At 36.2% G+C, this 1,002,194-nt stretch overlaps 5 protein-coding genes and 1 non-coding gene across 18 annotated transcripts; 4 read left to right on the top strand and 2 right to left on the bottom strand.

The window, feature by feature from the left end:
• Positions 1-100,352: 100,352 nt before the first annotated feature.
• Positions 100,353-597,600, bottom strand: LOC150092840 (dynein axonemal intermediate chain 7-like). Of its 5 annotated transcripts, XM_090414468.1 has the most exons (19): positions 597,521-597,600; positions 564,534-564,615; positions 541,014-541,105; positions 515,792-515,896; positions 459,928-460,065; positions 422,827-422,901; positions 394,840-394,905; positions 394,408-394,741; positions 370,962-371,101; positions 332,312-332,390; positions 325,923-326,054; positions 307,798-307,960; positions 271,633-271,739; positions 258,797-258,879; positions 214,196-214,378; positions 185,032-185,103; positions 168,403-168,546; positions 113,251-113,352; positions 100,353-100,542 (listed from the first exon to the last, which is right to left on the bottom strand). In XM_090414468.1, exons 1-19 carry the CDS (start codon positions 597,524-597,526, stop codon positions 100,405-100,407), a joined length of 2,241 nt encoding a protein of 746 aa, XP_090270594.1. In that variant the 5' UTR covers positions 597,527-597,600; the 3' UTR covers positions 100,353-100,404. The 5 variants fall into 5 exon arrangements, with proteins under 5 accessions (XP_090270594.1, XP_090270596.1, XP_090270595.1 ...); XM_090414470.1 differs by lacking the exon at positions 214,196-214,378; XM_090414469.1 differs by lacking the exon at positions 459,928-460,065.
• Positions 597,601-628,924: 31,324 nt separating this feature from the next.
• On the top strand, positions 628,925-677,732 carry osi (electron transfer flavoprotein regulatory factor orsai). Of its 5 annotated transcripts, none has more exons than XM_090414474.1 (4): positions 628,925-629,139; positions 642,431-642,674; positions 656,800-656,920; positions 677,399-677,732. In XM_090414474.1, exons 3-4 carry the CDS (start codon positions 656,879-656,881, stop codon positions 677,606-677,608), a joined length of 252 nt encoding a protein of 83 aa, XP_090270600.1. In that variant the 5' UTR covers positions 628,925-629,139; positions 642,431-642,674; positions 656,800-656,878; the 3' UTR covers positions 677,609-677,732. The 5 variants fall into 5 exon arrangements, with proteins under 5 accessions (XP_090270600.1, XP_090270599.1, XP_090270601.1 ...); XM_090414475.1 differs by lacking the exon at positions 628,925-629,139 and adding an exon at positions 629,511-630,014; XM_090414473.1 differs by lacking the exon at positions 642,431-642,674.
• LOC150092839 (5S ribosomal RNA) lies at positions 645,405-645,523 on the top strand. The gene has a single exon (XR_016550554.1). It is a non-coding gene; the product is annotated as a 5S ribosomal RNA (ribosomal RNA).
• A 44,040-nt stretch (positions 677,733-721,772) lies between the features above and the next one.
• LOC150092836 (DNA damage-regulated autophagy modulator protein 2-like) lies at positions 721,773-873,719 on the bottom strand. Of its 5 annotated transcripts, none has more exons than XM_090414539.1 (10): positions 873,482-873,719; positions 860,910-861,028; positions 827,082-827,146; positions 826,709-826,781; positions 805,442-805,563; positions 778,295-778,449; positions 764,164-764,341; positions 760,554-760,627; positions 722,872-722,988; positions 721,773-722,766 (listed from the first exon to the last, which is right to left on the bottom strand). In XM_090414539.1, exons 4-10 carry the CDS (start codon positions 826,777-826,779, stop codon positions 722,605-722,607), a joined length of 879 nt encoding a protein of 292 aa, XP_090270665.1. In that variant the 5' UTR covers positions 826,780-826,781; positions 827,082-827,146; positions 860,910-861,028; positions 873,482-873,719; the 3' UTR covers positions 721,773-722,604. The 5 variants fall into 5 exon arrangements, with proteins under 5 accessions (XP_090270665.1, XP_090270666.1, XP_090270664.1 ...); XM_090414540.1 differs by lacking the exon at positions 873,482-873,719 and adding an exon at positions 873,177-873,305; XM_090414538.1 differs by lacking the exon at positions 860,910-861,028.
• Positions 859,288-859,791, top strand: LOC150092837 (protein ZBED8-like). The gene has a single exon (XM_090414295.1). The coding sequence runs from the start codon at positions 859,288-859,290 to the stop codon at positions 859,789-859,791; it is 504 nt and encodes a 167-aa protein (XP_090270421.1).
• A 36,561-nt stretch (positions 873,720-910,280) lies between the features above and the next one.
• On the top strand, positions 910,281-939,196 carry LOC150092835 (uncharacterized). The gene is made up of 7 exons (XM_090414432.1): positions 910,281-911,201; positions 916,418-917,198; positions 921,081-921,631; positions 924,885-925,020; positions 928,020-928,208; positions 934,319-934,448; positions 937,836-939,196. Exons 1-7 carry the CDS (start codon positions 910,497-910,499, stop codon positions 938,104-938,106), a joined length of 2,763 nt encoding a protein of 920 aa, XP_090270558.1. The 5' UTR covers positions 910,281-910,496; the 3' UTR covers positions 938,107-939,196.
• Positions 939,197-1,002,194: the final 62,998 nt, after the last annotated feature.

The raw sequence follows: 1,002,194 nt of genomic DNA, 5'->3' as shown, positions 1-1,002,194 counted from the left end.
ATTTCCTTTGCACCTACAAAGCGATCTGGACACAGCAACTGTTTTTTAAAACACAAATATTTAGACAATATTTTGTGAAGTAAAACTTAATTTATTCTACTTCTACTGAACCTGTGTAGCTCAGTAGAAGTGGCGTTTGCACTCTACAGTACTTGACCACACGAAGAAAGGATTTGGTGGTTCAAATCTAGTCGCTGACTAGAGGAAATTTTTCTGAGCCTTTTTTCGACTGGTTCCCGAGTTAGTCGATCTCTGGCACGGGCTAGTGGGTTTTTTCTCCCGGAAACTCGGGTTTTTCGTCCCATAAACTCAAGAAAACCGACCGTCGAACCCACACTATTTTCAGGCATTAAAAATATTGTGTTAGGGACCACGAGATAGCGGCACTAGCTTGCTGCCTTCTTCACTGCATACCGATGAATCAGTGATTGCCCTGGGCCAGCTATCTCTGATTGGCTACCAGTAGAGATTGAACTGCCCACTCAGTCTCCAGAAAGTTAGATAAGGTAAACGCCTCGCCTACTCCCTGTATAAGAACAACATATGTGTTAGCTGATTTTTTTTTAACATAATTTATTTATTTTTAATCCAATATCTATGCTGATTCAGTTATTAAAAATCATACAACAGTCAGTCCAGCTTAAGATGGCCATCCCATTAACACATTAACTAAATATGACTAAATATAAACAGCCTTCTAAGTAGGATCTTAGAAGGCTGTGTGTTACATATTACTTTTTTTTTCATTGAACATTTTTGAAATCGTGCTCTCTGTATGACCTTGCTTGGATACAATGGATACAAACTTGCTTTGTATCCATTGGCAGTTGTGTATTTAGGCATAGGTGCTGATTTATACTCATAATAAAATTTAATGGAATGAATTATGTCACAAAGAGAAATGATTAAACAGCAGATCTAATCATTCCGATATTTCATCTCTGTCACAGTGACATTTTCAGAATACAATATTAAAATTGTAATGACACACACACAAAACAATAAGTGAAAGAAATTAGACTATTTAAAGCCTAAAGTCCATATGAAGGTTGTCCTTTATGAGTGCTGTTGGTTAGTCTTATGAGAACAATTAAACCTGCTGTTTAATTATTTCTCTTTGTGCTATATTCATTCCATTAAATTTTATTATGAGAATATCTGGTTGTAGTCATGACTTCTGGTCTTTGAAAAATCATTAAAGCTGAACATTAGTGTTGTAATTTTAAAACAGTATCCTTAACCCTGTTGAACAAAAATGTTCTGAATTTTTAAGTAATGTAGCCATAGGATCTCTTAATAGTTCAAGTTTCTGCCGTTTGGTCTTATTCAGAATCTGACATGGTTTTTCTTGTAAACAATAATTTAAAACGAGGAAGAAAAAAAAAACTTCAGCTTGCTCTTGATGTCTTAAACCAACTTTCATTGGCAAATATTTACTGTCATATCCATTTCTTGATGCAACAGAATGAATATGCCCTCATCCAAGGATTCATTGACAATTACAGGCCTTCTTTCCATGCTATTTTCGCTTCAATTCCATGTAGTTTCGTCATTTACCAGATCAGAGACTCACATGTTAGAGATTTCATATCCTATTGGTTTTTGCTAACAACACACTTCATTCCTTCATTCGGATTTTTTTACTCCTTTGACAAACCATGTGCTGCACTAATATCAGTCTCATATCATATAATAAGAGCAAGACAACCACATCAGTTTTAGATGCAAGATAAATATAGTCCTATCTTGTTTTGTAAAAATAATACTTTCTTATCTCTAACTTACCTTTAGTGTAATATTCTATTTTTCATATCAGATTTGTTATTTTACAGCAATTATTTAATTTACTTTTGTTTAGATACTCTTAACACAACTTAGTTTTCTTACATTTCTCTCTTGTATTCTGCAAGGACACATATGAACTTATTTGCTTCAATTTTTTCTTTTCTAGTTATGCATCTTTAAACTTCCTGAACCTCCATGATGTTCCAATTTCTGTCTCCTTTGGGAGAGCTTTTTCTACATGCTCTCCTTACTGAATCTTCAAATTTTGCTACAGGTCTCTAACGGTGTGTTCTTCTGTTCAGACTCTTTGATACTCGATTTGATCAGTTCCTATTTCATATCTTTTGCATATTCATGCATCCTGAAAGCAGTGAAGATATCACTGTCATTAATAGCATAATCATTAAAATTTTTCTTGTCTTATCTGGTACTTCCAATGTGAATTTGTGCATATCTCTAGGTTAGAATATGGTATTAGTAATGACTCGTCTGTATCCTGAACAAAAATTCATCAGGTACTTACCATTATTTATTAACTTTACTCTTTTTTCTCTATGCATTTCAACATTTCTATATACAGTAAAACCCCTTTTTTACACTTTCCAGGGGACTGATGGAAAAAGGTGTAAATAGTAGGAAATCTAAAAAACATTAAAAAAAGGCTAAAAGATGACTTACTGCTATAATAAGTATGTGACTATACATATTAGATTACAAAATTTAATAACTGAAAATAAATGAATTTACAATTACTTACATTTATCTATTTAAAAAAAATCTTTAATTGTTGATTGTTTTTGCTTTTTCTGCACTCATGCACAATTGCCAGTGGAGGTAATTTTTCTGATCCATCAGCATTGACCATGAACAAAACAGTTACCCTCTGCTTTACTGAGTTTTCTACCATGACACTTCTCTCCTTTAAAACACAATGTTTTACTTGGCAGAATGTTATAAAAGAGCCCAGTTTCATCAACATTGAAAATATTTTTAGGTTCACAGTCCTGAATAACAATCTTTAGTTCATCTTTCCACTGGTTTACAGTTTCCCCCGCAACACTATTATACTTTCTCCACACACTTGATTATACACAATATTGTGACGAGTCTTGTAACGATCAATCCATCCATTTAATGCAATAAAACCATTAATTCCCAATCTCGCCACAAATTCAAGGGCTTTCACTCGGAGTATAGTACCATCGACTGTAATACCCAAATCTCTCGTAGAAACAAACTACTCCGCCACAAGTTTATCCAATTCATCGTATGTTGATGTCTGGATATATTTTCGTTTTTTTCCCATAGTGCCAGATTGCTTTGCATTGAATTCAATGCTTGACCTGTTTTTTTACTGTGTGTTCAAAGTGGATGCGGAGAGTCCAAGATCTTTTGCTAATTGCACACGTGTTCTGGCATGCCAATTTACACGTCACAGAATTGCCATCTCGTCTTTTTTCTCCATGTTACTAACGTGGATCATCCACCATCGCAACTTGAAAGCAAATATCACACGCTAAATTATGTAGCAGAAATTCTGCAATATACCACGTACTTCTGAATTACTGATATGAAACTTCAGTATCAATTCGTACTGTGATTGAAAAATCACAGTATCACTCATCACTGCTGCAAATGTGCAAGTCACTGTGTGATTGCAGTAGCTGAAAGCAATGTCATTTGGGAACAGAAATGCGCAGATTTCTGCAGAAATTGATTTGAATGAGAGGAAATGATTTGAAAATCAGTGTTGCCAAATGACCTGAGAAAAAACCTGCAAATCACGGGAAATAATATCCACATCAAGTTGTTAATGGTGGGAAAACAGTATATCATAAGAATAGGCCTTAAGACGGGGACCAACGGAAAATGATGTAAATGGCAGGAAAACATAAATTGTGGGAACGTAAAAACAGGGTTTTACTGTATCTAGAATTCCTTTCATGCTCTGCTGTTTAGGTCTCTAACAAGAACAGTCTTCCTTTTTTTTTCTCAGCTTCTCTCTCTCTCTCTAATAGCTCATTCCAACTACTACCCTTCTAACACCATTTTATCATAGACACAAATAAGACGACATACTTTTAAAATTTGCCCACATTAGTCTACTTGAAATTGCCTACCATTCAAAAAGTTCATTTATGTATTTAATATTGAACACTATAGCTACCCTTCCTTTCCATGATTGCTATTGTCTGAATATAACATCTCATAATATTTAAAAGTATGTCGTCTGTTTTTGTCTTTGTTTAGATAACACCAGTTAGATTGGCATAGTATTTCTGTATCTCTTCCACTTGCGCCACCTCTTTTCGATTGTTTTTAATAATGGGGGTGCCCATCTTCAACTTTGAGTTTGAGGTTGTTCCAGTAGCTGACGTTGTGTTGTCTGCTCTAGTTCCCTGGTGAAATGTCATGCAGGCTTGGGGTTGCATCATATTTCTTTTTATTTGATACATGGTAAACCTATATAGAATATGGGTTGGCCAATATGCCACCCAATCTTCATTCATTCATTATCTAAATTTATATTTAGTCATGAGGCACAACATGAGGGGAGGATAAGGCAGTGGATTGGATCAGAAGCTGTGATCTGTTCTCCACATTGTTCATAGGCTGTCTGGAAGGATTCTCTCAGTTATACCAAATATTTCATCTTTCCTTTTACCTGAATTGTTTCTTCTTTGGTATCAACCAATAGCAGTCTTATTTGAGATCAGTACATATTGAAACGGTTCCATTCTATCATCAGTCAGAAATTCAACTTTGTCTACTCATCATTGAGAAGGCATTTAATTTTTATGGGACCATTCAAGGAAGAGAGAGAAAGAGATTGAGAAAACCGATAATAAAGCAGCTACAAAATTTGTCAGAACAGCGGTTACATCACAAGCCTTCTCTTATATAGAACTGTAGAATACAGTATTACATGTGTGGGAAGCATTTTTCTAGCATGGAATTTCTAATTTCATGTAGTATTATAGTATTACATGAAAAACTTAAATCATTACAGTCTTCCTGTCAACAGTTTTCCTCCAAATCAGTCTATCTTACCTGTCAAGACTCCAACAATATCAGATCTTGTATTTCGGTCTTCTAAGGCAGTGCTTCCCAAACTTATAGATGTAAAGGCCCCCTCTGGAAAAATTAATATTTCAAGGCCCCCATCAAAAAAAAATTCGTAATACAGACATATATTATTATAATATTTATTGTATCTATATTTATATTCAATACAAAACATACACAGCAAATATTGCAAAAATCAAATCAAATATTACATTTTTAGTATCGTACATACACGTTTGCCATGGCACATTATCTTATATTTTTATATAGATAGATATATTGTTATTGTACATTTGCAGTACAAGCACATGAAACATAAAACAATTAGTAATAAACAAAGTTTATAAATTTTTAACGTAGAATAGATCAAATAATAGTGAATAAGGGAATCCCTGGCATTTATAGTTCTGATGCATGTGGTCTGTGCTATCAGCGCAGTTGCCCTGCACCCCAAGCTTATTTCTTTCCCATGCATTGCCCGCATCTGTGTACACAAGCAATGAAACATTCATTTAAAGCACGAAAAACTTGGCCGTTTTAAATGAACTTACAAAAGCAATATTTTGCTTTTGTAAACTTTATTGTGCTTCTTATCAACACCTTTGAAATGAAACTTATATGAAGAAGCATATATTTACTAATATTCATTAAGTGCTGAAATACGCAGGAACCAACACCAATGTGTGATTTTTTCCATTAAAATATAAAAAAATAACAAAAAAGAAATAATAAAAATTAAATATGTTTCCTTTAAGATAAAAAAAAATCTACTTAGTCTTAAAACATTTAAAAAAATTTTCATAATTTCATGGCCCCCAAGGGGGCTGCAGCCCAAAGTTTGGGAAGTGCTGTTCTAAGGCACTTTTTACTGTATCAATCCACCTATATCTTGACCTTCCTCTGCATCTTTTACCTGATAACTTGGCAGAGAACACTTGTTTTGCTAATCTTTCCTCTCCCATTTTGATTAAGTGACCATACCTCCTAAAAGTGGCAAGTCCTTTGCTAATATCCTCATTTTTAATATGATATTGCCATTGATGCCATCTGCTCATGCCCTTAATCTTTCTCAGGACTCATATTTCTGGTCTCTAGTCTTTGGTTAAGTGTTTTATTCATAACCCAGCTAATTTAGTGTTTTGATTAATTTATTTCTCATTCCACATAAATTTATTCAGTTGATTTCCTACCATACTGGCTTTGTTGATTCTGTTGTCTATTTCCATGTTTAATTTACTCTCTTCACTAAAAATTATACCTAAGTAGCTGAAATATTTTACTTGTTCTGTTCACAATGCAGTTGATGTTTTTAGTGTTTCCATTGTCTTTGTCTTGTTATTGCCGATTTTCATACCATATTTATCATCATCATCAAATTCCTGCCATGTACCCTCAAGGGGTGTACAGGATATGATAGTACTACATGAAAAAAATTACATCATTATTAATTTCCTATCTACAATTTTCCTCCAAATCAGTCTGTTACTTGTCAAGATTCCAACATTATCAGATCTTATATTTCTATCGTCTAAAGCATTTTGTACCGTATCAATTAACCTATATCTTGGTCTTCCTCTGGGTCGTTTTGCTGCCAACCTGGCAGAGAACACTTGTTTTGCTAATCTTTCCTCGCCCATTCTCTTTAAGTGACCTTACCACCTAAGATTAGCTCTGCTAACGCATTTCTGGATGCTGACAATGTCAAGTTCTTTCCTAATATCCTCGTTTTTAGTATGATATTGCCATTGATGCCATCTGTTCATGCCTATAATCTTTCTCAGGACTCTCATATCTGTGGTCTCTAGTCTTTGGTCAAGTGTTTTACTTCTGACCCAGCTCTCAGATCCATAAGTTAAAACTGGTTTGAACACTGTCTTGTACACAGCTAATTTAGTGTTCCGACTGATTTCTCTCTTATTCCATATGAATTTATTCAATTGACTTCCCACCATACCAGCTTTGATGATTCTGTTGTCTATTTCTGTATTTAATTTACCATCTTCAGTAAAAATCGTGCCTAAATAGCTGAAATGTTTTTCTTGTTCCACAGGTTCTCCATTCACAACACAGTTGACATTTTCAATGATTCTGCCTATTTTCATTGTCTTTGTCTTTTTATTGCTGACCTTCATACCATATCTATTACAACAGCTATTCAATTTAGTCAGAGAATCTTGCAGACTTGTAGCAGATTTATTTAGAAGTATAACATCATCCGCATAAAGCAAAGAGCTAACATTAACATCTCCAATTTTGATATCATGTTTAATACCACTTTCCTTCATAATGTGATCCATATAGATAATGAATAACAGAGGGGATAATGTACATCCTTGTCTCACACCAGATTTAACATTAAACCATCTTCCTGTACTTCCTTCAATTCTAACTGCTGACTTACAACTCAAATAAAGACTAAGTATTCCTTGATATAATGCCCCATTGACACCAATCTGAAGTGTATTGAATAGCTTCTCTCTTGGCACCTTGTCATATGCCTTTTCCAGATCGACAAAACTTAAATACAGATCTTTGTTATATTCCCATGCTTTCTCGACTGTTTGTCGTAAAGTGAAGATCTGATCCTGACAGCCTCTATTTGGCCTGAATCCAGCTTGTTCTTCACCAAGCTTTTCTTCCACAATTCTTCTCAACCGTTTCTCAAGTATACTTGCATAGATCTTGCCAGGAACACTCAGTAGGGAAATACCTCTGTAATTCTCACATGCAGTTTTATTTCCCTTTTTATATATGGGTACTATGAGAGCTCTACTCCAATCATCGGGAATTCGTCCCTCTGTCCAGGCTTTCTGAACTATGCAGTGCAGCCACTGTAAGACTCTTATACCACCATACTTCAGCATTTCTGGTCGAATATCATCTACTCCTGCTGCCTTTCCACATTTCAAGCCTTTGATGGCTTTTTCTACTTCTAGTATGGATATGTATTCCTGACTGCATGCCTGGTAAGTGTTTTTTACCACTGTGCTGTCATCACTGCTTGTTTCATTTAGCAGTTTTCCAAAGTAATTACTCCATACTTCAAGGATATCTTTTTCTCCCGTTTTCATGTCACCTTTATCATCTCTAATTCCTTTTACAGCACTCTTTCCTCCATTCTTATGCTTCTTCAACAACCTCCAGAATATTTTGCCACCTTCTTGATATTTATTTTCTATATTCTTGCCAAAGTCCTCCCATGACTTTTGTTTAGCTGTTTTACACAGTGTTTAGCATTCTTGCATTTGTCTCTATATTCTCTAAGAGCACAAGCTGACTTATTTGACAGTAACTTTTGGTATGCTTTCTTCTTTTCCTTCACTGCCTCTTTAACTTCCTGTGTCCACCAGGGAGTTCTGATTTTTTTATCCTTACAGATAACCTCACCACATGCCTCTCTGGCAGAATCAATCAATGTTTTCTTCAGAGTTTGCCACTGAATCTCCAAGGTTTGATTCCTGTTCTCAAACTCTTTCATTTTTTCTTCAATAATCTTTCTGTATATTAGTCTACAGTTCACATCTGAGAGCTGCTCAACTTTTATTCGCTTTAAAACTTTTTTACATGTTATTCTTTTCAATATGAAATTCAATTTTATCCTGCTCAAGACTAAATAGTGATCACTTCCAATTTCAAATCCTCTGTACACTCTGGTGTTCTGCACCAGGGAGAAAACATCACTATCAACAATAACATAGTCAATGAGACTTTTCTTATTCCTAGCCTCTTCTCTCCATATGAATTTGTGCACATTTTTATGTTGGAACAAGGTGTTAGTAATAACCAGTCCATGTCCTGAGCAGAAATCCAAAAGATATTTGCCATTATTATTAGCTTTGCTCTTTTCTCCAAATTTTCACAAAATATTTTTGTATGTCTAACAATCATTTCCTACTCTGCTATTTAGATCCCCAACAAGGACCAACTTTTCATTTTTCATTGTGTCAGTTGCTTTTTCTAAAGCCTCAAAAAATTCCTCCACTTCTACCTTAGTAGAACCTTCTGTGGGGGCCATAGGCACAAATAGGTCTCATTGTCCAGTTCCCCATTCTCATATTTGCCCACATTACTCTACTTGAAACTGACTGCCATTCAAGAAGATTAGCCTCGTATTTTGTGTTGAATACTATGGCTACTCCTTCTTTTCCTTGATTGTCATTGCCCGAATATAACATTTTGTATTTATTGCTCAGAAAGATCTCACCAGTTTTGGTCTTTTTTGTTTCAGTCACCCCTATTATGTCGATCTGGTACTTATCTAATTCCTCAGCTAGCTCCATTTCTTTATCATTCAGGCTTCTTATGTTGATAGTATCAATCTTTAACTCTGGTGATGTTGAGTTGGGGTGTTTTTTCAGATTTGTTTCAGTAGCTGACTTTTCGCTGTTCGCCCTGGTTCCCTGGCGAAAACAACGGGGGCCTTGTTTAACCGGGCGACGCCCCAGCCGGCATGAAATTTTGTCATGTTGTACCATCATTCTATATTTTGGTTTAACCAATAAGAATACAATTTGGTCGGCTAAATCCCAAATTGCCAGCCCATCCTCGTCCGTTCAGTATCCAAGTAGATCCCCAACAGGGTGCACCACGAGAAGGTGAGGATTGGACATTAGGTCAGAAGCCCTGGTCGGTTCTCCGCATTCCTTTAAAGACTATGTGGAGGTCTCCTCTCAGTTATACAGCTTTGACCCTTAAGCACCCCTACCAAATTTATTACAACAGTTATTCAATTTAGTCAGAATTGAATCTTACAAATTTGTACTGGATTTATTTAAAAGTATAACATCATCTGCATAAAGTAAAGAGCTGAGATTAACATCTCCAATTTTGATATCAGGTTTAATACTGCTTTCCTTCATAATGTGACCATGTAGATAATGAATAACAGAGGGGATAATATACATCCTTTTCTGACACCCGACTTAACATCAAACCATCTTTCTGTACCTCCTTCAATTCTAACTGCTGACATACAACTCAAATAAAGATAAAGTATTGCTTGATATAATGATTCATGGACACCATATAACTAGCGTCTTGAATAGCTTTTTTCTTGGCACCTTGTCATATGTGTTTTGCAGGTCTACAAAACTTAAATACAGATCTTTGTTATATTTCTCACGATTTGTCAACTATTTGTTATCAGTAAAAATCTGATCCTGACAGCATCTATTTGTTCTGAAATCAGCTTATTCTTCACCCATGCTCCCCTTCCACAATCCTTCTCAATGGTTTCTCAAGTATACTTGCATAAATCTTACCAGGAACACTTAGTAGGGAAATTCCTCTAATTCTTACATTCACTTTTAGTTCCCTTTATGTACATAGGTACTATGAGAGTTCTGCTCCAATCATCTGGAATTTGTCCTTCTGTCCAGGCATTCTGAAGTATGCAGTGCAGTCACTGCAAGACTTTTATACCTCCACACTTGAGCATTTCTGGTTCGAATATCATCTCCTTCCACTGCCTTTCCACATTTCAGGCTTTTTCTTCTGCAAGTATGGATATGCATTCCTGATTGCATACCTGTTGAGTGTTTTTTTACCACTGTGCTATCACTGCTTGTTTCATTTAGCAATTTTTTGAAGTAATTACTCCATATATCAAGGATAACTTTTTCTCCAGTTTTTATGTCACCTTTATCGTCTCTGATTCCTTTTACAGTATTTCCTCATTAGAAATCCTCTGTACAGTCTAGTCTTCTGCACCGGTGAGAAAATATCACTATCAACAATAACATAATTAATGAGACTTCTTAATCCTTGCCTCTTCTCTCCATGTGAATTTGTGCTCATTTTTGCGTTGGAACATTATGTTAGTAATAACCAGTCCGTGTCATGAGCAGAAATCCAACAGCTATTTGCCATTATTATTAGCTTAGCTCTATCCTCCAATTTTTCCCAAAATATTTCTGTATGTCTGACAATCATTTTCTACTCTTCTATTTAGATCTCCAACAAGGAACAATTTTCCCTTTTTCATTGTGTGAGTAGCTTTCTCTCAAGCCTCAAAAAAAATTCCTTATCTTCTACCTTAGTAGAACCTTTTGTGGGACCATAGGCACAAATAAGTTTCATTGTCCAGTTGCTGATTCTGATATTTTCCCACATCACTGCTTGATATTGCATGCCATTCAAGAAGATTAGCCTCATATTTAGTGCTTACTGATACCAATGAGACATGTAACCGTGCTTTTCTTATTAAGACAATAAGAAAATCAGATTGGGGTGCTTAGAGTCAAAGCTGTATATTCAACATAAAGCTTTTTTCTTTGTTGAATACTATAGCTACTTGTTTTATAAGTAGCTATAGTATTCAACACTAAGAGGCTAATCTTCTTGAATAGCAGGCAATAGCAAGCAAATAAAATAAGTTAGATAGAAAAGAAAAGAAATAGCACAGCTAGACAAGAATTATCATATAAGAAGACAATATTAGAAAAAATGAGAAAAGAACAACTGAGATGGTTCGGCCACGCATGGATGCAGACAGACATATTTATTAGGATGTTAAGACTACTTAACATCCTAATAAATACTTTTATAACCATAAAAAGAAGACCCGGAAGACCAAGAATCACCTGGCTGAAATCAGTCAAGAACATTTCAGGATGTAGAACTTATAATGAACTTTTTCAAAAAGCAAGGAATAGAGAAGACTGGAAGATCCTGCTCAATGGAAGACTCAACCTGCCTTAATCGGAAGAGAAGAGGAAGACTATAGCTATGCCTTTTCGCTGATTGTTATTGCCCTAATATAGCATTTTGTATTTATTGTTTAGAAAGATTTCACCAGTTTTTGTCTTTTTTGTTTCAGTCACTTCTATTATATAGTTTTCCAAGTAAAAAACCTAGTTCTAACACCCTTGCTAACCACACTCTTGCCCAGTTTCCATGGATGGCCCCTAGTCCTCCGACCACCAGTCCTGTTCTGAAAAATATCCTCTGAATTAATCTTATAGAAACCCTTCCTTCAGTAATTTGAATGTCTCAATCATATCACCCCTTTTCCTCCTATCAACCAATTTCTGCAACCCACAAATCTTCAACCTGTTCTCATAAGGTTCATTCCATAGACCTACTATCATCTTGGTCCACTCGTCTCTGGATCCTCTCCGTCTCCTCCCCATCAAGAAGAAACCCTGGCGCCCAGATCTGGGCACAATAGCCAAGATGGGGTCTTATCAAGGCTCGATACAAAGGAACAATATATTTCATTCAAACTTTGCCACAAATAATTCCGGGAAAAGAATAAGCATCAATAAGTGGTTCTAAGTTATAAGACCTGAATTCCTTTTTAACCATTTCTAAAAAAAAAAAAAAAAAAAAGGTTTAAACAGACCACTTTTTACCAGCCACTCATTATACTTGATGAAATCAGAAAATTAATGCATTAAAAAATCATCATGAATATGCCATCATCATAATTTTCTGATAAATTCCATCAAGGGACTGTTCAGGCTACTATGACAGCACTACATGAATAAGTTTACATTATTAATATTAATAATGTTCTTTCAACAATTTTCCTCCAAATTAGTTTATTACTTGTCAGCACTCTAGTACTGTTGTATCTAACATTTTGTTCTTCTAATGCACTTCTGAATCCACCTAAACCTTGGTCTTCTTTTGGGTCTTGTTCCAGCCATCTTGGCATCAACAACTTGTTTTGCTAACCTTTACTCTCCAATTCTGTTTAAGTGACTATATATCACCTTAGTTCTGCCATTGACATTTTGTTCATTCCCCTAATTTTTTTGCAGAACTCATATCTGTGGTCTCTAATCTGTGATGAAGTGCCTTATTTTTAACCCAACTATCAGATCTATAATTTAAAATTGGTTTCAGCACTTGTGTATTGCTAGGTTAGTGTTTTGGCTAATTTCTTTCTTATTCCATATAAATTTATTCGACTGGCTCCCCATCATACTAGCTTTGTTTATTCTGTTGTCTATTTCCAAATTTAATTTGTCATTTTCAGTAAAAATTGTGCCTAAATAGCTGAAACGTTTTACTTGTTCTATAGGTTCTCCATTCAGAATGCAGCTAAAGTTTTCTATGTTTCTGCCTATTTTCATAGTTTTGGTCTTTTTATTGTTGAATTTCATGCCAAATTTGTTGCAGCTGTTATTCAGAGAATCACATAGACTTGCACTGGATGTGTGTATATGAGTACATCACCATCTGCATAAAGCAATGAACTAAGTGTGACATTTCTAATTCTAATATCAAGCTTAATGCCACTTTTTTTCATAATGTGATCCATATAGATGATGAACAAGTGGAGACAATATGCATTACTTTCTCACACTTGATTTTACATCAAAACCGTCTTTCTGTATTTCTTATAATTCTAAGTACTGACTAAGTACAACTTAAATATAGACTATGTATTGCTCTGTATAATGCTCCGTTTACCTCATATAATTATAGTTTTGAAAAGCTTTTCTCTGGGCACCTTATCACATGTCTTTTCCAGATCTATAAAATTTAAGTACAGACCTTTGTAATTAAGTAAAAGGACTGTACTTAAGAATCTAGCTTGTTCTTTTCCAAGTTTCTCTTCTACTATGTTTTTTCCAGCCTCTTTTCAAGTATGCTTACATAAATTTTACCTGGAATACTAGTAGAGAAATACTTCTAATTCTCACATTCAGCTTTATTCCCTTTTTAAAAGATGGGAACTATGAGAGCTCTAGTCCAATCATTTGGAATTTGACCTTCTGACTAGGCTCTTTGAATTATGCAGTGTAGTAACTGCAAAACTTTTATACTCCATATTTAAGCATTTCTGGTTGAATATCATCTTCTCCAACTGCCTCTCCACATTTCTCAATTTTTTGATGGCTTTTTCTACTTCAGGTATTGATATGTACTTCTCTTTGAATTCCTCTTGAAATATTTTCTGCTACTGTTCTGTCAAATTTTCATTTAATAGTCTTTCAAAGTAATTTCTCCAGACATCTAGGATATCCTTATCTTCAGTTTTGATGTCACCATTTTCATCTTTGATTCCTTTTACAATACTCTTTTCTCCATTTCTGCCCCTTTTTCAATAGTTTTACAACACTTTGCTGCCTTCCTGAGATTTATTTTCCTATATTCTTACCAGTCTTCCCATGATTTTTGTTTGGCTACTCTCAAACATAGCTTAGCTCTCTTATATTTTTATCTGTATCCTTTGAAAACATCTGCCAACTTATTTACGTGGAACTTTTTCCAGGATTGCTTCTTTAACTTCTTGTGTCCACCATGGCATTCTTATTTTTGCAGAGAACTTTGCCATGTGCCTCCCTAGCTGAATCAATCAGTGTTTTTTTTTTTTTTCTTTTTTTTCAGAGTTTAGTTCTTGTTTTTGGACTCTTTAATGATTTAAAGACTTCTTTAATAATGTTTATATAGTTGAGTCTAGTCTACCTGTAAAGCTGCTTCACTTTAATTCTTTTTAAAACTTTTTTACATACTGTTCTTTTCAGTATTATGCACTAATCCCTCTATTAGTGCGTCTATATACATTAAAAAATAAATGTTACAGATTTTAAAAATTTTCTATCTACACATTTTTTATGGCTAACTATTTTAAAAAATCATTCACTAGGATGAAATAATTTAGTTACCGATTTAAAACATTTTACAAAGTTATTTTGAATGGCATACTACTCTACTTCCATGTACACTATGTTCCAAATTCTGACTGCCTAAATTTATGCCGTCTGCTATAGTACATCCACAGATTTGAGACCCTTCAACACTTTTGCGCATGTCACAAAAAGGAGAATCCATTCCAATAATAGGATACAATCATTCTTCTGGGATGAGTTGTTTATTATTACACGTCGGAAAATTAACTTCTCTTTTATGATCATTGTAGTTTTTAAAGTGGTGACTATTTTGCTTGTATAATAGTTGGGAAATTTTATCTATAAAGCATGTGATTTCGCATGTTGGTGACCAATTCGTACATCCTTCATTTTCTTTTTCCCCTTCATTGATAACATCCAAGAGTTAATTAAATCTCCTGAAGAATCGAGTGATTCCGACCTGCTAAATTTAGATGCACAGCTGGAAGATCCCGAAGAATATGAAGAAAATTTAAGCACTGATAGTCAGCCAAAAGAGATTTTACAGAAACAATTTGAAAATTTTTTTGTACAATTGAAGTTTTTAAGCAGCAATGCTTAGGACTGACCCTGATGAAGACAGAAGCAGTAAAATTTGCAGAAGAGTAGAAGAGGCAATAGGGCCATACCGTCAGTTGTATGAAAAAAAGAAACAAAATGCTCGCCAAACTACATTAGCATAATTCATTGTTAAGAAGTAGAATAATAAAATTTATATTCTGAAAATGTTTTATTGTCTTTCAGCTTCATGGTTTTCCTTTAACTAGGCCCTGAGACATACCTTAATTCTATTATAAAAAAATTAAGGTTCAAAAAAGAAATTTGAGGAACAAATTATACTTTTTCCCATAGGTTATTATATTTGATTAGTGCATTTTCGATTAATGCACCTGTTTTAAGGAATGCATTAGGCGCACTAATCGAGGGATTGCTGTACTAATTTTTATTCTACTTAAAACTAAGTCACTTCCTGTTTCAAATCCTCTGTATCTTATATCTTAAACCAGCATTAAGATATCACTATCAACAGTAACATAGGCAATGAGTCATTCTTAATTTTTCTGTCTTCTCTCCATGTGAACTTGTGCACATCTTTATGTTGGAACATGCATTAGTAATGACTAATCCATATCCTGAGCAGAAATCCAGTAGATACCTTTTTTATTAGCCTTGCCCCTTTCTCCAATTTTTCCCAGAACATTTCCCTGTGCCTGGTGTTATTTACTTCCTGCTCTGCTGTTTAGATCTCCAAGTACCACTTTTTCCATTTTCTTTATGAAAACAGCCTGCTCTAATAACTCAAAATTTCTCCACTTCTTCCTAAGGAGAACCTTCTCTGAGACCATAGCACAAATAAGTTTCATTGTCCATTTCCCCATTTTGAAGTTTGCCCTCATAACTCAATTTGAAATTGCCTTCCAATCAAGAAGTTTATCTTCATGTTTGGTATTGAATGCTATCTGTACTTCTTCCTTTTCTTGATCATTATTGTCTGAATATAAATGACGTCCTCTACTTATTATTTAGTAAGATCTTTTCTGTTTTTGTCTTCTTTATTTCAGTGATAGCAATTATATCTATATGGTTAATTTTTTCTTCAAGCTTGATTTCCTTTCTCTTAATACTCCTTGTATTGAGGATTGGTATCTTCAATTTTTCGGATGTTGAGTTTGTTCTTCTGAATGTTGAGCTCGAGTTTATTCTTCTTCTAGGTGAGCTTGAGTCTGTTTGAGGAGCTGACTTTTCTCCCCGTGGTTCCCTGATGAAAACAGTGGGGCATCTGCCGGTTAAAAACCTTGTTTAACCAGCAAATGCCACAGCTGGAATGAAATCTTATTATGCTGTACCGTTGTACATATTTCTGACTTAGGCTGATAGACAGTACAATTTGGTCAGCTAAGTTCAGAATTGCAAGCCCATCCTTGTTTGTTCAGTACCCAGCGGATACCTACTAACTGGATGTACCATGTGTAGGTGAAGATTTGACATTAGGTCAGAAGACAGTCGGTTCTCTGCATTCATTAAAGATGATGTGGAGGTTTCCTCCCAGTTATTTGGCTTTGATCCTTAAGCAATCCCACATTGGTATGTTCAAAAAAAAAAAAAAATGCATTTAACATTAGACATTAATTTTAGCACTGATAAATTTTATTGTATGCAATAAAAAAATGTTGTTATACCTTGCCAGTGGTTTTCTTATTTTAATGAAGATTATAGATTATCTGAAATGTTATGTATTAATGAATATTATCTTAAAAAATATCTAGTCTGTTACTATTAATATGTGCAAAAAAAGCCTCAACATTATTTGAAATATTGAATAATTTCTTAGGTATTGTTTAAATTTTAAATCTTAAAATTATTTGAAATGACTTTTGATTTACTATTTTATTTTGTGATTAAACCGATAGATACAAGTTTCACCATAGATATAAGTTAATAAAAAAAAAGATAAGTGATATGGATGCTGGTGATCCTCCTTTGGGAAAAATCAACCTAATTATTTTATTGTTTGAAGCTGTTTATGTCCTTGGTTCAAATTTAATAGCCTATCTAACCTATATTTTATATTTTTTTTAAAGCCATCTGGAGAAGCATTTTTGAGAATTTCCGAAACTGGAACTTGCAAGAGAAATTGAATAGAAGCTTTCTCATATACTGGTTGTTCCATTTCTAATATTTTTATTTTCTAATTTATAAAAATATATATGAAAGGAAATAAGAACTTCTGCATTTTATTTTAAATGAGATTTGAATTACATACATAGTATTTGAAGAGTTGAGCCATTATTCTGATCAGTAACTTGAATTTACAGACCATGTAGTCTACAGTTGTATTTCAAACTTCAAGTGATTGTATCAGTGCAATGCTAGTATTATTCATGTCTGGTTTGTGCAAAATTACATATTTTATTTGTCACATTTAAGTAGAGTTTTATGTTTACTGTTGACCATTAGCTAAAAACTTAAGAGCTGATAAGAAATTTGATACTTAGCTTTTAATAATTGAATACATAATTGAATTTAATTTGTTGCTTTAAGTGTTAACAATTTTCACTATGCATAATCAACATAATGATGATTAAAAAAAATTAAATTTTGGGACTGCATGCCTGGAAGCATAACAGTTGAGCATTTTAGTATTCATTCAGTCAGAAATAAACTGAAGCTGAACTTTGTAACACACACACACACACACTTTGTAATAAAATGTACATATATGAAAACTTTAGCATCTTAGAGCAACAAGTCATATTTGGAGAATTTGCACAAAATGGCAAAAAACAATAATCAGATTTTCAGTCCTTTCAGATTCTTGCATTCTGATAGCTAATTATCTGGTTCTGAAAAAGAGTTTATTTTGATTTATGGCCAAAGCAACTCAGGCTATGAGGTCAGTATTATCATGTCTGTTAATTGTGTGTTCTAATGCTGGTTTTGCCTACTTTGCATTATGAAAAATCTGAGTTTCGAGGTGGGGAAAACCCTACCAACTCCATATGAGACTGGCTAACTCACCTTCACTTGAAAAGCCATGATAAAGGTTTTTCCATCCTAGACAGGAATTGAACTCAGGTGTTTCCAACCAAAGGGTATTGTCAAAACCTTTGAAAATAGAGAACATTTCATTTTCTTTGTAAGTGCTAACTTCATTTCAGGCAAAATTTCAAGTGAGCTTTTTGATTAGGATTAGCTAAAAAATTAGTTTTGCAAGTTAAATTTTTATGCCCCATCATGTATGTATGTTTTTTGTTAAGCAAAGCATGTGTATTTTTAAAAGCAAGCTCTCTTTTAAAAGCAATAATAGTAATAAATAAAATAAAAGCAATAATAGTAATGTTATTGCTAATATAAACTGATGGCATCTCAGGCAATTTGGGTTTTTACTGTAAACATGTGAAAACAAAAATCGATTACAGATAATAAATTCAGTACATTTTAAATAAATGTTACACCACTAATAAATTCTTGTTGAAAAAGAAATTTTATTTTACAAAATGCATTAACTAAGTTGCTGCAAAAATTCACTTACTAGGTTGGGGTTAGAAATCACTGTCTCCATGTGTTCTTAATTAGATCATTGATCATCATATATATATAATAGAATGCTGAGTAAGTTATATTTTGATGTGACTTTCAAGGTCTCATATCTAGTGACACTGCACCGTGCCAATTGAGATTACCTCTGGGGAGGGGGGGGGGGGGTTGCCTCTTTTCCATGATCTGATTACTGTTTCCACCAACCCAAACACCTGCTCCACCTAAGCAACTGAAATAAAAGTAATGTGAGATAAAAATTCAGGATGCAATTTGATGGCCCATGTTAAAAAAAAAAAAAAAAAGCTACTTCTGATTAATGCTACATAAAAATCCATGATAACTATTAAAAAAAAGAAAAAGAAATCCAAAGCAGATTTTGTAAGAGCCAAATGGGGTGTGGGAGGGGGTGAATTGCTTGCTCAATGATTTCAGCCTTCTGGTCAATTTTAATGCTGTTGTTTGCAACATCTGTCCTTCTTTGACCAGAGAAGATATGTTGTGAGCAGCATACCTCCTCTGATCAAGCTGTCTTTGAAAAATACTCAATAACCTTGATATTATTAATAAGACTCCTTGTCAAGATGGTATCCCTTCATTTCAGCTAAAACTTATTCTCTAGAATTAACGTATCACATCAAGCTGTCCTACTTACCTAGAATCCACCAGTATGGAAATAAGCTTTTATCCAGAAAAAGGGTGATAAATGTCAGCCATTGTCCATTGTTCTCACTTCAGTACTCTCAAAAATAATGCTACAAGGCCATTAGCAACAAACAACTTCATTATCTTCAGATTGACCAGTTTATTAGTGCTATCCAATGTGGAGCCTGCCACTGTCATTCCCTACCCTTCCCCACCTTTGGACACCAGCCATTGAAGTTTCATGAAACTGAAGTAGTTTGCTCTTGATATTTCCAAGATAGTCCAGGTTATCGTATCACGGTCACTTCCTCCTGCCCTTTGTGATTGGATTGCCATCTTCCTCAACGTAATCATTGCATGTCAGGGCATATCCGACAGTCTCACTAACCTGAAATCCTATCCATAATTTTACTGATGACAGTATGCTCTGTTCTTCACTCATGAAACATTTAATAAATTTAGTTTAATCCTTTATCCAAGTGTAAACAAACAAACAAAGTTTGCACCTCAGTCCTGAAGATACTTCAGGACTGAGGCAACTCATGGTAAAGGTGGTATAGCTCTCATCATTTGTCTTAGCATCTCCCGTAATGCAAAGCACATCTCCTTGCAGACATGTATCATGCTATGCATTAAGGGAAGGGCCACTACCCTGACCGGTTTCGACCTTTATTGAGGTCTCGTCAGTGGGAGCCAGGCCCAGAAGTGGCGATACAAAGGTGAAGTAATGGAGAAATCATATTTACCTATACGAGTTGCTAAAAGGTGTCTCACCTTATTATTAAATTACTCTGGATTTAGAGAAAGATAGAAGTTTTTTCCACTTGGTTAGACTATAATGAATTTAGTTTAATCCTCTATCCAAGTAAGCAAACAATGTTTATGCCTGAAGTATCTTCAGGACAGGGAACTCGTGGTAAAGGTGGACTAAGCTCTCATCACTTGGTATCCATAATAGTTCCATAATGCAAAGCACATCTCCTTGCAGACATGTATAATGCTATGCATTAAGGGAAGGGTTAGTCCACCTTTACCATGAGTTGCCTCAGTCCTGAAGATACTTCAGGCACAAACTTTGTTTGCTTACACTTGGATAAAGGATTAAACTAAATTTATTATAGTCTAACCAAGTGTAAAAAAACTTTCAACACCTTTCTCTAAATCCAGAGTAATTTAATAATAAGTTGATACACCTTTTGACAACTCATATAGGTAAATATGACTTCTCCATTACTTCCACCTTAGTATCGCCACCTCTGGATCTGGCTCCCACTGATGAGACCTCAATAAAGGTCGAAACTGGTCTGGGTGACCCTTCCCTTAATGCATAGCATTATACTTGTCCACGAGTTGCCTCAGTCCTGAAGATACTTCAGGTGCAAACTTTGTTTTACTTGGATAAAGGATTAAACTAAATTTATTATAGTCTAACCAAGTGGGGGAAAAAACTTCCACCATGAAACCTTGCAATGTTCAAATGATTCAAGCTTCAAGATCTATAACCAATGCATTAATAATTGATCTTTTCAGCATTCTCAGTTTCAGTGCTGTTAAAACACAGTGCTGTCTTATTTCATGGAAGAAAGCATTTCATTCAAGATGAGGTTTATTTCTTGAATATGCTTTCATGGCACAAACACATCACATCCATATTCTCCCCAGCCTCTAAAAAGCTTGGTATACTTTTTCATTCAGAACACTACTTCTGTCCTGCACAACACCTAACCCAGTTTTAATCCCAAATCCACTTGACCTTGGAATATTGTTCTCATATTTGGGGTTATGCACCTAAAACTCTATTAGAATGTCCATTTGTAACCAAGAGACAACTGCTTGCTTAATAGATAATTCCTCTCTCATAGACCCCTTCCTCCAGTTATAGACACTTTGTTTCTGTTCATTTTATTGGTGCCGGCCCAACTAACTGTGTTACCATCATTCCTCTGTCTTCCTGTAATCACGAAAGAACGTGAGGAACCATTAGTCAACATCCGTGGCAGTTCAGCTGCAAACTTATCAAACCATCTTCCTCAGTGAATGTAACCTAATCCTTCAGAACACACATTAACAGATTTCTTCTTTCTCTCTAACTATTTGTCCACAACAGCACCATTGTTATGGGTTTTGTACCTTCTCATGTGTGGAATTAATATTAAAAAAACAATACAGATTTCTCTCTCTTTCTCAAACACATACAATTTTTATTATACATTAAATTTTCAAATTCTTTAATTTGATGAAAATGTATAGTAGAAGGAAATTGCAGATAACCATATTCTCCTGACATGCACACCTAGAGAAGATAGGTTGCAGAGATACTGTAGATGAGTGTCTTTGTAACATAACATTAAACTAATTTGATCCTTTTATTATCTTGAAGTTGTATTATTAATAGTTGAAAAGTGTTACCATAATTTTTCTGTAACACTATATAGTGTATAGGTGAAATACTGTCTTCTTACTGAAGTTCATGCTAAATTTCTGCACCATTCTTCCAAAATTTTTCACCATCAACAACGAGAATGGTGCATTGTGTCTTGAGAGATGACAGCAAAAAGAATGAAGAATTCATCTTTGTATGAAAATAATCATTCTCAGTGATTATTCTAAGAAAGTTAGAATAACTTTCTTAGAATAAGTTCTGAGAATAAATTTGAAACCTGCCATGCTGAAATACAAACATCAAAATATCTTTTTACTATACCTAGAAGTATCTATTTGCATTACTTAAAAGGTAAATTATTACCTTTTAAGTAATAAAAATTACTTAAAAGGTAAATTACTAATTCAAATATTAGGGTTGTTTACAAACCAGGCCAAAAATAAATATACATTCTCTGAGATCTCCTAAAAACAGCAGTCCATTCTGAAAATACCCAGGTGAATATTTTTCCTAAAGAAATGATGAATTTGGATGACTCTTGTATCAGTGCTTCTCAGAAAAGGTGAAAGAATTCAGATTTAACCGCCATGAGAAACATAGTTACTGTGCCATATTTGGAAGACAGTTTCTTAGCATATTGAAAGAATGAAGATATTTGCTCACACAGTGCCTTAATATGAATGAAAGATTGATTTTGCATGATATCCTGCAGTGATATAACACTTAAATACATTAAAAGATACTTTGGATCTCAAAAAAGTAAAACTGTATATATTGGAGACTTTGTATTGCAGGAGTTGGAGGAAGTGTGTAATCTTGGGATATTGGTGGATAAAGAATGGAAGTTCAAGGAACAGATTCATAAATGATAAAAACAGCACAAAGAAATTCCAGTATACTAAGAAGAACACTGATAAGTAGAGATAAGGATGCGGTCATTCCACTGTACAAGGCTTTGATTAGACTACATCTGGACCACTGCACATTGATTTGGTCACAGGTGTTCCTACGTGAAAAGCAAGCTTTGGAAAATGTTCATTGGTGAATGATAAAAGCAATATCAGGATCATGGAATACTGACAATGAAGACAGGTTGAGAGAATGTAAATTACAGATGCTAGTCAATAGGCAGAAAAGGGGGCGATTTTTAAGGGGTGCTTACCAAATAGATACTCAGGATATTTTTCAAGGGGAGGGAAGGGGATAGACAAGAGGTCATTCTTGGAAGTTGTATAAAGGTGTATGTAAGAGAGTGTGGCATGACTTTTTTGCATGGAGAGTGGTTAATGAGTGGAATTTATTACCAAATGAGATGGTGAAGTGCGCAAACATCGAACCAATTTAAGATGAGGTATGATGATTATCTCTTATTTGCATTTGTTATTTTTATACAATTTTCATAACCCTGATGCAGCTACCAAATATTTAGTAAGCAAAACTTATCCTTAGAATTTGATTTATTAAAAGTAATAAAATGTGGTCTGTGATCCAGTACTGGTCCTCAGAAAATAAAAATAAAAAATCAAATATTATATGCAAGGTGTCAAGAGAGAAAATAGTCCGTGTAGTTAGCCGAGTGGCTATGCACTTTGCAACCATATGCCTGGGAAAGGAGTGTCCTGGGTTTGATTTCTCGTCGCTGTCGTGAGGAGCTTAAGGATCTTTCTCAGACTTAGCCGGTCTTGTGCATGGACAGCAGGGTTTTTCTCCCCAGCTTAACTTTGGTTTTTCCTCACAAGCAGACAAATCAGTCCAGTGAACACACACAGATTACAGTCAGGAATGCTTAAGACCCAGCCATAGGCCTGATTCCTCAGCTATGCCGGTCCCGAGCCCAGATAAAATTTGGGGGCATTGAGATGATGCCATACTTCCCCGTAAAAGGGGCCTCACAGCCGTTATATCATCATCGTACAAATAAATAAATAGTGAAAATCAAGATATAAATGATAAATCAAATTGCAAAATGGTAATGTGCGGCAGTTGTTTATTCAAGTTTAATAACATACCTATACACATAGAAAATAACACACTTAGTCTGGGCCAGACTAAGTGTTGTTAACCGATAAGTAAAATATCATATATTTTTATTGGTATTGTAAATCTACTAATGTTTAAGCTAGCAACTATATACATATATTTATACACATATATGATGGACTGCAAAACATTATACAGAATAAAATGGGTATTGGCTATGTCACATTTGGGAAATGATGTGTTGAGAGAAGTGTTCCAACACACACGTAATTATTACAGGCATTAAGAAGGTTCAGAATTAAGTGTACCACTGAAAGTTTTCATCTACAGATTAAATTTGTCGATGTTAAAATCGTATTCGAAGCTTGAAAGAAAAAAATGTCTAAAATTTTCTTTTGCAGGACTTGGGGTCCGTTTCTGTTGCCACTACAACAACAGAAACGGTCCCAAGTCCTGCACTGCCCGCACTCACCTTTCTACAGCGGCGGTAAGGCACCGAGTATGGCCAGGGGAGCTAAGAATCTCGCAGATGAAAACAGGCTGCCTCTTAAATCTATGAAAATGGCAATCGGTACCCTCAATACTTGAACTTTGGCAAGAGCCTACAGAATAGATTTATTAATCAAAGAACTAACTAATATCAACTTGGATATCCTGATAGTGAATGAAATAAAAAGATTGAACGAACTGACAGCAAGATGGTACAGTGGCTCACAGATACTCCTCGGAGCATCCTCAAACAATGGCAAACAAGGCGGAGTGGGTTTCATTGTTAATCTAAGCTCCCCAAGTCGATCCTTTCTTGTAACATCATATCTGAAAGAATAGGTGTACTCGTAATTGGAATAGAGAACAATATAACAATAAAATTAATATCCTGCTATGCTCCAACATCTGTAGCTGATAATCAAGAAATGGAAAATTTTTACACGAATCTTGAACAGGCATTAAATTATAAGTCAACATACACATTCGTTGGTGGTGACTTTAATGCCAAAATAGGATGTGGAAAAGAAGATGAAAAGTTTATAGGACCACATGGCCTAGGAGAAAGAAATAGAAGAGGAGAGAGAGAGAGAGAGAGATTAGCTGAATTTGCTGCAGCTGAACAACTCTTTATCTTGAACACTTTTTTCAACAAACGCCTAGGAAGAAGATGGACTTGGCAATCACCGAATGGAGACACATAAAATGAAATTGACTACATTTTAACAGACTGTAAAAGACTGGTACAAAATGTTGGTACAATAGGCGAAACATACTTCAACATAGATGACCACAGACTCCTCAGAGCCATTATAAGAATAGACCACCAAAAAGAACAACATATCAGGGCAACATCAAACCATAAAAGACAACCCAAACAAATAGACTACCACAAGTTCAGGAAGTACATAGAAGAGACCGAATGGACTATTAAAAACTGTTACATAAACGTTGACTACATTGACTTTATTAATAAATTCAATGCAAGAAAAAATCAGAAATTCCTGTGAAACAAACAAAAAAAGAGAACGACTCTTACCTCAAATTCTAGAACTACTGAAAAAGAGAAAAGAACTGAAGAAAATTTTCTAGAATACAAAATTATCTGTAAATTACTAAGGAAAAGAATTCCAGAAGACTACAAAGCTTTCAGGATACAAAAATTAAGAGAAGCAGTGCAGGCAAAAACCAGCCTGAAAAAAATAGAGAAAGACTTAAATTTTAAACAGTCAATTCCATCTGCTTTACAGGATCAAAATGGAGAAAAACATACTAATAGAAAAAGGATAGAAGAAATTGTGCAGAATTTTTATAATGATCTCTATGCAACTAAGTGCCAAGTTTCAGAACATATCATTCCAAAACCAAGCAATATACCAGCTGTACTTCCAGAAGAAATAGAACATACCCTTAAGAAAATGAGTCAAGGAAAAGCCTCAGGACTTGATCATGTTAAGGCTGAAGAAATCCAACAAGGTGGATCAATTATTTTCAAAGCATTGGCTGCCAGATTCACGTGGTACTTCAAAGAAAGAAAGAAAGATAGGAATGGAAAACCTCAAAAACCATACTTCTATTCAAAAAAGGGAACAAGGAAGACATAAAAAACTATCGTCCAATCTGTCTACTCTCTCACATATAAGATCATGAACAGAGTAATACTGAACAGAATCCAAAACACTGTAGAAGACAACTTCAGTAGAGAGTAGGCAGAATTCAGAAGAGGCTTCTCCACAATAGATCATATCCAGGTCATTTCACAACTAACAGAAAAATGCAGAGAATACCGAATCCCTCTATGTTTCCTCTTTATTGATTTTAAAAAAGCATTTGATACCATAGAACACAATGCAGTCATCAGTGCCTTACTGGAAATAAATGTGGATCCTACTTATATCCACATGATAAAAGAAATTAACAAAAATCAGACCACACAAATAACCCTATTTGATCAACCTATAAATATAGATATAAAGAGAGGGCCTGCCAAGGCGATGTGATCTCCCCAAATCTATTTACCAGCACTTTAGAATACATTCTGAAAAAAATAGACCTAAACGGAGGAATAAGCATAGATGGTGAAAAGCTACAAATTCTTATGTTTGCTGATGATCTTGTACTGATATCGCACAACCCGAAAGACCTAGAAGAAATGGGTATACACAAACAGCAGTAAGATAGGCTTAGAAATGAATCTAGAAAAAAACAAAATGGATCAAAAACATCTACACAAGTGACAGTCACCTATGTATTGATAACATCCCTATAGAACAAGTTGACTCATACAAGTACTTAGGACAAACAATAAAAATGAATAACAATTTATCTGAAGAACTAGCAAAACGAAAGAAATCTGCATAGCTATCATTCAACAGACTAAAAGAAACACTTACTGATCCAAATCTTGACATCTCTCTGAAGGCAAAACTATTTAATAGTGATATTCTACCATCACTCACATATGGATCAGAAACATGGAACACGACAAGAAAAGAAGAAGAGACTCTCAGAATAACTCAGCGTGCAATAGAACGCAGGATTTGTAACATCAGCAGAATGGAACATATTAGAAACATGGAACTAAGAAAGAGATCAGGCATAAAAGATGTGGTAACTGCAGTATATGAAAGCAAGATGAGATGGCAGGTCATATAGCCAGACTCAGCGATAACAGATGGACATATAGAATACTCAACTGGCAACCAAGAATAAAGAGAAAACCAGGAAGACCACCTACAAGAGAGAGGATCAAGATCGTTGGAGGCATCTTTGTGACATGCACTCATGGAGAAATCCTGAGTGAAACACGGGTCCATCAAGGTAACAAAGTTTTCATCTACAGATTAAATTTGTTGATGTTAAAATCGTATTTGAAGCTTGAAAGAAAAAAAAATGTCTAAAATTTTCAGTTTCTTTATGGTATCATCATGAGGACAACATAAATTTGTCCTTGGACTGAAAACACCTGCTGCAGTTAAAGTTCAGTGCTGCATGTTGCAGAGAAACTTTATAAGTGTTTTTCAGTAAAATGCAAAGATTTTATGAGTGACAGTTTTCTTCTTAGGAAAATCTTGGCTAGAGAGCTTTGTGCAATTAACAGACAGTTATACTGGTTTTGTGGTGTCAGTTGCCTTAATCATAATTCAAACAAATATTTCACCTTTACATAAGTCTCAACACCATTGTCAGTTAACAGACAATATATTCACTTGGTATCTAGCCATAAAAAAAAAAGCATAACTTTTTTGTAAGTAAAAAGGAAATAGAAATAGTAGTTCAGAATGTCTCTCCAACTTGTCAGATCAATCTGTTACAGTTACAGCATTGTCTGTCATGAAAAATTTCACAGAACTCACAAAGTTGAGGCTCTCATTTAATTTGACAAAATGAGAAAGAAAATCAAGAGATTAAAATTCATACTAAGAAATTTTTTTTTATTAAAAAACAAAAACTTTTTTCTTCCTTCTTTAAGAAAAGATTGATAAACAAATTGCTTAGTTCCGATAAGGCATTTTTAAAATGGAATTCATGGATTTTTTTTTCCCTCACCGTCCCTAGCGAAATTCCAATAATTTACTGCATTTTGTGGTAAAGGAAGATGTATGAACATTTACGACGGTAGTCTGAAGTTCTCAACCTAACAATGAAAAAACAAATTTATAATTTCAAAATTATTTTCATTTTTCAACATAATCTCCCTTAAGACTATTACATTTATTCCAGCGATGCTCCATCACCATTATCCCTCCCTGTAGTGGTTCTCAGTAAGATCTGCAAAATACTCCTCTACAGCTGCAATCACCTCTTGATTTGAAGAAAAACACTGACTAGCAAGGAAGAGTTTTAGTTTTGGGAAGAGATAGAAGTCAGAGGGAGCGAAATGTGGGGAATAGGGTGGATGTTCCAACAATTTATAGTGCAGACCCCTTAATTTTCCCATTGCCAAAACAACACTTGTGGGCAGGTGCATTGTCCTGATGAAAGATGATCTTTTCTTCTTTAAACCGAATCTTTTCTCATGATTTTTTCGTCTAGTCTGGTTAAAAGATCGGTTATTGTTTTACCCTATTCAAGATAATTAATCAACAAAATGTCTTTAGCATCCCAAAACACCGATGCCACGACCTTTCCTGCTGATGGAACTGACATTGTCTTCTTTGGCAGTGAACAACTGGCTTCTGTCCACTGTTTTGACTGCTATTTGGATTCTAGTGTGTAATGGTGAAAGTCTCATCCATAGTAATAAGTCGACACACAAAATCAGTTTTATTCTGCTGTGAGCAGGCTCGTCACCCATCTTGCGAAAAGCTTTTTCATTTGCAATTCTTCATGCAAAATATATCCTACACATTCTTTTGAAATGCCTATAGTCTCAGCAGTTTCACACGCTTTGACTCAATCGGTCATCCAATACCATATTGTGCACTTGATCAATGATTTCTGGTGTTGTTACACTTACTTTTTGGAAATCCTTCACATGGATCATCTTCAAGGCTGATATAGCCATGTTCAAACTTGGCAGCCCATTTCTTAATTGTAAAAAATGACGAGGAAGAGTGCCCATAAACTTTATGAACTTCAAATGAATTTTATTTGGCTTTAAACCTTCTTTTACAAAGAATTTTATAACCGCACGATACTCAATTTTATCCATTTCAAGAGATACAAACTTTTGCTTCAGACAGCTGTATAAAAAAAAAACTACTTGATGGAATGACTTGCAATTTTACATGGATGTTTATGACAGATGTACCAACTTAGAAAAAAAAAAAATCTTGCTGATAGTGCCGCTAGTTGTGGTCCAGGCCGAGAACTTTTCAGACCAACCTTGTATTGTATACTTTGTTGCTGTTTTCTGTTGCCATAAATCTTCCTAAAGAAACCAGAAATGTGAAATGTTATTTACATGTTAACGTTATGCATAAATATTTTGGATGCTTCTTTATTCACAGGATAACACAATATCAATTTTTTGCTTTTCTGTTTATTCAGGATTTTTTTTAATCATATTTACAGTTTACATATTTAAAAAAAGTGATAAAAAAAAACTGATTAGAGATTAAATTAAAGTTTCCAAGAAATTATATTCTTGCTTAATCCTTACACTTTATCCAAGTGTAAGCTTACAAAGTTTATATAGGAAGATCTTCATAACTAGGCTACTTGTACATATAGGCTAATTGCTTTGCAATAATTTGCCTTAGTATCTCATAATGCAAAGCACACATTCTTTTGGGTTGGTATAATGCTATGCATTACGGGAAGGGTCACTACCCAGACCAGTTTCGCCCTTTGTATAAGTAACAGGTCATCTCCAAAAAAACTGGGCCATCCCTCTAACCTTAATGGTGACCCCGAAGGATCATTTTAACTAACTCTCAATCACTCAAAGATATTCAGTGGTAGTTCCACTCGGTGACAGGTAAATCTGTTAACAAGCTGAACCACTCATCTCCCAGTGAAAAGCTTCCATCAGTGGGCTCCAATCAAGGCCACATCAGTAAAAGCTATACCATAGGCAAACATTTAATAGAATGCAAGATACACAGCACTTCAGCAGTCCCACATCCATAGAAAACTACATCACTGGGAACCAGACCCAAAAGAAATATCAAGACTTTCAACTTTACTGACATAAGTGGTGAAGCAAAAGCTTTTCATATTCCCCGCTATCTTAAGAGAAACTGTGAGTGGAGAAAGTTTGAGCTAATTGCTTGCCCTGAGTGGGCATGGAGATTAGTCCTCAGTGTTGAAGTTTAGGATGGCTTTAGGTCTTTTATGTTTGAAATAATCCATTGCATCATAATCTGCAGCCAGTTGGATCAGTTTGTTAGGGTGCACAGATGCTTTTGAGAAGAATTTGATTGCTATAGTCTGCATGAAAGTGTAAATATAGGGGACATTTTTGTCCCGATGAAGTTGCACCATTCGTGCGAACCATGGGACATTCAAGATCATTCTGAGACATTTATTTTGCACACGTAACTTAGGAATATTAGTATTAGCGGTATGACTCCAGGCTGGTGAAGCGTAGATGAATATTGGACAAACCATCAGTTTATATATGAGTAGTTTGATTCTGGTGCTCAGCTTACTGTTTCTGTTAATTAGTGGATAGAGCTGGATTATGGTTTTTGATATGTTTGCACAGAGAGTCTGTATGGGAGCTGAAAGTCAGTTTTCTGTCTAATACTACTCCAAGATATTTGATCTCAGTTAGCCATGGGATTTTTGTGTTGAATAGGAGGATATCTTCTTTAGGAAGCAAAGATCTTCTAGAGAATAGGACTGCAACGCTTTTCTGGGGATTCACTTGGAGTCGCCATTTGCGAAGTATTGTTCAATTTATGATAGGTTTTCTTGCAGTTTCTTGATGGCTAAGTGTGGCTTTAAAGATCTGGCCAATATCGCTGTATCATCTGCGTATAGGACTTTAATTGAAGACAATGGGTTGTGCAGGATATCACACAAGTATAAGGAAAATAGAATTGGTGCTAGTAAGGATCCTTGTGAAACTCCAGCCAAGATGCGTTTTTGTTGCGAAACTACCCCACACATCCTGACTTGCATGCACCTATCATAGAGGTATGCCTTTATTAGATGAATGATTCCCATTGGTATACCAGATGATATCAGTTTGTATAGCAAACCATAATGCCAAACCTTGTCAAATGCACTGGCTATGCCCAGGAAAACAGCCCCAGTGCATTGACGCCAGTTAAAACCTGTGATGATATATTCCGCTAATCTGTGTATTTGTTGTGTGGTGCTATGAGACTGGCAGAAGCCAAACTGCTCCTCAGGCAGGATATTTAGTCGGCATACTGAATCTTGGAGTCTGGTAAGAATTACCTTGGCAATTTTGCCGAGATTTGAGATGAGGCTGATTGGTCTGTAACTTTGAGGCAGTCTAGGGTCTTTTCCAGGTTTATGGATTGGCATTATGTCTGTGTCAGTTTCCAGTAGGAAGGGAAATGTTTGTAGTGAAGGATGGAATTAATTATATTTGTCAGATGGACAATAGCTCTACATTGTAGAAGCTTTATCACCTTGTTAGAGATACCGTCAGGTCCAGGAGCCTTTTTGTTCTTAAACTTCTTAATAATATCATATATTTCAGCAGGTGAGGTGGGTGCAATTTGAGTGGAATATGTGACAGAAGATTTGAGTGAACATCTGATGTTACGGTGGATCTTGTATATATGGTTAAAATTGAGGTGATCGTATGCAGGTTAACATTGTTTTTCTAGATGATTTGCTATTGCTTCAGCTTTATCAGCATCAGTGTGGATGAGACCTGAATCTGTTTGGAGGGGGGAAAGATGTTTATTTCTGTTTTTAATCTTTTGGATGAGATTCCATATGGAGTGGTTATCAGGAGAGATGGAGGTCAATTTTTCTTCCCAGAGTTGACTTCTATGGGCTGAGAGGGCATCTCTCACTGCAGAGTTGAACCTGCTCAAGATCCATTTGTCTTGTGGTATCTTTTTCTTGCCTTGTTTTTTTTCTCTGATCAGATTCATAATATCTTCTGGCAAGTGGTTGGATTTGCGGGTAGTTGCGGGGGTAGTAACTGCTGCACAGGCTGCTTTAATCTGTTCTGTTAGATTTTTAACGGCTGTTTCAATTTCCTCTTTTGATTTTATGATGGGAACAGGACCAATATATTTCGGAAGTACCTTGGAAAGCCTTTCCCAAGGAATGAACGAGTGAGGGGGGGGATAATTTTTCAAGGTTTCCCAGTTTTAACCTTATTGGATTGTGATCTAATGATTGATCATTAATCGTCATTAAACTGTGTTGGAGTCTGATGTGCTGCAGTATGGCTATGTCCAAAACATCAGCCCGACCATAAGCGTTGTGATGGGTGGGGTCGGCAGGACCTATCACAAGCAGGTTGTTGAATCCAGCATAGTTTTGTAGTACGTGTCAATTTTTGTTGGTGGAATGGCTATTCCAGATTGAATGCTTGGCATTTAATTCACCTGCCACATTGATAGGCTCTCCACTGGAGGATTATATGCTGCGAAGATTTTTAATTTGCCAGCAGAACTTGTGAGAATCTCAATGCTGGTGACCTCAAGGTTGGTGGTAGGAGGGATGTTTATAGAGTGATGAGAGATGAAATTTTTAATGAAAATGGCCGTGCCTCCTCCTCTGTGGGATAGTCTATTGGTTCTGTACAATTGATATCCAGAAATTTTAGGGCTGTCTGAAGTTCTTAGGTGCATCTCATTTAGTAAAAGGACATCTAGCTGATGTCTTCAGGCGAAATCCTGAAGTTCTAAAATCTTACTCCTCAGGCCGTTCGCATTCCACGCGATGATCTCTAGAGAATCTGGTTGTAATTTGTTACTGTTCATTAGTGAGTGCTGAGATGATGATTTGTGTATCCTTTAGGAAGCTTTTGGTGGAAGAAAGTGAGGGTTTGATCTACTAAAGTCCAGCAGCATATTTGCTAGAGAGAGTGATGATAGCTGTCAAATTGGATAGTGGAGCTGGTTGAATCTTTTCCTGGGTTAACTTTTTTACACAAACTACGTCTGCACATGTCTTTGTCTGATTCTGTTGAATCTGGTGATCTTTAAGAGATATCTGGTTCAGAGGATGAGTTTCTGAGCATTTTTGGATGTCTGTGGGGGACTGTGGAGTTGTGGTCTCTGGGATAGGTCTGCTATGAGGAGAGGAGAGAGAGTGCCTGCTTCTGTCTGCTTGTTTTTCTGGTTTTGGATGCAACCTCTATAATTGGCAGTATGAGGGCCGCTGCAGTTGGCGCATTTTGCCGGAGTAGTTTTTGGTTTTGTACATGTATTGGTAGGGTGGCTTTTTGCACACTTCAAGCATTTGAACTCTGCCTTGCAAAGTCTCTGCACATGAATCTTTGGCATTGTCCAGTAGAAGCCGTCTTTCTCAAAGGCTCTGGGGTGATTCTAAGACTACATACTGATTTGAGGTCATAGATATTTTTGTAGACTTGATGTATCTCTATTAAAACTAGAGGCATGGGTGTTTTGTCTGCTCTAGTCATCCTGCTGACCTTGATAGGTGGTTGGTTCTGGAGGCGGAGGTCAGCCTCTATTTCGGCAGAGGTTATATCCTCTTAGAGACTCCTTAGAACCACCTTCAAATTTCGTTCCGAGCCAAGAGAGAATGTATGGTATTGGATATTGTTTGAATCCAGCTCTTTAGTTAGTTTTCTAAAGTCTAACACAGTAGTAGGCTGAATCCTAATGCCATCATCAGTATTTTTATCCGAGATATACTGTATCTGAAGGTTTGACATGATGGATCTCAGTTGTGTCCACTTCCTTTTATTCTGTAGGACAATTGGAGGTACCTTCTCTTTGGGGGAGGCAGTGTGATCAAGGCTGGGGATGTCCTCTTCCATACCTAAATCCATGAGAGGTTCAATGTCAGAGGTTTTACGTTTCTTATGAGCCTGAGTTCCATCGAGGTCTGTAGTAGGGGAAATCACCAAATTGAGTTTCTCCTCAGTCTGGGGGTTGTCTTTGCACTCATCAATTTCATTTGGCAAGGAGTAGAAATTAAGACTGCTGGGCCAATCATTTTCAGCTTTTTTCGGTATCTTTTTGAGTATGCTAATTAGAAGTCCTTTGGTGCTGAGTTAATATAAGCATCATCATCCTCTTCCTCACACATTGCGAGATATTAGAACAATAAGTCAGCAATGGCGGTTAGGCCTAGCGAATTGGCTTAATATAAATACAGATCACTTACCTGCGAGTGGTTAGTTCTAGTAACCACAGGCATTTCTTGAACACGTACACACTTGTCTAGAAATTCTTACGACTCTTATGATAAAAGCAGAATCCATTAACAAAAAAAACATTCTTCCCGAAATGTCAAGGCTAAAATAATGAAGTAATCATATATTTCCCATATACAAGTAGCGAAAAGGTGTAACATCTTATTAGAGAAATACTCTGGATTAAAGCAAGTCATTGAAAGATTTTTCACTTAATTGTAAATTAAATGAAAGATGCCAAAAAATTATATTCTTGTTTAATTCTTTAGCCAAGTGTAAGCAAACAAAGTTTGCATGCGAAGCATCTGTATGACTAGGTTACTTATATATTGAGGCTAATGACTTTACATCTATATACATGTAGCCTAGTTTGTAAAGATATCACATGCACAAACTTTGTTTACTTGCACTTGGATAAAGAATTGAACAAGAATATCTTTTGTTGAAGTTTTTTCACCTCCAAATGTACGCAAACAAAGTTTGTGCCTAAAGTATTTTCAGGACTGGGCAACTCGTATAAAGAAGCTAAGATTTCACATCATTTACCTTAGTATCCCATAATTGTTGGAAGTTTTTTTTTTGTATAGGATACTAAGGCAAGTGATGTGAAGTCTTAGCTTCTTTATATGAGTTGCCCATGCCTGAAAATACTTCAGGTGCAAACTTTGTTTGCTTACACTTGGATAAAGGATTAAGCCAAGTATATAATTTTTTGGTATCTTTAATTTAAGAATATATTTTCTTAGCAACTTTAATTTATAACCAAGTGAAAACATGTTCTACAACTTAGCTTTACTCTAGAGTAATTTTATAAAGTGCTACAACTTTTCACTAGTGTATGCAAATATATATGTATATATTATTCAGTTCTTTAAAATTCAGTAATTTTAAGTCATTAAAATTATTGAACATAATATATTATTTTTTATTTATTTTTTTATGTTGACCCATACATGAGAAGTTGGTTGATCAACCTATAGTACCATATATTGGTAGTAGGTTGGGATATGCCTTCTGCATTACTTCAACCTTAGTGTTTCTTCTGCGTCTGGTGCACAACTGATGACATTTTAATAATGTTCATCTTTGGGTCTGATTCTAGGGAGTATAATAAGTTCTGCTTGCTGGTAGGTTTTTGCCTACTGATTGGAGCCATTGATGAGATTCTTTTGGTTCGATCAGTGGATTTCAAGTGCTCTTGTAGATTCCTCAGAGTTTTTGGAGCGAGCCTCCCTCCACACCTTAACAGTACTTCAATGAAGGCAAACCTGTTAATGAAGGTCGTAACTTGTCTTGGTAGTGGCCTTTCCCATAATTCATAGCATTATACACACCCAAAGGGATGTGTGCTTTGCATTATGAGATACTAAGGCAAATAATGTGAAATCATTAGCCTCTATATACAAGTAACCTGGTCAGCAAGATGCTTCATACACAAACTTTGTTTGCTTAACGAGAATATGTCTTATGTTAACTTTAATTTATAACCTGGGGGGGGGGGGAACTTCCTATAATTAGAGATATTTAAGTTTTACTGTGTGTGTTTCAGGGCATATAATGTGAACTCGATCTACAACTTATTTGATGTTAGAAATCTTTTAAAAAACAAGCAAATGAAGTTTCCTAATCGTCATTACACGATTACAATTTGCTGGACTAATACAGAACACCAAAAGAATGACGGATAAATTAATTACAGTTTTAATAATTGAAATGGGCTTACTCTTCCCAACCATTAAGAAATTAAAGCCTTTGTAAACTTAATTTATTATAAGATCTGTAAAACAATTCTTGTTTCCCATCTCTTCATTTAAAAAATACCATCTTGAATGCAGGGATTTTCACTGGTGTGCAAGGCAGTTACAACCCTGCTTATTACAGACTTCAAATGGCTTGAAAAAGGCTCCAGAATATTTGGTTTCTAGAGCCACATTTCCAGATTATCTACTGTTTAGTCTACCTGCAGTATTCACTTGCTATAGTTGACCAATCTTTTGTAGATAGGAATGACATTTAAAATTTAAAAAAAAAGGGGCGGGGGACTTTATCAACACTTTGTGTTTATTTGCAATTGTTTATTTTGTCATAGTACAATTGTTTATTTTGTCTGTGATAGGATGTTCAACTTTATTACTCCAGAGAGTCCACTTCATCTTTATTTTGATTGGCAAAGACTTGAGCAACTGGTGTATAATAAGAGTTTGTCAATATTTCTTCCATATCTATCTACTTGAATGATTACTTCATAGATTTTATTATCACAAATTTTAAATGAGTTATTTGCCACTTTAAAAGAAATATTTCTGCATAATGTTTTCTTGTTTTCTCAATAGTGACAAGTAATTGTTTAACTACTTAAATTTGATAACAGTTATACAATACTTATATGTATTTTGATCTGACATCCATAGAAAACAGTTAATATTTTCACATTTAATAACACTTTACTGTTGGATAATAATGTTTTAAATCTTTGCATAATTAACCTTATGTATAAAATCATTTAAGCAGTTGAAATAACTGTTTTCTTTGCATTTAAGTTTTTAATCTTATGTGTGTGATTTATTTTTTTATTTCATCCACATAATGTTTACTGCTCAGAAAAACCTGCTGTTGTTGTGATTGCCAGCTTCTTTGCTTACTGAGTACTTTTTTTTTTTACCATGGTTTCATGAGCAGAAAGCAGGGAAACTAGACTGTAAAATTGAAAAATTAATTTCAGATATTTAGTTCTAAAATGAGTTTGTAAAGAAATCAGATAGGCTGACATTTCTGTTGTTTCCTGAACTTACAGTGCAGTAATGAAAAGTTTTTTTAAAAACACTTTAGAATGGTTAGGATATTGATATGTAAGGCATTAGTCATAGATCTTGGAGCTTTGAATCATCTGATTACTCCAAGTTTTTGTGACTGACAAAGAGATGTGGAGTGTATTTAGTTTATTAATAGACACGAATAACAATTTCATTGACCAATCTGGTGATAATGAATATTGTTTGGTTGCAGTTGTTTCCACAATAAAAGACCACATTCCTCTCTAAACATACAGAAACTGTCGGCCTTCAAAGTTCTGTAACAAGTTTGCCAGTCAGTATTACCTAAACCAGTAATTATTGAAGAGCAGTGATCTACAATACATTACTTGTTAGTGACAGTATGTATATTATCCTAGTAGCCATCGTTTATAAGTAAATGCAACAATTTGTATTATTTAAAAATAATCAAATTTAGGTACACTGGTAAGTTAGCTCATCTCAAAGATTTGTAATAATTGCTTGATCACTTTCTAAACTTTCGAAATTTCAGAAGCAAGTATTTTTTGCTTCCTTGGCTATAAAATATTAAAGGACATTTAAACTTTTCTGATCACTTTCTAAACTTTCGAAATTTCAGAAGCAAGTATTTTTTGCTTCCTTGGCTATAAAATATTAAAGGACATTTAAACTTTTCGTTTAATAATTAATTTGTTTTCCATTGATATATCCTATTTTCAGTTCTAATATTTTTTTTATGGCACATGTACTCCTAGGCTTTGAATGCATTATGTATGCTTAATAACACAAATGAAATGGGAAACAGTAACTTTTAATATTGTTATTATTAGAATTAGAAAACAATAACACAAATGAAATTAGAAATAATATCAGTCACAAGAAAGTAAAATGCATTTTGCTCACCTTTGCACATTACTTGTGGATTCTGACTAGTTAGATTTTATTGAAATTTGATAGTTGGAATCTTTTTTAAAAAAAAAAAAATGTTAAGCCATCTCAGTTTGTGTTTCAACAGGACATTTACAGATATAAGAGAGAGGGGAAAATGTGATATAATTACGTGTATAGCAGTGTCTGGAATTGAATAGAAATTTAATATATAGAATTTACATATCTAGAAGCCATTTGAAGTTTTGTAAACCTCATTGTAACTTTTGCATAAAACAAATTTATGTGCATATAGTACATATCCAGAAGCCACTCTAACTAAACTACATTGAAACTTTTGACACTGATAGGAATTTTACAAAAGTACTGTGATTTGTAATTTTCTTGAATACCACAGATTTGTTAGTGTACTGTTTATTTTATTTATTTATTCATATGGAGTTCCCCCGTCCCTATTGGGGCCAGTTGAGCCCCCTTATGGGAGGGTTAAGTATTTATGTCTGTAGATCCATGTGTGTTCACGGGGCCGGTTTGCCTACTTACGGGATGAAAAACCCTAGATAAACTGGCGAAAAAACCCTGCTGTCCATGCCCAAGACCGGCTAACTTGGCTATGACTGAGGAAGATCCTTAAGCTCCTCACGCCGGTGACAGGAATTGAACCTAGGACACTCCTTCCCCAGGCATATGGTTGCGAAGCACAAAGCCACTAGGCTAACCGTGCTGACAGTGTACTGTAAGATGGAGTTATTTTGCTCCACTTTTCTTACCTTTTTTTTTAGTAATTTGAAAAAAAAATTGTTTTCAGAGGTTTTTATTTTCTGAAATATATTTTTTTTAATGTACAGAGTATATTGAATGCCCTTTTGTAAAATTTCTGTGAAAACAGTTGTTTTATTCCTTCTTTTATTTTTTTCAAAAAGTTGGAGCAATGTTTACCCTAGGATTGGGATACTTTGCATTAACTAGTAAACACTACTACATTTAGATGGAATAATGGGAATGGAGCAAAGTAAGACTATTCACAAAATAAGAATACATAATCGTCATTTATTATAACATAAAATAGCATACAAAATTGTTGAAATTGCTTTTTTTTTTTTAAGACAAATCGGAAATGAAAATATAAAAAATTGAAAAATTTAGAATTCACATGTAAAAATTAATGCAAAATTAATATATAGCAAGTTCTAAAAATCAGATACATAAACTGTGACAAAAAAAAGAAAAAAAAAAATCATTGGAATTAAGAACTTTAGGATCAGGAATTCCAAATGTTTTCCAATTCTGGGACAGAAAACATGCTTCTACGATTTATCATTTTTGGGGGTTTAATAGGACAAATTATGTCCTCTAAAGGATAAAATATTTCATCTTTTGGTGTAAGCCATTTCCAGGACTTGATAGATTTCTGCATTGCACTTATTTTTGCTTCTTCCTTATTTATTTCTGAAATTTGTTCTGGAAAATATTCGCCTTCATACATGAATATAACATACTGCCCAACTGATGAAACAAAATTATTTTTTTCTACCTCTTTTAACTTTGTTGAAGAAGTTGCTATTTCCTCATCATAATCAGATATGGGAGCAAGCTGTTTTTCACAGTAATTTTCGAGGTTGTTTTCGGATGAGGCAGATTTAAGAGAAATATCAGAATTCTCATCTGAGCTATTTTCATCCTGATTTCTGTTCAAGACACTTTTTCCAGGAATTGAAAGAATTTTCTTTCTACCCCTTTTACTACTGGCACCAGATGTCCATTTAGATCTTGCATTTTGTAATGCTTCAACAAAAGAATCTTATATTGCAGCTGTGTTGCATCCTCTACCTGGGAGACAAGAGAGAAGCTCATGTACATTGACAGGATGAACTCCACATTTTTTAAAACCTGCTTTCAGATTATCTGCTGCATTTCCTGATATCACCTCAATCAGTCTCTTTAGTAGAAAGGGTAAGCTCTGTTTCAGGCAAGACAGTCTCGTTTCTTCCCTTATGACTTGCCTTCCATTTAGAAAGAATTGTTCTCCAAGCAGCTTTTAATGGACAAAAAAAACTAACATCTAATGGTTGGGTCAGATGTGTGCTATTTGGGGGCAAACATATCAAAGCTCTTTTGTTTTCTTGGCACAGTTGAATGATGTGTGGAGACAAGTGGGAACTTAGGTTGTTACATAAGACTATTTTTTCCCCCAATAGCTGTTTTAATGTTGGAATCAACATATTTTCAAACCAATCAGTGAAGGTTCCGATATCGAACCAACCACTTTGACTATTAGAATAGCGACAACCTTTAGGGCCATTTTGAGTCCATGTATCCTATAAATGAGCTGATCTGTACACTACATATGGTGGTAGCATCTCTCCAACAGCATTTCCAGCGAACATTAGAGAAACAGAACTTTTGGATGAATTGCAAATATTTTCCAGGTATTTTGACCCACTTTTAGTAAGAACTCTTTTTCTACCTGGATCATCTGTAAGATTACTTTCATCAAAATTCCACACGTGGGTAGCAGAAACATCTTTTAACTCATTAGTTAAGTTTTCAATATAATCTTGAATGATTTTTTCATCAACTTAATTCAGGATGTCTTTTAATAAAAGCTCTTACCCAATCATTTTCTGGACAGTTGTTTTTAAATCGCTTAACAGTACATCCTGTTCTGCTGAGATATGATTTTACAATAAATCGAAGTTCTAATGGAGTGACTGGAAAACCATATTCACTAAGCTGAATAACACATTTAACAAACTCAGCTTCCTCATCAGCTGTGAATATCTGTAGATAACCAGGTTTATATCTTAATTTATTTATGATAGTTCTTCTTGGTATGTTGTAGTATTCAGCTGCGACCCTTTGGGACATTTCCTTATTCTGAATTGTTGCCAAACATTCTTGGAATAATCAGCATATCAGTGACTTCCAACTTTTCATTTATATTCTCTAGGCATTTTGTTAACCTGAAAAAAACCATAGAATCGAATAAATCTAGCAAATTAATTAAATAAAATTAATTAATTAATTAATTAATGAAATGATAAATAAGAGCTTGAAATTAATCAAATGGTTAAAAATAATGTTGAATGGAGATATTTTGTTTCACTTGTAAACTCAAAAACAGGTGGAGCAAAGTATCCCCAGAAAATTAAAATTTGGATATGAAGTAAATAATGTTCTATAAAGTCAAGAAATGTTAATAAAATGAGAAAAAACTTAGATATTATAAAACTAGAGGAATTAAGGAAAAGAATTATTATTATTATTACATGACACCCCCAAGGAGTCCAAAGACTCATTGAGGGAGGGCACCTACTCTACAACTCTGTCTCCACCAGACCAGCTACAACGAACCAAAACTACACCAATGGCATCTGCCTCTCAGCGCCACCACTATTATTTTAACAGATGACTACAAACACCCATGCCCATGGTGAGATTCGAACCCGCAGCCTTTTGACTGGAGAGCGGATACGCTAACCACTTATATATGTCCCTTAAAAATATGGTAATAAATTGCTGAGGCAAGCAAATTTTTTTAGACACACTTTTGGACAATTGGAGCAAAGTTTGATCCTTAGGAGCAAAGTAATCCCATCTTACAGTATTCAGAAAATGGGTACAATTACAGACATTCGTAATTGTACCCATGAAATGGCATATCTCAAGGTTGTTTTTTGCTATAATTAAACCATTTTTTTTTATTTGCAGAGTAATGATAATAGTTCTCTTACTTGATAGAATTTAAATTTGTAACTTGATTTTAAACAATGAAATTTGGTATTTAGAATCTGTGTTAAAAATAAGTCATTTTATTCGGACCATTGTAATACAATTTGTGCAAAACAAAAACATATCTACTATACTTGCATTGATTATGAACTATATTATGATAATGAATGGTGTCACTATATAAGAATGCCATTATGTGAAATAATTATCTTTTTTTTATGTCTGTGATCATTTTCATTTCCTCTTTATATATATATATATATATATATATATTGTCATAATTATTATTTTCCTTTCTCCATGGAGTCACAAGGCTCATTATGTTATACATTTAAATTTTATACATTTTGTTCAGTATTATTCAGTCATGTTATCTTTGCTTAGTAGTAGTGACCACTTCACATTAATCTAAGTGCAGTTTATTTCTTGCTATAAAATATGATTTTCAACTCTTAGGTGTGTGTACACAGGGTGATCAAAATTAAACTGTCCCTGATTAAGGCCTTTGGATCCAGCGATCCAAACTGTGACACTTTGCAGGAATAATATATGTTGAGCATCATATGGAAGTGATATGAGGGAGGAAAAAAAGTAGTTCCAAAATTCACCACCAGGAGCATTGTGTGATGTACCGAATGTAGATGTACTAATTTTTCTGTGTGTGTGTAAGAAGGAAAAAAGTGACACAAGTGTAACACATTTTTATGCTTCCATTTTTTTTCACTTTTTATTTACTTTTTCTTTATTCACTTCCATTATGCCACAAACTGCATCCTCTGCAGAGGTGTTCAGTGGCTGGCCAAGCAGTTGTTGTGCAGCTGGCCAAGACTGATGTTGTGCACATGCTGTCTTTCAACACTGGCAAGTTATCAGGATGATCCCTATAAAACCTGTCTTTGAGAAAAATCCCTAGAGCCAGGGGGTCAGATTAGATCAGGTGAATTAAGTGACATGCAGTGGAAAACACATGGCTAATCACTCTAGCTTTCATGAAATGTTCTCAAAGAACCTCCTGTATGAATCGACCAATGTGTAGAAGGCCCTATCCTATATAAAAATGACTGAATCCATGTACATGTGCTGCTGTTGCTGTGGCACAACAAAATTGTTTATCATGTCACAATATCTCTCAGCAGTAACTGAGGTCACAGGATCCAAAAGGTGAAGTCCTCATGAAAAATGGTTCAATTCCAAACAAAGGTGTAAACCCATACCAGACAGTAACTTTGGGTGAATGCAAAGGAATTTGTTGGATTGCATATGGGATTTTGCGTAGCCCATACCTGACAGTTGTGGGTATTCACAGCTCCGTTCAGGTTCAAGTGAGCCTCATCTCTCCACAAAACCATCTACGGCCACGATGTCCAACTCCACTCAAGCAAGGAATGTTAAAGCGAGTACCAGTTGACTTTCAAAGTCCTGCAGGCTCAACTCCTGTGTCAGGCTTATCTTGAATGGGTTGAAATGCAGAATCTTTGATAGAATTTTCCAGTCAGTTGTGTAAGGCACATTCCCTTGTCTTGCCAGTGAATGTGCCTTTAATGAATGTAAGGCACATTCATTAAAAGTAATGAATGTGCCTTACAATCAAAAGTAATGAATGTAAGGCACATTCATTGGTTCCAGCACGTGCACTGCAGGAACCAATGCTGTTATTCATGGCCAGCTCCAAAACAGCAGTAGCAACTTCATTAACTTGTTATGAATGGATTGGTTTGTGACCTCTGCCAGGTCTGACTTCCAACGATCCTGTTTTTTCAAAACGACTAATCATTCATCACAGAGCACATGGAGATAGTGAACCTTGTCAACATTTGTTCAGGTGACAAAATTTGTGCAGCTCAGCAGCATTGTAATTGTTTTTAGGTAGTACAGCTTCAAGAGCAAAGCACATTGGGGCAAGGGTAGGGCCATCACTGTGGACGGTATTAACAATGACATCTTATTTGTATATCATGAATTTGGTGTTTATTCCTTGGTGGTGAATTTCAGAACTACCCCGTTCCCCCAGATACCACTTCTGCATGATGCACAGTGTATTCCTGCAAAGTTTCACAGCATTTGGATCACTGGATGGCACTCCATAAGGCCTTAAACAGTGATACTTTAATTTTGATCACTGTGTGTGTGTGTGTGTGTGTGTGTGTGTGTGAGAGAGAGAGAGAGGCTTCAAGTTGGCCATCTGTTCTAAATGGAGGAGTGCTGGAGTTTTGGGTGCTAGACTTGACCCTGTTTTTGTGGTGAAAGCGAAGCTATGCAAAGTACAGTAACTTCCTACTATATATAAATAGGAACATTCATGTACAGAAATTATGGAAGTTGTAAATTGTGGACAGCAGTGATATTTCTATAAAAGAATAAGATACAGTGTCAGCGTTAATTTTCACATCAAAAACGAAGTATGAATAGTAATGGCAGATTAATCACAATGATATTATCATTAGCTGCAAAGGATTTTCTTAATGAAAATAAATTACCTAGGCATTTTTGTTTTAGAACTCTTTAAATGCAAACACTATTTGCTAACAGTAATTGATCATCATCAGCCATTGTCAATCCACTGTTGGATGAAGGCCTTTCCAAGATTACTCCCAAACTGTCTCCCGGTGGCTTTCCTTTCCCATGTCACTATTGCAAATCTAATGAAATCATCAATCCATTGTATTTTTTACCTCTAGTGGAATCCAGTCCAATTCAGTACTTTTTGTCCGTTGACCAATGGGCTAAGCTCACTGTCTTCGAGCAGTGAGCTTAGCCCATTGCCACTTCAGATGTTTCATTCTTCCTATGATGTCAGAGACTTTGGTTTGATTTCATATCCACATGTTCCTTTTGTGATCCAGTCTTGTGATACCAAACATACTTCTTTCCATTCTAAATTGTGATTTGTTTTTAATTTTTGAATTTCCTTTGCATTTAGTGTCCATGTCTCATAGGCATATATCAATATAGGAAAAATACATTGGTTAAACTTTTTGCTTCAGACAAAATGGTTGTTGAATTTTGACTGTAATTTTCCAAATGCTTTCCATTCAAGCATCGTACATCTTTTAATTTCATCCATGTTTAAATTTATTTTTAGGCTGTTTTGCTAGAAATTTGGAATTCATGGATACGAGTCTGTAATTCATGTGCGGTTGAATTTGGAATTCACGGATACGAGTCTGTAATTCATGTGCGGTTGAAGTAGAGATAACTGTGTCATCTATAAAGTGCAAATGGCTTAAATATCTTCCATTTAGATTCAGATGTTTCCCTTTACAATCAAGAAGTTTGAATATTTCTAGGACTGCTGTGAATAATTTTGGCAATATTGTGTCACCCTGTCTTATACCTCTCTCTATTTCCACATTAGAGATGTTTCCATTGAAATGAATTGCTGCTGCGGCATTGGTGTATGCTGATTTGATGGTCCTCCCATATGTTTCCTCCACTTGTTGGTTTCATAATGCTTTAATTATTGCACAAGTTTTTATTGAATCAAAGGCTTTCTCATAATCAATAAAACCAATACATAATGGTAACTGATATTCATTACACTGTTCGATAATCTGTTGCACAACTTGAATATGGTCCATTGTACTAAAGCCATTGAAAGCCTGCCTGTTCTTTTGGTTGTGCTAGGTCTAGAGTCATGCAAAGCCTGTGAGCCAAGACTTTTGTAACCCACTGATAGTGGACTGATGGGTTGGTAGTTCATCAAGTCTTCTACTTCACCTTTTTTATGTATCAGAATTAGGGTAGCCTTCTTCCATGTTCTTGGTACATCATTTTTCTTCAGACATAAGGTAAATAGGTTTGCTAAGATTTTGTAGAAGTTCAACTATAACTCCACATCTTTACTTGCAGCTTTTCTATTTTGCAAGCTTAGGATGCTCCACATAATTTCTGGTAGAATCTGTAGCACTTCAGTTATTTTGTAGTTGTCTTCTTCATTTAATTCATCATCCTGATATAACACTAAGTAAAATTCTGCAATTCTTTTTGCTATTGCATATCTATCCCTAGTTATGGTCCCATCTTGAAGTTTGACTACAACCATCTGTTTATTGCGTTTTTTTTTTTTTTTTTTTTTTTTTTTCCAGTTGTATGAATTTACAGTTGAATTTTCTTCTTTCTTCTATGATACATTTTCTGATCGTTTTGCACAATACCATGTATTCAGTTTTATTCTGTAGATTATGTGCTTGTTTCATATCTCTTCATTTATTCATAAGCTGTTTTGTTGCTTCAGAAATTTTGTCTTGTTTCTGTTCTATGGTACTTGAAATAGTTGAGCATTATAAAAGGTTTTGGGTAATGATGTCATTACTTGCTGATGGGTCAGCATTGTCATCTACGATAAGATTTTTAAATCTGTTGTTTAGTTCATATTGGAATATATCTTTTTTTAATACTGAATTTGTGTACATCTGTTTTGCTTTGATCTTCGAAACATTTTCTTCTTTCTTTTTAGCAGTTTATTTGAATTTTACTGCATATCATATGATGGTCACTTCCAATGTTGAAGATGTTTATAACAGAACAGTCCTGAAAAATGATTTTCTTATTAAGATAAAGTCAATTTCACTAGTTTATCCACCTGGACTTTCCCATGTCCATTTCCTATGTGTTTTCTTGAAAAAACAATTCATGATGTACAGGTTTTCTTTTCTGCAAATTATGTTAGCCTTACTCCTCTATCATCTCTCATGGCATATCCAAAATTTCCCATTGAGCTTTCATCTGATTGTTGTATACCAATTCTAGCATTAAAGTCTCCCATTAGAATTCTGAAATTATGTATTACTTTATTGTAATGTTGGGATATATCATGATAGAAGTCTTCAATTTCTTTGTCAGTATGACTTATAATAAATTTAGTTTAATCCTTTATCCAAGTGTGAGTAAACAAAGTTTGCGCCTGAAAGTATCTTCAGGACTGGGGTAAGGTGGTACAACACCGGGCAACTCGTTGCAAAGGTGGAGGAAGCTAACATAACTCCTATCTTAGTATCTCCCATAATGCAAAACACATCTCCTTGCAGATATGTATAATGTTATGCATTAATGCCCTTCCTGTAATGCATAACATTATACATATCCACAAGGAGATGTGTTTTGCATTATGGAGTGATGTTAGCTTCCCCCACCTTTGCAACGAGTTTCCCGGTGTTGTACCACCTGACCCCAGTCCTGAAGATACTTTCAGGTGCAAACTTTGTTTGCTCACACTTGGATAAAGGATTAAACTAAATTTATTATAGTCTAACCAAGTGAAAAATAAACTTGGTTAATTTTTCACTTGGCCATACTTATGGAGCCATACGGAGACATACTTGGCCTCTGTAATACAGAGGCCAAGTATGTATACACGATGTATACATACTTGGCCATACAACTGAAGTATACATGATCTGGTTACTCGGGGATTCTTAGCACCTTCTGCCTCATGTTTAACTGCCTGCTGTTGTAGGTAGTAAGAATCTGGCCTCTGGAGAATGAGGGCCATTTTATTCCTGTTTGAACAGTAATTGATATTTAAATATTTATATTACAGTAAGTGACATCATATCCAGCTCCCTCAGCAACCACTGCATATTACACTCTCCTGATACGTTAATAGCCTATCATCAACTGACTGATCAACAGAGATGGATTTCAGTACATGCCGGTTATTATTGTGGTATAAATTAAATGATTGCAAGTATTTAGTTAGTGGACTTGTAACCAACTGACTTGCATCATATTCCAGTACAAGTATAGGCCAAGCATGTGGACAATGCAAGGTCTCAGTCCATCAAGAGAGATGATAAAATGAGTGGTGTGTGTGTGTGTGTGTGTGTGTGTGTGTGTGTGTGTTTTGGGGGGGGGGGGGAGGGCTGAGGATATGTGCTAATTTGATCAGTTTTTCTATCATGAAAATTATGGAAACAACTACTGTGTTAGAGTAAAACTTTAGTTTAATATAAACCAGATGATGGCCTTCACATTAAGGTCATCATCTGGAGTATACACATATATACAAAGAAACAAGCTGCACTACAATCTACATGGCATGCTAAAGTTACTGACTAACCGTTACAACTATTGGCCTGACCTCTGGTGTAAAAAAAAAAAAAAAAAAAAATCCTTACTACATCAAAGCTAGAGTTCTGTTGTTATTATTATTATCTATTAGATTACAAAGTTAAATTAAGCTGGAGAGCAACATGATGACAAAAAAGAAAAAAAAATTAATATATAAAATAAATCACATAAGTATACATATAAATTACAACAAACTGGTATGGATAATGGCCAATAAAAGCTGAAAAACTGCTTAGGTTCTAAAGTCAGGGTTTACTTGTAAACTAAGTTGGCTGAATGTGTGCCATCCAGCTTAATTTAATTTTGTAACCTAATAGATAATACTACCTCTGCTTTGCAGATGACATTGTCCTGATTGAAGAAGACACAGCAAGGCTGGAACAGACATTACAAACACTATACACAGAAGGAAAAAGATATGGACTAAATGTCAACTTTGAAAAAACTAAAACAATGATATTCGGACAACAGGAGTTACTGAACAGAGTTATGATAGACAGATTTCAACTGGAAAATGGGGAACACTTCACATATCTTGGATACCACATGACGCATGACTTGGACCCCAAAAAAGAGAGAAAAATTAGAATAGCCAGAGCAATAACTATTTTAAAAGCCATGGACAAAATATGGAAGAGCCGAGCTATAAAGATGCAAACTAAACTGCGCATTGTAGAAAGCTGTATCTTCAGCAGCATGCTCTATGGATATGAGGCCTGAGTACTCCTGAGAGAATCTGAAAGGAGGATATTGGCATTTGTGAGGAAGTGCTATAGAAAGATCTTGAGAATAAGCTGGATACAGAAAGTGAACAATGAGGAATTCTACAGATGAATACAACCAAAAGAAAACCTGATCCAGAAAATAATCAAAAGGAAACTACGTCTATTTGGCCATATATATAGAATGAATGATGAGAGAAAATCAAAAACGTTGCTGTTTGAAATGATTGAAGGAAAGAAAAGAGGAAGACCAAACAGAGAATGGGGCGATGACATCGTCAAATGGTGCGGAAACTCTATACACAAACTGAGTCATCTTGCACAAAATAGAATGCAATGGAAGAATCATATCAAGATGGCAGGTAGACACCTATGGGCACTGGACCCATGATTGTTGATGAATAGATAATAATAATAGCAACAGGACTCAGCTTTGATGTAACACCAGAGGTCAGGCCAATAGTTGTAATGGTTGGTCAGTAACTTTAGTATACCATGTAGATTGTAGTGCAGCTTGTTTCTTTGTGTATATATATATGTGTGTATACTCCAGATGATGACCTTAACGTGAAGGTCGAAACATCAAGTGTTTATTTTGGTTTATATTAAACTAAAGTTTTACTCTAACATGGTAGTTGTTTCCATAATTTTCATGATGTATTCTGATCACTATGTAAGCATGGAGTAAAGTTTTGTCAGTTTTGATTGGTCAGTTTTTGTTTTGCTGTTTGTCCAAATATACTTTTTTCTCTAGTTTGATGTTGCCAAAAGCAATCGGTACATAATGAATTGGAATGATTGTATGTCCATCCAGTCATTATAATGTCAATTAGAAAATCTGTCTATCTGCAGTATATGCTTTTTTGTGGTATTCTTTGAAAACAGCTTTCTCCTCCATTCTGGAGGAGAAAGCTGTTTTCAAAGAATTATTATCATTATCCAAGTGCTTATTATCTTTCCAAAATGCTTATTATCATTAGTTAATTGGATTTACACTTCTTGTTTTTGTGTTTCAATAATAATACTCTTGAAAATTGGAGTCTTTCACCTTTAGGCTGTTTTGCACATGACAACTTCAAATCATTTATAAAATGGCTTTGAAACCACTTATTTTTTATTGTAATTTCATTTCACTTCAACTAGTATTTACATCATGACAAAATTGTGATAATATTCTTAATACAACGTAACTGCTGCATTTAATTATGCAGCAGTTACGTTACAGGAAGTTTCTGGAAATTCATTTTTATTAGTATATGAAAATTAGTATTTAAGAACATTTACAAAATTGAAAAATCCTTTGAGAAGGAAAGTTCAGGATTGCATGGGCAACGTACTCAATCTTGAAAGAATTCAGACTAAAGTCAAATTTAGACATGAAGCAGTGTGGCTCTTTCTTTATTAATCAGACAAAAAGTGTTATTTAGCTGAGTTACATTGAATTCTAAATTCTTTATCTATGCAAGAATCTATATTCTCTTGCATATGACATGGTATGGATACATAATTATCCATACCATGTCACTGCCTGACACACTGTGTACAGTATTCGCTAATTTCTAAACATTGTAGGGTAGTATTCCCTTCCACCTTTCCATTCTATCTTAAGATTTTCCATTGTGTTCCTGTTAAATAATTTTCACAAGTAACTGCCATAATAAGTGATTTATTTAGCACTAAACTACTAATCTAATATGCATATTATCACAAAATTATAGCTATATTAAAATAAAAATTGAATTTTTTAAATTCTCACTTTATTATATCATAATTAACATTGATGTAATCAACAGTTTCAGTAATGTAATTAACAGTAGTGGAATTGTTTTTCACATTCTGTGCATATTTTTGCCCTGTTTTGGCCATACATGAATGCACTTGATGTAGTAGGTTATCATGTCTCTTTTGTGAAGGACATGATTTTTTTTTTCTTTTTTAGAGGATAAGTTCATGTTTAGAGATACATGTTAGTTTTGGTGATAGTTTTTTTTTTTTAATGTCTACGACAGAGCCCAACTTGAAATAATAAGTTGGTGTATGCAGAATTTTAGTGACACTTATCAAAATTATTATTGAAAACTTTTACATCATACCTTATTTTAGTATTTATTTATTATTTCCATTTCAGTATGATGCTTATGATAGCTATTTTTTAATAAACATTACAGGATCAGATCTACTGGAGATCTACATTACAAGATATGTTAGTTTTGGTGGTGGTTTAGAAAACCACCACCAAAACTAACATATATAAATCATTTTTTTAATTTTTATTATTATTGTTTTATTTTTATATTTACGTACTTTTATTTTTATTATTGTTTTATTTTTTTGACATATAGTTTGTTCTACATTCTGCTTAGGATGGTGACATTGCCATGCTTTTGAAATTTCTCAGCAAACTTATTGTTTTGGTAATAATAACAATAAGGCACTTTTATTATTTATAAGAATGCTATGAAAGGTATAACCTTGTTATGATAAGGTATTTACCAGGTTCCAATTATGCTTCAAGTCCTAGGGCTGATAGTCCGATATAGAAAGTACAAAGATACAGCTAGTATCTTTTTTTTATGTGCACTGATCGTGATGGTAATTGCAGATAAATTTAATGACCAAGATGTTTTTAACAAACATTTGCGAGGTGGTTTTTGCTCAATAACCAGATATCATTCGAAGATACTAGGAGTCTCAACTAACACTGAATGAGAGCATTGATTGGACATAATTTTTATTTCCATTCAATGCTCTTGGGATAAATTTAATAATTTAATGAATTTATTACTGATTTTATAAAGAAATACAAAACAAGACCAATACATAATAAATTAATACATCATATATTTCGAATAATATATTATAGGTAAGGTTAATCATATATAAATAATATATCATGTATAAGTAGAATGCAAAGAAGATTTGGAGGAACTTAAAAGTTAAAGAAGAAAGTGCCAAATATGGCCTTAAACTTAACTTCAAAAAGACAAAAGTTATGGCAACATGCGAACTTAATGATTATGAAGTAGATGGGGAGAAAATGGAAGCAGTTAACAATTTTGTGCTCCTAGGATCCCAAATTGATAAAGATGGGTATTGTACTGAAGAAGTTAGAAGAAGATTATTACTTGGAAAGAAAGCAATGACTAATTTAAGCAAGATCTTTATATATAAAGATATATTAGCCTCGCAACAAAAATCAGAATCGTGAAATCAGTGGTATTCCCTGTGGTACTGTATTGATGTGAAAGTTGGACCCTGAGAAAGAGTGAAAGAAGGAAAATAGATGTATTTAAATTATGGGTTTGGAGACACTTACTACGAATACCGTGGACTGCAAAGCAAACCAATAAATCAGTGATAGCCAGATTAAGCCAGATTACTCCCTCGAAGCTATGATCATCAATCAAAAATTGTCATACTTTGGACATATTATGCAAGCCAATGACAGACTGGAGAAGATGATGATGCTTGCTAAAGTTGATGGAAGCAGGAGAAAAAGAAGAACAAGAATTAGATGGGGTGGATGGAGTTAAAGAAGCAAATGGAATGCGCCTGGAAATTCTGAAAGATATGGCTAGGGACAGATCTGAATGGAGAACGTATGTTCATAGAATCACTGGGAGTCGAAAATGACTCAATGGAACATAACACACATAAATCATGTATAATTTATATAGTTTAAAATATTTAAATATTTTTAAATGATACACTTAAATATTTAATCAATAGACTTGTTTTTAAAGGCCTTGTTTCCCATATCATGTTTTTAATTTACAAATTTACATAATCATTGACATTATGCTTAGTTGCAGATGCATGATTTCAGTTCACATCCTCCTTGACACAATTAGGTCCTTTTACTTTTGAAAATCCCAGCTTTTTCTATGATTATGCAGGTTAGATTATTTTCTTTAGACATGAAAGAAAATGAATTTTAATTTATTTCCTGCACATGCAATTTGAAAGAAGAAAAAAAAAATTAAGGTATTTTGTTTTTAGTTTTAGTCTCTTATATAAACACCAGATTGTCATTTTTCAGTTGGTTCAGATTATCAACTTTGTTCTAGAGCAGTGGTTCCCAACCTTCTTCCACTTTTGTAACCCTTTTAAACCCATTTCTATAAATTGTACCCCTTGTTTTTAAAATAGCTGTTTTTAAATATTGACATTTATTGTTCCATAACTATCGTTTTTCATTTTGTTTACTTAATTTGTTTTTCCACCATTACTAATTATTTTTCGTGTACCCCTGAACAGCCCAGCACATACCCCCCTGTGGGTACGTGTACCACCAGTTGGGAACTGATGCCCTAGAGCAGTGTTTCCCAAACTGTGGTCTGTGGACCCCTGGGGGTCTGCAAGTAATTCGGAATAGTTTATTTTCATTAAACTTTATCTTATCATGTTGCTCACACCTGGTCTAATTGATATGTTCATATTCTTTCGAATTTCTCCATTTATAACAGTATTGCATTGTCATAAATGACACATTTAGTGTTGTAAAATTGTAATTTATTACTTCAACTTTATGATATGTAAAATATAAAAAATTTCCATTTTGGATTTTACGAGGGCTACGGTGAATTAAACATTCGCTACAGGGGGTCTGCGACATATTAACATTCGTTACAAGGGATCTGCGACATCAAAAAGATTGGGAAACACTGGTCTAGAGCATTATATTCTTGATGTAACTACTCATTTTATTATTATAATATTATTATTTGACACCTCCAGGGAGTCCAAAGACTCATCGAGGGAGTGTGACAACAGCATCGAACGATTAGTCTCCTTCCAACTACTAACCATGCTCAAACTTACTTAACTGAGCCATTAGTATCAGAGGCTCTACCAATCGACCAAACTACATAAGAATAAATTCGCATTTTCACTTGAGACAGACAGTTACATAATATTTCCAAGACAAAATAGGTTCTGTGTTCAGTAGTGATACACTTTTCTGCTTCAAGACGTATTGTATATGAATCTAACCTGCATAACAATTTTTTAATGGGGGGGGGTGATATTTCAGTGAAAGTACCAAGGCTAGTTTAAACAAAATGTGGGGGGAAGGAGGAGAGATTTGAACAAAAATGGTTACAAACATGCAGAAGATGCAAAATATTTTTCCCTGTAACCATAAGCAGTTATTTTATATTAATAAATGCATTCATATTTATTAATATATTCATTTATTAATATATTAATATTCATATATATTTAAATGAAATTGTTTTCATCATCAGAATAAAATATTGTACTATGTTTTCTGGTAAAAAAAAAAAAAAAATGAGAATTCAAGTCTTGAAGATAAACGGAATACTGTATTTTTATTATATTATTTGTGCAGTGTTTGTGAAACTTTTTTTAAAGTTGATAGCTTGTACTCTATTGACACAACATCGAATTTTCATTCATTGAGGGGAAAATGTTTTGCTAATGAGTACTTAAAAATGTTTGCCAACAGAGGATTTCTGTTATATAGAAGCACTGTAAGTTGAATTTTACCACGATAGAAGTTGGCCCCTTTTTTTTCCCCCTTAAATTTTAAGAGTTTAACTTCTCTCACATTCTTTGAAACATTTTTCACCTACATAGGTTATCTGAAATCAAGTGACCTATTTCTTTTGTTACTTACTGAGACCAGTCTGCCTGTTTTATAAGAGAAGAAATATAGGCTTCCTGGGGGGGAGAATGTTGCTACCTAATCCTTTCTGAAAAAATAAATTAATCTTGTGTGAAAAAAAAATTCTTCCATCACTGATGACAGGTTGAAAGGCAAGTGATGTATAGTAAAACCACAGAGATCTCCACTAATAAATCTTATGCATAACCTCCCATTGTCCAGCTGTCTGTCCGTCCATAGGTAACAATTTTTTTGGATCTACAATTAAATTTTTGGATATTATCAATATTTTGGCAGATTTTCACTTTTCTTAAGGGGAGCACCCCCACCCCACCCCACCCCCCATGTATATTGCTTTTATTTGGTGAGGTGACTGCAGATATATATATATATATATATATATATTTCCCTATCTGTGATTAGTTAAACAACCTAAAAATTAGGCTTTTAGCCATCTTTGGTATATTCAAGTCAGTTGGTGATAATTTTTAATTTTGGATGTAATGCTCCATATATATGGCTGCAGTTATTTTAATTTGGTATTATTTTTATCTTGCTTATTGAACTGCTTAAGAAAATTCCCTTGACTTGTAATTAGTTTCTCATTGGTGAAAATTAGTTGAGCCTCATATTGTTGCAAGAAGTAGTACTTATATTCTAAAAACCTCTGTGTTCTAGCTTTCATTTTGTAGTGAATGGGAGGAGAGAATTTTCAAGCATCTTATTTTCTAGCTCATGAAGGTTTTCAGATTTGCTTAGATTAAATGAAGTTTATAGTAATTATCATAAAATTATATGATTTTAAAATATCACTGATTATGTAAGTATTTTATAAGTATTCACTGAGACACTGAGATTTATTATTGGAATATATTTCAAAACAAAGTGTGGTTCATTTATTGAAGAATACTTTTTTTTTAACCTAAAAAAAAGATTAAAAAGTAAGGTTATTCTTATTATAAGAAGCATATGTTTAAATTTGTGGTATCTTCCAGTTGTTATTGCGATCATTACAAGCTCAAGAACTTTGTCTCCATCCATGCCTTGATGTTTTTCTTAAGTAATAATGTTCGATTTGTTGAACTAATAATATAGTACTGGAAATTAGTATAGTTAAGGATGCTGAAAGAGAAATAAATATTCTGATGCTATCAACTTGAGGAAGTAAATAAGGGAGAAACTATTCACTGCAGCCAAAACAGCAACATTATTAAATTATTGTAAAAATATATATATATATAAAAAATGTTTTGTTTTAATATTATAAATTGAAAATCTGGTATGAATAAGGGTATTTTTTTCTTTTTACTCCATCCTTAATAATTGAAATTATAGTTCATATATTAAATGGTTTCTGGCTATTCCAGATCAAAATTGATTTCAAACGTGAACAAAAAAATTAATTACATTTTTCAACTTTTGGGATTAATATAAAAGTTGGCGAGGATTTGCACATTAACCACATCAAATTACCCTTGCTAATCCAAAAATTTACTAGCATTTCAAGTTCATTAATATCACATACATGAATACTTCCAAACATGTTTTCTAAGTTTATAATGAAGCTCATTAAATATATCAGTGAATTAGGAAATTAGCAAATTAATGCATGCCTTTAGATAATGTAGAGAAAATATAGGAGTTTATGTGGTAAGATAACTAAGCAAAGTAATGAATCGATTATATTATGGATATATTTATTAAATGACAAAATATTTTTAAAAATCTTCATAAAGAAGGGAAAAAGTACCACAGAAGGAATCAAAAATGATGATGGTAAACAATTATAACGGTAAAAATGACAATGTTTAGTGATAGTAAACAATATTAAAGAGAAGCAATGGTAGAAAATATACAGAGAGATAGTCTAGTTTGGTACTGGTGGTTAAACCCATTAAAAATCTGAAATGCTTCAATGTGATATCCAGATGACTGCAGTAGAACTTTCCCATGCAGGATATATATAAGCATACTTTAGGAGAATTTAAAAAAAATCATTGAACATAGACAGAGTTATTAAAAAAAGATAGCTTCATGCCAAAAACTCTCAGGACCAGATTTGTATGTATTTTCACGCGAAAAGGTGTGATGTCATGAGATATGTAATAAGCTATCATGGAAAAATACTGAAATATGTAGAGAAAATTTATTATGTAGAACAATATATAGCTTATATCTAACTAGAAGTTCAACACTTAAAATAGAAGAGTATACATGAAGATAATTTCATTTTAAATTGCATCTAAGGAAGACTATCTCAGTCCTTACTTGCAATATATACAAATAGCATTATTATGAAAGCATGTGAAACGTATCAAAATATGGGATATTATGTGAAATTCTTTAGTCTGTGCACTTAAATAAATCTTCGGGGTGGTTTGCAGTGGACTTAGGAGAATTAACTGAATTAAATAACTGCTGCAATAACAAATTTGATATGAAATAATTGGAAAAATAGAAGTGAAAGAAGTAAAGGTGTGTGTATGTGTCCCAGCCATGAAACGTTATAAACCTTAATGCCACAGGGAAGCTAGCAGTTAAAAATACACTGGAGACCAAATATGGAACTCTTTCTTCAGACTGCTTACCTCTAGTAAGCAGTCTGAAGAAAGAGTTCCATGATGGTGATATCATATCAGGCAATGAAATTCCTCTCCCACTTAAATTCTCTGTCACTAACTTTTCTGAGATCATAAATTATAAAACCAAACACAAAATCTGCACTACAATGTACTTGGCTGTACAAAATAAACTATAAGTGTGATACTTCGCTGGAATACATGCATGTGGGTGTGTGTATATATATATATATATATATATATATATTCAGATTCATTTATGACAGCATCCTTAATAAGTTCGGTTATTCATGGGCTTCTTTATTGTTACAATATCTTGATCATTAAGCTGACCTATTGTCATCCTGAATATCAGATACTGCAGCAGGCAAAATGAGCTGTGTTGTGCAGTATATAGCAAGCATGTCAAGAGTCATACAGCATATGAGAGGACATCTGTCATAAATAAATTATTTCAAGCAAAAAAAAAAAAATCTTATTCCAGAGAAGTGAAAAATTATGCTCATAAATTTTAAACCTGACTGTTATATTGCAGTAGTAAGATTCTTTATGCTTGTTTGCATATTTTTTTGATGCTAAGTCTGGGTGTGTTACTGATTAAAGGAACTTTTGAGTGCCTTTGTAGTGAAGTTGCATGTGCCCTTTAGTTAAAAAAAAAGATGTAAGTTCGATTCTTATCATGACATTAAGAATCTTTGTATGGGTTTTTTCAACTAAAGGTGAGTCAGTGGGAATTTTTCCTCTCAAAAATTCTGGCTTTTCCTTTCTTAAAACAGGCAAACTGGCTAGAGAACATAAGTAGTTAACAAATACTGTGTAGAGTGTCCTTCCATTAAAAGACCTGGCACTACATGGAGGCAACATGTTATAATAATACCAAAGAATGTGCAAGCAGAGTTAGTTGAAGACAAAAGAATAGAAGAACAGCAAAAATGTCAAGAAAAGCCCAGATAGAAGGTGAAATATAAATATATTGATGCATTAACTTTTTTTAAAAGACAGAAAAGGAAATGCTGATCAAATTAGAAACCCACCAGTGGATTAGTTTGGAGGAAAATTGTTGGAAAATAGTTTTAAAATATGAATAGCTTTCTGTATTTAGATATCATCATCATCAAATTCCTGATATATACCCTCAAGGGGTGTACAGGATATGTGATAGTACTACATGAAAAATTTACATCATTACTAACTTCCTATCTACAATTTTCCTCCAAATCAGTCTGTTAAATGTTAAGACTCCAATATTATCAGGTCTTATATTTCTGTCTTCTAAGGCACTTTTTACTGTATCAGTGTACCTATATCTGGGTCTTTTTCCTGCCAACCTGGCAGAGAACACGTGTTTTGCTAATCTTTCCTCTCCCATTCTGCTTAAGTGATCATACCACCTGAGATTAGCTCTTAATGCATTCCTGGATGCTGACAATATCAAGTTCTTTCCTAATATCCTCGTTTTTAATATGATATTGCCATTGATGCCATCTGTTCATGTCCCTAATTTTTCTCAGGACTCTCATATCTGCAGTCTCTAGTCTTTGGTCAAGTGTTTTACTTCTAACCCAGTGCTCTCAGATCCATAAGTTAAAATTGGTTTAAACACTGTTTTATACACAGCCAATTTAGTGTTTTGGCTAATTTCTCTCTTTATTACTGAAATAAAAAGGCGTTAGCTGATTTTTCTATATATATATATATATATATAAGAATGTGCATTAAAGAGTTGCTAATTTAGATTTCTTCAATTTGTTCATTGTAGTAGTAAACAATATTTTACTATTGTAGTGTATGATGAAAACAAAATATAAATCATGTTTTGGAATTAGTAATTTTTTTCATGCTTGTGACTTTTCTTGATGTAATTTTTCTATGAAAAAGTATGAGTTATTATCAGTCTTCCATCAGCTAATAAAATGTGTGAAGTTGATTTTGTGTGTGTGTGTGTGTGGTGGGGGGCAGTATTTGGAAGTTCTTTCCAAATACTGTCCCTTCATACTTCATTGCTGGGGAAGAGAATCTCATTTAGCAGATGAGCATCTATTGATTGATCACCACATTTTTAATTAATGTGTGTTGTTCAGAAGTCATGAGACCATAATAATAACAATAATCCATGGTTATCTGGAAGGAATTCAGTCTGGGGTGCATTAATTCAGTGCCAGGAAGGATCACCAGATTCCTTTCTCCAGCAGTGAATAATCATCAGATTCTTAATTAATATAAATAGTTTGTTCAGACATTGTCTGATTTGGAATTAATGCTGAAGCAACTAAGGTCAGTTGTTAGGCAGAAATGTATTTTGTCTTTAAATTGTGTTTTGGTCAGTTTGCCTGTTTTGAGGCAAACCAACCTCGAAACAGGCTGATTTGATTCAAAAACCTGAGTTTCAGCAAAGGAAAGCCCTGTCATCCCATATGAGACTTGCTAACCAACCTTTAGATGAAAAGCACTGATGAAGGTTTTCTTCACAGCCTAGACAGGATTCGAACTCAGGTCTTTCAATTGAAAAGATACATTGATGCTGACTGAGCTACAGAAGCTCATTTATGTGTCAAATGAGACCATAATAATAATAGTAATAATCTGTTTTATTGACAAGTCCTTTAAGGTATGTGACCTGCCATGAAAGTGGGGGAACCCTGCCTTCTCTATATGAGACCAGGTAACTTACCTTCAGTTGAAAAATTCTAATAAAGGTTCTTCACATCCAGGAGACAATTCAAATCCAGATTTTTTTCAACCAATGGACATTGTCAAAACTTATTGAGCTATGGAGGCTGTTCAAATGAGACCAAAAGGTTAGTTAATTGCCTTCACTTAGTAATTCTTGTCAGTTAATATTACAGAAACAATCTGGACCTTATCTCATCCCCCACCTTCAGTAGATAACTGAAATCATATTACAAGGATATTTGATTATGTTAGATGATATAAAATTTATTCTTTAAAAGCATAATTAAATGTTTTTACACACATTTTTATAAATTTTATAAAATTGGTGATTATACTTGTTAAATGGCTTCAGTTTTCATATCCGGAATGGATATGAAACATTTCAAATCCATTGACCTAGTTGCTGAATAAACTGTTCTTATGAATGTTGCTATTACTTGTAATTTATGCCAGACAGATTCTGTTAATGTAGAAAGAACTTTATTGATAGGCCAAAACTGTTGACTTTTTTTTTTAACAAATGCTATGGACTTTCATTCTCTGGTCTGTTATAAATATTTCTTCAAAATTTCTGTTGAAGACATTCTAACCTCCAACAGATTGACTCAAAAAAAAATTAATTACGGAAATAAGTTATATTGCCTTTTTTTTCCCCTTTAAGATTTTTTTCATTTGAATAAATATTAATGAAATTCATTGATGGAGACTATTAGGGAAGAATTACCCTTAATCATGGTATTTTATTTGGTGATAAATATACTTTATCAGCTAATCCTTAATACTATTTGAAAAAAAGTTGCACATAAATTTCAAAATTTTCACCTTAAATTTGTATTTAATTAACTTTAAGGAGATCATTCTGTTGGCTGTTTTGGTTATTTATTCCTTTCTCTAAAATCTGTTTCTCCTAAATATAACCAAAGCATTCTATTGTTATTATGATGATAATGTTTTTTAGAAGCTTTAAAATGTAAAAAGTGTAATAAACGTATTTATATGTATTTATAATAAGTGGCATTTATCTCTTAACTGTTGTAAATTTGCTTATTTTAAATATTGAATTTATGTAAGTGCTTTGTTCAATATCAAGCAGTTCGTGGCTATTCCTATGAATTCTCTGTGAAGGAAATCTTGTAAAATCTACTTTGTATAATTGAGGTAGAATGTGTGCTCATCCAGATTGCCTTACTCAACATATCAAGTGATCCCATCATTTGATGGTTTCTAATTTTTTTCTACTTTTTTGCAATAAAATAATTCTTAATATGACTATGACTACTTCCAATTTATTTTTAAAACTGCAATGTTGTACTCAGAGTGATAAAAACATATTTCCAAGAAAGAAAGAAAAAAAAAAAAAAAATATATATATATATATATACACACTTTTTAATGTACATCTAGAGCAGGGATCTGCAACCTTTTTGAATTGAAGAGCCATTTTTAAAATTATATCTGTTAAAAAAAATTTAGGGAGCCACATGCAGTGATTAGTAACCAATGGTCCGTGGGTTGCATGCGGCCCTCTCAGGTTTTTTGTGCGGTCCACGGTGTTCATTTTGTATGGCAGAATTAGTATATTTTAATTAAAAATCTATTTTATGAATGTTGATTTTTACATGTGGATTTATTTGTGCAGGTTAAAAAATTAAAATATAGCTAAATAATGGAAAATAAATTAATACTTATCAAAGAAAAAGAAAATATTCTTTATGCGGATCGAACCGAGTATTTGATATACTATTTAATTGCTCATCACTGCTTTAAATTTAGAAACTACATTGAAAAATGAAAAATATTATCATTAAATTATTTATTCAGTTTTTTTACAGTAACACGTTATCATACTTGTAAAACATAGGGTGGCATGCTCACGAAATTATATGATATTTTTAAATATTAAATAATTAAACAAAGATTTGCTCCTCCTTACAAAAACGTGTATAAAATCCAATAACATACCTATTTAATTTTTTTTTTAAATTTAAAATATCTTTTTAGTGCGACTTTTGCTGTTGAACTTCTTGGGATAGTTTCTCAATATGCGGCGAATATGCCTCAATTTTCATTTTCAAACATGACGAAAGACTTGCGTTGTTTAGTAGGTTTCTCAACTTACTTTTAATAAAATTCATATTAGAAAATATTTGCTCACAGAAATATGTCGATCCAAAAATCGATAGAAGTCCAAATGCGTATGTTTGAAATCACCGAATGTAAGTGTCCGGTAAACGATTCCATGTGTCAAATACAATCTGATGTTGCTTTTTAAGATCTTCTATTTCAGACCATTTTCTTGTATTGCAAAGGTAGATTTTTGTCTTTTTTTATCTCAGCTTTAAGATTTCTAAATTTTGAATTCCACAAATCCTGGGTTTTCAGGTCCTCTAACTGAAATTGAAATGCAGCCTCATCAATTCCAGCCTAAGGTGAAAAATTTAATTCGGCAGGATTAATTTCAAGTGGTCACAATAAAAATGACATAGTTGCCTTGCTCTTTCTAAATTCCTCAAATCTCCCATTAAATGCAGATCGCATATTTACCACAATTTCTTTGAAAAAGGTTAAATTTATGGAATTATTACTCTAAGTCTGTCGCAAACAAATATAATTTTTGTTCAAACGAAACCGCTTCTTCTAAAAGCAAAACTGCTGTATTTCCCTTTCCCTGTAGTTTCTTATTTAGTGCGTTTAAATGGGAAGTCATATCCACTATAAAGTAGAATTTTTGTAAAATGTAAATAGAATTTAAAGAAGGATTATTGCATATGATTTCATAGAGTTCAAACATGAAAGTATTAAATTTTTCAGCATTGCATGTACTATTTTCAATTGTGAAATATCCTTGACTTAATGTAAAATGTCCTTAATTTATTGCAAATGCTAAATTTAGGGTTTTTAGTTTCTAATTTAATAAATAACATTAATTTTGCATTATTCAAAAATAGATTGTTTAATAATGAAAAGACTGCAATTATTCATTCAAAGAGCCGCAGGTTGCTGACCCCTGATCTAGAGCAAAACATGAGAGTTTGTTATGCTATTTCAAACCACTAATTGTTTCCTGAAATGTAATCTGATTTCTGTAATGATCTACAAAACTGCTACATTAAATTTCTAAACAGTTCTAAGCATATTATGAATGCATTTCAACATCCATATAAAGTTGTTTGAATGGGCTACCAAGTGTGGTGAATTGCAAAAAAAAAAAAAAGAGTTTATTATTATTTTTATTTATTTTTTATGGTGATCTCCATCATCAAAGGTTGTGCAGCCTAAAGTCCACTGTGAGGCTGAAAAGAAAGAAGAAAATCTGCTTTATGTTACATTTAGCTATTTTCTAAAACTAATGTTTTAGAAAATACATTAGTAGTGTGATTCTTCTAAAGGATAGCATTAGGAGAATTATGAAAAGAAATTTATTTTCGGTAAGTTAAACTGTATTGTAATGACTGTGACCATTTTCTGAATGAGTCTTAACAGACCTCTTGGAAAATAGGAAACTACAAATGCCAATTCTGATGAACAACCACCACCATAGAAACATTTCCAGAAAATAAATGCACCAATAAAAATAAAAGTAATGAATGCCTTTGCTTAAAAGGAGTGAATTAGTGAGAGATCATCTTCTGGTTGTTGCTCTATCTTATTTATGGAAATATCACCCATGAAAAGCTCTAAAAGTGTTGCAGTAGTATGCTGAGGAGACTGAAGGTTATATATGCTCGAGACAAAGCATACTTTTTTAAACCGCTTTTAACTTCTGGCATAGTGAAGGGCGGTGGCCTCACATCAGGCAGTGCTTTTTTTTTTTTCCATCAAGGGTATTCACATCATAATGAGATTTGAAGACTCCAAGCTGTGGGATGACAAACTAAGATGCTATCTACTTGGCTGAACAGGTTAGCTCTTAATTTAATTAAAGCTAGGCATCACCCCATGTGATTTGCTGGTTGGCTGAGTGGTTAATGTACTTGGTCTCCTACCAACAGTGTGTGTGTGGGTGCAAATCTTGCCATGGGCATGTGTGAAAAGTTCCATCCTTCGTCTCCAGAGTAATTGTTCATTTGTATAGCACGTGGTTGTCCAAATGAGAAAGAGGAGCATTTGTCATCACAAAACTGAATTAGGTTTTTAACCAAGGAAGCATGTCATTTAATTCACTGCCTGAATGGATTTGTGATTTTATTATTCAGAGTGAAAGCTATATCTGTAATATGCAAAAAAGGAAAACCTAATTTTAGAAAGTTTTTTTTTCTTGGTTAGCACGCAAAGTATCTTTACAACCAGGCTAGATGCATGTACAGGCTGTTGACTTGGTGTCAGTTGCCTTAGTATCCTATAATGCAAAGCACATTTCCTTTTGGACATGTATAATGTAAAGATTGCTTTGCAGTTGTTTGCTGATGATGCATCATCACCCAAATTGGTTTCAACCTTTATTGAGGTTTCATTGGGAGATAGAACAAAGAATTTTCTGAGGTTAAATCAATGCAGAAATCATATCAAGCATCGGATGTGAAGTTAACAGTCTCTCTCTCGCTCTCTCTCTATATATATATTATTGAAATTAGGATTTACTCGGGATGTATACATTTAGAAAATTAATTTAACTGACTAGAACCCGAGAAAGTATAACAAAAATCTTTAATAAATCACGACTAGTTTCATCGGTGCTCCGACTTCTTCAGGTGAGAAAGAAAAAACGTAAGACTTATAAAAATAACAAGGTAAAAAACATGGACTTTCCAGCTTAATAAAAAGAAGTAGAATAGTAACAGTCATATTTGAATAGGTGACCACGTGCTACCGTTGGCATGAGTTGAATGTGTGCGACAGCTAATTTTAGAACACCAGTACTGGATTACTGCGCTATTGGAATCAGGCAAATTGTAGCTTAGATTGTTGTTCAAGTGTTGAAGGGTCCAGAACTATTTCTTTTGATTCGATAATTCTTCTTTCAAATTCATCCTTGCATATATAAGACTTATTTTTATAAGTCTTATGTTTTTTCTTTCTCACCTGAAGAATTCGGAGCACCGATGAAACTAGTCGTGATTTATTAAAGGTTTTTGTTATACTTTCTTGGGTTCTAGTCAGTTAAATTAATTTTATAAATATATATATATATATATATATATATATCGGCCTAGTTGTGGAGATAATTACATGGAAACTTTTGCTTATGCTTGAGTATAAGATTAAAACAAGAATATAATTTATTGTCTGTTATAATTTACTTGATAATGATATAGTTCACGGTGTAAAAGGAGTTGCTGTTTGCTGATGATGCTAAATTAGGAAGAGCAATATCAGGAAGTTCTGATGTGTTTGTTGGTTTTGTTACAAGAGGAATAGTTTGGTGATTTGGGCTGAAGAATAGACTTGTCATTTTAGTGTTGTGAAGTGTCAAGTTATGCACTTTGACCAGAGAAGATGAAATACAGTTCACCATATTGGAGCAACTTTGTTTCAGAAAGTAGCAGAGGCAAGGGATCTTGATTGATGGGGAACTGAAGTTCAAGGAGAGCTTCACATTTATTGAAGCTGAAGTGGCTTGAAAAAGTAACATCTTTGGTTTCTGGAGCAATGTTTCTGGATTTAGTGAGATATAAATATACTCCAAAAATAAAATACACATCTTGGAAAGAAATCAATAAACCCATAGCGCCCACCTTAATAAGATGTAGGACCTTCTTTCACTGTGATGACTGCAGCAATCCTAATTTGGGTGTATTTTCCACAAGCATATGACCAATTAATGAGAATTTTGGACCATTCTTCCTGTCGGCATGTCATGAGGTTCTGGACTGCTGTGGGACAGACATTCCTTGACCTCATCTAATGCTACATCCCATAGATGTTCAATAGTACGAAGGACAACAAATCAGAATGGGATAGTTAGTATAAGGCATCAAAATAGGGATGGGACAAATGGGCTTCTGCAATTCATTTTTGTTTTGAACAGACAAGACGATGATTGAGTCTTTTAAAAAATGCAGCATAAGTAACGCAATGGATGGTACTGAAGATGACTTAGTTTTTGAAGAGATTGATAATGATAGTTCAGACAATAATACAAACAGTAAAGAGATGAGTGAAGACAAACTGAATGCTGCTGGTACAAGTTATGGTATAGTACGCCTACATATATGAGATCCTTCAACACTTCTGCACATGTCAAAAGAATGAGAATCCATTTCAATAATAGGGTAATCAGTCCGTATTGTAGGATGAGTGGTTATTATTATACGTCGGAAAATTAACTTCTCTTTTATGATCATTGTAGTTTTTGAAGTGGTAACTATTTTGCTTGTATAACAGTTGGAAAATTTTAAATATAAAGCATGTGATTTCGCGTGTTGGTGACCAATTCATACATCACCTTATTTCTTTCTCTCCTTCAACATGAATTCACTCTTTTTGGTAGTCTGCCAACGACAGCTCTCGCTTATGTGGTCGGACTATAATAATAAATGAAACTTAAGGTTTGGTTTGTGAATATTTTTATATAATATATTTTTTCTAAAAATTGTCTTATGAATTTGGGGTGTGTCTTACTGTCCGAAAAATACAGTATGCTATTAACAGACACAACTACACTTACCTCATAGCCCTTTCTTCTTTGGACCATTAAAGTAGAAATATTGCAGAATTATATAAATAGACGAGCTCTCATGTTTAAGACCTCATTTTCGACACTTCCACCTTGGTATTGTGGTATTGGTATTTAAACGAATGTTGCTGATGTTACTTGTTCACTTCTTGTTGCTTTAAATAAAATGAAGTGTTTCTTGAAGACGCCACTGAAGTGAGAATTAGAATTTCTTTTATCCAAAGGAATAATTCTGAATAGATAATGTTTATTTGTAAATGCCATCACTTATCAACTTCAGTTTTGACTTTTATTTATTATTATTATTTGGAAAACTCTGTGGAGTTTGCAAACCTATTGGGAGATGTCCTAAACATTATGCCGAGCACTGTGAGATATTCTCACTCAATATCTATCATACCTTGCTTTCAACCTGTTTACAGTGGCAGCCTATTCCACTCATTCACCACTCTCCAAACAAAAAATCTAGTCCTCACATCCTTGCTACTACACCCCTGGTCAGTTTCTAAGAACAACCCTAGTTCTTCCACCAGCAAACCTGTTCTGAAAACTTTCCTCTGTATTAATCCTGTAAAAACTTTTCAATATCATGTATGTCCCACTCACATCGTCCCCTTTTTTCTGCTATCAACCAATTTCTGTGACCCCTAAATCTTTAACCTAACCTCATAAGGTACATTCCATAGTACCTGACACTATCTTGACTGCTTGCCTCCGGATCTTCTCCACCTTCAGTTCATCCCATGTGACCGGATCTGTGCTCAGTAGCCAACAACTTTAGCCAACACTGCTTCTTAGGGTGTTCTTCAGTAGCCAGATAATCTAATGAGCTGTTTTAAATTTTGCATTATTATTACACAGGTATCTCCATGGAGTCAGACTCATCATAGGAGATCTGTTATTCACACCATACCTCTCTCCTTAAACTCATTCACTGATGAAGCACTCACAACCACCTCTGGCAACCCATTCCACACATTAACCCCCCCCCCCCCCCCAAAAAAAAAAAAATAGAGTTCTTGCCAACAACACTCTTATACAATTCCCACTGGTGACCCCTTCTCTCTCTTCTTGCTGTGTACTGAAAAAAGTCTTCAGTGTCAATCCCTGTAAAACACCTTTAATAACTTATATGCTTTTATCATATCTCCTCTTTTTCACCTGTCAGCCAGTTTTTCAAGTCCACAAACTGCCAATCTGTTCTCCTAGGGAGCATTTCAGAGAACCTGCCACAATCTTTGTCACTCACCTTTGGATCTTGACTACTGCACATGGATCTGGACACCTGGATGCCAATGGAATGAAGTAGCAGTAGAGAGGATCCAAAGGCGAGTGACAAAGATTGTGGCAGGTTCTCTGAATGAACTTTGATTTTGAAAAAGCATTTGATAAGGTTAAATGAAGCATTTTATTTAACATATTAAAAGAAAGACAAATATCAAATAATATCCTAAAAGCTATCATAAGTATATATGAAAATAATCAAATACAAATAAGATTAAATCATGATCTATCATATACGAGAGAGATAAACTAAGGAGCCCTACAGGGATGTCCCCTCTCATCAACTCTTTTTAATATTTACGTAAATGAAATAATAATAAAATGGAATAAAATTTTCCATCGAGGTATTAAACTTTATCCTACTGTGAACTTAAATACTTCTTTTTGCCGATGACCAAATAATTACAAATTCTGAAGGTAACTTACAGAAAGCTATTTTAAATCTAAATGAGATAGCCTAAGATTATGATATGATAATATCAACAGAAAAATCAAAAACTATGGCCTTTAAAGGACAAGATCCAGTAAGAACTAAAATAGTAATAGATAACAAGATTTTAGAACAGGTGAATTCATTTAACTACCTAGGTTGTATGATCACATATGAAAATGAAAAAGATATAAACCTAAAAATTGCAAAATGGTGTAATTAACGTTATATTTAAACCAAAGCTAGTTCAAAAACAAACCAAACTAAAAGTATACAATACATTAGCCCTACCAGTCCTAATGTATGAAAGTGAAATCTGGACAATAAAATACAAAGACAAAGATTAATACTGAAATGAAGTTTATGAGAAAAACTGCAAAAGTATATTCTATTTGCTCACAAAAGAAATGAAGAAATTATGAAAGAATTAAACCAGGAATCAGTAATAGAAAAAATTAAAAAATATAAAAATGGATGGAACATGTTCAAAGAATGAAAACAGAAAGATTACCAAAACAAGCCATTAGGAAAAAGAAAACCAGGATGTCCTCTTAAAAGATTCAACGATGACTTCTAAGGCTGGAACAGGCCACTCTAGGCCTAAATACTTGATAGGCGTCATGATGATGAAGCTATATGTCTGTTTTGTATTTCAAAAAAAAAAAAAAAAAAAAAAAAACCCTTTCCAGAACTCTTTTTAATTACTAACCAAGGTATATATAATAAAACATCCTTTGGATATTTCTATTCTTGTGTGTGTTTGTTGTTGTTTATTTATTTTCTTAATCTTCATTTTCTCTTCGGTCCTGCTTTTATGAGGGTGGGGGGGTCTGAAAAGTTCTGATAAACACCCAGGACAAAAATGATATCAAAGCAATTGATATAACACAAGAAAGAACATATCTTAAAATCCTTTAACCCCCATGTTTTATAAATTCTAATAATTTGTTCTTTTTCTTTTAGGATATATACGAAGACATGGTTCTACCTCAGTTCCTTCATGGTGATTATCACAACTTTTTAGCACACCCTCGTATTGCTTTATAATCAGGGTTTGACTAATTATGTAAAACTTTACTAGTCATGAAAAAAATGCCTTACCATTTTTTTTTAATAATATCTCCTATTAAGTCAATAAAGTTCCATTAATCATTAATCCAAAATGATTAATGGTGCTACATCTATGTTTTCTTTAAAAAGATTTCATGTAGAAAGTTAATTTCTTTTATTTAAAGAAATTAACTTTTTCAGTCTGAAAAAACTGTCTGAAAAAAAAGACTGAAAAAACAAATTTACTCTAAAAAGTACATTTGTTGAGCCTTGTTTATAGTTATGTCTTGCACATGTGCATAGGCCAAGACATTATGACCACCTACCTAGTAGCATTTCGGGTCTCCTTTGTCTGAAATAACTGCTTGCATCCATCTTGGTATTGACTCCAATAGACCACAGAAGGTATTTTGGACCAACTAGACAGAATAATGTACCAGAGGTCAGTGACTGAGTGAGGTGAGGCATTGACATCGACCAGTAGATGCTGCTTTCCACATGATCCCAGAAATGTTCAGTGGAATTCAGATCAGGAGAATTAGTCATGGAGCACACAAAATGCTTGAATATGCTCTTCAAACCATGCTTGCACAATGCAAGCCTTGTGTCCAGATCCATTGAGTCACATTGTCACCATGTATGACAATATATGGTCTGAAACAATCCTCAGGTAAGAATCAACAATTATTGTATGTTCATTGGGGATGAGAGAACCAAATAATATCCATTAAAACAATTCCCATACCAAAATACTTCCACCACTGGCCTGTTTCCAGCTTCATCCATTCATGGCAACAGGAGTGGTAATAATTTTGGATCACAAGTGTGTGTGTGTGTGTATATATGTTATAAATCAAACCAAAACATGAAAGGTTGCAAAACCTATAGCATATCGAACAAGTAGAAAGGCGTATGTGTTGCAGTATACGTTAGTTTATTTTTAACAGTATTAATTACAACACAATGATAAGAAAATAATTGTATTAACTTATTAGCTGATATTTTGCTAATAAGTTAATATAGTTAATTAATATAATAAGCTGATATTTGTATTATATCCAGCATCTTTGCTACAGTATATGAAACAACAATTTGGTATAATAATGGGGCTAATTTATTATTATCATCATCCAGACCTCCATGGAGTCAAAAGACTCGTCGTGGAAGGTCGTTTATAGGAAACAAAGTTTATCATACCACTCCTTGAGCCCATTGACTGTTCCTGCTCCAACCACCCTCCATGCAAAGAAACCACTCCTCACCTTCTTGCGCACATCCTCCTTTCATAACTTCCAGATGGCCCCTTGTCATTGCTCCTTCCTGCCATTCCACCAAGTGAAAGAACTCTCTCCAATGTCTACCCTGTAACTGCCTCTCAACAGTTTAAAGTCTTGATAATATTACCTCTCCTTCTATCCACCAAACTCTGCAGTCCACATTCCCTCAGTTAATCCTCATAACTCATATTGTACAGTCCTGAAACTATCTTTGTACCCTTTCCACAGTCAATTTATCCCCTTCAAATCCTGGGGACCAAATCTGAGAACAGTAGTCTAAGTGTGGTCTGATCAAGGTCTTATACAACGGAATGATAACCCTTTTATCTCTACAGGTCAATGTCCTTCTCATTATTGCAGCAATCTTCACGACCTTTGCAATATGTCCCCTAAATTTCGGGTTTCTATCAATCATCAAGCCCAGATCTCGTCTCCCCTACTTCCTCCAGTTTACCTCCTCCTATGGAGTATGCAGCATCCCATCGATGTGTCTCAAACCTCAAGACCTTACATTTTGCTTAATTAAACTGACACTCCCCTATTCATTTCCCATCTATTACTAATAATCCTTACAGCTTCACATCATCCGCAAACAACTGAACATCCCCTGCAATCCACTGACAATATCAATGATATAAAGGTTGAACAATACAGGTCCCAGTACTAAGCCCTGTGGAACCCCACTTGTAACCTTCTGCTTCCTTGATATTGCCCCACCATACACAACTCTGATACCTATCAGTCAGCCAGTCCTGAATCCATTTGACTAACCCCTTGACATTTAAACCCATGTGCTGCAACTTAAATATTAGCTTATCATGTGGCACCCTGTCAAATGCCTTTGCAAAATCCAAAAAAATGGCAGTATATGCCTTTCCCTCATCAACTGCTCTTGTCACTTTATTATAAAAGGCAATCATATTACTAAAGCAAGAGCACCCCTTAAATCCATGTTGATTCTCACAGATAACATTACCCTCATCTGCCCAATGCTGTATATGCCCCTCACTAATTTCTCCAAGACCTTAACGACTACCGATGACACACAAACAGGCCTATAATTAGACACTTCCAGTCTGCTAGCGCCCTTATGTTGCAGCACTATCTTGCCTTCCTTTCATTCCCTGGGTACCTTTCCTACAGCCAGGTCAATGGAGTTCTTTAGCACATTCTCTCAAAACCCGTGGTGAAATAGCATCCAGTCCAGCAGCTTTACTAACATCCAGAGTGCTCAGTATTTGGAACACACACTCCTCTTGCACCTCTAAACCCGCCCTATCCCTCAAGTATTAAAACCTCCTCCAGGATGAAATACTCCAATAAAGTGCTCATTGAACAACTCCACTATGTCCTCTGCATCAGTCACTCTATTCCCATTTTTATCCCGCAATTTCATTCTTCCACAATCGTTTCTCTGCCTACTGGCCACATAGTTAAAAAATTTCCTAGGATTTTCTTTGGATCTTAGTGCCAATCCCTTCTCATATTCCAGTTTTGCCTTCCTCACCATTCCGGTCACTCTCCTGGCCTGCATCTTATATTCTTCGTGTATCTGTCCTCCACCCTTCTCCTTATATCTCTTCCATAATCTCTTTCAACTGCAGTTCCTGTTTGATATCGTTTGTCATCCACTTTACATCAAATTGTGTCCGCTTCACCCGTGGAATACAGCTTACTATTGCTGCTAACAAATATTCTTTCACAATTTCTCAAGCATTAATGATATCCTGGCCTTCCAATTCCTCCCTCCACGAAACTTTCCCAAGTTGACGTCTAAGACTATTATAATCGCCTGCTTTATAATTCCACATACGTTCCCTTTTCTTTGATACACCTGCATGTCTGTTCATCTTCCAAGTCAAAACCACATGGTCACTCTCTCTCTCCAACTGGTGGGAGAGATGTCATTTCACTTATTATCAACTCTTCTGATGCTATGACCAAATCCAAAACTCTTGAACCTCTTGTTCCATCTATTACATGCTGCCGAAGACGTTTGTCCCTCAAGAATTCCAGAAATTCTATCCCCTTCTTACTACTTGCATTTTCCTCTTCCCAGCTTATACTGCTGTAGTTAGTTTAAAAAAAAAAAAATAGTAATGGACAGTGCAAGGAACTAAAGTCCTAATTGGCACCCACTAGTTGTTGAAAAAAGAAAGATAAGTTTTCACTAGATCTTAAAAAACTATTTCGCAGATTTTTGCTAAATTTATACAGCCATACTTGTTGAGGTTTGGAGTATGTTATAAACTGCTGTTGATGCCCAAAACAATCTCTTTCTCTGACTTACAATGACTTCCTGATGGTTCATTATCTTTTTTCTGTTTATAGATACCCACACATACAGGGATATATTTGCACAAACATCACACTATCATCCATCAGTGTGGTATCCTAACTCACAGAGCTAGAGCTGTCTGTTCCGTTAACAATGCTCTTACCACTGAACTCGCTTGCATCACACTTTCTTACCAATGGCTATAATCCCCATAGGATAGTTGAAATGCTAAATGCTCCCAGGAAATTCCCTCCATTGTCTATCAAACAAGACTACAGCAAAACTGTTACCATCCCATACATTCAGGGAAAATCTGAAAAAATATCTAGAGTGCTTAATAAATAATACCTATGCACCATATTTAAAGCATATGTCAAATTGGCAACTCTCATCATTCACTTAAGGACAAACCCCTCTTCTTTATCACATCCCATTCTTTATAACAGCCGGCGAAGGTTGGTCGATTGGTAGAGCCTCTGCTACTAATGGCTCAGTTAAGTATGTTTGAGCGCGGTTAATAGTTGGAAGGGGACCAATCGTTCGATGCTGTCGGCACACTCTCCCTCGATGAGTCTTTGGACTCCCTGGAGGTGTCAAAATAATAATAAAAATAATAATAATAATAATAATAATCCCAGAGTTATGAAGTGCCTTGTTCTTGTGATGTTGCTTACTATGGACATGCAAGAACTGTTGACATTTACATTCGGCACTATCATTATGGCAAATTGGGTCGAGCAGACCATGTCTTTGATACCCCTTTGCACAGGATCAAATGGGGGAAAAAAAAAAAAAAAACGAGTACTACACAGAAGTCAGAGAGATTGTTTTTGGAATCAGCAGCTTTAAAATATATTCCAAACCTCAACAAATATGGCTATATAAATTTACCAAAAGTCTGGGAGGAGACAGTCATTTTAAGATCTAATTAATACTCATTTTTCTCTCTTTTTCCAACAATAGATGACACCAATTGGGACTTTAGTTCCTTGTGTTGTCCGTTACAATTTTTTTTAAAACTAATCCCACTGTTATAGTAATTGTTCTTGTTTTGCGTACTCTAACAAACTGTTCTTGTGCTCTGAAGATGCTGGACATTATAATAGCTAATAAGTTAATAAATATGAATTATTTTCTTATTCTGTGCTGTAATCAATAAATTAACACTATATCATAATCAGTGCTGTATGTGTGTGTGTGAGCAAGAGATTAAGTTCAAATCTATTGATGAGTATCTTGAGAATTTAGAGGTTGTAGTCTCCGGGACTACAAAATAATAGAGATAGGTAGAATGAAAGAGGAGAAAGAGAAGTAAGCTTGGTAGGTCTGAAGCTGGACAGTAAACAGATGATGACTAGCAGCTGTTCAAATTCTTATAGTCCTAAAAGAAAGTGGAGGAATGATGGTGACGAGTTGGTCAGAACACTGTGAAAATATCCATGGAAGAGACAGGGTAGAACATTTATGAGTGAGTGCTCATCAATTAATTAGATTGCCTTCTTAGATAGCATCAAGCATTTCTTAGAGATATTCAACCTCTGCACTTGCATCAGTCCCTGTCACCTCTGTCATAACAATATCGTCACTTAAATGATATACCCTTGCAAAATGATCACTCAGTCACTCTTCAAATTATTTCCTGTATCATTTATGTACAAATTAAACAGCAGTGGTCCCAGCACAAACTTAAGAATGAACCATAACATACTGCATGACAATGGAACCATAACTCGTTTTCTGTGCATGTCAAGATCCTCCTTAACATTACTATAATCCATTGTAATGACTTTACAACTTGTATAATGTGACTTCTAAACTTCGGGTATCTTTTTTCACCCTCATACCGAAAACATTCATCATCTCTTCCTCTTTCACAATTTTCCTACTTTGCATCCATCCTTGACTATCAAATTTCAAAACCTTACACTCTGCAACACTAAACTGGTAATTCTGCTCACTTGCCCACTCACACAGTCTATTCAAATAATAAAATTAGTTTAATCCTTTATCCAAGTATGAGCAAACAAAGTTTGCGCCTGAAAGTATCTTCAGGACTGGGATAAGGTGGTACAACACCAGGGAAACTCATTGCAAAGGTGGAGCAAGCTACCAACACTCCTATCTCAGTATCTCCTATAATGCAAAACACATCTCCTTGTGGATATGTCTAATGTTATGCATTAAGGGAAGGGCCACTACCCAGACTAGTTTCGACCTTTATTGAGGTCTCTTCAGTGGGAGCCAGGCCCAAGTGGAGATACCAGGCAGAAGTTTTAGCAAGTCATCTCTACCTATAGGAGTTGCCAAATGGTGTGCCACCCTTTTTTAATAAATTACTCTAGATTTAGAGAAAGATGTTGAAAGTTTATTTTTCACTTGGTTAGAGTATAATAAAATTAGTTTAATCTTTTATCCAAGTGTGAACAAACAAAGTTTGCGCCTGAAAGTATCTTCAGGACTGGGGTAAGGTGGTACAACACCATAGGTAGAGATGACCTGCTAATGCTTCTGCCTGGTATCTCCACTTGGGCCTGGCTCCCACTGAAGAGACCTCAATAAAGGTCGAAACTAGTCTGGGTAGTGGCCCTTCCCTTAATGCATAACATTAGACATATCCGCAAGGAGATGTGTTTTGCATTATAGGAGATACTGAGATAGGAGTGTTGGTAGCTTGCTCCACCTTTGCAATGAGTTGCCCTGGTGTTGTACCACCTTACCCCAGTCCTGAAGATACTTTCAGGTGCAAACTTTGTTTGCTCACACTTGGATAAAGGATTAAACTAATTTTATTATACTCTAACCAAGTGAAAAATAAACTTTCAAAGTCTATTCAAATCTTCCTCTAACACGACAATATCTGCTTGACTCCTAATTGTTCTTCCCTGTTTTGCATCATCTGTAAACAGCTATATATCTCCAGTTAAATACATCCCGATATCATTAATATACAAGTTAAACAAGAAACGCCCCAAAACCTGTGGTGCACCACTAGTAGCTTTCCTTGATGCCATATCTTCCCATATATATAAATCTGACAGCCAATCATCTATCCAGCGTACTAATCTAGTATCTAATCTCACCTATACATGAGATTAGATTACATGATTCCCTTAATAAACACGTAGACTGTCACAGACAATATTGCTGTTAACAGTCCACTTCTGTATCTTTGCTCTCTCTCTAATCACCCTATTTGACACTGTAAAAAAACTCTACAAAGATTAGCTCATAATTTGTACCCTCAGCTTACCACCACCTATGTGAAGTGAAACAGTTTTACCTCCTTTCCACTCCTTTGGGACTTTGATGTCACAAGACCCATATTAAACAGATATGCCAAGGCCACCAGTAACATCTTGGAACATTTCCTTAAGGCACATGGTGATATGTTATTAAGGCCTATTGAGTTAGTAGCATCAAGGTTACTTAATTCCTCATATACCTCTTGCTCACTTACCTTAAGTCCATCCATTCCCTCTGCTCTTGAGCCCCTCATGATGTCACACTGATAAGGAGGAATTACCCTGATGAATTACTCATAGAATACCTTGACTATGCAGCAGTTATCAATCTACCATTTCCATCCATCAAGTTCACATTATAATAGTTTACTAATTTCTAATCATATTGCACTTTTATTGTCATTACCAGTTCAGGCATCCTTGCTCTTTGTACTCTTTATATAACTGATTATTATTATTCATGTTATTCTACCTCCATAATGCCCTCTTCTTTTTCCAGATTTCTTGCTTAATCATTGCACTTATCGACATGACACTTATCTTATGGCCTTTTAATCTTCGACACTTATCCTGGTCTTTTAATCTCTGGAATACATTCACACACCAATGCAGTTAAATAGTTATCAGTCAGTGTCCAAGAAACATTTATCTCCATTTCACTGAACTCTTCTTCATCCCATGTAATAGATCCAAGCTGTGTTCTATGCTTTTCATAATTTTCATAGTTTCACATATATCCTTTCCTTACAGAAGTCTTCATATGTCTGGCCACAATCCAGGAGATCACCTCATGACCAACTGAAGTAAAATGTTGCACCGCATTAACAATCCCATCCTATGATGATATAATCTAAAACTCTTGATACTAGTTTGCTCTCCATTATGTATTGCATAAGGCAGTTGTCCTACAAGAGCTCAAGACATTCATTTTCCTTAGTTCCCAGATGCTATTCTTTCATTCCAATTCTCAAGTCACCAATAATGATTACTCTTTTTTGTTTACTAACCCATGTTGTTTACACATTTCTTCATCACAATCCTCTACATTATTTGGCCTATCCAAGCAAGATCCAGTTAAATATCTCATCCTATCAATTTCCATTTTGCAGATATATATTTATTATTATTATGTGGTATCTCCATGGACTGTGGAGATTCATTGTAGGGAAGAGTTCTCAAGCCATTATACACAAATCCTATAGTACCTCTCCTTAAACTCATTCACTGTCAGGGCACTCACAACTAATTCTGGAAATCAATTCCACTCATTCATTACTCTCCATGCAAAAAGTCTGGTCCGCACATCACTGCTAACCACACTCTTCCATAGTTGGCCTCTAGTTCTCTATTTGTCATATATTGAAAAATTTTTATTGCAACAATTTTATAAATCCCCTTTAATATCTTAAAAGTTTCTATCATATCTCCTCTCTCTTCATTATCAAATAACTGAATATCCCCTCTTAAATCTTTCCCCATGTCATTGATATCAAATTAAATAGTGGCTCTAGTGCAGAATCCTCATGTACTCAACTGGTCACCCTCATTCTCCTAGATTCCACTCTGCAATATACTACTCTCTGGTGTCTGTCTGTCGGCCACCCCTCTCCCATCCATGCTATTAGCTTCATATCCATTCCCATTTGCTCCAACTTTTGTAATAGTTTTCCATGTGGTATTCTGTCAAATGCCTTAGCAAAGTCCAGCAATATCCTAGTATAGACATTTCTTTTATCTAATTCTGCTATCACTTTATAATAAAATATGAATAAATTACTAAGACTGGACTACCTTTTACAAAGCCATGCCACCCACTATAGAGTATTCCAACCTGATGTTGGATTTTACCTTTAACCAACTTTTCCCATATTTTAACAATCACTCCTGATATATTAATTGGTCTGTACTTTGCATCTGAAAGCAACCTTTATGCAATGGAACTATCTTTCCTCTTTCCAGTGGAACCTCCCTGCTAGAGCTGAAACTTAAATTGAACAAATTGCATATCCATGCAGTGGATGTACAAGTTGTTCAACCTCAGTTTTGATATGCATCTGTCACCTTAGCAACTGCAAAATCTCCACCTGAATTATACACCTTTGCAAAATGCTCACTCAGCAACTCAACTATTTCTTTTGTGTCTATCATCTCCCTACCATGAGAATTGTACAAAGTCATCCTACCATAGTAATTTTTCCTCTTACGTAGTTAATTTTCTCTCATAATCTGATTTGGCTTTTCATACCAAACCAGTCACCTTCTTACTTGGACTTTATATTCCTCATGAGCATTTTGATCACCATTTTCTTTATATTTCCTCCACAGTGTTTTCTTCTTTTTCAGCTCTTGCTTTATATCTCTACTCATCCCCTTAATTCCCACTTTTTCCTTCTGACCTTGAGTACGCAGTCTGATATGTCTTCTCTCAATCAGTCTCTGACCAATTCCCATGCACTACTGACTGACTTTCTTTCTTTCTTAGTATCTTCTCAAGTCATGGCACTGCTCCAAGATAACTGCTGTCTCTCATAATTCCCATAGTTCAACATAAACCCTTGGCAGAGAATTTCACATCTTGAGTTGAGCAGACGATTTGAGAATACACACTACGCATTGCATATGAGCTATGACTGAGCATCTACAGTGATCGCCAATACATGATACCCATGATCTCCTGTAGCTCGGTTTGAGCAAACGAAGTAGTGCCTGAGCACTACTTTGTTTGCCTTGCGTTCACAGCGGCCAGGATTCCTGAGTGCTATAGGGTATTCCCATCTTATGTGACTGCTAATTCATAAGTAGCATAGAATCTACTCATCCCCTTAATTCCCACTTTTTCCTTCTGACCTTGAGTATGCAGTCTGATATGTCTTCTCTCAATCAGTCTCTGACCAATTCCCATGCACTACTGACTGACTTTCTTTCTTTCTTTCTTAGTATCTTCTCAAGTCATGGCACTGCTCCAAGATAACTGCTGTCTCTCATAATTCCCATAGTTCAACATAAACCCTTGGCAGAGAATTTCACATCTTGAGTTGAGCAGACGATTTGAGAATACACACTACGCATTGCATATGAGCTATGACTGAGCATCTACAGTGATCGCCAATACATGATACCCATGATCTCCTGTAGCCCGGTTTGAGCAAACGAAGTAGTGCCTGAGCACTACTTTGTTTGCCTTGCGTTCACAGCGGCCAGGATTCCTGAGTGCTGTAGGGTATTCCCATCTTATGTGACTGCTAATTCATAAGTAGCATAGAAATAGAAGACACGACACAACATAAATTTAAAAAAAAAAAAGAATTTTAATTAGGAAAAGATTTTTGGAAATTTTTCTAGTGTTTTTTTCCTTTTTCTTTTTTTTTTTTGGGGGGGGGGCTTTGCCCCCTCCCTGGGTGTGCCAATGTCCCTCCCCCAGATTGGAGGCAGAGAGTCTGCCTTGGTTATGGATATATCTTCTGATGCTATTACCAGATCCAGCACTCTCAAACCCCTTGTCCCCCCAGCCTCAAATGAACCATCTTCCCCCAGACTTAAAATCCTCTTTAACTTCTAATTTTGTTGGTTGTATTCTTCAGCTATCATTACAATACTCCACCTCCTGTCCTATTCCCTCTATCCTCCCTTACAATACCCTTTACATTCTATTCCTGTAACTACCATTTTCTATCAACCAGGTCTCGCCGATGCCTACAATTTTTGGCAAGGTAGAATTGACCAATGCCAGTAACTCCTTTCTCTTATTCCTGATATTTCTTGCATTCGTGTACATGCATTAACATCTTCGTATATCCACAACTGTCCTTGTGTAATGTCGCTACCAACCTATTTGAATTGGAAACCTGTGAAATCTCATTCAGCATTGCATAATCATTTCTGTACACATGCTCATTTATCACACGGTCACTAGCCAAACACATGCTTGATTGCATCCTCCCTAATGTCACTCCTAATATTTCTAATTTCCCTGGTTTTACATTTCCAAACTCTCACTTTTGTACTAAATGCTTTCTCCAAGCATCTAAGTTCAGAACCATTTAAATGTGATCTGTCAGGCATATATAAGTCCTTTTTGTCCATCAAATTCACTCTATATATCAATAAACTCCACACTGTTCCTCCTGCACAGTCTTCTCATGAACTCATTAGCAATCAAGCCCCTTCTTCTCAACTCTGTCCTATCATACCGAGGCAGCACTCACAATTTTTACTTCCTTACTGTTAATTTTTGCTTGCAACAAACTCTTTCATATCTTCTCTCATTGCATATTTCTCCCCTTTCAAATCATAATAAATTTAGTTTAATCCTTTATCCAAGTGTGAGCAAACAAAGTTTGCGCATGAAAGTATCTTCAGGACTGGGGTAAGGTGGTACAACACCAGGCAACTCGTTGCAAAGGTGGAGCAAGCTAACATTACTCCTATCTCAGTATCTCCCATAATTCAAAACACATCTCCTTGCAGATATGTATAATGTTATGCATTAAGGGAAGGGCCACTACCCAGACTAGTTTCAACCTTTATCGAGGTCTCTTCAGTGGGAGCCAGTCCCAAGTGGAGATACCAAGCAGAAGCATTAGCAAGGTCATGTCTTACCTATAGGAGTTGCCAAACGGTGTGCCACCTTTTTATTAAATTACTCTGGATTTAGAGAAAGATGTTGAAAGTTTATTTTTCACTTGGTTAAACTATAATAAATTTAGTTTAATCCTTTATCCAAGTGTGAGCAAACAAAATTTGCACCTGAAAGTATCTTCAGGACTGGGGTAAGGTGGTACAACACCGGGCAACTGGTTGCAAAGGTGGAGCAAGCTAACAAGCTTACTCCTATCTCAGTATCTCCCATAATGCAAAGCACATCTCCTTGTGGATATGTATAATGTTATGCATTAAGGGAAGGCCCACTACCTAGACTAGTTTCGACCCTTATTGAGGTCTCTTCAGTGGGAGCCAGGCCCAAGTGGAGATACCAGGCAGAAGCATTAGCAAGGTCATTTCTACCTATAGGAGTTGTATAAAGGATGGGATAAAGGATTAAACTAAATTTATTATAGTCTAACCAAGTGAAAAATAAACTTTCAGCATCTTTCTCTAAATCCAGAGTAATTTAATAAAAAAGGTGGCACACCGTTTGGCAACTCCTATAGGTAGATTTGACCTTGCTAATGCTTCTGCCTGGTATCTCTACTTGGGCCTGGCTCTCACTGAAGAGACTTCAATAAAGGTCGAAACTAGTCTGGGTAGTGGTCCTTCCCTTAATGCATAACATTATACATATCCACAAGGAGATGTGTTTTGCATTATGGGAGATACTGAGACAGGAGTGATGTTAGCTTGCTCCACCTTTGCAACCAGTTGCCCGGTGTTGTACCACCTTACCCCAGTCCTGAAGATACTTTCAGGCGCAAACTTTGTTTGCTCACACTTGGATAAAGGATTAAACTAAATTTATTATAGTCTAACCATTATGGGAGATACTGAGACAGGATTGATGTTAGCTTGTGCCACCTTTGCAACGAGTTGCCCGGTGTTGTACCACCTTACCCCAGTCCTGAAGATGCTTTCAGGTGCAAACTTTGTTTGCTCACACTTGGATAAAGGATTAAATAAATTTATTATAGTCTAACCAAGTGAAAAATAAACTTTCAACTCCTTTCAAATCATTTGTTCCTGCCATAACAATCGTCTCTTTCACTTCTCCCTTCTGCAAACTAACGCTGTTAGTTTGCAGAAGGGAGAACATGCTATCTTCACTTGCTCATTAAGTCATATCTCCTATCATCGAATCTCCATACAATACTGTATCCTTATTTGTGGTCTCTCACACTTTCGTACTTTCCGAATTCACACACACACATATTTTTTTCATCCACCTGCTATATCACACGACAGTTGTTTCTCCAATCACTCTAGTTCTTGTTTTGTCCTGAGAAGGACGCAATGTAAACATACTCTTTCACTGCTTACCATCACTACATCAGCCACTTCTTTCATGCTTTCATCCTGAGCTGCATCATTCACAACTTCTGCATTCACCAGACCACTTTTGCTATCCTTCCTTACATCATTAACATTCAATTAACTTTCCCACTTTCTACATGACTTGCATTTCTTGCACTGGCACATGAAACATTTACTACAAATTCTCTCTCCATTCACACTTTTGTACCACAACCCATTCATTCATGGCAATGCATACATATAACATACATTGTACTAGATCCTTCATGCTAAACTTGGCTGCCATTTTCCTTTTACGCATCAGTGCCATGTGTTGAAATGCTTTCTAAAACAATATCCTGTATTAAATTTCACAAGCATACACACACATACTCAACTTTGCAGCCTAAAACAAACAAGATATAACTAAATGTAATTACTAAAATTATTAATATCTACTAAAATAAAAGACACATGCAACACATAGTTTTTGCCCTGTGCTACTTCTCAAATTCTCACTATATATGATTTTTATGTTGCTCCCACCCACAAAAGATTATTTGCAAACCTATAGTACATTTCTGCTATGGGTGGGCTAAGGATTTTTTTTTTTCTATTTTTAGCAATTTTATATATTTTTTGTATTTTAAATTTATTTTTTATGCAGTCTGGAAGCTGCTCTAGAGACCACACATGGAATTTTTTTCAAGCCACTTCAGGCTTCCAATAAGCATGGCAGTGGTGATGAAATTCATCTCCCACATAAAGACAATCACAAACATCCATCCCAAGAGCAGGAATTAGAACTTTCAGCTTGTTGGTTAGAGAATGGGTACACTAACTACTCGGCCAACCATGCCAGCATCCATTTCTGTTCCTGTCAGGATATGCTCATTCAGTCGTGTTTCTTATTTCAACAAATGAACTCAATTAGTAAAACAATTTTGTATCCTTTATTTCTGATACTCCTGGAATTTGTAAATAAAACATTTTTTTTTTTTTTTAGGTGTATAATCTGTTTTGCCTATATCACCTCTTAGCTTTGATTTCTCCATGCCTGCTCATTTTTAGTTATCTTTGTCACTACTTACCCATATTTTCTCAGATTTGATTTCTTACATCCATTCATATACTGTCTATCCCAATACATACATTTACTACTGCTTCCAACACCCTCACCTTATGCCATTCTCCCTGTCCACCCTTATTCTCTCCATCTCTTGTTTCCCTGTCTATCTTGCATTCTTGTTCTCTCACCCATTATTGCTCACACTTCTACTCTTTCCATTATAAGCACTTCAGTCTAACTTGGATACATACACATTAACAAACTGCAACTCCTTCTCACACAGTGCTGTCAGCATTCATGATTCTTAACATGCCATCTCAACTCATTGTCATGCTCAGCAGCACTAACAGCCTTTCCTACTATGCTGTTGTCTTTCACTCTCCTCAGTAACCTCCTGATATTCATCCTTACATTCTCTTCTGTTTAACCACGCTACTGGCCAAGATGTCTATAGACATCAAAGTTATCATGGATGCGAAGTGCATATTAAAATTGTAATACCATTGATATTACATTGAAATGTATGAGGATGCATATTTGATCCATAATGGCCAGTAAGGTGGTTAACCAAATTATATGTTCCCACAACAACCACTAACTATCATGCACATTATTTCTCATATCCAAATCATCCAGGAGGGAGGATAAATAGGGTGATCACCCTGTTTATCCTCCATTCCTAGGTAACAGACTTTGTGAACCCTCTCATTCACCATACGTTTAATAATGGAATCTCTATACATTGCCAATCTCAAGTCATCTGTCATTTTTCTCTAGTTTCTCTTATCCTGATTTTTCACACACTCATTCCCATCCAACAAACCTAATCTCACTGCACATATATCTCATCCCGTTTTTCATCCAGATCAATTATTCTTCAAACTTACATTTTGGCAGTTGTACTTTTCTCCCAAGGTCATGATTCCTTTTCTTTAGTCATTCTTACTCTCTCACATGCCTGCAATCATACTTACTTTAATTCATTCAGTCTCTTTCATAGTCACATTTTTGACACTAATTTTCTTACTCACTCTTCTGGTTAACACCACCAAAAATGTTACTCTCACTTCCTTCTGTCTTTAGCAAAACATTGTCTCCTTGTTCTCTACTCTCATTTACTGATAACTTGCAGTCCAACAAAATATTGCACTTCCTGCAGATCCATACCTTCCAGGGACGAATTCTCCATGCTTGCTGCACAAGCTCATTAATTGAGAAAGAAGTAATATTTATTTGTTAATAAATGCATGCATCTATGAGCATTCCATTTAGACTTTTATTTTTATAGACAGAATATGTTTTAAGCTTGCACTGCAATAATTGAGCTTTGCGTTGTGTATCGAAGGCCAATGCTTGCTTGTCTAGTCAAAGTTACCTTGGCTTGCTCAGTTGTCGGAGCTTCCTGGTCCTAGCTACAGCACTGTGATTTCATGCACGTGCATAGCCATTTCATGTAGTCTCACTCTGTTGCTTAAACACAGACCATACGCAGTCAACGTAGCTCTAGCCAGTGAGCTTCAGCCAGCCTTTACAAGTGTGTGTTGCTTGGGAAAATTAAGTTACAACCAACTTTTTATGACGATGTTTATTGACCAGTTCATAAAGAAGAACCATAGGGTAGAATTTGTATTCAAGTAGCTAAATTGAAAAAGATAGAATATCATTTGTAAAATAAATGTTGTATTTGTATGATTAAATGTACATACATTTCTAAATATATAGTTTTAAATGGTCAGTAATTCATTATTCTGCTAATCAGATTTCGATCACACCTATCGCTCCCTGAATGATAACAAGAGCAAGCATGAATTTCAAGACTAGCATTCGCTCCTGATACCTTCTCATATTTCTTGTTCTGTCTCTCCACAAACACATCCTTCGTATTCCTTCCCATTATGCATGGTTTTGTTTGCATTTTATGAAAATAAAATGCAAACTTCTGGATTACTGTACTCTTTTTTCCTAACCTATTACACAAAATAACACATCCTTTCCTGAGCTGTTGCAAACTGAGTGATCATTATGGAAGATTTTAACTATAATAGTATAAATTTTGCAGAGGAAACAGCATACATATAATAAGAGAATTGAATTTTTGTTATTCTTGAATGACAAAATTGACGTGGTGGTGAAGAGAAAAGGAAGAACAACAAGTGTTTTGGATTTGGCCTTAGTAGCAGAGGATCTGATAGTGACCAAGATATCATCCTTGTTCCCAGTTGATTAGAGTGGCCATGGGGCCTGAACTTGGAGGATGAATGAACATACTGAGGTAAAAAGGAGAAAGCAATTTATGTGAAATTAATTACAAGGCAGGTGATTATGAGTCTCAGAACCTGGTTTAAGATAATTCCTCGGATGAAAAATTTGAAGAGAGATCATCAGTGTGTGGGAAAATATTAAGAAATGCGGCATGGTGCAAAAAAAAAAAAAGAAACAGTACTGAACTTTGACACCCCCTGCAGTAGGGGAGAGGAGTTCTTCCCAGAGGATATAGATATTTACAAGGACAAAAAAAGAAAATCTTTTTCATGAACGGGGAACATAATCTAGCAAAATTGTGTGTCTTGGGGGTGGGGGAGAAGCAGTTTCTATTAGGGATAAGGCTGGAAACTGGCTTGATCAAAAAAAAGAGTACTGAATTTCGACACTTCCTTCAGTACGTGCACTATACTATTCGAGTGCATGCACATTAACAGAAGAGCACGTGTAGGGTCTTAGAACCTGGTTTAAGATAATGTCGATGGCACTGTAGCAATGGTGTTGATGTTGGAAGAAAAGATATTTATTGTTCAGCATTATTTTTGTTCATACGGAGTTGGTAGGGCAAATGGTCCAAGCCTACGACATGCTTGTGAGCAGTATGTTCATTGTTTCCGTAAGTGTGCCCCAAGCAATAGTGTCATATTACCTTAATCGAAAGGTTCTAATGTACCAAGAGTGTTCTGATGCAATGAAAAAAAAGGGCATTTGAGGAGATACAACTGTTAACACAAATGAGAATCATGGGGTAGGTGCTGGAGCAAGTGCTACAGTCTGTGAATCACAGTCAACACCAAACAGTGGTAAAACTTGCGATACTGAGGCAGTCACTACAGAGAATCCTTAAGGAGCTGAGTGCCTTTTCGTACATTATTCAGGTGGGTCAGTGTTTAACAGCAATGGATTACGCTGCACAATGGGAATATTGTGTACATGTACTGGCCAATGTTCTTTGAAAGTTCGTCCTTCCTCCATAATGTCTGATTCTTGGATGAAGCACATTTCCATCTAAGGAGTCACATAAACAGATGAACCCACAGGATTCTTGGTTTCTCGAGACCTGAATTTGTCCAAGAGAAACGTCTTCACAGCAAGAAGGTCACTGCATGGTGTGTGTGGTTTCTAGCTATGGCATAATCAGGCCCTACTTCATTGAAGAGGGTGGTGTAACCGTGACCTTGAATAGTGAATGCTACATGGAGAATGTGTTGGTTCCATTCACCCAGGATTTGCATAGGATGTGCTGTGCAAAAAAAAAAAAAAAAAAAAAAACATTCTGTTTCATGCACAGGTTTTCCAACAGGACAGAGCAACCTGTCATACATCATGTGGTTCTAGAGCTGATTTATCAGAACACTTCCCAGGAAGCTTATTTCGAGGTTCACAGAAGTCCCATACTGTTCACGTTCTCCTGATCTCATCACTTTGTGCCTTAGTTTGGGGTATGTTGAAAGAATTGATATTCCACCATGATCTGTATCCAAACCTTGATGAACTAAGGCACAAAGTTTTATTAAGAAAGAAATATATGTTTACACCTGATATTATTATTATTATTATTATTACGGGTATCTCCATGGAGTCAGTAGACTCATCGCGGGAGACCCAAACTAGCAAAACAATATCTGTCATATCTCTTCTTGAATTCATTTACAGACGAAGAGCTCACAACTAAGTCAGGCAATGAATTCCACTCATTCACCACCCTCCAGGCAAAAAACCTTGTTCTGACACCTTTGTTAACCACACTCTTCTTTAATTTCCAGAGATGACCTCTTGTTCTTCCATCACTATCACACAGCTGAAACATTTCCCCTGCATCAATCCTATAAAAACCTTTTAGTAATTTGAATGTTTCTATCATATCCCCTCTTCTTCGCCTATCAACCAATCTCTGCAATCCACAAGCTCTCAATCTATCAATGTAGGGAGTATTTTTTATATCACTCACCAACTTGGTCACTCTTCTCTGAACCCTCTCCACAGCCTCCTGATCTCCAAGGAATCCAGGTGACCAGACCTGAGCACAGTAATCCAAATGTGGAAGTATCAATGCTTTATAAAGGGGAATAATAACCTCTTTATCTCTAGATGTCAGTGTGTTCCTCAACAACCAAGTAATCCTATGTGCAATCTTGGACACCTTAGCAATGTGTCCTCTGAACTTCATCTCCCTATCTACCAATACCCCTAAGTCCCTAGCCTCATCAATCTCTTGGAGTACCTTTCCATCGATGTAGTACACAGCTGGTAATCTTTTAATCCCAAAATGCATGACTTTACACTTTTCCACATTGAACTGACATCCATTTTCTTTTGCCCATTTTACCAGCTTATTTAAATCCTCCTGCAAACTTTCAACATCAGCTTGATTTTTTATTGCACTACACAACTTTGCATCATCAGCAAACAACTGAATATCTCCCTTTAAGCCGTTTCCTATATCATTTATATACAAATTAAACAACATTGGCCCAAGCACAGAGCCCTGAGGTACACCACTGGTCACCTGCCTCATTCTGGACTCGGCTCCTCCATACACCACCTTATGGTATCTCTCCCTGAGCCATTCTCCTATCCATATCACCAATTTAATATCCATTCCCATCTGCTCCAATTTGCGTAACAGTGTTCTATGGGGTATCCTGTCAAAAGCCTTAGCAAAATCCAGAAGTACCACTGTGTAGCCAGTTCCTTTGTCCAACTCTGATGTTATTCTATTATGAATAGTTAATAGATTGCTAAGGCAAGATCTACCTTTAACAAAACCATGTTGGCCTCTATAGAGTATCATATCCTGATCCACCCATTCTTGAATTTTGTCTTTAACCAATTTTTCCAATACTTTTACCACTACTCCTGAGATGGTGATTGGTCTGTAATTCAATACCGCAGTTTTAGAGCCACCCTTATGCAAAGGAACCACTTTGCCTAACTTCCACTCCCTAGGGACCATACCAGAGTTCAAACTTAAATTAAATATCCAGGTAAGAGGGGTTGACAATTCATTTGCACATTCACGCAACACCCGAGCTGATATTCCATCTAAGCCTACCGCAGTGTTTGCATTTAAGTTTTGCAATATATTTAATACCTCTGATTCTTTAGCTTCAATTCTCACATTAGGTATTGCTATAGGTATAGAGATATCCTCACTTGGGTGATAGACTTTTGAGAAGTGATCACACAGTAACTCGACTATTACATCTGATTTTGTCACCTCAATACCATCAGCACCCACTAAGGTTATCCTTCCGAAGTCATTCTTCCTCTTACTTGCCACATAGCGGAAGAACTCTTTGGGATTACCCTTGATCTCTTTGGCTAAGGTCTTCTCATAATCTGATTTAGCTTTTCTTACTATGCTGGTAACCTTCCTAGCTTGAGCCTTGTACTGCTCATGGGTGTCCTGATCGCCCTTCTCCTTGTAAATTCTCCATAACATTTTCTTTTTTTGCAGTTCAAGCTTGATACTACTGCTCATCCATCTAATGCCTGTCTTGTTTGACCTCCTGACCATAGGGACACAATCTGATATTGCTTTCCTCAGATACCCGCTGATTTTATCCCAAGCACTGCTAACATCTTTCCCTTGCAATATGTTTTGCCATGGGATGGCTGCAAGCTCACTCCGAAGCTTGTTATAATTGCCTAACCTGTAGTTCCGTACATACCCCTTCTTAATAGAAAAATCCACAGATTTTGCAACCTCCCAAGTCAATACCACATGATCGCTTTCACCAACTGGAGGTAACGAGGACACCTTACTTATGCATATAACCTCTGAACCAATAACCAGGTCCAACACTCTCACACCACGTGTCCCTTCAGTTACGTGCTGTTTCAAGTAATTATCTCGTAGAAGATGTATGAACTCCATTTCCTTTTTGCTACGTGATATTTCCTCCTTCCAATTGATATCACCATAATTAAAATCCCCCATAATAATCACTAAGCCTTCACTCATTGCACTAAGTTGCTGATGCATGAATTCAATATCTTCCCCCGTACTCCCTGGCCTATAGCAGCATCCAACTGTATATTTGGTTGCGTTGGTCACTATTTCGCACCAGACTGCCTCAAATGAACTCTCATTCACATGTCTATCATCATGATATACTACTTTCTTTGGCTGCAACACATCAGCTATCATCAACAGTACTCCTCCTCCTGTTCTATCTTCTCTATCCTCCCTGAAAATACTGTACCCTTCACATTCAATTCCAGTGACCACATCTTCTGCTGACAGCCAAGTTTCACTAATGCCTACAACTTTTGGTGAGATTTCACTGACTAATGCCAAAAATTCTTCTCTCTTATTTCGAATGCTTCTAGCATTGGTATACAAAAATTGCAGATTCCCTCTAGATCTTGTACCGGCTTTAGAACTGATATATAAGTCACTAACTACCGTAGTCCTATGCCGATTTTTATCCCCTCTCTTCTGCAATTTATTCTGCCTATAAGGATCAATAAATACACAATCAGTGCTAAAGTTTCTCTCTCTTACACTCAACCTTTTCAATATTAGTTTCCCTGCCCAATAACTTCAACCTGTTCAGAAAACAATAACTCCTTCAATCGCTTATGTCCTTCCATGTTAAGATGCAGTCCATCTCTAGCATACAACTGCCTTTTTCCTTCAAACACACTCCAAACATCAACAAACTCCAGACCTCTTTTTCTGCACATTCTTGCAATCATATCATTCATTATCATTGCTCGTCTACTTAACTCATAATTGTCAAAACGAGGCAGCACGCACACTATTCTCCCATTGACACTTTTCCTCTTCACAATATCTAATAATGTTCTTAAATCTTTTCCTACCTGATTTATACTACCTCTCAGGTCATTCGTACCCACCATAACTATCATCTTGTCTGTTTCATGCCCTCTCTTTATCGCTAAAGCCACTCTTTCTATTGTCCCATCAGCCCAGCACTCCTCATGCATACCACTCTCCATACCCTTAATCATAGAATCACCATATATTTTACCACTCTTAACTTCATTCAAGTCCACACTCATGGACTCATTCTCTACACTATTCAGCATGACTCTCCCAGCTTCATTACTCAACTCTCTATTACTTACCCCCCCACTCTCACTACATCTCATTTCTTCTAGGCCACTTGTGGTTTTATTATGTTGACTCCCAATCACTCCCATACTATTTATTACTGAATCATTCAAAGACTCACCCATATGTAACCCTGTTCTAGTTACTTCAGCTAAAGTAATCTCTATAGTCCTAATTTCTCTGTTTAACACATTAAACTCAGCTTTAACTTCCAGAATCTCCTTACCGATCACTTCCACTTCCTCATGAAGAAGATGAAGGTCATTTTTCATTTTCATAAACTCCCGCCGAAGTTCTTCCGCTACGGTCCCGATGTCTGCTTCCATTCCTAAACGCTCCAGCCTATCCCGACACTTCTCACATACGTCGACATTTTCTTTCTTCTCATTTTGCCAGACCGACCACAGATCCTTCACATTTTTCGGTGCATACATGTAGCAGTTTCCGCAACGCATCCATTGCGAAAAATCTAACGCTGAGCCAGCCTTTCGTGTAGTAGTAGAAGTCCTGCACGCCGCTGACGTACGTTTCTTGTTGGACGCCATCTTTACACGTTGTTATAGTGAAACAAACGGCAGTGAAAACACAATATATACAACACAGTTCTAAACAATAATACCACTGAAGGACACTTGTTTCTAACCGATGCACAATTGCAGCATAATTTGTGACAAAAAGCCACACTATATTTAACTTTAAAAACACGTTTTCTAGACTAGCTAAACTCGACCGCCACATTTACCAAGGACACTAGCGCCACATATCAAAATTTTCTCTAGTCGCTGACTAGACTCGAAACCAAGTCTTCCTTCGTGCGGCCAAGCGCCGTGGTTGGCAAACGCCACATCCACTGAGCTACACAGGTTCTTAAGCTACACAGGTTATATGTACATCCACAACTACTAATGTCCATCAGATGTCCCAACCCTTGTTCTCCAAGATGACAGAGAACTTTTGCATCTGCTACGAAACCCGTCTTGAAAAACAAGGTGCCCATTTTGAGCACATAATCTAATACCATTGTTAATGCTTTATTCGACCAAGATTCCATCAATAGTTGTGGATGTACATATCAAGTGTAAACATATATTTCTTAATAAAACCTATTTGCTCCATAATATAATCACTATAGTTATTCAGTACTGTTTTTACATCATACTGTATTTGTTAGTGACAGTGATAGTGAAAAAGATATCTCCTGACCAGCAGAGATAATAGTAGAATAATATTATTGAAATGTTTGATCTTATTTTGATAGCTATTTTTTGGTTTCTGACAGTGTCTTTCATCTAGCTTCAAGATTTCCAGGCAGCCTTTTTATCTATTTATTTCTTTATTTATTTTGTCCATTGCCCATTTTGATGGCTTCTCCTAAATAAATGTCTCACTACTCTGTCTATGACTTTATTTTACAATTTGATTTGTTGGTCATGGCAGTATTCATCTTTCATTCACTTTGTCTTGTCAGGGTGGATTTGTAATCTATTCTGACAGGACCAAGTGAATGAGAGGATAAGACAAATTTAAGACATATCTATTTCAACATTATTTCTAGTTCAGATGGTTGATATCACAACTACATCATCAACAAACAGTATTTTAAAATTATCTACATCTATATATAAACCTCCATCCAGGTTTGTGTTTTTGAAAATTCCTAGAGTTGCTATAGAGAGATTAGGGAAGATCATATCTCCTTTACTTACTCTCCTCCCAAGAGGTATTTCAAGGAGTTTATTAACGTGATATGTGGTTGTTCAAGGCATTGAACATTTAGTGCCTGGAAAACTACATTATAGCAAACAAATTGAAAGATGATATTCTCTGCATTTTTCATTTAATTGGTTTATTGTACATACAGGGTAATCCAAATTCAAGTATTAATGTTTAAAGCCTTGTGGAGTGCTCCCCCAGTGACCAAATGCCACGAAACTTTGCAGGAATATATATTTTGCATCATGGGGAAGCGATATCTGAGGGAGTGGGGGAGGAATTAGTTCCAAAATTCACCATTAGGGACACTGCTGTTTGATGTACCAAATGTAGATAGATATAATTTTTCTCTGTATGTAAGAAGGAATAAAGTGACACAAGCATAAATAACATATTTTTATTCAAGGCTGTGCTGTTCAATGCTGCTTTTCCTGGTATGCCGCAAACTGTATCCTCAACAGAAGTATGTAGCTGGTCGGGACTGATGTTGAGCACGTGCTGCATTATGATCCTGATAAACCCTGTCTTTGAGAAATTCCCAGAGCCAGAAGTCACAGGGGATCAGATCAGATCAAGTAAACAAGGAGGCCATGCAATGGGAAACAGACTGATCACTCTGGCTTCCAAGAAATGTTCAAGAACCTCCTGTCAGATTGACCAAGGTAAACAATAAACAATTTTGTTGAATCCATGCACAGGCACTTCTGTAGTTGTGGCACAACAAAATTGTTTACATATCGTGATATTCTCTTGGCAGTAACTGAACAGGGCACAGAACCCAAATGGTAAATATCCTCAAAGAAGAATGGTTCAATGATAAATGAAGCTGTAAACCCACACCAGACAGTAACTTTAGGTAAATGCAAAGGAACTGGTTAGATTGCATAGCACATACCTGACAATTATTGGTATTCACAGCTCCATTCAGGTGAAAGCGAGCCTTTATCCCCACAAAGTCATCCATGGCTGTGCAATATCCAACTTCATTCGAACAGAGAATGTTAAAGCGAATGTCAATTGACTTTCAAAGTCCTGCATGGACAACTGTGTCAGGGTTATCTTGAATGGGTAGAAATGCAAAATCTTCCATAGAATTTTTCAGTCAGTTGTGTAAAGCACATCCACGTGTCTTGATAGAATGCACATGCACTGCAAGAATCTTGCACATGCACTGCAAGAATCCATGCTGTTGTTCGTGGCCTGCTCCACAAAGGCATAAGCAACTTCATTCACTTGTTGTGACCAAGTGATTTGTGACCTCTGCCAGGGCTGACTCCCAATGATTCCATTTCTTCAAAATGACTAATCATTAATCGCAAGGCACATGAAGATAGTTGGCTTTGTTGACATTTGTTCAAGGAACGAAATTCTTAGAGTGCAGCAATAGAATTACAATTGTTTAAGTAGTGTACAGCTTCACAAGCAAAGCACATTGGAGTAATGTTAGTGCCATCACTGTGGATGGTATAAACAACCAGAATGAAGGGGGAAATCCAGTGTCTATCTTTTTTAAACCCTCCTGGCACCTGCCAAGTTGTGCGATATGCAAATTCCATGCATTTTTTTGTTTACAATGCCCCAGTGATGAAATTTGGAACTTTTTTTTTCCCTCTCAGCTATCACTTCTGCATGAGGCACAATGTATTCCTACAAAAGTTTCACAGCATTTGTGCCATCCAGGGAACCTTAATTTCAATCACCCTGTATATAATCTTTTGGGCTGAATCCTTTATTAAATGCTGCTTAATCTTTGCTGGTATTTTCATTTTTTAAAATTTTTTTTATTCTGTTTAGTATAGTTTTTGTGAATATTTTATAGAGATGGAACAGGAGACATACTGGTCTGTATATGTCAATATTCTCTTTTTCTCTTTTTTTTTATGGATGAGAATGGTTTAGATAATTTTCATTCCTCAGGTATTCTGCTGCCTTTTGGGTACCAAGTTAACCTTATTGCTAGAGATTTATAAAGAATATTTCCTTCTGCCTTGATGTCTTCTATTCTTATTTCATCTGTCCCTGGTGTTCTATCTACCTTCATTTGAAGCATATTCTACCTCTTCTGGCAATATTTTTGGTGCTTCTTTATACTCAGTTTGGAGGGGCATTTTGTTTGGATGACTACTTTGTCTTGCCATAAATACTGTTACAACTCCTACATCCCCATGCACTGCCTACAGCATTGCTCAAGCCCGGTTCTGTTAGTGGGGCTGTGTGCATCCAATATTTGCATGTATATCAGTAGAGAGAGAGAGAGAGGTCTAGATGTATGAGTTAACATGTAGCTGTAATAGCACTTCAAATGGTTAGAATGCAGCCACCTGTTATTTTCAACATGAACAGTAGGATGTTTATGTATTGGACTATTAACCATTATAGTGATACAAAAGATGTATCTGATTGCCAAAGAACAGGTCGACGCAACAGCTTGTGAGGGCTGTGAAGGCACACTTCTGCCTTAATTCTGTGAGAATGCAGGTGATGTCACGAGAGGTGAATGTTTCACAGAGAATGATGCCACGTGCACTCACTGAGATCCTATTATCACTCTGCTGGATGCTTCCTAACACCACAACTTATGCAGCAGAGAGTGATAAAATCAAAGGGACTTCTCTGGCAGTACATAAACAGACACAGAAATATCCTCTTCACAGACGAGAAGGTTTTCATCATTGAAGAAAAGTTGTTTAACTGCCAAAATGATCAGGTATGTGCCCCGGATGGTTGTACTGCACATGCCATAGCACCCAAGATTCAGAGAGGTAATCACCCTGCATCAAGTGATGGTTTGGTGGCGAGTGATGTATCAAGTGATATCCAAGTTGCATTTCTGCGAGAAAGGTATCCTTGATACTGAAATGTATCAAGACCGTGCTGGAACCTGTTGTACGGTGTCTGAAGAACACCTTGTTTCATAGTAGCAACACGAGGTGAGGACTACACAACAGTGGTCAGAGGTGAATGTGCCCAACCCCATTTCGCCATCTGGAAGTCCCGATCTGAATCCATTGGACTTCAAATTGTGGTCGAGCTTGAGAGGTGTAGCCTGCAAGAAATGACAAGTTGACCTTCAGGCCAGCATCACCAGTATTAAGGTGGAATTGGAGCGAGCAGTGGCAGCATTTCTATTGGAAATGTGCTGCCATCGATATGTAGCCTCAGACTTCAGCCATGCAAGAAGGCAAAAAGGGGAACATTTCGAACATTGAGTAATGTGTGTGTATATGCATTTTATACATGGTGTTTTGTATGTGATTCAAAGCTGTAAATGATTTACTGATAGACTAAATCATTAATTAATTTAGAGTAAATTGGTTTATGCACTGTTCAAGTTGTAACAGTATTTATGGCTAAACTGTGTAAAGCTTACTGTAGTAATTCTGGACGATTTTTTCTGTTTCTTTAAGGCTCCTTTGTTTTTCTGCTACCTCTTGTAGTTTATTTATTCTGAATTTGGCGTAATCACCTATTTTTATTCTCAGTAACTTGCTAATCGTGATATATTCCATGAGTATGATCTGCATCTTTTAACTCTCTTCTTTTACATAGCAATTCAAGAGCTTCATGGATGAAACATTCCCTGTAATTCTTTTCTGCCAAATTGTGCTTGTTTTGCATTGCTTTATTTGTTGGTTGAATTTGCAAAGTCTTTTTCCAAGCTCTAATCGGTCTGTTTTACTAATATACTGAACTGTTCTCTGTCCATGCATTTTGGTTGTTAATTGTTTGACATTGTTCATATTTTTGCTTCCTGTGTTTTTGTCTGTATGAAAGAAGAATGGCTCTTAACCACCTTACCAGCCATTATGGATCAAATACGCATAATCATACCTCGTATCCATCATATATATTTCCAATGGCATTACAATTTTAATATGTACTTCGCATCCATGATAACCTTGACATCTATAGACATCTTGGCCGGTAGCATGGTTAATGGGCTGTGATCTGAGCGTATGTCACAGTATGTTTTTCCAATTGTTCCAACATTTTTTATGATTCTTTTGCAATTTGTCATATTGTATTCAGTTTCATTCCAAGTTACTCCATTTGGAGAGCTCCACCTTTGTTTGTCTTATAAGAGCTGTGCAGGACTGGGAGTCATTGCTTCTGAGGAATTACCATCTTTGTTTTGGTCAAATGCCCCACTTCTCCTGACCAGGTTGTGAAGTTTGGAGGACAGTAACCTTTCACGTACTGAAGCTGTAGATGAATGCCATCTAAAGGATAAAAAAAAAAAAAAAGTTCTTCTTTTCTTCCTTTAGATGCTGCTCTATCCTGATAGCTTCTAGTTGTTAGGGCTCTCTTCCAGTACCCTTATGTATGTATTCATCCAGCATTCATCTGTTCACTGACCCAACTTTCTGCTTGGATTTGACTCAATCTTCCATTAGGTTACTCGGCTTAACAGGATCCACCAGTCCACCTCTTGTTGGTAAGTCTGGAGTTGAGATGGAGAGAGTAAGAGGTTCAGCTTGTAAAAACTTTGTTGTGCTGTCACATCCTCATATGGATCTCTACTGTAATCTGGTCACTGAAATTTGAAGTGGATGAAAGTAACCTTCAAGTGGATACAAAGGAGAAAAATAAAAATATCAGGACTGTAGAACACAGATCAAGGGACTGTTTCTGAACATTGTGAAAGAAAGTAATGAGTAAGAGGATTAAGTGCTTTTTTTTGCATGGAGAGTAATTAGACCATGGAATGTACTGTCTGAGAAGGTGGCAAGTTTGCAGGAGCAGTATGATTGACTGTACCCCACAGAAGTCCTAAGTAATAATAATAATGAAAAAAAGGGTTTCTGCCATAACCTTAATAAAAGTGAGAAAATACACTCAGTGTTAATCAGCTGGTATGGTATATGGAAAACAGTTGAATTTTTTAAATTTATGAAAAATAAAATATTAAAAATTCCCTCTCTAAAGGTAGATAATTACATGTTTTACCTATCTTTTTTCAATATAGCAGGAATTGACAAATCATGTGTTGATTTTCAAATATCTTGTTTGTTCAACCTCCAAGCAGATAGCTATTTATTTCTCAGTTTAAAATTATAGGTGAGTCTTATCTCGCATTGTTTTCTATTCCTTCCAGGAAAATTTTCTTAGACAGCAGTGTTGCTGTCAGTACATATTGTTGATTTAGTAAGTTACTGTGCAATGCTCAGGATTTAGTAAAAGTCTGTGTTCAAAGTAATCCATGTCTTGTGCATGTGGAATCCATTTTCTTCAGATTATGTACCAGGATGTGCTTTATGAAGATAAAGCACATTAGAAATATCTTGTGACAGAACTTTAATGGATGATTTACTGCATTTAGTTATGATTGATTACAATTAATTAAATCACATGAATATAGTATTTTATACTTCATTTTGTATTGTACATATTTTAATACAGTGATACCAAATTTTTTCAATTTTGATTTTGGTGGTACAAGAGCACATTGAATTCACATTTAAATATCTAATGAAAATTGACAGATTCCTTCAGCTGATGCACCAGAAGCAGAAAGTACAGTTTCCCCCCCCCCACACACACACCCTTATTTTCTTTCATTCTAATATACTAATTATTGGAAAGGTGTAGCACAGTTTATTATCTTCATGTGAAGAGAAATAACATTAAAAAAAGGTTGAGAACCACTGCTCTGAATTTATTATTGTTATTTATGTTCACATGAAGATAATAAACTGTGCTACACCTTTCCAATAATTAGTATATTAGAATGAAAGAAAATAAGGGTGGGGAACTGTACTTTCTGCTTCAGGTGCATCAGCTGAAGGAATCTGTCAATTCACAGCACTTTGTTAACTAGTTTTTATTAAATGAAAACAGGTTTGGAAACAGACATTGTACTTATGTTGGGACTCTGGGAGGGTCTCATTTGTATAATCTGTGATATTGATCAACTCAAGTTTCTTATCTCTCTCTCTCTGAATGAATAAATTGGTGTTTTCTGTAAAGACACACATTCTTGCATTTTCTGCATTCTTTATGGAGGACAAACTTCATTTATGCAATTTTAATTTATGATATGTTTTCATCAAACAGATTTGTTGTATTAACTTAGAATTGCATCTTTTATCTCCAATTAAAAATACATAAATAAAATAGAATGTACAATAATCACATTCCTTGAATGAGTAGGAAAATAATTAAAGTTTTAATATTTCGTATATTCTAATCATAATCTCATTTATTTTCAACATTTCTTTGTTTCACCATAAATTTAATTTTCTATGTGGCATTTTCATTCTACATATTTCAGTGCTAAATATAGTTTTGCTTATCTCAGATTTGTTTAACCACAGACCACTTGCTTCTCAGACTTTTTTTTTTATATGTGGTTCCCATCCATGAAAGGTTATTAGTAAACCTATAGTATGTTTGTACCATGGGTGGACTAAGGATTTTTCCCCATTTTTAATGATTTTATACATTAGTTTTTATTCATTTTTACATAGCCCAGAAATGCTGCCTTAGAGACTAAACATGGAACTTTTTCAAGCTGCTTCAGGCCTCCAATAAGCCAGATGGTAGTTTCTTATTACACAATGAAATTAATCTCCCACCTATTGGTTGGAAAGTGGATATGTGCTAACCACTCATTCAATGAGGTCGGCAAAGACTATTCAACTTTTTATATCAGCTTATGTGTGAACTTGGATAGGATTAGTTTTTGGTTTTTTAAATATTCAATGAACAGAATGTTGCTTTGTAGTATGTCCAACATTTACTACACCAGTGGAAAATTTTTCTGCCTGGTTACAATGCGTGTTATACTTATCAAGATATAATTTCTTGTTTTAATCCTATACTCAAGCATAAGTTTAACTGTGAAGTAACTCATGACTAGTTGACTAGTATATAGAGGCAGTTGACTTCATAAACAATAAATTACACGATAATTGCAGTATTAACTTTAATGAAATAAAAGTACAGATTGCAGGCGTAGACTTCTGTGGCTAATTGATTCAAAAGATATATTTCGGTGATTACACCACATTTTTTATTATTCAGTTATACAAAATACTGAAATAATAGTTCCCGACAAGTTTCATAAATCGTAGGATTTACATCTTTAGGGGGTAAATAGTATAACTTAAAGTTTAAACAAGAGAATTAATAAATACAAATCATAACTATCTGGCTATTCATAAACTCAAATAACAGAATGCAGATATAAAACTTTATTGACGTTGAACAATACTGGACGATGTCACGTGTTCTCGTTCACACAGTTCGAGCTCAGATTGAGGTAGATTTTTTATTAGAGCTGACCACACTTGATGGAGAATTAAACCTTGATTTTTATTGCATTGGGTTGGGTTTTTTAGCATATTAGCATTTCTTTAAATTTTCTTATATAAGAAAATATAATATTTTTATAATATATAAGAAAATTTAAAGAAGCTGCTAATATGCTAAAAAACCCAACACCCAATGCAATAAAAATCAAGGTTTAATTCTCCATCAAGTGTGGTCAGCTTTAATAAAAAATCTACCTCAATCTGAGCTCGAACTGTGTGAACGAGAACACGTGACATCGTCCAGTATTGTTCAACGTCAATAACGTTTTATATCTGCATTCTGTTATTTGAGTTTATGAATAGCCAGATGGTTATGATTTGTATTTATTAATTCTCTTGTTTAAACTTTAAGTTATACTATTTACCCCCTGAAGATGTAAATCCTACGATTTATGAAACTTGTCGGGAACTATTATTTCAGTATTTTGTATAACTGAATAATAAAAAATGTGGTGTAATCACCGAAATATATCTTTTGAAAGTACAGATATTTCGTACTGAAAATAACAGTACGTCATCAGTGCATTAAAAACAAGCAAATCAAAGAAACGGGAATGCAGGGTATATACACAGAGCAGTCAGTGGTTTACCACTGACTGCTGTATGTACCTTGTATTCCAGAAAACAATGAGGTCTCATCAGTGAGAAGGTACCAGGATTAAATCAATACAAAAGTCACATATTATTCTTGTAAGTGGTAAGTTTATTTTCAAAATGAGGCCAAACAGCAAAGACATCATCAACATAACAAAACCAATGAGAGGGTTGGAGATGAATGGATGAGAACAAGGTATCTTCCAGATGGTTCAAAAAATGGTTTGTCAAAGGCAGAGAAAGAGGGCTACCCATAGTAGTGCCTTCAACTTGTCTATAAATCTTGTTTTTCCAGGTGAAATATCCTGGTTCTATAACAAATTCAAAAATCTGCAATACCAGGAAGGTAATCATGAACATGTAATCATGTCAGATAATGGAATGTTGGTAAAGGGGGAAACAATGTCAAAGCTGACTAACAAATCCGACTCTTGTATTTGAATATATTTGATTTTCTCAAGAAAATGTGTGGAATTCTTGATGAATGATCTGGATTGTCCAGTATGGGCAGTTAATAAATGTGACAGAAATTTAGCAACTCTGTAGGTAGGAGAGTCAATACAATTCACGATGGGTCTTACTGGATAACCTTCTTTATGAATTTTTTGGAGGCCATGTAAACGAGGAGTTCTTCCAAAACGAGTGTGCAACTTGTCTAACGTATTTTGATCCCAACTAACAACTTCATCAAGCAGCTTATTTAATTGTTTAATTTGTGTTTTTGGTAGGTCAAGGTATCCTGTAAAAGGCAGTCTATCTTCCTCTCATAGTCGGCCTTATCCATTACCACTACAGCTTTTCCTTTATCTGCTTTCAAAATAGATATATTCTATTTCGAAAGCAGATACAAACAAAACTATTAAATACAAGTAAAGCAAATCCAATGATTTGGAATAAGAACCATCCTAGAAATTATATTTTATGGAATTATAGGTTACGGCTTGTAGTGAGGAAGAGAGAGTTGGGAGTAGTGGTAATTTTGTATGGAGGGTAATAAGCTGAATGCATTGCTAGAGCACGTTGTGAGTACATTATCAAAAAATGAATTTAAAGGATTGTGATAAATATTGTAGAAGTGGAGTCTAAAACCTCCTACAACCAGTCAGGTGATTCAGTTTTCAATTGTAATAATAATTACAGAAAAAAAGGTAGAAGTCAGAAAATTAATGAAAGTATGTTTCTTGTCCCATTTCTTTATAGTGATATTGCACAGTAATGAAGACTATCTACTACCTATGTGGCAGATGATTATATAAAGTAAATAAACTACATTTAAGGCACACTGTTTAGTAAATCACTTTATTCAAGAATTATGTAATTTTAGTATAATTAATATACATAATTAACATGAACACCGTATAAAAAAAGCATAATGCATCTTCATGTTTCTTTTATACTATCACATTTTGAAGAGAAATTCAAGAGAAGCTAAGTGGCTTAAATAGAGAAAGAACCATGTAAACATTACTATAGAAGTAGGCACTATTCTCTTCTACCTTTTTTTGAGAGACATCAGATGCTGCTGTCATGAGAAGATGGTATATGTCTCCAAAAAACTAAAGAAAGAAATTATTACTTCAGGGGCAAGCTATATTAGTAGAACATTAAAAAAAAAGTACATTATATGTACAATAGTACATGAATCATACATACATATGAATATATTTGTACATAAATAGTACACTAGTACCTGATGTATTGCACTAATAAATATATTAGTAAATATATAGTACAATAGTGTGTGACATAATATTGTACCAATAAATAGACATATTGCAAAAATCAGCACTTTATATTTCTGGTTATTTCAAACTGCAGTGCAAATAACTTACCCTTGGGAAAGATCTTGGTTTAAATTACCATCTAGGATGTGAGAAATATTTACACAAGCTTTTCAACAAGGCAAGTTAGATGTAGAAAGTTTTAGCAACGGTTATTAAAGATATTATCAGATAATCCCAAAAGTAATGTAATTTTTTATACTTGTTCAAACGTGTCAGCTTGTCTAAACATGAATTTTTAAAGCTTTATAAGTATCGCTAAACTGAGGCAGCCTCATTCTAAGGAATTCCACTTTGCAAGAGCACCATACATAAATTATTGTTTAAATAACCCTTTATTACTATGTAGATCACTGAAGAGCACATCATTCTTTGATCTCAAAAAAGGCAACGATGCTGCTAACACTGTAAAAAAATGTGCAAGAAGTGTATGGCGATAATGTTTTGAATGTGCTAAATTGCCAGCGATGGTTCCAAAAATTTCGACCAGAGGACTTCAGCTTGAAAAACTCCCCTTGCTCTGACTGCCCTGGCTTTTTCGACAATGATATGCTGGAAGCCACTATTGCAAGAAATGCCAATTTGATTGTTGAAAAATTAGCAAAAGATCTTAATTCATAGTCTGCGACCATCCATCAACATTTGCAAGAACTTGGAATAGTGTCTAAACTCAGCAAGTTGGTTCTTCATGAAATGATGCACAACAATCGAAGAGAGAGAGTGTGTAAACATCCGCACTGTTCTTCATTCTGTTTTTGAGTCATAGTCACCGGTGATGAAAAGTGGATATTTTACAAGAATGTTAAGTGCTGAAGTGAGTGGGTTCATTTAGGGGAACAGGTTAAATCTCAGCCAAAACAAGATCTTCACCTTCAGAAGGTTTTGTTAAGCATTTGGTGGGATATGGCTGGTGTTATACACTTTTAACTCTTGCCACAAAACCAAACAATCGCAGCTGGAGTATACTGTGAACAACTTGACTGAATGAAAAAAAATGAAAGTGAAGAAGAAAAATGACAGTGAAGAAAAGAGGTTTCTCTGGTCAATCAAAAGGGTGTTGTTTTTTATCATGATAATGCACACCATCATAGTGAAAAAATTACCTGTACCAAGGTTGAGGAACTCGGCTCGGAAAAAAAAGCTTCCACATCCACCATATTCTCCTGATCTTGCACCTTCAGATTGTTACTTATTTTGAAGTTTGCAACATTTCATTAATGAAAAACAATACAATATATTAGAGGCACTAAAATTGAGCCTATGTGACTTCTTTTCCTCCAAATGTCCTGAATTCCATAGAAATGGCATTATGAAGAGCATTATTGATTCAGATGGAGAATATATATTTGATTAAATTAGCAAGTGATTTATCTTTTATATCCTTTCAAAACTTAATGCTAAAAATGACATTATTTTTGGGATGACTTGACAAGAAATTATATTTTTTGTTTCACCTTTACTCAAATGTAAGCAACAAAGTTTGCCCATGAAATATCTTTACGACTAGTCTACTTGTACACAGAGGCTGTTGACTTCACATCACTTGCCTTAGTATCTCATAATGCAAAAATATTATGGGAAGGGCCACTATCCCAGACCAGTTTCAACCTTCATTGAGGTATCATCTAGAGCAGTGCTTCCCAAACTTCTGGATGTCAGGGCCCCCTTTGCAAAAATTAAAATATTTCACACCCCCCCCCCTCGAAAAAAAATCGTAATAGAGATATATTATTATAATATTTATTGTATTTATATTCAATACAAAACATACACAGCGAATATTGCAAAAATCAAATGCATATATTGCATTTTTTGCCTCTTACCGTTTGGTTCTGAAGACGATGCGGGCTGTTCTGGTAATAAAATATGAAATACTGTCCTTTTTTTTTTTTTTTTTTTTTTTTTCGAGTCTGTTTCTGCTTCTTCTGATTGTTCGCGGGAATTTGTTTTTATTTTTTATCAGCCACTTATCCATCTCAAGGTTAAATTTTTTAACGTAGAATAGATCAAATAATATCACCACTTATCGATACTGGCACACCACAGACTGATAACATGAAATTAGTGAATATTACCTGATAAGGGAATCCCCAGACCAGGAAATTTTTCCCTTTTGTGACTTACCTCCCTTTAAAGTAATTAAGCCTAACGTGAAACAGACAGCAAAGGCAGGGTTATTAAAACGTGCATATGATTGGTGCGGTATTAACAAAAGATCGCGCAACCGAAAGATAAAAGCATAGCTGACAATTGAGTTGAAATGCTAACTCTCTTCAACCGAATTCCATATGTGAAACTGCCATAAAATTCATTATATATATATATATATATATATATATATATATATATATATATATATATATATTACTTAGTTTTAACACTGTTACGAATTTTAACACGTTCGGTTGAATTTTATTGCTGCCTTGGGAAATCGAACTCACACACATCTAATTAATAACAATAGTTTTTAGTTAGATAGTGTGTTTGCCCATGCAACATATGGTTTTGATTCAGTCTATATAGCATAGTTTCTGTATGAGGGGACATGTGATTCATTAATTAGTGTGTTTTTATCTCAGTTGTCTCTAATTGCACTATTTGTTGAGAAATATATTACACAAACTCCTCATACCTTATTCACTGGCATAATAAAAGTACTTGTTTTTATTGTCTCTGCAGTATAGTGGCTGTTAGGGAGGGGTGTTGTTTACCACTGCAAGAGAATTACTATCTCCCCCACATGAACTTTTTTAAGCTTTTTTTTCATGTGTGAAGTATATGCGAAACTTTTATTGGTAACAGAAAACTAGCTCGGATGACAGTGATAATATAAAACGAGTTTTGATATGTATATAAAGTAAATATCAACAGTCCCTGATTACGAACGTGTGATGAAAAGGACAGGAAGATTTGGAGCTTCCCTGGAGAGCATTTGAAGTAAATACAATTAACCACTGCTTTGAAATAAAACATATGAATAAGCAATATTTACTAATATTCATTAAGTGCCGAAATACGCAGGAAGCAAAGTTTGTGAACCAACACCAATGTGTGAATTTTTCCATTAAAATATAAAAAATAACAAAAAAGAAATAATAAATAATAAAAGTTAAATACATTTCTTTTAAAATAAAAAAATCTACTTAGTCTTAAAACATTTTAAATTTGTTTTCATATTTTTACGGCCCCCCTAAACAAAACCTACGGCCCCCAAGGGGGCCGCAGCCCACAGTTTGGGAAGCGCTGATCTAGAGGAGCCAGATCCAAGAAAACACCAAGGTTAAATCGGTGCAGAAGTCATATTTTCTATATACAACTAATAGAATGATGTATCACCATATTATTGAATAATCTAGATCAGAGATAGTTGTAGAAAGTTTTACCATGGGTTAAATGCTATTGAAGCAATGGATGGGAAGTCATTAACCTTTATATGCAAGTAGCCTAGTTAGAATGATATTTCACAAGCAAGCAAACTTTGTTTATGTTAGGTAAATGATGAAAACAAAGATATAATTATTTTCAAGTATACTTTGTAATCTAGCAATAAAACTTTCTACAAATCACTGATCTGGAGTATTTAATAATATGGTGAAACAGACTATTTTACTACTTGTATATAGCAAATATATAATTTCTGCATTGATTTAACCTTGATATGTTTTGCATAAATTTTGCACAAATCGAATAAGAATTCAGCAATAGGGACTGATGGAATATCAGCACGTGTGCTAAAAGAGTGTTCAACTGAACTGGCCATTCCTTTGACCAGGATGTTTAATATGACTCTCAGAACAGGGAAGATTCCACAGGAATGGAAGGAATGTATGGTAATTCCATTGTACAAGGATGGTGCAAAGACTGGTGTATCCAACTATCGACCAATTAGTATCTCAGGAGTGGTGGTGAAGTTTTGGGAAAAATTGGTTAGGGCCTAAATTCAGAAATGGGTTTACAGTAAATCTCTACCTTGCAATGAACAACATGGGTTTACTAAAGGAAGGCCATGTTTTACCAACTTGCTCACATTCTATAACAATGATACCATTGAACTAGACAAGGGGAATGGATACACCATGATACTTTTGGATTTTGCTAAGGCTTTTGACAGAATACAGCATGGAAGACTGTTGCATAAATTGGAGAAAATGGATTTGGGTTATACAATATTGGCATGGATAAGAGGATGGCTGACTGTCACATATCAAAAAGTGGTATACGGGGGAATCTGAGTCTGCAAGGTTTAAGGTAACAAGAGGTGTATCACAAGGATCGGCACTTGGTCCACTATTATTCAATTAATGATATTGGGAAGGATTTGACAAGCAACATACAGTTATTTACTGATGATGCAAAGATAGGTAGGGTAATCAGGAATGCTGTTGATAAGCAATCTCTGCAGAATGATTTGAATAGGCTGGAATTGTGGACATGGGAAAATGGGTGTCAGTTTAATGTCAGTAAATGTAAAATTATTCACTTCGGCATGATTAGACATCCAATTGTCATATTACATTGGTCGGATTAGGCTAGAAGAAACTAATGAGGCTAGGGATCTTGGAGATAGGATGTTATTATGGAGATGTTAATAGACAGGAAATTGAAGTTCAGGGACCATGTGGCAAAGATTGCAAATACAACTCAAAAGATAATTGCAATGCTGAAACGAATGTTCACATGTAAAGATAAGGATGTTATTTTGCCTCTTTACAAAGCCTTGATAAGACCTCACTTGGACTATTGTGCGCAGGTCTGGTTTCTGTTGTGATTCTGGAGAGAGTACAAAGGAGAGTGTTAAAAATGATATCAGGATTGTGGAGTACTGATTATGAAGACAGATTGAGAATTTGTAGACTGCAGACACTAGCAAACAGGAGAAAGGGGGGGGGGGTGATATGATTGAGACTTACAAACTTCTGAAAGGGTCATACAGGATTTCAACTGATGAAATTTTTCAGTTTATGGAGTGTGAGGAAAGGACATCCTTGGAAGCTGAGAATTAAGGGTGTGAGGGCTAGATTTTTCTCTCAGAGGGTGGTGTGTGGTTGGAATGGATTGCCTTTGTATGTTGCGAGTGCAAGCAGTGCGAATAAATTCAAGAAAGAGTATGGTAGCTGGTGTGTGTAGTATGTGGCCTCCCTCGATGAGTCTCTGACTCCCTGGAGGTATCTCTTAATAATAATAATAATATTCCTGAATCTGACTCCCAGTGATGCTGGATAATGGACCCACCCTTCCTATAATGTTTTTACATTATGTGATACTGAGGAAAATGATTTGAAGTCAACAGCCTCTATATACAAATAGACTAGTCGTAAAGATGCTTTGTTTTCACTTGGTTAAAGGATGTAAACAAGTATAACATATATGACAAGTTAGATCGGTTCTACAAGAAATGGGCTTTTTCTCTTTTTTTTGGCCAAAGAACAGATATAATATACTCACTTAATGGCCTTATCTGTTCTGGCTTTTTTGTATTGAACATGATTAATCATAGAAGTTGTACTTTGTATTTGTAGTTATATTTTTTCCTCTACCACCCAGAGATATTTGCTTATTTGCAAATTTTGAATCTTCACATAAGTTCCAAATATTACTTGTTTTATTATTTTAAGATTTCATAATATAAACTAAATTGACATGGAGAATGCTAAAATAATCACCTATAGCAAACAACAGGAGCTTTGTTTATACAGTCATGCAAGATAAGGGTAAGCTTTTTCCAGATTCGCTACATTTCTTATGACACACGATATGAATTTTTCTGCTTCAGTGGGTAGAATCTCTCTACTGATTTGAATGAAGCTAAATATTTGCAAAACACAATACTGAAGCAAACCCGAATGTTCGCCGCATATCTAATAAATATTTTTGACTTCTGAGGGGTAAAAACACACTCAAGGAACAAGCTGGGATCTAGTGCTGAAAGAAGTTTTCTGAGAAATTATACTGCAGAATAAATTTAGTCATTAGCTATGGAAACTTTTCTAGGTGAACTGTCACACAAGATAATAGGAGGCTTTTCCCAATTGGTTGTGTTTGTTATGATGCATTAACAGAAATTTTTCTGCTTTGACTGGCCAAAAATACTAAATCTATTGATTCAACAGTAAAAATAATAATGTCCAAAGAGGTATACCATAATTTTTATATATGAAACCAGTATGATTAGCATAAAATCTTGTATTTATTGCTGTGGTTATGTTGAACAAACTTGAACTACTAAAGATTAAACTGTGCTTATTATATACAGCTGTGAACTGTTTTTTTTTTTTTTTTTTTTTTGTTCTTTTGGGAATGCTCTTGATTATTATTATTTTAGTAAGAAGATAATGTTTTAGTTAAATCTTTTCATTTTAAGATGAAAAAAAGTTTATAAACATTTCAGAGGTGAAGGATATGGGATAACTTCCTCAGGCAAGTTATCTCAAAGTTTATCTGTTAAATTGTATGTTGCTCCTTGTCTGTATAAGTAATATATGATGTTAAACATGAACATTTTGACAACAAGATGAGTCCAAAATCAGTCATTTTTTTAAGTAAAAAAAATTCATTTCTTTTCTAATAATGGTTTTTGAACAGATGAATACAGTGCCAGTTCACCTGTTGGGAATAAGCCAAACTTTGTCTATGATGGACAAGGACCTCAAGTTTACACCCAGATCTCTTGTCTCCTCAACCTCCTTCAGTTTCCTTGCCAAGTGTATAATTGTTGCCTACCAAATTTCACAACCTGAAATTTGGTAGGCAATACTTAACTGATAGTTCCACTCACTTGCCCATTCATAACCTATTCAAGTTCTGTAAGGCACATATCATTCTTCTCTCTTCTCACTTTTGTATCACCTGGCAAACCATAACTAGTAACTTGCTGTTTTGAGATTCTCTCTCCCCAATGGCTGATGCCTATCTGTCAGCCAGTCACCTATTCAAGTTATTAATCTAGCAACCAATCCAGTTACTCAACTAACTTGTTGTGTGACAATCTGTCAAATGCCTTTGCAAGTTCTAAGTACAGAGCTGTATATGCATCTGCCTTGTTGGCCTCCTTTAACAAACCTATGCTGACAATCGCAGAGAATAGTGTTGTTATCAATCCACTTTTGGAATCTAGCCCTGTCCAACACCTTAATGACAACTCCTGGTGTTCAGTCTGGCCTATAATTTGTAGCCTTATCACTACATTTGTGAAGTGGAACATTCTTATCTTCTTTCATTCTGTTGGGACTTGGGCTGTTGCAAGACTAGGAAGGCTTAGGTGTTGGCAGTTCATGTTGCTGTTTGTGCACTAAAGATGCTAGATATAAAACCACTGAAATATCAGCAGATGACTAAATAAATATATTATTTATTTTCTTATTGTCTTAGTTTGTGAATTAAAACCATTATAAAGAAACTCAAAACTCTTGTTAAACAGGTAAGCCAAGGGTTGACACACACCCTGGAATATTCCTTTAAGATCCATGGTGTTATATCCAAGTCCTATTGCCTTATTGACATCAAGCTTACTTAACTCCTCATACTTCTCTCTCTCTCTCTTGCTTACCAGTAAGTCTTCTTTCATTTCCTCTACACTTGAGCTTCTCATGACTTCACATTGATGAGCATGAAATATCCTGATAAACTGCTCATGAACACTTGACTATATCATCTGCAGCAGTTACCAATGTACAATTTTCATCCATTAATATCGTCCTGTCATAAGCATTCTTCTTTCTACTTGTGACATATGGAAAAAATTCTCTAGAATTTTTCTTGGCCTGATTTGCTAATTTCTGCTCATACTGCACCTTTGCTATCCTTACCAACTGAGTCCTGGCATGCTTTTTATACTCATCATACAACTGATTATTACGATTATTCATTTTGTGCTGTCTAAACAGCGTTTTCTTCCATATTTCATCATTTCCATTTCTATTTAAGTTGTAAGTTAGAACTGAAGAAGGTACAGGGAGATGGTTTGAAGTAAAATCAGGCGTGTGACAAGGGTGCAATTATTTCCACTGTTATTCATAGTCTATATGGATCACATTATGAAGGAAAGTGGTACTAAATCTGATATCAAAATTGGTGATGTTAATCTTAGCTCTTTACTTTATGCAGATGATGTTATACTTCTGAATAAATCCAGTACAAGTTTGCAAGATTCCTTGACTAAATTGAATAACTGCTGTAATAAATTTAGTATGAAAATCAGCAATAGAAAGACAAAGACAATAAAAATAGGTAGAAGCACTGAAAACATCAACTGGTATCAACTGGTATAGAACAAGTAAAACGTTTTAGCTATTTAGGCACAATATTAGTGAAGATGGTAAATTAAATATGGAAATAGACTACAGAATTAGTAAAGCTGGTATTGTAGGAAATTAGCTGTATACAAGACAGTGTTCAAACCAATTTTAACTTAGTGGAGTGAACAGATGGCATCGAAGGCAGTATCACATCAAAGATGAGGATATTGGGAAAGAACTTGCTATTGTTAGCATTCAGGAATGTGTTAGTAAAGCTTATCCCAGGTGGTATGATCACTTAAACAAAATAGGACAGGAAAGATTTAGCTAAACAAGTGTTCTTTGCCAGTCTAGCAGGAAAAAGACCCAGAGGAAGACCAAGATGTGTAGATGGATTGATACAGTAAAAGCAAGTGCCTTAAAAGACAGAAATATAAGATCTGATCTGATAATATTGGAGTCTTGACAGATAACATTAATTTGGAGGAAAATTATTGATTGGAAGTTAGTAATAGTATAACTTTTCCATGTAGTACTATCATAATTATCCTGTACACTCCCTTAGGATGTGTATTAGGAATATGATGATGGTGGTGGTGTATAAATATGAATATTCAAAAAAATTGCTCAATCCCTACTTCATCACCCAAATCTTAATTCTAATGACTGCTTTACTATCACTAAATCATCAACTATATTAAATAGGTTGTATATAATTTTATTTTCAGTCTGAAAATGTTTTTATCCTAATGATGGGAATTGTATGTACAGAGGAATTCTAATGCAATATGCATTAGACTGTTTTTTGATGTTCAAATTCCTCACTGTTGTTCTTTACTTACATTGATGACATCTCATGATATGTAAGACAATATGTTTGTATAATACATAATTTTTACTGTGGCACACATGATTTTATAATAATTTACTCAGCTGTCATGAATGCTCTTTTATTATCTCCCTGTCACCAAAAATGAAAAAAATCTACACTATATGTCGAATTACTAACTTGCATGTTTCTATCAAATCTATTATTTGATTATTAAACTTGGAAGCCTACATTCTCTCTGTCTATCCTTGTATGCTGCATTTCAGTCTATCCTTGTATGTCACATGTTATCTTGGTTACCTGCATTTCAACTATTTCTCAATACTTAAATGATCTCTTTTCATCCCTTATAGGCATCATCATCAAATTCCTGCCATGTACCCTCAAGGGGGTGTACAGGATATGACAGTACTACATGAAAAATTTACACCATTACTAACTTCCTATCTACAATTTTCCTCCAAATCGGTCTGTTACTTGTCAAGACTCCAACATTATCAGATCTTATATTTCTATCGTCTAAGGCACTTTGTACCGTATCAATCCACCTATATCTTGGTCTTCCTCTGGGTCATTTTCCTGCCAAACTGGCAGAGAACACTTGTTTGGCTAATCTTTTCTCTCCCATTCTATTTAAGTGACCATACCACCTGAGATTAGCTCTGCTAACGCATTCCTGGATGCTGACAATGTCAAGTTCTTTCCTAATATCCTCATTTTTAATATGATATTGCCATTGATGCCATCTGTTCACAACTCTAATCTTTCTCAGGACCCTCATATCTGCGGTCTCTTGTCTTTGGTCAAGTGTTTTACTTCTGACCCAGCTCTCAGATCCATAAGTTAAAACTGGTTTGAACACTGTCTTGTATACAGCTAATTTAGTGTTCCGACTAATTTCTCATATTCCATATGAATTTTCATATTCATATTCCATATTCATATGGAATATTCATATTCCATATGAATTTATTCAATTGACTTCCCACCATACCAGCTTTGCTGATTCTGTTGTCTATTTCTATATTTAATTTACCATCTTCAGTAAAAATCGTGCCTAAGTAACTGAAATGTTTTACTTGTTCCACAGGTTCTCCATTCACAACACAGTTGACATTTTCATTGATTCTGCCTATTTTCATTGTCTTTGTCTTTTTATTGCTGACCTTCATACCATATCTATTACAACAGCTATTCAATTTAGTCAGAGAAACTTGCAGACTTGTAGCGGATTTATTTAGAAGTATATCCGCATAAAGCAAAGAGCTGACATTAACATCTCCAATTTTGATATCATGTTTAATACCACTTTCCTTCATAATGTGATCCATATAGATAATGAATAATAGAGGGGATAACGTACATCCTTGTCTCACACCAGATTTAACATTAAACCATCTTCCTGTACTTCAATTCTAACTGCTGACTTACAACTCAAATAAAGACTAAGTATTGCTTGATATAATGCCCCACTGACACCATATAACTGCAGCGTATTGAATAGCTTCTCTCTTGGCACCTTGTCATATGCCTTTTCCAAATCGACAAAACTTAAATACAGAGCTTTGTTATATTCCCATGCTTTCTCGACTATTTGTCGTAAAGTGAAGATCTGATCCTGACAGCCTCTATTTGGCCTGAATCCAGCTTGTTCTTCACCAAGCTTTTCTTCCACAATTCTTCTCAACCGTTTCTCAAGTATACTTGCATAGATCTTACCAGGAACACTCAGTAGGGATATACCTCTGTAATTCTCACATTCAGTTTTATTTCTCTTTTTTATATATGGGTACTATGAGAGCTCTACTCCAATCATCGGGAATTCGTCCCTCTTTCCAGGCTTTCTGAACTATGCAGTGCAGCCACTGTAAGACTTTTATACCACCATACTTCAGCATTTCTGGTCGAATATCATCTACTCTTGCTGCCTGTCCACATTTCAAGCCTTTGATGGCTTTTTCTACTTCAAGTATGGATATGTATTCCTGACTGCATGTCTGGTTAGTGTTTTTTATCACTGTGCTGTCATCACTGCTTGTTTCATTTAGCAGTTTTTCAAAGTAATTACTCCATACTTCAAGGATATCTTTTTCTCCTGTTTTCATGTCACCTTTGTCATCTCTAACTCCTTTTACAGCACTCTTTCCTCCATTTCTAAGCTTCTTCAACAACCTCCAGAATATTTTGCCACCTTCTCGATATTTATTTTCTATATTCTTGCCAAAATCCTCCCATGACTTTTGTTTAGCTAGTTTTACACTGTTTAGCTTTCTTACATTTGTCTCTGTATTCTGTAAAAGTAAAAGCTGACTTATTTGCCAGGAACTTTTGATATGCTTTCTTCTTTTCCTTCACTGCCTCTTTAACTTCCTGTGTCCACCAGGGAGTTCTGATTTTTTTATCCTTGCACACAACCTCACCACATGCCTCTCTGGCAGAATCAATCAATGTTTTCTTCAGAGTTTGCCACTGAATCTCCAAGGTTTGATTCCTGTTCTCAAACTCTTTCATTTTCTTTTCAATAATCTTTCTATATTTTAGTCTACAGTTCACATCTGAGAGCTGCTCAGCTTTTATTCGCTTTAAAACTTTCTTACATGTTATTCTTTTCAATATGAAATTCAATTTTATCCTGTTCAAGACTAAATAGTGATCGCTTCCAATTTCAAATCCTCTGTACACTCTGGTGTCCAGCACCAGGGAGAAAGCATCACTATCAACAATAACATAGTCAGTGAGACTTTTCTTATTCCTAGCCTCTTCTCTCCATGTGAATTTGTGCACATTTTTATGTTGGAACATGGTGTTAGTAATAACCAGTCCATGTCCTGAGCAGAAATCCAACAGATATTTGCCATTATTATTAGGCAACTCTATTTAATTATTTTAATAAACATGTCAATACTTTTACTTGACAAATGAACATATTTCAGTCCTAGCACCTATAAATTTAATTATTTGTTTATTATTAGTTATTGGCACTTTCATGGAGTCAGGCAACTCATTGTGGTAGACTGAACTAACCATCATTTACACAATACCTATCATAACTCTCTTTAAAATCATTCACTGTCAAAGAATGTAGCATGGCCGTAATAATTACTGTTAACATAATAATATACCAGTTTACTTTTAAATAAAGAAATATATTCATCGTTCTTAGTTGGGACCTTGTAACATATCTAACATTATTATATATATAATAATCTACCATTTATCTTACCACATCAGGAAGGCAATTTGCCTATCTGATAACTGAAGTGTTGGATAATTGAAGTGCTGTTGTTGTTTTGAAGGTCGGATAAACAGAGATTACTGTGTATATATATAAAACCTGTACCCTAGAATTCTAGACACAGACCAATAATATAAAACCATAACTCAAAGTTTAAATTACATTTGATATTATACTATGCAAACCTCCATTCCATCAGCTGCTTCATCACTAAATGACTGGCTAATTTCTGTGCATTTTAAATAGATTGCTCTTTCTGGAGTTATTAAGACAAGCACACCAGAGCCCTAATAAAGAACATTAAATGTTGAAAATATTTTAATTTTTGGTCTATAACTATGTGTTTTGAAATCAAATTTAAACTGTAATGAATTCAGACAGTATTATTATTATTTACTATTATGCTGGCCTGGTTTGCTGAGTCGTCGGCATATCCACTCCCCAGCCAATAGGTCATTCAGGTTTGAATCTTGCCATGAGTATGGATGTTTGTTATTGTCTTTAAGTGGGAGATGAATTTCATCACCTAGTGTGAAACCACTGCCCTACTTATTGAAAGCCTAAATTGGCTTGAAAAAGTTCCAGATTTGGTTTATGTAAAAAATAAAGAATACAAAAAAGAAATTATAAAAAAATCCATAGCACACTCATGGGACTAACGTTCTATAGGTTTAAAATCTTTTGTGAGTGGGATTCACATAATATATATATTGTATGTATGTATGTATGTATGTATATATATATCAGGAGCAAATATTCCGGGTGTGCAGTGCTCATCCACCGAATAGCAATATCACCGATATTATATTTTTGCATTTATTCCCATTAAAGACTCCCTTAATTGTTTCCAGGCTTTGCGTAATTCCTAAAATTAAGCACAACATGCTAATGTTTCATGAAGAGGACACTTTTTGACACGTAAACATTGGATCACATTCGCGTTAAGAGCCCATGTGTGCGTTAAAAATACTTTAAAAAGATGTACAGATGGCACAGCGAGTCAAATTCTTAGCATTCTAGTAGTTTTAAATGCTCAAAGGCGAGGCAGGGTGAGCTCTGAGACAATTGCACCTAGAGGCTGTGATTGGTTATTGTGTCAACCAATCCAATTGAACGTCATCATTTGCTCAAGGTATCGTTAAGATAAAAACTAATGGTTCTAAAGCAGAATTTTTTCTTCTGAGATACTGCCTCCCCATACACAACTTACTGATACAGATAGCTAATATGTTATTCTCACTCATCTATTATGCAATCCCATCTGTCCCTGTTGAAATACCAATTTGTGAAAGGCCTTTGCAAAAATCTAAATACACCATTGTATACATATTCTCGATGTCCAATACATCAGTTTACTTTTATAAGTAAACTATTAAAATATAAATCCATTCTTATGCTTGTTAAGAATTCTGCTCTTATCAGTCCAGTTCTATATCCTAGCCCTCATTAACCTCTGATATCTTAAATACTGCTACCCCAAATAAGTTCTTAATAGTATCAGAAACTATGATTAATGAATTTATCATAAATTCACTTTTGTGTATGCATTTATTTATTAATTTTTCAGAAACTCAATATAACACTCAATAGAGCCTCCTTTTTCTCAGAGACTCACTCTAATAAATGCTTTGTTTCTGCCCTATGCTTTCCATAGATATTTTCATGGGCACTGTTCTCCTTTCCTCTAAGTGTGTCAAAACAGCTACTCACTGATCTCCTCACACACACTTTAGCTTTGAAGCTACTAAACCAACTTTGTATCCTTCTTTATCATTTCATTTATCCCTATTCTTTGAAATAGCACTCTTTGCACTGCTTCATCCCTCCCCCCAAAAAAAAGATTACAACTGTTTATGAAGCATATCAACAAGTTTCTTATTTTTCTTCTTAATGCCCTGTGTACACATATGACAATGTGCTACAGGTTTTACAGCCAATTGTTGAGTTGCTATGCGATCCTATTCAAAACAGATTGTAAATCTATTGCACAAAGGAACCTTCTAGAGAACCAAACATAGAACTTATTCCATTACACTTCAGGCCTCCATTAAGCATGGCATTGGTCTTATACTGGATGATGAAATTCATCTCCAACCTAAAGATATTCACAAAGTGTATAGTAGACATGCTATACACTCAGCCAACAAGTCCAGCTAGATATGTGTGCGTATGTGTTGTTAGACCATAAGTTGTTGAGCTCAGTGAATAAAGCATATTCTGAGAATTTGAAAAGATGGGGGGGGGAATAGAATATTGTTAACAACAGTGGAGAAGAGATGATATATAGAAGTGGAGATATATGTATAATGATATTCTGAGAATATGAAAAGATGAGAATGGGGGAAGGGGATATTGTTAACAATAGTGGAGAAGAGAATGATAGTGACAGTAGCTTTGAAGCAATTTCGTCTGAAAGTGATGTCAGCAAAATAAGATTTATAAGGTAACCCAGTAGAAATATTCCACACTTCAAGATATGATTTGAGTGATTTTAGAGAAAAGAAACTTGATATCAACCTGGATCTTATTTGTACTTGGAGATATAAGTTAAACAAACAAACAAACTTGAATATCATGTTATTTATTTTAAAATTAGAAGTTACAAAATGTTTTACATGTCAACTTAGCACATCCTCTTAGGAAGGAAAATCAATTATTTAAAGAAGTAAACATCAATAAAGCTCTTATGACAGTTGCTTAAAAATCTGTCTTCTGCTCAGACACACATTTCTTCACATCATAATAATGTATTGTTCTCTCTCTATCATTCAAACATAATCTGCAATTCGGAATTGAATTATTCATTGTAATGCATTTCGATTGTTCTCCATTTGTGCATATACATTAACATTTTATCATTTCCTGTGACTCAAAATGAAGTGGCAGTTTAGATAATTACTATAAAAAAATGTAGCGCTTCATGCACAATCAAATCAATAGTCACATTTTCCAGTAGACCTGGCAGCTAATTTTGCAAAAAATTATGCTAAATTTATCCACCAGATGATCATTGCATATGCATGGTGTGATTAATTTGTTCCCAACATTTGTTCTGAATTAAGCTTTCACTAGAAACTGATGGTAGAAAGTAATTTCAGCATGAGGATTTTCACCAGCCTATAAATTTCTAATGTATGTTCACTCAGTCTTGGATGAATGTTGATTCATCATTGAATAAAGTGTGCTTGCACACATCAGGATTTGCATATACTCAAGAACAAAAAGTACTGTACTTCTTGTAAATGGTATGGTATGGATGTAAAGTTTTTACTAAACCCTTTAAGAAGTTTATAAGAACTCAAAACCATGCAGAGAGTACATATTCCAGGACTGCATTGTATTGCTCAAAACCATTAATTTGAACTTGGTGATTAATATAACTTTCAGATGACAGTCTTAAATAATGCACTTTCCCACAGATCTTGGTACACATGAATAAAACCTGTCAATTAGAAACAGTACAGTATTCCTAAATTAGGCTACTTTTTAGAAATATCAAAAAATTAGAACAGTGTACTATAGAGGAACTATCCTACCCAATTCGAATCACCAGACTTGCTGAAAGTGATTGTAGAGTCAACAAAGGATATGTAAAAAACATCATTTGTCAGCCGACATGTTGAATGCAAAGTTCCGGACATCGACTGGAACATGAATCTGCACAAAAACATTCAGAACTGAGGCTCACATGGGTTTCTATGGTAGGACCACAACATGCAAGCTCAGCATTACCCAAACTAATATAAAGCATGTACAGGTGGATGTGGAAGCTTGGAAAACTGTGTTATGGAGTAATGAATACCCTGAGCAGATGGACAGGTGTGGGTGTGACAGATGCCCAGTGAACATCTCTTACCAGAGTGCATAACACCTACCATGAAATTTGAAGGTGGCAGTATGATAGTGTGGTCCTGTTTTCTTGGTTTGGCCTCTGACCTCTCTTTGTGGTGGCACAAACACCGAAAGTTATCTGAACATTCTGTTGACTGCAATGATTCCTACTTTGTGGCATTTATACAGAACTTGCCACCATCTATTTCAGCAAGACAATGTACCTAGTCATAAGGCTGGTGATGCTGTAACTGCATGGTTTGTGGACATGAATGTCACCACACTTGACTGGCCTCCACAGAGCCCTGATCTCAACCCTACTGAACATCTGTGGGATGAACTGGAGCATCAAATGAGGTCAAGAGATGTCCACTCCACAACAGTCCAAGACCTCATTGCATGCCTATGGGAAGAATGGTCCAAAATTCCCATTGATTGCTATCATATGCTTGTGGAAAGTATGCCTGTAGGATTGCTGCAGTCATCAGCAAAAGGAGTTCATATATCTTATTAAGGTGGGTATCATGGCTGTTTGTTCCTTGCCCTATGGTGTCCATTTACTTTCCAAGCAGTGTATACATTTAAGCTCCTCTGTAGTGCAGTTGGAAAAGCAATGGGACAATGCTTCTGCTTATTGAAAAAGCGGAAGCATTGTCCCATTATCATCATTATTATAATTATTTGGGACTTCAATGGGGTCATTAGACTCATCATGCGAGGCCATCTTAAACAACACAAAGTCTATTATACCATTATACCATTCCTTAAATTTGTTTGTGCTCTCACTAGCCTATCAGGCAATGCATTCCAAGGTCCAACCCTTCCCCCATGCAAAAAATGCCTCTTACTCTTCCTTTCCATTTGTAACTTCCAGTGGCCCCTTGTCCTTTCTCTTTCCTTTTGAACTACCATATGAAAGAACTCCCCAGTTTTAATTCCATAACTACCTCAACGATTTAAAAGTCTCAATCATATCACCTCTCCTTCTATCAATCAAACTCTACAGTCCACATGTCCTTATAGCCTGTCATACAACATCAAATCTTTCACTACCTGCTTTACGCTACCTCTCAGATCATTTGTGCCCACCATCACAGTCATATCATCCACTCTTCCACCTCGTTTAACTGCCATAGTCACACTGTCATTCTTCCAGGCAAGTAGTCCTCTAGTATCTTGCGCTCCATAAATCATATCTCTCATTACTCCATTCATTTCTTGCTAAACTGCATCCCTCACTTTCTCTCTTTTTGCATTCCCGCTCCTGCCTTCTTGTCATCTCTCCATCTCTAGCTTCTGTATTATCTTGTCTTCCTCTCAATTCCCATCATCTGGTAATCATGCTCTTTCTCCTCCTATCATTTCCATAACCCTCTCTCACCCCCTCACCCCCATTCGTCTTACATCAGTCAGCCTTTCCAGTGCTGTAATATTCTCCTTCATGTTTCGGAATTCATTCTTCAAACGTTCCACTTCTTCTCTCAGTGTCTATCTCTCTTCAAGCTACTTCCCTTCCCTTAACATTTACCCAACCAATCATCATCCTCGAAATCTACTACATTTGTTTCCATGTGATGTTCCTCATCCTGGGGGGGGGTGGGGGGGGGGGGGGGTGGGGGGGGGGGGGGGTGGGGGGGGGGGGGGGTGGGGGGGGGGGGGGGTGGGGGGGGGGGGGGGTGGGGGGGGGGGGGGGTGGGGGGGGGGGGGGGTGGGGGGGGGGGGGGGTGGGGGGGGGGGGGGGTGGGGGGGGGGGGGGGTGGGGGGGGGGGGGGGTGGGGGGGGGGGGGGGTGGGGGGGGGGGGGGGTGGGGGGGGGGGGGGGTGGGGGGGGGGGGGGGTGGGGGGGGGGGGGGGTGGGGGGGGGGGGGGGTGGGGGGGGGGGGGGGTGGGGGGGGGGGGGGGTGGGGGGGGGGGGGGGTGGGGGGGGGGGGGGGTGGGGGGGGGGGGGGGTGGGGGGGGGGGGGGGTGGGGGGGGGGGGGGGTGGGGGGGGGGGGGGGTGGGGGGGGGGGGGGGTGGGGGGGGGGGGGGGTGGGGGGGGGGGGGGGTGGGGGGGGGGGGGGGTGGGGGGGGGGGGGGGTGGGGGGGGGATCAGCCTCTGCCCTAAGAAACTCTCCAAACCTCAACAAATTTGGTTGTATGCGACTGCCCCAAATTTGGGAGGCATACATCAGCAGACCTTCAGCCCAACGGCCAAGAACGCCTACTTAGCCCGCCAGAGGGCACCATCAGGACTTCTAGGAGAACGATAGCTTCAAATCTTCATTCTCAGTTACTGTATTGTTATTGCCTGTGTGCACCTGCCTTTTTGTAAGTTCCTTTAGAAAATGGCAATGTGACATTGCCGAAATATCGGAAATATCTATTAAAATATAATTTAATTTATATTCGGATCTACGTTGTTTCAATTCCCTAAGTTATTTAGAAACCCTGAGGTTGATGTGGCTGTAGATTCACCACTAGCTTTCACTGTTAAAATAGTCCTTGGTGAATGATCTGAATGGACTAGAAATGTAGGCAAGTGATACTGATTATCAATTTAATATTAGTAAGTGTAAAGTTATGCGCTTTGGTCTGATGAGATTTCCAATCGCATATACTACTAGGATTATGATGCTAGGGATTAGAGCTATATTGGATAAGTAAAGTTCAAAGGTCACATAGCTAATACTGAAATTAACAATGACATAAAAATAAGGGGGTCATTTTGCCTTTTGATTACACCTTGATATGACTACACTCAGACTACTATTAGCAGGTTTCTCTTCTAGGTTCCAAGGAGATAAAGAACTGTGGAAAATGTGCAAAGAGGAGTTACAAAGATAAATGTGGGCTGCACACACGAGTAAACAGGAAAAAGGATGGATGATATAAGAGCAGCTTATGACTTATGAAAGGTATTATAGGATACTGGTTGGTGGAAACTTTCATTATATTGAAGGAAGAGAGAGAGCACAAGAGAGCATCCATGGAAGGTTAAATTTGTGTGCAGTTAAGGAAGGGAAGGTGTGACAGCTGGTGTGCATCATGTATGGCCTCTCACCATGAGTCTTGACTTCCTGGAGGTCTCCAATAATGATGATGATGATAATATATGCTGGTGTCCAAAACCTAAGGATGAGCACTATTTCTGAAGATTGCAATCGCAAATTCAGACAAATCAGCTCGTAGCAATTTGTAGAACTGAAGATTTCAAGTAGAAAGTGGGTATACATTCAAATTTTCTAATCATGTTCAAAGAGGTCATGTGTAGCACTTAACAGGATAAAAGGCACAAGGTTGCATTAAGCAAATTGTGTTTGAAGGAAGCTTTTTTCATGAAGGAATAAAGTTGTAAACTTGGATGTCTTGTAATATTTCAAATACTTCATCTAGGTGATTTCATGTGGTGAAGAATTATTGGAAAGCTTGAAGAAGGCCACGGAATTACTGATATTTCCAGAGAGTTTTGAATCTCACACAGCGCTTTCAGGTTCTGGGCAGCATTTCAAACCAATGGAATGTGTTTTTCAGATGATTGCTAAAAGGTTTCCCTCACTCTACCAGACAGCATGAAGACAGATTTTTAGTTATAACACAGCAAAATGTAATTGATGCACCATGGCAGGTCAGCTTTCAAGTCAGTTCCATTCAAGCACAGGTACACAGCCAATGGGCTAATGTACTCTTTACAGATGAGAATCAGTTTAGTTTTTCCTCAGATTCTAGATGAGCCTTGATCTGGCACGAAAGTAGTACTGCTCACCATCATGGGAATGATCTTAAAAGGGATTTCAAGTAGAAATCCCTTTGAAGATATGGCAGTGCCTCCCCATATGACCTTTCAAGATATGGTCATGGTATGGGGAGGTTGATGCTTCATGGACATATTGAGCTACAAGTGCTTGAAAAGGGGACTATGACTGGTGAACGATATTGCAACAAAGTTTATCAACATCATATTCAATTGTTCCTTGGTGCTGTAGGCAAAGAATTCATTTTTATGGATGACAATGCCCACATCACACTGTGGAGATACTTCTGGAGACCAAAGATATTAATCAAATCAAGTGGCCAGCATGCTCCCCAGATTTCAACCCCATAGAGGTGTTGCTGCTCGAAATTCCCCTCCAGAAAATAAACAAGGCCTTATTCTTGCTGTGAAAAAGGAGTGGGTTAGTTTGCCTCAAGAACTCCTGAATCACTTGGTTCTAAGCATTGTATGACATTGTGAGAGCTACATCACAGTTTGGGAACATATTCCATACTGAAATATTTCTCTGCATAGTTTCCCATAAATACTGTACATTAATTCCTTAGTTAATTTGTAACTTTTGCCAGAAAACAAATTTCAATTTAATTTGTATGAAATTTCTGTGCAATATAATTTATCAGTATGCTGGCAATAAATTTATTTCCATATTTGGCTGTAGTTGTGAAAATTTTTTCATATACAGGTAAAAATATAGTTCATCCTTAGCTTTGGGAAACCAGAGTATTACTTAAACGAAAAAAAAATAAAAAATAAAAATTAGGTAAACAAGATTGTGTTTACAGTAGAATATATTATTATTATATATATATATTCAAAAATTCCACTTTTCTTCATCCTCTTCAGTTCAATAGCTCTCTTCATTTTTTTTTTCTTTCTTTCTACAAAAAAAAAGTATATTCCTATTATCTTCCTGATATATATTGCATTCCTTGCTCATATGTCTCTACTAATGCAGACAGTAGTCAGCTGTCAAATAAACAGCTGCTCAGAGATAATTACCTGAGGCAACATGTAATGGAGGGGACACGAGGTTCAAGAATGCTGGATCTGATCATTGCATTAGAGAACTTAACACTAACAAATCTAGCTATACTGCCACTATTTAGAGAAAGCGATCATGTAGTCTTGACTTGGAAGATTGCCAGACATGTAGAATTTTTTTATTATGAAGGGATATATATATATGGAAATATATATGGAATATAAAGCAGATGATTATAATAAGCTAAGGAGACAGCTTTCAGCAGAGCATTGCCATAAGAATTTGCAAGATTCAAGAAGGCCACAGAATTACTGTTTGAAGAAAGCATCTAAATGTAGTCAAAAGAAATCAAGTAGGAGTTAGATGGATGAAGAATTTTATTAAGTAGGAGTTGCACAGAAAGAAAAAAGGTGATGGGCATACACATGAGAAGTATAAGGCACAGGCTAGAAGGCCTTCCAGCCTGTGCCTTATACACCAAACCAGGCACAGGCCTTCTAGCCTGTGCCTGGTATGGTAAAGAAGGCCAAAGCTAATTATGAGAGAAAGCTAACTGATGAGACCAAAAGAAATCCTAATATTTCACTATATGGCAAGTAAAAGGAGGAATGACTATAGGGATGACTTGAAAAAGTACTGATGGTGAGGAGTAACAGAACCAAATTAAACAGTTGAATTACTGAGCGAACATTTTGCAAGAGTGTACCATCTAGGTGGTGATATTACAATTCCAGATGTGACATTGACTGATAGGAGAATAGAAGCCGAAGAAATGGAGGTGCTTATAATACTGCAGAACCTCAATATGAACACAGTCATAGGATTAGATGGCATATCAGTCCTTGTATTATGAGAATGTGCATGGGAATTATCAGCTCATCTGACCAAGCTGTTTAATTTAAGCCCACTGCATAAAGGAGGCTCCAAGACAGAAATCGGGCAGTCAGCATCTCAGGATTGGTGGTTAAGGTATTGGAGAAATTGGTGAAACGTAGAATTCAGGACTTGGTGGATAGGAATATGATATTCTGTAAAGGACAACATCATTTAGTGAAGGGTAGGTCTTGCCATAGTATGCTTACTTTTTATACTCAAGCGGCAATGGAGTTGGATAAGGGAAATGGCAGCTCAGAGATATTGCTAGACTTTGCAAAAGATTTTGACAAGATTCCAAATAGAACTCTATTGCAAATGGGGATGGATATAAATCTGGTGATTTGGATTAGAGGGTGGCTGATAGACATCAAAGACTGGTTTATGGTGGAGTTGAGTCCAGGAGAAGGCAAGTGACCAGTGGTGTACCACAGAACTCGGTACTTGGTCCTCAGTTGTTTATGTATATCAATGATATAGGAAATTTATTTATTCTTATGGCAAAAGGAATACAGAACAGCTACAGGTCAATGTCCAGTCTGGAAAGCCAACCCAAGGCCTCATCGTCACCTTGTGGATGTCCTTTAGGCCACCACTGTGAAATTAGCACCTTGGGCAGTCGTTCACAATATGAATAATCGTCTGAGCCACGGGAGAAAAATCACAATAAGGGTGGTCTAACAGCCCCCATTTATGTAGTAGGTAGCCACATCTGCTCTGGTTAGTTCTGATCCTGTTGATTGATGACCAAATCTTCCTAGGAAGAGCAAAACTAGGCTGCAGAGCACATGGATCTTCTACCAGGAAGCCGTTTGTTGGGAGACTGTTGGACCAGTATTCTCTCCACATGTCAGGTGTTGATGGCAGGGCAGCTGAAGAGAGTTCGTCCATGGACCAGAAAGGCTTTCTAGATTTTAGGCAAAGATTAGGTGGATTTATGAGTGTCTGGTGCAGGGGCAGGAGTGAGTTGCTCATTGCTTTATTAAATTCTTTAATTGAGGCGTGTCTTCTCCGTATGTTGGGTGGAGCAATGCCAGATAGGACAGGCAGGCAGGAGAGAGGAGTGCTTCTCACTCTCCCACTAATTGTGTGCATGGTAAAGTTTAGCTAGGTGTCTATAATGTTAGTGTGTGTGTGCACGCATTTCTTTCCCAGACAGGGGCACAATATTCTGCTGCAGAGAATGTGAGGGCTAGTGCAGACGACATTAGGACTTCTGCACCACAACCCCAGGTTGTTCCAGCAAGCCTTGAAATGATATTGTTTCTCATTTTAATTTTGTTGGACAAGTTGGTGATGTGCCTTTTATAGGTTAGGTTTCTGTCCAGGCTCGCTCCAAGGTATTTCGGATGAGGCTCATATTCTACCATTTTTCCACAGAAAGAAAGGTTGAGGTGTCGATTTGCTTCTGCATTGTTCAGGTGAAATACTGTGGACACAGTTTTTGTTGGATTTGGCTTCAAGTACCACTACTTGAAGAGTACTTCAAGCAGTGGTACTTAAAGCCAAGTCAATCAACCTTGAACACAGACCTGTTCAGGTCTGTGTTCAAGGTTGATTCCAGGTTGGCATAGTAAGTAGTAGGTTGATGTAGGATCGCTAGGTCATCAGCATACATATACTTGCTTGAGCTGGTATGTGGTAAGTCGTACACGTAGATGTTAAAAAGTAATTGGGATAACACAGAGCCCTGTGGGAGACCATTGTGAAGGAATATGGGCCTGCTCTTTTTTCCACCAATATGAACCCGGATCTTTCTGTTGGAGAGAATGGATTCAAAAAGATGGAAAGTTTTTTTCACCTTATAATATTTCCTTGCTTTAGGAGGAGGCCCCTGATCCATACTGTGTCATAAGCTGATGTTAGGGTCAATGAAAGTGGCTCCAGATTTAAGTTTCTTCTGGAAGCCTGCTTCAATCTGTGTTGTAGAGCCAGGACCTTGTCACAGCAACTTCTTCCCGGCCTGAAGCCAGCTTGTTCAATCGGGAGTGCTCTGTCGATGAGTGGTGAAATTCTTTTAAGGAGAATTCTTTCAAAGAGTTTAAGATGGCGCAAAGCAAGGAAATAGGTCGTAGATTTTTCACATCATTTGGATCTTTCCCTGATTTGGGCACGGCAATTATTTTGGCTTCCTTCCACAGATTTGGTAGTTTTCCAGTCATTATAATTTCTGAGAAAAGGGCAGCCAGCCATGTTTGACCTTGTTGACTGAGATGTTTTAGAAACTCAGGGAGGATACCATCCACTCCTGCAGCCTTGCCATTCTTGGTGAGTTTTAAGGCTACCTGTACCTCTTTCTGAGATACTGGGTGTACAAGTTCAGGAAGCTCAGGGCTGTCTTCAGGATTTGTCTGATGGAAGATTGCACAGTAATTTTCCTGATAGAGCTGGGACGTATCTTGGAGGTTTTCAATAAATGATTAGCCATTTGATCAGGAGTTATCTCTGTTGTTTTGTGTGTTGTTGGTTCTTCCCCATCTAATTTTCTTAGAAATGATCAGCTTTTCCAGCTAGATGTGATGAAATCGAGTTCCAGGATGGTTGAGATCCATTTTTCCTTTCTGTTTTTATCCAGCGTTGCTACGAGCTCCTTAGCAACAGTTGGGGCTTCAGTCTCTTCATATTTGGCTAAAAGTTCCTCCGTTTCTCTACTCCAGCATGGGATGTATTGTTTTCTGTAGCCTCTAGGAATAGAGGCTTTGGCTGCAGTTTTGATTAGTTTAACAAATCTTGGAGAGCAATTAGGGGTGTGTGGAACTGCTCTGATAGTTTGCTCAATTTGTTTCTGAAATGCATTCCAGTTGGACCTGCGAAGGTTCCATCTAGCGGTTGGTGTTCTGCTGATGATTGGAACTGATGTGCCTGTCTCTATTAGTGTAGGACAATGCTGACTATTAGGGAATCTGTTGAGGATGGTTCTGGTTGTTGGCAGAGGGTGGTCTTCAGAGACTATGCACAGATCTGGGGTGTATTTGTTCCATCTGGCTGAGTGGAGAGTGCCTTCCTGCTTGGCATCGTAAATCAAATACAGGTTATATGTATCCATCCAATTAACTAGATTATTACCGTCCTGGTTTTTAGAGGAATAGCCCCACATGGTGTGATGAGAGTTGATGTCACCAACATAGATAGCAGGGTGAGGTGGTGGCCGGTCCATCTGATCAGGCCAGGATTGCGATGGTGGTTTGTAGACACTGTAGACAAAAGAGGTTTAATACCTATGGAGTATTCTGCATCAGGTACATTGGGTTATGTCCTTGATGCCAGTCCTGATGTAGGTTGCCAGGCCATGCTTGGGATGGCAGTTATAAGACACGAGAATTAGGCCTGGGATCTTTAGTCTATTGAGGACTGTGTCAGGCACATGGGTTTCCTGGAGAGAGCCAAGACGTCAATTGCTTTGTCTTTGGCTATTTTGCCGATGACTTTGGCTTTGGATTTAGATATTCCTTCTATGTTTAGGGAACATATCTTGAGAGAGTGTTGTTTAGAGGACTGTAACTTATTTTTTGAAGCTTTCCCTCCACCCAAACAAGCAACGTGATCCTTGTTATTCCGGGCGATGATCAAGCCAGCATGGAGCTTTTTAAGTTTTGTATTGATGATGATGATGCTAAACTGAAAAGAGCAATAGTAAATGAAGATGATGCAGAGATCCTGCAGGAAGACTTAAACCTACTTGTAGTATGGGGAGAAGAGGTAAATGGCTATCAATTTAATGCGACGAAGTGTAAGGTGGGAAGAGATCAGAAAGATTTCAGTTCCATGAATATAGTACATAGTTAATACTATATTCATGGAACTGAACTGCAGGAAACTGATGAGCCCAGAGACTTGGGTGTGACTATACAATGCACAGGAAGTTGAAGTTTAGAGGGCATATTGTGAAGGTAACCGAACTATTGCTCTGCTAATTAGCACATCAGGTTACATGGTTAAAGAACACACTAACAAGCAGGAATGGAGAAGTTATTATTCTTCTATATAAGCCTCCAATAAGGCTAAATCTAGACTACTGCACATAGATCTGGACTTTAACTCGTGGATTCCATGGTGATGGAGTTGTGGAGAGGATCCAGAGGCAAGTGACAAAGATTGTGGCAGGTCTGAAATGCTCCCTATGAGAATAGATTGATGGTCTCTAGGCTTCAAAATTTAGCTGATATACAAAAAAGAGGAGATATAATAGAAGCATTTAATTTATTGAAGGGGGTTTTATAGGATTGACACTGAAGACTTTTTTTTTTTCAGTACATGACAAGACCAGAGAGAAAAAGGGGTCAACCGTGAAAGTTATATAAGAGTATGGTTAGCAAGGGTGTTAAGGACTAGGTTTTTCACTTGGAGGGTAGTGAATGGGTGGATTGGATTGTCAGAGGTAGTTGTCGGTACTTCATCAGTGAATGAGTTTAAGGAGAAGTAGGATAGGTATTGTGTAAATGATAGCTAGCATATGAATAAATGGATCTCCCATAATGAATCTTTTGATTCCCTGGAGATAACTGTATAATAATAATAAAATTCATTATTACGATAAAGAGCCAAGAGGCTATTTTTCCGGCAGTGTAAATTAAGTTAAGGGGATAATAAATCCCTTATTATTTTAAAGCCGGATATGAAACTCGAAGATCGAAATCTAAGCTTTTAATGCTGAAGAACTATCGGCGAGTCCAAACGTAAATCATCACTTGGGTAGTACAACACTATGGCAACTCGTGTCAAAGGTGGAGCAAGCTCCGTCACTATCCTTAATATTTTCTCATAATGTAAAACGCAGCTCCTAGGAGATGTATTACTGTTTTACATTATGAGGAGAGGTCACTACCCAGACTGGTTTCGACCTTTATTGAGGTCTCATCAGTGAGTAAGCAGACCTGGAATACCAAGGTTTAAGTGAAGTGAACTTACATATACCCCTACTAACGAATTGCCAGACCAGTGTACCCATATATTATTATTACTACGATAAAGAGCCAAGAGGCTATTTTTCCGGCGGCATAAATTAAGTTAAGGGGATAATAAATCCCTCATTATTTTAAAGCCGGATACGAAACTCTGAGATCGAAATCTAAGAGTTTATTGCTGAAGAACTATCGGCGAGTCCAAGCATAAGTCATCACTTGGGTAGTACAACACTATGATTTCTCTTAGATTTCGATCTCCAAGTTTCGTATCCGGCTTTAAAATAATGAGGGATTTATTATCCCCTTAACTTAATTTCCGCCACCGGAAAAATAGCCTCTTGGCTCTTTATCGTAGTAATAATAATATATGGGTACACTGGTCTGGCAATTCATTAGTAGGGGTATATGTAAGTTCAGTTCACTTAAACCTTGGTATTCCAGGTCTGCTTACTCACTGATGAGACCTCAATAAAGGTCGAAACCAGTCTGGGTAGTGACCTCTCCTCATAATGTAAAACAGTAATACATCTCCTAGGTGCTGCATTTAACATTATGAGAAAATATTAAGGATAGTGACGGAGCTTGCTCCCCCTTTGACACAAGTTGCCATAGTGTTGTACTGCCCAAGTGATGACTTATGCTTGGACTCGCCGATAGTTCTTCGGCGCTAAACTCTTACATTTCGATAGGTTTTGTATCCGGCTTTAAAATAATGAAGGATTTATTATCCCCTAAACTTAGAAATTCATTATTATTATGCTAATAATATTTCCATTTCATAACACCTTTCCCATTCTTAAAATGAATAAATATCATAGAATATTATGACAGTCATATAAGATTAGAAGTAATGATAATTATCAAATATTATTAATATAATAATGAAATCATTATGCAGTTATAAGAAATCATTACAGGAAGTTCAATCTCCATTACACAGTATACTGTCATACACCTGCTTTATGATTATGTATTATAATTATTATTATGGGCTACTCCATGGAATCCTTAGACTCATCAAAGGAGGCCCTGAACATCATGCCAAGCACTATCCAGCATTCAATCAGTAACTATCATACTTTACTTTGAACTTATTCACAGTCATGGCACCCATGACAGATGCTGGTGATCTATTTCACTCATTCACCACTGTCTAAGCAAAAAATCTAGTCCTTACATCCCTGCTAACTACACTTTTGCTCAGTTTCCAAGGATGGTCCCTAATTCTCCCACCACTAGACCGGATGTGAAAACTTTCCTCTGTATTAATCTTTTAGAAACCCTTCATTAATTATATCTGTAAATCACAAATCTTCTACTGGTCATTGTAAGGTTCATTACATAGACCTGCTTACTTACATAACAACCCCTTACTAACTTATAGGTCTCTATCATATCTCCCCTCTTCCTCCTATCTACTAGACCAGGGTTTTCCAAACTGTGTTCTGCGGAAGGTGAATAAGTGTTCCGTGAGAAGTTCTCCTGGAATTTGTCATTTTAGTTTTCTAAGCATTTTTCATGAATAAATATTTTATAGTGGAAATATTCTGAGGAAATAAACGTATTCGTGAATATGTCAAAAAGCTCAGACCCAGAACACCTAATAACATCTGTGTAGCAAATGTTAGTGACCGAGCCGTGTATTTTTAAACTTGGAAGTATTCATGAATTATCATTAGTTTTCACACATCGAAACCTTTCAACATTTGGGAAAGGGAATACCGCTTTTTATGACAGGTCATAAAAATTTCCTGCATGCGGATTATAACAATGGGTGGCGTATCCTTTGTTCTCAAAACTGAAGGAAATGACATCTGTGTAGCAAACGTCAGTGACCAAGTGGCATATTTTTAAACATTGAAATATTCATGAATTATCATTAATTTTCACACATCTAAATCTTTCAACAATTGGGAAAGAGAATACTGCTGTTTATGACTGATCATAAAAATAAAGGTGTTTGTGACACAACAAAGCGATCTCCAAGATGTGCAAAAGGAAGGGAAAATTACCAGCAGACAGGAGAAAAAGTCTGCATTCACTCGTAATTACTTATAATAATAATATAAATTTTTGGTGATCAGAATGGGATATGTCAATGAAAATCAGCACAAATTAATTTAATGATGTTTATGTTTAATTAATTAATAATTAATGATCAATTATTAATTAATAATAAAAAATTTAGCTAAATTACAATTATTAATTAATACATTACTAAATAACTAAGGTATTCCGTGAAAATTTCAGCATTTGTGAAGTGTTCTGTCGTCGGAAAAGTTTGGGAAACGCTGCACTAGACTGTAAATTGCATTTTCTCAACCTTCTCTCATATTCGACATTCCAGATATCAGAAACTACCTTAGTAAATCATCTCTGGCCCCTTTCCAACATCTCTTCATCCTTTTGAAAACCAGGTGACCAAATCTGGCCCAGAAGTGCATGTGTGGCCTCTTCAAAGCCTTATACAACAGAACAAATCTCCTTTCTTCTACAAGTCAATGTCCTCCACATCATTCCCAGAATTCTTTGTGTTGTCCTCACAAGTTTGGCAATGTGTCCCATAAATTTCAGATCCTTATCCACATCACCCCAAGATCTCTTATTTTCCACCTCCAACAATATATCCCCACCAAGCATAAATTCTACATCCCATCTTTGTTTCCCAAATTTTAAAACCTTACATTTTGCAATATTGAACTCTCATCCCCATTCACTCAATTTATTCAAGTCTTCTTGTAAGGCCGCAACATCTTCTCTACTCTTCCCTGGGTGGCACTTTTCACGTTAGTTTTGGTGTGTATTGAGAGGGGTGGCAAACTCAGGAACCGCCCTGGGCAGCAAAAGCTCTAGCTACGCCACTGACTCTTCATAGTTTGTCCCAACTTTGCATCATTTGCAAACAATTGAATATTCCCATCGAAATCTTCGCCAATATCATTAACGTGCAGGTTAAACAGCATTGGCCCTAAACAGACCCCTGAGGCACTTCACTAGTGACTTTCCTCTTCCTGGATATCGCTCCAGTAATTTTCTTAAAAAATACATTCATGAATAGTCAAGGGGCTTCCCATATCAGCCTTGTTTATTACATTATCTATTTTTGTATTTAATTTACCATGTTCACTAAAAATTGTAATAGCTGAAAAAAATTATAATAGCTTAAAAACAAGAATTGCATTGCAGACTCAATAAGTTAAAGAAGCAGTTCAGAAAAAGAAGAAATCATATTCAAGTATTTAGGCTTAAGTACTGGCTGAGGCTCATATTATGGTTTAATGAATGAAGGCACAAGAAATGAGTTACACAGAGGTTTACTATTTCAGTGTTTCATATCTGACACAGATACATTATTGGGTAGACAATATTATAATTCTAACACAAAAGCCACATAAAAAAAAAAAAAACTGGAAAATATTAGACTGAAAGCTTAAAGTTCCATAATTAGTTTCCCAACATCTTGAGAAGTATTGCACAAGTTTTTTTTTTTTTTTTTTTTTTTATGTTGACCCAACACATGAACGGTCACAAGACCTATAATTACTACAGTGCCATGTATGGCAAGTGATTAAGGAGAATACTCTGTTGTACTCAGTGAGAAAAACAATAGGGGGGGGGGGTAGTTGTTCCAAAAATATAGAGGCGGATGGAATGAAGGAAACTAATGAGAATTAGTTCAGTGTGTATGAATTTGGATAGTGTCTGGGTGTTTGGCCAGTGGCTGCTCTAGTTCTATGGTTAGAAGAAAGTGGAGGAATGGTAGAAGCCAATTCAGAGGAGCAATGCCCATGAAAGTATAGAAAAGGTACAGAGCACATATGATAAAGTAACTGAAGGGAGTCTGTTAGGGAAGGGTCATCTATTAAGCAGATTAGTGTTAGGGATTCAGAGGAAGAGAATAATGTTTAGAATAGAATAGAAAAGAAGAGCAAGCTTTTTAGAGGGGAAGGAGGTTATGTGAGTAATATGTTTGTGCGAGGATAAACTGGATGTGATAGTCAACCCAAGAAGAGAAAGCTGATCTCGAAAAGATACTGGAACATCAAAAATGTCAAGGGATGAGGTAGAATTTTTTTTTTTTTGCTGGTAATAAGGCAGGCTTGAGTTTTTTTGGCACTGAAATTTACTAAGTTGTCGTCACCCCATTTCAGAATGTTGAGGAAGTCAGTGTTCAAGTTATCGTTGTGGAAGATCTTGAGGCATCTAACATTAGGATATGAATGAAGGAAACTAATGAGAATTAGTTTCTTTCATGCAGGGTTTACTGAATAATGAAGAGGAATGAAGAGTACTATCATTGGTGAAGCTGTAAATAGGATTTGAAGTCAGAGAACAAAGGTCATTGATGCAAAGGAGGAAGAGCATGGGCAAGAGAGCACAGAACCCTGACACACTCCAGCATTGATGGGGAAATCTGATGAGAGGAAGTCATCCACCATGACACAATGAACGACCAATGAGGAAGCTGGCAATCCAATCACATAGTGTGGGGGAGGGGGGAGGCTACAAGATGGCAGTTTATTCAGGAGGCCTCAGTGTCAGACGCGATCAATGCCTTAGATATTTCGAGAGCGATAACATGAATTTCTCCAAATCTTTCCATGGCCTGAATCCAAAGGTAGGTGAGATTAGCTAGGAGGTTGGCTGTAGAACAAAGATAGTGGAATTCATATTGTGATCGCTAATTATGAGTCTCTGGGTAATGAAGAAGCTTGTTGTTGATAACTTTCTCCATCAATTTTGAAAGTACTGAGATGAGAGTAATTGGGACAATAGTTAGATGGCTGGCTTTTGTCATCCTTTTTTGGGTATAGGCTGGATGTAGGCTTGCATTCAGCTGCCTATTTCATATTCTACTGATGCCAGTAGAATATGAAAGTTTATAGAGACGATACAGGATGGGTCTTGAGCACAACCAGAGAAATACCATCTGGAAAAGGAGCCTTATTAGTATCAAGATTAATGAAGTTTGTTCTGATGTCCTTTTGCCAAAAGTTCAGAGGAGGCATGCAGTGGGCAGTTTGTGGAAGTACAGGAGGTGATTTGCATGCCAAGAGGTTCACCTTTTCCTTGCTGAGGTTACCATAGTGCCATCAGGATGCAAGAGAGAGGTGACAACATGGAAGGGCAGAATGCAAGGGACCAGAAGGCCTGACTACTAGTTGAGCAGGAGGCAAGTTTATTGCATTTCATTCTTACAAAGTCTGCTTTGGAATTATTATTATTATTACTCCATGGAGTCGGTAGCCTCATCGAGGGAGGCTCTAGACACCGTGTCAATAACTATCCAACATTTGTGCAGTATCTATCATACTTTGTTTGATGTGCTTTGAAATTATTCACGGTCATGATACACACAACAGACTCTGGCAACCAATTCCACTCATTCGCCACTCTCCAAGCAATAAATCTAGTTGTAACAACTTTGATGACTACACTCTTACTCAGTTTACAAGGATTGCCCCTAGTTATCCCACCACCAGACCTGTTCTGAAAAATTTCCTCTGAATTAATCTTGAAAAAAACCCTTAAGTAATTCGTATGTTTCAATTATATGACCCCCTTTTCCACCTGTCAACCAATTTCTGTAACCCACAAATCTTCAACCTGTTCTCATAAGGTTCATTCCATAGACCTACTACATCTTGGTCACTGCCTCTGGATCATCTCTGTCTCTTCTTCATCGCCAAGAAACCCTATTGCACAGTAGTCAAGACAGGGGGTCTTATCAAGGCTTGATAAAGAGGAATAATAAGCTGCTTGTCTCTGCTTATCAGCGTATTCTTCAGTAACCAAGTAATCTGATGAGCTGCTTTAGCCACTTTTTCTATATGCCCTCTAAACTTTAACTTCCTATCCATTAACACTCCCAAATCTCTGGCTTTGCCAATTTCTTGGAGTACAGTTCCATCAATGTGGTATAAAAAATAGTCAATATTTATTTTTTTTACGTTTCTAGCTGTTGTGTAAGCTGAATGAGTTTTAATTTAAGTTATTCAACATAAAAGCTGCATTTTTATCATGGATGCCAGAGGCACTTTTTTTTGAGATCCATGGCTTGGATACAGGTTATGGATTTGCAGTGGAGAACAGAATAAAAGCTCACATTCCAGTGAGGATTATTTTGGTTACTAGTTCAGTGCAGGTGTTTGGATCACAAGATTGAAAGCAGTAATCTGACAATGGAAAAGCAACATAAAAATTCTGGAGGTCATTCCAGTTGACACAATTATAGTTCCATAGGATGAGATTGGCTGGGTTGAGGACGAACCATAGAGAAGGAGACTTGAGTAAGATGGTGGTCAGAGTTACCAATGGTGGAAAGTTCTGATAAACACCTAGAACAAAAATGTTTTTCCAGAAAATAACTTTTCTTTCAGGATATATAAGAAGACGTAAAATTAATTAATTTTTGTTCTAGGTGTTTATCAGAACTATCCAGACCCCCCCCCCCCCCCCGTATTTGGAGGGAGAATTGGTTAAGAAAAGATCAAGAATGTTGGTAGATTGATGAGGATTGTCTAGTATTCAGGTTGGTCAATTGACTGTTTGGGTTAGATCTTGACATAAAAAAAACTACTACACTTCACTGCAGTAGATGCTGTCATGGAAGACTCTTTTTGAATAAGCATGAAATTTAAAAAAACTAACCAAACTTCAATATATATGGGTGGATAATGTGTGAAATTTCCCAAGATTTTGGAAACAGCAATTTTTAGAGCTCCTACCCAACAGCCAAAATTGCTTCCACCTACTCTTTTTCTGGTTTGTATGTGCTGTGACAGTTCTTATACTGTATCTCTGCATTCAACCTGTAATTGCATAATTCAATTCTTGCACTGTCATCATTCCATTAAAACATAATATGAGCCTCAATCAGCATGTAAGCCTAAATTCTGAAATATGATTTTTGGATTGCCTCTATAACCTTCATCCTGAGTCTACTTTTTTTTTTTTTTTTTTTTTTTAAATCCTTGGAATCTAACCTCATTATATGTCCCTCTTTCTTTGGATAAATCAATCAATATTTTCTTCAGAATTTGTTACATTCTCCAAGATTTGGTTTATGTTTTCAAGCTCTTTCATTTTTTCTTGAATAATATTTGCATATTTGAATCTAAGTTCACCTCAGAATGCTCTTTGACTGATTCATTTTAAAATCTTTGATATACACTATGTTGACAAAAGTATTTGGACATCTTATGTGCCATGCAAATTTTGGATCCTTGCCACATACAAATATTCAGGGAGTATCTATTTAAGTTTGGCAATAAAAGGTGGGATGTGCTGCATATTTTGCCCTGTGCATAATGTCAAGATGCCACGTTCAGCTGAACTCAGTCTTCCAATGTAGGATGATACTGACATTACTAACCAAATCAGTATACCAAAATCCACTGTTGCTTATGTCTTTCGTAAATGGTGCTACCAAAGCAGGAGAATGTCTGGGAGGCCACTGAAACTCAATAACTGAGAATGACAAGCTCTGTCTTGGAATGTTTGAGCATCCCACACTTCATCAGCAGTGGACCTTGCAGTCAACCTGGAAAATGCTGCAAAGACATTTGTCAGCACTAGAACTGTCTGCAGACAGTTGCTTATCTTAGGTTACCACAGCAAAGCTACTGCAAAAGATGCCATGCCTCACCTTCTCAATGCCAAACGACGTTTGGACTGGTGTCTTTTACACTGTTCCTGGCTTTCAGATGATTGGAAAAGGGTTCTGTGAAGTGACGAATCACAATTCCAAATGTTTCACTCTGATGAACCTGACAATCATGTTTGGATCTGGAGATTACCTGGGAAACAGTTCCAGCAGGACTGTATCATTCCAAATGTCAAGTTTGGTAATGGCATGAAGGTGTTTCAGTTGGAGGAGTCTTGATCCATTGGTGGACATGCCCAAAACCATGACATCTGATGGCTACTTGGACATCCTGGACAACTTCATGCTTCTGATGCTGTGGGAATACTTTGGCTGTGACCCTTGCTTGTTTCAGTATGACAATGACATATGCCAAACTGCACTGCATGTCCAAGAGTGGTTTCCACAAAACAACGGTGAGTTTTGTACTGACCGGCTCAGAGTCCAGATCTCAACCCCCGTCAAACATCTTTGGGATGAATTAGAACACCGAATTCACTCCAGACCACGGCAGCCATCATCAGCAATGGGGATAGCTTTGCATGAGGAATGGAAGAATATTCCTGTTGCAATATATCAGAAATTGGTTGAAAGCATACCTCAAAGGGTAGTTGCTGTCATTCAGGCCAAAGGTGGTCCCCACTCTGTACTAGAAATGTAATTCATTTTTTGACCACAACTAGGTGTCCAAATACTTTTGTCAACACAGTATATATCTTTCCTTTCAATATGATATTTGTTCTTATCTTGTTCAAAACTAATTCGTGATTACTTCTTATTTCACATTCCTTGTATATTGAGACAGTATGGAGATGTTAATATCAACAACAGCATAGCTAACAAGATTTTATTTCTTGTATGTTCTCTCTATGTGAATTTATGCACATCTTTATGGTTATGTTGGAACATGATATTCATAATGACTATCTCATGTCCTGAATCAAAATTTAGTAGGTGTTTGTCTTTATCATTAGCATTGCTCTTTTCTCCAGTTTTTTCCAAAACATTTCTATATGTCTGCAATTCATTTTCTACTCTGCTGTTTAGACCACCAACAAGAACCAGCATTGCCTTTTTATTTAGAGAGGGTGTATCCTCTCAAATGATTAAAAAATAAAACTCCTGTAATTCTTTCATAGTAGAAACCTTCCATTGCATCATAGGGCACAAATAAGTTTCATTGTTCGTTTTCCTATTTTGAATTTTCCTTCTCTACTCGAGATTGCTTGCTCTTCAAGGAGTTTATCCTCATGTTTAGTGTTATATACTGTAGTTATGCCTTCCTTTCCCTGAATACTGATGCTTCAATATAACATCCTATAATTAATATTTAGCAGTACCCTACCTGTTTGTCTTCTTTGTTTTGATAATACCAATTATGTCAACATGATACTTCTCCTGCTGATGGTACCTGTCTTAATTTCTGCTGAAGTTGAGTTTGTTCTTTAGATAACTTTTTACTGTTTGCTCTAGTTCCCTAATGAAAATAGTAAATGATCTGTTTAACCAGGTGATGATGTTGCAGCCAGCATGGCTTTTTGATGTGTAGTACCATTGTTTTTGTTTGTAGTTGAAGCCAATACAGAATACAATTTGGTTCGATAATAATTCACAAATTAAGAATATCTAATAAGTCACATCACATGAAAGTGAGGACTGGACATTGGTTCAAAAGCTTTGTTTTGTTAAAAAACGTTTAATTTCCTTGACCATAAAACTGGAATGACTTCTAATGGGACTATATTGATCAAGTACATATAATAAACAACTATGTTATACCAACCAAGGCTGTTGGCATCTTCAAGGTACATAACTGATGTAAGGCACTAAGAAGTAAAAAACTGTTACAAACTATAATCAACTGATTCCAATTATATTAAACAAAGAACAGAGTGCGTACAATACATGCATAGAGCGTGCATGATCTCACTTGTTATTTAAGAAGAACGTTCTATAGTTGGCACTGTAATTCAGTTCTGGTGAGTTAAGAGATCTAATAAGGGTCTTCCAGATCACAGGCAAGATTAGTCCTTGGTTCCTGTTGTTTTGTATACAGCAGGCAACTGCTGTCGCTTCTTTAAAAATTTGGGAGTGGAAGTCCTCCTCTATGTCCTACTCGTCCACAAGATACTTTTCTCTGATTCCCCACAAAGATGAGATGACATACGTTATATTTCTACCATCGTCATTCCATACTTAGGGACAGTTTCGAATAAGATTGCAAGACTCCTTAGACCACACAAAATAAGAGTGGCCTTTAAACCTACAGAAACGATTAGGCAATTCTTAAGATCTCCAAAAGATAGCCATCCTTTCTTCAAATATACTGGAGTTTACAACATACCCTGCTCGTGCGGCTTGAATTACATTGGCCAGACTTCAAGGAGCCTTGAAATTAGGCAAAAAGAACACATTGGTGATGTCAATAATAACAGAGAAAAAAAATCAGGGTTAGCTTTTCATTTCTCAAGAACAAACCATATCATAGAGTGGGATAAAAGCACAATTCCTTACATAGAGGAGGACTTCCGCTCCCGAATTTTTAAAGAAGTGACAGCAGTTGCCTGCTGTATACAAAACCTTAACAGGAACCAAGGACTAAATCTTGCCTGTGATCTGGAAGACCCTTATTAGATCTCTTAACTCACCAGAACTGAATTACAGTGCCAACTATAGAACGTTCCTAAATAACAACAAGTGAGATCATGCACGCTCTATGCATGAATTGTACGTGCTCTGTTCTTTGTTTAATATAATTGGAATCGGTTGATTATAGTTTGTAACAGTTTTTTACTTTTTAGTGCCTTACATCAGTTATGTACCCTGAAGATGCCAACAGCCTTAGTTGGTGAAACTAGCTGGTATAACATAGTTGTTTATTATATGTACTTGATCAATATAGTCCCATTAGAAGTCATTCTAGAGCTTTGTTTTGTATTTATTCCTTGTGAGCTATGTGGAAGTCTCCTTCCAGTTAACTTGCTTTGATTCTTAAGCAACTCCTTAAACCTTTCATTCAGATTAAATTTAACAAGACCATCTGTATTAGAGGAATGTGCAAAAAGAGATAGCTATATCTTGAACTTGGCTGTTTAATGAGAGTCATAAGGTAAGTTTGGGAAGATTCCTATAGACTGAAAAAGAAGAAAAATTGTGCCAAAATGGAACAACTGTAAAAAATTGGAAGCTGAATTTTACCCACCAATTACAGACTGGTATCCATTTTTCATTTTATAGGAAATGTTGATAACTGTAGGAAAAATGTAGGATAACTACAGTATGATAAGGGTTGAACTTGAGACAGATTTAAATTTAAAAGACTGAAAGCATACTGTTGTACATTTTGATGTGCTTATTTTTCATTTTTAAGAATTCTGAAATGCTAAAGAGTACAGAGTTCAGGGTTGAGAATCACTGAGAGGTCTGAGTATAATGAGCTAATGTCTGCATTGGTAGCAGTGAGGCTGGAATGCATAGCAGCAACCTGTGCCAGTAGCAGACAAAAATTGACAGGCTTGTAGATATGGAGGGTTGTTTTTTTTATTTAAACTTGATTTTTAATTTTACAAGCAGTTGGGTAATATTCCTGTATCCTGACAACTTTTAAGAAAGGCCTGCAATATAATTGTCTAGGTAAGCAAAGTTTCAACTTACCAAACTGTCTTGCCTTCAATGCTATATGTTCATCATGAATAATCACTATCCGTGTGTTAAGGTTTAAGTGCTAGGATGAAAGGAAGTGAAATAACACTTTTTCCAGTGCTCTTTCACTCCAATAAGTCTCCATCATGAGTTCCTCCCAGCATTAAGTTAAGACACAAATGCAGGATTTATTTGCTGCGAATTGTAGGATTTTTTGAGTTTATTGTTCTTGTCTTATAAATGGATCCCAGACAGATAGATGCAAGTATAGGCTATGATATATGTCTGGATTCTTCAAAAGCATATGATGAGTTACTGCTTGATAAGTTGGATTTTAGAATGGGGCAAATAGCAAGATGCTATCAAAAGGGAGTCTATGTGAATAAATGATGAAATGCACCTTTGAAGCAATTATACTTCTACAGAAAAATGAATTTATTCCACCCATTATCAAGTTAATAAATTATAATCTCACTCACCATACTGCCAGATGTCTCTGGATCTGATATATTATGATTTTTTTAATTTATTTTTCCAGTTCAACGGCATTTAGAGAGCCTCGATTCTTTCCTAAATTTACTCCATCATGAAAAGTAATGAATCAAATTTACCTTCAAAAAAGAGAGTAACACAAATTTCCTTTCCTAGGTGTTCTTATTTTACCAACAGTCTATCATTATGATAACCTTTTGGTAAACAATGAATTATGATATATTAAATTGTTTTGATATATTTACAAAGAATCCCACTATCATCATTCTTCTCAGAGACATAAAGATATACTACACTTTTTTCCCATTAATAGAAAATTTCAATGTACATTTCTGAGATACTGCCACAAGCTCCTTGAAATTTTTCAAATATAAATATTCATTTCAGTTATTCATAAATAAGGTGATAGTGGACAAAGACTTGCTAACTTATTAACTTTACCTTTCTAAAAGTCGCTGAACTATCACCTCCAGATCTTTGTCCACTTCCTGAAGGGTGGTTACACTAACTCTTAAGTCCAAACCAATACAGTGCAGTCAAATGTTGGCCAAAATGCAAAATCTTGCACTCATTAAAATGGTAACTTGATTCCTCTGTTCAGGGTCCTGTTCTGTCAGGTGTCTTCTCCCTCCAGGAGATTGACTACCATGGGTCTCCACCATGTCCTATTCTGCGCCTCTCTGCTGCATTCCTCATATGAGAGATAGGTCCAGTCTTCTATATTTTTCATCCACTCCAGTCTTTGTCTTCCTCTTTCCCTCAACAGTTCCTTCGAGAAGTGTCCTTTGTAGGCAGTTATGTCTCAGAATATGTCCAAAATATCTGACTTTTCTCTTTTAATTTCTTTCATCAGGCTCCTGTTGATGCCTGCCATCTCTAGTACCTCTTCATTTGTCTTTTTTTCTTTCCATGATATTCTCATAATTCTTCGCAGCATCCACATTTCAAAGGTCTCCAGTTTTTTCACACTCAGATTGGAGAGTGTCCATGTCTCTACTCCATATAATAATGTAGACCATATGCAGCATTTGGAGATTCTTAGTCTTGTTTTCAGATTTAATTCTCTAGATGTTAGTAGATTTTTCATACTATTGAAAGTTGACTTTGCGATTTCAAATTTTTTAAATTTTTTTTTTTTTTTTAAATTTCATTTTCTGTCCTGCCATTCTCTGTGATCAAGTGTCCGAAGTATATGTATTTTTGCACCTGTTCTAATTTATTTCCTTTTATATCGATGCATATTTTTGGTATTTTCTTTTCTCTTGAGAATATCATGATTTTTGTCTTTTTAAAGTTGAAACTGAGGCCATACTGTTTGCTATAATTGAAGGTTTCATCTATAAGATTTTTGAGGTCATATTTGTTTTCAGCTAGAAGAACCGTGTCATCTGCATATCTTAGGTTATTAATATTTCTACCCCCTACAGTGATTCCTTTGAGGTTACTAATTTTATTAAATATTTCTTCTGTGTATAGGTTAAAGAGAATCAAAGAAAAGATACAGCTTGTCTCACACCTTTCTGAACTGGGAATTCTTCTGAGGTTTCTGTATTTATTCTCAAAGATGCAGTCTGTTTCCAGTAAAGATTAGTTAATAGCTTAATGTCTCTTCCATCCATGCCTATTTTTGAAAGGATTTCAATTAATTGTTCATGTTGGACATTGTCGAATGCCTTTTTGTAATCTACGAAGCAGAGGTACACATCTTTTTGTTTTTCTAGATATCTTTCTATGATGGTTCTGACGTTGAACCTTCTCTTGTACCTAAATTTTCCTCGAAGCCACTTTGTGTATCATTTATTTCTGTGTTTATTTTTCTTTTATTTTTTTCAAGAATAACATATAGGAGGACTTTTGATGCTTGATTAATGAGGCTGATTGTCCTGAACTCTTCACATCTTGTAGCTTTTATTTTTTTGGGAATTGGAACGAAAATTGAGTGATTAATATCTTTGGGTAGAAATCCAGTCTCGTATATTTCATTGCATAATTTTGTTAGAAATTTCAGTCCTCCTTCATCAAGAGCCCTCAACCATTCTGCCAAGATGTTATCTATTCCTGCAGCTTTATGTGGTTTTAGTTTTCTGACGGCATTTTCAACTTCATAGAATAAAATGGATGGTCCTTCTAAATCAGTCTGTTCAGGAATATCATTTCTTTGTCATTCATATAATTTCCTTGTGTATTCAATCCATCTTTCCATGATTTCTTTTTTATCCATTAGGATATGGTCATTTAACCATTTGATAACATTCTGTTCTGGGTAATAGTCTGTTTAAATCTCCCTGAAGGGGTGGCAATGCTCCATATAACTCTCTCATCATTAGTAAACAATTTAATATCTAGAATTCAAATATTAAACTTAAGTACTGACTACAGCTCTTTTTTTTTTTTTAATGAAATGAAATTTAATTTAGGAACTAAATAAGTAATGCTTTCATGAATCCAATATTTCATTTCTAACAGAGATATCATTAGGAATGCAATATAAGCAGGGCCGTCGCCAGATTAGATCGCATCCTAAAGCAAACAATTAAATATCGCCCCTGGTGGATTATAAGACAAAAATATAAGAAAATCTACAATTGCTATTTTGTTTTTATTACAAGATAAACATTAATGCAAAACAATTACATAATAATGTCTTGTGAATGAGAGTAGAAGTATGAAAAATAAGATTAGGAGAATGGAAGAGATTAATGCAAGCCGAATCAGAGTGGGGGAGAGAGAGAAATTTGAGAGTGTTAGAAGAGGAGAGAAAGGAAACAGAAGAGAGGGAATAAGTGAGAGGTATGTGGGTACTAGAAGAGGGGAGAATGGAAACGGTAGGAGAGATGGAATGAGAGAGAGATATGGGAATGCTAGAAGACGAAAGAATGGAAACAGTAGGAGAGACGGAATGAGAGACAGATATGGAAGTGCTAGAAGTGGAGAAAATGGAAACAGTAGGAGAGAGGGAATGAGAGAGATGTACGTGAGTGCTAGAAGAGGGGATAATGGAAACAGTACGAGAGAGAGGTATGGGAATGCTAGAAGAGAGAATAGCAGTAGAAGAGAGGGAATGAGAGAGACCTATGGGAATGAAAGAAGAGGAGAGAGAGAATGGTAAGAGGTATAATGTATGGCGACTCAATGATCCGTGGTGTTCAAAATAGGATGCATGAGGAGTGTTTGCCAGGAGGAACAATAGAAAGGGTGGCTATGGCAATTAAGAGAGGTGAAAGGGTGGATGAGATGATTGTAATGGTAGTGGTAATGTAAGTCGCTGCCCGACTTACATTACCACTCAAATGATTTGAGTGGTAATGTAAGTCGTGCAGCGAGAAATATGAGATTTTTGCTTGAGGCTGTACGGAAGAAGACAGAGAGAGAAAACATAGTGTGCGTATTGCCTAGGTATGATAATGATGAACTGAGCAGAAGAGCGGTGATATTGAATGGCATAATAGCGAGAATGTGTGACAAGAGAGGACTGGTATATGTGGATGCTTGGAGTGCGTTTGAGGAAAGAGAGAAATTGTATGCGAGAGACCGCTTACATTTGAATGAGAAAGGACGTAGGCATCTGGAGAGATTGCTGTTCTGAACGAGTCAGTGTGTCCCAGGGAGGATGAAAGCAGGGGTGGCCTCTTGTGGGAATGGATACTTGGGAGAAGGGAGACGATGTCAGGTAGCACTGAGCCCAGTGGAGTCTAGAAGGGATAATGCTGGGTATAGAAACAATGTCATTTATATGTTTTATACTAATGCCAGGAGTATCCAGAATAAGGGAGAGGAATTGGTGGCGCAGATAGCATCAGCCTGGCCAAAAATTATTGGGATCACTGAGACGTGATTGACAGAAGGGGATATAATAACAGGAATAGAAGTCGCTGGATATAGCATTTTTTGTCAGGATAGGAGGGGAAAGCATGGTGGTGGGGTACTGCTTATGATAAGTGATGACCTATGTCCTCTAAGAGTGGAGGCTTTGGAAGGAAGTGAGAAAAATGATTTTGAGAGCATATGGTGTGAGGTAGAGGCAGGCAAGACAGGATATTTAGTGGGCTGTTGCTACAGACCCAGGAGCACAGAGGATGAGGACCAGGAGATGTTTAGACAGCTAAGTTTGGCAAGTGCAAGAAGAATGATTGTTATGGGGGATTTTAACCACAGTAGTATAAACTGGAGAGAGGAAGGTGCATGTAGCAATAGGGAGAATGGAATTTCTAGAATTCTTGAGGGACAAATGTCTTAGGCAACATGTAACAGAGGGAACAAGAGGTTCAAAAGTTTTGTATTTGGTTATAGCATCAGAAGAGTTGATAATAACTGAGATGACATCTCTCCCACCAGTTGGAGAGAGTGACCATATGGTTTTGACTTGGAAAATGAATTGACATGCAGGAGTATCAAAGAGACGGGAACTTAAGTGGAATTATAAAGCAGGTGATTATAATAGTCTTAGACGTCAACTTCGGGAAGTTTCATGGAGGGAGGAATTGGAAGGCTGGGATATCATTGGTGCGTGGGAAACTATGAAAGAATCTTTGTTAGCAGCAATGGTAAGTTGTATACCACGAGTGAAGAAGAGGGCACAATTTGGAGTAAAGTGGATGACAAACAATATTAAACAGGAATTGCATGCAAAAAAGAGGCTATGGAAGAGATATAAGGAGACAGGTGAAGAGAGGATGCATGAAGAATATAAGACACAGGCCAGAAGAGTGACTAGTGTGGTACGGAAAGCGAAACTGGAATATGAGAGGAGATTGGCCCTAAGATCCAAAGAAAATCCTAGGGAATTTTTTAGCTATGTGGCCAGTAGGAGGAGAAATGACTGTGGAAGAATGATATTGTGGGATAAAAATGGGAATAGAGTGACTGATGCAGAGGACATAGTGGAATTGCTCAATGAACACTTTATTATAGTATTTCATCCTAGAGGAGTCAGTTTTAATGCTAGAGGGATAGGGCTGGTTCGAGGTTTAGAGGTACAGAAGGAGAGTGTGTTTCAGATACTGAGTAGTCTGGATGTCAGTAAAGTTTGGGACTGGATGGTATTTCACCACGAGTTTTGAGGGAATGTGCCAGGGAACTAACAGTGCCTTTAACCTGGCTTTTCAATGAAAGTCTGGCTTCGGCAAAGGTGCCCAGGGAATGGAAGGAAGGTAAGATAGTGCCATTGCATAAGGGTGGTAACAGACTGGAAGTGTCTAATTATAACCCAGTCTGTGTGTCATCAGTAGTTGTTATGATCTTGGAAAAAGTAGTGAGGGCCTGTATACAACATTGGGCAGATGGTAATGTTCTCTGGGAGAGACATGGATTTGTGAAAGGACGCTCTTGTTTTAGCAATATGCTAGCCTTTTATAATAAAGTTACAACAACATTAGATGAGGGAAAGGCATATACTGCAATTTTCTTAGACTTAGCAAAGGCATTTGACAGGGTGCCACATGATAAGCCGATATTTAAGTTGCAGCACATGGGTCTAGATGTCAGATTGGTCAACTGGATTCAGGATTGGCTGTCTGATAGGTATCAGAGAGTTGTGTATGGTGGAGCAGTTTCAAGGAGGCAGAGGGTTACAAGTGGGGTCCCACAGGGCTCAGTACTAGGACCTATATTGTTTATCCTTTATATCAATGACATTGTCATTGGATTGCAAGGGGATATTCAGTTGTTTGCAGATGATGCGAAGCTAGGAAGGATTATTAGTAATAGTGCAGATGTGGTAGCCCTGCAAGAGGATTTGAATAAGCAAGATAGATGGGCAAATGAATGGGGGTTTCAGTTTAATGCAGCAAAATGTAATGTCTTGAGGTTGGAAAACGTCGATGGGATGCAGCAAACTCTATGGGAGGAGTTATGCTGGAGGAAGTAGAGGAGACAAGAGATCTGGGGTTGATGGTTGATAGAAACCTGAAGTTTAGGGAACATATTGCAAAGGTGGTGAAGGTAACAGAGAGGATTGCTGCAATTATGAGAAGGACACTGACCTGCAGAGATAAAAGGGTTATCATTCCGTTATATAAGTCTCTGATCCGACCGCACTTAGACTATTGTTCTCAGATTTGGTCCCCAGGATTTGATGGGGATAAATTTACTGTGGAAAAGGTACAAAAGCAGATAACAAAGATGGTTTTAGGACTGTACAAGGATAGTTACGAGGATCCGCTGAGGGAATGTGGACTGCAGAGTTTGGTGGATAGAAGAAGGAGAGGTGGTATGATTGAGACTTTTAAACTGTTGAGAGATGGTTACAGGGTTGACACTGGGGAGTTCTTTAGCTTGGTTGAACAGCAGGAAGGAGTGATGACAAGAGGCCATCCCTGGAAGTTATGAAAGGAAACTGTGAGCAAGAAGGTGAGGAGTGGTTTCTTTGCATGGAGGGTGGTTGAACCGTGGAATGCATTGCCTGATGGAGTGGTGAGAGCGAGAACGGTCAATGAGTTTAAGGAGTGGTATGATAGACTTTGTGTTTCTTAGGGGGGATCTCCCCTCGATGAGTCTTGACAGACTTTATGTTCTTAGGAAGGACCTCCCACGATGAGTCTTTCGACTCCATGGAGGCCTGAATAATAATAATAATAATAATAATAATAATAATATTAATTAAATGATTAATTGAAAGTTTGCTCTACTGGAATATCGCACAATAAAGTTGTTTTAAGCTCTTCTAAACTTAAATTATTAGCTATGTCTGTCTCTATCGATATAGTTGCTAGACCAGCCAACTTTCTTTCTTGGGTCATTACTGTTCGCAAATAATTTTTAATCAGTTTAAGCTTGGACAAACTTCTTTCTGCACTTGCTACACCGTTAACAGGAATTGTCAGCGTAGCAACGGCACCTACCGCAATATGGTTGAACGAGTGCCCTTATTAAACCGTGCCGTGAGGCAGGCTGCTGCTATGCTACACCCTGTCAATGGTATTGAATATAAGAATTGCAACATGCACACAAATAATGCAAAAGCAAGTGAAAGTGATTCCAATAAAAGTCTAAATCCTAGGAAGAATGCCCTCCATAGTTGCTGTAGCTTTGGTTGTTGGGCAGGAGATCTAAGAATTACAAACATTGCATTAGGGACAAACTGGAAGCTCTTCCAATGTCCATTTGCAAGAATATAAGAAATACATGATCAGTCAGTCAGGTCCAGTAGATGATACCATGGATATCTTGCACACATTAATGGGGGTGGGAAAAAAATAAACCTACTATGCTTCAATGGAATAAGAACGATGAGACTTTTACTTCGTTTTTTTTTTTTTTTTGAATGAGCAGCAGATTGTAAAAATCAACCTAACCTCAATGACTATGGCTGTGTGAGCCTCCTCAAAATATGGAAAACTGCAATTCTTCAACCTCCTGCCTAACTACCAAGGCTGCTTATCACTGCCATATAGGATACCCTCCTAGTAGAGGTATCCCTTGATTAACGCGAATCACTGCCATATAGGATACCCTCCTAGTAGAGGTATCCCTTGATTAACGCGAATAATTAATCCCTCAATGCTACCACATATATCCAAATCACGTTAATCAAATATAATAATCAATGGTAAAAAATTACAATTCGTCCATGATCGATTACTGTATTAATAATTCGTTTTATGTGGTACTCTTTTATGACAGATAAAAAAATGAATGCAAAGTAAATGTTTAATAAATGCTTGTACCTACATTAGTTTCTGCAATTTTTTATCAAAAAAAGTTATCAAGAGTAGTTTGAACAGTTTTAGTTTTTTTCTTCTCAGCATAAATTCTATGCAAAATGACTCTGTAGGCTTAGCAAACAAGCATTCTTCGATTAACATTTGGATCCATATCCATCACTTGCTGCTTAAGCGATTCTAAACTGTGAAATACGAGTAGTTTTTCGCAGTTTAGAATTCATCCAGTTCTTTGATTGTTATCTCCTTTGAAACCTCATTTTCACATTCCATTTGTTCGTTGTCTTCATATGCACGTTTTTTTTCAATTTCAAGAAGCGCTTTGTCACTGACATCTTTTGAATTTAAATCCAATAATTCTTTAACATCTTCTGCATCTTCACCAGGATTGTTCACAGGATTTTCAAAACCACCCAAGTCATTATCGCATTCAAGCCAAAAGTTTTTCCAAACAGCTCTCATGCAGCTAGAAGATGCTTGCTCCCATGAATCATGAATGTTTTCAATTGTGTGTTTAATGTTAAAATTTTTCCAAAATTCTTAGAGCATAATCACATTTTCTCCCGTTGTTGTTTCTACTGCCTTTGTGAATGACTTTTTTAAGAAAATAGGCTTTGAAAGTTGCAATGATGTCCATGTCCATGGGTTGTAGTGACGTATTTGATGGAAAAAACAAAACTTTCACATTCTCACACAGATCATTAAGAGAATTTGGATGACCAGGTGCATTATTATTATTATTATTATGAGCCCAATAGTTCATAACTTGAGAGGGCACTAGTGAGCTAAGTGCTGTGGACGTACCTAAAAATAGCTCCTGATTCAGATAAGTTATTCTAGGAATAATTAATTATATATGCATAATTGTTTGAGTTGTGCGCTACCGGTATTATTAGTGTGGGGGATTTTTCTTGCCTAAACTTAATTACGAAATCATTATTATTAGACCTAGTAACCTGAAGGGGAAAAAAAAAAAAAATGGTGGTGGCATTGACATTCTATGATTTTAATTTGGATTTCAGTCGTTTTGTTAAGTGTGAGGTCTGTTGTGTGTATTCCTTCGAATACATAAATGATTTGTGGATGTTTAGCGCGGATAGAGGAAGGGTGTGTGCGAAGTGTGACCTGAATGAGGAATTGATGGATATAAATATGAAATTGATGACAGAACGATTAGTAACGATTGTGTTGCGAGTGCACGTTTGAAAGAGAAGGATGGTGGGAGGGAGTGGCGAAAAAAACGTTAAAAAAACAGGAAAAAAGAAAAAGAGGGATTTGAAAACCGTAATGGATGTTAAAAGGGACGAAAATGAGGAGACAGTGCCGGAAAGAAACGAAATTGAGAGAACGAATGAAAGTAGAAATGGCGTGACACAGAAATCACAAGTGAAAAAAATCGAAAGAATAAATGATAGCGAAAAAAGAATGAATGATGGCGAAATTTGGACGCATGTTGGACTGAAAGTACTGAAACAAAGAAAGATGAATGAGAATAAAAGTGAGAAGAATGATAGCAAAAGTTGGATGCATGTTAGTCCGAAAGTATGGAAACCAAGAAAGATAAATGAGAGTGAAAGTGAGAAGAATGATAGTGAAAGTTGGACGTATGTTGGACCGAAAGTACGGAAACAAAGAAGGATGAATGAGAGGGAAAGTGAGAAGAGGGGGTCGAGAGTTAGAAAGTTAGAAAGATTTAATGATAGAGAGAATGTGTTGCGAGATTCGGAAAGTGAATTGGATTGGATGAGGCAAGAAATGAGATGGATGCGGAATGAAATTAAGAGAATTCAGGTCAAAACTATTAAAATAAATCATGATGACATGAAAGAGTTAACGAAAGATGACCGAGTGGCGTTGTATGGCGACTCCATTATTAAAGGTGTGCTAGAACAGCGCTTCCCAAACTGTGGGCCGTAGGTTTTGTTGAGGGGGGCCGTGAAATAATGAAAACAAATTTAAAATGTTTTAAAACTAAGTAAATTTTTATATTTTAAAAGAAACGTATTTAACTTTTATTATGTATTATTTCTTTTTTGCTCTTTTTTATATTTTAATGGAAAAATTCACACATTGGTGTTGGTTCACAAACTTTGCTTCCTGCGTATTTCGGCGCTTAATGAATATTAGTAAATATTGCTTATTCATATGTTTCATTTCAAAGCAGTGGTTAATTGAATTTACTTCGAATGCTCTCCAGGGAAGCTCCAAATCTTCCTGTCCCTTTCATGATGCCTTCGTAATCAGGGACTGTTGATATTGACTTTATATACATATCAAAACTCGTTTTATATTATCAGTGTCATCCAAGCTAGTTTTCTGTTACCAATAAAAGTTTCGCATATACTTCACACATGAAAAAAAGCTTAAACAAGTTCATGTGGGGAGATAGTAACTCACTTGCAGTGGTAAACAACATGCCCTCCCTAACAGCCATTATACTGCAGAGGCAATACAAACAGGTACTTTTATTATGCCAGTGAATAAGGTATGAGGAGTCTGTGTAATATATTTCTCAACAAATAGTGCAATTAGAGACAACTTGGATAAAAACACACTAATTAATGAATCACATGTCCCCTCATACAGAAACTATGCTGTATAGACTGAAACAAAACCATATGTTGCATGGGCAAACACAGTGTCTAACTAAAAACTATTGTTATTAATTAGATGTGTGTGTGTGTGAGTTCGATTTCCCAGGCAACAATAAAATTCAGCTGAACGTGTTAAAATTCGTAAAAGTGTTGAAACTAAGTAATATATATATATATATATATATATATATATATATATATATATATATATATATATATATATATATATATATATATATATAATGAATGTTATGGCAGTTTCACATATGGAATGCGGTTGAAGAGAGTTAGCATTTCAACTCAATTGTCAGCTATGCTTTTATCTTTCGGTTGCGCAATCTTTTGATAATACTGCACCAATCATATGCACGTTTTAATAACCTGCCTTTGCTGTCTGTTTCATATCAGGCTTAATTACTTTAAAGGGAGAAAAGTCACAAAAGAGAAAAATGTTCCTGGTCCGGGGATTCCCTTATTCAGGTAATCTTCACTAATTTCATGTTATCATTCTGTGGTGTGCCAGTATCGGTAAGTGGCGATATTATTTCATCTATTCTACGTTAAAAAATTTAACCCTGAGATGGAAGTGGCTGATAAAAAATAAAAAAAAATTTCCGCGAACAATCAGAAGCAGAAACAGACTCAAAAAAAAAAAAAAAAAAAAAAAAAAAAAAAAAAAAAAAAAGAGGACAGTATTTCATATTTTACCAGAACAGCCTGCATCGTCTTCAGAACCAAACGGTAAGAGGCAAAAAATATAATATTTGCATTTGATTTTTGCAATATTCGCTGTGTATATTTTGTATTGAATATAAATACAATAAATATTATAATAATATATCTCTCTATTACGATTTTTTTCGAGGGGGGGGGGCGTGAAATATTTTAATTTTTGCAAAGGGGGCCCTGACATCCAGAAGTTTGGGAAGCACTGTGCTAGAAGATAAAATGCACAAGGTATGTTTTCCAGGCGGTAAAATGAGTAGAGTGATTGAGGTATTGGATATGAGGTGGGAGCGAGCAAAAGAGTTAATTGTATTAATTGGTACAAATGATTTGAGAGAGAACAAAGAGCATGTCAGAATGAATGTCAGGAGGCTGCTTGGAAAGATAAAAGAGAATAGTGTGACAGGAAGGGTAGTCAGTGTGTTGCCTAGGTATGATTGTGGTGAAATGAGGTGGAGAGCAAGGGTTATGAATGATATTCTGGCTGAAATGTGTGAGGAGATGGGAGTACAGTTTGCTAATGTGTGGAATAAGTTTGAAGGACGAAGTGAGCTGTATAGGAGAGATAGACTGCATTTGAGTGGTTTTGGTGTGAGTCGCTCGGAGAGACTGCTGCTGGAAGGTAGAGAAGTGAATAGAGAGAATGAATCAGATCGAGAGGGGAGTGATGTGAAAGAGCAGGAGAGTAAGACAGGAGAGATTGAAGAAGTGGAAATGAATGGGGAAGTTAGTGGTATGAGTATAGAAAATGAGAGAATGGGTGTGCAAGAGGAGCGGGGAAACGGGGAGGCTCAGGGTGGACAGGGGTACACAGCGTGAGAAAGGTGGATGCTCCAAGAGGAGGTGAAAGCATGTGTAGGCAGAAAAGAGATGGGATGACCAGGGATCAAGAGGAAACAGATGAAATTGAAAAGGGTTCTAAAATGAAGAAGCAGAAAGGGAAATGGCCCCGGTCCAGCATGGAGAGATCACATCGAGTGAGTAGTATCAGTGGAACTAGCTGTAGATCCAGAAATGAGCTGTTGTGTTTGTATACCAATGCTAGAAGTATAAGAAACAAGGCGGATGAAATGGTTGCACTAATTGCGTCTGTTCACCCAGAGATTGTTGGAATAAGTGAGACATGGTTAGATGAGGACGACATCCTGACAGGAATAGAGATGGAAGGGTATGATATGTTTCGTGAGGATAGAAGGGGTAAAAAGGGAGGGGGGGAGTGCTATTGATGATAGAGAAAGAGTTATGTCCATACAAGGTAGAGATGCAAGAGGGAAACAGAGCCAGTGGTTTTGAGGCAGTATGGTGTGAGATAGAGGTGAATAGAATCAAATACTTAGTGGGATGTTGTTATAGACCTGGTAATGTGGATGGTGGTGATAGTGAAATGTATAGTCAAATAAGCCCAGCAAATAAGAAAATGGTGATCATTATGGGTGATTTTAATTATGGCAATATAGACTGGAATGAAGAGATAGCAACTGGAAGTAAAGAAAATGAGTTTCTTGAGTTTTTGAGGGATAACTACCTCAGAGAGTATGTAACAGAGGGCACACGAGGATTAAGGGTTTTGGATTTGGTCATCTCATCAGAGGATGTAATTATAAATGAGGTGTCAAATCATCCACCAATTGGTGAAAGTGACCATCAGGTTTTGCCTGGGTGGTTGCTAGCAGTGCAAGGACCCCTGTGAAAAAAGGGTATATGTGGAACTACAAGGGGGGGGGGTTAGCTGGAAAAGGAATGAGGAGTTAGCTGGAAAAGAGATCAATGCAGCTTGGGGGATTTTCAAAAACTATTTAGTAGATGCAATGTCTAAATGTAATGTATTCCAAGGGTGAGAAGGTTAAATAAGGTAGGTGTGAGATGGATGAATAAAGAGATTAAGCATGTGATACAGAAAAAAAGGGCATTGTGGAGGCAGCATAAGAGAAGTGGAAGTAACCAATTTCATGAGGTCTACAAAGACCAGGCAAGGAGGGTGACTTGGTTGGTGGGAGTAGCTAAAGAGAGGTATGAACAGCAGTTAGCTAATGAAGCAAAAAGAATCCTAGGGAGTTCTTTCAATATGTAGCCAGCAAAATTAAGAATGATTATGGAAGGATGACATTGATTGTCATCCTTCCATAATCATTCTTTGTGTGTGGTGGAGATACGTAACGAGTATTCATAAAGATCTTTCAATCTTGTGAATGTGACTTCATGGAGAGATTGAGAGCAGTTGATGATGGGGAGGAGAGACTGATTGTAAGTGAGAAAGAGGTGTTTAGGGAGCTGAGTAAACTAGATGTAAATAAGGTTGTGGGACTTGATAATATATCACCACGTATTCTGAAGGAATGTGCCAGAGAGTTGACCCCTGCCTTGACATATTTTTTTAATACGAGTCTTGCACTTGGTCAAGTTCCTAAACAGTGGAAGGAGGGCAAGATTGTGCCACTTCATAAAGGAGGTGATCGAACTCAAGCATCAAACTATAGGCCTATCTCTGTGTCAGGTGTTGTGATTAAGTTGTTGGAGAAGCTTGTGAGAACTAGGATCCAGAGTTGGGTTGACAACAATGGTATAATCTTTGATGGATAGCATGGATTTGCTAAAGGGAGGTCATGTTTTAGTAATCTACTTACTTATTACAATAAAGTGACTGCTTCCTTGGACAGAGGAGAAGGATACACAGTAATATACTTGGATTTTGCAAAGGCTTTTGATAAAGTACCTCATGATAAGTTGACAGTCAAACTAGAGCAGATGGGGTTGGATATTAGATTAGTGCATTGGATTGGAGACTGGCTATCTGATAGGTATCAACAAGTTGTGTATGGGGGTGAGATATCCAGGAAAAGGAAAGTCACTAGTGGAGTGCTTCAGGGGTCTGTTTTAGGGCCATTACTATTTAACTTGTATATTAATGATATTGGCAAAGATTTGGATGGAGATATTCAGTTGTTTGCAGATGATACAAAGTTGGGACGAACCATAAAGAGTAGTGAAGAAGTGGTCTTGCAAGAAGACTTGAATAAATTGAGTGATTGGGCAAACAAATGGGGATGTGAGTTCAATGTTGCAAAATGTAAGGTTTTAAAATTTGGAAAACAAAGATGGGATGCAGAATTTATGCTTGGTGAGAATATATTGTTGGAGGTAGAGGAAATAAGAGATCTGGGGGGTGACAGTGGATAAGGATCTAAAATTTAGGGGGCACATCGCCAAAATTGTGATGACAACACAAAGACTTCTGGCAATGATGTGGAGGACACTGACGTGTAGAAGTAGGGAAATTCTTGTTCCATTGTATAAGGCTTTGATTAGGCCACACATGGACTATTGTGCCCACATTTGGTCACCGGGTTTTCAGAAGGATGAAGAGATGTTGGAAAGGGTCCAAAGGCAACTGACTAAGGTAGTTTCTGACCTCTGGAATGTGGAGTATGAGGAAAGATTGAGAAGATGTAATTTGCAGAGTCTGATGGAGAGAAGGAAGAGGGGAGATATGATATAGACCTACAAGTTGGTAAGGGATTGTTATAAGATCAATGGTGGAGAAGTTCTACAGAGAATAGTGGGAGATCAGGGGAGAACCAGAGGTCATCCCTGGAAACTGTATAAAGAGGGTGTGAGTAGGGGAGTTAGAGGCAGGTTTTTTTTGTGCAGAGTTGTGAATGATTGGAATGCCTTGCCTGAGAGTGTGGTGTCTGCAAGGAGTTTGAGTGTGTTTAAGACACGGTATGATGAGATGTGTGTGTGATAAAAGGACCTCCCAAATGAGTCTTTGACTCCATGAGGTCTTGGGAAATAATAAAAAAAAAAAAATAATTATTTGACACCTCCAGGGAGTCCAAAGACTCATCGAGGGATAGTGTGCCAACAGCATCGAACGATGGTTCCCTTCCAACTACTAACTGCGCTCAAACTTACTTAACTGAGCCATTAGTAGCAGAGGCTCTACCAATCGACCAACATTTGCCGACTATTTATCTAAAAGCAAAAAGAGCTTTGAAAGCTAAGTTATTTCTCTTACAATAAGCTTCAACTGCCGGACAAAAATAAGACTTAAATCAATCTTCAAATAAGCTTTGGGTAACCCAAGCCTTCTGATTCGCCCACCAAATTACAGGTAAAGAGTGCTTGTTACATATTTTTAAAGCCCATGGGTACTGAATTCGATAGACAAGCAGCGGTTTCAATTTAAAATCTCCATTGGCATTTGCACCAAAATATAAAAGTTAAGTGATCTTTTGATACTTTATAGCTGGGCTGTACTGCTTCTTTTTTTGACATAAAAGTTCCAGATGGCACTTTTTTCAATAGATGCCAGTTTCATGTACATTGAAAATTTGGCAGTAATCTTAATAATTTTCTTCGATAATTTTCTGTAGCTCAGCAGGAAAAAACTAGGAAATCCAAGTGTAAGCAAACAAAGATTGCACATGAAGCAACTTCACAACTCGTATATAGAGACTAATGATTTCACATCGCTTGCATTAGTATTCCATAATGCATAGCACATTTCTTTACGGACATGCATAGTGCTGTGCATTATGGTAAGGATCACTGCCCAGACCATTTTCAACCTTTATTGAGGTCTGTTTAAGTGTGGGAATACCTTTTCAAAAACTAGTGTGATCTCTCAGATTACCCAACAATGAATGACCTGAAGGATCATTTAACTCAGCAGTAGTTCCACTCAGTGACAGGCTCACCTCGCTGTGTGCCTGTCACTGTCCTCTTGGTGGCAAGAAGAACCCACTGAGGTGCTCTGTCCAAGGTTGCAAAAGTTATATTTCCATATACGAATAGCCAAAAGGTGTAACACCTTATTACTAAAATACTCAGGATTAGAGATAGATGTTGAAAGTTTTTCCACTTGGTTATCCTATAAATTAAAGATGCGAAGAAATTATATTTTTGGTTTCATCCTTTATCCAAGTGTAAGCAAACAAAGCTTGCAAGTGAAGTTACTTCACACACAAACTTTGTTTGCTTACACTTGGATAAAGGATAAAACCAAGAATATAATTTCTTGGCATCTTTAATTTATTATTATATTATAACTAAATGGTATGCTGCTAGTTACCTTTCTTCACATCCAATATGCTAGTATTTTCAGACAACTAATCTCCTATTCATCCTTTTCTTTCAGAACTTCTTGTTGTGCAAACAGTCTACCAAATACCTGCTCTGCTTGTTAGTGCGTTCTTCAATCAGAGTAATCTTTATGCTAAAGAGTTAACCTTCTCAATATGACCCTGAACTTCAACTCTCTGTCCTCTACCACTCCAGAATCCTAAGACTCATCATCTCCTTGCAGTGCAGTCCCATCAGTGTAATACATGGCTTGTAATAGGTTGTGTGATGTGGAGTGCTTTTTTATAATGAGTTCTTGGACTCACTGTGGGAGGGCACTCCATAGAAGGGATTATTATTATTATTATTGTGACACCTCCATGGTGTCACAATAATATGAAATTCTCTCTCACTTTTATTTTTTTTAAAAAATTTTTAAGGCAACATCTAGCATACTGTAGAGATCAAATCAGTGTATAGATTTGGTTACTCTAGTTTCTTGGGGCTTTGGAAGTGTTGAGAGGATCCAAAGACAAGTCACCAAAATGGTGAATGAAAGTATGCTGGTTAGAGTTTAGAAGATAGGTGGAAAAGGGAGGATATAATAGAAACATAAATTTTTCACTATATAACAGGATAGGAGAGAACAACAGATCATGCCTGGAATTTATGAGACTGGTAACAAAAGCAAGAAGACTAGAATTTTTGACTGGAGAGTGGATGAGTTCAAGGATAATATTTAAGTATAAGGATAAAGTTTAAGTATAACAGGTACTGGTTGAATAAAGGTTAGTGTGGTCTTTATGCAGTGAGTCACTGGACTCCATGGAGGTGCCCATATAATACAATAATAATAACTGCAGTGTGGAAACAGACTCATCACTTTCACTCTCTTTCTTGCTTCTTCCAAATTCATATCGTGCAGCATACTCTTCAAGGAATTCATCCTTGTCAATAAAATAACCTCCTACTTTTGATTTATCTCCTTATCCACAGTCTCAGTTACATCATGAATCTTTGCAATTATCTACTTCCTTACACTTTTTTCATGCTTTTGCATCCCTTTCTCTCCTTTCATCTCTTCTCATATTCCACTCACTAATACATTCTCCATTCCCTCCAGTTCATGTTTTATATTAATATAAATATAATAATAATAATATTATTATTATTAGTAGTAGTAGTAGTAACTGCATACACAAAATTTTTGTTTTCAGAATTTCTAATTTATGGTCCATAATTTTTGAACATACTATAAAAATGAATTATATGATAAATCATACTTGTTGCTTATTTTATTTAGAATTTCTGCAATGTCTCCATTCTGATATTACTCATTACTCTAACCTATTCCATCTTAATACACTAATTAGGTACTTTTAGCCTGCACCATTGTGGACAAACTGAAGCAAGTTGCCTCTGCAACTTGCTAACATCACCTTGCTGTGCAGACAAGACAGTAACTTAAACTTGTCAAATGGTGATGTATTTTTGTAATTAAGTGGATTTAAGCAAATTAATTTAGTGCTCACAATTTTACAGGTTAGCTACACACACGCACGCACGCATTAATATGATAAATATTAAATTAGTGGTTTTAGCCTGTTAAACTCTCAAATGTCATTATCGAAATTAAAATAGAAAAGAACTTCAAATTTGTTTAAATTTGAGTGGTTGGACAAATCTGATACAATTTGTTTATAAACTGAATGTATATGCAGCATTTAAATAGGTAAAGAAGTAAGCATCTACATTGCTTTTCAAGAAATGTTTAGCATGCAACACAAAAGATCTTTTAACAAAGATATTGTCACTAATTTTAGGCATTTCCAAATTATAGTTTGTGACTTTCTTTTTTGTGAGCACACACACACATTGAGTCTTGAGACTAGAAACTTGTGCACAAAATGTTTTTCATGAACACATTGACTGGCAAAAATTAATGGGAATATTTCCTACAAGGTGTCCCAAGACTTATCATGAGAAGCCACTCCACATTACACTAATTCTAGCTTACAACAGTATTTTTTGTCTGTTAAATTCATATATTATCTTGCTAGTGTGCCTGTTTAGGGGAAGGAAAAACCCAAATTTTTGGTAAAAAAATCCCTGCTACCTCTATATAAGATCAGCTAATTCACCTTCAGTTGAAAAGTCTTCATAAAGATGCTCTGAATTCCAAACAGGATTTGAATTAGTTTTTCCAATCAAAGTACATTTTTGTAATTGACTGATCTATGGAGTAGTTCATCTTAGCAAATTCATCTCTTTTATAATTTCTTTCATATTAAATTTACATATTTTCATATTAAATTAACTAAGTGTTCCAAGAAGATTTTAATTATGATGCAAAGCAAGCCCCTTTCAGACGTGCATAATGCTATGTATTGTAGGAGGGTCACTATCCAGATGGTTTTAACCTTTATTCAGGTAGGTTAAAGTGCAGTTAAAGTCATTTAACAAAAGAATTCAAAAAATTTGCTTGAAAAAATAGATGGTGCCCGTCGCCCTATTGGTATTTTAGAACGTGCTCTAGGAAACAAAAGGTTGGGAACCCCTGGTCCAAATGATGGGAGTTTGCTTAGTAAGCCTTTATGCCAAACCCAGTCAAAGGCTTTAGAGATATCAAGTACAACTACTTGGGATTCGCTGAATTTCTCCATGGCATTTGTCCAGCAATGGGTGATGTATGAGAGTAGATCTCCTGTTGATTGGTTTCAACGGAATCCGTACTGGTGGTCACTTAATAGTTGGGTACCTTCGAGGTTGAGTAGGAGTTGAGAGTTTATGGTTTTCTCCATCACTTTAGATAGGACTGAAGTGAGTGAGATAGGGTGGTAGTTAGATGGTAGTGATTTATCACCCTTTTTAGGAATGTGGGTCAGTTTCCAGGCTTTGGGATATATACCAGTGTAGTAAGAGAGTGTGTGTATACAGACGGCATAGGATAGGAGTAGTCAGTTCTGTTGTGCAGACCTTCAGGACAATTGGAGGAATGCCATCAGGGCCAGGAGACTTTTTTGTGTCTAATTTAGACAACAGGTTTATGATATCTTTTTGGCAAAAGGATACAGGTGGCATTGCAGTTTGGGCAGTTGGAATGACTGGAGGGCATGTGCCATTGTCAGTTATGTGTGCATTGGAGGCAAAGTGCAAGGCCAGAAGGTTAGCTTTTACTGTGGGTGATGTTGCGATTGAGTCATCTGTGTATGATAGGGGTGGGAGTAGTGTAGGGCAAAAGTTGCGACCAATTGCCTTGGCAAGAGACCAAAAGGCATGGCTGCAAGCTACCTGCTTTTTGCCCGTTCAAGTTCTGTTTTAGCATTAATAATTTTCTTGCATCTGTTTCAGGCTTCAGTATAGGCGTTGAAGGAGGATGGGGTTCGTGATTTGAGCCAGTTATGGCATGCCTGATTTTTCATTTGTACCGCATTGGCACATCTTTTGGAGAACCAGGGTTTAGTTTGGGGACGGCAGTTCGGAGTAGTGCGGGGCATGTATGTTTTCATGCCAGTGGAGATTACTTTGGTGCATATGTTTGAACTGGAAGACCAGAAACAATAATCCAACCATGGGAATGAAGCATAGTAGTCTCGGAGGCTGTCCCATTTGGCACTGGTATAATGCCAAACTACTCTTGTGTGTGAGTGACTATGTAATCGCTGTTGCATGGGGGGAGGAGATGAGCACTAGGTTGTGGTCAGAATTACCCAGGGGACTCACTACATTCACTAACATTTGGAGTGGTCATTAGTAAGGAAGAGATCTAGATTATTTGGGGAGTGGTTCGGGTTATCTGGTATTCTAGTCGGCTTTTGAACAATTTGTGTAAGGTCATTAGTGATAACAAATGTTACAGCTCTGCTTGCAGAATATGTACATCTGAAAGAGGACAGCCAGTTGGTGTTACGGACATTAAAAATCACCCAATATATAGCGCTGCAGTATACTTATACCCTTTCATCTTCCAAGTCACTGTCCCCACATAAGGTCATCCTGCTACTTTTCATGTTGGTAATAATAGTTTTCTTGTCCTAGCTGTCTTTCCACATTCAAATGAAATCCAGCTCTAAAATACAACTCCTTCTGTCATCAAATGCACTTCAAGCATTCAAGTATTCTAGATCTTTTTCCTATACATTTTGGTAACATGTCATTCATTATCATTGCTTTTCTTCTTCTTCTTACCTCTGCATTAGTATACCTAAGTACACAATCACTGTCTTCTCTCACAAACACTTCTGCTGTACATCAAATCTCTTGCTATCTGTTTCACACTGCCTCTTGTGCTATTGCTACCAATTATCACTATCATACTATCCACATTTTCATCCTGCTTCAATGCTTGCCACACTCTCTATCATTCCTCCAGGCAAGCACTCCTCTAACATTCTACTCTGCATATCCCAAATTATTGAATCTCCATATGTCACAATTCTGACATATCCCTAACTCTCTCTCTTCCTCTCATATCTGTATCTCTTGCATCCTCCTCACATAATCAACCTAAATGCCATGCCTTTCACTCATACCTACTCTTGCTTTCCTTGCACCAGTTCAACTCTTCATATCCTCCACATCCTTCCTCAACATCTCTGTTTCTTTTTCCATACATTCTGTGTTCACCCGATATTCAATCACACTATCCAGGCCATCAGTCAAAACATCTCCCTTTGATACACTCTCTGAGGTCAAATCCATCAACACCTCTTTTCTGTTCTCCACATCCTCAACTCACTACTTGTATCGATAATATCAGCATTTGCCCATTTTCATCTCACTACTTATGCTGCTACTAAAGCCAGTAATCTCAAGACACCCAACACTTCCCACTGCCTGCATTTCATGCAAATATATACATTCCTGTTCCTTGGCTACCATATTTTTAATTTTCAGGACCTGTATATGTCATAAACAGAGTATGCTACAAATTCCTTCATTATGCCACATGATATAGTATGTAAAACGTAGTGGGCTGGTTGACCATGGTAGTGAACTGAGCTTTGGCTGCTGCCATAATGGAGAGAATGACTAAAGCTAATCACAAGACACAAAATAAGCAAAAAACCTCATCCAGTTCAAACACCACTGTAGCTGCATAAATCATACAAGTCATACACTCACTCACAACAACTTAAAATCTACATTTCATACAGATATACAAAAACATGCATTCTATATACTAAAAATATCTTTTAGGCGTTTTTTGCACCTTACATCCACAACCTGCTTCTAGCTTAGTCCTCACCAACTAGCCTCTCATTACTTTTTTATATTTTGATAAAAACTTTTCCATAACTGTTGTTTAACCACTCTTATGCATAACTTAACTTTCATACTCTTTTTTTCTGTCTATTCTCAGGATGCAAGTTTATTTACTTCCCATGAATATTACATACGATTTCTTTTCCAGGACTGCCTCCTTAACTTCTTGAGTTCTCTATGAAGTTCAGATTTTTCTATCTTTTCAGATAGAAAAATCATTCAATGTTTTTCTTCAGATTTTGCCATCGAGTTTCTAAGTTTTTCTTTTATCTCAATAATGTTTGTATAATTGAGTATACAGTTCTGAGCTACTCAACTTTGATTCTTTTTAAAGTTCAAAGTTCATAATTCTTCAGTGTGATGCTCATTTTAGTTCTGCTCAACACTTCCTATTTCAAACTATATGTTTACTTTTGTATCATGAATCTGCCTGAAGACACCTCTTAAAATCTATGTACCACACAGATATACAAAAACATGCACTCATTATACTAAAAATGTCTTTTAGTCAATTGTCTATTACCAATATCATAATCAACAACTTTTCTTATTTGTTGTGTGTTCAGGTGAATTTATGCACATTTTTATGTTTTAATATGACATTTGTAATGTAATTAGTTCACATTCTGAACAAAAATAAAGCAGTTACTTACTTGAATACACTTTATCATCTTCCGTGTCTGGAGAAACTTTTAAAAGACAAGGAAGATGAAAAAAAAAAGATATTCAATCAACGTCCACTGCTCCTACCTAATTTCCGAATGTTGGACAATCCAGAACTTACAAATTAAGCCACGTCTCCGGCCATTTAGCAACAACAAATGCCCTTATTTGGCAGATTCAACTTGCACTCTTGACATAGCTCTACACTCATTCCAAAAATGTTCCGATGATGGTCAGCCGACCAAAACAGTCCGCACTCTGTTAACGCTCTCCCCTGCCCCAGTTTCCCCATAAGCAAACCCTTCCCCTTCTCTCTCCCCCCCAAAAAAAGTGTACTTAAACACAATAATATATATATTATTAATACAAAACCCGGGTTTCCAAATTTATTTTTCCCCGAGTCAAAACACTCCCAACGCTCCCTTCATCCCCCCCCCCTCGCTATAAACAACCTTCAGCAGGATCATGAAATTGGAAGACATCCTAGTATTGAAACAAAGTATGTACAAAATTTTTCCACCTCTTTTATTCTGCTATAATTGCCTTCTATACTCACCCATAATGCCCTAAAATATATATATACCCTTTTTTGAGTAATAATAGCCAATGTATTTAAAATAAGGGATACTCCTAAACAAAAACAGGCTATAATAGCCGTAATTATAATAATAGTGTTTAAGAGGAGTAGCATGGGAATTTTCCCAGAAACTATACCTAAGATACTGCACAAAAGAATACTTATAATGGAATGGTTAGGAAAGGACCAATTAGTGTACCTAGTAATTTAAGAGCAACAATAAAGTGGGATTATCAACCAGATATATGTAAAAGATTTTAGAGAAACTGAATTTTGTAGTATAATAATGTAGTATAATAATGCGAAACTAATTTATTAGTGAGAGTGCTGATGTCGTGGTTCCTTCAGGATAAGCTGGATAGGTGGGCAAATGAAAGGAGCTATCAGTTTAATATAATAAAAAGTAGTCTTGACATTTTGGGTCCATTAATGGAAATTTGCATATGCTATTGGTGGAACTATACTAGAGGAAGTGGAGGAGGCAAGAGATCTTCACAAGTGTTTACTTATTTTTGTCTGCTTTATAATCTCCACAATTGCAATTATGTTGACATGGTATTAATGTAATTCTTCTAATAGCTACATCTCTTTTTCAATGCTCCTTATATTAACAGTGCCTATCATGAATTTGTGGTTGTTCCAGTAATGATTTTTCACTGTTCAGCTTGTTCAGCCGGTGGGCTTGCCAAACTGAGCAATGCCTCAGCCAGCATGACATTTGATCATAAAATACCATTATATGATCAAATCACATCTGTGTGTGATTTAAGCCAATACAAATTACAGTATAGATAGCTAAGTCCCAGACTGTTGGCACATTCTTATTCATGAGGATAAACTGGGAGCACCCACAATAAAGTGAGATTTGGACACTGGGTCAGAATCTCTAGTTATTTGCATTCCGTACAAATTATGTGGAGATCTCTTCATAGTTGTCTGGCTTTAATTAAAGTCATCTTTTCATTCTAATTCAATTTTGCAACCTTTCTTTCACACATCTCAGCCTAATTGGTAGGCTGATACGTGTGAAATAGTGAATGAAAGTGGATTGCGAAACCTTTCTTTCACACTGTTTCACAATCCACACATGACCTGTCACATTTCTTATAACAACAAATAATTTCTCATGAACCCCATAACACATACATTGAACCGTCTTACTATCCTTTGCTTCTTTTCATAAACAAAAGCTATTAATCTTAAATGGGAAAGTTGCCCAGGGAATGGAAGGAAGGTAAAATAGTGCCATTGCATAAGGGTGGGAACAGACTGGAAGTGTCTAATTATAGGCCAGTTTGTGTGTCATCAGTAGTTGTTAAGATCTTGGAGAAAGTAGTGAGGGACCGTATACAGCATTGGGAGGATGAGGGTAATGTTATCAGTGAGAGTCAACATGGATTTGTGAAAGGGCACTCTTGTTTTAACAATATGCTAGCCTTTTATAATAAAGTTACAAGAACATTAGATGAGGGAAAGGCATATACTGCAATTTTCTTAGACTTAGCAAAATCATTTGACAGGGTGCCACATGATAAGCCAATATTTAAGTTGCAGCACATGGGTCTAGATGTCAGATTGGTCAACTGGATTCAGGATTGGCTGTCTGATAGCTATCAAAGAGTTGTGTATGGTGGAACAGTTTAAGGAGGCAGAGGGTTACAAGTGTGGTCCCACAGGGCTCAGTACTAGGACCTATATTGTTTAACCTTTATATCAATGACATTGCCAGTGGATTGCAAGGGGATATTCAGTTGTTTGCGGATGATGCGAAGCTGGGAAAGATTATTAGTAATAGTGCAGATGTGGTAGCCCTGCAAGAGGATTTGAATAAGCTAGATAGATGGGCAAATGAATGGGGGTTTCAGTTTAATGCAGCAAAATGTAAGGTCTTGAGGTTTGGGAAACATCGATGGGATGCTGTATACTCTATGGGAGGAGTAATACTGGAGGAAGTAGGGGAGACAAGAGATATCTGGGATTGATGATTGATAGTAACCTGAAATTTAGGGGACATATTGCAAAGGTGGTGAAGGTAACAGAGAGGATTGCTGCAATTATGAGAAGGACACTGACCTGCAGAGATAAAAGGATTATCATTCCGCTTATATAGCGTAATGTGTGGTCTGATCAGAGACCACACTTAGACTATTGTTCTCAGATTTGGTCCCCAGGATTTGATGGGGATAAATTTACTGTGGAAAAGGTACAAAAGCAGATAACAAAGATGGTTTTAAGACTGTACCATGTTAGTTATGAGGATCGGCTGAGGGAATGTGGACTGCAGAGTTTGGTGGATAGAAGAAGGAGAGGTGATATGATTGAGACTTTTAAACTGTTGAGAGGTGGTTACAGGGTTGACACTGGGGAGTTCTTTCACTTGGTTGAACAGTGGGAAGGAGTGATGACAAGAGGCCATCCCTGGAAGTTACGAAAGGAAACTGTGAGCAAGAGGGTGAGGAGTGGTTTCTTTGCATGGAGGGTGGTTGAACCATGGAATGCATTGCCTGATGGAGTGGTGAGTGCGAGAATGGTCAATGAGTTTAAGGAGTGGTATGATAGACTTTGTGTTTCTTAGGAGGATCCCACCTCAATGAGTCCTGACAGACTTTATGTTCTTAGGAAGGACCTCTCATGATGAGTCTTTTGACTCAGGCCTAAATAATAATAATAATCTTAGTCAATGAGCATATCTTGTGAACTACATCTAACAGTATTATTGTATTAAATTCAAACAATGCATTTCTTGGATGGCAATGTAGACACAGACTACTATGCCAATGTGAATTCTATTCAATTCAATCAAAAGGATCAAAAATCAAATTCAATCAAAAGGAGTGCTATAAGAGGAGAGAATGGAAACAGTAGGAGAGAGGGAATGAGAGAGAGGTATGGGAATGCTAGAAGAGAGAATACGAGCAGTAGAGGAGAGAGGATGAGAGAGATGAATGGGAATGAAAGAAGAGGAGAGAATGGAAACAATAGGAGAGAGGGAATGGTAAGAGGTATAATGTATGGGGACTCAATGATCCGTGGTGTTCAAGATAGGATGCGTGAGGAGTGTTTGCCAGGAGGAATGATAGAAAGAGTGGCTATGGCATTTAAGAGAGGTGAAAGGGTGGATGAGATGATTGTGATGGTAGGAACAAATGACTTGAGTAGTAATGTAAGTCGGCAGCAAGAGATATGAGATTTTTGCTTGAGGCTGTATGGAAGAAGACAGAGAGAGGAAAGATAGTATGCGTGTTGCCTAGGTATGATAAGGACGAGCTGAGCAGAAGAGCGGTAATATTGAATAACATAATAGCTAGAATGTGTAACAAGAGAGGACTGGATGGAATATGTGGATGCTTGGAGTGCATTTGAGGACAGAGAGGAATTGTATGCGAGAGACCACTTACATTTGAATGAGGAAGGATGTAGGCATCTGGAGAGATTGCTGTTCTGAATGAGTTAATGTGTCCCAGGGAGAATGGTAGCAGGGATGGCCTCTTCTGGGAATGGGTACTTGGGAGAAGGGGGGGGCGACATTAGGTAACACTGAGCCCAGTGGAGTCTAGAGGGAATAATGCTGGTTATAGAAACAACGGCATTTATATGCTTTATACTAATGCCAGGAGTATACGGAATAAGGGAGAGGAATTGGTGGTGGTGGTGCAGATAGCATCAGCCTGGCCAAACATTATTGGGATCACTGAGACGTGATTGACAGAAGAGGATATAATAACAGGAATAGAAGTCGCTGGGTACGGCATTTTTCGGCAGGATAGGAAGGGAAAGCATTGTGGTGGAGTACTACTTAGGATAAGTGACGACCTATGTCCTCTAAGAGTGGAGGCTTTGGAAGGCAGTGACACTAATGATTTTGAAAGCATATGGTGTGAGGTAGAGGCGGGCAAGACAGGATATTTAGTGGGGTGTTGCTACAGACCCAGGAGCACAGAGGGTTGAGACCAGGAGATGTTTAGACAGTTGAGTTTGACAACTGCAAGAAGAATGATTGTTATGGGAGATTTTAACTACAGTAGTATACATTGGGGAGAGGAAGATGCATGTAGCAATAAGGGAATGGAATTTCTGGAATTCTTGAGGAACAAATGTCTTAGGCAACATGTAATAGAGGGAACAAGAGGTTCAAAAGATTTGGATTTGGTTATAGCATCAGAAGAGTTGATAATAACTGAGATGACATCTCTCTCACCAGTTGGAGAAGGTGAGCATATGGTTTTGACTTGGAAAATGAATAGACATGCAGGAGTATCAAAGGGATGGGAACGTTTGTTGAATTATAAGGCAGGTGATTATAATAGTCTAAGACGTCAACTTGGGGAAGTTTCATGGAGGGAGGAATTGGAAGGCTGGGATATCATTAGTGCGCGGGTAATCGTGAAAGAATATTTGTTAGCAGTAATGGTAAGCTGTATTCCACGAGTGAAGAAGAGGACACAATTTGGAGCAAAGTGGATGACAAACAATATTAAGCAGGAATTGCATGCGAAAAATAGGCAATGGAAGAGATATAAAGACAGGTGAAGAGAAGATGCATGAAGAATATAAGACAGAGGCCAGAAGAGTGACTAGTATGGTAAGGAAGGCGAAACTGGAATATGAGAGGAGATTGGCCCTAAGATCCAAAGAAAATCCTAGGGAATTTTTTAGCTATGTGACCAGTAGGAGGAAAAATGACTGTGGAAGAATGACATTGTGGGATAAAATGGGAATAGACTGACTGATGCAGAGGACATAGTGGAATTGTTCAATGAACACTTTATTGGAGTATTTCATCCTGGAGAAGTCAGTTTTAATACTAGAGAGATAGGGCAGGTTCGAGGTTTAGAGGTACAGGAGGAGAGTGTGTTTCAAATACTGAGTACTCTGGATGTCAGTAAAAATGTGGGACTGGATGGTATTTCACCACGAGTTTTGAGAGAATGTGCTAAGGAACTGACAGTGCCTTTAACCTGGCATTTCAATGAAAGTCTGGCTGCAGGAAAGGTGCCCATGGAATGGAAGGAAGGTAAGATAATACCGTTGCATAAGGGCAGTAGCATACTGGAAGTGTCTAATTACAGGCCAGTTTGCATGTCATCAGTAGTTGCTAAGATCTTGGAGAAAGTAGTGAAGGACCATATACAGCATTGGGCAGATGAGGGTGGTATTTTCCGTGAGAGTCATCATGGATTTGCGAAGGGGCACTCTTGTTTTAGCAATATGCTAGAATTTTATAATAAAGTTACAAGAGCATTAGATGAGGGAAGGGCATATACTGCCATTTTCTTAGTCTTAGCAAAATCATTTGACAGGGTGCCACATGATAAGCTGATATTTAAGTTGTAGCACATAGGTCTGGATGCCAGATTGGTCAACTGGATTCAGCATTGGCTGTCCAATAATAGGTATCAGAGAGTTGTGTATGGTGGGACAGTTTCAAGGAGGCAGAGGGTTACAAGTGGGGTCCCACAGGGCTCAGTACTAGGACCTATATTGTTTATCCTTTATATCAATGACACTTTCAGTGGATTGCAAGGGGATATTCAGTTGTTTGCAGATGATGTGAAGCTAGGAAGGATTATTACTAATAGTGCAGATGTGGTAGCCCTGCAAGATGATTTGAATAAGCTAGATAGATGGGCAAATGAATGGGGGTTTCAGTTTAATGCAGCAAAATGTAAGGTCTTGAGGTTTGGAAAACATCGATGGGATGCAGCATACTCTATGGGAGGAGGTATACTGGAAGAAGTAGGGGAGACAAGAGATCTGGGCTTGATGATTGATAATAACCTGAAATTTAGGGGACATATCGCAAAGGTAGTGAAGGTAACACAGAGGATTGCTGCAATAATGACAAGGACATTGACCTGTAGAGATAGAAGGGTTATCATTCCGTTGTATAAGTCTCTGATCAGACTACACTTAGACTATTGTTCTCAGATTTGGTCCCCAGGATTTGATGGGGATAAATTCACTGTGGAAAAGGTATAAAAGCAGATAACAAAGATGGTTTTAGGACTGTACCATGTTAGTTATGAGGATCGGCTGAGGGAATGTGTATTGCAGAGTTTGGTGGATAGAAGAAGGAGAGGTGATATGATTGAGACTTTTACACTGTTGAGAGGTGGTTACAGGGTTGACACTGGGGAGTTCTTTTGCTTGGTTGAACAGTGGGAAGGAGTGATGACAAGAGGTCATCCCTGGAAGTTACGAATGGAAACTGTGAGCAAGAGGGTGAGGAGTGGTTTCTTTGCATGGAGGGTGGTTGAACCATGGAATGCATTGCCTGATGGAGTGGTGAGAGCAAGAACAGTCAATGAGTTTAAGGAGTGATATGATAGACTTTATGTTTCTCAGGGGGGGACCTCCCCCTCTATGAGTCTTGATAGACTTTGTATTTCTTAGGAAGGACCTCCCACGATGAGTCTTTTGACTCCATGGAGGCCTGAATAATAATAATAATAATAAAAAGATATCTTAAAACTTCACTTAAAGCTGGATCTGTTGAACACAAAAACTAAACTACTAAAAAAGTTTAAATTATGTACATATCCATTTTTTCTCAGCACTCATTAGTCACATTTACTAAAATTAATTCATTCTTCAAGTACATCCATTAATATATTATATTTTTTTAAGTGTATTTATAGTATTTATAGTATTTATAATATTAAAAATAACTTACTGGAATATGATCAGCTTTCATTTCACAACATTTCATTACTAACTGCTCCGTATTAGCCATTGTGTTAAATCTACTCCAAGAGAATAAAAAGGCAGGTGATAATAATGCCATACACTGATATACCCAATCTTCAGTCTCAGCATGCTGAAAATAATGTAGAATGCAAAACTAGAAATGCTGTATATCCAATGATAACAATTTTCACTTCTATAATCTGATGACAAATTTATCAAGAGTTAGCATATTTTCATTCATACTGTTAAATTGCCATGTATAAATAGATGTTTTTTCTTTATTCTTAACCTTTTTTAAATCATAATTGTTGTTTTTTTTTATTTATGTTTTATTCCTGCTATTTTTATATTCTTGTATTTTATATATATATATACATATATATATATGTGTGTATGTGTGTGTGTGTGTGAGAGAGAGGTTCAACACCAAACTCATTCTTCAGTGAGTTTGGTGTTGACCATTCAGAAGGGCTATTGTTTTCTGAGAAGGCACAGAGTCAAGAAGTTGTGCTATCCTGCTTCACAAATAGATTTGTGAAGCAGGATAGCACAACTAAATGGATTGTACGATGGATTGTAGGAAGATGGATATGAGGTTGAAGATGTGGTTGTAGCATCACAAGATGATGGAATGCATAAAGGTGAAGATGAGATATATAGGAATGGAAATCAAAGTCAGGATCAGGGAAAAGTTAGTGGTCAGACCAAAGAGGGAAGTGTGGTATGGCAGCTAGAATAGAGAATGTTTAAAGTATGTTTAGAGAATGAATAGAGTATGGCCTCAAAACAGGAACTGTTATGTTTATACAAGATGTAAGGAGTATTCGAAACAAGAGAACTGATTTTGTTGCGTTGATTGAGACAATATGCCCAAAGATAATTGGAATGCGTAAAACTTGGTTGTCTGAGGAAGATGTGATGTCAAGAATAGAAATAGAAAGATATACAATTTTCTGGAAGGATAAAAATGTGAAAAGAGGAGGGAGAGTGCTGTTAATGATTACAGATGAATTGTCTCCGCAAAGTGTGGAAGCTGATAGTGCAGGCACAGATTTTGAATCTGTGTGGTGGAAGATGAAATGAATAAGTTGGTATATCTGATAGGATGCTGTTGTTCGCCAGGAATGCCATTGTAAAATGTTTAGGCAAATTAGTAGGACATGTAAAAAGCAGATGTTGCTGATGGGAGATTTTAATTACAGGAATATAGAATGGAAGGAGGAGAGAGTGTAGTATGGGAACAAGGAGAGTGAGTTTGTGGAATTTCTGAGAGATAAGTATCTTACACAGAATGTGACTGAAGCAACTAGAGACTTTAACGTTTTGGATTTGGTGATAACTTCACAAGGTATAGTTGTTAATGTGGTGTTGACACTGCCACCAGTTGATGAGAGTGATCATGAGGTGCTTGTTTGAGAAGTGATAAAACAAGACAAAGTTACTGCCAAAAATGGATACATGTGGAAGTATAAAGCAGGTGATTATAGGAAGCTCTCTAGTCAGTTAGCATCAGTACATTGGGTAGATGAACTGGGTTGAAAAGATGTTGACAATGCATGGAAACTCACAATGCAGTATCTGATATATATATATATATATATAATGTATAACTGTAATGAGATATATATAGAATATGTATAACTGAATACTAAGGGTTAAGTGAGTAAATAGAATAGGAGTGAAATGGATGGATAGTGAAATCAAGCAAGCTGTGCTGGAAAAGAAAATGCTATGGAAGAGGTACAAGACAGTTTGTGATGATCAGGTCCATGAAGAGTATACAATGCAGGCTGGAAAAGTGAAGAGCATGGTAAAGAAAAGGAAGGTGCATTATGAGAAGAAATTGTCTGGTCAGGCCAACGTTAACTCAAGGGAATTTTTCCACTATATGGCAAGCAAGAGAAAGAATAATTATGGCAGATTGACACTGGCGGATAGTCATGGCAGAAGAATAACAGCTGCAAAGGATATAGTGGAATTACTGAATGAGTATGTATATCATAATGTTGAAAATGATGCCGTGAAGTATATAAAAGGGAGGCAGGTATTAGGAGAATTGGAAGTGAAAGAATCAGAGGTGTATCAGGTGTTAGTTGGGTTAGATGTTAATAAGGCTGTGGGAAAGGATGACATGTCACCACATATTCTTAAGGAATGTGCATCACAGTTGGCTATGCCCTTGCCTTGATTATTTAATGACAGTCTTGCAGTGGGTAGGGTTCCTAAGGAGTGGGAAGAAGGCAAAATATTATCACTCCACAAGCATGGTTCTAGCAGTAGTTGTGGTCAAGGTGCTGGAGAGATTGGTTACGAATAGAATACCGGACTGGGATGATGGATATAGCATTCTTTATGATAGTTACCATAGATATGTAAAGGGTAGGTCCTGTTTTAGCAATTTATTTGCATTTCATGATAAGGTTACAAGTATGTTAGATAAGGGAGAATCATCCATAGTGATATTCTTAGACTCTGCAGCTGCAAACAATGGAATAGATGTTATATTGATTAAATGGTTGGAGACCCGCTCTCTGAACAATACCAGCAAGTCGTGTATGATGAAGCAGCATCTTAAAAAAAAAAAAAGAAGGTAATCAGTAGCATGTTCAAAGTTCTGTTTTTGGGCCTGTGCTGTTTAATTTGTTTGTGAACGATATATCGTGTGGAATGACTGAGGATCTTCAGTTATTTGCTGATGATGCAAAGTTAGGAAGAATTATAAGTAGCACTGCTGATGTTAATTCCATTCACAAAGAGTTCAATAGACGTTTTACTTGGACAGAGAAGTGGGGATTATAGTTTTAATATCAACAAGTACAAGGTGTTGCATTTTGGAGTAGAAATATAAGGCTGTGTACTAAGGCTGTGCAGGAAGTGGATGAGATTAGAGATTTGGGAGTGATGGTTGACAGTAGACTAAAGTTTAGAGGGCATATTGCTAGTGCTACAAAGACTGCACATCGTAGTGCTGCTACGAGAATAAGTACTCTAACATGTAGGGATAAGCAAGTTGCTGTGCCACTTTATAAAGCACTGGTTAGACCACACTTAGACTGTTGTTCTCAAATCTGGTGACCTGGTTTTCAGTGTGATGTGGAGACAGTGAAGAGAGAGTCAAGATGCAAGTGACTAAGACAATATCAAGACTTTGAACTGCTGGCTATGGAGAGAGGATGAAAAAAGGTGGATTGCAGAAATTGGTGAATAGGAGGAAAAGAGGTGATATAATAGAGACATTTCAGTTAGTGAGAGGATTTTATCAGATTAATCCAGATGAGATTATAAAAAGAGTAGAAGGCGAGAGGGGAAAAACCAGAGGTCATCCCTAGAAGTTATGTAAGAGTGTGATGAAGAGGTGTGTAAGGAGTCGATGTCTTACATGGATAAGAGTCAGTGAATGGAACGCATTACCAGAATGTATTGTTAATGCAAGGAGTGTTAAGGATTTTAAGATTCGATATGATAAATATGTTGCCAGTTGAATGAACCTCCCACGATGAGTCTGCCAACTCCATGGAAGGTGTAATAATAATTATTATTAGTAGCAATAATATTTTTGGTTTACAGATCAAGGGTTGATCAATTTTATTAACATAACCAACTAGTTTCGCCAAACTTAACTGTTGGCATCTTCAGGGCACTTATATATAGGCTGAAACAATCTCACAATCATATGTAACTATAAAACTGACAAGAATAACTGTAAAAAACTGACTAGAATAATTACAAATAAAATAGTATCGAATGTGCGTGAAACACGTATCGTGTGTACAAAATTAGCTAGCTGTTGCTAAGGAACTTTCTGTAGTTTGCATTAAAGTTCATTTCTTTTGTTTTTAAAGATTTGATTAGGGTTTTCCATATCTCTGGGAGTATTAGGCCTTGATTTCTGTTAAGGTTGACAATAAAACGGGCGACTGTGGCTGCTTCTTTGAAAATTCTTGAATGGTAATCTTCCTCTAAGTAAGGGGAACAACTTTTGTCCCACTCGATGACATGGTTAGTTGTGGAGAAATGAGATGATAGGCCAGAAATGTCCTGTCTGTTGTTTTTTGACATAGCCAATGTGCTCTTTTTGCCTGATTTCAAGGCTTCTCGAAGTCTGTCCGATGTAACTAGAGCCACACAAGCATGGAATATTATAAACTCCAGCATATTTATAGAAAGGGTGGTTGTCTTTTGGAGAGCTTAGTAATTTACGAATAGATTCTATCAGTTTAAATGTTACTCTTATTTTGTGTTGTTTAAGGAGGCTGGCGAGCTTGTAGGAGATGCCACTTACAAACGGAATTGCAATAGTTTTTATATATTGAATATCTTCTTGTTCTTTTTGTGGTGGTTCAGAGAAAAGGACTTTATTGACTAGTCTCCTTGGATAGCTGTTAAAGTACAGATTGTTGGAAATTAATGTTAACTCATCTTGAAGGGTCTCGTCTGTTGTGATGCGAATCGCTCTCTTCTTTAACATGTGTACAATGCTGAGTTTATGTGAGATGTGGTGAGAGGAGTTGAAATGTAGGTAGCGACCTGTATTGGTTGCTACCTACATTTCAACCTACATTTCAGGTAGGTAGCGACCTGTTTTTTGATTAAGATGTCTAAAAATGGTAGTTGTTTTTCTCTTTCCAGTTCCAGAGTAAATTTAACAGAATGATGGAAGGAGTTGATCTTTTTGAGAAAATCATATAGGTCATCTTTGTTGTTGTTCCACACGATGAAGATATCGTCCACATATCTGAACCAAATTTCAGGTTTGGGAATAATTTGGGATAGGATTTTATTTTCTAAGTCTTCCATAAAGAGGTCAGCACATGAAGGTGAGAGTGGGCTTCCCATCGCCAAGCCTGTTATTTCTTGATTAATTTCTTGAGTTTTTGAGAAACAACTACCTCAGACAGTATGTAACAGATGGCACATGAGAATCAAGAGTCTTGGATTTGATCACCAGAGAATGTAATTATAAATGAGGTGTCAAATCACCTTCCAGTGATTTGACACCTCATTTGTGACCATGAAGTGATTACCTGGGTGGTTTCCACCAGTGTGAGAACCTCACACTGTGAGAAAGGGGTATATGTGGAATTACAAGGCTGGTGATTATGAGGAGCTAATGAGACAGCTTGCAGGTGTACTATGAAATGAGGAGTCAACTGGAAAGGATATCAGTAAATATCTTCTACTAGACAGATATTAAAGAACTATCTAGTAGAAGCAATGTCTAAACATATTCCAAGGGTGAGAAGGTTAAATAAGGTAGGTGTGAAATGGATGAATGAAGAGATTAAGCATGTGATACAGAGGAAAAAGGCATTATATGGAGACAGATTAAGAGAAGTGGTAATAATCAATTCTATGAGGAATTATCTAAAAAAAACCTTGAGAGTTGTTTAGATATGTGGTAAATACAAAGGAGAGTGACTTGGTTGGTAAGGGTAGTAAAGTGAAGTATGAGCAGCAGTTAGCTAATGAAGCCAAAAATAAACCTAGGGAGTTCTTTTGATATGTAGCCAGCAAAAAAAAAAAAAAGATTATGGAAGGATGACATTGACTGGAGAAAATGCTATAACTGCTGCAGAAGATTTAGTGGAGATACTTAATGAGCAGTTCAGAAAGGTCTTTCAATCTTGTGAATGTGACATCATGGAGAGTTTGAGAGCAGGTGATGATGATAAGGAGGAGAGACTAACTGTAACTAAGCAACAGGTATATGGGGAATTGAGCAAACTTGATGTCAAAAATGTTGTGGCACTTGATAATATATCGCCACGTATTATGAAGGAATGTACCAGGGAGCTGGCATCTGCCTTGACATATTTGAATAATATGAGTCTTGCACTGGGTCAAGTTCCAAAGGAATGGAAGGAGGGCAAAATTGTGCCACTTCATAAGGTAGATGATAGAACTCAAGCATCAAATTACAGGCTATCTATGTGTCAGATGTTGTGGTTAAGGTGTTGGAGAAGCTGGTGAGAACTAGGATCCAGAATTGGGTAGACAACAATGGTATTATCTTTGATGGACATCATGGATTTGCTTAAGGGAATGTCATGTTTTAGTAATCTACTTACTTATTACAATAAGGTGACGGCTTCATTGGACAGAGGAGAGGGATACACAGTAGTATACTTAGATTTTGCAAAGGCTTTTGATAGAGTACTGCATGATAAGTTGATAGTCAAACTAGAGCAGATGGAGTTGTATATTACATTAATGCATTACATCGGAGACTGGCTGTCTATTAGGTGTCAGCGGGTTGTGTACATAGGAGCAATATCCTAGAAGAGGAAGGTCACTAGTGGTGTGCCTCAGGGATCTGTATTAGGGCCATTAGTGTTTAATCTGTATGTTAATGATATTGGCTAAGATTTGGATAGGAATATTGAGTTCTTTGCAGATGATGCAAAGTTGGGATGAACTATTTCTGTGCCCATTCACTCCTATCCAAGCCTTCTTACAAGAAGACCTGGATAGGAGTAAATGGGCACAGAAATGGGGATGACAGTTCAATGTTGCAAAATGTAAGGTTTTAAAATTTGGGAAACAAAGGTGGGATGTAGAATTTATGCTTGGTGGGGATATATTGTTAGAGATGGAGAAAATAAGAGATCTTGCGATGACAGTGGATAAGGAGCTGAAATTTAGGGGACACACTGCCAAAATTGTGAGGACAACACAAAAAATTCTGAGAATGATGCAAAGGACACTGACTTGTAGAAATAAGGAAATTCTTGTTCCATTGTATTAGGCCCTGATTAGGCCACACATGAACAACTGTGCTCAGATTTGGTCACCTGGTTTTCAAGAGGATGAAGTGATGTTGGAAAGGGTCCAGAGACGACTGACTAAGGTAGTTTCTAATCTCTGGAATGTTGTAGTAAGGGATTGTTATAGGATTAATGTTGACGAGGTTTTTCATAAAATTTTGGGAGATCAGGGGAAAACAAGAGGTCATCCCTGGAAGCTGTATGAGGGTGTGAGCAAGGGATTGAGAAGCAGGGATTTTTGCATGCAGAGTTGTGGACAATTGGAATGCCCACAGAGAATTTGAGTGTGTTTAAGGCATGGTATGATGAGCTGTGTGTGTATGACAAAAGGACCTCCTAGATGAGTCTTTGACTCCATGGGGTCTTAGGATAATAATAGTAATAATAATAATGTATTTCTTTGCCAGATCCCAAGCAGCACTTATTTCTTTTCCGCTCTGCTCCTCATTCCATGCTATAGTTCCAAGCTGTCTCCTAAGCCTGTCATGTGTAAAATGAAAATAGAAAGTTTGTATTTCATGAAATAAAATCTTTTCCAATCAGTGTAGTAATTTTTATTTTAATATAAACAAAATTACAGTTACAAAATGAAAAATAATTATTTTTAATGCTGCCATTTTAAATGCGCCACCCCAACGTGTGCTTGTTGCTTTGCTGGTGCCTATAATTGGCCCTGATGAAATTAGATGTCAGAAATCCAGATATTGAATAAATGTAATTTTCTTTACCATGCAAACCATCTAAATGATGTGCCTAACTATCAACCTATCAGTATTTTGAAGTAAAAAAATACAAGTCATTAAAGTGGGGGACAAGAGCTTGGAACATGTAACCTGTATAAAATCTCTAAGAGTATAAATTAACTCTTTATATACTGATTAAAGTTATATCTTATTATTGAAAATGCTGACAAGAAAACAGAAATACTTGAAAAACAGTGAAAGGCTACTAAAAAAAAAAAATTCTTAAATTTGGTGCCCTTACTTCCTAACCACCCCATTACAGTTTTGTAAAAACTTAATATCCAATCTATAGAACTTGTAATATCCAAGAAAAAAATAATAATATTTTGAGAAATAAGCAGGGGGTTATGGAAATCACCAATCAGTAAAATACAAAATATTAATTTACTTTAAATAGAATAAAAATATAAAAAAAGCGAAATAAAATCAAATTAAATAATTAATACAGAAATAACTATATTTTCTAAAATATTTCTAAATTTGAATATGCTTTTAATTTAATATATGTGTGTATCATTACAATATTATATCTGTTTTCACATCAAGAATTTTGCTCTCAATACATTTTCCCAAGATGAATTGTGTGGACACATATGGATGATATGTGGCCGCCAGTGATTAGCCCTGACTCCCTGGAGGTCTCCGATAATAATAACAATAAAACATAACTTCATAATTATATGATAGAACCATCTGTAATCATTATTTAATGCTGTTTGATTACTAACTTATTATTATTATGTGAACCTCCAAGGAGTCCAAAAACTCATTGAGGGAGGACACCTACTCTACACCTCTCCGTCTCCACCACTTAATCGACTAACTACCATTACCTTCATCATCAGCTACACCAACACCATCTGCTGCTGATCGCTAATATTTTTTTGTCTGTAAATTGTGTGTGTTCTCAAAGAACATTTGTCGATATTACTCATTAAAAAAAGTTCACTTCTTTAATCTCCTTCCCTTTTTTGTTTACCCAAGAATATAGAAAACTGCATTAATAAACTTACTTAAATATAATAAAGAGCCAATAGGCTTCATTTCGGCAATGTAACATTATTTAAATTAAGGGGATATTAAATCCCTCATTGTTTCAAAACCAAATAAGAAACTCAAAGATTGGAATCAAAGAGTTTCATGCTGAATATAGTATAGTAAACTATAAAAGTATCGGCGACTACTAGCGTAAGCTAAAGCACATAGCAAACTAGGGCAACTCATAGCAAAGGTGGGTAAAGTTCTGATCACTATTCTTAGTATTTCCCATAATGTAAAACACATCTCCTAGCATATGTATGATGTAATACATTATGGTGGGAGGTCACTATCCAGACTGGTTTCAAGCTTTATTGAGGTCTCATCAGTGAGTAGGCACACCAAATTAATACTAAGGGTATAGCGAAAAGAACTTATATACTTTACTATAAGAGTTGCCCTAGTTTGTACTACGTACTTTGTACTACATGCTTTAGCTTATGCTAGTAGTCGCCGATACTTTTATAGTTTACTATATTATATTCGGCATGAAACTCTTTGATTCCGATCTTTGAGTTTCTTATTCGGTTTTGAAACAATGAGGGATTTAATATCCCTTTAATTTAAATAATGTTACATCGCCGAAATGAATCCTATTGGCTCATTATATTTAAGTAATTTAATGGGTGCACCTTTTTGACAACTCGTATAGCAAAGTATATAAGTTCTTTTCACTATACCCTCAGTATTAATTTGATCAGCCTACTCACTGATGAGACCTCAATAAAGCTCGAAACCTGTCTGAGTAGTGACCTCCCACCATAATTTTTAACATCATACATCTCCCAGGAGATGTGTTTTACGTTATGGGAAATACTAAGAATAGCGATCAGAGCTTTGCCCATCTTTGCTACGAGTTGCCCTAGTTTGTACTACATGTTTGAGCTTATGCTACTAGTTGCCGATACTTTTATAGTTTACCATACTATATTCGGCATGAAACTCTTTGATTCCGATCTTTGAGTTTCTTATTCAGTTTTGAAATAATGAGGGATTTAATATCCATTTAATTTAAATAACTGCATTAATAAATTTGATAAAAGTCCTGTTAAAGAGCTTGGGGTATTTTTAAGAGCATTCAGCTTATTATCATCATCAGAGGATCGTCTCTTTATTATTATTATTATTAATTAATTTATTATTATTATTTATTTATTATTTAATTATTTATTATTATCATTATTAAGAGAGACCTCTAGGGAGTCAGAGACTCATCGAGGGAGGCCACATAGTACAAGCACCAGCTATAATACTTATTCCTGAATTCATTCACACTGCCTGCACTCGCCACAACCAATGCAAACCATTCCAATCATGCAACACCGTCTGAGAGAAAAATCTAGCCCTCACCCATTCTTAGTGGCATTCATTCTCAGCTTCCAAAGATGCCCTCTTGTCCTTTCTCTACCCTTCATAAAATGAAAAATTCCATCAACTGAAATCCTGTATGACCCTTTCAGAAGTTTGTAAGTCTCAATCATATCACCCCTCTTTCTCCTGTTTGCTAGTGTCTGCAGTCTACAAATTCTCAATCTGTCTTCATAATCAGTATTCCATAATCCTGATATCATTTTAAAACTCTCTTTTGCACTCTCTGCACTGTATCAGAATCACAATGGAAAACTTATCAAGGCCTTGTCAAGAGGCAAAATGACATCCTTATCTTTACACATGAAAGTTTGTTTCAGCATTGCAACTATTTTTTGAGTTGTATTTGCAATCTTTGCTACATGGCCCCTGAACTTCAACTTTAAATCCACTAACACTTCAAGATCCCTAACCTCATCAATTTCTTCTAGCATAATCTCACCAATATAATATAATGTTCAATATCTAGTCACACCAAAGTGCATGACTTTACATTTACTGACAATGAACTGACATCCATTTTCCCATGCCTACAATTCCAGCCTATTCAAATCATTCTGCTAGTACTGCATATCAGCAGCATTCCTGATTACCCTACCTATCTTTGCATCATCAGAAAATAGCTGCATGTTGATTTTCAAATCCTTCTCAATATCATTAATGTACAGATTGAATAACAGTGGACCAAGTACTGATCCTTGTGTTATACCGCTTGTTACCTTAAATCTTGCAGACTCGCATGCTTCCCCCGTATACTACTTTTTGATATCTGTCAGTCAGCCATCCTTTTATCCATGCTAATATTCTATAATCCAAACCCATATTCTCCAATTTATGCAACAGTCTAGCATGCTGTATTCTGTCAAAAGCCTTAGCAAAATCCAAAAGTATCATGGTGTATCCATTCCTCTTGTCTAGTTCAATGGTAACATTGTTATAGAATATGAGTAAGTTGCTAAAACATGAGCTTCACTTAGTAAACCCATGTTTGCTCATTGCAAAGTAGAGATTCACTGCCAACCTATTTCTGAATGAGAGCCCTAACCAATTTTTCAAAATCTTCACCACCACTCCTGAGATACTAATGTCGATAGTTAGATACATCGGTTTTTGCACCACCTTTGTGCAATGGGATTACCATACGTTCTTTCCATTCCTGTGGAATCTTCCCTGTTCTAAGACTCAAATTATATAGTCTGGTCAAAGGAATAGCCAGTTCAGCTGAACACCATTTTAGCACATGTGCTGATATCCCATCATTCCCTATTGCTGAATTCTTATTCAGTTTGTGCAACAGCTCTAATACCTCGCCCTCATACATCTGAGTTTCTTCATCCAGTGAAGAAGTAGCAGTGAGTTCAATGGTACATACACCAAGTTGATAGCTTTTAACAAAATGGGTACTCATTAGTTGGACAACCTCTTCTGCATCTGTTACCCTTCACGCCATCTGCATTTACAAGAGTTATTCTTTCATATTCATTATTTTGTTTACTTGCAGCATACTGACAGAATTCTTGTGGGTTGTCTTTAGCACACAGAGCCGTTTCTTTTCATACTCAGACTTTGTTTTCTGTACAACAGTTGTGACTATTCTAGCCTGCTTCTTATAATTTTCACAACAGACATTATCCTTATGCACACAGTATTCCTTCCACATCAATCTTTTCTTAAGAATCTCTTGCTTAATAAGATTACAGATCCATTTGACTCCTACCCTATTTATTCTTCAAACTCTTGGGACACATTCTGATGCATCATTTAAGTATTGTTTAAATGCTTTCCATGCAGTGTCAATATTCTTCTCCCATCCAGCAACTGATCCCATTCCACTGAACTCAGTATACTCCTAAGTTGCTCATAATTGCTTGCTTTGTAGTTCAGCATGTAACCTTTTCTGAATGGAACATTCATAAACTTAGTCACTTCTCAAGTGAGTACCACATGATCACTGTCACCAACCGGTGGCAGAATAGTTAAGTCTTTAACTGAAATGCCCTATGACACTATAATCAAATCTAACACTCTTTGACCGCGAGTTCCTTCTGTCACATGCTTGCTGCTTGAGAAAGTTGTCTCACAACTGCTCAATAAATTAATTTTCATTCTTCTCATGAGATTCTACTGCTACCCAATCAATATTTGGATAATTAAAGTCTCCCATTATGATTACTCTTTTCGCACTCTCGTCTTTTCTATTTGGTGATGCTTTTCTTCATCACTAGCCACTGATCCACCAGGTCTGTAACAACACCCCACTATGTAATTGATCTTGTTAGATTCCACCTCACACCAGATGGCTTAAAATTCACTGCCACATGAAATATCGTTAGTAGTAGTACTACAATCATAGGTCTCAACTCTAACTGGATTCAAGTCATCCGATATCATTAGCAGCATGCCCCCTCCTCTCCTATCCTCCCTAAAAATACTGTACCCTTTACACTCGATACTAGTTAGTTAGTATATCCGATTCTAATAGTCAGGTTTCACTAATGCCTACAATCTGAAGTCCCAACATATTGACTAAGGCAATAAACTCTACCCCTTTGTTTCTGATACTCCTAGCATTTGTGTACAGACATATTAAGCTACTTGCATGTTCTTTTGTATACACTTATCTGCAGTCCGCATGGCACAGTTGGACAACTTGCAGATCTCTATTCTTCTCTAGTACCTTATACATGTAGACATCTTTGCACATGTTTGCTGGGTCCGAACCAGGCGAACACAAAGTCAAAATCATTCTCTTTTCATCAAATAAAGCCCATTCCCATCATTAACACAGTTATAAAACATCGTCACTCTTACACTCACATACTCACCATTCCTCCCTTTATAATTTAGTTTCCTTGACTCTCTGTGTTAGGTTTCATATCAATTATTTCATATCAACTCCACACATCCATTCTTTCTACACAGCTTACACATCGAATTGTTTGCCATCATAGCCCTTCTTCTTAATTCATTTTTATCATATTAAGGTAATATACTGATGATTTTCACTTTCTCACTCTTGACTTTCCTCTCTTCCAACAACCTTTTCATGTTCTCTCTTATACTGAACTTATCGCTAGTTAAGTCGTTAGTACCTAATACAATTATGATGCCATTTACTTGTCTTTTCTGTTTTCGAATTGCTTCCTTTATATTCTTAACTTTCACTCCATGAAAATTTGAAGTTATAACTCGCTCATCAATAGCATGTTTTATTATAGAGTCTACCAAATAACATCCTTTCTTTTTACAAACTATGTCACTTACCTTATTTCCATTACTTACTGACTTACCTGTTTCCGTGCTGTGTTCTTTCTTATTTTGTTGCTTAATTTCCTTTTCCTCTGCATGATAAATTTAGTTTAATCTTTTATCCCAGTGAGGGCAAACAAAGTTTGCGCCTGAAAATATCTTCAGGACTGAATATAGTGTTGTACTATCTTACCTGGGTAAGTAGTGCAACTCGTGGCAAAGGTGGAGCAAGCTACCAATACTCCTATCCCAGTATCTCCCATAATGCAAAACACATCTCCTTGTGGATATGTATACTGTTATGCATTAAGGGATTGGCCACTGGCCAACAAGGAGATGTGTTTTGCATTATGGGAGATACTGGGATAGGAGTGTTGGTAGCTTGCTCCACCTTTGCTACGAGTTGCCTGGTGTTGTACTACTTACCCAGGTAAGATAGTACAACACTATATTCAGTCCTGAAGATATTTTCAGGTGCAAACTTTGTTTGCTCTCACTGGGATAAAGGATTAAACTAAATTTATCATAGTCTAACCTAGTGAAAAATAAACTTTCCTCCGTATGTTCATTTTAACTCCTCTCGACTTTTTGTAACTCCCGCGTCGTCTCTTTTAGGTCCTGTAAAGTCAATCATAGCGCATCTTAAAATCCTATACTTTCTGAACACTCCTCATCACTCTCCAGCAATGTATTTCATGCATCTAACATTCAATATGAAAACAAAAACACTTATTCTCACTTCTCACTTCCACAGATGACCACGTCTTCTGATTCCTTTGAAAAATTTTCCCAGTGTTTATTTTGTAAGCACCTCTCAATAATTTATTGACTCATTTACAGTCTCAGGTAATAGGGTCACTGGATAAAGGTAGTGGAAGAATGGGATATCAAACTATAGGTTTGTTTGTATTTCTTCTGTAATTGTTAAGATTTGGAAAATTTGGTAAGAACTTGTATACAGAACTGGACAGATGAGGGAAATATTATTTATGCAGGCTAGTATGGATTTGTTAAGGGGCATTCTTATTTTAGTAATCTGGTTACATTTTATAGCAGAGTAACAAGAGCAGTGGGAAAGGCATGTATTGTCATTTTTTTGGGATTTTGCAAAGACTTTTGACAGAGTTATGCAAGACAAGTTGGTTTTTAAGTTGTGACATATGGGTTTGGATATCAGGTTAGTGGATTGGATTGGTAACTGGCTTTCTGATAGATAACAGAGTTGTATATGGGGAAGCAGTATCAGGGAGTAGGGAAGTTACAAGTGGGGATCCACAGGGTTTCAGTACCGGGACAATGTAAAAAAGACCATTCCTGTTCAGTTTTTGTCAACGATACTTCCCTGGATTACAGGGAGATATTCAGCTGTTTGTGATGATGTGATGTGATGCTTGGGAGGGTTATTAGTAATATTGTAGATGTTCTGGTTATTCAAAAGGAAAAAGTGGTTACTGTTGTTCTGGTATGACTAGGGCTCAACAAATACACTTGCCAACTCGCCATGGTGAGTTGATTTTGCTAGCTTGTGAGTAGTTGCAGACAGATGACAAAATACAATATTTTATTTAATAAAAAATAATTTTCTAAACAAAATCTTTTAAAGAAAAGCCAGATACAACATCACTAATCATGTTATAGAATTCCAATTGACTTTTTTTTGGAAATATTGAAAAATGGGAAGAGAGGGGAAGCAAGTAAATGTTTTGTGTGGCAAGTAGGCTGGATGGCAGTATACAGGATTGACCTTGACAGTTAGACATTTTGTAGGCTTCCTGATCAGCTTGGTTCATAATCTCGCTGTCATCTGTGCTGCAGATAATATCTAGAAGGAAACTGTGTAATGGGATGTGAGGAACACTGTCAAGGCTATATTATGGCATAGAGACAGGATGCTCTGTTTTTCAGATTTTCCAATTAAATGAATCTGTTCCTCAGAGCTCTGTTATTTCACCCACTTTTTTCCTTATATATATATATATATATATAAACATACTTCTCTCACTAACTTCAAATTTCATACAAAATGCTGTTGATAATAGCACCACTCATTCTACTTTACAACAAACCTTCGAATGATTTGAACAAACCTCTCAAGTTTCAAGATCATCTGCAATAAGCGGTAAACTCCGATTGCTACTATCCTTCAATGGGATTATAACAATTTATTCACCTTCTGCTTTCTTGCAAAAAAAAACAACCTTAGCTCTTTTTCTCTTACCTTTGATAATGATGGACTTAGTATTCAAAACCAAATCTCTTCTTGAACTGATGGGGAGGAGGTGGAAAGGATCCAGAGGCGAGTGACCAAGATGATAGCAGGTCTATGGAATGAACCTTATGAGAACACGTTGAAGATTTGTGGGTTGCAAAAATTGGTTGATAGGCAGAAAAGGGGTGATATGATTGAGACATTTGAATTACTGAAGGGTTTCTATAAAATTATCCAGAGAATATTTTTCAGAACAGGACTGGTAGTGGGAGGACTAGAGGCCATCCATGGAAACTGGGCAAGAGTGTGGTTAGCAAGGGTGTTAGAACTAGGTTTTTTACTTGGAGAGTCATGAATGAGTGGAATAAGCTGCCAGAGTGTGTTGTGGGTGCTATGATTGTGAATGAGTTCAAGGCAAAGTATGATAGATGCTGTGTGGATGTTAATAGTTGTTCTTGACATGTGTTTAGGGTCTCCCTCGATGAGTCTGAGGACTCCTTGGAGTTGCTCGTAATAATAATAATAATAATAATTAACTGACTCTAACTCCTAGCCTTTCCTGACATAATCACATTATGTCTATAGCATACTTAGCTTCCAAAAAATACTTTGCATCCTTTTTGTTTAAAGTGCTACTATTCATCTGTCTTGCTACTTACTCTACAAATCCCAAACCTACCCAACCTCAGAATACTATTCTCATCTGATATTTAGTGTGGTGCACCTAAAACTTCTCTAAAAATTCATGATGCTCTTCAGAACAGGCCAGATTGGTTGACAGATGACATTCTCTTGCAGACTATTTTCAGCCACTCTCTCAGAGATGGCTAATTTCCACCTGGCTGCTGTTAAGCAAAACTGGCATCCATCATGTCCTCTGCCCAACATCATTTTTATGGTTGAAATACTGACTGATTAAACCTGGTACTTCCATTCATCTTTCATTCCATCAACCTCAGTTCTGTGAAACAGCCTTTTTCAAAAACTATTCCCTAAGGATTATAACCTCCATCTCTTAAAAAAAAAATATCAACAGAATATTTTTCTCTTGACCCAGCCGACACAACTTTTATCTACTATAGATCTTGTAGCCTTTCTTGTGTGGAAGTGATATGAAAAAATAAATAGTAAAACAATAAATAAAAAAAATACACCTGAAATTCAACAAATGCATTGGGTATATTATTTTCTATTCCCCTTTGAAGTTACTAAAGAACAATATAGTAAATTTTGGATATACTCACTTTTGGAGGAAGTCCAACATGTTCAGAAGCTCCGGTTTCAGGTGATATGTTTATTCCATATGCAGCTAATTTCTGTAAGTCAATAATCTCTTATAGGACAAAATTAAGTACAAAGCAACTAATCAGATTTCTATCTGAGAAGTTATAATTCTGGTTATGAAGAAGGCAAAGATATTATTATTATTATTATTACTCAAGACCCCATGGAGTCAAAGACTCATCTTGGAGGTCTTTTTATCATACACAAAGCTCATCATACTGTGCTTTAAACACACTCAAATTCTCTGCAAACACCACACATTCCAATCATTCACAACTCTGCATGAAAAAAAAAAACTGCTTCTCACTCCCCTACTCACACCCTCTTTATACAGTTTCCAGGGATGAACTCTGGTTTTCCCCCTGATCTCCCGCTATTTTCTGTAGAACCTCTCCAGAATTGATCCTATAACAACCCCTTACTAACTTGTAGGTCTCTATCATATCTCCCCTCTTCCACCTGTCCACCAGACTCTGCAAGTTGCATCTTCTCAATCTTTCCTCATACTCAACATTACAGAGATTAGAAACTACCTTAGTTAGTCACCTCTCGACCCTTTCCAACATCTCTTCATCCTTCTGAAAACCAGGTGACCAAATCTGGGCACAGATTTGGTCACCTGATTTTCAGAAGGATGCAATGGAACAAGAATCTCCCTATTTCTACAAGTCAGTGTCCTCAGCATCATTCCCAGAAGCCTTTGTGCTGTCTTCACAATTTTAGCTATGTGTCCCCTAAATTTGAGATCCTTATCCACTATCACCCCCAGATTGCTTATTTCCTCCACCTCTGACAATATATCCTCACCAAGCATAAAATATGCATCCCATTTTTGTTTTCCAAATTTTAAAAGCTTACGTTTTGCAACATTGAACTCAAATCGCCATTCCCATGCCCAATCACTCAATTTATTCAAGTCTTCTTGTAAGGCCACAACATCTTCTCTACTATACATATAATAGCATCATACATCTCTGCAAGGAAATGTGCTTTGCATTAGGGGAAAATTCTAAGGAAAGTGATTGGTTCTTACTCCACCTTTACAACAAGTTGCCTAGTGTTGCACTATGTGCAGCTGCAAATTTGACTTACTTGTCTGTTTGCTTATTTGGGAAAAAGGATTAAAAAACCTAGCTTATAATATTGCTTGGTATCTTTAACATCTTCTCTACTCTTCATAGTTCATCCCAACTTTGAATCATCTGCAAATAATTGAATATCTCCATCCAAATCTTCACCAATATCATTAATATACAAGTTAAACAGCAATGGCCCTAAAACAGACCTCTGAAGCACACCACTAGGAACTTTCCTTTTCCTGGATATCGCTTCCCCATACACAACTTGTTGATACCTATCAGATAGCGAGTCTCCAATCGAATGCACCAATCTAATAACCAAACCCATCCACTCTTGTTTGACTATCAACTTATCATGCGGTAATCTATCAAAAGCCTTTGCGAAATATAAGTATATTACCGTGTATCATTTTCTTGTGTCCATGGAAGCAGTCACCTTATTGTAAGTAGATTACTAAAACATGACCTCCCTTTAGCAAATCTGTGCTGTGCATCAAAGATAATACCATTGTTGTGAACCCAATTCTGGATCCTAGTTCTCACAAGCTTCTCCAACAACTTAACTACAACACCTGACACACACAGATAGGCCTATAGTTTGATGCTTGAGTTCTATCACCTCCTTTATGAAGTGGCACAATCTTGCCCTCCTTCCACTCCTTAGAAACTTGACCCAGTGCAAGACTCATATTAAAAAAAAAATATGTCAAGGCCGGCATCAACTCCCTGGCACATTCCTTCAGAATACGTGGTGATATATTATTAAGTCCCACAGCCTTATTAACATCTAGTTTGCTCAACTCCCCATAAACCTCTTGCTCACTTACAGTCAGTTTCTCTTCCCCATCATCAACTGCTCTCAATCTCTCCATGAAGTCACATTCACAAGATTGAAAGATCTTTATGAACTGCTCATTAAGTATCTCCACCATACCTTCTGCAACAGCTATCTTTATACCATTTTCTCCAATCAATGTCATCCTTCCATAATCATTCTTTCTATTGCTGGCTACATATCGAAAGCACTCCATAGGATTATTTTTGGCTTCATTAGCTAGCTGCTATTCATACCTCTCTTTAGCTACCCTTACCAACAAAGTTTCTCCAAGTAGGTTTTTTACTTGGAGAGTGGCGAATGAGCTGCCAGAGTCTGTCGTGGGTGCCATGACTGTAAATGAGTTGAAGGTGAAGTATGATAGATACTGTGTGAATGTTGAATAGTTGTCCTTGACACAATGTTAGGGCCTCCCTCGATGAGTCTAAGGACTCCTTGGAGTTGCCTGTTATAATAATAATATGCAGACATGTACAACATATTTTTATATTTCTAATCCTTTTGTCATATAATTATAGTTTGTTATAATTATAGTTATAATTATAACTATAATTATAATTAATGTTAAATATCATATAATTATAGTCTGCCTTGCCTGATCTTTGTGGTCTTCATGGAATTGGTTATTTCCACTTCTCTTATGCTGCCTCCATAATGTCCTTTTTCTCTGTATCGCATGCTTAATCTCTTCATTCATCCATTTCACACATACCTTATTTAACCTTCTCATCCTTGAAATACATTTAGATATTGCATCTACTAAATAGTTTTTGAAAATCCCCCAAGCTGCATTGATCTCTTTTCCAGCTAACTCCTCATTCAATGCTACACCTGCAAGCTGTATCCTGAGCTCTTCATAATCACCCCCTTGTAGTTCCACATATACCCTTTTCTTACAGAGATCTTCACACAGCTGGCAACCACCCAGGTAATCACCTCATGGTCACCCTCACCAACTGGTGGGTGATTTGACACTTCATTTATAATTACACCCTCTGATGAGATGACCAAATCAAGACACCCTCAATCCTTGTGTGCCCTCTGTTACATACTGTCTGAGGTAGTTATCACTCAAAAACTCATTTTCTTTGCTTCCAGTTGCTATCTCCTCATTCCAGTCTATATTGCCATAATTAAAATCGCCCATAATGATCACCCTTTTCTTATTTGCTTGGCTAATTTGATTATACATTTCATTATCACCACCATCCACATTACCTGGTCTATAACAACATCCAACCAAGTATTTCCATTCACCTCTATCTCACACCATACTGCCTCAAAACCATTGGCACTATTTCCCTCTTGCATCTCTACTTTCTATGGACATAACTCTTTTTCTGTCATCAATAGCACTCCCCCACCCTTTTTACCCCTTCTATCCTCACAAAACACATTATACCCTTACATCTCTATTCCTGTCAGAATCATCCTTATCTAACCATGTCTTACTTATTCCAACAATTTTTGAGTGATCAGACTCAATTAGTGCAACCATTTCATCTGCCTCGTTTCTTACACTTCTAGCATTTGTATACAAACAGAACAGCTCATTCCTGCATCCACAGCTAGTTCCACTGATACCACTCATTCCATGTGATCTCTCCATTCTCAACTGTGGCCATTTCCCTTTCTGCTTATTCATTTTAGAACCCTCTTCAATTCCAATTGTTTCCTCTTGATCCCAGGTCATCCCATTCCTTTCCTGTCTACACAATCTCTCACATCCTCTTGGAGCATCCACCTTTCTCACGCTGGTACCCCTGTCCACTCTGAGCCTCCCTGTTTCCCTGTTCATCTTGCACACCCTTTCTCTTATTTTCCATACTCATGCCACTCACTTCCTCATTCATAACCACCTCTTCAATCTCCCCTGTCGTACTCTCCTGCTCTTCCATATCACTTCCCACTTGATCTGATTCATTCTCTCTCACTCTACTCACTTCTCTACTTTCCAGCAGCAGTCTCTCCAAGCGACTCACACCATAACCACTCAAATGCAGTCCATCGCTCCCATACAGTTCACTTCGTCCTTCAAACTCATTCCACACATTAACAATATTCTGAATAAAAATATATATCTGTTTCTGATCTTATATAAATACCATTGAGAACAGTGCACATACTTTTATCAATTTATTTCTTCCTGGATTTAAGAATATGTCAAATTATCTATTTAAATAACTTATCTAAACAGTAGTTTATTTGAGAAACTCCATAAAGTTTCATGATTCACCATGGGCAGCAGTCCACTCTACTCTATAAAATTCATACCTTACTTTTTCTTAAATTCATTCACAGTTGATGCCCTTACCACTCTCTCCCTAGCAATGAATTCCACTTACTAACTCACTTGCCACCTCCACAAGAACAATTTATTCTTCCACACTTGATAATCAAGTGAAGAAGAGTAAATTCAAAAGCTGATCGATTATTCTTTCTTCTTATTCAACTATGTGTTGAAAAAAAAATTCTGTATATTATTCTTACTGTTTCTGAGAGAAGCAATAAGAGTATAAAAGCAATAATAAATATAAGTACACTACCTGTAGAATGTAGACTGAAACTGTAGACTAAAATACACAAACCTTGTTCACAAAAAAATGAAAGAATTCGATAATAGGAACAAAACCTGGAAGAGTCAGTGGCAAATCCTGAAGAAAACATTGATTGATTCAACCAGAGAGTCATGTGGTAAGGTTGTCTGCAAGGATAGAAAAATAAGAACCCCATGAACTTAAAGAACTTAAAGTTCTTTAAGTTCATGGGGTTCATTTAAGAACATACAGGAACTTAAAGATGTAGTGAAGAAAAAGAAGAAAGCATATCAAAAGTTCCTGGCAAATAAGTCAGCTAGTGTTCTTAGAGAATACAGAGACAAATGTAAGAAAGCTAACTACTGTGTAAAACTAGTTCATGGGGTTCATTTAAGAACATACAGGAACTTAAAGATGTAGTGAAGAAAAAGAAGAAAGCATATCAAAAGTTCCTGGCAAATAAGTCAGCTAGTGTTCTTAGAGAATACAGAGACAAATGTAAGAAAGCTAACTACTGTGTAAAACTAGTTAAACAAAAGTCATTGTAAGATTTTGGTAAGAACAAAGAAAATAATATCAGGAAGGTTGCGAAATATCCTGAAGGCTTTTTGAAAAAGCTCAGAAATGGAGGAAAGAGTGCTGCAAAAGGAATTAGAGATTATTATTATTATTATTATTATTATCCAGGCCTTCATGGAGTCAAAAGATTTATCGTGGGAGGTCCCTCCTAGGAAACACAAAGTCTATCATACCACTCCTTAAACTCACTGGCCGTTCTCCCTCTCACCACTCTATCAGATGCATTCCATGGTTCAACCGCCATCCATGCAAAGAATCCACTCCTCACCCTCTTTCTCACAGTTTCCTTTCGTAACTTCCAGGGATGGCCCCATGTCATCACTCCTTCTTGCTGTTCAACCAAGCGAAAGAACTCCCCAGTGTCAATCCTGTAACCACCTCTCAACAGTTTAAAAGTCTCAATCATATCATCTATCTTTCTTCTATCCACCAAACTCTGCAGTCCACACTCCCTCAGCTGATCCTCATAACTACCAGTGTACAGTCCTGACACCATCTTTGTTATCCGCCTTTGTACCCTTTCCAAAATTAATTTATCCCCTTCAAATTCTGGGAACCAGATCTGAGAACAATAGTCTAAGTGTGGTTGGATCAGAGTCTTATACAACAGAATGATAACTATTTTATCTCTGCAGGTCAGTGTCCTTCTCATTATTGCAGCAATCCTCGGTGTTACCTTTACAATATATCCCCTAAATTTCAGGTTTCTATCAATCATCAACCCCACATCTCTTGTCTCCCCTACTTCCTCCAGTTTAACTCCTCCCATAGAGTACGCAGCGTCCTATCGATGTGTTCCAAACCTCAAGACCTTACATTTTGCTGCATTAAACTGAAAATCCCATTCATTTGCCCATCTATCTAGCTTATTCAAATTCTCTTGCAGGGCTACCATATCTGCACCATTCCTAATAACCCTTCCCAGCTTTGCATCATCTGCAAACAACTGAATATCCCCTTGCAATCCACAGACAATGTCATTGATATAAAGGTTACACAATATAGGTCCCAGTACTGAGCCCTGTGGAACCCCACTTGTAACCTTCTGCCTCTTTGATATTGCTCCACCATACACAACTCTCTGATACCTATCAGACAGCCAATCCTGAATCCATTTGACCAATCTGACATCCAGACCCGTGTGCTGAAACTTGAATATCAGCTTATCATGTAGCATCCTGTCAAATGCATTTGCTAAGTCTAGGAAAATGGCAGTACAATGGTGCCTTGGTTAATGACGGTAATCTGTTCCAGGATTACTGTTGTTATCCAAGGTGCGATTCCCCATAAGATTTAATTGAAAATCGATTAATTTGTTCTGGCTCCTTCCTACAACCATAGTACATATTAAAAATGCAGATAAAACTCATTTAAAATGTCATAAAATATGGTAAATATAATTTATTTATTATACAGTATATGTATTTGCTACAAAAAAATGTCACAGTAATAAAATGAATTGTTCAGGAAAACAGTTTTTAATTATCAATCTTCACCAGAAGGACAATTGGGCTCACTTCGGAGTTTTTTGACAAATGGACCTGTAAAAAACATGTCTAGGGTTGTTTGTTTCTGCCTCTTTTTTAAAATGTTTCTGAAAAAATGCATGGAGTTTTCATTAAATAGATCTGCAGTTTTGATAACCTCAGATTTGTTTCGATTCCATTTCATAGCAACATTTTGAACTTCTTCCCGCTTTGCCAAAACATTTTTGATTTCAGCAGTCGTAATTTGTTCTTTCTTTCCATCCTCATCTTCAGATGAAATTTCCATTTCCTTTTCTTCACAATGCTGCTTGAAAAGTTCTTTCGGCTCGTCAGTAGTAGTCAGTTCTCGGTCACGAATCTCCAATAATTCTTCAACATCTTCTTCCTCTACTTCCAAGTTAAGATCATGAGCAGTTGCCACAATATCCTTTACCAATTTGTGTCCTTCATCTGAAGTTTCTTCATTACCAAAGGAAGGATACAGTTTCCTCCAATGCTGCTTTGAAACATTTCATTGTTACTTCTTGCCAAGCCTTTACAATTAGCCTAATTGCTATGACATGTTGAATTCTTCCTTCCAAAATTTTCTTAAGGTTATGTTGGTAGCCTCACACATTTCAAAGCTCCTGATAAAAAGTGCCCTTGTGTAAAGTTTTTTAAAATTTGCAATTATCAGCTGATCCATAGGTTGAATCAGAGATGTACTCTTGGGAGGAAGAAAAATCACCTTGATAAAATCTAATTTGTCTGGTAGCTCTTCTTTTATGCTCGTTGGATGGCCAGGTGTGTTATCCAAGGTTAAAATGGCTTTTAGAGGCAGATTGTTTTGCTCAAGAGAGGCTTTGACAGTTGGTCCAAACACTTCGCGAATCCAGTCTCTAAATTCTATTCTTGTGACCCAGGCTTTGCTGTTAGACTTCCACAAAACACCGAGATTGGATTTAGAGACATTGAACTTTTTGAATGCTCGGGGATTCTCTGAGTGGTAGATTAACATTGGTTTTGCCTTGCAGTCTCCACTTGCATTTGCTGCTAAAAGCAATGTTAACCTATCATTCATTGGTTTATGCCCAGGAAGTGTTTTTTCTTCTTTTGTGATAAATGTCCTGTTGGGCATTTGCTTCCAAAATAACCTAATCTCATCACAATTGACGACTTGATGAGATAGGTATTCTCCTTCTTCTATAATTCTTGTAAAGCTATTGACAAATTTATCTGCTGCTGCTGTGCCAGCACTAGCTGCTTCTCCGTGTCTGACCACACCATGAATTCCTGTTCTTTTTTTAAAGTTGCCAAAACAACCTCTGCTACCTTTGAAATCATCATCATCATCATCTACCTCAGAACTTGATCCTGAAGTCTTCTTTTTCAAATCTTGATAAATCTGTTTAGCTTTCTGACAGATTGCATTTTGAGATGTAGTATCGGCAGCCATTTCTCTTTTTTTGATTAAAATTAGTAACAGATTTTCCATTTGCTCAAAAAGAAGCTCTCTGACATTCAACCTCGAAGTTCCCTTAGCTACCATAAGTTCTTCTTTCTTAGCCAAAATGGTTAATATTGTAGAATGACTGGTTTCATATATTCGAGCTAGCTGCATAACTTTCACACCTTCATGATGTTTTGCTATTATTTCTTTCATCTGTTCAATAGAGAATATTTTTCTGTTTTTTTTTTTTTCCCTCACTAGCTTTTTTTTTGGGACCCATTTTGTCACACCGTAAAAAAATAATTCACTCTATAAAAAAAAAAGATACGCAAAATACGGTATTATTATTACAAATTGTACAACACTAAAACAAGGGATACAAAGAACATATCATCATCTGAAAATAAAAGTAAAAGTTCGAAAAAAAAACTTTTAGAAATAAAAGTTAACAGTTAAATTCGAAACCTGCAATTTTTAACTTAGTGCATTTTGCTTTTAAGGTGACGATATTAGATACAGCAATTACCGTAACATAGCAGCTTATAGATACAATTATTATTATACAGATGAGATTTGATTTTGCCTTTTGATGGCAAACAAACAGTGACACGCACCTGCCAATTTATTGTCTACATGAACCAACACATAAAAAATAAATGCTTAAATACTCATTTTCATCATAAAACGCATTTATAACTACAAATTTTAAAATAAAGCACAGTACACTACCAGAAAAGAAACAATAAACGGAAAACGTAAACAGCTGGCTATGATGGCTCAAACATATCTGAGCTTCACAGCTATGCCACGTGGCTGTTCCTTATTCGACAATGTCTTCCCGCACGTGGCTGAGTGCGATCGGAAAATTCCGGTTTTTTAGATCGAATAGAGGTTCACATAATCGAGAGTTGTTAACCAAAGCCTGTGTCATTAACCAAGAGATTTTTTTCTTACAGCCACTCGTCGTTAACCAAGGCACCACTGTATATCCCTTTTACTCATCTAATGCTCTTGTAACTTTATCATAAAAGGCTAGCATATTACTAAAACAAGAGCATCCCTTCACAAATCCATGTTGACTCTCACAGATAACATTACCCTCATCTGCCCAATGCTGCATACGGTCTCTCACTAATTTTTCCAAGATCTTAACAACTACTGATGACACACAAACTGGCCTATAATTAGACACTTCCAGTTTGCTACCGCCCTTATGCAATGGCACTATCTTACCTTCCTTCCATTCCATGGACATCTTTCCCACAGCGAGACTTTCATTGAAAAGCCAGGTCAAAGGCACTGTCAGTTCCTTAGCACATTCTCTCAAAACACATGGTGAAATACCATCCAGTTCCACAGCTTTACTGACATCCAGAGTACTCAGTATGTGGAACACACTATCCTCCTGCACCTCTAATTCTCGAAACTGCCCTATACCTCTAGTATTCAAATCGACTCCTCCATGATGAAATACTCCAATAAAGTGTTCATTGAACAATTCCACTATGTCCTCTGCATCAGTCACCCTATTCCCATTTTTATCCCACAATCTCATTCTTCCACAGTCATTTCTCCTCCTACTGGCCACATAGCTAAAAATTTCTCTACGATTTTCCTTGGATCTAAGGGCCAATCTTTTCTCATATTCCAGTTTCGCCTTCCTTACTATTCTAGTCATTCTCCTGGCCTGTGTCTTATATTCTTCATGCATCTTCTCTTCACCTGTCTCCTTATATCTCTTTCATAGCCTCTTTTTCGTATGAAGTTCCTGTTTAATATTGTTTGCATTCCACTTTACTCCAAATTGTGTCCTCTTCTTCACTCGTGGAATACAGCTTACCATTGCTGCTAACAAATATTCCTTCACAATTTCTCAGCACTAATGATATCCCGGCCTTCCAATTCCTCCCCACATGAAACTTTCCCAAGTTGACGTCTAAGACTATTATAATCACCTGCGTTATAATTCCACATACGTTCCCATCTCTTTGATACTCCTGCATGTCTGTTCATTTTCCAAGTCAAAACCATATGGTCACTCTATCCAACTGGTGGGAGAGATGCCATCTCAGTTATTATCAACTCTTCTGATGCTATAACCAAATCCAAAACTCTTGAACCTCTTGTTCCCTCTGTTACATGTTGCCTAAGACATTTGTCCCTCAAGAATTGTAGAAATTCCATTCCCTTATTGCTACATGCATCTTCCTCTCCCCAATGTATACTACTGTAGTTAAAATCTCCCATAACAATCATTCTTCTTGCACTTGCCACGCTCAACTGTCTAGACATCTCCTGGTCCCCACCCTCTGTGCTCCTTGGTCTGTAGCAACACCCCACTAAATATCCTGTCTTGCCTACCTCTACCTCACACTATACGCTTTCAAAATCATTAGTGTCACTTCCTTCCAAAGCCTCCACTCTTAGAGGACATAGGTCATCACTTATCATAAGCAGTACCCCACCACCACGCTTTCCCCTCCTATCCTGATGGAGGTATGAAAGTTTTACAGTGACTGCACTGCATAGTTTAGAACGCTTGCACAGAGGGGCAAATTCCAGATGATTGGAGTAGAACACTCATAGTACCCATATATAAAAAGGGAAATAAAACAATGTAATTCTCACATTGTTTTATTTCCCTTGATGGCTCATAACACCACTTTTGTTTGGTGTAATACCATATTATCTGTATTCTATGAAAAGTTATAGCCAAATAACCAGAAAAAAGAAGCCCAAGTCGCTTAGGTTGATTTGAAGTAGCTTTCCTTCATTTGAATGTAGCCAATGAGCATGAGTGTTTAGAGAGCCAATCAGGTGTCATCTTATTTTGGCAATGAGCCAAAGTGAACCTAGCAGCACTCTTAGATACTAACTTTAAAGGTGTTTATGCGTAGAGCTTGCAAACAACTTTCTCACACATAACTGTAAACAACTTTCTTGTGTTCTTACACATAGCTATATACAAAATTCCGATGGCAAAGCATTGCCTTTTTTTTTTATGTTAAAACAGTAAATACAGTCACTTCCCATAGGGTTAACTATATTAATATTTAGCAAAATATACATAGAAATAAACAAGGTTATTTACAATTCTCATGAGACTTGACCTATGTAAAAATCGATGTAAAGTTCTTTTTTTGTTATTTTTAAGCTACATCGAATTTTACAACTATTCTTCTTTTAATCAAGATTTTCATCTTCACATTTACTATCATTTCTGATTCTGATCCCCAGTAAATTATAACTTTCAACAATTCCTATTTTATCTCCCTCTATTATAAATTCATTTAAATTACCAGAAGCCATCACTTTTGTTTTGCTAATGTTTAAATTAAGCCCAGAATAATTGCTTAGTTAATTTTGTTGCGTTGTCACTTTTCACTAATGTCCCAGTCGGTGGCGAATTTAGGCACAGGTGAAGGAGGCAGCCGCTGCTGGCCCCGCAAGGCTAGGGGACCTGGCCCGCACTATATTTTTTTTTAGTAAAAATTTGAAAAACTAATATTCCATTTTGTTTCAATTTTGTCTTAATTCTTGGAACTACTGTCTGTACTGTTGTTTAATTGTAACTATATAATAAAATAAATTCTATTTTCATTTTTGTTTTCCAAATTGACCGCTTCGAATAAAGGCGGTATAAATGGTTAAGGAACCAATGAAATTCTTGTAACCTTCAGTATCCTTTATCCTTTGTTGTGGTTCGGTTGTTGTTATTCTAATTATAAAATAATTGTTTTGAATATATATGCATATTTAATATTTTAGGCATGAAATGAACGTACTTGTACGGGGCAGAAAAAAGAAAACGACAAAAGGAAAAATAAAAATTATCGCTCTCTCAAAAAAACTCCTTGGAGGTTTTTTAGACTTCATCTTCATTTAAATTTCAGAGCAACGAAGATCGTCAACCAACACGTGATGAACGAGACAAAAAGAAGAAGAAGATAGTCTAAAAAATGCTAACATAATAGAAAACGCTGAACAAAATGAAGAAAATTCTGTGAAGGAAGAAGAAGGTGCCAAACATGACGAAACAACCGACAATGCTGAACATTTGAACAAGATGTGCAAGACACAGAGGAAAATGCCGTAGAAGAAAAAGAACGAGGTGATGATGCAGATCAACATAAACAACCAGACTCCGATAATTTTCCAAAAGATATCGCTTTATGGCAGTGCAAAATATCGGAGAAAATGGTAAATTACTTTGTAAATAATAAACTGTGCAATATCGGAGACATAACATCTTTAAAAGTTGAATATAATGACAGAAATCAGACTTACTACAGAAATATTTCAAGTGTTCATTTTTACTGTGAAAAAGCAAATGGCACAAAAGAATATCGAGAATGGCTTATTTTTTCAGAAAGTAGCAAAATGATTTACTGCTATGTTTGCAAACTGTTGAAAATTTATTTATCACTAGGTTAGACTATAATAGATTTAGTTTAATCCTTTATCCCAGTGAGAGCAAACAAAGTTTGCGCCTGAAAATATCTTCAGGACTGAATATAGTGTTGTACTATCTTATCCAGTAAGTAGTGCAACACCAAGGCAACTCGTGGCAAAGGTGGAGCAAGCTACCAGGCACTACTGCACTACTTACTGGATAAGATAGTACAACACTATATTTAGTCCTGAAGATATTTTCAGGCGCAAACTTTGTTTGCTCTCACTGGGATAAAGGATTAAACTAAATCTATTATAGTCTAACCTAGTGATAAATAAATTTTCAACATCTTTCTCTAAATCCAGAGTAATTTTTAAAAAAGGTGATAAACCTTTTGGCAACTCCCATAGGCACAGATGACTTGCTACTGCTTCTGCCTGGTATCTCCAGCTCTGGGCCTGGCTCCCACTGAAGAGACCTCAATAAAGGTCGAAACTAGTCTGGGTAGATGGCCAATCCCTTTAATGCATAACAGTATACATATCCACATAGGAAATGTGTTTTGCATTATGGGAGATACTGGGTTAGAAGTGCCTGGTAGCTTGCTCCACCTTTGCCACGAGTTGCCTTGGTGTTGCACTACTTACTGGATAAGATAGTACAACACTATATTTAGTCCTGAAGATATTTTCAGGCGCAAACTTTGTTTGCTCTCACTGGGATAAAGGATTAAACTAAATCTATTAATGTTTGCAAACTTTTTACACGTTCTATTACTAAATTTAGTACAGGATACAATGATTGGAAAAAATCTTAAACGCACATTGAAAGAACATGAATGCTCTAAAGAACATATTTCCTCAATGTTAATTTAAAAAAAAAGATTGTCGATAGCTGGACGTATTGATTCTCATTTGATTAATCAGATTGAACAAAAATATTGGTGAGATGTTTTAAAAAGAATTGTAGCCACAGTAAAGTTGTTAGCAAGTTTGGGTTTAGGATTTCGGGGGCACAGAGAAGATGAAAGTGTTGGTGGTGTTAACAAAAGAGGAAATTTTATAACTTGTATGGAATATTTATCACAGTTTGATGAGTTTATTAAAAATCATTTAACAAGGTATGATAATATCAGAAGTGGGAAGGTTAATTACTTATCTCATAAGATATGTGATGAATTTATTGCTTTAATGGGGACTGAAATAAAGGAGAAATTAATTTTGGAAGTTAGAGAAGCTGTGTATTATTCGTTGATCGTGATTCCACACCCGATGTGAGCCATATAGACCAGTTAACTTTTATATTGAGATATGTAAATAGTAAAGGAGATGTGCTGGAACAGTTTTTTTGGTTTTCTGCAATTAAATAACCATTATGCAAAAAATTTAGAGGAACTCGTTTTTTTACAATTTAAATGCTCTATCTTTAGATATAAAAAATTGCGTGGCCAAACATACGACAATGTGGCAAATATGGCTAGCAAATATAATGGTCTATAAGCAAGAATTAAGATGTTGAATGAATCGGCAATTTTCATTCCATATTCCACTCACACACTTAACATTATTGGAAACTCTGTTGCAGAAGCTTGTTCAAAGGCTGTTTATAATTTCGATTTCGTACAGAACGTATATAATTTTTTTTCTAAATCTACGCAACGATGGAATTTACTTACAGATAGTTTTGCCGATACAAATTCCAAACATATTAAAAGAATCAGTGACACAAGATGGTCATCATGAACTGATGCCATATCTGCTTTGCAATTAAATTATAAACATATTAAAACTATTTCTTTTAAGGTTACACAGTCCCTAAATTCATAAATATGAATGCTGATCAGAATAAAAATGATGGTCTAACCATTCCAAGAATGTGGAGGACCCATCTGCAACCTTCAAAGCAACCACAAAGAAAAATCTCAATACAAGAAGACTTGGTGAAGTGTTTTTTTTTTTTCCCTGAACATTCAAATGTACTGTATAAATGTAGTACTGTACAAATGTACTGTATAAATGTAGTACTGTACAAATGTACTGTACAAATCCAGAAGATAATCGTATTATAACAACAATATAAACTGTATAATTCCAGAAGAATCCTAGTATATGTGGACTTTAGCAGAGTTTATTGTGGTTTTTATTGGTAATTTTTTTTTTTTTAAATCACTAGAGGGCAGGCTAAGAAAAAAGATTAACAACGTAGATGTAATTTACCTGTATAGAGTGCAACAGCATGTAGCTTGGTTCTTATACACATGTATCCTTCTGATGATGACTTCAATACAGGGGTCGAAACGTCAAGTTATTATTTTATTATTAATCAGTAAAATAATCTTTTCAACACGTGTGTTTTATGTCCCTAAATTCATAAATATGAATATTAAAGCTGTTCTTATTAAAATGAGCGAAATGAACTTGAAAAACCAGATAATAGATTGCAAGCCAAAACATTGTCAAAATATTTCGATAAATACGAAATTGCAGTGTTAACAATATTATGGAATAGATTATTGCAAAGAATAAATAACACGTCTTTCGCTTCAAGAAGTTCAAACACATTTGTTGCAATGTGTAAAACTTTTAAAATCTTTGCATAATTTTATAATGGTGTACGAAATTATTTTGAAACCACAGAACGACAAGCAAATCTATTAACTGATGAAACAAATTATGAAATAAACCGGATAAAGAAACAAAAAAGACATTTTGATGAATTAAATACAGCATCAAATAACACGAACAAGACAATTCTAACAGCTCTCAAATTGTTTATCGTAGAAACTCATAATATGATTTGCGATAGATTGAGTACCGAAATTTCCACCAAAATTAATATGTATTCTAATGTGTTAAGTCATTTTCAATTATTTTTTGATCACAATATGAGTAAAGATGACATAAATGATTGCATTTCTAAATTGGGAAATATATATAAGAATGATACTGAAATTAGCTATTTCAATGACAAAGTACATCATTTCTTAAAATACATAAAAGAAGAAAAAATCACATGTCCATTTCAAATGTACAAAAAAATTATTATCAGATTGCAATCAACTGTAGAAATAATACTAAAAAATTTTTTAACAATTTTTGTTAAATTTGTAATATTTGTAATGCTTATTTACATATTTGTAATGCTTTGTAATGCTTATTTGTAATGCTTCTGCAGAAAGCTCTTTTTCCGTCCTTAAGCGTGTCAAGAATTATTTAAGAAATTCATTGGGGCAAGATTGACTATCAAATTTGTCACTGTTTATTGAAAATTCTGTATTACAAGAATTAGAATTTGATTTATTAATTGACAAATTTGCTGCTGCAAAAAGTAGAAAAGTGCCAGTATAATTTCATAAAATACTTATGTACAAATGTACTAAATACTTATGTAATATTTTAATAAGAACAGCTTTAATACAGACTGTACCTGAATGTGATTATAATATTATCGAATTGTTCCAATAATATGTAATATACAATTAAAGTTGCCTACCTATTTTCATATTTATATGTATGCAAAACATTTTATAATTTTTGTTGTGAAGTAATTATTGTTATGTATGTATGTGTATGCATTGTGCAATTATACATAAAATATTAAAAAAAAAATTAAAATGAATTGTTTGTAGCTTAATAATTTCAAGGGCCCTGAAAATCGCAAATGCCTCGGGCCCCTTAATGCCTAAATCCACCACTGGTCCCAGTAGATAATACAAGTTCCTTTCCAAAATATTTCCACTTAATATTTGCAAACCTTTTAAGCACTGCCTTAAATTGTGGTATTTTTATCTGCAATGACCAGCTCTTAAAACAAATTGAAGGAGTAGCAATGGGCTCCTCACTTTTACTACAACTGCTATCTCAGACATGGATTCTTTTTAAATTTTGCCACTTAATTCGGCTCTCCCACAAGCCCAAAGTATGACTAAAGTACATAGACTATCTTTGCTATTTAGCCACATAGTCCAGAGGCTCTTTCTAACTTTTTTTACCATTCCTCAACATTATCCAACCCCAAGTTACTTTTACTGTTGAAGAGAAAAAAAGGGTGCTCTGGCCTTCTTGGATACTATGGGTGGGTTTCTCATGTATTCTGTTTATTTGTAAGTTCACATACAAACAGTCAGATACCTACATGTTATATCAGACATCCTCCCCAAAAATTTGGAGTTTTCAAAACTTTAGCCTCCAGCAAATTTCATCGTCAGGACCTCCACCACATCTGGAACAACAGGGTCTACTTATATCATTTGAATAAAATGGTTAGGAAACCCTCACTAATTACTCAAAAAACACCCCCCCCCCCTCTAATTAAACTACACATGCATCATATCCCTACCCTACATTAAAGTTATAACAGATAAACTGGGCTCACTCCTAAAACAACATAAAATTAGAACAGTCTACAACAAACCTCTGGACAGTCTCCATCTTCCCAAGACAAATCAAGGATCAACCAGATTTTTTCTCTCTGCTTCCCAGGTGTTTACAGTATTCCTTGTCACTGTGGAATTCAGTATTTTGGACAGACAGGATAGACTATGATATTAAGAAAAAAAGAACATAAGAAGTATATTTGGTATGGTCAACCTAAAAGTGGACTAGTACAATATATCTTGGATGAAAACCATTTCATCATATGGAAAAAAGCCCGGCTACTACACAGATCCTGTTTCAAATTGCAGAGACTGTTCCTGAAAGTGGCAAGTGTTCTACAGAACCCAGTGAGCTGCAATAGGATTGATGGTGTAATTCTATATAAATTATGGCACACTGCCCCATCCTGTCGTCAGTAGTAATCACATAATATCACTCCAGAGAACACTACTTGTCTTCCATACATGTGATTGTCCTTGTTCTCAAGGTCATTTTATTCTTTGCTAAGTGTGTCTTTGAAGTACCTTAGATAATGCTATCTTGAGCTGGTAAAATGTCCAACTGTGCAAATAATTAATTAATTATTATTATTATTACAGGTATCTCCATGGAGTCAGTAGACTCATCGTGGGAGACCCAAACTATCAAAACAATACTATCATATCTCTTCTTGAATTCATTTACAGATGAAGAACTCACAACTGAGTCAGGCAATGCATTCCACTCATTCACCACCCTCCAGGCGAAAAACCTCGTTCTCACACCCTTGTTAACCACACATTTCCTTAATTTCCAGGGATGACCTCTTGTTCTTCCATCACTATCACACAGCTGAAACATTTCCCCTGAATCAATCTTATAAAAACCTTTTAGTAATTTAAATGTTTCTATCATATCCTCTCTTCTCTGCTTATCAACCAACCTTTGCAATCCACAGGCTCTCAATCTATCAATGTAGGGAGCATTTTTTACATCACTCACCAACTTAGTTTTACTTAGTAAATTGTTTATTTTCATTCCAGCTTTACATATTTTTTGTTTCAGAAACTTCAGCATGAATCATTTGTATATTTATGCCCACAAAGGAATCTTGAACAAGGTAATTTTTTTGTTTCCATCTTTTATTATTATTATTTCATCATCAAACCATGTCTTAAACTCATTCAATGATTTTATACTCACCATACTTTCAAACGCATTCCACTCGCACAGCTTTCCTTAAAGATCTTTTTTAGATTATTATTATTATTTGACACCTCCAAGGAATCCAAAGACTCATTTAGGGAGGGCACTTACTCCACAACTCTTGTCTCCACCATTCAAGCCACCAACTACAACGAACCGCAACTACTTTCATCATCCACACCAATGCCATCTACCGCTGATTACCACCACTAGATTTGCCATCTACCACTTTTCACAGACAATCACAAACATCCATGCCCACGGCAGGACTCGAACCTGCAGCCTTTTGGCTGGATACGCTAACCACTCGGCCAGCCAGGCCGGCTTAATCTGGTAAACTTCCTCACTAAATTATATCTCAATGATAAATGTTCCTCTTCCCCCTATCTATAAGATTCTACAAAATTTCTTCAGTCTGAGTCCTGTCCTATGTCACCCATATATATATATATATATATATATATATACTGTCTTACTCCACTGGTATCTATCCCACAGTCTGGAAATTGGCCTATATTCAACCCATTCCCAAGAAGGGTGACCAGTGACCCTTTCAATTACACAGTGAATGTAGAGGACCCTCCTAAGCAATTCTGACCATAATCTAGTGCTCATTTCCTCCCCCATGCAACAATGCTTACACAGCCACTCCCATACAAGAGTAGTTTGGCATTATAACAGTATCAAGTGGGACAGCCTCTGCAACTTTTATGCTACGTTTCCCATGGTTGGACTATTGCTTCCAATCTTCCAATCGAAACATATGCACTGAACTTAATCCTCAAATTATAACCAAAATAATCCTCATTGGCATGGAAATGTACATTCCCCACAGTACTCTGTCTGACCTGCCATTCCCTAACTAAACCCTGGCTTTCCAAAAGATGTATCAAAGCTGTATAAATGAAAAACCAAACATACCATTACTGACTCAAATCAAGAACTCCATCCTCCTTTAGAGCTTATACCCAAGCCCGAAATAAATGCAAAAAAAAAAAACAATCACTGCCCCCAAAAAAGAGTTCAAAAGAGCAAAAAGCAAGAAATTAGCAGCCTGTCCAAACAGCATCTGAGCCTTTTGGTCTATTGCCAAAGCAATTGGTCATAACTTCTGCCCAACACTATTCCCACCTCTATCATACCCAGATGGCACCACTGCAACAACATCAGCTACAGAAAAGGCCAATCTCCTGGCCTCACACTTTGCTTCCAATGCACACACAATCGGCAATGGCAAATGTACTCCAACCATTCCAGATGCAATGCCCACTATATCCTTTTGCCAGAAAGAGATAAGTAAAATACTGCCCAAATTAGAGCAAGAAAGTCTCCTGGCCCAGATGGCATTCCTCCAATTGTCCTGAAGGTTTGTGCACCAAAACTGACTCCTGTCCTTCTTGGAAATGAGTTATATTCAACTCATTTCCAAGAAGGGTGACAAATCATTGCCATCCAACTACCGTCCCATCTCGCTTACCTCACTCATATCAAAAATAATGGAAAAAATCATCAATTCCTAACTCCTATACTACCTTGAAGCTACCTGTCTAATAAACGACCACCAGTATGGATTCCGTTGCTGCCAATCAACAGGAAATCTGCTCACATATGTCATGGAGAGGTTTGGTGAATCTCAAGCATTTGCACTTGATATCTCCAAGGTGTTCGACCGGCCCTGGCACAAGGGCTTACTAAGTAAGCTACCATCGTTTGGTCTATCTCAAGACCTCTGTAGTTGGATTGCCAGCTTTCTATCTGGAAGCACACTATGCATGTCAGTGGATGGTTCCTTCTCCCCCAAGTCCTGCTATGCTGCCTCACCGTGGCGGGGGGTGGCCCTGGGCAGGAGGGGCGAAGCATATTGGGAGTATCATTACTCCTGGTAGGGCCTACCAAGGCATGAAGGCCATCCCACTATGCCCAGCTAAATGCTAGCAGGCGAAGACAGAAGAGGAGATTGGCACCATCTGTCTTAATTTACTGCCCATTAGACATTCATGGTGAAGGATTTAACACAGCACACCATGCCGGCTCGGACGTCTCCCGGTTCAACAAGGTCCATTTGCCATTTGGTAGCAGCTCCAGGGGTGGCAATGCGAAGTTAGCGACTGGCGCTACCACTATCACTGACAAAAATAATGGAAAAACTGGATCCAGATTCAAACTCTGCAACCATTTAATGACCAGAACCTGGAATATCAGGACTCTACTACAATCAGATCAACTCAAATTGCTACAACATGAACTAAAAAAGATATAAATGGACTGTTATGGGACTTTGTGAAATTCAATGGCCCAAAACAGGAGAGCTAACAACAGATGAAGGACATTTGCTTTTTTACTCTGGATGTGACTGCAGCAGAAAGGAAGGTGTTGGATTTTTGATACACAAATCATCACGAAATTCTGTCATGGAATTCAACCCTATCAATAGCAGAATTGCTCTGGTCCGTCTGAGAGGAAAACCACTCAATATCACTATCATACAGGTCTATGCCCCAACCACAGATCACGAGGACTCCGAAGTAGAGGAGTTTTATGGTCAACTTAATTCAGCAATCACCAGAGTGAATAGAAAAGACCTTTTGATTGTACAGGGTGATTGGAATGCCAAAATTGGAACAGACATCGGCAAGGATTATCTCCCATTTGTCGGACCATATGGCTATGGGGAGACAAACGAAAGAGGTTTTGAATTGATCAATTTTGCCTCACAAAATGAACTTACCATTACTAACACTCTATTTCCCCATAAACCTTTCAGAAGATGGACATGGACTTCCCCTGATGGAAAAACACACAACCAAATTGACTTTATCCTTGTAAGCACAAGATTTAAAAACTCCATCAACCTCACAAGAACCAGATCATTTCCTGGAGCCGACATTGGCAGTGACCACAATATGGTTATCGCAACCGTGAATATGAAAATGAGGGAAAGATTACCTACAAAATCAACTCGTAAAAGATAATATAGAAAAATTAAAAGATCCCCAAATAAATACACTATATAAATACAAATTAAAACAAATTTTTGACACAAGCTTCAAGAAACATAATAGTATCGAATCTAAAACCAAATACTTCTCACAAAAGATAACTAAGACAGCTGAAAATCCTTGGATACAAAAGGAAAATAAATAAACCATGGATAACCAACAATATTTTGGACCTATGCGACGAAAGAAGATATTTGAAATCCCATATTAATAGTGGTGATAATAGAGAACAGTATAAAAATACTAATAAGATTATTAAAAAAGAAATCAAACATGCTAGAAACTTATGGATATTGGATGAATGCAAAAATATAGAAGAGGACTTAAATAAAAATAATTCTAAAAGTGCTTTTCAAATTATCAATAAGCTAACCAAGCCTTTTACCGCAATTAATCGGAGCATAGAAGATGAAGATGGAACTCCTATCACGGATAACCAGAAAATAATTGATAGATGGAAATGTTACGCAACCAAACTTTTTCAAAAGGACCCTCAACTGACCGATGATATTTTGGATGAAATTTTGCCAGGAGGTTCGGAGGAAGGAGATTACCCGATATTAAAAGAAGAAGTTATTGCAGCAGTTAGCTCCTCAAAAATTGGAAAATCACCAGGAAGTGATGGTGTCACAGTGGAACTGATACGCGAAGGAGGTGACATCATCATAGACACCTTGCTAAATTTATTCCAGGATGTATGGAACACAGAGACTTGGTCTTCTGATTGGTGGACTTCTGTCCTTGTGCCTATCCCTAAAAAGGGAAACAGCAATAAATGTAGCAACTATAGAACAATAAGCCTTATTAGTCATCCAAGCAAAATCCTGTTAAAAATACTATTTCAAGAATCGAAAAGAAAATAGAAAGCAGACTATCAGATGAACAAGCAGGTTTCTGGAAGTCCAGAAGTACAATCGACCATATTTTTACAATACACATACTAGGTGAAAAATACATAGAACATAACAAAATAATCTGTCACAACTTATTAGGCCTTCAAAAAGCTTTTGACTCAATATGGCACGAGGCATTATGGAAAATTTTAGAACATTATGGTACTGACAACAAAATCATTAGGATTATTAAATCTCTTTATTCCTCATCTGATATGAGAATTGAAATTAAAAATTACAGCAGTGAACCGTTCCGGGCAGAATGGGGGATAAGACAGGGATGCATCTTGTCCCCTCTTCTTTTTAATTGTTTTCTGAAATATGTCATAGATGAAGCTCTTTATGAATATGACACTGGAATAGTAGTTGGCGGACTAAGAATAAATAACTTACGTTTCGCTGACGATATCGATCTTCTGGCAGAAAGTGAAGAAGAATTACAATAGATAACCAGCCATGTTTTCGGAACATTAAAAAAATATGGATTATACATAAACCTACAAAAACAAAAACAATGATAACCTCAAAATCAGACATTGAATTCTTAAAGATACAAATTGGCAATAAGCAAATTGAGAATGTAAAGAATTTCCCTTATCTAGGAAGCACGTTGAGTCAAGATGGTCGTTCAAAAACTGACATTAAATACCAAATTGCTAAGGCAACCGTGGCCCTACAGAAGTTAAAACCATTGTGGGGAGATAACAGAATAGCAATCACAACCAGACTAAGACTGACACCTTGGTGAATTCTGTCCTTTTGTATGGTTGTGAGGCCTGGACTTTATTGAAGGAAGATGAGAGGAGACTCCTGTATTTCGAAATGAAAACTTACAGAAGACTTTCGAGAATTCCCTATACTGCTCACGAAACCAATGAAAATGTCCGAAAACTGATTGGCTCAATAGATGGGAGAAAAAGGGAAAATATTCTGACAGTCATCAGAAGAAGACAGATGAAATGGTTCGGACACGTGGAGAGGGCTAATGGCATTCCAAAAGCAAACCCTAGAAAGAATCGTTCCGGGATCAAGGGTTAGGAGCTGACCTTGATTAAAATGGACTGATAACATCAAAAAATGAACAAATTCCTCCCTTTCTCAACTGACATCAAGAACAAGAACCCGAGACAACTGGAGGAGGCTAGCAAAGAGTATCACCTACCAGCCATGAATGACCCAACAGTTCATTTAGGACTATGGGAGAAGAAGAAGAAGAAGGATGGTTCCTTATCCTCTCACCATTCAACTAATGCTGAGGTTCGACAAGGTTCTGTCCTCTCACCAACCCTCTTCCTACTATATATCAGTGATCAACTTCAGCTTACCTCCAACCCAATATACAGTTTTACAGACAACAGCACATTGCACTCCCTTTCTTTTGGTAAACCTTACTCCACACAACTCACCTCAACCTACAGAACAGCAACCACCACTGTCCTCAATTCAGACCTCCAAGCCATCCTCCAATGGAGTACAGACAGGGCTGGTTTTAGACTGTTAGACGCCTGCGTGCAAGAGATAATTAGCCGCCCTGGAGGGTAAGGCTACACTAGTGTTTTTTTTCGAACATTTTCAGCAGTGAATAGAACATCTGTTAATTTGTTTTTCTTTAAAGAAAACAGCTTACAACAAAAGCAAAATACACTATTGGATTTTTCAGAATAGATTAACCAAGTTCTTTGAACTTTTTCATCATTAGATAAGAGTCTTACAAACTGTGACGTGGAAAATGATCTTCCATTGTTATCTTTAATAAAGTTTATATTTTAAGGTGTTACAGGTCCCTTATGAATTATGAGTTCTAATAACCGATTATTAACAAGATGGCCAGGTACAAGGATCCCCTAAATCACATTCTGTTGTGAATTCAGCACAATTACCAGAAGGACTACTTTGTAAATTATCCCCACAACTTGATTTCGGCATTGACTCTTCTTCCTGGCACAGTTCTGAATGAAATTCAAACTTTTCATTTGATTTTACACATTCCACTTTGATTTCGTCCTTACTATCTGGAAAAGGTTCTGAAGTGATTGATGTTGTTGAGTTATCTTCGTCTAACTTTATATATTTCAGTATGGATCCTCGTAATTTTTCCTTTTCCTTATCACTTTCATTCTTTCCTTTGCGATAAAAAGCAGCAGACAGACGTTTAGTTTTCCTATCCGACATATCTAAACATATAATAAAAAACATTAATAATAATGGTAATAATAATAATAATAAGCACAAATTATTTTTTCTCTTTTTGAATGAATAAATAAATGTTGTAATGACCCAAACTGATTTAAGCCTTTCTGTACAGATTCTGAAAAAACTCTGATCTGTCTGTCAGGTCTATCTGAAAGATGGTGGTATATTTTATAACAGGCACTAGAAAAAAAACAAAAAATTGTAATTCCATTTTTTTCCCAATTATGTATTTTTAGCAGCAAAAAACTAGGCCAAAACTATGCTTCGCTTGAATGAACATTCCTTGTTGAGTGAGGTTTTTAAAGAGATAGAGAATGAAACCCAAAGAAGATATTTCAAAGTTAGCACCGCTATAAGTTTTAACAAAGTTATGTTCCTATTTCATCACCGATATTTTAATAACTATAGGCTATATCGAATTTATTCCTTTGGCCGCCATAGAGATTTGGCCACCTGTATGTACGCACGCCCTGCACACCTATTGGAACTGGCCCCTGGTACAGATAACCTAGTCAATTTCAATGCAAATAAAACCCAGTACTGTCTCATTGCTCATAAAAAAAGAACCATTTTCTCCCAGTATTATTTTTGACAACATTCAAATTTCCAGACAATCTGAGATTTCTCTTCTTGGAATTACACTGACATCAAGCCTCTCCTGGCATAAACACATAACAACCATTGCATCCTCAGCTTCTAAAAAACTAGGATTTCTCTTTAGCTCAAGACATTACTACACCCTCGAACAGCTGTTAACCTTATACAAATCACAAATCCGCCCAACCATCGAATACTGCTCCCACATATGGGGAAGGGCCCCAAAAGCTCCCTCAAAATGTTCAATTCAATACAGAGGAGAGCAATCAGACTTATTAATGACCCATCTCTTACAAACTCCATGCCACTTTCACACAGACGATCGATCTCCACACTGTGTATTCTACAAATATTTCCAAGGAAAATGTTCATCTACAATAGCAACACATGCAGCTGCTGCTCAACATTCCTTCACAGTGCACCTTGAAACCCATAGAATAAGTTTCTTCTCCTCCTCCTTCATCCCTGCAACTGCTGTACTATGGAACAGTCTTCCCCTTGCTGTGTTCCTCGAGAATATAATATACAGTCATTCAAATCTAATGTGAAAAAGTACCTTCTTTCCCAACCCACAGGGGATTGGGCTGCGAAAGAAAATCAACTAACCAACCTCTCGTGTATGGGCTTAACATAATAAAAAAAAATCTTTCTTCATACCTAGGATTCCAGTGAATGGAAACCACCTTAGTTGTCTCTGGACCTTTATAGTATATTCTAATTCCCTTGAAAAACTAGGGGACCAAATCTGCATGCAATACACACACACACACACACACAGTAATCCATTTTCAACTAATCCAGGGATCCAGAAAGCAACACTGCACAGGCGAGAAGTTTTCAGAGATATGTGGCGAGTGAATTTGCAGCCTCGTTCTGAATGCCAAAATATTATTATTATTATTATTATTATGTGCCACCTCTAGGGAGTCCAAAGACTCATCGAGGGAGAGTGTGCCAACAGCATAGAATGATTATCCCCTTCCAACTACTAACCATGCTTAACTTTTTGCGAGCCATTAGTAGCAGAGGCTCTACCAATTGACCAACCTTTGCTGGCAATATTGTTCCATTTTCTTCACATAATTTACACATTTCTTATTTCATTTTAAAATATCATCTCATTTACTATCAAGTTATTTGATCACAGCAGTCTCTAGTGAATTTAATAAAGAAGTTTTATTTTCAACCAGGAGATAGTATCTTACGTAATTAATAATTTATTATAATTAATTTATATAATTAATTATTATAATTATATAACAATAATTATAATAATAAAAATATATAATTATAATTATATAATTAATATAATTAATTAAGTTAGTAATGGCGTAAGTTTTTCGTGTAGTACTATCATATCCTGTACACCCCCTAGAGGGTACATGTCAGGAATTTGATAATGATGATGGTATAAACAACACCAAGAGAGAGAGAAAAAAAAAGCTTTTATTGAACTTACTAATATTTCACTGGTTTTACACATAGCAACAGAGAAAAGCAAACAGCACTGAACTAAATAATCATGGAAAAGATTTTAAATTGTAACTGAAAAAGATACATTGTGCCCTCTATGAGCCAGATAACTGTAAAGTTAATTTGGAGAAGTCACACTCTCTGGTCTCAAAATAACTGTCTCCCAGATCTTCAGCAAATTAATGCAACCATACTTGTTAAGATTAGAAGAGGACTTCATAGCTGATACTGATTATAAAAACAGTCTCTCAGACCTATAATAACTTCTCTGTAACATCAATGTCTTTTTTCATCTAATCTTGTGCGAAGAAGTATCCAGAGTGTGGTCTGCATCCCGACTTGTCATATAGATATGCTCATGTATGTAATTGTTATATTCTTCAAGGTAGATGTTAACTGATCAATGAGTCTATCCAAAGTAGGCTAAATTGCGGTTTCAAGGAACTATGCTCTCAAGTCTATTGAAGAGAATGAATTGTTCTTTAGGAGAATGGATGAATGTAGCTATCTGAATGAGAGGTTTGAAAATGGCATGGAAACCATTGAGTGGGAAGAGTTTATTGTGATCCTGCATGTTGATTGTAGGAAAGATGGGGTGCATCCAGTATTTTATAGGAGTTGCAGCCATTCACTATAAAGGAGTTGCAAAGGTATCTGAGTTCAGTTTCAATCAGCTGAGTCATTTGAGCAAATGGCCTTGGCTCAGTGAGTCAGTATTTTGAGTGCCTTACTGTTGAGAAGGGTGGTTGTGTGATTACTTATGTAAATACCTTTCTCAATGAGTGGGTTTTCTGTAAATGGAAAAGGATAATGTGACATGTCATGCATATCTATGAAAGGGGAGATAATTGTTACTATATATTTCTATGGTGAAGTTTATTATTATTATTATTATTCAGGTCTCCATGGAGTCAAAAGACTCATTGCAGGAGGTCCCTCCTAGGAAACACAAAGTCTCTCATACCACTCCTTAATCTCATTGGCCATTCTCCCTCTCACCACTCTATCAGGCAATGCATTCCATGGTTCAACCGCCATCCATGCAAAGAATCCTCTCCTCACCCTCTTTCTCACAGTTTCCTTTCGTAACTTCCAGGGATGACCCCTTGTCATCACTCCTTCCTGCTGTTCAACCAAACAAAAGAACTCCCCAGTGTCAATCCTGTAACCACCTCTCAACAGTTAAAAAGTCTCAATCATATCAGATCTCCTTCTATCCACCAAACTCTGCAGTACACATTCCCTCAGCCATTCCTCTTAATTAAATTGTACAGTCCTGAAACCATCTTTGTCATCTGATTCTGTACCCTATCCACAGTTAATTTATCCTCTTCAAAACATGGGGACCAAATTTGAGAACAATAGTGTAAGTGTGGTCTGATCAGGGTCTTATACAATGGAATGATAACTCTTCTATCTCTGTAGGTCAACGTCCTTTTGGTATTGCAGCAATCCTCTGTGTTACCTTCACCACCTTTGCAATATGTCCCATAAATTTCAGGTTTCTATCAATCATCAACCCCAGATATCTTGTATCCCCTACTTCGTTCAGTATAGCTCCTCCAATAGAGTATGCAGCATCCCGTCGATGTGTCATAAACCTCAAGACCTTACATTTTGCTGCATTGAACCAATATCCCCATTCATTTTCCCATCTGTCTAGCTTATTCAAATCCTCTTGCAGGGCTACCACATCTGCACTATTACTAATAACCTTTCCCAGCTTCGTATCATCTGCAAACAACTGAAATTATTTTAGGATGTTGGATGTTAAGATGCACAGCTTAACATTTTAAATGTATCCAATGTCTGGACCATGAGGCCAAATATCAAACATTTCATTAATACAGCACAGCCAAACTATTGGTTTAAGCATAGCTGTGTTGAGTGTTACAGAAGTTAGCTGGGAGGTAAGGATGGGGAGAATAACACATTGCAGTCCCATTCAGCTATTTATAATTTTTTTCTTTCCCTAAGAAATAACCTGAATATATGGTGAATCTGAATTATTCAATTATGTCAAGGGAGGGGTGGGGAAAATGTCCCTTGAAGTCAAGGATCCTTCCATGTCAAAGGTGCATTTATGAATAATGAATACCACTGGAACCATCACACAGGATAGCAGCATAACTATTCCAATCCTGTATATTAAGGGTATAATAAATAGCCAAAATAGCCAAAGTTTTATGCAAATATGATCAGCATGCCACTTTCAAACCTCTCGTTCAGATAGTTACCTTCATCCATTCCCCTAAAGAACAATTCATTCTCTTGAATATACTAGAGTGCATAAAGTTCCTTGCAACTGCAGTTTAACCTACTTTGGAGACAGACTGGTAGATCAGTTAATGTCCACATTGAGGAACATAAAAATTACATATGTGAGCATCTGTATGGCAAGTCAGGATTGGCAGACCATGTGACATTTTGTGTAACACCAATGTTACACAAAAGTTGTTCTAGGTCTGAGAGACTTTTTAGAATCAGCATCAGCTATGAAGCACTCTTCCAATCTCAACAGGTATGGTTGCATTAATTTGCCAGAGATCTGGGAGACAGTTATTTTGAGACCTGATAGCCTGACTTCTCCAAATTAACTTTATGGTTATCAACTCTGTTATGACATTAGTTCTGTTTCAGTTACACTTTGAAATGTTTTCAACAATTATTTAGTTAAGTGCTATGTGGTTGTCACAGTTTTAATTTGTGCTCTGAAGATGGTGGGTAGAAAACCAGTGAAATATTATTAAGGTCAATAAATATATTTTTCCATCTCTTGGTGTTGCTGTGAAGCACTATTATGAATGAATCAAATAAAATTTATTAATTTAGAAAACTTCTATATCAGAGATTTCTCTGTAATAACAGGACATGGAGAAATTATTGTTAATAAGGATACAGAGCTAAGAAACTTATGTTTAGAAAGTTATGTTTTGTGAGTTACGTAGAATGTTACAGATGTGACTGGAATAAAAGAAAAGAACTGAAATATGAATTATCTACAGGACATTACATAGGCTTTTGGAAAACACACACAAATTAAAAAGGAAAAACATACATTCCACTTACTCTGAAAAGAAGCTCTGGTTGCATCCATTGTTTGTATAAATGAGTAAGACAAGGTTTATCTGCATACTGAACTGCCAGAAGTCTACTACCTTCTTCTCCAATTTCCATTTCTACTACAACTAAAGATCCCGAAATTGAGAGTTTGGCAATTCTGGGTGATGAACTGGGCTTCAGTTCCCATGCCTGCATTTTATTATTATTATTATTATTATTATTAGTGGACTTAAATAAAGTAAATAGAGTCACTACTAAAGGTCCTACTTAACTACTACTAACATATGAACATATGTAATTTTCTATCTTAAATCCATTAAATTAAACTAATTTACTCATTAAAATCATTAGGAGTACAAAGGAAAAGGTAAGGAGGGTGACTCAGTTGGTTAAGAGAACAAAAAGTGTAGTATGAACAGCAATTAGCTAATGAAGCCAAAAAAATAAAAAATCCTAGGGTGTTCTTTTGATATGTAGCAAGCAAAAAAAAAAAAAAAAAAAAATTATGGTAAGATAACATTGACTGCAGAAAATGGTATAAGGACAACTGCTGCAGAAGATATAGTTGAGATATTGCAAAAGTGACATCATGGAGAGTTTGAGAGCAGTGGATGAGGAGAAGAGACTGAATGTGAGTGAACAAGAGGTATATAGGGAATTGAGCAAACTTGACATTAATAAGGCTGCGGAATTTGACAAGATATCACCACATATTTTGAAGGAATATGCCAGGGAGGTGACATCTGCCTTGACATATTTGTTTCATGAGTCTTAGATTGGATCAAGTTCCAAAGGAGTGGAAAGAAGGCAAGATTGCACTGCTTCATAAGGGAGGGGACAGAACTCAAGCATCAAATTATAAGCTAATCTGTGTGTCAGATGTTTTGGTTAAAGTGTTTGAAAGGCTGGTGAGAATCAGGATCCTGAATTGGGTTGAAAATAATGGTATTATCTTTGATGGATAGCACAGGTTTGCTAAAGGGAGGTTATGTTTTAGTAATCTACTTATTTATTACAATAAGGTTAAAGCAGCAATAAATGTGGGAGATGGCTAAACAGTAGTATACATAGACTTTGCAAAGGCTTTTGATAGATTATCACATAATAAGTTGATGGTCAAACTAGAGCAGATGGGGTTGGATATTATGGTAGTGCATGGGATTGGAGATTGGATATCTGATAGATATCAGCAAGTTGTGTATGAGGGAGCAATATCCCAGAAGAGGAAAGTCGCTAGTGGTGTGCTTTAGGGGCCACTGCTGTTTAACCTGTATGTTAATGATAATGGGGCATATTTTAATGGGGAAATCGAGTTGTTGAAAGCTTTTTCACTTGTTTATATTACATATTAAAGATGCCATTATATTCTTGGTTTCGTTCTTTATCCAAGCATAAGCATTACAAAGTTTGCATATGAAGTAACTTCACAACTGGGCTACTTGGATATAGGGGCTAATGACTTCACATCAATTCCTTAGTATCCCATAATGCAAGATACAAATCCTTACATGCTATGAATTATGGGAAGGGCCATTACCCAGACCGGTTTCAACCTTTATTGAGGTCTCATTAGTGGGAACCAGACCTAGACGAGATACGAAGGTCGAAGTAATGCATAAGTCATATATTTCCCACATACAAGTAGTCAAAATATGTAACACCTTATTACTAAAATACTCTTGGTTAGAGATAGATGTTGAAAGTTTTTTCACTTGGTTATACTATAAATTAAAGATACTGAGAAATTATATTCTTGGTTTCATTCCTTATCCAGATGCAAGTAAACAAAGTTTGAGCACGAAGTAACTTCACGACTGAGCTAATTGTATACAGAGGCTAACGAATTCACATCAATTTCCTTGGTATCCCATAATGCAAGGCATATATCCTTTCAGACTAATATAATGCTGGTATCTCTTTTAGGTCTGGCTGCATAAAGGTCGAAACAAGTATGGGTAGTGGCCCTTCCCATAATGCATAGTATTATACATATATAATATAATATATATGTACATTATACAGACACGCATATGCATAGTATTATACACGTCTGTAAGTATATGTGCCTTGCATTATGGGATACTAAGGCAATTCATGTGAAGTCATTAGCCTCTATAAACAAGTAGCCCAGTCATGAAGTTACTTCATGCGCAATATTTGTGTGTTTATGCTTGGATAAAGAATGAAACCAACATCTTGAATTGTTTGCAGATGATGGAAAGTTGGGACAAACAACGAGTAGTAGAGCAGATTTTGGGCTTTACAAGAAGACTTGAATAAACTGAGTGAATGGGCACTGGAGTGGAAATACCAGTTCAATATTCCAAAATGGAAGGTTTTAAAATTTGGAAAACAAAGATGGGATGTAGAATTTACTCTTGGTGGGGATATATTATTGGAGATGGAGGAAATAAGAGATCTTGGTGTTATGCTGGATAAGGATCTAAAATTTAAAGGACACATCATCAAAATTGTGAGGAAAACACAACAAATTTGGGCAATGATGCAGAGGACACTGACTTATAGAAGTAAGAAGATTCTAGTTCCACTGCATGAGGTTCTGATAATGCAACATATGGACTACTGTGCACAGATTTGGTCACTTGGTTTTCAAAAGGATGAAGAGATGTTGGAGAGGGTCCAGACCATTGACCAAAATAGTTTCTGATGCAAGGGAGTGATTGCCTGAGAGGGTGGTGTCAGCAGAGAATTTGAATGTATTTACGTCATGGCATGATGAACTATGTGTATGACAAAGGGACCTCCTAGATGAGTCTTTGACACCATAGTCTTAGGATAGTAATAATAATAAAATATTTTGTAAGTTTCAAGAATGGTCTCGCATTCTTTCTTCTCCTCCGCCCCCCCCCCCCCTTCACTCTCAACTCTATGAATAATGCTTTCTGTATTAATTTGGTCATCTTACCAAACACTATCTATATGAGATAAAGTTTTCATGGACTTGGCATTTTTGACCATCATATTCTTTGTATAAATAAACCTTTTCTCAATGACCTCAAATCCTATACACTAAAGGAAAAACTCATCAAGTTCAATGCTGCAAGAACAACTCCCATCTTGTTACTTGTAAGAATGTTCTCTCTTTATCTTCCATTACCTTTGGTAATGTCCAAATCTCCAAACAAGATCAGATTTTTTTGTCTGGAATAATTTCATTTAACTACCATTTTCTGGTAGAAACATGTCACTCTACAGTTGAATTATGGTATCCCCATTTTCTGAGTTGTGTTTGGAAAAAACAATGTTTCAGTTTTTTTTGTTGTTGTTGTTGGAAAGATGGTAGTCAGACTGTATTGAAATATTTTGAGTTTGGATCTTTTCTTAACGTTTATTGTTAGGGGTGAAATGCTTGAAAATGGCATTCACATTAGTGTAAGTTGGCTGCATGAAAACTTTCAGCATGAAGATAAAGTTTCAACTTAGTCATTTCCGTATCCCACTGAATACTGCAATAGTATGTTTGTTACAGAAGAAAAAAAAATTGTTATAGACATAACAAGGCACCAAACCAAGCAGTTTTTGTCAATTAAACTGTAATTGAAAAAAAAAAGAAGCTAAAGCCTTATCAAGGCACCCTGTAAGACCAGCCATTCTAGTTACATTCCATATTATTTTATTTTTTGAGCATACTTCACACATGCTGATTGCTTGAACCTATACAGATCATCCCAGTTATGTGGCCTTTCTAGTAGTTGATAATACCAACTTACTAAATAACTTAAGGAATTCACAACGTACAATAGAATATAAATTAAATTAAACTTTAATAAATATTTCCAATATTTCGGCAACGTCACATTGCCATCTTCACAGGAACTTAAAATGAAGACACGTACACGCAGGCACTACACACAGTAAATGAGGAAGAAGTGAGGATGCTATTGTTTCTCCTAAAAGTCCTGATGGTGCCCTCTAGCGGGCTGTGTAGGTATTCTTGGCCGTTGGGCTGAAGGTCTTTTGATGTATGTCTCCCAAATTTGTTGAGGTTTGGCATGTTTCTTAGGGCTGAGGTTGATTCCATGAAAAGTCTTTCAAATTTGAATTTGCTACGGTGTATTACTGTAGCTTTCTTCCACCGTATTCTGTGGCATGTATCCAGAGTATGGTCTGCAAGACCAGAGTGGCTGTACTGATGAAAACGGATGTAGTCCTCGTGTTCTGAAATTCTGATATTCGCTGTCTTGCCTGTTTGGCCAAAGTAGGACAGCTTACAGCCGCAAGGGACCTGGTATACACCAGATAGGTCTAGAGGAAGTGGTTGGTCTTTAGTGGAGCAGATAAGGGAAGCCAATTTTCTATATGATCTGTAACAAGAGGTCAAGTCATGTTTTTTTAAGATTTTGGTAATTTTTTCTGAGGTGCCTCAGATGTAGGGAATGGTGATGGATTTGGAGTAATCCTTGTTGTGAAGGGGGGGGGGATTGTGGTTTATTGGTTTCAATATTTTTGGATTTTTTTGGGGGGGGGGGGTAGCCATTGGAAAGTGTGCTAAGAAGGGGTAGCCATTGGCTGAGAAAGTGTTGAGGATGTGGTTTAGTTCAGTGGCTTGGGCATTGTCATTTGAACAGATTAGTTTAGCCCTGTTGTATAGTGTCTTAATAACTCCATATTGTTGTGAGGGGGGGGGGGGTTGTTGGTGGATGTATTTGCCTGTATGGGTGGGTTTTCTATAAACTGAGAAAACCAAGGTTCCATCAGGTTGGCAGGTGACTAGTGTGTCTAGGAAAGGGAGGCTATTGTTTTCCTCTTTTTCCAGGGTGAATTTGATTCTGGGATGTTGATTGTTTAAGTGTGCTAAGAAGGGGAGGAGTGTGTCCATGTGGCCAAATAGTGAACACATCATCAATATAGCAAAGCCATATGGTTGGTTTTTTGTGGGGTGGAGTTTAAGGCTTTCTCTTCAAAAGTCTCCATAAAGAAGTTGGCCAAGGGAGGAGAGAGTAGTGAACCCAAATGGCTGTCCCCTCTATTTGTTTGTAGAATTTTCCTTGCCAAACGAAATAGCCTGAGTCCATTGTGAACTGAAATAGGGCTCAGATATCAGGAGGAAATTTAGCTTGGATTAACTCTAAGGTTTCCTTGAGTGGGACATTTGTGAATAAGGAAGAGACGTCAAAACTGACCATTATGTCAGTATGTTGGAGTGTAAGGTTTTCTATGCTGGCTTTGAAGTGGGCTGAATTTTTTTATGTGTGATGGTGTGTTGCCAGTATTGTGTGTTAGTGCTTTCGCCAAATGTTTAGCTAATTTGTATGTGGGGGAATCAATGCCATCCACTATGGGACATACTGGCACATTTTCTTTATGTATTTTTGGGAGTCCATACATACGGGGGGGGGGGTATGGAGTTGAACGGTTTTGAACTTAATACATTCCAGGATGTGTTAAGTAGATGAAGCTTGTATAATATATAAACTTAAAAAACTGAATAAAGGCCAGAGAGCTTATGGGAATACAATCATGATAGCAGAGTTGCCTCAGCTTGCAGTACTTAAAAAAACTTTCCATGTTTATATATATATATATATATATATATATATATATATATATATATATATATATATATATATATATATATATATATATATATATATTCACCTGTGTTCACGTGACATTGCTGAAATATTGGAAATATTTATTAAAGTGTTTAATTTAATTTATATTCTATTGTACGCTGTGAATTCCTTAAGTTATTTAGTAAGCATGCATAACCAACGTATAAGCCTTCCTACGAGAAGATACTACCAACATATATTGTCTATTTATACATACATATTCACAAGAGTATAGTAATTTTATTACTGCAGATATTCAACAAGAAATTAGCTGGTCATCCTCATCATCAGCATATCACAGGATGAAGCTACAACAAAGAATGTTAATCCTATTTACATAGCTCAGCTCTGTAATGTAGTAATATGTACTAGATAAATGACACAGAGCACCCAACAGGTTGCTGCAAAAAAAATTCAAGGTGTAACTAAAAAAAACAACTAATGGTCTGTCAAGCTGTACCCTCTAGGATTGGATAAAAGAATGTTAGATGAGATGTGGACTTTTTAAGATTGTCCTTGGTAAATTATCTTTGATAAATTAATGCAGTTATACTTATTTAGGTTAGAGAAATGAGTGCATGTCTGATGCTGATTCTAAAAAATAGTCTCTCAGATTTGTATGATGCACACTATTCTTCTTTCAGTTAATTCTGTGCATAGGATATTCAGAGTATGCTGGTACAGATTTGTTGTTGTAGAACTTAATACATTCCAGGATGTGTTAAGTACATGAAGCTTGTATAATATAAAAACTTAAAAAACTTTGAATAAAGACCAGAGAGCTTATGAGAATACAATCCTGGTAGCAGAGTAGCTTCAGCTTGCAGTACTTAAAAAAAATTTCCATGTTTCTCTCTCTCTCTCTCTTTCTCTCTCTCTATATATATATATATATTCACATGTGAAATATTGACTGACCTATTTATTTGACAATGTCGAAATGACTTTCCGGCTGTTCTTTGATAATTACTCTTGTGCACCCGATCATGGTTCACTTATGGAAAAATACAACTTTCCAACATAAATTGTTTCATATTGAATATGAGTTTTTAATCTCAAGGTTTCTGTTTGATCTCTGATGAAAACCAAATAGTTTAAAACAGCTGTCGGGGAAACTTTAACCAAATGAATCCTCAATAAAAGGTGAATATACGAGTGCCTAGGCAGTGCTCGGGTCTTTCAATAGTGCAAACTAATGCAATTTCGATGCCACAGGTTGTATTCTCATAAGCTCTCTCGTCCTTTTTTGAAACTTGATAAGTTTCTATATATATATATATATATATATTTTATTTTATTTTTTTTTTTTTGGCCGAAGTATGCTGAATTAAAATTTAAACATACTGAATTAAATTTTATAAACAAATTTTTTCTAATAATAATAATTTATTTTATTATTAATCAGTGAAATAATCTTTTCAACACGTGTGTTTTGTGTTCCTAATTTCATAAATATGAATTTATAAACAAATGTTTCGAACAAAAAATACATACTCGTTAAAACTTTTTATTATTATTAATATGTGACACCTCCAGGGAGTCCAAAGATTCATCGAGAGAGGGCAACTACTCTACAACTCTCTGTCTCCATCACTCAATCCACCAACTATAATGAACCGCAACTACACCAATGCCATCTACACCACCACCACCACCACTAGTATTTTCACAGACAATCACAAACATCTTGGCTGGTGAGTAGATACACTGACCACTCAGCCAACCAGGTTAATTGGGTTTTATTGGTTTTTAATGTGTATTTTTTTCCCAAAACATATGTTTATAAAATTTAATTCAGTATGCTTTCTGAAGCACTGTTTTCTGAAGTGTCTGTTCAAAGTTCCAATAACTGCTAGGTATTTTTGCTTTTTATATGCAATGTCAATTTCTCCATTGGGGCTTATGTAATTTCCAAGATATTTAAATTTGTTCACTTGTTCTATCACTTTGTTGTGGATAATTAGTTTGCATCTTTTAATTTCTTTACCTTGAAATACTATTGGTTTTGTTTTATTTATTGAAATTTTCATGTCATATTGTTGTACTGTTTTGTTCAATACATGTAGATTTTTCTGTAATTGGTCTTCATTTTCAGCAAAAATCACTTGATCATCAGCATTCAAAAGGCTGGTTAATTCTATATTTCCTATTTTAATTCCTATGATTTTGGTTTTCCTTTACTCTTGAAATTTATTTCAATATATTGAGCTGTTGTGGGACAACTTCCTCAAACAGCATGTGACAGAAGGAACTCGAGGTCAAAGAGTGTTATATTTGATTATAGTGTCAGAGGGCATTTCAGTTAAAGATGTAACTATTCTGCCTCCAGTTGGTGACAATCACCATGTGGTACTCACTTGGGAAGTGACTAAGTTTATGAATGTTCCATTCAGAAAAAGTTACATGCTGAACTACAAAGCAGGACATTATGACCAACTGAGGAGTATACTGAATTCAGTGGAATGGGATCGGTTGCTGGATGGAAAAAATATCGACAGTGCATAGGAAGCATTTAAACAATACATACTTAAATGATGTGATATCAGAATGAGTCCCGAGAGTTCGAAGAATAAATAGAGTAGGAGTCAAATGGATGTGTAATCTTATTAAGCAAGAGATTCATAAAAAAAGGACGATGTGGAAGGAATACCATTTGCATAAGGATGACATCCGTTATGAACGTTATAAACAGCAGGCTAGAATAGTCACAACTATTGTACGGAAAGCAAAGTCTGATTATGAATAGAAACTTGCTCTGCGTGCTAAAGACAACCCACAAGAATTCTATCGATATGCTGCAAGTAAAAGAAAGAATGAATATGAAAGAATAACTGTTCTAATTCCAGATGGCATGAGGGTTACAGATGCAGAAGAGGTTGTTCAGTTAATGAGCGCCCATTTTGTTAAAAGCTATCAACCTGGTGAACATAACATTGAGCTCACTGTTACCTCTTCACTAAATGAAGAAACGCAGGTGTGTGAGGTCAAGGTATTAGAACTGTTGCACAAACTGAATAAGAATTCAGCAGTAGGGACTGATGGAATATCAGCACGTGTGCTAAAAGACTGTTCAGTTGAACTGGCCATCCCTTTGACCCAGATGTTTAATATGAGTCTCAGAACAGGGAAGATTCCACAGGAATGGAAGGAATGTATGGTAATTCCATTGCACAAGGGTGGTGCAAAGACCGATGTATCCAACTATCGACCAATTAGTATCTTAGGAGTGGTGGTGAAGATTTTGGAAAAATTGGTTAGGGCCCCACATTCAGAAATGGGTTGACAGTAAATCTCTACTTTACAATGAACAACATGGGTTTACTAAGAGAAGGTCATGTTTTAGCAACTTGCTCACATTCTATAACAATGTTGCCATTGAACTAGACAAGGGGAATGGATACACCATTATACTTTTAGATTTTGCTAAGGCTTTTGACAGAATACAGCATGGCAGACTGCTTCAAAAATTGGAGAAAATGGGTTTGGGTTATACAATATTAGCATGGATAAGAGGATGGCTGACTGACAGATATCAAAAAGTGGTATATGGGGGATCTGAGTCTGCAAGGTTTAAGGTTCGTGGCTCCAACTGCCACCTGACACCCCTACTGCATATTTCCACACAAGGGTGAAGGATGGTGGGCTTGGGGTTCCATCACTTAGATAGCTGATCCCACGCATTTCGCTGTCAAGAATCGCGAAGTTAGAACTATCTTCTTCTCCTATCTGCAGAGAGGCTTTCTATAGCCCACTAATACAAGAATACTTTATAATACAAGAATAATGGGCTGGTCCCATTATCAGGGTAACTTAATTGAGTCAGCACCGGCAGAACACAATAGGTGGGCATCTCTGTTGCACTGTTCTGTAGATGGTGCTCCTTTAAAAGAGTCATATCTGGTGCCTCCCCAGCATGACTGGGTAAGGGATGGCACCAAACTCCTCCCTGGGTATATTGACCTTATCAGGATGAGGATCAATGCCCTGCCTACTTGAGCCCGCACAGCTCGATGGGGTAGTGACGACTCAAACTGTAGAACTGGCTGCCACTACAGTAAGACATTGTCTCATATAGCCCAGTGTTGTTTCTGCACCCATGGGGTCCGTGTGCGGAGGCATGGCACCATGGTCTCCATTCTGAACAACCACTTTAAGAACAAAGGTTGGGTGACCACGTTGGAACCACATTATAGGACCTCTGCAGGTATGCGTAAGCCAGACTTAGAAAGTCTGGCTTATGCAAATTAAAAGAGATGGTGACGTTTGGGTAGTTGATGCTCAGATGGTGGGCACCCACTAGCCTATAGCCATAATAATAAAGTGAACTACTATAAAAATAACCAAGATCTAGTTAGTAAGATAGGGGAGGAGCATGGGGTAACTCTGAGGTTTACCAGTGCCACCATCTCTTTACATGGCATATAGAGCGCAGATAGTTATAAGGACTTAAAACAGCCTGGGCTTATGCAGAAGGATATAAAAGTCCTTTCCTTGAGGGTGCTACAGGGCAAACTGGTGACATGGCATTGCCACTAGAGAATGACTACAATGATAACTAGAACAGGCATAGTGTAAAACACTTGTAAAAGCTTAGGCCTATATCAAGTCTAGACGTGATGTAAGGGTAGTACTGCCCATAACGAGTACAAAGATTACTGGGTTAATCAAAGAAAAAATAATAATAAAAATAAAAATAACAAGTGGTATACCACAAGGATCAGTGCTTGATCCGCTGTTATTCAATCTGTACATTAATGATATTGGGAAGGATTTGACAAGCGACATACAGTTATTCACTGATGATGCAAAGATAGGTAGGGTAATCAGGAATGCTGCTGATATGCAGTCTTTGCAGAATGATTTGAATAGGGCTGGAATTGGGGGCATGGGAAAATGGGTGTCAGTTTAATGTCAGTAAATGTAAAGTCATTCACTTCAGCATGATTAGATGTCCAATGTCGTATTATATTGGTGGGATCAGGCTTGTAGAAACTGATGAGGCTAGGGATCTTGGAGTGTTAGCGGATAGGAAATTGAAGTTTAGGGGCCATGTGGCAAAGATTACAAATACAACTCAAAAGATAATTGCAATGCTGAAACAAATGTTCACATGTAAAGATAAGGATGTTATTTTGCCTCTTTACAAGGCCTTGATAAGACCTCACTTGGACTATTGTGCACAGGTCTAGTCTCCTGGTTTCCATTGTGATTCTGATATATTGGAGAGAGAGAGTATACAAAGAAGAGTGTTAAAAATGATATCAGGACTGTAGAATACTGATTATGAAGACAGATTGAGAATTTGTAGACTGCAACACTAGCAAACAGGAGAAAGAGGGGTGATATGATTGAGCTTACAAACTTCTGAAAGGATCACACAGGATTTCAATTGATGGAATTTTTCAATTTATGGAGTGTGGGGAAAGGACGAGAGGGCATCCTTGGAAGCTGAGTATGAAGGCCGCCAAGAAGGGTGTGAGGGCTAGATTTTTCTCTCAGAGGGTAGTGCGTGATTGGCATGGATTGCCATTGGATGTTGTGAGTGCAAGCAGTGTGAATGAATTCAAGATTAAGTATGATAGCTGGTGTATGTAGTATGTGGCCTCCCTCGATGAGTCTCTGACTCCCTAGAGGTCTCTCTTAATAATAATAAATGTATATACTGAAGAGTATATACATTTATAATCCACTTCCTTGAATGAGACCTGTATTGGTTTTAATTTTTTTCGGTTATTTCATTATTAATTTTAATATAGCTTTCTTCCATTATATTCACTACTGCTTTGGTGGGTTGAGGTGGAACTTTCAATTCACTTAGTATATTAATTAAAAAATGGACTTTATGTGTGGAATTGAAAAAAGTCTCTACCCACTACCACAAGTTGTAGCCAGTGATATTAGATTCCAAAGCACGATCATCCTAGCAACAGCAAAACAACCAAAACTGAATATGATAGGAAAGCTATTCGGAACTTGAGGAAGAACAAAGAAATAATAATAATGAAAGCAGACAAGGGGAATGCCACCATCATCCTAAACTCTATTTATATATATCCTAAAGACTATTTCAAGAAGATAAATGACTTACTATCTGACAGTTCCACATTCAAGTGACAGTTCAAGCATTACAAAATCCTCAACAGAGATCCTACCATGAAGAACCATAATGAGACAAACTTCCTGATCCATAACATGAATGCTTGGCCTGAAGAACTAAAACGAAAACTTAAATCCTCACATCCCATTACTCCTAGACTGTATGGAGTGCCTAAAGTGCATAAGGAAGAAGTGCCACTTCGTCCGATTGTGGATGGCAGGTCCTCCCCCACTTGCCTATTGGCTAAGACTTAGCAAACTTACTTAAGGGAAAAATTAGACAAACAGAATCCTGCATAAAAAATTCTCAACACTTTGTTGACAAAGTCAAAAACGTGAAAATAACACAAACAGACATAATGGCCAGTCTAGACGTAGTATCCTTGTTCACGAGTGTACCAGTAGAAGAAGTCATGAACATTATCAAAGATCTCTTTCCTGCTGATATTACAAAGATGTTCAAGCATTGCCTACAATCAAATTTCTTCAAAGTTAACAACAAGGTATACAAACAATTAGAAGGCCTAGCCATAGGCAGCCCTCTGTCACCACCATGTGCAGACCTTTTCATGGAGAAATTTGAAAATGAAATCTTCACCAGCATTACTCCTAAACCTTCAATATGGTGGAGATATGTAGACGATATCTTCATCACATGGCAAGACAACATGGAAAACCTACATATGTTTGTCAATAGAATCAATGCACTCCACAATAAAATCAAATTTACTCTAGAAGTAGAAAACAACGAACAGCTACACTTCTTGGATATACTAGTTAAAAGACAAGGTAACAATATCAAACTGTCAATTTACAAAAAACCTACAGACACTGGATGATATCTACATTACTCTTCAAACCATCATAGGTCACATAAACAGAGCATCATCCACATGTTGAGAAATCGAGCTAGAAACTTTATCTCTGACGATGAAGAAGTTCAAACAGAACTGTCTCAAATTGCTACAACACTATCACAAAATGGTTATCCTCAAAACATCATCAACAAATTTCTATACAAAGATAACCAGCAAGAAAGAACAGTCTCCCAGCAAATTTCAACAGCAGTCATCCCCGTTATGGGTTCAATTTCTACCAAGATTGTGAGACTGTTAAAGGCCCATAACATTAGGGTTGTATTTAAACCAACTACTAGCATCAGACAGGTTCTAAGATCTCCTAAAGACAGTGTTCCATTTTATAAATATCCAGGTGTGTATAATATTCCATGCACGTGTGGTCTTTCCTACATTGGACAAACTTCGAGAAGCCTGGAAATAAGACAGAAAGAACATGCTGGCGATGTAAATCACAACAGAATGACCACCTCCGGGTTAGCACATCACTTTTCAAGTCTTATTCCAGTCTATAGTGTGGTCTTCGAACCACACTATAGACTGGAATAACAGCTCTATGCCTTACATAGATGAAGATTACAGATCGATTATTTAAAGAAGCAGCAGTAGTGCTACATACAGGCATCAACCTAACAGAAATCATGGGGCCATACTGAACGATACTTGGAAAAATCTAATTAATTCCCTCAGTTCAACAGAACTACAGTACGCGAATAATCATATTATGCGTGTTCATGATAATGAGTAGAAATGTCACACGAACGTGTTACCTTAGCTACCTAACAGGTACTAACGTTTTTTGTATTCTTAACCTTTTTTGAATTTACCATTTTTTTGTACTGTGCAAGCCTTGAGAAAGCTAGTCAGTTACTAGCGAAACCGGTAGGCAATACTGTATGAACCTATGTACGAATTAAAAATCTATGGTCAGTTTAACAATAAGTCTTATATTTTGTAACATTTTATGACCAAAAACGTATAATTTAATTTTGTACCATTAATTTGATCATATGCTTTCTCATAATCCAGGAAGGCCATATATATTGTCAGGTTAAATTCTATTATTTTTTCTATAATTTGTTTGAGTGTAAATGTGGGATCTGTTTTCCTTTCCTAATGCCACATTGTTCTTCGCCAGTAACTTCCTTGGCCCATGGTGTCAATTTACTTTTAATTATATCTAGATATATTTTGTAGCAATATTTAATAGAGATATTCCACAGTAGTTTCCGCAATTTCTTCTGTTTTGTTTTTTGAATATGTTTATGACTATTGCTGTCTTCCATTTTTGTGGAGTTTCCTTCTTCCCATATGCTGTTTAGGAATTTAATTAATCATAATTGAAATGGGTTAGCGCTGTATTTGTATAGCTCTGAATTTATTCCATCTCCTCTTGTAGCTTTTCTATTTTTTAATTTTTCTAATATTTTCTTCTTCTTCTTCCTAACATGGAATTTAGTCCAAAGTGGCCTGTTCTGGTCTCATGCCATCTCTTTCTTGGTCTTCCGATTCTTCTTTTTCCACTTATTTTGTATCTGTATAATATTTTTGGTAGTCTGCTGTTGTCCATTCGATTTAAATGTTCTAGCCATTTTTGTTTATACTGTCTTATGTAGTAATTAATTGGTTTTATTTTCAGGGATTGTAAGATTTCTTCATTTGTTTTTTAGTCCCACTTGGTATATCCAGCTGTTTTTCTGAGGAACTTCATTTCTGCTGTTTGAATTTGTTTTTCATCTTTCCTTTTCATGGTCCATGTTTCGCTTCCATATAGTAAAGTTGGTTTTGACAAGACATTATATAGTCTGATTCTAGTGTGTTTTTGTACTAGGGATGGCTTAAATATATTATTTATTATGCCATTTACTTTGACAAAGTTTGATATTTTAGTGTCTATGTCTTTTTCTTCTTTGTATGATAGATCACATCCCAAGTATCTAAAAGTGTTTACTTGTTCTAGCATTTTATTATCTATTCCTATTTTACTTCTTATTGGGTTTTTCTGGACATCCAAACAATATTAAAAAATTTCAGAAGTCTTTCATTAAATTTTTCACCAGCATTTTTGTATAGTTCTATATTTATATTGTCTTCTCCTGGTGTTTTTCTATTTTCCATCTTCTTTATTATATTTTTCAGTTCTAACATTGTGATATTTTCTATTAGGTCATTCTTTGTCTTATAAAATTTTATTTCATTGTTCTCATCTGGCCAGAGATTTTGGAAATAGGTCACCCATTTTTCTAAATCTATTGTTTGTATTTTTATCTTTTCTTTTATTTCTTTATTTATGTATTTTATTACTTTATAGGTTTTGGGTTGTGGCTTAAATAAATCCTTTTCTAGTTCTTTTACGAAATCGTTCCATCTTTCTCTATGTTTTTTCCTTACTTCTCGTTTTGCAATTACTCTATTTCTGCTTCTATTGTTTTGGAATTTAGCCATTTCTGGTAAATGTCCGTTTTGGTTTTTATTATATTTTCTATTTCTTTGTTCCAGTCTGGCAGTCATCTTTTTCTAATCCATTTGTGCTTTATTCCTAAGGTTTCTGTTGCTGCTTTTGTGAGAATTTGTTTCAAATTTTCCCATTCATCTTTTACGTCACTTGATTCATGTGTGGTTTCTGTTTTTAAGTTTGTGCATTTTTGATATTGTTGTCTAACTTGAGGATCCTGTAATGAAGAAATTTTGTAGCTTAGCTGGTAAGAATTTTCAATTTTATGTGTTTTTAGCCACTTTGGTTTAAATCGAATTTTTGCTGATACCATATAATAATCAGAGTTTAATTCAAAGCCTCGATATGCTCTTACGTCTAAAATTAACTCCGCTAATTTAAAATTTGTGATAACATAGTCAATTACTGATTTGTATCCTCTGGCTGACCAAGTATATTTATGTATTTCCTTGTGTTTAAACATTGAATTCATTATTCTCATATTATTATAAATGACAAAATCGCACAATCTGTGACCATTCTGATTAATTACATGTATCTTCGCTAAATTTACCTATTATTATTATTATTATTTCGGGCAACTCCAAGGAGTCGACAGACTCATCGAGGGAGGCCCTAACATCATGTCAAGAACAACTATTCGACATTCACACAGTATCTATCACACCTCGCCTTGAACTCATTCATGGTCATAGCACCCACAACAGACTCTGGCAGCTTATTCCACTCATTCTCCAAGTAAAAACCTAGCTCTAACACCCCTGCTAACCACATTCTTGCCCAGCTTCCATGTATGGCCCCTAGTCCTCCCATCAGCAGTCATATTCTCAAAATTTTCTTCTGGATTAATCCTATAGAAGCCCCTTCAGTAATTTGAATGTCTCAATCATATCACCCCTTTTCCACATATCAACCAATTTTTGCAATCCACAATTCTTCAGCCTATTCTCATAAAGTTCATTCCACAGACCTGATATCATCTTGGTCACTCGTCTCTGGATCCTCTCCACCTCCTCCCCATCAAGAAGAAACCCTGGCACCCATTTCTGGGCACAGTAGTCTAGATGGGGTCTTATCAAGGCTCGATATAGTGGAACAATAACTTGTTTGTCTCTGCTTGTTAAAGTATTTTTCAGTAACCAAGTGATTTGATGAGCTGTTTTAGCCACTTTTGCAATGTGCCCCCTAAACTTCAACTCCCTATCCACCAACACTTCCAAATCCCTGGCCTCATCAATCTCCTGGAGTACGGTTCCACCAATGTGATATACTGCTGCTAATCTTTTCACCCCAAAATGCATAACCTTACACTTTGCCACATTAAATTGACATCCATTTTTCCTAGCCCAGTCCTCCAAACTATCCAAATCATCCTGCAAAATTTTGACATCCTGTGCACTCACAATTGCTCTACCCAACTTTGCATCATCAGCAAACAAGTGAACACTTCTTCTCAGATCCTTTCCTATATCATTAATGAACAAATTGAAAAGTAGTGGTCCAAGAACAGAACCCTGCGGCACACCACTAGTCACAAGCCATCTTTTGGACTCCACTCCTGAATAAACCACTCTCTGGTATCTCTCCATCAACCACCCTCCTATCCATCTCACCAACCCTATATCCATCCCCATCTGCTCCAGTTTAATGATTAGAGTTCCATGTGGTATCCTGTCAAAGGCCTTGGCACGGTTCAGTAGAATCACTGTAATCCAGTTCAGCCATCACTGTGCTATAAAACGTGAGCAAGTTACTGAGGCATGATCTACCCTTCACAAAACTGTTGTCCCCCATACAGTATCCCATTTTCATCTATCCAATCCTGTATTCTTCTCTTGACTAATTTCTCCAAGACTTTGACAACGATTCCTGATATGCTAATCGGTCGGTAATTTACAACAGCAATCTTCGAACCTCCTTTATGCAGTGGAACTATTTTCCCCTCTTTCCACCCCCCCTCGGGACTAACCCAGACCCTATGTTTGTTTTGTATTTTTTGTTTCCTATTCTGGCATTTAAATCTCCTGCTAACAGTAAATAGTCAGTTTTGTTTGTTTTATCTATGGTATTCTGTAATTCTTTATAAAATATATTACTGTCGTCTTCTTTTCCCTCTTCTGGTGCATATGCACCAAATATTGTTATGTGGCCTCTTAATGTCTTGAGTCTAATTTCTATTAGTCTATCATTCAAATAGTTGTAATATACAATATTGTTCTTTAGGGATTTATGTACCATAATCATTATATCTGCTTTTGCTCTTTCTTCTTTTTTTACTCCACTGTATATTTGTATATAGCTGTTTGTTTCTTTTGTACCTTTTTGTTTTTTCTTTGTTTCTGTTACTATACATATCTTTATGTTAGTTTAGTTTAGTTGTTTATCAAGTTCTTCTTCTTTGTATGCAATGCTTCTCACATTCCATGTTGCAATCTTCATTATGTGTTCCTTTTTCCAATTTCGTTTACCGTTTCCTGGGTTGTGGTCTTTTCCCTGATGTCCGTCCGGCTTTTCTTTGCATGAAACTTGAAAGTATTTTGAATTTCCCCAGGGCAGGTTACTAACCTGTCGCTGGATAAGTCCAGTGGTAGGGCTGCTACCTAAAGCCTCTGGACAGGCAGATCTAACAGCATTTACTCTGTTAGGGTGTTAAGGTTATACTGCCCATACTAATATTTTCTTTTGATCCTTAAACTATTGGTTCTTCATTTGTTTTGTGCAATTTGATTATTATTGTTTAGAAGCTGAGTGTAGTAATTGATCCAGTCTTTTGGGGAGTGCTTTCTAAAGTGTAGATTATCCTTTGTTTTTGGGTCATTTTTTTATGATTTTATAGCTCTTTAGTTGAGGTCCATTTATGTCATGCTCTAATCTTGATAGAAATTCTTGATAGAAAATTGCTCTGATTCTTTTATCTATTTCATTTCCTATGGTTCTGTCATTTAACCATTTAAGGTAAGTTTCTTTTTTTTTTTTTTATTAAAGAATCTATTTCTGGGTTCCAGGTTCTGAGTCCTTTCCTTTTTCTTTACAGTTTTGTTCCTATGGCATCATATGTTGCTTGTTTTACTATTTGCTTAATGTTTTGCCATTCATTTTCTATATCTGTATCTTCATTTATTTTCTTTGTATTCATATTTCTGAATTTAGGGATACAAAACACACGTGTTAAAATTATTATTTTACTTATTAATAAAATAACACTTGACGTTTCAAACCCTGTATTGTGGTCATCATCAGAAGGATACATGTGTATAGGAAACCAAGCTACATGGTCTTGCACTCTATAAAGGTAAATTAAATACTCGCTGTTAATTAGTCTTTTTGATAGCCTGACCTCTAGTGATAAAAAAACAAATAAATAAAATAAAATAAAAATTTAAAAAAAAATTATTTTAAAAATAAATAAATAATTAATAAATAAATTAAATAAGAAACTACGATAAACTCTGTGCTGGAATCCTCCTGTACTAAGATTACTAAGATTCTTCTGGATTTGTACAGTTCAGATTGTTATACTACAATTTTCTTCTGGACTTGTACAGTTCACGTTGCTATTGAATGTTAAGCAAAGGAAAAAAAAAAAAAACACTTCAACAAGTCTTCTTGTATCGAGATTTTTCTTTGATTTGTTCTAGTTGCTATAAAGGTTGCAAATGGGTCCTCCACACCCTTGGAATGGTTAGACCATCATTTTTGTTCAGATTTGGATCATGTTTGAGCATTTCACATTCTTCTTTAAATTTCCTCTCGAACCAGGTTTTGGTGTGGTGTAGGGACTTGGTACCTTTCCAATCAATTCTGTGGTACGTTTGGAGTGCGTGGTCAGAAAACAAAACAGTGGTATTATATATGTGCGTGCGTCTTTGTATGATTTATAAGTCTTTTTTGATATAGTTCTCTGAAGAACTATATCACTATCTTGCTGTAAGAGTTCTATCTTAAATTACTTCTGCTTTTGTTTCTGTGTTCTTGTATTGTTTCTATTTCTCTGATTCGGGATCTTAATAGTACCAATTAATAAAGAGTGGTATGAATCAATATTGCATCCTCTGTATACTCTGAAATTTCTTACATCTTCTCTTTAGTTTTTCACCCACTATTATATAGTCAATGATGCTTTTATATCCTCTGGCTTCCCATGTATATAGTCTACCCACAGTTGTGAGAACCCTAGCTGGCACAGTGTCAAGAAGAGTCAATTCATGTTGAAGGGGAGAAAGGAATAAGGTGATGTACACGTGAAATCATGTTCTTCATAAGTAGTTTTCCAACTGTTATACAAGCAAAATAATTACCACTTTAAAAATTAGAATTTTCATAAAGGAAAAGCTAATTTTCTGACATGTAATAATAAACACCCATCTCATGAAATGCACTGATTACCCTATTATCGGAATGGATTCGCCTACTTCTGCCATGCACAGAGGTGTCAAGGGGGGGGGGGGGTCTCGCATCTGTGGTCGGACAGTATTTATGTATATCTTTATGTTTAAAGAAGCTGTTGATGATTTTCAAACTATTATAGGTCACAAATTCCCTAAGTTCTCTTCCATTATTATTTATGGTGCTTTCTCCTTGGTCACCTATTAAATCTTTAAATCTATTTTATCCAATTCTAGCATTGAAATTGCCTGCAATGATGAAGTAATCTTGTTTGTTTGTGTCTGAATTACATTTTGGAGGCTTTTATAGAATTCTTCTCTTTCAATTATTTTTTTCTCTTCTTCGTGTGCATATATTCCTATAATTGTAATAAATTTCTTATTTAATTTAAGTCTGGCCATTATTATTCTTTCAGAGATCCAGATATATGATTCAATTTTGTTTTTCCATGTATTACTGATCATGATGGCTATACCTGCAGCTGCTCATTTTTTGTCAGCTCCTCCACTGTAGGTACTGAAGTAGAGCCTTTTAATTTTTAGTTTGTTTCTGAAATTACTATTTCAATTTTCATTTCTATTAGGGCTTTTTGTATTTCTTCGATCTTGTTATTGATGCTTCTTATGTTTACTATTCCAATCTGTATCCAGTTCATAGTCCTTTACAATTCCTTAAGTATAAAGAGCTAATAAGCTTCATTTCGACAATGAAAACATTACTTAAATTAAGGGGATATTAAATCCCACATAGTTTTAAAACCGAATAAGAAACTCAAAGATTGGAATCAGAGAGTTTCTTGCCGAATATAGTAAACTATAAAGTATCGGCGACACTAGCGTTAGCCAATGCAAGTGATCCTAGTACGTAGTACAATATCGGGCAACTCGTTGCAAAGGTGGAGGAAGTTCAGATCGCTATTCGGTTTTAAAACTATGTGGGATTTAATATCCCCTTAATTTAAGTAATGTTTTCATTGCCGAAATGAAGCTTATTAGCTCTTTATACTTAAGTAACTTAATGGTTGCACCTGTTTGGAAAACTCGTTCGCAGAGTACATAAGTTCTTTTCACTATACACGTTGGTATTAGGTCTAGCTACTCACTGATGAAGCCTCAAAAAAGGCTGAAACCGGTCTGGGTAGTGACCTCCCTCCATAATGTAATAACAGCATACATTTCCTAGGAAATGTATGCTGTTATTACATTATGGAAAATACCTAAGAATAGTGATCTGAACTTCCTCCACCTTTGCAACGAGTTGCCCGATATTGTACTACATACTAGGATCACTTGCATTGGCTAACGCTAGTGTCGCCGATACTTTATAGTTTACTATATTCGTCAAGAAACTCTCTGATTCCAATCTTTGAGTTTCTTATTCAGTTTTAAAACTATGTGGGATTTAATATCCCCTTAATTTAAGTAATCTTTACAATTCCATTTTTCATTATCCATTTGGGCTGTGTAGTTTTTATTCCCTTGAAATTTGCAAGTATAAGAATTTTTCAACTGGGTTGGTTACCAACCATAATAAAATAAATAAAAATGATTATGCAACATTAGCATGAGACTTAAATGCAAGAACTGGAAACACGAAAATTATTAATAGTATATGAAGAACATATTCTAAACAGGAATGGTAAAAAATTGATCGACTTTATAGTTTATAATAACCTTAAAATATCACCACCTCTGGGTCTGGCTCCCACTGATGACACCTCAATAAAGGTTGAAACCGGTCTGGGTAGTGGCCCTTCCTTTAATGCATAGCATTATACATGTCTTTGGAGATGTGCTTTGCATTGTCAAAGGAGATGTGCTTTGCATTATGGGAGATACTAAGACAAGGAGTGATGAGAGCTCGGTCCACCTTTACCACAAGTTGCCTCAGTCCTGAAAATACTTCAGGCGCAAACTATGTTTGCTTTATCCAAGGATTGATAAAGGGTAAAGGATTAAACCAAATTTCTTATAGTCTTACCAAGTGGGAAAAAACTTCCAACACTTACTAACTTGTAGGTCTCTATCATATCTCCCCTCTTCCTCCTATCCACCAGACTCTGTAAATTGTATCTTCTCAATCTTTCCTCATATTCGAAATTCCAGAGGTTCAGAAACTACCTTAGTCAGTCTCTGGTCCCGTTCCAGCATGTCTTTGTCCTTTTGAAAACCAGGTGACCAAATCTGTGTGCAGATGTCCATGTGTCGCCTAAACAAAGGCTTATACAATTATTGTTATTATTATTATTCAGGCCTCCATGGATTCAAAAGACTTATCGTGGGAGGTCCTTCCTAAGAAACACAAAGTCTATCAAGACTCATCGAGGGGAGTTCCCCCCCCCCCCCCTAAGAAACACAGTCTATCATACCACTCCTTGAACTCATTAACCGTTTTCACTCTCACCACTCGATCAGGCAATGCATTCCATGGCTCAACCACCCTCCATGCAAAGAAACCACTCCTCACCCTCGTGCTCACAGTTTCCTTTCGTCAGTGTCCTCCATATCCAGAAGTCTTTGTGTTGTCTTCACAATTTTGGTAATGTGTCCCCTAAATTTCAGATCCTTATCTACTATCACTATTATGAAATATTACTATTATGAAAGAATTAAACCAAGAACCAGTAATAGAAAAAATTAAAACATATAAACATAAATGGATGGAACACATTCAAAGAATGAAAACAGAAAGATTACCAAAACAAGCCATTAGGAAAAAAGAAAACCAGGACGTCCTCTTAAACGATTCAACAATGACTTCTAAGGCCGGAACAGGCCCCTAAATCCTTGATATGCATGATGATGATGATGATCTACTATCACCCCAAGATCTATTATTTCCTCCACCTCTGACAATATATCCTCACCACGCATAAATTCTGCATCCGATCTTTGTTTCCCAAAATTTAAAATGTTACATTTTGCAACATTGAACTTGCATCTGAATTCCTGTGCCCAATCACTCAATTTATTCAAGTCTTCTTGTAAGGCTACAACATCTTCCCTACACCTCATGGTTTGTTCCAACTTTGCATCATCTGCAAACAATTGAATATCTCTCCAAATCTTCACCAATATCATTAATATACAAGTTAAACAGTAGTGGTCCTAAAACAGACCCCTGCGGCACACCACTAGTGACTCCCCTTTTCCTGGATATTGCTCCCCCATACACAGCTTGCTGATACCTATCAGATGGCTAGTGTCCAATCCAATGCACTAATCTAATATACAATGCCATCTGCTCTAGTTTGACTATCAACTTATCATGCAGTAATCTATCAGAAGTATAATAAATTTAGTTTAATCATTTATTTTTTTTATTTAGTTTAATAAAAAGGTGGCACACATTTGGCAACTCCTATAGGTAGAGATGTCCTTGCTAATGCTTCTGCCTGGTATCTCCACTTGGGCCTGGCTACCACTGAAGAGACCTCAATAAAGGTTGAAACTAGTCTGGGTAGTGGCCCTCCCCTTAATGCATAACATTATACAGATCTGCAAGGAGGTGTGTTTTGCATTATGGGAGATACTGAGATAGGAGTGTTGTGAACTTGCTCCACCTTTGCAACGTGTTGCACCACCTTACCCCAGTCCTGAAGATACTTTCAGGTGCAAACTTTGTTTGCTCACACTTGGATAAAGGATTAAACTAAATTTATTATAGTCTAACCAAGTAAAAAATAAACTTTCAACAATCTATCAGAAGCCTTTGCAAAATCTAAATATATATCTGTATATCCCTCTCCTCTCTCCAAGGAAGCAGTCATCATATTGTAATAAGTAAATAGATTACTAAAACATAACCTCCCTGTAGCAAATTCATGTTGTCCATCAAAGATAATACCATTGTTGTCAAGTTCTGGATTCTAGTTCTCACAAGCTTCTCCAACAACTTAACCACAACACCTGACACACACAGATAGGTCTATAATTTGATGCTAGGGTTTTATCACCTCCCTTATGAAGCAGCATAATCTTGTCCTCCTTCTACTCCTTAGGAACTTGATCCAGTGCAAGACTGATATTAAAAAAATATGTCAAGGCAGGTGTCAACTCCCTGGCACATTCACATTCACAAGATTGAAAGACTTTTATGAACTGCTAATTAAGTATCTCCACTATATCCTCTGCAACAGCTGTCTTTATACCATTTTCCCCAATCAATGTCATCCTTCCATAATCATTCTTTTTTTTTTGCTGGCTACATATCGAGAGATCTCCTTAGGATTCTTTTTGGCTTCATTAGCTAACTGCTGCTGATACATCACTTTTGCTACCCTTACTAACCAAGTCACTCGCCGTGCCTGGTCTTTGTAGACCTCATGAAATTGGTTACTTCCACTTCTCTTATGCTGTCTCCACAATGCCTTTTTTTTCTGTATTGCATGCTTAATCTCTTTATTCATCCATCTCACACCTACCTTATTTAACCTTCTCACCCGTGGTATACATTTAGACATTGCATCTACTAAATAGTTTTTGAAAATCCCCCAAGCTGCATTGATCTCTTTTCCAGCTAACTCCTCATTCCATGCTACATGCGCAAGCTGTCTCCTGAGCTCTTCATAATCACCTCCCCCCCCCCCTTGTAATTCCACATATACCCTTTACTCACAGAGGTCCTCAGACTGCTGGCAACCACCCAGGTAATCACGTCATGGTCATCCTCACCAATTGGTGGGTGATTTGACACCTCATTTATAATTACATCCTCTGATAAGATGATCAAATTCTCATGTGCCCTCTGTTACATACAGTCTGAGGTAGTTATCCCACAAAAACTCAAGAACTCATTTTCTTTACTTTCAGTTGCTATCTCATCATTCCAGCCTATATTGCCATAATTAAAATCGCCCATAATGATCACTCTTTTCTTATTTGCTTGGCTAATTTGATTATATATTTCATAGTCACTATCATCCACATTACCAAGTCTATAACAACAGCCAACTAGTAGTTGAGATTTTAAATGAGCAGTTCATAAAGGTATGTCATCCAGGTGAATGTAGCATCATGAAGAGTTTGAATACAGTGGAAAGAGAGGAGGAGGGAGAGACACTGAAAGTGAGTGAGAAAATGATGAATATATGATGAATTGAGTAAATTTGAGGTTAATAAAGCTGTGATATATCACTGCATGTTATGAGGGAATGTTCACTGTAAGACTCATATTAAACATACTTGTTTAATATGAGTTTTACAGTGAACCAAATTCCAAAGCAGTGGAAGAAGACGAGACTGTACTGGTTCCTAAGTTTGTGACAAAACTCAATCTTTGAATCACAAAATGTGTTGTTGTGTTTAAAGTGTTGGGAAGGTTAGTAAGAACCAAGTTCCAGAATTGGGTTGAGAACAGTGGTATTTGCTTTCATGGACAGCATGATTTGCTAAAAAAGATTATGTTTTAGTAATCTGCTTACTTATTACAAAGGTGACTGGTGCACTGAACAAGATAGGTTCATACACAGTGATATACTGCAAATTATTTTTCACAGATGCCATATAAGTTAATAATTAAACTGGAATTCTATTCTTGAGAGACATTTGTCACATTAAATTAAGAATTATGAACATGTTATAATTCTTACATTTAGAATTATAACATGTTTTAATTCTAAATTAAAATGTTAACACAAATATTCATGTATTAACATGTTTATAATTCTTAATTAAACTGGAAGAACAGAAGGGACTGAATATTAGACTGGTGCACAGGATTGGAAACTGGCTATCTGATAAATATCAGCAAGTTATGTAAGGGAGAGCAATATCCTGGAAGAAAGTCACTAGCAGTATGCCTCGTGGTCTGTTTTTGTAGCATTGCTATTTAAATTGTGTGTTAAGATAATGAGAAAGGTTTGAATGGTGATGTTCAGTTGTTTGTAGATGATGCAAAGTTTGGAAGAATTATGAGGAGTAGAGCAGATGTTGTGGCTTTACAAGAGGACTTAAACAGACTGAGTGAATGGGCATAGGTGTAGAATTGACAGTTCAATGTTGAATGTGTCAGGTTTTAAAATTTGGAAAATAAAGATGGAATGCAGAATATACAATTGGTATAGGATAAATTGGTGGAGGGTGGAGAAAATAATAGATCTGGAGGTGATAGTGGAAGGGACCCAATATTTAGAGGACACATTGCTGAAATTGTGAGGATAGCACAATGAATTCTGGCAATGATGTGAAGGACACTGATTTGTAGGAGAGGCATACATAATGCCTTGATTAGGACTGCAGTGTACAGATTTGGTTACCTGGTTTTTAAAAGGATGAAGATGAAAAGAGATACTGGAAAGAGTGCAGAGGAGATTTCCTAAGATGCAGGACCACTGTTAGAATATATGCTACTCCAGGGCAAGCATTATTTTGACACACCAAAGTTATTCAAGAAAATATGTAAAATTAAAAACAAAAAAAATTTTCATGGTTGAGATAAAATTTTGCCTGTTTTTAATGCCTTCAAAATCTGCCACTCCTAAGCATTACCTTAGCTGCTTAATGGGTGACAAATTCTAAACATAAAAACCTCTGCAAATATTTTTGACAATAACATGAATGCTAGGCTTGCTATATCATGTTTGAAGAGAGTAGCATAGAACAGTAGGTAAATGCAACCATCCTGGAGGGAAAAATACCCAAAAACCAATTTTTTGATTATACACATACCAGCCACTGAATTAGAAACCTTTATGCAGATATACGTAATGTCACTTCCACAGCATATATGCAAAATGCTTGGTTGTGTTACCATGTGTTCTAGGCAACTATTTAAGAATGCAGCTGGTCAGTGATGCTCAATAGCAGTGATCACAGTGGGAGAAACAAAGGATCTTTCAGATTTTCAATAAAGGGTTTATTGTGAATGCCCATCTCACTGGAGCCACAATTTTGAAAAACAGAAGAGCTGACTGGTTTCTCAAAAGATGAGATCAGTGGGAAAAAAAAAAAAATCCACAATGCTTGTCTAAGTACTGTAACTTGTCCTAAGACAGTCTGTAAGAAACAAGATCGCCGTCAGCTGAGAAGGCTTGTATGAACAAACAGAACTTCCTGTGTGTGCAGCAAATGACTGATGCATTTAATGAAGGCTGTTCTCACATTCACAGGGAATGGAAGAGGATTGGTATTGGCAGCCTATACAGAAACCACTGATTTCTTTGAAGAACTGGAAAGTTCATCTGTAGTGGTGTCATTAACACCATGACTGGATACTGGAAAAAAAAAAAAAAGTCATGTGGTCTGACAAGTCAAGATACAGGTTGCTCTGTACTGATGGTAGGCAGAGAATTTAGCAATAGTCCCATGAAACAATGAACCCAGCTTACCTTCTAAACACAACTCAAGGTTCTAGAGATGGTGTCATAGTGTGGGACATGTTCTGGTAGTACAAACAGGGAAGGTCAGGTGTCCTCTAAAGAATAACTGAACAGTTTTGCTGATCAAGTCCATCTTGCAATGCTGACTTTTTATCCAGTAGGTGACAACTGTTTCAATGATGGCAATGTTACTGTCCATCCATTGTAGATATAGATGCAATCTAACATCTTGTGGAATCTATGTCAAACCATATATGTGCTGTAATTTGGGCTAAAGGAGGTCCAATGCAGTATTAAATAAAAGCTTCTAATTCAGTGGCCAATATGTACCTTGCAGCTTTAATGTTGAGAAGAAAATGTCTATCTATTCTATTCCCTTCTGTCATATGGCTGGCAGGGGTAGCTACATGCTACCATACTAGGGAGATGATTATGAGCAAGGTGGTTTCCCATTGCCTTCCTTGCCATACTATATCCTATGGCTGTATTCTGTGTGTTCATGGGGCCGGTTTGCCTGCTTGCAGGATGAAAAACCCCAGATAAACTGGTAGGAAAAACTCTGCTGTCCACACCTAAGACTGGCTAACTTGGCTATGGCTGAGAAAGATCCTTAAGCTCCTCATGTCGTTGATGGGAATTGAACCTAGGACACTCCTTCCCCAGGCATACGGCTGTGAAGAGCATAGCAACTAGGCTAACTGCGCAGACGAAGAAAATGTAAGTTTTTAAAAAGAATTAAAGTTGAGTTTATACTGGAGACTCAAATATAGAAGCATTATGTGAAAAAAAAATGAAACTGTTTAAAAACAAGAACCAAAGTATGTAGTCTCGTTGGAACTCTAAAGGAAATATTGATTAATTCAACTAGGGACAGTTTATCATTTTTTTTGTATCTCAGTTTCACACTTTTCATACTCAATATTACTCAACAATATTAAATCTGTTAAAATAAACCTCTATTTTAAAATGAATTAATCAGAACTACATTAACCTCTTATTCATCGGATCTACAAATCTGGGATCCTTTAGGGTTATGACCACTGACTGAGTTAGCATGTTGAGTAAGAGTACTTTTCAACAACATAAGTGATCCAGTGGATTAGTGTATATCATTTGAGATGAACTAATATGAAGCCTAAAACTGAGGAGAGAAAAGATGAAAAAAAAAAGGTTAAAGATAATCAAAACCTTGATACAATAGGAAATCTGCATATCTCTGTGGATTCAGGGAAACTGGCAGTATTCTTTGAATGAAAAGTTTAATTTCAATCTTAAATTCTACATCTTCCAAAGGAAAAGAATATATACATAAATAGAATGTTGGTTAAGGGGAGATTCTGACGAAATGAAAATTACAGACTTTAATAGATAAATGAAAAACACTTGATATGGAAGACTTTTTAAGTTGGTGAATGAGTTTTTTCCAAATAAATATGAAGGGATTATACACAAAATGAAGTTGAAAGGAGAAATACAAGAGGGAATCCCTGAAAGTGGTGAAGAGGAGTAGGTTTTTTTACACAAGAAGTGGAGGGATAAGTGTAATACATTGCCAGAATGTGTGACATGAATGCTAGAACATGACAAATATGTTGCTAGTTGAGCCTACAACAAGTCTGTTGACTTCATGATGGTTTGTTAATAATAAGGTCAGGAGTGTCAGAAATAACAGAAGAATTTTTTACTGATTTAGGTCATCTGCATGAAACTAGATTAATATAAAAGGGATTATATGTAAAGTAGAGGAATAGAGTTGAAAAGGCAAATCCTTGAATGACAAGAAGCCATCCCTGGGACATTATAAGAGTGTAGAATAAGGGGGTCAGGTTTTTTTTTTTTTTTAATTTTTTACATGAAGAGTAATGAGTGAGCAGAATCTATTGCTAGCATATAATGTGAATGCTAGGAGTGTGAATAAATGAGTTAAAACTTCAGTATGATATATCTTGTTGCTAATTGAGAGAGACTTCCTGGCACGAGTCAGTTCATTCTGCAGAGGCTGTTAATTATAACAATAGACAAACATTTAAAAATAATCAATTTAAGAAATGAAAAAAAATATATATATATAGACAGTTGGACTTGGTTATAACAAGCACCATGAAACTGACAAAAATTCCTTGTTATAACCATTACTCACTATATAGTGATGATTCAAATCTATCTCCTATTTTTATCAATTCTAAATAACTTGATAAAAAAAAAGATTCAAAAAAAAAAAAAAGAAGTGCTAGAGAAAAAAAAAAATTAAATATGCTTGTATAAATTACAATACATTTAATATTAAACACAATTTATTTGTATATAATTTTAAAGGTGGCCTGGTTGGCAGAGTGGTTAGCATATCTGCTCTGCAGGCAAGAGGCTGCGGGTCCAAATCTTGCCATGTGCATGGATGTTTGTAATTATCCTAATTATTATGTGTGTGGAAAGTTGTTTAATTTTGATGGTATATATCAGAACACAGAATTTCAAGTAAATAATTATTTATTGACTTATTGCTGATATTTCACTGATTTTATAACCAGCATCTTCAGAGCACAAAAACAAAGTTTGTCACAGTACGCGAGACTACAATGACATGGTGTAACAAAGGGACCTCGCATACTGTGACAAACTGTGTTTTTGTGCTCTGAAGATGCTGATTATAATACCAGCGAAATATCAGCAATAAGTCAATAAATAATTATTTACTTATAATTCTGTGTTCTGATATATACCGTCAAAATTTAACAACATGAACGACGAACACATAAGCCTTTCTACACGTCTGTGGGGAAAGGGAATCTGCAATTCTACTACTTATTCTAGCAGAAGACTTCATTCCCAAAACTCGGAGAGTTACAGGAGTGACCATATGGCATCTACAGACATCAAATGTGAAAAAATAAAAAAAAATATTTTAAAATCATACACTTCATATTAACAGTTTATTTCTCCATAATTAAAAATATTAATTAATAATAAACATGAACACAAAGCTTAGTAAATGGGAGAGTGAATCACGTGATAAAAAATGTACCACCCCAGGTAAACTTTAGTTGGCTAAGTAAAACAAGGTTTAAGGGAGACTGTGAGATGAGGGGGGGGTATTGCAGTTTATGTATACTAATGCCTATTTTGCCTTATTTTGAATACTAACTTATTCAAAATAAGGTTGAGGAGTTTCTAGCATTGGTTAGCATAACTTGGCTAAAACTAATAGACATTAGCGAGACATATTTGACCGAGGATGATACAGTCATAGGAATAGAAAGCAAGGGAAACAGTCTTCAGAGAGCACAGAAGGAACAAGATGGGGGTGGGGGTGGAGTCAGGAATTCAGGACAGTTCATTTAAGGCTATCTTGTGAAATAGAGGCCAACATAGCTAAATATGAAATTGGCTGATGTTATAACCTGGGTATAAGAAAGAATACAGATAACATGCCCTCGCAAATGAATATGATGAGCAAGTCAAGTAATTATTATTATTGGAGATTTCTGCTATTGGAACATAGATTGGGAGAGGGAATGGACACAGGCTGAGAAGGAAATGGAATTTATACAGCTGCTAAGAGATAATTACCTAAGGCAACATGCAATGGAGTGGACAGAATGTTCGAGAAATGCTGGATCTAATCATTGCATCACAGAATTTAGCACTAACCAACCCAGTTATACTGTCTCTTCATGGAGAAAATGATCATGTAGTCTTAACTGGGAGACTGCCAGACAAGCAGAATTACCTGTTAAGAAGGGATATATGTGGAATTGCAAAGCAGGTGATTATGAAAAGCCGAGGAGACAGCTTTCAGCAGTGCCATTGCATAAGAATTTGGAGGGAAGAGATGTTGCGCATGGGAGGCAGGCAATTGTTTGAAGAAAGCAGTATGTGAAAGTATACCTAGAGTCAGAAGGATAAATCAGGTAGGAGTTAGATGGATGAATGGTTTCATTAAGCAGGAGTTGCACACAAAGGTTGTGTAGGGATTACAATGAAAAAGTGATCAGCATACCCATGAGCAGTATAAGATGCAAGCAAGAAGGGTGACTGGTATGGTAAACCCAAAGCTAATTATTATAAGTCATTATTATTATTATTATTATTATTAAACAAGACCTCATGGAGTCAAAGACTCATCTAGGAGGTCCTTTTATCTTACACACACATCTCATCATACCGTGTCTTAAACACATTCAAACTACTTGCAGACACCACGCTCTCAGGCAAGGCATTCCAATCACTCACAACTCTGCACGAAAAAAACCTGCCTCTCACTCCCTTACTCACACCCTCCTTATACAGTTTCCAGGGATGACCTCTGGTTCTCCCCTGATCTCCCACTATTCTCTGTAGAACTTCTCCACCATTGATCCTATAACAACCCCTTACCAACTTGTAGGTCTCTATCATATCTCCCCTCTTCCTTCTCTCCACGAGACCCTGCAAATTACATCTTTTCAATCTTTCCTCATACTCAACATTCCACAGGTCAGAAACTACCTTAGTCAGTCGCCTTTGGACCCTTTCCAACATCTCTTCATCCTTCTGAAAACCCGGTGACCAAATCTGGGCACAATAGTCCAAGTGTGGCCTAATCAAAGCCTTATACATTGGAACAAGTATCTCCCTACTTCTACATGTCAGTGTCCTCCGCATCATTCCCAGAAGTCTTTGTGTTGTCTTCACAATTTTGCCGATGTGTCTCCTAAATTTTAGATCCTTATCCACAACAACCCCCAGATCTCTTATTTCCTCTACTTCCAACAATATATTCTCACCAAGCATAAATTCTGCATCCCATCTTTGTTTTCCAAATTTTAAAACTTTACATTTTGCAACATTGAACTCACATCCCCATTTGCTTGCCCAATCACTCAATTTATTCAAGTCTTCTTGCAAGGCCACAACATCTTCACTACTCTTTATGGTTCGTCCCAACTTTGCATCATCTGCAAACAACTGAATATCTCCATCCAAATCTTCACCAATATCATTAATATATAAGTTAAATAGTAATGGCCCTAAAACAGACCCCTGAGGCACTCCACTAGTGACTTTCCTTTTCCTGGATATTGCACCCCCATACACAACTTGTTGATACCTATCAGATAGCCAGTCTCCAATCCAATGCACTAATCTAATATCCAACCCCATCTGCTCTAGTTTGACTGTCAACTTATCATGAGGTACTCTATCAAAAGCCTTTGCGAAATCCAAGTATATTACTGTGTATCCTTCTCCTCTGTCCAAGGAAGCAGTCACTTTATTGTAATAAGTAAGTAGATTACTAAAACATGACCTCCCTTTAGCAAATCCATGCTGTCCATCAAAGATTATACCATTGTTGTCAACCCAACTCTGGATCCTAGTTCTCACAAGCTTCTCCAACAACTTAACCACAACACCTGACACACAGATAGGCCTATAGTTTGATGCTTGAGTTCGATCACCTCCTTTATGAAGTGGCACAATCTTGCCCTCCTTCCACTCTTTAGGAACTTGACCAAGTGCAAGACTCGTATTAAAAAAATATGTCAAGGCAGGTGTCAACTCTCTGGCACACTCCTTCAGAATACGTGGTGATATATTATCAAGTCCCACAGCCTTATTTACATCTAGTTTACTCAACTCCCCAAACACCTCTTGCTCACTTACAGTCAGTCTCTCCTCCCCATCATCAACTGCTCTTAATCTCTCCATGAAGTCACATTCACAAGATTGAAAGATCTTTATGAATTGCTCATTAAGTATCTCCACAACACATTCTGCAACAGCTGTCTTTATACCATTTCCTCCAATCAATGTCATCCTTCCATAATCATTCTTTCTTTTGCTGGCTACATATCGAAAGAACTCCCTAGGATTCTTTTTGGCTTCATTAGCTAACTGCTGTTCATACCTCTCTTTAGCTACTCTCACCAACCAAGTCACCCTCCTTGCCTGGTCTTTGTAGACCTCATGAAATTGGTTACTTCCACTTCTCTTATGCTGTCTCCACAATGCCTTTTTTTTCTGTATTGCATGCTTAATCTCTTTATTCATCCATCTCACACCTACCTTATTTAACCTTCTCACCCGTGGTATACATTTAGACATTGCATCTACTAAATAGTTTTTGAAAATCCCCCAAGCTGCATTGATCTCTTTTCCAGCTAACTCCTCATTCCATGCTACATCTGCAAGCTGTCTCCTGAGCTCTTCATAATCACCCCCCTTGTAGTTCCACATATACCCTTTTTTCACAGGGGTCCTTGCACTGCTGGCAACCACCCAGGTAATCACCTCATGGTCACTTTCACCAATTGGTGGATGATTTGACACCTCATTTATAATTACATCCTCCGATGAGATGACCAAATCCAAGACCCTTAATCCTCGTGTGCCCTCTGTTACATACTGTCTGAGGTAGTTATCCCTCAAAAACTCAAGAAACTCATTTTCTTTACTTCCAGTCGCTATCTCTTCAATCCAGTCTATATTGCCATAATTAAAATCACCCATAATGATCACCCTTTTCTTATTTGCTTGGCTTATTTGACTATACATTTCACTATCACCACCATCCACATTACCAGGTCTATAACAACATCCCACCAAGTATTTGATTCTATTCACCTCTATCTCACACCATACTGCCTCAAAACCACTGGCCCTATTTCCCTCTTGCATCTCTACCTTGTATGGACATAACTCTTTCTCTATCATCAATAGCACTCCCCCTCCCTTTTTATCCCTTCTATCCTCACGAAACACATCATACCTTTCCATCTCTATTCCTGTCAAGATGTCGTCCTCATCTAACCATGTCTCACTTATTCCAACAATCTCTGGGTACACAGACACAATTAGTGCAACCATTTCATCTGCCTTGTTTCTTATGCTTCTAGCATTGGTATACAAACACAACAACTCATTTCTGGATCTACAGCTAGTTCCACTGATACCATTCACTCGATGTGCTCTCTCCATGCTGGACTGGGGCCATTTCTCTTTCTGCTTCTTCATTTTAGAACCCTTTGCAACAACATCTGTTTCCTCTTGATCCCTGGTCATCCCATTACTTTCCTGCCTACACATGCTCTCACCTCCTCTTGGAGCATCCACCTTTCTCATGCTGTGTATCCCTGTCCACCCTGGGCCTCCCCGTTTCCCTGCTCCTCTTGCACACCCATTCTCTCATTTTCTATACTCATACCACTCACCTCTCCATTCATTTCCACTTCTTCAATCTCTCCTGTCTTACTCTCCTGCTCTTCCACATCACTCCCCTCTCGATCTGATTCATTTTCTCTATTCACTTCTCTACCTTCCAGCAGCAGTCTCTCCAAGCGACTCACACCATAACCACTCAAATGCAGTCCATCGCTCCCATACAGCTCACTTCGTCCCTCAAACTCATTCCACACATTAACAAACTGTACACCCATCTCCTCACACATTTCAGCCAGAATACCATTCATAATCCTTGCTCTCCGCCTCATTTCACCACAATCATACCTAGGCAACACACTGACCACCCTTCCTGTCACACTATTCTCTTTTATCTTTCCAAGCAGTCTCTTGACATTCATTTTGACATGCTCTTTGTCCTCTCTCAAATCATTTGTACCAATTAATACAATTAACTCTTTTGCTCGCTCCCGCCTTATATCCAATGCCTCAATCACTCTGCTTATTTTACCGCCTGGAAAACATACCTTGTGCATTTTATCCTCTAGCACACCTTTAATAATGGAGTCGCCATACAACGTCACTCGCTCATCTTTCGTTAACTCTTTCATGTCATCATGATTTATTTTAATAGTTTTGACCTGAATTCTCTTAATTTCATTCCGCATCCATTTCATTTCTTGCCTCATCCAATCTAATTCACTTTCCGAACCTCACGACACATTCTCTCTATCATTAAATCTTTCTAACTTTCTAACTCTCGACCCCCTCTTCTCACATTCCCTCTCATTCATCCTTCTTTGTTTCCGTACTTTCGGTCCAACATACGTCCAACTTTCACTATCATTCTTCTCACTTTCACTCTCATTTATCTTTCTTTGTTTCCGTACTTTCGGACTAACATGCGTCCAACTTTCGCTATCATTCTTCTCACTTTTACTGTCATTCATCTTTCTTTGTTTCAGTACTTTCGGTCCAACATGCGTCGAACTTTCGCCATCATTTATTCTTTCGATTTTTTTTACTTGCGATTTCTGCATTACGCAAGTTCTACTTTCATTCGTTCTCTCAATTTCGTTTCTTTCCACCTCACTTTCGTCCCTTTTAACATCCGTTACGGTTGTCAAATCGCTCTTTTTCTTTTTTCCTGATTTTTTAACATTTTTTCGCTTCTCTTGCTCACCATCCATTTCTTTCAAACGTGCAATCGCGACACAATCAGTACTAGCACTTTCTGTCATCAATTTCATATTCGCATTCATTAGTTCTTCGTTCAGGTCACACTTCGCACACACACCCTTCTTCCATCCGCACTAAACATCCACAAATCATTTATGTAATCGAAGGAATACATATAACAGACCTCACACTTAACGAAACGACTGAAATCTACATTCAAATCATGGAATGACAATGCCGCCGCCATTTTTTTTTTTTTTTTCTCTCTGCCGGTTACTAGGTCTAATAATAATGATTTCGTAATTTAGTTTAGACAAGAATAAAAAACCCACACTAATAATACCGGTAGCGTACAACGTTTACAGCCACTCTTACTCAAACAATTACGCATATATACTTAATTATTCCTAGTAAAAACTTATCTGAATCAGGAGCTCTTCAAAACACGTCCGCAGTACTTGGCCCACTAGCGCCCCCCTCCTTAATTATAAGTTACTCCTTATGGGTTCTTTTGCTATGTGGTAAGTAAAAGAAGGAACGACTATGGAAGGAGACATTAAAAAGTGCTGATGGTGGGGAGATAACAGAACCAAACCAAATAGTTGAATTACTGATTGAGCATTATGCAGGTGCGTACCATCTAGATGGTGACATTACGATGCCAGATGTGACTTTGATAGGAGAACAGAGGGTGAAGAAACGGAGGTGTCTAAAATACTGCAGAACCGCAATATGAACATAGCCATGGGATTAGATGGCATATTAGCCCTTGTATTATGAGAATGTGCATCAGCTCTGCTGACAAACCTGTTTGATTTAATCCTCAGCAGTGGGAAGATGCCAATGGTGTGGAAAGAGGGCAAAATAGTCCCACTGCATAATGGAGGCTCCAAGACAAAAGTAGCAAATTATAGGCCAATCAGTATCTCAGGAGTGGTGGTTAAGGTGTTGGAGAATTTGGAGAAAGACAGAATTCAGGGCTGGGTGGATAGGAATATGATATTCTATATGGGATAGCATGGTTTTGTGAAAGGTAGATCTTGCCTTAGTAATTTACTTACTTTTTATAGTCAAGTGACACTGGAGTTGGATAAGGGAAATGGCTACTCAGATATTGCTAGACTTTGCAAAAGCATATGACAAGATTCCATATAGAACTCTAATGCATAAATTAGAGCAAATGGGGATGGATATAAAGCTGAAGGAGACATTAAAAAGCTGAAGGAGACATTAAAAAGTGCTGATGGTGGGGAGATAACAGAACCAAACCAAATAGTTGAATTACTGATTGAGCATTATGCAGGTGCGTACCATCTAGATGGTGACATTACGATGCCAGATGTGACTTTGATAGGAGAACAGAGGGTGAAGAAACGGAGGTGTCTAAAATACTGCAGAACCGCAATATGAACATAGCCATGGGATTAGATGGCATATTAGCCCTTGTATTATGAGAATGTGCATCAGCTCTGCTGACAAACCTGTTTGATTTAATCCTCAGCAGTGGGAAGATGCCAATGGTGTGGAAAGAGGGCAAAATAGTCCCACTGCATAATGGAGGCTCCAAGACAAAAGTAGCAAATTATAGGCCAATCAGTATCTCAGGAGTGGTGGTTAAGGTGTTGGAGAATTTGGAGAAAGACAGAATTCAGGGCTGGGTGGATAGGAATATGATATTCTATATGGGATAGCATGGTTTTGTGAAAGGTAGATCTTGCCTTAGTAATTTACTTACTTTTTATAGTCAAGTGACACTGGAGTTGGATAAGGGAAATGGCTACTCAGATATTGCTAGACTTTGCAAAAGCATATGACAAGATTCCATATAGAACTCTAATGCATAAATTAGAGCAAATGGGGATGGATATAAAGCTGGTGATTTGGATTGAAGGGTGGCTGATGGACAGATATCAAAGAGTGATTTATGGAGGAGTTGAGTCCAGAGAAGGCAAGTGACCAGTGATGTACCACAACGTCAGTACTGTCTTCTGTTGTTTAATTTGTATATCAGTTATCCAGGAAATGATATGACAGGAAATATAGGATAATAAATTTAGTTTAATCCTTTATCCAAATGTGAGCAAACAAAGTTTGCGCCTGAAAGTATCTTCAGGACTGGGTTAAGGTGGTACACACCAGGGCAACTCGTTGCAAATTCCTATAGGTGGAGATGACCTGCTAATGCTTCTGCCTGATATCTCGACTTGGGCCTGGCTCCCACTGAAGAGACCTCAATAAAGGTCGAAACCGGTCTGGGTAGTGGCCCTTCCCTTAATGCATAACAATAGACATATCCGCAAGGAGATGTGTTTTGCATTATAGGAGATACTAGGATAGGAGTGTTGGTAGCTTGCTCCACCTTTGCAACGAGTTGCCCTGGTGTGTACCACCTTAACCCAGTCCTGAAGATACTTTCAGGCGCAAACTTTGTTTGCTCACACTTGGATAAAGGATTAAACTAAATTTATTATACTCTAACCAAGTGGAAAATAAACTTTCAACATCTTTCTCTAAATCCAGAGTAACTTATTAAAAAAGGGTGGCACACCAATTGGCAATTCCTATAGGTGGAGATGACCTGCTAATGCTTCTGCCTGATATCTCGACTTGGGCCTGGCTCCCACTGAAGAGACCTCAATAAAGGTCGAAACCGGTCTGGGTAGTGGCCCTTCCCTTAATGCATAACAATAGACATATCCGCAAGGAGATGTGTTTTGCATTATAGGAGATACTAGGATAGGAGTGTTGGTAGCTTGCTCCACCTTTGCAACGAGTTGCCCTGGTGTGTACCACCTTAACCCAGTCCTGAAGATACTTTCAGGCGCAAACTTTGTTTGCTCACACTTGGATAAAGGATTAAACTAAATTTATTATACTCTAACCAAGTGGAAAATAAACTTTCAACAGGAAATATAGGAAATATTCAGTTGTCTGCTGATGATGCTAAAAGGGGAAGAGCAATGGTAAATGAAGGTGATGCAGAGTTCCTGTTAGAAGACTTAAACAGACAAACAGTATGGACAAAGTAAAATGGCTGTCATTTTAATGTCGCCAAGTGTAAGGTGATGCACTTTGGGAAGAGATCAGAAGCTGTATGTTATATTGATGGAACTGAACTTCAGGAAACTGATGAAGCCAGGCCAAGAACTTGGGGGTGATTGTGGACAGAGAGTTGAAGTTAAGAGAGGATATTGTGAAGGTAACCAAAACAGCATATCAGATTATGTGGTTGCTGAAGAACACACTAATAAGTAGGCATAGAGAGGTTATTGTTCCCCTATATAAGGCCATATCTGGACTACTGTGCACAGATCTGGATTCTGTGGGAATGAAGTTGTGGAGAGGATCCAGTGACGAGTGACAAAGATTGTGGCAGGTTTGTGGAATGCTCCCTATGAGAATAGACTGATGGTCTGTAGGATTCAAAAATTAGCTGATAGACAGAAAAAGAGAAGACACGGATTCAAGTTATTAAAGAAATTTTATAGGATTAACATTGAAGACTTTTTTTTTTTTCAGTACATGACAAGAAGGGAGAGAACAACGGATCACAAGTGGTATATGAATGTGGTTAACAAGGGCATTAGTACTAGTGGTTTTTGATTGAAGGGTGAATAGGCAGAATGGGTTGCCATAGGTGGCTGTGGATGCTTCATCAGTGAATGAGTTTAAGGAAAAGCACAACAGGTTGTTGTACAATAATAAAAATAATAATATTAACGATTTCAATTAGTTATTTAAAAACCAACATAAGGATGTTATGTCGATTTTTAAATTGATCTAGCCAACCGTTATTACATACAAAATTGCAGCGTCTAAATTGTTTAACAAATTTTTCCACTTGAGCCTTCAAGAATGGACTGTCTATTGAGAATCTACACTAATTTCTTTGTGCAGTGAACAATTGATGCAATGCTTCATTGATATTTGTAAGCTTGCACTTGCACTTTCTAAATTTTGTTTTCCTTTGGTTATATTGTTTTCCAGTGCCAATATGTAGTAAACATCTTTATTCTTCCACAATGTCGATACTGTTGAACAGGACAAAGAAAACTTTTTTACACAACACCACATTTTAACTCATGAATAATTTCGACTTTTTTGCGAACCAAGAGAAACTTTCCTTTAGTATGTAAAATCAGTCGACTAGATCGATTTTCGAAACCAACATAACAGTTTATGTCAGTTTTTAAATGACTAACAGAAATATTTTCTTTTTTTTTTTCATACAAGTATCTCCATGGAGTCAGAAGACTCACTGTGGGAGAACCATTTATTCACACACTAGCCATCATTCACATAATATTTATCATACTTCTCCTTTAATTCATTCACTAATGAAGCACTCACAACCACCTATTGGTAACCCATTTCACCTACACACCAATGGAAGAGTTCATTTCTAACTGATTTTACAGTGCTAGCAGTGTTTGAGTAAAGTGAGCGAGGAAGACCAGAGGCAAAATACTGGAGTGACAGGAAAAATTGGTTCGAAAGGACAAATTAGGTTATAAGCTGGACCCCATAGTCTAATACAGGTGATCATGAAAGCTAAGTTGCTCCTTTAATTTTTTATTGTCTATTCCAAGAACTACCTGAGGAATTGATCTCTCGAATAAATCTGTATGGTAATATGCTGTTATTATTATTATTATTATTACTCAGGCCTCCATGGAGTCAAAAGACTCATCATGGAAGGTTCTTCCTAGGAAACACAAAATCTATCATACCACTCCTTGAACTCACTGACCATTCTTGCTCTCACCACTTTATCAGGCAATGCATTCCATGGTTCAAATGCCCTCCACGCAAAGAAACCACTCCTCACCCTTTTGCTCACAGCTTCCTTTTGTACTTTCCAGGGATTGCCCCTAGACATCGCTCCTTCCCGTTGCTCCACCAAGTGAAAGAACTCCCCAGTGCCAACCCTGTAACTGCCTCTCAACAGTTTAAAAATCTCAATCATATGACTTCTCCTTCTTCTATGCACTAAACTCTGCAATCCTCTTAATTAACATTGTACAGTCCTGAAACCATCTTTGTCATCCACAGTTAATTTATCCCCTTCAAAACATGGGGACCAAATTTGAGAACAATAGTGTAAGTGTGGTCTGATCAGGGTCTTATACAATGGAATGATAACTCTTCTATCTCTGTAGGTCAACATCCTTTTGGTATTGCAGCAATCCTCTGTGTTACCTTCACCACCTTTGCAATATGTCCCATAAATTTCAGGTTTCTGTCAATCATCAACCCCAGATATCTTGTCTCCCCTACTTCCTCCAGTACAGCTCCTCGAATCGAGTATGCAGCCTCCCATCGATGTATCCCAAACTTCAAGATTTTACATTTCACTATATTAAACCGACACCCCCATTCATTTGCCTATCTGTCTAGTTTATTCAAATCCTCTTGCAGGGCTGCTGCATCTGCACTAGTACTAATAACACTTCCCAGCTTCACATCACCTGCAAACAACTGAATATCCAATTTGCAATCCATCGACAACGTTACTGATATAAAGGTTAAACAATACAGTTCCTAGTACTGAGCCTTGTGGGACCCCACGTGTAACCTTCTGCCTCATTGATACTGTCCCACCATACACAACTCTCTGATACCTATCAGACAGCCATCCTGAATCCAGTTGACTAACCCAACATCTAAACCCATGTGCTGCAACTTAAATATCAGCTTATCATATGGCACCCTGTCAAATGCCTTTGCAAAATGCAAAAAAATGGCAGTATATGCCTTTCCCTCAACAACTGCTCTTTTCACTTTATTATAAAAGGCTAGCATATTGTTAAAACAAGAGTGCCCCTTAACAAATCCATGTTGACTATCACAGATAACATTACCATTATCTGCCTAATGCTGTATATGGTCCTTCACCAATTTCTCCAAGATTTTAACAACTACTGATGAAACACAAACTGGCTTATAGTTAGACATATCCAGTCTGCTACCACCCTTATGCAATGCCACTTACCCTCCTTCCATTCCTTGGGTACCTTTCCCATAGCTAGACTTTCATTGAAAAGCCAGGTCAACGGAGCTGTCAGTTCTTTAGTACATTCTCTCGAAACTCGTGGTGAAATAGCATCCAGTCCCACAGCTTTACTGACATCCAGGGCATGTAGTATTTGGAACACACTCTCTTCTTGCACCTCTAAACCTCGAATCAGCTCTATCCTTGTAATATTAAAACTTACTTCTCCAGGATGAAATACTCCAATAAAGTGTTCATTGAACAACTCTGCTATGTCCTCAACATCTGTCACTCTATTCCCATTTTTATTCCACAATATTATTCTTCCACAATTATTTCTCCTCCTACTGGCCACAGTAAATTAAAATGTATTCATTATCACCTTTTGCTCATTACGGCTATGATCTCATTATTATTTTCATGCTCATTACAACAAAATTCAATTGTGTGTGTGTGTATGTGTGTGTGTATATATATATATATATATAATTATGTAGAAAGTTTTTTACCTTGGGTATAATATATGTTAAAGATACCAAGTTATTTTAAATATAAACCTGGTTCTTGGTATCTTTAACATATACCCAAGATAAAAAAACTTTCTACATCTATCTCTCATCCTGAGATTTTTATTTAATAAGGTCAAAGCACCTTATGGTAACTTGTGTTGGTAAAATATTTATAAGCTCTGTATTACTTAAAACTTAGTATTTCTTAACCTGGCTCCCACTGATGAGACCTCAATAAAGGTCGAAACCGGTCTGGGTAGTGGCGCCTTGCCTTTAATACATAGCATCATACATCTTCTCCAGGAGATGTGCTTTGCATTAAGGGTAAATATTAATAATAGTGATCAGAGCTTATTCCACCTTTATCACGAGTTGCCTTGGACTTGCACTACGTGCAGGGTCAGCTAGACTTGCAACATTTGCAGGTGCAAACTTGACTGACTTGTCCGTTTGCTTACTTGGGAAATGGAGTAAAAAAAGGTTTATATTTAAAATAACTTGGTATCTTTAACATATATACTTATATATATATATATATAATTATCAAACTGCTATAAACAAAAGATAGCAGTGATGATCAACATCCTTGGTGTGACTGTGGCACCAAACTACCACTAGAGACAGAACTTAGCTCCAGATAGATTAATATAACCTTGAATATCACTTGATAAGGGAATGGATTTTACATAATTTAATGTCTATCAAACATTAGTAATATTCTTCTGATCAAGCATATCTGTATTATCCTTATGTGCTTTTTTTTTTTTTTTTTTTTTTTTTTTTTTTTTTTTGAGATCACTATTTCATAGGTTGACAATTTGAGATTCTTGATTTATTTTGGCATCTAAATTTTTTGCTGTTGCTTTAATACAACCCAAAGACATTATTCCCAAACAGAAATATTAAATCAGCTGACACACTAAACTAGAATCTCCAGATTTTGACTTATTCTGGCTCAAGATTTGCTTGTCCTACTTAGTAACATTCATTTGCTGGATGTACTGGTTTCCAAATTCTGATAACCACTGTGAGTAGGGTTCTTTATTTTCCTCTCCAAAAGCCTGACTAACTGCAACCCAGCTATCCAAATTGTGATGTCATCTTCCTAGGTGACCTTAACTTAACGTCCACAATTACAAGTGGCTCCCTTTTTCTAATACCACTGACCAAGCTGGGTGAGATGTAGAAATCTTTGGTATAAGCAATTTAAATGACCTTAAATGATCTAAATCAAATCGTACTTCTACCCACCCAATTTTCTGATAACATCCTTCACTCTCCAAATAATCCTGATCTCATTTTAACCTTCCAGATACACCACAAAGGTCATCTCTCCTCTCTGTAATTCAAAAAAGAATCTTGTGCAAGTATCTTCTCTCACAGAAGGTCCTATCTCATATCCTTTGGTACAACAAAAGTACCATGATCTGAGTAATGCATCATCTTCTCCAACCCAAATACCTAATCCAAGTGAGTCAGAAATTATCCATACTAGTATGTAGACCTTCACTCAATGTTCTGCCCAAAATTGTATATACTTTCCAACAGAAATTGCAACACAGCAGTTTAAAAAAAAATAATAATAATCAAAATATGATTTCAAAAAGGCCAAAAGCAGAAATCTTATCTCTTATTCAAATGAAAGCCATGCCTTCTAATCCATTGCTAAGACAATTGGATGCAACTCTACTCATCTGTACTCCCCCCCCCCTCTCTCATCCTGATTGCGCTACTCTTTTCCCCCATCCAAAGATAAAGATGATCTAGCATTGCTCTTCTCCTCTAACCCCTGCAGAGATGACCAAGACAAATCACCACCTGCTATATCTGAATCTGAGTACCATATACCTCGTGTAGTTTTTTTTTGGCAAAATAGACAGAAAATTTTTAACCTGAATGATAAAAAGTCTTCTGCCCTAATGATATCCCTTCAGCTGTACTAAAAGATTGTGTTCCAGAGCTATCATCTGTTCGGTATCACCTTGACAATCTTTTATACTTAACTGGTACTTACCCCAGTGTGTGAAAGCAATTCATGTATCCAACCTATTCCAAAAAAAAATGGATAGACAGAAGTCTACCACCAAACTAGTGACCAATGGCCATTACTTCAGTCCTCTCCAAAATAATGGAGGAAGCCCTCAATACTCAACTTCTCGTCCACTCAGAGGGCTACCAATTAATTAGTGACCAACAGACTGGATTCTGCAATTCAAGATCCACAGCTGACCTCTTGACTACATCATCCACCACTGGATACATGCTATGCAAAGGTTTGGATAAATATGTGCTGACCCCATAAACATCTCCAGGGCTTTTATCATGTTTGATATTGTGGTCAACATAGTAAATTGTCTTCCTTCTTTCTACTCACAACCTTTTGTAACCAGATAGCCAGCTTTCTCTCTGGTCATTCAATGCATGTCATGGTAGATGGTACTCTCTCTCTTCAAGCTTTGCCACCAATGCAGGATGCATCAGGGCTCCATTCTATCTACCACCCTCTTTTTCCTATACATGCATGACCTACTCTCGATCACCACCAATCCTTTCCACAGTTTTGCCGAGATACTACTTTACACCCACATGGCTACTAAAACCGAAACCTCCATAAAAATCCTTGACAGTGTCCACAGGAGAACAATTCAATTTATAGATGATCTCTTTCTTACACACTCACTTCAGCCTCTGTCTCACAGATGGAATGTTTCAACACTATGTCTATTCTATGTGTACTGCAATTATCAGTGTCCTACTGAACTCACAACTATCATTCCTGCAATTTCTGTTGACCTGCTAATACAAGAGCAGCAGCTGTCCAGTATCCCATTTCAGTGCAAATGCAATTATAACCTGCTTCTCTTCTTTCTTTTTTATTCTATCTGCTTCTAACCTCTGGAACGGCCTTTCTCCTGAAGTATTCCCTAACAACTACAATTCTTCAACAAAATTGTCAATAAATTTCTATCTCAGTTCTTATCTGCACCAACACCCAATACTGACGTGTTTATAGGTCCTTTAACTTTTCGTGTATTGGATCAATATAAAAAAAAAAACCAAAATAAAATAAACTAATTAATTTACCTGTAGAGGAAAATTGCTATATTTTCTTTGAACTATTCCAATTATTCCAAACTGATTAGTTTTGAAATATAAACTGTTTTCATCTGAAATAAAATTAAGAGTAAAAATCATTTTTATACAACAGACAGAACTATAAATGAATATAATTTTAATTTTTTTTTTATGAATTTAAAAATAAAATAATGAAATGGAACTGTATTGCAATAACACATACCTGGCTGCTTAATATTTAAATACATTGCTGATTAACATCTTTCAATAAAAAAGCAATCTTATATACAATATTTAAGCATTTAAAAGCATTTAAAATAAATTTGTGACCAAGTTTATTATTATTATCATGTTCCTGAACTCCATGGAGTCACAAGACTCATTGTGAGAGGTGAACAAAAAGTCTAGCATACCACTCCTTAAATGCATTCAATGTCTGAACATTCACCAACCTCTCAGGTGATTCACCTACCACTCTCCATGCAAAAAACTTCTTACCCTTTTACTCACCACCCCATTTTGCAACTTCCAAGGATGGCCCATCATCTTTACTCCTTTCCCCTCATTCTACCATATAAAAAATATCCTCAGTGTTAACACAACAAAGACAAATCACCCCTCAACAGCTTAAATATCTCAATTGTATCTCTCCTTTGTCTTCTATCCACCAAACTCTGCAGCCTGCATCTCCTGTGTGTGTGTGTGCGCGCGCGCTTGCATGCGTGCGTGTGTGTGTGTCCTCATAATGAACACTGTATAATCTTGATATAATTTTTTTATCCATCTCTGCACCCTCTCCAAGGTTGCTTCATTCCTTTCAAATCCAGATGACCAGATGTGAGCACAGAAATCCAGATGTGGCCTGATCAAAGCTTTATACAATGGGACCACTATACTTTTTATCTCTTGCAGTCAATGTCCTCCTCAACATTGCAGCAATTCTCTGAGATATTTTTACAACCTTTGCAATGTGTCTCAGAACTTCAAATCTCTTTTCACAATTATCCCTGAGATCCCTTGATTACTCCACCAGAATAATCCCACCAAGTAAGTATGAAGCTTCCCATCTGAGGATTCCAAATTATAAAACAACATATGTTGCATTAAATTGAAATCTCAATTTGTTTGGAAGGAAAAAATATTACAGTGATTAATTCATGCTATCATCAGTAATAGATGCCAATATAAAAGTTTACATTTATACAAGACATAAGTTTCATGATAACTGATCAACCATTAAAGGGCACAAGCATTGCATGCAAGAGTTAGCACCATACCATAATGCAGAATGCTAATAAAAAATAAACTCATTAGAAATTAAATTTATATATATATATATATATATATATATATATGAAAAATAAATTAGTTTGAATGACTATAATACCGAGAATAAAAAAGTATAAAGTTTAATGCTGAGATTGCTACTAGTTTTGTTGAAAAAATCAACTTCTTCAGGTATCAAGGACAAAGAATTATATAAAAAAAAACAGAGACATTATAAAATTACATCAACAGATCTAATATAAAAGACCGTAGTACAGTTTAAACAGGAATGCGTGCTGGAGTACCAACTGAAGTTGACTACGTGCGTGAGTTATCACGAGAGCGCCAATACTGGACAGTGGCAACGTGTGTGTCAGACAGATTGTAGCTAAGGCTGTTGTTTATATGGGATGAATCAAGGGATATTTCTTTAAATTAGATTATCTTTCTTCCAAGCTCGTCATAACACATATATAAATTAGAAGTTTGCGGCCAGTCTACAAGCTGTTGGTGGCTTTCATCTGAGTTAATAGAGAAGAGAACGTGGCTTGAGAGAGCACTGGCTCTGGTCCTATTGTAGGATATGTCTCTTCTGTGTTCCTCAATACGTAAAAGGATAGATTTAGCTGTCTGACCGTAATATGGTTTGCCACATTCACACATGATCTAAAGAAATATCCCTTGATTCATCCCATATAAACAACAGCCTTAGCTACAATCTGTCTGATGCACACATTGCCACTGTCCAGTATTGGCGCTCTTAAGCCATTGTGTTTAATTTGCAAATCTATGATAAAGGAAATGGCTTAAACAGGATATATCTAGTTGTTTGCCAATGGTGCAAAATTGGGAATAGCAAACCAGCTGACACTATGAGTAAAGTATAATGGCCACCAGTTTAATGTGACAAAGTGCAAGGTGCACTATGGGAAGAAGAAATCACAAGCTGAACATTGCATTGATGGAACTGAACTGCAGGAAATTGATGAAGCTATGATGAGGCATGATTGTGGACAGTGAGCTGAAATTTATAAGGCATTTTGAAGGGGGGAGGCAATGTGGACTGCAGAGTTTGGTGGATAGAAGAAGGAGAGGCGATATGATTGAGACTTTTAAACTGTTGAGAGGTGGTTATAGGGTTGACACTGGGGAGCTCTTTCGCTTGGTTGAACAGTTGCCTGATGGAGTGGTGAGAGCGAGAACGGTCAATGAGTTTAAGGAGTGGTATGATAGACTTTGTGTTTCTTAGGAAGGACCTCCCCTAGATGAGTCTTGACAGACTTTTTTGTTCTTAGGAAGGAATGTCTTTTGACTCCATGGAAGCCTGAATAATAATAATAATAATAATCTCCATTGAGTCCAAAGACTTGCTGCAGGAGACCCAAACTATCCACACAATCTATCGCACCTCTTCTCGAACCATTAACAGACAAAGCACTCCCAACTGACCATGGCAACACATTTCATTCATTCACAGCTCTCCAAGTAAAAAATCAAGTTCTCACACTCCTACTAGCCCCATTTTTACTCAACTTCCAGGAATGAACCTCTTGTTCTACCCCTTAATTATCTCACATGCACTACTAACATCCTTCCCATATAGGTTTTTATACCATGGCACAGCTTCAATATTTCTCTTATGCTTGTCACAATCACCTGTCTTGTAGTTCTACATATATACCCCTTCCTAACAGAATATTCAATGTTTTACAATTTTCCAAATCAATATCGCATAGTCACTTTCTGCAATTAGAGGTTATGTGGCCAGCCAGCTTGGATATCCATAGGTTATCCATAGGATAGCTCTTCTGATCGCATGACCAGGTCCAATACTCTTGTGCCCCCTGTCATGTTGCCTCAAGTAATTATTTCTCAGTCAGTGTATAAATTTCATTTCTTTCATCCAATATGTGATCTTTCTTCCTGACAATTTATATCTCCTTAGTTGAAGTCCTCCATAATAATTACTCAAACTGCATTCATTGTACTGATACATATCTTCCAGATCATCCCTAACCCTCCTCCAGGTCTATAGCAGCAACCAACTGTATATTTTGTCTTATTTGCCTTGATCTTGCAACAGACCGCTTCAAATGAACAGCCATCCTTCTGCCTGTTTCCTATTCTTCTTGGCTACAATTCATCTGCTATCATCAATGGTACACTCCCCTGCAATCTTCTCTCTTTTTATCCTCCTTGATTATACTAAACTCTTCACACTCTATATCTGTAATTACATCAACTGCTTTCATTTAGATAAATTATGGAAACAATAACCATATTAAGGAATAATTACTTTAATTTTCCAAGATGTCCACCTTCATATTAAGGATCATCATCTGGAGTATACACACACCCAAACACAAACACATGCACACACATATACAAAAGACAAGCTATGCCTGACCTCTAATGAAAAAAAAAAACCTACATCAAAGCTATATACTAATCATAACATCGTTAAAGAACATATTCATATTAATACTTTTAATAAAGCAATAGTGGTGGCCTAATCAATAATTTAACATAAGTGTGTTATATTATGGCTAAGATTGTAGGTTAAGAACTTGGATGTGGTAACAGCCCAAGACAGGAGGATGTGGAGGAGACTCACTGAGAACAGCGACCCCACTTAAGTGGGACAAGCTGCATAAGAAGAAGAAGAAGAAAAAATAGTTCTCTATGATGTTATAAATAGAATATAGCTTTGAAGGATGTTTTTCTTTTTTCACTAGATATCAGGCCAGTAGAATAATCTTTGATTAAATCATACATTATGCACAATGTAATATAGGGTGTCTTTGTATATATAAGGGTAATCATCTCAAGATGATTAATCTTAATATGAAGGTCGAAAAGTTGGGAAATTAAAGTAATTATTCCTTAATGCAGTTTTAGTCTCCATTTATTGAAATGAATACTCATCACCATGTAACATTAAAGGAAAGGATACATTATCTGCTGTTAGCCAAGTCTCACTAATGCCTATAACTTTCATCAAGGTTGCATTAATCAATACCAAAAAACTCCTCTCTCTTGCTCCTTATACTTCATCCCTAAAGGCTAGTATATAGAAACTGTTATCATTCCTTTAGGCCTCCAACAACCTTTACTTCCTGAATTGATTACGCTATTCAATATTACTGCTTGAGAGACTAGATTCTAGATTTGTTGGTCATTTTTACAGTCACTCACCTCATGACAGCCAGACAGGTCTTGAGCTGAAAGGAAATGTCATCAGGATGGTTAGTGCAACCATACGCATGTGTGATTGCATCTCATGAGTGCAATCACATGCACACAAACTCACCTAGTTAGCTCTCTCTAACACCAAAACCATTTAGATGGAGTTCATCAGCAATATATAAATCCTTCTATCTGTCAAACTAAGACCATAGCTCCATAAACCCTAAATCATTCCTTCTCCACAACCTGAGTATTAGTGCATTTTCTATCAATGCTATCCTCCTCACTTTGCCTTTATCACAACATGGCAGGAGACTTACAATCTTCAATTTTTCACCATTCTTTTGCACTTTGTCCAACAACTACTTCACATCCTCCCTCGCAGAATACTTCTCACCTCTCAGATCATTAGTGCCAACCAAGACAATTAGTTTTTTTGCCTTATCTTTCTGCATCTTCCACCCCTTCCAGTTGAACATTAATTCCGACATTAACATTTTCCAGTCTAACATTGATACTGCTGCTTTGCTAACACTTGCTTCTTTCTCACTATCCAACTGCCACTCACTGACACCAGTATAGTCCTGCTTGAAGAAAAACTGTACTTTTAGTTTGTAGTCACCTACTAGATGAACTTTTTCTAAATATTTCTTCGGTCATTTTCGAGTTCATCATCATCATCATCATCATCATCATCAAATTCCTGACATGTACCCTCAAGGGGTGTACAGGATATGATAGTACTACATGAAAAATTTACATCATTACTAACTTCCTATCTACAATTTTCCACCAAATCAGTCTATTACTTGTCAAGACAGCAATATTATCATTATCAGATCTTATATTTCTATCGTCTAAGGCACATTTTACAGTATCAATCCAGCTATATCTTGGTCTTCCTCTGGGTCGTTTTCCTGCCAACCTGGCAGAGAACACTTGTTTTGCTAATCTTTCTTCACCCATTCTGTTCAAGTGACCATACCACCTGAGATTAGCTCTGCTAATGCACTCCTGGATGCCGACAATGTCAAGTTCTTTCCTAATATCCTCGTTTTTAATATGATATTGCCATTGATGCCATCTGTTCATGCCTATAATCTTTCTCAGGACTCTTATATCTGCAGTCTCTAGTCTTTGGTCAAGTGTTTTACTTCTGACCCAGTTCTCAGATCCATAAGTTAAAACTGGTTTGAACACTGTCTTGTATACAGCTAATTTGGTGTTATGACTAATTTCTTTCTTATTCCATATGAATTTATTCAATTGACTTCCTACCATACCAGCTTTGTTAATTCTGTTGTCATCATCATCATCATCATCAAATTCCTGCCATGTACCCTCAAGGGGTGTACAGGATATGACAGTACTACATGAAAAAATTACATCATTACTAATTTCCTATCTACAATTTTCCTCCAAATCAGTCTGTTACTTGTCAAGACTCCAACATTATCAGATCTTATATTTCTATCGTCTAAGGCACTTTGTACCGTATCAATCCACCTATATCTTGGTCTTCCTCTGGGTCGTTTTCCTGCCAACCTGGCAGAGAACACTTGTTTTGCTAATCTTTCCTCTCCCATTCTATTTAAGTGACCATACCATCTGAGATTAGTTCTGCAAACGCATTCCTGGATGCTGACAATGTCAAGTTCTTTCCTAATATCCTCATTTTTAATATGATATTGCCATTGATGCCATCTGTTCACGCCTCTAATCTTTCTCAGGACTCTCATATCTGCGGTTTCTAGTCTTTGGTCAAGTGTTTTACTTCTGACCCAGCTCTCAGATCCATAAGTTAAAATTGGTTTGAACACAGTCTTGTATACAGCTAATTTAGTGTTCCGACTAATTTCTTTCTTATTCCATATGAATTTATTCAATTGACTTCCCACGATACCAGCTTTGCTGATTCTGTTGTCTATTTCTATATTTAGTTTACCATCTTCAGTAAAAATTGTGCCTAAGTAGCTGAAATGTTTTACTTGTTCCACAGGTTCTCCATTCACAACACAGTTGACATTTTCGATGATTCTGCCTATTTTCATTGTCTTTGTCTTTTTACTGCTGACCTTCATACCATATCTATTACAACAGCTATTCAATTTAGTCAGAGAATCTCGCAGACTTGTAGCTTATTTATTTAGAAGTATAACATCATCCGCATAAAGCAAAGAGCTGACATTAACATCTCCAATTTTGATATCAGGTTTAATACCACATTCCTTCATAATGTGATCCATATAGATAATGAATAACAGAGGGGATAATGTACATCCTTGTCTCACACCAGATTTAACATTAAACCATCTTCCTGTACTTCCTTCAATTCTAACTGCTGACTCACAACTCAAATAAAGACTAAGTATTGCTTGATATAATGCCCCATTGACACCATATAACTGCAGCGTATTGAATAGCTTCTCTCTTGGCACCTTGTCATATGCCTTTTCCAAATCAACAAAACTTAAATACAGATCTTTGTTATATTCCCATGCTTTCTCGACTATTTGTCGTAAAGTGAAGATCTGATCCTGACAGCCTCTATTTGGCCTGAATCCAGCTTGTTCTTCACCAAGCTTTTCTTCCACAATTCTTCTCAACCGTTTCTCAAGTATACTTGCATAGATCTTGCCAGGAACACTCAGTAGGGAAATACCTCTGTAATTCTCACATTCAGTTTTATTTCCCTTTTTATATATGGGTACTATGAGAGCTCTACTCCAATCATCGGGAATTCGTCCCTCTGTCCAGGCTTTCTGAACTATGCAGTGCAGCCACTGTAAGACTCTTATACCACCATACTTCAGCATTTCTGGCCGAATATCATCTACTCCTGCTGCCTTTCCACATTTCAAGCCTTTGATGGCTTTTTCTACTTCAAGTATGGATATGTATTCCTGACTGCATGCCTGGTCAGTGTTTTTTATCACTGTGCTGTCATCACTGCTTGTTTCATTTAGCAGTTTTTCAAAGTAATTACTCCATACTTCAAGGATATCTTTTTCTCCTGTTTTCATTTCACCTTTATCATCTCTAATTCCTTTTACAGCACTCTTTCCTCCATTCCTAAGCTTCTTCAACAACCTCCAGAATATTTTGCCACCTTCTTGATATTTATTTTCTATATTCTTGCCAAAGTCCTCCCATGACTTTTGTTTAGCTAGTTTTACACACTGTTTAGCTTTCTTACATTTGTCTCTGTATTCTGAAAGAGTAAAAGCTGACTTATTTGCCAGGAACTTTTGATATGCTTTCTTCTTTTCCTTCACTGCCTCTTTAACTTCCTGTGTCCACCAGGGAGTTCTGATTTTTTTATCTTTGCACACAACCTCACCACATGCCTCTCTGGCAGAATCGATCAATGTTTCCTTCAGAGTTTGCCACTGAATCTCCAAGGTTTGATTCCTGTTCTCAAACTCTTTCATTTTCTTTTCAATAATATTTCTGTATTTTAGTCTACAGTTTACATCTGAGAGCTGCTCAACTTTTATTCGCTTTAAAACTTTCTTACATGTTATTCTTTTCAATATGAAATTCAATTTTATCCTGCTCAAGACTAAATAGTGATCACTTCCAATTTCAAATCCTCTGTACACTCTGGTGTCCTGCACCAGGGAGAAAACATCACTATCAACAATAACATAGTCAATGAGACTTTTCTTATTCCTAGCCTCTTCTCTCCATGTGAATTTGTGCACATTTTTATGTTGGAACATGGTGTTAGTAATAACCAGTCCATGTCCTGAGCAGAAATCCAACAGATATTTGCCATTATTATTAGCTTTGCTCTTTTCTCCAAATTTTCCCAAAATATTTTTGTATGTCTCACAATCATTTCCTACTCTGCTATTTAGATCCCCAACAAGGACCAACTTTTCCTTTTTCATTGTGTCAGTTGCTTTTTCTAAAGCCTCAAAAAATTCCTCCACTTCTACCTTAGTAGAACCTTCTGTGGGACCATAGGCACAAATAAGTCTCATTGTCCAGTTCCCCATTCTCATATTTGCCCACATTACTCTACTTGAGACTGACTGCCATTCAAGAAGATTAGCCTCGTATTTTGTGTTGAATACTATGGCTACTCCTTCTTTTCCTTGATTGTTATTGCCTGAATATAACATTTTGTATTTATTGCTCAGAAAGATCTCACCAGTTTTGGTCTTTTTTGTTTCAGTCACCCCTATTATGTCGATCTGGTACTTATCTAATTCCTCAGCTAGCTCCATTTCTTTGCCATTCAGGCTTCTTACGTTGATAGTACCGATCTTTAACTCTGGTGATGTTGAGTTGGGGTTTGTTTTCAGATTTGTTCCAGTAGCTGACTTTTCGCTGTTCGCCCTGGTTCCCTGGCTAAAACAACGGGGGCCTTGTTTAACCGGGCGACGCCCCAGCCGGCATGAAATTTTGTCATGTTGTACCATCATTCTATATTTTGGTTTAACCAATAAGAATACAATTTGGTCGGCTAAATCCCAAATTGCCAGCCCATCCTCGTTCGTTCAGTATCAAAGTAGATACCCAACAGGGTGCAACACGAGAAGGTGAGGATTGGACATTAGGTCAGAAGCCCTGGTCGGTTCTCCGCATTCCTTTAAAGGCTATGTGGAGGTCTCCTCTCAGTTATACAGCTTTGACCCTTAAGCACCCCTTTCTGTTGTCTATTTTGTTGTCTTCTGTTAAATTCTTTTTTTAAATTCTGTTAAATTCTTTTTTTAAATTCTGTTAAATTCGTTTGTTAAATTCTGTTGTCTATTTCCATATTTAATTTACCATCTTCACTAAAAATCGTGCCTAAGTAGCTGAAATGTTTTACTTATTCCACAGGTTCCCCGTTCACAACACAGTTAACATTTTCAACAATTCTACCTATTTTCATTGTCTTTGTCTTTTTAATGCTGACCTTCATACCATATTTATTACAACAGTCATTCAATTTAGTCAGGGAATCTTGCAAACTAGTAGTGGATGTATTCAGAAGTATAACATCGTCCGCATAAAGCAAAGAGCTGACATTAACATTTCCAATTCTGATATCATGTTTAATACCACATTCCATCATAATGTGATCCATATAGATAATGAATAACAGAGGGGATAATGTACATCCTTGTCTCACACCAGATTAAACATTAAACCATCTTTCTGTACTTCCTTCAATTCTAATTTCTGACTTACAACTCAAATAAAGACTAAGTATTGCTTGATATAATGCCCCATTGACACCATATGACTGTAGCATTTTGAATAGCTTCTCTCTTGGAACCTTGTCATATGCCTTTTCCAGATCGACAAAACTTAAATACAGATCTTTGTTATATTCCCATGCTTTCTCAACTATTTGTCGTAAAGTGAAGATCTGATCCTGACAGCCTCTGTTTGGCCTGAATCCAGCTTGTTCTTCATCAATCTTTTCTTCCACAATTCTTCTCAACCGTTTCTCAAGTATACTGGGCTAAATCTTGCCCGCAACACTCAGTAGGGAAATACCTCTGTAATTCTCACATTCAGTTTTATTTCCCTTTTTATATATGGGTACTATTAGAGCTCTACTCCAATCATCTGGAATGCATCTCTCTGTCCAGGCCTTCTGAACTATGCAGTGCAGCCACTGTAAGACTTTTATACCACCATACTTCAGCATTTCTGGCTGAATATCATCTACTCCTGCTGCTTTTCCACATTTCAAGCCTTTGATGGCTTTTTTTACTTCAAGTATGGATATGTATTCCTGACTGTATGCCTGTTGAGTGTTTTTTTACCACTGTGCTATCACTGATTGTTTCATTTAGCAATTTTTCGAAGTAATTACTCCATAATTCAAGAATATCTTTTTCTCCTGTTTTCATGTCACCTTTATCATCTCTAACTACTTTTACAGCCCTCTTTCATCCATTTCTAAGCTTCTTCAACAACCTCCAGAATATCTTACCACCTTCTTGATATTTATTTTCTATGTTCTTGCCAAAGTCCTCCCATGACTTTTGTTTAGCTAGTTTTACATAATGTTTCGCTTTCTTGCATTTGTCTTTGTATTCTCTAAGAGCAAAAGCTGACTTATTAGCCAGGAACTTTTGATATGATTTCTTCTTTTCCTTTACTGCCTCTTTACTTCCTGTGTCCACCGTGGAGTCCTGATTTTTCTATCCTTGCAGACAACCTCACCACATGCCTCTCTGGCTGAATTAATCAGGGTTTTCTTCAAAGCTTGCCATTGAATCTCCAAAGTTTGGTTCCTGTTCTCAAACTCTTTCATTTTTTCTTCAATAATCTTTGTGTATGTTAGTGTACAGTTCACATCTGAGAGCTGCTCAACTTTTATTCGCTTGAAAACTTTCTTACATGTTGTTCTTTTCAATATGAAATTCAATTTTATCCTGCGCAAGACTAAATAGTGATCGCTTCCAATTTCAAATCCTCTGTACAATCTGATGTCCTGCACCAGGGAGAAAACATCACTATCAACAATAACATAGTCAATGAGACTTTTCTTATTCCTTGCCTCTTCTCTCCATGTGAATTTGTGCACATTTTTATGTTGGAACATGATGTTAGTTATAACCAGTCCATGTCCTGAGCAGAAATCCAACAGGTATTTGCCATTTTTATTAGCTTTGCTCTTTTCTTCAAATTTTCCAAAATATTTTTGTATGTCTCACAATCATTTCCTACTCTGCTATTTAGATCCCCAACAGGGACCAACTTTTCCTTTTTCATTGTGTCAGTTGCTTTTTCTAAAGCATCAAAAAATTCCTCCACTTCTACCTTAGTAGAACCTTCTGTGGGACCATAGGCACAAATAAGTCTCATTGTCCAGTTCCGCATTCTTATATTTGCCCACATCACTCTACTTGAGACTGCCTGCCATTCAAGAAGATTAGCCTCGTATTTTGTGTTGAATACTATGGCTACCCCTTCTTTTCCTTGATTGTCATTGCCTGAATATAACATTTGTATTTATTGCTCAGAAAGATCTCACCAGTTTTTGTCTTTTTTGTTTCAGTCATCCCTATTATGTCAATCTGGTACTTATCTAATTCCTCAGCTAGCTCCATTTCTTTGCCATTCAGGCTTCTTATGTTGACAGTACCGATCTTTAACTCTGGTGATGTTCAGTTGGGGTGTGTTTTCAGATTTGTTCCAGTAACTGACTTTTCACTGTTCACCCTGGTTCCCTGGCGAAAACAACCTTGTTTAACCGGATGATGCCCCAGCCAGCATGAAATTTTGCCATGTTGCACCATTATTTTTTATTTTGGTTTAACCAATAAGAATACAATTTGGTCGGCTAAATCCCAAATTGCCAGCCCATCTTCATTCGTTCAGTATCCAGGTAAATACCCAACAGGGTGCACCACGAGAAGGTGAAGATTGGACATTAAGTCCAATCTTCACCTGAAGATTGGACATTAAGTTGGGTCTCCGCCTTCCTTTAAAGGCTATGTGGAGGTCTCCTCTCAGTTGTACAGCTTTGACCCTTAAGCACCCCATTTTTTTTTTTCTTTCGAGTTAGTTGTTCTATAGCTCAGGCAAGATTTTCCCTGTGGGAAACTCAGGGTTTTTAACATTGCATCACAAAAGTCAACCATAGTACTCACACTATTATAGACAATAATACAAGTGTTAGGATTTAGGGCCATGAGATGGTGGCAGTTGTCTGTTTTACGCTTTCTTCCTCTCTCCTAAAAATCCTTCATTCATTGAGAAGATGAGCTCACTATCAGTGAAGGCTGAAGAATGCTAGGGTAAAAGGAAATACTTCTGGTTTGTTTGGGGAAATTAAAAGCATTAAAGGATTTATTTTCATTTTATATATATTGAAATAGGGAGGTATAGGGCTAACCACCTTATCCTCGAGTACGGTTGCGGTTTCAAGAACAGAAAAAAAAAACCTAAACACCGTAAAGGTTAAAGAGGAGGATTAAGTAAGTAAAGTATATATTGAAATAGCATTATTTCACTAGTGCAATTGGAAGAATAGCGGAACATTGCATCCTTTGATTGGAAAAGACCTGGGTTCAGTCCTCATCGTGATGAGGGGAATCCTTATATGGGCTTTTTCAGTTGAAGGTGAGTTAGCCAATCTCATACAGTGGTAGCAGGGTTTTTTCTCCTGGAAACTCAGGTTTTTCATCCCACGTACAGACAAATCGGCCTTCAGAACACACGAAAAAAAAAAAAATACTGTTGTTGGTGATGAGGGGCAATAGATGGCATTGATGGTAGTAGTTTTGTAGTTGGAGAATTGAGTAGTAGTGGAGAGGATGAGATGTATTTAGTGAACTAGAGTGGTGTGTGCTCTCCCACAATGAGTCCTTGGACTCCCTGGAGGTATCACATAATAATAATAATTATTATTATTTCAAGAGAAGCACATTGACCTGTCTTACCTTCATCATATGTAACATCAAAGAAACCTTCAGAAGTCCAGTATTCTTTTTCTGAATACCAAAAGGCTGGAAATGGTTGGTCTAGGTATAGAACGCTTTCAGGCAACCTATAAAACCAGTGTTTTAAAATATTATTATTTTATTGCATTATTTCATTATTTTATTTTGAAATAAATTTCATTACAATCTATTTTTATAATTTCAATTTGAGGTTAAATCTGAGATTTATAACAGAACTTATCAGTTGTAGTTTTGACACCACTTCTTTTATCTTGATGATGAAACTGTATTACTAGATTTAGTTCTGTCTGTTTAAATGATAAGCTTGATTAAAAGTGACTTAACCATTCTATTTTTGTTAAATTTTTGCAATAACAATACATTTCAGTAACAAGAAACACATTTTCATGAACATTAATGTTAAAACATTATGAATGAGATTACAAAGAATCTATGGTATACAGGAGATGGTCACTATAGTGAATACAAGAACAAAGGAAATATTTTCAACTTAAAGTTCACTACATTGAATTTGAGATGAAAAAGTATTCTCCCCTGGAATTCTGAAATACTACTTAAGAATATATACTCTGGAAAAAAAAAAAAATCAGTGATATTTTAAACAACTCAAATGACTTTCAGTCCTTTTGAATACTCTAATCCATAAAGATTCCATCCCCCCCTCCTTATATTATAGGTTTTCACAACATGGGGTGTGCAATATCTGGCATTTGTGCATATAGCATTTTAACCACTGAATAGAGTGTAAAGGAAAAAAAAAAGGAAAAACTTCTTGGTCATCTTTTCATTTCATATTTATTATTTTTATAAAAATAGCATAATAAATAAATTATGAATATGAAATTAGCAAAAAAAAGTATGTATATTTAAACTATCAATTTAAGCAATCTGTCAGCCATTAATGAATTGGCAGAAATAGTAATTATTCTTCTTCAGAAGACCTTGATCAGATGATACACAGAAGACTGCAGTGCACAGAGTTCATTGCCTGATTTTCATGAAGATGAAAATAAATTGGAAGGATCTAGAGCAAAGTAACAAAGATGGGGTTATTTGTTGAAAGTTTTTTCATTTGGTTATAAATTAAATTAAAGATGCCAAGAAATTATATTCTTGTTTAATCCTTTATCCACAAAGTTTACATGTGAAGTATTCATGACTAGGTTACTTGCATATAAAAGCAAATAACTTTTACATTGATTGCCTTAGTATCCTATAATGCAAAACACACATCCTTTTCAGGTGGGTATCATGCTATGCATTATGGGAAGGGACACTATCCAGTCTGTTTTCAATCTTTATTGAAGTCTCATCAGTGGGAGCCAGACTCAGAACAAATAATAAGGTTGAAGAAATGCAGAAGTCACATAATACAATTTAATGGAATAACTACAGCACAAAGCAATAATCAAACAGAATGTTTAATCACCATTTTATGAAAAACCTCCTCAACATTAATCCTATGACAATCCCTTACCAACTTGAATGTCTCTATCATATGACCCCTCATCCTCCTATCCACTAGTCTATGAAATAAACATCTTCTCAACCTTTCTTCGTATTAACATTCCAAAGATCAGAAACTACATTAGTCAATCGCTTGTGCACAGTAGATCATATGTTGCTTAATCAGAGCCTTATACATTGGAACCGGAATCTCCTTACTTCTACAAGTCAGTTTCCTCTGCATCATTGCCAGAATTTGTTGTTGTTTTCACAAGTTTGGCAGTATGTTCTCTAAATTTTAGATCTTTATCCACCATCACCCCAAGATCTCTTATTTCCTCCACCTCCAACAATACATCCAGCATAGGAAAGATAATTATTATGTGATTTTAATTATGACGGTATAGATTATAATAGAGAGATAGCATTTGGGAATAAGGAAAATAGATTTCTCGAGTTCTTGAGAGATAACTATCTTAGGCAGCATGTAAAGGAGGACGAGTAAGGATTGAGAGTTTTAGATCTGATCAATTCATCAGAGGATGTAATTGTGAGTGGGGTTTCACAGTTTCCTCTAGTTAGTGAGAGTGATCATGAAGATGATCACCTAGGTTGTGGCTAGAAATATGATCTGTGAGGAAAGGATATATGTGGAATTATAAGACTGATGATTATGACAAGTTTAGGAGACAGTTTGGCGCTATAGCATGAAATGAGGATTTGAGCAGTAAGGAAATAAATGTTGCTTGGGAACTGACAAAGAAATACATAACAGCATCAATGTGTGAATGTATTCTGAAGACCAAAAGGCTGAATAAGGTAGGTGTAAAATGGATGAGGATGAATGAGGGGCTTAAGCATGAAATCTGGAAGGAGAAGGTACTGTGGAGACAGTACAGGATGAATAATGGTAATTATGTTACATGAAGAGTATAAAGAACAAGCCAGGAGAGTGACTCGGTAATGAAAAAAAAAGTTCAGTATGAGAAGAAATTAACAAATCAGGCAAAGAAAAACCCTAAAAAGTTTTTTTAGATATGTGGCAAGTAGAAGAAAGAATGATCAGTAAGATAATGTTAGTGGAAGAAAATGGAAGAATCGTAACTGCTGCAGAAGACATTGTGGAGGTATTCAGTAATTAATCAATTTATACTGGTGTTTCATCTTGATCAGGGTACAATCATGACAAACTTCAGTGTAGAGGACATAGGAGAGGATCGCTTAATTGTGGGTGAGCAGGAAGTATTTGAGGAAACAACCTTAATGTCATTAAGGCAATAGGATTTGATGACATATCACCACACATCTTAAGGGAATGTTCCAGGGAATTGACAGTAGCATTGGCATGCCTGTTTAATAAAAGTCTTACAACAGCACAGGTTCCAAGGGAGTAGAAAGAAGGTCAATTTGTTCTGCTAAAGGTAGTGATAAGGCTGTGGCTTTAAGTTATAGGACAATCTGTACATCTTTTCTTGTGGTTACGGTACTAGAGAGAGATTGATAAGAAGTGGATACAGAAATGGGTTGATGACAGCAATATCATTGTAGTTATCAGCATGGGTTTGTTAAAGGGAGATCATACTTTACTAACTTACTTATGCACTATAACAACATGGAGATTCATATACAGTGGTGTACTTACATTTTGCAAAAGCTTTTGATAGACTGCCACATGACATGTTTTTAAATAAATTGAAACAGATGGGACTGGATAACAGACTTCTAAGTTGGATCGTGACTGGCTGTCAGTTTGGTATCAGAAAGTTGTATATGGAGGTACAGTATCCCAAAAGAGAAAGGTCACTAGCGGTGTGCCACAGGTGTCAGTTTTGGGACCATTGTTATTCAGTTTGTATGTTAATGATATTGAGATGGGTTTGACTAGTAATATGCAGCTGTTTGCAGATGAAGCAAAATTTGGAGAGCAATGCAGAGTCTAGCAGATGTTATGGCCTTACAGGAGCACTTGAACAAATTGCATGAAACAATCAGTTCAATGTTGCAAAGTGGTTTCGAGATTTGGTAAGCAATGATCCCTAGTACAAAAACACACTAGAATCAGACTACATAATGTCTCTTGTCAAAACAACTTTACTATAGGAAGTGAAACATGGACCATAAAAAGGAAAGATGAAAAATGAATTCAAATAGCACAAATGAAATTTTGCAGAAAAACAGCTGGATAAACCAAGTGGGACCATAAAACAAATGAAGAAATTTTACAATCCCTGAATATAAAACCAATTAATTACTACATAAGACAGTATAAACAATAATGGATAGAACATTTAAATCGAATGGACAACAGCAAACTACCGAAAATATTATACAGATATAAAATAAGGGGAAAAAGAAGAATCGGAAGACCAAGAAAGAGATGCCATGAGACCAGAACAGGCCACCAGGCCTAAAATTCATGTTAGGCAGAAGAAGAAGAAGAAGAAGATATGCAATGATGGGATGCAAAGTATACACTTGGTGGAGAAACTTTAAAGGAAGTATAATAGGAGATAGGCAGGGCAATCAGGGATGCTACTGATATTCAGCAATTACAAAATGATTTGAATAGACTGGAAATCTGGGCAAACAAAAATGGCTGTCAGTTTAATGTTAGTAAGTGTAAAGTTATGCACTTTGGCATGATTAGAGATCCAGCGGCATATATTATCGGGGTTATGCTACAAGAAACTGAAGAGGCAAGGGATCTTGGTGTATTGGTGGATAAGAATTTAAAGTTCAAAGGTCACATAGCAAAAGTTGCAAATACAACTCAGAGGATAATTTCTATGCTGAAGCGAACCTTGACATGTAAGGATAAGGAAGTAATTTTGCCTCTTTATAAGGCTTTGATAAGCCCACACTTGGATTACTGTGATTTGGTCTCCCGGGTTTCAAGGGGATAAAGAAGTTGTGGAAAGGGTGCAAAGAAGAGTTACAAAGATTATATCTGGATTATGGGATTTAGATTATGAGGACAGATTGTGAGTATGTGGATTATAGACTCTGGTTAACAGGAGAAAGAGGGGTGATATGATAGAGGTCTATAAACTTTTGAATGGATGTTATAACATTTCAAATGATGAAATTTTTCGTTATATGGAAGGTGGGGAGGAACACCTGGGCATCCATGGAAGTTAAGGTTGTTCTCAGTCAAGAAAGGGGTAAGAGCTAGGTTTTTCTCTCAGAGAGCAGTGAGTGAGTGGAATAATTTGTCCTTAGGGGTTGTGAGTGCATCTAGTGTAAATGAATTTAAGGGAAGGTATAATAGCTGGGTTGGGTAATTTACAGCTTCCCTCGATGAGTCCTTGACTCTCTGGAGGTCTCAGGTAAAAAAAAAATCTGGGAGTGGTGGTGGACAAAGACCTGAAATTCAGAGGCAACATTGCAGAAGTTGTGAAAATGTCACATCAGATAATGGCAACGATGCAGAGAACCCTGACATGCAGAAATAAAAAGGGATGATGGCATTGTATAAGGTATTGATCAGGCTTCATATGGATTATTGTGAACAGATTTGGTCACCAGGTTTTCATGATGACAAGGATATGCTGGAAAGGTCCAGAGGAGATTTACAAAGGTAGTCAGTGGTCTTTGGAATGTGGAGTACAAGGACAGATTGAGAGAATGTAAGTTGCTACAGAGCCTCATGAATAGGAGGAAGAATATGATTGAGACATATAAGCTAGTCAGGGGTTATTATCAGATCGACATAGAAGAGATTTTTCATAGAATGGTAGGGGGGGGGGTTGGAACAAGAAGCCATCACTGGAAACTATATAAGAAGGGTGTGAGAAGAGGAGTGAGGAACAGGTTCTTTGCATGGAAAGTGGTTGGTGAGTGGAATGCACTGCCTGAATGTGTTGTGAATATAGACACATTGAATCAGTTTAACGCACGGTTAGATAAGCACTGTGTGCAATAGTGCGCACCTCTCATGATGAATCTCTGACTCCATGGAGGTCGGATGTTAATAATAATAATAATAATAATTCCCATCAAAAGTAAATTCTACTGTACATCTCATCTATGGTTTCCAAATTTTAAAACCTTCCATTTTGCAACATTGAATTGGTATTCCCACTCCTGTGCACATTCACTCAGTCTGTTCAATTCTTCTTGTAAGGCCCCAGCATCTGCTCCACTCCACATAGTTCATCCCAAAATTGCATCATCTGCAAACAACTGTATACCCCCATTCAAATCTTCCCCAATATCTTTAACATACAGGTTAAACAATATTGGCCCTAAAACAGTCCCATAAGGCACATTACTAGTGACTTTCCTCTTCTGGGTTACTGCACCCCCATACACAATTGTTAACAATCAGACAGTCAATCTCCAATTCAATGCACTAGTCCATTATACAACCCCATCTGCTCTAGTTTGTCTATCAACTTCTCATATGTAACAGATCTAAAGCCTTGACAAAATCCAAGTATACCACTGTGTATCCATTTCCCTCATCTAATCAGCTGTCATCTTATTGTGTTAAGTAAATAGATTACTAAAACATGACTTCCTTTTAGCAAATGTGTGTTGTTCATCTAAGATCAAACCACTGTTGTCAATGCAATTCTGGATCCTGGTTCTCACTGACTTCTCCAACACTTTAACCACAACACCTGACACACAAACTGGCCTATAATTTGATAACTGAGTTTTGTTGCCTCCCTTATGAGGAGGTGCAATCTTGCCTTCCTTCCACTCCTTGGAATTTGACCCACTGTAAGACTCATATTAAACAGATATGCAAGGCAGATGTTATTCCCTGGTGCATTCCTTCAAAATACATGGTGATATCTCATAAAGTTCCACAGCCTTATTAACATCAAGTTTGCTCATAATTAGTCTTTCTTTCCTACCATAATTAGTCTTTTTTTGCTGGCTACATATCAAAAGAACTTTTTAGGAGTTTTTTTGGCTTCATTAGTTAACTGCTGTTCATACTGTACTTTATGTAGTCATACCAACTAAGATACCCTCCTTGCCTGTTCTTTGTACTCCTAATTTAATTGATTATTGCCACTCCTCTTATGCTGCCTCTATAATGCATTTTTTCTCCGTATTGCATGCTTAATCTGTTCATTCACCCATTTCCCATTAACCTTCTGACACTTTGAATGCATTTAGAGATTGCTTATCAGTCGTGTAGCTAGCACTTTTGCCACTTGGGGTGGTCTCTGAGTTTGCTACCCCTCTTAATACACACCAAAAATACTACAAAAAGTCAAAACAACGTATAGGGAAATAAATTAAAACACTATGTTTATTTTTGAAGTAAAACTTTAATTTCAACATTCTAAAACGTTATTTTTCTTGCTTTTCTGTTAGCAAAATCATCAATGACATAGGTGAAGTATATTTCATAATAATGTAGGTAATTCTTAATCTATTTTATTTAGAAAAACTCCTCTCACAACTAGCAACACCTACAGCAATTGTGAAGAAAATTTGCAGTAGTATTACAATAATTGGAAATAAGTTCTCGAGACTGTATTTTAGAATTAACTACAAAAGTTCAAAAAGGTTCAAAGTGCTGCCCGGGTTGGACTGCCCCCCCCCCACTCCTCCTTAGCTATGCCTCTGTTGCTTATACTACAGAGTTCGTGATTATCACCCAAGCAACAATGATCTCCTTTCTGTCCAACTCCTTATTCCATGCTACAGCCACAAGCTGTCTCCTGAGGTTCTCATAATCATTAGCCTTGTAGTTCTATATATATATATATATATATATATATATATATATATATATATATATATATATATATATATATATATATATCCTTTCCTCATACAAGTCCTCACATGGCTGGCAACCACCCAGGTAATTACCTCATGGTTATGCTCCCCGACTTGAGGGATATTTGACACCTCATTTATAATAACATATCACTGATGAGATGATCAAATCCAAGACCCTTAATCCTTGTGTGTCCTCTGTTACATACAACCTGAGGTATTTGTCCCTCAAAAAACTAAAATTAAAGAAAATCAGTTTTTTCTTTAATTCTAGTTGCTATCTTGTCATCCCAATCTATATTGCTGTAATTAAAATCACCCTGCATTCACTACCTCAAAACCACTACTACTATTTCTACCTTGTATGGACATAACCCTTTTTCTTTCATCAATAGCACTTCATCTCCCTTTTTATCCTTTCTATCTTCATAATATACATCATACTCTTTCATTTCTATTCCTGTCAGGATGTCATCTTCATCCAACCATGTCTCACTCATTCCAACAATTTTTTGGACAAATTAACTCAATCAATGCAACCATTTCCCTTGTTTCTGAGACTTCTAGTATTTGTATACAAACATAACAGCTTATTCCTGGATTATAACGAGTTTTGCTCATACTACTTATTAGATACTTTACTTGAGCCATTTCTTTTTCTTGTTACTCATCCCAGAACCTTCTTCAAATACAACTGTTTTCCCTACATACCAAGTCATCCTCTTCCCTTTTTGTCTACATAAGCATTCACATTCACTTGGAGCATCAACCCTTCTCATGATGTGTTCTTCCCATTTTCCTGATTGTCTTGCACACTTGTTCTTTCATTCTTTACACTCACTTCTTTGTTCATAAGAACACTTTAATCTCTCCTTCCTTACTCTCCTACTCTTTTACTTCACTTCTTTCTTGTTCAGATTCATTCTCTGCACTGATTACTCTCCCTTCCACAGCAGCATTTTCTTTAAATAACTCTCAAGTGCTCAACCAGCTTGTAGTTTTCTGCTCTGGCATTTCTGAGGAAGTTAGTTGACACCAGATGAAATGTGTCCCAAGGTTTTTTTCTCATCACCTTGTAGAAGTCATCAAACATCTCGTCAAGAAGAGCTCTCAGATCTGAGGACCCACAAAAACTTCCTCTTTAATTTTTGCTTTGCTAAGTCAAGGGAATTTGTCAGCCAGATACTTGAAAGCTGATGTGGTCCAATCCATGGCTTTTACAAAGTTTTTTTATCAGACAGAGTTTGATGTGTAGGGGCAGTAGCAGAATTTTGTGTGTTTCTGCCAGTAATGGGTGTTGCACGTTCTTCTCTCTGACTTTCAGAGATATTTCCTCACAGGCCATTCTCACTTCACATAGTGCAATGTCCTTGCCCAGCTATCCCATTCATAAAAAAATAAAATAAAATAAAAATAAAAAAAACCCAGCAGAGCAGTACTTCGTATATCCCAGCTGCAGACACTACCTTCAAGTCACCACAGAGATACCACCACAAAGATACCATCCTCTGAATCGATAGAAATTTCTTTTGGAGGTTCAGGAACTGGAAGTCCTTTGTTGTGTAGAACTGGTCAGAGAGCAGATGATATATTCGGCTATTGTCCACATCTTTTTCCTCGTGATGCCTCCCTAAACAGCAAACGTCATTGACACTTCACCGCCTTTAAACCACTTTGGAAAATTTCTAGCATACCACAGCATATGTGTGGAGCCCAGGCCTTGTTCTGGTCCCTGATCTTACATCTGAAATCAAGCTGTATGCCTTTTTTACTAACAGAGAGAGAGAAAGAGATGACCTTTTTCTAGCATGCAAATATCACTTCCCTGCAAATGTAACAAAAATTATTTACTCTACTAACACAAGTATGAGGCATCACTACTGCTGGATTTACACTGCAGGGATCACTTGTGTAGTACTTATGGGAGTGCAGGAGTAAATGAAAGTGTAGCCCAGGAAGTCGCACAAACACCTGCTTAGGAGACTCAACTGCATAGCATCAGCCAATGGTGCAATAGCTTCTGGGGGTGCATGATTAGCTGATGCAATATGACACAATATGTTGCAATCAGGAGATTCAAATACAGCATTCAAAAACGATACCTATGTAATGTGAACTGTATCTCCTAAACAAGAGCCAATAGACAGATTTTGTTGCCATTTTTGTGTTCAGCACATCTCTCGAAATTAGTAAAGAATTGCTATTTTCATTTTAGAGGCAAAGTTTGTGTTTTCCAGTGTAATCAAATCACTATACAATGCCACTCATGGGTCTTTCATACCAACATCATTTATTTTCGCCTTCTTCACTCTTCCATACATATCTGCAATTCTCTTCATTTCACTCTGCATCCATCATTTGTTGCCTCATCTTCACCAACTCAGGTTTCAAATCTTGCATCCTCTTTTTGCTATCATTAACTCTCGCTATTTTATCACCAGTCTCACACACACACACTTGTTTGCCACCAACTCCACTCACTACCTTACTGTTAATTGCATTCTGTTTTTTATCATCATTATTGCCTACTTTTTCATTAATTTCACTCTGTTTTTCAACATCATTTATTGATGATCGAACTTTTTTCCTCGCTATCACATCTACACACACTCTGCACATTCGCCCAATCTTCAACTGTCATGTCAGTTGTGACACCATGTTCTCCACTCATATTTAAACTCATACTTAAGCAAGCCTCATAGTCCATCAGAATATTGCATTATGATTAGGCTGCGTTTAAATCTGCTACTGATTCTAAAAAGTGTCTTTCAAATTTGCGAGCTTGCAACCTTTTGGCTGGAGAGCAGATATGCTAACCACTCAGCCAATCAGGCCAGCTATATAATGATATAATGACAGGGACAACTAATATCATGGGCAGGCCATCACATAAAATTCTTAACTTCTCCTGAATGTTGAATGATTTTAATTTTTTTTATGGCATTTGCTATTTAGAACCTCCATAGCTCAGTCGATTTTAACGATGCTCTTTTGTTGGATCATAACTTCTTCTCAATCATGTTTTATCATCTTACGATTCTCTCTCTTTAGTATTTAACTAGTTGTAGGCTGATATATCAATCGAATATGAAGAAAATTTATATTATACTGCACCACTCCATATTTAGAAATTGCAAGAGCAATTTAGATAAATCAACCTTCAACTGTATCAGGTTATCATAAGTTGATTTTAGGCCAAGGTTTTTATTTTTATTAGGGTTCCCGCTGAAATTCGAATTATTTTAATGAGTGGTGCAATGAAAAAAATCAGGCAAATTCAAGATTCAATTCAAACAAAATTATTTAATGTGGTGTCACATAAATTACATTGTAACACAATATTCTAACAGGGACATTATGATTGAATGAATATAAAGTTCTCATTAAGTCACTAGTATACTACTCAGCTGAGCTTAAATTTATAATTAAAGATTATATTATACAGATCTTATCCTTCTTATTACAAAGAGCTTATATCACAACTCTTCTCTGATTAAGGTTACATTTCAAAACAATTTTAAATATCAAATCAGTTCAAGATATTCAGAAGAATACAACTCATGAACATTCAGACATTCAATTTGTAATTCTCTAGGCTCAGTTAATCAATTTTAGTTCATATAAGTTCGAGATTCCTAAATCACAATGAATAGGTTTCACAGTATTCTCATTCAGTTAATGAACACTTAATTCAATAATATGGCATTTATCACTTGAGGAGGGAAAAGTCTTTGCACATCACATATTAAATCTTGACTCGCTGAATACTGCAACTAGGAATGATTTACTTTTGGAGGAATTAATTTTCATTACTTCTCGCCAAGTATAGTAAAGGTAATCTTACCAGGATATAGCTTCAATACATCATAAGTAGATCGAACAACAATTTTTAAGTCCTTACTGACTTTTACTATGTAGTAGCACAAACTTGAAAGAATCTTCCATTTCCGCGACTGATTTATAGACTTAGGAGAGTATAATCTTTATGCACTTGGTTTAAGTTATCTATCTATTTCTTCTTTTTCTTATACGTATTATCCTATTTCCTGCACTATTCCACTGTTAGGCGTTAGGAAGTTTTGGTATAAATCCAACTCAGAAAAAGGTAAGTTAAAATACCAAGTGATTCCTGGTCCTTTAAATTCCGTTTTGCACGTCAAAATTCCCTTCCAGTCTCCAACTACCGTTCTCTATACTTCCCTACTCAATTCTGTTTTTACTTACGTTTTCGTATCTATTCCTTCCTTTTTCCCACAAAAAACTGGTTCTCACCGGTTTAGCTCACATCAACTTTGCCTTGTGCGTAGTATAGAGTAAACATGCGCTAACTAAAAATAACATAATTTCTCATAGCAACCAATCAAGTGATACCACAAAGAATCTTATGGATAAATCAAAATTACATATATTACAGTTTCTAACATTATATTAAAGGAATTAAATTCACAAAATTAATGATATTTTAATACACAGCTTTTCATAACTGTAATTTATCCCAAACATATATAAATAAATAAATATCGATTAACATAACTTGAAGAAATTACATAAATAGCAAATTATGAGCATGAGACTATTAGTTTAAAAAAAAAAAACAAATGTTGCTCAAGGAATGGTAGATTATGTTGGATCTGAATGATATATTAACAATTTCCATTTCTCTTTATTCAGAAACCAACACTTTGGTTTGAAAGACCTAAGTTCGAATCCTGTCAAGGATGAGCAGAACCTTTATCAAGGCTTTTCGACTGAAGGTGAGTTAGTCAGTCTTATACACAGGTAGAGAGTTTTTTTTCCAGAAACGCAGGTTTTTCATCCCTCAAAACACACACAAATAACATGCATAATACATGGGCTCAAAGCCTGAGTTGCTTTGGCCATAAATCAAACAAACCAAACCATTTGCTGTTTAGTTTAAGAACTTTTGTTTTAGTCATATCTATTTTAAGACTAACCTTTTCACAGCTGTTTTGTGCAATGACTCCAATTTTCCTTGTCAATCAGTGTATTTTGATATCAAAACTGTTGTCTGCATAATCTAGATTTCCAGCTATGACATAAGATTCCATGTAATTCCTCTTCTTGCAACTAGTAACTTTCCTCATAATGCAATCAATGACTATGTTAAACATGGGAAGAGTTGTGTAATGTCTTGTTTACGATTAAACAGTAAACCAGACATTACACAACCCTGCCTCACACAAGACCTAATCTCAAACCATTTCTATGTTGTTTGCTTTTACTTCCTTTATACATTTCTTATAATATTCACACATACTTGTCAGGAATCTGTAGCTTCTAGAGCACACAGGTTAGAGATACAAAATATTAGTTGCAATGTTTGTTTTCGAATACCAATCTGTATATCTGCAGCTGTGATTAAGGTAGAGGAGAGATTATGAGCAAAAGAAAACAGAACAGGGTTGAGAGATACAGAATACTCCATGACAGTTATTTTTAAACTTTATGAGAGCATATGACAGACTGTCACAGTGTAACATGGAATGTGGGAGAGGGAGGAGGATGGACAATAGATTAGTCAGATGGATGAGAAATTGGTAATCATAACAAGTAAGCTGTGTATGGGAAAGGGAGCAACAGAAAAGAAGATAAACAATAACAGGCCATAGAGATTTCTTTTCACAACATCTTATTTGTTAATGATTTTTCACATTTACTGGACAGAGGATGTTCAGTTGTTTGTTGAAGATACACAGCTAAGGAGAATTAAGGGAGCAATACTGATGTCAAGTGCTCCAGGATGATTTAAATAGACTTTATAGTGTTACACCTGATATCTTGAGAATATAGTATTCTCAGTTATCATGGTGTAACATGAAAAATAAATAACATAAATAAAAAAAACCTGCATAAAAAGGATAATTTAATTAATAAAATATTCTTGCATCCAGTATAAATTGAGTAAAATGTAAAGGTCTATTGTTTAGTTAAGATAACAAAAGAAAAGAATGTATTAAGATGTATTATGACTAAACAAGGAATTTGTATTAAATAAGTAGCTAACTAAGAATTAATGTAGCAATGCGATTAAGAATGAAAGAGTTAAGTGCATGAGTATAAAAGAATGAGTCATGAAATACGCTATGTAAGAGGCTACAGATTAAGCATTAAGTAGAATTCTGAGAAAAGGTTTAAAAGGGGGTTAAGATAGAGGCTATACCCGGATAGAAACTTCGTTACGAGTTGCCAATCAAAATGACGTATGGCGGCAAAATGCTACCCAATTGGTAGACAGACGGAAAACAAGTAGGAGGCGGGAAAAAGAAGTAAGAAAGGGCGCCGTTAGGAGCAGCTATAAAAGGGTTGGTAACCCCCCCCTCGAAGCTTTTTCGAAGAGTAGGCTCCTTTGGATTTTGGGGAAGACGTTTAGATAGTCAGGGAGGCTTGAGGCCTTTTTGCCTTTTGCCAGAGGAGAAGTCGCGGTGGTTTTAGTTTGGTTTTATAGTGGATTTCACGGTGTTCCTGAGTGGAGAGATATGGCTTATATCCTCATGCCACAACAAGGAATCGAAGGTGAGCGGGAAAGCTATTCCCGTATTCCTATGTAGAAAGCGAAATATACCATAGAGTCATAGGAAGCTGTGATAATATCGATGTCCTCGTTTCAGATAGTACAGCCGACAGCGCAGATGTTTATATAGCCCTGAATTACAAGAAGTTATGCAAGCAAGTTCGTTCAGTAGAAGGTAAAGGCCCGTAAGTGAAGCTAAAGAAAGGTATTGTGAATTTTGTCTTATGTTAACTAGAAGTTGTTTGTGATAGGTACTATTGTCATAATACGGAACTGTTAAAGTGATTAGGGAGAAATTATAATAAGACTTTAGAATTTGATAGAGAGTGTTAAAAGTAAGCTAGCTAGTGTTGATAATTTGTGAATAATTAATTATCCTAAGAATCTTGAGTGCCTACTATGTTGTAAAAGGAAAGTTAATGACATAGTTGTGTGTTAATGAAGTAAATGGTTTTATTGATATTGAGTTTGATTAGTGTGAATTGAGTAATCAAGTAGCCTGAGGAATTTGAATGCCTATTGTGATGTGTAGAGAATCGGAATTGTCATAAGTATGTGCTAGAGTAGTTAATGATTTTGTTAGTGTACTTGAAGTTGAATAATCTAATAATGTGTGGTGATCTAATTTGTCCATGTTGAGTGAATTCATGTTTTGTATGAAATGTTGTGGCGGCATGATCGTAGTAACTTTTGTCGAATCATAGCCCAACTACTTGTATTAAACAAATTTTAGTGTGTAAGTAATTTAGTTGAGTATTTTGATATTTACCATGTTTAGAGAAATAATAAACATTTTGTTTAATGAAAAAAAAAGGTTATCTGATATTGCTAATCCAATGCACCGCTTAGAAACATTCGAGCCTATCCACGCGGGGAATTAATGTTAAGAACGGGAAGTTTAAGGAATTAATGTTGAGTAACAAGAAATAGTGTCACGACTGCAATAGTTACACTTTCAGATATTTGAGTTCCTTTTCTCTGTTTATGTATAAAATATCTTAAACTAAATATCCCGAAGGGCGCAGTTAAAATACAAATACTAGGGATACTACGGGGAACAATAACTCAGATATTAGTAGAAAATTTGGTGATGTCTTGAAAGTAGAAGTTAGAAGAATATAGACGAAGGCAATTTGTAAGACAAACAAAATCGTAGGATAGAAAGGGACATAACAATAGATTACATGATTACATATAGTGTGAAGTTCTGAGTTTCAGAGATACCAAACTAAAAAGTTCATAGCACTTTGGAGTTCAGAAGTGTAGGACTGTGGACTATAAATATGCTCTAGGAGATGAATGGGATCAGAATCTGGTATTGATGGTAAACAGAAACTTGTAGTTCACAGGTTACATTCCAAGTATTGTGATGACTACACAGCATATAACTTACTTATCCTATTCATGCCTTATGGCACATAAGACTGGGATTCAGTTCTTCCAGATGCTGGTCTTGAGCCACCAAGTCAGCTTCTCTCCAGCTTTGCCAGCCAGCCATTTTTCTGTCATTCTCAGCCAAGTTAATTTAGGCCTTCCCCTTTTCCTTCTGATATTCATGTCAAAAGCCACTCTAAGAATCTCTCTGATGTCCATCCTCAGTATGTGTCCAATCTATTTCCATCTGTGTTTTTTAAGTCAACAGTGATACATTTTTGTTCAGTCAGCTTATATAAGTCATCATTTGTTATAAATTGAGGGCAAATATTTTTAATATTTTATGCAGACATTTTGTTTGAAAACTATTTAATTCAGTTTCCTGCTTTTTTTTTGTCAGTTTCCATATCTCTGATCCATATAATAATATGGCCTTAAACATTGCTATCAAAGATCTTTCTTTTGATTTTATTATGATATTTGGATGATTTCCATATATTATTTAATTTTCAGAAAGCAGAATTAGCTTTTGATAATTTTGGTGTTATATCCCTGTTAGTTTCAACTTTACTCCTAAATTTGCTCAGATGTATGTAAAACTTTTCTTCTACTGCATATTGATTGATTTTAATTTCTCTGTAGAACTGCTGTTCAATTTAAAAACCTTTTTTTAAATTGAACTTAAATTTAAAAATTTAAAAACTTTTAGTCATATTTATTTTAAGACCAATCTTTTCAGCTGTTTTGTGAAATGCTTCTGATTTTCCTCATCTATCAGTGTATTTTGATATCAAAACCGTTGTCTGCAGAATCTAGACCTTCCATCTGTGATGTAAAATTCCACTTAATTTCTCTTCTTACATCTGCAACTTTTCTCATAATCCCAATCAATGACTATCTTAAACAGTAAACCAGACATTACACAACCCAGCATTATACCAGACCTTATTTCACACCATTTCGATGTTTTTTGCTGTGCAAAAACTATTATTATTAACACCAGACTTCCATGGTGTCAAAAGACTCATCACGGGAGGCAACGAATGTTACAATGTATCTGCATTCACCACAATGTCAGGCAAAGTATTCTACTTCACCGATCAACTACTCTCCATGTAACTTACTCCTTATACAACTTCCAGGTATATCCCCTTGTTCTATCCTTTTTCTCATTCTATGAAAAATTTCTTCCACATTAACCTACTAACAACCCTTTACTAACTTAAATTTTTCAATCATATCCTCTCTCTTCCTCCACAAGGCTTTGCAAACTGTATTCCCTCAATTTGTCCTCATATGCACATCCCAAAGACCAGTTACGACTTTAGTCAGTCTTCTGTTGACCTTTTCCAACATATCCTCATCACTATGAAATCCAGGCACCAAATCTGTGCACAGTAATCCATACAAGGCTTGATCAGGGCCTTATACAATGGAACCAGAACCTCTTTATTTCTATAAGTTAAGGTCCTCCACATCATTGCCATAATCTGCTGTGATGTCTTCAAAACTTGTGCAATGTGACCTCTGAACTACAGATTCTTGTCACACCACTCCAAGTTCTCTTATATCCTCAACTTCCAACTTACAGCAAGTGTATATTTTGCATCCCATTGTTGCCTACCAAATTTCAGAACCTTACACTTGGCGACATTGAATTGACAGATCAATACTGTTGCCTACTCATACAATCTAATCAAGTCCTCCTGTAAGGCCACAACATCTGCTCAATTCCTCATCACTCTTCCCAGTTTTGCATCACCTGCAAACAGCTGTATATCATCAGTTAAACCCATCCCAATATCATTAACACGTTCGCTGCCAACTACGAGTATACTCGTAGTTCGTATATGAGCTTCACAAGCCAACTACGAGTATACTCATATGTCGATTTACCGATCTCCTATGCCAAACATGAGTTATCCCTTTGTATAATTACCTTAATTTGGACCCTTGGATTCTGAATAATGCGGAGAGCATGTCTGGGGGCTTGGTAGAAGAGAAATAATTTCGACTAAAATATAGTATATTGTGTATGTGCCTCAGATGCCAACTACGAGTATACTCGTAGTTCGTATATGAGCTTCACAAGCCAACTACGAGTATACTCGTATGTTGATTACCAACCTCGTATGCCAAGCGTGAGTTAATCCGTCGTATAACACGTAATTTGTATATCAATTTAAACTAGTAAAATCAATAAAAATAAAAACCAATCAATGAAATAAAAAAGCACTCAGTAAAATAAAAAAAAACAATTTATTCAAATTAAGAATGGTACATTTTAAAACACTTTTCCTCGAGATTACTCGTAGTGACCTTGAAGATGGGAGTGATACGAGATTACTCGTAGTTGGTGTATGAAACAAAATTCTGTCTGATAAGCCGGCTACGAGATTACTCGTAGTGACCTTGAAGATGGGAGTGATACGAGATTACTCGTAGTTGGCGTATGAAACAAAATTCTGTCTGATAAGCCGGCTACGAGATTACTCGTAGTGACCTTGAAGACGCAAAAAGCGCTTGGCGTGCGGGAACAAACTATGACTGAGTAGCGTGGCAGCGAACGTGTTAATATACAAATTAAATAACAATGGCCCCAAAATTAACCCTTCCAGCACACGACCAGTGACTTGCCGCTTTTGAGATAGTGAACCCCATACATGACTTGCTGATACCTTTCCAATAGCCGTTCACTTATCTACTGACTAGCCTATTATCCAATCCCATCTGATTTAATTTAGTAACCAACTTATGGTGTGGCAATCTATCTAAAGCCTTTGCAAAATCTAATTATACCACTGTATATGCATCTTCCATCTTCAATATGTTCATCACCTTGTTATAGTACATAAGACAGTTTGTAAAACATGACCTCCCTTTAACGAACCTAATGCTGACAAGCACAAAGAATACCACTATTATCAACCTACTTTTGTATACTATATCTCACCAACTTCTCCAATACCTTAACTACTACTCCAGATATACAGACCAGCCTATAATTTGTTGTCTTAGCCTTATCACTACCTTTTAGGGCTCTTGATGTTGTAAGACCAAGAGTCTTAAACAGGTAGGCAAATTAGACAAGATTAGCCAATGCTAATGTTTGGACCATTCCCTTAAGACATGTGGAGATATATCACCAAGTCCTATTGCTTTATTGACAATCTAGCTTACTTAACTCCTCATATACCTCTTGCTTGCTCATCATTAAATCTTCTCTCATTTCATTCTCCACACTTGAGCTCCTAATTTCACATTAAGGATGAAACACCGTGATTAGCTGCTCACTGAACACCTTAACTATGTCCTTTATCCGAACTTACATTGGCTTCCATAAATTAAGGAACCAGTGATGCCATTGATGGCATCAAAGGCAATATCATATTACAAATGAGGATATTAGGAAAGAACTTGACATTGTCAGCATCCAGGAATCCGTTAGCAGAGCTAATCTCAAGTATGGTCATTTAAACAGAATGGGCGAGGAAAGATTGGCAAAACAAGTGTTCTCTGCCAGGTTGGCAGGAAAACGACCCAGAGGAAGACCAAGATATAGGTGGATTGATACAGTACAAAGTGCCTTAGATGATAGAAATATAAGATCTGATAATGTTGGAGCCTTGACAAGTAACAGGCTGATTTGGAGGAAAATTGCAGATAGGAAGTTAGTAATGATGTAAATTTTTCATGTAGTACTATCATATCCTATACACCCCTTGAGGGTACATGGCAGGAATTTGATGATGATGATGATGATGAAATTAAGGAACAAAGAGAAAATGCATGATAAATCAAAATGTTTTTTTTAGGTGATCCACTATGAGTAGATTTATATCAATGTTAATAATTGACCAGGTTTGACATACAGACTTTTTTTTTATTAAAAATTAATGTTTCTCCAACATTTTTTGCTGTCCATATGGCTGACAGCACCTTCAGGGAGATATTTAACACAAACAAAACACAATTAAAAAATTCAAATGTTTCCTAACAGCCGTTATTTCTTTAAATTGAAAAAAATACTGGATTGATAGTTTCATCACATATATCATTAGGCACATCATGTGCAATCTATACATGGTGTGTAAATTCTGTGATTATCAGAGGAGAGGTTGTTAATGTTACATATACTAATTAACAGCTCAAAAGTTACTAAGGAAACTTTTATTTTCCAATGAACTATACTGTGATAACCCAAAAATTAATTACACAAGGATATCATACATTGGCAACACATCAAGAAAAATGGCCCAAGTATTAAAATCAGGAAACATAGGAAACTTTGTAAGATGTTACAAAGTTTCCTACATTTCTCTAAAGACAACATTCCATTTTACAAGATTTTTATAGACATGTGATCACACCTCACAGCAATACAGCATACATAATGAGTTTATATACTATTTATAATGGTGTCCAGGAGCTCAGTTGGTAATAACAACTATTGCTCCTTCAAAGCTCTCCTATATCTTTCAATGTTTTGGGGAAGGGGTTGTAAGTAGCAGCACATCTACCTAGAGTATCCTAGACATGCTAAACAGGATTAAGATCAGGACACCTGGCTAGTCAGTCCATAATCTTTGCTCAACGAGGATGAGGATTATCGTCTTGTATGATAAATGTCTCTCCTATTGCACCACCATACAGACAAGCACAGGGATTCACAATCTCATCTCTATAAGTTGCAGCATCCATGGTTTTGCTAGAAAGCACATACAGGTTGGAGCATCCACTCACCGAGATGGCTCCCCAAATCATCACACTACCACACTGTCCCTTTCATGTATATTAGAGGGATGATAACATGTCCCTAGTTCTCTCCATATCAGAGCATGGCTGTTATCATTTTGTAGAGAAAATTGGGATCGTCTGTAAGCAATGCCTACCCCATTGGTCTCGGGGTCCAGTTGATGTGATGCTTGGTCCATTTCAAACATTCTCTCCTTTGGTATGGGGATTGGGGAATGCAGGCTACTGGTCACCTAGCATACAGACCTACCTTTGTGAAGCCTTCTGCACACAGTAGAATCAGAAATGAATGTTCCTGTAGCTGATATGTGGTCATATCACAGCTGATTTGGGTATTGCTCCTGTTTCGCCAAGCAGATAATTGGAGATATCAGTGACCCACTACAGTTGTAGCATGTCGCCTTCCTTCACTGTATCTCCAGGATGCTGGCTACTTCCACCTGACTTTGGCTGTCCTCTAATCTTATGATGGCTCATCAAATGAATTCATTGGTTGAATGATGTCTTGCAGCCATATGCCAGAATTGTGCTATCATGAAATGTCTTGTTTTCACTCAAGACACAAAATGGAAAACCACTCCAAAACATCTGCTTTTTATGCTGTGGCTCATCTGCATATACCATTGACAATGACCCACTGACCATATTACTGAGTCTAGTTATCATTTGTACATGATAACTAGATTCAGTAATGCAGTAAATGTGTATGTGTGTGTGTGTCCTGTTCAAGAAAGGTTGTAAATCTATAGTACTGTGGGCAGGCCAAGGTTGTTTTTTTATCCTTTTCATATTTTCAAATTATATTTTACATACGCTGGAAACCTTGCTCTGAAGAGAAAACATAGAACTTTTTCAAGCCACTTCAGGCCTCCAATAAATGAGGTCTCATACTACATAATGAAATTCATCTGACACCTAAAGACAATCACAAACACCTATGCCCATAGTGGAAGTCACACCCTCAGTCTGTTGGCTGCACAGTGGGGATGTTAACCACTTGGCCAGTCAGGCTAGCAATTTGAGGGACAGATGGAATTGTATAAAAGCGATGAAATACATTTAATGGATTTGGTGTGAGTTATCTGGGAAAACAGTTGCTATAAATCGATGTAAGAGATGATGTGAAACAGTAGGAAAGTGGTAAGACGAGAGAGATGTGCTTATAAATGGAAAGAGTAGTGCTAGAGATGATGGAGAGTACAGTATGCAAGGTGGAGAGTAAATGACAAGAGTCAAGATGTATAGAAAGAAACAGCATGAGAAGAATGCATGTTGAAAGCAGTATAAATTTATATATGTATGGAGATGGTTAGCATAGGAAGGGGGATGGCCAGGGATGTAAGAAAGTACCATAGTTCCCCCCCCACACACACTTATCCGCAGTCAATCCTGGTCTGAAAATATTAAATGGAATATTCCAGAAATAAACAATTTATAATCACGTCAGCAAAGTGGATATTAGATCCAACATTATATCAAAGCCAAATGTTTGTAGAAACCATGAAAATTTTGTAAGTTGACATGAGAACTTACAAGAATACAATCCTCAGCATCCCTGAGTTGCCTTAGCTACTTAAGTCAAGTAGGTACTACAAGCTAAGGCAACTTGTGAGGATTGTATTTTCGTAAGCTCTCATGTCAACTTACAAAATTTTCATAGTTTCTACAAACATTCAGCTTTGAAATAATGCTGAATCTAATATCCACTTTGCCTATGTAATTTTACATTGCCGAAATGAAGCCGTATGGCTCTTTCTTTTAGTAATAGACAATTCGGCTGATCCCAGAGGTATTCCAACACCAGGCTAGTTAAAAAAGGTGGAGAAAGCTAAATGCACCTTGCAGCCTTTTGGAAATCAGGAATTGCATGCAATTCTGAGTGGTTCTCAGTTACCAGATCGACAGTCACAGTATCGAAGTGCTTGTGTTCAAGTAATCCTTATTTTACTTAATAACATCCCCAAAGCACAAGAGTAGCGATGCTGGCAGTTCGGATATGCCAAAGAGAAGCCATAAAGTGCTACTTCATTTTAACTGAAAAAGGTTAAAGTTCTCGACTTCATAAAATAATAAATAAATAATAATAATAATAAAATGTATGCTGAGGTTGCTAGGATTCCATTCACATTCAAATGACTTTTATTACAGAATGCTGTTATAATTGTTATATTTTATTATTAGTTACTGTTGTTAATCTCTTACTGTGCTATATTTATAAATTAAACTTTATCATAGGTATGTGGAATGGAATGATTTCCTCTCATCCTTATGGATGGTGGGGGCAGGCTACCATACTAGGGAAGTGACTATGAGCAAGGTGGTTTCCTGTTGCCTTCCTTGCCGTGCTATGTCATATGGCTGTATCCTGTGTCTTCACGGGTCTGGTTTTCCTGTTTGCAGGATGAAAAACCCCAGAATAAACTGGGGGAAAAAACCCTACTACACCCAAGACCGGCTAACTTGGCTATGGCTGAGGAAGATCCTTCAGCTCCTCACGTCACTGACGGGAATCAAACCCAGGACACTTCTTCCCCGGGCATATGGTTGCAAAGCGCACAGCCACTAGGCTAACCGCACTGACCATAGGTATGTATGTATAGGAAAAACATAATATATAGGATTCGGTACTATCCGCAGTTTCAGGTATCCGTGGGATGTCTCGGAATGTATCCCCCATGGATAAGGAGGAACTACTGTAGTTGAATCTGAAGAGTATGCAGGTAAGCAGTGTTAAAGGTGAGTGGACAGAGGCAGGGATGGAAAAGTCACAGCCAAGAAGTGCCATAGGTAGGACTGATTATACACCCAAAAATACTACACAAAGTGCCTGTAGAATAAGAAATGGGGGAAGATTAAATTGTTGCACAGATTGAGTTCATCTGATGGAAAATTATTGGAATAAGTGAAACACAGCTGATATTCTGTTATCTTGTTATCTTGACAGGAGCAAAAATGAAGGGATACGATAAATGCGATGAAAAACAATGGTGTCCAAAAATACGACGCCTTTGTTCAAAAACTTTAATGTGAGGGAGTTTGTCCAGTGTGATATGTGTGGGATGTATGCTTTCCTGAAAGAGGCTACAGTTTGGATGGAAAATGATAGTGGTGAGAGACTATGCAGAAAGTGTAAGGAAAGTGAGGAATTGAAGCATGTGTCAGGTCGTGTGATTGTTGTGGTTGAAGAAAGCCAGAATGTGAGTGAAAATAGTGGCTTCATAGGGAATTGCGATGTTGTACAAGATGGCAATGAGAGCGGTGATCATAGAGAGAGTGAAAGCAATTATACAGAGAGAGAAAATGGTTTAAATGATGAAAAAAATTAGGACTTATTTGTAAGGAGTGAGACCACAAGGTTACGCAAAGTAATACACAGTGCGCAGCGGCAGTTGGAGCACCTGCAAAACTCTTTCCAGAGTGCTCGGCTAACGGAAATAAACAAGTGTTTGAAAGGAAAAATAAGCTTAAGAGTGGGAGAGTTTCAGAAATGAAGGAAAGAGTGTTGTATGGTGACTCATTATTAAGAGGTGTGATAGATGGGAGTTTAACTAAATCGTACTTACTGGGTGCAAAATTTAAGGATGTAAGTGAGAGTATTAGAGTACAAAAACAGAGGGTGAAAGAACTGATAATTGTGGCGGGTACGAATGAATTGAAAGGAGATAAATTTTTTATGAGAGAGGACTTGAAAGTATTGTTAAAGGTAGCAAAAGAAAAGAGTGACAGAGTTAGGATGGTGGGTCTGTTGCCGCGGTGCGACAGAGAGGAGTTTAGAAGGAGGGCCATAATTGCAAATGATTTTATGCGCAGGTTATGCAGACAGCGTGGTGTGGAATTCATGGACGTGTGAAATCAGTTTGATGGGCGAAAGGATTTATACAACATGGATGGCCTGCTTTCAGATAAAAAAAAAAAAAAAATCTGAAAACAAACCCCAACTCAACATCACCAGAGTTAAAGATCGGTACTATCAACATAAGAAGCCTGAATGGCAAAAAAATGGAGCTAGCTGAGGAATTAGATAAGTACCAGATCAACATAATAGGGGTGACTGAAACAAAAAAGACAAAAACTGGTGAGATCTTTCTGAGCAATAAATACAAAATGTTATATTCAGGCAATGACAATCAAGGAAAAGAAGGAGTAGCTATAATATTCAACACAGAATACGAGGCTAATCTTCTTGAATGGCAGTCAGTCTCAAGTAGAGTAATGTGGGCAAATATGAGAATGGGGAACTGGACAATGAGACTTATTTGTGCCTATGGTCCCACAGAAGGTTCTACTAAGGTAGTAGTGGAGGAATTTTTTCATGCTTTAGAAAAAAGCAACTGACATAATGAAAAAGGAAAAGTTGGTCCTTGTTGGAGATCTAAATAGCAGAGTAGGAAATGATTGTGAGACATACAAAAATATTTTGGGAAAATTTGGAGAAAAGAGCAAAGCTAATAAAAATGGCAAATATCTGTTGTATTTCTGCTCAGGACATGGACTGGTTATTACTAACACCATGTTCCAACATAAAAATGTGCACAAATTCACATGGAGAGAAGAGGCAAGGAATAAGAAAAGTCTCATTGACTATGTTATTGTTGATAGTGATGTTTTCTCCCTGGTGCAGGACACCACAGTGTACAGAGGATTTGAAATTGGAAGTGATCACTATTTAGTCTTGAGCAGGATAAAATTGAATTTCATATTGAAAAGAATAACATGCAAGAAAGTTTTAAAGCGAATAAAAGTTGAGCAGCTCTCAGATGTGAACTGTAGACTAAAATACACAAAGATTATTGAAGAAAAATTGAAAGAGTTTGAGAACAGGAATCAAACCTTGGAGATTCAATGGCAAACTCTGAAGAAAACATTGATTGATTCTGCCAGAGAGGCATGTGGTGAGGTTGTCTGCAAGGATAAAAAAATCAGAACTCCCTGGTGGACACAGGAAGTAAAAGAGACAGTGAAGGAAAAGAAGAAAGCATATCAAAAGTTCCTGCCAAATAGGTCAGCTTGTGCTCTTAGAGAATACAGAGACAAATGTAAGAAAGCTAAAGTTTGTAAAACTAGCTAAACAAAAGTCATGGGAGGACTTTGGCAAGAATATAGAAAATAAATATCAAGAAGGTGGCAAAATATTCTGGAGGTTGTTGAAGAAGCTTAGGAAAGAGGAAAGAGTGCTGTAAAAGAAGTCAGAGATGATAAAGGTGACATGAAAACGGGAGAAAAAGATATCCTTGAAGTATGGAGTAATTACTTTGAAAAACTACTAAATGAAACAAGCAGTGATGACAGCACAGTGGTAAAAAACACTGACCAGGCATGCAGTCAGGAATACATATCCATACTTGAAGTAGAAAAAGCCATCAAAGGCTTGAAATGTGGCAAGGCAGCAGGGATAGATGATATTCGACCAGAAATGCTGAAGTATGGTGGTATAAGAGTCTTACAGTGGCTGCACTGCATAGTTCAGAAATCCTGGACAGAGGGACGAATTCCCGATGATTGGAGTAGAGAAACGGTTGAGAAGAACTGTCGAAGAAAAGCTTGGTGAAGAACAAGCTGGATTCAGGCCAAATAGAAGCTGTCAGGATCAGATCTTCACTTTACGACAAATGTCGAGAAAGCATGGGAATATAACAAAGATCTGTATTTAAGTTTTGTCGATTTGGAAAAGGCATATGACAAGGTGCTAAGAGAGAAGCTATTCAACACGCTACAGTTATATGGTGTCAATGGGGCATTATATCAAGCAATGCTTAGTCTTTATTTGAGTTGTAGGTCAGCAGTTGGAATTGAAGGAAGTATAGGAAGATGGTTTAATGTTAAATCTGGTGTGAGACAAGGATGTACATTATCCCCTCTGTTATTCATTATCTACATGAATCACATTATGAAGGAAAGTGGTATTAAACATGATATCAAAATTGGAGATGTTAATGTCAGCTCTTTGCTTTATTTGGATGATGTTATACTTCTAAATAAATCCACTACAGGTCTGCAAGATTCTCTGACTAAATTGAATAACTGTTGTAATAGATATGGTATGAAGGTCAGCAATAAAAAGACAAAGACAATGAAAATAGGCAGAATCATTGAAAATGTCAACTGTGTTGTGAATGGAGAACCTGTGGAACAAGTGAAACATTTCAGCTACTTAGGCACGATTTTTACTGAAGATGGTAAATTAAATATAGAAATAGACAACAGAATCAGCAAAGCTGGTATGGTAGGAAGTCAATTGAATAAATTCGTATGGAATAAGAGAGAAATTAGTCGGAACACTAAATTAGCTGTATACAAGACAGTGTTCAAACCAGTTTTAACTTATGGATCTGAGAGCTGGGTCAGAAGTAAAACACTTGACCAAAGACTAGAGACCGCAGACATGAGAGTCCTGAGAAAGATTATAGGCATGAACAGATAGTATCAATGGCAATATCATATTAAAAACGAGGATATTAGGAAAGAACTTGACATTGTCAACATCCAGGAATGCGTTAGCAGAGCTAATCTCAGGTGGAATGGTCACTTAAACAGAATGGGCGAAGAAAGATTAGCAAAACAAGTGTTCTCTGCCAGGTTGGCAACAAAACGACCCAGAGGAAGACCAAGATATAGGTGGATTGATACGGTACAAAGTGCCTTAGATGATAGAAATATAAGATCTGATAATATTGGAGTCTTGACAAGTAATAGGCTGATTTGGAGGAAAATTGTAGATAGGAAGTTCATAATGATGTAAATTTTTTCATGTAGTACTATCATATCCTGTACACCCCTTGAGGGTACATGGCAGGAGTTTGATGATGATGATGCATGGCCTGCTTTTGAATGGATTTGGTGTGTGGAGACTGGAAAAAGTGTTGCTGAATGAAGTAAAAATGGATGTGCAGAACCAGGGAAACCAGAACTACCAAGGAGGGGGGGGGGGAGTGGATATGTGGACATCAGTGAGACAGTTGAGTGTAAGAATGTATATAATGTACCTGAGTCAGTACAAGGACAAGTAATCGGAATGGGATAGTTAGAATAACGCATCAAGATAGGGGTGGGACAAAGAGACCTTTGCATTTCATGTATACTAATGCCAGGAGTATGAGGAACAAGAAGGAAGAATTTTTGGCCTTGGTTGGCTCTTCCTGGCCACAGGTTATTGGCATTAGTGAAAGATAGCTGACGGAAGTTGATATAGTTAGTGGGATAGAATGTGTAGGTTATAGTGTGTTTAGGAGGGCCGGAGAGAATAAAATGGGGGGGGGGGGTGTTATTGATGATAGCTGATGAACTGCAGCCAAGGAGCATTGAAGTTGTATTGCAGGATAGTGAAAAGAGCTCATTTGAGGCTATTTGGTGTGAGATTGAGACTGGTAGAACAAAATATACAGTTGAGTGCTGCTATAGACCAGGTGATGGAATAGATGATGAAGTTAGTATGCATAAACAAATTGATGAAATGAGTGGAAGGAGGGTAATTATTATGGGGGATTTATGGAAGGAACTGCATTTTATTCAATTATTAAGGGATAACTATCTGAGACAGCATGTAATTGAAAATACTAGGGGATTGAGAGTGCTTGACCTGGTAATAGCATCTGAGAATTTGACTGTAATGAATATGACTATGTTGCCACCTATTGGTGAGAGTGATCATAAGGTCTTGACCTGGGAGGTGGCTAAAGGTGTGGAATTTTAGATTAAGACAGGGTATATGTGGAATTACCATGCTGGCCAGTATGACAATCAGTCAATATAGTGGAATTACTGAGCGAGCACTTTGCAAGAGTATATCATCCAGGTGGTGACACTGAAAGAATGAAGGAACCATTAGTTTATACGGGAATTCTGATGAATGAAGTGGATGTGAATAGTCTATTACAGAACATTAATGTGAATACATCTGTGGGATCGGATGGTATACCGGCATGGGCCTTTTCGTGAAGCGGCTAAAGAATTATCACTGCCCTTGACCATGTTGTTTAATCTGAGTCTCGGGTCTGGTTTAGTTCCAAAGGTGTGGAAAGAGGGGAAAATAGTTCCACTGCATAAAGGAGGATCCAAGACTACTGTTGCAAATTACCGACCGATCAGCATATCAGGAGCCGTTGTCAAGGTCTTGGAGAAAGTAGTCAAGGAAAAAATACAGGAATGGATTGACGAAAATGAGATAATGTACGGGGGACAGCATGGCTTTGTGAAGGGTAGATCATGCCTCAGTAACTTGCTCAAGTTTTATTACACAGTGACGGCTGAACTGGATAAGGGTAATGGGTTTACAGTGATATTGCTGGACTTGGCTAAGGCCTTTGACAGGATACCACATGGAATTCTAATCCATAAACTGCAACATATGGGAATGGATATAAGGTTGGTGAGATGGATAGGTGGGTGGTTGATGGAGAGATATCAGAGAGTAGTTTATTCAGGAGTAGAGTCCAAAAGATGGCCTGTGACTAGGGGTGTGCTGCAGGGTTCTGTTCTTGGACCACTGTTGTTTAATTTGTTCATTAATGATATAGGGAAGGATCTAAGAGGAACAGTTCATTTGTTCGCTGATGATGCAAAGTTGGGTAGAGAAATAGTGAATGCACATCATGTCAAAATTTTGCAGGATGATTTGGATAGTTTGGATGACTGGGCTAAGGAGAATGGATGTCAATTTAATGTGACAAAATGTAGGGTTATGCATTTTGGGGTGAAAAGATTAGCAGCAGTATACCACATTGGTGGAACTGTACTCCAGGAGTTGATGAGGCCAGGGACTTGGGCATGTTGGTGGATAGGGAGATGAAGTTTAGGGGGCACATTGCAAAAGTGGCTAAATCAGCTCATCAACTCACTTGGTTGTTGAAAAATACTTTGACGAGCAGAGACAAGCAAGTTATTGTTCCTCTGTACCGAGCCTTGATAAGACTTCATCTTGATTACTGTGCCCAGATTTGGTCACCTAGGTTTCTTCTTGATGGGGGAGGAGGTGAAGAGGATCCAGAGGCAAGTGACCAAGATGATAGCAGGTCTATGGAATGAACCATATGAGAACAGGTTGAAGATTTGTGGGTTGCAGAAACTGGTTGATAGGCGGAAGAGGGGAGATATGATTGAGACATTCAAATTGCTAAAAGGATTCTATAAGATTAATTCAGAGGATATTTTTGAGATCAGGACTGGTGGTGGGAAAACTAGGGTCATCTATGGAAGCTTGGCAAGAGTGTGGTTAGCAAGGGTGTTAGAGCTGGGTTCTTTACTTTTAGAGTGGTAAATGAGTGGAACAAGCTGCCGGAGTCTGTTGTGGGTGCTATGACAGTGAGTGAGTTCAAGGCAAGGTATGATAGGTACTGTGAGAATGTCGAATAGTTGTGTGGACATGATGTTTAGGGCCTCCCTCGATAAGTCTAAGGACTCCCTGGAGTCACCTGTAATAATAATAATAATAATAATAATAATAATATATTTTTCATGAACAGGAAATACAAGGGATAGCAATGATAGAAGGATAATTATGTTTGCATAAGGCGGAAATGTGGAAATTCATGGGGGGGGGGAATAATTGCAGTGATTATGAGGAGAAGGTATGGTATGAAATGTAGTTGATGTGAAGTGATATTTAGCTGGATGTTGCTATTGGCTGGACAATGTGAAGGATGGTAATAACTAGGAAATCTCATGCTCCATATTAGTCAACAAGAGAAGGGTGATGATAATGTGTGATTTTAATTAAAGTGATATACAGAATGAAGAGATGGTATCTGGGAATAAAGGAAATGAATTTCTTTCTTGAGGGACAACTATTTCAGGTGGTATATAACAGTAGACAAATGAGGATCAAGAGTCTTAGATCTGATAATATCATCAAGGAAGAAATTTGATTTTGGGTGGGGTGTGGAATTTTCATTTTGAAGATTATCATCTGGGTAGTTACCAGCCATATAAAGACTTCTGTGCAGAAAGAATATGGGCAAAACCACAAAGCCATTATTAGGAAAAGCTTAGGAGACAGCTTGAAGTTCTACTTTGGAATGAGGAGTTAAGCAGAAAGGAGATAAACTGTTTTGGCAATAATCAAAAGTTATTTAACAGCAGTAATTTCTGAACGTATTCCAAAGGTGAAAAAGGTAAATAAGGTAGGTGTGAATTGGACAAATTAAGAATGGAATCTCGAAGAAGAAGACTACATTGTAGAGGCAACACAAGATGAGCAATGGTATAATTAGTTATTATTATTATTACCCCAAGACCTCATGGAGTCAAAGACTCATCTGGGAGGTCCCATCTGGGAGATCAGTTGCATAAGGAGTACAAAGAGCAGACCAGGAATGTGACTTGATTAGTAAGGACAGGAACTGAAGTGCAGTATGAGCATAAAATTAGCAACCAAATAGCAAGAGAAATCCTACAGAGTTTTTTTCAGTATGTGGCAAGTGGAAGAAAGAATGATAATGGAAAGATGATGTAATGGGTGAGAACAGTAAATTGGTGACTGTTGTAGAGGATATATGTGAGGTATTCAGTGAGCAATTCATTAGGATATTTCATCCTTATCAGTGTAACACTGCAATATCATGAAGAGCTTAAGTGCAGGGACATGGTAAGAAAGAGAGATCGATAGTAAATGAGTAGGAGGTATATGAGAAATTAAGCAAATGTGGTGTCAGTAAGGTAGAAGGATTTGATGACATATCACCGAATGCCTGAAGTGAATGTTAAATGGAGTTAATGGTAGATTAAAGAGTCTTTTTACAGGGCAAGTCCCAAAAGAGTGGAAAGACAGTAACATTGTTCCAGTTCACAAAGGTGGTAATAAGATTGAAGCTATAAGTTAAGATGTTTGAGAGATTGGTGAGATCAAGGACAAAGAATTGGATCAATAACAGCGGGTACTCTTTTGTGATGGTTGGAAGGGTTTGTTAAATCAAGATCATGTTTTAGGAGACGTATATATACAGTGGTACAATTTTGCAAAGGACTTTGATAGAGTGTCACAACAAAATAGATGATTGTCAGATGGGCAAGTTATCAGCAACATCACTCCACATGGAAAGAAAGAGGTTCTTTGCATGGGGAGCAGTACAAGCGGAATGCATTGCTGAGTGTTGTAAATGCAGAAAGAATTGAATAACTTTAATGCATGGCTGATCTTTTGTGTGACAGTAGAGACTTCTGGCAATGAGTCTCTTAATCATGGGTGACACTGAGTGGCGCTAGTGTCCTTGGTAAATGTGGCGGTCGAGTTTAGCTAGTCTAGAAAACATGTTTTTAAAGTTAAATATAGTGTGGCTTTTTGTCACAAATTGTGCTGCAATTGTGTATCGGTTAGAAACAAGTGTCCTTCAGTGGTATTATTGTTTAGAACTGTGTTGTGTATATTGTGTTTTCACTGCCGTTTGTTTCACTATATCAACGTGTAAAGATGGCGTCCAACAAGAAACGTACGTCAGCGGCGCGCAGGACTTCTACTACTACAAGAAAGGCCGGCTCAGCGTTGGATTTTTCGCAATGGATGCGTTGCGGAAACTGCTATATGTATGCACCGAAAAATGTGAAGGATCTGTGGTCGGTCTGGCAAAATGAAAAGAATGAAAATGTCGACGTATGTGAGAAGTGTCGAGATAGGCTGGAGCGTTTAGGAATGGAAGCTGACATCGGGACCGTAGCGGAAGAACTTCGGCGGGAGTTTATGAAAATGAAAAATGACCTTCATCTTCTTCATGAGGAAGTGGAAGTGATCGGTAAGGAGATACTGGAAGTTAAAGCGGAGTTTAATGTGTTAAACAGAGAAATTAGGACTATAGAGATTACTTTAGCTGAAGTAACTAGAACAGGATTACATATGGGTGAGTCTTTGGTGAATGATTCAGTAATAAATAGTATGGGAGTGATTGGGAGTCAATATAATAAAACCACAAGTGGCCTAGAAGAAATGAGATGTAGTGAGAGTGGGGGGGTAAGTAATAGAGAGTTGAGTAATGAAGCTGGGAGAGTCATGCTGAATAGTGTAGAGAATGAGTCCATGAGTGTGGACTTGAATGAAGTTAAGAGTAGTAAAATATATGGTGATTCTATGATTAAGGGTATGGAGAGTGGTATGCATGAGGAGTGCTTGGCTGATGGGACAATAGAAAGAGTGGCTTTAGCAATAAAGAGAGGGCATGAAGCAGACAAGATGATAGTTATGGTGGGTACGAATGACCTGAGAGGTAGTATAAATCGGGTAGGAAAAGATTTAAGAACATTATTAGATATTGTGAAGAGGAAAAGTGTCAATGGGAGAATAGTGTGTGTGCTGCCTCGTTTTGACAATTACGAGTTAAGTAGACGCAATGATAATGAATGATATGATTGCAAGAATGTGCAGAAAAAGAGGTCTGGAGTTTGTTGATGTTTGGAGTGTGTTTGAAGGAAAAAGGCAGTTGTATGCTAGAGATGGACTGCATCTTAACATGGAAGGACATAAGCGACTGAAGAAGTTATTGTTTTCTGAACAGGTTGAAGTTATTGGGCAGGGAAACTAATATTGAAAAGGATGAGTGTAAGAGAGAGAAACTTTAGCACTGATTGTGTATTTATTGATCCTTATAGGCTGAATAAAATGCAGAAGAGAGGGGATAAAAATCGGCATAGGACTACGGTAGTTAATGACTTATATATCAGTTCTAAAGCCGGTACAAGATCTAGAGGGAATCTGCAATTTTTGTATACCAATGCTAGAAGCATTCGAAATAAGAGAGAAGAATTTTTGGCATTAGTCAGTGAAATCTCACCAAAAGTTGTAGGCATTAGTGAAACTTGGCTGTCAGCAGAAGATGTGGTCACTGGAATTGAATGTGATGGGTACACTATTTTCAGGGAGGATAGAGCAGATAGAACAGGGGGGGGAGTACTGTTGATGATAGCTGATGTGTTGCAGCCAAAGAAAGTAGTATATCATGATGATAGACATGTGAATAAGAGTTCATTTGAGGCAGTCTGGTGCGAAATAGCGACCAACGCAACCAAATATACAGTTGGATGCTGCTATAGGCCAGGGAGTACGGGGGGAGATATTGAATTCATGCATCAGCAACTTAGTGCAATGAGTGAAGGCTTGGTGATTATTATGGGGGATTTTAATTACAGTGATATCAATTGGAAGGAGGAAATATCACGTAGCAAAAAGGAAATGGAATTCATACATCTTCTACGAGATAATTACTTGAAACAGCACGTAACTGAAGGGACACGTGGTGTGAGAGTGTTGGACCTGGTTATTGGTTCAGAGGTTATATGCATAAGTAAGGTGTCCTCGTTACCTCCAGTTGGTGAAAGCGATCATGTGGTATTGACTTGGGAGGTTGCAAAATCTGTGGATTTTTCTATTAAGAAGGGGTATGTACGGAACTACAGGTTAGGCAATTATAACAAGCTTCGGAGTGAGCTTGCAGCCATCCCATGGCAGAACATATTGCAAGGGAAAGATGTTAGCAGTGCTTGGGATAAAATCAGCGGGTATCTGAGGAAAGCAATATCAGATTGTGTCCCCATGGTTAGGAGGTCAAACAAGGCAGGCATTAGATGGATGAGCAGTAGTATCAAGCTTGAACTGCAAAAAAAGAAAATGTTATGGAGAATTTACAAGGAGAAAGGCGATCAGGACACCCATGAGCAGTACAAGGCTCAAGCTAGGAAAGTTACCAGCATAGTAAGAAAAGCTAAATCAGATTATGAGAAGACCTTAGCCAAAGAGATCAAGGGTAATCCCAAAGAGTTCTTCCGCTATGTGGCAAGTAAGAGGAAGAATGACTTCGGAAGGATAACCTTAGTGGGTGCTGATGGTATTGAGGTGACAAAATCAGATGTAATAGTCGAGTTACTGAGTGATCACTTTTCAAAAGTCTATCACCCAAGTGAGGATATCTCTATACCTACAGCAATACGTAATGTGAGAATTGAAGCTAAAGAATCAGAGGTATTAAATATATTGCAAAACTTAAATGCAAACACTGCGGTAGGCTTAGATGGAATATCAGCTCGGGTGTTGCGTGAATGTGCAAATGAATTGTCAACCCCTCTCACCTGGATATTTAACTTAAGTTTGAACTCTGGTATGGTCCCTAGGGAGTGGAAGTTAGGCAAAGTGGTTCCTTTGCATAAGGGTGGCTCTAAAACTGCGGTATTGAATTACAGACCAATCACCATCTCAGGAGTAGTGGTAAAAGTATTGGAAAAGTTGGTTAAAGACAAAATTCAAGAATGGGTGGATCAGGATATGATACTCTATAGAGGCCAACATGGTTTTGTTAAAGGTAGATCCTGCCTTAGCAATCTATTAACTATTCATAATAGAATAACATCTGAGTTGGACAAAGGAACTGGCTACACAGTGGTACTTCTGGATTTTGCTAAGGCTTTTGACAGGATACCCCATAGAACACTGTTACGCAAATTGGAGCAGATGGGAATGGATATTAAATTGGTGATATGGATAGGAGAATGGCTCAGGGAGAGATACCATAAGGTGGTGTATGGAGGAGCCGAGTCCAGAATGAGGCAGGTGACCAGTGGTGTGCCTCAGGGCTCTGTGCTTGGGCCAATGTTGTTTAATTTGTATATAAATGATATAGGAAACGGCTTAAAGGGAGATATTCAGTTGTTTGCTGATGATGCAAAGTTGTGTAGTGCAATAAAAAATCAAGCTGATGTTGAAAGTTTGCAGGAGGATTTAAATAAGCTGGTAAAATGGGCAAAAGAAAATGGATGTCAGTTCAATGTGGAAAAGTGTAAAGTCATGCATTTTGGGATTAAAAGATTACCAGCTGTGTACTACATCGATGGAAAGGTACTCCAAGAGATTGATGAGGCTAGGGACTTAGGGGTATTGGTAGATAGGGAGATGAAGTTCAGAGGACACATTGCTAAGGTGTCCAAGATTGCACATAGGATTACTTGGTTGTTGAGGAACACACTGACATCCAGAGATAAAGAGGTTATTATTCCCCTTTATAAAGCATTGATACTTCCACATTTGGATTACTGTGCTCAGGTCTGGTCACCTGGATTCCTTGGAGATGAGGAGGCTGTGGAGAGGGTTCAGAGAAGAGTGACCAAGTTGGTGAGTGATATAAAAAATGCTCCCTACATTGATAGATTGAGAGCTTGTGGATTGCAGAGATTGGTTGATAGGCGAAGAAGAGGGGATATGATAGAAACATTCAAATTACTAAAAGGTTTTTATAGGATTGATGCAGGGGAAATGTTTCAGCTGTGTGAAAGTGATGGAAGAACAAGAGGTCATCTCTGGAAATTAAAGAAGAGTGTGGTTAACAAAGGTGTCAGAACAAGGTTTTTTGCCTGGAGGGTGGTGAATGAGTGGAATTCATTGCCTGACTTAGTTGTGAGCTCTTCGTCTGTAAATGAATTCAAGAAGAGATATGACAGATATTGTTTTGCTAGTTTGGGTCTCCCGCGATGAGTCTACTGACTCCATGGAGATGCCCGTAATAATAATAATAATAATCCCAGGAAGAGCTAAAGTTAATAATGATCTCAATTATATTATCCCTACTCCTCTAATCTTCGAAACTCTGTGCATTACATTTCAAAGTCCTGATATTATGTGTTTCTATTCTAGCTTTTTTATGTTTTTTTCTAAAGTTTCCCTATCCTTTGTGAAATCCAGGTGACCAAATCTGTACACAGTAATTTAGATATGATGTAATCGAGTTTCTACAATGGAATACACCAGTATCTTTGCTGGTCAATGTACCTCTCACTAAGCAGCAATACAGATAGTTTACACCATCTTTGCAAAGTGTTTCCTAAATGTTGACTTCCTGTTGCTCACCATCCTAAGATTTCTTATTTCCTCCATTTTCTCTCAAATAGTGTAATTAATAAAATACATAGCTTTCTATCTCTGAATCAAAGTTTAAAACATCATTTTTAATTGGATTAAATACATCCCACTTATTTACCCACCCTTCGAGTCTATTCAGATCCTCCTGAAGAATGTTTATATATTCACATCCTCCTGAAGAATCCACTCATCAGCACTACTTCTAATATATATCTCTCTCTCCCTCTCTAGTTTAGCATAATCTGCAAATAATTATATATGTCCACCCTCATATTCTATTCATAAATCATCCTAACATAATTTAGTAAAACACTCATCCCAATATTTCTGTTCAATTAAGGGTATTGTTTATATATTCACATATTTCAGTTCTTTGGTTTCTAATTAAGCTCCGTTTTTGATTTCATGTATCATAGAAATCATACTCAAGATATTTTGAATGGTTATTCCATAATTCTTCTGTTCAACTTACCTGATAGAAACTGTTATGGCATTTGATATTTCATTTTCATAACGCTTAATTTCAGTATCAGCAAATTCAGCAGCTTCAGCTGGTGATAAACCAGGTTTAGGCTGTCTGATAGGTGTAATATATGTCTTGTAAGGAATTCTTGTCAATTGTTCTGGTTTCTCAACTGAAATAAATATTGTAAACTAAATCATTATTTTGGAAATAGCTTTAATTAAAAAATTACTAATATATATTTATACTTACATATAACAAAAGAAAAATGGCCAATATAAAATATGCACTACAGGGCTACTTGTATATAGTGGCTAATGACTTCACATCAATTGCCTTGGTATCCCATAATGTATAATGCTATGCATTATGAGAAAGGCCACTCATTCAGACTGGTTTCGACCTTTACTGAAGTCTCATCAGTGGGAGCCAGAGAAGAGATACCAAGGTTTAAGTAATGTAGAAGTGATATATTTCCCATATATAAGTAGTGAAAAAGTTAAGCCTTTTGGTGGTTCCAATCAATGATAGGCAAAAACCAGCCACCGAGAAGAAACTCTCTACTCCCCGGGAAGCAAGCAACCATCATTGGGAGCCAGATCCATAAGAGATACCAAGGTTAACTCAATTCTTTCATGGTGATTATCACAAATTTTCAGCACACACCCTCGTATGTTTCCCATATTATTATTATTATTATTATGTAACACCTCCTGGGAATCCAAGGACTCATCGAGGGAGGGTGCCTAATCTACTGTTCTCCACCAACTACAACTTACTGCAACTAACATTGTTAGTTGCAGTAAGTTGTAGTTGCATAAGTTCAAACTACACCAATGCCATCTACCACCTACCACCACCACTAGTATTTACTAGTATTTCCACAGACAATCACAAACATCCATACCCACAATGGGATTTGAACCCGCAACCTTTTGGCTGGAGAGTGGATATGCTAACTACTTGGCCAACCAGGCTGTCTGTGTGTGTTATGTTCCATCGAGTCATTTTCGACTCCTGGTAATCCTATGAACATACATTCTCCATTCAGATCTGTCCCTGACCATGTCTTTCAGAATTTCCAAGTGCACTCCAGTTGCTTCTTAGTACTGGGCTCAGTACTAAGAAGTAATGGGTGGATGGAGTTGTTTAACTCCATCCACCAATCTAATTCTTGGTCTTCCTCTTCTCCTGCTTCCATCAACTTTAGTAACCATCATCATCATCTTCTCCAGACTGTCATTTGCTCGCATAATATGTCCGAAGTATGACAATTTTTGCTTGATGATCATAGCTTCGAGGGAGCAATCTGGCTTTATTCTGTCTATCACTGATTTATTGGTTTGCTTTGCAGTCCATGGTATTCTTAGTAAACATCTCCAAACCCATAATTCAAATGCATCTATCTTCCTTCTTTCACTCTTTCTCAGGGTTCAATTTTCACATCCATACAGTACCAGAGGGAATATCATTGCTTTCACGATTCTGATTTTTGTTGTAAGGCTAATATCTTTATCTTTAAAGATCTTGCTTAAATTTGTCAATTTGTTAAATTTGTTTTCTTTTTCTAACTTCTTCAGTAAAATAACCATCTTTATCAATTTGGAATCCTAGGAGCACAAAATTGTTAACTGCTTCCATTTTTCTCCCCATCTACTTCAAAATCATTAAGTTCACATGTTACCATAAATTTTGTCTTTTTGAGGTTAAGTTTAAGACCATATTTAGCACTTTCTTCTTTAACTTTCATAATAAGTTCCTCCAAATCTTCTTTGCATTCTGCTAGCAAGGTGGTATCATCTGCAAACATCAAATTATTAATATTTTTTCCACCAATTTTAATTCCAACTGAAGATTCCTCCAGCCCTGCCATTCTTAAAATATATTCACTGTACAAGTTAAACAGGTACGGAGATAAAATACATCCATGTAGCACCCCTTTACCTATTGTGAAATACTCAGTTTCTCCAAGATCTGTTCAGACAGTAGCTTCTTGTTCATAATAAAGATTCCTCAGAAGGATAATGAAATGCTGTGGGACTCCCATTGTTCTTAACACATTCCACAGTTTCATATGATCTACAGAGTCAAAAGCCTTGCTATTGTCAAAGAAACAGAGGTAGACATTCTTTTGATATTCCTGTGCTCTTTCTATTATCCATCTCACATTGGCAATTTGATCTCTTGTTCCTCTGCTTTTTTGAAATCCTGCCTGTTCATCTGGCATTTCTCTTTTCATGAATGGTTCCAATCTTTTCTGAATGATCTTAAGTAAGACTTTACTTGCATGAGAAATCAGTGCTATAGTTCTGTAATTTTCGAACTCTCTTGCATCGCCTTTCTTCAATAAAGGTATATAAACTGATTTTTTCCATTCCCTAGGCAATGTAGTTGTGATCCAAATACGCTGACATAGAGCTGTTAAAATTTTAACTGATATAACCTAATACATACTTAGCCATCTTTTTCCTGCCATCCACATTCCCTCAGCCGATCCTCATAATTAAATTGTACAGTCTTGATGCATCTTTGTTATCCACCTCTGTACCCTCTCCACAGTTAATTTATCCTCTTTGAATCCTGGAGGCCAAATCTGAGAACAATAGTCTAAGTGTTGTCTGATCAGGGTCTTATACAACAGAATGATAACTCTTCTATCTCTGCAGGTCATCGTCCTTCTCAGTATTGCAGCAGTCCTCTGGGTTACCTTCACCACCTTTGCAATATGCTCTCTGAATTTCAGTTTTCTATCGATCATCAATCCCAGATCTCTTCTTCACCCCCCCCCACTTCCTCCAGTATTGCTCCTCCAATCGAGTATGCAGCCTCCCATAGATGTATCCCAAACTTCAAGACTTTACATTTCGTTATATTAAACCAACACCCCCATTCATTTGCCTATCTGTGTAGTTTATTCAAATCCTCTTGCAGGGCTGCTGCATATGCAATATTACTAATAACAGTTTCCAGCTTCACATCATCTGCAAACAACTGAATATCCATCTGCAATCCATGGACAATGTCACTGATATAAAGGTTAAACAATACAGTTCCCAGTACCGAGCCCTGTGGGACCCCACTTGTAACCTTCTGCCTCCTTGATATTGCCCAACCATACATAACTCTCTGATACCTGTCAGATAGCCAATCCTGAATCCAGTTCACTAACCTGACATCTAAACCCATATGATGTAACTTAAATATCAGCTTATCATGTGGCACCCAGTCAAATGCCTTTCTTCTTCTTCATGTAGCTTCCTCAGTGAGAGGGGTGCAGCACCATGTCCTTCCAGTTCTCTCTGTTGGTGGCTTTCCTTTTTGTTTTTGCATAGCCATGCGATCCTGTCCATGATCTTATATCTTCAAGCCATGTCCTTCCTTTTTTGCCTCTTGATCCTTTTCCCATAATTTTTCCTTCTAAAACTGTTAGTATCCTCTGTCCTGCTGAACCTCTCAGTACATGTCCTGACAATCTCATCTTTCTCTGGATCATTTCCTGTAATAAAGATCTCTGTGTTCTCATTCTCTGTAGGACATCTGTATTTGTCACATGTTCTGTCTATGGGATTTTCAGAGTTCTCCTATAGCATCACATTTCAAAGGCCATTATCTGTTGCCTTACTCTCTTCTTGAATATCCAGATCTCACTTCCATATGTGAAAATTGGCCACACTAATGTTCTTATCATTCTTTTCTTTGTCTCAATACTCACAGAACTTCTGAGCAGATCTTTATTTTTCCAGAATGCATCTTTAGCTATGGCTGTTCTTATTTTTATTTCTTTATCTTGCTTTCCATCTGCAGTAAAGTAGGTGCCTAAATATTTGTATTATGTTGTATGTTCAATTTTCATATTGTTTATGAATATGTCTGGCTCGGATCTGCTTTCTTTTGAGATTTTCATAAATTTGGTCTTTTTTGCATTTATATCTAATCCAAATTCTTTACCTTCTTCAATTAGTAGCTGCAGTAATTTGATTAATTTGTTTCTGTTTTCTGCTATTAGAATGGTATCATCAGCATATCTAAGACTGTTGTATTTTATACCATTGATACTAATTCCTATTTTTTGTTTTTCAATCTTTTTCATCACTGTCTCACTATAGATATTAAATAGATTTGGTGAAAGGATACAACCCTGTCTAACTCATCTTTTTATTTTCACTACAGAAGTCTTATTCTTAAACAACTGCATTTTCTGTTTGGTGTAAATCATTTTTATAATCTTAATTACATGATCTTCTATGTCTAATTTATCTAATATATTGAACATTTTATTATGTTTTACCCAGTCAAAAGCTTTCTGAAAGTCTATGAAGTATATGTAAATGTTCCTATTTCTTTCAAATGATCTTTCTATTAGTATTTTTAGGTCCAGGATAGCATTAATGGTTCCCATTCCTCTTCAGAAGCCTTTCTGTTGTTCACTCAATTCACCGCTTATGGCTCTTTCAATTTGTTTGTTAACAAAGGTTAAAATAATTTTAGATGCATGGGATATTAGGCTCACGGCTCTATAATCCTCGCAGTTTTGTGCATTATGTTTCTTTGATAAATTTAGTTAATCCTTTATCCAAGTGTAAGCAAACAAAGTTTGCGTCTGAAAATATCTTAATGCAAAAACAGCTTCACCCGCTGTTTTTGCATTCTAATTGACTCGCTTACATTCTTTACGGTCGCACCGGGTTGGTACAATTTTGTTAAACTCTCAACTAACACACCTCTTACTAGGGAATCTCCATACAATACATGCTCTTTCATTTTGTTTACACTCACTATCATACCCTTATTTTTTCTATCATACTTTTGCCGATTATTAGTCGGTACGCATGTTAAAGATTTTTGCAAATGTTCCAGTTGCTGGTTTACACTATGTATCACTCCTCGTAATAGAGCTATTTCGCTCATTGCGGCCGTGTCATCATTTTTATTTTCCGATGATTCATTCAATCGTTCTGTATGCTTAACTTCATTCACTCTATCAACGCCACTCTCACAGCTATCAGGTATTACCTCGCAAATATCCTCATTCATACCCTGAATATTGCTGTGATCTAGATTCTCACTTTCGACAATGATATCACTCACACAACCTGAAACATTCTTTAAATCCTCACATTCTTTACACTTTTTGCACACATTCACTCCACAATCATTGTTTAACCAGACTCCAACCACTCTCCTCAATGCATACAGTTAAGCATACAGAACGATTGAATGAATCATCGGAAAATAAACGTAACACTGAATCAAGTCTTTTAAGTTTAGATCAGACAAATATGGCGACCTGGCCGCCATCTTTGTGTTCCACTTTATGGGAGCCATGCGCACAGATAATCGATCTATCAATTTACTGTTAAAATATTCGTAGGAAAGGGTTCTGTCTAGATTTATGCCCAGATACTTTGAATTAAAATTGTGCAGTAATATGTTCCCATTGAGATGAACTCTAGCTTGCCTCCATGTGGTGCATCCTAGGTAATGCTAAAGAGCTAGAACGACTTGGCCATCCAGACTATCTTAGGATCTCCTGGATTAGTGTACATGCATATGCAAACAGTTTATCAGGTTATAATGACAGAAACTAAGACTCATCCTGTCAACCAGAAGTGTCTTAAGAGTAGGTTCCTTGGACAAGTGCTCAGAGTCTGCCACCTGAATATAGAAAGTATCAGCATGGCTAAGAGTGAATGTCTTACTAGACTTTTTAATGACAACAGAACTGACATTGCCATCATACAAGAAACCCATACAAGCAATGAGTTGCAACTATGAGAAGGAGGCTCCATTCCGGGTTTCAATCTTATAGGTGCAACATATCATCCGATGTATGGGTAGCTGCCTATGCCCAAAATTCACTTACTAAGGTCTGTTTCATTTCAAACATGTTTCAAACATATCTACCATTATTATAGAAGCTAACGACCTAAAAATAATTAATGTCTACAACCTACCATCTACAAGCTGGCCTGATGAAGTTTTGCCAGCCTTAATGCACCCTGCTGTTTATATTGGAAACTTTAACAGTCATCATACTCAATTGAGTTATAGAGAAACTGATGCAAATGGTGCCAAGCTAGCTGAGTGGGCAGAGGCAAACAACATACAGCTGGTTTTCAATCCCAAGGATAACTACACTTTTCACTCGGCTAGATGGAACAGTGGCACCAATCCTGACTTATGTTTTGTTACAGCCAATCAAAGGGGCCTCCCAGTGCCAACCAGCCGATGCGTTTTAGGAAGATTCCCACACAGTCAACACTGCCGTCTTTATTGAGGTGGGCCCTCAAATCCCAATTACTGAAACTACACCAACATTATGTTGGAATTTATCCAAGGCAAACTGGAACAGCTTCTCATCAGAACTAGAAAAATGTGCCTGGATTCCACCACAACCTTGTAACTACCGAAGATTTGTGAAAATATTAATTTCTACAACCAAAATACACATCCCTAGAGGTGCTAGAAAAGAATACATACCTGGCTGGAGCGAAACTAGCAAAGCACTTTATAACAACTTTCTGAACAGCAGACGTGTAGATGTCGCAGATGATCTTATCGACAGCTTAAATGAAGCTAGAAAGAACAAATGGATTGATGCCATCGAAAGTCTGAACTTTAAACATTCAAGCAGGAAGGCATGGAGCCTCCTTAAAAAGTTGGGTAGTAATTCCCATCGCCCCCAAGTGAAAGCTGCTGTTAGTGCCAACTATATTGCCAATTGTATAGTGAATCTATCCAGAGCTAAATCAGAAAAAACCACACTAAAATAATTAGGAAGGAATTGACCAAACTTAAAGAAGGTTGTTCTGAAGTGACCAATCTATCCAATCCATTCACCAAAGAAGAACTTCCTGTTGCATTCCAGGGAGTGAAAACTGCTAAGGTACCTGGATTTGATAATATTCACCCTGAATTTTTAAAAAACTCTGGCCCAAATACAATGGTATGGCTGACAAAATTCTTTTCTAATATTCTACAGAGTGGCAGATTACCAGCAGAATTTAAAAAATCGAAGATAATAGTCATCCTGAAACCTGGAAAGCCCGTTGATAAACCTGAAAGCTATAGACCTATAGTACTGCTCGGTGTCTGTCTTAAGCTATTAGAAAGACTTATTTACAATAGAATTAGTTCTATTATAATTGACACTCTCTCTCATGAACAGGCTAGTTTCAGGCCCAGGCGCAACTGTGAAGATCATGTTTTGGCCCTAATGACTCATATAGAATCTAGTTTTGAAAAATGCCTTAAAACTGTGCAGTCTTTATAGACTTGACAGTTACATATGATACCATATGGAGAAACGGCATGATCTACAAGCTCCTTAAAATACTGAAATGACCCATCTGATAAAAAAATGACCCATCTGATCAACGCTATTCTCTAATAGAACAATACAGGTAGTTATAGATGATGATATGAGCAAGCCAATACCACTTAACAATGGACTCTCATAAGGGTCAGTTCTGGCCCCTCTTCTATTCAATTTATATATTTCTGACCTTCCAAGGACAACATCTAGAAAATTCGCATATGCTGATGATCTGCACATCACATCCCAACATCAGAACTTCTGTACTATAGAGCACATACTAACCAGTAACCTAGAGGAGCTAAACCACTTCTCTGAGAAGTGACGTCTTATTCCAAGTACTATCAAGACTGATACATGCTGTTTCCATTTGAACAGTAGCATGGCATGTGACATCTTAAGAGTGCCACTAAATGAGAACATACCTCCAAATCAAGTGATTCTATTTTGCAATGGTGGTAACAAAATCAGAGGCTTAACTCATTGTCTCAAATATATAAAAACCAAGTGTGTTGACAATAGATAATAAGTAACCAGATTGATCAAGAATGAGTTTTACATGGCAGCAGTATTACTGAGACAGCATTAGATATTTTAAAGGATTTTAGCAGACATGCACAAAGTTGAACTAATGGACTAAAAAAAGTACAGCTCTAGTTTTTCCTCCACCAGTACTCAAGGATATGATATTCAAAAACAATGTTAAATGTTGTGTCTGGTTGATGTATATCTTTTAAAGAAAGGTGGTATGAAATTAAGGAAGATATTTATATATTTGAGAAATGTAACCTTATTAAGGAGATGATACATAAAGCATAAGGAAGAATATGAATGAAAGTGGGAATGATTCTGGAGTGGGTGAAGAACAGAGGTGTGGAACCGAGATTTTAAAGAAACTGGGGATGTTCCAGAGCAAGACACAGACAGTACAGAGTTTGGATAAGGGATCTACAAGAAGTGGAAGGGAAAGAAAGAAAAATTAAGAAATCTTTGTTCTACAGCCAACTCCAGCTAATTTCACCTACCTATGGATTCAGGCCATGGAAAGATTTGGAGAAACTCATGTTATTGCTTTTGAAATTTCTAAGGCATTGATTGTGTCTGGCACTGAGATCTCCTGAGCAAACTGCCATCTTATAGCCTCCCCTCCCACACTCTAGTGGATGGCTTCCTCTCAGATTTACCCATCAATGCTGGAATGCATCAGAGTTCTGTGCTCTCACCCACATTCTTCCTCCTTTACTTCAATGATCTCTGTTCTCTGACTTCAAATCCTATTCAGCTTTGCTCATGACAGTACTCTTCATTCCTCATCATCATTTGATAAACATTGCAGTACCCTAATGTTAGATGCCTCAAGATCTTCCATAACCAGTGACTTCAACACTGACTTCCTCAACATCCTGATATGGGGTGATGACAACTAAGTAAATTTCAATGCCAAAAAAAAAAAAACTCATCTGCTCTATTACCCACAAGAAAAATGCTCTCTCATTTCCTCCTGTTTTAATAATGTTTCAGTTTCCTTTCAAGATCAACTTTCTTTTCTTGGGTTGACTGTCATATCCAGTTTATCCTGGCACATATTGCTCAAATAACCTCATTAGCCTCTTAGAAAGCTTGGTGTTACTTTTCTTTTCTAAGCATTACTTCCTCTCAACTCCTAACACACTATAAGTCTCAGATCTGTCCAACTTTGGAGTATTGCTCCCACATTTGGAATGGAGCATCCAAAACCTCTCTAAGAATTCTTGTTGATATTCAGAAGAGGACAAATAACCCTTCCATTACAGACTCCCTTCAGACACTATATCACAGGAACTCTGTTTCAGAGCTGTGCCTTTTCTATAGGTATTTTCATGTATTGTTTCTCTGAATTGACTACTACCATTCCTCCACTTTTTTAACCATAGAAGAACTAGAATTGCCACTGGCCAACACCCACACACTGCCCAACTTCAAAGACACTGAATTAACTTCTCATCAGCTTCCTTCATTCCATCCACCTCTATTGTTTGGAACAAGCTTCTCCCATACTGTTTTTCCCACTGAGTACCACCTTCCCCTCTTCTCATATCAACAGGCTACATTTTCTCCTTAATTACTTGTCCACACATGACACTGTAGTGTTATATGTCTTGTGACCTTTCATGTGTAGGATCAACATAAAAAAAAATCCCTTCCCCTCCTATTCACAAAGCATTTTGAATTTGCATCTTCTCAATATGCCATCATACTCCAATTCTAAACACCACTGACCACCTTTGTAAAACTTCTCTGGATCCTTTCTAACATAGTTTTCACCATGAAAACTTGGTGACCAAATGAGAGTGCTCCATATCATTGCCATTATCTAATGTGATGTCTTCCCAACTAATGCATGTAGCCCTTGAATTTCAGGTCTTTATCCACCATCACTCCCAGATCTCTCATCTCCTCTACTTCCTTTAAAGTTTCTTCACCATATGTATACTTTGCATCCCACTGTTGCTTATCAAATTTTAAAACGTTTAACTTTGCAACATTGAACTGACAGTCCCACTGTCCTGCCCATTCATGCAATCTATTCAAGTCCTCCTGTAACATTTGCACTCAAGCAAATAATATTTGCTTGAGTGCAAATGTTACTGACCCCTGTAGCACACCACTAGTGACCTTCTTCTTTTGGGATACTGCACCCCCATATACAACTTTCTGATACCGATCTGACCAGTCACTGATCCAACTCAGAAGTCTGTTATCCAATCCCATCTGTTTCAATTTATTTAACGGCTTGTCATGTGACAGTCTATCAAAAGCTTTTGCAAATCTAAGTATACAACTGTATATGCATTTCTCTCATTCAAAACATTTGTTATCTTGTTATAGTACATAAGTACTATAACATAAGCACTTTCTGCCAGCCTGGCTGGTAGAGTGGTTAGCATATCCGCTCTCCAGTCAAGAGGCTGTGGGTTCGAATCCTGCCGTGGGCATGGATGTTTGTAATAATCTGTGGAAATACTAATGGTGGTGGTCAACGGTAGGTGGCTTTGGTGTAGTTTCTGTCAGTTGGTGGATTGTGAGTGGTGGAAGCAGAGCTGTAGAGTAGATGCTCTCCCTCGATGAGTCTTTGGACTCCCTGGAGGTGAAAAAAAAAATAATAATAAAGTAAGTTAATTAAAACATAATCTCCCTTTAATAAACCCATACTGACAACATCAGAGAATACTGCTGTTATCGACTCATTTCTGTATCCTGGTTCTCACCAATCTCTCAAATAGCTCTCAAAAATTATTCATCACAACTCCAGATATACATTTGTAGCCAGAGTATTATTACCACCTTTATGCAGTGGGAACAATTTTACCTTCTTTTCACTCTCTTGAAACCTGTGCTATTGTAACACTCTTATTAAACAGGCATGAAAATGCTGTGGCCAATTCACTGCGTGATTGAACATATCATTACCCTTAAGACAAATAGTTGTCTTAAGATGCATGGTGATATGTCATCAAATCCTACTGCCTTATTGACATCAAGTTTATTTATTTCCTCATATATTCCTACTCACTCGCAATTAATCCATTCTCTCCTATGTCTATTAAATTATTTAAGGACTTTACAATGTATACTGGAATATTAATTAAAAGAAACTTTAATAAATACCTCCTATATTTCAGCAATGTCACATTGCCATCTTCATGGGAACATACAACTATGACAAGTGCAAGCAGGCACTACAAAAAGCAAATGCGGCAGAAGAGAGAAAACTAATGTTGTTCCTAGAGTCCTAAAGGTGATCCCAAGTAGGCTATATTGGGTTGTCTTGGCTGTTGGGCTGAAGTTCTCGAGATGCAAGCCTCTCAAATTTGGGGCAGTCTCATGTGCCCAAATTTGTTGAGGTTTGGAAAGTTTTTTAGAGATGAGGCTGATTCCATGAACAATCTTTCATATTTAAATTTACTGCAGTTTTAACGTGGCTTTCTTCCAACATATTTTGCGGCAGGTATCCAGAGCATGGTCTGCAAGCCCAGAGTGGCTGTACTGGTAAAACCAAATGTAGTCTTGTCTTTGTGTTCCGAAATCCTGACATTTGCTGCCCTGCTTGTTTATCCAAAGTAGGACAGTTTACAGATGCAAGAGACCTGGTATACCGTAGTTCTAGGGAAAGTGGCTTTTCTTTGGTGGAGCTGATAAGGGATGCCAATTTCTTATATGGTTGTAACACGAAGACAGGTAATATTTTTTTAAGATTTTGATTAACTTTTCAGAGGTGCCCCGGATATAGGGAATGGTGATGGATTTAGTGTAATCTTTGTTATGAAAGGGGGGTGGGGGGGGGTTTAACTGGTTTTAATATTTTTTAGGCGGGATTGTAGCTATTGACTAAGAAAGTGTTAAGGATGTGGTTTAGTTCAGTGGTTATGGCATTGTCATCTGAACAGATTAATTCTGCCCTGTTATACAGTATTTTTATAACCCCATATTGTGTGAGGGATGGTGGGATTGCTGGTGAATATCTGCCTGTATGGGTAGGTTTTCTGCAAACAGAGAAAGCTGAGGATCCATCAGGCTGGCGAGTGATTAGAGTGTCTAGGAAAGGGAGACTGTTGTTTTCCTCTTTTTTCAAGGTGAACTGGATTCTCCTATGTCCTCTACACTTAAGTTTCTCATGATTTCACCCTAATAAGGATGAAACACCCTTATAAAACACCCTGATCACTAAATACTTTAACAATGTCTTCTGTAGCAGTTAGCATTCTACTATTTTTCATCCTTTAACATCATCTTACCATAATCATTCTTCCTTCTACTTGCTACATATCTAAAAAACTCTCTAGGGTTTTTCTTCGCCTATTTTCTAATTTCTGCTCATACTGCACTTCTGTTGTCCTTACTGAATCACTCTCCTGGTTTGCTCTTTATACTCTTCATGTAACTGATTATTATCATTATCATCTTGTAGTGCCTCTAAAGTGCCTTCTTCTTCTTTCACATTCCATGCTCAATCCCCTCATTCATCCATTTTACACCTACCTTATTCAGCCTTTTGACCTTTGAAATACATTCACACATTGATGCCATCTGGTATTTCTTCGTCAGTTCCCAAGAAGCATTTATTTCCTTACCACTCAACTCCTCATTCCATGCTATAGCTCCAAGCTGTCTCCTAAGTTTGTCATAATCACCAGCCCTGTACTTCCATATATTTCCTTTCCTCAGAAGTCTGCATATGTTGGAGGTTTAATGGATTTTTTACAACACTCAAAAAGAATTAAAATAGAATTTAATACTTCCTATATTTCGTCCTAGTCACTAGGACATCTACAGGGATTACAAAACAATTAATGTAACATGCACACAAAAACTTACAATACTAAGCCCAACCACGTGGGTGATTGGACTTAGTATTGACACTAAAGTCCTATCTAGGTGGAGCGCCCTCTAAGGGCGGTAGTAGGTGGCCTGGAATGTAAGGTGGGACCTCTGGTGATGAGTGTTTCCCAAATCTTCGGAAGCTTAATGCAACCGTATTTGTTAAGATTTGGTTGGTTTCTGAGAGCTGCTGCTGCTTCTAAGAAAGTCTCTCTTTCTTGAATTTGCTGTGGTGGAGCATGGTGGTTTTCTTCCATGATACTCTGTGGGTGGTGTCCAAAACATGGTCAGCCAAGCCTGAATGGCCATAGTTGTGTTTAACGATGTACGACTTGTGTTTCTCCAGGCAGATGGATGCTGATCTGCCTGTTTGTCCAAAGTACGCAAGCTTACAGGAACAGGGTACTTTGTAAACTCCAGGCAGAGAGAGAAGAGGGAGCTGATCTTTCGTAGAACGGATAAGGGTAGCAAGTTTGCGGTAGGGCTTATATGCTGTGTGTAGGTTATACTTTTTTAGTATCTTGGATATTTTTTCCGAAGTGCCACGGATGTAGGGTATGGTGATGGCATTTTTAAAATCTTGTTGACGAGAGGGACGGGGAATGGGGGAGGAATTGATTATTTTTTTGATACTGTGTTCGCTGTAGCCATTGGAGAGGAAAGTTCTGTGTATGTGGTTAAGCTCAGTAGTGAGGGCGGTTGTATGTGGTTGTATGTTCTGTGTATGTGGTTAAGCTCAGTAGTGAGGGTGAGGAAAAGGAAAAGAACAATTGTTTACCCTTCCTAGACACCTTAGTCACACGCCTGCCTAATGATACACTTGCCTTCACTGTATACAGAAAACTCACACACACAGGCTGATACATTCACAAACTCTCCCACCACCACCACCCCTCGCAACAATATGGCATCATTAAAACTCTTACCAAGAGAGCCCACAATCTTTGTTCCAGTGGAACTGCCCTCACTACTGAGCTTAACCACATACACAGAACTTTCCTCTCCAATGGCTACAGCGAACACAGTATCAAAAAAATAATCAATTCCTCCGCCATTCCCTGTCCCTCTCGTCAACAAGATTTTAAAAATGCCATCACCATACCCTACATCCATGGTACTTCGGAAAAAATAGCCAAGATACTAAAAAAGTATAACCTACACACAGCATATAAGCCCTACCGCAAACTTGCTACCCTTATCCGTTCTACGAAAGATCAGCTCCCTCCTCTCTCTCTGCCTGGAGTTTACAAAGTACCCTGTTCCTGTAAGCTTGTGTACTTTGGACAGACAGGCAGATCAGCATCCATCCGCCTGGAGGAACACAAGTCGTACATCGTTAAACACAACTATGGCTATTCAGGCTTGGCTGACCATGTTTTGGACACCACCCACAGAGTATCATGGAAAAAAACCACCATGCTCCACCACAGCAAATTCAAGAAAGAGAGACTTTTCTTAGAAGCAGCAGCAGCGCTCAGAAACCAACCAAATCTTAATAAATACGGTTGCATTAAGCTTCCGAAGATTTGGGAAACACTCATCACCAGAGGTCCCACCTTACATTCCAGGCCACCTACTACCGCCCTTAGAGGGCGCTCCACCTAGATAGGACTTTAGTGTCACCCACGTGGTTGGGCTTAGTATTATAAGTTTTTGTGTGCATGTCACATTAATTGTTTTGTAATCCCCGTAGATGTCCTAGTGACTAGGACGAAATATAGGAAGTATTAAATTCTATTTTAATTCTTTTTGAGTGTTGTAAAAAATCCATTAAACCTCCAACATAATGTCCTCACAGCACTTAAGCCTCTACACAAGAAGTCTGCATATGGCTAGCTACAACCCAGATGAACACTTCATGATCACTCTCACCATCTGGAGTTAAGTGTGAAACTCCACTCACAAGTATCTGCTCTGATCAAATGATCAAATTTAAAACTCTTGATCCTCGCAAGCCCTCCTTTACATGCTGTATGAGATAGTTCTCTCTCAATAACTCAAGAAATTCATTTTTTTTTATTCCCAAATGCTATCTCTTCATTCCAATCTATACCATAATTAAAATTGCACATAATAATGACCCTTTCTTTGTTCAATGACCTAAGTTATTATTATTATTATTAGATGCCTCCAGGGAGTCCAAAGACTCATCGAGGGAGAGTGTGTGCCAACAGCATCAACCGTTGGTCCCCTTCCAACTACTAACCGCGCTCAAACTTACTTAACTGAGCCATTAGTAGCAGAGGCTCTACCAATCGACCAACCTTTACCGGCTATGCAGTTGTTTATGCATTTCTTCATTGCAACCCTCCACATTCTCTGGCTTATAGTAACATGAACTAAATATGTATTCCTGTCAACCTCCACCTCACACCACACTGCCTCATAACCATTGCCACTATTTCCTTCTTTCATGTCTGCTTTATATGGACATAATTCCACTGCTATCATAAGCATCACACTCCCCTCCCTTGTTGTCCTTTCTATCCATGCAAAAAACAATGTACCCTTCCATTTCTATTTCTGTTAGGATATCATCTTCATTCAACTATGTTTCATTTATTCCATGATTTTGGGGTGAATACACTCAATCAGTGAAACAATTTTATTACTGGTATTTGTGATACTTCTGGCATTTGTAAATAAACACAGCAGTTCACTTTTATGTCTATAACCAGTCTCAAGCCACTTGTTGGCTGTGATTTCCCTGCTATGCCTGCTCTTGCCCAATCACCTTTATCACTGCTTTTTTTACCATATATATCTGCTTAGTTCAACTTCCCACTCACATCTGATCTATTTGATTTCTATGCTGATCATACATACACACATTAATTACTACTTCCAACATTCATTCTCTCTATGCCATGTCTCCCTGTCCACCCAAACTCTCACATTTCCCTGTTCCTCTTGCATTCCTGTTCTCTTTTCATCTCTCACACTACTACTGTTTCCATCGCCAAGCACTTCCAACTAGCAAGTTTCTCCAGTTCACTCACTCTAAAGCCATTCAAACGCAATCTGTCACATCTGTATAATTATTGGCACAAATTTAAATACAGAAATAGATAATATAAATCATATGTTAGGACAATAGAACCATTAAGTCAGCAGCATGGAATGTTTTGGTTTCAAGATAAAGTTCTATGTAGATTATTTCCTAGTTGGCCCAATGTGAAAAAATACTTTGAGTATATATCAAAAAATTCAAACTTTGAATTATTATTATTATGTGACACCTCCAGGGAGTCCAAAGACTCATCGAGGGAGAGTGTGTGCCAACAGCATCAAACGGTTGATCTCCTTCCAACTACTAACCGCGCTCAAACTTGCTTAACTTTTTGATTGAGCCATTAGTAGCAGAGGCTCTACCAATCGACCAACCTTTGCTGGCATGATGATGAATGAAGAGAATAAGAGTATCAGAGTGGGCAATAAAGTGTGATAATAGAATGGAACATTTGAAGCAATAGAGTAATATGGATGGGCAGGAACAGAAAAAAAAAAGGGAGACTAAAAATGGTAATGTGGGTAGGAAGAAGGTGATGATAGATGGTGAGAATGATGAGTGAAATTAAGCATGTAGAAGGTGAAATTGAATGGATGACGAGTGATATTAAGCATATAGAAGATGATGAAGTTGAAATATGAAGAGATGCTTTTCTGATGCATATGAAAAAGTTGGAAAAAAGAGGTGTCAAAAGATGATCAAGTGGCTATGTACATGGAAATTCAATTATCAGTGGTGTGGTGGACAAAAAAAGATGCATAAGACTGCTAGTGGCATAATAAATTGAGGCTATTTGCAAAAAAAATGAATGTACATCAGAGTTAGCTGTGGTTGTGTGCAAAATGACTCGAAGGATGGGAAAAAAAAATTATATGGTTTCTAGGCCATTTCTAGAAGTCATAGAAGGAAGCAATAAACTAGATATAAACAAGGATGTACCTCCATAGTATAGTTTGAAAAATGATGGGATATCATACTCTTTGATTAGAAAAATCATGAGTTCAATTCTCATCATGATGAAAGCAATCTCTATATGGCCTTTTATAAACTGAAGTCACCTTATACAGAGATATTGGGGAATTTTCTCCTGGAAACTCAGACTTTTTCATCCCACATGCAATAAAATTGGCAAGACCCCCCCCCCCCACACACACACAGTGTTAACAGACAGAAATACTATTATCGGATGGTAAATGGCATAGAGTGTAGATATCAGAAAGTGGCACAGTGTGTAAATATAGAATTAAGTGGTGTGGATGAGTTTGCCAGAGTGTGAATGAGTTTAAGGTTCAATACGAATATTAAATTCCTGCACATATATAGATACACGAGGTATGGCTATTAAATAATCAGACTGGTTGAAAATTGTGGTTTATTATTACAATTGTACAACTTAATTGTTATCCCTTTCAACATACTCCCCTCCTCTATCTATACACCATTGCATACGAATTTTCCATTGTTGGAAGCAGTGCTGCCATCAGGTGTTATCTGCTTCAGTAGCTCTGCCGTTTTCAGAAACAAATGTACACTGACATCATGGAAGCTGACAGTGGAGCTGGACTTGCAGGAGAAGATCATCACATATGATGAGACGTGGATTTTCCAGAACAATCCAGAAACAAAGAGACAATCGATGCACTGGAAAACTCCCACATCACCGAGAATGAAAAAAGCAAGAATGAGCAAGTCAAAACTGAAGGCAATGCTGATCTTTTTATTTTATATCAATGGCATGGCAATGGTTGAATGGGTACCAGAAGGTCAGACAATTAACCAACATTATTACTTGAGGTTCTGGCCAAGCTGAGAGAACGAGTGAGGAAGAAGAGACCCGATCTGTGGAAGAACAATGCGTGGATTCTCCATTAGGACAATGCTCTAGCCCACAGTGCACTGACTGTAAAGCAGTATTTGGGTGATAAGAAGATCCCAGTGTTGGACCATCCACCTTACTTGCCTGGCTTAGCTCCATGCGACTTTTACCTTTTTCCAAAGTTGAAATCCGCAATGAACGGCACCCATTTTCAGTCAGTGGATGAGGTAAAGGAGAAAACGGCAGCGCTACTTCTAACAATGGAAAATTTGTATGCAACGGTGTATAGATAGAGGAGGGGAATATGTTGAATGAGATAACAATTAAGTTGTATAACTGTAATAATAAACCACATTTTTGCGACCAGTCTCATTATTTAATAGCCACACCTCGTAGTCTCACTTATTCATAAATTATATGGTATTCTACTTGAGTAACACATTCTTCATTATTAATAATGATTAATTATAATATAATGATATTATATAATGTTAATATGATAATAATATAATGTAGTAATATAACAATGTAATAATATTAATTAATATTCAATATATTATATAGTAATTCATCATAATTCTGAATGTTTTTTTTTAAATCTTTTACTGCATGATTAAATGAATTCAAGAGTTTACCATATGTCAGAATCCAATATCCTGTACAAACAGGTTGTGGAGGCATATGCAGTAATTCAAAATAAACTACTCCCCCTAAAATAGAATGACCTCCTAGATCTATTGGTTCTGGAACTGACTTGGTTTCAGGTACTGAAAATATGATTAAAAAAAATGAAAAGTTAATAGCAAGTTAAAATTCACTGAATCAACAGAAATTTTAATGAACTTATTAACATAAAATTAACATAAAATAGTACAATTCCTATAGTGCCAATCTATAAAAAGAGAAATAAAACTGAATAAGAAGATTATAGAATTTCTCCACTGGGTGTTCAAGAAAATATTTAAATAAGCATACTTGAGAAGAAGCTAAGAAAAACTGTATAAGGGAAACATGGAGAAGAACAAGCTGGGTTCAGGCCAAATAAAGCTTGTGAAGATCAAATTTCCACTTTAAGACAAATAGCTGAAAAATCATATGAATATAACATGGATCTGTGTTTAAGATTTGTAGATCTAGAAGCATATGACAAGGTACTGTGAGAAAAGCTTTTCAAACACGGTTGTAAAGTCCATAATTTCTAAAATGAATGCTGATCACCGTGCGACATTAAAAGAAAGGAAAAGCTTTTCAAAATGCTACAATTATATTTTGTAAATTAAACAGTAAATCATATCAAGCAATACATAATCTCTATTTGAGTTGTAAGTCATCATCATGATCATGATCATCAGATTTCTAATATGTACCTGCAGGGGATGTACAGGATGTTATAATAGTATGTAGATAAGATTAGCATCTTCATATTGAAAATTCTCCTCCAAATTAATCTATTATTTGTCAGGACAACAATATCACTAGATATTATATTTTGGTCTTCTAAGTCACTTCCTACTGTTTAAATCCACCCAGATCTTGGTCTTCCTGTGGGTATTTTTTTTTTGCCATCCTGTGTGCAAAAAAAAAACTTCTTTCTTACCTACTCTCATTCTGTTTAAGTAGCCATAGCTTTAGATGAGCTCTGCTCACATATTCCTGAATGCGAAAGGGCTCCAGGTGATGCATAGTGCATTGGCAGTGTGAATCATATTTTATTTTTATATATAATTCAAAATATTATTGATAATTAGTGGTAGTCGTGGTTTCCTTGCATATGACTGTGCAATTAAGAGGGGTTTTTTTTAAGAAATAGCTTTATTAAGTATACATTGCATAAAGGTTTTACTCATGGTGCCAATGAGAATGAGAACAATGACAGTCAAAACATCATTATTCGGTGGGTTTGACATGGGAGAATTTTGTGTGCATGATATGTATTCCTTTCCAAGAGAAAATGGATTGTGGTGTGAAAGTGAGAGTGAAAAGAAAGTGTGTCAGAGGTGCTTCATGAGCCAAAAATGTGACACTTGTTGGATGCAGGAAATGAAGAAATGGAAGTTAATGGTGAAAAATGTGAAATCGGGATTGCAGTTGGAGTTCATGATACTGAAAGAAATGTGAAAACATAAAAGAGGAAGCTGAAGGTAATAGAAAGATAGCATACAAGAATGATAGGACAACTTGACTGTAAGAGAGCAAACATGAAGTGCAAATAAAGAGCTACCAAGATAGACACACAGTGAGTGGCAGCAAGAAAGTAATTACCATAATTAAAATCACCCATAATGATCACCCTTTCCTATTTGCTTATGCATTTCACTGTCACTGCCCTTCACATTACTAGACCTATAGATGCATTGTTACCATTAATAAATGTATAGTTTATGTTGCTTATTACTGTCCACACACTGCACTGATGTGCTATAGATTTTGCAACCTCTTGTGTAGGAGTTTATGCAAAAAAAAAAAGTGACAATAAATGGAGGTTAAATAGATAAAAAACATATCTCCTAAATTCTAAATCTATTGCAACAGATACTTCTATAAGTGAAATAAACATAACAGAAATCTGTCATTAGTCATATCATAAATACGGTTGACTCTCACTATAACAAATACTGTTATAACAAACACACTCACTTACTATAACAAACTACTGAAAAGTAGTAAGTGAAGTCACTCAGCTACAATGCTTTACTAGAAAAAAAATTGACTATAACAAATCATCCCATATAACAGACTATTCCTATGGAACCTGCATGTTCTCTATAGTGAGAGTTGTCAATAATACTACTAAAATAATCCACCAGATGGTACCAGTTTAGAATTAAGAAAAAGACTCAAATACAGGAGGTCCCCCAAGTTATGGATGACCCAACTTACAGTGTTCTGTACTTACGAATGAGCTCCCAAGGCTCCCCATAAGGATAATTAATAATTAAATGAATAATTCGGGAACTAGTTTCTTCTGCGTACATAAACAAACATGCACAGCGTAAGAGGCTCGTTGGTGCAGCATCTTTACACTAATGGCTAGTCTCATTGATGTCCAATTGCTGTGGCATTGCACTGCAATTGGACATCATTGACTTACTAGAGTCCCATTCAAGAATTAACCAATGAAAACCTGATTGAGAGAGAGAAGCAGCTGAGAGAAACATAAGAATGCAAAGAATCAGAAATCCAGAGCCAAGAAAGTTTACGACAAAAAAATTAGCTGAAGCTTTTCATCTCATTGAAGCAGGATTTGCTAAGATTGAGGAGAAAGGTTTACTGTGCAATCAGTGAGAACATCAGCTGCTACAAGGCCATTTATGATGAAAAAAGGAAAACGGCTGTGCAAACAACCCTAGATACCTTTTTCCAAGAAACCAACTTCAGTGGTAAGCTCCCATCCTCCAGCAACAGAATCAAATCCCAATTCTCTAGCACCAGAATCTGATCCTGATTCTCCAGCACCCACTCCATCCTCTCCAGCACCATCTTCACCATCATTTTCCGATTAATGTTAGCCTACCTTCTTGCCTCAAAAATTCCCCTTCCAGTATGCCAGGCATTGTTGGAAGTTTTTTCACTTGGTTACACTATAAATTAAAGATACCAGAAATTATATACTTGATTTAATCCTTTATCCAAGTGTAAGCAAACAAAGTTTGTGCCTGAAGTATTTCCAGGCACAAACTTTACCAAAGTTTGTGCCTGAAACATGACACCTTTACCACGAGGCAACTCGTGGTAAAGGTGGCATGACTTCACATCATTTGCCTTAGTATCCCATAATGCAAAGCACATCTCCACACCAACCTTTCTCTAATCCATCTGCAGCTATAATTTAATAATAAGGTGTGACACCTTCTGGCAACTGGTACAGGTATCCCTTGTTATACACAATCTCACTTTATGCATTTTTGCTATAATGCGATTTTAAAAATCGCAACTGGTAGCAATTTTACAGTCACCCTGTGCATGGTCACATGACTTTGTGCACGCACCGCTTTGACAAGGTGGCATCGTGCTGCATGCCAGTCTAACAGAAGGTGTAGAACTAGTAAGCTTCATTGTTGTGAGTCTTCTGCAATGCAAGCATTATGGAAAAAAGAGGTAATTGTGATCAAAATACTTCCAAGACTAAAAAAACAGAGGAAAGCTATAACACTAGAGGAAAAATTAGAAGTTATAAAGAGGTATGAATGTAATGAGTGCACAGTCGACATAGTCAGAGCTACAAGAATTTCAGAATCAACTTTAAGAACAATAAGAAATCAAGCAGATAAAATAAAAAGAAAGATAACACAGATAAGGGCACCAATTATGGAGAAATTGGAAAGGTTGTTGGCCCAAAGGATTGAACATGAAAATCAACATGCTACTTGGTTATCCACCTTGATTATCCAGGCTAAAGCAAAAAGTTTCTTTGATCATTTGAATGCTATAATCTCGATCCTAAAGTGCAATCTTTTGCTGCAAGTGCTGGGTGGTTTGAATGTTTCAAGGTGCGAAATGAATTCCATTATCTCAAGCTGACTGGCGAGGGTGAGGGAGCTGATGTTGTTGCTGAGAACTTTCCAGCAAAATTTCTAAGTGTTCAGGAACATGGTTATTAGCCTCAGCAAGTGTTCAATCTCGACGAAACAGGGTTGTTCTGTAAGAGTATGCCTAGTAGAACATTTCTATCAGTGCAAGAAAAGAGAGCCCCCAAGTTTTAAAGCTTCCAAGGACCGTCTCACTTTGCCTGTTAGGAGGAAATGCATCTAGAGATCAAAAAACTAAACAACTGATGGTTTATCACTCTGAAAGCCCATGTGCACTCAAGGGCTATTTCAAAGGAGGATTTGCTAGTTGTATGGTGGTCAAATAAAAAAGCATGGATTACTGGAGCTGTATTTGAGTCCTACTTTTGCAATGAACTGCGTCGTGAATTGAAGGCTTATTATGACAGGATAAATGTACCCTTCAAAATTTTTCTTCTTCTGGACAATGCACCAGGACATCCTCCAAGCATCGCTGAAATTGACGAGAATATCAAAGTTATTTTTCTGCTACCAAACACAACATCCCTCATTCAACCCATGGATCAGGGTGTTATTTCAACTTTTAAGAGTTATTATCTTCAGAGAACATTTTCGCGGATAGTTCCAGCTACATGTACCGATGGTGAAGTTAAATTTCAGTGAAAGAATTTTGGAAGAAATCTACCCTATATATATATAAAATGATAAGTAAGCCTTTTTATGTCACATCTGTATGTCACATTTTTTGAAACATTTTGAAACTCAGGGGCTACCCTGAGTGTCGAGTCTTCAAAATTCGAGTCATTAGAATTCAAAGAGAACCAGCCTACCAGTCCGGAACTGTGGGGGGGGAGGCCCCCCCAGTATGATATAAAAATAGCAATTGACAACATTGGAGAGGCATGGGCAGAAGTTAAGCAGTCCTGCATGAAGGGAGTTTGGAAGAAAATTTGGCCTGGAGTTTCTGATTCTAATCATTTTGATCCTGAAAGTGAGCTTGCCAACTCATGTGCACTACATCCTCAAATCTATTGGATTTGAGGATGTAGTGCACCTATTTCATCTACATCCTCAAATCTGTTGGATTTGAGGATGTAGATGAAACAAATGTGGATGAACTGCTCGAGTCCCACTCATCAGAGAATGAAGAACTTCTGGAAATGGAAAACAACATGAATGATGAAAGTCAGGAGCCCTTTGTTGCTGAGCCCATCAAACAGCTTTCAACGAAACAAATGACTGAATTTTTTAAAAACATTGACAGTGCCATCAGAATAACTGAAGAAAATGATCCTAATCAGACTAGAAGTGCCAAAGTTGCGAAAGAAATTCAGAATTCTTTGACTTGCTACAAAGGACTTTATAAAGAGAGAGGAAAAATGCTGCCCATCAGCTGAGTCTCGACTGTTTCATTAAAAAAATTGAAGATCATCAGCCTATATCCCAGGGACTTCAAGAGAGCAAGTGAGTGATGATCAAGACTCACCAGACCCAGTCCAGTCATTATTCAATTGAAGACTGTCAGAAATATGTAGTGTTTAGGTGTTTATGCCATTGTATTAATTAAATTCATTCATCCAGCCATTCATTCATTAAAATTTGTGTGTTTCGCTTATAAGTTTAAATAATTCATTTATTAAAATTTCTTTTGCTCGCAGGTGTAAAGTTTTCATTTTTTAATCCTTCTGAAGAAACTCCTATTCCTATCTCACCCATGCTAAATTCAACTCACTTTACGCGATTATTTCATAAAACCAATTAATCACGTAAAGCGAGGACACCTGTATAGGAAAATATGACTTCTGCATTACTTCGACCTTGGTATCACTTCTTCAGTAGCTCCCACTGAAGAGACCTCAATAAAGGTCGAAACCAGCCTGGGTGACCCTTCCCATAATGCATACCATTATACATGTCCACAAGGAGAAGTGCCTTGCATTATGGGATACTAAGGCAAGTGATGTGAAGTCATACCACCTTTACCACGAGTTCCCCAGTCCTGAAAATACTTCAGACGCAAACTTTGTTTGCTTGCACTTGGATAAAGAATTAAACCAAGTATATAATTTCTTGGTATCTTTCATTTAAGCTAGACATTGGTGCAACCTTTAATATTCTTTTTTGAAATTGCTCCTATCTAAACTTTTTGTATAAGTTTGTTTTTATATTCTGTTTGTTTGAATTAAAAGAAAGAGCACAATAGTTTCTGTAACTTATTGTTACAGTACAGGGGTATTATTATTATTATTATTAAAACCGTATATGCACTGTTCATCAGGGGTCTGAGTTAACATACAAATCCGACCTAAAGACGTTCTCAGGAATGTATCTCATCTGTAACCTGGGGACTGCCTGTACTTCCAATTCCTGTGGACAAGAACTTCAAATGGACAATATAAAGGGTATCTTTGACCTAGTTCACAGTGCAATTTAATCAGACAAGTGAGAGCCAACTATATATATTTCATTGATAAAGCAAGAAATAAATAGAAATAAAGTTTAATCAACCAGTTTACCTACTACAGATTCATGTTTTACATCATTACTGTCTTCAAGTGATTCCTGTATACATAGATCAGTGGGCACCCTCTGTGGCTAAAAGTAGATTCTTTCTTTAAAAAAAAGTTTAAACTAACCAAGATAAACATAAAGATATGAATAAAGCATCTATTAAATTATTAATAGAGTATGCTATTAATAATATCAACACACAATGAACAAAAGTTAGGTTAAAAATTGAATTTGTTTTTTAAAACACTATAGTGACTTTCAGCTAGTTATTTATAGAAGTATAAATTTTTTTATCCCTGGGAAGGTTGCAGTTGAAAAAATTGCAGCATAGGTCGCATGTATCTGAGAGATACATTCATTATTAGTATGTGCTAAAATGCGATAAAACTTAAAAAAAACACTGCAAATATAATACATGATGGTTTATTTAATTTCAGTTACAATCTAGAAATTATTGAACAAAGATTCGAGTTTGCAGTATCTCTCAAATACAATTTATTAACAAATATCACTTTCACTTTTGCAGTTGAATCTATCATTCTCATCATCGGACTCAAGTAACAAAATCGCCGAATCTCTTCAATGTCTCATGGATTATCCAATAGATATATTTTTCCAGCCATTTTCAACGGTAAATAAAAAAAAAAACTAAACCAATACTAAACTGATATCGGAGGTCAGGGTATCTCTCAGATACAATTTACTATGAAATATCACACACCGTTACATAGCACGTGTTAAACCAAAACTGACCACATAAACAGTGTGGAATATCACTCATAATATATGCATGCACAGCTATTCATGACCTCCAAGCTATACACTGGATATATGTAAGAATATTTATATTAAACAATTTGTTTGTATCTGTCAGATCAGCAGCAACCTCCGCAGGGTTAATACCAGAGATTATCAATTTGGTCTAAGGTCTTATTCTAACTATAAGTAATGGGATGAAAGAAAACTGTTTGGATCAATTTTAAACTAAAATAATTACAAATTAAAATTTTCTTCTTCTTATTATTATTATTATTAATTCGAACACTTTTATGGAGTCCAAGGGCTAATTGTGTGAGTTGGCATTCCACATAAGACACTGTGTGGGAAGTCAACTCGCACAATGTCTACCATGTTTCTGTCGCTAGTGAGTGAAATTCTGTCATAGCAGTAGATTTCAGCTACTGCTAAAAAGTGTTTTTAATTAGTGTATAGTATGGCTTTTTATCACAAATTGTGCTGCAATTTTTTCAGTTTGGATATAAGTGTCCTTCAGTAGTGTTGTTGTTGTTATAATTTTTTGTTGTTTATATTGTGTTTTGCTACTTGTTTGTTCACACTGCTTCTGCTTGTGAAAATGGTGACCATAAAGAAATGCACGTCAGGGGCACATAAGGCTTCCGTACGAAGATCCAGCTCTGCCTTGGATTTTTCACAGTGGATGTGTTGCAAAAATTGCTATATGTATGCACCGAAAAATTTGTGAACTGTTTGGGTAAACGAGAAGAATGAAAGTATTAATGTATGTGAAAAGTGTCTTGATAGATTAGAGTGATTAGAAATGGGAGCAAGTGGTGGGACCATATTAGAAGACCTTAGGCAAGAGTTAGTGAAAATGAAAAGTGAAATGAAATATCTGGAAGAGGATATTAAACAACTAAATCTCAGTGAATTTGATGGAAAGTTGGAATGGTTTGAAGTTGATAGATTGCATTTGAATGGATTTGGTGTTGGGCATTTAGAAAGGCTATTTGTTTTCTGAGAAGGCACAGAGTCAAGAAATTAATGTAGCCAATGATCAGAGTCTACTTATGAAGCAGGATAGCACAACTAAATGGATTGTACAACAGGAGGAAGATGGATATGAGGTTGAAGATGAGGTTGCAGCAGCACAAGATGATGGCATGCATAAAGATAAGGATGAGACAGGTATGAATGGAAATCAGATTCAGGATCAGGCAAACATGAGTGGTCACACTGGAGAGAGAGAGAGAGAGAGAGAAGTGTAGTATAGCAGCTAGAGCAGAGCAGAATGTCCATGCTGGTAGTGGCCTCAAAGACACAGGGACTGTTATGTTTGTACACAAATGTAAGGAGTATTTACAACAAGACTGAGCTTGTTGTAAATACTCCTTACATTTGTGTACAAACATATTCCTGACATCATAATGCAAATATGATGTCAGGCATAGAAATTGAAGGATATATAATTTTTCAGAAGGATAAAAATCTGAAAAGAGGAGGTGGGGAGTGCTGTTAATGATTGCAGAGAAATTGTGTCCACAAAGTGTGGAAGTTGATAGTGCATGCACAGATTTTCTGTGTGATGTGAAGTTGAAATAAACAGGCTGGTATCTCTGATAAGATGCTGTTATAGGTCAGGGGATGCAGAGAATACTGATTATGAAATGTTTAGGCAAATTAGTTGGGCATGTAAAAAGAAGGTGTTCCTGATGGGAGATTTTAATTACAGGAATATAGAATGGAAGGAGGGGATAGTGTATGGAAACAAGGAGAATGAGTTTGTGGAATTTCTGAGGGATAAGTATCTTAAGCAGCAAGTGACTGAAGCAATTAGAGACTTTCATATTTTGGATTTGGTGATAACTTCACAAGATGTAGTTGTTAATGAGATGTTGACACTGTCACTGGTTGTTGAGCGCGATCATGATGTGCTTGTTTGGGAAGTGATGAAACAAGAAAAGGTTCCTGCCAAAAATGGATATAAGTGGAAGTATAAAGTGGATGATTATAGGAAGCTCTGTAGCCAGTTAGCATCAGTACACAAGGTAGATCAGCTGAGCAGAAAAGATGTTGACAATACATGGAAACTCACAAGGCAGTATCTCACAAAAGCAATGCACAACTGCATACCAAGTGTTAAGCGAGTAAACAGAGCAGGGGTGAAATGGATGAACAGTGAAATCAAGCAAGCTGTGCTGGAAAAGAAAATGCAATGGAAGAGGTACAAGACAGTTTGTGAAGATCAGATCCATGAAGTGTATAAAAGTGCAGGCTAGAAAGGGGATGAGCATGGTAAAGAAAGAAAAGGTGCAGTATAAGAGAAGAGTGGCTGGTAAGACCAAGTTAACTCATGGGGAATTTTTCCGCTATATGGCAAGCAAGAGAAAGAATAAGTATGGCAGTTTGAGATTGGTGGACAGTCATGGCAGCAGAATAACAGTTGCAAAGGATATAGTGGATTTATTGAATGAGCACTTTTATCAGTGTATATAATACTGGTAAATGATGTGATGCAATATATAGAAGGAAGGCAAGTATTAGAAAAATTGGAAGTGAAAGAATCAGAGATGTATCAGGTGTTGGTTGGGTTAGATGTTAATAAGGCTGTGGGAATGGATGACATATCACCACATATTCTTAACGAATGTTCACAACAGTTGGGTATGCCCTCAACCTGATTATTTAATGAAAGTCTTGCAGTGGATAGGATTCCTAAGGAGTGGAAAGAAGGGAAAATAGTATCTATCCACAAGCATGATTCTAGGACAGAAGTTTCCAATCATAGACCACTTTATATAGCTGAGGTTATGATCAAGGTATTGGAGAGATTGGTTAGGAATAGAATACAGGATTTGGATGATGGACATAGCATTCTTTATAACAGCGTGTCCATAAACAAACACAACTTACTGGCTTTTATCAACCAATCATCCCTGTGACCAGGCTATTGAGTGCCACATCCAAAAAAAAAAATAATAATAATAATAATAATAAATAAATAAAATAAGATAAAATGATAAATAAATAATTAAAATAATTTCTAAATCACTTACGGAATTGAACAACGTAGATCCGAATATAAATTAAATTATACTTTAATAAATATTTCCGATATTTTGGCAACGTCACGTTGCCATTTTCAAATGGAACTTACAAAAAGGCACGTGCACACAGGCACTACAACACAGTAACTGAGAATGAAGATATGAAGCTATTGTTCTCCTAGAAGTCCTGATGGTGCCCTCTAGCGGGCTAAGTAGGTGTTCTTGGCCGTTGGGCTGAAGGTCTGCTGATGTATGCCTCCCAAATTTGGGGCAGTCGCATACAACCAAATTTGTTAAGGTTTGGAGAGTTTCTTAGGGCTGAGGCTGATTCCATAAATAGTCTTTTGAATTTGTATTTGCTACGGTATTACTGTAGCTTTCTTCCACCGTATTCTGTGGCGTGTATCCAGAGCATGGTCTGCAAGACCAGAATGGCTGTACTTGTGAAACCAGATGTAGTCCTTGTGTTCAGAAATTCTGATATTCGCTGTCCTGCCTGTTTGGCCAAAGTACGTTAGTTTACAACTGCAAGGGACCTGGTATACACCAGGTAGGTCTAGCGGAAGTGGTTAGTCTTTGGTGGAGTAGATAAGGGATGCCAATTTTCTGTAAGGCCTGTAACAGGAGGTGAGGTCATGTTTTTTTAAAATTTTGGTAATTTTTTCCGAGGTGCCTCGGATGTAGGGAATGGTGATGGATTTACAGTAATCATTGTTGTGGAGGGGGGGATGGAGGCTGCAGTTTGTAGGTTTTAATATTTTTGGGATTTTTTGGGGGGCAGGGAGGGTAGCCATTGGCTGAGAAAGTGTTGAGGATGTGATTTAGTTCAGTGTTTAGGGGCCATGTCGTTAGAACAGATTAGTTTAGCCCTGTTGTATAGTGTTTTTACCACTCCATATTGTTGTGAGGGGGGGGGAGAGATTGTTGGTGAATGTATCTGCCTGTATGGGTGGGTTTTCTATAAACTGAGAAACCTGATGGAACCTTGGTTTTCTCAGTGTACAGAAAACCCACCCATACAGGCAGATACATTCACCAACAATTCCCCCTCCCCCCTCACAACAATATGGAGTGGTGAAAACACTATACAACAGGGCTAAACTAATCTGTTCTAAAGACATGGCCCCTAAACACTGAACTAAATCACATCCTCAACACTTTCTCAGCCAATGGCTACCCCCCCCCAAAAAAAATCCCAAAAATATTAAAACCTACATATTAAAACCTACATACCGCAGCCCCCCCTCCCCCCTCCTCCACAACAAAGATTACTCTAACTCCATCACCATTCCCTACATCCGAGGCACCTTGGAAAAAATTACCAAAATTTTAAAAAAACATGACCTCACCTCCTGTTACAGGCCTTACAGAAAATTGGCATACCTTATCTGCTCCACCAAAGACCAACCACTTCCCCTAGACCTACCTGGTGTATACCAGGTCCCTTGCAGTTGTAAACTGTTGTACTTTGGCCAAACAGGCAGGACAGCGAATATCAGAATTTCTGAACACAAGGACTACATCCGGTTTCACAAGTACAGCCATTCTGGTCTTGCAGACCATGCTTTGGATACACGCCACAGAATACAGTGGAAGAAAGCTACAGTAATACACCGTAGCAAATACAAATTCGAAAGACTATTTATGGAATCAGCCTCAGCCCTAAGAAACTCTCCAAACCTTAACAAATTTGGTTGTATGCGACTGCCCCAAATTTGAGAGGCATACATCAGCCAACCTTCAGCCCAACGGCCAAGAACACCTACTTAGCCCGCTAGAGGGCACCATCAGGACTTCTAGGAGAACAATAGCTTCATATTTTCATTCTCAGTTACTGTGTTGTAGTGCCTGCATGCATGTGCCTTTTTGTAAGTTCCTTTTGAAAATGGCAACGTGATGTTGCCGAAATATCAGAAATATTTATTAAAGTATAATATAATTTATATTCGGATCTATGTTGTTCAATTCCCCAAGTGATTTAGAAATGCATAACCAATGTATAAGCCTGTCTACGAGAATTAGAATAATAATAATAGAAAAAATCCTTAGATCACCAGTGTTCCTAATGTACTTTAGGTTTACAGAAATATTTTGTGAGTGGCAGCCAGATTAAAAAAAAATCATCATCATCATCATCAAATTCCTGACATGTACCCTCAAGGGATGTACAGGATATTATGATAGTACTACATGAAGAACTTACATCATTACTTAACTTCCTATCAACAATTTTCCTCCAAATCAGTCTGTTATCTGTCAAGACTCCAACATTATCAGATCTTATATTTCTATCTTCTAAGGCACTTTTTACTGTATCAATCCACCTATATCTTGGTCTTCCTCTTGGTCTTTTTCCTGCCAGCCTGGCAGAGAACACTTGTTTTGCTAATCTTTCCTCTCTCATTCTGTTTAAGTGACCATATCACCTGAGATTAGCTCTGCTAACACATTCCTAGATGCTAACAATGTCAAGTTCTTTCCTAATATCCTCATTTTTAATATGATATTGCCATTGTGCCATCTGTTCATGTATCTAATCTTTCTCAGGACTCTCATATCTGTGGTCTCTAGGCTTTGGTCAAGTGTTTTATTTCTAACCTAGCTCTCAGATCTGTAAGTTAAAATGAGTTTAAACACTGTCGTGTATACAACTAATTTAGTATTTCGACTAATTTCTCTCTTATTCCATATAAATTTATTCATTTGACTTCCTACCATACCAACTTTATTGATTCTGTTGTCTATTTCCATATTTAATTTACCATCTTCACTAAAAATCGTGCCTAAGTAGATGAAATGTTTTACTTGTTCTATATTGTTGGGTTGACAACAATGGTATTATCTTTGATGGACAGCATGGATTTGCTAAAGGGAGGTCATGTTTTAGTAATCTACTTACTTATTACAATAAAGTGATTGCTTCCTTGGACAGAGGAGAAGGATGCACAGTAATATACTTGGATTTCGCAAAAGGCTTTTGATAGAGTACCTCATGATAATTTGACAGTCAAACTAGAGCAGATGGCGTTGGATATTAGATATCCAGGAAAAGGAAAGTCACTAGTGCAGTGCCTCAGGGGTCTGTTTTAGGGCCATTACTGTTTAACTTGTATATTAATGATATTGGCAAAGATCCATATGGAGATATTCAGTTGTTTGCAGATGATGCAAAGTTGGGACGAACCATAAAGAGTAGTGAAGATGTTATGGCCTTGCAAGAAGACTTGAATAAATTGAGTGATTGGGCAAGCAAATGGGGATGTGAGTTCAATATTGCAAAATGTAAGGTTTTAAAATTTGGAAAACAAAGATGGGATGCAGAATTTATATTTGGTGAGGATATATTGTTGGAGGTAGAGGAAATAAGAGATCTGGGGGTGATAGTGGATAAGGATCTAAAATTTAGGGGACACATTGCCAAAATTGTGAAGACAACACAAAGGCTTCTGGGAATGATGCAGAGGACACTGATGTGTAGAAGTAGGGAGATTCTTGTTGTATAAGGCTTTGATTAGGCAACACATGAACTATTGTGCCCAGATTTGGTCACCGCGTTTTCAGAAGGATGAAGAGATGTTGGAAAGGGTCCAAAGCCTGACTAAGGTAGTTTCTGACCTCTGGAATGTCGAGTATGAGGAAAGATTGAGAAGATGTAATTTGCAGAGTCTGGTGGAGTGAAGGAAGAGGGGAGATATGATATAGAGACCTACAAGTTGGTAAGGGGTTGTTATAAGATCAATGGTGGAGAAGTTCTGCAGATAATAGTGGGAGATCAGGGGAGAACCAGAGGTCATCCCTGGAAACTGTATAAAGAGGGTGTGAGTAGGGGAGTGAGAGGCAGGTTTTTCCGTGCAGAGTTGTGAATGATTGGAATGCCTTGCCTGAGAGTGTGGTGTCTGCAAGGAGTTTGAGTGTGTTTAAGACATGGTATGATGAGATGTGTGTGTGATAAAAGGACCTCCCAGATGAGTCTTTGACTCCATGAGGTCTTGGGGTAATAATAATAATAATAAGTTCTCCATTCACAATGCAGTTGATATTTTCAATGTTTCTGCTTATTTTCATTGTTGTCTTGTTATTCCTGAATTTCATATGAAATTTATTACAACAGTTATTCAATTTAGTCAAGGAATCATGCAGACTTGTACTGGATTTATTTAAAAATTGAGTATGATGTGAATTCTTTTCATTATTATTATTTTTTAAAAATAATAATAATAATAATAAAAAGAATTTACATCATACTCAATTTCAACAGTTGTCAGTTATATATCAAAAGCCTTTGAAAAATCGAAAACCATTGTCCTATAATATCTTCCCTATCCAATACACTGGTTACCTTATTATAAAATGTAACCGGGTTACTGGAACAAGATATTACCATAATAAATCCATTATGCTCACAAAAAAAAAAAATAAACCTACTCTTATCAATCCAAGTTTCTATTCTATCTCTAACTAGCCTTTGTAACACTTTAATCGTCATCAGGCCTGATCTGAATTAAATAAATTAAATTTGCCTACCACTGACTTGGATTCCTTATGCAGTAGCAGTAGTTTTGCCCCTCTCCATTTTAGGATGATGTTCCTGTTGTAGAATCCTATTGAATAATCAAGTCAAGGTCACTGTATGATATCTGTATTAAAATTCAGATATCCCACACATTAAAAATAAATTTAAATAGTAATGCGGTATTATTTAGTCAAGTTGTTAGCTAAATGTTTGTTTCTTTTTTGTATGTCATAAGCAAGATGTTTTGAGATGATAATTTTATTTCTGGCTCATCAAGTCTTGCTTAGATATGAAATAAATTTATTTAAATTAGATATTAGATATTAATTATAATTTTGTATAAATGCCGTCAAGTTTTGAAATGTTTATGCTGTTGGTATCTAGACAAAAATGTTTTAAAAATATTTGTTATGTGGTCAGTTACGAGAGAAATGAAAGTCGCCACTGTATTATGCAAGTGATTAAATAAACTTACCCCAGTGCATAAAGATTATGAAATGAAGAACTCTCATAAATTTTGCTTGTTTCATAACGAAGTTAAAGGAATTTTTCTGCACTACAATGAAAAGAACTTTATCATAATTTTTCAAGCACAATGTTATAAACAGTAATTGCAGGGCACAATGATGGACTGGAGCAGAAGTTGTTCTACTATATATCCAAGCATGTTCAGAAGTGAGGTGTTTGGAAGGGAGGAAAGAAAACAAAGCAAAACAAAAACTGTGGAGGTTTCTGTGCCTATAATATATATATATATAAAGACTGAACAGAAATTAGAAGAAGAGTTAAAAATGGAAGATTGAGATAAGTGAAGTTTATAGTAGTCATTAATCTGTAAGGAATTTATTTCTGTTACAACTGAAAGGAACTTTATGGAGTTCCAGTTCATACAGAAATAGGTCCAGTAAAGTTCATATTGTTTTATTTAAGATTCTTAGTCTGTAAAGTGATTTGAAGCCATTGATATGGTTTAAGTTATTGCTTCAATAAAGTATGTTGATACTTTCATACAGAAAGGAAATTCATTCTAAAGTGATGACTGTTGATATGTTTTAAGTAATTTATTCAGTGGAACTTACTGTTGCTTTCATAAAGAAAGTGAATCAAGTTATTGAAGTGTCCTGGATAAATACAAGATGTTTTTTTATTATTATTCTGCGATTTGGGATGCAAGAAGAATTTGACTTTGTTATGTTGCTGTTATACAGGAAGTAGCTTTTCTGTTAGTCTTTCCCCCATTGTTGATTCAAGAAGGAATGAAAGTTTCTGTACAAAGCAAGAGACTGATATTCCAGAAGTTCTGTCCATATCGGATGATAACTGATGGCCTATGTAACTGAAAGTGGCTAAGTAGAATGAGTGATTTTCATGTTATTTGATGCTGTGATTTAAAGAATATACTGATACCTGCATTGTTAAGTTATACTGAATTTATGTTGTATAAATGTGTTCTTTTTGTAAATTAAAGATTTTTCTTTTGGTAATAAAAGTGGGTGAAGACTCAATCTCTTAATGGGTTTAAATGGCTATTAAATTTAATAAAGAGGTTAAGTTATATATGAGATATCCCAGGATACAAATCTGTGTGCTGGTTAATTTGTAGTTTAGTTTCAGGCAGTTTCTTTTTATTCTGAATTAAGAGTTAAATCACTCAGAGTGAAAGGAGTAATTTATTAATGGACACTGACAGGCTTGCATGCACAAAGAAACAAAGTAAAATTATATCCCCCCCCCCCTCCCTCACAATTGTAGGATATCTACACAAAAATTCAGATATACCACAGCACTGTCAGGTCCTTTGCACATTTCTTGATATACATCCAAATATACCATCTCGATTCACAGCTACTTATTAACATCAAAATTCCTTAAAATTCCAAACATTTCACATTTGAAACACCACTTTCTCTGCTTTCTTCCTACTGTCATTCAGCACTCTTCCAAATCTCGCTATATGCATGACTGACAAAATGCTGGCTGAATATTTCCACTATATTGCCAATAGATGTTACTTGTGTATCACCTCTGGAAACAAGTCATTCTTTCATATTCACCCTTTCTTCTATTAGCCACATAACTGCACAGAATTCTCTGAGATTATGTTTTGCAGCTTCAGACTTTCATATGTCAATTTCTCTTTTCTCATTACATTTCTTCCATATCATCCATTTTCTATTCCTTCTTTGATGTAGAGGTAACTGTGAATTAATAAAGAATCATAATTTTATCAGTCATTCATTTCAACCAACTCTATTTATTCTCCTAACCTTAGGAAGAATACAATCTGACATTGCCATCAGTTACTAATCTCAAAACAAATCCCATGTACTATAGCTTGATCATGCCTTGGCAGATTACCAATCCCTAGCATGTCAGGATCTCCTGTCTGCTCATTTCTTTTATTTGGTGAAGCATGCACCTGTTTAACTACTTCCAATATCCAAACCACATGATCACTTTCACCAACTGGTGGCATCATGGTGATTTCCTTTCTTATCACTATATGAGACATAATTATTAAATCCAACACTCATGTTCTATATGTTACCTTCCACTTGTTATATAAGGTGATTATTCCTAACAGATAAAATTAGGTGTTGACAGTTATTCATGACTTATTTTTAACAGTATTAACAACACCATACAAACTATTTTATAAAAAGATGTTTTATTAACTTGCTTATATTTTACTGAATTTAAAATCAGCATCTTCAGAGCACAACACAGCATTTATATGTGACAGTGAGTAAGTAAAACAATGCAATTGTAATAGTCAAAACATCTAAAGTCCTAATTTGGCAGGTCTTCTAATGTTGTTAAAAAAAAAAAAAATTACAGCTCTGTGGGAATTGCTCTTAAGATAACAGTCTCCTAAATTTTTGGCAAATTAATGTAACCATATTTGTTCAGGTTAGGAGAATTCTTCATAGCCATGGCTGACTCAAAAAATAATCTTTCGGATTTGTAACAACTTTTAAATAGCACATCTGAAAGATTCTTTTTTGAGTCCTGACTTGCCATAATAATGGTAGAAATGTATTTTTTATGTTCTTCCAGGTGGATGTTAACAGACTTTCCTGTCTGCCCATAGTAGGCCAAGTCACAGACATAAGGAACTTCATACATTCCAGGGTGTACTAGAGGATGAAGTTTATTCTTAGGCAAGTGGATCAGAGTTGCTAAATCAGCATGAGGTTTGAATGTGGTGCGAAGGCCACTTTATTAGTACATTGACTACCTTTTCTGATGTACCTCTGCCATAGGGAATAGAAATGGTAATGTTATGTTCCTGTGTGTTAGAAGAGGGAGAAGTATAGTCTGCCAACAGTTGTGAGAACCATAGCTGACACAGTGCCAAGAGGAGCTAATTCATGTTGAAGGGGAGAAAGGAATAAGGCAAAGTATGAATTCATCACCAACATGCGAAATCAGGTGATTTATACATAAATTTTCCACTTTAAAAACTACAATTTTTAAAAAAGAAAAGCTAATTTTCTGACGTAATAATAAACACCCATACCATGAAATGCTTTGATTATCCTATTATTGGAATGGATTCACCTTCTTCTGCCATGCGCAGAAGTATTGAGGGATTTTGCATCTGTCATTGGACAGTGATGGAGTGTTGTGGTATTTTATCTCTTTTGTAGGAATCATAGCAGTTGGCCAAGAAAGTATGGCATGGTTCATGGACAATTCATCGTGCAAAAATTGATCGCAGGAAAAAATTCACTGAGAGGAAAATCATCACAGGGAAAACTCATTGAGAGGAAAATTCATCGCAGTGAAATTTCATCGAAAGGAAAAATCATTGTGGGAGAAAATTCATTGCAGGAAAAAATCATTGCGGAGGAAAATTCATCGCAGAGAAAATTCATCAAGAGGAAAATTCATTGCAGCAAAAATTCGCTGAAAGCATTATTTGTATTTGTATATATCATATCTGTAGTGCTTTTTTTTTTTTAAGTTTTATCACATTTCAGCACATACTAGTAATGATTGTATCTCTCAGATACATGCGACCTAAGCTGCAAGTTTTTTGATCGCAACTTGAGCAGGGTTAAAGAAGGTACCAATGTACTTATCCATAGTTGAAATACCATACTTACTCGAATATAACTTGCACCATGCCTGATTTTACTTTTCGAAAAAAGAAATTAAAAAGTTTCGCATATACCTCGCATATGAAAAAAGCTTAAACATGTGCACGTTGGGATGATAGTAACTGCTCCTGTGGTAATCAACACCCCCCTCCCCAATAGTCACTATATTGCAGAGGCAAGAAAAACAATTACTTTTATTATGTCAGTGAATAAGGTATGAGCAGTCTGTGTAATATATTTCTCAATAAATAGTGTAATTAGAGACAACTTGGATAAAAATGACACTAATGAATGAATCACATGTCCCCTCATACAGAAACTATGCTGTATAGCATAGTTTCTGTATGAGTTCATAAAGCAGCAATGAAATTCAACTGAACGTGTTAAAACTAAGAAATATATATATATAGTGAATGTTCTTATGGCATTTCACATATGGAATTCGGTTGAAGACAGCATTTCAACTCAACTGGTGGCTTGTTTTTATCTTTCGATCGCATGATCTTTTGTTAATACCGCACCAATCATATGCACTTCTTAATAACCTGTCATTGATGTCTGTTTTGCATTAGGCTTAATTACCATAAAGGGAGAAAAGTCACAAAACAGAAAAATGTTCCGGGTCCGGTGCATAAAAAAGTTCTGGGGCCGGGACCCGGAGAGCCCTGGCTGAATTTAACCACTGGTTCCCGGAGTATAAAAGCTACTGTTTCACTACTATGTTGGAGTTGCCACTGTGAATATATTCCTGCTTAGATATTTAAAAGTGAAGTTCTGCACTGTAAATTTAAAATTAAACAGTTTTACGTTGCGTGTTCTCAGAAGTCTGATCCCTGGCATTTTTTTCTTTTGGTAAGTGTTTAAAAGTTCGAAGTTTAAGAACCAATTTATAAATTAATTACAATTATTGCACGATACCTCTGGAATTTATTTTAAGCGAGAAGATGAAGTGTAAATTGAGTGATAATGGTCATTTATTTATAAAAGACAAAGAAAATATTTTTTGGAAATGTGATCAGTTTCAAAAAATGCATTGACATGCATGTATTCATACAGCTGATAACATCATTATCAAACGAATTAACCAACATAATCATGCAGGTTACATGGCATAGGTTGAAGCAGCGAAGCTACTTAATGAGATTAAAAATCGAGCCCATACAACTAACGATAGAACTCATCGAATTATCACGGAAGCATACACAAAAATATCTGCTGCAGTCATCGGCCAAATGCCGAGCAATGCCTCTATAAAGAAGTCTATTCGAAGAACCAAATCAAGCAAGACAGGTATCACCAAATCCAAATTCGTTAAGTAATCTAATTATTCCACCTATATATAAAATCACCTATGGAAATGAACAGTTCCTTTTGCATGACAGCAACGATGGCCACAACAGATTGCCGATATTTTCTACTAAATGAAATCTACAGTTATTGTCGCATTCGACAACATGGTATGCAGATGGCACTTTTAAAACTACTCCACCTCTTTTTGAGCAGCTGTACACAATTCATGGCATTATAAATGATAATGTGATTCCTGCTGATTCCGAATTTGCAATAAAAATGTGCATGATATCGGCAATTGCTTTTGAGGCATCTATAAATGTTGTACGTGCTTTTGAAGTGTTATGTGAAAATAATGACTATCCTATTGAAGCTCAGTCTGTTCTGCACTATGTAGAAGACACCTGGATTGGCAAACCTGATCATCGATCACTTCGTCGTCCACCTCGCTTTCTCCATGCCTCATGGAATTGTTACCATGCTGCTCTGGAAGGGTTACCAAAGACAAACAACTCACGTAAAGGGTGGCATCGTGCATTCAGTGAACTAATTGGTGCTTCTCATCTGACAATATGGAAGTTTCTAAAAACTTTGAAGGATGAGCAACATTTCAATGAGGGGAAAATAGAGCAATATATAGCTGGCACCCAAGCTCCTCTTGGTAAGAAACGCTATTGAGATACTGCAAAAAGACTTCAGCTCATCGTTAGTGATTATGAAAATCGCGAAACTCTTGATACTTCAGAGGAGTTGCCCATAATTTTTTATTTTGAAAACTTTGTGGCTGTGCATTCACCTTTGTTGTTTCATATTTTTTTTTCCATACTGCTCAATTTTGAATAGTATGAAATAAAAAGTGTTCCTTTTCATGATCATCAAAACAGTCCTTTTTAATTTTAATCCGATTAATTTTGCCTGATTGTACTGATTCCAGTTCCTCTTGAAGATATATTTTTAAGTTGTTTTAATAACAAGAATAATAATTGCTCTTTCAAAGTGGCTAATAGTACAATTTTGAAGGAATAAAATAAAAACGGAACACGACATTCATGCCTTCTTTAAAAACACGTTAAAACAACACTTGTTTTTAACGTGGTTTAGCAGATAACAAACAGTTGAAATAATTTTTCACTAATAGATTTCATAAAATTAAACTAATTTAATTAATTTTTTAACTAATTAACTTTTTCTGGCGAAGTTAATTAAATTAACTTTGCCAGAAAAAATAGCCGTTTGGCTTTTCATCTTAGTTATAATAGATTTCATGTTATCTTTTCATGTATAACATCGTTTATGGTGTTCTTTTACCCCCTAAAATAAGTCTTGCTTATTACAACTGCTGATTGTTGTAATCAGCAGTTAGTTGGATATAACTATTCTCATTAAATATTCTTAAATATGGTGCTCTTTCTCCCTCACCATCCGATCCCAGTTCTGTAACAATTAATATTCCATCTACAGAGCCTGTAGTAAGAAAGAATATGAATAACTTTATAAGTAAATTAAAAAAAAAAATTTTTTTTTCACATATATCCATGATGAATATTCATCCAATTAATTTTCCCCATGATTAAATTTCCAGTGATGAATAGTCTCCGCGATGAATTTTTTCTCACGATGAATTTTTCCTCGCAATGAATTTTCCTCTGTGATGAACTTTCCTTGCGATGAATAGTCTTTGCGATGAATTTTCTCCACGATGAACTGTCCAGCCATGGTATGGCACAGATATTTGAGTTCTGTGGACAGAGCTGTATCAGTATAACAAATGGCTCTGGCTCTGTGTGTATGTGTTTTTAAAATGCCATATTGTTGGGCTGGAAGATGATGTGAGTGTTTATGTAGATGTGTGCCAACACACACACACACACACACACACACACACACACACACACACACACACACACACACACACACACACACACACACACACACACACACACACACACACACACACATTCCTATGTGTGTGTGTGTTGGCTTTCTGTAAATTGAAAAAGATAGTGATCCATCTAAAAGACTAATGTGTCAAGAAAAGGTAAACAGTTATTAGATTCTTTTTCTACTGTAAAGTAGAAAAAGAATTTTGCAGAACATGCAAAATTGGGGAAGAGCAATGCAGAGTGACACAGATGTTATGGCCTTGCAGGAGAACTTGAACAGATTGAACAAATGGGCAGGTAAGTGGAACTATCAGTTCAATGTTGCAAAGTGCAAGGTTTTGAAATTTCATAAGCAATGATGGGATGCAAAGTATACACTTGGTGGGGAAACTTTAAAGGAGGTGGAAAAAATTAGAGATCTGGGAGTGGTGGTGGACAAGGACCTGAAGTTTAGGGGCCACTTTGCACAACTTGTGAAGACATCACATCAAATAATGGCAATGATGTGGAGGACCCTGACATGCAGAAATAAAGAGGTCATGATGCCATTGTATAAAACCTTGATCCAGCCTCATATGGATTACTGTGCATAGATCTGGTCGCAAGGTTTTCATGGTAACAAGGATATTTTGGAAAAGGTCCAGAAAAGATTCACAAAGGTTGTCAGTGGTCTTTTGAATGGGGAGTATGAGGACAGACTAAGAGAATGTAAGTTGCAGAGCCTCGTGAATAGGAGGAAGAAGGGGAGGGGGGGATATGATTAAGACATATAAGCTAGGCAGGGATTGTTATCAGGTTAACAGGGAAGAGATTTTTCATAACAGAATGAGAGGGGGATGGTATAACAACAGGCCATTGCTAGAAACTGTATAAAGAGGGTGTGAACAGAGGAGTGAGGAGCATATTGTTTGCATGGAAAGTGGTTGGTGAGTGGAATGCATTGCCTGACTATGTTGTGAATGTAGACACAATGAATCATTTTAAGGCATGGTTGGATGAGCATTGTGTGCAATAGTGTATACCTCCTACGATGAGTTTCTGACTCCATGGAAGTCAGATGTTAATAATAATAATAATATTAATAATTACAGAGTTTTACTTTCGAAGGCAGCACAGTATTTCTGTAATGGCAAGAAGCCAGGTAAAACCAGCAAAAATCGAAAGATTTTTAATGGAATATATAGAGAACAGTAATGAAATTTTTATACAGACAGTCTTGAAATGGAGTAAAATTATTAACATACGAAAGGGTTTATCGGGTGAAGATCCAAACTAATTTTCTGGTGAGGTCACCTTCACAATGGATATGAAGATACCTGTACAAAATTTTGTCAACATTGGTATAACCCGAGTTATGGTAAACTATCCCAGAGTACAGAAGCAGTGCTTGTGTTGTGGTTCATACGATCGCTTGGGTGGAAACTGCCCGAAAGTTTTAAATGCATGGAGATCAGACATATCACTAAGCAGTGTCTCGAACCTGTCAGAAATGCAAAAGTTCAGAACACCTGTCCTTTCAAAACTTTTGCTGAAAGAGTCAATTAGATCACTGTATATATCAGAGAGGCATAAAGAAGAGTTCCAGTATCTTCCAAATCAGTCTAGTAAAGATGGTGCTTTTAAACAAACTATACTTGGTAAAATTACAAAAAGTGCACGACTACTTCAGCCAGAAATAGCCACAAAATTCCAGAACTGCAGGAGCGACTTTCCCAGTCAAATATGGAACAACATAAGTTGAAATTACCAATAATGAACCTAGTATAACAACTGAACAGATACAAGATGAAATGCAAACACATGAAACTGTTCTACAAGAAGAAACTGGAGAAGAAGCAAAAACAAGTAAGACAACTGAAAGAACTTAATATGCAGACAAGATCATCAAAAAGGAAAGATGAATTAATAAAAAAATTGAAGATAAACATAAAAAATTAAAATATGTGTAAAAAAAGGAACTACATCTAAAAGAAAAAGAAGTAATAAAAATGTAAAGATGGAGAAAGTTGCAGATCATTAAATGAAGACTCTTCAAGCTCAGAACAGTTTAGGGACATAAAGAACCATCTCAAGCTAATAAATGGAAAGCAAGAGATACAATTAAGGAAAAAATAATAAAGTTTACTAATTCAAAGATTTCTCAGTATGATTATCATCTACATGAAAAGAAAATAACTAGCTTCCAAATCAAAAATGATAGGCATAAAATTGAAATAATGGAAAGCAACTATAAAAAAAAAACTGGAAAAGCAGGTTACACAACTGCTCCTTTACAAGGAGCAGTTGTGTAACCTGTTTCTTGTAAACTGATTGAAGGAGTTAAAGGCTTTTCATCTTCCCCTGTTTGTAGGAAATGATTATAAATGTCCGAATGCTGAGATCATTCCTGAATACTGTAACATTCTGTACTTAACTCTAAGATTGCTACAACACTCTGGCATTGACAACCTTTCCATTAAAAAACGTAAGATTTGTTATAAAGAAACCTTTAATCTCCTTTGCTGTGAACTTCCACAGTTGGGTACTGACAACAACACTTTGTTTCACAACTTACTGAAGTTCCAAGACATCCTACCAAGAGGGATCTTGCTTGGAGAATTACATATGGTTGCCTTGCAACCACTGCATGCATCTGCACTATTACTAATAACCCTTCCCAGCTTCACATCATCTTCAAGCACCTGATGTCATTGATATAAAGGATAAACAATACAGTTGCCAGTACTGAGACCCTGTGTGATCCCCACTTGTAACCTTCTGCCTGCTTGATATTGCCCCCACCATACACAACTCTCTGATACCTATTGGATAGCCAATCCTGAATCTAGTTGACCAACCTGACATCCAAACCCATGTGCTACAACTTAAATATTAGCTTATTATGTGGCACCCTGTCAAATGCCTTTGCAAAATCCCAAAAAATGGCAGTATATGCCTTTTCCTCATCAACTGATCTTGTCACTTAATTATAACAGGCTAGCATATTACTAAAGCAAGATCGCCCCTTAACAAATCCATGTTGACTCTCACAGATAACATTACCCTCATCTGCCCAATTCTGTATACAGTCCCTCACTAATTTCTCCAAGATCTTAACAACTACTGATGACACACAAACTGGCCTATAATTAGGCACTTCCAGTCTGCTACCGCCCTTATGCAATGGCACTATCTTACCTTCCTTCCATTCCCTGGGCACCTTTCCCATAGCCAGACTTTCACTGAAAAGCCAGGTCAAAGGAGCTGTAAGTACTTGAGCACATTCTTTCAAAACTCGTGGTGAAATACCATCCAGTCCCTCTGCTTCACTGACATCCAGAGTACTCAGTATTTGGAACACGCTCTCTTCTTGCACCTCTAATCCTTGAACCTGCCCTACCCCTCTAGTATTAAAACCTTCTTCTCCAGGATGAAATATTCCAATGAAGTGCTCATTGAACAACCCCACTATGTCCTCTGCATCAGTCACTCTATTCTCATTTTTATCCTACAATGTCATTCTTCCACAATCATTTCTCTTCCTACTAGCCACATAGCTAAAAAATTCCCTAGGATTTTCTTTGGATCTTAGTGCCAATCTCTTCTCATATTCCAGTTTTGCCTTCCTCACCATACTAGTCACTCTCCTGGCCTGAGTCTTATATATTCTTCATTCATTTGCTCTCCATCCCTCTCTGTATATATCTTCAATATCTTTTTCGCCTGCAACTCCTGTTTGATATTGTTTGTTATCCACTTTACACCAAATTGTGTCTGCTTCTTCACTTGTGGAATACAGCTTACTATTGCTGCTAACAAATATTCCTTCACAATTTCCCAAGCACTAATGATATCCCAGCCTTCCAATTTCGCCCTCCATGAAACTTCCCCAAGTTGATATCTAAGATTATTATAATCACCTGCCTTATAATACCACATATGTTCCTATCTTTTTGATAGTCCTGCATGTCTATTCATCTTCCAAGTCAAAACCACATGGTCACTCTCTCCAACTGGTGGGAGAGATGTCATCTCAGTTATTATGAACTCTTCTGATGCTATGACCAAACCAAAACTCTTGTTACTTCTATTACGTGCTGCCTTAAGACTGCCCACTCAGTCTCCAAAAGTTAGATAGAGCTAAAAGGCCTCGCCTACTCCTTATACGGGAATAAAAAGGCATTAGCTAGCTGAATTCCAGAAATTCCATCCCCTTATTGCTACACATCTTCCTCTCCCAATTTATACTGCTGTAGTTAAAATCTCCCATAACAATCATTCTTTTTGAACTTGCCAAGCTCAACTGCCTAAACATCTCCTGCTCCCCACTCCTATGCTCCTTGGCTTGTAGCAACATCCCACTAAATATCCTGTCTTTCCCACTTCTACCGCACACATATGCTTTCAAAACTATTAGTATCACTGCCTTCCAAAGCCAACCCTCCACTCTTAGAGGAAAAAAAGTCATCACTTAAGTTAAGGGGATAAAAATAATAAAAAAAATAAAAAAATAAATAAAACTCGGATATTCTAGGTCTAGCTACTCACTGATGAGACCTCAAAAAAGGTTGAAACCGGTCTGGGTAGTGACCTCTCCTCATAATGTAAAACAGTACTACATCTCTTAAGAGCTGTGTGTTTTACATTATGAGAAAATATCAAGAACAGTGAGGGATCTTGCTCCACCTTTGCAACGAGTTGCCGTGGTGTGGCACTACCAAGTGGTCACTTACGCTTGGATATGCTGACAGTTCGTCGGCAAAGAAACGTTACGGATCGTAGTTTCGCTTACTGGCTGAAAAACAATAAGGGATTTTTATCCCCTTAACTTATATCAACCTCGCCAGAAAAAAAATAGCCATTTGGCTTTTCATCAAAGTCATCACTTATTATAAGCAGTACTCTACCACCATGCTTTCCCTTCCTATCCTGCCGAAAAATGTTGTGCCCTGCTACTTCAATTCCTGTTATTATATCCTCTTCTGTCAATCACATCTCAGTGTTCTCAATAATCTTTGGCCAGGCTGATGCTATCAGTGCCACCAATTCCTCTCCTTTATTGTCCTGGCATTAGTATAAAGCATAAAAATGCCATTGTTTCTATACCTAGCATTATCCCCTCTAGACTCTACTGGGCTCAGCGTTACCTGATGTCATACCCCTTCTCCCAAGCACCTATTCCCAGAAGAGGCTACCCCTGCTACCATCCACCCTGGGAACTCTAGTTTCCCTGCATTGACACACTGACTCATTCAGAAAACAGCAATCTCTCCAGATGTCTACGTCCTTCCTAATTCAAATGCAAGTGGCCTCTCGCATATAATTCCTTTCTGTCCTCAAATGCCCTCCAAGCATCCACATATTCCAATCCTCTCTTCTGACACATTCTAGTTATTATGTTATTCAATATTACTGCTCTTCTGCTCAACTCGTCACTATCATACGTAGGCAACATGCACACTATCTTTCCTCTCTGCATTTTCTTTTGTACAACCTCAAGCAAGAATCTCATATCTCTAACCACCCAATTTACATTGCCCCTCATATCATTCATTCCTACCATCACAATGATCTCATCCACCCTTTCACCCCTCTTAATTGCCATAGCCATGCTGTCTATCATTCCTCCAGGCAAACACTCCTCACGCATCCTATCTTGCACACCACAGATCATTGAGTCCCCATACATCACATCTCTTAACCACCCTGTTCTTCGATTGCTCACCTGCATCCCTCATTCTTCCCCCCTCCATGTGGGGCACCTGTTTGTGGTGGAGGGCAACTCCCAGTGATGGTACTGGCCCTTTTCATTCTTCCTCTTTTTCTTTGCTTTTCTTCCTGTATTCTTCGCTCTACTTCTCCTGAGTCTTTTTCACTATCCTTTTTTCTAGACCACCATCACTGGGATCCAATGCCCTGCTGCCATGCGGTGCGACCCGTGGACATCCGGAAAGGGGGATCCTGGTAGTCTTGCACTGTTTTGGCCCCTGCTTCGGCAAGACGGGCGATCCTGGATGGCCCAGCCAAGATCAATTGGCTAGTGGGCTTGCCTGCAAAGGTCAACAGTGTTGCAGTAAGTCTCTTACCCCATGGTCCGGGGTCGGGATCCTAGGCTTGCTGTAGTGCCGGTATAGCATCCAGGGTAGCCATGGCATTCGACTCCTGAGCACAGTCACTGCTTGCCAGGCAGTGGGCGTCCATGTATGGCTCCATGGTGGGTGGGGAGCTCTGGTGCCGAACTAAAAACTTCTTGAGCATGAATCCTTCATCCTCAAATGTTTCAAGGGTCCTAACAAAGTCCCAACTAAGTACTGATACTGTACATACAGCATATGGAAACAGAAGTAAGAAACAAAACATATATGATTCTAACATAAATGTACCAACATTTTTAATCATTCATGCTAAAGGTGAAAAACCAATAGAGAATGTCACCCTTCTTTATTCAAAATGTTAAGAAGGACTAGCAGGACTTCCCAAAACTGTAAAGAAATTGCCTTCTAGTGATGTCCTTGTGGAAACATTGTGTCAGCAACATTCCAAGAAACTACTGAGAGCAACAACAATGTATGGAATAGAAATTACAGTAACTCATAAAACACTTTACTCCTGTAGAGGAGTGATATCAGAATGGGATCTCCTTGATGTTCCTGATGAGGAGATATGTTCAGAACTTAAAGATCAAGGAGTGACAGGTGTGAGGTGCATCCTGATATGTAGGGATGATCACCTAGTTCCAACCAAGAACATCATCCTTACTTTCGATACACCTAAGCCTCCAACATCTGTAAAAGCAGGGTATCCCTGTGAGAATGTATATCCCTAACCCACTGAGACGCTTTAAATGTCAGAGATATGGACATGCCCAAACTGCCTATTGTGGTTCTACTACCTGTGCTCAATGTGGTAGTAAAGAGCATAATAACAAATCTTGCTGTGCAAAAAAAACTAAATGTGTCAACTGTCAGGGAGATCATCCAGCTTACTCTCATGCATGTCAGAAATGGAAAGATAAAAAAGAAATACAAAGAATGAAAAAAAAGAAAACAACATACCAGGATGCAAAACGAAAGCTAGCTACTATCACATCTGATCTGAGATCATCTTATGTTGAGAAGGTAATGATTAAGAAAGTGACAGTAGCAACTCAAACTTGTATGTCTGTTCCACCATCTGATAATTTCACCATACCTGCACCTTATTATCATAAGTGCTTCTCTGTTAGAAGTTTATTTTTCACTTGGTTAGACTATAATAAATTTAGTTTAATCCTTTATCCAAGTGTGAGCAAACAAAGTTTGCACCTGAAAATATCTTCAGGACTGTAGCAAAGTGGTGCAACTGTTGGTAACTCGGAGCAAAGGTGGACCAAGCTCTCATCACTCCTTGTCTCAGTATCTCCCACCCCACTGACGAGACCTCAATAAAGGTTGAAACCGGTCTGGGTAGTGGCCCTTCCCTCAATGCATAGCATTATACATGTCTGCAAGGACATGTGCTTTGCATGGTGGGAGATACTGAATCAAGGAGTGATGAGAGCTTGGTCCACCTTTGCCCTGAGTTGCCAACAGTTGCACCACCTTGCTACAGTCCTGAAAATATTTTCAGACGCAAACTTTGTTTGCTCACACTTGGATAAAGGATTAAACTAAATTTATTAAAGTGCTTCTCTGTTGAGTACATCAATCACATGACCTATGGCCTTACTCCAGAGACAACTCCAAAAATGATCCCACTCGATGAAAACCCACTTGTCAAAAAAATTAAGGCAAAGATATCACTTAAAGATAAACTTCAGATACTTCCACAAAAAAAATGGATATATGTCAGTACTAGGTGAAAGTAAACTAAACTTACCAACTGACCCTAACACATCAAACGTATTGAATACTCTACCAGAGGAAGAGATGGACACTGGCCATCCATACTTCCCCAAAAAATTTATAAATATAAATATGACAAAGGTAAGCCCTCAACCTCCCGAAAACCAGACAAGTCTATAAAACAAAAACAATAGGATAATTTGTACAATGGAACTGTCATGGATTTTACCAGAATATCGATGATATCAAGATTTTGTTGCAGAAACACAAACCTATCTGCTTCTGTCTATAGGAAATGTACTTAAGACCCAATGAGGACCCTACCTTTAGGAATTTCACTGTTGTACGCAAGGATAGAATTGGAGGTGGTCCTGCTCATGGTGGAGTAGCAATTTGCTTCTCCGTGGGATTTCTTATTACAGTCTGTTCAATTTATTGAGCCAGTCGAGTGGTTAGTGTATCCGCTCTCCAGCCAAAAGGCTGCGGGTTTGAATCCCACCGTGGGCATGGATGTTTGTGATTGTCCTTGGAAATACCAGTGGTAGTGGGAGGCGGTAGATGGTGTTGGTGTAGTTGCGGTCAGTTGGTGGATTGATTGGTGGAGAGAGAGTTGTAGAGCAGGTGCCCTCCCTCGATGAGTCTTTGGACTCCCTGGAGGTGTCAAATAATAATAATAATAATTATTATTATTATTTACCACCAAGTGCTCAGTTAAATGAAATTCATCTTGATAACCTTATCTCGCAACTGCCTGAACCCATACTTTTGATGAGTGACTTTAATGGTCACAATACTCTATGGGGTAGGGCCAACACTAATAGACGAGGTCGAATCATTGAAAGAATTCTTGATAATAATAACCTCTCCCTTTTAAATAATAAACTCAATACTTTCTTCCATATGAAAATGTTCATATTCTGCAATTTATCTTACAATCTGCTCCCCTTCCATTCTTCCACTGCTCACATGGGACTTTGAAGAGAGCATATATGGAAGTGATCATTTTCCTGTTCTCTGCACAATATCTTCACAGGAACCATGTTCACCCACACAGATACCTATATGGAAAATGGACCAGGCTGACTGGAACACTTTCTCTCATCTTGCAAAATTTAATGCTGATGCTATCAGTCAAATGCCTATCAATGAAGTGGTAAAATATATAAACAGAGTGCATTGTCCAGGCAGCATCAGCCTCCATCCCAAAAACATCATCTCGGTTTCCACTCTATCCAAAGCCTTGGTTCCACCAAGGCTTTGGATAGAGTGGAAATGAATGTCAGACAGCCAAAAAAAAATCAACACAAGAGCATGGGATATATTTCGTAGATATCCTACCACATCAAACCTTATAGCTTTCAAGCATGCTCAAGCCAAAGCACGCTATGTGTCAAAGTCAAAAACAATCATGAATTCAATTTACTACATCAATTAATCAAATTACCAGTCCAAAAATTGTACAGGATAAAATCTGGAAAATGAAAGGCAGATATAGAACACATTGTTTGTCTACCTTAGACCATAATGGAAGTGTTATTGCTGATTCCAAAGCCATTGCAGACACTATGGGAGAAAATTTTGCCAGAATCTCAGCAACAGCTTCATATCCTCCTGAATTTTTAATTCTGAGAACAGCAAGAAAAACAAAGGCTAAATTTTTCTACCAATGTTCTTGAGCCATACAATCAGCCATTTGTTAAGGAGGAACTAAAAAAAGCTCTCCTACTATCTCACCCTAGTGCAGTAGGGCCTGATGACATCTATTATGAAATGATAAAACATCTACCATCATCTTCTATGGATCTCCTTCTCTTACTATACAATAGAATACTTGCAAAGGAAAAGTTTCCAAATTCTTGGCATAAGTCAATTGTCATTGCTATCCGAAAACCAGGAAAAGATCAAACACAAGTAAATAATTATTGACCCATTGCTCTAACCTATAGATACTAGAGAAAATGGGCCAGACTTATCTGGTATTTAGAAAGCAACAATTTTCTCTCCAATACACAATGTGGGTTCCATAGACATTACTCAACTTTAGACCATTTGGTTTGTTTAGAAACTTGAATAAAAGATGCATTTCTGAAGCAAGAACACCTTGTTTCAGTTTTTTTTTTTTTTTTGACATGGAAAAAGCTTATGACACAGCCTGGAGATATGGCATATTAAAAGTTCTCTATAACCTGAGTCTTAAAGGATGCCTACTTGTATTTATTAAAAATTTTCTTTCTTTCTTTCTAGGCAAATTTTCCAAGTCAGAGTGGGAAATACCCTATCTCGATCATATCATCAAGAACAGGGTGTTCTCCAAGCTCTGTCTTAAGTGTGACACTTTTCGCTGTTAAAATTAACTCAATCACTGAACAGCTTCCTCACACTGTAGACAATGCATATATGTTGATGATTTCACAATTTATTGCTACTTCCGTAACATGAGGGTAATTGAATGACAACTTCAGCAAGCAATTGATCATGTTTCTCTGTGGGCTCTTAGTAATGTTTCTGTGGAGGTTTTCAACAGAAAAGTGTCTGTGTACACTTCTGTTGAAAATGCACTCTTCACCCAGATCCTGAATTAAGAATGGGATGCACTATTATTCCAGTAGCTACAGAAGCCAAGTTCTTGGAACTGATCTTTGACAGTAAACTTACATTTCTAGCACACATTTGTCAACTAAGAAAAAAGTGCAAGAGAGTGCTGAACCTTTGCTCTCTATCCTCTACTGAGTGGGGTGCTGATCGAGCTTCATTGCTCCATCTTTATCGTGCACTTATACATTCAAAGCTGGATTATGGATCTCAAGTCTATGGTTCTGCAACACAGAGTAACCTGCGATGGTTGGATTCCATCCATCATCAGGGTATATGGATAGCTACTGGTGCCTTTCACACACCACCCACTCAGTCTTTATGTTGAAGCAATTGAACCAGCTCTATCACTTCGACAGAAACAGTTGTCTCTTAATTATGCCCTAAAGATAAAGTCTCTCCCAGATCATCCTACATGGACTAGTCTCTTTTCTCTGCACTGGAAAGCTCAATACCACACACTTCAAACTGCCATACTTCCTTTTGGTATATATGTTAAAGAGACTATGCAAACTCTTGGTATAAATGTTGACAACATTGCCTACACTAAACATAACAGCATCCCTCCATGGCAGGTTTGCACACCATCCTGCAACCTCTCACTTTGTCAGCTACAGAAATCTCATACTCCATCATCTGTCTACCTCCAATTGTTTAATGCACACAAAGCAACACACTGATTTCTTGCCTATCTATAATATCTATACTAATACCTCTGTTGGTTGTGCTGCTGTGTTTCCTGACATTATTATCTCCAACCAGATCACACCTGATTGCAGTAATTATACAGCAGAGTTACATGCCATTCAGCTTGCACTTGTTCATATAAAAGAAAACTGCTACCAAAAGTGTATAATTTATACAAACTCATTGAGTTCTTTACAGGCTATCTCCTCTCCTATGTATAATCCACATCCAGTACTTTATGAGGTGTGTTATACTTTCACAAAATGAAAATCCTTAATTTTGACGTTCGGTTGTGCTGGATTCCCAGCCACATTGGAATTAAGGGAAATGAAGCTGCAGATGCAGCTGCTAAATCAGCTCAAACTTTTTCCACATACTGTTTGACAGTATCATATACAGACTGCAGATAGTTTATACATTCAAAGCTAATTGCTCAATGGCAGTCATCATGGCAGGAAGCATTAACAAACAAATTATATGACATTAAACCTGAAATTAAGCATTGGCATTCTAGTCAACATATAAAGAGAAGACAGGGAGTTGTTCTTGCTAGGCTCCGCATAGGTCACAGTCATCTTACATATTCTTATTTACTGAGAGCTAATGACCGTGCCATGTGTGAAAAATGCAATACACATCTCACTATATATACTGGTAGAGTGCCAGCACTTTGCACGAGAGAGGAATGAAACTTTTGCCTACCTGGCCAGACCATATACACTTAGGCAGATGCTGACAGACTCGGGCAGACTGCACGATGTTTTTAATTTTTTACAAAGAATTAATTTATACAAACACGTTTGACTGTAATTTTGTTTATAAACAAATACTGTATGCTACACTTAACTTTTGTACATATATATTACAAAATATGTAATGTTTTGTGATGTATATGTGCAAGAGTTGAGTACCGTACTAATGTATATATTATTCATTAGTTTAATTTCTGACCAATCATGTATTTCTGTAGCCTTGTGTTACCTTGTTGTAATTTTGTTAATATGTAAATACCACATGGCTAAATTTAATTTTTATGCATACATATTGCATAATAATTCCTCTTTAACTCTATGTATTACTGTAATAACATTTGTTGTAATCTTATTGTAGTAATCTTATATGTAGATACTGCATTGCTTGGCTTGGTGTTGTACATGCATTTTGTTTATTAACTTGTATTGTTGTCTAATTATGTACTGCCTTAAATGCTGCAGTAATTTTGTTTATATGTAGATACTACATTGCTTAGCTTAACTTTGGTGAATACATATTATTTACTAATTTTTTTGACTAATTATGTATTGCTGTAGGACACCTTGTATATTTGTGTAACCTTCTTGTAATTTTGTTTATATGTAGATACCACATTCACAAATTTTATTTTTATGCATGCATGTTGTATAATAATTCCTTTTTGCCTATTTATATATGGCTCCGAAAACATCTGTTATAATTTCAACTATATGTAGATACTGCATTCCTTGGCTTGGTGTCTTGTACACACATTTTGTTTATTTAACTTGTATGTATTGTTGACCATTTTTGTACTACTGTAACCTTTAACACTTTATGTGTTGCTGTGCTTTCTTCAGCAATTCTATTTCTATGAAGATGCTGCTTTGTGGAACCTAATTTTTGTACAGTCATATTGTTTGCAATTTTCTTTAACTGCTTATGTACAGATGTAACCTTAGTATGGCATAGTATGACCTTTGTAGTTTTTGTGCCAAATAAACTATAAACCAAACCCTCACTGTCTCTCTCTCTCTCTCTCTCTCTCTCTCTCTCTCTCTCCCCTCTAGCCTCCATGGAGTCTTTTGAGGCCTGGATAATAGTAATAATAAATTCTTTTAAGGCCAACTTATTTGCTAGGAACTTTTGGAATGCTTTATTCTTTTACAGGACTGCTTCTTTAACTTCTTGTGTCCACCATGGTATTACTATTTTTCTATCCTTGAAAAGGAAAAAGTAAAGGTGGTAGGGACAATATCAATGAGGCAGAAGGTTACAAGTGGGGTTCCACAAGGCTCAGTCCTGAGACCTATATTGTTTAACCTTTATATCAATGACACTGTCAGTGGACTGTAGGGGAATATTCAGTTGCTTGCAGATGATTGTGAAGCTGGGAGGGGTTATTAGTAATAGTGCAGATGTAGTAGCCCTGCAAGAGGATTTGAATAAACTAGACAAATGAAAGGGGATATCAGTTTAATGCAGCTAAATGTAGTTTTGAAGTTTAGGATACATCGTTTGAGAGGCTGCATACTCTGTTGGAGGAACTGTACTAGAGAAGTAGGGGAGGCAAGAGATCTGGGGGTGATGATTCACAGAAACCTGAATTTCAGGTAACATATTGCAAAGGTGGTGAAAGTAACCCAAAAGATTGCTGCAATATTAAGGACATGACCTGCAGAGATAAAAGAGTTGTCATTCCATTGTATAAAGCTCTGATCAGACCACATTTGAACTATTGTCCTCAAATTTGGTCTCCAGGATTTGAAGGGGATAAATTAACTGTGGAAAGGGTGCAGAGGCAGATAACAAAGATGCTATCAGGACTGTGCAATGTTAGTTATGAAGATAGGCTGAGAGAATGTAGACTGCAGAGTTTGGTAGATAGAAGGAGAAGTAATATGATTGAGAGTTTTATAAACTGTTGAGAGGTAGTTATAGGGTTGATACTTAGGAGTTTTTTTCGTTTTGTGGAACAGGGGGAAGGAGCAAGGACATGGGGCCATCCCTGGAAGTTACAAAAGGAAGTTGTGAGCAAGAGGGGGAAAGGAGTGTTTCTTTGCTTGGAGGGTGGTCAAGCCATGTAATGCATTGCCTTATAGAGTGGCAAGAGCATGAACAGTCAGTGAGTTCAGGGAGTGGTATGATAGACTTTTTGTGTTTTCTAGGATGGGCCTCCTACAGTGAGTCTTTAGACTCCATGGGGGCCTTTATCATATAATAATATAATAAAATATAATAATAATAATAATAATTAATGTTTACATTAAACAAAAGTACATAGTAAGTGAGCTAAAAATGAAATTTCAGACAGTAGAAAACATTTGCCTAAAGCTAGAGAACTATATCTGAACTAACTGCAGCTTATTTAGATACAGTATCCAACTTTGGCTTGACAGCAACTATTTTATCTCATAATAGAGAGAAAATTATAAATGAAAATGTAGCACAATCCTGTATAGATCATATTAACATTTGTGTTAGAGAAAACAGACTTTTATCCATAACTATTAAAGCAAAACTAGCAGACCACTACTTTACATCATTACACATTCCAGTTCTGGAGAAACAAAACTCCAACTCAACTTAGTCACATCAAATCACTTTAAAAAAGTAGCAGACAATAGCACTGTTGGTGAAGAAATTAGCAAAACCCTCATGGTATCTTATAACGCAATCTGATAATCCCGAAGAATTATATGACTCTTTCGTCAAATTGATGTGTTGTGTATACAAGAAAGCTACCCCAGAAAATAAAGATCAGAACCAGCAAGGATTCACTTCCATGGCTAAATGATGATATATTACTTAAAATATATAAAAAAGACCATTTATGGCACCAGCTAAAAAGAAATCCATGTAGAGCTTAAAAAGTGAATATTCAGAATGCAGAAACAAACTCCAATCAGAAATACATCCAATTAAATGTAATTATTACACCCATAAAATTAAATTAAATGAAAGAAAAATTAAAGGAACATGAACAACGATAAATGAAGCACTCAATAAACTACCACTTCAACCTGCCTCAGTGACTGTTATCCAGAACTCTGCCGAACACAGTTTAAGTAACAGGCAACTAGCAGACAGGTACTTAATAATACCTTCAAGGAGCAAATTACAAATTTAAGGCAAACTATACCCACTCTTAGAAAGCCCAACATCAATGTAAGACTCTTTGGTTCCTCCAGATAACATAAAAAGATGAAGATATGGTTATCTCAAATATCAACTTTAAAACATCTCCTGGATGATCCAATATGGCCAAGAGATATCAAATTGCACTACTCTGTTGTATCACCATTTATACTCAATCTGTTAAACTTAATTTTTCAGAAATGTAAAATACCACCCAGACTTAAACACAGCAGTGATAATTCCATTACATAAAAAATGAAAATTCAATGAAATAACAACTACAGGCCTATAGATGAGTCTTTGACTCCATGGGGTCTTGGGTAATAATAATAATAATAATAATAATAATAATAATAATAATAATATATCATCACTGTTAACAGAAAAAATCAAAATCCTGCAAAGAATAGTGAATGAAGAATATCCACATATCTAAAGAAATTAGAAATAATATCCAACACTCAATACGGATTTCATAAAAATAAAGGAACCGGTATCTTATTGGAAGATTTTTGTGATATAATAAACTCAACCTTGGACAAAAAACACTTCATATTTGCACTTGCTCTTGACTTCTCTAAAACTTTTGGCAGAATAAAGCACAAAATTCTTTAAAAAAAAAAAACTCAAAGCAGTAAGCATAAGAGGAAAAACTCCACAACTAGTTCAAAGTTCTGAAGATAAAACATAAATGGTTTATCTTCAGAACTAACATTACAAAAATAAATCATACCTACAGCAACAGAACTGAGATTAACTGTGTCATTTTGAAAGGGGCAATCCTATCACCAAAAGATGTAGATATGGTTATCTCAACTTTAAAACATCTCCATGATTTTTCAATATTTTTGTAAATGATCTATCTAACCTACAGCTATATACTCACATCTACCAATGCACAGATGGCAAACTACTCATATCAATAGACTTATGACATTTACAAACAGAACTGCCTCCATGGCGCAATTGGAAGAATGACGGTACTTTGCACCTTTCAAATCGAAAAGGCCTAAGTTTGATTCTCATCATGATGAGAGGAATCTTTATATGGGTTTTTTTTAACTGAAGATGAGTTAGCCAATCTCATGAGGAGGTAGCAGGGTTTTTCTGAGAGAAAAGGTTTTTTTCTCTCAGAAACTAAGGTTTTTTATCCTGCATACAGACAAACTGGCCTTGAAGAACATATGCAATTTACAGACAAAAAATATTAGTGGTGGTGGTGGGCAGTGGATGGCAAGGGCATAGGTGATGATGGAAGTGGTGGTTTGTTGTAGTTGATGGATTAAGTGGTGGAGATGGAGAGATGTAGAGTAGAAATAGTGTTCATAGGTTAATATCCTTAGGTTTTGTGGACTCATTATACACTGTACATCCTTAGGTTTAGGATGTACAGCATATAAGGAATGGTGGTCATAGTGTGGAGCCCTGGGGACAATCCACTAGTCACCTTCAATCACCTCAATTCCACTCGCTATACATGATTATCTGATATCTATCTGCCAGCCATCCCTATCCACACCACTAGCTTCTTATCCATTATCATTCCCATCTGCTACAACTTAGGTAATAGTTTTTCATGTCGTATCCTATCAAATGGTTCACAAAGTCCAGCACTATCATGTTGTGACCATTTCCCTTATCCAATTCTGACTTATTTGTGCCTGGTCCCACAGAAGGTTCTACTAAGGCAGAAGTGGAGGAATGTTTTGAGGCTTTAGAGAAAGCAACTGACACAATGAAAAATGAAACGTTGGTACTTGTTGGGGATCTAAATAGCAGAGTAGGAAATGATTGTCAGACACATATAAAAATATTTTGGCAAAATTTGGAGAAAAGAGCAAAGCTAATAATAATGGCAAATACCTGTTGGATTTCTGCTCAGGACATGGACTGGTTATTACTAACACCATGTTCCAACATAAAAATGTGCACAAATTCACATGGAGAGAAGAGGCAAGCAATAAGAAAAGTCTAATTGACAGTGATGTTTTCCCACTGGTGCAGGATACCAGAGTGTACAAAGGATTTGAAATTGGAAGTGATCACCATTTAGTCTTGAGCAGGATAAAATTGAATGTCATATTGAAAAGAACAACCTGTAAGAAAGTTTTAAAGCAAATAAAAGTTGAGCAGCTGAGTGTTCCTGGAAACAAGAAAAAATGAAAGAATTTGAGAACAGGAACCAAACCATGGAGATTCAGTGGCAAGCCTTGAAGAAAACACTGATTGATTCAGCCAGAGATGCATGTAGTGAGGTTGTCTGCAAGGATAGAAAAATTAGAACTCCATGGTGGACAAAAGAAGTTAAAGAGGCAGTGAATTAAAAGAAGACAGCATATCAAAAGTTCCTGGCAAATAAGTCAGCTTGTGCTCTTAGAGAATACAGAGACAAATGTAAGAAAGCTAAACACTGTGTAAAAACTAGCTGTTTTACACAGTGTCATGGGAGGACTTTGGCAAGAACATAGAAAATAAATATCAAGAAGGGGAAAAGATATTCTGGAGGTTGTTGAAGAAGCTCAGAAATTAAGGAAAGAGTGCTGTAAAATTAGAGATAATAAAGGTGACATGAAAACAGGAGAAAAAGGTATCCTTGAAGTATGGAGTAATTACTTCGAAAAATTGCTAAATGAAAAAAGAAGTGATAACAGCACAGTGGTAAAAAACACTAGCCAGGCATGCAGTCAGGAATACATATCCATACTTGAAATAGAAAAAGCCATCAAAGGCTTGAAATGTGGAAAGGCAACAGGAGTAGATGATATTCGACCAGAAATGCTCAAGTGTGAAGGTATAAAAGTCTTACAGTGCATAGTTCAGAAGGCTTGGACAGAGTGATGAATTCCAGATGATTGGAGTAGAGCACACACATAGTACCCATATATATAAAAAGGGAAATAAAACTGAATGTGAGAATTACAGAGGTATTTCATTACTGAGTGTTACAGGTAAGATATATGAAGTATACTTGAGAAACAGTTGAGAAGGATTGTGGAAGAGAAGCTTGGTGAAGAACAAGCTGGATTCAGGCCAAAAAGAGGCTGTCAGGATCAGATTTTCACTTTACGACAGATAGCTGAGAAATCATGGGAATATAACAAAGATCTGTATTTAAGTTTTGTAGATCTGGAAAAGGCATATGACAAGGTGCCAGGAGAGAAGCTATTCAAAATGCTGCAGTTATATGGTGTTAATGGGGCATTATAGCAAGCAATACTTAGTCTTTATTTGAGTTGTAAGTTAGCAGTTAGAATTGAAGGAAGTACAGGAAGATGGTTTAATGTTAAATCTGGTGTGAGACAAGGATGTACATTATCCCCTCTGTTATTCATTATCTATATGGATCACATTATGAAGAAAAGTGGTATTAAACATGATATCAAAATTGGAGATGTTAATGTCAGCTCTTTGCTTTATGCAGATATACTTCTAAATAAATCCACTACAAGTCTGCAAGATTCTCTGACTAAATTGAATAGCTGTTGTAATAGATATGGTATGAAGGTCAGCAATAAAAAGACAAAGACAATGAAAATAGGCAGAATCATTAAAAATGTCAACTGTGTTGTGAATGGAGAACCTGTGGAACAAGTAAAACATTTTAGTTACTTAGGCACGATTTTTACTGAAGATGGTAAATTAAATATAGAAATAGACAACAGAATCAGCAAAGCTGGTATGGTAGGAAGTCGACTGAATAAATTTATATGGAATAAGAGAGAAATTAGCCAAAACACTAAACTAGCTGCATACAATACAAGACAGTGTTCAAAACAATTTTAACTTCTAGATCTCAGAGCTGAGTTAGAAGTAAAACACTTGACCAAAGACTAGAGATTGCAGATATGAGAGCCCTAAGAAAGATTAGGGGCATGAACAGATGGCATCAATGGCAATATCATATTAAAAAACGAGGATATTAGGAAAGAACCTAATATTGTCAGCAACCAGGAATGCATTAGCAGAGCTAATCTCAGGTGGTATGGTCACTTAAGCAGAATGAGAGAGGAAAGATTAGCAAAACAAGTGTTTTCTGCCAGGTTGGTAGGAAAAAGACCTAGAGAAAGACCATGATATAGGTGGATTGATACAGTAAAAAGTGCCTTAGAAGACAGAAATATAAGACCTGATAATATTGGAGTCTTTACAGGTAACAGACTGATTTGGAAGAAAATTGTAGATAGGCAGTTAGTAATGGTGTAAATTTTTCATGTAGTACTATCACATCCTGTACTCCCCTTGAGCGTATATATTAGGAATTTGATGATGATGAATTCTGCTGTCACTTTATTACAAATGTGAATAAATTATTAATGCAGGACCTACCTTTTACAGTGTTGTTCTTCCTTCCAATAGAGTATAATATTCCTATCCATCCATTACTGAATTTTACCTTTAAACAACTTTTTCAATACTTTAACCACCACTCCTGAGATAATTGGACTATAATTTTCTATTCTGTCTTGAAGCCACCTTTATGTTATGAAACCATATTACTATGTTACCCTTTTGTCACAGGCTTGGAATCTTGCCAGAGCTGAGACTTAGATTAAACAACTTTGTCGGAGGCATTGCTGGTTCTCTTGCACAATCTTATTATTATTATTATTACGGGCAACTCATGAGAGTCGTTAGACTCATCGAGGGAGGCCCCAAATCATATTCATCACAGCTATTCTACATTCATACAGTATCTATCATACCTCGCCTTAAACTCATTCACTGTCACAGCATCCACCAGACTCTGGGAGCGCATTCCACTCATTCACCACTCTACAAGTAAAGAACCCAGCTCTAACACCTTTACTAACCACACTTTTGCCCAGCTTCCATGGATGTCCCCCTAGTCCTCCCACAACCAGCCCTGTTCTCAAAAATATCTTCTGAATTAATTTTATAGAAACCTTTCAGTAATTTGAATGTCTCAATCATATCTCCCCTCCTCTGCCTATCAACCAATTTTTGCAACCCACAAATCCTCAACCTGTTCTCATAAGGTTCATTCCACAGACCTGCTATCATCTTGGTCACTCGCCTCTGGATCCTCTCCACCTCCTCCCCATCAAGAAGAAACCTAGGTGACCAAATCTGGACACAGTAGTCGAGATGGGGTCTTATCAAGGCTCGATACAGAGGAACAATAACCTGCTTGTCAACGTATTCTTCAGCAACCAAGTGATTTGATGAGCTGATTTGGCCACTTTTGCAATGTGCCCCCTAAACTTCAACTCCTTATCCACCAACATTCCTAAATCTTGTGTCTCATCAATTTCCTGGAGTACAGTTCCACCAATGTAGTAATCTGCTGCTAATCTTTTCACCCCAAAATGTATAAACTTACATTTTGCCACATTAAATTGACATCCATTCTCCTTAGCCCAGACCCCCAATCTATCCAAATCATCTTGCAAAATTTTGACGTCATCTGCATTCACTATTGCCCTACCCAACTTTGCATCATCCACAAACAAATGAACTGTTCCTCTCAGATCCTTTCCTATATCATTAATGAACAAATTAAACAGCAGTGGTCCAAGAACAGATCCTTGTGGCACACTACTAGTCACAGGCCGTCTTGTAGATTCTACTCCTGAATAAACCACTCTCTGATATCTCTCTGTCAACCACCCTCCTATCCTTCTCACCAACCCTATATCCATCCCCATATGCTGATTAGAATTCCATGTGGTATCCTGTCAAAGGCCTTAGCAAGGTCCAGTAGAATCACTGTAAACCCATTACCCTTATCCAGTTCAGCCGTCACTGTGTTATAATACATGAGCAAGTTACTAAGGCATGACCTACCCTTCACAAAACCATGCTGTCCCCGATACAGTATCTTATTTTCTTCTATCCAATCTTGTATTTTCCTCTTGACTATTTTCTCCAAGACCTTGATAATGATTCCTGTTATGCTGATTGGCCGGTAATTTTCAGCAGCAGCCTTGGAACCACCTTTATGCAGCGGAACTATTTTCCCCCTCTTTTCACCCCCTTGGGACTAACCCCGACCCGAGGCTCAAAGCACATGGGCCAGCATGCCATCCAGTCCTACTGCTATATTCACATTAATATCTTTTGATACACAGACCATCCATATTTGTTTACCTCAATTCTCACTTCAGTCTATGTGCAACCGTGAAGGCTTCACCTGGATGATACAACCATGCAAAATAATCTCTTAGTAGCCCAACTATTCATGCTGCTGCTGCTGCTGCAGCCGTCACTTTCCTTCCATCAGCACTACATAAAGATATCCTTTTATAGTCATTCTTTCTCTTACTTGCTACAGCAAAAAAAAAAACTCTTTTGGATTTACTTGGCCTACTTAGCTCATTTTCTTTTATAACTAGATTTTAACTTGTCACTCTTCTTGCCTGTGCAATGTATTGCTCATTAGCATGCTGATCACCTTTTTGTTTATATTCCCTCCATAATAATTTCTTTTTCTGCAGCTTCTTCTTTATATTGCCATGCATCCGTTTAATCCCCACTCAGTACTGACAACTTCATCGCAAAGAATGTCAGTACACGTAGTACTGACATTCTTTTATTGTAGCTTCTTATGGCATGGCATGGCACTGCTGCAGGCCATCACTTAAGTTTTTCCTAATCACCAGCTTTGTAGCTCAACATAAATGCTTTCCTGATTTAGAATTCCAGATGTTGAGCAATCTCCCAGAGCAAGAATGTATGATTGCTTACCCCAATCACAGGCAGAGTTGCTACTTAAGTTATAGAGAGATATTCTTTTGCTATTACCAGATCCAACACTCTCAAACCCTTGCCCCACCTCCACTATATAATGTTTCAGATAATTATCCCTTAGTATCTGTGTAAACTCCATTCCATCTTGTAATGTATCCTTTCCTCCTTCAAATCTGTATCCCATGAATGACCTCCCCCCCCCATGACATTGTGCTAATCTCCTGATGCATGGAATCCATGTCATTCTCTGGTTCCCTCAGGTCTATGGCAGAAACAAACAATATATTTTGTCCCGTTGGCCTCATCTCATGCCAGACAGCCTCAAAATGAACCATCTCCCTCAGATCTAAAATCAGCAGACTACCGAAAATATTATACAAATATAAAATAAGTGGAAAAAGAAGAATCAGAAGACCAAGAAAGAGATGACATGAGACCAGAACAGACCACCTGGCCTAAAATCCATGTTAGGAAGAAGAAGAAGAACTTCTACTTTTGTCAGTTGAAGTTCTTCCACTATCATTAGTAATACTCATACCCCTGCCCTATATTCCTCTTTCATCTCTGAAATTACAATATCCCTTAAATGCTAACCCTCTAGGGATATCATTTTCTGTCAACCAGGTCTCACTGATGTCGAGATCTGTTGCCCAAGTAGCAAATTTCTCGCTTACCAAACTTCTCTCCTTCATTTCTGATATTTTTCTTGCATTCATGTACATGCATTTTAGCATCCCCTTAGGGTCTACAGTTACCCTTGCATAATGTTATTACCAACCCATTCAGATTCGAAATGTGAGAAACTGTATCTAGCTCTACACAGTTATTTCTGCATTCATGCTCATCTGTCCTGGGGTGGCTCTTTCCTTTCTCACTCTTCATTTTTACTTCTTTCAACAACTCTCTCATTGCATATTTCAATCATTTATGCCTGCCAAAACAACCAAGTTTGTCACTTTTCCCTTCTGCAAACGAACAGGTTCACTACATCCTTGATCTCCACACCCTAGGAAACATGTTTTCATCAATTTCTCATTAAGATCACCTCTTATCACTGAATCTCCATACAATACCATCTCCATACTCTCAGTTTACTGTGGTTTCATACTTTTCCCATTCACTTTTCTTTCATTTTTCCTCCTGCTGTACTACATGCCAATCATTTTTCCAGTCACTTGAACTTGTGTTTTGGCCAGGAGGGACTCCATATAAGCATGATATTTCTCTCCTCATCATGCATATTAGTTTCAGCCTCATTTATAAGGATGGATTACAAAACTGATCATAAAACACTGTAGATGTGTAGAGGTGTACTTAATGGGACAAAGTTAGCAAGATTTATAGGACTATAGCATAAATATTAAATCTGTAACAGTATAATTATTTATGATTCCAAATATATATTTAAAAAATAATACTAACAATTAATCCCACTGAATTAGTAAGAACTTCAGATGAAGTCTTGGTTTCAATATTAACTTTTTCTGCATCAGATCCTTCTATCACATGTTTGTCAATTGATGTTTTAGAAGGAATTCTTGTCAATGTATCATCAGCATTTCCTGAAAAAAAAAAAAAAAACTAAACATTACTAAATCAATGCAAATACACTGGTTTACTACCTAACATCCTTAACAGAGGAAATGCAGTTAGAAATGCTTGTGCAGAGGCAATAGGTAGTTATCTTATCTCTGCATTTATCCAGTAACAGGCTGGTTGCATTTGAATGGAGTTGGTATAAGTCAGTTAGAAAGACTTTGCCTCAAGGAGGAAAAATGAAAAATCATCATCATCATCATATGTATCAAGGATTTAGGCCTAGCATGGCCTGTTCCCGCCTTAGAAGTCATCGTTGAATCGTTTAAGAGGACGTCCTGGTTTTCTTTTTCCTAATGGCTTGTACTTTAAAAAATGAAAAATGTGAGCAAGAAAGCAGAGGGAGTAAGAGGTGAAGCAAAAGATCGAGAGATGAAATGGTAAGACTGAAGTGACTGTACATGAGAATAGTAGTACTGTGAGTGATAAAGAAGAAAGGTTGATGCTCAAAGATGAAGTGAATGTGTGTGTGTGTAAACAAGAAGGGAATGAGATGGCTTAGGATGTGGAGAGAACGGTTGGATTGGAAGAAGGTTCCAGGATGAGTAAGGAGAAAAAGAAATGGCTCAGGGAAGGTATGGAGAAGTCACATCTAATAAGCAGTATCAGTGAAACTTTTTATAGATCCAGGAATGAGCTGTTATGTTTGTATATGAATGCTAGGAGTATCAGAAACAAGGGAAATGAAATGGTTGCATTTATTGAGTTCATTCACCCCAAAATTGTTGGAATAAGTGAGACATGGTTGGATGAAGATATCATACTCTTTCAACTCTCTTCATGGAAGAGTATGATGTTTTTTATGAAGATAGAAAGGGTAAAGAGGGAGGTGAAGTGCTACTGATGATAGAAAATGAGTTATGTTCATACAAGGTAAAAATGAAAGGAGGGGAACAGTGGCAGTGGTTTTGAGGCAATATGATGTGAGATAAAGGTGAATAGAATAGAATGAAATACTTAGTCGGATGTTGTTATAGACTGGGGATGACCAAATGGCAGCTCGCAAGCCACCTGCAGCTCTTTGACGTATAATGTGCAGCTTGTGGAAATATGTTGGATGAGTTTCTTTTTGCATCACAATTAATATAAAAGGTAAATAAAAAAATTTTCAAGCTTTATAATTATTTACCAGGTATAAACTGAGAGCCTACTGGATTAAAATGTAACTTTAATGTTCATGGTGAGTAAATGTATTTAAGGATTTTAATTATAATTTTAATGCTAGATTTGAGTCAGAGATTAAAGAAATTTCAGATCAGCAAGGATTACAGAGGAACTGTGTAGGAGAATCAGTAATTGTACAAGCTGGTGTTGACAATGTTAGTTTTAGTGGGTTTGGCTTGGGATTGTGTGATTGTGGTATGTGTGGGTGTATTGTGGGTGAAATTAGTGGAGTGTTAGTGTGATACTTGCTGCTGTAGAGTTTGGTTGCATTGTGTGTGTTGGAGCTTATTGTTTCTTTTCACTTTAACTTTTTTAGTCTGAAAAAGGAAGATGGTGTCATCAAATTGTAAGAAGTGAAAGTATAAAGATGAAAACAGAAATTTTAAACAAGAGTGTGACTAAGATTTTGCATTCACCTTTAAAGGAGGTAAATCTTTGTGTCTGCAATGTGTCACTCAGTCATTACAAACCAGTATCTTGAAATGTCACTATAAAACAAATCCCCAAAACTTTTCATCTGATTATTGACCTAAATCAGAACTACAGAAAAAGAAGTTAGCTCTGTTAAAATCATCAATAAATAGCCAGCAGATACTGTTGACAACGTTCAGTAAGGAAGCCAATAAATGACTGAAGCTAGTTTTGTTATCTCGTGGAATACTGTTCGTGCTAAATGCCCATATTATGAGGGTGAATTTGCTAAGAAGAATATATAGCTGAAGTTGTTGCAGTGTTAGATCCAAATAACACAAAAATTCAGCTACTAATAGCACACGCGCGCACACACACACACACACACCAGCTTCATGCCACACTACAGAGAATGTATCTGCCAGATCAGTGCTGATGTTGCAGGCAAAATGATTTAAAGAATTCCCTTGCATTCAGCTTAGCTCTAATGAATCTATGGACATAAAAGACAACCCACAACTGGCAGTATTTGTTCATTATGTTTCCTCTGATGTAACTGCAAAAGAAGAGATGTTGGATTTAGTGGCACCAAAAGAAACAACTCATGGTTCTGACATTGTGCTTGACAGAGCCTTAACAAATATTGATATTCCATGATAAACTGGTCAGTGTTGCAACAGATGGAGCACCTGTAATGGCAAGGAGAAATGCAGGATTAATTGCACTTATGAAAAGTAATCACAGCTTTCCAGAGTTTCTCCCTGTTCATCACGTTATTCACTGTGAACACCTGGCAGCCAGATACTTCAAATATGAAGATATTATAAAATGTGTTCTTGAAATTGTCAATTTCATACACTTATATGGAAAGATCCACCAACAGTTCACAAATTTTATTGAAGAAATGGAGCTTGAAGATAAACTTGTGATGTCTCCTTCTACTGCATTGTGAGGTGGCTGTCAACCAGCAATGTCTTTATTATTATTATTATTACGTGACACCTCCAAGAAGTCCAAGGACTCATCGTGAGAGGGCACACTACTCTACTTTGCTAAATACATCTCATCCTCTCCACTACTACTTAATTCTTCAACTACGACACTATACCATTAATGTAATTTACAGACAAAAAAGTATTTTTTGTCTGTAAATTGCATGTGTTCTGAAGGCTGATTTCTCTTAAGTAGGGTTGTGGATCTGTTGATTATTATTATTATTATTACATGACACCCCTCCAGGGAGTGCAAGGACTCATCGTGGAAGGGCACACTACTCTACTTCGCTAAATACATCTCATCCTCTCCACTACTACTTAATTCTCCAACTATGACACTACTATCATCAACGTCATCTATTGCCCATCATTGCCAACAACAGTATTTTTTGTCTGTAAATTGCGTGTGTTCTGAAGGCTGATTTGTCTGTACGTGGGATGAAAAACCCGAGTTTCCAGGAGGAAAAAACCCCTGCTACTGTCATATGAGATCGGCTAACTTATCTTCAACTGAAAAAGCCCATATAAGGATTCCCCTCGTCACGATGAGAATCGAACCTAGGTCTTTTCTAATTGAAGAGCGCAATGTTCTGCTGTTCTTCTAATTGTGCTATGGTGGCTATATCTGTTGAAGCACATTATCTTTAACTGGAAAATGATGAATGGATGCAAGATTCAATGTCCCTTACTGATATAATGAATCATCTTCAAACTCTCAACTTCGCAGTCAAGGAGAAGGATAAGATTGTTTTTAATCTTACTCAGCTTTCAGAATAAAATTTCAGAGTTTTTCAAAGAGAAATATTGTCAAGAAGCTTCAGCTACTTTCCCAATCTCAAAAGGAGAGTAAATACATTTCTGATATCAAAATAAAAGACCACAAACTGGAAGAATACAAAGTTAAATTACAAGAACTGTTTGTTAATTTTCAAGACAGGTTTGAGGACCTGCAGTAGCTGAAGCCCTGCTTTGCCTTTCTTGTAAATCCATTCATGGTTGATGTGATCAATGATGGTTGTTCAATTCTCATTATTTCAATTTAATAAAAACAGAAAAAAATCTTAGCCCATCTCAGGTACAAGTATAGGTTTACAACCTTTAAAGGATAGAAGTCACATAAAAAGAAATAATAATAACAAATAAATTACTGCAACCATAAATACTGAAAGAAAGACTTTGGAAAAAGTGCATTAACTGAGTTGAATGAAAGTTACACTTATTCTACACATTTAATTTGCCTTTATCAAATTTTCAACCTCATTATCAGAATGGATAAAGCCTGCATTCCTAGAGCAGCGCTTCCCAAACTGTGGGCCGCGGCCCCCTTGGGGGCCGTAGGTTTTGTTGAGGGGGGCCGTGAAATAATGAAAACAAATTTAAAATGTTTTAAAACAGAGTAGATTTTTTTTATTTTAAAAGAAATGTATTTCACTTTTATTATTTATTATTTTTTTTTTGTTATTTTTTATATTTTAATGGAAATATTCACACATTGGTGTTGGTTCACAAACTTTGCTTCCTGCGTATTTCGGTGCTTAATGAATATTAGTAAATATTGCTTATTCATATGTTTCATTTCAAAGCAGTGTTTAATTCTATTTACTTGGAATGCTCTTCAGGGAAGCTCCAAATCTTCCTGTCCCTTTCATCAGCCATTCTTAATCAGGGACTATTGATATTGACTTTATATACATCAAAACTCGTTTCATATTATCTCTCATCCGAGCTAGTTTTCTGTTACCAATAAAAGTTTCGCATATACTTCACACACGAAAAAAAGCTTAAACAAGTTCATGTGGGGGAGATAGTAATTTGCTTGCAGTGGTAAACAACACGCCCTCCCTAACAGCCACTATACTGCAGAGGCAATAAAAACAAGTACTTTTATTATGCCAGTGAATAAGGTATGAGGAGTCTGTGTAATATATTTCTCAACAAATAGTGCAATTAAAGACAACTGGGATAAAAACACACTAATTAATGAATCACATGTCCCCCTCATACAGAAACTATGCTGTCTAGACTGAAACAAAACCATATGTTGCATGGGCAAACACAGTATCTAACTAAAAACTATTGTTAGATATGTGTGAGTTCGATTTCCCAAGGCAGCAATAAAATTCAGCCGAACGCGTTAAAATTCGTAAAAGTATTAAAACTAAGTAATATATATATATAATGAATGTTATGGCAGTTTCACATATGGAATTCGGTTGAAGAGAGTTAGCATTTCAACTCAATTGTCAGCTATGCTTTTATCTTTCGGTTGCGCGATCTTTTGTTAATACCGCACCAATCATATGCACGTTTTAATAACCTGCCTTTGCTGTCTGTTTCGCATTAGGCTTAATTACTGTAAAGGGAGAAAAGTCACAAAAGAGAAAAATGTTCCTGGTCCAGGGATTCCCTTATTCAGGTAATATTCACTAATTTCATGTTATCAGTCTGTGTTGTGCCAGTATCGGTAAGTGGTGATATTATTTGATCTATTCTACGTTAAAAAATTTAATCCTGTGTTTATTTTTTATCAGCCATTAAGTGGCTGATAAAAAATAAAAAAAAAATCCCGCGAACAATCAGAAGCAGAAACAGACTCAAAAAAAAAAAAGGACAGTATTTCATATTTTACCAGAACAGCCAGCATCGTCTTCAGAACCAAACGGTAAGAGGCAAAAAATGTAATATATGCATTTGATTTCTGCAATATTCGCTGTGTATGTTTTGTATTGAATATAAATACAATAACTATTATAATAATATCTCTCTATTACAATTTTTTTTCGAGGGGGGGGGGGCCGTGAAATATTTTAATTTTTGCAAAGGGGGCCCTGACATCCAGAAGTTTGGGAAGCACTGTCCTAGAGGATTTCTTCCCCTTTCCCAAAATCTCAGTCTTTTAGCTGGGCAATGATTTTAATTTACCTTGTGCAAAACCCACAATCTTATTGACTGGAGGAATGGTGAAATATGTCATTGTCCTAATGTGGTTGATGTTTGAAACCTTTCAATGATGAAACCTCTCATAAATAAATATGCACATAAAAGAAAACTGTTGTTACTTATATGAGCTAAGTTAGGATTATTTATAAATTCAACTATAAAGAACAGAGGCAACAAAGTATGAGAACTATCCACATAAGTTTATCAGTGGACATTGTTGCTGAAAGTTTTTTCACTTGGTTGTACTATAAATGAGAATTTATAGTGATTTATAAAAGAAAATGAGTTTCTTGAGTTTTTGAGGGATAACTACCTCAGACAATATGTAACAGAGGGCACACGAGGATTAAGGGTCTTGGATTTGGTCATCTCATCAGAGGATGTAATTATAAATGAGGTGTCAAATCATCCACCAATTGGTGAGAGTGACCATGAGGTGATTACCTAGGTGGTTGCCAACAGTGCGAGGACCCCTGTGAAAAAAGGGTATATGTGGAACTACAAGGGGGGGGGGGTGATTATGAAGAGCTCAGGAGACAGCTTGCGGGTGTAGCGTGGAATAAGGAGTTAGCTGGAAAAGAGATCAATGCAGCTTGGGGGATTTTCAAAAACTATCTAGTAGATGCGATGTCTAAATGTATTCCAAGGGTGAGAAGGTTAAATAAGGTAGGCATAAGATGGATGAATAAAGAGATTAAGCATGCATTACAGAGAAAAAGGGCATTGTGGAGGCAGCATAAGAGAAGTGGAAATAACCAATTTCATGAGGTCTACAAAGACCAGGCAAGGAGGGTGACTTGGTTGGTGAGAGTAGCTAAAGAGAGGTATGAACAGCAGTTGGCTAATGAAGCCAAAGAGAATCCCAGGGAGTTCTTTAGATATGTAGCCAGCAAAAGAAAGAATGATTATGGAAGGATGACATTGATTGGAGAAAATGGTATAAAGACAGCTGTTGCAGAATGTGTGGTGGAGAAACTTAATGAGCAGTTCATAAAGATCTTTCAATCTTGTGAAAGTGACTTCATGGAGAGATTGAGAGCAGTTGATGATGGGGAGGAGAGACTGACTGTAAGCGAGCAAGAGGTGTTTGGGGAGTTGAGTAAACTAGATAAATAAGGCTGTGGGACTTGATAATATATCACTGCGTATCCTGAAGGAATGTGCAGGGAGTTGACACCTGCCTTGACATATTTTTTTAATAAGAGTCTTGCACTTGGTCAAGTTCCTAAGGAGTGGAAGGAGGGCAAGATTGTTCCACTTCATAAAGGAGGTGATCGAACTCAAGCATCAAACTATAGGCCTATCTGTCAGGTGTTGTAGTTAAGTTGTTGGAGAAGCTTGTGAGAACTAGGATCCAGAGTTGGGTTGACAACAATGATATTATCTTTGATGGACAGCATGGTTTGCTAAAGGGAGGTCATGTTTTAGTAATCTGCTTACTTATTACAATAAAGTGACTGCTTCCTTAGACAGAGAAGAAGGATACACAGTAATATACTTGGATTTTGCAAAGGCTTTTGATAAAGTACCTCATGATAAGTTGACAGTCAAACTAGAGCAGATGGCATTGGATATTAGATTAGTGCATTGAATTGGAGACTGGCTATCTGATAGGTATCAACAAGTTGTTTATGGCGGTGCGATATCCAGGAAAAGGAAAGTCAGGACAGGAAAGAGGGGAGATAGAAACCTACAAGTTGGGGTTGTTATAGGATCAATAGTGGAGAAGTTCTACAGAGAATAGTGGGAGATCAGGGGAGAACCAGAGGTCATCCCTGGAAACTGTATAAAGAGGGTGTGAGTAGGGGAGTGAGAGGCAGGTTTTTTTCGTGCAGAGTTGTGAATGATTGGAATGCTTTGCCTGAGAATGTGGTGCCTGCAAGGAGTTTCAGTGTGTTTAAGACACGATATGATGAGATGTGTGTGTGATAAAAGGACCTCACAGATGAGTCTTTGACTCCATGAGGTCTTGGGGTAATAATAATAATAATAATAATAATAATAATAATAATAATAATAATAAATTAAAGATGCCAAGAAATTATCTTCTTTAGTTTAATCCTTTATCCAAGTGGAAGCAAACAAAGTTTGCACATGAAGCCGTTTCATAACTGGGCTAGTTGTATACAGAGGCTAATGACTTCACATCAATTTCCTTAGTGTTCCATAATGCAATGCACACATATCATTATGGACATGTATAATGCTATGCATTATGGGAAGGCTACTACCCAGACCCGTTTTGACCTTTTGTAAAGGTGAAGGAGGGGGGGATCTCCAAAAACTCAGGCAATCCCCCAGATCACCCAACAATGAGTGACCCAGAGGATCATTTAACTCAACGGTTGTTCCACAGAGTGACAGGCCCAGCCTGTCACTGAGCCCTCAGCAGTGGCCTGCCCAATGGCAGGCCTATCCCACCAGCAAGCAGAGCCGCTCATGATCCCAGGGAAAGCATCCACCAAAGCAGCCACAAGACCACTTCAACAGAGAACCACATCAGTGGGAGGAAGGCCCAGAAGTGATACCAAGGTTCAAGTAATGCAGAAGTCATATTTCCATATATAAGTATTAGTATATAATAAGTAGTCAAAAGGTGTCACACCATATTACTAAAATACTCTGAATTACAGAAAGATGGTGAAAGTTTTTTCACTTGTAATGCCAAGAAATTATATTCTTGGTTTCATCCTTTATCCCAGTTGTGAAGTGACTCCACATGCAAACTTTTGTTTGCTTACACTTGGATAAAGGACGAAACCAAGAATATAATTTCTTGGTATCATTAATTTATGGCCATTATTGCTACTTTTATGTGTTTTTTTTTCCCTGGAATGTTTGATTTGATCAAGCATTCCGGGGGGGGACCTCAGGCACCCCCCCCCCCGACACACACACACACGTGCACACACACTTGTTTTTGAATGTTTACTTCTTTTACATTTGCTAGCCTGGTTAGCCAAATGGATAGCATTTCCACTCTCCATCCAACAGACTGCGCATTCAAATCCCACTGTAAGCATAATGTTTGTGAAAGCAGTTCATCACCCAGTGTTAGAGCACTATTCCTATGAATTTTTTTTTTTATCTGACTCATACACACAAAAGGTTGTAAACTAACTGTACCTTAATACTATGAATGAGCTAAGGATATTTTTTTCTATTTTTATAAAATCTGTTTGGCCATTTTAGCACTATCTAATTTTTGGACACTGAGTGGACAGCTCAAACTTTTATTATGAATTTACATATTTGTTTAACATTTTTATTTATTTCATTATATAATACAAAAAACAATACTCTAGATAGAGACCAAACATGGAACTTTTTAAACCACTTCAGGCTTCCAACAAGCAGACCAGACAGTGGTTTCACTGAAGAGCAGAAACACTAAGCACTCAACTGGACCAAAAAAATTGGAGGCCTAAAGTTGTTTGGTCTATAGGGCATGGTTTTGAGATTATCAGAATTTCCTTTTCTTGTCCAAAGTATTAAGATTCTATATCTGTTGTAAAAAGATTTAAAACACTCAGTCAACTAAAGCACTTCCAACATCAATCCACGATATCATGGTTTTCTCTATTAACCAAGCATTAAACACCTGCTTTGCTATAATATCATCATCATCATCACAGACCTCCAGGAAGCCAAACAGTCAAAGGAAGACTATACATCACCCACACCAGCTGTCATGTTTTTATTTTAACTTATTCACACTAGATGCAATCTCCACTTAAACAGGTAAACCATTCCACTTACTGCTATGCAAAAGAAAAACTCCAGTTTTCACTCCTTTCTTAATCAAACACACTAACTTAAATCCATCAAATGCTCCTTGTCTCCTCTGTACCTTCGATAAAAAAAAACAAAAAAACTCCTCAACCGATATCCTATAACATTCTCTCAGATATTTATAATACACCACTATCATATCATCTCCACTTTCTCCTGTTTATCAGTGTCTGCAGTCCAAATCGATGGGATGCTGCATACTCTATGGGAGGAGTTATACTGGAGGAAGTAGGGGAGACAAGAGATCTGGGGTTGATGATTGATAGAAACCTGAAGTTTAGGGGACATATTGCAAAGGTGGTGAAGGTAACACAGAAGATTGCTGCTATTATGAGAAGGACACTGACCTGCAGAGATAAGAGGGTTATCATTCCATTGTATAAGTCTCTGATCAGACCACACTTGGACTATTGTTCTCAGATTTGGTCCCCAGAATTTGAAGGGGATAAATTAACTGTGGAAAGGATACAAAGACGGATGACAAAGATGGTTTCAGGACTGTACAAGGATAGTTATGAGGATCGGCTGAGAGAATGTGGACTGCAGAGTTTGGTGGATAAAAGAAGGAGAGGTGATATGATTGAGACTTTTAAACTGTTGAGAGGTGGTTACAGGGTTGACACTGGGGAGTTCTTTCACTTGGTTGATCAGCGGGAAGGAGTGATGACAAGAGGCCATCCCTGGAAGTTACGAAAGGAAACTGCGAGCAAGAGGGTAAGGAGTGGTTTCTTTGTGTGGAGGGTGGTTGAGCCGTGGAATGCATTGCCTGATGGAGTGGTGGGAGCGAGAACGGTCAGTGAGTTTAAAGAGTGGTATGATAGACTTTGTGTTTCTCAGGGGGGGACCTCCCCTCAGTGAGTCTTGACAGACTTTATGTCTTAGGAAGGACCTCCCTCGATGAGTCTTTTGACTCCTTGGAGGCCTGAATAATAATAATAATAATAATAATAATAAATACTCTCAGTTTGTCCTCATAATCTACATTCCATTTATCTCTGTAATGCTTCTTTGCATCCTTTCCACAACTTCTTTATTTCCTCCAAACCCAGGAGACCAAAACTATACACAGTAGTCCAGGTGCTGTTGTATCAATTCCTTGTAAGCATGCAAAATGGCTTCCTTACTCTTACATGTTAGTGTTCATTACCAACATTGCAATTATCCTCTGAGGTGTAAGTGCAATTTTGCTGTGACCCTTCAACTTCAACTATCTACACACTATAACTCCAAGTTCTTCATTGGTTTCCCAAAACATAATTCCATGAATAATTATTCTATTTCAGGAAATTACAATGTATATTAAATCTTGATTATAATAACTTTAATTAATACTTCCTATATTTTGGCCATCATCAGGGATAAGCAATGATATGTGGACGTAGGTACCAACTTTGGGTAAATGACTCTAAAGAAAGGCAACCAAAATTGGGCATACAGTCAATACGGGCAGTTTCATGCACCCACAATTGTTGAGGTTTGGAAGGTTTCTCATGGCTGAGGCAGATTCCAGGAATAAATAGTTTAGGGAAATAACAATGTAGACTAGGATATACATTAAAATAACTTTTTAACACAAATCCAATATTTCATCAACGTCACGTTGCCATTTTCAACAGGAACTTGTGAGCAAGACACGTGCACGCAGGCACAGCAAACAGTAAATGAGGACGAAGCAGGAAGCTATTCTTTCTCCTAAAGTCCTACTGGTACCCCCTAGCGGGCAATGTTGGTATTCTTGGGTGATTGGGCTGAGGTCTTCTGATGTAGGTTTCCCAAATTTGAGGCAGTCTCATGCAGCCAAATTTGTTGAGGTCAGGATTGTTTCTTAGGGCTGAGGCTGATTCCATGAAAAGCCTTTCGTACTTGTATTTACTACGGTGAATGATCGTGGCTTTCTTCCACCGTATTCTATGACGAGTATCCAGAGCATGGTCTGCAAGACCAGAGTGGCTGTATTGGTGGAACCGGATGTAGTCCTTGTGTTCTGTAATTCTGATATTGGCTGTCCTGCCTGTTTGGCCAAAGTAGGACAGCTTACAGCTGCAAGGGACCTGGTATACACCAGGTAGGTCTAGGGGGGGGGGAGGTTGGTCTTTTGTGGAGCAGATAAGGGATGCCAATTTCTTATATGGTCTGTAACAAGAAGTTAAGCCGTGTTTTTTTAAGATTTTTTTAAATTTTTTCCAAGGTGCCTCTGATATAGGGTATTATGATGGATTTTGAATAATCCTTGTTCTGAGGGGGGAGGGGGGGTTGTGGTTTATTGGTTTCAATATTTTTTGGATTGTCTTGGGAGGGTAGCCATTGGCTGAGAAAGTGTTGAGAATGTGGTTTAGTTCTGTGGTTAGGGCATTGTCATTTGAACATATAAGTTTAGCCCTGTTGTGTAGTGTCTTAATGACACCATATTGTTGTGAGGAAGGGTGGTGGGATTGTTGGTGAAAGTATCTACCTGTATGGGTGGGTATCAGAATTACAGAACACAAGGACTACATCCGGTTCCACCAATACAGCCACTCTGGTCTTGCAGACCATGCTCTGGATACCCGCCATATAATACGGTGGAAGAAAGCCACGATCATTCACTGTAGTAAATACAAGTACGAAAGGCTTTTCATGGAATCAGCCTCAGCCCTAAGAAACAATCCTAACCTCAACAAATTTGGCTGCATGAGACTGCCTCAAATTTGGGAAACCTACATCAGAAGACCTCAGCCCAATCGTCCAAGAATACCAACATTGCCCGCTAGGGGGTACCGGTAGGACTTTAGGAGAAAGAATAGCTTCCTGCTTCATCCTCATTTACTGTTTGCTGTGCCTGTGTGCACTTGTCTTGCTCACAAGTTCCTGTTGAAAATGGCAACGTGACGTTGATGAAATATTGGATTTGTATTACATAGTTATTTTAATGTATATCCTAGTCTACGTTGTTATTTCCCTAAAATATTTAGTAATAATGCATAACCAACGTCTAAGCCTTTCCACTAGAATTACAAAACATGGTTAGCAAGTACAGAGCAGTTGTGTTGATGGAAAAAGATATAGTCCATGTGTTCTGAAATTCTGATGCAGCTGTCCTGCCTGTCTGGTCATAGTAAGACAGTTTGCAAGTGCAAGGGATGGTCAAATTGGAATATGGCTGAACTTGGGTAAGAGTAGATAAGGGATGCTAATTTTTATGTGATCTGTAAGTGGTTGTAAGGTCATATTTCTTTAGGATTTTTGTTAATTTTTCAGATGTGCCCTGGATATATGGAATGGTGATAGATTTTGTGTAACCTCTGCCTTTTTTGGGGGGGGGGGGGAAGAAGGGTTGTGTTTTGGGTTTAATATTTTGTGGACTTTGTGTGGGTTGTAGCCGTACATTGTAATTTCCTGAAAGAAATGGTTATGAATAACCAACATATAAGCTTTTCAACTAGAATAATTCCATGATTATAACATGCTACTGACAATCTCATCATGCTGAAGTGCATTTACTTTACACTTACTAACATTCAACAGCCATTATCATTTACCCACAGTTCCAGTCAATTCAAATCATTCTGTAAGTGCTGTATATGCAGATTCCTGGAGTATGCTACTGGTCACCTTAAATCTGGCAGCTTCATAATCCTTATATACCACTTTCTGATACCATCCATCAGCTATCTGCTTATCCAAGTGAAGTTGATATTCCAATCCCATTCCCTCCAGTCCATGCAATAGCTTTTCATGTGGTATGCTATCAAATACCTTAGCAAAGTCTAACAATATCATAGCATATCCAACTCAGCAACAAGATTATTATAAAATATGAGCATTTATAACTGGTTTAAATCATTTTAGTAAATTTATGTTGTTCCTTGAAAGTTATAGCTTTCTGCTAATAATTAATTGCTGTTGATTAATAAAAATTAATCAACATCTATAGAACAGACTTCTCATGCCCTTCTGTCTCTTCATCCAATGTAGTGCAGCACTGTGTGTGTGTGTGTGTGTGTGTGTGTGTGTGTGTGTGTGTGTGTGTGTGTGTGTGTGTGTGTGTGTGTGTGTGTGTGTGTGTGTGTGTGTGTGTGTGCCATATCACATACACTAGGTTGACAGATCTTAGTGAAGGGAGTACTCATTATTTGAACAAGTGCATTTGCTTCTGTTTGCAATCAGTAAAGTTATTCTTGCTTGCACCATAATGAAAAAATTCTTTGGGATTGCCTTTAGCTTACACAACCAATTTCTTTTCATACTCAGATTTAGATTTCTGAACAATACATCACTGTTCTGGCCTGCACTTCGCATCTCCTCTCATCTTTATTGTCATGATATTCTTTCCACATCCTCTTATTCTTATGGAGCTCTTGCTTAATAATGTTGCACATAGATTTGACTCCTGTACTATTTGTTCTTCAACCTCTAGGAACACATTCAGATGTTGTATCATTTAATCATCTTTTCAAAGCTTCCCATACATTGATGATATACTTCCCATTCAGTAACTGGTTCACAACCTGCATATCTCATACTCTACTGATATTATGCTAAAAGAAAGTTTATTATTTTGCAACTGATATTATTATACTATCGGGATGGACACGGTATTCTCATGAATATCCAGATTTGTATATCACATGTAATCTGTCCTAATCAGAATATCCATATACTTAGCTATTTCTCAGCTCAGTACAGTTCCTATGAACACTACCATGTCTTTTAGTTTTCTTTCGATTACTGTATTTGACAAGAAATTATATTATTTTTAACTAGCCTATCTGTATACAGAAGCTGATGAATTCACACATCAGCTGCCTCTTTATCCCATAATGCAAAAAAAGATTATGGGAAGGGTCACTACTCGGATCAGTGTCAATCTTTAATGAGGCCCTATCAGTGAAGCAAGACACATGAAGATATTAATGTTAAATAAATGTTGCAGTCATATGCCAGCTTGGTTAGCATATCCACTCTCCAGCCAAAAGGCTGTGGGTTCAAATTCCGCCATGGGCATGGATGTTTGTGATTGTCTGTGAAAATACTAGTGGTGGGGGTCGGTGGTAGATGGCGTTGGTGTAAATGATGAAGGTAGTTGCAGTTGGTGGAGATGGAGAGTTGTAGAGTAGGTGCCCTCCCTTGATGAGTTTTTGGACTCCCTGGAGGTGTTATGTAATAATAATAATAATAATATTTTTTCCATATACAAGCAGTAAAATGGTGTATCAGCATATCAGTAAAATACTCTGTATCAGAAACTTTTACTTCTTAGTTACAAAGTATATTGCTTGTCAAAAAGTTATGTTTTGCTGGCAGGTTTGTGAAAAGAAGATTCCTGGTTCAGATAAGTTTATTGACTAATTAATTGTGGATAATTGTGTGTTTATGTAAGAGTTGTGGTAGAAGTTGTGCACTTGCAGTGTTTATAGTGTGCGTGGGGTCTTGTTTATTTGAGTTTGTTTAGGAGGTGGGTATTACTGATTGTTTCAGAACAGTTATATCCTCTCAAGGCAGAACTTGAAGAAACCAATATGATAATGGCTTTGAGGCCATTTAGTGTGAAGTGAAGTTAGCACAAATTTTACATATTTAGTGGGACATTACTCTAGGCCTGGGAATGCAGAGGGAGAAGATTATGAATTGTTCAGACAGATGAGACTGGTGAGTGACAGGAGGGTTATAATAATGGGAGACTTTAATTATGGATGTATTGACTGGAAGCAGGAAATATCAGGTGTGAGTAAGGAGATCAAGTTTCTTGCGCTCCTCAGGTACAATTATCTTATACAGCATGTAGCTGAGGCAACATATGGAATTCGAGTGTCAGATTTAATATTCATACAGTGATGATAGAAGATGTCGCCACAATGCCACCAGTTGGGGAGAGTGATCACATGGCATTGACATGGTGAGTGGCTAGCCAGATATGAGCTTTGTGGTACAAAAAATATGTGTAAAATTACAAAGAAGGGGGTCTATGATAAATTAAGAATACCGATTGGTAATGTGCAATGGCTCAATCAATTGAAAGGGTGAGAAATCAGTAGTGCCTGGGATTTGGTCTGGAATAAATTACTCATGGCAATGTTAGATTGTATTACTAAGATTCAGAGGTTAAATAAAGTAAGAGTGAAATGGATGAATAATGAAATTATGCAAGAACTTCCCAGAAAGAGCATGTTATGGAGGAGGTGTAAGGAACAGAGTACCCATCAGTTACATGAAGGTATAAGGTGCAAACTAGGAAGGTGACAAATGTAGAAAGGAAAGAGAAATTGGTATATGAAAAGAGCTCAACTGAAGCAGCAAAGCCCTTGTGAGCAGTATAGTTATGTTGCTAGTAGAAGAGAGGGCAAATATGTAAGGATGACTTAGTTACTGCAGATGAAAGAAGAGTCACATATGCTGAAGATATAGTGGAAATATTTAATGAGAATTCTGTCAGTGAATTTTATGCAGGGGATGAGGATTCTCAGAGTAGTGTTGAATAGCAACAGGAAGGAGGATAGACTACTGTCATTTGTCTATCCTCCTTTCTGTTGCTATTCAGGAATACAAAAATGGCAAGTGTTTAGAATTTTAAGTAACCTTCATGTTAATACTGTACACCCACAGATGAGAGACCCTTTGACACTTCTGCATATGTCAAAAGAAGGAGAATCCATTCCGATATTAGGGTAATCAATGCATTTCGTGGAATGATTGTTTATTGTTATAAGTCAGAAAATTAGCTTTTCTTTTATGAATCTATTTCTTAAAGTGGTAACTATTTTGCTTGTACAACAGTCGGAAAATGTATGTATAAAACACGTGATTTTGATTGTTGGTGACCAATTCGTACATCCTTTATTTCTTTCTCCCCTTCAGAATGAATTGACTATTCTTGGCACAAAGCCAAGGTCGGCTCTATGAAGTGTGGGAATACAATAATGCAATGAGACTGGATTCCATCCCGTCTCACAGCATTATTGTACTTATCATTATCACAGCATTATCATCGCATAATTAAAAGAATGTGCAAAAGAGCTGGCTGTACCTTGGCGCAATTGTTGAACAGAAGTCTAGCAACAGGCACAGTCCCAGAAGAGTGAAAAAAAAAGGGAAAAGTAGACACAGTGCAACTGCATAAGGGAGAATCCAAGTCAGTAATGTCAAACTACAGGCCAGTGTGAATATCAAGTGTAGTGATGAAGGTGTTAGAGAGGCTGGTTAGAGACAGATTACAAAAGATTACAAATGTGGAGTGATGAGAATGGATGGCTTTCAAGAAAGAAGCATGGATTTGTTAGGAGAGTTAGTCAAGCTTTAGTAACTTGGTTACATTTTATAATAGAAAAACTAGCATGTTAGATGGGGAAGATGCTTACAAGGGTGTGCAGAAAAGTTGTGATAATCACCATGAAGGAATTGATATAGGCCCATGTAACTTTCACAATATTCCCCATGAAGTGTTATACACTTGTTACAATGCTGCTGTACTATTTGCAATCCTCTGAGAAAAAAGTCTTTTCCCTGTTGCACAAACCAGTCCTCAGCTGCAGGTATGACTTCATCATCTGTGGTAAATTTTGTTTCTTTCAAGTGTTTCTTTAAATTTGGGAAGAGGAAATAAAAGATAGGGCCAGATCTAGCGAACAGGATGGGTGAGGCAGACATTGAAAGCCCAAGTCATGTATTGTGTGTTTTGTTTCATGAGCAGTGTGAGCAGGTGCATTGTCCTACAAAAGCAATATGCCTCTGTTCAGTTTCCAGTGGCATTTTTCATTCAGTACTCCTTCAATTCCTTTAGAGCTGTTGAATAAACTGCTGCTGTAACAATTTCATCTTTTTTTTTAATTTTTTGTTTTAAGTACTTGGTAAGGATTACACCATCCATATCCCAAAAGACAATGGCAAGAACCTTCCCTGCTAACTTTTGGGTTCGGAACTTCTTTGCCCATGGAGAGCCTTTGTGTTTCCACTCCATTGACTGTTGTCAGTTCTCTGGGTTATAGTGATGAAGCCATGTTTCATCAACAGTCACAATGTAGCCAAAAAAATTGCACCTGATTTCTAAAAATGACCTGAAATCCCTTGAGATGGCAGCACATGTTCTCTCTTTTGGTCAGCATTCAAGCATTTGGGGATTCACTTTGCTGAGGGCTTCTGCATGTCCAGATGTTGGTGAATAATGACCCCAATTCATTCCCTGGATATCTCCCCTCCCCTAAGTTTTTGCAATATTTTTGGCTGGTATTCATCTATCATCAAGGATCATGGCATGCACAGTATCGATGTCTTCAGGTGTGACTGTTGCGGAAGGTCTTCCTGACTTGGGGACATCTGTTGTCTTAGGATGCCTAGTTTTAAACTTGGCCATCCATCTGGCAACTGTTGGATATGCTAGGGCACAGTCCCCTAAAGTCTCACACAAAGTTTAGTGAATCTCAGTTATGGACTTTTCTTGCAGCATTAAAAACTTGATGATGGTCCATACATCAGTGTCTTAAAATTTCTTCAAAACCTCTGACATCTAATTATTACAATTTGATGAAACATGGAGGTTAAAGGTTTTAACCACCCAACCAGCTAAGACGTATCTATACGTCCAGGTTACTATGGATGCGAAGTGCATATTGAAATTGTAATACCATTGATATTACATTGCAATATATGATGGATACGAAGTGTAGAGGAGTGATGTATTTTATCCACATTGACGGCGACGTGGTTAAGATATGTTCTTTCTTGTGGTTATGTCAGTTGCTTTAATATCAGTTTTGTTCTAGGTGTTTATCAGAACCTTTCAGCTTCCCCTCATAGTGATTTATTTGTATTTTTTTGAAGCATTTGATCGAGTACCACATGATAAATTATTGTTGAAATTGGGTAGGATGGGGTTGAATAGTCATTTGACAGCTTTGTTACAATGCTGGTGGACTAATAGGAGCCAGCGAGTTGTGTATGGAGGTGCAGTGTCCAAGAAAAGGAATGTAATGAATGGGAGTGCCACAGGGTTATGTTCTGGGAGAGCTGCTGTTTGACTTGTATATCAATGATATATCATTGATATTTACTAAAAATAAGAGCCAACAGGCTTCACTTCAGCAAAGTAAAATTATACTTAATTTGAATATTTTTACTTCACATGTTGGCTCTTATTTTCAGTAATTGTATTTGTGCACCTTTTGGCAACTCGTACAGCAAAGAAATAAGCTCTGACTATTGAAACCTTAGTATTACATCTAGTTCTACTTACTCACTGATGAGACCTCAAAAAAGGTTGAAACCGGTCTGGGTAGTGACCTTCTCTCATAATGTAGAACAGTAATACATCTCCCAGGAGCTGTGTTTTACATTATGGGAAAATACTATGAACAGTGATCGGGGCTTGCTCCACCTTTATTATGAATCGCCGCTAGCATTGCACTACCAGGTGCTGGCTTACGCTTGGACTCGCTGAACTTTATATAGTTTTCTCTATTCGGCATGAAACTCTTAGATTAGATTTCCTATCTTTGAGTTTCTTATTCGGCTAAGAAATAATGTGGAATTCAATATCCACTTAATTTTGAATATCACTGATATGTTTGAAATGTCTCCTTTCACACTGTGAAAGGATACATTCAATTGTTTGTTAATGATGCTAAATTGGGAAGAGTAATGTCAAGAAATTCTGATGTGTTGTTGTTGTTACAAGAGGATTTGAATAAGCTGGTGCTTTTGACCAAAAAATGTCATTACAATGTTGCCAAGTGAGTTTGACGAGCAGAAGAACTTATACAAGAAGGACGGTTTGCATATGAATGGATATGGAGTACAGAGACTGGAAAAAGTGTCATTGAATGAAGTGAAAATGAATGTGCAGAATTAGGGAAATTGGAGCTTGGGGGAAGCTGTTGAGTGGATATGCAGACATCAGTGAGGCAGTTGAGTGTAAGAATATGTATAATATGCCTAAGTTAGCGCCACTGGAAACAAACCAGTATGGGATAGTTAGCATAAAACATCAGGATAGCATTGGGCCCAAGGGGCTTTTGCACTTTATACTTTATATACACTAATGCCAGGAGCATTTGGAACAAGCAGGAGGAATTTTTGGCATTGGTTGGCACATCCTGGCCAAAATATATTGGCATTAGTGAGATATGGCTAACAGAAGATGATATAATTAGTGGGACAGAATGTGAAGGATATAGTGTGTTCAGAGAGGATAGAGTGAAAAAATGGGGGAAGGGGTGTTATGGATGATAAGTGATGAACTGCAATCAAAGAGAGTAGAAGTTCAACTGCAGGCCAGTGAAAATAACACATTTGAGGCTATCTAGTGTGAGATTGAGGCAAGTAGAACAAAATATACAGTTGAATGCTGCTACAGACCAGGAGATGAAAAAGATGATGGAGATAGTATGCATCGGCAAACAGACTCAATGAGTGGAGGACAGGTAATTATTATAGGTGATTTCAATTATGGAAACATAGATTGGAAGGAGGAGGAGAGGACACAAGGGAATGAAATTTATGCAGTTACCTCTGCACTTTAGAACAGTCTTCCTAACAATGTTTATCCTAAAGAATGCAACCCCCATTGCTTAAAAAATATATCAACAGTTTCCTTCTTTGCTCTTGAGCAATTGTCCATACACAATACTGAGGTTCTATAATCATGCATGTTTGGGAGGTGAAATGTTAATTTTTGCATGTTGGGTGGTGATCAAGTGGAATGTGTTGCTGTGTTGGGCAGTGAATGCCTAACACTGAATGTTTTCAAGGGGCAAGGTATGATTTGTATTGTGGTCTGTAGACAGTTTGGTCTGCTGTGATGAGTCTTTCAACACAATGCAGGCCTGGAAATATTATTATTATTATTATTATTATTATTATTATTATTATTATTATTTTCGAGCTACTCCAGGGAGTCCTTAGACTCATTGAGGGAGGCCCTAAACATCATGTCCACACAACTATATGACATTCTCACAGTATCTATCATACCTTGCCTTGAGCTCGCTCGCTGTCATAGCACCCACAACAGACTCTGGCAGCTTATTCCACTCATTTACCACTCTAAAAGTAAAGAACCCAGCTCTAACACCACTGCTAACCACACTCTTGCCCAACTTCCATAGGTGTCCCCTAGTTCTCCCACCACCAGTCCTGATCTCAAAAATATCCTCTGAATTAATCTTATAGAATCCTTTTAGCAATTTGAATGTCTCAATCATATCTCCCCTTTTCCGCCTATCAACCAGTTTCTGCAACCCACAAATCTTCAACCTGTTCTCATATGGTTCATTCCATAGACCTGCTATCATCTTAGTCACTCGCCTCTGGATCCTCTCCACCTCCTCCCCATCAAGAAGGAACCGAGGTGACCAAATCTGGGCACAGTAGTCAAGATGAGGTCTTATCAAGGCTCGGTACAGAGGTACAATAACTTGCTTGTCTCTGCTCGTTAAGATATTTTTCAACAACCAAGTGAGTTGATGAGCTGATTTAGCTACTTTCGCAATGTTCCCCCTAAACTTCATCTCCCTATCCACCAACACCCAAGTCCCTGGCCCTCATCAATCTCTTGGAGTACAGTTCCACCCATGTGGTATACTGCTGCTAATCTTTTCACCTTCCTCATCCCAGTGTGCATATTTTATTACAAGTGAAAGTAAAGAATCCATGGAAGTAATCAGAATGTATGATACATGGAATTGTAGCCAAGGTCCAAAAACAGAATCAAGTTTGGAAGATCTTAATCAGAATGAGTTTGCAAATGAGCAAATATCCAAAAGTGCATAAAGAAAAATTGCTCAAAGATATCTCTGATGTTATGCAATCCAATGAAAATCAATAAAGCTTTCAGTGCAGTGTGGGGTATCTGGCAGTTCAGTCCATAATATGCTCAGTATAAAGGTACATATGCTAGCCTAAAAAGTTAAGGTTATGCACAAGGTGCTGCCACATACCATATCACCACACTGAAGTGATTCATAAAACATATTAATTCCCAATGCTAAGAAAGTGGATGAACTGAACAACAATAAGTTCAAGTGGATGGATTGAATAACAATAAGTTATGTTTTAGAGACAAACTCCAAACGGCATGCCTTCAACAAAAAAGATGCAATTATCCAGAGTACTGATTGGGCCTAATATGTCGACATAATTCTTCGTGGACAATTCATCACAGAGAATATTCTTCACAGGAAAAATTCATTGTGAAAAAACTGAAATAATATTGCAGTGATACACATATATGAAAGAAGAATGCAAAACAAGAAATATTTTAAAAATATACTTTCTTTCTAAAAGTCTCTGTATTATTTATTTAATCAATTTCATTTAACTTTTTTTATAATCTTTGTATTCTGTATAAAGCAAAATTAATATGTTGTATTTTGCTGATTGGCAAGTTCCCTAATTTCTGTGTATTTCTTAAAATGTAATATTTTTACCCTACAGATACTATAGACATTGTAGATGAGATATTAATATTTTAGAAAAGTATGATAGTGGTTAGGAAGTAAGAGCACCAAATTTAAGAATACTTATTTATTTTTGTAACCTTTGACTATTTTTCTATGTACTTAAGACACTCATTGAGATGTGATTTTTTTTTTTTTTTTAGCGGAACTAATTCAGAAGATGAGGTCCTTTCACTTATGGATACCTGTGTATTTTTATTTGGAAATGACTCAGCTTTTCTTGCATAGTAGAAAAGAGATTTTGATGGCAATTATTGTTTTACAGGGATAGTGTGCACCTCTGAGTAATTATGTAAAATTAGTAAAATGAGTATATGAATCCTTTCATGGTGCAAATCAGAATATGGCAAAATTCCCATCTGTGACAGAAACATTAATCTTCACCTTATTTCCCAGTACTAGTGTTTTGTGAAATGAAGAAATGTTAAAATAATATTTAATAAAATTATTTTCTTGACTGAAAAAAATTTAAATACTTCCCAAGTGAAATACACAGTTAATTAATTCTCTTGTGAGAATTAATTAACTATGTGGTTGCAGAGCAGGCATGTCAACCATTTGCCAACCAGCAATTATTCCATGTATTTAGCCAACAATTCCAACTATACATATTTCTGATTACAGTTTATTTTCAAACTCTTCACACAATAACTAATTAAATGAATTAATTATTAAATATGTATTAAATTATATATTAAAGATGTTATAGTTGTAGGCACAGGGAACAGTTTTCAATTTATGGTTGGTAGAAAGAACAAAGAGTCATCTTTAAAAGATGAGTACAAGTGTTGTTAGAAAGAGTGTGCGATTTAGGTTGTGGTAAGAAAGTGAAATGGAGTTCTACTGGAAGTGATGAGTACTGCTTAAGTTTATAAATTTAAGAGAAGATGCTCCTGTTTAGCTCAGTGGATGTGGCATTTGCACACCACAGCGCTTGATCGCACGAAGGAAGACTTGCTTTCGAATCTAGTCGGCGACCACAGGAAAATTTTCTAAGCCTTTTTTCGACTGGTTGCCGAGTTAGTCGATCTCTGGCATGGGCTAGCGGGTTTTTTCTTCCAGAAACTGGGGTTTTTCATCCTGTAAACTCAAGAAAATTGACTGCAGAACCCACATTATTTCAGACATTAAATATATTGTGTTAGGGTTAGGGACCATGAGATGGCAGCACATGTTGAGCCGTCTCTCTTCACTGTGTGCCACTTAATTAGTGATAGCCTTGGGCCATCTATCTCTGATTGGGTACCAGTGGAGATTGAACTGCCCACTCAGTCTCCAAGAGTTAGAAAGGGCGAAATGGCCCTGCCTACTCCCTATAGGGGAATAAAAAGGCGTTAGCTGCTTTTTTTTTTTTTTTTTCTGAGAAGATACTCATATTATAGATTTTATGTCAGTTAAAGACAACCTGCTGAGGATGAGTCCTCAGACTCCATGGAGGTGCCATAATAGTAATAATAATAATAATAATAATAATAATAATAATAATAATAATAACAACAACATTAAAAGAACACAAAATAAGTAAAATTCATGATATAAAAGTACCTGATAATTGCTGAGTGGTTGATGGCTGTAAGGGTGATGGAGCTGGAGAAGCAGTTGAAAATAGTGGAGTAATGTGATCAAAGAGAGTATGCATCATGCGTACAGCACATTCTTTTACCAAGAGGGAACGAGGCAATTCAAAACTGTAACCCTTATCTTTAAGCTCCATTCCTTTATAGCGAGGATTTTTAGCCAAATTTGCCCATAGACACAATGTAACACATGGGTCATTGTTTACAGTCAAGTGATTTGTAGTTTCTGTTTTAATTTTATCAAGATCTGAAATATAGTACTCCATATTAAATGTATCTGCATTGATAAACTCATTGGCTCGCTAGGGGGAAAAAAATAGATAAAATTTAATACAGATGAACAATGTTTCAAAATTATTCCACTGTAAAAGCAAGTATATATTATGATGAATAAACTAACCACTAAAAGCCCATAGGTAGCTTTGTTCAACTTTTCTTGTAAAAGACTTCGCAGATTATGGTGAGTCTGTAAATAAACAAGAATTCCAAAATATACTAAATAAAAATAATTCCATAATATACTGAATAAATAACTAAATAAATATAACTGTTCTCTAAAAAAACTACTTTTTATAATAAATTTAGTTTAATCCTTTATCCAAGTGTGAGCAAACAAAGTTTGCACCTGAAAGTATCTTCAGGACTGGGGTAAGGTGGTACAACACCAGGGCAACTCATTGCAAAGGTGGAGCAAGCTACCAACACTCCTATCTCAGTATCTCCCATAATGCAAAACACATCTCCTTGCAGATATGTCTAATGTTATGTATTAAGGAAAGGGCCACAACCCAGACTAGTTTCGACCTTTATTGAGGTCTCTTCAGTGGGAGCCAGGCCCAAGTGGAGATACCAGGCAGAAGCATTAGCAGGTCATCTCTACCTATAGGAGTTGCCAAATGGTGTGCCACCCTTTTTTAATAAATTACTGGATTTAGAGAAAGATGTGAAAGTTTATTTTTCACTTGGTTAGAGTATAATAAATTTAGTTTAATCCTTTATCCAAGTGTGAGCAAACAAAGTTTGCACCTGAAAGTATCTTCAGGACTGGGGTAAGGCTGGTATCTCCACTTGGGCCTGGATCCCACTGAAGAGTCGAAAGGTCGAAACTAGTCTGGGTTGTGGCTCTTCCCTTAATGCATAACATTAGCCATATCGCAAGGAGATGTGTTTTGCATTATGGGAGATACTGAGATAGGAGTGTTGGTAGCTTGCTCCACCTTCGCAAGGAGTGCCCTGGTGTTGTACCACCTTACCCCAGTCCTGAAGATACTTTCAGGTGCAAACTTTGTTTGCTCACACTTGGATAAAGGATTAAACTAAATTTATTATACTCTAACCAAGTGAAAAATAAACTTTCACATAAACAGTCCTGCAAGAGAAAGTTATTCATGCTGTCAAGAAAAGCTCTTGGAGAAGATGGAATTACTGCAAGCATCTTAAAAGTTGTTAGTCTGAAGGTAAAGACAGTACTAGCCCCACTATTTACTAAATGTCTTGATGAAGACCAAATTTCCACGGAGTGGAGCAATGTTACAATGATTATTTTACATAAATAAAGAAGACAGAGATGATATGACAAACAATAAACCTATTAGCCTTTTACCTTCATAGAAGTAATGTTGTACCACTTGAGAAAGTGCTATCTTTGCTCAGTTACATGACTGAGAAAGCAAGTTTCAGAAGTGGGTTTCAGCACCATACATCAGACAAGTACTACAAGAACTAATAGAGAGGTGTAAAAAATACAGATTCCACTCTGCTTGGCATTCATTGACTATGAAATGAGAAAGCATTTGATTCCATAAGAACATCAGTAGTCATTAACTCTCTGAAGTCTTGCTCCATACATGATAACTACATTAGAATTATCACCAACATCTATGAGAATGCAGCAACAATATTAAGGCTTTTTGAAGACAAAGGTTAAAATTCAAAATTCTGTCAAAATTCAGTAAGGAGTATGCCAAGGTGACATAAAATCACCAAAGACCTTTTTAATACAGCACTACAGCGTTTTTTTAGCAATGAATCTGGAAGGATAAGGAATCAAAATTAATGGAGACTGATATTTATCCATCTACATTTTGCTGATGACCTTGTTACTTTTTTTCCAATAGTCCACCTGAATTATAAAACATGATTTGGGAACCAGCACACAAAAGTGAAGAGGTGGGACTGAAGATGAACTTCACAGATAAATCATATATATATATATATATATATGATTTATCTGTGAATATATATATATATATGATTTATCTATATATATATATATATATATATATATATATATATATATATATATATATATATATATATATATATATATATATATGATTATATTATACTTTTATTAGGAACAAGAAGGAGGAATTTTTGGCCTTGGTTGGCTCTTCCTGGCCACAGGTTATTGGCATTAGTGAAACATGGCTGACAGAAGATGATATGGCTAGGGGATAGAATGTGAAGGGTATAGTGTGTTCAAGAGGGACAGAGAGAATAAAAAGGGAGGAGGAGTGTTATTGATGATAGCTGATGAACTGCAGCCAAGGAGAATAGAAATTGAACTGCAGGATAGAGATTTGAGGCAATTTGGTGTGAGATTGAGACTAGTAGAACAAAATATACAGTTGAGTGCTGCTATAGACCAGGTGATGGAATAAATGGTGGAGATAGTATGCATAAGCAAATAGATGCAATGAGAGGAAGGAGGTAATTATTATGGGGGATTTCAACTATAGTAACATTGACTGAAAGGAGGAGAGGACACATGGGAGAAAGGAATTGGATTTTATGCAGTTATTAACGGATAACTATCTGAGACAGCATGTAATGGAAAACACTAGGGGTTCGAGAGTGCTTGACCTAGTAATTGCATCTGAGAATTTGACTGTAATGAATATGACCACGTTGCCACCAATTGGTGAGAGCGATCCTAAAGACCTGGCAGGTGGCTAAATGTGTGGAATTTTCAATTAAGACAGGGTACATGTGGCATTACCGGGCTGGTAAGTATGACAAGCTTAGGAGATTGCTTGGTTCAGTGCCATGGCATGTAAAACTGCAAGGGATGGATGTTGATAGTGCATGGGAGATGGTTAAGGAGTGTTTGTAGGAGGTAATGGCTGACTGTATACCTAGAGTCTGAATAGTAAATCAAATAGGGGTTAAATGGATGAATAACACCATTAAGCTTGAGCTGCAAAAAAAAAATAATAATAACTGTGGAGGGATAAAATAAGGAGAAAGGTGACCTGCAGGCACACGAACGGTATAAAGCGCAGGCCAGAAGGGTAACAAGTGTGATAAGAAAAGCAAAAGCAGATTATGAAAGAAAATTGGCCATGCAGGCTAAAAAGAATCCCAAACAGTTTTTTCAATATGTTGCAAGTAAAAGGAAAAATGTTCATGGCAGAATGATTTTAAAGACTGGCGATGGTAGGGAGGTGACCAAATCAGTTGATATAGTGGAATTACTGAGCAAGTACTTTGCGAGAGTATATCATCCAGGTGGTGATATTGCAGGAATGAAGGAACCAACAGCTTATACTGGAATTGTGGTGAATGAAGTGGAGGTGAATAGTCTATTACAAAACCTTAATGTGAATAACATCTGTGGGATTGGATGGTATACCAGCTCGGGTCATACGTTGTTGGATCCTATTTCGTCTTAACCTATACCTTGGATCCGTCATTTTGTTACTACGATGTTCTTAAACAAATAATAGGTTGCTAGTTGATTTCTAATCCAAATATAGAGAAAATTTGTATTTATTGACTGCGCCACTCTATATCTAAATTAGTCCAAGAATTGAAGTAAAACCAGCTCTCAACTATTTCCACTTAATATGTTATTATTATGTATACAGGCCGAGTTTATTTATCTTATTTAATTCACCCGCTTTGGTTCGAATATTTTATGAACAGTGCAGTAAAAGAGACTCAGGCAAAATACAACTTTAGATCAACAAAACAAACATTTAATTTAGGCTTACAATTTATACGCTTTAGTTTAAATCACTGAATAAGGTATTATAAACATTTTAGCTAATCTGGTAATACAGTCATACTATCTCAGGCAATGGTTAATCTGTTGTCTGAAATACAGCCTTCACAAAGTTCATTTAATTATTTAATAAAGTTCAATGTCATAAAGTTCCTTAGTGATCAATTACATTAATATCTCATAATTACTTAAGTTCCAAATACAATAAAAGGGCAGTAACACTTCTTCACAAGTATACACTCTTAAATCCATACTCCAGCTAACCTCCGCAATAGTTACTGTTAATATAGGGATATTCTAGGAAGAAACACACACACATATCTCCGCATAGGAATATCAATAGTTGGATGATTCTTACCGGTAATCTTCCTTGTTCATCTACTAATATACAAACATTTCTTATAACTGTATACACTTAAAACAATTAACAACACTCATTAAAACAAATCTTCTTAGTAATAACTGAATAAATTAGCGGTTGCAATTCACATAGTTAAACGTTCTTGCTCAGATCAAAAGGCTTGTACTATCTTTGACATCACTTGACCAATTTAGTATTCTACTAATAACTCTTGAACTAAGATAACACACAGTAATTCTTTAACTCGAAGTTTTTATGCACAATTGCCTATACTCCCGGCATTTAATTAATCTTTTAGGCACTACATCTCTTAACACAGCTATCGTTTAAATTCAACCTTGCTGCCTCTACTTATTCTCTTAATTACTCTGTGCTAAGCTTCAAGTTTCTGTGTGTCCCTGAAAAGGCGGTCCTGAATTTAAATGCCAACTAAAGTATAGCTAGTCATCCAGCTGTCACCTTGCTATCTTCCATTGCTTTATTTGTTGTTCTACAACTTACTAGCTAACTTGCTCCTCGCCTAGTAAACTTTAATTAGCTACTTGAGTGACTTGCCGACTCGCTGTTATCGCACTCTGATTCCCCGAATCAATCTCCTCCGATTCCATCCGAATGAATCGTTTTCTCCGTTCTTTGCTTATATATCCCCATCTTCCCGCCGAAATTGTTCTCGTGCTCTCTTCAACTAAAATCCTTTCCAGCTCTTCAATACTATTCTGTCACGCACTGTTCTTAACTTGTGCTAGTTATTTTACATACGTCTCCATGACAACCAAAACAAAATATAATAAAACTGAGGCATTGCATAACGTTATACCTCTACATACAGGAACAAATAAGGAATATTTACACTTCAATTAATACACAGGTAAAATGTTGAATACAAATTCTTATAATATTAACATAGCAATAAATAAAATAAACTTAATAATATTTTAATACAGAGTCTTTTCACTATTAATATCCTTGATTATATAATTAAATATTAATAAAACTTAAAGGTAGTTACATGAATATTAATTTATAAACAAGTGATTTACATTAAATAATAATTACAAGTTTAGCTTATGTGATGGAAGATCATGTTGGATTCTGAAGCAAATATTAATTACTCAAATCTCTATATATTTAGAATCCAACAACGTGAAGCGGCTAAAGAATTCAGTGCTCTTGACCATTTTGTTTAATTTGAGTCTCGGGTCTGGGTTAGTCCCGAGGGGGTGGAAAGAGGGGGAAAATAGTTCTACTGCATAAAGGAGGTTCCAAGACTGCTGTTGCAAATTACCGACAGATCAGCATATCAAGAGTCATTGTCAAGGTCTTGGAGAAAGTAGTCAAGAGAAAAATACAGGAATGGATAGATGAAAACAGGATACTGTATGGGGGACAGCATGGATTTGTGAAGGGTAGATCATGCCTCAGTAACTTGCTCACGTTTTATAGCACAGTGACGGCTGAACTGGATAAGGGTAATGGGTTTACAGTGATTCTACTGGACCTTGCTATATCCTTTGACAGGATACCACATGGAATTCTAATCAGTAAACTGCAGCTATGGGGATGGATACAGAGTTGGTGAATGACTAATGGTGTGCTGCAGGGTTCTGTTCTTGGACCAATACTATTTAATTTGTTCATTAACGATATAGGAAAGGATCTGAGATGAACTGTTCATTTGTTTGCTGATGATGCAAAGTTGGGTAGAGCAATAGTGAATGCACATCATGTCAAAATTTTGCAGGATGATTTGGATAGTTTGGATGACCGGGCTAAGGAGAATGGATGTCAATTTAATGTGGCAAAATGTAAGGTTATGCATTTTGGGATGAAAAGATTAGCAGCAGTATATCACATTGATGAAACTGTACTCCAGGAGATTGATGAGGCCAGGGATTTGGGAGTGTTGGTGGATTGGGAGTTGAAGTTTAGGGGGCGCATAGCAAAAGTGGCTAAATCAGCTCATCAACTCACTTGGTTGTTGAAAAATACTTTGACGAGCAGAGACAAGCAAGTTATTGTTCCTCTGTATCGAGCCTTGACCCTCTTGACTACTGTACCCAGATTTGGGCAGCAGAGTTTCTTCTTGATGGAGAGAAAGTGCAGAGGATCCAGAGACGAGTGACCAAGATGATATCAGGTCTATGGAATGAACCTTATGAGAACAGGTTGAAAATTTGTGGGTTGCAGAAATTGGTTGATAGGCAAAAAGGGGTGATATGATTGAGACATTCAAATTACTGAAGGGTTTCTATAAGAGTAATTCAGAGGATATTTTTCAGAACAGGACTGGTGGTGGGAGGACTAGGGCCATTCATGGAAACTGGGCAAGAGTGTGGTTAGCAAGGGTGTTAGAGCTAGGTTTTTTTTTTACTTGGAGAGTGGTAAATGAGTGGAATAAGCTGCTAGAGTCTGTTGTGGATGCCATGACTGTAAATGAATTCAAGGCAAAGTATGATAGATACTGTGTGAATGTTGAATAGTTGTTCTTGACATGATGTTAGGGCCTCCCGCGATGAGTCTAAGGACTCCTTGGAGTTGCTTATAATAATAATAATAATAATAATAATAATAATAATAATAATAATATATGAGGATGTAATGCTGGAAAATGTGAATAACTACATCTACCTAGGTCAAAAGATTACAAATGATGATAGAATCCAGGAAGAAATAGACAAACGTGAAGTTAACTGGCATGAAGTGCATTTGGTAAAAACCATATCTTTAGGAGCAACATACCCTTATGTCTAAAAAGAAAAGTGTTTAACCAGTGCATCCTACCAATTCGTATATGGATCGGATACTTGGACCCTTACACAAATAAATCCAAAAGCTGGAGACCACTCAGAAAAGCATGGAGAGATACATGATGAGAATTACAAGAAGGAATAAGAATGTAATGCACGAATAAGAGGAAAGACAAGAGTGGAAGACGTCATTATCCATGTGAAAACTCTAAAACAGAAATGGGCAGGCCATCATATTGCTAGAATATCTGACCAACAATGGACACTACAGAAGTAATAAACTCTATGCCCACAGACTGTAAAAGACCTAAAAGACAACCAGTTAGCAGATGGAAGGATGAAATCAGGAAACATGTTGGAGTGGCACTGCAATAAGCAGCCCAAAACAAGACCAAGTGGAGAAATCTTGGAAAGAGCTTCATCCAGCAGTGGACTGAGAATGGTTGATGATATACGAGGTGTGACTATTAAATAAGAAGACAAGAATAAATAACAATAACAAGACAATTCAAGCGCTATGAATCGTGTACTCATAGCAGAGGGAATGAGCTTGCGCCGTGAATGACCTTGAAGGTTCTAGAAGCAGTTGAGATAAGCATTGTTCGATGTCTCTCGTAGTTAGTCTGTAGGTAGTAATAAAAGAAACACGTGTGAAGTCACTTTTCCAGAATAATGTCTAACGTTACACTCGAGCAGCACATTAATCTCAAACCGGAGGGTTAGAGAGTTAACCAACATTATTACCTTGAGGTTCTGGCCAAGCTGAGAGAATGATTGAGGAAGAAGAGACATGATGTGTGGAAGAACAACGCTTGGATCAGGACAATGCTCCAGCCCACAGTGCACTGTCTGTAAAGCAGTATCTGGCTGATATGAAGATCCCAGTGTTGGACCATCCACCTTACCTGCCTGACTTAGCTCCATGCAACGCTTACCTTTTTCCAAAGTTGAAATTCGCATTGAAGGGCACCCAATTTTATTCAGTGGATGAGGTAAAGGAGAAAACAGCAACGCTACTGAAGTAGATAACACCTGATTACTTGCAGCACTGCTTCCAACAATGGAAAATTCGTATGCAACGGTGTATAGATAGAGGAGGGGAGTATGTTGATGGGATAACAATTAAGTTGTACAATTGTAATAATAAAGCACATTTTTGCAACCAGTCTCATTATTTAATAGTCACACCTCGTATATATACACTATCATCTCATTCACATTTTTACTTACTATCATTATCACCATATCTGCTCTTTTATCATTCTCCCAGGAAACAGGCTTCTAACACTCTATTGTGTATGCATCAAATCAAAATCTCCATATCACACTCCTTATTCTTTTTTTTTCCTTCCAAATTCTCCCATCTTCCTCATGTTCCTTTCATTACCTTGCACTTTCATTCTCTTTTGCCTCATACTTTTACTCATTCTTTTGCTCTTCCAATCACTTATCTTCCTTATACTTCTGTTCATTACACTGTTACTCGGTCTTTTTCATTCTCTTCCATTCTCTCATCTTTTTCATTGCACATCCTCTGCATTTTCAGTTATATCAGCTAACAATCTTTTCACCCTCACTGACTCAGTCATCTTTTTTTTTTCTTCTTTTCCATCTCTCTCACTCCCCAAGGGCTCCTGATCTCATCTTGCACCCATTTGCACAAATCATCACTGATCACTTTGCAGAATTCTCATTCTTCCCATATTTAGCAAATCCTTATTTGCCACTGCATTTTCACCCAAAGTTAAGCTACTGAAGTCTCCATTGATATTCCATTTACATCTTCACTCGCAACCAAACTGCAAAATACTAACAACTTTTCTTTCATTCAATCCAGAAATACACACATCTCCCATACTGCCTCCATAGCGCAACTAGAAGAACAATGGCACATCGTGCCCTTTGATTGGAAAAGGCCTGAGTTTGATTCTTGTTGGGATGAGAGGAATCTTTATATGAACTTTTTCAATTGAAGGTGAGTTAGCTGATCTCATACAGAAGTAGCAAGGTTTTTTCTCTTGGAAACTCGGGTTTCTCATCACATGTAGCAAAGTGGCCATCAGAACACATGCAATTTACACAAAAAATACTGTTGTCGGTGGTGATGGGTGACAGATGCTGTTAGTGGTAGTTGTATGCAGTGGGAGAATTAAGCAGTAAGGGAGACGGTAAGATGTGCGCAGCAGAGTGGAGTAGAGTGTCCTCTCACAATGAGTCTTTGGGCACTTTGGAGGTGTCACATAATAATAATAATAATAATAATAATTTATAGCCTGTGTAGCTCAGTGGATATAGCGTTTGCAAGCCATGGTGCTTGACCGCACAAAGGAAAACTTGGTTTCAAATCTAGTTGGTGACTAGAGGAAATTTTCTATGCCTTTTTTCAATTGGTTCCTGAGTTAGTCGATCTCTGGCACGGGCAAGCGAGTTTTTTTCTCTTGTAAACTGGGTTTTCTGTCCCATAAATTCAAGAAAATCGACTGTAGAACCCACACTATTGCACTATTAAAAATATTTTGTGTTAGGGTTAGGGACCATGAGATGGCAGCACTTGTTGAGCTGTCTCTTCACTACGTGCTGCTTAATTAGTGATAGCCTTGGGCCAGCTATCTCTGATTGGCTACCAGTGGAGAATGAACTGCTCACTCAGTCTCCAAAAGTTACATAGGGTTAAAACGGCTTCACCTACTCCCTATATGAGAATAAAAGGCATGAGATGATTTTTTTTTTTATAATAATAATAATTCCCATTTTCTACATTTCACACAAACGCAGATGCTTCTATTCCTTAACTGTTATATGTTTAGTATTCAGAAATATACATGTTACAAGCAGAGAAGTTACATTTATTTTTAATTTAATTTTATTATATTTATTATTAAATGTAATAAAACTTTTAACAGTTTTAAAAATCCTTGAATTATGGTGAACTGGAAGAAAACCAACTGCCAAAAAGACAAAAGCAGTCATCAACATGGACACATTCAAACGCAATCCAGAAAGAAGTGCAACTTCATACAAATTCACAAAAGCAGCACACAAATATCCTCATAACATAACATGCTTTATATATATATATATATACACAGTGCTTTTTTTCTGGAAAAAAAGATGCTGGTACTCACCGTGAAGATGTTATTACAGCAACTTCCACACTTTTAACATATCCTTCGATATACCCTCATTGTCTCTAGATCACTTCTTGCTTTTGGTATCAACCGTAGAATGACGACCTCAGAGTAGCCATGAGTCCACATATTTGCTAGGGTTGAAGTGAGTGAGAGGAAAAGGTCTACTATCCTGATGAACATCACTGCAGAAGTTGTCTGTACAAGCAGAAATGACTAGATGAAGTTACTATAAGATTCATCTGAGAGAAACCCCTTTCACATTCACTGAAAGATATTGCAATTGTGTCCAAAGTGTGCTTTAGAGGAAGTAGTATGTCCGGGACTTTATTTTCTTGAAGATATTCACGGAAACCACGAACTGCTTCTTTTTAATTTAAGCGAAATTTGTGTACTAACTTTCTCATTTCAGCTTCACCAAATATCTGATGCTTCCCAGGATTTTCTGGCCAATGCTTGGAATCTAAAATCTTAGCACATTCAGGCAATCAGTATCATCTCCTTCAAGCAGATGCTTTCCAACAGCTTTTTTCAGACTTTTATAGAAAGCAGATGAACTTATTGCAGGACTGTGTCTTTCATTTTCGTGGAGCTCAATCCCTTTGAACTTCATGTTCTTCTGACTTTGAAGAGAAATACTGTAGTATGGACCAGGATTTTCAATTCTTTCTTCAAAATGTTGAATTGTATTCATTATCTTCCTGTCTGCTTTGTACAAGTAAATATTGAGTTCGATTCATGAAAACAGTACCATCTACTGGAATATTTATAATTTCTCTCTTGTAAATCTAGACCAGTTCACCAAGTTCTTGGAGAGCATCACACATAAGGCCCAAATCAAGAACAAGCTGGCATGACGTTATTTTTCTTAAAAGGCCCTCATAAAGAAAGTGATCTGTTTGGCTTCTTCTGCTGTCTTCGTTTGCCTCCAGAAAGTGATGGACGAGGGCTTCAAATTCTTGCCAAACTGCAGAAACAGTGCGAAAGCTAGATGCAACCCAGTGAGTGCTTGAAATTCTGCCAATTCTAAGAAGTTGAAGTTCTAGAGTCACTGCACATTCCTGTAGTTCCCTTGCATTTTTAAGTGAAGCATTATAAGTCACATAAAGTTTGTCGATGAAACTCTTAAAGCAATTTCTGCTTCTTCAGCCTTCTTTTGTTACTCATTGGCATAAAGTAACTACTTATTTTACTCATTTTGAACAATAATTGCTGATTTAACTTAGATGACTTCAAAACTTACGTGAACACCTGCCTGTGGCAGAGTGAATATAGAACTGATAAACTGATATTGGAAGCAATCGGAAATGAACACAATTTCCTGTTTCCAGTTGCGTATCAACCTATGAAACAGAAAAAGAGGGTACCAACTAACGAGTAATCAAAACTGAAAATTGAATTTGTGAGCACAGTACCATCTACCGGAATATTTATAATACATTTTACTGTCGCTGAATCGCAAATTTTTAAAAACTTAAGAAAAAAGGTGCCAGTACTGTGTACTACCAGAAAAAAATCACTGTATATATATATATATATATATATATATTTTTTTTTTTTAAATAGAGATTTAATGACTTTAAACCAAGATAAAATATTAAATTTTAATGAGAACGATACAACTAGTTTCAGCTTTTTACAGCCTTCATCAGATATCCACTAAAGGTAGAAAATAATAATAAAAATTGAAGTTTCTAAAAAAATTGAGAATCATAGGTAAAAAAGCAATACATAATTGACATATAAAAAATGTATTTTTTTCCAAATTGTTCTATCCAACGTGCCATTGTTTATTGCGTGCGTGCTTGTAGGCTCTCGTGAATGCCAATATTGAACAACTGCAGTATGGCTATCAGGATGTTGTAATGTAAAAGTTCGATAAAGCAGAAATTTTTGTTCGCCTAATGCATAGACCTTTTACTGAAGGTCAAACCTAGAGAACGTGTAAATATGTTTATTGTATTATTATTATTATTTGACACCTCCAGGGAGTAAGTACTACGACTCATTGAGGGAGGACACCTACTCTACATCTCTCCGTCTCCACCACTCAACCTCATCCACAAACCCCTCATCTACACCAACACCATCTACTGTCCACCATCACTACTGTTATTTTCACAGACAATCACAAACATCCATGCCCACGGTGATATTCGTACCCGCAGTCTTTTGACTGGAGAGCGGATACGCTAACCACTCGGCCAATCAGTATTATCTCTTAGTGTTGTTTATAGAATATGTACAACCCAGCAGGAATTAGTTTACTCCTTTCAAAAACAAAGCATGTAAAATTGAAAATGCCAACGGCAACATGGAGCAGTCGGGAAGCCGTTTGATTCCTGTCTGCATAGTCAGTCACAGGTGGCCTTCAAGGTCAGAGTAGAAAGGAACGAGTGAAATCAAACAGGAGTTCTGCAGGCCGACCGAATGGGATTAAGAACATATTTAGGGGATACCTGATGAAGGCTGTAAAAAGCTGAAACTAGTTGTATCGTTCTCATTAAAACTTAATATTTTATCTTGGTTTAAAGTCATTAAATTTCTATTTTTAAAATGTATCATAACAACCGAGTCAAAGCTCATAGTTACATAAACTTGGTTATTTTACTCCTAATCCCAAGTAAGCAAACAGTTAAGTTTGCTCCTGAAAGTAGTTCAAGTCTAAAGGTGGTGCAACATCAGGGCAACTCATTGTAAAGGTGGGTAAAGCTCTGATCACTATTCTTAGTATTTTCCATAATGTAAAGCACATCTCACTAAGAGATGTATACTGCAATACATTATGGGTGGGGTCACTACCCAGACCGGTTTCAACCTTTTTTGAGGTCTCCTCAGTGAGTATACCAAGGCTTTAAGTAATACAGAGCCTTATCAACTTTACCTATACAAGTTGTTACAAGGTGTTCTTATTTGAATAAGAATCTCTGGAGGAGATATAGACGTAAATAACTTTTTTTACCTTGGGAATAATGTATATTAGGGTTACCAAGTAATTTTATAAACTTGGTTATTTTACTCAGGTCTCCTCAAAAAAGGTTGAAACCAGTCTGGGTAGACTCCTCTTGAATGTTAAGTTTGAGTTAAGTTTGCAAGTTTGAGTTAAGTTTGCACCTGAACTACGTTCAGGTGCAAACTTAACTGTTTGCTTACTTGGGATTAGGAGTAAAATTATAAATCTAAAATAATACTTACGTATTATTTTAGATGTATAATTCAATGATCAAAAACTCTGGTTGTGAAAACATGTGTGATACGCAAAAGTTGCTTCTTATGCAGCAAAGATTCTTTTCCACTTACCCCATCTCTTTCTTGGTAAAGCAATCACTGACTTTTGCACTTGTACTAGCTCAAGATGCAGATTTATGTCTTTTCGTAGCAATGTGCTGGGTAATGTCGGACTTTCTGTCATGCTCAACGCTAAACAAGCCACCACAAACCGTACATTCCACTTTATCTGTCTCGTCCAATTTAGTAGATTTTTTTAAAATGGAAATTGAGTTTTTAAAGTGTCTGTATAATCACACTTCCTTTACGGCATTTTCAATCAACAAGTTCAACAGGGCCACAGGAGAATTGAAAAACCATACATTTTAACAGCCTACAGTAATCAATACTCTGCAAGCACCAACCTATTTCTCTCAGAGCAAGCTTCTAAAATGGCGTGGGTCAAGCGGACCGTTCCATGCTATTTAAAGCTGAGCCAATATCATGGCACATGCCAAAATGTCAATGCACATATACACTGTTCTAACGAACTTAACATTGTTGCGGTGTTGCCATCACTCGCCTTGAGAAAATAACAATGCGTCTACAGTTCCCTGTAATGACGGAGAGCGATGCTTGTAATAGAATAGAAATTGTAACTCATCGATTTTGTTATTCAGTCTTGAATTCTAAAATACAGGACAAAAAAGCTGTCCCGAAGAGTTTTCTTGGGACAACAGGATGCATTAGCCAAAAACGGGACAATCCCGTATCTTACGGGACATCTGGGATCCCTAGTCATGACAACCAGTCACAAAGTCATGTTGCCCCTCATACAATATCATATTTTTATCCATTCCTTCTTGAATTCACTTTTTGATCAATTTTTCCAGTACTTTTACCACCATGCCTGAGATACTGATTGGTCTATAATTTGCTACTGCAGTCTTAGAACCTCCCTTATGCAAAACAACTATTTTGTCCTCTTTCCATTCCCTTGGAACTCTACCAGAGCTGAGACTTAAGAGCCTAGTCAGAAGCATTTCCAGTTCCCTTGCACATTCTCATAAAGCATGAGCTGATATCCCATCTAATCCCAGAGCTGTATTTACATTGCTTCTGTGACCTCAACACCATCAGCACTATTAATGTTATCTTTCCACAATCATTTTTCCTCTTACTTGACATGTAATGAAAGAACTCTTTGGGATTTCCTTTGACCTTCTTGGCTCGTTCCTTATCATAATCCGATTTTTCTTTCCCTACCATGCTGGTCAGGCAGGTGATTCTTGCCTGACCCTTGCAATGTTCCTAAGCTTGCTGGTCACCTACCTCCTTATATACACTTCAAAATATTTTTTTTTTTGCAGCTCATGTTTAATGATACTACTCATCCATCTAATGGTGAATCCATCTATTCACCCTCCTGACATTGGATATCCAATTTGATGTTGCTTCCTCTAGTGTCCCTTAACTATCTCCTATGCACTACTAACATCCTTCTCTTGGCACAGCTTCCTCCTAAGTTTGTCATAATCACTGGCTTTGTAGTTTCACATATATCCTTTCTCAAGGCCGTACTTACTTTTTCTGAGGTGGGGGTCCAATGGCATACACTAGACTGCTCCTGGGCCCCTCCCTCATTGTTTGGGGCCCTTAAAGTAGCCCCAATTTTTGCCCCCCCCCCATCCCCCCCAAGCTAGAGCCTAGTGCACCTGTGCATAAGTATGGCCTTGCCCTTTCTTGACAAAATATTCCTCATGTTTTAAATCTCCCAAGTCAAGACTGCATGGTTACTCTCTCCAATCAGAGGCAATGGGACCACCTTGGTTATGGATAGCACTGCTTATAGGATCAAAAGAATACTTTTGATCCTATAAGCAGGCCCAATACTCTTTCACCTGAGCACCCTCCATCACATGCTGCCTCAAGTAATTATCTCTCAGTAGGTATATAAATTCCATTTCCTTCCTACCAACCTATATCACCATAGTTGAAGTCCTCCATAATAATGACTTGGCCTGCACTCATCATACAGGTTGAGTCATTATTATGAACAAACCATATATTTTGTATTATTCAAATCAAACAAATTAGTACTCAGAATTTGGATGTAGATTCAGATGTAGGTTTTGTAGCCCTATGGTCTACATTAATAGGACAGCCACCCTCTGGCTGGTGTCCTATTCTTTTTGGCTGCAATTCATCTGCTATCAGCAGTACCCCTCCATCCTATCTTCTCTATCCTCCCTGAAAATGCTAAACCCTTCACATTCTTCTAATCTTCTAACTACATTACCTGCTGTCAGTCAAATCTCACCAATGACTATAACTTTTGGTGGTTGCACTAACCAAGGCCAACAAGTTCTCCCTCTTATTCCTGATGCTTCCAGCGTTATATAAATTGTAGCATCTACTTAGGCCCCAAACTGCTTTTATAACCTGAATCAATTACTCTATTCATTATTTTTCCTTGAGAATAGATTCTACATTTGTTGATCATTCTCACACTCACTTGCTTTAGCGAGTGAGTGTGAGAATGGGTTGCCTTCAGGCACACTCGCCTGCTTTCACCCTAAATGCTTAAGCTTTCATGACTTTCCACTTCAGCACTCTCACTGAACAAAGATCTCTCTCTAGACACTTAACACCAGAACATTTTTAGGTGCATTCCATCAGTATTATACAAATCTTCTTTCCATCAAACTTGGACATAGGTCTACAAAACCTACATGATTCCTTCTCCAAAATATGAGTACTGATTTGTTTGATATCAATGCCATCCTTCTCACTTCACCTCTATCATAGCATGGCAGGAGACACAATTTTCAACTTCTTGCTCTTCTTTTTTGCTTTGTCCAACAACTCCTTCACATCTTCCCGCATAGAATGCTTCTCATCTCTCAGATCATTAGTGCCAACCAAAACAATTAGTTCTTTGCCTTACCTTTCTGCATCCAGATAGCATCACTATTATCATTCATTTTTGTGCCAGAGAAACAATATTTTGTTGCATTTTCATTAAGTACTCCTCTGATCAGAGAGTCGCTATACAAAATTTTTTCCTTATCTTGTTGTTTATCTAAATCATCTTGATTCTTACCTCGGATCCTGTTTCTTTTTCTTTTCGGCCCTGCTAATCTCTTATTTCTCCAATTTTTAAACTGTATGCTTTGTCTTGTGAAGGATAACATGCAAACATAGTATTTCCTTATTCAGGTCCACTTCGTTCTCCTGAACTTTCACCACCTCATGTTCAACATTAATTTTGACATTAACATTTTTCATCCACTCTACTAACATTTGCTTCAATCTCAGCACTGAACTGGTACTCACTCCCAAAACACTTAATACACACTCATTTACCAGTTTTGCTCTCCTTCCATAAATCTTTAACTTTTGCAATGAACACATGTCTCTCTCTCTCTCTCTCTCTCTCACACACACACTTTACAGTACAAAATCACACAAGTTCAGTTCACTCAACAATGATGTCATTGTCACCCTCACTCTATCGTGCATCAGCACCATACCACCAATATATTTACACATTTGTATAAAATAAAAACTTCCACATTTGGTCATCACTAGAGCAGAGTTTCTACACTATGTAAAACAATAAATTTAAAAAAAAATACAATAGATTATTGGTATCATTAAAGCGAGGTTAAGAGAAGTTCATGTTCTGAAAAGAACAGAAGTAAAAGGAACAAGAAGCATTTAGACATATTAGTTTAACAAGTACAAAGCTAGTCATCATATCATAATGGAAGATTTTAAATATAGTGATTTAAACTGTACAGAGAAAACAGCATACAAGAAGGGAACTGAATTTCTGGAATTCTTGAGGGACAAATGTCATAGGCAACAATGTTATACAGGAAACACAGGAATCAAGGGTTTTGGATTTGATCATCATCATTGGCTCGACAACCCTATATGGGCCCTGGCCTTCTCCAGAAACTTCTGCCAGCATTTCTTATTCAATACCAAACTCCTCCAATTTTTGACTTCTAAAACCATAATATCTTGCATCACTTGCATCCCATCTTAATTTAGGTCTTCCAATTTTTCTTTTTCCTTCTGGCTTAGCATTAAACATCTTAACTATTCTATTACTATCCATGTGTATAAGGTGTCCAGTCCAACTTAATCTATCTATTTTTATGTACTTAATAATGTCTGGCTCATTAAATAATCTGTATAGTTCATGGTTATATCTTTTCCTCCACACACCATTCTCTTGTACTGCTCCAAAAATATATCTGAGAACTCTTCTTTCAAACAGACCTAGCAATCTCTCATTTGCTATTGATAATACTCAGTTTTCAGAGGCATAGGTTAACACTGGTCTTACAAGTACATTGTACATTATTATTTGTGTTTTTCTTGAGATCAGATGTGACTTTAGGTGTTTCCTAAGTCCACAAAAACATCTATTTGCAGAAAGAATATGTCTCTGAATCTCAGTACTGATATCACTTTTACAATTAATTACTGATCCCAAGTATATAAAACTATGTACAATTTCAAATTTATAGGAACCAATTTCAATTTGAGAAGGATTATTATCACAAATCTTTCTAGCTACTGGCATATACTTTTTCTTGATTAATCTGCAAATTCATCTTCTCATCCATTGATTTTTATGTCCTTCCTATAATATCGATATCATCTGCATATGCCATAATTTGTACTGACTTGTAGAAAATAGTTCCCCTTGTATTAATGCCAGCATCTCTGAAAACCTTTTCAAGTGCTATATTAAACAGTAAGCAAGCTAAGCCATCCCCTTATCGAACATCATTTTTTATATATATATTGGATCAGACAACATGTTCTGAATTTTGATTTGACGATGAGTATTTCTCATTGTAGCTTTAACTAAAGCAATAAGTTTTTGTGGAATCTGTAGTTCCTCCATTGCAATAAATAAGTTAGATCTATATTGTATGTGGTTCTAAAATCTATGAAAATGTGGTGTTTCAATTCCAAATTCATTACATTTTTCAAGAAATTGGCATAAATTAAAAATCTGATCATTTGTAGATTTTCCTTGATGAAATCCACACTGATAATCGCCAATAACATTCTCTACATAGGGATAAAGTCTCTTAAATAGAATGTTAGAGAAAATTTTATAAGTTGTACATAGTAAATTAATTCCTCTATAGTTAGAACATATCATTACATCAAGTTTCTTATGGATGGGACATATAATGCTCAGATTACAGTCATCTGGAACTGTTTCATTAATCCAGATTTTGTTGATAAGTTGACACAGCTGCTTGAAGTAAAGTATTCTATACCTGCACTTTTAATTAATTCTGCTTGTATCCTATCCTGGGGCCTTATTGTTCTTAAGTTTTTTAATAGCTGCCTCCACTTCTGTATCTGTTGGTACTGGTTCAACAGCTTCTAGATCTTGGCTCTCTTCCATATCATCTAATTGGCCAAATATATTTGAATTCAATAGTTCATGGAAATGCTCTGCCCATCTTCCTAGTATCATTTCATTCCCACTCAAAATTATACCCTCCTTATCCCTACATAACATTGTTCTAGGCTGGAAATCTTTCCAACTACTATTTAACTTTTAATAGAAAGATCTGCTTTCATTTATACTTCTGAGATGTTCCAACTCCTTAAGTTCATCCTCATAGTATTTCTTCTTTCTATTCTTATGCACTCCTTTTTTTTTTCTTTTCTAGCCAAATGATATTCCTTCACAGCTTTACAAGTGTGGTTCCTTTGCTGCATTTGTTTATATGCCTCATTTTTTAATACAGTCACACATTCACATTCTGTATCAAACCAATGGTTATACTTAACTCTACTGACTTTTCCTAATACTATGTCTGCTGTTGTCACTATGACATCCCTAAGAACATTTCAAGCTTCATTAACATTCTCACCAATGGTTAGACCAGACAGGTTTTCACTGATTTTCTCTCACCATATTTGGCTTAAACTTCTAATTCCTTCAATCTTTCCCTATTAAACTTTCTAGCATGAGACCAATATATCTTGCTTGCATTAGAGATTCTGCTTTTAATCTTTGACATAATCAAATAGTGATCAGAATCAATATTTGCTGCTCTGTAGGTTCTAACATCCATCAAATTGGATAGGTGTCTTGCATCTTAATAGATGCAAGACAACTATATTTCCAAATGGTTAGCCTGTGTCTATCCTCTTTGCCTATCTTGGCATTAAATCATCTATAATAATTTTTACATCCCTCTTTGGACATTCCCCATAGATCTTATCTAATTCATCATAAAACAACTCTTTTTCAGCATAATTTTCTTCAGTTGGAGTATGTACACAGATAAAACTGTATTAAAAAACTGTCCTTTATTTCGTAACCTACACATTCGAGGTGAGTTTGCTTTGAAGTCCATGATAAGATGTTTTATCCTCTTGTTTACAATGAAACCTGTTCCAAACATGTGATCTTTCTTTTGGCAGCTATAAAAAATAATATGATTTTTCTTTTCCATAATCCTCTCTCCTGTCCATCTCATTTCTTATATAGCCCAAGTATCCTGTATTTATCAAATTGCTCCAGCAGCATTTTTAAAGCTCCAGATCGGTAAAAAAAAAGTACATTCCATGATCCAATTTTCAAATCCTTAAGACATTTGCCATTTTTTCACCATTTAGTCCATTCAACGGTTATTTCTTTAGATTTCATAACAAGTTTTTTTTCAGGGTGGGGTTGTCACCCCCCACTCCCAATCCCCAACCTGGAGGACCAGGCCTCCGTATTTATTATTATTACGGGTATCTCCATGGAGTCAGTAGACTCATCGCGGGATGATGATCCCCAGAGATAGGGTGACCCAGCTATACCCCCCCCCTAGGCACTGGGTACCCATTTTAGTCACCTCATATGACATGCATGGGTTACAGTGGGGGAGGATTTGATCATGGAATGGGAAAATATGTTATGGAATGTCATCCTTGCTAGTGAGAGTGACATGTAGGATGAACAGGAGTGACTTGGAGGATGAATAGATATGCAGATGTATCAAGGAGAAAATAATTCATAAGGTAAGTTATTAAAATAGTCTTAGGAATACATAGGAGCTAGTTAAGAAATATTTATCAGTAGCAATGGAAAATGGCATGCCTCATATGAAAAAATATAACAGGATTTAGTGTAAATTAGATGACTAATGAAATCAAACAGGAAATGCAGATAAAAAAGCAGTTATGGAAAACATATGAAGAGATAAGTGGAGAGCCACTGCACAAGACTGAAAATTAGAAAACAAGAAGAGACTAACACTAAAAGTCAATGAAAATCCAAAAGAATTCTTTTATTATTATTATTATTTTCTTGACCTCCATGGAGTCACCAGACTCATCATGGGAGATCAACACTAGTCAATACAAAGTCTGTCACACCACTCCTTAAATTCATCCACCATTTGCACTTACACCACCTTCTCAGGCAAAGCATTCCATGCTCCTACCACTCTCTATGCAAAAAAAACTCCTTCCTACTCTTTTACTCACTACTTTCTTTTGTAACTTCCAGGGATGGCCCTCTTGTCCTTGTTCTCTCATCTCTTTCTAATATACGAAAAATCTCCTCACTGTTAATCCAATGATAACCCTTCAGCTTAAATGTATCAATCATATGCCCCTTTCTGTTCTATCCAGCAAACTCTGCAGTATACATGCCTTCAGTCTATCCTCATAATCAACATTGTAAAATCCTGATATCTCTGCACCTTCTCAAAGGTTACTTCATCTGCTTCAAATCATGCTGACCAGATCTAAGCACAGAAATTTTTGGTCTGATCAAAGCTTTATATGATGGGACCACCACACTTTTATCACTCATGGTCAATATCGTTCTCAATATTGCAGCAATTCAGAGCAATATGTCCTCTGAACTTCAAACTTCTATCTACAATCACCCCAAGATCCCTTACTTCCTCCACTTCTTCCAGTATAACTCCACCTTTCCAGCTTATTTAAATCCTCTTGAAGAGCCAAAACACACACACATATACACACATAACCCTCCCAATCTTCACATAATTTCCAAACAACTGAATAGCTTCCTGTAGTCTGATGACAATATCATTGTCACTGGAGATATTAGAAAGCCAATCCAATCGATTAGCCTGATATCTTAACCCGTATGATGCAAACTTAAAACCAACTTGTATGTGGCACCCTGTCAAATGCCTTTGCAAATTAAAAAAAAAAAATGACAATGTATGCCTTACCCTCATCCACTACTCTTGTTATTCAATTGTAAAAGATAATCAGATTAGTGAAACAAGAGCACCCTCCAACAAATCCATGCCAGTCTGCATAAATAATACTGTTATGTGACCAGTAGAAGGAGAAATGATTGTGGATAAATGACCTTATGAAATGGGAGTCAAATGACAAATGCAGATGAGAGTGAAGTTGTTGTTTAATTATCACTTTATTGTTATACACCCTCTCTCCAAAAAAGAAACCGAAATTTTGATAGAAAATAAAACACAGGCCAATTATAATTATTCAAATCATTTATTTCAATCAATATGCTCTCCCTCAGCTTCGATACAGCGTTTGGCACAGTCAATTAATTCGTTAAATGAGTTTTTATATCAGTTTTTGGGATACTGTTGAGGGTCATGGTTACTTCCGCTTGAACATTTGCAATGTTGTCATATCACTTTCCTTTCATTGGCAAATGAAGTCGGGAGAAGAGAGAGAAGTCACAGGGTGCTAAATCAGGAGAATACGGCAAGTGATCCAACACACAAACTTGGTTTTTGCTCAAAAACTGTCTCACAATGTTCAAATGATGAGATGGTGCATTATCATGCAAAAGCGACCAGCTGCCTGCATCACGATATTCATGCATTATGCAACAAATTCTTGCTATCGGTTGCTTCAAAACTTCAAGATAAAACTCACCATTGACCGTTTGGCCAGGCGGAACGAATTCTTTGTGGATAATGCCCTTGGAATCGTAGAAACAAATCAGCATTCTCTTTACTTTCGACTTCTCCAAGCGACTTTTTTTCGGATGTCCCTCTTCTGGTGGTCTCCACTCAGCACTCTGGCACTTTGTTTCGAGCTCATACTCAAAACACCACGTCTCATCACTAGTAACGATCGTTTCAAGGAATTTTGGGTCCTTATGAGCGGATTTAATGAGGTCCTTGCAATGTTCAGTTCGATACATTTTATGGTCATTGGTCAACTTGTGGGGAACAAATCGCGAATTCAAGTTATGAAGGCCCAACTCTCAGTCAAACTGTTGTGCACAGTTGATTTTGGAATCCCCAATTCATCTTCAATCAATCTCATGGACGATTTGGGGTTTTTCTTTGATGAAATCATGCACTTTTTGGATGTTAACTTTGCTCAGTGCAGTTTTAGTTTTAAAACCAGTTTACTTAAATGTTTCTATCGTACCCTTCCTATTTTTTCCTATCAACCAACTTTTACAACCTACAAACACTGAATCTATCCTAATAGAGAGCATTCCACTCATCACATGCCTTTGGATTCTCCCACTACTTCCTCATCCCCAAGAAACCAAGGTTATGAGACCTGAACACAGTAATCCAGATGTGGATGTATCAACACCTTATAAAGAAAAATGATAACTTCCTTATTTATTGCTGAAATATAGAACCAAAAAGGCTTCACTTATGCCCCTGTCATGAAAGGTTTGCTTACGCCTGGATCCGCCGAAACTTTTATAGTTTCTATCTATATTCGGCTTTGAATAATTTGAATTTGAATAATTCCTTATTTATGCTTATTAGTGAGTTCTTCAATAACCAAGCAATCCTATGAACTACTTTGTCAACTTAGCAATATGCCCTCATCTTCATCTTCAATTCTCTATCAACAACACCCTCCAAATCCTTAGGTTCATCATTTCCTAGGGTACATTTCCCTCAATGTGGTACGCAGCTTATAAGTTTTTATTCCATAATGCACAACTTTATACTTTTCCACATTAAACTTTGGTATCCATAATCTTTTTTTGCAAATGCAAGTCTATTTAAATCATCATGCAAGCCCTCTACATTGCTTTTATTAACAATTACTCTACCCAATTTTACATCATCAGCAAACAACTCAATATTTCTCTTTAAATCATTCCTATATCATTTATGCACAAATTAAACAGCAGTGGCCCAAGCACAGAGTAATGTAATGGACAACGTCACTTGTTACTGAAGTCTGATCCACCATATACTGCTGGTGATATGGATAAATGGTGGCTGATTGTATCTGTTCATCAGCCACCCTTGTATTCATATCACCAGTTTGGTGGAGATGGAGAGTTGTAGGGTGGGCACCCTCCCTCAATGAGTCTTTGGACTCCCTGGAGGTGTTACGTAATAATAATAATAATAATAATAATAATATATGTTAGGGTTTTCTTTGTTTTTCAGTTCTTTACTTATTTCATCTTGAAATGTTTTTTATTTACTTTTAAATTTTATAGATTCCACTTCACTGTTTTCATTGTTTTTTTTTCTTGAGCTTTATTTTAATTGTCATTAATAGTAATCTGTGGTCTGAGTCACAGTCTGCTCCTGGCATTACTTTCACCTTCTTGACACCGTTTCTGTATCTTTTGTTAATCAGAACAAAGTCTGTTTGGTTTTCTGTGATTCCATCTGGAGCAGTCCAAGTGGGCCTGTGCTTTCTTTTTGTTCATAGAATGTGTTTCCAATTATTAGATCATTTTGGTTGCAAAAGTCCAACAGCCATTCTCTGTCATTGATTTGTCCTATTCCATATAGTCCTATATATTTGCTTATTCTTGTCTTCCCAATCTATGCATTCCAGTCGCCCATCACAATTATGACCTTTCCTTCTTTCCTCTATATTCTTCTATTGTTCCATTTATTTGTTTGTAAAATCCTTCTACTTTGTCTGGGTCTGTGCTAGTTGGTGCATATACTTGCATGATGATGATGAGGTCTTTAGGGTGTGATTCTACAAGTATAAAGATTATATGCTCTGATTTCCTGTATATTGAGAATACAGATTTTTCTAGTTCTTTCTTCAAAATAAAGGCTACACCTTTCCTGTTTTGTTCCCCTGATGTGATGACGTCGTACTGTTTTCCATTTGGGAGACAGGAATCAAATTGGTCTGTGCCTCTCCAAAAAAGTTTCTCCTACTCCTAAGATATTGAGATATTCAGTGATAAATTTTTAAGGGTGTTTCATCCTGAGAAAATTAAGTGTAGAGGACATAGGAGAGGATGGCTAAATTGTGAGTGAGCAGGAGGTATTTAAGGAAATAAATAAAGTTTGATGTCAATAAGGTGACAGGATTTGATGACATATCATTATGCGTGTTAAGGGAATGTTCCAGAGAATTGGCATGGATGTTTAATAAGAATTTTACAACAGCACAGGTTCCAAGGAAGTGGAAAAAAGTTAAAATTGTTCCACTGCATAAAGTTGGTGATAAGGCTGTGGCTTCAATTATAGGCCAATCTGTATATCTGGAGTTGTGATGAATGTATTTGAGAGAATGGGAGAAGTAGGATACAGAATTGGGTTGAAAACAGTGTGGTTATCAGCATGGGTTTGTTAAGACGAGATCATGTTTTACTAAAACAAAGTGACAAATGTCTTGGACAGGGGAGATGCATATACATCAGCATAATTCGATTTTGCAAAAGCTTTTGATAGGCTCCCACATGACAAACTATTAAATAAATTGAAATGTGGGATTGAATAACAGACATCCGAGTTGGATCAGTGACTATCTGTCAGACAGGTACCAGAAAATTGTATATGGGGATGCGGTATCTCATAAGAAGGTCACTAGTGGTGTGCTGCAGGGGTCAATTCTGAGATCATTGTTGTTCAATTTGTATACTAATGATATTGGGATGGGTTTAACTAGTGATATGCAACTGTTTGCAGATGATGCAAAATTGGAGAGAGCAATGCAGAGTCAAGCAGATGTTATGGCCTTGAAGGAGGACTTGAATGGATTGCATGAATTTGCAGGTAAGTGGAACTATTAGTTCAATGTTGTAAAATGTAAAGTTTTGAAATTTGGTAAGCATTAATGGGATACAAAGTATACACTTGGTGGGGGAACTTTAAAGGAGGTAGAGGAAATGAGAGATCTGGGAGTGGTTGTAGTCAAGGACCTGAAATTCAGGGGCCACACTGCCAAGTTGTAAAGACATCACATCAGATAATAGCAATGATGTGGAGGACCCTAACATGCAGAAATAAAGAGACTGTGATGCCATTGTAAAAGGCCTTGATCAAGCCTCATATGGATTATTGTGCACAGATCTGTTAGCAAGGTTTTCATGGTAACAAGGATATGTTGGAAAGGATCCAGGGATGATTCATAAAGGTTGTCAGTGGTCTTTGGAATGTGGAGTACAAGGACAGATTGAGAAAATGCAAATTGCAAAGCTTTGTGAATAGGAGGAAAAAGGGGGAGGGATATGATTGAGACATATAAGCTAGTCAGGGAATGTTATAGGGTGAACATGGAAGAGATTTTTTATAAAATGATAGAGGGAGGGTAGAACAAGAGGCCATCGCTGGAAACTGTATAAACAGGATGTGAGCAGAGGAGTGAGAAGAAGGGTTGGTGAGTGGAATGTATTCCTGAGTGTGTTGTGAATGTAGACACACTGAATCATTTTAAGGCATGATTGAATGAGCATTATGTGCAATAATGTTTATCTCTCATGGTAAGTCTCTGACTCCATGGAGGTCAGATGTTAATAACAATAATAATAATAATAATATGATCCATACCATCCATATCATTCATCATACAGATGATGAATAACAGTAGAAATAATGTACACCCCCTGTTTCAAATCTGCTTTTAAGTCAAACCTCCTGTATCTTCTTCAGTTCTAACTTCCACAAATATACTGTGTGTTCACATATTGTGTATATATATATTGTCTGTTTGGCTGAGTGGTTAGTGTATCCACTCTCTAGCCAAAAGGCTGCAGGTTCAAATTCCGCCATGGGCATGGATGTTTGTGTTTGTCTGTGAAAATACTATAGTAGTAATAGTTGGTGGTAGATGTTGTTGGTGGAGACAGAGAGTTGTAGAGTAGGCACCCTCCTTCGATGAGTCTTTGAACTCTCTGGAGGTGTTAAGTAATAATAATAATAATAATAATATACGCGCACACACAAGTAACATCCGACCTCCATGGAGTCAGAGACTTACCATGAGAGATAAACATTATTGCACATAATGCTCATTCAATCATGCCTTAAAATGATTCAACGTGTTCTACATTCACAACACACTCAGGAATACATTCCATTCACCAACCCTTTCCTCACTCCTCTGCTCACATCCTGTTTATACAGTTTCCAGTGATGGCCTCTTGTTCTACCCTCCCTCTACCATTTTATAAAAAATCTCTTCCATGTCCACCTTATAACATTCCCTGACTAGCTTATATGTCTCAATCATATCCCTCCCCCTTTTTCCTCCTATTCACAAAGCTTTGCAATTTGCATTCTTTCAATCTATCCTCATACTCCACATTCCAAAGACCACTGACAACCTATATGTAAATATACATACATATACAGGGTGTTCGGGATAAATTTGACATATTTATAATTAATTATATTTTTCCGTAAGTTACATGTATTAACACACACTTCTCTTCATTTAAAAGTTTGGACCCTTCTTCACGCACATACAAGATGTCAGAAAGGATGGATAGCTGGAACCCACCTGAATCATGGAAGAGAATAACTTGTATCATGATGATTCGTGCCCGCCATCAAAATAAGGATATTACGACTGCTGCCCAATGCTCCCTGAATACAGTAAAAACAATCAGGCATGAACTAGAGACTTGCAATGGTGACTACGAGGATGTAGCAAGAAGAAAGATCCCTTGCAGACGATCTGATTGCGTTCGTACAGCAGAATTCCTCGCAAATCTGCAGGAACAGGTGTTGAAGAACCCTGGCATTGGAATTCGGGCTTTGTTCGTGGAGTTGCTAACTGTAGTCAAGCCCTGGATAACAAGGGTAGCCAATGGTAGGCCGTATGTATGGCAGCAGGATTCGGCCCCTTGCCACACCTCTGGGAAAAGTCAAAAATGGTTGTCTGAAAATTTCTACGACTTCACCAGTCCAAATGTTTGGCCTCCAAACTCCCCAGACCTTAACCCCATGGATTATTTTGTATGGGGCGCAGTTGAAAAAGACACCAATCGCACTTCCAGTAATACAAAAGCCCAGTTAATGGATAAAATTAAAACAGTTTTTGCGGCCCTTCCCAGGGAGACTGTAGCATCAGCTTGTTAGAGGTTCCGAAGCAGAATTGAAGCTGTGATCGATGCTAATGGTGGTTATTTTGAGTAAATCTTGTTGATAGTATTGTAATTAACTCTGCCTCTAATGTTTTTTTGTCAATTCATTAAATTTAATAGATACAAAGAAGATTTTCTTTTTCCTTACGAAACTGTCAAATTTATCCCGAACACCCGAACTGTATATAGATAGATAGATAGATAGATAGATATAAACACATCACTGACTAGACAAATATATTCAAACCAATGTAAATCAAGTGATCAAATCTATTTACTTGCATATTTGGTCATTGGGTTCCTATTATGATTGAGGAAACACTACAAGAGATTATCTGAGTGATGCAATATTAAAACTTTGGAATGTTGGTTGTAGGGAGAAAGTGAAGATACATAAATTACATAGTTTAATCGGCACTCAGAATAGATATGATATAACAGGATTTTTTATATGAAAGTCTTTTTAGTGAAATACATTGCTGGAGTGTTCTGACATTAGAAACATGAATAAATTTAAATTTAAGTATAACAGATATGTTGCTGGTTGAGTGAGATCTTCTATAAGTTAGTTAAAACACGCGTGCATGAATACACAAAGAGCTACATAGACATTACCTCCTTCCAAGTTTCTTCTGTTTTTAGATTCAATTCAGGACAATTAAGTAAAGCCAGTTCCACTTCTTCAATTAACTAAAAACAGAAAAACAATAAACCTTAATTTCTATCACAAAATAGTATAGAGCTTGATTAATTAATTAATAACAAGAGGAAAAGCTACTGGTAACAGTATATACTTATCTGAATTTTCTTTTTAGTGATTCTCAATCACTAAAAAGAAATCATAAAATTAACCCATCACTAAAATAACACTCACTCATTCAAGAATGAGTGAGTGTTATTTTAGTGATGAGTTATTTAAAATACAGCCAGGTCTCTTTTCATGCGGTAGATATGTTCCACAGAAAACCGCATATAAAAAATCTCACAAAAAAGACCTAACATACGTTGAAAAATTAGGGATATGTTCCATACTTTTCTAAAACCACATAAAATCGAAGCAATGAATTAAAATAAACCTAAAATTGCATAAAAAGTTTATAAAAATTCAGGAAAACAAGAATGCTTAAATTTGTTTTTAAGCTTTATTCATTCAATTTCATTGAAAAGTAACAATTTTTTTTTACATTTTTTTCATCAGAATTATCATCGCTATTAGACAATATTAGGCAACGTTTGAGAACTGATGCGAAATCACTTTCATCACCAGAAGAGATAGTCAGTGCATGAGATCTGTATGGTAAAGGCAATGATTCTTCATAAACAGAATTAGCTTCACCCTCGTTCTGTGCTGATTTTTTTCTTCTGACAATACAATCAGTGATTAAATTTTGCGATGATGATTTTACTAATTTTTTATACAGCTTGCGATATCCAGGCATACAATTCTTCAGCTCATATTGGAATTTAAAGCCTCGTTCAGAATTTGTGTCATTAACAAGAAAATGATTTTCCAATTTATTGCACAGTTCAAGACCTTCTCGAATTATATTTGTAGCGAGGGGAACAGGTTTTCCTTCCACTTCACTATCATTTTCTGGATCTTCAACAATATCTAAAGTTAATCGATATCCAATAATATCGTCATCACTTAAGGCATTATCCACAAACAATTCATCTACATCATTCTGGCTAAATGTATCAAAACCTTCTCCACCAATTTCCTGTGCCAAAGTAATGATTTCAGCTGATGATGTAGATGTTTGCATGGTTGCACTGTTTGCAACTGTTAAAAAAGTTGTTTCTTATTATTATATCTATGTTCTATATTTATTTATCTCTTTATACTTAATTTTAATCTTAATTTTATATCTAGGATTGTTTCCTCTTCAGATACTGGCGAATTTATATTTTGCTGCGCCAGCCAGTATCCTATAGTAGAAAAGATCCTTACTCGGGGAGACAATACTAGATTCTTAGCTTTCTTACCCAATATCCTACTTAACTGCCATATAGATCTAGATTATTGCAGTCGTGACCTAAATCTATATTTATATTCACTCACTAAATCCTTCCTGCCAAAATCAGGTTCTATTTTTATAAGTGGTAATTTGGAATCGTAATCAGGCATGACTCAGGTTCAGGAAAATATGACATGTTTATTGGAATATCTAAAACACAATACAAAATTCATACACTTAATTATGTTCAATACTAAATAAACTCGAACTAAGAGATTAACACATTCGAACTAATTAAAACTTAAAAGGCATGCTAAACACTGTAATTACGCATTGGGATACAAATCAAATGACAATAAGTTAAGCTAAATTCCTTCTAGCAGTATTACGTGTAAGAACAAACTATCAACCATTCTAATGTTACTGAGACTCTAAATTCTACCTTTCATATCGCATCAAGTTAATTCTATCACATACAAATTACAAAAATCTCTCCTAAACAATTCTTCTTACTCACAAATGAGGTTAAATTTCTAAATAGTTACTGTCCACAGAGTTCCTTATTATAAAGTTCTTAATTTCATAATTGTAAACAATCTTCTTTCTTCTAATGAACATTCACATAAAATTAGAACAATAGCACCTTACGATCTTTTTTTTCTCTGCGTCGTTCTGCACCACGTGTTTGTCTGGATATTTCTCATCTATTTTGGCTGTCTGTACCAATGTAGGGGTTACGCTATCTTCATTCTTTCTGCCGGAAATGGACTCAAAATCCTTGCATTTCAGGAACAACTCGATGGAGCTTTCCAGCAACGGCTTGATTCTGCTAGGACTGGAATTTTCTTCCTTCAGCTTTGCATAGAATCCAGCTTTATTTCTTTATGAATACTTGTTGCCCGACATCACAGACTTCATCCCCCCCCCCTTACACGAAACTGCCCACCAACTTCCGAACCACCCAACAGGAAAACGATACGACAAGTGATCTAGAAAAAAGCCCCCGTGTTTCAGGCTCAACTCCCTTTTATACTCCTATAGAGCGCCCTCCTTTTTAGCCCCTTTTTGCACACGAACCTTACTAATTTCACCCTTTTGCTTATCTTTCGTTTCTACGATGCTGATATACTCGGATTCATGGAATTCATGGTTACGTGATTTTCCGAGTAATACCCGCCAGCGTTACGTTGCACGCATGTAGCTTTAGGCCTTCCCGGAATTAATACTTAACAGCTTCATGATGACTCACAATAGATTTTACCTAGCTTAAGTAAGGCTTAAATTTAATTCACATTATCCCTCTTTTTTAAAGACATACAAAAATGAAATCTTAAATTAATCACAATAGCTTAAATATAAGGTGCTTAAATAAAGTATTCAAATTTTTACACAAAGTGAGGAAGTTTCACTTTTAATTACAACTGATGTGCAGGTATTTCTCTATGTTTACCATTTTTATATGTTAGACCCTAAATGAATGATTTCTATCCAAGATTCCTTCATTTAGGATCTAACACAACACATCCAGGCCAAGCTGCTTTCCAGCAAGCATTTAAAGTTTGTGCTCTTATTTCAGCGATAGCAGATGAACATGATTTAAATGGTCCAAAATATAATTTTTTTTCCAAACGTCAGTTATTGTTAATGATTCATTTTCGAGTTTATCCAATATAAATTGAAAAGTGTGCTTAACATAATATTTTTTAAAAGCAGCAATTATGCCTTGATCTAATGGCTGAATAATGCTTATTGTATTGGGTAATTTAGCACTTAGATATTATTATAATATGATAAAATGATAATTTGGAACTTAGTTTTGTGACAGAAATGACAGATTTTCTTATTGCGACTTCATTCTTTTTAATTGCTCTTATAGTAGATTCACCTAAATTAAAATGTTTACCAATTGCCGTAGATCCCTCTCCTTTTGCTAAGCGATCTAAAATTGCAATTTTCATTTCCAAAGAAATTGCTTTTCTTTGGTGCTTTTTTTTCTCCATTGGGCCAAATTAAATCTTTAAAATAAAAATTAGCAAAATTTAGACTTTCGATAATGAAAAGACAAACACTTACTCACATGCAGACTTAAACTTTACGGACACTCACTGCCTACATGTTACTCACGTTACGCTAGAATGTGCTGCAACACGCTGTTCATTATGCACAATGGTACATAAGTTTTGAAGTTATGCGGTGCATAACTTCAAATCCACATAAAAAAGATATGCATAAAAGGAGACCTGAGTGTATTTATCCCACACATGAGAAGTTCAAAAACCTATAGCACATCAATGCCATGTGTGAGGTACAGATAAGATTCAGAAAAAAGAAATCTATTGACTTTTTCTTAAAGAGCTGGAGTTTGAAGTTGTTGGGAAATACATTATGAGGAAGGATATTCTAGAGGACAGAGATAGATGTTATAAAAATAAGGAATAGGAGAAACAGGTTCAATGTGTTTGCAGTTGTACTGAAAAGGGATGTTGAGTAGTTGCAGCTCTTGTTTCAACAGGCCCAACAATAAGTGGAGGAATGATTGCCAATTCACTGGAACAGTGACCACAGAGGTACCTGTAGAAGAGACACAGAGATATATTTTTCTCTGGACAGCATCAAGAATTTTTAGGGAGGTTTTAGGTGATGACCCTAAATCTATGAACAGTATTCTAAGGATAGTTAGATTTGGGATTTATATAGGGTTAGTTGGGTTGGTGGAAAATAGCTTCTTGAGTGAAAAAGAATGCTTAGCATTTTAGAGGCTGAGGAAGCTACTCATGTGATATACTTGTGCCAGGATGGTTGGAGGTAAATGTCAGTCTGAGGAGAGATGATTCATCCTGTCTGGTGGTGTGTATGTGTGTGTATTACTGAGGATAATGGAAGATGAGCTGATATCCCTTTTGCAAGAGAAAAGGCAGGACTTTTGCAGCATTCAAGATGATCAGGTTATCCTTGCTCACTGAAGGATGGTAATGGAGATCAGTGATTAAGACAGTGGTTGCAGATATCTTGATGTAAGGGATGTCTGGGAACTACATGATTTGTCAAAGGAGTAGGATGAATGGAGTATGCCACTGGCAAAACTATGGATAGGAATGGTGGTGATTGAAAGTAGGTCATTTATGTATAAAAGAAAGAGGGTAAATGATTGGAAAATACATTATGAGGAAGGATATTCCAGAGGACAGAGGTAGATGTTATAAAAATAAGGAATAGAGCCCTGAGGCACTCCCACATTGGTAGCAAAAGTCAGAGAGGGTGATCTCAACCATGACATGCAGTGAATGACTAGAAAGAAAATTGGCTATCAAGTGGCAGGTAGACTGAAGGAAGGCAGTTTGCAAAATGGTTTCAATGCCAAACACAATAGAAAGCCATGGAAATATCAAGGGCAACAGAGTACGTTTCTCCCAACCTTTCCATGGCATGCATCCATCAGTGAGTGATGGAATCTATACTGGTAGTCACTGATTGACTGGTAAGCTTGCAGGTAGTAAAGAAGTTGACTATTGATACACTCTCCATTATTGTGGAGGGGATTGAGATAATGGCAATTAGTTGGAAGTTGAATGGTAGGCTTTTATCTCCCTCTTTTTTTTTTTTTTTTTTTTTTTTTTGTAATGGGCTGAATATATGCTTGCTTCCATGTGATGGGATAATAGGTGCTAGCTAAGTATAGAAGACTGAAGAGAAGATTGAGAAAAGGTGTTAGATCTGGAGTGCATTATTTGAGTACAATAGGAGAAATGCTACTGGAACCAGAACACTTTGTAGTGTCCAGGTTATCTAATTTTCTTCTTATGTATTTTTGCTGAAATACCACAGAAGGCATATGGTGCTCAGTTGCTGGCATGGATAGAGGCAATTTGCCTTCATCATCTATGCATGAGTTAGAGTAAAAGGATGGTGATGCAGGAGATCAGAGCAGTGGAAGTGCAAGTGAGCAGAAGTTTCATCCAATGGCTTCATGGTGAGAGATTTTCAGAGTTTGGAGACTGGTAAATTCAGCATGAATGGTACTGAGTAGGGAAAGGAAACCTTGAGCCAGAGGAAGTCAAAAGCAGGAGATTCTAAATTTGGCATTCTCTAAAAGGCAATGTCAGATTGACAAAGGCGGAGGTGCTACTCTTGTGAAATGAACTATGAAAAGTATAATTTGGGCATTGAAGGTGACCTATGGTTGATGTAGCTGCAATTGGGTTTCTGTTAATAGGAGGAGGTCTGGTTTGGATGTCTGTAAGTGGTGATGAATGTCATTTATGTTGAACTTTATGCCAAAGATTTTTGTAAAGTAGATGTGAAAATGATGTGATACGATGATTTTTTTGGGGTAGGGATTCTAGAATTTGGAAACTGGACTTGGTTTCATTTGTTTGGGTGAACTGGTTGTATATGGAGATTTATTTTAACTGCAATGTTGTCATCATTGTTTGTTTCATTTTTAGTTTAGTGTTATATGAAAGGAAAGAGTGAGGAAATGAAGCAGGAGGAGATAGACTTGTAAACATAACACTCATACAGGAAGTGGACACTGAAAGGCATCCTTACCTTTCAGTGTCCTTGACAGTGCAGCCAACATATCTCTTAATCTCTCATTACTGATGGCTTTGGGCATGTATACTATCTAGGGGCTAGACTGCATCACCACTACTTTAATTGATGTACCCTTGAAAAGGAGAAGGTTCTGGGTCAATAAATATGTTAGGCATGCCCTTAAAGGGTATCACTCATGATGCATGGAGAAGACAGGAGGGAGCAACAGAGACTGGAACCCATACTCTGGAGGCCAAACATGGCCTTTGCCACTCAGGTCTTCAATGAGCAGTAGGTGAAGAGGTGATATAATAAAGATAATGATTATCTGGAATCATTTTCTTTATTTCATGGTGCCTTCTAGCACCTTCCAACTCACTCGATAAATTCATTACACAGTCATTCGTATGCTGATGATGTGATTGCAACATATTATTGTGAAGGCACAATATATCTAGGATTAATTCATACATGGCTGATTCTCAGATGCAAACAACTTGGCTGGTAGCAGGACCCTAGCCATGTACTGGCAAGACCATGCTTATGATAATTATCCCTGGAATAGGAAGAAAGAACAAGAGATTATTTGAAGATGTGAGGATAACATACAGAATTTATATATATATATATATATATATATTTGGAAAGTCATTGTGGAAAGAGTGTTTTTCTGAATTTCAGGTATAACAAAAGAGCACACTACAGTGCAACTCAATGAAAGGCCGTTGAAAATTCCTGTGAAAAGATAAGTTTTATTTTTTTAGTAAAGTAGATATTTGGATTAGTGTTTTGCTGTAGTTTTGTTTATTTTTCATAGCTTGGTATAACCGAGTGACTGTAGACTTCTGTATCTGAAACAGACATTTACAAAATGAGTTCCAAAGACTGAGATAAGGGAGGGTATTGATATGTCAAAAGTGTGTGTGGTATTCTGTTGGACTATGAGTTATTGTAAATGCAAATCAGCAATTAAAGATTATGCACTCCATCAGCCAGATGGAAGGAAAGGGTGCATAAAAAAAGTGAATGTGGCTTCATGGAGAGATTGAGAGCAGTTGACAATGGGGAGGATATGCTGTAAGTAAGCAAGAGGTGTATGGGGAGTTGAGCAAACTTGATGTGAATAAGCCTGTGGGACTTGATAAAATATCACCATGTATTCCGAAGGAGGAATGTGCCAGGTAGTTGACATCTGCCTTGACATATTTTTTTAATATGAGTCTTGCACTGAGTTGAGTTCCAAAGGAGTGAAAGTAGGGCAAGTTGTGTTGCTTCATAAGGGAGATGACAGAACTCAGGCATTAAATTATAGGCCTATCTGTGTGTCAGATGTTGTGGTTAAGTTGCTGGATAAGCTGGTGAGAACTTGGATCCAGACGTGGGTTGACAACAATGGTATTATCTTTGATGGACAGCATGGATTTGCTAAAGGGAGGTCATATTTTAGTAATCTACTTACTTATTGCAATAAGGTGATGGCTTCCTTGGACAAGAGAGAATGATACACAGTAGTATACTTAAATTTTAAGTATATGTTGATAAGTTGATAGTCAAAATAGAACAGATGGGGTTGGATATTAGATTAGTGCATTGGATCGGAGACTGGGGAAACAATATCCTGGAAGAGGAAAGTCACTAGTGGTGTACCTCAGGAGTCTGTTTTAGGGCCAATTACCGTTTAACTTGTATGCTAATGATATTGGCAAAGATTTGGATGGAAATATTCAGTTGATTGCAGATGATGCAAAGTTGGGACGAACCGTGAAGAGCAGAGAAGATGTTGTGGCCTTACAAGAAGACTTGAATAAATTGAGCAAACTTGAATGAATGGGCACAGGAATGGAGATATGAGTTCACTGTTGTGGCATGTAAAGTTTGAAAATTTGGGAAACAAAGATGAAATGTAGAATTTATCTTTGTTGGGGATATATTGTCAGAGGTGGAGGAAATAAGGGATCTTGGAGTGATAGTGATCTGAAATTTAGGGGACACATTACCAAAATTGTGAGGACAACACAAAGATTCTGGGAATGATGCGGAGTACACTGATTTGTAGAAGTATGGAGATTCTTGTTCCATTTTATAAGGCTTTCATTAGACCCCACATAGACTACTGTGCAAAGATTTGGTCACCTGGTTTTCAAAAGGACAAAGAGATGTTGGAAAGGGTCCAGAGGCAACTGACTAAGGTAGTTTCTGACTTCTGGAAGTTGAATATGAGGAAAAGGTGAGAAGATGCAATTTATAGAGTCTAGTGGATAGGAAGAAGAGAGGTGATATGATAGAGACCTACAAGTTAGTAAGGGTTTGTTATAGGTTCAATGTTGGAGAGATTTTACAGCAAACGGTGGGAGAACCAGAGGTCATCCCTGGAAGCCGTATTTTGCATGCCTTACCTGAGAGTTTGGTGTCTTCAGAGAGTTTGAGTGTGTTTAGAGCACAGTATGATGAGCTGTGACAAAAGTACCTCCTAGATGATCTTTGATTACATAGGGTCTTTGGTAATAATAATAATTGTTGGAGCAAATGACCGTATGAATCATGAAACAGAAGTGAGCATTATCACGTGAGCATATGCTTGTATAAAGTATATGCTTGAAAGTATAGCTGATGAAACAAAAGTCAGTGACAATGTGCAATCAAATGAAAGAAGGAATAAGGAAATGAAAGAAATGAATGATAGACTGAGAGATAGTGTAATTGACAGGATACAAGACTCAAAAAATGAATTAATCAGAATAAGAAGTGAAATGAAAAATATGAGTAGTGAGATGATAGTTTGTTGGATAAAAATGGAAGTGCATACAAAACAGTAGAATGAAGGAAAACAGAGAAAAAGAGGTGATGAATGATTTGAGAATAGTGATTCCATTATTAGTGATGTGGTAAATGAGAAATTCCATAAAGTGTGTTTTCCAGGAGGGAGAATTAGAAGGATAATTAATGAATTAGATATAAGAAGCAGACAAGCAAGCAAGTTGTTGGAAGTTTTTCACTTGATTATATTATAAATTAAAGATATCAAGAAATTATATACTTGGTTTAACATGTCCGCAAGGAGATGCGCTTTGCATTATGAGATAATAAGGCAAGTGATGTGAAGTCATACCACCTTTGCCACGAGTTGCCACAGTCCTGAAGATACTTCAGGCACAAACTTTGTTTGCTTGCATTTGGATAATGGATTAACCAAGTATATAACTTCTTGGTATCTTGAATTTATAAGCAAGCAAGTTGTAGAGTGATTGTTGGAACAAATAACTTGGATGGACATAAAGAGAATACAAGGATGGATATCAGGAGGATGTTGAGGAGAGTGAAAGAAAATAATGTGGTTGGAAAATTAGTCAGTGTGTTGCTGAGGTATAATATTGATGAGTTGAGATGTAGAGTAGAGATCGTGAATGGTATATCACACAGCTGAGTGAGAAGGATGGAAATGTAAAACGGTAATAGCATTTAAATAGGTTTGGTATCAGTCAATTAGAGAGACTGTTGTTGCAAGAAGGAGCAATGAGTGATGTGAGCAAGTGAGCTGCGGAAGCAAGAGGTGAAGTAGTACTCTGAGTGATGATAACAGAACAAGAATGCAAGATAGACAGGGAAATGGGGAGAGTTGGGGGGGGGGTAGTCAGTGTGAAAATGGGATGGCCTAATATATACAGTGTGTAGTTGAGTCTGAAGAGATAGAGTAAGTAGTAATAAAGGCATTTGGGAATGGTTAGGTGTGGGGAAATCAAAACCTACAAATAGCATAGACAGGACTAGTTATAAACCTAAAAGTGAACTGTTGTGTTTATTTAAAAATGTTTATTGACTTTATTAACCTAAAAATTATTGGAATAAGTGAAACATGGTTGGATAAGGATGGTGTCCTGATGGGAATAGAAATGGAAGGATATGATGTTTTCGTGAGGATAGAAAGGACAAGAAGAGAGGGAGGGGGCACTGTTGTTGATACCAAGCAAAGTGTGTCCACACAAAGTGGAGATACAAGATGTAAATAATAGCAATGGTTTTGAGTCAGTATGGTGTGAGGGAGAGGTTGACAAGAAGAGATATCTACCTGGATGCTGCTATACGAGGAGATGAGTACTGTTGATGATAGCTGATGAGTTGCAGCCAAAGAAATTAGTATATCAAGAGGATAAATGTGTGTATGATAGTTCAGTTGAGGTGGTCTGGTGTGAAATAGTGACCAACGCAACCAAATATACAGCTGGTTGCTACTATAGGCCAGGGGGTACAGGTGGTGATATTGATTAATGCATCAGCAAATTAGTGCAATGAGTGTAGGGTTAGTGATTATTATAGGGGATTTTAATAATGATGATATCAATTGGAAGGAAGAAATATCATGTAGCAAACAGGAAATGGATTTCATACACCTTGTAAGAGATAATTACTTGAAACAGCACATAACTGAAGGGACTCATGGTGTGAGAGTATTGGATCTGGTCATAGGTTCAGAGGGCATATGCATAAGTAAGGTGTCCTTGTTACCTCCAATTGGTGAGAGCGATCATGTGGTATTGACTTGGGAGGTTGCAAAATTTGTGGATTTCTCTCTTAAGAAGGGGGGGGGGTATATACAGAACTACAGATTAGGTAATTATAACAAGCTTCGGAGTGAGCTTACATCCGTCCCATGGCTGAACATATTGCAGGGGAAAGATGTTAGCAATGAATGGGATATAATCAGTGGATATCTGAGGAAGGCAATATCAGAATGTAGTCAAGACAAACAAGGCAGGCGTTAGATGGATGAGAAGTAGTAGTATCAGGCTAGATCTGCAAAAAAAGAAAATGTTATGGAGAATTTACAAGGTGATCAGTACACCAATGAGCAGTACAAGGCTCAAGCTAGGAAGTTACCAGCATAGTAAGAAAAGCTAAATCAGATTATGAGAAGACCTTAGCCAACGAGATCAAGGGTAATCCCAAAGAGTTCTTCCAATGAGGCAAGTAGAAGGAAGAATGAATTTGGAAGCATAACCTTAGTGGGTGCTGATGGTATTGAGGTGACAAATTCAGATGTAATAGTAGAATTACTGAGTGATCACTTTTCAAAAGTCTATCACCCGAGTGAGGATATTTCTGTACCTGTAGCAATAACTGATGTGAGAATTGAAGTTAATAAATCAGAGGTACTTAGTATATTGCAGAATTTAAATGCAAACACTGCTGTAGGTTTAGATGGAATATCAGCTCGGGTGTTGCATAAATGTGCAAAGGAATTGTGAACACCTCTTACTTGGTAACTTAAGTTTGAACTCTGGTATGCAGGGGAGCATGCCAGTAGTGTCTGGCACCTGTGTGCAAAACTTTAGTTGGCACCTCTATACCCCTTCCCCCCAATAAAAAATCACTTTATAAAAACGTATCAGTGAGTAAAAATGAAATACAAAATATATTAATTATAAATTTATTGAAGAAAAAGCAGAAATTACAAAAAAATGTATAAAAAAACAATAAACATACAAGAAGGGTACAAAAACAACAAAAATAATTTGGAAAACAATAAAGTAATTTATGTTATTTGGTAAGAAAATCAGTTGTGAATTGCACCTTATATAGTTTTTAAGTAAATTAACAGATAAACTTACAGTTTTATAAAAACAAAAATATTAAATATTTTTTGGTATAAAATTAAACTAACTATATTTTATTTGGCAAGAAAATCACTTTGTCATTTGTACTTTGTATAGGTTTAAATAAGAAACAGATAAACCTACAAGTATATAAAATAGGAACATATTAAACATGATTGGGTAAAGAAATAGGTAAATAAATATTTAAACAGAAAGAAAAATCACTTAGTGAAATGAACATTTCTAGTTTTCATTAACAAAAATTCTAGAATAATATCACGTATATCAAGTTGGTCCAAAATATCTGACTCTATTGATATAATGGCAAGATTTGAAAGTCTGTGTTGTGCCATTGTGGAGCATAAGTAGTTTTTAATAATTTTAAGTTTAGAAAAGGACCGTTCCACAGATGCTACAGATACCAGTAATGACAAAAGAATCCGAACAGCAATTGTAAAGTTTGGATAAACTGTGATTAAGTCGTCTGAATAAATATACTGAATTATCTGATATATATCATTTTTAAAATTAGAAATAAATGGTTGACAGTGTAAAATTTCTTTGCATAAATCATCTGCATCGATGTCTGAATGATTCTCATGCCGTAACTTTTTACTACAAGATAATAAATCTTCTTTATTTTGTGAAGTTCTATATAAAGTTAAATAAAGAAATATTCTTTATTTATTTCTTTATTTGTTAATATAATATTCTTTATATTAACAAATACAAAAACTGAAATGAATTCATATGTTCTTTTAATAAAGTAAATCTTTCTTGCAAAGATTCTAATGTTTGATCTATTATGCAGAGAAAAAAAATTTACTTTAAATGAAATTTCAGGATCTACTATATTTTCATTTTCATGTTCATAATCAAATTGTGTTGTCTTTTTACGTTGCCTTAGTGGTCTACTACTACAAAATACAGATTCTGTGTCAAATTTTGCTGCAATTAATTTTGAGCTTTCTACAATTGAAAGTTTCATCAGACCTATATTCATTTAAAAATTGATTTAGATCATTCAATGCATCTAAAGCAAGTTGGAGATTCATAGATGAAGACTGCAGTATTTTACTGACAAACTTCACTTTATTTAAAATATTATACCAAATCTTTGGCACCTTTACTATCCTGGCACCTGTGTGCGTTGCACATATTGCCACCGTGCCCCTGCTGGTATGGTCCCTAGGGAGTGGAAGGAAGGCGAAGTGGTTACTTTGCGTAAAAGGTGGCTCTAAGACTGCAGTAGTTACTTACAGACCAATCACCATCTTGGGAGTGGTGGTAAAAATATTTGAAAAGTTGGTTAAGGACAGAATTCAAGAATGGGTGGATCAGAATATGATACTCTATAGGGGCCAACATGGTCTTGTTAAAGGTCGATCCTGCCGTAGCAATTTATTAACTTTTTATAATAGAATGAAATCTGAGTTGGACAAGGGAAATGGTTACACAGTGATAGTACTGGATTTTGCTAAGGCTTTTGATAGGATACCCCATGGAATACTGATGTGCAAATTAGAGCAGATGGGGATGGATACTAAACTGGTGATATGGATAAGAGAATGGTTCAGGGAGAGATACCAGAAAGTAGTGTATGGAGGAGCAGAGTCCAGGATGAGGGCAGGTAACCAGTGGTGTACCTCAAGGGCTCTGTGCTTGGGCCATTATTGTTTAATTTGTACATAAATGATATAAGAAATGGCTTGAAGGGAGATATTCAGTTGTTTGCTGATGATGCAAAGTTGAGTAGTGCAATAAAAAATAAGCTGACAAAATGGACAAAAGGTAATGGATGTCAGTTCAATGTGGAAAAGTGTAAAGTTATGCATTTTGGGATTAAAAGATTACCAGCTGTGTACCACATTGATGGAACGGTAATCCAAGAGATTGATAAGTCTAGGGACTTGGGGATGTTGGTGGATAGGGAGATGAAGTTCATAGGGCACATTGCTAAGGTGTCCAAGAATGCACATAGAATTACTTGGTTATTCAAGAACACACTAACATCCAGAGATAAAGGAGTTATTATTTCCCTTTATAAGGTGTTGATACTTCCACATATGGATTATTGTGCTCGAGTTTGGTCATCTGGATTCCTTGGAGACGAGGAGGTTGTGGAGAGGGTTTAGAGGAGAGTGACTAAGTTGGTGAGTGATGTAAAAAATGTTCCCTACATTGACAGATTGAGAGTGTGTGGATTGCAGAGGTTGGTTAACAGGCAGAGAAGAGGGGATATGATAGAACCATTTAAATTACTAAAAGGCTTTTATAAGATTGATGCAGGGGAAATATTTCAGCTGTGTGTAATAGTGATGGAAGAACAAGAGGTCATCCCCGGAAATTAGGGAAAAGTGTGATTAACAAGGGTATGAAAAGGTTAACAAGGGTTGATAGATTTTTTGTTTGGAGGATGGTGAGTGTGTGGAATGCATCGCCTGACTCATTTGCGAGTTCTTCATCTGTAAACGAATTCAAAAAGACATATGATAGATATTGTTTTGATAGTTTGGGTCCCCCGCAATGAGTCTACTGACTCCATGGAGATATCTGTAATAATAATAATAATAATATAGGTAAGGGAATACTGAGTGGTGATGAAGAAATGTATATGCACCTTGTTTTAGTGAACAAAGGGAAGGCTGATTATTATGGATGATTTTAATTATAGAAGTACAGATTGGAATTCAGAAATAGCCTTTGGGAATAAGGAAAATGAATTGCTTCAGTTCTTAAGAGAAAACTATCTTAGGCAGTATGTAAAGGAGAGCACATGGGGATTGAGAGTTTTCGATCTGATCATTTCATTAGTGAATGTGATGAAAATAAGGTTTCGCAACTCCCTCCGAATAGTGAGAGCAGTCATGTAGTGATCACCTGGGTTGAAGCTACCCATATGAAGACTTCTGTGAGGAAAGGGTATATGTGTAATTAAAAGGCTGGTGATTATGAAAAGCTTAGGAGACAGCTTGGAGCTATAGCATGCAATGAGGTGTTAAGCAGGAGGGAGATAAATGTTGTGTAGGAACTGACCAAAAGATATTTAACAACATCGATGTGTGAATGTATTCTGAAGGTCAAAATACTGTATAAAGTAGGTGTCAAATAGATGAATAAAGGGATTAAGAATGAAACTTGGAAGAAGAGGATACTGTGGAGGTAGTATGAATGAATAATCATAACAATCAATTGCATGAGGAGTAAACGAGCAGGCCAGGAAGGAAAGCAAAAGTGCAGTAGGAGAGAAATTAGCAAATCAGACCAAGAAAAATCCTAGAGAGAGTTTTTCAGATATGTCGCAAGTAGAAGGAAGATTATTTATGGTGAGATGATGTTAATGGATGAAAATTGTTGAATAGTAACTGCTGCAGTTGAGGTATTCAGTGAACAATTTATAAGAGTGTTTCATCCTCATCAGGGTGAAATCACAAGAAATTCCATTGTAGAGTGAGCAGGCAGTATACACATTTTAAGAGAATGTTCCAAGGAATTAGCTGTAGCATTGGTTTGCCTATTTAATAAGAATCTTACAACAGCACATGTCCCCAGAGAATAGAAAGAAGATAAAATTGTTCCATTGCATAAAGTTGGTGATAAGGCTGAGGATATAAATTATAGGCTAATCTTTATATCTGGAGTTGTGGATAAGGTATTGGAGAGATTAGTGAGAATGAGGATCTAGAAATGGGTTGATAGCAGCAGTATTTTCTCTGATTGTCAGAATGAGTTCATTAAAGGGAGATCGTGTTTTACCAACTTACTTATATACTATAACCAGGTGACAAACGTATCAGACAAGGGAGATGCATATGCAGTGGCATACTTAGATTTTGAAAAGGCTTTAGATAGTCTGCCATATGACAAGCTGTTAAATGAATTGAAGCAGGCAAGGTATTGAACATGGTATTCCCCACAGTATTAGACAACAGACTAGGTTGGATCAGTGACTGCCTGTGTGGTTTTAGAAAGTTGTATATAGGAATGCAGCAGCCCAAAAGAGGAAAGTCACTAGTGGTATGCTATAGTGGTCTGTAATGAGGCCACTGCTGTTTTTGTAGATTAATGACATGGTGAAATGCAACTGTTTGCAGATGATCCAAAATTGGAAAGAACAATGCAGAGTGGAGCAATGTTACATGAATACTTGAGTAGATTGTATGAATCAGCAGGTAAGTACAACTATCAATTTAATGTGGCAAAATGGAAGGTTTTGAAATCTGAGAAGCAACTATGGGATGCAAAATATATATTCATGGGGGAACTTTAAAGGAGATAGAGGAGATGAGAGATCTAGGAGTGGTGGTTGACAAGAAACTGAAGTTCGGCGGCCACATTGCACAAGTTGTGAAGTAATCACGTTGGATAATGGCAATAGTTCGGAGAACCTTGACATACAGAAATAAAGAGGCTATAATTCCATTGCATGAGGCCTTGATCAGGGCTCAAATGAATTATTGTGCACAGATTTAGTCACTAAGTCTTAATTCTTCTTGTAGATAGGACTATTAAATTATTTAAGGAATTTACAACATATACTGGAATATTAATTAAAAGAAACCTTAATAAATATCTCCTATATTTCTTAGGTCTTAATGGTGACAAAGATATGTTAAAAAGCATTCAGAGAAGATTTACAAAGATGGTTACCGGTCTTTATACCGGAGTATAAAGACAGATTGAAATAATGTAATTTGCAAAGCCTCGTAAATAGGAGGGATATGATTGAGACAATGTAAGTTGGTCAGTGGTTGTTACCATAGTTAACATGTAAGAAATTTTTCAGAGAATGGGAGAGGGGGAGTAGAACAAGAGGCCATCGCTTGAAACTGTATAAGGAGGATGTAAGCAAAGGAGTGAGGAGCAGGTTCTTTGCATGGAGAGTCATTGGTGCATGGAATGCATTGCATGAGTCACTTGTGAATGTAGACACATTGAATCAGTTTAAGACAAGGTTAGATAAGCTTTGTGTGTGATAGTGTGCACCTCCCACAATGAGTCTCTGACTCTACGGAGATCAGTGTTAATAATAATAATATTAATAATACATGATTCTACATCTTGCTGGAAGAAAGCCATTCATGCTAAATTAAATGCCACCTATTATTATTATTATATCATCTCTATTATTTTCTCTTTATTATTATTATCTCTATTATTTTAGAGGATTAAAGATGTGGAAATCACAAAGGAAGAAACCAAGATTATGTACAGGATGTTCCATCACCTTACAACCAATATGATAAACTTTTCCTGGATGATTTGTGCAATATGATGTACTGAATTGGGAGAGAGATAGCAGATGAAGCTTTTATACAAAAAAGATATACATACATTCACATACATTATAGTCTGCATGTGAGACTATAATATTATGTGATTGTTGTTATTATTATCCTAAGATCCCATGGAGTCACTAACTCATCTAATAAGTCCCTTTTGTCATAGAAAGCTCATCATAGCATACCTTAAACACATTGAAATTCTCTGAAGATTCTACACTCTCAGACAAGGCATTCCAATCACTCACAATTCTCTATGCCAGTGTTTCTCAAAGTGTGGTACGCGTACCCCCCCCGGGGGTACGTGAAAGGTCGTTAGGGGTACGTGACAATTTTCGGCTATGCATAATTAAAGGAGTCATTATATTTTTCAACAAACAGTGCAATTAGAGACAACCGGGATAAAACGGCACTAACTAATGAATCACATCCCCTCTCCAACAGAAACTACTGTATAGACCAAGCAAAACCATATGTTGCCGGTGGAACATATGGTTTTGCTTGACACCACCTCCGTCGTTAATGTGTTAAAACTGAGAAATATATAGTGAATGTTCAGATATTATGGAATTCGGTTGAAGGGAATTAGCATTTCAACTCGACTGTTGAAATGCTAATTTGTCTTTGCTTCGCGCGATCTTTTGTTAATATCGCACCAATCATATGCAGTTCTTTGCTGCTCTATGTATCTCAATTCTTGTAAATTGCTGGTAATTTTTGCTTGAAATAATTGGAAAGAAGATGACCTATTTGGGTAGATGATTTTGACAATGCACAGAAAGAAACTGTTCTCGATGCCAAAAGTAGTGATAGCGAGTAGGAGCTTCTTAGTGAGTCGCACCATTTTCAGTTTTTTTCTGAAAACTTTAGTTTCCGAAAATTCCCACACGTATCTCGCAACACGATTTTTTTAGTTTTAATTTTGGGAAAAAAGTTTGAGTTATATTCGAGTAAATACAGTATTTTTTTTAGCTTTCAAATTCTCATGTATGGATCATTGGTTAAAGATTGGATTTATAAAACCCCCAAAAGAGAGCAATATAACAAATACAAGTAGCTGTAAGCAACAAGAAAACGTTGATATTGCATCTGGGTCAAATGAAATTGATGAGTGTGTCGTCTGACATCTCTAGAGAACCAAAATTTAAAAATAAATCATATTTTTTGTTTATATGAACATATAAATTCAAATAAAATAGATATTTAATTTTAATTAATATTGTGATTAAAATTAATTTAATTGAATTTAAATTAATTTATTAATTTAAAATATTAATTTATTTATTTTTAATTAATTAATGAATTTATTTTTTAATTAATTAGGGGGTACTTGGTAATAATGAAAATTTAAGAAGGGGTACGTGATATTTGGGTGGTTTATCAGGATTTTGTAGGCTTCCATAAATTTCCTTTCATACCAGGTTTTTGTATGGTGTAAAGAGAGGGTGCTTTTCCAGTTGATTTGGTATAAGGTGTTGAGCTCATGATCTGAGAGGCCTGCTTCACCATAATGATTATATTTAATGTGTCTAATGTGTTCTTTCTTACATATAGGGATTGTCTGTCCTGTTTCACCAATGTACGGTAAGTTACAGGTGCAGCGGATGCAATAGACTCCAGGATGTGTCAATGGGAGGAGAGGATCCTTAGAGGAGCTGAATATGGTTTTAAGTTTAGTGGGTGGCTTAAAGGTGGCATTGAGGTTATAATGTTGTACGATTCTGTTGATTTTTTCTGATAACCCTTTAATGTATTTGATAGCTATGGTTTTATTGTAATCTAGATTTGTTTTTGTTGTTGTTTTATGGAGTATTTTATTAATAGTAGTAATACAGCCATGGGCTCACCACTATCCCCCCCCCAATTGCTAACCTCTACATGAAAACCTTTGAGCAAAGGGTTCTTGATTCCGCCACGCTAAGACCGACAGTCTGGCTTAGATATGTTGATGACGTGTTCGCGATCTGGCTGCACAGGCGACAAATGCTAAACACATTCCTTAGCCACCTGAACAAACAACACGAATGCATACAATTTACCATCGAAATCGAAAATCAAAACTCGCTCCCGTTCCTAGACACACTAGTCACACGTCTTCCTTCAGGCAGTCTATCCTTCACGGTCTACCGAAAACCGACACACACACGGGCCAATACATACATGCTAATTCATACCACCACCCATCACAAAAATATGGAGTCATTAACACCCTTAAAAACAGAGCTACAACAATTTGCTCTAACCAGCAAGCCCTGAAACAAGAACTAAAAATCATCAGCGACACATTCATAAATAATGGCTATAACAAAAATACTATTAATAAAATACTCCATAAAACAACAACAAAAACGAATCTAGATTACAATAAAACCATAGCCATCCCATCAGAAAAAATGAACAGAATCCTACAACATTATAACCTCAATGCCACCCACTAAACCTAAACAAGACAGACAATCCCTATACGTAAGAAGGAACACATTAGACACATTAAATATAACCATTATGGTGAAGCAGGTCTCTCAGATCACGCGCTCAACACCTTACACCAAATCAACTGGAAAAGCACCCTCTCTTTACACCATACAAAAACCTGGTATGAAAGGAAATTTAAGGAAGCCTGCAAAATCCTGATAAACCACCCAAATATCAACAACAAAGATGGCATGAAAATTCCAAGGATCTGGATGGCACACATTCAGCCTACCTAATATATAAGATCCAGCATAAGTCAGGACTCTAGCCAATCTTCAGCTAGTATTAGAAACCATTTCATACCAACTGGGCGGAATGTACAAGTATAATCATGATGTTAATATATGTATATAGATAGATACTTGGTGTTGCGCCCAATGTATTTCTACAACCAACAGATAACACTAATAATAGGACTCTAGCGTTGATGTATATTTTTTTTTCTCACCAGAGGTCAGGCCAACCATTGTTGTAGCAGTTGGTCAGTAACTTTAACAAACCAGTTTGATCGCAGCGTAGCTTGTTGTCTGTGTATAGTTGTATGCTCCAGAAGATGACCTTGACATAAAGGTCGAAACGTCAAATGTAGATTTTAGTTATATTAAACTAAAGATTTTATTCAAACATGGTAGTTGTCTCCATAATTTTCAAAAATGTATTCGGATCACCGTGTAAGCTTAAAAGAAATAAATTTATTATAATCTAACCAAGTGCAAAATAAACTTCCAACATCTTTCTCTAAATCCAGAGTAATTTAATAATATGGTGGTACACCCTTTGGCAACTCGTAGAGGTAAATATAACCTCTCCATTGCTTCTGCCTTGGTGTCACCACTTCTGGGTCTGCCTCCCACTGATGAGACCTCAATAAAGGTCGAAACTGGTCTGGGTAGTGGCCCTTCCCTTAATGTATAGCATTATACATGTCAGCAAGGAGATGTGCTTTGCATTATGGGAGATACTAAGACAAGGAGAGATGAGAGCTTGGTCCACCTTGCCTCAGTCCTGAAGATATTTTCAGGTGCAAACTTTGTTTGCCTACACTTGAATAAAGGATTAAACTAAATTTATTATAGTATAACCAAGTGCAAAATAAACTTCCAACATTACCAAGAGGAGAATCGACAACCACAGTACACTTGGAAGGGGGAGCTTGTTAAGAAGATGTCAAGTGTATTGGCAATTTGAAGGGGATTGTCAGGCATTTTGGTTGGAAGACTGATGATCTGAGATAGGTCACTGATGATGGCAAACACCTCAACATCCCTGCTGCTTGATCGGTGAAACTACAGAAGGGGAGCCAATGTGAATTGTGAACATTAAAATTTCCAAGAAGAATGACTTCACTGTTGGGTTATTTCAACTGAAAAAAGTCGAGCTTTAGAGAGAGACAGAAGAGGTCAGAGTGGTTGGCAAAGTTTGGAGAACAATAGAGGGAGCATATTAAAAGAGCAGGCTGTTTTGGTAGAGAAATTTTAAGCCAAAGTAGATCAAACAGTTAGGATTCAAGGGTTTGCAGTCTCTGACATAGCGTGTTACTTCTGCTGAATGCACAAGTGTCCCCTCCCCCGTGGCAGAAAGAGCAGTGTAATGTGTAGTTTGGGAAGTTGAGGAGAACAATAGCTGTTGAGGTTATCTGTAGGGGTTGTGATAGGAAAAATGTCAGAAAAGTACTACACAGTGTAATAAGTTGAAATAAGGGAATTTCACTTCTTACTCGTATTATTATTATTATTATTATCGTTATTATTATTACCCAAGACCTCATGGAGTCAAAGACTCATCTAGGAGGTCCCTTTATCAAACACACAGCTCATCATACCGTGCTTTAAACACACTCAAATTCTCTGCAGACACCACACTCTCAGGCAGGGCATTCCAATCATTCACAACTCTGCATGAAAAAAACCTGCTTCTCACTCCACTACTCACACCCTCCTTATACAGCTTCCAGGGATGACCTCTGGTTCCCCCCGATCTCCCACTTTTTCTGTAGAACCTCTCCAGCATTGATCCTATACCAATCCCTTAATAACTTGTAGGTCTCTATCATATCTCCCCTCCTCCTCCTGTCCACCAGACTCTGCAAGTTGTATCTTCTCAATCTTTCCTCATACTCAACAACTCTGCAAGTTGTATCTTCTCAATCTTTCCTCATACTCAACATTCCAGAGGTCAGAAACTACCTTAGTCAATCGCCTTTGGACCCTTTCCAACATCTCTTCATCCTTCTGAAAACCAGGTGACCAAATTTGGGCACAATAGTCCATGTGTGGCCTAATCAAAGCCTTATGCAATGGAACAAGAATCTCCCTACTACTACAAGTCGGTCCTTCGCATCATTCCCAGAACCCTTTGTGTTGTCTTCACAATTTCGGCTATGTGTCACCTAAATTTCAGATTCTTATTCACTATCACCCCCAGATCTCTTATTTCCTCAATCTCCGACAATATATCCTCATCAAACATAAATTCTGCATCCCATTTTTGCTTTCCAAATTTTAAAACCTTACATTTTGCAACATTGAACTCACATCCCCATTCCAATCTCTCAATTTATTCAAGTCTTCTTGTAAGGCCACAACATCCTCTCTACTCTTCATGGTTCATCACAACTTTGCATCATCTGCAAACAACTGAATATCTCCATCCATATCTTCAGCAATATCATTAATATACAAGTTAAATAGCAATGGACCTAAAACAGACCCCTGAGGTACACCACTAGTAACTTTCCTGTTCCTGGATATCGCTCCCCCATACACAACTTGTTAATACCTATCAGATAGCCAATCTCCAATCCAATGCAACAATCTAATATCGAACCCCATCCACTCCAGTTTGACTATCAACTTATTATCTGGTAATCTATCAAATTTGCAAAATCTAAGTATATTACTGTGTATCCTTCTCCTCTATCCATAGAAGCAGTCACCTTATTGTAGTAAATAGATCACTAAAACATGACCTCCCTTTAGCAATAATAATATCTGGATATGCAGATGATATATGCCTGGTTAGAGAAAATGCTGAAATCATATGCTGAGGGATCATATGAGTAAGGAAGTGAAAGTATATTTTGTTAGATGGAATGTAGAGAATGAGTGAGATACATTGTTACATTGTTGAGATACAAGTAATGAACATGTTGAATATGTTCAAGGTGAGGTATGATACATAAAGAGCTATTAAGAGCATTTGACCTTCTACAATGAGACATGAAACTCTATGGTGACCTGGAAAGCATACTAAATATTAAATGACCTGGTATGGATACTTAGAAGTTGGTTTATACTTGTATTTTTGTTTCAAGGAAGAACTTTTATAAATAGAAGAATAATATAATAGCAAATTATGTATATATATATATATATATGTTATTTATTATACTCAAGGTGAAATACTTTCTACACACACACACACATATATACACATGCAAATGTATACACACACATATATATATATATATATATATATATATATATATATATACACACACACACACACATGTACATATGTATATACATCCATATGTGCATATATGTATATATGTGGCAGCATGCTATCTCTGTACTAATTTTATTATCTCAAGTAATCAATGTTCCTAGATATTTGATGGAGGTGACACTTTTAATTTCAGGTCATCAATGGCAAACTGGATATTTTCTGCTTATTGTTATTCTGCATACATTTAAATATTCAGCTTTATCCTGATTGATTTGTAGTCCTAGACTTTCAGCAGCAATTTTGAGTTTTCTAAAAGTCGTTCTAATGATTTCAGCATTTTCCCTAACCAGGCATATATCATCTGCATATCCAGATATTATTGTTGTTATTATTTTTCCTGACCTCCATGGAGTCACAAGCCTCATTGTGGGAAGTCAACACTAGTCAACACAAAGGCCATCATAACATTCCTTAAAATCATACACAGTGTGCACATTAATCACCGATCAGGCAGTCCATTCCATGCTACTACCACTCTTCATGCAAAAAACTTACTTCTTAATCTTTTACTCACCACCTCCTTTTGCAAATTCCAGGGATGGCCCCTTGTTCCCTCATTCTACCATATGAAAAATCTCCCCAGTGTTAATATGATAACAACCCTTCAAGAGCTTTAATGTTTCAATCCAATCTCGACTTTGCCTTCTATTCACCAAACTCTGCAGTGTCCATGACCTTAGTCTATCCATATAATCAACATTGTACATTCTTGATATCATTTTTGTTATCCTTCTCTGCACCCTCTTCAAAGGTTACTTCATCCCCTTCAAATCCTAGTGACCAGATCTGAGCACAGAAATCTAGATGTAGTATGATATAATGGGACCACCACACTTTTATATCTCCAGTGGCCAGTGTTCTCCACAACATTGCTGCAGTTCTCTGAGATGTCTTCACAACCTTTGAAATATGTCCTCGGAACTTCAATCTCTATCCACAATCACCCTAAGTTCCCTTGCTTCCTCCCCTTTTTCCAGTGCAACTCCACCAAGTGAACATGAAGCTTTGCATCTGTGAATTGCAAATTTTAAAACCTTATAAAGGTATCCCTTGCTTAACGCAGGATTTGATTAACGCGCCTTTAACACTGTGGAGCTCGCAGCTGATCTGACAGATACATGCAAAATGTTTGATATATATTCTTACACAATTGAGTGTATAGCTTGGAGGTCAAGAGTAGCTGTGCATTCATATGTTACGAGTGATATTCCGCACTGTTTTTTGCTATCAGTTTGGTTTAACACATGTTATGTAAAGGTTTGTGATATTTGACAGTAAATTGTATCTAACAGATACCGGGACCTCCGATGTCAGTATACTATGGTTTAGTTTTTTTTTTTATTCTTTGTTCATTAATTTATGGATTGTAACTGAAAATAAATAAAACATCATGTATTACTGAAATAGAGAGCAAAAGACTTATTTATCATACATATCCTCTAGGAGATGTGAATTACATTATGGAAAATACTAAGGAAAATGATCTGGAACTTACTCCACCGTTACTATGAGTTGCCCATAAGGTTGCTTATGCTTTAATCTGCCGAAAATTTTAGTTTCTATATATTCGGCATGAAACTCTTGTAGTTTTTATATTTGGCTATGAAATAATGTTGGATTCATCACTATCATCAGATTCCTGCCATGTACCCAAAAGGGGTGTACAGGATATCATAGTACTACATGAAAAATTTACATCATTACTAACTTCCTATCTACAATTTTCCTCCAAATTAGTCAGTTATTGCTCAAGCCTCCAACATCATCAGATCTTATATTTCTATCATCTAAGAAACTTTGTACAGTATCAATCCACCTATATCTTGGTCTTCCTCTGGGTCGTTTTCCTGCCAACCTGGCAGAGAACACTTCTTTTTCTAATCTTTCCTCGCCCATTCTGTTTAAATGACCATAACATCTTAGATTAGCTCTGCTAACGCATTCCTGGATGCCGACAATGTCAAGTTCTTTCCTAATATCCTCATTTTTAATATGATATTGCCATTGATGCCATCTGTTCATGCCTCTAATCTTTCTCAGGACTCTCATATCTGCAGTCTCTAGTCTTTGGTCAAGTGTTTTACTTCTGACCCAGCTCTCAGATCCATAAGTTAAAATTGGTTTAAACACTGTCTTGAATACAGCTAATTTAGTGTTCCGACTAATTTCTCTCTTATTCTATGAATTTATTAAATTGACTTCCTACCATACCAGCTTTGTTGATTCTATTGTCTATTTCCATATTTAATTTACCATCTTAACTAAAAAACGTGCCTAAGTAGCTGAAATGTTTTACTTATCCCACAGGTTCTCCATTCACAACGCAGTTGACATTTTCAACGATACTGCCTATTTTCATTGTCTTTGTCTTTTTATTGCTGACCTTCATACCATATCTATTACAACAGTTATTCAATTTAGTCAAGGAATCTTGCAGACTTGTAGCAGATTTATTTAGAAGTATAACATCGTCTGCATAAAGCAAAGAGCTGACATTAACATCTCCAATTTTGAAATCATGTTTAATACCATTTTCTTCATAATGTGATCTGAATAACAGAGGTAGATAATGAATAACAGAGGGGACACCAGATTTAACATTAAACCATCCTCCTGTACTTCCTTCAAATCTAACTGTTGACTTACAACTAAATTGCTTGATATAATGTCCCACTGACATTATATAACTGTAGTGTATTGAATAGCTTCTCTCTTGGCACCTTGTCATATGCCATTTTCCAGATCGACAAAACTTAAACATAGATCTTTGGTATATTCCCATGCTTTCTCAACTATTTGTCGTAAAGTGAAGATCTGATCATCCTGACAGCCTCTATTTGGCCTAAATCCAGCTTGTTCTTCACCAAGCTTTTCTTCCACAATTCTTCTCAACCGTTTCTCAAGTACTTGCATAAATCTTGCAGGGAACACTCAGCAGGGAAATACCTCTGTAATTCTCACATTCAGTTTTATTTCCCTATTCATATATGGATACTATGAAAGCTCTACACCAATCATCGGGACTTTGTCCCTCTGTCCACGCGCCTTCTGAACTATGCAGTGCAGTCACTGTAAGACTTTTATAACACCATACTTCAGCATTTCTGGTTGAATATCATCTACTCCTGCTGCCTTTCCACATCTCAAACGTTTGATGGCTTCTTCTACTTCAAGTATGGATATGTATTCCTGACTGTATGCCTGTTGAGTGTTTTTTACCACTGTGCTATTGCTTTTTTTATCATTTAGCAATTTTTCGAAGTAATTACTCCATACGTCAAGGATAGCTTTTTCTCCTGTTTTCATGTCACCTTCATCATCTCTAACTACTTTTACAATACTCTTTCCTCTATTTCTAATCTTCTTCAACAACCTCCAGAATATCTTACCACCTTCTTGATTATTATTATTATTATTATTATTATTCAGGCCTCCATGGAGTCAAAAGACTCATCTTGGGAGGTCCTTCCTAAGAAACACAGTCTTTCAAGACTCACCGAGGGTAGGCCCCCCCCTAAGAAACACAAATTCTATCATACCACTCCTTAAACTCATTGACTGTTCTCGCTCTCACCACTCCATGACGCAATGCATTCCATGATTCAACTACCCTCCATGCAAAGAAACGACTCCTCACCCTCTTGCTCACAGTTTCCTTTTGTAACTTCCAGGGATGGCCCTCTTGTCATCACTCCTTCCCGCTGTTCAACCAAGCAAAAGACCTCTGCAGTGTCAACCCTGTAACCACCTCTCAACAGTTTAAAAGTCTCAATCATATCACCTTTCCTCCTTCTATCCACCAAACTCTGCAGTCCACATTCCCTCAGCCGATCCTCATAACTATCATTATACAGTCCTGAAACCATCTTTGTTATCCGCCTTTGTACCCTTTCCACAGTTAATTTATCCCCTTCAAATCCTGGGGACCAAATCTGAGAACAATATTTCAAGTGTGGTCTGATCAGGGTCTTATACAATGGAATGATAACTCTTTTATCTCTGCAGGTCAGCGTCCTTCTCATTATTCCAGCACTCCTCTGTGTTACTTTCACCACCTTTGCAATATGTCCCCTAAATTTCAGGTTTCTATCAATCATCAACCCCAGATCTCTTGTCTCCCCTACTTCTTCCAGTATAACTCCTCCCATAGCGTATGCAGTGTCCCATCAATATTTCCTAAACCTCAAGACCTTACATTTTGCTGCATTAAACCGACACCTCATTCATTTGCCCATCTATCCAGCTTATTCAAATCCTCTTGCAGGGCTGCCGCATCTGCACTATTACTAATAATCCTTCCCAGCTTTGCATCATCTGCAAACAACTGAATATTCCTTTGCAATCCACTGGCAATGTCATTGATATAAAAGTTAAACAATATAGGTCCCAGTACTGAGCCCTGTGGGACCCCACTTGTAACCCTCTGCTTCCTTGAAACTGCCCCACCATACACAACTCTCTGATTCCTATCGGACAGCCAATCCTGAATCCAGTTGACCAATCTGATATCCACACCCATGTGCTGCAACTTAAATATCAGCTTATCATGTGGCACCCTGTCAAATGCCTACGCTAAGTCAAAGAAAATGGCAGTATATGCCTTTCCCTCATCTAATGCTCTTGTAACTTTATCATAAAAGGCTAGCATATTGCTAAAACAAGAGCACCCCTTCACAAATCCATGTTGACTCTCACAGATAACATTACTCTCATCTGCCCAATGCTGTATACGGTCCGTCTCTACTTTCTCCAAGATCTTATCAACTGATGACACACAACCTGGCCTATAATTAGACACTTCCAGTCTGCTACCACCCTTATGCAATGGCACTATTTTACCTTACTTCCATTCCATGGGCAACTTTCCCGCAGCCAGACCTGGCAGCGACAGTGCCTTTGACCTGGCTTTCATTGAAAAGCCAGGTCAAAGGCACTGTCAGTTCCCTAGCACATTCTCTCAAAACTCATGGTGAAATACCATCCAGTCCCACAGCTTTATCAACATCCAGAGTACTCAGTATTTGAAACACATTCTCCTACTGTATCTCCAAACATCTTATTTTTTATATTCTTGCCAAAGTCCTCCCATGACTTTTGTTTAGCAATTTCTACACAGTGCTTAGCTTTCTTAGAATTGTCTCTGTATTCTCTCAGAGTACAAGCTGACTTATTTGCCAGGAACTTTTGATATTTGCCTGCCATTTCAAGAATGCTTTCTTCTTTTCATTCATTGCCTCTTTAACTTCCTGTGTCCACCATGGAGTTCTGATTTTCCTATCCTTGCAGACAACCTCACCACATGCCTCTTTGGCTGAATCAATCAGTGTTTTCTTCAGGTGCTTGCCACTAAATCTCCATGGTTTGATTGCTGTTCTCAAACTCTTTCATTTTTTCCTCAATAATGTTTGTGTATTTTAGTCTACAGTTCACATCTGAGAGCTGCTCAACTTTTATTTGCTTTAAAACTTTCTTACATGTTATTATTTTCAATATGAAATTCAATTTTATCCTGCTCAAGACTAAATAGTGATGACTTTCAATTTCAAATCCTTTGTACACTCTGATGTCCTGCACCAGGGAGAAAACATCACTATCAACAATAACATAGTCAATGAGACTTTTCTTATTCCTCGCCTCTTCTCTCCATGTGAATTTGTGCACATTTTTATGATGGAACATGATATTAGTAATAACCAGTCCATATCCTGAGCAGAAATCCAACAGGTATTTGCCATTATTATTTGCTTTGCTCTTTTCTTCAAATTTTCCCAAAATATTTTTGTATGTCTGACAATCATTTCCTACTCTGCTATTTAGATCCCCAACAAGGACTAACTTTTCCTTTTTCATTGTGTCAGTTGTTTTTTCTAAAGCATCAAAAAATTCCTCCACTTCTACTTTAGTAGAACCTTCTGTCGGACCATAGGCACAAATAAGTCTCATTGTCCAGTTCCCCATTCTCATATTTGCCCACATCACTCTACTTGAGACTGCCAGCCATTCAAGAAGATCAGTATTTAGTGTTGAATACTATGGCTACTCCTTCTTTTTCTTGATTGGCATTGCCTGAATATAACATCTTTTATTTATTGCTCAGAAAGATCTCACCAGTTTTTGTCTTTTTTGTTTCAGTCACCCCTATTATGTCGATCTGGTACTTATCTAATTCCTCAGCTTTCTCCATTTCTTTGGTATTCAAGCTTCTTATGTTGATAGTACCAATCTTTAACTCTGGTGATGTTGAGATGGGGTGTGTTTTCAGATTTGTTCCAGTAGCTGACTTTTTGCTGTTCGCCCTGGTTCCCTGGTGAAAACAACGGGGGCCTTGTTTAACCGGGCAACTCCCCAGGCGGCATGAAATTTTGTCATGTTGTACCATCATTTTGTATTTTGGTTTAAGCCAATAAGAATACAATTTGGTCGGCGAAATCCCAAATTGCCAGCCCATCTCCACCCTATTTATTGCTCAGAAAGATCTCACCAGTTTTTGTCTTTTTTGTTTCAGTCACCCCTATTATGTCGATCTGGTACTTATCTAATTCCTCAGCTATCTCCATTTGTTTGGCATTCAAGCTTCTTATGTAGATAGTTCCAATCTTTAACTCTGGTGATGTTGAGTTGGGGTGTGTTTTCAGATTTGTTCCAGTAGACGACTTTTCGCTGTTCGGCCTGGTTCCCTGGCGAAAACAACGGGGGCCTTGTTTAACCAGGCGACTCCCCAGCTGGCATGAAATTTTGTCATGTTGTACCATCATTTTGTATTTTGGTTTAAGCCAATAAGAATACAATTTGGTCGGTGAAATCCCAAATTGCCAGCCCATCCTCGTTCGTTCAGTATCCAGGTAGATACTCAACAGGATGCACCACAAGAAAGTGAGGATTGGACATTAGTCAGAATCCCTGGTAGGTTTCCGCATTCCTTTAAAGGCTATGTGGAGGTCTCCTCTCAGTTATATAGCTTTGACCCTTAAGCACCCAATGGATTCAATATTAACTTAATTTGTAGCATCATGTATTATATTTGCAGTGTTTTTTCTTTATGTTTCATTGTTTGTTTGCTGAGATCTGGAGAGTCATTTTGCTTGTTATCGTAGAATTTATGCCGATAAGAAAAAAACTAAAAATGTTCAAACGACTCTTGATAACTTCTTTTGATAAAAAAATTGCAGTAAATAACGTAGGTACAAGTATTTATTAAAACATTTACTTTGCATTCATTTTTTATCTTTCCTAAAAGAGAACCATATAAAGCGAATTATTAATATAGTAATCAATCATGGATGAATTGTAATTTTTACCATTGATTATTAGATTTGATTAATGCAATTTTGATATACGTGGTAACATCGAGGGATTAATTAGGCGCCTTAATCAAGGGATACCTGTATTTAGTTGTAATAAACTGACATATCCAATTATTTGTCCACCTTTCCACCTCATTCAAATCCTTCTGAAAAACCAAAACATGAGAATTATTACTAATAACCCTCCGAAGCTTCACATCATCTGCAAACAACTAAAAATCCCCCTGTACTCTTGTGACAACATCATTCACATAAAGATTGAACAGCAATGGTCCCAGGAATGAACCGTGTGGAACTCCACTTGTAACATTACTACTTCCTGATACAGCTCCCTCATATTCAACTCTCTCTCTCTCTCTGATATTTATCAGAGAGTCAATCACCAATCCAATCCACTAACCTGATATCAACCCATATGATGCAACTTAAAAATCAACTTGTCATGTGACATACTGTCAAATGCCTTTGACAGTATTGAAAAAGTCCAATAAAATGATAGTGTATGCCTTACCTTCATCCACTGCTCTTGTTACTCTGTTGTGAAATGTAACCAGATCACTAAAACAAGAGTGACCTTTAACCAATCCTGTATGGCCTGCATAAATAATATTACTCTCATCTACATGAGATGACAGAAAAATTGGATTTAATAGGTCAGAGATTTTGATACAAACCATTATGCTACTAGTTTCGACACGTTAACTGGTGACTTCTTCTTCTGGGCCAGATAAATCTACACATAACAGCTTAAAAACAAAAACGAGCTTAAGTTACGAATTAATACATAACTGAAAAATGAAAAAATAACAAATTCATAGGAACTGTTATGCAAATGCGTGGAGCATGGATGTCAGCACTTGGTCAGTCATTATTAAGCAGGTGCGTCCTATAATTGGCTGAAAAGTTGAATTCTGATATGTTGAGAGATCTTATGAGTGATTTCCAGATATCACCCGGAACAGAAATGAAGGGATGATCCTTTGTGATATTACAGTTTCTTGAATACATATTTCTAATATTAAATTAAAAGGATGGATAAAAAGGCATCTCCTTGCTTCAATCCTGTCTTAATATCAGAAGGTTCAGATCGAATTCCATTAGCAAATACCATGCTAGCTGTCAGTGGTTTGAATTTTGATTAAACTTATTATCTTATGAGGTATTCCTAGTTCATGTAATACTCTCCAAACGCCATCTCTATAAATGCAACATATGCTTCTGTAAATTTTTGTATAATTATTGATTATTTTATCAATAGTTTTTGTATTATAATCATTAAAGACAAAGGTAACCCTGATAACAGACAGTTTATTGTGTAGGAAAGAATCTGTTGAACATATTTTTATGAGCTATCTACTAGAGATTTGACTTCCAGATCAAATCTCACCATTTTCTGACAAGCCTGATGATGTGAGTTAGAATCAATATATTTATCAATGTTAGTATGCGTTGGTTTTCTATATACTGAGAATTGTGAACTCCCATTTGGTTGACATAGAATGACAACACCCAAAAAAAAAAGACAATTGTTATCTTTTACTTCCAAGGTAAATTTTATTCTTGGGTTTATTAAATTAATTATTTCAAGAAATTCATGAAGACTGACTAATATTCACCACTCATGTGGTCCATAAATTGTAATTAATTAATTTTATTTGTAAAAAAGATTTTATTGACTAATATACTTCATTGTAATTTATTTTTGGATATCTATTAATACAGATGAAGCTATTCTCCTGCAGCCAGTAGTGAATATAATATTACATGCTTTCAATTGAATCGATGTCCTCCTTTTTTTTTTGTGATTGTTTTTCTATAATTGCATTCATAATGGCTATCAAACATAGCTGAAAATTTTACAAATAAAAAGAATGAAGTTAATGTAAGTGTTTCTGTTATTAAATAGTTATAATGAGTTCTTCCACTTATGTCTCAATTTTTAGATCAATTCATTTGCTTTATGGAGAGCATATTTCCAAGTTAACATCTTCATTAGCAAAAGGACTATTAAAGAGAGCAAAATGTATAAATGGAATAGTTTTTCTAAAATGCTGCAGAAGAGCATAGATTATTCTAACTTCTGTTGAACATTTTTCCACTTGGTTATACTGTAATTAAAGATGCCAAGTTATATTATTGGTTTTCATCCTTTATCCAAGTGTAAGCAAACAAAGTTTGTGCCAAAGTAACTTCACGACTGGGCTACTTGTATATAGAAGCTGATGACTTCACATTGATTGCCTCAGTATCCCATAATGCAATGCACATATCCTTATTGACATGCATAATGCTATGCACTATGGGAAGGGCCACTACCCAGATAGTTTCAACCTTTATTGAGGTCTCATCAGGGGAATCAAAACAGAAGTGATACCAAGGTTGAAGTAATGCAGAAGTTCACACTTGGATAAAGGATGAATCCAAGAATATAACTTCTTGGAATCTTTAATTTGCAGTATAACCAAGTTGAAACACTTTCAACATCTATCTATAATCCAGAGTATTTTAATAATAAGGTGTGACACCTTATGACTTCTGCATTACTTCAACCATGGTATCACTGTTGGGCCTGGTTCCCACTGATGAGCTCGCCTCATTAAATATACAAGGATTCCACAGGCAAATTAAACAAGAAACTATACGGAAACATATGCTATGCCGTAAAATCAGGTTTTTGTTTCTCCAAGAAACATACTTCTGCAGATATAAAAATGTTAACAGACAGGTATCTACTTCTTTCTTATTGGAGCTTTGGAAGATTTAACAGGGCTGGAACAGGAGTTCTTATTCTTGTCCCCCCCTCCTCCTTGGGTCATTCTGTAATATACAAAGGGATGCAGAAGAGAGAATCTTGACAACAGACTGGAAATACTGTGGAAGTGTAATAAGGTTTATAACTGTTTTTGCTCCATCTAATAGAACAGATGAATTCAAAGGAATTGGAGCCATATTTATATGGTGTCAACTACATCATAGCAGCTGGAGTCTGGAATGGAATTGTATTGAAAACCCCACATTAGACAAAACAGGACGACACCCCAGCAGTGGAAAAGTGTGATATGCACAGTTAAAAACATGTCTCGACAATGCTCAACTAACAGACATATGGAGGATATGCAATCCTAATCTCCAGGCTTAATGGGGGGGGGGGTGGGGGGGGGGGGGGGTGGGGGGGGGGGGGGGTGGGGGGGGGGGGGGGTGGGGGGGGGGGGGGGTGGGGGGGGGGGGGGGTGGGGGGGGGGGGGGGTGGGGGGGGGGGGGGGTGGGGGGGGGGGGGGGTGGGGGGGGGGGGGGGTGGGGGGGGGGGGGGGTGGGGGGGGGGGGGGGTGGGGGGGGGGGGGGGTGGGGGGGGGGGGGGGTGGGGGGGGGGGGGGGTGGGGGGGGGGGGGGGTGGGGGGGGGGGGGGGTGGGGGGGGGGGGGGGTGGGGGGGGGGGGGGGTGGGGGGGGGGGGGGGTGGGGGGGGGGGGGGGTGGGGGGGGGGGGGGGTGGGGGGGGGGGGGGGTGGGGGGGGGGGGGGGTGGGGGGGGGGGGGGGTGGGGGGGGGGGGGGGTGGGGGGGGGGGGGGGTGGGGGGGGGGGGGGGTGGGGGGGGGGGGGGGTGGGGGGGGGGGGGGGTGGGGGGGGGGGGGGGTGGGGGGGGTGATAGGCGAAGAAGAGGGGATATGATAGAAACATTCAAATTACTAAAAGGTTTTTATAGGATTGATGCAGGGGAAATGTTTCAGCTGTGTGAAAGTGATGGAAGAACAAGAGGTCATCTCTGGAAATTAAAGAAGAGTGTGGTTAACAAAGGTGTCAGAACAAGGTTTTTTGCCTGGAGGGTGGTGAATGAGTGGAATTCATTGCCTGACTTAGTTGTGAGCTCTTCGTCTGTAAATGAATTCAAGAAGAGATATGACAGATATTGTTTTGCTAGTTTGGGTCTCCCGCGATGAGTCTACTGACTCCATGGAGATGCCCGTAATAATAATAATAAAAAAATAATAATAATAATAATTAATAATAATAATAATAATAATAATAATAATAATAATTATCACTAAAATAGCAGCTAGAAGAAAAACTCACCTAGGAGCAAAAGTAATTCATCATTAATTGCATGATTTGTAGGAGGAGGAGGCAGGGGAGCTAGGTCATGAACGATAAATTCAGGAAATACAATACAGGATTCTGAGGATGGTTCATTAGATGCATAACCTGTGGAAGGGCTAGGCTCAACTTCAAGAAGTAAAGTGATAACAGGAGTGGATTCATCAAAAATTTGTATATTACATCCAACTTAGTCTGCACAGTTTGCCTTTTCTTTTCTGCATAAATTTCTCTGTTGCATGCAGCTGCATGCAACAGAGAAATTCTCGGAGGAAATATAGATGTAGAAAGTATTTTTAACTTGGGTATAGTTATGTTAAAGATACCAAGCAATTTTAAACCTGGTTTTACTCCATTTTTTCCAAGTAAGAGTAAGCTAAAATTGCTTGGTATCTTTAACATAACTATACCCAAGTTAAAAATACTTTCTACATCTATATCTCCTCCGAGATTTTTATTTAATAAGGTTATAACACCTTATGGTAACTTGTTTTGGTAAAATACTTACAAGCTCTGCATTACTAAATCTTGGTATTTCTAGCCTAGCTCCCACTGATGAGACCTCAATAAAGGTCGAAACCGGTCTGGGTAGTGGCCCCTTGCCTTTAATACAAAACATCATACATCCCCTTCTTGGAGATGTGTTTTGGCATTAAGGGTAAATATTAAGATTAGTGATCAGAGCTTGCTCCACTTTTACCACGAGTTGCCTTGGTCTTGCACTACCTGTGGGATCAGCTAGTCTTGCATAAATTGCAGGCGCAAACTTGACATTTTGTCTGTTTGCTTACTTGGAAAAAATGGAGTAAAACCAGGTTTAAAATTGCTTGGTATCTTTAACATAACTATACCCAAGTTAAAAATACTTTCTCAAACTTACTATACAAAGCCAATGCAACTACTGGAGATTACCATGGGCAAATGAATTCTACGATCTTCGAAAAGTTGGCAGAAGAAAAACTGATTCCAAACCTTCCTAAAAATGCTGTTGTTATAAATGATAATGCTTCATATCACTCTATTCGATTAAACAAAGTTCCAAATTGGCCTAATAAGAAGCAAGTTCTTATGGATTGGCTCTCTGCAAATAACATTTCTCATTCCCCAGATATGCGAAAAATTGAATTGCTTAATTTGGTCAAAAGAAACTCGCCCACAACTAAACTATTTAAATTAGCATGGATTTCTAGCTTTGAGGCTACCACCATATCATTGCGATATTAATGCTAGTGAATATGTTTGGACAGAAGTGAAAAGTTTTATTCGCCATCGCAACGTGACTGAGGATATTGACATGTCGAAACTTTTTAAGCTTTCAGAACAGGCGATTGAAAGTATTACAGTTCAAAACTGGGGAAAATATTGCTCTCATGTCACCTCATTGGAAAATATGTATTGGGACAGAGACGGAATTATCGAAGAATTATGCAAACCTTTTTTGGTGATCAGTTTAAGTGAAAGTGATGGCGATTTGGACACCGATTCAGATGACTGAAGATTAAAAGGATTTGATAATGGCATTTTTTTCCCAACATTTTTTTTGCATGGGTTTGTTAAAAGATTCACAACAAGTCATAAATAATTAATCGGTTTAGGACATTAAAGTGTCTCAGTTCTCCCAACTGTAAGTTTAAAATATCTAAGTTCATTTGAAAAAATTTCTGTTTTTCTGTATAATTATTTTTATTTTATAGAAAACTTTCTTAAAAATAAACTTAGTTAACTATAAAGTATTGGCGATCACTGGCGTGAGCTAATGCAAGTGAACCTAGTACGTAGTACAATATCAGACAACTCGTTGCAATGAGTTGTCCGATATTGTACTACGTACTAGGGTCACTTGCATTAGCTCACGCTAGTGATCGCCGATACTTTATAGTTTACTATATTCGGCATGAAACTCTCTGATTCCAATCTTTGAGTTTCTTATTCGGTTTTAAAACAATGTGGATTTTATATCCCCTTAATTTAAAATATTGGTTATATCGCCGAAATGAAGCTTATTAGCTCTTTATATTTAAGTAACTTAATGGTTGCACCTCTTTGGAAACTCGTATAGCAGAGTATATAAGTTCTTTTTGCTATATACTTTGGTATCATGGTCTAGCTACTCGCTGATGAGGCCTCAAAAAAGGCTGAAACCGGTCTGGGTAGTGACCTCCCTCCATAATGTAATAACAGCATACATTTCCTAGGAAATGTGTTTTTACATTATGGAAAATATCTAAGAATAGCGATCTGAACTTCCCCCACCTTTGCAACGAGTTGTTCGATATTGTACTACGTACTAGGGTCACTTGCATTAGCTCACGCCAGTGATTGCCGATACTTTATAGTTTACTATATTCGGCATGAAACTCTCTGATTCCAATCTTTGAGTTTCTTATTTGGTTTTAAAACAATGTGGATTTTATATCCCCTTAATTTAAAATATTGGTTATATCGCCGAAATGAAGCTTATTAGCTCTTTATATTTAAGTAAACTTAGTTAAATTTTTGTTTTATGCTGTACTTTTTTTTTATTTTGTTAATACTCTACGTACATTTTCCCAACTATTATGTAACTATTATGCAAGCAAAATAGTTACACTTTAAAAACACAATCTTCATAAAAGAAAAACTAAATTTTCCGACCTGTAATAATAAACAAACACATCCCAGAAGACAGATTGATTACCCTATTATCGAAATGGATTCTCCATTTTCTGACATGCGCAGAAGTGTCGAGGGATCTCTAATCGGTGGGCGGACTATAGTGCTTGTTATTTGCAGCTATATCTAAATATCAACCTTTTAACATCAGAAAAATATGAAAAACTATTGCTCTGATGGTCTTTATTTAGTTTTATCAAATAAAAGGAACTGTATGTCACACTTATATATGTATATCTGATAAAATCAACTATATAATAGAAAGGCTATTTAAACTATTGAAAAGTTATACAAAAAAAAAAAAAAAATTAAAATAGGTACGCACTTCTAAACAATTATGAGTCTCTCTCAAGATGTGATTAACATCATTTTCCTCATCTTGCTTCCAGTGTGATAAATATGCATTAGCTTGAGGCAAAATTAAGGGATCAACCTGATTCGACTGGTTAAGATAACGCTGCCACTAAAACAAACATACAAAATACAGAATATAGCAATATCCCGATTAATGCTCAGGATGCTTTCCTAGAAGACAAAGCGCTAAACGAAACAGAGTTAAATGGGGTCATTTTAACATAGTAAATAGGGGAATACGCAACGAAGAATAAACAAGTTTTACTTTAATTTTAAGTTATTTATATATTAACTTTAAAAATATACATAACACATATACATACGTACACAGAAATACAAAGTTTATTTTTGTGCTGTCAAAAATTCTGGCTCTTCTGAAATTCTTGATGTTTTAATGATGAAGTCATCTAGTGTCATTTATTGTTTTCTTTTTCCTTCATTATGCCATTGTTGGTAGCAAGAGATCGCATTCAAAACGCCTCATCTTGCTTTTGTAATTTTTTCAAAATCTGGATCATTCACTACAAATTGATCAACGATTTCGGTTATCGTCACCAAACATTTACTGAGGAAATCTGTAGCAAGTTCTTTGGGTTCTTCGTTTTCAGAATCACTATTTTCAGGTTCTGCATGAATCCTTTGTTCTGCCTGTTCCTGAAGGTCATTATTGGTAAGATCAATAATATCGATGATTTTGACACATAAACCCCGAACCCCGAAGCAATCACCTTTCGCTTATTGCTTTGGGGTTTGGGAATAATCATATTATATATGAATCAAGGGAAATACAGCAATAAATTGAAGCAGCATAAATTTAGTGCTTTTTTTTTAGGCTTCGAGTAGAACTGCATTATGTCGAATCATGGAATATTTAGCACTTTTTAGGGTTCAGAAAAAAAACGAATATCAAATCAGCATTAATAGGGGTAGCATTAAACAGGGTCTAACTGTATATGCATGGTATATACAGTATACATTCTCTTAAATGTATTACAATGAGAAAGTATATACATCATTATCTTCAATGCACATATTCTTTCACAGATAATCTGTGTTAATGCAAATTAACACAAATTAACTGGATTTCATTTCATAAACACCATTTTCCTAATAGTCTGCCAAGTTTATCAAATGCATGTATTCATGTACAGTATTTGACAATCTTAGAGAGAGAGATCTGCCTATTTTAAAAAAAAATCCCTTGCAATCTCTGTTTAAAACTGGTTAAGGAAAACAATTTAATAAAATCTTTCCATCACAGATGATATTCAAATCTAACGCTCTTTCCACGATAAGCAAAAGTATGTTAAAATGCCTATTACAGCACAGATATATCCTCTCTTTCTGGTCTTCAATATTAGTGTACTATAGGATTTACAGCCTTTCTTGAGAATGTTTAAAAAAATGAAAAAAAAAATGAAGAGAGAGAGACAGAGGGGCTATCATAATTATTATTGTTGTGGATCTATGTCTCTGAACTTTTGACAGGCCAAGTCCAACACACAGCTTTTCCTGATCAATTAGTATGACGTTAGGTGTTGCACTGTTATGATCGTTGGCTTGTTGAGAGCTCCTGAAAAGATTAGTAGTATTTTATGTTATCATTGGCGATTTTACTAGAATTTTACGTAGTATTGTTTGCTTTTCGTTTCTTGGTGTGTCTGTGCGATTTTTGTGTGTTTTCTGTGTTATTTTAATTATTATTTTTAAGATAAGATAGCGTCCATATGGCACCGATGAAAAAAAATGGCGGCCAGGTTGCCATGTTTGTTTAAGAGTTTTGATATAAAAGAGTTTTTGCAGTGTGCTGTCTGTGAGATGTATGCTTTGCGAAGAGCAGTGGAAGTCTGGTTAGATGGTGAAAGTGGAGTTAATATGTGCAGAAAGTGTAAGGAGAATGATGATCTAAAGCATGTTTCGAGTGGCAAGAGTGTTATCGTTAAAGAAAGTCAGAATATAGAAAAATAGTGATGTGATAAGGAATTGCGAGGTAGTACCAGATAGGTGTGAGAGCTTCGTTGAAAGTGTAAATGAAGGTAGAAATACAGAACGAATGGATGATTTAAATGATAATGAAAATGGTGAGATAGATGCAAGTAGTGAAATCGCTCGGTTGAGCGGAGCAATAAACAGAGCAAAGCGCCATATTGGAGTGTATGGAAAAATGTGTACTGAATGTACCGACTAATAAACGGCGAAAGTCTGTTACGAAAAATAAGAGGATGTTCGTAAACATAAATAAAATGAAGGAGCGAGTGCTGTATGGAGATTCGCTATTAAGAGGTGTGATAGTTGAGAGTTTGACGAAATCGTACCAACCGGGTGCGAACATAAAGGACGTCAGCGAATCTATTCAAGTGCAAAAACAGAGGGTGAAAGAGATCATGGCAGGAACAAATGATTTGAAAGAAGACAAAATGGAAATGATAGAGGATGTGAGGGAATTACTTGAGGTAGCAAAAGAGAAGAGTGAGAGAATTAGGATGGTGAGTATTTTGCCGTGGTATGACAGTGAAGTGTTTAGAAGGAGGGCCATAATTGCCAATGACTTTATGCGTGGGTTATGCATGGAGAATTTGTGGATATATGGAGTGAGTGTGGAATTTGTGGATGTATGGAGTGAGTTCGATGGGCGAAAAGATTTATATAAGATGGATGGGTTACGTTTGAATGGGTTTGGTGTACGGAGGCTTGAAAAAGTGTTGATGAATGAAGTGGAAGTGGATGTACAGACTCAGGGAAACTAGATTTATTAAGGGGGGGTAGATATGCAGACTTTAGGGAAGCACTTGAGTGTATGAATGAGTATAATATGCCCGAGCGAGTACAAAGAACAACAAATCAGAATGCGATAGTTAGTATAAGGCATCAAAGTAGGGATGGAACTAATGGGCTTCTGCAATTCATGTACACTAATGCCAGGAGATTAGGAACAAGAAGAGTTTTTGGCCTTGGTTGACAATTCCAAGCCACAGGTTGTTGGTATTAGTGAAACAAGGCTGACAGAAGATGATAAAGCTAGTGGGATTGAATGCGACAGGTATAGCATGTTCAGAAGTGATAGGGAGAATAAAAAAGGGGGGAGGAGTGTTATTGATGATAGCTGATGAGTTGCAGCCAAGGAGTATAGAAGTTGAACTGCAGGATAGAGAAAAGAGCACATTTGAGGATATTTGGTGTGAGATAGAGACTAGCAGAACAAAATATACAATTGGGTGCTGCTATAGACCAGGTGATAGAATAGATGGTGGGGATAGTATGCATAGGCAAATTGAAGAAATGAGTGGAAGGAGGGTAATTATTATGGGTGATTTCATTTATGGTAACATTGACTGGAAGGAGGAGAGGGCACATGGGAGGAAGGAATTGGATTTTATGCGGTTATTAAGGGACAACTATCTGCGACAGCATGTAGTGGAAAATACTAGGGAGCAGAGAGGGCTTGACCTAGTAATTGCATCTGAGAATGTGGCTATAACAAACATGACCATGTTGCCACCAATTGGTGAGAGTGATCATAAGGTCATGACTTGGGGGGGGGGGGCTAAAGGAGTGGAATTTACAATTAAGACAGGGTACATGTGGAATTACCGGGCTGGTAAGTATGACAAGCTTAGGAGTATCCTTGGCTCAGTGCCATGGCATGTAAAACTGCAAGGGCTGGATGTTGATAGTGCATGGGAGGTGGTTAAGACGTATTTGCAGGAGGCAATGGTTGACTGTATACCAAGAGCCCGAATAATAAATCAAGTAGGGGTTAAATGGATGAATAACACAATTAAGCTTGAGCTGCAAAAAAAGAAACAATTGTGGGGGGAATTTAAGGAGAAAGGTGACCAGTAGGTGCAGGAACAGTATAAAGCTAAGGCAGGAAGGTAACAAGGGGTTGTAAGAAAAGCAAAAGCGGATTACGAAAGAAAATTGGCCATGCAGGCTAAAGAGAATCCCAAACAGTTTTTTCAATATGTTGCAAGTAAAAGGAAAAATGTTCATGGCAGAATGATTTTAAAAAATGATGAGGGTAGGGAGGTAACTGAATCAGTCGATATAGAGGAATTACTGAGCGAGCAGTTTGCAAGAGTATATCATCCAGGTGGTGACATTGCAGAAATTGGAGAACCAACAGCTTATACTGGAATTGTGATGAATGAAGTAGAGGTTAATGGTCTATTACAGAACCTCAATGTCAATACATCTGTGGGATTGGATGGTATACCAGCTCATGTCGCACACGAAGCGGATAAAGAATTGTCAGTGCCCTTGACCATTTTGTTTAATTTGAGCATCGGGTCTGGGTCAGTCCCAAGGGGGTGGAAAGAGGGGAAAATAGTTCCGATGCATAAAGGTGGTTCCGAGGCTGCTGTTGAAAATTACCGGCCAATCAGCATAACAGGAATCGTTATCAAGATCTTGGAGAAAATAGTCAAGAGGAAAATACAAGATTGGATAGATGAAAATGGGATACTGTATCAGGGACAGCATGGTTTTGTGAAGGGCAGGTCATGCCTCAGTAACTTGCTCACGTATTATAACACAGTGACCGCTGAACTGTATAAGGGTAATGGGTTTACAGTGATTCTACTGGATCTTGCTAAGGCCTTTGACAGGATACCACATGGAATTCTAATCAGTAAAATGCAGCATATGGGGATTGATATAGGGTTGGTGAGATGGATAGGAGGGTGGTTGACAGGGAGATATCAGAGAGTGGTTTATTCAGGAGTTGAGTCCACAAGACGGCCTGTGACTAGTGGTATGCCACAAGGATCTGTTCTTGGACCACTGCTGTTTAATTTGTTCATTAATGATATACGTAAGGATCTGAAAGGAACAGTTCATTTGTTTGCGGATGATGCAAAGTTGGGTAGGGCAATAGTGAATGCAGATGATGTCAAAATTTTGCAGGATGATCTGGATAGATTGGAGGTCTGGGCTAAGGAGAATGGATGTCAATTTAATGTGGCAAAATGTAAGGTTATACATTTTGGGGTGAAAAGATTAGCAGCAGTTTACTACATTGGTGGAACTGTACTCCAGGAAATTGATGCGGCACGAGATTTAGGAATGTTGGTGGATAAGGAGTTGAAGTTTAGGGGACACATTGCAAAAGTGGCCAAATCAGCTCATCGAATCACTCGTTGCTGAAGAATAAGTTGACAAGCAGAGACAAACAGATTATTGTTCCTCTGTATCAAGCCTTGATAAGACCCCATCTCGACTACTGTGCCCAGATTTGGTCACCTAGGTTTCTTCTTGATGGGGAGGAGGTGGAGAGGATCCAGAGGCGAGTGACCAAGATGATAGCAGGTCTGTGGAATGAACCTTATGAGAATAGGTTGAGGATTTGTGGGTTGCAAAAATTGGTTGATAGGCAGAGGAGGGGGAGATATGTTTGAGATATTCAAATTACTGAAGGGTTTCTATAAAATTAATTCAGAAGATATTTTTGAGAACAGGGCTGGTTGTGGGAGGACTAGGGGGACATCCATGGAAGCTGGGCAAAAGTGTGGTTAGTAAAGGTGTTAGAGCTGGGTTCTTTACTTTTAGAGTGGTAAATGAGTGGAACAAGCTGCCAGAGTCTGTTGTTGTGGGTGCTATAACAGTGAGTGAATTCAAGACAAGGTATGATAGGTACTGTGAGAATGTCGAATAGTTGTGTGGACATGATGTTTAGGGCCTCCCTCGATGAGTCTAAGGACTCCCTGGAGTTGCCCGTAATAATAATAACTATCAATCTTATCTTCTTGTGGCAGCCCATTTCCACCAAAAGGGGCTCAAGCAAAAACAGCACATATTTCACATGTCAATTGGGTTTACTGTGATAGATTATTGTCACTATTTATTGAAATGCTACCTGTTTACCAGAGACCTCAAGTGGTAAATATCAAGTTGACTCTCAAAGCAAGGGGTTCTAGTTTTTATCTACATGTCCTCTTCTCATATGTAGTGTGAGTGATACTCAAAGGCATGCCAAACATATTTTGGAGACCTGCTTCCACTTGAAGGTACAACAGTAAAATGGTTCTGTAGACCTGCTGCTAGAGCAGTATACTGGACCTGAACCTGATAAAATCAAGAAGCTTCCTAATTAGCTAGCACATAATCCTTGCCAACTACTCTGCTAAAGCATGACTGGTGGGAGATCAAGGAGTATGGTATGCTGGAGGACTGTGCCCAAGGGTATATCTCTTCTCATGCATGAACCCTTTAGCTCTCCACCAATACCAATCCATGGATTCAGAGCATTCTTAACCCCTCTCCCAAAACAACACACCAAAAAACATAAAAAATCCAAACGAATAAAAAAACATCCACTTCATCAATATTTGCTACATAAATACAAACATAAAATGCTCACAGAACATACAGACATCCAGCACTCATTTTATATTTTTAACTGATATTTTTTTTTATTTGTAACCTTAAAATGTAGCTACAATAACCATTATACATCCTGACTGTCCAAACTTTATTTTTTTAAGCATTAAGCCCACACAAAGTAGTTTGCAAAACCTACAGTTCATTAGTGTTATGTGGAAAACAGATTAAAAAAGAGAGAAGAAAATCTACTGATTTTTTTTTTTTATTTAACAGGTGAACATTTTATTCATAAGAATACTACATGAAGAAGAAACACTGTTTCAAAAGAAAGAGGATAAGATCATGTTTATAAACTCTTTATGAGAGAATTAAAAGAAAAAGAAAACTTTCATTATTGTAATAAAATAAAATTAATGAAATATAACTAACAAGTTTCACTAACACAAAAGCTCACAGCTTCATCGGGGTTATACAAAAAATTAATATAAAATGCAACAAAGATTATAATGATACGTTATGACAGTCTTAACAATATAAATTATAGAAAATTCATGACACAGTCTGGATCAGGGGGCCTCCTCCTAAAGCTAAGCAATATCATAAGGTGCAAAACAACTTTCTAGAATCCATTCTCTCCAACAGAAAGATCTGGGTCCATATTGGTGGAAAAAAGAGCAGGCCCAGATTCCTCCACAACGGTCTTCCACAGGGCCCTGTGTTATCCCTTTACTCTTTAACATCTACATGTCTGACTTACCATATACCAACTAAAGCAAATATATGATCTCGTGATCGTACACCAGTCTACCTCCTTTGACAACCTGGAAACAACCTTGAACACAGACCTGAACATCTTGGAGGTGTACTTCAAGCAGTGGTACTTGAAACCAAATACAACAAAAACTGTATCCACAGCATTCCACCTGAACAATGCAGAGGCAAATCAACACCTCAGCCACTCTTTCTGTGGCAAAATGGTTGAACATGAGCCTCACCCGAAATACCTTGGAGTGAGCCCGGACAGAAGCCTAACCTATAAAAGGCACCACCAACCTGTCCAACAAAATTAAAATGAGAAATAATATCATTTAATGGCTTGCTGGAACAACCTGGGGTTATGGTGCTGATGTCTTAAGGTCGTCTCCACTAGCCCTCACATTCTCTGCAGCAGAATATTGTGCCACTGTCTGGGAAAGAAGTGTGCACACTAACATTATAGACATCCAGCTAAACTCTACCATGCGCACAATTAGTGGGACAGTGAGATGCACCCCTCTCCCCTGGCTGCCACTCCTATTTAACATTGCTCCACCAAATATATGGAGAAAACAAGCCTTGATTAAAGTATTTAATAAAATTATGAGCAACCTGCTCCTACCCCTGCACCAGACTCTCATAAATCCACCTAGTCTTTATCTAAAATCAAGAAACCCTTTCAGGTCCATGGACGAACACTCTTCAGCTGCCTTACTGTCAACACCTGACACGTGGAGAGAACACTGGTCCAATCTTCTGACAAATGGTTTCCTGGTTGAAGATCCCTGTGCTCCATAGTTTTGCTCTTCCTAGGAAGATTTGATCATCCATCAACAGGATCAGAATTAAACAGGGCAGATGTGGCTACCTACTACATAAATGAAGACTGTCAGACCATTTATGTCTGACAGTCTTCATTTATGATTGTGACTGTTCCCCTGTGGCCCAGACAATCACTCATATTATGAATTACTGTCCAAGGCACCAATTTCATGGTGATGGCCTCCACGACATCCACAAAGTGACAGATGAGGCCCTGGATTGGCTTTCTGGTCTGGACATTGACTTGTAGTTACTTTTGTCATAAGAATAAATAAATAAAAAATTCATGCCTTCTGTTGGAAATGTCATGTTGCTATCAACTTTTTTGTTGTTGTTGTTTTCTGGAGATGCTAAAGTAATTAGTAATTGGTGTTGCTAGTGTACAAAGACAAATGCAACGTGTGATGCGACCTGTTAAAAAAATATAAGTATTAGTAGTAAGCAAAGATATTATTGTGCTTATTTCATGACAATAGTTATTTTTCCGTTTGTGCTATTCAAATTGACAATTTTCTTGTATGGTATTTTGTTAGAATTTTACCATCTCAGCATTGTTTCAATGTATATCGATTGTATTCAACATGACAGCCACCAGTTTTAGCACCACACCTATTATTCAGCCATTGAAAGACTATGTTATTCGCAGCATAGTTAATGATTTTGTAGCTGATATGTGCACCTGGTATATATACATTCCATTGTTTAAAAATATGGCAGGTGAGAGACTGGAATGTATGTGTGTGCATGAAATGTAGACAATAGGAGGCACTGGGAGACATACAGTAAGCATCTTGATCTTGGGATTTAGCAGCAGTGGAGATAGTACTTTGGAAATAGGTGATTTTCAGTTTGTAGATGCCAGTAGTGTGTTGGAGGGCATAGCAAATGTTAAAGACATACATATGGATTTAGCTTCGTGCAGTTTAGTGGATGGAAATGGTTTGTCTGATGCAAATGTGAATTGAAAGCAAAATGTGTGGAGAGTGAAATGAAACTGCTGAGAAAGGAGTTAATAAGAAGGATAGAGAAGTTGGCTAGTATGAGAGGAACAAGAGTAGGTGTAAGCAATGCATTATGGGAAGGGTCACTACACAGACTGGTTTCAACCTTTATTGAAGTCTCATCAGTGGGAGCCAGACCCAGAAGTGATACCAAGGATGAAAAGATCAAAACCGGTCTGGGTAGTGACCCTTCACATAATGCATAGCATTATACATTTTTGTAAGGATATGTGCTTTGTATTATGGGATACTAAGGCAAGTGAAGTGAAGTTATTAGCTTCTATATACGAGATGCCCAGTCGTGAAGTTACTTCACATGCAACTTTGCTTGGTTTATAGTATAACCAAGTGGAAAAACATTCAGCAAAATGATATCGGGACTGTACAATGTTGATTACGAGGACAAACTGATGGGGGGGGGGGAAGACAAATGGAGGGAATGATCGGTATGGGGTATCTAAAGTTCTATCTCTCAAATCCAGTAATAAACATTACAGAAGGAATAACCATCTTCAGTGACTCAAAATCTGCACTTGAAGCATTAAAAAATTGAAAAACAAAACTCGCACAGGAAATTCAAGAACATCTAACAACTTTAAATTTGAAAAATAAAAACTGTCATACCCAGGTTGGCATACCCACTGAGGGAATGCCAACCTAGATTGATGAGGAAGGGAATCTTTAAAGAGAGCAGCATGGATTTGTTAGGGGGGGGGGAAGTCATGCTTTAGTAACTTGGTTACATTTTATAAGATGACTAGTGTACTGGACAGAGGAGATGCTTATACTGTGATTTATCTGGATTTTGCTAAAGCATCTGATCGAGTAACACATGAAAAACTACTGTTGAAAATAAGCAGGGGATGGATAGTTATTTAGTAGCTTGGTTACAGGGATGATTAACTGATAGAAGCCAGCAAGTTGTGTATGGAAGTGCAGTATCCCAGAAAAGGGAATGTGATGAGTGCAGTACCACTGCATTCTGTTTTGAGACCAATGTTGTTTAACTTATATATAAATGGTATAGTTCACAGGTCATGTGTCATGAAAGAAGATATCTTGAAGTGAATTTCATTCGATATTCACTTCAAGGTGAATATCGAATGAAATTCAGGAACACATTGCGAAAGTTGTAAGGGTTATCCAGAAAATTGCTGCGATAATGCAAAGAACACTGGTATGTACAAATAAAGAGGTGATGACTTCACTGTATAAGACATTAGGCTATGTCTTATACAGTGAAGCATCACATGAAACATGCCATCACTTAACAATATCTAGACCTGGTTTCCTGTTTATGACCAAACCTCATTTGTGTTCTATGCACAGATCTTGTCACCTGGCTATATTGGTGATAAAGAAACCTTAGAGAAAGTGCAGAGGTGAAGAACTGACTGTCTCAAGACTCTGGAATATTGAGTATGAGGACAGACTGAGGGAATGTGGTCTTCAGAGCTTGTGTAGATAGGAGGAAGAGAAGGGGGAATTGATATAGTTGAGATGTATAACTTAATGAGAGGAGGCCTATCAGATTCATACAAGATAATTATTACATAGGATAATAGGTGATGCAATAACAAAGATCATTCCTGGAAACTGTACAAAGGTCATGTGAGTGAGGAAAAGAAAAGAAGAATTTTTGCTTGGCAGGTGCTAAAAGGCAAGGTATGATAATTATTGTGGTCTGTGAGTGTTCAATCCCTCAACTCAGAAGCTGACTCCAAAAACTCAACCTCTAAGTATTCAAATTCCATGGAGGCTTATAAATAATACCAAAACCAGATGGCTAATGCATCAGAATGATTCACAATTAACTGGCACATAATTCTGGTGATACTCACAGTGTGGTGTCTGGGGGGGGGGGGGGATAGCACTGTCAATGGCATATAATAGTAAGGAGACTGGATGCTTTCTGTATGGGTGACTGGGTGACTTCTGTAATGTTAGAATCTCTCCATTTCTCTTTCCCTGTCTTGCTACATGTCCTTACACTTTATTTAACTTTCAATATACCAACATGACAAGAAAATCATACAGATTTTGTATTATTATTATTATTATTATTATTATTATTACCCAAGATCCCATGGAGTCAAAGACTCATCTGGGAAGTCCTTTTATCATACACACAGCTCATCATACCGTGCTTTAAACACACTCAAATTCTCTGCAGACACCACACTCTAAGGCAGGGCATTCCAATCATTCACAACTCTGCATGAAAAAAAACCTGCTTCTCACTCCCCTACTCACACCCTCTTTATACAGTTTCCAGAGATGACCTCTAATTCTCCCCTGATCTCCCACCATTTGTTGTAAAATCTCTCCAACACTGATCCTATAACAACCCCTTACTAATTTGTAGGTCTCTCTATCATATCTCCCCTCTTCCTCCTGTTTACCAGACTCTGCAAGTTACATCTTCTCAAATCTAATCAAAGCCTTATACAATGGAACAAGAATCTCTCTAATTCTACAAGACAGTGTCCTCCACATCATTCCCAGAAGCCTTTGTGTTGTCTTATACAATGGAACAAGAATCTCTCTAATTCTACAAGACAGTGTCCTCCACATCATTCCCAGAAGCCTTTGTGTTGTCTTCACAATTTTGGCTATGTGTCCCCCTAAATTTCAGATCCTTATCCACTATCACCCCCAGATCTCTTATTTCCTCCACCTCTGACAATATATCCTCACCAAGCATAAATTCTGCATCCCATCTTTGTTTTCCAAATTTTAAAACCTTACATTTTACAACATTGAACTCACATCCCCATTCCCATGCCCAGTCACTCAATTTATTCAAGTCTTCTTGTAAGGCCACAACATCATCTCTACTCTTCTTGGTTCGCCCCGACTTTGCATCATCTGCAAACAACTGAGTATCTCCATCCAAATTTTCCCCAATATCATTAATATACAAGTTAAACAATAATGGCTCTAAAACAGACCCCTGAGGCACACCACTAGTGTGACTTTCCTTTTCCTGGATATCACTCCACAATACACAAATTGCTGATACCTAGCTGATAACTAGTCTCCAATTGAATGCACCAATCTAATATCCAACCCCATCCGCTCTAATTTGACTATCAACTTATCATGTGGTAATCCATCAAAAGCCTTTGCGAAATCTAAGTATATTACTGTGTATCCTTCTCCTCTGTCCAAGGAAGCAATCAGCTTATTGTAATAAGTAAGTAGATTACTAAAACATCACCTTCTTTTAGCAAATCCATGCTGTCCATCAAAGATAATAACACTGTTGTTAACCCAACTGGATCCTAGTTTTCACAAGCTTCTCCAACTACAACACCTGACACACAGATAGGCCTATACTTTGATGCTTGAGTTCTATCATCTCCTTTATGAAGTGGCATAATCTTGCCCTCCTTCCACTCCTTAGGAACTTGACCCAGTGCAAGACTCATAAGAAAAAAATATGTCAAGTCTGGCATCAACTCTCTGGCACATTCCTTCAGAATACATGGTGATATATTATCAAGTTACCACAGCCTTATTTACATCTAATTTTCTCAACTCCCCATACACCTCTTGCTCACTTACAGTCAGTCTTTCCTCCCCATCATCAAGTGCTCTCAATCTCTCCATGAAGTCACATTCACAAGATTTAAAGACCTTTACGAAATGGTAATTTAGTTTTTCCACCACACCTTTTGCAAAGCTGTCTTTATACAATTTTCTCCAATCAATGTCATCCTTCCATAATCATTCTTTCTTTTGCTGGCTACATATCAAAAGAACTCCTTAGGATTCTTTTTGGCTTCATTAACTGCTGTTCATACCTCACTTTAGCTACCCTTACCAACCAAGTCACCTGCCTTGCCTGGTATTTGTAGTCCTCATGGAATTGGTTATTTACACTTCTCTTATGCTGCCTCCATAATGCCTTTTTTCTCTGTAATGCATACTTAATCTCTTTATTCATCCATTTCACACCTACTTTATTTAACCTTCTCACCCTTGGAATACATTTAGACATTGCATCTACTGGATAGATTTTGAAAATCCCCCAAGCTGCACTGATCTCTTTTCCAGCTAACTCCTGATTCCATGTAAGCTACAACTGCAAGCTGTCTCCTGAGCTCTTCATAATCATCCCCCTTGTAGTTCCACGTATACCCTTTTCTTACAGAGGGTCCTCACACTGCTGGCAACCACCCAGGTAATCACTTCATGGTCACTCTCACCAACTGGTGGGTTTGACACCTCCTTTATAATTACATTCTATGATGAGATGCCGAAATCCAAGACTCTCAGTCCTTGTTGCCTTTTGTTACATACTGTCTGAGGTAGTTATCCCTCAAAAACTCAAGAAACTCATTTTCTTTACAGATAGATCCAGTTGCTATCTCATCATTCTGGTCTATCACAGATTAAAAAATCTCACCTAAAAAATTAAAAAAACAAAAAAAAATCTTGCCAAAAATCACTTCCACATCCACTTCATCAACATTCATAGCATAAATGCAAACTTAAAACTTAAATGAAATATGCCATCACTTAGCAATATCCAGACTTGGTTTCCTGTATATGACCAAACCTCATAGCTCACCTTAACTGTCCAAATTACTGTATATGATTTCTTATTACACAAGGGTGATGGCACAAGTGCTTTTGTGTAGTACTTGTGAAAGGATACCAAATCTTGAATATCCTCTTTTTTCACTTCTCTGACTTAAGGTTTTCTTGCTCCATTACATATCACTTACATATTGTTTCTGCTCACCCACCCTTTCCAAAGCAAAAAATTATACTGACTTCTTTGATTTGGTTTCTTGCTATCTCCAACTACCCTTAGGGTAGTTAATTGGATTACAAAACAGAAAAAATCTTCCTTGGTGACATTAATATCTAAAACTCCAACTGGCTCCCTGTTTCCAATTCCAATGACCAAGCCAAAAGAGAGGCTAAGTTTATGCTGTAAGCAATGATGCTTCAAGAATAATCCTCCCCACTCAATCAACATTCTAGATCACTTATTAATCAGTTCTCCTTCTGGAGAGAAGAGATGATGACCTCTACTCATAGTAACTCAGACCATAACCTTGTATAGGTCTAATCTCTAGTGGAATGACAAATCTCCCTCCTCTTGGTCACTCTGACCACATATCCTTTGTCAATATAACAATGCCAAGTGAGATTACCCTTCGAGACTTTTCCTTTCTGTGATCAGACTGCTGTTTTCAGAACAACCAAACGCTTGTTCTGATTGGGTTACAGAAATTGTAATTATCCATGTTGGAATGAAAGCCTACATTCCTGACATCATTCAAAAATTGCACCTAATATCCAAGGCCTACCTTTTCTAATAAGAATGAAAAAAAAAAAAAAAAAAAAACAGCACATCACATGAGGTTTGAGACAAAAACTCTTGCTTCACTCCCAGCCTACATTTCAGCATGCCACAAACATGAAACAACCATCAACAAATTAAAATCTGACTTCAAAAAAAGAAAAATGCAGAAACTCACCTCTAGCACAAACAGCAGCCATGCTTTCTGGTCGCTTGAAAAGACTACTGGACACATTTCTCTCTCTCACTCTGTCTCTCTCCAGCTCATACTAATGTTATCTAATGATAAATCATTTGATCTCCTGGAATTATTCTTCTCCTTCCAACAACTCATAAAACAAATTTCCTTGCTTTATCACTTGCCTCTGAACATATGCCATGGAAAGATTTGAAGAAATCTTTCCATGACATGCTGTTGCATGTACTTGATATTTCCAAGTTATCTGATAGTTTGACAAAGAAGTATGCTCTGCAAATTTCCAATGATATGATATGTTTCCAATATATTCAACCTTTGCAATTAGGTAATTACAAAGGTTGAATATATTGAACCATCTCATACATCCTCAATTATGCTCATGCATAGTCCTACACATTTTACTGTGTAGGCATTTGGAACCGAAATTCTACGGAATAGGTTGTTTACTCCTTATTCCTGGAGGTATCCTATGTCTGTAGAAGCATGTGTTCATGGAGCCAGTTTGCCTGCTTGGGGGAGGAAAAACCCTGCAGTCCACGCCCAAGACCAGCTAACTTAGTATGTCTGAGAAAGATCCTAAGCTCCTCACGTCTGCAACGGGAACCGAATGCAGGACACCCCCCTTCCCAGGCATATCACTGTGAAATGCACTGCCACTTGGCTAACAGTGCAGATACCATCTTCTACTGAACATAAATGACATTCCCCTCACTGAACTCAAACCCTATTCGTAGTTTTGCTAATGACTACACTCCATTGCTCCTACTCATTTGACAAACCTTTTGATATACATCTCAAGCCTGAAGAAGATATGTCAACAGTGCTTTAAAGACTGATCTTCATACCATTCTTCAATGGGATGGGATGATCTAGTCACCTGCAATGCTACCAAAACACAGTCGTGTATCTTCTTGCAAATAAAATCTTAGTTCACTTTCTATATAATATTCAGCTTGCTAGATACGACTGACCCCTCTCTCCTCTTTTCCTAGGATAACATTTACTTCTAGCCTTTCATGGCATAAGCACATCATATCTCTAGTTTCCTCAGACTCCAAAATATTTGGTAACTTTTTTCACTCGTGACATTTTACCTATCCAGTTACTAACTCTGTTCAAACCTAAAATGCTGTTCTAGTTTAAGTCGGTTCCCTAACAGTTCTTGACACCATCCAAAAGAGGACAGTTCAGCTATTCAATAATCCCTCTCTCACAGATTCAAAACACTCTCTCATGGTGTGCTTCTACTTTGTGCCTTTTCTACAGAAATTTTCATGGTTGCTATTTCACTTAACTGGCTTCTATCATTCCCCAACCCCATATCTGTTAAACCTACAATAATATGAGCAGCACTGTCCAACATCAGTTTGCAGTTCAGTTGTTAATCTCCAAATTTGCTTCTCTCATTTCTCTTTCATTCCGTCCATCTTTGTTACATGGAATAACCTTCCTAACAAAGTGCTCCCGTGGGATTACAATCTAACTGTTCAAAATGAACACCAAAAGAGAGCTCTCTCCCTCTCTCTCTCTCAACACAGGCCAGCACACATGCAATATATACTAATTTACCAGGACTGCATTTTGAAATGTCCTGAGGGGGAGGGGATGTATCACCAAAAAATAAAATTTACAGTGGCATTACAAATAAATAATAAGCAATGTTATCAACAAAAAGCTTAAACATGGTATCTATTTATACTTATTTCCATATACTTATTTTACCACAAGCAGACATGGTTTTCCAATATGGTTGGCAAACCAGGTTTTTTACAAATGTTCAAAAAGTTCCATGTTTAGTCTATAGAGTACTAGGGTCGTACCCTAGTGGCACAGCACTAGGGTACTACAGGTTTACAACCTTTTGTGGAATGGAGTCGATTAGGAGAGAAATCTCATCATGTACAGGTTTAGAAATCTCATCATACTACAGGTTTACAACCTTTTCTGGAATGAAGTCGATTAGGAGGGAAATCTCATCACGTTGTACCATCATATGGATTTGTGGTTTCAGCCAATAGAGAGTACAAATTGGTTGGCTAAGTCCCAAATTGCCAGCCCATCAAGGGCGTTCTCCATGCTTGCTATGCTTGCTGTGAAAGCTCATTACTTGAGAAAGAAGTAATATTTATTTATTAATAAATGCATGCATTTATAAGCATTCCATTTAGGCTTTTATTTTTGTAGACAGAAAACGTCTTAAGCTTGCGCGACAATAATTGAGCTTTGCGTTGTGTATCAAAGGCCGATGCTTGCTCGTCTAGTCAAAGCTACCTTGGCTTGCTCAGTTGTAGGAGCCAGGTCCTCACAGCAGCACTGTGATTTCATGCGCACACATAGCCATTTTATGTCGTCTCAATCTGTTGCTTAAACACAGGCAATACACAGTCAATGTAGCTCTAGCAGTGAGCTTCAGCCAGCCTTTACAAGTGTGTGTTGCTTGGGAAAATTAAGTTACAACCAACTTTTTATGACAATGTTATTGACAGGTTTAAAAAGAAGAACTGTAGGATAAAATTTGTATTCAAGTAGCTAAATTGAAAAAGATAGAATATCATTTGTAAAATAAATGTTGTATTTGTACGATTAAATGTACATAAATTTCTAAATGTATAGTTTTAAATTTCAGTAATTCGTTATTCCACTAATTACACTTCAATCACACCTCTCACTGCCTGAATGATAACAAGAGCAAGCATGAATTTCAAGAACAGCATTCGCCCCTGCAGCCCATCCTCGTTCATTCAGTACCCAGTAGACAGGAGTACCCAGGAGTCAATTAAGAAGAAAACAAATGTTTGCATCCTCATATTATCCTACATAAAACAAAAAGAGATACTACAATTTAAACATATTAATGGAGAATTACCTTGAACGGAGAAGGTTCTAGCACTGGTTAGTTCAACTTGGCCAAAAGTTACAGGTATTAAAAAGACCTGGTGATGAATGCTTATCCCATACTCAAGTTTACGAGTGGTTTAAGCGATTTCAAAGCGGTCGTGAGATTATAACACAGATTATAATATAGGAATAGAAAAATAAAAGGGATACAGTATTTTCAGAAAAAGAGAATAGAATTGAGGAAGGAGGTTTTGTTAATGAATAACTGAATCCAAAAAGAATACAATTGCAGCAAGATGACAGTGAAGAAGAAAGTTCATTGAAGTTATCTATTGTGAGACAGAGACTCTTGTCTTGTCAGATGTCATCTCCTTACAAGAGGTTGGCTACCATGAGCTTCCACCATTTATGGTTTTGTGCTTCTCTTTTGCATTCTTCATAGGACAAAAAGGTCCAGTCCTTAATATTTCCCATCCAATCTGTTCTTTGTCTTCCTCTTCTTCTTTTTTCTTGTATCATTCCTTCTAGAAGTGTTTTGTGTAGGGATTCATGATTTAGCATGTGACCAAGGTAGGTGGTTTTCCTTTTCAGACAGAACTAACAGGATGAAATACATCCTCTGTCCAAAAAGAAACCGAACTTTTTGAAAATAGAAGAAACTAGTGGCTTCACTTGTTGAATCTTTTTGTTGTGGAAAGCGGCAACCTTCATTAGTGTTGTTTCAACTGTTTATGATATTTGTTTCATTAGAAGCCAAGTTATAGTGCCAAGAGTGACAGTGTGTTTTGACGACAGTCGGAAAATGAGTTTCAAACAGAGAGCAGAGATTGACTTTTGTTAAACTTGGTAAAAGTTTCACTGAAACGCATCGATTGCTTCAAAAAGCATACGGTGATGAATGCTTATCCCGTACTCAAGTTTAGAAGTGGTTTAAGCAATTTCAAAGTGGTCGTGAGACGCTTGAGGACGATGAAAAGCCGGGCCGTCCAAAAACTGGACTGAGCAAAGTTAACATCCAAAAAGTGCGAAAAGCCGAAATCATCTCAAAAGATTGATTGAAGATGAATTGGGGATTCCAAAATCAACTGTGCAGAACATTTTGACCGAGAGTTGGAGCCTTCATAAATTGAATTTGCGATTTGTTCCCCACAAGTTGACTGAAGACCAAAAAATTTATTGAATTGAAAACTGCAAGGACCTCATTAAAACCGCTCATAAGAACTCAAACTTCCTTGAAACGATCGTTACTGGTGACGAAACATGGTATTTTGGGTATGAGTCCAAAACAAAGCACCAGAGTGCTGAGTGAAGACCAACAGAAGAGGGGCATCCAAAAAAAAGTCGCTTGGAGAAGTCAAAAATAAAGACAACACTGATTTGTTTCTAGGATTCCAAGGGCATTTTCCACAAAGAATTCATGCCGCCTGGCCAAACAGTCAATGGTGAGTTTTATCTCGAAGTTTTGAAGTGATCGATAGAGAGAATTCATCGCATATGGCATGAATATCGTGATGCAGGCAGCTGATCACTTTTGCACGATAATGCAACATCTCATCGTTCGAACACTGTGAGACAGTGTTCGAACGATGTTTGAGCAAAAACCAAGTTTGTGTGTTGGATCACTCGCTGTATTCACCTTATTTAGCACCCTGTGACTTCTTTCTCTTCCACCGACTTCATTTACCGATGAAAGGAAAGCAATATGACAACAGTGAAAATGTTTATATAAGAGATGTAAATATATTGTTAATGTAAAACAATATATTTACATCTCTTAGGAGCTGGGTTTTACATTATGAAAGAATATTAAAGTTAGTGAGGGAGCTTGCTCCACCTTTGCATGGAGTTGCCCTGGTGTTATACTATCCAAGTGGTCATTTACATTTGGTTCCGCCGATAGTTTTTTCGGCATTGAAATGCTACGGATGTCGATGGATTTCGACCCGAGTTTCGTACCCGGCTATAAAATAAAACGGGATTTAACATCTCCCTCTTAATTAGTTCTATGATTGGTTTTAAGAGCAGAGTTTCCGTACTATGTGATAAAAAATATACAAAAAAAAACTAAAACTACACCACCCAGGAACACTGGAATGATTTAACATGATAGCAACACACCACAGGCAACTCCCCCTCCTTTGCAAAAAATTGTATCCCCTTAAAACTTTAATAAAACATCATAATCTAAAAAATTCAGATATCATAACTGGTTTTGTTATTACTTCTTGATTTACTACCAACAGAAATCCTCGATACTATTAACTGATATTCCCTCTCCCAAATTATTTGAATTATTCAAATTTATAATACACTCAGATTATTTTTCATGGAAAGGAAAAATATAAAAACGACTACATGGGTCAGAAATGGACCCCCCCACCACCACCACACACACACACACACACACACACAAAAATTAATTTCTGTATAGAATATCTGGAAAATGAACACTCAAGGGTCTAAATAGTCAATGTAGATGATCTATTTACTGTTTAATCTCATGGCCCAGGCATATTAAATACTGTTTCTAGTGCATTTAAAACAGGCAACATCCAAAAATATACTTTACAATAGAAAACAAAACAAATGCTCTTTGTTTCTTAAGCACATTAATTAAGCTACTAAATGGTCATTATCATTTCTGGTTTATAGAAAATCTGCACAAGCAGAAAAGTACTTATATAAGAAACAATACCACCATCCAGCCCAACAATAAAACATTCTCGAAACATTTATACACAGAGCCAGGGGTAATGGTTCTAATAACATAACTCTTGCCAGAGAACTAGTTATAATTGCCACATCTTTTTAGCGAATGGCTACAACTCATTGTAATACCCATAAAAAACAGACATACTCTGCTTGAAAAGAAGTCAACAGACAACTCCCATGGGCAAGGTGCATTGTGCCATGTAATGAGTCATCTGTTTTTTTTTGTAGCCAGCATAAATTGGAATATGAACCTCCCAAGTCAGTGCAACTGTGTCTGGGTGAAATAGCTGTGGTTTGAACATGTAGTTTGAAAGAGGCATTGTTATAGGATGCCATGTTGACAAACCGTTGACAAATTGGACAATCCCAGGTCAACAATCAGTGATAATACCACACTGAGATGGAAGTGTAGGAGCCAACTGCAAGTGCTACCCACAGTGAACGACCCACCACACTCACTGAACATGACTGTAGGGAGCTATGAAGGATAATATATGAAAACTGCCATTCGTCAACTGACACATTGAATGTGGAGTTCTGGGCATAGACTAGAACATGAATCTGCACAAAAAACATTCAGAACCAATGCTCACAACATGGATTTCCATGGTAGGACTGCAATATGCAAGCTCCACATTACCTGAGCTAACAATTAGCATTCAGTGGTGCAAAGAGCAAAAAAGAGTAAAGTGAGATGTGGAAACTTGGAAAGTTGTGTTATGGAATGACGAATCACACTACATCCTCTACTGAGCAGACAGAAAGGTATGGTGGATGCCTGGTGATTGTCTCTTACCAGAGTGGATCCTGTTTTTCCTGGTTTGGCTTCAGACCTATGTTTGTGGTACCACGAATATTGAACTCCGAGAGGTATCTGAAAATTCTGAACAATGCAATGCTTCCTACTTTGTAGCAATTCTACAGAACTGACCATTGTCTCTTTCAGCAAGACGATGCACCGTGCCATAAGGCTGCTGCTGTAACTGCATGGTTTGTGGACATCAATGTCACCACACTTGACTGACCTCCACAGATCCCTGATCTCAGCCTTATTGAACATCTGTTGGATGAACTGGAGCATTGAGTGAGGTCAAGGGATGTCTGTCCCACAACAGTCCAGGACCTCATTCCATGCCTACAGGAAGAGTGGTCCAAAATTTCAATTGATCGCTATCATACACTTGTGGAAAATGTGCAGGATTACTGCAGTCATCATGGCAAAAGGAGGTCCTACATCTTATTAAGGTTTGGTGCCACGGCTGTTTGTTCCTCACACTAGTGTCTGTTGACGTCTTTCCAAGCAGTGTATATGCCCACATAAAACAGACAAAATGCTGCTAGCCCTCTCTGGTCATTCCAACATCTGACACAAGATAACAAGAAACCTATTCCTTTTTCCTATAACACGGGCATATCTGAAAAGGTAGTGTATCTAAATCTTCAAGCCACTTTCAAACTATACATTTAACTAGAAACATTACCTATTATTCATAAGATTGCCTTCATCCATTGCACAGCCAGAGCATGCGAAGTTCCATATACCTGTAACTAGGCCTATGTTGGGTAGTCTGGCAGATCTGTTTACATCTGTATGCCTTCAAGAAAATTAAAACTATATTCACTATCATCAGTATGCAAGTAAGGACTGACAGATCACGTTATGAATATTCTCTTCCCACAAGATTCAATGGAATAAGACAACTGTCTTATTCCACTGAATAAGACAGTTGTCTTATTGTGAGTAAATTATATTTTCAAGAAATTATATTCTTGTTTAATCCTTTATCCAAGTATAATCAAACAAAGCTTGCAAATGAAGTAAACTGTATATACCGAAACTGTTGACTTCAGATCAGTTGCCTCAGTATCCATTCCATAATTATTATTATAGCGTATGATGATATAACGGCAATGAGGCCCCTTTTACGGGGAAGTATGGCACCATCTCAATCCCCTCAAATTATCTGGGCTAGGGACCGGCATAGCTGACAAATCAGGCCTATGACTGGGATTTAAGTATTCCTGACTGTAATCTGTGTGTGTATGTTCACAGGGCCAGTTTGCCTGCTTGCAGGAGGAAAAACCTCTGATAAACTGGGGAGAAAAACCCTGCTGTCCACGCCCAAGACCGGCTAACTTGGCTATGTCTGAGAAAGATCCTTAAGCTTCTCACGTTGGCGATGAGAATCGAGCCCAGGACACTCCTTTCCCAGGCATATGGTCGCAAAGTACATAGCCACTCGGCTAACCGCACAGACCATTCCATAATACAAAGACATTATGGGATGGGCAATTATCCAGACCAGTTTCAACTTTTATTGGGGTCTCATCAGTGGAAGTCAGACCCAGGAAGATACTAAGGTTGAATCGATGCAGAAGTCATATATTTTCCATATACAAGTTAAATGTATCATCTTATTATTAAATTACACTGCATCAGAAATAGAAAGGTTATCATTGAAGTTTGTTGAAAGTTTAGTTTGTAACCAAGTAACTTTCAACAACCATCTCTGATCCAATGCATTTTTATAATAACGTGATACATCTTTTTGCTTGTATACAGAAAAATATATGACTTCTGCAATGATTAACCTTGGTATCATCTGGGTCCAGCTCTATTGATGAGACCTCAATGCAAGTCAATATTGGTCTCGATAGTGGCCCTTCCTATAATAATGTTTTTCCATTATGGGATAATGAGGCAAATTATGTGAAGTCAACAGCTTCAATATGCAAGTAGCTCCTAGTCGTGAAGATACTTCATGCACAAACTTTGCTTACAACTGGGCAAGGGATTCAACAAGAATACAGATCCTTGTCAAATATATTTTATTTTTGTTGAAAGCTTTTTCACTTGGTTATGGACAGATAATATCAGAAAGTGGACTAATTCTTCATTCTCACTTTGTTAATTTTATTATTATGTTAACCTCTAAAGAGTCCAAAGACTCATTGAGGCAGGGCACCCACTCTACAACTCTCATTGAAAGCGGATACATTAACCACTCGACCAACCAGGTCAGCAAAAATTGCTCATTAAAATCAGTGAAAATAAATTAAAGAAAGCTGCATGGAGATACTAGGGTTCAAACCTAGGGATTTTCACATGCAAAGGAATGCTCTACCACTGAGCTACATCCCAACTTTAGGATGTAGCTCAGTAGCTCAGGATGCAGCTAAGAAGATTGAAAGACAGAAACATTTGGAGAGAGTATGTTAGAATTGTCACCTTTATATAGTGTCCCAAAAGTCTACATAGACTATGGTTGAAGAAGAAGAAAATAAATTAAATTAAAGAAGCTACAAATTTAAATTCTTGTTTAATCCTTGATTCAAGTGTACACATGAAACCATGAAACAAGGATTAAACAAGAATATAATTTTGTGGCATCTTTAATATAATTTACTTTGTAATCAAGTGCAAAAAATTATGAAAACTATGTGCTGTATCAAAGTTCTACAGGTCTGAGAGATCAACATCCACTATGTTGATTTAAACGACATTCATTTTCCAAGGAGCTGAGAGACATCATTCTATGACCATAATTTAGCCTGATTTATTTGAATTAACTTCCTTTTATCTAATCCCTAGAGAGAGCTCCATGCAAGTACACCAGTTTCCTTTTCAAGTTTCAATTTGGTTTCTGAAACATACCATTTGAGTGCTGTGCATTTTACAACATTTGCAATTCGTGCTCTGAACATAATAGGTGGGAATCTGGTGAAATATTTAGCAACTTAAAAAATTATTTATTTACATTATTCTGCTAGTGTTATTTATACTGTAAAGCACTGCTATGAATAATCAGCCTTTCTTTACTTTCTTTACATGTAGATCAGACATTTACAAATATTAGTGGATAACAGACAGCATAGTGAAGATGATGAATTATATAGTCAGTGGGTACATGTGTCCTCCTGCAATGAATCCATGGACTCCCTGGAGGTGTCAGATAATAATAATAAATTGATGTGAATTTATTAAGCAGGAGCTCAAAAAAAAAAAAAAAAGAAAGGAAAGAAAGAAAAAAGAAAACACTGTGAAAAATGTTTAGTAGGGTGTTGCTACAAGCCAAAGAACACAGAGGGTGGGGAGCAGGAGGTGTTTAGGCAGTTCAACTTGGCAAGTGCAAGAAGAATGATTGTTATGAGAGATTTTAATTAGAGGCAGTACAAGTTGGGAAGAGGAAAATGCACATAGTAATAAGGGAATGGAATTTTTAGAATTCTTGAGGGACAAATGTCATAGGCAACATGTAATAGAGGGAACAAGAGGTTCAAGAGTTTTGGATTTGGGCAAAGCATCAGAAGAGCTGATAATAACTGAGATGACATTTCTTCCCCCAGTTGGAGAGAGAGTGACCATGTGGTTTTGACTTGGAAGATGAATAGACATGCAGAAGTATCAAAGAAAGGGAAACATATGTGGAATTATGAGGCAGGTGATTATAATGGTTTTAGATATCAACTCAGGGCAGTTCCATTGAGAGCAGAATTGCCAGGATATCATTAGTGCTTAGGAAATTGTGAAGGAATATTTGTTAGCAGCAATAGTAAGCTGTATTCCACGAGTGAAGAAGCAGACACAATTTGGTGTAAAGTGGATGACAAACAATATCAAACAGGAACTGCAGGTGAAAAAGAGATATAAGGAGAGGGGTGGAGAGCAGATGCATGAAGAATATAAGACTCAGGTCAGGAGAGTTCCTAATATGGTGAGGAAGGCAAAAGTGGAATTTGAGAAGAGAAAGCACTAAGATCTAAAGAAAATCCTAGGGAATTTTTTAACTATGTGGCCAGTAGAAGGAGAAATGATTGTGGAAGAATGACATTGTGGGATAAAAATGGGAATAGAGTCACTGATGCAGAGGACATAGTGGAGTTGTTCAATGAACACTTTATTGGAGTATTTCATCCTGGAGAAGTAAGTTTTAATACTAGAGGGATAGGGCAGGTTCGAGGTTTAGAGGTGCAAGAGGAGAGTGTGTTCCAAATACTGAGTACTCTGGATGTCAGTACAGCTGTGGGACTGGATGGTATTTCACCACAAGTTTTGAGGGAATGTGCTCAAGTACTTACAGCTTAGTTGGCCTGGCTTTTCAATGAAAGTCTGGCTACGGTAAAGATACCCAAAGAATGGAAAGAAGGTAAGATAGTGCCATTGCATAAGGGCGGTAACAGACTGGAAGTGTCTAATTATAAGCCAGTTTGTGTTTCATCAGTATTTGTTAAGATCTTGGAGAATTTAGTGAGGGACTATATACAGCGTTGGGCAGATGAGGGTAATGTTACCTGTGAGAGTCTACATGGATTTGTTAAGGGGTGCTCTTGCTTTAGTAATATGATTGTAATAATAAAGTGACATACTTTATTAATAAATTTTATTATTAAAGGTGTTTATTAATAAATTAATAAACACCTTTAATAATACAGTGACAAGAGCAGTTGATGAGAGAAAGATATACACTGCCATTTTTTTGGATTTTGCAAAGGCATTTGATAGCGTGCCATGTGATAAGCTGATATTTAAGTAGCAGCACATGGGTTTAGATGTCAGGTTATTCAACTGGATTCAGGATTGGCTGTCTGATAGGTATCAGAGAGTTGTGTATGGTGGGGCAATATCAAGCAGGCAGAAGGTTACAAGTGGGGGTCACACAGGGTCTCAGTACTGGCAACTGTATTGTTTATCCTTTATATCAATGACGTTATCAATGGATTGCAAAGGGGGGGGTATTCAGTTGTTTGCAGAAGATGTGAAGCTTGGAAGGGTTATTAGTAATAGTGCAGATGCGTGCAGATCTGGGGCTGATGATTGTTAGAAAACTGAAATTCAGGGAGCATATTGCAAAGGTGGTGAAGGTAACCCAGAGGATTGCTGCAATATTGAGAAGGATGCTGACCTGCAGAGATAAAAGTGTTACCTTTTCATTGTATAAGACCCTGATCAGACCACACTTAGACTATTGTTCTCAAATTTGGTCCCGAGGATTTGAAGGGTATAAATTAACTGTGGAAAGGGTACAGAGGCAGATAACAAAGATGGTTTCAGGACTGTACAATGTTAGTTATGAGGATCGGCTGAGGGAATGTGGACTGCAAATATTGGTAGATAGAAGAAGGAGATGTGATATGATTGAGACTTTTTTTTACAGGGATATTGAGACTTTGTTACAGGGATGACAGTGAGGAGTTCTTTCGCTTGGTGGAACAGCAGGAAGGAGCGATGACAATGGACTATCTCTAGAAGTTACAAAAGGAAGCTGTGAGCAAGAAGGTGAGGAGTGGTTTCTTTTAATGGAGAGTGGTTGAATCGTGAAATGGGTCACCTGATAGAGTGGTGAGAGCAAGAATGGTCAATGAGTTCAAGGAGTGGTATGATAGATTTTGTGTTTCCTAGGAAGTTTCTCCCACGATGAGTCTCTTGACTCCATGGAGGACTGAATAATAATAATAATAATAAAAATGAAAAAAGTGATCAGCATATTTGTGGGCAATATACAAGGTATAAGCAATAAGAGTAGACACTCTTTTTAGTAATGAGCATAGTAATGAGGGCAAAATCACATTATGGTAGGAAATTAGCTGAGCAGGCCAAAACAAAATCATGAAGTGTTCTTTCACTATGTAGTGAGTAGGAGAAAGAATGATAATGGAAGGATAACTTTAATGAATAGTGATTGTGGTAAGGTGATAGAAGCAGAAGAAATAGTTGAGTTACTGAGTTATTTCTTTGAAAATGTGTTCAGCCAGGTGGATATATCTCAATTGCTGATTTTAGAGAAAGGCAAACTAGGAATGCTCAGCACAGAATATCAATGTATTGATATTGTATTGAGAAGAATATTGGCCTGTGTGTTATGTGAATGTGTATGAAAAAGTTGTCCTTCTCCGAGGGAGTGGGGGTAAGTAAAAGAGCGTTGAGTAATGAAACTGGGAGAGTCATGGTGAATAGCGTAGAAAATGAGCAAACTAGGAATGCTCAGCACAGAATATCAATGTATTGATATTGTATTGAGAAGGATATTGGCCTGTGTATTATGTGAATGTGTATGAAAAAGTTGTCCTTCTCCGAGGGAGTGGGGGTAAGTAAAAGAGCGTTGAGTAATGAAACTGGGAGAGTCATGGTGAATAGCGTAGAAAATGAGTCCATGAGTGATGCTTGTGTGGACTTGAATGAAGTTAAGAGTGGTATATGGTGATTCTATGATTAAGGGTATGGAGAGTAGTATGCCTGAGAAGTGCTTGGCTGGTGGGACAATAGAAAGAGTGGCTTTAGCAATAAAGAGAGGGTATGAAGCAAACAAGATGATAGTTATGGTGGGTACAAATGACCTGAGTGGTGGTATAAATCAGGTAACAAAAGATTTAAGAACATTGTTAGATATTGTGAAGAGGAAAAGTGTCAATGGGAGAATAGTGTGTGTGCTGCCTCGTTTTGACAATTACAAGTTAAGTAGACAAGCGATGATAATGAATGATATGATTGCAAGAATGTGCAAAAAAAAGAGGTCTGGAATTTGTTGATGTTTGGAGTGTGTTTGAAGGAAAAAGACAGTTGTATGCTAGAGATGGGCTGCATCTGAACATGGAAGGACATAAGCAATTGAAGAAGTTACTGTTTTCTGAACAAGTTGAAGTAATTGGGCAGGAAAACTAATATTGAAAAGGATGAGTGTAAGAGAGAGAAACTTTAGCACTGATTGGATATTTATTGATCCTTATTTGCAGAATAAATTGCAAAAGAGAGGGGATAAAAATCGGCATGGGACTACTGAAATTAGTGACTTATATATCAGTTCTAAAGCCAGTACAAGAACTAGAGGGAATCTGCAATTTTTGTATACCAATGCAAGAAGCATTCAAAATAAGAGAGAAGAATTTTTGGCATTAGTTAGTGCAATCTCACCAAAAGTTGTAGGATTAGTGAAACTTGGCTGTCAGTAGAAGATGTGGTCACTGGAATTGAATGTGATGGGTACAGTATCTTCTCTAACCTAAGGGAGGATAGAGAAGATAGAACAGGGGGAGGAGTACTGTTGATGATGGCTGATGTGTTGCAGCCAAGAAAGTAGTATATCAAGATGATAGACATGTGAATGAGAGTTCATTTGAGGCGGTCTGGTGCGAAATAGTGACCAATGCAACCAAATATACAGTTGGATGCTGCTATAGGCCAGGGAATACAGGGGGAGATATTGAATTCATGCATCAGCAAATTAGTGCTTTGCTGATGCAAATCAGCAAAATGCAGGTTTAGTGATTATTATGGGGATTTTAATTATGGTGATATAAATTGGAAGGAGGAAATATCACGTAGCAAAAAGGAAATGGATTCATACATCTTCTACGAGATAATTACTTGAAACAGCACATACTGAAGGGACACATGGTGTGAGAGTGTTGGACCTGGTTATTGGTTCAGAGGATATATGCATAAGTAAGGTGTCCTCGTTACCTCCAACTGGTGAAAGCAATCGTGTGGTATTGACTTGGGAAGTTGCAAAATCTGTGGATTGTTCTGTTAAGAAGGGGTATATACAGAACTACAGGTTAGGCAATTATAACAAGCTTCAGAGTGAGCTTGCAGCCATCCCATGGCAGAACATATTGCAGGGGAAAGATGTTAGCAGTGCATGGGATAAAATCAGTGGGTATCTGAGGAAAGCAATATCAGATTGTGTCCCCATGGTCAGGAAGTCAAATGAGACAGGCATTAGATGGATGAGCAGTAGTATCAAGCTTGATCGGCAAAAAAAGAAAATGTTATGGAGAATTTACAATGAAAAAGGTGATCAGTACACCCATGAGCAGTACAAGGCTCAAACTAGGAAGGTTACCAGCATAATAAGAAAAGCTAAATCAGATTATGAGAAGACCTTGGCCAACGAGATCAAGGGTAATCCCAAAGAGCTCTTCCGCTATGTGGCAAGTAAAAGGAAGGTTAACTTTGGGTGCTGATGGTATCGAGGTAACAAAATCAGATGTAATAGTCGAGTTACTGAGTGATCACTTTTCAAAAGTCTATCACCCAAGTGAGGATATCTCTGTACCTGTAGCAATAACTAATGTGAGAATTGAAGCTAAGAAATCGAGGTATTTAATATATTGCAAAATTTAAATGCAAACACTGGTTTAGATATTCCATCTAAACTAGGTTTAGATGGAATATCACCTTGGGTGTTGCATGAATGTGCAAATGAATTGTCAACCCCTCTTACTTGGATGATATTTAATTTAAGTTTGAACTCTGGTATAGTCCCTAGGGAGTGGAAGTTAGGCAAAGTGGTTCTTTTGCATAAGGGTGGCTCTAAACTGCATTAGTTAATTACAGACCAATCACCATCTCAGGAGTAGTGGTAAAAGTATTGGAAAAGTTGGTTAAAGACAAAATTCAAGAATGGGTGGATCAGGATATGATACTCTATAGAGGCCAACATGGTTCTGTTAAAGGTAGATCCTGCCTTAGCAATCTATTAACTTTTCATAATAGAATGACATCTGAGTTGGACAAAGCAACTGGCTACACAGTGGTACACTTCTGGATTTTCTAAGGCTTTTGACAGGATACCCCATGGAACACTGTTATGCAAATTGGAGCAGATGGGAATGGATACTAAATTGGTGATATGGATAAGAGAATGGTTCAGGGAGAGATACCAGAAGGTGGTGTATGGAGGAGCCGAGTCCAGGATGAGGCAGGTGACCAGTGGTGTGCTTCAGGGCTCTGTGCTTGGGCCATTGTTGTTTTGTACATAAATGATATAGGAAATGGCTTGAAAGGAGATATTCAGTTGTTTGCTAATGATGCAAAGTTGGGTAGCGCAATAAAAAATCAAGCTCATGTTGAAAGTTTGCAGGATGATTTAAATAAGCTGGTAGAATGGGCCAAAGGTAATGGATGTCAGTTCAATGTGGAAAGGTGTAAAGTCATGCATTTTGAGATTAAAAGATTATCAGCTGTGTACTACATTGATGGAACAGTACTCCAAGAGATTGATTAGGCTAGGGACTTAGGGGTGTTGGTAGATAGAGAGATGAAGTTCAGGGGACACATTGCTAAGGTGTCCAAGATTGCACATAGGTTTACTTGGTTGTTGAGGAACACACTGACATTCAGAGATAAAGAGATTATTATTCCCCTTTATAAAGCATTGAGTATTCCACATATGGATTACTGTGCTAAGGTCTAAATTTTTTACATCACTCACCAACTGAGTCACTCCCCTCTGAACCTTCTCTACAACCTCCTCATCTCCAGGGAATCCAGGTGATCAGACTTGAGCATGGTAATCCAAATGTGGAAGTATCAACACCTTATAAAGGGGAATAATAATCTCTTTATCTCTGGATGTTAGTGAGTTCTTCAATAACCAAGTAATCCTATGTGCAATCTTGGACACCTTAGCAATGTGTCCTATAAACTTCATCTCCCTATCCACCAACACCCACAAGTCCCTAGCCTCATTAATCACTTGGATTACCGTTCCATCAATGTGGTACACAGCTGGTAATCTTTTAATCTCAAAATGCATAACTTTACACTTTTCCACATTGAACTGACATCCTTTTTGTCCATTTTGCTAGCTTATTTAAATCATCCTGCAAGCTCTCAACATCAGCTTGATTTTTTATTGTGCTACCCAACTTTGCATCATCAGCAAACAACTGACTATCTCCCTTCAAGCCATTTCCTATATCATTTATGTATAAATTAAACAATAACAGCCCAAACACATAGTCCTGAGGCACACCACTAGTCACCTGCCTCATCCTGGACTCTGCTCCTCCATACATTACTTTCTAGTATCTCTCCATGAGCCATTCTCTTATCCATATCACCAGTTTAGTATCCATCCACATCTGCTCTATTTTGGGCAGCAGTATTCGATGGGGTATCCTGTCAAAATTTAAATTACAATATGTAATTTAAATATTTCTATCATATCCTCTCTTCTCTGCCTATCAACCAACCTCTGCAATCCACAAGCTCTCAATCAAACGCACAAACTGTCAAAAGAATTAGCAAAATCCAGAAGTACACTGTGTAATCATTTTAACCTCTTATAAACCTAAATATTTCTATCATATCCCCTCTTCTCTGCCTATCAACCAACCTCTGCAATCCACAAGCTCTCAATCAAACGCACAACAAAAGAATTAGCAAAATCCAGAAGTACACTGTGTAATCATTTCCTTTGTCCAACTCAGATATCATTCTATTAGAAAAAGTTAATAAATTGCTATGGCAGGATCGACCTTTAACAAAACAATGTTGGCCCCTATAAAGTATAATATTCTGATCCACCCATTCTTGAATTCTGTCCTTAACCAACTTTTCCAATACTTTTACCACCTCTCCCGAGATGGTGATTGCTCTGTAATTACCTACCGCAGTCTTAGAGCCACTTTTATGCAAAGGAACCATTTTGCCTTCCTTCCACTCCCTAGGGATGTACCAGAGTTCAAACTTAAGTTAAATAACCAAGTAAGAGGCATTGACAATTCCTTTGCACATTCATGCAAGACCCGAGCTGATATTCCAATATAAATCTAAATGCAGTGTTTGCATTTAAATTCTGCAATATTTTAAGTACCTCTGATTTATTAACTTCGATTCTCGCATCAGTTATTGCTACAGGTACAGAAATCTCCTCACTTGGGTGATAGAAACATTTGAAAAGTGATCACTCAGTAACTCTAATATTACATCTGAATTGGTCGCCTCAATACCATCAGCACCCACTAAGGTTATGCTTCCAAATTCATTCTTCCTTCTACTTGCCTCATTGGAAGAACTCTTTGGGATTACCCTTGATCTCGTTGGCTAAGGTCTTCTCATAATCTGACTTAGCTTTTCTTACTATGCTGGTAACTTCCTAGCTTAAGCCTTGTACTGCTCATGGGTGTACTGATCGCCTTTCTCCTTGTAAATTCTCCATAACATTTTCTTTTCAAGCCTGATACTGCTACTAATCCATCTAATGCCTACCTTTATTGTCTTCCTGACCATGGGAATACATTCTGATACTGCCTTCCTCAGATACCCGCTGATTATATCCCATGCACTGCTAACATCTTTCCCCTGCAATATGTTCTGCCATGGGATGGCTGCAAGCTCACTCCAAAGCTTGTTATAATTACCTATTCTGTAGTACTGTATATACCCCTTCTTAAGAGAGAAATCCATAAATTTTGCAACCTCTCAAGTCAATATCACATGATGGCTCTAACCAATTGGAGATAATGAGGACACTTTACTTATGCATATGCCCTCTGAACCTATGACCAGATCCAACACTCTCACACCATGAGTCCCTTCAGTTATGTGCTGTTTCAAGTAATTATCTCTTAGAAGGTGTATGAAATCCATTTCCTTTTTGCTACATGATATTTCCTCCTTCCAACTGATATCACCATAATTAAAATCCCCCATAATAATCACTAACCCTGCACTCATTGCACTAATTTGCTGATGCATGAATTCAATATCACCCCCCCTGCAACCCCTGGCCCCCCCGGCAACATCCAACTGTATATTTGGTTGCATTTTTGTATGCATCTTACACATCTTCATGAATTCAATCATTGCCCACTATCTTATATCTTCTCCACAACAACTTCTTTCTTTACTACTCACGAAATTTTGTTTTTAATTCATTTCTTTCTTATCCTATTTATTTACCTGAATCTGGGTATAAATTTGTACACTGCATAAATATGCCCAAACAAATTTCATACATATCTCTTTTGGAATGAAACCTTCTCCTTGACCACCTTCCAGCAAGGCATAATTTTTCTGATATTTTACTTCACTATTTCTATTTCTATCTGCATAATGTTTAGTGTGTCATATTTTAAGGAACCCCTGAAATGCAATTGTAAGAACAATGGAACATTGCATCCTTTGAGTGTGAAAGACCTGAGTTCGATTCTTGTTATGACAAGAAGAATCTTTGTATGGACTTTTTCAATTGAAGGTGAGTTAGCCAATTTCATATGGAGGTAGCAGGGGTATCCAGAGAGTTCATCGAAAAACAGTTAACCGAAAGACAATTTATCGAACGCAATTCATCGAACGACAATTTATCGAAAAAGCAATTCACCGAATAATCAATTCATCGAAAATCATTTCATCGAATAACAATTAATCGAAAAAGCAATTCCTCGAAAGGCAATTCCCCGAAAAAGCAATTCACCGATCAGCAGTTAATCGAAAAGACAATTCATCGAAAATACAGTTCACCGAAAAATGAATTATAAGGCATGTGGGGTGAAGATATGTGTGTAATTTTTTTTTAAAATTGTTTTGTGAGGGATATATCTTTCAGGTAAACTACTATATGGTAAACTACTATTTATCCGACTTCGTTTGGAAAGCGATTTTTTTGCGGGGCATACTGGTTGCAGTGAATGATATCCACTGAGGCAGATATAGTTGAGATGTTAAATGAACGTTTCATAAAGGTATTTCATCCTCGTAAAAATAACATCCTACAGAACTTGAGGTCAGTTGGGAGGGAAGAGGAACACTGATGGTAAGCGACTTGGAGGTATACATGAGGAATTAAGTAAACTCGATATCAATCAGCATATAGGACTTGTTGATATATCAACATGTGTCTTTGCGATATCTCAGAAGAGGAAGTTACTAGTGATGTGGTGAAAGGACCAGTTGAAAGTAACTAGCTGTACGAGTGGGGGGGACTGAAAAGTTTTGATAACACCTAGAACAAAAATGATGTTAAAGCATTCTGATATAAACCACAAGGAAGACCATATCTTAAAACCCTTTAACACCTATGTTTCCTGAAATCGTAATAAGTATTGTTTTTCATTTAGTATATGTAAGAAAACATCTTAGTGGTTTGAAGAAATTCGAAGACACAGAGGTGCGGGCTGTCAGGTTTTTCGTGCTGCAAGAAAAGTCTGCAACTGAGATTCACCAAACATTGTGTGAGAATTTAGGGGACTGTGCTTTCCAGTATAACCAATTGAAAGCTGGGCATCCTGGGCTGGAGATCTTCCACAGCGATCACACCTGAAAACTTCGATGCAGTGCATCCCATGATCCTTGATGAACAAATGCCAGCCAAAAACATCGCAAAGACTCTGGAGACATCCAGGGAACGAGTTTCTGTCATTATCTACCAAAATCTGGAAATGCAGATATTCTCAGCAAAGTGTCCCAAAAGGTTTGAATGCCGACCAAAAGAGAAAACATGTGCTGTCATCTTAAGGGCTTTTTGATCATTTTGAGAAATCAGGTGCAAATTTTTTAGCTCGTATTCTGACCGTTGATGAAACATGGCTTCTTCAATATGACCTAGAGAACATTTTAGCTCGTATTCTGACCCGTGATGAAACATGGCTTCTTCACTATGATCCAGAGAATATACAACAGTCAGTGAAGTGGAGACACAAAGGTTCTCCATGGCCAAAGAAGCTTCGAACTAAAAAGTCACCAGGGAAGGTTCGTACCATTGTCTTTTAGGATACGGATGGTGTAATCCTTACCAAGTACTTCGAAAAAAGGTGAAACTGTTACAGCAGCTCTGAAGGAATTGAAGGAGGTACTGAAGGGAAAACGTTGCTAGAAACTAAGCAGAGGCGTGTTACTTTTGCAGGACAATGCACCTGCTTATGAAATCCAACAGACAATATACAACTTGGGATTTCAATATCTACCTCAACCACCATATTCACCAGACCTATCCCAGGGCAATATGAATTCATATGAATTCAACAAATATGAATTCATATCTGCAGCTGAGGACTGGTTTGTGCGAAATGGGAAAGACTTTTTTAACAGCAGATTCGAAATGGCAGCATCGTTGTAACAAATGCATAACAGTTTGTGAGGAATATGTAGACTAATGTGTAAGTTACGAGGTTCTATCTCAATTCCTTCACGGTGGTTATCAGAAATATTCCATGCACCCTCGCAAGATTTAATGGTATGGGAGGCACAGATGGGAAGCAGAATATAGAATGGTAGGGAGATATCTTAGAGGACGTAGAGGAAATCCAACATTTCAGATCCTTATCCACCAACATCGGTGATATTAGTGGATAAGGATTTGAAATGTTGAAGATATTTTGCTAAAATTGTGAGGACTGCAGAGCGCATTCTGGCACTGATGCCGAGAACACTGATATATAAGGGTAAATGTAGGGGTAAAGATGTCATGACTCCATTCTATAAAGTTTTATTCAGACCGCATATGGATTACTGTGCCAAGATTTTGTTACTTGATTTTCAAATGGATCAAGATATGTCGTAAAAGATTCAAATACGATTGACTAATGGTGATTTCTAGTCTCTGGAATGTTGAGCATGAAGACAGATTGAGGGAATGCCATAGTACAGTCTAGTGGATAAAGGACAAGGGGGGAACATCATCGATATATCTAAGTTATTAAGAGATAATTATCGGAATAACGAGTATCAGATTTTTCATAGAATGGGTGGAGTCAGGGGAGAATAAGAGGCCATCCCTGGACGCTGTATAAGAAGATCGCAAATGATGGTGAGTTTGAGGGTGGTTGGAATGCATTGCCTGGAAGTGTAGTGGGTGTGAAGACAGCGAATGCATTCAAGCCACAATGTGATGAGCTGTGTGTGTGTAATGGAGGGTCTCCCGATATGAGTCATTAACTCCCGGGAGGTCTAATAATAATAATAATAATAATACACGCATACCTGGTCGTACAACACGTTAGGTTCCGGACCACCTCCGTATAGTGAACCACTGCCTTTTTTTTTTTTTTTATCAGAATGCATAAAATGCATGTAATGGCTAAATAACGTTTTAGGTAGTCATGTGTGTGCGTAAATGACGTGAATAAAGCATTTGTGTACGTAAGTTACGCAAAAGAAATATTTAGAATCATTTTCGGAAACTTAAATCTTATTCTGAATCGTACGGCTAAAAGGAACATGCCGACCTGTTTACATACCAATCTGCATCATTAAAAGTTTTCTCATTTCGTCAAAAAGACTGTCAGGTTTATGGATAACTGTAATATTAAATAGTGGCTATTTTTTTTCCTGCTTGACTAAGAACTTTATATTTGTTTTAAATCTAACAACAGTAGTGCCAAGTAAGTTTAGCCTGCAGCCTCTCTACGATACACCATTCTCAGTAAATTTAATTATTTTATTCTTAGTGGGTAATGTAACGCGACTTCTTTTCACTGGAAGCAATAGCAACCATACTTGGAATTTTATCAAAGCTATGACAAGAAAATAATTAGTATAAACAGTTTACAATTCACAGCCAACGAAACACCCAAAACTAAAGCAGTGGCACACCCAGGGAGCCAAGGGGCCTGCCCCCAAAGAAAAAGGAAAGATGCGCAGTCATCGGCCGTATTCAATGCATAGTGTGTATTCTCAAATCGCCTACTCAACTCGTTCCCCCCCCCCCCCCCCCAACTTTAAATCCTGAGTGCGCTACTGGTAACAAGCAATGAATGTTGTAAATTAACAGCCACGGAAGCGCAGCGATTGTTTCACAGGAGCCGTTCCTGCTTAAAAAAAACCATCGTATGAGCTACTGCATTGTATGGTGGGGAGGCTGGAATGTTTTGATACCTAGAACAAAAATTATATTAAATTTATTATATTAAATTAAACACAAGAAAGAACATATCTTAAAATCCTTTAACCGCATGTTTCAAATTGTGATAATTTGATATTTTTCTTTTAATATAAGATAATTTTAATCTAAGAAAACATAAAATTAATTGATTTTTCTTGTGGATGTTCATCAGAACCCCCCCCCAATCGTATAAATGGGCGCTGGTTATAAGTTATAATTGAGAAGCGTCGTTTAAGCGGATCTTCATAAAGCGAAACGTCATAAGACTGGTATTACTGTAATGATAATAATAATTTGAAGGATTATTGGCCCCAAGTCACTCATCTTGGGGCCTATAAATGCTTCTCGCGTTATTGTTAAATTAAAACATAATCACTAAAGCTTTTTGGTTACATCATTTTAAAAAACATATAAATAATAAATAAAAAGTAGTAAATAATATTTTTGCCGTGTCTTTCTTACAAACAAACAAAAGAAGTTAGTTGTTAGAAGATTCCCAAAGCAGGGAGAAATATTTATCAGACCAAGCTAAACAAACAAAAACGGTAGTTGGACTTGCTGCATTACCCCCCCCCCCCAAACCGGCTGAGGTGGATGAAAGTCAGCTCTCCCTAGCTTTTTCCATGGATCAAAACTTCATTGGCATTCTACCTTTTATCATGCCATTACCTTCCTCCCCCGATGACCTCGTTATGCTGTGCTAGGACCATTAGTGGATTAACTGTTGCTGAGTGACCTTTGTGTTCCCCTGTCTATTGTGTTTCTTGGAATTTCCTTTACTGTCCTAAGATATTTGACCTTTTTGCCTCTAAAATGATTTTTGTGTCTCTTCCCAAAAATCGAAACGAATTTCACATGTGCGAAAATAATCAATCCTGAAATGACCACCGATCAGCCTTTGCAATGAATCTGTTCAGTGATAGTAAATTTGGTGTATTTTATTCTACAAATCAGTGCACAGTAAGAGTTGCACTGGTTGTTCTTTCACTTTACTTATAATATAGAAACAGTTTTTTTTCGAATTTCAGAATTTTCAAATGTTTGCTTTGAAAATATTATGTCAAATATTTATATTTTTAAATAATATTTATTGAAATAAATATGTCCTTTTGCTTTTGTTCCTAGCCAAATACCATTATATGGATCATCACATTTCAGTTTTAGAAACGATTTTTTTTATTTTTTATTTTGTCTTTATGAACAACAAATGTTAAAATGTTAAATTGCATTACTCAGTTTCCGTTGTGAGTCATTTTGTTATCAAAAATTTATATCCAATGATATTTTAGCAGTGATTCTTCGCCTTCGTCTTTTATTTATTTATTTATTTGTATTATGCACGTTACGATAATATCCAGTGCACATTCTCGTAGATATATAGAAAATATAATATGAAAAATATCATATACGGAATGATTCAAAATATTTGGTCATTTTGAAGATTTTCTAATGCTTCCTCTCCTCCTTATCCTCTCCTGGAACTCATGTGCATAACTACTCTAAATTTTTACAGGTTTGAAAGCTTTTCTAGACAGTGCTCAAAATAGATTACTTCATTTTACCGTTTTGACAAAAGAAATACGGCAATCAGATTGTTGCACCGTGAAGCTTATAATTTTATACTATTTATTTGCAATCTAAAATCAGCTGTTCTACTGTCTGCTGAAATTATTTGAAATTTGAAATTTTAGAAATAATATTCAGAAATAATAGAATATAAAAGAATAAGAGCCACAGCTAAAAGAGAAGTCAGAAAAAGACATAGAGAATCATGGAACAAATTTGTTTCTAATTTAGAACATGATTTATATAAAATAAGACCCAATGTATATAAAATTTTGAAACATTTAATGAAGATACTAAAGAAAACACAAAATTAAACACTGAATTGAAATTAGAAGAATTTCTAAATTACTACACAGAATTGTGGACAGACAAATATTTAAAAAAAAAAAAAGACAACTGGCAAACAATTAACAAAAATGAAAAGGAAATAACTAAAGAAGAATTAGAAATCAGCCTGAAAGAAACAAGAAACGGAAAATCACCTGGAGAAGATAAACTAGGTTCAGAACGATATAAATATGCAGGAACTAGATTCAAAGAAAGACTCTTATTATTTTGAAATAAAATTTATTCAACTGGTATCTTCCCCAATAGAATGGAATAAAGCAATTGTGATTCCTATCTTTAAAAAAGGTAATAGAGATGACCCTAAAAACTATAGAGGTATCAGTATACTAAATTCCTGTTACAAAATATATAGCAGAATCTTAAATAGTAAACTAATGAAATATTCCGAAAACTTTATTTTAGAAGTACCGAATGGATTTAGAAAAGGACAATCATGTATAGACCCGGCCTTTTGCCTAAAATTAATTATTATTATTATTATTATTATTCAGGCCTCCAAGGAGTCAAAAGACTCATCGAGGGAGGTCCTTCCTAAGACATAAAGTCTGTCAAAACTCATCGAGGGGAGGTCCCCCCCTGAGAAACACAAAGTCTATCATACCACTCTTTAAACTCACTGACCGTTCTCGCTCCCACCACTCAATCAGGCAATGCATTCCACGGCTCAACCACCCTCCACACAAAGAAACCACTCCTTACCCTCTTGCTCACAGTTTCCTTTCGTAACTTCCAGGGATGGCCTCTTGTCATCACTCCTTCCCGCTGTTCAACCAAGCGAAAGAACTCCCCAGTGTCAACCCTGTAACCACCTCTCAACAGTTTAAAAGTCTCAATCATATCACCTCTCCTTCTTCTATCCACCAAACTCTGCAATCCACATTCTCTCAGCCAATCCTCATAACTATCCTTGTACAGTCCTGAAACCATCTTTGTCATCCGTCTTTGTATCCTTTCCACAGTTAATTTATCCCCTTCAAATCCTGGGGACCAAATCTGAGAACAATAGTCCAAGTGTGGTCTGATCAGAGACTTATACAACGGAATGATAACCCTCTTATCTCTGCAGGTCAGTGTCCTTCTCATAATAGCAGCAATCCTCTGTGTTACCTTCACCACCTTTGCAATATGTCCCCTAAACTTCAGGTTTCTATCAATCATCAACCCCAGATCTCTTGTCTCCCCTACTTCCTCCAGTATAACTCCTCCCATAGAGTATGCAGCATCCCATCGATGTTTCCCAAACCTCAAGACCTTACATTTTGCTGCATTAAACTGACACCCCCATTCATTTGCCCATCTATCTAGCTTATTTAAATCCTCTTGCAGGGCTACCACATCTGCACTATTACTAATAATCCTTCCCAGCTTCGCATCATCCGCAAACAACTGAATATACCCCTGCAATCCACTGGCTATGTCATTGATATAAAGGTTAAACAATATAGGTCGTAGTACTGAGCCCTGTGGGACCCCACTTGTAACCCTCTGCCTCCTGGAAACTGCTCCACCATACACAACTCTCTGATACCTATCAGACAGCCAATACTGAATCCAGTTGACCAATCTGACATCCAGACCCATGTGCTGCAACTTAAATATCAGCTTATCATGTGGCACCCTGTCAAATGCCTTCGCCAAGTCTAAGAAAATTGCAGTATATGCCTTTCCCTCATCTAATGTTCTTGTAACTTTATTATAAAAGGCTAGCATATTGCTAAAACAAGAGCGTCCTTTCACAAATCCATGTTGATTCTCACAGATAACATTACCCTCATCTGCCCAATGCTGTATACGGTCCCTCACTACTATATGATATGTATGATAATAATAGAGAAAAGAAGAGAATGCAATTTAGAAACATATATTGCATTTATTGACTTTGAAAAAGCATTTGATAAAGTTAAAAGAAACATATTATTTAACATATTAAAAGAAAGACAAATACCAAATAATATCCTAAAAGCTATCACAAGTATATATGGAAATAATCAAATACAAATAAGATTAAATCATGAGCTATCATATACGAGAGAGATAAACCAAGGGGTCTGACAGGGATGTCCCCTCTCAGCAACTCTTTTTAATATCTATTTAAATGAAATAATAATAAAATGGAATAAAAATTTACATCAAGGAATTAAACTTTCTTCTACAGTAAACTTAAACACTCTCCTCTTTGCCGACGACCAAATAATAATTACAAATTCTGAAGATAAACTACAGAAAGCTATTTTAGATCTAAATGAGATATCCAAAGATTATGGTATGATAATATCAACAGAAAAATCAAAAACTATGGCCTTTAAAGGACAAGATCCAGCAAGAACTAAAATAGCAATAGATAACAAGATCTTAGAACAGGCGAATTCATTTAACTACCTAGGATGTATGATCACATATGAAAATGAAAAAGATATGAACATAAAAATTGCAAAATATTTAAAAATAACAGATGTAATTAACTCTATATTTAAACCAAACCTAGTTCAAAAACAAACCAGACTAAAAGTATACAATACATTAGCCCTACCAGTCTTAATGTATGGAAGCAAAATCTGGACAATAAAACAAGAAGACAAACAAAGACTAACAACAGCAGAAATGAAGTTTATGAGAAAAACTGCAAAGTATACCCTATTTAATCACAAAAGAAACGAAGAAATAATGAAAGAATTAAACCAAGAACCAGTAATAATTAAAATTAAAAAATATAAGCATAAATGGATGGAACACGTTCAAAGAATGAAAACAGAAAGATTACCAAAACAAGCCTTAAAGTACAAGCCATCAGGAAAAAGAAAACCAGAACGTCCTCTTAAACGATTCAACGATGACTTCTAAGGCTGGATCAGGCTATGCTAGGCCTAAATCCTTCATATGCATGATGATGAGAAATAATATGCTATATTTTCACCATCCAAAACTGTTTATTGCATACCACACAAAAGAAAGTTCAGTAGTATTATTTTTGTTTGTTTTTCTTTAAAAAAAATCTAAATATTACTACTTCTGCTGCGTTGCTATTTCTGAAATAATCTACGTCTTAGAAATACTTGATAATATCCTCTTAGCTGGAGGAAAAGCTAAAGGCTTATTACTCTCAGTGCTATTGAGAAAGAAAAGAGAGAACACTCAAGTCACACTAAAGTGCCTCAAGCTGTAGTGCAGAATGCATCAAGAATGTCTTGTTTCCTTTTCAATTGTTGATTACAGATATCCTAACAGAAATACTGACATTTCTTTTACATGCTGATACATTATTTATGTCAAAATAATTTCTTAATTTATAATAATCAGCTTCACTTTTATTATCGAAAAATTATAAATTATTTCATATAATTATCTTGGAAAAGAGGATTTGAATTATTTAAAAAGAAAACGTGCATGTGCTTTCATAATCTTCTTTTTTTTTGGGGGGGGGGTATAGACCTCTTCAATCTGCAGATATTTCAGAGAATTTATTTTATAAATCGTTCGCAAGACAACTGTTAAAAACGTAAATCACTTAGGCAACATGCTCATTCATTTTAGTGTAAAATAGTAACAAAGGTTTAGTAACTCTAGTTATCTAACCTAGAAGAGAATGTTATGTCTGCTGATATTAGAATCTTACGTGAATAATTTTTCCGGTATGATTTCTCTATGCGTTATAATATAACCAACTTCCAGATGTTTTCCCTCCTTCATACTCCATGTTATATGCAGTGATTTCTTCTTTGTACTACAAGAAAAAAAATCAGATAACAGAAGAAATATGTAGTATTTTCTTTTTCATTGGCTCATAAGCAAAAAAACAATCCCCATAAGCTCTGAAGTTATTTTAAGTGTTCTTTTGAGCAGAGGAAGCTAAGGTAACTTCGATCAATGCCGAAGATTGTATTCTCGTAAACTCTGTCTGTATAATCAATGTACCATCAGAGTTAACTTCTGAAACCTATGATACTGTATTAAAACGACTGTGTTTCATAGTTGAATTTAGCAAACTGTTAACCACTACCCCCACCTCCCATTCTCTTCAACCATTAATAACATTACACAGCACAGCTGAGATTAACACTCATTTGGAATGAAGCATTCCTGTAGTCGCGATATTAGATTATCTGAGTGTGTGAAGAGATAAAAGATAAAAGATTCATAATATATATAGTTAGACAGTTGCAATGTAACACACTTGGTAACACAGCAGGTCACTGGCGACCTTGGGAAAGTCCCCAATGCCAAAGTGTTCCTACGCTGCTGGGAATACAGCTTGACAAAGCTCATAAATCTGCCACAGATGACCTAACCCAAGTTTTGAAAGATTTAAACATATTTACTGCAAAATATTTCATTTAAAAAAAAAAAAAATTCAGTGTATTGGAAAAAATCTGAATCTTGATATTTTGTGTTAAACAATAAAGAAATTCTCATAATTTTTTTTCCTTTTCACATTTACATATATTCACACAGTAGCGCACTCAGGATTTAATTTTGGAAAGGGGGAGAGTTCAGTAGACGATTGAGAATACACACTACGCATCGCATACAACATATGACTAAGCACTTGCAATGATCACTAATTCATAAGTAGTACAAAAATAGAAGACATGACACAACATAAATTTTAAAAAAATTAATTTTAATTAGGAAAAGATTTTTGGAAAATTTTCTATTGTTTTTTTCCTTTTTCTTTGGGGAGCAAGGGCCCCCTGGTCCCCCCCTCTGGGTCAGAATTGGCTACAGTTAGTTGAAAAGTTAAAGTAATCAAAGTTATTCTACAATTAATATGTAATTAATTAAGATGAGCGCTGATGCGCTATGCACTCTTAACCCTTTCATACATTGACACATTGATAAAAATTCAATCATACTGTCAAAATGGCGGGAATTTTGTAGCGCGGTTTGCATAAGCCACACGACAGCACACCCAACCTAAGTGGGAACTCGACGCCACTTATATATATATTTAAATGGCCAATTGGGAAACTACTTTGAACTCTATTAGTATTTATCTAGATAAAAGTAAGCAATGTTTAAGCGTCATTTATTGATTCATGGAATAATCTTAATCCTCTCTTTTAAAGGATCTCTCGATTTTTATTTCTGAACTCTCCTTTAAGAGCTGAGCTCAGAAATATTCTTGATGCTGGAAGGAAATGGCACTGCAGAATACTTTTTTGTGTTTCAGGTATCTGGAATAGTAGATAATCTTGCCTGAGGGGTACGGTGCAGGCACACAACAAGGCTAATCCAATGTTTATTTCAATGTAAGAAGATTAGTATGCTATAAAGCAGTGGTACACTCAGGATTTAATCTTGTTGGCGGGGGGAACCGAGTTGAGTAGGCGATTTTCGAATACATACTACGCATTGCATATGGCCTATGACTGAGCATCTGCAATGATCGCCAATACATGATAAGTAGTATAGAAATAGAAGACACAGCATAAATAAAAAAATGAATTTTAATTAGGAAAAGTTTTCTGGAATTTCCTAGTGTTTATTTCCTTTTTCTTTTGAGGGGGCCAAAGCTCCTTGGCTCCCTCCCTGGGTGCACCAGTGCTATAAAGGTATATTTTTATATGCTGGACACCGAGAAAGATTAAATTATGTTGTTAACTGCATTAATATTAAAAATGCAGATTTTCTTTAATATTTTGTTGTGTAGATGTAATTTGTTAAGGATATTTTTATGCTCATCATTCTGAGCAATTCTGTATCGAATTCTTATATATATTCCGGTGTATTAGATATTCTGTAAAAAATTATGAGATACTATGCATTTAATGTGATGCGTTATATACAATGTGTACCTTAGTTTGTTTGCAACTACAAAACTCCAAACTCTTAGAGAAAAACACTGGTTATTCCGTTTATTTTTTTTTTAAAAAAGGGAAGTAAAGATTACTTAATTACGGTAGACTTATTCTGCTATATGCTGGAATAAAAGTGAAGTTAACCAGTATTGTAGTGATCAAACTACCAGAATAACAGAATGGAATCCGGAAGACCGATCGTGCACAGACTCAATTTTTGCTCTAAAAACCTTAATTGAAAAGCAAAGAGAAAATTTCTAAACGAAACACAGACGTGGCCTTCATTGATTATGAAAAACCCTTTGAGAAAATTAATAGAGAAACCTATTTAAGATGTTGCCAATCTAAATATATTGAAAAAGCTCTTACAGCTCATTCAGGAAATATACACAGGAAATAGAATAGCAGTCATACTAGAACAAAGAATAAAAAGACATATCAAGAGGAGTATGACAAGAATGTATCCTATCAACTCTTCTTTTTAATATACGTATATATATATATATATATATATATATATATATATAGTACGCCCACAGATACGAGACCCTTGGACACTTCTGCGCATGTCAACAGAAGGAGAATCCATTTCAATAATAGGGTAATTAATGCGTTTCGTGGGATGAGTCGTTTATTATTACAAATCGGAAAATTAACTTCTCTTTTATGATCGTTGTAGTTTTTAAAGTGGTAACTATTTTGCTTGTATAACAGTTGGAAAATTTTATCTATAAAACACGTGATTTCGCATGTTGGTGGCCAATTCCTACATCGCCTTATTTCTTTCTGTAATTCAGCATGAATCGATTAATCTTGGCACAAAGTGAAGCGAAGCTCTAGTAAGAGTGGGCATACTATATATTTACCACGGGTATATTATACGTTAAAAACACCAAGGAATTTTATATTTGGTTTATATATTCAGTAGACATCATGAATTTGGCCAGGAGATCCTTAGGATGGACTGGCTGTTTATTGCTGTTGCTCATTTAGCACAACCCAACGGCTCATTATTTCCCACTACCAGAAATAATGAGCTGTAGTATTATTCTCTTTGCTTCTAAGTTGTTAGCGGTACACTTTTGCTACGTAAACTAAACGTACGTATTCGATTCACTTATCTGTTCGCAGTTTTTGCTTTGTTGAAATTCAGCTTTTCTTCTTTTTTTTTAAATTCCTTATTAGGTTACTTTTAAGTCAAATTAATTCTTGCTCTTCTTTGTATCATGGATTTTGGACCAATTCGTCTTTTCCGGACCCACCCATGCCACCTCTTTCTTTATCTTCCCAATCTTCTTCTTCTTCTCTTTTTTTTTTTCATTTATTTTATATCCATATAGTATTTTTGGCAATCTACTATTGTCCATTCGATTTATATGTTCTAATAATTTCTGTTTATATTTACTTATATAGAACTTAATTGATTTTATATTCAGAGATTGAAAAATTTCTTCATTTGTTTTAATAAACATATTGTGATAGAAGCACACATTTCAAAACATGGAATGAGTAAAAACAATTCCAATATTCAGCTTTTAAAATTCAACTGTTTGATGGAATGGACAATGTTTTCTTATAAAAGTTTGAATTTAATATAAGTAAACTGTAATATTGGCACAACTTGTAAGAAAATTGCATCAATTACTACCGATACATTTCTGAAGGCTTGTACTTCGCACTCAAGAATCGTGTTTGCCCAAAATTCATGGTGCTTGTGCTTGCATTTAAACAAATACAGTACATCGAGAAATAAATCTAAGTGAATTTCACAAAAAAGACAACCGCTTTTTGTGAAATTTTGTTACTGTTGACGGCACCATATTATCAGCTAATCGACGTTATTCAGAAGTGGGAAAAATATAGATTTTGAAATCTTTTATCAGCAAACTCATGATTTTTCTTCCATTACATTGCACAGGTGTTATTTAATTATTAGCAATGAACGTTTCACTTTTCTTTCCCTTATTTACATGTACTACTTAAACAACATTTATTATGTGAATGTCTGAATTTCCACCCAGACGCTGTTGCTGACAAGGAAGGTCCGTTAAATTAGTTGTCTTAGCACCCTAACTGTTAGCAAATTCCTAAAACAAACACACTGATGAATCTTGAATGTTTTTATTACAAGTTTCATTTCTCTAAAAACAAACAGTATTAATTTTTGATTGTCAAAGAGGCAGAAGTATAAACAAAATTATCAGTGAGTAAACGGGTTTTATGATATAACTTCGCATTACTAAAAACGAACGACTCTCTTCTAGGTAGTCATTGTGTATTCAAGAATGTGTATTATGCATATACACATTCTTGAATATATGTAAAATACACATGGCAGAATTGCGCTTTTCGATAGGAAATGATCTGAGTTCGATTCTCGTCGTGATAGAGGAACTTTATATGAGCTTTTTCAACTAAAGCTAAGTTAGTCCATCTCATACCGTGGCTGTAAAGTTTTTCCTCATGGAAACTCGAGTTTTTCATCCCGCATACAGACAAAAATAAGTACATGGCATTCTGCGTAGTTGGTGGATGAAGTGGTGGAGACGGGGAGTTGTAGAGCAACGGCCCTTCCTCAATTACTTGTACTCCTGAGAGGTGTCCAGGGCCGTCCCAGATTAGATAGCGCTCTGAGGCAAACAATTAAATATCACCCTTGAAGGATTATAAGACAAAAATATAAGAAAATCTCCAATTACTATTTTGTTTTCATTAAAAGAGAAACTGCATTAATGCAGCCTAATCGATTACATAATAATATTAATTAAATGTTTGATCTATGGGGATATCGCACAATGAAACTGTTTATAAGCGCTTCTAAATTTAAATTATAAGCTACGTCCGCCTCTATCGATATAGTTGCTAGACCAACCAATCTTTCTTGGATTTTTGCTGTTCGCAAATAATTTTTAATCAGTTTAAGCTTGGAAGAACTTCTTTCCGCACTTGCTACACTAACAGGAATTGTTAGCGTAGCGACGGCGCCTACCACAATATGGTTGAATGAGCGCCCTTATTGAGGCAGGCTGCCTCTATGCTACACCCTATCCACGGTACTGGGTATAGCATAGAGGCAGCCTACCTTCCATCATACGAGGATGGAAGGTTTTTTCTTCCCTGAAACTTGGGTTTTTTCTTGCCGAAAAACAAGCGAACCGAATAGGAAAACACTCGCAGTGATTTAAGGCCAGTTGGTTGCTTCGGCCTTATTCAAAACAACTCAACTCAATCCCCTTTTCCTTTAGCACTGTGTTTTCTAACTTGGTTCACCGACCATTGGCATCCTTCAGAAGTCGAATAAGACTTCCAACAGCTGCTCATCTAAACATAACAACAGATCAGTATGCTTCAAAAAGGTTTATAGGTTTGTTTTTTTTTTACGACTCTCTATTCATCATTCCTATTTTATTATTTTCCTACAGAATATTTTAACCTTTTTTTTTTTTTATTTTTTAACAAATTGCACCGATCACCTCCTCAAAACCCAGAAATATACCCCCGCATATACTACCATATCAGTATTCTTAGCCTAATCCTCCCCTTATCAAATGCAATTACTTGCTTTCGAGGGTATTCGGGAGATAAGTGCATGTGACACTCCTGTCTTTGAGGAATAACAGAAACAGGAGTAAATAAGTGAAACGTGATTGAAAAATCTTCAGAAATTATTTTTTTTAAGTTTTCCAATATTTTACTCTGAATTCCTGTATATTTTATTATTATACTGTGAAAAATATTTACATCAAAGATTCAATTTACGTGGGCTGTTCAATAAGTAATAATACTATGTTTAAACAGAAAACAGATTACCTTTAATCGTCATCATTTACAGTCTTTTTCGAAGTAACTACCGTGAGACGCGATGCATTTGTCCCAACGTTGAGTCCACTTCTTAAACACATGTGAAAGCTGTTTTTTGAGAGTTCTTTCAAAACCGCCTCTGCAACTTTTACATATGCTTTGTTGCTTTCGAAATGGCAGCCTCTTACTGGTTTCTTGAACTGATGAAACAGCCAGAAATCGCACGGTGTGAGATCAGGACTGTATGGAGGTGTGGTAGGATATCTGTGTTGTTCTTCTGCAAAACGTCCACTACACAACCAGCAATATGTGGCCTTGCATTATCGTGGTGCAATAAGAAGCCATTCTTCAGCAATGGACGCTTCCTTTTGACGTACTTAATGATAATCGCTGCTGTGTTGATCATTGTCTCTGTGATGGACGTTGAAGGTCTTCCCTCATGTTCAAGATCTTCCACATTTTGCCTTCTTTCCTTAAAAGTTTGATGCCAGCGAAAAACACTTGTCCTCGACATTGCTTCGTCGTGGAAAGCTTTGCGTATCATGTTAAAAGTGTCCGATGCCAATTTTTGCAAACGGACACAAAATTTAATCGCATAACGCTGTTCCAAGGACGCTTCCATTTCGAAGACTGGTCGCGTCTCGGCGCTCCGAAACAAGCTTGCGTTTAGTCACGTGACACTCTGGCACATCAGCCCGTGTATGCCATCTATCAACCTCTTTTGTTAATACAGACAGCAACATTTCTTTATTCCACAGAAATTAATATTGTGATGAGTGGTTTCGCCACAGTAAAATTAGTCTTATTACTTATTGAACATCCCTCGTATTATTATTATTATTATTTAAAAAATTATTATTAGTAGTAGTAATAGTAGTAGTGGTAGTAATATTAATGATTAATACTATTTCCCCCCATCCTCCTCAATATAATGATTGTTGGTATAGCAATGCTACTTTACTAAGGAATAATTATAGAACAATATGGATTCTTATTGTCTTTCTTGTCCAATAAGTGTTTCCTGTCTGTATATATGTGTGTTCATGGGACCGACTTGTCTATTTCCAGGAGGAAAAGCCTAGTCATCTCCGTATTAGGCCTACTAACTTACCTTCAGTTGAAGAGGACTGATAAAAATTATGCGCCTCGTACATTTATTAATGGACAAATTTAACTCGGATTTGCTATTTGAAACTTTTACAAAAAATTGTCGAACCGTTCCAGTTTTCAGTTCAGCTATATTCGGGGCTACAAAGAAAAGTGTCGAAATTATGTATTACAATAACTCGCTGACTTAACAGAAGTTTTCAGTACAAGTAACTGTCTACACGGTTCGGTTCCAAATGGATCACTTTTATCATAACATTTCCGTAAAGAAGTTCTGAAATGATATTAGCAATTCCGCTCTGGCTGGATGAAATTTAATGAAATTTTTCATTTCAGTCTGATTAGAGTTATTGTGACAAAATTTGGTAGAACGAAATGTCTTCTCTACAGATAAATCGCTATCTGCGCAATGAAGCAGGATGTGCACTTACATTAAATGTTCTAAAATGCAAGAAAACAATTATTACGTTTCAATGACCACTTCCATATGTTGTCTGTATTATGAGTAATGTTCCGCATTGTTACTGAAGATTTTTAAACGATACTTTGCAAGAAAAATGACTTTTCGATGAATTATGAAAAATTCATCGAAAAATTTTCAGTGAATTGTTTTTTCGACGAATTGTCATTCGATGAATTGCCATTCGTTAAATTGTTGTTTGATGAATTGTTTATTCGGCGAATTGCTTTTTCGATGAATTGCATTCGATGAATTGTCTTTCGATTAACTGTTTTTCGATGAATTTGCCTGTAACCGGTAGCAGGAATGTTTCTCCTAGAAACTTGTGTTTTTCATCTCACATAATGACAATTCAGCCATGAGAACACACACACAATTTACTGAAAAATTTACAAAAAATACTGTTGTTGTTGGTGATGGGCAGTAGATGGTAGTTGTGTTAGCAGGAGAATTAAGTAGTATGGCAGATGGTGAGATATGTGTAGAGGAATGGAGTAGATGTCCTCCCACAATGAGTCCTTGGACTCGTTGAAGGTGTCACATAATAATAATAATAATTTTGAATAAGCCAATACCATTTGTGCGCATCAACTAAATCACAGCCACAAACTCAACATCCTTAATTTCTATATCCTTTGTACAGTATACAAATATAACATTTCAAGTGAAGTTCTGCATATTGTGTCCTTGTGCTGTCAAAACAGTCAATCACATTAGCAATACCCTTCCTTTCCACCCCTATGTTTTCATAGTCCCCCAGCTATAAGTGACCCATCATTATCTAGGACAACTCACACTATTTCTCTTCACTCTGGACATTTGTGTTTCACCTATTCTTTCATTCATTCTCTTGCTCTCATGCATACTTTCATTCTGCTCTATAATAATCACTCCCCTCACCCTTGTATCATTTTCTTCCTATACTCCAACAAATTTATACATTTATTATTATTATTATTATTACATGACACCTCCAGGGAGTCAAAGGACTCATCGTGGGAGGGCATCACTCTACTTCGCTAATACAATTCTTCAACTACAACACTACTACCATCAACGGCATCTATCACCCATCATCACCAACAACAGTATTTTCTGTCTGTAAATTATGTGTGTTCTGAAGGCCGATTTGTCTGTACGTGGGATGAAAAACCCCAAGTTTTCGGGAGAAAAACCCTGCTACCACCGTATGAGATCGGCTAACTCACCTTCAACCGAAAAAGCACATTTAAACATCTCACTGTCTTTTATCCTTATTCAAACTCACTTTGCCCTGCCTCTGCATTTTTTTTCTCAAACAAATGCAGCCAATCTTTCTAAACCAACTCAGTCTTTCTTTGAATTCACTGCATACATTTGCATATTTGTACCTTTTCTTAACACAGTTCAATCATCATGTCATTTATCAACTCTGCTCTCCTTTAAAGTTCACGACTGTCATAACTAGGCACTTTTCCATATACAATTTTATTATTATTTTTATTTTTTTTATTTGGACATAAGAATATTATTTTATAATAGAATATAATATACTACCATATCAAGTGAAACATTTTTGTAAAACATACTTTAATTTTAATAGCAGTCTTAACTGGAGATATTAGTTATTATGAAATGAACAATGGTTATCACAGGTAAACATAAAGATTTATTTGCTTCCTTTCTTTTAGGCTTGCACGGTGATCCGAATGCATTTTTGAAAATTATGGAGACAACTACTGTGTTTGAATAAAAACTTTAGTTTAATATAACTAAAATCTGCAATTCGACGTTTCGACCTTTATGTCAAGGTCATCTTCTGGAGCATACAAATATACACAAGAAACAAGCTATACTACAATCAAACTGGTTCGTTAAAGACACTGACCAACCGCTACATTGGTGAAACAGGACGGACAATCCCTATACGCAAGAAAGAACACATTAGACACATTAAATATAACTTAATAAATTAAATATAAATATAAACCACCAAAATATCAATAACAAAGATGGTATGAAAATTCCAAGGATCTGGATGGCACACATTCAGCCAACCTAATATGAAAGATTCAACATAAGTCAGGACTCTAGCCAATCCGCTAGTATTAGAAACCATTCCACTCCAACTGGCTGGAATAATGTTAATATATGTATATAGTAGACAACATAAATAATAGGACTCTAGTGTTGATGTATAATTTTTTATTTTTAATTTGTATTTTTTTTTCCCCACCAGAGGTCAGGCCAACAATTGTGGTAGCGGTTGGTCAGTGTCTTTAACGAACCAGTTTGATTGTAGTATAGCTTGTTTCTTGTGTATATTTGTACGCTCCAGAAGATGACCTTGACATAAAGGTCGAAACGTCGAATTGTAGATTTTAGTTATATTAAACTAAAGTTTTTATTCAAACACAGTAGTTGTCTCCATAATTTTCAAAAATGCATTTATTTGCTTCCCTTAAATATATTTCATCCCATAACAAGGATCTCATCAGGGAGAATAAAAGAAAATGGTAAAACAAATTAAAAATTGACATATCACATAGCATGCATTTACTACTTGAGTCTCAGTCACAGCTAAGTGGACAGGAGACACTATTGGTGTACAAGGAAATAATGGTAGTTAGGATAATTCAATACAAGGGTTGTATTAATTATTCAAAAAAAAGCCTATGAATAGTTACCAAGATTTTTATCAGAACTTTGAAATAGTACACAATTAGAGCAGTTAAGATTCAGAACATCATGTTTCGATGAAGAGATTATCAAATTTGGAACTAATAGCGTAATAATCAGTAGATCAATGGAATGGTATTGCAAGCAAGGACCACCTTATTAGTTACAAGAATTTTATGTAGTCTTGATGTTTTTGGATTCTAATTTTAGTAGAGCATCTGTCCATGAAATGGTTGTTTCATGGACGACAATGCTACTGTTCTAGTTAAGATAGTTTCGCTTACTGGCTATAAAACAACAAAGGATGTTTATCCTCTTATTTTCAATGCTATGCATGAATTGTTCAGCAGTGGTTCAGCAATCATGATAGCAACTTCCACCATCATCCCTGGCCACCACAAAACTTGGATTTGAACCTCACTGAGAACGTATCAGACATGTTAGAAAAACAGATCTAGGAGCAAAATCTTCTTCTGTCAAATCTGAGGTAGTTAAAGGATTGTCTGGTAAATGCCTAACATGTTGTAGACATAAATGCAATCCAACAGCTTGTAGAATCTTTGCCAAACTAAATATTTGCTGTAATTTGGGCTGAAAGAGGTCCAAGATGGTTAAATAAGTTTCTAATAATTCAGTAGCCAGTACGTACACACACACACACACACGCACACACACACACACACACACATATATACCTATATAAAACATGCTGACAAATTAATACCAACCAATGTCTACACACTGAGTTGATGAGGAACGATAATCAAATTACATCACGAATGATAGCGAAGGCTTCAAATATCCCTAAATGCATCGTTCTTTGCATTCCGAATGTAACATAAAATGTTACATTCAGATTGTAACATTCTGAAGTAACATAAAAAAAAAAAAGAAAAAAAGTTTAAATGCCATGTAAGGATGGGGAATAGGTAACGGATTCATGGTGAAAGTTAGAAAGGAAGAGAGTTTCCAAAAATAACTCTGTAGTCCTATGTCAAGCTTACTACTGAACATGAATCTAACAACAGCCTTCCTTTACTAGCAGGCATATCCATCACAGAACACAGGCATTCTCAAAAAAACTCTTATAGAGAAATATACAAAACAGAGAAAATGAGAGAAAATAAAAATCACTATGACTGCTAATAGATTTAATCTGATATTAAAGGAGTTGCCATCCTTAAAGTAGCATCAGAACAAATAGCAGAAGCTCATTGCAAGTTTCATCTATGTACCACCTTCAAAATGCCTTCATTTGTACCTTCCACCAAGAATAAAGTATGAGGAACTACCCTATGTCCCTGCCTGGTATTTACTGAATACCTTGTTCCTATCAACTTTATTATTTTGGACAGATAGGATGTTCGAATGAGATCAATCTGATAAGTCAGACTATCCTTGCCATTAACACTGACCATAGAATTCTCAGAAATCAAACTAAGATACTCCACTCAAGTAGATTTAAATTCAATCAATTCTTCCTTGAAACGTGAAATTTTGTAACATCATCAATTTTAATTGCATGCCTATCACAAAGTTCTAGAAAGTAATCACAATTACTATTCATGGATTATTTTTTTAAATAATTTATGTAACAAATTTATATATCAAATTTCTCTAACTATCAATGTTTTCTTTGAACATTAATAGTGTATTCTCCTGTTTACTACTTTAGTAAACACATAACATGTGTTTACTAAAGTAGTAAACACATGTTATGTGACACATCAGTTCTGAATGTTGTTTTATCAATCTCTCTTACACTTCCTGATGACGTCCTTGTAACAAGGATGAAATATATGGATACGAGGAAATAAATTATATATTTTATATGTAATAAGTGCTATTCATTTGATAATAATGTCCATAACATCTTTCCTAAAAATGTTTAATCACAAATTTCTGAGACATACCATTCTTTGCAGATGATGTAAAGTTGGGAAGAACTATGAAGAGTAGAGTAGATGCTGTAGCCTTACGGGAGGATTTGTATAGACCAGTGATGGCGAACCTATGACATGTGTGTCAGCACTGACACACTTGAGGGTTTCAGGTGACACACCTTGGATGTTGAAAAATATTGGTATTCTGATGAAAAAACTGCGATAAATCGTGTAAGATCGCTATCAGTTAAGGCGAAGGTAGGTTTCGGTTCATTGAAAGAATTATATTTTATAGTTAGCCTATTTCTATTTTATTTTGTAGTTATAGCTAAAGCTCTTCTAGCAATTTTCTCTTCTACATACTCTTGTGAAACTCTATTTTCTGCATTAAATAATATCAAATCGAAAAGGAGAAATAGATTGAACAATGATATGAGCGCTGCCTGTGTAGCATTAAAATGTACACACTATAGCCCTTCTATAAAGCAATTTTCTTCCAGTACTCAGCAACAGAAAAGTCATTAAATGTAATGTAAGTTTGTAATTTCACTTTATTAAATTAATTGTATAATATGAATTCATAGATTTTATATCAATGTCCTATTAAATAAATAGCCTAATATGATATGTATAAGTCACCATCTATGATTATGTAGTTAAATTTATAATGCATGTATGCAAGTGGCACATCAACAACGTCAATATTTAAAAAAAAAGATGTTTGACAAACCTGGGTAAAAAGGTTCGCCATCACTGGTATAGACTGTGAGAGGACAAGTTAGTAGATCTTACAGAAGGATCTGAATAGAATGTATGAGTAGAGCCATCAGTTCATGTTACAAACTGTAAAGTGAAATTTGGTAGGAAGAGACAGGATACAGAATATACAACTGTTAGGAAAATTCTGAAAGTGGAGGAGAGGAGAGATCTGGGAGTGGTTGCTCAGGTACTTAAGTTTAGCATTACACATTGCTGAAACTGTGTGAAGACATCACGATGGATTACAGTAATGATTAGAAAGAGTTTGACACACACACACACATATATATATATAGTGTTTATGGTTCCAAGGTATAAGTCCTTGAGCAGACCAGATCCAGTCACCTAGTTTACATCAGACCTTCAAGAGGACTTGAAGAGGGTCCAGAGATGATTCAAGGTGAAAGGTCCTACCTTTCTTGCTCACAGCAAAGAAAATAGGACCTTCAACCTTGACATTCAACCAGAAGTAATCCCACCATTCTACTATCCTCTCAAAATAACTTCTCTATGTTCCAAGTTAAAACTCTCGATCATGACACCTCTCCTCCTCCTCCTCTTATTAACATTTCACATCCCTTTAAATTGTTCTAGTAGCTACACATCAAGAGACCTCATATTATCATAGTTATTTTGTTATTCATCAGTGCATTTCAACAGTGTATTTCCCAGAAAATCAGCATTCTGGGACTGAAGATTACTATTCACTACTTTTTGTACAGTAATCCAAATGAAATCAACACCACCACTTTAATGACATGATATAATTATGTATAATGTATTAAATGTAAAGTGAGGAAAAAACAGTGCTCAGTATGTAATACAGTGCCCATCCTGTTTCAAATATTCATAAATAAAAAGCTTATTTTAAAAAAGAAAGATTTATACCTGAGCATCTTCCCACTGCTGTTTTTTATGCTTTGAAACAATTTTTATATATTTATTTAATGTTTCTTCGATTACTGCTCTCTGCCCATCTCTTATTCGTTTCTCCTGAAATAATATAAAACATTCGAATTTACAGATATATATATATATATATATATATATGTTCCATTATATTATATTATTATTACATAATGAAAAGGCTGAAGCTTTGCTCGCTTGGTTGGCTGAGTAGTTAGTGAATCCACTCTCCAGGCAACATGCTGTTGGTTCAAATCCTACTGTAGGCATGGATGTTTGTGAATAACATTAGGTAGGAGACAGATTTCATTGCCTGGTGCGAGATCATCACCCCACTTATTGGAAGCCTGAAGTGGCTTGAAAGTGGAAAGTTCCGTGTTTGGTCTCAATAAAATCAATAAAAATATAAAAACAACATCCTTAACCCACCCACCATCCAAATGTACTATAGTCTTATAGAAATCTTTTGCAGTTGGGAGCCACATTAAAAAAAAAAAAAGAAGCAAGATAAGTTAATTTTGTATATACTGTGTGGATGTTGATAATACTTTGTGGTTTTAGACCGAATGTTGCTGTGTGATAGTGGTAATTAGTATGCAGTACTTGGTTAAATTTTTTGGACTATGTATTATTTTGATTTCTCTGTTTCTTGCTGAGAGCTCTGAAATAAAATGCCAGAGAAAGAGAGAGAGAGAACATCGAGCAGGTCAGTGCAAAAACAAATAAAGTAAATGATGTAGATTTTTCAAGAAATGTATGGTGCTTGAGTATGTTATATTCTGATATTTCATGGTATTAGTTGGATCTGCAACAACCTAGACCTGCCAAATAATTTTGTTTTCTCTAAATTTATATTAACATCTCAGTTTATAAAGTTATCTGTGGATGTGTGGGAAGATGTGAATGTTCATGTGAAGAGGTTGGATAAGAGAGAGAAAGATAAGCAAGTGCAGGTATGAATGACAAGAAAATGAATGTATGTGTGTGTGTGTGTGTGTGACTGTTAAGAAACTGTGCGAAAGGAAGGAGTGGGAGAAGGCATGGAGGTATCACATATAACATGTGGCATATTGGTGGAACTTGTTACAGACACAGAAATGAACTGTTATGTGTTTCTGTGTGAATGCCAGATGTATCAGAAATAAAGAGAAGGGAATTGTTGCAATGATTAAGTTTTTTCACCCAAAAATTGTTGGAATAATTATTGTGGTTGGATGAGAACAGCATACTGACAGGAATAGAGATGGAGGAGTAGGATATTTTTTATGAAGACAGAAAAGGCAAAAAGGGATGTGAAGTGCTGTTGATGATAGAAATGGAGTTGTGCCCAGGTAGAGATGAAAAGGGGAAATAGTGGCAGTGGCTTTGATGCAGTATAGGTGGAAAGGATGAAATATGTAGCTGGATGTTGCTATAAACCTCGTAATGTGAAGAGAAGTGACAAAAAAATGTATATGCAGATTAGCTAGGCAAATATTAAAACTATGATCATGGGTGATTTTAATTATGTAATACAGATTAGGATGATGAGATAGCATCTAGAAGTAAATAAAATGAATTGCTTGAGATTTTGAGGGAAAATTAACTTAAGTAGTATGTAGCAGAATGCACATAAATATCAAGGATATTGGATTTGATTATCTCATCACAGAATGTAATGGATATAAACACTTTTCAAAAAGGATTTTTACAGAGTTTAAATCACAGAGTTGTTCAAAAATAATAGATGCACTCCAGTTATTACAGGTACAAAACTCAAAACACAATGCATGGAACTAGTGCAGATTCCCAAGTTCTCTTTTTTTTTTCTTTTTGCAGTTTTCATAACAATACAATAATTCAATCATACATGCAGGTTTAAAAGCTGTTTAGAACTCATTATGCAGATTTATTATTATTATTATTATTATTATTATTATTATCATCATCATCATCATCATCATCAAATTCCTGCCATGTACCCTCAAGGGGTGTACAGGATATGACAGTACTACATGAAAAAATTACATCATTACTAACTTCCTATCTACAATTTTCCTCCAAATCAGTCTGTTACTTGTCAAGACAGCAATATTATCATTATCAGATCTTATATTTCTATCGTCAAAGGCACATTTTACAGTATCAATCCAGCTATATCTTGGTCTTCCTCTGGGTCGTTTTCCTGCCAACCTGGCAGAGAACACTTGTTTTGCTAATCTTTCCTCTCCCATTCTATTTAAGTGACCATACCATCTGAGATTACCTCTGCTAACGCATTCCTGGATGCTGACAATGTCAAGTTCTTTTCTAATATCCTCATTTTTAATATGATATTGCCATTGATGCCGTCTGTTCACGCCTCTAATCTTTCTCAGGACTCTCATATCTGCGGTCTCTAGTCTTTGGTCAAGTGTTTTACTTCTGACCCAGCTCTCAGATCCATAAGTTAAAATTGGTTTGAACACAGTCTTGTATACAGCTAATTTAGTGTTCCGACTAATTTCTTTCTTATTCCATATGAATTTATTCAATTGACTTCCCACGATACCAGCTTTGCTGATTCTGTTGTCTATTTCTATATTTAGTTTACCATCTTCAGTAAAAATTGTGCCTAAGTAGCTGAAATGGTTTACTTGTTCCACAGGTTCCCCATTCACAACACAGTTGACATTTTCAATGATTCTGCCTATTTTCATTGTCTTTGTCTTTTTATTGCTGACCTTCATACCATATCTATTACAACAGCAATTGAATTTAGTCAGAGAATCTTGCAGACTTGTAGCGGATTTATTTAGAAGTATAACATCATCCGCATAAAGCAAAGAGCTGACATTAACATCTCCAATTTTGATATCAGGTTTAATACCACATTCCTTCATAATGTGATCCATATAGATAATGAATAACAGAGGGGATAATGTACATCCTTGTCTCACACCAGATTTAACATTAAACCATCTTCCTGTACTTCCTTCAATTCTAACTGCTGACTCACAACTCAAATAAAGACTAAGTATTGCTTGATATAATGCCCCATTGACACCATATAACTGCAGCGTATTGAATAGCTTCTCTCTTGGCACCTTATCATATGCCTTTTCCAAATCGACAAAACTTAAATACAGATCTTTGTTATATTCCCATGCTTCCTCGACTATTTGTCGTAAAGTGAAGATCTGATCCTGACAGCCTCTATTTGCCCTGAATCCAGCTTGTTCTTCACCAAGCTTTTCTTCCACAATTCTTCTCAACCGTTTCTCAAGTATACTTGCATAGATCTTACCAGGAACACTAAGTAGGGAAATACCTCTGTAATTCTCACATTCAGTTTTATTTCCCTTTTTATATATGGGTACTATGAGAGCTCTACTCCAATCATTGGGAATTCGTCCCTCCGTCCAGGCTTTCTGAACTATGCAGTGCAGCCACTGTAAGACTCTTATACCACCATACTTTAGCATTTCTGATCGAATATCATCTACTCCTGCTGCCTTTCCACATTTCAAGCCTTTGATGGCTTTTTCTACTTCAAGTATGGATATGTATTCCTGACTGCATGCCTGGTCAGTGTTTTTTATCACTGTGCTGTCATCACTGCTTGTTTCATTTAGCAGTTTTTCAAAGTAATTACTCCATACTTCAAGGATATCTTTTTCTCCTGTTTTCATTTCACCTTTATCATCTCTAATTCCTTTTACAGCACTCTTTCCTCCATTCCTAAGCTTCTTCAACAACCTCCAGAATATTTTGCCACCTTCTTGATATTTATTTTCTATATTCTTGCCAAAGTCCTCCCATGACTTTTGTTTAGCTAGTTTTACACTCTGTTTAGCTTTCTTACATTTGTCTCTGTATTCTGTAAGAGTAAAAGCTGACTTATTTGCCAGGAACTTTTGATATGCTTTCTTCTTGTCCTTCACTGCCTCTTTAACTTCCTGTGTCCACCAGGGAGTTCTGATTTTTTTATCCTTGCACACAACCTCACCACATGCCTCTCTGGCAGAATCAATCAATGTTTCCTTCAGAGTTTGCCACTGACTCTCCAAGGTTTGATTCCTGTTCTCAAACTCTTTCATTTTCTTTTCAATAATATTTCTGTATTTTAGTCTACAGTTCATATCTGAGAGCTGCTCAACTTTTATTCGCTTTAAAACTTTCTTACATGTTATTCTTTTCAATATGAAATTCAATTTTATCCTGCTCAAGACTAAATAGTGATCACTTCCAATTTCAAATCCTCTGTACACTCTGGTGTCCTGCACCAGGGAGAAAACATCACTATCAACAATAACATAGTCAATGAGACTTTTCTTATTCCTAGCCTCTTCTCTCCATGTGAATTTGTGCACATTTTTATGTTGGAACATGGTGTTAGTAATAACCAGTCCATGTCCTGAGCAGGAATCCAACAGATATTTGCCATTATTATTAGCTTTGCTCTTTTCTCCAAATTTTCCCAAAATATTTTTGTATGTCTCACAATCATTTCCTACTCTACTATTTAGATCCCCAACAAGGACCAACTTTTCCTTTTTCATTGTGTCAGTTGCTTTTTCTAAAGCCTCAAAAAATTCCTCCACTACTACCTTAGTAGAACCTTCTGTGGGACCATAGGCACAAATAAGTCTCATTGTCCAGTTCCCCATTCTCATATTTGCCCACATTACTCTACTTGAGACTGACTGCCATTCAAGAAGATTAGCCTCGTATTTTGTGTTGAATACTATGGCTACTCCTTCTTTTCCTTGATTGTCATTGCCTGAATATAACATTTTGTATTTATTGCTCAGAAAGATCTCACCAGTTTTGGTCTTTTTTGTTTCAGTCACCCCTATTATGTCGATCTGGTACTTATCTAATTCCTCAGCTAGCTCCATTTCTTTGCCATTCAGGCTTCTTACGTTGATAGTACCGATCTTTAACTCTGGTGATGTTGAGTTGGGGTTTGTTTTCAGATTTCTTCCAGTAGCTGACTTTTCGCTGTTCGCCCTGGTTCCCTGGCGAAAACAACGGGGGCCTTGTTTAACCAGGCGACGCACCAGCCGGCATGAAATTTTGTCATGTTGTACCATCATTTTTTATTTTGGTTTAACCAATAAGAATACAATTTGGTCGGCTAAATCCCAAATTGCCAGCCCATCCTCGTTCGTTCAGTATCAAAGTAGATACCCAACAGGGTGCACCACGAGAAGGTGAGGATTGGACATTAGGTCAGAAGCCCTGGTCGGTTCTCCGCATTCCTTTAAAGGCTATGTGGAGGTCTCCTCTCAGTTATACAGCTTTGACCCTTAAGCACCCCTATTTCAGCTTACATGAATGCCCTCTTGTCCTTTCCCCACCCTCCATAAAATAAAATCCTTTTATGACCCTTTCAGAAGTTTGTAAGTCTCAACCATATATATCATTCCCTCTTATTATTATTATATTCCTGATCACCATGAAGTCAGAAAACATGGTAAGATAATACAACATAACACAAAGCCTTTCATTATGCAACTTAAGCTCATCCACCATTTGCACTTTTACCACCCTTCTCAGGCAATTCATTCCATGCTCATACCACTCTCAATGCAAAAAATTACTTCTTACTCACTACTTTCTTTTGCAACTTCCAGGCATGATCCATTGCTCTTTTTCTTCCCCTCATTCTACCATATGAAAAACCTCCCCAGTGTCAATCCGATAATAACTTTCAACAGCTTAAATGTCTCATTAAATCCTCTGGAATTTTTTAGCTATGTGGCCAGTAGAAGAAGATATGATTGTGAAAGAATAACATTGTGGGATAAAAATGGGAATAGAGTGACTGATGCAGAGGACATAGTGGAGTTGTTCAATGAACACTTTATTGGAATATTTCATTCTGGAGAAGTAGGTTTAATACTAGAGGGATAGGGAAGGTTCAGATTTTAGAGGTGCAAGAGGAGAGTGTGTTTCAAATACTGAGTACTCTGGATGTCAATAAAGTAGTGGAACTAAATGGTATTTCACCATGGGTTTTGAGAGAATGTGCTAAAGAACTGATTGCTCCATCCTAAAGAACTGACCTGGCTTTTCAATGAAAGTCTGGACAGAGGAAAGGTAATGAAGGAGTGAAAGGAGAGTAAGATAATGCCATTGCATAAGAGCAGTAGCAGACTGGAAGTGTCAAATTATAGGCCAGTTTGTGTTTCATCTGTAGTTGTTTAAGATCTTGGAGAAATTACTAAGGGACCATATAAAGCATTGGGAAGATGAGGGTAATGTTATCTGTGAGAGTCAACATGGATTTGTTAAGGGACACTCTTGCTTTAGTAATATGATTGCCTTTTATAATAATGTGACAGGAGCAGAGCTGGGGCAGAGCTGACTACTACGTATGCATCCCCAGGTGGCAGATCGGGGAACGCCCTTCAGATATGGAGGCTAGCTGTGACATAAGCAAAGCAATCGTATGAATAAGCAGCCGTGGACCAACAGTAGCTGAGCTATCAGGGCGTGGGGGAAGCAGAAGTGGCAACTTTGTCTCACTTAAAACTTCACAAAGCCCAACGACAACTTGGCGACATGGCAAGTAGTGCCGCCATTAAATAAGCACCTGCTGGGGCCACTGCCCCCAACAGTGGGAAGCAGCACTGTCAGTACTGACACAAGGTTGAAGCTAAATGATGGCGGAAAAGCTTGTGATCAGAGATTGGCAGATGGTAATATGATTATATTGTGTACGTCTGTAATACTGTGGAGCAGAATGCAAACGGGGAAACTACTGCTCTACTTTATCTCCAGAACAACCACCATGGCGAGCAAACTCTTACAATTGGCCCTGAGTTCCCACCATTTCTTAAATGGGAGAGCAGTGCAAAGAATCTCCAAAGGCTCAAAATAGTATCCACTTTTAAAATAGCAACTTGGAGAAGAGCAGTTGATGAGGGAAAGGCATATTCTGCCATTTTTTTGGATTTTGCAAAGGCATTTGACAGGTCCACGCAGTTAGCTGTGTGGTTACATGCTCTGCAACCATATGTGTGGGAAAGGAGTGCCCTGCATTCGATTCTCGTCACAGACATGAAGAGCTAAGGATCTTTCTCAGGCATAGCCAAGTTAGCCAGTCTTGAGTGTGGACTGCAGGGTTTTAGTCCTCAGTTTATCTGGGGGTTTTCCTTCCGCAAGAAGGCAAACCGGCCTTGAGAACTCAACACTTCACAGACAATTACACATAGTTGAGCGTGAGGGTAACGACCCCACTTCATAGTGATTCAAATCCTGGAGACCAAATTTGAGAACAATAGTCTAAGTGTGGTCTGATCAGGGTCTTATACAACGGAATGATAACTCTTCTATCTCTGCAGGTCAGCGTCCTTCTCAGAATTGCAGCAATCCTCTGGGTTACCTTCACCACCTTTGCAATATCTCTTTCTTTTAAGGTTACACGGTGATCAGCATTCATATTTATGAATTTAGGGACACAAAACAAGCATGTTGAAAAGACTATTTTACTAATTATTAATAAAATAACAACTTGATGTTTTGACCCCTGTATCAAGGCCATCATTAGAAGGATACATATGTATAAGAACCAAGCTACATGCTGTTGCACTGTATAAAGGTAAATTAAATCTAAGTTGTTAACTAATCTTTTTCTTAGCCTGACCTCTAGTGATAAAAAAAAATAAATACAATTAAATAAAAATAAATAAATGAAAAATAATAAATAAATAAATAAATATAAATAAAAACTATAATAAACTCTGCTAAAGTCCTCATGTACTAAGATTCCTCTGGAATTGTACAGTTCATATTGTTATATTACAATTATCTTCTGGATTTGTACAGTTCCAATTGCTATTGAATGTTAAGGGGAAAAAAAAAAAAACACTTCACCAAGTCTTCTTGTATTGAGATTTTTCTTTGTGGTTGCTATGAAGGTTGCAGATAGGTCCTCCACATTCTTGGAATGGTTAGACTATCATTTTTATTCAGATTCAGATTATTTTTGAGCATTTCACATGCTTCTTTGAATTTCCGCTCGAACCAGGTTTTGGTGCGGTGTAGGGACTTGGAACTTTTCCAATCAATTCTGTGGTATGTTTGGAGTGCGTGGTCAGAAAGGCCGGTTTTTCCAAAATGGAGGTATTTAATGTGTTGTGTTCATCCTTCCTGAATGGGATGGTTCACCCTGTTTCCGCTATGTATGGTGTGTTACATGTGCATTGTATTTTGTAAACCCTTGGGTAGGCTAGGTGTGGTAGAGGATCCTTGGAAGAACTGAGTAGGTGTCTTAATTTTGTCGGGGATTTAAAGATGGTTTTGATGTTGTATTTGTGTAGTGTTCTGTCCATTTTTTCAGAAATGCCTCTAACATATGGTATAGCAATAGCATTTTTGAAATATTTTTTGTTATTAGTGGCATTTCTGTGGAGGATCTTGTGAATGGTTTTTATACTGTATCCATTTTTTATAAAGGTATGTTTGATGATCTCATATTCATTGTTAAGAGCTTGTTCATTTGAACAAATAGTTTGAGCTCTGTGTTTAGGGGTGCTTATGATCCCTAGTTTTTGTGTTAGGTGGTGATAAAAAGTTTTGTGTATGTACTGGCCTGTGTGTGTGTGTAGGTTTGCGGTAGACTGAGAAGGAGAGACAGCCTGAAGGAAGACATGTGACGAGTGTGTCTAGGAACGGAAGAGAGTTGTTTTTTTTCTATTGCAATATGGTGAATTGGATGTGTTTGTGTTGTTTGTTGAGGTGGCTAAGGAATGTATTTAGTGCTTCGTGGGCGTGGGGCGAAATGGCGAAAATATCGTCGACATATCTGAGCCAAATTTTGGGCTTTAGGCATGCCGACTCTATATATGACACTAAACTATATACGACACTAAATATGAGAATGGGGAACTGGATAATGAGACTTATTTGTGCCTATGGTCCCACAGAAGGTTCTACTAAGGTAGAAGTGGAGGAATTTTTTGAGGCTTTAGAAAAAGCAACTGACACAATGAAAAATGAAAAGTTGGTCCTTGTTGGGGATCTAAATAGCAGAGTAGGAAATGATTGTGAGACATACAAAAATATTTTGGGAAAATTTGGAGAAAAGAGCAAAGCTAATAATAATGGCAAATATCTGTTGGATTTCTGCTCAGGACATGGACTGGTTATTACTAACACCATGTTCCAACATAAAAATGTGCACAAATTCACATGGAGAGAAGAGGCTAGGAATAAGAAAAGTCTCATTGACTATGTTATTGTTGATAGTGATGTTTTCTCCCTGGTGCAGGACACCAGAGTGTACAGAGGATTTGAAATTGGAAGTGATCACTATTTAGTCTTGAGCAGGATAAAATTGAATTTCATAGTGAAAAGAATAACATGTAAGAAAGTTTTAAAGCGAATAAAAGTTGTGCAGCTCTCAGATGTGAGCTGTAGACTAAAATACACAAAGATTATTGAAGGAAAAATGAAAGAGTTTGAGAACAGAAATCAAACCTTGGAGATTCAGTGGCAAACTCTGAAGAAAACATTGATTGATTCTGCCAGAGAGGCATGTGGTGAGGTTGTTTGTAAGGATAAAAAAATCAGAACTCCCTGGTGGACACAGGAGGTTAAAGAGGCGGTGAAGGAAAAGAAGAAAGCATACCAAAAATTCCTGTCAAATAAGTCAGCTTGTGCTCTTAGAGAATATAGAGACAAATGCAAGAATGCTAAACAGTGTGTAAAACTAGCTAAACAAAAGTCATGGGAGGACTTTGGCAAGAATATAGAAAATAAATATCAAGAAGATGGCAAAATATTCTGGAGGTTGTTGAAGAAGCTTAAGAATGGAGGAAAGAGTGCTAAAAGGAATTAGAGATGATAAAGGTGACATGAAAACGGGAGAAACAGATATCCTTGAAGTACGGAGTAATTACTTTGAAAAACTGCTAAATGAAACAAGCAGTGATGACAACACATTGGTAAAAAACACTAACCAGGCATGCAGTCAGGAATACATATCCATACTTGAAGTAGAAAAAGCCATCAAAGGCTTGAAATGTGGAAAGGCAGCAGGAGTAGATGATATTCGACCAGAAATGCTGAAGTATGGTGGTATAAGAGTCTTACAGTGGCTGCACTGCATAGTTCAGAAAGCCTGGACAGAGGGATGAATTCCCGATGATTGGAGTAGAGCTCTCATAGTACCCATATATAAAAAGGGAAATAAAACTGCACATGAGAATTACAGAGGTATTTCCCTACTGAGTGTTCCTGGCAAGATCTATGCAAGTATACTTGAGAAACGGTTGAGAAGAATTGTGGAAGAAAAGCTTGGTGAAGAACAAGCTGGATTCAAGCCAAATAGAGGCTGTCAGGATCAGATCTTCACTTTACGACAAATAGTCGAGAAAGCATGGGAATATAACAAAGATCTGTATTTAAGTTTTGTCGATCTGGAAAAGGCATATGACAAGGTGCCAAGAGAGAAGCTATTCAATACGCTGCAGTTATATGGTGTCAATGGGGCATTATATCAAGCAATACTTAGTCTTTATTTGAGTTGTAAGTCAGCAGTTAGAATTGAAGGAAGTACAGGAAGATGGTTTAATGTTAAATCTGGTGTGAGACAAGGATGTACATTATCCCCTCTGTTATTCATTATCTATATGGATCACATTATGAAGGAATGTGGTATTAAACATGATATCAAAATTGGAGATGTTAATGTCAGCTCTTTGCTTTATGCGGATGATGTTATACTTCTAAATAAATCCGCTACAAGTCTGCAAGATTCTCTGACTAAATTGAGTAGCTCTTGTAATAGATATGGTAAGAAGGTCAGCAATAAAAAGACAAAGACAATGAAAATAGGCAGAATCATTGAAAATGTCAACTGTGTTGTGAATGGAGAACCTGTGGAACAAGTAAAACATTTCAGCTATTTAGGCACGATTTTTACTGAAGATGGTAAATTAAATATAGAAATAGACAACAGAATCAGCAAAGCTGGTATGGTGGGAAGTCAATTGAATAAATTCATATGGAATAAGAGAGAAATTAGTCGGAACACTAAATTAGCTGTATACAAGACAGTGTTCAAACCAGTTTTAACTTATGGATCTGAGAGCTGAGTCAGAAGTAAAACACTTGACCAAAGACTAGAGACTTCAGATATGAGAGTCCTGAGAAAGATTATAGGCGTGAACAGATGGCATCAATGGCAGTATCATATTAAAAACGAGGATATTAGGAAAGAACTTGACATTGTCAGCATCCAGGAATGCGTTAGCAGAGCTAATCTCAGGTGGTATGGTCACTTAAACAGAATGGGCGAGGAAAGATTAGCAAAACAAGTGTTCTCTGCCAGGTTGGCAGGAAAACGACCGAGAGGAAGACCAAGATATAGGTGGATTGATACGGTACAAAGTGCTTTAGACGATAGAAATATAAGATCTGATAATATTGGAGTGTTGACAAGTAACAGACTGATTTGGAGGAAAATTGTAGATAGGAAATTAATAATGATGTAATTTTTTTCATGTAGTACTATCATATCCTATACACCCCTTGAGGGTACATGGCAGGAATTTGATGATGATGATGGCATGCCGACTCTAGAGCTCATTGCTCAAAGTCTTCCATATAAAAGTTCGCTATTGGGGGAGGGGGGGGAGAAGTAGTGAGCATGTGGTTGTACCCTCTTTTTGAAGGTAAAAAATTGTTTTGCCACACGAAATACCAGGAGCAGAGTATGTGGGCAAAGAGGGCCGTGATGTCGTGTGGAAATATGTTCTGTAAGAGCAAGATAGTATCATTGATTGAGACATTGGTGAAAAGGGAAGTTATGTCAAAGCTGACTAATAGATCTTGGTCGTTGGGTGTAATGCTTTTAATTTTATTTATGAAATGTGTATTTTTTATGTAGGAAGGGGAATGACCTACCAATTCCTTGAGTGTGGCCGTTAATTTTTTGGCTAAGTGTTAATTCTGGCTGTCGATTCCTTCCACAATTGGACATAATGGTGTGTCTGTTTTGAGTACTTTTGGCAGGCCATAAATTCTGGGTTTATGATTTTTGCAATATGTTTCCTGAATTTCAGTCTTCTATCAATCATCACCCCCAGATCTCGTCTCCCCTATTTGCTCCAGTACAGCTCCTCCAATCGAGTATGCAGCTTCCCATCAATGTATCTCAAACTTCAAGACTTTATATTTTGTTGCATTAAACCGACACCCCCCCCCCATTTATTTCCCCATCTGTCTAGTTTATTCAAATCCTCTTGCAGGAATGCCACAATATGTACTATTACTAATAACCCTTCCCAGCTTCACATCAGCTGCAAACAACTGAATATCTCCCTGCAATCCATTGACAATGTCATTGATATAAAGGTTACAGTATTGAGCCCTGTGGAACCCCACTGAAACCTTCTGCCTCCTTGATACTTCCCCACCATAAACAACTCTCTGATACCTATCAGCAGCCATTTCTGAATCCAGTTGACAAACCCGACATCTAAACCCATGTGCTGAAAATTAAATATCAGTTTATCATGTGGCACCCTGTCAAATGCCTTTGCAAAATCTAAAAAAATTGCAGTGTATGGCTTTGCCTCATCAACTGTTGTTGTCACTTTATTATAAAAGGCAATCATATTACTAAAGCAAGAGAGCCCCTTAACGAATTCACGTTGACTCTCACAGATAACATTACCCTCATCTGCGCAATGCTATATATGGTCCTTCACTAATTTCTCCAAGATCTTAAAAACTACTGATGAAACACAAACTGGCCTATAGTTAGATAAATCTAGTCTGATACTGCCCTTATACAATAGCACTATCCTGCCTTCCTTCCATTCCTTGGGTATCTTTCCTGTAGCCAGACTTTCAATGAAAAGCCTGGTCAATAAAGCTGTGAGTTCTTTAGCACATTCTCTCAAAACCCGTGGTGAAATACCATCCAGTCCCACAGCTTTACTGACATCCAGAGTACTCAGAATTTGGAATACACTCTCCTCTTGCACCACTAAACCTTGAACCTGCCTTATCCCTCTAGTATTAAAACTTACTTCTCCAGGATGAAATACTCCAATAAAGTGTTCATTGAAAAACTCCACTATGTCCTCTGCATCAGTCATTCTATTCATATTTTTATCCCACAATGTCATTCTTCCACAATCCTTTCTCCTCCTACTGGCCACATAGCTAAATATTCCCTGGGATTATCTTTGGATCTTAGTGCCAGTCTCACATTCCAGTTTCACCTTCCTTACCATATTAGGAACTCTCCTGGCCTGAATCTTATATTCTTCATGCATCTGCTCTTCACCCCTTTCCTTATATCTCTCTTCCATAACCTCTTTTTCACCTGAAGTTCACGTTTGATATTGTTTGTCATCCAATTTACACCAAATTGTGTCCTCTTCTTCACTCATGGAATACAGCTTACTATTGCTGCCAACAAATATTCCTTCACAATTTCCCACACACTAATGGTATCCCGGCCTTCCAATTCTGCCCTCCATGGAACTGCCCCAAGTTTATATCTAAGACTATTATAATCACCTGCCATATAATTCCACATATGTTCCCTTTTCTTTGATACTCCTGCATATCTATTCATCTTCCAAGTCAAAAACCAGATGTGAATCTTTCCAACAGGCAGAAGAGATGTCATCTCAGTTATTATCAGCTCTTCTGATGCTATGACCAAATCCAAAACTCTTGAACCTCTTGTTCCCTCTATTCTGTTGCCAAAGACATCTATCCCTTAACAATTCCATTCCCTTATTATTACATGCATTTTCCTCTTCCCAACTTATAGTACTGTAGTTAAAATCTCCCATAACAATCATTCTTCTTGCACTTGCCAAGCTCAACTGCCTAAACATCTCCTGCTCCCCACTCCTGTGCTACTTGGCTTGTAGCAACATCCCACTAAATATCCTGTCTTTCCCACCTCTACCTCACACCATATGCTTTCAAAACTATTAGTATCACTGCCTTCCAAAGCCAAGCCTCCATTCTTAGAGGAAAAAAAAAAGTCATCACTTATCATAAGCAGTACTCCACCACTGCGTTTTCCCTTCCTATCCTGCTGAAAAATGCTGTACCCTGCTACTTCTATTCCTGTTATTATATCCTCTTCTGTCAACCACATCTCAGTGATCTCAATAATCTTTGGCCAGGCTGATGCTATCAGCGCCACCAATTCCACTCCTTTATTGCAGATACTCCTGGCATTAGTATAAAGCATTAAAATGTCACTGCTTCTATACCAATCATTATCCTCTCCAGCCTCCACTGCACTCAGTGTTACCTGATGTCGTCCCACTTCCCCCAAGCACCCATTCCCACAAGAGGCCATCCCTGCTACCATCCACCTTGGGAATTCTAGTTTCCCTGCATTGATGCACTGATTCGTTCAGAAAACAGCAATCTCTCCAGATGTTTATATCCTTCCTCATTCAAATGCAAGCGGTCTCTTGCATGAAGCTCCTTTCTGTCCTCAAATGCCCTCCAAGCATCTACATATTCCAATCTTCTCTTCTGACACATTCTGGCTATTATGCTATTCATTATTCTGCTCTTTTGCTCAGCTCATCATTATCATACTTGGGTAACACACATACACACTATCTTTCCTCTCTGTGTTTTCTTTTGTACAACCTCAAACATGAATCTTAGATCTCTCACCACCCGATTTACATTGCCTCTCAAGTCATTCGTGACCACTATCACAATCATCTCATCCACATTTTCATCCCACTTAATTATCATAGCCATATTTTCTATCATTCCTCCTCTGGCATCCTATCTTGCACACCACTGATCACCGAGTCTCCATACATCATACCTCTTACAACTCTGATTCTTGATTGCTCACCTGCATCCCTCACTCTCTCTCTCTCTCTCCTCTAACCCTTTCTCTCTCTCTATGTTCCCCTAATTACCTGCAGTCCTGGCATCACTATATCCCTAGTTCCAGCACTCCCTCGCATTCTTCTCATTCCCTCTTTCTGACTGTTTCCATTCTCTCCTCTTCTATCATTCCCATAACTCTCTCTCATTCCCTCTCTTCTACTGTTTCTATTCTCTCCTCTTCTATCATTCCCATAACTCTCTCTCACTCCTACTCTGATTCACGTAATCTCATCTCATTCCCGAGACATTCCACCTCCTGTTTCAGCTCATCTATCTCTCTCTCTCTCTCTCTCTCTCTGGGCAAGTTAGCCACTCTTCCTTGCCATTCATCCTCCCAATCAAGACAATCTCCGAAAACTTCACAATCGTTCAAGCCTTCCACACCGCACTCTTATTTTTTCATTCATATTCACTCGTCATTTTCACTCTCTATCACACTACTCATCTCTCTAGGTTGAGATTCTCCTACCCCAGATGCAATGAGGTTGGTTATTGTAATATCAAACTCACTAAGTTCCTCTCATTTCCTACATTTTGCGCATGTATGAATTCCCCCTTCTCTCACCCACCACATATCCAACTGCCAGAATGTATACATACCACGAGCACTGCATGCCACAAAAAATCTGGTATTATGTTATGCAAAACAGAGTGCTTAAAAGGGAGAGGACTTGGCAACACGCCATTTGTAACTAGAGCTGCAGCTGCCGCCATCCTTCAAATAGTGCCGAGAAACTATATAACTAAATGCTTACTATACTATATAACTAAATGCTTACTATACTATATTATATGCTATACTGTAAGCTAATTTACTTACATGATACTATAAGTATGAACTATATTTAACTATACTAAATAACTAAATACGAAAACTTATCTTCATCTTCTCTTCCACCGTAGATGCGTCCAACTCTGACCTCACCTTCTCAGTAACCCAGAAATAACCCAATATAAACAACTAAACTCCAAAAGCAGGTATATTTCAGTTATACAAGCACCACCACCACTTGTATTACTGAAAAAAATGTAGCACAATTTGTGTCTTACCACACTATACACCGTTTTTTCTAAAACACTTTTTTCTAAAACAGCTCAAATCCACCGCCACATTCTTCAGCAACTCTAGCACCCTCCGAATGCAAAAGCAGTGAATGAATTTAAAGCGTGCTTGATGAACTATGCATGTGACAGTGGAATCTCCCACAATGAGTCTTTTGAATTACTATGCATTGTTAATTCTCTTGCACAATGCTAGTGCTAACATCCCATCCAATGTTAGCACTAGTTTAATCAAACTCCTCCAGTAACTTTAATGCCGCTAATTCATCCTGGAAGGTATACCTTTCTAAAGAGATCGCTTAACAATTTAGCTATTTCTAATGCATCCAACACTTTTATACCATGTGCATTTATTAAATTTATTCTTATGAATTTCTTCTAATACTGAATCCACAATATTTTATTTAGTTTTTGCTTCAACATTTCATTCATCCATTTTACTCCAGACACTCTTTGTCTACTTATTATTATTATTATTATTAATGCACAGGCACTTCCATGGAGTCCTAAGACTCATCGTGGGAGACCCAAACTATCAACACAATATCTGTCTTACCTCTCCTTGAAACTATTAACAGACAAAGCAGTCACAACTGACTCAAGCAACCCATTCCATTCATTCATTCAACACTCTCCAAACGAAAAATTTAGTCCTCGTGCCCTTATTAACCACACTCATACCTAACTCCCAGGGATGATCTCTTGTTCTGCTCTCACTAGCCAGGTGCTGAAACATTTCCTCTGCATCAATCCTATAAAATCCTTTAAGTGACTTAAATGTTTCTATCATATCTCCTCTTTTATTATTATTATTATTATTATTATTATTATTATTATTATTATTATTATTAAACAAGACCTCATGGAGTCAAAGACTCATCTAGGAGGTCCTTTTATCTCACACATATCTCATCATACCGCGTCTTAAACACATTCAAACTCCTTGCAGACACCACACTCTCAGGCAAGGCATTCCAATCACTCACAACTCTGCACGAAAAAACCTGCCTCTCACTCCCCTACTCACACCCTCTTTATACAGTTTCCAGGGATGACCTCTGGTTCTCCCCTGATCTCCCACTATTCTCTGTAGAACTTCTCCACCATTGATCCTATAACAACCCCTTACCAACTTGTAGGTCTCTATCATATCTCCCCTCTTCCTTCTCTCCACTAGACTCTGCAAATTGCATCTTTTCAATCTTTCCTCATACTCGACATTCCAGAGGTCAGAAACTACCTTAGTCAGTCGCCTTTGGACCCTTTCCAACATCTCTTCATTCTTCTGAAAACCAGGTGACCAAATCTGGGCACAATAGTCCATGTGTGGCCTAATCAAAGCCTTATACAATGGAACAAGAATCACCCTACTTCTACACGTCAGTGTCCTCCGCATCATTCCCAGAAGTCTTTGTGTTGTCTTCACAATTTTGGCGATGTGTCCCCTAAATTTTAGATCCTTATCCACTATCACCCCCAGATCTCTTATTTCCTCTACTTCCAACAATATATTCTCACCAAGCATAAATTCTGCATCCCATCTTTGTTTTCCTTTGTTTTTCACCTATCAACTTTTGCAATCCACAAACCTTCAATCTATCCTCATAAAAAACATTCCACAGACTCCTCACCATCTTGGTCACTCACCTCTGGATTTTCTCCATCACTTCCTCATTCCCCAAGAAACCCAGGTGACCAGACCTGAGCACAGTAATCCAGATGTGGTCATATCAAGGGTTTATAAAGAGGAATGATAACTCCCTTATCTCTGCTTGTTAGTGTTCTTCAATAACCAAGTAATCCTGTGGCTACTTTAGCAACATGCCCTCTAAACTTCAACTCTCTATCTACTACTATTACTACTACCCCCAAATCCCTGACTTCATTAATTTCTTGAAGTACTTCCCATGCACTTCTGTTTTCTCTACTATGTAGTTTCTCAAGCAAGATACTTAAAGCTGCCTTCTCAGTTTACTATACTCACTTGCCATATAGTCCCATATAACCCATAATATCATTAGATGAGTGATGCTGTACGGTCAACTCCATACTTTAGAAACATGCCACAAGAATGTCTCGAATGTTTGCCAGATGATCTCTTGGGTCAGTCATTTCCCCATTTTTCCTAAATACGCAACCCTCTATTACTGTTTTAAGCAGACCTTTTCTATATGTCCAGAGTATTTTAGATTCTGTGCTCTTAAAGCCCTATCAACCCTCTCTAGGACATACTGGTTTGTTTTCCTTTTAATGTATGAGACTCTCAACAATCTCCTGCAACATCACAAACAGCTATCTTATGATAGCTATTTGTGATCATAACAGACTTCTTTAGGTTCCAAGTTTCACATCCATAAGTTGCAACTAAAAAAACAGCTGCATCCGAAATCCTCAGTAATGTTCTTGTAAGTTATGAATCTATCCTTCCAGAGTTTGATTAAGTCTGTTATCCTAATCTTGTGATGTCTTTTGAATAGCATTTCTGTACATGAATAATGGCCTCCCTCAATGAGTTTCTGACTCCCTGAAGGTCTCTTAATAATAATAATAATAATAATAATAATAGATCCTAGATACTGACATTTGCTGACCTCTCCAATTATTTATTAAAGTGTACTTTTTTCTCACAGTCTTTTTGGTCAATACCTCCTTTAAGAACCATAATCCTCATCTTACCAGATAGAGTTTATGTCCTCTGCTCTCGCGGATTTCACTAACCATCAAGAATTCATTCTAGTTTTTTTTTATTATTACAGAGAAGTATTGCACTGTCAATATCACTCATCAACCAACCATCCTAATTCCTGTCTTCAGCTCATCCAGTACTACACAAATACATACATACACACACACACACAATTCTCCCTGGTGTTCTCAGGCAGAGATATTGCACAGCTGAAGAGAAAGCATGCATCCTTGTCAATTTCTTTGCCTATAATTCAATCAGTTGAACCTACACTTCCAATGTGTCCTATTGATCACTGTTCACGTCAGTTATTAACCTGATAGTATGTTGAGAAAAGCTCATAACTTTCATTATCTTCCACAATTTCACATGCTGAACACAGTTAAAAGTCTTTTGAGTAATCTATGAACCACTTCACTAATGAAAGTCTATGACTTGATGATCTGCTTAAGACAAAGGAACTTGTAAAAATAATCATAATTTACAATTATGATTCTTTTTATAATTATTTCTCTATGTTAATATATTATTAGTTTTGGTTTCATAATGTCTAATAGGCACTTGCAAGATGCCCGTTATAGATATTATTATTGTCAAAATGAAATGTAAATCATTTGAAATTGATGTAGTTCTTAAATTCTGATAGTTTTGTTGTGTCCCAATTTACGATTTCTACTCTAATCTTACAAATTCCTTTTATCTATATTCTTCTAACTTCTATGCCCGAGATTTTACCAAAACTTATACCAATATCTAAGTTATTGCTCCCCATAGTACCCCTAATATTTGTATTTATACTGCGCCTTTTGGGATATTTAGTTTAGGATATTACATACATAAACAAGGAGAAAGAACTCAAATATATCTGAAAGTGTAACTATTGCAGTCGTGACACTTAACTCGATTCTCAACTTAAATTTTCCGCGTGACTAAGTACAATATTTTCAAGTGGTTATCAACTGCGCCATTTATGTTATCATAAATAGGGAGAAAGTCAATCTCGAATATATCTCTTAGTATTTAAATATTATTGCAGTCGTGACTCTTAATCTCTTTCCTCAACATTAAATTTCCCACGTGATTAGGTACGATGATTTTAAGCGGTGCATTAGATTAGCAACATCAGACAACTCTTTTATCATTGAACAAAAGGTTTATTAAGTTTCTAAACATGGTACAATTCAAATACTAAACTAAAATACTTATAGACTAACATTAAATCATTACAAGCAATATGGCTATTTGTGATTATGCCGCCATACACATTAATTCATAAATTCACCTGATGTGAACAAATTAGATCAATTCACACTATCTGATTATTCATACTGAAGTAGATTAACAAATCATTCACTGCTAACACATACTTGTGACATTTCAATTATTTTATACATTACATTAGGCATTCAATTCTTAGGATACGTAAGTACTTAATTCACACTATTCCGTTATACCGTTATTTGCACTAACACACAATTATGTCATTTAAATATCTTGTGCAATATAACAGATATGCAAAAATACCTTAGGATTCTTAATCATTCACAAATCTTTAACACTAATCAATCTACACATAACACATTCTATCATATACTAAAGTCCTAGTATAACTTCAACAGTTCTGTATTGGAATCACGATACTTTTCACAGACAAATTTCTAGCTAACATAGGTTATGATTTACAGTACCTTTCTTGAGCTCTTCGTATGGGCCTTTATTCTTTTCCAAACGAACCTCTGGTATAACTTCTCGTAACTCTGGAATACTTCAATTCACATATATTTGCTCTACTATCAGCAACGAGGACATCGATCTCTTTACAGCTTTCTGCTTTGCGTAGTTATCTCTAGTGTCAAAACGAAGAAGATCCCTCCTTTTCTAGGACTTTATGGCAATTTTTCCTTTGCTTCCTACTAGGGAAAACAGGAATCGAAATCCCGCTCACTTTCGTTTCCGTGTTGTGACGAGGAGATATCACCCCTGTCGCCACTCAGGAAAACCCCGTGAACTCCACCGGAACCAAAACCAAACTCCAAGGCCAAAAGCGACTATCCAAAAAAAAGCCCCTCTCCAGTGGGGTTACCAACCCTTTTATAGCTGCTCCCCTAACAGCACCTTTTCTTACTTCCTTTCTCCTCCTTCTACTTGTTTTTTAATCATTGACCAATTAGGGTGGCGATTTCCCGCCAAACGTCATTTGATCGGCAAGCCCGTTCTCAATGTTTCAATCCGGGGATTGGCCCTAAGCGATAGCTTTGCTTTTCTTGTGCTAGCCTGACTTAATCCCCTTTCAAACTTTTTCTATGAATTCTACTTAATAAATTAATCTCTCACATAACGTATTTTATGACTCACCCATTTCTACTTATTTACTTAACTCTCTCATTTTTTATCGTATTACAATATTAATCTATACTTTCCTTTGTTAGCTACTTATTTAGTTAGAATTCCTTATTTTAAGTCATATTACAATATTAATACATTCCTTCCTTTATCAGCTACTTTAACAACAACCCTTATGTTTTATACATTTTACTGGATGCAAGAAATTTTCCATTAAATAATTCATTTCTTTTTATGAAGGGGTTTTAATTTATGATATTTATTCTTCATGTTACACCATGATAGCTGAGAATACTATATTCCTAAGATATCAGGTGTAACAGTTTGTAATAATTTTTAATCTTCTTTATTGTGATATAAAAGATTCTCGTTACGCTAACAGAGACAATGTGTCAGCCATTATATGTAACTTCTAGCTTGCTATATACATGGAGTGTGCATGCTCGCCGAGGAGATTGATGGGCGATTGACAGCTGATAGGGAAAGCACTCGATATTGGGGTAACAAAAAAAAAAAAACAAGTAGTGAGCTATGGGAATTGAGAACAGCAAACCAGAGAATTTTGTTCTTAGGAAGTTTTTAAGTTTTATGTAACAGTCAGAAGAATATTATGTAGCAGTCAAATATTATGTAAAAATTTATGTAACAGTCAGGAGAATATTATGTAACAGTCAAATATTATGTAAAAATTTATGTAACAGTCAGGAGAATCATAGAACTGTAAGTCTTTAAACTGGAGGAGTTAAGACTGTCAACAAGTGTTCAGTAAATAAAAGACGATATTGGAGTTGACGTTTTAATTTGAATGTTCAAGGAAAAGCTGAATGGAAAGTTTCATCTTCTATCTTAAGGACACTGGATTACTCGGATTATTATTATGGTAAAAGCAATTGGTGAAATTTGAAACTGTAAAGTGGCTTATTATGAAGTGATCAACTCAGATATGTTGTTTATGAAGTAGTAGAAGAAACTTCTTTCTCTGGTACAAAAATTAGTAAACTGTGTATCAAATTGAACTGCAAGAGGTAAAAGTATTTATACTTCAGTGAGACAGGAGGAATAATATTGTATGTTACACAAAGGAGATAAAAAAAGGATCCCATGAAAAAGAAGAAGAAAATTTTATATTTTTTGAAAGAGCCTAACAAAGAAACTGACTCTGAACAATTTTGTTGTATGAAAACAAAGTGTTTAGTCTGGTAGAGGCAATTAAGTATATGTCAAATATCAAACAATCCAATAAACGTGTAGAAAGGCTTATGTGTTCGTCGTAAATGTTGTTTAATTTTGACGGTATATATCAGAACACAGAATTATAAGTAAATAATTATTTTATTGACTTATTGCTGATATTTTGCTGGTGTTATAACCAGCATCTTCAGAGCACAAAAACACAGTTTGTCACAGTATGTGAGACTACAACAACATGGTGTAACAAAAATCTGGTTCCATTGTCATTGGAACAGATTGCTCTCACTCTGTTCTAATGACAATGCTCTTGCTACTGAACTGCCATTTACACCACACCTTCTTGGCAAATGGCCATGATCCCCATAAGATAAACAAAATACTAAATGCTCCTAAGAAACCTCTCCCACTATCCATCATGGAGAACTACAACAAAACAGTCACCATCCCATGCATTAAAGGTACATCAGAAAAGATATCTAGAATTCTCAAAAAACATCAACTATGCAAAGTATTCAAACCGTATGTCAAATTAGCAACTCTCATCTGTTCACCCAAGGACAGCATCCCTCCTTTATCACATTCAGGAGTCTACAAAAATACCCTGCTCAGTTGATCAAGCTTACTACGGTCAAACAGGAAGAATTGTGGACATCTGTATCAGTGAACATAAAAGATACATCCAGCACTATCACTATGGCAAGTCAGACCTAGCAGACCATGCTTTGAGGATACTCCTGCACACAGGATCAACTGGAAGAAAACAAAAGTACTCCACAGAAGCTTTTACAAGTCAGAGAGATTGTTCTTAGAAGCAACAGAAGCCTTGAAACATACTCCGAATCTCAACAAATATAGCTGTATAAATTTGCCTAAGATCTGAGAGAGTCATCTTAAGACATAACTAGTACCTGCTTTCTCTTTCTGTTTTTTAGGACTTTAGTCTTTGTGTTGTTGCTACGGTTTTATTTTATTTATTTTTTTTTTAATTTATTTATTTTATTTATTAGTTTTTTTTTGTTTTTTTTTTTAGATAGAGGGTGCCTAATTAGGTCTTTAGTCTTTGTGTTGTTGCTACAATTTTGTTAAACTAGTCCCTTTGTTACACCATGTTGTTGTAGTCTCGCATACTGTGACAAACTGTGTTTTTGCGCTCTGAAGATGCTGGTTATAACATCAGTGAAATATCAGCAATAAGTCAATAAATAATTATTTACTTATAATTCTGTGTTCTGATATATACCATCAAAATTAAACAATAAAAACAATCCAATAATAGAATGTCTCAGAGAATGAATGATTTTAATATTTTTGGATAAATATTAAAATCATTAAAATATTAAAATTATAAAACAGTATATACATTTAAAATGTATATACTGTTTTAGTTTCATTAAATGTATATTTTTTATTTTTGTCTTGAGTCAGTGATTTTCCAGATTCTAAAAGAAATAGTTAAAATTCATTGCACCAATCAGAATTGAATCCTTGTATAATTAATAAATACTCAGAGTAAAAATCTCTTTACAGATCTAAACAAACTGATCTCTGGTACGCTTGGCTTTCTTGAAAACTGTTTGTTAATGTCATCTCAGACTTGATTCTGGTGGCAGGCCTATTTAGAATAAGCTTTAGTAGAATCTTGCTTCCTACATAAGCGATTAAGCTACAGTTCTACAGTTTTTGCATTCCTTCATATCTCTCTTCTTGTGCAGCAGTATAGCAGTATGAATACTGACCTTTTCCATACTCCTGTCTCCCACATTCTTATAAGGCCTATTATATGCAGGTGCATAATTGGCAAATTGGTAGGATAAGCCTCACGTCTAATAAAAAGTATAGGCTTAAAACCAAGAAGAGATCCCATCTGACTATTCCTCAATATACCCTGTGGTGCTATGAATCTCCCTCTGAGACAACTAGACAACTAGTACAGACTTGACTTCTGGGAAGTCAAGTCTGTACCTCTCCATCTGTCAAGAGAACCTATCAGAAGTCCTAGAATATTCAATGTGCCTATGCAAAGTTTACCTCTGAGATTAATCCCATGTGTGCTGTATCCTTCATCCACTGTAATACTGACCTACTAAGTTTCGGAGTGAAGTTGCTGCTAGAAGAGATGATGTGGTCAGAGAGAGACCCCTTTCACAGAGTGGGTGAAACATCTGCTGATCCTAATTGTCCAGGTCTTCTTATTGTTTATTGAAAGAACACTTTTAGGGTTTCCCTCATCCACCATCTAAGTAACATGCCTGATAGGAGTAGACTCTCCCTCCCAGAGTTCTACATATATCCCTTCTTAAAGCTCTCATAGAATTTTTAATCGCAGAGTCAAAACTCATGCATGATCACTCTGCTTTTAACTGCAAGCATAACAGTCACCTCACCTCACTACATATATTCTCAGTTGCTATTACTAGATCCAATATTCTTGTACTACAAGTCCCTTCCAACATAGTTATTATCCAATTGGATAATAACTATTAAGATAGATATTATCCAATAACTCCCAATTCTCATTCCCTTGTCTTGAATGCTTTCTCCTTTCTATTTTTTATACATATATTTATAAAAAGGAGCCAATTGTTTGCATGGAGAGTGGTTGGTGAGTGGAATGCATTGCCTGACATTGTGGTGAATCCAGATACATTGAATGAGATTAAAGCACGGTTTGATGAGCTTTTGTGTGTAACAGTGTTTGCCTAACAATGAGTTTTTTGAATCCATGGAGGTCTACTATTAATAATAATAATAATAATAATAATAATAATAATAATACCTGTGGGATTAAAATAATAGGTTTGCTATAAGTGTCTGCAGTTAGTGTCAGTTTTCTGATGTGTGAAAATACTATATAAGATAAGTGTCATCACTCATGATGAAATTCTAAAAGAACAGTTTGTCAATGCTTACTAAGTGACTTTAGAATGCACTAAATAATGCATAATTAACCAATAATATGACATACAATTTTATAATTCCATGTCTATACTAATCTAGTCATTTGTTAAAGAGAATGAAAACTTATCCATATGAGCAATTTTAAAATTTGAGAAAGCATACCTCTGCCCTTATTCTTTCTCTTTCTTCCCTTTCTATTCGCTCCCTTTCTAGCCTTTCTCTTTCTTCTGCTTCAGCTTTTTGCCTTGCTAATGCTAATGAATAACAAATGAAAATATTTAGCATAAATGCAAAATAACATAAAAGTTTTCAATGAAACACTTTTCAATTCAGTTATAGTATTCTGTTGTTTATCTTCACGGCTTCTTATTTATTAATTCAAAGTTGTTCTACAATTAAATTTATTATTCGAATTTTTATTACAGGGGCAGAACAAGAGGCCATCCCTGAAAACTATATAAGGAGCAGATTCTTTACAGAAAAGTAGTTCATGAGTGGAATGCATTGTCTGAAAGTGAAAAAATATTACATCTGGCCACTAAGGACTTATTATTATTATTATTATTATTGTTACAGGCAACTCCAAGGAGTCGATAGACTCATTGAGGGAGGCCCTAACATCATGTCGAGAACAACTATTCGACATTCACACAGTATCTATCATACCTCGCCTTGAACTCAATCACAGTCATGGCACCCACAACAGACTCTGGCAGCTTATTTCACTCATTCACCACTCTCCAAGTAAAAACCTAGCTCTAACACCCTTGCTAACCACACTCTTGCCCAGCTTCCATGTATGGTCCCTTGAAGACCATGCATTGGATACCCACCACAGAACCCACAAGCAAAAGGCTATCTTAATACACTGAAGTAAATAAGGCCAAAATATTCTTTCTTGAATCTGCCTCTACCTTAAACTATCTCAACCTGAATAATTTGGATGCATAAAACTTTCTTACAACTGAGAAATTCTCATCATCAGAACCTTCAGCCCAACCCAAGAACATCTGATCATATGTGCATTAATCAGCTTATTTTCAGGACCCATTCTCCATGTTCTCTTAATTCCATCTCACTTATGTAATGTCAGTATATGTTTCTTAACCTATGAATAGTCTGCTGAGAATACCAGTTTGAAATGACAAAATATTGGAAAAAACTATTACATTTCAGAATAGAACATGAAGCCATCCCTGAAAACTGTATAAGGAGGATGTGAACAAAAGAGTGAAGAAAAAAGTTCTTTGCATAGAAAGTGACTGGTGAATGAAATGCACTGCCTGAGAGTGTGGTGAATGCTGAGTGAATTACTACTTAAGCCATGGTTTGATGACCATGCTTTGTGTGTAATAGTGTTTTACACACATGCTTTGTGTGTAATAGTGTGTACCTCCCACGATGAGTCTTTGACTCCATGGAGGTCCAGAAATTAATAATAATAATAATAATTTCAATATAATTATTCCAGTTTTGTGAGCACATGTTTATTAAAGAAAACTGTTTTTAAAACTAAACAAGTACTAAAAACAATACCCGACAAGTTTCATTACATAACATCTTCAGGGGTAAAGAAAACTAAAAGTTTAAAGCACAAACTATTAGAAATTAGGAAAATTAGTTCATTTGTTGATATTGTGAACATCAAAACAGTTCATTAAAAAACCAAATAACAGATCTATACAACCGTTAATGCGTGTTAGCTGGAGACAATGCTATTTGTTGTCACGTTCCGTAGTTCATGCTCACTCTGTCTGAGGTCTGAAATTGGTAAATGTTTAATAAACGATGACCAAACTTGATTTAAAATCTTATTTTGTAAGTTCTAATGCCCGATCTCCCCCGTCTGGCCCACATAGCAGATTCCACAGGAACAGTGAATATTATAAACTCCTGGTTTTTTCATTGGGTGATGTGGAGGTTTCAGGGGATGAAGAAATCTTGATATTTTTTCAAGTGGCAGGAAAGTCACTTTTATGTTATATTTGAAGAGAAGTTTTGCTAATTTATCTGTTACATTCTTGATATAAGGAAGGGTGACCGTGTTCTTTAAATTTTGTTTATTTAAGTTTCTTGCAGGTGCTGCATTGAGAAATCTCTTAATTAATTTAGTATTGAAACCATTCAGTTGTAGGGTTTCTGTTAAGTATTGTATTTCTTCTTTCTGTTTTTCTTCTGTACTGGAGATGTTGTATGCTATGCTTTATCCTTTAAGGTTTTTTATTAGGCCTATTTTTGACTTGGGGTGGTGATTTGAAGTAGCATGCAGAAATCTTCCTGTGTTTGTTGGTTTTCTATAGATGGAGAACGATAATCTGTTTTCTTCTTTCATTTATTTCTATAAGGATATCTAGGAAAGGAAGTTTTCTATTTTCTTCTAGTTCCAGAATGAATTTTATGTTAGCATGTAAGTTATTAAGATAGTCTTGAAATGTAGTCGGTTCTAGTGCTGTTCCTGGCCAAATGATGAAGATATTATGACTATGTTTTTTGTCTGATTTGAATTTATTAAGGGCTGCATTCAGTTTTTTGTAGTTTTTTTTGGTGGTAATTTGCACTTTAATAGTAATGTTGCACTTTGAAAATAAGAAATTCCTGGTACATTTCTTATTCCTTTTTCAATTTGGGCTATGATATCAATTTTTGGGACTTGTGGTGGCATTACAGCAAAATTAAAACCTTTCATAAGATTTGTTTCATCCCTCATTAGAACTCTTGAGGAGAGGTTAATTACTACATTGGCGTGATCTAGATGTTTCCTTTGTTTTTCTTTTTTTTTTTAGAAGAGAATTGAATTTTTTTAATTAGGTTGCGTTTTTTCTTTTTGGACATCATTGTAGCTTTATTGTATGTGACAATAAAGTTGTTGTATGAGCGAACATCAAAAGGACGTACAAAATAAGAGAGAACATAAATTGGAATTGGCCTGAATAATAATAATAATAATAATAATAATAATAATTTCACACAACCTTTACCGGTCATGATGTACTCTAAGATATAACAAACACGTCTATATAGATAAGAATTGTTTCACAAGAAAATTCAAAGAGGCAGCAAATATGATTAAAATTCCTACGCAATGCTACAAAAACCAAGGATTGATTTTAAATCAAGTTTGGTCATCGTTTATTAAAAAATTTTCAATTTCAGACCTCAGACAGGGTGAGCATGAATCACAGAACACAATAACAAATAGCATTGTCCAGCTAACACACATTAACAGTTGTATAGATCTGTTATTCAGTTTTTTAACGAACTGTTTTGATGTTCACAATACCAACAAATGAACTAATTTTTGTAATTTCTAGTTTGTGCTTTAAACTTTTAGTTTTCTTTACCCCTGAAGATGTTAGTCTAACGACTAATGAAACTTGTCAGGTATTGCTTTTAGTACTTGTTTAGTTTTAGAAAGTTTTCTTTAATAAACATGTAGTCACAAAACTGGAAAAATTATATTGAACTTCTTAACCAAAGAAGTTCAATATAATTAATCCGCAGGAATAATAATAATAATAATTATTATTATTACATTACAGTTAGGCACTGTGTAAGCATGTGAGTACATGCACGTTATTACTGCAGCTGCATTTTTAAGTTTCAAAGTAGTTTTTACTCGTGGTTTTAATCCGAAAGTGTTGCAAGGTCACTTGTCACAGTGAATAAAGTAACATACAATTCATCAAACTGGCTAAGTAGAATCCAAATTTTGTGTGCCAAGAGTTGTAGACAGAGTGAACTGTGGTCACCAACAAGAGAAGAATAAAGGATGTTACTATCTTTAACAGTCGTGCTGCAGTTGCTCCAGTGAAGTAAAGTGAGTCATGAAGTGTAACAAATACATGAAGGGTCTATCATCTGAAAATCATATAACGTGTAGAAAATGCCTTAGGAATATCTATTTTGCACATGCCTGCCTTTTAGAAACTACCTGGTAATGGAAATCAAATGCAATATGCAAGGAATGGAAGTGCCTTTACTGCAGGAGAACAAAGAAACACAGCTGCCCACAGCAGGCTATAAATGAACAATGCAGCTCATTTTACCAGAGGCAGAATCATATGAGGAGTTGAACAGAAAAAAAAATACAGGTGAGTTTTTTACTTTAAATTCTTTAAATTTACTACTTGAAAATGAATTAAAAACTAACAGAGCAAGCCTAATAACTCTTGTCCAAGAACTCTTCAACAAGTAGAATGAATAAATCACAAAAAAAACTTAATGAGTACGAGCACTTTATCAGATATAATAATTTTGCAGTGAAAGAAGTCCTACAAACTGCAACAGATATCAAAAATAGTGTTAATGTACTAAGTGACAGACAACATAATCTGACAATAGAGACATCCAAACTCAATCAAGAACTTAATTCCCTAAAACAACAATATGAACTTTTAAATCAGCAACAGTATAAAAATCTTGTCATAAACGGTCTCCCTAAAACAGCACCAACAGAAAATCTAAGAGATGTACACTACTTGGAACATTCAGACCATAAATCAGATCCCCTAGAAAAGCAAAAGCCACAACCTGCTTCTGTTGTAGTTTGTCTTACAAGCAAGTCCAGTTGCTGGCCTGGTTGGCCGAGTGGTTAGCGTACCTGTTCTCCAACCAACAAGTTGCGGGTCCAGATGCTTGTGATTTTTTTTTAGGTGGGAGATGAATTTCATCACCTGGTGTGAGACCACTGCCCTGCTTAGTGGAGGCCTGAAGTGGCCTGAAAAAGTTCCATCTTAAGTCTCCAGAGAAGGGTTTTCAGACTATGTAAAAATAAATAAAAAATTCCAAAGTATAAAATTGATAAAAATGACAAAAAAAAAAAAAAAATCCTTAGCCTATCCATGATACAAATTGTTCTATAGATTTATAATAACATTTCATGAGTGGGAACCACACATTAAAAAAAAAAAAAAGTCCACAAGAGACAATCTCATCTACTGAAAAAAAAAACACTTATGAAGGATTTGAATGCATTGCAAGACAGTACACTAATCTTCCTATCAGAGCATTTAACACTACAGAATCTGCTGTACCAGGCAAGAAAAACAAAAATAGAAAAAAATTACCAATTCTTGTGAATCAGGGATACAAAGATATTTTTGAGAAAGTCTCAAACCTCAAAGTCTAGACAAATCAAAAGCTCAGAAAACATAGATAAACTGCCACAGTAAAAACAAAAAGACTCCTAATCACATACAAGAAAAATTAATGTGAACCATCAAATAGATTTAATAATACCAGAATATAGCAAAAGTTATACCTTTGATTCGCTCAATGCATGGAAGTAATACACATATCAAACAAGTGGACTCTCTATTCTGCATATAAACATCAAAAGCATTTGAAAACATTGGCTAATTTTACAGGCTTATCTGAAGAATTATAGTGGTGTTATTGATACACTGGTCTTAATGCAAGTATCTATTACTAATGGTGAAGCAATTGCCTACCAAATTCCAGACTTTCAATGACACAGATACTGAGTACAAAAAAAAAGTGTTGGTGGAATACTAATATTTACCAAATGGAAATTAACAGCAAATAAAACTGTCCATAAGAGTGCGCATGCTGAAAACATTTATATCAAAATAATTAATGCTACCATTCAATAGCACCACCTAATGCTAAATGCTATTTATAGGCCACCAAACTTAAACAAGATAAAATTCTTGAAGAAACTAAGCTGTTGGCTTTCATGCCAAGAATTATGCTTAACTGAATACCTAATGATAATTAGTGATATAATGTCATACACTAGAAAAGAAACAGTCAGAAACAGTATCACAACTTCTTGCATAGATCATATAAACATTTTAGTACCACCAAATAGCTATACGGCAGTCATAAAATGCAACATAGCAGACCATTATTTCACAGCCCCAAACCTTCACACTAAGACAAAATCCTTGGAATGCTCCACATTTGACAAGCAACACAAAAACATAATAGATGAAGAAATAAAACACTGGACAACAAAATTTTACAAGTCATGCTGCCCCCACCCCAGATTAATTTAGTCACTTCTTATAGATTTAAAGGTACTGAACATGAATATGACAATGAAAATACAAAATTGACTACGGTTTGTGAGAGATCCACAATAGTTTCTTATATAATAGAGTAATATGTACTTATCACATATACTGATAAATACATCGCTTTGCCTGTTGCTTGTATAGATGCTCAGATCTCTAGCGAGTGCCCAACAATAGTCAGCCAACATGGAAGTGGACCATTTTCTCTGGTATGGTTTCTCCAGCATTGCAATTTCCTGATGGAAAATTCACCATGCTCATCCATACCATGCTGCAGTTGTCAGGGAAGAAATCCAAGTGGGAATGGAGCAAGTGTATTTTTAAGGACATGTTGCAGCCAAGTTTGTGATACAACGTCCTCAACCAGTTCCTTAAAGTTTTCTGCCGTGACATTTCTGAGGAAGTTAGTTGACACCAGATGAAATATGTCTGAAGCTTTTTTCTCATCACCCTGTAGCAAGTTGTAGAACATATCGTTAATGAAGCGCTCTCAGATCTGAGGACCCACAAAAACTTCCTCTTTAATTTTCACTTCACTGAGTCAAGGAAATTTCTCAGCCAGGTACTTGAAAGCTGATCCAGTACAGTCCATGGCTTTTACAAAGTTTTTTACCAGATCGAGTGTGATGTGTAGGGGCGGTAGCAGAATTTTGTACGTTTCTGCAGTGCTGGGTGTTGCACATTCCTCTCTCTGACCTTCAGAGATTTCCTCGCAGGCTAGTCTCTCTTCACATAGTGCAAATTCCTTGCTCATAGTGCGAAGTCACTCAGACATTTTCCTTGAGAAGATTCCATTGTGGAAGTCTTGATTCCATGAGTTACATGGAATCAAGACTTTGGCCTCGGACAGCTCGAATCATGAACAAGATCATTCAATTTTCTTCTTCTTCTTCTTGTATGAGAACGTGTGGAGCAGACGATGCATTGTATCCAACATGTGGATCATCATTAGACGCCGAAGACTCGGGAGAACCCGACATCAGTTCACCTCCGTCCTCATCTCTGAATCAATAGAAAATTATATCAGAGGTTTGGGAACAGGAAGTCCTTTGCCATGCAGAACTGGTCAGAGAGCAGATGGTGTATTCAGGTACACTATTCTCCACTTCTTTTTCCTCATGATGCCTCCCGAAACAAGTGGTGCCATGCAGAAGTAGCAGTTATTTGCATGATTACTTGGCTCCCTCCAAACCATAGGAACAGCAAATGGCATACTGCCTTTCAGCCACTTTGGAGTGGCTGAAAGGCAATAAACTTTTCTAGCACACGTACCACAACATATGTGTGGGGCCAAGGTAGGCTTGCCATACATGGGACTGTCCCGTATTTTACATCGAATTTTGCTGTCCTGTATCGTACTTGTAGGAACAGCCTAATGTCCAGTATTTTAATGAAAGGATAAAATTATAAATATTATGTTAAGCAATTATAATTTTCAATATTCTTTTCAAATAATCCAACTTAAATTGATTTGTAAGCCATAAAAACTGACAATTCGAGGAAATTAATTGTGTTTACAGTTTATGGTGGTGACAGTCCCTTCATTGGTCACTTTTTATTTAGTATAAGCATTTTATTTATAATTCTGTACAGATATATTGAATTTGTTTATTTAGAAACAGTTCTTATTTGGACATTGTGGGGTGCGGTATAGGTACAGTAAGTGGATGTTATTTCAATAATTATTAAAAAAATAATATCTCGCCTTTTTCGAATGTGTGATATTTGGTTAATACATAAAATATATAATTAAAGATAAATTAATTTTCTTTATTAATTTATTAAATTAATAATTAATTTTCTTTATTATACAAAGGTAAATTAAATTTTGTTTCTTTCTTTAAGTGCTTAAAATGCCAAAACGAAAATGCGTTTTTAACGATGATTATTCGAAAGAATGGAATTTTATTCCAAAAGGAAAACATAACGATGAAGTTGAATGCAAAATCTGTAGATAAATATTTAATATTGCACATGGGAGTCGATAGGATATTACACAACACATTAACACTCAGAAACACAAACTGAGCATTTTGTGTTCCAGTTCCAAAAGTGTGTTCCAGTTCCAGTCGCAGATTGCGCGATTTTGTCATTTATAATAATATGAGAATAATGAATTCAATGTTTAAACACAAGGAAATACATAAATATACTTGGTCAGCCAGAGGATACAAATCAGTAATCGACTACGTTATCACAAATTTTAAATTAGCGGAGTTAATTTTAGACGTAAGAGCATATCAAGGCTTTGAATTAAACTCTGATCATTATATGGTATCAGCAAAAATTCGTTTTAAACCAAAGTGGCTAAAAACACATAGAATTGAAAATTCTTACCAGCCAAGCTACAAAATTTCTTCATTACAGGATCCTCAAGTTAGACTACAATATCAAAAATGCACAAACTTAAAAACAGAAACCACACATGAATCAAGTGACATAGAAGATGAATGGGAAAATTTGAAACAAATTCTCACAAAAGCAGCAACAGAAACCTTAGGAATAAAGCACAAATGGATTAGAAAAAGAGGACTACGAGACTGGAACAAAGAAATAGAAAATATAATAAAAACCAAAAAGGACAGTTACCAGAAATGGCTAAATTCCAAAACAATAGAAGCAGAAATAGAGTATAAAAGAAATAGTGCAATTGCAAAATGAGAAGTAAGGAAAAAACATAGAGAAAGATGGAACAATTTCGTAACAGAACTAGAAAAGGATTTATTTAAGCCACAACCCAAAACCTATAAAGTAATAAAATACATGAATAAAGAAATAAAAGAAAAGATAAAAATACAAACAATAGATTTAGAAAAATGGGTGACCTATTTCCAAAATCTCTGGACAGATGAGAACAATGAATTAAAATTTTATAAGACAAAGAATGACCTAATAGAAAATATCACAATGCTAGAACTGAAAAATATAATAAAGAAGATGAAAAATAGGAAAACGCCAGGAGAAGACAATATAAATATAGAACTCTACAAAAATGCAAGTGAAAAATTTAATGAAAGACTTTTGAAATTTTTTAATATGGTTTGGATGTCCGGAAAAACCCCTAACTCTTGGAAAAAAGCACTGGTCATCCCAATCTATAAAAAAGGAAATAAAGACAATTGCAATAATTGTAGGAGAATTAGCCTGCTGAATACAGGATATAAAATATATGCAGGAATATTAAAAGAGAAACTAAGCAGCATTGTAGAAAACAAATTACTAGAAGAACAAAATGGCTTCCGAAAAGGCCGATCCTGCATAGATCCAATTTTTACTTTAAAATTATTAATAGAAAAGAGAAGAGAATTTCAAAAAGAAACACATGTGGCGTTTATTGATTATGAAAAAGCTTTTGACAAAATTAGTCGACAAAAATTGTTTAAAATATTAACCAATTTAAACATACCAAACCAACTTTTACAATCTATTCAAGAAATATATACAGGAAATAAAATAGCAGTTAAATTAGAACACACCTCAGAATGGAAAGATATATCAAGAGAAGAGGAGTACGACAAGGATGTACCCTCTCACCTCTGCTTTTCAATATATATATAAATGAAATATTAACAATCTGGAAACAGCATAACCCATTTGGTATACAAATGACCCCGCAAATGAAGATAGATACACTACTATTTGCAGATGATCAAATAGTATTAGCTACATCAGAAGATGACTTACAAAGATCATTAAAATCATTAAATGATATCTCAAAGCAATATAATATGACAATATCCAAAGAAAAAAACAAAAATAATGGCATTCAAAGGAGAAAACCCAATAAGAAGTAAAATAGTGATAGATAATAAAATACTAGAACAAGTAAACACTTTCAGATACTTGGGATGTGATCTATTGTTAAATTGTGAATGAAACTATGTTCTGTAATTTATTTTTTTTCATTCACATTTAACATTGCTTATTATGTATTAATCATAATTTGTATAAAGATTATTTATTATTCCTTAATTAAGGATTACTATTTAAATATTTATTCTAAACTTAACCTACTATTAATTTATTAAATAATAATATGTGTAGAAATTTATGATAACTAAATATATATGTAAAGTAACGAAAAGTGTATTATAAATAATTGTATACGTAATGAAAGAGCGCTGATTAAGTAGCTCAAATATTCTGTTTATTCTTATTTGTGAAAATTTAACGTTATGTAATCACTTATGTAAGAGTAGAGCGTTGTGTTACATTAGCGAAATGTTTACGTTCATGCGTTGTCATGGAGACGCATGAAACAAACAAGCACGAGTAGAATACAGCGTGACCTTCGGACTGAAAGGGTTGAAAAAGAAATAAGAGAAGATTATTAATTAGAGAAAAGAGAGGAAGTTTTTGCGGAGCAGAAAGGAAGGTAGGATACAAGCAAAAGAAGTGGAAGAAAATTATAAGTTCTCTAGGGCAGAAATTCATGAGAATAGTGTTTAGAAGTGAGCCAAAACATAGTGAATCATATACTTAGCTGCAAGTGAAATCAGCTGTGGTTATAGAGGAAAATTGATGTCGTAATCGGATAAATAAAGAACTGGACATTCAATGAAAAATTCTGATTAGTTCCAGTTAGTCTAGGATTACGTCTTAATTCTGTGTTGCCCTGAGAAGAATATAATGAATTTATCTAGTTTCAGAAAAGTAAACAAGGAAAGATATCAGTGCCTTATTGATGTGTTTTTGTTTAGAGTAGTGAAGCGCAATTAACAGTAGTTCAGCTAAAATCGTTGAAGAATTTTATTTAATGTGTTCCGCTAGCTCAAATAAGTTAATTTATAAGTGTGCTCGCAATAGATTGATGTATTGAAGATTGTATCTGGTAAGAGTAGTCATACATGTTTGTTTATTCTAACATTAACTATTATCTTCGAAGTTCAAGGTCCGAAATAAGATTGTTTGGAATATTGTCTACCTTGATTAGTGCCTGCTGTGAATTTAAACATTAAGTACAACTGATAGATGTGTGCAGACTGATCAAATGAGAAGTTTTGTTGTATTAACTTGAGTTAAGAAAACTTGTAATTTTGAAGCTGTTAATTGTATGTTAAAGTTTAAAACATTGAATTGGAATGAGTGACTTAGCAAGATGTATTAAGTTATTTGTATTGTTTCATTTAAAAGTAGAATTCTTGTATTTGTTATATATCATATATTAAATGTTTTATTTTGTTAATCTAATTATTGTGTTTGCCTGAATTCCTTTTTATTGCACCGTTCATAAATATTCGAATCTTGCAGGAACCCCAAGTGGAATAGTAAATAATTCGGCCTAAACTAATGAGAAGACTGCTAACTTAATTAAGAATTGATCCTACTATATTATATAGACTAATCTAAAAATAGGGTGGCGCAGTATAATTATAAATTTCTCTATTTTTTGGATCGGTGATCAATTTTCGATTAAGTGTTATATTGATAAGAGTGACTTGAACCAAGATGGCGGATTTAGAACATAATATGAAAATAGAACGTCACGACACTATCATACGAAGAAGAAAAAGACATAGACACTAAAATATCAAACTTTGTCAAAGTAAATGGCATAATAAACAGTATATTTAAGCCATCCCTGGTACAAAAACACACTAGAATCAGACTATATAATGTCTTGTCAAAACCAACTCTACTATACGGAAGCGAAACATGGACCATGAAAAGGAAAGATGAAAAACGAATTCAAACAGCAGAAATGAAGTTCCTCAGAAAAACAGCTGGATATACCAAGTGGGACCACAAAACAAATGAAGAAATCTTACAATCCCTAAAAATCAAACCAATTAATTACTACATAAGACAGTATAAACAAAAATGGCTAGAACATTTAAATCGAATGGACAACAACAGACTACCAAAAATATTATACAGATACAAAATAAGTGGAAAAAGAAGAATCGGAAGACCAAGAAAGAGATGGCATGAGACCGGAACAGGCCACATGGCCTATATTCCATGTTAGGAAGAAGAAGAAGAAGAAGAAGAAGAGTTCCAAAAGTATTGATACTTATTTTGTAAAACCAAATACCAGATTTATTTTTTATTTTGTAAAACCAATCCACCGAAATTGTTCCATTATTTGGAAAACGAAATACAGGACATGGGTGACCCATGATCTGTATTTGGTTTTCCAAAATCTGGCAACCCTAGGCCCAGGCTTTTCTCCTGGTCCCCGATCTCTTACATCCGAAATAAAGCTGATATGCCTTTCTCACTAACTGAGTGATGGCCTTTTTCTGGCTTGCAAATATAACAAAAGTTATTTGCATTACTGACATAAGTACGAGGCATCACTACTGCTGGAATTACACTGCAGGGATCACTTGTGTAGTACTTATGATGCAGGAGTAAATGGGAGTGTAGCCCAGGAAGTTGCACAAACACTTCCTCATCCTATGAGACTTCACTTTATACTAATGATTGTTGCATTATCTTACAACAGCAATGTCATGACTCAACTGCATTGTATCAGCCACTGATGCAATAGCTCCTGAGAGTGTTGTGCATGATTGGCTGATGCAATATGTTGCAATCTGGAGATTGAAATACAGCATTGCCAAATGATACCTGTGTACGCAATGTGGACTGAGTCTCCTAAACAAGAGCCAATCAACAGATTTTATTTTCATTTTCGTGTTCAGCATGTCGAAGTTAGTAAAGAATTGCTATTTTCATTTCAGAGCCAAATTGTATATTGTCTAATGTCATCAACCAAGAAATAAGAAAAATTGACTGGAAACACATGCCATCGCCAGATTCAGAAGACATTTTATAAAACATTAAACTCACTCTGGAGGTAATGTATAAGAAAGCTTCAAAGAAAATCAGAATTCACATATAAAAAAAAAAATCCTTGGATAATACATAAAAATGTTATACATAGAAAGAATACTCTATGGACACAATTAAAATGATATCCAAATATCATAGCTTTAAAAGCCAAACTGTAATTAAATCACCTTACAACACAGATAAGAAGGGCAAAAGGAAACTACTACAATGACAAATTAACCTTTGCACAAAATGATGTGAAACAAACCTAGCATCTGATTAACAAGGTGCTAGACTGCTCCCAACACCACTATCTTTAAAACTATAAAGCACATACTCATGAAAGATGCCAAAACTTTCTAACAATTAGCAAATGATTTTAACCAATACTTTGTGGACTCCATCCAAGAATTATTATTATTATTATTATTATTATTATTATTCAGGCCTCCATGGAGTCAAAAGATTCATCGTGGGAGGTCCCTCCTAGGAAACACAAAGTCTATCATAAAACTCCTTAAACTCATTGACTGTTTCGCCCTTACAACTCTATCAGGCAATGCATTCCATGGTTCAATCACCCTTCATGCAAAGAAACCACTCCTCACCCTCTTGCTCACAGCATTATAGAGAAAGATCTCTCCATTCACATAATGCGATCCCTACTTGGACCACAAGCAAAACAGACTTTGGGATTCACAACCATAAAAGTATCAGAACTAATCTCTATAATCCATTAGACTAAACCAAAGGCCCAAGATTCAATTACATCAGACAAAGATATAAGCAACAAACAGCTATCCTAGGCACAATCTTACTATAAGTAATAGATAAAATCTTTAAAACTAGACAAATACCCAGCATGTTAAAGATTGCTAGAATCACACCTATATACAAACATGGAAAAAGAAATTCAATTAATAATTACAAACCTATAGCTATGATACCAATTATCAAATTATGGAGTGGATCGTGCTTAGCAAATATGCAACATATTCAAAAACCTTTCATATTTCATATCAACTTCCATGTGGTTTTGACTTGGAAGATGAATAGACATGCAGGAATATCAAAGAAAAGGAAACATATGTGGAATTATAAGGTGGGTGATTATAATAGTCTTAGATATCAACTTGGGGCAGTTCAATGGAGGGCGGAATTGGAAGGCCAGGATATCATTAGTGCTTGGGAAATTGTGAAGGAATATTTGTTAGCAGCAATAGTAAGCTGTATTCCACAAGTGAAGAAGAGACACAATTTGGTGTAAAGTGGATGACAAACAATATCAAACAGAAACTGCAGGTGAATATGGAAGATATATACGGAGAGGGATGGAGAGCAGATGAATGAAGAATATAAGACTCAAGCCAGGAAGAGTGATTAGTATGATGAGGAAGGCAAAACTGAAATATGAGAAGAGATTGGCACTAAGATCCAAAGAAAATCCTAGGGAATTTTTTGGCTATGTGGCTAGTAGGAAGAGAAATGATTGTGGAAGAATGACATTGTGGGATAAAAATGGGAATAGAGTGACTGATGCAGAGGACATAGTGAAGTTGTTCAATGAGCACTTCATTGGAGTATTTCCTCCTGGAGAAGGTTTTAATACTAGACGGGGTAGGACAGGTTCAAGGTTTAGTGGTGCAAGACGAGAGTGTGTTCCAAATACTGAGTACTCTGGATGTCAATAAAGCAGTGGGACTGGATGGTATTTCACCACGGGTTTTGAGAGAATGTGCTAATGAACTGAAAGCTCCTTTAACCAGGCTTTTCAATGAAAGTCTGGCTATGGGAAAGGTTCCCAAGGAATAGAAGGAAGGTAAGATAGTGCCATTGCATAAGGGTGGTAGCAGACGGGAAGTGTATAATTATAGCCAGTTTGTGTGTCATCAGTAGTTGTTAAGGTCTTGGAGAAATTGGTGAGAGACTATATACAGCATTGGGCAGATGAGGGTCATGTTATCTGTAAGAATCAACATGGATTTGTTAAGGGGCACTCTTGCTTAAGTAATATGATTGCCTTTTATAATAAAGTGACAAGAGCAGTTGGGGCCTGTATTGTTTAACTTTTATATCAATGACATTGTCAATAGATTGCAATTCAATTGTTTGCAGATGATGTGAAGCTGGGAATGGTTATTAGTAATAGTACAGATGTGGCAGCCCTGCAAGAGTATTTGAATAAACTAGCCAGATAGGAAAATGAATGGGGATGTCAGTTTAATGCAGCAAAATGTATAAAGTTTTGAAGTTTGGGATACATTGATGCAGTGGCGTAGTTACAGCTTTTGCTGCCCCAGATGGTCCCTGAGTTTGCCACCCCTCTCAATGCACACCAAAAATACTACAAAAAATCAAAACGATGTATAGGAAATAAATGAAAACAATATATTTATTTTTGAAGTCAAATTTTAATTTCAATATTCTAAAATGTTATTTTCTTGCTCTTCTGGTATGATGACATTGGCAAAGTCTATTCCATAGTAATGTAAGCAATTTTTAATCAATTTTATTTAGAAAACCTCCTCTCACAACTAGCAACACTTACAGCAATTGTGAGGAAAATTTGCAGTGGTATTACAATATTTGGAACTGAGCTCTTGAGAATGTATTTTAGAATTAACTGCAAAAGTTCAAAATGCCACCCGGGGCAGACTACCGTCGCTGCACCCCCCCCCCCCCTAGCTACGCCACTGTATTGATGGGAGGCTGCATACTCAACTGGAGGAGCTGTGCTGGAGGAAGTAGGGGAGACAAGAGATCTGGGGGTAATGACTGATAGAAAACTGAAATTCAGGGAACATATTGCAAAGGTGGTGAAGGTAACCACCTTTGCAATATGTTCCCTGAATTCTATTGTTCTTCTCATTATTCCAGCAATCACTCTAGGATTGCTGGAATAATGAGAAGGATGCTGACCTGCAGAGATAAAACAGTCCCCAGGATTTGAAGGGGATAAGTTAACTGTGGAAAGGGTGCAGAAGCAGATAACAAAAATGGTTTCAGGACTGTACAATGTTAATTATGAAGATCAGCTGAGGGAATGTGGACTGCAGAGTTTGGTGAATACAACTGTTGAGAGGTGGTTACAGGGTTGACACTGGGGAGTTCTTTTGCTTGGTTGAACAATGGGAAGAAGTGAGGACAAGGGGCCATCCCTGGAAGTTACAAAAGGAAACTGTGAGCAAGAGGGTGAGGAGTGGTTTCTTTGCATGGAGGGTGGTTGAACCATGGAATGCATTGCCTGATAGAGTGGTGAGAGCAAGAACGGTCAATGAGTTCAAGGAGTGGTATGATAGACTTTATGTTTCCTAGGAAGGACCTCCCACAATGAGTCTCTTGACTCCATTGAGGCTGAATAATAATAATAATAAAAATAATAATAATAATAAAAACAGTATGCAATTCACAAAACACAATGGCATCACACCAGCAATATTGTACTTAAACAAAAAAAAAAAACAAACACAAGGTCTACTTACAAACTAAATAACTTAGTGAATCATGCACCAGCATAAAACAAAAACTACAATGAGTTAACCTAATATCATTAATTAAATGTGAAAAAATTAATTATCTTTCAGCAGTAGTAATAACAACACAATACATATTATGCACCACCTTGTGGCCTAATCAATTAAATTGCAATTAAATTGATTAAATATTAAGGTGCACATCATTCTATTCAAGAATATATTTGAATATCTAGTATCCAATCATTTTGATTCTTGATTAGCAAGTTATTACTTGCTAATCAAGAAGGCTTGATTAGCAAGTAATAACTACTACCAGTTTTAACATAAAAAAAATCACTGACTAATTGAAAATAATAATCTCATTCCTAGAATACTTCAGAAAAAATCTAAACTCAAACTTAGTTTGAGTTTAGATTTTTCAAAATAGGTGAAATTAATAAAATATTATCAGAATATGTATGTTTTATGAATAAAAATAGATTTACAAACATGTAATTTAGTGTTAAAAAATCTAATAATGAATTTCATATTTAATTAGTGATGAAATTTAACTGACAATGTGGCCTATAAATCTCCTTTTTTTTCTAGTCTGAAACTATTAGAGATTACCTAAACTAGTAATAGCAGCCAATGGTGAACCCAATATGATAATTAAGTGAGTTTATAATTTAACTGCCATTTAACTGCTTTCACATATTCATTATGCATTTATTGAAGAAACTGCCTAAGTCATTGAATTAGGAGATGGTCATCCTCATCAATGTCTGACCTCGAATAGATTAGAATTTATTACTTTTCACATCAGGGATGGAGAGCAGCAAAGTTATGCTTACAAAACAAGTTCTATATCTAAGAAAAACTACGAGATTCCATTGTAATCTGCAAGTAATTTTTTGAGCATGATTTCAAAATCAAACATTTTGCAAAAAATTTGGTGTTTGGTGAGAAACTCCAATATTCCAGAAGTTTCATGATGATTTAAATAGGCTGTCAGTATAGGCAAAAGATAATGGGTATCAGTTTAATGTAGACAAATGAAAAGTTATGCATTTTGAGTTAATTGATTACAAGCTGTGTACCACAAAGATGGAGCTATACCCCAAGAAATAGATGAAGCTTGGGATTTGGAGATGGTAGTAGGGGGGGGGGGGGGAGAGAGAGAGAGAGAGAGAGCAGAAGTTTAGAGGGCACATCGCTAAGGTTACCTAGGTAGCTCAGGATTATTTGACTATTGAAAAACACTAACAAGCAAATATAAGGAAGTTTCATTTCTCCTCATAAGACCCTGATAGGAGCACATCTGGATTACTCTGTTGAATCCGGTCTGGTTACCTGGATTTCTTGAAGATGAGAAAGTGGTGGAGCAGATCCAGAGAAAAGTGTGCAAGATGGTGATTGGCCTATGAAATATTTCCTATGAGGATAGACTGAGTGTTTGCGGATTGCAAAAGTTGTCAAAATAAGCTTAAAAGAGAGGACGTAATAGAGACATTTAAGTTGCTTAACGTGTTTTATAGGACTGATGTAAATGTTTCAACAATGAGCTAGAGGAGACAGAATAACAGGTCATCCCTGGGAATTGAGAAAGAGAGTGGTTAGGGAGGATGAGAGGACTATATTTTTTCCTTGGACAGTGGTAAATGAATGGAGTGAGTTGCCAGAGTCAGTTATGAGTGCTCTGTCTGTTAATAGGTTCAAGGAGAGGTATCATAGATACTGTGAATAGTTTAGGTCTCCCACAGTCTTCTGACTTCATGACGGCATCTGTATGATAATAATAATAATAATAATTCAAGTCAATCGTAGTTTTATATCATGGTCTGTGACATATTAACAGTTTACACAGTTTACTTTTAAAATACATCCTCTGTCCAAAAAGAAACCGAACTTTTCAAAAATAGAAAAAACTAGTGGCGACACCTGTTGTATCTTTTTTGTTGTTGAAAGCAGCAACCTCCATTAGTGTTGTATCAACTGTTTATGACATTAGAAGCTGAGTTATAGTGCCAAGAGTGACAGTGTGTTTTGACGAACGGTCGGAAAATGAGTTTCAAACAGAGAGCTGCGATTGACTTTTGTGTTAAACTTGGTAAACGTTTTACTGAAATGCATTAAATGCTATGCTTCAAAAAGCATACAGTGATGAATGCTTATCCCGCACTCAAGTTTACGAATGGTTTAAGTGATTTCAAAGTGGTCGTGAGACGCTTGAGGACGGGAAAAGCGGGGCCGTCCAAAAACTGCACTGAGCAAAGTTGACATCCAAAAAGTGCGTGATTTCATCAAAGAAAACCCAAAATCATCCGTGAGATTGATTGAAGATGAATTGGGGATTCCAAAATCAACTGCGCACAGCATTTTGACCGAGAGTTTGGGACTTCATAAATTGAATTCACGATTTGTTCCCCACAATTTGATCGACAACCATAAAATGTGTCGAATTGAACACTGCAAGAACCTCATTAAAACCACTTGTAAGGACTCAAACTTCCTTGAAATGATCGTTACTGGTGACGAAACCTGATGTTTTGAGTATGAGTCTGAAACAAAGTGCCAGAGTGCTGAGTGAAGACCACCAGAAGAGGGGCATCCAAAAAAGAGTCGCTTGGAGAAGTCAAAAGTAAAGCGAATGCTGATTTCTTTCTACGAGATTCCGAAGGCATTATCTACAAAGAATTACTGCCTGGCCAAACGGTCAATGGTAAGTTTTATCTCGAAGTTCTGAAGTGATTGATAGTGAGAATTCATCGCATATGGCATGAATATCGTGATGCAGGTGGCTGGTCACTTTTGCACGATAATGCACCATCTCATTGTTTGAACATTGTGAGACAGTTTTTGAGCAAAAACCAAGTTTGTCTGTTGGATCACTCACCATATTGACCATATTTAGCACCCTGTGGCTTCTTTGTCTTTCCCATAATTCATTTGCCGATGAAAGGAAAGCGATAAGACACCATTGAAAATATTCAAGTGGCAGTAACCACGATCCTCAACAGTATCCAAAAACTGATATAAAAATACTAATTTAACGAATTAACTGACTGTGCTAACGCTGTATCGAAGCTGAAGGAGAGTATATTGATTGAAATAAATGATTGGAATAATTATAATTGGTCGTGTTTTATTTGCTATCAAAAGTTCAGTTTCTTTTTTGGACAGAGGGTGTATAAAATAAAATTTCTACTGTGAATGTTGCAATATGATGTTAAATCATGTTTAAACATCACCCTAATATCCAAATTTTGAAACTAAAATGTAATTACCAACGTAACAAACAAACAAACAAGCAAACAAAAAAGATTATTTAAGTTAAGGGATATTACATCCCATATTGTTTCATAGCCAAATAAGAAACTCAAACAGTTTCATGCCGAATATAGAGACTACATAAAGTTCGGCGAGTCAAAGCGTAAGCAAATACTTGGATAGTGCAACACCAGGGCAACTCATAGTCCACCTGGTAGTGCAACACTAGAGCAACTCATAGTAAGGGTGGAGTAAGCTCCGATCACTGTTCTTAGTATTTACCCATAATGTGAAACCCAGCTCCTAGGAGCTGTATTACTGTTCTACATTATGAGAGAATGTCACTACCCAGACCGGTTTCAACCTTTATTGAGGTCTCATCAGTAGGTAGGTAGCGAACCAAGTTTGTAGCGAACAGAACTTACATACCCTACTATAAGAATTGCCAAGAAGGTGTCCTAATAAATTACTAATTATATGAAGAGCCAAAGGCTTCAATTTGGTGACGTGAAATTATTTAAGTTAAGGGATTTGGCTCTTCGTATAATTAGTAAAAAAAGTTTTTTTGTTTGTTTGTTTTTTAGATTTTCTGCAAATGAAAAATCATTTAAGAGTTTTTAAAAGAAATATCATTATTAATCTGGTGAATACTTAAATACTAGTAATAAATTTAACTCGAATTTACGGATTCAGCAATATTCTTCTCAGTGGCGGCTTCTGGCTTGAAATCATGGGGGTGCTGCAACTTTCGAAATATACATACACACTGTAAGTACAGTGTATACGTGTTTGAATAAAATTTTACATTTTGGTATAATTCAAAACTACTTAACAATAAAATATATTCTTCTTTTTTGGTTTCATGAAAAAATATTGTTTATTATTGATAAAATTATACAGTTTAGTATAATTCAAAAATTTTTTGACGTTTCATGTTTTTCAGTTTTTTCTTTCATTTTATTTATATTTACAAAACCATCCTTCGTCCATTTCGTATCACCTCCAAACAACAAACACGGAAAATAAAATAGTGCACTTTTCACTTCACAACCAGATAGCCAACTTTTCTTTTTAATGCCACTCTGTATTAAAACTTCTAATGTACTTCTTATCATTGCTTATTCCTGGTTGAGATATTTGAAGATCGGGTAAAGGACGGCCTCTTATTTCAATAGAAACTTTCTCAGCAAGAGTCAATTGTGAAATGTCTGTGGATATGTCTTTAATTGCAATGTCTAAATATTTAAAGAGACAGAGTAAGCACGATAAACACTACGAACACTCTACTACTGGTGAAAACTGCATATAAACAACAGTAGAACTGAGCGACGGACAGTGTCGCATTACGTTAATAGCTCGCATCTCACTATGACGTGCATATGCTTGCACGCATAGCAATAAGACACTGTGCTGCTAGCGTCCTTCATCCTCCTAAATGCTACAAGATGGATTTTTATTATTTTTTATACAAAATAAGAGAATTGTATAGGATTGTTAATGATAAATTAAATATTACAAGCAAATATAAATAAATTAATAAATATATTTATAAGGTACAGTGGTGAGGATAAAGAGTTGTACAATAGGTGTCCTCCCGCGATGAGTCTTTGGACTCCTTGGAGGTGTCACAAATAATAATAATAATATCGAGAAAAATTGAGGGTGCTGCAGTTCCGCAGTGCCTATGCATGAGCTGCCCCTGATTCTTCTGCAAGTCACTATCTGAAAGAACTATTCTTAAACTAAAAGAATAACAGATTAGCTGACAACTTTTATGTCTGACAACTGTCATTCTCATCTATTTTTTTAATGTAATTCTTCAAAATCTCTTTAACCAAATACATATTGTAAAATAATGTTGGAAGGTTTATGTTGAAACAACTACTCAAAATACATATTACAGGTAAGGCAGCAGTGTGAAATGGATGAATGAAGAGATCAAGCATGCAATATACAGAGAAAGAAGGCATTACAGAAAAAAACATAAGAGGAGTGGTAATAATCAATTCCATGATTAATACAAAGAACAGGCAAGGAGGGTGACTCAGTTGGGAAGGGCAGCAAAAGTTCAGTATGAGCTTCAGTTAGCTAATTACGCAAAAAAAAAATAAAATCCTAGGGAGTTCTTTCAATATGTAGCTAGCAAAAAAAAAAAAAAAAAAAAAGAGTGATTATGGTAGGATGGCACTGATTGGAGAAAATGGTATAAGGACAACTGCTGCAGAGGACATCATGGAGAGTTTGGGAGCAGGGGATGATGATGAGGAGGAGAGACTGGCTGTGAGTGAGGAAAAGATATATGGGAAATTAAGCAATCTTCATATTAATAATACTGCGGGACTTGATATCTCACCATGTATTTTTAAGGAATGTGCCAGGGAGTTGACATCTGCCTTGACATATTCATTTAATATGTGGGTCAAGTTCCAAAGGAGTGGAAGGAAGATAAGACTACTGCTTCATAAAGGATGTGAGAGAACTCAAGCATCAAATTATAGACCAACCTGTGTATCAGGTGTTGCAGTTTTAAAGTGTTGCAAAGGTTGGCAAGAATTAGGATCCAGAATTGGGTTGAAAACAATGGTATTATCTTTGATGGACAGCACAGATTTGCTATAGGGAGATAATGTTTTAGTAATCTACTTACTTATTACAATAAGGTGACCACAGCATTGGACATGGCAGATGGATACAGAGTAGTATACTTAGACTTTGCAAAAGGCATTTGATAGATTAACATATGATAAACTGATAGTAAAACTAGAGCAGACTGAGGTTGGATATTAGACTAGTGCATTGGATTAGTGACTACCATCAGGTAGCCATCAGCAAGTTGTGTATGGAGGAGCAATATCCCAGAAGAGGAAAGTCATTAGTGGTGTATTTCAGGGGTCTGTTGTAGGACCATTGCTGTTTAACCTATATATTAATGATATTGGGGAATATTTGATTTGGGATATACAGATGTTTGCAGATGATGCAAAATTGGGACGAATTTTGAGAAGGAGAGCAGATGTGACTTACAAAAAGACTGGAATAAACAGTAATGGCCCCAAAACAGACCTCTGGGGAACACCACTAGTGATTTTCCTCTTTCAGGATACATACACAACTTGCTGATGGCTACCTGATGGTAGTCACTAATCCAGTTTGCTTATATATTATTTTGTTTATATATTTGCTTATTGGTGAGTTGAGATGGTAAAAAATTGTGGCAATGGTCTTGAAGCAGTATGGTGTGCTGTTGACATTGACAGGAAGTGATGTTTAGTCAGATGTTGCAATGGGCTAGGAAATGTGGGGGATGCTGATGAAGAAATATACAGTATAAGCAAACTGGATTAGTGAACGGCAACCTTTCCTACCACACTTAGCTTTCTCTCTCTCTCTCTCTCTCTCTTGTTCCTTTACTTCTCATATCCAAAGTATCAATTATCTTTCTCATTTCTCATTTTGTTTTCCTCCTGAAAAACAGATCTTATGAATTCTCTCATTAATCACATCTCTAATAACAGAATCTCCATTCACTTCTATTCTCAAGTTATTTGTCACCTCTTTTTCTCTACTTTACTTAATTTTATCCTTTTGCACTCTTTCATTCTTTTACACCAAACGTCTAATATCACTGTGCATATTCCTTATTTCATTTCTCATTCTGAACAACTTGTTCTTGAAATCTTGAATTTCTCCAATTGCACTCTCCTTCATTCTCACAGTCTCGCTCCCTTTCATTCTGACATTCCTTTCTTTTGCTTCCATTTCCTCATTCCTAATTTTTTTCAGTTCCATCATCTAACTTACTTTTGTGTCTTCATTCATACACTCTTTCACAGTATTGTTCATTTTCATTCTGTTATTCACACAGTCTTTTCATATATGTTAACTTTCATTCCATCAGTCTGTTTCACATTTGCTGATAACTCCAACAAAATTGATCTTCACTGCATGCCATGCAGATTTTGTTTGTGCCACGAATTTTATCATTTAAAGCATGCTTCAAAATTCAGTTAAAATACATTAGTAACAAATCCACAAAGCCTTAGAGTCATGCAATTAAACTAAGCTATCATAAAGATTCAAATAGAATGCAATCAGTATTGCCAATTATTACATAAAACAAGAACATCTGAAGTCCAAAAACTTGCCTTCTTCAAGAGCTCTTCTTTCTTCTTCTTCCTTTTTTAATTTTTCTTTTTCTGCTTTAGTTAACTTTTTTTTCTTTTTTGGCTACAGAGTAAAAGTGAAAAAAAGTAGTAATCTTTCAAAGAGGGGAGGGAAGAAAAAAAAACATATATATATATATTTATAAAAATAAATTTAACTGACTAGAACCGAGAAAGTATAACAAAAACCTTTAATACATCACGACTAGTTTCATTGGTGCTCCGACTTCTTCAGGTGAGAAATAAAAAACATAAGATATAAAAATAACAAGGTAAAAAACATAGACTTTCCAGCTTAATAAAAAGCAGAATAGTAACAGTCATATTTGAATAGGTGACCGCGTGCTATTGTTGGCATGAGTTGAATGTGTGTGACAGCTAATTTTAGAGCACCAGTACTGGATTACTGCGCTATGGGAATCAGGCAAATTATAGCTTAGATTGTTGTTCAAATGTGAAGGGTCCAGAACTATTTCTTTTGATTCGATAATTCTTCTTTCGAATTCATCCTTGCATATATATATAAATTAGTAGTGTGTTCCCAGTCAACTTGATGTGGCTGTTCTTCAAGGTTAGAGTTTGCCGAGAAGAGGACGTGACTGGAAAGGGCGCTTGCTCGTGTTCTACTGTAAGAGATGTCACGTCTATGTTCCTCAAGACGAAGTGAAACAGATTTATCTGTCTGGCCAAAATAAGGTCGACCACAGTCGCACAAAACTTTATAAACACCAGGAAAATGCAGTTGGTTGTGTTTTGGTTTTGGTCAACTCAGAAAAGAACGAAGTTTTGGCAGAGCAGTATAGTCGGTCTTTATGTTGAATTTCTTCAAAATCTTAGCTAGTTTTGGGGTAAGAGAGCTGATAAATGGTAACTGTATATGAGTGATAGGGTTGGAATCATCTTCTTGTCGAGGATGTTGGCGTGGTCTCAAATGTTTAGTGATGTTACGAGACGAATATCCAATATTTAAGAAGGTGTTTTTCAGGAAGTTAAGCTCTGTTTGAAGGTCTTTTTCTGTGGAAGTGAGACATCTTGCTCGATGGGCGAGGGTGGAGACGATGCCCAGTTTCTGAGGTGGGAAGTGATGAGAAGAACCATGTAAATATCTATCAGTGTGGGTGGTTTTTCGAAAAATTGAAAATTTAAGACAGTCAGGTAATCTGTTGATCTTTAGATCCAAGAAGGGGAGAATGCCGTTAATCTCTAGTTCTGATGTGAATTTAATGTTCTGATGTTGGTAATTTAAACGGTTTAGAAAGTTTTGCAGTTCCTCTAAACTATGTCCCCAGATAAGGAAGACATCATCAATGTAGCATAACCACAGTTTAGGTTTCAAAGTAGCTGAGGAAATAGCTTTCTCTTCAAAATCTTCTAGAAAAATGTTAGCTAAGACATAGTTTAGAGGAACTGCAAAACTTTCTAAACCATTTAAATAACCAACATCAGAACATTAAATTCACATCAGAACTAGAGATTAACGGCATTCTCCACTTCTTGGATCAAAGATTAACAGATTACTGACTGTCTTAAATTTTCAATTTTTCAAAAAACAACCCACACTGATAGATATTTACACGGTTCTTCTCATTACTTCCCACCTCAGAAACTGGGCATCATTTCCACCCTCGCCCATCGAGCAAGATGTCTCACTTCCACAGAAGAAGACCTTCAAACAGAGCTTAACTTCCTGAAAAACACCTTCTTAAATAATGGATATTCGTCTCGTAACATCACTAAACGTTTGAGACCATGCCAGCATCCTCGACAAGAAGATGATTCCAACCCTATCACTCATATACAGTTACCATTTATCAGCTCTTTTACCCCAAAACTAGCTAAGATTTTGAAGAAATTCAACATAAAGACCAACTATACTACTCTGCCAAAACTTCGTTCTTTTCTGAGTCGACCAAAACCAAAACACAACCAAATGCATTTTCCTGGTGTTTATAAAGTTTTGTGCGACTGTGGTCGACCTTATTTTGGCCAGACAGATAAATCTGTTTCACTTCGTCTTGAGGAACATAGACGTGACATCTCTTACAGTAGAACATGAGCAAGCGCCCTTTCCAGTCATGTCCTTTTCTCGGCAAACTCTAACCTTGAAGAACAGCCACATCAAGTTGACTGGGAACACACTACTAATTTATATATATGTGTGCAAGGATGAATTCGAAAGAAGAATTATCGAATCAAAAGAAATAGTTCTGGACCCTTCACATTTGAACAACAATCTAAGCTACAATTTGCCTGATTCCCATAGCACAGTAATCCAGTACTGGTGCTCTAAAATTAGCTGTCGCACACATTCAACTCATGCCAACGATAGCACGTGGTCACCTATTCAAATATGACTGTTACTATTCTGCCTTTTATTAAGCTGGAAAGTCCATGTTTTTTACCTTGTTATTTTTATATCTTATGTTTTTTATTTCTCACCTGAAGAAGTCGGAGCACCGATGAAACTAGTCGTGATGTATTAAAGGTTTTTGTTATACTTTCTCAGGTTCTAGTCAGTTAAATATATTTTTATAAATGTATACATCCTGAGTAAATCCTAATTTCAATAATATATATATATATATATATATATATATATATATATATATATATATATACGAGTATATATATATATATATATATATATACTCGTATATATGAACAGTGTTAATACATATTATTAGTAACAGTACTATGAAAGAACCTCCATGGAGTAGAGTCCTTGTAGAAAGTCTCCTCTAAGACAGTCTATCATACTTATGTTAAAATGCTTCATTGTCTCTTATATTCACTACCCTCTCAGGTAATGATTCCTATCACCACTCATCATACAAAAAAACTAATAGCAGTAAGAATTCTTACCACTACTAGAAAGAGAAAAATGGCACCTATAAGTCAGTGTAAGTCAACAGCTGAGAAAATTTCATATGAGAGAATGTCAGAGTTACTTTATACATACATCAAAAAAAGTGAAAGAACTGTTGGTGGTGAAAATATCTGAAAAGAACAAGGATATTAGAGAATATCAGAAATGCAATAATAAACTGGACGTGTGAAGAATGAAAATAGTCATAATGGAGATAAGACAAAAAATAGGCAAAAATAATGGTAATAGGTGAGGGTACTGTGTAGCCAGTACAACAATACTTGGTAGAATCATTGCAGCAAAGAAAAGTGCTATTTTTTGGAATATTTTTGAAGAATTATATGAATTTCACCAGAAATTTATTTCATTGGTGATAGTGAGTATATAAAAAAAGAACTGAATTGTTCTTTTTTTATATGTAGAGAAGATATTCTTAATCTGTTGAAGACTGAATAAGTTAAAGATACCAAGAAATCATATTCTTGGTTTTATTCTTTGTCCAAGTGAAAGCAAACAAAGTTTGCACGTGAAGTAACTTCATGACTGGGCTACTTATATGTATCCAATAATGCAAGGCACATATCCTTACAACCAATATAATGCTATGCATTATGAGAAGTAGCCACTATCCAACCCAGTTTCAAGCTTTATTAAGGTATGTTTAAGTGTAGGGATACTTCTCCAAAATCTTTGAGTGATCTACCAGAGCACTATAAATCTCACTGAGTGACCCAAAAGGATCACTACTAAACTTGTTACTCCTGACATGAATCACTCCAGAACAGGAAACTCACCAGTGATTTCACCCAGTGACAAGCAAAAACCAGGCACCGAGTAGAACCCCTCTACTCCCCAGGAAGTAAGCAAACCCAATGACAAGCATTAGTAACATTAATAAATGTCATCAGCAGGATCCAGACCAAGAAGAGATACCAAGCTTGAAGTAATGCAAAAGGCATATATTTCCCATATACAAGTAGTCAAAAGTTGTCACAACTTATTACTAAAATACTCTGGATTAGAGCTAGTTGTTGAAAGTTTTCCCACTTGGTTGTACTATAAGTTAAGATGCCAAGAAATTATAGTCTTGGTTTCATCCTTTATCCAAGTAAGCAAACAAAGTTTAGGCATGAAGTAACTTCATGACTGGGTCTTGTATATAGAGGCTAATGACTTCATACCAATTTCCTTAGTATCCCATAATGCTAGGCACATATCCTTACAGACATGTATTATGCTATGCATTGTGGGAAAGGTCACTCACTACCCAGACCGGTTTAGACCTTTATTGAGGTTTTCAGTTGTAGTCAGTTTGCTTACACATTCAGTTTCTGCCTTATGACTCTTCTTCAGATACTTTCATGGACAGTGCTCTGCTGAATTGGCCACTATTATTCCTCCACTCTCCTCCAAAATCATTAAAACGAGAGTACTGCTAACCTTTTACAATCCACCATAAAACTCACCGAACCAACTTCACTGCCTCCTCTTTTATTTCGTCTACTTCTGCCCTTGCAAACAGTCTCCCCCACTCTGCCTTATCCAAAGATTACAACCCTCAGCTGCTCAAACAGAATAACAGACTCCTCCTTTCTTCTAATCCTCTGCCCACACATGGCACTAGTGTGACCTTTCGTGTGTGGACCACATATAAAAAAAGACAAACAAGAAGCCATATGGAAACTTATGCTATGCCATAATATCAGGTTTTTGTTTCTAAAAGAAACATACTTCTGCAGATATAAAGATATAAAAACTTTAACAGATAGATATCCACTTCTTTCTTATTGGAACTTTGGAAGATTTACCAGGGCTGGAGTGGGATTTCTTATTCTTGTACCCCCCACCACCACCACCTCCTTGGATCATTCTGTAATATCCAAAGGGATGCAGAAAGGAAAATCTTGACAGTAGACTGGAAATACTATGGATGTGTAATAAGGTTTATAAATGTTTATGCTCATCCAATGGAACAGTTAGACAAAAATTCTTCCAGGAATTGCAGCCGTATTTATATAGTGCCGACTACATCACAGTAGCTGGAAACTGAAATCGTACTGAAAACTCAACATTAAACAAAATAGAAGCAGACCCCACGAGTGGAAAAGTGGGATATGCATAGTTAAAAATATGTTTCGATCCTCCACCAAATTTTCCATTGATCTTTTCAACCAAATTCCAGACCCTCTGTTAAACTGGAATATGCGGTTAAAATTCAAGCAAAACAGAATATGATTGAGTGGGGAAAGGAATAGGCATTTCTCAAAAGAAAAAAGCTGAAAGACCTGTATAGAGAAGCTGGTTCATAGCAAACCAATGCAATGGTATATAATGTAGCAACATCATTAGAAAATTAACATAAGACATAGAAGTGGAAAGGTAGAAACAAGTAGTAGAAAAAAAAATTTTAATTTTTAAAATGTTTAAATATGTTTTGAAGAAATGTTTAAAAAATGCAGCAACTTTATTAGAAACATTAACATAGACATAGAAGTGGAAAGGTAGAAACAAGTAGTAGAAAGAAATTTTAAAATAAGAATACAGCAGCCCTTAGCATATTGCCCTTCAGCTGCATTCTTCAATAGACAATTCACTAAATTCTGCAAAGAAATAACTATCACTCAAATCTGTGTTGATGGTGTAGACATGTTCACTACTCAAAACATCCTTGATTCCTTTCAAAAACTACAAAAATCTGTTTGAAGACAATATTAATGTTTTTTACTCTTGTCAGGAAACACACCAAATGAATTTGTACCAAGCCATACTATCCTCATTTGAAAATCTAATAGAGATCACACTTTAATCAGCAGCTGGAGACCTATTTCTCTATCTAATACTGACTACAAGATATTTTTCTGCATGATCAATAACAGGCTCAAAGTGGCAATTGGATATATAATTAAAAGCACAGAGGTGTTTTTAGTATTTTGGGAAAATTCAGTAAGATCAGTGGATTAACTGCTGATGCAGACAAAGCAAAATTAAAAGTTTTTGGAAAGTGGGATCTTGGAGGCATTCCTTTTGGACTAACCCCTAAGAGAGAGAGAACCTCTCACTATCCTTGGAATTCCCTTATCCACTTACACATTATTACCAGTTCAAGAACTTATATACATTAAAACCTTAAAAGACTGAAAAATCTTCTAAAGCCATAATACTTAAAACTATAATCTTTCCTGCTCAGTTGTATAATAAATATTACAGACATTACAGAAGCTGAAAATAAGCAATTATACAGTAAGCCTGTACAATTTTTTTTTTTAGTCCAGCTGATACCAAGAAGTTAAAAAGGAATTTCTTCAACGATTAAAGAAGCATGGAGACTTTGGGCTTCCAGTCTTAAAATTCTACTATTTAAGCAGTACAGTAACGAGAGTATGAAGTGCCTGTGGCAAGTGTCTAACTTGTGCATCTCCTAACTGAAAAATGACAAAAATTTTGAAAAATTTAAATGTAACAAGTTAAATTTTACTAAATGCAATATGTTAAGTACTTACTATTAACCCCATCAAAATGAGTCGCAGTGTGTTGCAGAATTTCTGTATCTAAAGCGGCGTATTGCCAAAATTTAAAAATACAATATAAAATAGCAGTCCGTTATATCTATTTTTTTATTTTTATTTTTTACATTTTGATGCGCCCGTGGTGGGTGCCTCTTTCACCACGCCCTCGTTCGGCACTGTTTTTAAGCAATATAGCTTCAAAAATCCATAAAATGTGGCAGACCAATCACATATGTGCAGACCTTCTCTGGTACTACCAGGGTTTTCATCTTCCCCTGTTTAGCATAAATGATTATAAAGGTCCAAAGGCTGAGATTGTTCATGAATACTACAATATTCTGTGCTTAATTCTAAGATAGCTACAAACTTTGGCATTGATATTCTTTCCATTAAAAAAAGTAAAATTTGGTATAAATAAATCTTTAACCTCTTTTGCCACGAACTTCCATAGTTGGGTACTTACAACAACATGTTGTTTCATAACTTACTGAGGTTCCAAGGCAACCCTAACAGGGTGGATCTTGCTTGGAGAATTGCATACGGTCGCCTTCCAGTCAATACCATCAAACAGAGGTACTTTAACATTAGAGATCCAGTCTGATATCTGTTACCAATTAGAAACAGTAGAATATGCATTCTATAGCTACTCTCTTGGCCTGCATATTTGGAATAGACTATTGTAATGTTTTGAGGCATTCCATTACTTACAACAGAACAAGTTCTTATTTTGCAGTACTCACTACCTATCGGCAATGGCAAGAGAATTTCGATTTTTCATAATTAATGAATCAAAATACCATTCATGGAAGGTTAGGAAGAAACATGGATTTGAAAACCAGCAATATGACAATAAAAAGATGTTGAGCAGCAATTATTATTATTATGTGACACCTCCAGCAAGAGACCATTCCTGGAAGCTGTATAAGGAAGGTGTTATCAAGGGAATGAGCAGTAGATTCTTTGCATGGAGATTGATTGGTGAGTGGAATGTACTGCCTGAAAGTGTGGTGAGTGAAGAAACTATGAATAAGTTTAAGGCATGGTTTGATGATATTTTTTGAATGAGAGAGCATGAACCTCCTACGATGAGTTACTTTCATGTCATGGACAGATGTTAATAATAATAATAATGATGATAATAACAGTTATTAAACTAGTGGTGGTGGGAGGTTTACACTAGAGTCAAGAATGAGTAAACTGTAGAGGATTAAACTGAATGTTTGAGTAAATTTCTGACTTACATACAGTGTGTGTGTGCAAGAGAGAGACAAAGGTAGAAGAAGTTGATTAGATAAAATAAAAGAGGTGTCAAAGGATACTGCCCCACCATAAACAACTCTCTGATATCTATCAGACAGCCATTTCTGAATCCAGTTGACAAACCCGACATCTAAACCCATGTGCTGCAAATTAAATATCAGTTTATCATGTGGCACCCTGTCAAATGCCTTTGCAAAATCTAAAAAAATTGCAGTGTATGGCTTTCCCTCATCAACTACTGTTGTCACTATTATAAAAGGCAATCATATTACTAAAGCAAGAGAGCCCCTTAACAAATCCATGTTGACTCTCACAGATAACATTACCCTCATCTGCGCAATGCTATATATGGTCCCTCACTAATTTCTCCAAGATCTTAACAACTATTGATGAAACACAAACTGACCTATAGTTAGATAAATCTGGTCTACTACTGCCCTTATGCAACGGCACTATCTTACTTTCCTTCCATTCCCTGGGCACCTTTCCTGCAGCCAAACTTTCACTGAAAAGCCAGGTCAAAGGCGCTGTCAGTTCTTTAGCACATTCTCTCAAAACCCGTGGTGAAATACCATCCAGTCCCTCTGCTTTACTGACATCCAGAGTACTCAGTACTTGGAAGACACTCTCCTCCTGCACTTCTAAACCTCGAACCTGCCCTATAACTCTAGTATTAAAACTTACTCCTCCAGGATGAAATACTCCAATAAAGTGTTCATTGAATAATTCCACTATGTCCTCTGCATCAGTCACTCTATTCCCATTTTTATCCCACAATGTCATTCTTCCACAATCATTTCTCCTCCTACTGGCCACATAGCTAAAAAATTCCCTAGGATTTTCTTTGGATCTTAGGGCCAATCTCTTCTCATATTCCAGTTTCGCCTTCCTTACTAGTCACTCTCCTGGCCCGTGTCTTATATTCTTCATGCATCTTCTCTTCACCTGTCTCCTTATATCTCTTCCATACTCTCTTTTTCGCAGCATGAAGTTCCTGTTTAATATTGTTTGTCACCCACTTTACTCCAAATTGTGTCCTCTTCTTCACTCATGGAATACAGCTTACTATTGCTACTAACAAATATTCCTTCACAATTTCCCAAGAACTAATGATATCCGGTCCTTCCAATTCCTCCCTACATGAAACTTCCTCAAGTTGATGTCTAAGACTATTATAATCACCTGTCTTATAATTCCACATAAGTTCCCGTCTCTTTGATACTCCTGCATGTCTATTCATCTTCCAAGTCAAAACCATATGGTCACTCTCTCCAACTGGTGGGAGAGATGTCATCTCAGTTATTATCAACTCTTCTGATGTTATGACCAAATCCAAAACTCTTGAACCTCTTCTTCCCTCTATTACATGTTGCCTAAGACATTTGTCCCTCAAGAATTCTAGAAATTCCATTCCCTTATTGTTACATGCATCTTCCTCTCCCCAACACCCCACTAAATATCCTGTCTTGCCCACCTCTACCTCACACCATATGCTTTCAAAATCATTAATGTCACTGCCTTCCAAAGCCTACACTCTTAGAGGACATAATTCGTCACTTATCATAAGCAGTACTCCACCACCACGCTTTCCCTTCCTATCCTGCTGAAAAATGCTGTACCCAGCTATTTCTATTCTTGTTATCATATCCTCTTCTGTCAACCCCATCTCAGTGATCCCAATAATCTTTTGCCAGGCTGATGCTATCAGTGCCACCAATTCCTCTCCTTTATTCCGGATACTCCTGGCATTAGTATAAAGCATAAAAATGTGATTGTTTCTACCCAGCATTATCCCCTCTAGACTCCACTGGGCTCAGCATTACCTGATGTCGTCCCCATTCTCATAAGTACCCATTCCCACAAGAGGCCACCCCTGCTACTACCATCCATTCACTCTGGGACACACTGACTCGTTCAGAACAGCAACTCTCCAGATGCCTATGTCCTTCCTCATTCAAGTATGGAAGAAATGAACAGGAATCAGATAAAAAATGGTACACAGAAATGGCTTAGTAGATGTGAAAAGGGAGGTCAAAAGGATTTGACCTTTTTCTCATCTTTTTTATAGCAGATGAAGAATAATAGCGTAGTTGTGAAAGTAATTTGTCTGTTGCCCACGTATAACAATGGCAAATTGAGAAGGCAAGCAGCTAAGATATGTGTGACAAAAAATGTGAAATCTACGAATGTCTGAACTCCTTTTGTCTGAACTCGGCAACTACTTTTGCTTCTTGGACAACACTTTCCCACAAGGCACGTAAGTGTTGTATATCTCTGGTACTAATTCTCTTATAAGTGCGGACTCAACCTCAAGAGATATTCCTTTACTTTGTATGATAATGTTCTTATTGTCAATATTTGCTAATATTTTGTGCCAAAACATTGTCATTAGCATATCTTTATAAGATCTGAAATATTTTTTCAAGCCTTTAATTGTGTTCAGTGGTGAAGGAGTTAATTCTGTGTCCATCTCTCCAAGAATGACGCAAGTACCCCAGGATAATGTTTAACAATTGAGCGCACAGCTTGAATTCTTTCACTCCACCTTGTTTCTGAAAGACTTTAAAGAGATAGTAGTATGTGTTTTTTTCAGTGCTTCCCAGCATGCAGGACTGTAAGCGAAGAAAGAGTAGAAGCTCTCTATATTCCCAAAAAACATTATAACATCTGGGTTGATTTTGGTAGCATTGACTCCTACGCAATTTAGTGAATGTGCTCTGCAGGGAGAGAATAAGGCACATTTATTCTTTTGTAAAATGAGAGTTTTTAAGCAGCTTATTTTTCCATGCATATTTGCGCTACTGTCGTAGCCTTGTGAATGACAATCTTCGAGAGATATACTATTTTTTTCCAGAGTTGCAAATATTTCTTCACTTATTTTTTTCTCCACTTTTTCCAGTAAAGTTCATGAATTCAATGAAACATTCCTTGCTTTCAAATTCACTTGAGTCTTGGTTTTGTGATATGTATCTGAGAATTAGGATGTTTTGTTCATTGTGGGAGATATCTGATGTTGCGTCTACTATTATTCAGTAGAAAATTGTGTCTCTTCTTTGGTCTAGAATAGTTTGGAGAACTTTGCCCGCACAAAGGCCAATAAACTCATTTTGCAAATTCCATGACAAGTAATGTGCATATCCTTTCATACTTTTACCTTCCATCTGATTTTGTTGAACTTTGCCGAGATGTTGTCATGTCACTTCGTCATACTTTCCAATTAATTCTAATATACCTAAGAAATTCCCATTATGAACATCTCCAATCTTCGTGTTCTCTCCTTGAAATGCTAAACCTCTGGACAATAAAAATAATGTTACGTCTATAATCCGTTGCAGAAGTGCTCTCCACTTATTTGTGGAGAGCACTTCTGCAACGAATGTTGAAGAATTAAGATCTCTTGGCAATTCCTTATAAATCTTTTGGAATTCTTGAAAGCTGATAGTTCGTATTATCTCTTGCCACATTTTGTTAAATTACTCTGGGCCAAGTACTAGGATCATCATATTTTATATCAGATTTTTCAACAGGGCCTGCAAATGAAGCATCAACTGTATCATATTCTTCCATAGTCACTCCTTCCGCAGGTTTTTCACTTGCGCCCTTTTCTTCAGTTGCAAGAGGTTCAAATGTAACAGTCGCTTGACTTTCGACTGCCTTATGAGTTTCAATTTGACACTGATATTCTGCTTAGATTTCAATGTCACAAACATTATCACCACCTTCACTATGATCAGTATTGGGAACTAAGTCCTTTTTGTTTTCAGATTTGAAAAATTTGGTTATGAATTGACGACCTCGCTATGCTTTCGATTCTCTCTTGGATTTAAGTTTCCTCTTCTGAGCTCCGGACTTATGTTTGTACTTTGAATCAGACATTGGGATTTTATTTATTTTAACTAGAACGTCTTTACTTGCTTGAGAGCAATTTATTTAAATATTTTTAATATCTCAAATTTGTATAATCTGAAAAGAAATAATAATTCAGTTTGTTTCATACAAAAAAAAAAATCATAACTAAAAAAGCTTTATATTTTCTTTTACTTACTAACTAGCAAAATTTTAATTCAAGTAACACAAATTCTTATCAAATAAAGAATTTTGTAAAAAAATTTTCAGTTTCTTGAGATCAACTTAACCAACTAAAACTATCAAATAAAGGTTTCTCTTTTACGAATAAAATAAAATTCTCTCAGCATCCATAGCATATGCACTGTAGGCGCTGGTAGGGTAGTGTGCCGGTAATGTTGGCGCAGCGTCAGCATTGAAATGACGGTGTGCATAGAAATGAGACTGACGAACGAAAACTAAATTAAATCTTTTCGACTGGGAAGTTTAGAAGAGTAACCAAAGTCTGAAAAGATGGATAATAGGTTGGAAACAATTAAAAACGCTAGTAGCCCCTCTCGGCACATATTCATTCATATTTTATAAAGTTTATTTTTGTCTTTTGTTAGTCTCACTTAACTGGCCAACCCGACACGATGGGCCCCCTAATTCCGGGCACCCAGGCTAGAGCCCTGTCATCCCTCCCCCTTGTGGGGGCTATGACATATATATATATATATATATATATGTGTGTGTGTGTGTGTGTGATCATAGGCTTTTACTCGGTTGTTGTGATACATTTTAAAACATAGATTTAATGCCTTAAAAAACTGAGATAACTTATAAAGATTTTAATGAGAATAATACAACTAGTTTCGGCTTATAACAGCCTTCCTCAGGTATTCATAAAGGAAATGAATAGTAATAAACATTGAAGTATCTAAAAAAAAACTGGAAATTACAAGTAAAAATTGCCACACATAATTGATACATAAAAAACGTATTTTTTCAAGTTATTCTAACAGGCGTGCCATTGTTTATTGCAAGTGTGCATGCAGGCTCACATGAACGCCAATATTGAATAACTGCAGCATGGCTATCTGGGATGTTATAACTCATATTGTTGTTTAAGTGGACAGGGTTCAGCAGGATTTCCCTTGATTCTACAATTTTTCTCTCAAACTCATCATCACAGCAAAAAATATTTTCTGATCTATTCCAGCAAACGGAGTGGCTTTGTTGATCATCATTAGGATTATTTGAAAAAAGAACATGACTGGATAACACAGTTGCATGCGATCTTTTGTAAGAGATGTCTCTCCTATGCTCTTCTATACGTTGTTCAATAGATTTGTTAGTTTGTCCAAAATAAGGGATATTGCAATCGCACCATAATTTATATACACCTGGATATTTTAGATTGTGATGAGTAGGCTTTGGATGGCTGGTTACAGAACGGATTTTAGGAAGTGTGGTGAAGAACATCCTGATATTGTATTTTTTAAGGACTTTAGCTAATTTTTTAGAGACTGTGCTAATGTATGGAATGGAGATGCTACCTTTAAAATTAATAGTTTCTGTTGTGCACTGCCTAGGAGGATCCAGAAGAGATTTCTGGATCCTCCTAGGCAGGATGGGATACTTTGCACTAACTAGTAAAACCTACTAATTTAGATGGAATAATGGAAATGGAACAAAGTAAGACTATTCACAAAATAAGAATACACAAACTTCATTTATTATAACATAAAATAGCATACAAAATTGTTGCAATTGCTTTTTTTAAGACAAATTGGAAATGAAAATATAAAAAATTGAAAAATTTAGAATTCACATGTAAAAATTAATGCAAAATTAATTTTGAATTAATTTTTAGTAAGTTCTAAAAATCAGATACATAAACTGTGGCAAAAAAAATAAAAAAATCATTGGAATTAAAAACTTTAGGCTCAGGGATTCCAAATGTTTTCCAATTCTGGGACAGAAAACATACCTCTATGAGTTATCATTTTTGGGGATTTAATAGGACAAATTATGTCCTCTAAAGGATAAAATATTTCATCTTTTGGTGTAGGCCATTTCCAGGACTTGACAGATTTCTGCATTGCGCTTATTTTTGCTTCTTCCTTATTTATTTCGGAAATTTTCCCCTGAAAATATTCGCCTTCATACATGAACATAACGTATTGCCCAACTGATGAAACAAAATTATTTTTTTCTACCTCTTTTAACTTTGTTGAAGAAGTTGCTATTTCCTCATCATCATCAGCTATGGAAGCAAGCTCTTTTTCACAGTAATTTTCCATTTGTAAACTCAAAACACAGGTGGAGCAAAGTATCCCCAGAAAATTAAAATTTGGAGTAAATTAATGTTCTATAAAGTCAAGAAATGTTAATAAAATAAGAAAAAACTTAGATATTATAAAACTAGAGGAATTAAGTAAAAGAATTATATATGCCTTACCTTAAAAAAAATGGTAATAAATTGCTGAGGCAAGCAAATTTTTCTAGTTAACCAAATGCACAATTCTGCTATGTTTGAGAATTAGAGCACCTGTAGAAGCTAACATGAGCAGGGAGAATATGGTATAGCAGTGTTGCCAATACTAATACAATACTTAAAAAAAAAAAATGGCTACATCATTTCAAATACTAAATATGTTTCCAGAGTCAATTGAAAATATTTTGCCAATTGGAGCAAAGTTTGACCTCCAAAGTAACCCCATCTTATGGTACAGGATATTCAAAGGGAACATAATGGGAGTAGAAATTTTGCTAATGATAGCAGAACTGAAGCCATAAAGAATAGAAGTACATCAGGAGAATAGGGATGCAGAGGTCAGTTCTGGTAGGGGCATGCATGTGGTAAGAGTGACAGTAAGAAAGAAATGATGGAAAATGAAGAAATGACCAGATGATAATGGAAGAGATAACACACTTAAGTGGAGTCCTAAGCTGAATGAAATGTGAGACTGAATGATTGGGAGAAATGCCTGGTGTGTGTGGTATGACAGAAATGAAAGATGCAAGGAGAAAGAAAGCAGAATATGCAACAATGAAGGGGAGAGAATAAGGATCATATTTTGTGTAGTGATTCCACGATAAGAGAAGTGCTTGAGGAGATTGTATTGAAATCATGCCCTGAAGTAAAATTAAGGATGCAAACAATGATGAAGGTGAAAGAAATTATTATTTTGGCTGAAAATGAAATAGCATTGAATTAGGAATAGCTACCTAATAATGCATTGGACCCCCCCCCCCTCTGACCCTGATAATGGCTACCATACGACGAGGCAAGGACTCCACAAGCTTGCAAAAATGTTTCACAGGTATAGTGACCTATGCATCCTTCAGAGGTGTCCACAATTTGCTCAAGTTCAGTGTGATGGGACACGGGCCCAAACACTCTGCTCGATGGTGTCCTAAAGATTTTAGATGGGATTTAAATCAGGACCTATAGGTAGCCACTTCATTATTTCAAAGTCAACAGAATGCTCCTGGAACCAAGCAGTAGCCTGCCTGGACCTGTGAAATGAAAAGTGGTCTTGCCAATAGATGCCATCTCCATTGGAATGCATGATGGACATAAATGGGTGTAAATGATTGGCTATGAGTTCAATGTACCTGGATGCACTGAGTCAGTACACATACCAATAGTCCCAAAGACATTCAACTGAAGACACCCCAGGCCCACCGCCAGCTTGTACAGTTCCAACTCGACATGCAGGATCCATGGCTTCATGGGGTTGGCGACATATCCTCGGTCTCCCATCAGCACTGTGAAGTTTAAACCATGATTCATCATTCCAGACTACACATCACCAATTTTCAATCATCTGGTTTTGATGTTCTTTTAGCCCAGGCAAGGCATTCAGTCCAGTGTTGTGCTGTTAGAAGTGGGATTTGTAGGTCAGCAGCTCCCGAAGCCAAGATAGTGAAGTCAACATTGTACAGTCCCGCACTGACTTTCTGGCTGGAATCATCATCCAGATGGGAGATGATTTGAGATAATGTCTGGCCCCTATTGAGTCAGATGGTGAATCCCACAATCATTCAACGCTGATTACCCTTTGCATTTTGTCCAGGTGCTTATTTTTTTCCAGAATTTTCATATTCCTGGAACACTCTTGAAGTTATCATACGAGAAAATCTAAGTTCACTGACAATTTCAGAGATCGAGTGACCCATCTCTCGGGCAGCTACGATCTGCCCTCTATCAAATGCATCTAATCCTGCATCTTTCCCATTACACTCTCACGATGAATGCTTGGGGAAGCCAACATTGACAGCTAAGTATAACCACAGTTTTGGCCATGCATGCACAAAATGCGGGCACTGCGGTACAGAATTTGTACAGCATCTCCTATCCCTAATTCAATGGTCCTTCAGTGTACAAGCAACTAAGAAGAGTAAGAAAGTAAAAGTTGTGAGTTTGCACAGTATGATAGAGATAAGCTGAGATAAAGAGCTATTATCATGAGTGAGTCAGTGGGCAGGTTGTGTAGGAGGAATGGTGTAGAGTTTCTGGATGTGTGGAGTAAATCTGATGGAAGGAAGGACTTATATAAGGTTGATAATATGCATTTGAATGGATTCAAAGTTAGCTGTCTTCAGAAAGCATTGTTTAGTGAGAGTAGAAGTACTGAGTCAGGGAAATTAGAGTATTCTAGTTTCCCAGACAGAGGTGAGTGACAGTGCAATCATTCTAGAGGCCAGTGAATGGGAGAAGACTACAATCAGGTTCTTGACTTTAGTGGGATAATCAACACCTGGTATGAGGAATGCTATAAGATGAAGGGGATACTGCAGCTTATGTACACTAATGCGAGAAGTATTTGGAATAACAGAGAGGAGTTTTGGGCATTGGTTACCTCAACTTGGCCAAAGCTTATAGTCATTAGTAAGACTTGGAGTACTGTTGATGATAGCTAATGAGTTGCAGCCAAAGAAAGTAGTATATCAAGAAGATAGACGTGAATAATAGTTCATTTGAGGTGGTCTAGTGTGAAATAGTGACCAATGCAACCAAATATACAGTTGGTTGCTGTTATAGGTCGGGGGGACGGGTTCAAGGGATGATATTGAATTCATGCATCAGCAAATTAGTGCAATGAGTGCAGGGTTAGTGATTATCATGGGGGATTTTAATTATGGTGATATCAATTCTATCTATCCCAACAGTTTTAACAGGCCTTTAAGGACCACAATCTTCCAAGCAGCTTGGATTTCGTAACTGAAATACAAGGATAAGATGGTCAGCCTTATGCCTCTAAGTATTCCTGACTGTATCGCTGTGTGTTCACGGGCCGGTTTGCCTCCTTGCGGGATGAAAAACCCCAGATAAACTGGCGGAAAAAATCCTGCTGTCCACACCCAAGACTGGCCAACTTGGCTATGGCTGAGGAAGATCCTTAAGCTCCTCACATTGTCGAGGGGAATTGAACCTAAGACACTCCTTCCTCAGGCATATGGTTGCAAAGCACAAAGCCACTAGGCTAACTGTGTGGACGTGATATCAATTGGAAGGAGGAAATATCATGTGGCAAAAAGGAAATGGATTCATACACCTTCTAAAAGATAATTACTAGAAACAGCACATAACTGAAGGGACTCGTGGTGTGAGAGTGTTGGACCTGGTCATTGGTTCAGAGGACATATACATAAGTAAGGTGTCCTTGTTCCCTCCAATTGGTGAGAGCGATCATGTGGTATTGACTTGGGAGGTTGCAAAATCTGTGGATTTCTCTCTTAAGAAGGGGGTATATATATGGAACCACAGGTTAGGTAATTATAACAAGCTTCAGAGTGAGTTTACAGCTGTCCCATGGCAGAACAAATTGCAGGGGAAAGATGTTAGCAGTGCATGGGATAAAATCAGCGGGTATCTGAGGAAAGCAATATTAGATTGTGTCTACATGGTCAGGAAGTCAAACGAGACAGGCGTTAGATGGATGAGCAGTAGTATCAAGCTTGATCTGCAAAAAAAGAAAATGTTATGGAGAATTTACAATGAGAAAGGCGATCAGTACACCCATGAGCAGTACAAGGCTCAAGCTAGGAAGTTCCAGCATAGTAAGAAAAATCTAAATAAGATTATGAGAAGACATTAGCCAAGGAGATCAAGGATAATTCCAAAGAGTTCTTCCGCTATGTGGCAAATAAAAGGAAGAATGACTTTGGAAGGACAACCTTAGTGGGTGCTGATGGTATTGAGGTGACCAATTCAGATGTAATAGTAGAGTTACTGAGTGATCACTTTTCAAAAGTCTATCACCCAAGTGAGGATATCTCTGTACCTGTAGCAATAACTAATGTGGGAATTGAAGTTAATAAATCAGCGGTACTTAGTATATTGCAGAATTTAAATGCAACAACTGCTGTAGGTTTAGATGAATATTAGCTCGGGTGTTGCGTGAATGTGCAAAGGAATTGTCACTGCCTCTTCCTTGGTTATTTAATTTAAGTGTGAACTTCGGTATAATCCCTAGGGAGTGGAAGGAAGATCCTTAAGGAAGGAAGGAAGATCTAAAACTGCAGTAGTTAATTACAGACCAATCACCATTGATTGTATTGGAAAAGTTGGCTAAAGACAAAATTCAAGAATGGGTGGATCAGGATATGATACTTTATAGAGGCCAACATGGTTCTGTAAAAGGTAGATCCTGCCTTAACAATCTATTAACTTTTTCATAATAGATTGACATCTGAGTTGGACAAAGGAACTGGCTACACAGTGGTACTTCTGGATTTTGCTAAGGCTTTTGATAGGATACCCCATGGAATACTGATGTGTAAATTAGAGCCGATGGGGATGGATACTAAACTGGTGATATGGATAAGAGAATGAGTCAGGGAGAGATACCAGAAAGTGGTGTATGGAGGAGCAGAGTCCAGGATGGGGCAGGTGACCAGTGGTATGCCTCAGGGTTCTGTGCTTGAGCTGTTATTGTTTAATTTGTACATAAATGATATAGGAAATGGCTTGAAAGGAGATATTCAGTCGTTTGTTGACGATGCAAAGTTGGGTAGTGCAATAAAAATTCAAGCCAATGTTGAGAGTTTACCAGATGATTTAAATAAGTGGCAAAATGGGCAAAACATAATGGATGTCAGTTCAATGTGAAAAAGTGTGAATTTATGCATTTTGGGAATAAAAGATTACCAGCTGTGTATACTGCTGGTAATCTTTTTTTTGATAGAATGGTAATCCAAGAGATTGATGAGGCTTGGGACTTGGAGGTGTTGGTGGATAGGGAGATGAAGTTCAGGGGACACATTGCTAAGGTGTCCAAGATTGCACATAGGATTACTTGGATATTGAAGAATACACTAACATCCAGAGATTATTCCCCTTTATAAGGCTTCCACATTTGGATTACTGTGCTCAAGCTTGGTCACCTTTAAATTTCCTTATGTAACAGTTTTTTTCTATATAAGACATGTTTGTTATCTGCCAGAGTACATTGTGGCCGGTAGAAGTGGTATGGAAAGCTAGACCTGATTTGTGTTCCCTTCTGTTTTTTACATCCTTTTGGTGTTTGTTCATGCGTATTTCCCCAGATCTTCCCATCTGTCTAACATCAAAGTAGCAGAAAGGCTACTTTGATGTTATGTTTGTTTAGTAATTTAGCCATCTTGTCTGTAACATTCTTGATATATGGAAGCGTGATGGCGTTTTTGAAATCTTGTTTCTGTGAGATGCTTGTAGGAGGTGTGTGGAGGATTTTTTGATAGCTTAGGTTCATAACCATTTTTTTTGAGGATCTGTGTTAAATATTCCAATTCTTCATTTCTCTGTTTTTCTGTGCTGGAAATATTATAAGCTCTGTCCCTCAGGAAGATTTCTTAATGCGGCCTCACACCGCCACCCTTCGAAAAAAAAAAAAAATTAATAAATAAAAATAGATCTAATAAAAACCCTGAGGGACTGAACTTATAATATTTCCAGCACAGAAAAACAGAGAAATGAAGAATTGGAATATTTAACACAGATCCTCAAAAAAAAAATGGTTATGAACCCAAGACTATCAAAAAAATCCTCCACACACCTCTTACAAGCATCTCACAGAAACAAGATTTCAAAAACGCCATCATGCTTCCATATATCAAGAATGTTACAGACAAGATGGCTAAATTACTAAACAAACATAACATCAAAGTAGCCTTTCTGCCGCTGTAAAAAATTTCAAGATTTCTATATCCACCGAAACCTCCACATCATTCTTTAAAAAAACCACGTGTTTATAAAATTTATTGTTCTTGCGGCATCTGCTACATAGGACAGACAGGAAGATCTGGGGAAATATGCATAAACGAACACCAAAAGGATGTACAAAACAGAAGGGAACACAAATCAGGTCTAGCTTTCCATACCACTTCCACCGGCCACAATGTACTCTGGCAGAAAACAAACACGTCTTATATAGAAAAAAACTGTTACATAAGGAAATTTAAAGAAGCTGCAAACATGCTTAGAATTCCAACACAATGCAATAAAAGCCAAGGCTTAATTCTGCACCAAGTTTGGTCAGCTTTGATAAAAAAATATACCTCAGTCAGACCTCGGACATTATGATCGTGAACAACAGAGAGTGGCATCATCCAGCATTGTTTAAACTTAGCACTGCTTTGAATCTGCATTCTGATTTTTTAATTTTATCAACAGTCAGATGGCTACAACTGTATAGTATGAACTATTAATTTCTCTTTTTTGTTGTTTTAACTTTCAGTTACCTTTTTCCCCTGAAGATGTAAGTCAAACGACTTACCAAACTTGTTGGGTTTTATTTCTTTATTATGCTTTTAGCTTAATAAAAAAAATGTGGTCCAATTACCAGAATATGCCTTCTGATTATTTTTGTCTCAAACGCTATTCATTGTTGTCTCTTGGGGAAAAATTCGCTAATCCGAACTTTTCGCTAATCCAAACGATTACGGTTTTTATTAGTTCGGATTAGCGAGATACCACTGTATACAGTGCTACTAGAGGCCAGGGGTCAGAATGTAGATGGTATGCATTGGCAAATAAGCATGAGTGCAGGTCAAGTTATTATTATGGGGTATCTATCTCTCCATAGTCTTTCAACTATGGGAAGACAGACTAGAAGGAAGAATGGTAAGAGGGAAAAGAAGGAAATTAAATTTATATAGCTACTATGAGATAATTATCTGCAATAGCATGTAATGGAGATACTGATGTGGTTTGAGAATGCTAGATTACCTGAGATACCATGTAATGGAGAGGACAAGGTTTGAGAGTGCTGGATCTACTCATATCATCACAGAACTTAGCAGTAACCAATCTAGTTATGCTTCCTCTGCTTGGGGAAAGTAATCATGTCATCTTTACCAAAGAGACTGTCAGACATGCAAAATTTTCTGTTAAGAAAAGATATGTGGAATTATAAAAAGCTGAGGAATTAGCTTGCAGCAAAATTGTAGCTTTTCCCACATAAAAGGTCATGAAAATGGGCCTGGATCTTTCTAGATGGAAGAACTCAGAATCAAATTGATTATATACTTATAAAAACTAAATATAAAACTTGTATAAACTCAAGCAAAAACTAGATCTTTCCCAAGTGTTGACACTGAAAATGACCATAATTTAGTAATAGTAACATTTATGTTTAAATTTGGATTTATAACCGCAAGAAAAATAAGAAGACAAAAGTTTAACTTGACACAACTCAAATAAAATGCCACTAAAGAATTATTTAAAACAAATCATGCTTCTGCTCTTTCTGGAATACCTCCTGACTCTCTTGATCTTGACACTGCTTACCAATAGTTCTCAAGGACAACATTTTCTTCCTAGCATATTTTTAGCTGCTTCAAACTGAAGCAGCTAAAAATATCCTAGGAAAAAATGCAGTATTAATAAACCTTGATTACCCAAGAAATATTACAGCTTTCTGAACAGTGATGAAAATTACAACCAATTTGACACATTGAAAACAACAATGAACAGTATAATTATCTGAACACACAGATTAAAAAGGAGGTAAAGTTTTCAAAATATAAATGGTTACCTGCAGAATGCAAATAAACTGAAGTTAATCTTCATAAGAACAACCATACAACAACATGCCAAATAATTAACATATTAACTATAAAATTAATAACAGAAAAACTCACGTAAAAAAGATTATTTAATAGTATAATTTTCGCCTATGTGTCACAGGCATCTTCAGTACATATTAAGCTCAAATTAAACTATAACTGAATATTCCAAAAAGCGCCATCTAAGTAGCTACTGTGAGATAACTGAAAAGGTCAATAAATTTCCTAACAAAAAAAAAAAAAAAAATTATATATACAATAAAAAGTTAGGAAAGATTAGCTTAATTATAAAGTACTATCTCCCATAAAGGGGATAGACATAAACCATCAGATCTGTTTAAGTTAGGCGAGTGAAGTAAAGTTTCACATGGTTCTTTATAAAGCCGTTCCATGAGGAACCGACTTTTGTGAAGGACTCTTGTCTTCTTCCAATAAACTCTATGTCTAGTGATGATGACATGTTCTGCAAGTCCAGACTGTTCACGTTCAAGGTATTGAATATAAGACTGGTGTTCTTCTAGCCGAATGGAGGCAGATCTTCCTGTTTGTCCGAAATAAGATAATCCACAAGAGCAAGGAATCTGGTAAACACCTGGATAATTAAGATGTGGAAGCCTGTCCTTAGAAGATGTGAGAAAGGTGGAGATTTTTCTGGATGGTTCAAAAGGCAAAAATATTCAGTGGTTTTAAAAGTTTTGCTATACGTTCACTAATGTTACATAAGGGATAGGAATGTGTGTTATTTCTTCTGTATTTGAAGAGGAAGACATATTAAAACTACTCAAAGCTCTTTTGATGAAGGAGGTCTTATATCCATTAGATAGAAAGGAAGAAGTAATATATTGCAGTTCTTTCTGTAATAGATCGTCTGAAAAAAAAAAGGAGTGGGCCCGATGAACCAGTGTTTTAATAGTTCCTTTTGACTGGGATGGTGATGAGATTCAGCAAGGATATAATGGCCTGTATGAGTCATCTTTCTATAGACTGATTCTAATTCTAATTCCTATCCCTTATGTACAAGGAATTAGTGAACATATAGCAAAAGTTTTAAAACCACTGAATATTTTTGTTGTCTTTCGACCATTCAGAAAAATTTCCGCCTTTCTTACTTTCTCCTAAGGACAAGCTTCCACATCTTAATTATCCAGTGTTTACCAGATTCCTTGCTCTTGTGGATTATCTTATTTCAGACAAATAGGAAGATCTGCCTCCATTTGGCTAGAAGAACACCAGTCTTATATTCAATACCTTGAACCTGGACAGTCTGGACTTGCAGATGCCATCATCACTAGACATAGAGTTCATTGGAAGAAGACAAGTCCTTCACAAAAGTCGGTTCCTAATGGAACGGCTTTATAAAGAACTATGTGAAACTTTACTTCACTCTCTCCTAACTTAAACAGATCTGATGGTTTACGTCTACCCCCTTTATGGGAGATAGTACTTTATAATTCCGCTACTCTTTCCTAACTTTTTATTGTATATATAATTTTTTTTTTTTTTTTTTTTTTTTTTTTTGTTAGGAAATGTATTTACCTTTTTAGTTATCTTACACTAGCTATTTAGGGGGCGCTTTTTGGAATTGTCAGTTATTGTTTAATTTGAGCTTAATATGTACTGAAGATGCCTGTGACACATAGGCGAAAATTATACTATTAAATAATCTTTTTTTATGTGAGTTTTTCCGTTATTAATTTTATATTTATATGTCTGCTCACGGTTTGCCATTATTAAAACTTAAGATATTAACAAAGCCTTTTGTTCACAAGAGCAGGATGAATGAGCATGAGGATGGAACAAATATTACTGAATATTACTGATCATGAAAAAATACTGAAAAGATGACATGATTACTTAAGTAGACTGTTCAACTGTGATGTTGAACAGTCTATAGGTCATTTTCTATAGGTCAGTAAAATTATGGCACATAATTATGTTCTATGTAATTTTCTCCAATGATATGGAGCTTGGACCAACAAAATTTAGAGGAAATTGTCCCAATGATAACAGAGAACAGTGATTCCTATACTTAGAGAAGTAGAAAGAGCCATCCTAAAATCAAAATCAGGAATTGACACTATTCAAACAGAACTACTTAAAGGAGGAGGAGGGGGGGGGGACCTACTGTTAGTGCAATCCACAAAATTTACCAGCAGGTGCTGAACACTGAGATCTGGCCAAAAGATTAATGCACAATCATCCTTATTCCCATTCCAAAAAAAAAAAAAAAGGAAACAGCAAAAAGTGCAAGAATTTTAGGACAATTAGCCTCATCTGCCACCCAAACAAAATATTTCTGGACATCTTACTCTCATATTGAAGCAAAAATAGAATTCAATTTTTCAGACTTCCAGGCTGGATTTAGAAAGAACAGGAGTACAATTAACCATATATATCTACGCTCCATATCATTGGAGAAAATTACATAGAACATAATTATGTGCCATAATTTTACTGACCTATAGAAAGCCTTTGATTTCATCTGGCATGATGCCCTTTGGAAAATTCTGTCCTGTCCTGTCAGGTGTCTTCTCCCTCCAGGAGATTAACTACCATGTATCTCCACCATGTCCTATTCTGTGCCTCTCTGCTGCATTACTCATATGAGAGATAGGTCCAGTCTTCTATATTTTTCATCCACTTCAGTCTTTGTCTTCCTCTCTTTCTCTTTCCCTCAACAGTTCTACATTTCAGAATACAGCAAAATAATACACTGACTGAATCTCTGTACTCATCTCCTGAATGATGGCTGAAATCAAAGGAATTACAGCACTCCCTTTCCAATGGAGTGTGGAGAGAGAGAGAGGGTTGCAAATTATCACCAATGTTATTTAACTGTTTCCTCGAATATGTTGTAAATGAAGCTCTGGGGAACTATGATATTGAAGTGATGGTAGGAGGAAGGAGAATAAACCATCCAAAGTTTGCAGATGATATTGATCTTCCAGCAGAAAACAAATCAGATCTTCAGGAAATCATCACAAAATTAGCTTATACTCTTAAAAATATAAGAAATACTGAAAAACTAAATACGTGGACAACATCTTCAATAAAGAAGGAAGATCAAGACAGGATATTAGAACAAAAATTGAAAAAGCTACAGCAGTACTCCAAAAACTAACATCACTATGGCCAGATAACAAGCTTACAATTACAAATGGATTATGCCTTATTGACACATTAGTTAATTCAGTACTTCTGCATAGAAGTGAAACTTGGACCTTCCTAAAAGAAATTGAAAAGAGGTTGCTGGCATTTGTCTTACTTCAAAATTTGTGATGTGACACTGATCACATCACATCACAAATTTTGAAATAAGACAAAGAATCAGTTCTTATGCCAGTCCAAGAGATAACATCATAACTAAGTTTCAAAGGAAACAACTTAGGTGGCATGAACATATCAGCAGATCAAATGGTCTACCAATGCAAGTTCTTGAAGTACTTATTCCAATAACTCGAAAAAGAGGCAGACCTGGAATAAATTTGATAGATAATATATAAAAAAATTGGAAAGGTGCTTCATTTACAGAACTGAAAGCAAGGTGTCAATCAAGAACTAAGGGAAAGACTTCTGTGAGGAATATTTCCTAAAATCTACTCTATGGTCCTTTATGGATTGTGAGATAAAGAAGTAGAATTGTAGCATAAGAATTTGGAGGGGGAGAGATGTTAGCAGTGCATTGAAGATTGTCAATGGGTGTTTACAGAAAACAATATCCAACCATATACCCATCCAGAGTTAGGAAGATAAATCAAGTAGGAGTTAGATAGATGGACAACATCATTAAACAGGAATTGCAGTGGGAAAAAAGTTCTGGGAGGGAAAGAATATAAAGAAAAAAGTGATCAGCATATCCATGACTGACAAGAAGGCTGATGAGAGGCAGCGAAGAGAAGCAAATAAAATAGCTGAGTCACTAAGTGATTATTTTGCAAATGTGCAATTGTTTGCATGCCTGGATGTACCATCCAAGTGGTGGGTGCTAGATGTGACATTGACTGATGAGAGAATAGAGGTAGATGAACTGGAGATTCTTACGATAGTGTAGAACCTTAATGTGAACACAACCATGCATTGGATATCAGCCCATGTATTACGAGAATGTTTAAAGGAATCTCCTTGTACTAAGCTGCTTAATTTAAGCCTCAGTTCTGGAAAGATGCCAATGAAGTGGAAAGAGGGAAAAATGGTTTCACTGCATAAAGAAGGACCCAAAACAGAAGTAGCAAATTATCAGCCAATCAGTATCTCAGGAGCAATGGTTTAGATATTGGAGAAGTCTGCAAAAGACAGAATTCAAGACTTGATGGACAGGAATGTAATACTTTATAGAGAGCAATATACAGTAGTTTTGTTCCTATAACGTAGATTTTGCCTTAGTAATTTGCTTAGTGACAACTGAGTTCGATAGAGGAAATGGCTATTCACTGAATCTGGACTTTGCAAACGCATTTGACAGGATTCCACATGGAACTCTGCTGCATAAATTGGAGCAAATGGAGATGGATGTGAAGCTGGTGGTTTGGATTAGAGGTTGGTGATGAACTGATATTAAAGAGTACTTTATGAAGGAGTTGAGTCATCCAGGAGAAGGCAGGTGACTAGTGGTGTACCAAAAGGCTCAGTACTTGGTCCTCTACTGTTTAACACATTCGCTACTCATATACAAACTACGAGTATACTCGTAGTTCATATATGAGCTACATAAGCCAGCTACGAGTATACTCGTATGACGCTTACCGTACTGACCTTGAAGAAGTGAAAATGCTTGGCTTGTGGAGCTAGCAGCAAAACTGCATATACTCATAGATGGTATATGCTCTGCACAAGCCAACTACGAGTATACTCGTATGACGCTTACCGCCGGCAACGAGATTACCGTACTGACCTTGAAGAAGTGAAACTGCTCAGTGTACGGGAACAGACTATGCCGAAGTAGCGTGGCAGCGAACGTGTTAATTTGTACGTCAATAATTTGAGGGAAAATAGAAATCTATTTGCTAATCTCCCATTAGCAAACCCATGCTGCCCATCAAAGACGATGCTAAGCAGACACCAGTAATGTGTGCATCAAGAAGCAAGCACCTTGAGAGTATGATTGATATATATGTAAATATAGAAGAAATTGTTCATTTTTCATAGAATGGGAGGGGATAGAACCAACAGCTGTTCCAGGAAACTGTATAAGATAGGTGTGAACAAAGGAGGACAAGGTTCTTTACATGGAAAATGGCTGGTGAGTGGAATGCACTACCTGAGAGTGTGTACATGGTGAATGCTGACACACTGAGTGATTTTAAGGTGCAGTTTGATAACCTTGTGTGTGATAGCATGAAACCTCCTCAATGAATCCATGACTCCATGGAGGATTATATTATTAATAATAATAACAGTTGTAATAACTTCTGCCCATGGTGAGGCAAAAACTGCTCTCCCTTATTCCAAATACCTCTGGCATTAGTATGCATAAACTGCAATACCCTTCAAAACTCTCCCACTCACATACCATTCACTTGCATTCCCCCATAACACTTTAGTTGCTCTGGCTCTATACTTACAAACTCCCATTGAATAATACTTTCTCAAGACAACAACTCCAAATCCAATCAAGTGCAAATGTCTTGCTTCATATTTAATATAAGTCATTTCATCCATCAAACTCCACCCCATTCCTCCTACACAACCTGTGCACTGACTCATTTGCAATCATCTCTTCTTCTCGGTTTGTCTCTATTATGCTGTGCCAGCAGACTCACAATCTGTACTTTCTCACTCTTCTTTTTTACTTGTACCAGCAGGTCTTTCATATCTTCTTATATACCACACTTGTCACCTGCTAGATCATTAGTACCTGGACCAAATAATCATCTCTTTTACTTTTCCTCTCTGGATCCTTAGATCAGTGCTAACATCCTTAAATCCTTAACCTTGGACTTTGGGAAAAGCAATTTTCTCACACTCTCCTCCTCAAGCACTCCTCATCATGAAATTGCCATACAAACTTGATGCTAATCCTCCCTCAAATTATTCCCTATATCATTAATATACAAATAGCTCCCCTGTGTAAGGCACTAATCAGGCCTAATTTGAATTTCTGTTATAGATCTGGTCACCTGACTATATTAGTGTTAAGAAAACATTAAAAAGGGTGCAGAGGTAAATAACTATGTCTCAGGATTCTAGAATATTCAGTATGAGGACAGACTGAAGGAATATGGTCTGCAGATCTTGGTAGATAGGAGGAAGAGAAGGAGAGTGATATGATTGAGATATAACTTAGTGAGTGGAACCTATCAGATAGATATCGGGATAATGGGTGATGGAAGAATGAAAGTTTATCCTGGAAACTGTACAAGGGTCATGTGAGTAAGTGAAAAGGAATTTTTTTTTTTTTTGCATGACACGTGGTCATGAATGATCACCCAAATGATTAGAATGTTTTGCTAAAAGTTGGAAAAGTGATTCAACACTAAAATCACACCACAATGAAAAACATGATGGTTATTGTGGTCTGTAATTATTCAACCTGGCATAATGAGTCTTCAGACTCCATGAAGGCCTGGAAGTAATGCTGGTACCAAATCCAGCACTCTCAAATTCATCAAATGCTGTTTCAAATAATTATCCCTTAGTAATAACTGTATAAGTTCCATTTCTATCTTGCCATACACTCTTTCCTCCCTCAAACCTAGTTGAAGTCTCCCATAATAATTGCTTAGCTTACATTCATTGCTCATCTCCTAGTACATTTATTATTATCATCACTGGCCCTCCATGAAGTTGAGAAATTCACTGCAGGAGGTCCCACTCTCACACATACAGTTCATCATATCTTGACTTAAATGCATTCACTGTCTCTGCACTCATCACACTTTCAGGCAATGCATTCCAATCACCCACCACTCTCCATGCAAAATATCTACTCCTCACTCCCTTGCTCACATGATCCTTATACAGCTACCAGGTATGACCTCTTGTTATCCCTGTGTCTCCAGCCACTATGAAAAATCTCATCCACATTAATCTGGTAATTACCCATTACCAACTTATATTTCTTAAATAATGTTCCCCCCCCCCTCCTTCTATCCACTAGGCTCTCTAGTTTGCATTCTCTCAATCTGCCCTCATACTCCACATTCCAGAGACATAAAACTAACTTAGTCAATTGTCTCTAAATCCTCTCCCAACAACTCATCATCGTTTTGAAAACTAAGCAACCAAATCTGTGCACAGTAATCCAGATGCAGTGAAATCAAAGCCTTATACAATGGAATCATAACATCTTAACTTTTACATGTCAGTGTTCTCCACATCATTGCCATAATCCACTGTGCTTGTCTTCACAATTTTGCAAAATATCCCCAAAATTTCAGTTTCCTTTACACCATCATCCCTAGATCTTTCATCTTCTCCACCTCATCTAAGATATCCTCACCAACCTTATACTGTACATCCCATTATCACTTCTCAAATTATAAAATCTTACATTTTGCTACATTTAACTGGTATCCCACATACACCTGCCCATTTGCACAGTCTGGCTAAAACATACCTCCAATAACTTGTCGTGTAGAAAATTACATATCAATTATTAACACAGGAGTAGTGGTTAAGGTATTGGAAAGGTTAATTAAAGAGAAAATTTGAGAATAGTGGATGGGAGGCAGCATGGATTAGGTCCTTCTTTATTAATATACTCAATTTATATAGTAAAGTGAATAAACAATATATAAATAGTAGACATTTTTCTGCACATGTGATTCAAGTGAAATAGAATAATAACAAAGTGAATAAAACAGATGAGAGAAGAAAATATGAATCAGAATTAAAACAAAATTGAAAAATAAGCAGCTGAAAGAGAACAGAAATATTGCAACATTTAAAACCATATCAAAAGTAGCATAAAAGTAACAGCAGAAGGCTCATTTGGAATTCTATGCAAAATACATCAAAAAACAAATAATAATAATGATTTGATAAAGAATGTAAACTGGCAGTAAAGAAAAAGGGAAAAAATAAGTAATTGGCTTAATATTGCATCTGATATTCATGGTATTCAGAGATACAAAGAATTTGAAAATAGTGGATGGGAGGCAGCATGCATTAGGTCCTTCTTTATTAATATACTCAATTTATATAGTAAAGTGAATAAACAATATATAAATAGTAGACATTTTTCTGCACATGTGATTCAAGTGAAATACAAGAATAACAAACTGAATAAAACAGAGGAGAGAAGAAAATATGAATCAGAATTAAAACAAAATTGAAAAATAAGCAGCTGAAAGAGAACAGAAATATTGCAACATTTAAAACCATATCAAAAGTAGCATAAAAGTAACAGCAGAAGGCTCATTTGGAATTCTATGTAAAATACATTAAAAAAAAAATAATAATAATAATAATGATTTGATGAAGAATGTAAACTGGCAGTAAAGAAAAAGGGAAAAAATAAGAAATTGGCTTAATATCGCATCTGATATTCATGCTATTCAGAGATACAAAGAGAGCAGTAAGGAAGTCAATAAAATAATCAGACAACATTCGGAAATATCAACATGCATTCGAAGCTGATAATGAATTCCACTAAGAAATAGGTGACGGCTAGATTTCTCTCTCATAGGGTGGTGCATGATTGGAATGGATTGCCATTGGAAGTGGTATGTGCAAGCAGAGTGAATGAATTTAAGAATAAGTATGATAGCTGGTGCGTGTGGTATGTGGCTTCCCACGATGAGTCCCTGACTACCTGGAGGTTTCTCTTAATAATAATAGTAATAATAATAACCTTACATTTTGCTACATTAAACTGACAATCATTATCCTTTGCCCACAATGCTAATTTATTTAAATCATCCTGCAGGATATCTACATCACCTTTATCCACTTTTGCTCTCCCTAGTTTTGCATCATCAGCAAACGACTGGATATCCCCTTTTAAATCTTTCCCTATATCACTGATACATAAATTAAAGAGTATTGGCCCTAGTACAGAATCCTGAGTTACTCCACTGGTCACCATCATTCTTCTAGATTCCATTCCCTAATGTACTACACTCTGGTGTCTGTCTGTCTGTCAGCCACCCCACCATCCATGCTACTAGCCTCATTTCCATTCCCATTTGCTCCAGTTTTTATAACAGATTTCCATGTGGTATTCTGTCAAATGCCATGGCAAATTCAAGCAGCATCATGGGTATAGTCATTTCCTTTAACCTATTCTGCTGTCACTTTATTATAAAATGTGAATGAGTTACTGAGACAGAACTTAACCTTTATAAAGCCATACTGCCCACTATAGATTATTGTATTCCTATCTAACCACTGTTGTATTTTACCTTTCACCAACTTTTCCAATACGTGAACAACCACTCCTGATATATTAATTGGTCTTTGGTTTGCTACCTCTGTCTAGGAGCCATCTTTATGCAATGGTACTATCTTACCATATTTCCACTCCCTTGGAACTCTGCCAGAGCTGAGACTTGGATTGATCAACTTCATCAGACACAATGCCAATTCTCTTGCACATTCACGTAGTACACAGGCTGATATGCCATCCTGTCCCACTGCTATGTTCACATTCATATTTTTTAATATGCTGAATACCTCCTGTTCATCTACCTCAATGTAAATATGCATCTATGTAACATCAGCAACTGTAATCACCAACTGGATGATACACCTTTGCAAAATGATCACTCAGCAGCTCAACTATTTCTTTTGGTTCAGTCACCTTCCTACCATGAGCACTGTTTAAAATCATCCTACCATAGTCATTTTTCTTCTTACTAAATAGTGAAAAAACTCTTTTGAGTTTAGATGTTGAAAGTTTTTCCACTTGGTTATATTATAAATTAAAGATCAAGAAATTATATCATGGCTTCATCCTTTATCGAAATGTAAGCAAACAAAGTTTATGCATGAAGGAACTCATAACAGGTCAACTCGTATATATAGAGGCTAATGACTTCACATCAATTGCCTTTGGGTTTACTCTGGCCTGTTTGGCTAATTCTCTCTCTCTCATAGTCTGATTTGGCCTTCCTCACTATACTAGTCACCCTTCTTGCTTGTACTTTGTACTGCTCACAAATATGTTAATCCCTTTTTCTTTATATTTCCTCCACAATGTTTTCTTTTTTTTGCAGCTCTTGCTTTATATCCCTACTCATTCACTTAATTCCAACTTGGTTTGTCCTCCTGACCTTGGGTATACAGTCTGATACTGCTACTCTACTATTTGTGCCATTTGTGATGTATTTATTAGCATTAATGAAATTAATTTTCCAAGTGTGCCTAAGATCTGGAATAATGCAGGTTTATAAAGCTTTGCTTTTTATTTTGTTTATGAGTTTAATAATAAAGGTCTAATGAATAGGTATCCACATGATTAAATAGTCATTCATTTATACATATTCCCTTTTAGTATAATATTTTTAGTGTGATACTATGAAGAACATTTATAAGCAGAGATAAGGATGTGGTCATTGCACTGTACAAGGCTTTGATTAGACCACATCTGGACTACTGCACATCAATTTGGTTACATCTTCTCCTAGGTGAGAGGCAAGCTCTGGAAAAAAATTCAGAGATGGATAACAAAATCAATATCGGGATTGTGGAGTACTGATTATGAAGACAGGTTGAGAAAATGTTAATTGCAGACCCTAATAAATAGGCAGAGGAGGGGCAATATGATTTAGACATATAAATTGTTAAGAGATATCAAACAGATATGCAGGATATTTTTCACAGGGTTGAAGGAGGAAAGGGGATTGAAGTCATTCTTGGAAGTTAAGATGTTGTGCATAAGATAGTGCAGTATGACTTTTTTGAGGTATGAGCATACAAACATTGAACCAATTTAAGATGGGGTATGATAAACATTATCTCTGTTAGAAAGCATGTTAGTTTTGCCTCTCTTGATGCATCTTTACTCCAGGAAGTGTTTGTATAATAAGAATATAATAATAATTATTATTGGTAATTATATATTATTAATTATTATTAATTTGTAATTATTATTATTATCATCATTATTATTGTTGTTATTAATATTATTATTATTATTTACTCAGTGTACATGTAATTTCTTTGAAGGAGAATAAATACTTAAAAAAATATTACTGTACCTTATTATGTAATGTTAATATTATATTAACATTACATGATAAGGGCCATTATTGTTATTATCAAGATTGCATTGAAATGATTGAATGCCAAAATAAACAAGCATTTAAACATATTTAAAATCTGGAATTTTTTAGAACATTTACATTCGTTTTTTTCAGAACGTTTAGAAAATGTTATTCTAAAACCGAAACATTCCTATCGTAATGAAATTGGAAAGTTAACAGGGCTGATCATTAATCAGTCATAAGATTAGTAACTTAGATCATCCAAATATAAAAATAATAAATATTTATTGAAACAGGTATTCCTCTTACCCCCATTAATTCAATTAAATAATAATAATAATAATAATAATAAGCCAACTGTTTCCAATACTTTCAACACCGGTTTGTTTTCACCATCACCTGGCAACTTCTAAATAAACACAGCAACCCTTTCCCACGTGTGTGTGAAAGAGAGAGTTTGTCGGAACGTTATCAGGTATGTGGTATCATCAGCACCTTAGGCAAGTAATAATTTGCTGCCTCTAAATTCAGGGAGATTATTATTATTATTATTATTATATAACATTGTATAAGGCCCTGATCAGACCACATCTGGACTATTTCGCACAAATCTCTCTCTCTCTCTCTGTCTTTCTTTTTCTGGATGAGTCTTTGACACCAGGAGAGCTGATGTGATAATAATAATAATAATAATAATAATAATAATAATAATAATAATAATAATAATAATAATAATAATAATAATAAATAACCTAACGCCCTTTATTCTCGTACAGGGAGTATGTGAGGCCGTTTTAGCCCTATCTGACTTTTCGGAGACTGAGGTGGGCGGTTCAATCTCCATTGGTAGACAATCAGAGATAGCCTGCTCAAGACTGTCAGTAATTTAATCCGCACGCAGTGAAGAGACGGCTACCAAGTGTCGCCATCTCGTAGTCCCTAACCCTAACAAATTATGTATTTTTTTAATGTCTGAAAATAGCATGGGTTCGACGTTCGATTTTCTTAAGTTTATGAGACAAAAAAATCGAGTCTCCGAAAGAAAAACGGGCCAGAGATCGACTAAATCGGGAATCTGTGATAAAAGACTTAGAAAAATGTTCCTCTAGTCGGCGACTGGATTTGAACCCAAGTCTTCCTTTGTGAGGTTCAACAGGAGTGCAAGCACAACTTCTACTGAGCTACACGACCTCCGTAATAAAATAATAATAATAATTTGAAAAAATGAAATATAATTTTTACCATAAGAATAATTTTTAATAATTAAACAAGATATATACATGATAATCTTTAAAATAATGCAATCAGCTCCACAGCTAGAAGAATAAACTCAGTGGCAGAAGAACTAAAGATAGGAACCATTAACAGAAGGAGCATTATTAGAAAAAAAAATTGCACTTGTAGAAGAACTGGAAAAGTACAAATGGACACAAATGGGGTAAACCACAAAGAAAGAAGACCAAAACAAGTGAGATGATACTGATTAATAATTTTAGGATATTATATTTCAGCTTGTGTAGCTCAGTGAAAGTGGTGTTTGCACTCCTCAGTGCTAATCCGCCCAAAGACAGACTATAGGTTCAAGTCTAGTCGCCGACTAAACGAACTTTTTCTAAGCCTTTTTCGACTAGTTCAGGAGTTAGTCAATCTCTGGCATGGCAAGAGTGTTTTTCCTCCCGGAAACTCGGGTTTTTCGAGAAAAAAGTAAACTCAAGAAAATAGATCGTAAACCCCACACGATTTCGGACATTAAAAATATTGTTCTACAGTTAGGTGCCATGAGATGTGGCCACTTGTTAACTGTCTCTTCCTTGCATGCCGCTTAAATTAGTGATAGTTTTGGGCCAGGTATCTCTGATTGGTTACCAGTGAAGACTGAACTGCCCACTCAGTCAGTAGGATAACTCTGAATACTTTAATTTATCAATTAATTGTAACGAAGGAAAGAATAAGTGTGAGTAGAAAGGTTTAAAAAAGGAATATGATCTGTATAAAGCAAAACGCTAAAGTTGATTTCTGCACTGAATAAAAATTAGCTATACATTCTTAATGGAAAACTTATGGAAAATTAAAATATTTACAGCTATTTAGGCACAGTTTTTAATAAAGATGACAAATTAAACATAGAAACAAAGCCAGTGTAGCTCAGTGGAAGTTTTGCTTCAATCCTTTAGGCTAGGCTGTCCGAATTTACACTTCAGTTCAGATCTAGTAGCACACAAGAGGAACTTTTTCTATGCCATTCTTCAATTGGTTCTCTGATATGAGCAAGAGGGGTTTTTCTTGTGAAAAACAAACTCGACAGTAGAACAACACTATTCCTACTAAGCTCATCTGTAGCACAATTGGAAGAACAATGGTACGTTGCACCCTTCAATTGGAAAAGGCCTAAATTCAAGTCTCGTCATGACGGGAGGAATCTTTATATGGACTTTTTCATTCAAAGATGAGTTAGCCGATCTCATATGGAGATAGCAGGGCTTTTCCTCCCGGAAACTCGGGTTTTTTATCACCCGCATAGAGACAAATTGGCCCTTAAGAACACACGCAATTTACAGACAAAAAACTACCTGTGTAGTGGACAGTAGATGGCGCTAATGTGGATGATTGGTAGTAGAAGTTCAAGAGGAACTTTTTCTATGCCATTCTTCAATTGGTTCTCTGATATGAGCAAGAGGGGTTTTTCTTGTGAAAAACAAACTAAAGTTCAGTGGTGGAGACGGAGAAGTTGTACAATGGGTGTACTCCCGCAATGAGTCTTCAGACTCCTTGGAGGTGTCACGAATAATAATAATAATAATAATAATAATAATAATAATAATAATAATAATAATAATATATCCTATTAGTGTTAGTAACCACGAGATGGCGGCACTTCTTTGCCAGTCTCTTCATTGGATGCCGCTTACAATTAGTGACAGTCTTAGGCCAGCTATCTCTGAATAGCTACTGGTGAAGATTAACCACCCAACTGGCCAAGACGTATATGTCCAGGTTACCATGGATGCAAAGTGCATATTAAAATTGTAATATCATTGATATTACATTGAAATATATGAAGGATACGAAGTGTAGAGGAGTGGTGTATTTTATCCATATTGACGGCGACGTGGTTAAACGCCTATTCACTCTCCTACAGGTAGTTAGGGCTAAAACGGCCTCGCCTACTCCCTATAAGGAAATAAACGGCATTAGGTGATTTTTAATTATAATATTGGTGGAGATTGAACTTCCCACTTCAAAACCTAAATAGGATATAAGGCCTCGCACACTTCCTATAAGGCGTTAGCGATTTTATTTATAATAATATGAAACCATAACGAATTCCTCTCAAATGCCAGTACAACGACAGAAACATACCTATCCAACGAGGTAACTTTCAAAAACAAGGTTAGAGTACACATTAAGTGGTTGTCCATGGCAATGTTACTCCCTTCTACATGTTGAACAGAAAAAAATGCACTTATATATATAATCAGCTAATGCCTTTTTGTTCCTGTATATGGAGAAGGCAAGGCCGTTTTATAGCCCTATCTAACTTTTGGAGACTGAGTGTGCAGTTCAATCTCCACTGATACCCAATCAGAAATAGCTGGTCCAAGGCTATCACTAATTAATCAGCAAGCAGTGAAGTAGGACGCTAGTGAATGCCGCCATCTAGTGGTCCATAACCCTAACACAATATATATTGATGTCTGAAAATAGTGTGGGTTCGACGGCCGATTTTCTTGAGTTTACAGGACGAAAAACCCGAGTTTCTGGGAGGAAAAACAAACTAGCCTGTGCAGAGATCGACTAACTCTGAAACCAGTAGAGCAAAGGCTTAGAAAAAGTTCCTCTAGTCGGCGACTAGATTCGAACGCCTTTCGTCGTGTGGTCAAGTGCTGTAGAGTGTAAACGCCACTTCTACTGAGCTACACAGGCTTTATTTATATATATATAAGCCTGGCTCCCACTGATGAGACTTCAATAAAAGTCGAAACTGATCTGGGTAGTGGCCCTTGCCTTTAATGCATAGCATCATAAATCTCCTCAAGGAGATGTGCCTTGCATTAAGGGTAAATATAAAGAATAGTGATCAGAGCTTATTCCACCTTTACCACGAGTTGCCTAAGACTTGCACTACTTGCAGGCGTAAACTTGACTTACTTCTCTATAATAGATTTAGTTTAATCCTTTATCCCAGTGAGAGCAAACAAAGTTTGCGCCTGAAAATATCTTCAGGACTAAATATAGTGTTGTACTTGCTCCACCTTTGCCACGAGTTGCCTTGGTGTTGCACTACTCACTGGATAAGATAGTACAACACTATATTTAGTCCTGAAGATATTTTCAGGCGCAAACTTTGTTTGCTCTCACTGGGATAAAGGATTAAACTAAATCTATTATAGTCTAACCTAGTGATAAATAAATTTTCAACATCTTTCTCTAAATCCAGAGTAATTTTTAAAAAAGGTGTTAAACCTTTTGGCAACTCCCATAGGCACAGATGACTTGCTACTGCTTCTGCCTGGTATCTCCAGCTCTGGGCCTGGCTCCCACTGAAGAGACCTCAATAAAGGTCGAAACTAGTCTGGGTAGATGGCCAATCCCTTTAATGCATAACATTATACATATCCACATAGGAAATGTGTTTTGCATTATGGGAGATACTGGGTTAGAAGTGCCTGGTAGCTTGCTCCACCTTTGCCACGAGTTGCCTTGGTGTTGCACTACTTACTGGATAAGATAGTACAACACTATATTTAGTCCTGAAGATATTTTCAGGCGCAAACTTTGTTTGCTCTCACTGGGATAAAGGATTAAACTAAATCTATTATAGTCTAACCTAGTGATAAATAAATTTTCAACATCTTTCTCTAAATCCAGAGTAATTTTTAAAAAAGGTGATAAACCTTTTGGCAACTCCCATAGGCACAGATGACTTGCTACTGCTTCTGCCTGGTATCTCCAGCTCTGGGCCTGGCTCCCACTGAAGAGACCTCAATAAAGGTCGAAACTAGTCTGGGTAGATGGCCAATCCCTTTAATGCATAACATTATACATATCCACATAGGAAATGTGTTTTGCATTATGGGAGATACTGGGTTAGAAGTGCCTGGTAGCTTGCTCCACCTTTGCCACGAGTTGCCTTGGTGTTGCACTACTTACTGGATAAGATAGTACAACACTATATTTAGTCCTGAAGATATTTTCAGGTGCAAACTTTGTTTGCTCTCACTGGGATGGGATAAAGGATTAAACTAAATCTATTATAGTCTAACCTAGTGATAAATAAATTTTCAACATGACTTACTTCTCTGTTTGCTTACTTGAGAACTGGATTAAAACCAAGTTTATGTTTAAAATAGCTTGGTATCATTAACGTATATTATACCCAAGGTAAAAATCTTCCTATATATATATATATATATATATATTTTTTTTTTTTTTTTTTTCAATTCGACTGTATGATTGCATTTTTATCGAGGCATGAAAGTTTCGAGAGTGCATAACGTATCAGTGCTCTCATAATTGCATTGGTCCAATGCAATTATTTGTAGGATAACTTTCAATACTTTATGAATTAATTGCAACCAAATCTGTGTAGAGCGGGGGAAACAATCTGTTTGCTTTAGGATTTATTAGAAAACAACAATGAAGGAGAGTGCTATATTTGGTTGGTAGATTAAAAAAAACAGCAAATGCTTTTTTGTTCACGTGTAGGGAGTAGGCGAGACCGTTTATGCGCCATCTAACTTTTGACGACTGAGTGGGCAGTTCTATCTCCACTGAGAGCCAATCAGCGAAAGCTGGCCCAACGCTATCACTAACTAATCAGTACCCAGTGAAGAAGGCGGCTAGCAAGTGCCGCCTTCTCGTGGTCCCTAACCCTAACACAATATTTTTAATCTCTGAAAATAGTGTGGGTTCGACGGCCGATTTTCTTCGGTTTACGAGACGAAAAATCCGAGTTTCCGGGAGAAAAAATCCTCTTGCCCGTGCCAGAGATCGACTAAGTGGGAACCGGTCGAAAAAAGGCTTTAGAAAAATGTTCCTCCCGTCGGCGATTAGACTCGAACTTATAGGCCTTTCTTCGTGCAGTCAAGCGCCGTAGAGTGCAAACGCCACTTCTACCTTGCGACTTCTATTGAGCCTCTTCTATTCAAATATAACAACGGAGATACGCATACCCCGTTGGTATATTTGAATTACTCAAAGGTCTAAATATGTGAACCATCATCATCATCAGCAAATCATCTCGTAAAATTTGTTATGCATGTTATATGTATTTCTCTCGTTCATGCACATTTTGCTCCGTTTTCTAAGAATTTTCTTTTGTTTACTGAGACTCAGTATACATTTTATGCAATAATAGGATACATAATATCCGATCATTATCGGAATTAACCACACTTTCGAGAATCCTACAGTCATTGGTTTGTTTGTTTGTTTGTTTTAGTGTCAACAGCTCTTCTGTCTTCTCACTGTGAGAAGATAGAAGAGAGAGAGAATATGTGATTTTCAACAAAATACCAGCATATGTGAGAATCTCACGTATACTGGTATTTTGCTGTAGATCAACTTCTTATAATATACAGAAGTATTCATTTTTATTCAGGAATAGATAATTTTTTAGTTCTGTTGTTTCCGAAGACTGGAATAAAATGTTTCTATACCGTTAAAAATCTTTCCAACTCAAAAGATGCTATACTGCACAAGAAAGAAAAACAATTAGCTTTGTTTATCACTAAATACATTAAACAGATATTTAACATCTGTGTACTATATTTAGAAACAATTAGTGTAAGACAACTCGAACGACATATTTAATGGAAAAACACTCTGCTCCCGCAGGCAATGCTACCAGTATGCGAACAGAACAAATTTATTGTAGAACTAAACATAACACTTAATTAAACACATTTGTCCTGACATCCACTTTCAAAATTTCAGTTTCAGAAAATACGTGTAACAGCTGTTTGTAATACACCCATTTGATACAGGAAGCGTTCGTTTTATGAAAAGAAAAATGAACATATATGTATAACTTGAAATCAGATTGAATTGCATTTTAGATATTCGATATCATCCAGACACTTAACAAATGTTAATTTTAGAAATAAAATTTTACCACGGAAGTTGGACTAACATGCCATATAAGCATTATAATAAGTTTAGTTTAATCCTTTATCCAAGTGTGAGCAAACAAAGTTTGTACCTGAAAGTATCTTCAGGACTGGAGTAAGGTAGTACAACACCGGGCAACTCGTTGCAAAGGTGGAGGAAGCACTCTCATCACTCCTATCTCAGTATCTCCCATAATGCAAAGCACATCTCCTTGCAGATATGTATAATGCTATGCATTAAGGGAAGGGCCACTACCCATACCAGTTTCGACCTGTATTGAGGTCTCGTTAGTGGGAGCCAGGCCCAGTATTGGAGACACCAAGGCAGAAGCAGCGAAAGGTCATCCCAATCTATAGGACTTAGATAAAGGAGATGTGTTTTGCATTATGGGAGATACTGAGATAGAATGATGAGAACTTTCTCCACCTTTGCAACGAGTTGCCTGGTGTTATACTATCTTACCCCAGTCCTGAAGATACTTTCATGGGCAAGCTTTGTTTGCTCACACTTGGAAAAAGGATTAAACTAAACTTATTATAGTTTAACCAAGTGAAAAATAAACTCTCAACAATGCTTATATGGCATTGTGAAAATGTGACTGCTCGACACGGAAGCGGCATAAATACGCTAAAAGCTATTACCTCCCAGGGAATAAAGGAACGACAGACACCCAGGTGAGAACGTGACTACGTGTTAATATAATTTTAAATATGGAAAGCATGAAGATTAAATGAACAATAGCTATACTTCAAGCGGCCGTTTTTTCTGAGAAACAAAGGTTTACGCTTCTTGGTGAGGTTAGATTATCATTGGCAAATACTAAAGTGAGACACGGATAATTAATTTGAATTTTGATACGATTTTTAAATACAGGCATATATAATTCACACAGAAATCAGAAAAAGTAATCACTTGGGAAATTATCATTTTTCCGGACTGAATCAAAGAAAGGATGGAATAACTCGTTTTACTTACTTTATTGATATACAAGTTCCAATCTTCTGTTTTTCTTTAGGAATTGTGTTAGCACATCATCAAACAATGAAGGTTTTTCCTTCGGTTCCATCATCAATGTATTTTCAATAGTGATTAAGCTTAGGCCTAACAGCCTTTATTGTGTTTGTGTTCCTCTATAACACGTATGTATTCTCTTCATAGCCGAAAAAGAACTCGCGACTGTAGCAGTAGAGCTCGTAATCGACATGTCAAGTTCTGCTACCTTATAAATTTCCTTGAATACAACCCGAAGTTGATTTTCTTGCTTGAATTTAATAGATGATGCACTGCTTTCTTCGCAAACTCTTTAGAAGAAAGTAGTACTTTCAGTTCATTTTTCAAGATAATGTAGTCGAAAACTGGTCTATTTTAAGTTTTCAAATATACTAATCGCTACATAGAAGTTGAAAAAATTCAAGTTTTGATAGTGAAGAGTATCTTTCTTCCATCTCCAGGCACATGAAGTCGACTATTCCCTGGTATAATCGAAGGCACATAATCTTCTCTGTCTCTTCTGGTCCTTTTCGTCTGTTAGGTCTCGACTCACCAACTGTATGCTTCTTTGATACAGAAATCCAAATATCATCAATCCATGTTCCCTGTCATTCTTAAGCTGCATCAACGTGTCATGCATTTTTTTTACAACAGTACAATATACCATAGGATGAAGTTTGCAGTACTCAAGACATCAAAATAAAATAGAAAAAATTTCTAGCAACAAAGTTGTTTAAAAATCTTGCAATAAATGCAAAAATTCATGAGCTTTAATTACAACATCCACGTCCCATTCCCTAGGATTCCCCACTATGTATTCAAAAAATTCAATGAGTTGATTTCTGTGCGTTTTAATGTGCTTGCAAAACTGGAAGTAAAATTCTATCTGATTGGAGCAACGGAGGGTATTTTTTTAGCCACAAAATCTTGCAAACATTTATTCTTTTCGATGATTTAGAAAAATATGCTGCCAATGCACTGATAGTTTAGAAAAACAATCTACATTCGTTGATATTCGAGAGGCCTTGCTTCAGAACTAAATTCAAAAGTGGACATAGCAATGTGTGAATATTGTTAAAGGATATGCCTCAATAATTTTCCTTTCTAAGCCATTAATATGGCCAGTCATTACACAGGCACCGTCATAAGTTTGACCTACTAACTTGTCCTTGATATTGAATTCCTCAACTCTGTTTACAGCGTATTTAAAAAGACCACAAGACGTTCACTTACGTCTGTAAGTCCGATGAACTTTTCGTGTATTCGTCCGTAATGGACAAATACACGAAAAACGGAAAACAGTTGATAGCTGCGATTTTGACAGGACATCATATGTCCCATCCAGAATAATGGCAACAAATGTAGCCGCAGCAATTCCTCTTATACAGTATCTTTAACCACATCAGATATAGCGCTAATAATATCATTTTGTACTGTGGAAGAAGTCCCCTGAAATACAGCAGAATCCTTTAAATGACTGCGTAAAAAGAGGATCATACTCACGAAGCACATTTAATATTCTATATAATTTGCTCAATTAGTTGAATCTTCAGACTCATCATGACCTCTCAAAGGAAGCCTTGCTTAGCCAAATAGCATACAGCATCAATTAATCTTTTTGAAATGTCTCTATTTTTCTTTACCTGTTTATTATGACGGATCAATGGGCGTGTCAATTCTTTGTTTTCCAAACATCTTGAGATTTAAAAAGGATTACACATTTGATTGGGGACGCCCATGTGCACTGCAGCTGGTAAATCGTAAAGGTCAGAATATCCTTGCTTATTCTATACGCTTTTATGCCTTTCTCTCTAGAGAATAATAAACAAGGCCAACAAAAACAAGAGTCCTGACCGCACTTCACATCCAGTTAATCATTCTGCTTTACTGTATTGTGAAAATAAAGTGCTTCATATACTTAGTTTTTGTATCGTGTTCATGCTCTGTAAATTTGAAAGAGAAGGACGAGGATTACCTCCTTCGAATACAGTCATACAATCCACAAAAGAACAATGAATAGATCGTCAACACTGTTTCCCATTGTAAAGAAGTTATAAATTTATGGAAACTTATATACTAAAAACCTGTCTATATTATATATAAAAACTTGCCTATTACGTCAGTAGCAAAACAGGTGAAACTCAGAAAGCGAAAACAGCAATTCATGACAAATGACAACGTTCAATTGGATTGGTTGACACACAATAACCAATCATATCCTCTAGGTGATAAGAATTTGAACCACTGTATTCTCTTTAAATCTTTTCAAAGGGCTCAATGGTGTTTGTATTTTGCATTAAGCATACCTGGGCTGTTAATGCGAATGTGATGCAATGTTTAAGCGTCGAATAGTGACTTCTTCATGAAGTATTAGTGTAATGTTTTTAATTTTAGGAATCACGCGAAGCCAGGAAACAATTAAGGGAGTCTTTAACGGGAATAAATGCAAAATATAATATCGGTAATAGTGATATTTCGTGGATGAGCACCGCACATCTAGCGCAGACGGATTCGGAGACTTAGAAGCACTGTGTGTGTGTGTGTGTTGGTGGGTGGATGGGTGGGTGGGTGAGTGGGTGCGTGCGTGCGTGCGTGCGTGTGTGTGTGTGTGCGCGCGCGTGCGTGTGCTCGATTCGATCATAGATGGTTTCTAGGGCACACGAAAGTGACCTTTCTTTTCTATGTAGTTTGCACACATTCAAGGGCTAGAAAAATATTCTATGGAAATTAAAAGCAATCTTCTTTAAGGATAGTCCTGTATAGCACTTCCTCATACTCGCCGCCATAGCGTATATGGGTAAAATTGAGGATAAGACATAAGACCATGCTAATCAAATGGCTGTCAGTCCAGCGGCCACATGCTAGTCGGTGCCTAGCCGTATGGAAAAGTTCTTTTTATTATCATTGTTATCGTTATTATTTTTATTGTACAGTCGCTTCTAGGCGGTCTACAGACTTATTGTGAGTGACCCAAACTGTTCACACAGTATCTGTCTTACCTTTTCATCACACTCACAACCGACTCGGGCAAACCATGCCACTATTCACCACTGAAAGTGCTAATCATCATCCTTGCTGGTCACACTCAATTTAGTTCAAGGGATGAGAACTTGCTCTTCCCATCTAGCTAAGTGTTGAAATATTTCCCTTGCATCAATACCATAAAAGCTTTTAGTAATCTAAATATTTCCGTCATATACTTTTTTTTCCGAGCATATCAACCAACTTTTGGAAAGTACGAATCCTCATGGTATTATTATGCGAAGCATTCCACACAACACTCAGCGCATTGATCATTTGCCTCCTGATACTGTTCATCATCTCCTCATCTCAAAAAAAAAACCTAAATGACAACCTCAGCAGAGTAATCCAAATGTTAACCTCTCGCAACCTTATAAAAAAGGATTGATAACTTCCTTATCTCTGTTTGTTTGTTTCCTTAATTAGCCAAGTAAATCTCTCAGACACCTTGACAACTTTAGTAGAATGCTGATAAAATTTCTACTTTCTGTCTACCACCACTCTCAATCCGAAGCTTCGGATTGAGAGTGGTGGTAGACATGTAATAAGAATATAATCAATTTCCTGGAATCCACTTCTATCAATGTGGTATATAACTTGTAATCTTTTCATCAGAAAATACATAAATTCACTTTTTCACATTAAATCTGTGCCAAATATTTTTAGCCTATATTCTCAGCTAACTGAAATGATTCTGCAAGATCTATACATTCTGATTAATTCTTATTATTCCCAATTTAACATAATCAGCAAACAACTAAATCATCATCATTATCAGACGTTGTCTATCTACTTCTGAATGAATGCTTTTCCAAGATGACTCCGAAATTATCTATCGATGGCTTTTCTTCCCAATGTTGCTCAGGTAAATCTGATGATATATTCAATGCATTCATTTTGGAGGTTTGCGGTCATTTTTCCTACCATGGAATCCGATCTGGTACTTCTTTTGTCCATTGTTGGTGGAGCAATATGACTAGCCCGTTACCTCTTCATATGTTTCACTCTTTTTATGATGTTAAAGAGTTTGGTTTGATTTCTTATCTACGTGTTCATTTTGTGATCCATCCTTGTTATACCGAGCATACGTCTTTCCATACCAAATTGGGTTGTTCTTAATTATGAAATTTCCATTGCATTCAGTGTCCGCCTTTCACTGCAATATGTCAATATATGTAAAATATATTGATTAAAAACTTTCCTTTTTAACATAATAGGAGGCTTTTGAATAATAATAATAATAATAATAATGTAATCTGGGCCCTCGCCAGATTAGATCGCGCCCTGAGGCACACAATTAAATATCACCCCTGATGCATTATAAGACAAAAATATAAGAAAATCTCCAATTACTGTTTTGTTTACAATTACTGTTTATTACACGAGAAACCTTAATGCAAAACGATTACATAATAATATTAATTAAATATTTGCCCTACGGGGATATTGCACAATGAAACTGTTTATAAGCTCTTCTAAATTTAAATTATAAGCTATGTCCGCCTCTATCGATATAGTTGCTAGACCAACCAATCTTTCTTGGGCCATTGCTGTTCGCAAATAATTTTTAATCAGTTTCAGCTTGGAAGAACTTCTTTCCGCACTTGCTACGCTAACAGGAATTGTTACCGTAGCGACGGCACCTACCACAATATGGCTGAACGAGCGCTATTATTAAGCCATGCCGTGAGGCAGGCTGTCTCTATGCTATACCCTGTCGAGGGTACTGAATGTAATAAGCTAACGCCTTTTATTCCCTTATAGGCAGCAGTTGAGGCCTTTAAACCCTATCTAACTTTTGGAGACTGAGTGGGCAATTCAATCTCCACCGATCAGCCAATCAGAGATAGCTGGCCCATGTCCAGGGTCGTCGCCAGAAAAGATCGCGCCCGGAAGCAAACAATTAAATTTCGCCCTTGATGGATTATAAGACAAAAATATAAGAAAATCTCCAATTGCTATTTTGTTCTTATTACAAGAAAACATTAATGCAAAACGATTACATAATATTATTAATTAAATGTTTCCTCTACAGGGATATCGCACAATATAACTGTTTATAAGCTTTTCTATATTTAAATTATAAGTTATGTCCCCCTCTATCGATATAGTTGCTAGACCGACCAATTTTTCTTGGGTCATTACTGTTCGCAAATAATTTTTAACCAGTTTAAGCTTGGAACAACTTCTTTACGCACTTCCTTCGCTAACAGGAATTGTTAGCGTACTGCACCTACTGCAATATGGTTAAACAAGCGCCATTATTAAGCCGCGCCGTAAGGCAGGCTGCCTCTATGCTACACCCTGTCGACGGTACTACCCATGTCTATTACTAATTATAGGCAGCCACTAATGAAGAGACTGGCTAACAAGTGCTGCCTACTCTTGATAGCTAATCCTAAAAGGATATGTTACTTTCTGAAATAATGAGGGTTCTACGGTCGATTTTCTTGAGTTTACGCGATCAAAAACCCAAGTTTCCAGAGGAAAAATCCTGCTTGTCCGTGCCAGAGATCGACTAACACAGGAACCGTTGGAAGAAAGGCTTATGAAAAGTTCTTCTGGCCGGTGACTAGACTTGAACCATGAGTCTATCTTCGTTCAGCCTATTGCAGATGATGCAAGCACCACTTCCCCTGAGCTACACAGGCCTTGGCTTTTGAATATTGACTTTAGTTTTCCAAATGGTTCTATCCAAGTATTATAGGTCTTTAATTTCTTCCGATATTTTTAAACAGAGACCTGTGTAGTTCAGTGGAAATGGCGCTCGCGTTCTCTGCGTTTAGTCGCTCGAAGGTAGACAGGTTCAAGTCTAGTCGCCGACTGAAGGAACGTTTTCTAAGCCTATCTTCGACCGGTTGTCGAAGATAGGCTTAGTCGACCTGTGGCACAGGCATGCAGGCTTTTCTCCCGGAAACTCGGGTTTTTTTCCGTCCCGTAAACTCAAGAAAAATCGACTGTAGTACCCACTTTGTTTCAAACAGTTACATTGGTTCCTAATCCTGTTAGGGTTAGGAACCAAGAGATGGCAACACTTGTTTTCCGGCCTATTCATCAGTGGCCGCCTATAATTAGTGATAGACATGGGCAAGCTATCTCTGATTGGCTACCGGTGGAGATTGAACTGTCCACTCAGGGTCCAAAAGCTAGATATTGTATAAAAGCCTCACCTACTTATTCCCTATAAGGGAATAAAAGGCGTTAGCAGATTTATTTATTATTTATTTTATTTTATAACCGTTATCGTAAGTATATGCTGTATAATCACCCACTTGTTCACTTTCATCACTGATGATGTTTAATATTTCTAGCTATACGTAGCAAATGATCATAACATGGGTATTCTTTAGGTTTATCTTTAAGCCAGCTGATTTGCTTGATTTGGTAGCAATTTGCAGTTATATGTAGTTGAGCTGAAGATAACTATATCGTCTACAAAGGATAAATTGCTTAAATATCTTCCATTTATCTTCATGCCTTTTTGTTCCCAATCAAGAAGTTTGAATATTTTAGGCATGGTATGCATAGTTTGGGGTATATTTTCATTTTGTCCTATTCGTCTCTGTATTTCCATTGAAATGAACTGTTGCTGTTGCGTTGGTGTATGCTGACTTGATGGTCATAACACATGGCTCCTTAATTTGTGCCTTCGTAATTCTTTAAGTATAATATCAGTTTGTACTGAATCAATGGCTTTCTCATAATTAATAAAATCAAGTCATAGTAGTAGCTGGTATTTATAAATCCGTTCAGTAATCTCTTGTACAACTTCAATATGGTCCAATGTGATAAAGCTAATTCGAAAGTTTGCATGTGCTTTTGACTGTGAAAATCTCTGACAGTAGACTGACGAGTCAATATTTCTTCGTCTTCTACTTCACCTTTTTTTTGTATCAGAATAACCATGGCATTATCTCATTATCTTGGTTCATCATTTTCCTTCAGGCATAAGATCAAAAGTTTACCAAAATTCGGTAGCTAATTTCTTCGCCAGCTTTTAGAAGGTCAGCTATGATCTTGTCCTCACCTGCAGCTTTTCCATTTTGCATGGTCAACATAACTTTTTCTGATAGAATTTGTGATTTCTGTTCCCTACTTCTTCATTTGATTCGTCATCCTGAAATAACAATAAATAAAACTTTTCAGTACTTCTTGCTACAGTATATCTATCTCTGGTTATGTTTTGATCTTGCAGTTTGACAGCAACAATCTGTTAATTGCTGTTCATAAATTATTGTTTGGCGTTTTTTTTTATTTATTTGTTTTTTATTTTGAGGCTAAGGTTGTCTTTATCTGTTTGCTGCATGAGTTTAGAATAGTAACTTCCCTGATACATTTTCTGATTGTTTCTCAAAATTCAGTGTATTCAGTTTTATTCTGTCGGTTATCAGCTTGGTTCATTTCTCTTCTTTTCTTGATAAACTGTTTTGTTTTTTCTTCAAAAATGTTGTATTGTGTGTGTTCTGTGGTACTAGCTATTTCAAGTGAGTGTTGTAAAAATTTTGGGAATAATATCATTACTTTCTGATGAAACAACAATATCATCTATATTACCTGCTCTTGAAGATTCCTCACCGCCATCTTGGTGGGATTGCAAAGAGCCGTGCAGGACTGGGGCCTTATTCTTCTTCTACTTGCTGGCATCTTCACTGTGGTCTACAGCACTTCTCCTGACCATGGTTCTGAAGTGCGCCTTTGGTTCACGGCTCCTTATTCATTATTTGGAGCGGTTCGCTTGGGCTTCCCTCATCCTCCATCCGACGGACACGCTTGGTAGGGGTGAGATCCCCTCCAAGGTCATATTATCTATATTATCCTCAACATCAAGATGTTTTTCTTGGTGTTGAGGATAAAGAGAATTTCACTAGTTTTTCTATTTGAAATTTTGCCTATCCATTTCTTATGTTTTTTATTATTATTTTTTTTTTGAAGAAAGAATTCGTGATGGATTGAATGAATTCGTGAATTCATGAGGCCTGTGGAAGTGGTGCCGGCACGCATTGTACGAGGTTGCCATTGGTGAAAGCATTCTCAATTCGATAGTCGCTGATCAGAAGAACTTCTGCAAACCCTGTCTCTCTCTCTCTTTGACCCGTTCCAGAGCTAGTCGATCTCTGGCACTGGTAAGTGGGTTTTTCTCCCCTGAAACTCGGGAGTTTCGTCCAGTGAACTCCGGAAAATCGATGGCAGAAGCCACACTATTTCAGAAAATAAATATATTGTGTTAGTGACCAAGAGATGATGGCACTAATCAGCTGACTCTACACCGGATGCTGTTCATAATTAATGGTAATCCTTGGCCGGCTCTGTCTGACTGGCTACTGGTGGTATAGATTTATCTGCTCTCTCTCTTCGAAAGATAGACAGGGCTCAAACGCTTCCATGCTTGTTCGGGATAAAAAGTAGTAGCGGAATTTTTAGAGGAAAAACACAAGTTATACAAGTTTTACTTTTCTGAAAATTTTATTAGACTTACTCCTGTGTCATCAGTCTTACCATGTTCAAAATTTGCCGTGAGATTTCATCTGATTGTTTATTAATTCTGCCATTAAAGTCTACCATTAACGTTTTATATGATGCTTCCTTTGACGTAAAGTTCAGATACATCATAATAAAAATCTCCAATTTATTTATTAGAATGCCTTATTTTGATGAGGAATAGGGTTGGATGATCCTGATCAACAAAAGAAGGTTAGGTGACCTTGAGAATGTATGTTTTTCAGATTTGGACAATACCTGTTAATCGATCAACTATTATGTCAAATTTTATTATGTTCTTCTTCAGTTTATTTATTTATTTATTTATTTATTGTTTGTTAATCATCAGTCGAACTCCACTGTTTCTTTCCTTATCATGGTCTGTAGATAACAGTAGGTCTCTCCCTATTTTATCTGCTGAAATTCGCCACTATTACGACTCAATTCACACAGTCATAGAATGTCCCATTTTCATCGCGTTAACTCTTCAATTAATTCAGATAGTTGTGTTTCAATGCTCAGAATCCCGCAGTTCAAAGTTCCAAGGCCTAGTTTGCAATGGCAGAGTGATCTGGTTAATGAATGAATCTTAGAACCTTGATGTTTAACTACCTGCTGCCACATGTACTAATACTCTGGCCTCTAGGGAATAAGGGCCATTTTATTTCTATCTAATTCATCTTGGAAGAAACAAATGAATATTTCCATTTAAATAGTGTCATATATCATTTATGTACAAATCAATAATTCCTTAGTACCATGATATACACAGCTAGTCATTTGCTTTTGCCTTGATTCTTATTCTCTCTATACTGCTTTCCCCCCCTTTTTTTATATCTGTCCATTAGTCACACTCGTAGATATATCACCAGTTTCATATTACTCCAAATTTTTTCTATTTTATTTTACGTATCGTAGTTTTTCTATGAAGGGTCCTTTGAAATGCCATTGCGAGACCTAACAAAATCAGCGAATTATTTTTCTACTAGAATTATTTTTCCATAGTCGTTCTTCCGTTTCCTTGCCACATATTGAAAGAAACCATTGGGATTTAATTTGTTCTGCTTGTCTAATTTCTTATCATGTTGGTCTCCTTTCTTCCTTGAACCTTGTACTGCTCATGTGCAATTACTAACGATCACATTTTCCCTTCTATACTCGATGCAATATTTGCTTTTGTGCAGCTCCTTCTTAATGATACCAACCATCCATTCAAATTCTGCTTGATTTATCCTCCTGAAATTATGTATAGTCTGATGTTGCTTTCTCAGATACTCCCTCGAATACAAATTCAAGTTAGCATATTTCCTTTGTAGAGTCTTTTGGTACGACACTGCTTCATGTTGCCTGCTTGGAATTCACAATTGCTTCTCCTGTAGTTCCACATATACCATTTAACTAACAACTGTATATGTGTGGCAATCTCACTAGTCAAGACTACCTGCTCACTCTTTCACACCCTAAGTCCCCTGCATCACATGCTGCTTCAAGTAATTATCTCTAAGTAGATTGTATAAATTCAGTTTCTTTCGTGCATATAAACTTTTTTCCTTACAGTTTCCACGGTTGTTTTTTTCCTGTAATAATTACTCGAACTGCATTCAGTTTTCTGCTCTTTACATATGAATAACTGAGGCCATGATATGGAAAAAAGATCAGTACTCTTATGAGCAAGACACCAGGAGTCTATTTCTTCTCAGTGTATTGTTTCAGCTCGCTATGAAGGTATTCAAGGAAATGGACCATGACAAGGAAACAAAAAATCACAGTATTACCTAAATTTTAAAAATCTCATCGAAAAGTATTCCTTAAATATATAATGCCATCTATTCTTCCCCAAACGGAGTAGGCAAGGCAGTTTGGCTCTAACTGTTGGAATCTCGTAGGCGGCTAACCCCCTTTTTAGCCAAACACAGATAGCTGGCACAAGAGTTTACAATGCCTGTGTAGCTTAGTGCAAGTGGCAATTGTTTTCCCAGAGCAAATTTAATCTTAAAGGCCTGTTTAATCTAGTTGCTTAGTAGAGAAACTTTTTTCAAGCCTTTCTTCGACCGGTTTCCGAATTAGTCGATCTCTGGGACGGCCAAGCGAGAATTTATTCCCATAAACTAGTATTTTTCTTTCCATATATTCAAAAAAATCGATCATAGAACCCACACTGTTGCAGAAAATAAATATATTGTGTTAGGAAACACGAGATGAGGACACTTCTCTGTCATCATTTCACTGGATGTTGCTTAAAATTTTAGTGATAGTTTTGGGACACAATCTCTGAATGGCTAGTGATGGAGATTGAACCGCCACTCAGTATTCAAAAGTTAGATAGGGTTAAAATGGCCAGGCACTTCCTACATAGGAATAAAAGGCTTTAAAGACTTCGCATCTCCCGGGAAGGAGGAACGTCAGACAACTGTCCCCATCATATTAATATGGAACTGTCACTGTTCCATATTACTCACTCAAACAGGGCGAATTCTCTGGTGAATTAAAAATGTATATAAAAATTATAACTACGTTATAATCTTACAAAATACGATAATACCGAGCTCAATCGCGTAATTACGACGATCCTCTTAAACGACGGTTTTCATTTTTAACCCAAGGGCCACTTATATGAGTGTGGAGTATGCTTTGTACTTTAGGAGCTGTATTTGTGAACTCAGTTTGTTAACGATATAACTGCCAGCTCCATCTCTTTGTGTTTTGTTACTTCGCTGCGAATTATAGTGTTTATAACTAAACTAGTGTCCCAAACCTAGCGATGAACACTATTTTTGAAGATTACAGCAGCAAATTCATTAGAAACTGCTTGTGGCAATTTCTATAACTGACGATTTCGAGTAGAAAGCAGGTACACACAGTGGTGGATTCCCCAATAGGTGCACTAAGCGCGCGCCTAGGGCCTCGTCGTCTCGAAGGGCCCCCCCCATAAAATTACATGGCAAAAAGATTAATGAAATAATGAGCCAAAAGGCTTCACTTCGGCGACGTAAATTTATTTAAATTACGGGGATATTTAATCCCCTTAATTTATTTAAAGCCTTTTAGCTCTTTATTTCATTAATTTATTTGTGCACCTCTTTAACAACTCGTACTGTAAAGTATTAAAGCTATTATCACTACAATCTTGGTATTTATTGGTCTACCTACTCACTGATGAGACCTCAATAAAGGTTGAAACCGGTCTGGATAGTGATCTATCTCTCTTAATGTAAAACAACATACATCTCCTAGGGGATGAGTTTTACATTATGGTTAATATTAAGAATAGTGATCCTAGCTTTTACCACCTTTATTTCGAGTTTCCCGGTACTGTACTACCCAGGCGTTTGCTTACGCTTGGACTCGCCGAACTTTTATAGTTTGCTATATTCGGTATGAAACTCTTTGATTTCTATCTTAGAGTTTCTTATTCAGCTTTGAAATAATGTGGGATTAAATATCCCGATAATTTAAATAGCAAAAAAGATAATATGTCTCTAAAAAACGTAGAGACAATCTTAGATATTTTTTTTAATTTACCAATAAACAATGCTAGTGGTGAACGTTCTTTTTTCGGTCTTAAAAAGAATAAAAAAAAAATTTAAGAAATAGTTTAGGACAGACTCACATTAAATGATTTATCTATAATGTTTATAGAAAATGATATAGTTAATATCATTAACGTAACGTTAATGTTACGTACAAAAATGTAATTGAAATCAAAAAAGAAATGTAAAAGAAATGGTAGTGCTAGTAGGTACTAATAATTTAAATGGTGACAAACATAGTATGAGAGAAGATATGAAAGGTCTGTTGGAAGAAGCGAGAAAGAAATGTGAGAGAGTAAAAATTGTAGGATTACTAGATAGATATAATAGTTCTGAGTTAAGAAGGAGTGCGATGATAGCAAATTATTTCACGAGCAGGATATGTAGAAGATATGGATGTTAGGTTTTAGACGTATGGGGTGTATTTGATGGCAGAAAAGATTTGTATAAGAATGATGGCCTGCATTTGAATTCATTTGGCATGAGAAGCTTGGAAAAATTATTTCTTGGTATGAGACTTAATGCAGAGAGTCAGGGAAACTAGATCATCAAGGGAAGAATGGAGAAAATGTGTGCGAAAGTTCAACCATGGTATACAAACGAGATAAAGATATGAATGCCTTTGAACATGGTTATGTATGTGGCGAAGGAGTGGAAAAATATGCTTTGGGTTCGGACCTTTTAAGTATGTCTGGGGAGGGAAAAGAGAAATTTATAGAACAATACCAAATATATTGCATATCTAATTATAAGAATAGGCTAGGTCGTAATTTATTATGTCTATACACAAATGCTAGGAGCATTAGAAACAAAGGAGTTGAGTTTGTTGCTTTATTGAATACGATGTGGCCTAAGATTGTTGGCATTAGTGAAACCTGGCTATCGGAATCAGATATGGTAAGTGGGATCGAGTGTAACGGATATACTATTTTTAGGAATGACAGAAGAGATAGGAGAGGAGGAGGAATGCTACTAATGATATCAGATGACTTAAGTCCAGTTAGGGTAGAAATACAAGAAAACAATGAGGGTAACAATGTTCCATGTAGCGATGAGTTTGAGTCTATTTGGTGTGAAGTGGAGGTTAACATAATGAAATATACGATGGGGTGTTGCTACAGACCTCTCATCTCAGTTGTAGGGGACGAAGAAATGCATCGCCAATTTAGCCTTATGGGTACCAAGAGATTGATCATTATGGGTGACTTTAATTTTCCAAACATTGATTGGGTAGAAGAGAAATCTTATAATCAGAAAGAACAGGAATTTATTAAATTGTTGCGAGATAACTTTCTCAAGCAGAATGTGAAAGAAGGAACTCGAGGTGAAAGAGGGTTGGATTTGTTCATAGCATCAGAAGGGATCTCTGTTAAGAATATGGCTATTTTACCACCAATTGGTGACAATGATCATGCTGTTCTTTCTTGGGAAGTATCTACTTGTATTGAAGCTCCGATGAAATCAGGCTACATGCTAAACAAAGCTGGAAATTATGATCAACTTAGAAGAATACTATCTTTGGTCCCATGGTATCAGTTACTGAATGGAAAAAATGTCAGCAATGCATGGGAATCTTTGAAAAAGTGCTTGAATGAGGCGGTATCTTAATGTATCCCTAGTGTTCAAAGAATAAATAGGTTGGGAGTATAATGGATGTGCAGCTTTATTAAGCTAGAGATCCACAAGGAGATGTTGATGTGGAAAGAATATCCTGAGAATAAGAGTGAGAGTGGTTATGAAATATACAAAGCTCAGGCCAGAAAAGTAACGAGTATTGTGAGAAAAGCTAAAACGGAGTATGAAAAGAAATTGGCGATGCAGGCTAAAGGCAATCCAAAAGAATTTTATCGTTATGTCTCAAGCAAAAAAAGAATGAATGTGGAAGAATAAATTTATTGGATGCAAATGGTACACGAGTGTCGGAAGCTAAGGAGATTGTTCAGTTAATGAGTGCTCACTTTGCTAAGGTATATCAACCAGGTGTATGTAGCATGGTGCTACTGCTACGTTAGATGAAGAGTTACGGGTTCATGAAAATGAGGTTGAAGAGCTCCTGCATAACCTGGATAAGAATTTGTCAACAGGAACAGATGGAATATCTGCCCGTTTGTTAAAGGAATGTTCAGCTGAATTGGCTAGGCCTTTCACACATTTGTATAACTTGACTCTCAGGAATGATACCACAGGAATTGAAGGAATGTGTGATAGTTCCATTGCATAAGGGTGGTGCAAAACCTGATGTGTCTAACTACCGACCTATTAGTATCTCTGATGTGGTAGTGAAGATTTTAGAGAAGTTGGTAAGAACTCGCATACAGAAATGGGTAGACAAGCATTCTATACTATGCAGGGAACATCATGGGTTTACTAAAGGAAGGTCATGTTTTAGCAATTTGCTCAAATTTTATAACAATGTTACGGCCGAGTTAGATAAAGGGAATGGATACACTATGATAGTGTTGGATTTTTCTAAGGCACTTGATAGGATACCACATGATAGGCTGTTGTGTAAACTGGAGAATGTGGGACTAAATCATAATCTATTGACTTGGATCAGGGGATGGTTAACAGACAGATATCAAAAAGTGGTATACAGTGGGTGTAAATCTGCCAGACCAGTGGTGTACCTCAGGGTTCAGTCCTTGGGCCATTATTGTTCAATCTATATATTAATGACATCCAGCAGGGTCTATCATCAGACTTACAATTGTTTGCTGATGATGCGAAGATAGGCAGGGCAATCAGGGATGCTACTGATATTCAGAAATTACAAAATGATTTGAATAGACTGGAAATCTGGGCTAACGAAAATGGCTGTCAATTTAATGTTAGTAAGTGTAGAGTTATGAACTTTAGCATGACTAGAGTTCCAATGGCATATTATATTAGCGGAGTTATGCTACAAGAAATTGAAGAATTGAAGATTGAAGAATTGAAGGGATCTTGGTATATTGATGGATAAGAATTCAAAGTTCAAAGGACACATAGCAAAAGTTGCAAATACAACTCAGAGTATAATTGATATGTTAAGCGAACCTTGACATGTAAGGATAAAGAAGTAACTTTGCCTCTTTATAAGGCTTTGATAAGACCACACTTGGATTACTGTGCACAGATTTGGTCTCCCAGGTTTCAAGGGGATAAAGAAGCTGTGGAAAGGGTGCAAAGAAGAGTTACAAAGATTATATCCGGATTATGGGATTTAGATTATGAGGACATATTGCGAGTATGTGGATTACAGACTCTCGTTAACAGGAGAAAGAGGGGTGATATGATAGAGGTCTATAAACATTTGAATGGGTGTTATAGTATTTCAACTGATGAAATTTTTCGTTATATGGAAGGCGGGGAGAGAACACCAGGCCATCCATGAGTCCTTGACTCCCTAGAGGTCTTAGATAATAATAATAATATGCTAAATTATAATAACATTATTGATCAATTTGCGGATTTACACCAAAGGTAACATTGTAAGTTGTAATATTAATTAGACAAATTAAATAAATAATTATAAATAACGGAAAAACTTGTTATTTTTTAAGCAATTTTTTTGTATTTTTAATATAAAAAAAACACTTTTACAAAAACGGCCTTACAAGAATATTGCGCCTAGGGCTTCAAAGGAACATAATCCGCTACTGGGTACACATTCAAATTTACGAATCTTGCACAAAGTGGTCACCCAGTAGCACTCAACAGGATAAAAGACAAAACATGCTGCGCTAAGCAAATTGAGTTTGAAGGAGCATCTTTTCGTGAAGGAATAAAGTTACAAACTTCGACGTCTTGTAATGTCTCAAAGATACATCTAGATCAGGGATTCTCAACCTATGGTATGCGTACCACTGGTGGTACGTGAGCCACTGCGTTACTGGTACATCTAATATCTTGAATTAAATATAGTGGTACGCCACTGGAAAAGGTTGAAAACCCCTGATCTAGATGATTTCATGTGGCGAAGAATTATTAGAAAACTTGAAGAAGGCCCCAAATTATTGATATTGCCAGAGAGTTTGGAATCTTACATAGCTTTGTATCCAGGCTCTGGGTATTGAAACTTATGGGATGTGTTCTAGACATTTGCTAAGAGATCGCCCTCGCTCTACAACGGAACATCAAGAGAGATTTTTGTTTATAACAACAAACCGTAATCGATGCACCATGATAGGTCAGTTCGCAAATCGGTTCCATTCAAGCACAGATACGTGGATATATCGACAAACTGTTGCAATATTTCTGCAATAGTACGCCCATACGCCCGAAAGCCCATAATCTGCATCCCTTTACCCATAGCTCATCGTACACCGCGTGTTGAGTGGTGCCATAATCCATACAAATTGGACAAGACACCAATGGGCTAATCTACTCTTTACAGATGAAAGTCGTCTTAGTCTTTCCTCCGATTCTAGACGGTAGATGATCTGGCGTGAAAGGGATAGATGCAGAGGTGCTAGGATCATGGTGTGGAGAGGCATTATGACTAATGGGCACACCGAGCTACATGTGCTGGACTATGATTTGCAACGAAGGTCTTCAACGTCATGCTCGATTGTTCCATGGTGCTGTAGGCGAAGAATTCATTTTTATGGATGACAATGCTATATGAAATCGTTGACAGTTGATATACTTCTGGAGATTGAATATATTAATCGAATCGAGTGGCCAGTACGTCGCCAATCAGATCTCATTTCCATAGAACACGTTTTGGTCGCAATAGGAAGACGCATTGCTGCACGAAATTCCCGTTCAGAAACCAAACAAGGCATCATCCTTCCTATGAAGGAGGAGAAGCCAGCTTGCTTCAATAACTCCTGAATTACTGTCGAATGACCGGGGTATGCCCAATGGTGCAATCAGGGGTGACCTCCCACCATAATGTAATAACATTATGGTGGGAGGTCACTACCCAGACCGGTTTCAGCCTTTATTGATAACAGCATACATTTCCTAGGAAATGTGTTTTACATTATGGAAAATACCAAGAATAGCGATCAGAACTTTACCATCTTTGCTGCGAGTTGCCCGAGTTTGTACTACGTACTTGGACTACTTGCATTAGTTCACGCTAGTAGCCGCCGATACTTTTATAGTTTATTATACTATATTCGGCATGAAACTCTCTGATTCCAATCTTTGAGTTTCTTATTCGGTTTTAAAACAATGTGGGATTTAATATCACCTTAATTTAAATAATGTTTATATCGCCGCAATGAATCCTATTGGCTCTTCATATTTAAGTAACTTAATGGATGCACCTTTTTGACAACTCGCAGAGTATATAAGTTCTCTTCGTAGGTAGACCAAATTAATACCCTTTAGTATTAATTTGGCTTACCTACTCACTGATGAGACCCTATTTTTGCCTGTCTCTGAGTGGGGCCACCGCTGAGATTATGGCCCGCTTGGTGGTGGGGTAAGCCTGCCACTGGGTAGAGCCAATGCTGATAAGTTCTTCTCGGTGACGGAGTGAGCCTGTCATCGAGTGGAACAACGCTGAGTTGGGCGATCTTTCGGGATCGTCTTATTTTTAGAGCCCGTTTCACCTATACATAAGGCTGAAACCGTTGCTGGGCGGATCTGGCTTTGAGAGGCTCCACTTGGAGGTAGGTTTTTGCCTGTCTGTGAGTGGGGGCCACCGCTGAGATTATGGCCCTGCTTGGTGGTGGGGTGTGCCTGCCACTGGGTAGTGCCAATGCTGATAAGTTCTTCTCGGTGACGGGGTGAGTCTGTCATCGAGTGGAACAACGCTGTTGGGCGATCTGTCGGGATCGTCTTATTTTTAGAGCCCGCTTCACCTATACATAAGGCTTAAACCGGTCTGGGTAGTGACCTCCCACCATAATGTAATAACAGCATACATTTCCTAGGAAATGTGTTTTACATTATGGAAAATACCAAGAATAGCGGTCAGAATTTTACCACCTTTGCTGCGAGTTGCCCGAGTTTGTACTACGTACTTGAACTACTTGCATTAGCTCACGCTAGTAGTCGCCGATAATTTTATAGTTTATTATACTATATTCGGCATGAAGCTCTCTAATTCCAATCTTTGAGTTTCTTATTCGGTTTTAAAACAATGTGGGATTTATTATCCCCTTAATTTAAATAATGTTTATATCGCCGAAATGAAGCCTATTGGTTCTTTATATTTAAGTATTTTATATATATTTTGATAAATTTTAATCAAAAATTACGGTGATATAATCGGATCCAGGATACAATTTCCCGGAAATTGTATCCTGGATCCCGGAAACGAAAAAATAAATAGAATTTATTTTTTCGTTTCCGGGAAGATCTGAAGAGGCCCGAACGGAAGACGACGTATTTAATATATACCATTCGTTGTTCGTTTAAACTGTTATCTCATATTTTTTGACATCTTTTAGGCGCCTTTTCTTCTGCGCCGCCTGTGTATATTGCACACTTCGCACAGCACCAGCCAGGACTGACTCCTGTGATTCCTTCCGCATACTAGAACTTCTCGGTTTGTGCGCCCCCACATTCCATGCCAACGAATGTACTACCTAGTAACCTTTAGTATTGACCTTCTCTGGCTTGATGTGTTTTGTCCAATGTAGTCACAGTCATATCTGACTGCATTCGGCAGAAAACTTGTAGTATTTATTGCTCTCTAAATTTCGAAACCAGTTTGACCTTAACTTCTTATATCTAATGCTTCATTATCTGCCATTCAACTATTCAAACAAGTGTACAACTTCAACCTTCTTTTCATTTCTAATTGCACACCACCAAGGCCGAAAGTGACATGCAGTAGTATTTTCTGAAAGCAATAATCTAATTGTCCATATGCCTTACAAATAGTGTAAAGCTTACTCTTAAATTCGGTAAGATCACAGTGTTGTGTGCAATTCCCTCTCTCATCGAGCGCCTTTCCTTCAGTTGTTCTCAAGCTTGTGTCCCTTTGCACTACAATGGAAACGTAAAATAGTTTCCGTAATTGCTATACTTCTTTCTTTCCGTGATCAGGCCACTGTTATCCACGGTTGTACTTACTTTTCCCAATACTAGAGAAGCCGAGGTGCTAGTGTTGCGGGGTCCTTCCTCATTGCTTGAGGCCCTTAAACTAGTAATAATTTTTCGGGGATGCCAGCTAGAGCTTCCTGCACTTGTGCATAAGTACGGCCTTGCTGTTACCATTTTGATGATCTAAAAACTTCTATGGAAATCAATGAAATCCTTCTTGCTCACATGTAGGTCATCATTCCACATTTCATAACAAATTACTATCAGCTATCCATGTTAAGGCAGCTAAGAAAAAAAATTCAGCATACCACAAGAACCACCACTTAAATTTTAACTAATAATGAAGTACACAACAAATGGAAACACTCATCAAAAATCTTATCTGACTTTGAAAATGCTAAATGCAGAAATTCTTTTCCTTCCTGTACAAATTACATTTCGAAGGTTACCGAGCATGCACATAGTTTTCCCTTGTTATTTCTTGCTTTTATTTCAATCGTAATTTCCACTCTATGCATTGTGAACGGAGAACCTGTGGAACAAGTAAAACATTTCAGCTACTTAGGCACGATTTTTAGTGAAGATGGTAAATTAAATATGGAAATAGACAATAGAATCAACAAAGCTGGTATGGTAGGAAGTCAACTGAATAAATTCATATGGAATAAGAGAGAAATTAGTCGGAACACTAAATTAGCTGCATACAAGACGGTGTTCAAACCAATTTTAACTTATGGATCTGAGAGCTGGATCAGAAGTAAAACACTTGACCAAAGACTAGAGACCACAGATATGAGAGTCCTGAGAAAGATTATGGGCATGAACAGATGGCATCAATGGCAATATCATATTAAAAACGAGGATATTAGGAAAGAACTTGACATTGTCAGCATCCAGGAATGCATTAGTAGAGCTTATCTAAGGTGATATGGTCACTTAAACAGAATGGGCGAGGAAAGATTAGCTAAACAAGTGTTCTCTGCCAGGTTGGCAGGAAAACGACCCAGAGGAAGACCAAGGTATAGGTGGATTGATACGGTACACAGTGCCTTAGACGATAGAAATATATGATCTGATAATGTTGAAGTCTTTACAAGTAACAGACTGATTTGGAGAAAAATTGTAGATAGGAAGTTAGTAATGATGTAAATTTTTTATGTAGTACTATCATATCCTGTACACCCCTTGAGGGTACATGGTAGGAATTTGATGATGGTACATCTTTTCTGTATTTAATTTTTAAGCACAGTCAGTTCTCCTGTAACTATATTCTCCTGTAGCACTGTATATCAACCTCAGATGATTTGTTTCATTTTCATCAGAATTGTTTCTAGCTAATAATAAAAAGGCGTTAGCTGATTTTTAATAATAAAAAAAAAAAAAAAAAAAAAAAAATCAGCTAACGCCTTTTTATTCCCGTATATACGGGAGTAGGCGAGGCCATTTAGCCCTATCTAACTTTTGGAGACTGAGTGGGCAGTTCAATCTCCACTGGTACCCAATCAGAGACAGATGGCCCAAGGCTATCACTAATTAAGCGGTACGCAGTGAAGAGAGACGGCTCAAATGTGCCGCCATCTCGTGGTCTCTAACCCTAACACAATATATTTAATGTCTGAAATAATGTGGGTTCTACGGTCGATTTTCTTGAGTTTACAGGACGAAAAACCCGAGTTTCCGGGAGGAAAAATCTGCTTGCCCGTGCCAGAGATCGACTAACTCGGGAACCGGTCGAAAAAAGGCTTAGAAAAATTTCCTCTAGTCGCCGACTGGACTCAAAACCAAGACTTCCTTCGTGCGGCCTAGCGCGGTGGTGTGCAAACGCCACATCCACTGAGCTACACAGGCTCTTGTTTCTAGCTAATTTTCCTAAATATTTTGCAGATTTTTTTTTTTTTTTTTTTTTGTCGTCGGTAGTCGATATCTTTCTTGTCCGCGCGGTTAGCCTAGTGGCTTTGCCTTCGCAACCATGTGCCTCCTGGGGAAGGAGTGCCACAGGTTCGATTCCCGTCGAAGACGTGAGGAACTCGAGGATCTTCCTCAGGCATAGCCAAGTTGGCCGGTCTTGGGCGCGGGCAATAGGGTTTTTTTCGCTAATTTATCTGGCGTTTTTCATCCTGGAAGCAGGGCCCCATGAACATACGCCTCTACAGCCAAAAATATATCCCCCCCCAGCGGCAACTAGGCGGCAGGTCGGTTGGAAGTGGTACTAACAAGAAGTCGCAGAAGAAGTCGATGTCTTTCTTGATGCTCTGCAGTTGTTGTGATCTAGTTGGTAATTCTTTAGATTAACTTATTCGACATTACGTAGTTCTTCTATTTGCACTTTAATTCCTCATGTTTTTGGAGGGTAAAGTTCACATAACTTTGTTTTGTAGAATAAATCTTCGTTGGTTCATCAACGACGGCTCAGTGATTGTTTATAAGAGAATTTCTTTTATTATTATTTTTATTCGGAATAAAAGGCAGTAGAAGATTTATTTCTTTTATTTTTATGCATGCTTCTGATTTCTGACTATACCTTATTGTATATATAGACTTGTGTCATCGTCTTTACTATTACAATTCCTTTTTTTTTTTTTTTTTTGAGGAATGAGAACATTCAGCACAGATGATATTAGAACATATTAAAGAACTATGGAATAGAACGTGCAGTAAAAAAAAAAAAAATCAGCTACCGCCTATTTGTTCCCGTATAGGGTGTAGGCGGGGCCGTTTACCCTATCTAACTTTTGGAGACTGAGTGGGCAGTTCAATCTCCACTGGTAGCCAATCAGAGAGATAGCTGGCCCAAGGCTATCCCTGATTCATCGGTACGCAGTGAAGGCGTCAAGCTAGTGCCGCCATGTCGTGGTCCCTGACCCTAACACAATATTTTTAATGTCTGAAAATAGTGTGGGTCCGGCGGTCGATTTTCCTGAGTATGGGGCGAAAAATCAGAGTTTCCGGGAGAAAAAAACCGCTAACAAAAAGACTTAGAAAAATTTCCTCTAGTCGGCGACTAGATTTGAACCACCAAATCCTTTCTTCGTGCGGTGAAGTGCTGTAGAGTGCAAACTACGCCACTTCTACTGAGCTACACTGGCTCGCGAACGTGCAGTAAAGAGTTAGAAAAGACGAATATAATAGAAAAGTTCTGTTAGGGATTTTAAAGAGATTTCTTAAAAGAATTTTACCAGATGAATACAAAAGAGATTGTGCTTTACCAGAACCATACGAAGATTTTTGACCCCCCTCAGAAAATTCGTAGCTACATGTGTTTTTCAGTGTGACAATTTCGATAATTGTAAAAATTGGTAAAATATTCCCACTGGCGTATTTCTAACATCAGCCCTTGGCAACTGCCCCAGTACCATGGAAGTTAAAGAATAGTGTAGGCAGTATTCCTAAGCTGTTCTTATTTCGGAATAGGACAGAACAAGTAATTCCTTGATGCTGAGTGAGTAGTGTGGTCAGGAAATGTGTATGAGGACTCGATATTTTTGCATGATGAGTGAACGGAAGAGCGGAAGGAGAAGCCATTACCATAAGAAAAAAAGGGAGCACACTAGGGAGACATCGTGTGCTGTTTACTATATTAACGGAACTGAACTGCAGGAAGTTGATGAGACAAGAGACTTGGGAGTTATTATGGACAGAGAACTTAAGTTTAAAGGGCATATTGCAAAGATTGCCAAAACATCACATCAAATTACATGGTTGTTGATGAACACACTAACAAGCAGGGATAGGGAAGTTATTGTTTCACTCTATAAGGCATTAATAAGGCCCCATTTGGACTATTGTGCACAGATCTGGTCGCCAGGATTTCTTGGTGATGCGGAAGTGGTGGAGAGGATTCAGAGGCAGGTTACAAAGATTGTTGCAGGTCTGTGGGATGTTCCCTATAAGGATAGATTGGTGATCTGTGGGCTCCAAAAACTAGCTGATAGACGCAGGAGAGGAGATATGATAGAGGTATTTAAATTGTTAAAGGGATTTTACAGGGTTGATACTGATGATATTCTTAAGACCAGTGCAGGATGTGAGAGAATGAGGGGCCATCCCTGGAGATTGTGTAAGAGTGTGGTTAACAAGGGTGTTAGGACTAGATTTTTTACTTGGAGGGTTGTGAATGGGTGGAATGCTTTGCCAGAGGTGGTTGTGAATGCTTCAACTGTGAATGAATTTAAGGAGAGGTATGACAGGTATTGTGTAAATAATGATTAGTGTGTCAATGTCGGGTCTCCCGCGATGAGTCTTTTAACTCCATGGAGACACCATTAAAATAATAATAATAATAATAATAATAATAATAATAATAATAATAATAATAATAATAATTATCAGTAAACAAATTTAAGGTATGGTAGTTGTGGCCTTTCTGTGATGAATTCTAAGACTTCATGGAGAGAGCGGAAAGTTAATAATAATAATTATTATTATTATTATTGGTCAGTATTATCACACATCAATGCATCTTTCATGTAACTTGTTCTTTTTTATTATTATTATAAATCCCCCCAACTTCCTCTGAAGATCTGGTACAAAAATTTTTGCATAAAATAAATAAAATAAAACAAAAACGCGAAGGCCTGCTAAGCATTGCTGTAAACAATCTGACGCTAGGTAACTTTCGCATGCATGTGCTTCATAAAGTTGGAAATATTATGACTAATACGTTTTAAACTCTGGGGTACACATATTTGGCTTTTGTCGTCTTTCATGAGGCAATATTAATTTCTATATATAAAATCATTAATTCTGTAAAATAATATATTTCTCCAATAGAATTTCTGATGTTAAAAAGCTGGTTGATTTTTCGCAGGTTGCAAGGTAACTTAATTTGTGATTATCGTATTGATATATTAATATACTAGTTTCTTGGGAATTTCTCATACTTCATAGAATAGAAATAAAAAATAAAGATTAAAATAACTTTGAATAGATATTTTTGAACAAACGTTATTTATCAGGAATGAGCCAGTACGAGATGTTTACTCAATTTGCGAATGTAGTAGCAGCTACATTCGCAAATTGAGTAAACAAGGGAAATTATGGCATAATTTGGTTTTGATCGTCTGTTCATTGACGAGAAAAAAAAAGAAACGCTTGGGATTTTATAAGTTTTGTTGGACTGAAGAACAGCTATCTCTTCCAACATACCTTTTAAATTCTCTGTTTTTGAGGTCGTCGTTATATTATTCTAGTCTCCTCGCCATTCATTTAGATCTGGATATGTTTGTATATGTACATATACACACTTTCCATAGTTTGAAAGGGTGAAAGTCCTGTTACTTAAGATGAGGAAGAGTAATATTTAACAGACTAGAATCACTTTTTTTTCTCCCCTATCCTTTCAGTCTGAATTGCACAGCATAAGTTTTATTAGATTTAGTTGACAATTTAACGATTAATTCGTTGCACTCAGAAAATAACCAACTTTTTAAACAAAATAGCGTACGCGATAAAGGTCACGTAAGCTTTTCGGCTAACTTCCATGATCGGCCGATGGTGAAACAGCAGTGCCCCTATCGTGCTAATTTTCCGAAGGCAGCCGGAAAGTTTACTTTATGGTTATTACATATGTCTTCTCAGTAATATTGTTTGTCTACATTATTCATTGCAGTGAATTAAATCTGATGTTCATTTTCTAACACTTCGGAACGTGTTTGTTATCAGTCAAACGGAGATAAAAGCAAAATTTTGGGGTAAGCCAAGATTTATTTAATTTTCTTTTTGACCTTCTAGTGACGGGTATAGTAGGCTTTAACCATGTGATATTTCACGAAAAATAGGCACTGACGGAAATGTTCAGAGTATGCCCATCACATCATTCTCATTCGTGTAAAAAAAAAAAAAAAAAAAAAAGCAGGCTCAGTCAATTCCTACAATCATTAACTGCTGAGAACTGTATGTAAATGAAATTATTTTTATGGGAGATATTTTACTTTAATTAAAGCAGATTGTTTAAGTTTATCTATAAGACAGGAAGTTTACACAATACATGAAAAACTTGTCTAAATTTGAATTTTGTCTTATTTACACAAATGTTTACATTTTTAAATTGTTTAATTGGGGCAGCCACTTAATTCATTATGTCTTGCCACCATGCCATCCACAGAATTGCATTAGAGGTTCCATTAGTAGTACTGGTTGCAGCCAACATTCGTGTGTTTATCAGTAGAGAGAGAGAGAGAGTTGTCTAGTTGTACTGGTTAACATGCAATGGGAGAGATTATGAGAACTGTATAGCTGTAATAGCACTTCACAAGGTTAGAATGCAGCCACCTGTTATTTTTGCCACAGTAAAAACACTCAGGATCAGTAGAATGTTTGTGTATCAGACTATTAACTTTTATAATGATAGAGAAGATATATCTGACTGCCAAAGGACATGTCGACCATGCTGCTGCATTAGGATGCAACAGATTGTGAGGGCTATGAAGACATGCCTCCGTCGTAATCCTTTGAGAATGCAGAAAGTGATGTCGTGAAAGATGAATGTTTTGCAGAAAATGATGTCACATGTACTAACTGATGACCTGGGGATGAGAGCCTATTGTTGTTCTACTGGACCCTTCCTAACACCACAATTTATGTGGCATAGGGTGATAAGATCAAAGCACTTCTCTGGTAGTATGTGAACAACAGACACAGAGATACTTCATAGATGAGAAGATTTTCACCATTGAAGAGTACTTTATCTGCCAAAACGATTGGGTATATGAGCCGGTGCATGGCAAGAGACATTTTGTTTTAAACTTCTTTTAGATTTTTCAGTTAGTGAAAAATTAATTATTGGATAGATCTGCACCTGTCTGCAACAGTATAGTGAGAAAAATATAAAAATAATAATTAAAAAAGTCATAGAAATTAAAAACAAGTCTCTCTTACCTCTTAAAGACCTTTTTGCATATTCCTAGGAGAAGACATACCACACTTTGGGAAACACTGGTTTTGAGAATTAGTTTCCAGACTTTAGTTAATAGCATTCCTTTTTTGTAATGAAGCAAATAAAAGGTAATGTGGGGGAGTGGGATCAAGAGCAAAGCAATCTGGTAATCTGTTGGGAAATTTTTGGGTAAGGCTATTCCACAGAATTCAGGTAGATGTAATGTAAGACAAATGTAGTAGGTTCAGTAAGTTTGCTGTTCATCTGTGAAAGACGTGGGCAGCTGTTCTTGTGTTGCTGTAGGTTTAGTAGAAATGAGAATAATGGATGCTAGTTCTGCTGATGACCTTCTTCATTATTTAGATAACACTAAGAGGTTGATAATTTGATGGTAGACTTAGACTTGTCATTTTGTTTTTTTCTCTCGAATTTACTGTGTATATTCTTCCTTCTATACTGTAGATTGGATGCCACCCGAGTATAATATAGCATATAAATGATAAAGACACAAGAGTGCACCCTCTCCACTGTTATTCATGATCTATATGAATCACATTATGAAAGAAAGTGGCATTAAACAAAAAGTATGCCTAAATAGCATATATAATAGCATATATATATATAGTGAATGCAGAAGATGTCAGAGTCTTGCAGGATGACTTAGATAGATTGGAGTTCTGGGCTAAGGAGAATGGATGTCAATTTAATGTGACAAAATGTAAGGTTATGCATTTTGGGGTGAAAAGATTAGCAGCAGTATACCACATGGGTGGAACTGTACTCCAAGAGATTGATGAGGCCAGGGACTTGGGAGTGTTGGTGGATAGGGAGATGAAGTTTAGGGGGCACATTGCAAAAGTAGCTAAATCAGCTCATCAACTCACTTGGTTGTTGAAAAATACCTTGACGAGCAGAGACAAGCAAGTTATTATACCTCTGTACCGAGCCTTGATAAGACCTCATCTCGACTACTGTGCCCAGATTTGGTCACCTCGGTTCCTTCTTGATGGGGAGGAGGTGGAGAGGATCCAGAGGCGAGTGACTAAGATGATAACAGGTCTATGGAATGAACCATATGAGAACAGGTTGAAGATTTGTGGGTTGCAGAAACTAGTTGATAGGCGGAGGAGGGGAGATATGATTGAGACATTCAAATTGCTAAAGGGATTCTATAGGATGAATTCAGAGGATATTTTTGAGATCAGGACTGGTGGTGGGAGAACTAGGGGACACCTATGGAAGCTGGGCAAGAGTGTGGTTAGCAGGGGTGTTAGAGCTGGGTTCTTTACTTTTAGAGTGGTAAATGAGTGGAATAAGCTGCCAGAGTCTGTTGTGGGTGCTATGACGGTGAACAAGTTCAAGATAAGGTATGATAGATACTGTGAGAATGTAATCGCATAGTTGTGTGGACATGATGTTTAGGGCCTCCCTCGATGAGTCTAAGGACTCCTGGAGTCGCCCGAAATAATAATAATAATAATATTTTACTTGTGATATGTTTTCAATTGAGAATGCAGTTGAAGTTTTCCATGTTCTGCCTATTTTCCAAGTTTTTGGTGTTTTTATTTTATTGTAAATTTTCATGCTAACTTTGATACAATGTTATTCAATTTAGTTAAATAGTTCTGGAGATGTGTGTGGAGAGCTAAGTGTGATGTTAGGTCTCAACTTTATGTAGATATGTTTTACTCTGGAACAAATCCTGTGCACATCTCCAGAACTATTTAACTAAATTAATAACATTGTATCAAAGTTAGCATGAAAATTTACAATAAAATAAAAACACCAAAAACTTGGAAAATAGGCAGAACATGGAAAATTCAACTGCATTCTCAATTGAAAACATATCACAAGTAAAATATATATGCTATTTAGGCATACTTTTTAGTGAAGATAGCAAACTAAATATGGAAATTGATAATAGAATAAGTAAAACTGATACAATGGAGAGCTAGTTGTTAATTTATGTAGAATAAGAGAAAATTAGCTAAAGCACTAAACTAGCAATATAAAAGACAGTGTTCAAAACAGTTTTAACTTTGAAATCTGAAAATTGAATTAGAAATAAGACATTTGATTAAGGACTACTAGACACACTAGAGAAAAAATTGATCACTGGAGTGATCAGATGGCATCAATGACAGAATTACATTAAAAATGAAGTTATTAGGAAGTTATTACACACACAATGTTGACAAAAGTATTTGGATGCCTAGTTGTAGTAAAAAAAAAGTCCATTTTAATTGCATTTCTAGTACTGAGTGGGATCACTTTTGGCCTGAATGACAGCAACTACCATCTGGGCATGCTTTCGATCAATTTTTGATATGTCGCAACAGGAATATTCTTTGCACTTTGGCGTGATGAGATTTCTAGCAGCATATTATATTAGCAGGTTATGCTACAAGAAACTGATGAGGATAGGGTTCTTGAGTGAATAGGAATTTGAAATTCAAGAGTCACATAACAAAAGTTGCAAATGCAACTCAGAGGATAATTGAAGTGTTGAAGCGAATCTTGGCATGTAAGGATAAGGAAGTCATTTTGCCTCTTCATAAGGCTTTGATAAGAGTGTGCAGATTTGGTCTCCCAGGTTCCAAGGTAATAAAGAAGCTGTGGAAAGGTGGCAAAGAAGAGTTACAATCAGAAGAGTTGGAATCTGTCCTTATAATCTAAATTCATCCCATGATTATGGGATATAGATTATGAGGATAGATTGCGAGTATGTGGATTACAGACTATGGTTAATAGGAGACAGAGTGGTGATATGATATAGGTTTACAAACTTCTGATGGGTTTATAGGATATTGTATGATAAAAATTTCCATTGTATGGAAGGTGGGGAGAGAATCATATGGGGGGTATCCATTATTATTATTGTTCCGGGCAACTCCAAGGAGTTGACAGACTCATCGAAGAAGGCCCTAACATCATGTCAAGAACAACTATTCGACATTGACACAATATCTGTCATACCTTGCCTTGAACTCATTCACGGTCGTAGCACCCACAACAGACTCTGGAAGCTTATTCCACTCATTCACCACTCTCCAAGTAAAAAACCTAGCTCTAACACCCTTGTCAACCATGCTCTTGCCCAGCTTCCATGCATGGCCCCCTAGTCCTCCCACCACCAGTCATATTTTCAAAAATATCTTCTGGATCAATCTTATAGAAACCCTTCAGTAATTTGAATGTCTCAATCATATCACCCCTCCTTCGCCTATCGTCCAATCTCTGCAACCCACAAATCTTCAACCTATTCTCATAAGGTTCATTCCACAGACCTGCTATCATCTTGGTCACTCGTCTCTGGATTCTCTCCACTTCCTCCCCATCACGAAGAAACCCTGGTGCCCATAACTGGGCACAGTAGTCCAGATGGGGTCTTATCAAGGCTCGATACAGAGGAACAACAACTTGTTTGTTTCTGCATGTTAAAGTATTTTTCAGAAGCCAAGTGATTTGATGAGCTGATTTAGTCACTTTTGCAATGTGCCCCCTAAATTTCAATTCCCTATCCACCAACACTCCCAAATCCCTGGCCTCAACAATCTCCTGGAGTACGGTTCCACCAGGGCGATATACTGCTGCTATTCTTTTCGCCCCAAAGTGCATAACGTTACACTTTGCCACATTAAATTGACATCCATTTTTCCTAGCCCAGTCCTCCAAACTATCCAAATCATCCTGTAAAATTTTGACATCCTGTGCACTCACAATTGCTCTACCCAACTTTGCATCATCAGCAAACAAGTGAACACTTCCTCTCAAATCCTTTCCTATATCATTGATGAACAAATTGAAAAGCAGTGGTCCAAGAACAAAGCCCTGCGGCACACCACTAGTCACAAGCCGTCTTTTAGACTCCACTCCTGAATAAACCACTCTTTGGTATCTCTCCTTCAACCACCCTCCTATCCATCTCACCAACCTTATATCTATCCCCATCTGCTCCAGTTTACTGATTAGGGTTCCATGTGGTATCCTGTCAAAGGCCTTGGCAAGGTCCAGTAGTATCACTGTAAACCCATTACCCCTATCCAGTTCAGCCGTCACTCTATTATAAAACGTGAGCAAGTGACTGAGGCATGATCTACCCTTCACAAAACCATGTTGTCCCCCTTACAATATCCCATTTTCATCTATCCAATCCTGTATTCTTTTCTTGACTAATTTCTCTAAGACCTTGACAATGATTCCTGATATGCTAATTGGTCGGTAATTTACAACAGCAGTCTTGGAACCACCTTTATGCAGTGAACTATTTCCCCCTCTTTCCACCCCCTCGGGACTAACCCAGACCCGAGACTCAAATTAAACAAAATGGTCAAGGGTACTGACAATTCTTTAGCTGCTTCTTGTACAACACGAGCTGGTATACCATCCAATCCCACGGATGTATTGACATTGAGGTTATGCAATAGACTACTCACCTCCACTTCATTCACCACAGTTCCCGTATAATCTACTGGTTTATTCGTTTCTGCAATGTCACCACCTGGTTGATATATACTTGCAAAGTGCTCACTCAGTAATTCAACTATATCAACCGATTCGGTTACTTCCCGACCATCGGCATTCTTAAAATCATTCTGCCATATACATTTTTTCTTTTACTTGCAACATATCGAAAAAACTGTTTAGGATTCTCTTTAGCCTGCATGGCCAATGTTCTTTCGGAATCCTTTTTTGCTTTTCTTACCACACTCGTTACCCTTCTGGCCTGTGCTTTATACCATTCATGTGCCTGCCGGTCACCTTTCTCCTTAAATTCCCTCCATAGTTGTTTCCTTTTTTGCAGCTCAAGCTTAATGGTGTTATTCATCCATTTAACCCCTACTTGATTTATTATTCGGACTCTAGGTATACAGTCAGCCATTGCTTCCTGTAAACACTTCTTAACTGCCTCCCATGCACTATCAACTTCTAGTCCTGGCAGTTGTACATGCCATGGCACTGAACCAATCAAACTGCTAAGCTTGTCATACTTTCCAACCCGATAATTCCACATGTACCCTGTCTTAATTGAAAATTCCACACCTTTAGCCACCTCTCAAGTCAAGACCCTATGATCACTCTCACCAATTGGTGGCAATGTGGTTATATTTGTTACAGCCAAATCCTCAGATGTAATCACTAGGTCAGGCACTCTCTGACCCCTAGTATTTTCCATTACATGCTGTCGCAGATCCCTTAATAACCGCATAAAATCCAATCAGTGCGACCATAGTTGAAATCTCCCATAATAATTACCCTCCTTCCACTCATTTCTTCTATTTGCTTGTGCATACTGTCACCATCTTTTCCATCACCTGGTCTATAGCAGCACCCAACTGTATATTTAGTTCTGCTAGCCACAATCTCACACCAAATGAGCTCAAATGTGCTCTTTTCTCTATCCTGCAATTCAACTTCTATTCTCCTTGGCTGTAGCTCATCAGCTATCATCAACAATACTCCCCCCACCCATTTTATTCTCCCTGTCATTCCTGAACACACTATATCTATCACATTCAGTCCCACTAGCTATATCATTTACAGTCAGCCATGATTCACTAATACCAATAACCTGTGGTCTGGAAGTGCCAACCATGGCCAAAAACTCTTCCTTCTTGTTCCTAATACTCCTAGCATCAGTGTACATGAATTTAAGACCCCCATTAGCCACAACCCTACCTTGATGCCTTATATTAACTATCCCACTCTGATTTATTGTCCTTATTCGCTCGGGCATATTATATTCATTCATACATTCAACTGCCTCCCTAAGGACTCTATATCTACCCTCCCCCCTTAATAAATCTAGTTTCCCTGAATTTGCACATCCACCACATTCAGCAACACTTTCTCAAGTCTTCTTACACCGTAATCATTCAAATGCAAGCCATCCATCTTATATAGATCCTTTCGCCCATTGAACTCACTCCACACGTCCACAAATTCCACACCACTCGTCATACATATCCCACGCATGAAGTCATTCGAAATTATGGCCCTCCTTTTAAACATTTCACTGTCATACCTTGGCAAAAGAGTGATCATTCTAACTCTCCCACTCTTTTCTTTTGCTATCTCAAACAATTCATTCAGGTCTTCTATCATTTCCATTTTATATCCTTTCAAATCATTCTTACCTGCCACAACAATCATTTCTTTCACCCTTTCCTTTTGCTCTCTAATAGACTCAGTTACATCCTTTATGGTCGCACCAGGTTGATACGATTTTGTCAAATCCTCTACTAACACACCTCGTACTAACGAGTCTCCATACAGCACTCTATCCTTCATTTTGTTCATGTTCACACTCATACGCCTATTTTTCCTGTCATACTTTTTATTATTGGCTGGTTCAATCAGTCGACTTTTGCTCATATGCTCCAGCTGCTGTTTTGCCCTTTGTATCGCACCATTCAACAACGCGATCTCACTCATTGCATCTATCTCATCTTTTTTATTCTCTGTAAAACCATTAATACTATTATTCACACTTTCTACATTCGCACTCTCACAATTCTCTGGTACAACCTCGCAGTTTCTTGTCATATCCCTATTTTCTTCATTCTGAACTTTGACAAAAATATCACACTCACGATCCGAAATACACTTCAGTTCCTCATTCTCCCTACATTTTCTACACACATTCACTCCTTTATTATCATGTAACCACACTCTGACCGCACTCCGCAAAGTGTACATTTCGCAGATAGTACACTGAATCATCTCCTTTACATTACCGTTCTTGAAAGAAGATGGCGAACCATCATTACAGGCCGCCATTTTCCTTCGTACTGGAGCCATACTTACTACTAACGTAATTTATCAAATTATAAATTATAAACACCAAAAACACACAAACAGACGCACTAAGATACGCAAGGCAAACAAAACTACGCAATATTAAAGTAAATTTATCAACGATAACTGAAAATAACGCTTATCTTATCAGGAGCGTTCACGAACACTACACACGACGAATCCTTCTAGCGGCGACTTCCTGACATAGATTATGTTACAAAACACTTTAGCACACTAACTACACTAATAAAACTACAGTAATATACTAAAATTACACAATTAAATCTAACAAAATATTTAATAAATCAACAAAAATCACAAATCTTTCAGGAGCTCTCTGACAGTACGTCTCTTCACCAGCTAGTCAAGAAATAGATAACAGCTTGGTTTTTTTCTCTCACAGAGCAGTGAGTGAGTGGAATAGTTTGCTCTTAGAGATTGTGAGTGCATCTAGTGTGAATGAATTTAAGGAAAGGTATAATAGCTGGTTCAAATGATGTATAGCCTCCCTCAATAAGTCCTTGAATATCTGGAGGCCTCTGATAATAATATACATATACACCATGTTGACAAAAGTATTTGGACACCTAGTTGTGGTCAAAAAAATGTTTTAATTACATTTCTAATACTGAGTGGAACTATTGTAGACCTGAATGGCAGCAGTTACCCTTCGGGACAGACTTCCAGTTAATTTCTGATACATCGCAACAGGAATGTTCCTCCATTCCTCATGCAAAGCTACCCCCATTGCTGATGATGGCTGCTGTGGTCTGGAGCCAATATTCTGAGTTCTAATTCATCCCAAAGATGTTCGATGCAATTGAGGTCTGTACTCTTAGCTGGCCAGTCCAACACTTGAACATTGTTTTGTGTAAACCAGTCTTGGATATGCAGTGCAGTATGTCATAGAGCATTGGCATGCTCTATTGCAAATGTCACTGCTGAAGTACTTCCACAATGTCGGAAGCATGAAGTGCAGACATCATGCTTTTAGGCACATCCACCAATGAACTAAGTCCTATCCAGCTGAAACCACATACCATTATCGAGCTTCCATATGACTTGATGGAATGATGCAGTCCTGCCAGAACTGATCTCTGGGTATTCTCCAGATCAAAACACAACTATTAGAGTGAAACATTTGGAAGCATGATTTGTCGCTCTACAGAACCCTTTTCTAATTATCTGTGGTCCAGGAATGGTGTAAAAGACATTAGTCCAAACATCATTGGTATTGAGGGGCTTGAGGTGTTCACAGCAGCTCTGCCATGGTAACCTAAGATATACAACTCTCTACAGACAGTTTTAGTACTGACAATGTCCCTGCAGCATTTTCCAGGTTGACTGCGAGGTCTGCCACTGATGATGCATGGGATGCTTGAACATTCTGAGACAGAGTTTGTCAATCTCAATCATTAAGTGTTAGTGCTCTCCCAAGGTGTTCTCACACTGCAGTAGCACCATCAACTTTCCATCTACAAATGACATAAGTAGTGGTGGATTTTGGTATACTGAGACAGATAGCAATGTCACGGATAGAAAGACTACTGACATGACATCTAACTACCATCTCATCTTAGACGTCTGTCGGTTCAGTTGAGTATGGTATCTTGACATTGAGTACAGTGCAAACATACAGCATATCCTACCTTTTCTTACCAGACTTACATAGACACTCCTTGAATATCTGCATGTGGTAGGATCCAAAATTTACATGGCACATTAGATGGCCAAATATTTTTGGCAACGCACACAGACATATATAGTGATATCCAGGGCTTCAGAAATGCAAGTTATATTTTTCTGTGTATAAGACGAACCCAAAATTAAGAAATCAATATTTTAAACAAAAACAGAACACATTTGATATTTTTTTAAATATTCAAAGTATATTTAGTAATTAGGTAATATTTTTAAGATACATACTAAGAAATTATGCATCACTCAGTTCTGGTTCATTTCAGCTCTCAGTTCATTTTCTTCCTCACTGTTAGTTCTAGACATATCACTTTCTTCAACCCCTGCTGCATGACTGCTGTCTTCTGAGTCACTGTCTATATATCTACCCTATAATATAAAATGATAAGCCTTTTTCTGTAACGTTTTTGTGTCAAGTTATTTGAAACATTTTGAAACTTAGGGGTTACCCTGAGTGTCGAGTCATCAGAATTCAAGGAAAACCGGCCTACCAGCCTGGAACTTGGGGGGTTGGGTGGCGGGGGACCCCCTTTCGAGTCATCAGAATTCAAGGAGAACCGGCCTACTAGTCCGGAACTTGGGGGATTGGGCGGTGTAGGCGTCAGGCCCCCCCCCCTAGTTTATATATATATGAGATCATCCTCAGTTCCATCCATGACATTGCTGACTCTACATTTCTTGAAGGACTTTACAACCACCTCCTGCTTGACTTCATTCCATGAGTTTAGGACCCTCATACCTCAGTAATGGTTGGTTTTTTCACTCTTCCTGTTGGTGTCAAGTTATTACCTGCTTTTTGCATCTATTTATTTCATTCTTTTTTCATCAGAGCTTTGAAGGGCTTGTTGATAGAAATATGTAGTGGTTGTATGTAGACTTATTCCTGGTAGAATAAGTCTACCAGGAATAACTGCTAGCTGTGTTTTCAAATCCACTGCAACCCTTTTTGTCTTCTCTGTTAAATGTGCTCAAACACGAGCAGAGCTGGCCTCTTCGGGAGCCCTCCGGGTCTTCTGAACCAAATCTTTGCAAACCAAATAGCCATGATTTCTTCATTCATCTAGCCATTCTCATGAACTTGAACAAGAAGGCCAGCTGGTATGCCCTCTTTAGGATACGTTTTCCTCTTACAAATGAGTTTTGTAATTTTACCAAATAAGTTATTGCTACCATTATAAATACTAAGTTACCATCTGCACAGCATGAGAGGACAGCAGTGTAGTGTGTCATTTCATGACCACTTGTTTTAATTGCCACTGTTTTGCCTCCTTTCATATCAATAGTTTTGTTAGAAGGCACATCGGAATTGAGAGACACCTCATCCATGTTTGCAATCTGACTTGGTTCAAAAGCATATTTTTTCCAAAGTTTTATGACATAGGAGTAAAACTGTTGGATTTTATTCTCATAAGCTGGTGGCATTTTCTGGGTAACTTGGTTCATGTTCTCATGACACAATTTTGCCTTTCCTGTGATATCAACAATGTTCATTTCTCTTTCAAACCTTTTTGCCTCATATTGAATAGCTTGGTTGACATTCCACTCTGCTGCTGCTCCATAATCCAAGCCTTAAGCCTCTGCTTCAAGTTGGGCCATTTTGTTGGTTTTCCTTCAAGCCCTCTTCGTTTTTTGGCATCTTGAGTAGTTCTTCCTGTTTTCTCCATTGTCTAAGCATACACTCAGTGGGAGGAGGTCCAAACTGTCTATCTGAAACTTTATTTCCATGTTCTTTTGTGTAATTGATGACTTTTAACTTGAATTTTGAAGAATATGACAATCGTTTTTTATTTTCAGACATTTTTATGGGTTAGTACTCAAAATATTGTTCATGCATTAACTTACCCTGCCAATGAGTTGCAGATATATGAATGCTTTCAGAGTTCCGATTGGTTTATTCAGAATCAGCCTTTAATGACATCAATCGACAGAGTTAACAAAGGCTAGTGACTGGTGGAAGTCTTGCACACAAAGTGTTCCTGGTAAGATTTTTACAGGGTAGTTCACCATTGCTTCTCTCCCCCCCCCCCCCATTTATATCCGGGCTTGGGACTGGCATATTGGCTGGGATGTACGTATTCATGACCGTAATCCACGTGTGTTCACAGGGCTGGTTTGCCTGTTCTGGGGGACGAAACCAGCCACATGCCAGTCCCGAGACCAGATAAAATTGAGGAGTTGGGGAAAAGTAATGGTGAAATATCCTGCAAAAATCTCACCAGGAATACTTTGTGGGTAATGCCTACAAAGTATTCCTATTGTCAGAAATGACTGAAAGGGGAAATCAGATCAGAGGGACGAAACCCCCTCCCCCACTTCTGTATGAGACCAGCTAACTCACCTTTCATCGAAAGAGACGAGATAAAGGCCTCACGTACTGACAGTGAACCCAGGTCTTTCCAACCAAAGAGCTTTTTCTATACTGACGGAGCTACGGAGGTTCTTGCCCAAGGTAAATGCAATGTTGACAAAACAGAGTAATACATTCTTTAATTCTCACTATACATTAGATTACATGTAATTATATAGAAATGGGCTTTCCTTTAAGATGGAGTTAAAATTTACAACACAAACAGCTCAGTTTCTGTTCTCTTCAGTTCATTGTTCATCATGAACAATTAAGTAATAATGAAGGGTGAGTTTATATAAATAATCCATAAACAATAATTTAACAGGGAGGAGTACTGGTGATATCTATCTATCTACACCGTTTCTTTTGTTTGTTTGTTTGTTTTTTAGATGTTCTGTTATGCTGGTTCGTTTGGAGATCATGATGTCGTGTACTCTTTTTAAGAAAAGTTCTATGCCCAGTGTGTATAATTTTCCAGAGAGATGACATCCTTGCTTTGATCCCTTGAGAGTATGGCAAAGTGCGGGTGAGCCTGTTGTCGATTTTTAAACAGAAGAGTGCATCTCTGTATAACAGTTGGACTGTTTCAGTGATGAGAAGACCATAGCCTAATGCCTTTAGGATTTCATAAAGGTACTCATGCTCTACTTTGTCAAAAGCCTGATGAGTGCTAGGTTTTCATTTTGGCTGTTTGCGATCTCTTATTAAATGGAGGTTATCATGTATTGATCTTCTTGGAACAGAATAAGCTTGATGTCTGCCAGTAACTTCAGGCAGTGTTAGCTTTAGTCAGTTTGCAATAACTTTGGAAATGCTTTTGTAATCTGTATTGATCAGTGAGATTGGATGACAGTTTCGGATGTCTGTGTAGTCTCCCTTCTTTGGTATCAGTCATGCTATTGAGGTCATGATGGATTCTGAGATCCCATTGAGGTAGGCTTCTTGCAGTATTTTAAGGAGAAGTGATCTGAATTGATTCCAGAAGACTTGGAAAAACGCTGTTGTGAGACCATGAAAGCCGGGAGATTTGTTCTTTGGGAAAGATGTGTATGCAGCTTTCAGTTCATCTAGAGTGATTGGGTTTTCTAAGTGGTTCCAATCTGTTGCAGAGATTCTTTTTGTTTCTTTCAGTATTTCGTGAATGCCATGAAGGCATGTTCCTGTAGAGCTGTATGCATTCTTGTAGTATTGCAGGATTTCGGAAGTTTTACTTGGATCTTCTGTGATGCTGCCATCTTGAAGACTAATAGCAGATATGCAGTTTGCTGCCTGGTATTTTTTATTCCTTTGTGGGTGCATCTGAAAGATTTATTTGTGTATGCCATGATCTAAGCAGGGCACCGTTTGCAGATACTTCTAAGTGTCTTTGCTTGGCTTGGAGGGCTGAATGATATTCAGGGCTTTCTTCTCCCAGATACTGGAGCTGTTCTTGGAATTCGGATGCTAATGTTCTTTTGTTGATTTTTCTGGTGACTAGATCTGCATAAAGAATTTTATTTCTGAGTTTAGGTGGGGCCACCATGTTTTCATTGGTTCTGTATTCCCTTAGAAGTCAGTGATGTTAGTTATTAAAGCCTGAGTATTTATTATAAGATCAGTACCATCAACATAAGAAGCCTGAAAGGCAAAGAAATGGAGCTAGCCGAGGAATTAGATAAGTACCAGATCGACATAATAGGGGGTGACTGAAACAAAAAAAGACAAAAACTGGTGAGATTTTTTTGAGCAATAAATACAAAATGTTATATTCAGGCAATGACAATCAAGGAAAAGAAGGAGTAGCCATAGTATTCAACACTAAATACGAGGCTAATCTTCTTGAATGGCAGGCAGTCTCAAGTAGAATGATGTGGGCAAATATGAGAATGGGGAACTGGACAATGAGACTTATTTGTGCCTATGGTCCGACAGAAGGTTCTACTAAGGTAGAAGTGGAGGAATTTTTTGAGTCTTTAGAGAAAGCAACTGACACAGTGAAAAAGGAAAAGTTGGTCCCTAAATAGCAGAGTAGGAAATGATTGTGAGACATACGAAAATATTTTGGGAAAATTTGGAGAAAAGAGCACAGCTAATAATAATGGCAAAGACCTGTTGGATTTCTGCTTAGGACATGGACTCGTTATTACTAACACCATGTTCCAACATAAAAATGTGCACAAATTCACATGGAGAGAAGAGGCAAGGAATAAGAAAAGTCTCATTGACTACATTATTGTTGATAGTGAGATTTTCTCCCTGCACCAGGGAGAAAATCTCACTATCAGTGTACAGTGTATAAGTGTACCAGAGTGTACTGAGGATTTGAAATTGCAAGTGATCACATTGAAAAGAATAACATGTAAGAAAGTTTTAACGTGAATGAAAGTTGAGCAGCTCTCAGATGTGAACTGTAGACTAAAATAGACAAAGATTATTGAAGAAAAAATGAAAGAGTTTGAGAACAGGAACCAAATCTTGGAGATTCAGTTGCAAGCCTTGAAGAAAACCCTGATTGATTCAGCCAGAGAGGCATGTGGTGAGGTTGTCTACAAGGATAGAAAAATCAGAACTCCATGGTGGACACAGAAAGTTAAACAGGCAGTGAAGGAAAAGAAGAAAGCATATCAAAAGTTCCTGAAAAATAAGTCAGTTATTGCTCTTAGAGAATACAGAGACAAATGTAAGAAAGCTAAACAGTGTAAAACTAGCTAAACAAAAGTCATTGGAGAACTTTGGCAAGAACATAGAAAATAAATATCAAGAAGGTGGCAAAATATTCTGGCGGTAGTTGAAGAAGCTTAGAAATGGAAGAGAGTGCTGTAAAAGGAATTAGAGATGATAAAGGTGACATAAAAACGGAAGAAAAAGATATCCTTGAAGTATGCAGTAATTACTTCGAGAAATTGCTAAATGAAACAAGCAGTGATAGTACAGTGGTAAAAAACACTCAACAGGCATACAGTCAGGAATAGATATCCTTACTTGAAGTAGAAAAAGCCATCAAAGGCTTGAAATGTGGAAAGCCAGCAGGAGTAGATGATATTCGACCAGAAATGCTGAATTATTATTGGTGGTATAAAAGTCTTACAGTGGCTACACTGGATAGTTCAGAAGGCCTGGACAGAGGGACGAATTCCAGATGATTGGAGTAGAGCTCTCTTAGTACCCATATATAAAAAGGGAAATAAAACTGAATGTGAGAATTACAGAGGTATTTCCGTACTGAGTGTTCCTGGAGATTTTTGCAAGTATACTTGAGAAACGATTGAGAAGAATTGTGGAAGAAAAGCTTGGTGAAGAACAAGCTGGATTCTGGCCAAATAGAGGCTGTCAGGATCAGATCTTCACTTTACGACAAATAGTTGAGGAATCATGGGAATATAAGCCAGCGGCCATACGACGCTGAATACACCTGTTCTCGTCTGATCACAGAAGTTAAGCAGCGTTGGGCCCGGTCAGTACTTGGGAGGGTGGCAACCTGGGAACACCGGGTGCTGCTGGCTTTCATTTTTAAGATTTGGTCACCTCGGTTCCTTCTCGATGGGGAGGAGGTTGAGAGGATCCAGAGGCGAGTGACTAAGATGATAGCAGGTCTATGGAATGAACCATATGAGAACAGGTTGAAGATTTGTGGGTTGCAGAAACTAGTTGATAGGCGGAAAAGGGGAGACATGATTGAGACATTCAAATTGCTAAAAGGATTCTATAGGATTAATTCAGATGATATTTTTGAGATCAGGACTGGTGGTGGGAGAACTAGGGGACACCCATGGAAGCTGGGCAAGAGCGTGGTTAGCAGGGGTGTTAGAGCTGGGTTCTTTACTTTTAGAGTGGTAAATGAGTGGAATAAGCTGCCAGAGTCTGTTGTGGGTGCTATGACAGTGAGCGAGTTCAAGGCAAGGTATGATAGATACTGTGAGAATGTTGAACAGCTGCGTGAACATGATGTTTAGGGCCTCCCTCGATGAGTCTAAGGACTCCTGGAGTAGCCCGTGGTAATAATAATAATAATAATAACAAAGATCTGTATTTAAGTTTTGTAGATCTGGAAAAGACATATGACAAAGTGCCAAGAGAGAGAAGCTATTCAAAACTCTACACTTATATGGTGTCAATGGGGCATTATATCAAGCGAGACTTAGTCTTTATTTGAGTTGTAAGTCAGCAGTTAGAATTGAAGGAATTACAGGAAGGTGGTTTAATGTTAAATCTGGTGTCAGACAAGGATGTACATTATTCTCTCTGTTATTCATTATCTATATGGATCACATTATGAAGGAAAGTGGTATCAAAATTGGAGATGTTAATCTCAGCTCTTTGCTTTATGTGGATGATGTTATACTTCTAAATAAATCTACTACAAGGCTGCAAGATTCCCTGACTAAATTGAATAACTGTTGTAATAGATATGACATGAAGGTCAGCAATAAAAAGACAAAGACAATGAAAATAGGTTGAATTGTTGAAAATGTCAACTGTGTTGTGAACGGAGAACCTGTGGAACAAGTAAAACATTTCAGCTACTTAAGCACGAATTTTAGTGAAGATGGTAAATTAAATATGGAAATAGACAAGAGAATCAACAAAGCTGGTATTGTAGGAAGTCAATTGAATAAATTCACATGGAATAGGAGAAAAATTAGTCAGAACACTAAATTAGCTGTATACAAGAGAGTGTTCAAACCAATTTTAACTTATGTATATGACAGCTGGGTCAGAAGTAAAACAGTTGACCAAAGACTAGTAGAGACCAGAGATATGAGAGTCCTGAGAAAGATAAGAGGCATGAACAGATGGCAATCCGTAGCAGATTACCCATTAAGGCAAAGAGGCACGTGGCTAGGATCTTCAAGCTTTGGGGGGCCCCAAGCCAAGACATTTTTTTATAGTGTTTTAAAATAACAGATTAATGTTTACAGTAAACATCATAAAAATCTTGATTATTTTAAGCGAAAACTTTTTGAAAAAAATTATGTTTTAATATGTATTTTGAACAGCGATCTACGCTTTGAATAATGCTGCAATACCAATGTTAGTTAAAGATTAGCAAAACAAGTGTTGTTTGCCAGGTATGCAGGAAAATGACTCAGAGGTAGACCTAGATATAGGTGGATTGATATGGTACAAAGTGCCTTAGATGATAGAAATATAAGATCTGATAACATTGGAGTCTTGACAAGTAATAGACTGATTTGGATGAAAATTGTAGATAGGAAGTTAGTAATGATGTATAGTTTTCATGTAGTACTATCATATCCTGTACACCCCTTGAGGGTACATGGCAGGAATTTGATGATGAGTATTTATTATATAATTTGAATTGTTCAGGAGGGTATTGTTAAAGATCCAGTAGTCACTTCCTGATTTGGATGCTTCCAAAGGTAATGAAAGTTGCAGTTTTATGAAGAATGGGTGAGCTGTTTTTAACCAGAGAAACAGTGTATTTGGAAATGTAGTAGTTGTCCAGTCGTGCTTGGTAGAGAGGCCTATTAGTCGCTGTGATTGCTGACCTCCATGTGTAGGACTCTTATCTGGATGTTGATGCCGAAAGACATCAGTGAGTTCTTTATTGTTTACCAGTGTTTGAAGTTTGTTTATTAATGAGCTACGATGTTCAGCACATTGAAGTCTGTCTTTTTCTTGGTCAATACTAGAAAAATGGTTTTGAATGAAGTCCAAGATTTGTGATGCAAGAACATCCTTCTGTGGTATGTAAATATTGAACAGATGCAGGGTATTATGATTGGGTGCTTTTATGTGAGCATACAAGGTGTATCCTGGTATATCTGCAATCACTTTCAGTTTGTAGGGGAATCGATGATGTACACCTAAGCTAATCCCTGCTCCATAGTGTTGTTGGGTTGCAGAGTGATGTGGGTCATAAGGCCACTCCGCCCATTTTCTAGATAAATTAGATGAGGAGTTGATATTTGTTTCTTGCAGAAGTATTAGGTTTATACGGTATTTCTGTACCTGCCCAAGGACTATTCTATTGCGTAAAGCAGAGGCACATCTTCTTGCATTGAGAGAAAAAAAGGCTCAATGACATTATGTTTATGAAAGTTTGATTGTAAGTTGAATTTAATATTGGTGCTGGTATTGTGTTTGTAGCCCATAACCTCTGCTCTGATCTTTTTGCATTTCAGTTTTGAGTGTAGATCCTGAAGTTGAGATATTAGTTCCAGGATTCTTGTGATGTATTAAAGGGCTATAGTTAATTTGCGAGAGGAGCCTCGCACTTTTTGTATGAAGGATGATAGTTGCTTCATGGTTAGGGGACTGTCAGTGTGTGGAAGTTCCCTCTCAGCTTCTTTCTCATCATGTGGAAGTAGAGTTTCATCATCGTCTGGGAACTGTTCCTCCTTGGCTAGCTGCAGGTGATGAAAGGCCATTCTGAGTAGTTTCTTCTATTGAACAAGGTTCTAAATTAGTGGGAACCTGGGTTGGTGATTCTGGTTGCTGTGTCTGGGGATTACTTATAATTAGTTCATTCTGTTCATCTCTGTTAGGAGGATCTGTGTTTTCATGCTGTTTGTTAAGTGTTGCGTGCTGTGAGACTTTGTTTTCAAAGCTTTGGATCTCATTATTTGGCAGGCATTCAAGAACAACATGAACCTTGTCTTTTCCAGTTCAGGATTTCTTGGCTCTGAAATTTGTGATGGGGAGAGGATTTTCAGTTTACTTTTCCTTATGCTTTAATTTTCTTCTTGTACGATGTTGTTCTGTTCAACTGGTTTGCTATTTTGGGCTGGGATATTTGTTGATGAATTGTTGGAAATATAGGGACAGTGTTTCCTAATGTGACCGACTCTCTTCATGACAGAAGTTGCACTGTGATGAGAAAGATAAGTAGCGAGTGTAGGTAATTCCATTTATGTCAGTGTTGATTAACTTTGACAGGTTGTGTAGTGCGTCATTGTTTGGAAAGTGAGTACATTAATGCCTGTTTTCCAAAACTTTTGACATGGACAAATTCGGGCTTTTTCATGGCTGCTGACAGTGTGCATATTTTTCCTGTGACAGAACTGTATCTTGATAACATGGATCCGATGAGTTGATGGGGATTTCAGGGGAGACATTTGATACTGTTATTTTTGTCAGGGCCAGAGCTATTGGGGCTGCTTCAAAGTGATAGTCACCAATATTGATGCCCTTTTGCAGTACCGTTTGTTCCAATGAGATGTGACTGAAATACACCTGCACAGTACTAGCTATATGTGAGGCATCAGTGATATTTTTTGCGGGTACAATTTTGGCCACTAGATAATCTTCTGGTGGGATGTTTTCTTCAGTGGCGAAAATAAAAATTCCATTTCCTCGGGAAATCACGTTTGTAATTTTCCGAGTGGTAGTTAGTAATGGTAGTTATTTTTGCATTGATTGGTCTACTGCTGGCTGATGTGGCATTCGTGTGTGAGATCAGTGTCTTGAGGGACGATAGGATGTTTCCATTAGATACAACATTACACTAGTGGCCAAAATTGTGGAAACCTTTTGGAAAAAGTGTATTTCTGAGGTTTGATGACTCATGACACCACTTTTTTTTTTTTTTTTTTTTTTTTTTTTTTTGGAGTAATACCATAAAATTATATATCAATGGAAAGATAATTTAATCAAGAATGTAATGCAATAACTTTTATGAAGGATTTTTTATTAGAACAGCAGTTATAAAGAAAAAAAGTGAAACAGAAAAAATGAGATATACAAAAATTCGTACAATGTGAGTTAATACTTAGTTGGGTAACCTTTAACGTTAATTACGGCCTTACAACGCCTTTCCATGGAGTGAACCAAGTTTTTTAGTTCTGCAGTGAAACCAAGATTGAATTATTGCTTCTATTAATTGGGTTTTATTGTTGGGTTGCTTCTGACTAACAAATTTCTTTAGTCGGCTCCATAGATTTTCGATTGGGTTAAGGTCTGGGCTATTCCCAGGCCATTCCAGCAGTGGAATATAATTATCTTGAAATCACTTTTTGCACACAGCAGCAACATGACATGGAGCTGAATCCTGTTGAAATATAAATGCTTCATTATCTTGGAAAAGCTCACGTGCAGAAGGCTTCAGTTTGGGCTCAAGTATTTCATTTATGTATTTTTGGACATTTATATTCCCATTAATCATGCAAATTCTGTCACACCTTTTGATGTCATACAACCCCAGATCATAACACTAAGTGGGTGTTTCACGGTAGGTGTAATGCAATCAGGATGTAATTCTTCTCCTTACGTATTTTATGCATCACTACCAAACAGGGAGATTTTGGTCTCATCACCCCAAATAACACTGTCCCACCGTTCCGCTGTCCAGTTAACATGGGTTTTAGCCCAGTTTAATCTTTTCAACCTTTGTTTGAGAGATAAAAATGGCTTTTTTTGTGGAATTCTAGCATTTAGACCACATTTCTGCAGTCTGCGCTGAACAGTCCTTGCACTCAACTTTGTATTGCGCCATTTCATCTTGTATACACCCAGATGATTTTCTTCTGTCATGTAGGCACAGTCTCTCAATTCTTCTATCATCACTTGCTGTTGTGCACCTTTTCCTGCCTTTACCAGTTTGGTTTTGTAGTGACTGAGTCTCCTTATACCTCTTCAAAAATTTAGAAATGCCACCTTTGGTTAAGTTTCCACCAATTTTTCTTTTAATTTCTTCTTAACTGTAGCCTTGTTCACTTAATAGTACTATTTTACATCGCTTTCTGGGTGACCAGTCAACTCTTTGCACCATTTCTTTAATTTTATTACGTTTTACAAGCTCATTAATGAAAGAACACGCAAAAAAACCAACCAACTTGATAGCAATCACATAACACACTGACAAATGTCCTCCTCTCAGCTCCAATACATGACATCAATAGCTGAATCCTACTGTGACCTTATTGGCTCATTGCCAAAACAAGATGACTCCTGATTGGCTCTCTAAACACTCATGCTCATTGGCTACATTCAAATGAAGGAAAGCTACTTCATATCAACCTAAGCAAGTTGTGCTTTTTTCTGGTTATTTGACTATAACTTTTCATAGAATACAGATAATTGAGCAAACTTTATTGCATTACATTCTTGATTAAATTATCTTTCCATTTATATATAATTTTATGGTATTAAACCAAAAAAAAAAGTGGTGTTATGAGCCATCAAACCTCAAAAATACACTTTTTCCAAAAGGTTTCCACAATTTTGGCCACTAGTGTAGCATAAGATTTTGAATTGACTGACCTGTTTTCCGTGTTTAGCTTCTGTGAACATTGCTCTTCCTTCTGGGTCTGAAGTTGTAGGGTGGGGAGTATCTTAGTTTTGATGAGAGGAATGTATGGTTGCCATGGCAGGTAATCCTTTGCTGGCGATAGCTGCAGGTGAGGAGTCCAGCTAGTGCAGGTGACGAGAAAGGAATTATGGCATCAAAGTTAAAGATCGATAGGAACTAATACAGCAGGAAAAAGGAAACCATCATTAATCACTTATCATTACACTTACGTGTACGCAACTGGTATGAGTGGATAGCTCTCAGATTGGAGAATATATCTATACTAGAGGGGCCCTGGTCCTACGGCGCCCAATCCCCTGAGTTTCAGACTGGTAGGCAGGTTCTCCTTGAATTCTGATGACTCGAATTTTGAAAACTCGAAAGGGGGGGGTCTTCCCCTGGCACTTGGGAAGTTTGGGAAGCACTGCACTAGAGGACTTGCACTGTCCACAATCCTCCAAATGGCTTCTGTGCCATGCCGCCACCACCTCCTGAACTACCACATTTTTACAGAGATGCTCTACAGCAGTGGCAAAAATACAGAACTTCATCAGACATAATGATGGGATCAACAGAGTCAGCTGTACTAACAGAACCACTGTTTTTGAACAGAAACATAAGTCTCACAGCTGGTCAGCCCTTTCTTTTCCTTACATGGAACTGGACAGGAATAAGAATCATAGGCGACCTCCTGACCCAGACCCTAAAGTGGAGAACGCTTGCATGCTTATTGAAAAGCAATATCAGCAGATTCAAGCTGCTATTATAAAAGCCTTCCCAGATATCCCTACACCTCAGGATTCCCTGAGGTGTAGGGATCATCTGAAGCCTCACTTCCAATTCTTCCCTCTAACTGCAAGAAAATATACCACTTCCTCATGTCAGTGCCTCCAACTTTGCCATTTATATATTCATCCTTAACCCTCTCATCTACAAAGCTGCACATGCTACCCAGTTTTCAGTGGGATCTTCCATATAAATCGAAGCGCACCAAACCAGATTCTGACATAAAGTGGAGGCTAAATTTCAACTTAGAGAATCGGATCTGTATCTATTCTGCAAAGTTTCAGGTACCTTGGAACACACATATCTAACCTGTTCTGCAAACAAAGCAGTAATCACCTATGCCCTGAATACTTCCTCTAGTGCCTGTAACTATGCACACAGCCAAGAGGATTATTAGAATTTAGTCCATACAGAAGAGAACAGACACAGAATATACAATTTCCTCTTCATCTGCGGCAAGGCTGTCATTTACAGTTTCTACCTTAAGCACACAAGAAATAACCAGCACCATCCATCACTGAATCGGAACAAATCCTCATGTGGCATATGTCGGAAACTACAATGCAGGCTTTTACTGGAATTTGATTATTACAAAGAAACAGGAACTGTAGCAAAATTCATAGCGGAGTGGAATCCAAATGGTACCCTGTTCTGGATTGCTGATGACGATACACTTCAGCTGAAAAATAACTAAAAGTGATACTGAACTGTAATATTGACTCTTACTAAAAAGACAAATCCTGTCTACCACTCATGTATCTTTTGCTTCCTTTCTATTGTATATCTAAAAAGAAAATCCTTTTTTCTCCTTAATATATATTCTTATAATATGTAAATACTCCTTTTTGTTGCCTATCTTCTAATGTATTTTTTTTAAGTTAAATTTAAAAAAAAAAGTATTTACATATTGTGCCTGTTAAGTAATGAGATTGATCTTTTACAGGACAACCCTTTCAATAAAAGTAACAAATGGGTTTATAGTTTTGACCATTACAGTGTGTTGTAATTGCAAGTGCAACTTTCGAGTTGGGTGACGCAGCAGTTTTTGTGTTGCAGCCATTGAAGTAAGAGTGTGTCAGTGGAGCATGTCAGATTTGAAAACGGCATCATGGAGCAAAATGCTGTGATAAAATTTTACAGTAAATTAGGAAAACTACTATAGAAGTGTACCAAGACCTAAAAAAAAAGTTTACACAAATGACTGTCTGAGCCGTACTCAGGTGTTCTGCTGGTTTTCAATGTTTAAAGAGCGGAAGGAATCCCTGGAGGATGAACATGCTATGGGCAGCCAGTTTTTGAACAGACAAATGAAAATATGGTGAAAACTAGGGAATTTGTTGCCCATGACAGGCGAATAACCACTAGGCTATTTGCTGTAAGGTAAGGAAACGGCTAGATTAATCTTAGAGATTTGCACTAGAGGAAGATTTATTCAAGGTTTTATGCTACACATGTTGGCACATGAACAGAGAGAGCCCTGAGTTGCACATTGTCAAAATTTCATTCATGCAGTTGATCAAGATGTGGTGTGTTGCAAAGAATTGTCACCAGTGATGAAAGTTAGCGTTTTCAGTTTGATCTGGAAGCAAAACATCAGAGCATGGAATGGCATGGAATGTCTTCTCACTGGCAGAAGAAAGCCAGGTTAGTCATGCAAAATCATGCAAAAATCACGTGTTAAGACAGTGGTCATTGTTTTTATTTCAATGTTTGGAATTATTCACCATGAATTTGTTCCTGAGGGCACCACAGTAAATGGTCAGTATTATTCAGGGTCGGTTCCCATAAGGGCCATTGAGTTTTAGTCATTGTGTCTCTGATAAAGAGGATGCTAGTAGCACTATAAAACTATAGAAAACTATAAAAGACTGTACTGTAATATACTATACTGTAGATTGCTGGCAGCAGAATTTGCAACTTGTAAACAAGCTGACAGGAGTCGCGATGTGAACGATTCTGTTATGACCCCCAGTTAACTAAATTGGAATGATGGATAAATTGAATATTAGACTAGTGAGTTGAATAGTTTATTAGCTGTCAGATAAGTATCAGCAGGTTGTGTATAGGGAAGTGGTATCCCAAAAGAGGAGGACAGTCACTAGCAGTATGTTGTAGGGACCATTATTGATTAACTTATAGTTTAATGATATTGGAACAGGCTTAACTGGAATGTGCAGATGATGCAGAGTTGCTTGCTGTGTTACAAGAGGATCTAAATAAATTGTTTGAGTGGGCAAGTGACTGGTACTGCCAGTTTATATAGTGAATTATAAAATCTAAATTTGGTAGGCAAGAATGGAATGTAAAGTATACAGTTAATTAATGAGGAAATTTTAAAGGAAGTGGAAGAGATGAGACATTTGGGAGTAGTCATGACAAAGACATGAAGTTTAGGAATCACATTGTAAGGTTTTCGTAAAATTATGAGAACATTACAGTGATGAGGAGGAAGATCATAACATATAGAAGTAAAGAGGTTATGGTTCTCTTGTATAAAACCTTGATCATGCTGCTTATTGACTACTGTACATACAGATCTGGTCTTCATCCCTTTGATTTTCAAACAGATGAAGATATCTTAGTTTGAGAAGATTCACTGAGTTTGTGTTAGGGTCTCTGAAACGTGGGATATTAAAATAGATTGAAGGAATGCAGTTTACTACTGTAGATTGACAGTTTCCTGGTGCAAGCTCTATAATGGTAACACAGGAAAACCTCATTTAATGCGATTAATTAATCCATCAATTAATGCATGCTAATCGAAATCACATTAAGCGAATACAATAAACAATAGGAATAATTATAATTCATCCATCAGTTAGCATAAATTTGGAAAAATAATTACAGTATAAGCTATATTAGAGGATAAAATCATTAAAGTTAATAAAAATCAATTGCTTAAATTTTTATTTAATGTCTAAACATTTGATTGAGCTACTTTTTTACAAAAAAAATTAAGTAAAGATGTTTGAATTGTGCTCGACTTTTTCATCTTGTCATGTAATTGGCATAGCGTTATCAAGATTTTAGCGGACTTAGAAGCTTCGTTCCATATCATATTAGGATCAGCATCAAACAAAATTTCCTTAGCATACTCAATGTGATTGAAAACTACCCCAAGTTCTTTTGCAGTTAGCTTCTTAGTTGTAACATTCTCTTCTTGTTCGTACTCCTTATCTTCTTCATATGCACGCTGTTCTTCTAGTTGAAGGAGATCATTCTCACTTAACTGTTCTGAATGGGAATCGAGCAAGTTACTCACATCTTCATTATCCAGTTCATTAAATCCATGTTCTTTTCTGTTTGTGCTGATTTCTTCATTAATGTTAGATCTTGGATTTTGCACATGATAAACTAATATAGACTCGAGTTTAAAGTCGTCTTCTGCATTTCCTCCTAATAAAAGTGTAAGACAATCTTTAGATACTTTGTATCCTGGTTGAGATTCTTCAGTTTTAACTAGGAAAGTTTTTGGCATATGTTTCCAAAAGAGACCAGTTTCGTCGACGTTGAATATTTGCCGATCGTCATAATCACCCTCCTGAATTATCCTTTGCAATTCCTTAGGAAACTTGGCTGCAGAATCTTTATCAGCACTAGCAGATTCCCCAGTTATTCTTACGCTATGCAGTCCAGCTCGATTTTTAAAATGATCAAACCATTCTAAACTTGTAGTAAAGCTTTCACATTCTTCTTGAAATTTGATCTCTTTCAATGAGGTAAAAATATTGAGAGCTTTTGCCTGAAAAGGTATTCTTTTTTTGGTTACAATCCTCAAATCCAGAGTGACAGAAGACGCTCCATCTCGATCATTAAATGGCTTCTATTTTGGGTGATCTGCATGCTTAAAGAAGCAGTAGCAACTTTTCCTTGTTCTTTGTATTATTTGCTCTTATTTAATATAGTTTGAACTGTAGACTCGCTGTATCCCAGGTCTTGCACAATCATTGTATTACTAGTGCCACTTTCATGTCTCTTAATGACTTTCAGCTTTTCCGCTTACTACAGATTCGTAACAAAAAATTTTGCATAACGTAAAAAAATCATGTTACCTGAAATCACTTGCTTAAAGTGGGAAATAATATCATTTCACTCAATCACGCTAACTGATTATTGCACATATCGAATTTGCGTTAAGCGAGGTCTTATGGGAATCGTAAGGCTCTAGATGCAAAACATGGAACTTTTTCAAGCTGCCTCACATTGGGCAGTGGAATTCACCTCCAACCTAAAGACAAACATCATGCTCACAGTGAAATTTGAACTCAAAGCCAGCTAGTTGGAGAGCGAACAGTTGGCCAGCCAGCCTGATATGTAGCTACTTGTGCTTTGCACTGTGGAACAGTCATCAGAGAGTATAAGAAAGGAAAAGGGCTCTCCTAATTGTTTGAATAATGGTTTATGAACTGTTTCTATTATGTAATTTGTCATTATTATGTTTGTTTGATGTTATTAATTTTTGTAACATTAATTTATCTGTAATCCTGTGATGCCACAGATCGTATCAGTGGCAAAACTTATCATTTATTTCTTAAATATTCATTATTATACCCAAAACTTAACTTTGGAAAACTTATAACAAATTTTGTTATGAGCATCTCTTGACAGGAAATAGAACTAGCTTCCAAAGAAATTTACTAATAAGCACATTTGAACTTGCTATGCTTGAGGCTCATATTCTATATCAGACATTGATCTTTTTTTTTTAATATAAGGTGACTGTGATTATTCTTGCTTTTTTAGGTGTGATTTTCCTAATCCTCATGGTAACTGCAAATCTTGAGTCATAATCACTTAACAGGAATTTTATACCAAAAAAAGTATGGCATCAGTTAAATCTCGTGTTATTCAACTTTATAAAAATGTGAGTATTGTTAATGTTTTATATGAATACATTTACTCATTATAAAAATGAGATTTTTACTTTCCAGCTATCTCCACCAGGTTACTTACGATAAGTAACTAATCTGGTGAAGATAACTTACCTTCCTTATTCAGTAACTTCTTCTGTACTCCTTTCTGAATCTTTCAATGTTTCCATTTTCTTTTGCGTGTAGACCTATTAAGAACTTTTATTTTGGGAACTCTCATTTTTTTTTAACATGACCCACCACAGAAGAGACCTTCTTTTGATAGTTTGTTATAACCTTGGTTACTTCTTTCTCCTGTTCAATATTACAATTATTGGCTCAATCTCTCTTTGTGACTTTCAGATACCGTCTATGCCAAAAATCAATTTATAATTGCCTCCAGCTTTTGAAGTTTTCTGGTTATGAACCATGGTTCATAACCAGACAACTTATAACCATAGGTATGTCTGCTGTTATCTAGATGAGTCATATCATTCACTTTGTGGTCTTTGAGATGTTATTTTGCATAATACAGTCTTTGTATTCTGATAACCTTTCTAGTGATTCTGTCTCCATTTTTATTATGAATAATTATGGAAACAGATTATCACATTAGAGAACTTACTTTAATTATATTAAAATAAAATTTTATGTCTCCACCGTTATATCAAGGTCAATTTCAGAATCACAAGCTATATTGGCACATACTGTTGACTGTAGCCTAAGCTCTGGTGTAAAAATAAAATGAAAAAAAAAAAATCTATAATTACATTGTTTCTTACAGCAGCTACATTTGTAACTGCTATAAGAAATGAAGTTGAATGAAAACATGAAGCAATTATCCCTAAAATTATGATGTTAGAAGATGAGAATTTTGCTGATACCAGGAGGTAAATTTATGCTTGCTGAGTTGCAACTTGGTTCTCCATATCCATCTCATTTATTTACATGTGGAAGAGGTTGGGTTAGGAAGAAATATAGCAATTAAAAAAAATCTGGTTGGGTTAGGAAAAAAGGTTAGGAAATGCCTTGGGTTAGGAAAAAAAGAGGTTGGGTTAGGAAGAAATATAGCAATTAAAAAAAATCTGCTGGATATCTTTTTTCAAAATTTACAACTTCTGGTGGATGCCATTGTTTTTTTCTGATAACACAACTTTTCATTTATTGTCACATTTACCCAGCCAGTCAAATTGAAATGAATATTCCATTCTTTTCTGCTTTAATTTCAACAGTGACATTTTGAGGGTTTAATGCACTAAAACTGCTAACATAATATTTCCCATATTAACATTGCTTTTTTTTTTTTTTTTGTCTAACCAATTAACCTGCAGAATTGCAAGCATTAAATTAATTCACTTAAATCTGTGTAACTACAAAAATCTATCCCTGTTTGTCTGAATTCAAGTTGACTGTAATGCTTAAACAGTAGATGCTCCTCTAAACAAATATATTATTATTATTATTATTACCTCTGTAATTTCTGAGGTAATAGTGTCCATCTTAGTGTCTGTTTGCTTACACACAACACAGACTAAAAGTAGCCAATTAGAGTGTATTAAGTTGGAATGGGTTAAAGTAATATTGGAGTGGAGACACTGGAGGAATTACTAAATAAAATGAAATGACAAGTATGATTTATCATATAATTCTTTTTATAGTACATTCAAAAATTGACTATAAATTAGAAACTTTGAAAGCAGAAATTTTGTGCATGCAGTTAATAGGCATGTGTACCCCTTTTTGACAAGCTTAGAGGGAAACATTGCTTGTGAGTGAGTTTTCTGTATACTGTGAAAGAAATAGTAGATATTGTAATCGTATGTCTGCCCAGTAGCTCCCTTTCTTTGTTTCTCAGTTTACAGAAAACCCACTTACAGAGGTAGATTATACATAAACTTTCCTATCATCCTCCTCTGCTGTTATCAAAACCCTTGTCAGCAGAGTCTCCACTTCTGTTCTACCCATGCTTTCCTTACAGCTGAGCTCTCCTTTATTTGCCAGACCTTCCTGTCCAGTGGTTATTATACCAAAAAAAGTAACAAATTAGCTGTTTCTTGCATCTCTCTCTCAACATACAGACAACAGTAATGCTATTACTATTCCCTAGGCACCTCAGAAAAAATAGCCAGAACTTTAAAGAAGTATGATCTGCAGTGCTTTCAAACCTCATTTGAAGTCCTCTCTAACGATCCACTTCGTCCCTTCCCTCTTCCAAGTGTTTACAAGATTCCTTGTTCTTGCAGCTTATGTTATGGTCAGACTGGGAGATCTGCCTTGATGAACACAAAAATTCATCTGCCACCACAACTATGGTCGGTCAGGTCTTGCTGACTGACTAGGCCTTGGATACCTTGCACAGGATCAGATGGAAAAAAAAACTGTGCTTCATCACAGCAAATACAAACTTGAAAGACTTTTTAGAATCAGCAGCAGATTTAAAAAATCAGCCTAATCCAAATATATATATGGTTATGTTAACTTCCCTAGAGTTGAGAAATTTTAATTCTTAGGCCTCCTGTTCAACAGCTAAAGTTAGCCAAAAGCAACCCATGGAGGGTTCCCCTTGGACTTTAGGCTTAAAATAGTCTAATTTCTTAAATAATAGTCAAAAAACCAAAACAGATATCTATATAAACATGAATTAATGTGACTTTTGCTGCTGAACTTCTTCAGTGAGTCAGTATCAGGAAAGTTAATTTTAATTTTTAAACATGCTGAGAGACTTGCATTATTCAGATGGTTTCTTGGTTTATTTTTATTATAGTTAATGTTCAAAAATATGGGGTGCATGAGGGTCAAACCTGTATAACTGAGAGGAAACCTCCACATAGTCTTCAAAGAAATGCAGAGAACCAAAAAGGACTTCTGACCTAATGTCCAATTCTCACCTTCTTGTGGTGCATCTTGTTAGGTGTCTACCTGGATACTGAACAAACAAGGATGGGCTGGCAATTTGGGATTTAGCCGACCAAATTGTATTCTTATTGGCTTAAACCAAAATATAAAATAATGGTACAACATGACAGAATTCCATGTCAGCTGGGGCGTTGCCCAGTTAAACAAGGCCCCTGTTGTTTTTGCCAGAGAACCAGGGCAAACAGCAAAAAGTCACCTACTTGAACAAATTCTAAAACACACCCCAACTCAATATCACCTGAGTTCAAGATCAGTACTATCAATATAAGAAGTCTGAATGACAAAGAAATGGAGCTAGCTGAGGAATTGGATAAGTACCAGATCAACATAATAGGGGTGACTAAACCAAAAAAGACAAAACTGGTGAGATCTTTCTGAGCAATAAATATAAAATGTTATATTCAGGCCAAAATACGAGATTAATCTTCTTGAATGGCAATTCAGTGGCAAGCGCCCTGAAGAAAACATTGATTGATTCAGCCAGAGAGGGCATGTGGTCAGGTTTTTCTGCAAGGATAGAAAAATCAGAGCTCCATGGTGGACACAGGAAGGTAAACAGGCAGTGAAGAAATTACTTGGTATCTTTACCATATATTATACCCAAGGTAAAAAACTTTTCACATCTTTCTCTCATCCGGAGATTCTTAATTAATAAAGTCAAAGCACCTTGTAGCAACTTGCATAGGTAAAATTGATAAGCTCTGTATTACTTAAACCTTGGCATTTCAGGGTCTGCCTACTCACTAATGAGACCTCAATAAAGGTTAAAACCGGTCTGGGTAGTGACCCCCACCCATAATGTATAACATCATACATCTCCTAGGAGATGTGTTTTACATTTATGGAAATACTAAGGAAAGTGATCAGAACTTAATTCATCTTTACCATGAGTTGCCTTGGTATTGCCCCACCACTATAAGTCTTGAACCGCATTCAGGCTCAAACTTGACTTACTTATCTGTTTGCTTACTTGGGAAAAAGGATTAAAACCAAGGTTATAAAATTACTTGGTATCTTTAACATAGGCAGTGAAGAAAAAGAAGAAAGCATACCAAAAGTTCCTGGCAAATAAGTCAGCTTGTGCTCTTAGAGAATACAGAGACAAATGTAAGAAAGCTAAACACTGTGTAAAACTAGCTAAACAAAAGTCATAGGAAGACTTTGATAAGAATATAGAAAATAAATATCAAGAAAATGGCAAGATATTCTGGAGGACGTTGAAGAAGCTTAGAAATGGAGGAAAGAGTGCTATAAAAGGATCAGAGATGATAAAGGTCACATGAAAACTGGAGAAAAAGATATCCTTGAAGTATGGAGTCATTACTTTGAAAAAGTGCTCAATGAAACAATCAGTGATAGCCTAGTGGTAAAAAAAACACTGACCAGGCATGCAATTCACGATACTTGAAGTAGAAAAAAGTAATCAGAAGCCTGAAATGTGGAAAGATAGCAGGAGTAGATGATATTTAACCAGAAAAACTCAAGTATGGGGATATAAAAGTCTTACAGTTGCAAAAGGCATGGACAGAGGAACGAATTCTAGATGACTAGAGCTCATAGTACTCATATATAAAAAGGAAAATAAAACTGAATGTGAGAATTACAGAGATATTTCTTTACTGAGTATTCCTGGTAAGATTTATGCAAGTATACTTGAGAAATGGTTGAGTAGGATTGTGGAAGGGAAGCTTGGTGAAGAGCAAGCTGGATTCAGGCCAGATAGAGGCTATCAGGATCAGATTTTCACTTTACAACAAATACTTGAGAAATCATGGGAATATAACAAAGATCTGTATTTAAGTTTTGTCAATCTGATAAAAGCATATAACAAGATGACAAAAGAGAGAGGAGCTATTCAAAATGCTACAGTTGTATGGTGTCAGTGGGGCATTATATCAAGCAATACTTAGTCTTTATTTGAGTTGTAAGTCAGTAATTAGAATTGAAGGAAGTACAGGAAGATGGTTTAATGTTCAATCTGGTGTCAGACAAGGATTTACATTATCCTCTCTGTTATTCATTATCTATATGGATCACATTATGAAGGAAAGTGGTATTCAACCTGTTATCAATGGAAATGTTAATGTCAGCCCTTTGTTTTTTGCGGATGATGTTATACTTCTAAATAAATCTGCTACAAGTCAGTAAGATTCTCTGACTAAATTGAATAACTGTTGTAATAGATATGGTATATATTTATTTATTCTTAATGCAAAAAGGAATAAAAAACAACTACAGATCAATGTCCAGTCTGGAAAGCCAATCCAAGGCCTCATCCATCACGCTGCTGTAGGTGGTGGCCTACAGGACATCCAGAAGTCCTGCAGGCCACCACCGTGAAATTGGTGCCTTGGTTGGTCGTTCACAATATGAGCCACGGGAGAACAATCACAATAACAGTGGTCTAACAGCCCCCATTTATGTAGTAGGTGTCAGTGCAGTTAGCCTAGTGGCTATGCGCTTCGTAACCATATGCCTGGGTGTCCTAGGTTTGATTCCCGTCAACGACACGTGAAGCTTAAGGATCTTCCTCAGCCATAGCCAAGTTAACCGGTCCAGTTTATCTGGGGTTTTTCATCCTGCAAGCAGGCAAACCAGTCCAGTGAACATACATGGATTACAGTCAGGAATACTGACCCAGCGCCATAGGTCTGATTCGTCAGCTATGCTGGTTCCGGAGCCCGGATAAAATTTGCAGGGACTGAGATGGTGAAATACCTCCCCTTAAAGGGGACTCACGGCCGTGTATCATTGTACAATTATTATTATTATGTGGTAGGTAGCCACATCTGCTCTGGTTAGTTCTGATCCTGTTGATCGATACCAAATCTTCCTAGGAAGAACAAAACCAGGCTGCAGAACACAGGGATCTTCTACCAGAAAGCCATTTGTTGGGAGATTGTTGGACCAGTCTTCTCTCCACATGTCAGGTGTTGATGGCAGGGCAGCTGAAGAGAGTTCGTCCGTGGATGGGATAGGCTTTCTAGATTTTAGGTGAAGACTAGGTGGATTTATGAGAGTCTGGTGCAGGGGCAGGAGTGGGTCGCTCATTGCTTTATTAAATTCTTTAATCGAGGCTTGTCTTCTCCGTGTGTTTGGTGGAGCAATGTTAGATGGGACCGGCAGCCAGGAGAGAGAGAGAGGGGGTGCTTCTCACTGTCCCACTAATTGTGCGCATGGTAGAGTTTAGCTGGGTGTCTATAATGTTAGTGTGTGCACTTCTTTCCCAGACAGGGGCACAATATTCTGCTGCAGAGAATGCGAGGGCTAGTGCAGATGACCTTAGGATTTCTGCACCACAACTCCAGGTTGTTCCAGCAAGCCTTGAAATGATATTGTTTCTCATTTTCATTTTGTTGGGCAGGTTGGTGATGTGCCTTTTATAGGTTAGGCATATGTCCAAGCTCACTCCAAGGGCTTTCAGGTGAGGCTCGTGTTCTACCGTTTTTCGACAGAAAGAAAGGTTGAGGTGTCGATTCAGCTCTGCATTGTTCAGGTGAAATACTGTGGACACAGTTTTTGTTGGATTTGGCTTTAAGTACTCTTTCAGGATGTTCAGGTCTGTGTTCAAGGTTGATTCCAGGTTGGCAAAGGAGGTAGATTGATGTAGGATCACTAGGTCATCCGCATACATATACTTGCTTGAGCTGGTATGTAGTAAGTCGTACACGTAGATGTTAAAAAGGGGGATAACACAGAACCCTGAGGGAGACCGTTGTGAAGAAATCTGGGCCTACTCTTTTTTCCGCCAATATGTAACTGGATCTTTCTGTTGGAGAGAATGGATTCAAAAAGCTGGAAAGTTTTTTGCACCCTATAATATTTTCTAGCTTTAGGAGGAGGCCCCTGATCTAAACTGTGTCATAAGCTGATGTTAGGTCGATGAAAGTGGATCCAGATTTAAGTTTTTTCTAGAAGCCTGCTTCAATCTGTGTTGTCAGGAAGTTGCTGTGACCTGGTTACGGCAACTTCTTCTGGCCTGAAGCCAGCTTGTTTGATCAGGAGTGCTCTTTCGATGAGTGGTGAAATTCTTTTAAGGAGAATTCTTTCAAAGTGCTTAAAGGTGGAGTAAAGCAAGGAGATAGATCGTAGATTTTTGACATCATTTGTATCTTTCCCTGGTTTGGGCACGGCAATTATTTTGGCTTCCTGCCACAGATTTGTTACTTTACCAGTCATTATAATTTCTGAGAAAAGGGCGGCCAGCCATGTTTGGCCTTGTTGACCGAGATGTTTTAGAAACTCAGGGAGGATACCATCCTCTCCTGCAGCCTTGCCATTCTTGGTGAGTTTTAAGGCTACCTGTACCTCTTCCCAAGATACTGGGTGTACAAGTTCAGGAAGATCAGGTGCAGTCTTCAGGATTTGTCTGATGGAAGATTGCACAATAATTTTCCTGATAGAGCTGGGACTAATCTTGGAGGTTTCAATAAATGATTAACCATATGATTACGAGTTATCTCTGTTGTTTTGTGTGTTGTTGGTGCTGCTCCACCTAATTTTCTTAGAAGTGACCAGCTTTTCCGGCTAGATGTGGAGAAATTGAGTTCATGGATGGTTGTGATTTATCTTTCCTTTCTGTTTTTATTCAGGGTTGCTATGAGCCCCTTAGCAATAGTTCGGTCTTCAGTTTCCCTAGATATGGTATGAAGGTCAGCAATAAAAAGACAAAGACAATGAAAATATCAACTGTATTGTGAATGGAGAACCTATAGAACAAGTAAAACATTTCAGCTACTTAGGCATGATTTTTAGTGAAGATGGTAAATTAAATATGGAAATAGACAACAGAATCAATAAAACTGGTGGTAGGAAGTCAACTGAATAAATTTATATGGAATAAGAGAGAAATTAGTCAAAACTAAATTAGCTGTATACAAGACAGTGTTCAAACCAATTTTAACTTATGGATCTGAGAGCTGGGTTAGAAATAAAATACTTGACAAAGACTAGAGACCACAGACCTGGGAGTCCTGAGAAAGATTAGAGGGGTGAACAGAGGTCATCAGTGGCTATATCATATTAAAAACAAGAATATTAGGAAAGAACTTAACATTGTTAGTATCCAGGAATGTGTTAGCAGAGCTCAAGTGGTATGGTCACTTAAACAAAATGGAAGAGGAAAGATTAGCAAAACAAGTTTTGTTTGCCAGGTTGGTAGGAAAAAGACCCAGAGGAAGACCAAGATATAGATGGATTGATACAGTAAAAAGTGCCTTAGAAGATAGAAATATAAGATCTGACAATGTTGGAGTCTTGACAGGTAACAGATTGATTTGGAGGAAACAGTTGTAGATAGCAAGTTAGTGATGGTGTAAGTTTTTCATGCAGTACTATCATATCTTGTATACCCTTGAATGTACATATCAGGAATGTGATGATGATGAAAAAAAGCACTCAGAACTGCTCTTAGGATCCCATTCCACTCATTCACCACTCTTGAAGCAAAAAATCTGGTTTTCATGTCTTTGAGAACCACATTCTTCACAGCATGACCGACCACTTGTCATCTCTTTTTAGCGTGTATTACAAAATTTCTTTTCCATCTGCTCTATTAAATCCCTTTAGTAACTTGCTTCTATCATATCCCCTCCTCTCCACATATATCAACTAAACAAAGGTTATCCACAAACTTTTTTTGTGGATAGCCTTTGTTATCCACAAAAAAGATGGTGAGCTGGTCTATCCTCCACAGACCAGCTCACCATCTCGGACACTTGCCTCTGGATCCTTTCCATCCCTTCTACAACTCCCAGGAGACCAAATGGTCCTAATTTGGTCACATCAAAACTTGATAATCAAAGATAAGTATATTAATAAGTATAATAACTTATCTTTCTAAGTTCCTTATCCCAACTTGTTAATGTTTTTCTTATCATACAATTAAGGATCATTTGTTAGCTAAAAGGATCTTTGTGATCCTGTGAACTATTTTGTCCACTTTTGGAATAAGCTGAATTTCAACTCTGTCTACCATCATCCCTCAAATCTCTAGCCTCTATTTATTGTAGTCCATTTCTGTCTGTGTGATGTACAGCTTGTAGTCTTTTCTTCCCATAGTGAATAACCTTACATTCTAATGTCCTAAACTGGCAACCATTATCCTTTGTTTAACCTACCAGTCTGTTTAAACTGTTCTACAGGATAGAGCTTGGCTTCACTTTTGTTAACTATTCCTTCTCTTCAGGTAAGTATCATCAGCAAAGAAAGGGATATTCTCCTCACCCTCAAATCATTCTTATTATCATTAATGTGCAAATTGAACAGTAGCTGAAGTAAAGAGCTCTGTGGCATACCATTAGTTACCTGCCTTCTCCTTGATTTGGCTTCACTTTACATATATTTCCGTGCAGCAGTATCTGTTCTCTGAAATACCCTGAAAACACACCCCAACTCAATATCATCAGAGTTAAAGATCGGTACTATCAACATAAGAAGCCTGAATGGCAAAGAAATGGAACTAGCAGAGGAATTAGATAAGTACCAGATTGACATAATAGGGGTGACTGAAACAAAAAAGACAAAAACTGGTGAGAATTTTTTGAGCAATAAATACAAAATGTTATATTCAAGCAATGACAATCAAGGAAAAGAAGGAGTAGCCATATTATTCAACACTAAATACGAGGCTAATCTTCTTGAATGGCAGGCAGTCTCAAGTAGAGTGATGTGGGCAAATATGAAAATGGGGAACTGGACAATGAGACTTATTTGTGCCTATGGTCCGACAGAAGGTTCTACTAAGGTAGAAATGGAGGAATTTTTTGAGTCTTTAGAGAAAGCACCTCTTCTGTTTAAACCATCCAAAATACCAAACATAAATGTCTTTATCTTCCAGTTCTCATTCTACAGATGTGTCCAAATAATTGCAGCTTCCGTTTTATAATCTTCTGCATTAGATTCTGTTTTGGTTGTATCTTCTGATAGAGCTCTTCATTGGTGATTTTCTGTATCCATCCTATTCTTAGAATCTTCCTGTAACAAGTTCTTTCAAATGCCAAAATTCTTTTTCTTGATTCCTTATTTATTACCCACGTTTCAGATCCGTACAGTACACTCCTGAAGATGCATGTTTCCAATACTCTTAGTTTTGTTTGCAGACTGATCACTTTACTTTTCCAGATGTTATCATGGCCTTCAGATTTGTTCTTCCCTTTGCAATCCTGATCTTTATTTCTTTTTTACAGTCCAAGTCAAATGTCATTTTATTTCCCAAATATGTGAATTGTTCTACATTTTCTATATCAGTTCCATCCACTTGTATCTTTTGTTTCATGTTCTTCTCACCAAATGCCATTGTCTTTGTTTTTTCAAGGTTCATAACAAGTTTTGTAGTTCTCTTTCGTCTTCTTCAATAATAGCAATGTCATCTGCAAATCTCAGATTGTTAATTCTCATTCCGTGTACAGATATTCCTTTGGCATCTTCTTTCATTTTATCCATTGCTCTTTCTAAATGTGCAATGAAAATGCTTGGTGATATTGAGTCTCCCTGTCTAGTACCTCTGCTTGTTTTAAACCATTTTCCCAAATCATCACCTATTCTAACTGCTGCAACTGCATTCTGATAAACATCTTTTAATATAGCTATTAGTTTTTTTATCAATTCCATAGGATTCCAGAACTGCTAATGTCACTTTCTGGTCAATACTGTCAAATGCTTTCTGAAAATCAACAAAGCAAGTATATATGTTTTTGTTTTTTCTCCTAGCTTTCTCTGCTGTTAACCTCATTGTCAAATTCTGTTGAATTGATAATGAGGTTAATTCTGCAAGGTATGCTTCCAATTGTGTTCTCAATCTTTCTGTCAATATGATCATCATCACTTTACCAAAGTGACTTATCAAGGCAATTGTTTTATAATTTGTACATTCTAGCTTATTTCCTTTCTTGTATAATGTTACTAATATTGATTTCACCCACTCCTCTAGCATTTTCCCTTTCCATACTATATTACATAGTTGGTGTATTTCTGTAACCATACTTTCACCACCATATTTAATCATTTCTCCAGTAATGTTATCGTTACCAGGACTCTTGTTGTGTTTTAGCTGTCCTATTGCTTTTTCTACCTCTCTTAAAATGTCCATAGCATGCTCATTACCTGATGGTGATATCTGCTTCAATTCTTCAGTCAGTTTCCCAATGCTATCTGAATCTAGTTTTTCTTCATATAACTCACTACAGTATCTTGTCCACTGCTGTACAATTTTTGCTTTATTCATCAATACTTTGCCTTTTTCATCTTTAATTGTGGTCTGTTTTGGTTGCCACTTTCTATTAATGGTTCTGATCATTTTGTATACCTCCCTTGTTTTATGCTCTCTATAGTGCTGTTCTATATTGTTGCATTGGGCTTCTAACCATTTCATCTTATCCATTCTGACTGCTTTTTTCACCTCATTACATTTTCTTATATAGTGCTCTTCTATTTGTTCTGATGTATCCGTTCTTATCTTCAACATTCTTTTCTCCTGTACTAACTTCATGTTTCTTGTGCAATCCATTTCTTCTTGATCTTCTCTTCTTCTGGTACTGTTTCTACTGCATCTTCTATCGCCTTCATTACTCTTTTCACTCTTAAATTCAAGTTTTTTTCTTTCTCCACAGTTTCAAGTTTCTCTTCTAACACTGTTCTGTACCTTCTTCCTATTTCTGCTTCACTTATTTGTGCTGTATCTCTTCTATTCTGATGTTGGGGTTTATATTTCTTTTTTAATTTCGTCTTGATGTTTGCAATCACTAAACTATGGTCCGAGTCTATATCTGCTCCTTGAAAAGTTCGACATTGCTGTACTGATGTTATCCATCTTCTTTTAATCATAATCATATCAATCATGTTTTTGGTTTTCCCATCATTTGATTGCCACGTCCATTTTCTACACTCCTTTTGTTGGAATCTTGTGTTACAGATCATCATCTCGTGGTCCACAGCAAATTCTAACAATTTTTCACCTCGTTCATTTCTTTCTCCCAAACCATATTTTCCCATGACTCTTTCCCAACCATCATTATCTATTCCAACTTTGGCATTCCAATCTCCTTCAATAATTAGCACATCTTGCTTTGGTATTGTTTCTATTGTCACTGGGCCTTGTTTATCGCGGGCCTTGTTTATCCGAGCGACGCCCGAGCCGGCATGTTGTAGCTGTTGATTGTATAGGCATCAGATAACAATCATGTTTTTTCTTTACGGTTAGAGCATCGACACTCGTCTGACCGACCCTCCTCCTTTGTCCAGGCTTGGGACTGGAATGAGACCCCTAAGGATCCCAAGGCAGAGTCATGTACAGTGGTAAAAAACACTCAAAAGGCATACTTGAAGTAGAAAAAGCCATCAAAGGCTTGAAATGTGGAAAGGCAGCCGGAGTAGATGATATTCAACCAGAAATGCTGACGTATGGTGGTATAAAAGTCTTACACTGGTAAACTGCATAGTTCAGAAGACCTGGACAGAGGGAAAAATTCCCGATGATTAGAGTAGAGCTCTCATAGTACCCATATATAAAAAGGGAAATAAAACTGAATGTGAGAATTACAGAGGTATGTCCCTACTGAGTGTTCCTGGTAAGATCTATGCCAGTATACTTGAGAATCGGTTGAGAAGACTTGTGGAAGAAAAGCTTGGTGGAGAACAAGCTGGATTCAGGCCAAATAGAGGTTGTCAGGATCAGACTTTTTATGACAATTAGTGGAGAAATCATGGGAATATGACAAAGATCTGTATTTATGTTTTGTCGATCTGGAAAAGGCATATGACAAGATGCCAAGAGAAAAGCTATTCAATAAGCTACAGTTGTATGGTGTCAATGGGGCATTATATCAAGCAATACTTAGTCTTTATTTGAGTTGTAAGTCAGCAGTTAGAATTGAAGGAAGTGCAGGAAGATGGTTTAATGTTAAATCTGGTGAGAGACAAGGATGTACATTATCCCCTCTGTTATTCATTATATATATGGATCACATTATGAAGGTAAGTGGTATTAAAATGATATCAAAATTGGAGATGTTAATGTCAGCTCTTTGCTTTATGTGGACGATATTATACTTCTAAATAAATCTGCTACAAGTCTGCAAGATTCCCTGACTAAATTGAATAACTGTTGTAATAGATATGCTGTGAAGGTCAGCAATAAAAAAACAAAGACAATGAAAATAGGCAGAATCGTTGAAAATGTCAACTGTATTGTGAACGGAGAACCCAGTTACTTAGGGCACGATTTTTAGTGAAGATGGTGAAGACTTGACCAAAGACTAGAGACTGCAGATATGAGGGTCCTGAGAAAGATTAGAGGCACGAACAGATGGCATCAATGACAGTATATTATTAAAAACTAGTTAATTAGGAAAGAACTTGGCATTGTCAGCATCCAGGAATGCGTTAGCAGAGCTAATCTCAGGTGGTATGGTCACTTAAACAGAATGGGTGAGGAAAGATTAACAAAACAAGTGTTCTCTGCCAGGTTGGGAGGAAAACGACCCAGAGGAAGAACAAGATATAGGTGGACTGATATGGTACAATGTGCCTTAGACGATAGCAATATAAGATCTGATAATGTTGGAGTCTTGGCAAGTAACAGACTGATTTGGAGGAAAATTGTAGGTAGGAAATTAGTAATGATGTAAATTTTTCATGTAGTACTATTATATCCTGTACACCCCCTTGAGGGTATACATGGCAGGAATTTGATGATGATGATTTAGACTTTTGTGAAATAAATTTATTAGTTGTAAAATTTTTGCCGAAGTATCATAGGTATCTTTAGTGCAATAACAGCAATGGAATGCAAAATAAATTATAATAAAAGAATCAATTTTAAAAAGCACCACCGCTTCAGTGGAATGGAACAACAGATGGTCAGTACATTCCCAATTAAAAAAAAAAGATATGATAAGATAATAATCAGGAATTTGCATAAAACTGATTTAATATTTCTCATAAAGGGGATAACTGAAGGCCACCAGATCTGTTTAAGTTAGGTGGGTTTTTGGTTTCCCATAAACAGGAAACCAAAACTATTTACCAGAAACCCACACATACTGGCCAGTATATACACATAAAGTTGTACCATCACCCAACACAAAAACTAGGTGTCATTAATACAATAAAAAACAGGGCTTTGAAGATTTGCTCAAATGAACAAGTACTTAAAGATGAATTAAAAGTTATCAGCAATACCTTCCTAAAAAATGGTTATATCCAAAATATTATCAACAAAATTCTGTACAAGACCTCACTTAAAAATAAAGTAGACTACAATAAAACTGTAACCATTCCATACATTAAATTGATATCAGACAAAATAAACAGAATACTACAAAAATACAACCTTAAAGCCACCGTTAAACCTCCTGCAAAATTAAAGAACTTACTCAACTCATTCAAGCTCCTTCCGCTGGCCCACACAGGAGTATACTGTATTCACTTCACCTGTAATTTGCCCTACATAGGGGAAACAGGACTCGCAATTCCTATCAGGAAAAAGGAACATAAACGATACATTAAATATAATAACTATAGTCAAGCTGGTCTTTCTAATCATGGCATGAACACTTTACATATAGAATTGACTGGACAAGTACCTGTTTACATCACACCAAAACATGGTATGAATATAAATTTAAGGAAGCCTGTGAGATTCTTATCAACCACCTTAATCTTAATAATAATGGTCTAAAAATCCCAAGAATATGGAAGGCACATATTCTACCCACTTAACCTTTCTCCCTAAGAGTTAATTATAAATAAGACCTTAGGTAATCCAGGATCTTAAATCTAATATAACAATTGTCATGTTAATTCCCTCCTCCCCCCAGTGCCTTTCATGCCTCCACTGGGATCCTGTCAGGTCCCACCACTTTTCCATTCTTCATCCTTTTCATAGCCTCCTTCACTTCCACTCTACTGATGTTCTGCACCATCCCCTCAGAAGGCTGCCCATCTTCTCTGTGAGTCCTTGCATTTTCCTCATTCAAAAGTCCTTCAAAGTATATTCTCTATCTGTTTCCTATATCCACATCCCTCCATAATACTCTTCCTCCAGAGTCTTTGATCTTCCTTGCATGTAAGATGTCCTTTGATGCCTTATTTCTACATTTTGCTAGTCGGTAAATTTTTCTCTGGCCTTCCTTTGTTTCTAATTGATCATAAAGACCTTGATATGCCTTTGTCACAACTCTCTTGGCTTCTTGCTTTCTCTCTGTCCTCTTCCATTCTTGACTCATCCCACTTCTGCTTTGCCTTCCTCTTAGCCGTCACTGCTTCTTGTACATTATTATTCCACCACCAACCCTCCTTCTGCTCTCTAACTTTCCAGATGTCTCCACCAATCTTGTACACTTTTTAGTCCATCCGAAATCCTCTCTAACACCTCCCTAAAACTGTTCTTCACACTCTCTTCTTTTAAATGAAACTACTTAATAGTCTTCATCCCATGGCTTCCAAAGGTTCTTATCTTCGATCTTATTTTAAAGTCTTCGCACAGTAGCTGATGTTGCAGCTCCACTTGATCTGTTGGGATTACCTTATAATTTGTCACTCTTTGAGATGTTTTCTTCTAGTCAAAATGTAGTCAATTTGTGAAATGTGGTTACCACTTCTGAATGTTATCAAATGTTCTTCCCTCTTGTAGAAAAACGAGTTCACAATTGCCAGATCAAATGCTACTGCAAAGTCCACAATCCTCTCTCCTTCCTGGTTCATCATTTCCACTCCATTGCCACGTGCCCTTTCACAGTCCTTATTCTGCCTTCCTATGTGTCCGTTCAAGTTTCCTCCGCCAATCACCATCTCGTTTTCATCCAGTTCCCTCATTTCTTCATCTAGCACATTCCAGAACTCATCTTTCTCCTCTGCTGTACAGCCAACTTGCGGGGCATATACACATAAGACGACCACTTGCTCTTCTCCAAGCCCCAGTTTCATTCTCATGATCCTGTTGTTCCTCCTTCCCACTTCCAGTACTTCGCCCTTCGTTCTGCCACACACCACAATTCTGACACCCTTTCTTCTCTCTTTATTCACTTCAGAGTAGAACAATTTATACCCATCTCCCAGTTCCTTCGCCTTCACCCCCTTCCACCTTGTCTCCTGCACACATAAAATGTCCAACTTCCTCTTTCTCTTCCTATGGAAAGGATGGTGAACCTCTCCATATTACAAAAATATCCATATCACACTGAAATGTTAGGAGAAATGTCTTTAAGAAGATGGCCTTCAAAATGCTCCATATAGTAATTGGAAAGAGAGAGAGAGAACTACCCATTGCTATGCTTCCAATCTGTTGGTATAATTTGTCTTGTACACTGAAATAACCATATTGTATTACGAAGTCAAAAAGTTTGATAATATCCAGAGGAAAATCTCGTTCAAGTAAATTAATCTATCAAAGGAATGTTTGTGAAAAGAGATACTATATTAAGACTAATCATGATATATGAAGGTACTAAATAAAGATACTAAACAAACTTTTATTTTCAAATCTAAGGAGTTCTTGATGTGAGAAGCAGATTTTTCAGTAAATGAAGATAATAATGTAGACAAGGATTTAGAAACTTTATATGTGGGGCAGCCGATGCAGTCTACTATTGGTCTTAATGCTGGCTTATGAATCTTGGGAAGGGTGAGTGATCATAAAAAATGTTTTAAGTTTTTTTTTTTTTTTTTTTAAATTCTTTGTCCCAGCTGGAGAGAGATTATTAATCATAACATTTCTAAATATTAGTCTTTGTTGTTATCTTCGTTTACTGAAAAATCTGCTGTGGACTTTTTCCTGCCATCTTGGCATCAAACCACTGTTCTGCTAAGCATTCCTCTCCATGTCTATTGAAGTGGCCATACTATCTTAAATTAGCTGTGCTCATACATTTCTGAATACTAACAATGTCAAGTTCCTTCCTGATATCATAATTTTTAATGTGATTCTGCTGTTACTGCCATCTGTTCCCTCTCCTAATTTTTTGCAGAACTCTCACATCTGTGGTCTTCAGTCTTGGATCAGCTGCCTTATTTTTAATCCAACTCTCAGATCCATAGTTAAAATTTGTTTCAACACTATCTGCTAGTTTAATGCTCTGGCTAATTTCTCTTATTCCATATAAATTTATTCAGCTTGCTTCCTACCATACTGGTTTTGTTTATTCTGTTGTCTATTTCCATATTGAATTTGTCATTTTAACTAAAAACAGTACCTAAATAGCTGAAATATTTTACTTGATCCATTAGGTTCTCAATTTAGGATGTATTTTATATTTTCTGTATTCTTCCCAATTTTCCCAATTTTTGTCTTTTTATTGCTGATTTTCATGCCAAAATTTGTTATAGCAGTTATTCAGTTTATTTTTGGAATCCTGACGTAACATACGGCAATCCCTCAATTAATGCGTCTTTACCCAAAAGTGTACCTCTAAAATTCAATTAGTGTGCCTATTATTTTTATATTTTATATATTTTAAAACCTTAAAAATAAATGTTATAGATTTTAAAATTTTTCTCTCTATATACTTTTTTATGGCCAACTATTTTAAAAAATCACTCACCAGGATGAAATAATTTAGTTACCGATTAAAACGTTTTACAAAGTTGTTTCTTAATGGCATACTACACTATGTTCGAAATTTACCACCAAAACTTATGTTGTTTGCTAATTACATAGCATTTGGCTGATCATATGTCGTGCCTCCTTTGCAATTGTTTTCTATACTTTTTCATTGAATGATATATGCACGTAAACACAAGAAAGATATTTAATTAACCAAATATTTCGGTCTGGAAATAGCAGACCATCCTCAGCGGTATTACAAGAACAGTTTTTTTAAAAAATACAAGCTAGAATACTAACAATAGATCGTTAAAAATAGAACACGGCGCGTGATGTTATATCACTAAGTATGAAATGGAATATTTTGAAGTAGAGACATGATTGAAAAAAAAAAAAATTAAATTAATGAGTAATCTTGATTAGACTTTCCCAGATTTTTGATATAGATATACAGTCATTACGATTCAGGTTGGGAAGATGGAGCAAGGCCTCCACGCTTTCCTTGAACAAATGTTCGAACCTATAATGAGATCTATGTAAGAGGCGAGTCCTGGACCAAAAGATGCTGTGGTCAGTTTCAATCCCATGTTGAGCCAATCCAGACTTTTCAAGTTTGTTGTGAATGGAGGATTGATGTTCTTGGATTCTTTTTTCAAGAGAACGTCCAGTCTATCCAAAATAGGAGAGATCACAGTTGCAAGGAATTTGATAAACTCCAGGAAGAGATAAAGTTGAGCGTTTGTCTTTAGGAGAAGACAAACGTTTAAATATCTTTCTTGTGTTTACGTGCGTATATCATTCAGTCTTATGTCACAAGTATCATTAAAACAGCAAATTACTTTTTCATTTTCACAACCGTTAATCATGAGTAAAAGAATTAGTGAGAAAAAAGTGGAATTGTGAAAAAAGATTCAAAAAGTAATCTCATTGGAAGAAAAACTTGAAATAATAAAGAAAAATGAACAAGGCAAGTCCAGAGCAAAGATAGGACAAGTACACAAAATGTGTGAATCAAGTATAAGAGCAATTTTAAGCAAAGCTGCTGAATATAAAGAGAAAGGTAAGGCCTGCTTCAAGTTCATCATGCATGCAGATCACTCGAAATCAAAGTATTATAATGATTGAATTAGAGAGACCGCTTTCTACATGAATTGAAGATTGTAACCCAAAACTTATTCCACTAAGCACTGATCTTATTAAATCAAAAGCAAAGTCTCTTTGTAACCTTGAAAGAAAGGGCTATCAGTGATGGAAAAGAAGAAGAATTCCATGCTAGTGCTGGGTGATTTGTGTGTTTCAAAAAGAGAAATAGCCTACATAATGTTCAAATCACAGGCAAAGCTGCAAATGCAGATAAGGAGGTGGCCACAAATTATCCAGAGATTTTGAAGAAAATCGTGGAAGAAGGGGGGGGGGCGCTATTGTGACCAACAAATATTTAATGTTGATGAAACTGGACTTTTTTTGGAAGCAAATGCCTTTCAAGAGTTTTCTGGCCAAATCAGAGAAATCTTAGCCTGGTTATAAAGTCGCAAAGTTGAATGAAATTACTGCTAGCAATATGCAAGCCATTGGAAGCACGTTCTTCCACATTGTGCAAATGATTTTAGAGGCTTTTCAAATGAAATGGATAATGTTGAGGAAATTGTCAACATCGGGCATGAACTGGGTTTTGATGAGATTGACAATGATAACATCCAAGAGTTAATTAAATCTCATTCTGAGGAATTGAGTGATTCCAACCTGCTAAATCTAGATGCACAGCAGGAAGATCCTGAAGAATATGAAGAAAATTTAACCACTGACAGTCAGCCAAAAGAGATTTCACAGAAACAAGTTGAAAATATTTTTCGTACAATCAAAGTTTTTAAGTAGCAATGCTTAGAGGCTGAACCTGATGAAGAGAGGAGTAAAATTTGCAGAAGAGTAGAAGAGGCAAGAGCTATACAGTCAGTTGTATGAAAAAAAGAAACGGAGTGTGCCCACCAAACTACGTTAGCTCAATTCTTTGTTAAGAAGGAGAATAATAAATTTTTATTCTGAGTATGTTTTATTGCCTTTCAACTTCATGTTTTTCCTTTAACTAGCCCTGAGACATACTCTAATTCTTTTACAAAAAAAAATTAACAGTCAAAAAAGAAATTTGAGGAATGAATATTTACTTTTTCCCATAGGTTATTATTCAATTAGTGCGTTTAATATGCCTATTTTAAAGAAAGCATTAATCAAGGGATTGCTGTATTTGTTTTTTCAGTTAATAAGGAATAAACTTATTATTTAAAGTAACATATATTTGTGTAATAATAAACATGTAATAAATGTTATTCGAATTGAATCTAACATTATTTCTAATGATATTGAATCTAACATTATTTCAAAGCCGAATATATAGAAACTACAAGAGTTTCGTGCCAAATATAGAAATTATAAAAGTTTTGGCAGATCCAAGTGTAAGCAAACCTTTCATGACAGGGGCAGCTCGTAGTATAAGTAGTATAAACTCGTGGTAAAGTATAAGTTCTGCATTACTTCAACCTGAGTATTTACACCTGGGTCTGGCTCCCACTGACGAGACCTCAACAAAGGTCGAAACCAGTCTGGGTAGTGACCCCCCCCATAATGTATAACATCATACATGTCTGTGCTAGGAGATGTTTTACATTATGGAAAATACTAAGGATAGTGATCAGAGTTTACTCCACCTTTACTACGAGTTGCCCCTGTCATGAAAGGTCTGCTTATGCTTGTATCTGCCGAAACTTTTATAGTTTCTCTATTCGGCATAAAACTCTTGTAGTTTCTCTATTCGGCTTTGAAATAATGTTGGATTCAATATCCACTTAATTTGAATAATTTTGCATTGCCGAAGTGAAGCCTTTTTGGCTCTCTTTTTCAGTAATGTAATAAATGTTTATTTGGGATGTTAAGAGAGCCACAAGTATTGTTAAATCTACATATAATTCTTTTCAACAATTATGTGTTAAATTTTAATTGAAAGATTAACATATAAGAAAATAATTCTTTTACATATTTTCAGCTTTTGCACCTAGGCCATGATTATCCAAAGGGATATGATTATTTCAGAAATCGCCTTAAAGCAGCTTTTCTAAACAATAAGGATGTTACAGACTCAGACCAGTTAGAGGTTCTTCTAGTTAGAGGACAGTATATAATTAAAGAATTGGAGGCTCTTTATATGCTAAAAAAATATCGTACTCTAAAAAAACGTTACTATTCAGAACACTGATAGTTCGTTTATTTTGTTGCAGTGTGTGTGTGTCATAGAAATGTACAGTTATGGAATAATCTCATTTAAGGGTATCTTTTTATATGCAATAAATAATAAGAAAAATAAAGATAGTTGATCATCATTTTCTGAATTTCTTACAGAGTATATTTTAGAATTGTATGTAATCAATAATACATTGAAATGCTTTGTGTACACATACACACACACACAAATGCATACATACATATACTAAGGCACCTTTGTAGCTCTTTGGAAATGTCATTTGCTTCATAGTGCTAGACTGGCAGAAGAAAAAAGTTTGATTCTAGTCATTGAATAGAGGAACTTTTTCTAGGCCATTTTTTTCAACCAGTTCTCAAGTTAGTTGCTATTTTTCAGAATCAAGTATGATTTTCAATCCCCCAATAATCAAACCATAGTAGCACACATTGTTAAGGACAACAAGATAGCAGCTGTTAGATGTTTGCTATATTCTCCTTCCTAGATGAGATGCCTTTGAAATCTTAGGGGAGCCTCCATAGCTCAGTCGATTTTGACAGTGCCCTTTGGTTAGAAAGACCTGGATTTGAATACCGTTTAGGAGACGCTAAGAACCTTTAAAAAAAGGGCTTTTCAAACTGAAACGTATGGAGGTAGAGGAGTTTTTCATCAGGGAAACTCGGGTTATTCGTACTTTAGAACAGGCAAACCAACCATTAGAACACAATACACTGGCCTCATAGTCTGAGTTGTTTTGGCTGTAAATCTAAATAAACCAAGCCTCTGAAATCACCGATAACCTTTGGCCAGTTAAGTTGGAGATTAATTGCCAACTGATCTTCAGAAAGTTAGTCAGGGCCAAACATCTCACCTCGTCCTAGTAGGGGATAAAAGGTCTTAGAGCAGAGGTTCCCAAACTTTCTTGGTTCATGTCACCCATAATGTCTCCATAATTTTTTCATGGTATCCCTATGTCAAAAGAAATACTAACAGTTCTGTTTACTAAGTAGGTAGGTCCAAACTATTTACTTAAAATTTAAGTAAGTAAAATTTTTTAAAATTTAAAATATCCCATGGTATCCCTGTGGGTTTGCTGCATCACCCTGTTTGGGAACCACTGTGTTAGAGGATATTTATTTATTTGCATATACACCATTCTACCCTAAGTCACGGAACATCTCTTTGATTTCAGGAAAATGGGTATGACTGTGTAGTATGCAATTCAGCATTATATACTGAATGATAAGTACCGAAAGAGTTAAGTGTTTTTGAGGTAAATAATACATATAATTTGGTGAACATGTGTATCTGATAATACTGATCTTCTTCCTTGCCATATTTCATTGTGCTGAGTTGCCATTTCAGTTTATATGTTTAGAAGAATACATCAATGGTCCATTATCAGAATTCAAAGAATAAATAGGGTAGAAATGAAATGGCTGTGCAGTCTATTAAGCAAGAGATTCTTAAGAAAAGATAATATGGAAGGAATATATTAGTTATGAAAAGTATAAGCCAGACCAGAAAGTTACACTTAGCTTTCTATATAATACTTTTGACTATGAAAAGAAACTGGCTCTGCTTGCTAAAGAAATTAGCAACCACCTAAAAGAAATTCTATCATTATGTTGCAAGTAAAAGAATCTGTGTGAAATATGATGTATGCAACATGGAACTCAATGCTACCTTTATAGGATGAAAAAACTCAGGTGTTTGAGGAGGAAGTACTGAAGTTGTTGCATAAACTGAATAAGAATTCAGCAGTAGAGACTGATGGGATATCAACACAGGTGCTAAAATTGTGTTCAGCTTGAACTGAACACAACTGTTTTTTTGACCTATGTAATAATTCCATTGTACAAGGAGGGTGCAAAGACTAGTGTCTAACTCAATGGTCGCCAAAGGGGTCGACAGAAAAATATAAGACATCATTGTATGGGTAATATTTAATTCGGTTAACTTGGATTACCTCCATGACAAAAGGCATGGAGGTAATGACAACGCAATTAAGAGTGAATCGTGGAATCAATACCTCCATCTTACAGGTCCATGAATAGGACCTGTAAGATGGAGTAAGGTCATGAAAATAGTTACTGAGGCCAATCAAGTAGGCCAAAATGACGTATTCACCACTAAACGGATGTTGGTGGTTTCTGCCGGCCGGCGCAGTGGGAGCGAGATTGCAACACGTGCGTGGTTCTTATTTACTGATACTTACTCGTTTTCGATCCCAGTCTCATTTTTGCGCATCGACATACAAGTGAGCGTTAATGTTCTAAAATTCATCAACATACATATTATAATTCAATCGTTATTCATTCACATACTAAACTCACTGGTAGTAATACCAGTGATATTACTAGTAATAGTAATATAATAATATATAATATATTATACATACAATAAACACTGTAACTATAAAATAAACAATCTAAAAACTCACATAAGTGTCTTTTTTGCTTGTCCTATTATAATTACATAATAGTAAAATATAGGGGGTCGATAAAATGTCAAGAAACGCTTGAAGGGGTCAACGGGCAAATGACTTTGGCGACCCCTGGTCTAACTAGTGACCTGTCAATATCTCTGGATAGGTGAAGATTTTGGAAAAGATGGTAAGAGATTTTGTATATTGAAATGGTATGACAGAGAATCCATACTTTGCAATGAATAACATGGCCTTACTAAAGGAAGGTCATGCTTGAATAACTTGCTCACATTTTATAATAACATTATGGTTGAGTTAGACAAGGGGGGGGGATAGATACATTATAGCACTTTTTGGACTTAGACTTTGCTAAAGGCTTTTGGCAGGATACAACATAAGTTACATGATATGAGATTATAGTAAAACCTTTTTGCTTGAGTGCTCAAAATGCTTACTACATCTGTATATGTTAATACTTGAGTTTTCTTCATGTTCAAGGAAATTTTTACCCCCCCCCCCCCCTCAACAGCATACAAATTGGTAGACCAACCTCCTGTAAAAAAAAAAAAAAGTTCCAGAACCAGTGCAAACAGAAAGGGACTGAGAGGACAACCTCGCTTGACTGAGTCTGATAGGAATTCATTTGACGAGGCAGAAGAAGTTTTATTAGAACAGGCTCCTTTAATGATGGATAACAGTGTTTTGCCCACCCCAATGTGCTGGAGTATGTGGAACAGAAAGGGATGCAGAGCATTGTCAAATGCTTGAGTAAGATGCACTGAGAGTACCACCATTGGATGCCTTTTTTATTAATTAGGCAGAACAGATTAAAATCTGCTGCTCAGCCTGGAACCCCATACACCTGGGTGTTTTTGATTATGTATCACATTCCTGCTTTGAGCCTGTTATTAATGATGCAAAAAATAATCTTGTAGTCAGTATTAGATAAAGAAATAGGCCTCCAATTGTTGATTAATTTATGATCTTTATTAAGTTTTGGAATGATGATGGTGTGGCTGGCTACAAATTTGCTTGGTATGTAACCTGTAGAAAGAGAAAGGAATTAAAGAGTAAAATTAGAATGGGAAGAATAAAATCTCCGGCTTCTTGTTCAAGTTATACCTTTAGACCATCTGGTCCTAGATTCCCTGTCTGGCATTTATATGCTATAGTAATAATTTCAGCTGCTGTAATGGATATGTCGAACCTATCTTGAATGTGAACAGGAAAGACATCATCATAACGCTAACTATGGGAATAGACCATATTGGTCTGTTCCAGTCTTATTATCTATCCAGTATTCTTTTTTGAGGTCTACCCTGCCTTCTCTTTCCAATTGCAAATATTTTAGTATTTAGGAAAGACATTAATATTCCAAGAGTCATACTTAGTCACACTTCTGCTGTTTTTAAACAGATGTTTATAGTTTTTATCAGTGGTGGCTTGAAATTGTGGGGGTGCTGCAACTTTCGAAATATACATACACACTGTAAGTACAGTGTATACGTGTTTGGATAAAATATCAAAATTATGGTAAAAATTAAAAAAAAAAATTAAACGTGAAATAATATTCTTTATTATCGATAAAATTATATAGTTTGCTATAATTCAAAATTACTTAAAAATAAAATATATTCTTCTTGTTTTGTTTCATGAAAAAATATTGTTTATATTATCGATAAAATTATACAGTTTGGTATACAGCAATCCCTAGATTAATGCATCATTTTTTTTTTCAATACCCAAATTCGATTAGTGTGCCTATATACATCTTAAAAATAAATGTTACAGATTTTAAAAATTTTCGATCTATACATTTTTTATAGCTAACTATTTAAAAAATCACTCACCAGGATGAAATAATTTAGTTACTGATTTGAAACATTTTACGAAGTTATTTTTTAATGGCATACTACACTATTTCCATGTACACTATGTTCCAAATTTACTGCCAAAATTTATGTCATCTGCTTTACATAGCATTTTGCTGATCATATCATGTGCAATTTTTTCCTTACTTTTTTATTTTAAATTATTTTCCTAACCTTTAATCATGAGTAAAAGAATTAGTGAGCAAAAAATAGAAGTATGAAAATGATTTGAAAAGTAATCTCATTGGAAGAAAAACTTGAAATAATAAACAAAAATTAACAAGGCGAGTCCAGAGCAGAGATAAGACAAGAAACACAAAAATGGGCGAATCAACTGCTGAATACAAAGAAAAAGGTAAGGCTGCTTCAAGTTCATCATGCATGCACTCGAAATCAAAGTATTATAATTCTTGGATTAGAGAGATTTCTTTTTACGTGTATCGAAGATTGTAACCAAAAACAGATCTCGCTAAACACTGGCCTTATTAAATCAAAAGCATTGTCTCTTTTTAACCTGGAAAGAAAGGGCTATCAATGATGGAAAAGAAGAAGAATTCCACATTAGTGCTGGGTGATTTGAGCATTTCAAAAAGAGAAATAGCCTAAAAATGTTCTAATCACAGGCGAAGCTGCAAGCGCAGATAAGGAGATATCCGGAGATTTTGAAGAAAATTGTGTAAGAAAGGGACTATTGCGATCAACAAATATTTAATATCGATGAAACCGGCCTTTTTTGGAAGTGAATGCCTTCCAAGACTTTTCTAGCCAAATCAGAGAAATCTCAGCCTGGTTATAAAGCTTCAAAGTCGAATGAAATTACTGCTAGCAGTCTGTGAGCCGTTTGGAAGCACATTCTTCCACATTGTGCAAATGATTTTAGAGGCTGTTCAAATGAATCTAAGTTAATGAAATCTCGTTCTGAGAAGTTGAGCGATTCCGATCTGCTACATTTAGATGCACAGTGGGAAGATCATGAAGAATATGAAGAAAATTTAATCACTGACAAGACCAAAGAGGTTTCACAGAAACAGTTTGAAAATAGTTTTCATACAATCAAAGTTTTTAAGCAGCAATGCTTAGAGACTGACCCTGGTGAAGAGAGAACCAGTAAAATTTGCAGAAGAGGCAATAGGGCCATACCGTCAGTTGTATGAAAAAAAAGAAACAGAATGCCTGCCAAAGTATGTTAGCTCAATTCTTTGTTAAGAAGTAGAATAATAAATTTATATTCTGAATATGTTTTATTGTCTTTCAGCTTCATGGTTTCCCTTTAACTAGGCCCTGAGACATACCTAATTCTTTTATAAAAAAAAATTAAGGGTCAAAAAAGAAATCTGAGGAACGAATTATACATTTTCCCATAGGTTGTTATATTCGATTAGTGCGTTTCAGATTAATGCGCCTATTTTAAAGAACGCATTAGGCACACTAATCGAAGAATTGTTATAATTCAAAATTACTTAAAAATAAAATACATTCTTGTTTTGTTTCATGAAAAAATATTGTTTATTATCAATAAAATTATACAGTTTAGTATAATTCAAAATTACTTAAAAATAAAATCCATTATCATAACTCCAATAATGTTCTAAAATAAAAACTATAAAAAATGTTATGTCTTTAATTGTAATGGCCAAATATTTAAAGAGACGGAGTAAACATGATAAGCACTATGAACACTCTACTACTGGCGCAAACTGCATATAAACAACAGTGCAACTGCACAATGGACAGTGCTGCATTACGCTAATAGCTCACATCTCACTATGATGTGCATATGCTTGTGCACGTAGCATGATTGTGGTAAACACAGTGCTGCTAGCGTCCTTCGCCCTCCTAAATGCTACAAGATGGATTTTTTATTATTTTTTATACAAAATAAGAGAATTGTATAGTATTTTTGATGATAAAATTAAATATTACAAAACAAATATAAATAAATTAATAAATATATTTATATATCGAGAAAAATTGGGGGTGTTGTAGTTCTGCAGTGTCTATGCACGAGCTGCCCCTGGTTTTTATAAAAGGAGTCAAGAATGTCTTGTGTGGCAGACTTCTTCACCATCCAGTTAAGATGGTGAAGAAGTTCTTTTTTGGTGACTTATCTGAAGAATGCAGCTGAAAGGCTATCTGCTAAGTACTGTTGTATTTTTATTTTAAATTCTTTTCTTCCACCTGTATCTGCCTTTTCAGATTTGTCTCTGTGTTGATGTTGTTGCATTCAGTGCCATGGTGTTCGTTTGCTATGAACCAGCTTCTCTCTATCTTTTAACTTTTTCTGTTTGAGGAAAGCGCATTCCTTTCTCCATTCAATCATAATCTGTCTAACCCAATCCAGATAACATTATTCCAATTGGAACAAGGGATCAGGAGTTCAGTTGAAAAGATTAAATGGGAAATCTGGCAGAAGTCTGAGATCTGCAGCTGAATCCCTCCTTGTTCCATTCAGTGGAACTTAAGTAAAACTGGATTATGATCTGACATGTCCATGTCAAATTGCTTGATCTGAATTACTCTGTTTAGAAGAGAAGAGGTGATATAAATTAGATCAAACCTGAAACCAATCCCCTGATTTATATAAGACATTAGGGTTTTGAATTCTCCATGCATCTGCTAGTTGAGCATTGCCACGATATACTTTTAATTGTATGAATTCTCCATGCATCTGCTAGTTGACACGATATACTTTTAATTGTATATATACTGCTTTCCACTTGTGGCATTACCTCCTAACATGGGGTTTTCAATACAGTTCCAGTCTCTGGCTGCTATGATGAGGTGGGCGCCATAAGAAATTCCTGGAAGAATTAGCATCTAACTGTTCTGTTGGATGTAGCATATACATTTATAAATAAACTTCATTACACATCCACAGTATTTCCAGTTTATTATCAAGACTTGTTCTTCTGCATCCCTTTGGATATTATGGACACATCCAAAGGGGTGGGGGGGGGAAATAGAAACTCCAGTCCTGTTAGGCCTTCCCAAACTCTAATAAGACAGGAGCAGGTATCCATCTGTTAAGATTTTTATATCTACAGAAGTATGTCTCATGGAGAAACAACTTAATATTATGTCATAGCATAAGGCTTCTTGTTTAAATGAACTGTGGAATCCTTATACATTTAATGAAGTGATGCAGAAGGGTGATTGATATGATTAGTGAAGTGTAACTAGCAAGTCTTTAACTTCTAGATTTTGGATGAATCTGATGAGGTATCATGTATCCTGCTCCTTGTAAATTTTTTTCAGCATTTTGCAGTTGCTTGCCATTATTATAATTTCATGGCTGCTGTGCTTTATTTGGAAGCTGGTTATTTATTTATTTTAATGTAGTGGTACTCATACTGAGAGAACTTTGCATTAGTATGCATTATTTTTTCTTTAACTGTATCTCTCCTTTTCCCTTTATCAGCATGAAGTGTTTTCTCATAGTCCATAAACTTCTGAGCCTGAGAAGTCTTCATTTGACGAACCACAACTTTCTCCACCTTTACATTTTTTTTTATCATTTCTTCTTTTAGATTTTTTTAGCTTGTCTTTTAATTTCATTTGTTTACCATCAACTTTTTATTTTTTATTAATTCATCTTTCCTTTTCAATAATCTTGTCTGGATTGAGACTGATTTCAGAATCAGTTTCATAAAAGAAAGTGATTTTGAATGTGTTATCTTTCTTTTCTTTCTTTTTTTGAATTAGTCAACAAATTGCCAAAGAATGATTAAAATTATTAAAATTATTCATTATGTATAACACAATGCATTGGATATTTGGGTAGAAGTTTTTGACAACTTTGCCTCTTGAATTCCATTGTTACTAGTAATTGTCTGTTTATTTACATTTGATATGAGAATTGGTTAGCAAAGATCATTACAAATATATCAATAGTTAATATGAAAAAAAAAAACTGATAACATCTTTTATTCCCCAAAGGATTAGGTGATGCCATTGGGACAGCCAGTCTCAATCCTTAGCCAATCACAGATAGCTGGCCAATGACTCTCAGTGATTTTCATATCTTGGGAGAAGATTATGGCAGAAACTGCCACTATTTTGTGGTCCCTAAAACTATATATATTATTGTTGATAATAGTGTGAGTTCTGTGATTATTTTTCTTTGTTGTGAGGTTGAAAACCTGAGTAGTTCTGAGAGAAATGGGAGTAAACATAGCCATAACTAACTTTTGGAAAGTGGTGGAAAGCTAATCTCTGTTTTTAACCCATCACAGATAGCTGGTCCTACACTGTCAATTTTCAAACAGCATCTGGACAGAAGAGTATGGCAAAATGCTTTTTCCATCTCATGGTCTCTAACACTATTTTTGTCTAAAACAGCATGAGTTCCAAGAGAAAAAAAATCCTACTTGTGCCAAGTGATCAACTAATTTGGTACTTGGTCTAAGATAGGCTTAGATAAAGTTCCTCCACTCAGCGACTAGAATCAAACTTGCAGCAGTCTGGTGCTATGAATACAATTGCTGTTTCCACAGACCTTCTCAACAGTTAATGTAAGAATATTAATTAAAACCAGAAAACTTAAATTGTTAGAATTTAAAAAAAAATTAAGTGGGATATGGGATATATTAACATGAAATATATTAACGGCCAAAATTCAAAATATTTTATTCAAGAAGAAAAGGTGGAGTACACAGTAAAGCATTTTTTAAATTCAATAACAGAAACAGTACTAATATCAAGTTTATAAACTGTTTTATCTTAATTTTTTTTCATGCACTAGTTACTCTCATGTAGATGATGAATGTGAAAATTCTATGAAATTTACAATGAGAAGCTGATAGTGCTTCCCAGTAAAGGCATGTTGATAGTAATGGGAGACTAATGCAAAAATAGGCAAGTATGCTGAAGACAGGAAGGAAAGAAATAGGAGGCATTTGTGATTAATGAAAGAGGCAGTAGTACTCAAATTTCATAAACCAACAGATATCATACAGACAGTCCTAAATATCACTTGATGGCAAAACTTAGGCTGGGAAGATACCAAGAAGGAAACAAACAGAAAACATCAAGAGCATAAGTGGACTACACTCCTACATAAATAACTTGGCTGTACATAGATTGGACTGGAAAGTTGTTGTTCATGGCAGCTTCAAACCTGTCTTTGTCAGCACTTTGAATAAACAAAGTTCTGGATCACATTTTAATAAGGAGAGTGAATGCTGAGGTGAAAATAAAACAGTATGCCAAACTTTAGCAGCCTTATAAAAAAACTATAAATGTTCCCAGTCTTAACTGCAGCAGTACTGTTTACATTTCTGAAATTTGATCTATCCTCCTATGCTTAGTGCTTCTGCTCTCCATCAAATTAATCATGGGTTTGAATCTATTGTATGGTGGGAATGTTTATACGTGTCACTAGGTGGCAGAGAATTTCATTGCCGAGAGTGAGAACATCATGCTAATAGAGGCTTCAAGTAGCTGACCATGTTTAGTCTCTAACACTAGGTTTTCAGATTATATAACTTTCAGCAACCCACCCATGTTACTAATGTAGTATGAGTTTTGAACTTTTCGTGAATATATCCATTAAAAAGACATGTAGCAACTGACTGTTTTTTTGTGTGTGTGTAAAAACTAGTTTTTGACTTAGTTTAATATGCAGACACAAACCAAGCCTTGCTTGCTTCTGCACGGAAGTAAACTTGCATGATATTCACAGTACATACTAGTGCAACCATGGTACCGATGAACTGTAGGCTTACAACCTCTTTTGGGTAGGAGTCACATAAAAAAATAATAAAACCTTGACATTACAATATTCAAATAAAGTCAATTTATCAATTAGCATGTTTCTGAACTTACTGGTTCCATCATCAATACTGAGAAAAGAACATATGTATTAAAATACTGTGAATTCAAACATGCTGCTAATGAATGGCATTTGTTCTTAAAATCATTGTTGGATGTTTTGCAGTAACTTCTGCTGGATTGAGTGTTTGGTTCATTTCATTAAGATTTTAAAAAAATTATCTCAAGTTAACTAATAACTCCACAAAAAAATGCTGCATTCTTAGTTGCAATTGGAAAAATTAGCCTTCACACAGTGATCACAGCCAGCTACTGGATATGGACAAATTGACTACAGAATGCACAATTTACAGACAAAAATACTACTGGTGGGCAGTAGATAGTGTTGTATGGTACCCTCCTGTGATGGCACTCCTTGAAGGTGTTTTTAGAAAATATATATTTTCAATATTTTTATGTATTATTAAAGCAAATTCAGAGTGATTCATTCTAGACTTCTGCTAAGTTAATTTGCCTTTTTTTTTTTTTTATTTGTTTGATATGCAGTTTACACATCAAATGTAAAATTATGGTTATATATATCTGTATATGGCTTTCTCTCTCTCTCTCTTTTTGTGTGTGTAGAGAGAGAGAGAGACGGTTGGTTGGTTTAAAGTTTATTGGTGCAAGAACAGCAAATATCATACTGTGCCATATAAAAAGTTACAGCAATGTATAAATAGTCAAAGATACATATTATTTACTAATTTATGTAGAAAAATCAAGCAATGCAGTATATACCTATAAATAAAATTACAGCAACACTCAAGATCAAAAGTTACAGCAGTACACAAATAGTCGAAGACAAACTAGTAAACAATATGCATGTACAAAAATTAAGTTTAGCAATACAGTATCTACATACACTGGTGTCCTAAACCTAAGTACGAACACTATTTTTGAAGATTACAATCACAAATTCAGACAAATCAGCTTGTGGCAATTTGTATAACATGATTTCGAGAAGAAAGCAGGTACACGTTCAAATTTTCAAACTGTGCACAAAGGGGTCATGTGGTAGAACTCGATAGGAAAAAAGGCAAAAGGCTGTACTAAGCAAATTGTGTTTGAAGTTAGAAACTTGGATGTCTCAAAGACATCACTAGATGATTTTGCATGGGAAAGAATTATTAGAAAGCTTGAAGAAGGCCACAGAATGACTGATATTGCCAAAGAGTTTGGAATCTCCCATAGAATTATATCCAGGCTCTGGGAAGCAGTGCAAAGCAATAGAATTTCCAGATGTTTGCTAAGAGATTGCTCTTGCTCTACTACAGAGCATGAAGACAGATTTTTGGTTATCTTTGATTATTGCAAGTCAGCTCCATTCAAGCATGGATACATGGATATTTTGAAAAACTGTAGCAAGAGGTGTGCAACAAGTATACCTGAAGTCTGCATCCTTTTACCCACAGCTCATCATAGAGCACGTTTTCAGTGGTGTTGTATCCATAAAAATTGGGCATCACCAATGTGCTAATGTACTCTTTACAAATGACACTTAATCTGGCACGGAAGTGGTACTGCTTACCATCGCGAGAATGTTCTTGAAAGGAATAGATATCATGGTGTGGGGAGGCATTATTCTTTTTAATGGAGTTCTTCAGCATCATGTTCGATTGTTCAATGGTGCTGTAAGCAAACAATTCATTTTTATGGATGATAGTGCCATACCACATCATACACAAGCAGTGGAGATACTTCTGGAGATTAAGGATATTGATTGAATCAAGTGGCCAGTACACTCCCCAGATCTCTCAACCCCATAGAACACAATATGGAGGCACATTGCTGCTCGAAATTTCCCTCCAGAAAACAAACAAATTGCCTTATCCTTGCTCTGAAGGAGGACTGGGTCAGTTTGCCTCAAGAACTCCTGAATCATTTGGTGCTAAGCATGGTACGATGTTGTGAGAGCCACATCACAGTTCAGGGTGGACGTATTCCATACTGAAATGGCTCTCTGTACAATTTTCTGTAAGCAGTGTACTTAATTCTTTAACTGTCTTTAGAGAATGTGCAACTTTTGCCAAAAACGTATTGCAATTTAATTTATAACATATTTGTGTACTATAATTATGTGACACCTCTAGGGAGTCCAAAGACTCGTTGAGGGAGGGCACCTACTCTACAACTCTGTCTCTACCACTCAATCCAACAACTACAATGAACCACAACTACACCAACACCATGAACCGCTAGTATTTTCACAGACAATTGCAAACATCCATGCCCACGGTGAGATTCGAACCCGCAGCCTTTTGGCTAGAGAGCGAATACACTAACCACTCAGCCAACCAGGCTGGCATATAATGTAATGTAATATATTAGTATGCTGGTGATAAATTCATGTTCATATTTCGCTGTAGTCATTAAAATTTTTTCATATACAGGTAAGATGTAGTCCTTAACTTTTGGACATCACTGTCTAAGCAAAATTACAGCAATACATAAATAGTCAATGACAAATTAGTAAACAATATGCATGCACAAAAAAAAATTAAGTTTAGCAATGTAGTATCTACATATAAACAAAATTACAGCAAAGGTTGAGAGAGAGAAAGGAAGGGAGGGGTGCACACAAGCATAAAATTATTGTAGAATGTATCAAGCCTTCATATTTCAGTGAGAGGTATGGTATGCTCAAATTGGAAGTAAGATAATGTTTCAATAAAGCAAAATTTTTTGTTCATAAAGAAAATAGAAGTCATGAACATTACTGTTCGACCATAGATAAGAGAATTCTCGACACTTTCATGTATGTCAGAAGAGGAATCCATTCTGATAATAGGGTAATCAATCCGTCTTGTAGAATGAGTTTGTTTATTATTACACATTGGAAAATGAGCTTTTCTTTTATGAACATTCTAGTTTTTAAAGTTGTAACTTTTTTTCTTGTATTGCGATAGACGAGAAAGCATGTGATTTTGTGTGTTGGTGACGAATTCGTACATCCCTTATTTCTTACTCCTATTCAACATAAATTGACTCTTCTTGGCACTCTGCCAGCTACAGTTCTCTCAGTTGTGGACAGACAGTATATATGCATAAAAAAAAAGTAAAATTATATTTCCAAGTGGAAAATTGTAACATCTATTGTGACAATAATTATCTTTATGTTCTATTTCAGAAAATAAAGGGAGATGATCTTCAAAAAACTTCTCTGCGTGAAGAAGACATATGCATGTACACCTCTGAATCAAAAAATTAGAATATTCAAAGAAAACGTGTTGAATGATTTGCAATTTAATTTATTGCATAGAAAATAATTATTACCAAATATATATTAGCATCATCTAAATCTACATACTTGGTAGATTATATAACCATGTAAACACATAAAAATGTAATTATAAGAAAATTGTTATTTTAAAACATTCACAAAATTAGAATCATTTTTAACATGGTTCAGAATATTAGAATAATCTTTGAACCATCTAGTAGTCGTCCTGGAAGTGTGACAAGAAGCTTAATCTTGCTGAAAAAGGAAATCACCATCACATAAATGATCATACAAGCCCATACCATAACAGAGGTTGCAAATTTCACCAAATGTTTCATACATTCATTTATCAAATGCTTCTTGCTTGAGATGACAAACACGTATCCCTTGCCAACCACGAGACACACAAAACATACTTTTGTCACTTAAAAGTGCCTTTTTCCAGTCCTTTTGGCACAACAGTCTTTGCTTACAGCATCACACTCTAGCTGCATTTTGCTTGGAAGTCATAAACAGCTTTGTCTAAGGCATACATGATTTAAAACCCCACAGATTTACATTATAGATTTAGACATGTTCATGTCTAGTTCTTTCCATCTCCAGTAAAAACATCTTGCACTTGAGAAGTGGTTTTTCTTCACAATATTCTTCAATCTCCTCTCATTTCTTGATGTAGTTATTACCTTTCAACCAATACTGCAGTGATTATTTTGAAAACTGAATACTCTACTCACACTTGCTTGATAACATTTCAATTACTCAGCAGTAAACTGTTCAGAGTTTAGCCTTCTTTGTATGGTGTCTCTTCTAGTGTAGAGATACCATACAAAACTTCTTAGTTTCCAATATGCTGTCTCTTGTTCGACCCATGTTTAGTAAATGTTTAACTGAAAATCCATGAGCAAACAATTCCTCACACACACACAAGTCTTTGTGTGTAAGGAATTGTTTTTATGTTTCTTTATTGCAATTCTAATTTATTGTTTCTATGCAATAAATTAGAACTGCAAATCATTCAACACATTTTCTTTGATTATTCTAATTTTTTGATTCAGAGGTGTATATGTACATGTATATATCTTCTTTAAGGAGAAGTTTTTTGAAGACCATCTCCCTTTATTTTCTCAAACTTTCTCTTTTAGTGTAGAGACACCATACAAAACTTCTTAGTCTCCAGTATGTTCTCTTGTTCGACCCACGTTTAGTGAATGTTTAACTGAAATCCATGTGCAAACAATTCCTCACACACAAGTCAGTCCTGCAGCTGCTGAAATATATTTATTTTTATGCTCCTCAAAACCAATCGGAAAAATTTGGAAAATTCTAATATTTTGAACCAAGATTCAAAACTCTTTGTAAGATTAATTAGAAAGAAAATCCTAATTATTAAAGAAAACAAATTATCTGGATAAATTACTTGAGATTGTAGGAGAGAGAGAGTTGTTATGTATATATACACTGCTTGGAAAGAAATCAGTGGACACTCCCATGGGCAAGGTGCATTGTGCCATGTAATGAGTTAAGTGTTTGTAGCCAGTATAAATTGAATGAATATGATGCTCTGAAGTTAGTGCAACTGTGTCTGGGTGAAATGACTGCAAGAAGGGAAGTGACATGGTTTGAAAGATGTGTTGTTAATGAATACCATGTTGCAAGCCTATCTGTTTGGCAAATTGGACCATCCCAGGTCAACAATCAGTGATACCAATCTGAAATGGAAGTGCATCGAGTCAAATACAAGTGCTACCTGCAGTGGACGACCCACAACACTCACCAAACATGACGGTAGGGTGCTATGTAAAGGATAATATGTAAAAACTACCATTTATCAGTAGAAAACATATTGAATGTGAAGTTCCAGGCATTGACTGGAACATGAATCTGTACAAAAACATTCAGAACTGAGGCCGACAACATGGATTTCCATGGTAAGACCACAATATGCAAGCGCCACATTACCCGAACCAATGTGCAGAAATGTCTTCAGTGGTCCAAACAGCGTGTAAAAAGAGTGGGATGTGGAAGCTTGGGAAGCTGTGTTATGGAATGACAAATCATGCTACCCTCTACCAAACAGATGGATGGGTGTGGGTGTGATGGATGCCTGGTAAATATCTCTTACCAGAGTGTGTAACCCCAACTATGAAATTTGGAGGTGTAGTGTAGTGGTAGGTTCTGAACTCCGAGAGGTATCTGAACATTCTGGACAATGCAATGCTTTTTTACTTTGTGGCGTTTCTACGGAACTGGCAGGTTCCGTAGAAACGCCATAAAGGAACATTGTTTCTTTCAGCAGGATAATGCAACATGTCATAAGGCTGCTGTAATAACTGCATGGTTTGTGGACATGAATGTCACCACACTTGACTGGCCTCCACAGAGTCCTGATCTCAACCCTATTGAACATCTGTGGAATAAACTGGAGCAGTGAGGTCAAGAGGGATGGCCATCCTGGACTGTTGTGAGGCAATCAATGGCAATTTTGGGCCATTCTTCCTATACGCATGTAAGGAGGTATGGCCCAAAATTCCCATTGATTGCTATCATACGCTTGTGGAAAGTATGCTCTGTAGGATTGCAGCAAAATGAGTTCCTACATCTTAAGGTAGGTGCCATGGTCTTCCTCACATTATGGTTTAAATTGATTTCTTTCCAAGCAGCACATATATCAGTGGCATAGCTAGGGGGGACAGTCCGCCCCGGGCAGCACTTTGAACCTTTTTGAACTTTTGCAGTTAATTCTAAAATACAGTCTCGAGAACTCAGTTACAAATGTTGTAATACTACTGTGAATTTTCCTTATAATTGTTGTAAGAGGAGTTTTTCTAAATAAAATTGGTTAAGAATTACCTACATTACTATGAAATAGATTTTGCTAACAGAAAAACAACATTTTAGAATGTTGAAATTAAAGTTTTACTTCAAAAATAAACAATGTTTTAATTTATTTCCCTATATGTTGTTTTGACTTTTTGTAGTATTTTTGGTGTATTGAGAGGAGCGGCAAAAGCTCTAGCTATGCCACTGATATATATAATATTTCAATCTTAAAATTAAAAATCAATGCTGAATTTGACTTTGCATTTAGATAAAGTTTTGAAGGATAACCATATTTACAATACAGAATTATAAATTTAATATTTGGAATTCTACAATGAAGGTGACAATTATTTGTAATGCTTTAGAAGGATAAAGGACTATATCTTAATGTTGCCCCTAACCCCCACTGTACATACACATATATTTGTTTTATGTTAAAGTATATTTGAACTGTGCTATGAAAAGTTTTTTTAAATTATATTCTGTAGTGTTTTGTAATAGTGCTTTTGTGTAATAGCCAGACTGGATATGGGTAATGTTCTCTTGTGATTTTAATTTTGTTGGTTTTGATTAATATGATAGTTAACATTTCAAAAATGGCAGCAGTATAGAACTATATACCAGAGGCATGGAAAGTTTAAACTCAGATTGAGTTTTTCCCTGGATTTTTTGCAGTAGATATGCTACAAAAATTGTTACATGCATACCTCAAAAATGTGAAAAATTTATGGACTGTTAGGTCAAATGAGAAGAGAGAAAGTATTAGAGTGTGCAATGATAGATTGGAGAATTTCTAAAATAAGAATAGCATAAAAAGTTTGTAGTATTGATTTTAGTTATCCAAAGACAGTATGTGTAAGTGAAACTTAGTTGTCTGATATACTGTCAGAATAGAATTTTCTGAAAGGATAGAAGGTGAAGAGAGGAGGTGGGAAGTGCTGCTAATATTAGCATAGGAATTGTGTTAAGAATGCAAATGGAAAATAGCAGCTACAAGCGGAAATTTTTGAAGCTGTCTGAAATCAGTAGGACAGCATTTTTAATAGAATGCCATTTATAAGCTAGTAAATGTAAGGAGCACTGGTTGTTTAATGTTTAGACAAATTAGGCATGTAAAAGGAAGGTGATCCTAATGTAAGATTTTGAAAGGAAGAGATAGTGTATGGAAACAGGGAGAGAGTAAAGGAGTGGTGGTAAAAGTACTGGAAAAGTTGGTGAAAAGGAGAATTCAAGAATGAGTGGATAAGTATTAGGGATAGCACTGCTTTCTGAAGGGTTTGGTCATGCCTTAGCAATCGACTAGCTTTTTATAATAGTGACACCTGAGTTGGATAAAGGAAATGGCTACACTATACTGCTGGATTTTGCAAAGGCATTTGACAGGATACCACATTGAATTCTGTTATGCAGACTGCAACAAGTGGGGGGTGGATAAAAGGGTGGATGATGGATATACCAAAAAGAATATGGAGGTGCAGAATCCAGGAGTAGGCAGGTGACTAGAGGTGTGACACAAGACTCTGTGCGTCGACCAGTGCTGTTTAATTTGTGTGTGTGTGTATATATATATATATATATTATATGATAGGCCTGTATAACTCAGTGGAAGTGGTGCTTGCATCCTCTGTGCTAGGCCACCTGAAGATAGACTTCAGTTCAAGTCTAGTTGCCCACTGGAGGAACTTTTTCTAAGACTAACTCTGGACAGTAACATATCCTATTAGGTACCAAGAGATGGCAGCACTTATTTGCCCGTTTCTTCATCAGTGAAACCTATAATTAGTGATAGACATAGGCTAGCTATCTCTGATTGGCTACCGGTGGAGATTGACCTGCCCACTCAGTCTCCAAAAGCTAGATGGGGTTTAAAGGCCTTGCCTACTCCCTATAAGGGAATAAAAGGTGTTAGCTGATGATGCAAAGTTGGGTAGAACAATAGTAGAACTAATGTAGTTTGCAGGATGATTTAAATAGATTGACATTATGGGCAAAACATAATGGATGTCAATTTGAGATACAAAGATTACGAGCTGTTTACAATATTGAGAGAACTGTACTTTGGAGAATTGAGCCCAGAATTTGGAGGTAGTAGATAGTTTAAAGTCATGTTGCTACAGTCGCAGGGCAGCTTACAGGATTACTTGGTTTAAGAACACATTAAGAAGCAGAAATAGAGTTATCATTCCTCTTCATAACATCCTGATACAACCACATCTGAATTACTGTGCTCGGGTCTGAGGAAGTGGTGGAGAAATTCCAGAGGTGAGTGGTCTGTGGAGTACTTCCTCTGAGGACAGATTGAGGGTTTGTGAATTGCAAAAATAGGTAGAAGAATTATTATGGAAAGGTGACATTGATATATAGTTATGGTAGCAAAGGATGTAGTGGAGCTATTTAATGAGCACTTCAATCAGTGTATATCATGCTATATAACATGAGGTGAAAGAATGGAAACTGTTCATTACCAACCTCTCATTGTTTCTCATCAACAATATTTTTCAATATTAGTCTTAATTTATCAAGCCTTTAATTTCTCATCTTGTTTAAATTATGGTATACCATCTTAATTCTGTTTATACATTCTTCAATATTAGTAACGTCCAGTTCTTTTCTGATATTTTCATCTTGAATGTTACTGTTTCACTTCCCTAATTTTATTAAGGAATACTCAAATCTTTGTTTGCCTCAGATCCAACTGAGCACCAACTGTGAATGAATTTAAAGTGAGGCCTGATAAGTAATACATTATTTAAGTGACCCTCTACCCCTTCAGAGTATGGTAATTAATAATAATTTGGAATAATGTCAAAGTATATGAAAACATTAAAAGTTCAATAACTTTAAATTCACATGGGGCAAGCTATTTCACTAACAATCTTATCTCTGGTATTCTAATAACATTTGCAATAGATTCATTTTAATCCTTGATTAATAAAACACCAAAATAAAGCTATCACTCACTGAATATATTTAGTTAGAATTATATCTATTTACTATGTGTTTTCTAGTTTTTTTTTGGGGGGGGGGGGATTTGAGGTTTTGGAAGCAGAAACCCTTATAACCATGAGGATTATTATAAAATATGAGCAAATAGATAAGATCAGAAAAATCAAATATGTATACATTTATTTAAATCCACATTAAGAAAATCCTTACAGAAATTAAAAAAAATCACATAATTATATGTATACAACATACATATATAGTATATATAAAATAATCTCAATACACTTTCACAGATCTTGTATTTTTATTTAGCAATCTCAAGAACAGCAAATCAGTCATCAGGACTGAATAGCACACCAAGTAAAAAATCTTATCACTACCAAGTTTATAAATAACTGGCAACTGAAGTTTGCCAACTGTCTTACAAAGTAAGAAATGTTTCCTGAAGGCATGATCACATGTGATAATCACACAGTGCCACACATGTAATCATTTAATCATTCAACGTATAGAATGTTATTTCAGGAAAACAAGTTACTTATCACAATGTGGATTCATTGTAATAACTTATTTTTAACTTCCATCATCAAAAAAACATTCTACATGAAGTTAGGATACTACCAACTGAACAACAGGCTGCACAAATTCTACAAATTAATTTCATGAATGAAAAACTAAAAATATTTATAAGTTAATTTAAAACTGATATTAATATATAAGTGTTTTAAACTTGGAAATATAAGCTTTGGAAAAAATTGTACAATCCACACAGTTTTCAAAGCCTTAAATATATATATGTGTAATTCAAATATTATCTGATATCCTCAGGATGACACATCCCTGGAGTACATAACTGGTTGTGTACCAGTATATTTATATAAAACACATTTTTTGGAATGTACCAAGAAGGGATATATAGAATGCTGTAATAGTACAACACAACAGTGCTACACTGATAGTTTACTATTACTTGGTTTCTCCATGGTGTTTTAGGCTTCATTACAGGCAGCCACTCTACAACCATGTATTTTGTCTTGTATGAATGATAAAACAAAAGCATGAAATTCTTAAATTGAAAGTAAGTTTTTCATTTCTTGACTTGACTTAAGGGGGGGGGGGTAGATATACAGTCCTTAGGGAGGCAGTTGAATGTAAGAATGAATATAATATGCTAGAGCAAATAAGGACAACAAACCAGAGTGGGATAGTTAATATAAGGCATCAAGGTAGGGTTGGGGCTAATGGGGGTCTTAAATTCATGTACACTAATACTAGGAGTATTAGGAACAAGAAGGAAGAGTTTTTGGCCATGGTTGGCACTTCCAGACCACAGGTTATTGGTATTAGTGAAACATGGCTGACTGTAGATGATATAGCTAGTGGGATTGAATGTGATGGGTATAGTGTGTTCAGGAATGACAGAGAGAATAAAATGGGGGGGGGGGAGGAGTATTGTTGATGATAGCTGATGAGCTACAGCCAAGGAGAGTAGAAGTTGAATTGCAGGATAGAGAAAAGAGCACATTTGAGGCCATTTGGTGTGAGATTGTGGCTAGCAGAACTAAATATATAATTGGGTGCTGCTATAGACCAGGTGATGGAAAAGATGGTGGTGACAGTATGCACAAGCAAATAGAAGAAATGAGTGGAAGGAGGGTGATTATTATGGGAGATTTCAACTATGGTCGCATTGATTGGAGTGAGGAGAGGACACACGGGAGGAAGGAATTGGATTTTATGCGGTTATTAAGAGATAACTATCTGCGACAGCATGTAATGGAAAATACTAGGGGTCAGAGAGTGCTTGACCTAGTAATTCCATCTGAGGATTTGACTGTAATGAATATGACCACATTGCCACCAATCGGTGAGAGTGATCATAGGGTCTTGACTTGGGAGGTGGCTAAAGGTGTAGAATTTTCAATTAAGACAGGGTACATGTGGAATTATCGGGCTGGAAAGTATGACAAGCTTAGGAGTTTGATTGGCTCAGTGCCATGGCATGTACAACTGCAAGGACTAGAAGTTGATAGTGCATGGGAGGTAGTTAAGAAGTGCTTGCATGAAGCAATGGCTGACTGTATACCTAGAGTCCGAATAATAAATCAAGTAGGGGTTAAATGGATGAATAACACCATTAAGCTTGAGCTGCAAAAAAAGACAACTATGGAGGGAATTTAAGGAGAAAGGTGACCGGCAGGCACATGAACGGTATAAAGCGCAGGCCAGAAGGGTGACGAGTGTGGTAAGAAAAGCAAAAAAGGATTACGAAAGAACATTGGCCATGCAGGCTAAAGAGAATCCTAAACAGTTTTTTAGATATGTAGCAAGTAAAAGGAAAAATGTACATGGCAGAATGATTTTAAAGAATGCCGATGGTAGGGAGGTAACTGAATCAGATGAGATAGCTGAGTTACTGAGTGAGCACTTTGCAAGAATATATCATCCAGGTGGTGACATTGCAGAAACGAATAAACCAGTAGATTATATGGGAATTGTGGTGAATGAAGTGGAGGTGAGTAGTCTATTGCATAACCTCAATGTCAATACATCTGTGGGATTGGATGGTATACCAGCTCGTGTAGTACGAGAAGCAGCTAAAGAATTGTCAGTACCCTTGACCATTTTGTTTAATTTGAGTCTCGGGTCTGGGTTAGTCCCGAGCGGGTGGAAAGAGGGAAAAATAGTTCCACTGCATAAAGGTGGTTCCAAGACTGCTGTTGTAAATTACCGACCGATTAGCATATCAGGAATCATTGTCAAGGTCTTAGAGAAATTAGTCAAGAAAAGAATACAGGATTGGATAGATGAAAATGGGATATTGTATGGGGGACAACATGGTTTTGTGAAGGGTAGATCATGCCTAAGTAACTTGCTCACGTTTTATAACAGTGACGGCTGAACTGGATAGGGGTAATGGGTTTACAGTGATACTACTGGACCTTGCCAAGGCCTTTGACAGGATACCACATGGAACCCTAATCAGTAAACTGGAGCAGATGGGGATAGATATAGGGTTGGTAAGATGGATAGGAGGGTAGTTGAAGGAGAGATACCAGAGAGTGGTTTATTCAGGAGTGGAGTCAAAAAGACGGCTTGTGACTAGTGGAGTGCCGCAGGGCTCTGTTCTTGGACCACTGCTTTTCAATTTGTTCATCAATGATATTGGAAAGGATTTGAGAGGAAGTGTTCACTTGTTTGCTGATGATGCAAAGTTGGGTAGAGCAATTATGAGTGCAAAGGATGTCAAAATTTTACAGGATGATTTGGATAGTTTGGAGGACTGGGCTAGGAAAAATGGATGTCAGTTTAATGTGGCAAAGTGTAAGGTTATGCACTTTGGGGTGAAAAGAACAGCAGCAGTATATCGCATTGGTGGAACCATACTCCAGGAGATTGATGAGGCCAGGGATTTGGGAGTGCTGGTGGATAGAGAGTTGAAGTTTAGTGGGCACATTGCAAAAGTGACTAAAACAGCTCACCAAATCACTTGGCTTATGAAAAATACTTTAACATGCAGAGACAAACAAGTTGTTGTTCCTCTGTATCGAGCCTTGATAAGACCCCATCTGGATTTCTGTGCCCAGTTATGGGCACCAGGGTTTCTTCGTGATGGGGAGGAAGTGGAGAGGGTCCAGAGATGAGTGACCAAGATGATAGCAGGTCTGTGGAATGAACCTTATGAGAATAAGTTGAGGATTTGTGGGTTGCAGAAATTGGACGATAGGCGAAGGAGGGGTGATATGATTGAGACATTCAAATTACTGAAGGGTTTTTATAAGATTGATCCAGAAGATATTTTTGAAAATATGACTGGTGGTGGGAGGACTAGGGGCCATGCATGGAAGCTGGGCAAGAGCGTGGTTGACAAGGGTGTTAGAGCTAGGTTTTTTACTTGGAGAGTGGTGAATGAGTGGAATAAGCTTCCAGAGTCTGTTGTGGGTGCTACGACCGTGAATGAGTTCAAGGCAAGATATGATAGATACTGTGTGAATGCTGAATAGTTGTTCCAGACAGGATGTTAGGGCCTCCCTCGATGAGTCTGTCGACTCCTTGGAGTTTCCCGGAACAACAATAATAATAATAATAATAATTTATAAATTATATTATACACTATAAAGGCCATTAATGGGAACAGTGGGCTTGACATCAAAAACATGGCAGCTTATTCATTGTTCAAATGGTATTTCATTTGAACTTTGTGTTTGATAAGCTTACATGCACCCAAGGTTGAGGACTACTGTTCCTAACTGAAAATTCAATTATTTCTTCTGAACCTTTTGAGATTTTTCCCATGCTATTTATACTCAAATGCCAGCAAAGGTTGGTCGATTGGTAGAGTCTCTGCTACTAATGGCTCATGCAAGTTAAGCAAGTCTGAGTGTGGTTAGTAGTTGGAAGGAGACAATCGTTCGATGCTGTTGGCACTCTGCTGAAAACGGGCCATTCACACAGGGTTAACTTCAGCCTGTAAACTGACGTATGTCAGACCTCTGTACCCTCGAGGGCACATGGCAAAAAATTTATACTCATATTTGTTTTATTAATCTTTTGTATCTAATACTACTTAAATTATTGCCACTTAGGGAATCCAACTAAATGTGACAGTTTTTAATTTACAAATTATACATTGTAGGTTAGTGAGATAGCTGGGTTTGACAGCAAGAGCATCGTTTTGCATTTATTCAGTGGTGTTTCATCTGAACTGCATTCAAACAAAGAATTTGTATACCATCTATATTTATAGAAGTTGGGGGTATACAATCATTTGTATCTTCTTCTGGGTGTGCTGTTGGGTGGCTTATGCAACCTGCACTACAAAATTCAATTTGACAGTATGATTGTGTTTTTATTGATGTAGAAAGAGTGCATAGCACATCAGCATTCATCTTAATTGGTCCTATGCAATTAATTGTAGGACAACTTTGAAGACTTTAATTTAATATAATTTTAAACATGGAAAACAAACGTCAAATGAACAACAGCTATGCTTTATGCGCCATTTATGTGAGAAGCACAAAGGGTTTACGTTTGGTGGTGAGATTAGATTATCATTGGCAAATACTAGAGTGAGACACGGATGATTTGAAATTTGATAGGATTTTTACATACAGCCATATAATACGCACAGAAATCGGAAAAAGTAATCACTTGAGAAATTATTCTTTTTCCGGATTGAATCAAAGAAAGACTGAAATAACTCGTTTCACAAGTTCCAACCTCCTTTGACAAATAATGATACAATCTGTGAAAGCTCTGGCAGAAAATAAGACATTCAGTAGATCATCAATACTGTTTCCCCCTTGTTAATATGGGCAAAAAAGTTATAAATTATTTATAGAAAATTACTTGTCTATCTATATTGATGTCCTAAACATGTCACACGCATAACAGATAAAATTCAGAAAACAAAACAACAACAAAAAAAAAACATGACAAATCATAATGCTCAATTGAATTGGTTGACACAATAACCAATCACAACCACTAATTTCTGGGTGCTATTATCTCAGTGCACACCCTGTCTCACCTTCTGGGTAGTTTAAAACCGCTGGTACACTAAGAATTTGACCCGCTGCACCATCGACTATTAATGTGATGCAATGTTTATGTGCCAAAAAGTGTCCTCTTCATGAAGCATTAGTATATTGTGTTTAATTTTAGGAATCATGAGAAGCCAGGAAACAACTAGGAGAGTCTTCCACAGGAATAAATGCTAAACCATAACATCAGTGATATTCTGCAGGTGTGCACTGCATACCTAGCACACCCCGAACAAAACCCAGTGTCACACCTCCTCCATTATCAGATGATTACTCTTATGCAAATTGTTGATTGGGTAAAAATTAATTTTTTCAGTAATAAATTGATTTCTGTAATGATTTCTTAAATATTGTTTTTTATGCATGTATTGTGAATTTTTTTTATGTGAACAAAAAAAAAATTACTCCTAATACATTGCACGATTGCTAATTATTCAATATATTAGGAGTAATATGTATGATACAATACATATTATAATGTACAAATCACCCGTTATAATGTACACGGAATGTTGTTTATGAAGTTGTTTTATTGAGGAGGATTGGATAGGAGGTGGAGGAAAAGCACAGCAACCTATATGGTGGAGGTCCATAATTTGCGACACTGCATGCATTGAATTGTGGTCTTCCAGTCTTCTGTTGGTGGAAGAGAGAGAGCATAGATGTGCCAAGTGCTTGTTGTGCTTCCATGCAAGCAATATAAATCTTAAAAGTTCATTATATTGCCATTGATACTTTCCACTACACAAAACATATTTATATTGTTTCCTTGGATGCGTAACTGGAAATATTATTACTGGTGGAGGACTGTAGGATCATGGTTCAATGTGTGTGCTGTCGTGTGTTGTGGTCTTCTTCCACATATAGGTTGCTGTGATTTTCCTTCCTATGCAATTTGGAAAATGTAAAAATCTTTATGAATTTTTTATTGATTTTTTTTTAAGCGAATCTTGTCTTACCTGCCTTGGTGATACCTGTTTTGGGAGACGATAGAAGATTGTGAAGGGTGACAAATATTAAGGTTAATTGCTTAGTTTGCACAAATGGGTTTGCAATTTGGATGTACCCAATTAAATCTCATTCTTTTTTGGCTTAAATTTAAATAATATGGTGATACAGCATGGTAATATTTAATGCTAGCTGCATATTCAATCGTTAAACAAAGCTCTAGTTCTTTTCGATGGGAAAGCAGGGAGAACAATGAAAACTGAGAATGGTTTAAAATGCTCTCAAATTTTCTTTCCTAAATCAATTTATATGCAATTATTCATTAATACTCATGAGTATGGACTAGGTAAAGTTACTAATCGCTAAGTGGAGAGTACTCTGACACTTCGAACTACAAGATCATCGACAACTAATACTTTAAACATTGATCTACATGATATCTTTCAATGATGTGAGGACAACCATGTCATGTTCAATAAGACCAGATCTCATTGCCTGGACTAACATTTACCTCCAGTCTTTCCTGGCATAAACACATCAATAGCTCCTTGGCATTCTCTTTCATTTGAGAGCCTATTTTACCCCCAACCAATTCTTAACTATATGCAAATCCCAAATCTGCCTATGTTTAGAATACCGCTCGCATGTTTAGGGTGGCACACCTAACACTTCCCTTAAAATCCTTGATGCCACCCAGAGGCAAGCAATTACGCTCACAGATGATCCCTCTCTTACAAACTCACTTAAACCATCTCAAAGTAACAGTGTTCCAGCACTATGTCTATTCTACAGATACTCCAGTGAAATGGCAACCATCATTCCTGCACTTTCTGTTGCACTTATTAATACAAAAGCAGCAGCTACCCAGCATCCCTTTATTGTGTAACTGCAAACACACCAAACCTGCTTTATTCTATCCACCTCTGTCCTTTGGAATAGCCTTTCTCATGAAGTCTTCCCAAACTACAATCCTTAGAACAGTTTTTTTTTTTTTTTTAATCTCAATCCTCATCTGCACTCCCAACACAGCACTTATGTGCTTATAGGTCCCTTAAAATTTATATATATATAAATTTTTAGCAGTTCACTTTCATTTTATTAGCTGATGAACATGTTAAGGAAGATTTATATATACAGTGATATTCTTGGACTTTACAAGAACATTATAGGTTACTATTGTTAATTGATATACAAGCTGCAGAAGGTAGGAATGGATAAGGGATTGGGAGCTGACAAATCCTGGCAATCTGTGTATGATGAGGCATTGTCTCAGAAAAGGAAAATGACCAGTGCTGCCCATTATATTTGTTAATGATATTTTACTGAATTCAACTGTTTGCTGATAATAGAAATTTGGGAAGAATTATAAGGAGCATTACAATGTTACTTCCCTTCTGGGAAATTTGGATAGACTAGCTTGGATAAATGAAAGGGGGTTGTAGTTTTAATATTAATAAATACAAGGTGTGCTGCACTCTGGAGTACAGAGATATATGACTATGTACTGTATTGGTGGTAATGTACTTCAGGAAGTGGATGAGATTCAGGATCTTGTGTTTGTGGGGGGGGGGGGGGTGATGGATGGCAGCAGTTGTCTGTAGTTCAGAGGGCACATTGCACTGCTGCTTGTTTTTTTTCCCAAAGATGAATGACCAAGATAATATCAGGACTGTAGCATGTTGGTTATGCAGAAAAGAAGTGATGTGATAGTAGTTGGGCTAGTGAGGGAATTTTATGAATGAATATACAGGGGATTACAAACTGAGTGGAAGGTGAGAGGAAAGAATGAAAGGCTCAGAAACTTGAGTAAGGATGTGGTGAGGAGCAGATTTCTTATATAGAGAGTAGCAGATGCATTCCCAGAATACTTGGGTGTAAATGAGTGTAAGGTTCACTAGGATAAATATGGTGCTAGTTAAGTGGGCCTCCTTCTATGATTAGTCTGTAAATTTCATGGAGGTCGCTATAATAATAAAAATTTTGTGTAGGCCTGGAGCATTCCGTGGCGAGACCTGGTGTGGCACATCACCAAGCATCGGATCGACCATACGGCATTTGTGGATGCCCAGAAAACATATAGATAGAATGCTCATTACTTTTCTAGGAATATAAAAGAAGAAAAAAAAAAGCAATGATTTGATACATGAGGCACTAGGCAATTGAAAAGTAATTTGAATGAAAGCTGTTTGGGGAGGAGCTAAGTTTTAAAAAATAATCCACTTATAAAATCCTTTTCTCCTTCCATTCTCCATAAAATATCAATTTTCAAACCGATTTAAAATAAAGCATCTGATCATAGACTACAGAGATTAGAGAGCTAAAGAAAAGTAGAAGAGTGAACAGATGACATTAGCTGCAGAATCATATTAAAAATGAAGCTATTAGAAAGGAAATTGATATTATTAGTATTCAAGACTGTGTGAAAGAGCTGATTTAAGGTAGTATGGTCACTTACAATGGAAGAGGAAATGCTAGCAAAACAATTGTCAGATGCAGTTATTACTAGAGCTGTAGAAGACAAATGTAAGATATGATAACATTGGAATCTTGACAAAGATGAATTTGTAAGAAAACTGGTGACAGGAAGCTAGCTGAAAATGTAAATATAATTGTGTAACACTATAAGAGTGTTCTATATTCTCCTCAATACAATGTCAGGAAATGACAAGTCACTTTTGCATGGATTACAAGTTTCTTTTAGGATTCCGAACTCTAAGGGCTTCATGATAAAAGGTATATTTATATTCTCAACTGCAAAATTAATGGTATTTCATCATTATTATTTTGGATACATTAAAGTTAAATGACACAGAATCCTGGCCAATTTCGAGGAACACATTTTTAAAAAACAATGCGACCAAAATTATGATTAATATAAGAAGTACTTATAAGCATGCTATATAATAAAAAAAAATTCACCTAATTCAGAAATAAATTCACAGTTTATAGATATACATGACCTTAAAATTATCTGATCACACCGAGAAGTTGATTTCTTGTCAGTTAACTTAGATACAATCAATTAATTTAGCTACATACTGCTGGCCAGTTGATATGCTAACCTCATTCAAGGACCAATTAATTGAGGTGGTTAGATAATGAGATCATTGTATTAAGAGATACATATAGGAGAATGCTTAGTGAAAATCACAGCAACATTTCACAACACTTGGTATCAATATGTCAAATTAATCTTTATATCAACATTGTGTGCGGGTCATAAAATAAGATTATAATTTTTTCCCCCTGGATTCCTCAGGAATGTCAAATCCAAGAGGAATTAACCAATCTCTGCAATCTGCAAATTTGTTTTTTACCCCACCCCTAATTAAGTTCTACCACCCACCATTTTTGAATAATACACACTTTATAGAATAGGTTAGACAATACAATCTACAAAATTGTAAGTGCAATTAGTGTAAATATATTTTGCAAAAGACTAAAAATATTCTATGGCAGATTTAAACTAAAATTGAGGGAGTTCAAATCTGCCTGAACATAAATGGACTCGAGATGTATGCAATTATTTCTTGTTAACATCATATGATAATATGTAAATTCTTCCAAAGAACATCCAAACTAATCCCTCCCCCTTTTTTTTTTGCAAAAACAGATTCACTTAATTTAATATTTGTACAGCATATAACCAAAGCAATACAAAAAACAGTAAATCACCCCCCCCCATTTCCCCACTTTTTGACATAAATTTCCTATTATGACTATACAAAATGTTGGTCCACAGAAGTAAGGTTAATGATACGTGTGTAGAGGCTTAAGTGCTGTGAGGACATCATGTTGGAGGCTTAATGGATTTTTTTTACAACACTCAAAAAGAATTAAAATAGAATTTAATACTTCCTATATTTCGTCCTAGTCACTAGGACATCTACGGGGATTACAAAAACAATTAATGTAACATATACACAAATAACAAACAATACTAAGCCCAACCACGTGGGTGACACTAAAGTCCTATCTAGGTAGAGCGCCCTCTAAGGGCAGTAGTAGGTGGCCTGGAATGTAAGGTGGGAACTCTGGTGATGAGTGTTTCCCAAATCTTCGGAAGCTTAATGCAACCGTATTTATTGAGATTTGGTTGGTTTTTGAGAGCTGCTGCTGCTTCTAAGAAAAGTCTTTCTTTCTTGAATTTGCTGTGGTGGAGCATGGTGGTTTTCTTCCATAATACCCTGTGGGTGGTGTCCAGAACATGGTCAACCAAGACTGAATGGCCATAGTTGTGTTTGAAGATGTAAGACTTGTGTTCCTCTAGACGGATGGATGCTGATCTGCCTGTCTGTCCAAAGTACGGCAGCTTACAGGAACAGGGTACTTTGTAAACTCCAGGCAGAGAGAGCTGATCTTTAGTAGAACGGATAAGGGTAGCAAGTTTGTGGTGGGGCTTATATGCTGTGTGTAGGTTGTACTGTTTTAGTATCTTGACTATTTTTTCGGATGTGCCACGGATGTAGGGTATGGTGATGGCATTTTTAAAATCTTGTTGACGGGGAATGGGGGAGGAGTTGATTATTTTTTTGATACTGTGATCGCTGTGGCCATTGGAGAGGAAAGTGCTGTGTATATGGTTAAGCTCAGTAGTGAGGGCGGTTCCACTGGAACAAAGATTGTGGGCTCTCTTGGTAAGAGTTTTAATAATGCCATATTGTTGAGAGGGGTGGTGGTGGGAGAGTTTGTGAATGTATCTGCCTGTGTGTGTGGGTTTTCTGTATACAGTGAAGGTAGGTGTATCATTAGGCAGGCGTGTGACTAAGGTGTCTAGGAAGGGTAAACAATTGTTCTTTTCCTTTTCCATAGTGAACTGGATTCTTGGATGTAGACTATTGAGATGACTGAGGAAGGAGTCTAACGTGTCTGGGCCATGAGGCCAAATAGAGAACACATCATCTACATATCTTAGCCAGATAGAAGGTTTGAGTGTGGTCTCAGCAGGTTGCTGAGACCACAATGTACAACAAAGTATACAACAACACTTTAACTAGCATAAATGATTTCTAATAACTGAATCAAAATGATTTTTTTAAAAAATTCAATAACTAAATTTTATGTCACAAAATACTCTGTCTATATATATCTGTGTTTTAGAGACCTGTCGCAGCACCTGGATCTTCACAAGTTCAGAGAGAAATTAGCTTGCAAGTAAAGAAAACAGTTATAATTTGCTTTACTCTTCATTTATTCTCAGTTTAATTTAAAATTATATATAGTTATTACAGTACATATTTGTGCCTTGCAAAAAAGCAATAACACTAAAAGAAAAATATGAATTTCTCAGCCTTCACAAATCTGGAATGAAAATGTCTTGTTTCAGTTTTGGATATACAGTATTATGAAAAGAAGGCTCAGAAATTCATGTAACTATAAAACACACCACTCTTAAAACACAAACAGATGCCATGCTTACAAAAAACGTTTACACTTCCTAATGCGGCAAATAGATTGGGGGAAAGTTTGCCTTCACTAGAGACTTCTCGCAATATCTGTCAGTAATAAAATCAGTATTTTAAAAAAAATTCAATTTAGCTAGTCAGTGTTAATGTCAGTTACAAATTATGGATGCATTTTTCAGAGAGGACACTACTGGGTGCAGTATTTTCCAAGTTTGCAATAATTTTAACATAATAATCAATCCTAATAAAAATCGCCCTCAGAATGAATTGTTTTATTAGAAGAACAAAGAATGAAGTGAAAAATATAGAAGCACGTTCCAGATCAACTGCTGGACCTTGAAATGTCTGCAGACAATATTGAGAAAAATGTTGACCCTAAAGAAAAAACACTAATGTATTATTTCTAATGACATTTTTGCAAATGAAAGCATAAACCTTCAAAAAGTTTTTAAAAAAATACTTGAAAACACACCATACTGAAACTGTTGAAAAGCTCTTTCGATGTTGTCAAAGAAAGAAAAGATATGTAAAATGATTAATACAATTTCTTAATCATCCTATGACTTATCAAGGAAGCCATGGGGGTGCTTAAGGGTCAAAGCTGTATAACTGAGAGGAGACCTCCACATAGCCTTTAAAGGAATGCAGAGAACCGACCAGGGCTTCTGACCTAATGTCCAATCCTCACCTTCTCGTGGTGCACCCTGTTGGGTATCTACTTGGATACTGAACGGACGAGGATGGGCTGGCAATTTGGGATTTAGCCGACCAAATTGTATTCTTATTGGTTAAACCGAAATATAGAATGATGGTACAACATGACAAAATTTCATGCCGGCTGGGGCGTCGCCCGGTTAAACAAGGCCCCCGTTGTTTTCGCCAGGGAACCAGGGCGAACAGCGAAAAGTCAGCTACTGGAACAAATCTGAAAATAAACCCCAACTCAACATCACCAGAGTTAAAGATCGGTACTATCAACGTAAGAAGCCTGAATGGCAAAGAAATGGAGCTAGCTGAGGAATTAGATAAGTACCAGATCGACATAATAGGGGTGACTGAAACAAAAAAGACCAAAACTGGTGAGATCTTTCTGAGCACTAAATACAAAATGTTATATTCAGGCAATGACAATCAAGGAAAAGAAGGAGTAGCCATAGTATTCAACACAAAATACGAGGCTAATCTTCCTGAATGGCAGTCAGTCTCAAGTAGAGTAATGTGGGCAAATATGAGAATGGGGAACTGGACAATGAGACTTATTTGTGCCTATGGTCCCACAGAAGGTTCTACTAAGGTAAAAGTGGAGGAATTTTGTCAGGCTTTAGAAAAAGCAACTGACACAATGAAAAATGAAAAGTTGGTCCTTGTTGGTGATCTAAATAGCAGAGTAGGAAATGATTGTGAGACATACAAAAATATTTTGGGAAAATTTGGAGAAAAGAGCAAAGCTAATAATAATGGCAAATATCTGTTGGATTTCTGCTCAGGACATGGACTGGTTATTACTAACACCATGTTCCAACATAAAAATGTGCACAAATTCACATGGAGAGAAGAGGCTAGGAATAAGAAAAGTCTCATTGACTATATTATTGTTGATAGTGATGTTTTCTCCCTGGTGCAGGACACCAGAGTGTACAGAGGATTTGAAATTGGAAGTGATCACTATTTAGTCTTGAGCAGGATAAAATTGAATTTTATATTGAAAAGAATAACATGTAAGAAAGTTTTAAAGCGAATAAAAGTTGAGCAGCTCTCAGATGTGAACTGTAGGCTAAAATACACAAAGATTATTGAAAAGAAAATGAAAGAGTTTGAGAACAGGAATCAAACCTTGGAGATTCAGTGGCAAACTCTGAAGAAAACATTGATTGATTCTGCCAGAGAGGCATGTGGTGAGGTTGTGTGCAAGGATAAAAAAATCAGAACTCCCTGGTGGACACAGGAGGTTAAAGAGGCAGTGAAGGTAAAGAAGAAAGCATATCAAAAGTTCCTGGCAAATAAGACAGCTTTTACTCTTACAGAATACAGAGTCAAATGTAAGAAAGCTAAACAGTGTGTACAACTAGCTAAACAAAAGTCATGGGAGGACTTTGGCAAGAATATAGAAAATAAATATCAAGAAGGTGGCAAAATATTCTGGAGGTTGTTGAAGAAGCTTAAGAATGGAGGAAAGAGTGCTGTAAAAGGAATTAGAGATGATACAGGTGACATGAAAACGGGAGAAAAAGATATCCTTGAAGTATGGAGTAATTACTTTGAAAAACTGCTAAATGAAACAAGCAGTGATGACAGCACAGTGGTAAAAAACACTGACCAGGCATGCAGTCAGAAATACATATCCATACTAGAAGTAGAAAAAGCCATCAAAGGCTTGAAATGTGGAAAGGCAGCAGGAGTAGATGATATTCGACCAGAAATGCTGAAGTATGGTGGTATAAGAGTCTTACAGTTGCTGCACTGCATAGTTCAGAAAGCCTGAACAGAGGGACGAATTCCCGATAACTGGAGTAGAGCTCTCATAGTACCCATATATAAAAAGGGAAATAAAACTGCATGTGAGAATTACAGAGGTATTTCCCTACTGAGTGTTCCTGGCAAGATTGAGAAGAATTGTGGAAGAAAAGCTTGGTGAAGAACAAGCTGGATTCAGGCCAAATAGAGGCTGTCAGGATCAGATCTTCACTTTACGACAAATAGTCGAGAAAGCATGGGAATATAACAAAGATCTGTATTTAAGTTTTGTCGATTTGGAAAAGGCATATGACAAGCTGCCAAGAGAGAAGCTATTCAATACGCTGCAGTTATATGGTGTCAATGGGGCATTATATCAAGCAATACTTAGTCTTTATTTGAGTTGTAAGTCAGTAGTTAGAATTGAAGGAAGTACAGGAAGATGGTTTAATGTTCAATCTGGTGTCAGACAAGGATTTACATTATCCTCTCTGTTATTCATTATCTATATGGATCACATTATGAAGGAAAGTGGTATTAAACATGATATCAAAATTGGAGATTTTAATGTCAGCTCTTTGCTTTATGCGGATGATGTTATACTTCTAAATAAATCTGCTACAAGTCTGCAAGATTCTCTGACTAAATTGAATAGCTGTTGTAATAGATATGGTAAGAAGGTCAGCAATAAAAAGACAAAGACAATGAAAATAGGCAGAATCATTGAAAATGTCAACTGTGTTGTGAATGGGGAACCTGTGGAACAAGTAAAACATTTCAGCTATTTAGGCACGATTTTTACTGAAGATGGTAAATTAAATATAGAAATAGACAACAGAATCAGCAAAGCAGGTATGGTAGGAAGTCAATTGAATAAATTCATATGGAATAAGAGAGAAATTAGTCGGAACACTAAATTAGCCGTGTACAAGACAGTGTTCAAACCAGTTTTAACTTATGGATCTGAGAGCTGGGTCAGAAGTAAAACACTTGACCAAAGACTAGAGACCACAGATATGAGAGTCCTGAGAAAGATTATAGGCGTGAACAGATGGCATCAATGGCAATATCATATTAAAAATGAGGATATTAGGAAAGAATTTGACATTGTCAGCATCCAGGAATGCGTTAGCAGAGCTAATCTCAGGTGGTATGGTCACTTAAACAGAATGGGCGAGGAAAGATTAGCAAAACAAGTGTTCTCTGCCAGGTTGGCAGCAAAACGACCCAGAGGAAGACTAAGATATAGGTGGATTGATAAGGTACAAAGTGCTTTAGACGATAGAAATATAAGATCTGATAATGCTGGAGTCTTGACAAGTAACAGACTGATTTGGAGGAAAATTGTAGATAGGAAATTAATAATGATGTAATTTTTTTTCATGTAGTACTATCATATCCTACACCCCTTGAGGGTACATGGCAGGAATTTGATGATGATACTATATGGCAAAAGAGAAAATTATTCTTCCAGCATGTATGGATATGGTACATACGATGTTTGATGATAAATCAGCTAATAAATTAAAAACTACATATTATTGATAACACATCTATACATCTTGCAGAATCTGTACTACTGTAGAAAATTTAGCAGCAATAGTTATTAAGTAAGCTGTAGCAATCTGGTATAGATTTTGCAATCCAACTTAATGAAAGCACTGACGGTTTTATTTAAATTTAACTTCATAACTGAATTAGATATATTTACAAAATTAGAAAAGTTGATCCATATAAATTAAACTGAAAAAATTGTTAGAAGCTACTCATAACATTGCTGTTTGGAATCACTGTTTTTCACATTACAAAGCTTGGCATCCAAAGGAATTTTGCCATATCTCATGGACATATTGAAAAACACAGTGAAAATTGTCAATATAAGGAAGCTCACTGAATAGCAGACTTTTTTGAAATATTTTGTTTGGAAATTGGAGCTAATCATACCTGCTTATTGTATCACACAGTTCATTGGCTGTTATAAGGAAAGAATTTTGGGTGTATGGGTAACTGATATTTCTACCATTCTTAACAAACTAAGTTTGAAACTACAGGGGAAAAACAATTTATTTTAACATGTATCATTTGTTCCCAACACTATTGCAACATACTACAGAGAACATTAATGAAGACAGTTTGAACGAAATGAAACTAGAGAACTGTTGATGTTTCATTTCTGTTTCAGGCTTTTAATTGTTACTCAAAACAGAAATCTGAAACATTAAAAGCATTTGAATAAAAGATCCTGAACCATTACAGCTTAGTTCTTCTTACATAACTTATTTTATCAGTATTTACAACAGCAAAACAAAACAGTAAATTATAAAAGGATGTTTACTGACTAGCTTATACAATATGGCACAAAAAACAGTACTGAACTTTGACATCCCCTTCAGTACATGCAGTATGAGATATGCCATTCGACTGCAAGAGCACATATAAAGTCTATGTCATCACATTTAGTTGTAACAATGATGTAGACATTGGAAGAAAAAACATTTGTTGTTGAGCATTATTTTCATTCATACAGAATTGGTAAAGCAAATAGTCCAAGCCTACGACATGTTTGTGAGCAGCGTGTTCATCGTTTCCATAAGCATGCCCCAAGCAATTGTGTCATCACTGCCTTAATTGAGAAGTTCCGAACTCTACCAGGAGTGTTCTGCTGCAATACAAAGAGCATTCAGAGAGACCATGAACTGTTAACACGAGTGAGAATCATGTGTGTGTGTGTGGGGGGGGGGGTGCTGGAGCAAGTGTTACTGTGTCCAAAATGCAGTTAGTGCCAAAGAGTGGTAAAACTTTGGATACTGAGGCAGTCACTACAGAAAATCCTTAAGGAGGTGGGAGCCTTTTTCGTACACCATTCAGGTGGATCAGTGTTTAACAGCAATGGATTATGCTGCACGGTGGGAATACTGTGCACACATGCTGGCCAATTTCTATGAAGATCTGCTCTTCCTCCATAACTTCTGGTTTTTGGACAAAGTGCATTTCCATCTAAGCATAGGATGTGTCGTGCAACAAACATTCCATTTCATGCACAGGTATTCCAACAGAATGGAGCAACCTGTCACACATCACATGGTTCTAGAGCCTATTTATCAGAACACTTCCCAGGAAGGCTCATTTTGAGGTCCACAGAATTCCTGTACTCTTCACATTCTCCTGATCTCACATCGCTTGATGCCTTTGTTTGGGGTATGTTGAAGGAATGTCGACCATGACCTGTCTTTAAACCTTGATGAACTAAGGGATAAAATTACATGATATGTCCAGCAGATGCCCCTACCCTTATTCTCTAAGAAGACAGAGAACCTTTGCATGCAGTATGAAACCTGTCTTGCAAGACAAGGTTCCCATTTCAACCCATATAATCTATTGTTAATGCTTTATTCAACCTAGATTCCACCAATAGTTGTGGATGTACATATATCATCAGGAGCAAACATATATTTCTTTGTTAATAAACCCATTCACTCCATAACATATATATAGTACATTGCGCCCTTCGATTGGAATAGGCCTAAGTTAGATTCTCGTCGCGACGGGAGGAATCTTTATCTGGACGATTTCCGAAGGTGAGTTAGCTGATCTCATACGGAGGTAGCAGGGATATTTCTCGGAAACACGGGTTTTTCGTCCCGCATACAGACAAATCGGCCCTTCAGAACACACGCAATTTACAGACAAAAAAAAAAACTAGTTGTGGTGGAGATGGTGTTGATTCGTAGTAGAGGTTCGGTGTAGTGGTTGAGACAGTTGTGTCAGAAATAATAATACTATATCACTGTAGTTATTCAGTACTGTTTTGTTTGTACCATACTGCATTTTACTGGATTTCAAAACCAGCATCCTCAGAGCACGTTAGTTTATATGCAACAATGCGTATGTGAAGTAATTCTGTAATCTACTGTCGTTCAACCAAGATTCCACTGATAATTGTGGATGTACATTAGGTGTAAACATATTTCTTTGTTAATAAACCCAAGTACACCATAACATATATCAGTGTAGTTATTCAGTACTGTTTTTTTTGGTACCATACTGCATTTTGCTGGATTTGAAACCAGAATCCTCAGAGCACATGTTAGTTTATATGCCACAATGCATATGTGGCATATAAACTATTTTATATTTTAAAAGAAAAAAATCACACAGTGGTGCGGGTTCACAAATTTGGTTTCCTGCGTATTTCGGTGCTTAATGAATATTAGTAAATATACGCTTATTCATATAAGTTTCATTTCAAAGCAGAACTGTAAGAATTGCAGTTTCAAATATTTCACCTGATATTGGTGTATCAGTATTGAAACACATCCATCACATTAAATTGTTATTAAACTTCTTTTATGTTTTTAATTCTTTCTTTATTACTACTCGGTTTAAATTTCATGTGCTTGTACTGCAAATGTACAATAACAATATATCTATCTATATAAAATATGAAATAATGTGCCATGTCAAATGTGTATGTAAGATGCTAAAAATGTAATATTTGCATTTGATTTTTGCAATATTCATTGTATATGTTTTGTATTGAATATAAATACAATAACTATTATAATAATATATGTCTATATTACGATTTTTAGACCATAGATATGAGAGTCCTGAGAAAGGTTAGGGGCATGAACAGATGGCATCAATGGCAATATCATATTAAAAACGAGGATATTAGGAAAGAATTTGACATTGTCAGCATCCAGGAATGCGCTAGCAGAGCTAATCTTAGGTGGTATGGTACTTAAACAGAACGGGAGAGGAAAGATTAGCAAAACAAGTGTTCTCTGCTAAGTTGGCAGGAAAAACAAGGAAGAAGATATAGGTGGGTTGATAAAGTAAAAAGGCCTTAGAAGATAGAAATAGAAGATGTGATAATGTTGGAGTCTTGACAGGTAACAGACTGATTTGGAGGAAACTTGTATAAATGAAGTTAGTAATAATGTAATTTTTCTTGTAGTACTATCATATCCTATACATCTCTTTAGGGTATATATATATCAGGAATTTGATGATGATTTTCTATTTCTCTTTTGTATTTAAATGTTAATAAAATCATACTTGAAATTTGATATTAACTTTATGTTTTTATTTAATTATATGTGATGAGGGCATGCATTGTTTTGTGAAACTTTCATTTCAGTTTAGTATATGTGTGCGAGTGTGTCACAGTCAAGAAAAAAATATTTGAAAAACACTAGCTCAAATCATATTCTCAATTCAGGACAATGAACCTATGGGAAATTAAGGATTGAATTGTGCTTAACAATGGCGTTCCAGGAACCAATTAGATCATAAAAACAGGAATCTACTGTACTATTTCTTCATTATTCATGCATAAACTCTAACTAAATACCTGTTATATAGCTAACGACAGTTTTCTCAATAACAAAATTATAAGGAATACACAACATCCATAAAACTCAGGTAAGGATGCAGACATGAAAAAATGGTATATTTTAATCGTTATTAAAAATACAAAGCAAAGAGCAGCTGACATCTTCCATTAATGGATCTTGAATGCATGAGTTTCATTTGCTTATGGTTTAGTTGGCTTATTAAATGGTATATTGGCAGTTAAAAGTAGACAGAATCATGTGGTAATTATGATAAAAATAAGTATTTGTTAAGTGGCAAGTTTGTTAAAAAAAACTTCAAAATCTTGTTGAATTCACATTTTTCTCTATCTACTACTAACTTCCATGTTTCTCAGAAACTAACTGTTAAATAAATTTTCAGTTATACTGTCTCATTACATTTTCTTATAATGTACAGGGTGATCAAAATTAAAGTATCCTTATTTAAGAACTTGTGAAGTACCACCCAGTGATCCAAATGCTGCAAAGAAGATTTGCAGGAATACATTGTGCATCACGTGGAAGTGATGTATATATATATATATATATATATTGGGGGGGGGGGGGTAGTTCGAAAAATTTGGAAATTTGCCATCAGGAGTGAATTCTGATGCACTGAATGTAGATATAGTATATGCACTGAATGTAATTTTTCTGTGTGTGTGTGTGTAAGAAGGAGAAAAGCGACAAGCATAACACATTTTATTCACTTTCATTATGGATTCATGGGCTGCACTGTTCAATGTGCTGCCCTTTCTGGTATGCCACAAACTGCATCCTATGCACAGTGTGTTCAATGGCAGAATGCAGCTGCTTGGACCTGATGTTGTGCATGTGCTGTGTTATGCTTATCTTTCAGTGCTGGTAAGTTATCAAGATGATCCCGATAAATCGCCTTTGAGAAATCCCAAAGGGTCAGATCAGAAAAATGAGGTGGCCATGCAGTGGGAAATATTCTCGAAGAACCTATTTTATGGATTGACTGATGTGTGGAGGGGCCCCATCCTGCACAAAAATGACAATTCATGCACAAAAATTTATTTAGATTTGGTTGATTTCTGAGAGCTGCTGCAGATTCTAAAAATAGTCTTTCTTTTTTTAAAATTTACTATGTAGCATGGTGTTTTTTTTTTCAGGAGATCCTGTGGGTTGTATCCAATGGTCTGCAAGGCCAGATTGATCATAATCGTGATTGCAGATGTATGACTTGTGTTCTTCTAACCGGATGGTTGCTGATCTGCCTAGCTGTCTGAAGTAAGCCAGTTTACAGGTACAAGGTACCCTATATACTCCAGGAACTGAGAGAGGAGGGAGCTTGTCTTTGGTGGAACGGATAAGGGTAGCAAGTTTACGACAGGGCTTAAAAGCTGTATGGAGGTTGTACTTTTGTAATGATCTGACTATTTTTTCTGATGTACCATGGATGTAAGGTATGGTGATGGCATTTCTGAAGTCCTTCTGAAGAGATGGTCAGGGAATGGGGAAGGACTTGATTATTTTTTTAATTCTGTAGTCACTGTAGCCATTGGAAAGGAAGTTGTTGTGTGTGTGTTTGAGTTCGGTTGACAGGGCAGTTTTACTGGAACAAAGATTGTGGGCCCTATTGGTCAGAGTTTTAATAATGCCATATTGTTGCGAGGGGTGGTGGGAGAGTTTGTGAATGTATCTGCCTGTATGAGTAGGTTTTCTATATACAGAGAAAGAAAGGTTACCATTAGGAAGGCATGTTACTGTCTAGGAAGGGTAAACTATTGTTAATTTCCTTTTCCATCGTAAACTAGATTCTTGGATGTAGACTATTGAAGTGACTGAGGAAGAAATCTAATGTGTCTGGGCCATGAGGCCAAATAGAAAACACATCATCTACATATCTTAGCCAGATAGAAGGTTTTAGAGGGGAAGAGTCTATGGCTCATTTTTCAAAATTTTCAACGTAAAAATTGGCAAGAGGTAATTCCACCCATGGCAATTCCCTCTATCTGTTTGTATATTTTGTTCTTCAAAGAAAAATAATCAAAGTTGATGGCAAAGGAAAATAACTCTAAGATATCAGAAGGAAAAACTTTAGTTTCACTCACTACTGTATTATATTTGTGTGTTTTACAAAAAAACAAAACGTTTTTTTGTAACCTCTGAAGAAATATTGGAAGTATTAAAATTAGTTTTAATCCTTTCTCAGTGCTGATAATATTCCATTAAACAACCTCCAACATGAGCACAACAAAAGTGTTTATCATATTGCGATATTCTCAGCAGTAACTGAGCAGGTCACACCACACTGGTGAATGTGCTCAAAGAAGAATGGTCCAATGATAAATGAAGCTGTAAAGGCTAAGCTGCAAACGCATTTGTTGGATTGCATGCGAATTTTGTGTAGCAATTGCCACATCTGGCAATTGTGGGTATTCCCAGCTCCATTCAGGCGAAAGTGAGCATTCTCTCCACAAAATCATCCACAGCTAAGCAGCGTCCAACTCCACTCGAGCAAGGAATGTTAAAGCAAATGTCAGTCGAAAGTCCTTCGGGTGCAACTCCTGTGTCAGGCCTTGTGAACTCATTGGGTTTTTGACCTCTGTTAGGTATAACTCCCAATGATTCCATTTCTTCAAAACAACTAATTATTCATCACTGTGCACATGGAGAAGTGGACCTCATCAACATTTATTCAGGCAATGCAATTCATGAAGTGCAACAACAGCACTGCTATTGTTTAGGTCGTAAGCTTCATAAGCAAAGCACAATGGGGCAATGTTAGTGTCATCATTGTGAATGGTATTAACAACTAGAATGAAGGGAAAAATCCCGTGTCCACCTTTTTAAACCCTCCTGACACCTAAGTATTCTGGAATTCTGGAACTACTCCCCCTATTCATGTGAATTCTGGAACTACTCCCCCCCCCTTCACTTCACTTCTGCACGATGCATAAAGTATTCCTGCAAAGTTTCACATCATTTGGACCACTGGGTGGTGATCCACAAGGCCTTTAAATAGGGATACTTTAATTTTAATCACCCTGTATATTAAAAAAAAAATTTCAGAAAGTAATGTATTTTACTGAAGTGATTTTTTTTAATGCTTCCAACTTTAATTTAACTTGCATTATTTCCTATTCCTTAAATCTTCAGCAATAATTAAATATGTTATCGAAATTTGTTATTATATATAGAGATATGACTCTTCTATAGTAAGAAAATTATTCTAGCAGGTTAGACAGTGTATTATACTTGACAAGAAATTATGTCCTTATTTTCCTTCAAGTTTTTTTTCTAGTATAAGTAAATAGTAAAAGTTTGGATGCAAAGTCTTGTCATTTCTAGTTACTTGTATAATGAGAGCAGCTGACATCTTCAAAAAGTTGCTCTAAGTATGCATAATGCAGAGTACTAGGAGGTGCATGTTGCCTTATAATACAAGATGATGAGAGTTACTTCTGAGACTAGTTTTTACCTTTATTGAGATCTCATCATTAGGAAGCCAGATCAATCGAGGTACCAAAAGGTAACCTGATAGCAGAAATCATACTTCTCATCTACAAACAAAATAGTGTATAACCAATTTTACTATACTCTGGATTTGAAACATAGTGAGCTTTATTCCTGGACAGTTCTTCATTCAAACTTTTACCTCCTGTAATGATAGAATAAAACATGAAAACAATATAATTTCATGCCAATTATAACATACTATCCCACAGTGTTTGTTGGCAGACTGATGAAAGTAACATAAAGCACATGTATAGTGTTCATTATGGCTTGTATAGTCTCAGAGATATCATGGAGTGTTTATAAAGTAGTTTTACAATTTCAAGCAGCTCCGAAAAAGATACCAAGCAAGTTTTACTCATGCAGGAAAACTATGTACTGCACATATTAACAGAAATTTCATAACTAGTATGGTAAGGATCCTTACAATAGATTGTTTATGACAGGCACAAGAATTCTGTTGTTGCAACATGGTGTCACATACATTACACTAAGGAAACACCAGGATATTACTAAGTGAGAAAACAAGATTAATATGAAAAATTTGTATGTATGGTTTATGTCTAAACTATACAAATTATGATTTCTACAAGTCCTCAAGTGATGCTGATAAAGAGAATCATCATTATTTTGCCTAAACATGGCATTTATTTGCTATATAATGCTCTTCTACCTTTCATGTGCATGTGAGAGTAATATAAAAAAAAAGTATTTTGTGTTGATATTTTACAATAGAATGAAATTGGTAGATTCCTCATCAAGTTTGTAATTTTACGATGACATATAATTGAGTGATTGCTTTTTGCACCACTAGTAACAAGAAAATGTATGGTCTTTTTTTAGAGACAAAAAAAAAAAAAAAAAAATAATAATAATAGTACCGTGTACTTGCATGTACCTCATCTCACAGAGTGATGAAGATTACCAGGTTATCAAGAAGACATTTGTTCGGTAAGATGGTGTTCCTCTCGATTTCCATGCCCATACACATCTATTTCCTAGGTCAATGGAATGGCTTTTGCATGGAGGGATCTAGTTCCCTAGACTAACTCCACTAGACTTTTTCTGTGAGAATTTATATTTTATAAATTCTCACAAAAATAATTTGTGAGAATAATATAAAATTTTGGTATATGTTCTGCCTTTCTGTGATTATTTATGGTCTATGGATTAAGGATTAAGTCAAGGATTAAGGGTGTACAATCCTGGTAGTATTACATCTGGACAGAAATTGACTAAGTGGGACACCTGTCATTCCACAAGTGAAAATTACATCACAATTTCACGATTCAGAGATTTCATATAAAATTTTATTACTAAGCATTTCATTTTTATATAACTCATTATTAACAGATGTACACACACAAATTCAATGATATAAGGCTACTTTTATGAATTCTCCATATAGCAACAAAATTAATTTGTGGGTTATGAAAACTGAAGCATCTGATGGAAAATTAGTAAGATTTAGATTTTCTATTCATAATTATTTTATTAATATGTTACTTAAAAGAATTCTGGTCAATAATAGTAAACACAGAATAAAATGAATTATATTTATTCAAATATGAATACCAGCAACATGCCAGTAATTAATACATATATATATATATATATATATATATATATATAATGAACTCTGTTAAATCTGACTTTCCCCTTCCAATAAAACATTTTGCAAAAGGAAAATCTGATATGTTACAGTTCAACATAGAATACTACTGTCAGGTATAAAAATCTTAAAAATAAAATTAAAGGCGAAACAATGCTTATCACAAGTAGTAGTGCAGAAGAGTGATCATTCAAGTAATGCATAAAAAATAATCTTCAACATGAATCATTATCAGATGTTTTAAATATTCAAACCTTTGCATGTAAGGAAAAGGAATTCTACTGTTATCTACAGAATGATTTAATCCTACCAAAGATTTTTCCACACAGTTTAGAGGAAAGTAATGTTTTGTTTCCTATCTTAATAGACAAAATGCTTTAGCTTCTCTTGGTTAAGTACATATTGCACTTCTGCAATCATAAAATATGACAAAATTAATTTTCCTTTTAGAGTTATAAAAGAATAATTGTGATTGTTGGTCTAAGGCAATATCAGAATTCATAAATTCAAAGAGTAAATTAATTACAAAATAATTTTAAATAAATTTCATGAAAGACAAATCAAAACTGAAAGGAGAAAAAAGTTATTAGCTATACACACATTATAAATATATACATTTCTAAGCATGGTCTCAACAACCTTGAGATTTTTTAAATAAGTATTTGATATTAAACGTTAAAAAAAAATTTCCTAAGAAATATTCAGATGATGAAAGTTAAGAGCACTCTTCTTAACACAGTATTTTCAGTTATTTTAAAACCAACTCCACATTTACTATTGCATATCAACAGATCAAAAGAACTGCATGATAGAAAAAATATATATTAATAATAAACTGATATAATTATACAAAAATATGATTACCTCCAGTTATCAGATCTGCTCATAAGAATGCAGTTAAAGGAATTTTCCTGGCCATATCATTCTTAAACTCCCCCACACACAATTAATTTAGATTTCAGGTTTACAGATGTTGAGATTACTACAGAAAATTTAGCAATTTATATATCTTCTTGATTTACCATCAAGTGATGATGAAAATGTCGGTCATCTTTTGTGTTCAACTTACACTCACAGTGTCCTATCTTCATTTGAAAAAATAAGTTTCAGGATGATTTAGTGAAGGATTGCATGAGTTGAAAAAACTTTTCCACTAACAGATTCAACTGATGGAGATATATGGTCAGAACTATAGCTGTGTGAATGACCAATTTCAACATGATCTTCACTGCTGTAAAGATCACAAGTAAGACCATTGTCCTCTGTCAGAAAATTTACCTAGATTTAGAAAAATAAACAAATAAGCATGGAAGTAGAGAAAAAATATACTAATAGGAATTTTAGTAACAATTTCAAACAAATTTAAACACATACAGCACTTACTTTAGGTGAATTCATGGTAATTCGATGCATCTCACGTACAAATGTCAAAATAAAGAAGTCAAAGGCTAACACTAGAATCCACTCTGCAACTGAACTTATCAAATGAGCAGTAAATCCCTGAAACAAATTTTTATTAATCTTTAGGGTGGAAAAGTACAATTACATTTTATTATTATAAGACTAAATATTTTCCTGCATAGTTTCTTAAAACTTATGCTTCCTACTTTAAATCAAATACAATTTTTGCTGAAATGGTTTAACTAAGATTCCAATAAATTTTTCATTAAATTAAATATTATTACTGCACCTGCATCATCAAATTTTCGATATGTACCCTTGTTGGGGGGGGGGCTGGGATATTGTGATAATACTATATGAAAAGTTAACATCACCAACTTCCTATTGACAATATTCCTACAATTACACAGTTATCTGGCAGGACACCGATATCATCAAATCTCATATTTCATTCTTCTCTCAGTCTTACTATACCAAACCACTTAGATCTTGTCGTTCCTCTAGGTCTTTTTTTCTGCCATCCTAGCAAAACAAAAAACTGCTTTGCTTACCTTTCACTTCAATTTTGTTTAAGTAACCATACTACCTTAAATCAGCTGAGTTTGCACATAACTGAATGATAACAAAGTCAAGTTTCTTCCTAATATCCTTGTATCTAATATAATTCTGCCACTAATGTCATCTGTTCAAATACTTAATTTTTCTCAGGACTTGCATATCTGCCATCTCTAGTCTTTGATCCAGTTTTATTTTTAACCCAATTCTCAGATTAATAAGTTGAAATTAGTTTGAACACCGTTTTGTATTCAGATAATTTAGTGGTGACTAATTTCTCTCTTATTTCATATAAATTTATTCAGTTGACTCCATCACCAAATCTGCTAATTCTTTTGTCTATTCCATATTTAATTTGCCATCTCTTCACCAAAAACTGTGCCCTAAGAGATGAAATGCTTTACTTGCACTATATTTTCCATTCTGGATGCAGTTGATGTTCTCAGTGTTCCTTGCTTACTTGCACATTCCCTCTTTTTATTATTACACAGACACCTCCCTCCATGGAGTTCTAAGACTCATCATGGGAGACCCAAACTATTAACACAATATCTATCATATCTCTCATTGACACTATTTAACAGACAAAGCACTCACAACTAACTGAGGCAACCCATTTCATTCACTCACCACTCTCCAAGCAAAAAAATCTAGTCCATGCCTTTGCTAACCACACTCTTATCCAACTTTCAGGGATGACCTTTTGTTCTACCTTCACTAGCTAAGTGCAGAAACATTTCCCCTGCATCAATCCTATAAAATTCTTTAACTTAAATGTTTCTATCATATCCCCCCCCCCTTTTTTTTTTGCCTATTAATCAACTTTTGCAACCCACAAATCCTCAATTTATCCTTATAGGGAGCATTCTACAGACCACTCACCATCTTGGTTACTTACCTCTAGATCCTCTCCTACACTTTCTCATTCGAAAGAAACCCAGGTGACCATACATTTTTCTAATTCATATAGGAATTTTAACACAAGAGTTATTCAATCTCTTTTAGACTTGTACTCAATATTTTAAGCATACAACATCAATTGCATAAAGTAAAGTGCTGAGATTAACATCTGAAATTCTAACACCAGATTTAATACACTTTCTTTCATAATGTGATCTATATAACAGATGAACAAGAATGGAGATAATATGCAACCTTGTCTCACACCTGATTTAACATCAAACCATATTCCTGTATCCCTGAGATTCAAACTGCTGATTTATAACTCAAATATGGACCATGTATTTCTCAATGTCAAGTACCATTTATACCACATAAATGTAGCATTTTGAATAGCTTTTCTCCTGTTACTTCATCACATGCCCTTTCCAGATCTATAAAACAACAGAGATCTCAGTAATATTCACATAATTTATTTTAAAACAATTTGTTTTAAAGTAAAAATCTGAACCTTCCTGAACCGAGCTTGCTCTTCTCCAAATTTCGCTTTCAAAACTTTTCTTAGTATCTTTTCAAGTATAGTTGCATAAATCTTTTCTGTACTACTAACTTTCAGTTTTATTTCCTTTTTATGGACAGGTATTATAAGAACTACTCCAATCACCTGGAATTTAATCTTTTGACTATACCTCTAAGAAGCAGTAGCCATAGTATTCAACACTAAATATGATGTTAATCTTCTTGAATGGCAGGCATTATCAAGTAGAATAATGTAGGCAAATATCAGAATGGGAAACTAGACAACGAGACTTATTTGTGCCTATGGTCCCACACAAGGTTCTACTAAAGAAGTAGAGGAATTTTTTGAGGCTTTAGAGAAAGCAACTGACACAATGAAAAATTGGTCCTTGTTGGGAATCTAAATAGCAGGGAAGGAAATGATTGTCAGATATACAAAAATATTTTGGGAAAATTTGGAGAAAAGAGCAAAGCTTAATAGTAATGGCATATACCTGTTGGATTTCTGCTCAGGACATGGACTGGATATTATTAACAAACTGTTTCAACATAAAAATGTGCACAAATTCACATGGAGAGAAGAGAAAAGGAATAAGAAAAGTCTCATTGACTGTGTTACTGCTGATAGTGATGTTTTCTACCTGGTTCAGGACACTAGAGTGTACAGAGGATATGAAATTGGAAGTGATCACCATTTAGTCTTGAACAGGATAAAATTGAATTTCATATTAAAAAGGAAAATATGTAACAAAGTTTTAAAGCGAATAAAAGATGAGCAGCTCTCAGATGAGAACTGTAGACTAAAATACACAAACATGATTGAAGAAAAAATGAAAGGGTTTGAGAACAGGAACCAAACCTTGGAGAGTGGCAAGTCCTGAAGAAAACATTGATTGATTCGGCCAGAGAGACAGATGGTGAGGTTGTCTGCAAGGATAGAAAAATCAGAACTCCATGGTGGACAGAGGAAGTTAAAGAGGCAGTGAAGGAAAAGAAGAAAGCATATCAAAAGTTCCTGGCAAATAAATCAGCTTGTGCTCTTAGAGAATACAGAGATGTATATAATAAAACTAAACAGTGTGTAAAACCAGCTAAACAAAAGTCATGGGAAGAACTTTGGCAAGAACATAGAAAATAAATATCAAGAAGGTGGTAAGATATTCTGGAGGTTGTAGAAATAGCTCAGAAATGGAGGAAAGAGTAAAAGGAATTAGAGATGATAAAGGTGACATGAAAACCGGTGAAAAAAATATCCTTGATGTATGGAGTAATTACTTCAAAAAATTGCTAAACAAAACAATCAGTGACAGCACAGTGGTAAAAAACACTTAACAGGCATGCAATCAAGAATACATATTCATACCCTAAGTAGAAAAAGCTATCAAAAGCCTGAAACGTGGAAAGGCAGCTGGGGTAGATGATATTCAACTAGAAATGCTCAAGTATGAAGGTATAAAAGACTTACGGTTGTGTACTGAACAGTTCAAAAAACATGGCCAGAGGGACGAATTCCAGATGATTGGAGTAGAGCTCTCATAGTACCCATATATAAAAAGGAAATAAAACTGAATGTGAGAATTACAGAGGTATTTCCCTACTGAGTGTTCCTGGCAAGATTTATGCAAGTATACTTGAGAAACGGTTGAGAAGGATTGTGGAAGGGAAGCTTGGTGAAGAACAAGCTGGATTCAGGCCAAATAGAGGCTGTCAGGATCAGATTTAAGTTACAATAAATAGTTGAGGAATCATGGGAATATAACAAAGATCTGTATTTAAGTTTTGTAGATCTGGAAAAGGCATATGACAAAATGCCAAGAGAGAGAGAGAGAGAAGCTATTCAAAACTCTACACTTATATGGTGTCAATGGGGCATTATATCAAGTGAGACGTAGTCTTTATTTGAGTTGTAAGTCAGCAGTTAGAATTGAAGGAAGTACAGGAAGGTGGTTTAATGTTAAATCCGGTGTCAGACAAGGATGTACATTATCCTCTCTGTTATTCTTTATCTATATGGATCACATTATGAAAGTGGTATTCAACCTGATATCAAAATTGAAGATGTTAATCTCAGCTCTTTGCTTTATGTGGATGATGTTATACTTCTGAATAAATCTACTACAAGTCTGCAAGATTCTCTGACTAAATTGAATAACTGTTGTAATAGATATGGTATGAAGGTCAGCAATAAAAAGACAATGACAATGAAAATAGCAGAATCGTTAAAAATGTCAACTGTGCTGTGAACGGAGAACCTGTGGAACAAGTAAAACATTTCAGCTACTTAGGCATGATTTTTAGTGAAGATGGTAAATTAAATATGGAAATAGACAACAGTATCAACAAAGCTGGTATGGTAGGAAGTGAATTGAATAAATTCATATTGAATAAGAGAGAAATTAGTCGGAACACTAAATTAGCTGTATACAAGATGGTGTTCAAACCAGTTTTAACTTATGGATCTGAGAGCTGAATCAGAAGTAAAACACTTGACCAAAGACTAGAGACTGTAGATATGAGAGTCTGAGAAAGATTAGAGGTGTGAACAGATGGCACCAATGGCAATATCATATTAAAAATGAGGATATTAGGAAAGAACTTGACATTGTTAGCATCCAGGAATGCATTAGCAGAGCTAATCTCAGGTGGTATGGTCACTTAAACAGAATGGTAGAGTAAAGATTAATAAAACAAGTGCTCTCTGCCACTGATAATGTTGGAGCCTTGACAGGTATCAGATTGATTTGGATAAAAATTATAGATAAGAAGTTAGTAATGATGTAAGTTTTTCACGTAGTACTATCATATCCTGTACACCCCTTAAGTTTACATGTCAGAAATCCATACCTAAGCATTTATGGTTGAATATTATTATTATTACAGGCCACTGCAAGGAGTTCTTAGACTCATTGAGGGAGGCCCTAAACATTGTTTGCACAGTATCTATCATACTTTGCTTTGAACTCATTCAGTCATGGTACTCACAACAGAATATGGCAACCTATTCCATTCATTCACTACTCACTCTCCCAGCAAAAAACCTCGTTCTAACATCCTTACTCAGTTTCCATGAATAGCCCCTCATTCTCCAACCACCACAAATTCTGAATAATTTCTTCTGAATTAATCTTGTAAAAAACCCTCAATAATTTGTATGTCTCAATCATACCATCCTTTTCCCAACTATTAACCAGTTTCTGTAACTCACAAATCTTCAACCTGTTCTCGTAAGGTTCATTCCATAGACTTGCTACCATCTTGGTAACTCACCCTTAGATTCTCTCTGCCTCCTGCTAATCACCAAGACACCCTGCCACCCAATCTACACACAGTAGTCAGATGGGGTCTTATCAAAGCTCGAAATAACATGCTTGTCTCTGCTCATCAAAGTATTCTTCAGTAACCAAGTAATTTGATGAGCTACTTTAGTCACTTTTGCTATGTGCCCCCTGAACTTTACCTACCTATCCACTAACACTCCGAAGTCTCCAGCTTCATCAATTTCCTGGACTACAGTTCCACCAATGTGGTATACAGCTGGTAATCTTCTCACTCCAAAAAGCATAACCTACACTTTGCCACATGAAAATGACATCCATTTTCCTTTTCCCATCTGCCAATCTATCCATTCACCCTGCAAAATTTTGACATCACATCTATTAACTATTATTCTATCCAACTTTGCATTATCGGCAAATAATTGAACAATCCCTCTCAGATCTTTCCTATATTGTTAATGCCTTCATTTTTGCTCTACTCCTGAATAAACTGCTCTGATATCTCTTCATCAACCATCCTTCTATCCATCTCACCAACCCTATATCCATCCTCATGTACTGCACTTTACTGATTAGAATTCCATGTGGCATCCTGTCAAAGACCTTTAGGAAAATTAGAGAATTTTTAGAAAATTTATCTAAAATTTAGAAATTTTAGAAAAATTAGAGAGCAGGAGGGTTGGTAGTGGAATAATAATGTACAAGAAGCAGTGATGGCTAAGAGGAAGGCAAAGCAGAAGTAGGACAAGTCAAGAGTGGAAGAGGACTGAGAGGAGTACAGAGAGAAAAAGCAAGAAGCCAAGAGAGTTGTTGCACAGGCAAAGGATGTGGCATATCAAGATCGTTATGATTAATTAGAAACAAAGGAAGGACAGAGAAAAATTTATCGATTGGCAAAATGTAGAAATAAGGCATCAAAAGGACATCTTATGTGTGAGGCAGATCAAAAGACTTTGAAGGAAGAGTATTAAGAAGGGGTGTGGATATAAGAAACAGATTGAGAATATATTTTGAAGGGCTTTTGAATGAAGAAAACACTGGCTAACTCACCTTTACTTCAAAGCTCTTATAAAGATTCTTTGTGTCTTAGAAAGATTTGAACGTAGGTCTTTTCAACTAATGAGCATTATTATTACTGACTGAACTAGGGAAGCTCATTTTTTGTGGTAACATTACTACACACATGAATAAATTTACACATTACCACACATTAATAAAATCTTTGAGATCATGTAAACAACCATATTCTATTGCAGCCACCCTTTGGTTTCTGAAATGTATCATGCTTCTTGCAAATGGTAGCAAAAAATAGAAGGCTACTTAGTAGCAAAATGCATAATTTTATTTTGAATTAAGATTTATTCAAGTTGTCATTATTTCTCGACATATATATATATATATATACCCTCATTAGATGTGTACAGGATATTATGATGGTCTGGCACAGTTACAGATGCATTACTAATTTCCAAGTCAGACTGTCAAGGTGGGAAGGCTTTTACAAAACATAAACCATGTTAAGAACAGATGCAGTTAACAGACCTGGCATACTGACCTCTCATAACCTAAATTATCAATTGTCTTATCCATAATTCCATTTAATAATATTCCATCATCATATCTCCATGGCATGAAAAGAATTCACTGTGGAAGGTCCCTACTGTCATTATCATGACTATTTTGTGATACCTCCAAGGAATCCAAAGCCTCATTGAGGGAGGGCACTTACTCTACAACTCTCCATCGCCACCACTTAATTCACCAACAGCTATTACCATAATCACGTACACCAATACCATCTACTTCCCTACCACCACATTAGTATTTTATGTTTATTTTAATTTTTTGTTTGTAAATTGCATGTATGCTGAAGGCCAATCTGTATGCAGGATGAAAAACCCAAGTTTCCAGGAGAAAAAAAACACTTCTACCTCCATGAAATTGACTAACTCACTTTCAGTTGAAAAAAAAAAAAAAACATACAAAGATTTCTTCCGTCACAATGAGAATCGAACTTAGGCCTGTTTTCAATTGAATGGCACAATACACCGTCATTCTTTCTTTTATGCTATGGAGGCTATTTATGCATCATGCACTTCTTTACACTCAGATAATGCATTCCACTCTCCAAGTAAAAAACCTTTTACTCACTTACTCATGGCCTCTTATTCTGTCCTTGTATTTCTTTCTTTATGAAAACTCTCTTCTGCTTTAATCTTCTCACCAACTTCTATATATCATAATTTTATGTTTCCTTTCACTTCCTATACACCAGACTTTGCATATGGCATTCCTTCAGTCTATCCTCATACTTGACATTTCTCAGAGCTGAGATTAACTTCGTCACTCCTTTGTAGACTCTTTCCAAAATCTCATTTAGAAAATGAAGTGACTAAATGGGATAGTATTTTCTTCTGAATTAATGTTATTTTAGGATGCTAAGGGTCAAAGCTGTATAACCGAGAAAAGACCTCCACACAGCCTTTAAAGGAATGTGGACTAGGGCTTTTGACCTAATGTCCAATCCTCATCTTCTCGTGGTGCACCCTGAAAGGTATCTACCTGGATACTGAATGAACAAGAATGGGTTGGCAATGTGTAATTTAGCCAACAAAATTGTATTCTTATTGGATTTAACCACAATGTAAAATGATGGTACAACATGACAGACTTTCATGCCGACTGGGGCGCTGTGCAGTTAAACGAGACCTGTGTTGTTTTCGGCAGGGGACCAGGACAAACACCAAAAAGTCAGCTACGGGAACAAATCTTGAAACATATCTCAACTCAACATCACCAGAGTTCAAGATCAGTACTGTCAACATAAGAAGCCTGAATGGCAAAGAAATGGAACTAACAGAAGAATTGGATAAGTAACAGACTGACATAATAGAGGTGACTGAAACAAAAAAGACAAATTGGTGAGATCCTTCCAAGCGATAAATACAAAATGTTATATTCAGGCAATAACAATCAAGGAAAAGGAGTAGCTAATAGTATATTCAACTAAATACAAGGGGCTAATCTTTTTGGATGGATGGTGGGCAAATATCAGAATGGGGAACTGGACAATGAGACTTGTTTGTGCCTATAGTCCCACAGAAGGATCTACTAAAGTAGGAATGGAAGGCAACTGACACAATGAAAAAAGAAAAATTGGTCCTTGTTGGGATCTAAATAGCAGAATAGGAAATGATTGTCAGACATACAGAAATATTTTATTTGGAGAAAAGAGCAAAGCTAATAATAATGGCAAATACCTATTGGACTTCTGCTCAGGACATGAAGTGGTTATTACTAAAACAATGTTCCAACATAGACTAAAATATACAAACACTATTCAAGAAAAAACAAAAGAGTTTAAGAACAGGAACCTTGGAGATTCATTGGCAAGCCTTGAAGAAAACACTGATTGATTCAGCCAGAGAGAGGCATGTGGTGAGGTTGTCTGCAAGGATAGAAAAATCAGACCTCCATGGTGGTCATAGAAGTTAAAGAGGCAGTGAAGGTAAAGAAGAAAGCATATCAAAAGTTCCTGGCAAATACGTCAGCTTGTGCTCTTAGAGAATACAGAGACAAATGTAAGAAAGCTAAACACTGTGTAAAACCAGCTAAACAAAAGTCACGGGAAGACTTTGGTAAAAACATTGAAAATAAATATCAAGAATGTGGTAAGATATTCTGGAGGTTGTTGAAGAAGCTCAGAAATGGAGGAAAATTGGAAGAGTGCTGTAAATGAAATTAGAGATGATAAAGGTGACATGAAAACTGGAGGAAAAAAGATATCCTTGATATATGGATTCTTCTTCTTCTGCAGCTTGTCTCACTTAAGTAGGGTCGCTGTTTTTTGTGTGTCTCCTCCACATCCTCCTGTCTTGGGCTGTGTCCACATCCAAGTTCTTCATCCTCAAGTTCTCCTCCACCATCTCCCTCCATCTCTTCTTTGATGGCTGCACTTCCTCCTTCCCTGCACATCCACCCTCCTCATCACATGACCAAACCATCTCAACCTTGCTTCCTGTATCTTTGATCCTAAGTTTGTAACTTTCACCATTCCCCTTACATAGTCATTTCTCAGACAATCCTTTCTGGTCACACTGCACATACACCTAAACATTCTCATCTCCGCTACCTCCATCCTGCTGATGTCATTTTTCCTCGGGGCCACAGCTGGTCTCACTACTGTTCTGTAGATTTTGCCTTTTAGATTTTAGATAGTATCAATTCAAGAAGCCAGTGATTTCTTGAACTGATACTATCTGTTCGCTTCCTATTTTTCTTAGAATTCTCTTGATCAGCTGTCCTTTCCTAACCTAGCTCTGAGAGATCCATATTTCAAAACTTATCTGAACATGGTCTTGCATGCAACCAGGTTAGTATTTTGGCAAATATCTCTCTTATTCCATATACATTTATTCAACTGGCTACTCTCCACTATACCAGCTTTCCTATTCTACAGCTTGTATTTCGAACCATTTCTGAAAGCATGGTCTGATTTAATTTACACAAAATTCAGTTGAATAAATAAATTGAGAGTTCTGAGGAAAATGATATCAGATGGCAGCAATTAAAAATAAAGATGTTAAAAAAACAACTGGACATTAACAAGTTTCAAGAATCTGTATGCAGAGCTAATCTAAGATAGTATGGTCACTTAAACAAAATGATAAATGAAAATTTTTAAATTTTCATTTATCATTTTGAAGCAAATATGGTAATGCAAGATATAGTCACCACTCACGCTTTAAATTAAAGACACCAAGAAATTATATACTTGGTTTAATCCTTTATACAAGTGTAAGCAAACAAAGTTTGCACCTGAAGTATTTTCAGGACTTGGGGCAACTCGTGGTAAAGGTGGTATGACTTCACATCACTTGCCTTAGTATCCCATAATGTAAGGAACATCTCCTTGCAACATGTATAATGCTATGCATTATGGGATGGGTCACTACCCAGACCGGTTTTGACCTTTATTGAGGTCTCATCAGTGGGAGCCAGACCCAGAGGCGAGATACCAAGGTTGAAGTAATGCAGAAGTCATATTTCCATATACGAGTTGCCAAAAGGTGTCACACCTTATTATTAAAATACAGCTAGTCCTCGACTTACGACAGGGTTCAGTTCCAATGTCTCCGTTGTAAGTCGATTCTGAAGTAAGTCGAGGACTTTTTTTAATTCTTGATTTGTTTGATTTCTGTTATAATATTTTCAAAAATTAGGTTTCTATTTGACTTAAAACGGTTAAAAATGTATAAACTTACAAAAACATTTATAAATTATTTATTAGCACATATACATAAATACAAAATTAAGAAAGAAAAAAATATATACACTTATCAAAAATGGTGCATTTAATTTGAAATTCCTTTAAATATCAGTTAACATAAACAAAAACTTATTTAACAGTGTCTTTAATTAAAAATTGTCACTCATTTGGATGATATGGTTATTCCCCTCGATCAGGAGTAGCTTTTTTAATCAGAAAATTGATTAATGTTGTCTATTGGGTTTTTTCCTTCATATATTTTGCGATAACACCTGACTGCTTCTCGAATTTATTTTTCGACTTTGGCGAAGCAATCAGTCTTGATCCATATTTTCGAGTAGCTGAAGTCCTTGATTCAGTTTATAAAATACTTCAGCTAATTCTTTTACAGTAATTTTTTTTAACAATTTCTCTTCTTCATCTCCCTCATTATTCCTTTCTTCTTCTAAAACTCTTTCGTTTTGGAAAATCAAGTCTTGATCAATGAGTTCACCTTCTTTGCGATCTGCTAATTCTTCTATATCAGTAATATTGATTTCTAGATCCAGTTTTCTTGCAATTTCAACAATTTCTTCAGCAATTTGTTCTAACATAATATGCTCATTGTACTCTTCGAGTGTCTCCTGCAGTAGTAACTTCTTCCAAATTCCTTGCATACACTGTTTCGATACTCCCTTCAATGAACTTCCAATGTTCTGGATGCTTTGGTTAATATTGTAATTTTTCCAAAAATCGTGTAATATTATAGCATCGTTGTCCATTGCTGTTATTGCTTGAGAAAATGTAGTTTTCAGATAATATGTCTTGAATGTAGCAATCGAACTTGATCCATAGGTTGAATCACAGCTGTTGTATTGGGCAGTAGATACATCACATTTATATTTTCATTCAAATCGCGGATGTGAAGAGGATGTCCTGGAGCACTGTCAAGCAGCAACAGAATTTTAAAAGAATGGTTTCTTCAAGACAGTAGGTATGTACTTCTGGAATAAAACAATTGTCATCCAAGCCTTAGGATTACTCCTGTAGTAAACCGCCAACTTATTCTTGTCAATGTTTTTCAAAGCTCTGGGTTTTGTGAATGGTAAACAAGAAATGATTTTAATTTAAAACCAGCAGCATTTTCTCCAAGAAGAAGCATAATCCTATCTTTAAATGCCTTAAAACCAGGCACTGATGTAGCTTCTCTGTGAATGTAAGTTCATTCTGGCATTTTTTTCCAGAACAGTCCAGTTTCATCCAGGTCAAAAATCTGGTCTAGAAAACAGCCTTCATCTTTTATCATTTCTTTCAGATTTTTCTTGAAAATTTCAGCAGTTTCAAAATTGGAACTAGCAGCTTCTCCAGTTATTCGGATGTTACGTAAGTTAAATCAGCTTTTGAATCGATAAAATCGACCTTTACTAGCGTTAAATGTATGCTCACTGTATTTATCTTCTTGTTGTTTCCTTCAATTGTCAAATAGGCTGCATGCTTTTGTTTGGATTGTAAACAAACTGAGATGAATACTAAACTCAAAGCTTTCCCCACCTTCTTTTTTACATTGGAATTTTCATCATCAGCAGTATTACTTCTCTTACTAGACATGATAGGGTTACGACGAGATACAAAAATTGCAACAAGAGAAACGAACACTTCGACTGCTGATTAGCAACTAATGTGCCAAAAGCTATGATAAATAAGAAGTGAGTGAATCATAGGAGCAGCTATTGCATATTGGTGATAGGCTTTGCTTGTCGACTAATGGCGACGCTGTGATGTGTATACAAAAGCAATGTGATATGTATGCATATGTTGGTGGCAAAGTTAAATTAGAGAATTTTTAATAATAATTTTTGGCCGTTGTAAGTGCAAATCATCATAAGTCGAGGACTACCTGTACTCTGGATTAGAGACACATAGTTGTTGAATGTTTTTCCACTTGGTTATACTATAAATGAAAGATACCAAGAAATTATATACTTGGTTTAATCCTTTATCCAAATGTAAGCAAACAAATTTTGCACCTGAGGTATTTTCAGGACTTGGAGCAACTCGTGGTAAAGGTGGTATGACTTCACATCACTTGCCTTAGTTACATAATGCATACATCTCCTTGCATGTATAATGCTATGCATTATGGAAAGGGTCACTACCTTTATTGAGGTCTCATCAGTGGGAGTCAGACCCAGAGGTGACACCAAGGTTGAAGTAATGCAGAAGTCATATTTCCATATATGAGTCACCAAAAGGCTTATACTTGGATAAAGGATTAAACAAAGTATATAATTTCTTGGTATCTTTAATTTATAGCAGGGGTGGCCACAGCGTGGTGGTTTGTGAGCTGCATGTGGCTCGTGTCTCTTCACAATCTACCAGGTAAAAATAAACAAAAAGAGAAGAGACAACAAAAAAGAGGAACAAAATAAAAAAAAAAAAAAGAGAAGAGAGAGGAAGAAAAACAGGATTAATAAAAATTACTACAATAAAAATGTTTAATTTGAAACACATTAAATGAAGTTTACTTTGAACAATTAGAATAATTTTAAAGTCAAAACACAATTTTAGTTATTTATTTACTAGTAGAGGTCTTCGTTGTATCCATTTTCTTAGTAAGCTTCTTAAAATTAGGTATGTCCTTAGTCAAAGCAGTTCTTACAAGCTTGTCACAACCTTGCCATGCACACACTCGCTCACTCCCATACCATTGTGTCGGTCAAAGGTTGTTGCAGCTCTTTTTAAATCTTACCAGAATTATTTTGGCTCCAAAAGGAGGTGTAGTTGGCCACTGCTGATTTATAGTATTAACCAAGTGGAAAAACTTTCAACAACTACCTGTCTATAATCTAGAGTATTTTAATAATAAGGTGTGACAAATATGGCAACTCCTATATGGAAATATGACTTCTGCATTACTTCAACCTTGGTATCTCACCTCTGGGTCTGGCTCCCACTGATGTGACATCAATAAAGGTCGAAACCGGTCTGGATAGTGACCCTTCCCATAATGCATAGCATTATACATGTTTGCAAGGAGATGTGCTTTGCATTATGAGATATTTAGGCAAGTGATGTGAAATCATACCACCTTTACCACGAGTTGCCCCAGTTCTGAAAATACTTTGTTTGCTTACACTTGGATAAAGGATTAAACCAAGTACATAATTTCTTGGTATCTTTAATTTATAGTATAACCAAGTCTAAAAATTTTCAACAATTAATAAGCTTTACTGGATGGCATAAGTGTGTCGAGGCATTCACAGTGCTTCAGAAGATCAAAATGTAAGTATTGATTAAATCAGAGACCTGATAAATAAGAGACCAACTGTGAAGAATGATTGTGTCCGATCATTCTAATATCCAAAATCAAGGGAACACTAGAGAATAATAATGATGAATAATAGAATAATACTGACTCTTGTGAGGAATCATTTGCACGTGAATTTCAGTTAATCATTTTTTTTAATGATTTCAGTTAATCATTTTAATAATTTCAAAACGTCATTACAGTTCAAATTAGGTCTGTGAAAAGGATTGAACCATAATGATGTTCTTCATCATCGTCGTCATCAAATTCCTGCCATGTACCCTCAAGGGGTGTACAGGATATGATAGTACTACATGAAAAATTTACATCATTATTAACTTCCTATCTACAATTTTCCTCCAAATCAGTCTGTTATTTGTCAAGACTCCAACATTACCAGATCTTATATTTCTATCGGCTAAGGCACTTTGTACCATATCAATCCACCTATATCTTGGTCTTCCTCTGGGTCGTTTTGCTGCCAACCTGGCAGAGAACACTTGTTTTGCTAATCTTTCCTCGCCCATTCTGTTTAAGTGACCATATCACCTAAGATTAGCTCTGCTAACGCATTCCTGGATGCTGACAATGTCAAGTTCTTTCCTAATATTCTCGTTTTTAATATGATATTGCCATTGATGCCATCTGGTCATGCCTCTAATCTTTCTCAGGACTCTCATATCTGCCGTCTCTAGTCTTTGGTCAAGTGTTTTACTTCTGACCCAGTTCTCAGATCCATAAGTTAAAACTGGTTGGAACACTGTCTTGTACACAGCTAATTTAGTGTTCCGACTAATTTCTCTCTTATTCAATATCAATTTATTCAATTCACTTCCTACCATACCAGCTTTGTTGATACTGTTGTCTATTTCCATATTTAATTTACCATCTTCACTAAAAATCATGCCTAAGTAGCTGAAATGTTTTACTTGTTCCACAGGTTCTCCGTTCACAGCACAGTTGACATTTTTAACGATTCTGCTATTTTCATTGTCATTGTCTTTTTATTGCTGACCTTCATACCATATCTATTACAACAGTTATTCAATTTAGTCAGAGAATCTTACAGACTTGTAGCGGATTTATTTAGAAGTATAACATCGTCCGCATAAAGCAAAGAGCTGACATTAACATCTCCAATTTTGATATGTTTAATACCACTTTCCTTCATAATGTGATCCATATAGATAATGAATAACAGAGAGGATAATGTACATCCTTGTCTCACACCAGATTTAACATTAAATCTTCTTCCTGTACTTCCTTCAATTCTAACTGCTGACTTACAACTCAAATAAAGACTAAGTATTGCTTGTTATAATACCCTATTGACACCATATAACTGTAGCGTATTGAATAGCTTCTCTCTTGGCACCTTGTGATATGCCTTTTCCAAATCGACAAAAATTAAATACAGATCTTTGTTATAATCCCATGATTTCTCCACTATTTGTCGTAAAGTAAAGATCTGATCCTGACAGCCTCTATTTGACCTGAATCCAGCTTGTTCTTCACCAAGCTTTTCTTCCACAATTCTTCTCAATCGTTTCTCAAGTATACTTGCATATATCTTTCCAGGAACAATCAGTAGGGATATACTCTGTAATTCTCACATTCAGTTTTATTTCCCTTTTTACATATGGGTACTATGAGAGCTCTACTCCAATCGTCTGGAATTCGTACACTCTGTACACTATGGTGTCCTGCACCAGGGAGAAAACATCACTATCAACAATAACATAGTCAATGAGACTTTTCTTATTACTTGCCTCTTCTCTCTATGTGAATTTGTGCACATTTTTATGTTGGAACATGGTGTTAGTAATAACCAGTCCATGTCCTGAGCAGAAATCCAACAGGTATTTGCCATTATTATTAGCTTTCTATTTTCTTCAAATTTTTCCAAAATATTTTTGTAGGTCTCACAATCACTTTCTACTCTGCTATTTAGATCCCCAACAAGGACCAACTTTTCCTTTTTCATTGTGTTAGTAGCTTTCTCTAGAACCTCAAAAAATTCCTCCACTTCTACCTTAGTAGAACCTTCTGTGGGACCACAGGCACGAGTAAGTCTCATTGTTCAGTTCCCCATTCTGATATTTGCCCAAATCACTCTACTTGACACTGCCTGTCATTCAAGAAGATGAGCCTCATATTTTGTGTTGAATACTATGGCTACCCCCCTCTTTTACTTGATTGTCATTGCCTGAATATAACATTTTGTATTTACTGCTCAGAAAGATCTCACCAGTTTTTGTCTTTTTTTGTTTCCGTCACTCCTATTATGTCGATCTGGTACTTATCTAATTCCTCAGCTAGCTCCATTTCTTTGCCATTCAGGCTTCTTATGTTGATAATGATCTTTAACTCTGGTGATGTTGAGTTGGGGTGTGTTTTCAGATTTGTTCCAATAGCTGACTTTTCGCTGTTTGCCCTGGTTCCCTGGCAAAAACAACGGGGGCCTTGTTTAACCGGGCGACGCCCCAGCCGGCATGAAATTTTGTCATGTTGTACCATCATTTTGTATATGGGTTTAAGCCAATAAGAATACAATTTGGTTGGCTAAATCCCAAATTGCCAGCCCATCCTCGTTCATTCAGTATCCAGGTAGATACCCAACAGGGTGCACCACGAAAAGGTGAGGATTGGACATTAGGTCAGAAGCCCTGATTGGTTCTCCACATTCCTTTAAAGGCTATATGGAAGTCTCCTCTCAGTTATACCACTTTGACCCTTAAGCAATTGCCGCAGTGTTCACTATATCTTTTTCATGTAGAGTAAATTACCTTACTATGGCACTTGCTGCTGATCAAAGGAGCATATATAAAATTTTTGAGGAAAACAATTGTGATATGTTGAAACAATTTAATGGCATATGTACAGTGTTAATGGCAGTGATTTTAGAACATTATACATTCTGCACTTTGAGTTTCACATTTAGATAATTAAATCAATCACTATGAATTTTATTAATAATTATATTATTTGCATACTTCCACTCTAAATCAGAATATCTATCATACATAACATCTTAAACTATTCCTTACATAATACACTTGCCAATTTGTCAATTCATTCTGTTCACAATGAAAAAAATTATAACCTCACTGAACTTTTAGATGTAATATCCCCCACCTGACTCCTGATAATCCATCCCATGTTTTATTTTTATTTCAACCTTTTTCTAGAAATATAAGTTCCTCTAGAGTGGCCAAATAAAATCTCTTGACTAGCTATATCTCTATTACATTATCTCTATTTTTACTTTATTTTATTTTTACCTATTTCCTAAGGCAGCTTAGAAAAGATCAAAGCTGCTGTGCTCAGATTTGGGCCCAAATCTGAGCACAGCAGCCCGAATACAGTTATATCGAGTCTTTAATGGCACTTGTGACATATTAAACCACCAAATTATGTAAACAGTCTGTGCAGTTAGTCTAGTGGCTGTGAGCTTTGCAATCATATGCCTGGGGAAGGAGCATCATAGGTTCGATTCCCGTCAGTTAATTGAGGAGCTGAAGGATCTTCCTCAGCCATAGCCAAGTTAGCCGGTCTTGGGTGTGGACAATAGGGTTTTTTCCCTAGTTTATTCTGGGGTTTTTCATCCCACAAAGCAGGCAAACCAGCCTTGAGAACTCAATACTACAGACAGGATACAGTGAGGAGTAGGGCTGACCACCTTATCCTGTGAACGGTTTGAGGTCCGATGATTAATAAACCCTCGACACCGCAAGGTAAAAGGGGGAAAGGAAGATGAGAATTATGTAAACACAAGAGGTTTAATAACATTTTATTAAATCAAATACTTCACTCTGAATAAGATCATAGTCAGTGAAATAGACAGCACTCTGGTTGGCCATTCATGCTATTTATTATAAAAACTTCAGATGTTCTGACCAAAATAAAAACTTATCCTAACAGCCTACTGATATTGTCATCAGTTTGACATTCACCCCTTGTTTACAAATGTACATCTCACATAAATTCTTCAGCTTCATCACTAAAGAATTTCCTCCAGACACAAAGTGTGTAACGTTATCACTCACTTGGGCTATTTGGCCTGCAAAAATAAACTCTACAAGAAGAATGAGGGTACTTCCACAGGAAGCCCTCTTTCTCTGGCCTTAGCTGATTGATGTTCTATCCACCTTCCTAACAAACAACAGCCAACACACACTGACATATCATCTTCACCATGGAGCAAGAAAAGAACAAAAAAATTAGACTTCCTGGATATCCTCTTCAACTCTCCTTTTGGAATACTGACTACTACTTCTGTTTATCTACCTTCCTTCTCTGACTGCTAAATATAGCAAGATTCAGCACATCATCCTTCTCAAAAGTTGAGCATTATCAAATGTTGATGTATAGAGCTCGCATTGTTTGTTTGGTCCTCCCACTTTCATAATCTCAAACTAGAACTAGACAACATTCAATGTAATATGAAGCAGAATGACTTTTCCCTTGAATGGCAAGTTCCACCAATTCTTTATGTTGCCAGGATCTCTGAAACGATTTTAAAAATCTTTAAGAAATATAATTTAGTGTCTACGTTTCTTCCTATCAATAAACTCTTCTTGGTTACTTTCTACCAATGATAAATATTCTCCTCTCTCCCTTCTATTGGCATCTCTTTTACTTTGGATAAACAGGATGTCCTGGTGAGAAAAGACTCACCTTATATCATCAATATAATAAAAGCTAAGAAGCTTGCCCCAGCACAGCATAGAATTGACACAGAATCATCTGGTCTGAGACTCATTTACTATACAATTTCTATTACAAATTTAAGAGTTTATCCAAAGAGAGTTCTGAACCATCTATATCCCCCCCACTTGAACTAGCAACTATCTTTCTTTACCTAAAATTTGAGAAGATCTATTAGATATGAGCAGTGTGTGTTTTTTTAAATCACATCTTGCATATACTTTATTACACTAGCATGTGGCTCATATAATTTGAAATCCATTGTTGTTATTCTACTTTGTTGAACTGTCCATTCATTGATGATTTGTTTATTAATCCCGGGGTTAGAAGAAATGCCAACCATACCTGTTGAACCACCACTACTTGCTTATTGGGAGCCTGAACTGGTTGTTGCCATGTTTGGTTTCTGAATTTCAGAAACCAGTGTCTCTGGTTTCTGCTCTTCCATCCTTCTCACTTGCATTGTAGGAGACACTCCTTTAAGGTAATGCCAAACATACTAAATCTAGAATGTCTCCCATTTAACTGTGAAGAAATAAAAAAGTTCTACAAGTCTACCACTACACACACAAAGTCAAACTGATGATAGCATACCAGGATTATTATCATAATCCTGGTATGCTATCAAGCTAGCAAATAATCTTATTACTATTTACTACACCAGATTGTGTTTGGAGACAATGACATAGTGGTACTGAATGTGGGTAATGCTGCAGAGAATGCTATGGCTAATAAACTAGGTGCTTACAAAATATGATTAACCTGTCTTTCACCCCAATTGTTCTCCAACACAAACCGCAAAAGGAAACAAATAATTATGGTAGATCCCTCCACACACAAGGTCTAACTGGTTCTGGAAAACCTCATTAAGCAGCGGTATCAAGCCCTAATTTCCCAAAGGCTCAACATCATGAACTGAGGTTTCATTTCCAGAAACACAGTTTGAACCACATACACCTCTAAATCAAAAAATTACAATAATAAAAAAAATGTTTTGAATGATTTGCAATTCTAATTTATTGCACAGAAAATAATTACTACCAAATATGAATTAGCATCATCTAAATCTACGTACTTTTTAGATTATATAACCATTAAACAAATGAAAATGTAATAGAAATTATAAGAAAACTGTTATTTGAAAACATTCACAAAATTAGAATAATTTTTAACATGGTTTATTAGAATATTAGAATATTCCAAATTTTTCCAATTAGTTTTGAGGAGAGCATAGAAATAGCATATATTTCACTAGATGCAGGACTGACTCGTTTGAGGAACTGTTTGCACGTGAATTTCAATTAATCATTTTTTTAATGATTTCAGTTAATCATTTTAATCATTACAGAAAGTCATTACGGTTGAAATTAGGTCTGTGACAAGGTTTGAACCGTAATGACGTCCTTACTATTCCTAAAGTCTGGGAAATTCATCCTAAATTGTGTAAAATAATATTCATATATGTTATCTCATTTTAATGTATCTTTTTTTTTTTAAAAAAATCCAGATATATTTTAATTTAATTCTACAATACGCTACTACATGCATATAGGGATTCCACTGTAAGCATGCAGCCTAACTTTATGTAATTCCTAGTACTGTTTGAATTAACTGTACTGAAGATGTCCTATGATACTTAGCATGAAATATTTAGTTATTAAAAATCTTATTACTGTGGTTAGGTGAGTATGTTTAGTCATGAATGCTCCACAGGTTTCATTATACAACAAAGTCTTATTCCTTCACGGAGACGGCGCAGAAGACAAACTTACTAGGCAAACTGCAATTGAAACAGGGTAAGCTACATGCCATAATTTCTTTTTTAAAAAGTGCAGACGTGATAAACTCATTCTCACATTCGCTAAACTAAAGGAAGTTATCAAATCACCAGGTGCGCATAAAATTTATCAGAAAGCAAGCTGTTCCTTACTGCTTACTCAGTTAAAAGTTTCTAAACACAAACTAGCAACAAATATTTTAAAAATCACAGAATTAGAAGCTGAATTATCAAGTACGTGAAATCAAGAATTGCTACTATTGATTATTAATGTCTCAAAAAATATGAAGATCGAAGCATTTGAAGAAAGTAACATTAATCTACATAAAAAATGCCTTACTTTGTTAAATCGATCCAAGAAAAATACCAACAAATTACCGACCAAAAATTGGGTTGTCAGCTTATCTAGCTGTCCACTAACAGAAGATGAATTAACATTTCACCTAAATGCATTCCATATTTAGATTTTATACACAACATTGAAAGAAACATCGGTCATCTGTCCAATATTGAAGCCAAACTTTCGAACTTGAATATCTCACCATCATAATTGAAAGCTCGTACCTCTTGAAAATGTAATAGAAACATAATTACCACCAGAGCCAATAAGGAAAGCACCACTGTTGTCCTAGACACTTATTCATATGACCGAAAAATGAATTTACTACTTTGAGATCGTAATACATATGCCCAACTTGATTATGTTCCTACAAAAAGACAGCTCAAGAAACTAAACAAGTTACTAGATGAAACCACTTCCATAGATCAAAAAACAATAAAAAAAATTAGGACATATCATGCTAGGCCTGCTAGAATATACGGTTTACCTAAACTTCACAAGAACAATGTTCCACTCAGACCCATTGTGGATTCTACTGGCAGCCCAACTTACAAATTATCAAGATTTTTATCTAACCTTCTCCGTCCTCTCATAAGCCACTCAGCCTCATCAATTAAAAATTCCAGTTTCATGCAAAAATAAAAGACATTCAACTGTTAGAAACTGACATAGTAATTAGCTGTGACATTGGCTCCCTCTTCACTAATACTCCCCATAAGGAAACGATAGACTTGCTAACTCAAAAATTTCCATCTGATACTGTCGAACTACTCAAATTTGTTATTATGTCTCGATACTTCATTTGGAAAGAGAAAATTTACAAGCAAGAGGAAGGAACAGCAATGGGGTCTCCCTTATCACCAAACTTAGCCAACCTTTTTCTGGAACACCTTGAAGAAAAAATTTTCACGTTTAATCTTCTTCTTCTTCTTCTGCAGCTTCTCCCACTTAATGGGGTCACTGTTTGTAATGAGTCTCCTCCACACCTTCCTGTCTTGGGCTGTCACCACATCCAAGTTCTTCATCTTCAAGTCCTCTTCTACCAGCTCCCTCCATCTCTTCTTTGGCCGCCCACGCTTCCGCCTTCCTTGCACATCCATCTGCATGACCCTTCTTCCCACATATTCGTCCTCCCTCCTCATCACATGACCAAACCATCTCAACCTTGCCTCCTGTATTTTCGCTCCTAAGTTCGTAACTTTCACTGTTCCCCTGACATAATCATTTCTCAGACGATCCTTTCTGATCACACCGCACATCCACCTAAGCATTCTCATCTCTGCTACTTCCATCCTGCTGATGTTATTTTTCCTCAGGGCCACAGTTTCTATAGCATATGTCATAGCTGGCCTCACTACTGTCCTATAAATTTTGCCTTTCAGATTGATCGGCACCCTCTTATCACATAACACTCCAGCCATCTCCCTCCAGTTCCTCCAACCCGCTTGTATCCTGCATCCCACTTCCTTCTCAGCTCCTCCATCTTCTTCCACTGTTGAACCTAAGTATCTAAAGTCTCTCACCTTCCTGATAGCATTTCCTTCCAGCTCCAGATCTGTCTCCTGGCCGCCGCTGCCCACTGCACAACACATATACTCTGTCTTACTTCTGCTCAGTCTCATACCTCTCTCTTCCAGTACTTTTCTCCATCTTTCCAGTTTAGTTCCCACTTCTTCTCTTGAATCTACACACAGCAAGATGTCATCTGCATACAACATTGTCCAAGGTGCATCTTCTCTCACCTCCTCTGTTACCACGTCCATCACAATATTAAACAGAAACGGACTTAATGCTGACCCTTGATGCAAGCCAACTGTTACTTGAAAACTTTCTGTCTGTCCCAAACAGGTCTGAACACTTGTCTTCACATTTCTGCACCAACCTGACATATTTCTCCGGCACCTTCTTCTCCCTCAGACACCTCCAGACTTCTTGCCTTGGCACTCTATCGTATGCTTTCTCCAGATCAATAAATACCAGATGTAGCTCCCTTTGTTTCTCTCGATATTTTTCCATCATCTGTCGTAACCCAAAGATAGCATCTGTTGTTGATCTACCAGGCATGAAGCCAAATTGTTCCTTTGCAATCTCCACCTCCTTCCTCAATCTACCATCAAGAACCCTTTCTAGGATCTTCATTGTGTGAGACATCAACTTTATTCCTCTGTAATTTTTACAGTCTTGTGCATCCCCTTTACCCTTGTAGATGGGAGCAAGAGTACTCTCCCTCCATTCCTCGGGTATATTTTCCTGATGGCAAACTTTCATGAACAGGTCCCACAGCAGGTCAATTTCCTCTTCCCCCAGTGCCTTCCATGCCTCCACTGGAATTCTGTCGGGGCCCACCGATTTTCCATTCCTCATCCTCTTCATGGCCTCTGTCAATTCCATTCTACTGATGTTCTGCACCATCCCCTCAGAAGGCTGCCCATCTCCTCTGTGAGTCCTTGCATTTTCCTCATTCAAAAGTCCCTCAAAGTATATTTTCCTCATTCAAAAGTCCCTCAAAGTATATTTTCCATCTGTTTCTTATGTCCACATCCCTCCATAATACTCTTCCTTCAGCATCTTTGATCTACCTCAAATGTAAGATGTCCTTTGCTGCTTTATTTCTACATTTCGCTAGTTGGTAATTTTTCTCTGTCCTTCCTTTGTTTCTAATTGATCATACAGATCTTGATATGCCATGGCCTTTGCCTGTGCCACAACTCTCTTGGCTTCTTGCTTTCTCTCTTTGTACACCTCTGTTCTCTTCCACTCTTGACTCATCCCACTTCTGCTTTGCCTTCCTCTTAGCTGTCACTGCCACTTGTACATCATTATTCCACCACCAACCCTCCTTCTGCTCTCTAATCTTTCCAGATGTCTCACCAAGCACCTCGATTGCACAGCTCAGGATTACTTTTGAATTATGTTTCCACCAATCTTATACACTTTCCAGTCCATCCGAAATCCTCTCTAACACCCTCTCCCTAAAACGATTCCTCACACTGGTTTTTGCACAAAATAAAATTCATTGCCACACACATATACCAAGTTAAATAAATTTAATCATAAACAAAAATCTGGCACAATATGTTGATGACATCTGCGCTGTCTGGGTTCATTCGGAACAAGAACTACACTTCTTAGAAGGGGTTGATAAAATCAACCTTCTTCATCCTCGCATCAAATTCACCCTAGAAAAAGAATCTCCACAGGGTATCAACTTCCTGGATGTACACATCCAAAGAAAAGAAGATGGTTCTATCTCCACTTCTGTTCATTGTAAGCTGACTTTTTCAGGATGCCACATCACAATTCTTCAGCTCATCACCCATCTAAAAAATTTGGCATCATTAAATCATTAGTAACCAGAGAGCACAGATTCTGCTCCTCCAAAGAATTTTAAAACAAAAATTGGAAATAATCAAAAATACAGCCATGCAAAATGGAAACAATCCAAAAACAACTCAAAAAATCATCAGCCACTTCCCCACACATCAACCTAGACAAGAACAAACCCGTAGGATTTCCATACCTTATATCAAAGGCATCTCCGAACATCTTTCAAAAATTATGAAGAAATATAAATTGGCTGCTACCTACAAATCAATCAACCAAGTCTACAATTGGTTCCATCTCCTAAAGTCAAACTCACCTCTGATGCTACCTGCCGTTTACGCCTATGCTCTTGTAAATTATCATACTACGGACAGACAGGTAAATCCATTAGCAAACGCATTTCAGAACATCAAGACCATATCCGTCTTATCAAACCACAGAAATCTGGCCTCGTACAACATGGAATTGAAAACCCAAACCATAGGATCCATTGGAAGAAGACTAAACTTCTACATAGATCTTCATATAAACATGAACGTTTATATAAAGAAAGTGCTGAAGTCCTACGTCACAGAACTAATTTGAACCATAACGACGTTCTTACTATCCCTAAAGTCTGGGAAAATTGTCATCCTAAATTGTGTAAAATAATATTCATATATGTTAGCTCATTTTAATGTAATTTTTTTTTTAATCCAGATATATTTTAATTTAATTCTACAACACACTACTGCATGCATAGAGGGATTCCATTGTAAGCATGCACCCTAACTGATGTCCTATGATACTTAGGACAAAATATTTACTTATTAAAAATCTTACTACTATGATTAAGTGTGTGTGTATGTTTAGTCATGTTCTAATGTTGTAACATCTATTGAGACAATAATTATCCTTGGGTTCTACTTCAGAAAATAAAGGGAGATGCTCTTCAAAAAACCTCTCTGCATGAAGAAGATATATGCATGCACACCTTGGAATCACAAAATTAGAATAATCAAAGAAAATGTGTTGAATGATTTGCAATTCTAATTTATTGCATAGAAAATAATTATTACCAAATATGAATTAGCATAATCTAAATCTATGTACTTTGTAAATTATATAGGCGTGTAAACATAAAAATGTAATAAATTATAAGAAAATATTTACAAAATTAGAATAATTTTTAACTTGGTTCAAAAAAACATTAGAATTTTCCAAATTTTTCCAATTGGTTTTGAGGAGAGCATAGAAATAGCATATCTGACTCGTGTGTGAAGAATTGTTTGCATGTGGATTTCAGTTAAACATGAGTCGAACAAGAGACATATTGGAAACTAGGAAATTTCGTATGGTGTCTCTACACAAAGAAGGCCTAACTGAAGAGTTTATTGCTGAGGAATTGAAATGTTCTCAAGCAAGTGTGAATAAAGTATTGAGACAGTTTTCAAAATAATCACTACAGTATTGGTCGAAAGGTAATAACTACATCAAGAGATGAGAGGAGATTGAAGAATATCATGAAGCAAACCCACTTTTGAAGTGGAAGGTGTTTTTACAGGAGATGGAAAGAACAAGGCGTGAATGTGTCTAAATCTATGAAGTTGAGATGACTTCACAAATTGGGTTTTAAATCATGTGTGTGCCTAAGACGAAGCCATTTATGACTTCCAAGCAAAAGGCAACTAGAGTGCAATGGTGTAAGCAAAGACTGTTGTGGGATCAAGAGGACTGGGAAAAAGGTGTTTTTAGTGACAAAATGGTCATCAAAGGATAAGTGCTTTGCATCTTAAGAAAGAAGCATTTGTTAAATAAATGTATGAAATAAAGGTCAAAACTGGTCTGGAACCTTCAAAACGTTTGTATAATGCTATGCATTATGGGAACGTTTTGAAGGTTCCAGACCAGTTTTGACTTTTATTTCATACATTTATTTAACAAATACATGTCAATGCAAAGGACATCACCACAAGAAGATGTCCTTTGCATTGTGGGATACTAAGGCAAGTAATGTGAAGTCAGTCCACCTTTGTTACGAGTTGCTCCAGTCCTGAAGATACTTCAGGTACAAACTTTGCTTGCTTACACCTGGATAAAGAATTAAACCAAATATATAATTTATAGTATAACCAAGTGAAAAAAACTTCCCAACGTATAAAACATTCTGTGAAATTTGCAACTTCTGTCATTATGACAGAGGTTGCAAATGTATAACCACAGAGGGTTCAGGTAGGCTGTGTATTGTGTATGAAAGAGTCAATTCCAAAGTACCAAGAAATTCTTGGGCACTTTATGTTACCGGCATCAGAAGATTTATGTGATGGTGATTTCCTTTTTCAGCAAGATTCAGCTTCTTGTCACACTTCCAAGACCACTACTAGATGGCTCAAAGAAAGGCAAATCAATGTAATTCCTTGGCCGACAAACTCACAAGATTTAAACCGAATTGACAATTTGTGGGGAATTAGAAGAAACATCTTCAAGAAGTTGCCCCAAAAGTCAAAAATGAACTTGTTTCTAATCTGCAGACCATATGGACATGTTTTGATAAAAAGGACTGTGAACCGCTAGTAAATAATATGCCCAACCATTTACGAACGGTCATAAAAGCTAAGGAGGATGCAACAAAGTACTAATTATCATTTGTTTCCTTTTGACTGTAATTTTTCTGCATTTATTTTTGCATTATTCTAATGCGAAACAATTCTATTTTGAACCACATTAAAATTTATTCAAATAACAATTTTCTTATAATTTATATTGCATTTTTATGTGTTTACATTGTTATATATAATCTGCAAAGTACACGGATTTAGATGATGCTAATTCAGATTTGGTAATAATTATTTTCTATGCAATAAATTAGAAATGCAAATCATTCAACACATTTTATTTGATTATTCCAATTTTTTTTATTCCGAAGTCTAATATCACATGCCAATGGTCAACAAACTAAAATATGACACTTAAATAATAAAGTGATCATTAAATTAATTATGCAAATTATGCAAAAGTGAAATTATTACAGGATTTATTGTTTAGAGATTAATAATAATTAAAGAAACTACATACGGATTCTTGATGCATGTGTGCACACACACACACACACACACACACATATATACACATAAAGAATCCATATGCAGTTTCTTCCGTTATTATTATTAAGAATATATATTTTGTTACAATAATTATTGTTTAGATCTTTTTAATAATAATGAAGAAAGTACATATGGATTCTATGTGTGTGTGTGTGTGTGTGTGTGTGTGTGTGTATGCATATATATATATATATATTTCACAGGATTTATTGTTTGCAGCTTCTTAATAATGGAAGAATATAAGAACGTGTGTGTGTGTGTATACACATACAATCACCCACATAAAGAATCCATATGATATAGTTTCTTCCAAATTCAATAAATTTCTTCGTGACATGACAAGGCATTCTTAACTGTCATCAGTTTCCAATTTCTAACAGTGGTATCAGTGTTAGAAATATGTAAGTCTTTATAAATGGAAACACAGAATTAGATTCTTCCTAATGCATTTTGTATTCTCAACTTCATTTTCTCTCTTTCTGGATAGAGGCACAAATATGTACTGTACTGGGCTATAATTGATTTTAAATTATTACTGATTTAATGATAAACCTGGATGATTCAGTTAGTAGAAATCACCCATATTAGTCAGTCCTCAACTTACAATGGGATTATGTTCTCACGATGCTTTCATAAGTCAAAAATTACTATATGAACCATAAGGATATGTTAACAGTTAACATGATTGAATGCTAAAATATGTAGATCTGTTTTGTTATATTTAACAAATTTTATTCTTAATCAGCTGGAGTAAGAATAATTCTTCAAAGCTGCTGCTTTATTAATTGGATGATTTATTGGACAACAAATATTTAACAAATTCTTCAAATTCAGAAATTGCAAGAGTGTTCTGAAGATGGTTCACCTGATGCATAACTTGTGGAAGGTCTAGGCTCATCTTCAGGGATGAGAATGAGATGATAGCAAGAGTTAGATTCTTTAAAAATTTGTCCAACTTTTTAAAGGTGATGCAATGTTTGCCTTTTTCTTTACTGTGTAAATTTTTCTGTAGCAAACAAGTGCAGCTTGTATCATTGTTTACTCCGCTAAATCTCTCCATTTCTCAAACTGAATTGCCTTATTAACAAATAAAAACACCCCTGACATTTTATTTATTTTTGCTGTAAACTTTTTTGGGGCTTGGCTTCTCATTCTGTTTTCTTTCTCTCTCAAGATCTTCTGCAACTTTCTGTGCTTTCAGCTTTACAATCTTCATTCAAGAGCTCTTCTTTCCACAGCATGCACCAACTGCACTACCTTGTCATTGATTTCTTGTAAGGTGTTGTTGAATCCAGTGAACATGAATATGTTTTCACCAGCTTTTACCACACACCATTACATTTTGCTATTACCTCACATCTGCAAGATATTATATTCCTTCCAAAAGTCTGTATGGTTTCTCACCCTCAATCACAGCAAAGCCTGAGCAGAAGTATTTCTTAAATAATATGCCTTGAAGGTAGCAATAAGCCACTGATTTACTGTTTATAGGAGAGAGGTTTTATTCGGTGAATGTGATAATGGGATGGCCAATGTATGAGTAGTTGTAGATGTCATAAGTTGAGGAATGACTGTAGAAGTTGTTCTTGGCTGTACACCATGATCTCAGTCAGTCAAAAACCAATCGTTGATACCACATCCTGATCATTTCACTTCCGTAGCCCAGAATTCACACAGTCATAACATATCTAATTTATAACAGTTGTAAAACTAGTGGGGGGTGTAAAGAAACTTATCATAAAGCAAGGGTCTACTAATATATAATAACAGTGCATATTAAAAAAATTCCCACAAAAACACCAAAATGTAGAACATCCATACAAAAAAAAAACTCATGCATCTACTTCCTGAACATTTGTAGCCTATGCAAACATGAATGATGTACACCTTCTCCTTTCTAACAATCTCAAACTAGCATCCACAGCAACCACTGTCTGTCTTCCTCATTTGTATATCCTGCATGATTCCTTCAATTACAAGTGCAGTACTGCTGCACTTATGAATAAGATCCCATGACAGGAAATGCCAAACTTAGAAATTTTTTTTTGATTCCAGCAGTCAAAAATTTCCTTGTTCCATTCTGTCACATTCATTTGCTGTCTGCATCACTCAACAAATTCCAATAAATCATAAAGACCTAATCCTGACCTTTCAAATTTTTATCTCTAAATTTTGATTTTCTGCAGCTTAACTCCAAATAGTAATATCATCTTCTAGGGGAGAGTCAGTGTTTACCACTCTAAATGGCTTTCCTTTTCTAATTTTACCAACTTAGCTGGAAAATATAGAGCAACATGTACTATTAGCAGTGACCTAAGACAATTAATCACTCATCTTTTATTGCCACTGAAACCTTTTGTACAGCTGTGGTAACATTTTTAAAATGTTAATTTCATTTACTCTAGAAAAGAATATTCCAGTATGATGACTATGTTTGGTCAATGTTTAAATTATAATATTTGAAATACAATATATAATGCTGAAGTGGAAAACATTCCCAAGAAAAATAGGAGTGCTGAGATATTAAAAGATTAGGAAGTTGCTTAAATTATGTACAGTGTCAGCTTCTATAACTCAGGTGGATTAATAGTGCTCTTTGAATGGAAAGACCTGGGTTTGAATCCAATTAGAATGCAAGGTTCTTTGCATCCTAGATGCTTTTCAACTGAAAACAAGTTAAGAGATCACATACACAGGTAACAGTATTTATATTCCCAGAAACTGGGTTTTTCATATACAACAACAGAGAGAACTGAGCAGGAGAATACTTGCAACTAAGAGACATAAACTATGCAGATGGGGTTAACTGCCCTTTTCTGAACATCAGTTACATTTATAGGAAGACAACTTGACTCTGTCATAAGCCACTGCACCTAACACACTAAAAGGGAAAGTGTTTAGATAAAATATTTAAATGCTTTCTCTATACATTTAACTATAAAAATATTTAGATTCAGTGGCAAGCCCTGAAGAAAAAATTGACATAATATGGGTGATCGAAAAAAAAAAAAAAAAAGGAGACAAAAACTGGTGAGATCTTTCTGACCGATAAATACAAAATGTTATTATATTCAGACAATGACAATCAAGGAAAAGGAGTAGCCATAGTATTAAACACTAAATATGAGGGCTAATTTCTTGAAAGGCATGCAATTTCAAGTACAGTGATGTGGGCAAATATGAGAATGGGAAACTGGACAATGAGACTTATTTATGTCTATGGTCCCACAGAATGTTCTACTAAGGAAGAAGTGGAGGAATTTTCTGAGGCATTAGAGAAAGCAACTGACACAATGAAAAAAGGAAAAGTTGGTCCTTGTTGGGGATCTGAATAGCAAAGTAGGAAATGATTGTGAGACATACAAAAATATTTTGGGAAAATTTGGAGAAAAGAGCAAAGCTAATAATAATGGCAAATACCTGTTGAGATTTCTGCTTAGAACATGGACTGGTTATTACTAACACCATGTTCCAACATAAAAATATGCACAAATTCACATGGAGAGAAGAGGCAAGGAATAAGAAAAGTCTCATTGACTATTTCATTGTTCATAGTGATGTTTTTGTCCCTGGTGCAGGACACCAAAGTGTACAGCGGATTTGAAATTGGGAGTGATCACTATTTAGTCTTGAACAGGATAAAATTGAATTTCATATTGAAAAGAATAACATGTAAGAAAGTTTTAAAGTGAATAAAAGTTGAGCAGCTCTCAGATGTGAACTGTAAACTAAAATACACAAAGCTTATTAAAGAAAAAATGAAAGAGTTTGAGAACAGGAACCAAACCTTGGAGATTCAGTGGCAAGCCTTGAAGAAAACACTGATTGATTCATCCAGAGAGGCATGTTGTGAAGTTTTCTGCAAGGATAGAAAAATCAGAATTCCATGGTGGACACAAGAAGTTAAAGAGGCAGTGAAGGAAAAGAAGAAAGCATATCAAAAGTTCCTGGCAAATAAGTCAGTTTGTGCTCTTAGAGAATACAGACACAAATATAATAAAGCTAAACAGTGTGTAAAACTAGCTAAACAAAAGATTTTGGTAAGAACATAGAAAATAAATATCAAGAAAGTGGCAAGATATTCTAGAGGTTGTTGAAAATGCTTAGAAATGGAGGAAAGAATGCTGTAAAAGGAATTAGAGATGATAAAGGTGACATGAAAACAGGAGAAAGAGACATCCTTGAAGTATGGAGTAATTACTTTGAAAAATTGCTAAATGAAACAAGTAATGATGACAGCACAGTATTAAAAAACACTGACCAGGCATGCAGCCAGGAATACATATCCATACTTGAAGTAGAAAAAGCCATCAAAAGCCTGAAATATGGAAAGGTAGCAGGAGTAGATGATATTCGACCAGAAATGCTGACGTATGGAGGTATAAAAGTCTTACAGTGGCTGCACTGCTTAGTTCAGAAGATCTGGAGACAGGGATGAATTCCAGATGATTGGAATAGAGCTCTCATAGTGCCCATATATAAAAAGGGAAATAAAACTGAATGTGAGAATTACGGAGGTATTTCTCTACTGAGTGTTCCTGGTAAGATATATGCAAGTATACTTGAGAAACAGTTCAAAAGGATTGTGGAAGTGAAGCTTGGTGAAGAATAAGCTGGATTCGAACCAAATAAAGGCTGTCAGGATAAGATTTTCACTTTACGACAGATAGTTGAGAAATCATGGGAATATAACAAAGATCTCTATTTAAGTTTTGTAGATCTGGAAACGGCATATGATAAGGTACCAAGAGGGAAGCTCTTCAAAATGCTACAGTTATATGGTGTCAATGGGGCATTACATCAAGCAATACTTAGTCTTTATTTGAGCTGTAAGTCAGCAGTTAGAATTGAAAGAAGTACAGGAAGATGGTTTAATGTTAAATCTGGTGTGAGACAAGCATGTACATTATCCTCTCTGTTATTCATTATCTTTATGGATTACATTATGAAGGAAAGTGGTATTAAACTTGATACCAAAACTGAAGATGTTAATGTCAGCTCTTAGCTTTATGCAGATGATGCTATACTTCTAAATAAATCCACTATTTATTTAGAAGTATAGTTTAATACTTACATATAGTACAGGGAATCTTGCAAATCTCCAAGATTCCCTGACTAAAGTGAATAAAACTGTTGTAATAGATATGGTATGAAGGTCATTGAAAATATCAACTGCATGTGAATGGAGAACCTATAGAACAAGTAAAACATTTTAGCTGCTTAGGCACGATTTTTAGTGAAGATGGTAAATTAAATATGGAAATAGACAACAGGATCAACAAAGCTAGTATGGTAGGAAGTCAACTGAATAAATTTATATCCAATAAGAGAGAAATTAGTCAAAAAACTAAATTAGCTGTATACAAGAGAGTATTGAAGCCAATTTTAACTTATGGATCTGAGAGTTGTGTCAGAAGTAAAACAATTGATCAAAGACTAGAGACTGCAGATATGAGAATCTTGAGAAAAATTAGGGGTTTTAACAGATGGCATCAATGGCAATATCATATTAAAGTGAGAATATTAGTAAAGAACCTGACATTGTAAGCATCCAGGAATATGTTCGCAGAGCTAATCTCAAGTGGTATGGTCACTTAAACAGAATGGGAGAGGAAAGATTAGCAAAACAAGTGTTCTCTGCCAGGTTGGCAAGAAAAAGAACCAGAGGAAGACCAAGATATAGGTGGATTGATACAGTAAAAAGTGCCTTAGAAGATAGACATATAAGATCTGATAATGTTGGAGTCTTGACAGGTAGTAGACTGATTTGGAGGAAAATTGTAGATAGAAAGTTAGTAATGATGTAATTTTTCATGTAGTACTATCATATCCTGTACACACCTTGAGGGTATATATCAGGAATTAGTTGATGATGATGAAAATATTTGGATATAAATGAATTACATTTCCTAATCCTTGTTTTTAAAGCCTTATTAGCAGAGAAAAATGTTTGGTTAAACATTTTTTCATATTACAAAAAGAATGCAAAAATGCTCTTTGAGCACTGATTTTATTCTGACAACCATTTTCTCTTTCTTACCTTCTTTTATTTGCTGGCCCGGTTGGCCGAGTGGTTAGTGTATCCACTCTCCAGCCAAAAGGCTGGGGGTTAGGTCATTAGTGTATCTAGAAGGGTCCCTGCCAATAGTATATTAGAGAACAAATGTTCGTTAATGTACCTTTTGCAAAGACCATTGACCTCATTGAGCCATATTCCCCTCTGACATAACTGAATTACCAAATTCCCCATTTTTCCTGGTTATTTCTTATGGTAAAGAAATAAGTGTACATTGACCACAATATTCTCTTCCTCCTCATCATAAAATTCCTGACATGTACCCTCAAGAGGTGTACAGGATATGATAGTACCACATGAAAAATTTGCATCATTACTAACTTCCTATCTACAATTTTCCTTCAAATCAATCTGTTACTTGTCAAGACTCCAACATTATCACATCTTATATTTCTGTCTTCTAAGGCACTTTTTACTGTATCAATCCACCTATATCTTGGTATCCCTCTGGGTCTTTTTCCTGCCAATCTGGCAGAGAACACTTGTTTTGATAATCTTTCCTCTCCCATTCTGTTTAAGTGACCATACCACCTGAGATTAGCTCTGCTAACACATTCCTGGATGCACAATATTCTCTGGTATAATAAATGCACACCTGTTACATTGACATCAGTTTAAGTTTGAGTGGTTGTTTAAAGAGAGTGTTTAAGTGTTTTTACACCATCCAAACTTAAATGAATGACTATCCACTGAAAAGATTTGGGAAAATCTTGGCCTGATAAATGGTCAATAGTATATCCCCTCCCTATGGTCAATTTTAATGGTCAATAGTATATCCATGTCAATTTTAATTTATGTAATTTATTATTATTTTACTGTATTTATTTTATCTATTTTTCATTTAATTTAATTCAGTAATCATCCAGTGTATGGTGGCACTCCAGAATGTGGTTCAGATCTGTAAAAAGGAATAACATCCCACTGTTTGTGCCTCACTTTGGAATGTGCTTGTGCACTGATGATAAAACATTAGTTCATCATCATTAAATTCCTGCCATATACCCTCAAGGGGTGTACAGGATATGATAGTACTACATGAAAAAAATTACATCATTATTAATTTCCAATCTACAATTTTCCTCCAAATCAGTCTGTTACTTGTCAAGACTCCAACATTATCAGATCTTATATTTCTATCGTCTAAAGCATTTTGTACCGTACCAATCCACCTATATCTTGGTCTTCCTCTGGGTCGTTTTGCTGCCAACCTGGCAGAGAACACTTGTTTTGCTAATCTTTCCTCGCCCATTTTCTTTAAGTGACCATACCACCTGAGATTAGCTCTGCTAACGCATTCCTGGATGCTGACAATGTCAAGTTCTTTCTTAATATCCTCGTTTTTAATATGATATTGCCATTGATGCCATCTGTTCATGCCTATAATCTTTCTCAGGATTCTCATATCTGTGGCCTCTAGTCTTTGGTCAAGTATTTTACTTCTGACCCAGCTCTCAGATCCATAAGTTAAAACTGGTTTGAATACTGTCTTGTACACAGCTAATTTAGTGTTCCGACTGATTTCTCTCTTATTCCATATGAATTTATTCAATTGACTTCCCACCATACCAGCTTTGCTGATTCTGTTGTCTATTTCTATATTTAATTTACCATCTTCAGTAAAAATCGTGCCTAAATAGCTGAAATGTTTTACTTGTTCCACAGGTTCTCCATTCACACCACAGCTGACATTTTCAATGATTCTGCCTATTTTCATTGTCTTTGTCTTTTTATTGCTGACCTTCATACCATATCTATTACAACAGCTATTCAATTTAGTCAGAGAATCTTGCAGACTTGTAGCAGATTTATTTAGAAGTATAACATCATCCGCATAAAGCAAAGAGCTGACATTAACATTCTCCAATTTCGATATCATGTTTAATACCACTTTCCTTCATACTGTGATCCATATAGATAATGAATAACAGAGAGGATAATGTACATCCTTGTCTCACACCAGATTTATCATTAAACCATCTTCCTGTACTTCCTTCAATTCTAACTGCTGACTTACAACTCAAATAAAGACTAAGTATTGCTTGATATAATGCCCCATTGACACCATATAACTGAAGCGTATTGAATAGCTTCTCTCTTGGCACCTTGTCATATGCCTTTTCCAGATCGACAAAACTTAAATACAGATCTTTGTTATATTCCCATGCTTTCTCGACTATTTGTCGTAAAGTGAAGATCTGATCCTGACAGCCTCTATTTGGCCTGAATCCAGATTGTTCTTCACCAAGCTTTTCTTCCACAATTCTTCTCAACCATTTCTCAAGTATACTTGCATAGATCTTGCCAGGAACAATCAGTAGGGAAATACCTCTGTAATTCTCACATGCAGTTTTATTTCCCTTTTTATATATGGGTACTATGAGAGCTCTACTCCAATCATCGGGAATTCGTCCCTCTGTCCAGGCTTTCTGAACTATGCAGTGCAGCCACTGTAAGACTCTTATACCACCATACTTCAGCATTTCTGGTCGAATATCATCTACTCCTGCTGCCTTACCACATTTCAAGCCTTTGATGGCTTTTTCTACTTCAAGTATGGATATGTATTCCTGACTGCATGCCTGGTCAGTGTTTTTTACCACTGTGCTGTCATCACTGCTTGTTTCATTTAACAGTTTTTCAAAGTAATTACTCCATACTTCAAGGATATCTTTTTCTCCCGTTTTCATGTCACCTGTATCATCTCTAATTCCTTTTACAGCACTCTTTCCTCCATTCTTAAGCTTCTTCAACAACCTCCAGAATATTTTGCCACCTTCTTGATATTTATTTTCTATATTCTTGCCAAAGTCCTCCCATGACTTTTGTTTAGCTAGTTTTACACACTGTTTAGCTTTCTTACATTTGTCTCTGTATTCTGTAAGAGTAAAAGCTGACTTATTTGCCATGAACTTTTGATATGCTTTCTTCTTTTCCTTCACTGCCTCTTTAACTTCCTGTGTCCACCAGGGAGTTCTGATTTTTTTATCCTTGCACACAACCTCACCACATGCCTCTCTGGCAGAATCAATCAATGTTTTCTTCAGAGTTTGCCACTGAATCTCCAAGGTTTGATTCCTGTTCTCAAACTCTTTCATTTTCTTTTCAATAATCTTTGTGTATTTCAGCCTACAGTTCACATCTGAGAGCTGCTCAACTTTTATTCGCTTTAAAACTTTCTTACATGTTATTCTTTTCAATATGAAATTCAATTTTATCCTGCTCAAGACTAAATAGTGATCACTTCCAATTTCAAATCCTCTGTATACTCTGGTGTCCTGCACCAGGGAGAAAACATCACTATCAACAATAATATAGTCAATGAGACTTTTCTTATTCCTAGCCTCTTCTCTCCATGTGAATTTGTGCACATTTTTATGTTGGAACATGGTGTTAGTAATAACCAGTCCATGTCCTGAGCAGAAATCCAACAGATATTTGCCATTATTATTAGCTTTGCTCTTTTCTCCAAATTTTCCCAAAATATTTTTGTATGTCTCACAATCATTTCCTACTCTGCTATTTAGATCCCCAACGAGGACCAACTTTTCATTTTTCATTGTGTCAGTTGCTTTTTCTAAAGCCTCAAAAAATTCCTCTACTTCTACCTTAGTACAACCTTCTGTGGGACCATAGGCACAAATAAGTCTCATTGTCCAGTTCCCCATTCTCATATTTGCCACAACACTCTACTTGAGACTGACTGCCATTCAAGAAGATTAGCCTCGTATTTTGTGTTGAATACTATGGCTACTCCTTCTTTTCCTTGATTGTCATTGCCTGAATATAACATTTTGTATTTATTGCTCAGAAAGATCTCACTAGTTTTGGTCTTTTTTGTTTCAGTCACCCCTATTATGTCGATCTGGTACTTATCTAATTCCTCAGCTAGCTCCATTTCTTTGCCATTCAGGCTTCTTATGTTGATAGTACCGATCTTTAACTCTGGTGATGTTGAGTTGGGGTTTATTTTCAGATTTGTTCCAGTAGCTGACTTTTCGCTGTTCGCCCTGGTTCCCTGGCGAAAACAAAGGGGGCCTTGTTTAACCGGGCGACGCCCCAGCCGGCATGAAATTTTGTCATGTTGTACCATCATTCTATATTTTGGTTTAACCAATAAGAATACAATTTGGTCGGCTAAATCCCAAATTGCCAGCCCATCCTCGTCCGTTCAGTATCCAAGTAGATACCCAACAGGGTGCACCACGAGAAGGTGAGGATTGGACATTAGGTCAGAAGCCCTGGTCGGTTCTCCGCATTCCTTTAAAGGCTATGTGGAGGTCTCCTCTCAGTTATACAGCTTTGACCCTTAAGCACCCCTTAAAACATTAGTTTCAGGCTGAAATATTTGCAATAATAAATTATCAATTCTTGTGTTTCTAATAATTATTACTATGTCAGAAGTGCCATTAAAAAAAAACTCGCATACTTATGTATATAGGAATGCAGGACTAAGACTGACAATCCTTAGTCATTAATTAAATCATGTAAAATTTGACTAATGCAATATGACAAAAAAAAAGTTTCTGAAGTAAAATGGAATAATTAGTACTTACTCCATCTTCAGGATGCCACTTCATGTTGTTTTTTCCATGAAATTGATGAAATGCAAGAACTCCAACAGATATTGCTATGAAAGGTTAAGTAAATAATCATAAACTGAGCTTTCCTTATACTAACCAAAGATCCAGAGCTGATAAGAAGAGTGTATTTGATTAATGTATTGCTATCTCATAATGAATCTTAAATATACATTTTCTTTTTTAGATGAAATGATATTCAGTCTCCTACCAAACAAAATTCAAGCTTTCAGATCATCTGATTTGGATCTTAGCTCAATGGTTTATCTTCAGCATAATGCAGGAGTAACACATAAATGCTGGTTATTACCTTCTGAAGTTAACCATTTATTTTTTAATTTTATTTTTGTGATGAAAGAGAAATCATGCACAGCTAGTTTCACTATAAATCAAACAGTTTAAATATTTTACTATTTTTTGATTAGTTAACTTATTTGGATTTAATTCTTTTCTAGGCATTTCATAAAATCTTGAACACATTAAATTTTCTTTATCTGCCTATATATCCATCCATCCATGTGTATTAACACTCTCTAGATGAATGCATTTTATTGAAATGATATTTAGAATCTTTACTCTAATAAAGATTCCAATAAAATTTAAGTCATCTCAATTTAGTTCTTAAAATCAAACCATTCATAGTGGCAAAATTATCAATATAAAATAATAGTTCTGCTCAGGCTGGACAGTATTTAATGAAGCTTCTACCAAGTATTCTCAAATATGGTTTAAATCAATCATTTTTAATACAAAATAATAGCAAAATCAGATAAAACAATTCAAAGTGTTTCTGCAGCTCAGTAAGTACAGATGACACCCTCTGGGTAGAAAGACCAAGATTTGAATCTCACCTGATATGAGGTACCTGTATAAGGGGTTTTTCAAATGAAGGGTGAAGTTAGGCTAATGGAGATGGAAAGGTTGTTCTCCATCCTAGAATCTCAGGATTTTCCATCTTGTGAGACAGATAGACAAACCAGTAAGAGAATACATATAACTGAAAAATATACAGACCATGCAGATTGGATTAATTATCCTATCATGGCATTAATGAGGCATCTATGAAGTCAAGTTACTTGGTCACGACAAGCCATTTAGCCTAAATACATGAGAGGAAAATGAGAATAAGGAAATTGAGACAACCATCCAAAAAAAGTATTACGAAAATAACTGATGCATGTAGATATAATAAAAATGTCTTTATCGACAAAAAATGAACAATGTGTAATCCTACATTTGTCATAACTGTTTCAATGTAATGCAAAAGACTATGTGATTTCTGGGTACTGGACTCCAATGCTCTGAAGTACTAGTAAGTTCTACTAATGACAAGGACTGTCTTAGCCATGCCCTAATTCCACATACAGTTCATTCCATAGCCATGTCCTGATGTTATTCTCTTTAAACTATGGCATGTACAATTGTAACTTTGTAAATATGGAGCACTGCCATGTTGGGAAGTGCAAGGAGTGAATCATAAAACTACCGCACACACACACACACAGCGTTGCCATAAAATCCTGCAGGAGTTTTGAATTTTAATAACCAAAGATATACAAATAATGGAACCATTTAGTAAAAATTATATGAAAGTTCAAGAAGTTTTATTTGTAATACAGTTTTTAATTATCACAATTCAATATGGCTGCCATCACTGCTATATCATCTCTCAAGCTGATTCTCAAACTCTGTGAATACACTGCATAATTGATGCACTAATATTGTTTGAATTGCATTTGTTATTCTGACCTTGAGATCATCCAAAGAATGAGGTTTCGATGAGTAGACAAGTGTTTTGGCATAGCTCCACAAAACAAAATAAAAATAATATCTAATGAGGGTTAGATCAAATGAATGTGGTAACCAAGCAATTAATCTATCCCTAATGATCCATTTAATTGGGAAGGCATTATTCAAAAATTGTCACACACTCAATGCATAATAATAGGGTGCTCCATCTTGCTGGAAGATGGTGTTTGAAAGATTTAATCTCTGCAATTTGAAGATGAAGAAATTCTGCAACATGGCAAGATCACTTTCTCCATTAACTGGTCTCCCAGATCACAATTTTTCATTAACCGATCCAGTTTCTTTAAAATTTTTCATTCACCTACCTACTAACTTTTTATGGAGTGTATTTTTTTTTTTATTTATAAGTAGTGAACTTTCTTCTCATAGCTGTTATTGATTTAATTCCCATAAATCAAAACACACATTTAACTTTTTCTTCAATTGTTGCCATTTGGGGTTATTCAATATCTGCAAATAAAAGACATGATAAAATAAAAAAATCATCATCAAATTCCTAACATTTACCTGTACACCCCTCAAGGGGTGTACAGCATATCATAGTACTACATGAAAAATTTACATCATTACTAACTTCCTATCTACAATTTTCCTCCAAATCAGTCTGTTACCTGTCAAGACTCCAACGTTGTCAGATCTTATATTTCTATCTTCTAAGGCACTTTTTACCATATCAATCCACCTATATCTTGGTCTTCCTCTGGATCTTTTTCCTACCAACCTGGCAGAGAACACTTGTTTTGCTAATCTTTCCTCTCCCATTATGTTTAAGTGACCATACCACCTGAGATTAGCTCTGCTAATGTATCCTAATATCCTCATTTTAATATGATATTGCCATTGATGCCACCTGTTCATGCCCCATCTAGAGGAAGACTTCCACTCCCGAAACATCAAAGAAGTTATAGTGGTCATCCGTTCTAAACACAGCCTCAACAGAAATCAAGGATTAATTCCAGCTGATATTTGGAAGACCCTCATAAGATCACTAAGTATGCCAGAGTTTAATTTTGTTGCTAATTACAGAACATTCCTGCATAACAACAGGTGATATCATACATGCTCTATGTGTTTGACATATGCGTTCTTCTGAATTTGTAGAAAAATATATTTGAATTTGGTTTATTCCTTCATAAACAGTTTAAGTTGTTTTGCATCACTTTTATAAGTCCCGATGAAGCCAAACAGCTAAGTTGGCAAAACTTGTCGGTGTTTTTTTTACTTTATTTCTATTATTAAAATTCTTTGGCCAATATATAACCCAATTTATGTTCATTTCTTGCATTCAATTGATGGTCGAAAATAATATAGAATTGCTATCTATTCATTCTACCAAGATCATGACTTGTTCTAGCATTACAACCTGCTTCTAATATTTAGTCTTTTGTTTAAATTAGTATTGCTGTTGTGATATGTTCATTGACTCATTAAACACAGGTTTAGGATAGCACTATGATTTATTTCGATATTTTTCAACCATGTAATTAATTTAGGATGTGTACTTTCTATGAAACCATGACTGTAAGACTATATTTATAGCTTAATAATGGCTGTTTTTCACTTCACCAATAATTATTTTTACTGATTTCAGTTCAAAGTTAATAAAGAAATATCTTTCCTCCTTAACAAAAACAAATACATAAAAAAAAGCATTAACTGTAAATGCTACATGTAATCTATTAAATATCCAAGTGCCTTGAAGTGCAATTAAAAGTAGAACTATAATTAATATAAGTACAAAACATAAATGACACAACGAAAAAAAGAAAAAGGATACAGGTAATAAACATCACGGTTATGACAATGGATAAAAACAGCCTTATCCTGGTAACTAGGTTTGTGTTTAGGAGAGGATAAACATAATATGACATCACAGTTTGTAACCATACATACGCACTGCCAAAACCAAAAGCTACAAAGGTACCGATAACGTGTACTACAAAAACTGATGATTCCTGCAAAGTTAAAAAAAAAAGGAACATCATAAAAGTAATAAATGAGTTATTCAGAGCAATAAATATTTAATTGCTATGCAGCATGAAAAATCATCAAATAACAAGCAATCGTTATTATGTGACACATTCAAAGAGTCCCATGACTTATCATAGAGAGTTTATTTCACATAACACTACACAATCCACCATCTTAAATGTTATTTTTACCTATTAACTGTGTGGTTTTCCTCTGGCCAGTATACCTGTTTTTGAGGGACCCTGCTCACTTCATATGAGAGCAGTTCATTCACTTGCAACTGAAAAGCTCATTTGTCCATATAAAGATTCTTTGCACCATGATGAGAATCAAACCTGAATGTTTCCAGCTAAAGGGTGTATGTCCCATCATTCTTCCACCTGCACTATGCAGACACGATTAATTCAAATACCAATTAAAAAAAAAAAATGAGGATTAAATATAACTGAATATTTTTTAAGTACCTACTATTCTCTAAACAAGGCATCTATTACGCAGTATAATGCCTCTAATAAGCAGATCTCACATGCACCAGTAATGAAAATCACATATAAACTAAGAATTCAGCATCATTTACATAAATGTAGAGTGCTTAAGATGGGGGGAGGGTCATAAATTATGTAATGAAATTATTTTTATAGACTCCATTTCCATTAAGATAAACATTAACAGATTTTGCAACTGAAAGGGATAGACACACAAAAACAGAAATCACTCATGAAACATTTAACACCTCTAAATTCTATTTTCACTTCCATGTTAGACTTAATGGTCTGTCACTGCCAAGTAATTTAGTTTCCTTGAAACCTAAGTAATGCATTGATAAGGTGGTTAATCCTAAATGCAGAGCATATTATTGCTGTTGATTGTGTGTGTGTGTTCTTCTGACCAGTTTGCAGGATGAAAAACTGTGCCACCTCAGTATGAGACTAATTAACTCACTTTCAGCTAAAAAGTCCTGACACAGGTTCTTTGCATCAGAGGGGATTTGAGCCCAGGTCTTTCCAATCAAAGGGAATAATCAAAACTGACTGAGCTATGAAGACTCAAAGATGACAGCCACAGTGAAATAAATTGGAATGAATATGAAGAAGAGAGAGATAATAGCAAAATGGGTCTAAAATCAGTAATCTCATCATTCCAGGGAACAATGAGATTACCAGACAGTTACTGAAGTATGGCAGTGAGATGATTGATAAACTACATAAGTTGTGTAGCATTTAATGGGATGAAGCGAAAGCACTGAAAGAATTGACAAGATTCATTCTAATATCCATTTACAAAAAGCAAAATGGGTGAAAATTTATAGAAAATTTGTCCTAATGATTCATACAGAGTGGACAGAACTTGGTATATCTATTGCAGAATATCAATGATAATGCAGGGGCTACTATAAGAAACTGATTATTCTGGACAACTTGACATGTGACAAGGAGACCCAAAATCCTCAAACATCCTTATCATGCTTTTGAAAAGAACAATGGATGTTATAAAGAAAAATATAAAGAGAATTTCAGTACACATTAACAGATGACAATCATTATTAAAGAACCAGAAAGAACAGTGCTAAAGTTAAGGGAAAAAATATATATGGGGTTGATAATGAACACTGAAAAAACAAAAACAATGATATTTGGAGAGAAGATGATGAAGAAGCAAATACGGGTCAGTGGACATGAGCAATAAAAGGCTTGCAGTTGCACATAAACTTAGGGAGCAATAACACATGATTTAGACTGCAAAAAAGGGAGATAAGATATGATAAAGTAAAGCAGTATGCCTGGACACGAAGCTAAGAGCATTGGAAATATGCATATTCATAAGTGCTCCCTATGGATGCGAGACATGGATAATGGTCCAAGATTATATAAGGTGAATATTGGCATTCAAAAGAACATGCTATAGAAAGGTTCTATTAATTGGATGAATATGAAAGTTAATGAATAAAGAATTCTACAGAAAAGTAAAAAACTAAAAAGAGAACATAATGCAGAAAGTAAGTAGAAGGAAACTTACTTTTTTTACTATGCACATATAGGATGAATGACAGCAGGAAGATCAAAACCCTGATGTTTAGCAGAATGGAGAGCATAAAAAGAAGAGAGTGGGTACATCACGTAAAGAGTGATGTCGGAAGAGTTTGCTTGCAAGTGTTGAACAACCTGGCAGTGAACAGAAGATAAATGTAGAAAATACTGAACTGTCTGCATCAGACATCAATGGGCATTGATGATAATAGCATAACTTGTTTTTGTTTTATATATATACATATATATATATATAATGATACTACACATGGGAGGTCATATGATCTATAACACAACAGTACTGCAGGGGGGGGATGCTTAAGAAGAAAGAAGTAGTCTATTGACAAGTTTCTTGAAAAGGTGGCAGTTGTGCCTATTGGGAAAAAGGCATAGGAAAGGATGTTCCAAAGGAATGGAGGTAGATGGAACAAAGGAAGATGAGGAACACATGTTGAACAGTGGTGTGTGTGTATATATATATATATATATATATATATATATATATATAAAACAAAAACAATGATATTTGGAGAGAAGAAGATGAAGAAGCAAATAAGGGTCAGTGGACATGAGCAGTAAAAGGCTTGCAGTTGTACACACACACACACACACACATATATATATATATACAGGGTGTTCGGGATAAATTTGACATATTTATAATTAATTATATTTTTCCGTAAGTTACATGTATTAACACACACTTCTCTTCATTTAAAAGTTTGGACCCTTCTTCATTCATATACAAGATGTCAGAAAGGATGGATAGCTGGAACCCACCTGAATCATGGAAGAGAATAACTTGTATCATGATGATTCGTGCCCGCCATCAAAATAAGGATATTACGACTGCTGCCCAATGCTCCCTGAATACAGTAAAAACAATCAGGCATGAACTAGAGACTTGCAATGGTGACTACGAGGATGTAGCAAGAAGAAAGATCCCTAGCAGACGATCTGATTGCGTTCGTACAGCAGAATTCCTCGCAAATCTGCAGGAACAGGTGTTGAAGAACCCTGGCATTGGAATTCGGGCTTTGTTCGTGGAGTTGCTAACTGTAGTCAAGCCCTGGATAACAAGGGTAGCCAATGGTAGGCCGTATGTATGGCAGCAGGATTCGGCCCCTTGCCACACCTCTGGGAAAAGTCAAAAATGGTTGTCTGAAAATTTCTACGACTTCACCAGTCCAAATGTTTGGCCTCCAAACTCCCCAGACCTTAACCCCATGGATTATTTTGTATGGGGCGCAGTTGAAAAAGACACCAATCGCACTTCCAGTAATACAAAAGCCCAGTTAATGGATAAAATTAAAACAGTTTTTGCGGCCCTTCCCAGGGAGACTGTAGCATCAGCTTGTTCGAGGTTCCGAAGCAGAATTGAAGCTGTGATCGATGCTAATGGTGGTTATTTTGAGTAAATCTTGTTGATAGTATTGTAATTAACTCTGCCTGTAATGTTTTTTTGTCAATTCATTAAATTTAATAGATACAAAGAAGATTTTCTTTTTCCTTACGAAACTGTCAAATTTATCCCGAACACCCTGTATATATATATATACTATAATAATATTTTGAGCAGTTTTTCTCTTGGCACCTTACCATTTGTTTTTCAAAATCCATTGAAATCAAATACAGATCTTTGTTATATTTCCATGACTTCTTGTGATCTAATAACACCTATTTCGCTGTTATCCACATTTTCTCAAAATATTTTTATTGATCTGTATTTATTTTATACCCTGATGTTTAGCTCTCCAACAACCAACTTCGGCTTGTTCATTATATCAGCTCATCCTCTTTTTCTTCATGTCATTTAAACTCAAAATACTCCTCTACTTCCACAGCAACCATCTTTGAGATTACAGGCAAAAAAAGTCACACTATCCAATTTTTCATTTTGAAATCTGTATCATTCTAGTTGAATTTCCCTACCATTCAAGAAGTTAGTGTTAATCTATACCTACTCCTTTCTTACCCTGATCACTATTGTCAAAATGTAATATTATTCAGAAGTATCTCATTCATTTTAGTCTCTTCATCTTAGCTAAGGATTGTTCCAACAGCTTACTTTTGAATGTTCACTCTGGTTTTCAGATGAAAACAGTGTGTGTGTGGGGGGGGGGACTTGTCTATTTGGGCAATGCCCTAGTCAGCATGGAATTTCATCAGGGTGCACCATCATTTTTGCTTACAGTTCAAGCCAGTATAGAATACAATTTGATCATTGAAGTTGCAAATTGCTGGCTCAACTTCATTCATTTATTCATATAAATTACTTAATAATTGAACACACTGGATCAGAAGCCCTGTCCAGCACATTCTCAGCATTCCTTACAGGCTATGCAGATTTTCTCCAGTTATTTGATTGCACCTCTAAGTAATCCATATAAGGTGACATTTCAAAACTGTAAGAATGGATCTTAGAATAAAATGATTTAGACCAGGGGTGTCCAACCCACAGCCTACATGTGGTCCCCATAAGACCTTAAACTTTTAACATTATTATGTGATTTTTAGCAATATTTTTCAGATTCTGTTGCGTGGTGCTCGAGCGTGGACTGCGTGGGTGATAACAGAACACTGTGTAGGGAAGGGTACAGTGCAATAATAACTTCTCCTCCTGTGCCCACCACACACACACACACACAGTCAGTTAAATTGAAATCTGCATGTATCAGACATTACATGTGCTTGTGTGACCTGTGTTTCTATTAATGACATTTTTCATTAGACAGATATATAGGTATTCTTTTTTAATTATTAAACTTGGGCTTCTTGTGCTATTTCATAAAATAATTTATATACCACAGCTGGTATAGGAAGTACAAAATTTAATAATTTTGTACTTCCTATACCAGCTGTGGTATAGGAAGTACAAAAATTTATCAAATAGTTTTTTGCTCATGACATTGTTATAATTACAACATCACTAATGCTATAAAAATAAATGCTTATTTAATTATTAATTTTTTTACCCCAGTTTTTACACTGGGAGAATTGCTTCCGATTTTACCAGCGAACTTTACACAATAAATAAAGTACTCGAAGCCTACTTAAAATTATCATCATCTCAACAATCTGAGGGAATTATAATTTACAGTGACTCAAGATCAGCTATGGAGGCAATCAAAAATGGCAATATCAAGCTCACACAAGACACCCATAAACTCTTAAATCAACTAAAGTGTTTAGGAAAATGTTGCATTTTACAATGGATTGCTACTCATGTAAGCACTGATTATAATGAAGCAGCTGATAAATTAGCAAAAGGGGCTAGAGAACTCAACCAAGAAACTCACGATGGCGCTTGCTGATGCTAACGCCTAGCAAAAGCTAAACTAATTCCACTGAAATCAGTGATACAACATCAAATTCCCGAAATCAATGCTGATAGAAAGACCTCCATCACGATAGCAAGACTACAAACAGGACATTATAGAGGAATGAAGATCAATAGATGATATGAGAGCATATCTGCAAGAGCTGCCCTAATACTGAACTGACACCCACTAACTTTACCTGTCCAGCAATTATAGCAGCCTTGCAAGAAATAGATCCTAATCCTGAACAACAGCTCTATACAAACAAAATCATCGACATAGCCAAAGCAGTTCAAGGAGCACATGGAAACATCTAAGACTCTTCAAAGGACAAGACAATAACAACAAGACAATTCTTCTTCAGGCAATGTTTCCCAGGCAAGCCAAAGCCAAAAGACTTGACACCCATGCTTTAGACAGTCAATTACATGTTACTATATCAAGAACAGTATGTGGAAAAAATCTGCCTGTTCCAGCAGAAAACAAAATTGCAAACATTTTAAGCTCCACAACTCATTATCTAAATTATAAATGCTTTTACTAGTACAAACCTTTTCCCTCAATTCTGAAAAATATAATCACTTAAATTTCTATTTTTATCATGTAGAAAACTGTTTTTTTACAAATTTAATCCACATTAATTTTCTAGAAATCCCATTATTCTTCTAGAAGCATATATGGCCTACGTTCAGCTATAGCAAACAATAACATACTATCGATAAAGTCTCAATCAAAGCCCCATGGACATAATGCATTTCTAAAGAACATTTAGTATAGCAAACTATCTATTATAAAACTATTACTGTGGTTGCGATGGGTCTGCTACAGTGAGCATTAACTTTATAATGTAAACATTTGATAAACCTCCAAACGTTATCAATTATCTAAATCTTTTAACACCTCACATCCCAAACAAATACTAAAATATAAGCCAACTGGAAAGAGAAACTAGGGTAGAACTCAAAAAAGGATATTAGATGGATAATGAGACAGGAACAGACCAATATGGTCTATACCCATAATTAGTGTTATGATGATGATGATAACTCTTTTAATTTTCTAATTTTTTTTAAAATCACATTTACCAAATGCTTTTAGGTTGTTAAAAACTACAGATATGCATTACTTAATCATGGATTTTCTTTATTATTGTCATCATCAAATTCCTGACATGTACCCTCAAGGGGTATATAGGATATGATAGTACTACATGAAAAATTTACATCATTACTAACTTCCTATCTACAATTTTCCTCCAAATCAGCCTGTTACTTGTCAAGGCTCCAACATTATCAGATCTTATATTTCTATCATCTAAGGCACTTTGTACCGTATCAATCCACCTATATCTTGTCTTCCTCTGGGTCGTTTTCCTGCCAACCTGGCAGAGAACACTTGTTTTGCTAATTTTTCCTTGCACATTCTATTTGAATGACCATACCACTTGAGATTAGCTCTGCTAACATATTCCTGGATGCTTACAATGTCAGGTTCTTTCCTAATATTCTCGTTTTTAATATGATATTGCCATTGATGCCATCTGTTAAAACCCCTAATTTTTCTCAAGATTCTCATATCTGCAGTCTCTAGTCTTTGGTCAATTGTTTTACTTCTGACCCAGATCTCAGATCCATAAGTTAAAACTGGTTTGAACACTGTCTTGTATACAGGCTAATTTAGTGTTTCGACTAATTTCTCTCTTATTCCATATGAATTTATTCAATTGACTTCCTACCATACCAGCTTTGTTGATTCTGTTGTCTATTTCCATATTTAATTTACCATCTTCACTAAAGATCGTGCCTAAGTAGCTGAAATGTTTTACTTGTTCAACAGGTTCTCCGTTCACAACGCAGTTGACATTTTCAACGATTCTACCTATTTTCATTGTCTTTGTCTTTTTATTGCTGACCTTCATACCATATCTATTACAACAGTTATTCAATTTAGTCAGGGAATCTTGCAAACTTGTAGCGGATTTATTTAGAAGTATAACATTGTCCGCATAAAGCAAAGAGCTGACATTAACATCTCCAATTTTGATTCATGTTTAATACCACTTTCCTTCATAATGTGATCCATATAGATAATGAATAACAGAGGGTCTAATGTACATCCTTGTCTGACACCAGATTGAACATTAAACCATCTTCCTGTACTTCCTTCAATTCTAACTACTGATTTACAACTCAAATAAAGACTAAGTATTGCTTGATATAATGCCCCATTGACACCATATAACTGCAGCGTATTGAATAGCTTCTCTCTTGGCACCTTGTCATATGCCTTTTCCAAATCGACAAAACTTAAATACAGATCTTTGTTATATTCCCATGCTTTCTCAACTATTTGTCGTAAAGTGAAGATCTGATCCTGACCACCTCTATTTGGCCTGAATCCAGCTTGTTCTTCACCAACTTTTTCTTCCACAATTCTTCTCAACCGTTTCTCAAGTATATTTGCAAAAATCTTGCCAGGAACACACAGTAGGGAAATACCTCTGTAATTTTCACATTCAGTTTTATTTCCCTTTTTATATGTGGGTACTATGAGAGCTTACTCCAATCATCAAGAATTTTTCCCTCTGTCCAGGCCTTTTAAACTATGCAGTACAGCCACTGTAAGACTTTTATACCACCATACTTCAGCATTTCTGGTCGAATATCATCTACTCCTGCTGCCTTTCCACATTTCAGGCCTTTGATGGCTTTTTCTACTTCAAGTATGAATAATATAAGCACGTAAACACAAGAAAGATATTTTATTAATCAAATATTTTGGTCTGGAAATAGCAGACCATCTTCAGTGGAACTATAAGAACAGTTTTAAAAAAATACAAGGTGGAATACTAATAATAGATCATTTAAAAATAGAACAAGCCGCGTGATGTTATATCACTAAGTATTAAAGGGAATATTTTTAAGCAGAGACATGATTGAAATAAAGATATTTATTAATAATATTAAACAACATAAAATTAATATGAATTAATGAGTTATCCTGATTAGACTTTCCCAGATTTTTGATATAGATATACAGTCATTCCGATTTAGGTTAGGACGATTGAGTAAGGCCTCTACGCTTTCTTTGAATAAACGTTCAAATTTATAACGGGATCTATGTAAGAGGCGAGTTTTTGACCAAAGGATGTTGTGGTTAGTTTCAATCCCGTGCTCAGCCAATCCAGATTTTTCAGGATTGGCTAAGCACGGATGGAGTTGGATCTTGGATTTTTTTTTTTCAAGAGAACGTCCAGTTTGTCCAAAATAGGAGAGATCACAGTTGCAGGGAATTTGATAAACTCCAGGAAGAGACATAGTTGAGCGTTTGTCTTTAGGAGAAAGAAAATGGGAATTTGTTAATAGGTGAATACGTAGCTGTTAACTCATATTTCTTCAGAATTCTTGCGATAGGTTCTGAAATCCCGGAGATGTATGGAATTGAAACTCGACGTATTGAATCTTTGTTGTTTTGTCATCATGTCATTTTCCTTATACCCTCTTTTACCTTGCGGTGTCGAGGGTCCATTGATCATCGGACCTCACTCCGTTTACAGGATAAGGTGGTCAGCCTTATGCCCCGGTGTATTCTATGGCCTGTAGTGTTGAGTTCTCAAGGCCAGTTTGCCTGCATTGCGGGATGAAAAACCCCAGAATAAACTAGGGAAAAAACCCTGCTGTCCACGCCCAAGACTGAGGAAGATCCTTCAGCTCCTCACGATGGGAATCAAACCTAGGACACTCCTTCCCCAGGCATGTGGTTGCAAAGCGCATAGCCACTAGGCTAACCGCGTGGATGTGGATTATAAGAATCGAGAAGATGTTGTGTACTCTTTTCGGAAAAGCCATCGAGTTTCATGTGTTGTTGGATAGTAGAAAGTTCTTTCTGTAGAAAATTAGAAGTAGAACAATTAGTTTTGGCTCCTCTGATTAGACATTTTATGATTCCTGATTCTTTAAGAATATAACGACCTGTGAACGTTGGTTTCCTGTAAACTGTAGTTGTAAGAGTATTTGAAGGTGACCGAATGAGGAGAACGTCTAAAAAAGATATCTGGTTGTTTTCTTCCATTTCCATAGTAAACTTTATACGATGATGTAAGGAATTGATACTGTTTAAAAAAGAAGGCAAGGAGTCTTTGTTGTGTGGCCATACAGTAAAGATGTCATCTATATATCTTACCCAAAAGGATGGTTGAGGGAAAATAGATGAGAAGAGGACTTTTTCTAGATGTTCTAAATAAAAGTTGGCTAAAGCAGGGGAGAGAGAGAGAGAGAGGACTTCCCATGGCAATTCCTTCTACTTGGCTGTAAAATTTGTTTTGACATAAGAAATATCCAGAGTGTATTACGAAATCGAATAGTTTTATAATGTCTTCTGGAAAGATGTCAGCCAGTAAATTTAGTCTCTTTGAGAGGTACATTTGTATATAAAGATTCTATATCAAAGCTCACCATAAGAGCTGTAGGTTGCAATGAGACATTTTCAATTTTTCTAAGAAATCTGAGGAGTTTTTAAGAAAGGAACTAGAGTTGCCTATGTGAGATTTCAAAGGAAAAGTTTGTCCTTGTTAGTGATCTAAACTGAAAGTAGGAAGTGATTACCAGACATATATAAATCTTTTGGAAAAATGTGGAGAAATTAACAGAGCTAATAATAATGGTAAGTACCTGATCAATTTCTCTTCAAGATATGGATTAATTATTGCTAAAACTAAGTTCCAACAAAAAAATGTGCACAAATTCACATGAAGAGAAGATACAAGAAATAAGACATCTCATTGACTATGTTATTGTTGATAGAGATGTTATCCCCCTTGTTCAGAGCACAAGGATATACAGAGAATTTGAAACTGGAAGTGATTGCCATTTAGATTTTAACAGGATAAAATTGAATTTCATATTAAAAAGTGTGTGTAAGAAAGTTTTAAAAGAAATAAAAATTGAGAAATTATCAGAGGTGAAACAGGTAACTATAGGCTAAAATATGCAAATATTATTCAAGACAAAATGAAGGCATTTGAAAACAAGAACTTTGAAGAAAACATTGAGGTATGGATCATGAATTTTGATTCATGATCCATAGAAAAATCAGAACTCTATGGTGGACTTAGAAAGTTAAAGAGGCAGTCATGGAAAATAAGAAAGCATGTCAAAAGTTCCTTGCAAATAAGTCAGCTTGTTCTCTGAGAGAATACAGAGCAAAATGTGAGAAAACAAAACACTGAGTAAAACAGGCTAAACGAAAGTCATGGGAAGATTTTGGTATGAACATTGTAAATAAATATCAGTAAGATAGCAGAATATTCTGGATGATATTAAAAAAAAAAAAAAAAATAGAAATGGAGGAAAGAGTAATGCAAAAGAAATCACAGCTGATAAAGGTGACATGAAAACTGAAGATATTCTAGATACCTGAAGTGACTACTGTGAAAGATTGCTAAATGAAATTAACAGTGACAGCATGGAGGTAGAAAACACTTTTATTTTAATAACACTATATTTTAATCATAATTGAAGGAGTAGGCACAAGAAGATGATTTAATGTCAAATTAGGTGTGGGACAAGAGTGTACATTACCCCCAATGTTATTCATCATCTATACATATCACATTATAAAGTTATATTAAACCTGATATCAAAATAGGAGCTGTTAACATCAGCAATTCCCTTTATACAGATGATGTTACACTTCTAAATAAATCCAGTACAAGTCTGCAAAATTTCTGGACTAAACTGAATTAACTGGTGTAATAAAGTTGGTATAAAAATCAGCAATAAAAAGATAATGAAAATGGGAAGAAGCACTGAAAACATCAACTGCACCCTGAATGGAGTAAATGAAGTAAAACATTTCAGCAATTTAGGCACAATTTTTAGTAAAGATGATTTACTAAAAAATATTTTTAGACAACAGAATAAATTTATATTGAATAAGAGAGAAATTAACCAGAACACTAAACTAGCTGCATACAAGATAGTGTTCAAACAAATTTTAACTGATAGATCTGAGTGTGGGTTAGAAATAAAACACTTAATCAAAGAGTGAAGACCACATATATGAGAATTCTGAGAAAGATTATGGTAGCGAACAGATGGCATCAATGGCAATATCATGTTAAAAATAAGGATATTAGGAAAGAATTTGATGTTGACATTCAGTTGAACAGAATGGTTGAGGAAAGGTTAGTAAAGCAAGTATTTTTTTGCCAAAATGGCAGGAAAAAGATCCAGAGGAAGATCAAGTTCTAAGTATTGAGGTAAGTGGACTGAAGTAAGAAGGGGGCTTAGAAGACAGAAATATAAGAGAGCTGATAATATTGGATTCTTAACAGATAACACATTAGTTTGGAAGAAAATTGTTGATAGGAAGTTAGTAATGACCTAACTTTTCATGTTGTACTATCGTAATATCCTATACAGCTCCTTAACTGACATCAGAATTTGAAGATGATGGATCTGAGAACTAGGTTAGAAATAAAACATCTGATCAAAGACTGGAGACCACAAATATAAGAGTTCTTCTGAGAAGATCAGGGAACTGAACAGATGGCAGCAATGGGTGTATCGTTAAAATTGAGGATATGAGTAAAGAACTTGATATTGTTAGCATTCAGGGATGTGTTAGCAGAGCTAATCTCAGATGAAATAATCACTTAGAGAAAATAGGAGAGGAAAGGCTAGCAACTCAAAAGTATTTTTTTACAAGGATGGTAGGAAAAAGATCCAGATTAAGACCAAGAACCAAGGGAATTGATACAGTAATAAGTGCCTTAAAAGGTAAAAATATAAGAGATGATAATACTGGAGTCTTAAATAACAGATTAATTTGGAGGAAAATCACTGATAGTAAGTTCACAATGATGACAATTTTTTATAATACTGTCATAATATCCTGTATACCCTCTGAGAGTGCATATCAGGAATTTGATAATGATGATGGGCTTATTAATGAATTTAATTAATAGATTACACCAATATCTCTGCTATAGCAACATACATATGCAGGCTAATGATCGTCTTTTGGCATGTCACTTTTCCCACACAGCACTGCAATAGCAGTTTTGCAATCTCTCATGTCGAATTAATATAAAAAAAAAGTTGCTACAGAAATTGAGTCGACTATATAACATTAATTAAAGTAATTGATTTAATGGATACAGAACTATTCTTTGTTATAGTTTGAGTGTGGTTACTTCTATTTGACTGCTTTGCATTCCTATTTAAAATATACTTAGATCTGCTTGCTGGGTTAGCTAGAGTTAATAATACCTCTAGCACTTCAAATAAGCAGATGATCTGTATCCTGCTATGGCATAGATGTTTATGGTATTTTAGGTCACAGATTATTTTCACTGGTGTGAGATCACCATTCTATTTACTTCTAATGCAAGATTACTGAATATCTAAATCTTAACCTACTAAAGATACCATATATGACTGGTTTACAACTTCTCGTGTGAGGGATTCATATCTTAAAAAAATTTTCCTGGATGACTTGATCGTAATTACTGTTTGTCTGATTTATATTCATGTTAAAAAAATTTCAATAAAGTATATTAAAAACAAATTATCTCAATGCAATAAATCTGATGCAAACTTCATAAATTAAGTTAAGGGAATAATAAATCCCTCATTATTTCAAAGCCGAATAAGAAACTCGAAGATTGAAATCTAAGAGTTTCATGTCGAAGAACTTCCGGCGAGTCCAAGCGTAAGTCAACACCTGGTAGTACAACACTAGGGAAACTCGGAGCAAAGGTGGAGCAAGTTTCGATCACTGTCCTTAATATTTCCTCATAATGTAAAACACAGCTCCTATGAGATGTATTACTGTTTTACATTATGAGATAAGGTCACTACCCAGACCGAGTTGACCTAGTGTTGTACTACCAGGTGTTGACTTACACTTGGACTCGCAGAAAGTTCTTCGGCATGAAACTCTTAGATTTCGATCTTCGAGTTTCTTATTCGGCTTTGAAATAATGAGGGATTTATTATCCCCTTAACTTAATTTATGTCGCCGAAAAAAATAGCCTTTTGGCTCTTTACTGTAGTAATAATATATGGGTACACCTTTCTGGCAATTCATATAGTAAAGTATATAAGTTCAGTTCACTTAAACCTTGGTATTATCTAGGTCTACCTACTCACTGATGAGACCTCAATAAAGGTCGAAACCGGTCTGGATAGTGACTTTACCTCATAATGTAAAACAGTAATACATCTCCTAGGAGCTGCGTTTAACATTATGAGAAAATATTAAGGACAGTGATCGAAACTTGCTCCACCTTTGCTCCGAGTTGCTCTAGTGTTGTACTACCAGCTGTTGACTTACGCTTGCACCCACCGGAAGTTCTTCGGCATGAAACTCTTAGATTTCGATCTTCTTATTCAGCTTTGAAATAATGAGGGATTTATTATCCCCTTAACTTAATTTACATCGCTGAAAAAAATAGCCTCTTGGCTCTTTATTGTAGCAAACTTCATAAATTATTTTACTTTATAACAGAAATGGATTATTCTGAAATATTTTAACAGGTGTATTGACTACATCAATTTTTACTATAAAAATATACTATAAGAATTACCTGAAAGTTTCCTAAAATACTAACACCAAATGATGCAATACATCCGCAACAGAGAGCTGCATGATTCAGCTTAAGGACAGTGTTTGATTCTGCAGAGAGATGGTCCCTATAATATTGTTCTACTTGCTTGTATCGTATGTACATAGTACCTGCCACTAGTTAAAAAAAATAAATACAATAAAATAAAAAATAACAATAATCAAAAGTCTTTAAAATTTTTATTGCTTAGGACTTATTATTGTAATATAAAGGAACCTTCTTTGTAATAATGTGTTATACTATGAGATTTACTAATCCAAAGCTGAATCTTTACTTCTGATCTGAGTAGCAAAATTCCCACTGTTCCTAAGAAACATAAGATCCCATCAAAAAGTCAATGCAAATACAGTCATCCCTCGACTTGCGTTGGGGTTCCATTTCATCCGACAGGACATAAGTCGATACATTAAATCGACAGAGCTATAGGGATTAGGGACTTAACCGTAATACGTATGCTGTCATTTTAAGTTTTAAACCTTTACTGTGCATTACTACCACTATAAAATAGGAAAATAATCACCCAAATCTTCCTCCACAATCACATTTTCATTACCTTCCCTATGTGAGGTACCAGACTGCCATTTGCTGGTGTAACCTGTTTTTTTTGATGAAAATAGCCAATGTGCTTTGCTTATACCTCTTCTTCTTTTCATCATAATTTTGTTTATAGCAAGCAAATGCATCATGTACTTTCCTTTCTACTAATAAGTAGTGTTCAACATTAGGCTCCATGTCTTCAGCCATTTTGAGAACATCGCTAACTGCAGAGAACATTTCTGCAAGACCCTTCACTGTGAATTCTTTAACTACCTCTTCTTTTTCTCGTTCTTCCTTTTCTGCAACACGCTGTTCCTCCAGTTTGACCAACTCTTAGTTGGTCAACTCTTCAGGGACACTTTCTATGAGTTGAATTATGTCATCATTCACTTCAAGATTCAGATTGTTTACTAGGCACACCATTTCTTCACTCAATTTACAAAGGTCTTTGTAATTTTTTTAAAACTTCCAAAATCGTGCAAAAATCTTTTTCCATATGCCATTCATACATTGAGAGGTCATTTCGTCTCAAGCCACAGCAATATTTTTAATAGCATGATAAATATTGAATGCTTTGCAGAATTGCATGAGAGTCTGATCATTTTCTTCAGTGGCAGAAATAGCTTGTGATGAAGTTCTCCATAGATAATAATCCTTAAACACTGCAAGAACTCCCTGATCCATCAGTTGGATCAATGAAGTAATGTTTGGAGGGAGAAACGTGACCTTGATTTTGGGGTGAAGAGCATTATCTAGAATTAATAAAATTTTAAATTCTACATTTTCTTTCACACAATAGCTTTCCACTTCACTCGCATAACAGTTGATTAAGGCAATCAAACAATTTTTGAGTCATCCACAATTTCTTATTGCTCCGATAATGAACTGGAAGAGTATGCTTCCTAATGTTTTTGAAGGTTTGTGGATTCTCACTGGGCCATATCACAAATGGTTTCAGTTTATATCCAGCCATATTACCCCCTAACAGCATCTTATAATAAATTTAGTTTAATCCTTTATCTAAGTGTGAGCAAACAAAGTTTGCGCCTGAAAGTATCTTCAGGACTGGGGTAAGGTGGTACAACACCAGAGCACTCCTTGCAAAGGTGGAGCAAGCTACCAACACTCCTATCTCAGTATCTCCCGTAATGCAAAACACATCTCCTTGCGGATATGTCTAATATTATGCATTAAGGGAGGGCCACAACCCAGACTAGTTTTGACCTTTATTGAGGTCTCTTCAGTGGGAGCCGGGCCCAAGTGGAGATACCAGGCAGAAGCATTAGCAGATCATCTCTACCTATAGGAGTTGCCAAATGGTGTGTCACCCTTTTTTAATAAATTACTCTGGATTTAGAGAAATATGTTGAAAGTTTATTTTTCACTTGGTTAGAGTATAATAAATTTAGTTTACCCCAGTCCTGAAGATACTTTCAGGTGCAAACTTTGTTTGCTTACACTTGGATAAAGGATTAAACTAAATTTATTATACTCTAACCAAGTAAAAAATAAACTTTCAACATCTTTCTCTAAATCCAGAGTAATTTATTAAAAAAGGGTGGCACACCATTTGGCAACTCCTATAGGTAGAGATGACCTGCTAATGCTTCTGCCTGGTATCTCCACTTGGGCCTGGCTCCCACTGAAGAGACCTCAATAAAGGTCAAAACTAGCCTGGGTTGTGGCCCTCCCTTAATGCATAACATTAGACATATCTGCAAGGAGATGTGTTTTGCATTATGGGAGATACTGAGATAGGAGTGTTGGTAGCTTGCTCCGCCTTTGCAAGGAGTGCCCTGGTGTTGTACCACCTTACCCCAGTCCTGAAGATACTTTCAGGTGCAAACTTTGTTTGCTCACACTTGGATAAAGGATTAAACTAAATTTATTATACTCTAACCAAGTGAAAAATAAACTTTTAACAGAAACTTAATACAGAGCTTTTAAAATAGGTACACAGTGAGTAGACATATCGATACAAAATTAATAACGAAAAAAAAAAAAAAACTAAAAAACCTCTAATTTGTAAAGAACCATAAAGGGAGATAGTACTTTACAAATCAACTTTTTTTTTTTTTTTTTAAAGTTATCTTACACCAGCTACTTAGGTGGCACTTTTTGGAATTGTCAGTTATTGTTTAATTTGAGCTTATGTACTGAAGATGCCTGTGACACACAGGCAAAAATTATACTATTAAATAATCTTTGTACGTGAGTTTTTTTTCCGTTATTAATTTTGTATTAATACAGAGCTTTGAAACCAGGCACAGATTTTAGCTTTTTTGTGGATGAATATCTGCTACGGCATTTTTTTCCAAAACAAGGAGGTCTCATCCATATTAAATATTTGCTGTGGCAAATAATTTTCCTAAATAATAATTTTATCCAATTTCTCCACAAACTCCTTGGCAGCCTTCTCATCGGCACTTGCAGATTCACCATAAATTGTCACATTATGCAGCGCAAAAAGCTGCTTATGTTGCTTCATCACTATCGTTGATTTAATGGAAGCAGATCCTTTCACAGCCTCTATGATTTTATCCTTATTTTTCAAAATGGTCGTCACTGCAGAATGAGACCATCCAAAGTCATGTGTGATCATATTGACGAGCTTACCAGCCTTCATGTTGCTTTATAACTTGCAACTTTGTTTCAAGATCAATTGCTCACCTCTTTTCTGTGATTCTTCACTAGATTTTATGATTGGGCGTGTAGAGCCATGTTGCACAAAATATCACAAAATATTTAATAAATACGAAAATAACCTATTTCCCAAACACAAAATCAACAGAGGAACTGTTGAAGACACGTACAGATTGCCGAGGGAGGTCCCTGCTGAATGTGCAGTTGCCACTGCACATTGTTCCTAAATAGAAACCTGTTTACTTTATGCTCGCTTGTGTCTTGTTTGAAAATATAGTCGAAAATGTTATTCCCTTATTGGATAATGGACATAAGTCGAGGGAGGGATGACTGTATAAACAAAACATCTTTATTGTCAGAAATCAATAGCATGCTGTCTTGCCTTTGGCTGAAATAACTGCTTCAATGTCAATGTCAATGAAAGACTTTCTACTCATTTCTGGTGGAAATGATTTTGCCATTTTGGGCCAAATCCTGAATACATAGATAAATGGTGTCGTAGGAATTTTTAAAATCTCCTTTTCATATTCTTTGCCAAACATGATATTAACAATTTTACAGCATGCAGGCAGAATTACAGATTCTACGATTGTGTGAGATTTCATTTTTTTAGCAATAATTTCTGCGATTGCGTAACTGGCTTCTTGGGCTTTTTCGGACACAATTACAAATTTTGTCTATCTTTTTGCTTAAATAGTTTTATCTGGTACAATTCTTTTAAAATATTCAGCCAGTTTTTCACTCAAGTGAGAATGTTTAGATTGTAAATGTCTTTTTAATTTACTTGGAACCATAGTGTTGTTTGCTCATTTTTTGCCACAAACTACACATATAGAATGTGGTTGATCTTCTTGACTGTAAATAAAGCAAAATGGCAAATAATTTTCGTCATAGTGGCGAACTTTAGTTTTTAATTTAGTTTTAGAAGAACCAGTTGCTGATGTGCTGGGCAAAACTAGCTTCTTTCTAACTTTCTTCTTTCTTTTTTTTCCTTTCCTTTTGACGTACTAGCTTCACATTCTTCATTGTCATCAAATTTCCGTTTTCTTATTACAAATTTATCCATGTTAAAGGAATACTATTGAATAAAATTAACTGAATGAAAAAAAAAAAAAAAAAAAACCAATAAAAGAACTCTTACCAGTTACCTTAAAAATAAGAGAATTAAATGAAGTTATTTGTGAACACACTTATCAAAAGAGTAAAGCTAATTAACACACAATTTTAAACCGATTCACCAACCGTAAATTTCGTAAAATATAAATAAGAGAGCTTCAGGTGCAGATGGAAGAACAGACACTAATAAATAAATGTGCAAATTACGACATTATTTCTTTTAATTAATTTGTTTTCATAAATCTTGCGGCACACCTGAAGACCTCTCGCAACACACCGGTTGAAAATCGCTGCTCTATATAACTAGATAGGCAAGCTTAACAGTTAACTATTAATGCATTTTCTCTACAAATTCAAAATGATTTCCAAAGAAATTCCTGATCTCTTTTTATACGCCCACAAAATCTGCATATGCACATCCTTATTTTACCTTATCTTACCCCTAATTTTACATCAAATCCTCTTCCTTTATTTCCATCAATTCTATCTAATGACTTACAACTTAAATAAAAACTATGCATTGTCCTGTATAATAATCCCTGCAAAAAAGTATCTGATCAACAACTGTAACACTAACATTGTGTGTATATATATATATATATATATATATATATATATATATATGACTATTAACTCAGAGGTTGGATATGTTCATTTTAATATAAACTGACTAAAAATCCGAGAATTATAACAAATTGAGATTTATTTGAAAATGCAACATGTTTCGTCGGGATTGACTTCATCAGGCATTAAGAACATAGAAAGCTATTAAAAGACACTGAAAAAAAACATTGAGACACTCTAAAGCTATAATATTCGACTGTAAATTACAGTTATTATGAACTTGAGCTATAGTCAGTGTTAAAGTTCTATTGTTGTACACTTCTGCATGTGTGGAACCACACGATCTCCAGTATCTGATAGTAGAGCTGAAAGAGTCAGGCAAATTATAGCTGAGATTATTGTTCATATGAAGAAGGTCCAAGGTGATTTCTTTTGACTCGACAATGTGGCGTTCTACCTCATCATGGCAAATATGTAGGTTTGAAGTTGTTGTCCAATTTACTTCATGTTGGCAGCTTTCATTGTTCGTGTTTATTGAAAACAGGACATGGCCTGATAGGTACACAAAGAACTTGAGTTAGGTACACAAAGATCTCCAGTATCTGATAGTAGAGCTGAAAGAGTCAGGCAAATTATAGCTGAGATTATTGTTCATATGAAGAAGGTCCAAGGTGATTTCTTTTGACTCGACAATGTGGCGTTCTACCTCATCATGGCAAATATGTAGGTTTGAAGTTGTTGTCCAATTTACTTCATGTTGGCAGCTTTCATTGTTCGTGTTTATTGAAAACAGGACATGGCCTGATAGGTACACAAAGAAAACTATCCACTGAGACCTATAGCAGACAGCATTGACTCACCCACATACAGGTTATCTAAATATCTGGCGTCATTGTTAAAAGCTAATGCAGGAAAATCTCCTTCTTATATTAAAAACTCAACAGATTTTGTCTCTAAAATCAAGGACTTAAAACTCAAATCTTCTGACATCATGGCGAGCTTTGACGTGGTAGCGCTCTTTACCAACATTCCGACACAGGAAGTTCTCCATATTTTAAAGAACAAGATTTCAAATAAAATGTTCTCGCTGCTATCTCACTGTGTAAACTCTGGCTATTTTGAATTTGAAGGTAAACTTTATAAACAAGTCAAAGGATTAGCTATGGGAAGCCCCCTCTCTCCTATATTAGCCAACATTCGAGGATTTTGAACAAAAGGCAATCTCCTCTTTTAGTTTAAAACCAAGAATTTGGCTTAGATATGTGGACGATATATTACTCATATGGGAGCATAATATTGAGAATCTTCACGGGTTTCTCAACCAACTTAAACAACCTCCATCAGGATATCAAATTGACCACGGAGATTGAAGAAAATAGTTCCCTCTGTTTCCTAGATGTTAAACTCACCAAGACGCCTGAATCAATAAAAGTCTCTATATTTAGAAAGCCAACACACATGGACAAATATTTGCATGCATCCTCATATCACCATCCAGTGCAAAAGTTGGGTATTATATCAACTCTTGCGAATCGTGCAAGATCTGTACTGTCAGATGAAGAAGAACTACAACAGCATCTGAAATGGACCTTTAAAAGCAATGGCTACTCTTTAAAAAGTATCAACAAACAATTATCCCACCGTCAACGTAGAGACACAGGATGACTCCAAAGGTTATATCTCCTTGCCATATATCAGCACACTATCCAAAAAACTGAGTAGAATCTTAAATAAATGTAACATACAAACGTGCTTCTCGACTCTTCCAAAAATAAGATCAAGTTTCAGCAACTACAAACAATCTCACAACCTTCTACAATTCCCAGGTGTATACAAAGTCACATGTGAATGCGGAAAACCTTACTATGGTCAAACGGAGAAATCTATCCTCCTATGTCTCGAGCAACACCAGAGAGACATTGCTTACAAGAGAACCAGACCTACTGCCCTATCAGGCCATGTCCTGTTTTCAATAAACACGAACAATGAAAACCGCCAACATGAAGTAAATTGGACAACAACTTCAAACCTATATATTTGCCACGATGAGGTAGAATGCCGCATTGTCAAGTCAAAAGAAATCACCTTGGACCCTCTTCAAATGAACAATAATCTCAGCTATAATTTGCCTGACTCTTTCAGCTCTACTATCAGATACTGGAGATCGTGTGGTTCCACACACGCACAAGTGTACAACAATAGAACTTTAACACGGACTATAGCTCAAGTTCATAATAACTGTAATTTACAGTCGAATATTATAGCTTTATAATTGTATAGCTTTAGAGTGTCTCAATGTTTTTTTCAGTGTCTTTTAATAGCTTTCTATGTTCTTAACACCTGATGAAGTCAATCCCGACGAAACATGTTGCATTTTCAAATAAATCTCAATTTGTTATAATTCTCGGATTTTTAGTCAGTTTATATTTAAATGAATATATATATATATATATATATATATATATATATATTAGGATTTATTTTTCCTCAGTACATAAATTTTGTTAAATTTGAACAGTTATGAATAAAAATACGATTAACAAAGAAAAACAAATTTATTACAAAAAATATTTTATAGTTACTTTTAACCAGAAATTAGGTGAATGGAAATCAAACACGAAGAAAAAAGTATGAGATCATTCTTTGATTGAGAAATATATATCCGATCACTGAACTCATTATTTTGTTATTCCTCCTTTTGAATGAACGATGGCTTTCATCCTTCGTGGCATGGACTGAATAAGCTTTCGACAGTCAGTTGGCAGAATTTCATTGCAGCTTTACGTGATTGCTTGACATAATTCGACAGCATTTGTGGGCCTTTTAGTGTTGATTTTTCAATTAAAAATATTCCAAACATTTCAATCGGATTAAGATCTGGACTATATGAGCACCAAGTCATAGTTTTACTTGGAGTTTCCACTGTTTTGCAGATAGTTCTTGATTCATCCGCTGCAGTGACAAGATGCATTATCATCTTGAAACATTAATTCATTGGACTCCTGGAACCAAAATATGCTCTAAAATTTCTTCGACTTCAGAGCTGACTGTACATAACGATACATAGTTTTCAACCACCTTGTGATGTCAACCCCAAGCAGTAAAAGAGGGTGAAAATTTAGTCTTTGACAAAAAAAAAAAAGTTTCATTTTAGCTTTGCAAAAGTGAAATCCTTGACCATTCGGACAATTTTGTACTGTACAGTCACCTACCTTGACCCTTTAATTCAACAATGCAGCATTAAGTTGTTTGGATGTTGAACTATGCATGGTTTTTGCAAGTTCAGCCAAGTTTCTGTGCTGTCTGTGTGAGTGGCATGTGCAGTTTGAGGCATGTTTTTTGCAATATTAATTAAATGATATTTTCTCCAAATGTTGCATACAGTACATTACTCAACTGAGTATGTACTGCATAAACAGTACATTGAGTAATGTTGATATAGTAGATTTTAGTAATCTGGCTACTTGCCTTTGGGACATTCCATCTTTCAAATATTCAATCATTCTGTTTTTTTAAATCACTGAGGCATACTTTCACAGGAGCCAACCTTTAACACTGCAGATAGAATTTAGATTTCACTATCATGATTCTGCTTCTTATAAACGTTTTCTCTGTGCTTTACTCATGTGCAGACAATTGTAGATTTGCATATTGGGGAATGATACATATTTGTTTCCTCAGCAATCACTTTATTCCCAACTGTCAGCTTGAATGGATACTTTTATCTAATATATATAATTTATTTCCTTTAAATTAACCTTTAAATCTTTGAATCATACATAAAATTTTCTTTTTATACTTTAAAGCAAGCTATTTCATTTCTTGTATGCTAAAAATTCATGTGTTAAACTTTCCAAGAAATATATGATGTATACTGCAGTCGTTGCAATGATAACAACATTGATCAGATACTTTTTGTAGCTGTACCAGGGACATGGTGCTAGCAGGAAGAAATTCAAGTGGAATGTTTTTCAAACAATCTAATTGAGGATGTGCCACACAGTGCCCAGAAGCAGAATTTTTCTTGAATTTCATTGCAATTCTGCATCCCAACTCAGCCATTCCTGAAAAATAACAGAAGTCATCAATGCATTCTTGTTGACATAATACAGAACTGCAAACCGTCCATTCTAAGCCCTTTAAAGCATCAAGGATTTAAAGTTGTTGGTTATTTTTCCAATAACCAACAGCTTCCTTTTGTTCTGGCCTGCGGGTCAGATGCGGCTTGCGATATGATTTTATCCGGCCCGCCAATTGGACTAATTTTTCAATAAGAATCTGCAAAAAAAAAAAAACACGGGATGTTGATAGATTTCGAATACATTAATTGTGCTCAAAATATATTCCCGAATGGCAAAAAGTAACCGTAATCCAAGTTACAGTCTTTCTGACTGTAAAAGGTCGGTTAAAATGAACTAACGAAGAAAAAAAATTGAATTTTACAAAATTTTACAAGCAAATTTGAAGAAATTTGCTTGTAAATTTATTTCTATTTTTGGGACACCGTATCTTTGTAAACAAACTTTTTCCCGAATGAAACATATCAAGTCAAAATACAGGGCAAATTTATCTGATGAATATTTGAAATCTCTACTTGCAATTAGCACTTCGAAATTTGAATCGAGTTTAATAAGATTTTAAAAACACAAACACAGTTACATCATTCACATTAATGGTTTTATTATAATTTGTGATAAAAATATAAGAATTTTCTGATAGTGAATCTGATAGAATCGAGTTTAATAAGATTTTAAAAACACAAACACAGTTACATCATTCACATTAATGGTTTTATTATAATTTGTGATAAAAATATAAGAATTTTCTGATAGTGTTCGTTGTCATTAATATACGATAATTTAATCTCACATACTCTGTAATCAGTTTTTATCTGCTATAAAACTCATATATCTAGTTCTAGAGTTTTTTTTTTACTATGGCCCGTTGAATAGTACTGAAGTACCCAATGTGGCCCTCACAGTGAAAAGTTTGGAGACCACTGCTCTAGATGACGATGCTCTTAAGACTCTCGTTGAATCAGATCTAAAACAAGCCATACAAGAATTAGCAGAGAAACTTAATTCATCATGGTCAACTGTCCAAGAGCACTTACATAAGAGTGGCAAGGTTCTTAAACAGGATGTATGGGTACCGCATGAACTGTCAGGAGACAGGCGATTTGCAATTCATTGTTGACCAGACAACAAAATGACCCCTTTTTGGAACGAGTCATAACTGGTGACAAAAAATGGGTGCTGTATAAGAATAATAAATGCAAAAAACAGTGGCTTTCTCCAAATCAAACTCCAATTCCAACACCTAAAGATGGACTTCATCCACAAAAGGTTCTGTTGTGCATTTGGTAGGATATTCATGGAATTATTCATTATGAACTCATGGAACAAGGTAAGATTACAGCAGCCATCACTGTGAACAATTACAGACTACATCAAGCATTGTTAATCAAACATCCTACGCTTGTCAATTGGAAAGGGATAATTTTGCAGCAAGATAATGCAAAACCACATTCTGCAAGAATGACTCAAGAAAAAATTAGGCAGTTAGGATGGGAACTTCTCCTCCATATTCGCCAGATATTGCCCCTAATGACTATCACTTATTCAGGTCCTTAGAACACAGCATAAGAAATAAAATCTTCCGTTCGCAAGATGATGTCCAAAGGAGTTTGATATCATACAGACAAATCGGCCCTTCAGAACACATGCAATTTACAGACAAAAAATACTAGTTGTGGTAGTGGTGGAGTTAAATGACATTGATGAAGATGATTCGTAGTAGAGGTTCGGTGTAGTGGTTGAGACAGTTGTAGGTGTCCTCCCGCGATGAGTCTTCAGACTCCTTGGACGTGTCACGAATAATAATAATAATATCATTTTTGCAGCACTCCAAATCATACTGATAGCATGGTCACTGTTTCACTGCCAATGAATGACTACATGATGTATGAGAAAAACAAATGCACAGGACAAACAGATTTAAGGGAATTATGGTGCTACGACCAGGGCTGTTTTAAGGTAATGGCGAACCCAGTGGCTGCCGGGGACTCTCATTCTCTTATTGTGAACTAAAATGAAATTACTAAAAATTGAATTAAGAAACAGCGTGGCACAGTCACAATTAAACCACCTAAGTTTAATGAGCACTGAACATGAGATTTTACAAAATATTAACTATGATGACCTAATACATGATTTTGCCACATCAAAATATAGAAAAGTCACTTTATAATGTTAGTTTTGCTATGAGGAAGCATGTGGATTGGAAGGAGTGAATTTTTGTGTTATTTTTGTTTTGAATATCACCTTCACATCCACCAATGGAATTACATGGGACTTCAAAATTGATGAGTATCTTATTATTATTATTACTGAACATTAGGAAATGTGATAGGGGGCCTCACATTTCTCTTCCCACTGGGGGGCCAAGAAGGTGTTGATTCAGCCCTGGCTACAACAGATTGTCATCCTTCACTGATTGGTTCGGGTTTGGGAATAATCATACTATATGCAAATCAAGGGAAATACAGTGATAAATTGAATCAGTGTAAATTTAGCGCTTTTTTAGGCTTTGAGTAGAACCGCATTATATCAAATCAGGAAATATTTAGAACTTTAGGGTTCAGAAAAAACTACGTCACATCGAATCAACATTAATCGGGGTAGCGTTAAATGGGGTCTTACTGTACTTGGTTTAATCCTTTATCCAAGTGTAAGCAAACACAGTTTGAGCCTGAAGTATTTTCAGGACTGGGACAACTTGAATATAGAAACTAATGACTTTACATCACCTGCCATAGTATCCCATAATGCAAAGCACAAATCCTTGTGGACATGTATAATGCTATGCATTATGGGAAGGGTCACTGCCCAGATCAGTTTCGACCTTTATTGAGGTCTCATCAGTGGTAGTCAGACCTTCCAGACTACTGGCCTGGATAGTGACCCTTCCCATTATGTATAGCATTATACATGTCCACAAGGATATGTGCTTTGTATTATGGGAGACTAAGGCAGATGATGAGAAGTCATTAGTTTCTATATACGCGTTCCCCCATTCCTGAAAATACTTCAGGCACAAACTGTGTTTGCTTACACTTGGATAAAGGATTAAACCAAGTATATAATTTCTAGGTATCTTAAATTTATCCTAATCGTCTGTCATTTTTGAGATTTTCCATGTTGTCCATTGCGCGATGCCTATTCTTCTCATAATTTGCCCAACAAATGTGCAATCATAGATTTTGGAACCTCAGTTATCTCTGCCAGCTGACAATGACTGGTGTTAGACAGATGGCTTTTATTTTGTCACAAGTAAGGCGATTTTATCTGCTACAGTGGTGTGCCTCAGGGCTCTGTGCTTGGGCCATTGTTGTTTAATTTGTATATAAATGATATAGGAAATGGCTTAAAGGGAGATATTCAGTTGTTTGCTGATGATGCAAAGTTGGGTAGTGCAATAAAAAAATCACACTGATGTTGAAAGTTTGAAGGATGATTTAAATAAGCTGGTAAAATGGGCAAAAGATAATGGATGTCAGTTCAATGTGGAAAAGTGTAAAGTCATGCATTTTGGGATTAAAAGATTACCAGCTATGTACTACACTGATGGAAAGGTACTCCAAGAGATTGATGAGGCTAGGGACTTAGGGGTGTTGGTAGATAGGAAGATGAAGTTCAGAGGACACATTGCTAAGGTGTCCAAGATTGCACACAGGATTACTTGGTTGTTGAGGAACACACTGACATCCAGAGATAAAGAGGTTATTATTCCCCTTTATAAAGCGTTGATACTTCCACATTTGGATTACTGTGCTCAGGTCTGGTCACCTGGATTCCTTGGAGATGAGGAGGCTGTGGAGAGGGCTCAGAAAAGAGTGACCAAGTTAATGAGTGATGTAAAAAATGCTCCCTACATGGATAGATTGAGAGCTTGTAGATTGCAGAGATTGATTGATAGGCGAAGAAGAGGGGATATGATAGAAACATTTAAATTACTGAAAGGTTTTTATAGGATTGATGCAGGGGAAATGTTTCAGCTGTGTGATAGTGATGGAAGAACAAGAGGTCATCCCTGGAAATTAAAGAAGAGTGTGGTAAACAAAGGTGTCAGAACAAGGTTTTTTGCCTGGAGGGTGGTGAATGAGTGGAATTCATTGCCTGACTTAGTTGTGAGCTCTTCATCTGTAAATAAATTCAAGAAGAGATATGACAGATATTGTTTTGCTAGTTTGGATCTCCCGTGATGAGTCTACTGACTCCATGGAGATACCCGTAATAATAATAATAATAATATCTTGACAGGGGGCCTTATATCGCTACACTGTCAACTTTTTACTAAAAAATTAACACACACACACACACACACACACACACACCTATTTCAATCAAAAGTCTGCTACCTAGCAGTCACCATATGTAGAATCACTACCCTCTCAAAATACACACAGTCTCTCTACTCTGTATCCCAGCACTGACTGACAGCAACACGTGCACCATCCACTGTGACAACAAAGCACCAAGGTGACTAAAATAAGCATAAACAACTTCGGGTTATATTCTCGATTTATTTCCATTTTCCAGTATTTGTCCCAAATAAACAGCTGCCTCAATTAACTGGAATCTACAGTATATCTTTATTTGACTTTGAAAATTTGCTTTAAACCAATCTTTTGCTTTCTGAATCCAATGACTGCATTATAAATAAGTGTTACCACATATTTTCTGCAAATTAAAATTTAAAAGAGGATGTCATAGACATCGTGTTTGGTGTTGCAATAAAACTTTGTTTTGCTTTTGTGCATGCATTAGTGCCTGTGGGAAGGGAGGTGGTTTTCATTATGTTGGGTCATTTTCATTCCAGTTTTCTCTAATTAACTCACTAAATATAGTATGTAGACTGGTAAATGTCTATACTGTATTTATTCTACTTTTTTTTTAAATAATTCAATAGTTTTTAAAGTAACACATGCTTTGAAATCTATGGATCTTATATTAAATATTTCTATAAGTTAAAAATGTCAAGGAATTATATTCTTGGTTTTCATCCTTTATCCAAGTCTAAGCAAACAAAGTTTGCACGTGAAGTAACTTCACAACTGGGCTACTTGTATATAGAGGCTAATGACCTCACATTAATTGCCTTAATATCCCATAATGCAAGGTACATATCTTTACAAAGATGTATACTGCTATGCATTATAGGAAGGGCCACTACCCAGACCAGTTTAGACCTTTATTGAGGTCTCATGAAGTGGGAGCCAAACAGAAGAAATACCAGGTTAGAAGCAATGCAGAAGTCATGTATTTTCCATACATCCATATTTCCCAATAGGGTGTCACACCTTATTACTAAAATACTCTGAATTGGAGCTAGTTTTTATAGTATAATAATTTGATTACACTATAATTTAAATATGCCAAGAAATTATATTCTTGGTTTCATCCTTTATCCAAGTGTAAGCAAACTGACTCCCACTGACGAGACCTCAATAAAGGTCAAAATCAGTCTGGGTAGAGGCCCTTTATACGGACACGCTAATGCTCTCCAGTCAAGAGGCTGTGGGTTCAAATCTTGCCGTGGGTATGGACGTTTGTGATTGTCTTTATATGGACTGTCTGTGGAAAAAATAGTGGCGGTAGATGGCGTTGGTGTAGTTGAAGTCAATTGGTGGATTGTGAGTGGTGGAAGCAGAGCTGTATAGTAGATGCCCTCCCTCGATGAGTCTTTGGACTCCCTGGAGGTGACAAATAATAATAATAATAACGCATAGCATGATGCATGTCTGTAAGGGGAATACAAGGCAACTGATGTGAAGTCATTAGCCTCTATATACAAGGGTGGTCTAAACGTTCTCAGCCTAACAATGAAAAAATGAATCTATAATTTCAAAATTATTTTTATTTTTCAACATAATCTCCCTTAAGCCTAATACATTTATTCCGGCGATGCTCCAGCACCATTATCACATCCCTGTAGTGGTTCTCAGTAAGATCTTCAAAATACCCCTCTGCAGCTGCAATCATCTCTTGATTCGAAGAAAAATGCTGACCAGCAAGGAAGAATTTTAGTTTTGGGAAGAGATAGAAGTCAGAGGGAGCCAAATCTGGGGAATAGGGTGGATATTCAAACAATTCATAGCAGTGCAGATCCCTTAATTTTCTCATTGCCAAAACACTTTTGTGGGCAGGTGCATTGTCCTGATGACAGATGATTTTTTTCTTCTGCAAACCGGGTATTTTCTCATAAATTTTTTCGTCTAGTCTGGTTAAAAGATCGGAATAATTTTCCCCAAGTTATTGTTTTACCCATTTCAAGATAATTAATAAACAAAATGCCTTTAGCATCCCAAAACACTGATGATGACCTTTCCTGCCAATGGAACCAGACTTTGTCTTCTTCTTTGGCACTGAACAACTGGTCCACTGTTTTGACTGCTGTTTAAATTCTGGCATGCAATGGTGAATCCAAGTCTCATCCATAGTAATAAATCGATGCACAAAATCAGTTTTATTCTTGTTAAAACGCTCCAAGCACTGTTCAAAGATTTTCATGCGAGTGTGTTTTTGATCTGCTGTGAGCAAGCGTGGCACCCATCTTGCGCAAAACTTTTTCATATGCAATTCTTCATGCAAAATATATCCTACACGTTCTTTTGAAATATCCATAATCTCAGAAATTTCATGCACTCTGACTCACCAGTCATCCAATACCATATCATGCACTTGATCAATGATTTCTAGTGTTGTTACACTTTTTGGACGTCCTTCACGTGGATCATCTTCAAGGCTGGTAAGGCCATGTTTAAACTCGGCAGCCCATTTCTTAATTGTCAAAAACGAAGGAGAAGAGTGTCCATAAACTTTTATGAACTTTGAATGAATTTCTTTTGGAATTAAACCTTCTTTTACGATGAATTTTATAACTGCATGATACTCAAGGGATACAGACAACACTTTTGCTTCAAACAGCTATATAAACCAAAATACTTGATAGAATGACTTGCAATTGAATGAAATGAATGAATGAAAAAAAAAATCTTGCTGATAGTGTTGCCACCTATGGTCAAGGCCGAAAACCTTTCAGACCACCCTCGTACAAGTAGCCCAGTCATGAAGTTACTTCACACACAAACTTTGTTTGCTTGCACTCAGATAAAGGATGAAATTAAGAATATAATTTATTGACATCTTTAACGTATAGAACCAAGAGAAAAAAACTTTAAACATGTAACAGCTTTTTTTTTTGTTATTAAATGAATGATAAGAGTAAACATAGTGTTGTTGATAAAAATGACTCAGAATTTAAAGTGTTATATAGTGTTGAATTTCTACTTTCACCAAATCACTGATATGTTTCCTATAAAATTAAATATCAACTAGAAGTGGACTGAAAGTACTTTCAATTTTCACTAGAAAGAGGCAATATTAATCCAATGCAGAGATAATGAAATTGTTCCAAAGTTCTTTAAAATCAAGCATGCATTCCATTCAACCAAAGCCAACAGAATTTACTGAAGAGCTGAATTAGCTATTTTGAGAGAAAGGATTGCAGCCACTAGATAGAACTAGCACAGATAAGCCAAGATATATTTACTCTACACAATGAGTTAGCCAAATTGCTTCCATCCGACCTTTGGAATAACACTGACAATATTACATACAACAAAGCTAAGGATGTCTGACCAAAAGAAAAGTAATTTAATTAACAAAATTTAATGTACAGGGTGTTTCAAAAAGAATGTTCTGAATAAATGAATGTGACTTGTACCTGTATATATAATAAATTAATGGATATCATAGCTCAAATCGAGAAAGGATTACGAAATCTACCTGGAGATACATCGGATCTCATCCGCTTACCAAGTACAAAAATGCAAAAAATGAATTACTATAACAAAGCAAATTACCACCCAGGAACTTACCATCCACAGCTCTCAAAGAACTAAAATCAGACAAAAACATCGTTATAATTAAGCCGGATAAAGGGAATGCAACGGAAGTCATAAATTCAGAGGACAATAACAAAAAAATAAAAATCCTTCTTGAAGATTCTAATACCTATACACCCTTAAACAGAGATCGCACTTGGCGAGCTCACAATAAAACCAATTATCTAATTAAAAATATACCCAATTGGTCTGAAGAACTAAAAAGAACTCTATAATCAAAACACCCATTAGTTCCTAGAATATATGGAGTACCAAAAATACATCTTGGCAAGTTTGAATGTAGTCAGTCTTTTTTTTACAAATGTTCCCAGAAATGAAACAGTGAATCTCCTTGAAGATCTTTTCCCACCGGACATTATAGAACCACATAAACATTGCATAAAAAATACGTTTTTCATGTATCAACACAAATTTTGGGAACAAAAAGAAGGACTGCAATGGGTTCCTCCCCCTCTCCCTGGCTTTAGCAAATCTATATATGGAAGATTCTGAAAATAATGCATTAAACAACTATCATAAAAAACCGAAAATTTGGCTTCGTTATGGAGATGATATTTTCATCATATGGCCAGGAACGACAGAGGAACTCACTGCTATTAAAGATTATGTTAATAATCTGCACAACAACATAAAATTCACTTTAGAACAGAAAGAACATAAAAAAACTAATCCCAATAGAAATCAATGAAAAAGAAAACAGATTATCTTTCTCTATTTATAGAAAAGCCACAAACACAGGAAGATTTCTTAATGCTACCTCACACCACCACCCCATGCAAAAAATTGGTTTAATAAAAACCTTGAGGGATAGAGCTTACAATATTTCCAGCACAGAAGAAAAGAGGAATGAAGAATTAAATTATTTAACGCAGATATGAGAATCCTGAGAAAGATTATAGGTGTGAACAGATGGCATCAATCGCAATATCATATTAAAAACGAGGATATTAGGAAAGAACTTGACATTGTTAGCATCCAGGAATGTGTTAGCAGAGCTAATCTCAGGTGGTATGGTCACTTAAACAGAATGGGTGAAGAAAGATTAGCAAAACAAGTGGTCTCTGCCAGATTGGCAGCAAAACGACCCAGAGGAAGACCAAGATATAGGTGGATTGATACGGTACAAAGTGCCTTAGACGATAGAAATATAAGATCTGATAATGTTGGAGTCTTGACAAGCAACAGACTGATTTGGAGGAAAATTGTAGATAGGAAGTTAGTAATGATGTAATATTTTTCATGTAGTACTATCATATCCTGTACACCCCTTGAGGGTACATGGCAGGAATTTGATGATGATGAACACAGAGCCTCAAAAAAAAAAAAGGTTTTGAACCTAAGATAATCAAGAAAATCCTCAACACACCTTCTACAAGTCTCTCACAAAAGCAAGTTTAAAAAAAAAACACAATTATGCTACCATACATCAAGAATGTTACAGATAAATTGGCCAAATTACTATACAAGCATAACATTAAAGTAGCTTTTCTACCACTAGAAAAAATATCAAGATTTCTACATCCCCCAAAACTTCAACATCACCCTTTAAAAAAACCAGGTGTCTATAAAATTTATTGTTCCTGTGGCATCTGTTACGTAGGCCAGACAGGAAGATCAGAGGAAATTCATATGAACGAATATCAAAAAAGACGTATAAAAAAGGAGAGAAAACACAAATCAGGCCTAGCATTCCACACAACTTTCACCGGCCATTCCACCATTAGAATCCCAACACAATGCAACAAAAACCATGGCCTAATTATACAACAAGTTTGGTCAGCATTCATAAAAAAATATACCTCAGTCAGACCTCGGATGGCGTAAACGTGACAACATCCAGCATTGTTCAAACATTGCATGCATTAACGTATGTATAGCTACCGCATTCAGATTTTTTAATTTGATGAACAGTTAGAGTGCCATAACAACATCTAATGGACTATTTTAAGTAATTTCTCATTTCTTGTGTTTAAACTTTTAGTTACCTTTAACCCCTGAAGATGCAAGTCAAATTACATACGAAACTTGTCGGGTTTATTTATCTTCATTTATCTTAATAAACATATGGTCACAATACTGAAATCTTTCTTTTGAATTGCTAAAGCACAGAAACCTACACCTACAAAGAGGCAACACTGCCAAGATACCAAGCCTCACTGTAAGATTTAATTAAATTTTTATTAGGTGAATCATATGGCTAGGTTCTAGTTTTGTATGGAGATGAGGTGTAACTGATATCACTAACAAGGAAAGAATGTTATGAAACTAAGATTTCATAATAATATACAGGGCCTTGCCATGCTGTTGTGCAGATTGTGCTCCGCACAAGGGCGCCATTTCACCATGGGAAATAATAAAAATATATATATATATATATATAAATTTTCTTATTCTTGAATTATATCGTACTATATTATTATTATTATTACACAACACCTCCAGGGAGTCCTAAGACTCATCGAGGGAGGGCATCTGCTCTACATCTCTCCGTCTCCGTCATTATCATCTACATCAGCGCCATTCAGTGATATAAATTACACAATTACAAATTATAGTTAATGCAATAAAAATGAAATTTTAAATCAGTCAAATTATAAATTCTTAATAATCTAACAACATTTTTAACTTAATACATCACCAGTTTTATTATAATTTATTTGAAGTGAAACATTATCAATATTACCGCAGACTTTATTTCACAGAGTAAGCATCGATTAGCAACAAGTGCATAAATATTCTCGATTGTTTATTATATTTTTAGCGGAAATTGTTAGTTTAAGACAGACCGTGAATTCATTCTTACACTGTGCTTTACCCTGTACTGTCAACAGGGTGTAGCATAGAGGCAGCCTGCCTCACGGTGCTCGTTCAGCTGTATTATGACAACAAGATATTTTACAAAAATACAGCATTTAGTTTACCAAATAAAAAAGGCGCCATTTCCCATTGACAGTTAAATATGTGCTTATTATATTTTATTGATAAAAAAATTATAGTCATATATACTAAAACTAAACATTTTAGAACCCACTTATTAGATACTCTTAAGGAAACAACCCATAAAGTATCATATGATGTGAATTTCATAAACTTGTATAGTCTCTCTCTCTCTCTATATATATATACATATATTAAATTATATTATGCATGAATTCTCCTACTCAAATTGCGAGTCACTATCGTCCACGACTTTCACATTGGAGCGTAACTCGCTCCCTGCAGTAAACAATACGCCCTCCACAACAGCAACTATACTGCAGAAACACAAAAAGCAATTAGTTTTATCATGTCACTGAATAAGGTTCACAGACATTTGCAAACTGTTTAATATATTTCTCAACAAATAATGCAATTAGAGACATTGGGAATATAAACACTAACTAATGAATCACATCTTCCCTCCAACAGAAACTGCTGTTGGAGAGGAGATGTGATTCATTAAAAGCAAAACTACATGTTGTCGATGCAACATATGGTTTTGCTTGACACTACCCCATCATGAATGTGTCAAAACTAAGAAATATATAGTGAATATATTTCAGATATTATGGAAATCAGTTTAAGAGAAGTAGCATTTTCATTCAATTGTCAGCTTGCTTTTTGTTTGGGTTGCGCGATCTTTTGTTAATACCGCACCAATCATATGCATTTCTTAATAGCTGCTCTTTCTCTACTCGCCTACAATCGTGCACATTTTTCACTTCTCATTAGTAATTTGTCAAGGATTGTTCATTACGTATCTCAAGTCTTAAATTACTAGTAATTTTTGCTTGATATAATGAGAAAGAAGATGACTCTATTTGGGTAGATAACTTTGACGTTGCCAAGGAAACTGCTCTCAAGTACAGAAGAAGTGATGGAGAATAGAAGCTTCTTGGTAAGTCGTACCCATTTTCAGTTTTTTTTCCTGAAAACTTTAGTTTCCAAAAATCCACGCATATATCTCGCACCATGAATTTTTAGTTTTAATTTTGAAAAAAAAAAGTGCGAGTTATATTCGAGTTAATACGGTAATTTTTTTAGCTTTCAAATTCTTAAGTATGGATCATTGGTTAAAGACTGGATTTATAAAATGCGCAAAAGAGAGAGCAATATAGCAGATATAGAAATAAGCAATTTCACTTCTCTCATTGATGATAAATTATTTATATTAAGTAAAAATGTATAGTTTTTTCTTGTAATAGATTTCACGGTTTGATATGAACACAGACGATTAAGAAAATAACTATTTATTAACTTAAAAGCTAATATTTCACTAGTATTATATCCAGCATCTTTAGAGCACACAACACAAAGTTTGTTACAAATGCAAAACAACCACAATCCGGTGTAACAGTGGGGCTAGTAAAAGTAATTGCAGCATGCAACACAAGACTAAAGTCCTAATATGGCACCATCTAGGTTTTAAAAAAATTCAAAGTTTTGAAATAGTAGTCAAAATGATAGTCTTAGAAAGTTTGAAAAAATGAAATAAAATAAAAGTAATAAATATTAATTTGGTCTTAAGATGACTGTCTCCCAAATCTTTGGTAGATTTATACAGCCATACTTGTTAAGGTTTGGAGTATGTTTTAAGGCTTCTGTTGATTCTAGGAACAACCTCTCTGACTTGTAGAAGCTTCTGTGCATTACTTTTGTTTCTTTCCAATTGATCCTGTGGGGTCTGGCAGACCATGCAGGGGTATCCAAAGCATGGTCTGCCAGACCCGACTTGCCATAGTGAAAGTGTCAGATATATTTTTTGTGTTCACTGACGTGGATGTCCACAGTTCTTCCTGTCTGTCCATAGTAGGCTTGATGGCAAGAACAGGTTACTTCAAAGACTCCTGGATGTGATTAAGGAGTGCATACTATCCCCACTGTTACACCGGATTGTGGTTGTTTTGCATTTGTAACAAACTTTGTGTTGTGTGCTCTGAAGATGCTGGATATAATACCAGCGAAATATTAGCTTTTAAGTTAATAAATAGTTATTTTCTTAATCATCTGTGTTCATATCAAACCGTGAAATCTATTAAAAATGTCTGACGAACACATAAGCCTATCCACGTGTAAAAATGTATAATATCTTTATAAATTTTGTTCTATTAAAAATCATATTTTTTTTTTAAAATGTACATCTAAATTCAAATAAAACAGACATTTACAATGAAATATATTTTTTATTTATTATTATTATTTTGATAAGGTACTTGGTGATAATGAAAATTAAAGAAGGGGTACACGGATATCTGAAGTTTCAGAAACACTGATCTATCCAAATATTTAGTCTGAAACATAGGTATATATTACGCTGTTCGTTTTCTTAAATTCTGCTTCAAATTTGGATAGACGAAATAGCGTGATATGCACTTCTTGCATATTTTTCAGCATCATTTCAATTTTGAATGTGAAACATATTGAGTGTATTGTGTATTCTGTGTTTAAGTGACTTTAGACAATTTTTGACTTTGATCTTAACTGTGTACTTATTTTTGGATTTTTGATAGACAAATAAAATTTTAAAGATACTAGTTTATAAATTATAACATTAATCAGCTGAGGGACAATAGCTAAAAATCCCATATATATGCAGGGTAGACTATCGGCACGTCAGGCTGACGCAGCTCGACTTAAATTAATAAACATAGGTTATTTATGAGTTATAAAACTCTTTAGATCTAGGTTCATTTACACATACTGCAATTGGCCCTTTCATGATACATTTTTTTGGTGTATTTTTGCATCATTTCATTTTGTGCATTACAGTGTTACCATGTAGTTGTCTTTTGTTTTATAAAATATATTTATTGTTGATTGGTAAATTTTTTGTGAATTTGGATTATTATTCATGTAAAGTACGTCTATTATATTTTTGCTAAGCTTGAAAATCAGTTAAATTGTTTCATTTTAGTTAATTATCTTATTTTGAAAACAAAAGATTTTTATCTTATGTTGAGTAGACATCTAGAAAATAAATAATTTTCAATAAGAGATTTATTTATATATTTGTTCTTGCTGGAAGACATTGGGATTGGGGTCATTTTACTAATTTCTTTAATAAATAATTTCAATATTCTAGAAATTTGTTAATTATTAAACAATTACCAGAATGTAAAAAATATTAAATAAATATCACTGAGAAATCAATCAGTGGCTAATATCTCTACATGTTAATTTTCAAAAAAATACCTAAAATGTAAGCATATTTATTATTCAAAACACTGAAAAATCAAATTCTGTAATAATAAAAAAATAGCCAATTTTGAGCCATTCACCTTAAAAATAATAGTTGGTTAAGGGGTTAAAAAATAAGTTTAAGGGAAAATTTCAGAAATTATTATTTATTTTGGTGGACAACTTTTAACGCTCTTCTTATTTTAAAGCCTAACCAAGTGTAGATGTCAGAAAAAAGCCACCAAAGGAGTTATCTGGTGCACAAAACAGGAAAAGACAATTGCAATGAGTACAACTGGAACATAAATTGGCTGGATCGCTGAATAAATTTTTAACTTCAGGACCACATAAAAAACGAAGAACAGAAAATTCTGACAAAGCAAGTACTCCATGTAGCTCTACTACAGAAAAAGAGAGGACAGAAGATAACTATGAAGAAACAAATGTTACATGCGAAAATTAAACTGGTCTGACTGGACTGTCTACAGAAGTTGCAGCAGAAGAAATATTGGATTGCGAAACACGAAACTTCAGATTTTACTTTAAATTTTAATGTTAATGATCCAGATACTTGGCCGATTCATATAACTACCAAAGTTAGAGGACTGTTTAGTTGAGCAATGCCCGCATCAAGTAGTTAATAAAGAATTTCCCAAAGATGAATCTGGCTGCAAGTTTTCCGAATCATGCTATTATTGAACTTTAGCAAATGGAGAAAAACTTTTACGAAGTTATTTAGTTTATTCAGAAAGAGGACCCTAAGGGACCTAATGTGTCACATGAGAAAGCTCCCCAAACCATCATAGAGTCACTACCTCCTTCAACAGAGCCAACTTGACACGACAGGGTCATGGCTTCATGATGTCGGCACCACACCTGCACCCTCCCATCAGTTTGGTACAACTGGTAATGGGATTCATCAGACCACGACTTAAATCCACTCTGCAGAGGTCCAGTTTTGATGGCTCCAACACCAGACGAGGTGCAATGCCCAATGACAAGCTGTCAACAGTGGTATACGATTAGGGCATCAGTTCCTATAGCCCCATGGTTTGCAGGGTATGCCATGCTGTTCCCTTGCTGACACTGCTTGGATCTCCAACATTGAAATTGATGTGCTTTGTGCTGCTGTTGGCCTGTACAAGCCTGAACAGTCTATGTCGACCCTAGCCACCACTTGCTCACTGGTACGTCTGTTGATGGTATACTCACAATAGACTCTTGATATGGTTGTCCTTGAGAACCGTAGGATTCTTATCACTTGGGTAATAGAATGATCCATCAGTCTTGCAATGATAATACATCCACAATCAAAGTCACTAAGATTGCCACATTTACCCATGTTCATTGATTTCAATACACTGTTGGAAAGCCCTGATGTCTGCCTATTTACCATTTGCATTCAGTTTTGGTACGTTTCACTCTGCACAAGAGATGTGTGTCAACTTCCCATCACCCCTTATCTCTAATGTTTTGTCCAATGAGTGTATTATGAGTAAAGTATGGCACATGGCCAGCACCTTAAACTCCATGACTAAGGGGTTTACCACGATTAAACGACTTTCCACAATAGCATAACCATGTTTCTATTTTTTTGCACATCTTGCCTCTCCCTCTTCACTCCCAGAGATTGCTTAAATTATTTTGTTTGTGTCTCTCCATTTTTAATACACTTTTTTATTCTTGTAAATGCTATTCCTTTCTCTCTCTCTCTCTCTCTCTCTCTCTCTTTATGTGTGTGTGTGAAAGCACACACATGTTAGAATTCTTTCAAATTTTACAGTAACCTCTATAGCAATTATAATGTGCTAGTGGACACATTATATATGCGGCTAACCAATTATGGAAGGGCTGGAGGATGAGCTATGCTTTGTGATACTAGTCAGGAAAACTGAAGGTGCATTGAAACTGTTGCCTGTACAATACAACTCAATAACTATGGCGTATTACTATAAAGGGTTATAGAATCCAGAATACTAGCAACAAGTTCAACAAACACACAACTTTGTTTTCCTGAAATTATCATCAAGAGACCTCCAAGGAGTTAAAAGATTTATCATGGGAGAGCCCACTGTGTCACAAAAACAAAGTCCCAACCTCCTCCCAGCAACCTTCTAATATTAATAATTATATTATGTGCCACTTGGCACATTTTATACTAATAAATAATTGAGACCGTTAGCCAACCAAAATAGCACTTTCTGTTTCAGATTTAGAGTTATGTAGCAGAAAGTACCTTTTATCCATTTGTTAATTAAAAATTAGAATAATAAATGTGAAATATCAAATAAATAAATTTAGAATTGAAATCTGCTTCCATAACGATCAGTGGCAGCAACATCCACAATATGCAAAGGACCTTAAAAGAGCTTCTCAACCAAAGGTGGTTAGCTAGTCACATACTGTAGTAATGGAATTTTTCCTTTTGAGAACTCAAAAGTGCTACAGAGATTAATTCAATCCCCAAAACAACCCATAACAATGCTCTTTCATTAGGTAATAAAAAACCAAGTTACTTAGATTTATGTACTTTTTATACAATGAAACCTGTGGTGAATTCATCAATAATTTCCTGTTCACTAGCAAGTACCAACCCCATTGCTGTTCCTTCCCCATAAAGAGACAGTAGAATTATTAACTCAAATATTTCCATCTGATATTGTTGAATTATTCAAATTCGTTATTATGTCCGGTTACTTCACTTGGAAAGGAAAAATTTACAAGCAAGAGGAAGGAACAGCAATGGGGTCTCCCTCATCGCCAAACTTAGCAAACCTGTTTCTAGAATACCTTGAAGAAAAATTTTCACATTTGGACCCAAACCAAAAATTTGGCTACGATATGTTGACGACATCTTTGCAGTCTGAGATCATTCCGAACAAGAATTACACCTGTTTCTAGATAAAATAAACTTTCTTCACCCTCGCATCAACTTTATGCTAGAAAAAGAATCTCCACAGGGTATATCTATCTCCTTTCTGGATTTACACATTCAAAGAAAAGAAGATGGTTCCATTGCCAAGTCTATCGCAAGCCTACATTTTCAGGTTGCTACATTCACAATTCTTCTGCTCATCATCCATCTCAAAAATTTGGCATCATTAAATCATTAGTTACCAGACACACAGATTCTGCTCCTCTGAAGAATCTCTAAACCAAGAACTAGAAATAATCAAAAATACAGCCATACCAAATGGATACAATCTCAAAACAACTCAAAAAATCATCAGTCACTTCCCCACACACATCAACCTAGACAAGAAGCAGCCCATAGGATTCCCATACCTTATGTCAAAGGCATCTCCGAAAGTCTTTCAAAAATTATGAGGAAATACAATCTTGCCGCTACCTACAAACCCATCAACCAGATCTACAACTCGCTACCTTCTCCTAGAGACAAACTCTCACCTCTGATGTTACCTGGCATGTATGAGGTCCCATGCTTCTGCAAGTTGTCTTACTTAGGACAGACAGGTAGATCTGTTCAGAAACGCATTTTGGAACATCAGGACCACATTCGTCTTTTCAAACAGCAGAAATCTGGCCTCGCTCAACACGGAGTTGAAAACTCAAACCATAGGATCCATTGGGGAAAAGACAACTTTTACATAGATCTCTATATAAACATGAACGTTTGTATAAAGAAAGTGCTGAAGCCCTACTAGACAGATCAAATTTAAACTGCAATGACATTCTTGCCATTCCTAAAGTATGGGAACCTAAAGCATGGGAAATTGTCATACAAAATTATGTAAAATAATCTCTTTATATATGTTGTCTTTTTTTTTTTTTTTTTTTTAAATTTAATTCTGTAATAACACACTACTGCATGCATATTGAGATTCCATTGTAATCAAGTGCCCTAACTGTATGTTATTCTTAGTATTGTTCGAATTACTGTACTGAGGATGTCCCAAGATACTTGGGATGAAATATTTACATATTAAAATTTATCACTGTGGTTAGTACGTGTGTTTTTTAGATTTATGCAACAGGCCACAAAGCTACATATGTAAAGAAAAATGAGATAAAACTATCAAAAAGATCAAAACAAATAATCAAAAACATTTCAGCTAGTATGGAAAAAAAATCTTAATATGCATAAAAATAATAAGCAAACTTACACAGTACAGAAACTATATTGACAAGCTGAGAAAAAATACAACTTTCTGGAGCACTAGTGCCAGTGTCACTAATATACGGAAATCCTGGATCTACATGTCCCAGAGATATAGCAATAACATATCTGAAAAATAATAATAATAAATAAAATAAATAAGAGTTTAATAACATTATTGATTGATGCAAAAATAGTCTTGCCTGAACAAAACATACATAATTACTCAACTGGAAAATCTTATTAACTTGACGAAACATATTCTTTATGTTGAAATTTAATGGAGAAAACACACATCTAGAAATAATTATTAACTAAATTTATTTAACTAATAAATTACTATGCCAATATTTTGCCTTGGTCATCACCAAGGTAACTTCATGGGCTGGTGAAATACAAGTAAGCACATTCATGCAGGCACACTTGCAAGAAGGCAACAGAATATGCAAGACAGGATCCTACAGTCCTAATTGGTGTCCTCTATGGATGTGGTGATGGAAACTTGCTGAAGGTCTCAAATAACAGTCTCCCATATTTAGGTAAAGTGAAGCAGCTGAATTTGTTCAGATTTGGTGAATGATATAAAGCTGGGACAGATTCTAGAAATCATCTCTCCAGCTTGTAAATAGCCATAAAAGTAGGTCCCTGCTCACACGCACTTGCTCTGGTGAATTTATCTATGGCATAGGAAAGTTTGCAGGAGCAAAGGATGCTGTAGACCCCAGAATGGTTGAGTTATGGAGATGATTTTTTGGCCAGTAGATAAAGGCAGCTAATTTTTGGTATGATTTGAAGGCAGTCTGGATGTCATATCATTTTAAATCTCATTAGATTTTTTCTGTGGTGCCCCAGATGTAGGGAATGGTAACTGATGAATTCCAGATTTTTTTTTTTTCCCGAGGAGGAAGGGGGGGGGATTTGTGAAAAAGCCATTTGACCAGTAGATAAATTAAGTTTTATCATCTGTCAATCAACATGCTTACAGATACCAAGCAATTTTAAACCTGGTTTTACTCCATTTTTTCCAAGTAAGCAAACAGACAAAATGTCAAGTTTGCACCTGCAATTTATGCAAGACTAGCTGATCCCACAGGTAGTGCAAGACCAAGGCAAGGAGAGTTTGCCTTGGTCTTGCACTACCTGTGGGATCAGCTAGTCTTGCATAAATTGCAGGCGCAAACTTGACATTTTGTCTGTTTGCTTACTTGGAAAAAATGGAGTAAAACCAGGTTTAAAATTGCTTGGTATCTTTAACATAACTATACCCAAGTTAAAAATACTTTCTACAACATGCTTATATATCCAATTTCAGTGTGATACAAAAATTATGTATTTCATTGGCTCAGATTATTTAATTCTGCTGCCATTCAAAATGTTCTATTGATATTTAATTTATAATATGAATTTATAATGCACAATAATTATTTATAATGTATGACACTTATTTTTGTATAACATCGAAGTTTGCACATATCTGGGACACTAACAGACTAGTGATATGCAATATGCAGCCTCTCCCATCAATCCTACCCTCTCAAGATAGCATGTGACGTATAAGAATAAGACTACTATATTAGTTAATGTGGTTAAAAACATAACTACAATGAATTTTCTTCTTTACTCAATAGAAGAAAATCTTATCGTGTACACTGCTCAGAAAGAAGTTAACACGCTCGCTGCCAACTACGAGTATACTCATAGTTGGTAAACCAGCTACGAGTATACTCGTATGACACTTACTGCCGGCAACAAGATTACCGTACTGACCTTGAAGAAGTGAAAATGCTTGGCTTGTGGAGCTAGCATCAAAACTATGTATTCTCATAGATGGTATATGCTCGGCACAAACCAACTACGAGTATACTCGTATGACGCTGATCGCCGGCAACAGACTATGCCGAAGTAGCGTGGCAGTGAACGTGTTAACAGACATGATAGTATGAGGGTAAAAACAGCCTTGATTCCCATTTTAAGATATAGGACCTCCTTTCATTGTGATGACTATGGCAATCTAAATGAGGCATACTTTCCACAAGTGTACAAAAGTGATCAATGGAAATTTTTGACCATTCTTCCTGTAGGCATGTAATGAGGTCCTGGACTATGTGGAGCAGACATTCCTTGACCTTACCCAACATTCCAGTTCATCCCACAGATGTTCATAAGGTTGAGATCAGACTCTGCAGCAACAGCCTCTTGACACTGTGCACTGTCTTGATGAAAGAGACAATGGTCAGTCCTGTAGAAATGCCACAAAGTAGGAAGAATTGCATTTTCCAGAATGTTCAGATACCTCTTAAAATTCAAAGTTCTTGGCACCACAAACAGAGATCCAAGGCTAACCCAGGAAAAACAGGACCATACCATTCACCATCATCTCTGAATTTCAAAGTTGAGGTTACACACTCTGGTTAAAAGACATTTTTCACACCCATCCATCTGCTTGGTAGCATGAGTCATCACTCCATAACACAGCTTTCCAAGCTTCCACCTCTCACTCTATGTACCAATGAAGATGATACTGCATCTTCTCGGAACTCTGCATGCAACATGCAGAGTTCCGAGCATCGACTGGAACATGAATCTGCACAAAAACATTCAGAACAGAGGCTCACAACATGGGTTTTCATGGTAGGACTGCAATATGCAAGCCACATATTACCTGAACCAATCGATGCTCGGAACTCAGCATGCAACATGCTGGCTGATGACTGTCAGTCTTACATATTATCCTTCACAGCATCCTACGGTCATGATCAGTAAGTGTGGTGGGTTGACTCTGCACTTTCATTTCAGTATAGTATCAATGATTGTTGATCTGGAATGGCCCAATTTGTTAACAATTTGCCAAACAGATAAGCAAATTGTTGCAACATGGCATTCCATCACAATACCTGTTTCAAATTCAAACACCATTAGTTCCCTTCTCACAGCCATTTCACCCAGACACAATTGCACTGACTTTATAATGGCAACAAACACATAACTCGTTACATGGCACGATGCATCTTGCCCATGGGAGTGTCCATTGTCTTCTTTCCAGTGCGCTTTGACAGTGTATTTTAAAAATTACACTTTTTTTTTTTTTTTAAATTATCAAATCCATCATATGTGCCCTAAAGGGAGGTATAGGTTATTACATGGTATTACATTATTAAGTTAACATTAATACTAAATTCCTATCAACATATTTTGCTCTAGCTCGACCTGTTATTTGTCAGGTATTGTATCACAATCCTGACATTCCTCTGAGTCTTCTTCCTGCCATCAAACACCTGTTTACTAACATTGCCTCTCCCAAAGTAAAAAGACAAAGACAATGAAAATAGGCAGAATCATTGAAAATGTCAACTGTATGTCAATTGTGAATGGAGAAACAGTGGAACAAGTAAAACATTTCAGCTATTTAGGCACAATTTTTAGTGAAGATGGTAAATTAAATATAGAAATAGACAACAGAATCAGCAAAGCTGGTATGGTGGGAAGTCAATTGAATAAATTCATATGGAATAAGGGAGAAAGTAGTCAGAACGCTAAATCAGCTGTATACAAGACAGTGTTCAAACCAGTTTTAACTTACGGATCTAAGAGCTGGGTCAGAAGTAAAACACTTGACCAAAGACTAGAGACCGCAGATATGAGAGTCCTGAGAAAGATTATAGGCGTGAACAGATGGCATCGATGGCAATATCATATTAAAAACGAGGATATTAGGAAAGAACTTGACATTGTCAGCATCCAGTAATGCGTTAGCAGAGCTAATCTCAGGTGGTATGGTCACTTAAATAGAATAGGAGAGAAAAGATTAGCAAAACAAGTGTTCTCTGTCAGGTTGGCAGGAAAACGACCCAGAGGAAGACCAAGATATAGGTGGATTGATACGGTACAAAGTGTCTTAGACAATAGAAATATAAGATCTGATAATGTTGGAGTCTTGACAAGTAACAGACTGATTTGGAGGAAAATTGTAGATAGGAAGTTAGTAATGATGTAATTTTTTTCATGTAGTACTATCATATCCTGTAAACTCCTTGAGGGTACATGGCAGGAATTTGATGATGATGAGTCATCAAATTCCTAATATGCAAGCCCTATAATCTGAATTACGATATTAAGAATAGTACTACATAAAAAGTTTAGATCATTAATAACTTCTTATCAACAATTTTCCTCCAAATTAATCTATTCTCTGTTAAAACTCCAATATTATCGGATCCTATATTTCTGTCCTCTAAGCCAACGCTTCCCAAACTGTGGGCCGCAGCCCCCTTGGGGGCCATTGGCTTCGTTGAAGGGGGCCATGAAATAATGAAAACAAATTTAAAATGTTTTAAGACTAAGTTGATTTTTTTTATTTTAAAAGAAACGTACTTAACTTTTATTATTATTTATTTATTTTTTGTTATTTTTTATATTTTAATGGAAAAATTCACACACTGGTGTTGGTTCACAAACTTTGCTTCCTGTGTATTTCGGCGCTTAATGAATATTAGTAAATATTGCTTATTCATATGTTTCATTTCAAAGCAGTGGTTAATTGTATTTACTTCGAATGCTCTCCAGGGAAGCTCCAAATCTTCCTGTCCCTTTCTTCACGCATGCGTTCGTAAACAGGGACTGTTGATATTGACTTTATATACATATCAAAACTCATTTTATATTATCACTGTCATCCGAGCTAGTTTTCTGTTATTAATGAAAGTTTCGCATATACTTCACACATGAAAAAAAGCTTAAACAAGTTCATGTGGGGAGATAGTAACTCGCTTGCAGTGGTAAACAACACGCCCTCCCTAACAGCCACTATACTGCAGTGGCAATAAAAACAAGTACTTTTATTATGCCAGTGAATAAGGTATGAGGAGTCTGTGTAATATATTTCTCAACAAATAGTGCAATTAGAGACAACTGGGATAAAAACACACTAATTAATGAATCACATGTCCCCTCATACAGAAACTATGCTGTATAGACTGAAACAAAACCATATGTTGCATGGGCAAACACTGTATCTAACTAAAAACTATTGTTATTAATTAGATGTGTGTGAGTTCGATTTCCCAAGGCAGCAATAAAATTCAACCGAACGTGTTAAAACTAAGTTATATATATATATATATATATATATATATAATGAATATTATGACAGTTTCACATATGGAATTCGGTTGATGAGAGTTAACATTTCAACTCAATTGTCATGTTTTTATCTTTCGGCTACGCGATCTTTTGTTAATAACGCACCAATCATATGCAAGTTTTAATAACCTGCCTTTGCTGTCTGTTTCGCGTTAGGCTTAATTACCGTAAAGGGAGAAAAGTCACAAAAGAGAAAAATGTTCCTGGTCCGTGGATTCCCTTATTCAGGTAATATTCACTAATTTCATGTAATCAGTCTGTGGTGTGCCAGTATCGGTAAGTGGTGATATTATTTGATCTATTCTATGTTAAAAAAATTTAACCCTGAGATGGATAAGTGGCTGATAAAAAATAAAAAAAAAATCCCGCGAACAATCAGAAGAACCAGAAACAGACTCAAAAAAAGGAAAGTATTTCATATTTTACCAGAACAGCCCACATCGTGTTCAGAACCAAACGGTAAGAGGCAAAAAAGGTAATATATGCATTTGATTTTTGCAATATTCGCTGTGTATGTTTTGTATTGAATATAAATACAATAAATATTATAATAATATATCTCTCTATTATGATTTTTTTTCAAGGGAGGCCATGAAATATTTTAATTTTTGCAAAGGGGGCTCTGACATCCAGAAGTTTGGGAAGCCCTGCTCTAAGCAACTTCTTACTGGATCAATCTACTTAGGTCTTGGTCTTCTTCTGGATCTTTTCCTGCCATTCTGACAAAAAAACATTTTTGCCTTGCTAACCTTTCCTCTTCCATTCTCTTTACGTGATCATACCACCTGAGAAAAGATCTGCTAACATAAATATAAATATGTTAGCAGATCTTCATCAAGTTCTTTTCTAATATCCTCATTTTTAATATGACATTGCCAGTGATGCCATCCGTTCACTCTCATAACCGTTCTCATGCATAAATCTTACCAGGAACACACAGTAGACAAATTCCCCTATACTTCTCATATTCATTTTTATTTCCCCTTTTTAGCAGAGAGACTTACTCCAATCATCTGTAATTCATTCCAATGATGAGGCCTTCTGAATTATGCATTGCAGTCATTGTAAAACTTTTATACTTCCATAATTGAATAAAATCACATAAGAGAATAAAACCACTGCCCCACTTATTGGAAGCTTGAAGTGGCTTGAAAAAGTTCCATGTTTGGTCTCTAGAGCAGATTTTCCAGACTATGTAAAAATAAATTAAAAATATATATATGTGTAAAATCTCACACGATAAGTAATTCTATATCTTGCCATGCTCGGTTTTAGAAGGGTCTTAAGTCAGGAAAATATATAAGATGTAATATAAAGTTGATGTAAAGTATATATAAAAAAACAGTTATAAATCATTCTTTGTCAAGTAATGAGTCAGCAGAAAAGATGGATTAGTGAAGAACAAAAGGAAAGTTCTGAAAGGAAGAGTTGCAGAGACATGCGAAAGTTAGAAAGCATCAAGAACAAAGACTTCGGAAAAGCTGCACGAAAGTGAAGTCGACACACCTGAAAGAAAGCACAAAAAAAATGCAAAAGTAAAGACAAAGAAAGGAAAAGGATATTTAAGCGACCTGATGAGTACGAAAGGGAATTCCCAGGTGTTCCCAGAGTTCAGAAGTTGCCAGGCTCTCGGTGACACCGGCACCTTTGGCCAGAAACCAAACAAGAGGCTTTGCCGATGTAGTACAGATCTCCTCAGGAATTATCCCAATAGAAAGACTTCCAGTCATCAACTACCAAGAAAAAAGATACAGGGGTCATCACTCGTAACTCGCATCAAACAACCACCACCAAATTCTTGATATATATATCCTCAAGGGGTGTACAGGATATGACAGCACTACATGAAAAATTACATCATTGCTAACTTTCTATCTACAATTTTCCTCCAAATTAGTCTGTTACTGGTCAAGACACCAACATTATCAGATCTTATATTTCTATCTTCTAAGACAGTTTTTACCATATTAATCCACGTATATCTTGGTCTTCCTCTGAGTCTTTTTCCTGCCAACCTAGCAAAGAACACTTGTTTTGCGAATCTTTCCTCTCCCATTCTGTTTAAGTAACCATACCACCTGAGATTAGCTCTGCTAATTTATTCCTGGATGCTGACAATGTCAAGTTCTTTCTAATATCCTCGTTTTTAATATGATATTGCCATTGATGCCATCTGTTCATGCCCTAATCTTTCTCAGGACTCTCATATCTGCAGTCTCTAGTCTTTTCTCAAGCGTTTTACTTCTGACCCAGCTCTAAGATCCATAAGTTAATATTGGGTTGAATACTATCTTGTATACAACTAATTTGGTGTTTTGGCTAATTTCTCTTATTACATATAAATTTATTCAGTTAACTTTCCTAACATACCAGTTCTGTTGATTCTGTTATATATTTCCATATTTAATTTACCATCTTCACTAAAAATTATGTCTAAGCAGCTGAAATGCTTTACTTGTTCTATAGTTCTCCAATCACAATCCAGTCGATATGTTCAATGTTTCTGTCTATTTTCATTGTCTTTGTCTTTTTAATGCTGACCTTCATACCATATCTATTACAACAGTTATTCACTTTAGTCAGGGAATCTTGCAGACTTCTAGCAGATTTATTTATTTATTTTTTATGTAGCGGATATATTACTAGTGGCCAGCCTGGCTGGCCAAGTGGTTAGCATATCCGCTGTCTAGCCTTTTGGCTGGACAGCGGATATTTCGAATCCGTGTCCAGCCAAAATTCGAATCCCACCGTGGCAATGGATGTTTGTGATTGTCTGTGGAAAATGGTGGTGGTCAGAGACAGATGGCATTGGTGTATTGAGTGGTGGAGACAGAGTTGTAAAGCAGATGCTCTCCCTTGATGAGTCTTTGGACTCCTGGAGGTGTTAAAAAATAAAAATAATAATAATAAATATTTAGAAGTATAACATCATCTGCACAAAGCAAAGATTAACATCTCCAATTTTGATATCAGGTTTAATACAATTTTCCTTCATTATGTGATCCATATAGATAATGAATAACAGAGGGGATAATGTACATCCTTGTCTGACACCAAATTTAACATTAAACCTCCTTCTTGTACTTCCTTCAATTCTAACTGCTAACTTACAACTCAAATAAAGACTAAGTCTTGCTTGATATAATGCCCCATTGATAATATAATTGTAGTGTTTTGAATAGCTTCTCTCATTTGGCACCTTGTCATATGATCTACAAAACTTAAATATATATCTTTGTTATATTCCCATGATTTCTCAACTATCTGTCGTAAAGTGAAAATCTGAACCTGACAGCCTCTATTTAGCCTGAATCCAGCTTGCTCTTCACCAAGCTTCTCTTCCACAATCCTTCTTAACCGTTTCTCAGGTATACTTGCACATATATCTTACCACGAACACTCAGTAGAGAAATACCTCTGTAATTCTCACATTCAATTTTATTTCCCTTTCTATATATGAGTACTATGAGAGCTCTACTCCAATCATCTGGAATTCGTCCCTCTGTCCAGGCCTTCTGAACTATGCAGTGCAGCCACTGTAAGACTTTTATACTTCAATACTTGAGCATTTCAGGTCGATTATCATATACACCTGCTGCCTTCACACATTTCAGACTTTTAATAGCTTTTTCCACTTCAAGTATGGATATGTATTCCTGACTGCATGCCTGGTCCGTGTTTTTTACCACTGTGCTGTCATCACTGCTTGTTTCATTTTTCGAAGTAATTACTCCATACTTCAAGGATATCTTTTTCTCCTGTTTTCATGTCACCTTTATCATCTCTAATTCCTTTTACATCACTCTTTCCTCCATTTTTGAGCTTCTTCAACAACCTCCAGAATATCTTGCCACCTTCTTGATATTTATTTTCTATGTTCTTCCAGTGTTTAGCTAACTTACATTTGTCTCTTTATTCTCTAAAAGGACAAGCAGACTTATTTGCCAGGAACTTTCGATATGCTCTCTTCTTTTCCTTTAGGCCTCTTTAACTTCCTGTTTCCACCATGGAGTTTTGATTTTTCTATCCTTACAGACAACCTCCCCACATGCCTCTCTGGCTGAATCAAGCAGTGTTTTCTACAGGGCTTCCCAATGAATCTCCAAGGTTTGGTTCCAGTTCTCAAACTCTTTCATTTTTTCTTTAATAATGTTTGTGTATTTTAGTCTACAGTTCACACCTGAGAGCTGCTCAACTTTTATTCACTTTAAAACTTTCTTGCATGTTCTTCTTTTCAATATGAAATTCAATTTTATCCTGCTCAAGACTAAATGGTGGTCACTTCCAATTTCAAATTCTCAGTACACTCCGGTGTCCTACAACAGGGAGAATACATCACTATCAACAATAACATAATTAATGAGACTTTTCTTCCTTGCCTCTTCTCTCCATGCGAATTTGAGGACATTTTTTTGTTGGAACATTGAGTTAGTAATAACCAGTCCATGTCCTGAGCAGAAATCCAACAGGTATTTGCCATTATTATTAGCTTTGCTCTTTTCTCCAAATTTTCCCCAAAACATTTTTGTATGTCTGACACTCATTTCCTACTCTGCTATTTAGATCCCAAACAAGGACTAACTTTCCCTTTTTCATTGTGTCAGTTGCTTTCTCTAAAGCCTCGAAAAATTCCTCCACTTCTACCTTAGTAGAACCTTCTGTGGGACCATAGGTACAAATAAGTCTCATTGTCCAGTTTCCCATTCTCATATTTGCCCACATCACTCTACTTGAGAATGCCTGCCATTCAAGAAGATTAGCCTCGTATTTAGTGTTAGATACTATGGTTACTTCTTTTCCTTGATTGTCATTGCCTGAATATAAGATTTTGTATTTATTGCTCAGAAAGATCTCACCAGTTTTTGCCGTTTTTGTTTCAGTCACCCCTATTATGTCGATCTGGTACTTATCCAATTCCTCAGCTAGCGCCAATTCTTTGCCATTCAGGCTTCTTATGTTGATAATACCGATCTTGAACTCTGGTGATGTTTAGTTGTGGTGGATTTTAGGATTTGTTCCAGTAGCTGACTGTTTGCTGTTTTCCCTGGTTCACTGGCAAAAACAACAGGGGCCTTGTTTAACCGGGCAATACCCCAGCCAGCATGAAATTCTGTCATGTTGTACCATCATTTTTTAGTTTGGTTTAAGCAAATAAAAATACAATTTGGTCGGCTAAATCCCAAATTGCCAGTCCATCTTCATTCATTCAGTATCCAGGTAGATGCCTAACAGGGTGCACCACGAGGTGATGATTGGATATTAGATCAGAAGCCCTGATCAGTTCTCTGCATTCCTTTAAAAGTTATGTGGAAGTCTCCTCTTAGTCATATAGCTTTAACCCTCAAGCACCACCATAAAGGATAAAATGTATTGCCACAACATCCTAGTGAGTAAGAGAAACATCATAATCAAGACAGAAGAACGAGATATCCTAACAGAACTTTCACTGAGTACAAGGGACTGTGTTATTTTTTATACTTTATATATTCCCTCTTTTTTTATATATATATAGTATATTAACTATTTAGTCTACCGGCTGTGCCTTTGTTAATAATTATACTATATACTTATGAGGTGATTTATTATATAAATCTCTTTTACTAACAATTATTTTTATTTTGACTCCGAGTGTCCCTATATGTTAATGTATTGCACAAAAGTTCACTCCAATTGGTGCAATGACTTTAACTCTCTCTTTCAGAATCCAACTAATCATTGACTCAAAACCAAGTACAAAATAAACACATTTAATAAAACTAAAACAATATATATACACTTCTAGCAATAATACATAACTATAACTACAGATTATATGGATCCAAGGCCTTATTTAAAATTATAAACTTACTCTTAAGACTAAACACTTTTTCTTTCACAATCACAAAAAAATGTTCATAGTCTTTTTCTCTTTCTGTTAAGGCTCTTTTCCAGAAGTTATACAGCTCTGTACTTCATTTTCAGGATCCTTTTCATCAATCAATGTAACACACATAAAAGTCTTCTTGACTAAATCTTGTTTCCTTTTAGTAGCAATACTCATCAGATCAGGCTTCCTTAATACCTATAAATCTTCTTAATCAATATATTTTCTAAACATTCACTTTCAAGCATCCTTAATACTTTATAGAACTTCCTTATCAATATTTTCTCTAAGAAAAACATTCACTTTAGAATGTAAGCAACAAGTTCTTCTTTCATTCACAATACTAAATGACAGTCTTAACTTTTTCCACTTTAAAAAAACTTACAGTTTCAAGATTCCCTTTTATTCATTACTTATTCCTCCTTGAAACCTATTATTTCCACTATTCCTTTCTCGGAATACACTATAAAATTTCTTCCGACTGCTACACACAAAAAAATCAAGTTCCTTCCAACTTGAATATTTACCGGCCAGTCTTCTAAAAACTTCCGAACGCTCTCTTGTTTACAACCGTTACTTGGATACGCAACGCTTTCCTTGTCAGCTGTCAATCACACATCAAATCCTCTCCGGGAGCATGAGCACTCCACAAAAGTCAGAAACTACGCACTGCAATAAAATGGCTGACTCGTTGTATCCATTAGCGCTAAGAGAAAGTCTTTCACAAAACACAAAATTCAACATTTTTAAACCACAACAAACTTTCTTATAAGTAACACAAATATTCAGTTTAGTAAGTACATCAATATTTTTACTTCTTTACATGTTACTTCTAATATAACATTTTCATAACGAGCACATCACAAGTGCAGACACTGCGTGTATGAAAACAAAACTAACAAGCATAATTAATACGTAAAAATATTCAGAATTTTTAATATGATTATTTTTACATAAATAATGGATAAAATGTATTGCCACAACATCCTAGTGAGTAAGAGAAACATCATAATCAAGACAGAAGAACAAGATATCCTAACAGAACTTTCACTGAGTACAAGGGACTGTTTATGAAGGAAGATCTGTAAGTAAATGTGAGAAGGTATGCAAAGTTGTTATCTTAGTAGTGTATAATATGTCAAAAGGTTAGCCTCGAATTGGCTGAGAGCATCCTTCATTCCTCAATAGTGTAATGTTTTAGTGCTATAATAGCTTTTTATCAAGATTTAGAAAGGCTAGGGAAGTGTAGCTATAACTAATTGTTGTTTCAACTGTACATGCATTTCTTAGTTATAATAAATGACTTGTAAACAGCACGCTGATCTGATACTTGTCAATGCACCTTCTCCAAAAAAAATTGCGCACATGTGCAATTTTTTTTTTGGGACTGGATAAGTCGTAGACATATGGCTGGTGGCAATCAGAATTAAAGCTGGACATACATGCGATAAAGATTAAGGCAAAGCAGAAAGGGGGGGGGGGGATGTGAATACAGTGGAAGTGAATAAAGACATAAATGTAAAATCTTTAGCTAAGTTTACAAATACATAGTACATATGTGTATATAATACATAATAGAAAAAATAAAACTTTACATACACATATATATGTATGTATAATTGATAAACATAGAAGAAAAAATTCATGGTACAAAATGTAGTATAGGTTTGCAAATAACCTTCCATGGGTGGAAGCAACATAAAAAAACATCCCTGATTCCTTTTATAGTACTCTTTCCTCCAGTGGTGCATTCAGGATTTAATCTTAAGGGGAGGGGGGGAGTTGAGTAGACATTTTGAGAATGCACACTACACATCGCATACGACCTATGACTGAGCATCTGCAATGATCGCTAATTCATAAGTGGTATATAAATAGAAGATATGACACAACATAAATTTTAAAAACTGAATTTTAATTAGGAAAAGATTTTTGGAAAATTTTCTAGTGTTTTTTTTCCTTTTTCTTTGGGGGGGGGGGGTGCTAGTGCCCCTGTGCCCTCCCCTCTGGGTGTGCCACTGCTTTCTTCTATTTCTAAGTCTTTTCAATAGCCTCCAGAATATTTTGTCACCTTCCATATATTTTTTTGTATGTTCTTAGCAAACTCTTCTCATGACTTTTGTTTAGCTCTTACATTTTTTTCCATATTCTCTCGTGCATCTACTGACTTACTTGCTAGGAACTTTTGATATGCTTTTTTCAATTCCAGAGTTGCTTTTTTTTTTTTTTTTTTAATTAACTGAGTCCACCATACAATTTTTATTTTTCTATCCATGCAGACAACCTCATCATAAACCTCTCTGGTTAAATCAGTGTTTTCTTCAGTCTCTGACTCTCCAAGGTCAGGTTCTTGCTTTCGAACTCCATTCCTACCTGAATAATATTTGAGTACAGGTATCCCTCAATGTTACCGTGTATAACAAAATCGCGGTAATCAAATCTAATAATCAATGGTGAAAATTACAATTTGTCCATGCTCGATTATTGTATTAATAATTCGTTTTATATGGTACACTTTTAGGAAAGATAAAAAATGAATGCAAAGTAAATGTTTAATAAATACTTGTACCTACACTATTTACTGCAATTTTTTTTTTATCAAAAGAAGTTATCAAGAATCATTTGAACACTTTTGGTTTTTTTCTTATCATCATCATTATCAAATTCCTGACAGGAACCCTCAAGGGGTGTATAGGATATTGTAGTACTATATGAAAAATTTAAATCATTACTAACTTCCTATCTACAATTTTCCTCCAAATCAGTCTATTACTTGTCAAGACTCCAATATCATCATTATCAGATCTCACATTTCTATCGTCTAAGGCACATTGTACCGTATCAATCTACCTATATCTTGGTCTTCCTCTGGGTCGTTTTCCTGACAACCTGGCAGAGAACACTTGTTATGCTAATCTTTCCTCACCCATTCTGTTTAAGTGACCATACCACCTGAGATTAGCTCTAACGCATTCCTGGATGCTGACAATGTCGAGTTCTTTCCTAATATCCTTCTTTTTAATATGATATTGCCATTGATGCCATCTGTTCACATCTCTAATCTTTCTCAGGACTCTCATATCTGTGGTCTCTAGTCTTTGGTAAAGTGTTTTACTTCTGACCCAGCTCTTAGATCCATAAGTTAAAACTGGTTTGAACACTGTCTTGTATATAGCTAATTTAGTGTTCTGACTAATTTCTCCCTTATTCCATATGAATTTATTCAATTGACTTCCCACCATACCAACTTTGTTGATTCTGTTGTCTATTTCAATATTTAATTTACCATCTTCAGTAAAAATTGTGCCTACGTAGCTGAAATGTTTTACTTGTTCCACAGGCTCCCCGTTCACAACATAGTTGACATTTTCAACAATTCTACCTATTTTCATTGTCTTTGTCTTTTTAATGCTGACCTTCATACCATATCTATTACAACAGTTATTCAATTTAGTCAGGGAATCTTGCAAACTTGTAGCGGATTTATTTAGAAGTATAACATTGTCCTCATAAAGCAAAGAGCTGACATTAACATCTCCAATTCTGATATCACATTTAATACCACTTTCCTTCATAATGTGATCCATATAGATAATGAATAACAGAGGGGATAATGTACATGCTTGTCTCACACCAGATTTAACATTAAACCATCTTCCTGTACTTCCTTCAATTCTAACTGCCGACTTACAACTCAAATACAGACTAAGTATTTCTTGATATAATGTCCCATTGAACACCATATAACTGTAGCGTATTGAATAATAGCTTCTCTCTTGGCACCTTGTCATATACCTTTTCCAGATAGATCGACAAAACTTAAATACAGATCTTTGTTATATTTCCATGCTTTCTCAACTATTTGTCGTAAAGTGAAGATGTGATCCTGACAGCCTCTATTTGGCCTGAATCCAGCTTGTTCTTCACCAAGCTTTTCTTCCACAATTCTTCTCAACCGTTTCTCAAGTATACTTGCATAGATCTTGCCAGGAACACTCAGTAGGGAAATACCTCTGTAATTCTCACATGCAGTTTTATTTCCCTTTTTATATATGGGTACTATGAGAGCTCTACTCCAATCATCGGGAATTCGTCCCTTTGTCCAGGCTTTCTGAACTATGCAGTGCAGCCACTGTAAGACGTTTATACCACATTACTTCAGCATTTCTGGTCGAATATCATCTACTCCTGCTGCCTTTCCACATTTCAAGACTTTGATGGCTTTTTCTACTTCAAGTATGGATATGTATTCCTGACTGTATGCCTGTTTTTTTACCACTGTGCTATCACTGCTTGTTTCATTTAGAAATTTTTCGAAGTAATTACTCCATACTTCAAGGATATCTTTTTCCCCTGTTTTCATGTCACCTTTATCATCTCTAACTTCTCTCACAGCACTCTTTCCTCCATTTTTAAGCTTCTTCAACAACCTCCAGAATATCTTACAACCTTATTGATACTTATTTTCTATGTTCTTGCCAGAGTCCTCTCATGACTTTTGTTTAGCTAGTTTTACACAGTGTTTAGCTTTCTTACATTTGTCTCTATATTCTCTAAGAGCAAAATCTGACTTATTTGCCAGGAACTTTTCATATGCTTTCTTCTTTTCCTTCACTGACTCTTTAACTTCCTGTGTCCACCATGGAGTTCTGATTTTTCTATTCTTGCAGACAACCTCACCACATGCCTCTCTGGCTGAATCAATCAGGGTTTTCTTCATGGCTTGCCACTGAATCTCCAAGGTTTGGTTCCTGTTCTCAAACTCTTTCATTTTTTCTTTAATAATGTTTGTGTATTTTAGTCTATAGTTCACATCTGAGAGCTGCTCAACTTTTATTTGCTTTAAAACTTTCTTACATGTTCTTCTTTTCAATATGAAATTCAATTTTATCCTGCTCAAGACTAAATAGTGATTGCTTCCAATTTCAAATCCTCTGTACACTCTGGTGTCCTGCACCAGGGAGAAAACATCACAATCAACAATAACATAGTCAACGAGACTTTTCTTATTCCTTGCCTCTTCTCTCCATGTGAATTTGTGCACATTTTATGTTGGAATATGGTGTTAGTAATAACCAGTCCATATCCTGAGCAGAAAACCAACAGGTATTTGCCATTATTATTAGCTTTGTTATTTTCTCCAAATTTTCCCAAAATATTTTTGTATGTCTGACAATCATTTCCTACTTTGCTATTTAGATCCCCAACAAGGAACAACTTTTCCTTTTTTTCAGTGTCAGTTGCTTTTTCTAAAGCATCAAAAAATTCCTCCACTTCTACCTTAGTAGAACCTTCTGTGGGACCATAGGCACAAATAAGTTTCAATGTCCAATTCCCCATTCTGATATTTGCCCACATCACTCTACTTGAGACTGCCTGCCATTCAAGAAGATTAGCCTCGTATTTAGTGTTGAATACTATGGCTACTCCTTCTTTTCCTTGATTGTTATTGCCTGAAAATAACATTTTGTATTTATTGCTCAGAAAGATCTCACCAGTTTTTGTCTTTTTTTGTTTCAGTCATCGCTATTATGTCAATCTGGTACTTATTTAATTCCTAAGCTAGCTCCATTTCTTTGCCATTCAGGCTTCTTATATTGATATTACCGATCTTTAACTCTGGTGATGTCGACTTTGGGTGTGCTTTCAGATTTGTTCCAGTAGCTGACTTTTCGCTGTTTGCATTGGTTCCCTGGTAAAACAACTAGGGCCTTGTTTAACTGGGCAAAGCCCCAGCCGGCATGAAAATTTGTCATGTTGTACCATCATGGTTTTTTTCTTATCAGCATAAATTCTACGATAACAAATTTAGCAAGCAAAATGACTCTCCAGACCTCGGCAAACAAGTAATAAAACAAAGAAAAAACACTGCAAATATAAGGCATGATGGTACAAATTAAGTGGATATTGAATCACACATTATTTCATCGAGATTTAGAAAGGCTAGGGAAGTGTAGCTATAACTAATTGTTGTTTCAACTGTACATGCATTTCTTAGTTATAATAAATGACTTCTAAACAACACGCTGATCTGATACAGCTGAATATAGAAGCTACAAGAGTTTCATGCCAAATATATAGAAACTAAAAGTTTCAGTAGATGCAAGGATAAACAACCTTATGGGAAACTCGTTATAAAGGTGGAGTAAACTCCAGATCACTTTCCTTAGTATTTTCCATAATGTAAAGCAAATCTCCTAGAGGATATGTATGATAAGTCTTTGGCTCTCTATTTCAGTAGTACATGATGGTTTATTTATTTTCAGTTAGAATCTAGAAATTATTGGACAATGATTAAAAAAAAAAAAAAAAAAAACGAAACCATACTATACTGACATCAGAGGTCGCGGTATCTCTCAGATACAATTTACTGTCAAATATCATAAACCTTTACATAACGTGTTAAACCAAATTGACAGCGAAAAACAGTGCGGAATATCCCTCGTAACATATGAATGCACAGCTACTCATGACCTCCAAGCTATATATTGAATTGTGTAAGAATATTTATATTAAACATTTTGCATGTATCTGTCAGATCAGCTGCGAGCTCTGCAGGGTTAAAGGCAAGTTAATCAAAACTCTTGCTGCATATATCAAGGGATTGCTGCAATTAATTTCGCTGTGTTAAGCAAGGGATACCTGTATTTGAGTCTACAGTTTACCTGTGTGAGAGCTGCTCAATTTGATTATTTTTAAAACTTTCTTACACACATTTCTTTTTACTATGATATTCAATTTTATCCTGCTCAAAACTAAATGACCACTTTGTATTTCAAATCTTCTATATAATCTTGTGTCCTGAACCAACATGAAGGTATTGCTATCAAGTCAATGACACTTTTTCTTATTTATTGTACCTTCACTCCATGTGAATTTGTGCACATCTTTATGTTGGAACGTTGTTAGTAATATCTAGTCAATGTTCTGAATAGAAATCCAGTAGGTACTTACTATTATACTTATCAATTTTTACCAAAATATTTCTGTATGTCTTGCAATCATTTCCTACAGTGCTGTTTAGATATCCAACAAGAACCACCTTTTCTTTGTGTCAACTTTATTCTCTAATGCATCAAAAAATTCCTCCACGTATTCAATTTGTTCCTGTGGGACCATAGGAACAAATAAGTTTCACTGTCCAGTTCCACATTCATATATCTGGCCACATTACTCTACTTGACATTGCCTACCATGCAAGAAAATTATCCTTGTATTTAGTGTTGAATACTATAACCACTCCTTCTTGATCATTCTACCTGAATATAACATCTTGTATTTGTTGCTTGGAAAAATCTTACCTATTTTTGTCTTTTTTTTTTTTTCTTTCAGTAACACCTATTATGTCAATCTGGTAGTTCTATCTCCCCCCCGTCCATTTATGCTTCTTATGTTGATAGTGCAATCTTAAACTGCAGTGATGTTGAGTTGGGATTTATTCCAGTAACTGACTTTTTGCTGTTCACCCTGGGTTTCCTGAGAAAAGCAATGGGAGCCTTATTTAACTGAGCATTGTCCTAGTCTGTATGCAATTGCATAAAGTATTTATTAAAATAAAGAGCTAAAAGGCTTCAGTTCAGCAATACAAAATTATATAAATCAAGTGGATATTAAATCCAGCATTATTTCTAAGCCAAATGTAGAAACTATGAAACTTTCATAAAAATGTCGACCAGAAAGCTTACAAGAATACATTCACCAGCATTTACAAGTTGCGTTGGTGCAAACCATATAGAAGACATGAGTGCTTGCCCAAGCGTCCATATATTCAGCTTTTATTAGTCCATTCTGATAAGGTTTCACTGGCCCAACAGCTGTTTTGAACTGGTTGGTTCTCTTTAGAGACCAGACAGAAACCTTAAGAGAGCAAAAAGTCTCTTACAATACTAAGGAACTTGAAGTGTTGGTGTATTTTTCGTAAGCAAACTCTTGGTTGGTGCGTAAAGTATTTACCAAAATAAAGAGCCAAAAGGCTTCAGTTCCTCGATACAAAATTATAAATATCAAGTGGATATTAAATCCAGCATTATTTCAAAACCAAATGTAGAAACTATGAAAGTTTCATAAAAAAGTTGACTACAGAGCTTACGGGAATAAACTTGCTGGCATTTACGAGTTGCCTTAGAACCATACAGAAGACAAGTGCTTGCCCAAGAGGTCATATATTCACCCTTTATTGGTCCATTTTGACAAGGTTTCAATAAAGTTTCAATAAAGCGTAAAGTATGTTTATTTTTTATATGTTTTATTTAGACAGCAGTTAGCTGTGTAAATAATATTCTTTATTTAAGCCAATAAAGAATATTATTTAGTCAACTAACTGCTAACCTATCACAACAGGATACCCCACAAGAAAGTGAGAATTGGACATTGATTCAGAAGCCTACGTTAATTGGTTCTCTGCATTCCTTAAACGGCTATGTGGAGGTCTCTAACCAGTTATCCAGATTTGACCTTTCCATGCTTTAACAGAAGTTTTCCAAATTTTAGCTAACTATTTCAGCCATATTTATTGATATCAGCTAACTACTTCATTGCTTCAATGCCGACTCAAAACTATAATATGCCAGATTTGAAACAGCATCTATGCAGGATACTGTTGCTTTCTTTCTTTTGACTCTGGGTGAAAGTATGCACTATTTTTCCAGACTTTGTTATAATGTTGGTGTATGTTCAAGAAAGATGTTAAGAGTTTCCTATCCAAAAAAGTAGACAAATTTGTAGACATATGGCACTTTATAATTGTGTATACCAAAAAATGAAGCATATTCTCAAATGAATGGAAATGATATGTAACTTATCTGTAATTTAAAAGTAGTATGAGAATAACACATAACTAGAGGTATAACTTGGAAATGTCAGTAGACCTATTGAAATCTGTCAACTTACAAGACTCAAATATATTACATTTTTTTTTTTTTTTTTGTAAGACCTTAATTTTCAACATATGCATTATTACTCACAATGTGTTCTTCATTATCATCATTTCCCCATGGGTCCAATTACTGTTGGTGTCTCATGCTTGTTTCACCAGTCTTTGCCATTTCTCTCTCTCTGTCCAATTGCCAGGTTTCTCAAATCCTGCAAACTCTTTCTATATCACTCTTTTACACCATCTACCCACTCTTGCCTTGGCTGTCCTCTTCTATTTATACTGTCCATTATACAAAGCATCAAGGTCATGATTATTCTACTGTTATCCATTACACACGTGTCCAAAAAGCTTTAGCTTCCTTTGAATTATTTTCTGCAATAGATTCTTTTTGCAATATAGTTCTTCATTTGTTACCCTTTGCACCCATCTAATTCATAGAATCTTTCTATAACATGGTCTTTTGAAAGCCAATATTCATGTCCTCATCAGGGCAAGGATTCCATGAGTGTAAAGGGCAACTATCACCAATAATCTTTTGGTATGCTGTAGCATACACACAGTTTCACTGGTATCAGAGGATGTAATATGTCAAAAAGACCCCACACCACTACCACCCACCCACACTAGGAAGTGCCATGTGGTCCAATGATTAGTGCCAAATTGTTGTTGTCAAACCACTGACTAGCCATCAATATGAAATAACTGATATCAAGATTCATCACACTAGGCAATGTTATCCATTACTTAAATGTCCAGTTCTGGTATTCCTAGATCTACTCTACTCACAGCTGCTTGTTTTCAGTTAAATAGAAATTGGACTCAGTAAATTAATCTGCTTTTCTACTGCTATACTTCTCCTGTGACAGGAACTAGTGCATGTATGCTCCAATATGCCCAATTTACAAATTTCCTTTCTAAGCTTGTATGACCAATTGTGGCCCATATGTGAGACAGCACACTATTAGCGTAAGCATCTCATACCAATATGTCTCATCACATGACTGCCATGAGATGGATGTTTTCCATGTCAGAACAGTGGCACAATGCAGTTGAGATATTGTAATATAAGCATATCCAGCAGAGGAAGCAGCTTTCATGATCCATCATCTGGTGCCAGCTATCATATTCCTCACAAAGTCACCATTAGCCCAAATGAATATTGCACATACCCAATTATTCAATGTACTTTAAAGTAGTACATTGAAATGTATTACTTTAAAGGAAGGGTGTGTGTGTGTGTGTGTGTGTGTGTGTGTTGCACTCATTCTTAACTCAGCAATCCATTAAAAAGAATTAACTGTTAAGATCCAATAAATAACTAGCAATATGATATATAAATTTGAATTAGGAACTAAGTACTGAAGGTTTCCAAAATAACTAACGTAACAATTACTTACGTGACAATAAAGGTTAACGGAATAAGTAGGAATACCAGAAGTGGAAAGACGAAGACATTTTGAAATACCATAGCTATACAAACAAACAAAAACAATGAATAAAATTTAAAAGTGATTTTATAAAAACTATTTAAATATTATATAAGTGGATATTAGATCCAGCATTATCTCAAAGCTGAATGCAGAAACTTCAACTTTTTTAAAATCATAATTACATAATTAACATTTAATTAAATTTAATAATTAACTTAAAATTTTTAAATTTAACTTTATTTTTAGTAAATATTTAAATATTATATACAAATCAATGTATGAATGTAATGCTATATGAAAGATAAACAGGTAAATAAAAATAAGTAAGAATTCTGCCTACCCAAATATGAAACAGTGCACAAGTAAACTTATGATGATGAACCAGTTCTGCAGTAGTTCTTGTACCTAGGTAGAAGAAACACAAATAATGCATTAAGAAATAACTTCTTCAATGTGAAGCAGTGGTCATTTTTTTTTTTTTTTTAATTTTACAGTTATATGCTTAAACCCATATATTATGATCGTTTTCAAGAAAAATATCAAAAGCAGTAATACCTATCCAAATAGTGTAGCAGATCATTGACTACTCTTATTACACAAATCCAAAGTTCAACCAGCTGTAACTCCAACTCTAGAGTTGAATTTTATCAATCTGCCACTTGCATTTGACAGTAGTATTAAATAGAGCATAGTTAGCCAATTTTCTATATTATAATAATAAAAACTAAAAATGGGCACTCTGAAAAATAGCAAAAAGTGTTTTCTTCTTCTTCATCTCCTCCTCTTTTACTGACACGTCTACATTATTATTATTTGGGACCTCCAGAGAGTCAAGGACTCATTGAGGGAGGCTATAAATTATCCAAACCAGCTATAATACCTTAAATTCACTCACACTAGATGCACTCACTACATCTAAGTGCAAATTAATCCACTCACTCACTGCTCTCTGGAAGAAAAACCTAGCTCTCACTCCTTTCTTGACTGCAAATAAATTTAACTTCTATGGATGCCCCCATGTTCTCTCCTCACCTTCCATATAATAAAAAATTTCATGACTTGATATCCTATAACACCCATTCAAAAGTTTATAGATCTCTATCATATCACTCTCTTTCTCCTGTTAACCAGAGTCTGCAATCCACGTACTCACAATCTGTTCTCATAATCTAAATCCCATAATCCAGATATAATCATTATAACTCTTCTTTGCACCCTTTCCACAGCTTCTTTATCCACTTGGAACCCGGAAGACCAAATCTACACACAATAATCCAGGTGTGGTCTTATCAAAGCCTTATAAGGAGGCAAAATGGCTTCCTTATCTTCACATGTCAAGGTTCACTTTAACATTGCAATTATCCTCCGAGTTGTATTTGCAACTTTTGCTATATGACCTTTGAACTTTAAATTCCTATCCACCAATACACCAAGACCCCTTGCCGCTTCAGTTTCTTGTAGCATAACCCCGCTAATATAATATGCCACTGGACTCTAATCATGCCAAAGTGCATAACTTTACACTTACTAACATTAAATTGACAGCCATTTTCGTTTGCCCAAATTTCCAGTCTATTCAAATCATTTTGTAATTTCTGAATATCAGCAATAACAAATCATCAGCAAACAATTGCACATCTGATGTTAGATCCTTCCTGATGTCATTAGCGTATAGATAAAATAATGCCTAAGGAATGAACCCCTGAGGTACACCACAGGTCACCAAAAATATGGCAGATTCACACTCACTGTATACCACTTTTTGATACCTGTCAACCATCCCCTGATCCAACTCAAGAGTTTATATTCCAATCCCATATTCTCCAGTTTATGCAATATGCCTTTGGTGTGGTATCTTATCAAATGCCTTAGAAAAATCCGACATTATCATAGCGTATTCATTCCCTTTATCCAACTCAGTCATAACTGTTATAAAATATGAGCAAATTGCTAAAACATGACCTTACTTTAGTAAACCCATGCCATTCCTTGTGGAGTGTAGCATGTTTGTCTACCCATTTCTTATGCAAGTTCTTATCAACGTCTCTAAATTCTTCACTACCACACCAGAGATACTGACAGGTCGGTAGTTAGACACATCAGTTTTTGCACCACCCCTTGTACAATGGAACTATCATACATTCCCGAGCTGAAACTCAAGTTATACAAACATGTGAAAGGCATAGCCAATTCAGCTGAACATTCCTGTAGCAAATGGGCTGACATTCCATCTGTTCCTATATACAAATTCTTATCCAGGTTATGCAACAGCTCTTCAACTTCATTTTCATGAACCTCTAACTATTCAAGTAATGTAGCAGTAGCACTGTGCACCTTGTTACATACACTTGGTTGATATATCTTAGCAAAGTGAACACTGATTAATTGAACAATCTCATTAGCTTCCAACACTCAAGTACCATCTGCATTCAATGAAGTTATTCTTCTATATTCATTTTTTCTTTTACTTGCAGCATAACGATAAAATTCTTTTGGGCTTTTAGCTTGCATGGCCAATTTCTTTTCATACTGTGATTTAGCTTTCCTCATAATACTTGTTACTTTTCTGGCCTGAGCTTTATATATAACTCCTCTCACTCTTATTCTTATGATATTCTTTCCACATCATCTTGTGGATTTCTTGCTTAATAAGGTTGGACATCCATTTCACTCCCAACCTATTTTTTCTTCGAACACTAGGGATACATTCAGATACTGCCTCATTTAAGCACTTTTTCAAAGATTCCCAGGCATTACTGACATTTTTCCCATTCAGTAACTGATACCATGGGATCAAAGATAGTATTCTCCTAAGTTGATCATAATTTCCAGCTTTGTAGTTCAGCATGTAACCTGTTTTAATCAGAGCATCAATACAATTAGATACTTCCCAAGAAAGTACAGCATGATCACTGTCACCAATTGGTGGTAAAATAGCCATATTCTTGATAGAGACCCCTTCTGATGTTATGAGCAAATCCAACACTCTTTGACCTCAAGTTTCTTCTTTCATATGCTGCTTGAGAAAGTTGTCTCTCAACAATTCAATAAATTCCTCTTTTTTCTTATCATGAGATCTCTCTTCTACCCAATCAATGTTTGGAAAATTAGTCACCCATAATGACCATTCGTTTGGTACCCATACGGCTAAATTGGCGATGCATATCTTTGTCCCTGCAACCGAGCCACCAGGTCTGTAGCAACACCCCACCATATATTTCATTCTGTTAACCACTTCACACCAGATAGACTCAAACTCACAGCTACATGGGACATTGTTACCATCATTGTTTTCTTGTGTTTTTACCAGTGGCGGCTTGTACATAAGCACTGCGACACTGCAGCATCCCCAAGGAAAAAACGAAAAAATTAAATTTTGTTCGTGTTTATAAATAATAACAATGCTTAGAACATTATATAAAGCAATAAAACATGTTAAAGGTTACAGCTTATGTTTCAACATTGATTGAATAGTTGATAATTGGAATTGTTCGATTAATGCTTTAGATTACGAAACAAATGCACTGTGATCTAACAAAGTGTAGGAATTATCATGTTCGGTCAGTTGCGGCTAGACTCGCCGATATTTGTTTGCACTTGTCACTGCACATAATAAGTGCAAATGAATATTGGCTAGTCTCAAAATTTTAAGTATGTAAATTTGCATAATCTCGAATATGTAAATTTACTTATTAATAAATTGGTTACTGAAAAATTAAGGGGATAAAAATCCCTTATTGTTCTTCAGCCAGTATGAGAAACTCTAAGATCGAGAACTATGATCTAAGAGTTTCATGCCGAAGAACTATTGGCGAATCCAAGCATAAGTGACCACCTGGAAGTCATCCACTTACGCTTGGATTCGCCGATAGTTCTTCGGCATGAAACTCTTAGATCGTAGTTCTCGATCTTAGAGTTTCTCATACTGGTTGAAAAACAATAAGGGATTTTTATCCCCTTAATTTAATTAACTTCGCCAGAAAAAATAGCCGTTTGGCTTTTCATCTCAAATTGGTTACTGATTAGGAAAAAATGATTTATTTTTCTTATTTTGTATATGCAGCATCCCCACTTAAAATTTTCATCGGCAGCCACTGGTTTCCACTCTAACTGGACTTAAGTCATCTGATATCATTAGTAACACTCCTCCTCCTCTCCTATCTCTTCTGTCATTCCTAAAAATAGTATATCAATTACACTCAATCCCACTTACCATATCTGATTCTGATAGTCAGGTTTCACCAATGCCAACAATCTTAGACCACATTGTATTCAATAAAGCAACGAACTCAACCCCTTTGTTTTCTAATGCTCCTGGCATTTGTGTATAGACATAATAAATTACCACCTAGCCTTTCTTATAATTAGATGCAATCTATAATAAGCCAAAAGGCTATTTTACCTGCGACATAAGTTAAGTTAAAGGGAGATGGTAAATCCCGTTAGTAAATCTTGGATCAATGGATTTCGATCCGAGTTTCGTACGTGGCTATAAAATAAAACGGGATTTACCATCTCCCTTTAACTTAGATGCAATCAATTTGGTCTTGTTCTAGAATTTTCTCTTTTCCCTCTCCAGACATACTTAAAACGTCCGAACCCAAAGCATATTTTTCCACCCCTTAGCCACATACATAACCTTGTTCGAAGACATTCATATCTTTACCATGTTTGCATACCATAGCTGAACTTTCACACACATTTTTCCCATTCCTCCCTTGATGATCTAGTTTCCCTGACTCTCTGCATTAGGTCTCATACCAAGAAGTAATTTCCAGGCATCTGATGCCAAATGAATTCAAGTGCAGGCCATCCTTCTTATACAAGTCTTTTCTGCCATCAAACACACTCCACACATCTAAAAACTCACATCCATATCTTCTACATAGCCTGCACGTGAAATCATTTCCTAACATTGTCCTCCTTCTTAACTCAGTACTGTGATATCTGGGTAGTAATCCAACAATTTTTACTCCTCACATTTCTTTCTCGTTTCTTCCAACAGACCTTTCATATCTTCTCTCATACTATATTTGTCATTATTTAAATTATTTGTACCTACCAGAACTACCATCTCTTTTACTTTTCTGTTTTGGTTTTCAATTACGTTTCTCTTTTTTTTTTCAATTTTTGCTCCCGGGAAACTAGAAGTGGTGACTCCCTCAACAAGCACAAATTTTAAAATTGAGTCGTCATATCATGACCTCATTTTCCTTAGATTTTAGCTGACTTATCTTGTTGTTATTAATATTTTGACTACCAAGTTCAGTACTTTCCTGCCTGTTCTTGTTCTAATCCTTTTTCTTATCCTGTCTAAGTTTAGTCAAACGTTTTTCCACCTTTTCCAATTCCCTTGTAGATTTTCTAATGATTTCTTTTAATCGAGATATTTCTAATGTCAACTTATCCTCAGATAAATTATCATCATTACTACAGCAGTACTTTTGTTCATCAGGACAAACACCCTCCTCAGCAGCAACAACGTGTAACAAGTCAGAACACTGACTTGTTATGAGTTTTTGGTGCCATTTTTAAGAATAGTAGAAACTAATAATATTTCTGCAATTATATTATAAAATGCTATAGTACAATAACTACACGAAAAAGCTACAATAATATACTAAAATTACACAATTAAATCTAAGAAAACACTTAATAAATCAACAAAATTCACAAATCTTTCAAGAGCTCTCTAACAGTACGCCTTTTCACCTGATAGCCTCAACACCAGAAAATCAACTTTAATTTAACTAAATCTTGAAAACAATTATTTCTTAAATTGTTTCTACTCACATGAGATTTGCAGACAAAACTAAAGGAGTGAAGAATGCTTCTATGTCTTCACAAACACTTTATAAAAGTCATACAACTAATTTCAACCAAATTTGGAATATGGTTTGACAATTAAGGCCTTCTGGATTCAACCAAATCAGACAAAAGTAAAAGGAGGAGGGGTCCTTCACAGGCAACTCTGCAGGTCACATTATTCAACTGATACCAAGCAAATATAGAACACAGTTCTTTCTCGTTTCTAAAAATGAGAGACTATTTTTAGAATCTGCAGCAGCTCTCAGAAATCAACCAAATCTAAATAAATGTGGTTGCATTAAACTTCTGAAGATTTGGGAAACATTAATCATCAGATATCCCACCTTACATTCCAGGCCACCTACAAATGCCCATAGATGGTGCACCACCTAGATAGGACTTCAGTCACCCTCATGGTTGGCTTAGTATTGTGTGGTATTTGTTATATGTTACATTAGTTTTTTTGCAATCCCTGAAGATGTCTCAGTGACTGAGATGAAATATAGGAAGTATTAAATTCTGTTTTAATCCTTTCTGAGTGCTGTATATAATCCATTAAGCCTCCAACATGATCTCACAGCACTCTTCTTTCTCATCTGAATCTTGCACTATACAATATAAATCAATATTCTATGAATATCAGCTTCTTTAATTTAAATTCTGATTTCCACACCACTTTCTCTAGTGGAGTTTTTATAACCTTGTTAATTAAAAAGCTCAAAAATATCAATTTTGTCACATACTTAAAAAAAGAATCTTTTCATCCAGTTTTACTTTTTGACAACCAAATCTGTGGACAAGATGAGATTTTTCTTCTTGGAATTGGCTACATAGCGATCCCAAGAAGAAAGATGGAAGAATGATGCCACGTTGTACCCTTAAATTGGAAAAGACCTAAGTTCGGTTCTCATCATGCCAGGAGGAATCTTTACATGGGTTTTTTTCCAACTGAAGGTGAGTTTACTGATCTCATACAGAGGTAGCAGGATTTTTTTTGTCCCAGAAACTCAGGTTTTTTTATCCTACATACAGACAAATCAGCCTTCAGAACACATACAATTTACAGACAAAAAAAAAAAAAATACTAGTGATTAGGCAGTGGATGGCATTGGTGTAGATGATGATAGTAGTGGCTGTTTGGTATAGTTGGTGGTTTAAGTGGTAGAGAAAAGAAGTTGTAGAGTAGGTGCCCTCCCTCAATGAGTCTTTGGACTCTTTCGAGGTGGCACGAAATAATAACTCAAGCATCCAGCTATTCTTGGCATAAACATATTACAAACAACACCTCCTCAGCATCCAAGAAATTAGATTTTCTCTTTGCTCAATGCTTCATCTTACCTCTAAAGAGCTATTACTTCTATATTCTTCAACAGCTTAATGACTCATTTAAATCTAATGTTATCATCTAATGATAACATTAGATTTAATGTTATAGGTGGAGAAACACCAGGTTTCTCCACCTATCTATCACAGGTTGCATCTCAAGTAGAATGCTCATCTAGTTGCATGGATCTAACCAACCAACCTATTAGTGAGTAGTATAGGCTGTTGATAGTGGTCTTCTGTTTTGTGCTGTTAGTTTGACTGTTTGGTAGTCAAACACTCTTGACTTTTATTTTCTCATTCATATTTCACTTGTCATTCTCTCCTATCACACTATTTGTCTCCCGACATTCATTTCTCGTCCCTGATGAAACTAGGCCAGTTATCAAAATATCTATTTTATCGAATTCCTCCCATTCCCTGCATTTTGCGCATATATGCACTCCCCCTTCTCTCACCCACCACATATCCAACTCCTGGGACACATACATGTCGCAAGCACTGCATGCCACAAAGTCCTTTATTATGTTACATATAATAGAGTTCTTCAATGGCAGAGGACTTGGTGACACGCCATTTGTGATTGCAGCTGCGGCTGCATTCATTCCTTACTGCCGAGGAACTACTAAACTAAACGCCTAAATATATATAAACGCTATATATATATATATATATAAATGCTATACTCAACTATACTAAATAGTGTAAATACTTAAATTTAAGTAATCAATAATTAAGTGACTAATTAAAGGTAAAGATTAACATAAGCAGGGAATGCTAACAATAGTTCTTTTGTCTTTAGTTTCAAATCTTATAATCTCGCACTCAATATATAGTCTAACTGGCCCAGTCGTCAAATAAATAAATTTGTTACACTATAGAACATGAGAAAATAAAGATCTAGTAGAAATAAAAAAATGGTAGCAGTCGACCATTCACAACAATTCACAACGTTTTAAGTAAAGAACAACAAAGACAAAAGCAGAATTGAGAAAAACGTAATAGAAAATATAACAGTATCTCTTCAGGGTATGGCTCCCACTGATGTGGTTTTCGCAGATGTGGGATCTACTGAAGTGATTTTGATCACTGCATTCCATTGGATATTTGCTTATAGTATTGATTCTACTGACACAGCCCTTATTGGATCATCATATGACCTCCATGGAGTCAAAGGACTCACTTCAGGAGGTCAATACTCTCTTATGCCAAAGCTCGAGCTCTGCATTTAACCCATTCACAGTTTCTGCACTTTCAAGCAATGCATTCCACTCACAAATCGCTCTCCATGCAAAGAACCTGCTTCTCACTCTCCTGCTCACACCCTCCTTATACAGTTTCCATGGATGGCCTTTAGTTCTACCCTTGCCTCCCTCTACTCTATGAAATATCTTCTCCACAAGTTAAACAATAATGGCCCCAAAGCAAATCCCAGAGGCACTCCACCAGTGACCTTCCTCTTTTGGGATACCACTCCTCCATATACAACCTGCTGATATCTGTCCTTCAGCCAATCAGCTATCCAACTTACTAGTATGTTATCTAATCTCATCTGTTTCAGTTTAGCTAATAGCTTATCATGTGGCAGTCTATCAAATGCCTTTGAAAAATCCAAGTACATTATTATTATTAGACACCTCCAGGGAGTCCAAAGACTCATCGAGGGAGAGTGTGCTAACAGCATCGAACGATTGGTCCCCTTCCAACTACTAACCACATATGCATCTCCTTTATCAAGTGAGTTTGTCACCTTGTAATATATAAGAAGATTGCCAAAACTGCTTAACAAACCCATGCTGACCATTATCAACACACTTCTGAATCCAAGTCCTCACCAACTTCTCTAATACCTTAACAACTCCAGACACACAGACTAGCATATAATTTGTAGCATTAGTCTTATTCTTCCCTTTGTGAAGTGGAATAATTTTCCCCACCTTCCACTCCCTAGAGACTCACCCTGTTGCAAGACTCATGTTAAATAGTTTCACCAAAAGTGCCTCCATAGGTCATTCCCTCAAGACACATGCCGATACTTTCAAATCCTAATTTCGCCTTATTAACATCAAATATGCTTAATTCCTCGTATATTTCCTGCTCATTTACCATCAGTCTCTCCTTTGCCATACATTCTCCAGTTTCTCCTGATGTTGCCTTCATGAAGATGAAATACACTGATAAACTGATCAGTGAATAATTCAACTATATCCTCACACCAGTTACCAATCTACCGATGTTATCAACTGGCATCAACCTCCCATAGTCATTTTTCCTTCTACTTGCCACATACTGAAAGAAACCACTAGGATTTTTCTTAGCTTGATTGGCTAATTTCTTCTCATACTCCACTTTTCGCTGCCTTTACCAACTGAATTACCTTCCAAGCCTACTCTTTATGCAGCTATCATTACCATCATTTAGTTTGTGTTTCCTCCACTGCACCCTTTTCTTCCAGATTTTACACTTAATCCCTTCATTCAACCATTTTATTCCTATCTTGTTTAGCCTTTTCACCTTTGGAATACACTCACACATTGCTGCTGTTAAATAGCTCTTGATCAATGCCATGCACCATTTATATCCTTCCTATTACATTTCTCTTTCTATGCTACAGCTCCCACTTGTTTCCTAAGCTTTCCATAATCACCAGCCTTGTAGTTCCACATATATCCCTTCTTTATAGAAGTTCTCATGTGACTGGCTGCAACCTATGTGATCACTTCATGGTCACTGTCCAATCAGGGGAAGATTAGGCACTCCATTCACAATTACATCCTCTGATGATATAACCAGATCTAAGACTCTAACCCTCGTGTGCCCACTGTTACATACCACCTAAGATTGTTGTCCATTAAGAACTGAAGAAATTCATTCTCCTTATTCCTTGGGAGATGAGCAGTTTGTGATAGAGTTTGCTTATCACTGAGTATCTTAAGTGATCAAGAGTTAATGAGTTAAAATGATCCTTTAGGTCATTCATTGAGGTTTAAGTAATCTGAGGGATTGACTAGTTTTTTCCAGAGGAAAACCAAAAACGTATCAGTGGACTGATATAGTCAGAAGTGTATAATGTCAACTTATCACACAGTCCTATCCATAGTATCTTGTGCATCCTTGAGAGTACCTGCCAAGAATTTGATGAGATTAAGTTTCTTACAAAGGAATTTCAAGAAATATAAATTTTCATTAGTTTGCACAGGCTAGGCTTGGTAAAAGATTATTTCCTATTTTGCATATATTCCAACAATTAACAAGGTATTTAAAATTCTGTCTTTGTCTCTGGACCACCTTTAGTATTGCAATGCATGATGCTAAAGTTCTGCGACAGCACTGTATTTCATGTGGGTACTTCTTAGCCTTTATCCCACTTTCACTCTTTTAGGCATATTCCTCTAGAAGGGTAGAAAGTGATATAGAATGGAAACAAGTTTCCAATTTCTGATAATAGGAGTCAGGTATATTTGGGCTATTTTTTGTTCAACATGACACTATCCATGTGTTGGTGGATAATGTCTGCTATCCACATTTCAGTTTGTTGCAAAGTTGTCTACTGAATTGAAAATGAGAATTTATACAGGACAGTTAGAAACTTAGCAAATTTTGCTCAAACCATTTCACAATAGTCACTGCAGTATGACGACTGCTGTGTTGAAGGGGTCTCCATAAAACTGTTAAAATGTATGAATCATTGCATTATTCAGAAGTGTTGCCTCTGTCAGCATTCAAGGTACTACAACCAAAAAAAAAAAAAAAGACTGGGTCTATACTGAGAAACAACTCCAAACGATTACCTTTGTCACCAAACAAACTTCACAGTTGGGATATTATATTCACTGTTCTCAGTCATTTTCTACTTCCTGCTTTACTCTCCAATTGAAAGGTATAGTGGAGTTGCTGTTCTATATTATGAAATTCCATTGCTTTATAGATCAGTCAAAGTTCTTTATGCTGGTGTAGTCTTCATTTAATATTTGGCTTATACACAGCTACCCTTCCACAGAAACAAACTGTATGGCTGTTTACAGAGTGTTCTAATACTAACTTGAACTCTTGTAAACTGAACTCCTGGTTGATCATTTCCACACATAACTGCCAAGGTTTCCATATCATGAAACCAGAGTTTTCCTCTGCATTTCATGACTAAGGAGGTGAAATACCTTTGCATTTCTATCACATTACCAGAATTGCTGCATGCAATTTTAGATGAACAATCTTTTATGTTGTCACAAAAACAGACATCAAAAGAGGGGTGTTAACTAGGAGCCTAAGTTCTCCACATACCATTCACAGTACACAAATATAGGGTGTTACTGTGTTAACACAGATCAGCAACTTTTCTCCTGTACACGAGATATCAAGAAAGGTATGCGATTAATGTAAACAAGTCATGTTATTAACTATTTTATTATTCATAGCCTGTGCAAAAACACATAAATTTATAGATAGATTGTGTTTTCTGTCTGATGTAAGAAAGTGACAAAATTTTGTTAACTTTGGGTAGGCATGAACACAGTGCTGTTGGGTGTACTATTGTGTTACTTTCATTTTTAAATTTATGTGCTAATACGAGGGTGGTCTGAAAAGTTCTCAGCCTCGACCATAGATGGCAACACTATTGGCAAGATTTTTTTTTTCTAAGTTGGTACATCTGTAATAAGCCTCCATGTGAAATTGCAAGTCATTCTATCAAGCAGTTTGCTTTATACAGCTGTCTGAAGCAAAAGTGTTGTCTGTATCCTTTGAAAGGGATAAAATTTAGTATCGTGTGGTTATAAAATTCTTTGTAAAAGAAGGTTTAACACCAAAAGAAATTCATTCAAAGTTCAATAAAAAGTTTATGCTCACTCTTCTCCTTCGTTTTTGGCAATTAAGAAATGGGATGCCAAGTTTAAACATGGCTGTACCAGTCTTGAAGATGATCGCGAAGGAAGTCCAAAAAAGTGTAACAACACCAGAAATCATTGATCAAGTGCACGATATGGTAATAGATGACCGGCGAGTCAAAGTGTGTGAAATTGCTGAGACTATAGGCATTTCAAAAGAACGTGTAGAATATATTTTGCATGAAGAATTGCATACGAAAAGGCTTTGCGCAAGACGGGTGCCACGCTTGCTCACAGCAGATCAAAAACGAACTCGCATGAAAAATCTCTGAACAGTGCTTGGAGCGTTTTAACAAGAATAAAACTGATTTTGTGCATCGATTTATTACTATGGATGAGACTTGGATTCACTATTACACACCAGAATCCAAACAGCAAAACAGTGGACAGAACTCGGTTGTTCAGCGCCAAAGAAGACAAAGTTGGTTCCATCAGCAGGAAAGGTCATGGCATCGGTGTTTTGGGATGCTAAAGGCATTTTGTTTATTAATCATCTTAAAAAGGGTAAAATAATAACTGGGGAATATTATTCCAATCTTTTAAGCAGACTAGCGAAAAAATTTGTGAAAAAAGACCCGGTTTGAAGAAGAAAAAAAAATCATCTTTCGTCAGGACAATGCACCTGCTGACAAAAGTGTTTTGGCAATGGGAAAATTAAAGAATCTGCATTATGGATTGTGACGTCCACCCTATTCCCCAGATTTGGCTCCCTCTGGCTTCTATCTCTTCCCAATACTAAAATTCTTCCTTGTTGGTCAGCGTTTTTCTTCGAATCAACAGGTGATTGCAGCTGTAGAGAGGTATTTTGCAGATCTTACTGTGAACCACTACAGGGATGGGATAATGGTGCTGGAGCATTGCTGGAATAAATGTATTAGTCTTAAGGGAGATTATGTTGAAAGATAAAAATAATTTTGAAATTATAAATTAGTTTTTTTATAGTTAGGCCAAGAACTTTTCAGACCACCCTATGTCTAAAGTGCTAATATGCTAATTTTACTAAGTTTAATAAAGTTAGTTTATGAGTGGTAAATAAGCCAGGTGCACTGTTAAGGTTCTTGACACCTACATTTGTTATACAGCTGGGGGTATTTTCATCTCTGAAGTGGTATTATGCAAATTTTACTGACTTTAAAAGATTAATTCTTGAAGGCGACAGGCTAGAGGTGTTGGATAATATAGTGGTAGTTCTTAATCACAAAATACCCACAACACAAATGTGCCCAAAGCTGATATCACTAAGTTTAAACGGCCAGGTTTGTGGTTTGTTTTTAAGGGAAAAAGGCCAGAGGTGTTGGTTGGTATAGTGGTGGTGATGGGTTCTTGGTAAGGGCAATTTCTTTTTTTTTTTTTTAATACTGTATATATGTCACTGGTTGTTTTAATGTTTATAATGTTAATATATTTCATTTTTCTTCTCTTTTGTCTCTAACCACCATTTCACTCCTCTCCATGTCTGGATATTATCTCCATCTTTTGCTCTGTCTACCCCTTTTCCTTTTCCCCTCTCTTGGTTGCCATTCTGTTATCAACCTTGTCCACCTATCGTCTCTCACAGGCCTGGCGTGAGGCAGGAGCAAAATGGGTGAATGCCACAGGCAGAAAAGTAAAAGGGTGAAAAACTTAGAGTTTATGTTACAATTATACTGGAGGGAGAAAAAATTAAAAAAAAAAATATTAAATTTATATATACATATTTATAAAGATAATTACATTTTATTCTAATTATATAAACTCCAAATAATTATTTTTATTTTGATAATCCCTGGGACCAGTACCGTCGACAGGGTGTAGTATAGAGGCAGCCTGCCTCATAGCGCTGCTTAACACTCGGGCGCTCGCATCTGATCTGACAGATACATGCTAATTGTTAACATGAATATTCTTTAACCTATCTATTGTATAGGTTGAAAGTCATGAGTAGCTGCGTGTGAGTATATTAAGAGTGCTATTTTGCACTTTTGTTGCTGTCAGTTTGGTTTAACATGTGTTATGCAAAGATTTGTGATATTTGACACTGCAGAAGTCCTGGCAGATCTGATAGATACTTCTTAATTGACATAGATATTTTATTGTATATGTTGAAGGTCATGACTAGCTGTGTGTACGCATGTTGAGTGAAATTCCACACTTTTTTTTTTGCTATTGGTTTGGTTGAACAGGGTTTTTTTTGTAAAGGTTTGTGATATTTGATAGTAAATTGTATCTGAGAGATACCGCGAGCTGTCAGTATAGCTCATAAATATAAATGGTCAGATTATTCATATGCTGAACAACAATGTGAAAATACGGCGCAGAATATTTATTAGAAATCTCGTAATGCAGTTAGTGTCAGAACAAATAAAAAGGTGTTCAGAAATCTCTACAGGTGAGAATAGGCCTTTATACCTGAAACTTCATCAATTTCAGACACAATTTGAAGGAAATTCTAATGACAACATAGATACGGCTCCCTCGACAAAAAGAAAAAGATGTTTTATGTGCTATGCATCCAAAATGAGTCGCTTATCAAAATATTTTTGCAAGCATTGTAAAAAGTATTATGCTTTCAGCATAGCAATATTGTTTGCGATGACTGTTATGACAGTTTTGTAAATCCAACTATTGAAGATTCTGATTAATTAATGTTAAATGCATTTGTTTAGTTTTATTTTCTTTCATTATCACTGTTTGCGTTATTTTGTAACAAAAATTTTTATTCTTTATATTTCTTTGTTTCAATAATTTCTAGATTGTAACTGAAAATAAATAAACCATCATGTAATACTGAGATAGAGAGCCAAAGGCTTATTTATCATACATGTCCTCTAGAACAGTGCATCCCAAACTGTGGGCTGCGGTCCCCTTGGGGGCTGCAAGTTTTGTTGAGGGATCTGTGAAATAATGAAAACAAATTTTAAATGTTTTAAGATTCATATAAGTTTCATTTCAAAGGTATTGATAAGAAGCACAAAAAAAGCTTACAAATGCAAAATCTTGAATATAAATTGTATTGAATATAAATACAATAAATATTATAATAATATATGTCTGTATTGCAATTTTTTTTACCGATGGGAGGGCCATGAAATATTTTAATTTTTCCAAGGGGGGGGGCTTTACATCCATAAGTTTGAGAAGCACTGCTCTAGAAGATGTGCTTTCCATTTATGGAAAATACTAAGAAAAGTGGTCTGGGGCTTGCTCAACCTTTACTACGAGTTGCCCATGAGGCACTACTTATGCTTGCATTCGCCAAAACTTTTAGTTTTTATATATTTGGCACGAAACTCTTGTAGTTTCTATATTCGGCTATGAAATAATGTTGGATTCAATATTCACTTAATTTGTACCATCATGTATTATATTTGCAGTGTTTCTGCTTTATGTTTTTTGCATTTTAGCACATACTAGTAATGAATGTATCTCTCAGATATACCGCATCATATGCTGCAAAATTACTGCTGTGAGCTCCTGAGTGTTAATAAGGGCACTTGTTCAGCCGTATTACGGCAACAATATTTTACAAAAATACAGAATTTAGTTTACAATAAAAAAAAAGGTCCCATTTCTTATTGACAGTTAAATATGTGCTTATTATATTTTATTAATAAAAATATGATAGTCATACATACTAAAACTAAACATTTTAGAATCCACTTATTAGATACTGAAGGAAACAACTCATAAAGTATAATATGATGTGAAACTCAAACTTTTATAGTATATATATATATATATATATTAAATTATATTATGCATGAATTCTCTTCGCTCCATGCAGTAAACAATATACTCTCCACAACAGCAACTATATTGCAGAAACATGAAAAACAATTACTTTTATTATGTCACTAAATAAGGTTCACAGACATCTGTAGACTTGGTAATATATTTCTCAACAAATATACTGCACCAATCATATGCACTTCTTAATAGCTGCTTTTTCTCTATTGGCCTACAATCGTGCATATCTTTCACTTCTCATTAGTAATTTGTCAAGGATTGTTCATTACGTATCTCAAGTCTTAAATTACTGGTAATTTTTGCTTGATATAATGGGAAATTGATATAAAGATGACTCTATTTGAGTAGATAATTTTGACGTTGCGCACAAGGAAATGCTCTTGAGGACAGAAGAGGTGATGGAGAATAGAAGCTGCTTGGTAAGTCATACCCATTTTCAGTTTTTTTTTTCTGAAAACTTTAGTTTCCGAAAATCCCATTATCTCACACCACGATTTTTTAGCTTTAATTTTGAAAAAAGTGCAAGTTATATTCGAGTAAATATGGTAATTTTTTTAGCTTTCGAATTCTTAAGTATGGATCATTCGTTAAATACTGGATTTATAAACCGCACAAAAGAGAGCAATATAGCAGATATAGAAATAAGCAATTTCACTCCTCTCATTGATGATAAATTATTTATATTAAGAAAAAATGTGTAGTATCTTTACAAATTTTGTTCTATTAAAAATAAATAATTTTTTTTTGTTTAAATGTACATCTAAATTAAAATAAAACAGACATTTACAATGAAATATATTTTTATTTATTATTATTATTTTGATAAGGTACTTGGTAATAATGAAAATTAAAGAAGGGGTACACAGATATCTGAAGTTTCGGAAACTGATCTATCCAAATATTTAGTCTGAAACATAGGTGTATATTAAGCTGTTCATTTTCTTAAATTCTGCTTCAAATTTGGATAGACAAAACAGCATGATATGCACTTACATTTTTTTCAGCGTCATTTCAATTTTGAATGTGAAACATATTGAGTGTATTGTGTATTCTGTGTTTAAGTGACTTTTGACAATTTTTGACTTTGTTTTTAATTGTGTACTTATTTTTGATTTTTGATAGACAAATAAAATTTTAAAGATAATAGTTTATAAATTATAAACATATTAATCAGGGGCGCATTTTGCTAAAATGCTAAAATGTCAAAATGCCAAAATTTCAAATTATTGTATAAATTAATTATTTATAGTAAAAATCTGTAGAAGGCAACTGTTTTAAATCGATTTTTTAAAATAAGATTTAATTGTTTTAAAATTCTTAAAAATAATAAATTAGCTCAAAATTAATAATTAATAGAAATAGAATAATTTATCAATAGGAAATTTATTGTCATTTAGATCAGTAATTTGAAAAAGTTATCAGGAGCTACTTTTCTCAAAAGGAAAAGAGAAGAGGAAGAACAAATAAAGAAAGCAGCAAGCGAAGGAGATTTGGAATTTGTGTGAGCAAGGTGTGCTCACCTTGTTCATACAAAGGGAGTCAGAAGCAGGTTTATTGCATCGAGAGTGGTGAGCGCAGGGACAGTAAATATATTTAAGGCCCAGTATGATAAGCTATGTGTATAATAGTAGGCTTCCAAAAATATGTCTTTGACTCCATGAAGGTTTTTATAATAATAATAATTATTATTATAAATCTTTCACATATCCGCAAAGTTTTCTTACATGCCAGTTTGCTCTCCCTGTATTAATGTGTACTATATTATTAGTTTGCTGAATGAATTTTGTTACCTCGTATTTATGAAGGTAAGTTTGTAGTTAAATATGTGATTTATCTTAGTAATGATTTTTTAAATAAATTATTCATTTCATTTTCTTTGTCGCTATAGCCGTGTTCTTTTTAACTTGTTATTTTACGAACTCTTGCATATATTTGAAATTGTGCCTATTGACTACTATATTGAGTTTTACATTAATATTAAACAAGGTAATTTTTAATTTTATTTTGCTAATTTATTTGTTTTCTTAATGCAGTAAAATCGGATAAAAATTATTTTGTAAAGGGGCTGACTTGGCAAATGACGATTCAATTCTATTTTTACTTTGTTTTGGGCCCATACTTTATGAAAAAATAAAGTTTTTTATGATTACAGAAACAGACAAACATGGCAGACCAGAGAAAGAAAATGAAAACCCTTTCTGGTCATCAATACAGAAAAAGACAAGCAGAACGAGAAGTTGTTTGTTTTCTTATTTCTTCATTCTATACATGATTTTCAGCATTCTTCCTACATGACCAGCGTATCTCCATTTTGAATTTTTTTTTATCACTTCTATTATATCTCTCACTCCTGTTTGTTTTCTTATTTCTTCATTCCTAATTTTATACTTTAATGATTTTCAGCATTCTCCTTTCCAGTTCTCCCTGTGCTATCTTCACATTGCTTCTCTGTTAAGCACCATGTTTCGCTATCATATGTAAACACTGGTGTCACACAGCTGTTGAATATTTTCCTTTTTAAACACAATGGTAGTTCTATTATATGTTATTTCAGTATATTAAGGACTTCATTACCTTGAATGATTCTTGTGTAGATTTCTTTACTTTCTCTTTCTTTAAAACTTACTGTTTGTCCGAGATAGATATATTCATCTGCTTAATCTAGTTCTTTTTTTTTTTGCCTATAGTTATTTTGTCCTCTTCATATCTGCCGGCCTGGTTGGCCAAGTGGTTAGTGTATCTGTTCTCCAGCCAAAAGGCTGTGGATTCAAATCCTGCTGTGGGCATGGATGTTTGTGATGGTCTGTGAAAATACTAGTGATGTGGTGGGTGGTATATGATGATGATGATGATGATAGTTGCAGTTCATTGTAGTTGGTGGAGACAGAGTTGTAAAATAGGTGCCCTCCCTCGATGAATATATGGATTCATAATAATAATATTCTTTTGTCATATACTTTGTTTTTTCGATATTTATTTTAAGTCCCATTTTTAGGGTTTCCCACCATAGTTAATTCGTCATAGATTGTAGTTCTTTAACCTTTGCGATGAGTACTATATCATCAGCAAATCTTAAATGTTTGAGGGGTTTCCTATTTATATTAATTCCTTTTGCTCCCCAATTTAGTTTTTTAAATATTTCTTCCAGTGTTGCACTGAATAGTTGGGTAAAAGTGAATCTCCCTGTCTTATCCACTCTGTATTCAAAATAGTTTTCCTGTGTTTTCTAGTTTTATTGTCACTGTTGCTTTTTCATATAGTTTATTTATTAGCCTAACATATTTCTTTTCTATATTCGGTTTTTCCAATGCTTCTATCGTTTCATCTTGAAATATGGAGTTAAAGGATTTTGTGTAATCTATAAACATCATATGAAGGTCTATTTGATATTCATTCGTTTTTTGTATTAATTGGTTTATAGTATGAATATGGTCTATCGTAGAAATATTTTTCTAAAACCAGCTTACTCTACAGGTTGAGCTTCATTCAACTTTATCATGAATTTATTTAGCAATGTTTTTGAAAACAGTTTATATACTTGTGTAATAGGCTTATTGGTCTGTAATTATTTCTTCTTTATTTCCTTCTTGGTGAATTGAGACCATAATTGCATTATTCCAATGTTCAGGTTTTTTTTTTTGTTGTTTGATGATGTCATTAAATAACAAATTCAGTTCTTTCCATAATATCCTACCTCCTGCTTTTAAATGTTCAGCCTGTATTCCATCTTCACCTGGGCTTTTGTTAAATTTCATTCCTGAAATTACTTTTTCCATCATTATTTTTGGTATCATCTCAGCTTCATTTTTAGTGGGTTCAAGATATATATATCTTCATACATCTTGCTATAAAAGTCTTCACTTATATTCATTATTTCTTTTCTTTCAAACTTTATCTCTTGTTTTTATTTTTGAGACATGTAATTCAGTTCTTTCCCTTATTAGTTTCCTTACTTATCACTTTCAATGATCTATAATTTCTTTTACTTTGTTGATGTTATGGCTTCTAATATCGTTTCTTATTTCTCTTCACATTAGTTATTTTCTAAATTCAATAAACTCTATTCCTTTCCTAGTACCTTTATGTCTTTTCCTTCTCAATTCTTTTCTTTTCTTAATTAAGTCTGGTATTTTGACTTAATCTATTAGTTCTTACTTTACTTTTTTTGCCATGCTTTTATCATTTCCATATTAAATTTCACTACTGATGATATGTTTTCCATTCTTTGTGCAGAGTTTAGATGTTCTTCTTCATTTGAAACAAGTTTCTCTGTCAAAATATATTCAAATTTTTTGTACTATGTTCTAATTATTTCATTATCTATTTTGACAACAGGGATGCTTAAGGTAAAATCTGTATAACTAAGAAGAGACCTCCACATAGCCTTTAAAGCAGTGTTTCTCAACCTTCTTTCATGTGTGCCCCATTTTTTAATATTAGTTTTTGTGGTACCCCCACCTTTCCCCCCTTGCAATTCTTGTGTTGAGATTCATGTTAGAGGTTTAATGAAATATTAACAGCACTGAGAAAGAATTAAAACTAATTTTAATACTTCCAATATTTCGTCTCCGTCAAAGAGACATCTTCGGGGATTACAAAAACTTTTTGTAACAACACACACACACAAATACAATACAAAGTGAATGCGCCTTCTATGGGCATTTGCAGATGGCCTGGGATGTAAAGAGGGATCTCTGATAATTAAAGTTTCCCAAATTTTGGGAAGTTTAATGCAACCGTATTTGTTTAAATTAGGTTGATTCCTGAGTGCAGATGCAGATTCAAAGAATAGTCTTTCTTTTTTGAATTTATTATGGTGGAGCATGGTAGTTTTTTTTCCAGGAGATTCTGTGTGATGTATCCAAAACATGGTCTGCAAGGCCAGACTGACCATAATTGTTTGCAGATGTAAGAACTGCGTTCTTCTAACCGGATGGATGGATGCTGACCTGCCTGTTTGTCCGAAGTAGGCAAGTTTACAGGAACAAGGTACTCTATATACACTAGGCACTGAAAGAGGAGGGAGCTGGTCTTTAGTAAAGCGGATAAGGGTAGCAAGTTTACGGTTGGGCTTAAAAGCTGTATGGAGGTTGTACTTTTTTAATGATCTGGCTATTTTTTCTGAAGTACCACAAATGTAAGGAATAGTGATGGCATTTCTGAAGTCCTTCTGAAGAGATGGTCGGGGGAATGGGGAAGGACTTGATTATTTTTTTAATTTTGTAGTCATTATAGCCAATGGAAAGGAAGTTGTTGTGTATGTCTTTGAGTTCGGTTGACAGGGCAGTTTTACTGGAACAAAGATTGTGGGCCCTATTGGCCAGAGTTTTAATAATGCCATATTGCTGGGAGGGGGTGGTGGTGGTGGGAGAGTTTGTGAATGTATCTACCTGAATGAGTGAGTAGGTTTTCTATATATAGAGAAAGAAAGGATACCATTAGGAAGGCATGTTACTAAGGTGTCTAGGAAGGGTAAACTATTGTTATTTTCTTGAAAGTTTATTTTTTAAATTTAGTTTAATCCTTTATCCAAGTGTGTGCAAACAAAGTTTGTGCCTGAAAGTATCTTCAGGACTGGGGTAAAGTGGTACAACACTAGGCGACTCCTTGCAAAGGTGGAGCAAGCTACCAACACTCCTATCTCAGTATCTCCCATAATGCAAAACACATCTCCTTGTGGATATGTATAATATTATGCATTAAGGGAAGGGACACTACCCAGACTAGTTTCAACTTTTATTGAGGTCTCTTCAGTGGGAGCCAGACCCGAGTGGAGATACCAAGGCAGAAGTATTAGCAAGGTCATCTCCTCCTATAGGAGCTGCCAAATAGTGTGCCACCTTTTTATTAAATTACTCTGGATTTAGAGAAAGATGTTGAAAGTTTATTTTTCACTTGGTCAGACTATATTAAATTTAGTTTAATCCTTTATCCAAGTGTGTGCAAACAAAGTTTGCACCTGAAAGTATCTTTCCTTTCAGGGAAAAGGAAAGTAAAATTTCCTTTTCCATTGTAAACTGGATTCTTGGATGTAGACTATTGAGGTGACTGAGAAAGGAATCTGAAGAAAATCTTACTTTAAATAATAAAGATATATTAGTCAGCTTTGACATCATCTCTTTGTTTACAAATATTCCCCTATTTGACACCTTAACACTCTTAAAAAACGTTTTTCCTTCTGATATCTTAGAGCTCTTTTCCTTTACCATCAACTCTGGTTATTTCTCTTTGAAGAACAAAATCTACAGACAGATAGAGGGAACTGCTATGGGTTCCCCCTTCTCACCCCCTCTTGCCAATTATTACATGGAAAATTTTGAAAAACAAGCCATTGACTCTTCCCCTCTAAAACCTTCTATCTGGCTAAGATATGTAGATGATGTGTTTTCTATTTGGCCTCATGGCCCAGACACATTAGATTCCTTCCTCAGTCACCTCAATAGTCTACATCCAAGAATCCAGTTTATGATGGAAAAGTAAAATAACAATAGTTTATCCTTCCTAAACACCTTAGTAACACGCCTACCTAATGGTAACCTTTCTTTCCTTGTATATAGAAAACCTACTCATACAGGTAGACACATTCACAAACTCTCCCAGCAATATGGCATTATTAAAACTCTGACCAATAGGGCCCACAATCTTTGTTCCAGTAAAACTGCCCTGTCAACCGAACTCAAACACACACACAACAACTTCCTTTCCATTGGCTATAATGACTGCAAAATTAAAAAAATAATCAAGTCCTTCCCCATTCCCCCGACCATCTCTTCAGAAGGACTTCAGAAATGCCATCACTATTCCTTACATCTGTGGTACTTCAGAAAAAATAGCCAGATCATTAAAAAAGTACAACCTCCATACAGCTTTTAAGCCCCACCATAAACTTGCTACCTTTATCCGCTCCACTAAAGACCAGCTCCCTCCTCTTTCAGTGCCTAGTGTATATATATAGAGTACCTTGTTCCTGTAAACTTGTCTACTTCGGACAAACAGGGAAGTCAGCATCCATCCGGTTAGAAGAACACAGTTCTTACATGTGCAAACATGATTATGGTCAGTCTGGCCTTGCAGACCATGTTTTGGATACATCCTACAGAATCTCCTGGGAAAAAACTACCATGCTCCACCATAGTAAATTCAAAAAAGAAAGACTATTCTTTGAATCTGCATCTACACTCAGTAATCAACCTAATTTAAACAAATACGATTGCATTCAACTTCCCAAAATTTGGGAAACTTTAATTATCAGAGATTCCTCTTTACATCCCAGGCCACCTGCAAATGCCCATAGAGGGTGCACCACCTTGATAGGACTTTAGTTTCACTTCGTATTGTATTTGTGTGTGTGTTGTTACAAAAAGTTTTTGTAATCCCCAAAGATGTCTCTGTGACGGAGACGAAATATTGGAAGTATTAAAATTAGTTTTAATCCTTTCTCAGTGCTGTTAATATTCCATTAAACCTCTAACATGAATTCTTCACAGCACTTAAGCCTCAACACACGTATGTTGTGTTGAGATACTGACAAATGCATAAAAATTATCAAAACAAAAAAGAACTAGGAATTGAAATTTCTAAATATTCCTGCAAATTTAAATATGTCATCAAATCTTTCGAAAGTATAGATCTGGCATCACTGCACAGACTTGTATTTTGCAATGGATTATCAGCAGTTGAAGAGTTATTGTTTTGTAAAACAATAGAAAGAAGAACCACAGCACCTTAATTTCAAAATATTGGATGATTATATATGCAAGGCAAACATACAGTGGGAAAATTGCATTAGAATTTGCATTAATGGTGCTTGAGTTATGTCTGGAAAGTTTAAAAGTTTACAAGCCTATGTGAGGGAAAAATTCCCACAATGTATTTGGACACACTGCATGATTCATAGAGAAGCCTCTGCTGCAAAGGAAATGAGTTAACATGTGTTAACAACAGTTATAACAGTGGTGAATTATATAAGAATGAGACCCTTAAAATCAAGCTGTTTTCTGAACTTCGCAAAGACGTGGCTGGAACAGAACATTCAGCGTTATTATTTTACTGCGAGACAAAATAGTTATCACAGGGAAAATGTTAACAACATGTTTATGAATTAAGAGACGAAATAGCAATCTTCTTGAAAGGGGAAAATCATGAAGGACCAGACAAGTTTAGAGACCACTTATTTGTGATGAAATTGAGCTACTTGGCAGACATATTCGAGAAACTAAATATATTAAACCTGCAACTCCAAGGAAAAAATACACATATCTTAGAGATGAGTGACAAAATTAATGTTCTTTGTAAAAAACTAGAGTTATGGAACAAAAAGGTAAAGCAACAAAAATTAGAAATGTTTGCAAATGTGGATGAATTTATCAAAAGCTACAAGGCAGAAGAGCAACACATGAAAGTTTTATTGGCAACTATTGAAAATCATTTAATAATATCAACGAAGAATTGTAGAAACTATTTTATAACCAAAGACAATATAATGGCAATGCATGAGTGGGTTAGAAACCCATTTCAATTACCCCTGAAGATTTCTCAATTGAAGAAGAGGAACAATTTACAGACTTTCGTAAAGTGGCAAAATCAAAAGACAATTTGCATCTAAATTTTTGTGCAGGATAAAATTGAATTTCATACTGAAAAGAACATGTAAGAAAGTTTTAAAGCGAATAAAAGTTGAGCAGCTCTCAGATGTGAACTATAGACTAAAATACACAAACATTATTCAAGAAAAATGAAAGAGTTTGAAAACAGGAACCAAACCTTGAAGATGCAGTGGCAAGCCCTAAAGAAAACATTGATTGATTCAGCCAGAGTGGCATGTGGTGAGGTTGTCTGCAAGTTTATAAAAATTAAAACTCCATGGTAACACAGGACGTTGAACAGGCAGTGAAGAAAAAGAAGAAAGCATCAGATATCAAAAGTTCATGGCAAATAAGTCAGCTTGTGCTCTTAGAGAATACAAACACAAATGTAAGAAAGCTAAACAAAAGTCATGGGAAGACATTGGTGAGAACATAGAAAATAAATATCAGAAATGTGGCAAAATATTCTGGAGACTGTTGAAAGAGCTAAGAAATGGAGGAGAGAGTACTGTAAAAGGAATTAGAGATGATAAAGGTGACATGAAAACTGGAGAAAAAGATATCCTTGATGTATGGAATAATTAAATTGCTAAATGAAACAAGCAGTGACAGCACAGTGGGAAAAAACACCCAACAGGCATGCAATCAAGAATACATATCCATACTTGAAGTAGAAAGAGCAATCAAAAGCCTGAAATGTGGAAAGGCAGTAGGAGTAGATGGTATTCCACCAGAAATGCTCAAGTATGGAGGTATAAAAGTCTTGCAGTGGCTGCACTGCATAGTTCAGAAGGTCCAGATAGAGGGACGAATTCCAGATGATGGGAGTAGTAAAAACTCTCATAGTAGCTATATATAAGAAGGGAAATAATTACATAGGTATTTCCCTACTGAGTGTTCCTAGCAAGATTTATACAAGCATACTTGGGAAATCGTTGAGAAGGATTGTGGAAGGGAAGCTTACTGAAGAACAAGCTGGCTTTAGGCCAAATGGAGGCTGTTAGGATCAAATTTTCACTTTACGACCAACAGTTGAGAAATCGTCAGAATATAATAAAGATCTTTAAAGATACCAAGAAATTTTACACTTGGTTTTAATCCTTTTCCCAAGGAAGCAAAACAAAGTTTCAGACATGAAATATATTCACGTCTAAGCTACTTGTATATAGAGGCTAATGACTTCATATCACTTGCCTTAGTATGTATCCCATAATGCAAAGCACCCCCTCCCCTTTTTTTTGGGTATGTATAATGCAATGCATAATGGGAAGGCCACTACCCAGACTGGCTTCTACCTTTACTGAGGTCTCATCAGTGGGAGCTAGACCCAGGAGAGAGAGAGAGAGAGATACCAAAGTTGAAGCAATGTAGAAGTCATATATATCTCATATACAAGTAAACAAAAGGTGCTTGACCTTATTAATAAAAATCTCCGAATGAGAGAAAGATGTAGAAAGTTTTTTTACCTTGGGTGTATTATACGTTAAAGATACTAAGAAATTTCATACTTGGTATCTCTCCCAGGTCTGGTTAGTGACCATTCCCATTATGCATTGCATTATATATGCCTGAAAAAGGGGGTGTGCTTTGCATTGTGGGATACATACTAAGGCAAGCGATATGAAGTCATTAGCCCCAATATACAAGTAGCTTAGACGTGAATATATTTCAAAGGCAAAACTTTGTTTTGCTTACTCGGGAAAAGGATTAAAACCAAGTAAATAATTTCTTGGTATCTTTAACGTATAATACACCCAAGGTAAAAAAACTTTCTATAACAAAGATCTGTATTTAAATTTTGTAGACCTGCAAAATGCATATGACAAGGTGCCAAGAAAAAAGCTATTCAAACCACTACAGTTATGTGGTGCCACTGGGTATTATATCAAGCAATACTTAGTTTTTATTTGAGTTGTAATTTAGCAGTTAGAAATGAAGGAAGTACAGGAAGATGGTTTGATGCTAAGTCTGGTGTCAGAGCAGGATGTTCATTATCCCCTCTGTTATTCGTTATCTATATCAATCACATTATGAAGGAAAATTGTATTAAACCTGATATCAAAATTGGAGATGTTAATCTCAGCTCTTTACTTTATACAGATGATGCTATACTTTTAAATAAATCCAGTACAAGTCTGCAAGATTCCCCGACTAAACTGAATAACTGTTGTAATAAATTTGGAAATCAGCAATAACAAGACAAAGAAAATGAAAATAAGCAGAAACATTGAAAATATGAACTGCATCATGAATGGAGAACTTACAGAACAATTAAACATTTCAGCTACTTAGGCATGATTTTAAGTGAAGATGGTAAATTAAATATGGAAATAGAAAACAGAATCAACAAATGATTAAATTTATATGGAATAAAAGAGAAATCAGTCAAAACACTAAATTAGCTGTATCCAAGATAGTGTTCAAACCAATTTTAACTTATCAATGTGAGAGCTAGGTTAGAAATAAAACACTTGACCAAAGACTAGAGAGCAGAGAAATGAGCCCTGAGAAAGATTAGGGGCATAAACAGATGGATCAATGGCAATATCATATTAAAAACAGGATATTTGGAAAGAACTTGAAATGTTAGCATCCAGGAATGTGTTAGGAGAGCTAATCTCAGGTGGTATGGTCACTTAAACAGAATGGGACAGGAAAATTAGCAAAACAAGTGTTCTCTGCCAGGAAACCCAAGATATAGGTAGATTGATACAGTAAAAAGTGCCTTAGAAGACAGAAATTTAAGATCTGATAATGTTGGAGTCTTGACAGATAATAGATTGATTTGGAGGAAAATTGTTGATAGGAAGTTATTAATGATGTAAGTTTTTCATGTAGTACTATCATAATATCTTGCACACCCCTTTAAGGTATATGTCAGGAATTCGATAATAAAGATGATATTAACATCAGTTCTTTTGTTTCTCTCCTAATTTTTGTATTGTTTAATTTGATTTTCTGACCATTCTATTGTCACTATCAAAATCTATGTTATTTATTACTGAAATATCCTCTATCAATTCTCTTCTGTTACTTAAAGTCCATGTTATTTTTTTTGTAGTACCATTAGGCCATTGCCATGTCCATTTTTGTGCTTTTCTCTTTTTATAGAATCCATTCATTATAAACAGACCCTGATTTTCTGCAAATCTTACTAGTCCTTCTCTCCTATCATTTCTATCTCCCATACCACACTCTCCTATACTTGTTTCGTAATTGTCCTTTGTTCCAATTTTTCAGTTAAAATCTCCTATTACTAAAGTCCATTTATTTTGATTTAATCTTAAACAGTCTTTAATTCTTCATAGAATTTCTCTATTGCCTCATCCGAATATCCAGAGGTGGGTGTGTAAATTTGTATTATTTTTACGTTTAACCCTTTATTAACATTTAGTCATAGATGCAATTCTTGTTGTAAAATCTATTACTTGTCCTTCCATTTCTTTTTTAAAATTAATCCTGCTCCTCCCTGTCCTCCTACTGTATGAAGTATATATCTTTCTTTCTTGGTAACAAGGATAGAAAAATCAGAACTCCATGGTGGACACAGGAAAAGGAATGAAGGAAAATAAGTTTTTTTATTTCTTCTCACTTCAGAAAGTCCTATTATATCTCAATCTAATTTGGAGAGAGCATTATCTAGTTCTTCTCTGTCTTCCTTCACAAGTGTTCTTATATTATATGTACTTATCTTTAGGTTTCTTGTTTGTTTTTTCTTTACTTTTTTGTGTTTATGTATCTCATCTTTTGCTTCCATTTTCAACCTTGTTTGAAGATTTAAGTTGTAAACTTTATTGGAATGGGAAGGAATCCTTTCGGGGTGAGAGAAACGATGCCCATTTTGGCTTTTGTTTGTACTGCTTTTTTTTCTTTTGTCATTTGGGGAGGGGTTTGCTCTAAATTCCCACAATGACCATCATCTTGGGAACTGCATTTTATACCTTTCCACCAGGTTTCTTTCCAGCTGCTCCAATGGAGATTTGATGCTGTATGTAGCCACCCCTAACCTGGGGAACAGATGCTACAGAAGTAGATAATGGAAACTGCAGTTTGAAAGGAAACAGTCACCCTCGAATTGCTCTAGTAGCACGGAAAGGGGGGTAAGAGAGAGTAGAAGAAAGAAGAATAGATGACCTGTCTACAGATGTACCAAGTGTATATCGTAGGAAGTAAGCTCGGGTATCGGTTACGAGCATGGCAAACTGATGGCATGCTCATAACCACCAATATGAACTCCTGAGGAAATTTTAACCCTTTAAAATCAGTATTTCATTTTTCTTTTAGGTATGGTGTTTAGTGTTATATAATAATATAATTTTAGTGAGGTTGGGCATTATATTTATTTTCATTAACATTTGTCATTTTCTTCATTATATTTTATTAGCTTAGTATTAATTTGCTGTGGTAATACTGTTATTAGCGGTATTACCACATCATATTGGTTGTTAGTAATTTTTATTGATATTTTTAGTGTTTTGTGTGTTACTATTTACATATTAGTACAATCAATATTTAAATATGTACTTTTTAAGCCATTTCTTTTTAAGAAGCTATTATTTCTAGTGGATATTTCTGTTTGTACAAATATTTCAAAGTATCTAATGTTTACATTTTTGTGAATGTTTATACTGTTACTGGTAGCACTTGGTGACATTTCCAGTGATGCTAGTCACTGGATATGTGTGTGTGTGTGTGTGTGTGTGTCACATGGATTTTGTACATTTCTCAGTATTAGTTTTATGACAGATACTGCTGTCTAATAATTATGAAATCAACAAAACCTTGTGATGTTGTCAAAAGTGAAGGTATTGGTTTGTTTCCATTGTCTTTACTAAGGTGTTTATGATTGTTCGAAATTAGGCTTACATTTTTTTTCTGTGTGTGTATCTGAAGATGATTTTTTTTTTTTTTTTTTAAATCTGCTGTTTATAGTAGTGTTTCCACTAATATGATCGTACTGCTGTGTGTATTTTGGTATGCGAAGTCTTGGTTCCTATCTATTATTCCTATAGTTTTGATCTTGTAGGGGTGTTGCTATATCTTGTTTTTATTGTATTTAAATTTTGTGAGGTGACTTTTTTCTGTTATTAATGATTGAAGTTTGTTAATTTTTAAGACTGTTTCTTTTAACTCGTTTTCTTTCTTTTTTTTTTTTTGTAGTCGTGGTTCTAGTTTTGTAGCAATTTTTGTCTTTTTCTTTATGCTCTGCTACATTTTTTTTTTTTTTTCTATTTCCACATGCGATTCTGCCAGATTTTATCATGAAAATAGTGTTTTGTTTTATTGGTTTTTTTGGTGGCAGTGTTTATGTTACTTTTGTGAATGTCTGAAATAGGTGATATCTTTGTTCCACTGGTTTCAAATTTAAGTTAGGTTTCTCGTGCTACATGCCAGAGCTATTAAGTTTTTGACACCCATGTTTCTGGTATGGTGTGGCTGCATCTGTTTTTGAAGAGATGAGACATGTTTTATCTTAACCTTATCTTTTATCATATAAAAGGTATGATAAAAGATAAGGTTGATATTGTTAGTGTTTTTGTATGTTGCTATTTACATATTAGTACAATCAATTTTTAAATTTGTACTAGTTGGTCATTTCTTAAAAAGAAATGGCCAACTAGCCTTATCTTTTATCATATAAAACAGAGCTTTCCAAACTGTGTGTCGCGACACGTTAGTGTGGCAGCTGCAGTGTGAAGGTGTGCCGTGCGAACATAAAGTGTTAAACAGAATAATTGCTGAAAATTTCCACAGCGGAATCCATTTCGCAAAACACCGGTATGACTTTTAGTTAGCGCCGTTAAAGAAGATATTTTGTCAACTGCTCGGAACCCCCTCCCTGAGTCTATACCGATTTGCATGCAACCATCACCATCAGTTTCGTTTTCGTTGGGGGTTTTCTATAGTTCATTCAAGTATGAGTGACAGCAAATGTAAACAGAAGCTAAATTGTGCAGAGCCGCACTAAGGAGTCCCAAAAATACTTTACTTTAAATAGAATGTAATTGCAAGATGTTTTACATTCTAGAATTTAAATTTTACTTTCAAAATTATATATACAAACTATCTTTTAATCATTGTCAACCTTTAAGAATATTTCATATCAATATATTTCAATAAATAATGGAGAATAAATGCAGCTGAATTCATCCCTGTGGTTTTATCACATAGTAGTTGCTTGGTTTTATTATTGTTCGACCAATAAAAATAAAGCGCCCCACTTATTCATACAAATGTTATTATTGATGTTTATTCTAACTGCAACGTGAATAAATGAAGAGCTGGTGCTTTTATTTTATGTTTAGTTACTGTTAAAGCTTTACAATAAATTCGCACAGTTTTATTTATCAAATTGGTGTTGAATTACCCGTAAAATGGATAAGTTTCTATTTAATAAAAGAAAAGCTGAAGATGATGTTTGTGATGAACAAAATGTATCGACTAAGAGGAAACTATGCAAGAATCAACTGTTGAACGGTCTGCATTAATACGGAAAAAGTGTAAAGGAAAATTTTCCATGCCTTGTTTATACAATAAAGATTATATGAAATTGGGGTTCACATTTTCTGGTAATGAAAACCATCCTTGTCCCCAGTATTTAGTTTGTGGGGTGATACTTGATGGTATGATATGGGGTGATAAATGAAAGTATGGTACGAAACAAATTAAAGTGCCATTTTATCTCAAAACACAGTCATTTGTCAGAAAAGCCAGTAGAATACTTTATTGAACTTTCAAAATCTATAAAGAGGCAGTCTATATCGTTCACCAAGAGAATGAAGACATCAGAGAAAACTCAAAAGGCAAGTTACTTGGTTGTTCAAATAATTGCCAAAAACAAGGTGCCACACACACTATTGCCGAAACCACTATAAAGGAATCTTGCTGTGCTATTGTTCAATGTTTGGGCCCGAATTTGAGATAGACGTTAATAAAATCCCTTTGGCAGATTACACGATTGGAAAACATATTCAAGACATGTCTATTGACATCAAGCTGCAAATAAAAGATATATTTCAAGATGATAATATGATTTTTACATTGCAGTTAGATGATTCAAGAGATGTCAGTGGGTTAACGCAATTACTCGTTTTTATATGTTTCATTCATACTAACAGAATTATCGAGTAATTCTTGTGTTGTCTAGAACTTCCAATGAAAACTAAAGGTGAAGATATATTTAAAACAGTAGATTGCTTCATGAAGGAAAATAATTTGCTATGGTTAAATGTGCAGGAATATGCACAGATGGCACTGGCACCTAGTATTTTTCTTGTGTGTACGATTAATGTTCGGCACCTTTCCAAAAAAGTTTTTTTTTGAATAAAGTGTGAATAAAACGAACAGGAAATGAAAAACAAATGAAAACTACTTTACAGTATAATGTTACCTACGGATTAGTCCTGCTTATACAAATTTTTTTTAGACGGACTCAACAATTAATCATAAGTTGATTTATGATGCATCAAAAAATAAAGAAGAACTATTTTAGGTATATTTTCATAAATTTTAATCAAAAATTACATTGATATAATTGGGTCCAGGATACAATTTCAGAATTTATTTGTTTGCTTCCGGGAAGATCTGAAGGGGCCCGAACGGAAGACAACGTACATTCATAATTATCTGTACCATTCGTTGTTCATTTAAACTCTTATCTCATATTTTTTGACATCTTTTAGGTGCCTTTTCTTCTGCGGCGCCGGGCCTGGATGGCGCTCCTTCAATGGTTGGTTCAACAAAAGGTTTCACAGCTTTAGCAAAGAAAGAGAATGAAAATATTATAATTACTCATTGCTTTTTACATTGCAAAGCACTAGTCCCGCAAACCACTGGTAATGAATTAAAAAAGGTTGTGGACAAAGTTGTTCAAATGGTCAATTACAGTAAAAGCAGACCTCTTAAATCAAGATTATTTGCTAAAATTTGTGAAGATATGGGGACAAAATTAAAAAAACTTATACTACACTCAGAAGTTCGTTGGCTGCCAAGAGGTTGAGTGCTTTGTCATGTATGTGAATTGAGGGAAATGATGCTTAAACTTTTTGAGGAAAATCAACAAAATGAATTCTGCAATCTAATTCAAAACAAATTATGGTGCACAAAATTGGCATATCTTACCGACATATTTGAACACTTGAATAAAATAAAGACCAGTAGGCAAGGAAAAGGAGAAAATATCTTAACAGTGGTGGATAAAATTTGTGCTATGAAAGACTAGATGGAAATTTGGAAAAGGAAAGTGAATGAAGGAAATTTTGAAATGTTTTTCAAAACTGCAGACTGTAAACTAAAATGTGATATCAGCTCGCTAATTGTTGACCATTTAACAATGCTTGGAGAGAAAATTCATCACTACTTCCCAAATATTGAAATACAAGACTATGATTGGATCAGAAATCCATTTTTTTCAACTGCAATGATTAACTTGTCATTTATTGAAGAAGAAGAATTAGCTGAAATAAAAAATGATCGAAGTCTGTTAATGATGTATGAAGAGGGTGATTTAGACAACTTTTGGATTCGTGTTTCAAAAATGCATCCAAACACAGGTAAAAAAGCGTTAAAAATTCTTTTGCAGTTTTCCACTACATACATGTGTGAAGTATCCTTTTCAACGATGGCAAACTTGAAGACATTGAAATGTGGAAGTTTAAGAATGCTTGATGACGAAATGCGAGTGTCTTTATCTACTATTCCACCAAATATGAGCTTCATCCCATGAAGCTCATATCTCACTAAAATTCTCTTATTATATATTTCTTTCTATTTCTTATAACAATGACATTAATCCTGGAAATAAATATAAATATATTATATATTTTAATTTTGTATATTTTATTATATATAAAAATACAGTATGATCGAAAAAACTCAACAAGCGAGCTATGAAATCTGTTTTCCCTATATCAAATACATTGAAAAATTAAGAATAGAGAATCTTTTCAGTTCACTTGATGTGTTTTTTTATTCGATCATATGTATTATATATTTTTAATAAAAATGAAAGGTTTTCATGAGACAGGTTGTGTCGTGAAACAAGTTTAACCTCTGGTTTCCTAATAGACTGTATCGTGCCCTCAAGACAAGAGTATAGTCTAATTATATCACGCAACCTTTAAAGGAGTTATGTGATATTTGATCTTATCAAATATCAAAAGGAGTTGCTTGTTATAGTAATGATGAGATCAGTTTTAAAAGGAGTAAGTGATTAATCACTTACTATAAATAGTGAATTTTTAATTATATGAAGAGCCAAAGGCTTCAATTCGGCGAAATGAACTTATTTTAAGTTAAGGGATATTACATCCCATATTGTTTCTTAGCTGAATAAGAAACAAGAGTTTCATGCCGAATATAGAAACTATATAAAGTTCGGCGATTCCAAGTGTAAGCAAATACCTGGATAGTGCAGCACCTGACCTATATGGAAGTGCAAACTGAGGCAACTCATAGTAAGAGTGGAGCAAGCTACGATCACTATTCTTGGTATGATGAACAGGAAGAGATTTTTAAATAAACCTAAAAGTTATACAAAATATAATTGTAAAAGCATATACTTAAACTACATCTGATCTGGCCACGTGACCCATAAGAGGCACATCAGACTGAATTACTGTGCTGCGAAATTATGTTTGTCTAAAAAGTGTCACCAACATGAAAAGTTTGGAAAACACTGGGCCACAGGTGTTTAGTAATGTTTTATTTTCTTGATACTTACATTTCTAATATTAGAGTGGATGTTGTTTCATGAGGTGGTAGTGGTGTGTTGTTTGAATTTAAAGGTTTAACATGACATATAGGAACATAAGCCAGGATAAAAAAATAACAAAAAATATTTACCTGATGTAAATGTTTTAATTAGCATAAAAATTTTGTCCTAGTATCAATGGCATCTTCAGTATGACTTTAAATTAAACAGCATGAACAGAAACGATATATTCAACAGAATGACACATGACCTACACGTAGATGATGTAAAGTGTGGATTATATTAAAGTTCTAGTAAAATTAATTTTAACAAGATTTAAAAATAAATAATTAATTAATTTAATTAATTAAAAGCAAATAAAAAAATATAATTAATTTTTTATCTGGAATTTTTTATCCACAGTTTCTATTTAGATTAAGTCGATGTAGCAAGGTCTCACAATTTTCTTTGTATAAATGTTCCAAGAAATTATTACTTTTATGAAAAACCTTAAATTTCTTCCAAAGAACTCAGTGCCTGGTAGTGATAGCATGCTCTACAAGTTCCAACTGCTCTAGCACATGGACCTTAATCTAAATGTTCATCATGATGCATGGCTGCAAATCTGCCTGTTTGGCCAAAATATGATAATCCACACTGGCATGGAATTTGATATACTCCAGGGCGATCTAAAGGCAGACATTTATCTTTAGCTGGGCCTAGAAAAGTAGTTATCTTGTTAATAGGACGAAAGGACAGTTGTAGGTCGATGGATCTAAGAAGATTGGCAATAACTTCTCAGATGCCCTTAACACTGGAAATGGTGACACGATAGGCCACTCTGCATCATTATTTCGATGACAGGCAGATGAAAAAGAAACTATAATTATTATCTTGTTGACATATGCTTCCGTAAAATCATTAGTAAGGAAGGTGAACTACATGTGATTTATTTCTTGGGAGAGCAGCAATTCAGTGGAGCAAAGAGAGTGTGCTCAATGTACTGAAGTCTTAATAGTGCTAGATTTGGGCATGTGAAGTAGCCAGAATGAATGAATGACAAACTCAAATAGGCTGATAATATTTGCCAGAAAATCTTGCATGGTTTCCATGTTACAAAATTGCAAAACACCTTTCCAAATTGCTTTCAGTACAGGAAAGTCTCTTCATTTGTCAAAAATAGCTCTCACTTTAAAGTAAAGATATCAGAGCTTCATCTTTGCCCAGGTAATCTCCTTTTCACTTACATATTGTGTCCTTATTCACAAATGTTCCTTTATATGAAACACTTAACTTCCTCAAGCAAGTGTTTTGGCAGATATTGTCCTATTTGATTTTTTAATTCATTCTGGCTACTTTACATGTCAAAATAAACTTGACCAACAAATCTAGGACACAGCAATGGGTAGTCTTCTTTCTCCCACACTAGCTAATTACTTCATAGAAAGATCTGAACAACATATACTGAATAGTATCCTTCCTAAGCTGTCCTTATGGCACACAGATATTATTATTATCCTAAGATCCTATGGAGTCAAAGACTTATCTAGGAGGTCCCTTTGTCGTAAACACAGCTCATAATACCTTGTCTTAAACACATTCAAATTTTCTGCAGACACCACTCTCAGGCAAGGGGTTCCAATCATTCACAAGTCTCCATGCAAAACACCTGCTTCTCACTCCCTTGCTCACACCCTCCTTATACAGCTTCCAGAGATGATCTCTTATTTTCCTCAATCTACCACCATTTTATGAAAAACCTCTTCCAACTTGGTCCTATAACAACACCTTACCAACTTATATGTTTCTATCATATCACTGCTCTTCCTCCCAGTGGCAGCTGGTGACAACAGAAACAGGTGGGGCCAGGGACACAAAACAAACTTAATTTTTTTATATTTATATAGTGGGTTCTATTATCGATTTATAGTTATTATTTCTATTACAATAATGTTCATGATGCATTGAGCTATTAATTTTTTAAAATTGTTAGGAGGTAACATATACGGGCTCAACGTATTAATAACATGAAAACTCGAAAATTTACAGTTGCGGGCATAGCTCAACAGACTATATATATTTATCCCGATTGTACACAGATGCTTTGGAGTGAATGCAAATAAAAGTTCAACGGACTAGAGCAGTGCACCGGAAATCCAAAGATGCTGGTTTGACTCCAGCTGGCCGCCTGATAAAATATTTTAGAGTTTTCATTTTTCAATTGTTAAAAAAAAAGTTATTATTTCTATTGTTTATTTTATAAATCAATGTCGAAACTTCAGAAAAAATAAATTTCTAAAAAGTTAAAATTGTTTCATTAAGATTGACTAATAGAACCCATAAATATAAACACATAAAAGTCGAAGAAAAATCATAAATTTTATTTTTTACAAAGTAAACATAATATGTAGTACATATTATGTACTATACGTATAGTGACATGATCAAAACATAATAGGTTTTCAATAAAGATAGACATTGAAAAAAATAAAGATACAAAAAATGACAATAATTAAACACACAAAAATGACAACAATAATTAAACACATTAAAAATGACAACAATAATTAAACACACTAAAAACAATAAAACAGATCAACAATGAAAATAAAGAATAAGACAATGAAAGAATCGCGTTCTATTTATGTACAAATGCAGTGATTGGGCTAGAATAAAAGGGCCTCAAAATAAGCGTTGTGCCTAGTAAACAAACACGTTTGCTAGTGCACGTGCTTCACAATCAAAGGATAGTGCGCTATGTACGTACGTGCCAACACAGTGACTGGGCCAGACTAAACTGGCCAAAAGATAAGCATTGCGCCCGGTAAACAAACACGATTACTAGTGTACGTGCTTCACAATCAGAGAATAGTGCGCTATGTACGTACGTGCCAACACAGTGACTGGGCCAGACTAAACTGCTCCCAAGATAAGCGTTGCACCCGGTAAACAAACACGATCGCTAGTGCACATGCCTCATACATGCCCTGTGTTCTACACGTATAAAATAAGGCCAGCCGTGGCTGGTCCCAGAGACCATACTAAGTCACATTATACAATATTGTCACAAAATACTACAGTAATTTTTTTATTAAACAATAAAACATGTTAGAAATAGATCAAAAAATAATAATTACAAGAAACATATTTTTTAAAACTACAATTATTGGGTTAGTTATACAAATATAGGTGGGGCTCAGCCCCTATAGATGAGCCACCAATGCTTCCTCCTATCCACTAAGCTCTATAAATGCATCTTCTCAACTTTTCCTCATATTCGACTTTCCTTTCCAGAGACCAGAAACTACCATAGTCAATCAGCTCTGGACCCTCTCCAACATCTCTTTGTCCTTTTAAAAAACAGGTGACCAAATCTGTGCACAGTAGTCCATATGTGAGGCCTAATCAAGGCCTTATACAATGGAAGAAGACAAGAATCTCGTTCATTGTTATCCTCACAATTTTAGATCCTTATTCATCATCACTCCCCCAAGATCTCTTATTTCTTCCAACTTCAATAATATATCCCCCACCAAAGGTAAATTCTACATCCTATCTTTGCTTCCCAAATTTTAAAAAATTACATTTTGCAAAATTGAACTGGCATCCCCACTCCCATGCCCATTCACTCAATCTATTCAAGTCTTCTTGTAAGGCCAAAACATCTGCTCTACTACTCATAGTTCATCCTAACTTTGCATCATCTGCAAACAACTCATCATCCAAATCTTCCCCAATATCATTAACATACAGGTTAATCTCCCTGCCAGCCAATGTGGATGAAATAGTGACACCAAATTGCACTTCTTATCCATGTTATTCAATGGGTTTTAGAGCTTCATATCCAGATTTATCTCGACATGGCCGGTTGGAGGGTTAAACAGCAATAGCCCTAAAACAAACCCCTGAGGCACACCACTAGTTACTTTCCTCTTCCGGGCTACTGTTCCCCTATATATAACTTGCTGATACCTATCAGACTGCCAATCTCCAATCCAATGCACTAGTCTAATATCCAAACCAATCCACTCTAGTTTGACTATCAAGTTAACATGTGGTGATCTCTCAAAAGCCTTTTACAAAATCTAAGTATATCCATCTCCTTTGTCCAATGAAGCAATTACCTTATTGTAATAAATACATAGATTACTGAAAAATGACCTCCCTTTAGGAAATCCATGCTGTCTATCAAAGATAATACTACTGTTGTCAACCAATTCTGGATCATGGTTATCACCAGCCTGTCCAACACTTTAACTATATCAACTGACACACAGATAGGCCTATAATTTGATGCTTGAGTTCTGTCACTTCTCTTATGAAGCAGCACAATCTTGCCTTCCTTCCACTCCGTTAGAACTTGACCCAATAAGACTCATATTAAACAAATATGTCAAGGCAGATGTCAACTCCCTGGTGCATTCCTTTAAAATATGTGGTGATATATATTATTAAGCCCCACAGCCTTATTAACATCAAGTTTGCTCAATATACCTTTTGCTTAATTACAGTCAGTCTGTCCTGTCATCATCTACTGCTCTCAAACTCTCCATAAAAGTCTTTCATTCATAATCATTCTTTTTTTTTTTTTTTTGCTGGCTACATATCAAAAGTCCCTATGATTTTTTTTGGCTTCTTTAGACAACTGCTGCTCATACTTCACCTTTGGTACCCTTACTTTGCCTGTTTCCTCGTGGAATTATCACCACTCCTCTTGTGTTACCTCCATAATGCCTTTTTTCTCTGTATCACATTCTTAATCTCTTTATTCATCCATTTCACCTACCTTATTTAACCTTTGGACCCTTGGAATACATTTAGACATTGTTTCTACTAGAATACTTCTTGAATATCACCCAATCAGCACTGAACTCCTTTCCAGCCAACTCCTCATTCCATGCTACACCTACAAATGATCTTCTGAGCTTCTCATAATCACAAGCCCTGTAGTTTCACGTATACCCTTTCCTCACACTGCTGGCAACCACCTAGATAATCACTTCATGGTTGCTCTCACAAACTAGAGGATGATTTTACATCTCATTTATAACAACATCCTATGATGAGATGATCAAATCTGGTGATAATGTTGATGATGTTTTTGCAGTTTGGCATGGGTCCTGTACAGACCCTTAAGAGTTTATCAATAAGATCAACAACCTTCACCATTGTATCCTGTTCACCCTTGAGTTAAAAGAGAACAATCAGATTGACTTTTTTTAGATCTTCTATTACTTAGTCACCAAGATGGTAGCCTTCACTTCTCAGTATTCAGAAAGAGAATGCATACTGGACTTCACATTCGTTTTGTTTTACACCATCATAATTGTCAAAAATCTGACACTATTAAGACTTTAGTACATCAAGCATACTCTTTCCTCCACTAAATTGCTGCTCTCCCAAGAAATAAATAACATAAAGTCCACCTTCCTTATTAATGGTTTTACCAAACCATATGTCAACAAGATAATTAATAATTACAGTTTCCTTGTCATCTGCCTCTCATCAAAACGGTGATAGAGGTGGTCTGTTTTGTCACCATTCCCTATGTTAGAGGTGTCTGAGAAGGTATAGCCAACTTAGATCCATTGGCCAACAAGTGTCCTTCCAACCTATTAAAAAGATCTCTACTTTCTAGGCTCAGCTAAAGATAAAAATCTGCCTTTAGACCACCCTGGAGTATATCAAATTCTTCGCTAGTGTAGATTATCACATTTTGGCCAAACAGGCAGATCTGCAGCTGTGCGTTGTGATGAACATTTAGACTAAGTTTCATGAGTAAGAGTAACTGATACTTGTAAAGCATGCTATCACTACTAGACAATGAGTTCTTTGGAAGAAAATTAAGGTTCTTCATAAAACGAATAATCCTTGAAAAGTTTATGCAAAGAGTGCGAGACTTTACTACATTGACCAAATCTAAATACAAACAATGGAATTAAATTATCCCTTTCATGGAAATAGTAGTTCTTTTTCACAAATTCTAGAATTTACTTAAATTTAATTTTATCAACAAAAAAAATTTATTTATATATATATATATATATATATATATATATATAAAAGCTTTAATGACTGATACCGAAAGAAAAAAAGATGACATGGTATATTTGAAAGGATACTACTAGCTTACTAGTTTCGTTGAATTGATCAACATCTTCAGGTATCACGATCAAAGAAATATATAAAGAATTACAGAGATTTAAAATTGTAATAACAGACAAGTACAAAAAGACAGTAGCGTGTTTGAAAACAAAGTGTGAGCTTGAGTTCCAAACAAAAGTATACTACGCGCTGCCACGAGTGCGCCAATACTGAACAGAGGCAACGTATGCATCAGAGAGATTGAAACTTAGGCTGTTATTAATATGAGAAGAATCTAGAGAAATTTCTCTAGATTCGACAATCTTTCTCTCGAGTTCATCATAGCACACATGGATGTTAGAAGTTTGAGTCCAGTTCACAATGTGTTGGCAGCCTTCGTCTGAGTCTCCACAATTTTTGTGGAGCTATTAACTCCTTCCACCTTAAACCATTTTTTCTGGTATTGCTACATTGATGATATTTTCCTCATCTGGGAAGATGGTGCCAACAACCTCAATTTATTTTTAGACCACCTAAACAAGTGTCATGAAAAAAATCTCTTTTACCTTCGAACTGGAATCCTATGACTGCCTCCCCTTTTCAGACCTGAAACTTACCAGATGTGCTGAGAGTATTAAAATCTCAATTTTTAGAAAGCCTACTCATACTGATAGATACCTTTATGCTTCCTCCCATCACTATCCCCCACAAAAATTTGATATTATTTCCACCTTAGCTAACCGAGCAAAATCTTTACTTACAGAAAAAACAGAAATTGAAAAGGAACTCCTTTTTGTAAAAAAAACTTTTATTAATAATGGTTTCTCTCCTAAGAAAATTGACAAATTTCTTTTCCCCAGTCACTCAACTACTTCTGAAGATCCCTCTTCCCCCAGAGCCTTCATCTCTTTGCCTTACATCTGCTCTCTTTCACCAAAACTGGCAAAAACTCTCAAGAAGTTTAACTTCAGAACTTGCTTAACTACGCTCCCAAAACTTCATTCAATACTTAGTAAACCTAAAGAGAAACATCTTCCAACTCAGTTTCCAGGAGGTGTACAAGATTTTATGTGATTGTGGAAAGCCATACTATGGCCAGACTGTTAAATCCATCCTACGTTTGGAAGAACACCGTAGGGATATCTCCTATAATAATACTAGAGCCAGCACTCTCTCTTTTCAGTTAACTCAGACAAAGGCCGCCAACACATTGTGAACTAGACTCAAACTTCTAACATCCATGTGTGCTATGATGAACTCGAGAGAAAGATTGTCAAATCTAGAGACATTTCTCTAGATTCTTCTCATATCAATAACAGCCTAAGTTTCAATCTCTCTGACGCATACGTTGCCTCTGTTCAGTATTGGCGCACTCGTGGCAGCGGGTAGTATACTTTTGTTTGGAACTCAAGCTCACATTTTGTTTTCAAACACGCTACTGTCTTTTTGTACTTGTTCTGTTATTACAATTTTAAGGTCTCAGTAATTTTTTATATATTTCTTTGATTGTGATACCTGAAGATGTTGATCAATTCAACAAAACTAGTAAACTAGTAGTATCTTTTGAAATATACATGATATCTTATTTTCTCTCGGTATCAGTCATTAAAGCTTTTTCATAATATTCCAACCGAGTAAAAATGAATTTTCAAAAAAATATATATATATATGTTGGAGTTCATATTTATTCTGTTAATAATGTTATGAATATTAATATAGTTTAAATGACTATAACATCGAGATTAAAAAAGAATAAGGTTTAATTGTGAGACATTACTAGTTTTGTTGAAAAAATCAACTTCCTCAGGTGTCCAATACAGAGAATTATATAAAAAATAACAAAAACATTGTAAAATAACAACAACAGATCTAATGTAAAAAACTGAAGTACTGGCTTCACTCTTAAGAACATTAAAAAATTTATTTCACACTGTCGTTTACTTACTATTGAAGATTCTTCTTCCCCAAGAGCATATATATCTTTGCCATACATCAGCTCCCTCTCTCCCAAACTGGCAAAAATTCTTAAGAAATTCAACATTAAAACTTATTTCACTACATTGCCTAAACTTTGCTCCATACTTAGTAGACCTAAAGTAAAACATCTCCCTCTTCAGTATCCAGGAGTTTACAAGATCATTTGTGAATGTGGCAAACCATACTACGGTCAGACTAAATCTGTGCATTTACGTATTGAAGAACACAAAAGAGACATATCCTACAATAGGATCCGAGCCAGCGCTCTCTCAAGCCTTGTCCTTTTCTCTATAAATTCCGACGAAGGCCACCAGCATCTCATAGACTGGTCTCAAACATCACGTCCAATATACATACATCTTTTCATCATAACAAGTATGTCCAATATACATACTTGTTATGATGAACTCGAGAGAAGGATACTTGAATCTAAAGAAATATCCCTTGATTCAACCCATATGAATAACAGCCTCAGCTACAATTTATCTCATGCGCACATCTCTACTGTCCAATATTGGCACACTCGCGATAGCTTACTTCAATTGCAATTTCAGCACTTATTCTTTTTTAAACTGTACTTCAGTTTTTTACATTAGATCTGTTATTATTTTACAATGTTTCTGTTATTTTTTATATAATTCTCTATATTGGACACCTGAGGAAGTTGTTTTCAACGAAACTAGTAGTGTCTCCCGATTAAACCTTATTCTTTTTTAATCTCAGTGTTATAATCATTTAAACCATATTTATATTCATATATATATATATTAATTTTTTGTTTTTATTTTATTTAATTATTTTTATTTCTTTATTTTTTTTTAAATCTTGTTAAAATTAATTTTTACTACAACCTTACATTACCTACATCATGTACATGTACTTCACATGTGTCATTCTGTTGAATATACCAGCTTCTGTGTTGAATGCTAGCTTCTGTTCTTGTTTAATTTGAAGGTCATACTGAAGATTCCTTTGATATTGAGCAAAAATTTTATATGAATTAAAATATATTTGTAGGGTAAACCCATTTTATGTTATTTATTAAAATATTAGGTTATTTGTTAAGTGCTTTTTACATATGTGAAAATTATGTGTATGAAGAATGTTAAGTTTCTTGTCTGTTGTTAGTTTGTGTTTATTTTTAATTATTATTTTTTTCTGCATATTTAAGAAATTTATTTAAGAAATAGCAATATTTTCAGTATCGAGAGGTATGCCTAGTAATACAGAACACTGGCTGGCTAATGAAGAAATTCTATTCAATGATAGTATTAAATATCACAAGAGAAATGTATCAGAAGAATTTACCAAACATAACATGATGGATTTTAGTACTATCAATTGTACCTAACTGAATAATTTTTTTCCACATTTTTTTTGTTTCTAGAAGTTATATAATACAAAAAAAAAAAAAAAATGCTGAGGACACCTTATAAAACTGAGTTATCATAACATTTATTTGCCATAAGAAAAGTTAATGAAAATCATGTGCGCATTATAAGTTAGCACACGATGGATGCGAGTAGAAAAAAGAAAAGGAACACCGGAATAATTAATAGTGTTTGTCCTATTGATGTAATGTTAAGGTATGGAAGATTAAGAGTGATAAGAGTTAAACTGATATTTTAATATGAGTTTTAGGCTGATTTTTATTTTGCTGATAAGCATGTAATAACTGTCATACAGAAATTCATGGTATTTACATGATAAAAATACTAATTATATGAAGAGCCAAAGGCTTCAATTTGGTGACATGAACTTATTTAAGTTAAGGGATATTACATCCCATAATTGTTTCTTAGCCAAATAAGAAACTCAAAGAGTTTCATGCCGAATATAGAAACTATATAAAGTTCGGTGATTCCAAGTGTAAGCAAATACCTGGATAGTGCAGCACTTGACCATTTGGTAGTGCAAACTGAGGCAACTCATTGTAAGGGTGGAGCAAGTTCCGATCACTATTCATGGTATTTACCCATAATGTGAACTTAGCTCTTAGGAGCTGTATTACTGTTCTACATTATGAGAGAAGGTCACTACCCAGACCGGTTTCAACCTTTATTGAGGTCTCATCAGCGAGTAGGTAGACCTAGTTAATACCAACTCCTAGGACCTGTATTACTGTTCTACATTATGAGAGAAGGTCACTACCCAGACCAGTTTCAACCTTTATTGAGGTCTCATCAGCGAGTAGGTAGACCTAGTTAATACCAACGCAAGATGCAAGACGTTGCTGACTATAAAGGTGAAGGAAAATGCTTTTATAATCCCTGCTATCTGATAAGGTTGCTGTGTGAGGAAAAGTTTATGATCTAAGTGCTCTGTCTGAGTGTGTGCGATTTAAAGAACTTCATTTGAAAGTAGGATGGCCTTGGGTCTCCTATATTTGGAGAAGTCTGTTTCATTATAATTTGCTTCTTGTTGCACTAATTCATTTGGATGTGAAAAGGATGCTGAGAACTTTACTGCTGAAGACTGCAGGAAAGAGTAGATGTAGGGGATATTTGTATCCCGGTGGAGTTGGACATTTCTGACATACCATGGTGCGTTTAAGATCATGCGGAGACATTTGTCTTACACTCTCTGTAGTTTGAGGATATTTGTACTTGATGTGTGGCTCCAGGCTGGGGACGCATAAGTAATAATGGGTCAAATCATCAACATGATAAAGGAGCAGTTTTATTTTGGTATCCAGCTTGCTATTCCTATTGATAAGAGGGTAAAGCTGTGCAATGACTCTTGATGCTTTTGTACATGAGGCTTTTATATGTGGATTGAAGGTTAGTTTTCTGTCCAGCAGTACACCCAGATATTTGGCTTCTGCTTTTCAGGGAATCTTGATATTAAATAGGAAGATGTCATCTTTGGGAGATATTGAGTTTTTAGTGAAGAACATGGCGATACTCTTCTGAGAGTTTACTTGCAATCTCCAAGTTTGTATCGAATAGAACTTACATCCCTTCTATGAGAATTGCCAAGAAGGTGTCCTAATAAATTACTAATTATATGAAGAGCCAAAGGCTTCAATTCGGCAACATGAACTTATTTAAGTTAAGGGATATTACATCCCATATTGTTTCTTAGCCAAATAAGAAACTCAAAGAGTTTCATGGCGAATATAGAAACTATATAAAGTTCGGCGATTCCAAGCGTAGGCAAATACCTGGATAGTGCAGTATAAAGGTATGTTCATTAAGTGATAATATAAGAAAGGGCATAGTAGAATATAATGAATATATTTGTATGACTGAAAACAGAAATCAAAAATATAACAGTAACAAATAGGTAATATGTATATTGAAAAGTATTGCATAACTGAATTATAATTTGAAGAAATGTACTCCCAATTATTTGAAGAATTCTCCAAATAGTAAGTATCACATGACTGGTGACATTATTATTTATATATAGAGGCTAAATCACCAGATGCAGCTGAAGTCATGTGACTTACATAAGTCAAATAGGTTTTGTTGATTTTTGGATTATGAAGAAGCAATGGCTTTCATCTAATAACAATTTTTCAGTTATTTTATAGAAGTTCTGCAGTCATATCAAACACTGTTCATTCTAATGATACAGTAACAAGAATGTTTTGTTCCAAAACAAGGGGTGGGGTCAATATTTATTTCAACAGAATGTATAATAGGTCAGGCTATTTTATATAGACTGAACCATATACACTTTGTCTTCCCATCATTGTGTGGGAGGACATATGAAATTTTGAATGTATGAAATTTTGGAATCTCAAGATACAAATCATGACTAAATATAAAGTCACCTAAGCTATACTGTCAGTTTATATATATATATATAGTGCATAATGTGAACACTATTTGCATCATAAATCCATATATTGTTCCCTACTTTTTTTTTTTTAAGCAATTGTTGGTTAGCTAAATACAATAGTTGACTCTATGATCACAGTGAAATTATAAGATCATTTCTTTGTTTCATTTCAGAGAAATCTGTGGTAAAGTAAGGTCTATCTAATCAAAATGAGCCTCATTCTTCTGCTTTATTTTTCATAAAATGTAAAAAAAATAAACGAAGAATGAATGGCAGATGAGAGCAACACAAGAAATTGTGACTGATTAAAGGAATGGTGTCATGCACGATCAACAAACTTTGCTTTTTTAAACAAACACGAAGATAAGCAAGCAAATTAATATTTTGAGACATTAGAATTCAAAAATGTGTACTTTATGCTTAGAGGCATTACTAATAAACACAACTATGTTGTTTTTATCAGCACCGTCACCACATTAAAATTTTACTAATCATTAGCTTGGTCTAAAGAAAATATATGGGATATGATACCCAATTAGACTTGTAAATGAATAAAGTATGCAACATCTTACCAAAAATTGATCATGATTAGTCATACTATTAATCCATGCAAAACATGTTACGTTAGAGCAGATTATTAATCAATGGATTTCAAGAGGCAAGTACATTATATTACTATTTCTGGACATAAACAGTTTTGCAATCAACATGCTTACCAAATAAGTCAATAATGCTATTGAACATAACAACAACAACAACAAAAAAAAAAACTTATGCCATTCTGTGTAATATAGTATCATCAATTTCCATTCAGATATGATACACCAAAATCCAATTATGATGGATAAGTTCTCTTTTCAAAGAAACGTGAACTCACCGGAAAGAGTAAACAAAATTGTTGATTCTTCGTTCTGCGCTTATAAATAACTTAAAAGGGCGAGGGTCGCATTTCAAAAGCGCATCATAAATCCATATCATAAAATATATACCGAGGTAGACTCACTTTCAGTTAACAAAACAGTACGACATGTTAATACACATCTTCATATCATTTCGCTATTTCACATCGTATAAAAAATAACATACACTAATAACAATCAGGTGCTCCACAGATTACAGATAAACTGGAAATGTATAGCAGCGCCACCGAAGATAAATAGCTGTTACCTGGTGTAAACATGCAGACACTGAGAATTTACTATTGCTACAGACATTCTCCTCTAGTCAAAGAAGGTCTTAGAACCAATTATAATGACAGCAAACCTCTATTAGAGTCCACAGACTCATTTTGAATAGTGTACTCTACATGCAACATATCTATCATAATAAATCTTAAATTCCTTCACATTCTTAGCATTCACAATACTTCAAGCATTGAATTCTACTCATTAACCACACTCAATGGGGGGGGGGATTAAAAAGAAAAGCACTCCTTCGGTCTCATTCGTTTTCTATGTAGACAACTTTTCAGGTTGCATACCTTCAATATAAACTCATACTTAACATCTCATGATCCTGAAATGATTATACAGTAGTTAACTGTCTCTGTACTTCTCCAAAGTTTCTGAATTTTCTTCAAATTCTGGTTTACCAAAGATGAGGCAAAATAGTTCAGGTGTGTCTGTTCACTCACTCACCTTCATGAGCAGACCATACACCTCCAGGGAGTCCCAAACTCCCTAAAAGTCTCTCTTAATAATAATAATTATAATAATTTTTTGCATACATTTTTTGTTTGTTTTATATATGACTAAGATAAAGTTACATTATTTCGTCTCTACAGGAATTAAGTATACATTTCTGAATGTATTACTTTAAAAAAATCATCTAATGCCTTTTTATTTCCGCATAGGGGGTAGGCGAAGCCGTTTTAGCCTTATCTAACTTTTGGAGACTGGGTGGGCAGTTCAATCTCTACTGGTAGCCAATCAGAAATAGCTGGCCCAAGGCTATCACTAATTAAGCAGCACGCAGTGCAGAGACGGCTCAACAAGTACCACCATCATTTCACAGAGAGATTATTATTATTATCATTCAGGCTACTTACAGTTATGCGGTTAACACATTTGCAGACTGTTCCAAGAGTTCAGTGTTCAGTGCTAAGTGAATAATAGCAATATTAATAGCAATTATGATAATTGCGATTATGAGGATTAATTGATAAAGACAAGCTAATCCCATCTATTTCGAAACAAGGGTTAGCTTTTATGAAGAGAGTGGGATTATCACACACACTATTTATGTTGTTTGGTACTTTTTATGGATAGAATCTACGTGTTGGATGCTAGTGATTTGTGAAGTTTATAAAGGTGTTAAGACTATATTAACTGTTTTGGTATAGCTTCCATAGTTCGTTGAAAGTTTTTTCACTTGGTTATACCATAGAATAAAAATGCCAAGACATGATATTCTTGGTTTCATCCTTTATCCAAGTGTAAGCAAACAAAGTTTGCACATAAAGTCACTTCGCGACTGGGCTACTTGTATATAGAGGCTAATGATTTCACATCAATTGCTTTAGTGTTCCATAATTCAATGCACATATCTTACGGACATGTATAACACTATGCATTATGAGAAGGGCCACTACCCAGACAGGTTTCGACCTTTACTGGGGTCTCATCAATAGGAGCCAGACCCAGAAGTGATACAAAGGTTAAAGTAATGCAAAAGTCATATTTACATATACAAGTAGTCAAAAGGTGTCACACCTCTAATCCAGAGTATTTTAGTAATAAGGTGACACCTTTTGACTACTTGTATATGGAACCCATAATGCTTAGCATTATACATGTCCATAAGGATATGTGCATTGCATTATGGGATACTAAGGCAATTGATGTGATGTCATTAGTCTCTGTATAAAAGTAGCACAGTCGTGAAGTGACTTCAGAGGCAATCTTTGTTTGCTTACAGTTGGATACAAGATGAAAACAAGAATATTATTTCTTGGCATCTTTAATCTATTCCACAGTTCCTGTTTTAATGTTCTGTAATTTTCTATATGTTTTAAATTTTGTGGTAGGTTGTTGAACTACGTGGGTATGAGATGTGATCTCAATGCAGAACCACATGAGTTGTTGGGTCTAGGGTGAAACGAGTTGTTGTCGATCATGCTATGCGATATGTGTCTCTGTTATTACAATAGGTGTTGTTGAAATAATTCCTTAGTAGCATTACGTAGTATTTCAGATTTTTTATGTTGGTCAAAATAGGTGACAATATGGCTCCTTGTTTTATTTGTATATCGCGTCTGTAATGTGTGCCTATTTTTGTTACCTTTATTACTACTTAAACTTCTGTTTGAGAGACAGTTCCTGAACCAGGTATGCAGTGTTCCTCTTATTCCGACTGAGTATAGTTTAGTTAGCAATATAAAGTTTGCTAACTAAACTAAAGTAAAGAAGTAACTAAAGTAACTAACTAAAGTAAAGTTCAAGTGTATCAAATCTTTGGTTAAGTCAAGAAGTATAAGGGCGAACTTGTTTTTATCAAAAGCTTTGTTCATGGTATCGGGGATATCTTCTAATAAGGTGATGGTGTTTTTTTGTTTTCTGAAAGCCGTATGGTTTTATGTGATAATGTTGTACTTCTGTAATTAGTTCTGTAGTCAAGTGTGTGTTATTTATTATTATTATTATTATTATTATTATTATTATTATTATTATTATTATTATTATTATTATTATTATTACGGGCTTATCTGAGGAATTACACTGATATTATTGATATATTGATTCTTACAGAAGTATCCATAACTAATGACCAAGCGACTGCTTTCCAAATTCCAGGCTTCCAACAACATAGATCATGCTGCCAAACAAAAAAGAGGGGGTGGAATATTAATATTTATCAAATAAAAATTAATAGCAAAAGAAACGGCCTATCAGTTTGAGCATTCTGAAACCCTCTGCCTCGAAATAATTAATAATACGAATACAGAGCATCCCATAATACTAAATGCTATTTACAGGCCACCAAACCTAAACATGATAAAATTCTTACACGAACTCAATTGCTTGCTTTCAAGCCAAGAAATATGCTCAACCGAACAACTAATGATAATTAGCGACATAAACATAAATATTGCAAATGAAAACCAGAACAACACTGTACAATACCTAGACACACTATCCATGTATACCCTAATACCAACAATAACATCATGTACTAGAGAAGAAATATTCGGAAATACTATCACTGCCTCCTGTCTAGATCGTATAAACGCCCGAGCACCACCAAATACTTACACTGCATCAGTCATAAAGTGCAAAGTAGCAGACCATTACTTCACCGCTCTAAACCTGCACACCAAGACAATACCCATGGAATGTCCCACAGAAGAAAAGCGACAGAAAACAATAATAGACGAAGAAATAGCCAACCACGAAATAAGAAAAACAGACTGGGAACACCTGGCATCAGATTCAGCAGATATCTTATACAACAAAGCTACAAAGAAAGTCCGAATTCGTTCAAAAACAACACAAAATCCTTGGATAACACAAAACTTAATATTAGAAATACACAGAAAGGACGCTTTATGGAATGGATTAAAGCGATATCCAAATAACACAGTTTTAAAAACTGAATATGAGATAACAAGGAATCGCCTTACAACACAAATCAGAAATGCAAAAAGAAGCTACTACAGAGGCAAACTAACCTCCGCACAAAACAACATGAAACAAACCTGGCATCTGATTAATGAGATGCTAGATTTTGTTCCCAACACCACCGTCTCCGAAACCATAAAACACAACTTCATGAAAGACGCAAAACCTATCCAACAACTAGCAAATGACTTTAACCAATACTTTGCAGACTCCATCCAAGAACTGCACAGAAATATTCCCCAAATCACAAAACGAGACCCTCCACTTGGATCGCAATCAAAACAGACATTATGGTTCCCAACCATAAAAGAAGCACAGCTTCTCTCAGCAATACATCAAATCAAACCAAACAAAGACCCAGGAATAGATGGTATCAGACCTAAAGATATAAAGCAACATGCAACTAGTTTAAGTCCTATCCTACTAAAAACTAATAAATAAAATATTTAAAACAGGACAGATACCAAGTATGCTAAAGACCGCCATAATCACATCCATATACAAACAAGGAAAAAGAAATTTAATCAGCAATTACAGATCCATTGCCGCATTACCGATTATCCCCAAAACACAATATGGTTTTCGGAAAAATAAGGGAACAACATCTCTCTTGGAAGACTTTACAGACGTAATTAATACCGCCTTAGACAAAAACAAAATTGCCATGGTAGTCTTTATAGATCTAACTAAAGCATTCGAGGCATGTTGGAATAGACGGGCCTCTTCACAGGTAGTTTACAAACTACCTCCAAAATAGAAAGCATATCACACGTATCGGATCAAACCGAAGCAGAGAGCTACCTATAACCTGTGGAGTACCACAGGGAGCTGTACTCTCCCCAAATCTATTCAACATTTACATGCACGATATTAATCAGTTACCACTCAAAGGTAAGATATTCCAATACGCAGACGATACAGAAATAATATCCATCCATAATAACGCAAGCATAGCCCAAACAAATATGCAACATGATATAAATCTGATCATAGACTGGCTCACGAAAAACTCCACACCTAAACTCAGAAAAGACAAAATTAATGATATTCAGAAATTCACTGACTCGACCAGTTGATAACAAATATATAACCATCCAACATCCACTTTCCAACATAAAAAACACACAGAACAGCAAAACCACTACAATCACTCAGGTTGAAACAATACGATAACTTGGAATTTACTTCGATGCAGATATGAACTGGAATAGCCACATAATCCACCTACACAACAAACTCCAATAAGTGGCAAACAATAAGTGGCAAACTCTACAGATTAAAAGACATTGTTCCCATACGCCTAAAAACACAAATATACAAACACTATGCCAAAATATACTAAGATACGCTATAACAACGTATGCTTTCTGTGCACCCTACAAATTAAATGGATTAATGTCGCTACAGTACAAAATGACAAAACTGATCTTTTGGGAACAAAGAGAAAATCACGACCTTATAAACATTGCAATGTCAGAACACAAAATACTGACAGTAAAACATTTATGTCACTATGCAGCCTTGCTAAAACATTATTTCGATGCCAACTACAGGACAGTCAGAAATACATACCATATAACAAGACCTCAGACTACTAATTATATCACATATAAATACAATAATCACTACGGAAAGGCCACGCGAAACTTCTACATCCCAGACATAATAAACAAATTACCTTTTGAATACAGAAACCTTACAAACTACAATAGCCTGAAAAGAACTCTCTGGACATACTACGAACAAGAAACACGCACCCAAAATACCATACAAACTTAATGAAACACAATATACGCGCTCAGGCTTCCAGTTCAGCGACGCATCAATACATTCCAAGTTATTGTGTGTGGGTGGGTGTGGGTGGGTGGGTGGGTGGTTGGGTGTGGGCGTGGGCGTGCGTGCGTGCGTGCGTGCGTGCGTGCGTGTGTGCGTGCGTGCGTGCGTGCGTGCGTGCGTGTGTGTGTGTGTGTGTGTGTGTGTGTGTGTGTGTGTGTGTGTGTGTGTGTGTGTGTGTGTGTGTGTGTGTGTGTGTGTGTGTGTGTGTGTGTGTGTGTGTGTGTGTGTGTGTGTGCGCGCACGAATTTCTGAATCATAGATTTCGTAGCTTCCCAACCGCGCAAAAAAAAAACAACACATAATAACCAACTGGTGTCATCCTCAGATAAGCTTACATATAAGCTTCGAGGATGAAAGCAAAGAAATTAGTTCTCAGCCAAGATGTATCATATGTAACCAAATGCAAGTAATGTACGTATCACATGAAAAACCAATGTATGTAATGTATGTATTATATGTAAACCAATGTACGTAATGTAAATATCACATGTAAACAAATGTATGTAATGTATATAACAATTGTAACAAAGGTATGTAATGTATATAATAACTGTAACAAATGTATGCAATGTAAAAAAAAAAAAAATTCTTTTAAAAGTAAATTATGAGTTTACACCGTATGTTAGTGAGAATAAGGAAACATAATATTTAGATTGCATATGTGTAAATACTGTCGAGGAAATGATTGCGGGAGGAAAAAATGGCGGCCCGTGTGTTAGTGTTTTGTGTAGTGTATTATTGATGATGAAATTAAAGAGTCAGCTGAGTCATTGTGTTGTTAATTAGTGGCGATAGTTTTGAATGATAAATGATATATACAGAGGTAAGTGTTCTTCATTTTCTAAGGTTTTTTAAGGTGAAATATTTGCTACCGTTGCTGGTAGATCGATTTGATCTACGGGATATATATATAATAGAGTAACATTTTATTGCTGGTAGACACCTTAGGGTGTCTACGGGATTTGCTAGTGGACCCTCAAAAGTCCACAGGATTACTTTTACCTGCTCGGAACACCAGAGCAATCTCTACTCTTTCTCCATCCTTGACTTAACACATTTCCAAATATTGTCATGGCAAAACTTCTGAATGAGGCCAAATTCGAAGAAGTTTATTTTGAATTCCTCAGACTGGGAAAGCTGCTGAGTGAAAATTGGCCAGGAAAAGTCAAGCTCTTTGACACATTCCCCCCCCACAGCTGTCACAGAGGATAATATGGTTGACATGATTGAAGAGCCCACAACTCAGACGCAATCAGATTTAGCACACTCCCCAAGTGTGGAAGATGCTACATCCCAAGACAGTAATTATCATTCCTTGGAAACTGATACAGAGTTCCAACTGGTGAAAAAGAAGAGGAAAATCTCTACCAGTGTGGAAGAACCCAAAACAACAGGGATAGAAGTACTCAATGGTCCTAAAGAAAAGATACCACCAGTCATATTAAGGGATAAAGAAAAATGGATCCCTTTCACATCAGCCCTAAGAGAACAAAATATCTCATTCTCATGGGCTAAAAATACAGATGAAGGAGTTAAAATACAACCCTCTACTGTCTCGGATTACAGACAGATGACCAGATTTATGGACAATGCTAGCGTCCCATACCAGACCTTCACTTTACCTAGCGAAAAGAACCTGAAAGTTGTTCTACGTGGGATAGCTGAAGGTATCACTCCTGAAGAAGTGACCACTGATCTCTCCAGACAGGGCCTGTCCCCAGTTAAAGTGAGCAGAATGCTCAGAGCAGACAAAAGACCAATGCCTTTGGTGCTGGTAGAAGTAAACAACACACAAAAGCAGATCTATGAACTGACTGTAGTATGCGGTCTCAAAATTACAACTGAGCCTCTAAGGAAAAGAGCATCTGCAGGTCAGTGTCATAGATGCCAAAGATTTGGACATGCTCAAAAATTATGTAAGGCAGCCTACAGGTGCTTGAAGTGCGGCGAGGGACACCAGACCATCTCTTGCACCAAACCTCGCACAACTCCAGCATGCTGTGCAAACTGCAGAGGACCTCACCCCGCCAACTATAAGGGATGCCTTTCCAATCCAAAAAACCGAGGAACAATAAAAGTCAATCTTTCTCCGCCACGTAACAATGTTTCAAGCATCCAAACAAATTGTCTTCCAGTCCGAAACACCTTGCCTTCTACCTCACAAGAAGGAACAACCAGGGACAAAACATATGCTGAAGCTGCAAGAACTAAGCCTCCTACATCTCCCGAGCTAGAATGCTCCAACATAACATCTGTCTTAACAGCCTCACTTGCCACAATGCTGCAAGAATTCAGCAAGACATGCCCATCAACATCTTCCAGAAAAAGATTCCTGCAAAGCACTCAAAACATTATAACAGCCATCTGTCATGAATAATAAATTCAAACCAAAAGCTCTTAAGATAATAGCATGGAACGCTAATGGACTAATGAACAAGATATTGGAACTAAAAGAATTTTCAACTCGTCTCAGTGCAGATATCATCTTGATTGGTGAAACACACCTAAGACCAGCTAATAACCCAAAAATCCGTGGATATACAATGTACAGAAACGACAGAATTGGCACAAGAGGCGGAGGCACAGCCATATATATTAAGAGTTATTTAAATCATAACACAATAGACAAGCCTAAAACAGTAAACCTGGAGGTGACTGGTGTGGAGGTGCATACCTTCAATGCCGGGAGTCTCAAGATCTATGCTGCATATAACCCTCCAAGCATTCCTCTGCTGACAACAGATCTGGACTCCATACTTAGTCCAAATGACTCCATAATAATAGCAGGAGATTTCAACTCAAAACACACATCTTGGTACAGCTCATCTACTTATACCAAAGGTCACACACTTTTCAACTATGCAATGCTCAACTCTATTGTAGTGACCGGCCCTACTGAGCCCACCCATTTCAGCCCTTCGGGTGGCTCGGATGTGCTGGACATTGTCATCTTTAAAAATTTAAGATACCAATACAAATTGGAATCAGTCAACGAATTATCTTCTGACCACAGTCCAATAGTGCTTAATCTAGGTTCATCAGATCAATTCTCTCCTCTGCACACATTCATACCATGGGACAAGTTAGCCAAGGTTCTTCCTGATCATATTGGTCCGGTACCCAATATCAGTAAAAAGGAAGAGATTGACACAGCAATAAATAACTTAACTATACAAATTCAGAAAGCAATTGAATCAGTCAGACAATCCACTGCCTTCAACCCAACTAACCGAATCCCTGAAGAAATCATGGATCTAATCAGAGCAAAAAATAGAGCCAGGAAGAGATACCACAATACCAGAGCCTCACAAGATAAAAAAGTATTGAACAATCTAAACAGGCAGGTCCGAGAAGCTATTCAAAAACACAGAAACCAACAATGGGAAACCAAATTGTCCAACATTAACATTGATGATCATTCTGTATGGAAATTCTTAAAAGCAATCCGCACCAAAAAACAACTCATACCCCCTATCCAAACCAAGAAAGGAACAGTTCACAAAGATGAAGAGAAAGCCGAGGCAATAGTAGATAATCTAGAATCTCAGTGCAACCCATCGTATACTAATTTAAATATCAACCTTATATACAAGATTCATCGTCATGTTAGGTCAACCTTAAGACAGAACAATGTCAACTCAGAACTTATCACTCCTACTAATCCAACAGAAATGATAAATATCATCTCCCATATAAACAATAAAAAAGCCCCAGGACCGGATGGCATAACTAATAGAATAATAAAACTACTTCCAAGAAAGGCCATAGTCCATCTCGTCAACATTACAAATGCCATCTTTAGATTCCAGCATTTCCCTTCTACATGGAAAACAGCCACAATCATGCCACTGAAGAAGCCAGGAAAAAATGCTCACCTACCTGAAAGCTACAGACCCATAAGCCTATTATCCTGCCTCGGAAAGATAACAGAGAAAGTGATCCTCTCAAGATTCCAAGCAGAAACAGATAAGTTAGGAATTTTGCCTAATGAACAGTTCGGCTTCCGTAGGGCCCATAGTACATCCCAACAAGTGCACCGGCTGGTAGAAATTATTACTAAAGGTTTCAACTGGAAACGTAATACAGTTGCCATCTTCATCGACGCAGAGAAGGCGTTTGATAAAGTATGGCATCAAGGTCTTCTCTACAAACTGATAAAATTTAATTTTCCAGTCAGGCTAATAAAGGTAATACATTCTTACCTGAAAGACAGATACATGCAGGTCAGGGTAGGCGAAACGGTTTCGACCAGACGCAGGATCTCGGCAGGCGTACCTCAAGGATCTCTTCTGGCACCTCTACTGTTTTCAATATATCTAGCAGACATCCCTCTGAACCCAAGAACAACATTCACTGCATTATATGCAGATGATACTGCACTGATGGCAAGATCACTGAGCCCAAAACTGGCAACTAAAAGATTACAAAATAGCATACCTTAGAAAAATGGATGGCAGACTGGAGGATCCAAGTTAACCCCCAGAAAAGCTCAGCCATACTGTTCACTAGAAAGAAAATTCACACCATGGAGGATATTTATTTATTGGGAGTAAAGATTCCATGGCAGACTGAAGTTAAATATCTTGGAGTGATTCTTGATAGTAAACTCCTATCCAGCAAACATATTAGTTACATTACCTCTAAGACATCCAACGTCTTAGCACAGCTCTTCCCTATGATCAACAGAAAAAGTAAACTGGATATGCAAACAAAATTAACAATCTACAAGATGGCAATTAGACCGGTTATCACTTACGCATCCCCAGCTTGGAGCCACACCCAAATTCAAACATTCTAAAACTTCAGAGATTACAGAATAAGAGCCTGAGGATGATTCTGGATGCCCCCTGGTACATAAGAAACACCCAGATCCATAGAGAAGTTAATATCCCTTATATCTCTTCCCTTCTCAAAAATCTGGCTGAGAAGTTCTTTACCAAGACAAGTAACCACCCAAACCCTTTAATCAAGGAAGCCTCGGAATATAATGAAGAAGAAATCAACAAATATAAAAGACCAAAGTCTATCTTAAGTTCAGCTGAACACAACTAACTTCACTGCCCTCAATGGGCGAGCATAAAGCTCACAAACATTCCATTTAAAGTCCTACCATTACAAGACAAAGGGGAATATGAAAAGCAATTTTGCTTCACCCATCTAGCCAGAAATGTTAATGTTAATGTTAATGTAAATACTGTTGTATAACCACACCTTTTCAAACTTGAAAAAATAATAATAATAAACCACAACATGTAATATTATACAACTTATGTAACTCTGAACAATATAATTGTAAATTATTATTATGATTGTTATATAAAAAAATAATAAAATAAAAAAAAATGTTATCATCATTACTATTTAAATCTCATTATATGTAGCACAAAGTGCTGAACCTTGTAAAATAATATACTGAATAGATGATCGTTGTACATATGTAAATATTTGAAAGAACAATAAAATTATTATTATTATTATTATTATTATTATTATTATTATTATTATTATTATTATTATTATTTTGACATGATGACAACTACCGTTTGACGACAGAAACATAGGGACATACAGAGAGAGAGAGAGAGAGAGAGATGGAACAGGCGCTATATAAATATTATAGCAAGAAAGAAAATTAGAGAAATTCCTGTTTCTCTCTCTCTCTCTCTCTCTCTCTCTCTCTCTCTCTCTCTCTTTTTCTCTCTCTCACACACACACACACAAAACCTATGACAAACCCCTCTCAAAAAAAAAAAAAACCACTACAAGGACATAAACAAACACACCATGTCCAAATCCAACCCTGCAAAAAAAAAGTTTTACGCTGTATAATAGCAGTTGAAGCCTTCCAAGTACATACCAACAAACAGTAAAATCAACACCTGGCTTGCGACCAGTATAGAAACATAACCACGAAACCACCGCCATCTATTATCTTCCTCAGATAAGAGTTCTGCACTTCGTGGAAGAAATTAGAAATGTCTCCCAAACTATTATTATTATATTAGTTATTCATTCAAAAAAAAAAACATTCTGTATAATCATCACTGTTAATATTAGAACATACGTTGTAAATGCACAAATACAGAGGCAAAGAGTGTTATTAAATTTTTAACTGGAAAAAAAACTGACACCTCTAGGGAGTCCAAAGACTCATCGAGTGAAAGTGTGCCAACAGCATCGAACGATTGACCCTCTTACAACTACTTACCACGTTCAAACTTACTTAACTTTTTTGCATGAGCCATTAGTAGCATAGGCTCTACCAATCGACCAATCTTTGCTGGCAAATTTTGAAAGAAGTGGCGTCTTTTTGCCCTACGAATTTTTGTTGTTAGTTGATTTCTTGATAATTTGTATAATGTTTGTAAATGAGTGTTACTGGGTTACTTTTTTAGTCTTTTCCATAGATTTTATTTTACAGTAATACTGTTTAGAATTGCTGTAAAATATTATTGTCTATTTGTTATTATTATTATATAAAAGGTTATTGTCTATTTGAAGCTTCGTTTCTAGGCTTTGCTGCTTTTTGATATTTCTGTGAATATTAGTTGAAAGTTCCCGTATAAAGTTACAGGGTCATTTATTTTGAGTAGGCAATTCCAGTCTGAATTTTTAGATTCAGAGTAGAATTGTACTTTATTCCAGAATATTTTAGTAATAAGGTGACACCTTTTGACTACTTGTATATGGAAATATCACTTCTGCATTACTTCAACCTTGGTATCACTTCTGGGTCTGGCTTCCACTGATGAGATCTCAATAAAGGGTCGAAACTGGTTATAAGGTTATCGATAATGCTCTTTAAGATAAGAAGGAGCTTTGTAGAGTTTTGTGGTGTTGGGAGGGTGGCATAATGAAATGAAGCTGAGACAAAAAAAGTGATTAGTGTTAATTACTGAGGTATATGTATTGATGAGAGCCCGTATGTTGATATGGTCAATGCATGATTGTGTTAGTGAAATGTTGAGTATTTCTTCCTCTGTTGGAGAGTTTATGGTAGGGTTTATGTTGTACTGACTTAGTATATCAAGGTGTGTCAGTGGTCAAGAGTATTTTTGTTAATATTTCCTATTAGAATGAGCCGATGTGCTGTACGGGGTTCAATACCATTTAGCCATGCTTCTAATTCGTGCAGAAAGCTGAGTGGATTATTATCTGGAATATTATGTTTATTATATTTGAGTGGTTATTTGTGATTTTCAATATTAGTGTTTCTGCATGTTTAAAACATGCTTGTTTTTCCGTCAAGATCTATTTTTCTTTGATAAATGCCATGATGCCGCCCAGTGGCGTAGCAAGAGCTTTTGCCGCCCTGGGCGGTCCCCGAGTTTGCCTCCCCTCTCAATACGCACCAAAAATACCACAAAAAGTCAAAACGACGTATAGGGAAATAAATTAAAACACTGTGATTATTTTTGAAGCAAAACTTTAATTTCAACATTCTAAAATGTTATTTTTCTTGCTTTTCTATTTACAAAATCATCGATGACATTGGCGAAGTCTATTTCATAGTAATGTAGGTAATTCTTAATCAATTCTCACAACGAGCAACACTTACAGCAATTGTGAGGAAAATTCGCAGTAGTTTTACAATATTTGGAACTGAGTTCTTGAGACTGTATTTTAGAATAAACTGCAAAAGTTCAAAAAAGTTCAAAGTGCCATACAGGGTCGACCGCACCCTCCGCTCTCCCCTAGTACGCCACTGATGCCGCCTCCTCCTCTTTTGTTTGATTCTACATAAGGTGTAGGACTGGTCACTGGCGCACTGAGGGAGGGATCAAGGGCCCTGGCCCCCAAAAGAAAAAGGAAAAAAACACCAGAAAAAATTCCCAAAATATTTTCCTGATTAAAATTATTATTATATTTTTTTATTTATGTTGTGTCTTCTATTTTTATGCTACTTATGAATTAGTGATCACATAAGGTGGGAATACCCTATAGCACTCGGGAATCCTGGCCGCTGTGAACGTGAAGCGAATGGAGTAGTGCTCGGGATCTACTTCGTTTGCCCGAGCAGGGCCAGAGGAGATCACGGGTATCATGTTTTGGCCATCACTGCAGATGCTCAGGCATAGCTCGTATGCAATGCTTAGTGTGTATTCTCAAATCGTCTACTCAACTCCCCCCCCCCAAGATTAAATCTCGGGTACTCCCCCTTACCCCCGCCAAGATTAAATCTTGAGTGCACCACTGGGACTGGTAGTTATTAATGTTGTATGCATAAGCTTCGGTGTCATTTATTGCAACTTCGGTAAAGATTAGTACGTCTATGTTTGTGAAGTTGTGGTTAAGCAGTGTTATCAATGTAAACCAGTGTTTCTTTACACTTCTTATGTTTGTGTGTGGTCGAAATCGGTATTTATGGAAGTGTTGTCTGTCCATTTCTTAAACGAGCCAGAGCTTTGAAATTTATATTTTCTGACTAGATATGATCGCCCAGATTTGAGATCTAGATGCTATAGCTTTTCAAAATAAATTTAAATCTTACTCTTAAGGATGGAGGCGAATTAATGTACTATATTGGTAAACTGCTCAGGCCGGATTTTCTTGCAATTATATAAACTCCAGTGTTTTCATTCTGTCTTGTAAATATCTGTGAATCTTTAGTCCATAGGAGCTTGTAGTTTTTTCTGTTTTTGTTTTCCTTGCCTGGTCTACTCGTAGAAGATTTTTAAAGTATGATTATTTTAAAGTATTTTTAAAGTATATTTTAATAATAATAATAATAATTGTTATTGTTGTTGATGTTGTTTTTTCAGAGCATTTGCGTCTAAGCTAAACAGCTCCTCTTAGACACAAATGCTGTGATAAAAACAATCACAGCAGTCACAAAGGAAATAAATCAGCTCTTATACAGCACTGCTTATATCATTACAATGAAGTTTGGTTGCAAACTGCAAGACCAAAAGCCGAAGATGAAGCAATCTGCACCACAGAAAATCCGGTTGGAATGAAAAGTTCAACAAACGTCGGGCTGATCTGAGCAACTTAAACAGTTTTAACGGACTGCTGAAAAATAATAGCATCAAAAACACTCATGCATATAATTTGGTCAACAAAATAATTGCTGAAGTTACTGAATAACTAAAGCAAAGAAATATTGCGACCGCACAGAAAATTTAAAAATATGAAGCAAGAATCAACTAATATCCACAAAATATTCAATTTCCACTGAACTAGCGTCACTTCTTTCAACCTCTGCAAGGAAATACAAATGCAAACAATGATTTGCCAGAAAAAGAATTTTGAGAAAGTATGAAAGTGATATTTATATATATATAATTAAAATACGTTTCATATTTCGTACAAGCATACAATACAAAGTAAGTTCATTATTTATATTTTTTAGTAATTTTAATATTTTTATATGCAATAAATACTTCGTTTTTTTTTTGTTTCTTTTAAAATAAGGTTTATAAAAGACTAAGGGACCGATACACTAACCAATCGGCCTGGTTGGCCGAATGGTCAGCGTATCGGTTCTCCAGCCAAAAGGCTGTGGGTTCGAATTCCACCTCGGGCATGGATGTTTGTGATTGTCTGTAGAAATATTAGTGGGAGTGGTCGCCAGTAGATAGCGTTGATGTAGATGATCAAGGTATTTGCGGTTGGTGGAGTGGTGGAGATGGAATATTGTAGAGTAGGTGCCCTCCCTCGATGAGTCTTAGGAAATGTTATGTAATAATAATAATAATTTGAGTGTGTGCGTGTGTATCTTACGTGAAGTAAAGGAATGGAAATTATATATTAATGAAAAGTAGTTCCCTCCACTTCACTCCAATAATAATCATTTTTGATTAGATTACATGCATAATAGGGTAATGTGATGTAAGGAACTGAAATTTTCATATATTTATGAAAATGATTTAGATGCCAATATTCGCAGTAAAAAGACGATGAGGCAGAGTAATCCACTAACTTCGAAGCTTGAATTAGCTTTTCTGAAGCCAGTGGGGCAGTGGGATTAACGATGAACTAAACGTTTTTCTTTTTCTTTTTATTAGCATTTGTTATTGTGGTTAATATGTTTTATGTGGAATGTAAGGTAATTGTTGCAGTTCTAAGTATGGTGATACAATTTCCATAGTTCGGCTTTTAATGCTCTGTAACTGTTCAGATGTTTTACCTTATATGGCAAGTTGTTGAGTAATGTGGATATAAGATGCTCCTTCATGGTGGCTCCATACAAATTGTTATACCGCCTAGTTGTGTAGAGGGTTGCGTTTGCGATACGCTTCGCTGTTATTATGGTATGTGTTGTTGAAATAGTGTCTTAGTAACAGCACGTAGTGTGCGTTAGCGTATCGGTCTTAGACACTACGTGCTGTTACAAAATCCTGAGTATAAAGATATCCAAAGCACCGTTGAAACGATTCTTCGGTGGAGGTTTTCTAAATTGGATAAGTGACTGTTTGCTGTGTTTGTTTAGAGGTTATACCATACCTTAGTATGTTTCACAAATTCCATGATATATGAGTTTTTATACGTTGGTTGGCATCATATCTTTTGATTCGAAGTTTTGCAGCAATAGTGCATAGTTTTTTATGAATGTATTCTATATGTTTAGCCCATTTGAAGTGGTTGACAATATGTAAACCGAGGTATTTAGCGTGTGTTACGGGTGTGATTTCGAAACAGTGACAGCTTCCATGGTTAATGCAATGGCATGTGTGACTATATATGGTTAATGATGCAGGGTGCGTAATTCTTGGGTTCTTTATTATTAGCATTTGCGGTTTAGTGCTGTTTGCTATAAGTGAATTGTGGTAGAAGTAATCAGTTATTTTGTTCAAGTTATGTTGTGCTTTGGAGAGTGCCGTGTTTATGTCTGTGTGTACTGTCAGTAGTGCTGTGTCGTCTGCATCTGATGTATTTGACTTTGTATGGCCAACTTGTGAATGACATTTATGTATATTTGAACAATGTAGGTGATAATATTGCTCCTTGAGGGACTCCGTCCTGTATTTGTATTTCTCAGCTGATGTGCCTATTTTCTTACTTGAGTTCTGTCTGTGAGATAATTTCTAAACCAGGTATGCAATGTTCTTCTTATTTCGACTGAGTAAAGTCCAAGTGTATCAGAAGCTTTGGTAAGATCAAGGAGTATGAGGATAGCAAATTTGTTTTTATCAAGAGCTTTATTTAGTTCGTTAGTCCTCTAATAGTATGGTTGTGCCCTTCGTTTTCTGGAAACAGTGCTGCTTTTGTGAGATGATGCTGTATTTCTTAAATAGTTTTGTAGTCTTGTGTATATTACCTTTTTGAGAAGTTTAGAGATGACAAGTAAGTTAGCTATTGGTCTGTAGCTGTGAACGCCATTTCTTTTTTCCATGTTTGTAGATAGCTGTAACTATCGCGGTTTTTAGTTGTTTAGTAATAGCTAGTGTCGATGATAATAATAATAATAATAATAATAATAATAATAATAATAATAATAATAATAATAATAATAATAATAATAATAATAATAATAATAATAATAATAATAATAATAATACTGAGCCCAGTGGAACTTACTGCTAACTCTCCTTCTGGCTGATGTTGTTCCCTATATGCAACTCTTAAGTATTTTCAAACAGACAACCAGGATTCACTTTATCTCAATAACTAAATACATATATTGCTATTTGTGTAGTAACCTGATAATGGTTTTTTCTAAGTTCAGAAAAATTAGGGCATATGCATTTCCAACATCAATTATTCTTGTTACTTTATTATAAAAGCAATCAGATTATTAAATCGAGTGTTCTTAGCAAATCTGCAATGACCTACGCAGATAATTTTCCGCTCATCTGTCCGAAACTAAAAATGATCTCTAACCAATTTCTCCAAAATACTTTCATCCACAGAAGTAATAGAAACTGATATATAGTTTAATTCTCCCGTTTTTCCACCACCATTGCACTGTAGTATTATATATATAATACCATAGTGCAATGTGGTATTATATATATAAACGGTGAGATAACTGGTACTGTAATTTCATGAGCACCACGAACTCCCTTAAATATGTATCAAATTCCCATTCAGTCCCATCAACTCACTCGCATCAAGAGTACTTAGCACTGTAAATGCATCTTCTCTCTCTCTCTCTCTCTCTCTCTCTCTCATGGAAAAACCGAGCCGATTCCCCAATGTCTGGTCACTGGTCCACAGAGGAAAACAAATACCTGGAGATTTATCTAGGAAACACTCCCTCTCACGTGGATAAGAACTGTGATAAAACACTAACGTGGATAAAACACTAATTAAACGTTTCAGCAAGTACTGGGAAAGTGGGCAGATATACGAGCCTCTACCTCCACAAGAGAGAGAGAGAGAGAGAGAGAGAGAGCACTATTTGTTAACCAAGTAGCCACCAGTGTCCTTTGTCATACACTAAACATTCTCACTCCACCAGTGCAATTTATCAAGCAAATACAGCCAACTATCTATCGATTCATATGGAACAAAACAAACTGGATTTCCTACTCCAAACTATGTACTTCTCTCAAAGAAGGAGAACAAAACTTGACTTACATTGACAACAATATATGACAACGTTCCGCACTTGCTTTCTCCTTAATACCCTACAACAGGAAATGGCACACAAATGCACCACCGAGTATATTTTCACTTCTGCCAATAGAGGTCTCTCTTTCTCCGCAACTTTAAGAATGACAACAGTGCACGTGCCAGTGAAACTAGCAAATTTCTACAAAGATGCCCTTCGAAGATGGAAGAAGCTAAACCTCCAGCACACAGTGAAGACAGCATCCCTTCCTGAAATCCTCATGGAACCTATCTTTCACAACACGATGGTAATGCTATGCTACATGCTATGCCTGATAGCATAACGGAAGAGGGGCCCAGCCCTCCTGACTCAGAAGATACGGTGCCTATCTTTCTGATAAAAATCAACAATGCATGGGAAAAACTTACACTTTGCAACATAAACAAAATATCCAGCGCTCTAATACAACAATTGAACCAAAACACTTCATTGGACAATCCTGTATCATCCCACCAAACACTATTTCACTGTGACCTGCCATATCGCACAAGAGCCACCAAGCCCGACGCAGATATTCAGTGCAGGATGTGGCACAATGCATTACCCACTCCAATTATATTACGAAAATTTAACCGGATGTTTCAGATAACTATCTGTTCTGCTACCGTTCGGGAACAGTCTGGCATATCTACTTAGAATGCCCAGTCAACACACTATTAATCCGTTTGTCTCGGAAAACGCAGCCTTAACCAGTGGTAGTCTTCAAACAGAAGAGAAATATTTCAATCTCGTCCATGAAGAATCAAATAGCCATTCGATCTGCAACAACCTCTTCATCACTGCGAAAGCGGTAATATACAGCTTCTATCTTCGACATACAAGACTAGACAGCACAGCAGTGTCACAGAGAGAGGCAGCTGACCATCTCCTTGCTTCCTTCAAACAAAAGTTGAGAAGTCGGATCCTATATGAGCATCACCACCACAGGCAGAACAACACCTTAGATATTTTCCACTAATCCATGGAATCAACTCCTTGCTGAGAAGGGCGAGTGTATCATACTTCACTTTCCAACATAGAGGTGATATCATTCTCCACCCCCACCCCTCCCAAAGAAAAGAGGAAGAAAGATTTTTTTTTGCGTGCCTAACAATGTGAATAATGATCACCTGTTATTCTAACATAGGATAATATTACATGTAAATTACATGTAATATAGGATAATATTACATGTAAATATGTAATATTGTCCTATAGCAACTGTTATGTTCTTACAAGATACAGTATCATGTTAAAATAACTGTTGATTACATGAAAAAATGTAATTCATCTTAGAACAACTATTATTCCTATGTAATATACCTCAACAAATTTTTTATTTTTTATATAACGAAACCCGTGGTGAATTCATCACAAAAAAAACATTTAGTAATGAATATTTATGATGAAATATTTTCGAATTAAATGGTCATTACTGTGCTTAGTACGTGTGTTTGTTTAGTGATACCTCAACAAAGAATGAACATGTAACCTCTCTGTCTGACTGCAGAGAACCATAACCGGTTAATCCTATAGATAAGATTGTTATTTTAAAATAATAATAAAAAAAAAATCTTATTCAACTGCCTTTAATTATTTAGAGAGTCGGAGCGAGTGAGAATAGTCGGCTTATCAATGTTAATAGAATAAAGTTGTTTAGAATGTAAGCAAAATTACTGAACTAATTCAAAATACCTGAACATAATGGGTATTGCAAAAATCCTGGATATTAAATTTATCCCGTTTACTATGTATTATGGCTTCTATTCCGAAACACTCGAAATACATACGCTACGGCCTCTATTCCGAAACAGATAACTCGAGAATATTTACGAAAACTGCACGCAGCATTAAGTCAGATGAAAGCTGAAGAAATTATAGACATTGATGCACTAGCAAGTTCTTTATTGGTTATGATATTGAATGAAAGAATTTCTCCACCTGATCGGTATTTTGATAGGGTAACTCTTCAGAAGATGGTCTAGTTGAATGGCATCTTCAAGTAGTGTACACCAACTTTTTAATTGTCTTCCATTTCTTTTACAGAAGCAACGATCCAGAGCTGAAAGGTATTTAAAAAAAAAAAAAACTTACTTAAAAACCTCACGTGAATATTCAATCCCAAAGACAAATCTCTGGGCCTAAATATTCAAGAGCAATATCTTCTACACAGTGTCCTCTTTCACAAGATGATATTAGAGATATTTTATCCCTCATACCGCAGTGGATAAGAGATGTTTCCTAAACTCTCAAGAGTTCTTCAACACGTATGACGAAGTCATTAAGTGTTCTTTCCACGAGTATCTGGAATATGTGCTTACACAACACATCTTCACAGTTTTAAATTATTCTTATCAGTGTACACCAGAACAGATATTAAATGCACATGTTTTCCATGGTTATTTTGTGCTTGTGTAATTTACCATGCAGTGAAATCGTGAAAAAACTCATTCATTGCATCCTGCTGATGTAGTGTCAACCGATCTGAGCCACACTATTGAAGAATATTGTCTGAGGATTATAGAGTAGGTGATAGAAAATTCACACAACCAAATGCTGTTCATTTTCGCATGCTTGTCAGATGCAGTATCTATACTAGATGACAACTAACTTGTGATGATATAACCGTATTAATTGCTGCTGTTCAGTTTTTCATCAACCATGGTATTTTAGCGATGATGCAGAAGACTGATGTTTTCTATCAATTCACTTTCCATGATCTCTTGAATGTGTGTTATCATAATACCTAGCTGCTTTTGAAATAGTATCCCTCATTAAAGAAGGATATTATTTCATAAGCAGTTATATTTCGTATTTCAGCTATATTATTTCATAAGAAGTTAGTGCTTTAGAGAAATATTTCCAACAATAATGAAAGTTTTTTTTAGCCTAGAATCTTCCTACTTTTACAAATGATTTCCTTGACATCCTTTCAGCGTTTATATCCCAGCACCCTTCTGTTGAGATATTCCATACACTTTTAGAACTCCCGTGTTTAACTGAATCACTGATTGTAAGTTCCACTAAGCTGTTTGATCCGGGGTCAGGAATATAATCTGATGTGAACTGTGAACCCCGAAATCTTCATCGTTAATTTCGTTGTTGGGATATTTGGATTGACTGCAGAAAATTGATCATCAGAGATAAATAATCAAGTGATTCGTAGTAGTTATCAGAATGTGCAGAGTGATTAAAAAAAAAAAAGCAAATGAATGTTATAAAATGCAATAAGGAAATTTTGAGTTAAACCAGATCCAAAAGAGAAGATTCTAACTTTGTTAGTGTACTGTATATGATGAATGCATAAGTATCGCTCTCTTGTAACAGAAAGAAACAACGAACTTACTTAAGATAGACAACAGTTTTTGATTTCGCTATCCGAAGTTTTGTTTGTAAGAAACAAGAAGTCAGATTTAGATGCCTAAGTGGCAGTATATGTCATTATACTGGTATGCCATGAAGCGAGTCTGGTTAGTGTTCCAACAGATATACTGTGGGTTTGAATTGCACCTGAGCACATTGTTTGTGAGTGTGTTCATATGGTCAACAGAATTTTTTTCATCTACCCTCTGTGAGTCCGCGCGGTTATCCTAGTGGCTGTGCGCTTCGCAACCATATGCCTAGGGAAGGAGTGTCCTAGGTTCGATTCTCGTCGACGACGTGAAGAGTTCAAGGATCTTCCTCAGCCATAGCCAAGTTAGCCGGTTTTGGGCGTGGACAGCAGGTTTTTCTCCCCAGTTTATCTTGGGATTTTCATCCCGCAAGCAGGCAAATCAGCTCCGTGAACACACAGGCTACAGTCATAGGATACCTCCAGGAATAGAGTAACCAACCTATTCCGGATTTCGATTCTGAATGCCAACATGGTAAAAAGTGTAGGTCTATGCGTGAGCGTAAATGAGGACCCTCTGTGAGAAGACTTCCCCGATTGTTGGAATCCTGAAGTAGTTTCAAGAAGTTTCCTTGTTTGGTCGCCAGAGCAGCTTTCCACATTACGTAAAAAAAAAATAATAAATAAATAAAATAAAATAAATAAAATGAAAATCTCTTAGCCCACTTATCCACTCAATATACTAGTATACTGTAGTTTATAACCTTATGTGGGCAGAAATCGCATAAAAATACCAGCGTGTTCTGTTTTTCTTTCTTTCTGAAAAAGAAGTCTGCATTCAGCTTTATCAGGAGCTTTCATGATGAGGAAACTAAATGGAGAATTACAGTATAACAAACAACTTCAGTCGTCAAGTCTTCTTAATCCTAACTAGTATTATTCTGTAGATGAGTATTTTACAGTACTTATATTGAGCTGTGGGGTTTAAAAGTACTGTTTTCTTGCAGGGAATCTCTACTTACCGTATTTCCCCTAAAATAAGACCTAATCGGAAAATAATCCCCAGCATGATTTTTCCGGATGCTCGTAATATAAGCCCTACCACCAAAATAAGCCCCGGTTAAGATCGTCAGCCAGACGGACGCATTTAGTACGTCCGTTGCAACACACGAAGGACGTATATTGAATTATAAAATAATAATATTAATATATAATTAAATATAAATAAATAATATTATTGATATTAATACCTAAAATAAATGATAATGTAAATTATAATTAAGTATTTGTAAATACCCAAGCGGGCGCCTTTGGGCGAGAGGTAAACGTCTATGTAAACAGATGAACTCGAGACTTATTGCCGAGTGACCAATCGCAGTACAGACACAACGCACGAATAACGTGCGCACTTGATAACGAACGGACGTGGTTGTGTCTAATATGAATCTTCATAATTCAATATGTCGTGTGTTGTAACGGACGTACTTAATGTACTCGTGTCAAATAAAGAAACGTTTTCTGAATTTTGGTGCCGGCAATTTTCACTGAAAAAATCACTGACAGCTGTGTTGCCAATGCACTACGAGCACGTTACATGGACAAGAAGTGCTCATTTAAGGAGAGCTCTATTGCTGGACATGAGAGATTGGGGCCAATGGTTTTGCAGGAAATGGAGTCGCAAGAAATTCAGGCCGGAATTCGGGGTTTGGAGAGTAATGACGATGTTCCAGAAGAAGATGACATGACTGTATTTGAATAAATGTAGATTTTTGTACATGAAAAAATAAGACATCCCCTGAAAATAAGCCTTAATGCGTCTTTTGGAGCAAAAATTAATATAAGACCTGGTCTTATTTTCAGGGAAATACGATAACTACTTCATAATTCGACCAACGCTGTAGTTTCTTTCTCTTTAAAAAAAAAAAAAAAAAAACATTAAAAAAAAGATTCCTGTAGTTACTCACCAGAATCAAGCCATTAAATGTTGCTTCTGTCTCTCGAATCATAGAAATCATAACGCTAATATGAAGCCACGATATGAATTCCTATTACCATACAAAGTGAGACGAATATTATTTTTCTGAAATATTAGCTACACGCAGTTACTAGTCAGTACATCCATTTATCGCTCATTTTGGAATCTCTTGATAGATGATTATTTGTTGCCAACTGATAGTATATTGGTAAATAAAAATACGAAGAGAGAGAGAGAGAGAGAGTTTAAAGAAAGTTAAACCTCTTTAGGATAACTGAACCTATATAAATCAGACTGTGGATTTCCCTAACACACCCATCCACTCGCTCCCTCTTATACACAAGAAAAATCCAAAGTAAGCCACTAACACGATTTTTTAAATTTTGCATTCAGCTAAGTATGTAAATATCGAATATGTAGCGATGATAAGATATTGGAGGGAGGTACATCTACTCGACAAGAAAGAAAATAAAAAGAAAGATATACTGAGAAACTCAAGTACATTACTGATATACAGAGTAAAGAATACTTAACGTGACATCAGACTTGAAATAAATAAACTGATAACGTATAGTTTTGGTTTTATTTCTACCCGCGACTATGGGTCCTTCAACATAATCTAATGATAAGAATGAAGACACTGTCGAAGAAAACAATGAGAATATTATTGATCACTATCTGATTGGATCCATTTGTCTTTTCTTTTAAATGCAATTCTCATTTTTAAGGGGATATAAACCAAATAAATTAAACATAGAAATAACTGTTTGAATTCTAGTTATTTCCAGTCAATGTATATTATATGCAGTACCTCTTTTCCAAAGTTATTATTATTATTATTATTATTATTATTATTATTATTATTATTATTATTATTATTATTATTATTATTATATAAGACGATACTAGTTCCAAAAATTCATGGAATATAACGACAACATTAAGCAAACATGGGCAACACTCAACGAATTAATAACCCGATAAAATAAAACTTCAGCACAAGATTTTATTGCAAAAAGCTTCGGTCAGGACACAAACCAAGAGGAACTTGCAGACTCATTCAACCATGCTTTCACAAACATCACACAACTCAAAAAAGACAAACTACTAACGATCAACAAAAAACTACCGACACAAAGTCAACAACAAACGATGTATTTTCCACCCATAGCAAAACAAGAACTGAAAGAAGCAAGCCTACAACTAAAACCAAAGACCACTCCAGGAATAGACAAAATAAGACTCACAGACCTTATAACACACTTTGAACAAATAAATCCAATACTTTTGAAACTCGTGAATATAATATTCGACACAGGCATTATTCCACAACAACTAAAAACTGCAGTAATTACGCCAATATACAAGCACGGCAAAAGAAACGATACTCAGAACTACAGACCAATAGCTACACTAGCAGTCATCTCAAAAATTCTAGAAAAAATAACACACACCAGACTACAGAACTATTTACTGAAGTACAACATCATCTCACAAACCCAATACGGCTTTCAGAAAACAAAAAGCATCGTTACTTTATTAGAAGACATCGTCGACACAATAAACAAAGCTCTCGACAAAAACAAGTACGCCGTCCTTATACTGCTGGACCTAACCAAAGCATTTGACACACTTGAACATCACATACTACTCACCAAACTATACTCAACAGATATAAAAGAAACACTGTATACATGGTTCAGGAACTGCCTCTCAAACAGAACACAAGTAACAAAAATAGGTACATGTCACAGTCGGAGTATACAAGTAAAACACGGAGTATCTCAAGGTGCCATATTATCACCCACTCTATTCAACATATATATGTTATGAACATTAACGATGTTCATAACATATATATGAACATCGTTATGGATATGTTATGAACATTAACGATGTTCATAACATATCCATAAGAAGTCAAATATTTCAATACGCAGATGAGACTGCACTACTAGCAATCCACACAGACATCAACACGGTTCTCTGCAAAGCACAACAAGACTTAAATGAAATCACAGCATACTTCCACCAAAACGCAATTCTAATCAACGGCACCAAAACACAGATGTTGATAATACACAACCCAAGAATCATGCGCCACGCACCACTATCGATTCACTGTCACACATACCGCTGCATTAACAACAAAATTACCTGCGAATGTCCAGAAATCAAACCTGTAACACATGCCAAATACCTTGGTCTCTATATAGATTCCCACATTAAATGGACAAAACATATAGAATACCTACACGCCAAACTCCGGATCAGCGCAGCAAAACTCTTCCAAGTCAAAGACATTATTCCACTCAACATAAAAAAACTCCTACACGGTATCTGCGAATCAGATATGGAATAACAATCTATGCAAATACATCAAACAGCCACCTAACAAAATTAGAAACGCTACACGGGAAAATCGTGTCAACAGTGATCTGGACACCTCACACGCAACAACCAATACCCGACCAGCACATGGCGACACATAGAATCCTGAGCATTAAAAACCTGAAACACTACATGACATTAACAAGGAATTACTTCAACATCACCTGTCGAAACAACAGAGACACATATCGTATAACACGACTCACAACAACTCTCTACATCCCCACACCCTTCAACAACTCATACGGTTCTTTTGTGAGATCACATCAGATACCCACGTAACTCAACAACCTACCAAGAAAGTTAAAACACGTAGATAACTACAGATCATTAAAAAACGAACTCTGGAAAATATACCAACAAAGTTAAGAAACCATTAACACTAATATACACATCACAAATCACTACATCCAATGCCTACATCTCATACATAAACAGTAGCAACAACACAAATAGTGAAGGTAAATCCCACTCTCTTTCTCTTCATAAAAGCTAACCCAAGCTTATAAGTAGGTAGGATTAACTTGCTTCACTTATCTACAAGTAATCCTTATAAGTAAATGCAGAAATTTGTATGTTTTATCACTCTTTCTCTATTATTATTATTATTATTATTATTATTATTATTATTATTATAAAAAAAAATAGAGGGCGCTTTAGCAGCAAGCAGTCGCAAGCACGCTATTTCGATGCTCCCATATTTTAAGTTGCAAAGTAGATCTTTTCTTGTGAATTAAAATTTAAAGTACATCAGTGAACTCCGTTCTTCAAGACGAACATATAGATGTAAAAACTATAAGTATCTGTTAAGTAATAAGTAAAATATAAGTATTCAAAGTTCGAAGTATACGTTGGTCAACTACGCGAGAAGAGAACAAAGGAGGACGCCATATTAGAAAATACAGCAAGATCGTCAAACAAGAAGTATGAAGTGCTACAAATGCCAAGAAGACCTAACGGGCGAAGAAAACCACGTAACATGTAGGAATTGCCAAAGAAACATGCATTTTTTTATGTTCAGGATTGTCCGAGACCACCTGGCAGCGAAAATCAAACAAGAATCGTGACGAGTGGAAGTGTCCCCATTGCAGAGATAACAAAGGAACGTCGCCTTCGACCACAGGCGGAACACAGCCAACGCAGAAAACAACCGCAGGCAGTAAATAGCTATCAACAACAGAGGGAATTAAAAACAAAGAAAACAACAACGGAAACCCAGGTGAGCCATCTTTAAATGCATTACTTGAAAATAGATTACAAAACCTAAAAGACTGTTTAATCGATTTTGTTGGAGAACTATTTAAAAAACATACCGCACAAATTACAGAAGAATTTAACCAATACGAGGCATTTATTAAATTTAATAATAACTCGATAGAAGATATGTTACAGACCGTTAGAGAAATTAAAAACTGCATCAAAGAGCTAACTGAAAGACAGCATAATTTAATTAAAGAAACAACGGACCTACGGCAAGAACTAAACTCTCTAAAGCAACAGTACGAGCTCTCAAACCAACAGCAGCACAAAAATGACCTCCTCATAAATGGTCTCCCAGAAATAGCTACGGAACCTCTAAGAGACACTGTAATACAACTAAGCCAAAAAATCGGCTCCCCCATTGAACCAAGAGACATCCAGTCAGTGCATCGGTTACCACAAAAAAGGAAAAAAGAAAATAATACCCGTCCTTCTCCCGTCGTAGTGCGACTCACCAACAGCCTAACAAAAACTACACTTATAAAAGCTAGCAAGATTAAAAATCCAGTAGTAAAGGATCTGAAAGGAGACCATGACAACACCCCAATATACTTGTCTGAATACCTTACTCCACACTATCAGAAAATATTCTACCAAGCAAGGAAAGTAAAAACAGAAAACAATTACCAGTTTATATGGATAAGAGACAGCAATATATTCCTTAGAAAGACACAAGACTCAAAACCAATCGAAATAAAATCCGTAGATGACCTCAACAGGCTGTCACATTGAAAGGAATATTGACAACTCGTAAAGAAGGACCAGCACCCCAACCAACACGAATGCACACCATCAAGCAGACGTAATCACCCCAGAACATGATAATTGCCACATTCTGAAATCAATATCAGAATGGAAACAACTGACAATCCCCAAAAAAGGACTATCTATTCTCCACATCAACATCAGAAGCATTCAAAAACACTGGCTGACCCTGCAAGCTTATCTGAAGGAAGATATAGATGAAATAGACATTTTAATACTGACTGAAGTGTCTATGACAAACGAAGGGGCATCCTCCTACCAAATGCCACACTTCCAACAACACAAACACTGCAGACAAACAAAACGAGGCGGTGGTATAATAATATTTACCAAACATAAACTAGAAGTAACAGAAATAAACTATAAATTAGAATACGCAGAAAACATATGCATCGAAATTAAAAACATCAAACAAGAAAACTCCCTGATATTAAACGCAATATACAGACCACCCAATATACAGAGCACCACAAAATTCCTAGAAGAACTAAACAGATGGCTTTCAGCCACGAAAGTAGGCACCTCAAAATACTTGATAATAATAGGAGACATTAATATAAACATTAGGAACATAAATAACAACACAGAACAATACCTAGACCTATTATCGGCATATAACATAACCCCATCCATACAGTCGTATACACGAGAAGAGATAGTCGGAAACACAACAACCTCAACCTGCATTGATCATATAAATATAAGGGCCCCTCCAAACAGCCACACAGCAGCCGTCATAACATGCAAACTAGCAGACCATTATTTCACAGCATTGCAGTTACACACTGAATCAGAACCCATAAAAATCACTGAGACTACAAAACAGTATCATAGCATTGTAAACGAAGCAATAGTGAACGATGAAATCAGAAAAACAGACTGGATGCAGATAGCATCTTTAGACTCTACTGAAGCTGTATATAATAATCTTAAACTTGCATTTAACAAAATATACAACAAAGCATTAACAAAAATAAAAATACGCCCCCAAACGAAACAAAATCCATGGATAACAGACAACATACTAACAGACATACAAAGAAAAGATGCCCTATGGAAACAACTTAAGAAGTCACCGAACAATATCGCTTTAAAAGCTGAATACAAAAGAAAACGGAATCTCCTAACAACCCAGATTCGAACGGCAAAAAGAAACTATTATAGCAACAAATTAACAACAGCACAGAACAACATAAAGGAAACCTGGCACCTGATTAATGAAATGCTGGACAATATACACAGAACCACTGCCACAGAAACAATAAAACACAGCTTTGCCTGCGACCCCAAATCCCTCAAACAGTTGGCAAACAACTTTAATCAGCACTTCGTGAACTCTGTCCAAAAGCTACAAGAAACAACCTTTCCTCACACATACGAACATTCTCCACTAGGTCCACGAGCAACCCAGTCGATGTGGTTCCCCACAGTAACAAAAGAGGAACTATCACTGGCAATTCAACAAATTAATCCTAACAAAGGACCGGGGATAGACGGAATCAGACCAAAAGACATCAAGAAACACTCAACCGACCTACTTCCAGTTATACAAAAACTGTTAAATAAAATCTTCGAAACGGGAAACATACCTGAAACACTGAAGACTGCATTAATCACACCCATACACAAACAAGGAAAAAGAAACATAATAAGTAATTACAGACCTATCGCCACGCTGCCTGTAATCAACCAAATCATGGAGCGCATTGTACATCAGAAACTCTCCACATACGTTGAAAAATTTCAAATCATACCCAAAACACAATATGGCTTTCAAAAACATAAAGGAACAGCAACACTCCTGGAAGATTTCACAGATCTAATAAACGCTGCATTGGATAAAAACAGAATAACATTAGTGGTATTCATTGACCTAACAAAAGCATTTGACACACTAACACATAAAACCTTGTTAACGAAACTTACCCATATCGGAATTGGAGGTCGTCTACTCCAGTGGTTTAAAGCATACACGAAAAACAGAAAGCACATCACACGTATAGGATCAGCACACAGCAAAGAGGTACATGTAACCTGTGGAGTACCGCAAGGAGCTGTCCTATCTCCCATTCTATTTAACATATACACACACGACATAAGCCAACTCCCCCTAAAAAGTAAAATCTTCCAGTATGCAGACGACACTGCCATAGTATCCATTCACAACACTGCAAAAACCGCTTACAAAAATATGCAACACGACATCAATCAAATCACTAACTGGTTAACCGAAAACGGCATATATATAAACCCTGGAAAAACAAAGCTAATGATATTCAAAAACCCCCAAACCCTGCCCATAGAAACTAAATATCTCACTATCAAACATTCATCCTCCTATACACAAAGTGCAGAACCTAAAATCACAACCATCACACAGGTGAAAACAACACGCTACCTTGGACTTCACTTCGATGCAGATCAAAGTTGGAATAGCCATACAAACTACCTACACACCAAGCTTAGGATAATAGCAAGCAAACTATACAGATTAAAAGACATTGCCCCAACCCACATAAAAATACTAATCTATAAAGCATTATGTGAAAACATTTTAAGATATGCAATCACATCATACGCATTCTGCGCAGACTACAGACTTAACAGGCTACAATGGTTGCAAGATAAAATGATAAAACTGATATTCTGGGAACAACCCACTCTTATGCAGGAAGCATGGACAAAACACAAAATATTTAAGGTGAAACAATTACGCCACTACACAGTCATGTTAAAACACTACTACAGCCCAACATATAGAGTAACCAGAACAGCATATCAAATAACAAGACCACAGTCAACAAACTACATAACATATAAGTACAACAATCACCACGGCAAAGCCACCCGAAACTTCTACGTACCTGACATGATAAACAAACTGCCGTTCGACAACAGAAACCTAGGAACATACAGAGAGCTGAAACAGGCACTATATAAATATTATAGCGAGAATGAAAATTAGAGCAATTCCTGTTTCTCTCTCCCCCACCACACATACACACACACACAAACCTACGACAACCCCCCCTCTCAAAAAATTACCACTACAAGAACACAGAGAAACAAACACACCATGTCTAAATCCAACCCTATATTCACAAAAAAAAAAAAAAAAAAAAGTTAAACTGTAACAGCAGTCGAAGTCTTTCAAGCACGTACCAACAAACAGTAAAATCAACATCTGGCTTGTGACCACTATAGGAACACAACTATGAAACCACCACCCTCTGTCATCTATTATTTTCCTCAGATAAGCTCTACTAAGCTTCGAGGAAGAAAATTACTAACTTGCAAGTATCTGTTATACACACTTGTAATGCGTTATAAATATTATATACATATAATTACTACAGCAACTATGTATGCAATTCATCTGAGACATAAAAAAAAAAAAATCTGTATAATCCTTATTGTAAATACTGTAAATATTATTATTGTATGTAACTTATACTGAGACATAATAAAATGTAAAAAAAAAAAAAAATTATTATTATTATTATTAATATTATTATTATTATTTTATTCACATAATTGATGCACAGTCAAAACAAGATATCATATAAATAAAAATTTGACAGGTGATTCAGAACAATTCTGATTCTATCCAAGAATCTAAGAATAGTCCGTCAGGTAGCGTCGTAAAATATGGAATGTTCCAAGTAATGCTGTTGTGTTTTGTAGGTCATATGGGGTCACTTCATTGATTTTTAATTGCTGTAAATAGTTGGACAGCTTCTTTGAAGTTGCACCAAGTGCACCTATAACTATTGGAATGACTTTGGTGTGTTTAAGCCACAGTCGGCCAACTTCGATTGCCAGATCTCGATATTTAGTAATTTTTTTCCAGTTATTTGTTGTTGATGTTGTTATTACTGGGTACTGCAATATCGATAATCCAAACCTGTCGATGTTCGATAATTGTGATGTCAGGTCTATTGTGTTCCAAATGCCGATCAGTTTGTATTCTAAAGTCAGAAGAATTTTTGCTGTTTCGTTTTCCAATACCGTCTCTATTTTATGCTGCCAATTTTATTATTATTATTATTATTATTATTATATCCTCTAAACATTCTTTAAGATGAAAACTTTTAATAAGAAGAACTAATTCTTTGTCAGGACATTTTCAGCTGTTGTATATGCTAGATCTTTGCAGATGAGTATCTGGGGTAAATTCAAAAGAACGCTAATTACATCTGAAAAGGAAAAGTGTATTGGCAGATTAAATTAATTCTCAGACTTCAATTTGAAGAGTCGCTTTTGAATAACAATAGCTAGAACGACATTAGCACCCGAAAAAAATTGCAAGAAATTCATACCTTTCAACGCCTACCTGTTACAACAGTCTAGAGCAGTGGTTCCCAAACTTATTTGGCTTACCGTCTCTTTTCCAAAAAAAAAAAAAAAAAACGTTTATTTAGCACCCTCCTGGAAATTACTCTCCAAGACCTGACCAAGCTCTACTTGATGCATATAAAAGAAAATCGTATGAAAATCCGATCATAACATATCAAGTTTTAAGCGAACAAACAGATGGAAATAAGACACTTTGGAACTGAAATTTTAAAACTATTTATTGAAATCAACGAAAGAAACATAAATTACACGTAAACATAGAACAATTTGGAGTTAAAATTTAATAACACTATTACAATTAAGAAAACAAACATAAATTGCACATATGTAAAAATCGCACATAAAATAGTAAATAATGATCAGTATTATTAAAAACAATCCTAATGAGAAGGATGAGCCGGGTGTGTTATTCCAATTTATTGATATTTGGCTCTATATTTGTCAGTAGAATATTTAAACCACCGCGATTAGCTATTTGCAGTCGGTTTCTTTTTTTAGTTAAAAGATTTGTGACCACACTGAACCCAGTTCCACTAAATATAAAGATGGAAATGCGAATAAAAACTTTTTTACTACAGCCCACAATCTAGGATAAAGTATGGGCATCTGCGTTTACACTTTTCTGCGTTTGTACTTGAAAATGGGTCCAAAACCCAATCGGATTTTTTCATTTCAAGAATATCTTTAAATCGTTAGTTTAAATCACAATGGAGAGCCTCCAAGTGCTGAACAACAGTTGAACGCGTCTTCATCACATTTTTCCACAGTTGATAGATTTGGAAACTGGCTGAAATCTCCTCGTTCTAAGTTTCGTTTTGCACAGGACAAGTTTTCACACAAACGCAGAAATAACAGCTTATTATTATTATTATTATTAAATTCAGCTCATCTCCTTGGAGCCGTAGATTTGTTTTATTAAATTTGTTAAACAAGTGGTGTCAAATAAGCTATGTCACTTTTGAAATTAATCAAGTTGGCTCGTAAAGAATCATCTTTGTTTTCTAAAAACTGTAGCACTAAAAGAATTTATAAAATTAATTCAAACAGGCGCCCTTTGATAGCCAACGAACTTCTGTATGGAGCATCAAGCGAATGAATTCTTCATCGTTTTTAATACAAAGTTGTCCCAAAAAATCTGTCATTCAGTGGATGACTTTTGATTTTGTTGACTGCTGTAATTACATAATGTAATGACCTGCGTAGACGATCACTCAGGTATTTGGCAACGGTGAATCCATAGTGTACAGTGAATACATTTGGCACCTCTCTTTGAAATATGCAATAAAACCGCGATAGCGCCCTACCACCGCTGGAGCACCATCGGCAGCAACTGACAAAGAGGGATTTCTTTTTCTTTAAAACACTTTTCTAATGCATGAAATATCGATTCTCCTTTAGTATCAGTTAGCAAATTTTTAACAAATAATAATTCTTGACAATTTTATAATTCTTTAATTTATCGTACATATGCTAAAAGTAAGACTTCATTTCCTGGTAAAGCAGACTCATCAAGTTGTATAGAGAGTTGGGTTATTTTTAAATACTCACATAATGAGTCTTCAACATCCTGGGCCATTTCATCAATTCTTCGTTGCACTGTAATAGTGCTCAAAGGAATTTTCTTGATAATATCAGAGGTTGGCTTGTGCAGTACGGTGTGTATGACCTCATTAACAGCTGGTAGGATTGGTTCTTCACCAACGTTATGCGGTTTTCCCGAATTAGCAATGAGTAAAGAAATGTAAGAGGCGCGCAACCCATCATCATCTAGTTTGGATGCTGCTGAAAACATACTTGCCAATGTTGAGTGTTTCAAAAATTTTTCTTTAAGTGCTTGAAAATATGATAAATTCTTATCTTTTTTTTTTATAAGAATGAACTTTTGTCTAATATTCTTCTAGTCTTGAAGGCTTCATAGATTCATTTGAAAAAAAACTTTTTGGCAAATCAAGCACATTGGTAATGTTTTGTTTGTAGGCGACTGAACTTTGTTGTCTACATTTCTTCTTGGGTTCAGCCATGATATTATCTGTAAAAAAAAAGTTAAATTTACAAAATTGCTAGAATGCACTTTCTCACGTACCTAACCAAATTATTTTTACAAGAAAAGGCATTGAAATACTCACGTGAAATCTGCTGTTTTATTGGAACAACAATAATTTGCTTTGTGCGTAATCCGTGTAAGTAAGGAACCGACTAGGTATCGAATATGCACTAAAATTTTTATGCATTACATCAAATTGCAACTACTTGTCACACAATTCAGAAAACATCTAAAACCGATTTCATACGTTCTCACGTATTTATAGTATTGTAGTGAACAAGTCATGACATCCACATGTCCCTGCCGATGCGTGCTGGACTTGTAAAATCCCGATCACTTGAAAATGTGCGTCAGCCCACACTCTGTTAAGATCTGTCGTCGGACTTCAACGCCGACGATCGGGTGTAACTTGATTTTGTACGTTTCCTTGTAAAATAAAACAACCGTTACAACCTTTACTTACGTTATACATCAAAATTTATCATCAATCATCAAAATTTTGGATGATAAATTTTTTCATCGCCTAATTTTTGTCCTTTATGCTTTCACCGACCCCTGGATCGTTCCAACGCCCACTTTGGGAACCACTGACCTAGAGAACCAACCGCATATGCGTAAAGAACTGAAGTAGCTCTGACCAAGTCATCTGTAATGACACCATAATGGACTAAGCAGCTGTTTAGATACAGTACACTGAATAAAATATCCCTTCATTATTATTGTACTTGACTGTATATATATATATATATATATATGTGTGTGTGTGTGTGTGTGTGTGTGTGTGTGTGTGTGTGTTAAAGATACAAAGCAATTTTTGAAACTTGGTTTTAATCATTTTTCCCAAGTAAACAAATAGACAAGTAAGTCAAGTTTGCGCCTAAACTGTGTTCAGGTCTGAAGCAACTCGTGGTAAAAGTGGAGTAAGCTCTGATCACTTTCTCTTAGTATCTCCCTTGATGCAAAGCACATCCCCTTGCGGAGATGTATGATGCTATGCATTAAAGGAAAGGGCCACTACCCAGAGCACTTTCGACCTTTATTGAGGTCTCGTCAGTGGGAGCCAGTTCAAAAAAATGCCAAGGTTGAAGTAATGCAGAGCTTATAAATTTTACCTAAACAAGCTGCCACAAGGTGCTTTGACCTTATTAAATAAAAATCTCCGGATGAGAGATAGATGTAGAAAGTGTTTTACCCTGGGTATACTATATGTTAAATTTTTTTGTTTACTTGGGAAAAAGGATTAAAACCAAGTTTAAAAAATTGCTTGTTATCCTAACGTAAAGTATACCCAAGGTAAAAAACTCTCTCTCTCTCTCTCTCTCTCTCTCTCTCTCTCTATATATATATATATATATATATATATATATATATATATATATATATATATATATATATATATATATATATATATATATATATATATATATAAATAAGTTTTTTTACCTCCGGAATAATGTATATTATATATTAGGGTTACCAAGTAATTTTATAAATTTGGTTATTTTACTCCTAATCCCAAGTAAGCAAACAGTTAAGTTTGCGCCTGAAACGTAGTTCAAGTCTAAAGGTGGTGCAACACCAGGGCAACTCATTGTAAACGTGGGTAAAGCTCTGATCACTATTCTCCATAATGTAAAGCACATCTCACTAAAAGATGTATACTGCAATACATTATGGGGGGGGGGGGGGTCACTACCCAGACCGGTTTCAACCTTTTTTGAGGTCTCCTCAATGAGTAGCTAGACCCTAAATACCAAGGTTTTAGTAATACAGAGCCTTATCAACTTTTAATTTTACTAATAAAAAAATCTGGTGATGTTAAAAAACTTTTGCAGTTGCTTCACAAAGACGGGCTATTTCTACTGCATGCTCCATAACTTATATGGTACTTAGTATCGGTAAATAATATGAACGTGCGTGCAGCGTGTTAAGATATTTTCGTTAGGAACTGCATTTAAAAATTATAAAAAATATATAAAAATATTATAAATGGCGAATGTAATTATTTTAGGAGGAGGGAAATTGTTTCCTTTTATATTTATTTTTGTAATTGGGAGGGGGAATGCAACTATCCCTTGATACCTGGATGGTCAGACCTGCATTTTGTACAACAGAATGCGAGTCCTGTATATTTTCCTTTTACTCCTGAAAATCCAAGAGCAATTACTTGTCTTTGAATACCATACTAATTATAAACTGAATGCACAGTGCTGCATTTATTTCCAGTGAGAGATAATATATACTCGCTGCAAAAAACATTTCAAGAGGGAAAATAGTTCATATGTAAATTTTCGTTACTAAAACATTATGCATTCACACCAAAATTCTTGTTAGTCTATAATTTTAGTATTATTAAAAACCAAATAAATCACCACAATTGCTCTGTGATGGGAGTTCCTAGTTAAAGATTGTGATTATAATAATAATATAATACAGTATCTTATTTCCTTCCGCGAGTGCCCAATCGACGTTGCACAGTCAGTTGCGCAATTGTATGTTAGCGTTAGAAAATCCGTTGCTTCGATCAGCGCGTCTTTTCTGTGCTGTACCTTGAACTGTACATTGGTTTAGTATAATAGATTGAAGCAGTGGAATATTATACACGTGCTTAGTGCTACAGTTCCGTCAGTGTTAGAAGTGTAAGTGTCGTCTGTAAGCATCAATAAAACAGAATGCTCGCGCAGACGATAACCGATGAAGCATTATCTTATTTTTCAAGAGGCGCTGCAGGGCAATTAAATGAACATTTTAGAAAGTTTTCGTAGTCTAAGCATTAAAACATCATGCATCTTACTTATGTTCCATTTTTTATCTTGTTCATAACAATGTTGTTCTCAAGACTATCGGCTATGGTAGCTAGGGAAGTGGAAATATGTAACATCTCCGTACATACACCAATGAAGGCAGTTCTTTGCGAAAATCCTGAAGGGCTGAAAGGAAGCAACTTCTCTTTGTATGTCAACGTGTGCGATGTGCCAGTGGTTGAATCCACTTCAGATGATACTCCTGTACTCACCCTCAGAGACAGTATTAAACTTAAAGGAGACCAAAGATGGAGTTTGCAGTTCGCATCAGTAGTAGCATGGAGATATACGTTTCCTAGTGATCCTACGAGTATTTATTACGATCTTAGAGACATCGTCATCAATAACAGCATGATTTCTAATATTCCAGTTTTCGATTCGCATGTGAAAAACTCACTACGCTACCTCTCCATCGAGAATACGGAAATTACGAACGTAACAAATGAGTTACAAAACTTTTCGAAGGTTTTTTACCTCTCCTTAAGGAATAACAAAATATATTTTATTGCTGAAGATGCGTTTTGGGGTTTTGAAATGTTGACAATATTAATGATGTCGAACAATAACATTAAAAGCTTAAAGGCAAATATCTTCAAACCAATATCGTCAGCTTTGCTTTCACTGGATTTGGAAAATAATCTTCTGATAAATCTAAATGGAGCCTTGACATTCTTAAACTTAAATGTAAGTAACTAGAACATCTTTCGGCTTACATTTTTTCTTTTGTTTTCTGTTTTAAGACTTTAAGAATGAAAATTATATATTGTATATTATTCAAATATTGAAGTTTGCTAAATGTTGCATTGTTAAATAGTAGACTAATTTTGACAACAACAACAACAAAAAAAAAAAAAAAATCAGAACTTTCCACCAAAGTTTTCGTTACTGGAGTTTTTCCAAATTCACAACAGCAGTGGAAATTTCTTGATAAAGTGGGAGAACGCCTAGCTTTCTTCAGAAGTTGGACAAGATCGGGAAGCAACTGAACAAATTTCAGTGTTTGAGTTCTTTAACTACTGCTGCTAAGGAGGCACATGTCTTAATCGCTTTCGGAATTAAGTCACGTACCTCTCAACTTCGTTATATATGCTACACAGGAAAACCCCTTCAACATTCAAATACAATAAAGGTCGAGTGTTTCGCCCTCTGCCTCAACATGTAAAATCACTTTAATGATTTAAGCAAGTATTTAAACACAAGCGACGATATTTAGATAGGCTATGAGGTATCCGAGGGCAGATGATTGGCACATTTTTTACTATGTGCCCGTGGTTTCCAGGTGGATTTGTCGTTTTAGGAGAGGGAGAGAGAGAGAGAGAGAGAGAGAGAGAGAGAGAGAGAGAGAGAGAGAGAGAGAGAGAGAGAGAGAGAGAGAGATTGAAAAGAAGAAGAAGAAACCTCCGTCTCTCTCTCTCTCTCTGATATCTGCTCGGCTATCTGTTATCGGCATTGAGATAGCACAGCGCAGATAGCGTTTCCTCTTTGCGACCAACAGGCGGTGGTTTTCGAATCCCATTGCAACATCGATATTTTTGAGTCTTTAGGTGACAGCCTCCTTAGCGCAGTTAGTTTAGACGAATCCTTTGGTTGGAAAAGATTCGAATCTCGTCTATGATGTGAGGAATCTTTATCAGATGTTTGCAATCAAATAGAGAGTTTAGCTGGTCTCATTCCACCATATTTGAATTCGAATAACTAAGTTAAAACTCTCTTTTGAAAAACAAGTATCGTATTTCGAAGGGAGTAAGATGCTTCTTTTTTTTTTTTTCTCAGAAAATGTAATTTATTTAACAATAGTATTTACATGGATTAATCCTCCATATTTCGACCGAGTCTCCATTACTCTCTATACGCTTTTGCCATCGCTAAGTGAGACGCTGTATGCCCATAAAATGACATCCATAAAATATAGACTATGAACTGGATGAGTAATACATGTTCAGCCAAATGTTGTATTTGCTTTCCTTGTATGCAAAGTGGTCCGAGATCGGGCGTTTTCATCGAGAAGGATAATCTCATTCATGTTTCTTGTGGGCTAGAATTTACAGATGCATTGTTTCAATATTTTTACAACGTCTCTGCTGACCGTTTCGAATTGATCGTGGGGCCTCTTGGACAAAGATGGTATCTCGTTTGTGCATATGGTCCGCAAACAAAATCCTTTCTTTGTCCTAAGACGCGGTTGCCCACGAAAGGCTGTCTTTTGAATTTCTTCTTGCTGTGTAAAATAAGATTATGCCATTCCATTGACTGTATTTTCGTTTCAGGATCATAACAGTAAATACATGTTTCCCCATTCTATGCAATGCCTTTTGCCGCGCTTAACTTAAAAATAAAAAATAGGACGCAAAATAGGAGCAGGGTTACTTATCAATTCAGGCTCACCAGCGATGATATTCAGGCTTTAAACTTTCAGTCTTTCATAGCTGATGATGTCATAAAAAGTTGGGTTTAAAAGTATTATGTTCCTTGCATTCTTGAATGCCAGTTGAAGATCTAGTCTTTGCCACCAAAGGTGAAGTGTCTTTCCAGCTGCTTCGTCGAGGTGTCGACAGCTGTAAACTATTTTCAAAAAGAGAAAAGAAAAATTCCATGATGATTTCATATTAAGGAATGCTTCAGCAATTCCACTAGAGGAGTGTTTAATATATAATTCCAGTCAGTAGATCAGTGTAGTGTAAGTGACAGCTTGCGTGGAGACATCTAGTAATATTAGACGCTTTTTAAAGGACTCAGAGACAATCCTAATAATTCAGATAATCAATATAAGGGATAAGGAAACTTTCTTGAATAAAAATGTCAAGAGAGTAACGAAGTAATGCGTATTATGCTCTTATTTTCGTACTCAAACATTATATTGTACTTATATATCCAGTACGTCATAATAGTCAACTGCTACACACAGTTCATATCCCAACCTATCGTATCGGCTTTTCCTGCTCATTTTTATTAGCTACTACCTTCATTTATTGTAAGAAAATTTCAGGACATTTCCTCCTTATACCTTTTCTGCGGGAATTTTCACAGATATTGCTCAAAATAATCTAGCATTCATAATCTTTAAGCCAGACACTGATCATCTGTGTAACAAAGATGTTTACATAGAAAACGGAGCCTGCTTGGAAAGTTACCTTTCCATATAGGCTGGCATATTTCAGTTTTCCGCTTCCAGTGAATGCTGCTGACTTTTGATTCAAATGTTTGAGTTACCAAAAACAAATGCATAAATGCGTAATTTTTCATTAGGGACTGACCTTGGATGAAAATTATCACCGAGTGTTAATTTCAATCTAATGAGACTGCTACTACAATCTAAAATGCATCGGAAGTTACTCGTAGAGCATTTCATTCGGTAAATGTAACCTGACCTATAAACAATATTCATAAAAATTATGAACTAACTTTTGTAAGCAAGAATTAATATTAAATATCCTGATATGGTCACCTTAACGACTGCATTAATGTTGCAGGTACATTATTTGCATTATTTTTGCATTTGAACCCAGTAATTAATTATGATCATCTTAGGTGATATCTTCATATTGAAGGTTCGTAATTATGGATCTTTCCATAATGCAACACTGGAGTCTCAAGAACCAAGTGCAGGGGAAAAGTTCCCTATATATTTTTTTGACTGTAGATCCGTGTGTGTTCATGGGATCCGGTTTGCCTGTTCTGAGGGACGAAAAACCCGAGTTTCCGGAAGGAACAACCCTCTAACTCCGTATGAAACCAGATACCTCACCTTTAGTCAAAAGAGACCAGGTTCTTCACGTCATGGAGGGGAGGCGTACCCAGGTCTTTCCGACCAAAGGGCTTTCGTTTATGCCGACTGAGCTACGGAGGTTCTCAGTATTAATATGGCAAATATAGCAGATAAATTATTGAATACAATTGAGGATAACTATTCCAAAGTGTGGGAAATTGTTATCCTCAATTGTATTGGGGATTTCTGAATTTTGAATTCTGAACCTTCGTAGTTTAAGTCGGTAGCCTTTTGATTGGAATGACCCGTCTTCGAAGTACATAGAGGACGCAAACCGTTATAGCTTTTAAATTAGTTAGTGAGTTAGCCATTCTTATATAGAGATGGTTCCCTCCGCCCCTCCCACCCCTTCTGAAAACTCACGATTTTGGCATTAGGCAAAGGAGAAAAATTGGCAGGAAGAACACACAGAATTGAGAGATACAATTACTGGCTTCATAGCCTTAAGTGCTTCGGTAGTAATTCCAAACAACAACCGCTTCGAACTCGTATTTTCCCCTTCAGTTTTTACGGTGTTGCGTCGAATCGCTTAGAGTTGATCCATTTTGGACCTGATAAGCAATTCATATTTTGTGTGAAATATGTTTCGGGAACCATAAAATTTTAATAATTGATTATTATTTAATTAATTGTTTAATAAATTAAATATTTCAAATTACACTGCTGTAGTATTTAATTCTAGTCGCCGACCTAGAAATGGATTTTTTCTAATTCTTTCTAAGCCGGTTCCCGAGTTACTCGATCATATGCACGTGAAAATTCGATTTCCATCTCCTTTCCTGTCTCAAAAATCGATTGTAGAACTTATATAAAATTACAAACAGTAATACTAGTGTTGGCCTACATCGCACGAAATGGTATTAATAGCATCAGAATTACAGCACATTTAATATATTTATTATAAATGCGCCATTATTAGCGTATTGAAATCTCATTTCGATTGCCCAGTGTGAGACTACCGATTCGCTTATTCGAGGCCTGAATTGCTATTCGATCTCTAGAGCAGGGCTTCCAGACCAAGTAAGTAAATAAATAAACAAATAAATTATAAAAATTAATTAAAATAATAGAAAAAAATAATCCTTATTTCAACCATAGTGTTAGTGAACTATATGTTTACAGCCTTGCGTAGGTGGGGGTCTTAATAAAAAAAAAATTAAAAAGGGGGGGGAATAAAACAAGCATGTTTTTGATATCAAATCAAAGTTTCTGGTCTTCAAAAAAATAGTAACCAAGAGTATTAACGCATTATAAAATTCAATATTTCTTTAGCGATTGCTTTTCGAAATGACCTGGGAGATTACGGCAAACAAGTTAATTTACAGCAATACTGCTTCTGTACTGATAGCCAATGCTAAATAATCAATGGTTGGCAATGAACCTAAGCGCTAAAAAACATGTATTTAGCTCTTTTAACTGTTACCTGTTAATTTCTTTTTGCTCTTTGATTGATTTTACTTCTTTCATTACTGATATAAACTCTCAAAAAGAACTTTTAAAATTCGAATAGTATCGTAATTTTAAATCATTGTATTACTGTTGTGATAAGAAAAATACATGATTGTAAATGTAATATTGCATCAAAGCATCATTTTATGTCTACAGTATGAAATTATGAGACATATCCAATATCTATTGACTTGTATAGTTGATTGTACGTAATACGAAATTACATTATTTTAATTCGTATTTTATCCTAACGCAAACGAACAACAAAAATTTGAAGTGAAGTATATTCACCACTAGCTACTTGTATAAGGAGAGCATTTCTCATTCAACCACAAGCTGACAACACTACAAACTGCTTGTAGCACGCCTTCCGAGACGTGTATGTTGTCCTGAATATAGTCACTTCCTAGATTAGTTTCAATTATTAATGAGAACTACAATCGATAAAAACAATCAAAATGTAATGATTTTAATTTAATAAAATGGTTTTAAGTTGTTTTTAGCTGATAAATTTAAATGATTATACGCCTGTAATGAGCATTATGTTTAAACAATGTATTTGTAAGTAATAAATATTTCTGAAATATAAATGGAACCAGAGCATGGGTCCATTTATAATTCTAAATGAACCTATTACTCTGTTAAGCTAACCCGTGAAGTAAAATAGTTTTCATTTCCTTTACAGATGGTTTTCTTGGGTGGAAACAAACTAGAGTCATTGGATGGAGTGTTTCATGACAACATGTCATCACTAACCAATATCGACCTTAATAACAATCCTCTTCAATACATTGGACCCAATGCATTTGGAGGAACTCCGAACGTTGAAGTGTTAAATCTACAGAACTGTAGTCTGAAATATATTCATCCTGAAGTATTGTTACCTCTCCCTAAATTGAGAAAACTCTATATTAATAACAACAACTTTTCAGTTCCTTTCCCGTCTTTGAATGTAGTTAATGTACTGGAATTTTTTCTTCTTAACCATTCTCAGATAAAATTTTTGACAGGTCCTTTACCTTATTCTGCATTCATAAATTTAGCTGGAAATCAACTATCTTCATTAGAATTTATTCATTTCAAAGGTAATTCAATACTCTCTTTTCTGAATGTCAGCTATAATAACCTATCGTCAATATCGCAGGACACATTCAAAGATAACTTCCGGTTGGTTAATATTGATTTAAGTAACAACTTCATAAATAGTTTAAATAACTCACTTCAAAAACTCTGCCGTTTAAATTCAGTAGATCTCTCCAATAACTATTTAGAATTCATTCAAGAAAATGACTTTCTTTGTGGACAAAATCTTGAAGTACTAATCCTGTCATTTAATAAATTGACAGCATTAGGTGATTTAACAGCTCATCTACCTCGACTAGTGTTTCTGGACTTGTCAAATAATCAACTTTTTACCCTGAGGAGCCACAGTCTTCCAGACAACGTGACTACCTTGAAACTATCGGGTAAGTTATATTATCTTATTTATGTTTCTGTAATGGATGACGCGCGTTTTGTGCATGTTTCTGAGGGAAGTACAAAAGCTCTCTAAAAAATCTCTCTCTCTCTCTCTCTCTCTCTCTCTCTCTCTCTCTCTCTCTCTATATATATATATATATATATATATATATATATATATATATATATATATATATATATATACAGGGTGTTCGGGATAAATTTGACATATTTATAATTAATTATATTTTTCCGTAAGTTACATGTATTAACACACACTTCTCTTCATTTAAAAGTTTGGACCCTTCTTCATTCATATACAAGATGTCAGAAAGGATGGATAGCTGGAACCCACCTGAATCATGGAAGAGAATAACTTGTATCATGATGATTCGTGCCCGCCATCAAAATAAGGATATTACGACTGCCGCCCAATGCTCCCTGAATACAGTAAAAACAATCAGGCATGAACTAGAGACTTGCAATGGTGACTACGAGGATGTAGCAAGAAGAAAGATCCCTAGCAGACGATCTGATTGCGTTCGTACAGCAGAATTCCTCGCAAATCTGCAGGAACAGGTGTTGAAGAACCCTGGCATTGGAATTCGGGCTTTGTTCGTGGAGTTGCTAACTGTAGTCAAGCCCTGGATAACAAGGGTAGCCAATGGTAGGCCGTATGTATGGCAGCAGGATTCGGCCCCTTGCCACACCTCTGGGAAAAGTCAAAAATGGTTGTCTGAAAATTTCTACGACTTCACCAGTCCAAATGTTTGGCCTCCAAACTCCCCAGACCTTAACCCCATGGATTATTTTGTATGGGGCGCAGTTGAAAAAGACACCAATCGCACTTCCAGTAATACAAAAGCCCAGTTAATGGATAAAATTAAAACAGTTTTTGCGGCCCTTCCCAGGGAGACTGTAGCATCAGCTTGTTCGAGGTTCCGAAGCAGAATTGAAGCTGTGATCGATGCTAATGGTGGTTATTTTGAGTAAATCTTGTTGATAGTATTGTAATTAACTCTGCCTGTAATGTTTTTTTGTCAATTCATTAAATTTAATAGATACAAAGAAGATTTTCTTTTTCCTTACGAAACTGTCAAATTTATCCCGAACACCCTGTATATAATATATATATAATATATATATATATATATATATATATATATATATATATATATATATATATATATATATATATATATATATATATATATATATAAGATATATATATATATATATATATATATATATATATATATATATATATATATATATAAGATATATATATATATATATATATATATATATATATATATATATATATATATATCTTATATATATATATATATATATATATATATATATATATATATATATATATATATATATATATATATATAAGATATATATATATATATATATATATATAAGATATATATGTACATAGACTCTATGTACATATATATCTTAGACTTTATCGCAGCAATTCCGAGGGTTAAATTAATTTGAATTATGGCCGAGCAAAAAAGCCAGTATCGCATGCTATTTACTTGCGTGTATTTTCTTATATAATGACACCTGTGGTGAGTTCATTACTACAAGAAACACACGTATTAAACACAGTGAAAATTATTTAATTGTAAATATTTCATCCCAAGTATCTTAGGACATCATCAGTACAGTACTTTAAACAATAATAGGAATAACATACAGTTAGGGCGCATGATTATAATAGAATCTCAATAAGCGTGCGTGACGTGTTACAGAAGTAAAAAAAAATAAATAAATAAAATAAAATAATTATTTTACACAATTCTGTATGACAATTTCCCATACTTTAGGAATAGTAAGAATGCCGTTGCGTTTTAAATTTGGTCTGTATAGTAGGGCTTCAGCACTTTCTTTATATAAACGTTCATGTTTATATAAAGATCTATGTAAAGATCTATGTATCTAAGATACTTGAGATGAAATATTTACAATTAAATAATTTTCACTGTGGTTAATACGTGTGTTTATTATAGTAATTGCGTGTATTTCTTACCGTTTTGATTATTCTACAGATGAAAGAGCTTGTTTCCGAGAAGAGAACTTCATCACGTGTGAGACCGAATCCATTTTTAGCTGAAAGTTGTCATTCAGTCTCGGAATGCGAACTGTAATCCAGTTCTAGGCAATGAAGCGACACGTTCGTTTGAGAATGTACTCAAACTTTATATCTGTCAAAGTACTTAAATTGTTATTATTATTATTATTATTATATGTGGGCATCACCATGGAGTCCAGGCTTATCCACTTGTTAGTGGACCTCCCTCGAACCATCGATATCTGCACAATACCTGTCATATTTTGCTTTGAACTCATCACAGGAAAAAGAAAGGATGTGAATGTATTTGTTTTTTTGATGAATATTTTGGTTGAATCTTTTTACAGTAATAGGTTTCTCATTTTAATATTTATATTAATAACCATCTTAATTCTGACGTTGAAATCTCAACGATGATCGCTGTAGCAATATCATCAAATCAGTTAGATTACACTCCCGCAACTCTTGCTCAGGACAATGACTTGCATCTGCGTTTATAGCGGTTTAAATAAAATCCCAATTGAATGGTACTGAAAAATGAAAATAAAATTTAGCAATAAAAACAACAACTCTTACGAATAGGGAATGAAGTCCTATTTGATTGTTCTATTAATCACTCTTGTTTAAGACAGCTCCGTAAATAATATAGTGCAAATTATGTCGAAGACAATCACTAGAATGCGAAAAGAGAATCTCATTTCGAATGTTTGAGTTTGGTTTTCCATTATATAATTCAAAAACAAAACTCTGATGCTTTGTGCAAACAGCAATATACGTGTGTTGTAATACGTAAAAAGTATCGTTAAGCCTAAAATGCTGCATTTGGAAGACAAGTAACAAAAGTATTCCACAGAAACGAAACGTCTGTATGATAAGGAAGAGAATAATAATCTAATCATTCATTGTAAAATAAATTTAAGGAATTTTAAGGACATGTTCTTCCTTTCCCAAATTTAACGACCACTAGTTGTATTTAGAAAAGAGAATACTTATTTTGTAATCTTTTAGAAACCAATAATTTGTCAAGCGAACATAAATTAAATTTATATATCATTCTTACTAATATTTTGAGAATCCGAAGTTTATCGTAGAATAACTATTTTTGACTCATTTGAAATTTTCTGAAAAAATAGATTTTCGTGTCTGTATCCCTCTCAAATAAAAAAAAATGCAAATTCCATTTATATTGTTGTATAAAAAACCAGATAGGAAAATGCGAGACTGAATACGAGACTGAATGACAACTTTCGTTGTTAAATAAAAAAATTACTTGCATATTTGTATATTTTACAAATATTATCCTCGTTATTTGTATATTTTATTCATATTAACATTGTAATTTAGAAAATATCACATACTTAATTCGCCATTAATTTTCTTTCTTGCTTTTCTTTTTATATGAATAAATACTTGAGGGATCAGTGTCGTGTAATAAACTCAATTTTAATATTTAATTTGCTAGTCTAAATCAAATTAACCTTGTTTTATTTGGTCTACACAATTTAAGGTTGTGACGGTTCATGTTGGTGAAGTAAATGCTCATTAGCGGAAGGAATTTTGTTAGCCGATAGGGAAAGACGGTAGGTTTTTTAACGGAAAGGACAGAATAAATGTGGAGATGAAGGGGGGGGGAAATACCTGAATACAGTGGGCAACGAAACATTATTATTTTTTTTTTTTGACAGCCCTTGGAAATCTCAAAAAATTACATCTATGAAAAGGATTGGTATCATATTAATATGACAAATGGACGAGTGTGAGAAATGTTTTTTGAAATTTATATTTATTGCTTTTCTTTCTTTAGGTAACCCTTGGTCTTGCAACTGTCTCCTTTCATCGTTTGCAGAATGGCTGCAATACCGACCCTCATCTGTCGTCACCGACAATCCTCTCTGTAATTCGCCATCGTGGTGGAAAGGTAGCCTTATGAATATTTTGACGGTGAATAACTTGATGATATGGAGGTGTCCTGGACCATGTAGCTGTAAATGTGTGAATGAAAAAGAAACGAACCAATACTTGGATGTCAAATGCAATTCCTTAAATTTGCACCAAGTTCCAAAGGAATTAATTTCTTATCTTACGCAGTTTATATCACATGATACCTCCGTCCCTTCAAATATGCCTCAATTGCGGGAATTTAATCTGGAATACAATCAATTGACAGTGATTGAAGATACCGTTGTTAATCTGAACGCCACAGTTTTGAAACTTCGAAACAATTTATTAACCAGATTGCCAAACAGTTTCTTTCGTTCGAAATCTTTGCAAAGTGCTACCTTTTCCCATAATCCGTGGATGTGTGACTGTGAAGCAATGAAATTTAAACGGTGGCTTGCACTAAAAGATATCTTGGTAAGTTACATTTAAATTACTAGTATCCACATGAATTCCAAATTTTATACCTCAATATTATTCTCTCCTCCCAACAATACTCGGCACTTGTGTAAACTTACATCTATACATTCAGTCCATCTATACGCATATAAACCATCGACATATTCAGCTTATCCATTTATGGATAGGCTGAATATGTCGATCAAGTAAATCAACTGTCAACCAGCCTCCCATGTTTAGTCTCTAGAGCAGAGTTTCGGATTATCTCACCCTCAGATTACTTGCGATATCAGTGTGCAATAGATTTCCAACCTTTCGTCAGAGGAATTATCACAGAAACATGCCAACTAAGTCTACTGCGTAGTAGACACTTTCACCGTCGATTTAAACATTACTACATTTTTTAAATGTGATTTTCATTCACGAAAGATTGTAAGCCTATAACACATTAGTACCGTGAACGAGCTAAGTCTTTTGCTTTTTTAATTATTTTTTAATATTTTTTTGTATTTTTATTGATTTTTATTTAGTCTGGATACTCTGCACTGGAGACTACACATTGAACTTTTTCAAGCCACTTCAAAACTCAGGGTGGTAGTCTCACACCGGGCGATTAATTCATCTCCAAACCCAAAGACAAACAAAAACCCAAATCAGAAACATCCTTACCCACGGCGGGATTTGAACCGAGGAGCTGTTGGAAACGTGAAGTGGTTGGTGATATTTTTAATATTCCCTAGAGAAGGGGCTTCCATGATTGATACACTTCAAGTTCACACCAGACTTACTGTGGGGATGTAGAACCTCCTTCATTCACGGATAGTATAGTAAAGATTACCGCAGACTGGCGGCTAGATTGCACAGGAGTTCTCCCACTCAGCTAGTGCATGATCCTGCTGCCGCCTGCTTTGCCAGATTATCCTTGAACGAGGTCAATGTATTGTGTTGGAGGAAACCGTCGAGACCACGCTCTAATTAGATTTACTCGGTGCGTTATGCAGACATGTACAGACAATGCGTTGTTTTACAGACAATACGTTGTTTTACAGACAATACGTCCGGACGGGGGTTGTCCTCACACTACATGTGTTGTCTTTTTCAATATCATTAAAAGTAACACCAGTTTTTTTTTTTTTTTTTTTTTAAAAAAAACAACCCTCTTCTTTCAAACAACACGATACCGTAGAAGTTCTTCTCTTCGTGTCATGGTATTCAAGTCTGTTTTTTCTCAGGTATCCTCTTCATCCAATGAATAAACGACCTCTTCTCACCGACCTCAAATCTTGTCGTAGTTTTGCTGCTGCTGATGATGATGATGGTGCACCTATTCTACAAACTTTTCAAGCTCCAAGATCATCTACAGTGATTGCTTTAAACTCTGATCACTACGCATTCTTCAATGTGACTATCACAGTCTAATCAACTTTAATGCTACCAAAACACCATCTTGTCTGCTCTCTCTCTCTCTCTCTCTCTCTCTCTCTCACACACACACACACACACACACACACACACACACACACACACACACACACACACACACACACACACACACACACACACACACACACACACACACACACACAAAATCTGGTTTTCCTTCTGGTTTAATAATGTTTATGTTAATACATTTCTTCCTGGACAAGAATCAGGTTGCTATGCTCAAGATATTCTTCTCTGGCATTTCATCTGTATGCCATTTCCTAACCTTCTACAGGTCCCACGTCAATCCAACCATAGAATACCTTTCGCTAGTGGGCTGGTACATAAATAAACTCTTCTAACAATTGTCGATGCTAGTTAGAGAGGCTAGTCCAGTTGATTGATGATCCTCTCTCTTTCTCTTTGACAGACACACTTCTGCCACTTCTTCACAGATGTTCTGTTTCTGTCTCATGCTGTTATAAGTATTTTCATGGATGCTCTACTGAAATGACTTCCATCACTCTTCTAGTACGTGCGTATACTGGACAAGTGGTTGTATCCATCGCTACAGATCACATCCACTGATCTAGTTTCTCCTCATCCTCTCTGTTTCATTTCACTTGCTTTGATTCTCTGGAATAGCTTCCTCATCTTGTATTCAAAAATAATATAACCAGCAGATGTTCAAAAAATGATATTTGCTGGTTTCTTTTCTCTGCCCAACCTATAGTACTAATGTATTATAAGTTTAACAGCTTATAACACATTATAATACAATTATAAGCAATATAATACTCATAATGCAATGAGTTTATGAATGGTGCAATCATTACACCATTCCATCAAGTCAGCCTTTGATAATAAGTTCCCCGCAACAGGTGAGTCATGTGCGAGATAGGATTGATAGTATCGTAAAATCCAACAGACGTATAGCAGTTAATCAAGTGACAAGTTGGATAGTGTCCGTTAATGATCATAACAGTTGATACCTCATTTGGACACTGCCCCCCCAACAATGTATAACAGCAGACACCTAATGAAAGTACCATGATTATCCAAAAAAACGTAGCCAAGGATAAAATGAGCGAAGAAACATCCGCATCAATTCTGCTTCCTATTTTATGAAGATAAAAGGATAAGATTATGGCCACAGCATAAAGTCACGAACCCGCCATGCTTGTTCAGAACAATATAAGGTGGTGAGAAATGAAATGAGAGTATGCACCATGTTTCCACTGCTTAAGATATGGATCAAGGGCTGAATGGTGCGGCTTACTCGAACCCGTTATCAACCAAATACACTTCCTGATGTGGACTTTTTACCCAGTATGTGATGGACACTTGCAAAAACCTTGTGATTCACCATTTCAAAGGACAGACCTTCCAGAAGCTGGTCAGGCAATGTGATTTCTCCTTAATTTTAATATTCCTCTTACACACACACACACACACACACACACACGGATCTCATTTCGGTTGGCTTTTTTAATGTGATGTTATGACGAACCTGTCACCAAGTAAAATTTGAGGAAATTGCAGGAATTCATCATGTCCACCTTTGTAGGATACTTGTGGAGTGTTCGCAGCAGAATCTTGTGGAATTGATGTCCGGCTTATCCAGGCTATTCTGAAGGCAAATAGTAATCATGGAAACTATTAGATAGAAGTCTCGAATAAACTGGCCACTTAGTGTATAATATTTGTTAGAAAAAGTTGATGAATTAATCTCATTTGTTAACATGTACTCAATTTTCATCACTCAGTGTATTATATAATACAGTTGCCTCATTAAGATGGGGATCATAATAATCCCTACGACTAACAGATTTTTTTTCTCTTCTACTAGATACCTGACATTAATAGCACAAGATGTTCTACATATGTAAAGAGCAATGCTAATAAACCGATTATGGAGCTTACTGAATTTAACCTTTGTCCAGCTAACGTGCTATTTTACATATTGTTGTCAGCAGGAATTGTTGGTGAGTAATTTTGCTTCACAAAAAATAAACTAACAGAATATTTTATCTTGATATTATAAGTTTTATGAAATAGCATTTATTTATATTGATAAATGGTTGGCTGCTTGTTTGTCTTCGCAGCAACTTAAAGTGCACAACGAACTACACGATCTGGTAGACTATGAAGACTTCGATTTTGTCGTACGTAATTTTGATTCACTGGGCAGATATATCAAAGACTCTCGTAGGTTTTCCTCCTATCAATGTTGGCAGTGGTAAATATCTCATGGGCTACAATATGATACGTTAATGGTTTCCGAGGTTTAACAAACCTAAAACCAGCTGGAAAAATGTATTTTTCCAGCTGGTTTTAAGTAAATGTACAGTTGAGTTTATTATTTTTAATATACCTATTGATTCTCTCAGGCTTTCAGATGAATACTTACACGTGATATTGAGTTATGTCGCTACCTATTTAAAAGCGATACACAAATTATCCAAGTCCGTCCAACCTCAGATAACGCACTAAAGTTAGCCTTTTTGAAAATTACAGAAAATGTCTTATATATTTACAGTATAACATTCCCCCCCATAACTGTTTCAAAATTGTTACATCCATTAGTTTAAACACACAATAACACTATAAACTGTAAAACAGTATTTATTTCTGCTTTTAAGAATGTAACAGTTAAATGATAGCTAATTATTATACATCCTTGTACGTAATAAATTTACAAACATGCTTTCCTCATCCCTATAATAACTATTAGCTAGTCTTTCAGTCTCCATTTATAAAGCCGGATATGGTTGTAAGTACAAAAGGTTGCGTGAACCAAAATATTGCTTAAGCTGCTCTCATTGAATTGTGTAGTATGCGACTTCGAACCAATGGTGTGACTTTGTATATGGCTCGATGCCACAGAAAGGACAATGAAAAAGTTAAGGTAGAGCTGAGAACATCGGGGACTTGTGCAGGAACAAACGATTTCCCGGTGTGTGTTGAGGAAGTGGGGGAGGTCAGGAAAAAAAAGTATCTTTCGTACATTATTTTAATTTATTATTATTACTTTGCACTTTTTATTTCTGGATATTTGTTGACTATTTGTAGTTTATTATGCAAAATAAAAATGTATAAACTTTCAAATTATTATACGTAATAGATGAATGAAAACTACATGTAAAACTGAGCCTATACTAGCCATTCGAAGGGTTAAAACATGTCGGTTGAATTCAAATCTGAAGACATTTTGACGTATAGAATAGCTCATATCTTACGACTGAACTTCAAACACTTCTGCATTATTCTTGAAAGGGAAAAAATGGGGAGGGGAAAAGTAAGGATAATCACTTACTCCCCCCACCTTTTTTTTTCACAGCAGAACCTACTTTTGCTGTGGAAACATGAAAGCATCGCATAACATAATTTTCAGGTCACTTCCGTAACACCGCCTCGATATTTGCCCTTCGGTCAGAAATATCTCTACGAATATGAGAAGAACCTTAAGAGAACCACGCGTGATCTAGATCAAGCGAATCCAAACCAAGAGAACACTCATACATTACAGATATTGGAAAAGTTTTTGGAGATTTGCCACAATTTGAAAAAAAAACTCGCAGACGAACCGCGTAGCTTAGAAATATCGAAAAAATTAAGAAAGGTTAGGCATGAATGCATAAAATATATGTAGATACTACTCTATTTTATCATTTACTACTATAAAGTATACACAAATTTATTATAAAAGTTATCAAAACTTATGCATACAAACACTTACAGGCCGTACATGGCCACTCGCAGTCGAGAGAAATGTAAACAAACGTAAAGATGCAGTATTAAATCATAACTGCATAAAAGTAACTATTAATTAGTTAAATTAATTAATTAGCATAAAATAAAGACGTTTATAACGATTTATTCATTAGTAGCAATATGATTGCTTTATAAGCAATCATATTGCTGTTTCTTCGTTATCAACGCCTGAATCGTTATACCTGTAAATATATATGAATCATTTTTTTTTCACATTAACTTTTCATTTTTGATGTCTAGTGTTAGTAATACGTATAACATTTACAGTGTTTTGTATCATATAAGACAATATTGATTTAGGTACTGACAGACAGACGATTGATTCATCCTGTATACAGACGACGTAAACTTACGGTATCGATAAATACAATACAGTACTGTAAATGTATTTTCACTTCCTTATGAGTTTCTTTAATAATATTTTCTTTCCTCTAGCTTACTTTATTATAAGAATGTAGTATATAATACATACAAAATATGTGTTAATCGACTGTTTATGCTATCGATAAGGCTTCTGGTCAACAGTAGGCTATTAGTAGTTAAGGTTTTGGGGGAGTCAAAAGTTAACACGGATTTTCGAACAACGCGGGGGATTGGTGCCCCCAATCACCGCGTTATTCAAGGGTCAATTGTATTTTCTCAAACTGAAATCGTTGCTATTTACTTAAGTTGAGAGATTCACCTACTCAAGAATTTTGTGTACATGTCTTAGCCCTCACACCTACATATTGGAATTGGAACTTTTCGATGGGAATTTTGCAACATCATCAACAACAAAACTCACTGTGTTTTATAATACTCAAATTTGAGTCACTGATATGTGTGCAAGGAAAATATATGAGCATTTATCAGAATAATACACCTGAAAACAAATGTGTCAAGTGATGGTATAGAGAATGTTGAAAAACGTAACTATACAGGCACCCGAGAATGATTTTCGATGCTCATTTCTTTATAGCTTCATTACAAGAAAGATGAAAAGACGAAATTAGATATGTTGTAATTGTTGGCGTACATATACGTACATTTTGTCTCGTATATGACAAGAAAATAAACGAGGTGACACCTGTCATTCACAATATTTTTATTCCTTGTATTAATTTTTCGACATATGTTTATATCTAAAAGTTAAAAAAAGCATTACAACTAAATTATAATTCAAATAAAATATTTTGCTTGATCATACTTTATCTTTCCCTTATTCTTCTAGTGACATTAATTGCTGTAGCTTTGGTTTGTTCTGTGTACACTCGCCATCTCCTGAACCTAAAGGTTTGGATGTATGCTCATGGCCTTACTTTTATTAAGGAAGAAGACCTTGACCAAAACAAACCATTTGATATCTTTCTATGTTACAGTAGCGAAGATGAGCCCTTTGTGGTTTCTCAGCTTGTGCCAGGTGAGTTCTAATTGAAATGCATACAATTTGTAACTTTAAATATTTATTTCATAAATTTAGACGAAAATTTAAATATGGAGATACTTTTTCTCACAACTGAAATGGTGAACTTCAGGCATGATAATCATTTCATTTTTCATCTAAGGTTGTGTACAGTAATCCCCCACTATACTGAAATAAGTGTTGAGGTAACACTTTATTTCAGTGAAACCCAAATTGCACACATCTCCAAAGCATTAATGCAATTTGAGCCATTCTTTCTAAAAACACTGGTTGGCATTCACCCGATGTTTCATTTCGTTACAAAGGTGTTCTGTTGGAACTCTGTGCAGACTAGTCGAGTTTTAACACGCCATTTGTCTCAAACCATGTTACAATAGAGCTTGTAGCATGATGGTGTTGCTATGTTGAAGAAAATTAGTATATTCCGTGAAACTTCTGAAACGTAGGACGCATTACATTATCCAGTGGTGCTGCTGTAGCATGACTGATAATATCGGCATTCATTGTTCAAGATGCTACAACCAAAAGACCAAATCCATACTAGGAGAAATAGTTACCATTACTTCTTTGGAATTACATTCGGGCATAAAATCTTGCCCCAACCACGCTCCTCCTCCCCGTTGCTCACACTTATTTAGTTGGAAGAAGGTAGACATGATTCATTGTTCCATAGCAGGGACTTCAAACACTCCAGAGCAGCGATTTCAACCTTTTCAACTCACGGCAAACTGAACAAGGCACAACATTAGTTTTTTTTTTTTTTTTTAAGGAGAGATTTTATAATTTAAAGAACGAATATTAAGATTGTGCATAAAAGGTCAATAACTAAAATTTTAATCATTGTGTTATTTTTAAAAATAATGTTATCGTGGATTTCAAAAGATTTATTTTTATAATTTACGTTCATATTTCTTATTATTCCAGTTATTGAAATGAGATATCGTTGAAAAAGATATAATTTATATAAAAAAAATCTATAACGTATTTTATTGGTCTAAAAAAAAAAAGTGCTCTCTCTTTCTATCTCTCAATCTCACTGGAATCCTCTTAGGCTTCCCGACATAGAAATCATGCGCTGCCCGTGCATGATTTCCACTCGTATTAGCGAAAATAGCTGCCAATAGCATCAAGAATGTCTTGAGCTTTTGTTGATTTTGGAAGTGTTTTGCAAAGTAAAAATTATTCAGTGATGTCACGTGACTCATCCAACCGGATGGGGAAAAAAAACCCGGCTTTTATAATGTTAGCTATCACTTCTTGTATACACCGACTAACAGTGTCATTTGATATAGGTATGTTCAAAATTTCTTTTTCATATTCCTCGCAAAATATAATATTTATAATTTTAAGCGTGCTTGGTAAAATTAGTGACTCAGCAATTGTATGTGATTTCATGTTTTTTTTTGTTTTTTTTTGACGATTTCGACAATGGTATAGTAGATTGTTTCTTGAGCTTTGTCAAAATATTTGTAGTTTTGGTTAATTGTTCAGCCTGACGCGTTTGATCAGCTATAAGACTTTTAAAATGTTTAATTGGTTTCTCGCATAAATGTGTTTTGTGTGAAAGTCTTTTCAGCTTACTTGGAACCATAACTTGGTTTACCACTTTCTCCCCACAAACATAGGACTTGGCTGTACTTCTCTAAATGAAATGAATACAAAGAACAAATAGTCTTCATTATACGAACTTCATCAGAACTAACCTAACTGTACTATATGTGTTACTATCAGAGCTAGTATCAGCCACACTTGATTCATTGTCATCACTTAACTTACGTTTTTAATTATAAATCTGTCCATGTATAATAAACCCTGAAATAAACAAAACAAGAATAAAACTTAACTAAATTCAGAAATAAGAAAATTATTAAAACGAAATCGTAATAACAAAAAAAAATTAGCATAAACTCACAAGGAATGACACTCCCGATCAGAATAACAGCTGCCTGAAGACGACTGACACTGGTGACTTGAAATGGTGACAGGGAGGGTGGTAAAAGATTGCAGAGTTATTTGGGGTCCGGAACAATAAGGATGGAAGTTCTTGGAATTTTATAATAACTTTTTTACTATTAAACTTTTATCGTTTTCATTGTTATCGGCCTTTTTATTCAAAATAGACAGTACTTCTAAAATTTACCTCGATGATTTTTTATTCCTCAATTTTTCCTCACCTCTTTTCTACCCTTCATCCTAACTCTCGTGGCACACCAGTTGAAAATCGCAGCTCTACGTACTAATCAGGTTGTTCTTTACATTTGTGTAGTCTTTCTAGTTGGATGTTTATGTTATGTGCAGCTACTCTACCACAGAAACGGGTCGACTTTTTTACATTACTGATCTGAACTTCTGTAAAACTGCCAAGATTTCCTTACTTTCCTTATGAATACACTTTTTGTTAGTACCCTGAGTTCTCCTGTGAGTGTATTATTTGAGGGTGGCACTACACCTGCATTTCCATTTACTTATAATGTTGTATACGGTTGTTTTTGAGTGTGCAGTTACCAATATCACAAACGTATAAGTCATGATATGGCATACTATGCTTACACTTCTTTCGGAGCCTTGAGTTCATCTTCACGTGCATTTAGAGTATAAAGATGTACAGTCTATTCTCGTGGTATATCTGTTTGTTAAAAATAATAATATAGGCTGTGTGATTTTATATTTCTTTTGATTGATGCTATATTTCTATGATGATAGAAATATAGCATCAATATGTTGCATTCTAAAACAGAGGGAAATACATTTCGATGCTTATTTCAACCCTAATGTATATCACTTGTGTATTCAATGATACCTGTCATTGATTCCAATGATGCCTGTCATTGGGAGCTGGGTTTTTTGAATTACTGCGAAGAAACGAAAGTCGTCTGTTTGTTAATTGGCGTATTCTTCTCCTGTCCTCTGCCTGTTTTTCGGAATGAAAAAAAAAATAGTAATTCCAGGAATGAAAACCTGCCACCCCATATGAGACTGACTAACTCATCTTCAATCAAAAATTGAAGCTTGCCAAAGACGTAAAGATTCTTTACGTCTTTGGCAAGATTCGAACTCAGGTCTTTCCAATTATGGGATATCTTTGTTATTAACTGAGGTTCAGTCTCATTTAGGACTTCTGTTCAAAATTTTTCCAGAACAAAAGAAAACTTCTAACCTTTAATATAAGATGAATTAACTCAGATCTCAATCAGCAGAGTTAGTTGGCCTGAGACAAAAGACTTCAGTTTCGAGAAACCTAAATTTTTACGATTTCTGGAAGGGAAAACATGCTTTTAAGACACGCAAGTTGCATAAGGAAGTTCGTAACTTGACCTACATTTGTTTCTCATATGTCGTTTATTATAAATCCTTCATGTGTAAGATTATAATATTCTTGAAATAAACCAGATTTAGTCTCATATAAGATATTTTATCGTCACTTCAGACTCTTTTCTATGAGAAAGATAAGAATAAAGTAGGCAATACCCAGAGATATATAGGCAAACAGAAGTAAAACAATAAATAATTTTTGAGTTTTTATTTGCTTTCTTCTCGTTGATTTCAAAAAGTGCATTTTTCACAATTAGCCACAAATTTCGTTAAAATGTAAATAAAATCTATAAAAAAATAAAAATATTTATTGCAAATTTACTTTAAAATATATTAAATGAGTAGAAAGTAAACAGCAATCCTACTTTCTTTTCGTCCAAATACATCCAAAGGTAAATTTAACACGGCGTGTCAGACACACCTGAATACAAATGTTGCTGACTAATACTTTGACCTGCTCTGCTTGGTTGCTTATGGTCGTTGAATAGTTTGTATTGTTACGGTTTTTTGCAGATACAATGTAAGGCTTCCGTAATTCATTTCGATGACTAACAGCATATATTAGTAGCAGTCATCCAAGACAGTTGTGCTTGAATGAAAACGTCAGATTCTGGCTATATTAATGCCGATCAAAAATGTAGCGAAATATTATTTCCGTACATTTTTCACGAATTTTCCAAGCAGTCAGTCTCGCCTTGAGAGAAAATGAGTAGAAGAGAAAACTTCACTATCGTTATTCGATGCTTTAAATTGCGCTTATTCCGATCCCAATAGTGATTTGTAAGAAGCTTCCCGAAAAGTGCTAGAGATTAATTTCATTTACTTAAGTATGTAAATTAATGGTTACCGTTACGCAGGTGTATAAATCAGTTTTAGTAATCTTTTCTGTCACAGTTACAAAATGGACAGCTTTCGTTTTTTTTTTTTTTTTTTAAAAAAGGAAGCAACTACCGTGTTGACAATATAGACCAATGAATTTGGTCTATATTAAACTGAAGTAAAACTTCAGTTTAATATAGACCAAATTCTACCGTAACACTACCGGTCTGGCCTTTGGTGAACAAAAAAACAAAAAAAAAACTTTACAATATCGGAGCTAGAGTCTTGTTATTTGTTAGGAATCACTAAAAGATAAATTAAGCTGGAGATTACTCACATATATATTAGAACAAAAACCGTATTGGTGGTGGCAAGTAAAACCTGAAATTATTGCTTATAGTCATAAAGTGAGAGATTGTTGGAGAACCTGAAAGAAGTTATATGGACTGAATATGTCTCATCCATATTCTTGGGATTTTATACCACCATTATTGTTAAGATTTTGATATTCTATATGGCTAGTATCCAAAGAAGAAAAATAGCATTTGCAGGACATTTGATGAGGGGTTCTTCTGGAGAGCTTCCCAGAATAGTATTGCAGGGGATGGTGGAAGGAAGGAAGGAGAGGAAGACCCCGACTGCAATGGAAAGACAACATCAAAGATTGGACGGACAAGAATCTTACAGCAAGAGATAGAGAGGCATGGAAGCAGACTGTTCATCAGCTGCAACCCTCTTAAAGAGGAGACCACAGGATTGGATTAGATTGTTAAGATCAAAATTTCAGAAGCTTCCTTAAATTTGCGTTCGTATCAGGTTTTTGTGTGATGTAAAGAACAGGTATCCTTCCAATCAATTTGGTGTAGGGTGTTAACAGCAAGATCCGAGAGACTGCTTTACTAAAATTGTTATATTTAATGTGTCGTTTGGTTTCTTTTTTACGAATTGGAATGGTGCGTCCAGTTTCACCAATATAAGACAAGTTACAGGTACAATGAATTCGATATATCCCAGGTTGGACCATGGAGGGGGAGATCCTTAGATGTTTTTTTAATGTTATAAGTGGTTTAAAAGAAGCGTTAAGAGTATAATGATGTATAATTCTATTTATTTTTATCGGATAACCTTCTAAATGTATGGGATAGCTATGGTTTCACTGCAATCTGTATTTGCATTTTTAGGTCTAATTTTATGAGGAATTTTATTGATGGTATTTTTCTTTAGCCATTGTTTATAAATGCATCGCTAATAATTTGTAATTCTTAAGAGCATGCTCATCAGGACAAATTGTTATAGCTTTATTTTCCAAGTTTTTGAAGATTTTGTGAAGGGTTAGATTATGTGTGTAGTCTTGGGGTAGTTAGTGAAGGGTAGATTGTGTAGGCAAGACATTTGATCAGTGTATCCAGGAAAGGAAGTGAGTAGTTTTGATTTTTCAATGGGAAATTGAATGCGTTCATGATGTGAAAATTTTGGTTTATATATATAAATTTATTTATTTACAGAATAATTGACTCGGTCAAATGACATGTTTATAATTATTAATTCACTAAATAATTATATATATATATTATTTTTGATTGATTATTTGGGTGATTATTTTAGTTTATATTAATCTCAAGTTTTTCTATGACACGGTAGTTATTTCCATAATTTTCTTAAAAATCAGTCGTATGAAATTTTACAATCAGTTTGCACATGCTAAAATTAGTTCATTTCATCTTCAAAAGCATTACTTACTACAAATTAAAGATAATAAATATCATAACTTATAAAATTATTTCAGTATGAGTTTAATATTTTAGTTTGTTTTTTTTTTGATAAAAGTATTTATTTGCTGTTCCTTCTTTATATAATCATCAAACATTCGTTGGTTAATCTCGTGCATAATTCTGTTTATATTTATTTTATCTTAATTATGGAATAAAGTTCTGAAAATAAATGAATTTTTATTATTCGTTTTGCTCTCTTTGAAGCCTTGGAGAACGGTGATCCCAGCTATAACTTATGTCTGCATTATCGACATTTGTTGCCTGGTGTTTTAATTCAGGAGAATATCGCTGAAGCTGTGAAAAGCAGCAGACGAACACTTATTGTTCTATCCAAGTAAGTAAAGCTGTCAAAAGTCTTTTTTTGTTTGTTTCTCTAGCCTGGTTAGCAGATGGTTAGCATATCCACTCTCCAACCAACATGCTGAGGGTTCAAATTCCGTCTTGATCATGGATGTTTGTGATTGCCTTAAAGTGGAATATGAGTTTTATAGCGCGGTGTGAGACCACCGTCTAGCTTATCTGTGCCAAGCATCTCGAAAAAATGTTATATGTTTGGTCTCTAGAGAAGAGGTTCTGGACTATATAAATAATCAAACATTTTAACTACTAATGTACTATAAGTACATTATATAGGTGGTGTTATTAGAAACACACCACCAGTAAATCATGAATGCTGAGAATTTGAAAATAGCGCATGTGGTATGTAGATGTCAGAAGATGTAGATGCGGTATGGATATGCACCAGAAAAAAATCGCCCCCCTTTTATTCCCAAAGGGATTAGGCCAAGTACCTTAAGCCTAGAAACTTTTTGATGATTTGAAAAGGGCATCTATGTTATATATAACACCCTCCATTTTGAACTCCTTGTGTGGGTGCTTATCTGACTGATCTCAGTGTCACTCACTGTGCTGGATCCAGACTGCTGCTGTCCATTCAGTGAAGTGTTAAGCTTTCTGTCGCACTTGGAACGGAATTAAAAATAGGAGGCATTACTTTATGGCCTTCCCTCGTATTTCATCTTATGAAGTATGTCCCTATATTCATGTTATCTCTGTTCGTTGACAATTATGAAGTTTTGATAGACGAATTTTAACCTGCACGTGATGTGGAATGCAAACGTAAAAATACTGGTCGTTGCAAAAATGTTCCTCTTTTCATTTTTGAGTAAGATATTGTTGCTTGGATATTAAAAAAAAAGGCCGTCGTACATTCTTTGCATAATAGCTCCAAGGGCCCGAAGCAAGTAAGCAACAGCCACAATCAGCTTGTAGTCCAACTAGCCAGCTGGTCCACTCTGTAGGACATAGATGTTCACAAAAGTAATATAAAAAGAGGTGATGCTTTCTTTGTTGTCTCATTGCATTAGACGAGACGTAGACTCAGTCCTACCAAACTGGAACTTGGAACAAATAATGGCCCTATCAAATGTCTTCACAACTGAATAAACTCTTTAGGAACCAAGAAAATAAAGATATGATGTTCGTTGCCTGTGAATGTGAAAGTATTCTGTTTCGATATATGTTGTTTCTCAGACAATAGTTAGTTAGTACACATTACTATTGCTTGTTCCTGCAATCTAAACGGCTCGGAAATTCGTACATTAGCTGGACTTTCTCCTTTCCTATTGCACTGTAGTGCATGGCTGCGACTTTAATTCAATCGTTGATTCAATCCCTCCACTTTCTTTATTCGACCAAAATGTGATCTGTTTTTAGAAGAGGTATGTCCATTCTTCAAATTCTGTGGGGGTCCCATCAGCTGTACAATCTCAAACTATTTTATTTATTTATTCATTATTATTTTCACCGAATTGCTCACTGCCTTTCCAAATGCACTCCCTGAGTTTTTGAAGGGAGTGCATTTCCTGCTTTAAAGGGGCAAACGCTCCCTGAGTTTTTTAAGAGAGTGCATTTACTGCCTTAAGGGAGGCAAACACTCCCTGAATTTTCCCCCTTAAGTCACAGAAACATTTGGATAGCAGCAAACATTAAACATAGAAACAGGATACATCCCAGTGCCATCTGATAGATGCAAATAGAAGATACCGTTGCCAAGGAAACACAAACATTCGTTCTCAGAAAATTGCTGTATTTTATTATATGGAAGGAGCAGTCCTTTCCATATTATGCAAACAGAAGATACAGTTGTCATGTGTATTTTATTAACACATTCGTTTCTTGGTCAAATACAGCGTTTTTTTTTCTTTAATAGGGAAAGTGTAGCCTTTTATATTAAACAGATATACTTGCAACAGCGTCTGTGGAGAGTGAATTAATTCGATCCGCATGGTGTGATATGCATAAGCTTCTCTTCAGTAATTTGTTTTTTTTTTGAGCTCAAGTCGCAAAACTGCATTTGCTATTTATGTCAATATGCACAATAGTGCTTATTCTATTTGTATGAAATATGACCAAGGTTGTTGTTTTGCACAAATTACCATAGTGAATCTTAATCTACATTCTCTCAAGTTAACAATAGTCATCTTCGCTTAGGGCAGTGTTTCCCAACGTTTTTTGAATCATGCCCCACCTCCACGCCTCAAAGATTTTGATGCTCCCCCTCTAGCATAATAGTCAGCCAAGTTCTGAAAAAGTATAATATAAATATGTACTTTAAATAAAAAAGGTAAAACTGTTTTTAATTTTACTTTATTCAATGAATTTAAATTTTATATTATGCTTTATATATTATAAAACATAAATCGAACTGAACTCGGGAAAATAAAATCCAAGTTAATGCGATCCTTGAGCTTGATGTCTGCTGCAAAGAGTTTTTATTAAAGGTACTAATTTAGTCCTTTTCAATCTAAATCCCCATAGTTTGTGATATCCAGATGGTTTCTTTTTTTTCAGTAGCAAGTCATTTACGTATTTCGTTTCTGTCTCGTCAGAAAGCCATGCCATTGTTCCTTTCATGTTGAATAAAGTTCTAATAGACTCATCATTTTGCTTTTCTGAGAATTCTTGTATTTATGTTGACTGCTGTACTAGTGATGACAGCTTTTTCACTCGGAAAGTCAGAGTTGCAACATCGACAATTTATCGCAGACGATGGTAAGCTTTTTGAGTATATCGGTGATGAGGTGACGAATGCAACATCATTTTCTAATTGTCCCCAAAATATTCAAATCCCCCCCCCTGTGGGGCGTACGCCCCACGTTGGAAAACGCTAGCTTAAGGCGTTAGGATCGACGGCCTGTTGCAACTAAGTAAATTAGTTGCTTATAAATCGAATTTAAACTAAACTAATGTGGTTAATTCTCTCTATATATTTATGTCTGTGAATTGCGTGGTTCTCTATATCTGCATTAGCAAGAGGAAGGATGATGTTTCGCGCTGGAAAAATTCCGCTGTCAGTCCAGCCTAACTGAACTTGACAAACCCTTATAAAAATTTCTTGCTTCCTAGATGTCAATAACTGCGTTTTCGAAGGCACTGATATGACCTTAGTCCCTATAGGTTTCGTTGTAGTTTATATTTCGAGTAAAAAGTTATACTGTTTTCACTTTCTTCTGTATTTTAACACATAAAATTACCTGCCTTTTTTCCAGTTTTTTGTACCCCAAGTATTCCAAATATTCCAAAGTAACTTCTTGAAATAAAATTTTAAAGAGAACGAAGATTTAGTTCTGTTTAGTATATTATGAGAATTTATGTGGAATTCCAAATATATCAAAAAGAGAAGAAAAAAAATTAAATAATTTATTATTATCATTTCTAGAAATTTTCTGGAGAGCGAATGGTGTCAGGTGGAGTTCCGTACTGCTCACATGCAAGCGCTCAAAGACAGAATAGGAAGATTGGTAATTATCAAATATGGCGAACTTCCTCCTCCACGACAAATGGACCGTGAGATGAAGGCCTACTTGAATACGGCGACATTTTTGGACTGGAATGATAGGCACTTTTGGAATAAATTACAGTTCTTTCTGCCAAAGAAGAAGATGAATAAAAAGAAACTTTTCCAAACCGAATTCCCTACTCCAGTATAGCACTTTACTATTATGACATTGTTAAAACATTTTTATATGAACTGATCTCTACAGTACCGGACCATCCGCTTGTTGTAATGCTCAAAGCTTGGGACACCGATGAAAACACCTACCACGTATGCCAAGCTATGGCAATGAACACAATAGAGAGATGTTCAGAAGCAATATATTAATGAAACATTTAAAAATTCGCACTTAAACACAGGAGGGAAATATAATACGCATATAATTTCTTCTACTGCTTTGCAAGTTCCTTATAATGTTCTTGAATTCTTTGAGTAGCATCAAGACTCAGCTGTGGAGTGCTGTGAACAGTAGGCATCAAACAGCGGTGAAGAAGAGGATAAGAATAGCAGCTATCTATAATGGTCAATTTTTACTTGACCTTATCCAAATGTGTCATCAACATGCAATGATTTTTATTGCATTATCAGTCATCTCGCGGGAGTTTAGTACATTTGTATTTTAATCATCTTTAATAATTAATATTTAATAATCATTTTAATCGTACAATAGGGGTGGACGATTTTAAATTGTTGAAACATCCAGAAGTTGCATTACTGATGTTATTCAAAGATGGAAATCACAATTGAAGAGCTGAAAATTTTTGTTTCAGGATTTTGAGGATGTTCTTCATATAGGTATTCATAAACATTACAAACATATTTTTTCATAAAAAATTTCCTTTATTCAATAATAGCATAACGATAGTTTAATAATATCCATCCTGTATTAAATTCTTAATCTGTGCCAAAATATATCTGAAGCAATGTGTACTTTGTGATACTCCAATTCTCTGAAATATGTATGATATGCTTACTTTATGATATCCTTTAAAACTCTTAAGTTTTTTTTTTCGAACTTCGGATACTTTAATTAAATAACCAGTAATATTAATTGAAGTGAGTTAAAATAAACTAATTATGAGATGATTATTGTTCTGAATAAAAATAAAACTGAAATTTCAGAACACTCAAAATACAATTTATTTTGATCCCCCTCTAGTTGTCTTCGTAATCCGTAAGGACAGAAAGAAAGTATATATCTTATTTTTTCGTAAAATACAAATAAAGTTTTACACTTTACTTAATTCTTTATTATTCTTTATTGTTTTATTTTACTTTTATTTTATTTTTTCTTTAAACAATACTCTGCCTACATTTCTCGGCCTGATTGGCCAAGGGGACAGCGTCTCTGCTCTCGAGTTAACATTAAATGGGTTCGAATCCCACTACAGGCATGGATATTTATGAAGTTCCTCTCCATATGTGAAACCACCATCCTGCTTCACGCCTCCAATATGCAAAGTGATGGCCTCACGCTTGAAAAAATAATAATAATAAATAAAATATAAATACGCGTTTGGCCTCTAAAGTTTCCAGAGAGGTTTAATCCTTTGTCTATGCGCAGTACTAACGTACAGTAATCTGTCGGCTGAGTTGACAGCATTGGAAAAAGCTAACCGTTAATTATAATTGAAGGACTGTATTGTTTCAAGTCTAAAGAAGTTGAAAGAAAATCTTCGCACATTTCTTGAACGTTCATCTATAAGTTTGTTAATTATGTTTTATGATTCTACGTCCGTATCTAATCTTGAAAAAAAAAAAAACTGATTGAAGAAATGGTTAATTGTAAATGAAATGGCAAAATAAATTTCCAGTATTTTCTCTTCTTTTTCACCTTAGTTCGTAAACCTGTTATGACAGGGTTCCTTGCAATTCCACCAAAAACTGGATTGTAATGTCTTTTCGCCAAGAAAACGAATTAACATATTTACTGTAATACATTTTCTTTGGCCTTGCAACTGATATTTTAGTACTTGGTTTCAGCTCACTATTTTTTTTTCTTTTCTCAATTAGTTTGTCATTTTGCATTTTGTTAACATATATATATATATACACACACTATATATATATATATACACACACACACACACACACACACACACACACACACACACACACACACACACACACACACACACACACACACACACTGTACTGAGTTGTCAGGATGCTTCTCATAGATTGTGAATGTTCGGAGTGGAGGATTCAAATGTCAAAATTTTCGACCATGTAATCACAGAGATGTTATATCGGACCGAAGCCCTCAAATTCAGCGGCAATGATAACAGCTGGAAGTCGATGTCGCATTAGGCGAACTACTCTCAAAAGTTGCATGGTGTATTATCCACGTTGACATGGGACAGGATAATGCACCACGCCACAAACCAGTGCCAATCCAGAAAGATGCTCACCATGAAGGGATGTACCTGATCAGCCAAAATGGATAGGTACTTTGTAACATTCATAGTAAAGTTTACAAATATCAGAAGTTCAACAGATTCCCAGAAATATATCCCTCATACCATAATGCTGCTGTCTCCTGCCTGTTTCTGCTGGACCATGATATCGGGGTGATTCCTCTCCAAAGGTTTCGCCTAACTATTTACTTACTGTCCACACACACACACACGCACACACACACACTACATAGTTTGAAACGAAATTCATCCAAAAAAGATCAGAACATCTAATTAACAGACATACTACACTGGCCTCATAGACGTAGTTGCTTGGTCATAAATGAAAATAGCCCATTCAAAAGGACAACTTTTTTTTCCAGTCCTCAATGGTCCAATGACGTATTTCAGATGCAAATTATAGACGTAGTCATCGATAACGCGTACTTCAGAGGCACATGGCCTCATACGGAGGAGGATACGTTGGATTATGTTTGGAGAAACACTGATTCCTTCTTCTGTTAAATTCAAGAATAGTTATCCCAGAATTCCTGTTTTGTTTCCTAGATTTTGTTACTAGTTTCTTTTCTAAAACCTTTATCTGCCATACTTTTTATTCATTAGATTTATCTTGTAGATATGCTAAAAGTATGCGCGTGCACGTGCATGCCAACAGTTGAACTTCGTCTGAGTGCTGAGATGTCTCAGTACTATTGGTTTCTTGTAAGGTTTCACAATGAGACATATTTAAAGATTTCTCAGCTTTGATTCAGTTCTATGTCTTCATTTGGAATTGCATTTTTTAGTTAGTAATAAATGGTCAGTTTCTAAATCAGCTAATGCTATAACTCGGATATCAATGTTTCCATGTTATTTTGCGACTTTCTTTATTTTGGTAGAATGTGTTATTTATTAGTGTCTGTACAAAACTTCATATAATAATTTAATTCCATTTTTATGTTGCAATGATTCATTAAATTCCTTATATTCCTGGAATGATTAAAGACTTGATTTGATCTTCTTCAAGATAAATGTTTCAAACAATTACAATCGATATCTTGAAACCATGCCATACTCAAGTTTTAAATTGCTATTAGGTTGTTTGTTATTTAAGCAATTTTAATTTGCTACTAAAATATTAAATTATTAAAATAACATTTTTAATTGCCAGTAAAATATCTTAGTACTAGTAATATTAAGAGTGCGTATTTAGGACGTGAGATTTTAAATTAGTAACCTTAATTGCTGTCATGAAAATGATTCATCAGAAATTCCATTATTATTTGTGATAGAGGGAAATGAAACGTCCACTTGAGAGGCTAACACAGCTGCACTGCATATTTTAAAAGACTAGAATTATTAAAAAATAATTTTTCCAAGAACAAGGAAGCCTTTGCCACTTACTATATATCCGTATTCAGAAAGAAGGTACGTCACCTGTGTTTCCTTGACATTCTGCTCAATTTGCATGCGCAATACGATAAAAATGCTACCGTCAGATGATTGGCTACTTTTTTCCCGCTGAATTGCAACATACGTTTTTGCCTCAGGATAGGGTATCAGCTGTGCAAAGAATACGGCTTAGGTTATAAAAGTATATACATAGGTGCAATAAGAAAAGTTAGTGTAGAACAGCGTAAAAATTATGAGAGGATAGTACGCGCTTTAGATTGTTTATTTATTATTTTTAATAGTTCCTAGGTTTCTTAAAACGATTAGGTCTTTGATTTGTGAAAAGAAAGTGAAACTGGTTTTATTATGTGCTCAGTTTTTATATATTATCCTGTCACATTCCACAGTATTACAAGGAGATAAGATATGCACAGAATCTCAGTATTCTGTAGGATTATCTTTCTGGTGCGAAAAGAACTATAGCACGAAAAATGCATCTGCTTTTACTGATGTGAATGATGTTCCCTTGTCCAGAGATAACACTTACCCTCATCAGACCCTTAAGTAGACGCTCAGTCTTACCGAAACTAAATATTTAGATCTGCAGTTTACATCTGTTCTTCTGAAGAAGACAGACACACTTACCCACGTTCTTAAGATCGATTTGGAATTCCCATTGGGTGTTATTCCGCCTTCCTTGAGGACGTTCTCTCAGGACTTTATGGTATTAGTTCTAGAAAATTGTAACATTGTGCAAATTATTTCTGATCTGCAGAATTTTATATCCAACTGAGGTCTTTATCGCTAAGAAAAAATTTCATATTCGAAATCGCATACGATGCATTTCTAGGAACAACATCGCTAGAAAAGCTGCACTGTGAGCAAAATCAACTGACCACGATTTTACTACGGACGTTGGAATCGCTCCAAAATCTAAACTCCTTGGGGCTCTCTGGCAACAGACTGACGTCTTTGAATGGCGTAGTGAGTTATTTGAGGAATCTGAAAGCGAGTCATTAAATAATATTAAAATTACGATTAATGACATTATTATTATTCGATCTTCAACCAGGAGGCAGTTTCATGTACAGTCTACAGACCTGATGGACTCTGTCTATCACACAATTCCTGTAGGATTTTTTTAAAATTTCTTGCTGTAACAGGAAAGTAGATTATATTTGACAATAAATCACCGCCTTGTTTTAAATAACTGTCGAAACTGGTATGAATAGTGACACCATATTCCCTTCTCGTGCCTGTGTAAACGTCTGATAAGGAAATATGCGGTGCATTATGAGAAGCACCCTCTCGTCTACGGATCTGACAGCTTTTCTTCCCGGAGACTCTGTTCTTCCATTCTGCAAAATTCTTCAAAACGTGCCAGAAGAAAGAAACGCAGTTAACAGTTTGGGCTGTTTTGCATTAGCAAAACAATTCAACCCAGCTAACCCTTTCTTTCTCTCTCTGTTTAATATGAAGAGCCTAGTTATGAAAATACTTGCACAGGTAAAGTTTGTTCGCATACTTTAGGATAAAATATGGGTGAATACAAGAATAAAATTTCTTTCCATGTAATAATACAGTGTTTCTCAGTCTGTGTTCCGCGAACAGAATTTAAAACTGTGCTATACAACGTTGTAAAGCTAGTTAATTTTATTAAGGCTTGACAGTTAAATAACATGTTATTTTCAGTACTCTGCGATGAAATGGGCAGCGAATATATACAACTTTTGCTTCATTCTGAAATTCGCTGGCTTTCCAGGGGCAAAGTACTAACAAGGTTATTTCATTTAAGGCACGAAGTTTTATTGTTTATAAATGAACGTAATTCTGATTTTATATTACTCCTTGTTGACAAAGCATGATTATCAACACTATCCTATCTTTCAGACCTTTTTTCGAAATTAAATGAACTAAGGAAATTTTTTAACTGTTCTTGATGCCTATGACAAAATAAAGGCATTCGAGAAAAAACTGGTGTTATGGATTAGTTATGCAAAAGACAGACAATTTGCACATTTTACAACATTGGAATCCTTTTTAGTGGAAAATTATCTTTTTGTTTTTAGATATTAGATATATGAAGAGCCAAAGGCTTCAATTCGGCGACATATAACTTGTTTAAGTTAAGGGATATTACATCCCATATAGTTTCCTAGCCGAATAAGAAACTCAAAGAGTTTCATGCCGAATATAGTAGAAACTATATAAAGTTCGGCGATTCCAAGCGTAAGCAAATACCTGGATACTGCAGCAACTGACCCTAAAGGTAGTGCAAGCTGAGGCAACTCGTGTCAAAGGTGGAGCGAGCTCCGATCACTATTCTTGATATTTACCCAACCGGTCTGGGTAGTGACCTTCTCTCATAATGTCTAACAATAATACAGCTCCTAGGAGCTAAGTTCACATTATGGGTAAATATCAAGAATAGTGATCGGAGCTCGCTCCACCTTTGACACGAGTTGCCTCAGCTTGCACTACCTTTAGGGTCAGTTGCTGCAGTATCCAGGTATTTGCTTACGCTTGGAATCGCCGAACTTTATATAGTTTCTACTATATTCGGCATGAAACTCTTTGAGTTTCTTATTCGGCTAGGAAACTATATGGGATGTAATATCCCTTAACTTAAACATCTTTTTGTTTATTCCGAGTTTCTGGAAAAAGGTTTGTGACCACCTCAAAACCCTGAAACAGAATTTTGCGAATAACTTTTATAAGAAATTTTTGTGGGTTTGCGATCCATTTCAGGCTTACAGTTACGAGAACGAGCCTTCGTTCTCGAAAAAAGAACAGTTAATTGAGCTTTCCAGCGGGCTTAAAATGCAATTCCGTGATCTTGGTTTGGCTCGATTCTGGATTTCGCGTTCAGTGAGAAGTGAATTTCCCGAATTATCTGAAGAAGCATTGAAAATCGTCATGCAGTTTTCTACAACCTATCTTTGTGAGAAAAGATTTTCATTGCTCCTTCAAATAAAAACGAAATACAGAAATCGTCTTAGAGTGTGCCGATCTTCGACTGAAGTTGACCAATATTGAGCCAGATATCCAGCAACTCTGTAAGGGCCGAGAAGCTCAACCATCTCATTAAAAGTAAGCAGTAACATAATTAGATCATCTTATTTATTTGTATAATAAAAATTAAAACTTCAACGATGATACACTTTTAATCGTTTATTTCCAATTTAATTAATTATGTTTCCATATGTATTCAAAACATACTTTTAGATTTATTATATGTTATAAATGGCACAGTTTTTCCCAATATTGGTAATCCCCACATAGGTTCTTTTTTTTTAAAAAAAAAAAAAAAAACTACATAACTTAGTGGTCCGTAGAATTGTTTTGGGTATTTTACTGGTCCTTGGAAAGCCCTTACTGGGCTTAGAAAGGTTGATAAACGCTGTAATAATATATTCAATTTCCGAAGCAAAAATAAATAAATAAATAAAATAAATAAATAAAATAATAATTATAATAATAATTTGAGTAACTAAATATAGTGTTTCTCGTTTATTATAGATAGCTGACAAGCCTGTTTAATTGGAGATTAACTCGTGACCTGATAACACACATCCTCAGACTTCCCACTGGACGATCAGGTCTTCTTTAGCTGAATGTTGTGCGGTACTAAGCGAAGGGCTCGCCAGTTTCCATTCGTTTTTCTTACTCCGTTTTCTAATTAACTTTAAGTTAATTAACAGGAATAAATCATAAATTTTAGTATCTGAAATCCGAGCTTCCGTAACTGGGGCAGATTCGATGATGCCATTTGGTTTGAAAGACCAGTATTCGAATCTCACCTAGGAGGCGAACCTTTATGAGGGCTTTCATACGAATGCGAGTTAGCTAGTCTCATACGACAGTAGAGGGATTTTCCCCTTTCTGGAAACGGGTTTTTTCGTTCCGCAAACCCACCAGAAGAAGAAGTGATGCAATATACAGACATTGGAGACTACAGAACAAGGATTGACCACTCTATTCCGCTGGATCTAATTTCGAAAACTTGCATGAAATGTAACTTTGTATCGAACAACAAATTCATATTCGATCAATGCAATGCAGCTCTCTCAACAGACAGCGCATTCATGCGCTTCAAACAGAATAGGATCTGAACTTTACATTTGAACATATACAAAAGTATTGGAATTTCCGATGTTCGAATCCATGTATTAGTTTAAAGTAACCTATTCAAATACTCGTTTATGGCAAGCTGCGTTACATTTTGGGAATTTTCTACATGAGATAAGAAATAATACACATTTATAATTCTTATATTCAGATTTTATGGTATTGAACTCTGAAAGAAGAGAAATTTTACTTAAGGTGATTATTATTGCCAAACTACTAAGACAGGAAACAAGTGGTTACGTCTGATAGCAGCGCGTGCTTCCATTTTTATCTTTTCTGAGGAGAGATATTCGAGTATTCCCCTCCCCCTTCCTTCCTTAGAAATAAACTTTCTTCGATCTTTCTAACCAAAGAGCACATGTCTACCTTCTCACTGCTAGGAAGGACTAGTTTAATTTTGGTTTCATGTTGGACTGCCAGGTGCTTAATCTTAGGATGTTTGTTCTGAGGGCCAACTATAGCGAAGGGGGAGTGGAAGAGCAGAGGAACAGTTTCCTCGTAGTCTTGCACAGCAGAAATCGTGTAAAGAGCGGTGGTCATCGTCTTTTTGGGAGAAAGAATTATGTAATTGTGTATCGAATCAGGAATTCATATTCGAGTTACTCTCGATTTTCTCAGCGTTTTGTTATCCATTTATCTTACGTGTTGATGTCTTGTTTTATTTCTGTTTATTTTAAACTAAGGCCTCAGGGTAGTGAGCTTTAAGGCAACAAAAACTAGCAAAAGTTGGAAGAATTATGGACGTGTGTCCATTTTGTGGAATGATAAATCCGACTTTCTGGCAAGGAAAATTCCACCTCCTTATAAGACTAGCTGCCTCCCTTTCAACGGAAACGTCCTTATAATGATAGGCTCTTCGAGTAGACGAAATCTGAATCCAACCGAAGGGCAAATGTCACTTATTTTGCGCATTACTTTATAAAAAATAAACTGAATGCCTCACGGCTTGTACCCAGACTTTTCTTCCTTTGCTTGAATGACTTGCTCTCACTAACTTCAAATCCTGTTCATAGTTTTTGCCAGTGGCATTATGCTCCATTCCCCTTCTTCATTTAAGAAATATTTCATTCTGAAGAGTATAAAAGCATTTTCCTCGTGAGTTAGCGACTCATATGAAGATGGGTTTTTATATTGTAAAACAGAAGAAAAATCGACTAAAATACCTGCAATTAACAAGCACAATACAGCGACCTTATAGTCTTAGTTGTGTCTTATATCCAAAACCCACCAACTCTTAGATTCAATTGCTAACGTAGATGTCACGAAGTCGACATCAGTGTATGTTAAAGCATTGACATGACTTCTTAGAGGTTTCTGCAACTGCTCCGGTCGCTTTCACAAGTATGCTAAGCAGTAGTGCACTCAGGATTTATTCTTGGAGGGAGGGCCGAGTCGAGTAGACGATTTGAGAATAGACACTACGCATTGCATACGACCTATGACCGAGCATCTGGAATGATCGCTAATTCATATGTAATATAGAAATAGAAGACACGACACAACATAAATAAAAGAAATGAATTTTAATTCGGAAAAGATTTTTGGAAAATTTTCTAGTGTTTTTTCCTTTTTCTTTGGGGGAAGGGCTTCGTGCCCCCCACTCCCTGGGTGCGCCACTAATGCTGAAGTCTTGCTTCGCTCCCTTCGCTTGCAATTATTATGCAGTTTGACGTGCCTAGTGAAAGCGCCCAAGGTAATACGGAAACCTCTAAGAAGATGATGATGCAAAAATCCAAGACGCTTATACACTTTTCTTCCAATGCAATGCTAATTGCTTGGGGGGGAAAATCGCAACTGCGATACCGAATAGCATTTTCTATTCTCCCCCCCCCCCAATGTCTATTCGGACTCGCATACGTTTTAGTACAATGAACAAGTACATATTTTGTCTTCAAATCCTCTCCACAAAGTTGCAATTCTGTAGCGCATTACTCAGCGCCAGAGACCAAACATGGAACTTTGTTTTCAAGTCCCAAATTATTTCATATTGCTTGGAAAAAGTGACGTGCTTTCTTTTGGGTATATCCTTCACAGCCAATAAGTTAGTAGTTCTCAGTAGTTCAAATACCAAACCTACACTCCTATTATTTGCTTGTCCATTAGGTTTCAAAAAACATCCACGCCTTAGGCGTAATCGAACTCTTCAGTTTTTATAAGCATTGCGTTTTGTAAAGAACGCGATGAAAGTAACTGCAAAAGAAGGGGTGTGGAGAGATTTCCGAAGCGAGCGTTACTGTGATACAGGTGTGCAAAAAACAGGGGGAATATCAATATGAGTGATAAGCTTGTGCAGTTTCTGTTTTAAGTGAAAGAAGTTCTTATTAGCACGCTTTGAAACATTCGGTGGGGCAGTGTTAGCAAGTCAATCTGACTTGCTGACAATTTGAATGCTTTTAGACCATCACGTACTTAAAGGTTTTTGGCAAAAAACTACGTGCTTCAAGTTAATCTACTTTTTTTTTCCTATGCGTGTAGAGAAAAATTGGTCTGCAGTGCCGTGTAATTAAAAAATAAACTTCAATTGAAGATGGGAATCGAAGTGGAATGAACGATGGATTAGTTATGAAAGTAATGCTATTGTTCCGATACCCCCAACGCGTAACTCTATCTTTTAGGTAGAGTGCAGGTAAGTTTTATTTCATGATAGCTTTACTGTAATGAGTTCGTTAAAAAGTGACTTGGATTATTCTACTGATCACTCGCTTTCTTTGGGGTGTATCCTTCACAAGGAGTGGCAAACTAATTAAGCTCATACTCTTTGTTCAAAGATATAATCCAATTTTCCTCGATTTTAATGCTTTACGGTGCAACATGAATATTAGACTGATTACCTCGTGCGACGAATTTAACGGTGTAAACCTGGAGTCGACAACCTTTTCAGATTCGCTGGCCACATTTAACTTTTATTTTTAACAATCGGGCCGCAAGCATAGCAGGAACAATCTATTCATTATGAATACTTTTCTTCTTAAATATGTTTTGATGAGCAGTCAAAGAAGCTCGTTATTTATAATTTATTAATTTTGATTTTTTCTAAGTTCACAGTTCAAATCCTTGTATTGGTTTTCATGTTCATTCTCGTAATGACGTCTGATATTATATTCTTTCATAACAGCAACACTTATGACAAATGGGCTTATCCCCATTTTCAATAAAGAAGTGCTTGCTGTCTTAAACCTTCATCTGCAATTGCACGTTTTCTTGAACCCATTTTTTGAAATTATTTTTAACAAATATATATCCTCTGAAAATAATAGTTGATATTATTGAATTATATATGAAGGACGGACCAGGGAACGCGACTGCAAAAGTGTGCCAAAATCTCGGTTGTCGTGGGATGAAGTCGCCTTTTGTTATCCCTACTCATGATGTCTCACACGGTTGACTCGCGCCAAGTTGCACGGCGATATCACGAAGTTAAAATTATTTTTAATTATTATTCATATTTTTTAAATAATTCATCATACGGGCTACATGCCATGTAAATATGATCAACCCTTTATGGGCCGCCAAAAACGTACGTTTGGGCTGCATGCGGGTCGTCGGTTGCCGACCCCTGGTGTAAACAATGTAGTTCTGTTATTTGTAATCGCGGCAGCAGTAACCAGGGCTCTGACGTCATGTCTGTTAATCAACTTCTTAAATTTTCTTGCTGGTTTTACACTTTTTTTTTTTTTTTTTTTTTGTGGGGGTATTGCGCCGAAATTACTTGAGTACACTTCTTATTCGGAGGGTGCATTTAATTGTAGACGCTTGAAATACATTTGTTTCTATTAACATATTCAAGTTTTGATTCAAATACTTCCTGCTGTGTAATTGTAGTGTTCTCTCATTATCACGATAGCAGCCACTCAACTTGTGTGTGTGCACACAAAAACTAGGACGACTGTTATCTTGATAATGTTGTATTATACTCAACATTTTTATTTTTAAAGCGTTGCTTGTGAACGGAGTTGGTAGCGTAAGAATAGCGAAATTCTGTCAAATGTTGTACTCTAAATTGTGCCCACTCATGGATTTAAACGGATTTATTCAATACTTATGTGCTTTAAGATTACTTAAACAGACAGCTGAACTTGGAGAGCGGGTGAATGGGTTTGCTCAGCCATTTGTATTCAATATCCCACAGGATAAGAAAAACGAACATGAATGATGACCGCAAATTTTTGGTTTAATTTTGCCTGTATTCTCTAGTAGTATGAGATAATCAGTGCATGGGAGTAATGACTTTTTGGCCCTTAGCCCTTTGATAAGCTAAGGACTTTTTTGGTCCTGAGCTAAGGGCTTAGCTAGCTTAAAAGCCAAACGTGCATGGCTTTTAAGCTAGCTAAGCTTACTTAGCATCTTGTACTGCTTCGAAATACAGCTTCAGTCAGGCAAGGTATTACTTTCAAAAACGGGAAATTTCTTTAACAGTTTTAAGTATCTTTTTTTTTTTTTTTTTTTTTTTTTAAACCCAAGAATCGATGATCTAAGCTTAACATAACTGACTTCTTTTCTACATGAAGATGGAATACGGAGGCTCCAATTGCCATAAGCATACCCCCGTTACAAGTGATTAATTTTATAGGTCTATTTGAATCTGATAGGTTGTCAGTAAGCACTTAGTCACAAAACTCATTTACCTTTTTCGAATTCAGTTTCACAGGAAAAAGAAAAGTCCTGAGTATTATCTTTGGTTATTTTTTGTGCTCCCAAACTCCCATTTAATAATCGGAACTGCAGAAAGCTACCACCGGTTGCCTAAATTTTTTTTACCGATTTAAATGCTTATGAAACTCATTGCAATATATCAGGGGAAAAATAACACAAAATATTAAAGTACACGTGAAATTAAAAATAAACAGTGAATCATACCTTAAGGTGTCATTCGTGGAACTTTAAGAAATGGATAAATTTCTTTTAACAACTTTTAGTTTTTTTTTTTTCTTAAATGCTACTCAAGTAGAATATTTAGAATAGATGGAAGGTGAAAATGATGGATAACCTGATTTGGTTGGATTAAAGGATACTTCAGTATCTTATTGCTTGCCTTTAATTCCACGATTAAAATTTAATATTCAGTTCTCTGTCACAACACGTTCTTCGACCTCCAAAAAATGATTAGATTCTAACAAGCATATTGTTCCCCACCCTGGGATAGTAAGTGACATTTATTACAGAGAAGATCCAACAGTTATTATTTATCGAGGTGCTCGAGTTATTTCGTTGACAAGAAATCTTAAACGCTATGTAAAAAGAAACCTGAACTCAAATGTTGTTCCGGTTCTTATTAGTAAGAATCTAAACTTTTCCCATGCAAAAGTTGCCAATGCGATGTAAGTGCATAAAAAATATTTTTGTCATCAACCTGCTTTGTAAATAACACGTCAAAGAATATCCACTCTTGCTTTTCTAATCGGAGTATGGCTAGAAAAATCATTCTCTGATTTACTGATAGAGTAATGTGGAACTGATTACTCTTTCGGCTGTGGAACTTACTTTATGAATTAAGATTTGTAGCATTATCAACAAACTTCAGTAAATCCCAAAATAAAGAGTATTTGGAGTCATCGTGAAGTCTTCTGTTCTGATATATGGTGTAGGTCTCATATCCTTGGCGTGCTTTGCATACAAAAATTGGTTCGGTAATAGATGGATTGCTGTTATTAGTCCAGATAATGTGGAACATTTAACTCTCAAAGCGGATAAATCTGAGCGATGAAAATTTCATAGTTGAACTGGAGTTTTTGGGCTATTCCATCGAATGACCTGAAGTCATTTTATTAGCGGTTATTTTATCTGGCAGCGTTTTCCACTTAAACGTGTTGCTATTGATTAATCACGAGAGCATAAATTATTTCACTTATATAAAATAGCCATTATACGACACTCGTATGGAATGGAAGAAATCTATATTGGTTACATCATTCATAAGAAGACTGAGCACAAACTGAATGCGCTGGTTCTTTGTTACAAATGACAAGAGCATTTCCCTTTCTCATTGTACACAGTGGGCATCGAAAACTCGGCCATTATTTGGATAGCTAAAAAATATTGAATTTTGATAGTGTTTTGGAATGGAGAAAATTTTCATTCTTCAGACACGAAGCTGATTTAAAATTTTTTTTTTTTTTTTTTTTTATTTATTAAAACATACAAACTCTGTAGATAAAATATAATGAATTTCACATAGATATCCTGAGCACCAGCAACATCTGATGAACGTAACATGCGAAATTATCAGCCAGTGCATCGGAAAGGACAACGAATAATCGTGGGCGACCGAAGTAAAGTTGTTTATGCCGACGATATCCGGTAAAACAACTCCACTCTATTATCATATTGGCACACGCACTTTTGAGCCACTATTTATATCACTCACAGGATACTAGTTTGATTTATTCCTTCTCTTTATTTTGAATTTAAAAAAAAAAAAAATTCTATCAACTGGATTCATTCCCTTAATGGGGGGGGGGGGGGAAGCCATTGTGATTACATAGAGAATTCCATACAAATACAGATTGTATTGAAAATAATAAAATGCCATCCGGAGCACATCCATTTTAATTTTAAAGCAGGTCAATCTTGCTTGACTGATAAGCTAGTGTACAGCAGTATCGTATAATATAAACAAGTACGGAGATGTACTGGGAACATCGTTTCATCTAAATCCAAGAAATGCGAATAACAAATACCACTAAACATGTTTACAAAAATACACTGTCCTCCATTGATCATGAAATTTAAGAAAACAGCCATGACTTCCATACGGGCAGGTACGGCCCTATCTAGAAACAAACACGTAATAAATTGCGCGTGTTCGCTTAGCCGGTTTGCCTAGTTGCGGGAGGAAGAACTTTTTACCTCTGTGTGAGACTAGTTAACGCACCTTTAGTTGACTCGGGAGTTTTCGATTGAAGGGTTATTCGAAACTAGGTCTTTCTACAAGTGCGTCAATGTCGACTAGGGGTGACACTATATTTTTAAAAGAAAAGAATGTTTAAAAATGAACTTAATGAAACTGGTCTTCTTAGACCACTTTATTAGAACTATAGCATTGCAATTGGGGGTACAATAATGCAGGGAGGTGCAGTCCGTTCACAGATGAATAATTGAGGTAGCTACGGGATTGAGGAATTCTTAAGGCTTATGTTCAAAATATTATGAAACAATTTTGCAATGAACAGTTATTTATAGAATATTTTAATAAAAATTCAGCCATTCAAGTAAAAAGAGTACAAAAGCATCTGTGCAACTATCACATTTTCAGGGGGGGGGTGAGGATTCTTCCTGATCGATGAATGAATATAATAATAATAGAGGTTTTTTTTTTTTTTCTTTATGATGGGCCCATACACAGGAGGTTGATTGGTCAACCTATAGTGGTGGTGGGTTGGGAAAGGAGAAACTTGTTTACATTTGATTTGAATGACTTTAAATTGTATTCGTTGGGAAACACAACAGGTGGGAGACTGTTCCACAGTGCAGCAGTTGTAGGGATGAAGGAGGAAGAAAAGAAACTTGTTCTGTTTGTTTCTTGGTGTACTGAGCGGGGGAATTATTGATGTTATTTCAAATGAGCATTTCCCATGGAAATATTTGTATAATATACTTACTGCAGAGACCAAACGTCTGTGTGAAAGTGGGGGGAGAGAGTGGGTAATGGATGGATCATTGATGAGTCTAATTGCCCTCCTCTGTATTTAGTCGAGCATTTTGAGAGAGCTTTCAGGGGCCCCATCCCATATGTGGGAGCAGTATTCAATAGTTGGGCGGATTTGTGACTTGTATAATGTTAGTAGCTGTTCAGGGGTGAAGTAACGTCTTGAGCGGAAAAGAAATCCTAGTTTTGTTGAGGCTGAGGATGCAATGTTTGAGATATGTTTGTGCCAGGAGAGGTTTGACGTGAGGGTGATTCCAAGGAGCAAGATCTCAGGCGGTCTGAAAATTTGGGTATCGTCGAAAAGGATACTGGGAAAAAGTTTTTTTTTTATGGAAAATAGTACAGAACTGGGTTTTTCTGGCATGGAAATTTATGAGGTTATCCGAACCCTATTGTAGGATAGATCGAAGTTGAGGGTGGTGGTGGTTGATGTTCTGTAGGATGAGGTGAGTTGTGTAGGTTAAGGCTTATCAAATGTAAGCGAGGAGTGTAGTGTGCTGTCATCTGCAAAACTGTGTATCGGGTTGGAGGTCAATTGCAGTAGGTCGTTGATGTACAGCAGGAACAGGGTTGGTGAGAGGACAGAACCTTGTGGTACTCCAGCATTAATTGAGTAGTGAGAGGATAGGGAGCCATCCATCATCACACACAGTATGCGTCCAGACGGAAAACTGGCGATCCACCTACAGAAATCCTGGGTCAGACCGAATGATGGTAGTTTGCCCAGTAGGCCTTTGTGCCAGACCCGGTCAAAGGCTTTGAAGATATCTAGTGCAACCACTTGAGATTCGCCAAACCTCTCCATAGCATTTGTCCAGAGATGGGTGACGTATGTAAGTAATCTCCTGTTGATCGGCAGTGGCGGAATTCATACTGGCGGTCATTTATTTGGTGAGTGTCTTCAAGATAGTGTAGGAGGTAATTGATGATTTTTTTTTCATTACCTTTGACAGGACTGAGGTAAGCGAGATAGGGCGGTAATTGGATGGCTTGTCACCCTTCTTGGGAATGGGCTGAATGTAGGCCAATTTCCAGTTTGCGGGATAAATTCCAGTGGAGTAAGAGAGTATATAGGTGACATAGGATAGGGGTCAGTTCTGGAGCACAATTTTTCAGAACAATTGGGGAAATGCCATTTGTGTCTAATTGGGACAGTATTTTTCTGATTTCATCCTGGCAAAAGGATATAGGGGGCATTGTATGTTGGGTATCTGGAATGGTTGGGGGACACTTACCATCGTCAGTTATGCATGCATTTGAAGCAAAGTAAGAGGCCAGAAGGCTTTTTCTGTGGGTGATGAGCCAGTAGAGCCATCAGGGTGTGATAGGGGTGGGAATAGTGTTGGACAGAAGTTACGGCCAATTGATTTGGCAAGAGACCAAAAGGCTCGGCTGCCGTTTGGACAGGCTGCTAGTTTCCTGCTTTTTGCTCTTTCGAACTCTTATTTGGAAGCGTTCATTTTTTTTGCATCTATTACGGGTTTGAGTGTAAGCTTTTGAAGGAGAATGAGGTTCTTGATTTCAGCCAGTTGTGGCATGTCTGGTGTTTCATCTCTACAGCCTTGGCACATCTTTTGGAGAACCATGGTTTCGTTAAGGAATGGCAGTTCAGAGTGTTGTGTGGAATGTACATATTCATGCCGGTGAGGATTACTTTGGTAATAAGCTCCGGCATATGTTTGGGTTGGATGGCCGGAAGCAATAGTCCAACCATGGGAATGCGGCATAGAAGTTGCGGAGGCTGTCCCACTTGGCACTGTTATAGTGCCAAACTACTCTTGTATGGGAGTGTCTGTGTAAACGTTGTTGCATGGGGGAGGAGACGAGCACTAGGTTGTGGTCAGAATTGCCCAAGGGACTCACTACTTTCACTGTGTATTTGTAGGGGTCATTGGTGAGGAAGGGATCTAGGGTGTTTTGGGGAGTGGGTTGTCTGGTATTCTAGTTGGCATCTGGACAAGTTGTGTAAGGTTATTGGTGATGGCAAATGTTTCTGCATCTCTACCTGCAAGATCTGTACAACTGGAGGAGGAAAGCCAGCTAGTGTTGTGGACGTTAAAATCTTTTAGGGAGAGGAAATGAAAGAGCTCAGGGCGATTGGTTGCATTGGGGGAGCGATAGAGGCAGCAGATGATTTGAACTGAGTGGGGAAGAGACATTTTCAACCAAAGAAGGTCAAAGTTGGATGATTCTAGGTTAGGTGTTCTGGCAAGGTATGTCTGAGCGGATGTATGCGCAGACACCACCCTTGGGGCGAAAGTTGTTGAAGAGTGAGTAGTTTGAGAGGTTGAGATAAGCGGTGCTGGGGGGAGGTGAGATTTGGGTTTCTGCTAGGAAGAGTAGGTGGGGTTTGGTAGACTGTAGGTGGTAGTGGACACTATTCAGGTTGGAGTTTAGGCCATGGATGTTGGTGAAGTGGATGTGTAGGGTTTTGTGGGATGTTTGTTGGACCGCATGGGTCTTGCACATTTCCTATGCGGTGCCTGTCTGCTGGTCTTCATGGTGGCTGCTAGTGGCATCACTTGGTTTTTTCACCAGTTTATCTCGTTTATAGTTGATGGTCCAACTGTTGTCACCATTTTGACGTTTTTCTTCGAGGAGTGTTAGGGATATGATCTAGAAACAAGCAAAGTTCTTAATCAGTAAGAACCCATTTCTTAACCCCCCCCCCACACCAGATCATGAAAGATAAAGCGTAGCAAAATTCGGACTCTAATTAACAGCTTTATTTTAGTAAGAATACTGCTCATGCTCCTGAGAACACAATCAAGGGTGTCTCCAGCGGAGTCGTAGAATAACCTTTTGCTGTCGTGAGGCTAATAAACCACAAGCTATCCAATGGTAAAAGTGATAAGGAATTTTGTTTGATATTGTTTTAGACCAAAAACGTATAATCTCCATATTTGACTTGGTGTTGACCTTTTTGTTTCCGAAATAGGGAAGCCGGGAGGAAATCTTATGACGCCATTAAATGAAATTCAGTGTTTGTAAAAATTACTTCTTTTTTTTCCCTCGTACAGTGAGGAATTGCATGTTTTGAGTTATTTGATTTAATTAACGAAACCTTATCCGATCTCATGCGAAGATGGCCGAAGTCTCTGTAGCTCGTTCGGTATCAATGATGCCTTTTGGAAAGACCTACTTTGAATCAAATCTTGGATGCGATATAACTTTTTTTCCCCTCCCCATTTAAATGGAGATGTGTTGTTTCGTCTCGCTGTAGAACATAAGGAGGAAGTACACGATAAATGTACTTCCTCTTCACTTCATGCTGGTTCTGATTGATGGCATCATTATGGGATGGTTTAGAATATTTTCTCCATTTTAATTACTTTTTCAATTACATTATTTCTAGAATTAATTTTCTGAGGCTCCTTTTTTTTTATATTTTACTGCAGGTGATCGTCCTGAGGTATAATCGTTTGACCTGTACAGATTTCTTGAATTCAAACATGCTTTCATAGGCCATAGGAAAAGACTTCTAGCCTACTAAAATAACTTATTTGTCCTTAAGAAATACTAGCTTGAACTACATACATCCCAAAGCTTTAGAAAATATGTCCGTAGATACACTGGATCTTTCTTTCAATAACTTTCCTTATCCTTGTTATTCTGTTCGCCTACAAAAAGCAGTATCTCGCTTATACTTAACAAACTGCGGTATTCTTGATTTAAGGAATACTTTTGAATACAAATATATATAAACGATTTGTTTCTAAATTACAACAAACTCATCACCTTGATAGTTTGAAATATATCTCTGGTTTGCATCTTTTTCACAACGAAATATCATCAATGGACACAAATTCTTCATGTAGCTTCCTCAGCGAGAGGGTGCAGCACCATGTCCTTCCAGTTCTCTCTGTTGGTGGCTTTCCTTTTTGTTTCTGCATAGCCATGTGATCTTATCCATGATCAAGCTATGTCCTTCTTTTTTTGCCTCTTGATCCTTTTCCCATAATTTTTCCTTCTAAAACTGTTAATATCCTCTGTCCTGCTTGAACCTCTCAGTACATGTCCTGCCAATCTCATCTTCCTCTGGATCATTTCCAATGGACAAAAATACTTTCCCTTTAGGGAAAGTATTTTTGTATTCTGCTTTTCCTTGACTTAAGTTACAATCAATTAACATCTCTAAATGGATCTATCCGAAATCTGTTGATCTTGAATCACCTCAGTGTTTCCCACAACAAAATCCAACATCTGAAAAATGAAGATCTTTAACAGTCACCACTCATTTCAGGTTTTAGATCTGCGACATAATCAGTTAACGACAACTAATTCCCTTTTTATGATTTCCTCGCCTTGTTAGCTCTGAATGGAAGCTCAAACAAGCGCTTACAGTCGGGGGATGATGATATGCCATCAATCATTTCTGTCCAGTTGTATCTGGAAGGTAAGGCCTTTTGTTGTGAAATATATACTAGGACTTTGTTTAACATTCCTATGGATTAGTAAAGTTAGATAATCGAAATCTTGTCTAGAAATTAAGCATTATTTCAGGCCTCTAATGGGAGGGAGGATTACGGACGCTGGAATAATATAAGGGTTGAGGGCAGACTATTGTGTGTTTTAATAACCTTTTTTTTCCCCGCGCCAATACCAAGTTTGTTTCCTCATCCTCCGGCCCTTCGCTTAAAGTACCACGTATATTCCCATACGCAAAACACGATTTCAGTAAAAGCAATCTTAAAAATGATTACGTTTACACTACTGGCGGGACACTGCAGTTCAGCTCAGTCAACAAATATTTGACCACCAGATTATTCGGTTTCTCTCAACATAAATGATTGCTTGGTTGGTTGAGTGATTAACGTATCCGCTCTTCAGCTAAAACGCTGCGGGTTAATCCCGCCGTGGGCACGGATGTTTGTGATTGACTGTGGAAATACTAGTGATGGGAGTGGACAATAGATGGCGTTGGTGTAGATGATACGGTTCGCTGTAGTTAGTGAATTGAGTGGTGGAGAAGGAGAGTTGTAGAGTAGATGCCCTCCCTCGATGAGTCTTTGGACTCCTTGGAAGTGTCAAGTATTAATAATGGCGTCGCAAAGATGACTGGGTCAGTCATCTCTCCAACGAATAGTAGTGCCAGGTGAGATGACTGGGTCAGTCATCTCATCTGGCATCCGCGCGGTTAGCCTAGTGGCTATGCGCTTCGCAACCATATGCCTGGGGAAGGAGTGTCCTAGATCCGATTCCCGTCGACGACGTGATGAGCTTAAGGATCATCCTCAGCCATAACCAAGTTAGCCAGTCTTGAGCGCGGACAGCAGCCCCCAGTTTTTCATCCCACAAGCAGGCAAACCGCCCCCATGAACACAGGGCTACATTTACGGAATATAGTACCTAATTCCTCATTAGGAGGGCTCAACCAGTCCTAAGGGGCTGTTGAGGGTAGGTGGAAACCCTACACGGAATGGAGGATCTCACCTGGCATACTACTTAAAAATTTAGATGTAATCAAGCGCTTATGTAGCCTCTTGGAAACTTCCCTATATCGAAGGTGAGAAAATACCTTAATGCATGATAGTGCATAGGTATCTGGGCCCCGGGAATAAATCTGTAGTCTGATCCGCCTCCCGATAATTCTGATAACTTATTATTGGCAACCCTCATATCCTCTATTTTTAAATTTTATTGATGTATACCTGTGATGAGTGAGAATTTTAAAGTTTGGATTTTTTAGAATCTGACATTTGAAAGACGGTAATTGTACAGCCCGTAAGGATGAAGTACTTACAGTACAAAATACTTTTCCAATTGATTAAATAAAAAATTATAATAAGGTTTAAGAACTTCTGGGCCGCTAGCAAACATCCACAGATTAGTTTGATTCGCTCTTCCAGACATTTGCGAATTATTCGGACTTTCGATGTAGAAGAGTGTTACACCTGATATCTTAGGAATATAGTATTCTCAGCCATCATGGTGTAACATGAAGAATAAATATCATAAATTAAAACCCCTGCATAAAATAAATGAATTATTTAATAGAAAATTTCTTGCATCCAGTAATATGTATAAAACGTAAGGGTTGTTGTTAAAGTAGCTGATAAAGGAAGGAATGTATTAATATTGTAATATGACTTAAAATAAGGAATTCTAACTAAATAAGTAGCTAACAAAGGAAAGTATAGATTAATATTGTAATACGATTAAAGATGAGAGAGTTAAGTAAATAAGTAGAAAGGGGTGAGTCATAAAATACGTTATGTGAGAGATTAAGTTATTAAGTGGAATTCATAGAAAACGTTTGAAAGGGGATTAAGTCAGGCTAGCACAAGAAAAGCAAAGCTATCGCTTAGGGCCGATCCCCGGATTGAAACATTGAGAATGGGCTTGCCGATCAAATGACGTTTGGTGATAAAACGCCACCCTAATTGGTCGATGATTAAAAAACAAGTAGAAGGAGGAAAAGGGAGTAAGAAAAGGTGCCGTTAGGGAGCAGCTATAAAAGGATTGGTAACCCCCCTTTTATAGCTGCTCCCTTTTTTTTGGATAGTCGCTTTTGGCCTTGGAGTTTGGTTTTGGTTCCGGTGGAGTTCACGAGGTTTTCCTGAGTGGCGACAGGGGTGATATCTCCTCGTCACAACACGGAAACGAAAGTGAGCGGGATTTCGATTCTCGTTTTCCCGAGTAGGAAGCAAAGGAAAAATTGCCATAGAGTCCTAGAAAAGGAGGGATATTCTTCGTTTCGACACTAGAGATAACTACACAAAGCAGAAAGCTGTAAAGAGATCGATGTCCTCGTTCCTGATAGTAGAGCAAATATATGTGAATTGAAGTATTCCAGAGTTACGAGAAATTATACCAGAGGTTCTTTCGGAAAAGAATAAAGGCCCATACGAAGAGCTCAAGAAAGGTACTGTAAATCATAACCTATGTTAGCTAGAAATTTGTCTGTAAAAAGTATCGTGATTCCAATACAGAACTGTTGAAGTTATACTAGGACTTTAGTATATGATAGAATGTGTTATGTGTAGATTGACTAGCGCTAAAGATTTGTGAATGATTAAGAGTCCTAAGGTATTTTTGCATGTCTATTATATTGCACAAGATATTTAAATGACATAATTGTGTGTTAGTGCAAATAACGGTATAACGGAATAGTGTGAATTAAGTAATTACGTATCCTAAGAATTGAATGCCTAATGTAATGTATAAAGTAATTGAAATGTCACAAGTATGTGTTAGCAGTGAATGATTTGTTAATCTACTTCAGTATGAATAATCAGATAGTGTGAATTGATCTAATTTGTTCACATCAGGTGAATTTATGAATTAATGTGTATGGCGGCATAATCGCAAATAGCCATATTGCTTGTAATGATTTAATGTTAGTCTACAAGTATTTTAGTCTAATATTTGAATTGTACCATGTTTAGAAACTTAATAAACCTTTTGTTCAATGATAAAAGAGTTGTCTGATGTTGCTAATCCAATGCACCGCTTAAAAATCATCGTACCTAATCACGCGGGAAAATTTAATGTTGAGGAAAGAGATTAAGAGTCACGACTGCAATAATATTTAAATACTAAGAGATTGACTTTCTCCCTATTTATGACAACATAAATGGTGCAGTTGATAACCACTTGAAAATATTGTACTTAGTCACGCGGATAATTTAAGTTGAGAATCGAGTTAAGTGTCACGACTGCAATAGTTACACTTTCAGATATATTTGAGTTCTTTCTTCTTGTTTATGTATGAAATATCCTAAACTAAATATCCCAAAAGGCGCAGTATAAATACAAATATTAGGGGTACTACGGGGAGCAATAACTTAGATATTGGTATAAGTTTTGGTAAAATCTCGGGCATAGAAGTTAGAAGAATATAGATAAAAGGAATTTGTAAGATTAGAGTATAAATCGTAAATTGGGACCCAACAAGAGGTTTTAAATCTCACGAAAAGGATAAAGCAAACCGTAAATCAGTTGTAATCACCTTTCACCTATCAGGCCAAATATTTAGAGATAGATATTGAACTGTTGTTACCCTGGTCGAGATTTTAAATTCAAATGAAATCTTCTAGTTCAAAAGCTCGATTAGCTAACAAATGGTGTGGGAAATGAATTGACTGGTCGGTGATTAGAATCAAAATTGGTAAGGCCATGAAAAAGGTGTTTTTCCTCAAGGTTCTGCAATTTTTAAATCTTAATCTTTATTTAAAAACAAAATAAAATATTGTTTTAATTTTGTCTAGTAAGTACTTGATCCTTACAGGTCGTATAGCTCTTATTTGAAAGACAGTATTCTGACAGCACGTGCCACTTCTTTCAACGACGAATAAAAATGCTTCAGACGAAAAAGATATAAATATTCCTTCATAATATAGCTAAATGCGCTCTGTATTCCTTTAAATTACTAAGACCAACTGATGTGTTGTTAATTCTGCGAGTTCCCCTAGCCGGTTTATGTTTGGCTGGTGGAAAAAAATGAGTTTAGCACAGGAAAAATTCTTACATCATATAAGACCTTTTTTTAAAGGGATTTTCAAGTTGAAGATTCCTTAAAGATTCTTCGCGTTCTACATGATATTTGAACCCGGTTTCCAAATCAGATGATATAAAAAAAAAAACTAGGTATATGCGGTGAATTGAATGATAGTTAAGAATTGAAAACGGATATGCATTACCTTTCATATAAAAATGTACAAAGCAACAGTGGCAAACGAATTTTATTCACCGATATGAAATCGCCACCATGCTTATTGGAACGTCTGAAGTCAATGAAAAGGTTCTGTGGCAATCTCTGAAGAACAGGAAAAAAAACTGGATCGGACTTGACTTGAAGCCAACTTTATATACAGAAAACTGAAGAATAGAACCATGTGTTTTAAAATCCGATTCAAGTAAGGAAAGGCTATACCAGTGGCGACCCGTACATAAACACCGCAGGAAAAAAAATTAAACACCCAAGTAAAAAATTAAAAATTTAAATTTTGTTTGTGTTTATAAATAATAACAATGCTTACAACATGTTAAAGGTTACAGCTTATGTTTCGACATTGATTGAATAGTTAATAATTGGAATTGTTCGATTAACGCTTTAGATTATGAAACAAATGCACTGCGATCTAACGCCGATATTCATTGCACGTTACGTCATTCCCACACTTCCCAAACGGCAGTGTATCTTTAGTATGCTTATGCGCGTTATTTCTGTGAGATATGAAACGTTTATTATTGGTGCGTGTGTGTGGTGAACTATTTTTTGTAAATTTTATTTTGTTAAAATAACATATAATTATTTATTTATTATAGATACAAGGCTGAATTATGACGAATGTCACTGTTGAAAATATGAAAAGAATTATATATTTTCAATTATCGTTACACGAAACAAATGCACTGCGATCTATCGCTGATATTCGTTTGCACTTGCCATCGCTATTGATACGAAGCTTTTATTATTGGTGTTTGTTCGCGGTGAGGATGAAATATTTTTAATAAAGCAATTTTTAATATGTAAATTTATTTATTAATAAATTTGTTACTCAAAGTATTATTTATTGAAGAATAAATTGAAGTATTCCTATCAAATATAGCATTCTCCTTCATAAGGATATTAGAAACGTTTCTAATATCCTTAAAAACAAACACATTCTTACCACACCCTGCGCAGATATGGATAAATTAAAGTATTCAAATAATCCTACAATTAATTGCATTAGGCCAATGGGGAGAGCGGATTGATCAATCGACCGTGAGATGCGGTGATTGATTCATTCAATCCAATACCCTTGAAGGGTAATGGACGGCATGCTGTAGCCAGTGAAGTTCTAACTGAGGCTCGGCTATTGCTGTTACCCTCCTGCCATGATCAGAGCTTTAATTGCTCAATAACATCTTATCCATACACCGTTCTCTACAGATAACGGGGAAGATGAAAGCATTCCTGCTTCACCCCTTTAAGCCAGTCCTTATAAGGATAAGGCATTAGGCCAATGAAGTTATGTGCTGCACACTCTTAAACCTTTCATACATCGATAAAAATACAATCATACGGACAAACTCACTTGAATTTGTAGTGCGAGATGTATAAGCCACGACAGCACACCCAACCGAAATGGGCACGCAACACCACCTGGTGTTTATCGTATTGTAATTTATCATCTCCTCGTAAAATACGAGAAGCATCAGTGAAGTGCTGCGGTGGAAATCGGAACATTCAAGTGATGTTTGTACGCAGATTTGTCGCTTGCTCCAGAAAATAAGTTTTAAGCCAGAATTTGGTTGAGTTCAGAAAGAAGAGGTATTCTTTAAACCGGCTCTTGTTTTTCTAAACTATGGTTTAAGTACGCTTTAGTATCATCAATATGTTTTGAGGAGTTCATGAATTATGAAAACGAAATGAACATTTTCTATTAATTTCTTGCATCAAATGCTTATTACATTGGCATGAAGTGAACATCCTTGAAAGTTTATTACACTAATTTTGAAGGATTATGCAATTTAATTTCTGAAAAAGATTTTTGACATTAAAATGATATTGAAACCGAAATGACGAGCGTCAAAATAAGGAAACAACACTGAAACTATTCTGCCTTAAACGACTGCAGTCGTTATAAACAGAAAATAATATGATAGGAAAATCTTCACTGGTTTGGATCAAAAAATAAATAAACCAGCAGAAAGCGAACGACCTGGTAGCAGGGGCTAAAAGTTATAAAACTAGGACACTCATTGCTCGGGAGAATAAGTTAGGCTATAATGGATGATCAAAAAACCCACTGCATTTATTTTCGCTGAGATTACTAGATACACAAGGTGGCTGAGATATAAGATGGAGACAGCTGTTCTCCCTGACCGTCTCTCGCTCGTACACAATTGGATCACAAATATACTGAAGATTTGAAAAACAAGTTGCAAAACCTTTTGCGTATCCCCTTCGGCTGTTCCGTTACACCAGCGGAAGAACTGAAAAAGTTCTTCCTCTAGGGTTAAATCAGACCAGTTCTATTGGTCATGACGATAATGCGATCAATTTCTTCCCTGTTTTGGTGAGGTGTCCCTCGGCCATAAATTCATTTTGCGCAATTAATAACACAAACTATAAACGTGACTCTTTAATGATTATTGCTAAAGTATTAGAAAACAAAATATTGTTTTCCCTAATACTCAGATGACCTTTGACGCTATTGAGCATTACAACTAAACACACTATTAAAAAAAAAAAAAAAAAAAAAAAAATGAAAGTCAAATTATCCTTCGTAATGACAGACACTATCCTTTAAGGATGACCCTAAATGTGATGCATCGGTCATATCTTGTACAAACGATATATCCCACTTCCCCCCGAGTCAACCTGCACAGTTTGAACTTCTGCAGAGGTGCAGGCAAATAGCCCCTGCAATGACAAGTGGTCACTCTGTGCGCGTGATCCCCACCACATCCTATCCGCTACCCGTCGGTACTCTTGTGTCGCCTCAACCACAAGAGCCTGAGATGAATTCTTAACCTTTACCCACGATGTACGCATGTTAATTAAGGCCCACTTAAATAGGCACATCTTCATGCGCATAAACCAAACTAATCCCCAAACAGGGAAACATTCACATTGTGTATACATAAATGTTCCCATTCCACCACATAATATCAAGAGTATTATTTCCTCACCACAACCCTCCTCGAGTATCTCTGTCTGGTATACTTACCCAAAATGCACACCTCGAGATTTCAGTCCAACTCTCTAAATATGAACTCAAGGAACATTAAGGGGAGGCCCTTCACAAACCATTTTAAGGGTTTGATTCGCTTTCAACATCTTCGCCTAGCCCCATTGCCAAATCTCTGCACTATAAGCAAACCCACAGAAAAGTGTGTTTAAACTGTGCTTATATATCGTTATGGTTCGATGCGATGCATTACATCACAATCATGTGGAAGAGTAATTCTGATCCACCATTATTTTGAATCATTATTATTATTCCTGACTCCTCCAAGGAGTCCGAAGACTCATCGCAGGAGGACACCTACAACTGTCTCAACCACTACACCGAACCACTACTACGAATCATCTCCATCAACGCCATCTATGTCCACCACAACTAGTATTTTTTGTCTGTAATTTGCGTGTGTTCTGAAGGGCCGATTTGTCTGTATGCGGAATTAAAAACCCGAGTTTCCGGGAAAAAATTTATGCGTAAAGAATTAATTCATCAAATAATGTTACGATCAATTATTATATTTATGATGTCATCACATTTTTTCTATACATTCCTGCCCAATTTTAAGGTAATAAGCAAATAATACTGAGAACAAAAGAAGGAATTGGATTAATTTTATTAGAAACGTATAAAAACATCGTACTGTTTATCGACGTTCATTTGTTTCTCTCTCAAAAAAAAGGGGGGGAAATAGCAAATTTAACTATGACACCAGTCCACTTTCATATCACGGATGGAATAAATTTCTTGTAATGAAGTTCCAACAATCTCAAAAAATGTCCGTCCTTCTGTAAGCAGGAGAGCGATTTCACACCAGATGATCTAATAATCTACCAGCTAATGACATTCGCAAAATGGGTATCGTCATTACAGGACTTCAGTTCTATTACTGACAAGATTGTTATGACAATTTGTTTTTTAATCCTTGCGTTTTCAACATATATTACTGTAAATAACTCATATCGCCTTTTCCAAGGATGTATCTCTCCTCCTCCTCTGCACCTCACCCTCACGTGCAATAGTTTTATTGAACACCTGAGGTATTACGTGAACTGCGAGTTATTAAAAGCCTATAAATTCAATGGCCGTAAATTAAGGGTCTAGGAATTGAAGCATTTGAAAGGGTCTTTGTGTGGCATGTTTCCATACACGGCGAGCATTTTTGTATATTGGAAAGCCAACCTTTATTCCTAGAAAGGATTTAGCAAAGGAAGTTTTCGTTGTTCAAGATTTTAATTCCCGAAATTAGCTGTGACAGAAATGGTGTTTCTTTTATGTAAAAAAATCATATTTGCCTATTTAATTTTTTATGCAAATAAAAATAGACAAATATAATTTTGCATATTTGCCAAAGTTCAAAATCTGCCGATTCGCGAAATGATTGGCTTCTTAGCACGTTGACCAAAGTCCGACATATGCTACAAATGTTTCTTTTGGGCTGTCTGGTCAGTTCTGGATTTGACTAATCATGCCTGACCAAACTAGGAAATCGGCTTACGAAAGAATAATGGTATGAAGTAGTGATAAAATTCAGCCGGGGTTCTCGTGGGCCCGGCCCCAGAACTTTTTTCTGTTTTGTAACTTTTCTTCCTTTATGGTAATTTTGCCTACATTATTGTGCTATTATTCAATAATGGTTTATCATTTTGAATGTGTATATAATTTCAATGTCAACACACGCGTGATGGAAGGGACGGGGAAGTTTGGACTTCCTGTAATGTGTTATCTTGCAGCGATTGACAAGCAAACATTATTGTAGCGGAATTTTGGCAGACTCGTAGCAATATTTTGTCTTTTGTGGTTGGCAACAGTAGTAACCAACAACAGAACATCAGATTAGTAGTTGTTTATCAGCGCTCATGATTGTAAGCACAAAGAAAATCGTGTACTATTTTTGTGTTTATGTAGGCCTCTTATTTCAACTAAGGATAAGTATAAACGCATGTTTGTCTAACTATCTTGAAAAAGTACAGTATTTACAGCATATTCATTCAAGTATCAATAAGACAATAATTGTTCAATGTTTCTATAGTCTGAGTTCTATCATTATTGTATTTGCATTTTTTTTTCTGCATTTACGTAACAAGCTGAATAGGCCTACTGTTTTTTAATTGCTCATATAACCTAATGTTCGGATGGAAAAAGAATTACACAATTACAAACATATGAACTTATCACATATCTACAGCTTTGCAAACCGTATCTGACCAAAATGTCCATTCCTTAAAAGGTGTAGTTTCCAAGTCTACGATTTTTAATGACTTTACTCAAGATATCAAGTCGATCTTCTAGCCATGTAGAGTAACGCGAACGGAAAACACAAGTTCATAAATATGAGGATCGCTCGACAAATGTGTTTTTACGACCACTTAAAAACAAAGTGGAAGAATTCGCATATAACCTGCTGAGTAATTTCACTGTAATTGGAGTCCCAAGTGTGCTTCAATTGGACAACCTGTACTAAAGATGATACATGGTAAACCGAGGCATAGCCAAAGCCAAGATTACGTACAAATAGCTAATTAAGACATTCAGAAGATTATGACATGAATACAGGCAAATCACGAAATTGGGCTCAAAGTGTTAGATTGATTCAGTTTATGAAAAAGCGCTCTTACCACGGAGGAGCAGTCGTCTAATGACGCCGTGGAAAAGAACATTAGCGCACACTGCTTTGCAGATTTAAGCTGCAAACAATCCTTGAAAATCTGAGTTCAAATGTCTCCCAGCTAATGTGGAAGAAAATTTTCACGTCTGCTTACCTGATGTCGACCAAGGTCGCAGTGATCCAAGTGTGATTGCGGTGGTTATAAGAATGTTGTTTTTTCGGAGATGGTTTTTGAGAAAATGGGAACAGAGCCAGATCACGACGTACTTCAGAAAGCTGCCGGTAGAGGTGAATTCTCTCATCGGTAAAGTTTATAAAGCTGGAGTCAGTGTGCAGAAAAGAAAGATCACTTAGTAGCATTGCATTCAGTTGTGAGTGGTGGACTGGACAAAGCTATAGTCGGAACAACTGTTCACAAAAGTACTCAGATACAAATGCAGAGCTCTTAAGCTGTTGCGCAATTCCAAGTGTCAAACGCTTACGTGTTGTAAAAACCAGGTTGATTAGCGTTTTGTTAAAAAAAAAACAAAAAAAAAACACTTAGTTTTCTAAGGGTTTAACAAATTCTTCATTTTGTGAGAAGTACAAGTAGAGTTTATTATTAAAATGTTCTCTTTTAAGTGTCCAATAAACTGCAAAAGTATTTTTATGAAACTTTTTAAACAGACTGTAGGTTCCATTTAAAACGTTTTCATTAAAATAGTCATATTGTAATAAGTACAGGTATAGTTATAAATGTTCTTTCAAGATACATCTGTGTGATTGGATGGTATACCAGCTCGAGTCTTACGTGAAGCGGCAAAGGAATTGTCAGTGCATTGACCATAGTGTTTAATCTAAGTCTCAGCTTTGAGTTAGTCCTGAGGGGATGGAAAGAGTGGAAAATAGTCTCATTACATAAAGGAGGCTGCAAGACTGCTGTTGCAAAGTACCGACCGATCAGCATATCAGGAGTCGTTGTCAAGGTTTTGGAGAAAGTAGTCAAGAGCAAAATACAGGAATGGATAGATGGAAATGGGATACTGTATGGGGAAAGCATGGTTTTGTGAAGGGTAAATCATGCCTCAGTAACTTGCTCACATTTTATAACACAGTGACGGCTGAACTGGATAAGGGTAATGGGTTTACAGTGATTCTACTGGGCCTGGCAAAGGCATTTGACAGGATACCACATGGAATTCTAATCAGTAAAGTGCATCATATGGGGATGGATATAGGATTGGTGAGATGGATAGGAGGGTGGTTGATGGAGAGATATCAGAGTTTATTCAGGAGTAGAGTCCAAAAGAAGGCATGTGACTAGTGGCGTGCCGCAAGGTTATGTTCTTGGACTACTGCTATTTAATTTGTTAATTAACGATATAGAAACGGATCTGAGAGGAACTGTTCATTTGTATTTGCTGCTGATGCAAAGTTGGGTAGAGCAATAGTGAATGAACATGATGTCAAAATTTTGCAGAATGATTTGGATAGATTGGCAGACTGTGCAAAGGAGAATGGATGTCAGTTGAATGTAACAAAGTGTAAGTTTATGTATGCATTTTGGGGTGAAAAGATTAGCAGCAGTATACCATATTGGTGGAACTGTACTCCAGGAGATTAACGAAGCCAGAGATTTGGGAATGTTAGTGGACAGGGAGTTGAAGTTTATGGGGCGCATAGCAACAGTGGCTAAATCAGCTCATCAGATCATTTGGTTACTGAAGAATACTTTGACGAGCAGAGACAAGCAAATTATTGTTCCTCTTTATCGAGCCTTGATAAGACCCCACCTTAACTACTGCGCACCAGGGTTTCTTCTTGATGGGAAGGAGGTAGAGAGGATCCAGAGGCGAGTGACCAAGATGATAGCTAGTCTATGGAATGAACCTTACGAGAAGGGGTTGAAGATCTGTGAGTTACAGAAATTCGTTAATAGGCGGAAAAGGGGTGATATGATTGAGACATTCAAATTACTGACAGGTGGTTTCCTTAGGTGGTTTCCAAGGAACCCACCTAAGGAAAAAAAATGAAAAATTTAAAATTTGTTTGTGTTTATAAATAATAACAATGCATACAACATTATATAAACACAATACAACATGTTAAAGGTTACAGCTTATGTTTTGACATTGATTGAATAGTTAATAATTGGAATTGTTCGATTAACGTTTTACATTACGAAACAAATGCACTGCGATCTAACGCAGTATCGATATTATCACGTTTGACCAATCGCAGCCAGTCTCGCCGATATTCGTTTGCGCTTGTGATTGCACGTTACAAGTCATTCCGACACCGCTCAAACGAGCAGTGTATCGTATGCTTGCGCGCGTTATTTCTGTAGGATACGAAACTTTTATTATTGGTGTGTGTTCATGGTGAGGGTGAACTATTTTTTGCAAATCTTATTTTATTTTGTTAAAATAACATAATTATTTATTTATTATAGATTCAAGGCCGACTTATGACGAGTGTCACTGTTGAAAATATGAAAAAAAATTATATTTTTCAATTATCCTTACACGAAACAAATACACTGCGATCTAACGCAGTGTATTTGGTTTCGTATCAAATCATTACGACACTGCTCAAACGAGCAGTGTATCGTATGCTTGCGCGTTATTTTTTTTGAGATACGAAACTTTTATTATTGGTGTTTGTTCGTGGTGACGGTGAAATATTTTTAATAAAGCAATTTTTTAATATGTAAATTTATTTATTAATAAATTGGTTACTGAGTAGGAAAAAATTTTATTTTTTTTTTTATTTTGCATATGCAGCACCCCCACTTAAAATTTTCATTCGCCGCCACTGGGGTTATACGACATCCATGAACAACTCAAACGGAATTCTCAAGAGCAAAATACTTCTAATGGACCAATACGGTTAAACGTTAATAGACATAACAAAGAAACTTTTCTCACAAACGTCCAATTCTCACAAAAAGAAAGTTGCGTCTAAGTAAAACTTTTTTTTTTTTTTAAAACTCCCATCCATGGATGCGCAACTGTTATATATTTTTTTAATTCGGATACTGTCCACGCGGTTAGCCGAGTGGTTACGCGCTCCGCAACCATATGCCTGGGAAAGGAGTATCCTGCGTTCAAGTCTCGTCGCCGACGTGAGGGACTAAGGATCTTTCTCAGACATACCCAAGTTAGCCGGTCTTGGACGTGGACTGCAGGGTTTTTCTCCCTAGTTTATCTGGGGTTTTCCTCCCGCAAAGCAGGCAACCCGGTCTTAAGAACACAATGCTTCACAGACAATTACACACATGGGTTGAGCGCGGGGGTAATGATCCCACCTCGTAGTTAGTTATGAAACCCAAAGATGGGAGGCCAAGGCCCTACATGGGGCTGTAGTGCCAATAGATGAATTCGGAAACTCTACTGTAGATGCCAAACATGAAATTTTTGAAGCCCCTTCAGACGTCCAAGAAATGGGATGGTAGTTGCACATCAGGGGATGAAATTCGTTGCCTCGCTTAAATTTAAACAATTGCAAACATTCATACCAACGGCATTCTTACCAAAAATTCTTACACCAACTGGTATTTCCTAACACTTAGTCTCTTTAAATTTGTCTCAAGTATTTCCAGAAAGTGTATTCCCGTGATTGACTATTCTTTCATTCAATATTTTCTTAAATCTAGCTTTGAGGAGCCCTCTGTTGGTTGTCCCCTAATTCCTAATTTCCGCTTTTAAAAAACAAAATCTTATGATTTATATTGTTTCCTTTCAACATCTTTTGCGACCAAACGAAATTGAAATCTTTCATATGAAAGCCATTTACTCCAGACAGACATCAATCTGGTTGCTCTCCTCTGTGCCTTCTCCAGCGTATTTTTACTAAGATTGATTACAAACTCGTACACTATTCTACGCGAGGCCTCATTTCTTGTAAAGGGAATAATTGCATCTTTTGTACAATATATACTGAGAGATTAATGAGAAACAAGGAAAAAAACTTCAACGTTGTCGTTCTGGCTGCCTTAATACACTGTTTTCATAAAATTTTATACTGGACTGAACTAAGTCTCCTCTTTATCTTCTACTCTCTTTAGTTTATCCTTGGGTTTTTGGTAATGAAGCTTGAGACTTTACATTTCAAACTGCTAATTGAAATTCCTGAAACCAACGGAATGTCATATTTAAGTCATCTTGAAACAGCAGCCTTTGATCTTCATTTTTAAACTACCATACCCGCTTTGGTGTTTAGCTGCAAAAATTTGATACTTCTAATTGCATTCTTATCCTTAAGAATTAGAGTAATGAAGGCTTATTACTGGCCTCTGTGAGAACCCTCCACCCCACACACAAATACCAGGTAGTACTGAAGCGCAATCCGAGGCACATTTAGTACTACTCTCTGCCTTCTCTCACTTCTAACGCTTACATTTCTTCAGTTTGTAACCGAGACGAGATAGCGGTACTGTATTGAATGATTTACTAAAATCGAAATATCCTCCTCCTTTGGATGAACTCAAAGTCAGAATAGGAGACGTAATTCAACCAATATCAGCGCATCAATTAAGCAATGTATTTACGGAGTTCGAGAATCGGCTTGAAAGATGTATCAACAATGATAGCGGCCATGTTCAAGCCTGATAATTAAAATTTTATTGTTAATCAAGTTTTTAAGACATTCCTATAGGTTTCACTAAATAGTTCCATTACTTGTTCATAGGTTTCTTCATTAGAACTCATTCATTTGGTATGGTGATTCAACGGCCGTGAGCCCCTTTCACGGGGAGGTACGGCACCACCTCAACTCCCCCCCCCTATTTTTATTCGGGCTCGGGACCGGCATAGCTGACAATTCAGACCTAGGGATTTCGTAAGTATTCCTGACTGTATCCGTGTGTGTTCATGGGGTCGGTTTGCCTGCTTGAGGGATGAAAAACTCCAGATAAACTAGAGGAAAAACCCTGCTGTTCACGCCCAAGACCGGCTAACTTGGCTATGGCGGAGGAAGACCCTTAAGCTCCTCCGTCGTCGACGGGAATCGAACCTAGGACACTCCTTCCCCAGGCATATGGTTGCGAAGCGCACAGCCACTAGGCTAACCGTGCGGACTTCATTAAAATGATTGTGAATGACGCAATTTATGAACTGAGTCTGATAGCGTTCTCTTTATACCCACGTTCTCCCTGTGGTTAGTATCCCACAGCGCTCATGCCTTTTTACTTAAATGCGAATTATCGTTACTAAATTGTTCCCTTCATCAAGAAAAAAAAATCAAATTCCACCTTGTAACAGTTCTATTTTTTTAAATATTTTTATTATTATTTTATAACAGAGCTTTTGCAATCTCTAATAGAGCTTTGTCCTTTAACTACGTTCATACTTGGGCAGAAAATTTAATAGTTGGATGCAAACCACTCTACGCTTAATGAGACTATCGTGACTTTACGTTTCGGTCGGATTCTTTGATGGAGATATCATTTGCACCAATAAGTGGCGTAGTGTATATCTTTATATACTTCGCAAGTAATCTAGTATCACATTAACACCTGCTCTTAACTTTGGGTGTCTTGGTATAATAATTCCAGCTTTTATCAGCGAGCCTCCAACTGATATTAAATTTCGTAGAATGTCTGTTTCGACCATTTCAAAATGTTCCCATTTTCCCTCCTTAAAGCTTATTTCTTACTTTCGTGTGTTACTTGCATGTGTTGATTAGCTTCCTCCACAGTGGAAAGTCAACGAGGTCATAAAATCAAATGGAAAGTCAAAGTTCAATGAAGGCTTATTCACAATAAACGCTCACAGCATTCAAACAATTTCTCCCTCACCTTGCTTTGTTACTTTTAAGTAATCGACACTGTTTACAATGATGAATAATGCACTGCTTGGAAAGAAGCCAATGGACATCCATTAACTTTTATGATAAAGTAACAAGAGTGGTCGATGAGGGAAATGCATACACTGTAATATTTTTTTTTAGAATTTTCAAAGGTATTTGATAGGGTACCACATAAGTGATGTATAAGCTGCCCGGTATGGATTTGATATTAAGTTGGAATGGATTGGCAGACTAATAAATATCAAAGTGTTATTTGTAGGGACATTACCGAGGGAATAGGAAAGTTACTAGTGCAGTTACACAAGGCTCTGTGCTGGGACAACTATTTTAACCTTTTATATCAATGATATATTGTCACTAAAATTCAAGGAAATACTAGTTATTTGCGGATAACATGAAGCTGGGGAAGATTATTGCGAGCAGTGCTGATATAGTGGCTCTTCAGGAGGATCCCAGTAAGCTGGAAATGTGGACAGATGAATGGGAGAGGAAGGTCACAGTTTAATGTTCCAAAATGTAAGGTTTTGAATTTTGGAAACTGCAGATGGGATGTTACATACCCTGTGGAAGTATGCTGGAGGAAGTTGAGGAAGCACAGAATCTTGGGGTTATGGTGGATCTAAATTTGTAATTTAAGTGGCATGTTGATTAAGACAACTTAGAGGAGAGGTTTTTCAGATAGTGGAAAATAAGGAAGGGGCAAGAAGAGGCCATCCCTGAAATTGCACAAGGAAGAGGAGAATAAGAGGGTGAATTCTTTTTATTTATTATTTTTTTATGTGGAGAGTGGTGATTGAATGGAATGCATGGCTTGAGTATGTTGTGAATGCAAAGAGTGTGAATGAGTTTAAGCTTCAGTATGATAGAGATGTTACAGGCAGGAAAGGTTTTCCGTAAGTGTGTGGATTTTTATAATATAATATGCTGTATGTATACTTATTTCCCATTGTAATGTAATATATATTTCTTATATAATTTATGTAATTGTTAATGGCATAAATTTCTCTCTCGATGAGTTTGACTGGGAGAGTTAATGCAATAATAAAAGATTATTTTCAAGAAATTGATACTAACGTTTGTACAATCTTTATTTTATGGATCGGTCAACTCTTCTTATACAACCAATCTGTATGCAAGATTTTTGTTTGTTTAAATATGTTATAGAAAATGTCAACCACAAAGACTTGAAAATATAGTGCATTGGTTATAATAGTAAAATATATATATATTTACTGAGAACTACTTCGAGTTGTAATTTCAGGAAAACTGAGTTTTGTTCAGAGTTATGAAGTTGAGATCGATGGTAGCGAGTTCGACGGTGAACTTAAAACAAGAGATTCGCATACCGAGAATGGATATCAAATTATATTCACGCTTCAATGAATTTATTGAGATTATCATAACATAGCGATGACCAAATGGTAACCAGCCATGCATATATGATTTGCAGACAGATCTACGCGTATATTTTATTATTTTTTACACAGTGCTTCTACATTTCAAAATGCGGTTTGATAATTATTTATTTACGAGTTTTTTTCTCTTTTATATAAGAAAATATTTTCTGTGTTTATTTGCAACATCCCTCCTATCCTATAGCATATAATAAGTATTTGACTGTAGCCGTGTGTGTTCACGGGACCGGTTTGCCTGATTTGAGGGACGAAAAACCCGAGTTACCGGGAGAAAATACAGAGCTACGGAGGCTCATTTACAACATATCAAAGAGTAATCTTTCTCTTCCAGATCGAAGTGTTGTGAAAAGATCAGCGTTCGAATCCTGCGTGGGACGCGAGGATCTTTTATAAACAGTTAATGATTTTTACTAAAATAAAGAGCCAAAAGGCTTCACTTTGGCGATTCAAAATTACATAAGTGGATATTAATGAGTTAATGAGCTTTCCAACCTAAGATGAGTTAACCGGTCTCATACGGAGGTAGAAGTCCCCCTTTCCCCAACCGTAAGAACTCTCTGGCCTCATAATCTTGGCTGCTTATTCGTAAATCCAAAGCAATCCGCTTCATAGCTTCCGTTGTTTGGGTCCCGGGTCCAGCTAAATCAATCTGTTCTTCGAATCCTGTCAGATCCATGATTGGAAGAAACTGACTTCCAGTTTACATAAATCTTCCTTCTCTTGCAATGGAAAATGGAATAATGTTTAGTGCGAGTGCTACCTCATTATCTGCTTAAACTATTTTGATCAAATATTAAAAAGGATAACGAAAGTTTACACTTTTTTTCCCCTTACCAATTTATAGCACTTGGCTGTGAATTACCGACTTTGTTATTGATCCACTAAAACATATGGTTGGATCCACCTCATTCTTACCGAGTGACGAATTTATGCAACCATATGTTTTAGTGAATCAATAACAAAGTCGGTAATTGACAGCCGAGTGCTGTAAATTGGTATGGCAACTGTTTTCGATCTATATCATCTGACCAATTTCTCTGACAAACTGTGGCTACATTATCTGATAGATACGCACCTGCCAAAAATAGGTTTTTCGTGTTATGCTGTCAAGGAAGTCAATGACTGACATTTCGATGAAACAGAAGTGGAATGCCATATGAATGTCCTATGCAAATATGAAAGGAATGAATTGAAGTGTGTACACATCTGGAGGGCTACACGCAGTGGCGTAGCTAGGGGGGGGGGAGTTCCGCCCCGTGCGGCACTTTGAACCTTTTTGAACTTTTGCAGTTAATTCTAAAATACAGTCTCTAGAACTCAGTTCCAGATATTGTAATACTACTGCGAATTTTCCTCACAATTGCTGTAAGTGTGGCTAGTTGGGAGAGGAGTTTTTCTAAATAAAACTGATTAAGAATTACCTACATTACTATGAAATAGACTTCGCCAATGTCATCGACGATTTTGCTAACAGAAAAGCAAGAAATATAACATTTTAGAATGTTGAAATTAAAGTTTTACTTCAAAAATAAGCATAGCGTTTTAATTTATTTCCCTATACGTCGTTTTGACTTTTTGTAGTATTTTTGGTGTGTATTGAGAGGAGCAGCAACAGCTCTAGCTACGCCACTGTGCTACAGCCACGGATATCACTTCAGTCAGCCGAGGACACCATGTAAACAAAGATAAACCAGCACCAATAATCTACTTCCAAGCAGCAAAAGCCCGAGAGATCGCATTCTTATTGCAGACAACTGCAATGCTTAAACTACAACAATATGGATCACTTGTATATGCATGAGAACGTTGGACCCCCCATATGCTATTTCAAGGCATGAAGACAAAAAAAAGCTACAAATTCCTGCTTACCCCCACCCATGTAATACTCCTCACCATAAAAAGGTAACTGTGTCCTATTTCACTGTTATGGGTGAATGCAAATCGAAGTGAACACATTCAAACAGAATCGCGCTCACACCAATGTTTGAGAGACAACACTCGGAAGACAATTTGCATGCAAGCCTTGAACTCGCCATTTTACATCACAGCGTAAGTAGTATAAGGAAATAATGGCTTACCCTTAAGCATAGCTTAATAACACTCTGACTAACACAGGCACAATAATTCTATTAGAAATGTCTATAAACGATACCGAGGCGCATCCATGTAAAATTATCAATTTTCACTGCTACATCTGGTTCAGAAGACAGAAGAAAGGCCGACATCATCTCCTTCTTTAAGAAAGGTTGGAATGTTGTCGAAATTTCAACTAATTTGAAAATGCTGAAACATTAGCGTTATAACAGCGACTGCCTTATTTTAACAGGAGATTTCAGTACCAATACGTTAGTTCTTACCTCTTCCACCTCGAATGACTACTTGGATAAACTCTATCAGTGTGACATTAGCGTTACCATAAACTCCCCAACAAGAGAGGAGATACTGAGAAACACATCAAATCATGCATTGACCTCATCGACAAAAGAAGGCCTACAAACTCATATGCATTATCGGTAATAATAATTATCAAAATAGCGGATCATCACGTAATAGCTACACGCTTTCCATAACACAACTTCTCAACAAATGCAAGCAACAGATCTCTACAAAACAAATCGGACTCGTCCATAATAATACAGTGATACCTCGGCTAACGAAGATAATTCGTCCGAAATCTTCGTTAGCCCAAACGTGATTTCCCATAGGTTTCTATAGAAAATCGTTTAAGTCGTTCTGGATGCTGCCTACTATTTAAAGATAAGTTTTATAAAATAGTAAAAAGCACACTATAAAAGGGCAAAAACTCACCAAAGGCTGAGATGAACAGCTACCCAATTAGATGAAGGAGAATGGAAAGTAGAATGAAAAACTGACGCTCTTAACCCTATTATATACACTTTATTAAACTGAAAGTATGTACACAACGTTTTTACTATTCTTCCAAATTTTCAGTTTACTCAAGGTAAGTCTCCTCTTCTTCAGTAGCTGGCCTCTGTCCCTTTGCTAAGGGAGAAGTGAAACATCGGTCCAAAGTTCATTGAACTTCTCTTTCTTTTTTTTTTTTTTTTCAGAATGTTTTTAAAGTGATTCAGACGCTTGTCTTCAACCAAGGCACAAAGTCTGTTCATTTCAGCTTTGTTGGGATGCCACTTTGTAGCCAAAGATTGAAACTCTTCCCAGTAGTGCAGTATTTTTTTGAAGTCACCTGTTGGCATTCTTCCCTTTTTTTATTGTTGTCCTCCTCCTCCTCTGATGAGCACTCTTTATCTTCCTTGTCTCTTTCCTGATTCAGTTGCTTTTTCAATTCTTCGAGATCTTCTGTTATCAGATCTTTTGAGTGTTCTTCAACTAATTAAAACATACAGATGGAAAAGATAAGCTCCTGGAATGGCCCGACCGTTCATGTTTGCTGCTTTATGTTAGCGCGCGCTTCCACTAAAACACTCGTTAGCCGAGTCCGAAAAACAGAGAAAAAAAATCTTCGTTAGCCGAGGTATCACTGTAATAATAATAAAATATAATAGACGACTTCATAAAAATACAGATTGCAATAGTCAGTTTGGATTATCCAATAACTTTATATGAAAACTTTCTCTTCCGTATTACAGAAAGAAACTACTTCCTCCAGAAATTTTCTGCCGACCGCCAATATGAAACAAACTTAGTCTGCATTGGAAGCAGGGGTGTCTCCGCAGACTTCAACTGCGAGCAATTTCGGCCAAGACATGAATTTAACATAACGCATTCCATAGCCATTTTGCTTTGTTTAATGAACATGCTTGAAGAATTTTCTGCGAATATATTGAAAACAGCGAAGCTTCTTTGAAATTCAGCAACTGTCGCCTATCCAATACGATTCCCGAGCTTGAATTCATTATCAGAATTCATAGACGAGTCAATGAAGCTGCAGTTAACTAATTTCGTCTGTTCTGCAATCGAGTCAAATGCAATAACGTGTGGATGATTGCCAGAATGATTTCAACCTTTATTTGTCGTATGAATGATGTAGACATTTTTATTTCACAAAATATACGTTCTTCACTTTTACTGTCAAGATATATTTAATCTATTTTGCGTTTAAGTATTTTTTTAATAAATGAATTCTTTAAACTGATATATTTAACAGAATATATGTTCGAAAATAATTAGAAAATTTAAACACATTAAATATGATGATGAAAATATTACGTGTTAGAGATGTAAACAATAATTCAAAATGATTCGTACAGCTCAGTTCTTCTTACTATCTTCTCTTCCTTTTAAGTCAGATAAATAAACGCACTTACGCTTTTTTTTTTCCCAAGGGAGGACGTACAACCATTTTAGACCTGATTAACTTTTTTGGAAATCGGTAGACAGCTGGTCTCTATTAATAATCGAATTCCTAAGTAACTGAATTTTATTGACCCCTAAGTAGTAATATTGTCTGAAATTCTGCGAGATTTATGGTCCCCTTCTCTCTGTTCGAAACTCGGCTTAAAAACATTACGTGCTTTCTCTTAATGTGTTCAACTTATTGGTCTCTCACGAAAAAATCAATCATCATCTTATAAACGTAATTTGTATTACGTTTATAAGATGATAAACGCGGAGCTAATAACTCTATTAATGACAGATGTTTTCAGTGCTGGTTCATCGTTTTGAGAGAGAAACAAATTCGGGTATCCTAAAAAATAAATCCTACTTCTTCTGTATGTCACAAGTTGCCGAAATCTGTTTAATTCTTCTGACATTGTGATGCGCTTATCTGCTAGCTCAAACCATGTTTATGGATATTGGTATTGAGATGAAGTATGATTAACTATAATATAATATGCTTATCAATTTTAGATTCGTTACTACTATAATTTCGCAGTGAATGGTGGGATTGAGATGTTCTTGAATGAGTTATCCTACTCTCCACCTGTATGGCTATTAGGTTTGTACGATTTAATTTAAAAGAAATCGAACATCTCAATACAGTCTCTACTTAGATTTATTTTCGAGGATATTATATAAAGGTAAAAGGGTTTCCAGTATAGCTGCAACTACTTAGTCATAGTTACACATTGATAGTATTGCACACAAACAGTCGCCTGCGTGATTGAAGAGACTGAGAGATAACCTGATCTCCACACGACGACATTGCAAGAGCGGTAGTTGAATAGTGAACTCGTAGAGAATACAAGTGTACTTGGGTAATACGATTAAAGAACAAAAAAAAAAAAAAAAAAAAAAAAAAAAAATCTGCGCCCCAGTAATTCATTATATACACACCACCGCTTATTCACAGCTGAATCACATCTCACATAATAATGCAAGTTCATCGCAGAAAAACTTCCAGATCCCGTTGAATTAAAGCAAAATGAGTAGCACATATTAGCCTAATTGGATGGATTTTGTTGAAATTTAGTATTTCAGACTTTTTGAACCGTGGATTAAAAGCTGGCCATATGAGTGGCATATTTAGCAAAACGTTTCTAAACGAGGAAGAGCAACTCGCTTCGCGCTGCGTGAATCTTGACCTTTGATATTTAAGTTCCATACTAAATCTCATTATGAAGTTCTGGGAGGATTCATGGGCCCATTCGCGAAGAGTGCTCTGGAGAAAGATTAACAATGTATTAATGAAAAATTAAGAATGCATTTTAAGGATCCGGATGATGACAATGATAACACTAAATGTTATTAAAGAATGGCAGAGTTTGTTTTCGATTACAGACCTTTTCGTCGAGGAATTGTACGTTGAGCAAAATCGGATGGAGATCAATAAAAAGTCAAGAAAGTGTTCCTTGCACTACCAGAAGGGCGAAGAGAAAAAGACGTCAACACTGAGGTGGTTGATGGAATAAGCAGAATGGCGACAGGAATCTGGGAAAGAATTCGGAGCTGCAGGGGCTGTGATAAGCAAGAACCTAATAACGGATTGTTGCGCCAAAGATGATGACGCTAAATGTTATTAGAGAATGGCAGAGTTTGTTTTCGATTAGAGACCTTTTCGTCGAGGAAAAATAGCTAAATATAAAATTTTATGTTATAAACGGAGTGTGTTGTTTTGAACCGAAATTATCTCCTTATTTAGCTCCATCGTCGATACATCGGAAATGTTATTTTAAAACGTATCAATATTTTTATGCATGTTAGCAAACTTATCGCACATTAGTTTATCTTCTCTTGGTTGCGATTTAGGTAATCCAGAAACTCGACTATAAAGACAACACTTAAATTTCTTTCAAGGTTGCTTATGAGGTTGCTTATGTACTTTGATTTTAAATCATTGGAGTGATGCGCATTTTTCCTGATATTTGCCAGTTTGGTCATTGGGTGACCACAGTGGCGTAGCTAGGGGGGGGGGTGCGGGGGGCGCACTTTGAACCTTTTTGAACTTTTGCAATTAATTCTAAAACACAGTCTAGAGAACTCATTTCCAAATATTGTAATACTACTGCGAATTTTCCTCACAATTGCTGTAAGTGTTGCTAGTTGTGAGAAGAGTTTTTCTAAATAAAATTGATTAAGAATTACCTACATTACTATGAAATAGACTTCGCCAATGTCATCAACGATTTCGCTAACAGAAAAGCAAGAAAAATAACATTTTAGAATGCTAGAATTAAAGTTGTACTTCAATAATTAAAGTGTTTTAATTTATTTCCCTATACGTCATTTCGACTTTTTGTAGTATTTTTGGTGTATTGAGAGGGGCGGCAACAATTCTAGCTACGCCACTGGCTACACGTACACACCTGCAACATCGAATAAACTGACTTTTTGCTGTGATGCGAGCACTTTAGAATTAAAAGCTGGTGACAAATGTCGGATATTCGTACTTTACTCTTGCGGTAAAGGTGTTCACGATCTCCTGATAGAAACCAGTTCGTAACGTTGCGATTTGGGATGATGTCATCGGATAATATAAACATAACCTTGCATGAGGCAGGATGCTATGACATCATCTGATGTAGCGAATGTTGATGCAATGTTTAGGAATGCTGGTGACCGACAGACAAGATGTTTCAAAATTCGCCTAGCAATGCGCATATCTACGATTTATGGAAAATATTCAGTAATTCCCGAACGAACTTGATCAGTGTAATGAACTGAGAACCACAGCACGGTTCGTGTTCAGGGTGTTAATTGGTTTATGATTTTGGTATCTTTTATTAATATATTTTACTCGACATTTAATAATAAATATAAAAATCTAGAGAAGCCATGGGTTCTAGGACTGCTCCTATCTCTAGCAATTTTAATAAGTGATGCCGTTATCATTACTTAAAATTGTCAAAATTCATTTCAAAAATGAATACTAAACCCCATATAACCAGGTATTTGATTTTTTTTTTTTTTTGAGAAACTTTAATTTTTAAAAGCCTACGTTTTTGCTATTAATACGTACCAATTTTTAAATTTTTGTTTTAAAATTATGTGTATTACATCATCTTTAAACATTTCTAGATCAAACGCCTTGAATATTTAAAGGTATGAGCAATCAAATGAAGCAAATGGAATCTATTTGCTCTGTCATAAGCTTGCACCAATTCTGGTACGTTGATTCGTGTTTCTGTAACTTTTGGAATGTCCATCGTTACAGTGAGCCATTTTTGTCTTAATGTATAGTTTCTACTCTTTACACTATAGGACAAACGATCGTTACAGAAACTCTGTACGAAGAAGAGACAAATCAGTTGATTTGTCTCTTCTTCTTTGACTTCGATTTCTCGACCCTCCGATGTAATAATTTTTTGACAGTTTTCGAGGCGACCGGATTTTTCTCCTCTGATGTTGAGAACCGTTGCTTTTCTACTACCCCCCCCCCCCCAATTATTTCAAACTAGGTGTCAAAAGCCCTTTACCACTGATCTGAGATTTCTCCATTTCCAAAATGTTATTTTGTGCTCGCTGTTCTTCTAGTTTTACTTGGGGAAAAAAAAAAAAAAAAAAAAAAAATGGGGCGATTTTATTTCGTTGCACAACGATTTTTGATAAATGGATTCTGAGACCACCTGGTAGCACCTTAATGTCGTTTTCTCTATATTATTACGTAACATCTCCATGGGGTCCAAAGACTCATGGAGGGAGGGCACCTGCTCTACAACTCTCCGTCTCCACCAATTCACCACCCGCAACTACCTTCATCTATACCAACGCCATCTACTACCCATCGCCACCAATAGCATTTAATGGACAATCACAAACATCCATGCCCACGGCGGGATTCGAACCCGCAGCCTTTTGGCCGGAGAGACGATACGCTAACTACTCGGCTAACCAGGCCGGCCTATTAATGCACCTGTTATGAAGTCAGCTTAGACTTTCCGGTAGCAAAGATGTATTACTGTACCTATTTAAGTGGGGGAAAATCCTACACTGGTAGACTTGTCGTCCAAGATACCCTCCAAAAAAAGATTTCGCGATAAACTCTCGGATTTCTTCCCACACCCCTATTAAGTTTTTGGTATTTTTTCAAGTTCTTTTCCCTCTGAGACTTTTCCTGTAACATCTACGTTTTCCCATTCAGCTCAGTATAAAATCCCTACGGTATTTTTGGATTCTGAAAGGCATGGAGATTACTCAGATATTCAGATCGAATTACTGAATATCTCAGATCAAGATTTGCTTCCTCATCTATACAGTACAATATGCAAATGTACAGATAAAATCACATGAGTGATTGTATCTGTTCGAGTCCGATAAATGTCACCAACAAATGTGACTTAATTTCTGAGGTGACGGTACAGTAAGAATGAATGGTGTTTGGAAGTTGCTGAAAATGAAGGTTCGTACATTCACGGAATTTGACAAAGACAACCTTTACAAGCAGTTGGTGATCAAATGGTGCTGCCTGGTGGCAAGAGTTGGAGATTTATGATGAAGATCTCGAGCAGAGAGAGAGCATAAAAGTCGATCCCCAAAGTTTATTTAGACTGAAAAAATTGCATTTCCTTCTGTTAATAAGGCATTTTGGTTAACAACCAAAATGAACCCGAATCAGGAAATGGATCCAAAGTAGACAACATGATGCAAGCTACAATTGCTTGTTGCAGAGAATTTTATATAGGAAATAAAAGGCCAGTTGTGCAGATTAAACGTTTTACGTAATGTACAGATTTTTAAAGACGCCCATTCCTGCTTCTGTCACCTTATTCCTAATGATGAACCTAGACCTTCCACATGTTATGCATCTGGTGAGCCATTCTCAGAACGCTTTGTTGCAGCTCCTGAATTTGAAAAATCTGTTGTGGAACTGTTCAATTAATAAAACAGCAGCTTTCAAAACTTACTCTTGCTCCATGCGTTTCCAGTTCATTTTGCTGTGAATGGAAATACTGTGCACTCGTTTTTTTTTTTTTTTTTTTTTTTTTTTTTTTTTTTTTTTTTTTTTTTTGTACAGTACTGTAGAATGAATTTTGTTGTGCATTGTATTATTTTACTTTAAAATAGAGTAAAATCAAAAGTATAAAAGAAAGAGCAAATCAGCAGCTAGAGTGCATGAACAAAAGTAGACTGAATGAACCAACCAATAATAAAAGGTATGACAGGAAAAATAGACGTATGAATGTGAACATGAACAAAATGAAGGATAGAGTATGGAGACTCGTTAGTACGTGGTGTGTTAGTAGAGGATTTGACAAAATCGTACCAACCTGGTGCGACCATAAAGGACGTAACTGCGTCTATTAGAGAGCAAAAGGAAAGGGTGAAAGAAATGATTGTTGTGGCAGGTACGAATGAGTTGAAAGGAGATAAAATGGAAATGATAGAAGACCTGAATGAATTGTTTGAGGTAGCAAAAGAAAAGAGTGAGAGAGTTAGAATGATTAGTCTTTTGCCACGGTATGACAGTGAAATGTTTAAAAGGAGGGCTATAATTGCAAATGACTTTATGTGTGGGTTATGTATGACGAGTGGTGTGGAATTTTTGGATGTGTGGAGTGAGTTTGATGGGCGAAAGGATCTATATAAGATGGATGGCTTGCATTTGAATGGTTACGGTGTAAGAAGACTTGAGAAAATGTTGCTGAATGTAGTGGATGTGCAAATTCAGGGAAACTAGATTTGTTGGGGGGGGGAGTAGAGATACAGTCCTTATGGAGGCAGTTGAATGTAAGAATGAATATAATATGCCAGAGCAAATAAGGACAACAAATCAGAGTGGGATAGTTAATATAAGGCATCAAGGTAGGGTTGGGGCTAATGGGGGTCTTAAATTCATGTACACTAATACTAGGAGTATTAGGAACAAGAAGGAAGAGTTTTTGGCCATGGTTGGCACTTCCAGACCACAGGTTATAGGTATTAGTGAAACATGGCTGACTGTAGATGATATAACTAGTGGGATTGAATGTGATGGGTATAGTGTGTTCAGGAATGACAGAGAGAATAAAATGGGGGGAGGAGTATTGTTGATGATAGCTGATGAGCTCAAGCCAAGGAGAATAGAAGTTGAATTGCAGGATAGAGAAAAGAGCACATTTGAGGCCATTTGGTGTGAGATTGTGGCTAGCAGAACTAAATATACAATTGGGTGCTGCTATAGACCAGGTGATGGAAAAGATGGTGGTGACAGTATGCACAAGCAAATAGAAGAAATGGGTGGAAGGAGGGTGATTATTATGGGAGATTTCAACTATGGTCGCATTGATTGGAGTGAGGAGAGGACACACGGGAGGAAGGAACTGGATTTTATGCGGTTATTAAGGGATAATTATCTGCGACAGCATGTAATGGAAAATACTAGGGGTCAGAGAGTGCTTGACCTAGTAATTACATCTGAGGATTTGGCTGTAACAAATATGACCACGTTGCCACCAATCGGTGAGAGTGATCATAGGGTCTTAACTTGGGAGGTGGCTAAAGGTGTAGAATTTTCAATTAAGACAGGGTACATGTGGAATTATCGGGCGGGAAAGTATGACAAGCTTAGGAGTTTGATTGGTTCAGTGCCATGGCATGTACAACTGCAAGGACTAGAAGTTGATAGTGCATGGGAGGTAGTTAAGAAGTGCTTGCATGAAGCAATGGCTGACTGTATACCTAGAGTCCGAATAATAAATCAAGTAGGGGTTAAATGGATGAATAACACCATTAAGCTTGAGTTGCAAAAAAGAAACAACTATGGAGGGAATTTAAGGAGAAGGGTGACCGGCAGGCACATGAACGGTATAAAGCGCAGGCCAGAAGGGTGACGAGTGTGGTAAGAAAAGCAAAAAAGGATTACGAAAGAACATTGGCCATGCAGGCTAAAGAGAATCCTAAACAGTTTTTTAGATATGTAGCAAGTAAAAGGAAAAATGTAAATGGCAGATTGATTTTAAAGAATGCCGATGGTAGGGAGGTAACTGAATCAGTTGAGATAGTTGAGTTACTGAGTGAGCACTTTGCAAAAGTTTATCATCCAGGTGGTGACATTGCAGAAACGAATAAACCAGTAGATTATACGGGAATTGTGGTTAATGAAGTGGAGGTGAGTAGTCTATTGCATAACCTCAATGTCAATACATCTGTGGGATTGGATGGTATACCAGCTCGTGTTGTACGAGAAGCAGCTAAAGAATTGTCAGTACCCTTGATCATCAGTACCCTTGATCATTTTGTTTAATTTGAGTCTCGGGTCTGGGTTAGTCCCGAGCGGGTGGAAAGAGGGGAAAATAGTTCCACTGCATAAAGGTGGTTCCAAGACTGCTGTTGTAAATTACCGACCGATTAGCATATCAGGAATCATTGTCAAGGTCTTAGAGAAAATAGTCAAGAGGAAAATACAAGATTGGATAGAAGAAAATGGGATACTGTATCGGGGACAGCATGGTTTTGTGAAGGGTAGGTCATGCCTCAGTAACTTGCTCACGTATTATAACACAGTGACGGCTGAACTGGATAAGGGTAATGGGTTTACGGTGATTCTACTGGACCTTGCCAAGGCCTTTGACAGGATTCCACATGGAATTCTAATCAGTAAATTGCAGCATATGGGAATGGACATAGGGTTGGTGAGATGGATAGGAGGGTGGTTGACGGAGAGATAGAGAGTGGTTTACTCGGGAGTAGAGTCCACAAGACGGCCGTGACTAGTGGTGTGCCACAAGGATCTGTTCTTGGACCACTGCTGTTTAATTTGTTCATAAATGATATAGGAAATGATCTGAGAGGAACAGTTCATTTGTTTGCGGATGATGCGAAGTTGGGTAGGGCAATAGTGAATGCAGATGACGTCAAAATTTTGCAGGATGATTTGGATAGATTGGAGGTCTGGGCTAAGGAGAATGGATGTCAGTTTAATGTGGCAAAATATAAGGTTATGCATTTTGGGGTGAAAAGATTGGCAGCAGTTTACTGCATTGGTGGAACCCTGCTCCAGGAAATTGATGAGGCACGAGATTTAGGAGTGTTGGTAGATAAGGAATTGAAATTTAGGGGACACATTGCAAAAGTGACCAAAACAGCTCATCAAATCACTTGGTTGCTGAAGAATACGTTGACAAGCAGAGACAAGCAGGTTATTGTTCCTCTCTATCGAGCCTTGATAAGACCCCATCTAGACTACTGTGCTCAGATTTGGTCACCTAGGTTTCTTCTTGATGGGGAGGAGGTGGAGAGGATCCAGAGGCGAGTGACCAAGATGATAGCAGGTCTGTGGAATGAACCGTATGAGAACAGGTTGAGGATTTGTGGGTTGCAAAAATTGGTTGATAGGCGGAGGAGGGGAGATATGATTGAGACATTCAAATTACTGAAGGGTTTCTATAAAATTAATTCAGAAGATATTTTTGAGAACAGGGCTGGTTGTGGGAGGACTAGGGGACATCCATGGAAACTGGGCAAAAGTGTGGTTAGTAAAGGTGTTAGAGCTGGGTTCTTTACTTTTAGAGTAGTGAATGAGTGGAATGCGCTCCCTGAGTCTGTAGTGGATGCTGTGACAGTGAATGAGTTTAAGGCGAGGTATGATAGATACTGTATGAATGTCAAATAGTTGTGATGAATATGATTTGGGCCTCCCTCGATGAGTCTGACTCCTGGAGTTGCCCGTAATAATAATAATATCCTTATGGTTCTAACAGCGATTTTCGACTTAAGAACGTTAGAACTGAACCCCGTCGTAAGTCGATGACTGCTCTACATCACGGTAGGATTTTTTTCCTTACACAATTATTTGAGGTCAGTGTGAGGTTAGATTCTGGTATTTAGGAGCTGATTTAATGGTACGCAGCCATTTATAGCAAACTGAAGTATTAAAAAATAATAAAGTAATATTACACTTTATAAAAAAGTAGTGTATATTGGACTAGTATAACCCAACCTGAAGTGAAGTGCTCTGAATAGGCAAGTATATAGTCGTAAGAAAATTAACACATAGACACCAGGGTAAAATATGAATGAAAATACGAGTATCATTTTTTCTATGTTAAAAAATAAAATTTGCTTTGGAATTCAGCCGATAAACAAGATCCCAGCCTCAATTCTAGATTTCTATTGATTAAGAAAATTGAAATGTCTTCTCTCAGTTTCTCTCGCCAATCTCTGTATGTGGCTTCAAAATGGAACTGAGATGGTAGAAATAAAACACTTCGGGGAGGGGGAGGAGATCTATTTTTCTTAAAGAAACCATAAGTTTTCATCGTGTGGAACCTTTTGTTTCGAGTAGGTGAAGGTAAATGATGTTTGTGCAGAAATATTCCGAAGTGCAATTCCATTTATTTTTACAGATACAAAAACTATTCTTGCCCTTCTGACTCGCCTTTTACAGATGTATTTCTAAGTGTATCTTTAAAAAAAAAAAAAAAAAACAGTGGATATTTTGTTCACCTTCTCCACGTAGGTACAGAAAGTACAAATATTCATAATAAGGGAAAACAGCAATTGCACTCATCCACACCAACTGCGCCTCCCCGACAGCCAGGAGGAATTTCTCCCCGAGGCAAAGCGACACAAAAACGATCCCTCACCCACACACACACAACCCGAGAAACATGCTCAAGTGTCAAATCCCACATACCTACTTCTCACAATCCCCTATTGTTCTCCCCTCTGGGTGCTTATCATATAGATACCGAGGATATTTTTCAAAGGGTTGAAGGGGATAGAAATGAAGTTATTCTTATAAATAAATCAGCTAACGCCTTTTATTCCCTAATAGGGAGTAGACTAGGTAAGGATTTTAACCTATATAGCTTTTGGAGAGTGAAAGGGCAGTTTAATCTCCACTGGTAGCCAACCAAAGAGCTGGCCCATGTCTATCAATAATTATAGGTGGCTACTGATGAAGAGACCAGAAAACAAGTGCTGCCATCTCTTGGTGCCTAACCCTAACAGGATATGTTATTGTCTGGAATAATGTGGGTACTACGGTCGATTTTCTTGCGTTTTACATGATGAAAAACCAGAGTTTCAAGGAGGAAAAACCCACTTGCCCATGCCAGAGATCTCTGGAACTCTTGACTAACTTGAACTGGTTGAAGATAGGCTTAGGAAAAGTTCTTCCAGTCTGCAACTAGACTTGAACCTAGGTCTAACTTTGAGCGGCCAAGTACCACTTCCATTGAGCTACAGAGGCCTTGGAAGTTGTATAAAGATCTTGTGCGTAAGAGAGTGTGGCATGAGTTTTTTTGCATGGAGAGGTTTGTGAGTGGAATTTATTGCCAAATGAGATGGTGACTGTGCAAACATTGAACAAATTTAAGATTGGGGTATGATAAACATTATCTCTGTTAGAATGCATCTTACTATAGCCTCCCTTGATAAGTCTTGACTTATCAAGGGAGGTGCTTGTATAATAATAATAATAACAGATTACACAAGTAGAACATTAACATGAGAATAAGTAGATGATATTTGCTAGTTGGTTTGTCTTCAGCATTTTTCTCTAACATTCAGAAAATGCAAAACTACTACTAAAACATCAATCAGGATAAAACTGAATATTTAAAAATATATAGAACCAACAACCTGAAGCAACATTACTAGTTTACTCTTGATAACTAGAATTTAATAATACTTTCTTCAAATATCTTGGAATGCAGATTGAGATAATGGGACTAGTATGGAAATAATAACAATAATAAAACATATCATTCTCTATATCATTTTTCTTTCAAGTGGAAATAAAACCGAAATATATGATAATCATTAGACTTCTTACCTGGAGCATAAGATCAAGGTGCAAAAGCCTAATCTTGGGGGGAAAAAATATCAACTAAAATAAAGCTTCTGATGTAAGTGTTCAATTCTAGTAATCTTTTTCTACTTGAGTTTGTTGAATTACTTGAAACTATTTACTCCTTTTTTCTTTTTTTTTATTTATTTAAATGAGTTATCTATACATACACCATAAATCAGATTTTTGTGTACTTTATCTAAATAAATAACTAAATGGCCAAAGTTCAAATAATCTTAACTGTTTCTAATACAACAATGATTATGGTACTTGAAATATAAATCTAGTTAATAGGCCTGGGTATAAAAACAAATTCACAGGCAATTCACTGCCAGCAACAAGGCAGGAATGGTGCAAATTTAACTTTGTATATGCTCGTATGATATTGTTTCACAGCCGAAAAAGAAACTCAGAGTTTCATGCCGAATATAGAAACTATATAAAGTTCGGCGAGCGTAAGCAAATACCTGGATAGTGCAACACATAACCCATTTGGTAGTGCAACACTAAAGCAACTCATAGTAAGGACAGAGCAAGCTCCAATCACTATTCTTGGTATTTACCCATAATGTGAAACCCAGCTCCTAGGAGCTGTATTACTGTTGTACATTATGAGAGAAGGTCACTACCCAGACCGGTTTCAACCTTTATGGAGGTCTTATCAGTGAGTAGCTAGATCTAGATAATACCAAGTCTGTAGCGAACAGAGCTTACATACCCTACTATAAGAATTGCCAAGAAGGTGTCATAATAAATTACTAAATATATGAAGAGCCAAAGGCTTAAATTCGGCGACGTAAAATTATTTAAATTAAGGGATATTACATCCAACATTGTTTCACAGCCGAAAAAGAAACTCTGAGTTTCATGCCGATTATAGAAACTATATAAAGTTTGGAGAGTCCAAGCGTTAAACAAAGGTAAGGTCTAGCTATTCACTGATGAGACCTCAATAAAGGTTGAAATCGGTCTGGGTAGTGATCTTTGTTCATAATGTAGAACAGTAACCCAACCATGGGTTTCACATTATGGGAAAATACCAAGAATAGTGGTCGGATCTTGCTCCACCCTTACTATGAGTTGCACTACAAAATGGGTTATGTGTTGCACTATCCAGGTATTTGCTCTTACGCTTAGACTCGCCGAACTTTATATAGTTTCTATATTCGGCATGAAACTCTTAGTTTCTTTTTCTGCTGTGAAACAAAATCGGATGTAATATCCCTTAATTTAAATAATTTCATCTCTCCGAATTGAAGCCTTTGGCTCTCCATATATTTAGTAATTTGTATATGCTTTTTTCCCCTCTCCTCAGTCGCGTGTGTGTATGCACACTACTCATGTGCATTGCCAAGTAATGTCACATGTTTGTAACTGGTATAAATTGGAGGAATATGATGCTCCAATTGTCAACTGTGTTCAGAAAAAGGTGTTGCAACAGAAGTCCATGTTGCATGACTATGTTTGACAAATTGGGCCATCCCAAGTCAACAATCGGTGACACCATACTGAGATGGAAGTGCAGGGAGTCCACTGCAAGTGTTACCCACCACTTGCCAAACATGACCATAGGGTGTAACGAAGGATAATATGGAAAAACCACCATACATCAACTGACACACTGAATGCAGAGTACCAGGCATCCAGTTGGATGCCTGGAACATAGGTTTCTGTGGTAGGAAATATGCAAGCCTCACATTACCTGGCCCAACATGCAGCATTGGCATCAGTGGTGCAAAGCATGTACAGTTGGATGTGGCAGCTTGGAAAACTGTTAGAGCAACGAATCGTGTTACGCCCTCTACTATGTAGATGATGGGTGCGTGTGTGTTTGCCCAATGAATGCCTTATCGAAGTGCATAATCCGAACTATGAAATTGGGAGGTTGGTGATGTGACAGTATGGTCCCATTTTGGCCTCTGTTTGTGGTACCACAAACACCTGAACTCCAAGAGGTATCTGAACATCCCAAACAATGCACTGTGCCATAAGGCATGCTGTAACTGCATGGTTTGTGGATATGAACATCATCATACTTGAGTGACAACCAGTCTTGATCTCAACCCTATTGAATATCTCTGTCCCTTTTACCTCATCCAATATCCCAGAGATGTTCAACCCTATTGAACATCTCTGGGATTAACTGGAGCATTATGTGAGGTGAAGGGACATCCATCCCACAACAGTCCAGGACCTCATCACATGACTACAGCAAAAATAGTCCAAAATTCATATTGATTGCTATCGTATGCTTGTTGGAAAGCATGCTCTGTAGGATTGCTGCAGTTATTGCATTGAACAAAGTTTCACTGCAATGACTGCAACAAAGAACATGGTTGTTTGTTCTTCACCCTATGGTGTCAGTTGACTTTATTACAAGCAGTGTATATACAAATACGTATTTAAAAAAAACTGCAATGTGTACATGAATTGATTCAACTTAATATGCTGCTTTGTTCATGGCAAAGCTATTTACTGTGTGGGTACAATGAAGCAAGTACATAGATAAATGAACATACACACCCCACAAACTGTTATCTTAATTTGTTGCAGATAAATGTGGTTCATTTAAGCTTACTTCAACCACACTGATGTTTCAAAAATGCTAGCTACCAATTTATTGCTATATAGCAATCCACAGTAATGAAACTAGTAAATATCATGAAGTGTTTTTTCCCTCATTTGCTGTTGACATGGATAGGAGAGCAGCTGTCTAATAAGCCTCAAAGCTAGAGAATGTTGCTATAAGTATGTTCTATCTCATTAACTTTCTAAAGTTCTTAATTCCAATTTTTTTTTTCTTTCTTTCTCTCTAACTAAAAAGAAGTTACTGTTTTTCTTTGAAGTAGCAAAAGAAAACTACTCTTTTCAAACAGGATTTCACCTGTCCTAACACCTTATCGATATCACATTTCAACACTGAACAATGAAGTATACCTATTCCTTGATAAGATACCAAATACATAATAATTTCATGATGGCCCACTGTCTTCTCGTTTATACTTCTCATACTAGCCACTTCTAGATTTGGTCCCTCCCAACTTGCTACATGTGCTCCCTTTTATTTTTCCCATTTGCCAACTAATCTTTTTTTTTTTTTTTTTGGTTACTCAATCAGGATGTGTGTACTAATCTGTATAGTAGCTGATCTTCAGACCATTAAATTTATCTTGCGTAACCATAAGAATGTAAACACATGCTATTATTTTTTGTGGTCAAGATAATTAAAAAAAAATTTTCATCCTGGTTTTACTCCTTCTGAATGAACGTTAGCTTGGTTTCAGCATTGTGATCACAACTTGTTGCATGTCATATTTTTTTTGAAAAGAATCCTTTTATTCATATGACTAGTTTTTGTTTCTATCTTTCACTATGCATTAACAGTATTCCATTTGTCCTTTTCTCATACCAATGTCATACTTTTCTCCTTTATTTTTCTCTTGAATACTTTTCATTTCTTTGATCCTTAAATATAAAGCTGTTTAAAATGAATTTTGTTTCATTGGAAAGGAATAACAAAGCTTAATGATACAGTATCATATATATGGAGGAAAATTTTGCATGCCTTTTGGTACATAATCTCAATATACCAAGTACTGTTATAACTATCGGTCTTGTCCACAGACCAATAAATGCCAAAGGAAATTAACTATAAACAGCTATTTCTCTGGCTTCTGAGTTATCTATAGCGGTCTGTTAAATAGTTTTAGATTGGGTAGGTAGGTTAGCTTTAATTAGGTTATTTCAGTAGCAGAATAACATGAAATTGGAAATTTCATTTTATTAATTGATAAGTATACATTAATGCTAGTGAAACTGTATTTATAATAACCAAGTGTTTTATTACAGAACTCGTTTCACATAAAATATTTTACAGTTCAGTATTCATAGGTATCAGGTAATAATTATGAATTCCTCCCACATCTTGCAAAAACTGATTAAAACATTTAGTACTTTATTCTCGTGGAAAGGCTTAGACGTTGGTTATACATTCTTACTAAATAGCTTAAGGAAATTACAACGTACAATAGAATATACATTAAAATAAATTTTAATAAACTTTCAATATTTCGAAGAGAAAGCCTTAAACTCTGCCCCACAAAAACAAAACCATATGGCTTCGCTATTTGGCCACATGGCTCCGATGCACTCCTCTCCTTCCTAACACACTTAAACAACCAACACCCCAGAAACAAGTTCACCCTGGAAGAAAAAAAAAAAAAAAAAAAAAACAACTGCCTGCCTTTCTTAGACACACTAGTCACCCGCCAGCCTGATGGAACCTTGGTTTTCTCAGTTTATAGAAAACCAACCCATAGAGGCAGATACATTCACCAACAATCTAGCAATGTCTTTTGACTATTCTCTTTAATTTAAGGTCTCAGCTCTGGTAGAGTTCCAAGGGAATGGAAAGGGGGGAAAATTATTCCTTTGCATAAGGGAAGTTCTAAGACTGCAGTAGCAAATTATAGACCAATCGGTATCTCAGGCACGGTAGTAAATTTACTAGAAAAATTGGTAAAAAAGAGAATTTGAGAATTCAAATAATTTTTATATGATTAAAAAAAAAAATGCTGTATAAGAGTCATGGAGAGGCAGAATTGAGGTGAAGACAAGTGACTGGCAGTGTGCTGCAAGGTTCAGTGCTGTTTAATTTTACATAAATGATATAGGAAATATTCAGGTGTTTGCTGATGATGTGAAATCTGGTATAGTAATAGTTAATCAAGGTGATGTGGAGAGATTGCAGGATGATTTAAATAGACTGTCAGTATGGGCTAATGGGTGTCAGTTTAATGTCAAGAAATGTAAATTATGCATTTTGGGATAAATATATTACAAACCATGTATCACATTGATGTTAGCACATACTCCAGGAAATAAATGAAGCTAGAGATTTAGAGGTGGTAGTAGAGTTAAAGTTTAGAGGACATGTTGCTAAGGTTGCCCATAAGATTACTTGCGTATTGAAGAACACATCAAGTAGAAATAAAGTTATTCCTCTTTATAAGGCCTTGATATCTCTACATCTGGATTACTGTGCTCAAGTCTAGTCCTCTGGGTTTCTTGAGGGATGAGGAAGCAGTGGAGAAGATTCAGAGGTGAGTGGCCTGTGGAATGTTCCCTCTGATCAAGGGTTTATGGATTGCAGAAGTTGGTTGATAGGAGTAAAACAAGGGGGGGGGTATGATAGAAACATTTAAGTTGCTTAAAGGATTTTATAGGATAGATGCAGGAGCAATGTTTCAGCACTTGGATAGAGGGATCAGAACAAGGGGTCATCCCTGGAAGTTGAATAAAGGCATGGTTAGTAGGGGTGCAAGGACTAGGTTTTTTGCTTGGGGAGCTGTGAATGAGTGGAATGAGTTGCCAGAGTCGCTTGTGACTGCTTTGTATGTTAATGGTGAATCCATTCACAGACAAACAGGAGAGGTAAGATAGATTGGGTCTCCTGCAATAAGTCCATGAAGGTGCCCATATAATTTAATGCCATAGTGTTGACTGCAAGTATTGGCAGTTAGTCAGATGTCATAGTCAAGTGCCATTAATGTTTTTTTTTCTCTCTCTCTCTCCTGACTTAACCAATTTGTCTGGTCTCATGTTCAAAATACAATATTTCCTTAGTATCTAATCAATACTTCAATTGGTTAAATGATTGATATAATTAAGACTAAAGATTTTCTGTGAAATGCCTATGCTACAAGCTTCTGTTTTCATGCTAGGATTTAATCTGAAACATTCTTCTGTACTTTTTTGAATATTAATTTTGTTATATATAGCTTTACTCTTGTGTAACTCAGCTTAAAATATTAGAACTTTAATGTAGTCCAATTAGGTATTGTTTTTTGAGTAATCAATATCTGAATTATCATGAATAGAGGTAGAGGCTGGCTACTTGTATTTTGTGCATGATGTGCAGAAAACCTCTTTTCCTACGTCTGAATTTAACAGCAATGCTAAAGTAAACACCTATAGCATAGTTATGTTTACTATAGCATACGTTATAATAAATTTCATTTTTGACCAGCTTAACTTACTGAATTAACCTAATTTCAAGACATGCACAAAAAGAGCTCGTTAACATGCTCATGTGGGAAAAAAAAGGAAATTTTCAACATTCTGAAATTCCTTCATAGATCTTCCTCAATTCATAAACCAAAAACTAGTAAAATCCTAAGAGAATTAATTCCACAGTGTGTGTGTCCATTTGTCCATGCAAAACACTGGCAAACTGCTAGGTATTTACTAAGATTTCTTCTTGAAGTGGAGGGAAAAGTTATGGTAATCTTCACAAGCTATTCCCTCTAACCCAATCTATCCCCTACATTTTTGTTCATTAATGTTCTAATTTAATGAATGTGTGTATGTCTCTTCATACATTAAATTAGATGCAGATGCTTTCTCATTAAAGAGAAAGTTATTATTGCTATTGCCACTGGCCAAACAAAAGATAGCTGAATAACTATCAAACTAAAGTATTCTGAAATATGTAAATTACTACAGTAGTAATAAAGGAAAATGACATGCGAACCAGAAGTCCGTATTAAATTTACTACAATTTTTTTAAGTGATTATTTCTGGACATGTTATTGTAAGAATAATAGCAAACCAACAATATCTAATTGGAAAGCATATATTTGGAAATTATGAGAGTAACTATTAGCAATAATGCTACAATTAAAGAATATTTCTTTGCTGGAGAATCTTTAATGTGTTTTAATACCTATCAAAACAAAAGTAACAGACAAATTTTGAAACTGTTTGGCATATTGTGTGAACATTAAACCTTGTGTGAAACAATTTATATGGGTTTTAGGAAACAATCTAGTATGTATAAAAACCTGAAAAATAATTGAAAGCATAACTTTCATTTTTTATCACTCGCGTTATTTAATGGACGCATACATCTAAAGCTAATAAGCCAATATTTCAACAAGGCATCAGCAATGGGCACAAAGAAAATATATTAAGCACATTAGTAGAAAGGCAAAAATAGATCCAAGTACAAGGGACTCCTGCAATCTTAACTAGTGCAGTGATAGACACTGGCTAAGTCTCCCAGCTTTTTGACAATATGATGCAGCTGATTTTGTTCACGTTTGGGGAATGTTGTAGTGATATGGCAGATTCCAGAAATGGTCTGATTCAAATCTGTTTCTGTGTAGGAGAGATGCTTTCTTCCAATGGGTCCAGTGATATTTTATATAATATATATGATCCATTTTTCCACTAAACAACATGAGTCAATGTCCAACTATCAATACTAGATTGGTGTTTTCTTTGGTAGCAAGAATAGCAGAGTACATCCAGATATAAAAATATCCTTTTAATCTCTTCATGTTATTTACATATGAATCCATACAGATCAATACAATAAAATGGTATCACTAAGTTGTGTGACACAAATTTGAGTACAATGTTATTTTATTTTTCAGTTATGGTATTCAAAAATTTTGGTTTAGGTAAAATTAATACAAATAGTGCATTCATTATGTTATACAAGGAACATAATCCTTGCATAAGTGTATAGGACAAAAACTTAATTCAAAAAACAAACCTTAATTCATCTTAAGGGGTCAATGGCTTATCCCTAACAAGTAACCTTGACTGTGACAAGTTAATACTGTGCGCATATATATATATATATATATATATATATATATATATAAAAACTAGCTGGAACATGCATAACATGATAGGTAGGCTACCTGTTTACAAGAAGCCAGTTTCTGGGAAGGAAACCCTCTCAAAGTCAAAGCACTTATAAAGGTTCTTTACTTCTTAGATGAAATGTGAATCATTGCTGCATATCAGTAATGTCTAGTATTAACAGCGATTAAAGGAATGCTCAGTTATCTTTTCTTTTAGTGTTGCACGGTAATCAGCATTCATTTTAGAAATTGTGGACTTTACAACCATGTTATAAATAACTCTTTTAATATCCTGACGTTTCGATCTTCATATTAAGATCATCATCTGGAGCATATACAGGATGTGGACTTTACAACCATGTTATAAATAACTCTTTTAATATCCTGACGTTTCGATCTTCATATTAAGATCATCATCTGGAGCATATACAAATATACAGGACAAGCTGAGTTACATTACATACAGTAAGCTAGAGAAACAATGAATTGATCACAGGTTATTCTACTGCATGACCTCTAGTGAAAAAAAAAAATTAATTATTTATAAACTACATCAAGCTAATTTCTATTTATAACAACATGAATAAACATTCTTTCTTACACAATTTTCTTTCAGTAACAACAATGTCCTATTTTTAGCATTACAATTGTTATTTTTGATTTAGGACTCTGGATTTTCTATAGTCCTGTTTATAGTTTGCTCTTAGAGAGGAAGGTTCCGTGGATCGAATGTATGCCTTCCATATGTTTGGGATTTTTAGACTATTATTGTTCAGATTGGGGTGGTTGATAATAATCTCACAGGTTTCCTTAAATTGTTCATACCATGTTTTGGTGTGATGTAGACAACTAGTGCTTTTCCAGTCAATTCTATGTAAGGTGTTCAGGGCATGATCAGAAAGGCCAGCTTCACCATAATTATATTTAATGTGTCATTTATAATAATTATGGTGAAGCTGGTCTTTCTGATCATGCCCTGAACATCTTTACATAGAATTGACTGGAAAAGCACTTGTCTACATCATGCCAAAACATGGTATGAACACCAATTTAAGGAAGCCTCTGATTATTATCAACCACCTCCTGAACAATAATGGTGGTCTAAAAATTCCAAACATATGGAAGGCATACATTTGACCCACAGAACCTTGCTCTCTAAGAGCAAACTATAAACAGGACTGTAAAAAATCATTCTAAATCAAAAATAACAATTCTAATGCTAAAAATAGGACATCATTGTTACTGAAAGAAAGAATGTTTATTCATGTTATCATAAATAGAATTTAGCTTGATGTAGTTTATGATTAATTTTTTTTTCACTAGAGGTCATGCCAGTAGAATAACCTGTGATCAATTCATTGTTTCTCTAGCTTACTGTATGTAATGTAACTCGGCTTGTCCTGTATATGTATATTTGTATATGCTCCGGATGATGATCTTAATATGAAGATCGAAACGTCAGGATATTAAGTTATTTATAACACGGTTGTAAAGTCTCCATAATTTCTAAAATGAATGGTCAGTTCCTCATGCAGAGGAATTGAATACTGATACTGGATAGACCAAATGTTGATTCAATTGGAAAGAACTCTCAAAATTACTGAACACAGTCAATAACAAAGACAAACTCAAAAACATGAACTGCTTCTTCCATGGAGAACCTATAGGACAAATAAAACATTTCACTAAAAACTGTGCCTAAATAGCTGAAGACAGCAAATTAAATATGGAAATAGCCAACAGAATAAGTAAAGCTGGTATGGTAAGGAACCAGCTGAATAAATTACTCAAACATTTCAACTATCTGTATGTTGTGGATCTAAGAGCTGTGTTGGAAATAAAACACTATCAAAAACTAGTTTATACATATGAGAGTTTTGGAAAAGATTAAGGGAGTGAAAAGATGGCATCAACAGGGATATTACGAAAGAACTTGATAATTGTTCACTTTAAGCAGAATGGGAGAGGAAAAGTTTTTTTGTCAGAATGCCATTGGGGGGGGGGGGGAAGACAGGATTCTAAGTGGGTTGATACAGTGAGATATACTTTAGAAGACAGAAATATAAGAATGTTGACAGACATCAGATTAACTTCCTGTCAACAAGTTTACTCCAAATTAGTAATAACATAACTTTTTAATGTACAGAATATTAGAATAGTACTAGACTCCTGAGGTTACATGTTAGGAATTTCATGACAGAGGTCAGTGGAGAAAACAAAGATCTATCGAGCCTATCAACAAAGTTATCCTTAAAACAAAACTGCAGAAGGATTATGACTAAGAAGTCTATAGTTTACTTCAATCATTTCTTTTGATGTTTAAACATGATGCTGTATATTCAGATCATCTTCCTGCAAGTCTGGCTGGCTAATTATCCGTTCTCCAATCAACACTCAGGTTTTAAATCATGGACAGAGATGCCTGTCAGATTATCTTTAAATAGACAAGTTTCAATGCCTAGTGTAAGATGAAGCATGAAAAAGTTTCCAGACTGTGTTTAAAAAAAAAATCCTCAATCCATCCACTGTACTTATGTCATACAGTACTTTAAGCTTTCGTGAATGGTAATTGCATTATATAAAAAAAAAAAAAAAAAAAACATTGGCAGGGCTTACAGCTGCATATCTGATTCATCATAAATTAGTATTATATCAAAGAAAATGGTTAACCCAATTCACATAGTGAATTGGGTTAGCCATTGCATCAGGGGCATATATTCCAGGCAATAACAATATCACTGATATATTTTTGCATTTATTCCTGTTAAAGACTCCCCTAATTGTTTCCTAGTTTGATTCCTAAATTAAACACAAACTAATGCTTTATGAAGAGGACGCATCAATACATAAGTATTGTATCACATTTGCATCAATAGCCCAGGTATGCAGATGACACAGTGGATCAAATTCTTGGTATTCCAGTGGTTTTAAACCACCCAGAAGGTGAGGCAATGTGTGTGCTGAGACAATAGCTCCCAGAAATATGTGGCTGTGATTGATTGTGTCAACCAATCCATCTGAATGTTGTCATGAGTTGCTGTTTTTGTTTTCTGAGTTTCAGTTGCATTGTATGCACAAAATGTGAACTGGCATGTTTAGGACACAGATATAGATAAATTTTTAATATATAACTTTCTATAAATAATTTATAACTTTTTTTTACCATATTTACATATGAGAAGCGGTGTTGACAATCTACTAAATCCCGTTTTCTGCTAGCACTTTCACAGATTGTATGCTTGTAGTTGAAGGAGGTTGGAACTTGTGTATAAATAAGTAATTATTTCATCCATTCTTTGGTTCAATCTGGAAAAATAATTTCCCAAGTGAATACTTTCCTGATTTCTGCACGTATTACTATATAGCTATATTTAAAAATCTTATCAAAATTTCAAATTATCTGTGTCTCACTATTACTTGCCAGTGATAATCTAATCTCATCACCAAGCGTAAACACGTTGTGTCTCTCACATAAACTGCATCCTTGAAGAATGGCTATTGTTCATTTGAGCTTTATGCTTTCCATATTTAAATTACTTTAATTATTAAATTAAAGTATTCAAAGTTATCTTACAATTAATTGCATTGGGCCCATTAAGTTGATTGCTGATACACTATATTATTATGTTGCAGGTTTAATGGATTTTTTTACAACACTCAGAATTTAATACTCCTATATTTCGTCCTAGTCACTAGGACATCTACAGGGATTACAAAAACAATTAATGTAACATGCACACAAAAACTTACAATACTAAGCCCAACCACGTGGGTGACACTAAAGTCCTATCTAGGTGAAGCGCCCTCTAAGGGCGGTAGTAGGTGGCCTTGAATGTAAGGTGGGACCTCTGGTAATGAGTGTCTCCCAAATCTTTGGAAGCTTAATGCAACCGTATTTGTTAAGATTTGGTTAGTTTCTGAGAGCTGCTGCTGCTTCTAAGAAAAGTCTCTCTTTCTTGAATTTGCTGTGGTGGAGCATGGTGGTTTTCTTCCATGATACTCTGTGGGTGGTGTCCAAAACATGGTCAGCCAAGCCTGAATGGCCATAGTTGTGTTTAACGATGTACGACTTGTGTTCCTCCAGGCGGATGGATGCTGATCTGCCTGTCTGTCCAAAGTACGCAAGCTTACAGGAACAAGTACTTTGTAAACTCCAGGCAGAGAGAGAGGGGGGAGCTGATCTTTCGTAGAACGGATAAGGGTAGCAAGTTTGCGGTAGGGCTTATATGCTGTGTGTAGGTTATACTTTTTTAGTATCTTGGCTATTTTTTCCGAAGTACCACGGATGTAGGGTATGGTGATGGCATTTTTAAATTCTTGTTGACAAGAGGGAAGGGGAATGGGGGAGGAATTGATTATTTTTTTGATACTGTGTTCACTGTAGCCATTGGAGAGGAAAGTTCTGTGTATGTGG

Source organism: Typopeltis vanoorti, chromosome 25, assembly GCF_054136105.1.
Source record: "Typopeltis vanoorti isolate ZY-2024b chromosome 25, IOZ_Tvanoo_1.0, whole genome shotgun sequence".
Lineage (NCBI taxonomy): Eukaryota > Metazoa > Arthropoda > Arachnida > Uropygi > Thelyphonidae > Typopeltis > Typopeltis vanoorti.
The sequence above is the reverse complement of the archived record's forward strand: the minus strand, read 5'-3'. Positions and strand labels throughout refer to the sequence as shown.

What these genes read in the sequence shown, in the direction of transcription:
- LOC150092840 (XM_090414468.1), bottom strand. An exon ending in AGCAGTGGGAAGATGCTCAG is followed by an intron (nt 460,066 to 515,791) that starts GTATAAATCTTT and finishes TGTTTGTTTTAG; the next exon opens with TGGCAGCGTTATCTTAACCA. An exon ending in AACCAGAGCTTCTTTTCAGA is followed by an intron (nt 185,104 to 214,195) that starts GTAAGTGGAATG and finishes ATTGACTTACAG; the next exon opens with AAATTAGCTGCATATGGAAT.
- osi (XM_090414473.1), top strand. Translation starts at nt 656,879, where the DNA reads ATGGCATCAGTTAAATCTCGTGTTATTCAACTTTATAAAAAT. An exon ending in TTATTCAACTTTATAAAAAT is followed by an intron (nt 656,921 to 677,398) that starts GTGAGTATTGTT and finishes ACATATTTTCAG; the next exon opens with CTTTTGCACCTAGGCCATGA.
- LOC150092836 (XM_090414539.1), bottom strand. Translation starts at nt 826,779, where the DNA reads ATGGTATTTCAAAATGTCTTCGTCTTTCCACTTCTGGTATTCCTACTT. An exon ending in GTATTTTAGGAAACTTTCAG is followed by an intron (nt 764,342 to 778,294) that starts GTAATTCTTATA and finishes TTAACTTTGCAG; the next exon opens with GAATCATCAGTTTTTGTAGT. An exon ending in AACCGTGATGTTTATTACCT is followed by an intron (nt 760,628 to 764,163) that starts GTATCCTTTTTC and finishes AACCTTTCATAG; the next exon opens with CAATATCTGTTGGAGTTCTT.
- LOC150092837 (XM_090414295.1), top strand. Translation starts at nt 859,288, where the DNA reads ATGGAAATTTGGAAAAGGAAAGTGAATGAAGGAAATTTTGAAATGTTT.
- LOC150092835 (XM_090414432.1), top strand. Translation starts at nt 910,497, where the DNA reads ATGCATCTTACTTATGTTCCATTTTTTATCTTGTTCATAACAATGTTG. An exon ending in GGTTTCTCAGCTTGTGCCAG is followed by an intron (nt 928,209 to 934,318) that starts GTGAGTTCTAAT and finishes CTCTCTTTGAAG; the next exon opens with CCTTGGAGAACGGTGATCCC. An exon ending in ACACTTATTGTTCTATCCAA is followed by an intron (nt 934,449 to 937,835) that starts GTAAGTAAAGCT and finishes TATCATTTCTAG; the next exon opens with AAATTTTCTGGAGAGCGAAT.